The following is a 1,153,433-nucleotide window of genomic DNA, read 5'->3' on the forward strand; positions in this document are numbered from 1 at the left end:
TCCTTTTTTAAGTTAAGAACTATGTCCATTATCAAACTGTAGTATTCCAGGGCTGGCTTTTCCCCATACTTTCAAACCCTTGATACCTAAATGGTTCCTTGTTACACGGCCTGCAAGGAGCTTCCCAAACCCCTTGGTGCTGGTTAACAGCAGCACGGTCATGACCACCAGGAGGAAATCGGTGACTCGCAGACGTCCCTCGACCCTTCATCACGATGGGACCATCACACGAGGCAGATGCAGATGCTGAGTAGATATTTAATACAGTATTTAGGTATCTGATACAGTAGATCCAAACACCGGGTCATGAAAATGAAAAGGGCGATGCTTTGGCGCAGTTTTGTGCTGCAGAAGTAGAGGTGCCGCCAGCACTGTAGGTTTCCTGCCCCCGCGACGGGGGCTGTGGTCCAGGAAGCCAGGCTCCACGTGGTAAGAAACGTGAAAGGCTCCTGGGGCAGCTGCCGGACGGTCCCCCCCACATCCTTTGCTCAAGACAGGTTGGACGCTCAGTCCTACCCAGCCCCGTTCCAAGGCTGGCAAAGAACCGGGCAAGCCATCACCCAGGAGATGAGGTGTGTGGAACATTCTGCCAACGTTCTTGCCTAGGTTTCCACGTGAATACTTGGCACGTGTGCTTCTCCACGTGGGGAGCTGGTCTGAAACACACATGCAGTCACCGTTCATAGTAACTGTGATAGGTGAAGTCGCGGGCCCTCATTTCCTCTCCTGTGAGTGACTTCTATCTCCTCTGTGCCCCTTTTCTGCTGTCAAGAACCTGGGCACCCTACTTTTTCCAGATCCTTACTTTGTTTATGTATTTTCTATATGAAAAAAATAATCAATTATGTCCGAAGATGTGCACGTGTTGTTAAAATGTGATATCCTTCCTGGAAAACTGCCGTCTTTCAGATTGCAAAGGAATACATCCCTAATGGAGTAATGTCCAGCCAGACAGCCAGAGACTCAGGGGCAGGGATGCCAGCCTCCCCTCTCACCCCTCAGAGGAGTTTCCAGCATGGTCCCCTCAGAGGCTCGCTCTGCCCTCCTGCAGGGCGCCGGGGCGCTGCCCTCTTCCCACAGACACCCAATGCCGCAGACGTCCAACACAACACAACAAATTCACCAATGGAGGAAATGGGTTGGTGTCTGCAGTACTCAGGGACGCATCTACCTTCTCCAAGGCAAGTGAAAGCAGGGTTGTTTTGAAGAAAAGGCTCTCCTCTTCCCCCTTTCCCTACATAAAAGGTAGAAAACAGTGGGAATTCCAGGATTCGGTGTTTTACCCACGCGTCCTGCATCCTCTAAACATGGATCATTCCACCTGCTGGAAAGGAGACTGATTTGGGGAAAGAGTGACGACAAACTGTCAGGCTAGTTGGGCCCTACTGGGGAAGACTTTGAATGCCAACCTGAGTTATTGGACAACTACTGGCCAATTTAATATCTCAAATTTTTAGTCATGAAATCCTCTTGTCCAACAAAACATGTTATGAGGCCTAAACGTATCAGCAGCAACACGGTTGGTTTTCAGGGTGGAGTGGAAACCGAGGTGTGGATGGCACACATATTCCCCAAGGGCGTCCCTTTGCCCAGGGCCATGGTTCTGAAGGGCATCCTGGAGTTCAAGGGCTCCTCAGACCTTTGAAAACCACTGCTACAGATAATTGGGGATTTCACTCTGTTCCTAATCTGCATATGTCTGATGTCTTCTGGACATCTGGTCAGTATTACAGAGCATCAGCTGATCAAGTCCGAACAACTCTGGGCAGGCTGGTAACCAAGCCATAACCCATTTGAGTGACCTTGGGCCTGACACAGCCATAGAAGTGTTCATGCATGCAGTCAACAAATACACCAGACCTACTGTGTGCCATGCACTGATGCAGGCTGCAGGGCTACAAAACAAAACCCTGAAAAGCTGATGGTGTTAACTATTGTCAAGGAACAGGCAGGTTACTGTGACAGAGCACAGTGGGGGAAGATTCACTGAATCTATACAGGTGGTCAGAGAAGGCCTCTTTCAGGAAGGACTGCTGAATCTGAGACGTTAAGGTGGAGAGCACAGGTGGGGATGGCGCCTCTACGACGTCTTATCGCAGGAAAGTGGTACATGCAAGGACCCAGAGGATGCTGCCTGGGCCTGGGGGGCCATTTAGTGATTAGGCCAGAGGAGGGCCCTCACTATTAAAGGGTGAAAAGATTGCAAAACACATTATTCCTGGGAGGTACCAGATGGTTCTGCTTTTTAAGTCTGACACATCTATAGGCATGTGCACACATAAACATGTGTACAGATGCACACGCCCGCTTGCACAGCTGTTTCCAGAGGTTGCTAGGCTGGAGCTGATTTTGACAAGCAGCCCATCCTCATTGCTCACAGGTCTGTATCTGCAGATTCCCCCAAATCAATTCACATGGCACTTTGCAGTCATTCCCAAACACTCACAAAGCGGTGAAAACTGAGTTGCCTTCGCCCCCCTTCCCAGCTGAGGTCAGCCTCGGCGAGGCTCTGCCTCCTGTTTCAGCTCAGTCTGCAAGCCAGCATCCTTTTCAATCTAGTTAGTGCACATCTGTTGAATTTCTGTGCCTCTTGTTGGTGATTTCTCCCCTGAAAACAGCCCTCAGGTGTAGCGCTGAGGCGCAGTCTGACAGTCCTACAGGCAAACAGGCTGTGCTGCACCTTAGGGAACAAATGTGTGTGTTAGGTGGGCTCCAGGCCCGACTTACAGGGCTGCTGGCTGTAAACTCGATGTTAGTGAATCCACAGTGTGCTCAATGTGGGGCTTTTCAACAGAACCACACGTAAAGGAAGGCTATGCCCTGACTGGCTCAGGAAACCGTGACCAGGCACTCGCAGGAAATGAACCGTGTGTTTCTCCCAGTGGCATGGTTCAGCACTCTCCACTTGAGTGTCACGAGACTTTATAGAACAGGTTGTTGTGAACGACGAGAGTCAACTGCAGCAGATTTGCCTCACTGTATGTGACTGGGAAGAGCAGTAGGTAGCTGGTAAGGGATGAAGCCACAAAGGGGAAGGGGACATATTTCAGTGCATTGAGCTTTATATTTCCGTGCATGTACTTTATAAAGTATGTTTATATACTTTGGGGATATAGGCCTCATCTGAAATCAGCCCCAGATTTGTAGAGGCGGCCAAGTCAGGTTCAACCTCTCTCCTAGGGGCTGCGTAGGGCTGGTCACTCTCCCCACCTGCGCCCCCTCCTGCAGTACATTTTGAAGCTGGAATACGATGCTTTCCAGCAACCAAGCTAATTAAAAGAACAAACCCTGAATCATGAACCTAAGACAACTAACTCTCATGGGACTTATCTGAAGGAATTTGAATAGTACCATTTTGAACATAATGTTCCTTAGACTTACATTTTTCTGTGCAGTTGCTTAAAGATAAAATTTCTCAGTTGAGAACTACCTACTCTACCGGAAGCCAGATCATTACCTTACTCACTGAACTACATTTAATAAAACTTCTAGTAATAGGCTGTGAGACTGTGTGATCTGATCACTGCTTTATTTTACAACTCTTTACTTAATTATAAATTACTTGAAACAAATGGAAGCGTTCAGATGACCAGAGGTATGATCTACCAGGTATTTATCCAGTGTTGACATGTTGTCATATTTGCTCCAGATCCTTTTAAGGAGATAGTACACAGATAAACGAGAGCCGCATCCTCTCTGTCTGTCTGCTCCTTCCCCTCCAGGGCAGTGCCCTCTGCCTGGGCGAGGTCCCTCTGACGCCTCCCTGTCTGATGCCATCACTCCATCTACCTGGAGGTGCAAAGAACATGTAATGGGTTTGGCTATCTTTATATATATGGCATCCTTCTCTACATTTCCTTCCATGCACTGTTTCAGTAAGCGATCTGTTCAATCCACTTGCCAGTCTCTGCCCTTTAACTAGCATATGGAGACCACTGACATTTCAGGCCTTTGCTAACAGGTTAGGGCCTAAGTTACCCTTTTATTTCTCTTCTGTTTCTTTCCTCTCTCATTCCTGTTTCTCTTTCCTTCCAACCTTCCTGCAGGTTATATGACACTTGTAAGATTTCACGGTGATGGTTTACAGTCTATTTGAGCATATTACTTCTTAGGGTTTCCTCGGAGGATGCTCTGGGCGTTGCAATGACAGATGTATAACCCATCACAGTTCCCAGTACGGAAGTCTTCCCACTGGATTAAGGTACAGGGACTCTTACCTCGCACCTGGCCCCCTCCCCTCCCTGCACTGTAAGTCTGGTTGTCTGAAGCATTTCCTCCTCATGCACTGAGTGCCGCATCACAAGGAGTTGCAATTTTGCTTTAACCATCAAATACAATTTGTAAAGGTTGTGAGGAATAAGCTTGTCCATTCTCCTTGCTCCTATTTCTGCCCTCCCTGTGTTCTTCTTTCCTTTCTGAAGCCAAAAGCCTTCATCTAATGTCTCTTTTCTGCTTAGACAACTTCCCGTGGCCCTTTCTTGAGGGTGGATTTGCTTGTGACCATCACCATAGGCTTTGGCTTGACCAACCAGGCCTTCACTCCCTGCGTTCCGGAGGCGGTTGTCTGTCGACATAGGTCACAGCTGGTGGCTCTGTTCTCTGGCACCTGAAGCTGTGTCCCCTTCTGGCTTCCACGGCTCAAGCAGAGAAGCCTGCCCCCCTTGATTCGTGCCCTCCTAGAAGAGATGTCCCTCCCTGGCCATGTTGAAGGGGCTCTTTTGTCTGAGACTCTGATGGCGTGAAGGCTGGCTCCATTTTCCCCACAGAGGCATCGACTGCCCATTCTGTTTCCTTCCCTTTCTCTCTGTTGTTCAGATGGGGTAAGTTCTACGGATGCATCCTTCATCCTCTGTCATCCACTGTGGAGCCCATCCAGTGGAGGGGTTGGGTTTGATTTGGAGGACAGCTTCTTAATTGCATTTTTAGTTACATAATTTCCTTTTTTTCTCATTTTAACATCTGCTTCTTAGCTGAGATTTTGGGTCAACTTTTTGGATATTATGTTGAGACTCAATCCTCTCTTGTTTTTTCTTTTGCAAACAGCCCCCTGTTGAGGCCCAAATGGGTGGCTATGTTCACTTCCCAGTGGGCCCCTGGACACCAGTGGAGTTGAAGGAAGAGAGGATTGATGTCCCCGCTCACACCGCTTCCTTTCCTCGCATGAAGCCGGAGGCAGTGGAGGCCCTTCCGTGCTGCACCTGGCTGACACTACTCTGAACTCTGACAGGGACTACAAGCCCGATGCCTGCTTTCCTGGGCGGGAGTCTGGCGGAACATCAACTTCCACGCTGCCCTGCTGAACCAGAGTGAGGGTGGGCTCCATTCCCATTTGGCTGGAGCAGCACAGGCATTGCCAATAAAGTTTTACTGCCAGGCTACCCTCTCCCAGGCCCTGCGGCCAGGTGGCTGGGCTTTCCTGCGAGGTTTCCTTGTCTGCACTCACCGATGCTCTGGGTCGGATGTGGGCAGTGCCCAGGAAGAAAACCCAGGGACCTAACTGCCCTGTCATTCATTCCACTGCCCCAAGGCACCAGGACGGCCCACCTGCACCTTCCTACCTTCCTGGCTTTGGGGCTTGTTTGCTGTGTGTTAGTTGTCCGGGGAGAATCTGGGGGAGCAGCACGGATCCTCCCTGATGGAGTGGTGGGCAATATTCCCCAAGACCGTGCACACTGCTGCACATGGGCTTAGCTCCTCCAGGCTCATTATCATTGCCAGTCTATTCTACAGACACAGTTTTTTTACCCTTTTTCTTATTCATAGACGTTTGCTTTCCCAATGATTTCTTTTATCAACAGTGATAGACTGCGCATTGTGATGGGGGGGCAGGTCCTGAATGCATATCCAGACCTTCCCTGGAGTGACATGGAGGGAAATTACTTGTCATTTCTGCCCTTTCTCTGTTCATCTCCCTTCTCCTGGTGTTTCTGAGATTGCCTCTAGTGATTTCTGGGCCCCCTAATCAGAGGAGGTTTTATATCGATGCGCTGTTCCCATCCCATAGATAAACCCATGTCAGGGATCTCATACATGAGTTGCTGAGCCAGGGAAAGCTGAGCCCTGATTCTGACTTGGAGGTGACATCAAATCCCCCCCACCTAGCTCCCCGCACACATAAAGAATTGATGACAGTGTTTTTCTATTACTCACTAACCAGAAGGGACCAACACCACCCAAGTCCTTGGTGTAAAGCCATATGCCTGGGCAGCCCCCACCCGGCAAGCTTACTTTTCGATTTGTTATCGGTAAGGAAATGAAAGTCACTAGGGACAGGACGCTCACCTGATCCTGATCCACTTGTCGTGTGCACATGTGCAGCGCTCACAGGCGCATGCATGCATATCCGCTGGCAGTGAGCCGTAATCGTCTATGTTGCTATATAAAAAGCTGCCCGCCCCCCATCGGAGGGAGAGGCCCGGAGGCAGAGACGGGACTGGCTGCAGGCTGACTGGTCTGGGGCAGATGCAATTCTAGCGCTCTACCTGCCATCATGAGAATAAAGCTTGGTGGATGACTCTTCAGCCCCAATGACCCACTGTTGTCACTCGGTCTCACCAAATCCAGACTAAACTTCCCTGAGACAATATCCTTGTACAGACTGAGCTCCCAGCTGCCTTCATCCGCTCAGAGACGGGCAGAACGGCACTTCTGGCCTTGTCTCTCTCCCTCGTTTGCATACCACAGAGACGTGTATTTTGCTTAAAACTAGCGATGTCTCTTAAACTTTCTCCACTTGTGTTTTCGCTCTGGTTGCTGTGTTAGAAGAAGGGGTGGCTTTGGGAGAGTGGCCTCAGGGTAGGAAGTGACAGGGCCCTGCTGCCAGGAGTGCCAGTTGTCAGTGCCCAGGGCAAGCAGGCCATCTCTGTGCCACTTTAGCCTGCAGACTATTTTCAGTTGGAAACAACCAAGGCCCAAAAGACTCAGGGAGAAACCTTGACTTCCTCCCAACAGCCCAAAAGGCCTCCGAGGACCTGCCCCAGGCAGGGAGCCCTCCCCGTAGACACTGTGTGATAACTGAACTATGATATGGCCCAGCTGGAGGGAGCTAGGGGCCTGGGCCTCAGGGGTGGAAGGTTACTGAACACAGTACACTTAAAGACACTTCATCTTTTGAAACAACGTGCAATTCACAGGAAGACGAAAAGGAGTAAATGCTTGGTAAGCGGGTATTTATAGAAGCAATGGGATACAGGAGTTTTAGCAAACAGGCTCTGCCAGGTTCCTCCCTGTCTACCTCCCGAAATTTGTCAGATTCCCAGTGCCATCAATGTTCTCCTCCTCTCCCTTTTCCTTCTATAAAGAAACCCACAGTAAAGAAAAGCTCCGTCAGCTGTTTACACTTGGTCGTGACTGACACCCAAAGAACTTCTTGAGGGAAAACTAGGGGCCAGGCACTCTGAGGAGCCCAGGTGGCTGTGCCCCTATGGTGGGATCGGAGAGCTCAGCAGACGCCCAGGTTCTAAGCGCACGCTGTGCCCGGTGAGCGCCCCTCACGCCCCGTGACTCCGCCCTGTGACCTCACCCGGGGAAGCCAGGGCCAGCTGCACAGGGAAAAGGAGCTAATTGCCTCACTCTTTTCTTCATCACCAGCCACGGTGGCAATTCAAAGAACTGCTCGCTGTTTTAGAACTTCATGATGAGCCTATGAGGTTATTAACGATGCCAGTGTGAAGAGCAGGAATTGTATGGTGGCCCCATTCAACTCAGGTGCTTTAACCTAACCCCTTGCAATTCCTAGGAGCTTTGTTTTTATTTCCATCTCAAGTAACACAGGATAAAACGACCAGTGTTGGTTTTCTATTCATTTAGTTGCCTTTAAAATGAATGTGTGTTGTTTCAAAAGATGAAGTTTCTTTGCGTATACTGTATTCAGTAAGCTTTCCACCTGATTCAATGTGTTGTCACGGAGAGGGTTCCTGGAGACGATGGCCCACCACTGAGCATCACAGTGTTGGCCGCAAGCCCCTGGTGCCCACAGAGAGCCTGTGGCGCAGGTGACAGGCACCCCCCACCTCTTCTCTCAGTAGCGCTCTGTCTCTCCCTGGCAGGGTCTGCAGCTCGCCATCCCTCAGCAGCTCTGCCTGCAGCTTTCCTGCGTCCTGCACAGCGGGAACCATCATTACCAGAGTATTGCAGAATTCCCCGGGTGGCTAGTCTTACAAAACCCAAGGCAGAGAGGCCCAGCCAACTTCCTCCTGAGGGCTTGCCTTTGAACTTTTAGGACATGAGAAAGTGGTATGGAAGCTGAGTCTGCAAATTCAAATGGAGAGTGAAATCGGTTCTTTAGAATCCAAATAGCACACTCTGCCTTCCTGCTAAGACCTAGTGGCTATTGAACCAATTCCTGCCTATTAACTGTGAGATAAAGTCCAAGCTCTGTAGTCAAGCATTCAAAGAGCCTACCTGCCTTTTCTCTACCTAATCACTTTGCTGGAAGGAGACCCACCTGCCTCATTTACCAAGCTTGGATGTCAAATTCTTTCCTCCCACCTTTACATGAGGCTGATGGCTTGTAAAGACCTGAACCACTTCCCTCATCTTTCAAAATCCTTCTCAATGCAGGCAAATTCCCAGAGTGGCTCCTCCATGCCACCTCCATGCCCCACACCCATGTGCATTCTGTGGTCTTCTGCATGGATAGCTCTGAAAGGCTGTGCCACTAATAAGACAGCAAACGTACAGGCTGACATGTAACCAATGGTGGCATTGCTAAGCAGAATTAGCCTGGACTAAAATTTAAGATTCCTGTTGTGGGGGTATTGCACATAGTCACCAATATCTGGTTGGTTGTTTCCTTTCTGGGCCCACAACATAGCAATCCCCAACTCCCTTGCCATCAGCGAGAGCTACATGACCGATTCAGTCCAGGGGACTCTGAGCAGAGGGGAGCATTCCCTTCTGTGCAGCCCTCTGGCTTTCTGCTCCCCAGCTGGGGTGACCTGGGAGCTGCACTGAGATGACACAGCAGCGGAGTGAATGGGGCTGAACCTCTGAGTCACTGTGTGGCCCACAGACGGCTTTAAGGGGATTAAAATAAAAACCTCTGTTAGGCGAAACTACTATTTGGCAATAACTTGTAACCATAGTAAATCATCAGATTCTAGTTCTGCATCAGCCATTCACTGCATAACTCGGACAAAAGGACTCCACAGCCCCTGACTGAGAAGGAATTTGTTTCATGAGTGAGGGATGAGCTGGAACCCCATCCCTACAGAAGTTTTTGCTCATCTACTGCTGGCTCTTCATGTGTATTCACACATTTGCCTTCTCTGCTCTCCTTGTAAAGGCCACAGAGATCACTCTCGATTCCCCATCATTACAAGCAAGGCTGTGACAATGTTCTGGTGGGCTCTGAAATAGGATCTTTGATTAGAAGGACAGGGTGTCCATTTGGCATGGTGACAAAGCTCTGGAACCCGATCGTAGCAATGTCGGCACTACATCGTGAATGCACTTAATGCCACTGAATTGTACACTTTAAAATGGTAAATCCAATGTTTTATGTGTTTTGCCATGGTAAGTAAGGTAATTGATGTGCTAAATTGCTTGAAAACAATTTTTCTCTCTTAAGGAGTTCAGTTTTGTTTGCATTATTGATTTGCTTAGTCAACCTCTTCATCAGAGAGAACATAAAAGTAAGCCAGCCCGGATTTTTGCCAAATGTAAGATTCCATCAAATGAAGCTTTAGAATTCAAAAATCATTAACTGGAGGAGGAGTCCAGCCAGATTCCACCAATACCAAAAGAAAGGGCCTGACTTTTAAAAAAATGTAATAACTCAGCCGTTTTCCTGAAAAAAATAGATGACGCAGAGCAACTTTTTATGTCTCTGCACCAAAATATTTCAGTTCTTCCAATGGGTATAGTGTGATTACTTTCAGAACAGTAGATTCTTTAAATATTGGCCATCAGTACATTTTGATACAAGTTCCTGGGAGATTTGTGTATTAGGATCAATAGCATTGTTCTCCCCTAAATGTGCAGGTCCTACTGAGGAAGTGAGCATGGGTCTCAGTTCTAAGGCAGTGGGGCAGAGAGTGATTGTCACTGATGGAAGGAAGCCATCGGGGGGGCGGTGTGCCCGAAGTACAGACCCGGGAAGGGAAGGCATGTGCGGCGGTGAGCAGGTGTATGTGAGCTGGTGTGTGTGGTGGCCGAGAAGGCCGGCAGATGAAGAAAAAAGCGGTAATACTCAATGCCATTTTGCTGAATTCAACCCTTATGGTTTTAACATCTAATTAAAATAGTAAAGCCTACGGAATGGACTTTTCATATGAATATTTTATAGAACTGCAAAAATAATAATTTGGTACACTGACTTGACTACACAATCAATTAAAAAGACACCCATATATTTTCAGGAGTGCCACATAATCAGAACCCAGGACTGAATAATGACTTGGGATTTATTAGTGGAAGGAAAAGGTAGTGGGGTTGGATTCCCTTATTCACAGCTGCATGGTTTATTTAAGGCAGGGAAATGGAACAGATCACCATTGTCAAAAACTTCCCATTATTACATCTCCTGTGCAACTGTCAAAACAATTCATGTAACTTTACTGGAGAGGAGATGAAGAGGTGTGAGAAACTATGCCCCATCTCCTTAAACAATGCCACTCACAGCAGCTTCTGAGCACCATTTAAAGAAGCTATGCACAGGTGAGTACACTGCTTTACCTGGGCAGACCTCAGGCTGTGGTGTCCAAGCTGCAAGGGACGTGCCAGTGCAGAGCCCTGGGGGCCCTGGGACCTCGGGCTGCTGTGCCAGGGTTTGTCAATTTGTAAGTGAGCTGCCAATTCAAATTACTCTCTAGCAGTTTGTTTGGAATGATTCCTTTTGTAGCACAGAGCATAGATCTATACTACTTATGCTCACAATGATGATCGGAAGTCGTATTCTACTCCCGGCTATGCCTCTACTGAGACGAGAGGTGAGCTGATTTTTCTGTCTTCATTTGAAACATGAAGCTACCTCTCCTCCGAGACCTCTTCTAGTTTGAATTATTATCTGACTTTGTAATATGATAAAACTAAGCCAAGGCTGTGGTTGTTAGGCTGTACCTCCTAATGTGCTTTAGTTTGGGGTTCCTCCAGGAACAGACTATTGTGCGTGAGGAGCTAAGCTGGATGATGGCACCAGAAACCCCACGAGGAGGGGGGACCTGAGATGTGTTGGCCCCCTTCCTTAGGAAACAGACCACAGGCTGGTAATGAATAGGAGGAACTTGGTTAGGGGAACACCTGTGTGAGGGCAAACGGAGAGGGTGCCCTGGAAGCCACCAGACCACCATGCAGGTCTGATCCCAGCAAAGGAGCAAAGGGGAGGACCTTGGGTGCCTTTTAGAGTTGAGGATGTTCTTCAGGGAGTCATTGCATGAAAATTAGCCAGCAGCAAGGTCCCATGTAGCCCAGAGCAGCCCAGGGTGCCATCCCTGCCTCCATACTACAGGCTGGGTGGAGGGTTCATGGCCTCTGCACAAATGCTTCTGTGGATTGGGAAGTGCAGCAGCGGAGCCGCCTGGGGCCACTCCCTGAGGTCGAAGGTCTGCTGGGCTTTTTCATGGTTACAGCATGAGAAGCAGAAGGGAAGGGAGGCCAACACAACGCATTATTATTCTAGTTACCAGCATGGATGAGATGGCAGAACTTGCACTCAAGGCTACTCTAGCCTAGGTTGAGGGCTGGGGTATCTCTCTGCAAGCCCCACTGGCCGCTTATGTAGGACTGCCAGCAGAGGCAGGAACCCCACGGCCCTTCCAGCCTGCACACACCTTGACAGAGTGTAGAAAGCCCTCAGGCAATGACATGTGTTTGCAGATGGAAGTCCGGCTGGCGGGGCCGGCACTGAGGAGGACCTTCTAAAGGTACAGTGTAGTCGGGATTTGCTTTGTGTAGCCACTTTACCATGTGAACATACTGTGGACTTCCCCTCCCCTCCCCACTGGCTTTTGCACCAGGATGCAGAAACCCTGGGACAGCCCCCTTTCCTGGAGGTTAGGGACTTGTATCTCTTCCTATCACTGCCCACCTCAAGATCTGAGTAGCCCATTTTTCTTTATGAAATGCAATGAGAAAGCTGTTATTGAGGAAGAACCAATAGGCCTGAAGAAAGGAAACGAAGCCCAGCACAGTCAGGTTTCAAACAAGAGCAGAGCTAGCCTTTCAGGGGGCCCTTGGGGCCAAGGTGGGACACAGTCACACTCCAGGGACAGGTAATGGCTGTGACATGAGTCTCCCACTAAAGATTCTGGAGAACAGGGTCCAGAACAGATGTCTCATTGGTGGGCATTGTTTGCCAAAAGCGATCTGGGACTACTTCCCAGGGAGCCTGGGTTATACAATCAACTGATTTTTACTAGTGGCTGAAGGTGCCGAAGGAATCCACATGGCAAGTTTGGCTGCAAGGAGGACATGATATGCCTGTGAATCCACAAATATCCGTCACCGCGCCTCGGAGCAGAGAGCTTTCACCCTTTATGCTTGAATGGCTGGGAATTTTCTCATGGCACTACTGAATTTAGGAATTCCAGAATTGTCCTCGATGCCAAAGTGACAAATAAGTGCTTGGTGTGAGTGTTCTGCAAGAACATCAGCTCCGTAAATTGCCCATGAAAAGTTTGCAGATGTTCAATAAATATTAATGACTTAATGCTAAATTAATCTTAGAAGTGGTAGGTGTTCGCCATAGGAAAACCTTCATTGCCTGAATGCATTTCTCTCAGTACCACTTCCAGGCCGAAGAGAAAGAATAATCTACAGCAAGTTCAGTTCAGTCTTCTCTCAGATCCAGGGCTGGAGGGAGGACTGCCAGCATTTCAGTCACACTGCTCATGTGCCTGGTTTCTGCTTCTGCCTCCTCTGCTGCAGAGGGTGGATGTGTTTGCCTCACAGGTGCTTGAACTAAAACTATCCCACTTTGCTGAACGAGATTATTACAGATAGGAATTTTAATCAATAAAAATGCAATGTACAAAATGTCATTTCATTTTTGTTGTTGTTGTTGTTCTGCAGCCTGCTTAGTATGGTGTGAAGAGTGGCCAATGAAAAGACTAAGGGATCGATACACTAACTCCTGCTGCAGAAACACGGAGCCTTCAAAACATGGGACTTGCCTCACAGCCTGGGCGGCCCAGCAGTGCGCGACGGCCCGCTCACTGGAGCAAGACGGCAGAATCCCAGGTGCTCTCTAGTCTCAAAAACAACCATTCTTTCCTCAGATACTCAGCCTTCGTGTGTTTTTTTAATTCCTAATGAAAGTTTTTTAAAAAACAAAAATATGTGATTGTTAAGCAAGGAAACAGTAGTTGAATGAAGCCAATAATGTGAGGCTCTGTTTAACTTTGTGAAACTGAATCATATTCAACTTGTTCTACATATTGATTTCCTATTCCTGGTAGGAAGGAAGTTGGAAGTGTAGACAGGTGGTCCAAGCTTTCCCTTTGAGAACTCCTCTCTTACACCAACCTGGGGTGCTGCTTGCTCCCACTGAGGGCAAGTGAGAGATGCCTGAAGGACATGGAAGGCAGCAACTTCCCTGCAGAGTGACCAGGACCCAGCCCACTCATGTCCAGAAAGAAGGAGAGCTGTGGGCAAGGGCCTGGGGAGTGGATGGAGGTGCAGGCAAGCAAAGGTTTAGGACACTCCACTCATCTCTTGGTTACTTGCTCCTCTGAGCCTGGCATAGTGTGATCTCACGTGTGGTATTGTTTATCCAGGCCTGGAAAATGGGTCACTAATGAAAACTGCCAGATCTATAGCTCCACATTTTACTATCAAAAAGGTGCAATTTACTAGCAAAGCTGGCCATGCTACATTGAATTGTCTAGCCTTCTTAATAATCATTATTAATCACTGAAAAATAGTGACATGGGTTAGAGTAGGCTGCTTCTAAGATGGCCCCAGTGAGCCCGTTGTACGTGCGACGTTTATTGTGAAGTATCAGAACGTGCTTAGCAATAGTGTGATCTGCAGTGATGCCGAGCACAGAAGAGGTTTTCTACTGTTATCTAATAACCTTGGTCATTTGGCTGAGGGGATCTCTCAGCAGTGGGGCCGTGCCAGCTGGGTTTTTCTTGAGAAAATAGCGATGAGAGAAGAGAGATTCACTGAGGGAATAATTATTAAACAAAAAGAAAATGAGACCCTGAGACTAAAGGTACCCCCAGGGACTTCTGGACTCAGCCTGCACGTGCAAAGAGCTTAGAAGGCAACCCCCCCACCTTTACAGCAAGAAAAGCCTGAATAAATGGAACACCCATGACCTTTCCTGGGCCCAGAAGAGGGGAGGTCCCAGGGCACTCAGCTCCCGGGAATCCGCCACGGAGGGAGAACTAAGCGTCACTACTGAGGTCAGCTTCACTCCGGCACACGCGCTGGAGACACGAGGGGGGTGGGTGGAGACTTCCCTGGCAAAGCTGGTGAAGTGCTGGAGGCTGAGGGCAGAGTCGAGTGAGAACACGAAACACCCTGGGGCCACACGTTTGGGGCTTTACTTCAGAAATGAGTGGAATCGACAACAGTGTCTGCAAGCTCCTGTGAAGGGCTCCCAGTGGTCCAGGCAGTTGATAAAAAGGATAACAATGCCGTCTGACGGATGCTTACTACTGTGTTCAGCACCTTCTACACACCAATATTTTGGAGCCTCAGCCTCCTTCCCGGGCATACAGCGCCGTCACGCCTGCCTTAGGACTGTGACGTAGATGAGAGAGACTTCACCCCAGGAGGTTCCCTAGGAGAGCAAAGGCCAAGATGCTACCCAGCATCTGCCCCGTGGGCACCCGCCCTCCACTGTGACGCACCCAATGCCCCCAAACGTGCCCCCACGTTCCAGAACAGAGACGGCAGCAGTTGCTTGTGAACTTCAGTGGGCAAAATCCACCGAACAGGATAGTTTATTGTACAAAATGGAGATTCTTCCTATTTAGATTTGGCACGGCTGAGCAAATGACAAAGAATGTTGGCAAACCCCTGCGACTGAAATCCTTTTACTCTGAAAGGGGCTGGGCCCCCCCGCTGGTTCTCCCAGGTGAAGCCAACTCCTTCCCCCACCTTACAGACGACGAAACTGAGGGCGTGGGGCTCGGAGAGGGGGAGACAGAATCACGCGGATTGATTTTCCATCCTGAATTTCCAAACTCACTATCTCTACCTGGATCGGCCTAGAAAAAAATCTTCGGTGTGGCTAAATGGCAGGGCAGCACCCCGACGTGCCCGGCCCACTGCCCAGCCCCTGATGCTGGGATGTCGCCCTGCGTCCTGCCGGAGCAGCTGTTCTTCGCTGTTCTCAGTCCCCGGGGGCCCCTTGCCCACCCCCAGGCGAACGCTGCCTGATCAGAGCAAGACTGGACAGGCGCCCAAGGAGAAGCAGCAGCCCCGGGGAGCGGCCCGGCCGTGCGGAAAGGAGCAGGTGCCTCGGCTGCGCTCCCCCAAGACGGCCAGCCCCGTGGCCTTGCTGCGCTCGGCGGCCGCAGGCGGCGACTCAGCCAAGGAGCCGGGCACGTCCCCTCCGCCCGTGTGGCGGCGCCTGGCAGAGCCTCGCGTGCCACCTCCCGACCATCCCGGGAAGGCCTGGCGGCCGCGGCGGCGGGGAGCTGCGGGCGAGGCGCCCTTCCCGGTCCACCCGGCGGGGCGGTGCCGGCCCACCCCCCGCCCCCCGCGGGCACCTACCTGCGCGGCGGCTCTGACGGAGCTCCGTGGGGCGGACGCGCGCCGGCGGTGCCAGGCGCCCGGACTGCCGCCCTCCTCGGCGCCGCGGGCTGCGGCTGCACCGTCCCCGGGCGCGGGGCCCGGCCAGACCCGCCGCGGGAGGACGCGGCCCCGAGCGGAGCGCCCACCTCGCCGCCCTCCGCGCGCCAAGGAAGTTTGCAACGTGGAGCACCGGCCTCCGGCTCGCTGCGGACATGAATCAAACAGCGGGAGCCTCCAACAACGTCAAGTGCCCCCCGGGGAAGGGCCACAAGGTAGGGGACCCGACGGGGGCCGGGCTGGCCCGGGGGAGCAGGGCGAGGGACGCCGGCCGCTCCGGGGGCGCGGGCGCGGGCTTCGGGCGAACAGGTGGTGCTTCCCGACGCAGCGCGGAGCCGCGCCCGCCGCGCACCTGCCCGGGCTGCCCGGGACCCGTGGGCCGCGGGCCGCGCGCGGCTGGGGTCCCGGGCACACGCGGTTGCCTGCCCCGACCGCCGAGTCTGTAGGGCGGGGAAAGGTCAGCGGTGGGGGGCAGGCCCTGGTCCGTGGCGCGGGCTCTTGTCCGTGGCTCAGACACGTGCGTAATTAATTTCAGTGAACCGACGCGTGCCTGGAATGATTTCCAGGAAATTACTGACGTTCAGAGAAAGGACAGCGGGCAGCGGGCTGAGGAATCTTTGGGGAACCTCTCTAGTAGCAAAGAAACAGAGGGCCAGAGAGGGCCCCGGCTTCGCAGGCGCCCTGTGTGGCCCAGCCTTGCCTGGCTGGAGCCAATCCTCCTCTCTCTCACCTAGCTGCGGCTCCCCTTGGGTTGTAATTAGTCTGGAAGGGAATTCCTCACCTGGGTTACACAGGGAAGCCACGTGGCAGTTGTATCAATGTACTTTTAAAATACTTTAGAGTATTTCTAATTTTAACAAAAGTGAAAGAAGGCAAGTACTTTGAATCTCAGATGTTTGATCTGTAGCCTGAATCTGTGCTCTAGTTTTTTGTCTTGTGTTTGCTGCATTTTACATTTACATCTATACATTTTTATATACAGAGAGGCATATATGTTTATAAGCATGTTATTAGATTGTTCTGCTAATACCTGTTTATTGGGTGTTGGACATGTGGAGTTAGAGTTAGTAATCATATTTGACTCATTAGTGTATGAAGGAACTCCTGGTTGAGGTATGTAAAATGAGGATTTGGGACTGAATTCCTTTATTTTCTATGAGTAATATCCATCATTTTCTACTCAGTCAGGTCTGGGTGAAACATTTGAATCAGCAGGTCATATCTCTGAAGTCCATTCTCATTAACTATGATTTGAGTGGTTACACTTTTCACATTTATTTTATTTAATATCCATAGGAAATGTCTATTTAATATGTAGTAGCTGATATTATAAGATTTTAAATTAAAAATAATAAAGTTGCACACATCAGTGATTATGTAGTAGAGACATCTGTGGAGTTCAGAAGATCATTCAGTAATTTCTTTTTAAAAAATGCCTTTGGTTCCAGTGTTAAAGTGGCTTCTTGGCAGAGTTAGATTGCAGGGTATTGACACCAATAAAACTTTCTGGGAAGTGTTTGAACCCACAGCAACAATTTAGGAAGTGCTAAGGAACCTGTTAGTCACCAGGAGGGATTATCCTCTGCATGTAGCAAGTGCCCCACAGGTGCTCAGTCCATTGCATTATATTCATTCAGTAAATAATCATACTCATCAAGTATCATTCACTTAACAAACATTGTAAACTCTTACTCAGGTATAAGAACTGAGATCCCACATACAAGCTTAGAGATTGCCTTCAATCTCTGGAACGACGCTCTAGTCATACGTATCCCTCATGCCCTAAAGTTTTTAGTGGTCTCCATTGCCTAACGTGAGTTTATTACTATCCATCTGCTGGAAGAAAAAGAAAGCCAATTTCCTTCCTCAAAGAAGAATCACTCAGGTTGTAGCTGCCTTTGAAGTCTGCAGATACATGGTTTGTAATTTGGCTGCAGGGAGGTGGCAGTGCTGGAGACAGAGTCCATGAGATGTGAGAGGGTGTTCTGGAGTGCCTGCGGGGCGTGTGCCCGGGGAGGGCTGACAGTCGGCACTGGCCAGACCACATGGGGCTTAGAGTGCAACCATTTTCCATGAAGTATAATATGCAATTATATCAGTTTATTTTATTAAAAGTTGAAATAAGTTTGTTTCCAGCTTATGCACTGTTCTAAGGGCTCATCCTGGGAGGAAAGGCATCTATCTGTCTTGGAAAACGTTTCAGCTGGGCTCACCTTTGTGTGGTCTCGCTTGCTGATTTCTGTTACAGTCATTTACATGTCGCAGATCATGAGTGGGTCTTGTGCAGGTATTTCTTGGGAAGCATTTATTGTCTTTCTCCTCTAGGGCGGCTGCTCGGTGGTTGAGGTTAGCCATCTTTACATGTGTTATTTACTGCTAGGTTCCTTGCGGTTTCCTTGCTCCCGATGGGGTGGTAGTCAGCATGTGCTAATGGCTGCTAAGGATCACAGAGGGCAACCAACCCAGTCACCCCTCATGCTCTAGGCAGCGCCACTGCTGCTAAGATATCCCCAGAGTTACCGTCACATGGGGTTTGGGGACTTGAACTGTCCCTGTGGACTCACGCAGTCATCCCTACCCCCTGCTGGTCCGGTGCTGGGCACAATGATCTGTATTCATCAAGTATTAGTCAAGCACTAGTTAACAACTAAAGCCGTCTACAAATAGTTGAGGCCTAACAATTGGATGCTGCCCATTGACCAACTGAGCAAAAACCCACCTTGAGTGTTGCCGGTGGGGGGCGCTCTGCAGCCGCAGGGGCTAGCTGACTCTGTCAGCTCTGGAAACTTAGTATCTTTTTGTCTTTCATTCTGTTTTTAAAGATACAAAATGTTGTACACTTAATGATACTATTTACATAAAAATACACGTGCAAAGAGAAAAGATAGTAAGGAAATACAGAAAAACGTTAACTCAGAACAGTTGTGATTAACTTGGAATTAGGAAAGTAAGTCATTTTCACTATATTTTCCACTTGTTTTCTATAGTCATAATGTATTGTGGGGTTTTTGAGTGCTTAATGTATTTTGTGATAATATTACTAAGTAATATGAACATTCAAAAATTTGGTTTTGAAAACTTACATATCATTTGTGGATAAAATGAAAGTTCCTGTGGCCAGGATTCTCACCTGGCCCTGGTCGGCTAGCTCACTACACAGGTGTGGGCAATGCATTGTTATTGACTCTGTATAAAGAGCTCCGCCCAGTGCTCTGCGTGACCCGGTGGCACAGCTGCGAGAGAGCAGAGCAGAGGCTGGAGTGGTGGCAGTGCCGAGGACGGAGGCCCAGAGGCAGAGATGGGCTTGCAGCCTGCAGACTCGCTCGGAGTGGACAGGATTTTAGTGACTGACCTGCCACCATGGAAACAATAAAGTTGAGTATAAATAATCCTTTCACCCCAAGAACATTCTACTGTCATTTCTTTGGTCACATTGAATCCACAGTGAACTTGCCCAGGGCTGAAACCCATCGGCAAGACATCATTGTACAGGATTAATCAAAATCCAATATAACCTTTATAAAAAGAAAAGCTGTAGTTCTATTATTTCTACAAAATGTTTGTAATTCTTTTTTTTTCATATTCTACAAGACACTAAAGTCTTCCATGATAAAGGTGTTGGTTACTGATACATCTTCATATTGTAGAATGGACAATTTAAACTTCAATATGCAATAGTTCAGTGGTATTCCAGAATTATTCCTAGATTTGTTGTTTTAAAATTTTCTTCCTTAAATTTTTCCCATAGCTCTTAACTTACTACTCCACTAGGCTTTCTGTCATTGCTTTTTGACACATGAGTGTAATGGCACATAAATGCTATTGCTACTAATATGGGGTAGATATCTTCAGGGGTGCAGGTTCAGTCCCACATTTTATTTTCTGACCTTCTTGCTCAGGTATTAAATTTCTAATGGCATTTATATGTAGAGGAAAATAAACTTTTGTATTTAAAATAATTACTGGAAGCTAGATACAATATTGTATTTAAAGCTCAAATTTTGATTGCTTTATGCAAGGCGTTGGTAATGATTTTTGGAGGTCACGGAAGGAACATGCTTTCTGGGTGACCCTGCAGCTGGACCCAGGAGATGGGGGGCTCCCCCCCACTGCCTTTGTCCTTGGAACCCATGCCTTGCCCAGTGTTCCTGAAGCAGGAACTGTTTCAGGAGGCAGATTGGAGAGAGTAAGGTTTTCTTGGGGACCATTTGGACAGCGTTTGTACCTGAACCCTTCAGTTAAGGCCCCTCCATGAACTTGTAAGATTGGGGCAGGTAGGAGCAGACACCTCCTCTCGCAGCCACCACCCAACACAAGCCTGTTCGTACGTCCCGCCGCCTCTTCCTCTTGCCACCTGCCCCTGCCCGTGTGTGGCCGCCTGCGCCTGCCTTCTGTCTCTCCCCATCCACCAAGGTTCCGGCCAGTTTCAGGAAGCTCCCATGCTAATCCCAACAATAATCCGGCACTTTAGGCTCTCTTTCATGAATTTAGTTTCTTATTCCCTATGTACTTCCCCTTTCTACTTCTAGTGGTTCTTCCCCCAAGGACAGGGCCAGAGAAGAGGGCCTGTGGGTTCACTTCGGCTTGGGTCTCTGCATTTTCCCTTCGGACATTAAAAAAAATCTACTGAAACCATTTTGGTTCCACAGGAACGCATTTTGTGAAATAATCTAGCTAGACCCACCCGCATTTTCACTTCGCTTTCATTCTTAAAGGCGTTTTTTTCTGGTTATAGAATCCTCAGTTGATAAGATTTTGGTTTCTCGCTCACACTTTAAGAGACAGCCTCCCACAAACCCTGGTCTTGATTTTTTTCTACCGAGAAGTGAAGAGCTAGTTGATTCGTTGTTCCCTGTGTGTAACGCGCCATCTTCCCCTGCCTGCTTGCAAGGTAGTCTTACTCTTTGTGTTCAGCTTTGGAGCGTTACACGCCTTAGGATGGTTTTTTTCATATTTGTCCTGCTCAGATTCAATGATCATCTTGAATTTTTAAGTTCACTACATTTGGGAATTTTGTGGCCATTATCTTTCCAAATCTTTTTTCTGTCCTATCTTTAATCTGTTGAGATGAGAATTATTCCCATGGAAAGCATTTTATATTGTCTTGCAGTCTGTTCATTTCTTCACACTTCTTTCCTCTTCTCAGATCTGATCATTTCTGTTGCTCTGTTTTCCCATTCAATGTCTCTTCCCTCTCTCTTCTCTATTATACTGTTTGCACGTCCAGTGGTTCATTTCAGATGTTGTATTTTCAATTCTAGATTCACTACTTTGCCCTTTTTTCATGGCTTCTATTTTCCCTGTTTAGCTTTGCTATCTTTCAATTAATTATGGGTACCTTTTTCCTCGAATGGGACTCATTCTAGCAGCCACTTAAAAATCTTTATCTTCCACCATCTGGGTCATTGTGGGAGGTTCATGGAGACTGTGCCTCTTTCTTCATAATTTTCTTCCTTTCTATATTGAGTAATTTTTTATTTTACCCTTGGTATTGTGAATATGAAGTGGAAAGTCTGGATTCTATTATGTTTCTCTGAAGATTGTCTTCAATTTTCAGTGAGCAGCTGGTGGAGTGGCAACTTTCACGTAAGTTTTGCTCTTTTATCATGATCTGTGCTGCCTGGAATCTCCCAGTGTTTTCATGGCTCAGGGGCACCCTGCCTTGGGCAGCACTTATACACAGGATTTGAGGCTCTCCTACTGATTTTCTTAATTCTAGAATTCCCTGCTCACCTTCCTGCTGTGGCAAATGCCTCAAACTCTGTCCTCCCCAGAACCTGTGACTTTGGGCTGTTCTCCGGCACCGTCGGAGTGTCTGGGTTGTACTGTGTATAGAGACGTAGGGATTGTGTGTGACAGCTGGTTTGACAACTCAGCCATTACTGGTTGGGAGGGGGGACTCCCCATCTTTTCCATCAGTCAACTCAGTGCCCCAGCTTTAGAGTTGGCAGTTTGGGGGCCTCGTCTGCCATGGCCCTAGAGCTAGTGACATCCAGTCTGTATGCTAACAAGTCACTACACTTACTAACTGAATTTTCCTAAACCTTGCGTTAAAACCTAGTGCCCACCTGCGCTTGGGTCTGTGTCTGGGGAAGACGGGCTGTCTGGGTGCTGTTCTGATGATGTTGCCGTGACCTTCCTCCTCCTCACTGAGGCTTCGTGTAGATGCTGTGAGCCTCTCCCTCTCGCTGGTCCTCAGTCTCTCTCATTTCCTCTTCTACCAGCTTCTCTCTCCTCCCCACTTTCATTTTCCCAATGTGTTATGTTCTCCAGAATTCACATTGTGATCTTGTCTCACTCAATCTAAAGGCTCTTACTTGTTCCTTTATTTCTCATAGAAAGCAACCCCTAGCTCAGTGCTCCCCCTTCCCATTCTCCATGCCCTTGTAAGTCAGCAGACCCCCCTCATACCCCCCACCACGGGCATTTCATCAACTTCCCAAACTTCCCCTCCATCTACATGGTTCAGAATTACACATCCTCCGCCTCCTTTCATGGGCTAAAGGATTTCCCTTCTGGACTGAGGACACAGCTTACTTCTGGAGAAGCAGTCCCCAGATGATCAGGTCAGCCACGCCTCGCGGGGTCCCACGGGCAGAGCAGACCACGCGGGGCTTGTGCGCTGTTGCCACTGCTGCCCTGACGCGGTCTGTGTCCAGCCTTCCCTTGCCCCTCGCACGTTCTGCCTCAGACCCCCGTCCCTGTGCTGGGACTGGGCACATCCCGGAGCCACAGCTCAGCCGGGCAGATCACCACCACAATCACGGCTGTGGGGGACACTGTCCAGCTTGTTTTGGGCTTGAATTTCAGGCCCTCCCACCCGCGCAGAGCCCTGGGCCACACCATCCCTGAGCCTGTAGCTCTCCCTGATCCACAGCCTTCCTGAGCCTGACCACTGAGGTCTGTCACCTTTCAGGGGTAATACCTGATTTAGCACACAGAGCCCTCCCTAATAGGTAGCATTTCAAAACAGGATCTAGCTTTGGAGGTAATTTTGTTCAATTCCCTCTTTTCATAAAAACCGAGACCCAACAAAAACAACTGGTTGATGAGAGGCTAGACAAACCCTCAGCTCCCTGGCTCCCAGTTCTGGCACATTCCATTATACCGAGCTGTGTCATGGTCTGTCTTCTCCATCTGAGCACAAATCAAGGGCCACATCTGCTGCACACTTGTCACATCACACAGTCAGCATGAAGGGTGCTGACATTTAACCTTAACAAGAGCACGTCTGGTTCATGGCTTGTCATGACCATAGCTCTCCCTGCTAAACTGGAAGCTTACTCGTCTGGCAATTTCTGAAAGAAATAGGAATGGGAACCCATATAAATAAAAAATGTATATTATTTTTACTACCCAGACTCTAAATCATTCTGAAGAATTTTAGAAAGTTAATGTAATGCATAAAACATAAATTGCTTTAATGACTTCCAGGATATTAGCGAAAATCTATTTATGTCATTTTCGTTTTACATTTTATTGATTTTGAAAATTTTAATTGTCCTCGTTTTCTCAGTAAAATACATAAAATGAATATAAACTCATGCATAAGTTAAATTTCCAGGAACAGAGGTCAGTAAACAAGTAGTGATTGCTTTTCTGGTTTAACTTGTTAGATTATTTCTGAAGTCAAAAGGTGTACCTCCAATGCAGTATTTTAATTATCTCACATCTTATACCTCAAGAAGGAACTAGATCAACTGGAATTTTGTAGGCCCTAAATCTGGTATTATTTTTGTTTAAGGGTCTACAAATCTGTGTTTCATACACAGAAGTGGAGGAAAGCTATCTGACTCTTTGCTCATCCTCTTGCCTACATTTTTAAGGCCTTAGAAGTCTGCCTTACTCTCCTGCTACACAGACATAATGTACATGCTTTTTAGTGTCTAGAACTTCCTTTTTTATGAAAATTTCAAAGGCAGTATTAAGATATCAGAAGACATTTAGACATTACTGTCTAATTAAAATTTGTATCCGACAAAATGTAGACTCAAGAGAACAAGTCTGTAATTTTCATAAAGTAAAAAAGATGGGCCTTTATTAAAGTCAGCTTAAATGTTTGAGTCCAGGTGTGGAGTCCAGTAGAGGATTCTGTACTGAGGTATCCTGGAAATAAGGGAAAGGAATCACAAGACTGGAGGCCAGGTCAGTCGAGCTGAGCCTCGCTTTTGGGTTGAGTCTCAGGCAAGTGGCTGGAGCTCTCTGAGCCTATTTTTGCCCTGTCATCTGAGTTGAGGAAGTCACCAGGCTTCAAGACCCTGTCAGAGTTTTTGCAGATATTCCATCCTGAGGAGCCATAGGCAAAGCACTTGCTGTGATTAAGGCATTCCTGGGCATAGACATCCAGGCAATTTTTGTAGTAAAATACAGTTAATGTAAACCTAAGCTGTGGGAGTCCTTCACACGTTAGTATAAACGCATTCTCCATTTATCTGACATAAACTTGAGGCCTGAGGATGAAAGGTGTGTATGAAATGAAGACGTGGTCAACAGTCTGGGCTCCCTTTCTCCATCCTTTTACTTCTTACAACTTTTTCATGAATGTGATCTGATTTGATCTTCACAACAGCTACTAAGATAGACAGGGAAATGTTTGTTTTTCCTTTATGTTTTAACTGAGGAAACTGAGCTACATGATTATATGCAAATCACTTATGGTCACAGGGCTAGTAAAATCAAGAAAGTGTTTTCAAACGGAAAATGTATAAATAATGAATAATATTGAATCCTTTATTCAGTAAATCTCAACAATACTTCTTTCCACCCATGAGTCTATCTAGTAATTTCCTCAGTGCTAAGTGTTATTTATGTATTTCATAAGCCTTGGACTCCTTGCTTACAATTTTCTGTCCTATCCTCATAGAATTATCACCCAGCCTAAAGACTTAGTGAGACAACCTTTTTCTGCTTCCCCAGGTGATGACTAATCCTTGGTAGCCAAGGGGCCCATCGGGTTTTAATGGTTGTTATGTAACATTTTCTGTTTTTGCTTCTGTTGATTTGAATTTGTGGCCACTAACAGAGAGTCTAATGCTCTCCAGTACAGGAATTCTGCAGCTTAACTTCCTCTGTATAACAGTCAAAAGTCTGAGAAATCATAAGAGGGACTTGATATGAAAAAATAAAGACATTTTAAAAATAAAGCATTGTTTATCACCGTCTTCCACACTACCCCCAGCTTTGTAGTGGTGCAACATTTCTTTTGTCTTCATCCTCTGCTGCCTGTGGGATGTCTGTGGGATACAGATGCTGTCCTCTGCCTCCTGAGCCATTTATCTTCTCGAAGAGGAAGACCCTGCCCCCAGCCTCCTCTTCTCCCGCTGGACACACGGCCCTGCCTCCTGGGTACGGCTCCTGAGACCAGGGCTGAGCACGCGTGCCCCAGGGCAGGAATCCGCAGACTGACCTGCGCCAAACAGACACTGTCTTTTGGAAATTTGAACCACGAGGCACAGAGAGGGCCATCGCAGGATAGGTTCTGACGGCCATGTGCGGTCGGGACACTATGGGTGACTGAGAGAAAGGGCAGGTGGGGAGCAGCCGAGATGATGGAAGTGACCGGCCCTGAAGCTTGGAGCACGTGGCCTCGCTCTCCGACTCTGCTTACAGTTCACGTGAAGCTTGTCTCTATTTCCCTGTATTTCCCTTCAGCCTCTTCTGTATTGTGAGATGTGCCATTGTGGAAAATGGACAGAAAATGAGATAATCTTTATATACTAGCAAGATTTCCTGTTTTTGTTCCCATTCCCCATTAGCAGCAAACAGAACTTTTTTGTTAAACTTTGATAAACTTCTTTGTGTTTTAACTTTGTGTCCCAAGAGGCACAAGTGAGGATTAAAAAGTCACTGAATTGCTCTCTAAGCAGGAGTGGGAATGATGGCTACCTTCCAGGTTATTATTGGACAGAGCTCTGCCACAGCCAAATTTCTCAGAAAAATAGAGGGTGTCTGTGAGGCTTTGTGGCAAGAGATAAAAGAGAGAAAGGCAAAAAAAGATGAATTGCTGGTGGCCAGGAGGTATACCTGGGGAACAGGACAGAAATGTTGCTGTGCTCTCTCCCACTTTTCGGAGAAGTGTCAGTAACCACCTTCGGGTTCACTAATGTGTTGTGTAGCTAGACCTTTGTTTTCTTTCACAACTAGAATTGGATAATTTGATGCAATGCTGAATTTAGATCCAAGATGGGGTGGCACCAGATTCTAGACTGCCAATGAGGAGCTTAGAGAATCTAGATTACATCCATAATGCAGTCATTTGTTTTGTTTTACTTGCACTACATTGTATGGGTGTCCACTTGTCTTTCAATCAGATGAGCTCTAACAAAAATGATGTGTGGCGTGTATAGCTCCTGGAGGCTTCAGTAAGCATTAGATGTGACCTCCTGCCTTGAGTGAATTCCCAGTCTTATACCAAATGTTTAGGCTTGCAGGAAATGATGAAACAACCTTATTTTTTTTCCTCCAACTGTGACTTCAAAATAATTTCTTAGCTAGTCCTGTTTGTACCCAGATTTGTAAAGATAGTATTGCTTTTTCTCGTCTTTGCATTACAGCTAGTGAGACTTCAGAAGGTAGAATGCTCCGCGCAGTCTAATGTAATACCGAATCCAAAGCCCATTCCAAGATGGGTTTCTCCTGCCTCCCCCGCACCTGCTGCAGTCTGGAAGCCTGCAGTGGGGTGGGGGGGGTAGGTTCTCCTTCCTAGCAGCGCCCTAACCCTGGACTCACAAGGCCCCACTTCTCACTCCTCCAAGGTTGGCTTCAGGGGAGGGGGCAGGGAGGAAAAGGCAGTGCGCAGCGCGGTGGCACATGGGCCTCTCTGGATGTGACAGCTGCACAGAGCTGACCCTTTTCTCATGGGGAGCCTGTAGGAGCTTCCTTAGGACGCTCTCTACAGGCTGCTGAGAGAGGATGGTGACTTTCCTCCAGCTGGGACACCCCCTCAGCCTCTTGCTTCCAGTTGGCACCTCTGTGAGGTACTTTCTCTGTTGGGTGGGGTCCTTTCTAGTCGGCTCGTGGCTTTCCCATCCCACGTGGGCCGTCCCATTTCTGGTTCGCCTGCACCTGCTGCCATCAGTATTACTGACGCACCGCGCTCCCAGGTCAGCCCCTGTGCTCACACTGGGCTGCTCAGAGAAAGTTCTGGCTCCAGCTTCTCAGTATGAGCTTTTCCCAGGTGGGGTCTAGGTAGATGCTGCCCATGCTTCCCAGGCAGCCCCTTCCAGCTCTCTGACGAGAACCGGGACCCTGTCAGCTGGCTCGTGCTGAGAGGCAACTCACAAGTTTCCTTGGCCCCCTGGGCCCACACGCTGGGCCGGCCAGAGGGTGGGGCCAGCGCTCTGCCGCGGAGGCTTCCGCCCAGGTGGACGCTGGCTAACGCGTGGGAGCAAGTGCAAACCCTCCCGCCGTCTCCTCCCTCCGTGGCCTGGCAGACCGCCTCGGGCGGTGGGGGTCCTCGGTGGCCCGCTGTTCCGTTCCCATGGGTGCCTCGGGTGAGGCCCATCCGAGGAGCAGGCTGTGAGGCTGCCCAGCTTTCTGCCCGTGCTCCCCTTCCACGTGCTCCTCTTCCGTCCCTGGGGTACCAAGCAGCGGGGCACATGGAAATAGCACGCGCTGTCTACGCACCCTGTGCATTTTGGGAGAATGCATTTTGGCCTTTGTGGTTCACGGAGGGCTCAGGGACGAGCCGGGTGTCAGTGGGGCAGCGGAGGACACCGCCCTGGCCTTGAGACCTTGTTTTACTTGAAAAGCCGAGGCAGCAGCCTCAGCAAGGAGGGGCTCCCATTGTCTTTGCATGTCAAATACTGCAGTGGCCTGTGTGCACATGTGTATCCAAGGACAGAGGGGGGCTCTGGGTGACTCGCCCTCCCTACTGAACCCGTGGGGGCGCCTCTCAATGTTTCCTGCACTCCAGTCACCCAGGGTTCTTGCTAAAATGCGGGTTCTGACTGAGTAGTTCTGGGGCAGAGCCCAGGGATCTGCATTTCTTAAAAAGGTCCCGGGCGATGCTAATGCTGCTGGGCCTCAGAGCACACTGAGCAGCTAGGCTCTCTTGCTTTTGCTGAATAAACATTCTGTGATGCATGATGCATTTTGCTGTGTGATTATGACAAGTCGTTGAAGTCTTTCATTTTGGGAAAACAGTCTAGTTGTAGTTTGCATATAACAGCCTCTCATTTCTTTGAACCACGATTAGAAATTTTGAGGCCACTCATTTGGAAAGCAGGATGAAACAGGAAAAAAAGAGAATGGGGTCCCCACTGGATGCTGTCACCTGGCTCATGGCCATTACCAAGTAATCAACATCTCCAGAGTTTATTATGTTAAATAGTTTGTTGTGTGAAGGTGGCCTGTGGGGCCCAGCAGAAACTAATATTGTGTTTCTAAATGTATCTTATGCTTATCTATCAGCTATATTATTTTAAAAACTCAGGAGTTACATCTCTATTTTTACATATATTTTTATTCCTGGAACAGAAGGTAGAACCTTGCCCTTAGTGCATGCTTAATAAATATTTGTGAATGATGATAATGCAGAAGAACTTGGCCAGTAGAGATGGGAGAGTGGATGAAATAGTGTGCAGTCCACGCAGTTTGTTAAGTCTCTGCAGCAGATCTTATTGCTGAATGATGTTGACCTGCTAAGGTGAAAATAAGTTCCGTAATATTCATGCGCACTGATTTTCTCACCTCTGACCAACTGGGGCTGACAGAGGCGACCCTTTCACAACCCAGATCGGATCAGTGGGATTAGAGAATATAAAACTCTATCATTATAAATAAAATTTTTTGAAGAAACAGGCAAAGAAATATAGGCACAGAAAATATATATTTCCTCACTCTCACACATTTTAGTGATTCTATCAGTGAAACTTCTTTCTAAATTAGAGTTCACGGAGACATTACCAAAACCACTTAAGCTTTCAAAAGAGCTGCTGTATTCTAATTTCTGAAAGTTGTCTATTTTGATTCAATTGACACCATTCTAGACAACAGGGAAAATATAGTCTGGAATAAAAGAATGCACATTTATTGTGGCACAGGTATTTTTAACTTCCTTTGGTAAAGTGCAGCAGCCTGGAAAATGATGTTTTCCCAGGAGGTGGTTAGGGCAGAACAGGAAGGTTTGTCTGCAACTGGCAGGTGCAGTGCTGTGCCCACCTGTGCTCCATGCCACTTGCCCTCCCGTGTCCCAGGTGTGCTTCCGTGGAGAGGACGCCCAGACATTCAGCAACTTGCCTAAGGCCAGGTGTTCATTAAGATGCAGATCTGGGCTTCCGACCCGGACTCGGAGTCTCCCTGCTTAAATCTACCAGCACTCTGTAGAGGAAGTGGTGGAAAGGAAGTAAATTAATGAAGTGGTTGTTTAGCAATTTAGTCATTAGCTGGACTGACCATCAAGTAAATAAAGTTCTTCTACATTAAAGGGATAGTATCGCACAGTGGGAGTATCCCACCAGATTTTATGGCTTTGAGTTATTTGCTGAAAGATCACTTATTTTCACAAATTGATCTAGTACCCATTAATCTCATAACCCTCTCATTGGTTCTAATAATTAGTTTTTGCTGATTCTGCATATTTGGTCATACTATGTGCAAATAATTACGGCTTTATATGGCACTTTCCATGCCCTATTGTTTCTACAAAGGGATAGCTTTTATTTATTCTTTATTTATCTTTTGTTACATTCTTGGTCCAGACTTCTGGTACCATCAAGCAGTAGTGTTTCTGGTGACCAACACTAAAAATTCCAGTGTGACTGGTGCCATTAGGGAAGAATGAGGGAGGAGGGTCAGTTACCTGTGGGACCCAGCCAAGTCTGCAAAGAAGTTTCCTGCTCTGGAAAGAGGTAATTTTAGGCAATTTGGACTTGAGAATCATCAGCTTGAGTATTAATTTGAACTGTGAGATGATTTTCTAGCTTCTGCCCAGGGATGTTCAGAGCAGGAAATGGGGTCACCCACTCTTACAACAGAAAAAGTAACTTAACATGCAAGTTCATGACTTTTTTTTTAATTAATGAGAGAGGTGAGGTTTCAGGACAGCCATTTAGCCCAACCCTAAGGAGACATAGGTGACTGCTGGCAGGACAGGGCGAGAACACTTGCTTACTTGGTTCAGTTAACGTCAGGTGTCACTAGGGAGATTCTAGCTGGAATAGTCAGCAAATTGGTGGAGGTCAAGAGCAGGCAGGGGAGAAAATGTGAAGCCCAGGGGGCTGCGTATGCTGGTTGGGGGAGGTTCACACTCTCACAAACCAGACCAAGTTATCTCATGAGTGATAACTGAATGTACTATGGATCCAAGATTGGATCCTGGAACAGAAAAAGGACAATTTGTGGAAAATCTGGGGAAATCCAAACACATTCTTTAGTTTAGGCAAGAGTATTGGGGTGACATCATTTCTTGACTCTGTATGTGTCCTGTCTTACAAAATATTAACATCAGGGAAGATGTGCGACAGGTGTACAGGAACTCTGTCCTGTAGTTGCAACTTTTTTGTAAGCTTTAGACTATTTCAAAATAAAGGCTTTAAAAAACAAGAGTTCAAGGATTACAGAGAAAAATCATGAAGAAAAGGGTGAACTGGTTATCATTTAAAAAAAAGTGCAAACAGAGGAATGAACATATGGAAACAGAATGAATGTTTAGAGAAGGAAAGCAGTGAATCAAAAGAAAACAGTGTCTTGCAAACTAAGAAGACAGCACTGCTTGAAATGCACCCTTGCCGAGCACCCCCGTGAAATGACCCCTCCCCATACAGAGGTGATCCCATGATTATATAAGTCTGGGGAAAAGTCCATCTTCGTGACATTATCAGCACGTGTGAGCACAAAAAAGAGTTCGGGGAGGACTTCACTGCTGAGCTCTTTATATTTTGAAACAAAATTTGATGTTTTCCCTAATTATTGAGTACTTTGTAATTTTCAAACAGCCCTTTGATATCAACTTCATGAAATCAGGATGAGGTCTGTTGGTGCCAGTTATACAGACACAATTTGCAGCCAGCAATAGGTGTTTATTCACAAGTGTTTATCACACACCTAATAGCATCCTCTGGACCCTGGGTTCTGGAGGATACATCTGGGCAAAACATAGATAGATGCAATAATGACAAGAGGGAAGTGGATTTGGGGCAAATAAGAGAGGATGACCCTGAGAGCAGAGGTAGAAAAATAAGGAACAGTTCTATCTATAGCCTGGCGGTGAGAAGGATGAGAATCTAGATGGGGAGTGAGCCCAGCAGGGCGTGTTGTGGTGGCCAGATGTGGTTTGTAGGGCGGTTAATTGTACCTACTGGGCCTCCAGGTTCCCATTTGGACTTCGATGCAAAGGTGTGCTTCCCCATGGGATGGATCACAAACTGATGTTTCCTCATAATCTTGGATGTGGAGAAAAGAAAATGTCTAACAACTAACTTAACTAACATAATGTCCAACTGCTAGAGAAGGAATAAATGAGAAATACTGAAAAATGATCACTATGATAAATCTCCCTGAAATATTTATTACAATTCTTTCTGGAAACCTTGTGAGGGAGACATTGGTGAGGCCTGGACCATTTTGCACACTTTGGCACTGTGGATAAAATAAAGGCTCCTGGGATTCTCACCTGGCCCTGGTCAGCTAGCTCACTGCACACCTGTGGGCAATGCATGGCTGTTGACTCTATAAAAAGAGCCCTGCCCAGTGTTCTGGGCGCGACACGGTGGCAGGGCTGCAAGGCTGCAGGAGAGCAGAGCAGAGGCTGGAGTGGTGGCAGTGCCGAAGACAGAGGCCCAGAGGACGGCTGTGAGGGCAGAGGGGCCCAGAGGCAGAGACCAGCTTGCTGCCTGCAAACTCGCTCTGAGTGGATGGGATTCTAGTGACTGACCTGCCACCGTGGGAATAAAGTTGGGTATAACCCTTTCACCCCAAGAATGTTCTACTGTCATGTCTTTGGTCACACTGAATCCATAGTGAACTTGCCCAGAGCTGAAACCCACTAGCAGGACAGGAACATTCTCTGGGTTGTTTGAGAGGAGAGAGTTTTTAGTGCAGGCAGGACAGTGATGTATTGTGGTTGCACCCGGGTCTGCGTCTCATCTTGCCTGAGCAGATTGAAGTCTTCCACGGACACTGGCTGGGCCACCTGTTGGGTTAGATTCCTGAAGCTTCTATCCGAAATGAGAAATAGCCCAGCAACTGCCTGGACCTCTCATTCTTCCCAGGTCAAAATTCCCCAGGGCGCTGGGGAGTTATTCGCGCACAGCAGGTGCTCCTGGGAGCTGGGCTTGCATGCTCGGGGGGCTGACTCGGGGAGGAAGGACATGCCAGCAGCTTCCCGAGGACCAGGCATGGCTCCCGTGAGGACGGCTCACACGTGCTCTGCCCCTCCTCTCAAGCCGGGCGGTCTGAGAAAAGTCAGGCATTGGAGGCTTGTTTGCCCTGTGGGTGTTTTCTGCTCTTCCTGGGGGTCTCTTATGGGACTGAAAAGGTAGATTTGCTCCCCTGCAGTCAGCCGTCCCCACGAAGGACACTCCGTCCATGCCGGTGAGGCGTGTGGACACGGGAGCTGATTTCGGGGCACAGGAGAGGGTCAGGTTAACACTATGATCTGCGTGGGGCCATGCCACATCTTTCCTCCACAAAGATACAGATGACACCTGTTGAAAATAAACTCAGTAATCTTCAGGATATTTGAATTTTAGCCTAATTTACACTACATTGTTTTTTCAGATATTAAGACACGTAGTCACATCATAAAGTAGTAATTATTAACTATGTTAATGTCTCAAATAACTATAATAGTCTGAAAAAAGCTATAGACCTTCTTTGCAGAGAAATACACGCATGTACTTAGTCATACACACTCCATCTTTAACAGTGACTAGTCAGTCTTGAAGGAACAGTCAGGATCTCTGTGGTGGGTGGTTTTCTCCCCAATATCTGTGCCACCCTGTCTTCGTGGGCACTATGCTGTTTGAGAGGGTTTAGTCCCAGCCCCATTTTTTGGGCAGACCAGATTCATCTAAGACAATTACAGTATCTCCCCTAATCTCCCCCAGTAACTCATGCCTAGCCAGTTGGTCTGTGACTTTCCCCAGGCCATGGGGGGTGTGGCCCTAAGAACTTGAACGGCAGGCCTTTCTGCTGGGAGCCTAAGAAACAGCTGCTCCCTGTCCTTTAGTGCACTGGTGGGCAGGTGCGACACCAGAATAACTCAATTCCTTGGGGTCACAGAGGAAGAGGCTCCAGCACCATGTTGTGAGCGGGGCACCTGACAGAGCCAGGCCGGTGTGGACGGGTGTTCAGGTGCTCCTAACTCATATGTTTATTTTTTAAATCACATCTCACTGTAACGTTGTCAAGTCATAAAATCTATATTGATGTAAAGATCAGAAGTTGACAGTATATGTGGTCACTTTGCACTCTTCAAACCCTGTTAAAAAGTTAAAATGGCAATAAGAACTGCATACTCTGAGAACTGGAGGGTGAATCAGGACAGTTATTTTGGAAAACCACCATTACATACCTGAGCTGAGCAGGACCACACCCTTCTACCCAGCAATGTCACTCCAGCGTGCCCACATGGGCACCAAAAAACCCCCATGGGAATATTCGTAGCGACATTGTTATCTGAGCCCCAAACTGGAAATGATTCTGATGTCCATCAAAGTAGACCAGATAAGTACATTGTGGTATTTTTCATACATTGGAATACCATTAAGTGGTGTAGAAAAATGAGCCATAGCTACATGCAGTGACATGGATGAAGCGTACCATCACATGTTTTAAAGGAAAAGTATCCATAATGTATGTTTAAACATATAGTACAGTGCCTGGAACACAGTAGTCATTCTATAAATGTTAGTTTGGCATTGCTTTTGAAATTTAAAAGAATATGAGGAGTGCTCAATAAATGAATTAAATGGGTTTTCCAGTTTTCAATCTACCTCTAGCATGGCATGGATAATGAAAGTGCCCCAAGAAACACAATGAATGTATAGTGAGCATTTTGCAAAGAGCATTCCCATCATGTAATCTAGCCTGGTGTGCAAATCCTAGTTTATCATCCTGGAAACAAAAATATGCATTCCCTGTATTTAGCATAAATTTAGCTGTAGAAGATGGGGGGTCCTGAATTTTACATGATAGTAAAAATAATAAAGGACATTATTTTTTAAATCCCAGAATGGATTCTACCTTGTTCACTAATATTTAGATAGCATTCAGTCTGTAATCTTTTATATCTTTGGGAAGAATCAAATTGTTTGAAAGGTAGATATTTGATAACACCAAATGTTTTAGTTCCTCTTCTTTTTGAAGAGAATTAGTTTTGGATGATTTATTGTGATAAAAATGACTTAATTTCAGGTGAAGATATGCCTTATGACTTCCATTTGAAATCTTAAACACCCACAGAGTTAAATTGCAGTGAAGCCCATAAAATCACCATCTGTAATTGCTGGGACATTGGAGTTCTAATGATATGCTTTAGGAGTTGGAAAAGATCTAGTGGTCCATTATTAATAGGTCACCCAAAATAGTCTTTTTTTTTTTTCCTGAAATGCTGCATTTGACAAGGAACAGGCAGGTGGAGAATGGTGGCAAGTGGGTATAAATTTTACTCATATTTTCTAGATTTGAACAAAATTATTTTAAGCTGACCTTTAAAATTTCAAACCAAAATTGAAGATTGACTAAGCACCCTTAATTACTGAGAGATAAAATCTTTTGTAGCATATACCTAATTTTTGATTACCCAGGGCGCTGGGATGAGAATGAAGTTGTAACTACCTCTGATTCACAGGTGACCCAGAAATCCAAATAATAAATCCACAGTAATCAAAAACAGGCTTTAGGATGTTCTTCTCACCATTGTTCTTTGATCGGTGGGGAATGTACAGCTGGGACTTGTGACGAGCTTAGATCTCAGGAAGGTAGGAGAGAAGCTTGGTAAAGAGGAAAAGAGCTGGTTATCAAGGGTTATCGCAAACCCAGACGCCCCTACACTCGGGTCTGTTGCGGTACCTTCGCTCGGCTTCCTCCGTCCGTCCAGCTGCATGTGATTAGCAGACTGTCTTTGCTGGACCGTGAGATCCACAGGGGAGCCGGCTCTTCGTCGGTCCACCCGACTGCCTAGAACAGGGTCTGGTGCAGGGCACATATTTGTTCATTGAATTAATTACACACAATTTTAGTGTTGTGTAGGGACAATTTCATCCTGTTTCCCATCTTATCCACTCATTAATCTTTTCCAAACATTTACTGGGTGGCCTTTCTTGTTTTTCGCTTTTTCGAATTTACTGTGCTACATTTTTCTAATTTCAGAAAAGCTTCATTTTTGATCTTATGGTGGCAGTTCCCTGAAAATCCATCTATAATTCTAATGTGTTTCTCATTTGAGTTCTCTCACTGAGCAGTGGGTGCTTTCTCTCTCCATTTTTAAAAGTGTTTTTTTCTATCTTTAGAACTTGTTTTCTTCACAAAGGAATAAGTAAATTCATAGGATTAAGTATTTAAATCTTTGTTATTATTTCCAATAGAAACTTGTATCCATTTCCTATTTTAACTGAATATATTTGCTAAGACATCCCTGACTTTTATACATTTATTTTGTAATTGGCCATGTACCGAACTGACTTAGACCGTGACTAATAGGTTTTCACTTGAGTGTTCATACTAGACATTCATCATTTTTATTTCTCTCTTGCAAAATTTATACTTCAATCCTTCTACATTAACCCTTCTTTAGCAGTATTAATGGCATGTGACTAGAAATGTTAGTTAAAAATATCAATCTAAGCAAATGAGCAATGACCTGTCAGTACAAATTTGAACCTGGTAAAAGTATGTAATAGTGTTAACTAATCCACAAAGCAATACTTCAAATGACAAAAACATTATAAAAATGTTCACATGCCTAGTAATTAAGAACATGTAAGTCAAAACGAGGCTACTATTTTGGTCCATTAGCACTGGCAAGCCATTCTTTTTAAATTTACCCTGGTGTTCTTGTCAGCAAAGGGAAAAGTCGTGCCATTGCTTAGGGAGGTAAAAAATGTGTGCCCTCTAGAAATGGACTTGGCACTATCTGTAAAAAACAGTGGGAAGTGGAAAGATGTCCCTTTTTGAAATGTGTCTCGAGAAAACACTTGGATACATTATACAAAAAGGTATTTGTAAAAAGATATTCATTATTATAGTAGAAAAGCAGCAAGGAAAGTAATAACCAAGCTCAGCCATATTCCAGAGAGGGTGTCCTTTATAGTCAGTTGAGAAAGCTCTTCCATTTTACTTTAGTAATTATACATCAATATGTAAAAATTTTGTCAGAAAAAGTTGGCTTACCGTGGCCATGTTCACACATCGAGTTGAAGGTGATTGACACTGTCTGCTTTCCTGTGTGCTCATCTATTTTGTCTAATTTTCTGTAGCAATGAACTGAATGGAAATGATATTACTTATGGGAATGTCTAGTTATTTATGGGAACCAGAGCAATGGAAGAAGAAAAATATTATGGAGAGTTATTAAATATTAAATAAATAACTGTTATTAAAAGACTAGTGGCTCAGTTATTGGTCATTCTCGGGCTGGCTAGATTCAAGTGACCAACCCTTCTCTACCTTCGTTAGGTTTTATTTTCTGGCAGGAAAAAACAATTCTAAATCCTTCAAGACTTGGAGAGTGACTTATAATATTTATTCCATGGACAATGACCCTGAAAACCCCAAAGCTATGCTACTACATTTCAGCCTGTAGGTGTAGTTTGGGGGATTTCTTTTCTTACATTTTGGAACACACCTAAGCCACTGCTCAGAAAAGCCCCCAGGAGAATTCTTTTGGCTCTCCTTTAGAATTCTTTCTGATTCTGTTGAAGCATGGATCCAGGAGCCTTTTTGTAGCATTTAGTGAACTATGATCTGTAGCTGCCAGTTGAATGACCTGTCCAACATCAGGAGAGTATAGACTTTCTGGGCCAAACTGGCTAGAAGGGCAAAAGTTTCACTGGAAAAAGAGCCAGATGAGAAGAACTCTATGAGCTCAGTGGTTCCCAGACTTACCAGTTCCAAGACCCACTGTAGGGAAAACCCCATGTCATTGCTTCGCACATCAGCCTCTCTGAAAGCACATGTGCTTCACAGTAGTGACATCTCACAGCCAGCGATGGGTGTGTGGCCAGGCTGTCATGCCTGTTCATGCGTGTGCTCCTGGCCGGGGCTGTTCACCCTGTCCTGAGTGAGTGCTGTGGGTTACTGTAGCTGCTGTGTTGGGGTCAATTCACATCAAAAATGCCTTCCAGTTTGTTACCTGAATGCTTCCAGTGTACGCCTCTGGTACCGAGAAGGTGCCAAGGTCAGTACTTGTGCTTGGAAGAAAACCAAGGATCAATAGTGAGCAACCTTTTAAGAAATACTGTATCACTTATGCTCTGATGGTGCAGAAATGATGCTCCGTCAAAAATTACAAGTCATGAAAGGGCCTTGCCTCATAGCTTAGTTGCAGTGTGTTTTTGTAAAATGTCTTAACATAAAATAATGTTGTGTCTTACAATCAATAGTGTCTTAGATTCAGTCTAATAAAGAATAGAGTTGGTAACATCCTCTTTACCATCCTGAAATAAAATTCATAGATAGATAAAGCTACCTGCATACCTAATTTTCAACAATCAATGGAATATCTATCTCCAGTATGACAGACAAATAAAATAATGTGACAGATATTAACAGGTATTCTGCATGAAAATGATTTGGCACAACCATACCTGAATCCATAATGGCGAGTCAGATGTTTATATCTGCCTATAGTGGAGAAGGCTGCATTCAGAGAAACGAGACAATCAGAAGCTCTTCTTTACAAGAAGCACGTGACAGTGAAGTACACAGGCACAGGTGGGTGCCTGAGAGGGAGGGCAGGGTGGATAATAATAAGAGGCATTTGTGTTGATAAGACCAAGAAGAAAATAACCTTGAGGTAGAGACAACATACTTTGGAAAATCATAAACTGTTGAAGTGGAAATAATGATGAAGTGTTTTCACAGAGAAGCTGGGTCTTATTTACAAGTGTATTCAACATAATTGCCTTTGATATAACGTGGGATAGGATCGTAACAACTATCACTGAAAATATACTTACTCTTAGGAAATTCTATGGAAAGGCCAGGTGTGCGTTCAGTTCTCCAAACCTTCAAAAGACCTTGGAGACAATAAACCACACTCTTCAAAGGTCAACTGGAGAAAAAAATTATAATACAGGAGCCTATGGAGGATTTGCATGTAGACCTCTGTGGATACCACTGAGTAAGATGGGAAAAAAGCAGTCAGTTGTGGAGCAAGTAAATAATCCCAGTAGCTGATTTTTGTATACATTTCTTTCATTGTGCTATGTAATTTTTAATATGTGTAAGTTGGCAATAATATGAAATATTTTTAAAATCACCTTTATTAAGGAAATGCAGTGAGATCTCTGCCTGTCCTGTGACTTCATTGGTGTGATTGTATCTGCCTATAAGTCTCCCAAACGGAGTCTCAAGCCTCTATGATGTCATTGTAATTGGGCCCATATGCTATTGTGTAGCTTTCGCTGTTGCCCTTTTCTACTAAATATGGCATTGAAACGTAGACAAGACGTTGAGTAGATGTATGGAGTGAATGCATTGTTCTGCTGCTCAAGACAGTATCTTTAATCCATTTGATCGCTCCTCTCAATATATATGTATCATAGATACATAGGTTAAAAATTGTAAATAATCTTCTTTTCCACATCTGGTTTCATTCTGGAGGTGTTGAATATACATGGTAATGTGCCAGTGTGTGACAGGACCCTGCAGGGAGGGCTGGGGCAGAATCAGCCAGGTAAGCGGGAGACCTTCTGCAAAGACATTGGAAACCACTGCATTCTTGGGGACAACACGGCCTTTTTTTCTCTGTGTGTGTGTATTCTTATTGATTAGAAGATAATAGAGCTCAGAATTATTTGTCATCATTTGTGTATTTCTAAACTTTATCTGATGTACTCTGCAATATTCGTGCTTAAATCTAATTTTATTTGAGATCTCATATTAGCTTAATGTTTTGAAACAGATTTTGGTATTTTTTATCCTGTCCTCTGCTCAAAGTGAAGAGTCATGATATGGCCATCACATTAGAATTCATTCATTTATCATCACTTTTGGTCATCACAGTGGGAGGTAGTCTAATAGTTTTGGACTGTGTGGGATTCTGTCACACTATATTCAATTTATTACTCCCTCCAAATCTGAGATTTGTCATGTAAACCAATGTTCTCATGTTAACAACAAAATGAAGAATGAATGGTATCAGCTTAGGTTCTTGAGAACCTCAGCAGACCATAGGCCAGCATTCAGTGCCTCCTGTTTGCTGTCTCTGTGGTGCATTGTTTCGGCCAAAAGCTCTCATTAGGCTTTGCTGGGGCTCTGTAATCCTGGGGAGATGAGATGTGCATGAAACAATGAGGGAACATAGAGCCAGTGAGCCTCAGAAAGTTGGAAACAGTCTCTGCTGTATTGAGTTTTATGAAAGGCAGCTACATAAACACAAAGTGTGCGTTGAAATTCGCACCCTAAGCCACTCTGTCCTCACGCTGGCCGGGTCGCTGGAGGCTCACCTGACTCTCTCTGTCATACTTTCTTCTCACTTGCTTAAGTTCTCATCCATAACAGGCTGCTTTATTTTCAAATGCATTCCATTAGGGAGGAAGGACTGGCATCCAGCTCCTCATCTCTACAACGGGGGCACATGCCTGGGGAAGGTAAGCATCTTGCCAAAGGCCGGATCGTTTGTGGAGGCCCTAGGCAGGTGCCACACGGCAGTGAGCTGGAGGGGGAGCCCCACAAGTCCAGGCTTGGGTTGTGTCGGGCCCCAACACGCCACTTCCTCGCACGACCTGCCTGCCAGCATCTGGCTTGCCTGCTTGTGGTGAGGGGCTAAGAACCTCCCAAGGAGAGGTCCCCAGGGGGGTGGGTGAGGTTAAAAGCCATCAGGGAAAGCTCCAGGCCCAGGTCAGGGCCCCAAGCCTGCTGGCGGGGAAGTCCACAGGCATGGAGTCACCTCGGGCTTTATTGGAGGGGGTTCCTTGTTGAAATTCCAAAATGATGTTGGCTTGGACACAGTTAGTGTTTCCAAGTAAGAATTCTATCAGTATTGCAGAAAATTGACCAAAGGTAAGAAGAAACAAATGAACAAGAATACTGACTTTTGGCTGATCTCTGAAATCAGCTCGACTGTGACCCAAAGCATATCTGGATTCGCTCCCTTATGGTCCTTTACTCAGTTATTGGTGCTTCCAAATGCACTGGAGTTTTCTATTGTGGGGCTGCCTGTATTTCCCTTGCCTATTCAGAATACACACAGGGAAAGGAAATTTTAATTCTTATTTTGCAGATGACTAGGTTTACAAGTTTAAAGATTGAATAGTTGAATAAGAGACACCCCCCTCCACTGCTGCATTTTTATTCTAAATAATCTAGAAGGAAATATTTCAATGGGTCAGGAAATCTAGAATCTGACTGCTTCTCATCACCATGGTTGCTAATTGTCCAGTTCAGAACCACCAACCTGTTACCCAGACGCCTGCAGTAGCCTGGTGACTGCTGTGCTTCTCCCCTTATCCCTCCACATGCTCAGCGTGGCAGGCAGGGGGACCCCGGGAAACAGAAGCTGCACCTCATCGCTCATGTCCGAAGCCTGCAACTCCTACTCAGAGTACACCCAGTCCCAGCAGCTGACGAGGCCCTCCTGGCCGCCCTGGCCTTCCCCTCTCCCCTCTCCCCACTGGCCTGTTTATTCCAGACACATCAGCTCTGTGACAGCATGGCCCAGCCACCACGGGCAGAGTCTTCATCCATCCAGTATTTGCGAGCCTCACTTGCCAGCCATTTCCGATCTTTGTCCAAATGTTAGCATCCGGAGGGGCCACGTCTGTCCCCTCCATCTGAAACTGAGCTCTGCTCCCTGGCGTGCCTGATGGCTCTGGCTGGGTTCTGCTAGTATTATTTTTCATAATACCCCAATTCATCAATTCTAATGTGGAGGTTATGTTTCAAATTTTACTGTCTCTAAAACGTTGTTGCCATTTCTTGTCCATTTACATAAAAACTTAAGCATGGATGTCTGAAGCGGATGAGAAAATCCCCTAGATAATAAAACAGTCTTAATGGCACAGGGGACAATATCGTGCAGGGAAAAAATGACAGTGACTTGGTCTGCACAGAAAGGTGACTCGGAATCAACACGGAGCATGAAGATGTCTTAGGAATATGTTAATCATTTTCCTTTTTCATTATTGACAAGAATAATATATGACAAATAATGTGTAAACAAATCTAAAGTATTATTTTAACAAAGACAAGTGGAAATAGGTGTTTAAGACTTTACATGTAAAAATGGCATTTCTTTCTCAGTGTAATATGTTTTAAGGGTCCATTTTACAATCTGACATTTTTTTTTTTGAGAGGGCATCTCTCATATTTATTGATCAAATGGTTGTTAACAACAATAAAATTCTGTATAGGGGACTCAATGCTCAATGCACAATCATTAATCCACCCCAAGCCTAATTCTCGTCAGTCTCCGATCTTCTGAAGCATAACGAACAAATTCTTACATGGTGAACAAATTCTTACATAGTGAATAAGTTCTTACATGGTGAACAGTGCAAGGGCAGCCATCACAGAAACTTTCGGTTTTGATCACGCATTATGATCTATAAACAATCAGGTCAAATATGAATATTCGTTTGATTTTTATACTTGATTTATATGTGAATCCCACATTTCTCCCTTTATTATTATTATTATTATTATTATTATTTTTAATAAAATGCTGAAGTGGTAGGTAGATGCAAGATAAATGTAGAAAATATAGTTTAGTGTTGTAAGAGAGCAAATGTAGATGATCAGGTGTGTGTCTGTAGACTATGTGTTAATCCAAGCTAGACAAGGGCAATAAAACATCCACGGATGCAGATTTCTCTCAAAACAGGGGGGGTGAGGTTCTAAGCCTCACCTCTGTTGATCCCCAATTTCTCACCTGATGGCCCCCCTGTGACTGTGCCTGTCTTAGGTTGTTCCTCCCTTGAGGAATCTTACCCGTCTCTGGCTAACCAGTCATCTTCTGGGGCCATACAGGGAAATGTAAAGTTGGTAAGTGAGAGAAGCCATATTGTTTGAAAAGGTTAGCTTTTTGCTTCTTTGCAGATTTATGCCCTGTGGCTTCTATGCCCAGCATTTGTCTTGAGGTATCTTTACCACTTGGAGGATTTATGATACTCGGTGAATTCGATATGAGGCACGAATTCTATTTAAGGGTTGTAATTAGGAAGGAAGAAGAAAAGCTATAGAGGTAGCAGACGGAAGAAAACATGGGAAGATTGGTTATTTCTTTGACATATCTTCTTGTAGAGTAACTTCAGCATGTATAGGTTTTAAACTACTAATTAAATTGCACACACACATTAACATAAAAGAATACAGTTACATAACCAAAGCAGATCTATAATTACCAGCCATCTACAGTGAAGCCAAGAAAACCAGTTAGGCACCCTAGGCATTTGTGAAAATTTGTCTATGATATAATGGATATTGTCCAACTGTACCTGAACAGTCTGAGAGAAATCAGACAAATTAAAACAACCCATTCCTGGGGACTGTTCACATGCCATATGTTCTTTTAACAGTAAATAGTCTGTAGTTGTAAGAGTTTGGAGCGCTACAATTTGCACTTCTCCAAATTCTTGGTTGAGTTCCAACAGTACAGATCCAGTCAAATTTGTTGTTTTACTGTATGCACAGGCCAGCTTAGATATCTCCTTCCTCATTCCCATGGCAAGTCCAGGAGCTGGTGGGATGAGGGCATCTACAGCTGTAGCAGTGCGTGGATCTTTGTTGGGGTTTTTTGATGATCATCTTCTGGCATGAGTCTTCCAGAGAGTGCAGATGTTGGAAGTTCTTTTTCATATCATATCTTAGTTCATTTTCGGGGTAGCCCAATTAGGCTTTGATCCTCTGTATAAACACAAACAGACCCTTTGCCCACACATTGATATGCTCTTTATACCATTGTGTAGAACTCATTGGAGGTCACCACACAGGAACTGCTTTTCTTTTTTTTTAAGAGAAAGGAATATTATCAGAAAAGTGTACCTCCATAGCCGATCATCTGACACCCTTTAAGTGATCAAAATTAAGGATATTTAAACCATGCATTAATCTTTGATTTACAGTTAGGTTTATCCTATCAAGGAGTAATCCCCCTTCTCTTTCTTTCTTTTTTTTTGTTATCTTTAATCTACACTTACATGAAGAATATTATGTTTACTAGGCTCTCCCCTATACCAGGTCACCCGTATAAACCTCTTTACAGTCACTGTCCATCAGCATAGCAAAATGTTGTAGAATCACTACTTGTCTTCTCTGTGTTGTACAGCCCTCCCTTTTCTCCTACCCCCCCTTGCATGCTAATCTTAATACCCCCCTTCTTCTCCCCACCCTTATCCCTCCCTACCCACCCATCCTCCCCAGTCCCTTTCCCTTTGGTACCTGTTAGTCCATTCTTGAGTTCTGTGATTCTGGTGCTGTTTTGTTCCTTCAGTTTTTCCTTTGTTCTTATACTCCACAGATGAGTGAAATCATTTGGTATTTCTCTTTCTCTGCTTGGCTTATTTCACTGAGCATAATACCCACCAGCTCCATCCATGTTGCTGAAAATGGTAGGATTTGCCCTTTTCTTATGGCTGAGTAGTATTCCATTGTGTATATGTACCACATCTTCTTTATCCATTCATCTACCGATGGACATTTAGGTTATTTCCAATTCTTGGCTATTGTAAATAGTGCTGCGATAAACATAGGGGTGCATTGGTCTTTCTCAAACTTGATTGCTGCGTTCTTAGGGTAAATTCCTAGGAGTGGAATTCCTGGGTCAAATGGTAAGTCTGTTTTGAGCATTTTGATGTACCTCCATACTGTTTCCCACAATGGTTGAACTAACTTACATTCCCACCAGCAGTGTAGGAGGGTTCCCCTTTCTCCACAGCCTCGCCAACATTTGTTGTTGTCTTTTGGATGGCAGCCATCCTTACTGGAGTGAGGTGATACCTCATTGTAGTTTTAATTTGCATTTATCTGATAATTAGTGATGTGGAGTATCTTTTCATGTGTCTGTTGGCCATCAGTATTTCTTCTTTGGAGAAATGTCTGTTCAGTTCCTCTGCCCATTTTTTAATTGAATTATTTGATTTTTGTTTGTTGAGGCGTGTGAGCTCTTTATATATTTTGGACGTCAAGCCTTTATCAGATCTGTCATTTACAAGTATATTCTCCCATACTGTAGGGATCCTTTTTGTTCTATTGATGGTTTCTTTTGCTGTACAGAAGCTTTTCAGCTTGATATAGTCCCACTTGTTCATTTTTGCTGTTGTTTTCCTTGCCCAGGGAGATATGTTCAAGAAGAGGTCACTCATGTTTATGTCTAAGAGGTTTTTGCCTATGTTTTTTTCCAAGAGTTTAATGGTTTAATGACTTACATTCAGGTCTTTGATCCATTTTGAATTTACTTTTGTATATGGGGTTAGACAATGGTCCAGATTCATTCTCCTACATGTAGCTGTCCAGTTTTGCCAGCACCATCTGTTGAAGAGACTGTCATTTCGCCATTGTATGTCCATGGCTCCTTTATCAAATATTAATTGACCATATATGTTTGGGTTAATGTCTGGAGTCTCTAGTCTGTTCCATTGGTCTGTGGCTCTGCTCTTGTGCCAGTACCAAATTGTCTTGATTACTATGGCTTTATAGTAGAGCTTGAAGTTGGGGAGTGAGATCCCCCCTACTTTATTCTTCTTTCTCAGGATTGCTTTGGCTATTCGGGGTCTTTGGTGTTTCCATATGAATTTTTGAATTATTTGTTCCAGTTCATTGAAGAATGTTGCTGGTAGTTTCATAGGGATTGCATCAAATCTGTATATTGCTTTGGGCAGGATGGCTATTTTGACGATATTAATTCTTCCTAGCCACGAGCATGGGATGAGTTTCCATCTGTTAGTGTCCCCTTTAATTTCTCTTAAGAGTGACTTGTAGTTTTCAGAGTACAGGTCATTCACTTCTTTGGTTAGATTTATTCCTAGGTATTTTATTCTTTTTGATGCAATTGTGAATGGAATTGTTTTCCTGATTTCTCTTTCTATTGGTTCATTGTTAGTGTATAGGAAAGCTACAGATTTCTGTGTTAATTTTGTATCCTGCAACTTTGCTGTATTCCGATATCAGTTCTAGTAATTTTGGGGTGGAGTCTTTAGGGTTTTTTATGTACAGTATCATGTCATCTGCAAATAGTGACAGTTTAACTTCTTCTTTACCAATCTGGATTCCTTGTATTTCTTTGTTTTGTCTGATTGCCGTGGCTAGGACCTCCAGTACTACGTTAAATAACAGTGGGGAGAGTGGGCATCCCTGTCTTGTTCCTGACCTCAGAGGAAAAGCTTTCAGCTTCTCGCTGTTCAGTATAATGTTGGCTGTGGGTTTATCATAGATGGCCTTTATTATGTTGAGGTACTTGCCCTCTATTCCCATTTTGCTGAGAGTTTTTATCATGAATGGATGTTGAATTTTGTCAAATGCTTTTTCAGCATCTATGGAGAGGATCATGTGGTTTTTGTCTTTCTTTTTGTTGATGTGGTGGATGATGTTGATGGATTTTCGAATGTTGTACCATCCTTGCATCCCTGGGATGAATCCCACTTGGTCATGGTGTATGATCCTTTTGATATACTTTTGAATTTGGTTTGCTAATATTTTATTAAGTAATTTTGCATCTACATTCATCAGGGATATTGGTCTGTAATTTTCTTTTTTGGTGGGGTCTTTGCCTGGTTTTGGTATTAGGGTGATGTTGGCTTCATAGAATGAGTTTGGGAGTGTTCCCTCCTCTTCTATTTTTTGGAAAACTTTAAGGAGAATGGGTATTATGTCTTCTCTGTGTGTCTGATAAAATTCCAAGGTAAATCCATCCGGCCTGGGTGCTTTGTTCTTGGGTAGTTTATTGATTACCGTTTCAATTTCTTTGCTCGTAATTGGTTTGTTTAACTTTTGTGTTTCTTCCTTGGTCAGTCTTGGAAGGTTGTATTTTTCTAGGAAGTTGTCCATTTCTTCTAGGTTTTCCAGCTTGTTGGCATATAGGTTTTCATAGTAGTCTTTAATAATTCTTTGTATTTCTGTTGGAGTCTGTCGTGATTTTTCCGTTCTCATTTCTGATTCTGTTGATTTGTGTTGATTCTCTTTTTCTCTTAATAAATTTGGCTAGAGGCTTATCTATTTTGTTTATTTTCTCAAAGAACCAGCTCTTGGTTTCATTGATTTTTTTCTATTGTTTTATTCTTCTCAATTTTGTTTATTTCTTCTCTGATCTTTATTATGTCCCTCCTTCTGCTGACTTTAGGCCTCATTTGTTCTTCTTTTTCCAGTTTCAATAATTGTGATGTTAGACTATTCATTTGGGATTGTTCTTCCTTCTTCAAGTGTGCCTGGATCGCTATATACTTTCCTCTTAAGACTGCTTTCGCTGCGTCCCACAGAAGTTGGGGCTTTGTGTTGTTGTTGTCATTTGTTTCTATATATTCCTTGATCTCTATTTTAATTTGTTCCTTGATCCATTGATTATTTAGGAGCATGTTGTTAAGCCTCCATGTGTTTGTGAGCCTTTTTGTTTTCTTTGTAGAATTTATTTCTACTTTTATACCTTTGTGATCTGAAATATTGGTTGGTAGAATTTCAATATTTTGGATTTTGCTGAGGCTCTTTTTGTGGGCTAGTATGTGGTCTATTCTGGAGAATGTTCCATGTGTACTTGAGAAGAATGTATATCCTGCTGCTTTTGGATGTAGAGTTCTATAGATGTCTATTAGGTCCATCTGTTCTACTGTGTTGTTCAGTGCCTCTGTGTCCTTACTTATTTTCTGCCCGGTGGATCTATCCTTTGGGGTGAGTGGTGTGTTGAAGTCTCCTAAAATGAATGCATTGCAGTCTATTTCCCCCTTTGATTCTGTTAGTATTTGTTTCACATATGCTGATGCTACTGTGTTGGGTGCATATATATTTAGAATGGTTATATCCTCTTGTTGGACTGAGCCCTTTATCATTATGTAGTGTCCTTCTTTATCTCTTGTTACTTTCTTTGTTATGAAGTCTATTTTGTCTGATATTATTACTGCAACCCCTGCTTTCTTCTCACTGTTGTTTGCCTGAAATATGTTTTTCCATCCCTTGACTTTTAGTCTGTACATGTCTTTGGGTTTGAGGTGAGTTTCTTGTAAGCAGCATATAGATGGGTCTTGCTTTTTTATCCATTCTATTACTCTGTGTCTTTTGATTGGTGCATTCAGTCCATTTACATTTAGGGTGACTATTGAGAGATATGTACTTATTGCCATTGCAGGCTTTAAATTCGTGGTTACCAAAGGTTCAAGGTTAGCCTCTTTAGTATCTTACTGCCTAACTTAGCTCGCTTATTGAGCTGTTATATACACTGTCTGGAGATTCTTTTCTTCTCTCCCTTCTTATTCCTGCTCCTCCATTCTTCATATGTTGGGTGTTTTGTGCTGTGCTCTTTCTAGGAGTGCTCCCATCTAGAGCAGTCCCTGTAAGATGTTCTGTAGAGGTGGTTTGTGGGAAGCAAATTCCCTCAGCTTTTGTTTGTCTGGGAATTGTTTAATCCCACCATCATATTTGAATGATAGTCATGCTGGATACAGTATCCTTGGTTCAAGGCCCTTCTGTTTCATTGCATTAAATATATCATGCCATTCTCTTCTGGCCTGTAGGGTTTCTGTCGAGAAGTCTGATGTTAGCCTGATGGGTTTTCCTTTATAGGTGACCTTTTTCTCTCTAGCTGCCTTTAAAACTCTTTCTTTGTCCTTGATCTTTGCCATTTTAATTATTATGTGTCTTGGTGTTGTCCTCCTTGGATCCTTTCTGTTGGGGGTTCTGTGTATTTCCGTGGTCTGTTCGATTATTTCCTCCCCCAGTTTGGGGAAGTTTTCAGCAATTATTTTTTCCAAGATACTTTCCATCTCTTTTCCTCTCTCTTCTTCTTCTGGAACCCCTATAATACGGATATTGTTCCTTTTGGATTGGTCACACAGTTTTCTTAACATTGTTTCATTCCTGGAGATCCTTTTGTCTCTCTCTATGTCAGCTTCTATGCGTTCCTGTTCTCTGATTTCAATTCCATCAATGGCCTCTTGCATTCTATCCATTCTGCTTATAAACCCTTCCAGAGTTTGTTTCATTTCTGTAATCTCCTTTCTGGCATCTGTGATCTCCCTCCGGACTTCATCCCATTTCTCTTGCGTATTTCTCTGCATCTCTGTCAGCATGTTTATGATTCTTATTTTGAATTCTTTTTCAGGGAGACTGGTTAGGTCTGTCTCCTTCTCTGGTGTTGTCTCTGTGATCTTTGTCTGCCTGTAGCTTTGCCTTTTCATGGTGATAGGAATAGTCTGCAGAACTGGGACGAGTGACGGCTGGAAGGACTTCCTTTCTTGTTGGTTTGTGGCCCTCCTCTCCTGGGAGAACAGCGACCTCTAGTGGCTTGTGCTGCGCAGATGCGCGCAGACAGGGCTTCTGCTTCCTGCCCGGCTGCTATGGAGTTAATCTCCGCTGTTGCTGTGGGCGTGGCCTGGCTCGGGCAGCTGCTCCAAGATGGTGGAGTCGCGTTGGAGCAGGAGCTGCTGGGAGGCTATTTATCTCCGTAAGGGGCCTCCCTGCTCCCTGCAGCCCAGGGGTTAGGGTGCCCAGAGATCCCCGGATTCCCTACCTCTGGATTAAGTGACCCGCCCTGCCCCTTTAAGACTTCCAAAAAGCACCCGCCAAACAAAATAATGACCACAAAAAAAAAAAAAATGGCCGCTCGTTTTTCTTTATTCTCCGATGCCAGCTTCGGGCACCCGCTCACCGGTCTTGCTGCCCTGTTTTCCTAGTGTTGGGTTCCCTGTCTCTTTAAGACTTACAGAAAGCACTCACAAAAAAAAGAAGAAAAAAAAATGGCCGCTCACTTTTCTTTTGTCCTCCGGCGCCAGGCCTCCGGTACCCGCTCACTGTTCTTGCTGCCCTGTTTTCCCAGTATCGAGGGCCCTGCACTCTGGCCCGGATGGCGGGGGCTGGGTGTTCGGCAGTCCTGGGCTCCGTCTCCCTCCCGCTCTGCCTGCTCTTCTCCCGCCGGGAGCTGGGGGGAGGGGCGCTCGGCTCCCGCGGGGCCGGGGCTTGTATCTTACCCCCTTCGCGAGGCGCTGGGTTCTCTCAGGTGCGGATGTGGTCTGGATATTGTCCTGTGTCCTCTGGTCTTTATTCTAGGAAGGGTTGTCTTTGTTATATTTTCATAGATATATGTGGTTTTGGGAGAAGATTTCCGCTGTTCTACTCATGCCGCCATCTTGGCTCCTGACATTTTTTACTTGATATCTTGAGAAAATATCATATGCTTTCTATCAGAGGATGTCCATCAGAATCAGACTCCCTGAGGAAGGGGACGCGTTAACACCTGAGAGGGTCATGGGGTTCGGAATGTTCCCTTCCCCCTTCCACCTAGCTGAGGGAAGTGCATATATTTGAGGCATAGGAAGAATGAAGTGTTTGTAGCTTGAAAATAGTTTTTACGTTCGGAATGATAAGGTTCATGGGCAGAGTTGGGGGGACGAGCCCCTCCTTGCCTGTGTTCATGTCAGTCCTTCAAACTAGAATCCTGCCCTGACCCTACACCTTGCCCACCTATGTACCTCGTGGAACCTGACCAATTTGGTGTCCCCGTCTCCAGTGCACCCTCCCCATCAGACCCTCACGGAAGTCCCCTGCGGAGACTTACTAGCTTTGCCTTCTCTGAATCCTAAGCACTTTATAGTCCTCTGACTAAATATGTAAATCATTTATTCATATATTGGTTTACTTCCTTGACAAATATTTGTTGAGCACCTGCTTTGGGGCAGGCACTGTTCCAGGCACTGGGAATGCAGGGGGAACAAGGTGGGATGTATGTATGGGGCTCATTGCAGCTATGTTCTGAGTTTCTATAAGTTAGAGATGTAGCCTTATATTTATATTTTAAGTCCCCATATCATGCCTTCCATAGAAGTGATGGCTTATAAAGGATGATGAGTTAGCTATCTGTTAATTTCATGTGTTGGCATTTCTGTGTAATTGCAGTGAACATAAAAATCGAAGTGCCTCTAAATCCTCTTTTCTTTCTTTTTTTTAGATTTTAACTTATTCATTTTTTCTAGAGTTCCTTGAACATGACATGTTTTTTTTTTATTATTGAGATATCATTGACATATGCCATCATTATTTTCAGGTGTAAAACATAATGATTCAATATTTGTATATATTGCAAAATGGTCAACACAAGTCTAGTTTAACAGCCATCACCAGACATAATTAAACATTTTTCTTGTGGTGAGGACTTTTCAGATCCTCTCTCTTAGCAACTTTCAAATATTCAATCCGGTGTTGTTAACTGTAGTCCCCATGCTGTACATCACGTCCAGGGCTTACTTACCTTACAGTGGAAGTCTGTGCCCTTGGATCCCCTCACCCTTACCCCCACTGCCCTTCCAGCAACCTGATCTCTGTTACTATGGGCTCAGATTTTCTTTCTTTTAAATCCTCTTTTCCTGGTTAAATCTGTTTGCGACATTGGGTCTTTTTTGAGCAGCTGTGGGTTTTATTCTCCTGGCTTGAATGAACCAGGAATGCACATTTCTCTGTGTTGGTGTTGTCATGTGGGTTGAAACTGACTGAGCTGGTTTCAGGTGGAGAAAGGAGAAGCAGGGAAAGATGGATGGAGACAGGAGGGGGTTCCCTTTGAACGTGAGTAAATATTACTGTGGAAACTGGGTTCACCAGAGTGTCCTGGGAATTAGACTTGTGAGTATTAAATATGATTTTACTGAGACCCCACAGCCTTTTTATTTCCATCTTTTTCACTAGGAATCTTTGTGAGATTGCAGAATCCTTTTCCTCCTGTCTCAGTAAGGAAGGCTCAATGTCACATGTGACACTTAGAAAACTGAAAATTCTGTGAGAAATTAGAATATACCAGTACCTCTTACCTTAAAAGACAACAGAAGTAGAGTTTAAAGGTTTGAGAGATTTGACTGAATGTGCACTGATGGAAGGCATAGCATCAAAAATAAGGTGTTGGGTTCAGTTCTAAAATCAGCTTGCTTTCTGGAGACTTGCCCACTTTTCCTGGAAATTTAAACAAAGAAAATGTTACTTATTTGAGGTGTAAGCTGTGTTTAGGTGGGATGTACCTGATGAATTATTCCTTAAATGCCCGGAGACTGACCACATGTTCCGTCCGGATGCCTGCAGCTGAGCAGCGGGGGGACAGGCAAATTCAGCCAGAGACTGCTGAGTGCCGGGGCTAAATTCCTTCTGTCATTCCCCCCTTTTCATTCCAAACACCCCATCAATTCCTTCCAGACTCAGAGCGATCCTGTGGCTTGAAAGAAGCCTGTGCCTGGCAGCTGCGGGGAGGGACAGGGCAGAGGGAAATCTGCTAACGAGGAGCAGCGAGGGGGCGGAGGCGGCAGAGGCACCGGCCCGAAGAGGAGGCGGCAGCACACGTGTGCTTCCTCCCCGTCCGTCCTAACTCCCTGCTCCCTCGGGCCCCCCGTGCCCACCCCACCACGCTGTGGCCGCCACTTAGCCCGCAAGGATGGCTGCACACCCCACAGCCTGGCGAGGGCCTGGCTCGGAGCGGAGGTTCGAGCGATGATGGCCAGTGAGCAGGTGAATAAACGCGGCTGGGCGCTGGCCCCCGAGTGCGGTCTCCCCGGCCCGGCTGCATCTGCCCCTCTCCTGTGACTCCTGCCTGCAGTGCTCACGCTGGAAGGATCTTGCAGCCCCTCCTGTGCCCTAAGGATGGTGGTTAGCTCTCCCGCTCTGGAGTCGTGGTTCCTGAAGCCGGTGGGCAGCGGACTGACCGTGGAGCGCTGAGGGGCGGTGGGGTGGGCAGGGGGCCGGCCTGGGTCTCTTTCCTCCTCAGTCCGGGCAGGTGGCCTCTCTGAGCCACTTGCTCGCCCCTTGCAGGTGTCCGGTCCCTTCCTGTCCTCTTCCCGGGGCTCCTATAAGGACCAAACGAGTTAATTGATGGGACAGCTTTCCAATAAAGGCACATTCCTGGGTTAGGGGTTCTGTTATTCAGGCTCCCCTGGCCCAGGGAACGTGTTTGCATCTTAGTCAAAGTCTCCAGGGCCCTAAGGAGTTGTCGTGGAAGGAATCCCAGATGAACTCTTGAGGGAAGTGCCCTGGCGTCCTGGTGGGCCCTGGGTCGCCTCTCCCGCCTCCTCATGATGGAGCTCTGGACGGAGCTCGCTGGCTGAGGGACACCAGATAGACAAGGTCCACGCCTGTCACCCGTCTTCTGTGCACTGCGGAGCCCTGTCCGCATGATACTTCAATTTCAGGGAGCAACTGAAATGCCATCAGCATTTCACAGCAGCTCATGACAGAGGACTCGGAGGGTTGCAGGGCTGGAAAAGAGCTCAGAGATGGTACCTCTAGGATGTACCGTTAGCCAGCCCTCCGTGAGCCGGGCAGTTTTTAATAAATCATATACCACTCTGGACGGGGATAAATCCATCTTCCCATACTTGTTTTATTCTAGCCCAGTCGTGATTCTGATACACAGCAGAGGCAAGTGTGAATATCCTGGCCCAAGAAATAAGAGGCTCTTAATGCAGGAGGTGGTAGGGAAGAACGTAGCAAATAGGTGTGCATCCTATATGGGCTCTGGGAGGAGGAAAGAGCATTTGTCCAACTAGTGCAAATCTCAGGAATGGTAGGAATTTAAATGGAATGGTCTTTTCCCCATGTCTCTTTTCTGCTATCCATTTTCTCTCCAAAATAATCCAAATGTCTGTCTGTCTGTCTCTTAACAAGCACTGGGATATCCATCCTGTGGCGTGTTCTTGATAAGGCTAAGATACAAAAGTCTAAGTCCCAATCAAGTCTTATTTTTGTTTCATTGAGAGTTTAAAAATTAATTTAGTGATAATGATAGAATGGTGGGAAATTGGCCTGATAGTCTGAGAACAAATCACACAATATAACTGTGTTGATAATACTTGGGATGTTCTTCTTTTGATGAGCTGTTGCATTAGAACATGTTTGCAAACATGCGGTCAGCCTACTGGTACTGGACTTAAACACACAGCTCCAGATGAGGGTCTTACTCAGCTTGGCCTAGGCTGTTATCAGGATGCACTGTCCGTCCTCTAGCAAGGACACATACCCCAGATAAAAAGGGCCCCAGGGGCAAATGACTCCTACTGAGTCCGGATGCTGGGCAGTGAAACGTCTCAAAGAGCACACGGTTACCAGAGGAAGGAGGCCGGGTGCCAGTACCCAGCCACCGACCTGAGCTGTGGCCGCCTACAAGGCTTGAGGTGAAGGATGCTCACCAGCTTTCCTCTCCATGTGTGATGTTTCCTTCTGAACAGTGACATCTTATGGTTTTTTGCCTTCTCAAATGCCCTGTTTAAATACATCTGGGGGTCTGGCACCTTGCGTGGATTGTTAGGGCCAAGCTCTCTTCCCTGTGAGAAAGCGCAGCACCCCAGGAAGAGGAGGACCGAGCAGAGAGAGGACGGTGGGAGCCGCTGCCTCGTGACTCTCCGTGTGGGTCCCCTTTATCCCTGCAGGGCCCTCTGCTAGTAGCAGGCAGCATGCTCATCATTTCCAAGCAAGGCAATGGGACCCTGGGGGCATGAGGTGTGAAGTCAGAGAGACCTTGGAGATCACGAGTCTGAAGTGCATGACCCAGAGGTGGGCAGCAGAGGTCTTGGCTCTGCTCTGTGAATGTCGTGGTTCCTGCTGACTTGTGGGAAGCACATTTCGGTGCTCGCAGAGCTGCTGTGTGTCTGCTGCGTTGTCCCCGTCCCCCCTACGATGCCTTCCATAGGATCTTGGGTGTCCCGGAGGAGGGTGGATTGCAGCACCAGCTGGCTCAGGGCTCTGCTTTGCTGGTGGTGGTCGCTTTGAGGGAACACATGCACCAGATGACCTGCAGAAGCATGGAGGTCGTCGAGTGGCTGGAGGCGCGGCCACCTGGAGCGGGTGGCTCAGATGGTGTCCGTCCTGCCTGCACGCACAGCCCATCCCAGTGCCGCGACTCAGCCAGCCCTCCGTGCCTCCCCAGGACTCTGCAGGTACTTTTTTCTCTTCTCTCTACTGCTTTTTCTCCTGCTCAGCAAAGTGCTCATACAAGAGCCCCTATTGTGTGGATTCTGCTTGTCTTCCAGAAGGAAACCCACTTCCTCTGATCCCCTCTCCTAATCTGATTTGCCTTTTCCAAGGCAAATTCTTCCAGGGCTATGTTCTTTGAAAAACTGTGCCAGGGAAGGAAGAGGGTCCTTAAAATATTCTACCCATTTCCATGTCTGAGGAAGTTTAAATAGGTTTTTGCAGATTTGGCTAATATTCTTGCTGGCCAAGTTCCTTACCCAGCCGGCTCACTCTGCCCTTGAGATTCAGCGGGGTGGCGGGCATGGGTCTGGCTGGCATCTGGGAATGACCCTCGCAGGCCTTGGCCATGGCTGAACTGCTGACTCACAGGAGCAGTTGTGTGATAGGAGCATCTTCTGGGTAGTGACTCAGGAAACCTGTAAGTACTAAGCTCTGAAAAGAACCAGAAGAGCCCCTGGAAAGCTTTTTTTACAGAATGCGTGAGTCCCGGCTTTGTTACTGTCTGTCTGGTGCCAAACCCAGGCGCCTGACTCCACAGGGAAAGCGGCTGGGGTGGAGGCTGGGAGGACTGATCTGGGATTGGGGTTCCTGGCAGCAGAAGCCCTTGGATTCTGTGATCTCGCAGACTGACAAACCACCCTGTTATCAGCCTGCAGTGCATTCCGAGAAAGCCTCATAAACGTGAAAATATGTAACATCCTGCAATGAAAACAGGACCTTTTTTTAAAAAATGGGGAAATGATCCTCACACGCATCACTAAATGTTAATGGTAACGAAAACGAATTATTGAAAGTATTGTAAGATTCCGGAATCCTACGTCAAAATGTCTAAAGATAAGCTGCAAATCATATCCTCACTGCTGTCATTACCAGGGTTAGCCTTTCTGACACAAAAGCCCAAGAGCACCCCAGTGACCCTCAGCAGAGGCACAGACTCCCAGGGAGCTCATCTGCGGTGAGACCAAGCGGAGTGTGAGGTCCCTGGCGGAGCGCCCCCAGGGCAGGGCAGGCTGGAGACAGGTCAGCTCTGTGCAGGGAACGCTTTTCTGCATTTCACTAGCACTTTCCAGCAAAGCTTGTGAAGATTCGTTCATCTCCACAAATTGGCATTCTAAGTTATTGTGAGTCTACAGATTTTATTAAAAGATATTTATGGAAAGAAATTAATGCATACTAAAAGAATATCACAAATTTGTAGAAGATGGAATGGCCCATTTCTTTCAATAACCTAGCTAATTTCCTCCATGTCACTTATTATATAAAGTTTCTTACCACGTATCATACCCACTCTTAATTCCAGATTGACTCAAGTAGCTAAATATAAAAGTAGAAAAAAGGACAATATTGTGCCATTAAAAACTAAGAAAAGTGGGGACAATTACCTAGTATCTCAATAAAGAACAACATTCTTAGAATTAAAGCAATAAGATGACCACAAGGAAAAAATATTCTTAGATTTTTATCTCATGATCATATTACATATTTAAAATATCTAGCAGAAATAAAGGAAAACAAACCTGGTAAAATACGGGCAACAAATTCCACATGTTAATTTACTAAGAGATCAAATACATGCATTAGAAAATTGGGCAAAATACATAGTCAAGATGTTCTAAACAACAGAAACATATTTGAAATCATGAATAGCTATTGTGCTATTTATAAAACTGAAAAGTTGGAAGTAATGATTTCCCCTATGAGTTAATATTGACAACCATATGCAAATTACATAATGTTTACCTTCAAGATGGTGGGGAAAGCTTATATAACTAAATCCCTTCCCTCCCCTCAAGGCTTGAAATAAGAGTAAAGAAATACAAGACGGACTACACTTCTGAGACACTAAAAAGCCAGGACAGAAACAGCGGGCCAAGGTTTTGACAAATTTCTCTAAGACAGAAAGAAGATGGGATCACATTCCCAAGGATATCCTTATACTAAAGGAAATCAGGGTCAGAGCACCTATGAGAAGCCTCAGCAGGTGAGACCCATTCCTCAGGCACAAGCTTTATGCCCACACCCCTGGGGGTGGGGCAGCTGCACAGAGAAATAGGCGACGAAGTAAGTGACCGATCTGTGGAATGGACACAAGGTGTTTCTCCCCAGGCCTCTCTCCACCTGCCACGTCCTGAGCCTAGGAGGCCGCCTCAGCCTGAGAAAGTGACCTTGCAGACCGTGGGCAGGATGAACTCTGCCACAGCCAATACTGAATGCCACCTGCGGCTGCTCCCTTGGGAAAACACGATCAACCACTCCCCACGTTATACCCACGTGAAGGAAGTCAGGCTGGACCAAAGATGTGAGTGTGCGAAACAAAACCAGAACTTTGAAATGTCATAGACACTTGTCTTTATAAGTCATAGACACTTGTTTGGGAGACCCTTCCCCCCGTGGAGGGAAGGGTCTCCCACACAAGACACACACAGTACAAACCACACACGTCACGGAAGATAGTGGTCACTGTGTTGCATATAAGAGCACCGTTCATCAAGGAAATCACTATTTCAAAGGTGGGGGTGCAGGAAGCCCCCCTGGAGAAGGGGTTCACAACCCAAGTAACCAAGCTTGGCCTGGCTGAGCATCTAAAAACATCCACAAACTGATGAGATAAATGGCTGAATATGAAAATGGATAAATGGTATAATCCAGCAATTCAAGAGGAGAAAACCCAAATGACCAACACATTTATCTGAGTGATCACAAATTTTATTTTTCATCAGGAAAATGCAGGTTAAAACTAAAGTGAGTCATCATTTCTCACCCATTGCAGTGGCAAACACCAGCTCTGAGGCCATGTGTGGGGAGAGCCGTGGTGGCGTCCCTCACACACGGCCGGTGGGCAGGCCCAGCCCTTGCGAAGTTAAGGGGCAATTCCAGTCCTAGGAGGAAGCCCGGGAAGAGCGAGTTGCAGGAATGAGTTGAACCCTAAGGTGGGGTACGGAAGACTGTTTACGGCGGCACTGTTTGTAAAAGTGGAAATTTGGAACAGGTTTTACATGCATTTGTTGAGAATAGCACATAAATTGTAGTATAATTCGGCAAGGAGGGTGAACGTCATAGATCAATGTCAATGAACCTCACAAACACAATGTTGGGCGAGAAATCATGGTGCAAGGTGCATGCTGTGTGGGGCCATTTATGAAGGTATAAAATGTCAAACAGTGACAGACACTTATTTAGTGAGATGTAGATTAAAGTAGCTCAATCATCTTTTAAAGTGTGGGCATAATAAGCACAGAGTTCAGAATTGTGGTGAACACTGGACGGCAGAGTGGAAAATGCATTGGAGGGAGGGCGGCATTGACCTGGGTGAAGGGTGCCAGGATTGTGTGACCTTTCCTGCTTGTCTGAACTATTTCACACTTGAAAAAGAAAACAGAGGGTAAAAGAAAAAAAATTAGAATCTTTCCCTGAGCTGGAGAGGACACCTGTTTTCAAACTGAAATGGCTCACAAAATAGGGCAAATGAAACAAGATCCATGCTATCCATTGCATTCATATTTAATGTGACATTATAGAAGAATATGAGCGCATGATTTTAAAAGCCAGAAGGGGGAGGGGGAGCGAGGGAGGGTGGGTGGGGAGAAAGAGAGGCAGAGAGAGAAACGTCCCATGAAACAAAGCAGGTGACGTACAAAGAAATTAAAATTCTTCATTTTTTTTGTTTGTTTGCTTATTAAAAGATTTTAACCAGAACACAGTAGGTAAATGTCTTCAAGGGAGAATCCCGAATTCATGGGTTCCAGAACTTAATACCTAACCAAACTTTCCACTTGTGTGAAGGTGAAACACAGACATTTTCAGCCGTGTAGCCTTAGAAGCATTTACGTCCCATGACCCTGTTCAGGAAAAGATGATTAAGGTCATATTCCAGCAATAAAGGAGCCCAAGAAATGAAAGCAAGATATTTTAAAGGAAAGAAAGTAAACCAGAAATGCAATAGAAGATCATTTGGGATGATAATCCAGGATAACAGGTGGGCAGCCTTGAAAGTAAATTACAGCTTTGGACTGCTATTGAAATTAAGAAATCACATGTATAATCTTGGGGATTGCTGAAAAGATCTATTTCTTCTATTTAAAGAGATGAAAAGGCAAGTTTGACTTCCATTATTCAACTTTATGCCACAATTTCCTCTATTTTGACTCCAACACACTATTGATTGTAAGGCAGACCCTACTTTCTGAATGTAAGAAAGAATAAAATATGTTGCAAGTTATATTTTAGATCAATGCTCTCATCACTCTTAGCACTTTAATACTATGTTTATTGAAAGAGCTGCTTTAGAATTATTTAAAATGTTTAAAAATCATAGATCCAAGGGAAGTATAACTGAATGGGAAAGAACCAGAAGATTCTCAGAACACGTCTCAAGATGTCTTTAATGGGCCAGGACTGAGAATGCCATATACTTCTGCCGTATTCCAATGGCTTGATCTCGGTCACATAGAAAAGGAAGTTAAGAAATATGGCATAGTTGTGTGACCCGCATGAAAAGGAAAATCAGTTTGGTGAATCATAAACAAGTTCTTCCAAAATGGATAAAGAAACAGTGGTTCAGACTTATTTTTTAAATGATGCTATGATTAAAAATAAAGCTGAAGCCTTAACAAAAGGAGAAGAAAATGATTGAATAGAAGTAGGTTATATTCTTCATCTTCTACAACTGGCAGCTAACGATTCTGGGGAAGCTGACAAAGAAACAGAGGCATATGCGCGTTCTCCAGCCCTTGGCCAGGATTACCAGGAGAACTAGGGTGGCACCATCAGAAGTGGTTTCCTTCCGGAACTCGGGTGGAGGACGGCGTCAATGTTAGTTTCAGTGGGACTGTGGTGATGCGGGATAATTTACACTGCTATTGTTACTTTTCAGACTATTTTGAAATTTCATTTCTATGTACACAGATAACTTTTGTAATTTCGTAATTAATCACAGTAATAGTGGTAAAATATAAGTTAAAAAATTAAAGCCAAGGGCAGAGAACCTCTTGAATTATAAACAGCTATAGGCAGGGAATTAGAAACAATATTTTGGTTACTATATTAACGAATCTCCATAATAGTAAGAAGAAAATTCAGGGTACAAAATTATACATACAACCTCTTTTACATAAAAAATATGCATAGAGAAGACTGGAAGGAAACTTGCTTTAGTATATTTATTATGAATTAGATTATTGACTTTGCCTATATTTTGTCTTCCCTATTGTTTATATTATGATGAATCATATTATTATACATACTTTCATACATGTTTCTAGAAGAAATTGTATGTATTTTATTCTCAAAAGGCAGATGAGCCATGAGAGAAAACATTTCAAAGGGAAGCTATGTGTAGGGTGCTTGCAGCTCTAGTTGGCCTTGTTGAAGGACGGAATCGGCCTTAGAACTGGAATCCAGGGTGCTAGGTCTCCATCCCACATAAACAGCTAGCAGAGTGTATGGTCCCATTTAAATCATCAGTCGTTTGCCAAATGGTGTTTATGTTTTCCGAACCTACAACCCGAACGTACTTGGGTAACCTGAACACATGTGCCGCTGGCTGATGGAAAGTAGATTAGAGATCTTTCCTGAGATAGGGAAGAATGGGGCTCCCGTTCCAGGGAGGGGTGCTGTGAGGTGAGAGCGCCTGCCAGTGAGGCTGCGGGTCTGGTCCTGCCGTTCACCGCCAGGCCCCCTTCCACTCGCCCTTCTCTTCATCTCTCCCTCCACACCCCGGTTCATGCTCCCGACATGACCACTTTCTATGACCTCCTCATCGGCTTGGCCTGCGCCGATGTAGCACACTTACCTATTCCCTGTCATTGTTCCCAAGCCCCATGGGCCCTCATTTATGTGTCCGGTGAGCTGTCTGCAGGGGCAGATGAGGGGGAAAAGCTTTTCTTTTGCTGTGAGGAAATTTCAGATATAACACAGCACCCTGCCATCTGTCATGTGTTGGAATGCCAGCCCCTGGGGGCGGTACACAGAGGGGAGGCTGGGAGGCCATGAGACCAGGCGGTGGAGCCCTTGGGAATGGGTTCATGCACACGTAAAAGGGACCCCATAAGGCGCCCTCCAGGTGAGGGTGCAGTGAGTCCTCTGCAAGGGCGCCCTCACCAGAACCCCAACATGCTGGCGCTCTGAGCCCGGACCTCCAGGCCCAGAACAGAGAAGCTAACTTCTGTTGCTTACAAGCTGCCCAGTCTTTGGTGTTACAGCATCCAGACAGACTGAGACAGACCCTCCCCCAAATCCCAGAGCCTCCCAAACTCCCCATTTTTACATAAAAGTGGGGGACACCTTGCCTACACATTGAAGAGTGGGCATGTTTATTAAACAGTTACTACTGAGAAAGCATGCCAGGCACAAATCAGTGCATACCTGCCCCATGTGACAAGGATGATTGAGCTCTCTACTGTGGTGGAAGATATTATTTACCTGTTTGTATGCATTTAGCTGATTTAACAAAAATATCTTGGTAAGATCCCAGTTGGAAACATTTCCTAGTAATACAATATATAGTGTTCCTTTACGCATTACATACCTTTTTCCCTCTTAACATTTCAAAAAAAATATCTTTTAGGCACATCTTAAATAATAGCAGGCTTTCTGAGGAGCACACCACAGTGTTAGCAAGCACTGACTTAAGCTGTGTGTTCAGCTTGGTGTTTTTCTCTAGTCTTTAGAAAGCTTCCATCAGGGGCTTTTCAAAGATTTTTGAAAATGCAATAGTCTGAGAGGGCCTCACGTACTGCTCCCAAATTTAATGAATCTCAGCCATCACCCTAAAACCTGCCCCCTTTATACTCAGCCTCCTTGCCTACGTCTAGCCTATAACTGCCCTCTTCCCCAGAGCCTACTTACCACTTGTGCACCGATGACAGCCTGCATTTCAGTGAAATTGTATGGATTTAATTTGCAGACTCTGTGGCCTCTGTTTTGCTCTGGGGAATGTCTGACCAAGGCGAGGGGAGGGACGGAACAAGTGGCCTTGGGAGTCTTGCTGGGTGACTAACTTGATTGATTTCTCTTCCTGTGACTTTCCTCCCCTAATTTGGCACAATGGCCTTCTGGTCTCCTTCTGGCTGGCTCCAGCCAATGGGAGTCACTGAAGGAAGACACAGGGAGGGGCTGGAGGTGTTCAGGTCCCACAGGGAGCCGGGCTGCTTTCCTCTGCCTACTGCCCCCTTCAGGCAGCCCTCTCCTGCAGCTACGGGATACTTTACCCACAGCAAAACCCCCAGTCCCTGGGACCACTGATTCAATTTCTGCCATTAGAGTTTCTATTTCCTAAAGCATCATGGGGAACACACTCACTGGGATGTGGGGAAGGGGACTGGCTGCAAAGCAGCACAAGAGAAACTGGGAGTGACACCTATATTGGGGTAGCTGTTGTGGGACTGGGTACCAGTGTTAAAGCTCCTTAAACTCTCCCCTTAAAAGGGTGACTCCTGTTGCTTGTAAACGAAACTTTGCTGAAGCCAACTTTAAAAAGTGGGAGATGACCTCAGTAATAATGACATCTGCGTCACTGCACTAAATCCCCTACTAGAATAGAAAGACTTTCAGAAGATGCCTGCATATCACTACTCTGTTGTACATTGTGTGGTTTTGCAAGTTATTAACATTTACAGGCCAGAGAGAGAACTTAGTCCCTGTTCATCTTGATTATGCAAGGAGGTATGGAACAAAATGTGTTCAAGGAGAAAGTCACATGTCCGTGTTTTCCATGACATTGTCCGACCCCTGGGCAGTTCTTCCTCCTTGAGGCTCCTCCTTGGTCACGTCGAGTAGGTGTTGGGATTCATGCCCTTCTTGGTGGCTGGAGAGCTTTCATGACCAAATTGCTATTCCTGAAGTCTTTGTTTTAAGGCTCAACTAGGAAAAGGCTTGTGATTTCTTTGGCGACATAATTCCTCACAAAAGTAACTGTTATTTCAGTTAATGTACATCTGATGTATGTTCCCCATCAATTCCATATGCTGGTGTCCACACTGGACTTCTGTCTTCACGCTCTCCAGCTGACCTGGTGTGATCACGTTGTCACCCCTTGCTTTCTCTCAATCTATAGGGATTGTCTGGGGATGATTTAGAGTAAGTAGGAAGCAGTACCTTTAAGCAGACCTTTGGTTTAAGTCATGTTGTTCAATTGAAGAGCTTCATTAGGCCCTTCTGGGTGACGCTTTATAAACCCCATCCTTTCCCACTGGGCTGGAGAAGCAGCTGGCTTTTCCAAACCTCAAGTTCCTGAATTTACTGATACTCTTCATTTGTTTGCACATTGTCTCTTTTCTGTGCTCATCTACGTCTTGTGTTAGCTGACACCATTTACGGTAGTAAGAGACCCTGCTTTCCGTATTAGGAGAACCCCTTTGAAGGGTCCTGCTCATGAGTAATGTTAGGAGGCTCTACCACTGATAGAAATGATGCTTCCTCCCTCCACCCCAGCTCCAGTTCTCTGCAGTGTCTCTCAGTTCTCCAGACATGCTCGGGAAACTCAGCCGATGAAACAATTCTTAGGGAATTTGTACACAGTATGCCACATTTGATTATAATGAGATATCCACCCTTGGTTCTGCCACACAATGCCCCTGAAGGACCCACACATTATATCCTGCTCATTTTTCTGTGCCCTGGGTCTAATTTACTATCAAGACCACAGTAGGTACCCAGTCAATGTTTGTTGAATGAAATTGTCTTCATTAAAAAACAAACAAACAACTTTGCTGGTAAATTGTTAAGTGTGCCCACCTGGCCCTGCAAGAAAAACCACGTAGCCCTCCAGCCTTCTTTCGGAGATGTGCACACGCAGGGGCAGCAAACGGGGGACAGGGGCACGTCGAGGGCCACAGCGTATGCATCAGCCGACCCACCTGGAAGTTAGTATCACTGGAAGACTGAACTACTGGGCCATCTTCAGTGAAGATTAGAGCCTCAGGAAGTGCGTGGGATTTGAGTGGATGGGGAACTGGAGATGAGGCGTTTCAAGCTAAAGGGGAAAACGGAGACAAGTCAGCATTAGGAATGAGTGCAGCAGGTTGTGGGACGTAAAGCAGACTGCCCAGCCCAAGTGGATGGGCACCTGGGAATGGGAAAAGGTTGCTCTGGAGTTTTCTAGGTATGGAAAATGAGACTCTTTTCTCTGATTCTGCATAACTTCCTGATTCTAGTTGAAACTATGTCCACTGAAGCATGGTGTGTCTATGACCTTGAACTTCTTTTATCTGTCCAATTTGGTCTCAGGCTTTTTAAAGATTTTCAGCTTCTTGTTGCTTACATACATTTTCTGAAAAACTGCATTGCTATTAGTGATCCGATATACAAGGTTTCTCCTAATTTTTTACCTGCTATGGAATTAATTTTTTCTCTACATTTGTCTGGAAAGGGTCTAAATATTATCACCTTCATTAAAAATTCACTAAAGAGCTCCTGTGTATCCTGCATATAAAACTGACATTTCCATATACCACATAAAACGGAGAAAAAATAGGTTAAGAGACCCAAAGTGTTAACTGCAAATATGCAAGTTATGATATCTGTTGACCTTCATTTAAAAAATTATATTCAGCCTATATAAGCACATGCATATAATATATGCATACATATACTAACAGAAAATATGAATCCTGACTTACATATATATGTTAAAGTGAGCCTTTAGCTCATCAGTTCAAGTGTGTAAATTACAGGCATCTGGAAATATAACAAGAATATTCAAAAACTGAAATTAATGACTTATGATGTTTACTGGGAAATTTATTACCAAGTTTAAACAGAAAAAAATTAGGCATAAATGAAAATGTTAAAATCATGAGGTAATAAAATACTACAAAGAGTATTTCTAAGATGAGGTGACAGAATTTAAGTGTGGCCACTTTTTCATCTTTTAGGGAAAAAAACACAGACATTTAAGTTAGGTTGATCTATAATTTTAACAATTTTCATATAGAGCATATGTGAATATAACAAAGAGCATATAACAGCCGATGAAAATGTCCGAAGAGCAAGAAAGAAGCATACAGTCATGCAAAAGGACCAATCTGAAACTGTGTGTGACACTTTGACCTCTGCTTCTGGAAGGATGGAGCAGATGGGTTCTTCTGTTGCTCCACCAAGTACTGCTTAAAAGGCCTGGACATTCACGTAAAACATGGCGCGCCTCTGCAGGGCAGAGAGAAGAGGCCGCCCAGCCCAGGCCCTGCGGAGCGAGGAGGAGCCCGGGGGAGCCCTCGGGGTTCCCGCGGCCTCACGTCTCCCGGGTGAGGCAATGGCGATGCTTCCGTCCCGGATACACCAGAGGGCGCAAACCGACCCGTCCCAAGGTGGGCCTGCCCTCCCAGGGGGGCTGCCTGGCCTGGCGGATCGCTTGAGACCAGGACGCTCTGCCCTAGCAGTCACTGGAGGACGCCGCATCCCACCCCCAGCTGCACGAGTGAGAGCCAACGGGGAGCTTTACAGACTGCACCCCGGAAGCCCAAGCCTGCCCCGGTGGCATCGAACAAGGCCTTTGGGTAGCAGGGACCGTAGGTAACGACCACGGGGCCTGAGGACGACGTGCGGACCTGGGCTTCCCCTGCACCTGATTAGCAGGTTGCTCCATCAGCCCACAGTGGGTGGGGGGGGGGTGCCCAGCGAGCAGGACCCCACCCCGGAGGGTCAGCGGGGTCTGCCCGGGGGCAGGAGGCAGGGTGCGTGAGGGAGGCGCGTGAAGAGCCTGTTCCCCACTTGCGTCCGGCAGGGGCGGGTCGCCAGCGCTGGACCCCCACGGAGGCCAAGCACAGAAGCTGGACTCGGCCACCAGGCAGGGACGAGGGAGAGCCTGCTTTCTCTGCCCGCAAAGCACAGCATTAATAAGACCCCGCGTCTCAGGACATGAGACGGATGGTGGTTCCGGATGGTGGGGGGAGGGTGTGAACAGGAGGTGTGACCGGAGGGAGGCAGTCAACCGTGACCACAATGGTGGCTGCAAGAACCTGCGTGTGAGGCACAATGACGCAGACCCGCGCGCAAACATTGTACCAAAGTTGAATTCCTGTTCCTGATATTGTGCTATGATTATTTAGGAGGTAACCATTGGGAGAAACAGAGCGAATGGTACCTAAGACCTCTCTGGACTACTGTTATTTCATTGAATCTATGCTATTTTAAAACAAAAAAGCTTTTAAAAAGCATATGCCATATATAAATAAATAGAAAATAAAACCAGAGATAGCATATTGTTATTTGTATATCACTAAATGAGATCAGGATAAAAATTCCCAATTACGGAAAGAATTATATCCAATCTGAGAATATATATATTCATGTGCAGAAAATGAAACTATGTAATACATGAATACATGTTTGTGTGTGCATGGGAGGTTCCCAGAAGGATGCACAGACACTCCGGGTGTGGGCTCACAGTCACGGAGAGGCTGGGAATCTGCTTTTCATTTCTGCCTTTCTGTATGACTTGCAAATTTTACCATGAATTTATTACTTTCATAATTGAAATGTATTACCTAAAGGCTATAAAGGAAGAAATGATCTTGAGAACATATAATATTTAAAAGACCTGGTTGGAAATAATATTAAAACTAAATTGAATTCAAACCATAGACATTTGCAATTTGGGATAATGCTAATACACAGTATACAGAACACAAACATATTTATTCTCAGATTTGCAGTTTCCTGGATTTCTTTCAAATTGCTCGCAGTGTGTGATACAGTTGCATACAGACATGATGGTGTGCATTTACTATGTTATTTACATGACTATGTGGTTAGTTAGGCAAAAATGCAGGACTGTGAGCTGTGGGAGAAACAGTATTTTGCTGCTGGAGAGGCAGGAGAACCTGAAGCCAGGCATAAATGCTCAGGGCCTTTCCTGAGGCCATATTGTGATTTTTAGGCCTATGGCTTCTCGTCCTCCTTTTTGCTCTCTGCCTGATTTCCTGCTTCCTTTGATATTTGATATCTCCAGGCCTCTGTCCCATTCTTTCTATCACATTCATTCTACAAACCCGTTACTGAGTGTCGACCACGTGGCAGGCAGTGTTCTGGGCATCGAGGGCGCCCCTGCTGGATGGCGGTGTGCATAGCAGGTCGGAGCTGGGCTCAGAGGGCCACGGCTTCCCACGCCGGGGGGCCTCACTCACAGGCTGCCGCATGGTGTGGAGAAGGGGGCGGGACGGGTGCAAATCAAACTTCCTGTCGGCGCCGGGCATTCTTCACATGCAACCTCAAATACAGACAGTGAAAACCACGTCTATAGCTTGCAGGAGCATGTGCTCCTCAGCCAGTGTGGTCAGGGCCGCCGGCAGTACTGTGGGCGGTGCTTCCAAAGAAAGGGAGGGAGGTGTTTCACCCAAGAAGGGAATTTGGGGACAGAATTCTATTTTGGGATTTGTGCTCCATTTCCTTATGTGTTTATAGGAAACTGAAATAGAGCAAGGGGAAATGGATTTGAACTCAGTAATGACACACTTGTCTCATGGCTACAGCTCTAATCATCTATGAAATTGCAGAAATCCTTTTCAATTTTATTAATTTAACTCACCATCCATGGCAGGATTGACGTCAAGGACTTTTTCAGTTTTAGTTGTCAGCCCAGAGCGCTCGGTGAAGTAAACAAGCTGGAAAGAAGTACGGAACTCTCCTCCGAGGTGGGCTTGGAAGGATTTCACTTCCATCCATTCCATTTCAAAATCACTGGGTTTTCATTTCTCACCATGGCACCACCTGCTAAAAGAACACCCATCCCATGCCACATTGTTCTTCTCTTTCATAAAACTAATCTGCATGCATGGCATTTGTGTTTTTTTTAATAAATGAAGCAGTGATTGGCGTGAGCTAACACTGGCCTTTCATGAATGTTCTTGAGAATTTTGCAAGTTTTCTTAAATTTCCAAGAGGAATTCGCCCCATGATAGTTAGTGTTTGGTAGACTCTTTGCCTTGGTAAATCTAACAAAAGTCAGAAAGAAGGCAGCTGAAACAAGGAAGGGCAGCAGCTGGGGCAGTGGGTTGGCAGGAGCATCTCCTCTGGTGCTGATTTCCAAGTGGGCCACCACGTGGAAGTTCCTATGCTGGGGGACACTGGTTTGGGGAACTGGAATGCCTTGTAAGTATGTCCATCATAGGTAGTGTTTTTCCTCCCTCCAAATTTAGTGGCCATAAGACTTAAACCTTCTTGCATGAGGAGAGAATAGCTTAGGATATATTTCACATGTTTTGGCCAAAGAGCTTAGGAAAAAGAAAATATATAGGTCATTTTATTAAAATCTGCCTGTTCTACTTCCACAAAATAAAGGATTGATTAGTATTTTTGAAGTAAGCTGTTCTGCATTCATTTGATTCATTTAGTGTCCATAAATATAACTGATTTAGATTTACCATTCCTTCCGCATTTTTTGCTGACCACACTGGAGAAAAGGAAAGTTTTCATGGAATATATCAACTTAAAATGATCTGAATACAGAAACATTACCACTGAGCAGAGTCCAGGGGTACAGAAATGAGTCATGAATGAATGACGCAGAGTGAAATGTTAAATTTAACCAATGGGACATCGTGGAAATGTGGGATGTTTGGGCCAGATGTTGTAGTATCCTATATTTAGCAGTGATTGACTTTTCTATAAGCCTATCATTATTTCAAAGATATTATATACTTCTATGCATAAATGACTATTTCAATCTACAGTCTTCTGAGTAATTTTTGCTCTTCCATTTCCAAGAGACGCATTATATTGGGGCAAAGGAGATAATTCCCCAGAGAGCTGTCATAATCCCAAAGCTCTTCTCCTCGGTGCCTTGCAGGCTCTTGGCAGATGTGGGATGGCATTAGAGGGATGTATTTGCTTAATTATCAGTGTGACACAGCTAAGGAGCATATAATTTTTCTTGCCTTGTATGGAAAGCTTAGAACTCATCTTCCACACTTGGCTAGAGAAGTGGGCTCTCTGGTTTTTCTGCTTGAGGTCTGGCGTCTCTCAAGGCAACATTAAAAACTGACTTAATGATCTCCTAAAGTGTTCGTCTTTCACCAATGCGTTAGTGGAAGTGCATCCATAGTGCAGGAGGGGATTCACCAAGGTCAGCAGTCTTGTTGATGGAAATAATCTCGTAACGTGATCCCTGTCCCCAGTCCTTCATCACCTGACTCTACCCATGACCTGTGCTATCTGAAAATTAATCTTCCATCTGTGCAGGCTGAACACAATTTACACGTGCTTAAGATTTAAACTGGAATGTGTCCAATAGGAAGAGGGGAGTCAAACTACCAGGCTGGCTTTGGCATCTGTGCCACATACTTGGGTTTCTGTCTGTCTTACACATTCGGTCCAAAGCAAACCCACTTTAAGCTGGAAGTACACGCTGAAATTCCCGCTCACTCCGGACTGGGTCTGCGGTGTTCCCAGCTCACATCTGGCCCCACGCGTATCCCACCAGTTGGGCCACAGGATGGATTTTGCATCCTTAAAGACATGCTGGACCTCTCCAGACCACAAAGATTTCCATGCCACACATAGTTTTAAGGTATCTATTGTACTTGTGTGTCCTATTTTAAACTCTTGGTTTATTGGTTGATCAAGTCAGTATGTCCCAGCCCCTCAGGAACACTGAAATGAAACTGAAGAAAGTACTGGTCAGTTCATCTCTTTCAATGATGATGGTGTCAGCAGTGGGGCAGCTTACCTCTCCCCAGGTTTACTTTCCTGAGCCAACATTTCCAGAGCCACAATTTCTGTATATTTAAAAGAGGATAAGAATATTCATTCTTCATTATTTTAAAGAGTAAATAATAAAAAAGAGCCTGGAAGCATGTCTCTCATAAGGAAGTACTGTAGCTGCACATTGCCTTTTGGTTTATATACATTTCACAGATATTAGCTCATCTGATTTTTGAGACAATGTTACTGAGATGGCCAACAGGCATTTTTATACCCACTTGTCAGTTGAGAAAACTGAGGTTTAACTAAATTAAGGACCATTTTTAGAGTGACCTGTTAGCAAATGGTATTTGCTGAAACTTCATAATTTTAGTCCTCCTTTGGCACCTTGGCCTCTTGAAGAGTTGTTCGAATAAATGAACCACTTGAGGGGCAAGAACAAAGAGTGTGTCTTTTCATACACAGAGATGAACTGGCAATCAAATAAGCATACGCCCAGTTCAATTACAAAGCTTCATTTTAATGTTAAATTTCAGTCTTAATGAGGTAAGGGTGGAACATTTGTATTTTCATCCTGAAATAACCAGTAGCAAGTGCCACCAGATAGCCTGGCCATCCAACATGGTGCCATGCCCCTGCTGGGTAACGACATCGGAACCAGGAGAAACTGATACGGCAAGAACTCAGCATCTCTTGGCTGGAGTGACGTGAAGGTGCCCCCATTCTTGTTATACATGCAGAAAACAGGCTGTAAATAGGTGTGATGTTAATGATTCCAGAGGCAAGCTAATGGAAGAAAACAGAATTTATTTCTGTCTAACATATTGTTCCTTGTCAATTTCCTTCCTTTGTAATGTAATTTTTAACAAAATGCCTGGTAAGTAATTTAGTGATGGTTTTGATTGTTGCTGATGTGGCTTTTAAGGAGTGGTGAACAGTTAGTTATATAGGAAACATTGTTTTAAATATAAAGGCTGTCTTCCTGGTGTAGTGCAAGTACGTAGGCAACTGAAAAGACTAAGCTTGCCCTCTACTGGAAGGCAGAGCCACACCACTGGCAGTTTTATGAGCACAGGGAAGAAAGGATCTCTGAATTTTTTTGCTTAGCACATTTAAAATTACAGCCTCCTTTTACCAAATTGGTTAATCTACCTTAATAACCATTCTAAACACATATCCAACAATATGATCCAAATGTTTTCAAGGTAGAATTTCAGTGCCCATGGAAGATGGCTTTGGATGGCAAATGGTCAGGTGGCCTACAAAGTACGCACAGCAGCGATTTCTGCTCTGTAGTTTATGCAAATTAGGGGTGATCAACTGATACACAATCAGCTGTCCTAGTAGTTTTGAACTGGGGTTAGTACTTAATCTAACCCCAGGAATAAAACTGCTGGAGTCTAAATCATCATCAAACTGGTGACCACGAGTACAGACCTAGGAGTTAGAAGGGAAAGGTGTGGAGGGGGGGAGGCAGGCAGGGTGCTGCTCCCTCACTGCCGGGAGAACCTGCTGCTGGGCCAATGCCGGGAGGGCTGCAGGCTGGGCGCAGTAGACATCAAAAATAGGCATCGACTGGAAGGCTAGGTTCTGACAGTAGACTTCAGGTACAGGAAGGCTGAGCCTAATTTGTCCTCTCCTCCTAGCTAACCATCGTTGTGTCTTCCTCTTCCTTATACCATCTCCAGCAGACCAGTTGATGTCTGCATTTGTTGTAACATTTATATCTGCACCCCCAATAGTGCACAAACTTCAGAAACTGGAAAATAGGCAGTTTGCCGTGCTGGAGGCTGATACAAGTCAACAAATGAATCTTTGCATAAATTGTCTTGGCTCAAGTCTTTTTCATACTTTACTGCATTTGGCCAAAGTTCAGAGAGAAAGTGCAGTGTTTATCTATCAACCCTGGAGTAAGCATTTGAGGGGGCAGAAAGGGAAACGCACATCCCAGACCTATACATCATCCTGCTGTTTGGACTTTAGTATCTAAAATAGCAGCTTGCTCTGATTTTGAAGCAGCCAGAGAACAAAGTGGGTTTAGAAGTACATCCGCCTGCATAAAGGACATTATATAACTTACCTTCCCTGGTTCTCTTTAATAGTAGAAACTGGCTCCTATTCCCTAGGCCAAGGTGTTCCACTCCAAAAATAGAGTAATGGCATTATTCCTGGCATATGGAAAAGTAGTCAGTGGATTGAATTTTATACATCTTTGAGTCTTTCTCTCCATACTTTTTCTGAAACTTTGGTGCTGGCCCTTACTCTGGTGCGGCCAGGACCTGTCCCTACCAGGATGTCACATATTATAGTCTCAGTGGGGCATAACGCAGGTTTATACTGAAATGTTTTAAGTTTAATATATCACAGTGTTTCATAATCAGGTCATGAATTCCAGAGCTCTGCCAGGAACAAATCTTAGATTTGCTCTGAATTCTGGTTTAAATTACTCCCGTGGTTCACTTAGGCTGTGAAAATGAAAGCTGGCTGGATCACTTTCTGTCTTGTGTTGCGGGTACCCTGTGACCTGCCCAGAGGCCAGCAGGGCCCTGCGTGGGTCATGGCCACAGCCATGCCTGCAGAAATGCACTGTGGCCCCTGGAATCAGTGTCCTGTGCCGCCAGGAAAGCATCTGCTAATAACCAGTGAGGTCAGGAGACAAGATTCGATGGGGTTCTTTTTAGCGTCTAATCACTTCCAAACACTGGGAGGTTAAACAGGAAAATGGGAATGTTTGAGGTATTTTCTTTCCCAAATATAGAATCTTCAGTTACAATAGGATGGTACATAACTTTTTATCTACAAAAAAAAGGTCTGTTGTCTTGTTTTTACATTTTTTAAATTTGAGATATGTGCAACAAAGTGCACAAAACTGAGTATACATCTCAATGCATTGGACATGTATATACTCATGTAACCATTGCCCAGACGAAGATATCAAACAACCTCATGTATTTTTCCCCCCTTCACCTATTTCACCCATAACTTCACCCATTTCACCCATAACTTCACCCTCCACCCTTATGGTCACCATCATTTGTTCTTTTGTTGATGAGTCTGTTTCTGTTTCACTTGCTTATTTCTTTTGTTTTTAGATTCCACATGTAAGTGAAATCATATGGGATTTGTTTTTATCTGACTTGTTTCACATAACATGATATGGTCTAGGTCCTTCTATGTTGTCCCAAATGACAAGGCTTCATTTTTTTTTATGGCTGAGTAATATTCCATCATGTACATGCACCACATCTTTATCCATTCGTCTAGTGATGGACACTTAGGTTGCTTCCATATATTGGCTATTGTAAATGATGTGGCAGTAAACACAGGCGTGCACATATCTTTACAAATTAATGATTTTGTTTTCTGTGGGTAATTTCCAGCACAATTGCTGGGTTGTATGGCGTTTCTATTTTTTTGTTTTTTTGAGAAACCTCTGTACTGCTTTCCACAGTGGCTGCACCAATTTACAATCCCACCAGCAGTGCACAAGGGCCCCCACAAAGGCTTGTTTTTAATCCGGGTATTCACAGGAGTGTGTATGGATTGTTGAGTGTCACCTCTGTGTTACAAAGATTAGTATTGTCTCAAATCTGCAAAGCAGATAGTATTGCCTCAAAGTCTATTTTTTTAAGAAGGAGACTCAGACTGCTTAAAGAGCTTAAACAAATTCAGCCAAAAAATCAGAGCTGCAAGGTTTGGACTCAGGCTTGTCTAATCCTCAGGCTCACATTTGGGCCCCGCTATCTCTCCAGGAAACTTATTAATTTAAAACCCTTTTTCTACCCAGAGTAAATAAACATCAGTACCAAGACAGAACCAGTTTCCTGCTGTCCTATTGATTGTAGAAAGGGCCAGTGATAACCTTTCCAACTAACATACACTTTTATAGCTTTTTGTAGTTATAAGATTCCACTGCCTGCGTCCCAGGAAGCTAGCTTTGGGGAGGGAGCTACTTGGGAGAAGAAAGGCAAGGCTAACCTCGGAGGGGGAACAGACAGGGAGTGGGGAGCAGATGGGGGAGGACAGGTAATGCAAGGAGCAGACAGGGAACAGGGAGCAGGTGGGGTGGAGCAGACAGGGAGTGGGGGAATAGTGGGGCCGGCATGGAATTCCTCAGGCAGGTCCGGGAATGGGTGTGTGCATGGAGCTGCAGTCCTCGTCCCAGTTACCCTGGAGATGAATGGGGGTGTCAGGCAGAACCACAATGAGCATCTCTCTGGGTTCTGCCTGACACCAGAGTCCAAGAGAGGCCTACCGACTGCCAAGCCAGTGGAACCACCACTGCGTAGTGCAGTTTCTGTCTGATCAGTGCTTCACTTGCCTCTTGTTTCCATGACTCTGGACCACAGATATTGATGAAAATTAGCAGGTAGTGACAAACCTGGAGATGACCTCTGCCCCTGACTGAGTCAGATAGGAAAAAGTGAGAATTAGGTTATTCTATCACTGTTGCTGAAGCAAGGTGGAGATAAAGAAAAGAGATATGGAGAAAATAAAGGACAGGCCACTGAGCAACAGAGGGTGTGTGAGAGTCGCCGAGAGCATGTGCCGACTGAAATGACAGAGGCCAAGTCAGGGCAATGGAACTCACACCAAGTGCTACGTGCCACCTGACTGCACCTCGGTTTCCTGGCATAGGTGTGGGAAACTTCCTGAACACTCCAGCAAGAACAGTCACTGGCTGGGCTGGATCATGGAGGTCACCTTTTGCCTGTGGCTGATTTGGTTGGAAGACGACGTTTGCTTTAGCTTAAACTACAATAATCTGATAGTAGTGCTTTGAGGTTTTAACCTTACAGATGAAATTCTACCTCATTTAAGACTGGGAAATTAGAGCATTTGTATCTTTTGATTAATGTTCAGGACTCAGCACCAGTGGTTCATAAACCCATCATCAGAATAGCCTGCAGGGCTTGTTAACCAGACTGAGGACCCCACCCCCGACCCCCACCCCCACTGGGTTTCAGGTTCAGCAGTTCCAGGGAAGGTCGGGAATTCACATTCCTAAAACAGTGCCTGGTGACACCGCTGGTACAGGGACCACAGTGACATTCTGCTCTGCGCTGATGCCCTAGAAGCCGTGACAAATTTGCCTTACTTTGTAATACTGCTTCTCTATTTGTTCTCCCTTCGGAGGAGAGGGACTAAGAGAAAAAGTCATGAATTCTTATACTGGTACCACTGGCTAGAAAAAGCAAAGAGCAATTAACCTGACAATCGTCCTGTTTAATTCGTCAGGTGGAACAAAACAGAAGTGCAAAGGCATAGATCGTGTCCTCAGTCAGCCCTTTGAGGTTCTCAGGTGTGTGAGGGCTTGAGCACATGGGTCCTTGCCAGGCTTTCGCAAGGGGTTAATGCTGAGCTGGGAGGGCCTGGAGACCGAGTGCGGTGCCCTGCCTGCCGGGAGCCGGAGCGCTCCTGCAGACAGCCAGTCCCTCAGAAGGTCAACCTGGGCTGACTTCCAGGGGGCAGGCTCTTCTCCTTTCTCCAGTCACAGCTGCATAAAGGATTTGCCCCGTTTACCTACCCCTGGGGCAGAGAAACATAGTTTTACAGTGGACATAAATCGAATCTTTAAAGTCACTCGCCTCCAGGCAACTAAATTACTATAGGATGATGGCTCAGGTGGTTCTCAAACTGGCGTGCCTCAAGATCAGTGGGAGAATTCATTTAAAAACAGAGTGCTGGGAAAAGATTAAGAAATTTAAAAGGTTCTTAAAAACAAATTTAAAACAGATTGCTGGACCTATCCCAGAGTTTCTGATTCAAGATGTCCAGATGTGATGCTGGGGCCCCCAAATCCAGATTTCTGATTTCTGAGTGAGGGTGCTATGCTGCTGCTGGTCCGTACTTGGAGGACTGTGGATCTAACTCTGGGGAGAGGAAATCCCAGGAGAAAATACCTCTAAAACCGAAATCAGTCAAAAGGAGAAATTAAGTTTAAAACTGGTTTATTGCTTACAAACTGCCGACGGGGGCCATCTCATTCCTATTCTGGCAGAAGCAAGACCTCCCCCCAACCTTCAGTTAAGCCCTCAGTCGCCCAGGTAATTACCCATTGATATGGAAATGAACTACTGTCCTCACCCCTTAGGAACTCCTGCTGATATGCGGATGCACTAAAGCCAGGTGAGATATTCTGGAAATATTACAATTTTTACCTACACTATGTCAAAAAAATTCTACATTGGATAAGTGCAGATGGTTACACAGAATATCACAGATGTGTGCCTTTGTCCACAGTGGTGGCTCTAAATAACTGTCCTGTCCTGGAGTCTCTAAGAAAAACACAGTTCCACTGAACGTATGAACTTGCTTCTTTGACTTTGCACAAGGGACACAATTTAAATAAGATGCCAGTTTGGATGAAGACCACCTCTAAAACATGGCATAATACTCCATCCTAGTGCCGTTTAATTCTGGATTAAACGCACCCCAGGGAAGCATTATGCCCTCCCACCTTCTCCCCTCCCCTTTTTATCATATTGCTTATACATAAAGATGCATTATTTCAAAAGTTAGAATATCACTTAATTCCACTTAATTTTAATCACTTAATTTTATCACTTAATTCCATGGTTAAGCTCTAGAAAGTTTCACCATGAAAGCCTCAGTTTATGTGTGACAGTCCAAGTGGTCTGAATAATGGAGGTGACTTCCTCAGGATTCACACCTGGTCTTGACTGCCCACTGTTTTTTCATTCCTAATCCAAATGCTAAGTTCAGGCTGCTCAAACTCATTTTTCTTGTGCCGAATGAGGCATTGAATTAAAATTTCTAAATACAAATTAAAGAGTATCTCTGTATCACCAGAAAGATTTGTGTCTCATTAAACAATATAATGGTTTGAGTCCAATGGGTTTGCAAAAACTACTCAAACCAAATTGGTTTTGCCCATATTTTAAAACCTTTTCACATTTCGCCTATATGTTCCACACAAGTGCATAAATCATAAAGCAACTAGAGTCAGCTGAGAAAAGAAATGTTCTAAGCATTTCCTGAGAGTAAAAGATATTTGAGAAAGTAGGCTACGGACAATTGGGATGAGGCCGCGGTGAGGACAGCCAACGACCCATGCCCATTCGGCACGCTTCAAGCGAAGAGCTGACCAGCAACACAGAGAGTGGATTTTGTCCTTTCTCTGTAAAATATTTATCTCGCTAAAGAAACTTCCGAATGCCAAGTACTGCCACTCTGTTTTTAGTTGCGTATGCTCCTGTGTGATTCTCTAATATGTACCCTTGTTCTTCCCAGCCTCTCTCACTGACGGCCAAATGGAAATGAACAAATGGTTCCCAGGTGGAAGGGGGTTACCATGAAATGTAAATAGAGGGAAACAAGAGCTTATTGCATGGGCAGGTGGCTCCTATAAATCAACATGAGATACACATGTTTATGTCTTCTGATCGATACTGCAAATTCGCCCTCCAGGAAGGTTATACAAGTTTCCAGTCCAAGAAGCCGTAGCAGTATACAGAGATGCTACTAAACTTGACCCATACCAAAACAAGTTAGTTTTGCTTTAAGAAATATCTCATTATTGGTTTAATTTGCATTGTTTTCATCATGTGTTGACTAGTCGTATTTCTTTCTAATTTGCTGTTCTTATACTTTGCCAGTAATTTTGACTTAGATGTTTGATCAGTAATACATCAGTTCTTATAATTCAGTATTCATGTCATTAATATTCTTGTTTTATATCTTGCCTTACAGCATTTCTCCCTTTTTTAAAATTTCTTGTATTTCGAGCTTTACCTTCCTCTGTGGCTTTTGCCTGTTGATTCATGTCTAGAACTGCCTCCGTATTCCGAAGTCACATAACATTTTACTTTAATTTTCTTGTAGCCCTTTCCTGACTTAATCTTTCACACTTAAATCTTCAAAACTGTCTGGGTTTTACTTTATGGTAGTGAGGGATCTATAGAATTAACTTAAATTTTTCCAGAATGATTAGCCGGTTGTCACAAAACCTTTTGAACTAATGCTTTCTTCTCTGATTGTAACCCTCTTTAATCATAGGGTTAATTATTATTTACACTTGTGGCTGTGATTCAGAGATAGATTTTAATTCAGAAATAGACATAAATATTGAAAGAAATTTTAGGACACAGATATTCTTGTAATACACAAATCTCCTCTCTGATGTCTTCGCAGATACCATTAGTTGGAGTATTTCTAAGACTTTGATAGAAAGTTCCTTTTATTGAGTAAAAATAGATGCTATCCCCTCCCCTCCCCCCACAGTTCTTACATCTCCATATCAGGGGTCCTGTAAAGATTTTAGGCTCTGTAGCCACATGGTCTCTGATGCAAGTACTGAACTTTGCAATCATACCATAAAAGCAGCTGTAGATGATACTTAAATGGGGGAGTGTGTTTCTCTTACAAGAGCCTCTATTTGTGGACGCTATAGTTTGTATTGTGAATCAGTTCACAAGGGAGAAAATATATATTTTTTTCAACAATTTAAAAATGTAAAAACATTCTTAGCTCACAGGACATAGAAAAACAGGTGGTGGGTTGGCTTGGGTCTGTGGGATGTCGTCTGCCAACCCCGTTCTATATGATGGCACTTCACATATTTGAAGACAGTTATAATAGACTTTTCTATAGTTTCTAGTTGGCAGTCAATGTACTTTTAAATATAATGCTTTGAATTGGCCTGGGTATCAATTAGTTGAGGTGACTTACTGCAAAATTATATAAACAGCTAAACTCTAAATAAAAATGAGTATGGTAGAAGTGAACAAAACTTTTTAAGTATTTCTGTTTAGCAGATCACTCCATTTTTCTCTGAAGTTTTTGGCAACCAAGGCACAAAGAGCAATAGAATGAAGTGTTTAACTCTCACTTTAATTAAAATAGGCAATTCATCAGAAGAAAGACAGTTTAGTACCACAAAATTTTAATAATTTAGTTTTTAACACATGGATTCTTTTGGGGGGGGTTGTTTATCACTGTAATAGACAATGTATAAGAATATTTTATTGTTCAGATTTTTCTTAAAATATGCTATATTAGATCTTCTAGATCAATCTTTTTTTAGCTGAAATCTGTTCTTTAATAATTACAATAGTTTCTCCATTCCTCTTTTGATGAACACATGCTAAGTTATGTTATTAGGTATAAACAAAGGAATTCCTTTTACCATATACAATACTCTGTATCATTAAGAAAGCTTATTATCTTGTTAGCTGTTTTGTCAGATATTAACTTACTGCTATAGATGTCTTTTGATCAGTGTAGCGTATAAATTCTTATTCTACACCTTCAATCTGTATACTTATATTTTAGATATGCGTCTCTAAACAGAATAAATCAAGATTTTACTTCACACTCACAGTATTTATCTTTTAATTCTGGATTTAACCATATTTGTAGTTACTAGTTCATTGGAATTCTATCCTCTATTTTTCTGCCTTCTATTTATTTGTCATACTTGGCCAAGTTTTTCTTCTCTGGCCTTAATTTCTTTTTAGTTAAATAAACCAATTCACTTTTTTTCCTCCAATAGTATGAAAATGGAACAGTCTATTTCTTTTCTTTGGTGGTTATCCCAGACATTTTAATAAACATATATAGTAAGTTAAAACTTAATCAGTTTGTTTATTCTTATTACAAACAAACAAGGGCAAGACTAATTTAACTCTTATCATACTCACCCTGCTTTTACCTGACTCTATTCTTGTTACTTCCCAGGTTTTAATTACACCTTGATTGTTTTAATTATTTAATTATTTTGATTGTTTAGATTATTATTCAATTATTTAGTTTTTTCTTACTCTTGGATAAATACATAAGTGTAGACTCCTTGCTCATAGGACAGGTGTATGTATAACTTTATAACACATACCTAAAAGCTTTCCAATTAGTCATCTTTATGTCTCACCCTGGCAGCTCAGCAATACAGGAGAGTTTCAGGTGCTTCATATCCTTGTCAGCACTTGATGTTGTCAGTTTTAAGGTTAGCCATTCTAATGTGTTTTGATTTTTTTCCCCTGATGACTTGTAATGTTGAGAAACTTCTTTTTTTCCTTTGCTTCCTGGCTTCTCAAATTATCTGTTCAAGTCCTTTTAGCATTTTAATTGTGCTATTTATCTTTTTGTTATTGATTTGTAAGGATTCTTTATATATTCTGGATACATATTCTTTGTCAGATATATGCAAATAGTCCCCCTGTCTGCCTTTCATTCCCTTTATGGTATCTTTGGATGAGCAAAAATTGTTAACATGGATGAAGTCTGATTTATCTTTTTTTGTGTGTATGTTTCTGGAAGTGTCTTTTCTGAGTAATGTATTTAGACCTGTTTTATGGTTAAGCTTATGGTCTGATTCAGTAAAATTCGATGTGCCTCCTCCTCTCCTTTGGAACTCTAGCTGTAGATGCATTTTACCACGTGATACTGTCCCAGAGTTCAACACGGCTCTGTTCACTTAATCTTTTTTTCCTCTCTTCTGCAGATTGGACATTACTGTTGATCTGTCTTCAAGTCCATAAACTATTTCTCAAGCTGTCTCCAATCTGGTGTCCAAAAATCCAGTGGTCCTTTAAAAAAAAATTTCAGATATTTTTCAGGTCTAGAATTTCCATTTGTTTTATTTTTTATTCTGTACATTTCTCCTCTGGATTACTCATCTCTTCACTCTTTTGAACCATTGTTCCCTTTAAGGCCTTGACCATATTTATGATAGCTGTGTTTGATTCATTGTCTGCTAATTCTAAGATGTATATGATCGTAAGATCTGTTTCTATTGACTGCTGTTCTCTTGGTTATGCATAATATTTTACTACTTATTTGCATGTCTAGTAATCTCATATTGTTAGTAGACTTTGGGGATGATGCATAATGAAAACTGGGGCTTTTGTTGTCCTCTGAAGATTATTGAATTTTGCTGTATCAAGCAGTTACATCAAGGATGATCACCTTGAACTTACAGAGGTTTGCATGTACACTTCATTAGGTCAGGCCTCTAGATGGGGACCCTTTGGGATTTCAGGAGTTTACCAAGCTTCTGATTTGGAAAGATTTAAAATCTAAATTCTGTCTGCCTTTGGCAGGCAACAACTGGAATCTAAGTTCAGTTTTTTTAGCCTTACAACTGCTGTTTTTTTAAAGGGCTGCTGGGTGTCTTTCACATGCATATATAATTCAGAAGTCAGTTCATATTTATGGGGATTCTACATGCAAGCTCTGAGATTTCCCTCCTCAGTTTTTAGTCACCTTGGCAGCCTCAGAATCTTTCCTTCAGCTGCAAAAGCCAATTAGCCCGGGGCTTTCTGCTTTCTCTCTCGCTGCACTGCATCCCATGTACTGGAGAGATCACTGGGGGAAATCTGTGTGAACTCAACCTAACCCAGTGAAGTTCTCATCTTTCAAGGGCTGGCTTATCCCTGCCTTTAAGAACTCTCTAGAACCATCAAACGGTGTTACTTAAAAAAATTTTTCTCCAGAGCTTACAAGGTTAGTTTAAGTTACTTTACCATTTCTAGAATCAGAACTACCCAAGTCAATGTTTCAGTTCATAAGCTGTTGACCTGTGCTGTTATATCCAGCCTTAAGATGCAATTTTGGCCTCTCATATATATATATATATTTTATTAAGTTATCATTGATATACACTCTTATGAAGGTTTCACAAGCAAAACAATGTGGTTATTACATTCACCCTTATTATCGATTCACCCCCAATACCCCATTGCAGTCACTGTCCATCAGTGTAGTCAGATGCCAGAGTCCCTACTTGTCTTCTCTGTGCTACACTGTCTTCCCTGTGACCCCCACACACCATGTGACTAATCATGATACCCCTCAATCCCCTTCTCCCTCCCTCCCCACCCACCTTCCCACACCCCCCCCCCTAAGGTAACCACTAGTCCCTTCTTGGAGTCTGTGGGTCTGCTGCTGTTTTGTTCCTTCAGTTTTGCTTCGTTGTTACACTCCACAAATGAGGGAAATCATTTGGCACTAGTCTTTCTCCACCTTGGCCTCTTATATTTTTATTTCTATACATTCTATTTTCTGTGATCTGGCTTTTCAGTTTTGGTATCTTTTGTCATGCTTTCAATTGTTTTTTAAGCATATTAAACCTAGTCGTTCTATTTAATAATTCCATTCTCTTCCCTGTCTTGGGGTCTGCTGTAAAAGGTAAGAGTTATTTCTTTTGATTTTAATTATGGCTGATTTCTTTCTTCTCATTTGAGCTGGGGTTTTTTTTATTGTAAGTTTTCCTCCCTTTGAAACTTTACCTATAGGAATTCTTTGAGCATGGACATGAAAGCAGATTCTTACAGAGAAAAATTTGTTGTATTTTCTTCAAAATATGGGGCATACCCAACACTGGACAGCCATAGCTGATGTTTGGCTTGATGTTTATGGGCCCCATGATTGATGTGAGTGGAAGCGCTAAACCCAGAGGTGATTGGCGGTAGAGATACACGTGTTCTTTCTGACTGTGGAGTATTAGGGTGGAATCAGTGATTATACCACAGCCTGCCTTCCCAGTGCCCAGGTGCCCGCTTGCTGGGTCCGAGCTTAGCTCTAGCCTTCCTCCCAGCTGCCTGATTGCTTGGGACCCACATTCTTTTCCCATGTGCCATGGAAACCTAACTTCCCTCCCACTTTGCCTCCTATTAGGCCACATTTTTTTTTTTAAGAATAGCTTAACATTTCATCTGTTTTTTGGGGGGGAAGGGACAGTGCAGGGGAATTGCTTTAAGAGTCAGGTTTTCTCCAAAGATCTACTTAGCAATTTTGCTGGAAATGAAAATTTCTCTATCAGCTTTTGTTTTATAAGTTTCAAGGCTATTTTTAGGTATGTAAAGAATTCAGACCTTTTTTATGTTCTTGCAGAGTTGTTCTCATGGCCCATATGGAGCACCTTTCATGTGACTTTGTATCCCACTGTTACTTACTTTCTGTCCTGTTGTCTCACATAAACATTGCCATGCCTGTCCTCTCTCCGTTAGCATTTGCTGGGTATTTTCTGGATAGACTTTTATTTTCATCCCTCTTATATCATTTTAGGTGGTCTTTACACTGAATGAAAAATCAAAGTTAACTTGTATTCTGCTTACAAGAACACCTCTGTTATTTAATACATAAATTTGGACCCATTGTAACCCATTGTATTGGGAGTACTGATATTTTTAGACACATTCCTCCTGTGTTATTTTGTGCTTTCTTCTCAGTGAGGCTATTGACGCCACAGGAAGATGGGTCTGCCACACACACAAGGAGCCCCAGGCCTTTCAGCCCAGACACGTTTGGGGGAATATGTGGAGGTGGAACTGCTTTCACTGAAAATACCAAGACACCATTGGATTCAAAATGTCTAACAATTTTGGACTTCCCGCCGCCTAATTCAGTGCCTCTATTTACTTTGCAAGCAAAGAAAATATTGGTGAAAATTATAATAATGCTCAAAATGAATTCCTTGTCTGTGATAAAGAAGACTTTAAAAGTGGAAATGATTTGTTTCCTTTTTAAACCAGTTTCAGGCCACAAACTGGACTAAAGCATTCATCTAAATTTTTTAATCATTTCCCTTTTCAAACAGGGTAAAGGAAATCTTTTGCAGTTATTTAGAAAATATTGCACATGATTCCAATTTATATTTAGTAGTGTGTGTGTAAAATTGCTGGCACTAGTTGCTGTAGTCAATATTTAAAGTGCTCAGCTCAACACAAAATCTGAAATTCTATCAGAAAGGATTACTTCCGCCACTTGAAAAATGTCCTGTCCGCCCAGCCCCTGCTTCCAAGTAGAGCCTTTGCAACAAAGCCGTGATTCTTCCCCTGGAAAATGTTTGGAGATATACTTTGAATGTTAATTCATGTGGCTGATGTTTTTTCATCTGATGCTGGCATCCACTGTTCATTCAGCAGAAGACATCGGTTAAACGAGAGAGAAGGCAAAGTAGGTATTTGTCTGGACTCATGATGCTCAGCATGTTTGCACGTATCCTGAGCACTTCCTACACAGGTGCGCTGCGGAGATGTCAGTACTGCCCAGATCGCCCGGTGCACCCCAGATCAGACGCGCCTACTACCACAACCTCCCTGAGGCCAATACCACGTATTTGAAATCTGTGATCATCTGGATGTGGTCAAGGTAGATTGTCCTTTGTATAAAGGAAGAACCGGCTCATGAAGTAAATTAATTGTATGACAATATTATAATTGAGTTCCCGGATTCTCTCTAGCTGTTTAATTGTGATGATGTGAATTTTTTCAAGCACCATTTGCATACTGATAGGCTTGTTCCAGGCCATTTGAGTTGGTCAGACGCGTACATCTTCTCAAGACGGCGTAGAAGACGCTCCTCCCGCCTGATGGGGTTTTGGCTTTTTGTCGTTTCTTCCTCCCAGTCATGCTCAAAAACAACGAGACAGTTTTCTGTGTCTTCAGTTGGAAGAGAGACCCAAGTGGGTCAGAGTGAACTGATTAGCTGTAGACATGAGGTCACTGTGTTTGTGGGGAGGACACGGCACAGGGGCCTGCAGCCACGGGGAACACGGTTCGGGAAAGTTCGGGAAGACGTCTGGGACGTCGGTCCTGCTGCAGCGAGGCGGGAGGTTCTCAGTGTGAAGGCGAGACAGGTGCTGGGAGGGAGGCACCGCTTTCTCGGAGAAGGTCTGCACCTGCCCCCAGCCCTCCTCCTCCCGACGCTTCCTTTCACGTCCCCCAGCCCTGCCTCCCCCAGGTGACCCCAGAGGCGCCCCCGATTGTGCGATGCGGGCGCGGCTGCTTCCCAGAACCATGTGCTTCCTCCGAGCGCCCTGTCCGCGGGCACATCTCCGGCTCGCTGCGTGGGGGGTAAAGCCCACCGCTCTCATTCACAAGAATTCTCCATATGCTGCTTTGTAGAGTTTGTTTTTTTCCTTCAGCTTTAAACAGATGTTTAATGAAGGTGAGATTTTCATCTCCTTTTCTGTGTATAGGAGCCGCTGACTGTGAGTGGGGCAGAGTGGGGCCCGCCCGGTGGAGTTAATGGACGCAGTATATAATTATCATTATCGGCGACAACTAAGGCAGCTTCAGACTACGCCGAGACGGTTTGTTGTGGTGTGTGCTGATGCAGTGAAGTGGTATTCATACCGCCATGGTGCTGGGCCATTCAGGAGTTCATGACTGTAAAGCCTTCTGTGGAGAGCGTGTGTCTTCAGGATTCCCCTCGGAGGCTGGGTCTCTAAACTGGGAACGTGGCCCACAGAATGAGAATGAATCCACGGGACAGATCCGAGAGCACAGAGCCGCTCATCGATGAGCAAACCCTGTGGGGCCATCGGGGTGTTAGAACCTGGGTTTGGGGTCTGAGGCTGGCATGCGTGAGGGACTGAACACCAGGGGCAGAGCGGGGACTAGGTGGGGAAGGGGGCTCCCGGCTCATCCGATGGAGGCTTTGTTCCGCGCCGAGGGTCCGTCCCCTGGATGCTCCTTGCTGAAGCCCCGCCCCAGTGTGGCGGTATCAGGAGGAGGGGCCTCTGGAAGGACGGTGGGATTGGATGAGGCCCTGGGGGTGGGGCCTCAGAAACAGATCGGTGCCCTTATAAGTCGCAGAGAGCCTGCTCTCCCTATGCTCCCCACCGCATGGGGACACCAAGAGGTCGAGAGGTCTGCAGCCTGGGGGAGGGCCCTCACCAGACAGGGCGTCCTTCAGCGTCTTGGTGTTGGACATTCTGGCCTCCAGACTGGGGGAATAAATTTCTATTGGCCGTAAGCCACCCAGTGTGTTGTATTTTGTTCAAGCAGCTGGAAGGGACTAGAAGAGACTTGACCTGTTTGTCCCACTCAGACTCAGGACACATGTTCCAGCCTGGGCTTGGGGCTGGAGCCAGCCAAGGAGCAGGAGGCTATCCCCACGGGACCCCACGAAGGCCAGGTGTCAGGTGCAAGGACTGGGCCAAGAGCCACCCACGAGAGATGCCCGTCACACCAAGCTGTGCAGGAAAATCTGAGTGAGGCATGACAGCTGAGATGAGCATCAGAGCTGGACGGGACAGAAGCTCCAGGACAAACATGTGACAGAGCTGCTCTGGCCACACCACGGGCCCAGGACGTGGCCGTCAGCGCTGCTCACCAGCCACAGCCTGGGAAGGTGATGGCACCTGCTGAGCCAGCAAGTGTGCGAAGGACTCAGGGCACGTCTGTTCCGTAGGTGTCACTCCATGAAGGCTGCTCTTACTACTGCCATTTTCCTTATACTGATCATTATTGTTACCGCAGGACAACCGAGAGTGCACCGTCCATTCCAGCGTGTTCAGATTTGTACGTGGACCACGATTTCAGTCCACAGGAATGACTTGCAAGGAACTGCATTTCTAGTCCTTTGGTGCGTGGAGGCATCTCTGCCATTTGGGGGCTTTGGGGCTGTACGGAAGTCCCTCTTTACCCCCGGTGCCTCCTCACACTTCCCCACCCTCCCAGGCCCTGGCCCAGGAGGTTGTTTGCAGGGGTGGCATCCTGGCCCTGTGGCTGCTGGCTGGGCTGGGCCAGGGGAAGTGCTGGTAGCAGGTGGGGGGCAGAGAGGAATGGGTTCAGAGCCCCCTCTCCCCACCAGCTCCCTCACCTGGAGACCCTCGCTCTGTCAGGCAGCCTGGCCACTCAGCTCCCCTTTGGGGTCCTGCCCTTGCTCCCCTCCTGCGGCCCCTTCAAGCCTTGGGCAGGGAGTGGCTCCCAGTTAGTAGCCCCAGGGACTGTGCTGTCCTAGGCTCAGTTCCCCAAATGTTGCCCACACCTCTAAAAATGTCTCTTCATTACACTTCCCTCCATTTCCGGGTGTGAGTGTGCCCTCTCCTTCCCGCCCTGGGCCCTTCTGTTGCCCTTTAAACCACGCCCTCCTCACTGTTTCCATGACTTCTAAGCTAATCAGGAAATAAGCTACCTCACTTCCTTCTTTTCTCACCATTGGAGCAGCTGCCGTTGTCATCTCTGGCAAACAGATCCTCGAAGGCATGCCTAAGATGCAGACAAAGAGGGCAGAGAGAAGTTAATGCTCTGGGCCTACATATCCCTGTTTTAATTAGGTAGAATATGTTAATTTTTAAAAGCATTACCGAGATGCTTAGTAAAGCAGCAGGTGTTACAAAATTGCATCTTTATTATCTTTCCCCATATCAGACATGGAAATCATGGTCTCTCCAGCCATTTTAGCACTTGCTAAATGTTCCTAGTCAGTTATGATAGATAATGCTTCTTTTTAAATCATATGTAGACAATTAGAAACTCTCAGGTTAATTAATTTTCTGTATTAGAAGAAATACTTTATATAAAGTTAAGGCAGTGGGATTATTATGATTAACAATAATAGTTATCACAAACCATGAACATATTTATATGTATACAAATGGCACTCCTGCCACAAAAATACTGAAAATTATAGTTAACACAATTTGCAGTCTCAAAATTAAAACCTGCATTGCTATACTTTCTAAGTAGGATGTATCTGACCAATGACTTAATGTAAATAAATGGTAATTGATTACCCATACATACCATTATTCTCTAATGTATCTAGCATATCCAAGAGATACGAATCATTCCAAAAAATTGCACTTCAAATAAGATAAGGAAGTTTTATTGAAGGGCAAATAGCAGTTGGGAAACTAAGAAGCCAGGAGTTGGGTTTGCCTTTTCCACTGATCTTGGCATCCTGCAGAGCTGAGAGAAATGCAATGTGCACAGCACAGACATTACGCATACGGTGAAACCACGCCACCTTGTCCAGGAAAGCAAATCTCTTTCTGGTCCTGGGACAAAAATAAGTTTCCTAACTGAAAGGGACACTGTGACAATGTGAATTTTCCATTTTTCTCCTTGTAACTGATTTCTAGTTCCATACCACTGTGGTCAGAAAAGATGCTTGATATGATTTCAATGTTCTTAAATTTGTAAAGACTTATTTCATGGCCTAACACACCATGTATCCTGGAGAATGTTCCATGAGGCATGATTGATTATGAATTCAGTCTCCATCCCCTCACCCATCCCCAGAGGAGGATGAGGGTCGAGCTGAAGGTTCTGATCATGGCTTGGTGTTTCCAGTGACCAGTCTCCATCCTGAAGATACCCACGAGCCCTCTAAGAAGGTCCCCAGGGATTCAGGAGCTCTGTGTCAGGAACTGCAGTCAAAGAATAAATATTGGAATGAAAGATGCTCCTAGCACCCCTATCACTCAGGAAATTACAGGGGTTTTAGGAGCTCTGTGTCAGGAATTGGGAGCAGAGACCAAATATCTATTTCTTATTAAGTCAATGCCCCATAATGGTACAACCAGCTACAATGCTCTGATGACGGCTTAATCACAGCTATCAATTCATCCATCTTCCCCAATTTTTGTTATGATACCAGAGAAGATAGCTCTCTCAGGAAAATAACAGAGACAAACACAATAAGCAGATGCTGGAAATTTACAGGTAAGAAGGTGAGCACAAGAAACGCCTTATTTGCTTCCATGCGTGACCTTATGCATCTCTATGCCTGCAGAGCCTGTCACCGTGCCTCAGCCCTCATACCTAAGCAACATGTCACTCAACTGGAACTTGAGGAATAAAGGGAAGAGAAAAGCAAGAAGAGACAGAAAAATTATTTAAAAATAGGACGGCACTATAATAGGAGTCGTTGGAAAAGAGGAAATAAGATTGAAAAATACAAAACAAGAAAGAGAAAGAGCACTTATACTTTTCATAACTCCCACTGCCCCCAAAGCTCCGAGATACAAATGGCTGTGATCACTTGACTACTGGCATCAAAGTCAGATCAGGGTCCAGTCCATCACCACACCTGCACCTTTCAAATGACGCATCTCTCATGTTTAACAACAGCGATCACCATGTTCATTGACTGTCGCCTTTTCGTCATTCCGAGTGGTCTGGCCACCTCGCGAAACAGACCCAGCTAATTCTCAACTTAAATTTCTGGGGTTTTGTCTTATTTGGTGGCCTCAATACAGTTTTTATATTTTAGGTTTCTCCAAATATCTCAAGTCAAAAGTCAAGCTTCATGCATTAAAATATTTGAAATATATTTATAAAAATTACATTATTAAATACATTTATAGCTAAGCAACAAATGAATAACTTACTACTTAAAAAACATATCAAGGGTCAGTTTTCTTAATGCAAAAAAAAATCATGCAAAGTAATATGAGAAAAAAATCAATGGATCAAGAGGGGAAAAAATAGGCAAATCTTATGAGCAGGCAATTTACAAGAAAAAAGACATATAAGAAATGGGTTTACCTTAAATATTAGTTAAATCAGATTTTACTCTATATGTTTATTTCTACTTAAAATGTATAAATGTACATTTGTTAGCCAATCTTTTGACATAATTGGCATTTCATACTTTATTATACAGCCATACCTATAATGCATTGCCTTTTACCTACAATTTTAGATTCTGAAAAATGCAGAATCCTTCTGGGTTTTCCTTATCTTTTAAGAAATAGTTTCATTTAGATATAATTTTCATATGAGAAAGTTCTCCCATTTCAAATGTACAATTCAGTGCTTTTTACTGTGTTTTTCGAGTTTTACCCCCAATTTAATCTTACTTTAGAGCATTTCACCACTGCAAAGGGCACTCATGCTCATTTGTAGTCACTCCCAATCCACACTCACTGCAAAGCCATCTCCACCCCAGCCACTCCCTCCTACCCAGTCCCGGGAACTCCCTGCTGTCCGTCGCCATGGATTTTCTGTAGAGACATTTCACGTCAATGGAAGTGTATAATGATGTATTCTTCTGTGACTGGCTTCTTTCACTCAGCATCAAATGTTCACAGGATTCCTCTGTGTTGTAACATGAATCAGTGCTTCATTCCTTTTTATGGCTGAATAATAGTCCATTGAATGGATTCGTGCCGTCTCGTTTATCCATTCAACAGTTGCTGGGCATTTGGGTCATTCTCTTTACCTATTATAAATAGTGACACTACAAACATTTGTGTGCAAGGTTTTGGTGGGCACGTGTTTTCACTTCTCTTGAGGACATACCCAGGATTGGAATTGCTGGGCCAAGCCGGAACTCTCTTTCTGACATTTTGAGGAACTGCCAGACTGTTTTCCACAAGAGCTGCACTATTTTAGATTCCCACCAGGCATGTACAAGGGTTTGCATATCTCCACATCCTTACCAACACTTGTTATTATCTGACGTTTTCATTATAGCAATTTTAGTGGCTTTGAAATGGCAACACGTGGCTTTCAGTTAATATTACAGTAATGAAAGACTCAAACTTATATCTTTAAAAATACATGCATGTGGCATTTATAGAAGGGAAGAAATAATGTGTGTTGTGTGTATGCTTCAGGCATAGACTTGCAATGGAGCTTGCAACTCCAAAACGTGAAGGACTGACTCTTCTTGATGACTGTGACAGTTGCCAGGTTAATTGACGATTTGGGTTTTTATTCCTTTCTGCACATATGGAACCTCAGGCTTAGTGAAGAGAACCCTGCAGAAGTCAGGTCTGTGCGTTCCCAGCCCTGTGCCTAAACTGGCTTTGTAATCGTGGAAGCTGATTAAATCCCTGTCTTTGCCTGAATACATTTTCTATGTCCATTACTTTCAGTCTGTAAGTGTTGGACCATTTCTCTTTTATATGAGATTCCACTGGAACCTAAATATATATTCTTTTCTACTTGTTCTGTAAAACAGATGCTATGTAGAGGAATTTCACATTGCCTAAAGATAATAGGATTCTTGTACATTTAACTGCTTATATATTCCAATAATTTGCTTATTTATAAAGCTTCTTTCTACAGGTATTCTTAGTGTATAAAAGAGCTACCAATAGTTTAGTACTTTGTACACTTCCTAAGAAGGTATATAATACCAAGAAAATACTGCACGAATCAAGCGATCTTATTAGGGTAAGGAGGCTGTCACAGAAATAGCTATGGTTTTAGTCTAGAATGTTGAAGAAGTGTAGCCTGACTAGGGGTGTGAAATCCTCCATCCTTTGTCCTTCCAGCTGTAAACTTGGTATGTAATAGAACACACTTATTCATGTTAAGAGACAAGGGTAAGGGATAGACCCCGATCCATATGTTTTTTGGTCCATAGAAATCTATTACCGAGTTGGAAGACCACTACAGCCAATCTAATATAAAGGACTGGGTCAGAATTATCACCTTTGTGAGAAGTTTGTGACTTCAGTGGATCAAGGAAATAACCCTGTTAAATTGAGTGAGGCCAGGATGGAGAATAACAAGTAATTTCCTTGTTCTACTCTGAAACATTGTGAAGATAAATGTCTTCTAATTAAATTTGGAGGGTTGTTTATGTAGACCCTTGGGATTTCTCTGGTATCTTTTTCATCAATAGAGCAAAGTAACTAGATTTAAAAAAAGAGATTTATTTAAGTAAATTGTATAGTGGCTTGTCCTGGGAGTGCAGAGGGAAAGACAGAGGGGGTGGCACAAATGCTCCTTTGTTCATTGTTTCACTTGCTCGAGAAGCACATAGCGAACACCTGCCCCTTACCAGCCGTGGTTTGAAGGCGTGAGGACATGCAGGAAAGCCTGGCAGCCTATGCCTGAATGTGGTACGGGCAGGCAGACGTGGAAATGAGTGTGTGTGATAAGTTACTGTAAGTGCTGTTCTAGCTGTAGGACAGATAAGTGTTTAAGTGGCCAACCGAGCACCAACATTATCCCTGAGCTGATATTAAATTTCCTTTCTATGCCTGGCTGTGAAGGAACCGGTAGGGAAACGTGTCAAATTCAAGCTGGGGTGACACTGGACTTACTAGTTTTATATGGATGATCTGTAAGTGACACTTCTGTCATCCAGACCACCCGCCACCGGGTCCACATCCTTTTGTTCCCACTCGGACCACGCGGGGAGCTTCTGAAGTGCCTTTGGTGGCTCTGTCAGAGGGCAATACATTCATTCTTCAAACATGGCTCTGGCTGTGTCATGCTCTGCATGGTGGCCATGTCCTGGGTACTCCACTTCCTGTAAGAAAAGGCCCACAGGGCTTTCTCCGCTGGTCTCCATGTGTCTTTCCACCCTCCTTCCATCACTCACTGCCGCGTCTACCGGGACAACTCAGGAGATGCCTCTGCTGGTCCCCGTTTCCCTGGCCCCGCGTCCCCCGTGTCCACATTTATATTGTTCCTATCAGATATACTTCAGCTGTTACCTCATTTTAGCTTCCTCTGCTATTTGCCCCAATGCCCCAAGCCCTGTCATTTATATTCTTGTATTGTATTTGGGTTCTTCACATCGTTGCTGCCAATATTGTTCATTTTGATGTCTCCCACCAGGCACCATGAAATCCTTGAGGACAAAGACGTCCCTATAATGAAATCATTGTGCTTGGCACATCATTAGCACTGCTACATATTTTCAGCTAACTTGTTCAATTCCTAAATGTTTTCTCTCCAAGCCATTGTTATCATACTATGCATTTTGTAAAATAAATACTGAAAGATCTAACTTTTTTCCAGATGTGATCTTGAAAAGCTAAGGGTAAATCGAATTATATAGAACAATGATGTTTGCAATGCAATTAGAAAGCTCACATGTTAAAGAAAACAAGTAATGAAATGAATCTGCAAGTAAAAGAAAAGTCCATGTTAAGAAAAATCACTCTTTTCCTATGCACTGTGCTGGTTAATTTTATGAATCAACTTGACTGGGCGATGAGGGGCCTGGATTTTTGGTCAAACAGCAGTCTGGATGTTTCTGGATGAGATGAATTTTTGAATCAGTAGACAGAGCAAAGCAGATTGCCCCCCTTTGTGTGGGTGGGCCTTATCCAATCCGCTAAAGACCAGATTAGAACGTTAAGGCTAATCAAGGAAGAACTCCTTCAACCTGACTGCTTTGAGCTGGGACATCCGTTTTTTTCCTGCCTTTGGACTCAAACTGAGTTGACTTGAACCATGAGCTGTCCTTGGGTCTTTAGTCTGTGGACTTTTGCACTGGGACTTACATCACTGGTGCTCCTGGTCTCCAGTGTGCTGTGTTTGGATCTTGGGACTTTTCCATCTCCGAATTCGTGAGCCAGTTCCTCATAATAATTTGTTTACACCCCTCCCACCCCTATTGGTTCTGCTTTCCTGGAGACCCTTGACTAATAGAGTCACCTAGACTTTCACGTTTATAAATTGGGAACTTTCCATGTTGAGAGTCCTTACAGTGGAATTCACCTGGGTAAGGTGTCTTGCCAATGGGTTTCAGCCCTGGGCAAGTTCGCTATGGATTCAGTGTGACCAAAGAAATTGACAGCAAAACGTTCTTGGGTGAAAGGGTTATACCCAACTTTATTCTCACAGTGGCAGGTCAGTCACTAATCCCATTCACTCAGAGCGAGTCTGCAGGCAGCAAGCCAGTCTCTGCCTCTGGGGCCCTCTGTCCACACAGCCGTCCTCTGGACCTCTCTGCACAGTCGTCCCACACAGCCGTCCTCTGGACCTCTGTCCTCGGCACTGCCACCACTCCAGCTTCTGCTCTGCGATCCTGCAGCCTTGCAGCCCTGCCACCGTGTCGCGCCCAGAGCACTGGGCGGGGCAGTTTATATAGAGTCAACAGCCATGTATTGCTCACAGGTGCAGTGAGCTAGACAACCAGGGCCAGGTGAGAATCCTGGCCACAGGAACTCTCATTTTATCCACAGTAAGGTTAAACTTGTAGAAGTAAGTAACAAGAACACTGATAAAGTGACATGACAAATCTGTTATTCTGTTGTAAATACTGCCTGATATCAAATGTGAAACTGAACATTTTGCCAAAAGTCTCAACTTAAATCAAAGCTACTTTAAATCCAAGCAGTTGCTAATGCCAACAACACATAAATTAAGGATGGAACAGAACGATGGAAAAGCCAATGGCTGCCTTAGAGCAGGTTTGGAGATGGCCTGCCGAAGTTTGATCGATGTCCATGAAACACCACTAAGTAAAGGTAAAAGGGACTCAGGTGTTGTGAAATGTGGCAGCTCCCATCTGCTCAAGCCGATCAGAAATACTGTGGTGAAATCACGAGCTGAACATGCTTTTCTTGTAGATTAGAAAGGAAACAGGAGACAACTGCAAACTCGAGAGAAATGAGCCACCCTGTGTTGGTAACATAGCCGCATATTTGCATCCCTATTCACAAATGCATCCCAGCTCATAAATGCAGCAATACAGCAACAAACGTTTTGAGGTTGGGGTGGGGAGAGAGGTTCTCTTGGTCATATCACCTTCAAATATTTCCTAATGTAAACTTCTCATAAAACTTAGTATCTGAAATTAATATGGCAATTGAGAATCCCATTTTAAGCCATGTTTTCCCCTATACTCTTGGCTTCTTTCTTCCTCCCGGATCCGCCTGCGGCCTCATTCCTTTTCTCCTCCGCATCCCGTAAGTCACTGGCTAGAAGCAGATGAATTGCAAAGAGCGAAGAGTCCCTTGGACATTCAGAGTTGCTTTGCTCTTTGGTTCCATACAATGTTCCCTCTTTATGCCTGTTTTCAGCCTGCCCGTTTCCGTGGACCTTTCTGTCAGAGGCCAGCAGGAATAGGAGAGCCCTGTCTTCCCGGGCAGGTAGTTGTTTGTGGCTGATAGCTGTTTAGTGAGTGTTGGGGAAAACGTTCCCTCTACTAACAGATTTATTTATTTATTAACTCAGAGTTTAATCCAAATTATTCCATTTTACATTTCCAGAGATAAAAATGTCAGGTTAAAAAATATTTTTGTCTTGTTTTCTTGATTTTCCCTCCCTGCTCCATCATCTGCTGATGGGCTAGGAAAAGGCAGATGGGGGGTGAGTAGCTCCCACTGGCCCGTCCTTGGTGGGAAGGAGAGGGAAGATGATTCCAAATGAAGAATGCCACTTCGAATAAAGAAGGGAAAGACGCGTTTTAATGCTGTTTAAACACAGAATTTAGATTGGTGGTATTGTTTGTCCACATTGGGCTGGGCTTAGTATAAAGTTAAATAGCACAAGGATCTGCACCCGTGTGCATTCCTAGGGAAAAGTCGTCCTTACAGATCCTAACGGGTGGGCTCTGCCCAGCACTTTCCAGACAAACCCTAATCCAGGGTCCTTTCAAAGCTACTTTTCAAACATTCAGCTTTGGTTAACCTGTTCCTTCTGTCTACCTCTTAGCCAAATCATTACTTACAAGTAGTTTTCACCTGTAACCCAACTGCTTGCGTGTGCTTATATATACATGTAACATGAGTATATCATATCTACATACGTATATATGCATGCGTTCCGGGTAATTTGCATATAAGTACTGTTGCAATTGCTCAAAATTCTCTGCTTCAGCGTGGCTTCGAAACTGACCTGTTATTTTTTTTACACGTGATTTTTTGTGAATGTAGAAAAAATGGAAAGGCCTTTCAAACTCCTCCCAGTCTCTTGCTTCCGCCGCTGCCCACAAGGCGAGGGCGCGCGCGCGCACACACAGACACCCACGTGAGTTCAAGCCTGATGCGCCCATGTCTGTGCGTGAAGCAGCTCCAAATCCCGTTCGTGAAGGGCGCTGGTCCCTGTGGGGAGAAAGCCGTGGCGTGGGGAGACAGGCTCTGTCTGCTCTGCCGGCGGCCTGGGTTGGTCAGCACTTGAATTTGACCACCCTCCGCGCACGCACCGTTGGGAGCGCGCGCCCGTGTGTGGTCCAGGGAGCGGACCCGCCGTGGTGAATGGTTAATCCGAGGACACCCTGGGTAGCGATCGAGGAACCCAGGGCGTGATCACCGGGCAACTCGTCGTTTGGGGGTGGAGGCTGGATTCGGGAATAGGAGGAGCTGGGCTGGGGACCTGCAAAAGCCCGGGCGGCCCCGGGTGCAGGCCGACCCGGAGGCACCAGGCTGGGCGGCAGGAAGCCCAGATGGTCAGGTCCGAGGAAACAAAGACGCCCAGGGGGCCGCGGCTGGGGCCGAGGCCGGGAGGACAGCATAGCCTGTTGAGACAGGGGCGCTGCCCAAGGAGGCCGTGCCAGCCGGCGCCGGGAGGTGCCGCGGCGGCAGATTCGGATGCAGACCCGTAGCGCAGCCATGGAGACGCGCTGTGTGTCTCATAGTAACCTGGAACAACATTATTTATAAGCTGCCACCCAGCCCCCTCCACTGCCCCCTGCTCTGCTCCGCCACGCTCCGCCGCGCTAGGTCTGCCCGCCTTGTCCCGCCTCTGGCGGGCGCAGCCGGGAAGGAGTCGTTGCCGATCGGTCTTTGCCGCCGGGCGGGAGGCAGTGGCTCCGCCCGCGGAAATCGCGGTGGTGCCTGTTTGTAAAAGCCGAGCGTGCGTGCGACGCGCGCCCCCACAGGCCCGCCGGGAGGGGCGCCAACCCGGGAGCGGGCGTTTGCGCAGGGGCTCCCGGCGCTACCCGAACACTTTGGGACCCTGCTGCAGCCCGAGGCTTCCCGGTGCAGCCAGTTCGCAGAGTCCCCGGTGTGTGTACGCGCGCGCACACGCACACACACACGCGCGCACATACACGCCCGCCCGCTCGCCCCTGGCGTCGCCGCCGCCCCGCCGCCCCCCCCCACGCCCTTAGGGACAAGTGCGGCGACCGCTGCCCCAGCGGGGCCTCCGGAGGCGCCGAGCCGGCCGCGCCGCCCGGTGCTCCCCCGTGCGCCCCGCGCGTCGGCGCCGCGGTGGCTGGCGGAGCGCGGACGGCGAGCCCGCCGGACACGCACGCGGTCGCAGCTGGCCCCGGCGCCCCGCTCGGCGCGGCCTCCCGCTCCCGCCCCGGGTCCGGCGTGTGCTGAGAGCGGCTGCAGCCCCTCGCGCTCCCCTCCGGCGTCTTCCTTCCCGGTCTCGGCCGCGGCCCAAGGAGTTGATTGCCATTGTATCGGCCTGGGAGGGGAGAGGGGCAGGGCGCGAGCAGGTGGGACACCGAGATCGGGGAAATTGTTTTCCTCCCAAACCAACTCCACCCAGGCATCGGCCAGCCCAGCCCCTACTTTAATCATCACCCAGACAATGGATTAAGTTACTCCCGCTGCGCCAGAAGTCGGGTTCAGCCTGGGGGCAAGATGAAGGAAAAGGCGATGATCAAGACGGCTAAGATGCAGGGCAACGTGATGGTGAGTGCGGGGGGCGAGGCGCGGGGTCGCGGGCGCGCGGCGGGGGGCGGCGGGCGGCCCTGTCCTCGTGCGTCCCGGACCCCCGGGGGTGGCCGCGACCCCGTGCCGCGCGCCGCGGCGCCTCCAGCACGTCCCGCCCGAGCCCGCCGGCGGCCGCCAGGGTGCGGAGACTCAGGCGTGGGTTTGCACATCGCAACTTGGCGGCCTCGCCGCCCCTCTCCGGTGTGCGTGCGGCCGGGTGTCTTGGGACGAGGGTGGGGGTGCGGCCCGAGGAAGGGGCGGCGGACGAGCCCTCTCCGGCCGCGCGCGCCGGTCCCGAGTTCCGAGCCGGCCCCCGGGGCTGCCCTGGGGGAGCCCGGAGAGAGGCCTCGGGGCTGCGAGTGCCGAGCCCGGGACCGCGCGGAGCGGGCCCCGGAAGGGCGACCCCGCCAGGGCCACCGTGCCAGCCGGCGCGGTATGGGCACATCCTCCCCCGAGGCTGCCGCGCGCCGGGAGCACCTGCGGTCGGCGCGAGGCTCGGGAAGGCAGCGCCGAGGGGCGCCTTCGCAGCGACAACTTTGCTAACTCGAGGACCCCGCGTGCCGCCCCCCGGGCGAGCCACTCCCTCGCCGGCCCCGAGCCTCGTCGGGCGCTCCCGCAGTCCGGCTCCCTGGAGCCGCGGCCGTGGGGCGGCGGGGGTCGTGGTGCGGGCACCTCCGGCGAGGAGAGGAGGTTGCCATCTTGTTGTTGAAATCGTGTGTGCCGGTGCGTATTTACTGGGGTGGCGTTTTAACCCTTCCCGTGTCGGTGCAGGATGACTGGGAGGAGGCGCTCCGTCCTCACAGGGGGCACCGACGCGTCGTTGTGGGGGGCCCGGGGGACCGGAGCGCCCAGCTCCTGCGAAAGGCGCAGCTGGGGATGTAGGAACTCTTCCAGGGGCAGGGCTGGGTTGTTTACGAGGAGGCTCGCGTCCACGCGATGTGGGGGTTGCAGGTGTGCTGGGATAACCCAGGCAGTGGTCCATTTTGAGGTCTTGATTTAAACAAAAAGAGGCAAGAAATTAAAAACTGATTCGAATTGAACAAATACCCAGCCGGCTTAACCACACACCCAGCAGACACCTGTTGCCTGGTGGAGGAAGGAGCGCCTTCTGTTTCAACTTGACTTGTGGCCTGATGTGAGCACGGCTCTGTTCACGATTGCCCTTAGGAGCAAGTAACTGGGGGGTTATTTTGCAGGACCGCCAAAATCCCCAACAGAGGACAAGCCCCTCTTCCAGGGCTTTCATCAGTCCCTGGGCTTTCCGGCCCGCTGACCTAATTGCTTGTTGGTGAACATACATTTGTTTCCTCATTTCCCCTCTCCCTTTTTAGTCATCTGTTGTCTAAACAGGGCAGAAGCCTGTATGGAGTCATGTTTTCCAATTGGATTCCAACACACACCCATAATTCCTCTTTTACAGTGTGCTGTCAGGTGCTAGTCAAACCTTCACGTTTAGGATGGAGTCAAAAGAAAGGACTCAGATTAATTGTACCGATCATCTTAATGATCCATTATTGATTCGGTACCCAAGTCTCATCAAACGTGTTTCTTCTGGTAGCTTAGATGGTGCCTTATGACATAGCTGCCTCTTTATATTACATCGTTATTAAAAACTTTCAAGGTCGAAACCACCTAACCCCTCTCTGCCTGACTCCAGAAAATAGAGTGAAGGGAACACTAATCTCATTTTTCACAGCTGTTTCACGTGGTGCACACTGTCTGCTGTTAGTATTCAGAGCAAGTTGAGCTGAGCCCAGAGAATTGTGCAGCAACCAACCACTCATAAACCGTTAGGATCATCTGCCTGAGAGAAAATGAGCCACAGACTTACTCAACTTTTAATGTTCTGTCAGTTCTTAAATTGGTAATTGTTACTTCTCAGTCTGGTTTGTAACTTTTTTGAAATTTCATGTTGCAACTAAATCCAGGCAGCTTTAATGGAGTGATCATTCTGCACTTAAGTCATTATTTTGGGGCATACTGATCCCTAATTTTCCATCAGTTGTGGTGGAAGACTCTCGCTAATCACAGCCTCTCTTGGATTAGATGACTGGCAAATTCTTTGCACTTGCAACTTGATTGGAATTCAGGTGATACTTTACATTCCAGATGAGGGCAAGATGATTTCCTCTTTTTCCTGACAGTTGATGAACATCTGACGGCTATGAAAATGGGCAGCACTCACATGTGAGGTCTGATGTTTAGGAGAGAGACGTTTCGTGCTGCCAAAATGGCCAGTGAAGTGCCAGGTCCAGGGACAGCCGTGTGTGTTTGTGATCCAGTCTCTTGTCACATGTGCTCCTGTGATGTGCCCACCTTGGACCGTTGTTTACAAGGACCGTGACAGTAGCACCCTGGCTTGCCTTTACCATACCATATCACCTAATCGACCATCTATTTTTATATAATATTAGTAAACATTTTATTCCTCACACATTGCTTTAGGAGTTTATTACTGATGACAGATGATTCAGAGGAGCAAACTGTATGCCTTCTCATCTCATTTGGGGTTAATGAATAAATACCAAGAAATAATATTGGTGGGGCAGTCATAGCTTCTATTTTCTTTCTTGAGAAGAGTCTATTTCATAAACTTTACTTCTAATGCTGTGAGAGCTGCCCGGCCCAGCATGCCACATTTTTTGTCTGCAGTGTACCACTGAGAAAAAGATTGAGATTTTCCCACTCTCTCAGAACAGAAATAGCTTTTAAAAGTAACTATTTTCATAAAATCTACATTTGAAAATATATGGAGGGTGATTGCAGGTTTTTAAAACCCAATCTCCCTTTATTAGTAATATGTTGAGATTCCACTTATTTAACTGTCATTTAAATCAAATGAGTTATTTTAGAGAGATGTATCTTCTTGTAGTAAGTCTAGGGTCATTGGAGATGTTGTTTTCAACAGGATGTTACTTCTTGCTAAATTCCCCTACTCTGCCCTTATCAGCTTTTCCCAGACATTGAGTTTGGGGATTGAGTAAAGGTCGGTTTAGAAATAAAAGTCTTGGGACTGCCCTGTGCCCTTCGGGATGGTCTCCCTCTTCCTTGGTGCATTGGTCCTACAAGTAGATGGTGGGCACAGGAGGGCTGGGCAGGACCTTGGTGACTGGACTTGTGTCAGAGAAGCTGCAGAAAATAGATGCAGAGGATCAGAGGTGTGCATACCGCAGGGACACCTGAGAATCATAGGGTCGCCTGGTGTTGGTTTCAAATGAAAGTTGCAAATCTGGGAATTACTTCCCTGCATAGGGAAACTGATTTTTTCCTATGCCCTGGCCTTTTCCTGTCTTGTCCTTCCCTTCCTATGCTGGATAAAATTCCTAGATCAGAATGACCCAAAGCAAGAGTTTTCTTTCAGGCCTTTTGAGAATGTCATTGGCTGAGTTAGATTAAACAGGCTGGCCTACCAGCATTAATGCCCGTCTTGCTGTGAGCCCAGGAGAGCAGAAGAAGGTCTTTGAAGTTTTTAGCTAAGTTATGGAGATTTGCGTGGCATACAAACTCCCAACTGCCGAGCCCTGCTTGGAAACGATGGGACACGTCTGTGAGTGACTCTCGGGGGTGCAGCCGGTTGTGATGCAGTATTTTCTCTGTCTGAGGCTTATTGGAAACACTATTCCTGCTTCCTTACATTGACTGGCACCCTGGTGACATAAAAGCCATGGTGCTGGTTCTAAATGTGAGCATTATAGCTTGTATTTTGGGGGCATCTGACTTCTTAATGTGGGTTCCCAAAATGACCTCTGAAGTGACGGGTCTTTGAGAAATCTGTGCATCCTGGTGGTGTGATACCTGGGGTTGGTATTTCTCTACTACCCAGGGGTTCAACATTCCTTCATAAAATCATTAACCTGTAACTGAACTCATCCCAAAGTATAAACCCTGTCCACGCAGGAGAAGAGAGCAGAGTAGGTCCACACACGTACCACTCTCCTGGGACTTAAGGATTGGGGAGGCTTAAAACATGTTAATGCCAATGAAAGTTAGACAAAATTCCAGAATGAAGCTCCCAAACCCAGAAGTGGGTGGTCAGCTCCGGATGTTTTATGAAATGTCTTAAATAAAGCTTTGGGGCCCAGGCTGTCCTGTTTTCCCCAGTTTCATGTAGGTCTTTACTCCATGGCTCACTGGGTCTTCACATGGGGACATGTAACCACCTGTGCTGGCCGTTCCTGTGCTGCAGGTCACTGCTCTGTTTTCTGCAACCTGTCCTGGTCACTATGTCACTCCAAACCTGTTCAGCTTCTGGGCCTTGAGGTGTGGTGCATTTCCAAATATTAGCATCTATTGTTGACCCACGGTCGGGCGCTGTGCACAGTGAGCATGCAGGTGAATGGCTGAGATAGATGAAGGACAGGTAACTTCTGCCCTTCATGTAGGCTGTGCTCTTGTGAGAAAGGCCATGATTTTAGCTTTACTTTTCTTTAAGAACTCTAAGTTCTAATGCATCAGATTAACACTAGAGGGGTTTCCAGGCATAGAGCGTGTAACTCTTATAACTGCAGTAGAATCTCAGTGTATGCTCACCTTTGGGGTTACCATATGTGTGTTTTTTTCCATCACCACCAAGCAATCCTCTGAGGCCAGCTGGGTGTCCTACAGTAACTCAGTTCCAACACCGGCTGGAGGGAGCATCGATCCTATAGGTTAAGGGCTGCGTCCCAGAAGACTGCCCCCACTTCAGATGCCAGTCTCAAGTCCAGGTGCTTCTGCTCGTGTGACAGGTTGGTGGACATCAGAGGTTCCCACCCCCTCCCTCCAGTGTGGTTAATTTGCTGCAGCGGCTCACAGAACTCAGGAAACCAGTTCACTTACTGGATTGCCAGTTTATTACAAAGGATAGGAATGAACAGCCTGATGAAGAGCTATGCTGGGTGAGGCCTGAAGAGTTCCAGACACGGGAGCTTCCGTCCCCACAGAGTTAGGGGTGCTGCCATCTGGATATGCCCCGATTCACCATCCTGGGGGCTCTCTGGACCCCATCCCTTTGGGTTTTTATGGAGGCTCCATTACATAGGCATGGTTAAGTCGGTGGTCACTGCGGTCGGTTCCATCTCCAGCTCCTCTCCCTCCCTGCAGGTCAGGGGTGGGACCGAAGGTTCCAGCCCTCTCATCACAGGGCCGTTCCCCTGGCAACCAGCCTGGTCCTGAGGGGGAAGTCAGGCAGCAACAGAAACTCAGGTGTAAAGTGGTTAATTACAAATAACAGGATAGCAACTTCACCGCCCGGCTCTGAAACTATTTCAGGGACTGAGGACAAAAGACCAAATATTATGACCAAAAAAATGCTCCCATTGCTTTTATTTCAGGAAATTCCAAGGGTTTGGGGAGCTGTGAGCCGAGGATGCAGACCAAGCTATGTATTTGTTATCAGTCACAATATCATAGGCCCTTACTGCCTCAACACCCTTTTGATTTGGGGACATAAAGAAATTTACTCCAGACCTTTCCTTTCATTAATTTAAAATAAATTCAATGAGGAGAATTCTGTGGCCTCTCTTGGCTATGAGAGCCGATTTTATTTGATTAACAGGCCCATGTTTAGAAGCCGCATGTAGACCTTGCAGGAAGCATGGACATGCTGAGCTGTGAGTGTGGGGCTGGCAGAACCCACAGGAATTCCCTTTCACGTGGCTCCCTGGGCGGGTGGGAAAGGGTTCCACCCAACAGGCGGAAGGTCTGAGAGTCCATCTGGGGCAGTGGGTCTTAGCAACGGCTGGGCGATACAACCGTCATGGAGGTTTTGAAAAATTCGAGGTATCAGGTGATCCTGTGGGTAGGTGGTGTTGGTTGACGGGTCGTAATGGTTGGTTGATGGCAGAGGTTCTCAGCCTTACTGCATGATTAAGTCCCCAGAGGAACATTCATGACCACTAAAGTACAGCTTCGGACTGTCCACACCCCAAACAACTTGCCCCCCATTGCCGCCCACAACACATGCGTGCGCCTCCCTATCTGAGTTAGCTGCTGTGCACGGCACCCTGGTGCTCCTGTGTTTAATAGTGGTTCTGTTGTGTAGGCAAAGGGCTCATCGCTGGGTTAGGTGTGAAATTTTAAAATAAACATTGTCATCAAAGCCTGAAGAAATAATGCTGCCATTTACAAGAAGCCCTTTTGGTCCGTGGGAAGGTGGTCACGTCTGGTTCCTTGGGTTGTGGAGGAAACAACATATATGGGAGAAGAGACGATATCTCAGAGTGAGGATGGGGCGGAAGGCAGGAGAGAGGTCAGCGGGGCTGGGAAACAGCCCACAGCTGGCTTTCACCTCCCGTCACTGCCTGGGATGGGGACAGCAATGCCTCGTTGTCCTTCTCTCCTTTTGCGTCACACCCAGAGAGGACAGTCCTCCTGACTGGAGATACTCTGTTATTTGTGATCCACCTGGAAACTTATTTCCAACCAAATGAAGAGGTAGAAACAAGCTGGGTGAGAAAGAGCTCGCAGCCTGGACCAGTGGGCAGAATTCTGGAATCTGCCATCCGCTCTCTGCACGGCCTCTGCAGGAAGCATCTCCGACCTCTCCCTCTTCACGGACAAGATCAGGAATTTGAAAAGACTGTTTCTTCCTGAAGTCCCTTCAGGACCCTCTTCCCAGCCAAGGCAGCCTTGTCTCTTCTGTACCCGCCTCAGAACATATTTGAGAAGCAACCTTCCGTCTGTTTGCATTGTAATTTGTTCTGCACGGATGTACATGACATCGCCTAGCTCAGCTCACCCACCTGCCTTCCCGTGTGTCACTGTTTATACGCAAAGATAATAGATGGTATGAATTTATGCACCAACGAGTCACCAACTCTAGAGCAATGATCCTCAAGATTGGTGACTCAGAACTGTGTGTGGGTGCATATACACGTTTGTGAGCATACACGTGGATGTGAAAGGTGTGCATGGCTGGTGGCCAAGCTGCAGATGTGCTGGGTGCAGCCTGCTGTGGGGACGACCAGTCTGATTGCTTGACTTCTGTAGTTTTTAAGAGAAAACAACACACTGCAACAAACAGGAGTGCCAAAGAGGTTCTGGTTTCCAGCTCGGTGTTACTCATCTGTGAAAATAGGAAGGGACTGCTGGCCAGCCAGGCCGCTCCCAAGACCTGGTTGGCAGGACCCAGCTGTGGAGGGTGTGACTGGGTCTTGCCGTGGGGAGAAGCCCATGTCTGATCCCACTTTCCATGGGACTGGTATTTGAAAATGAAGATTTCCTTTCTGTCTTCTTTCCCGTCTGCTGGATTAATGCTCCTGCTGGCAACATTGTAATTTTATGTCAAATAATTCTTGTTTTATGATCTTGGCCATGGATAGGCAACATCTAGTAATGCCTCCGCTGACTGGAACCGTACCATGAGGTTGAGTGGAGACTGCTAAGCACCTATGAGTCCAACACTGAAAGCTAAAATGAACTTCTGGGGTACATCCTTGACCCCATATACATTCAGCCCAATTTTCTCTTTCCTCTTATTCCACATTTTTGGGAAATGAGAATCATGATAGTCAAGCCACAATTTAAAAAAAGGATTCAATAATTATGGACTAGATTTTCAATGCTCATGCAAAAAACTTTTTTAAAAAAGAATTAGCACAGTTTATAAAAACTATAATTATTTACATCAGAAAACCAAGGATTTTCTGATTAAATACTAATTTCCAGAAATTTCTGTTTATCAGACTAAAATTTTGAGTAAACTTTTTATGAGAGGACTTTTTATGCTGTTCTTTTTCCTATGACTGTGCATGTATTTTTGAGATTCCCCACCCTTTTGTTTCAAAACTAATTATATTAATGCCACAGTTTGCATAGCACCTTTACAGATTATAGAGTAATTTCACATATACTGTTTTATTACATTAGACCAACCTACTGTGTTGGCAGGACAAATATTTCTTTTTCATGGTTGAAACAGGGAAGATTTGGAGAGACTTCGGTGGAAGGGGCCTGGGAGCTGAGCTGCTGATCCACCTCCAGCCGGGGTCTTTGCAGTCTGCTCCCTATTTGTTCAGAAATTCTCTTCTTTCCAGTCTCAGGTAAACAGAGACAGACTGTGAAGGATGGAAGAGAATGTAGGCGTCACCTAGAACATCATGCGCTGGCCTTGTGGGATTCCTGCCTTTTTTGGCATACATGCTGGAACTGGACTTTCTGCTGTTGTTAGAAAGGTGTTTCTTGTGTTCACATGAAGCCAGCCTTTGGGGAACTTCCTGTGTGCTAGGCTACATAAAGTAAGCCTGATCCCTATTTACTGGACAACCCAGTCTTTCAGACAATTTCAGACGGCTGCCCTGTGGCCCTCGCGGGTGCTTATCCAGGAAAATCACCTCCATTTCCTTCAACATATTAGAAGTTTGATCAGAGTAACTATGGATCTAACCACTGGAGACACCTTATTTTTATCCAGCCATTGCTGTCTTTCTCAATTTCTCAGCTTCCACAAGTTTCTTTCTATTTGATTGTTGTTGTTAATTATTTTTCACCCCTTGAAGGATGCCACAAGCAAAGGCTTAAAAATTAGCTCACACAGCTCTCCTTAAATTCAGAATGTACAGAGCTGGCAGCATGGTCAGAATGGAGCATCATCTTTTATGAAAATCTCTAGAGAGGATAAGGCGGAGACTGCCAGCAAGTCATGACATCCAGGACTGGCTTAGGTTTGTGTGCAGAAAAGGTAGAAGCAATCCCTGCAAACCTCTGCAACAGTGGCGAGCATTTTGCAAAGCAAGTACTTTTTCAGTCTAGTTGATGGGAGGGGTTACCCGCTAAAATCCTTCTCTTCCTGTTTGATAGAGATGTAGTTCCACCAAACCAGAAACCAAGCAACTCCAACACTTGATTTAACCTATTTTGTTCCCTTAAGAAGTATGACACCTGGCAGACGGTTATCTGCCCGAGGGCCTCGCAGCAAGGGAGGGAAAGGACCTGGGCAGTTAGCGGCAGCATTCGGAGATGAAAGCTGCCTCTGCTTGGGTGGCCTTTCCACCCTAGGAGCAGGTTCAGAGGGAGGCCCTGACCAGCCAGCGGGCAGGAGGCGGATGGTCTCCAAAAGCTAGGTGGTCCAGGGGCAGTAAACAAAAGACAAGCACCAAGGCACTTAACTGGAGAACAAGTCGGGGGCGTTAGAAAATAGAACAGATCCACCGAGAAAGTAGAAGCAGGCAGGAAAATTCTAACAGAGCCTTTGGGAGGATGCATCGCTGACTCCAGGAGGAAGGACAGAAGCTGTGCTCCGTTGTGGGCATCACAGGCCTTCCCGAAAGAGCAGTGCTGGTGTGCAAACGGGCTGGGAGAAAACACGAGCAATGAAAGCTGCCCTTATTTCTACTAGGATGCAGGTCTTGTCTGACTCACGCCATCTAAGTTTGCGGTCACCTCTGAGCACACGACCACACCTTTGGGTCACTCAGATTTTCTCAGTCTAATGAAGTCCTTTTTGGCATTCGGAATGGTTGGCTTTATGAAATCTTGCTTGTGAGTCGTTGCTGTGTATGAACAGAAGAGGAAGGCAGAGGCACTGGGCTTGCATTAATGCTCAGAATCCCAGTGCCCAGAAGTTCAGAGGCGAGTGGAAGGAAATGTCCTTCCCCGTAGCTGCTTCCGCTTCAAGTCTGATTCCCCCAAATCAACCTGATATTCTTACCAGAGACTGTGATGTGCTACCTCAGTTTTTACCACAGGGAGTTGCATGCCACAGCTTGCAAAGGCCGAGCCCAGCTCCCAGAACAGGCCCGTCCCCTCCAACCTGACCTGCCCCCCATGATCTCTGCCTGCAAGAAGTAATTCCGTGACACTAAAGACAGTCAGGAGTGGCTGACTGAGAGCCGGGGAGGCTCTTCTCTCTCTTGTCCACATTTTGTTTTTGCCTGATTTATGTTCTCCTCTGAAAATAGAAGTTGGGTTAATAAGTCCGCTGATGAGGGAATGATCAGAGAGCTGCTGGTTCAGGGAAGAAAAGGAGGCTGAGTTGGTCAACGTGGCCTGACTTGGTGGCAAACAGTATTTTTATATGTAGACTTACTTGAAAATTTGTTCCCCTGTACTCTTGGAGTTTGAATATCATTCAAGTTCTCCAAGAACTGTGCAAGTAACTGCTTTGCAAAACACAACAGTTTAACATAATTTGATTTCTCACTTGCTCTGCTTCTGAGAAATGTGTTATGCTCAAACTGCTCAAGCATTAAAGGCAAGTATATTGAAATCGTTCTCACACATGGTCTCTGCTTGTGTTGAGTATGTGTGTGAGTGTGAATGTGTGTGCACAGACACACACGTGTGCTTGCGTGTCTATGAATGCTTGGGCAGCTGGACTTCCCATCCTTTCATTATGACAGTTTCAGGCTGTTGGAGGGGTTGAGTTTATTCTCCTTGGTTCTTGTTCCTGCTGCAACAAAGAATTGAAGGGCAGAGACACAGTAGTGAAGCAGAGTGAAAGTTTTATTTGAATGCACTCTAAGGGAGGTGCAGGCCGGAGTCAAGGTTAAGGCAGGTTTACTTGAATAAAGCAAAGAAGAAGGAAAATGGAGAAAAAGGGAAGCTTCTTGAACTGCTTGGCACTGGGCATAATCCCTTGCCAACTCCACAGCCAGGGTCCCCTGGCGTCCAGTCTGCTTGGATCTGCACGGTGTGGGAACTGAGTCCCTACCACCCCAGGATTTGTGGGAGCCGCGGAACACTGGATGGAGTGAGATGATGTTCTGAGAACTTCCCAAAGGCAAAGAAAAGAGATTTTCAGGCAGGCTAAGGAGCACAGTCTTCTAGCTGCAGTCCCGTCTGGGTCACACGAGCAAGGGGAACCAGCAAGCCCACAGTCCCTCCCTACTTCTCTAAAGGAGGACAGAGAGAGTGATACACTTGAAGAAAGGCGAGCATGGGCAACCTCAGAGAGGAGGCACGCTTCAGGGTGCCAGGTCTGGGCTTTTCTAGGGCTTTGTTGGGTAAGGGTCAGCCCGAGGCATGACGTGTGCAAGTGATTCCTAGTTCCTTCGAAGATTTGTCTTAAGAACAGGGTTATTCAGGTGACTGTTGGTTTAGGACTTCAGCATTCTTTGTCCACATACGTATATTTACATTTATGAAGTCTGTGTTCTGCCCTGGTTACAAAGTTACCTGATTAAAGAATAAACTGGGCCTTTTAGCAGGCTAAAGTAAATCTTACAATGGCATGATCTAATGCACACAGTGAAGACACGGGCTATGCTTGGAGACTTTTATCTGGGGAATATTGGGACATTCTAAGTAACTCCTGGCCTTTGGAGCTTCAACTAATTAACTCATTAGCTCTGAGTGTTTTCTGGCTCCATAGTTTTATCTGGTTAACTCTCTGAGTCCCTTTTAGTAGGTATACTGGCTTTATTCTCCCTCTGCCTGCTCATATCTATTTTTCTGCCTAAGGAGACCATCCATTACAATCTGTGAAAATAAGCTGACTGTTGAAATTAAGCTAATGCAGACTGCCAGCCTGATTTCTGAAGATAAGCCAGGTTTAGCACGACCCTGAGATATGCATGTCCTGGAGAGGGGTTCCCAAGGTGTGGGGCTTAGCCCAGCAGGATCAGCCATCACCTGGGGACTTTAGAAATGCAAATTCTTGTGCCCACTCGGACCCATCATGTCAGAAGCTCAGAGGATGGAGCGCAGCACCCGTACTTTATCAGGTGGTCCTGATGGATGTTAAAGTGCAGTTCTAAACATACTGGCACTCTAAACTAAACATACAAATAATCTGATTTAAAAATGGGCAGAGGACCTGAACATTTTCCCAAAGTAGACATGCAGATGGCCAATAGGCACATGAAAAGATGCTCCACACTACTCATCATCAGGGAAATGAAAATTAAAACCACAATGGGTTATCACCTCACACTGCCTGGAACGGCTAGTTTCAACAAGAAAGTAAATACCAAGTGTTGACAAGGATATGGAGAAAAGGGAACCTTTGTCCACTACTGGTGGGATTGTAAATTGGTGTGCCCATTACAGAAAGAAGAATGGAGGTTTCTCAAAAAACTAAAACTAGAAATGCCATATTACCCAGCAATCCCACTTCTGGGAATTTACCTGAAGAAAATAAAATCACTAATCCAAAAAGTTAGATGCACCCATATTCTTATCGCAGTGTTATTTACAATAACCAAAATATGGAACAACCTAAATGTCCATTGGTAGATGAATGGATAAAGACGATGTGGTACATATTCACAATAGAATATTACTCAGCCATAAAAAAAGAAACCTTGTTAATTGTGACAACATGGATGAACCTAGAGGGTATTATGTCAAGTGAAATAAGTCAGAGAAGGATAGATGCCATATGATTTCGCTTACAAGTAGAATATAAAAAATAAAACGAAACTGAAATACACTCTTGAGAACAGATGGTGGTTACCATAGGCGAGGGAGGTGAGGTTATGAGTGAAATAGGTGAAGGGGAAAAAATTAGAATGTTTGATATTTTGATCTGGGTAATGGGTCCATGAGTGTACAGACACGTCAGAATTCATCAAGCTGCACGCTAAGATTTGTGCATTCTACTGAATGTAGAAAAAAAGTCAGTGATTTGCTCCAACAGCTGGACCCCAGTCCCTGCTACAGAGCCTAGATAAGGAAGACTGCAGAGCTGTCAGGGTGACCATCAGCTGGTTGGGTCTTAATAAACATACTGGGATGCTGAAAAATAATGAGTAAATATATGTAACAAATGCACTTACCAGTTCTCAACCTATCTGGTGAAAGGCCATTTCTTTTATTTTTGTTTTTTAAATTTCCATTCTATCATGGGTCAGGACTTTTATAAAATGCAATAAAAATGAAATCATTTAGAAAATAAGAGCTATGTAAAATATAAACCCAAATTTTGTGTTAGTAGATCTAAAGATGTAAAATTACTCTGTCAAATTGCTGTCAACCTTTCTAAATGGCATCCACTCAATTTCTGTACTTATCTCTTAGCGAACCAGCGACAAGCAGTTTGCCCCGGGGCCCCTGGCCAGCAGACCCCGCCCAGAGCGGCCACCTGCTAGCGGGCCGTGGAATGCCTTCTGCTCTGATTGTTAGCATGGCCTGTTGTATGTCAGAGTCCCTGCTGGGAAAATATAATTAAACACAAAATCTTCTCCCAGCACAGAAAACCTCACTACAAAGGCAGAAGAGGAAGAGACCAGTTTTATTATTGCATAAACATTAGACCGCACTGCACAGGCAGAAAGCAGTCCTCTGTGTAGCTGGGCGGACATAACCGAGCCTCAGGTCGGCTTTGCAATGGAGAGTCTGGGGACAAGTCTGTCCCCAGGAAGCTGGGGGGCGGGGCTTATCTTTCTTGATGATTAATTTCCAAAGAGATGGCTCCCAGGTCTTAGAGGAAACAGTTCTGAGTTATGAAACTGGCCAGAGACCTGTTTGGCCATTAAAAAGATTTGCATACCAACAAGATTTGGGAAAGAGAAAGACATTTTGAAAAAAACAGGTGTGTATGTGTGTGTGTCTTCCTGTATTTGCAACAGGGGGAGTTAAATTTATTCGCCCTTACACCCATAAATTCTGAAGATGTCTGTTTTATTTTTTCTTTTCTGCCTGATCTATAACTTGCCATGGGTAACAAGCAGGCCTGTGAGTTATGACCCCAGAATAATTTTACTTTCTTAGTAACCATTTCGTTTTAAATTTGATTCACAGTGGAGTGCTACCAAGGATGGAACTATGGTTAAGGAGGTGGCTTTCACATTTGGCTTTTGTAACTGAGGAAAAATTGGGTATTTTCCCACTTTTCTCTAACGTTTATTTTTAGCTGTGATTATTTAAAATAGTTCATTTTTGTACACATCAAGGAAATGTTAATTACTGCAGGTAAGACTCTATTCTAAAGCCTACTACAAAGGCTTTTTTTTCCTTCTTCAATACTTATAAAGGAGATAATGTTAAAATGCTCTTATGCAAATTTTAAAATGCCCTGTTACATTAACAATGCTAATGACAGTTAATGCATTCTCAAAGCTTCTGTGTGATCCTGGAATATTCAAAGTGCTTAGAAATGTTTCAGGACCATATTGCAAATATGTGAGAGATGGGACTTTTCATGGAGATTGCTCCTGGAAAATGGATTCAGTGTGAATTTAAGGGTAAAGAAGAGTTAGAAAGTCATGTAGTGTAACAGAAATCTTGTGGACAATGGATGAAAACCTTTTTTCTCAGGGGGAAGCTACAGAGTCTGAGATGAGTGGTCAGTGCAGTAGATTCAGAAGGGGGAATGGTCCTTCAGAAAGCAAAGCAGAGGAAGGTGAGGAAAGGACTCTCCTGGGGTGGAAGGGAAGGGCAATCGTAAGAAATGAGGAAAGGATTATCCCAGGAAGGGGAGGAATGGATCCCAGGACATCAGGAAAGGATGGTCCCAGGCACAGGCCAAGCGATGCTGATGAGGAGCCCTCTTCTAGATGGGCATCGCATCGCCCCTCTGCCAGGACCAGCCGGAACGAGCACAGGGATGGCACCTTTCACGTGGGTTCTGCCGGTGAACCGAATGTGGGAAGGCAGCCCCCGACTTGTATAGTGACCCAGGGGATTCTTCCTGCAGTGCCTTTGACCAGTAAAGATTCAAACTCTTTCCAGATGGCTTTACTGAGGCAAATTCAGGTTGCCCCAAAGTCTTCACACAAGCACCTCGTATTCTAGATGCTCGTTTGCCAATTTCAACTTCTGTGTCTTCCCTCCTTCACATAGGCAGACCTGGTTTTATTGAACTTCACAGATACTGCATTTTTTTTTAAATTGAAGGTTTGTGGCAACCCTGCATGGAGCAAGCCTATCGGTGCCATTTTTCTAACAGCATTTGCTCACTTTGTGTTTCTTTGCCGCATTTTAGTAATTCTTGCAGTATTTCAAATGTTTTTATTATGATGATTATATTTGGGATGGTGATCAGTGATCACAATGTTCCAAAAGCTCAGATGGTGGCTAGCAAATTTTAGGAATAAAGTATGTGCTAATTAAGGTATGTGCATTGTTTTTGGCTTTTCAGGCACAATGCTGTTGCACTTAGCGGACTACAATAGAGTGCAGACATAACTTTCATATGCACTGGGAAACCAAAACATTCATCTTTATTGCTATACTTGCTTTATTGCAGTGGTCTGGAGCCAGACCCGCACATCTCGGAGGTCTTCCTGCATTAAACACAGATGCACAGAGGTGTGTGGTACAGTCACTGCAAGAACGCCAGTTGGGTGCTCTGTGGACGTTTCCACCTGGGATCTTTAGAGAAGAGCCTGTTGGGGAAATACCATTAAAACAAAATCTTCTCCCATCCAGAAACCCTCTCCACACAGGTAGTAGAGAAAAAAACACCTTATTATTTGATGTGTTAAATCAGAATGTGATGCAATCCGCTAAGAAATCTCAAAGAGGGAAGAAATGGCCCCCCTTCCATAGCCAAGCAGATGCAGCCCACCCCCTGTTCGCTGGATAAACAGTAACCAGCCTGTCAGTGAGAGGCTTGTCCGGCACTGTTTGTCACACATAGTTCATCCTAACTTCACCTGGACGTTGCGGTGACTCTGAGTCAGCTTCCTGGCTGAGAGGAAAGTCAAGCCTGAGGTCTCTGTCCGGCGGTGGCTCTGGTGTTAGAGCAAGGCTTCCCCAGGTACTGTCGTGCCCCTGCCCAGGACCCAGAGGTGGGGGCGCTGTTTCTCCAGGCTTGCATTGCAGAAACGGGCCCTCGGGTTCCGGGGTCCTAAAGCTGACAGTAGGCCTATCTAGTCTTCAAAGGGGTGCGTTGCAGAGAGATGAAAAAGTGCTCACAACGGCAAGGTTTCTAAGTTAAATTCTGTGAGAAATAAAGAGAGAAGGGAAATCTTTCCCTTAATTTCAACCCAGAGAATTAAGCCTCTTATTTTTAATTTGTATTTGTCCTTAACGTCAGGACATTCAAATGAGTGAGCGGACCAGGGCCAGCACACCCAGACACTGGCCAGAGCACTGGGGCCTTCCCAGGCTCCCAGAAGCAGGGTGCTCGCGGTGCAGCCCAGCCGGGCGACGCTGAGCGTCAGGAGACTGCCAGGGGCACCCAGGCCTGCTGGAGCCGCTCCTTTTTCCAAGAATCAAAGCACGAGAAACACACTCAACAAAATAACCAGAGGGGGTCTTCCCACCGACTAGATGCAGGAGGATTCCACGCCGGGTGGGAGGGAGAGCTGTCAGGGCTCGGGGCCCGGATGCCCGGGACCTCGGCATCTAGGAGGAGGCCTTCAGCCAGCCTTGCTCCCAAGAGCAGAAGTTTATTCAGTGCTTAGCGTGGCAAGCGGTGAGGTGGGCACTCTGCATGCTGCGTCTTACTGAATTCCCCGAGCAGCCCAGGATGGAGGTGATGTTAGCTCCGTATATCAGGTGAGACTCAAGAAGTTCCATCAGAATGTGGCCCACGCGGTCGTCTAGGCGAAGGGAGAAGCCAGTAGCAGTCAGACAGAGGTGTGTGACTAACTGTCGTCTGAAGAGACGGCGACAAGATTTACATGTCGTAGGCAAAGAGGGTACTTACAATCCCACTTTTACCTTTCATTATCCATTTTCCCTTTTACCATGTCATCTCTTAATTATTTATTTGTTCAATTTAGGTCCCACAATCAGGGTTTGTGTTACTGTTGTTACACCCAATACCTTATAATCTTTCTGTGTCCCAGGAGGCCACCTGCTGTGTCCCGTGTGCTGACAAGAACTTTGGTTCCCAGGGTCTCTTGCTGTTCACAGAAATCATCAGTCACTGTATCTTTGACAGGCAGAGGGCAGCGTGTGTTCTGTGCTGCCCATGGGAAGAAGCCGATGGGCAAATACTTCGCAAAGAAAAGATCTGAAAGGAGGCTATTTTTTGGACCTCGGTCCTCCTCCGCCCTCTGGGAACACCCCCACCTCCTTAGGGAGTTGCCTGTTCCTGGCATCCTCGTCACTGCGGCTGGGGCGAGGGGAGGGGATGAAATGGAGGGCCTCCCCTGCTGACAGGCCCCTTAGCTGGCTTGGCGCATATGACATGGTGACAGTGAGCCCTGGGGCGCCCGTCATTCCCCACAAGCCTGAGTGTGCGTGCGGCACACGCCCACACTCTGCCGTTTCCCATGCAGGTGCCACGTCTTCCTAGGGGCCCCTCGGTGGGCAGCACATTTCCCTCCTGGGGGTTCCATTCTAGTGGCAAAAAGAGGAGACAGCTGATCCACGGACGATTTCATTACAGGTCTGATGCTTACTGTAAAAAAAAGTCCACTGGGACTGTGTTATTCAACATAGGTGTTCCAGTTTGGTTTGGAATGATTTGGGAAATAAGAAGGGGGTTTTGAACCTACTCTCCATGTTAGAGATATGAAAGACGGCCAAGGGTGTTCTCCTGAATTCTTGACCCAAGGCAAAATAAAGAGGTCCTAATTAATAATTCTTTGTAAGGGGGATTCAATCACCGCATATTGGCAATTTGCCATTACAGAAGGAGTTTAAAAAGAGAAGAATTTCAGTGAAATTTAAAGTGAAGCTTGGGCATCTCTATCCAGGGAGCGCTGTGAGAGACCCACATGTTACGTGAACCCTCACCGATGGAAGGCGGGTTCACCTGGCTGGGTGGAGAGGTGTGCTTACCGGGTGCCTAGGCTGAGGGTGTTCCTGGCGGGCATTCCGGAGGGGCAGCAGGTGAGCTAAATCTGTCTTGAAAAGTGGATGTTGGTTTGATCCTGGGACCAAATACCGAAGAACTTAGAGCTAATAACAGCAGAGTGGTACAAAGAAAAGCAGTGATGAAGCTTGGGTAGTGAACTTCCAATCCATGGAGTTAAGAAAAAAATTAATGCAGGAGACAAACAGAAGGGTTATGCATGAGTTTTTGTCTGTAAATGGAATATATTTTAAGAGCACTAAAGGACTCTCCAGTGCAACTCTTATGAAGAAATCTGTATCAAGGTAGAAGAAAAATACTGTAGGCTTCTGTTAAATGAATATCAAATCTCATTAGCTACTACAAAAGCTAGTATTTTAGAGCTAAACATTCAGATGCCTTTTGTGCTGATAAAATCGCAGCTGGGTTTCAGTTCTAGGTACTTATGTAAAGGGGGACAAACTGGCCCACATGCAGAAGAGAAATATTCCAACTATGAGCCATGAGAAATGGTGTTGGCAAAGGACATTTGAAGTAAACAATACTTAACCTAGATGCTCTGGTTAATTTCATGTGTCAGCTTGACTGGGTCACAGTCCTCTGATGCTTGATCAAACATTATTCTGGATGTTTCTGGGAGGGTTGTTTTGGATAAGATTACTATTTAAATCAGTGGGCTTTGAGTAAAGCAGATTGCCTCCATAATATAGGTGGGCCTCATCTGGTTAGTTGAAGGCCTGGATAGAACAAAAGACTCACCCCCACCCCTCCAAGCAAGAGAGAATTTGCAGCAGATGGCCTTCGACACGAACTGCCGTATCAGCCCCTTCCTGGGCCTCAGCCTGCTGACCCACACTGTAGGTTTGGGGCTTGCCAGCCTCCATAATTGAGTAGGCAATTTTAAAAAACAAATCATCTATATCTATATCTATCTATCTATCTGTCTAATCTATCTATATCTTTATATACACACACACACACACACATATATACATATATAAAGATACAAACAGTATTGGTTCTATTTTTCTGGAAAACCCTAATGCACTCAGAAAGCAGAGATGGGGTGGAGGGCCTGACAAATATTCAGAAATACCTGGAGGGCTTTCATGGAAATAGATTCAGATTTATTTTGTGTGACTTTTGAGAGATCCAGATCTTTGGATTGAAATTAGAGGCTGGCAGTGTGTAGCTTAATAGAAGCAAGACAACAAAAATTGACAATGATACAAAAATTTTCTAAAAATAGAAATTGACACATGAGATGGCAAAAGTCAAAACATTTTGTAGTTTATCAAGTTAGTGTATAATCAGTTGTACAGGATATTTTAGAATGGACGCAGTGTGTCCATTGGGGGTTAGAATTATAAAGATTTTTAGAAGTTTCTAGTCAGCCCATATTTCTGTTAACACACATTGTGAAGGGCTGAGAAATATTTGTTTAATACATGGAGGAAGAAACAATACAGTTAATAAAAAGCTGAAGATATAGTTACAGGTCTTAAATGGGAAAATTCAGACACCTATACTGCATGAAATCAGGAAATACGGATAAGAGCATAGCCCGGGAGAGTGACGGGTTCGGTGTCTGGTTACTTTAATGCTACTCGTAGACGTGGATAGCGAACTGCAGGCCACAGAGCGTCAGTAAAGATCTGTGAGGTATAAAGGGGTGGCAGCAAGCACAGCTTTTGTGTCCTTATAGTTATACAATAAAGGCAAAGAGCTTATTACAGAGACTTCATTTCTACAGGTCTCTTTCTAAGAGCATTATGTATATTTTCTAAAACAAATTCAGGATATTTCAGATGAACTCATAAATTTCCCATCTGTAAGGATTTCAAGAGAGGATTCCTTTGGAATACTGTCACTAAATGAATGGTTAGGTTGCCCAATTTTTTTGTGAATGAAATTATGGGTGGTCACATATTTGGGTTACTTGAAAGGGACAATATCTGTGTTGATAAAAAGAGTCAGAAAAGGCGCTGTGTTCTGTTGTTCTTTAATTTCTATGGGACTGGGCTGCTTTACTCTTTTCCCAAATGGTTTATCTAGGGGTCTTGGATGATCCAGGGTCCCGGATGGACACGGAGAGGTCTGCCTCTGGGGGAGGGGGCTCTGTGGGAAGCCAGCACTTCCCCCCCACCCCATGATGCGCAGGGCTCTAGCACTGCGCCCATTCAGGTCAGGGTGCCCGTGTCCACGCTGCATGTCCCCATCAGAGGGACAAGCCTGTGTTCTTATATTTTTCTACCTTAAAAAAGCAAAACTAGCTTAAAAATCCCCCAAAAGGACATGATGCCACCCACCCCTCCTTCTGCATCCTCCTTTTCTCGCACATCTTAACAGCAAAATGTCCCTACTGCCCATCTCATTCCCTCTTAAGGATCTTCTCTAGTCAGGCTTTGGTGCTGAGCAGTCTGGGAAGTCTTACCTGTCGACGTCCAGCCAGGTCTGGAGGCCAGCTGTCCCTTAGGCTGACCTGTGATGCCTGCTACCCAGAGCTCGGGTGTGGCCGCCTTCAGCCCTTGCCTGGCTGACCTCCTCCGGTCCACGTGGCTTTAAGCAGCATCTGTTTCCAAGGTTCCCACATTTACATCTCAGCCTTTGAGCTCCCCACTTGTACACCAGGCTCCCTCTCACATGCCTAAGGGCTTATCAAGTCAGCACAGCCAGACAGAACCCCCGACTCACCCCCTCTGCACCCTGTTTTCCCTCCGGCGTCCCGATCTCAGTGGAGGGATGTGGGACGATGGACCCACCCACCGTGCACTGTGATCCGCAGGCCCACAAACTTGGAGCCATCCTTGGTCTGTCCTTCCCCTCACTCCTCCCGCCAGTCAGCCCCTCAGCAAGAGGCCCCTGCATCCTGCTTCGCTCCTGAGTTAGTGCCTCCACCCCAGCCAGAGCCACCATCCTCTCTTGGCTGGGCCAAAGCCAGCCTCCTGCTCGGCCCCCCTGCTTCCACGCAGGGCAGACACTTGTTCTCTGTACAGCCTGTGGGGTGATCTGCTTAGTAACAGCCAGACCGCTTCACTGAAGGGCTTCCCACCAGGATAGGGTAAAACCACACCACCTGGCAGCTGCAAATCCCTGCAACCTCCCACGACTCCTGGCCTTGTTCAGTCTCCTCGCTGGCCACCTGCTTTTCCTCCATGTGGAACTCTGTCCTCCTAGATGTTGGCTCCCTGTTTCTGGAATGCTCTTTCTCTAGACCTTCACACCAAAATCATTGTCCACCCTCTCTCCCCTGCCCCTGCGTATGCCAGCCCCATGGGCATTCGGATGACCGGTACTTGGTACTTTTCTTGAAATCACATTATTTATTTCCTGGTTGGGTTTATATCCCAAAGCTGGAATGTAAGCTCCCCTCACAGACATCTTGTCTTGTTCACTTTCTGTATCCAGTGCCTGGCCTGTTGCACGTGCCCCCCTGAATCTAGATGGAATGAATTTGGGTGGGCCAGAAGTTGTTCAGAATATGATCTTTTCCAAAGGTTTCTGGCTGTCTCTCTACCTTTTAAAACTTTGCAACTGAGAGTATTACAAGGCAAAGAAAGTAAAAATTGGCGCTGAATTTGAACCTGATACAAGGGAGAACAGGGCAGCAGTGTTATTAAGTCCTGTGCTGATGGTTGCAGTGCAAATGAAGTGTCTGTGTCAGTGCCTTTCTGGTAGCGGCTTAGAACGCACAGATTCATGAACTGAGGTCAAAGAAGTTCTTCCTGCAAGCCCAGAGTACCGGAAGAGAGAAATGCGTGTCCTGTTACATTGCTGTCACCAGTTCAGCTTCAGGGCTGAAAAAAATTATGTTTTGACATCCGTTTTTAAGTAACAGAGTCATGTCTCCTCTGAATCAGGCACCACTGGGCATCCTCGGTGCCACAGATGTGCATTAAGCTCTCATTGTGGTGAAAATGCCAGGCTCCATGCTGCGCAGCCTCTACTGGGGAAAGTCCCAAGCCACTTATCTGAGGACCCTGGGGTCAGTTAGGAATTCAGGACTTTTCTAAGAGTAAGAAGCTTAGTGCTCTTATGTGCTACTGGGTAACACCCTCAGTGGTGTCTGGGGTACCACCCTGTAAGCAAACCCATTATAATTTCTGCAGAAGGTAATAGCCTCAGTAAGTAGAACAAACAAAATTATTAATTGCTTCATATTAGTTCCGGGAAGTTTCGCCACCAAATGAGTTCAGGTCACACGAGATTTTGTTCCCAGCTGAATTTCAAAGAGCTTTATGGGTCCTGAGGTCGTGGCCTACGTGTGCTGACCTCCTGGCAGAGTGGAGCTGCGTGCACACCCAGCTCAGATGAGCGTGCAGGATGCGGGGAGGATGGGGTGAAGCGCTGGCTGGGAGGGGCACGTGTAAGGGCCGGGGGTGAGCACCAGGAGGTGGGGGTGCCGGCAGTGCTCTGCAGCTGAAGCCCCTTTGCCAGGAGCTAACCCCTCCCCAGCCTGGGTCCAAATACTGTTCACTGTTACATTTCAGCCGCCAAAATAGCTCCTTGAACTTGGTGCTTAGAGGGATTTGGCTCTACTAAAAATTGCAGCATTTCTGCAGAGCTATTTGTGAGAATAGCAGTGGGGAAAGAGAAGTGGGTTGTTGAAAATAACAGGGTGAACTTGAAAGAGGAAGAAAATGAGGATTAGAATAGGGACAGTCTTCCTCATACTGAAATTCCTCACACTCAATATTCTCTAGGGGGTTTTAACTCTCATTTTTCTTAAGGGGCAGAAATGAAAATTTAAAAATAATATATAGGCAGTCTCTCTGGCCTCTTCATTGAGACTCATCAGCCCTTTTGTAGCTATTCTAATGTAAGAAAAATAGTAAGGCTATGGAATAACCTGAAAGAAGATGAGTGTCAACATCTTCAGTCCAGCTTTGGAACGCGATGGTGTCTGCCGAAGCCCCTGCTCTTGTGTTGGCTGGTAACCAGGGCCTGGGGCTCTTTTCCTGTAGTAACTGTGTTTGTGCCGCATTGGGGAGGGATGATGCATTTCCTCATCTTCAGACAGTGGGTCTCAGTCAAACCCTATGGCGCTTTCTAGTTCTTATATCAGTTCTTTGATCTAGAATCTGTCAGAGGAACACTTAGAAGAGGCCCATTGTTTCTTCTCTTTCTATGAAGCTGCCTTACAGAATCAGTTTCCATACTGGGAAGCTTGCTAGTTAGAGGTTATTTGATACTTCTTCCCCTCGTGTAAAAATACGTGCTTGTATTGACCTTAATTTCTGCCTTCCTGTGACGTCTGCTCACTCGATCCGGAGCTGTGCTTTGGACCAGCACCATATATGCCTTTCCTCCATCACTGCTGGTGTGGCACCTGAGGAAGCCCGTGGCCTCTGCCTGTACCATTCTTTTGGCAAGATGCAAAACTATGAAATCCAGTCTTGGGGACCATTACTAACATTTTACTTTTTTAAACCTTAGAAACATTTTCAAGCTTTGCGGGGGGCCCTTTATTATCGATGGGGTGTGCGCCGGACTGAAGACCTCCAGTGAATGTTCCATGTGAGGCTCTGCCTGAGTGATGGTGGGAGGAGGGCCCAGCCGGTTCTCGAAGGTTCTTATGTGCAGAGCATTACCAAAACGCCCATATTTGGGAGCTCTGGACTAGAAATACAGAGTTCCTTAGGAGTGCCAAGAAGCTCGTCACATCTCTTATTGTCTGAATAGCCCGAAAGAACACTTGGATTTGGGTATTCCCTGAAAACAGACTTACTTGGCTAAGCCAGCCCTGTGTCCAGGAATTCCCCAGGCCCCTCCCGGGGCCTGCTGGCTATATGTTTATTAGAATTGCTTCATTGGAAGGGAACCCTTACATAGTTCAGAAGTGCCTCTCCTGGCCACAGGAATTCTTTTTGAACAGCTCTGTTGAGTTATTCTTTGCATGGCATATTTGTATATAATTCAGTGAATTTAGGGCATGTATGGTCATGGCCCATCACTGCAGTCTAATCTGTAACATTTCCCTCCCCCTTAAAGGAAACCGCATTCTGTTGCTCAGGCTTCCTGGAAGGTGGGTCTTGGGAATGCCACTTCTTCCTCTTCTGTGCAGATGAAGAAGTGAAGGTTCCAAGACCACCTTTGTTCCTTATTTCACACCTGAGAGAGGCCCATTTGAGGGGCGCATTGCTTGAGAAGCGCTCCGTGTGTGCATCGTCAGCTGTAAGGCTTGGCACAAACACGAAGGTGTGTGTGGTCATCCTCTGCACAGTCGCCACCCTCGCTTCCCTCCCCTAGGCTCCTCAGTAATTGGGTCTTGACACTTGCTTTTATTTTTGAGTGAAAATGTCAAATTGTGTTTGATACTGTCTAGCTGAAATTGCTAATATGTACTTAGTTTTAATTAATAAAGCCATTTAACCATCCAGTAGAACCTTTTCTATGATACCTGTGTTCTCTTGGAGGGGGTGCAAACCTGGCTCAAAGCTTAAACTGGGACTCCAGGGTATCTGTTCCATTTGGTGCAGAAACCACCCGCCCTCATGTAGTAAGAACCTTCTAAGCATGCTGCAAGTGCACCCAAAGTGACTCCATTGTGTACAGATTAGAGGAAGTCAAGGTTTTGGCCTGTTTCTGGTGTCCTTAGGGGTGTCTAAGGGCAGAGGCCAGCCCGTTCCTGACCCCGAGGGTGGCTCCTCTTGTCTGCCTGATGGGCTCGGTGCAGCTGGGCTCCTGGGAGCTGTTTGATTCTGCGGTGTCCTCCTCTGCATTGGGTGGCCGACCGTTTTACATTCTTCTTTTAAAGAGCAGTTTACTTCTTCCTAGCCCCTAATCAGACTGGTGGAGACTGAGGGGGTAAAGAATCAAGATGGGGGGTGAGGACAGTGAACTGCTGGACGAGGAGGGCCAGGCCGTGGGGTGAGGCCCAGGTGTAGACGGAAGACAAGCAGAAGGCGGCACTGGCTGCCGGCGGTGGGCGCAGAGCTGCTGGGGGGGAGCGGCACCAGCTGACGGGGACCCCCTGGACCTGCTCAGTCCTGGGTCCCTGAGCTGCTTCCTGTAGTTTTTGTAAACAGACAGCAAATACTAGTATTTAAAACTGCAAGACAAAAATATCTTTAGACATGTGTTTAAAGGATTAATGCTTCAAAATATGAGAAAGCAAAATTCGTGAACGCGAGTCAGCCGCCTGGCTGGGCCGGTAGCTGACCCTCTAAGACAAAGGGCTCTACTTACACTTCCAAAGAACAGGTTTTTGGAGCAAAGGGTTCCTGAACAGCCTGCCACATTTTCTTCCTTTCTAGTTGTATGTGTTTTCAAATATTTCCTTTATTTTCAGCTCTTCATTAGGGTTAGGAGGCAGCCTTGGGCCCACATTAGCTCTTACTTTCAAAGCTTTGAAAGGAATGAACATGTTTACCAATTATTTCAGAAATTTTATCACCATGTGTGTTGCATGTGTATGCATGCGTGTGTGAATGTTGAAAACTTCTGGTGAAATTTCTTGTATTTTTTACCAACTCCAGTGATTTATAATAACACGATTCTTGTCTCTAAAATCATCCATGGATGTGGCATCTCTGTGGCCCCCACAGTTGGGCGAGTAGATGCGAGAGATTGCTTTTCAAGCTGGAACATGCCCACGGATCATCTGAGATTCTTGTTAAAATGTGGATTCTGTTCACTCGGTCTGGGTGGGGCCCGGAACTCTGCATCTCTGACAAAGCCGGGATGCCACGGCCACTGCCTCTTCAGGCTGCGTGTTGGTGGCAGGGTCTCGGAGGGCCCCTGGGGTGGCGAGCCAGGCGGGACCAGTTCCTGCCAGGTCCCCAGGGACGGCTCCTCCCTCACTCCGGGTCACGGGCGTCTGGGTGCTTCGCCCGTCGGAGCCAGATCATGGGAAATGTATTCTGGATGGATGGAAAGACCTGCTTGGAGAAAAGAGGTCATCTTTCCCATATTTTACCAGTTTTTAAATCAGTCGAGCTTGTGATTGTATGTATAGTAAGAGGGGTGACCTTGGCGAAGTTCTCAACCCCTGGACGTTTTACAAACAGAAGGCTGAGTCGGGCCCCTGCTGCTGGCAGCCGAGAGCTGCTGTGCCCCGGCCGTGGGTCGTTCATGGGTCTACAAGGCCGGGGAGTGTCAGGAAGTTGCTTCTATGTCTCTCCCTCCCAGACACTTGGGTTCCCTTCCACTATCTAGAGGCGCTCGGAAGATAGAAATGAAGCATCTCCATTCAAAAATAAGTCTGTGCAACCTACCGCAAATTCCAGATTCAGGGACCTGCCAGAGGTTATATATGACTTGCTCTAGTGCAGGGGCTGGGGCTCCTGTTGGAAAATAGTACCTTTGTTTTGACTTTAAAGATTTCCATTATTTCAAATTACATCAGGCTTACATTTCAGTAAATTCCTATTATCTTTCTAATGATGGAAAAATAAAAGTGTTAAAGACTTTTCCGGAATACTTTGATCTCCTCAGTTTTAACACCCTTGGTCACACAATTCAGAACATTGCAGATTTCTCTTTAAAACAGCCTATCTGGTCATTTGTGATGTTTTCTGTCATCCTGGAAGAGTCATTTAAAGCTTCAAGATGTACGTTTGACATACGGGTTGTCAGTTTACACAAACGAGGACACATACATCTGTCACACTTGGGCCTCATGAATAGAACCGTTCCGTTAACTCCCACTCTCTGTGTTTATTCCCAAAGCTATTTTGGCAGATCCCACTTTCTGGAAATCACATCACAGATTATTCTGTCTTGGTCTGCCCACCAGGATCCTAGGTGCTTTGATTGCTGGGAAGATTGACACTTAAAAAGCAGAGGAACTATAATTTTAAATTGCCTGTTTGAAGATTTCTCCAATATTCCTTATTATAGCTGGGAAATCACATACTGGTAAAGACTCCTTTCAGCTAAACATGTTTTGCTGTTTTAAAATGAGTAGTTGGAATCACTTTGGCCATTTCTACCAAAGTGGGAGGAAGAGATAATTCTTTTTCAATGTTGCTAAGTGGTGATTATCTCCGTGTAGCCAAGCAAACGCTGAAGATGGTTCTCTTCTCCTAGAAGTTCTGAGTGATGGTATTAGAACCAACATGTCACTGGGGAAGATCTCAGGCTGGTCCCCACGTGGGGCAGCTGCAGAAATCTGGGGTTAAAAATACGTCTGCCCCGCAGCTGGCTGCGAACTGTTGGTAAGGGCGAGCGAGCCCTGAGCCTGGCAGAGGGAGAAGAACGCCTCACGACATCGCTGCGTCATCCGGCGCCAGGTGAGCCAGCCTTAGGCCCCTGTCAGCAGTGGAGGGCCGGGTTATGTGTTCCTCTCAGTGGGTCCTCACACTGACCTGAGGAAGAGTGTTTCATCTGCACGATGCCTGGCTGGGCTGGAGAGACCGGAGGGCAGGCGGCAGGCTGGCTTCCCTAGGAGCTCCAGCCTCATCCACATGGATTCTGCCCCACTGTTTCCCTTACCCTGAATTCCACCGCAAACTCTTCTCTCTGCCTAAGTTGTACAGTTGTCTACTTTGATGGAAATAAATGTGTTTAATATAGGGTTTCCTGATTTGGCAAACCATAAATGGTCATTTTCAGAGGATTAAAGCAATGAAATACACTTTAATCAAAGAAATAGAAACTCAGGGGGAGTGGATTGTAGAAGCCATCAATCGAAGTCCTTTGATTTACAAAGGGGAGACTTGGACTGCCAGTACTATAGCCAGGGTGCCCCAGAGAGACAGCCAGGGGGACCGAGGGGAGAACCGCATGCCTGAGACTTCAGCGCCGTTCCTCCCGTATCTAAGATCAGAGCAATCGCCCGGCAGCTGTTGAGGCTGTGGCTGCCTTTGGGGGCTGCTCGAGCAGGTTAGTTTAAAGCGGCCCCCAGAACAGACAGACCTTTCAAGCTGTAGATACACTTGTCCTGAAAATAATACTTCTGGCTGGCAGAGGAGATGCTCGCTACAAACAGTGCAGTATCCGGAGGGTAGCATGATCTTATTAATGGATGTTTACTGCGTTGTGGGCCAAAATTCCTACCACACGTCCTGCAGCAGTAATGACTCAAATGCATCCCAAGCAAGTGAAGTGAGGCCACCCAGAGAGTGGGAGTCCGTGCACTTCGCTGCTGATGGCACCCCCACCCCCACCCCCAGGGCCGAGCCAGAGGGCCTTTCTGCTTCTCTAAGAGGCGTCTAGAATGCTGAGTGACTGCGGGCATGGCCCTGGGTTCATAGGTTTTGGGTATTTTAAAGCCTGTGCTGAAGTGGAGTTCTTATGTGTGTCAGGTCTTCGCACGAATGTCCAGGAGAACCAGGTCACGACCAGCCTGCCCTTCTGAGCTGGAGGGCGTTGCGATGCCGTTTGGGAGTAACACTGCCGTGCTGGTTACAAGCAGAGCTGGTTCAGAAGGAAGCGGGACGGAGGGAGGCGGGGGTGTGTGTGCGGAGGCTGCGCTCTGGGGTGGCCCAGGCGTCCCGGGCACACTCAGCCTGGCCACTCCGCGCCTCAGCACACGTGGCGGCGGCCAGTGTTCCTGGTGGTGGTTAATGTCATTGCAGATGGTGTCACCGACCTCACAGGCTAGCAGTAGGCACTACGTAAGTCCCTTTGTAGATTAAACACCGAGGCTTAAGAGGCTGAAATTACGGCATTTACCCCAGGACCCTGACGGCTGGTTGTCTTCAGTCTTTCACAACGATTCAATTCCTTGCTCCGTAGCCGGTAGATTTGGCCACACGGCTTGTGCTGACCAACGAAATGCTGAACGTGCTGGGCTCCACCCCCAGATGGAGTGTTAGGTGGCTGCTTGTGCGTCTCTGTGTGTTCTTAGTTCCATCAGGAGACCAGCACGTGCTCTAGGCAGGGCCTGTGCTGTCAGCCTGGGGCCCGGGGCGAGAAATCCCCTGCAGAGTGACTGCTGACCCGTGGGGAACGTCAGGGCGGGAGCAAAGCCCTGTTCGTGCGGGCCTCGGGGTCTGGAGGTGACTGTTACCCCAGCATAACCCAGCCGATCCTGACTGACAGGGCCCCTGAAGTTCAGGACTAATGTTCTGGGATCCTACATCTATGTTTATCTAAGAGTTTATATGGTCACGCCCTGGCAAAAAGGGGTGAAGTGCAGTTTACAAAACACACTCAACTTGATGGGATTCAAATGCATAAATTACATGACATATATTTGAGTACAAGAAGTGGGAGAAAAATAAAGGGAGGGAGGGCCCGCCCAATACCACGTGATGGGATGCAGGCTGTGAGGAGTCTGCCCAAGGTGGGCAGCGCTGGGCTTCGGAGCTTTCCGGAAGCCCCTGCAAAGAGGGAATGCGTCCCTCTGCCTCAAGTACACCCGCTGCTTTCATCCCTAGGGAGCTCTGCGCTCGGTGAGCAGCGGCAGAGGGGCGGGTGGCAGGTGAGGTGCACTGGGCCATCCTTGCCCTCAGGGTCGCCGCAGCCCCTGAAATAAGGTGTGGGATGCAGGCGTGTCACCTAGGTGTGCGGGCTCAGGACAGCCTCCTGCCCCCCTCTGCTCCCTCTCACCCCCACATCTATGCACGGGGAGGATGGTGGGGTCCATCCTGTCCTCTGCCCAGGCTTGCACACCTCACTGTGTCCTCAGAGAGTAAACGTGGAAAGCACAGTCATGATGGGACCTTCCGTCCTGTCTGCTTTCGGCACCGTGCACAGGAGCCTGGAAGAAGGGTGGTGACTGGCTTTGCCCCGTGGCCACTGCCACCCATCTGGTTCAATTAGTGTGTTGTCTCCCGTGGGAGTCAGGTAGGAACATGTGTGCAGCATCCTTCATGATCCGGGTGAGGTGCCAGCACCGAGTGCCCACCACTGGTGGATCCATGGGGTTACTGTCCTTCCTGGAAAGTCAGAGCGACAATCCTGGCCACTGCCACTGATGAATGCTGCATTTCTTCAGGTCTGAGATGCAAATTATTTATATGTTTTTGTACTTTTAAGATCATGGTATCTCTCACAAATAAAGGCATGTCATATTTTAATTGGAGGTAATTTTTCTTTATAAGTCGTGGTCCGTACCATAGCATTGCATGTTATAATCAGTGACCTCTTAGATTTGGTGAAATATGGTCAGAGGACATTCGTCACAGCAGAAACATCACCCTGTGTCAGAGAAGAAAGGGATCTGCAGGGAGTCTGGAGGGGCTTCCTGAGACCCTGGCATGCCCTGTGTGTCTGGCATCTGGTCGTTGGGGTGCAGCCAGGAATGGGCAGCCCACGGCTGGCACCACAGGCGAGGCAATGCAGAAGCTGCCGTCGCTGACACGGTGACTCCAGATGACCGCATGGAGCTGAGGGCTGAGCTGCCACAATCTTAGGAACTCTGAAAGCCCGCAGGACACACGTTCATGAATGGGGCCCCTCCACCTCCACAGGGAGGGAGCCGAGGGTCACCTTTGCATCCCCCTCTTCCAATTCTCGTGGAGTCACAGGGAGTCTGCTCACGATCTCTAGAATAGTGTGTGGGGAACACGCAAGGGTGGTGTTTCAGCATCCGAACTGACTTGATCATGCTGCAGTTTAAAGCCCACCACGCTTGCTAGAGCTGTGAACAGTAGGGTCACTGGCTGGCTGGCTGCCATCAGGCTAGTTATTTAACTTCCCTGTGCCTCAGTTTCCTCATGTGTGTAACATGGGATCTCAATAATATTAACATTCTGGGTTTTGACGACATTTTATTTATATATAAACATGTTCACTGATGTTGATCGAAGTCATTAAGCCATCTCTCTCCCTCTTCTTGGAGGTCCTGACTCTGGGCTCTCCGGGCCGCTGTTAGGGTGTCCCTTCCTCCCCATAGACCTCCACACTGGGCTTGGCTCTGGTCACGGGTCTTGCTCTGGAAATGGGAGAACGGCTGTAGCCAGGCCCGGTTGGCCTCTGATGCTGATGAGCGAGGGTGCATCTGCCTGGCTGTTGGTCTGGGCCATGCAGGGCTGGGTCCAAGGAGCAGAGGGCTTCTGGGGCAGGGGACCCGGATATGGTGGGTGCCCATGAGCCACGCCACATGGCGGAGACGGAGTGGCTGAGTGGCTGCTCCGTTGGCTAAGGGGAAACCCAGGGACCTGTTGAGAAGTCAGGACGCTATCTGTCAGGGTTTGGGGGGACAGTTTCCAGAAGCTTGTGATGTGGCAGGAAGAAGGATTCTGGACTCGAGGACACTGCCATCATTTTCACCTGCGTGGCTACACCTGGCCTGATTGTCAACACCGTACGCCAGGGCTGTGGGTGTCCAGGGCTGGAGCAGAAGCCTGCTGGCTGGCCAAGGGTAGACGCTGGAATCTGTGGAGCAGTGCTGACGGGAGGAAAGGAGCCTGTTAACTGGGGTCAGAGAGTTGCCCTGGGCCCTAGGGTGGCCGTAGGACGCTGCTGAGCCAAGTCCTGGTTCTGACGCAGAGTGACAGCCCCCCTGGGGGAAGTGCTAGCCCAGCAGGGTGGCCTAAGGCAGGTTCCTTAATCTGTTGGAGCCTCTGTCCCTACAGACCCTAAAATGCCTCCTGCTTACGGGTAACTGAATATTTACATTTGCCGCACGGGGTACATGCCGGGTGTATCTGGGTTACATCGTAGGTGTTTCCGTGTGGCGTTGTGCTGAGGGTGATGGTGGTGGCCTCCTCGGACAGTCCACCTCTGCCCAGAGCAGGTGCCCGTGTCACTGTGGCTTCGCAGAGAACCCCCCCCACTACCGTGTCTGCCTTGTGTGGCCTGTCCAGTTGAACTCAGCAATTCATTCGTTCAGCAGGTCAGTTATCAAGCCCTAGGGGACACCAGCCGGTCTACTGGGGGGTTGACACTCACAGTCCTGCTTCATAGCCACTTGGTCCCTACAGAACATGTTACCTGTCACTAATCATGTCCCTTTTCCTGCCTGTGAACCTCTTGTGTTTATATGTCCAATAAATCACATTGGGGTAGGGATCGCCTAATTTGTGAGATTTTATTAGAGATTGCTTGGAATCACATTTATATCCTAATAGGGAAGAGAAAGAGAAAAAACCCCGATGGTCAACATCAGTGTGAGAACTTGAATGTATTGGGAGGGGAGGAGGGCGCTTGACTTCCTGGGGGAGGAGAACATTGGTCCTGCGTCACCCAGCAGGTTGGTGGGAGTGCTTTTGGAAGACGGGTGTTTTATTCAGGCTGTTTAGACAGCTGACGGCTGACATGGGGAGGCCTGATGGAAGTTGATGAGGAATTGTTACTTGATCAGAAAACACATGAACTGTGGAAAGTCTAGCTACACATTTTGCTTCTTCTGTCTTCTCCTTCCTATGATGCAAACACCTGAGAGGGTGTCTCTGTCACTGGTCCTGGTCATCACCCAGATGGAGGTGGGAGAAATCGTTTGCTTGAGAATTCCTCCTTTTGTAGCATTCAGCCAAATAAACAGACAGCTGTTCCCAGGTCCACTGGAAAAGTGCAGACTTAAAAAAGCAGTATTATGAAAATGTTTCCTGGGTTTGTGTTTTATTTTATTTTAATTTTTTATTTAAGTATCATTGATATACACTCTTATGAAGGTTTTACATAAACAACACAGTGCTTTCAACATTCACCCATATTATCAAGTCCTCACTCCCCCATTGCAGTCACTGTCCATCAACATAGTGAGATGGTATAGAGTTACTGCTTGTCTTCTCTGTGCTACACTGCCTTCCCCATGACCCCCCTACAATATGTGTGCTAATCATAATGCCCGTCAATCTCCTCCCTCCCTCTCCACCAACCCTCCCCAACCCCTTCCCTTTGGTAACCACGAGTCCCTTCTTGGGTTCTGTGAGTTGGCTGCTGTTTCGTTCCTTCAGTTTTGCTTTGTTCTTATACTCCACAAATGAGGGAAATCATCTGGTACTTGTCTTTCTCCACCTGGCTTATTTCACTGAGCATAATACCCTCTAGCTCCATCCATGTTGCTGCAAATGGTAGGATTTGTTTCTTTCTTATGGCTGAATAGTATTCCATTGTGTATATGTACCACATCTTCTTTATCCATTCATCTACTGCTGGACACTTAGGTTGCTTCCATATCTTGGCTATTGTAAATAGTGCTGCAATAAACATAGGGGTGCATATGTCTTTTTGAATCTGGGATCTTGTTTTCTTTGGGTAAATTCCTAGAAGTGGAATTCCTGGGTCAAATGGTATTTCTATTTTTAGTTTTTTGAGGAACTTCCATGTTGCTTTCCACAATGGTTGAACTAGCTTACATTCCCACCAGCAGTGTAGGAGGGTTCCCCTTTCTCTGCACCCTCACCAGCATTTGTTATTCCTTGTCTTCTGGGTCTTGGTGTGAGGTGATATCATTGTGGTTTTAATTTGCATTTTGTGATGATTAGTGATGAGGAGCATCTTTTCATGTGCCTGTTGGCCATCTGCATTTCTTCTTTGGAGAACTGTCCATATCCTCTGACTATTTTTTACTTGGGTTACTTGTTTTTTGGGTGTTGATGTGTCCTTTTTTTTATCATTCTTTTTGTCGATGTGGTGTAGGATGTGGACTGATTTTCAAATGTTGTACCATCCTTGCATCTCTGGAATAAATCCCACTTGATCATGATGGATTGTCTTTACATATTTTGGATGTTAATCCCTTATTGGATAAGTCATTTACGAATATATTCTCCCATCCTGTGCCATTTTGTTCTACTGATGGTGTCCTTTGCTGTAGAGAAGCTTTTAGTTCGATGTATTCCCACTTGTTCATTTTTGCTTTTGTTTCCCTTGCCCGAGCAAATGCATTCATGTTTGCTCATGTTTATATTCAAGAGATATTTTGCCAATGTTTTCTTCTATGAGTTTTATAGTTTCATGACTTACATTCAGGTCTCTGATCCATTTCGAGTTTACTTTTGTGTATGGAGTTAGAGAATAATCCAGTTTCATTCTCTCACATGTAGCTGTCCAGTTTTGCCAACACCAATTGTTGAAGAGGCTGTCTTTTCCCCATTGTATGTCCATGGCTCCTTTATTGTATATTAATTGGCCATATATTTGTGGGTTTGTATCTGAGCTCTCTAATCTCTTCTATTGATCTACAGGTCTGTTCTTGTGCCAGTACCAAATTGTTTTGATTACTGTGGCTTTGTAGTAGAGCTTGAAGTCAGGGAGCATAATCCTGCCAGCTTTTTTCTTCCTTTTCAGGATTCTTTTGGCTATTCGGGGTCTTTTGTGGTTCCATATGAATTTTAGAGCTATTTGTTCTAGTTCGTTGAAGAATGCTGTTGGTATTTTGATAGGGATTGCATTGAATCTGTAGATTGCTTTGGGAAGGATGGCCATTTTGACAATATTAATTCTTCCTAGCCATGAGCATGGGATTTCCATTTATTGGTATCTTCTTTAATTTCTCTCATGAGTGTCTTGTAGTTTTCAGAGCATAGGTCTTTCACTTCCTTTGCTATGTTTATTCCTAGGTATTTTATTCTTTTTGATGCAATTGTAAATGGAGTTGTTTTCCTCATTTCTCTTTCTGCTAATTCATTGTTAGTGCATAGGAATGCACCATATTTCTGTGTATTAATTTTGTATCTGGCAACTTGACTGAATTCAGTTATTAGTTCCAGTACTTTTTTGGTGGATTCTTTAGGATTTTATATGTATAATATCATGTCATGTGCAAACAGTGACAGTTTCATTTCTTCCTTACCAATATGGATGCCTTTTATTTCTTTGTGTTGTCTGATTGCTGTAGCTAAGACCTCCAGTACTATGCATGTTGAATAAAAGTGGGGAGAGTAGGCATCCTTGTCTTGTTTCCAATCGTAGAGGAAAAGCTTTCAGCTTTTCACTATTAAGTATGATGTTGGCTGTGGGTTTGTTGTATAGGGACTTTATTATGTTAAGGTACCTGACCTCTGTACCCATCTGTTGAGAGTTTTTATCATGGTGGATGTTGAATTTTTCCAAAGGCTTTTTCAGCATTTATTGAGATAATCATGTGATTTTTGTCCTTCTTTTTCTTGATGTGGTGTGTGATGCTGATTAATTTTTGAATATTGTACCATAATTGCATCCCTGGAATAAATCCTACTTGATCATGAAGGATGACCATTTTGATGTATTTTTGAATTCAGTTTGCTAATATTTTGTTGAGTATTTTTGCGTCTGTGTTCATCAGGAATATTGGTCTGTAGTTTTCTTTTTCTGTGGTGTCTTTTCTTGGTTTTGGTATTAGAGTGATGATGGCCTCATAGAATGAGTTTAGAAATACTCCTTCCTCTTCTACTTTTTGGAAAATTTTAAAGAGGATGGGTATTAGGTCTTCTTTAAATGTTCGCTAAAATTCAGCCGTGAAGCCATCTGGTACAGGAATTTTGTTCTTAGGTAGTTTTCTGATTACCAGTTAGGTATCATTGCTGGTAATTGGTCTGTTCAGGTTTTCTGTTTCTTCCTGGGTCAGTCTTGAAAGGTTGTATTTTTGTAGAAAGTTGTCCATTTCTTCTAGGTTATCCAGTTTGTTGGCATATAATTTTTCATAATACTCTCTAATAATTCTTTGTATTTCTGTGGTGTCTATTTTAATTTTTACTTTCTCATTTCTGATTTTGTTTATGTGTGTAGATTCTCTTTCTTGATAAGTCTGACTAGGGGTTTACCTATTTTGTTTATTTTCTTGAAGAACCAGCTCCTGGTTTCATTGATTCTTTCAATTGTTTTATTCTTCTCATTTTTATTTATTTCTGCTCTGCTCTTTATTATGTCTCTCCTTCTACTGCCTTTGGGCCTCATTTGTTCTTCTTTTTCTAGTTTCATTAATCGTGAGTTTCAATTATTCATTTGAGATTGTTGTTTCCTGAGGTGGGCCTGTATTGCTGTATACTTTCCTCTTTGAACTGCCTTAACTGCATTGCACAGGTTTTGGGCTGTTGAGTTGTTGTTTTCATTGTCTCCATATATTGCTAGATCTCTGTTTTTATTTGGTCATTGATCCATTGATTATTTAGGAGCATGTTGTCAAGCTTCCATGTGTTTGTGGGCTATTTGTTTTCTCTGCATAATTTATTTCTAATTTCATACCTTTGTGATCTAAGAAACTGGTTGGCACAATTTCAATCTTTTTGAATTTATTGAGATTCTTTTTGTGGCCTAGTATGTGGTCTATTCTGGAAAACGTTCCATGTACACTTGAGAAGAATGTGTATCCTGCTGCTTTTGTGTGGAGAGTTCTGCAGATGTCTGTTAGGTCCATCTGTTCTAATGTGTTGTTCAGTGTCTTTGTCTCCTTACTTATTTTCTTTCTGGTTGATCTGTCCTTTGGAGTTAGTGGTGTGTTGAAGTCTCCTAAAATGAATGCATTACATTCTATTTCCTCCTTTAATAGTGTTAGGATTTGTTTAACATATTAGGTGCTCCTGTGTTGGTGTGTAGATATTTATATTGGTTATATCCTCTTGTTGGACTGACCCCTTTATTATTATGTAATGTCCTTCTTTGTCTCTTGTTACTTTCTTTGTTTTGAAGTCTATTTTGTCTGATACGAGGACCACAATTCCTGCTTTTTCCATCCCTTTGCTTTCAGTCTGTGTGTCTTTGGGTTTGACATGAGTCTCTTATAGGCAGCATATAGATGGGTCTTGTTTTTTTATCCATTCTCCAACTCTATGTCTTTTGATTGGTGCATTCAATCCATTTACATTTAGGGTGATTATTGATAGATACGTACTTATTGCCATTGTAGGCTTTAGATCTGTGGTTACCAAAGGTTCAAGGATAGCTTCCTTACTGTCTAACAGTCTATCTTAAGTCACTTATTACTGTATTTCAAACACAATCTAAAGGTTCTTTTTTTCTCCCTTCTTTTTCTTCCTCCTCCACTCTTTATATATTAGGTGTCATATTCTGTACTCCATGTACATCCCTTGACTAACTTTGTGAGTAGTTGATTTAATATTGTATTTGTTTAGTAATTAATTGGTCCACTACCTTTACTGTGGGTTTCTTTACTCTGATGATAGCTATTTAGCCCTAGGAGCAGTTTAATCTAGAGCATTTCCTTTAAAATATCTTGTAGAAATGGTTTTGTGGTGGTGAATTCCCTCAACTTTTGCTTATCTGAAAATTGTTTAATCCCTACTTCAAACTTAAATGATTATCTTGCTGGGTAGAGTATTCTTGGTTTGAGGCCCTTCTGTCTCATTTCATTAAATATATCCTGCCACTCCCTTCTGGCCTGTAAGATTTCTGCTGAGAAGTCTGCTGATAACCTGATGGGGTTTCCTTTATAAGTGATCCTTTTTTCTCTCTGGCTCCTTTCAATACTCTCTCCTTGCCCTTGATCTTTGCCATCTTAATTATTATATGTCTTAGTGTTGTCTTCCTAGGGTCCCTTGTGTTGGGAGATCTCTGCACTTCCATGACCTGAGTGACTATTTCCTTCCTCAGCTTTGGGAAGTTTTCAACAATTATTTCCTCAAAGAGACTTTCTATCTCTTTTTTTCTCTCTTCTTCTGTGGCGCCCCTATAATGTGAATATTGTTCCATCTGGATTGGTCATACAGCTCTCTTATTATTCTTTCATTACTAAAGATCCATTTTTTTCTCTCCGGTGCTTGGCTTCTTTGTTTTCCTGTTCTCTAATTTTTACTTCATTTACCATCTCCTCCTCCTCTAATGTACTTTTAAATCCCTCCATTGCATGTTTCATTTCAGATACTGTATTTTTCAAAATTTCTCTTTGTTGAAAGCCTCCCTGAGATCTTGAATATTTTTCTGTAGCTCCGTGAGCATGTTTATGACTTTTATTTTGAAATCTTTATCAAGAAGATTGGTGATTTCAGTTTCACTAAGCCCTCTTTCTGGCACTTTTCCTTGAGTTTTTGTTTGGACCAAATTCCTCTGTCTCTTCACATTTTTAGTGTTCTTTATGGGATAATAGATTTGTGTAGGAGGTGCCCTCTAGTGCCGAGAAGCTCAATTTTCTGCGCAGGAGCCCTGGTTATTGGCATGCAGTGGGTGTGGCACCTGTCTGCCTTGCTCCTGGTGTTCTGCTCCCGCCTGCCGCAATGTTGGAGGCGCAGGTGAGCGGGACCAGCGCCTGCAGGGGGGAAAGAGTTCCAGGTGCTGGGCTGCACACATGCACCAGTCTGCATTGGTGGAGCTGCTCTCCACCCTGCCTGCTGTAATGGTGGTGCGGGGACACGGGCGAACAGGACTGGGACCTGCAAGTAGGAAAGAGCTCCCGGGGCTGGCTCTTGCATGCAGCTCCCTGGCTGGCCCAAAATAGGGCTGAGCAGGCTGGAGGTTCTCCCCCTGCCTAACTGGGAGTAAAATCAGATTTCACTGCTGTCTAGGCTGTGTTGCCAGCAAGGTGGATGGAGCATCTGAAGCTCCTGAGGGCTTCCAACCTGCTGGGCTAAGGGCGGGCTGGGAAGGTATTGTCCACCTGAGCTTTCTGCTAAACACAGAGCACTGTGCCATCCTTGCCCCTCTGGTGCCCCTCTCCCTGCTGGGAAGTCTTCCAAACTGCCTGCTCTGCTTTCTTTCCCAGGGTGCCTGTTCTCCACAGGAGGCTGGGATCTCACCCTCCCTGTTTGTTCCCCCCTCTCTGTTGTCCAGCCCCACATATCACCAGGGCACCGTGCAATGTGAGCTCGTGTTCCTGGAGCAGATCTCCAGGGCCAGGTGTTCAGGGTGCTGGGCTTCTACTCCGTCCCCCCTCCGTTCCTCTTCCTCCCACCTGTGGGCTGGGGTGGGGGAGGGCTTGGGTCCCCCTGGATCAGGGCTTTGTCACTTTACCCTTTCCTGTAGGGTCTTCTTCCCCTGATGCAGGTGGTCAGCTCTGCAGTCTCCAGGTTGATTTTGGGCCTAGCTGTATTTGCTGTATTTTTGTGTTCTGTGTGATTTTGGGAGGAGGTTTTTGCCTTGCCTTCCTATGCCACCATCTTTTTTCCCCAGAATTATGTTTTTATTTTTATAGGAAAAATTTGTATACTTTGCATAAAACTCTTATTGTAAAAAGTGAATATGTGTGTGTGCTTGCCATAAGAAATCCCAGAGTAACAGGTTACATGAGGTTGTATGATGCTTCGTGCACCACGAGCGGCACCTCTGCGGGCACCCTTGCATCCATCGCTCTGTCTCCATCACATCTGTACAGATAGAGGACAGAGCTTTGCATACCTTGAATGAGCTCATGAATTCTATTTCATTAAGGTCATTATAACATTGGGAATATCAGTGCCCAGGAGATACGGCAGCTAAGTTACTGAGTGTGGGAGCTGGGAGTACATCATGTTATCCCAAGAATGTTTATGTTCTTACATATTTTATCATTGCTGAGTTAGGAAATACAGAGAACATAGAAAAATCACAACACTGCAATCCTACTACCTGGAGAAAGCTTACATTAATACCATATTATACTTTTTCCCAGGCTTTTTTACTACATACTAAAAAAAAAACCTATTTAGAAGGATGTGGTTGAGAGACAAGTTAGCCTAGTGGGTGAGTCATGTGGAGGGGCGCAGAGGAGAAAGGTGCCCAGCACAGTGAAGGGCAGCCATGGAGCAGAGGGGGTGTGAGAGACACTGGAGGAACAGGCAGGGAAAGAATGCAGCCCCATCGCGAGGGCCTCAAGCCCCGTAAGGACTGGCTTTCCCCCTAGGAGATGGGGTGGCAGGGAGGTTTGAGTAGAGAAGTACTGGGCTCTGAGTTGGGCTTACAGGGTCATGCTGTCTGCTGTGCTGGGAAGAGGCTATAGGTGGGCAGGTGTGGGAGCAGGGGGAATGTACAGGGGGCTCTTTCTGTAATTCAGCCAAGAAATGACTGATGGTGGCTCAGACTGGGGAGGTTGTCCTCAGCTATGAAAAACAGGAATCTGGGTCAGGTTAGATATGGAGGCTGAGACACAAAGAAGGCTCAAGGGTACTGTCAAGACATGGGCTGAGACACTGAAAGAACAGTTGTTTTTTATTGAGGTCAGGAAAGCTGTGGGGGAAGCGGGCTTGGGGTTGGGGTTTGCTCTTCTGTCCATGTTGAGTTCCAAGTGCCTGTCAGACTAGGAAGCTCAATAAAGGCGCCTGGAGTTTGAGACCAGGCTGGAGGCTGGGGGCACCTTTCAGGAGCCATCAACCAACAGGTGATGTTCGCAGCCTTGAGACGGACGAGCCGACAGGGGGAGTGACTAGATACAGAGGAGAAAAACCTTGGAGAAAATGGGAAATCCATCAGGCTCCTCGTGACCTTGGCAAATGGCTTTGGAGAAAGGACCAGGCAGCAGACGGGAATGTGGCCCCCGGCACCGTCACTGGGGCTCTGGGTTACTAATATTTCAGTCACGGCCAACTTGAAAGAAACTTTTTGTCGAATTATAGTTCAAATTGTCATTTATTTGTCAGATTGGGTGAATTTTCATAAATGTTTTCATCTCCTGCATTAATCACGCTGAAGCACCTGTTCGTTTTCCATGACTCTGAGTGAGAGAGCCTCTTGTGATCCACTGACGAGGGACTCAGACTCCAGGGCTTCCGTTTTCTGGAAAGTTCTGAGAGACTGGCTTTGGATGGCCATTAGCCAACTGAATTAGTGAGTGCTAAGGAAGGAGACCCGGCCATTCGTGTTGGCCCCAGTGGGGAGCGTCTGTGTGGGGTCACCTGTTGGCCCTGAACTCAAGGTGCTGAGCACAGAAGAAGCTCCATGCTCTTGTTTGCCTTTTTCCTGAAGGCCATTACCTCTATCCCCATCTCACCCTCCCTCCAGTAAAAAAGAGTGGGATGGTGTCGTTCCTTCCCGCTTACCCAGTGGGCACTGAAGGTAGTCACAGCGGCTCACTGTCTTAAGCAGGACATGATCCATCCGCCCACGTGCCCCCCGTGGTCTTAGTAGGACATGGTCCCAAAAGACTCTAAAAGCATGAAGCCTGATGGATACGCCTGTTGGCTCTCAGCAAATCCTGTAACACGATTGCTTAAAGACCATTTACTAGGCAGTTTAGGGAGGCAAACTTCAGTGTTTGGAACTGCCTGTAGAGCCTGTGATATAGTCTGGGGATATATTCTCTTGAATCTGCCAAAAAAAAAAAATAGTTATCGTAAAATGGGAGTCATTTGGTGGGCCATTGGGGTGAGCTTGACTTGGAGAAATGTTTACTGAACTTGGCTTCCAGTAAGCCAGCAATGGCAACCGTGTGCATGCTTCTCATGTGCAGCTCATTTTAGGACAATGAGACTATTTTTCTTATGTGGCTCTGAAAGCAGCTCTCACAAAGGAGCTCCACAACCGTTGTGAACAGCGTCAGCATTGTGAGGGTGAGCTGTGCTCCATCCAAGGTGGCACTTCTGCAGGGAAGGGTGCTCTCCGATGTGCCTCAGGCGGCCGTTAGAAAGCAGGAGGACTGTGGTCACAGCTGTGTGCTGAGAGCTTTTCCCCATTGAACTAAAAGCATCGGCTAATTATCAGACCCTGCGCATTTAAAATCTCCATGGATAAGAATCACATTGACCTAGAAGATCATACTGCCCACTTTCTCAAAGGAAGTGTAGCTCAGCACTTAAATCGGAATGAAGGTGCTTAAAAGATTTGCCATTTTAAGGGGAAAAGCATCCCGTTCATCAGAGCCTCTACGCCGGGAGCAGAAGCAGGGCCGCCCTAGCTCAGCGCCTCCGGGGCCTGGGACAGGCCTCCTACAATGGTGTCATTTCAGGCTCGTGGCTATCCGTGTACCTCTTCTGTTTTTGGGTAAATGTCCTAGGAAGAAAAATATTATTCTTTGCAGAACAAACTAGCTCAAGTATTTCATGAGAAAAACAAAGACTCTTTAAATCCCTTGCTGTGCCAGCTTTGGCCAAGGCCCCGGGGGGCTGTGTACCTTGAACTTGTCCTGCGGCCAGGAGCCGGGACGCCGTGGGTCCAGGGCCTTTGCAGGCAGCGCGGGGGAGGGGGCTCCGGCGCCCGCGCCCAGCTGCCGCCCGGCGTCCGAGCCTTGGTCTGCGTTGCCCCACCGGCTGCAGCCTGCGAAGGCCGGCCGCCCAGCCGTGCCGCCTAACGGATGGTGTCTCGGGAGGATAGCCCATCTCCCAGCAACTTGTAGGAAAACGTCCTTCTCGTTTGTTTTCTGGTCAGGGCGGCAAGAGGTGTGCTGCCGGGCATTCACAGACGGCAAAAACAGGGGCGGTAAGAGACAGAGGAAATCTTCCCTTGTATCTTGTTTTTGCTACTTGCCTTTGATTTATCATTTTGTTTACGTACATCGAGGCCCAGCGTCTGCAGAGGGGAAATGTCTTGATGGGTAGAGCTCTCCTTTCTTTTTCAAAAGAGCGCCAGAGCGACGGCAGTCGCTGGGGGACAGCTGGCGGCTTTGTCTCTCGCCTCTCCTGTGGGTCGGGACCGAATGAGGTCGCGAACCGGCGGCAGTAAAGGAGGTTTGCTCATGAGACCTGCTCCCAACCTGGGGAAGAGGTGGTCTGTTGCATGAGTCTGCAGCAGGCACAGGGTTGTCATGGTTTGAGGAACGCTGGGCAGGGACCCCCGAAGCCTGGCTTCTCACCCAAGGTCGTCATCACCATCTTCATCCCCCGGATGGTGACCTTTACCTGTGTGAGCCCCCAGTTTCCTCCATAGTAAAGGAGATTGTTTTTGACCTGGTGGTCTGCACAGTCGCACTTCATGTTAGCATTCCCTGATGCCGTGAAAATTGCCACTGCATTTGCCCTGGGGAGCATTCAGCCCCTTACTCTGTTTCTGCCTGGAGCAGGTTGGCAGCATGTGGGTACTCCTGAGTGGGCGAGGATGCCAACCTCTTGCTTAGGCCATTCAAGGAAACCTTCGTCTGTGTTGAAAACATAACTATGTTTCTAGTAGCCAGAAGGAAAAGAGGTACAGGATATTCTCAGCGTCTGTATCAATACCAGGGACGCTTCTGCCACGCTAAGTAAGTTCATGTCTTCAGCTGCTCCCCTGCATGTCTGGCACTGAACCAGCCGCTCTGTGGCACAGTAGTGGGCCAAGAGGAAATGAGAATATGGTCCTTTCAGGGTATGCAGACAAGGCTTTGTTTACCTTCCGTTAGAATGTTTGTGTGGTCCCACACACCCATTCCTTCTCTCTCTCTCTCACACATATACTCACAGGGAGGGTCTTGGAGGAGAAATTTCTGGGACCATGCAGACCAGTTCAGACCCTGATTTGCTGGGAACCCCTCGGTTAAAGAGGATGCTGAGCCCATCCTGGTGGCTTTACAGAGCCAGGGAGGCAGGAGCCCTTCTGTGTGGGGCTGTGCCAGGACACTGTGCCCTCTGACAGACTCCGGCCGGGGGGTCAGACAAGGTAAACGCCTGCCGGCCCCGGGGACAGGCTGCCTGGGGGCATGTGGTGCATTCGGGTGAGCATGGAGACAGGTCTGGGAAGGCCCCCCGTCCTCTGAGGGATGGGCTGAGAGGAGGCAGGCTGGGCCATCAGACAGCCAAGGACGGCAGGTGGGCGTCCTGACTGGGGCCGAGCCAGTCCTGGGGGTGGTGTGGGGGCTCCGTGAGAGCCAGCTTGGGGGACAGCGGCAGCTCAGTCAGCTCACGGCTGGGCTCTGCGGACAGCGGCGTGGCTGGAGGGAGGGAAGCGCCCCAGAGGGAGCCCGGGGCCGGCTGGGAAGAGAGCCCTGAGCGAGAGGGCCAGGATTCTGTGCTGCGGAAGACGGGGTTTGCCTGGTAGGAGGAGTGAACGGAGGCCGGGGAGGGACCGGGAGGCGTCCAGAAGGAGGTGGCCATTGCCCTGCCACGCCACCGGTGATCATGCCGTGATCACTGGATTCCTCGGCCCACACCGGACCGCTGCCCTGAGGTTGGTGCTGGGCATCCCGGCGTCCAGGCCCTCCTGTGCGGTGAGGAAACTGCCCCCCAAGCTGCCCTCACACGAGGGTTCACAGACACTCTGGAGTTCTTGGAAGTAAAGGTGAACTAAATAACATGTCCGCCTGTGACAGTGGTCCGTTGCCGCCTGGCAGTAATAGTGTCGACGCAGACCGACGTGGGCTGGCACAGTCGGAGGCCTCCCCGGCAGAGGCGGGCGTGGGCCCTACGCTGGGCCCGGCTGCGGGTGGCACTCTGGGGCAGCTGGGCTGCGCAGTGCCCACCCCGAGTCAGCTGGGGGGACAGCAGCAGGGCGTGGACCCTGGCCATGGTGTGGGCAGGCTGTCGGCCTCGCCCCCCCGAGCCTCGGCCCTGGGTACAGTTCCCTGGGGGAGGAGGGCGAGCTGGCTTGTGCCTCTGCCTGCTGGGCTCCGGCGTCTCCCAGGAAATAGGCAGAGATCACAGCTAAGTGCGGCCAGGCGCGGGTCCTCTGTGGAGGCTGACAGACCCCTCAGTTCACCCTTAGACGAGGCCCAGGTGCCAGGATAGGTCACGGTTACAAGCAGTGCAGAAGGAGCCAGCCAGCCAGCAGGAGCTGTTTTAAAAGCAGATGACTTGTGTTATGAACAGAAGCGAGTGGAGTGTGGGTGGGATGAAGGCCCAGGCAAGGGGCCATGGAGCCCACAGGCTGATACCCGACGCCCCAGCCCTTCCTGGGGCACAGCTGGGGGCCCCCCTGTCTCCCTGCAGCTGGAGCAGCCCCGCGGCAGCTCCTGCCATTGAAGTGGGGGAGGGAGTGGCAGCGCTCAAGGACAAACTCAAGGCTGGGACACCCGGAAACCTAGGGGCAGGGCTGCCCTGGGGGTGCCCCCGGCACCGTGGTTGGTAGAGGGTGGAGTCAGGTCAGGGAGGCCCTGGGGAGGGTCACACCAGTGAGGCTGTGTTTGGAGCCATGTTGGGTGGTGAGAAGCCCCTGCCGTAGACAAAAGCATCTTGCCTTGACTATAGAGCCCCTCTTAGGATAGACAGAGGGCATCTTAAGGGCCCGAGCCCCAAGCTGCCAGCTGCCAACCAGTGAGGAGACAGGGGCTTGAGGTTCTTCTAGCCACGGCTGCCTCAGAGGCGGGAGTGTGCTGCAGAGAAGCAGCCCAGGTCCCCCCTGAATTATCACTAAACAAAAGGGTCGTGCTCCCCGGTGCTACTAGGACACCTCATTTCCTCAGTTTCTTCCCCCCTCAGAGCTGCTCTGAATGCCCATCTTAATTTGACTCCCCCTGATGTAAGAGTTCACCTCGAGGTCTGGCCCTGGGGTGGCCCTGGGGGAGGTTCTTGAGCTGCCCATTGGAGAAGCTGCACCAGCGGAGTGAGACTTCACAGCTTGCACTTGGTGAAGAACAGGGAAATTACGTAAGCAGAATCCTGTTCTACCAAGGGGCAGGGTGGCGTGGCCCAGACTGCAGGCCTCCTGCCCAGTTCTCCCGTCAGGGATGGGAGCTAGTGGCCCAGATGGACCAAACCTCCTGCATATCACATCCCTTTCTCCCTGAAGAATGATGAGCCCTTCCCAAATTCTGATCTCCGTGGTTAGAGGGCTGAGTGGGCCCCTAGGACAGGGAGTTATTCTTGTGCCTGCTGTCCGGTAGGTGACCCTCGCCTGCCGTCCTCTCCTGACTTCCTTCTGTCCATGCAGTCACTTGGATGAGTGGGCACACTTTTGAGATGGGGGGGGCAGGGCTTCCCATTTTGTGCTGAGCTTTGTTCCTGGGTCATCCAAAAAGGTGCAGAAGGAGTCGGTCGGAGCTCTCCCTTGGCAGCTAGAGCAGTCATTCAAATCCTTTTAGGAAAAATCCAGGTAGAGAACCAAACCTCTGAATCTGAAGAGAGCAAAGCAAGGAAATGACATTTGGTCTTTCAGAAAACCATCAAGATTCTCTGCCTGTAGGCAGCTGGACGCTAGAGAAAGCCTAATAGCTGAGCTGAAAAAAACCATACAAGTCCAGCTGGTAGTGTATTCATGGTGTGTGTGCGTCAATGTTCAACCCAGTGAGACCAGCTCTGTCCCTGTCTGGCATGGCTTCTCCGCCATCTCGTCTCTCCTTGCCTACAACTTAACTTTGTAGTTTTCTATTTTCAAGTCCCATCCCTTAAAGAATAATGGGAAAACCCACACGCGCTAAGAACAGGGAGCTCTGCGAGGTCACCTGAGTGGCCACGTTGCAGAGCGCACCGTGTCCTGATTGAATCTCATCAGTGTCATGATGGTGAGGCGGGCGCAGTCTGCACAGCCAAATCCTTTAGTGACAAATTCTTAGGCTGTAGACACAAGAACACTTTTGCAACATATATCAGTGCCAACACAAAAGTAGGTTTTCATTCATTTGTGTGCTTTTATATATACAAAATTGTTTTTTTTTCCTTTCCTTAAATGAAATGCATTTTTTTCTGGCCATCATTGTCATTCATTCTCTAAGTCAGAATAAAAATACTCAGGAAAAGGAACAATGATGTCATTTTTGATAATACGTTATTTTTATTTCTCAGTGCCTAGGAGGAGGTGCGTTAAGATCATCATTAAGATTAGAAAGAGGGCGATTACTCACATACTTTATATATAGTACAAGCTCATCATTATGGGTTAATGAAGTGCAAGTGTTCAGTTGTTGCATATAGTGTGTAACACTCTTCTGACTGCCAAGAGTTACTCTCTTTTTAATTCAACAAATATTTATTAAGCTCTGTGCCAGAGGTGGGAGTGAAACAGAGATGGCCCAGGGCTGGCAGAGTATAGAAGCTCATGGTAGCCACAAAGACAGGCATTCAACAACCAGGCACTGAAATCAGTCTTAACTTACAGTTGTGATGGACTCACGGGTGAGTGTGGGGCAGCGGTGAAGGGGCCGAGCTGGGGCTGTGGGCGCAGGTCCTCCCGAAGGGCTGGCTCCTCTGGATGGCTTCATTCACATCCTTGGCATTCATTTGAATTTGCTGAGCCTTGTACCAATCCAGGGAGATGAGGAGATGATGGAGACCTGATTCTTGTTCTCAGGGGGCTCCGCATCCAGAACGTAACCTCGCTAGTGCGCAGACTCCTAGGATGTCACTTAGCCCTGTGAGAGGTCCCGTGGTGGCCCTTCCCTCCTGGAAACACACCGAGTGGCAGCTACGTGGAGAGGTCAGATGGCCAGATCTCAGGGGATATGTTGATGACGTGGCAGGACAGCATGAAGTTTTCCCGTATGGAACTATGGGAAGGGCACAGTGCCATCATCGCATGGTGGGGGGCATCAGCAGGGGGAGGAAGTGGAGAGGCTGCTGATAGGCTGACCCGCAGGTGAGGTAGCAAGATGAGAAACAGAACGGACCCTTCCCCCAAGTAAAGTGATGCTCAGTGGGCGCTCCCCCTGCTTTTTCTGCCTGTGCTGCCTGGAAGGATGTGTGGCCAGTTCCTGCGTGTAGAATGCAGAAAGCACACAGAGCACGTGGGGAAACCTTCCAGCTGCACCTTTAAAAGCTGGCGCGGACCCACCTCCCAAGGTGGAGGTCAGCCTGAGTGCTGGCAGAGGGGGGTGTGGAATGCCCATCAGTTTTGGCTTCGTCAGACTGAGACAGACTCTGGGCAGGAACTCAGGTGTCCAGCCAGGCAGACGGCTGCTCCGCAGTGATGTGCACCCAGCAGGACCTCGAGAACCGATGGCGAGTGGCTCTGCACTGAAGCGTCCTTTGTGGGATTGTGCCGGGTGATCCTAAGTCATAGCTAGGGACCTCAGTCCCAGAGAGGTGAGGTGGCTTGCTCCGTATTTGCCTGCCCGTCAGCCAACAGAGAGCTGGGGCCCACTCAACTGCAGTGTCTGCGTACCGTTTCTTTCTACACCCTGTAAAATGACTCTGATGGTTGGTGTTGACATGCAGGTAAATGCTGTAGGTGTCCCCAGCCGCCCACCTCTAGAGATGAGAGCCCACCTTGATGGAGTTGGTCCCCCCACCAGCTGCCCCTGGCAGTGTCTTCACTGTCTTCTGCACACCCAAAACATGTAGGGTCTCAGTAAAAGCCGCATGTCTGCTAAGCATACGGTGCCTCAGCACAGATATCTGGTGTCCTCTTTCAGCCAGATTGCTGCTGCTAAATCTTTCCCAAAGAGAAACCCTGCAATTTCCATAGTCAGTAATGGTTGGAATTTCTGCATATGGGCCAAAATCCAGAGGGCACTAAGGGGTGCGGTCTGTTTTCTGTGAGGGAATAAACTGCCTTAAGAACTTCCCCATCATAGACCAGAAATTAACCACACCAATTATAAGTCCACACTGATCTCATGCAGCGAGGTTTTGCACAGACTTAGAAGTGTCCCCGTGCACAGGTTTTGTATGAAATGAGCTAGTGCTTCTTATACACATAACACACACCAGTGCAGAGCATGGAAATGACCTTGAAGGGTTAGAGGCATGCTGTTATCTTAAAACAGCTGCGGCTGGTACCAGACCAGGGCTGTTTGTGAAGCACTGGTGACCTATGAATGCCAGGTGGACAAGCCTAGATGGCAATGGTGTTTTCCTGAAAGCACTGGCTCCCAGCCCCCTGACTGGGCATGTCTGGGAGGAGGATGGTGAGCGGTGGGGTGAGGCAGCGCTTTGAGGTTGGGGGTGGGGTGTCCCTCTGCGCTCCTGACCCGCGTTCCACGGCTGTGTGGATCCTGGCCAGGCCCTGGTGGACAGAGACAGCCCCAAGGAGCCCCTCACTCTGGTGACCTGTGTAACACAGCGAGGAAGGAGGACTCCGGAGCTGAGCCCCTCCGTCTGCAGCAGCCTGGGCGCATCTCCTGGCCTCTGTTGTCTGTCCCTGCAGGCAGCTCTGGGTCTTTATCAGAAATGTGAATTCAGAGGATAAGGTTTTCAAACTCTATTGACCACAGAGCTGAAGAAGTATTAGGCACACAGAGCAGGGGAGGATCATGATCCTGCTCAAAGGAAACTGAATTGAGTGAATTGCTAGAGGTGTTTCTAGAATATGCTAAATAAGAGTCTCTCTCCTTGTCTCCCTGGCCCCCTGGCCCCTGTCTCTCTCTCTGTTTCTCTCTACCCATCCCCTTTCTAAGGAAGGTTCGATTCCACAAGGCCTGGAAGCCTAAGATTTTGTGTATGGCTGTGTAAGGAGAGTAGGGTAGCAAAGCCTAGTAACCCCCAGGAGTATTCAGTGGGAATTCAGTCCTCTGGCCGAGAGGCACAGGAGAGGGGCGCATGTTAGCTGCTCCCTGTCAGAGGGTGCCTGGGTCTCCTGTCCCCAGTCTCCATGCAGTTTGCCACCACCGTGATGCACATAGCCCTTTGAGATAGGAGGGGACAGCCACCCATTTCCTCAGTCCCCTGGGCGGGAGGCTGTGGTCTCTGCAGTGAGCGCTCAGTGTCGGCTCCACCGTGCCAGCGCGCTGCCCCTGTGGCCGCCTCCAGCTCGCATGCTGGCCACCGTGGCTGCTCCAGACCGGCAGGTTGCATCTGGTGCCCCTGGCGCTTAGGAGGTGGGACCCGGGGGCTGTCCGTGTGCCCACCCCGGCCTAGCTCAGGGTACCGGCTCCAGGTGCCCAGGACTCTGACTTTCCCCTCCTACCCTTACAAAACTGTCTTTTGCCTGCCACCCTGTCCAGTAATCACAGGGCCTGTGCTGGGTAAGCTCTGTGCTAGGCACCGATGGCCGCTTCCCTCAGGGCTGACCTCTATAGATTGCTAGCAGGGACCGATTCAGTATAAAGTGCTGATTTGTGAACTGGCCAGTGTGCACACACCCTTCACCGCCTTCCTCATATTTGCCTTCCTGTTCCCTTTTAGACTATTTGATTTTTTTAGAGTCTTATTCTTCACTAAATATCAAAGTAACCCTAATAAAGTTTTATTAAAAAGGGCCCCAAGGTAAATTATTTTATTAATTAGGGCATGCCTAAACACAAACATCTAAAGATCCAAAGGAATGAATCTCTAATGGCCAATTTGGGACACTCTACCTGGCAGCTAGGGAGATAGTTTGAAGCAGAGCCTTCCTTTGTCTTTCAAATTCTATAAATAAGCATCTATGATTTGTAAGTATGGTCTGTCCAAAAGAATGACTAATCATGGGAATGTCAGACTAGATTAATTCAGCACTTTAGGCCTGTGTCAGGGGGCCCTAAAGGACTGCCAGCCCAAGTTCGGACACATCATGCTGGCGCACCCCCCTTTCCTCACCCATTCACCCACCCAGCCCCCCGTGTGTACTCCCCAGCAGGGAGGGCAGGACTGTGGAGCTTCCTCCAGGTTCCCACTGGCGCCCACAGGTTTCAGACCCTCGTGTACTTCCTAGTGGCTTGCCTCTGTTTTCAGTCCTTTCTGGTGTCAATCTCAATTGCAAACACCCCCAGGAAGCCACACGCTCAGCTCCATTCAGCTCCTGCCGTGGTGTGAATGAACAAGGAACCGAGAGGAGTTTTTCATAGATTATTGCCAGAAAAATGTGTCTGCCAGCTTCAGTGTTTATAAAAAGCGATTCTGCTTCCCCATAAGCCAGCAGTGTTTATTAAACATGTAACAGAGAATTTATATGTGATATCTAAACACCTCTGGGCCCCTCGTCTGCATCATGCTGTGCTGCATTTTCAAAGGAAGAGCATTTAAAGAATGATGAGCTCCAGCCCCCAGCCTGGAGCAAAGGCAGTTCCCACGGAGACTGGGGGTGTCCTGCTCCTTCCTCTGCTCCCCGCCTCCCATACCAGCTCCACGGTTCCTCACTTAGGCAAATGAGCATCTGCTGTGTACGTGGAAAATGGTCCAAGTGAAATGACAGAGGATGCTACTCCTGGCATGCGAAATAATCCCCCGAATTATCAGTTGAAATGAGGCTGCATAATAAAGCGCTGCTACAATGAGACTTGTTAGAGCACAGACTCCGGCACACCCCGGGCTCAGACGTCGGGCCATCCGCTTGGCAACTAGCACATGCTCCTGCCCACTGCCAGCCAAAGTGTGTGTGTGTGTGTGTGTGTGTGCACGTGCGTGCATGTGCTCACCACTAGATAAGCTCTTTTTCAGCGATTTCCTTGAACACACGCCCTGAGCCAGTGGGCCTGGATCGCTGGTGGAGGGGAAGGAAGGTGGGGTTGACGCTGAGCTCTGCAGGACGAGCAGGCGGCAGCTGTGCGAGGGGAGGACGAGGGGACAATCTGGGCAGGGAGAGGAGGGCGCGTGGACTGAAGGTCTGCGGGGGTCTTAGAGGAGCAGACGAGTGGGGGGAGGCCCCGAATCACAGGCGGTCTCGGAGGCTGTGGCTGCGTGGGAGAGACTCCCGGTGGGCTGCTCCTGGGAGGACCCCCTGCTCCCCGTCTGCCGCAGGGAGAGCGGCCCTTGCCCAGCACGGCAGTGAAGGGTTTTTCTACCGGCGTCAGCCTTGGCAGTTGTGCCCGGAGGCCAGCCGCTGAGGAGCCTCCCACGCCCATACCGAGGGCCTCCCCTCCCGGGTGGCTGCGCAGTCACTGTGCCCATCCCGAGCACCGCTGTGTGGCGACGCTGTGTTTTTCTGTTCACTGTGCGTCGTGGGCCCATGTCTTTCCTTCTCCTCCGTGTTTTCTGTGGGAGGGCAGGCCTCTTCCCAGGGGCCCCCCGGCCCTGCTCCCCACTGGGCCTCACACAGACGGAGACCGAATGGTTGAAAGGAGGCCAGAGCTGGAACTGATGAGAAGGCTGCTGACATGCTGCAGCCTGGAGACAAAGCGCCCTGGACGGAGCAGAGGCCTCGGAGTCGGGGTGGGTGGAGAGGACGGACGTGTTCTGGGAGAAAATGGGTGATGCTCCCCATGGAATGTTTGTGTCCCCCAATTCCTCTGTTGAAGTTCCCACTCCCAGTGTGAAGGCATTAGGAAATGGGGCCTTTGGGGGAGACTCGGGCAGGAGTGTGGAGCCCAGTGGGGTCGTGGCCCCTGTGACGGGGACCCGGAGCTTCAGCCGCCGGCCCCGCCGTGTGCAGCGATGGTGGGAAGGCCTGAGAACAGGGGCCTGGGGCCGGGGGCAGAAACCCCGGGGGCACCGACTGGGCTCTGCGTCTTCCTTCTCGTCGTCACTCTCCTCTGAGGACGGGTCGAAGGCCTCATCTCTGCCCAGCCCAGGGTGGTACCCCCGAGTGCGCTTGCGAGCCAGTGCAGGAAGGACGGCGGGGTCTGAGGGCGGCTGCGGCAGCTCGGCTTCCTGCTGTCCTGGGATCCCCAACCTGCACACTGCTGACCAGCTTTGAATTTTTCTTAAATCCCTGTTTTTATAGTAGCATGAAAGTATATTGATTTTCAATCAGTTCATCCACTTCCTAAATGGAGCACATTTGCACGCACATGGCCTGTTTCCGAGGGCCTATGGGAGAAGACACGGAAGTCCAGGCTCAGGTTTTGCCCCCAGGGAGCCTGCAGCCTCACGGGAGAGCGTACAGCTGCAGCACCATCGTCAGAGCGATTCCCTGAGCATGCACGGAGGGGGGGTCCACTGCACGAGTCACAGGAGCTGGGCTGAGTGGGCCGCGATGGGAAGGGGTGCCGGCAGGAAGGCTTCCTGGAAGAGGTGGTAAGGTCTGACCGCCCTGAAGAGGGGTGGAGAAGTATGGGCCAGTGCGGAGGCGGGATTGTGCAGGAGCTGGGTTTTCCTAAGGAGAAGGCTCATCTCCACAGAGATGCTGTGTGGACAGCAAAGTGGGCAGATTGCACCCTCCACCGGCCGCGGCCCTGTCTCGCCGAGGGGTGGTGCACCTTAGGCGGCCGGGACAGCTCACCCCCCGCCGGCAGTGATGGTCTTGAGGAAGTGGCTTTAAAAATCTAATCTCACTTTGGCTTCCGTTCAGCCGAAGGACTCCAGAGTCACCGACATGCTTCACTGAAACAGCAGCTTTGACCCACTTGGCAGGCGATGCCTTCCGACCAGTATCACTGACCATGTCCGTTTGCTCCCGTTAGCTCTGCAGTGACCAAGTGCCACAAACTGGGTGGCTTAAACACCAGAAACGTGACATCTCGGGGTCAGCATGGACGTGCACAGGGAAGGTGGAACCGCGCTTCAGGACAGATTTAGGCCTGCTGGACTCCACGGGCGCCTCGGGCGGAGAAGGGGCTGGGGGCACAGAGGGGCGTGGGCAGTGAACGGCTGGCTGGGACTTGGGGGGGCAAGACTGATGATCAGAGTGGGGTCACTGGTGTGTCGGTGGCCGTGGATGCCACGGGACACTTCACGGCAAAGGAAGGACTGTGTTCTAGGACAGCGGGCACAGCCAGTGTTTTAGAGGCAAGCAGGTGAACTGGCTCCACTCACACCTGAGGCAGGAAGCTGCAGGGAGGTGATAAAAGGGCCCATGGGGAAGGGGAAGCTCACGGAGGATCGACAGACCGAGAAGCTTCCCATCCTGCATCTGCAGCGAAAACCATTTCGAGGACAAGTGAGTTCAGGAAGCTGAGGATGCTGGGCTGCGTGGGGAGCTGGAGGCCAAAATAGAAAAATGAATAAGCGGTATTTAAAAGGCTGAGCTAGTGATTGCAGAGCAGCGACTGGCGGTAGTGCTGACACAGCTGGCCCGGAGCAAGGAGAAGGGAGGGGGCTCTGATCTGAGCACCCTCCTGTCCCAAGGCGAGGTGAGACTGCACAAGGAGGGCGGGAGGCCGGAGCGGCCTCCGCGCAGGACGGCAGCTGCCTCCTCCCCAGGCTCGTCCGCGGGCCCCCGCTGTCTCCGCAGGCTTACGGACACGTGGGCCCGTGTGGTGACAGCCCCAGTTGGGAGCCGCCCTCTCTGTCCGCCTCCATTTCTTGGCGCGCTTCTCTTGAGGATGGACCGTTGCAATGTTGTCCCTGAACCTGCAGGTGATTCCTCAGCCTCACCCTGGAGGCGCTGACGGTGGGGCCGGTGAGAGACCGACCGTAGTTTCACGTTATTTCTGTTTATTGTTGAGGGGTAGCCGTTACCTCTTCTAGAGCCCAGCACAGGACGTTTCCCTTGTGTGTTCCCCTCCGGAACAGCGCAGTCAGGAACGCCTCGCTGAGTTACCTCCTCACCCCACTCAGCAGGTCTGTGCTGCGGGGAAGGCTGCCTTTGGACTGTGGGGGAATCTCATCTCCTGCACCGGGACCTGTAGCCTAGTGTTCTTTGTGTCAAGAATGTTTGAGCTCATAGTAAATGTTCAGTGAATGCTGAGTTAAATTCAATTTTCTGCTACTTGGTTATTTCAGGGAGGGTACCATTCATGAGTACCCAGCAACCACACTGTAAAAGAGACACTCTTCACCCCCACGGCACAGAGTTTTTAAGTTAAGGCCCAGGAGGATGGAGCAACTGATTCAAAGTCATCCGGGCAGTTGATGCATTACTGGGTGAATCTCGTTGAGATTCAAATCCAGATTTTAGTTCTCTAAAGTGTATGGAAGCCAAATAAAAGTTTACTGTTCTTTTCCGTGAGCAGATTCTGACTGTGATGTGCACTGGGTTTATTAGAGATGCACCCGCATGAAAGAGCTGAGACATGGGGAACCAAGGGTTTGCGTGTACTTTGGGTGGGCGAGCTGACTCCTAGTGAAGAAAGAAAATCTCAAAAGGCATATTTATTCCCTTACTACACTCTGTACTTATTTTATTAATAGTTTATAAGTCTCAGCTAAGCCCCCAGGGCACGATAAATCACACCCTTCACCATGAAAACCAGCATTCAGTTATAACAATTTATGGCGAACGCTTAGAATCAGTACACCCCACAATCCGTCAAGGTCTTTTCAAGTACAGAAGTCAGCCAGATACAGTTTCCAAAGGCTTACCATAGAAGGCTCTAAATCTTCACGTGGTCACGTATATCTCAGCACAGGAGAAAATTATTCTTGTGAATCTTTCCCTAGAAGAATTGTCATGTTCTCTCTTATAATCTTATAATGCAATGAGGTGGAGGAGAGAAAAGCCGCCATTTATCATATCACCAGCCTGTGGCACTGAAAAGAAGAGTGCAGAGGCTTTCCTTGAAAACTGCTGGAAATACATATGAAGGCTGCCATTCCCTTTTTTATTTGGTAGTCTCACCCACTTCTCAAAACATTTTTTCAGCTTTACATTCTCAGAGTGCCCTCAAATCTGTGTTTCATTTTATCCTGGAACCCATAAGAAGTAAATGAAGACTTGGGTTATCACTGCCACTTTATAGATGAGGAGACTAAAGACAGGGGATCTGGGTGATTTGCTGAGGTCACACAGCTGGTCGGAGCAAGAACCAGGCCAGTGACTCAGATCTCCCATGTTTTTTTTTCCAGAAGTGAAGACTGTCTGACCCCCCCCCATTCACCTCAAAACACCACCTGTTTTCAGTGCCGCCATCTCACGGTTGTGGTCCAGGTGATGGCTGATGTCCAAGAGGAGGGACCCAGACTGACTGCCCCCCTCCCCCGCTAACTCTCTGCATCATTTGGGAAAGTCTTTGATTTGTCAGGGTCCCGTTTCCTCCTGTATAAAACGCAGAGCTGGGAAGGGATGGCCACCTGATCACCTGGACTAAACTCTGGGGTGGGAGATTTTTTTTGTGATGCTGTTGTGATCAGTCAGGGCCCTCCAGAAAAGCTGAATCATGGGATGTGTGTGTGTGTGCACGCACACACATGTTGTATGTGCACGTGTGCGTGCGTGCACATGCACACATACATAAAGAGATTGGAAATTTAAATGTTGTTAGTTTTGCGATTTAATTTTCAGGAAAGGAAATTCTTTCCTGAAAAGAAAAAGATTTATTTTAAGAACTTGGCTTGCATGTTTGTGGGACTGGCAATTCTGAAATCCGCAGGGTGAGCCAGCAACCTGCCAGCTTAGCGGTGATTCTGACATTACCGTCTTGGGGCAGAATCCCTTCTTCAGGGAACACCAGATTTTGCTCTTTCAGACCTCAGTTTATTGACTGATAAGCCCACCCTGTGGAGAGCAGTCTCCTTCACTAAAAAGTGAACTGATTGTTGATGTGAACGCCATCTACACAATCCCTTCATAGAGGCACCTAGATGAGTGTCTGACCGAATGGTTGGCACCACAGCCTGGGCCAGTGGACGTGTAAGCTCAACCATCACCTGTGCCTATCAAATGTGACCATCACAACTAGTGTGTTTCTTTGGTCAAAAGAAAACATAAGTTGCAGAGTAAACTATCTCCAAAGATGTTCAATCCTAAAGAATTTTTTTCCCTGAAAATCAAATCACAAAACTAACAACAAAATTTAAGCTTCTAATAAATATAGAAGGCATCTTCCTATGTCCATCTGCTAATTCTCACATTTTAAATTTGAGGCTCTGAGCTCCTGCTTGTAACACAAATATTTATAATTTTTCAAGAAGGTTAACCAGGTTGGTGAATCATGGAAAAGATATCGAACACTCACTGCCGACTGGGGTGAGCAGGTGAGAGAAATGAGTGCAAGACATCGGGAGGGACCGCAGGGAGGGGCCAGATGGCCTGCAGATCACCAGCCTTCAGGGAAAGTTCTAGCCAAATGTTGCAATGTAGGAATGAGACCCCTGTGTGACCACAGCTCTTAATATTTTAAGAAAAGCTGTGTAAATGAGAATTATTATTTGGAATCTAAAAATTTTACATTGTTAGCAGGTAATTTTAAAAAATTAAACTTCATTTTTCCTGCAAGCCTTCATTAGCCTGCAGGACCCCAGAGTGTGGCATCTCTGGCTTTCAACAGGGCATTCGGCTTCCTCCGTAGTATTATGAAAAATATGGAAAAATGCTGGAAAACAAGAAAATGGCGTGGGGATTAATATCAGCATAGATAGACCTCTGTTCTTCACCTTGTTCCAGTGAACAATTGTGTAAATGGTTTTGGGTGGAGAAATAAAATCTTGGGGGGAAAGTTGTCATCATTTCATCATTGACATGAGCATTTTCCATGGACTGTTGAGAACTTTGCATCCTATTTAATCTTCTAATAATCATTAGAGTGGGGCCATTATTGTTTGTCCAAAAAAGTGATGCACAGAGGATGTTTAGTCACTTGGCAAAGGCCACACAGATAGTAGAAGGGCAGGGATTTGAACCCAGAGCTGCAGTTTTAGCCGATACGCCCTCTGGTAGTTAATCTGAGGATAACAGAGGAGTAAGAAGCAGAGATTGTGTGGATACGGCCCTGCATTCCATGCTGTCAGGATCCCTTTGGGTTTTGACCCTAAGACGGTGGCAGGTGGATACCCAGTCCTGCCCATGGGCCCCAAATCACAAGAGCGGAAGGAAGTACAGCCGGAGGCAGACCCTGGCCAAGGGCGTTGCTGTGGGCCAAGAGTGGGTCGGAGAGGGCTGCACCCCTGGGGGAGCCGAGCTGGCCTGGCACGTGGGTCCCGGGTCATTGCTGCTCAGACCCCAGCCGCGGGCTGCTCAGGGGAGAACCACTGCTCAGTGGGGAGGCCGGCTGCCAGCAGAGACCCCGGGGTGGGGGGTTACCAGAGGACAGGAGGAGGGCAGGGGTGCCCATTGAGGAAAGCCTGGAAGACCTGGGAGGGTCTGTCGCCAAGAAGAGAAACAGTATTCTGGGTCGGGGAAGGGGGCAGGGTGGGCTTGCAAACAGCTGCCTCAGCTGTGGGCTTGGGAAACCCAGGCGATGGGCCTTCGTGTGCCGTGTGCAGCAAGCCCGTGGGTGGGCGGCTGGTCTGCAGGGGTTTCCCATGTGGCCTGGCCGGCCTCACCGTCTGACTTGGGGACCCCGGGTGGCACCTGCTCCTGCAGCAGGTGGCAGGATGGGCCATCGTGAGCTGCTGTGGGGACTGCACCCTCTGTCTTTTCTAGACTTTCACACTCTCAGCCTCTCTTTGAGCAGATTGCTTAAAAGCAGCCCAGTCCTGGCAGCACCCTTGACCCGCACCTCCACCAGCCCCAGCCCAGCGCGGGGGGTGGGGGGGGGTTCACAGTGCTGCGGCTCCCTCTGTCCTCTGCGTGCGCTTTGCAGTTCAGTACAGCCCAAAGCTGCTGGCCGTGCAGCACCACTGCTCTCTGCCATGGCTGTCATCTGGAACCAGGTCTCCCCAGTACCCTAAAAACCGCCTTCAGTACCAGTGCTCTCTGGCATTTCATAATGCTAGAAAAATAAACATAAGACAGTTATGATCTTAGTTCTAAATTCTGACTAAAATGAAGTTATCAAAAAGACTGGATAAGACTTCAGTAAGTTCCTCCTTTTATTGTTCCTAAGTGGAGAGGATCACGGGGGCCAATGAGACCCCCGTCACTAGTGGCATTCAATCTGAGAGGCGGTGGTTCAGGAAGAGACAGAGGCTGAGCTGAGTAATCCAAGGGAACGGGGGAAACAACACCCGCATGGGGCTTATGGCTCTGATGCTCTCATGGCTCTCATGGCTCTCATGGGGGGGATTGGAAGGACCACACCTACCCACTGCACTTCTGAGCCCCCCGAGATCTCTGCAAAACCGACAGACTGTGCCGGCCATCTGCCTGCAAGTATAGAGCAAGGCCGTGGAGCCAGAGTGGGGCTGAGGAGCACAGGCCAGGAGGGAAGTGCCTTCTCCAGCCGCCCCCAGAGCCCTGCAGAGCCAGTCCCTGCTGGTCCGGGGCAGGGGAGGGGAGGTCGGCTTGCTGCTCCTCTGACCACGAGAACAGAGAGGTAGCGCTGTGTGGGACCTCCACATGCATGCGGTGCAAACCGCGCAGCTGGCGGCCTGAGAGGGAAGCAGTAGGCTGGTGAGGTGGGGTCGGGGGCCTTGAGCCGCCTCTGCCGTCCGCACCACTTCCCTCCTGTTGTCCTGCAGGGTGGCTTCATCGTCTGCCGTCTGGGAGGGAAAGAGCGTGGACGGGAGGGTGGGTGGCCCAGACACGCACGCCACTGTGTCGGCAGGCCTGCATCACGCAGCTGTGCCCAGCTGCAAGGTGCTGGGAGATGCGGTGTGTGGGAGAGCCCAGGAGGAAGGGCAGACCGTGCCTTGGCTCCAGCTGCACTGGCGGGTCCTGCCAAGAGCTGAGGGTTTTGCCCAGTGCTGGCACATCATTTCTTCTGCGTCTGCTGCCTGATTTCTTCTTAAAGCCCAGGATCATCGGACGGGGCTTGGCCCAGCTGCCTGCCTCCCTCCCTTGCACACAAAGCTCTTCCCTGTCCTGTCACCCGGCCCCGCCTCGGGGAGGGAGGGCGGCAGAGGCAGATCCGACAGCCAGAGCCAGCTGTCGGGCCCACCCCCTGCAAGCCCACCGCCTGTGGTCCCAGCCCACATGGCTCATGTCCTGGGGCGGGTGGAGAGAGGCCCTTTGCTCCTTCAGAGCCTCAGCTCAGCACCTGTGAACGCGGACGAATCACAACAAAAACAAAAGCTGCTTCCCAAGCACTTGGAGCACAGCCTGCTCTGTATGCACAGAACTCTCCTCTGCTCATGGTGCTGATATTTACCTGCTTGGCGGAGAGAGCCGTCGAGGGAGCACATGTGCTCGACCTTCTCGTGGGTTCAGAGATTTCCTAAAGAAAAGCATTTGGTGCCAGAAATTAATTGTGGCATATTGGAAAGGCCAGCCAAGAACCTGGCCTCATCTGTTCTGCTTGGGGGCTGCCCTGACGCTGGTGGTCACCAAGGGTAAGAGAATGACAGTGACAATGAGTTATGGGTCTTTTTTTTTTTTGCTGTAATATAAATAGCAGGCTTGTGACCTCAGCCCCACAGCATCTCACTGTGGCGCCTCTGTTCCCCAGGCATAGAGCATGCTTGTCATTAAAGGGTCCTAAATGGGCCTCAGTGTCCGGCTGCTCCCTGGAGCCTGGAGCCACACATACTCAGCTCATGTGGGGTCCCGCTGCTGTCATCGTATTTTTGGGGGGATCTCAAGTTGCCCTTTTTTACAGCCGCATCCTGAGAAGGATACAATGTGTTGAGACAATAAAAGAAACACATACCTACAGACACTCCAGGCAGAGAGCCAAATTGCTCACTTCTTCTTCTAATGAATTCCCACTAGGAAAGAATTAAACAGAGTTCGTTTTCAACTCAGTTTTGGTGTTAGGAGAGCTGATTGCAATGAAATTTGTGCCAACGTCCATTGAAATCATACTTTCAGGTATCGTCACTAGCAATGGGATGTTTATTCCCTCAGTTTTGTGGTTTTTTTTTTTTAACCATTTCCTGTTCTACTTCTTTCTCTCCCTCTCTCTCTCTCTGGGCATATATTTAAGGCTAAAATTGCTGTGTGCTCAGTAAACTCCCTGGCACTCTCAGTGTTGGGTGAGTTCCAGGAGCCCTTGACAAGAGGGTTGCTGAGGGGCCCCCACTCACCCGGGCATAGATGGGACCACCTGAGGGTGGCCGTCCGGCCCCAGGTCCTGTGCACTGCCCTGCGTGCATGTGTTTTGAGAGGTAGGTATATGGTCCGTGGGCACCCCTAAGGGATGTGGGCAGAGATAACTTACATATACTTTAAATTGAAAATGACACATCATGTTCCAAACTGTTAAAATTATACTTACTGTTTTTTCTTTTGCCTCCATTTGCTCTGCTTTGGTTTCTGAGTGCCTTCCCTGGGAGTAGGTAGGAAACATGTCTGTAGTTTTAGTTTAAGTATACGAGGAATAGACCAATGCATCACCCTAATATTATGTTAACAAGTTAAATGTAAGGTTTCATCATCCCCAGAGCCTTTATCTCAGAGATTCCTCGAAGGAATTGCTGTCAATATTTTGGTATGTAAATTTCTAGTTTATATATAGATATAATATTGATATAATATTTGAATGCATATCACTGTATTAATATTAAGTGATATTAATGTTTATATAAATACATAAAAATAACTGCACATGCACATGCACACATACACATGCATATACACACTTGGATGCTTAGAAAGATACATAGATACAATTTTGTATATGTATGGTTTTTTATGTAAATAGTATTACAGTGAGGTATTTTTTCTCAGCTTATATGTCACCCACTAATATGACTTGGTAACATCCATTTATTGACTTAGATTTGAGTGTATTATCACACACAGGCGCACACACACACAAGCCCCTTGCTCCTGGAGGTGGCTCCACAGCATGCTGGAGCGTGGGGATTACACGGCCAGTAAAACTGTTTCCCTATTGAGAGACACAGGGGTGGTTTTCGAGTCTGCTTTGGTTGACGATGCTAGAATGATCATCTTGATCTATTCCTGCTGTACATACGTGCTGGCATCCCTCCTGTAGAGAAATGGAGAATGCAGCAGCTGGGATATAAATTACATACATTTTAAACTTAAATTGAAAATAACAAATCACATTCCAAAGTGGTGGCACCAATTAACAGTCCCAGCAACAGTGCATGAAAATGCATTTTCCTTCACCGTTTCTGATGGAATATTTTTTTCAAAGCACCTAGTATGTTAAGGCGGTATCTGAGAAGACACAACTGCATTTGTGATTTTTTTCAGTGGGTTTTGTTGAGTCCAAAAGTTACTCTCTACAAAGACGTAAAAATAGACAGAAATGAAATGGACTTTCTTCTGTCAAGTTTGCAATCTGCGAATACTGGTCCTTTCGGCACATGGCATGATGTGGTTACTGTGTGAATGATTTTGTATATCTTCTTTGGAATATTCTATGACAGATCCTTTTGAATCTCTTCAGAAATTGGGGACAACAGTTGATCCCTTGAAGATAGATTTTTGGCTTTTGAAGACAAAAGCCACTTGGACCCAAATCTAGCAAATGACGCACGTGACTGAACTCTAACCACCGAGATGCCCAGGCTGTGGCCGGAGGGGTGGCTTCTGGTGCGCACACAGTCTTACCATTTCAAGGCATGGTTTCAGGTGGGCAACACAAATTGGTCACACTCTTTACATGCCATCTGAGTCAGGTGAAATTCTGGTGAGAAAAAGCCATAGGCATTTGCTCTTTACGTAGTCGTAGAAATCAGTGATGGCTGGTGGTGACGGAAAGTGGGAATTGGAGAGCATGAGCAATACCAAACTTTATTTGTCACAGGGGACAAAATGCCATCTCTCCTTCCCTGAGCTTAATCATCACCTTAAGCAAGACAGCCCAGCAGCCTGAGCATCCATCTCGTGGGAAGCTTGTGTGCTGTCTGTCCAGGTGCCCAGTACCAGGTAGGGGCACGAAGTTTATTACCTGCCTTAGCATGTCGCTGGGTGACTTCAGTGTCCACCCCGAGCCCAGATACCCCTCCCCTTTTGAGATTCCCTCAGGAAGCAATCTAGTGTTTCATGGACCCTTTCCAAAGGGCCTCGTTCTAACTCTCCCGGCAGCGCATGTGGCATGTTAATGAGGAGGCTGCAGAGTAGCTGGGCTTTGAGCTTCCGCAGGTGTGATTCTCCCCAACACCCTTTAGGACCATTAGTCTTTGAAGGTTGCTCAGCGCTCTTTTTACGAAGTCTCAGAATAACAGGATTCTCCAGGAGCAGATGCCTGTGGCTGCTGAGAACAAGGCTGTTTGGCACCTGTGCCCTTCGTTCTCGTGGCTCAGACACAGACTCAACCAACCTGGCGCGATCTGCACCGGGAGCCCTGAAGCCGCGTGCTGCAGTGGCTTACCCTCTCATGAAGAGATGTGGGGGGGGGGGCCTTGCCCTTTGCCTCCGCTGCTGTCCCCTAAAGGCACAGGAGGCTGGGGCGTGGGGAGCACGGCTTGGGGGTGATGGAGAATGCTCCCTTTAGGAAGTTCCCCTTCCTGCCCGAGAGTACCTGTAACCTGCCAGAGCCCATGGGCAGCTGCTGTGTGTCAGATGGTTTCCCGTGCTGGCACCTGCCGCACATGGGAGGGGCGTGTAGCAGGGGAGAAAAGAAATACCGCTGGTGCCACACCTCTGTGAGAGGCTGCCCCTGGCGTCCTGGAGAGCTTCCCTGCGGCTCAGATGGGATTTATCAAACTGCACTTGAGAGAGCCTGGGTGCATGACTCTAGGTCTCTGAAGGGGTAGAGCTGGCACAGGGGCACGGGGGTGCTGAGCATCCACATCCCCCACATGGCAGTGGGTTGGAAGACCAGCCCTGTGCAGTCTTTCATTTTTTCTTTTTTTATCCAGTGTTTACTTTAAATCCTATCCTCTTTGTTTTATTCCTGCGGAACTTGATGCGGATGGCCGCTTGTTCCTTTGGAGTCTGGCCCTCCCTTCGCTCCTGGGGTGCTGTGTTCCCCTGCCTTTTCTGCAAAAGATCGATGTGCTCCTTTGTGCTCTGAGTGTGGCTCTTCCTTGGCCTGAACTTTACATTTGGGTGTTTCTGGCCTTCCTGTCCTCCACCCTGTCAGTCCCCGAACGCTCACAGTCTGTGACTTGATCTGTCCCTTTGGTCTCATTTGCTGTGATCATGACCAGCAGGCCGTATTTCAGTCCCACCCCCTTATGTGAGCTTGATTTTTACTTTGGACTTCCTGGCACACATTTCTAACTGGGAGCTTGTGCAGCCCTCATGCTCAGTGTACCAGGAAGGAAACCCATCACCTGCCGTCTGAACCTTCTTCCTTTCCTACTGCTGTATACCCAAGGGAACAGTCTGGAAGTATCATCAGACTGCACCCAGAGCCGGTGTTAATTTTCTGATAATCAGGAATTCCTGGTGAGGGCTCCCTTTCCTGTGGAGGAAAGTCAGACCAGAAAAGATCTGTAAGTTTTCAGACCCTTGGGATTGGATAGGATTTTAAAGTAGAGGTGGGTGTGCAGGGAGCCCCAGCTTAGTGACAGATCGGGCGTGGAAGGGGCATGGGAGCAGAATCAGAGGAGAATAATCAAAGCGCTCTCTCTGCTGGCAAAGAGCTTGTTGGTGGTTGGGGAAATCTGTGTTGCAAGGTGATGAGACAGGAAAATGTCCACATACACAGGTTGCTGGCATAACTACATTCAGCCATGTTAGCAATTGATTCCTCCATGGGCGTGTGCAAGTGGGTGGGTAGGTCTGGTGTTTCAGACCCAGTGTGCCTCCTGCAGTCCTTTTAGAGGGAGCAGCCATGCCCACTGCCCGGCTGCCTGAGCCCATTGTTCCCCCCACCCACCTTGGCCTCTCACTGCCCTGCCCTCCTGTTCCGGAGAAGGAACTCATGAGACAGATCACTCTGCAGTTGGCTTTGAGGAGGGGGCTCTCTTGAAGTACAAGTCCTCTTAGAAGAGGTGCTACACAAAACGAAGAGCACCTCCTTCACCCCAAAGGAAGCAAGCTGTAGGCAGAAGCAGATCCTCAGAGATGAGGGCGATTGTGTCCGCATGCCACCACCACCCTGTGCTCCCTGAGGACCCCGGGGCCTTAGGGTTTGCATTTGGCATTCCAGACCCCAGCGACTTGCCCATCCCCTATGAGCACAGCCCGTTATGTCATTCAGCTCTCAGCTTCCCTAAGGAGCAGTCCTGGCATTGTGAACCCAGTTGTCGCAAGGAGCCTCTGAGGACAAGGGGTCAGGGTGGTGATGAGGAGCTCATGACTGCAGCTTGGCAGGCCAGTGGCCCGCCATGTGGCAGTTGCAGACCCCCTGAAATTACCTGGAGTTCCTTGCAGCGATGGGGGTGGCTTCGCGGCCACCTCTGTCCTGTGGTGAGGCCGTCAGCTGTACCGCTGGGGATGTTAATTCGCCCGCATGGACGCAGGGCTGCCTTCACCTTGTGCACCTGCAGGTTGGAGACCGCCCTTCGCAAGAGCCGTCCTGATGCTCATTGTGGGCGTGTCGTGGCATTGCTGGTGTGAGTGAGAGAGCTTAACTCTAGCCGACCAGAAATAGGCCCAAGACAAGGGTGATTAAAGTTTAGGAGTGGGATCAGAGAAGGAGTAATTAATTCCTTTCCAGAAACAGAGGAGGTAGCAAAAGTGGCTGAGTCACTGGGTCTGTGCTTGGGGCTCCCCACTGATGGGGACTAGGTAGGCACCGGGGGACCGAACTCCTGCGCCCATGGAGGAGATGGCAGGGAGTTTTGTCAGGGTCCCCACGTTTATCACGGCTCTCCAGGAATCCTGGAGACGCCTGCAAGTGGGGTTAGCCCGGGGTGCAGTCTAGCCCGTGTCCCCAGCTCCCTTATCCCACCACAGGCGGCAGCACTGCTGGCATGTGCTCAGGCCTAAGCCAGCACCGAGAGTGGCGCTGGCCCCGGCGTGGGCTCTGGGAAGCCTGGAGGACTGGGCCAGTGCCCGCCGGGGAGTCACTTGAGTGCAAGTCTTCCTTTCTTTTCATTTTTTGAACACCGTGTGTTCAGTTCTGACTTAACTCTGATTGGTTGGCTGGGGCTCCCTTCGTCCCCATGTCGCATGCTCCTGCTCCCTGTCCCCAAAGCAATAATTCTACTGTGTTTGATGTGTCTTTTTATTTAAATAGGTTATTGTCAAATATATACCACTGTACTTGTGGGTATATGCTTTTAATGATATATTTTTTATTGATATGCAATTGACAAACCATAAAATTGACATTTTCAAAGTGTACAATTTCACTGGGTTTTAGTATATTGTGAGTTATGCCACCTACACCATGATTGAGCTTTAGAATACTCTGTCATCTCAAGGAAGAAGCCCTGTTCCCACTAGCAGTCATTCACTGCTCCCCCTGCTCCCAGTCCCCGGCAACCACTGTCTTCTTTTAGTTTCTATTGATTTATGCACTCTGGACATTCTGTATAAATGGAATCATACAATATGGGGTTTCTTGTGACGGGCGTACTTCACTTAGTAGCGTGCCATCAGGGTTCATCCATATTGTAGTGGGTGTCAGAGCTTCATTCTGTTTTATGACCGAATAATATGCCATTATATGGAAAGCCCACATTTTGTTTACCCACTGATAAGTTGTAAACATCTGGATTCTTTCCACTTTGTGGGTATTGTGAATAATGCTGCTGTGAACATTTGGGTACAAGTTTTTGTGTGGACCCATGTTCTTCTATCTCTTGGGTATTCATCTAGGAGCGGAACTGCTGCATCATCAGAGCAGCTGGAGGTGAGGTATGGTGACAGGGCAAGTTACAATGACACACGACTCTGTCCTTGCCAAGATTGAGCCATTTCTCTTGAATAAACACTGCATGGATTGTTGCAAACCTTTGGTTAATTTCCAGAGTTCTGGAAAGTAGATTTTGATCATTTCTGCTGGTGCTCTAACTGCTTTTTCTGGGGGGAGTGACTTCCTTCCTCTGCCAGCTCCACTATGTCAGGGTGTTTGGGTATGAAGTTCAGTAAGTGATATTGCACTGTAGTGCCCATCCAATTTCCTAATTTTTGTTTATTTCTTTGCTTTTAAGCTCTATTAGTGCTACTTTCTGAACTCTGCTTCTACTGATGTAATGGTTTTCTAGAGATCAAGTTGTGACATTGCATTAGTCTCCCCCACTTCACAGAAGACACCCTAATGTGGGCACTATGGTGATGAGGATCGACACTAACAGGCTTTCCTTCATTGCACAGGAAGTACATACTCTACTTTCCTCTTTTTCATTTTCTTTCTTCCATTTTTTTGGGAGGCCATCTCTATTAAGGTAAAATTTGCATTCATTAAAATTGCCAATATATGAGTACAATTTGTTGCATTTTTGAAAATGTGTTAAGTCCTGTGAGTACCATCCCAGTAATGATACACATATTTTATCACCACACAGGTCCCTTCTGCCCCTTCATGGCAATTCCCTTCCCCCTCCTCAACCCTTGGAAATCACTGGTCTGCTTTTTAACACAATGGTTAGGTCTTTCCTAGAATTTCATAGGAACGGGGATCATGGAGTACGTATCTTTTGTGCATAGTCTGTTTCTTTAGTAAAAGGCTTTTGAGCCGCATCAGCATAGTTGCATGCGTCAGCAGTTCACTCCTTTTATTATTAAGTAGAATTCCATGGTGCGGACACTGCGTATTGAAGGGCATTTAGGTTGTTTCCTGATTTGGACTCTTGAACAAAGCTGTACATATCCATGTGTCGGTAACTTTGTGAACATAAGTTTTCATTTCTTTGGGGGAAAACACCTAGGAAAAGAAATGCCGGTCCTATGATAGGTGCATGTTTAACTTTATAAGAAACTGGCAAATTGTGATGTTGAGTGTGTTTTGTGAGTTTATTTGCCATCTGTGACTTGTTTGGCAAAGGGATTGCTCAGAGCCTTTGATAATTTATTTTTAAGCCATTTGCTTGTATATTATTGAATGGTAAGTTTTCTAAATATGTATTATTAAATGTTTTGCAAATAGTTTCTTCCAGCATGTGGTTTGGTTTAATTTTCTTAAGAGCCTTAATAATGTTTATTGAAGAGCAGAGTCTTTTAATCTGGGAGATGTCCAATCCTTAATATTTTTTCCATGTGATTTTGCTTTTCATGCCCTATTTAAGACACTTTTGTCTCATCCAAGGTCATGAAGGTTTTTTCCCTGTTTGTTTCTAGAAATTGTATAGTTTTCTTACATTTAGTTCTGCAATCGGTTTCATGTTAAATTTTGCAAATGGTGTGAAGTTCTGGGGCCGTGTTCTTTCTTCTTTGTTTATGGATAGCCAATCATTTCAATACAGCATGTTGAAAGAGGATCATTGCCCCATTGAGTTGCATTTATTTGCACCTTTGCTGAAAATAAATTTGCTATTTATATGTGGGTCTATTTTTGGACTCTCTGTTTAGTTGATTTATTTGACTACCTTTACACGATTATTGCACTCTCTTGATTACTACAACTTTATAAAAAGTCTTAAAATGAGGTTGTTTAAGTTCTCAGATTCTCTTCCTGTTTGAAATTGTTTAGGCTATTTTAGGTTCTTTGCATTTTAATATAGATTTTAGAATGAGCTTGTCAATTTGAACAGAAAATCTATCTGGGACAATGATTGGGATTGCATTGCCTAAAGATAATTTTGGCAGAATTGATGTGTTATTAATGTTAAGTATTTGCATAAGTATTAATGTATTTGCATGTATGTATCTCCATATATTTAGATCTTTTAAAATTCCTCCCAACAGTGTTTTATAGCTTCCAGTTTATAAGTATTACACATTTCTATAAGTTAATTCTTTCATTCATATTTTTAATAACACTTTAAATGTTTTTTGAATCTTAAATTCAATTCCCATTCCAATTTGTTCACTGTTTGTGTATAGAAGTGTAATTTAATTTTGTACATTGATCTTTTATCATACTACCTTGCTACACTGACTCATTAATCTTAGTAGGTTTTCCATAGATAAGAAGATTTTCTACATAGCTGATCATATCATCTACAAATAAAGCCACTTTTACTTACCATTTTCCAATTTGTATAGCTTTCGTTTCTTTTTCCTGCCTTGTCACACTGGCTAGGACCACAAGCACAGCGTTGAATAAAGTGTAAGAGGTGAAATCAGTGCCTGGTTCTCAGTCTTAGGGGGAAATACTCAGTCCTTAACTATTATGTGTAATGCTACCTATGGATTTTTCATAGGTGTTTTTATCAGGATCTGGAAGTTCCCAGGTTTCAGAAGTTGCTGTAAATCTCCTCTTAGCACTCCTTTACCTACATCATAAGGATTCTGATATGTGATTTATTTGGTTGTTGTTGTTCAGTTCATACTTACACCTATCTGCAGATAGGCATTCCGCCAAAGCCTCCAGAAACACTGCAGCAGGGCTCCAGAGCTTGTCTTTCTATGATGCTCTAGACTGTGTCCCCAACTCAAGAGACGGCCAGGTTTTATGATGGTCTGTCTTCTTGTGCTAAGATCAGGGAGGTTTCTCCAGGCAGTGATCTGGGGCATTTGTAACCTCCGACAAATTAAATCAGAATACTTGGGTGTAGGCCCAGACATCAGGATTTTGTAAAGGCTACCCAATGAATCTAATGTACAACTAGTGTATGAGCCACTGGGCTGGCTCTGTTACGATGATTCTAACCTCTCTTGCATGAGTTAAGTGAGATGACTATGTGCAGGCTACCCAAATTGAAGTGTGTGCAAATGGAAGCATGATATAGGAATGTGCAACTCCTAATACCTTCAGAGCATTCTGGAATTAGTCTGAGGAGCAGAGGTGTGGTAGTGATGGACCTCAGTCTGTAGTACAATAGCAGCAGGAAGTGTCCATGAATATGCGCTGAATGTGCTCAAGATTGTGGATTGGTGCTCTGAGATCTTACACTGGCTGAGGAAGTCACTTGGGTGCCACTTTATAAATTGTGCCCGGCTTACTGTATGAATTGCATCAGGGCATGGAACATTTCCCATCATCAGTATTGGGGTGTTCCCATAGGAAAAATGGTCTGCTTCTGTTATCTTTCCAGATTTAGTGAAGCACAAACAAAATAAACCATAGGAAAGCATTTATGAATTTATAAGGGGAAAACTACAAATCTATTTAGTAAGGTGTATGCTTTTAAGTAAAATAATGTAATTTATTCTAGAAGTGGGATAAATTTGGTGCCTTCAGAAATTAGGTGGCATGCAATTTCAAATTATTATCTTCTCAAATGAAGAGCTGTAAAGAAAAAAATGGACAATGACATGGATATATTTTTCTCCTGTACAGTTATTTGCATCTGATTCATTCAATCTTTCTATAGGGCTGAATCTCCTTGGCTTTTCTTCCTCATTCAGATGAACAGCAGCATTAGTCACATGCAGAGTCAGGCTCTGCTGTGGGGTTTTGTGGTGTGGCCTAAGATATTTACAGCTAATGGAGATCTTAGAAAGATTAAGCCATTGTGCTGACCTGCATCAAGCAATCCTTTTTAAACATTCAATAAAACTTAGCCAAGTAGGCATGTCTAAACCGAGCTGTGTGGAGGTCCCATGGGCATGATGGGAAGAAGCCCCATGAACCCTTGAAGCATTTTCTGCTTCTCTTTGTAGTCCTGACAACTTAAGTCAACTGAAAGGTTAAGTCAATCCTGCAAATCTATCCTAGTCATGGGCTGGGCGATAAAGCTGGACATCTGGTGGGAGATCTGGCACATGTCCCAGTGTGATCATGACAGCTCCAGGAAAAAGTGAGAGATGGGCCACTGAAGGGCCACCCAGACAGGTGTCAGGGATGGTAGATACGCTGGGGTTCATGTATGTATGTGCGCATGTGTGCGTGCGTGTGCATGTGTGCACTCACTTAGTGGCAGGGTGGCCCAGTCTGTCCTCTTCCTGTTCCCAGGTGCAGTAACCACCATTCCCACTCTCAGAATCCTTCCTGGTGGTTCATGACACAGTGTGGGCTGTGGAGCATTTATTGTCCCTATGAAAAAGAATAGCTTCAGTGTTTAGCAACATTCATTTTTTCTCCCGTGAGCCCCCATGCGACCCATGGTCCTCATCTGGCTCCAGAGGACAGGGCTTCTCCAGCAAGGGCTGGCGTACCTTTGTCTGGGTGAGTCTACACTTCACCCGATCAGGCCTCATCAGCCCAGGTTCCCTGCATACGGCTGTCGGGTGAGTGTGCTGCTGACGAAGCACTCGGACGGGGGACTTACCTGTGCTGGCCCGTCACGTGGGAAGGATGGGACACTGGGGAGGGCGACGGGCCCGAGGAGCCTTCTGCCGCCAGGTGGTGGGTCTGCCTTCCTTCCAGCACCGCCAGGGGCCTTTTCCATCCGGGGCCAAGCATGAAGCCCACAGTGAGAGACCATGGCGTGGGCCGGTGTCCAGGGGCCGCCGCACCCATGACCTGTGGCTTTCTCGTGGCCGCGGGTCAGTCCGAGGGCGCAGCTGCCGGCTGGCCACGTCGCCCTGTCACGCTGCCGTGCCGGCCCCCTCGTTTGCTCATGTGGAAGCGTGGCCATCAGACATCGTGCTTTCAAACCTTCCATTCCCCGAGAAGGAAGAACTTTGTTTCCTCCCTGGTGATGCCCCCCACTCCAAAGTAAAGGGGGGATTTGGGTTACTGGCTTCTAAGGTCCCCTTCTGCTTTCAGAGTCTGCCCCCCAGTTCCCTGTTGAGGACGGTAAACGTGGGAGTGTGTAAAGGCGGAGGAGGAAGAGGGCCAAGGCACAGGCATGCACACTCACTAGTCCAGCACATTTAAGCAAGAAAATGTCCATCCCCTCCTCCTTCCTGCCCACCCACCCTCTGTGCCAAGGCGGGCTCGCTCCAGCCTCGAGGGCCCATCGCAAAGACACGACATTATGTCCTTCATTTAGCATCTAGTCTCATTTCGGGGGCAGTGTGCTGACACTTGGAAGTCAAGGTCCCTGTGATCAGAGAGCCCGTGGTCTGAGCTGCCCGCTGGGTACCTGGTGCACCATCTCTGCTGGAGGTTTGGTGAGAGAGAACGTGCTTGGTGCCGTCGACCAGAAGCGAGCCTTTGCCGCCCTCAGCTGACTGTTACTCCAGAGTATCTTCCTCGCTGGGCATGAAGCTAATCCATTCTAATGCCCTGCAGGGCCTGCGACCGTGTCTGCGTTAGGGAGCCCATCTTGATGAATACTTTTAACTCATGTTTTAGGAAACCTAGTTAGTTCAGCTCCCCTCTTTATTTAGCAAACACTTCATACCTACTGTGTGCCAGACAGGGAGGAGGCCCAGGGGTAACCACGAGGCACAAAACACAGGAACACGGCAGAACTGGGGAACCCAGGTGCGTCCCCAAACAGGGAACATGTACCAGAGAAAGATCAGGCGTGAGAAAGCAGGGACTCTCTTAGCTTTCCTGAAGAACTCTTTCACTTATGAGAGGAGTCATCTGTAACTGTAGGCACAGATTTTGAGGATAGATCATGGGAAATAGGATCCCCCCCACCCCTAAAAAAAAGCCCCAAAGAGTCTGGGAACTTTAGCCTATAGAAACTTCGAGACTTTCTTATTAGAGAAATTTTACCAAAAGGTTACCTTTTCAGGAAAATGAGGATCATTTTACCCAGAGGCCATGCAAGTTTTAGAGGAAAGTCTCATTGTTATGGGTCTGCAGGGAATTAAGGCAGACTGAACTGAAGGAGAAAAAATGGTACATTTCTAAAAAGCACTGCAAGGACAGTTCTATTTCTTTACCTGGCAAAGGAAGTCATATTTAAAATTTTCCTGTAAGGCCTTGGTCAAAATAAGAATTTTCTTATAAGTTTGACTCAGTAGCAAAATACTGAAAAGATGAAATAGAAGTCAAGATAATAATTTTCTTTAAGTCTTTATTGCATATCCTTTAAAAAAATGATGAAAGCAATATAGCAGAGAAATGAAAAAATAGAGGCTTTGAGGTCAAAATGCCTAAAATCAAATACTGGCTCTGCCGCTCACTGGCTGTGTGACCTGGGGGCATCTTACCCGTCTTTTCTTACCTCGGTTTTGTCATCTGTGAAACAGGGACAGTGATAGGTTCTACATCGCAGAGCTGTTACGAGAATTAAATCGAGTGATACTTGAAAAGCTCCTTAAGGCGGGCCCAGTGCGTAGATCTTCAGTAAGTTTCAGCGCTACTATTCCTGTGTTCAGTATTATCATCACTGTGCCCTCTGGCGTGCCAGTTGCTGGGAAGTGACAGATGACCTTGAGTTGGGGTGTGCCACAGATCTATAAGCCAAGAGCCAAACTGATGTTTGTGACAGAAGGAGAAGCTGAGATCCCTGAAGTTGGGGACAATTGTGCAGAAAGTGAGAGACCTTATGAGCCCTCAGGGTTCCCTCATCCTACATACCACGGGGCCTGGGCCAGTTGGGTTGGATCTTGTGAGGGCACGTCTCTAAAGGGCCAGAGTGAGGAAACCAGACGTAACTAAGGCCAACATGAGGAATTGGTTCGTCGCCAACAGCCGTGGCTTAACGTACGTGTCCCCGGGTGTTGAGCCATCTCGCCCCTTCAGGGCCTCAGGGGTAGTTGTGAAGGCGTTTTGCAGAGAGCATACTCATACATTCACACACTACAAAATGGCAGATGTGTTTTGTTAGAAACAGCAAGAACTTCAACTTCATTCAAAATATATCTTAGAAATAATTTCATAGAGAACGTAAAAGATCTGATATGTCCCCAGGTTGGGAGGGCAAGAAGTGATTTTCAGGGAAAACCAAAATTAAGCATTTTCAGAAGTTCAGCTGCCTACAAATTGTAATGAGGCATCAAGGAACGTGGTCCACGGGGAGGAGGGCCATACGACAGGAGGGGGTCTGCAGGGACCTCGCTGCTGGGCTCCGGAATAGGTGTCAGGTGAGGTGCGCTCTTAGCTTGTGAAGAGGTGGAGGGGAAGTGAGGGCTGGCCGTCCTCCCCTGCCAGAGCACAGCCCCCCGCGGACCCCTGACCCACGCCCTCCCAGGCCCTCCACTTCCCCACACTGCCACCCAGCCTTGGTGGCTTCTGGCTCTTTTACACATCACCAGTGTATCTTAAATACAAAAATCTTGGAGTTTGGTTTCCTTTTTCCTGTCTGTCACCTACTCTCCTTACCACCCAAAGCTACCATGGTGGCAGGTGTTTGGTCCACACCTCTAGGAGTGCATCACAACACAGGTGCGGGGCCACACCTTCATGCAGGGGCTGCCGGGAAGAGTAGTCCTGGGCCGGGAGGGTCGCACCCACCCAGGGAAGAGCAGGCAGGTGCTCGGGGCTGTCGGGACTGTCCCAGCATACTCTGGGCACATCGTCCCTAAGCTCTGGGCATATGATCTCTAAGCTCTGGGCACATCGTCCCTAAGCTTTGTGCACACCCATCTCTAAACTGCAGTCATATCGCCTCTAAGCTCTGGACACATTGTCCCTAAGCTCTGGGTACACCATCTCCAGGCTGTGAGCTCCTTGAAATGAGGGCTGTAACTTGTTTCTCTTCACTTCTGTCCAGCATCATGTCTCACCCATGTGCGCTTACACACCCACACAGCTCCCAGATGGACGTGATGTCAGATCTCCCTGAGATCCATTTGCATGGCACGTTTGTGGTTATATGAGGATTAGAAACCACATCTCATAATTCTTAGATCAGTAATTTAAGAATCCAAGAAATCTTTACTGCAAAGTGCTTCCTTCCACATTTTTGAAGGGGAGCTTAGTAAGGCTCTTCCTAGAACCACATGTCTGGGTAATTTAACAGAAATCTAGCCAAATGTAAGGTGGGGGGAGCACAGGCGGGGAGGAGAACCTGACCTGTGTTATTGCTTCTTTGCAAATCCTCAGATCCCGAGATGCCGAGAAGCAGTTTAAACTCCTTGTGCATCAGGTTGCCTCTGAGCAGGTGCAGCTGTAGGGGAATTACTCTCATTTTCTCTCCAGTGCAGCAAAATGAACATTATGGAAATGCAGGCTCCTGTTCCGCTGATTTTTGCATTTGCATTCCCGAATGAGGAAAGGGACCAATAGGCGAACACAAGGTGCTTATGCCATTTGCTATATCCATTTCGTTCTTTCTTCCAAGAACTCCCCTCAAAAAACTTTTTGTAAGAAAATTCAAGCTCTCCTACCATAAACTTTTTAGATGTAACTACAAGTTCTGACTTTGTTTTTGGCTTCTTAAGAGCAAGGTGTGGTCTATGGTGAGGGTGCTCAGTGGTTAATCTCCCGAGACTCGTCCCTGCCACTGACCCCAGCAGCCTGAGGACCCAGCGCTGGCCCTGTGCACACTCAACACGGCAGGAATAAAGGGCCAGCGCCCCTCGCCTCACAGTTCCCAGCGATCTCTCATTCATTCCACCAACCTTTACTGACACCACTTCCTGCCGCTCCTGGCATCAGGTGCAAGAGAGATTCAGGCAAGCCCTGCTGTGGTGCTGACCTCAGGGATACACCGTTTGCTCCTGTGGTGTGGCCTCTCTCCAGGTGGGAGTGGGATTCCCATGTCCACTGGGCTTTCCCCTGACTGAGCGGTTGACATGATGGGGCTGGAGGCCTGGAAAGGGAACCGATGGGAGGGAACTGAGGAAGCCGCCTGGGCTGTCGGGGGGGAGGAATGTGGCAGCTTGCCCGCCATGGTCCCCATGCCCTCACTCACGGCTGGCCCTAGGGGACAGTGTTAGCTGACTGTCTCAGCATGTCACCCTTTCCAGCTTTACACGTGGGGGCCCGTCCTGCCCACCGGCAGGAATACCAGATGAGACCAGTGGCTGTGGGGACACCAGTGTCTTCACTCAGTGTCACAGACCCCCTCTCTTCCAAGCCAGAGAGGAAAGGACTTCTCCTTTTATCCCGGTGCTGAAGATAGACTGAGGGCAGGGCGGGCAGGGGTCCATCGTATTGTTTCTTTAACTTACTTTTGCATTTGAGGGGATTTGTGACAGGCATTCACTACACCCAGTGGGAAAACTGAGAATTCCATATTCTAGTAAAGATGGAATAATTGAGCAGAATAGCAGAAGAAAACAGAAAAAAAGACTACATCACATTCTAGGGAATAAATAGACTAAATTTCTTAGATGTGGCATCTGACAATTTGGAGTGGATAGAAAAATGAACTTTTCACATTGTCCTGAACTTGGTGAAATTGTGGTTCTGGAACAGTATATATTATTGCAAGTGCCTGGGTATGAAAATCCTTTAACTCCGTAATTATGCTTTGAGGAAAATAAATAAATAAAAGATCTTAAGAGGCGGTCTGATCCATAGCCCACTCTAACTTCTAGGCATCTGATTAATCACAAAGGCAAATACTAACTTCTCTTTCAAAACAAACACTTACAACGTTGTTTAGAAACTCTCCAAAGAAGGAGGGAGAAGAACGTCCTTCGTTCTATGAATCGCACATTCTGGCGTTTGACCTGCGTGCCTTCCGCGGAAACTCACATCAAGCCCTTTTTTTTCCAGGCTCCGCTGGAAACAGAAAACAGATATCCATTCTGTCACTCTTTAAAGGTATCTTCATGTTAAAAAAATTGCTTTTAATCTCATTCCATGCAATGCATGTCTCCCTTAGAAATTCTCAGTGACTTTAGTCTATCTGTCAAAGAAGAAAAATAAGTTATCTTACTTATTTTTTATGGCTTCCTCTGAACTCCTTCCAAGATCTGCTCATTTTACTTCTGCAGGCCCTAAACTGAACACAGCATTTTTAAATAAGATGTGATCCAGGCAGGCACTTGCTTAAATCTTGCAGATCTGCAAAAGCACCCTTAGTTAGAAAAGAGTGGGCAAACAGGAAGAACTTAACCCCCTTGCTTCAGTCCAGACTTGAAAGGACTCATTAGATGGTCAGCCAGAACAAGGAGCAGAGAACCACTGAAATCACACTGGAATTGAGTGTGATGTCTGTCAGGGTCGATGAGATGCCACAAGATTGAATTCAGCTTTTAGCAAGATCATTGGTGAGCTTCTCCTTTAAAATCCTGCAAGTTCTTGATTTTTTCAGATAAATTTATACTAAAAAATTTCATAGATGATTTCAGGTTCAGCAAGAAACACCATTGGCTTCTTATGAGGAGAACTGGTGAGGTTTGTCGGTTTATGGGGCCAGTGGCATTACCGACTCTGTCTTTCTCTTTAGTCTGTAGAGCTCCTCGCCCCGAAACAGGTTCATAAAATGGTGCTCAAGAAGTTTAAGTCAAATCATTACTTTGAATGAAGCTTTAGAAAAAAGAAAGAAAAAGAGACTTAGTGGTAAAATGAGTTTGTAGTACAATCTCATTGTCCCAGAGGAAGATTAGTTCAGTTTGGTTTGATTTGCTTAATTCTTAGGCACATGTTGTTTAGAAAATGTATGTTTATTTGTTTAGACGTCATTTATTGTTCTGTGAAAGTTGTTTCATACCATTGAGATTCATGGCATCTCCCCTGCTGATTCATTCATGATTAGAAAACTCTCAATGACAAGATGCAGATTGTAATAAAAAGTGTTCCTTTTAAAAGCTTTCCATCAATTCATGACTCAACCCCAGACTCCTGGTTTAGTTACTGTGGCTTCCGTGCCTTTCATTGCGTTGAGTTGCTGGCTATCGGTCACCCTTTTAAACTGAGCGTGTTTAAAAGATCGTCCCAAAGTAGGAATGTTCCCTGTAGTCTTAGGACGCAGCACCTCCTGGGAGCTTATCCCCCGTCGCAGGGGTGGAGACAGGAGCCGCCTGCAGAGAAGTGTCTTCATCTTCTTGGCAGTTATCACATGTGATTAACAGACATGGGAAGGAATGAAGTCATCCCTTTTTTTTGCCTTTGGAAAACTAAACTTAATGTCAGTCGCATTCCATCCCGGGGGGCTTCGCTGCTTAATCTCCTAATCCTCCACAGAGAATGGGTGGGCGCAGAGGCAGGGGAGAGGGAGTGTGGCTGAGCCCCGACCTTCCTGCAGGGGGAGCCGTCCCGGGCCGGGGCGAGTGGGGAAGCTCTGTGCAGGGGAGGACAGGTGGGGCTTCCTCCATCGGCCTCCCTGGGGCACCTTGGGCAGTTGCTGATCTGCATACAGAGTTCAGTGTGCAGGTGTGTGAGTGCAGGTGTGTAAGGGGCCTCCGTCCTGGACGGGTGTAATTCATGAGAAGGCGACCGTGCGGACCTGTGGGGTGCTTCGCCGCCAGCCAGCGTGGAATTGGTTAGAGGGGAGCTGGCGGGGAGGAAGCGCAGGGGGAAGATGGGAGGCCGGGCAGGACTGAACTGGGACACGGGGACCTGCACCTTGGAGCCGAGCCCAAGACACGTGGAGGGCTGCCCAGCCACTGCTCCCTCATCACCCTGGGTCCCCGGAGAATCCCAGAGCCAGGGTGGGGTTTCCTCAGTGAACTTGGCCTCAGGTGGGTGGTTTTTCCCCTTCTTTTTCTCTTGATGGAGGAAGGGAGGGAGGGCTTGGAAAAGCCATGCATCAAATTGAGATGACAAGAAGCTGGCAGCCCTTGCTCCGCTTGGGTCCGGGAGGGCTGACGAGCTGGGTGGGCCCGGCGGAGGGGCGTCTGGGGGCTGGATCCTGGCGGGGCGTGCAGGTGGCATGGCCGCGATGTCCCTCCTGATCGCGGCACATCAGCAAGCGGGTGCCAGTGTTTGCTCGGCTCTGCCTGCGCGGCTGGTAAGGGGTGTGTCTGCGGCCGCGAGGGAGTGGGGGGGATGCCCAGTCTCACCTGTGTTCCTTTGCCGTGAAGAGTGAGGCTTGTACTTTTTTTTGTGTCTTCCAAGTCTGGTCTCACCCATGCTTTTTCCAAACTCGAATGTCACCCATACAACTGAGGAACCAGAGAGAGAAAGAGGCAAGTGGTGAGGTCTTTCCCAGTGCCCTGGGAGGCCAGGGAGGGCGCAGGGGGCGCGGCCACCGAGGAAGCCCAGGGTGGACCCGGAAGAAAGCCGGGGCTCAGCCTGTGTCCCTGGCACTCACTGTCGGATGGCAGGCATGGTGGAGTGCAGGGGCTTCCCCAGGCCACTGGGAGGTCAGGGAAATGAGGACTTGGAGACTCCAGCAGTAAGTCGGAGGAATGAATGGATCCTGGAAATGCAGCGTCTGTGAACTCCAAATTACTATGGAGATGTAGCTTTCCCAAGACATCAGAACGAGGAGTCAGCAAAAGGCGTGGAGAGTGTGATGTATGCGGGAGGGTGGGGGAGCTGTGGGGCGGAGGGCGGCACATCCATCATCACTCAATCCATTAAACACAGTTTCTTTGCACAGGAAAACAAGGTCAGCATTTTTAACGTGGTGGGGGAATGGATGTGTTTCTAGGGGAAGCCCTTCCCTGCTCCTGCAAAGAGGCTCCAGCTGCAGGGGTAAAGCCGGGGTGGCTGGACTTGGTGCTGAGGGTGGGTGAGGTGGCAGCGCCCTGGTGCCCAGCACCACGTGTGTGTGAGCAAGTGTGCAGTGCAGGTGGGTGAGTAAGAATACGAGTGTGAGCACCTGTGTGTGTGAGAGGAGTATGTGTGATCCAGAGTGGGCTTCTGTGAGAACCTGATGGGTATGTGTGACGGTGTGTGTGAGTGAGTGAGTGTGCATGTGAGTGTGAACGAGTCTGTATGTGTGCACTGGGTGGCGGGTATTGGAGCGCCGGCCTGGGGACCTCCTGGCCTGACTGCCCGGGGCAGGGGCAGGACTGGGGCAGGGAGCCCAGAAGCAGAGGGAACAGCTAGAACTCTGCAGGACGTGTCTCCCCTTGGCCTTTCCAAGCCCAGGGGTCGGGATCACTCCCAGCGTGCAGTTAAGAGTGGGAGGCATTTGGTGTGGAGCTGTGTGTGTGTTGGGGGGTGCTGAGACCACCAAGATCTTTCTTTCCTTTTGTTTTTTGCCTTTTGTACCAATTCTTAATGCTCAGGAAATGTGAGTGACTTTCAAGAATTGTCCCCATTCCTGCCTTTGAGCAACATCTCCGAGAGCGCTCCACACACTCAAGGACAGGAAGTTCTCCTTGTTGTAGATGATGGTGTTCTGGGCAGGGGACTGAGAATGGGCCCCCCCTCCAGTGACTGTGTCCCGAGATTACCTGTAGAATGACAGGGTCAGGTGCCTCAGAGAAGGGGTAGGTAACTTGTCCACATTTAACACATAATATTGTTCTGTTTTATTTTATTTATTTATTTTTTAATTTTTTATTAAGGTATGATTGATATACACTCTTATAAAGGTTTCACATGAAAAAACAATGTGGTTACTACATTTACCCATATTATCAAGTCCCCACCCATACCCCAGTGCAGTCACTGTCCATCAGTGCAGCAAGATGCCACAGATCCACTATGTGCCTTCTCTGCTACACTGTTTTCCCCGTGACCCCGACACCATGTTGTCTAAACATAATACCCCTCAATCCCCTTCTCCCTCCCTCCCCACCTGCCCTCCCACACTCCTCCGCTTTGGTAACCACTAGTCCCTTCTTGGAGCCTCTGAGTCTACTGCCATTTTGTTCCTTCAGTTTTGCTTCACTGTTATACTCCACAAATGAGGGAAATCGTTTGACACTTGTCTTTCTCCGCCTGGCTTATTTCACTGAGCATAATGTCCTCCAGCTCCATCCATGTTGTTGCAAATGGTAGGATTTGTTTCTTTCTTATGGCTGAATAGTATTCCATTGTGTGTATGTACCACCTCTTCTTTAGCCATTCATCTACTGATGGACACTTAGGTTGCTTCCATGTCTTGGCTATTGTAAAAAAGTGCTGCAATAAACATAGGGGTGCATATGTCTTTTTGAATCTGAGAAGTTGTATTCCTTGGGGAAATTCCAAGGAGTGGGATTCCCAGGTCAAATGGTATTTCTATTTTTATTTTTTTGAGGAACCTCCATATTGCTTCCCACAGTGGTTGAACTAGCTTACATTCCCACCAGCAGTGTAGGAGGGTTCCCCTTTCTCCACATCCTTGCCAGCATTTATTGTTTTTAGTCTTTTCTATGCTGGCCATCCTTACTGGTGTGAGGGGATATCTCATTGTGGTTTTAATTTGCATTTCCCTGATGATTAGTGATGAGGAGCATCTTTTCATGTGTCTGTTGGCCACCTGAATTTCTTCTTCAGAGAACTGTCTCTTCATATCCTCTGCCCATTTTTTAATCAGGTTATTTGCTTTCTGGGTGTTGAGGTGTGTAAGTTCTTTATATATTTTGGATGTTAACCACTTGTTGGATATGTCATTTACAAATATATTCTCCCATGCTGTAGGATGCCTTTTTGTTCTGCTGATGGTGTCCTTTGCTGTACAGAAACTTCTTAGTTTGATGTAGTCCCAAGAGTTCATTTTTGCTTTTGTTTCCCTTTCTTGATGAGATGTGTTCAGGAAGAAGTTGCTCATGCTTATATTCAGGAGATATTTGCCTATGTTGTCTTCTAAGAGTTTTGTGGTTTCATGACTTACATTCAAGTCTTTGATCCATTTCGAGTTTATTTTTGTGTATGGGGTTAAACAATAATCCAGTTTCATTCTCTTGCATGTAGCTGTCCAGTTTTGTCAACAGCAGCTGTTGAAGAGGCTGTCATTTCCCCATTGTATGTCCATTGCTCCTTTATCATATATTAATTGACCATATATGCTTGGGTTTATATCTGGGCTCTCTGTTCTGTTCCATTGGTCTATGGGTCTGTTCTTGTGCCAGTACCAAATTGTCTTGATTACTGTGGCTTTGTAGTAGAGCTTGAAGTTGGGGAGTGTAATGCCCCCAGCTTTATTCTTCCTTCTCAGAATTGCTTTGGCTTTTTGAGGTCTTCTGTGGTTCCATATGAATTTTAGAACGATTTTCTCTAGTTTGTTGAAGAATGCTGTTGGTATTTTGATAGGAATTGCATTGAATCTATAGATTGCTTTAGGCAGGATGGCCATTTTGACAATATTAATTCTTCCTATCCATGAGCATGGGATGTGTTTCCATTTATTGGTATCTTCTTTAATTTCTCTTAACAGTGCCTTGTAGTTTTGAGGGTATAGGTCTTTCACTTCCTTGGTTAGGTTTATTCCTAGGTATTTTGTTCTTTTTGATGCAACTGTGAATGGAATTGTTTTCCTGATTTCTCTCTCTCTCTGCTAGTTCATTGTTAGTGTATAGGAATGCCACAGATTTCTGTGTATTAATTTTGTATCCTGCAACTTTGCTGAATTCAGATATTAGATCTAGTAATTTAGGGGTGGATTCTTTAGGGTTTTTTATGTACAATATCATGTCATGTGCAAACAGGGACAGCTTAACTTCTTCCTTGCCAGTCTGGATGCCTTTTATTTCTTCATGTTGTCTGATTGCCGTGGCTAGGACCTCCAGTACTATGTTGAATAGAAGTGGGGAAAGTGGGCCTCCTTGTCTTTTTCTGGATCTTAAAGGGAAAGCTTTCAGCTTCTTGCTGTTAAGTATGATGTTGGCTGTGGGTTTGTCATATATGGCCTTTATTACGTTGAGGTACTTGCCCTGTATACCCATTTTGTTGAGTGGTTTTTATCATGAATGGATGTTGAATTTTGTCAAATGCTTTTTCAGTGCCTATGGAGATGATCATGTGGCTTTTGTCCTTCTTTTTGTTGATGTGGTGGATGATGTTGATGGATTTTTTAATGTTGTACCTTCCTTGCATCCCTGGCATAAATCCAACTTGATCATGATGGATGATCTTTTTGATGTATTTTTGAACTCAGTTTGCTAATATTTTGTGAGTGTTTTTGCATCTATGTTCATCAGGGATATTGGTCTGTAATTTTCTTTTTTTGTGGTGTCTTTGCCTGGTTTTGGTATTAGAGTGATGCTGGCTTCATAGAATGAGTTTGGAAGTATTCCCTCTTCTTCTACTCTTTGGAAAACTTTAAGGAGGATGGGTATTAGGTCTTCACTAAATGTTTGATAAAATTCAGCAGTGAAGCCATCTGGTCCAGGTGTTTTGTTCTTAGGTAGTTTTTTGATTACTGATTCAATTTCATTGCTGGTAATTGGTCTGTTCAGATTTACTGTTTCTTCCTGGGTCATTCTTGGAAGGTTGTATTTCTCTAGAAAGTTGTCCATTTCTTCTAGGTTATCCAGTTTGTTAGCATATAATTTTTCATAGTATTCTCTCATAATTCTTTGTATTTCTGTGGTGTCCATAGTGATTTTTCCTTTCTCATTTCTGATTCTCTTTATATGTGTAGACTCTCTTTTTTTCTTGATAAGTCCGGCTAGAGGTTTATCTATTTTGTTTATTGTCTTGAAGAACCAGCTCTTGCTTTCATTCGTTCTTTCTATTGTTTTATTCTTCTTAATTTTATTTATTTCTGCTCTAATCTTTATTATGTCCCTCCTTCTACTGACTTTGGGCCTCAGTTCTTCTTTTTCTAGTTTCATTAATTGTGAGTTTAGACTGCTTACATGGGATTGTTCTTCTTTCCTGATGTAGGCCTGTATTGCAATATACTTTCTTCTTAGCATGGCCTTGGCTGTGTCCCACAGATTTTGCAGTGCTGAATTATAGTTGTCACTGGTCTCCATATATTGCTTGATCTCTGTTTTTATTTGGTCATTGAGCCATAGGTTATTTAGGAGCATGTTGTAAAGCCTCCATGTGTTTGTGGGATTTTTCATTTTCTTTGCATAATTTATTTCTAGTTTCATACCCTTGTGGTCTGAGAAATTGGTTAGTACAATTTCAGTCTTTTTGAATTTACTGAGGCTCCTTTTATGGCCTAGTATGTGATATATTCTCAAAAATGTTCCATGTGCACTTGAGAAGAATGTGTATCCTGCTGCTTTTGGGTGTAGAGTTCTGTAGATGTCTGTTAGGTCCATCTGTTCTAGTGTGTTGTTCAGTGCCTCTGTCTCCTTACTTATCTTCTGTCTGGTTGATCTGTCCTTCAGAGTGAGTGGAGTGTTGAAGTCTCCTAGAATGAATGCATTGTGTTCTATTTCCCCTTTTAATTCTGTTAGTATTTGTTTCACATATGTAGGTGCTCCTGTGTTGGGAGCATAGATATTTATAATGGTTATGTCTTCTTGTTGGATTGACCACTTTATCATTATGTAATGTCCTTCTTTGTCTCTTGTGCCTTTCTTTGTTTTGAAGTCTATTTTGTCTGATACAAGTACTGAAACTCCTGCTTTTTTCTCTCTATTAGTTGCATGAAATATCTTTTTCCATCCCTTCACTTTTACTCTGTGTATGTCTTTGGGTTTAAAGTGAGTCTCTTGTAGGCAGCATACAGATGGGTCTTGTTTTTTTATCCATTCAGTGACTCTATATCTTTTGATTGCTGCATTCAGTCCATTTACATTTAGGATGATTATCGATAGGTATGTACTTATTGCCATTGCAGGCTTCAGATTCGTGGTTACCAAAGGTTCAGGGGTAACTTCCTTACTATCTAAGAGTCTAACTTAACTCACTTAATATGCTATTACAAACACAATCTAAAGGTTCTTTTCTGTTTCTCCTCCTTTTTCTTCCTTCTCCAATCTTTATATATTAGGTATCATATTCTGTACTGTTTGTCTATCCCTTGATTGACTTTGGGGATAGTTGATTTAATTTTGCATTTGCTTAGTAATTAGCTGTTCTACTTTCTTTTTTGTGGTTATTACCTCTGGTGACAGCTATTAAACCTTATTAGCACTTTCATCTATAGCAGTCTTTCCAGAATAGACTGTCGAGATGGTTTGTGGGAGGTAAATTCTCTCAGCCTTTGCTTATCTGGAAATTGTTTAATCCCTCCTTCAAATTTAAATGATAATCTTGCCAGATAAAGTAATCTTGGTTCCAGGCCCTTCCGCTTCATGGCATTAAATACATCATGCCCCTCCCTTCTGGCCTGTAAGGTTTCTGCTGAGAAGTCTGATGTTAGCCTGATGGGCTTTCCTTTGTATGTGATCTTATTTCTCTCTCTGGCTGCTTTTAATAGTCTGTCCTTATCCTTGATCTTTGCCATTTTAATTACTATGTGTCTTGGTGTTGTCTTCCTTGGGTCCCTTGTGTAGGGGGATCTGTGGATCTCCATGACCTGAGAGACTATCTCCTTCCCCAGATTGGGGACATTTTCAGCAACTACCTCCTCAAAGACACTTTCTATCCCTTTCTCTCTCTTCTTCTTCTGGTATCCCTATAATGCTAATATTGTTCCGCTTGGATTGGTCACACAGTTCTCTCAATATTCTTTCATTCTTAGAGATTCTTTTTTCTCTCTGTGCCTCAGCTTCTTTGTATTCCTCTTCTCTAGTTTCTGTTTCATTTATCGTCTCCTCCACTGTATCCAACCTGCTTTTAATACCCTCCATTGTGTTCTTCAATGATTGGATCTCTGACTGGAATTTGTTCCTGAGTTCTTGGATATCTTTCCATACCTCCATTAGCATGTTAATTATTTTTACTTTGAACTCCCTTTCTGGAGGAGTCATGAGGTCCATGTCATTTAAATCTTTCTTGGGAGTTGTACTAATTATTTTGCTGTGGACCAGGTCTTCCTTTGACATTTCATATTTGTATATGGCGCCCTCTAGTGCCCAGAAGCTCTACTCTCTGGAGCTGCTCAGACCCTGAAGCAATGTTGGGGGTCGCAGGGGAGTGGGATTGGTGCCTGGGGGGCGGAAAGAGCTGTTCCCCGCCTCCCGGCTGCTGTGCCTGTCTCCACTGCCTGAACCAGTAGGCCGAGCACATGGTTATAAGCTTTTGTCCCAGAGCAGCCAGACTTGGATCCCTGCTTTCCACAAGTGGCTGGAATCTCAGTCTCTCCAGGAATTCTGCCTGTCTTAGCTTTTCAACCCCATAATCATGAGAGTATCATGCAAGCACCATGAAATGTAGGTTTATGCCCCCAGAGCAGATCTCTGGAGTTCGGTATTCAGCAGTTCCAGGCCTCCACTCCCTCCCTGGTCCATTTCTCTTCCTCCCATGGGTGAGCTGGGGTGGGGGAAGGGTTGGATCCCACTGGGCCACGGCTTTGGTATGTTACCCTGTTCCCCAAGGTGTGCCCTTTTCTCCAGGTGTATGCAGTCTGGTGCAGTCCTTTTTCCTGTTGCTCTCTCAGGGTTAGTTGCATTAATTATATTTTCATGTTATATGTGGTTTTAGGAGGAAGCCTCTGTCTCACCTCTCACGCCGACATCTTTAATGCCCTCTTTTGCTGTTCTGTTTTATTTGTTTACTTCTGAGGGGAAATCTTGTTTTCCTCTTTTTACCAGCCTTATAGAGATGTAATGAACATATAACAACATGTAAGTTGAAGGTGCACCACTGGGGACTTGATATGCGTCCCTGTTGTAAGGCCTCTGTCACCTCGCACAGGTGCTGCCCCTTTTTCAACTTGATTGAAAGCTCACTGAAGAGACAGAAGAGGAGGAGGACCTCTGAGTTTATTACGCTTTGGAAGCGTAGGGTCTGTATCCGCTTTAGGATTTTCTCTTTGCTGAAAGTGGATTCAGATTCTGTGTCCCCTCTGGGTTATTAAACTGCTGAGAATATTTTCAGGCATGAAATATCAGGATACAAAGCCCACAGAGAATGTGTGGACCTCTGACAGCAGCGGGCAGAGGGGTTCCCTGGCATGCAGGAGAAGGGTGTGGGCGTTTGCTGACCAAAATGTGAGGAAGAAAAGCGCATGGCTGACTGAGATCAGGGAGGTCCGCACCCAGCAGGGGGGGTGGGTGGGGAGAAAGGCCACACCTCTGCCTTGGAAGGAGAGAGGGTTGCTGTTTCTGAGGAGGGCATGTGATGGCTCTTATCTGTCCCTTCTGTCAGGGAATCGAGTATTTCAAGATATTTGTATTTTAATAGAATCTTTTGGCAGTGTGTTACTTTTTAAAAAAGGAAAAATAGGGGAAAAGCCCTCAAATCCGTATGTTTTACTAAATTCAGTAGCATACATTCTTAGAAGACAATAAATATTCAAGCAAAGTTATGAAAATGCCTCTGTAAGTGTTGAGAACTATTCAAATGAAAAGTGATTTATTTGTAGTTAAAAACAAATGCTGTATGTTTTTCTGAAAAGCAGGTTTGGTTTTCTGCAGCGTGGTATTTAGAGCCTTGTCTCCCGGGCTAAGCCACCTACATGCCTCTGGGCTCTGGCTGCCCCGTCTGGGCGCTGTTACCATGCCCGGCCCTGTAGGAGCCCTTGCAGTGCCCAAGGGTGTTTTCTGAGGGTGCAGCGCCCTGCATCATTCACTGCCCCTGAGACCTACTCATGCTCCCAAAGTTTCTTCTGAGCTCCAGCCTCTGGAACTAGTGCTCCAGGGCCTCAGCCTCAGTTCTCCTAGTATCCTGTCTCTTGTCTCTTTCACTTCGCACGAATACAAAGTAAGGGGCTCAGAAGTGCTGACTCCACGGCTGGATGATAGGCTGTTTGGGGGAATGATGGATTTAGCACCAAGATCACACCTGCCATCTTCCAAACGCACCTTCAGGCTGTCCTTCTGTGACTTCTTCAAGGTCAACACCAATGTTTATTTAAGCTTTATTTCACCTGAATAAAAAATGTTATGTGGAAATGATCTGCCCAGAACCTGTGCCCCAAAGATTCTTAGAGTTCTGTTCCTAATATGTTCTTGGTGACATGTCAGCCTCTGCAGCTGACCACAGCAAACCGCAGCCAGGCCCTGTTTAAAACCAAAGCTGTGTGTTGGGGAAAGTATATGCTTCTCTTCTCCACCACCCTCCCACCTTGCTTCATCCTCCGGCATGTGAAGGTCACCCAACTTGTGTGGGTTCTGGTCCCAGAGTCAGACCGCCAAGAACTCACCCTTTCATTCTTCTCCCCTCGCTTGGTCATTCTTGATCTTCTCAAGATCGCTTTGGGATGGTTCTAAAACAAGTGAAACTAGATCAGAGTCAGTGCCCCATGTTTCTCAGTCACCCATCACATCTATCTGCTCAGAGAATTGGGCCCTGGCAGACTTGGTTAAGCTTAGTAGCTGTTGGGCAAGTGCGACGTCCAGTGGGTCTCTTGCATCAGAGCTGTGGTTCTAGAATCACACTCTATGGCGTTGGATCTGGAAGGAGCCGTGGGGGGTGTGCCTCCTGCCTCCTGGAGGCGGCAGTAAGTGACCTCTTCGGTTGAGTGGTGGGCCCTCTAATCCAGACCAGGTCACTGATGCCAAGTACTGCGTTTCACTGGAGTGGGCTCCTTCGTCCCCAAGGACTCAGAGTTATAAGGAGGGAGTTAAAGAGCATGACTGGTATTTAGGAAGTGGCCCTTTGGTCATATCACAGCATGTGATTCAGCTGCTCCGTCTGCCCCTGGAGGCAACCCTGGAGCCAGGTCACCTAGGGGCTAATTTTTAAATCATTTTTGTATCCAATATTAAATTTATTGTTAGCTGTTTTAGCTGGAGCTGAGACAGCATTTGTGCCCTGGTTAGTGGGGTCCCAGGAGAGCCGTCTGTCTGCCCAGAATGAAGCAGATTCAGGCTCGGGGAACGCACAGAGCTGAGTGATTTGGGGCCGTGCTTTCAGTGATTCCAAATATCTGCACAAGTTCCCCCTGAGTCAGTGCCTCAGACTCATTTTTTTCCTCGTGTTTTGTTTCTTTTCATTAAAAGTTCTCTCCTAAAATTCTAATTTCATGGGAATTCTAATGACTTGGGCAGTTGATTTTTTTTCTAATTCACATACAAGTTAAAAGTAATGTCGACTTCAGTTTTACCCCTTGTAGTGCCTATGGAAAAACGAAACTGTTCACAAAATGTGCCTGCAGAGAAGTTCCGGTTAAGTGTTTTTAGGAGATGCCTAGAGGTTTTTAATTTGCCCTAAGCAGGCGTTTGGCCTCTCTTGGGTGAAGTGCTACCCAGCATTTGATCTACTTACTTTGAGTCTGCCTTTTTCATATGAGATTTGGAGATGCTTCAAAAATAGTGTTCTTTAAATTTGCAAGTAAATAATGTCAGGAATCAGCCTGAAGGGAGCATAGATGTCAGAGGACAACAATTTCAGGGTCGGCACAGACAACGCAGTGTGTCAGTGGAGCCGCGAGATGCAAACCACAGACTGAGCTCCAGGAGCCACAGCAGGGAGGAGAGGGCACAGGCGGCGCTCTGTTCACGGAAGTCGCTTGGGGAAGACAAGCGTGCATTCGCTGGGCATTTCCTGTGGGTGAAACCCGAGGTGATTTCTCCCCAGGGTGCTGTTGTAAGCAGGAGAGAGGCTGGTCCAGTGTGACCCAGTCCTTCAGGATGAGGCTGGGTGACCCCCTTTGACAGAGAAGTGCCATACAGCTTTCCTTAGAACATGCCGTACGCTGACACACGGCAATTAGATGTAATTCAGAAAAGCTGCTTCTTCTAATAGGGAATAAAAACACGAGGAGGAAGGCGGAGGTGTCTTCCTACCTTATCCTACCCGCCTTTGCCGCCCAGGGACGCATCCTCTCCTCTAAGAAGCCTTCTCTGAGTGACTCGGACCGCATCGGTCACCATCCTTCCACACCTTCCTGGCACTCAGGAATGATGCCGTTTATTTATCAGTAAGAGGGGGCGTGGACAAAAGCCCCAAGGCCTGTGTGTCTAAGCAGGCAGTACACTCAAGGGCTGGTTCATGTGCACGTCGTAAAGCCCGTGTCGGGTTCATTTCCGGGCGCACAGCAGGCCCTTGGCTGTGTCGCCACTGATGAGGACAGCTGCAGGGTTCCAGAGCTTCTCTGTGACAACATCCACGACAGGAGAAACTGTTGCCGCGCTGAAAGAGACCCAATGTGTTTTCATTTTGTTTGGTGCTGGTTTGAAGAGATAAATGAAGAAAATAATGTCCTATGCGTGAATATTTCTACAAGTTTTTATTTCTTGAATGTTCCCATTAGCTGACCAATTCCTCCCGTGTTAGAAAGACACAGAGGTGGAGGAAGTGTGGACATTCTCATCCGTCTTCTTCTCAGGAGAGCTGCTCTGACCAGCCCAGTCCGGACAGGCGCCGTCTCCCTCATTCCCCCTACACGAGGCGTGTGCCGCCCGTTTGGCCTCAGCTGCTTAGAGTTAACTGAAATAAGCCATCTTCTTGGAGATAAACGTTTTATCGCTACAATCTATTATAATTGGTTCACGGGGGAGAAACCAGACCAGAAGTTCACACGCTGGACTGTGTGTTTTGCCCTTCTGCACTACTTGGGTAGTCGTCTTGGGTAATTTCTTACAAACCTTTTGAATAACTTTAAGGTTTCCCAGTTTTTATATCACCCCCAGTGGATAATTTTTGCAATCAGTCTGTAAACACCAGAAAATAATTCAATGCCAAAATAATAAATAAAATAGATATTCAAAATGAATGATTTAATGATAGGAGGTTTGGCTTCCAAAATATAGTTGTCCTAAAAGCAGGGAGACGGGCTGTGTCCGTGTATGTTTCGTAACTGTTGAGTCCTTTTGGAATTGTGTGCCCAGTGAGAGTGTGCCAGCCACGGCAGGGTCACTGACATAGATGACGGGGGGCCTTTCTGGATGGCAGCATGCTCTGATCAGAGATGTCTGCCCACCTCTCTCCTGCCTGCAAGCTCACCAGGGGGGCATTCCCTCCCTGGGTGGCCCCCCAGGATGCCTGGATACCACACTGCAGCCCGCGGCCCTGTAATGCGGCAGCTCGTGTCGTGGGAAGCACGGCTTGGTCCCCCGAGGCTGGGCTGACAGGAAACCTCGCCGCGGAATGAAGGAGCTCGCAGAGTATCGCAGCCCCCGCTCCCCGAGTCCCCTGCACGCGGGGATGCTCACTGACCAGGCCAGGCCAGGCTGGATTTGGGGTCCCCGCTTCCTCTCTATGTTTCCTGCCCAAGTGTTGACTCCAGACATGCTCACCCAAAGCCCTCAGAGCCGGGACCAAGCTGGGGACCTTGTCACTCAGTTTTGTATTAAAAAGTCCATTTCCCACTATCTCTGTTTATGAGTCCGATTCATTCAGCCCCTGCTTGCTGAGCGCTCCCCCAGCAGGCCTTCACCTGGCCGTCCCCAGGCTCGGTCCCGGCTCCTGGGCCGCGCACCTGCAGCAGAGGCCGGCCGGTGCTCTCGGCGCGAGTGCACGTGCACAGCCCCTCCACACACACGCACACACGCCCTCCCTCACACGCCTGCTTTATATTCAAACAAGCGGATCATGCTCATATATAGATGGCATTTATCTTACCTTAGGTGCCACAAAATTAAGGCAGCTGATGGTCAGATCAGGCAAATGCATTTACCAAACACTCAACCACAAGTGGCCACTGGACGTTCACACAGGCTGGCCTTGGTGTTCAGATGCCAGGATAGACCTGTGCACAAGAGGTGACATTTCCCATTCATGCCACTCATGTTTTAATGAGAGGAGAAAAAATGAAAGAAACACTTTTTCCAGTAAACAAGTGCTAAGGGGAAAAATAAAGGGAGAGGCAGGGAGGGATGGAAAAAGTTTATTTCAGAAAGGAAGGCTCCAGGAGGCTCTTCCGGTGGAGAGACATGTGAGGTGGCACGGCGGGAAGGAAGGGCAGTCCGGGAGGACATCCCGGGGGAGGGGGCAGCATGCCCACCGTGGGTCACAGGACGAGACAGTCAGAAGGAGCGTCGGCAGCGTCACTCCAGCGGCTTCACTTTACAGTTTAGGAAAGTGGGACCCGGACGAGGCTACAGCCCCAGGCCCAGCTTCACAAAGACACATCTCTGGTGAGGAGGAGGGAAATGTCAAACATCAGTTAGGCAGAGACTCTGCCAAAACATTCAAGCAAATGTGTAAGAAAGTAGCTGAAAGATGAGCGCCTGACTATTCAAATACTCTGTTTTCGATTTCGTACTGTAAGAATGCAGTGATCTAATGGCATCTGCTCTGAGTTCTCAGCAACCGTAGTCATTTTTTATGAAGTTAATGTATTGATCCATATCACGTCCTTAGGCTGTAAAAAAAAAATATGTCAGGGGAGCGGTCATCCCAAATCTTAAAATGCAATTAATGGTTTGGTACTAAGACTCAGAGGCTTGGGGGCATCTGCTTCTGGCACCTTATTTAGACCTCAGTGTCCAGGGAGAAGGACAACAACTGGTCCTGGGCCTAGGAGAGCTCTACGGAAACCAGGAATAAACCCACTCACTTGCAGGGAGATAGAAAGTGCTTATGTCATTTCTAGTAGCAGTTGTAGTTTTAAAGACCTTCTCTGGCCCATTCTCCTATATGCGAAATGTTCCCAGTGACGTTTTCCTGCTAAACCTTCCAGAACACTTGGAGTTTATAGAATTGTCTATCCTTTCTCTTAGACTGCGAGCTCCGTAAAGGCAGCTCTTCACGACAAAGCTTTCCAACCTTTATCAAGTGCTTGATAAATATTGTTTGGAAGGATGGAATCCCATCCACAGTGAGTCAAGTGTACCTCTGCACTGGCAAAAATTTCCTTTTGTTCGTTAGCCTAGAACATCTAGGACGCTGGTACGGTGGGAGCCGAGGCATGCCTGCGAGACTTGTAGTTGCTTAGCATGGTTGATGACGGATTCCAGCTTTGTGGGGTGCAAAACCCCATCCATGCCCATGGCGAGCCACCGTGGGCTCCCGATCCAGTGTGAGCAGCTCAGTATTCCTCTGCAAGGAGAGCCGTGCACCACGAAGCCGATGTTCTCAGGGCCCGAGCTGTGTAGTTTGGAGTAAATGCTGCAACATTCTCAGTGTCAACACTTCGGGGTCGTGAGGGAAATAGTGGGGTACTTACCTCAGTCTGCAGCTCACTGGGCAGATCACGTGGCCTGAGAAGACTGCACATGGCTCTTACTTGCAGGACTTCCCGGAGGCTGCCTGCTCTGTGTGCAGATACGGTCCACTGCGTGGTTAGTACAGAACCTGAGAGAGGGGACACTACTGGCCTCTCTCTGAAACGCATGTCTGGCCACTCGCCCGGTCACTCTGCCTTTTCCCACCAAAGCAAGGCTTGACCTCATGAGCACTCACCGACTTCTTGCTTCTCTGAATCCACATAGCATTTACTGTTTAAACCTATTGATTCTTTTACTGGACATTTCCCCGGTGCCCACTGTGTTTCATGTAACGGAAACAGAGTCACAATTAAGGGCAATCAACTCCTTAAAGGGGCATTTTCTATAAATGCTATCCTACTTAATATTATTCTTTAATTTCAGTTTGGTTAGAGAAATGAGATGAAATAAATGCATTGTTTGAAAAGCCTCCTCAAAGGTGGAAAATTTATATTCAAATAGTTGGGAAAATGTCTAAGTAACTTGCTGTGTAATGTTTACAAATGCATTATGCATTTAGCATTTATAACTAAATGGATGGAGAAGTGAATAGGTTCTGGGCATGATAATGTTTCCTTTGAGCACAGCATATTGTCAGAACCTGTGGGGAAAATGACTAAAGAACCTAAACATTGTTTCACCTGGCACAAAATATTTTGATGTTTTCATTTTAAATCAAGGAACCCTGTACCCCTAAAGAGCCACAAAACTTAGAGCAGATATCAGCAGATAGATGGAATTTTGTTTCCTCTTTAGCTTTGTGCTAATTTTCAACCATGGGCATCTAGAAAGTTCCTTGCCCACCCCACTCATAGGAGCAATCAGTGACTGATGCCCCCGACAGGTAATGCACTCTGGGTGACAGCCCTGCCCAGGTCCCCAAATGCTCTCACGCAGCTGGAAGGATGGCCTCTCACATGCACAGGGGCCTAGGACCTGGCCTTTGACTTTGCACCAGGCAGGATGAGTACCAAGGGTCCAGTTTTTTATTAAGGGTTTGGAATAAGAGAATATTAATAGTAGTTAACATTTTCTGAGCACTTACAATATGCACCTGTTACTCTTTTGTACATTTTAATTCACTCAGTGCACACAACTCTAAGACCGCCACCGTCTCCCTCTCATTGATGGAACCTGAGGGACGTGTCTCAGGTCACATGGCTGGGAGGCTGAGCTGTCTGGCCAGGGCCCCTGGCACCTAACCAATGCAACTGTATCTCCTCCTGCTGTCTGTGACCTCAGGTGCAGACCCTCTGTCCCCAGGGGAGATCATGGACAGGTCACAGGGAGGGGACAGCTTTCTTGAAGGATGCCTTCATTGGCCACCATTGTCTTCCCAGGATGCTGAGACCTCGGCCCTCTACCCTCCAGCCCTGCCTCCCTCCCTCACCCACTCACATGCCCCTTGCAGACCAGCTCGGCCTTGAGGCCCAGCCTAGCATCGGATTACCTGTGAATGGTGGCTGTGGAAGGCCTGGAACAGTGCACCCTCCCCCTTAGGGCTCCTGTGGTCAGCGTCTGGGGGCATGCGAGAACATCGGGGACCCTTCTGAGTGGTATCTTTCAGAATGCCTGAAGGAAGGTATGGGTCTCAAATCCTTTGTAGGCATTATAGGTGGTCATAATAGCACCTTGCTAAAATCCTGTGCACACAGTAGGACTTGGGGGATGCTGAACTCTAAAGCTCTCCAGACAGAAGCTCCCAGGAAATCCAGTATTTAAAACCATTCCGGGGAATCTGCCCTGGCCACAGAGGTTCACACACAGGCCTGGGCCCCAGCCTCACTCTGCCTCACCCCCAGGCCATCTCTGTGATACCCCAGGGCTCCGCAGAGGCACAAAATCACATTTGACGATCATTGAGTGGGATGACCTCCAAGGCCTTTGCCCTTCCAAATGGTGCGGGGTCTTCTTTTCTGCTGGTATTAAGGTACAGTTAGAAGCCCCTCCAACATGGCCTTCACTTGAAATGTTGTCATAGGCCATTAATAGACAAGATCTTATGTTGGGAACTTTTAAGATGAAATAAGGGGAGAGAATCTGTATGATTTCCTTTCACTCCCCTGATGGAGTAAGAGCAGATACTGACAATGTCCTGCTTTGCAGAAGCCCCTGGGACAGGCTGGGACAGTCCCAGCTTTGTGGGTGTAGGCCTGGAGCCCTTGGGCCTCCTGACCTCCCACAGGTTTTGTGGTCTGCCTTCTCGGTTAGTCATTGCTTACACATTTGTATTGTGTATCGTTTCCCACGTGGATGTTCTCAAAGTTGCGGCTCTCCCGATGTTTTATATCTCTCAACATTGAGGAAGCACTTTAAGGAAAACAAACGCAGTTCCAACGCTGCAGTAACCGTTCCTTCGAAGCACAGCCAGGGAACTCAGTTGGACAGTCTCACTTGCCGCGGTACAGGCACCCAGCCTCCGCATTTTGGTATTCTAGGAAGAACAAGCCTTGGCCGCCTTTCCACCCTCTGACCAGCTTAGTCCTCCTAAGTGTAGCGAGTAGCTGCCTGTGGAGTAGCATCTGTGATCACTGAAAGCCAGACCTGCCTCCAGATGTCGCCTTTGTAGACCTGCAGCAGTGCCAGGAAGGTGTGCGTCGCTCAGCCCTGGGCCGCGAGGCTACAAGCTTCTCAGACACAGTGTTCCTGGAGGATCTGGCTGTGTGTCATCCGTCCCTGGACACCCAGCCCCTGGCGCACACCCTCAGGTCTAGTAGGCACCCTGAAGCTGTTGGATGACCTCTGAGAGTGTGCTGTCTTCTCAGTGGGCGCAGATGGGAGTTGGGGCGTGATGCACCTGCATGAACAGAGCTGGCTCATTGAGGGAGGTGCTGGGGGTTTACCCAGCGGTGGCAGAGGAAGGGAAGCTGAGGCCAGCCTTCGGAGGTGGCCACAGATATGTGGGGGAGGAGTGACACCACATGTGCCTCCAGCTATTACCTCTGTGTTAGGATTTGAGGGCTCAGCAGGCAGCAGACAGCGCCGACCCCACAGTACAGAGTATAAGAGTGTGGGATGGAGAGAGGGACTGGTGACAAACTTTCAGAGCAGAAGGACGGATGACGGGAAAGCTGCACGCCCGCTCACGTCCCTGTCTGCCCAAGTCTGCCACTGTGTCCATTCTGCAAATGTCAGGATAGTGTCCCTTATGGCATTTCAGAGTCTTGAGTTCAGATTAAAGCAGGACATTTAGAGGAAGGAAAACAGGGAAAAAAAAGAATGAGGTATTATTTTCAGACAGGTTTTCAAGAAAGAAGAAAAGGGCTTTGGTTAAATGTTGAGACCTCCAAAAGGTTAGGCTGTAATTGAAGAGAAAGGCGAGGTCGATGCCGATCTTACCTAACTGCTTTGCCCAGCTCTGGTGTGCAAGCAGACGTCTTCATCGATGACGTGGACCACACAACCCTTGCTGTGCGGTCTGATGGCCGTGGGAGAGCAGCCAGAACACTCTGCTCGCATCTCCCAGATCTTTACCATGCGTGCATCCCAGATGACAAGATTGAAAGAAAAATATTAAACCTGTGTGGAAACTTTGGGGATGTAAGTTTTGAGCGATGAAGAATGCTTTAAGAGAGAAATCAGTGTTCTATTAGTTTAGCCATACCCCAAATCAGTAGTCAATAAAAGCCGAGCTCCTCTGACACTATCCTGACACGAAATCCTCTGGTTTGGGGGGAGTGCCTTTGCTGGGTGTATCAGTTAGATATTGCTCCTTAAGCACCCCAGAGCTCAGCGCGCCTGACATACCACCATCTAGTCACGGAGTCCTGTTCAGGTGTGGCCGATCCTGGCTGTGCTTTGTCATATGTCAGTATGTGGCTGGCTCCTTCTGCTGCTGCAGCCTCTGCCCCAGACTGAGCTTGCCAGGGGTGCCCTGGCTGGGGCAGCCCCCCTGCACGTGTGCTGGGGATGCTGGGAGGCATAGCCTTTACATGGCCCTGCCAGAAATATGAGGAAGCAAGGGGATCCATGCACACAGGTTCAAATCAGGCACCATTACTCCCCGTCCTGCTGTTGCTCCAAGCAAGCTGCATAGCCAAGGGATGGGGCATGGTGCCCAACCCATGTGCAGAAGGAACTGCCGCATCACACGGCCTCTAGATAAAGGGAGGTGTGAAGAATTTGAGAGCATTGGTGCAGTTTACCACACTTGGATTGTTTTTGAGATCTCACTGATGCTTTTAACTGCCGGTCCAGACCCTAAATATGCCCAGGAAGCCATCAGGACGGTGGCTGGTGTAAAGGCCTGGGTGGATTGTCATGAGTGACTTTTAGCGTCACATTCAGTATTGTTTCTTGCAGACCTGGGGATGTTTAGATTCCTGAATTGGTATAGATGTGTAGTTTTTGGAATTGTTTTTTCCTGTTGTCAGTTAATAAATCAACAAATACTTTTGGGTTCCTACTGGATGAGAAGCATTGGCTGTTGGTTCATGGAGATGGAGAGGAGAAGGGCTGACATTTACTGGGTGGCTCCCTCATGTCAGGAGCTGTGGTGTGAACTCTGGGATCTCCGGATTAAATGGGACAGGCTTTTCAGTGGCAAGAAACTCCATGCATTCTCTCATTGTTCGTTCAGGTGTGTTTCCAAAGGGCAAGGATTTCTCAGATCCATCCATGCTGCAGAAAGCTGACACCCCTTCCAGGGTCTGGGCTTGAAGGCAGAAATAAAAGCGTGTGAGTGAAAGTTTCCTGTGGCTTTCATAATGGCTGTATTTTTTATATGTACGAAACAACACTAAGTGGCCTTCCTCCAAACTCTGGACTGATTTTTGAAGAGTGTCATGTGCAGAACTTGAAGCCACAAAGACTGCCTTCAGGACAGCAGGAGAAGCCATGTCCCACTTGTCTCTGTAAGATTATCTGGGATTTTCTCCATCAGTTTTGGAGAGCTTAAGTGATTGCAGCTTATAATGAAATTTTTTTACTTTTTATTGGTTCAAAACCTTATAATATTGCTCTATATTGGATATACATAGATAGTGAATGTGTTAATAAGATCCAGTTATCTTAATACATACTCTTTGCACATTTGTCTCCTGTGATAGTGGTTAATGGTTTAATAGAGGGTCATTGTGATCTGTTATGTCAAAAGATATCTCCTTCTGCCTTTTTTGGCATGTTCATGATTTCCAAAATGAGGGTGTCATCAGACCTGAAAAAATAGAACTTTATATATAATTTCATGACCTGTAAAAGCAGTGTTAGATGTGATGCTGTTTCTCATTGTCCAGGTGTGACTGGTGAGCCTCGGAAGGAGTTGAGAGCATCTGAAAGGGCCTGGTTTGCAGATTCCATCTTAGAGGTGCTCCTCACGTATTTTACCCTAAGAAAACAGCTGATTTGATTAGACTCTGATGTAATTCTGCTCTATCCTTGTGGAATAGTCCAAGGCAGCCGCCTGGGCCATCTGAGCAGGAAACCGGCTCTGTGCTGGGGCTCCAGCGCCTGGCCTGGGTTGGCACAGGGGCCCCACGCCAGCTGGCGTTGTGTGCTCTAATGCAGGCACAACGGAGGAACGGCAAAGGATTTGGTGGTTAGATGTGGTCCAATCCTGGGATCCAACTTTCAATCCTCTTTAACTGAAAATTGGTTGCCTGGGAAGGGAGTATACGAAGTCATCAACATTAATTAATAGCTCATCAAGAACTGGTTTTGGGCTCAGTGACCCTGGAAAGAGGCCTAAGGAATGGACCTCAGGACAGCAAGTGCAGGGAGCCTGGCAGGCGGGGGTCTGGGGGCCCGGGTGGGGCTGCCCTGGGGGGAACACGAGGAGCTGCAGGAGGAGAGCCCTCAGGGAGAACCTGACCATGTCCTGTCCGAGGGGTTGATGCCAGGGGGCCCGAGGGGGTCCTGCAATGACAGACGCATTGCTGAGGACAAGTAAACGGTGGCTAACAGTGAGCCTGTGCCTTGGATCCCAGGACCCACGGTGCTGGTACCAAGGTCTTTATTATGCCGAGTCAGGGTTGGAATCGGTCCCTCCCTGCAGGCCTCAGGGTGGCCTTTCTTGTAGCAAGAGATGAAATGAACTGGCTGGAGGCAGAAGTAGGTTTAATTCCATGTTCTTTCCTGGTTCTTTCTGAATGTCCACACGTGGGTGCAAATGCTAAATTCAGCTACCTTTGAACCACAGAAAGGGCTCACCCAGTGACAGTCTCTTCGACCAGCAAAGCCAGTGATTATATAATTCAGCCTCTGGGGCAGAGTTAAAATCCAGCTGGTGGGATGTTGCCCGAGTTAACTAACCTCTCTGTGCTCAAGAAACGCAGCGGAAGACAGAGGCCACGATCGCACCCCAGGCCTGTCCGTCCAGGTGCTGGAGAGCAGATGGGCGAACCCATGGTGTGCGTCTGGATCGGGAGCCCCACCAGCTGTCCACTGTTGCTTGTGACCATCGCCTGGGGGATGGCCAGCTATCCTGGTTGGCTCTGTGGGGTGTGTGGGGCAGGGGCAGGGCAGCTTGGCTCTCTCGGGGCCCCTGAGCCCTAGGCCTTCAGTCTCACCTGCTGTTCACCTGACAAGGTGCCCGGCCCTTCCTCGGGCACTGGCAGTATAGGACGCTGCCCTGGGAAGGTCCTGTCCTCCCACGGGCCCCCAGCCTGGATGCACCAACCCGTGCTGACTCCCAGGGGGATGTGAGCGGTGCCCCTGGATGGTAAGCGGTGGGGCTTTGGAGGAGCAGCCCCTCCAGGGGGCTGCTGCCCACGGTCCACTCAGATGGGCAGACCCTCATCTGACATAATCCCCATTCATTCACATCTGAGCGTAAGACACAGCCAGCCGTCTGTTCCTCTCCATTTTTAGGCTGATTTCGTGTTTACAAGAGTGGTTTTCAACACTTGCCATGGTGCAGGTCGGCCCCCCCAGCCAGGAGGGTGTCCACACCGAGGCCGCAGCCGCCAGGGCTCGGGGGCCCTCCCGGGAGCGCTCAGGTCTGCGCCCCCTGGGCTTCCTCGGGTGAGCAGCCGCGGTGGCGACCGCCAGGTGCTGGGTTTGCTCCACAGCGAGCCCGTGCGGGGGCACCGGCCGCGGTCGCCGTGCCTGTTTTATAGATGAAGGAACCAGTGCCAAAGGCCAACCTGTGCCTGAGGTCACATGATGAGTTAGCGCCGCCCAGCACCACCGCCCCGTCCTGGAGCCCCCACTCCCCACCGCTCAGCGGGCTCACCCAGGAGGGTGCGTTTCTCCCAGCGCAGTTAATGCCAGCGCCCCCACCCCCGCTCCAGCACTCTCGGAGGAGGGGCTCAGGCTGGTTCCGTCCTTCCAGCCGAGCGCCTTCCCCGTCTGCGGCTGTTCCTCCCAGGGTCCTGCACTTCCAGGTGTGGGTCCCGCCCTGCGGCCCGGAGCCTGGTGGCCACGGCCCCCTCTGCACTCCACGGCACCAGCCGCCTGGACGCCCGGTATCTGGGAAATGTCGGCTTCTCTGTGAAACAGCCTACTTTGGTGAACATGTGGAGCAGTTTCTGCTATTAATGATCTTAAGGCAGTGACACCTCGGCACTGAGAACATGAATCTTCTCTATGTGGAGCCTGTATTACCTCCGGCATTTTATTTTATCATTGCCCCATTCCAGTGAGTCATTATTTATCTCCCCATCTTTTCGGAATGTGAAACTAGGATTTGGGCAGCTTAAGTGACTTGAAGAAGGCCGCACTCCTGAGGAAGGAGGGGCCGGATGGCTCACATTGGCCCCCGAGCTCCAAGTCCGGGGCGAGGGGGCCGGACGGTGCCGACTGCCCCAGAAATCGGGCCAGAACAAAGCGGGGCTCAAACTCAGCTGTCGTGATGCCGTTTTAAGTAACTGTTCCCCCTGCGTGCCTTGAGCATAGCACGGTGCTGGATGAGCTGTGGATGCAGGTGTAAGCAAGTTTTTGGTGACTGAACGGGGAGAAAACAACTTTAGCAGAAGGCACTGGAAGGTTTCCTTGCTGCCAAGGGGAAATACAGACTTTTTCTACCTCCTTAAGTCTGTTCATACTGTCCTGAAAACCTTAACTCTCTAAAAACCCATCTTTTCTAGCCTGGCAGCCGCAGGAAGTACAGTAGTCGGGGATATTGTTTGTAGGCACGGAGGCCTCTACGTGGCAGCTCCCCCCGGGGAAAATACCACCATGGTGGGTTCCCTTCAAAACCAAGTGGGTTTCCATGCAAGGTTCCCAGGGGCCTGAGGGGGGTTCTCACTAAGCAGCCTCTCCCTGGTGGTGACGTTTGCTCTAGTGGAGCCCAGCCACAGCCAGCTCCTCGGGGAGCCGAGAACCCCAGCGCAGGCGGGGGGCCACCACCTGTCAGCAGCGTATGGTCTGCGGACGTCTGGGCAGCTCCCGCCTGGCCAGCCAGCCCAGGGCCTCCAGCTGTGAGCTCACCCTCCTCCCAAGACAGACAGGGGTTAGCCTGTGCTCGCCTCGGCCTGCTGCTCCTCTGACTTGGAGGCCGCAGGAGAGTGCCTGGACTTCCAGGGCTGCGATGAGTCCCCCCGACCCTCAGTTCTGGCTCCGCAGAGGGAAGCCGAGTGCTGCGTGGCCTGCCCCCTGCTGCTGAGATGGAAGGCAGGGCCCCCGCCGCTCTGAGGACCCCGACGTCCTCTCCTACCCCAGCCCCGGCTCACCCTCCGTGGTGACACGCCAGCCCATCCATCCTTTTGGATGGACACGGACACTGGGAGTCTGTCTGCTCCGCCGGGCCTGCATTCTCACTGCACGAGGAGCCATCCTGCCTCTCCGGGGTGGCTGCCCCTTCCTCCTTAACCCCACATCGGCCTCTCCACCCTGAAAAGATTGAAGGGTGCAACCAAATTATATAAGTCAAGCATGAAAGCAACTATAGTATGTGAAGCTGTGTTTTCAGATACTTGTAGAAAACGAGAACCTTGTAATTAGGGTGTTTTATCTAACTTGCCTATCTTGCATAAGGAAGGTAACATTCCTCTCGCCTGAGGTCACATGACTGCTTAAAGGCAGCCTTGCCTGAGACATGCATTTCCCCTGCTGTCAGGCCCAGCGGGGGTGTTGGAGGAAGAGGGAAGAGGGATCTTCTTTTCCTTCCAAGGTTTGCTCAGTATTTGGCTTTTCCTGCCCAGAGACATCCCCCCTGAGAATGCCAATCCAACTTAGCTTGAGCAACACTGGATTTTTGCCTTTAGTCAAAAGCTTCTAAATTAAGAATACAAATCAGCTTAACTTCTCCACAGTCTGGTTTTGCATCATAGACCTTTTCAGAAAGAGTGCCGCAAATCCGCCTCTGCAAACCTGTGCACGCTACTTTGATCTGAGCCATCAGGAGCACAATTTATAGACAGACACAGCTGCCGTCCGAGGGCTCTGGCACGTTGCAATGTCCGAGTCCAGAAAACTCCCTGCACCAAACCCACTCAGGATTCAGGGGTCAGAAATAATGAAAGTCACAGCCAAAGTCATCAATTAAAGCAGAATCGTTTATTTATCATAATATCTGCTGCCTCAAATGATTTCTCATGAATTAATGAGCCTACCTACTTGCATATCAATATCTTGTTTTATTTTAAGCCAGAAGGTAAAATGCAGGACTAAATTTTGTTCTCCATGTCTGTTTTTCTATTTCATCGATCTAGGTAGTAACTAAAGATTGAACCACAGGATGGATTCTCTCTTAATTCACTTTTAAAATGGGTTTTTATTTTTATCAGTGATGAATGAAGGGAGCTCAGCGTGGGATGCTTTAGACAGAGGTCCCTGAAGTCACCCAGCATTTGGAATTTCTATAAAACCCAGCTGTGCAATTGGACTGAAACTGTGCTAAGAACAAGTTTCCATGCCAGACTTGTACCCAATTCCATTTGGTTTCTGGCACAAAATCCTTGAAGAATGGTATTTGATTTTGTTTACTTGGCATTTTGAATGCTGGCGTGGCCGGCTTGCATCCCAGCCAGGAACAATCAGAAGAGGGTGTGGGGACATCCGTGGCAGAGCGGGATCATCTGAGTACCATTGCGCCCTGGCTGGGCCCCCCTTGTGCCACCAGGAGTGCTGTGGAGTGTGGCATGACTTTCCATGCCGTCCCTCTGTGACCCCTCACATGCCACCTGCTTTGTCTTCCTTGGGCCACACAGCCCCTCGACCCCCCCCTCCCCCAGAAGAGAGGCCTGACACATTAACTCCCTTGATCCAAGCCACTTCCCCAGGGCTTGCAAGCCACTGACAGAATTTCCACTTCAGAGGCAGAATAATGGTGGGGCTGGTGATTGTCCTCCTTTCTGGCAGTGAAAAATGAATGCATGGGGCCTCACATCCTGATGCTAAGGAGAGCTCATGTCTTCAGCTGGTGTTTTCATCAGGAGACCCACTGCTTGTTCTGTAGCATTTTGGACTAACACTCTGAGCTCTGTCTTTACCTCATTCCATGGCACAGTAGGCAGCTCGTCTCAATAGGAAGTGAAAAAAATGAGTTGTTTTTAAGTGGACTGTGTGCCCTAAAAAATAAACCTCAGTTTGTGAACTTTAAAGACTCAGAAATGATAAAAATTATATTTGTCTTCTCACTAAGAAAATACTGTTCAAGGCAAGAGATGCCGATTTTATATTATTCTACCCAAAGTATTCTCTCTCACTCAAGGTTCCAAATATTTGTTTAGAAGCAGTGGTTGGTGCTGGTAGCCAAGCCCATCAAAGAAAAAAGCAGGTCTTTAAACAAAATGTTATTTCCTAAGGGTGAATGTAAACAATTTGTGTAATGCATTCTTGAGATTATACAGCAAGTTTAGCACCGGATAGGACTGGGGTGATGGTTTAACCTCACTGTTCATTGCACAGATGAGGAAACAGGCTCTGAGAAGCAGGCACTCCTAATGCCATAGAACTAGCAAGTCAGAAAGGCGGTCTTAACAGTCATGAACCCTGATTCTCACATTAATGATCTTGGGATGAAACATATAAAATGATTGAAAGAATTAAAATAATGACAACATGATGACAGGCAAGGTACATGTTACCTCCATTTTATAGATGGTAAAACTCAGGCTCAAAAACGTTAAGTAACCTTCCTGGAAAAACAGAGAAAAGAGTGTTTTTTTCCAGGTTTAGTACCTGGGCTGCCCTTCTCAGAGAGCCAATTTCTTTGTTTATTCTTTTCCCATTAAGAGAGTGCCTTTATTTTTTAAATAGAAACATTTCTTCCAAGGAAACCAACAATCAAAAACCTAAACATAAGAGCTGAAACTATTAAACTATTCGAAGAAAACATAGGCATATATCAACTGTAAAGTAGAACCAAAAGGAAATTCCAGAATGGAAAAAATATCATATCTTGGAAACAAATCATCAACTACAGCTTGGCTTAGAGTGATTGTCAGATGTGATACCAAAAGCTCAAACAGCAAAGGAAAAAGTAGAAAAATTGGACTTCATCAAAATAAAAAATTTTTCTGTATCGTGAACACCAAACGAAGTAGAAGGATGACCCATAGAATGGGAGAAAATGTTTGCACATCCTTCCTCTGACAAGAACCTTGTGTCTAGAGCATATGAAGAAGGCGATAATTCAATAATGAAAAGGCACGTCACCCATTTAAAGAGGGCACATGTCACGGTCACCTCTTTACTGAGATCACTGCACAGTTTGGAATTGCTCTTGAGGAGTTCTTGCCTTGTTATTCTATTGTCTTCATCTCACCCCCTGCCCACGTTTCGTGGACTATTGCCATGGAATTGTTTTTCTCCTGCTTATGGGTCCGTTTCCTGGTCCTCTGTGTGCCTGATGACTTCTGATCCAGTGAATTCTATGTTGTTGGGAATGTGAACTCCTTTTACTCCTGTGATGTCTGAGTTGTGCCCTGGGAGGCGGTTAACTTGTTGACTGGGCAGCCCCCTCCAGTTGAGCTTGCTCCGGCTCAATCAGAGGGGGTCTGGGGAGAGGTGTAGCCGCTGCCCTCATACCCTCCCCACGCTTCAGCAGACTCAGTCTCTGATGCCTGCTTCTCCCACCAGTGAGGCCACGGCTCTCCCTGCCTCTGCTTCTCTGGGCTGCGGGTTGCAAAGTGACACTCTGCCGAGCGCTGGTGTGAGCGGGGAGCTTGCCTTGTGCGTCTCCTTCTCTCAGGGTCCTGCCTGCCTGTGATCCGGTACCTGAAACCTTTTGGTGTGTGTGCATTTGTCCAGCCTTGTGATTCCTTATAGAGAGAAGGTAAATCTGATTTCTCATTTGTGTATCATGACTAGAACAGGACAGGTCTCTTTCCCCCTTATTTTTTTTTATTTTTAGTTTTTGACTTTGAACCATACACTCTTTATTTTTTTTAATGATTTTCAAAATTGAAGAACCTATAATAAAATGCACAAATCTCAGTGTATAGCTCGATGAATTCTGACATGTGTATACAGTCATGGAACCATCAACCAGATCAAGGTATCAAACATTCTCACTTTTTTTCTCCTTTAACTTTTTCACCCACCTCCCTACCTCCTCTCCTGTGGTAACCACCAGTCCATTCTCTGTGTTTATAAGTCTATTTCTGTTTTGTTTGTTCATTTGTTTTGTTTATTAGATCTCATATATAAGTGAAATCATATGGTATTTGCCTTTCTCTGACTTATTTCACGTAACATCATACCACCAGGTCCATCCGTGTTGTCGCAAATGTCAGGATTTCTTCCATTTTTAAGGCTGAATAATATTCCATTGTGTATATGTGCCACATCTTTATCCAGTCATCTATTGATAGACATTTAGGTTGCCTCCATATTTTGGCTATTGTAAATAATGCTACAGTAAACATAGAAGTATCTTTTTGCATGAGTGATCTCGTGTTTTTTTGGGTAAATTTCAAGTGGAATTACTGGGTTGTATCAGATTTCTATTTTTTTTTTTTTTGGGAAAACTCCATACTGCTTTCCATAACAGCTGCACCAGTTTATATTCCCACCAGCAGTGCAGGAGGCTCCCTCTCCTCCCATCCTCACCCACACTTGGTATTTTTTGTCTTGTTGATACCAGCCATTCCCACTGGTGTGAGGTGATATCTCATTGTGGCTTTGATTTGCGTTTCCCTGATGATTAGTGATGGGCATCTTCTCGTGTGTGTTGGCCATCTATATGTCTTCTTTAAAGAAATGTCTGTTCAAGTCCTCTGCCCATTTTTTAATAAGATTATTTGTTTTTTTGGTATTGAATTATGGGTTCTTTATTTTTTTCTTCCTCTATTTGTAATTTTGTTTCAGATATATTTAAGTGCTTTGCAATGTTTAAATTCTTTTATGGGGAGAAGTTAAAGATAAATAATAAAATTAACAAACAGAGTAGTGTGCATTCCTTACAGAAAATCAGGTTTAAACAAATATAGATCTTTATTTTTTTTAGAAGTTAAAAATTAGGTAAAACCAAATATAGCTAAAACAACAGATATCTATTTAAATGAATACCATTGTGCTAAATCAGATGGCAGTGTTCAGAAAAATACTGTAAAATTCTTATTTTATAGTGTAAACATTTAGAGGCCAGGCCCTGTGTGTAATGAGCACACAGGCAAGTAACTCAGAGTCCATCCTGTTGTCCTTACTGTCTCATCTCCTGGCCTGTCTCTCTGTTCTCACTGCAACTCCGTGTCCCGGTTGGCATGTAATTGCCTTGCTTCCATTCTTTTGGAAAATTCACTAGGACTATAAGAGGAACGGGATACAAGTTCTTCCCCAGGCTCCTTTCAACAGCTCCACTGTCTTTCAGCTTTAAACAGGGGCAGTCTGAGCTTTACTGCGGTCTTAGTCAAAATGCGCAGAGACAGAGATGTAGGGCCTCCTGCCCACCTTTTCTCAGCCCCCTTCGCCGCCAAGACACCTCCCACTTTCCATCACCATCATTTGTCTCAGGTTCAGTCTGGCCTGGGCATCTCAGCATCAGGCTCCAGAACTTAAGGGACACCAGGAAGCTGTTAATGACGGACACTGGCTCAGCGCATTTTGGAAAGCATTGCTGAAGTGAGGGGACCCTGGCACAGCGGGGGCTTTGATCACTCCTTGAAAGGGATGAGACTGGGAGTTTCTGAGCTAGCACAAGAGCTGTGAGGGGGCGGCTCATCCTTTTCTGGTACGTGTCCCCCCCTCCACCATTTATGTCATGTTTCAATCTTATGCGTAAGGGCAGCCTTGTCTGGGGCTCTCCGCGCGTGCTGTCTCATTACCTTACTGTGCTGGTCAAGTACATGGACCAGCTATTCTGCTCCCATTTCCCAGTTCCCATGGCCTGTCACTTCGCATCCCTCAGTACTCCCCACATGAGACCTCCCTTCTAATTTCTCCTGTGTCTCCAAAGGACAATGGAGCAACAGTTCTGGTCCTGAAACACCCAGGGTGAAGTGGTCACTGACAATTCCATTAAAGATCAGCCACTCCATTTGTAGTCTTGCAACACCTGCCTAATGACGGATATCTGTAAAGTTCATTCCTTAAAGGGCTCAGAATACGCTTTTTGAATGATCCAGTTTTTCATTCAGACACTTGAACTTGATTAAGTGAAATTTTAGAAACCGTTTCCCCGTTGACACACTTGCCTTAATGGAGTGGGAAAGTAGGAAGCCCCGAGGGCTGGGCGTCCTCAGACCCACACAGTCCAGAGGCGGGCGGGGATGAGCGGCTTCCTCTGCCCTCAGCGCCCCTTGTCGCCGTCCTGTGCTTTCCTGCAGTGTGGCAGAGCTGCCCTCCTTCCTGAAGCCCTCTCGTGGTTCCCCCCCCCGCCCTGGCCGCCGCTGTTCCATTTCCTTGATTGGGTCCATCTCTCCTGCTCAGCCTGTTAATGTTGAGGAGCGCTAGGGCTCAAGTCCGGTCTGCCTCCCCTTTCACGTGCACCTTGTCCCCAGGTGAGCTCCCCAAGCCCCTGGCCGTATACAGTTCCTATATGGTGATGGTTCCTGACTTTATATCACCAGCCTGTCCTCATATATGAACTCCAAACTCTATTGGCAAAATGCCCATCCAACCACTCCACTTGCACTCCTCAGTCACAATAGAACCCATCCCCACGACCCACCAAAATGGTTCCTTGACCACGGCTTCCCAGCTGAGTGGGCAGTGCCCTCCACCCACCCAGTGGTTCAAAGCAGAAACCTGGGAGCGGTGATTCGTTCCTCCTTTTCCTAATGCCCCACCTGATCCATTCAGCAAGTCCTTCCCACCCCATCTTCAGAGTATATGCCCAACAGGCTCATGGCACCCTGCCCTCACTGCCACCTTGCCAGCCCCAGGCACCGTTGTCCCTACCCTGAATTGCTGGAGTCACCCCCAAAGGCCACTTGCTCCATTCTTCACCCTATCACCCCTTCTGTGAGGAAGCCACAGCGATCCTTTAAAACGGCAACCAGATCAGACCCCACCCTGCTCTATTTGGTCCCCTTTGCCCACTACGAACTGGGGCTCCTCACCGAGGCCGAAGGTGCACGCACCCTGCTTCTCTGGCTCTCTGGGACCCCTCAGCCCTATACTCTTCATGCCCCGGCTGTATGGTCCACGGTGAGGTCCTCCAACACGCCAAGTTCCTTTCTGCATCAGGGCCTTTATCTCGGCTGCCCCCTTTGCCTGAACTGCTCTGTCACAGATCCATGTGTGTCTGCTTCATTCCTGCATATGGTTCAAGTCAACCCAAGCGGCACCTCCTCAGACAGGCTTTCCCTGACCCCCCCACCTGAAACCTTTCCCCTACCCTCAGTCACTATTTCCTCTTTCTGTTTTCTTTTCCTCTATGTATGAATCACTATTAAGACATTGAACAAGTAAATAATGATAGATTATCGTTTCAGTTTCCCCATTAGAATTGGAAAGACCCTTGTCTATTGTTTTCGCTGTATCTCCAATGTGATCAATAAATATTTATGAAATCAAGACCTGTATAAATTACAAAAATTGAAACAGTGTTTAAAGTGGGTTTATTGTGTCAGTGATGCCAAGTAACTGGTGTGTAGAGTAATAAAATCTCTGAATTAAGAATTAGAAGGCTGGAAACCTGGGCCAAACTTTGACATTAGCTAGAGTGACCGTGAGCTCCCATTTGCCCTTTTTTGAGACACTTATAATATTGTCCTTGTCTTCTTTGCAGAGCCTGTGAGGAGGTCAGATGAGATAAGGTATTGGCAAATCAAAGCAACTCATAACACACCACCTAATGTTACGTTTTTGCTTATTTTACACTGAAATAGCCACTTAAAATTTTTCCTTTGGCAGAGTGCAGAACAAGGTGAAATTCATGTTAATGACACTGGTTAGGAAACACCCACCCTTTTTGTGCGCACCCACAGAACAGTTGGGCACCAACAGTGGTGGTGGCCAGAGCAGGGGGCTTGCAACCACTGTGCCAGTACCCCCCATGGGGCTGCTCTGCCATGTTCCCTACCCAGCTGTCCCCTGTCCCTCAGAGGTCGTGTCTCTTTGGCATTTGTCATGCACACCGGTGTTATCCACGGCAATATCCACAGAGCCCCATAGTTCCTGGCACACGCTGGTGCCCGTGATCATATGATCGGTAAGGGGCAGGGGGTAAGGGGTGGGAGCCAGCCCTGGAGGGATCAGCAGTGAGCGTTGCAGGCTTCTTGCCCCTTCGGTAGTACTGCGTCCACTCCGCAGCTCATGTTAGAGTCCCAGCTTTATTTTTCATTGGCTGAGTGGAGTCTACAAACTCTTCCTGGAATCTAGGAAAAGGAACTGGCCCTGTGCTTGGAAAAGAAAGCGCAGCTCGGGAGCTTTTAGACTCCCCACCTGCCTGTCTGGGCTGCTCAGTGGAGTGGTTGCTGTGACATTACATAACTCGGCTGAAGGAGAACCTTCCAGGCCGTTCCTGTCGAAGGGCACAGGGTGACTGTGATATTAAACACATTTCTTGCTCTTTATACTCAGAGGAAATCAAAGTGAACCTCAACTCATTAAAAGCAGGTGAAGCACATTTGCATGCCCAGGGTGGGAGTCTCGGTGACTTCTTGCAAATCAGCTTCTCCTGCAGGAGAGGCAGAGCCCTTCCTGCACTTGTTATTCTTAATTAAGAGGATCCTTTGGGGGTGAGAAAGGGCTCTTCATGGCACCTCCACCACATTTCCAAACTTCTCGACCATCGTCTTCCCCCGAATCTTCAGAGCTTCATGCACAGCTCCTTAAAGCAAGTTTGAAGGGAGAAATGTGGCAAAATGCAAAATAAATACAATAGAGAAAATAATTTCAAAAGATTCTAACAGATGAATAATGTCTGCCTCCATAATGTTTGCTATGCAGGGTGCAAACATTTGATAGTATCATTTGCAAAGAAAAATGGCTGTCACCAAGTGTTAACACCTCTCGTGGACCCTGGCCACAAACCTCAGAGGGGCTGCTGCCGCCTAACAAGCCCCATCTTAGTAAGAGTTTAGCTTCTTTTTATATTTGATTTGTGGATGATGTAATGTAAGAAGAGGAAAACAAATACATTGCCTTTCCTCTTCCCTCCACCTCCATCAAATATTTATCTGCCTCTACCATTTTCTTCTCTTTTGTTTTTTTTAACATAATTTTCAGTACGAGGCTTCATATTTACCACACAGTGGAACTGGCTTCAAGAGCCAATCATTTTTTCCCCAAAGGTGTTTTATTGCAGGGCAGGGAGCACAACAAAGCAATTGCATTGTTTTTAAAATTCCCTCTTCAGTGAATGGTCTTTAACGAATTCTATCAAGAGGAAACACTTTTACAATGTGGCTGTCTCCAAATTATGAGGCTGGCGTTTGCATCGATTTAGTAATAGCTTACAAATAATGACGCCAAATCAGGTCTTCTGAGCTTATGGTTTTCCCCTTCTTCATAAAACCGTTACTGAACGACCATCGCCGGTAGTGAGAGGCGGTCTCCTGTTGAGCTCGGTCTTCCTGCAGGTCACGCCGAGGCTGTTGTAGGAGCTCGAGCAGGAGTCTGGGAGCCTTCGTTCGCTTTGGTCTCTGCAGGGGCCACTTTGATCATGGAGTCTGGGTTCCGCGTGGGATCCCACGCCGGCCGGTCCACGGAACGCGTGCATCGTCTGTCTTTGTGTCTGTTGCTGATCTCGCCCTGAGCACCCCACTGAAGGACACCCCGGGTTGCAGGTGAAGCCCCGTGACGCTTTGCACTCACACACCCGTCACACTCGCATACCCCAGCTCTGCTCTCCAAGGTGTCAGGCTGCAGGGTTTGTTTTGTTCCCATACTGAATTCTGTGCCCAGGTATTTTTAATTTTTGTCTTCAGGTGGGAATACAGCTTCTCCACAGAGAATTAACCTAAAAACGCCCCCTGCAGAATGTGGCTGGGATAAAGGTGCATGTAAGGGGCAGGGAAGAAAGAAGAGAGAACCAGCAGATGCAAGCTGACCAGTGACTTTGAACCTATAAAGATCCCCAAATCTAAAGCCCCCTGTTTTTCGTGTAGTTTTCAAGAACACTGACAGATTCACTGGAATTGTTCAGGTAGGAGGCCATTAGGACCAGGTCTTTTCTACTCTGTGGCCTTTGCTTCCATGCTGCTCATTTTGTTTTAAGCATTTTGGCAAGTATTCACTCAAGGTGTGGACTTTTCTCCAGCGTGGTGGTCAAGCCTCTGAAAACTCCAGGGCATCTCCATAGTGCCTGAGCTTCCTGGTGCAAAGCTTCCGGTGGCGGTAACTTCCAGACCATAAATGGCTCAGAGAATCGTCACGTGGCTCGTGGGATAGGTGCAGTGCGGGAGGCTCACGGGGGTCAGGGCAGTTCTGGGGCACAGCGGCGTGGATGGGGTCACAAGCAAGGGGGACAGGAGGGGAGCAAAGGAGCCCGGGAACAGCCGGGACGTCTGGTCGGCAGCGGGACGGCCGCGCGCCAGGTGGGAGGAGGGCCCACCGTGGGGCCCCAGCTGCAGCCGCGCCAGAGCAGCGGGGTCGGGGCGCCTGCCCGGGGCTGCACCCTGCTGGCCCACAGCCTGCGGTAGGTGCCCCGTGGCCTCCCTCTGCTTGTAACGGGGAGGTGGGAAGCTGCAGAGGGAGCCTCCGTCTCATCTTAGAGTTGGAGGAGTCACGTGGCCACGAGGGAGCTTCCCATAGTTTCCGTGGCCTCGGTGGCTCTCACTGCACAGGGACCTCGGCACTTGGGGGCTGTCCCCGTGGGGCCCCAGATTCCCCTCCAGCCTCATCGGCCTTCTCGTGCAAACGGGGACGTGGAGCAGGGAAACCAGCATCTGGAGCCAGGGCCGGCCAGCCCGTCTACGGTGGGTGTGGGGCTGGAGGCTGGTGACATCACGAGGGGCCCCCGCTTCCTCCCTGCGGGGAGGGGGGCAGCAGGTCGCTCGTTGGTTGGCAGAGGCAACTGAACCTTGCACCCTCATCTGTAAGGTGCCGTGCGCCTGCCGGCTGACCTGGGTCAGGACCTCAGCCTCCCAGCTCCACTTATCCATGGCTGCACAACTGCCCCTCTGCACAGCGCTTCTGAAGCGCAGTTGTATTCTTGTTGTAACAGTGTAGGTGTTTCAGGCAGGGCTTGGCTGGCCAGTTCTGCTCCACGTGGGTCATCTGAGGCCCCCTGGTCATGCTGGTCTGGAGGATCCCAGGAGACCCTGAGACACATCCGGTGCACGGGAGGGCTGGCTGGAGGCGGGGGTCCACGAGGTGGTGGCCCGGCTCCCCCAGGCGCAGTCCCGAGAGGCTGGGCCGAAGCCGCAGACTGCCCCTGGCCGGCCTTGGGGGCCCCGGGAGGGCCTTGACTGCCCCGCGCTGCCCATCTGGGAAGTGGTTCCGCTCAGATCTGGGGCGGGATTCTGATCAGAGGGGCACTCCGCCTCTCCGTGGGAGGGATCTTGGAGCCCCAAAACTTTCCCACCAGTCTTCTTACCAAATGAATAAAAGAAGAATGAACTTGAAACACAGTAGTAAAAGGTGGTGGAGAAAGTGGAGCAGGGACCCCCTCAGGATAATTCTATATGCATGTTTTGTATGGAAACAAAAATAATAAATCATTATCCCATTGGCCATTAGACCTTTCCTGAGGGGTAATGCTCTCTTTTTAGAAAAATACTGTGAAGCACTGGTTGGTGGTGGAAAGTAAGGCTCTGGGGAGCCCAGGGATGCTGGGGGCAGGGCTTTGCTGTGCGGAGTGGAAAGCACTGGCGTCTGCCTTGGGAGGGAAGGGGAGGCAGCAGGTGGGGGAGAAAAGGCGGTGGGGACCCCAGTGTGAAAGCGGGGCTGGAAACAAGGTCCCAGCAACAGGGCGGGAGGGAGGAGCCTACGTGGCTTAGCGCGTGGCAGAAACGTGTGCATCACGCTTCCTACCATGGGCCCTCCGTCCTGAGACTGTACGCAAGTCCCGTGGACGGGCAGTTGCTTCGTCCACATCTTGTCTTGTTTGTACAGGAGGAGCACAGGGTCCAGGAGGAAGCTGGACTTCACGCCTGATTCAACATGAGTCTCACCACATTGAACGTGATGGGCAGAGACAGGAGTGAGGGGTGAGCGCGTCCTCTGGGGTGCTTCGTGCCAGTCCTGCCTCTGAGGCGGCAAAGGCACACACCTTTTTGGGCCTTTGGCATCTTTTGAACCTTTATTTACAGACTTCACGTGGAAGTGTGGCCCCAGCTCTGGTGCTGGCTAGTGTGTGACCTGACATGGGCGGAGTCCTACCTCCCAGAGCAGGTTCCAGAGGTGGTTCTGCACACACAGATGCACACACGGGCACACAGACACATATGCACACACCTGTAAGTCTGTGTTTCTCAAATAATAATGAAGAGGCATGTTTCCTCATGACCATTTGCACCACAAAATAGGGCTTTTCCATTTGGTTCAGCAGACTGGTACATTTGCAGCAATGCTTTGTACTTTATTTAAACAACAGATTGTGAAGACCTACATTCCCTCAACAATATTTTAGATTTTTAAAGACTAAAACTAGGGGAAATGGTTATAAAAGATTGTCTCTGTTAAAAAATAAATCAAAGCATTATTAGAAATTAGGGCTATTGAAACATTTTACCTGTGGTGATGGTAGGCTGAGTTCTACTTTTAAATGCTTACCTCTGACCTTTGATGTTCTGATTATTCTGGGAGCTTCTGGTGCTTATACTCATTCCAGCTGCCAAGGGGGATGTTATACTACCAGGATGCAGAATTTCTTTCTCAGTTGTGAAATATGTCTTTAAAAAAAGCATGGATGAGAAGGAATTTTGAGGGCAAATATGGTGTTTATCATTTGAATTAAAAGACTAAACCTGGCAAATGGTCCAGCTATCAATCCACAAACAGTGTCTGCTGTTCGGTAACTGATGCAGAGAATTTGATGAGTTGATACATTTGTATGTAAGCATCAAAACCTCTTTCATGTGCATTATTTTTCTTGTCACCCACAAATCATGCTACAGAAAGATTGATGGTAATTGAATAAATTGCCATGTGTACTTAAAGACTGGGCTTGTTGGAGAGAGACCAGATTTATTAGATGATCAGTTTCATTTTTTTCTTTCATGCCAGTGCTCATTGGAATACTTTTTTCCAGACATAAGAAACTAGAAAAAAACAGGCCAAGGTTTCAGGAGATAGCTTTGAAAGGTGATGTGATAGTAGGGGAGACATTAAGCTGGAAATCAGACTTACAAGGATGGAGTCCCTTGATGGCACACTGCAGTTTGGATAATTGCTAAACCCCTTTTAGCCCGCGCATTCGATGACTTCACAGTGCCGTTCCTGTTTGGAGGTTTGGTGGCTGACTCCTCCCTGAAGAACAGCACAGCCTTACAATAGAGTCCAACAGGCGGCCTCTCTCCCCAGGGACGTGAGATCTGTGCGTGCCACCGTCCTCTCCTCCTTTCCTTCCCAGGCACCAAAGTCTGCATGAGATGCTGCAGGCTGATATTTTGTGATATCAAGATCTCCAATTTCTAGTTTGTGGGCATGAACCGGAGTCCTCCAGGGTCAGACCGTCAACCGAAAGCCCTTTAGAGGTTCAGCTGCATGGCTTGGGGGCCCTTCCTTTCCCCATACCACCAAAAACACTCGCCGGCTTGCCTGGCTCCTAAAGGCACGAGTTTTGAGGGGAGTGGGCATTAGAGCAGTGTTTCTTCCAGGACACCCCCTTTAATATGTTAATGCCCATGGACAGTAACTGCTGACTTACCAGTACTGAACGCTTGGTGCTGACCAGGTCACAGGATGATCTCCTTCCATCAGAGTTTCCACCTGAGGAGGGACCCTGGTGAGGGAGAGCCCTGAGGTGAGAGCCAGGTCAGCCCCAAGGATGAGAAGAGGCTGTGGTGACTGCGTCTGCCGGCCTGGGGAGGGCAGACGGGTGAGCAAGGACGGTCAGCAGGTGCAGCGGGGAGCCTGAGAGGAAGGGCTGGCCGTGCCCGAGGGAAGTGCTGTCCGTCACTGAGACCTGACGGCATGGCCAGGTCCACACAGTTGGGCTTGAGGACCCTTTCGTTCTGTTGTGTGACTTGGTTTATCAACGCTGTACTCGCCCTGTCAGCTGTCACAGTTAATGAGGCAACGTCCTGCCCAGTAGGATGTGGCTTCCCTTTCTCAAAATAACGCCTTCGAGCTCCTGGGCACTTAAAGCTTTCTACTTTTCTACTTTTCTTGCATATTCACTTTTTCAAATATAGGTTATTACACATTAGAAGATCATGAAATTAACTTAATGGGTCAAGATCAGCTTAAGAAAACAAAATGCGATAAAAAACCATATTCAGTGCATAGTAGCCAGTAGACTTAACTATTATACTGTGGGACTTTGTCCATGATATATGGATTTAGTATATGTGTGCTGTGTTGCTATTTAAATACGTTTCTTATGGTAGATTGCAGACAAAAAAGTTAGAAAACTTCTGAACCCTTTTGCAACTGTGGAAAGGAAGAGGCGATGAACAGGAAGGGGCTGGCTCAGCGGACCCGAGTTGCTCAGGCCCCACACGTTCCCAAGAAAGGCCTTTGACAGGAAAGGCCCTTGGCGGCTCCTGGGGATTGGCTACCAGCCCTTGGAACCTCCTACCCCTTGAAGGTGTTTTTGGATGGCTGACGCCTTGGGCCACATGGAACCACTTTTTGATAAGTTTGTCTGAACAGTGCGATCTGTGGTGAAAGCCTGACTCTGCTCTGGGGGAGCCTGCGTAGCTGAGGTCAGTCCTGCAGGAGCTGCCTGCCCACGGCTCTGGCCCCCAGCAAAACCCGGGACACCAAACTGGGCCCTCCTCCTTGGCGGGTCCTGCAGGGAGAGTTGGGTGTATCCCTGAGGACACCTGGAAGCAGATACCTGTTTTTCTCTGGACTCCGCTTCATGGACATTTTCCTGTGTCTCATTTTAATCTATATCCTTTTGCAGTAATACATTGTAAGGAAACAGCTTCTCTGAGTCCTGTGAATCCTGATGAATCCTGGAGCCTCAGGGTGGTCCCGGGGGCCCCCAACCCAGATGTGGAAGTAGGCACTGAGCCCCGGGGAAAGTTCCAGAGCTCGCTGGCACACACACATGCTGAGCCTGGACCAGGGTCAGACCAGGGAGTCCTGGGCTGCAGTGGGGGGTCCACACTGGTGACGCTCTTTGGTGAGGGGGTGGGAAGGCATGATCTGCCTCCACGTGTGACAGCAGTTCACCGTCACCAGGTGGGCTTCAGTAGGTGAGAGTGTAGAGACTAAATATTTTACCCTTTCTCAGTCTGCATTAAGGGAATTGATGGCGTGAACCTGGTATAAATAATAGGGCTTCTGATGACCTTTCTCGCCAAAGGCACTTCCAGCTTTTCTGAGAGCTTTTAGTTGGTCTATTAAGAAATGACCTCAGTGATATTTGATTTTTAAAATTATTTTAAATTATGGTATATGTAAACCAATGAAATATCTCTTCAGAATCCACAGGAATTAAAACCAATATAAAATTTGAATTCAAGGCATAAAAAGATGGTTTAGCAACTGCCCGGCCTCCTTCTCCTGCACATCCTGGGACAGGCTTTCTCTTGTCTTTTCTTGTTTTGTTTGGGAAAATAATACCCAGAGATTAGCAGTAAAAGCTTTGAAATTTAATTATTGTGAGTGAGTTCTAAAGGAAATTAAACATAGTGTGATTCATTTTTAGAAATAAAATGGTTGTATAGCATCTTAGCAAAAATGATCCTTCCCTTCCTGCGAGCTCATCCGCCATTGGGAGGTAGAAAAGAATTCTTGAGAATTCCTATTCCCTAACAATAGTATCTGAAGTTTTATGACACACTTGCTTTTTCTAAACATGTTTATGTGTCATTCTTGGTTGATTCTCCCAGGTTTTACTTGTCACCGTAATAATTTTCCAACAGTGCAAAGTCCGAGAACTACCACACAGCCCCATCGTCTGCACTGGGAAAGCCCTGGGTCTTCAGCACAAGGTCCCGGCTGAGACGGACCCAGGGGGGGAAAAGCAGGAGGCGGTGAATGGTCAACACTGAGTTCCCCTCCCTCCTCCAAGGACTGAGTAGCCAGAAGATTCCATAATAAAGACGTGGGAGCTCACTGGCGTGGGGAGGGAGTCCTGAGACACCCTGCCCCCAGAGAATCTGTCCTGATTTTGCAGGGCTTGGATTTCCTCCTGTTCACTGGACTGTCCACCACGTTCTGTGTCATCAGGAATCTATGTGCTGTGCTAAACTCCTTAGGTTGTGATCAGTCAGTGTGGCTGTAGCCACAGCGTGATCAGCAGAGGCGGTGCCTCCCTCCGGACGTTCATGTGCCCCGTTCTTTTGTGACCATAAATCTTGTCGACTCTGCCTGCCCTGTATTCCTCTGAATCTACATTCAGCACATTTTCCTTTTGAATCTAAATAAGCATCTCTCCATCCCGCTTTCTTACAGGCCTAAATCCAATGGCTGGTCCCATGGGTCTCTTCGTCCATTCTCAACCCTGCAGCCTTTTCTGAAACCCAATTAAATTTCTTTCCCTAGACCAGTCTTTTTCTTGGAAAGGCTGGCCTGTCAAACAGTTCTGTCCCTTCATCATTTATTCAGAGTACAAATGATTTTATATAAATCCTCTTTCATCCCCCCACCATACACCTTTTAACTGGAAGACAAATAACTTCTGTATTTCACTTATTACTGCACACACATCCCATCCATGCTGACAGTCTTTTCCTCCCTCAAATTCAGGACCTCAGGCTCCTGACTTGGTTCCCAGCATGCTTGGCGTCCCCTTGCCCACCGGCTCTGCCTCTTGTTCGGAGCTCAGATTGGGTCTCTTTGCACGGGGCTCTGCATACGAGGCTGGGCGCCTGTGTTGGTGCTGCGGACCCTGGGGTCTGATGGAGTTGTGCTCCCGCCTTCCACAGTCTCTCTGTTCCCCTTTCCCTTCCTGTTCTCTCAAGGGCAGATGGTTTTCCCTCCTGTATCTCTTCGATAAATTCCTAGCCCACACCCAGAAGCCCCCTCTCAGACTTCTTCTTGCACAAACTCCAGGAAAGGCATCTGCATCTTCTGAACCCCTCCCACACCACATGGATGCACACACACACACCCCATGCCACACACATGTAGACACACCCCCAAGCCACATGCATGCACATACCCACATACACGCCACACACATGTACATACCCCCCACATCACATGTATGCACACACACTCCCCCCCATACCACATATATGCACACACCCTCCCCCACCCCACACACATGCACACACAACCACATGCATGCAGACACATGCCACCACACATGTGTGCACATGTGCACCCACACCCTTGCAAACATGCATCCATGTACCCCCCACCCCAGTCCCACCCTGGTCCTGAGGTCTGGCTCTGGGAAGGCTCAGGGGTACATCATTGCACCCCTATGGACATAGGGAGTTTTCCTTTGAAAACCTCCCAAAATATCACATTTCTGCCACATTTTCTCCATCAATTTAAGTGAAAGACATGACCATTTTTATTCTACTCCAGGCCCATTTCTTCCTTGGGCCAGGGCCCTGGAAGATTAAAAATTGCCTGCATCAAAAAATAACAGTTTTGGTCCCTGGGCTGTTGCTCTGCTTCTGAGCCATGTTTTTCTTTGGAAATGTCATTGACATCTTCCTTACCAATGGACCAAAGTGCCAACCCAGTCCCCTGATACACTCACTTCCCTCAATGCCCTGGTAGGCCAGATCGGGAACCTCCTGTGCGGGGACCAACACGTCCCGCCCATCAGGGACCCAAGCCTGAGCCTGGCTCTCAAGGTCATGATGCTAATGTGAGGGCCCCTCAGGATGCCTCAGGCTTCCACCCCCCAAGGGGCATGCCTGGGCAAGGCTGGGCTGGGGCCAACACACCAAACAATGCCCCTGTTCTCAGAGGGGACATGCACCGTGACACTGGGTGCACTGGGGAGGGGGGCTCTTGGCCCCTGTGCTGCCTTGAAGACCTCGGCCTCGGTTCCCAGAGGTCCAGGCCCCTTCCTCAGGCCCCCGCTGGGTCTGACCTGCTCCTTCCAGGACACTGTGCCACCCCAGTGCCTGGGGATTCACTCTGCCTTAGTGTCAGCCTGTCCCCTCCCCAGCCACAGCCATCACTCCCTGGACAGTCCCCTCTGCGAGCCCTGGCGACCTGCTGCCCCCAGCCTGACCTGATACTAATGGTTCCCCTACTCCCCATCCCCCGGCCACAGAGATTGTACATGTTTCCAGCTTGCCTGCTCTGAAATCTTTCCAAGTAGCTCAGTGTCTCTGCGCCACCTCTGTGCTTAGCTCAAGCCGCCCCTGACCTCCCAGGTGGTCTGAGGCCGCCTGCTGGGCGCGCCCACTGCCATCTCAGTGCCCTCCCGGCGCTGGTGGGCTCTCCACCTCTCCCTCTGTCCTTTCTGCCCCCAGAGGGGTGCAGCCCTTCTGTCCACACCGCAGGGCACTCCCAGCACCACGACATGGTGTGTCCTAAGCTTCACCACCTAAAGCGCTGAAACAGTTTTCCCAGTCTTACTGAGAGATAATTGACATACTGCCCCGCATAAGCTCATGTAGGCAGCAAGTGGTTTGACTTCTGTGTATTACGAAATGCTTACCACAATGAGCATGGTTAACATCTCATACAGATAAAAAAAGAGAAAGAAAGAAGTCGTTTTTTCTCCCTGTGATGAGCACTCTTGGAATCTACTGTCTCGCGCACTTTCCCAAATACCACGCGGCCACAGTAACCGTGGTCACCACACTGTGGGACACGCCCTGCCGTGGACTGGCCTCGCAGCTGGGAGCCCGTACCTGTTGGTCATTTTCACCCTGTTCACCCAGTTCCCCGAGCTGACGTTTTAAAGAAGGATCTGTCTAATGGGAGAGCCCTAAACCTCTCTGTTCCTGAGGTCTCTGGGCCCTGCTCGGCCCGGGGACCCTTCTCATCTCGGAATCCAAAGCGGGATGGCTTCCCGGGCATCCCTGGGGGCCATGAACTTGCGTGAAAGGAGAAAAGGCCGTCACTGATTCTACCGTTGTCTACCTGAAATACAGCTTCCCCTCGATGGCTGTAGGAGAAGCCACCGTAATCTTGTCCGTTCCTGTAACCAGTAGAAATCACAGGGGTTTTCATATCGCAGTGACAATTGACGATATCTCAAAATATAGCTTACTTTCACCAATACTTCAAAATCCTGCTTTTAGTCCTGCACCGGCTTCCCAGGGGTTGGGACTGTCTGCAGATGCCAAGCGGCAGAGCTGGTCGATCTCACGTCTTTCAGCCACAGAACGTCAAGTAGCAAGCTCCCAGTATTGGCGTTCAACTCAAAAGCCTTTTTGAATTAAAAGAGAATCTAGTGTTTCTGGAGACCAGGATATCTTTGCCTGATGAAGTAAGTTATGAAAACTTCCCTTCCATGTGTAGCCATGGCCTATGCCAGTCAGCTATTATGTTATTACAGTCACTGGTATGCAGGTCAAAACTGGATATCCACAGGGCACGCATGTTTCCCTGCCAAAGACGGCCCCGCATGTCCTCTTATTTATCTAAGCCAAAGCAGCCATTACACGAATATGTCTTCAAGAAACAAACATTTACTTTAACCTGACTACCTTTAAATGTATCATATTGTGAATCACTAATTAACCAATATACATATATTTTACTTTTTATGTATTTATGACTGGGTTTCAAAATAACAAGTTTTCTTTGTAATCTGATGTATTTTACTTTCTTTAGTTAAATATGAGATTCTGAGAAAAGAAACACAGGCTTTACCTGATTGTCCTAGGTATTAGCTTCTGTCTCATTAGTGTTTAAGGACACAAAAAAAGGTCTAGAATCTCTGTGCTTAAGAGACGTTTCTGTTATCCTGTATCTCTGAGGCTGTCCCAAGCTAACCAATAATATTTCTCATTGCAGCTAACTTGATAGAGTTCCCTTGGAGGAAAAGCAGTTTACTTGTATTATCTCAGGAAGTTGTTAAACCATTTGCCCAAGACCCTGTAAGTGAGGGAGACAGAATCTGAATCCAGGGTTCTGGCTGTAGGACTCCACAGTGTGTGAAGCTTAACTACTGTATATAGGCTCTAGACTCATTCAAACACCTTTTTTTTTATTAAGTTATCATTGATATAGACTCTTAAGAAGGTTTCACATGCAAAACATTGTGGTTACTACATTCACCCATCAAGTCCACCTCATACCCAACTGAAGTCACTGTCCATCAGTGTAATAAGATGCCACAGAGTCACTACTTGTCTTCTCTGAGCTACACTGTCTTACCCATGACCCCCTACCACACACACCATGTGCACTAATCATGATACCCCTCAATCTCCTTCTCCATCCCTCCCCAACTACCCTTCCCCGCCCCTCCCCTTTGGTAACCACTAGGCCCTTCTTGGAGTCTCTGAGTCTGCTTCTGTTTTGTTGCTTCAGTTTTGCGTCATTGTTACACTCCACAAATGAGGGAAATCATTTGGCACTTGTCTTTCTCTGCCTGGCTTATTTCACTGAGCATAATACCCTCCAGCTCCAACCATGTTGTTGCAAATAGCAGGATTTGTTTCTTTCTTATGGCTGAATAGTATTCCATTGTGTATATGTACCACATCTTTATCCATTCATCTACTGATGGACACTTAGCTTGCTTCCATATCTTGGCTATTGTAAATAGTGCTGCAGTCAACATAGGGGTGCATATGTCTTTTTGAATCTGAGATCTTGCTTTCTTTGGGCAAATTCCTAGGAGTGGAATTCCTGGGTCAAATGGTATTTCTATTTTTAGTTTTTTGAGGAACCTCCATACTGCTTTCCACAATGGTTGAACTCATTTACATTCCCACCAGCAGTGTAGGAGGGTTCCCCTTTCTTCACATCCTCATCAGCATTTGTTGTTCCTAGACTTTTCAATGCTGGCCATCCTAACTGGTGTGAGGTGATATCTCATTGTGGTTTTAATTTGCATTTCCCTGATAATTAGCAATGTGGAGCATCTTTTCATGTGCCCGTTGGCCATCTGAATTTCTTCTTTGGAGAACTGTCTCTTCATATCCTCTGCCCATTTGTTAATCGGGGTATTTGATTTTTGGGTGTTGAGGCGTGTGAGTTCTTCATATATTTTGGATGTTAACCCCTTGTTGGATCTGCATTTACAAATATATTCTCCTATACTGTAGGATGCCTTTTAGTTCTGCTGATGGTGTCCATTGATGTACAGAAGCTTTTTTAGTTTGATGCAGCCCCATTTGTTCATTTTTGCTTTTATTTTCCTTGCCCAAGGACATGTGTTCAGGAAAAGATGCTTATGTTTATATTTAAGAGATTTTTGCCTATGTTTTCTTCTAAAAGTTTTATGGTTTCATGACTTACATTCAGGTCTTTGATCCATTTCAAGTTTACTTTTGTGTATGGGGTTAAACAATAATCCAGTTTCATTCTCCTACATGTAGCTGTCCAGTTTTGCCAACACCAGCTGTTGAAGAGGCTGTCATTTCCCCATTGTATGTCCATGGCTCCTTTATCATATATTAATTGCCCAACTATGCTTGGGTTTATGTCTGGGCTCTCTATTCTGTCCATTGATCTATGGATCTATTCTTGTGCCAGTACCAAATTTTCTTGATTACTGTGGCTTTGTAGTAGAGCTTGGAGTGTAATCCTCCCAGCTTTATTCTTCCTTCTCAGGATTACTTTGGCTATTTGGGGTCTTTTGTGGTTCCATATGAATCTTAGAACTATTTGCTCAAGTTTGTTGAAGAATGCTGTTGGTATTTTGATAGGGATTGCATTGAATCTGTAGATTGCTTTAGGCAGGATGGACATTTTGACAATATCAATTCTTCCTATCCTTGAGGATGGGATGTATTTCTATTTATTGGTATCTTCTTTAATTTCTCTCATGAGTCTCATGTAGTTTTCAGAGTATAAGTCTTTCACTTACTTGGTTAGGTTTATTCCTAGGTATATTATTCTTTTTGATGCAATTGTGAATGGAATTGTTTTCCTGATTTCTCTTTCTGCTAGTTAATCGTTAGTGTATAGGAATGCACCATATTTCTGTGTATTAATTTTGTATCCTGCAACTTTGCTGAATTCAATTATTAGTTCTATTAGTTTTGGAGTGGATGCTTTAGGGTTTTTTATGTACAATATCATGTCATCTGCACACAGTGACAGTTTAACTTATTCCTTACCAATCTGGATGCCTTTTATTTCTTTATGTTGTCTGATTGCCGTGGCTAGAACCTCCCGAATGTTGAACAAAAGTGGGGAGAGTGGGCATCCTTGTCCTGTTAGCGATCTTAGAGGAAAAGCTTTCAGCTTCTTGCTGTTAAGTATGATGTTGGCTGTGGGTTTGTCATATGTGGCCTTCATTATGTTGATGTACTTGCCCTCTATACCTATTTTGTTGAGAGTTTTTATCATGAATGGATGCTGAATTTTCTCAAATGGTTTTTTTGCATCTATGGAGATGATCATGTGGTTTTTGTCCTTCTTGTTGTTGATGTGGTACATAATATTAATGGATTTTCAAATATTGTACCATCCTTGCATCCCTGGAATAAATCTTACTTGATCATTATGGATGATCTTTTTGATGTATTTTTAATTCAATTTGCTAATATTTTGTTGAGTATTTTTGCATCTATGTTCATCAGGGACATTTGTCTGTAATTTTCTTTTTTTGTGGTGATTTTGCCTGGTTTTGGTATTAGAGTGATACTGGCCTCTTAGAACCAGTTTGGATGTATTCCCTCCTCTTCTACTTTTTGGAAAACTTTAAGGAGGATGGGCATTAGGTCTTCACTAAATGTTTGATAAAATTCATCAGTGAAACCATCTGGTTCAGGTGTTTTGTTCTTGGATAGTTTTTTCATTACCAGTTCAATTTTGTTGCTGATAATTGGTCTGTTTAGATTTTCCATTTGTTCCTGGGTTAGCCTTGGAAGGTTGTATTTTTCTAGAAAGTTATTCATTTCTTCTAGGTTTTCCAGTTTGTAAGCATATGATTTTTCATAGTATTCTCTAATAATTCTTTGTATTTCTTTGGTGTCTGTAGTGATTTTTCCTTTCTCATTTCTGATTCTGTTTATGTGTGTAGACTCTCTTTTTTTCTTGATAAGTCTGGTTAGGGGTTTATCTATTTTGTTGATTTTCTTTAAGCACCAGCTCCTGCTTTCACTGATTCTTTTGAGTTGTTCTATTTCTTCTCAGATCTTTATTATTTCCTTCCTTCTACTGACTTCGGCCTTATTTGTTCTTCTTTTCCTAGTTTCATTAATTATGAGTTTAGACTGTTCATATGGGATTGTTCTTCTTTCCTGAGGTAGGCCTGTATTGCAGTATACTTCTCTCTTTGCATGACCTTTACTGAATCCCACGGATTTTGTGGTGTTGAGTTATTGTTGTCATTTGTCTCCATATATTGCTTGATCTCTGTTTTCATTTGGTCATTGATCCACTGATTATTTAGGAGCATGTTGTTAAGCCTCCATGTGTTTGTGGGCTTTTTCATTTTCTTTGCATAATTTATTTCTAGTTTCATACCTTTGTGGTCTGAGAAGCTGGTAAGTAAAATTTCAATCTTTTTGGATTTACTGAGACTCTTTTTGTGGCCTAGTATGTGATCTATTCTCAAAAATGTTCCATGTGCACTTGAGAAGAATGTGTATCCTGCTGCTTTTGTGTGGAGAGTTCTGTAGATGTCTATTAGGTCCATCTGTTCTAATGTGTTGTTCAGTGTCTTTTTCCCCTTACTTATTTTCTGTCTGGTGGATCTGTCCTTTGGAGTGAGTGGTGTGTTGAAGTCTCCTAGAATGAATGCATTGCATTCTATTTCCCCCTTCAATCCTTTTAGTATTTGTTTCACATATGTAAGTGCTCCTGTGTTGGGTGCATAGATATTTATAATGGTTATATCCTCTTGTTGGACTGAACCCTTTATCATTATGTTATGTCCTTCTTTGTCTCTTGTTACTTTCTTTGTTTTGAAGTCTATTTTGTCTGATATAAGTAATGCAACTCCTGCTTTTTTCTCCCCATTAGCTGTATGAAATATCTTTTTCCATCCCTTGACTTTTAGTCTGTGTATGTCTTTGGGTTTAAAGTTAATCTCTTGTAGGCAGCATATAGATGGGTCTTGTTTTATATCCATTCAGTGACTCTATGTCTTTTGATTGGTGCATTCAGACCATTTACATTTAGGATGATTATCGATAGGTAGGTACTTATTGCCATTGCAGCCTTTAGATTCGTGTTTACCAAAGTTTCAAGGTTAACTTCCTTACTATCCAAGAGTCTAACTTAACTCACTTAATATGCTATTACAAACACAATCTAAAGGTTCTTTTTTCTTCTTCCTCCTCCATTCTGTATATATCTGGGATCATATTCCCTACTCTTTGTCTATCCCTTGACTGACTTTGGGAGTAGTTTATTTGATTTTTCATCTGCTTAGTAATGAATTGTTCTACTTTCTTTACTATGGTTGTTTTTCCTCTGGTGACAGCTGTTTAGCCATAGGGACACTTCCATCTATAGCAGTCCCTTCAAAATACACCATAGAGATGGTTTGTGGGAGGTAAATTCTCTCAGCTTTTGCTTATCTGGAAATTGCTTAATCCCTCCTTCAAATTTAAATGATAATCTTTCTAAGTAGAGTATTCTTGGTTCCAGGCCCTTCTGCTTCATGGCATTAAATACATCCTGCCACTCCCTTTTGTCCTGTAAGGTTTCTGTTGAGAAGTCTGATGTCAGCCTGAAGGGTTTTCCTTTGTATGTGATCATTTTTCTCTCTCTAGTTCTTTTTGTATTCTGTCCTTATCCTTGTTCTTTGCCATTTTAATTATTATATGTTTTGGTGTTGTCTTCCTTGGGTCCCTTGTGTTGGGAGATCTGTACACCTGCATGGCCTGAGAGACTATCTCCTTCCCCAGATTGGGGAAGTTCTCAGCAATTACCTCCTCAAAGATACTTTCTATCCCTTTTTCTCTCTCTTCTTCTGGTATGCCTATAATGCATTGTTCCGTTTGGATTGGTCACACAGTTCTCTCAATATTCTTTCATTCCTAGAGATCCTTTTTCTCTCTGTGCCTCAGCTTCTTTATATTCCTCTTCTCTAGTTTCTATTTCATTTACTGTCTCCTCTACTTTATCTAATCTGCTTTTAAGTCCCTCCATTGTATGCTTCATTTCAGATACTGTACTCTTTAATGTCTGTATCTCATTCTTAAATTCCTCCCTGCATTCTTGAATATTTTTCTGTAGTTCCATGAGCATGTTTATAATTTTTATTTTGAAATCTCTTTCAGGAAAATTGATGAATTCAATTTCACTTGGCCCTCTTTCTGGTGTTTGTGTGATTTTGGTTTGACTCAGGTTCCTTTGACTTTCATATTTGTAGTTGGCACCCTCTAGTTCCCAGACACTCCACTCTCTGCAGCTGCGCAGCCCCTGGACTGATGGTGGGGGTCACAGGCAAGCAGCGTGGGTGCCTGTTTGGAGGAAAGAGCTCTTTACTGCTTCCCTGCTGCATTGCCTGCCTCCACTCCCAGGACCAGTAGGCTGAGTGTACAGTGAAAAGCCTCTATGTTTTTCACTTGTAGCTGCCGTAGGCAGGGCCACTCTCTGGCTGGCCTGGAGAAATGGCAGGGGCAGCTGGTTTGAGAGCTGGTGCCAGCTGGGAGGAAGGCGCAGCAGGCTGCATATCATGGTGGGGGGCCTTGTAGCTGCGTAGCAAGCCAGGGGGGTGGAGTACCTGAAGCTCCTGAAAGTTCCCAACCTGCTGGGCTGTGTGCCCAGACAATTCTGTCCACCTGTCCTTTCTCCTGAGCAGCAAGTTCTGTGCAATCCTTGCCCCTTTAGCAGCCCTCACTGGTTAGGAAGTCTCTCAGACTGCCCGCCTTTCTTTTGTCCCATAGTGGCCAGTTGTGGATACCTGTTCTCCACAAGCTGCTGGAATCAGAGTCTCTCCAAGTATTCTTCCTGTCTTAGCTTTCCAACCCCACTGATCACCATAGCACCATGTAATGTAGGTTCATGCTCCCAGAGCAGATCTCCAGGGCTGGGGGTTCAGCAGTCCTAGGCCTCCACCCCCTCTTTGCTCTGTTTCTCTTCCTCCCACAGGTGAGCTGGGGTGGGGGAGGGGCTTGGGTCCCGCCAGATCACGGCTTTGGTACTTTACCCTTTTCCTTGAGGTCTGCTGTTTTCCCCAGGTGTGGACAGTATGCCACAGCCTTCTTTCCTGTCGCTGTTTCAGCATTAGATGCATTTGCTGTATTTTCATATTGTATGTGGTTTGGAGAGGAGATTTCTGTGTCATCTCTCACACCGCCATCTTTTCCACACATTATCAGTTTTAAGACCTCTCATTCAAACACCTTTCCAAACAATACATGTATACTTGTCTTCCTTCTGCTTTATCCCTAGAATATACATATTTAAGGGGAAAAATGCGGTTAAGAAGAAAAGACAATGTTTGTTCTCTCTGTCTTTGTCTCTGTCTCTCTCTGCTCCCTCTGCACTGGGATTGGACTCTGCTGAGGAGCCTCTGTGTCCGGAGGCTGCCTCCTTGTATTCAAATGAAGAAGGTTGACCTGAGGCATCTCCAACCTCTTCTAGTGCCTGTGTCCCTATTCACATTCGATGTGAGATAGGACTCCTGGCTGGTGGCCTTCTAACCCACTGAGGAGTGATCATTCTATATCCTGGTGGCTGCATGACAGAGCTTCCCGTGGGCTCTAAATCTTCCCCATGAAGGGGTGACCTTGCACCGAGGGTCGCCTTGTCTCTGTGTGCCTTTGGTGCAGGTATACTGTCACCTTGAAGGATTCTGTAGGCTAAACCAGCGGTTGCCCATATTTCTAAGTTGATCAATTTTCTAGAAAACAAAGAGCCTATTCATTTTCACAGTTCTTTTTGGAAACCAACAGGATCTTAACGTGTATCCTACATACTGGTTCAAAATGCCTCTTTTTACTTGGCACCCATCCCTGTGCAAACAGGAACAATACTATTATTACAAATGGAAGCTTCTTCCATTCATTCTAGCTAAGGGTGGCCTGGTTTTCTAGACCCCTCTGCAATTTGAATGTCATTCATTAATTGGAGTTCATTTATAGGCATCAAACAGCACATGTTTATTGAGACACGTGGTAGAATATTCCTGCCATGGCAATGTTGGTAGAAAGTTCACTGAGATGATTACTATAAACAATGTGAACCTTGTAATTCTGGGGTGTTTATAGATGTATCAGATTACTACTTATTAAGCATGGGACCAATCAAACAGCCCCCCTTTTTCTGTATAATTGTTGATCAGCTACATTTGTTCCTTCCCAGGAACTGTATAGTCTTTATTTTTATCTGGAGACAGAGACGTATCTGGAAAGAGGCTTTCAAAGCAAGTAAGATATTTCTGTTGCTAATAGTATATTTCATAAAGCTCACAGCATGAAAGAACCTCCAGTGTCCCATTGTCCCAGCCCTTTAAATGTGTAGCTGAGGAGACTGAATTGTCTGGAAGGTGCGAGACTTAGTGGAAGGTCATTTGAATGAGAAAGTGGAGTGTATGCCACATTCATTGCTCCAGATGGTGCCTTGATGCCGCATCTGTGCCGCTCCTAGTGTCAGGAGCCCCTTCCTGAAAGCCGTGGCTCCCTGAAGAAATTGATGTGATTTCCTTCCTCCCTTCTTAGTGTGTGTATGTGTGTGTATGTGTGTGTGTGTGTGTATGTGTGTGTGTGTGTGCGCGCGCTTGTTTGCTTATAGCTGCTGAGACTGGCGGTTCCTCTTTAGCCTGCTGTTAGCTTCAGTCAAGATAGAATTGGTTTTGGAGCTTGACATGCATAACTGAGCTGTGCAACGCTTCTTTTACCTTTTCATGAGGGGAAGTTATTAAGCCATTCTTACACCAGTCATCGGTATGCACAGTGCCATCCATCTTCAAATGGTCCGAGGTCCTGAAGCTAGCCAAGGACAGATAAGTCATCCTTACAGATATGGGGGCATTGTTTGGGTCCCTTCCCTGGTCTTGGTGCTTGAGATTCATTGGCATTTCACTTTTGTTTCCATTCCTTTCTATCATCAACTGACTTGAATGTTGCTTTTGTTTCATCAAGACCCAAGCACTAGAAAATGGGGAAAGTTAATCCATCCGTTTATTTGATCAGTCCTGATCACTGGTTGAATTTAAGGTCCCACAGCCATCCCATCCACATTGAACGAACTCACCTTTTCTGAAGCTGGGACATGTCCAGAGTGACCACAGTCCCCCACTTCAGCCCAGCCTGTTCCTGGATCTTGGCTTCCTGCTGGAGCATCTACCCACCCAGTCCTGAGCCCCTTGGACCCAGCAACCTCTCTGTGCCCTAAGATTTCCAACCTTATGAGTTTTTCCTGGGGTCTCCTTTCTGGGGACAAAGTCTTCAAGCCATCCTTTGCAGAGAAATCACTCCCTAGCTAATCATTAGGCGTCTGTGGACTCTGTATTCTTGTATGCCATCTCTGCATGAGAGAGTGAAAAGGCTCTAGTAGAAATGAATTATGGTGTGGTCAAGTAACGGATTCACCCTGAGACTTGAAAAGAAGTAAGTGAAGTGAGTGCGTTGCACCTAGAATTCAATCACCTTTCGTATGTAACAAGGACACAGTTGTGAAGTAACTACTTTGGCTTTCATTGTTAAATTATGTGGATCATTTCATTCATTACAGATAATGAACAAGCCTGAGTGATGTCTACCTTACACTACTAATTCACTTCATTTCCTCTCTGCCCCACGTGAGAGCAAACAATCCCTTTCATTTTCCTTGCAGGCATTACTTAGGATGATGGCGGTGAAACCAGCTTACGGTGAACAGATCCCCTCCGTACGTGCCGATCATCTAGTGTGATGCTCTTATCCAGGGAAGCACTTACCAATTTCAGCACACCTAGAAAGGCTATCCAGAAGCTATAAAAGTGTCAGGAAGCTCAGAATTATAGCAGAGGCACAGAATGAATGTTTTTTGATCTTGTCTCATCCATAGATATTCACAAAGATGATTTCCATAGATCATTATGGTACCACTTACCCTTTTTATGTCTTTAGTACAATGTATTTATTAGCTACACTGATGGAAATGGAGACCTTGGGAAACCTAAAGTACTTAAAAATGGATAGACTGTCTTATAAATGTGAACCCGCTGGCTGAAACACTCTGTGAAGGGACAGGGATGGGGTGGTGGCAGGGAAAGTGGTGCCAAGCCAGCAGGGGTGTGGGCATGCGTGTTATGAGCATCGTGTCGTAAGTCTATTTAATCTTTTGAACAATCCTCTGCAATAGGTGTTAATCTCTACTCTCTCCAAGGAGACACATACAGGAACTGAACTTCCCTTGTCTCACCTACAGCAGTTTTGAAGGCCTGAGTTAGGGTTTTTATTCTGCCATTTATGAAGTCATCCAGTTGTGAGGCTCCATTATTCACGGGCTGATGAGATGCAGAAAGAACCCCAGCTCGGCGGGTGCCCATGCAGATCACACCTGGACACCATTTGTATTCTTCACCTGGAAGGAGGACTAGAAACAGCAAGTGGCTTATCAGTGTGGTTAAGTATTCTGCTCACTCACGCAACAGGTGCTTCTCCACTGGGAAACGGGTTTCTGAACAGTAGTCACTTGATGTACTTCAGTGTCCACGGCACACCGCTGCATGTGGTGAGGTGGCACGGTGACACACAGGTGTCTGCACCATTTTGCCATGATGTTCCGATGAGGAAGTGATATTCTTTGGCATGCAGAGACCCAGAGGCACGTGTTTGGTGTGTGTCCATGGACACCAGCAATTTCAATAGAAATTCTGTCCCAAGGCAAAAGGAAATCAAGAAGCAATATGAGAATAATATTCAAAACTGTAATATTGCTTGTTGGCTTTCTTAATCCTTCCAGTGAAAGGTGGATTTAGACCCACGACTAACGGCGCCGACATTTGGAAACTCCTAAGCGCAATGAAAAGTCATGTCAGCTGTGAAATCACTGAGTGAACTGTATGTGAGCAGCTTTGGGCTTGGTAGGAAGACAGTCTTGCCAGGAGAGCGGAGAGAGGCAGGTGACTGTGGCCAGTTTGACCCTGGCAGGTACCTGGGAGGAAAGATTTCAGGCTGTTTACGTTCTGTGAATCAGGTCTCCCTGCCTGTATTGAATCGTTGTTTGACACCAACACGGTGAATGTCTCCCGGGACCGCATGCAGACTCACCCAAAGTCTCTGGCCTGGAGCCGTGGGTATTTTTCCAAGGTTCACAGGTAGTCCTTCAAGTAAATATTTATAGCATTGTTTTTAAAGAATCACTGATGATGTGATTAAAAACAACACAATTTTAAAAAATGACTTAGGAGGTGAATGAATAAGTGAATAACCAACCAGTTTAGCATTCAGCACCCAAGTGTTACTGCTCACCTCCAGTATCCAGGAGCTGTGTAGACATGCGTCATGGCAGTGAGGGCTGGGAAGGCAGGCCCTCCTCTCCCAGAGCCTGTGCCCTGGGGGAGGCACGCGTCAGGCCAGCCGTCTGGTGGGAGGAGCCCAGTGTGCATGCAGGAGGAAAACGCATACAGTGTGGCAGATTTTTCATGTTTTTGTTTAAAATCATTATCTAATTTAAAAACTAATGTGACCTACCAATGGATTATGGCCCCTAGTTTCTGAAAGGCACTGTTGTGATCAATATGACATCTTCATTACCAGTGATATCTCAGTAGTCACCATTATGGACTCCATACATGGAATCTTCCCGTAGACTGCTTCTCTGACTGGTAAGTGTAGCTCTCCTCTCATGTGAACACCTGTTGTGCATCCACAGAGCTCCTGTGTGGGCCTTAATCAGACACATACCCTCTTGGGGAGGACCTGGTAGTGGGGAGCGAAGACCTGACCAGCCACGGTAGGTGCTCATAACGTATGCCGCACGAATAAATGAATGGACAGCACAAATTTCATAGAGCGAGTACTTAAAAGCTGTTTTGAGGGTTCAGCAAGATTAGTAGTACCTTCTAAAACTTGGAGGGGTTCTTGAAGGAGGCGGCTTAGGAGCTGGGCTTTGAAGTAAGGCTATGATTGGGTCGTCTGGAAATTCAGACTCTCAACTTCCTAGTATGCGTTTGCTGTGCGTGACTCATCAGAGCGACAGCAGTGAGTGTGCAGCAGACAAGTGGGATGATGAACACTCAGATCTGGGTCGGGATCCCAACTCCGTAACACCTGTACCACAGTTCGTCTAAAATTATTAAATAAGGTGAGGTATGTCAGACAAAGGCTTGGAAAGCCTCCCCCAGGCTGAATCTATTATCATTCATCAACAAAACCCTTCATGGATCAAAAGTTTACAAATAAATTCAGAGTTCATTTGGAGGTGTCCAGGGGACACACTGATATCCTAGCTTCCTGGATCCATGGCCTGTTTAAACAAACATATGCACATTTAAAAATGTGAAAAGACATTGTAAAGCTGCTTTTCCCAAATTAACGAATAACGTTCCGAAGAGCATAAAATTTATACCCTCCAAGAGGGCTTGTACAGATGTGACCATCGTGGGCTACCCTGCAGGCCCTCGATTTATTTCTACTTCCTGGGAAAGAATGTGAGCTATCAAAACACAGCCTCTTCTCTCTGGATTTCTTATTATCCTGAAAGAAAAGAAGGAGAAGGAAGTGGTAGGAGAATGAGCCGATCTGGGCCTCATGAAACCCACCGTTGGGAAGCCCTCTCTCCCTCTCGGCTCCCTCGCTGTCTCCCCACTTCCCCAAGGCCATTTAGTATCCCACCCACCGAGGGCTCAGGGCGTAAAAAAGGCCAAAGGTGATGGAAGATCCCTTCTGGACCACAAAGTCCTTGGCACACAAGCCTGTCTGTATATGGTCTGTCCTCCATGATGAATACAAATGTGGTTCCCGCGACCCCCAGGAGTGTCTGGATCTTAAATAAATGAGAAGACAGAGTTACTGTTCATTTACTGACTTGACTTTAATGTTTCTGAGGGCACTGAGAACATTTATAGGCCAGCAGCCTTCCTTTCCATGGGAAACGAGTCCTCTCAAAAGCTGCCCCGTTTGTGTGTGTGTGATCAGTTGAATGCAGAAACGGTGCGATGAGAACGCGCGCCGCCGGCAGCCAGGACCGGGCCTGGCATTTCCGAGCTCCCACAGCACCCTCAGGTGGCAACGTCAAGCCCTGAGTCACTCTCTCTCAAAACCAGCAGCTTCAGGAGCCTGCGTAACTTGGTTTAGTCTTTTCCATTGTTTTGTCGCTTTTATTTTTGCTGTTGACTGAATTCATCAAAGGGTTATCAAAATATAAAGCTGTAAGTGAATGAGTAGCATTTGCCAAGTCGTTCTGAAAGGATAGGGTGTCTTCAGGGTGCTGTTGGTGGGGCCGGGGGATGAGAAGGGAAGAGGGGAAAGCAGGCGCCTCGGTGAGACCGGAGGAGCTTGCTTGCCTGCGTCCCTCGTGTTGTCCTCTTCCCCTGGACCAGGGCAAAGCCGCAGCCACACCTGGGGCCCAAACAGTCAGGGTAAAGGGAACAACCCCTTCTGAGCCTGTTTTAGTGCTTGCTTTTCCCCACTCCACGTTCTGTATAAGTCAACTGAGACCTCTCTCTGGCCTCTGATAAACAGGCAGAAAAACGTGGAATGAAATTCACATTCAACAGACTCCTAGACAGTTTGGCCTTTTGCAGACCCAGTTAATGTTGCCCCCTCCATGTACAATTCCAAAATGAAAGTTTATTACATAAGATGATAAAAACAGACATGGTACATGTGCTCACAATAATTTCTTCCCAGCTATGCTGAGGGCAAAGTTCTCTGTGTTCATCAGAGCCAGCGCCTCTGCGTGTGTGATGCTGACTCTGAACACAGGCATGCGGGGCCCCTGTGCAGCCCCGCGGGCTCCCAGCTCTCCTGCCTGCCAGCCCAGGGCTCACCGCGCCTTTGCCCAGGGATTCGGAGCAGCTCTTCTGACTCCAAGTCAAGGTCTGCTTCTTAGGAGACTGCTTAGGGCAATGAGGTTGCGTATTTGAAAGCATTTTGAGTATGAACTGCTGCTGAACATGAGGTTTGGGGGGATTGGTAAAGCAATGGGATTCGCTCCCCTCTGTCCTCCGTTTTGGACCCACACACCTCTCTGGGTAGAGACCACCCCACAGCACATGTTTCTTCCCTTCACATGACAGGAGCCTGCAAGAGCTGAAACACATCGCTTCCAAATACTCTAGTTGGAGGAATGTGTAGAAGTCTAATAAAACAAGAAGTCCACACATACAAGGGTATTTTCCCTCAGAATCATAAACAATAACAAAAAAGAATCAGGTGGAAAAGTGTAACGGTGTGCTTTGTAAACTATTCATGATAGGCAGCTGGAGTTTTCCAAAGGTGGGGTGTGTGGGGGACGTCTGGGCTCCCCCCTTGTGGTAAGAGATCACTGGGGCCTCCCGAGAGCCCTGTGCTGTGGGGAGAGCCGGCGGGGTCGGCCGCTCTCAACACCCTCACGACGCAGATGGGAAAATGCTGCTTGGAGAATCCTCCTGGTGCAAGGAGCCCCTCATGGAAGAGCCCAGGCCTGACAGCATGGTTCCCGGCAGACGGGGCCCAAACAGAGGGGCCTCTACCCGGGGGTGGTTCTGGTTCTATTCAGCAGCTCCCCGCCATTGGGGTTCCTGGTTCGGGTCACCGCGGGCATGTACCGGTTCTTCCCGTGGCCATGGAAGCAGGAGGGCCACGGGGCTCACTCGGGGGGTCGGCCATACCAGCAGCTCCCAGGGAGTGAAGAATGAGGGTTAGAATCTGCTCACAGGAAATGTGCACATAATTTCCTCGGGAAAATGCAAAATGCTGTGGGTTTTTCTGAAGCACTGATCACTGAATACTGTTCAGCCTTTCCCAGTGTGCCTGCTGCCCGAATCCAGGTGGTTTGACGCGCCAGTGAACAGTGAGGAGGTGCCCCTGCAGACCGCTTCCGTCTCGCCTGCAGCGGTTTGACCTGGCCTGACCACGTAGGAAAACCATGACAGGACAAAGGCCACAGGAATCTGGGAACCAGTGAGGGCTGTCCCCGCGCAGGCCTCTTAGCCTGCTTCCCTCCCAGAACTGAGTCTGTCTTAGTGCAGATGAGTCTCCTTTGCCTCAGACGTCAGCGGCCTCAGTGGGAGACAAAGAGTCTGCAGGCCACTTGCTTTCCTTCTCTTCCTGTAGCTGTGCCAGCTGGTTCAGGAAATGCCAACATCCGCCTCAGTCAGGAGCAGATACCCAGGGCCAGGCACGGCTCAGCCGCTGAGAAGCAGTCATTCCAAGTGGTGGCTTTTCTTCTTGTGGGTGAACCCAAGCCGGCCGCCTTCCCGGGAATCATCAGCTACTTAACGGGTCTGTTAAGTCTAAGGCCTGAAGCACCCTGGGTTGGACAAGAAGACTTACTAGGATGCAGAGGGGTCAGAGGTAGAACTCAAGCCCAGCACCTGCTCCTCGTTTCCCGCTCTGGAGGCCGGCGCGGCACACGTACTGTCTGGGGGTCTGTGCTATGAGTGGGTAGTTTACTTGAGGTCTTAGGTTTGATCTTAGCGCACCCATGAATTCTGTATTCTATCCCGTAGTATATTTGGATCGAAGAATTTTATGTCATTTTTCTTTGAGTAAGTACTCAAGAAAGGTATTTATCTGATGGATTTGAATATCTCAATTTGGAAACTCAGAATTCATCTGGATCCCAGTCATTTACATCTCATTTAGAGTTGAACTTGAGGTTGTGAACCAGAGCTCTGAAACACAGCAACGGTGGGATTTTTGCTGCTGCAACTTGTACCATAAGGCGGCTGAGAAATCCTAGGAAAGCATTAATTTACCCATCCTTTCTCATGAAGACTGAAAAGGTTCTGAAAAAATGATGCGATTTGGGTATTTTTGGGGTGTAAGGAAACGAAGTGGGGGTGATGATGGGTGCCATGCTGAGGATGGAGGTACCAGGGACCCAAAGCGCCATCTAGGGGGCAAAGGGGACCCACCCCCTTGTCCTCCTGCAGCAGAGAGTCAATTTGGTTTTTGCTGTGAGGGAAAAATACCTTCCAATGGCAGGCTTATGTGACTAATGGGTTTATTTAGCCAACAGGCAGTTTCTGCTTAGCTATCAAGCAAAATGTAAATATAAGTAATTGTTATGGGAATTACTTTTTTGAGTTCCAAATTACAATGATTTGAAATGCAATTAGTCATATAGACAAACCTGATTTTCCCCTTTATGAGCAGGAAACTGCTGAGACAGGGGTGCAGTGGAGTGGATGGGGTTACGGTGCACAATGAATCGAGAGTTACCCACGTGAAGCAAATGAGAGGCCTCATTTCAGCTTTATTGCTCCTAATATCTGTTTTCATGAATGAGAACTCACTGCTTCTCATAAGGAAATCTGCATATATGTGCGAATCAGGGCTTTGCATCGAAAGCTCTTGTATTTTGCTTAAGACCATGTGTGATACAGAGCGTCAGGTTTGAAATTTGTTTTATTCCCCAGGACTGGGTCTCATGCTTCATATTTAGGATCTATGTGTGTATATTGATATCTATACATATTACCTGTGTGCATGTGGCCCAGAGAATGTGTTAAAATGTAAGAAAAACTATTGAGCCGCTTCACCCCTGAATTGAGCTGTTGAAGGTGCATTTCAGGAGGAAGGTAGTGGCCGAAAGGGAATTGGCACAGCAGACACACCAACGACAGGATCATACCAAACGTAGCAGCAGGCCACTTAAAAATTTGTTAGGTATGGTCTGATGGAAATTTGGAGGAAATAGTAAGTGACAGTGAAAAAAATAAAATAGATTTTATGATGAACATTTTAACTCAAAATAGTAGATTCAGGAAAATTAAGTTCATAAAAGTCAGTTTCTGACTTAAATATGTTTATTAATGTCATTGATTTTTAATTCATGATGAGGTTCTTTTTAATTGCATTAGAAGAATAATGAGCCTAAACCAGAAGCACTGAGGAATTTTTTGTGAGATTAATTTTGAAAGTGAGCCTTTTTTTTCTCCTTGCAATTCTTCAGAGCTCATCTGCCAAACCGCATATATTCTGACAAGGTTGGGGAGGCTCCCTCCTAAGGTGCAGAGTCAAAGTAGCTCTGAGATAAGCTCCAACAGGTTGGGATTGGCTTTGATCCTGTCGTTGGTGTCTGCTCTGCCAATTCCCTTTTGGCCACTACCTTCCTCCTGAAATGCGCCTTAAATAGCTCAGTTCAGGGGTGAAGCAGCACCTGAAAAGGGCCTGCACAGATCAACCGTACTCCATGCTATGCTGACTTTGAATGAACTGCTCAGATAACTTCTGTTTAAATAGGGAAGATGGGCTGTCATGCATTCTCGAAAAATTATTTCCGTCTGGAGCATCCTTGTTAAGTATTTTAAGTTGGTAAGCCACTTCCTGAGAAGAAGCAAACAGATGGGGAGTCTTTTCAGGCCACCGTGCTGCCATTTAGAAAGATGCCGTAGTGCCCTGCTCCTCACACGTAAGTGTGCATCTGAGTCACCTGGCAGGCTTGTTGAAATAAAGATTGGCAGGCTCTGACTCAGCAGGTTTAGGATGAGGCCCAGAATTTTCATTTCTAACCAATTCCTAGATGATCCTTAGATCATCATTTCTGCTGACCCAGAAACAACTTGGAGAGCCGCTGTGTTAGTGGGTTGAGAATGCTACTTTGTGCATCAGCAGTAAAAAACTAGGACATTATTATGAACACATGTGTGATCTAGTAGTGGTTTCTAACAGTCTTTTTCTCATAAAACTGGCAGGGCTGAAAATGAACCAACATGAGCAAGAAATAGGGAAAACGGCATCTGTTCACTAAGGGAAGGCCTTGTCAATCTGGCCATGTCATTATAGTGCAGTCCTGATTCACGGTGAGGAGTGTGGACTGTCACCTGTGTGAGAGCAGGGACTGTGTTCATTTCAGTTGATCATTTCATCCCTAGAACACAGCACAGTGGCTGGCACGTCGTAGGCATTCAAATATTGACCAAAAAAGCGAAATGCTTATGATCAAGCACTGCCATTAGCTATACCACTTTTCATGCATGAATTTGTTTTCTGTTTTGTGAACTAATGACACGAGCCCACTATACAACAGATCACCCCAAACTTGATGGCTTATGCAACAAATACTTATTCTGAGGGCCACACTTCCACTGGCCAACTGTGACCCAGCTGATCTGCACTGGGCTCAGCTGGCTGGCTCTGCTTTACACTTTCTCATGGCTGGGCTTCACTCCAGACTCTGGTTTGGGGTCGGGTCTTTCCATGTGTGTTTGTTCTGGAGGTGAAGGCAGAGTGGCAGCAATGACCAGACACATTGTAACTCCTGGAGTAAAATCCCAGGGCAAAATACCTTCGAAACCGAAATCAGTCAAAGGGAGAAATCAAGTGGGAGAAATCCGTTTATTGCTTACAAGCGGTCATCCACTTCCGTTTGCCTGTGTCTCTTGTGACCTGGCTGCAGAGAAGGGACCCCAGCCGGTCCAGATATGCCCTCACTCACCCTTGTAATTACCTATTGATATGGAGAGGGACTACTTCTCTCCACCCCTTGGAAATACCTATTTATGTGGAGATTCACTAAGGCCAGGAGAAAGATTCTGGAAATACTGCAATTTTACACACAGGGAACCTTTCCAGAAATCTCACCTCATAATCTACTCACTCCCCCATCTTCCACAATGGCCCCTGGATGAGAAAACTGGAGCACTGTAACCAGACTAATAGCATACAATAGTAACAGCAATAATATAATGACAATCCTCACGCCAGAGGGTTCAGCTAACTTCAAAGTCCTATGCAGATTAAGTCCATAGCTCGCCCATTCCACAGGCAGGCAGTAGTTGAATGGGTAGGGAGTTTAGAACAATTGTCACATGGCAGCCGCAGCCAGGGCATGCATTCAGGCCACAGGGACTGTAGAGGAAAATAACCTTAAGGGCGGTAAGATACATGTTTTAATGACACCAGCATAGGCAAATCTTGTCCATCAGGTAGGATACATGCAAGAGAGTGGTCTGTGACAGGACACGGTCAGGAATGAGATCTCATCCTGGTCTAGTGACCAGACTTCCAGCCCCCTCCCTGTGGGAGTTACAGATGGGTCAGTATATAGGGCTATGGGAGGTACATGCACAGGCCATGAAGATAAAACAAAACTTCCCCATAAGATGCTCTTACCTCCTGGATGTTTTGGGTACACTCCCATGATCTTTGGGGGCCACTCCTGTTACTCTGTTACTCCAGGAACACACAGGAGGCCAGCTTCCAGGCCTTTCCCCAAGGTGCCAGAAGGGCCGGCCATCACTGATCCATGTGTCAAAATGTCCAGGGCCACCTCCACTCAACAGAGTCTTCAGGGCTTAATGCAGTTGGGGCTGGCAGCAGGATGTTGCTCTGCCGGCCATATCCTGGCTTCAATAACTCCTCTTTGGTTTGCACACACAGTTGTATAGGAGAGACAGCAGTGTGTGTTAGCATATCCACAGGGCTCAAGGCTCCTTTTGGGGTTTTCTCATTCAAATGCTGTAGCACAGTCCATAAATGAACTGACCAGCCCCGTAGACTACTGGTGTCCAAATTCAGACCAGATTTCAACAAACCATTGTACCTTTCTATCATGCCTGCCCTGGTAGGGAAATATGGTGTGTGTGAAACTTCTACTTTATTAGTACCATTCTTGTAATGCATGTCCAGTAAAGTGGGTGCCTTGATCCCTCTCAATCACCTGTGGCCGGCCATAGGCTGCAAAGAGATGCTCTAGACCCCTTTTGGTGGTTTGCTGATCTGCACGACATGCAGGAAAATCAACCAATAGTCCAGTGGCTGTGTCCACACAAGTCAGGGCATACCAATATCCTTCTGATATGGGCAGAGGCCCAATGTAGTCTATCTGCCACCTGACAAGGGGTATTGGCGCCCTTACTATTGTCCCATGTTGCTGTGGGACTCAGTGTAAGTCCCTCTTAGACCACACAGGGCACTCCTGGGCTCTGCTGACTTCTTCAAAGGTCAATGGCAAGCCCCACTGACAGGCTACAGCCCACATTGTCTTTTGCCCCACGTGTAGCAAACACTGGTGTAGCCTTTGGGCCACATCAGAGGCAGGCTTTCCTTCTAGCCAGCGCTCTGGGGCCAGTGTGTCTGCTTCATCACTCCCTGGGGATGCCAAAGGCAAATGGCCTGTCACATGATATACAGTAATGGTCTTAGTCTGACCAGAGGCCCGTAGGTCTTGCCACAACTCTTGCCCCCAAAGGGGCTGGTGACCAACCATCCAGTTGGCATGGTACCATGTCAGTAGCCACAGGGTCAAGTCCCAATAGACAGCCCAGCTCTCAGTGCAGACAACTATGGGAGAAGGCTCCTGAGTGATCACAAGCCATACTGTCCACAACTCAGCCCACTGACTGCTCTTCCCCTCTCCATCCTCCATCCATACTGTCTCAGTCTTAGAAAGGAAAGCCACAGCCCTCCACTTCAGGGGCTGCCCATGACTGGAGCTGTCTGTGTACCAAGCATCTTCAGGTATAGGGGCTTTTCCCTCCTGATAAGGACTCTCAGCTACCAATGGCTCAAAAGCAAGTTCTTCCTGCTTTCCACTGGTATATGTCACTGCCCCAATAAGCATTGGAGTTCTCCACTTAAGGGGCTAGTAGAGAGGGTGTTATGCTGCTGTAAATATGTGCCCCATCTGGCCAGTGTAGATACCTGTGCCACGCCCTCTGTGGCCTTTGGGTCCAGTCTCACACCTGCCCCATGATGGGATATGTGATGATTACCTTGGTTATTACCTTGGTTGGAGCTGTTCTGGTGATGGGGTCCATGGCCAGCAAGGCATAGTACACAGCAGCCAGTTGCTTCTCTGTCAAGGTGTACCGGACCTCTGCTCCTTTCCATAGTTGTGACCAGAATCCAGCAGGTTGGCATGTCCATTCAAGTCGCTGCCAAAGGCCCCATCCCTAACCATCTTCGGTTACGTGAACATCCAGCTCACAGGGCCTTGATGAGTCACGTCCACCAGCTCATCCTGGGCATAGGGGCAGAGCATGGAGTGCTCCACAACCCAGGGAGGGGGCGGCTCCTCCCCCTGAGGAGCCCATGGTTGTTGTGTTTTTATTTTCTTAATTACAACAGGGTAGGCCTTTAATGTGGGAGAGGTTGATGCCTCAGGCGGTGGCCTCCGCCCAAATTGGCCCTGGGCTCCACCCCTCCATCCTCTCCCAACATCTCCTCTGCCACCTCTGGGGTCGAAGGCACCGCCCTTTCCTTCCCCTCCCCCATAGCCTCCTGCAGCATGGGTTCTCCAGCTGTGTCCTCCCTCGCTGGTAGTATGTCTTCCAGGAGTGTGACCTGTCTTCTCAATAACTGTCTCTCTTCCTTAAGGGCATCCCATAGGTCATTGCCCGGCTCCTCCAAACAATGCTGAAGTGTGTGTGTGTCTCTCTCTCCTCGATAACCCTCTCTTTCTTCTTGATAACCCTTTCTACTACCTCAAGCAAAAAGACATCCCACAATCCCAGCTGCTACACAGCCACTCAGGGCCTCTAAGCAGTCCTCTATCTCACAGGGGGCTAATTCCACAACTTCCGGTGTCTCTACCCTCCTAGACGGTGCTTTACCCTAGACCAATTCACCACGGGGGGCTACCCAATTGGAAGCCCCACAGATAGTGGGCTCCTGGGTGAAGCTGCACCCTCTACCCCTGCAGCCACTGGGCATCCCCCACATTATCCATGGTGGGGGGGTTCTGAGCATCTCCCCACCATCTCTAGGGGCAGCCCGCCCAAGGGTCACATCCATGTAGACTGATTTCAGGTTCAGAGTTCTTGCTGACTACCACCAGATGTAACTCCAGGGAGAAAATCCGGGGGCAAAATACCTTTGAAACCAAAATCAGTCAAAGGGAGAAATAAAGTAGGAGAAACCCATTTATTGTTTACAAGCAGTCTTCCGCTCATGCTCTGCTGTGTCTCTTGCAACTTGGCTACAGAAGAAGGGACCCCACCCAACTCTCCGGTCCAGATATGCCCTTACTTACCCTAGTAATTACCTGTTGAAACGGAGATGGACTACTTCTCTCCACCCCTTGGAAACACCTATTGATAGGGAGATGCACTAAGGCCAGGAGAGAGATTCTGGAAACATTGCAGTTTTACCCACACACATGTTCTTATCTGATGCATCACCTGAGTGCAAGAGCTCAGCCATGCTGTGCACGACCTTGAAAACCTCTGCCTGCATCACGTCCACTCTCATGCCATTGGCCAGAGTCAGTGACAACATTCCAGTGGATCACAGCTTTGCATGTGGAAATAATTGGCTTATCTCAGAGATGAGTCATCAGCACCTAGAGACGCAGGCCTGGAGATGGAGCCATGCGTTCAGCTGAGTCACGCTTTGGAGGCGGAGGCTGCCACGCCTCCCTAGGGCTCCCTGCTGCACATAGGGGCTCATCCCCTGGTGCTTGTGCTGTTCGTCCTAGCCGTGGCCAGGGATGGCGTGCTTCACGCAGGCCTTGGTGTTGTTTATATGGGTGCTATTCCATACAGTGTCTTAACTCAAAGGAATGGTCTCCATTCTGGTAATTTCTGACATGGGGTAAGATGATGAAGGAAATGAGTTTTCAAGACTTTTCAAATGTACACAAGCAGATGTTCAAGAAAGAGGGGGCTCTGCTCCCGCCCGGGCCTGCCTCCCAGCTGGCTTCTGGTGGTGATTCTCGGAGGCCTTTGACCGTAGCTGTTTGTCATTTAGAAGGAGCCTCCTGCATCTCCCTGGGAAGGGCAGTGTTGGGGCCTGGAGGCCTGTTCACATATGTGGCCTTGTTTTGTGATCTCCAGCTGGCCAGCCCTGTCCTTCTGGGGTAGTTGGGCTACATCAGCCTCCCACTCAGCCTCCCTCAAGTTCAGTCCTGCCATACATTCATGGAATATACCACATCCCCTTCCGTTCTTTATAATTGGGCTCATCGTTAGTGGAGTATGACTTTTTAAAATTTTTCTGTAAGGATTTCCTTTGGCCTGCAAGTGAGTATAGCTTACAGGGCAGGATTACTTGACTGAGCCTTAGGGCCTATGTGTGAATGGTGCTTCTCTTTTCTATCCTTTTCTAATCTATTGTTACTTTCCATTGAAAGCCCAGAATCCCTTTGGGTGACATGCAGCAAAAGGAAAAACCAAACCAAATGAAAAAACCCAGGTGAGGGTTTGAGCCCTGTACTGCCTAGCTTGCAGCATTTAGCTGTAGAGCTGGCCCAGCCCTGGTCCTTCAAAATGCTGCCATCCATGGGTCACAGAGGCCATCCATCAGTCAGAGAGAGCAGATAAAAGCTCTCTCTGCTCCCAGAGCACAGCCATCACCTCCTAGGTTAAAAAAATGGAAGCACTGAATTGCCGAGGCTCATTTCCGTCACTTTAACATTAAAGGGAAGCAGAGTTAACTTAATTCGCTGGATGCAGGGAAGTGCACGCTTTGAAAGGGCAGGGAGCTCACGGGCCATTTCGGAGCAGAAGTCACTTCCCTTTTGATATGATCATGCTTGATATATGAATTAGGACAGTTCAGATAATGACATGGTTATGTTCAAATGATTGCCAGGGACAAGCAGAAACCACAGACTCCTCTCCTTCTCATGCTCTAAAACTCTTAAGAGCCTTGGAAAGCATTGCAGAAGCTATTACTATAGAATGAGAGACCGTGAAAAGACAAGTTGCTGTCTCCTCTAGGAGGTAAAGTGATTATTTGGATTTCTGAGGCAACACTGGTAGTAAAATGTGAGGTTTTGTAAGTATGCAGAGAGCACCCAAGAATTTTTAGAAAAAAAAAATATGGCCTGTGGCTATTGATTGAGAGCAATGCAAGAATGAAAAACGAGGGAGAGAGAGGGCAGAAAGGAGAAGGGCCTGTGGGCACACGTGAAGAGGGAGGGGATGAACAGAGACCGGGCAGAGCCCCTAGGGGGAGCACTGCCGGGGGAAGGCTGCCCACCGCGCCAGGAGGGAAATATTTGCTCTCAGTTGACACCAGCCGTTTAGTTGAATCAATGCTCGTTTTATTTACTTGGCAATTGACTTTACCACTTGTGTAGATCAATGACGTGTGCTTGTGTGCGTGTTCTGGGGCAGACAGTGGGGGGGCTCGCAGGGAAGTTAGTTGAACCCATGCTTGAACAATGTATACAGATCACATGGTTGCATATCGGCTGTACTAAAATGCAGAGGAATGTCCTATTGGGAAATTAACGTTTAACTTTATTAATTTTAGAACCTTTGGTTGGGTTAAAGAAATGCTTTTCCTTAAAACATGTGAATCTTTAAGTATCAGTTTGAAAAGCTCAAAATCAACTCAATTGGTTTCTTAATTTTGTGTTTCTTTAAAAGCCAGGAACAGCAGTTCCTTTTTCTCATACTGGACATTTCCTATTTGGAAAGTTTGGAAAGGAATCATTCGACCGAGACTCTTATTAGGAGCCATCTTGCAAAAATAAATTTTTTTAAAGAAGAAATAGATGGAGATAGATTGTTGAGAATATGCCTTGTATTCATGTATTGGTTGAACAGTGTATTTTCTCAAGCTACCCAATTATTTGCCTTATTTTCCCCCATTTGTATGAGGACAAGGTGATAAGATTTAAAGGATGCTCATGCCCAGTGTTGTAGGGAAATCCTTCCATCAGAATGTGCTAAGTTGGCCATTTAATTTCTCCAAATATCAGTGTTTAGAAAAGAATGCAAATCTTAAATAGAATTCTGCCCTCCTCTTTTTCCTCACAGAGAAAGGGGAAGTAAACTATAGGATACAATTCTTGCCTAGAAAAAAGAAAACCTCTTAGCTAATAAAAACCTTGCTCAAGACTGCTGAACTCAGTATACTTTTTGTATTTTTACAGTGCTTAGCTTGCATGTAGACCGAAAAGTTCCCTTTATTGTCATTTTTTAAATGGCTAGCTACCATATTTCGCAGCATCTGCCTAATTCCAATGATTTATCATATTTGTTTTGTAAATTGGCTCTGGGGAAAATAAACACACCCTCACACCTTTACTTCATAAGTAGGGAAGGAAAAGCATATGAAACCAGGTGGAAAAATGGGCCAGTGGACATGGTTTTAAGCAGTACTGAGGAATTAAAATCTTAATATGAAATAACCCATGCCATATTTTCAAAAATAGTTTCCCATACTTATCCAATAAGCAGGAATGGAAATCTGCAACACAGCGTATTCCAGATAGTCAATGACAGGTGAGCAGAGGGCGTTACTGACATGTTTCCTTTGTAAATGCTACACGTGTATTTAAATGCCCATTGAGAAGTGTTGCTACTCTTCAGATGAGCTTTTTCTTTTTCAGGGGATGGGGTTCTAAAAAGGTAATTGAAAGCAATAAGAGATGTAATTATGGATCATAAACTTAAAATACTATAGGCTGTAATTCTCTGCAATTGGTCACTTCACTCGTTCTAAAAATATTAACCAGGCTGCTCTTTTGTATTTGGGACTTCAGAATCCTGACAGTTTATCTAAAGATATGCTGTAGTTTCTGTATCGATGTTTAAGACAAATTTAGATGTGTGAGTGCACGCATGCTCATGCAAGCATGCCCACACTCACACTCAAAGTCTAAAACACTCTTTAAAATGTGTTCAACATGCAAGGTGGAGGAAATGAGCCAGATTTGTTTGAAGCTAGGTAATGCACCCTCAGGCTAGATTGTGCCTGAGAAACCTGGCCCTTCACACCCTGCTCTCTGCTGTTCGGTCTCCTTTCACACTTTGTCTTCCTGACCAGCATCTCAACTGTACCTCAATTCTTCCTCCAGCTGTGTATGAGTTTTATAGGTTTTCATTTTATAAATAATTTAAAATAAGATTTGCTTATTATATTGTCTGAAAAATGTAGGCTTTTTAACTTGGACCAAGTTGTAATTTGCATACCTACAAGCTTACTTGAGAATATCATTTTTTAAAAGTGAGGGACAGATATGCCTGCTTTAAGCTCACTTAAGACCCAGTGTTGTTGCTATGCATACATCTGTTTGACATTTATATGATATATTGCTTATGATATATATACTGTCCATGTAAAGTGTAAGGTGTATTAGTATAAGAAACACATTTATAGTGCTTCTTCTGACAGTTTGTCTCAATATATGCATGTGTATTTTATGTGTGTCTATATATTAGGTAAGTAAGACTCTAGCTGTGTCTGCATTTAGTGAAATGTCAGGCTCTCCATGGTGCAGCGGAGCCCAGGAGCATTGCTTTCAAGTCGCTGTTCAAAAAGGCAGCTTCCCTCTGTCAAAGGCGCAGCTGGGGTGGGGGCGGGGGCGGGGGCGGGGGATGACAGCAAGGGTGCCTATTTATCTAAATGTGATGACTTTTAGAGTTTAGTTTCATGGCTCTGGTATGGTCGCCTCTATCTTCAAAGTGCAGCCGGGCTGCTGAAGCTCTGGGCTCCCCCGGACCTGCTGTGGACACCTGCCCACGCAGTAGGCCTCTTGCTGGGCTGGAGCCTCTCACTATTGGGATAATGGTTTTGCCTGTTTTCATAGTTGGCGGTATAGGAAACGTGCCTTTAAACACTCTAATGATTACACTTTTTCTCATGATGGAGGGAAACCACTTGGATTAAACAGGATGGATGTAGTATTAGTTTTAATTGAAACAAGACTACCCACCAGGTTGAAAGCTTGGGAAGAGCGTGGGAAGGACTGGAAGGTGCTCGCTCGGGAGATTTATTCACCAGCGTCCAGTTCCTCCCTCGAGGTTAGGGACACAGGCAGGAGGCAATTTCAGGACCTGGCCGCGGGTCTCCCTGGGATTTCTGGGCTTGGACCGTGGGGCCAGGACAATGCCTTGCACTCAGACCCAAGCAAGGCTGGGGAGCCCACCGTGTGGCCTGCTGAGCGGCCTGGCTGCGCCTGTTTTTTTGCAAACCTGTTTCCTAAGTTAGTCCTGGAAACCTGCGTGGCCCAGGGAGCACCGCTGAGTCCCGGGAGAAGGTGCAGGTGACGATGCCCACCTTGACCTGGCATGGAGGGCGCAGCACAGTGTCTGCGAGCCCTCCACCTGTCCCCTCGGGAGTTTCAGGTCCCCGGTCGGACTGGCACCCAGGATGGCACAGATCGTCCCGGCCGGAAAGGCGGCAAACGGGTGGGAAGAGGCCGCGCCAGGAGGCCGTGGGGACGCGACGGAGGAGCGCCCCGGGTCCCCGGGAAGGACGGAGGCGCGCGTTCCCGGAGGGAGGGCGCCCCCCAGGAGAGGCCGGGCAGAGGGCGCTGGAGCAGGCCGAGTCGGGGCGCCAGACCGGGCGCGCTTCGCCGGGGGCGCGGGCGGGGCACGGCCGGAAAGTTGCGGGCTCCCCGAAAGCCGCAGCCCTGCCCGCGTTCACCGAAAATGAAAACAGAGCTCGCGAGCCCCAGGCAGCTGGGATGTGGGGGGGGTGGCTCCCTTGGCTGCGTGGCTCCGGGCCCCCCGGGCCTGCCCTCGCTGGCCCTGCGCGACCTTGCCCTCCCTCTTCTCTTCTCCCCGGGCATCTCGGGGGGAGGGGGCGGCCCGCGGGGGCCTGGCGGCGGCGCGGCAAGTTAGGAGGGGCAGCCGGGGGGCCGCGCGGGGGCCTCGCAGGGCGCCGGGGAGGAGCGCCGGCCCGGGAGGGAGGAGCGCCGGCCCGGGCGGGGGCGCGCGGAGCTCCGCTCTGCATGGTCGCCGGGCTCTAGGTGGTGCCACATCCCCGGCCTAGGCATTTCCCTCCTTTCTGTTATTTGGGTTTCTGCCTCCGCCGGTCTGATCAGGCCGCGCGTGGCCGTGGGGGGAGTTGGAAAGCCGAGGAGCAGAGGGCACGCCCGCGACCCCCGCGCCGCCGGGCCGCCCGTGTGCGGCGGGAGGGGCGGGCGGCTGGCCGGCGGCCCCTCGAGCGGCGCGGAGACGCGGCCGCGCTGCCCGCCGCCCGTGTGCGGCGGCGGCTGCCTGTCCTCCCCGGAGCGGCGGGAGCGGAGCCCGCAGGGAGGGCGCCGGCGGGCGCGGGCACCGATGGCTTCGCTGTACCAGCGCTTCACGGGCAAGATCAACACCTCGCGGTCCTTCCCGGCGCCCCCGGAGGCGAGCCGCCTCCTGGGCGGCCAGGGGCCGGAGGAGGACGGCGCGGCGGCCAAGCCCCCCGGAGCCCAGGCGCCCGCGGCGGTGCCCCGGGAGCGCGGCGGCGGCGGCGGCGCGGGCGGCCGGCCCCGGTTCCAGTACCAGGCGCGGAGCGACTGTGACGACGAGGACGTAAGAGCACCTGGGTGGGTGGGGGGCGGCGCGGGGCCCGGCGCTCGGCGGGGACGCGCCTCCCGCACCCCGAGGGCCTGGGGCGGCCCTCCCGCCTTCCCTCCCCGCCGCCCCAAGCGGCTCTGTCTGCAGCGGCGGCGGCCGGGAGCTGGGGGGGGGACGGAGAGCCGCGCCGCGGGGTGTGCGGGTGCCGCCGACCCCACGGCGCGATGGTTCCTAGGGAGAGAATTTGTTCTGCCTGTGCTTCCAAGTTGATTTTAATTTTCTTTTCTGCGTTAAGACTGCGGAAGATGAAGCCCCAGGCCCTCCACCTGCCCCTGGAATCCAGCCATGCCCCCCTCACCTCCGTGCTGTCCCTTCACCCACATGCCCCCGCCTCTCCTGTCTCCTCACCGCTCATGCTGGTAAAGGTGGTGGCGGTGACGCTCTTTGGTGGGGGGAGGAGGGCTCTAGTATCTGAGGCCCAGCCTCCTGCCCCAGGGCCCAGCACAGTTCTTGCCTATGGGAGTCAGGTGGTGCCTGCCTCCCACGCCGGCCTTGGGCGAGCCGCTCTACCTTAGACCGGGTCAGCTCAAAACTTCTCTGGGAGCACGTTTCCTGCTCCTCTCTGGGCAAGAACCCTGGGTTTCAAAGGTTGGATTTGCATATCATCTTAGTAACTGGCGTCTCAGTTAGGACACCAGCAGGCTGTGTAGATGGATTTCAACCACCCCTGTTGATTCTTTCCAGCTTCCAGGGGGCCAGTGAGAGCCAGGAAGAGAGGAAACTGTTGTTTTCGAGCCCTTCTCTTCCAGGGCCAAGAATTCAAGAGGAAAATCCCAGACAAGCTCTCAGGCAGGCAGGCCGGGCCAGCTTGGCGGGTGTATCCCCTGGAGAGAGGCAGGGTGTGCTGGGCTGTAGAAGCCACTGCGTGTGCCTTTCAGGGGTTTCCCATCTGGGGACAGCAGGCACAGGTGCCCCGAGAGAGCCTACCCTGACACACCCCACTCAGCTCCCATCCCTGCACAGGAGCTTGCGGTCATTAAACCTTCCTGCCTTGGGTCACCCTGCTTTACCACTTCGTATTTCTCCTATGGTCGGGAGGGGGGTTGGCTGCTTTCACAGGGACAATTCCAGAACAGTCACTGAGGTTTTGTTGTTACTAGTTGTTTTGTTTTATGAATGGAGGGTGTGAAGACTGTAATAGGGCAAAAGTTTGTGGGAGATGGGGCTTGTCAAGTGTGAGCATACGAACACACACTCCCCCATACGTCCGTATCAGATCTTTTGTGAGATTTTCTTATTTTCATTTGGACCATTTCCAGATTCCCCTGGTTACATAGAAAGATGTCCCTCACTTCAGTGGGTCAGGTCCTCAGGGAAATGCACGAATTCTTAAGGCATCTGGTTCCAGGAACTCCAAGTCTTTGAGGAGGGGTTTCATTGGGGATGGTGAAAAATTCTGGAGGATTAAACTACTGAAAATCTTGACGGAGACAGTTGAGCTGCAATGCGGATGGAAATGATGCACTTTTTGCCTTGAATCTGACTTTAAACTAGAATTGTGTTATGCTTACAATGAAAACAATGTGCAGTCTCTTCCTAACAGGCTCTAGATGTCGCTAGGAGAAAGGAAAGGCCAAGTTTCTGGATTTTATTTCACAGGCTCTCCACCCATCCTTTTTTTTTTTTTTTTAATTTTAGTTTGGAGCTAAGATGTATTTATGCATTTCCTTCTTTTCAGTTTGAGTCTTGAACTGTTTCTCAGACTAGCAAAAGGGTTGAACTGAAGAACAAATTAGGGATTTAACATTTTCAGGTAATTTCTGACATGGCTGTAAGCAGTGTATCTAAAAAATTCATCAAGTCCTGATCAAATGTTTCCCTTAGAAAATACAGTAGTGTGTGTGTGGTGCCTATGTGTATTTATAGAGTATGTGTATATAATATCTTTATGAAACACATAAACATATATATACATTAAAATGTATAATTAAACCAATTATACAGGGCTAAATGTAGCATCCATTTCTTAAAAACACTTAACACATGCTTTTCTCAGGAAAGTTTTCTCAGGCATAACAGTTATGTCTAACGATGTACTGAAACACATTGTACATACTAAGCAACTTCCTTCAGGAACAGCGCCCACATATTGCTTAAGATAAGAGGTTCTAGTTAAAGGAAGATGTCGATATAAAACTGCCTTTCTGATACCATCTCTTGTCAAGACTAAAGAATCTCAAATAATTATTTTGCTACCCAAATTTAAACCTGGAGATACACAACTAAATTAGGAATGCATTGCATATTCTATTTATTGGCTCAAGCATTTAAAGCCCATACTTCAGCTGTTGGGGAGCTCCCCAGTGCTTCGGTGGGAGCTCTCTGGGGTGCTGAATCCTTCTCTGCGTTAGCACACAAGGAATCCGGCACTTAGGTCCCAACACTAAGGCTGGCAGCTTTGTTGGTCTTCTGGGGCCTGTCAGGCAGGGCAGTCTGTTCCATCGTACAGAAACAGGTTTCCCGTCTTGGTCACTGAGATGATGGTAAGTGACATCACTTTAAACTCCAGTGGGCTTTGTGCCTCTTGTCCTTCCATCCAGGAAGAGGGACATAAAATGTAGTTCCTGACCTTTGTGTATAAGTACACACACATACCTTAATACTGAGAACAGGTAACTCCCTGAAATAAAACTTAAGGTAGTCACAAGGTGTAGCCAAGATAAAGCAAATGCCAGGTTACATGGCAGATAACCAACGAGCTAATGCACTGCCTACCTGCGCACACGACACCAAAAAGGGGTTTCTTCCCCATGTAGCACCACAGAAAAGCCTGTTTGGGGTGGTTCAGTTCTAGGATGTGAAGTTCAACTTTGAAATAGAGTTCCCTCATCAATCTTAAATTTATTTCAATATAAAGCTAATTACTGGGGCAACCAACAGCTCTTTGATTTAAAATTCATTTTGTAGGTTTAAAAATAGGTCGACTCTTAAAGGAAATGCTGCTGCTAGTGACTTTTAATGGAATCTAGTAACTTCCAATAGGTATTAACTGTAACTAATGTTCAGATCCTGAACTTTGTCACACCCCTGCTGGAGTGCTGCATTTTGATTTTGTAAAGGACCCTGGGGGCCTGGGGCACTCTCAGGTCAGTAGTCTTGCGGAGGTCACATCAGCCCGTTCCCGTATTCTTCATTTCTACAGACACATGGTTTCCTAATGATACAAATGCAATGACAACAGGATCTTAAAACAGCAAATTGGCCCAAACCGGGGCTGAGCAAGAACTGCACATGGTATCCATCAGCCCGACAGGACCAGTTTCATCATCCCACCTTCCTTCAGCCACCAGCCCCTCCTCTTTCTCTGGGTCCTGAGTTCCCATCCGCCTGATGCTACCATCCTGCTCATCACTTCTGCATCAGCAGCTTAAATTTTTTAAGTACCTTGACTCCACCTACACGTTTAATGTACCCTGTTACTTTCTTCTGCCCCAATTTTAAGTGTTCTCTTAAGATATTTACCTTCACATGGTTTTCCTAGAATATGAGAAAAAGCCTAAAACTTTCAACTATTTCTTTGATCCCATTATTCTCATGACTGATTTGACAGTGCTCAGTGTTCTCGCCTACATAAGAGCTCTGGGATGTCACAGGTGGGGTGTCACAGGGCCGTGGGAGCTCAAACGGAGAGGGAGGGAGAGTTGCGGTCTCCTCCTTCAGAGCAGTCGTCCCCGAGAGCAGGTGCCGTTCCCAGCGAGGCACGGGGAAGAGCTCGGTGAACACATGTTGCCGCTGTGACTGATGGGAGTGCCACCTCATACTCCACCGGCGCGTTCTTCTCTGCCCACACACAGAAATGAAGAGCGTCTCCCTCGGTCTGTACTGCTGGCTCAGGCTACTGTCCTGTTTTCCTTCTTCTTACACTGTCCAGCTTGTCAGTCACGTAGTCTACATCTGATTCCACTTACTTGTTATCAACAACCCTCTTTTCCTTACCTAGCATGGTGGCAGACTGGCCGTCTTCCTATGTCCATGACAGACACCGCCGTCAATGCCATCAACGTCCTCCGCATTACTTAGTATGATGGCCTGTCTCATTCCTGTTCAGTCCTTGCTGTATTTTCGCCCTTGGTGACCACCGCCCAGTACTTCTGCATCACGTGTCTTTCCTGATGCTGCCTGAGTTCATGTCCTGTCTCTCTGTGAGCTTGGCCTTTGAGTTCTTTGGCAAACATTCCCCCTCCAACCCTTAACATAGGAGGGTGGGGAGCCTGCACTCCAAGGCTTTGGTCTCCACTTCTCTAGCCTCTCTCTTTGATGCTTTCTTCTTAAGGTAAATTGGATAACAGATAAATTAGAATGGAGATGAAGGGAGCTGAGTATATCCCGCATTAGAAGATGGCTAAGGTGGCCGTATTGCTCTGAAGTACATCTCCTAGCATTTCTTCTGAAGATAGTTTGCTTTTCTATTTTACAGAATCAGAGAATCATAGAATCGGAAGGATCTTGGCATCCCCACCTTTCTCTCCAAAGCTTTTGTTCCACATGTCAAGCAGCAGGATACTAGGTCATCTCTGCAGTGGTGACAAGATACCTACCTGGCTGGATCCCCTTGTGTCTGATAATAGTACTGCCATTCTTTCTTCATCCTAGCATGGCATACAGTATGTGTAAGCATGTACAAATTATGTTTTCTCAATGTTTTGATTTCTTTCTTGTAACATTACTTATTTCACTAGATAAGCTTTGAGGTCCCTTTAGGGGTTTAGTGCCCTATGACACCGTGTCATGGTGCTCTGCTGGATACAATAGTTTTCCTAAAATGTTTAGTTCTTGAACTTCAGAACATATATCAAACACAGAGGAAGTGTTTACCACCTAAAACAGTCCCGCTGTGAATGTTTTGGTAAAGTGCATAATCCCTTACCTTTTTAAAAAATGTAATCTATATATATAAGGAATTTGCCAAAATTTCTCCCTGTAACAAAATTATACAAAATTTTGCTTGGGATCTCAGCACAGAGAATGTAGTCATAATTAGGAAGTTGTCTAGGTTACAAGGAAGTAAGACTAGTGACACAAAGGGTCGGTGCCAGCTAAATAATGGGTGAAGCCAAACAGAGCATCAAAGACACCTTGCCCTGCATCACACCTTGTGCCCCTTGCAGCACGGCTGCAGGCGTCTCATTCCGCCTTCCTAGTGAGCCTTGGCCAGGGAGGAGAGCCATGACAAAGAGCTATGAAAAACTACTAAAGGTAACCCCAGTCTCTCTCCACTTGGGTGAGTCAGTTGTCAGCTGTGAATTACAGCAAAACACTTCCATGTGCTAAAAAGCCTTCATTCTCTAAGCCAGCCAAAATAGTATGTGTTTGCTTAAAGCCAAATTTATTTATGAAAAATGAACATTAGGCCTTCCCAGTGGATTCGAGTTTTGTGTGGCACTAAGACATTCTGAGGTGGGCATGGGTGCCTACTTTATATGACTTGCTTTTTTATTGCTGCCAGTGCATATTGTCAAGTAATTTACTTGTATAAGTTACCTGTAGATTTAAGGAGGTCTGAGGCATTAAAATAACATGATATTAATTTATATTTTTGATAATGGAGTCAACTTATTTTCCCACATGAGATTAATATTCTAGTATCGCTGTGTAGACAGGAATTTCTCAAGATGTTGACTCTGGACTTTTTTCTTCATAAAATAGAGCTTTTTATTTTGTACCCGAAGGTTTTTCTCCTTTAGAGTCGGCATGATTAATGAGTTTAATTTTTGCAAGCAACTGGCAGCGGTTGCTGAGTGAGATGTACATGCTGATTGTATATAACCCTGTTCCTTTTAATTACCCTGATGACACAGTGCATTCACCAAGTGCATGTGGAATGCTTCTCTGCAGTGTACAGTATTGATCCCTTTCCTAGAACATTGCCTATAAAAATAATATGTACAGTAATCCTTTTAAAATTAAATTCTGCCTAATAAATTTAGTGTTAAGGGCATTGAGTGACCATTTGCCATGTTATGATTTGTTTCCATTGTAGGCACATGGGTCTAATTTTATGTATATGTGGGAAAAAAAACCCTCAGCCTTCTGGTCAATGACTTTGGAACATTTATCTTTGGAATTATCTAGAGTTGTGAAATTATCTGAAATGGAACATCTTAAAATTTGATAACACCTAATTTTGAGAAGACTACAAGTAATTGTGTGAATACTATTCAGCAAATCCCTGGTGTTCTCTGGACCTCAGAGAAACTTAGCTTTCCATTCTCTCCTGTTTTCACCTTAATATACTCTGCCCGTAATTGCGTGGGGGAATTCCCTGGATTATATCACTGAGCTTAGAAAGTGTGGGCATTGTGAAATCTAACAGTCTAATCATTTGGGTTCTGAGTGGAGGAGCAAAGGAGAAGAACAAGCAGTTTGCCACAAGCAGTATAAGACTTTGCCTTGACTCAGTCTCCCCAGGAGTCTTACTTCTTTCCTCCCTGTATTTCTTCCTGTGTTTTTCAGCAGCATCCAAATCCACTCGAAGCACAGGAAATGTGAGGAATATACACAGATGATTTTACAGGGAGACTAGCAGCCAGTAAGGCCTGTCAGGTGCAGAAGGTAGAATTCCAGGTGGTGAATACTCTGCTTCCCAGAGTCAGAGCATCTTGCCGCCGGTAGAATGTGTAGCAGGTGCTGGGGGATGGATGTCATAAATGAGCACAGAGACATGGGAGCTTAGGAGAGATTCCAGAGATGCAGAGCCCCTGTTGCTACAAATAGAATGGTTTTCAGGTCCTGAAATAGTCCTCACCTTTGAAAAAGACAGACAGACTTGCTTTTAGCCTCCTCTGCATGTGTAGATCAACAGCTTGATGCGTTTAGAATGCATTCAAATCATCCTAGCGATCTGCACAATGAAAGTGAAAAAGATGCACACACATACACAAACTTTTTTTTGATTTAGAAAGAACTTAAGGATCTTGCAGGACATGACAGTAACTGTAAAACTCAATTTTCAGCCTTCTTTAATGCTCAGGTGTCATTTGATATCAGCTTTTACCTTAGCTCATTTTGGGTCAGTCTTAACATGCTTTTATGTTTTTAAAAAGAGTGGAATAGGGGATGAGACAAATCTTCCCCAATTTGGGGTTGGAAGGGCCAATTGATTCTGTCTCCTTCTGTTTACTATTTTGGAAGATTTAAAGACAGAACTACTGGAATTAACACAGCAGCTTTCCTATGGCAGTGGGCGCTTTGTTATAGCATCCTTGGTGTATTTAATAATTGTATACACCCGTCATATTTTATGTATCATACACATGACCCGTGCTGAGGTGCATCAGCCAGAAGGGGAGCAGGAATGCAGCACTAGGGGGAAAGGACATCATATATGGGGCAGAGGAGGATAAGGCAGAAATTACAGGGAGGGATGCACAAGAGATTCTTGCTGGCCTCCAAGGCTGCCTGTCATTTTCTTCACACACACCACCTTCTAAACCAATTTCAAAATGCAAAATCTCATCCAATAATTTTCTTAAAACTTAAAAGCAAGTACAGATGAGAAGCCCCGATGAAAGTCTGGAGAGGTGGCGTTACCTTGTCTCTCTGTGAAAACTTGCAGAGCAGTGGGTGTTTGCAGCCCCGTGGTAGCCGCCCCATGACACGGCTCTGCCCACTGGAGATGCATTTCCTGTCCCCTGCTGCTCTGTAGAGTCCCGCGTGACCCAGAGCTGCCTCCCCATTCCTGGAGTGCACAGGGGCCTGCAGTCCCCCTCACTGTTGTCCCGCTGCCTCCAGGACTGGCGTGTCCTCAGGCCCAGCTTTACAGGTCTCCTCAGGCGCATTCACAGAGGGAATTGGTGCGGGTTCCCTAGGACACGGGGGCTTCAGGATGGAATACCTAGCTGCCTCCCCAGATGAGCTTAAGGTCCTCCTCATCCTGTTCATTGCATCTTTTCCAGTTGCAAATGCATGGTCTCCGTTGCCGTGTTTGATGGAAACTTGCTGCAGGCAACTTGCTGAATCAAAAGTAAGCACACATTCAGCCAGCCAGGCAGCCCCTCAGAAGGAATGCAGGGCAGGTAAAGCATCTACTAGATGGAGGGATGGGGGGGACGCCAGTGGTGGCAAGGGAGGGATGAGCAGAGAAGTCAAGTTTGGTTCAGATTTCAGAAGCTGGAACTCCAGCTGCATGTTGGAAGCGGGCTGGCTTCTCCTGTGGTGTAGAGGCCTTTGCAGGGCTCTGCCAACATCCCCAGGCCGTGTGGACACCCACCGGACCGTGCTTCTCTGCCCCTTCACATCCGGGGTGGTGTGCGGTCTGCCTCGGCTGGTGGAATGGCCGTGGCAGCCCTGAGAGTGGGCACAGCAGCGGCTCTGCTCTCTCAGTCCCTGGCCCTGGAAACCAGCGGTGTTTCCGATGGCGGCTGCTCAGCGGGAGGGCAGAAGTCGGTTTGTCGGTCGCTGAGATCGCGTTGCTCCAGCAGAACCTCGCCGGAGCTGGTGGTGCTGAGGGCTCCTGGTGGGCATCCGTGCCCGGCCTGCATGCCGCCTGCGGGGGCTCTGCCTTCTGAATCTCACTTCAGCTTTACTTCTCAGAGACACGAACTCATTCCCTGGAGGAGGCACAGCGTTGGGGTGCCTGAGTCTTACCAGTGCCTCACCTCCTTTCTCCTGGGGGAGCAGGAAGGGGCACGCAGGGACCGGCCCCAGGTAGCGCTCATGAGAGCAAGCGGGCGGCCTTCGGGGTGCTGCCGAGGGTCAGCCCACCACCAGGTCTTCGGGCCTGTGGGCTGCAGGCCCTGCGGGTTAGAGCAGGGGAGGCTCTACTGAGTGGGGGGCTTTGAAGGCTCCCGACTCGGAGAGACCCCCAGCCTGGGTCCAGCCTGGGCACCTGCTATGCTCTCCCGTTTCCCCAGATTCAGGACAAAGTTATTTATAAGGAAAGTGAAGGGCACCTGTCTTCATCTCGGTAATGGGAAATGTCACAGAAACTTCTCGCTTTAGCCCCATACTCCTTCTCCCCCAGTTAGCATCCTACCCAGGACCGTTTAATCCCCACCATGTGTGGAAATCTACTACCGGTTTCTCTTCCTTTCTCCAGATTTTTAGTTTCTCTGAATGGGTAGGAAATCCAGCTCCTAAATGACTGGTTCTCTGTTACAGGGAAGGGGGGATGCCGCAAAAGGCAGGGCCTTGTTTCCATAGAAACAGGAGCTGACTGTGCTGCCCAGGGGCCTGCCTTCCCTGTTGGGCGCCCGCCTTACCAGATCCTCAGCCACGGTTCACTTCCTCATGCTGCCCTGTGGCCCCAGCGAGGCCTTTGTCTCCGTGGGTGCAAGAACACCCGAGCAGGATCTTCATGTCGCTGACCTGCCTCCTGGTCTCCCAGCCTAGCTGCCTCTGCTCCACCGGGCTTTCTGTTCCCTGCAGCCGTGGAAACAGTGGTCCTGCTCTTAACAGGCTTTTGCTGCTTCTGGGGTTAATTGCCGGGACCCTGAAGCAGAGAGGAAATTGGTCATTTCTGTTCTTGGGATCCACCACTCCCCCTGCAGATACCTGAGAATCATGTTCCTTCTTCAACAGGCACCCGGGAAAGGTTTTCCCATCATTGTCCAAGACAGGCTTCCTCTTGCCCTGTCCCGTCCATCCTGCCGCACACAAGTCCATTACTTTGTGTTCTGACCTCGCCAAAGACGGTTACTCTTCAGGCTGTCCTGCCTGCAGTCAGAGCTGCCCACCCCACTCCTCTGCCGGGACCTGTGCAGGAGGCCTTCCCTTCATCCAGGAAGAGCCACATCCCAGCATCCAGAAGCCCTGCACCATCTGCCTGTTCTCCGTCCCCTTTCCTTGGCCATTCACCTGCCGGAACGTCCTCCCCAGGGACCAGCCTGGCTGGCTCCTTCACGCCCTTCAAGGCTTTGATCCCATGTGACTTTCTCCTTGAAGTCCACACAGCCCATCCTAATAAAAAAGGCAGTCCACCCCACCTGTGACTCCTGATGGCCCCCGCCCGGCTCTACTGTGCTCTTCTTTTACTGTGACATTTATCACCTTCCAGTATATGATATAAGCTTCTTATTGTGCCTGTTTTATTTTTGTCTCCTCCATTAGAATATCACATGGACTAGTGTAAGGCTCTTCGGCTTATTTGTTCTCTGACACATGCAGGTGCCTCAGGCACTGCCTGACACTAGCAAGGTGCTCAATGAATATCTGTTGAACAAGTGAATGAATGAATGAATGATCTCCTGTTGGAAAAACCCATTGGTTTCATCTGAATAATCACGGTTCCCTTAACATGGCTCTCCAAACTACTTTTTGAACCTGGAGGAGTTCTGAAATTAGAACTCTGGCCTCGCATGTGGCTGCTTATGAGTCTGCAAATAGATCCTCATCTCATCAGGATTCATTATTGTCTGATTCTGAGCAGGCCCTTCCTGATGGTCCAATTTAGGGTGACTGTTAAGGAGACAAAGTTGTTATTCGGCAAACAGTGCACTTCACTTTTGGAGGACTTGCTTAAAATGTGTAATATTTAGCATTTTAATATTTTGTCTAAATTTTAAAGTAAGTATGAGTTAAGTATAAATATCCTATGTATGACTATTTTGGCTGACTATTTTTTGTGTGGTTCTCAGAGAAAGTAGTAGAAAAGAAGATCCCGTTAGGGGAAGTGCAAGTCTTTGAGAAGAGATACCTATAAATACAGCAATGTGTAAGTGGTTTCTGATTAGAACTTTGTGCTGCCCGATTCTCAGTTTAAGGGAAAGAAAAAGATCACAGGTTCTTCCTCCATGACACTGTGATCGTCTCTATCTGGCAGGGAAAAGTCGAATCAGAGTATTTTGAACTGCGTATCATTAGAGGAGAACTAAAGTTCCCAGACGAACATGCACAGCTTCTGCCAGAAAAGAAAAGTGTCCCTGTGTTCTGTTATCCATCTGAAACTGCCTGAGGCCCTTCGGCTGCGTACAGTACAGTGTACATTCCAGAGATAATACCCAGAACCATGTAGGGTGTGGGAGGAGCCAGGCACGAGACTGAGAGCTTAGTTTTCGTCCTGACTTAGCTTTGCTCTGTCCATCTACAAAATGACCTGGCAACTTCCTCCTGAGACTCTCTCAAGGCTGCAGTAACTCACTTAGATTCCAGTCTCTGCAAATGCATTATGCAAAATAAAGATCTGCGATTTTTGTTTTTTGCTTCTAGATGGGACTGGAAAGCAGATATATGTTGTGAGCTCTTATATCCACATCAAACTGAGCTGGGCTACTTATCAGTGCTAGAGAAGGCACACCAAACCCTCACGCCAGGTGCCATCTCTGTCAAGGGCAGGCTGGGAGCAGGTAATTAGAGATCTGCAGGAAGGCTACATCCTTCATCTACAGACATGCTAATAAGCACATGCGGTTCTGGGGTTGTCACATGGTGGCAAAGTGCAGGCAGTTAGATAAAAATGCAATAGATAATAAGGAGCTCTCTAGCCGTGGCACTCAGCCCTCAGAACACTGGGTTTAAGTAGCCAAAGTGACTCAGGACACTTAGGGCTGAGAGGCTTACAAAAGCACATTTTGTGCTGTGATTACATAAGGAGTAGGAATGTGAATGCATGTGCCAAAGTTGCAGAGTTCAGCATCCATTTCACATTGAGGGGCAGAGAGGGGGCTGTGGTGCACACTCACCCCTCCTGGCTCTCTGCACCTGCGAGGACCCAGTGAGCCCCACACACCCAAAAAGCAGCCCAGGGAGGGTACCCCCAGAGTGTTCTCTGCCATCCGGCCCTTCATGTCTCTGAGCAGTCAGGGCATGTGATTTCTGGTGCCCTGGGATGACCCTGGTGCACCGCACTCAGCTGCTCGCTGTCCGAAAGCACCGTCACCTGCCAGTCGTTGGGGACGCCCAAATGGCCCAAGTATGAGGAAAGAGGCCACTGGGCATTTGAGCAGGGGTCTAGAGAACAAAACCTCAGAATGGCAGCAGAGCCCAGCCAGGCAAGCAGGAGCGGGCCACTGGCGAGCCTGGGGATCAGTGGAATTCAGCCGGGAAGGTCAGACATGTGCACTGCTGTCAGCCAGGGGGCACCCACCTGACTGGGCAGAGGAGCCAGCCTCCTGGCATGGGCATGGGGATGTGCCTTTCAGCCTGCTTCCCGGAGCCATGGGGCTCCTGAAAGGGGCCAGCAAGGGCAGGAGGGAGGTGTGACCAAGCCAACCGAGCATGGTCCCTTCCTTCAAGCAGCTGCACTTTTTAAACACTTCGCTTGTCTGTACAATTTTACATGAAAAATGGGTATTGGTATGAAATGAGTTCTTCTTGAGTGACATGATTACCCAGTATACCCACAGATGCCAGCAGGATTGTGTAATGAGCTGGTCTTGTTGTGGTTTATAAAAGCACCGCACACAGAATTCGATCAAGTGCACACCTAACACCATTACTCTGGTAAGCGGGGCTGTATTGTTTGATGACTGACTCAGAGGCCCTTCAGGGAGGTCCATGTTGCAGCGGGTGGGGCGCAGCCAGAACTCAGCCTAAACCTGAATACTGACTCTTCCTACCATCTACTCACCATTCAGCCTTGAAGTCACTTAACTGTTTTTGGACTTCAGTTCCTTCATTTTAAAAATTAGATAAAATAATTATGGTACCTTTCATCGGTCTATTGTAAAGATGGAGTTAATACGTGTAAGACACTTAGAATAGCGCCTGGCATGCCGCGAATCGATGCGGTGTTATAAAGTCCTATTACAAGATGAAATTGTCCTGGGAGGGATGGATGAAGGCTACTGGGGATCCTTCAGGGTAAAGTGGCTCAGAGCTGGAGGCCTAGCAGGGAAGGCAGTACACCCCAGAGGTCACGTGGGCACTGATACGTAACCTCATTCATAAGGTAGCCATGATTGCCACATGGCTGCAGGGTTTGGTTAGGAGAGCTGGGCCGACGGATTGCATGGTTTTCCCAGGAGCTGATCCAGTTAATCAAGCTTTTCCTTGGCGTGGCTTCATGCTCCATCAATCCACTGCTCCGACGTCCCTGGGGGGACACGTGGGGATCTGAAGCCCTAGGTTCTAAGTCAGGCCCCCTCCTAAGAGGAGGACAAACGAGGGGTGCAGTGTGACCCCTGCCTGATACCTAGGACCCTGTCCTTCAGCGGAGAACATGGGCACACTCACCAAGGTTGTTCACGGAGGTCCTCCAGGGCCTGACACCTTAAATGAGAAAATAGTGGTTGAAAAACATTACTTCTGTTGGAGTCCATTTTATGATGGAGAATCTGAAGCATCACTCATGGTGAGTGCTCAGTCACTGAGGTCTCCCTGGCAGTGGTCGGGATAGGCCCGACTAGACACGGAGAACATCGCCCAGCCAGCTGCGGGGTGCAGAGGGACCTAAACGCAGGTGGTTCCGCCTGAGAACCTGTTAAAAAAGACTCACTGGCAAGCGTGGCCTGAAACAGTGAAAAGGAAGGGTGCGATCGGCGGGGCTATTTAGGAAAACAGAACAGAAAATTGTCCAGATACAGATGACTATGGTAGTTTAAAAAAAAAATAGCATTCTACCAGTAAACAAAAATCTTGACCCATGCTCGTTATGTTTCTCACAAATTTTCGCTTTAACATCATCCCTAACTTTTAATTAATTATCTATTAGTAATTATCTCAGCAACTTTTCATTTAAAACATTCCAGAAGTCTCTTCATTCAGGCTCCAAAAACTGGTAAGACAGAGACCTGAGTGTATCCCCCCAATCCTGAGAACACTAACGTGTATTCGAGGTGTTTTCTGAAGCTTCATGAGGTCAGGGAGGTCTCTTCACTCAGCCCCAGCGGCGGTGAGTGCAACGGCCCCAGGAGCAGGTGCAGGGAGGGCAGTGCAGGGGGTATTTTCAGAGCAAATGTCATGGTAACATGTCTTCTCACAGAACAAATCAAAGAAGCCCGTAAATTTATTTTCCTCACACTGGGTTTGTCTAGTCAGCTTCAGGCTTTCCAGTCACACACACATGCGTGTGCACGTGCACACACACACGACAAGCACAAGGGTAAGTGTCTTGCACAGTGACAATCCCAAGTCACATGACGCGCCCTCCTTAAAGCGGAGGCTGGCAGGACGTCTGTCCCCCGTGGTCTCCTTGGGCCTGACGGAGGCAGCTCAACCAGCCAGACTCCGGCCTGGGCCCCACGGTGGCCCAGAGCACATGCTTCCTAGATGATTTCCTGGGACTCGACTCACCGTGTGAAGACGGGGCACAGACTAAATGTCAGGTGTTAAAGCTCTCATTTGCTGTGTGCGGGTCAGTCTCCTGAGCTCACTGGTATCAGAGCGGCTCTTTAGGGAATATACCAGGGAATGCAATGCCACTGGAGATAGGAGAAAAAAAAAGAACAATTTCAGGCACTCCCAAAATGGAACAAATGGAGCCAGCATTGTTTAAGGAGACTTTGGAGAGTTCTTTACAAACTCAAAAGTCTTCAGGATCAAAATCCTGTGAAATAGACTCATGGTCACTGAAGGTCCTGGAACGGTATCATGTGCTGTGGAAGACCTGATGGTCTGCTCTGTTGTCCTGAACATCTCGGGGTTGGTGTGTGTGCATCAGGGGGTCTGCGTTTGCCTCTCACTATTCGCCCCACAGGAGGTGATGTGCATGGGTGGGACTTAGGAGCTCGAGAGTTCCGGGAAAACAGTGACATCTCCAGGCACCTGACTCCCCGTCTGGGTCAGTGTTACTCAAAGTTCACTGCCTTCTGACATTTGCAAAGAAGGGCATCTCAAGGGGGCATGCATCAAAACACTTCTAGAGCAGAAACACACCTAGGGAAATACGGAAGAAAAATCTGTAATGAAAGCTCAACTAAGGGGCAGGATGCAAAATTCAGCAAAGCCAGGCCAGAATGAGAAGGGGGAAATTGATGTCCTTTTTTGGAAAACTCCCAGTGGCTCTGACAGCCTTGCTTTTAGGGATGGGCACATCCCATATTCCCTTTTATGACATGATTCTAGTTCAACATTGAAAAGTCAGAGCACATCTCACTGCTCTGAGTAATCAGCGGCTCCTGGCATTTTTCCTAGTGTTTATGGCTCAGGGACTGGCCTGTTCTCACATTCATAGAGTTCGAATAAAGTCTGTTGACTAGTAGAATATACAGTTTCACTTAAAAATACAATTATGAAGAAGCTAATTTAATCTAATTCTTTTAATATCAGTAATGTGTATATATTTAACTGTCGGCTTTACAGTTCCTTTGAAATAAGGTTGGGTCCTTGTTAGCACAGAGTTTAGGGGAGATGGTACAGGGACATCTAAGCTGTCCTTTAAAATCTCTACTTGGGCAGAAAAGAGTTCATGATCAAAAAGTTCAGGAAACACTCAATTCTTGAAAGTCATTGGCTTTGGATAAGAGTTTCACAGTGAATCTTAGCATATAAAGTGGCTGTATTTGCAGAACTTTTCAGTGTGTCAGACTATAGCAAGGACCGTATTTTGGGGGCCAAAAGAGGGTCTCCCTCCTAATAGAGCAGGAAGAGGGCAGCTGGCTCCCACGGATTCTTCTAGGTAGTTCACATCACATCCAGGTGAAGAAGTCAGCTTACCTCTGGCTGAATTCGCTTTGTATGGATGCAAAATAGCACAAACTGAGGTGAGGGTCTTGAAACAGCAGAGATTTACTGCCTCACAGCCTGGAGGCCAGAAGTGCAACGTCAGGGTGTGGGCAGGGCCAGGCCCCCTCTGAAACCTGCAGGGGAGGACCCTTCCCTGGCTCCTGCCGCGGCTGGGACAGCACCACCCGGTCCCTGCCTCTGTGTCACGTGACCGTCTTCTCCCACTGGCTTCCCTTCCTGCTGTACAGACATCAGTCATGCTGGGTGTAAGGCCCACCCTACCCCAGCATGGCTTTGTAGTAACTAATTACATCTGCAAGGACCCTATCTCCAAATATGGTCACATTCTGAGATACAGAGGGTTGGGATAGCCCATCTTTTTTTTGCAGGAGGGACGCAATTCAACCCGTAACACTGACTTGCGGACATTTGCCTTGAAGCGTCAAACTTCCCAGTGATTTAGAACTGGTTGGGAGGATTGATTACTGCCTGTCTTGTTGGAACTTTAAGGAATAATATGTTTGCCACTAAATTTGAGGGATGTGCTCTATGCAGTGGATTAGGTACTCAATCATCGCCTTGCTACTGGTATTTTCTGGTTTTGGGCGGTCTTCCTGTGGGGTGAGCGACTTGGGGAAGAAGAGAAGAAACTAAGTTTGATGTAAGCACTTAGCACAGCCAAATGGTAAGATGGCACGCATTGTGATTTGGGGGATACACAGCCAACCGGGCACACATCGCAGCTGGGTGTGTTAGACAGGGACGGGGTCATCACAGGTTAGCTGGTGCTGCCAGTGTCTCGAGAACAGCAGCAGGGCATGCGGAACCCGGCGGTGTCTGAGTCACGCTCTTACCATAGATGGTGCCTTGTACACTGCAGTATTCTGATTGGTCCTGTTCTAAGATGCTGCCCGCTGGGCCAGATTGGGCCCTGGGGCACAGCTCAGTGTGGACAGAGGAGCCTCAGGGCACACACCTGCTCCTAGCCACCTGCCATCCTGAGCACAGGCAAGCGTGGCCCTGGCAGGTCATTGCTGGCAGAGGAGGTGTGGCCTTATTTTAATTTATTTCTTCCTTCCTGCCCAAAATACACTACAAGCATGAATAGTGGGGAAATTCAAAGATAAAATAAAAGCAGAGCATTGCCAGACTGCAAAGAGAAAGCCTATGTGTCTTCCTAGTTTCCACACATGGGAACATCTGGCATCTCAGGCTTGCAGATATACCCAGACAGCACCTGTCAATGCCGAGAGGTGGGCCTGAGTTGTTGGCCTCAGTATCTCTCCCCCTGTCCCTGAGCTGTCGGCATGAACCCCTGGGAGCTGAGGTGGGTAGGAGAAAGGTGCAAACTGATGGGTCATTTTCCAGGATCTGTCCCTGTGCTTGTTATGTGGCCATGACACAGAACTGGTGTCGTCAGCCTCTGCTCGCTAGTTATTCACTACTTCGCCCAACTCCAGGATGGATGGCGCACACTTGTTAAATCCCCAAGGCCAAACATGAAGAAGAAGGAGCGGAAACTCGGCAGCGGCCTCCTCAGAGGGCACCCCAGAGGCACTGACATTTCTCCATTATTCATTATTTCCTTCCCAGAGGCCTCATTTCATGCTGTGTCCAATTTAAAAGAAACGAGGCTATTTTTAAGATGTGTCCTTTCAGAAAGCAACAGCCACATCTCTCCCGGGATTTCTAGCTCCTTCCAGGCAGTGGATGAAATCTGTGTTTGGGGACGAACAATAACAGGGAAGGGTGTAGCTGGCAGTGAGAGAAATGTAAAATGTCACAAGCCATTAAAAGCAGAATTGCCTTTCCTGCTTTCCATCCAGTCTGTCAAGTGACTAAGTGTACACCTCAAGGGACGTTTTGCCACCACATGTTGGCCTTCCCAGGTGACCCTTTTCTGTCCTCAGCTGGGACTCGAGTCTTACTTTGCGGCTGGCTGGCCACACCGTGCCCTTGGGGTGCAGACCTCCGTCTGAAGCCTCATCCCCGGGGCCCTGCCTCTCACCTGCCTGCCCTCCGGCCTTGCCTCCAACTTCCCATGCTCTGTCTCGCTGCCCCTCCTTGGTGCACTGGGTTACCCACGGCCTCTCTGCTCCTTTCCATTTCTGGAAACCGCCGAGACATCTTTCAAGACCAGCACAAGGCCTGCATGCTCTGTGAGGTAGATTTGGAGCTGGGGTAGGACAAGTCAGTGATCCCCTCCTCCTTGCACTAGTGCCAGGCAGTGGGTAGTGTGCTCACTGAGACGACTTCTGTGCACACCCAGCATTGTCACCAGAGGTCTGCAAAGGCAAGGGCATGTCTTATTCATTTCAGAAGCCTTTGTGTTTAAAATAGAGCTTACAGAAAATACATGTCTGGACTGTAGGCAGAATAATGTGAATTGATGAAAGATACACACTTCCTTGGATTCTACCTACAATATCTGCACCCCTCTGCTGTCTGAAATCGGAAATCACCAGTAAAGCTAGTAGATGTACATAGAACTGACTTCCAGGTCACTCGTCTGTTCTGGAAGGAGCCAGGTCGTGAATGCTTTTGGCTTTGCGGGTGACACAGTCTCTGTCACACCTACTCTGTGGTTAGAGCTGAAAACAGCCAAGGACAATGAATAGGTGTGGCTGTGTTCCAATCAAAGTTTATTTACAAAAACAGGCAGTGGCAGGACTAGCCCACGGGGCACTATTTGCAGACTTCCGAGCTGGGGCAATGAGACATGTGAATATGCGGCATCAACTCAAGAGTGGGGATCAACTCAAGAGTGGGGTCGGTCGTGTACAGACCCAGGATGAGCTAAAGCACCCAGGGACTGGAAGATGAAGCCAAGCTTCGGCCGCTCCTTGGATCCAAGCTGGTGAGCCAGGAGGGGAAGAGCCTTGCAGTGGACGTGTCCCAGCCGGCTGCCGGCTGCCGTGGATGCCGGTTTGCTGGGGCGGCAGCTGTGGCAGGCGGCTGCCTGGCTGTGGGGTCACGCGAGAAGGAAGTCGGTGTGAAACCAAACAATGAAGGCAGGGGGGCCATCATGTCAGAACGGGAAAAGCAACTGTCCAGGGAGGATTCTGGGCTCAGAAGACGGATCCGAGGCGTCCAAGAGGATCAGAGCCTGCCAGCAAGTGGAAGGCCCCGGAAGGACGTGTCAGAGCCCAGGAGTCATCAGGGCCCTGCTGACCGGCCCGGCATGGGCTGCCTGGCTGAGGGAGGGACCGGAAGCGGGGCTACACCTGCAATAAGCACACATAGTAGGCTGTATGCACAAGTTCAGTTTGGGGAAATGAGATTTTGTTTCATTTCTGTCACTAACATAAGGCATCAACTTGAAGGGTTGGGGAACACTTGCTGTTTAGGACATTATTTTTATAAGGCGCATTGCTGTAGAGCTAATAAGGCAATTTTAAAGCCTCTTCAAATAGTGAACCAGCAATGCTCACATTTGGCTTCATGAAAACGCTCTGTGAAGCAAGTACCCAGCTCGCTGTGTGTTCCTGCTGCTGGTGGGCCAGCCCCTAGTCCAGAGCAGGTGCGTGGTCCGCCTCCACTGCCTAGAAAACCCGCTGACCTTCAAGGGCGGGAAGGCCCTCACTTCACAGCATCCCGTTGCCCACCCCCCACCCCCAGCACCTCGCTTGGCATTCGTTTGGCAGGGACACGGCGGGGTGATGTGGAGCTCAGCGTCCGTGGGGATGGGCTCCCCCCTCCCTCGTTGTGCAGGGTTAGCACCGCGTGTCTGCTCCCTTGGCTTCTCCCGGGTCTCGCCAGTGGGGAGCTGTTAGCCGTCCAGTGCGCTCACCGGGTTGTGGTATTGTGAGGTGACACAGCTACCGTCTGGGGGGGTTGGTGACCCAGCTCTAGCCCCTGCTGCCGCCCCTCTCCCAGTCGGGGTCACAGTGTCTCCATCACATGGTTTCCTCCTAGTCGCGCGAAGTCCTGCAGACCCACCGCGCACTGCCTGCCCCGAGCTCCCCCGCCCGCGTCTCCTGCAGCTGTCACGGTGACCTTCCCGTGAGCATGGTGCATGACGCAGGTCTCCCTGAATGCACCCCACTTCTTCTGCCTATGGTCAGCCGCTCTTTTGCTCGCCCTTGTGCTGACACATTCTTTCAGCTGTGAGTGACAGACACGTGCCACACTGATTTATCAGGAGAACAGACTGTCAAGCCCCCCCAGCACCACTGCAAAAGCCACCTGCTGTTTTTCGAATTTCAGACCAGGATTATCAAGACTTCCGCCTTATCTGGAACCGGATGTTCCTTGAACTCCGTCTCCCCGGCTCCAAGCTCGCCTTCCTCTGTATTAGTGCTGATCTCAGGCGGATGGCAAGGCTGCCACTGCTCCGTCTCCGGGACTGCCATCCTTACAGTCCCTACCGGAGGCAGACGGGGCCTGCCCATCGCTAATGGCCGCAGGTGACACCTCCCCGGGCACCTGATGGACCCGGCACTGGTCCCAAACCCCAGCACCGGGAATCAGGGGGAGGCCTGCGCCACGAGCCCAACCCGTGGGCAGAGCGGGACAGGCTGGGATAGGGCTCCGAGGGACGCATCACCTTCCCGAATGCCGTTTGAGCACCGTGTCCTCTGCTTCCTGGTCCGATGCTGGCAGTGCCCTGAGGATGACCTCTCTGGCCCGTCTGGGCCACTGCCCATGTGTGAGTGGTCGCTGGGGAGACAGCAAACACCCGGAAGGCAGAGTCGAATTAGAATAAAAAGAAGGGAGAAATGCTGCGGGGCCTGGGTACGGGCCGCTCCGTGGCCGGTCACTGTGCAGAATGAAAGAAGTACACAGCTGAGACCCCACAGCGAGAAAAGTGGGAAACGGGAGCCTGTGGGAGTGGGTCGGGGCTCCTCCTGCGCTTTCCGCCTCCCCACGCCTCGGACGCACAGGGCTGTTGTGCTCGGGACGGTTACCCTCTCCAAGCTGATACCTGTGAGCGTGGCAGCACCCGGGGCATGATGAGAAAGGGCACAGAGTGGGGCCAGGCTGGGGAGATGCATGCACCTGCGTGTCTCCACTCAGCGCCCAGGTGGACTCTGAGAGGCTGCAGGTCAGATGGGGCTGAGCTGGGCCCAGGACCAGTCCTGCTGGGGTGTGGCACCAGCCCAGGGGCAGGGATCTCCTCTCACCTGCCTCTGGGCCTGCTCCCCGGCCAGGTTCCCCGTTTGTGCTCAATGCTGCAAAGTGCGCTGACCAGGCTGGGGGGATGCCAGATGCAAAAACCTACTGGGTTTTGGACGGAAACCGCCTTTCAGAAGGGAGAGGTGGTGAGCTCAAGAGAGGGGTCCTGGAGTCCCCTGGGAGGCTGGTGGGGTTGGGCTCTGTAGAAGCAAAACAAAGGAGCATCTGGTCGGGTGTGCGACCTCTGCCCGGCCGGAACAGATGATGTGTAGCAGGCATGGTGCAGGAGAGATTTTGCTCAGTCATCTCACCAACTTTAACAAATACCACTACAGCCCAATGCAGGCTGATGTGGGAGAGACAGAAGTGCTCAGGAGTCTCAGTCTGAAGGGAGAGACAGGCACGCTGTCAGGAAGGGTGCTGGGGACACCCAGGTAGAGCCCAGAGCAGCGCCGCCTGCAGGACCTTCTGGGTGGTGGAAATGTCTATCTGCACTGTCCATCCCACGTGTGGCTGGTGGGCACTTGGGGTGTGGCTCGTGCTACTGAATTTTAAATTTTATTTAATTTTCATCTATATACATTGAAATAGCCACAAGTGGCTGGTGGCTCCCATATGGGACAGTACAGGGTTACAGGATCAGGATGAGAAATTCACATGCCAGTGATAGGAAGATATGTTACTTCATTAGTTTGAAAACCCCAATATGAATCTTTTTCTAGGTGTAAGGGATTCCGTGTGCGGCACTCCATTCATGGACAGTCCTAAACACATCACCTTACCTTCTCACTATCTGATGGCGAATGCAGAGGGCCCTCGGAGTGGGAAGAGAGACACTGAAGTCCATCTCAAGGGGTTCGGGGGAGCCTGCTGATGCGTATGGGGGCTGATGGGTCTCAGCATACTGACAGGATGGCCATGGGAGGAAGAAGAGAAGGTCCAGGCTGGGGCAGCAGCCCCTTCAAAAGCGCAGTAATGTCAAAGAGCTTCAAGCCCTTAGGTGGGCTGGAGGGATGGAATCTATGGGGCAGAGTGCTGGGAAATGGGCCCTAAGGACAGGCAGGGCATCACAGAGCTCTGCATGGAGTTCAGGCCTTAGATGATCTTCAAGGTGACAAGCAGCCACTGGAATCTGAAGCAGACACTTGGCAAAGTCTCCTTTAGGGTTAAAAACGTCACTCTGAGTTCAGCCTGGGGTTGGACCAGTGTGTTTGGTGGAGGGAGAGGGGAATCCTGGGAGAGGAGGCCAGAAGCTGTCCCCAGATGACTCCAGATGAAGTGAGGAAGTGGCCGGTGACTGGCCGGAATCACACAACTACCAGCAGGCGTCCCCTCGGCTGTGGCAGTGCATGGGTTTCTGCGTCTCTGTTTTCATGTCAGTATTTTCCAAGTAGCAATAGTAGTGCTGGAAAGAAGGGGGCAAGGGTAAGCGCTTTTTAAGAGGCTGAGTGGAACTGACAGAATTTGGTGGTAGATCAGGTGTGAAAGGTAAGGCCAGCCAGTGCTGTGGACATATGGCAATATGAACTGTGCCCCCCACATGCTGATGCCCTAACCCCCAGGGTAATGGTTGAGCAGATGGGTCCACAAGGGTGGGGCCCTCATGATGAGATTAGTGCCCTGATGGGAAGAGACCAGAGGCCCCTCTCTCCCTGTCTCTCACTCCCGCCCTCTCTGTTCATGTGAGGACGCAGCCAGAAGGCGTCCAGCCATCTGTAAGCCAGGAAGAGGGTCCTCCCCAGAACCTGACCATGCCAGCCCCATCTTACACTTCAAGCTTCCTGAGCTGAGAAGATAAATTTCTGTTGTTTACGCCGCCTGGTCCGTGGTATTTTGTTATAGCAGCTGAGCTGATGAATGCAGTCAGAGAAAGGAGACTCCAGGATGCCTTCAGGGTGATGGCATGTGTGTGCTGAACCCACTGACTGGGGCGGGGCACCTGGGGGAGATGAGAGAAATCTGTTTGGAGCGTAGAGAACCTGGTGGGGTGAAGGACCTGGGGTGGAGGCTGCATTTGGACGCCGTTACTCCGTTGGTGATATTTGAAGCTGTGGGAGTTGAAGCTGCCCAGGGAAACCCGGTCGTGCATGAGGAGGAGATGACTGGTTGAACAAACCGGGTGTCTAAGGTGTCCGGAGGCACCAGGCAGGTAGAGGAAGCCTGAAGAGGAAGAGAAGGAGGCTGCTGTCGTGGAATCCCAGGGAGACTAGCTGGTAAATGAGAAGGCAGCTCCGTGGCCAGCAAGCGCCATAAAGGCAGCCACGTGCCCAGCGGGCTTAGCCTCTGAGCACAGTGGGTGTCTGCAGCCAGAGTGGGCCCAGCGGCACAGGCACTGGCTCCCCCGTGACTCAAACAAGGGGGAGACCTCGCTAACTGGGAAACGAAGGGGATTCATAAAGACCCGAGGGATCCAGGCTGGGAAATGCAACGCAGATGAGGAATTTCTTTCCATGTCCTGGAGGACCTCCTGGGGCCGAGGCAGCTGCTGCCGGTTAGAGCACGTGGTGTGGGGTGTGCAGAGGCCAGGAGGGGAGGAGGCCATCAAATAAGGGAGAGAATTGGCAGGTTCAGCCATGAGGTGCAGAGGTGCTCCTTGGTCCACTAGGGACGCCGGGACTGGATGGTTAACTGTCAGAATGTTAGTATATTCGGCCATCAGGACTCAGTTCACAGATTTACAGTCTCTTAATTGGAAATTAACCAGTGAGAATTGGCAAATCACAAACATTTTTGTTTTGCCCTGCACTTACACAAACGTGCGCACACACACACACCCTCTTTTAAAAGAAAAAGAAGCAGGTGTAACAAATATGTGAATCCCAAGCATCTGAGAGCCTGTCCGATAAACACGGCTCTGAGCTCTGTGCCACGTGCCTGGGTCAAAAATTAGATTGCAAAACAGTAAAGGGCAAGGGCTGGATCTAAGAGACAGCTCCCTAAGCTCGAATTCTAGGTGATTCCATATTCTGCTCTGACACCATGCAGAATCAGTGTCTCTGGATATGTCTTGAATTAGAAAATTATATAAAATAGGAGACTCAATGAAGAGGACTAGCTTACTTGGGTTTTCCTGGGCTCTGGCAGTTTTTTTAAAGGTTAATATCTGGACCCTAGAATTTGAAAAAAACACAACTTTTGAAAATGTTGAAATGATATTTAAGAAAGTATTGGATCCATTATTGATGTTTCGATACTGATTAGGAATTCAAGGTTGTCACAGACACTGGTTGTTGTTTTCTTTTAATAATACTTAATAATGTATGCATATTTATATTTTGACAGAGGCTAGATGGATTAGTCAAGCCAATGTTTTCTCTATTCCCCCTTAAAGAGGCATTTTCCCTTTTATGGAAACATGACTTTGCAAGTGCCCGATTATTTGGAGGACTTAAAAAATACGTGGTTTTCTCAAATGCATGTATCTGTAGATTCCGACGGCACTCTAGTGAAGCAGGTATCAGGAGTTTAGGTGAAGCAGCACGAGGGGGACAAACCATTCCCCAGAATCGCATCCTGAGGGGACAGGCAGTTGCTGGCACGCTGTCGTCCGTCACGGACTGTACTTTATGCTCTGCACAGGCTGGTATGGGTGCAGGGCGGCCAGAGAGCCACTCAGGCAGATCAAATCCTGGCTCTGCCACCAATTACTCACAGGTAGGAAGAGCTTGAAGCCTAGGTTCACTTTTTTCTCTATCAAACAAGACACATTCATACATTTATTCCTCAGAGGACAGTTGTGATATATCTATTAATTTATGAAATTTGTTTCTTTATGAAGAGGTCCTGGAAAACCTTTCGGTGTTTTATGCGATCAGTTACATGGCATGCTAGCGAGCAGATGTCTCAGACCTAATACACATGCTTTCGGATTTTCCTCCAGTTCCTGCGTTTGCTTCTCTTAAGATTTTTTTTTCCTGAATGGCAGGAGTGTGGTCATTAAAAATTCTTAATGAAAACAACCACATCAGTTTTCTTCATTAAAATCGTCTGTACACCAGATTGGTCTTGTGCTACTGGAAAACTGAAATCAGGAGCGTAGAGCCTTGTTCAGGTACTTTGGTCATTGAGGGCATGGCACTTTGCGTTTGCAGTATTGACGCAGACCATTTCTAATGAAGGGCACTACGCGTGGACTGGCCTCTGCGAGTCGGTGGAAGCTGTAGTGTGTGAGGATAATGTGGTATTAGTGGTAGTTATTCTGTCATAATACCTTTAAACCATCCTCTCTGATAGAGTGAGGGCTTGAGACAGGACATGATGTCCAATAGGAATGCTTTGATGTAAAACCACAAGAAAAGCACAGTGTAAAGTAGTAGCTTATCATATTGTGCACACATGCTTTTTGTTTTCTGGAGTTTTTTTTCTGCTGATATAGGTCCAATGATCTTATGATATATTTCAGTCTGAGAGGCTGAAATACAGCAAACCAATAGTTGGAATCAGGGTTTACAAGGAGGGTCCCTAATAAGTGAGTTATTCTTACTGGTTGTTTTTACTGACCACTGAAATTGCTCTGAGGGTTGCTAGACGAAGGAGAAAAGACGGGTCTGCCATTTGCCCACCATGTGCCAGGCTTGTCATATATTCTTACTCTATCCCCAAATCATCCTGTGTGGCAGGTTTTATTCTTCTCATTTCACAAATATGGAAACCGCGTGTAAGGGAGCCGAAGTGGTCACACCGCTGGCCTGGCTCCCGTTCGTGTCCCTGGTTGATGCTGAGCCTTCTCCCAGACGACGTTCTAGGACGGCCTCAGAGGGCAGTGCCCGTCCGTCCCTCCTGTTCCTGGGGAGAGGGGAGGAGGTTTTCTTTCCCCGGTTTCCCTAGGTATTGCAAAGAAACGCCCAGCTGGTGAAATTAGTCTAAAATCCCAGTCTCTTGAAAACAGAAAACAGTGTCAAGCCCGAAGACACAATGCCCCGCGCCCGCGGACGGCGCGCAGGGTCGTGCGCCTCGGAGGCGCGGCCAGCAGGGGGCGCTCGCCGCCGATCGGGGGTTTCCGGCCCCGCCGCGGCGCGGCCCGAGGACGCCGGCTTCTGCCCCGCGCACAGGCTGCCGGCGGGTGCAAGGGCTCGTATGCGCCGTTAAATTACGTGCATCGTTCCCGGATTACCAGGAGAAGGGGGGGCCCTTCTGGGAAGAGCCCAGCGCTTCCCAGCGATGTTTGTCTGTGTCGTGGTGGGAACTTCGTGGGTGGCCTGCGGACACTGGCCGGGGCGCTCAGCTGGGCCGAGCCGGGCGTTCGCAGAGCCCCCACGGCAGCCCTCGGGAGGGTTCAAAGGACAGGCAGGACCTGGTGCCCTCGGGCGACGCAGCTCCCAGGCCGCGTGCGTGGGCAGCGCCGGGTCCCACCCGCTCCCGGGCCGGCAGGCCTGCGCCGATGTCCCTGGTCATCCACAGGCCGCTGCCGGGGCGCCTCCCGGGCTTCATCGCGCACCGGGCCAGGAAGATCGCCGCGGCTGCCCCCTCCTGTGGGCCTTCAGGCGGCGCCCAGGAGCGTGGGCCTCCTGCTCTGCGGTGCGGCGACCGGGTGCTGCCCTCCTGGGGCCCCGGCCGCCAGGGCACAGCACAGGGAGCGCCCATCGCCCCTCCCGATGGCCCCCCTGCCTGCACGTGGTCGCCGTCCCGGCCACATCTGTGAACGGGGACCCTGGTGGGCGGCGGCCAGCTTCCTGCCCCGCCATCCCTCGGCCCTAGGAGGCGTCGGGCATGGCCCTGCCCAGTCTGGAGAGCAGGTTCTCCTCCTGGCCGGCCCCGCCCCGAGGGACCTTCCGTGTCCCTCAAGCCCTTCTGCCCGCCTCCGCCCTCTTCCTCTGGAATGGCCTTTCCCTGGTGACCCTACCGGCTTGCCTCCTTTTCCCCAGACCTGTGTCCCCAGGAAGTACTCTCAGAGCCCCCATTTCCTCTGTGGCCCAGTCGCTGGGCTGTTCTATTTTGTGTGGACACCTAATTGCTTAAATATGGGTCTTGCTTGACAGCCCATGAGAACCTCAAAGATGAGAACTATTTCATATTAAGCTTTTCACATAGTAGGTGCTCAGTACACATTGTGATGCGTAAACGGGCTTTGGTGAAGATCCCAGTATGTAAAGGTCAGTATGAGGAGCAAGACCTTTGGTTCTTGGCTGCAAATATCCCTGCATCTGTTAGATCTGAGTTCCTGGTATTAGATAAGAATCCTAGGGAGAAAGCAGCATTCATGGATGTAAAGACTTGTTACTATTTAACTAGAACTATGTTAACATTTTAAAATACATCAGTTCTATACCAATTATTTGATAAAGCCAATTTTCTCCATACAAATTTCAACTGATTTTTTTCCCTTAAAACAGAACAAGCTGATCCTAAGTCACAGTAGCATATGGATTATTCTTATATGCTTGAGATAAGGATATTTTAAAAAGGAATATATGTGCCTTCAGTTTGATGATAAAAATGCATATAGAAAAACCTGCAGGATATATATACCCAACTGCTGCCAGGGTAGCCTTTGGGGAAATAGGGCAGGAAGGTGAAGGTGATAATTTTGTGATCTGTACTGGGTGAGTTGTGAATTTTTGCACATATAAGCACAAATACTGTGGAGGCAAAGAAGACCACGACTAGCCCAGACGATTACAAAGCAGATTTCTAACCAGATGCCGGGACTAATTCAAGGCCATGGGAGTTTTGATGTCTACACCCACAGGGGTGCAGGTAGAGACCCCCCAATGGGCAGGACACAGATGGCTGTAGCAACCGAATCACATCTTACTGTGTGCCAGGCACTGTTTTAAACCATTTTCACGTAATCCTTACAACCACACATGAAATCTACAATTTTCATTAAATACTTTAGGGAAACTTGGAAGGCCAACTGAAGTGTGAGTTACTGACATAAGAGAAGTATTGTCAAAAATTGGTGAGAAAAATTATTTGTAATAAGTATAAATTGTCATATAGAAAAAAATACAGAATTAGTTTTCTTCATTCTATACTGAGAAACAATCAGGGATTAAAGACTAAAACTTTTTAAACTTTAGGGGAAAACAGAACATCTTTATAGAATTAAAGCTGGAAAGGTTTCTTAGCACACAAAAAGTCATAAAGGAAATTAAAAGTAAATACTTTTGTGCATTATAGAGGATGGAAGAGTAAGAGAACAAACCACAGACCAGATGAAAATATAGCTGCACATTACTGATAGAGAATTTGTATCCAGAATATATAAAATCTCTAGAAATCACTAAGTAATAGACAAGCAGCCTAACAGGAAAAGACAAAAGGCTCTCAGGGGGCCTCTCCAGATTTGAAAACCAGAATGGCCAATAAACTTAACAAAAGAACCACAATCCCATTGCTAGTCAGAAAAATGGAAACAAAAATAATTGGGCATAGATTAAATTTCAAAAAGTTCAAGCATCTAAAATTTGGATAATACTGAGAAAGAGGAATTCACGCATACTGTTGGTGGTAGGAGAAGATGGTATATCTACTCGTGAAAGTACTTTAGAAGTTGCATATTAGAAGAGCTGATAGAATTGAAGTTTATATAGTATTATATAATACTGTTTATATAGTATCCCAGCAAGTGTCCCTCCAGAGATACTCCCTAGACTAAACTGACAAACTGACATGTACAAGTAAGAATGCACTAGAAATATTTATGTGCAATAACAGAAAACAAAACAACTTAATGCTTATAAGTAGAGGAATGCATAAGTCATAGTAATATGTGCACAAAATGGGACAGTATACAGCAATCACATGAATGGACTAGATATGTCAATTGACCGTGGATGAATGTCAGACCACCCCTTTGCATTACAACAGACATTACTTATATAGTTATGCTACCATCTAGGTCATATTTGAGTCACGCGAAACAGTTATTGTTGATTGATGCTGACACATGAAGGTAGAGCCTAAACACCTAGGATGAGAAAACCACACCCACCCGAGGCTACAGGTTATTTGCAGAGTGAGCGCAGGTGGGACAGGGGCAGACTATAGGCTTTGATGCTTTCACCATGTTTTATTTAAAGGTATGTATGACTACAAACACAACTTGGTGTTAACATGTTAAACCATGAGTGTTCTATGTTCTGCATATGAAATGTAATTTTCTATTTCTTAATTTTATACAAGTGGTAGGAAGGTCTGAAGAAATATATTCATATTCATGTCAAATACTATTGCTTTCAATGGGGATAGAGAAATGTTCAGCGGCCAGGGTGGTATGCGCGCGTGCAGAGGACCCGGTGCGTCATGAGGGGTGCTGCCGACCATCGAGGACTATTCAGAAGCAGCCTTCGCACTTGGGACCCTGTAAGCACCTCCTGACTTCCATCAGCCCTATTGTCCCTCTGTATTGTCCTTGTGCAGGGTCATGGTGCATAGCAGGCCTCAGACAGTAGCTCCTCCACGGGCCTAATGCTGAAAAAAAATAGCCAAGGCAGGGACAGGAGGGTCAGGAACCAGAAACTGGGTACCTGCTACAAGTCCCAGCTTGTCCTGTAAGTAAGAGTGCGGCCCTGAGCGAATCACCCTGTTTTCTTGAAGAGAAATGCACACCAAGAGATGCATGTACCGGAATGGCCAGACCTGTCTGAGCCCATGCTCCCCTTGCTATGACGAATGATTTTAATGCCTCTTTCCTAATGTATATTGAACCCATAGGCAATACAAATATGTGCATACACCATTTAAAAAATTTAGTATGCCGGTGAAACAAAATAATTCATAATAAAGTATTACGCGCTTCAACACGGACGTGTTCCGGCTCCGTGTGCCAGAGGTGCCCCGTTGTAGTGCTCAGAGCTGTAATGAAGAGGTCGAAGCCCACCTTACATAGAGAGTCAGGCTGGTCTATAGGAAGAAGAGGAGCAGAAGTTGTAAGAGATGTGGGAAAAGGAAAGAGCTGATAATAGTATGGATGAACCTTACAGGAAAGACAAGTGTCCAGATAAGTACTGATAGACTTGTTTTATTTGTGTGTGAAAGGAAAGAGGGACCCAGTCTGTTGAAGCAAGGGGTGCATCCCACAACAGATTTGAGGTGTGCGGCAGCCACGAGCCAGGCCTGGTTGCCCAGTGGGGTGTCAAGCCAGCGTCTTCTGTGGCTCTGACATGGACGGGTGGGGAGGCATCTCCCTGGGACCCCCGCCTGTCCAGGCGTCTATTCCATCTTCAGGGTTTGACGAGGGCTTGGAGACAGCATCCTGCCACCCTGGTGGGTGCGGCAGCGCGGGTGGGGAAGGACCAGAGCGGGGAAGCTGTGGGAGAGGGCCCGGGGCCTCATCAGAGACGGGCAGAGAAGCAGCAGACCCCCCCGCCTGCCCCAGAAATAACTCCAGGAGGTAATTTTACAATGGACACTGATCACTGTGCTATAATGTTTAAACATAAAGCAAATACTATAAAATATTTTCATCAACCTTTTTACTAAGACTTACTGAGACCTCCGCATTTCATGTGCAGTGAAATTGAAGATACTGTTTGGTGCTAAGGATGTTACCGTGGAACTGAGGCGATTTCAAGCCCCCCTGGATTGTTTGGCTGTTCGTGTGGCCACTGGCCTCTGCGCGGAGAGCCCCACCATTGCAGCTGGCCACGCCACACGGGGCAGCCAGACGGACTGCGCAGAGCCAGGAAGCCGGCTTCTGCTCTGAACTAGCTTGTTCCGGCCCCAGGCCCTCTGTTTATTTCCTTGTGTGGACTTCCTGTATCACTGTGTGGCAAGGAGCAACCCGTTTGTGATTCTGTGGGGTTATCCAGTGAGCCTGTTGAAGCTGGCAACAATGCCAGGCGGAACCTCAGACCCTCTACTCTAAATGCCGGTGGAGCCTTGTGCCCCTGCGATGACTGAAAAATACTCCTCAGTGAAAAATGCCTCTTCATTTGCTGAGTATTTAGTTTTCCTCCAAGAGTTCTTTTTATTTAGGCAACTGGACAGTCAGCATTTGAGAGCAAAGGCCTTGATGTATCTCCTTTAAAAGCACCGCTGAACACATAGCAGACACTCAATAAAACTTTGCCTTGAGATAGAACGCTGCCACTGTGAACCTAAATAGACCACAGGTCTAATTCTTCTGTTATTCTTTCATAAGACTCAGGCAGTGATCACTTCCTCCCTTCATTCTCTCTACTCTTTCTGTGATTTACATCTGGATGAGTTCCCCATGTTATGGCATATCTCATCTCTCCATTCCCAGCCTTCTATTCTAATGTACTTTGCCGACCAGATATAAAGTGTGCTAAAGATAGAAGGCCATGTCACCTGCTTCTCTCAAATCCTTTAGAAATTTCTAGCACCGTGCTGAGAACATGATAAATGTGCTGAGAAAAAGCATGTAGGTAGAATGATTGAAGAATAAATCCTTTCCTCCTTAATGTATATTGCAACTCTCTTGAACTTCAATGGCCATGTATTTTATGTGCATGCGTGCACACACACATACACACCACATTAGGCTTCATTAAACCTCTATACATCCTATACCTTGACAACAGAGCAAGACTCCAAAATGTCAGAACATTTAAAAATTCTCTTAGATTAGAAGGAATGGGGCAGAAAGTCAAGCCACTGAATTCTTCCCAAGAGTACATTTAGTGACAAAGCTGTGGGTCGGTTGGCTTGTTAAAGCTGCAGCATACTGCTCCGTTAAGGGACTGTAAAGATTGGAAAACAGGGCAGGCTGTAAATTAGGACTATCTGGAGGCTAGGAAGATTTGGGGATTTTTTTTTTTTTGTTACAATATCTAGCCAGCTCCTGAAAAATAACGAGTGGTTGCCATAGCAACTGTGGTTTCACATGACACACGGAAGAGCACGAGAAAGGATTGGAATCAAAGAAAGTCGGATTTTAGACTTTAATTTTGGAGAATGAAATTCGCCCAAAATGGTTTATAAAACAAACTCTATTTTAGTTGTTCCCAAAATTATTATAGAGAAAAAAAAGGGTTTAAACAAAAATTAAAAACATTGATGGAAATTACAAAGGAAATGAAAACAGATTCTTTCCACATCAGAGCTCCCTGCCCTTTGTCCTTGGCGCCCAGGAACTGCCACTGGAGCTGTCTGGGGGTGTGGGGGTCCTTAAATGCCAACTGATGCATTTTCCTTGAGCACCTGTTTTCTGCTCAGCAACCACTTCCAGAAGAGACACATCATAAGAACCTTGCTCTCAGGTGGTTAGTGTCCAGGTGAATAGATGAAAACCACTGTCAGGAACCCTTGGAGAAAAGCTAACTGCTTAGCAAATAAAGGGTAGGAGCTATTAAACGTGGGAAGGAGTGGGCTCACAGTGAGGGGCAGGGTGAGCCTGCGTTCTTCCCTGAAGGCATTCGGAGAAGGTAGGAGGGCATGGGCTTGAGTGAAAGGCACAGCCTGGCCCGGGGCTCAGCAAGTGGCCTTCAGGGTCTGGAGACCGAGATGCAGAGAGGTGGCATGAGCAGGCTTTCTGGTCAATGGGTCAGGAGTACCCCGGCAGCCGCATGGACCCGCTGCCCTGTCTGGTCTATGCACTCTGCTCCTGCATGGCTACCTCGGGCATCTTCGTGACACCTGCTCACAGGGAATTAGTGACTGTGTTGCCAGCCTAAGACCTGGAGAAAGTGCCTGGCAAGGAGAGCAATCTGATGCAGTTCACGAGGCAGGGGTGGGGGTCACAGATGGGGCACCCACAGTAGGACAGCTCAAGGAAAGTTTTGAAAAGGCACCAAATCCAAAGCCAGGAGGAGCTTGCAGGGGAGCAACGAGGGATGGTGTGGGCCCCTGCATCTGTCGCCACCCTGGGACATGGGACAAGCAAAAGAGCTGCCATCAGAAGCCAGAGGGGAAAGTGGTGTGGAGAAGGGCACAGGCAGCGGGGCGACCCCGTGCAGAGGAGCTGGGGTGTGGGCACCCTGACTTCACTGCTGGCCTCTTGCCAGTGCCCCCCAGGCCTAAATCACCTAGGAGCTGGGGAGAAGGTCAGGTGTGGTTATGGTCCCAGTGGGCCAGTCTGTGGGCAGGGAGTAGGATGGAGCTGTGACTGTCCTCTGGGAGGCCCACATGCGAGGACAGATGGAGCCTGGAGCAATTTGAAGGACCTGCAACTCTCCCTCCCTGTGCACTGCAGCCAACACACAAGGATCTACAAAGATCTGGGCTTGCAGAACCCTAGACTGGTGCCCACAGGGAGAGGTGGGCCTTGCAGACCCTAGACTGGTGCCCACAGGGAGTTGTCTAATCTACCCAGGATAATCAAGGAGCTTATTGCCCTGCTTGGGACACGTTGGAGGGTGGATGTGTTGTTAACAATTATGTCAACAAATAGGCAAGAGCTAGACTGTTCCCAGCAAAATGGGGACATAGGGTTGGGTGCCTTATTTTCTCTGCCTCCCTCCCCTCCCACAACCACAATGTCCCTGCTGCCTGCGCCACCAGAAGCTGGTGAGGGGAGCAGTTAGTGTGGCCTGGGATGGGCTGGCCAGCAAAGGCTTCTAGAAAACGTAAGCCTTGGACACCATCAGTAAGCAGGAATGAAAATCAAGATACACCAGGAACATACAAAACTTCCTACCTTGAAAAGAGAAGAACCACACAGGTCAGCTAAATGTGCCATTCAGATCATCACCTCCCCAAAGTGCCTTTCGATGCCACATGCGAGTCTTTCTGTGGTTCTGGTTCGTTGTGGAAAGTGATGGCTCTTGATGTTAGCATATAAGGTTGCGTGTTATGTATCCTGTAGTGATTTGGTGTATATGACAGAAAATGGATGTCTGCTTTTAGGGTCATCACTGAAGCCGTCCTGGGGTCACCCTTTTCCTGGAAAGTTCCCCCTGTTGGCTCCTGTTAGAAATCAACCTGAGGCCTGACCTGTCCTTGGGACATGCTGGAGACCCCCCCAGATTCTATGGTTGCTGGGCAGCTCTGGCCCTCTGGGAGCCTGTCCACATAACACAAACTTTCCTCTGAGCAGCACAGAAGTAGCTGTGACTGTCTTGGGGAGACGGTGCCGGAAGAGCTCCACGGCCGTGGGCCCTCCCACACCACTGAACACACACCCACACACACCTTATTAAATGCACACTTAGCTTCTGCTTGGACCGGAGAGCTCTGAGCAAGCCCATTATGGCTCTTGCACATTTAGCTTCCCTGGGGGGATAGTTTGAGACTCTCAATACTTCTGAATTTCTAGAAAACTGAATCCCAGCAAGCTTGGAAAATTGAGCCAATGTTGAATCCTGACTTCATGTGATGGAGAAAAAAGCACGGCTTTCAGAGTAATTCAGCTGGCATTCAAATCCCACTCGGTCCAGTGAGCAGTGGTGCAAGAGCACGTGATCTCACCAACAGCCACCTGGGAAAGAATTTGGGAAGAATGACACCCAGGTGGTCACTCGGTTGGCCCTCCTGCCCTGGACCGCCACCTGCTGATGCCCGCCCGCACTCCGCTCAGACACCAGGGCTGTCCCCACGTCACGGGGTCAGCGCATGCTGATGTCGTCGACCGTGCCTGGCCCTGCTGCCCCCCAGAGCCCTCCATGAGGAGTGCCAGCCCCACGAACCACAGGAAGAAAAGTATGAAGACGAAGATCTCACAGTGGTTTAGGATTGTGCCGTATGCGTTTGTTGCCGCTGACTAGTGTGGACAGCGAGGGGTCAGTTGGCTGGCGTGTGCCTCTCCAGCGTACTTGGCACCTGGCTGCCCTGATTTTTACTCCCTGCTCGGAGGGGTGGGACTGTGGGGCCTTGCTTGCAGAAGAAATAGCCCGGCCACTCGGGGACAGGCTCTGACAGAATTGTGGTCCTCCCTCTACCACCTCTCTTGGGGGTCAGGAAGTGGGGCAAGACCTGTGCACATGGCACTTCTGAGAGAGAAGTCCCGACCCTGTCCCCATTCTAGGCCTGTAACTTCTCGTCACCCAAGCCTCCATGACACCACTCCTGTCTCTTCCCGTGATTTTTCTAACACCGGAGCCACAGCTCAAAATTCTGAGCCCTGCTTCTCTCCCAGGCTTCTAGAAGACTATAGAACATCTCAAGGCATTTAGCTTTGGCAGTTGTGACTAAAAGCAGAAGAAGGAAGCAGAGACCTCACCTTTCTCACCAGCAGTGCAAGCGCAATGCATCCATCAGACACAATCCGGGCCCCGTGCGGCCCCTCCGCACCTTTCCTGGGCCTGGCCGCCATCTATCCGCCCGTTAGCCTCCTCTGTCAGGACTGGCCTGGATTTTCTGTTTAGGGGATGTGGGGAAAGGGGGGCGGTTCGGCCTCACACACTGGGTGGTCTCCCTAGGCGCTGGGAGGCAGGACTGAGAAAGCGCCGTGTTGTGTGGGGCCCCACGGACCATAGCAGCATCAATGCGGTGCTTCAGAGCTCATGAGCGTTGAATCAGGTGCTTTTCTGCACCCGCTGTGATGTGCCTCACCCGACTCTGTTCCCTCTGATGTCGGGGAAGGTGGCTCTTGTCATGTGGCTAGGACACCTGGGCTGAGATTTTAACCGGCTGGTGAGTTGCCGTATGACTTAGAACAGCAGGAAACTCCGTGGCCGCCTACCGCGGGCTCAGCTCGGGTCCCGTACACCTGGTCCTGCAGGGCGCAGGGGTGGAGCCAGAACCACGTGTTCTGTTAGGCCCCGCCCTCTCGCCAGTATGGGGGCCGCACGTGGGGAGGTGGGAAGCCGCCGGTGGCTCGGAGCTCGCACCCGCTCTCCCAGCACAGCCTCCGTGGCCCACGGCCATGCGGCCCCCATCCCGGCGCGGCGGCGGCGGTGCCGGCAGGCAGGGGGACACACACCTTCCCCAGCAAAGCCGTAAAACAAGTCACGGGCGCCGCCAAGCCCCGCCAGCTTCCCGCCCCGGCTCCTCCCCTCCGCCGGCCCTGCAGCTTGGCCCGAGCAACTCACCCATGCACTGGGGCGCCCGCTCAGGCTCCAGCCCTTCAGGAAATCAGGCCGAAATGCCAGGAAATGAGGGATGCTCTTACACAGGTGACCCTTAACGCTCTCTGATTTTCTTTTTAAATACATTTTTTACGGAGTGAGACTTCAGTCATTATGAGTAGCAGATTGCGTACCAGGCGCCGCATGTTAGCAGGCGCTGTGACCTGCTGAGTTAGGTGGGTGCTGGGTCGCATCAGGAGCTACTGCACGACTTCCACCCGGGTTCACGGCCCAGCTTCCCATCCCCGGGAGAAATAGACCAGAACGTGCCCTTGCCGGTCTTACCAGGAAGGCAGCTTCCTTTGCCCCCCTCGACTTTGACTCCCGTGAAGACACGCAAGAAAGCTTTGAGGTCTTCCTTCCGCAGACCCTTCCGGGCCTGGGGCCGTGAACTTGGACAGAGCAGGTGCTGTGTGAGAGTCGCCGCTGGAGGAAACCACGCAGTGCGCAGCAGGGTAGCCTGTCCCTGCCTCGGGTCCGGGCTGCCGGCTGCTCGCCGCTGGTGGGGAGGACGGTGGCTGCCCCAGCGCTGCTGCTCCAACCGGCACAGGCGAGGGCCCTTGGTCTGGGGGCAGAGGCCAAGGGACCCAGCCAACATTTAGGACCTAGGTGTTCACTGGCTTGAAACATTTAAATCCTCTTACATTCAATTACATGTGCCTACTGAGAAGTGTGTCATGAAATCTAAGGCCTGTATTCTGTTTTGTATTGCGTAGTATAGGAATAATGCTTGAAAAATGTTTCTTTTTAAATGTAGAGTCCTAGTGTATCAAAGAGTATAGTTTTCCAGTAACTTCAAAAAAAATAGAAATACCCAACTGTCTGTATCGTCCCTCACCGAGGCCGCTCTTGAAGTGAGGAGAAAGGTGAAGTGGGCAGGCAGTGTCGCTGGCCACCCCAGGTAGGAGCCGACAGGAAGAGCTAAACGCAATCCTTGGCTTTTATTCATCTTCCCTTCGATTACAGTGTCTCCTTAAGCTTTTCCCATATTAGTTTGCAGCCTTAAATAAGTGAAACCGTTTGAGTGGGTCCTTTAACTTCAATTCATGCAGCCCGGTTGTATTTATAGGGCAGCCGCTGGCATCCAAGAAGAGCTGAGCCAACCCGGACGGAGTGTGGCTGAAGTGGAGCATGTGACTAGGGGCCCACAGAGAGGGCAGGGGTCTTGCTTCCCTGCTGAGAACCCACCAGAAGTAGGCTCACAGATTGTGACCCCAGTCTGACGCTTGCTTTGGGCATCTTCCCCACAACATCAGCTGCCTGGTTAGCTGAAGGCGCTGGCTGCTATTCCAGAAGGGTTTCCATTCATCCTCCCTGCAGAAGACAGGGTGTCCCTGATTTGTGGGAGCAAAGAGCCTGCGGTATGAATTGTGTCTATCAGAAACATGTCTGAAAGCCCCTGCTGGATTATGACTGGATTTTTGCTTAAAGGCATGAGATTGGTTCTTAAAGAAACTGTGCCCTGTGGGGAGGAGGGGGACCCACAGTGCCCCAGAGTGCCACCTGCCTACATTGCTTGCTGCCCCTTCTCCCTCCTCACCCTATGGCCTCTGGAAGTAGGACAGTGGTACTGCACCTCCCCCTGCTTAGGTCAAGTGTGATCACCCCGATATCGCTCACGATGAGGAGACTGAACCAGCAAGGGGAGACCAGGTGCCTACCTCTGAGCACTTGGAGCCTGGTGCAATTTTATAAATGGCCTGAAGCAATGGTCAGACAAGGTGGGATTTTACAGACACATCAAGTCAAGGTCCCTGTAGGACTGGGGACACTGTGGCACTTCGGTTGGGGGGCTCCCCTTGGTGGTTGGTGATGATTTTCCAGGCACTGTATTTGCTTGTCCAGGACACAACACAACAGATGGGATTTGCACTTGGGCGCGGTGTTCCCCCCTCACAGCCTTCTCTCCTCCACACTCCCACCTTTGTCCTGTGACCTTTTATTGTGAGAATTTCAGGTTAACAGAACAATGACAAAATAGTCCAAAGAACTTCCTATATCCTTTACCTACATTTCCAATTGTTTGTATTTTGTTCCATTTACTTTATTATTCTCTCCATGTGTGTGGAATCTTTTTGCTGAGTAATTCAAGAATTAGGTGTAGAAGTCATGTCCTTTTATCATAAATACTTTGTGTATATTTTCTGATAAAAAAGGACATTATCCTTCAGAGGCACAGTACAGCAATCAAACCCAGCATGTCACAAATTGATGTGCCATTATTGTCTATCCAGAATCATGGTTCTAACTTCAGTTGCTCTACCTGTACTTGTGAGCCCCCGTTTGTTACCCCTGCATCAGGATCCATTCAGGGGTTAATTACCGCTGCGCCGAGAGGTCATGGATAGTTGACCTCCTCTCAGCTGGAATGTTCCCTGCATCTTCTGTGACCTCTACATTTTTGAGGAGCACAGACCAGGTTTTCTGTGCATGCTGTCAGTAATTTGTCTGATGTTTCCTCATCATTAGAATTTTTGCCAGAATCCCACAGAAATAATATTCTATCCTCTTAACACATCTTATCAGGAGGCACATGATGCCAGTTTATCCCACAGAAGGTGTTGCTTCAGTTTACCGTTTAAAGCTTTTCTATTGTAAAGTTGCTATTTGTTCTTTAAAATTAACAAGTAATTTGTATAGAAATTTATCAAGACTATATTAATATATTTTGTTTCATTAAATTTTCACCCACTGGTTTTAGCATTTATTGATGATTCTTGCCTGAGTCACAAGGTTATTATAATGGTGGCCAAATGGCGATTTTCTGAACTTCATTTATCCTTCTACATTGATTAGATGGCATTCTGCAAAAATTGGGGTGCACTGTGAATGTGGAGGCTTACCAGTAAGCCTCACCCTGTGCAGGAGCTAATTAACTATGCTAATTTTCTCTGTATTTTTCCAGTTTTACTGTGTGCTATTGCAGCAAGTACCACTCTCGCCTTTAGATGCTGTACACATGTGCACACACACACAGAAACACACACACAAAGACACACATGCACAGACACACACACATGTACAGAAACATGTTGAGACTGTGGTACATCACCGTCAGCCAGCCTGCCTCCTTATCCCAACTCATTCTTTCAATCTCTGCCCTGTGATTTTCTCTTCTAAAGTTAGTGTATGTAAAACTGAGGTGGACGGAGTGTTCAGACATATCAGTGGATACGTTGGGACAAGTCAGAGTGTGGAATGGACTTCCACACAGAGTGTGGAAGCAGCACGGAACCAGCCGGGCAGACGTACTCTGGGAAGTGCATGGTGGCCCGAGCAGAAGATGGAGCTCACCACCTGTCTCCCCATCTCCCAAGAGCACCCCTCGGGATTGCAGCCAGCTCCGTATGACAGGCCCTAAGGTGCTGAGAGGCACCCAGAGTTGCCCGCAGGCCAGAGAGCTCGGGGTGTGGCAGGGGGGTGACTGTGGGACCTGGGTCCTCGCTGGGACATACTCGTTCTGCACAGATGGCTCCGTGTCCATGCACCTCCTCACTGTATAATGCCTGAGTTCCTGCTGAAACCAAGCCCTTGGCAGGCTGGCTGGCCACTGCACACACAGCGGCGGCTTGCTATCTCTTGGTGTGGAGGTGGATCCTGTTTCTCAGCCTCCTCGGGAGCTGGCTTTGACCACTGCTCCTGATGGGCTATCCTGAGAATACGCTGGGCTCCTCTCCTGGCTTCAGAGGAACCATCCTTCTCTTCCTGACCCTTCCAGACATATGCAGCCTTTTCACATCCCACCTCCAGGCCACTGAGGGGGTGATAACTCCTCCAGGATGTGAACACACAGGCGGGTCTGTCTCACAATGCACCGGTTAGGTATTCATCCCCTTTCACAGCAGCCGAGGCACGCTGCTGTCACGGTCACTTCTTATCACGCTCACGGCTCACTATGTCAGGGCTTGTCCCAGGCGCCCTGTCTGGATCACCTTCACGAGACGCTCACAATAGCCCCGTGGGCAGATACCCACATCCCTGCTCTCAGGCGGAGAAACTGCGGCATAGACTGAAGTCCCGGCCGCTTATGGTAGAGCTGAGGGCTGTGGCCCAGGCTACAGTGAGTTTTTCCTGTGTTGTTTCTAAGTCTGGCAAGGGACATTCCAAGGATGAGAATGTTGCAGAGACTGAATGATTACAAATTACATATCCATAAAATGTCATATGTGTGTATGTGTGTGTGTGTGCGTATGTGATCCACTTGGAGGATTTCTCCTTGAGGAGTGGGCCATTTGCATCATACTAGAGGCAAGACCATTCTCTGGGTTTCTTAGTGTACAAAGTTTCCTGGGATTCTTCAGAGCACAAACCCTTAAACATGGATTTAAGGGGTGCGGGCATCCCACCAATATGCTGCTCAGCCAGACGGTGGCCACGCCAGCAGGTTCTGGAGATGTCAGCCCTGGCCACGTTTCCCGCTCATGTGTGGCTTCTGATCTGGTGTGATGTGCAGGGGGCTCACTTCAGTTCTTAGAAAGCCTGCATGTTTGGTCATGTTCTCCAGAAACGAGGATCTGGGCTCTACATTGTGGATCACGTGTATGACGTCTCAGGAAAGGGGAGAATAGGGATGGCTGACAGGCAGCGCTGGAGGGGCTGCAGACTCCTGGCTTCTTCCCTTCCCCCAGGAAGCCAGCTCTTTCTGGGTCTTGTCTCAGGGTCCTCTCCTGGGGACAGCGGTGTCCCTGCATGGCCTGCCAGGGGACGGGAGGCTGCCTCTGACATGCACACACAAGCATCACCAGGCAGGGAGGTGCCACACGGGCTGTAGGTCAGGCAGCCCGTGGCCTCCTGTCCAGCCGCCTAGTTGAGGTGGAGTTGCTGGAGGGACCCGTGACTGATGCCCCTCCCTACAGCACGCAGAGGGGCCTTTCCTGTGTCCCTGGGGTGCCCTTTCTCCCCACAAGTTGCCTGCCTTTTCTCTCTCCACTGCTCTCGCCTGGTCGCAGTCTTCCTAGGTCCTCAAAGCCAAGGCCCTGTTGAGCCCACTCTGCAGGAAGCTGAAGGCCAGTGAGGGCGGGCTGGCCAGGGCCTCGCTGCCCGGGGTCTGTGTCTCTCATCTCGTCCCACTTGGGAAGAGAAGTGGCTTTCCATGTGTCGGGAATGGCCCTGCATGATTTGCTCAGTCCCCACAGTCTGTGACGTGACTCCTGTGACCCAAATCTGTGGGCCGGGAGACCAGGCCCAGAGGCTCAACCACACATCCAAGACCAGAGCTCGGAGCGGCGGCCTGCCGGGGCCCACGGGACACTCGGGCAAGGCCCTCGAGGTGGGGGCTAGCACGCCTGAGCACGTGGCAGGAATTTGAGGATGTGTCATCCACGAAGAAGCTTTTCCGTACCCCCAACAGCAGAGAGCGCCGATGGCCCCCTGGAGAGGTGCGTCCTGAGTGAGAGCGCCCAGCAGCCTTGCTGGTCGGGTCTCTCCAGGTGGGAGTATCTCCGCCTGACCAGAGCCGGCTCCGAGCATCATTTGTCCTTAGGTAGCATCTCCCCCTAATTCAGAGTCAGCCCTCAGTAAAGAATAGCTTAGGAGAGCGGGAGGCAGCCCTCAGTACCTGGCGCCCACCCCTCTCCCAGGGACCTCCGACACCATTCAGTGGGGAAATGGGGGCTCTTCACGGAGTCCTCTCTGGTTTTCTGCCTTTTCCTGGAAGGCAGCCTTCACGTGTCCCTGAGGCCCCTCTGGTGATGCACGGCTGCTCTCTGAGGCCACCCCAGCGGCAGGTGGGTCCAGCAGCAGGGAAGGGGGGTGGGGAGGAGAGGAGCTCATGAGAGCAGACTTACGGGGAAGGTTTGGAGGTGTCGTCTGTAACCCACCCGAGCAGCTCAATGCCCTGGACTCCTCCGGGGCTGATGCCCAGGAGAGCACAGATGGGCGGTGCCCTCTGGGGTCACTGTGAGAGGGAGAGTCCACTGGGGGCGTTGCTTGTAGCTGCCCTGTGGCTGTGCTTGGGGCTGTCCTGACACCAAGGGTCATGGCAAAGCCTCTTGAGAGCCCTTGAGTGACACATGTCAGTCAGACAAGGCAGGGGAGTAGTGGAAAGAGCCCTTGGGTGGGCTCCTCCCTGTGCACGAAGATTTATACACCAGGAAACCAATTCAGTGCACGTGTCTTGGTGAAAGTTGTAAATAATTTCATATTCCCTTATACAGATAAAAAAATTCCTCAGAGACTTGAGCGAGTTGGTAAAGTTCTCCAATTATTGACCCAATAATTCTAGGTCTAGAAAATGGGAAGAATTGAATACCATCATGGCTATTTATAGAAGAATAATTGTGCATCGATTAGGCAAGTTGGAAAATGAAGTCATTAGTGCAGGGGAGATGCCACGTGGCCCGGCCGCTGGATCGTGAAGCCAAGTACTGTCACTCTTGGCATTCGTACTGCCCGTTTAACAAGGTATTATGTCATCATTAAAATCATAAGTTGGAAGAATTTTTTATTACATAAGAAAATCCCTTTATTCCAACATTAAGTGAAAATAGTGGGAAAATAAAATCTGAAACTAGATACAGAGTCCAAGTATTATAAATAATGAATAAAGAATACTAGAAAAAATTAATATAGTAACTGTGCTATTTTGGCTATCTGAGGATAAGAGTACAATTAAATAATGATTTCTATTTTATTGTTTCTATATTCTTCCAGATATTCTACGGTTAGCATCAGTTATATTTACAACCAAAAAAAAAAAAAACACCCTAACATGCTTTACTTTAGAAACAAAACAAAACAGATGTCATCAGTGGATATAGCGAAACCGGCTTGGGACACAGGTGACCCCCCAGGGCAGGGGTCAGTGGCTTGTTAGGTCCGTAGTGCGCTGCCCTCCTCGGGGTGGGGTGACGGGTGGGCCCCGAGCCCCTGGTTCTACCGAGCCCACAGGCCTCCATTCACACTCCAGGTAGCCTGCTGGCTTCTTAGCAGTATTGCTGGTTTCCCGTGTGGTGTGACCCACTCCCCTCGGGGGGCTCCAGGTCTATGACGTACTTCCCCACTTCACTTTAGCCTGGGACACCGGGAGCCAGCCCACCCCTCCCCACCGCCAGCCAGCCGCTCGTCTCCTGCCCTTCAGCACCCCGCAGGGATGGGGGGCTTATTTTGTCTGCCGCGTGAGGGGAGAGGCTGTGCTGAGCACCAACAAAAGTGCAGTGAGACCGCAGACCCTCACTCGGGATGCGTGCCTGCAGGGCATGCCCCCTCCTGCTGCACCACAAGCACATTGAAGGCAGTTGTCTGATCCAGGTCTGACTCGGCGCGGTGGCTCCAGAGCACGTAGCCTGACGCCCAGGCACAGGGCACGCTCCGTGAGCGTGAGCTACAAACCTTTGGTCAATGTATCAATTAGATTCTGGTGATCAGTAACAGATCATTATATGTCTAAAAGACACCATTATCCCTTTTGGAAGTTTGAATCTCTATGGTGCTGTGTAACGAATTACCCCAAAACTTAGTGGCTTAAAACAACCAACTGTGTTATGTCACAGTGCCTGGGAACAGAAGTTGGTACATGGCTCAGTGTAGGTCTGGCTCAGGTGGCCCAGGAGTGACCGCCCAGAGGCTGGCGGTAGCATGGAGGCTGCTGGGACAGCAGGTCCCCCGGGAGCTCGGCCACCTGGCTGTGGGCAGGAGGCCTCAGCTGGGGACCTCGTGGGTCCTTCCTCTTGACGTGGCACTGGCTTCTCCTAGAAAAGGATCTGAGAGGTGGGGGATGGGGAGAGAGGCTAAGTCAGGTGTGTAGGCCTTTGTGTGACCTGGTTTCCAAAGTCACACCCAGCCACTTCTCTCTGCTCCTAAGAAGCAGATTGCAAAGTCCAGCCTCACGAAGGGAGGGTTTCAAAGGATTTGTGGTCATACTTTCACAATCCCTGCAATGTGTCGGGGGTTCACTTCTGCAGGACTGAAGTTTCGGCAGGTGATGGGGGCTCAGCATCTGGTGGGCTCCAAGGAGCGCACACCCACAGGGCCAGGCTGCATCCTGGAGACAGACCCGAGGGGGGTCCTCCCCCTGCCCCCTGCTCAGGGCACTGAGCTCCAGGCAGGTAGCCGAGCTCACCGCGGGTGCACTGCCCTCTCTGTCTGACGCTGAGGTCGGAGGTGGGGATGTTGTGCTTCACCTGCCTTCCACACTGTAGCTCCAGAGGAGGAGGGGGTGCCCCAGCTGTGGGGGCCCTGATATTGCCATGTGATTGGGGAGTGGTGTATGGCTCCTCAGGTTCCCCTGCAGGGAGTCAGTCACCAGCAAACGTCCACTTGTAAAGATCTGTGCAAACAAGCAGGCACCGACCTCCTTCCCACCACACCGAGGTCTGGGCTCCCATATGCACAGGGCGAGCTGGTCACGGGACAGACTGTAAGCACCTTCGACTCACTTTGCATTCCTGTCAGCACACGTTGCACTGATACAGTAGAAAGATTTATGACTTTAGGGAGAATGGTAAAACATAAGCACATATTTTGCACAGAATAAAAATGTGAATCTAGCAAAATAAAATGAAGTTTGATCCACTCAGGGGAACAGCTTGTGTGACTCAGAGGAGAATGGGAGACCATCTACCCCACTTCCCTGCCTTTCCATGGGTTACGGCAAAATCATCTCACATCAGAAATTAAGCTGAAGATGTTCTTTGTAAGCCGTTCATCCATCAGAAATGCTGAGTCCCAAACATGTGCCTGGCCCCAGACACTATTGCAGCCAGTTTGGATACAGCAGCGAACGACAAAACCCCTTGCCTTCCTTAGGCTTATGTTCTAATGGTCAGGAGCCAAGGAACAAAACAGAAAAATAAAAGTTATTGCACGTTATCTGATGACAAATTCTGAGGGAAAATAGGGAAAGAATATAGCGGGGTTGGGGGAATGGCTGAAGTGGTGAACAGTGTGGCTCAGGACGCCCCACTGAGGTGTTGCCACTCGCCTGAACAGCTAGTGAAGCAAGAAGGGAACCATGGGCTCTCTGAGGGGACAGCATTCCAAGAAGAGAAAAAAAACATGAGCGAAGGTCCTGAGGCAGGTGGGGCCTGGTCTGTACAAGCCCTTCAAGGAGGCCCTGTTGTTCAAGGGAGGTCGGGGCGTGAGGGGAAGGCTGGTCGGCTCCTGCACGTGTCCGTGTGGCCTTTGCCATCATATTACTGCTCTGCCTCCCTGTGTCCCTCCCCTTGTGGTGCCTGGAGATGCATCCCTTGTGGCTGATGGACAAACATTAGGAAATGCACCTGGCTGGAAGGGGAAGGTATTGTGCTTTGTTGATATCATTTGGCTAGATCTCGAGAGAGTTTGCTTCCTGGGCAATTTAGTCATATGTTACGAAGGTCATTTGTCAGTGGGTAGAAAAGTGGACACACGTGATCTGTGGCCGGGAGGACTGGTGAGCCTTCCTTCCGCACTCTAGGGTGTGGTGCCCAGAGTGGAACTCGCTTTAGTGACACCGGCGAATGTGTTCTGATGATTATGAAGGCACAATATCTCTGTCTCAGAGCTCCTGTGGCTTCCCCAGACAGGCTGCTGCCGCGAATTTATTTGGTGGCACAGACGGGGAGCACATTTGGGACTTCGCTTGGGGACCCTCTGGCGCACCCCGACGCCTTCAGATCTGCTCTGTACATTTATCTGCTTCTGTGCTGGGGCTCTCAGCCGGTGCATGACTCACTCAAAGCAGGACAGCAGAAGAGGGATGAGCATTCAAAGTCCAAATTCTATTCCACCCTCCTCCTCTCTGACAGGCAATCTCAGATGTCAGCAGTACTCGAGTGAAAAAAGGCAGGGGAAGGGGCCAGACCCGGGCGATGGCTTGTGGCCTCTGGTTTTTCAGTGGCAGCCAATCCAAATCTAAAGTGAAAAGTGGTCTGGACAAAGAACTAATCACAGGAGCATCTCCTCCGTGGTTCCCAGTCCTGGCCCGTCTGCCCCCTAGAGCCTAACCCGATTCTGTGTGGCGAGAGCCCAGCCACGAGCTGCACCCAGCCCTTCTTTGCAACTTCCAGCAGACAGACCACCGTGCCCCGGCCTGAGGTCCTCTGAGCCGTAGTTCCCAGTAGCCAAATCTCTGGGGCAAGTCCACGGTGGTATCCCAGGTCCACGGGCCCCTGGGCATGTGGCCGACTGCAGTTCTCCCTCCGCACCCCCACCCTGCAACGTGCACCTTGCCATCCAGCCAGGGCCGTGGACTCGTGCGAGTGCCCCAGACGTACCAAGCTGCCTCAGAGCCTTTGCCTTTGCACCACCCTGTGACAGAGAGAAGAAAGGGTTTCTTACTTTGTGCCCACCCGTCCCGGAGACTCACTGGGGAGAGTGAGCTCCCAGGCTCGGGCACGTCCGTCCTCGGTCCCGGGGACCACCCCACAGGGCCTGCTTCTGTTGTAAAAACCAAACAAGTGCTTCTGCCTGGCTGTCCTCCCATTAGGGGCTGGGTGCCTTCAGGGCGTGCACAGGAAGGCCACATCTAATCCCCAATTCCAGGCCCTCTTTCTGGCCCTTAGAGGCATTGTTTCCCAGGCAGATGTGCTGGCTGACAGCGACTTCTCAGGGCCGAGCATTTATATTCCCATGAAGGGTCAAACAAACACAATTACACAATATTAAATATTTTTATGATAGTCCAAAGGGAAGCACCCAGCATCAGGGATCTGTGCTCTGGTCATGTCTGACCACGTTGGTGGATGAGACAGATCGAAGCCTGAATGTCGGCCCAGAGCCATTCACACTTCGTAGAGTCCTTTCCTGTGAGTTTGTTCCCAACAGAGCCCCATGGCTGGGTCCTGCTGTGACCTCCATCCTGGGCCCCGGGTGCTCGTTGATTCAGCGTCACTCCCTCCGGGTATGTTCCAGAGGACATAAGAGAGAAATGAGGAACATGACAGTAAATAAATACATGAGAAACAAATGATCATGACTCTTAGGAGATGCGTGGGGAGCCCTTGGCTGGGGGTTCAGGGAGGGTCTGTACTCCGAGAGGGTGGCCAGAGGGCAGAGTGGAGCCAGCCTGTTCCCAGGGAGGGGTGGACGCTTTCCCTGCTGGGGAGGGAGCCGGACACCAGGAAGGGCCCTGGGCTGGCGTGGCTGGGGTGAGGCAGGGAGGGTGTGAGGGAAGGTTGGGGTCAGGCCTGGAGAGGACACCGCGCCGGAAGCAGGGAACCTCGGAACTGGGTGCACCTCAGGGTGGAGGTGTGGTCAGGGGCACGCACCCCGATAGCACGTCTCCGTGGCGTTCAGGCCCGGAGCTGGGAAACCTGACACAGAGCCAAGCCCTGGCGAGGACACACTGCCGGCCCTGGGGCTCTGTGACCGCTCTGCACAGCAATGCTGGAGGGGACCCCCTGTGCCTGGGTGCATCTCAGACAGAGACCTGGAAACCCCCCAACACCTCACAGAGCGCCCCAAGCATCTGTGCCTCCGGGGCTCATGGCGGTGGTTTGGTTTCATTAGAACCTCAGCAGTTTTCATTGCCTTTGAAATCTCATTCACTTGAATTTAATAACAAGTAATTAATTCATGAGGGCTGGGAAATGAAAGAAGGGAAGTAAGCAGTGTATGCACCCAGACGTGTGCAAGGGCGCCTCGTAGCTCAGCCCCACCTGGGCTCAGCAGGCAGCTTCCCGAGACCAAAGGGAGGCGCGCTGCCTCACCGGGACACTCGGATGTCACCTCACAGGACCCCTGTGGGCCGGAACTGAGCCAGAGCCGGGCAGGTCCCCCGCAGGCCAGCCCACCCTCTGCGCATCCTCCTCCCGGCAGGCAGCTCGCTCAGTGGCCCAGCAGGTCCTCGCATTGCCCATTGCCTTGCACATAAATGTGGGAACCTTTATTAAAATAATGGACTTGGCAAATGTCATGAATGGATATAGAAACAGTTTAGATCGAGGTATTTACATGGTGCTAATGCATCACGCCAGGTGGTTGCCAGGGGAGAGAAGTGACTTCACACTGGAGAGAGCTGACTGTCACCACCTGAGCCCGGGTATCAGCCTCCACATCCCGATGACGGGACAAGCAGACATTCTGTGTTGCAGCATGAAGTGTCCAGCGTTCCCTGTGAACAAATGCATGGAAGGTGTAAGTTAAATTTCATTTAGGTCCAACTTTCAGTTCATAGAAATACAGGAGAGAGTATTTAGTGAATAGATGCCAGGAGAAAACCAAGAGAAACCTGCAGAGGTGAGAAATTGCATGGAACACCCGGCCCACTCTTTCCAACAGGCCCGTGGGGGGTGGAGGGCCAGGGAGCCATGAGGGGTGCACTCTAAAGAACCACGCAGGGCGATGCACGAGTCTTGATTAAGTCCTTACTGATACAAACAGTCTACAAGCCATTTTTGAATAATTAGGGGATTATTCCATAATCTGAGTATTATCAAATGGGTGTTAGATGACATCAAAAAATTATATTCATGTTTCTTAAAGTGTGAAATGTTTTCAACTATTTACATAGGAAAATATCTTGGGCTTGGGGTCTCTATTCTCAGGAATTGCCCAACACTGACTTTTTAAAGATGCATCCATACTGAATTGTTTATAGGGAAAATGACTTAATGTCTGTATTGAAATGATTTTTAAAATAGATAATAGAGTTAACATGGAAAATGTGTACAATTGTCACTATGTGGATGAAGGGAATATGGAAGTTTATTGTGCTACTTAATGTTTTTAAATAACATGTTTTCAAAAGCAAGGATTTTATTGGTGATATGTGCATTTTTTTCTCTAGTAGCAGGTACATTATTATTTGTCAGAAGGAGAAAAATGGTTAGAATTAGTTGATTTGATTAGTAATCCACTAACTACCCACGTCACCCATCAGAGGACATGAAGCACCTGAAGGAGTAAGGTCCTGATGGCGTGGTTTGATGCAGAACAAGGAGAATGGCCCTTTCAGAGCTCAGTGACCTCATGGTGGTGGGAGGTCTATGAGTCAGTAGCCCCAGATTCCTGGGGGGCCCACACCAGGGGAGGTGAGAGGGTCCTGGGGCCACAGCAGGGAGAAACAGGGGCCACAGAATGCAAACCACAGCTCCTAATGCCTTGACTAGGTGTCAGTTGCCCAAGGGAGTCATCTGGCTCTGGGGAGAGGTGCGGGTGAGCACACAGGGCCGAGTAGGAGGAATGCACGCAGTGTTCTGCTCGGACTCTGTCGTGCAGTGTGTCTGTCAACTATGATTTGCAGGCTGCAGATGGTGGGGAGACGGGTGTGGGAGGAGGGACGGATTTGCATCCAGTTGCTCTCCAGGTGCAGAAGTATTCAGTGAGTTTGCTCAGTTCAATCCCTCTCAAGTATTTGTGCTATTGAGGGTCTACTCAGCTCAGACAGGTTCCAGCTGCAGGAGACATAGACACGTGGTACCTGCCCCGACCTTCACGGAGGGGTTGAGTTACAGAAGACAGCAAACTCCATGGTGGACTCTCTCCACTCTGCTGGGGCCATCAGTCAGGGAAAGACCTGTTTCTCTGGGACCTGGTCTCCATAAAGTGGAGGAACAATAATAGCCAGAGATTGGCACGCGGACAAGGACAGCTCTGGACAGGAAAACCAAGAAGGGATATCAGACCCTTGTCATAAAGGCTCATCCAACCTGATAGGAGAGACCCCACACCTCTGTGATCCGTGGGCCGGAACCACAGAGCAGTGGGGTGGGGGCAGTGCTGAGTGGGTTTTCACAGGAATGCCATCCTTGGCTTGCATAGTGGGATTTCTTAGTAGGGTCCACTTTTAGATCTCATCCCACCAAGAGGAAAAGGGTAGGGAGAGCTCCGTAGTCTGGAAGCCACAGAGCCGACCCACTGTGGTCTGGATCTCAGGACAGGATCTAGAAGCTGCTGGTCTTCAGAGTCAGAAAACCTTCCAGCGTCTGGAGAGAAGAGACACAGCCAGAGAAAGTGAGAGACCCTGAGAGCAGGAGGGCTCAGCATGCAAGTGATTTTAGGTTAATGGATGGATGGAAAGGAGAGGAGAGGGATGGAGAGGCGGGAGCATCTGAGGTCTGACAAGCTGAAGAGGTTCACGTGGATGACCCGCCGTGTCTGTGGGACAGGAGGCAACACAGCCTGCTCAGAATGCAGGCTCTGAGTTCAAGTATAAAAACGGGTGATTGGGGATGGTCACAGAAAGGTTTGGACAAGTGTCATGCACTAGGCTTGGTTGGAGGGACAGATGCCTTCATTTGTTGTGATTTTTGACCATCACCAACTCCATCACTGGGAGAGTCGAGCGTGACTGTTTTGAGCTGGGCTCTGCCGTCAGATGCCGGGGATCCGGCTGCCGCAGAGAGGACGTGCTCAGGGCACAAGATGAGTGAGTTGGATTGATAGGAGAACTCACTGGTTCTGGTGCTTCAGCCGGCTGGGTGTCAGTGTCCTCATGTTGGACATGGCGACAGTCACCATGGCTGCCTCATAAGAATGCTGTGAGAATCCAGTTAGGGACCCTAGGCCAAGCTCTTCTGAACGTGCCTCGTGAACAATGAACTCAATAAACATTAGCCACTGTGATTGTCACAGGTGTTTATACTGTGAGGCGCCTGTCAGGGTGAATCATGATTTATGCCAGTGGCTAATGGCAATGCTATTTCGGTTATCTTCTTGCCTGGGTAGTGCTGGAAGGGGTAAGAAAAATAAAAACAAACAGCTATTTTTCCCTTTGTTTGCAAGCATGATTTAGTTGATGACATTAGATGTCTCTTCTGATCTGTTTTCTCTCTGTGCTCTGAGAGGACCATAAAGTCCCATCTAAGTATAAGGAACAAAAGCAGGGTGCTGACGAGTGCAGATGAGTGACGGCCCAGGTTGACGCAGTGTTGATGTGTGCACAGGTCATATAATCAAGGGTCATTTTCCCACATCATCAAAATGTTTTTAGGCATAAGGCAGGGTAGTTTTCCTTGACAGAAAAATGGTGAAACACACATCTTTCTAATTTTTTTTAAAAAGTTTTATTTAAATTTCATTTAGACCAAAATGGAAAGTGGCTAGTAAGAGAGACCCTGTTTCCCTATCTCCCCTCCTCTGCCCTGAAAGATTCTCCCTGCATGTTGGCTGCAGTGCATCTCAGAGACAAGGAAGGCTGCTCAGAAATAAGAGTAATTGGAAATGCCCAACACTGTTGAAGTCAAATGCAGGCCGTGCCTGGTGTGGATAAGTAGGTATTATACCAGGTGCGATCATGAAATGATCAGCAACATTTACATCACAATTCCCATCAGACATGCAGGTAACTTTCTGTCGAAGAGAGATCAAATGCTTGGTGAATTTAAATCAAGTATTACATTATTGGCAGGAAGCATGCAGGAATCCATGGAGGTTTGCAGCACGGCGTGCACTGACCATAGGTAAGAGGGATCCTTCAGTCAGTATTAGGAACAGCTGCTACAGACTTTATCATCTTCACGGAACACTTTTCAAGAATGCTTTGCAAGGGTTGAGCCCTGGAGGAGCAGCTCAGGTCATTTCTTTCTCTGACCAGTGACCAGGGTCTCTTACCAAGAGAACTTCATTCTAATGCCCTAAGAACTTCATAGTAATGCTCTTCATTCTAAGAGGAGGCCGGGGATGCTAATGTGCGTGGCCATAACTCAAAGACAATAATGCTGCTGTTGTGCCTACCATTGCACTTTGTCAGTGGCAGGGTCTATGCTGAGATTTGTGATTGAAAAAGTTCACAGGGACTGTGGATTCTGCCACTGAATCTGAAGACACTTGCTGAAGTGTGTCATTTCTACCGTGGGAAGGGCTGCGGTCTGTGGTGTATGCAACCTGGACAGTTTGAGTCCTTTAGGCCTTGTTGGTAGCCTTTTCATTTGTAAAATGAGGACAGTGCAAACCTACAAAAGCTGTTGTGAATACATAATTATCCAAATAATTATGTCTGTGTAGCTGATTACAGTTTGTTTTCCTGATTGTTATGTGGCAAAACTGTTGTCAGCATAGATTAGTAATCAGTGCATAAGGTAACTTTAGTTGAAAGTTCTAATTATAAGCAGAAGAAATCTCCCTCCAGTTATGAACAACTTAGTAACAAAATCAAATATAAAACTGAGTATGTGTTCATGTGGCAAGTGGTCAAATTCTTACCTTTTTCAAAACATTCAACATTGATATGTTGTTCACATGACCACTGTTACGGATATATGATGTGTATTCTAAAAAAGACATTCATACTTCAGTTAGTTACTCAAATAGATGATAAATTTCTTAATTCTGGGATTATGTTTGCTTCATTTAAGTTTTCTTCTCCACAAAAGAATTTAATTAAAAAGTGGTTGGATGGATGGATGGATTTGATGGATGGATGATGGACAGACATTTGCTTTCTTGAATAAAACCTTTATGTCTGACTTTGTTTTACAAAAGAATAAAATACTTGACTCAAACTACTTATTCCTCATTAGCCTTTAGCAATCAGTTCCTCCTGAACATTCCCCTTGTTGAAGGAACAGGAAGCATTAATGTTCTGGCCTATATTGCTCCACAAAAGCCTCTCAGTCAGTGTGACCTGAAGCAGTTCATTTATGATTAGGTTTGCTAATTCTCCCAGAAAGTCACTGAGCAAGTAGGCAACCAGTTTAACAGGTACTTTTCCCAATAAAACAAAACCTAAGACATTTGATCTTCATTGGATGCCCAAGAATTATGTTCGCAGTGTCTGTTTAAGATCAAAGCATTCCTTCATCCCAACTTGCCTTTAAATATTTGCCTGTTTGAACGATCCACTGTTATAAAAGTGGTTTTTCCCTGTATCATTTCTGAACCATCCCTTGTAATCTTTCCTTTGCTTACTAATCCAGCCAAACTGTTGTTTAATCAGACACTACAATTATTCAAGACCCGTCTCTTTTCCTAGAAGGTGAACTTAGAGGATAATTCTAAAAAATAAAATGATATGAACTGAACAAAGAAAGCCTGAATTCCAAGCTCTGGCTGAGCCCAGGGCGGCTACCATCCCCATGCTCAGTCCTTCTTGTCTGCAGTCTCCTCCAGGCACCTCCGACCCTGCATCTCCAGTGGGGGGGCTTCCTCCGAGTGGTGCCCTCAAGGCCCTCCAACATCATCAGGCTTAAAAAGACCTCTGTCTTCACTGGCCTTTGCTTTCTGTGGCTGCAAGGGGAACCTACAGGAGGTGATACGTGCTCACCCAAAATATACATTAAAAGGACTGATTACTTAGACTATCAGAAGCTTAATCTAGTCCACTCATTTCTCAAGCATTTCTCTTAAGACATCCTGATACTGCATAAAAGATAACATATTTGCAAATAGTACAAATTCACCTAATGGTCATAAATTGGTCACTCAAAATAGTTTATTGGAAGGATCTTGTACAAGATTCCTTTGTGGCATATAAACTGCCTTTGAGGAAACATCTTTTTAATTCCTCTTAATCAGGGATTTTTTTTAAAGAACCAAATACTACAGCCCTTGTCTTTACCTTGTCGTATTTTATATTGATACACTCAGCACCCTGGTGCCTTTTGTCTAGTTTTTAGCATGAAGGACGTCTAGGTTTTGGACTCAAGTAGAACAGAAGCTATTCTTGCCTCCGTGCTGGTTTCTTTAAAGAATGTCCTCCTGAAAATGAGATAAAGTTCCCTTTCTCTCCCTCCTCAAGCCCTCTTGCAAACCTTTTATCTTTTTCTTTGTTCAGCATGACTTGGAACCTGCTGGCTCACTGCTATGAAACAATGGCTTTTGCAAAATGAGTGTCAGATGCCTGGCGCTCAGGAGAGATTCATACTAGAGACGGCTGCTTGATGAGCTTGAGAGAACTGGGCATTGCTAAACCTGACCTGCCCCCCGGGGGGGCTGGGGGGCTGGAGGAGAGGTAGGAGGGGCAGGGGAGCGGACAGATGGCAGAGGCACACGCGGTGTTTCCAAGTGAGCAATAGCTTGGCCCAGCATGCCCAGGCCCGGGGCCGGGGGCTGAGACAGAGGGGTGACACCGATATTTCCAACCATCAGCTTTAGGGACTACGCCTGCTGTGACTGCGCCTCCCAGAAGCGCAGCGATCTGAACGGGACCCACCTTGCCACAGATAACGGGGCTAACGCCGAGAAGCCTGTACCTAGGCGTCAGGGGTGTGGTCTGCAAGCCGGCAGTGAGGAGTAAGAAACAAAACCTGGGAGTGATCATAAGGCGAGCGAGTCTGGTGTCACGGGTACCACACACACAGATACGGCTCCTAGAGGTCCGGCAAGGTCAGCACGAGGGACAAGGGGATGCCAGTCATTCTTTCAAAGAATACAAGTATCTTCCTTCTTCACATCTGAAACGGTGAATCATATGGAATGTCTTCAGCTTCAGACCTGAGGTGGCAGGAAGGTGCCAGTACATTGATTTGGGGCAGGGAATGCAAAGCCTCAAGCTTTGAAATCTGGTGTCATTGTTTCCAGACGGTCACTGGCATTTTCATAAAAATGAACGCCTTCCTGAAGGGCAGTGGTCTTCAGATCATCTGGAGGGGTGGTGAGCCTGAGGGGGCCAGCGGGCCAGCTTTGGAGGGGGTCACGTGCCTTTGCACAATCTAATAGTCACGTGGCCACACAGCATTGCCCGCAGTGAGGGCACCATGATGCCTGCCTGGGGAAGGGAAGAATCTATGTTGCCGGCCGGTATATCCGACCGTGTTTATACAAGCCAGGCCAAATGTGTGTGAGTCCCTGATGGGAGCAGGGGAGGGATGCCTGGGGGGAGGTTTGCGGAGACCTGAAGAGGGCAAAATTCTTCCAACCGGTGCTCAGTCTGTGCTTCCCGGAGAGGTCCCACGCGGCTGGAGAGCGTGCTGTGGCCCCCGGGTAGAGCCGGCCTCCTGCCAGTGCCCCACGGTATTGCGACACATCTGTCGGAATGTACACACCCCTCGTCTCCGTCGCTGTCATCTCTGAGTCTCGTCGCTAAAATGAAAACCAGCAGAAAATGTACTTTTACCTTATCCCACGTGGCACAACACCACGGTGCTGCAGGCCGTACAAGCACGCCAGATTGAGAGGAGGTGGCAGCACAGAGCTTCGGGCACCTGACCGGTGAAGCTGCCGGGCATCCACAGGGTGCTGGCCACCCCCTCCCCTGGGCGCGGGGGCCTGACCTCAGAGGTTGTGGCCGCTCCAGGCGAACGGCAGTCCAGGCGGAGAGACCAGGTGCCACCCGGCGGGCTGCTCGCATCTGCTGACTGACCCCAGGGCCACCGCCGGCTGCGGCCGCTCTCCCACGTGTCCCCGCCTGTAAGAGGCCATCACCCGGTGACACTTCGGGCTCTCACCTGACGGCCCGGGCTCTGACTGCCCCCAGCCCCCAGGGCTGTACCGTGAGTTGTGCTGTTTCTGTGCAACTCGGGCATTTTCACCGCTGCGTCAGTGCATTCTGTTATGTTCACACTTCCCCTTTCTGAATTATCCTTCCCGCATTATGCATGTTTAAAGGGGCTTTCCTAAAAGATGGTGACTTGAACTAAAAATAGAAGAGTTTAGCATAATGGTGGAAATTCATCAGGGGTGGAAAACCCCATGCTTTATAAGAACAACAGAAATCGTTATGGACTAACTTTCTAAAAGACTAAGATACCGTTGATTCGAATCAGCGTGCATGAGAAACACCGACTTGATGGGAACTTGCGGGAAGCCATCCTGGAATTAAAAATTCACCCTGAAGAATTCATAATGGTCAGTTTTGCTAACGGCTTGTCCACTCCGTTGATTTTTCAGAGAACTGCCTTTTAACTTTGTTAATTTATTCCTTTTCTATTCCTGTTTCATTTATTTCCACTCTGGTCTTTATTCCCTTCGGGTTTAGTTTGCTCACCTTCTACTAGCTTCTTAAGGTAGAATGCTAGGGAATTTATTTGAGATCTTTTTTCTGAATACAGGTGTTTGCAGCAATAATCTTTCCTCGAAGAACTGCTTTTGTTACATCACATGCATTTTGGTGTGTTTTGTTTTCATTTTCACTCATCTCCAAGTATTTTAAGTTTCCCTTGTAGTTTCTCCTTTAATACTTTGTTACTTATGAATATAGTATTTAATTTCCATGTATCTGTATGAATTTTCCAGTTTTGTCTGTTACTGACTTCTAGATTCATTCAATTGTGATCAGAAAAGATATTTTGTATGATTTTAATCTTTTTAAATTTATTAAGACTTGTCTTGTGGACTAACACATGGTCTGTCCCAGAGAATGTTCCATGTGCACTTGAGGGCGACATGCGTTCTGCTGTGTTGGGTAGAGCACGCTACTGAAGTTTCCAATAATTTGTGGTGGACTTAGGTCTCTAGCAGGCATTCCAGCCATAACCTTCCAGTGCCTATCAGCTCAATAACAGCATGAAAAAAATTCAGTGCTGCATTTTCTATGTGTAAAGCCCCTTTGTAGAGTCCAGATCAAATAAATACAAACATATATTAATTTGGTTGTCTCCTATTTAAAATGGCCCTTCATCCCAAGGACCATTTAACTGACTGTACTTCTCACAGTTTCATTAACTACTGAAAATAAGCCCATGTGACTGTTCTCTCCAACTGAAATGTTATCTTATTTTCCGTTTAATACATTTTTGGAATTTGCATATCCAGCTAAGGAAAGACAGCTTCAGAAAACCCTGGGCCCACTGTTCTCAGGACGTCGGTGTGTGTTGGCTTGAAGGTAATTTCCTTCTGGGGGTCCAACGGTATCAAATAATGATGAGGAACAATTATTCCCATCGGTGAGGTGCTGAGAGCAGCTCACGCCCCCGCGTGTTCACTGAGCAGAGGCGGCGCGGCATGGAGGGTGAGGTGCAGGGACACGTAAGTCAGGCTGCGTGCTCGGGCCCAGAGCCTCTCAGAGGGCACACGGGAATGGAAACCACATGTAATCAAGGAAAACAGATGAAGAGGTGGCCAACACACAGGTGATGTGATCTTGACATAGCGCTTTTAACACATATGCCTTCCCATCTATTACGTAAAATAAATGAGTGTTACTGGAAAGAGACGTGGGAATAAATTATCTGTTGCTTTCTAGCTGAATGACACGAGGCTTGTTCCTTGGACTCTGCAAGCCTCGGTGTCTCCAAGTGTGCAAAGGCAGGGCAATCACACCCCCCTTAGCCGTTGGCTGCATCGTTAGCGGCAATACCTTCCGGAAGGGTTATAGTGCCTTCAGAGTGGCATGGTGGGGCCACCACTTTAACTATGATGCTCTTAGCTTAGGAGACTCATCAGGACCTCCGGGCCTTGGCTATCAGACCCTCCTTCCTGCGACCTTCAGACCCTCTGACCTCTGACCTCGAACCCTTCTTGCTGTCTCCCCCAGCACCCGTTGAGGGGTCTTAAGTAGACAGGCAACAGCAGTCAGGGACAGAGCCTTGGGTGCTGTTTTTCTGCTAAACAATCAGAACTACATCAAAGTGCATGAAACCTGAGCCAGCAAGACACACTGGGTTTATTTATAACAAGGGAAAAGGAGTTCTCTGGGAAAACCCAAACTACAGCAGAATATGAGCTGTAGCAGTAACACACACATAAAGAGCACGCACTCTAAGGGACTGAATGCCTGCAGCGGTCCCCAAGGCTCATTACATCGGCAACGGCGGTCTGCTGCCCGTCCCTCTGCCCTCCCGCGGCGAGTGGCTTCTTCCTTCAAAGCAAATTTCAGAGCTTTCTTTGAGGCAGTCTTCTGAACTTGTCCAATTTAGTCTAAACTCAATTAAAGCTCAGTCTTACGGCTCTTCCTTAAGCATCTGACCAACTGGCACACGGAGGCATTTGTTCTTAAAATTGTGAGGGGTATAGCTCGTGTTTTGCTACGAGTAATGAGTGACATTTGACAGTTCCTTCTTCACTCTGACAGTTATCTTCTCCAGGACCTCCCCCGACCCTCCTTGTGGCCCCCAGCACAGGGAAGCCCTGGATGCATCGGGTTAGACTGAGGGACCACGAAGGGGTGTGCATTCTCTCAGCAAACACTGCCAAGTGCCAGCAGTGCCAGTCCCCGAGCTCGTGCCAGGGACCCAGCACAAGGACAGGATGCCTGGCCTTGCGGGCACCCCACCAGCCATCTGCTGGCTGACTTGTTGGTTTCCAGCTTCTGGTATCACTGTGAGGAGACACACGCGGCGTCATGATGGAGCGCGTTTAGCTGGGAGGGATGGTCTTTGGCACAGTGCTAGCAAAGACCCCTCATGGGCTGGCGCGTCAGCATCTGTTAAGGGCCGAGAGGGGCCGGTCCTGTGAGGAGCTGGGAACAGGAGGAGGGACAGAGTGAGAGGGAGGCTCAGCCTTCAGGACACAGGCATCTCCAGAGGAAGGTGTGTGGCTGGGCAGGGGCACAGGAGGCCAGCATGGCTGACTGGGAGGTGACAGCAAACAGTGTCGTATCTGCACGGAAGGGGTGAGCAGATGGAAGCCAGGATAAGGAGTTCGCACGTTATTCAGAACAAGAAGCCGTTGAAGTGTTCTAGTGGGGTGGGGCAGCGCAGATCGGAAGGAGAGATGGTTCCAAAATATATAAAACAAATTAAAATAAATACGGCATTTGCTGATGGATTTGATTGGCAGGCAGGGTGGGAGGGAAAAGAGCTGATGATGGTGTCTGTGCTCTTTGCTTCTTGAGCAGTTGGTAGTGATGCCATGTCTGTAGCCGAGTAGCCTAAGGAAGGGCAGGTCTGGGTGGGTGTTCAGGGCCTGTGGGGCTGGGCTGCCTGGGAGAGGCCCAAGGGGCAGTGTCAATGCGGCAGATGTGCCCTGAGACACGAGGGCTCAGCTGAACAGGACACGGGAGTAGACAGCGTGTAGGTAACAGGGAGAGGTAGGGAATGACTGACACACCTGGGAAGAAAGGCAGCCGAAAGGAGGGGGTGCCCTTGAGGGTTCCAACAGAGGACACCGGAGTGTGTCTGGTCAGGCTGGAGGAAGACAAGAGCTGGGGGGACAGAACTGTGCTCACAGGCCACAACACGGAGGGCCTGGGGACCCTGAGCGGAGCACGCCGGGGGCAGTCTGCCAGGCACGGTGGGCGTCAAGGCCAGGCTGGCGACCCCTGGAGGGTACTCGGAGGTGAGGAAGAAGAGAGGAACGACGCGTCGACGGCGTGAGAACCGTGCTGGGGAGCAGCGGGAATGAGGGGGAGGCTTTCCCAGGACTGACGGAGCAGGTGCGGCTGAGTCCTTCTCACTTCTCTTCATATCCTGCCTACACTTCCGAAATTCCACTACAAAGCAAACATGTATGAATTGAATTATGTCTTAGCTTTGCTTCTGTTATAGAAGATACAGTCTCGGAGGAGAAGCGTAACTGTAACATGGAAAGGCACCACAGGCGGCGTCCCAGGGTGGCCACTAAAGAGCAGCGTGCCTCTGTGTGAACCAGTAACGCTGGCACGGGCTCTGAGAGATAAACGGACAACCAACCCGTGTCACGTGGCTTCGTCCCAGTAGAGCTGTAAAGCCGACCTGCTGGCGGTAGGGCTCGTGCTTCGGTGATTTCCAGTGGACGGCAGGGATTCGCACTGTTCTTCCCTTCATTTTGCTGATGCACGTCAGGATGGCTCCTTCGGTTTAGGAAGGATGCCTACGGCCAGAGGCAGGAGTGAGGACGGCTGGCTGCCATTGCAGAGATTGAAAGCAAGGAGCTCTTACTCTGTTGGGAAGAGCCTCAGATCAAAGAACCACAGAGAGGTCATCTTCTGGGCTCCTTGGCAGAGCCATAAACTGTCCTCCCACAGAGCTCATTTTCACATGGACATAAGGGCTCACTGGCTGGGCGGGACTTAGTCAGTAGTCGTGTGGTCGCTCCAGGAATTCAGTAAAATTTTCCGGAAGAAGCTGTGGTTTTCGTGTGGCAACAACTCAGGCTTTCCAGTTCTTCAATCTGCTCATTAAGTGTTTGCTTCAGTAGCAGGACCTCCTTGGGAAGCAAAACCAGGAATTTATCAGGGAAAGGATCCTCCGTAACAGAGCGTCATTTTCAGGAGCTTGAATCGCAATTTGAGACACAGATCTTAGAGGTCACACTATTTTTCACTCCTCTTTACCTCTAAAACCCAAGCTGCCTTAAATGATTTTTTCTAAAGTCTTCTCTTCTCATCCTCTTCCCGCTTCAGGGCATCCCATGCCCGGGATCATGGAGTTAGAGTTAAAATAATTAACAAGCCTCACTTACTATTTTCCTTTGGAATTGTACTACTTTGTTTTTTTAATGCATTCTGTAAATTGCTGAAAAATTACACAAAGTGTTAATTTTACAAGCAGATCAGCGGTAATTGGTACAGTCTGAGCACTGGGCAGGTATGTCATTTTAAAGCAATCACATTAATATCTCAAAGTCAAAAACAGGCAATTCCAGTGATGGCTGTGGGCCTTTTAAGAACCCACTTGCCAAGAGGAAGGGAAATCACATAGGTCACCCCTTTTTCCTGTGGCATGAATATGTTGCGTTTATTTCAGGTGCAGATATAAAACAGAATTACAGTCTTCCATGAGGAGATCTAATCAGTGCAAGGGCATCCCTCTGGCCGGAGGAGGGGGATACCCAGCCTGGGGTGGGTGCAGTGGCCCCGCCGCGGTCAAGCTCCGCCTGCAGGGCCACGGTGGGTGCCGCCTCCTGCCCCTCTGGTGGTACTGGGGATGGGGAGAGTGGGGACGGGGTGGCGTCACAACCAACGGCTGTTCCCGAGGCCGGGAGAAATGGTCCCTTCCATTGGCATCCTGCCTAACATGGGCCAGGCTGGCTCCCTCCCTGGCCAAGAACCACGGCCTTTCTGAAGCTAGTCTGGGCTGCACTGCACAGGACGCTTCCCGGGGGACCTGCGCTCCCTGGGCAGCGGGCTGGGCCTCCCGTCCTACTTCACAGAAAGAAGCTGGAGGTCTTGTTCCAGCGAGCGCCACCATGGGGGCCCAGGAGCGGCGGTGGGGCAGGGCTGGGCTTGGGCTCACCATGGGGAGGGCGGGCGCAGAGCGGCCCCACGGAGGGCCTGCGGCGAGTGAACAGGGCCCCGAAGAAGCCCACGGGTTTGCAGTCACCTGCGGCGCCCTCGGCCACGTCCATACCCCAGGCGCTGCACCCCTGAAGCTCGCTGAAGCGCATGAACTGTGCCTCCCGGCAGAGGCCCTGGAGCTGTGTCCTGAATGATCTGGCACCGTGCCACCTGCAGACTGGTGGACTTCCAGTTAACAGTGAGCTGGCTCGGCAGTCACGCCTCCGGACATTCAGCCAAAGGCAACCTTCGCAGGGAGCACAGCCGGGCTTGCTGCTCGCTGCATGGGAGCCTTGGAGGTGTGGCTGCAGAATCCCCCACCCAGGCGAGGCCTTTTGCCCCAGGATAATCTTCCCTAGCACCTGGCTTTAGTTTAGGAGCCCCAGATGCAGGACATTCCTTTCTGGGTCGCGAAGAGGGTGGTCAGCCGTGGAGGCTGAGATTTGCTTCTTCACTCTCTTATCGAGGACACTATACCATCAATCACAAATCTTTAAAAACCCATCCCCCAGCCTCCCAGCCCCCGCAGAGCCTGGTAAGTTCTTTCTTCCAACGTGTGTCTTCAGGATTCTTACACTTGGTGAGTGGGGCTGATCTGAGATCGTGGAAGCCGGAAGGCGTCCTGATGCATATCTCCAATCTGCTAGCTGGCCTTAGAGTAACTAAGGGGTTACGGTTAAGAGAGCGACGTCAACAGGAGGACATCACTCGCTGGAGCCAGGTTCCCACCTCGGCTTGAGGGTTTTCCCGTGCACAACTGCTCAGCTGTCCGGCGCCCTTACGGCCAGGGATGGTTAGTGTCAGAATGTGGACTTGAGTTCTGGTGGGGCTTTTTGTTTGTATTGATGCTGAAACCCAGGATCTAGACTCCCTTTTTATAGACAAAGCTGCCAAACCAAAAGTTACGGGTAGCCAGGCCTCAGGCCTCCTGCTCCGGCTCCTCCTCCCTCTGCTTCAACCTGAAAAACGCAGACATGTGCAAAGAGGACATCATCTAGGCTTCCAGCGTCAATATAAATATGACTTCACAATACAAATGAGATAAAGCAAGATAGACTATATGAGATGTGGCAAAGACAGCTACTGAACAAATCCGTGTAAAATGCCCTGGACAGATGTTTTCAGGTCTTTCTGGAACACATGTTGCCTGTAGAGAAATATTTCTGTCAAGTGTGGCAGGAGCCGAGGTGAACACAAACGAGACGGCGAGTGAGCTGGGAGTCAGGGGCCAGAAGGCCTAACCAAGGTGACCCGGGTAACCAGCTCAGCCTCCTGGGCCTTGCAGATCAGAGGGGCAGTGGCAGGGAGGGGATTAGACTGCTGTTGTGCAGCATTCCCACAGATGGTCAGAGGTGTTGTGAGAGGAAAACTGGCCCAGGAAGTTTGAGGAATTCTGGGCTCCACACAACTGTCGTAAGACTCAGCCCCTACGTTAGGCTGCTGTGAGGTGCGGCATGCAGAAGCGGGTGGCACGCGGCCCAGCACAGGCCCATGTGTCTGCTGTGACTGAGGAGACGCTAGACCCACGTTGGGAAAACAGAATAGGTGACCTCAAAGGCCGGTCCCTTCTGCTCTTCCCTGGCCATGACCGCGGAGAGGAGCTGGGAATGAGTTTCACCTTGGAGGTCCTCGCTGCCCAGTCAGGTGGAAGCCCAGTGGGATGAGTAAGGCCTGTTTGGAACTAGATCACCTCCTCCAGCGGCTTCCTGTCTTTTGTTCTGTAATTATAATGTGCATCACGAAAGTTGTCAAAATCCTATTTGGAGAATATTGGATTAACAGAATGCTTGATTAAGTCAATAACTGGAGTGGTAAGGGACTTTTCCATACTAATTACATCTAGAAGAGTTAATGTTCTCTGTAGGAATAAAATGTGAAGCTTTGTTCATTATGTAAATGAAGATGACTTAAAGAAAAAATATCTTGAAAAGGTACCCTTTGGCCTCTGGTTTAGATGTCTAATGGAGAGATACTCAAGGAAAAAAGGATCAACAGTCTCATGAAACTTTATATAAATTCTAATTATAATAGAGATGAGTTCAGTTCGTAAATTGTGTACTTCTCTGAAAAGTTAAGTATTAGCCTGGAAATACAAAAATAAATTGGACTTATTGTTCTTATATACACACACACTTCTTTTTTTTTCTCCCACTAAATAAAATATAACATCCTTGAAGGAAAAATACGGCCAGCTAAAATGTTTTGCAAATTAGGATCAGGCCTCATTCACATCTTCCTAAATTTAACGTAGGTGGGAGAAATATTTTCAGTTTCTGTGCACTGATTTCTGGGTCTTGAGGTTCTGTTTGGTCGCAGTATGTATTGAGACAGAAATCCTTAAACTCGTATCTCCACAAACTTCATTATCAGACAGACTTGGGTCGGACAGCCGGCTGATCTGCTGGCTTTCTGCCGGCTCATCATTGACCTAAGTGTTTCCCTTGGCTTGCTAAATATATTCTATACACATCAAGTGAGTTTTTTGATGTCTTAAAAATAAATGAGACTAGAGTTATTGCCTGAGAGTCAGTACTCACCTTGTCTTAACCCAGTGGGGGTGCCAGGGGGTCGGTTAATGGCATCAGCAGCCACTGCCCATCCCAACCTGCCAGCAGGTGAGGTTCCTCCTGCGCTGGCCTCTCCGTGCGCCAGCCTCCAGTCTCCGTCGGCCCCACCTCTAGGGCCTCTCTTCCATTCTGCTCTCCTTCCTCCCCTTATACCGCAGCCTCTAGCCTGGCTCAGGCCCTCGCTGCGTCTCAGGGACCTTGTGAGAGATTTCCTCTAACTCCTTCTGCCAGTGCATTTTGTGCTCTGCAGCCAAAGAGGATATTTCATGTCTTCAAAGGATTTCCATTGCCTGAATGATAAAGTGTATACTCCCCAGTCAGGAGCAAAGAGCCGTCCCTCATGTGGCCCCAGGCACCCAGCCTCTTCTGTCGCCATGGCCTCTGCCCCACTCATGGACCACATGCCACGCCCCCGCTCCTGGGACAGACCTTGCACTGGGTGTCTTCACCCTCTGTTGGGCGCTGTTCGCTTTCCCCAGGATGATCTTCCCGCCCTTCTCTGCTCGTGGAGACAGCGCTCAACCTGCGAGCCCAGCTGTGTCAGCCTCCCTGTAAGGCTCCCCCACCCTGCGCCAAACGCCTGCCCCTCCTCTCTGCCCCGTACCGTGCTACGTACAGCGCTCTGTCGGTCTCAAGCATCGTCTGTCTTTTCCGGGTTTATAACCCCAGACGGGGAGGGACAGAATATAACCACAGTAGTTGTTATTCCCATTACGACTGATGTAAATACACACCCACAAACAAAACGGTAGCCCTGGGCCAGGACTAGATCAGGAGACTTAAAAATGTTATCTTGTTTCATCTTTAAATTGCATCATTTTACCACATCTCACAGAGAAACCGGTTCAGGGTTTCTGAATGAATGCAATGCAACCCCCGAGTTCACACAGTCAGCTGTGCATCTGGATTGTATCCTTTCCAGCCACTTTTCCAGTGCTGACCATACGTGTGTGTCTTTCAGAGATTCAGTGCACTTAGAGGCTGCACAACGTCTTGAGTAGAACTGAAGGGCTTTCTGTCCTGAGCAGAGTCCTTTGAAGGAGACATAAAGACCCTCCAAGGAAAGAGGATGCCCATCGTCAGGGACTCACCAGCCTGAGAGAGGACGTAAGTGAGAAGGTTCTTCGTAAGTGGACACCAGTCTAGCACGAGGCATAATACTACTGGGAGAATGCAGGAAAGTTGTCCTTCAACTTCCTAACTTCATAGTTTTTATACAATTTGTAGTCAACCAAGGAGTAGATAAAGCAAGAAAAATGCGGGTCTTCAGGAAAAATGACAGGTGGGGCTGTTCTAAATGTGAGGTGGCAGGTTCCCTGCTGTATCTGGGACAGAACAGGTTATTTTCAGTAGTGGCACTTGAATCCATGGGACACACTTGATCTTTCACTTCTATAAGCTCAGTGACTCATCTCCCAGCGTAGACTTGGCGTCAGCTGCGGAGGCAGAGAGCCAACTCCGGGGAGCTCACAGGACCGCGCAGGTCACCCTAGGCAGTGCCGCCCCCTACACCTGTGTGCAGCAGCCTGCTAACGGCCCTGACACACCCAATGCTGCAAGATTCTCCAGACCCAGAGTTTACAGCAACTCATGCCTGAAAGTTCAAAAAGGCCAGTTCCTTTGCACACTGGGCAGTGGGGAAACTCAGTGCAGTCTTTGATTTAGAAATAGTCCTCCTCCGTAGGCAGCTTGGTGGTGAATCTATGAGAGGTGTACTTTCCAGAAATTGCCCAGAGGAGCTCCCAAGACACAAGAAAGGCTAATTCTTCTTTGCTGTTTGTCCACTGGACACTCTGTCCCCCGGGACTGGACTCGTCCTTCTAGCACAGAAACCAGGGTGGAGCGAGAATGTTAGTGCCAATGCCACCGGAGCTGTGACCTCTGCTCATGCCCTCGACCCTGCTCCAGGGCGTTACTGGACATGCTCAGAGACTGAGACAGAGGTAGATGGTCAAGACAAGGAAGGAGTTGCTGTGAGAAAGGGCCTGGTCACCAGCTGGCTGGTCCCTGCGGGCTCCCTTCTTCACAGTCTGATTCCATGTGATTCCAGGTCCCATACTGTGAATGCATGCCTTCCATGTGAGCATCCACTTCCTGTGAGTGCCCACTTCCTGTGAGCATCCAAGTGAGTGCACGCACTACCTGTGAGCACCCACTTCCTGTAAGCACCCACCTCCTGTGAGCACATATTTCCTGTGAGTGCCCACTTCCTGTGAGCATCCACTTCCTGTGAGCGCCCACTTCCTGTGAGCATCCACTTCCTGTGAGCACCCATTTCCCGGGAGTGCCCGCTGCCTATGCTCCCTTAGGGACACAGGTCCTTCCGTTCCCCGGACGCCCAGGATTCCTTACCAGCCCAGGACCTCTGACGGGTTCCACAGCCTCCCGCCTCGCTCTTACTGCCCTCCTAGCAGCTCAGCCTTCACATCTCTCCTAAATGTTGTTGGTCTCCCTGGGGTTAATGTCCCTTCAGACCTGTGTCTTTTTCCTTGTGGCTCTTACTTAGAAGGTCATTATTTAATGACCGTTAGTGTCTCCCTGGCCTGATGACAAGTCCCACAAGACCAGAACTGAGTTGGTGTTGTTCTGTGGGCAGCCTCCAGGCTTCGCCATCCCTGGCGCCCACCAAACGTTCCCTAACTGAATGGCTGTGTTACAGCTGGGCACATCCCTTCTTAGGAAACGCAGTCACACTGAATCAAGCTCGGAACATTTTGGGGATACTATTTCTAGTATCCTTCACAAGTGAAATTTGTGTGAACACTTGTGACCTATTGGTTTCTCTGCCATCTGCCATGCTTCTGAGAGTATTATAGAATATTTATTCTAGATTTGTGGAAAAGTGGAGAGTAGGTCTCATGTAGAGCGGCAGCAGTGCTGTGTAGCCTTTCATCAAGGCATTTTCAGGCACACATCACTTGTGAAATTCCACAAGCCTTCTCACAGCGCTCTCACATTCCCTTAAACAGGTCACTTTTCTCTTATTACTCAGACACTTCAGAGCTAAGGGGATACTTCTGGAACTCTTGATTCATAATTCCTCAAAGACAGGTAAAATGCAGTAAAATGTTATTACTGGAACCTTAAAATCTTATGAAAAGGATCTGACTCAAACCCACCCACAGTTTAGGCAGAATTCTTTAATCTACAGACGTGTGACTGATAATAGAAGACTTGCCAAGATGGGTGCAAACACAGTGTTATCCCAGCTGGTGAGTGTGCTCCATAAACATCCACTCCCTCAGGACTGTGGTGCAGACCAGTTGCAGAACTGGTGCCAGCGAAGTGCAGCTTGCCTGCAGACCAAGGTGGCGGAAGGGCCCTGTCTCATCACAGCACAGCTCCGCCTGAGACCCTGCAGGCACCTGGGAAGAGACCCTCAGGTGATGCTTCCCGAGGGTCCCCTTACACCTGCCTGGTAGTTCCTTATGTCCTCCAGATTACTTATTAGGGTAGAGAAATGACCAGAAAATCCTGGTTTTCCATCCCCTTTGGGACGGCTTCTTGGGCCTCCTTTCATGCTGGCCCTCGGCCCTCCGCTGCACCTGCCTCTGGCCTGGCCTGTTTGGGGGCTTCCTCTTCCCACCCTCCAGACGGTCCTTCCTTGAGTGAGGTCCCTGCTGAAGTCGGCCCTCTTCCCATCACAGTCCACCTCTCCCTCTGCAGCCTACCCGTGCCTTCCTCTTTAAAATGCAGTCAGACTGTTCGAGTCTCATACAAAAGCAGAGTCTCAGGCACGTTTAATCTTGGAATAGGGAGGTTGTCAGGGACATGGGAGTCCGGTCAGTGCCTGCTCCCAAAGCCGTGCCGGTGCTGAGGTGCAGTATTTCTGTACAGAACTGAAATCTCTGAAGGACGGGGCTGCAGTGAGAAATGCACACATCGCAGGGTAGGAGGGAGCCAGCCGGGGAGTGTCAGCTCCTTGCCAACGGTATGTGGTGACACAGGGAGAGCGGCACCGAGGGAGGCGAAGCAGCAGGCGGAGGGAAGTGGGGCCACGTAATTACCTGATTGGAAGGGGCCCAAGCGCCGCAGACTGACGCTTCCCTGCTGAAGAAAGTGCTCAGGGAGCCATCACGGCCGGCGGCCGCCCTGACCTCTATTCCTCCTTCCCCAGGGCACAGAGCCAAGACACAACTCGGGGTGTTCGTTAGTGCTTCAAACAGACAATGACGGTGCCTTTTCAGATCAATGTGTCTCCTTCCTCCCAGAGTACGGGCCTGTTTTTACCTCTTTGCCTCTCTTTAGGATGTGCTGTCCGGGAGGTCTGAACCGGTGCAGGCCCAGGTCTCTCTCAGACAAAAGAAACAGACCAGTATTCATAAATCACTAACCTGGCTTCTGTTCCCCTGTTTCCTTTGGATCCATACATCTTTCTTGCAAATGAGGTGTTTTTATGGACAGAAAATATGTGGACTTTACTGCTTCACTTACTCTCTCAGAAGTTCATTAAAAGCTTGCATACACACCAATCAGGGCTTTTTTTATGAGACACAGCCAAGATGTTTAATGCGTATGGTGCCAATAAACACAGTTCTCCAGAAGGAACTGCTACTATTTATGCAGAGAAGACACTTAATTCAAATGAGTGGAAAAAGCAAATTAGGGAATGCTTGATTATGGCATTGAAGTTGCTTTTTGGAATGAAGATGTTATTTGGAAAACCTCCAGATGCTCAAAGCTTGAGGAAAGTGTGGATCAGCCAGGTAACTGACTCCCTGCCACAGACCTGGCTGGGGACCCTAGTTCTGTATCCGCACGGCTCAGCAGGAAGGCCCAGGTGCACAGGAGAGAGGCCCGGCAGTCCCTGTAACTCGTCCATGGCGGACCGTGATCGTCCCGTGGGCTCATTGGCTGTAGGGATCAACACCGGTTCCCTACGGGCATGAGCATGCTGGCGCCGCCATGAGCCCGGTATGTCAGAGCCTAGACCTATGACCGCATAGGTAAAGTAACAAAGGTGGCAAAGGGGAAAAGGTTACCTCCAGTCTGGGAGGAAGGTGAAATCTGCTGCCAAATAGCGAGGTGGAGCAATAGTTTTTCTAGATTATTTTTTGATGTTAATTTAACAAGGCAACTATCGATGTGAATCCAGCTCAACACAAGCATTCAGGCCTGTCTGGTGACTGTGAATGGCCGTCCCTGAGCACCTGCTTTGTCAACTCAGGCCTGACAAAGAAGCACGTCAGGCACCTGAGGAACACCTGGGCCAAAGCAGCTCCTGTCACGGCGGTGGCAGCCCAGACGGCAGGGGACTCCAGGCGCCCTCCTTCGAGGACAGAGAGCCCCACTTTCTCCCAGGAGCAGAGGAGGTGCATAGGGCCAGACCCAAATGAGATGCTCCGGCAGTGGGCCGGGTGGGGAGGAGCACTGCCTCCCGTGGGTGACTCCATGGGCCCCCCTTATCCTCAGGAGTCCAGTGACGTATGTCTGACCTCTTGACTGTCCGCCGGTCTGCTCTGTCCCCACCTCCCACCACCCCAGGCACTGTCCATTGGGGACCACAGACATGGAGAAATCTCTGCATCCCTTCTTCCTCTACAGTATGTGGCCCTCTCAACTCACACAGCCAGCCAGCTGGACAGAGAGGTAATGGCCTTGCCCCTGGGCAGAGGAGAGACGCCCAAAGGAGCTCCTGTGCTCTCACAGCCATGTGGCCTTAAGCCAGGGTTCAGGCTCCATGTGTAGACCAAGTTCACATGAGATGCCACCCTGGGGTGCCAGTGGTTCTCTGCCTGCCAATCCCTGGCCCTTCTCTGGGCTCTGGCAGTGAGCGGTGACGGAGCCCTGCAAGTGGGAATGCCGAGGAGCAGACTGGGGAAGGTCCCCATCAGACCCCTCCACCACGTGGATGGGGCCCAGTGGCCTCTGTGACATTTTGCAGCCTGTGCTTCCTACCCTGCCCTCTGCACCATTGTTTTTCTCTGCAATGTGCACCTGAGGAGCCCACTCAGAATTTGAAACCCACATTTATACTTTATTACTCCAACCAAAGATGTCTTCATATACATGTGTCTTTAAGAAAAGGGTCCCATCTGATTAAACAACTATGGCCCTATTAGCACCCATCAGCCCACATATTATAAAAGCCCAACTTTGCCAAAGTGACTAGTTTTATCCACACTAAGTGTGCTCTGTAGGATCGTGTAAGACAATCACATAATCGGGGAGCCTTCGCTACAACATAGATCATGCCCTGTGCCTTCAGCAAACCGAGGAGCTGATTTGGGGACCCTTGTAATGCCAGGAGGATTCAGCTTGTTAGTGTTTCTTCCAAAATGCCAGCATATACACAATAACCTGAATTATTCACCTAGCACCCTCTAAATCCGTAAGGGGGATTTTAGAAACATAATCTTTTTTTTTTTTTTTAAAGGCTCACTTCTAATAATAGCACAGTGATTAACCACAGTGATTGGAAGATTGCCTCCAAACCTTTTTGGAAGTAGGCAGAGTATAAGTAAATCAGTTAATACATGAATAAGACGCTTGAAGTTTGGTGACCTCTGGCTCTCATGTTTCCATATATCAAATTAGAGACCGACTCTACTAACTTATCTCTGACGTCCCTTCGATGTAGAATTCTATGGATTTTCTGTGACTCCCTGTCCATTTGGCTTCAGCTCTGCCCATAGTCTGTGGTAATTGTGGAGTCTGCTCTCCTGCCAGCTTTGTGTCCAGGCACTGAAGGGCCCTCAGACCATCCGCAGGCCAAACGGCCCGCCTGGGGGAGTGGGCGTGCAGGCCGTGGTTGGCTGTGGCACCTGTGTTTGGTGACAGTGACGTTCCATTTTAGAAATCCACAATCAGTTTGTTTTCCTTCTCTATCCAAGTCAGCTGGTGGCCTTCTGGCAAATTAGAATGTCCCTACACCTTTCTGTTGAGAAAGTGCAGCTTGTTGTAAAGCCAGAACGTGCTTCCTGACTCTCCTTTCTCCCTCCCACCGCGAAGAGCCCCCTCACTTCACAGGCGGAGACATGGAGGGTTCTGCCGCGCTTATCCTGAGTTCTGAAAACACCAGTTTTAGTTGTTTTGTTTACTGCTGTATCCCTATGACCTCACACTGACTGGCACATGGCAGCCACTCACTAGATACTATTTGAACGAATGAGTGAACCAACGAGGGGCATGTTCCTAAATTCCCCGGGGCTCCAAGTGCGTTTTGTAACTCTTGTGTGGCTTCTGCTTCTATTAAAGCAGTGGCTATAAACCTGATGGCTAGAACCACCTACACAGCCTGGGTTGACAATGCTGCTGAAAAACACTCACATTTGCCCCCAATTAGTGTCCCAGTCTTGGCCATTTAAAGTTGGTGGCTTATCCTTCACCTCAAGAAGAGTGAAGAGTAACCCTCAATAAAAAATCTCTCAGCGGTCCAGCAAGAGGACCCACATGCACGGCAAACCCGAGAGGACAGTGGCTGGAGATGAGCAGGACACCAGAGAGTCCGCTGACTCCGGATCCAGCGTACCAGGGGGCTCATGTCACAGCTGCTTCGGACGCCATCTACTGCCCTGCAGTTTATGCCAGTCGCTTGCCTGTAGCAGAGCAAATCCTAACGAGCTAATCCCAAAGCCCAGAAAGAGGCGGTGAAGGGCTCTGGCTGCAGTTACACAATTAATTAAGCATCCCTGTTCGGAATACTCTTCTTACTTGTGGTTTAGGATTAAAAGATGCCATAGTCTCAGAAAGGCACCAGGATTACCACAAGATAAATTGATAATGACCTCATTCTTAATTCATTCCCACACACTCACTTAAGGGGTTTAAATAAGTGATAGTAGTTATATATAAGTGTGTGAGTAGAAGAATAGTTGAACCTGAGTGAGATTAACACAGTATGCCAGGTAAAGGGGAGGAACCCCTTGCTCAGTTGGCATTAGATAATTTCTTGGTTTGAGATTTGGGTTTCTTAACCCAAATACATAAATCAATAGGCAGATTAAACAGTGGACGCAAATATAAATAAAGACACTCCCCTGTTCATTTTTGGTAATATGTTCCCCAAAATATGTACAAAAGTGAATTATAAAAATGCTAAACAATAACTTTCTGTGTTATGAGATTGCAGGGATGGTTCTGAAAGCTAGAAAGTATTTAATATCCCTCATTACATCTCATCTTTAGGAAACATTATTCATCAATGTATCTGTAGCATTGACACAGTGTGTAGTTTTGTTCTCCTACTTAAGTGAGTGCACAGCGGGCCGGCTTTGGTCGAACTTTCATGGGATTTATCCCTTTAACGATGTCTATCTAATGACGCAACTATGGAAATTAAGTCAATGTGATCTACACCCCTTATCACTGGAATTGCTACATTCATTTTTACATTTTTCTACTAATTTTTACCAAAAAATTAGCAAAATGTGAAAATAAAAATCACATGAACACTTACAAGAGGGGAAAAACTAGAGGTGTTGCTAAACTGACCTACTGTCAGGCAAACCTCATCACGGCAAGCACTCGTTTGTGGCTACGAATGCAGTTCTGGATTTGACCCACCTAAATGGTCTCCTGTTGGACAGCACGTGATGCTCGTGGTGCAGGTTGTTCCAGAGTCAGACGGACCCTCCACATGCATTCTTTTCTGGTACCTTCTCCTAAGTTGTGGTGAGACACCACAGGGTGTAAGAAAGCTGCAGAAGGGTGCCTGGGCTGGGTGGCTGGCTGAAGTGTCCTGTCTGTAGGTCGTTAAGATGAGGAGGTCATCTCCTGGCTTCTTCCCATTTGAGGTGTCTGTGTGGGCCACCATGGGGGAGGCAGAAGAGTCTGCTACACCCAGAAGTAAATGGGCACCTGGCATCGAATGCTCTATGGGGTGCCAGATAAATCTTCCCCAACTGATCACGATTCCTGGAAATCGGAATCGGGGCTCCTTGATATTACGTCTTTGAGGATGATATGAGACCTGGAACCAACCACAAATTGTAGTGCTGTCAGATTGGAAAGTCTCTGAGCATTGTGACTGGGGAGTGTAAGCTGAGCTCTCCAAACAGCTTCCAAACAGCTACACATTTCATCTTTGAATCAGCAGCGTTTAAGGTAGAAAAAATAGAATAGGTAGATAATCCAGTAAATGAAAAACAAGCGGAAAAAGAAACAGACATGACCCATAATCTAATTACTCAAAGATATTCACAGTTAACAGCTTGGCAAGTATTCCTTCTCTGATTTTCTAGACATCCTGGTCCTGCTGAGGTCTACATCTATCCACACCGCATCTCCTTAAGCACATAGATATGTTCTGTCACCCATCTTTCTGCTCAGAAATAAATTATGAACATGTTTTCATGTCACTGACCACACATCCGTCGTCGTTCTTAACGGTTGCTCAGCGCTCATTTCTTGGGCTAAACTAATGGCTCACTGTCTCCAATGATCGGCAGTGGCGCTCCTGGCCTTCTTGGACACAGATCTCTGCACATTTGTTAAATAGTTTCCTTGGGATAAGATTTTCAGCAATAGAATTACTAGGTCAGAATTAAATATGTTTTAATACTTCCAATACGTGTTGGAAAATTTTCTTCCAGAGAAGTTCTGTCCATTTATATTCTCATCAGCAAAAAAAGAGCCTTTTCTAATCAAACACTCCTCAACATAAGGTGTTACTTTTTTTAATCATTGCCAATCTGATAGGTAGTGGCCTCTTCCCTTGAATTTTGTTGATGAATAAATAAGGTTGAATTTTTTGTCATATGTCTACGTCTCTTGCCTTCTCATGTCTATTGGGGGTGATTTTTCCTATCGCTCTATAAATTATTATTTGTTTGTTTATCTGTTGTGGTGCATCTATTTTCAAGTGTTACATTCCCAGCCCCCCACCCTGGTGTATTATATGTCCTCATCTTTCTTTGTGCCAAGACCTCCCCCCTCTGGTCTGGAAAACCAGGGGAGTCCACTGAGGGTCACCGCCATCCCCTCGTTCTCTTCCTATCCTTGTCACACCTGGACTGGACCAAAATCACCAAAGACACATGGCCTGTCCACCAGGAGTGAGGGGCAGGGAGGGGTCTGCATGGTTCTCACCCCCTGGCACCTTCCCTGGCTCCCTGTTCCCTCTCCGTTCCAACCTCCCTCCCTCCCTCTGTCTCTCTCACCATTTTCTTTCTCTTTCTGGGAGTGAATGCATGCATAAGCATAGGAATAAAGGAAAAGTTTGAAAGGAAAGTTATCAAACTGTTGCTAGCCTACTTACCTGTCCTTCAGGTGTGGGAGCTTTTACTATATTTCTGCATTTGGTTTTATCAGAACAAACATGAAAATTTCCCAGAGCAAACAATTCTTTAAAAAGCAAAGAAAATAGCCTGAGTGTCATCTATATCTTAGGGTCATCTTTCCTACATGAACCGGAGCCTCATGGCTAAGCCCCTGTGACCCACCCACCCTCATCACATCCCTTCCCATGTGGATCCGTTTGGGACCAGCACACCCAGGTCCCGAGGAGCCTGAAGAGGGTGGAGAGGTGCTCTGACAGCCTCAATCCCGCGTATGTCATTCGGATTTTCACTTAGAGAGAAGCCCCAGGCTCTGGCCCACATTGCTGAGCACAAGGCAGGCACCTCCTTCATGAACACAAACGCTGGCCAAATGTGGGAGGCCCCCTGGCTGACATCTTCCTGTGTCTGAGTCCCTCCAGTGACTGTAGCAGCACCACAGGCCGCGGCCTTCACCATGGACAGCCATTCCTCGGCTCTGGAGGGTGGTGTCTGGTGAGCACCCTCTTCCCGGTTTGCAGAGGCTGCCTTCCCGCTGGGCCCTCACGTGACAGAGGGGGCACTAGTCTCTTTCTGTAAGGACACTGATCCGTCATGGGGCCCCACCCTCATGACCTGAAGGCCCCACATCCAATCACCATCACACTGGGGGCTAGAGCTTCAACCTGTGGATTTGGGGGAGTCACAGACTTTCAGTCCATAAGATCCTACCCCTTGGGCCTGTCCCATCTCTGGCCACCAGCAGTGACCTGGAGACAACGGGACCAAGGGGCTCACCTCCAGCTTGCGTGGACGTCTGCTGACACGCGTTCCCAGCAGTGCCCGGACTGCGCGGTTGGGGTGGGAGCTGGGAGTTGGGCAGGTGGGTGTCCTGGGGGAGGGCTGCTCGAGGGACGGGAAGGCGGCTGGAGCCTGGGGTTTCAGGCAGGCCCTGCTCCTCACCGCTGTGTGGCCTTGAATGCGTGATTTCTCCTCGGTCGGTCTCCCCTCATCTTGAAACCTGAGTAACCATATTAGCAGCCACAGGAGTTGCGAGGTGAATTCAGTGAGTTAAAACAGTAAGAGTTTGCGTGCGCTGGGGCGGCCTTGTGCCACCTGGGGCTCCCTGAGTCAGTTACTGATGGTGGTGCATGCTGGCTCAGCACACTAACAGCTTTCACTCATGTTGGTTTCACTCAGTGATAGGTAGCTCATTTTGAAAGTTCAAATGCCATGTTAGAGGAGGAATGCTATTTTTAGGGCATGAATTTAAATGCTGCTAAACCACCTCACCCTCACCCCACTTATTTGAGGCACACTCCAGCTGCCCCCGTGAGGTCCGGAAGCTCCACACACAGAGTCACCCTCCTGACTGAGTCACCATGCTGGGCCTGCAAGGAGTGTGTGGCAACAGGACTAGGAGCCAGTCACGGCCTTGCCTGGCTGCCTGGGGTTTGCTTCTGTGGGTGTTTACATGTGTGTCATATGCTGTGAGGAAATAGATACCAGCCACAGCATGGGGCAGGGGAGTAGCTAGAACACAGGAGAGGTTGCAGGGTGAGCTTGGGAAGAGAGTAATGGGAAGGGGTGCATCTCCCCCAGATCTGCTGGTGGAAGTGCAGGGTCCTGTCCACAGGCAGGTTGTGGCCCTGTGGCCCTCTGCATGTCCCACTGGCCTCCAGTCCTTCCAGTGCCATCGCCCTGTAGCCTGAAAGCCCTGGGCAGGAGCCCCATATCAGCGTAACAATGTGCCTTCTGTGGGGCAGCATGAACACCTGCTGTCAGTCCCCAAAACCCTGCCCCTCCCTGCGCAGCCTGCCCACCCCCTGCCCAGTGCAGAGCTAAGCTCACCCAGCCGCCCTGAGGACCCCAGCAGATGCCTGCAGCCTTGCAATGTTTCCAGCCCTGCCCCGCCTCCTGGCTGCTGGAGGGGGAATTGCAGGGAGACTGCTCTCCAAAGCTCCGTCTGGTGCAACACCTGGGCTGGCCCTCCAGCTCCGGAGAAGGCGTGTGGAGTGAGAATGAGATGGCAGGGCTGTAATGTGGAGGACGGCTGGCTTGGTTACAGACATGGCTGCAATATTAAATAGCTCTGGTGACTCCAGCTCCTCTTCCTGGGGGCCCCCAGAGAGCATTCTAGACTGGTGAAGAGCGGGATTATAGAAACAGTCTATTTCAGTCTTGATCATGCTTGAGGCGTGTGGAAGGAAATGCATGGATTCAGAAGCAGGAAGGACAGAGGGCTGGAAGACAGTTAATTTTTTTACTGTTGGACCAGTAAGCCCAAGTGTCATGGGGGAGTTCCAGCATAGAAGGGACAGCAACTAGAATGAGAGCCGCCCCTGGGCCAGTGATGTGGGTGGCGGGGAGGTGGCCGACAGCTCAGGCCCAGATCCGCAGGCAGGTGCACCACTTTGAGAACAGAGGTGGGGGTGGGGCGCCTCCAATTTGTAGTGTTACAACTATTAAAGCAAAAGCAATAAGCGTTTGAGAAACATATGGGTCTTTTCTTGTGTCTCTTGAACCTGCAACAAACTCGCCAGGGAAGTTCTGACGGTGCAGTTCTGACCCATCATTGTGCCCCACCTCCCATGGTGAGGCTTTGGTTTTACTGCCCTGGAAAAAGAAGTGCCACCTGGACACTTGGACTTATCTTCAGCTTGGAACCTTTCCCTTGAAAATATTTAGTTCATCAACACAGACTAAATATAATGTTGCAAGTGGCCTCCCTCATCTGACAAGACCCGCTTCTCTCGCCCTGGGGACACTGGCCAGCTGCCCCTGGCTCCCACAGGGATGCGGGACACAGTCCTGGGTGCAGAGGGACTCATCTGCCAACCTGCCAACCTCTGGGACCAAGTAACCAAGGGGTGGTTGAGACGCAGCTTGCTCTGGGGCATATGCCGGAAAAGAGAGTGTTTACCATGCAGGAGGGCCAAGTCCGTCCCAGGAAAGGAGGATGCTCAGCACATTAGCGTAAGTCTGCAGGGCCAGCCAGGGCTCAGCTTCATTAAACCCCAAAAGGATGGCAGCACTCCAGAATTTGGGCATCCTGTTGTCTTGGCCCTGGGAAGAAGAGACTGCTGGTTTAAACCAGCTCAGCTCCGGAAGATCTGGAGCCCCCTCACTGCTTTTCTTCTGGCTCTGCACAAGAAGACGTTGGAAGCTGGTAGCCACAGAGCAGCCAGAACCCCAGCCTTCCCCCAGCAGTCTAATCCTTTTCCTCCAATGTTCACTGTATCCTGCTCACCCCGGACTGCCTTCTGTCCCCCATGAAGTCCTGAAAAAGGACGACCCTCTATGGTGTCAGGAATGAGCTGAGAATTCATCTAGGGAGGCTCCTGTGAGCCCCGTCAGTGTCAGGGCTCCCCATTCCCAGCACCTGATGGTCACTTGTAACCTGCCCCCGAAATACTGGCCCATTCAGGTTCCCATGCTGCTGGCTTTAATATCATGGAGCCGACAGTGTTGGAGGACACATTCAGGAACCTAGAGGTTCAAACTGGCAGCGTCTGACCCCTGCACCCCCTCCACCATCCCCTCTGCCAGCTCTTCCTCCTCACCCTCTGCTTGAAGGCCAAGAAGAGAGCTAGGCAAGGCCACCCCACTTCGCCTCTCCCAGGGCCCTGTCACGGCTGCTTCCCCACCAGGACTGTGGGACCCCATCTGTGGCTTGGACGTCACCCCCAGTGACGCTCCCCACAGCTGACTGCCCGTCTCTGCTACCCACACACCAGGCTTGTCTCTACCACTTGGATGACTCTCCCATCCTTTCCCCAGACCTGATCAGGGTCTCAGTTGAGCTGATGAGCTAAGACAATGTTCTGAGTGTGCATAGAAAGTACAGACTGTGACGAAGTGGCCGGATGACAGTATAGGCTTGATGTGGATGGATGCAGTTGCGCCTTTTGTGTCTAGATGCTACTCTGAACTTGTCTCTTCCTTCTGGGTCACATGAACTTTTGCTCTGTGGAATTGTAAGAAAGAAAGGTAAATTATCTCAACTCCCTGTCACTGAAACAGGAGGAGAGCTATTACTTGTAGATAAAAAGCCCCTTATCACATCAGGCATTTCACATCCATTGGTAAATAAGGGTGACCTTCCGAGGTGGCCTCGGCTGGGTGCCATCCTCTGCCTGTCACTGCCTGACGGCGCTCAGTCCTCAGCAGCCGTGCCCAGAGCAGGAGTCAGAGACATTTTATTTAAAGAGCCAGCAATTCATATTCCAGGCTTTGTGAGCAAAGCGCTCTTGGTGTCAGTCAACTCCCCTGCCTCCTGCTGTGTTTGAAAGCAGCCATAGACGACACAGAAATGACTGCGTGATGCTGTGTGCACCAATAAAACTTTATTTACAAAAACAAACAGCAGGCACACAGGCTGTGGTCTGATGCGTGTGCCAGAGTGTGGGCTGATGAAGCTCAGAAGAAAGAGCTCCGAGCGGGGGGCGTGTCCTCTAGGCCGCGATTCAGTTAACAGCTGGCTGCTTATGCATTGGGCAGGGCTAGCCATTCATAATTGTTCCCCATATTCCTCTCAGGAAGGCTGAGATGGAGAAAACCAGCTCTCAGTCGCCTTCAGGCAGCGGGAGGCTGAGCTCGGCTGCTGCCGCGGCCACCTCTGCTGACATTATCCCTGGAGAGGGGTCATGGCTGCCACCAAGGAGAGGTCTCGGGCGGTGCCCCTCCATCCCACCCGCATCTTGCTGGGCCATTCCAGTGAAATCTTTTGAACTGAAAAGCAGAGCCAATTCTCTGCTATAGAGGCTTGGTAGAAGGTGTCCAGTCAAGCACTTGGATTGCTGGGTGCCACCCAGCTGTGTGTGTGTGTGGCGGGGGGGGGGCGCGGGTGCTGATGAGACCTCTGCAGGGTGACAGTGACAAACTGTCTGAGACCCTGGGGACCCTCCTGTGCCATTCTTGTCTTCCCATCTCAGGCCCTCCGTGGTGCAGACGGATGTTTGCAGTAGACAGCGTGCAGGTGATCCGAAACCACAGACAAAGACAGGCCCCAGTTTACTCTCAGTGTACTCGCTACAGTCTGTCCGCATATGACCAGGATGTTGCTTAAATTCAGAGAACAAAACTGCAGCTGGAACCCAAGAATCTGCTGTGTTTGGTCCCTTATTTAAAGTTTGAGTGACTGAGGTCCATGGAGATGCAATTCGCTGACTTTGAAGTGTCTTCTAAGAAGTATCAATAGAATATTTTAAATTTCTTTTCGAAAGAAACCTGAATCAAAGTGTGCATACACCCCACCCCACCCCAAAACCTGGATCCAGTTCAGCTCACAGACTCGGGATCACCCTCAGTGGGTTTAGTGAGGCTCATAAGGACAGTGCACATGGCTCAGTCCCTCCGCAGGGCCGGGGCAGAGGGGCGGATGCCAGGCTGGGGTCCGTTTGAGCTGCACAGCTGTTTCCTTCTGAACGGCGGGTGGCTAAGCAGGCAGAGCTCCGGCCCAGGGCTGGGGCCGCCCCCTCTGGGGGACAGGCTCCTGAGCGTATTCCCAACTGCTACACCTTCCCGCGTGAGTGCCTTGCCAAATGCAAGGTTTTGTCCCAAGTCCTTCCTGCAGTGCTGATGGGAAGGCTCCTCTTGGAAAACACCCCGGGGCAGGGAGTTCTCAGGATGCCTCCCGTCTCCTCTTCAGAGCTTCTCCCCTCAGCCCCTGGGGTTTCCCTCCCTGGTTGGGGTCAGCACCTGTCCCACAGCTTTAGACCCTCGTCCAGAGCTGTATGTAACAGCCATTGGAAGGGACAGGATTGGAAGCTTCTCGATAGCGCTGGCAGGGGCCTTTCCTGAATGCTGCTGTATGGGTGGGTCCCCAGAGCCCCAGCCAGGAGGGAGGGTTAAACGGGCTCCCTCCCTGCAGACCCAGCAGGTGAGAAGCTCAGTTAGCCCACACGGGGTGCAGGCTGCAGGGGTAACACCGAGAACCTTCAGGGTCGCAGGCCATCCTGGGAGCAGGTAGCTCTGCCTCCCGAGGTGAAAGCCAGCAGCACCAACAGTCACACTGATGCTGGCCAGCTAGTGAGGTGCTCTTGCAGCTTGGTGCTGGGGGGTCCACCCCTGTGAAGACGCTGCTCACTGTTTTCTCCTGAGAATGTCAGACTCCCTGCAGGGGCTATAAGCTTCAATTGTCATATAGGAATCCATAAGTCTCAAGTCAAATATGACCCCCTGTGTTGCTGCCCCAGCATTGCTGGGCTGTTGTTATAATCTGTATGTCCAGTGATCCTCAGATTGCAGACCCTGAGCCCAAGAAACAGAAGTTTGTGGCCTTAAATGTTTATTTAAATGTTGGCAAAGGGATTCCCCCTTCTACCATGTTCCCATATAGTTATTTCACTAATCTGGATAAACCATTATGTGATGATTGCATTGGTACTGAACAAGAAGTCTAATATCACATTTCCTTTCTATGTAACGTCCTTCCTGGGATTAGCAGTGTTTCAGTAACTACCCGTTCCTCCTGGAGACCAGCCCTTGGGCCTGCCGTCCTCCAACCAAATGGGCTGGTGCTCTGCAGGCCGGCTGCACACCTTCCAGCCGGGGCGGTGTCCTCACCGCCAGCCTGGGTGTGTCTCTGCCTCTCTCCTGGGATGTCGGACGTAGAATCCTGAATGTTTATGTGGCAGTCCTTGATCCCCTCTGCTTTTTCAGATCAGGTGAATAAGATGCCTTGAATAGTAAAGGTAATATTTATGAGATAGTGGGATCTGCCCTTTCCCAGCAAAAATAAAATCTCTACTCCTTCTCTTACCCGGCCTGCTTGACAAACAGGAGCTTGGTCACAAAGAAGCCAAGGAGGGGCCGCGTACATCTCTGCTACTTACACAGCCCTGCATGGTCCAAAGCGTGGGGAAAGGCTCCAAAGGCTGAGTGCGCTGCACAGACGATTTACACTCCTCTGCACAAACATGACCCTGGCTGATCATATCAGATGATAAATCACATGTGGAGAGTTTAAGTGGTCACCCATTCCAGGGCTCTGAGCAGCAGAGATAGGACTTGAACCCAGGGCTTTCACTCCATGCTCCAGGTTCCTTGAGCTACTGCATCTTGGCTCAGTAGTCAGAAGACCATGCATAAGTAAAGCCATACTCCTCGAGGACATGCACTGACTCCTGTTAGGCCCTTATGGGTTCAGGCTGCATTTTGTGTGTGTGTGAGCTGTAACAGGTCACCTCTTTCCACAAGGACTTCCCTGTCTCAGGCCTTCCAAACTCACAGTGGAAAGGCATTGATTGTTCTCTACAGATGATCTTTAAAGGAGCCAGGAGTGCCTGTCTGGCCTCTGGTGTGCACACGGTCATGCAAGCGTCAGTGCCCTGGGTTATCTGTAGTCTAAACAGCCAGGACAGAATTTGTGCGCTAGACTCTCTGGCCCATCCCTCTGTAGGTTGCCACTGATGGGCAGGGAAGGATGCAGAAGATCTCGAGAGGTCATCACCCAAATCCAGGGTACCCCACACTTCGTGTGCACCAAACTTTGTCTTGGCTGAGACTTTGGCATTTCTAATACAAAAGTTAGATTCATTTCTAGAAGGCAGAGAGAGAGAGAGAGAGATGACTTAGAAAATACCTTAAAGGCAGACAGTTCATCTTAAACTACCTCTCTTTGTCATCTTGGCAGTGAAATTACTACCCTAAAGGACCTGCAAATGCAGGTAGACCCCATTTTCTAAAGTTCACGTGGCACGCTTCACTTTTACAAAAGACCTACATTAGTACCTGTTTTGGTAACCAAAGGAAATTCTGAGAGGATTTTCACTTTTATGAGAAAATGCTAGGGAAATGAGCGTTCAGCATTTGCTTTGCAGCAGCTGTTAAAGAGACAGCGCACACCCCGAACAGCGAGGGGGCCCCTCTAGCTTCTTCCCCAGAACCACGCTCAGCACCACAGTATCCAGCTGCCAGAGCTCTGACCTGTGTGGGCATCTGTGCTTGACCTTGATTTATTTTGTGCATCTGTCAGCAAGATTTGTGCTAGAGCATCAGAAAAGCCTAAGATCTGGGGGTCCGGGAATGCCCACCAGATTTTCCATGTGAGTTACTGGTGAATGCTGCTTTGCCATACACACCCGGGTGTCACAGGGACACTCTGCCCTTGGGCAGTGGGCAAAGCCTGCACTCTGCTTGGCCCCAGCAGGGAAAATGCCAAAACATGTGAGTCATCTGAGCCCAAGAAGTTCCTACCCTTCTGAAAATGACCATCCGTAATTAAGTGCCTACAAATCCCAACGTTAAAATACTTCTGTAAAACCGGCAGAGGCTGACCTGCAGGGGGACAGTCAGGAGCCGCCCAAAATGCCGCAGCACACGGGGCCGCCCCCTCCCGTGGGGTCTGCTCTCTGTCCTCCTTTCCTTTTGAGATCAGAGCCCTTTTGATGATCCTTTATTCTAGTTTCCTCTCTGTCCAGGCCTGGGCGCTCTTTGCTCTGTACTTAGCCTGTGACCTTGGTTTCCGAGCAGATGCCGTTGCTCACGGACTGGCGCCTGGAACCCTGTGCCCCCCACCTCCCCGCCGCCCCTAATGGTCCTGGGTGCACTGTCATCCTTAAGAAGCCCTGGCAAGAGGAGACCAAGCTGAGACGTACCAGGTCTCCGCTCCCACCTTTCCCCCATTGCTGTCGGCCAGGATCTAAGATCAATCACAGAGGTAGGTTCTAGGGAGATGGGGGCCTGTGAGAAGACCTTGTGGCTGGTGTCCCCGGCACAGAGGGAGGTCCCCCAGGGGACCCCAGGTCTGATGTCAGTGCCTGTGCAGCTCAGCTCAACTCAGCTCAGCTCAGCCCAGCCTTGGGCTCAGGAAGCCTGGAATCAGCCAACAGGCTCCAGGTCCCATATTCTTTTTCTCTCCTTGCAAAAACAGATAAAGTGATGTCACAGCCCACAAGGTAGGTTTCCTACAAACACCAAAAGGCAGATTTTTATTAACCAAACTCCAGCGTATTTGGTAGCTCTTCTGGAGAAAAGCATCGTGTGGCCCTACAGAGCCACCTTTGCTGGGTGAGTCAGGCGTGTCATTCGGAGTAACACATCAGGAGGCCCGTGGTGATGGGAGATGTGTGGCTGTGAACACGAGATGACACCCCCTGCCACTGCCTGAGATCCATACAGGCTTTATTTTTTTCCTCCGAAAGAAATGCTTTTTCTTGTAAAAGACACACACTAAAAATTTAGAGGAGATAAAAACAGTAGAGTATCGTCCGCCTGGGCTCACGCCTTCGGCATCGGTCGTAGTGTTTGCGGGAATGCTCCTGCTGCCGCGAGAACACAGGCTGCCTGTGGGGCGGGTGCGCCTGCTGCGGGCACCCAGTGCCCGGCCTGGGGGTCTGGGGGAGCCATGCAGGAGGTGAGTCTCTGGGGCTCCAGGCCACGCCTGTGCTGCTGGAGAGACGAGATGCCGGGTCCTAGGCTTCGGCCTGCCTTTTTTCTGAGAGGGACACTTTACTTAATTTCTAGGCCAAGGCCAGAGCCGCAGTCAACACAAACCTTCCCAGACAAGCCATTTGACGGGGGCGTTGTCGGCTCTCTTGGTCACCTGTGAAAAGTCAAAGAATAGAGTTTAGCCTTGGGGGGTCCGTGAGAAGGAGCCCACTGAGCAGGTCAGCCTAAATCTCGCGGAGTTAACCTGACTCAAGGGGCAAAATCATCTGAAAACTGAAAGTACGTAATTTTATCTCTCAACATTTATCCTGTGTCTTAGCCAAATATACTCTGGTTAAACATATGTTCTAAGGAAGATTTCATTTAATTATAAATATGGTTTTTTGTTTTTTTGTTTTTTGTTTTTCCACCTCCTGCAAAAATATGCTGGGGTTAATCTTCTCAAAGCTCAGAGACAACGTGGTGAAGGGCAGAGACTCAGTCTGCCAGGTAACACACCTGGGTGAGGTTAGGGCCTTGCCGGTGCCCAGGAGGGTCTGGTCCAGAGCTGGGATTCACCAAATGTGTCCCTGGTCTGCCTGAGACCCTGGGCGTCCTGTGCACGGGCTGCAAACTAATGCAAACATGAGGCTCAACACCATGGTTCTTCCAGGATGAGTGACCTCCAGTTCCACAGATGTTTATTTTTGTATATACGTAGAGTTGCTAAGTGCACCATGGGAGCCTGTTGAACTGTTGAATATATAGATGAAAACAGGTGCAGCTGTGGGGCAGCGAGGACCGCCTGTGCCCCCCACCCACCCCGAGTCTGGTCCCCGCCGGGTGCCTGGCGAGGCCGCAGAGCTGTTTTCAGCACCGGAGGCCGAGCTGAAGCCCCGCCACTGGGACCCTGTGCTGCCAGCATTTGGAGCTTGCCCTAGTTTTCTGTCGCACTTATTTTTGTTTTTATCTTTATTTCTTTCCAATTTTAAATCACCCTTCAATTACCTTCAGCATTTTTAGTTTCGTTCATTGGCTTAACCGCATAACCCGCTACGGTGTGTTAGACTACATAGCCGTTCCAAAACAGCTTCGTCTCAGATTTTCCCAAAAGCAATTTATAAGATTTGTGTGCATTGTAGTTCAAATGTAAATCATAAATGCCCCATTAGGAAGGCAGGTGTACTCATGAGATTTCCAAATGGACTGGCACAGGAGTGCTTTCTGACGTCAGTGAACTTTTCCAGTGGGATTGGTGGGTAGCTGGGTTGGGAGGTTGTTTATCCTAAGAGCTGCAATCAGAGAGGCTTATCAGCCCCAGGAAAGGATAGGGGGCCCCACCTGGCTCCGTGGGGTGCAGGTGGAGGCATGGGTGCCCTGGGGCACAGTGAGGGGGCCGGTCACAGGCTGCTGCAGCCAGTGCGGCCCCCTCCCCCTAACCCCAGGGCTCACCTCTTGCCAGCTGCCCTTGGAGACAGGAGGCCTCCTCGCTGGGCTCCTGCTGGGGGCTCAGGCCCTCCTCCCGGGCAGTGACCTTTGAGACACTGCTGACCCTTCCACCTGGACTAGCAAGGGGCATGGCCCTGTGGTTGCTCGCCACTTGCCATGCCCGCCTGCCTGCTCAGCTGCCCCCAGCAACCTTCACATTCTGCCTCAGCCTCTTGCTCTGACTGGCCCAGCCCGGCCTCTGTCGTGGTCCGACTGACAGGCTGATGGGTGCCCAGCCATCCAGGGAGCACCTTTCCAGTATAGGTTATAGGTGCCTAGGTTTTCTAATGCAAGGCCTTTAAAAGTCTCTCTCTCTCTCCCTTCCTCTAGGAATTAGGACAGTGAACACTCTCTCTCACATCCATTATTTTTCAGAGTGCCAGAAAGGCAACAAATGACTGTGTAATCACCTCCACAATCCTGTCTAAAACATCATCATTGTATCTGACTGAACATGGTGCTTCACCCTGACCATCCCATTTCTTTTACAGCTTCATTGAAATAAAATTTATATAGCATAAAACCCACCCTTTTGAAAGGTACGATTCAGTGTTTTCTAGTATATTCACAGAATCATGCAACAATCACCTTAGCCTGATTTTGGAGCGTCTTCGTGATGCAAGAAAGAAGCCCTACGTCCGTCAGCTGTCCCTTCTCATCCATCCCTCCCCCAGCTTCCCCGTCCTCTGATTAGGCTTTCACGCCTCCACTGTCCACCTGTATCCTAGAACTGGGACCATACAGTGTGTGAGCTTGTGTACATGGCTTCTTTCTCCTGGGACAGTGTTGTAAAGATCTGTCCATGTTGTAGCTTGTGGAGCTTCACTCCTATTTATGGCTGAATAATACTCCATTGTATGGACAGAGTGTGTCTGTCTCTCCATCCCCTTGATGGAAATTTGGGTGGTTTCCACACTTTGTCTGTTACAATAAAACTGCTGCACCCGGGCATGCCCAGGTATGTGTTCCCAAGGACGTGACCGTTGGCTTTTATGTGGGCGGTCTGGAGGGCCAGGGGTCAAGACCCCTTGCTGTAGGCTTGCAATTACAGAAGCACGCTCTCCAGTAAAGATTCTGGGCACCTATTTCTTCCCTTAAATCTTCTTTCTTCTTGTCCAGTTCATTCATTCATTTGCTCAGCAAATAAAGAACTTGTGCTATTTACCATGCACTTTGCTAGGTTCTGGTGATACCTTAAGTGGCCATTTTTATGCTTTTCAATGAACTTGTATATTTTATTCCTCAGAGAGAGAATTTTCTATATTCTAAAAGTAAATTGTGTTTGGCAATATTGGCACCTCCTCCTCCGGGCATCAGGTACTCATGCAAAATAAACAATTTCAGGCTATTTGGTTCTGCTCTAACTAATGCCTCTTCTGTTCTTTTTCTTGTTCAATTCATTTTTTTTGGGTGTCTTACAATTCTTCTGCCCTTGGCATCCCCAGAGCAGTATCTTTTGCAATATTTTAAAGAAGCTTGGTTTCCCTGCTAGGATTTGGCCTCTTCTTCCCGCTCTTAAGTACAGTTGGAGTTCACACCCTCACTAAACTCATCCAGTTTGAGACTTTCGTTCATTCTTGGTTTCAAATATGTCAATCAGAGAGCCTCAGTAAGCAGCGTCCTGTGCCAGGCCCCTGCCAGCTGCTGAGGGAAGGGCAGAGCGTCCGCGTCCCAGGGCGCACCTCCCGCAGGGCGTACGGGTGCTGGGGGGGACGGGCTGCTCTGAGGCCCCCTTGAGGGCCACCTCTGGGTCTCCTTCCATGAAGCGTCCTTGTTGGAGGACTAGCAAGGCAGAGAACCCCGAGGGTGGAGCAGAAGCTGGGGAGCCAGGAGGGAGCATGCAGGCATCCTGAGGGGGAAGGAGAAATGGTCAAACGTGGGCAAGGGGTGGGGAGTCATGGTGACCAGGGAGTGGCCGGCAGCACAGATCCTCCTCTGGAGAACTTTGGAGAACGCAGGCCTGGGGCACCTTCCCTGAAGTGCTGATTGCACAGCCCAACAGTGGATCACAGCAGTGCGTGTATAAAAAGTTTCACAGGTTGTCAGGCCGGGGAGCCTCTGTTCTTGGGGATTGTCTAGAAGCTTCGGCACCTACCACTTGGCATGCCTGCGCCCCTGGCGGGAGGTCTAATGTGAAGCTTCATAAGACAAAGAGAACATATTTTGGCAAAAAGAGAAAGTACCTGCACAGCATTGTTGGGGAGACAGCGTATGCCCACTGGAGACACGAGGCTGTGCGTGGAAGGCACCAAAGGCCAGCACAGACATTCAGCTCATAGGCTGACATTGGAAGCAAAGGGCAGTCTGGGAACCAGCGGTCCAGAAGTCTTGGTGTGAGAAGGAGGCCATGAGCCTGCATTTACAGGATTGTTCTAAGAGCAATGCTCTGCACCATCCCGTCTCTTCTTCTGCGTCTTCCTCCTTCGTGTCCACTTCTTAATTCATGTGCTCAACAAGTAAACACAGGGAGCCCTATTTGCGAGGTGGGTCGCAGCAGTTGTTGGTATCATCAGGGCTCCTGCAGTCTGGCAGGGGCAGGAATGGTGCATGGAGCTTCCTTTGTTTACGTTGCTGCCATAGATGTCACAACAAGGAGCTACGTGTGTGTGTGTGTGGAGGAAGGCTCGCCCCAGAGGACATTTCGTGGCTTCGGGGGACAGCCAAGAACCCACCTTTCTCTTTTTCGCCTTCATCTGTTTTCTGCTGCACACTCTCCTTTCCCCTTCCCGCCCTGGCCCCTCAGCCTGCTAGTTCTTCCTGTGCATCAGCGCTTCCCCAGTCTGTGCATCTCTCCTCTTTTGTCCCGTGTTTCTCACTAACACTCTGAGCCAGACTAATAATGGGTGACTTCAGTAGAGAAAAGAGAAAATGTGAGCATGAAGCAGTCTGTGTGTGGTTATGTTTGGAGCGAAGAAAGCTGGAAGGTGTTGCACTGCACACATTTACCTTGGGGCACTGCAAAGACAGGAAAAGGGTTTCCAGTCCTCTGAAATGGGGAAACAGCCTGTCTCCTCCTTGGCCTCACCTCCTCCCCTGCCAACAGCCAGTGAAATCTCAATCTATCTCCTGGCCATCGCCCTGGCCAGGAGCGCCCCCAGGCTATCCTGCCCTAGATTCTGACACCTTGGGCTAAGAGCACGGGGTCCTGGAAGCAGGACTGTTCATTGGCGGGTCTGCAGTTCTCCTCAGAATCTGCTCTCATGGGGTCAGATGGGCAGGCAGCTCACCTGTGCAAATGCAAATCTGTTTTCTACTTTTAAGTTCCAAATTTTACATAGGACAAAATAAGTATCTTTTAAGTAGTAATTGAAAGTAAGTCACTCACCTGCTTGTCTTTGAAGGAAGCCTTACTATTCCTAGTCAGCAAGGATCTATTATCTCTCTCTTCTCAACCCAGCCCTGTTCCAGTCATTTGGGGCCAGCAAAGAGGGAGGTATTTTCCACCCAAGAATTTAAAATTAAATTGCAAGTATTGTGTGCTCATCATGCGTGGATTTTGGTGAGGGAAATGTTTGCCCATGCACCCCTGTCTGTCCACGGTGTGGAAATGGTCTTCAGGAAGGCCACCACCTGGCCTACTGCCCGGTGCCCACAGTTCCTGGTGGTGTCAACCCTGCCTTCAGGTCAGGTAATTAACGAGAAACCTTACAGTTATTCAAAGGGACCAGCAAGTTTTTTAAGGCATTGAGGGGAGGGTGGGGAGATAAATAAAAAGTGAATACTGTGAAATATATCACCCCAGACTTGAGAGCTTAGCCACATGGAAAAACTAATGCTTAACAAGTGGCATTTTGTAGGAAGCTCGTCAGATGAGTGCCCAACGTCAGCACAAAGAGGGGCCTGTAGGTGCCAGGGACGTCCTGAGCGCAGCCACCGTCAGAATGTTTTAAGCTGACATTTGCATTTCTTAATGTGATCTTACTTGCTGAGGTAATGTTTTTTGCCCAAGGCCAACGATCACTCGGAAATGCTTTCATATTTTAAGATAGATCTTGAGATTTGAGGAGTCAAACTCTTTGCATAAGCATTGTTCAGTTTCCAAAAGTGACTGTCCACTGAGGGGTTTCCCCAGCCACTCACTGCTGGCGTTTCCCAGGACAGCTAGCCGACTGCGCGGCGTCTGCTGCATCCCAGTACATGCACACCCTTTGGGGGCTGTGGCCACGCAGTATTTGGTAGCCGAGTTCAAGGGGCATTTGTGCTCCGTAGTCAGGCCCTTCAACATTTGCTCTGTGAGGACCCAGCAAGAAGAATCCACATTTTTCTGGATTAATTTAGTTAATTTAGTGACTTTGTCATTTTGCCAGATGGCACTCACTATTTATAAACTGCTCAACACAAACGACTTCTTTTAATCTCTCCAAATGCCTGTAAGATAGCTACTATTATCCTTATTTTTGAGAAGAGTAAACTGAGGCCCGCATGGGATTGCGTGTGTGGCTCAAAGCCGAGAGCCTGTCACTGGCCGTGTGGAGACCCTCCGCGGCCCCCACAGGGCCGACAGTCTGCGGGGGCCGCGGGCACAGTCCGCTTGGAGCAGATGCTCGTGTGCCTCGCCCGGCACAGGCTGGCCCGTCTCGCACCTGTCAGGCGACTTTCCTTCTGATGCTGCTTTCTGGGCCCCATCCAGTCTCATTTGGAGCCTCTGTCAGTGAGTAAATCTGTTTCTCCCTGTCAGATTCGACTGAGGCAGATACAGACACTGGGGACAGACAGACTGCCGCAGGTAACACCGGGGAAGCCGGCCTCCAAGCCCTCGAGGAGCAAAGCCACAGCAGTTCAAACTCGTGTCTCCCCAGAGGTTGCGGAGTTGACAGAAAAGCAGCTCGGGGTACCGAGGCTCTGAGACCGCTGCCGCCCAGGCAGAGGGGAGCGCCCCGAAGGCCTTATTATTCCTGCTCTGGGTAGATACCCAGAAACAATAAATAAATGAGCTGTTTTACCCAGGCCAGCCATCCGAATCCAGGGACACAGGGACAGACAGACACGTGAACGCACTGACCACCCCGGCAGAGCCTGCTGGTCCGCCGTCCCCAGAGAATGGGGCGTGGGGGTGGAAAGAGGCCATGGAACCCCACTGTGTCGTTCTGGGCCACCCCTCACCCCCTCTACTCTGAGGAGGGGCAGTAGGCGCTGTGATCTGTCCTTCAAGCCCTGGCAGAGGAGTGATTGAAACCAGGCCTGGTGTGTTCCAGCAAACGGCTGCTCTCCAGGCTGGGACGGAGGCCGACCTGTCAGCAGCGGCGTTTCACACGGGCCTTTATCCCGGTCTGTAAAGTTAACAGTCTCTTAATCATTGAGTCTAACTTGACTCGTGTTCCCTCGGCCCCAGGACTAGTCAGGTGTTGGGGCTTTATGGTGACTTGTCAGGGGAATGTGGAATGTATTCCTGCAGTAACAAGACACCAGCCATGGTGAGCCTTCATGAGCACCCGCCATACGACAGCACAAGAGAAGCCCTCAGGAAGCATTAGCGATCAGACTCCGGCACTGCCCAGTGACAGTGCTATGGTCCCAATTTTTAGATGAAGAAATCAAAGTTTAGATAGGTGAGTTGGTCAGTTATATTTTTTCTAACAAATGATTGAGACCCAACTTGAACTGCTCTTATCTAAAAAAAGGTCAAAGCTATGGATGGGGCCGGAGCACCTTAGGGATGGTTTGACAGGGGCTCGGTGAAGCTCTGACGCCTCCTCTGCTCCCTTCCCCCACCTCACTCCCTCTGCTGCCTTCTCCGCTTGGGGAATGAGAGGACATGGCCACCTGCTATCCTCAGGTCTCCTGCAAAGAGGAAGAAGGCTTCTCTTCTCCAGCTCCAGTTTGGAGAATCTCAGGCAAGAATCCCGTTGACCTAGCAGAGATCCTACGCCACCCCTTGAAGCAGTCCTGTGGTAGGTATATGGTGCTCGGATTGGTCCTGAGTGATCGGACCACCCCAGGCAGCGGCGTGTGGGGCGCAGCCCATTGCTGGGAGAGGGGAGGCACGGGATGCGCGAGCACAGAGCGAGCTGATAGGAGGCAGCGCGTCACCCCGGTCACCACTTCTACGTGCCACGAACCAGGTGTTGCTAAGCCAGATTCTGGGAACCTGCGCTCCAGTTCCAGTGCCATCGTGTGCCTGTAGAAAGATTATTTTACTCTCTATAGCTCAGTTTCCTTAACTTTAAAATGCAGATAATAGCATTTAACTCATAGGTTAATTGATTTGGTTATTTGGGTAAATCAAATGAATTAATGCATAACAGCAGCACTAGTACAAAGGAGATCTTCACTCATGTTAGCTATTATCACCATCACCACCACCACCACCACCACCATCACCGCCGCCGCCGCCACCACCATCATCACCATCACCACCATCTGTGGTATGACCATAAGGAGCTAAGTGTCTTGTCCAAGATCCCTCCAACAGCCAGTGAGTGAAGCCGGGACTTTTATCAAGGTTCAGCTAGAGCATATTATGCATGACATCCTCTTCCTCAGAGTCCCCAGCCCTTAAACCCCGCACCCCTCCTTCATTTTGTAGGTCGTGCCGATGTACCGGCTGGAGCCACACTCAAAAGCCATCATAATGTGGCTCCAGTCAAAGCCGTCTTTGTCGCAGCTCACGGCGGGGGGAGCGCCATCCCGACCGTGGGCATGGCAGGGGTGGCACGGCCGGAGGCCCCTCCTGGAAGGGCCCACCTCTTGGAAGCCATCGCCCTGAGGGGTTCAGGTTCCATCTCCCGAAACTCCTCTCTACGTCCTGCCTGTTACCCTTTACCCCCGAGTTGTTACTCCTAATTTATCTTCTGACCCACACTGGACATGCTGCTTAGACCGTCCCCTGCTTCTCAAAGCCGCTTCCCTGTAGGTCCATGTTGTTGTCTGGATGTGGCTGTTTCCGTTTCCGTGTCCCAGGCTCTTATTTACACAGGGGCTCAGAAGTGGTCTTTGACCTCAGGACCTGTATAGAGACTCCTTATTTGTTATGATTTATTATCCTAGGCATCGCTTAGGTTTCTGATAAGAGCTGGCTGCCTGTGGCTGACCTTTGCCCGTGACCATGGCAGGGTAAGAGAAGAAGGAGGAGGAGCCTAAAATGCAAATGAGCAAGCCACAGACACAGAACATGCCAGAACAAAATTTTTTCCTTCTAGACTGGACTCTATGGCTCAGTTCACCCTCTGTCACTGGGTCAGCATCTTATTTTCCCCCAAAGCCTGGGTTTGTATTGCTAAAGTCACTTTCTAACTGGGAGAGTTGGTTGGCCAATATGACCGGACTCATAGATGTTTAATCAGTGGTTGGCTCATGCTGAGAAGAAGTGGCCACACCTTTGTGACAGCACGGCCACCTTGGGGCCTCACGCCACCCCCTTCTCGTCCTGCCACTGCTGGTATGTGACGACAGAACCAAATCAACTTATTTATCGGCCTACAGCAAGAGCCATGCTCTCTGAGTCTAGGTAACTGGGCTTTCCTTTGATGGCCTAGGTTCTTAGGCCTTGGGCTGGTCGGCTGACTTCTTTGGGCTTCCTTTTCTTCTCTGTGAAATAAAGGGTGGGGCCACGTGGTTTTTAATGGCTCAAACATCAAAATGTTCTAAACAACTCTGCCGCCCATGTAGTGCCAATAAAGCTGGAAGTAGTTTGCACAACCTCCGACCCTGGGAGACTCTAGGAGCAGGCACTGGTCCATCCTTGTGTACTGCTGTCCCTCCTGGTCCACCCCAGCACCTGGCACGTGGTAGTTGTTGGATAAACATGTCGGATGACCACGTAGCCATGGCCTTTCACTCCCGGAGCTGAGCTGTTAGAGTCAGTCATTCGCAGTCATAGTCTAGAAAAGCCCCTGAGGGGCTCTGCTTTTGTTCTTAGTACCTCTCACTTCCTTCCTTCGCAAGACCCCGCCTGATGGGTAGGGGGCTGACTGAGTCTGAGTTCAACTGAGTCACCTTTATGCCAGTTTCAAGAGCTCATGTAAATCAAGCATCTGCTCGAAGCCCATTACCAACCACAGCTGCAGCCCCGCCGTCTACCTTCACTCCCCAAAGAGTAGCGTCCTTGCCCAAACCAGGGGCCTCAGTGGGGAAACCCCCCGACTCCCTAGTTTTCGCATCTTACTCCAAGATGGTCATTTCTCTCATGAGCATATCTAACATTGGTAAATTATTTTCTATTTTTCCTCACTCACATAATGAACGAATTCGGGTAAGCGTATTGTTCGCATTGTACAGATGCACACGGTGGAATGCAGAGAGGCAGGTGACCCAAAGAGAGCCCAAGGTCCAGTCTCCTTTGGCTTCTGTCTCCCGTTAAAAAGGGCCTGCCTCCCTCTGATCGAGCCACATTCCGGTATTTGTACCGACTCCGTGCCAGTTCCTCCCTTCTTCCCTCCTCCTGCCGCAGATACTTTGTGAGCACCGACTATGTGCCCGGAGCTCTGAAGCACGTGGAAACAACGCAGGGAAGAGTAAAGGAAGAAATATCTAAACAAGAAGATAGCAAGGAGCAATAAGGGCCTTGCTGAAAAAAAAATTAATGGGGAGATTGCAAGTGACTTCGGGAGAGAGCAGGGCTAAGGGAGCGGTTGTTTTAGCAGCCTCCCGCGGAGGGATCGGGCAGCGAGGGTTCCAGGTGCAGGGAGATGCACTTTGCATTGTCATCGGCTTCAAAAGTCTGCACGTAAGAATATGTAACCATGACCTTCCCTCTTGACCTCCTTGCCTTGGGTAAAGTTCATTTCCAAGGCTTGGACCACAGCTTAGGCAGTTAGCATAGGCAAATATACTTAACGGGATTGGCTCTCCCAAAGCATTGACACCACTGGGGTTGGAGGCTTTCACAGAAGACATTATTTACAAGTGTGTCTTCATCACAAAATCCATTTTGTTTGTTAAAAATCCATAACAGGAACAGAACTGTAACAAAGAACAGGCTATTTTTGCATTTAAGAACACTTGTTAGGAGTAAATGGATTTCCTGGTTGGTTATGTTAGAATGAATATCAAATCCTAACTCCTTTCATTTCTTTGACGGGAATTTTGGCAAACAGTTCATTTCTTGGCCTAATAGAAGTTCCTGGTTGATTTATCCCTTTAACAATAACATTACCCATATTTGTACTTGTAGAACAAAAACTGTCTCTGACGGTGCCAGCATGAATCAAATGGAACTCATCATTATTCATTTTAAGCAATGGCGATGTAGTAGACTAAGAAAATTCTAAATGAAAAGTATGGACGGGATGCCCACCCAGGTGGGGTGACTGCCTAAGAGCATGGGCACCACTGCCCACGTTAGCTGTACCCTGTTGCTGCGTGTAACCTGTGCGGATCTGGATTCTGAAACTCCAAGTGTAAATCCGTTAAATGATGACCTCCTGTTGTTTGTGCTCTTGGAGACGGCTTGTTGTTTCAGATGCTATTTCCCACATATGCCTCCCTATCAAGCTTCTGGTCATAGATTATTTCAAAAACAATTTACAGTTTTCTTTGGGTGAGAGAAGAGTGAAATGGTTATGACCAAGGAGCCGGCATCACACTGTTTTGAGTGCCAACTGCGCCACCACCCATTAGCTGCATGACTTTGAACACATCTCCCTCTCCCAAAGTTTTAGTTTCCACAGTGGAAAAGCAAATAGTAAGAATACCAACCTTAAACATGGCTGGGGAGACTTAGATGAGCTGATGCACTTATAGTGGGTGGCACACTTCGTGTGTGGGAGGTAAAACACACATTCGATGCACCATCTTTACCATTTTAAATGTGCAGCTCCGTAGTGTTGAGTATATTCTCATTGCTGTGAAGCAGATCTCCAGGGAATGGTGCATGTTTTTTCTGGAAAGACCTATGCTGGGAATTAACCTTTGGCACTTACACATGTTAAGAAACAGTCTGTCATCACTAATTACAAAACTAAGACTAATCCATCTTGGCATGGAAGAGGGGGCCTGCCCATGTTCACAGACCCATGAGGGTCTGTGAATGTTTTGTTTTACTTAATATTTTCTTCATCATCATCTCTTCATTACTGCAAGCCTGGCTCTTTGCAGATAAATCAATATCCTCAAGGTCAAACAACTTATTTTAATATGTTTCACAGGGATGCCTGTAGCGAAGACAAGTTGCTGATTCCTGCTTCTCAGATCCTGTCCTCCCCTTCGCCCTCCCCACCAGCATCTTTGATTTCTCCTCGTAACTTCTCCCCCGTGTCTCTCCTGCCTTTTTCTTCTCCTTCCTGCCTCTCTTCTCTTCTTTTCTAGAGCCCTTTCTTCAATCCACTGCTTCCTGTTTAATTCAGGTGATTGAAAATGACACTGATTTGGCATTGGCCGCGCTTAGAGCTCGATTTTCAAATGAAAACAGTACCGCGCTCTGGTGACACCACGTGGAGCGCGTAGTGGTGACGGAGGCGTGAAGGCGGTGGATATCCATGGCCAAGGGGCGCTTTTGTCCACAAAACTACATCTCTGAGCTTCGTTTTGGCAAAACCAACTAAGGAAATAAATTATTCAAGAAAGTTTCAGAGGATTCTTGCTGGCTCCCAACCTCTGAAACTAAAACCAAACATTACGTCCAAGGCATTCACTTCCCTGTGGAAAGGCTTCCGGTTGAATTTAGGTTCAATAGGGCAAAACCGGATTAATTTAATTTTTATTTATTTTTAATATCATGTAATAATGGAGTTGTTCTCCAGTTGAAGTGTCTCATGCTTGAATTATTCTTACTATTTAAAACTGCCTGGCACATAAATGGAGTTACTGACCTACCACGGTAGGCAGGATTGTGACTCCAGGAATTTCTATCCCCTGGTGTTAGAGCCCTGGGTACATTGTGGATGGAAAAGGGACTTTGTGGATGGAATTATCATTACTAAGGGACCTTCTATAAGGAGGTTATCTTGGATTACTGGGTGGATTCAGGGCGATCGCATGGGCCCTGCCAACAGAACGAGTTTGGAAGCAGGTTCCTCCCAGAGCCTCTAGGAAGAAACGAAGTCCCGCCAATGCTTTGATCTCCACGCTGTCTGACCCTGAACAGCAAATCCAGCCCCACTGTGTGGACTTCTGACCTACAGAGCTACACGATGACAAAGAACTACTGCTTCAAGCCACTATGTTTGTGGCAGTTTGTTATGACAGCAACATAAAACTAATGCGCCACCCTTCCCTGGTGGGTCGTCGGCTTGTGGGTGGTGCCCGCAGGAGGGTAGGTTGGTATCAATTCACTACAGCTCTTTGCGTCGACTGCTTTCTGGCCGTGGACAGGGTCCATAGCTGAGGTACGTGTATGTTCCGAGAGTATCAGTCATGGAAGAGGATGGATTGACAGCTCAGAAATATCTGATGAAATTCCTTCTTAGAAGATATTCTAACCAAGTGACTTGAGTGAAAATGTAGGTTTTGATTCAGTTCTGGTACCAAAGGACTGTCTGGAAGCCAGTTGCATTCCCTGGGAAATAAGTTGAAAGTGCAGAATTCTGTAGCTCTTCCAACATTTGCTGAATCAGAATCTCTGTGGATGTGAGTAACAAACGTGCAGCGCTGATGAGCTCTCAGGCAATCCTTTGCCATCCACATTGCAGAACTAATGCTGTCCTCCAGGGATTTCTGAGCAGCCGGTTAGACTCAGTGGATCAGGGAACTGATGTAGTGAGACCATCTTCAAAAATATAGAAGTGAATGGAAAAGAAAAGATAACTCAGAATGCCTTACAAAGTGCTAAAGATAAATATGTTAGGTGAAACGTGTGTGTGTGTGTGTGTGCATGCACACAGAGTGAAACACCCCTCTAATCTGAGCCTGTGATTCCCAGACCTTCGCCAGGTTTCCTCTAGTTAACCAGGCCCCCTTTACGGAGACCTCGTGGATGGGGCTCTGTCAGCTGCTGCGGGGACTCCCGAGGACACGCTCCCCTCCAGTCGGGGACCTCCTGCCTGTGTCAGTGGAAAACATACATGGCGTTCAGTGGGGAGCAGTTTATTTTCAAGCATTTTGCAGAGGCACGTACACGTTCGGTATCGGGACCTGGCTCACTGTAGGTGGGCAGGAGTGGGTGTCCCCCACACAGGACAAGCTGTTGATTGACGCAGGGCAATGAGGCCATGAAAGTAAAGACGTCTCTTCAGAGTTAGCTGGGAGACCGTGGTAAGAAAGGAAGCTTAAGCAATGAAAGGTGGCATATTATCTGCCTCGAATAGAGGTTTCAGAGGAAGATAGGAGAAAAGCAAAAATGCCTGTGTAAGTTTATAAAATGGAAGTAGAAGTGAAGACATGGAAGGGAGGGAATCAGACTAAAGCCAGGTACGGGGCCCAGAGCTGCAGACCAAGGGAGGTGTGCCGCAGGCCCCCTACTAAGGACCCTGCCCCCGAGTGGCATGGTTTGGGCACTTGGGAATACATCCAGCTAGTGGTTTTACACAGAAAAGGGACATCCGCTCCCCTCTCCCCTTTTCATAAGAATCAGCTCTGATGTGAACAAGGCAGACTGGCCCTCCCCTTGCCCAGCTCTGCCTGAGATGCTGGGCAATGGTGTGATAGCAGCGGTGCTCGAGCCCTGGGTGGGGTTCTTCCAGAGCTGAGTATAAGCCACAGACTGTATGGAAAACATTATTCCCTTTGCCGCTTGGCAGTGGAGAGAAACGAGGCCTGGAGAGGTGAGGCTGGCCCAGGGCTGAGACATCAACACTGAGGCCCTGGCCCCGGACCCCCAGCCCCCCAGGAAACGAGCTGCCCCACTCCTCTCCCGGCCAGGGCGCTGAGGGTGACACACCCTGGGTCCAGATCCTGAGAGTAAATTTTAAGTCTTGATACTTAGTCCCTGCAGAAGGTAGAATTTGCACGTCTCTGTTCAGTAAGCTTTGAAGAACAAAAGGTCATTGCTAATATGAAGATAAAACCTTTATGTAGATGGCATCCTGCAGTTACTGCAGGGAGGTTAGCATCCCCATCTGGGCAGGAAGTGAGGAAGTCTGGGGGCAAACTCGGAAGCACCCTCCAGGGTCGCCCCGCCTCTCCGAGTGCTTTCATGCCGACCATCACTGTCAGTGTTTTTTCTTTGGCTCCTATCTCCAGTCCCTGACCACAAAGCCACAAGCCACAGGAAGACAGGAAAGTACACCAAATGGGCCTTCTCTACCCTTCCCTGGCAGACATATCCTAGATTTAATAAGCCATAGATGCTTGCAGAAAGCAGCTCTCTGAGAAGCACTAGGCTGGGGGGAAGTCTCTGGTTCAGTGTTTGCAAGAGCAACAGGAGCACTGCCAACTGCAGAACCTCACACGCACGCATCTGCGCATCGAAGGGCGTCGTGGCCATGGCTTCACCCTGCTCCATGCAGCTAATATTTATCTAGAACTTGACAGTTTGCAAAGGTCCTTGCCCGTAGATTTCCTGTGTCATTCTGTGACTGCTCTTTACGGTTTGTGTCAGGGGCCAGCTTGGGAGGAGGAGGTGGGAGAACTTTCAGAAGCAACGGGAGAAGAAATCGCCTCAGACCAGGAGGAGAAGCTGGCATGGAGCAAGCAGGGGTCTGCGCTGCTCCACGAGGGAGCCCAGGGGAAGAGGCGAGACCCCAAGGGTCCGGCCAGCTGGTGCCCCTCTGGAGGCTGGGGCCTGGGCTTTTAGGCCCGCAGCCCGTCCAAAGAGTTCTGTGTCCCAAGCCTGCACAGAAGCAGTGGCTGCCACAAGGAAGAAATGATGCAGCATGCATGATGTCCTGCAATCTGTGACAGCAGGCCCGGGTCCCTCCCCTGTGCTCTGATCTGTACGAACCCCCAGGACCCTGGAGCAGTCCTGGGAGGCCCCCATGGTGGCAGATTAGCCTGCTGCCACCCTGTCCGGCAGGGCATGGCATTCAGATTCCACTTTGTTATGGAGAAAGTAAGGAAATGCCCTATTTTCATACACCTGAGCTTGTAGGTTCCAGGCAGAGCCAGGAGTGCGAGCGGAGCGTGCGGACGGCGGTGTCGTGTGTCCGGCTGGAGTCCGAGTGGCTGGGGAGTGGAGAGCCCTCCAGGGCTGCTCGAGTCAGGGTAGAAACTATGAGTTTGAAATGGCTGTTTCACAATAGAAGCCATAGGCCTGTATATTCTGGAGATAAATCCTTGATTGCCTAAAATTCAGTCCTTACCCATAAAAGTGGTTGTTATTTCATGAATGTTGCTTCTGAAAATCAAGTGGTATGTTACCTAGAGTTATTTATACCCAGAGGAGACTACAAGGCTCTTGTTAATCATGACCTGCGTCCTCCGCACACACACACACACACCTCCCTGGCCACTGAGCCAGCACCAGTGATGGCTGCCACTTACCTTTCCCCTAAATCAAAACCCTACTTTTGCCGCAAGGCTTCTTGTAAGTCTTATTCATGCTAGAAATCACTAACACTCTGGGAAGCTGGCCTGATTTTACATCACTTTCATCTTTTGAAAGTCAAAAAACTGTATTCATTGTTGTTAATTTTCTGTGTAATCTCCCATTGAATGATATTTCACATGGCTTTGTAATCACTTTGAGTATATTCACTTTTTACCCTTCGAATAAGGCAAAATTAGGTGAGGACAGACTCATTTATTGGAAAACCAAAAATCATTAATGTTATTTTTCATAAAATTTAAACTAAAAATGACATCACAGTCCTTGATTTGCCAACAGTGTCATACATATCTAGACTCTCACAAGAGGATTCTGACTTAAAATATTGAAAAGTCTTTTTATAGAGAAATATATGGAAGTGTGAACATTTACAGGTAACTTATTAACAAAATATTTGAGCTAAAGTCCATTTTTTAAAAACTTCAACAGCTGTTTTTCTTATTCCGCATGCTGAAGTCTACAAATATCCTAGCTTTTTCCAAGTGACACGGATGACAAAAGTACAAAGGATGTGGAAAGAATGCAGTGAGCAAGACAGAATCTAATTGTTTTTGGAAGCTTTGCATTTGCATAATGAAGAAGTATCAAAAACATGTATTTCTCACCCATATTTTTCAGTGATTCAAAGGTTTTCTGATGCTTAAGTTCTCCACAGTCTGTTTCCAGGGTTATAAATCCATCATGCTTACCTTTCCAAAATTATATAAATTCAAGTCCACGTTATTTTTACCAGCCATCAATGAAATATTAATCAGCTCTTCTTGGTCCTTAGGCCACAGATCTTACTTACACGACTCTTTAAAGGGGAAAGACTAGGCACTCTGCCAGCTCAAATCCCTTGGCTTGGAATAATTTTGTCAGCAGTACCGATTCCTGTAGCTCTCTGTGTTGCTTAATTTTTGACTTAAGTGGAAAATTGAAGAGACCTACCAAGTATTAACTCATTATATCTCCACATTGACATGATCAATAGTCTACATCCAGATCTGCTATATTTGACTCCCAAACACAGAAACACACCCCTTGAAAACTGCTGTGAGAGCTTCTGAGTTCCAGTAAACCTTGAAGCTCGTAAGATTATGACCATTTTTTTCTCTTGGTTTTCCATGCAAAGTAAATAACATACTGTCTTTCAGATGGGAAGGAGATGCTACCCTCCAGACGGTGGTGACATGGCATAATTTGAGAGGCATTGAAAACCTCTCCCCACTCCACCCCACTTTGCACAGCCCTGGTTTCAAGTGAGGCATCCCTGTCCCGAATATGAATGAATGGCCTTAAGAGTGACAGCCTTATCAAATATCATATCAAATACAGGTCTTGAGTCCTCTGTCCTCTCCATTCAGGGGCAGAGGAACCAACTTGCCACACCTAGACTTCCTTTACACCAGTGGCAGAAAATGGGCAGCTTTATTTTATGAAAATAGTTAATATATAGGGTGCTGTATGTTTATAGACACTCAGTGGATCCCTCGCATCTCTAAATAGACTTAAATTGTGACTCCTGGCCTTTTGAAAGTGTTCGAGTCGTGAAGAGCTCAGAACATGCGTCTCCCAGGGATGGCGGCTGTCCGTCTGGCCTGGTGAAGGGCGGTGCTGCCTGGGTTCAGGAGGACGGATGCGCTGACCTCTTCACTGCATGAATCACAAAGTACTGTCACATGTCAAAACTTCAAAAAGTTTATTTGGGTCTAAGTATTGATCGCTTTGGGAGAAGACAAACCAAGGAAATAAGTTTATAAGTTGTACCAGGCAGGATAGGCTAGTTACACTCATTAACAAGCCCAAGAGCTCCGAGGCTCAAAAAGAAAGGTTATTTCTCCCTAAGGCCAGTGTCCATTGCTGGTCTAGCGGGGGCTCTGCTTGACACCCCCTCACCGCCGGCACCAGGCCAGGGTCGGAGCTCCGGGGTGTGCCACAAGTCGTGCGGTGGAGGCTTTCTTCCTCCCAGACTCCGTGACCAGAGCCATCACCTGTCTCCTTCCCACCACGCGGGGCCAGCAGGATGGCGTGACAGGGACCCAGAGGTGGGGAGCCAGACGTCCGGCAGTCAGCCCCACTCCACACGGTGGGTGACCATAAAGCCCCCCTTGGAAGGGCAGCCGTCAGCCCACCTCCAGAAAGGAGGCGCCCCTCGTATTCCGGAGTTTTTTAGGCGTTCTCTCTCCATGTGCTCGGATCCCAGTACTTCCTTCTTCGGCACATCTGAGCTGCTCGCAGAGACGGAGGCTGGTGCTCGGTCCCCCTTCCCCAGATCCTGCTGCTCTTCCTGCTGTGCCCGCAGCGATGCCTTCGGTTCGGAGGCTGGGGTCTTTCCCGTGACCTCGCGCTGGGAGCGGAGAGGAGGCAGGCTGAAGACTGAGGTGCCGTTGCAGGGCTCCCTTCCCAAGCCCAGAGCCCAGAGCCCAGAGGGCGGCTTCCCGGCAGCCATGGCCCCTGCCTCCCCGCCCCCCGCTTTCTGGCCCTCCTCACTCTCCTGTCTCTCTCCGGTGCCGGCCTCACCCTTTTTGGTTTAGTTAAGCTGATTTTATCAGGCTCTTTGGTTCATTCACTTCAGCCCTGCATCTAAGCCACCTTTTCTGTGCCTTACTCTCTCAACACTAAAATATCCTAAAACAAGACAGTCCCCCAAGATCGGCGTCCGTTCGCTGCTTCTCTGTGCTGATCAGCAGCTCTCTGGGGCCGAGTCGCCCACTGAGGGCCTGACAGCAGGGAACAGAAGGTGCGTGCTGCTGAGAGGAGGCCCTGCTTGGGTGAGGCTCTGCCTCGCAGAGGCGCCCGAGTGTGAGTGACCTACACGTGTTCGGTCCCGCCTGCCAGATCTCTGTCCTGGAAGAACCACCTCCTAGGAGCTCTTCAGGTTGGGGGCTGGGACCTGGGAGGGCTCTGGGGCCATGCTGCATGGCTCCTCAGCACTCGTGAGGCCCTCGGCACTGTGTGGGCACAGCGCCAGCTACTCAGGCGACCGTGGCCCACCTCTGTCCTTGACAAGCTCTCAGTCTCAATGGCGTGTTGGTCTGTTCACGGGAGAACAGCAGATGCTTAAACCACTGTGATCCTGGACTGTAAAAGTCACAAGCACAGAGTTGGCAGCTGGCTCACACCTTTGTACCCACCATAGTGCCAGGCACAGAGTCAGTGCCCAAAAGATATGTGTTAAGTGAGTCAGTGAGCACCAGGGCTGTGACAGGTGTGGCCGTGATGAGCTGTAGGCTTGTCCATCTGCCCGTTGCTTTTCTCAGGTGGGGGCACTGAGGTAGTTCAGCGGGCAACTGAAACATCCTCCCCGATACCCAGCTTACTTCCACTCTGAAATACCTATCTGCTCGTTAGCGGAAGAGTAAGCGAATAATGGCCGAACCCCTATTTCTCTGAGTAGATGCAATCAGCATTTACCATTTATTAGGAATCATAGAAAGAGTAGAAATACCTCTATGTGTCCCCCAGTATTCTAGACACACATCTGCCCGTGGTCAGAACCAAAACCAAGAAGCAAAGACCAGCCAAGGGGCAGAGGGGACCCTCAGCGTGGGCAGGCTGATCATTTTGAGCTGAGATAAGCATTCAGTGTCCACCTTTCTCAACCATAATATAGTCTTCAATCTGGCCCATGAGAAGTAAGATGAGGAAAGCAGGGCCATTTAGAAAACACCCCCATTTCTCACCAGGCTGCTCTGGAGGCATTCCCGAGTCTTGCCTCTGTCGACATCAGCTTACAGTGGGGCACATCCGCTCCCCCCTGGTCCCCTGGGCTGAGAACGTCATGTGCAGCCATTGGCTGCTTTATGCTGAGCGGTGAGCCCTGTGGTTGTTGGAAAGCAGCATGAAAAGCCAGGGAGTGTCTCCGATCGCGAGAATCCCCGGGCACTGGGCTGCACTCCGCTTCAGATCAGTCGTGGGAGTCCCACTAACATCCTAGCTGCAAAGGGCTCGCCTCCGACCTGCAGGGATGAATGCTTCCAAACTGCCCAGAGTGAACAGACTGAAACAGTTTTGGAGGGTGAGTAAAAGGATACAAATCAACTTACTGGAAAAAAAGTTTATTTTCTGAAAAAAAGAAAGAGCTAGTTGCTGCGGGAGATGTGTGGTGAGGCACTTGCATTATTTTGCAAAACTCCCACTGGGAGATTCAACCATGCATGTCTGATGCATCGCCAAAGGGTCAGAATTTAACTTTAATCTGCAGCAGACGCAGCCAGCAGCCAGCCAGTGCAGCTCTGCGTGTTCACTCAGAGCAAAAGTGGCCTTGAAGATGCAGGTCAGCACAGGAGCCATGGTATGGTGGTTACCTGCTTACTGTCAGCTGCCCACCAGCCAGCACATTCTGATCAAAGTCTCTGGGAACCGTGTTGAATGTGATGGCTGATAGAACCGTGAAAATACAGGCTCTCTGTGTACTCAGTTCAGACTATATAGTCTATCAGAAGCCCTGTGTGACTAGCAAGAGAAAAGCTAAGAAAATCTCAAGCTTGGTGGTGCACTATTAAAGCATGAGAAAGTACCAGGGCAGCTGCAGTCACAAACCATTCACGTGCCCGATACCCACTGCAGGCTGTTACCACGATCCCCCCGCAGCGCCATGAGCGCCAAGCCGGCCTAACGGCAGGTGGCTTGTGGCGTGGCAGCTCTGGCCTCTCCTCACAGAAGGACAAAACACCGACGGGGATCCTTGCTTATTTCCAGTTGTCAGATTCTGGATTCAGAGCAACGAGTAAAGACTTCTGGACAGTTCTGTGGATTCAGGAGATGCATGTTCATGCTGCATGTCTGGACCAGGGTGTTTAGGGCCTAGGAAGGGATGAATGACCGTAGGCTAATTTTCAGTGACCCCTTAATATACACTGCAGAGCTGGGATAAAACTGTGGGTGGGTTCCCATCCTCCTCTAATGTCATTCGGTTCTATAACGCCTTTCTGTATGCTAGTATCAGGGCTCTGCTCGTTAGAAATCACGGCGTTGGGCGTTGGGTGAATAAATAATAGGCGGCAGCTAATGCTTGTAATGCATTTCCGACTACAGGTGAATGGCTTTTCTTTCTGTGTGAAGCTCTAAGCCATTTCAGAAGGTCCTGGGGTATAGATATGTTTTCTCAATCATGAGTCATAATATCTCTTCGTTTGAACTTGTAATGATCAGGACATGTGAGGTTGCCAGTAATTCTGAAGTTACTTCTCAAGCAAGAAATCTACATTCAACTGGGTACAACCAAAACAATTTCTTCCCAAGCTAAAGCACATTTTAGTATATAAATGGGTGTTCCATCTGAGTCAAAAAGAGCATGTTAGAAGCATTTAGATGATGAAATCCATAGAAGTACCATGTGCACCTCACACACCACTGGGCCGCAGGCCAGCTGACCCGCTGTGTGGTTCTCACCCTCCTGGCCTCCCTGATAACCTTCCCTTCCCATCTGTAAAGTGGGTGTTTCCTCTGTCTCTGAGACTTAGTCTGTGCTCATGGAAGTAGTTTACTCTGTGCTCCACATTCACCAATAGCTGTCTACACTCTGTCTGAAAAGGTCTGATTGAACTTTTAGTTGTTAGAGGACTCTTAGAACCAGAATATCTTACTGAAATCCTACTCAGATCTGGCTTCCAGACTCTGGAAAGTTCTTTCTCAGAGACATCAGGTGTAAAATAGCAAAGTCACGGGTGGATATGCTGATGATCAGTAGGATAATTTGTATTTTCTCCTTCACAGACTGAGCTTCATTTAGCCAATGATACCTGGAATGATCTAAAAATGTATTGCATAAAACACCCCAAAGCTTCAGATGAACCCTCAGTAAGTGTGCCTGAAGGGAGACCCCAGGGCCATGGGCATCCTCTGAGCAGAATCTCTTGCAGCTGTATGAGGCACATGGACCCCCACCCTGACAGCCCCAAGCTGGCCCTGTTCACGGGAAGGGGGCCTCAGTTCCATATAGAAAGACACTGGGATTTCACTGGCCAAAATCACGGTGTAGATAAGGAAGCACATTCTAAATAATCTGAGGAAGTCCTTAATTATTTAGGGATGGGGAATTTAAATGGGTGATATAATTACTGTGCAGTCTCAGTTCTGAATTGTTCATTCCCTTTTTCATGGTGGTTTTATGCTAATAACTCCAGACAGTTGATTATAAAATTTTTAAAAATTGGACCTAGATTAGAAAACAGCTGCAAAGAGAGCATTTAAAGGCCTCTCCGTGAAGGGGCAGCTGTGTAGCATCGACTTCACACAGCCAGGGCTGACCGTTCGGCCTCCTCCGGTCTGTCCGTCCTGCATCCCAGGTGTGCGTCTATCCCTCCCAGCGTGGGGGCTCCCTGGGGTCCCCCAGTGCTGCCACATGGGCCACAGAAAGCCCTCTGTGTTCAGGACAACTCGGAGCAAAGCCCATCTGTGGTGGCCCATAGCCAGGGGCCCCATGCTGGGCATAGAATTTCATAGTCTGGGCTTTGGGTCCTGGTATGAAATAGAATTTATTATATCACTAATTTGTGCTCATTTAGTGGCAGTCTTACTGTGATTCCAGTAGCTTCTGTAGGTTCTGTGTATTTACATATTTTTATTAGTAGCAAGTAGAAATGAGAGCCAGGGCTGTTTAAACACAACCAAGGACTGGTCTGCCTGCAGCATTCAGAAACGGAGGAGCAGAATCACCACCTTCATTGGCTTTGCCATTTAGACGGCACACATCCAGTAGATAAATGACTACTTGATTTCATCAGAGAATCTTTAAATCCAGTTACTGGATGCTGAGGGGAGGCGTTTGATTCAACAGATGATTGACAGCAGAAATCTGTGTACCAGGAAAGCCGGTCCAAGTTTACCAGAGGAGACAAAATAGATTTTTCTCCACTGTGGACTTCCTATGATTGATTATATACATGGAATAACCCAAATTTGAACATTTGAGAATAGCCACACCTGTGAAGGGCAGGGTGACTTAACAGAGTGATGGGCAGGACACAAGAAATCGCAGGGAATTCCCATCTTTTTCTATGGTTTTTTGCCTGGAGCAGTCACTTTATCTCCTTGTGAGTCCATTTCCTCACCTGTAAAACCGTGGTGCAAATCAGATCAGTGTGATTCTCTGTCCAGAGATCTACGCAGCCTCCCAGAAAGTGTTGACTGCAGAGCCAGGCCCCACCCCACCCAGTAAAGTCCAGATCATGGCGGGCGGGGCCCATGACATCAATACGTTTTTAAAAGCCCGCAGGCCATTCTGATGCACAGCCAGAATGGAGAACAGCAGGACCATCTGCAGGTCCCTTCTGGCTCCGACACTCCACGTACTGAACTGGGTCCGAGGGTTGTTTCCCAGGCCCGTTAGTGCTGTGGTCAGGAAGGTCGTTACTATTCTGATTGTTTCAGGAGATGATGAGCTGAAGAGGTCAAGCAACAGATCCAAGGGCTTTACCCCCCAAAGTGGTTTTTCAAGTAAAGGCATTGAACACCCTGGTGTGGACAATGTGTCCAACAGCCATTGGAATTTCATTCCCTACTGGGGTATTTTGATCCTATGAGCAGTAAACTCTGGTTTCAAGGGGATGAAACCAATACGAGTAATACTTCCCCCCAAATGTAAGCCTGTCATTGTTGCCACTGAGGTCTAATGAGGTGTTAGGTATGCAAAGCTTAATAAGACCCAGACCTCGTTATAATTAACTTAAAATCTAGTGGAGGTGAGAGGAAAATAAATAGTGGCTGTGTGTCTTGGGGGTATCCAACTCTGCTGTTGCTCAGCTATGCAATTTTCTAGTCTCCAAAACTTTGCTAATACATTCAAAACTAGAAGGAAAACCCCCAACCCATGTAAAGGCACATGTTTTGTGGTGAAATGTGCCTGCATTTCTTCACATCTAAAAAGCATACACACAAACCTGTACCACTGATACTCTGAGAGCACAGTCTCTGTGATCATGTTCAGCAGACATATGTATGCATTTAAATATGCAAACCTACATTTATGCATTTCAGTGGAAGAAGAAAATACACGGGGCGTGTCACACATTAGGGCACATGCCTGACATCCAATTTAAAGCCCTTGCTGACCTTCAGCTCCTCGCCGAGCAGAGCAGGCACCCCTGGGGGACACTGAGTCTCTCTGTCGGGGTGCCTGGGCATCTGACCGCACCCGAGACCTTCGGGAGAAACTAGTCTGGGTTCTCGGGTCTCCTGGCAGTGGAGTTGGGTGGGCTGGGCCAGCTACGTCCCTGGGAGCCTGTATCTCTGTGCGTGATGAGGTCAGAGTCGAGTCCTTTAGGCCTCCTCCCAACCTCCTGTCCTGCCTGAACCTTCGCCTCCAGGGGCCTAGGAACTGGGAGGGACTGTTTTAACGCTGTGAGTCCAAAGAGGACGTCAGACAGGACAGCAAGTCCTTCTCCTCCAGGGACTCGCCACCGCCCACCTATCAGCGTAGTTCACTGGGAAAGGCTTTGGCATTGTGGGCAAATCAGTCAGAATCAGGGTTCTTCCCCAGCCTCTGTCTGACATCAGGGTTTTAAGCTGTATGAACACAGATTTCCTCCTGAGTAAGACGGAGCGGGCAATACTGCCACGTGGTGTTTTGAGTGAAACTTAAACTTGCTGGTGTCTGTCTATGCAGCACCCGTGAAAACACCAGCGCATGGGGGGGGCTGGGCTGCTGATGTCCAGACTGCCCCCACTGCTGAGGGGCCCAGGGCACCACCCGCGGGGCTGGGCCCTCCCTGCTCGGAGCCTCTGCTCAGTGGCTCTGTGATGTGGGGAGGTCCCAGGGCTGCACTGGTGCATCTTGAGGAAGGAAAAGACTACACATTAGCCTCCTGAGATCGTGGAGTAAATGGCACCATTACACAGATTTACACCAGCCAGCTCCCATTCTGCCCCCAACCCCTGCATCCCTGGGGGAGACCCTGAGGCTGTTTGTCTCTCTGTGGTCTCGCTCTCATTTAAGTGAGTGTCTTTCCACACAAACCAGACCAACTGCTTTCAGCACTTGGAAGAAAACAGACAAAATACACTACACATGACCATTTTATTCCTCAAAGTCTTTATGATTCAAATAACTGACGATACTTTGCAGGCAGGTGTTGTGACGTCAGGTAGACCCACCCACGGCTCTTTATTTGGCCTTGACTATTGTCCCTTTGGAGAAAGTTCTCCATTTCTTTTTGACCAACACTCAAAAATTATTAATTTGGCTCTTTATTCATGGACATTAAAAGCTGGAGGTTAATAAATATTTTATGATCCTAAAGCTCAAATGCATATCTGATTGATGCTGAGGGATGAAGAACTGAGGGCCGGGAACAGGCCTCCGCTTTCCAGAATTTGCCGAATCATTGTGAAGTGGGCTCTCCCAGAGCTGCCAGGCGTGTAACTAACATGGGCCGGAGCAGGAGGTCTCTGATGGGAGGCACTGCCCGGCAATCCTGGTGTTGCCCCGGGAGGTCTGCAGGCAGCTGGAACCTCACACTCCCTTCTCTTCTGGGTGCATTTGGCTGGCATTCCCAACAGAGGAAAACAGAGTTGAGAGTAAGGCCATTAGCTCATCTAGTGATGTGGAGGCTGCAAAGACGTATAGAGCAGCTCTTCCTTCTCTAAAGGTGAGGGTTCCTGGGCGAGAACGTATTTTTGAAAATCGGGTGATAATCTTGGAGTAAGCAGGCAAGTCTGTCTTGTACCCACTGCCAGTGTGAAAAGAGCTTAAGTATACACTTAGTTCATACTGTGTAATTTTTTCTGCAAATTTGCTCAGGAACTCAGCTGCAGTGTTGGTTTTCTTTAAATATTTTTTCCCTGCCCTTAGTAAACCAAAACAGACTATTTGGGTTTGCTATCGATTAAGCAGACGGATGGACCTTTCTGATGGGCTGAAAGAACAGAACCGGGATGAGTAGGGCCAATTTCTTCCAAAGGTCTAAAAACCACATGGATTCACCTAGTGTGCTGGCAAGAGCTGTTACTTCTTAAAGAAAAAAAAGCATCAGACAGGTTTTTCATGGGATGGTCTTTCCAAGAACAACCTCCAACCAGCAAAATCGTCAGGAAGACTGCACTGCCTTATGCTCAGGTAGGAACCTGGGAAGCTTCTATCACCAGGCATTTTGAAGGAAAACATGCTGAATATTTTATAGGGGGAAAAGTTCATAATGAGATGCAAACACTCATGATTTGTCCAATAGCTAATAACCAAAGAGCAACTTGATAGGATGGCAGTGAAGCCCGTGAGCGAAGCTGTGATGGGGGGGTCTGTTGGCACTTCATTGTGAGGGGAGTGATTTGCTGGGTGGGGTTCTGTGCTCGGCTTACTGGTGCCGTTTTCTGCATACGTTGCTTGGGCCAAGTCACTAATTGGAAATTATCAACGTACGTGTAAGATTTTTAGAACATTACAAGTTAAACATGGTCATTGACATCTTCATGAAGAAGAGGCTGATGGAGATGGACGGTGCTCAGCAACGAGGATGTAGAGAAGCCTCTTCCGGAGGCAGATGCACTTACTAAGGTGACGTGAGTGGTTCTTTAATACCTTATCATGGTTGCCTTATCTGTACGGTGGTGATAAGATTAATTACCCAGTGAGATTTTGTGAGAAGCAAATGGGGCCACAAACGCCATGTGCAAGCACAGGGCTGTCGCTGCACAGCAGAGGCCAGTTTCTCTTCTCTTCCCTGGGCAGTAGCCTGTGTTTAATCCCCAGCTAGGCAGGTGGTCTGAGGGGGTGTGTGCTAAGTAAGTACCCGTTGAATGGAGGCATAGATGGACGGATGAGGAAGGAAGGAAGGAAGGAAGCTTACATCCAGTTTATGTCTACATTAAAATTCATGATGGAATATGAGTCATAAGATATTCATCGAGGCTCTTTTTAATCAGTTTGCCTGTGATGCAGCCCATTGCTGATATTAAGATTACCGTATTATCTGAAGACATCAGAAAAGATTCCTTTCCTCTGTTGTCTTTGTTCTTGCCTGGCCCTTTCTAGGAATATTAGCATTATTAGGTGGCTTGCTTATTAGCTGTTGTACGTAGACATCACACATGCATTGTTATTCACCTTCAAATTTAAGATAGCCCCCTGATGTATTTATTTTTTATCGGAATATAGTTACGTGCAATATTATATTGGTTTCAGATGTACGATATAGTGACTCTATAACTGTATACATTACTAAATTCTCACTGTGCTAAGTGTAGCTACCTCCTGTTACTGTAACAAGACGCTGCCATATTATTGGTTATATTCTCTATGCTGTACTTCCATTCCTAAGACTCATTAATTTTAGAATTTGAAGTTTGTAGCCCTTTCTCCCCTTCACCCGTTTCACCCTCCCCCCATCCTCTCCCTAAGGTAACCAACAGTCTGTTGTCAGTATTTGTGGGTGTGTTTCTTTTTGTTTGTTTGTGTTTTAGAGCCCGCATGTAAGTGAAATCATATGGTGTTTGTCGTTCTCTAGCTGACTTACTTCACTGAGCATGATACCTTCCGGGTCCGTCCGCGTCGTGGCAAATGGCAACATTTCCTCCCTTTTTTACGGGTAGCCCTTTGATTTAGGAAGCGGAGTCTTTCTACTCTGCAGTTTGTTAGGAAAAGAAGGCGGGATAAAAGCCCCAAGCATTTAACAGGAGCCTTTTAGGGGAGAGACGCTCGCGGGTGTCGCCTCTCGGCCCCCGAGAGTCCGTCCGTCTACAGCTGCGGGAACGCCAAGAGCCAGGTGCAGACGGACCTAACAGCCTTTTAGATCACGATGTCTTACTTTTGCAAAGTCTTTAGAAACAAAGTCTCTGTCTGGGGAGGCAGTTGTCTTTGAATTTCTTTTTAATATTGAGTTTCTTTTTTTTTTTTCAATTGTAGAACCTGCCGATAGCATCATCTATTTCCTAGTAAAACTTTTTTCCTATCTGATGAGCCCACCAACAAAATAATAAACTTCTGCCACCCCTAAAATCCCCCACATTTGATCCCTGCAAAAAGTTAGCTAATAACCTAGTTACCCCCTAATCTGTTAGACATTTCAGTTCCCATTTCTGGGTAGCCGGCATGACACAGGCCCTGCAGGGTGAATTCGGATACAGGCGTGAATAAGGTCCTCACTGAACTTCGTACAGGGCCTGGGAGGTCAGCATAAGAAAGCCGAGTGCAGTGTGTGACGTCCAGATGGAAATAGGAATGAGGGGGCTCTTGAAATTCCCAAACAGGGCAATTTATTTTGTCTGGAAAGCACTGAGCTTGGAGGAAGACCACCAGGAGAAGATATTTCAATTAGATGCTTAAACCTCGGTAAAAAACAAGTAAAAATAAATAAGAAATTTCCATAGAGACCAAATGACATTCAAGCAAAGGAAAGACTGTGATCTGGGACCTCACAACATGACATTTCATAGAATCTCATGCAAACAAGAATAGTCCACGCCAGCTAGCAGGGAGGGGTGGGTGTGCCTGAGCAGGCTGACCCAGCCAGGTGGTGGGCACCATGTCATGTTCTGTTCAGTGAGGTCAATAACTCTTGGAGATCATTTCCCACTATGCACATACATTTAGGTGAGCAAACTGGAGGGTCTTGGGTGTTTTGACCTGCTGTAGCCACCGAAGAGCCAACCGTCTACACATATGGGTTGTGGGAGTCCTTGCTTCTGGCACTTACATGCAAATTTCAAAACCAGATTGAAAATGTTGGGATGATTTTGCTGTCAATAAACAGTACATTACACTCTTAGATCCTTCTCAAGGTCTGCTATTGAGCACTACCTGTGTGTGCAGACATGTGCTAGGAATCTTGGGAGTGAGGGAAGAGAGGAAAAAACAGCATTCCTGTGTGCAATAAAAAGGTTCATATTTTACTTACCATTTCTGAATATTTTCCATCTGATATTATATTCTCTTGTATTTTTCACGGAGAGGCAAGAGTTGGATGTCTGCTGGAGCCATTGTGGGGTAGAATTTAAGTAGAGGGGCTAAGTCTTGATTGAAGCTTTGAATGGTGGGAACATTCTAGTAAACAGAGAAATTGGGTTGAGGGACTAGGAAGAAGCCAGTGGATGGGTGGGGGTGGGGGGCAGAGACAAGAAGGCCTAAGTCTCGGGCTGCACAGCACAGCAGAGGCTGCAGGTTACATGTGGCAAGAAGGGTCAACAAGTTTGAAACGGTGGGTTGAGGCATGAGTATGGGAAATTCTAAAACACTCTGCTCTTCCCTTGGTGGCCTCAGGTACCTGGTACCTCCCTTTACTGGGAGACAATGGCTGTCCCCTGGGGGATCCTCCATGACTGTGAAAGACGGGGAAGGAGTCACATTGCTAGCAACCTTTCCAGCTCAAGCAGAAATATTCCAATAAAAGCAAAGCAAAACAGTGTCTTTCTCCCTGCTAGGCAGGTCATGAGGGTCCAGCATCCTAGCATGCCCCTGCTCGGGGTGCGAACCTCAGAGGGATGGCTGCCTCAAGGGCAGAAGAGAAGTCCAGCCTTCTAGCCTCTGAAGTGTGATTGTAAATACGTCAAATAGCAACTTCTCCCTGCAGGAGGACATAGCCCCCAATCTGCACGGACGCTGATGAAGTCTAGGAAAACGGACTGCTCCTCAGAGCAGCTGCTCAACTTCAGAGAAAAACTCTGCACCCCAGTGTCTCTCTCACCTGGATGAGATCCTTTTCTTTCTTAAATGTTTGTCATTATGGAGCTTAGGGACCCATCCCATATCCAGGTGCTGTAACTGCTAATGGTGTTGAAAATTCAACAGATCATTTTCTTATGATAAAGTCAGCTTCTGTATCTTTGTAGGCACAAGGCTAGGAAACAGGGAAATGAAGGTGTCAGTAGAGAACAACCAGAGGGTAAAAAAAGAAGGGCTTAACATAAAAATCAAGACTAAAAGCTATGGGTCATATACATATAATTCTGATTATCTTTTTGAACAGCTTTATTGACAGGAAATGACATTATTTAAAGTGTACAGTTTGATAAGCTTTGGTATATGTGTACATCTTGAAGATCAACCCCACAATCGAGATATGAGCAGACTGTTACCCCTAAGATTAGATTAAATAAAGTGTTCTTCATTCTTGACCTTCTCCAGGCAACCACAATTTGCTTTCTGCGTCTAGATGCATTTCCCAGAACCTTCTATAATGCAATCAGATAGTACACATTCTTCTGTCAGACCTCTCTCTAGGCCTGGGAACAGGTGGGTAGGAATATTTCATCATGTGTTTGTGTGCATTTTCTGAATGAGGAATGTTCCTGAAGATCTTTTCTTGGACTTACTTGTCATCCATCTATCTTCTTTGGAGAAGTGTCTGTTCAAGTCTTTGGTCTATTTTATAATTGAAGATTTGTGTTTTTTTTTAATTATTGAATTTTGAGAGTTCTTTATTAAATCTAGACCAAAGTCCTTTGACAAATACATGATTGGCAACTATTTTCTCCCAGATTATAACTCTTTTTCATGCTCTTAACAGTGGCTTTTGATAAATGAAAGTTTTTCATTTTGATCATGTCCGATTTACAAACTGGTTCTCTTAGGCTCTTGCTTTTGGTGGCAAACCTAAGAAATCTTTGTTTACTACAAGGTCATGAAGGTTTTTTTCTCCAGTTTTCTTCTAAAAGTCTTAAAATTTTAGACTTTAGATTTAGGCCTATAGTCCGTTTTAAGATAATTTTTGTGTGTTGGGTGAAATATGGATTAAAATCCTTTTTTTCTTTTGCATATAGATATCCAATTGTTCCATTTCTTGAAAAGACTACCCTTTCTCCATGAAATATGGCTGTAATGCAGCACACTCACTATAAACGACCTCCGGTGTATGCCAGGAAGGCTCGGTTCCAGGTGTAGGCCTCTGGGCCACTCTGGAGGGAGATGGAGGCTACTGTGGGGGAAAACCACGTCAGACCACACATCAGGACACTTTTCTGTGACGCTTTCTGAACTTCGTGTGTTGAGCATGATGCCTGGTTGGATTATTTGGGGAAAGGCTATATGAAAAATACCACTACCTGTGGACAGAGGTGGCACTAGACGCCAGAGAAGTGGCCATACTCCGTCCAAGCGCCCAGCAGCTGCACCCAAAGTGAGCTTCCTGCCACTCGTCACCCCAGGTCATTGTCCTGCCCTTGTTAGGTGCTATTTCTAAAAGCATATTCCATTAAACCACTCCATTGTCATTTATTAGAAACCTCCGACTGGTCCTTCATCCTCAAAATGCTAGAGGACCCCTGCGTGTCCCGGGGTTTCCCCCCACTTTTCCTTAGGACCCTGCACTCCAATCTCCCTTGTCATCACACCCTTCCGGGCTGAGTCCTTGTGCAAGGCATGGCCTCTGCCTGCCTCAGCTCTCACTTTCTGGCCCGTGGGTGAGGACGTGCAGCGTCCCCCGTGGCGCCAGTCCCTCCATGCTCTGCACCATCAGGTTGCACTCCTGTCGACCCCCTCAGGAAGCAGGCGGCCTTCCCCTGTGGCAGGTCCCCACCCAGCGGCATGGGGGCCGGACCCCCACAGATCCGCTCTAGCTAGTACAGCATCCTGCTTGGAGGGGCTCCGACGATCGCTGAAGGAGTGAGTAAATGAAGTGAGTGGATTTTTATGCCACTCCCAGGCACCTGAATTTCTTGGAGTGCCTTCACTGGAGTGCTGAATGTGGGTTTTGTGAAGACAAGTTACCTTTCAGCGGTGGAGAGCATCGGCCTGTCTGCCCTCCGGGCGCACCTGGGCCCCAAGGCCAGAAGCCAAGTCTCCCATAGGCCTTGACGGAGATTACCTGGAGCCGTTGTGCCCGCACGCCGAGCCCATCAGAAAGCGGCAGGGCAGCCCCCCGCTGTCGGGACAGAGACGGAGCCCGGCAGGCCTCGGGGGACCTCCCTTAGCAGCCGTCCCAGCCCGCTTGGTCCGCCCTTCCGGTGAGGCCCCCTCCTCCCCGAAACCCAGCTCTCTCCGGGACACCCTGTGGCTTCCCGCCGCGTGGCTCCCGTCCCGGAAACGCCCTGGGCCCCGAGCAAAGCCTCCCTTCCCCCCTCTCATCTCCAGGTGCCCCTGTCGGAGGGCCCATCTGCGTCTCCTGTGGTGGGAGCTCCACCTCCGAACGCACAGCCCTCGCTCCCGCCCGATGGCGGAGCTGCCCCGAGCCTGGTGGTGCGCGGGCTGGGCTGCGCTGTGTCTCCGGGAGCCCCGCAGGGCCCCAGGTGACGTGCGGTGGCCCTTCCTCGGCTGTCCTATGAGAGCAGGGGGCCGAGGGAAGAGATTGTGGTGACCAAGCACCGCCTAGGTGAGGCTGGGACCACCGAGATTTCCTGGGAGAAGGAGAGGGTCCACGGGGCGTAACCAGACGCCAGCCTCCTTCCTTCCCGACAGGAGGCACCGCGTGCGTCCGTGCTGCCCCCACCCCGGCCCGGCTCTGTCCTGAGCACCGAGCCCAGGAGCCTGCCCGCCCCTCCCCTCAGCAGGCCCCAGGCCCGGAGCGCAGCCCTGAGCTGTGCCTCCTGCAGCCAGGGGTGCCCAGCGGGGGGAGGCAAAGGAAGCAGCCCTGAGCTGTGTCCCCTGCAGCCAGGGGTGCCCAGCGGGGGGAGGCAGAGGAAGCAGCCCTGAGCTCTGCCCCCTGCAGCCAGGGGTGCCCAGCGGGGGGAGGCAAAGGAAGCAGCCCTGAGCGCGTCTCCTGCCCGCTGCGCTGGCGCTGTGGTAGCGAAGCAAAGGACGGTTGGAGGCGCCCCTGCCGACCCGATTCAGTCAGCTTTATCTATTGACGACGAGGTACTGCAATGAAGCCCTTTTGACATACCAGTATTTCCGTGCCAAGATGCCCATTTGTTTTAAATAAGAATCAATAATGTTCAATTAATATAGATTATGTCGCCAAGCAGTTAATTTAGGATGTCATTGCCCTGCAGTCCATATCCTGACCGAACTGAGCCTAATAACACCCACCTGGACGGCCGCACCATCAGGATGGAAAAGGGCAGAGGGCCTCTCCCCCGCCCCCCAACCTAGGACTGCAAACCGCCAGGAGCGGCGGGCGGGCGTATGGCCTCCCTCCCCGGAGGCAGAGGGATGAGGCCCTGCCTCTGATGACGACACTGGCACCCTGGGCAGGCGGCAGAGCCATTTGGGGCATTACGGATGGAGTCCGTGCTCACAGCTGAGGGACTGGAATACGGGCCGGACAGCGTGGGTGTCCAGTCCCCACCACGGCGGAGCGCGGAGCCCCTGCGTCCCGGGCCGTGCTGTGCGCGGATCGCAGCTTCCTTCTTTGTGAGCTCGGTGCTTTTCCTGACCCGCAGACAGGGCTTGCTTTGTGCCTTAATGTCGCCTTTCTCCTGTTCTCCGTCACTCGGGCAGAAGGTGGGAGAGTGGACAGGTGCGCCCTTTGGGTAATTTCTCTTCTTATACTTTAACATCACGCCCACTGTCTAGGCATTATACAGCTCTGATCATGCAGCAAAGATCGCCCTAAAGCCAACTGGTTACAGATTCAATTCGATCCTCAACCTACACACGTCGGGCGCATGCGGTACCAGGGTTCCCCGGAGAAACAGGGCTAATAGGGTGGACACAGATGCCTGTTAGGCTCTTTTTCTTTCTTCTACATTATCTCACTTGACCCCCACTCTCCTCTGTTCACTAGGCAGGACCCATTTTTCAAGGAACGATTGATTTTGGACAAAGCTATTTGGTAGCTGAGCTAGACATACACATTTCATTCATTTATTTATCCATCTATCAGTTATTCATGAAGGTTTTGCATGTGAGCCTAGCACTGTGTTGTTGATAGCAAAGTACCTCTGCCCGCGGCAGCTGGCTTTGACCAACTGTCCTGATGGTGCAAAGCCCCTTCTTAAGGCCAGGCCTTCTGTCCGCAGCTGCGGGGGCGGCCCTCTAACCCGGCTGCAGTGGGGGCCCCGGGGGCTTCTCAGAGCAGGAAGCCCTCGCAGGTCACACCCCGGAGATTCTGATGCGCTCCCAGGGCGCTCTGAGAGCTTTGAGCTGGGCTCTGGGCGTTTGAAGGTCCCCACGTGGTTCTGACATGTCACCAAGAATGAGAGCCCTGGAGCGGAGGCGGGGAGACACCTGGTCTTTAAGAGCCCCTTGAGCCCCTGAGAAAAGGGCCGGAGAGGCTCTGCTAATATGAATGTGAAAGGTCAGTGCCAAAAACCCCCGGGACCATTCCGGGGTACATTTGTCTCAGAACATTTCAAAACAGGTAGGACCCAGTGATTTCTATCTCCGAGAGCTTGTGGGAGGAGCTCGTCAGCTCTCAAGAATTAGGTTGCAAGTATTATTATTATTTTTTCCTTTTGAACTCTCTTTAGAGGAATGGTGAGAGATTAAAAGAAAACTGAAAGAGTGCTATTAGTATTTGAGTGCCCAGAAAACACAAGGTTGCAAAGTGCTTACCCTGATACCGCTGTGAAGCTTCCGGTTTTTTTTAATTTTATGATTCCCCCCAACAAAGGGCACCTCTCAGAGATCAATGAAGGAGACTCAAGGTATGGCTCAGCGGCTCCAGCTGGGTCCTCTGACGCACCCACATGTCCTCGGCGGTCAGAAGCTGCAGGTGGCGAGAGGATTTTCATTTTAAAAACTGATTTTCATAGGCACGCAGACTTTGTTGACTGCTGGTCTAGGCAGATCCTCTTCTGGAACACTCATAAATAGGGAGACATTGGGGCAGCAGGTCGTGTAGGGAGCAAGGGGCTGGCGCCGTGCAATAATTATTGCTTCCATCCTCTCTAGACTGTGCATAAGATATGGCTAACTTAGGTTAACAGCTAAGGGTGATTCTAGGAATAGTAATTAGTAAATCCACACGTCCTGATTGTACTGAGAAGGAAAGCAGAAACTACCTAAGTGGGTCTGCATACAACTGAGAAGAGCTTTTAAAATGCAACAAAGCCTGTACTGGTGTCGCAGAGCCATCACTTCACTCTGAGATCTCAGTCTAGTCCCTTACGCTTCCTGGGTCTGTTGTTTAAGTCGTCAGAATCATTGCCACGTCACAGGGCTCCTGTGGAGACTGGAAGGCAAAGCATAGCAAACACCTAGGAAATTCCAGATTTTAAATATTAGGCTTATTCCTTCACTGTCGTTAGTATTGCTTGGAAGTGGAGGTGAGGGCTGGCTCTCCTGGCCTGAGTGAAGGAGGTTTAAATAAATTAATGGGTTGATGGAGCTGGGAGATCATAAGGCATAACATAAAACGTCGGTACGTTGCTCAAACACTCACCTTGTGGGCTCTGTGCCTCAGACGGACACCTGACGGGTCCGGGGAATGGAAGCTGACCGGGTGGTCCTGTCCTCGGAGGTTTGCGTTCACTGGGGACAGCATAATCACCAGCGGGTTATTGAAAAAGAAACAAAGTAGAAATAAAAATTAAATAGAAAGAATAGTATATTGGACACTTGCAAGTTGCAGAGTAGATTTTAAATGTTCTCACCACACTCAAGCACCTGCGTGTAGCACACCCACAGACATGCACACACACGCACACAGGCATAGAGCGCAGGTTTTTCTCTTGCTGTGGACATGGGCCAGTGTTCTGACTTCAGCAGGAGACCAGAAAGACCGGGAATAAGGATATTAGTGTCAGACTAACCTGGGATTAAGTTCTGTTCTGCCATTTGCTATTCTGATGAGTCTTGATGAATTTACTTACATTAAGAGTTTTTTCCCTCCTCTTGGAAGTGGGAATGATATTAATTATTGCATAATGACACATTCACAATAGTTATGAAGAGTATTAAATGTGGAGTAAGATAACGTTAGGTCATGCCCATGTATAGAATCTGCAGTTAGCATTTGGAGTACATGATTTTGCTTCTGTTTGATGCTGAGGTAGATATGATCTGTGGAAATAATTATGCGGAGAAACTAGGTCCCAAACTCTGTGGCTGAAGGCAGGCCTGCCACCAAATGCTGAGGCCATGTTAAGGTGTCCGGTGTGGCCAAGCCACCACAGGTTGTTTTCAGCCTCCTGACCCTGGTCAGAAGCTCCTCGGGACACGTGCACTGGGCTCCATGCCCCTGGAGGTCCGCAGAGACTACAGTAGGGACGAGACATGAGGACAGAGGCAGGTGAGTGACGGACAACTGAGAAATCAAGGAACTATGTGGGGCGTGGGCGGGAGAGCAGGGCGGGGCCAGCAGGAAGCAGCTGGAATGGAACCTCAGAAGTAAGCAGCCTGCGGGAAATGCCCGTTGTGACCTGAGAGGCCCCCGGCGAGATGGAGGCAGGGCTGCGTCAGACACGGGTGGGCCGCCTTCGCCCAGACTGCCGCTCCGCACCTGCGAGCACGCGGCCCCCCAAGCCACCGCCTTGTGCTCCGCGCGGCCACCTGTACCAGGAGAAAGCCGAGGCCGAGACGGCTGCTTTGTCTGTCCTTAGAAAGGGACACGGAGTGTGGACGGGCCTGGGAAACAGGGAGCTCTGTAAGTGATGGCTGTTGTTGAGTCAGCTGTTCAAGGGATGTGCTCCCTGGGCTCAAGGAGCCTGGGGCCCCAAAAATGAGCCCAGGAGGGAAGTCTGGCTCCCCAGCAGTCCTGTCTCCTTTTTGCCTGTCCAGCTTTGGCCCCCCTGCATGTTTACCTTTCTGCTCACGCTGCAGGGCCCCGCCACCTACATGCTTGGGTGGCAGCATGGTTTACAGGGGCCAGACATGCGTTACCCAGGACCCGAAGGCCTCGGCCCAGCTCGTGCCTCCTCGATGGGATGTCAGGAATGAGCGTGCAGGCTTTTGTCCTGTTTCTCACCGAATCCGTGCGTGTTGGTCCAGCTCTAACAGAATGGGGAGCTCCACCCTTGCCCGGGGTGGCGCTGAGAGGGGTTGACTCTTCGGTGACATTTGGAGCTTCCATGTAAGGAGAGCCCGGTAGCCCCATCGCTGCCCCTCCCTGGTGTGCACGTGGGACAGAAGTAAAGGGTCTTATGTGAAGGGATTCCACAGCCAGACAGAAGCCACGTGGCTAGGCGCAGCCTTGAGACAGGTCATCAGGTTAAGGGGGGAATGTGTGTTTCTTTCATTGTGCGTGGGGCTCGTGCTTTGTCTGGAAGCGGCAGGAACCCAGGACTGTGTGTGTGTGTACATGTGCGCGTTTATACTGTAGATGGATGTCTTCCTTCCCTGGATATTTACTACATCTGTACAGAAGTCACCACTGTTAAGTCACAATCTGAATATGTCTGACTGGCTCCCTCCTGTGCTGAGCTCCTGTTCAGCTGTCACTGGCCTCAGATTGTGGCTGGATCCTGTGCTGCTCCCAGTATTTCTGTTGAGCAAGCACGTGCCCGCGTGCCGCCTGAGACAGTAAGTGGGCCTTCGTTAATCTTCACCGATATGCTCTTCTCTCCAAGTGTCGGCGCTTCCTTTAAGAACACATGCAATGTGGTTTTGTCCTTTCCTTTTAGTTGAGATTTTTATTTTGCAGTAACTATGGATTTGCATGCACTTGTGTGAAACAGCTTGGAAATTACTTGGGAACTCATCAGCCAGTTTCCCCCAATGGCACCGTCTTATAAAACCACAGCACAGTGTCAGGACCAGGGTGCTGCACCCAGGGTCAGGGCGTTCCCAGCCCCTCAGGGATGAGGCTCTCATAGCGACACCCCCAGCCTCCGGCCCCACCCCTCCTCAGCCCTGGCACCCACTAGCATGGTCCCCCACTACTTCAATTCATTCTTCTCTCATCCATGTATCAGAAGCCATTGAATGCCCCAGAAAAATGTATGTACAAGGGTTTTATTTTAGAGTGACACAAATGTTTTGGGCATAGTGCCCAAATGTTGGTCACACAACATTGTGAATGTACTAAATGCCACTGAATCATTCACTTAAAAACGGGTGTTTTGTGCCATGTGAATTCAGTTGCATGAACTATTCTTCTATGTGCATGTGATATCATTTCAGAGGGGAAGCACCCCGGCTCTGTGAGGGCTGGGGTGCAGACAGAGCATTCCTGGGTGTACCCCGCAGGGCATGCAGGGACCACAGAGAGAGGAAGGGAAGGGGCCCAGACACACTCTTCTCCATGCCAGCTCCTCAGAATGGCATATCCATGCCTCAAAGTCAAAAGCTTTGTGTATTCAGCTTGGAGAGTTCATGGGAAATACCAAGACAAGGGTGTGAAATGTGTCATTGGCAAAGAGGCGCCACCACCCCCACAAAGCATGTGTGCGAGCGCCCAACCACCATCTGGTACCTTAAAATCCAGGGCTTAATCATGCAACCAGGTAACCGCTACAACTGTGAAAAACCAATTAGATGCATTTCCTGATGTGTTGGATTTGCAAGTGTAACGTTATCTGTTTCTGTGCAGTCAAAGGGTGCTGGCTTGGAGGATGTACATTTTGGGGGAAGATTTTATATAGTATACTTATCGATTTGTGTGATTTTGGAAAAAACAATATATACATTAACACCAAATATAAACAGATGTTTTATTTAATGTCAATGCTACTAAATCAGACTAGGTTCCCTGCTGGGTCTGCCATAGCCTTTTCACAGTTATATCTGGACACCTGAGGATAAAGAAGTATCATTTCCTCAGGCTGCTTGGCTGCTTTTATTTTGCAAAGAGCAGAACCTCAAAACCTTGAATCAGAATTTGGAATTTATGGTTTCAATTAGGTCTGACTGGAGCAAAGGTGACTTTCACTCTAACTACAAAACTAGCTTGTTTTTAAGCAAACCTAAAGGCAAGTATAGAGTAAGACCCAGAATAGACAACCTAGCACATACTCTCATTTCATAAATGAATAAACAGAACCCAGAGAATCTTTTCTGAATAGGAATTTTGAAGAAAATATGCTTTCCTGAAAGTAGCCTCTATTTTTAAGACCGTTTGTCTCCTGATTTTTAAATGTAATTGAATTCTTCCAATGACAAACTTTTATTTTTCATTCCAGCGGTATGACACAGAAAACAGGCATTGGTTAATTGTTCCTCATTATTTAAAAAAAGAAAAGAAAAGCAAACCCTCAATCTCCATAAGTAGTTACTAACATATCCAAGTAAGCCTCAGTTTCCGGCAGTTTCTTAGAGAGAAAAGAGGCTCTATAATTGTGGCTCAGCATATCAGAAAGTTTTAACTACTGGAACGCCTCATGTCATTTACAGGGATCCAGAATGGAGGCGAAAAAAATGTATTATTAGGTAAGGGTGGCTAGAGAAAGTGAAGCGTTTCCTTGGGCAAAAATAGAGCTGACTTCCTCTCATTACGGTCGCCAACATCACGCCGTATATTTATTTCTTGCCTTGTGTTGAAGGGCCCTAGATAACCCAAGATATCCAGGACTTTGCAATAACCAGAGATCCCCAGCTGATTCTCCCCCTCTGGAACATGTGATGTGCTATTTATCACTATTCTAGTCATAGTCCTCTCTGCCCAGCATAATAGATACTAAGCAAGTGCTTTGTCCTTACATAATTTGCAGAATTGATCGGCTGGCTTAATAGCCTGATTCCCCAACAAAAGAAAATGGAGTGCTTTGTGCAAAGGTTAAATGCACAGTTTAATTGGCAATTGTGCATTAGAAACCTATTGTAAAATGATCACAGTTTGAGGGGACGCTCCAGCTAGCACAGTCAGGGAAATAAGTTTTCACTTTTTGGCCATTAAAAAAGTCAGGTCTCAGAACTGAAGCGAAAAGAATGGGCCGGCCTCAGTGTGGGCGACGGTCTCATGGGGTGCCGTTTCCTTCCTCTCCAGCCTACCTCCAGATTCAGAATTTAGAACATGTTAAATAGCAGATTTTAAAGATTCTTTCCTTGCCTAAATAATCTATCCAGATCTACCAAACTGTTAAATTTCAGAGACATACACATGTACACACACACACAATCTTTGATGTGTTGGGGATTTACCACTTAAAGGGAGGTGAATAGAAATCCAGCAAAGTCTTACGAAACTAATTTGGACTGACAGCATTTTACAACAGTGATCTCCCCAAGTATTTAAGAGACCACCTAGCAAGAAATCATGTGGCAGGTTGTCACATCCCCTCCTGTGGCGAGTAAATGAAATGGCCTGTCCTGTGTTCAAATGAGGATAGGGTCAGTGAGCCGGTCACCTGGCTTCAGGCAATGAGAAGAGGTTATAGATAAATCAGAGAACGGTTAGAGTTTAGAGGCGTGCTCTGTTTCATGCAAAAGTTGTCCCAGTTGTGAAAAGCATTTGTCGCTCTGAGGCCCTGCCCACTAGAACATCAACCCTCCTCATCTTTCTGCTCAGGTGCCTGCACTTACCAAAGGCGCCCCAGGGGTCTGTCCAGGCCCTTCCGAAGGCACTTTAGCCTCGCTGGATGTGGCTTTCCTCTCTGCCTCTGATTATCAACTAAGAGTTCCACAAATGGGTGGTGGGATTTCCAGTGGGAGAGTAAAATCCCCTAGTAATTCCCAGGTTTCGCAAGCAAGTCAAAGCTGAAACCAGAAAACCCTTCCTGGGATCTGAAAGGGAAGGACCGAGATACAAAGTTTTGCTTCCTTCCCCCCCCCGCCCCCGTTGAAGAGCCGCCCGCAGCCACCGTGAGTCGTGTCATTGCCTTACTGTGACCTCTGAAAGGGCCTTTCGCTTCTTGCCTGCCACCAAAGCCAGCTCGGGGGCCCGCAGTGTGCAGCAGGCAACACCGTGCTGCTGCTGGTTGCGGCTGGCTCGGGAAGTATTGAGGTTATAGTTCTCATTTCTTTCTTGCCAAAGGGAGGGGCAGGACAAGGACACTCAATGGCCATTGATTGACAACCTTAAGAGATGCTCTTTGAGACCTCCGTGCAGACACTTCTAATGCCGCAGGACCTCCTGGAGGCTGGAGGATGCTGCCGGGAAGAACCTACAGCTCTAAGCTTCACTCTCTGGGTTGGTTGAGAAAAACCTCGTAGCAAGAAACGTCATTCCCAATTTTGTGCCTAAAGAGGTGAAGAGTAGTTGAAGAGATCAATGGCTGCCCATCATTAACTCCTTCTCCCCTGCAAGGTATCGTCTCTAAGGATTCTCACGCCACACCTGCCCTCCCCCAAGTCCACACTGTCCCCCAGGACAGGCCCCACAGGTAGCTGCAGTGGACATCCCGTCCTAAGGTGCTTCAGGGGTCTTCTCGGAGCAAACCTGCCTTCTTAGGTGGCCTGCCACAGTGCCTGAGAGTCTCGTCTGTCGCTCTGCTCGCCACTGGTGGCCAGGTTGCCTAGGTAAGCTCTGGCTTTACTTCTTAATAACTAGATGATTCCGAGCAAAATGGGAAGTGGTGGAAGTGGTGGTACCCAGTTCACAGTGGCCCTGGGAGGGCGGAGTGAGTCAATGCCTGTACAGGGCTTACCGCAGTGCCGGGTGCACTGTCCGTATGCAGTAGACGTAGTTATTTTCGTGATGTAACCCTAGCTGCCTGGCAACTGGACACACAGCAAAACACGGCCCACAGGAGCTGGCTTATTAGGTTCCCTCAGACCCCAGCCAGCCCTGCTCCAGGGAGAGGCTCCTGGGTGGGGGCGGGGGACCTGAGGATCCGGGATCTGTCCAGGGAGGCCCGGCTCCTAATCTGCAGGAGAAAGAAGGCCCCCTGAGTGCCTAGAACGAGAGGGCTGGCCCACGGGGGGCGAGGGCCGGCACAGGGCTGCTGACTCACACACACAGTGGGGCACACCGTGCGGCCTCCCACATGGTTTGTGCGCTACATGTTAAGACTGTGGTTTCCAGACAGACAGGCCAAGAGCGTCTCACGGCTGGTAAATTGTGGAGCCCGGAGGGAAGGCGGAGCATTGCCCAAACTCGGATCCACGGAGGGCCGCCGAGGCCTGAGGAGCCGGGGGACATGGCCTGGGCCCCCCACACGCGCAGGCAGAGCCTCATCTCCTGGGACCCATGTCATCCAAGGGAAGCAAGCCAGCCCCTGCCTCTCCCACCGGGACACAGAGACTGCATTCTCTGGGGAGGGCTGTCCCTGGGTGCAAGAGGGGCCAGGGCGGACAGCTGCAGGAGGGGACGCCTCCTACCAGCACACAGGGCCTACTCAGGAAGGGCCCAGAAACCAGGGGAGAGGTGGCCCCTGGAATCCCACGTTTGCGTAGCGCTGGCATCAGCCAGAGTGAGCCCTGCCCCTTAAACACCATGTGCTGGTCTGTGGCACATCTGCCGGCTCTTCCCCAGATTCTGGGCAGAAAAGTATGTTTATGGTTTTTCCTTAGGCCCCGTGTTGGGTAGTTCCAGGACCTGACTTTTGTCCTTTCTCCACCGACTTAAGCAGGAGGAGGGTGGGTCTGCTGTGACCTGGCTCCCTGCACAGCCAGTTACCACGTCTCCACAGCTGCAGCCCCCGCACCTGTCTCTCCAGGTCTGCTGTGGAGATCATGAACCCTGCAGCTGGCCCCTGCCCTCCTCAGGGCCCACGCGGAGGGTCGAGGCACCTTGTCTTGAGGCCTGTTATGATGAGCTCCCCCCACGTTCTGTTCGTGTCCACCGGTGGTGTGTTCGTGTGGCACTTTAGGAAATTTGGTTGTGACCCTCCACACCCTCCCCTCCAGCCTGAGGACTCCATTTTGCCTGGAGAGGCTGCCCTGGACCCTTGGGCACGGAGGGATGGTGCCACCAGCAGCAGGTAATAGAGATGGGCTCAGGCAGGGCCGGGTGACAGACAAGACCACGGGCATCCGCGTCCAGGACCGGGCTCCCTGCCCAGAAGGAAGCAGCTCCCCCCGGCTGCACACATGGAGGTGGTCTGAGGGTGGTCGGCTTCTTCCTATCCTGCAACTAAATTGTGCCTCTAGGCGGCAGTTGTTAGCAAAGATGATGCCCCCCAAGGACCGGTGGCTGGAGACGCTCGAAGCTTCCCAGAAGCCACCAGCAGCGAGGAACAGAGTCGCTCTTTATTTGAAATGGTGACACAGCCCCAGAAGCTCTCAGTGCACTTACTGCATTTTAAATATGTGCTTAGTGTCTAAATGACAGGGATTTGGGGACCAAAGGCCTTCTGAAAATTCCAGCAACCCAATTTATCCACCAAAGCGGTAAGCCAGCATCTATTTTACATCAGACTGTTTGAAATGGAGATTTGAGAAATGTGCTCTTGATGTAGGGCCTCCACTGAGAGACTTCATATGCTCACGGATTCTCATGACTTCCGAGGACTTTTCTGTAGAGTATTAACCAGCCCGGCCCAGTGCCTGGCACATCACGGGGACCCAGCAGAGGTGTCCACACAAACAATCATGAATAATCAAAGGAATAAATGGCCCTCAGTGTGTAGGGGGTACAGGCTTTTTGAGTCAGACACACCCACGTTCAGATGCCACCACTTCCACTTCTGATCAACATTGTTAGCAAATTACTTAAGCTTTGTTTCTGTCTCTGTGGAGGGGTGAAGTGTGTTTCTCGGTGTTGGAAGGTTCTTGGCAGACAGAAGCAGCATAAAGGGCGTTAACCCCATCAGTGGCCTTCACGCTGGACGGGGGGTGAGGAAAGTTGTAGAAATGAGAGGGTTGTGAAGCTCTGGACTGTGCGGCTGGTTTTAGAGGTCAGACCGAACAGACCGATACCAGCGTGGCTTCTCTGAAGCCAGGAGAGCTCTGCCCCGCAGGTCAGGGGCCGTCCACCCCGGCGGCGTGATAACGGCTCCGGGGAGTGAACTTTCCCTGTTTTGCCTCAGATCTGTGTGGCTGTGAGTGTGGTCTGTGGACCAGTATTCTGGCAGCCGTCCAGAAACCTGGCACGCGGCTTGCACCCCAGGGTGGGCTCAGAGTCCGCCTCTAACAAGACCCTCGGGTGACCCGCTTGCCCCCTGGAAGGACGCACTGGCCGGAGCACCTGCGCCTTCTCTGGTTTCCTGGGCTCATGGATCGATGAGGTGCCCACGGCCGGGGATGTGGAGGGCGAGCACACGCAGAGAGGTTTTTCTGAATATTAACTTCAGTTGGTCAATGGGCCAATAAAACAACAAAATAGATCTATCTCATACTTAGATACCTTTGGCTTTTTAAAGGGCAACACAGAAACCAGCCACAGGCCCCAGAAACAGAAGCATTTTGAGGGACCTCTTTCTCCCTCCCCCTGTTGGTAGCACAGCAGTTACGAGGTCCTGTAAGGACCACCAGGTTGGCTGTCAGTGTATTTCTGAGCACTGAGTGTCAGGAGACAATGCTGCCTGGCACCAGGGCCCCTGGGGAGCCTTAGGACGTTAGCTCCGTGAGGAGGGAAGCACACAGAAGAAGAGGTCTGGGAAGTAATGCGGAGGAGCCTCTCAGCATCCCGCCCTCCCTTGCTGCTGGACCCTCCCTCTCTGCCTACAGCTTTTGACAACTGCATGTCTCCCTCCTGAGTTCCTACAAAAGCCCTCCCTGCAAAGCCACAGATAATCACTCTTATTTCAGAACGTAGAGTCAGTTGTGCTGCCATATAAAAATCATAAGATAGAGATTTGGAAGGGATGCGGGAGGGCCTGTTGCTGTGGACAGAGTTCCCCCTTGGTGCACAGGCCAGGGCAGGGGCTGCAGGGCACCTGGTGGTGCGGAGGGGTGACCGGGGGTGGCCGCGAAGAGGGCGCAGAGCCTCTCACAGACCGTGTCATCCTTCAGGTAGCTGTGCGGTGAAGTCCTTTATCATTGCCGTTTCCTTCTGCCCAGCTCAGAAGACGGAAACTAGAAAGCCCCAACATGCCCCCAAAGACAGGGGCGAGCAAGCAGATGGTCCACACCCCATGCTGGACGGCCGCACTTAGAGCCTGGGGCTGGCGGGCAGAGCACATGTGGGTCACGGGGGACCGGAGAGGCCAGGGAGGCAGGTCTTCGTTGTGATTCATCACACATTCCAACTCTGTAGCAGCTTGCTGAGGATTAAAGCTTCTTTCTCTGAACATCTTAACTGTAATTAATAAAAAGAGAGGCAAAATAAATCAAGGAATGGTGAAGCACTTCCCACTTAAAATCCATCCAGCATCGGTTTTCCAGTTTCATCGACAGAAAACAGTTTACCCTGGTTGGTGTGCTGAGACAGTCTTGCATTTATAGCGCCACTGCCTTTGGGTAGAGGGTTACTTGGGGTCCTGGAGAAACCTGGCACTTGCCCATCAAAGGGAGCTGAAGAGGCCGAAAGTGCCATTATCACAAGGCTTCTTGGTCCCCTAACTCCCACACTGAGTGCCCTCCCTCCCTTCTCTTTCGAGTCAAAAAGCCTTACAGCAATTACTGTCACCCTGAATTGCCCAGACTTACAGATTACCTTCAAAGAGGAAGAGAGGGCAACTTTATCTTCCAAATATGATATGGATAGTGAATCAGATTATTCAGCTAATTTATCCATCTTCTTCAGAATTAAGGGCACCACATATGTTATTTACTTTTAGGTGGCCTAATGCATGGAAGTGTGAATCATTCATTGGCTTTCTTTGGGTTGCAGGAAACCTTAATATAGCTTTTGTTTCCTAATGTGTTGATAGGCTCTTTGTGTATGATCACATCATATGGGTATTGCTGGCAGTAAATTTTAAATTATATAGTCTGCAGTTTTGCACTAGGAGATGGCAGAAGATGATCCATCATTTCCCTTGTCTTCCTGTTTACATGCGGACATATAATTCATGCTCAGGAACCATCCTTCAGCTCATCTGGAGGCGCTCCGCTGCACCACCATAGAATCTGTCTCTGCCACTCTGGCATTATAAATCACTTTTCCATTAAACAGCAGGGCTAAAAATGCAAACATAAGTACTTTAAATATACATAGCTGTCTCTGATTCCCAGCAGATGAGACAAAATTAAAGGACTGTCCAAAAAAGAACAAGTTCTAGAATTTAATGAATGAATTATTTGACTTTAGGCATCAGAAATTTGCATCTCTATACACATATTAAAGAGATGTACATATATAGATTTTCCAGATGGATCTATATTTGGGGACTGTGTATTTTGGAGTATTTTGGGTACTAAATCTTGATTATTCTGAAATTTTACTTTGTAAGACTTTTCACTTAAGCAGTGTTGTAAGACATCTGACTGGCAGGAGGGAAAAAAGGGTCATCTTAGATTGTGAGCTTCATGTATTGGGAAGCCAACTGTCTGCCGCCTCCTTGACCTTCATCCCCAGGCCAGGGTAATGAAGCCACTAGTTCAGAGTGACACCAGACTCAGTAGTGTTCTTTATCTCCAAAGATAAAATTCCGTTCACCAAACCCACTTACTAAGCTGACTCTGACATAGACATTTCCAAAAGACTTTCATTCTGACTTCACTGTGGCTCTCCACTTCCTGTATCTCTCAGGTAAATCTACCTGAGACTGTGCATAAACACGTACTTGCTCACACACACCACCTGCACAAGAGCATTCCAGTTATCGGACACTCTTGAGGAAGAAGAACTTTCCAGATAACTAAAGCTTACCAAGTGAAGAGCTTTATGTTTAGCATTGCAACTGTTCACTGGAATCTTTCAAAATAATATTATTTGCTTGCCTACTTTCGTGAGCAAAGGACACCAAACAGATTTGTTTCCTTCTTTGATTCTTCTGGGAACTGTTCCGACTATGTGGGTCTTACTACAGATGGCCAGGCGCCTACCTCCGAGCTCACCTGCCTTCTATGTGGGCCTTCTATCCGGCACGTTCTAAGGACTAGTGTGCTGGGCTTCTGCTGTAAATTTGGAGTTGGTAGGTCCTGTGGAATGCCTGGGTCCTTTCCTACAGAGTCAGGCGTGAAGGTTTTGTGAGCAGTCTTGCCTTAGCACTTTTAGAGACCCAGGGCTCTTTGTTGGGGTGGGGGTGCTTCCCTCCTTATCTCACAGTTGGTCTGAGTTAGTGGTCTTCCGGTCAACAGGGGGTCACCATATGTGTGGACAGCATGTCCAGGTCTCAGTTGAGACTCCACTTGGAAAAGCATTGGCCAGGTGTCTGGCATGGAAACAGGTTCCTGCTTTTCCCACAGGATCCCCCTTCCCATCCAGCCTCCCTTTCTTCTGTTACTTCTTTTGTTAAACAGCCTATTTGATGACCTTTTCAGGCCTATGACTCAGTGGCTTAGTCTTTTTAATAATAAATCACAGAAAGGTGGCTTAAATATTGAAAATTTCATTAAAATGATTGTAAAAATGACTTCATGACTCTGAGATTTCCAGATTTTCTCTTAGTTCCAGGGAAGCCAGCCATGCTGAGGCATCTGAGAATTGCTGTTGACCTCTCCTGAATTAAACCTAGGGATGGGCGAACGATGTTGGACGCAGGCCAAGCCCTTTTCAGAGAGAATGGTCATATGATAGCATCCCCTGTTTAAATGTGTCTTTTGTATTATTTAAAAAGGCATATTAATTCATGACAAACTGAGATTTTAATTTTCCCTAAATTAGTTAGAAGAGGATGAAGAATCTTTGCTATACCTAATTTGGTGACCACAAGGGTAGAAAACCTTTGCAGGAGATCCTCGTGTCGGGTCACGTGACAGCATGCATTCTGCCCCAAATGCCCACTTCTGTTTCCCCCACTCACTCTTGTCCATTAATCCGCCAGAGTATCCATGTTGCTCAGTCACTCTTAGACCAGCACAGGTTCCGTGCATGGTTCGTCGTTAAGCCTTGGCTCCTATTCCAGTTCATTCAATTGTTCATTCATCCATTAATCTGTGTTACAGATATTTCTTGAGCATCCACTGTGGGCTGGGCAACCAGGGGTTCCATGGCGAGCATACACAGAACTAATGATATATAGTTAGAGAGACAGATAAGAATCAAATAGCTACATAAACACTGGGACCAGGGTCCTGAAGCTGAAAGAGGCGTGGTGCTGGTAAGGGCCATGAGACCAAGGAACGTGACACAGACTTGCTGAGAGGCCTGGCTGAAGCCAGGATCCGGAAGATGAGTAAAGGTGATGAGTCAGGTGGAAGAACTCCAGGCGGAAAGAGGTGGCCAAGCCCTGTGGGGGAGGGTTCAGGCTGGGTGTTGCCAGGAAGGGAGGTGCTCAAGATGGGTGATGTGTGTGGTCTTAAAACGTCCTGTGGGCTGTGTATAAAGTTTGGCATCATCCTCTAAGAGCTGCAGGAATGCACAACAGGGGCTGGGGGTTGGAGTGGGGTGGGGATCACGTCACGTCTACACACAGAAAAGCCCCTTCTGTTCCGAGTGGAGAGCACGAGGGAGGGATGCAGCGGGAGGGGCCTGAGCAGCTCGGGTCACTTAGGTACCCAGGCCTGGGACGGGGGCCACTCTGGTCATGATGCATTTGCAGGGGAGAGAAACAGACCCGGCTAAGGGAAGTGACGTGAGAGTCACATGACAGGGTGTCAGGATTAGAAGAAGGGGGTTTCTGTGATGCTGCTAAGTTCTGTGCCCCAAGGTAACAATATAACCAAACTTTGATAAAACTGTGGCTTCCAAAAATGTTTCTGAATTGGTCCCCAGGCTGCTCCAATCAACTGAGAAGCTTCACCTTTTGTAAAACATGACATTAAATTAAGACCTTACTTTTACAATTTGCCATGTACACTGAACAACATTATAACCTGAAAATGAACATTTCCAGATTCCTTGTTTCGCTATGGCAACTTGAATAGTTTGTATTTTCAAAATGGAAATCACAACCGTCTCCAGTGTATAGTTAGATTTCACAATTCACCAAAATTAATCAACTACAAAAAAGATGCCTAGTAATATCCAGAGGAAATTAACATCAACAACAAAATTTGATGACATGAGGCCTTTTACAATGTATGCCCAGTTCTTAATTCTTACCAGTTTTAAAAAGATTTTCATTTCAGGGTAAGCATATCATGAACAAGCAATGGCTCAAACCTATCATCCATTTTTGATTTTTAGAAAAATGTCTTCTTATATGCAGTTTTCTTAGAGTAGTCTGCAAAAAAAGAGAAAATAAGAGTTTCCTCCCTGGAATATATGTATATATAATATATAGTATACATATATATGTATGCTATGCATATTATATATATGCATGTATAATAGGCCCACGATTTTGAGCAAATAGCATTACCTCTGTGGACCACACCTTCTTTCATAATGTAGTACTGGATTATGTTACCTAAATTCTCTTCATCTTTCCAGACTTTTTAATTCTACTATTTTAATGTCACAGCCTCTACCTGGCAGTCAAAAGAATGAATATTGATTGTGGTTTTCTCCTTTATCTAAGAAAAAATTGGGAAGAAAAGAACAATTTTATTGGTTTGAAAGTCTATGTGACGGGCTGTGCGCATGTGTGTAAAAGCTCATTAGTAGTCACAGCTCCTGTTACACCGTGTAGGGAAGGTTTTATTTTACTTACTCTACAGATAAATAAACTGATATTTAAGGAGCAGTGATGTTTATTAACTTCTCTAATGTTACCCGGGGCAGAATTTAAAATAGGATTGTCTGGCTTCAAAGATAAAATTCTTCCCCAGGCCATTAGAACCCCTCATCTCCCAGCAGACCTGGCCCACCCTCTCTCTGCAGAGATAGGAATATTTTAGCTTTGATTTGCAAGTAATGTTTTAAAACACCCTTACAATTTTTGTCCCAGGGGTCCTTAATTTGGGAGGCAATTGTTATTCTCATGCAAATGAAATCATTAAGAGCGGTTGAGTGACAGAGACACTAGAACCTATGCATTTCCATTGAATGCATTTCCCAGAGTCAGGATGCTATCCCTCGGGTTTCTCGGGTGGTGGGCCCCCCAAGAAGGCAAAGGAGAAGAACTGAGGCAAGGAAAGATGGGGGCCTTAGGCTGAGGAGAGAAGATGGAGAGTCACTGTGAGGTGGGTGGTCTGAGGGCTCAGTTTTGCAGAGCAACACCCTCGGAGATGTGCAGTGCAGCTCTGGGGGTGGCTAACCAGACTGCACTGTTCACGTGAACACGTGTGCAGGCAGGAGCTCCTATCGCCCAGTCTCTCCATAATTCTAAAAGAAGTCAAAAGCCCCATTCCAAGCGCCACTCCAGAGGCCTGCCTCCCTCTGCCCTGGGCAGCTTCCTCCTGACCTTTCTCCGCTACTTCGGGAGGAGACACTGGGGCGTGAGGCTGAGTGTGAGTGGGGCTCTCATTCCATATTGCACGAGTACAAAGTGCCAAGCCCCGTGATTGTGAACAGGCTGTGGAAACCCCGTGGTTTATTCGAATGGACCACAGGCCCACCTTGGAAGCCCTGTGAGCAGCTGGGCACCTGCCTTCTATCCTGGGCGCCTGCCTTCTATCCTGGGTGCCTGCCTTCTATCCTGGGCTGCCCCCTGGCTCTCACTCACTACGCTTACAATACATGGGACCCGCTGAGAAATTCCAGGGGAAAATAAGTAGACGAGAAATCAATAATAATGAACAACTCTCCATTTTGAAATATCGTAAGGGATTATTTTTCCTTTTCCAACCAGTAGCAGCAAGTTTAAAAGATGATTTAGTTATAAACTCAATAGCCCAAGCTTAATAGAATTAATAATCAAATGGAATCTTCAGATCAATAATTCTCAGATTGTTTTGGGTAGCCCAGTAATTCCCAGTGAATACTTCAGACTGAATCTGACACTCTATTTTAAAAACAATTTAGAGTGATTTTTGGGCCTATGAGAGATGCCAAATTGATAGTTTAAAAAATTGACAGTTTAAGCCCAACACCGAAGAGGGAGTCAGATTGCCAATTCTTTTTCTGAACTTCACAGGGGTCTGCAACTCATAAAACCACTTCCAAATGCTCACTTACTTAGTTGCCACTGTAAAGTAGACATGTCAGAAGGTACTATGTCCTTCATTTTAAGTTACTAGTAAAAGTAGTTGATGCAACTTCTGTTTGAAAGTTGTTGTTATTTTGTGCCACCATAGTTTAAATAATGCCAGAAAACAGACAGTATGGCAGGCTGAAAGGAAGAGAGAGAGACAGACACTGGAAAAATATCTGTTTCTCTTCATTTAAGTAAGCTAATCAAGATATTAACCCAGGTTCACTAGGATCAGAAGCAGAATTTGAATTCGCACTAAAAGTTATTTTTAACAATAAGACATATTACTTTGGAATAGTGCTTCGTTCCACTATTTTTAAAAATAGATTTTAGCGTTATAGAGATTAAAGTCTTGAAAGTTTGGGAACTGAAGGTCATAAAGGGAAGTTAGAGAGTTATAAGGTTGATCAAGCAACCTGATAGGTCTTCAACTGTTAACACACACATGTACATGCGTGCAAATACTGAGCTCGTATTGTGTACTGAACACCTGGAAGTTTCCGTAGGAGAGAAGAGGAGCAAGATACGGTGCCTGCCCTCGGTGAGTAACTGGTGAAGCTTTGCTCTCCAAAGAATGCTGATCAGTAAACTGTTCATCTCTGCTTATGAAGATAGAAACGATAAAATAGGCGATGATCAGACTCAGAGAGCTGCCAGGGGAGGTGGGATCTCCTGCCTTCTCTTTCCTGGCCCGCTGCTGCGACTTCCTCGTCAGGAAGGGAGTCATGCAGCAGATTCTCACCGGGGCCTCAGGCCCTAGCTCTGCTCTCTTCCCGAGCCGTGAAGTTGGCCGGTAGCCTGTCCAGCCTTGAGTGTCTTCTGGTCCCACCACCTCATTTCACAACGGAGGGGCTTGAGGCTCCGACTGACAGAGGAGAGTGGCCAGCATCCCGTGTCAGATGTGTGACGAGCCACCCGGCTCTCTGTCATCCGTCCCAGTCCCTCGTGCTCCTCCGTCCTCCTCACTGAAGGACATAGATCAGGGCTGTGCTTTTCCAAAGACTGCTTAAGAGACCCTCACAGATTTCCTGGTTTGCATCATTTTTGCCACTGAGCAACATCTATTGTATGAATGCTCACTGCCAGGCCCTGTGCTGACCTATAGACTATTCTAAGAGCTGCAGAACCAAAGTAAAGCAAAGCTGATGGTAACATCAAAATCTATCCAAATGTTTCTACCTGTGAATGCTTAAAATGATGATGTGTATTTTTGCACTACTGTAAGGGAAACACTTTATCTCACCCATTCAATCCAGTGCACAATAATTGTCAATTATTTACTTTTGACACTTGGGAGACATCTTGAAAAAATTTGAATACAGCCTCAGCAGATGGATTATTCTTGCATATTGAGCTGTTTCATTATTTTTTCTCCTCTGCCTCAAGCTTGAGTATAGACTGGGACACCAGGAGTTCTTGGGAGGGTCTTCTGTGCTCAGGATCTTAGTTAGCATCCCTGACTTAGTGCAGGTCATGCCGATCCTGCCTGGGAACAGTGTCTCTGAGTTGGAGACAGACAGGCAACACATGTGTCGCCTCTGCCCTCCCTCGTGGCATGAGGGATTGCCAAGGGGCATGGGGTGTCATGAGTGGGGAGACAGGCATTATTTCGCCATCAGGCTGCAGACCCACCAGCACCTGCTCAGAGCCGTGGCTCAAGCCGCCGGAGCATCGCCAGGGCCTCAGGGCCTCACCTTGCTCAGCAGCCCCGACACTCAGAACCAAGGAGCAAGTACTGGGGTCAGACAAATACCCCTGCCTGGGCGGCAGCGCGGGACGGGGGTGGTGTCCGGAAGCAGAAGCCCTGGGAGAAGTCAGTGTGAAACAGTCATCCTGGCTCAGGAGCAGCAGAACTCCCTGACCGGAAGCAGAAGCCTGCAGCACCCCCACCCGCAGCAGCGCTCACGGTGGCCCAGGTGACAGTCACTGAGCACCTTCTGTGCACACAGCACTCTCTCTGCTTTATCCCTTTAAACCTCACAGCAGCGCCAGGAGGACCCCTGTTTCACAGATGCAGGAGCTGGGCGTGGGTGCGGTCACCTGGGGCCCCAGAGCTGAGACGCGGAGGACCCCAGACCTGCAGGGGCCATCTCGGCTGTCCCGAGCTTCTCCCTGGGCTGTCCCCTCTTTTCCTCTCACCCATCTCTCCTCCTCCATTCCTTTACTTGGGCAGAACAGTCCTGTGACCCTGTGAGGCTCCTCCGCCTCCCACCAATCCACACCCCCTTTTCCACGCGGTGCCTCCCCCAAGGCAGGGCTGGTGGTTCACAGGCTGTTTCAGCAATAGAGCCGCTGTTAACTAGTGACCTGATAAAAAAAAACTCATGTTTTGTCTTACGTTTATAGACAATAACATTTTACAACTAGTTCCCTGAATGTTCCATGTATTAATGATCTTGCTTTGGCTTCTGTAACTTTTAAACTTCCCATGCTGGAAGGCCAGGCCAGGCAGTGAACCAAAACGTCTGCAGGAGCCTCCCATCACCTTGAACCAGGTGACTTGTGCCTCCACGGAAAAGCAGGAACCACCATAGGAGATCTGCATCTGAGATGGGAGGGGAAGGGAGGAGGGCGCAGTCAGCAAGCAGGCGGCCCTCCCAGGGGCGCCGCTGGACACAGGCACTCACATGCGCAGTCGGGGTTCCCAGAGACGAAGGTGCCGGGGGCCCTTCTGAATCCATGCGCCCCGCTCCAGGCCCTGTGTGGTGAGCCCTCTCCACACTGCCTCCCCTCTGGGCCCCTCTACTTCTCTCTTGCCTTTACCCAAGACCACCTGGCCCTTCTTCTCGATCATTTTCCAGTCGCTGATGCAAGATGATGTGTCAGTGACTCATCACAACCTAAGGGCACCAGGCAGTTACCCTCACCGAGGACTGCCCCCGTGTCTGCCCCTGAAAGCTTGTCAGAAGCTTCTTTATGAGTTTCCAATATTTGGGCAGATTCATGGCCTTTGAGGACAAGAGACATCCTTGACGGCAGCCATGCTCCTAGGCTACCCGCTAGGGAGGCATCAGCCAACAGCGTGACTTCCATTTCTTTGCAGGGACAGGGGAAGGTACAGGTTTGCTATGAGATAAAGGTCACCTGGGCTTAACCAGGGGGGTCTCCACCATGCAGCACTCCAGTGGCAAATGCCAACCTCTGGACCAGTGGAAGACCAGGAGCCAGACAGCCCCTAAGAGCATGGCACAGGATGGTGGGACTGGCACGGTGGGGAGAGGTGAAGGCGGGCAAGTACTGCCACCAACGTGCTCCCCACCAAGCCCGCTCTTCCGTGGGTGGGATGTAGCACAGTCACATGCAGGCAGAGAACCAGGGTTCAAGGGGACCTGGCAGCGAGTAACAGGGGCCAGACACGGAGTCGAGGGTGGACACGCTTGGACGTTCAGGTGGGTGGGCTTCTGATGTGGAATGATCACCCACACACAGCAAAATCCCAGCCACTGAGCAGGTAGGGGTCGGGACCCCAATCCCTGGAAAGAAGATGCACCATCAGAACTGGAGCATTATGTCCAGATGGGTCCAGCATTAAGGGTGACTTGACAGTAATCACCCAGTTTTTGTTCTTTTATATCCTGTAAAGTCCTTTCATCCTGTCATTCGGGGGTCCCCCTGCACATCTCGGACCAGGGTGTCTACATCTGTTTCTCTAGCCTCACCTGCATTTGTATCTCAAGCCTGCTGTGCATCAGGGAGACAGGCAGAAGACAGAAGTCAGCAGAAAATAGCTGAGATAAATCACATACGATACAGAAGGACGCAGATGCAAAGAGCTGGCGGGAGGGTTTGAAGCAGCCAGGACCTCGAAAGCTCTAGACTTAGGGGGCACTCAGGCTCACCTCACCACTCGTGGTGCAGATTCTTGGGCTTCCTGCCCATGTCAGAAATAGGTAAGTGCCAGTTTCTGTGTTCTGAAGAAAGAAACATGGTCAACATTACTTTACTTAGAAGCCCAAGAATGGGGCTGATGAACAGAGGCAGGAATCTGCAGAGCGAGTAGGTCCTACCAGTCATGAACTGGAGGAGGCTGGAGGAGTTGAATTCAGAAACTGGTTTTTTTTTTTTTAGAAAAGCTGGATACAGAGGGAAGCATTTTGCTGGCAAGCATGGCAGTCGGGTGTAGTTACAAATTACATGTAGTCGCCGAGGAAGGCATCTTGTGGATGCATTCATTTGTGTGTTGGTTCAGTAATAATTTATTCATCAATTGCTGTGATGCAGAATATTTAGATAACACAGCACCTGTGGATAAGGAGCTTATATACTTGGGGAATGTAAGCATACTTGTGAATGGTTGAATTGTGTCCTCCACAAATTCACAAGTGGCAGTCCTAATGCCCAGCACCTCAGAATGTGGCCGTATTTGCAAATATGGTCTTTGCAGATGGAATTAGTTACGGTGAGGTCACTTGGCAGCAGAGTGGACTCCTGATCCAATATGACTGTGTCCTCATTTGGACATGGACACGTATAGGGAGAACGTCATGTGAAGATGGAGGCAGAGATCTGGGTGATGCTTCTAGAAGCCAAGGAGCCCCAGAGATTCCCAGGACCCCCCAGCAGCTAAGAGAGGGGCCTAGGAAGGCCCTCCGTCATGGCCCTCAGAAGGTAGCAACCGCATTAACACCATTTGGGACTTCTGGTCTCCAGAACTGAGAAAATAATTTTCCATTGTTGAAGGTTTTTGTTACAGCGTCTCTAGCAAACTAATACAATATTTGAGAAAACCAGAAAATAGTGCCAAGAACTCGTGTGCAGAACAGACGTTACGATCATCATAAACAGAGAGAGCAAGAAACACCGTGTGTTGGGGATTAGTCCAGACAAGCCTCAGAAAAGAATGGGCTGAATTCTCGGGGCCTGTGGGGTTGGTCTGGGAAGGGAAGGAGAGGGAGGGTTTCAGCACCTGTGCTGAGTCACCCATCAGAGCCTGTGGTGGGGGCAGGGGTGCCAGCTGCCCCGTGGGGTGGTGTAACAACGAGCTAAAGTGGGGGACAGAGCTTTCGGGCACAGAGGACACTGGAACCGAGGGGGGCCTGTGGCTGTGGGCCGGGGAAGGGGCTGACCTCAGCTCCCTCACTAGCCGGACGGACGCTCTTGGCGATGACCCTGGGCAGTACTTGTGGTCGCAGATGTGGGAGGCAATTGGACTCAGGAAGGGTGAAACTCTACCTTCATGTAAAGAAAAGAAAAAGCCAGCTCTGAGCTGGCGCCTCACAGAAAATTCCACTGGCGTCTGTTGACCTGTAACATCTTTCTCTGTTTTTAACTCACTAAGCACTCACCTGTAACAGCCAGGATGAGGACTTCCTCCCGGTTTCCAGAAGCCAGGCTTTTTCTCGGTATATTTTATTCCAAGCCTCTATTTGGGGGGGTCCTGATCCCACCTCTGGGCTTGCCCTTGAGGGGCTTAAATAGAAGCACACAAACAGACAAACCATCCCAGTCAACCCCCACCCACCACACATGAACAGAGGCCAGTTCCCTGCAGAATAATCTTCCCAGGTGGGCAGTTACCGGATGGATCACCTTTACTCCATTTTCTAGATGATGAAATTATAAACAATTTATGGAAAGGATCATTTTGGAAGCTGGATAGACTTAAAACAAAATGACACATTTAAGCCAGAGAAACTAGTAATTTGGAAGCACATAGCACTTCGGAGTATATAGTCCAGCTCTCTGTTTTACAGATGAGAAGTGTGAGGGCCCCACGGGGCCCCACGGGGCGGCCTGGCCTGGGGCTGTGAGGAAGAGCGGGCACTGTGGACAGACAGACTTTTTTCAGTTCAGACAAACCTGGGCTGGAATCCTGTCTGCCAAATTTACTTATTGAAGTCTTACATAAACCATCTAACTTGCCCAAAATTCAGTTTTTTTGTTTACTAGGCGAGGCCCCTAGGGCTGCTGATATCATGTGGATGAGGCGCTGGGCCCTTCACACAGCACGAGTTAGCTCAGCGACTCCCCTTCGACTGTAGGCCCGGATCTGGAAGGGGACCCCATAAACACCCTTCCAGGTTCAATATTAGGTACCACATTCTAGGTTCTAATATAAACACGCTGGCAGACAGCTAGAGTAAACAATTCCCCTTATAATTTTATGCAGCAGAAGTTGAGATTTGTACCAACCATCTCAAAGTAGTTTTAATTCCCAAAAGAGTTTCTTAGTCCTTAATGGAAGATTCACATTCTTCTTTTCAAAGATCAGAGGGGTTTGGAGGAAGACACTGTCCTTTCTTTCTCACTGAGCCATTACTCTGAATGGTGATCAGCCGTTACTACATGCTGGCTGATAGGACCCCAGGGCTCCTGCATGCAGGGACTCACGCCCCCATTCAAGGAATAAGAGAAATGAAAGCCCTGGGTCCATAGGAGATGATCCTCAATATGCCCAGAAATAATACTTTGTAGGAAAGAGGCATCCTATCCAGGTTTAAGATGGCCCTGGGGCTCCTAGTTCCAGGATGGGCGGGAGCCGACCAGGGATGTTGCCATTAAAGCAGAGAGTGCGGCGGGCGGGGGAGAACGAGGGCTCGGCCCTGCTGGTGGGGTGACTCAGGAGCGGCCCCCTCTAGGAGCTCAGGCCTGAGAGAATCCCAGACATTCCCGATGGCCTTTCCCTTCCATGTGGGAGGAGAAACTTCACGAGGATGCGGTCCATGTCTGGGGGAGCTTTTCTCTCACCGCTGAGATGTGTTATTTGGTATTTTTAATAGCACCATCTGTCAGGGAGGGAAAGACTCTGAGCTGCAATATTGATCTTGTCACTGTGGGGAACAGTTTGATATTTGGGATTATAAATAACATTTTCATTTGCTCTGTTATCGTGTCCGGGTTGTGCTTGACAGCTGAGCCCAAGAAGATCATTTCTTATCAAATATGATGATGCGCATGCTTTTCCTGAGATCTGAATCCTGAATTCTGAAATGCTATTGACTACTGACGTGTATTATAAAGCATGATTTACCCTGAAGCCTTAACAGTTCAAAGGAGGTGTAAACTTTCTCTTACTGAATTAAATAAGGACAGAGTGAGTTGACAATAGCAATAGCTGGCTAACATTTATTAAGCCCTAACCGAGTCAGGTTAGAGCATCTGAGTTAAACCTGACGTCAGCCTAATAAGGTAATTCCACTATTTTCATCATGATTTAGGTGAACAGACCAAAACAAAGCATGGTGTCCGCTGCCCCTGGCTGCTGCATGGCACGGCCGGGCTCTGAACCCAGGCACGCTGGCTCAGAATCTGTACTGCGAGCAGCTGTACTCTGCTTACATTCACACCTATGTGTATACGGGTTCCTACTCTATGCTTTCAGTAGCTTGGGTATTTCGCTTCATGTGCTGTTTTTCCCTCTTCCCGATGCTTATAAAAATCCTTTGAAGCACACAGGACAAATAGGACTCTCCTACTATCCTGCTAAAAACCTGAAGCCCAAAGGTAGTGAAAGGATTTCCCCAATGCCATGTGGCAGGTTAGAATTCAAATATAGATCACCTCACTTAATTTATTTGTTTGATTCAAACAATACAAATTTTCATCCCTTATTGTCGTTGTTGAAAGATACTGTGGCTACATTTAAAAGGTAAGATGTGCTGTGAATTTCCCTGGATGATCGGGCTGGTAAAGAGCAGAAGGTCTAGCCACGTCTTTGCTAAGAAGTTCTGAAGAATGTTATAAATGAGTTTCTTTACCTGGGAGGCGGTGGTCGGTCGGAGCCCACTCGTCTACCTAGTCCCAGGAAGGGTGCTCAAATCCACCCTCTCATGGCACCGAGCTGAGGTGCTCTCATAGACCCATCACATTCCCCCAGAGAGCATCTGACTTCCCAGATGGCATTGAGGCCCTGTATTTTCAACAGAAACGACAACACTACCCCCAAAAAACCTGCCTTTCTAATGTCATAGTTCTTCATTTCTTCTCTATATATACATTTTGCTGTGCTGTGAAGTATTCCAGAGCTCCATTTAAGGTTGATTTATCTTGTAGATTTTAAAAGGAAAATTATCAACTCTTTGATATTTTCATCTCTATATTTAGCCAAGTTTATGTCTCATGATGTAATTCTAGTAATATTTTAAGACACTCCCTACATAGACTCTCATTTTTACCACTGAATGCTACTCTTTAGGAGGCATTCATTTCATACATCAAGCAGTGGGGATGAAATAATCTACTCTTTATTTGATTGGCCAGCTCTGCCTAACTGCACGCTGATTTCGTCTGAATATAATCCACAGGTGTTTGCCTTCGGATGACATTTCCTTCTATGTTAAGAACTGTAATAGAGAATGACCACTAAAATCTCCAGCTTATATCCCATGCCTCCCCCAGGCAAGATGGTCTAGAGTGAAATAATTGCTAGAATATTAGGAACATTTGTCCCTTGTAAAGTCATAAGCATTATAGCGTAAGTCAGAGCTATCCAAATCCCACATCCCTAATGTTTATTGGTTGACATTTCCTACAAATGTTCCTCTGTGTCCCAACATTCAGCATACAGCCATGTGGGAAAGGGATCTTGCCTGATACTCATATTCCATTCTCCACCTGATTTCTTTAGGGACTAACTCCATTCCATCAAGTCCTGCTAATTTGTAGAATAATTATTTCAATGTTTTCTTATTAGCAAATCGGCAATGACAGTTGTTTAATTGCTATCAATGGATTTTATGCATAATGGACAGTGAGGTTGGACCATTTGATTCATTTGAACTATGCAATGTTTCCACCTTGAATTGATGTCATTTATTTGGTATTTCCATGTTGTACTGCACATGGACCAGTACACTTCTGGGTGAAATACTGTGACTTTAAAGAATTCAGATAAAGAACAGCTTGCTAGCTCATTCTCAGGTCATCACTTCATTTGTTGCTAGAACACTGAGCAGTTTCATTGATAAAGTTAGGGCTTAAAACCCCTTCTTTATAATTTAAGCACATTCTGGGGCTCAAAGCAAATGGAATAGCAGGTAATTCAGTGAGTATTGTATACATAAGCATTGTCTTTTTGTCCACTGGAAAAATATGTATTCATAATTATGTTTTCCTTTAAAATGTAATTAATAGTGGAGTACCTAATACCGTTCCCTATTTTATCCAAATCATCGATATTCTTGAAGATCTCACTCTACTCCATCTACTCCAAAACGCCTTCCCCAATCATCCTCATATCCACTAATTCATTCCTCCTCAACATTCTGTTACTTTTTGACTCAATGTCATACTACTAGCTTGATTATTGCATTGTGTATTTCATTTTCCCCAAAAGGAAACATGTAGTTTAACCTACCTCTCATGTTAGGTTTGAAGTTAAAAAAAAAAATCTGCCTAAAAAAGTCTTATCTCAAAACTAAAGAAAGGAGTTACTCGTTTCATTTCTCTATAACCTAGCAGAGACCCTCCCTTGTCCCTTCCCACTCCCCCCACCCCAGGGCACAGCCCATACTGTTTATCTTCCAGAATTTAAAAAGGACCAAGCTCCTAATAGGTGTTCATTACATTCTTTGTGCTTGATCACTTGGCCTCTTTTAACTTGAAAAGGGAACAGAGCAGCTCTTCAAAGATTCAGAAGTCACTCTTGAATTTTCAGTGTTTGTGTCTCATCCCTTAGAATCTGCTGCCGTTTCCCTCTTTGAAAAGTTCTGTGGATCAGCAAGGGGCCTGTCATTCCTGCACCACCCCAAACTGAAGCCTTTGAAATCTTACCCAGTTTCGCCACTGATTCTTTCCGACTCATCTAATACCAACATGTGAGCACCCTGGAGCAGGCACCTTGACTTTGCTTGGGTTTTGTGAAGTTCTACATATACCAGTAGCACTCCATCTATAACCAATAGTGTGAAGTAGAGACCAGGCCGACTCCTGATTTTGCAGTACTTAATCTCTAATAATACTGGCCTTACTAGGCATGTGGGAATATATATATATATATATATTCACCTGGGCTATGCATAAAAGCAGCCAGTGAACTTTCCTTCTAGCTCTGAGAGTGTAGCTTGCACCAGACATTCCCTCCTGACATAAACAACTATGAAAGTGGTAATGTGTGCGAGGCAGCTGTTCTAAGGTGTTGGAGAACAGGCAGCCCAGAGCCACGATCCCCGGGAGGAAGAAAGCATATGGGGTGAGGCTCCTGACTGCCCAGCTCTCTGCCTGGAGTTCCCTGCAGAGTGGCAGGAAGGTGACTTTCAGCAGAACAACCTGAGGAGGAGGAGGAGACTCAAATCTTCAGTTAAGAAGCAGTTGGGATTTGTGGAGCACAGTGCCAGAGAAGAGGAAGCTACACAGAGGGGTTGCCAGGTGTCTTGGCAAGGCTTTGCCACAGGCTCTTGGCTGAAGGCTGGCATGCCATGCACATGAACTAGCAGTGATCTCACTCCTGCAGGGCTGGAATGAGTGAATGTATGAGAGGTCATGCACTGCTGGGGGCTTTGGACTCCAGCCCAGCCAGAATGGACAAACCTCGGGGAGCATCACAGGCTTCGTATGAAACCTCAGAAAGTCTATGCCTTAGAAATGAAAGTCATACCCTGGAATGAGGGCCTCACCATGGACTAAGCTCATGTCTAAAAAAGAAAATATCAAACCAGGTATGACCAGAAAGATCTCTCAGTAATTTTCCTGCTGTCAGATAAAACTCAACCTACTTATAAGTTAAGAAGAAGCTGTTCATCCACAGTATCCACATAACAATTTTAGAACATTTAATAAAGTTGAAAAGAAATACAAATATGTGACCCATGATCAAGGAACACAGCAGTCAATAGAAACAAGCCATGAGATGACATTGAGCTTGGTTTCAGACAAAGACTTTAAAGCAGTTATAAATATTTTTAATAAATTAAAGGAAAACATGGTCATAATGAGTGAACAAAAGGAGAACAGCAACAGAGGAAATAAAAGTATTAACGTTTTGGAACTGAAAATATAATATGTGAAGTAAAAATTCAGTGAGTGGACTTAAGAATGACAGAAGAAATGCTAATTAATTTGAAGGCAAGACAATAGCATTTTCCAACCTGAAGAACAGACATAGAAGGTGAAAAACATTATCCACGTGGTCAAAGTACATGTAACTTGAGTCCCAAAAAGACATGAGAGAAAAGAATTATTTTTAAAATAATGACTTACATTTTCCTATATTTTGTGAAAAAAATTTAAATACTGATTTAAGAAGTTAAAGAACCAATCCTATACATAATGACCAAATTACTGAACATCTAAGATAGAAATCTTCAAAGCAGTTAGAAGGGAAAGGCACATTATATATAGGAAGGTAATGATCCAGTTAACAGTTGCTTTTCTTCCAGAAGATGATAGGCTAACATTTTAGAGTGTTGAAATTTAAAAAAAAAATCTTCATAACCCTGAATTCTATATCAAGCAAAAACGTCCCTCTACACTGAGGACAAAATAGAGAGACATTTTCAGATAAGTGAAAACAGAGTTAAGAGCCAGTAAATCTACACTACATGATATGTTGCAGGAAATTTTCAAGTTCTAGGAGAATGAGACCAGAGATTTTCTTTGCAGGATGACATGAAGAACACCAGAAATAGTAAATATATGAGTAAATATAAAATATTATGTGTTTTGTCTTCTGATTTCTTTGGAAGATAACTAACTATAAAATGTATGAAAATAATGGCATAAAGGATATGGAGTTAAATTGCCATGTCTTAAGTTTATGTGAATTGACATGATATTGACTTTATATAGAATACGGTGATGTAAGGATGTACATTGTAATCCCTAGTGGAACAAACAAAAATAATAATACAAAGTGGCATACCAAAAAAGTCACTTAGGGCATTAAAAATGGAAAATAAAAATATTTTATCAACTCTTAGGAAAATAGAAAAAGAATAGAGAAACAAAGAGTACACAGAACACATAGAAATACCAATATGGTAAACTTGAAAATTAAACTTGTCATTAATCACTTTAAATTAAAATGTGTTAAACACTCTAATTAAAAGATAGACATTATATCTTTTAGGTAAAGGGGATAAAGAGGTAGAAACTTCCAATTACAAAATAACAAAATCACAGGGATGAAAATTACAGCATAGGGAATATAGTCAGCAATACTGTAATAATATATGTTTACAGATGATAACTATACTTATAGTGAGCATTACATAAGGTATATAATGAATCACTATGTTTTACACCTGAAACTAACATAATATTGTATGTCAACTTCAAAATATTGTATGCATACTTCAAAAAAATTTTTAAGACAGACAGTATCATGGTGGATTTTCAAAGTCAAAACTTAACTGTGTACCATCTACCAGAGATTCACTTTAATAGGTTGAACAAGGAAGAATGATAAAAGATATACTATGAAAAGAGTAACCATAAAGAAGTGGTTCTGTCTATTAATATCAGACAAAGTAGACCTCAAGACAAGTAATATTGTTGAAGGTAAACACACTAGTTGATAATAAAATTTTTAACTCATCAGAAAGGCATAAAAATAATAAACAGGTATGCACTTAGTAACAAAGCTTTGAAATACACAAATTGTTGGAGGTTTTAATGTCTTTCAGTAATGATACAACAGCTAGGCATAATTTCAGTAAACATGCAGATTTAAAGTACATTATTAGTCATCTTGATCTAATTGATACTTATAGAACATAGCCAAATAACCATAGAATATACATCCTTTTGAATTATAAATAGGATTCACATTGTGTGGAGCCATCATACATGTCTAAAAAAAATCAAAACATTGAATGTTACAAAGTATATTCTTTGACCACAAGATAATTAAATTAGAAATCAAAAGCAGTAAGATATTTAGAAAAAGTACATAATGTTTAAAATATAAAAAATATTCTCTGATTCCATGGGTCAAAGAAAGTACAGGGATGAGTTAAATATTTTAAGCTAAATGACAATAAAAAAATATATCAAAGCTTTCAGTATGTGACTAAACTAGTGCTTGGTGGAAAAATGATAAATTTAAGGTTTGTATTAGGAAAAACAGGATAAAATGGATTATCAAGATCTCCCTCAAGAAATTAAAAGAGAAGTACAAAATGAACCCCAGTAAGTAGAAAGATGGAGATAATATAGAAAAATAATAATAAAATAGAAAACTCAATATATAATAATAGAGCCAACTTACATAAATGTGGAGAATCAATAATGTTAAAATATTAGTTCTCCTTGATTGACTTACAGGTTTCATACAAGTTCACTGAGAATTCCAACCAGGTCATAGAAACTGACAAGCTGATTCTAAAGTTCACATGGGAGTTCCAAAGACCTAGAATAGCTGAAGCAAACTTGCCAAAAAAGTACAAATTTTAGATTTGCACCACCTGCTTTCAAGATTTACTATTAAGGTACAGCAATAGAATGTAGTATTAACATCAGGAAAAGCAAATATTCAACAGAACCTATTTGTAGAGAGTCCAGAATTAGACATGCACATTTACAATCAATTGACTTTGAATAAGGTGAGAAGGGCCTGGAGAAAATTATGAGGAAAACAATGAGCTTCAACCCTTACCACCCATCATAAACAACAATCAGTTTCAGACGGACCACATTCCTAACCATAAAAGGTAAAATGATGAAGCATCTAGAAGAAAATATTGGGAAATACCATAACTTTGTTGTTGGTAAAGACCCCATAACCCATCAGCCATAAAGAATTGATCAATTGGACTTCATCAAAATAAAAATTTCTGCTCATCAAGACATTAAGAAAATGAATAGTTCAGTAACAGGTTAAAAAATACATATTCAGTTCCATATATCTGACAAAAGACTTGTATCCACAATATATAGACATGCCAATGAATCAATAATTCAAAATGAACAAGAGATTTGAATAGGCACTTTACAAAAAAAGATATGTAAATGGCCAGTAAGCCCACAAAATGGTGCTTGATATCATTAGTCATCAGGAATTGCCAGTTCAAACCATGTTGAGATGCTATTTTCACCCTGTTAGAATATGGCTTTAATTGAAAAGATTGACCCCAAACGTTGGCAAGGATGGGAGAGGACACATGCTCCCATCCATTGTTGGTGGGAGTGTATGATAGGTCCGACTTCTTTGGATAACTATCATGAAGTTTCATAAAAAGCTAAGTATGTAGTTCTGAACTGCAGTAGTCCCAGGTATTAACCCAACAGCAGTGAAGACATTAAGTCCACAGAAAAAGACTTTGTACAGGAATGTTTACAGCAGTTCTATTTATGATACCCCCAGAACTGGAAAGAAACCACATATCCTCCAAGAAGGCACTGGAAAAATGAATCATGATATGTTCATATGGTGAACTATTCGTGAGCAGTAAAGAAGACTGTTCTTCCTGCACACTGCAAGGAGGGTGAGTCACAAACACGAGACTCCCAGCCAGATGGACGAAGCCAGACAAAAAGCATGTTATTTTAATACAGTATACAAAAGGTCAAGATCAGTGAAGTAAGTCAGAACAGGAAACCCCACAGCCTGTGGGACTGTGGGTGCAATTGACTTGGAAGGGGAAACATGAAATTTGGGGCATGATGAAAATGTCCTATATCTTAATTTGCATAATACATTTGATCGGATACAACCAAATAAGTGTACACATTTGTCACAACTCAACTATATTTAAGCTCTATGTATTTACTGTATCTAAATTTCACCTCCATGGACAAAAGGTAGATGGTGTCTTGAGATATGGCTCTTTAAGTGTATTAATGATAAAACGGGGTTAGCCTGATCCCGGAGTGCAGCCCTAGGCTTTGTAGATGGGAATCTGGAAGACTCAGTGCAGCTGAGAATGATCATTATCTGTTTTTATTACTATCTCAGATTCTGACATGGTTCATCCAGAAAAGCATGTAGCAGCTTAATGAGAGATGAAGCTTTCTGTCTTTGAGTCTGTCAGCGAGAGCGCCGCTTTCTGATTTTGTGTGTCAAAGACAAGCATACCTTTCGTTTCTGGACACCGAATCAACTTTCTTTAGGGAGGTAACTTTAATTTGTTAGAGAATGAAAAATATGAATTAACCTATTAATTAACCCAGAGAAACTATTAGCCAGGGAGATCATCAAATTGCTTTTTAAAAGATTACCTGTCAACAGAGAAACAGCACAAATAATTACTTCTGCAAGCACCCCGTGCGCCTCCTTTCTCTCTGAGATATTGGAGAAAATATAAATATCAGAGAATCCTGATTCTTCCCTGTGCATTTTCTCCAGCTTGTGTAAGAGTATATGTTTCCAGGATTTTGTTTTGCATTTGTCTTAGTGGTAGGGGGGCGGGTGCTCTTCCATGGTTCCAGATGTCAGGCTCCTTATTTGGAGCCTTTCATGGGTCATTGATCTTCAAAAATGGGGTGACTGCCCCAGAGCTGCCCACAGACCCACCACTTACAACTGTGCGTTTGGTGTCAGGTCTGTGGACCCCTACAGCTCCGTCTTGCCTCCTCTGGGGGCTGCCGTAGTGGACTTAGCCCTTCCTCCCTTTGCTCACGCGGTCTCCCCTGATGGCACACAGACCCCTCTGCCTGTGTCCCGTCTGCAGGGCGGCTCTGCCTTGCGAGGGTGTGGGTGCAGGCCAGCGGGGGTGCCTGGTGTCAGTCTCACAAGCCTGTCTCACAGGACACTGTTGGCGTCCTTCCCTGCCTGCAAATTCAAGTAGGAGACAAATGGATTCCCTCCCTCTTTCTGATCCTGTGTGGGAACTACAGAAAAATGGGTGTTGCTACTGAATTGGAAAGAAATGCCTTTCCCGGAGATGAGTTCAGTCAGCTTTACTTAATGGAAAACATGTCCTGTCCGTCTCTAAATGCAGCCTTCCCAGGTGACTTCTACCCGGCAGAAAGAAAAACTGGTCTCTCGACTGAAAGAAGTCAGATGGGGAAGCAGAGTGAGGGACGGGGAGGGAAGTGCTGCCAGAGGGAATCCTGAGCGCATCCCCACCGGCCCTGCGCGAGGACAGCCTGGACATTTGCACGGGCAGACGGAGGACCACTGAGAGCCAGCCAGCAGGTGCTGAGGTTGAAGAGACGGGGCTCACAGAGCGGGTGGGTGCAGGGGTATTCCGGGGCCGGCCCAAGCCCGTCTCTCCATTTGTAGATGGGGAGACACACAGGGGTTCCTCATTGGCAATGAGGACGTAGGCCTGAGGGCCTGGCTTCCACAGCAATGCATCTGCTTATTGCTTCCCTTCCCTTAGCAGTAAGTCGCGCCCCAGGAAGCCCTCCCACAGCAAAGGAGAAAGACCCAGAGGAAGGGGTAAGGTGATCTGCCCAATGCAGCACATGGATGTTTCCCAAGAGCCGTGCACTTCACAGGAACACCTGCAGACGGTGTGGAAGATGGTGGGCTCTGGAGCAGGAGGTGGGAGGCAGGCACCAAGAAGCACAGGGGCACGAGGCCGTGTAGGGCACTGCCCGCCCCAGGATGCGTGGGCAAGAGAGCTCTGCAGGTGCCCAGGGACGTGAGACGGAGCTGGCATGGCCCGAGTACAAACAAGAATGCTAGAGAAGTAAATGTGCACAAGCCAGGGCCTGCACCGCACAGCCTGGCACTGACCCGTTGCTACCAAGGGTCTCCCAGGGTGAAGTGGAGACGCATGGCTAACGGGCTCCGTTGGAGATAGGACACAACAGGGCGGCAGATCGATGTGCCCAGTCAGACTGCAAGTCCAGGCCCTTGGAGTGCACAGTGTCACGTGTGTGTGTCTGTGAGTGGTGGAAATGGAAGCCCATTTTTTTTTGCGATAAAGCTCATCTGGGTAAAATGCCTTCTGTTCAGGGACCAGCCAGGGCTGGGACAGGGGTGGGGGGCAGTCTGCAGAGGCAGGGAGGGGCGCGGGCCCCTCGGTGTGTGGAATCGCCGTCTGGTCCACACAAAGCCTGCCAACCCTCAGCCAGGTCTGTGACGCCGTAAATTCTCCACAGCTACCTTCTTTCCCGCACCCGGACTCCGTCCTCACTGCCGATCCCCCCGCCCACCACTGCCAGCGGCACGTGGACGAATGTCGTCGGAAGTCTTCCTAATCAGTGGTTGCTATCTCATCAGAACAGAAGAATTTTTAGTGTTGAGGGGTTATACCAGATTTAAAAAAAAAACAGAAATTACATGGACTTCCCTTTATGCCCCAAGAATGTGCAAGCTGGTTGGAAAGGTAAAGCCAGAGTGGATGACTTCACCAGTGTCACCGCCGTCGGCAGAGTCTGCAGCGGTTACTGTCGAGCTGACCGTGGAACCCGTTTGCCCCCAGGCACAGTTACCTTAAGTCCTGCAGAGAGGCTACCTCATAGCTAACTTAAAATTTTGCTTTCCCTTTTGCTTAAGAGGATTCCAATATGCCTGAATCAAAATAAAATGGAAACAAAATATAAACTCAGCCATTAAAAGTCTTCAGTTAGAAGCCAAGAGGAAGGGAGAGCTGGGCTGCAAGGGGCGCAGGGACCGTTGGGGGCGGCTAGTGAACAATCTCCCAAATTCACAAAGCAACTTCATACATACAATATATATTTCAAGAAAAATGGGAGTGAGTGGCACAGAGACGCCGGCATCATTCTCAGTGCTCATTCTCTGCCCAGGAAAAGAAATGGCTATAGTCACATTCTCCTTTGCAGATGAACTGGCTGAACAGAAAGGGGAGCAGTGTGCCAGGGCCCCCTGGAGAGGCGGCTTCTGGGAGGGGTGGCGTAGCGGCCACTGCACACCGCCGGTCTGATGAGTACCTGGGGCAGCGCAGAGGGGGCGATGCAGATGCGCAGGAGGCGCTGCCCGCCTGCAGGGGAGGGCAGGGCAGGGCGCCCCTGGAGCAGGAAGGCAGAGCAGATTGGGTGCATAATGCTCGCCGAGTCTGCCTGCCCACAGCCTGAAGTGTTCACGTTTCCGTAAATCTTGTCTTTGCAGAAGGTTTTAAAGTGAGAAATGATTTGATATTTATCATTATTTGGAAAAATACTTGCAATTTTGTAGGATTATGTATCTGACTAGAATCGCGTGGTATAAACCACACTGCTAATAACAGCGAGGAGGAGGAAGATGGTGACCCGTGATGAAGGCAGTGACGGCGATGATCGGCTCCTTGTAAAGAGGAATGCGTTCCGGGTCCACACCGCAACTCTGTGCGCTTTGGTGGGGTTCCGGATGGTTTTGCTCATTCTTTATAGGTTGAGTTCCTAAGAAAAATCAAAGGGGAGGCATGAGTTCCGCAGACGTGAACACACAGCCTTATGAGCATAAGAGGCTTCCTATGGCAGGTGTGTGTGTGTGTGTGTGTGTGTGTGGTGATTCCAAGGATGGACACAGCTTGCCTTGTGTGTTAGCATGGAGGGCATGCCTGGAAGGGGCAGGGAGGGTGGGGAGCAGCAGCCACGTTGTCACTGGGTGAGGAGTTAAAAGCCAAAGCTTCAATGAGGGGGAGAACGTAAATCACACATTTTATGGAGTGTGATGCTAGAGCATTCTGAGGCAGGCTTGTAGGGAAAGATTAGAGGTGGGGACGGGAGGGTGCTGAACGCTACTGAGAGGACTATGTGCAGGAGGCACACGTTACTCAGAAAAGCAAACAGGTCATTGCAAATCCGAGGAAAGAAGAGAGGTTGCCAGAGCTGTGTGGACCAGACCTGGAAGGTGTGTGGCATCACCCTGTGAACCAAGACCCATGCTCACTAAGGGTGCCTAGGGTGGCCAGATCACAGAGGGTGTGGGGGACGGGGGACGGAGGACGCCAGCCGAAGCTGGGTGAGCGCTTGGCCCTCCATGTGGGGAAGAAGAGCTGAAGGTCGTGTTCTGGAAGCTGAAATCCATTTTCCTGGGGGCAGCGTGAAAAGCTAAAAGGCTTTATGATTATGCCAGAGCAGGTAACTAGACACTTAGAACTATTTGGAGATTGACCAGTCAGCAGGCTGTGATGAATTATAGCCAGAAAGCAGGGAGAGAGCCTGTGCAGCGTGGGATCCGGAGCGGGCGCCCTCCGGCCAGAGGCAGGGAGGCCAGGGCAGAGAGGCCGGTGGGCGGCAGAGCGGCCAGGTGAGCGCCGGCCCAGGGAGCGTGGGAGCCCAGAGGGGGCACATCCCCTTACCAGGTGGGGCTGGGCTGCCCAGGGCACCACATGGCTCAGTTTTCTCCTGTCCCCTGGGCAGAACACCATGTCCTCTCTTGTCCTTTTCCTTACTCTGCCCTCCAGGACTCGTGCATGATTGTTCAGTCCCATCATAGAACAGAAACTAGATGTTTCCAGAATTCTATGCTACAGTACTTGAAAATTCTTTGGTTTTGTGATGTTTTTACACTTGACACAACACGATATAGCAAACACCTAAAATAATATGAAAACATGATGGCTGAAGAATTAGAACACCTGGTTTCCATATCCAATCAAACCTTGTGGTATTAGTTTATTCATCCCCCTTAACTTCTCCCTGCTTGTTGCACCACCCCCCTCGTAAATAGTGTTCCAGTATTTTCTAAGGACCATGTGAGATAAATACATGAAAACATACATGAAAAGCACAAAATGCTTTATAACCTACAGTGTTATTTTTGCAAGGATCAAGAAAAACTGTAATTGTGTCTGGAACCTTAGAGTTGATAAAAGGCAAGATAGATTCTAACACAGTATAATTAAAGTCTGACTACGAGAAGAGAAATCACTTCCTGATGAGTTATGAGACCCAATTTATGGAATAAATTATTGGACCAGTTTTTAAAAAGTCCAATAGTGGTTATAATTTATCTCGATTAGCAGAAAGGTTTCATAAACTGTAACATGCCGAGCATTGATCCGCTCACTACAGGCACGGTGCAGGGGCCCTCTGCAGAAACCAGACACCCCTGTTCTGCGGAGGGGGCCCTGCAGCTGGATGTGTTTCATCTCAGTTGTGAAACAGAATGAGGGCTGGATGCTTTAATGGAAAATGATCAGAATGCAGGACGGGTCTGGAGACACGAAGCTCCACATTTGAAAGCACATTTCCTCCAAAGGTCTTGAAGGATTTGTGAACCAGAGCTCACCCACTTATTGATATCCTACAAATTATAAAGCAAGTCACTAGGGTTTTTGTTTGGCACAGTGGCTTTGCCTACCCCTGCTCTTGTATTTGATTTTTCTCTCTGCTCAGACTGCAACCAAACAGCACCAGGGTAAGGCCTCCCGTTAGCATCACCGCGGTGGGGAGAAGAGCAGAATCTGGGTTCTCGGTAGGTCGCTCTTGATTAACAAACAGGTGCTTAACCTAAATCAGTTGCCTAAGGTAGCAAGGTTCTGTCCTTATCGGATGTCGGCCTGAGGCCCTGGGGAGGCGCGGGAGAGGGCTCCCGCCTAGACTCGCCGCCACGGTCCCCCTCAGCCGCGTAGGGGGGCAGGTATATTCAGAAAAGGCCAGGCGTGCGTGTGAGGGTGTGAACTACTGCTCATTTCTTTAACAGAATATACCTGAAAATACTCTTGCCTTTTATATATTTTTGTCTTTAATTGTTGCTTTCTTTACCACAAGTGGGATCGAGCAACCTTGCACATATGTTTTGGTCTTTTATGTTTGCTTGATTTTTTTTTCCAGTTTTATTGAGAAATGATTGGCATACCTCACGGTAGAGGCCAAAGGCATCGAGCACAATGATTCGGTGCACACACCCTGCGAGATGGTGGTCGCGTAGGTTCAGCAAACACCCATCATCTCGTAGAGATACAATGAAAAGCAGGAAAGAATAAAAGAAAAAATGAACTTCTTGTGATGAGAGCTTGTAGGCTCTACGGTCTTAACAACTCTGCCACACACCGCACGGTGGTGCTGACCGCCATCCGCATGCTGTGCACCCCATCCCTGTCCTTACCCTGCGACCCGCACTTGGTACCTTCCTGGCCCCTCTTCCAGTCGTGTTTCCACGGTGCAGTGGCTGCCTAATGAATCTGAACGGCCGCCTGGCCGGCCTCCCCTCTGACCACACCTCCCTGCAGCATGCCCACTGTGACGTGGACCCGCTCTGTCCGCCCTCAAAGGCACATGTCCCATTTAGAATACTCGGATGCAACACCTGGCATGCCTGGGAGGAAGTCAAGTGAGGGACGAGGTGGCGGTGCAGCCGTTGGAGGAAGCAGGCCACACACGGGGAACGGCTTTGCTGAGTCCATGGAATGGGTGGCGAAGCTGAACGACCGGCCTTGGCTGCCGTTGGCTAGAGGGGCTCCTTCACATCAGCCCAACCCATTTGCTTTCCTGAATCTTAGCCTTTTCTCTCCTTTGTTCCCAAAAACAAATGCTAATGGGAAAATCAGTTGACATCATTCCCTAAAGCAGTGATCTCAACGCAGAAACGCTGAAGCCATCACGGAAAATGGCTCATGTTGTTGGGGAAAAATGGAACTTATAAACAGGGATGGGTAGGAAAGGGGTCAAAAGGATGCATCAGTTGGGGTCGAGACGTGCCCCACTGTGGCACCTACCTGTTCAAATGGCTCCACCAGCTCCTACATAAACTCAGATTGTGTTTTAGTGAAGTGCAGGGAACAATAAATTCGACGTTAAATTGCTTTCGTACCTATCCTGTGTAACAATGCAGTTTCTGCTTTAATCACACCGGCTAGGAGATGAGCAAACGCAGGCTCAGCAGGCGTTAGTTACACTGCCCACCAAAACTCGGAGAGCTGACCCATCACAGGACTGAACAGTGATGGGGATCCGGTAGACTCGGTTATGGGAATGTGTGCGTTTCACCTGTTATTTCAAGGTTTTTTTTATCATGCTCTACAAGACATAGCAAAGGCTACAAATATTGTGGTATAGAGCAGTGCAAAATGAACAGAATCATATTTAGATATATTTTCCCCCAAGCTAGTAAATATTTAAAGAAAGTGCTTGGTGAGGCCCCTTCCCTCCAGGAACATAGCATGTGGCACATGATTAAGAAACGTGAAGATATTCTGCTGTAACAAAACATGTGCAACCCGAAAAAAGTCACCACATTCTGCAAAATCACATAAAGAAAGAGCGTTTAGGGGAAAATGGGGTTATGGACAAAACACTCAAATACTTTGTCAGTGACACATAAAGACAGGACAGGAGCCCAGTGGAAATGTAGCCATTATACATGTTATAATTGAGACCTGCATACAAACAATAATATATATGGAAAAATATAATTTATGGAAAATTAAGAAAAATGAAAAATATAAAATATATCTGAAAAAGACTGGGTGTCCTTAGGGAAGCGAGCACAGCAAGGGTTGAGCTCGTGAGGTGTCCTGCAGAGATGGAAGGACTGCGTGCTAGCAGACAGGCCGTTGTGAGGCAGGGAGTGAAGGTGCAGCCCTAGCCTGGGGCGGGCGGAGGAGCCGGCAGCGCGGAGGGCCTGTGTACGTGCAGGGGGGCGGATTCTTAGGGCACAGGTTGGTCACATAGGTTTTCTGCATTCACCACCCATTTCTCCCAGGTGAAGTCATATGCGAGCAAACATGAAATCAGCATTACGCTCAGCTCCTTTCCTGCTCTATCAGTGGCATTGAAACAAAGCCACACTTTCAAAATAAGCATTGCAACAGAACTGATGGCACCTAGGTCCTCCCTCTGAGGAGTTTACAGTCTGGTTCAGAATAAAACGGGGATAAATGAGAAATACTGGATTCCTAAATGCCAAACAATACTTAGGAGTCAGGAAAGGGAGGGATCAGTGCGGCAGGAAGAGAAGTTTTCTTGCAGGAGGCAATTCTTGAAGAGGTGGTCTAAGGAAGCCACAACAGTGAAGATAAACGCGGCAGGAAGCAGGGAGGATGGAGGGGAGTCTGCTCAGGGACGGATGGGACGCCCGGGCAAGGTCAGTGTGGCGGAGCAGCACGGTAGAGGAGGAGGGTTAAGGTCTGGGCACACCCAGGGTCTGCAGCGGGGGCTGAGCCAGGGAGTATTTACGGAACCCACGCTGGCATTCTGTCTCCTGCAGCCCATCCTGTGCACATCTTATTCAACAACATTTAGTGAGTTCCTGCTAAGTGCCAGACCCTGTTCACAGCTGATGACACGGCTGCAAACACGGAAAGGACCGTTTCTGCTCTAAGGAGTCTATATCCTAGTAGAGGAGACAAACAGCAAAGTGAGGAAATAACATAATTTCAAGGAGAAATGAGAGCTTGCAAGTCAGTGAGGCCGAATAAGGGGAGAAGGGAGATGGGGCTGTTTTAGAGAGGACGGCCAGAGGTCACTTCTTTAAGGAGTCAACCAATGCGGCCCAGGGCCACCTGCGGAAGTTGGCATAAGCAGAGAGAACATGAAACACACAGGTCCTGAGGGGTCTGGAGGCAACCCAGAGGCGCGTGCACGGAGAGGAGCGGGTAGGGGAGGGAACAGGGTGGGGATGTGGGACAAGCAGGCCACGCCCCGTGGGGGTTGAAGTTCATGCTAAGGGGTTAGGGTTCATTCTCATTTCCATGAGAAGCCACTGGAGCTTTTTGAACAGGAGTGTCATGATTTTATGCACATTTTTTAAAAGATCATTTTGTTTGTGTGTGGAGAATAGTCTTTAGTGGGTAAAAGTGGAATCACAGAGACCACATGGGGGAAGGTGATGGTGGCTTGGACCAGGGTAGTAGATAGTAGCGTGGTCAAAAGAGAGAGTAAGATTCTGGACATGTTTTGAAATGAAAGCTTTTAGAAGGTAGTCATAGATCGGGTGTGAAATATGAAAGGCAGTGTAAAGGCAGGCAGTTCAAGCTCCCTCTCCTCGGTGGGTCTGAGTGGGTGGAGACGCAGTTCACTTACACGGGGACAACTGCAGGAGGTGTAGTGTTAGGGGCTCCGTGTGTCCTCTCAGAATTGAAGCCCTAATCCCAGGGCCTCAGAATGTGACTGTATTTGGAGACGGAGCCTTTGAAGATGTGATTAAGTTAAATTGGGCCATTACAGTGGGTCAGATTCAAGCAGAGTGATGTTCTAAGACACACAGTGAGACGCCGTCGCACACTTACGGAGGAGACCACATGGGGCACAGCGGGAGGGCAGCTCCGTGTAGCCAAGGAGGGAGCCTCAGAAACCACTCCTGGGCAGGTTTCGCTCTTGGACATGCAGCCTCCAGAGCTATGAGAAAGTACATTTCCTTGGTTTAAGTCACAGGTCTGGTATGTTGTACGGGAGCCCCAGCAGACTATTATACATAGTTTAGGTCAAGAAGAGGGAAATCAAGGGCTCTACATTAAATATGTTTAAAAAAAGTGTCAAGTGAAGCTCAAAGGGAAAAGAAAACTCTGGGTTAAGCTAACATGAGACCTAATGAGAGCAAATCATTGTGTCAGGATCAAAAGTCTTATTTATCTGTTAGGCAAGGATGCTGTTTTCTGATCTGGGACTAAATATCTTTCAGTTATTTTCTTGGAGCCCAACAAACTTCCCAAGCTATCCTTGTAGGTTAACTGTATTTTTCACCCTTAACACAGGCTAAAGTCAGTGTAGGAATGAGAAATAGTGGCCTAGGGAAATTTCTGTTTGGTTAGGTTGCAACAGTGGGAAAAATTCCCCCTTAAATTGTCTGCCCCAAGAATCGGCTCACCGGTGAGGAGGTCTGGCCAGGAACTACAGCATTGTTGAATTCATAATACTTTAATTCTATGAAATCTATCTCTGGTTTGGAAAGGAGTCAGGTGAACACAGGGACTTGTTTAAGTGAAGTAATCACCATGTTGGTGATCAACAGAAAGTTTGGAATCAGAAACCTATGTTCTGCCTTTTTAGTGGTTATTGCCTATTACAGGGAAAAGTAATTAGAGGAATAAAAATGATTGGGAATGGATAAAGAAGATGTGGTGCATATACACAATGGAATATTACGCGGCCATAAGAAGAAAACAGATCCTACCATTTGCAGCAACATGGATGGAGCTAGAGGGTATTATGCTCAGTGAAATAAGCCAGGTGGAGAAAGACAAGTATCGAATGATTTCACTCATCTGTGGAGTATAAGAACAAAGGAAAACTAAAGGAACAAAACAGCAGCAGATGCACAGAACCCAAGAATGGACTAACAGGTACCAAAGGGAAAGGGACTGGAGCGGATGGGTGGGAAGGCAGGGATAAGGGGGTGAAAGGGGCATTACGATTAGCACACGTAAGGTGGAGCTGGCACGGGGAGGGCTGTGCAACACAGAGAAGACAAGTAGTGAGTCCACAGCATCTTACTATGCAGATAGACAGTGACTGTAATGGGGCGTGTGGGGGGGACTTGATAATGGGGCGAGTCTAGTAACCATAATGTTGCTCATGTAACTGTATATTAATGATACCAAAATTTTAAAAAATGATTGGGAGAACAAAGGGGAAAGAGCCCACAGAGACTGTGACGTGACATGGAGTAAGTCAGCTCAGAGGGACGAGGAAGATCAGCTTTGTGACTAATCGGTGTGATTTCCCCTTTCCAGGATAAAGGCTGTCCCTCTGAGGTCGATATTAGGAAGCTGGTCAGAACAGGTTCAGTTCTTTCTATACAAGAGCAATTTTTAATTCTGTAGCTATTTGGTGGGGGGGCGGAATCTGAGCAATCACCACCTCCGAGATAGATGCTAGATCGCCTCCCACATGCGTGCAGCTTTAGAAGATTGGATGGCAGGAAATAGACACTGAGATGTGAGACTGCATGACATTTTGACTAACGGGTTCCCACTGCAAGTGAATACTTCATTAATGCCTGGCTGAATGTCTATTTCTGCACTTCCTCCATGGCCTGCCCTGTGTGGGCCTCATGGCAAACAGTTGGGACTTTCCAAATAGTCCCCCAGTACGTTCTTTTATTGGAGGTCTGGGGGACCTGAATGAAGGTGGCATGCTAAACACCTGAGGAAACTGACTTGCATGGCCAGCTAGAGCTCCCAAGAGGCCCTGACCTTTGACACAGTTAAGGCTCATTAAGGTTATATTGTGCTGAAAAGTATCTTTTTCAAATTTCCATAAATTTGCACTGAGTTCAAGTATCCCTGGGTCTCCTTATGTGTGATGTATTTACTGGTGAAGAAATCAAATGGGACATACATAAAATTCCCAAGTTTTCAAACCCTGAAATCCTACTCTGTGGTAAGACAGAGAAGCATCCTTTAAGGGAGAACATAGATTTCTTTGATGTCACATGGTGGCTAACAACACTGGCTTCAAAGCCACAGAGATCTGGGTTTAATTCTTGTTTGACCTCTGATTAGCTGTTTGGACAAATTATCTATCTCCCTAAGCCTATTGCCATTTGACAATGAGAAATAACAAATTGTATCTAGTAGGTGAAGAAATCAAATGGGACATACATAAACATAAAAAGTAGGGTTTTTGTGAAGATAAAAATTGTGTTATCAGAAGCTCAGTATGCTGTCTGACATAGAGTGAGGGGGCCCAGGCTGATGTGTGGATGGTGGTGATGGTGGTGGTGGTGATGGTGGTGATGGTGGTGGTGGTGGTAATGGTTGCTAAGTTGCTAAGTGGAGAGGTTAGCACATCCATCCAAGCTGTCTGACCCTAAAGCTGCTGTTTTCTTTTTTCCTAGACTGAATGCATCTCAATGGGTGGCTTGTAGGGTTCTCAAGATAACTGAATAAAGCGAGGTCTGTTAAGCGCCCAGTAGCTGCCGGCACACGCTATGTGCTGAGTCAGCCCTAGTTTCCCTTGCCCCACGCGTCTCCTGGGCCACATCACTCTGTAGAGTCACATCACACCATCAGGGAGGTTTAGACATAGAGCCCCAGAGAGCAGGCTGGTGCCCGGAGGGTTCTAGCTCTTACTGGGCTCAGTGAGCATTTGCTGATTAATTTGCTGGTGTGATGTTACTATTAACTTTCCTTGCAGACGTGGACAAATTCCTCAGTTTCTCTGGGTGTTGATTTTCTTTTCTTTAAAAGAAGGAATTTGAACAAAGTTACCTCAAAATCTTTACAACCCATTCAAATCCATATTGTACCACTGCTCAGTTTTTTTTAGAATAAATATAGTAGTTCCCAGAAGTAATGGGATTTTAGTAGTTGAATGCTTTCCCAAATCCCAGAAGTACAAATTGGAGACCTGCTTTGTGGTTAAGGGAATATGATATTTAAGAACAGCAGCAAAATGTATCTGTTCTTTCACAACTCCTAGGCATCTGGTGTAAAATTGATGCTATAAAAATGGCTTTCTTCTTCCAGTGTTAAACCCTAACTAATGAGAAATAATGCAAAGGAAATATATTCCCTATTAGTAAATAGAAAGAATAGCTGCCCTAACAGCCATTATTTGCATATGTTTTCAACCACAGGCTCACAACAAAGGCTTGCCTTTCATGCTCTTTTCATGATTAACTGAGTCTCCTTTTCCCTTAAATTAAAGGGGGAAGATGCAATTCACCACGTTGAAAGAGGAGCACACTTTTGTCTTACATTGCTGTTTTCCATATTCACCACATGATGTGACCATTAAGTATATTTGACCACGTTGTTGAGTTAACGACTGAGCGCCATGTGCTGTTGTGGTCCATCTGATCTTGCCTGGTCGCTGTTCAGGAATAACGTCTCACATCAACTTAGAAATCTGATGACTGCTTATGAACTGATAATATAGGAAAACTGCTCAGGATTTAGACTGAAATGTCCAGTACCAGGCACATAAAGATTTTCCCTGAGAGAGAGAGAAACCAGTACCTGTTCTTCATGGGGCAAAGTTTGCACTGAGCCTGAAAGTGGGGAGTGGTGAAGTGGGCTGATGTGGGGAGGGCAGGTCTGTCCTCTAAAAGCAAGGGTTCCGTTGTCCCCACCGCGTTTAAGTGCCGAGGAGCTCAGCTGGGTCCCAAGTCACACAACTGGGGCCTTTGAATCCTTCTGTGTGTATGTCCTTTATCACCACCCACCACCCCACCCATGTGGGCCAACTCTCTTTCCATTGAAAACCTCATTTCCAAAAGCAAGGGGGTTTGTTCAGTAAAGTGGAAAAGACGCACGGCAGTCATAACACACTGCGATTAAGGGCTGGGTTCACGTCAGCAGTGTAAGCCCATTCATGGGGAGTTCCCAGAGTCCCTGGATGTCTGTTTCTGTTATTCCAACTCAGAAGACTTCATGTCTTCACTAACTAGAAGGAAGACAGGCAGCTCAAAAAATGTAGGCTCCAGAAATAGTCTATGTAAAGTGTCTGTTATTTTGCATCTTCTGAGTTTAAGGATCCAGCAGCGCCCCAGCCATCTGTCAGTCCATCAGGTGCTGGGGTGGCCTCTTTCTGGGGTTGCAGACTGGGAGGGGGCAGAGAGGAGAGACGCATCACTGCTGTGCCAATTGGGAAAACACGCCGTGGTTGGAGTGGGCAGGGGGTGAGTTCGAGTGTGATTTGCTAGGTCTCAGAGTACAGAACAAGCGAGGAGAGCGGGAAGCTGGACGCAGGGAGGCCAGCTGGGATGGCAAAGGTCCAAGAGAGGCCCCAGGACGGACAGGAGACCCTAACGTTTCAGCGTCACGACTCCCTCTGTCTTATCCTGGGTGCTGGAGATGAAGCCGGCAGGCTTCCTTTCTACAAGGAGTGCGCCTGCTCATTGGGGCCAGCGTGGCACGGTGCCCCCTGAGAATGTGCCTGCCTTGGAAGTTGTAAAAGGGTTGCATAGAAAGAGGGTCAGCGCTACACACAAGGCATCAGGCCGCCACTACCACGAAATGGCACAAACATGCCTCAGACGTCGGGCCTGGAAGTAAGGCACACTCCCTGGCGGAGGAAGTCACCCAGAGTTGGGCATAAGATTTGGTGAGGCCTGGCGGTTTTTCTGTCTGCAGGATTCCCTGCCATAGACCTGCCTTACAGACCGACTTAGTAGCCAGATGCTTTGGATAAAGTCTGTAGCCAAAACCCTTTGGTTATATCGAAGGACCACCATGGTGAGTTTCCTGGTTGCAAGTAAAAAGTTCTCAGAATTCCCTCTACACCAGGGCCATGAAACAATCTCTGTGTCTGTCTCACTGTATAGCTGATCAGCTTCTTGAGAACAAGTACCCTGATTTATTCATCTGCAAGTCCCTGGCTGCTAACACAGTGCCTTGAACTGAACTGAACATCTATATGTGCCTTCTGTTCTGTATCTTCTGCTAAAATAGGCTGCATGCTCGATCCACTTTTGACATGGCTCTCTCCTAATATTTACTTTTAATTAAATGGAATGTTCATCAAAATGAAAAACATGCTTCACTTAGTACATTACCTCAGATTACAGAGAACACACCTCTGTTACTTCTTATGGCCCTTTAGGGACAGCTGTGAATTTAGTTTCATATGCTTTATTAGTGTAATTGAAAAGGACATTAATCCAAAAGGAAGCACTTTGTACACTGCCTGGGTAAAAATTATATGAAGCTGGTTTTATTAGTAGTCTGCTGGCTACTTAAATTTCACCTAAAGATGCATTGCAAATTTTCCTTTTCTTATTTGGAATTCAATTTTATAAATGTTGGGATCTCCAGAATTTCATATAGTTCATTTCAGAAATCCCCCTGGAGGTGAGCAGTGCAGGGCGAGCTGTTCAGGAGTGCTACTGAGGAGACCCGCACAGGTATTGAAGTCCTGAGAAGAGGCAGTCCGAGAGAGCACCGCTGGGGACAGGCGGCATGGCAGGGACCGCCCTGGCACACCGGTGGCACTGGGAGGACGTCTGGTGTCCTGATGCCTTGGCCAGCCCGCCCTCACGTCCTCTCCCAATGCCTGCCCCCTGAGACCCACTCCCACCCTCAGGGTTGTGGAGGCTCCATTGCATGGAGCTCCCAGAAATTCTGCTTTTGCAAGACAACTCTGCAAACCAGAAGCTCCGTGAGGTGTGCATGCTCTCCAACAACGCGCCACTGCATTTTGTCCGCCGCAGGGGCTCTGCACCATTTTCCTCACAGAGGACGTCAGGCATATGTAATCCCTCTCCTCTGAAACAGAGAAGAATCTGGCTGACCTGGGCACACAACACGTGCGTGTTTCTGCTTCTCCTTCACACTCGCTTTGTTCTCGGGATCTTCTGATCTGCATCGATTGAGTCCGATCGATTTGGAATCCCGGCTGTGCTCTTGCTGGGCTGAGCCTCCACCACTAGCCGCGTGATGCTCAGCAGCAGAGAGAAGGAAGCAGAAGAGAGAGGGGCGAGCCCCACATGTGCAGGGAAGAGCTTTAGATGGAGCAGCGGAGCCGGAGGCGCCGGCCGCCCAAAGTCAGCAGAAGTGACTGTCCAACGCGACGTGAGTTGCAGCCACAGCTCTGCCAGAGCGCTGCCCGTTCTGTGCAGGGAGACACGCTTCTCTCCCCGTTAGGATGAACATTAGCCTTTAAAATTGTCAGGCAGCAATGACCCATCTCTTGGGACAGTGTTACTGAAACAGAATGCAGTCTTATCGGTGGGTGATTATCTGCACACAGTGCACCTCATTACATAAGATCACCAAAAGAAAAGAGAACGAATTGTCTCCACATTCTGTGGTTTATTTGATTATGTTCACTTTGGTTAATAAGCAGCACATTTTAAACTACAATTTCAAAGCAAAGTATACGCTTTGGTTGTATTTTTATGTAAAAGAGCTTGAGGGGAAATAGCTTATTCCCTAAAATTATTTCTCTTGAGCCAGAGCCAGGACGCTAGAAACAGGTTGGTGCAGGTGGGAAGACCCCGTCCCGGTGGTTCGGGGCAAAGCCACCCTGCGCACGGGACAGTTCACCCTCAGTGTGTGTCCCTGCCCTCCTGCACCTTTCAGAGAGCCTGGAAGCCAGATGCCACGCGTGCCTTATGAAGAGCTGGCGTGGCACGTGGTACTGATGCCTCCGGAGGCAGGGTAGCTCCAACACTGACCTAGAGAAGTGCTGAGAACTCAGGGCCTCTGTGGAACGTACACAGGTGGCTATTAGCTCATCCTCACAGGCCCTTCCAGCCACAGACCCCTACAGGCTGGCCGCATCCTTTTCTTCTCTCCTGCGTTCCTCCCTGTAAAGCAGAGACCTTATTCCAAGTTCCTAAGTTCTGATCAGCATTGTGATGGGGTTATGTTGTAACACTGTTTTCCAGCCATACAAATACCAGTAAAATTATTACCCATGTAAACATGGCAGCCAGTGTCCCCGCAACAGGGCACAGCAGGACCCAACCTCGAGCTGGTCTTGGGTACAGGTCAGCTGCTGCTAAGAGTTTAGGTCTATCCACTCACCCCTTGACCACCTGCATGGCCACAACAACCCTGGCCTGCTGGCCAGGAAAGTCCTTGACATCTTGGCATCTGGAAGTGTGACATCCTAAGTGTGAGCATGTCTTAAGTTAGGGGATTTCCATGCACACAAGAAGATTTAATTCTTCAATAAGTTAAATTCAGACATGCAAACTAATATTTTTGGGGCGTCCTCAGACACAAATTACCAAAATCTGCAGATCTATATTCATTTTTAACTCACCTTCTTTTATAAGCATTTCAGTGTCCACATGTACATTAAGGGTCCAAGTCTGGCTCTGGAAAATTGTGAGTGTAATTTTAAACCTAGTGAGTTCTGAAGTCACTACTTTTCTCATATTTCATTACAAAATGTCAGGAATAATTTTTTTTAATAAACTTTTTAAAAATACACAACCCTTCCTCTGCATCAGCCTTACTAGGCTTTAGCACAGTCACTGGCCGTGAATGACCAGGGAGCCACATCGCTAACACACACGGTCATTCCAGAGCCGGGGTCAAAGGCTACAGCAGATGTCAAGCATGCTCCGCCCCTGTGCCTCCAGCTCCCTTGACTGTCACCTCACACACCTGCCCAGATACTGTCGCACCCAAGGCCAGAAACGGAGATCTCGGGCTCTTCTGCGGTTCTCACACAACTCAATCTCTGGATTCTTTTCTGGAAGGCATTTTGATTTGGACCATTCTGCCCTGAGCCATTTGTTTTGGAAATTGTTACAACTGTAACTAAGCTAATTGCTCATTCACAGCAAGTGCTAAAATTTCTAAAAATGGTCAAGCCAGCAAGGCAGCGCCCTTGTTCCTTGTGCATGAGTCAGGCTGTGGGCAGGGCCAGTCCGCCTCCCCCACCTCGCTGCCCAGGCCACCTTCTCCATGTCTAACAGCTCAGAATTCAGAATGCATTCAGAATGCACACAGGGGACGATCCCTTAGGAAGACAATTCTTAAACAACTCTTTGGAGTCCAGGCTCGCTCTTCTATGGCTCTGGCATTTGAGATCCGTAAGAGCTTCTCATGCCCAGGAGTTACGTGTTTGTCCTAGACCAGGAGTCAGCATGGAAATAGACGGTGAGCACTTCCAGGCCAACCCGTGGGCAAGGATGATGATGGTCATGATGGAGGTGGGGGTGGTTTTGCTGAAATCATAAAACACTTTAACTGATGGTATATCTATTTTGTTTCAAACTTACGGGTGTTATCATAAAAATACATTCTGAAATCCCATGTAATTAAAGTTCCTATTTTAGAATCAAGGCATTTTTGACTCAGAATTGCAACTGATTTTTCCCAGGGTCACCCAGATGAACATGGCAAAGCCTGAATTCAAATTTGGGTCTACCTGACCTTACTATCCTGCACTTATGCCTCTTAATAATCAAATGTCCTATAGAGTCACAGTGTGGAAAATGTAGGTACGGTGGAATGAAGAAGGAAGTTTCCCTTTCAGTGGCCAGAATAGTGCTGATAGGAGATAGTGTTGATGAGTTCAAGAACTTGACACAAGCGTGTTGTCCTGACCTCTGGGGCAAAGAATGCCGTGTGCGGTGGAACCTCCGCTCAGCTCTAGGTGAGGAGCCGCACAGAGTTCTGACAGAGCCCCGGAAATAGAGTTGATTGTGGCTACTTACAGTGCATATTCCATGAAGTTGCCAGGCACACTGAACCAGCAGATACCCCTCCTAGCAGAAACATAGGGCTAGGTTCCTACCAGCCTCCGAGCACAACATTTTTCATCAGCCATCAGTACACAGCCTTCTTTTGCATGTGGTTCTGTTCAAAGACACCTGTTGATTCGATTATCTTTGTTGATTCATTAACATTGAACTTGCAGTTGGTGGCAATATAACTCAGCCTGAGCAAACCTTGTCTAACACACATTTCCTCCATATGGCACATCACAGCCTCTTGCATGTAAAACCCAGGAAAGTCCTTCAGCACTAGGCATGGGGGCCTTTTTAAACAGTGAAATTATCACCCAAATGCAAAAAACAATGTGAAAAATGTGGCACTAAATGTGTCCATCCTGTAAATCTTCAGAATTCACCTGAACTATTACGAAACAATCAGACTGTTGTGTAATACCCATTCACCAACAAACAGGAATGGTAGCCTGGAAGATCCATTTGTTCCTTAGTTTAAAAAGCTCTGAATCATCCTGGCGCAGTCTGTTGATGTGTTTGCGTTTTCTGAGCGAATGTGAATCCAGCTTGCAGGCATGGAGCAGGTCAGAGGACACACACTGCGGCTCCAACGAGAATTTGCTCCCACATTTGCTGAATAACCATGGAGGAAGTCGCTAACTGTTCCTGTTATGCAAGTGATGGATATGGTTCAGCCAATCAGAGAGGAGAAGCCAAACCCTCTGTGCAACTGAATTAGTGACCACTCTGTTTCATTAAGTGGGCGATACATAGAGAGTATGTTTTCTAGGAGTCGGAGGGAGAAACAGTGGGCAGTTTGGACTCGCAGCTTAAGCGGCAAGGTCTGGTTGAGGAGCGCCTGACCATGTGTGGGCAGCTCTGCCCTGAAGTGTCATGGCCACTCACCAACCTACTGATTCAGTGAAAGTATTTAGTGCAGAACACTCTGAGAAAGTTTTCACACTCTAGAAAATTCTTAATGTCTTTCACGTGTGCTTGGATCAGTGCTCTCTTTGAAGAACTTGCTTACTGCCTTGTTTTCATAAGCGGCTTGACGAAAACCCAGACAGGAACAATGAGTTCACACCAGCTTATGACCCCACGTCTTTACTGATGTAAGGTACTGCCGCGTATGGTCCTATTTACAGTGAGTCAGCGCTTGCATTTATTTCCTCTCGTGAAAAGTAGGGGCAAGTGAAAACACTGGACCATAAGATGAGGTGACATTTTAGTTTATTCCTCCAAATATGTGTTTTCAAAGGAGTTGCCCATAAAGTAATATCCTGAGTCTGTCAAGGGTGCTGTTGTTTTAAGTGCATTTGGAAGTGTTTGAAAACTTCACCATATTTTGACGATGTTGAATGACATTAAACCATAGTCCTTTAAGGAAAGCGTGTGTGTGCCTCTGTGTGTCGGTGTGTGTCTGTATGTGTTGTGTATCTATATGATCTGTGTGTGGTATGTGTGTGGCATATGTGGATATCTTATCACTGGGAGGCCAGTATAGAAAACACCATGGTTGGTCAATCTACATAGTTTTGTGTAGGGTTAAAAAAAATGAGATGTGTGATTATAAAATATTACTGTTGATTTTCACTTGTGGCCCCAAAACTGACCCTGGTCGGGATGTTCTGGAGTTTCCTTCAGTGGCAGAATCGTGGGACAAGAATCTGACTTTCTGAGGTGATGGCTTAGAGGGGCATCATTTATTAGAACAGACACAATAAAGCAATGTTTGGAGTGGCACCCCGGGTATGTGGATTATTACACATTAACGCCAGCCTTTCTTACTGTGGCTCTGATGATGACTGTTTTTAGACTGCAGAGTCTCAGTAGTTTCATTTTGAATCCCAGACTCCCTCTTACAAAAGAGTATTGATGTATATATACAAGGGGCGTGGGCAAGGTGCTGAGGGGGAGCCGCACTTTGCACCACACTGGGGTGGAATGTGTTGCCTACCTAAAGGGTTTGCCAGTTGACCAGCCTGTGGGCCGTTCCTCCGATTGGGTCTCACACTGAGATGGATTTTGTCCTCAGATGGATTTAGCTTTAAATAAAGGACCCGCCTGAGATAACACACGGGATGATCCCTTAAGAAAACAATTCTAAAAACTCAGGAGTGGGACAGGATTTTTTCTATTGAGATAATAAGCATTTAAGTCACTGTTTTGAATAATAATGACTATATCCTACTCAAAGTTTAGAACATTTTGTGACTCTAAATAAATGTTAAGAAGAGTCAGCAGGATATTTTGGAAGAAAAGTTACATTTATCACAGATACAAGTAAAATAATTATTTATTCCCCGTAACTGCTTTCAAATGGGCCAACAGCAGGAGACGTCACTCTGACATCCGGGAAAGTATAACAGGCCTGTCATTAGCATAAGCAACAAACTTGTCACTCTTCCTGTTATTTTAGCATGCGTTTTTTTAAAGCTTCCTATCACAGAGCTCTTGAGTGCTAGACTAAATGCAAGTTTAAATTGTAATTTATTCCTTAGGGCTTCCCAAAGACTTGAGCTAAGGACTCAGAGTAAATCTTTCTGTGAAAGCTTCACTTAAAACTCTCTCTGCCTCCATGGCTGAAATCAAACTCAGCCAGCTGGTGGGTGAGTATGGGAAGCCCCTGGCCTTGGGGACAGGACCTGGGCTGGCGCCCTGTTCTCTGATTGCCCTGTCATGGCCTGGGACAGGTCACATCCTCACAGAGCCTGAACAGCTTTATTTAGGGAATGGTGACACCACCACAGGGCTGCCCTAGAGACAGATGTATCCAACACAGAGCGTGCGTCCTTTAGCTGTTCAATAACTGGTGGCCATCATGCCTATTAATAACTAATTAGTTACTAACTCATTTAATTAATAGTGGTAATGAGGGGGTTCATTACCACTCCAAAAGCAACGTAGTTGCAGGCTACAAACCGTGCCTAGGAGGATCACAGTACTGACAGTTTTCTGTGGCCTTACATCTTCTGTTCCAATATGCAATGGGTGAGTCCACATTAATTGATTACTTACTGCATGTCAAGCCTGTTCTAAGCACTTTACAACTATGAACATGAAATTCTCACAGCCACACACTGGGAAGTACAATTATTAGCCCATCGTCACAGATGAGGAATTGAGGCAGATTAAGAAACTTGACTAAAGGCACACAGCTAGTAAGTGTTAGCCATCTAATTAATAAGAATATAGTTTTAAATGCCAGGACCTATATCTCTAAATAAGACAGCTGATCCTGTCCAAGCCCTGGCACGTGGCGGGCTCTCCCGCTGCCATGGCTGATCCTCCTGGGAACCGTGTTCAGAATCATTTATGACTCACTCTTTCATCCCTTACCTTCCTTACCACATCAGCTGATAGACCCAGACAGTACCATACAACTTAACACAACCACTGTTCGTTGTAAATTTTCTTAACTTGTGATGAACTTAAACAAAAATCAAAATAGCTGCAAAGTCCAAAGGTTTACCACCGTCACCTCTCTGAGAGAATGTACTAGAAGACCTTAGGCTGTCATGCTAAGTGGTATTTCACATGCAGTTTGCCTCTCGGCATAAGGTCTCGGGAGCACGTATGCCGGTGGGCTGGGCCTGCTCTGAGGCAGGCCACGCAGACCTTATTCATTTCACAGGCCCCTTTCTTTATCGTCCTGGCAGGTATTCAGGAGCTCCAACTTCCTCTGGTGCAGCAGGCTGCGTCCTGCCTCCAGAGAACACCGCAGACCCCCCTCACCTCCCCTGGGAAGAGCTCCTCCCAGGGCCCCAGGGCCAAGCACAGCAGGCCAGTACCGCGTGTGGGCTTCAGAGGTGAGGGCTGGTGGGAGACCCGTGTCCCTGTGCCTTCTCCGAGCGGCGGGAGCCGTCTGTGCCGCAGCCGAGAGCCGCGCGAGTGGCAGGGCCTGGCCCAGGGGGGCGTGGGCGGAACAGGTGCAGGACCGCGGGACTCCAGCCAGCGACACCGACGACCTTGTCAAACGGCCAGTGGGGACGGGGCAGAGGCGGCCGCCCCAGGTCCTGGTGCCCGCCGTCGGGGGTAGGTTGACAACCAGCTCCTCGGGGTGCACCCCTCCCTCCTCCTCCCCCCTGCAGGAGGGAGGCCGGGCACAGCCCTGCCTTGGGCCTCAGGGCCGGTGGGGGTGGCAGGGCCGCTGTCCGTGGAGTCCTTGGAGTTGGGCCAAGTCCTGCGCTGACCTGAATCCGCGCGTAGGGGCTCATCCCAGTAAGGCTCCAGCCTCCCTCAGCAAAACAGACCAGACAGGCGGGCAAGGGGCCCGGCCGTGTGTTTGGGCAGTACGTCTAGGGTGCTCTCTAGGGGGCTCGAAGCGGCCACGAGAGTCAGTGTAAGGCAGGGGCTAAAGACGTGGTGACACTCGCGGGGGCGCCCCAGGAGCCGGGCTGCCCGGGACCTCCTGCTCCGCCCAGAGCCGGAACCGCCCCCTCTGGCCGCCTCACTCTGCCCGCAGGGGTGGCACCTGTGCCAGTCGGTCGGGTCAGAGTGCCTGCAGCCTGGGCTCCGTCCCCACCCCCCAGGGGGCACGCAGGGACACGCAGAGTGTGAGCCTCTCTGAGTCGGGACCGGGCTCAGGTCCACGGGCCACCTGCCCTCCTGTTTGAACCTGCTCACCTTCTGAGCACCAGAGGCCCACATGCGCGGGCCACGCAGAAGGGGGCACATTCCAAGCAGGAACTCTGAACCCCATGCCTGCTGAATCCCGGCGTAGACACAGTTGTGTGATCTTGAGCAAGTGAGCTCAACTTTCACCGCCTCAGTTTAGACATCCATAAAAGAAGGACTTTATTACCTACTTCATAGTGTTATTTTGGAAATAACTGAGTTAGTACATTAATTAAAACTGTAAGGATGCCCGGCGCTCAGAACTTGTTGGAAAGGGTTGCCTACCATCACCACCCTCCCATCGTCCACACCCTCCTCGCCGACAGGACCGTGATGAGTGCCTACGGGCTCCCTGGGGACCACAGAGAGGCTGGGCACGGCTCCTTCCTTCAGGGAACTTACTGTCCATTCGAGGCATGGACATAACAACAGAACATGGTCATTATTCTGGAGCTCATGGGACACAAGGTACTGTAGGATTCCATGAACAAAGAGGATCCCTGGGAAGTGCACCTGCTCGAGCATCCATGGGGCTCTGGCAACTTCCCAGATAGAAGCTCAGCATCCAGTAAGACTTAGATTGAGTTCCATGCAACCCCAAGTATATGAGAGTGTGGTGAGCAGACGTCACCCTGCCGTCTGCGTGTGGCAAACTGGATATTACACTACTGGGGGACATTTGTAGCTGGCTCGTTATTCTGACACCATGAAGACAAGGGCACCCAGGCTTCTGGACCAGAATTGTTTCAGTACTCTTTGAAGATGCACGGCGTGAAAACAACTGCTTTAGAATTCAAAAATAATACATTGTGCTGTAGAGAGCTTTTAGCATTTCAGAGTGTTTTCAAACATTTCCTCATGGCGTTCATGTTATATAAGCAAGGCAAGGAGTATTTCCTGTCTGACAGATGGGGAAGCTGGGTCACAAGATGCCTGATCACGGTCGCCAGGGAATAGGGGAGCAAGTCCTGGAACCCGCTGAGTCTTCTGCCTCCTGGGCCAGCTCGTGGTCCGTGAGACCGTGAGATGCTTGTTGTAGGTGGGACTTTGCTGATTTATAGAGCAGTGTGATTGTCCTTTCTGCCAGGACTCTGTGATGATTCGCAGAACATGAGCAGTGGATGACTCATGCACATTTTAGACAATTAATTATATTTCTGAAATTAAAAACAGCTAAGGTACCCAAAAGAATGGAAAACAGGGACTGAGATACCCATATGCCAATGTTCACTGCAGCATTTATTCACAATAGCCAGAAGGTGGAAACAACCAAATAAAATGTGATCTGTGCACGCGATGGAATATTACTGTGTCATAAAAAGGAATGAAGTTCTCATACCATCTATAATATGGATAAACCTTGAAAAAAATACTCAATGAAACAAGCCAGGCAGAAAGGACAGGTATTGTATGATTCCACTTACATGAGCTACCCAGGGGTTGAGGGACTGGAAATGGGACCTTCCCACCGAGTGGCAACGGGTTTCTATCTGCGCTGAAGGACGTTTTGGATCTAGATGGTGGTGATGGCTGCAGGACGCTGTGAAAGTCCTCACTGCCACTGGATCACACACTTAGCACTGGTTAAAGTGGCAAATTTTATGAGACATAAAATTTTTATAACCACAGTTTAAAAACACAGCTTTAACTTTCTGTGAGGACACAGTGTAAAAACTGTGAGGACACGGTGACATAAGGAACGTTATAAATTATGAGAAGGATGATAGTTCCTATATTTTCCATGAGAAAAGTATTGATTCCACAATGCAGAGGTGATCTTAGTTTAATCTGAAGAGTGATTATGACGGCCGCTGCACTTATGAAATATGCAGTGTGACCTGCTTAGAATGCCGAAAAGACAATTTGTGGAGAGAGAACAATTTAACTTTCTGCAAGACAACTCTGGCATGTTTTCCAGGCTGACAGACTGGCCGGTGGTCAGGATGAGGGACCACTTCTGGAGACCCGTTTTTCGTCAGGTTCTTGAGAGCCATGTCATCGTCTGTTTTTCCCTGCCATACTGAGATACATCTCAAAGAAAATATAGCTGATTCCTCAATATTTTTGTTTACAATATGTAAGCTCTCGATCAGTGTGTTAAATGTTTCAACATTTGCGTGCTGTGCATTGGAAAAGAATAGATCCGATTTTTCCAGAACCGTGGAACTGGAAGAGCACCTATTTTATAGAAGGGCCAGGATGAGAGGTGGCTCTGTCCAGTGGTGAGGAAGATGGCAGTGATCCCAAGGTCCTGGCCCCAGGGCAGCCTCTGGCCTCAGCAAGCCTGGGCCAATTCATCATCCTCATGCACCCAGGGGTGGCCATGAGTAAAGGGCTCCGTGACACTCAATCGCCAGGCCACAGACTGTGGCCTTGGGGTGCTTGGGGCCATGCAGGCCTCAGGTTCAGACCAGACAATATAACAGAAGGCTTGCTCAGGTAGAGATGACAGGGTCCTGTGTCCATCTGATAGGCCTGAAGGGAGATGGCCCTCATCTGTCCAGTGACTCTGAAAAGCACAGTCCCCTCCAGACAAGGGAATTCCTGAGTAGACTCAACTTTAGGACAGACCCCCAAGTGGCTGAGAGTTAGTGGTGAGTTGGCCTTCAATCCAGACCTCACTGCGGCCTGGGGACTGTCCGGCCACAGTATCCAGGAGGCAGCCCTTCCCTCTTGACCGTCCTCGCCCTCCCTGAGGCCACCATCCCATTGTCCATGCCCTATCCATCCCCCCCACCCCTCCGCACGGCCCCCAGCTCAGCTGCTGAGATTCCTTTTCTTCAGGGAAGTAAAGTGTATGCAGTGTTTGCTTCCTGAGAGGGCTTCAGAGTCCCATGGCAGGACAGACCTTGCAAAGGCAGGAGGCACGAAAGCTTGCAAGGGTGGGGGGATGTGTGTCTGGCGAGTGCCAGGGCTCCCCGTGGGCCAGTTTGTGAACAGGTTTCAAATGACCAGAGGGAAAGAAAACAAAAAGATCACCAATTTCAAATTTCCAAACTGATGTCTTGCATTTGCAAAGGAGGATTTCATTCCTTGTGGCTCAGCAGATGGTCTCAGATTCAGACAAGTCCTACTCGGTGCAGAAAATCTCCCATATTGATGGGTTAAGTCATCTGGTTTGGGTAAATGTCTTGTTAGGCAGTTGGACAACTCCCACGTGGGTCTGTCCTCTGCCCATGTCATACATTTTCTAAGAATTCTGTCCTAAGGAGAAGAAAGAAAATGCACAGGAGCTGAGAAGCAGATGGGAGCTGGAGGACAGGCAGGGTGAGGGGGCGCCGCCTGCTGCCCGGGACCCATGCATGGCTGCCTGAGACAGGCCACTTGGCCCCCCATGTGACCCCACAGAGGGGGCTCTCAGCACCTTCCACACTTCCTAGTGAAGCAGAGGCATCTGGCAGAGTAGGAAGAGCAAGATCAGCCCAAGAGGAGAGCTGAGCCCTGCATTCTGTAGGGAAGCCTGTCCAGACATGTCCCTGTGGTTTTGTCCCAGTATGGCTAATAAAATTACAGGCAACAGGGGCTGGAGCTAAGATGTTGGGATAATTTTGGTGGGTTTGGCCACCTCGCATAGAGACTTCCTTCTACTGGTTAAAAGGGGGTGAAGCCTCTCCCTCCAGCAGGCTGTAACGGGTCTTCATCTAATGCACCTGTTGAGTAGCATCCCAGCCACTGTGCAGGTCTAAGATCAGGTCCTCTGGGCCACAAACCTCCCTCAATTCATGGCTGTGACCCCTGTCCACTTGTGAGGAGGGGGTGTGAGGGCAGCGGGGTGTCCGCCACAGGGCCTCCGTGTAGGGCGGGCGGCTGTGCTGGGGCTCAGGACTCTGCAGCTGACCGGGCAGCCTCAGACCAGGAGCCACACTCCCTGTGCATCTCTTGGCTCCCACGTAGTCCTCAGCCTGGGGATAGGATTCCTAAGGCAGGCTTGAACAGCAATGGCGTCATGGGTGCAGGCGTATTACAAGCTGCCCTCTACAGGGAAGCCATGATTCATATAAAGCAATTTCATCTATATGATGAATCCCTCCAAATTTTTCTCCCTGCTAGTGGCTGAAAGGACAGCTTCCTTAACAATCAATGTTTCAAAATTATTTTTTGAGCACTTTTATATGTCAGCTGCTGTTTTAAGCCCTTGAACTGTGTTACTGAATAGAGCAGATTCAAATTCCTGCCCTTGTGGAGCTGGCATTCTGTTGGACACTTGAAGAAATCTAGTTCCACATGGATAGTGTCAAATGACAGGGAAAGTTCTAGGCAGAACATGAAAATCATGGGCAAGAGAACGACACAAATGGAAGTTTCAGGAAAGACTGATTTAAAAAATTAGCGTGGTGTGACCAGATTGTGCCTCTCTGAGACTGACAAGTAATTGTCTTACCCTGTCTCCATCCTTGTAAGTTCAATGAATAAAACATGCCAGGAGTACAGACCTGTCTGAAAAGGGATCGCAGAGCTGCAGAAAACGCATTTCAGGGCAGAAGATGATGCTAAATGGAAGCTGACAGAAAGGGAAGAACGTACCGTGGGAGAAGGCAAAGCCGGTGGAGAGAGCTGGATTGCTGCAAGGATATTTTAGGTAAAAAATAAAAATCTGTACTCAACCAAGGCAGAAAAACATTTCATAGACTTAATAAATCGTCCACGCTGTGGATGCCAACTCCTGGCTGCAGGATGGAGAGAGTCTTCGTGTAGGATGAGTAGCAGGTGCAGACCGAAGGCCAGCACCACGGTAACAGAGTCCTCCCATCCGAGTCACATCTCTAGCCCCAAGGCTTGCAGGGCGCCCACGACACCCACTTCAGAGTGAAAGCCGAAGCTAGCACCCACTGAGCTGGCTCAGGCCTTTCGTTTCTTTGACAACACGAACATTTAGGGAGCACCTGGTACATGCCGAGCACTAGGTAAGGAGGCACGAGGCTGGCAGTGAACATGGCAGGCAGGCCCTGCCCCCTGCGGCCCAGGGTGGGGCACAGAACCAGAGCCTGGGAGGTGGTGGCGACTTGCTCAGTGTCACGCTGCCTGTGCCCGCAGCAGAGCCTGTGCTAGCACCCTGGCAGTGCCGCCTCCTTTGTCTGACTCCAGAGAGCATAATTGACATGGACTTTTCTGTACTGATTTCTGCCCAACAGCCCCCCACCCAGAGGCTATACAACAAGGGAATTGGGGTCCTGAGAGTGGGCGATGCACAGAACACTTCATCCTGTTGGGCTGCTGGAGCAAAAGTGCCGCCAACAGGGTGGCTTGTGAACAACTGACACATATTGCTCAGGGTTCTGGAGGCTGGAAGCCTGAGATGGAGGCGCAAGCAGATTCGGTATCTGGTGAGGGCTGCTTCCTGGTGCACAGGCGGCCCCCTTCCCACTGTGTCCCTATGCAGTGGTCCCGTCACAGGCACTGATCCCGTCCTGGGGGCTCCACCCTTGTGACCGAAGCCCTGCTAAGGTCCCACCCCCTAATGCCTCCGCAGGGGAGTGAGGTTTTACTGTCAGTCTGTAGCAGCTATGGGATCTGGGTGTCCTGAATCCTGACCTAGCCTTGCCCCATGAGCCACACCAACCAGGTTAATCAAAATTAGGAGCCAAGGAGCCCTCAGGTTGGAATACAGTAGCTGCAGAAAATACAGTGCTTTGTAGGGTGAGCAGATGGAGGGGATGTTGAAAAATAGATGAGGTGTGACCACTGCAGTTTATCTCCACCACTGCAAAGTCACTTGTTCGTGAGTTCCGCATGGGCACAGAGCAGGGCCAGGGAAACATGGAAACAAAAAGGGCGAATACGTGACCAGTGTTCGTAAGGTTGACGCCTTGTTCTGGGCCTTCCAGAGAACTGATTTGTGCTACTGGAGCCTGATGTATCCAAAGAAAAGGGATCAAATCTTAACCAGACAACATGTTCTTTTCGTTCGACCCTGACACGCAGTTTTAATTTTAATTTCTCATGTACCCGTCCCTGCCAGTTTTCTGCAGGCACTTAACATGTCTTGCCTGGACTGCCACAACCACTTCCCAAGCTGGTATCTCTGTCCCAGGCATCTTCCACTCTCTGAAGAAACCTTTCTAAATGGCAATCTGCCTGTGCCATTTTATTGCCTAAACTGTTTGCATCATCTGCAGGGTAGAGTGAGCACCTCAATGAACCAGCTCCTCTGGGATCAAGCCTTCCCCACTCACAGACCCTCACACACAGCGCACCCCAGTGCATTCCTCAGACCCCTCCAGAGAAGCTTTGGGGGCTTCACTTGTACCTGTGTCCCACTTGCCAGCCTGTTCTCCGTGAGTCTGCCTGGCCCCCTACCATTCCGGTGGGACGTCTACAAAAGCCGTCAAGAACCACAGGTCTGCTGTTCCTCCACTGCGAGCACCTGCCTTAGTGTTCGTCTGAAAAGAGTCTCCTTCTGGGCCCACTTTCCCTCTAGACTGGGAGTCCTTCAAAGCCAGGGTTGAGCATTTTGCTTCCTCAGTGTTTAAATAAGCTCTCACATATAGTAGATGCTCAATAAATGTCTGGGAATTAAATGAGAGAGACCAAAAAAAAAAACGATGGCCGACCAGGGATCCCACCGTAATCTCTTGTTTTGAGAGGAGGTGAACTCCCAGCAAGTGGAAACGTCATGTTGGCTTTGTGAGCAGGAACTAGTTTGCAGTTCGCAGTCATTCCCTCCAAATCCTACGCATTAACGTGCCTCCAAAATGACAGGGTCACTGAGGCCTAGACTGACCACGGGCTCCATGAGCATCAGTCCGTGTTGGGACCTCTTCTTGCTCATCACCACCACCAAACATGAAGTTGGAAGCCAACTGATCTCGAAAAGAAGTCTTCTGAATTTGCATGCGTCCCAAAGCACAGTCCAGACCTGCTTTAGTTTGGGTCTTCTGACTGCAAGAAAAGAAAGTTACCTCGCTTTCTTCTGCCTTCCACCAGCTGATGTCCTGGCTCTGTCATCCCCCCTGCCTCTGTGTAGCACCGCCATCCCAGCCACTTCATTGTCATCGCTTTGTTACAGTCGGGATGCTGCCTCCTGGCCCCCAGCTTCAAGCTGACCACTGACGGCTAACAGACTCTTGATGTCTCTGAAGTTCCTCACCGTGTCACGCTGTCACATTAATCACCTGTGACACTGTATTCTTGTCTTACCCTAAGAGGGATACCCAGAGGGGCTTCTCACCGAGAATGACCCTGTGACCGACATTTCGGTGTTCTCCAGTAGCACATAAACTGGAAAAGGAGAACATAGTCCATCCTGCACACTCCAGTACCGAGGAGTGTATTGACACCTTACCTTGTCAGAGGCACAGCAAAAATTGATATGTATTGGGAGACCATCCATCACTTGAAGGATGAAGAGGGTTTCTGAAAGCTGCTCAGAGTAAAGGAAGAAGGTGGCCCTAAATCTAAGGATTATTTCCCAAATTTCTTCAAGTTACTCCTTCTGATGAGGTAGGTGAGTTAATTCGATCCACTGATAGATTCTCAATACTAAGTTAGTGTAGAGACATGAGTTGTCTAATGCAAACAATGTCTGTTATTAATAGTTTTCTGAATGACACCAATCACAAAGGATAAAAATATAATTGTGATTTGGAAGTCTTCATGAAGAAAATATTTCAAAATCAGATTCTTTCTGGTCCCCTGCAAGTTTTATTATATCTGTTGTGTTCTTTCCTGCCTGTCATCCTACTCAGGATGGGCTTTGAGAAATCACTGGAACAGTCTTCAGTCCCACATCCTTTCTGAGATGTGGCTGCAAGGAGGCTAATCTCTGGTGTACTATGTTCAGCACAAGGACCATCTCCCTTTCTTGGCTGAAGTTCACCCGAGCGTCTACATAGGGGATGGAATTCATTAAACACCCCTTCATCCCAGTGTGCTTCCTCCTGTCTCCTGGAGACACTCGGGCTGGTTTGCGAGAGGGACATGTTCTGTGGATGGATGTGCTGAGAACAGCAGGTTCCCGGGGGCCAGAGCCCATGCTGCTGACGGGCGGGCTCTGGCGTTGGCTTCCCGGAGAAGCTGAGGGCTCGGGGCATTTCCAGGAAGGGACAGAGGCCCTTGGAATGAAGGGAAGTCATGGGCACCTGGACAGGCACACAGTCTCTCCTGGCTTCTTAACGCCGATGGCACAGGGACTGGCAGAACGAGCAAGGTCTGCACCTCAGCTGTGCTTATTATCCTGGGAAGGTAGCTGCCCTCACGGGGCACGGGGTTGTTTTGTGTCCCCCCCGAGCAGCTCTCTTCTGTTTCCTGGGGGGCTGCTGGAGATTCTGGCCCATTCAGCACCTCATCTCTTATGTCACATAGGAGATTTTCTCTTTTCCATTTTATTATTTGACAGGCTAGGCTCTAATTCCTAAGGACTTCCACTTGGTTCTAATTTTCAGCAAAAGAGACTCTCAAAAATGACATAGTGAGGCTCATGCCTGGCTGATGGGCCGATGAAATATGTCTTGCTGGTGTGTCTCACCTTTGATTTCTAAGATGTAAGGAGTGTCTTCAGTGGCCACGGCTGCTTTTTCATCCTGCCCCCTTTGACAGGTGGTCATCTGCCCCGTGGGACGCTGATTCCCGAGGGCTTTAGATCCAATGATTTGCAACTCAACAAGGAGACAGAAGGGGAGGCACCCTGGCTGATGCTAAAATGGGCGTGGGGTGGGCAGGAGCCCCAAGTTCCAGGGAAGCTGCTTCTCCCAAGCTCATCATCTTGGCACTGCAAGGGGGGTTCTGGCACAACTGGAAAGCATCTGGCTGAGTCACGCCACCCTACAGCGCCTTCTCTGGGTCCTGCCCCACACTCCCAGGACAGCCTGCACGCAGGGCTTCCTCTCGGCGATCGGTAAGCTGCGCCACGCCACCGAGAGGTCCTCCTCTGTGTGTGCTTCTGTCGGAATTTGTTTGTTGATAATGAGTTGCCTCAAATGAACCATCTGGTTCTGACCTCTTAGTGCCTCATGTGGAGAGACTCTGACCTCTTGATTTTAGTCCAGGTGACATTCAAGTTTTCCAAGTTCTTTCCCGAACACATCTATCACTCTCTTATTTTCTGTGTGCTGAGCACCAGACACAGAGAAAAGTAAGACATGCCCTGAGGAGATCTCACTCTGGGGATGGGTAAGAACCCTTTGCTGAGCCCAGCACTGTGTCCCCTGGCTTGCAGAGTTTACCTAAATTAGTTCTGACAGATTCTAGAAACTGCCTATTACTGTGTCCACTTAACAGCTGAGACCTGGGCTCGGTAGCTTGCATACAGCCAGCAAACGAACAGAGCTGGGATCCGTAGACCAGAAATTGTTCTGACCTGAAAGGCCGTCCCTGGAGCTGATACACAGCATTGCGTCTAGCCTCGGCTTGTCCTGCCCCAGAGAGGCTCGCAGTGAGGCCTCACGAGGGAGGCCAGGCAGGGATGTGGCCGCGGTGAGGCAGGGAGGACTCCACACAAGCATGAGACATAAATGTGTGATGGGGGAGCAGCGAGGCAAGGGATCGAGTGTGTGGGGAGTGGGGGGTTGGAGGGACATTTGAAACAGGCTCTGGAGGATGAATAGGAGCTCACCAGCAGGGAGGGTCTGGCGGAGAGGTAGCGCCCATGCATTGGTGGAAGACATGGTTCTCTGACTCTCCTGCTGTGCCCTTCTTGGATATTGCCCTCCGAGAGAAAATGCTGAGTCTCTCAGACTAACGCTGTTTGTGTGTGTGTCTCCAGTTTTAAGCAGCCTGTCAGAATGTCATTTACACTTTTGTTTACACTTATCCCCAAACTGAGTCCGATGTGTTTTGCATAGTTGGGCAATAGGGGTTTCATCGGCTGATCCTCTTCTGGGCATCTTCTGCATGGACCTGCTCATTCACTTACTTGGTGTTGAAGATGAAGCCTGAGAACCTAAAGGTTTGGGGACAACAACTAGGCCCAGGCCAGAAAGCAGGGAGGGGAACAGAGGTGCTGGGGGACAGAGGACGGGGAGGCCGTGCCAGGACCGTTACCCAGGGGCTACTTTGGGTGGGTCTCTCCTGAAACGCCACTGGAGACAACGTGACGGTGGAAAGCCGAGTCCCCACTGCACCGTGGTTACCCAGACAACCCGAGCGCGCTTCCACAGCTGGCGCCAAACGAGAGCCGCACACACAGGCCCATGAATTTCAACCATGGGCATCAGAGACCGTGAACAAGGCATCTGTCGAGTTGCTGCTGCCAAGGTCATCCTGAGAACCGTGGAGGGGCAGGGACGGCTGGCTCACGGGCTGACCTGTCTGGGCGCCAGAGCGCCCGTGCTCTGCAGCACAGGGGAGACCGGAAGGGCAAAGCAACTTGAACGGAATTAAGCTATTTTGGGATGAAACATGAAAATTAAAAAAATGCAGTTTTCAAAATGTCACGATTGCAAGGACTACATTTGGTACCTCTCACAGCTGAATCGAGGCTGCCATCTAAAAGCTGGGGGTGAATAAAAGAAACTTAATCATCTTAGAGAAAAACAAAGCGTACATGTTGAAAGAATTTAGAGAACAATATGATACACAGTAAGTAAATTACACACATTTAAATATGAAAAAAGAAAAAGCCAGGGGTGAACATAAATGTGAGTTGGTTTAAAAGTCGTTTTGCATAATAGCAGTTTTCCGATATTTGATTATCAACCTTGGGGTATCTACCTGGACTCACAAAATAGAATTTTCTGGCTGGAAGTTCCCTTAGGGAATATCTAGAGAGTGTGGTGCTCCCACAGGCCAGAGCTGGACGTGGGCATGACTTCTGGTCCTGCCTACTTGTGCGACCAGGGGCCAAGGATCCTGACTCCACTTTCTAAGCCCCAATGTCCTTTTCTTCAAATTAAGAATTAACGGTTACTTGCTAGGACCATCATAAACATTAAATGAGATGGTGCTCCTGACGGTGCAGGGCTCAGACATGGAATTTTACTTTCTCCACCTTCCTTACAGGGGCAACGGAGCGGTGCCCGATGGAATTTACATCTTATTATCATCAGTGGTCCAAGCAAACCCCACCCTCCTTCCGCCACCTCCCTTCCAGGCTCCTCTGTCCCTTTCTGGCTCCCTCCTTCCCTTATTCAGCTTATAATCTATTTTCCTTTCCCCACCCCCAACCACCAGCAAGCATTATTATGTTGGATGGGTGGCTTTTTGTTTGTATGTATTTTTGTAAAACACAAGTTTTGTATGAATGCTTTATTCGTTAAAAGGTTTGGGTTTTGGTACATAAGCATATACGTGTTTTGTGTACATAACATTTATGTAAATATATACTTACATATGTACCTATGTATCCATGTGTAAATATATATTTATAGTTCTCATTTTTTTGCCATAAGCACTGTGCTTACGATCCATCCATGCTGCTCTGTGTGCACATGATTGATTCTGATCACTGCTTAGCATGCACGGTGTCCTTCTAGTGCCTTCTACGCAACCCCCCTCAGGGACGGGCACCCAGGGTTGCCTCCAAGCAACCCTGGTCACCACCACATCTTTCTCCTTGCACTTTTCTCAGGCGGGACCAAAGGCGTTCATTTATTTGTTACAAGTGTCCCCTGCTATCAGAGGGGGAGGCCATCAGAGCGGATTTCCTGACTTATGTACTCATGCTAGCACTCAGTGCTTTACCGTAACAGAGCCGTTGGCTTCCAGGCGGTGCGCACAGGGCTCAGGGCCCCAGGAACAGTATTAGCATTTCCTTAGCTCGTAGAGGTTTGTGATCAGCAAGGGAAGCATCTTTTAGGAAAAGATGACATCATTCAAATGTGACGAGTACCTGAATTCCTTTGCCTGCACCACAGGACTCATTTATGCAAATATTTTTGAGCATTTACCTAAGTACTGGAGGTATGGCTTTGGTAAACTATTGGGATGCTTTCATTATTTCCCAGATCCCTAGGGGATTCCTGCTTCCAGGGCACTGAGCCCCACTGCATGGAACTCTTGTGGCATTTGGAAAGGGTCCTGTTTGGATGTCCACACTGAAGTGTGTGATGGGGGCTCATCAGTCAAGCCTCAATCTACCTTACAAGGAATGAGGTACACTCTGACAGGCAATGTGGGTGGTGGTGAACTGTTATAATTAGTATAAATATTTTCTTCCTGCGTGGTGTCTGCTAGGCTGATTATAAAACATGTTAGCATATTTTTCCTATTGTCTTTCCTTTCTGGGGTGGGGGGATGGTCTACCTTGATACAGGAGGATTTTTCAATTGAATTTGTGATTCTGAATGAATCAATATGTACCTTTAGTTGACATGTACCAGAGTCACTCTAGACCGGGGATTGGCAAACTTTTCTGCAGAGGGACCAGATAGTAAATATTTTATATTTTGTAGGCCACATGACCTTTGTCAGAGTGTCAACTCTGTCCTTGAAGTGCAAAAGCATCCATTGAACAATAGGTAAGTCAATGGGCACAGCTGTGTTCTAATAAAACTTTATTAAAAAAAAAAGACAGGAAGTAAATGGATTTGGCCCAGAGACCATACTTTGTGGACCCTGCTCTGGATGCACACCCACTGGCTAGAAGTCAATGTGAATTTAGTAGGTCTAATAAGACAGGTCAGCTAATATTTATTTCTAATTTAATAAGCTGTAATTGTAGGGGGCCATGCAACACAATTGTTAGGAGTGATACAAGGAGAAGACGGAACAGGAATTTGCACCAGACTGAGTGCAGCTTGATTGGGCATGCCGGAAAACCTAAAGTGGCAGTGACTTGCACTAGAGAGAAGTTTATTTCTCATCTCTGTACATCCCATTTGGTGGTGAGCAGCCGAGGCACGCTGTGGCAACTCCCTCTCACACGGTCCTCAGGTGTCTGGGCCCCTTCTGTTTTCTGCCATGAATGGTCTTGGTCTCGTGGTTCAAGACTGTAGCCAACATTCCAGGTAGAAAGACGATGAAGGGAGGGAAGAGGATGTATACACACAGGCTGTTGGTTCTGTGTCTTTAGAGAAACTTGGTCTTCAGGTCAGGGAACTCATCCACATTCTCCCTCCTGTTGGTGATTTTCTGTGTGTGCGTGTGTGCGTGTGTGTGTGTATGTGTGTGTGTGTGTGTGTGTGTATGTGTGTGTGTGTGTGTGTGTGTCCACATTCTCCCTCCTGTTGGTGATTTTCAGTGTGTGTGTGGGTGTGTGTGTGTATAAATATACTTTTTTCCCCCCAAGCTTGCTTCTTTAGGTCCTGGACTGATTCCCCAGGGAATCTTACCTTGCTGCCCATATTTTTTATTTTTAGGGAATTGTTGGAGGTAGCTTTTCTTGCAGGTGAGTAATTCTAAAAAATCCAGTTTTCATGAACCCTAAAGGCATTTTGATCTCTAGCTCCCAGCAACAAATCAGCCAGCATGCCTGTATCTTGTAGGTAGTTTTGCTGCCTGCACATAGTAGGTGCTTGATAATGACTTGCTGAGTGGGTGATGTTTGAAGCAAAGCTGTTTTAGCTGATGGGCTACTCAGGGCAAGGTGAGTGGAGATCAGAGGAGGCCTGCATCAGCTGCAGAGGGACTCAGGCCGGCACTGTCTACAGACAAACCTAATGAGCTGAGCGTGCCAGCCACCCTGGCTGGTCCCACCTGGAGGGGAGGTAAACCAGCGTGTCCACATGAACAAGTTCTACGCAGCGCTCCTGCAAAGGACTGAGTTGCCTCAGGTCCAGTCAGTGAGGCCGATTGCAGGTAGCTGAGGGATTCCCAACGGGACTGGGCCATGATGCTGGTGGGACCAGAGGTGAGCCACGCAGCAAGGTGAGCAGCTGGGGGCATCCTGGCTGGCAGGGGGCCTGCACGGGGCTGTGCCAGGTTCCTGCTGCCTGTGGCCCAGCAAGCGCGCTGAGGAGCTGCTTTGATGGGGAATTAGCTCCTGACAGCCCTCTGCTCTGAGTGAAGGTGTGCCTACCCACAGGCTCCCACCCTGCCCCTGGGCACAGGGCACCCTGGCACCTGGGGAAGGCCAACACACTCGCAGCACGTGCGCTCCTGGAAACAGGTCCCTCCGGGACCCGTGGGGCAGGGACCTGTCCAGGGTAAGGTCTTGGCGAGACCCATTGGGCTGCCTGTTAGCAGAAGCCGGGAAAGTCAGGAGCCTCACGCCTGCTTGGAGAATGTGGGCAAGGAGCTCAGGGGTTGGAAGAGCCATGGGAAGTGTGTGTCCCTCTGTGCCTGTGGTGTGTGGCCAGGGTTTTGATCGAGCAGAACTGGGTCTGAATGCAATTCTGCCATTTACTGCTGACGATGTGACTTCGGAAGAGCCCCTCAATCACTTCAAGCCTCAATTTCCTCATGAGTAAAGAGGGCAAATAATAAGTGTTATGGGCCGTTCCTGTCCCGCAAACACACATGTGCAAGTCCTGACCCTGAGAACCTCAGAATGTGACCTTGCTTGAGCCAGGGCCTTGACAGAGGTGATTAAGGTCAAATGGCTCCGATCCAGTCTGACTGGTGTCCTTACAAGAAGAGATTAGGACACAGATGTGCCCAGGCCCCAGGGGAGATGGGGCCACATGCCCAGGAGGAACCAACGCCTTGATCTGGAGCTGGGAGAAAATGAGTTTGTGTGTGTGTCAGTTGCCCAGGCTGTGGCACTTTGTTGTGCAGACGAACTAGTGCAGTACATACCCAAGGGATTGCTACAGATTAATAAGGACAATATGTATAAAATGCTCAGTGTGGTTCCTGGCACACACGCTACATATTCTCAGTAGCCTACTCTCCAGGAAGCAAAGGCCTGGGCAGTATGGCCCGGCCCACCGAGGTTAAGGTCTGGTTTAGTTACTTACCTGCTGGGCATCCCCAGGTTTCATAGTTAAATACCCTGAATATCAATTTCCCTTTGTAAAATGGGGGAACGGGCAGTGCGTGCTGCACAGAGTTGCTGCGGACTGGCACACACCCAGTGGCCACTGCTGTGTCACCAGCCGGGCGGGGGGCTGGGGGTCACCAGCTGTCCCCCGGGGCTAGGTATGCATGGTGTTGATTACTCAGTAAGGCACAGGAGAGGAGCATGGAGGGTACACATTGGACTCCACTCCTGTCCCTGCTGGGCCTTTTAGCTCTTCTCTGAGTCATATTCCCCAGTCTCTAGTTAACTGAAACTGTATTATACACATATGCTGCTTTCCAGAAATTTATAAATTCCTTTTTCTTTTCAGTCTGGACAACTTGGGATACCACATCCTGTATTTACCAGTAAACCTTTTCTCTGCCCGATGAGGTTTAGATGATAGTTCTGACAACACTCTGAGTTACCAGGGAACTCAGCTTGGGGGTCTCACGGACACACGGTGCCTGTAGTAAGACTCACACCTTGAGCTTGCAGGATAAGCTTGAGTGTGGGGTTTGTCCTTTGGAGAGACTCTGGTTAATTTTAAAATACGGATAAAAGGCAGCCCTTTCTTTTAAAAAATACTTTATGGTGACAAGAAGACTTAACATGAGATCTACCCTCATAACTGGTTTTCTGTGTGCAGAACGGCATTCGCTCTCAGCACTGGGTTGATCTGCAGAGCTCTATGGCTTTTTCATCTTGCAGAACAGAAATTTTATGCCTGTTGAACAGGAGCTCCCTGTTTGGGCCTCCCCCGGCCCTCGGCAACCACCCTTCCCTCTCTGTTTCCAGGAGTGCGACTACTTAGGTTCCTCCGGAGGGGGGTCAGGCAGCACTTGCCCTCCTGCGACTGGCTTGCTTCTCCCAGCAGAACGTCCTCCAGGTTCCGTGTGTTGCTCTGTTTGGCAGGAAACCCTGCCCTTTCTCTAAAAGCAATAAAGTCAAGCATAAAACTTGGCTGCCTGGGACCTGGTGCCAGAATATCCCAACAGGTTCTGAGTGTCACAAGCTGGCCTGGCCACCACCCAGTGATTCCCAATTGTCCCACCAGATGGCCCTTGACAGACTGATAAGCGAGGGGTGTGGGAGGCCTGGGGGCTGGCTGGTGCCCAGGCGATCAATGACCTGATGCCAGCAGGAGACTCCTTTGAAGAAGCAGGTATAATCTTGCAAATGTGCGGGAGCTTTGTATTATATCCATATTCACTTTAGATGCAGAATAGTATTTAAGGTCTTTACAGAGAAGTAAAACAGAAGTGCTCAGAGGATTGTACACCCGTCCCCCCACCCGCGCCCCAGTGCACAGCTGAGCATCTGGGCGTCTCCCCTCCCTGAGACCCAGGGCACTGGATGCGTGATGAGGAGTAGTTAGGGTCAGGCCCTCCCCTTCCTCCCCACCCTGCTCCTGTCCCAGTCTTTGGCTGTCAGGCCTAGGGGTGGTCCTAGCCTTCCTGGGTGAGCAGGGATCCTTTCTGAGGTATCAACAGAAGGGGGTTTAAGGTTTGACCCCCATCAGGGGTTGTAATTTAAGCGAAGCTCTGGAGGACAGACCAATTCTGGGATGCTCAGGAGTGAGACTGAACTCCTGAAAGGGTACTTAGCAGCAGGGGCCCCTTCCCCCGTCCCTGAGCCTTCCCAGACGGCGGGGGTCACACGGGAGGCTCCCTTCCTCCTGGGTCTTTGCTCAGGGGCCCAGAGGACAGGTTTGCTTAGTGGCCTCATGCTGTTGTGTTTCTGAGGCCCAGGCATGGGTGAGGCGGGGCAGACACCCTCCGCCACTGAGCCTGCAGCTGTAGGGAGACCCCCCCGAGGGTTGGCCCGGCCTGTCACGCTCCCTCAGCCGAGGCCAGCAACCCAGGTTCCACACACTCTGCGTTAGTGGGGCCACAAAGAGCACTTAGGGATCCAGGACCGCCTGATAGGGTTATTTGTTCTTTTTTGTGTTGAACAAACCAGGCAAGCTCCCGGCTACACATCCTGAGCTCTTGAAACCTGTGCTAAGGCAATGCTTAGACCGGAATTAAGTCCAGGTTATGGTAGATGAGCAGGCGACTCTGCCACATTTGGATTCACCTGTCAACTCTAAGAACAATACAATGTGTTGGATTTTGCTACTATGTGTGTTTTGTAAAATGACTAGGGCTCCAGGGTACTGGGAAGCAGCAGAAAGAGGGGAATTCTACCTTTAAACACCTTACACTACATTTTTTAAAGAGTATCTACTTTGCCTTCTCTCTGCAAGAACTACACTGAGCTTCACAGCAGTGCAGGCCAGGGAGGACTTTCATGCTGAGGGTGTTTATTGGCGCTGTGGGCGGGGGTGGGCTATGCACTCCCAGGTGGCCTGAAGCCCTTTGGGTGGAGGTAGAGGCCCGAGTCTAGGAGGAGCCAGAGAGTGTTAGCAGAGGGCACCATCCACACACACGGTTTCCTGTAGGCTCCCGGGGCCCTGAGCTGGTCCCTGGTTCTGGAAGACATTCCCGCCTGCTGCCCAGCAGCTGATCAGCTTACTCACAATGGCATCTCTCCTCTACCAGCCGCCTTGGCTGCCAGGGGTAGGGACAGCGAGGTGCAGGAGGGCACGGCCAGTGTCACATAGCTAGGACAGCGGGCAGGGACAGAAGGACGGCAGGTCTGTCCTGCTTTCTCCTTGAGCTCAGGACTCGGCAGGGAGCTGTGGTTCCTCTAAGGTCACCCACAGGCTTTTCTCTTTTTCTCCTAACCAGCAGACACCCTTGAGGTACTGGCTGGCTTTCAAAGAGAAACAGGACATTCTTTGAGTTCAAAGACTAAACAAAATCTGTTTTCTGAATTTTAAAGAAAATAAAGGCCAAGATTTCCACACCTAGCTTTCCTGCAAAACCCACCTGGCAAAGAGAAGAGATGCCCTTCTTAGGCACGCCCCACCTGTCCCTTCAAAAGCACCGGGCATGGCAGGAGGAGGAACAAAGAGCATCTCCCCAGGGGTCCCTTGTGTCCCCGCAGGGAAAAACCTGCCGGCCTGCGCTGTCGCGGGGCGCAGGCTAGGCCCCGGGGCAGGGTGGCGACAAGGACCCGTGGCTGCGGCCTCGAACCCCGGCCAGGAACCCCGCCTGGAACGTAGGCACCTCCCCCGCCTTCAGCTTCCTCTCCAGGGGCTCCCCCTTCCCTCAGCAGCACCCTCACCCCCGCATCCCTACACCTCTATCCCCCATCCCCCTCGTTCTCCGGCCGCTCCCCCGGCCCGGCCTGGCCCCGCCCCGGCCCCGCCCCGGCCCCGCCCCCGCGCCACCTCCCCAGCCGCTGGCCGAGTCCGGGCATGCGCCGTGCGCCGCGGGAGGTGAGCGGGAGCGGCGCGCGCCACTCGGGTCCCCTTCCTGCACCGCGCCGCCACTTGCCGGTTGCTAAGCAGTTGCCATCGTTTCTGGGGGCATTGCAGGGGCTGCTGCTAATTGGAGAAGCCCGCGAACCGCAGCATCGCCCCCTGGGCGCCGCCTTGCGCGCCGAGCGTTCAAAGAGGTGTTAGGCTGGGTGCGCTGGGGTGCCCACTGTCAGCGCAGCTCCCCAGAATAGCGTGTGATTTCGGAAGTATGGACTGAGTCCACCCCTGCCCGCCGACCGGACTCTGCTGGCTCCCGCCTCGCCGTCACACCGCACCTGCGCCCGTGCCGCGTGCGCCCGGACGGAGACCATGACCACCGCCAAGGAGCCGAGCGCCGCGGGGAAGTCGGCGCAGCAGCAGGAGCAGGTGAGGCGGGAGGGGCGGGACGCGTGCTCCCCGGCGACCGGGCCGGGGTCGACTGTCCCCACCTGGGCTGCACAGCTGCAGACAGAAAGCCGGCTTCTGGCTGGAAGGTCCCCTGGTCTGTCAAAATGCGCTGGTACAGGGCGCCTCGGCGAGGTAAACTTGGTGTGCAGGGACCTTGGGACAAAGGCCTCTCTCATCAGAGCCGCCTGATTTAGCGCGTCAGTGGTGAAGGTCTCCAGCTACTTTGGATTTTTCTGGATGGGAATGGAGCAGGTGGGTAGGCTCCGTCAAATTCTTGCTTATTCTGATCCCCCAAAGGATGTCATTTTGGCTGTAACATAAGCCAAAGGAGGCATATGAGCGATGTTTAAAGGACTTTGCTTTTGATTTCCGTGTTCCTCCTTTTTCTTGAAATATCTCAAGAAATTGAACAGACGACTGCTGCTCATCCTGGCATTTAGAGAGCGCAGACTCTCCCTGCCAGAAAAGCCTATGGACGCTCAGTTGGGACCGAGTGGGGGCCCCAGCTGAGAAGCAGCAGGTCTTAAAAGGCAGGCCAAGGATGGCCAGTCCGCCCTGGTATCCCCCGCATGGCAGAGGGCACTCATGCCCTGCCCTGGGAGAGAGAGACCCGCCGTCTGCAGAGGCTTCCAGCTGGGGAGTAAAGGGGAGCCAGTGAGCTGTGCTTTACCACTTGAGTGAATACTGAATTCCCTTCTCAGAAGAGCTTGAGGGTTCTTATCTTTTAATCACTGCTTAGTTCCCCTTAAGCAGGTCATTAAAATAGATCCTGGGAGACCCCAGAAGATTCTAAAGCAAGTTGCTCAAGCTTGGTCAGTCAGCAGCAGAAGCTGATTTCCCCTGTGCGTTTCGGTGGTGGTAGGGCTGACTTGCTTGATTGGAACCAAGGAAGGGGACACCTCTAAAGTTCAGGAAAGCAGTCCTCTTTGAGGACACTGTGTGACAAGCCCCTTATCATAGGAAGACCACTTTGGGTCTGTATTTTTTGGTGAGCAGCATTTTTTAGGTCCTTTCCTCAAAGCCCAACTTTTGATCAAAAAAAAAAAAATAGAACATATTAGTAGTATCAACATCATCTCAAGAACTTAAATAGAACTTTATTTCTTCTTGGAAATCTAAGAATTCTCACACAGAGGGATTGCTTGAGGGTTAATGCTCAGTGGAGCATGTGTACATGTTCACAATACCAGAGTAGGCCCTCCTCTTAAAAAATTCTACAGAGTATGCTTTCCAATGAAGAACTATGTCTGCCCTGCAGTAGCGCCTGTAACTAATGGGGCTTCCTCCTGTAACTGGTGTCCTCCTCACCAGCTATATCACAAATGTGCCCTGGGCCTACTGGCTCCAGTGAGGAGTCAGGTATCATTTCTGACTGGGGACAGAGGTGCTAATTATAGGGAGGAGACATTACCCTTTCTAGGTCTAAACCCAGGGGTGGGTGCTCCAACCACTCTATGTGATGTAAAAGACCACCTGTGGGCCCATGCAGTTTGGACCCCTTTTGCCTAGTTGCTCACATCAGGAGGATGGAAATAGTTATTTAGGGTGTGGGTTTTGGAGAATGTCTAAGGTCTTGTTTGACTGTCAACCTCTTGGTCACTGGAAATCTCCTATGCTTGCACCTGGCCTAACACTGAAGGCCAGAGAAAGCTCTGGGACACTGTGGGCTCCGGGAGTGCTTAGGGAGGCCCCTTTCTCCATTCTCAAGAGGGCATCTTCTTGATCCTGAGAAATGCATGCACTTCACCTGTGAAGTGGAGCAGATGGAGGGTCAACGGCAGGAGTAGGGTAGGGGAAGCAAAACTGGATAGAGCACAGAGATCTCACATCTGAAATAAATCGACCTTTAAGGGACGTTGGTGAAAATCTTAAACTGCTCAGAACACAAGGAGGTAAATTGAATACTTACTTCGCGAAGACTGTTTCTTCTTCCTCCGTTATTTATCAGTTAAAAAAAGACATTTAAACAATTTGTTCTAAATGCTTAGACTGCAGAGCTCTTAATGAGTTCTTAATTCTTTATTTCGTTTTTTTCCTTGCTAATGGAGCTTTGGGGATAGCCCCATACTCAACTGGTAGGAGTTCTAGGGAGACCAGGACAGAGGAATAGGTTATCTATTTATTTATTTTTTAAGGAGAGAAACACGGATAGTGCTAGCTTGTGGTTTGGTTTGGTTTTTAAGTTGGGGATCATTATATTGTACTACCTTTGTGGCTGCCTCTAAATCAGCAAGTCTTATTTCTTAATTGAAACTCCATGCCAGCACCGTACATCCTAGATTGTAAGGCGCTGATCTGAGGTTTTGGATTTCATGTAACCTGATATTTACGTCCAACACTGTTTGAAGTTTTTTCTGGTGATGGCAGTGGACTACCCCTTGGTTCTTAGTGTGCTGCCAGAGGCGTGGTACAGTTACTTACCTGCCTCGGTGATTGGAAGCCAGGCATGTGGGTGGCGGCTGGAAATAACTTTCGTTGCTGAGGATTACTGCAAACTAATGAAAAAAAAAATCTAGGAAAAGGTATAAAACTAAATGATTTTCCCTATTGATTAGAGATTGCTGAATTTTTCCAATTTGTTTGCAAATATATGAAAAACAGATAAACGTGTGTTTTAAAAAAAGGATATTACATGAACACAGCAGAATAAAATGGAGAATATTCTTCTAGAAGACCATTTCTCCTTCACTTTGGAGATGTTAAAACTAATTTTTAAATGAAGTGTTGACAGCCCGGAGATGTTTGGAAGCTATCTGTCATTTAAGCTGAATGGATTGGCCTTGGGCTTTGGCTCTGAAGCCAGTTAGATGGTGCAGCGGTTCCTGGGGAAACCCAGCCCCCACGGGCCAGCACCCTGCCTCAGCACATGCCCACAGTTAAGCCTCATAGGTGAAGTAGAAAAAAGCTGAGGCTAATTTGGTTTACATTTACTATTTTCTCACAAAGAAATCCTTCCTCAGAGAACCAAATTAAGGGATTTTTTTTTCCCTTAAATAAAAGCACAAATTTGTTTTAAAATATGCTGTCTATTTCAAATGACTTAAAATTGAAAAGCAGTGATCACAGTGGTGCTGAGGGGTGAGAGAAGACAGGAAGATTAATTCTCCATGCTTCCACGGCACATTTATTCTCAAATACTGGGCAGTGATACATTTTTAGGGGAGGATTCTGTGTCTGTGCTGTGTGACACACATGTGCAGGCCTCACATATCACAATCACAGAGTTGGAAAAGACCTCACCACTGCACCTCGCAACCTGGTCTGCTTCCTTGGCTTCAGAAATCACATGAACAAATAAGAATATGGCTTTCCTTCAAAATAGTTCCCCAAAGCCTCTTTTCATATGGAGATCTTCTGTGTTCTATTGCTAGCTTGGGTCTTCTTCTGTATGTAAAGTTCAGTCATCTGTCTGACTTCTTTGGATGCGAAAACCACCAGGGCTGACAGGGCTTCGTGTATATGACAGTTTTTGTTGCTTCTTAGTTTTCTCTGAAGTGCACAAATCCTAATACATAGCACTGATCTATTTTCCTATTGTGAGCTCCAGGACCTAGTGTTGACTGGTAGGTTAAATTATTTATCTAAACCTTTGTACTAATCCATTAGAGAAGAGTTTTCTGATGTGGATGGAATTTTATAAACAATGAATTCTCCAAAGGGGACGTTAAAAGCATGGGGTCCGGAGTTTGGGGAGGGAACAGGCCTTCCCCAGGGCACCCAGGTCATGACCCTGGAGCAGGCCCTCTGACATTTCCAGGGCTCTTTGCTTTAGATCTCGTTGCTTTCAGTAGTAAAATTAGATACTGAAAGATTAGATGTCTTTGACCATCATGAGAGTTAAATTTGTTATGTGACTGTTAAAGGAAAAGGCAGCATGAGGCGTCGGCAGTGAAGGTACATGTGCGGTTAGTAAAGAAGAAGGAGGAGAAAACCCAGAATGAGATTCAGCACAAGGAAGTGCAAATATGACTGATTTATGTCTCTCCCAATAGGAGATGTGGTCCTTTGATGATTCAAAAAGGGGATGCAGTAATTTTACCAGCGTAAATTAAATTCTGTTCTGCTCGTGGTCTAAGTTACCAAAGCCCCTGTGGGTAAAAAGGACATTGAAGAGTAAGGAGGGCAGGTGTTGAAGGGTGTGCAGGGATCTACCTGGGCCTTGCGGACTCCAGAGCAGGGGCTGCGACGGGCGTGCTGTGTGAACGCTTTGAGAGGAGACGTCAGACGTGTCCTGGAGGGGCCACATTCAGGGCCGGACCGCCAGGCCTGAGTCTGGGGGCGGGTCCTGGGGGGGCAGGGCAGGGGGTAGCACCCGGGACGTCTGCGGCCAGAAGGAGGGTGGCCCGTGCATGCCCTTCCTAGAGGGGGTTCATCTGGTCTCGCCACCGTGGAGTGACCAGCCAGCCTGAAGCCACGGCGCACTGTGCTCTGGTGCCTGCAGGGGGTTCCCCATCCTCTGGGATGCAAGTCACTTGATACACGAAACTGAGTCAATAAGCAAGAGTCACTGAATAGACTGAACGAACACCTTAACAATTCCAGCTTGGCCGTTTGCACAGCACAGACTCAAATGGAAAGCGGCTGCCTTTTCTTTCTGAAAAATGCCTTATCTGGGCATTGAAACACATTTTACAGGTAATGCTGACATTCCATTGAACTTCCTCCTGCCCCTCATTTTGAATACTGGAGTTACAATGGCACGCGTAGCCAAGACCTTCAAGCGCTCCAAGGAAAAAACCTGGGGGACTTTGAGGGTCGGAGGCTGCTTTCTGTTAACCTTCCCCAAAATGTCTTCCAATTCCTGCCTGTGGGAACTGTGAGGATGCTAATGGCTTATGGTAATGAACAGTCACCATGTTTCTGCCTCATTGGGAATCGTGGCATTATTATCTCTTCCGGAAATGAGCCGTGCCGGTGTTTGGCATTAATAGATTTGGCTTTGCAGTAGACATCTTTCACCCGCTCTCCGTGAGAAAGAGGGCACAGTGAGTCTGCTGACCTAGCGGTCAAAAAACTGAGGAAAAGATTATAATTGGGGAAGAAGTGTTTCTCTATAAGCTTTTGGAGATCAGTGGTTGTTTGAAGTCCTTGCTTTAAAAAGATAAGACAAGTGGAGGTCGTGTATTCTTGTTTCAGACATCGTTTGTTTCAGACATGCCTTTAAGTTTTTGGTATCTTTACCTTGTGGCCTTAAAAACCTGGGAGTAGATGACAAAGTCAACTTGGGTGGACTTTAAGCCTGACTCCCATTGTGGTGATTCTGCATGAGGTTGAGGCGCTGAAGCCCTTCCTGACTTGGGTGGTCTGTGTTCTTTGAAGTGCCGAAGTGGGTGAAGGTCGGGGGAGACGATTCAAGGGACATGGCCCAGGCCACAAGATTCGCCTTCCTCCCTCCACATCCCTCTGGGGTCTTGACAGCCGCATCCCATGCAGGCTTTAATCACCACTAGCGCCTGGAACATACCATTATTTGCTCACAGTTGCCTCTTCTATCAGACACTCCACCTGGCCTTGCTAAATGACCAAGACACGTCTGATCACTAAAATAATGTCTCAGGTCAGTGTAACGTATGATTCTCTTTGAGAGCATTCATAATTTTAAATTCATAATAAATTTAATAATAACTGTGGGTAATGAAATTATTTATTAATGGTTGGAATTTCACAAAGTTATGGCAGAGCTGATGGAAGAAAAAAATATGGTGTTTAATTCTAATCAATAATGAAGAATTAAGCAGAGGTCACAGTGAAGACAGTCTTGCCATCCCTGAAATCACCGACAGGTCACGTACCCACCGTAAGTACCTGTTAATTCCACATTTACGTCAGAGCCGGTCTTGTATCAGGCGAGTGCCGAATAACAGGTCTGTGGTTGCTTTTGGCTTCCAATTCGAGGAAGAGTTTATAGTAATGGAGCTGAAATTTGCAGCAATCCCTTTTAAGAATCCTTGCCATGAGCGCACTGAGTCAGTGCCGTGGGCCCGCTTCTACAGGGTGCCTGTCTATTTTTAGCAGTGGTGGCTAGGATGCCATATAGGATCTGAATGCAGTCCTACACCAGTGGCTTTACAGAACGCATTCATGGTTTAATAAAGTCTTGATAACAGAATGCTCCGTGATAATTTTTATGTTATTCCCCTGCTAATATCAGATCAATTTTTAAAGAGGCTTAACTTCCCTTGCCAGAACTCAAGGAAAACTGCCTTCCCCATCTGAAGCTGCACGAGGCTCTGAGCATCATCTCAGCTGCTAAACTTTTAATTGGGAACACAGGCTTCTGAGGAGTGTCTGAACGCACCCTTGTGTGTGGAGGTGGGGGACAGACGCAGAGGAACCAGCGCAATCTGCCGATTAAAAGGGGACAGCCATGGTGGTTGGGATGGGTGCTCTCTCCAAACTCATTGAAAGGTCAGGGTCTGTCATCTGGCGTGCTCATATGGTTCCTCTGGAAGATGCTGGGGACTCGTGTCTTTGGAAGGATGGATCCAGCCATTTGAATAGCTTACCCATGGCAAGATGAACATTGCAACCAGAGTTCGAAACCCATTACCTTTTTTTTATAAATTAATATGCAACACAGATGCCCTCAAATGGTGGTGATGTGTATCTTAAAATTAATGAAATAATTTTACTTTTCTACTTTGAAGAAGTGACTTTTCTTGTTAGAATTGGAGGTGGTTATAGCCTTCACTCAGGGAATTCTAAAATTATGCCTCTCAGTATGTATCTTAAGTTGGGTCCCTTAATACAGGAGGGAAGTAAACGTATTTTTAAATGTTAATAGCTTGCCAAATAGTTTGTGCGCTTATTAGCTGTTGGATCAGAGGAAGGGTTTTATTTTGACAAACAGGCACAGGAAGAGGAGGGGCGAGTTGCAGAAAAGGGGCGTCAGGTAGGACGACGCGAGTTCGGAGGACAGACTGCAGGGGAGGCTGAGCTCTGTCCCGTGGGGGCGGGGAGACGATTTGGGAAAATAGGAACGACTCAGCAGGGCTTCAAAGCCATGAGGGCCTGGAAATCAGCAAAGGGTCAGCAAAATTGTGGAAGAAAGGGGAGAAAGCTGACTTAACATGACATGTTTCTGCTTAAAAGAAGATTTGGAGGAATATAAGAAACTGGAGGAATGACATAGACATAAAAATTATTTTGTGAGTGGGATTATTTAATCCAGGCATGTTTTGATGTTCTGAAAAGGGTACTGGAAGCTTCTAGTTTTCAAAAAGTTAGAAGATTTGTGATGTCCCAAATACAGTTCAAGGTTACTTAAAAGGAACAAGATATTTTAAGGCATTATGGTGTACACACACACACACACACACACACACACACACACATAAATGTAGCATTTCTTGAAATAGCCTGAGAAATTTTTAAGAAAACTCAAGACAACCAGAATTTCTGGCTCTGATTTGGAAAAAAAACCATTCTCCCAACACCACGTCATATGGTGCACAGTTAAAGAATGAGATTAACCAACGTGGGAACTTGGGCAGGTAAAAATTGTTTAATCATTGAAAGTCATAAAGCCTTAATGCCTCCAAACTCCCTTAATACATTTTACTCATTTTACCTGCTCATGACCAGGGCCGGGCAGGTAGCCTGCCTCTGCTTGCCAGTTAGCCTCCTCGCCGGGAGCTGGGAGAACATGTGTGTTTGGTGTGGATGCCCCTGACTGCAGCTCTTCCCCCAGCTGGGAGGCCTCGGGCAAGTCTGAGCCGATTCCACATCTGGGGATAAACCCATCACACTGCTGCTGCAAAGGAAATATTTATTAAGCACAGGATACTGTTCATAGTGTGGAGATTTCAAACTCCTGCTTAATGAATGCTTACTAGGTGCTCTGGCATAACAGTGATATTTGAATGGAATCTTCTTACTTTCAGCATTTGGTAAGGGCTTGCGTATCCACTCTAAGGTGTGTTGTTCAATAAAATCATAGAATATTCACCTTTTAAGGCATTTTGTAGATCATTTTGCTCAGCGACCTTTGGATTTATGTTTTAGTAACAAAAACCTTTTCCCCAAACGCAATAAGCCAAGTCTGACATGTGGAAGATTTCCTAGTGGCCCCAGAACCTGTCAGCCGAGCTCGGGAGGGGTTTGGAGCAGAGCTTACTAACTGGGTATCTAATTCAGCACTCTGATTTTACATGGGAGGAAATAAGGCTTAGAAGGGTTGAATAAATTACCTAAATCACACTTTCAAATTGCAGATTCAGGACACAAACCCTGTTTTTTTTTTCTGCTCAAAAGTAAACAATCCCGGCTGAGACGTGGTAAAAATAATACACTAAGAAGATTAACACTAAAGCTGATATTAACTGGAAACTGCAAAGGAAAGCAATTAGGCGTTACAGATGCATTAAAAAAAACCCTGTCTGGAGATCCCATTTAAGTTTTTAGTTATTTAATGAAGGATTTTGAATATAAGGAAACAAAAAATGAGGATGTTTCATGTTTTTCTCCCTGATTTTTAAAATTAAGCAGCAATTAATAAATTCTGCATGCTTTGGAGGTGTGCAATAGGTAATTTTCTATCTCATCTTACACGTGAATAACTTCAAAGGTAGTAGTTATGTAAGTGGGAAAATGATACTGAAGGAGAGGAGTTGGAGCATCACCTGTGTAAATGGGTTTTGGTTCAGCAGTTCAGATGTTGAAACACCTGGAAATTGGTTCTCAAGCTTCAACCGAGCCAGTGGTAAGTCAGTCATTACCCTGGGGTTGCAGGTCCCTTTTGAGGACCTGATGGAAGCCGGGGGACCTGCTCACCAAGAAAAGTCCCACAGCTCCTGATTTTGAGAGGCTCACAGACACTGTTTTATGTGTAAACTCCAGGTTAAGCGTTTCTGTTCCCTTAATGTGGGCTTTCAGCGGGGGAGTGCAGCGTAGGAGCTGATCAGCTTGAGACTCAGGTAGGTCTGAGTTCAAATCCCGACTCTGGTATTTACCAGGTAGGCGCTTGGACTGTTTGCGTAACCTCAGTTCCACACTGACTAATAATAGCTCTGAATGTTGTCAGTGTGGTAATTTTGTATCAGACTAGGTAAAGAATTAGAGACATGGTGACAGGATACGAGTTGGGTCAAAGTTTTTTCTGACTGCATTGCCCTCCTCCCCCGACAGCCCGTCGGCTGCAGAGAGAGGTTGCTGTGACTGGATGCCCAGGTCTCCTTCACGTGAAGTGTGTTTGCTGTGTGGAATGAAGTAGTTGACTTCCCCTAACTGCTGCTGTGCTTGAAATTGCATAGATAATAAGCTGCACTTGAAGCAATTAATCTGCAGCTTTTGACTCTATTAAATTCACTTATGCATGTGGCTAAATAGTTATGTTAAGGTACTTGAAGCTTACTTGTGGTTTATTAGTTGTCAAAAATGTACTTGCAACTTAGATGCTTATCTAACTCAGATCAGTAATGATACTGTTCCTCACCTGGGGTGGTCCCTCAGCTAATATATGCAGCTTTGTATGCAAAGTAGACTCTGTAGTTTAGATTTATTTACATCTTACAGTGTGGCCAGGTTTAAGATTACTGCATTTAGTTTCTGAAGAATTATGGTCCTTGAAACAAACAGATAGATGACTAGAATTTTTTATTGGTTTAGTTCTGTGCAGCAGTAGTTCTGATGAAAACTTGAGATATATGTAGTTATGTTGTCATTGATCGAATGAAGAAATTATACTTAAAGTAACAGACAGTAATGGAATCCATGAAAAACAGTAAAGGGAAAAAAATCACTGCACGAGAGGTCGGCTTGTACCTTTTGTGAAACCTGTGGTGGCTTGCAGAAAATGTTCTCATCAAATGACTACTAAGGAAAAATACTAAACTTCTCTGTGTTTTTCACTCAGATCTTTTTTTCATGAAAGAAACTCAAATTATCTTTTAATTCTGTAGTAGCTTCTGAGCTGATTCAGTGTCTTCCATTTTAGGAGCCTACAGAGAATTTGGAAAAACATCAGATTTTTAATTTTCAAAAAATAAGATTTTATGAGCTTTTCCCCTGTGGGAGAATCCTCAATTCCAGCCTCAAATTGCCTGTTTGTTGACACTGAGAATATTCGTGGAGATTATGTATTACATAGTCTTATCAGTAATGTGTGTGAGCTTTATGATATAGGGCTCATTATTTATCCCACTTCTGCCCAGTCTTCTCATGCTTAGGAATATCAGTTATTTCCTTAGTACGTAAAGAGGTATAATGAATCTCAAGATAACGAGATTATCTCGGGGGAAATTATTCAGCCACAAATCAGTTACACCCATACCCACCACATTCTGTCCTGTATGCCTTTGTCTTTTCTAGCCCCCAACTACCAGACCAAAAGGGAGAGATCACCTCACTGAAGGATCTTTGATAATGACTTGTACATGGATAAGCTTCTTGGAAAGATAAATCCCTTGGCTGGTTTTTGTTGTGCTGGTTAGAGATTGCCCAGTTCAGGTCTGTTGTAGCCTAACCAGAGATCTGATGAGGGACGCCTGCAAGGCGTGAACGAAGAGGTGCATTATTTTCTTTCTTCCTGAGCTCAGTAAGTGCCATGTAGTAACGATCCAGTGTCATTTGTCCCCAGCCATATGTATGTTATAGAAAAAGGAAGCAGTTTTGGTGTGGTTGACCTCTGCAGAGATACACTGTCTCCAGTTTCTTTGTTGGCAGTTAGAATCCCTGTTGTAGAAGCTGTGTGCACACGCATGGTCATCTGTCCTTCTGTCCAGCCTGCCCTCTGCCAGCCCTCTGGTGTGGACAGATGTCCCTCTGGTGTTGGTCATCGTCCAGTGCCTCAGGCTTGCAGAGAGGGCGGGAGGCCGTCGTGCCGGAGGTTAGCGATGCACACCAAGGACTGCTGGGTGCCGTCTCACCAGAGTGCTTGCATCATGAGTTTCCTCAACAGTTTTACTGATACTTTAAAGCACAAATTATACCTGATGATCATCAATTTCATGTAAAAATACAGACTGTTTTGACGGAAGAACTGAAATAAAGCAACCATTTTTCCCCCCCCTCAAATTGTTTTTGCTTTAAGGCAGGTGAAATTTTTATTTCCAAACACAGGGATGAAACTCCTAATTTTTCTCTGTATAATTTTGATACCTAGAATAGAAAAATAATAGGATTTTATATTTGTGTAACATTTAACACAGTGCTAATAAAAAATGTAACACAAGCCACATACGCAATTTTAGATTTTTTAGTAGCTACATTAAAAAAAAGAAATAGATAGGATTCACTTTAGAATACATTTTATTTAATCCAATATGTCTAAAATATTATTCCAACATGAAACCAAAATACAAAATTATTGATATTGTTTCATTCTGTCTGCCCATACTAAGTCTTTGAAATTTTGTGTTTTTCACCCACAATCCATCTCAGTTCTTACTCCCCACATTTCAAGTCCTGAATCTGCGTGTGGCTAATGTGGTCTGTTTTGGATAGCAGCTCTGTACTGTGCTTGGTTTTCACATTAAATTACCTCATATTCTCTACTGTCTTCAATTCTACAGTCAAATAAAGCTTTCATCTGGTAATAGAAACCATATCTAAGTTCCATATTATGAAGAGAAAAATGAGACAGTTGTACTTCTGTTTGAACTGACATCGGCAAATGTAGTAATTTTCTAAAGTGTCAGAAAAGGTATTTTCTTTCTGTGTAAATACTGCGAACTAAGAAAAAGGTAATACTCATTCTATATAAATATTTACTGAGCATTTACTAGGTGTTAAGCACACTTCTGGGCACAAGGAACTGGAGGAAATAAAGCAGTTTTAAATTTATCAAGTTTTGACTCTGTGCTAGGCTTTGTTGTCTGCACTGAATCGTACCGGAAGCCTGAGTTGGCATTTACAGAAGGAGTGTTGCAGTTTTACAAAGCCTGTTTGCCTTGTGTCCCCTTCTGCCACCACCACCCCACCTCCTGCCCCAAGATGAATACTAGCTCTGGGATAAGGCAGCAGCCTTGTCTGGTTCAAGACTGAGTTGGAAGAGGCATTTGAACCATTGAGGGTTTTTTTTTTTTTTTTTGGTTACTTCATTATTGCTGCTCACTGGGACTGATGCTGATTAGAAATGGGACATGGGCATATACAGGGGGTTCCACAGCTGTTCTTCCCTGTCCTGCCCATTGGCCTGTGGACTTCTGTTTGTTTTAAGCAGACTGATGGTGTGCAGTTGCAGAGGGCTGAGAAATCGAGCCTCAGGGAGAGCAGCTCCTTTTATCCATCGAACCTCTTATTCCTCATACAGAGAAGCTGGCTGCCGGAAGCTTCTACAACAGTACCCCTAGCCCAGTCCCTAGGAGAGAGCTCTCCTGTCCCTGCCATCTCCAGCCAGGAAACACTCATGGAAAGACTGCCCGGCTTGGCTAAGGCACGAGTCCATCTGCAGACCAGTCGGCCAGTCTTGGGACAGGGGCACCGTGAGTCCACTTTCTGAACTGTAAACTGTAACTGTTAGGACGTGAAGGGCTCTCACTGTGTTGTGATGCTCTGTGTATTTGCGTTTATAGAAGGAAAAGCATTTGAAATGCGAGGAAGCAAAACAGCCTTTTTTTGCCCTCAGTTCTCTCTCCTGGGGCAGCACGAGCACAGTTGGACCGGCTCTGCGTTTCTGACCTACCCTTCCATCAGGAGCAGAAGGGTCTACACCTCCATCTGCCTGGACGCTTTACCAAGCAAGCTCCATGCACAGAAGGACCAACAGAAGCAGGGCCGTTGTGTTTGGTCTAAACCTGCTGGTATTCTGTGCCATGAAGAGAATCATGTTTCATCAAGTTTCAGCTGCTGTAGGCAGCACAGTCGATCCCAACAGCGGGAAGCCTGCCGTCGATCTTCAGGGAGCTTACGCAGAGGACTTGGATTCGTTAGACCATAGCAGTGTAGACTGATCAGAAAGTTTCCCGTACTTAGTTCCCGGTGTACTCAGGAACATAGCATTTATGAGATATTATTATGGAAAGCATCAAATACTGAGAGGGGTTGTATAGGCAGTAAGCATTATACCTCTTGTCTTCAAGATGTTTGAAGCATAGAAACAGGGTCACATTAGCTAAATATGCCTAATTCAGATGCTGATACTTGAGTCACATGACTCTGACATCATCAGCCTGGTTTCCAAAGCCACGTACAACAGTAGATCAGGTAACAGGTGAACGTCCATTATGAACTGTCATAACATACACACCGAGGGGGCCTAACTGTCGTCGTACCTTCTGGTTTGTAGTTCGCTATGGAAGCTGGCCTGCTTGCCAGTAAGAACGGGCCCATTAGCCATTTGAGGAAAATAAATGAGATAATAAGGGAAATTCAAAACCAAATGCCTTTCCACACACATCTTGAGAAAGTTCATAAAATTGTTTAAACACAAAGAGCTATTTTAATGATGACCGTGAACTGTCAGGGTATTGTTTCCTTTCCAAGATGTACTTTTCCAAGGTGGCTCTGATGTGAAAGTCTCTTTGGAAACTCAGACATAGTTCTTTGAATTGGCACAACTGATCTGAAGCTAAAACTCTGTGGTTTGTGGTAAAAAAGAAAGGAAGGAAGCTGTTTTGCTCAAAAGGCCGAGGAAGTGAGGCCACATGTACAGAGCGTGTGGTGGGCGATGGCAGGTGTGCCGGGTCCAGCTGCTGTCGGCGGTCGGCCTGTCTGGGGCAAGCTCCGGCCTTGGGGAGGGACAATGTCCAGGAAGCTGTGGTTGGAAGGAGCGCGCCCATGTTCATCATTGACTGGCTTCTCTTGGGCACTGGCTGCTCTTGGTCCCCCAACCGTGAAGTTTTACTGACCCATTGCCATCTCTCATGTAAGTGGGGAGGTTGTTTTTCTTGACCGAGAACTCCAAGAACAATATTACCAAGTTTCTGAGCAGTGTGAGCTTGCTGTCTTTACAGATTTCAGTGTGAGCTCCATTCTTCTTTGTCTTTGAACCTTAGGCTACTGGGGAGGGTTTAGGCTAGCTGTGTTTAGTGCTGGAATTCCCATAACAGTTCTAAGTCTTCTTTTTAGCTAGCGTTATTATTATAAGTATCAAATATTTTGATCTGAGCTTGGTTTGTAATAGAGAAAACCAATTTGATTCTATAATACCAATGATCTAATGGGTTTGGTTATGGGGGAGGTTGTTCAGAGGAGCAGGTGAGGGAATTACAGGGGAACGCTTTAGAAGAACTCTAGGGTGACCAAAGGCACCTACGATATGCATACGTGCTCATATTTTCCATTTGCAGTTAAGAAGATTGAGGACGTGAGGGAAAACCGAGCACCATGTTCCCTGTCTCCAGTCACGAAGGACTCAGTGGGTGGGGCTCCACAGAAGAAAGAGAACACATTCTTTCCTATTTGGAGATATGCTGCAGATTAATTAAATGATGCTTGTTACAGGAACTCCCCTCTAATACTTCCTGTTCGCAGTTACGTTTCCCGTGTGTAATTACTTGGGAGGCTGTTCATTCCTATTCTGAATGTTCCAGTCCCTCTTTGCTTGGTGTAACTATATTTCCAGTAGGGTATAAAAGCTGTGTTGGCTAATGAAGTGCTGGCTCACTGCTGCATCAGTACAAGCACAGCTTAAGACTGGCTGCGTTTCCGTTCACCTTTTTTCCCTACTTCTCATGGGCCAGCTCAGAATGAGGCTTCACCTTTGTCTTTCTGCCTCGGACCACAGATGCCCAAACATAAGACCCTCCCTTCCATGTTCTGTCATGTGGAACCCCTTTGTCTCCTGCCCACCCTGCTTAGTCACACCCACGGAGGGTGGGGTGGGGGCACGACCCCAGGCTGGCATACCCCATACTCCTTGTCAGTTCTGTATTTTCTGGTCTGATGGACACTGTCACTAGGACAGGAAGTTGTCCCTCTTATGGATGTCCTGCATTTCAGCGCAGCATGGGAACTGTCTCGCTGGCTGACATGGCACGGAACTTTACGGGTGTCTCGGCCTCTCCTGGGCAGCCATTTATTTGGTCCTCCCACACTCTTGGGGTGGGATTTCCCGTCTCCACTGTCCTGGTGAAGTGGAAGCTCAACGATGGGGCATGATCAGGACCTTGGCAGCTGGTGGTGGTCGAGTTGGGGCCCAGGCAGGGTGCCCTCACTCCATGCCCACTGCCATTCTCTTGCATCACCAGCTTTGCTTAGGAGGGACTTGGGGCCTATATAGCAAATAGTGTTTTTCAGGGAACCTCTTTACAACAAAAAATATTTTCCTCTCTGGAATATTCCTGCCTGGCCTTGATAATCGTGAGCCCCCGCTGCTCACCATTGCCTCTAGGACTTAGTTTATAGCTTTATTTCAGACACAAAGTGGGTTCTCATTATTCTTCGTTACGATTGATCTCTTTATACACTGCCCTAGGAATCACTTTTAAAAGCGACAGGAATTTAGCTGGAGTCTCCCTTATGTGATGGAAATTCCATCCCCAAAGAAAGAGAGCAATATTTTTTAATTAGGTATTTGCTCTAATGACCCAGAAAGTGTGTCAGTTGGTCCTGTGCTTTTTTTTCCTTTTAAACTAAAGGTTTTGATGATGTTCTCGTGATTCACTGGGAACTGCACCAAGCCTGTCAGTATTCAATAAATATTATTAATAATCAGAGGAGAGACACTTATATTTTCTGTCATACACACATCCCTAATGTTTAGGCCAAGGACACATTTTTAATAGATTCAAATAACAAATATAAATTGTGCCTCCCAGTTACCCGAATATCTTACCTGTTCGGAGGTTTTATTGTCAGGAACTGCCAAATAACAGGCATGCATCATTTTAATTGAACCTTAAGCCTGACACTTTTATTGAAAAAAATGGATTTCAAGTTATTTTTCATACATAAGGGCTGCTAAGCCTATGCGTCGCGGTGAAGGCTATCTCAGATATGGATGACCTTACCTCCATGCTTCAAGGAAAAATAAAATCTCACTAGCTCATATCCTTGACTTTTGGCAAAAATTGATCAATTAGCTCTCCAGAGAACTATCATGAAATGACTGGGGAATGAAACACATCGTGTCTGGTTTGGCTTATCAAAATAAGTGTAACCCTGTGCCAGCGCCCACCTGGGGCACTCAAGCCTTGGGTTCTGTCTATGGTGATGTCACCCGTCTGTGTCTCTTGTCCCTATCCGGCCACACAATGTGGTCATACCTGTGGCAGGTCCTAATTCACGTGACAGTCATCTTTTACATTCTTAAGTCATCCCTGGAGGATAAAAATCAGAGCTCAAAATCTGTATTCTGGTGAAGCAAGGATGCAGGTGTAGTTATGTTAAAATTGAGCCTCTGACCCCAGAAACATGGTGTAAAGATCTGAGAATTCTCCCTGACACCAGTGGGGTCCTTGGGATCTCTTGTCCCCGGAGATGCTGTCCAAATGCACCAGAAGTCTCACGTTTGCTCCGTGTTATGTGTTTATCAAGAATGTATAATTCTGGTATTACATTTTATTGTTAATTTTAGCCTATGATTGTAGAAACATCTCACCACGTGGGTCAGCTGCTGAATCATCATCATCCCGTGTGTAGTTGCTGCCTAGAAATAATATCACTTGTTTTCCCCTCATGATCTTCTCAAGAGAGTTAATTGTTCCGCACTGACTCCTATCACTTCCTAAGGTATGTGGCAAATGAAATTCTCTCATGGTTTCCCACAGGAAAGAATGAAGATAGGGAGGTAACTGGCTCTTTGGTCTGCGAACGGTATCCAGTCCGGGAGGGTGGGCATAGCTGAGGACGCACGGAAGCCCATACATATGTCGGAGTTCCTGTGCCTGGCAAGTTCACGGTAATTTTAGAGAGCTAGGAAACATGTGGGTCTCAGTTTCTTTGGCTCAGTCTTGATATTTTGCTTGGGGCCTGGCTCCTGCAGTCATTGGTGTGGTCTGTAGGACAATGGATTGCTTCTGGAAAAAAGTTTTAGGTTTTCAGGTAATGTTGAGAAGAGAGGAAACTTGGGGTGATGAATATCAGGAGAAAATAGAAGAATCAATAGTTATTAGAATTAGGATAAAAAGCAGGTTATAGGTCTTAAAAAAGTGCTTTGTAGGAAGGGTGACTATACATCCCCATTTGCTTGGGACAGGCTTGGTCCATACCGGTTGTCCTGGCTTCAATGTCAACGCCATCCCTTTTATTCCCAACAGAGTCATGGTTTGGACAACATGCCCTGCACATCGTCGACGTATGTACTGGTGAAGAATTAGCGTCTTAAAATAGCAACAGATTGGAACTGAGGATTCTGGTGAAATTAGCTGTGAGGTCCCTTTTATTACACAACAATCTGACAGCAAGGTCAGCTTCTAGTTGTATTCGAGGCGTAGTGATGACCGCCTGTCCTAGAAGAAAAATGAAGGTCAGAAAAATAACAAAACTGCTCAAGCTGTTGCGAAATGGCCTTTCCTGGGTAGAACTGGAATTCAGAACTCAGACTTCACTGCCTGTGCTAATATTCATCCCATATGGTGGGAGAAATGGAAAAGGTCAAAGAGATGATAGGGTGTGAAACGTATGCCTTCCTTTCCTCTGTTATGAGTGTGTTCCTTCACTATCAACATTTACACTGAATATGTGATTTGTTTGTCAGGTCAGCAAAGAAAAAACACAGATATTGTAAGTCTTGTGAAAATTTGCAAAAGAAATCCCATTTGCCCAGGCTATTGCGTTTCTGCTCACCTTCAGTGGAAATAGGCATCACCATAAGTGATTTCCAACACTCCAGTGCTTTTAAAACAGGAGTGCTGTTTGAGTTTGTTTCCAGGGACCCCTCTGATGAAGGAGGTTATTATTCACGGTGCGGGAACAGTGTTTGTGCGGTCTTTGAGCTCAGGGGTTCACGGTCCCACAGTCACACAGAGCCAGTTGGCACAGATGAAAGGAAAATGGTAAAACTGTCTCCTCAGATGCCCGTGTCCCTTTGCCCTCAGGTGGAGTATCATGTCTGATCCAAGCATTACATACATACGATCAGGGTCAGAAAGTGACCCGTGGGAACAGGCGTCACCCTCAGGGTTCGTGAGCTCCTAGAGACACTGTCTGGGAGGGCTGTTGAGTGCAGATGAGGTGGTGACACGTGAGGACCAGGCAATGAAAGGCTCGTAAAGAATGACACCTGGAGTGAGCACAACCGTCCACCCGAGGCAGGTGAGGCTTCCGTGGACATGAAGAGCAGGGAAGAGACGCCCAGTCAGTTAGTGGCACGTTCACTGAAGTGTTCTTTCGGAGATGAATTAATTGATGATGGGTATGTAAAGTGAGATGGAATGAATGGAGGAATAGGGATGGAAGACAACCTGGCATAGACAAGGCCTTGGAAACACTCTGTTGGCCGGCCTGGTGTGGTCTAAGTAGTGGGGAAGCCTTGGGAATCCTACTGATTTCCAGTTACTGTCGAGGAACCCCCAAGTATTAAAGCATAAAGGAACCTACAGAGCATTAAGTCTGTTCTGAAATGTGAAAAGTCAAGGCCGTAGAAATAAAGGGTTTGCTTGACCCCCAAGTTTATATGCTGATTAGTGGCAGGACTAGGTTTCCAGTACGGCCTGCCTCCCTGACATCAGCCCCACTTCCCTGAAGAGCCAGAGGGGATCCTGGGGTCACACCAACGGGCACAGTGTGGACAGGGCCAGATCCCAAACCTCGGGAGGGAGGCCGGGCACTCTGTGGGCACTGATGAGGTCTGGAATCACCCTTAGGTTCTTTCTTCCTAATTCTCATCAGGAAGTTTCCTAACTTCCTACAATAATACAGCCAGGGTCGTTTACAAACACTGAAAATTAAATATTTCTAAATGTGGACGGCTGTGTTGAAAGGAGGCTGCATGTTTCTCACACGGACTATGTTTTTCCTGTAACAGTTTTGGATGAGCTGTCAAGCCATGGTCAACCTTAGGTACCTCTCAGGGGAGTGTAAGTGGTAGGACACTGCTGTTCTGTTTGTTTCTGGATTTACTTAAATGTTGCCCATTAAAGCTTTGGTGCCCACATTTGTTTTATTCCTCATTTCAGCACATCTTTAGTGTGCTGCAAATATAGTATTTTCTGGATAGCATGCCCAGTGGACTTCCCATTGTGATGGAATGACTCCAGGATGGCCCCACTAGTGCATGTTGTTTTTGAGTTCTTAAAATGTGGCTCATGTGACTGAGAAATGGGCTTTTGAATTTTACTTCTAATTCATTAAAATTGATATAGCCACATATGGCTAGTGGCTATCATATTGTACAGCACAGCTCTGAACACTGGCACTGGATGAAAAGAATAACGACGTCCTGACCTCTCTCTGAGATATGCCCACCGAGGGTGGTGTGGGAGGGTGGGTCAGCACATCATTGCCTGGAGTGCAACCCCTGTGATGTCACAGGTCAGAACGAGGTCCTGTGGGGGCTCAGGAAAGGGAACATGACTCCCCCTGGGGGCTGGGGCATCAGGGAAATTTTGAAAAAGAATTGATATTTGAATCTTGATGAAGTGAGTCTACTTCATACATCAGAGATGAACCAAACGAGCAAGGACCATTGCGCGGTGGGGAGGTGCCTGCAGATTACAGAGCTGTGAGAAAGCAGAGGGGCTGCGAGCAGTTCTTGGAGATGCATAGAGATTTATCAATGGCAGATAGGTATGCACATGTGTATGTATGTATATAGGTAGGTACCAAGCCACCCTGCAGTGTTGCCATGCTTTCCCACCGGAACATGCCGCGTGACCTCGGTCCATATCAGTATAGGTATACACATACCTGTATACATACACGTATGCATGGGTTGGACTAGCAGATGGCACAGGTCCAAGGCCGCCCTGCGGAGTTCTGTACTCTTTAGCCCTTATCCACCGTAACACGCTGTGGCCCCGTCCGTCTGCCCATGTGGACTTCAGGAGTTAAGACCTAAAGCCTGAGGCAGGGATGGGGTGGTCGGAACCACCTCCTGCCTCTCGCCTTGGTGGACCTGAGCTCCGGCTAGGTCTGCCGTAACAGCGCTTGCACTCACTGTGGCGGTCCTCCTTCGAGACCATGAAGACGTTCTTGGTGTCATCTTAGACACCGCGAAGCTCTGAGCCGGGGCTCTCAGATGCCTGAGAGGTGGGACAGACGGCGCCCACAGCTGCTGGTGGTGGTCTCGCCAGCGAGCGTGAGGGGGCCGTGCTCTGAGTGCATATGTTGCCGCTGCACAGTTTCCTCCCCTTTCAGGTATCTTAGGTCCCAGTGGCAGGTGGCTTTCTCTGGAGCCTTCATGGAGACTGAGTGGTATTTGGAACGGGTTGGCAGGGCTGTGGCTTTGGAGTTTCATTCATCGATCATGACCTCAGTGGGCAGTAACTACTCAGTACGTGTGGGCTGTCTGTGTGGCTTTTTGTGAGAATAGAAGATTTATTTTTGTCCATAACCTACCTCTGGCAAGGTACAAAGAGTCTCTGTCAAGCCCTGGGGATCTCACTCGGGCTGCAGTAACGGGCAGATGGCTAACAGGTAGACCAGGAGTAGATACGAGAAGAAAGAACTCTCTTTGGTAAACGAACCTCTCAAGCTTTTGAATCTGTGGCCCTTGAATCCTCTCTTCATCCATGACGGTCCCACTGGTCTGTAGGAAAGCTCCTTTCACAAGGAGCGAAACAGGAGGGAGCTGCTGTCGGAGGGGAGCCCAGCTTGGAAGCGGCCCGCGGAATAGCCATCCATGTGCATTCTTGTGTGCGCCCCCCGCGCGCGCCCACCCAGGGCGTGTAGTGCCTGTCACCTCACACGGTGGACAGTGTCACCCACGAGGTATCATTAACTCAGCAGGTGTGGTTAAATTCAGAGATCTGGGGGGACATTAATAGCCTACTGAAGAGCAGAGCTGTTTTCTAAGGGCCCATCAAAACATGCTTTTTGAGTTTCCCTAAATAGGGTTACTAGGCATGTGCCTAGCAAAAGCCAGGGTTTCTTATTATGGTGTGCATATATTTGGGAATGGGCTGACCATATTATACCTTTCATATTTTTATCTGTTCATGTGATGGGGTCTTTGGCCAATCACAGAAGGTAACCAATGAAGAGATCAAAAATCTTCATTATGAATAACGAATTGTTCTTCATGATGTTATAACCTAGTGTTGCACACACTGTGATGTGCATGCACATCACCTGGAGATCTTGTCAAAGTGCGGATTCTGACTCAGCGGGTTCTGAGTCTGTGTATTTCCAGCAAACAGCCCTGGGATGAGGCGGCTGCCGGCCCTTGGATGCGCCTTTGGGTAGGAAAGCTTCGGGGTCTCTGTATGCATGTCCACACACCGATGTGTGTCTGCCGTGAAGAGTAGGAGCCCCTTAGAGTTTGAAGCCCTGGGACCAGTGGAATCTGAGAAATACAGAGGTGTGGTGATTGGTCCATGGATGCGGGTTTAGAGAGTGTGCAAAACATTCTGCAATTCTGGGGTTTTTCGAAGAGAAGCAAAATGAAGTCTTCCATTGTGAAGCTCTGTGAGTGATCTGTTTGGCTCGCATTCATTTTTGAGTGTTTGGCCCTTTCCCAGTCAAGTCACCCTCCCGGTGTCCCTGACAACACTCTGGCAGCACCGTAATTGGAAATAGCAGAAAACTGTGGCCTTGGAGGGGAGTGATGCTTATCCGGGTCTCGGGCTCTGGAGAATTGCAGGAGCGGCTGGAGGCTGGCTGTGTGTCCCAGGAAACAGCCGCCTTGTTCCTGCACAAGGAAGTGCCTGACATCAGAAAGGCCGTGATGGATGCTCTTACCGCCAAGCCCCGTCTCATTAGGGCAGAGAGCTCTGTGCTTCCATATAATGATTGCAAATGTTCCCTTTTGGCTATTTTAATAGTTCTGCTTCAAGCATATTTGCTTTTCCTTATTTTCTAGCGTCTTTGAGGAGCATCTATCTTATACTATATAAGTTAGTCTGGGGAGAGATGACATGTTTGACTCTGTGAGGAAATGTACATATTTCTCAAGGTTTTTTTTTTTCCAATTGAGTGTCACTGGACTTTGATGTTTGACTTGTAGGCAGTCTTTAATGGGAAAGACAAACACATTTTCTGTCAATACCTGGACAGTGTTCCCAATTTAAAAACCTCTGTCTTGCCCATTCAGCAATGTAGTGATGGTTACTCTTATAAAATTCTAGTGTTTAAATCATGAACAGCTAGTCGTATAGATTAATGCTTTATACAGTTTCAAAGCTGAGCTCCCAGGCTGTGTTTAGATGGTTTTAAGCCTTGATTTATATTCACTTTTGACAACTCTTCAGGTACTGGCTGCCCCCAAACAGGGGAAGGCTGTTTAATCCCTGTGGACACAGGTTGGTTGCTGTAGAGGATACTGGGGAAGCATTTCGTTTTCTTTATTATAAGACATACTATACATATGGAAAGTGCTTTAAATCACTGTGAAAACTGGAATCAGGATAACAGAGCTTCCTCATGAAACTCAAGAATTTAGGATCCGAAACAACATTCAGTTTAGTATTTGGCAATTTATCCAACATCTGACTTTATGTAATTTCAATTGTTAAGCTCAGTCATTAGAATTACATCGTGTTTTGTCATGATTTCTCTCAAGCCTTTTTAACATGCTCATCTTGTGGACAAACTAGAATGAAAGAGGAAGTGACTGAATTCAAGTCCCTTAATATTGTCTGTTGTCGTTAGAAACCAGATTTTTGTAGATTGATTCCGTAGTATATTTCCAAACCATTTTTATAGCTTCATGGAATAAATAAGAAATGATTTTGGTGAGGAGGAGTAAGTTCAGCCTCGTGATGCTGTTACGTGCTCTGCTAGCTAAGATCATTCCAGTTATGGGCATATTATCAACATCTCAGCTGAAGAGAAAACTTGAAATATGGACTGAGTTTATATTTCACTACTTGTCAACAAAAAAAAGAGAGGTGGTAGAGGGAGAGAAAAAACCTTATCAGAAACCCTCTTTTGTGTGCTCGTTTTTCCTGAACCCTAGACACCCCATTCCTCCTCCTGGATGTTTCCGTCGCACCGTCGTCTCTGGAGCAGAAAGTCAGGGAAGGCAGTAAGTGGGGGGAAAGCAAAGGCGGCGGGGATGTTGGTGCCCGCAGTGTCACCCATCTGTCGCCTGGTCTGTCATTCTGATGCCAGGGCAAACATGCCTGATACCAGATGGTGACGTTTGGAAGTCCCCAAGACCATCATCACCTCTACCCTTAGCGGCAAGTTCAGGGGACCCCCAGACCACCCTCAGGTTCAATGATTCATGAGGGTGACTCTCAGAACTAGGAAAGCTTTGAACTCCCGGCCACGTTTTGCTGCGGTGGGAACGCGTAGCCACACAGGCAGAGTCCGGGGAGCACCAGGCGGGGCTTGCAGGTGGCCTGGCTGGGGGAGGTGTGGCCAGCACTGACTTTCCCAGCAAAGGGCACACAGAGTGTTGCCAGCCAGGGAAGCTCACCCAAGCCTTGGTGTCTGGAGTGTTCCCTGGGGCATGGGCATGGAGCCGTGGTTGACCATCCACATGGCACAGCTGTCTGTCCACAGCCCCTCCAGAGGTCAGCTTCTATCACGTGATGAAAGGCCCACCCTAATCCGCACTGCTAGCATAGAGTATCCAGCATGGCCCAAGGTCCCCGGGTGAGCAAAGGCGTTCTTGTCAGGTAAGACATCCCAAGGGCTGGACATTACCTCCCAGGAGCCATGGCCAAATGCCAGACCCCTCCTTTGGCAAGGTTAGTCCCTAACTGCTCAGAGACAAACCAGTGTGGAACCTAGTGGGCAGTGAGGAGGGGGCACTGCTGGTAAGTCAGAGAAGCAGCCTCTTTAGCTTAGAGTGGGTTCCCTCATCACAGACGGGAGGGGTGGGAGTCCCACCGACTTCAGGCGAGTGCATGATTTTGGACAAGTCGTGCAGCAGCAGGTCTGTTTAAAGCTGAATGGAAAATGGAGAACTCATTAAAAATATCATTTACAAATAATTTAGAGCACTATCAAAGCAATTCCCTATGCAAACCCAGATACTATGTTATTTTACAATAACAGCAAAGGCTGTATCCATGCCATCCACTTGGTCTTTGCACCCACGATTTGGAAGTCAGCACAAGTGTCGTGCTTGTCTTTCATTTCAAGCTTTATTTTCAGGGACTCTATAATCTCTCCTCTCTGCAGTTTCTAATTAGCTAACACATACTTTGCAGCCTACCTTCTCTAAGCCTGGAGTAAAATAACTCCTAAACCGGGAAGTGTTTTCTGGACTTGCTCACAGCATCTTCTTGGTTGGGTTTGCTGAGGGATTCTGTATCTTTGAAAGCCATCCAATAAAACCAATTAGAACCTGGCTATGTACAAATAGACTTCTTATTGACAAGGTTGGCATTAAGATCTCATGGACCAGCAATTCCACTTCTAGTTATTTAAGCTTGGGAAATAATCCCACACATCAGAATTTTATATATAAGCAAGAGTATTCATCACAGCATCATTTATATATACAAAGGACCTAGAGAAAGGGTGAATATCTGTCTTTGAGGAAAGTGAATATCCATGGGAATGTAAATGAAATATTTAAAAATTAGACATGGTTAGAATAGAGGGCAGCATATCCTGTGCATCTGTGGGGAATTATGTCCCAAAAGGAGGATTTGAGAATATAAAGAAATGCTTCTACTATGTTAAGAACATGTTACAAACTATAAAGACAGTATTATGCCAGGTGTATGTATGTGTAGTGAGCTGAAGGTAATATTAAAAGTTAAACTAAATGTTGTTCCATCTGCTGGGTCGGGCTTGCAGGGAAGCATTCGTGCCGTCGTTCTTACCTGTCCCCGACCCCTTCACTGCTGCCTCTGCTCCCAGGGAGGGTCCCTGAACCCTGTGCTGGTAAAGGCCAGTTTCAGGAATTGCAGTACGGGGGTGGCCCTGGAGCTGAGTGGACTTGAGAGCCACATGAGTTTGGGGATTAACTCTACTCTCTGTCTTGAATCATACTCCGAAGCGTGGCGCATCCCTCAGCTCCTGCATTGCTGAGTCGGCACACCCAGTGAGACAGTTTCTGGAACAGTCCCCCAGGGCCACCCCTGCGCTGTGAGTCCTTCTCATTCCACTGAACAGATATCAGGACTTTGCCACTTACGGGTTATGTAAGTGACCATTAAGATGATTTGTAGGACACAGCACACTTTATTCACCTATAAACAATGTGCAGATACGGGCTGTAAACTGTGACCCTCAGAAGCCAAGCAGAGCCCACGTGGGGAACATTCCACATCTTAATAAGCCATCACTGTAGTGCATTAAGGATACAAAATGAGTCCAGGAGGCTAATAAATTGGAATTAGACACCATAATCCAAGTATAGGGTACAAACATTGCAGCATTCAGAGCTGTGTGCCGCACCGCCTCCTCAGGCTTCCTCACAGCGGTTTATGTTTTGTATCCTGATTTGGAATTCTATAGGCATTTGTGCAAAAGTAACAGTGAATGCGTTAATAAAATGCATACAGTTTACAGTATTGAGGCTTTTAGTTCGGTGCTCGGGTGTGTGTGTGGGTGTGATGAGACCCAACATGCATTTTTTTTTTTTTTGGCCTGAATGGTTTCACAGAGTCCATCCCTGTGTGCCCGTGTAAATGGAGCTCACAGTACAAAACCCCCAGTGGTACAGACCCGGGGCCTACAAGGAACTCAGGGTGGTCTGCAGCCCAGCCCCTTTCACCGACAGAAGTTGGAATTGCATCCAGGTGTGAAGTGTCCTAAGATTGCCAAGCGGCAGAGCCAGGAGGGGGGTGCTGCTCACTGCCGCCTAAGGGCATTGGCAGCCGCGCTTCAGTGACCAGTGGCTGTGAGGGCTGAAATGCAGCTGCCGCAGGGGACACGGCCTGTCCTCCCAACGGTCTGTCATAGTGCAGCCTGTGTGGCCGACAGGGGTCTCCCAGAGGCGGGGAGCGTAAGGCCCTCCACACTTGAGTGTATGTTTCGAGAGAGTGTCTAGTTCCAGAATGTCTGTAGCTCAACCTGAAGGCCAAGCTCATTCAGGATTGTGGGAAAAAAGCAAAGCATGGGACCAGATGATCCAGGGAAGTGTGCACCCCTGAGCCCAGGGGGGATTCTGGGAGGCAGGGGGAGGTGGGGTTAAGGAGGCAGAAGGCAGGAGCCCATGGAAGTGGCGTGGGGGAGCTGGAGGAACTCTCCCGGGCTCCTCGTGGGTGTCCAGGGGTGGGGGCTGGGGTGGGGGCCGGGGCAGCTGGCGGAGGAAAGGAGCATTTCATGCACAGCGGCTGCATCCCCTCCCAGGGACCCCAAGCAGAGAGGAGAGGTCGCCCCGACGCTCGGTTCGTTGGCTCTCATTGCCAGGTTGAGCCTGGGTGGGCTTGTGTAGGGGCAGAAGAGGAACACTGGCTGTGAGTGGTGCCCGCCTGTGGCCGAGTCACTGGGCCTGTGGGCCCCTCTGGAGCAGAGTGCCCAAGCCAGGGTGGGCTCCCACACGCATCTGCGTGCCCTTCCCGTCCCCTTTCAAAGGATTCCTACTCTTTTTGCAAATAAAGTTAAAATAAACCCAGGTGCAGGTTTTAATTGCAAACCATTGAGTAGTTTTCAATATTGTAAAAAAAATTGAAATAAAAAAAATTGTAAAAAAATATTGTAAAAAAAAAAATATTGAAAAAAAGAGCTGCTACTTCTTTAATGATTGTGGCATATGCCCGCGATTTGAGCTTTCAGAAAACGTCTTCCAAAATCCGGACTCGTTGGCAGGATGCTACCCGCATGGTCGGTGCACCCCTGCCGGGCTCAGCTGCACCAGCCTTTGAGTCCCGGCAGCACCAGGGGGCCCTCTGTGTACCTCCTCAGCCAGGCAGACACCCCACCCGGGACCCCCAGACTCCTCCTCACGGGATCTCCTCGGGAAGGGGTCCCATGCAGCCACTCCACAGGGTGTAAAAGATGGAGAAAGGCCCCCTTTTAGCAGTGTTTACACTGATGGGAGGACAAAGGCTGATACCCAGGAGGAAGCAGGTAGGGTAGAATTTTAAGCACGAGCTCTCAGGTGGTCTATCTTGGTGCCCCAGAGGGCTTGTGGTTTGGGGACTCCTGCCTGGTGTCCCCGAGATTGTGCCATACTGAGCATAACCCCGTTCTCCCGACCCCCACATAGGCTGGCCGTAGCAGGTGAGTCTCGGCTCCCGCACTGGCTACCTTGCTTACTAAGTGCACGTTTGTCTTGCCTCCTGGCATTATTTTCCACGTGGCACTTTGCTCGTTTTTATCCTGGATCCAGGTTGTTCCCTTCAGAAGATGAGATTCTTCGCCAAGATGCCACAGAGAAAGGTGGAAGGGATGGGAAGGTCAGACGTCACTTCCATTTTTTTGAAAGGCTCCAGCAGCAGTTTTATTCAGACAAACTAGTTCCAAGTCTCACTCTCCAGCCCGCCTGGGGAGCCTTTGCTGAGAATCTTGGTGTCCGGGAGCCCCTCTGACAGGCCTGTTTGGAACGTTTGTCCTGGAGGCCGCTTCCTTGTTATAAAGGCAAATATCTGTCGGACAATAAAACTTTGTAAAGCATCAAGAAGAAAGAAATGACCTCGGGAAAACCTAGAAGTAACTCGTGATTCAGAGAAATTTAAAATCTGAATGTAGCCGATGGAGTGAAAATGACAGGTGCAGACCCTGAAGGGTCCCAGAAGGAGGGAGAAGCACTGAGATGGACCCATGCCCTTGTGAGGGCCTGGCTCTGTCCTGCAGGCTGATGCTGACACCTTTGCCTGTCTTTAAGGGTATCTTTTGGGGTGAGTGAGGATTCATTGTGTTATTTCCACCTTCAGCATCAGAAAGTGGAACCGAAACATTTCGGCATCGTCACCCTCCTTACAAATGAACAGGCCCCATTGAGTCTGGCGGGACAGCCTCCCCGTGCACAAAGCCCTCTTTCACACTCACCCGGGAACGGCACCGCTCCCTCTCACACTTGCCTTCTCTTCCTTCAGCACGTGCCCTGAAAGCGAATGTTTGTGGCTCTGGTTCCGCTGGGGCCCAGCGCGTCCCTCGGCCGTCCCTTTGTTCATTTCTCGTTCCTGCTGAGCCCGGCCTCGCTGGCCTAGTGAAGGACCCGTGCCAGCTCAGCTCCCCCAGCTTATTAAGCATCCGGTTGCTATTTAAACTCCAGACTTCTAAACTTGCACCAGACTGGATGTGAACAGGCCACATTGTTTGCTGCCTTGTAAATAAAATGCTTGATTTTTGGGCTTTGTGGGGTCAGTTCTCACTGGTCACTGACAACATAATGGTTGTGCATAAGCTTATGGAATGTGATTTACTGAAACATTCTCTGCTTTTTCTTTGACATGTTACCTAGCACATCGTATGATGCGTCGAAAATGCTACTAATTCAGAATTTACAGGAAAGGAGAACATGGGAGTGCAGGCGACAGGGTAGGGGCTCTAGAGCCGGGGTTCGGGTGGCTTGTTTTATCCAGCAGTCTGGTGGTGGGAACGTGGAGCAGGGAGGAGGTGATCGGGGGTGCCCGCTGGGTGGGCAGCACATTCTGCAACCCTCGCAGTGGAGCTGACGTTTGCCACGTGGCCTTTTGTAAAGCGCCACAGGATACAAAGCCTCACTTCGCACAGGTCCGCAAAGCCCCCTCTTGTGTCAATGGGCATGTTCTGCATGGCAGCCTTGGGGCTCATCAGTCATGTGCTGGGCACTCGGTATGGACAGAGCATCTTACCTCCAGCCCCCACCCACATTATTCTTCATTTATTTCACTGCAGTAGATTAGAACTTTGCATCTGGCAAACTGAAAAAGATGTAGCCAGTGTTTTGTGCAAAAGATGTTTCAGATTCCTGGGGATGCACCTGGTGCACGGTTGCTGTATCATTCGTTATGTGGCCAACAGGTTCACGTGGTGACCATTGTAAGCACAGCATCGAATTTTCTTTGGTGCCATCTTAGTTGATCAAGATTGATTCGCAAAGATCGAACGCTGGGTTTTGCAGTTATAAAAGGGCATGCTGTAGATTTTAATTTGCATTAGACAGAGAGCTGTAAGGAAGTCCTAGAGCCTTCATGGTAGGACTGATGCACTCTCATCTCCGATGTCATTTACCTTCTATGAATGATCATAATGTGTGGGCGGCTTATTAAACAAATAAGTCAAGAATCCCCAAACATTTGCCAGTCAGCTCGGCCCACGAATGCCTGTTTGGGGGTCTCTTCTTTTCCCGGCTTTTGATGTGCTAGCGTACAGCCGTCCTGCAGAAGTGTCCTCAGTTCTCTTGCCTTCATTCATGTTTCCTGGTTCACCAGCTGTGGTGACTGACTTACCCTTCTGACTTTAATGCGGTTTACTTTTTTGTCTTTTTAAAGATTGGAGACCCAAACTGATTGTCATGTGATCTCTTCATTTAAAACTGTGTTTTAAAAAAACACGTCCTTTAATTTTCCAGTTGTTGAGGATAGAGGTATTGGTGATCGTATCAGTAGACACGTATTTGTCACATAGTAAGTGCCAATCAGTTCAAAGCGTTTTACATATGTTATCTTACTGCAGCAGTCATCTCCATGACTGCTGCCCCCACTGGACCATTTAGAGACATGAAGCTTAGGTAGTTTACGTTTCTTGCTTGAGGTCTCCCAGGTGGGAATGGCAGACGTGGGCCTGAAATCTGAGCACACGGCCCACGTCTGCTGCAGAGTGTGGTTCTGCTCTTGGTGGCCAAGGGTGTGCGCTTACAGTTTTTCAAAGAGCACTTCCCCAGAAGGCCCCTTTCCTTTTAGTACAGGGGTTCCTTTCCTTTTCCTAGTACACAGACATAGTTTGCGTCCTGTAAGGAATGAGTTCACAGCTGTTAGCATTGACGCCAGTTTTTTAAGCTATTTCATTACAAGTAATTGCACGTAAATACTCAATCTAGATTCTAGCAAATTCCTCTATCTTCCTTTTGGTGTTTAGAAAACACGGAAAACAGGGTATATAAAATATATCAGAGTTTTTAAATAATGTTCTGAAGAGTGGAGATGCCGTAAGGTGGAGGTGAGCCCCTGCATACCCTTCCTTTCCGCCAGCTGTCCGTGTGGGGGTACGCGGGCTCTCACCTCGACTGGGGACTGGTTCCTATGGAGGGGGAATTAATAGCACTCTGGAAAATGAGTCGGTTTGAGTATTACTTTCATTCAGGTTTTAGAAATGAAATACCAATGGTAGCTGCCGCTCTGACACTTTCTCTTCAAAGATCATGTGAGACAAGCCGGAGGAAGGCAGTACGGAGGGAAATCCTCACCCCGTGGCCACGGCCCCCCCTCGCCTCTCACCTCCTGCCAAAAAAAGTACCGATGTGCGGTCTTGATCCCTCCCGGGAGCAGCAGTGTTGCACTGTGAGAGCGGAGCGCCCCCGTTCTGGCTCCTCGCCCCGTGTGGTCAGTCCCGGGGTGTGTGTCGTCACCTTTTCCCCTTGATGGCATGTGTCGCATCAGTTTCCCGATTCTGGACTTCGTCGTGCTTGCCACAGTGACGGCTGTTCCTCGGTTACCTTGTTCCATGACATAAATGCACAGGAACAGTGGGCTTACAAAGGCGATAATCAGAATGATGTACAGGGAGCGTTGCTGTGCCGAGAGTGGCCCTCACCGGAGAGTGGGGGGGGCAGGAGTTTCGGTGTGGAAGGCGGGTCACCGCTGGCCCACCGCAGGGGTGTGGACTCGAGGCCAGCCACACTTGGTTCTTTGGGTTGGAACCTTGTCAGAAGCTGAATCATCAGTAGTTCTTCTCTCATTCTCAAAAGGAGAAAATGTTGGCACGGGTTCCATCTGGAAACAAGTGACTAATGGTCAATGACTAACGCTGATGAAGGAGAGATGTTAGAGCTGCAGGCCTGAGCGTGGGGTCCTCCTGGTGAAGGACGTCCAGGCTGCCAGGCACAGCACCTAGCAAGCAGTTGGCAGGATCTTGGGGGAAGGTCGGGGTCGGTGGCCCCAGAGGAGTGCAAAGGGCTTGTGCGGTGGGAACAGAGCTGCGGCGAGGGAGGCGCCCTGGGGCAGAACGGGCAGGACATGCCAGGGCTCCAGCTGGGGGCCCGGATGGGGCCAGTGGAGAGGCAGAGCGAGGCTTCCCATGTAGGGGGCCTGGGAGGGGCGCTGCGGGGTCCGTGGGTCCCGTCTGGCCCACCTGCCTCAGTGAGTCGCCCTTTGGCAGCGCCTCAGAGTGTCCCTGAAGCTGTCCTGTGTCTGCACAGAGGGCAGGCGGGTGGGCTCTCTGAGAGGAGGGCCTTTGGGGATCGCTGGAAGATTCGGTGCTGCAGGGACTCCCTCCCTGGAGGCAAGCCAGTGGATCTAGGGGAGCACAGAACAGTCAATTTTTCTTATCTGGAAATTGACACAAACATCTGACAGCTGCTGGACCTTCCAATCTGCAAGGACCACGTGGTCCATAGTTTTACTTGAGGGAGCTGTCATGGGCTTGAACCGGCTCTTCCCTTCTGAATGGGAGACCCCAAGAGGACATTGGGAGAAGCTGGGGGCAGGGCCACCTCAGTGACAGCTCTGGTGCTGAAATGGCATGTCTGTCGTGGCTGGAGTCTTAGGTATGTAGACACTGAAATGACCAACATACTCGTAACAGGACAGCTGGTAGTTCACTCGGTGAAGAAACCCAGAGGGGAAAAGGGCATCGAGTGGCTGATACTGACGTGTTTATGCTTGGAGCGTGCTGCTCAAACTCGTCTTTCTAACCAAGCCACAATTGGATGGTGCAGTTTTGCCTAAAATGACTTCAGGTATAATTGCCTTGGGGCAAAGGGAATGTGGGTGGTGAGAAGACACAGGCTTGCATGCCCAGCACAGAGGGAGGGAACCGTGGCTTCGTACTGCCTGAGTGTGAGCTCCTGGCCATCTCCCGTCTCCTCAGGACAGCATGCACTTGGCTGCGTCTGGTTTACTGATGAGGAAACCAGGGCCCAGGCAGTTTACAGATTCCCCAGGGCACATAGCTAGCAAGCAGAGCCAAGTTCCAAAGGCCGCCTCTCCCAGCACGTGCATTCTGTGCATCCACAGACGTTCGCAGGCGGCGGCACTGCAGGCTCTGAAACAGGCAGTCGGTTGTGTCCTGATTTTGAGACGGTGCAAGCCTCAGCCAGCTCTGGAGCTCAGTCTCAGGTCTGGAGCCATGCCAGCTACGGTCACGGCGTTGTTATCTCATGTCTCAGTGACCTGTCCCCAGCAGGGGAAGGCCTGATAATTCAGTAGCTCGACTTCACTTTCCTAACGCCTTTTAGAAGGATCATGACATGGGAGGATGTAGGCCTGATGGAAGGTAGGTGGGGAGGACGCTGCCCCCTCCTTGGTCCTTTCTCTTGCTGCCCCTTAAACTCCTGGCATCTGTATGAAGGTGGCATCCTTTGCCACAATCCCACACCCATAACGTCTGCTTGCAAGCATGCCCCCACGTGTGGGTATTCCAACTCCTACCTTTTATCTGCTTTCTCTCAGTAATACAGTTTGTAAATGCCTTGGGTTAATTTCCTGTGTATGGAAGCTTTTAACATGAGTACTGCTCCAGCTATACCAGCGGGTGCACAGGTCAAGGACTCAGGTGTCATGCAGGGTGGTCTGAGGTCAGACCCCAGCTCCGTGACTTGGGAGCTGTGCAACCTGGCGCTGATCCCTTGGCGCCTCAGTGTCTCCTCTTCCTCTTGTGCAGGATGGATAAGAACCTCAGAGGGCTGTTGCAGGGATTAAATAGAAGACTATCTTTTGTGTGCTCACTACCTGGCACCTAAGGAAACACACGGAGAAATCTTGTGCAGCGGCCGCTCATCCAGTGCCCCTGGGCTCATGTCACTCGGTTCTGCTGTTCGAGGTGGATCTTCCCAGCGTGCTCTCAGTCCTGGGGATTGTCGCCCTCTCCTCACCCTGCTTGGGCTTTGCTGTGCTTTCTGTATTGTCCCCAGCTGTCCTTTCTATCCATTGTGGACTCTACATGTGTCCACGGGAGCCACGGCCAGCCAATCTCATCAGAGTCCCTCGCTTATGTCCCCCAAACCAGGGGGTCTGCGTGTCCATCTCCGTGCTTCACCATTCCTGCCATTTGTAGCTGCTGAGGGTGAAAGGATATTCCGATTGCTGGGGCGAGCTACACTCTCTATGCATCATTTCTTTTTAGCAGACAAAGCACCTTCTCAATGTCACAAAAAGTTTCTATGAGGTAAGTCAGATGTACTTTGATCTGGGAGCAGGGAAGCCTGTTGCTTTCTATTTCCTGTCACCAAATGGACCTTCTCAGGTGGAAAGCCTTCCTCCCCACTTCCAAGCCCCGGGAAAACGCCCGTGGTTGAGAATGAGAATCCCAGCTCCCCCAAAACTTCCTATTTGCCAGCCCCTCTGCATTTCCTCAGGGTGACATTATTTGCAAGTACAGCATATCTCACTTTTTCCCACCCGCCGGCCCAGATTCCTGGCATGAAAGAAAGACCACTTGGGTCTTCACACTGCGTGGAGACAGGACAAAGGGCGTTAGAGCATCTCCCCCATCCTTTGCAGGGCTCCCTCCCTCACGCCTCTCATGGGACACCTCCTGTGTCACTGAGTCCATGCCCAGGGATGCTGGAAACTCACCAGTAAGGCTTTAAAAGCATCCCTGTGCCTCATGTGATCACTTCCGTTAATGTGAACAGCAGATATTTTGGTGGGGGCTGCATTAACTATTGACTCTGGGGTTTCCAGTAACTGCAAACCTACTGATTCAGGCAGCTTTCCTGCTGCATGTTTCCCACCTGTTCCCCTTCCCCGGAGCTCTTCTCTGGAGCCCGACAGAGAGAAAGCAAAGCCACCCTTTGGGGAGAAGCTAAGCCCATTAGGTCACAACAGGCCTCACTGATGCGCCTGCACTCCTGTCCTGATGTTGCCCTGTGCAGATGGTTGCCTTTGACCAAACCCAGTGAATCTGGGTGATTTCTCTTGGTGAAGTCAGGGTGAACAGAGGATCTTTGAGGTGAACTTCATCCTCCCCATCTTGACTTGGGTTGAGTACACATTCACAGACTGTAAACTCTCAATCCAGGGTTTTAGAAGTCTGAATGGTTGTGTATTAAATGAAAAAGATCTGACAGAGAATCCCTGGCCTTGGATAAAACTGTTTGTTTAAAGAGTGATGTTTTAGGCAGAAATTAGTTTTCAGAACATTAAAAGATTCCAGTGATAATGCTTAGAAATCCTTTCATATGCATGAAAAATTAGCAAGTAAATCTGGCCATTAAAGCATAATCTTTATTTGGCCAAAGCATGATATAAAAATGGAATAAACTGTAATTTATCTTAGCTGACAGCTAATTACCTGGCAGTCTGATGAAAGGGAAAACTGAATTTACTTAATTAGTGTTTTAGTGTTTAGTCTGTATACATGTAAATATGCCCATCTCTTCCACATGAACATTGCTAGAAATAAATTACCATTTTAATTTTGTCCCATTCACATGTTGCCAAACTGAGAACCACAATAGAAGAATGGGCATTTCACTGACAATGGTAACAGGTGTCTGTGGACTGTGAGCCCAATAGAGGAGAAGAGCAGGATAACACAAGAACAGGGTGTTTATGACTAAGTGGTTTTCTTTTTTTCCCATTGGCCGGTCCTTTAATTGTCAGCAAGAGGAGAGCCAACTGGTCGGGGGGGACGGCCCGGGAGTCAGTGCCAAGACAGCCCGGGGGTGAGGCGTGACTACACCCGGCAGGCAGATGGCGTTGATAAAGCTGGGACCTTCCTCTGAAAGCCTGAGCCCCTTGCTGTTTGTTAGGTTTGGTATTTGGGGGTGTTGCCTCGCAGGGTTGTGGAACTGTGCAGTTGGTATGGCCGAAGGCAGAGGGGCAGTGAAGCCCTGCCCCCCAGTTCCTGCCCACGGGCTCTGAGGCCCTGTGTTCTCCTGCCAATGGGCAGGTGCAGTTGAAGACGGAGGCATATGGGACACACCTAACCTCCTGTGACGAAATCATCCTCCTTTGTAAGATGCTGAAAGTAAAACAGAGTCTCATCATGATTTTCTTTAGTGATCTGAAAGGCATAGGATGATGTTCTTGGAATAGGTTTTCCTTACTTAAATGGCAGGCCTACCCCTAGTTCACTTATTTGCCTATAAATCATTGAATCAAAATATTATTTTTAAAAAGCATTGCAGGTTTTAATCAAAATCCCTAAAGAAATCAAAGTCTTAATTAAATCTGAAACTCGACTTCTATGCCTGAGGTTTCCAATATTATTTTTCATTCTTACAGAGCATCCTCTGTGATTAAAGTAGAAAATAAGTGGTGAAATAACCAATTATTTAAAGGGTAGTGTCACTGAAATAAACCCAAAGCAAATAAAAAATCATTTTAGATGCGCAGGATGTAGATCAAAGGGACTCGCACCATGTTTCATTTCCCGAAAACTTTGTGCCAGGATCTCTTTATTCCATTATCCACACTTTTCTCTGTATTGCAGAATTGTCTGGCATAATTGGTAGTTCTCCAAAATAACTACTTCTGACAGTATCTCTAAAAATTGCAGAGTTGAGACTTTAAAAAGGGGAAAATGTTCGTAATGATCTGTTAAAGATTGTCGTGACCATTTCCTGGAAGCATTCCTTCGCCCCCCGCCCAGTCGTCTCCAGCCTCCCATGTGGCAGTTAACATGGTCCTTTTCTGGAATCCTCTTCCTTGTTCAGTTCACCACTTGATCGGATGGCCCGAAGGTCACGCAAAGTACAGGGATTACGATGATGATGTTAATGGATACGATTCACTCTTATGATGCCATTGACAATACAGGCTACCTGCTCCCTGCCATGTTTTTTCAGGGTTTTAGGACAACGTTATTGTGTTGGAATGTCAGGTAATGGTGTTAAGAGTGTTCGAGATCAAGTATTCTGCTCAGGCCAAGGGAATATGCCTTGTTAACACCATCTTCTCAGTTGGATGGCAGAAGATGGGAAGGGGAAAAGCAGCCAAGGGAAGCATCCTGGGGGTCGGGCAGGAAACAGGCCAAGCCCAGAGGAGCTGGCTGGTGGTTTTACGGTTGCTCTGTTCTTGATGTCAAGTAAAGAGCTGCTGGAGTTGTCAGTTAAGCCCGTAACGCTTGATTCATGGACAGAACTGCCTTAATATGGGCTGGTATGCCGAGCTGTGACTTGTGGATTGCCTCCAGGAGATTGTTGTGAAAGATACGGTTTTTAGCAAATAAACGCCTTATGATGCGTCCAGCATGAGTGACAGCTATATCGCTCAGAGGCAGCGTGCTCATGCGAACACACCGTGTACGGCTCTGATGCTTCAGAAGGCCTCTGCGGAGCGCGCTCCCTCTCAAAACACGTGTTATTAGTAAAGGTCAGAATTAGAATTTCAGCCATTTTTCCCAGAAGTAGAGTAAAAACGTAAGTTTTAAGACTTATTTGTGGAGTTTTTACAGGGACGATCCTTTGAGTCAGAATGGCGAGAGCTGCCTTCCATCCCCCCAGGCGAGCGGCATTGGCACTAAATACAAGAATGTTCTGAGGATGCTGAGCTGAGACATGCTCTCTGCCTCCGGAGGAGGACAGAGGAGCCCTTGTGGCAGGACCGCCAGCCAGGCTCGGGTGCAGACCAGCCCCTGTGACTCCCCGAGAGCAGGAGGCAGGCCTCCCTGGCAGCTGAGTGGGGCGGCCGCTGCTCTGCAGATCGGGGCCCAGGCTGAGCAGGTGCACCCGGGTGGGGTCAGTAGCTGAGGCCTGGCAGGAGGCAGGAGCTCACACCCTCCCACCCCTGCGTGGCCATCTGGCTGTCACTCCCAGGACTCTGCCTGGGGGCATCTGCTCCTGGTGCCCCTGCACCTTAGGATGGGGGCTAAAGTCATTAGCAAGTCCTTTCACAGAGAAGTGGGACTCACTGGTAGCCCCCTCTCCCCTGGGGTCCTGGCCTCCAGCCCAGGGCCCTGGAGTGAGCCCTGGGGTCTGAGCTTTGGCTAGCAGACCCCTGCCAATTGCAGGAAGACAGAGGATTGGAATAAGAAGGGGTGCCTGCCTCCAGGCCCCCAGCGCCTTCCTAGGCCAGCCCAGCCCTGCCCAGGAGGAGGCCCCGCCTGCCTGTTCACCGCTGTGGCAGTAACAGCTCGCAGGCAGGCCTACTGTGCCAGGTGTGGGAGGGCCCCTGGGCTCGTGCTCTGCCACCCGTGAGCCAGCCACGGTTTCTGGGGCCATTGTAAGGAATGGGCCGTCATGTAGCAGAGGCTGATGCCCATAGAGATGTAAGTGGCAGGGCTGGGATTTGAACCCCTGTGTGACTGCAGCGCCTGTGCAGGCTTGGCCCCGGGCCACCGCCCCTCCCACAGCTGAGCACCCCGTCTCAGGACGTGACAAGGGTCGGGTTCCTGGGTGGCTCTCGCCCTCCCTGGCGCCGTGGCAGGTGGGTCCATGCCTGCAGGGTGGTGGGAATGACATGGTAGCAACAGCTGCTCGCCCTCAGCTCCGCCCCCGTCCCCTCGTCGGGCCAGGGCGGAACCCAAGTGGACGAGCAGCAGAGCGGCTGCGGGGGGCTGCCTCCGTTTGTCCTGGGGCTCGGATGTTGATGGGCTGATTTGGGGGTTAAATGATGAGGGTCTTTTGTTTGTTTTTGTTTAAAGAACCAGAATGGTGAACAGCCACCTCCTGCCCCTACTAATGCCTCTTTAGAAATAAAAACTAGGCCTCAGCAGCAGCAGCAGCATGAAGGTCCCAAAGAGGAGCTCAGAGGGGTGCCCCGTCCCGGGACCAGCAGCACAGCGTCGCCTGCGAGCTTCAGGCCTGCGTGACCACAGCCCCCACCCCACCCCACCCCACCCGACCGAGTCAGAAACTGCATTCTAATGGGACCCTGAGCTGGTCTGCACACACGTGAAGCTTGGGCAGTGCTGTTAAAGAAAGGCTGTGATTTGTCTCTGTTTGGTAACCTTTTAGGAAAGTTGCCTTTTTCTTCCTGGTTCAGCTGCATTTATTTTCTTGTAACAAGAGTTTGGACTAGACTTAGTCTAAATCTTTTGAGTTGATATAGAAGGAAAGATATGCCTGCACCTGAGTGGATGTGTCCAGTATATCAAGAGCCAGAATAATGACCCTCTGGGAGATGTTAGGGCATTTGAGGGGGTGAACAGCCAGCCTGTCCTTCTGATCTGATTAGGGAATTCTCCATGACAATTGAGTGATGGAAGGTGGAATTCTACACTTTTTTCCCTGAGTGTTTCTTCTGGCAAATGGACAGGCCTCTTGATGACCCCTAGGTCTGGTTACAGGGCCTTTAATGTAAAAGACAGGACGAAACCAGACATCTAACCTATTTGAATTGAACTTTTGCCAAACAAAAGATGGTTCTCTGCTTCAAATCAACAGTAGACCTCCTGCAAACAGAAGACATCTCTGACACTAACACTGATTTAGGGCCGGAAGCCTGCGGTTGAAATTAGCGGGAGGACGGCTTGCTTTATATGGAAATGACAGGCAAGGCTGTGTGGTTCACAGAGCAGATATAATACACTGTGTTGCAAAGCCTTCACAAACCAAATCCTTTCTTAGGAAATCATTCCATTGTGACGTTTTCTTCCCCATTCTGTTCTGCCCTTTAGTGTCCAAGGAGAATTTTCAGTGAAGCCCACGAGGGTGGGGCTTATCTCACCTTGGAATGTTTACTGAGACTGAGCCGTGAGTCTAGTGTGGTGCCAGGCACAAGGGACTAAAAGCCATAAGTAAGCCCTGTCCGCGTGTGACTACAACAGTCCTGGTTCAGTGAGATCAGCAAAGCAGGAGGAGGTGACCCACTCATGTTCACACCTTCAGAAGCACCCTCCCCCACTTACTTCGCTGGCAACCCCCGAACGCCGACCCCTCACCTCCCACACCCAGGCATGGGGATTTTCTGATGAAATGTCTCCCAGTTTGTCTTTCCTTTCATCCCCACAGCTCCCAGTCTAGGAGTGACAATGGCCAATGTTTCTCGAATCGCTCATGTGACAGGCCCTGCCAGGCATCTCTGTGCATCTTGCTGTTTGGTACGGCAGCCTTGAGAGTGAGTCCGCTGTCACCCCCAGTCCAGACACTCCTCATCCCAGGCCAGCCCAGGGCAACAGCTCGTGACCTTCCCCCCGAATTCCAGGGAGCCCCTATCTGAGGATCCTGCAGATCACACCCCTGCCATGACTCCTTGGTCAGGGTTTCATCCGACCTTGTCCTCCCACAGCAAACTCCATTCTGACGTCTTTCACTGTCCAGTCGTTTTTGCTTGCTTTGAACTTCACATCAATGAAATCATGAAATCCATACTCTTTGCTGTCAAGTTTAATTTGCTCAAAATTATGTCCTCCCTCTGGTCCATCAGTCTGCTCTGTGCTTCTGTGGAGAGACTGTGTGAATGCAGCACCATTTCCTCCTGGGGATGGACATTCTATGGGGGGACATACATGTCGCTTCCAGAGGCGGTTCTGGGCTCAATGCTGTGGACGTGCCCGGACCATGTGCAGAGCACGAGCAATGTGTTCACACGGTGAATTGCAAGCTGGGGGTGTGGTGTTGCCAGAAATTTCCAAAGCGGCTGTTCCAGTTTATATCCCACCGGCAGCTGCATCATGTCCTGTCCTCACCGGCACTGGGAGGGTTAGGCTGTGCGGGACGTGTAGCAGGATCTCACCGTCACTTTAAGTTGCATTTCTCTGATGGCTAAGGAGCTGAAGCGCCTTTCATGTGCTTGCTGTCCATTTTGGATAGCTTTTTCCTCAAGTTGGACTTCTAGCCAAGAAGTTACACCTATTTTTATTGTAGCAGGTCACTTATTTTTATTGCATTCTGAATCCCCCTTCCGCTTGTTGATTTGAAAGTGTTATGTATACATTCTGGGTATGAGACCTTCATCAGACATATGATTGCAGATATCCTCCCTTTCTCAGCTTTGCCTTCTCAAGAGTCTTTCCCAAAAGCATCCTTTGAAGAACAGAATTAAAAAATTATGATGAAGTGTTATTTATTGATCTTTGCATTTTGTTTAATGTTTTCTTTCTGTTATCATTTAATGACATCTTTGCCTTATTCAAGACATGAAAACATTTTCCTTTGGTCTTTGGTCTGGGAGCTTTATTATTTCACCTTCAACATTTAGGTCTGTGATTGCTCCAGGAAGTATTTCTGAGTCTGGTGTAAGGAGAAGTCCTGATTCATTATTTTCATATAGGTATTGAATTCCTTGAGCACCACCTAGTAAAAACCCATCATTTCCCAACACTGGTGCTGTGGCCTCTTTATTAAAAGTTAGGAGACATGCAGACCTGTTTCTGGACCACCTGTTCCCCTGGTTTATTTGTTTATTCTTAGACTAAAATTGCACTGTTTAAATTACTGCACCTTTAAAATAAGTCTTGTTAACTAATAGTTTAAGTGCTTCAGATATCATCTCCAAGATTGTATTTACTATTCTTTGCTCTTTACAAAATTTCATAAAAATTTCAGGATCAGCGTGTCAAATTAAATTACACGTGAACCCGCACACACGCTCACAGAGCAGTTGGGATGTGGGGTCGAGGTTGCATCCTATCCATAGAAGATGATATTGATGAGAATTTACATATTTACAATATAAAATTTTCTAATCCATGGATGCATTCTACCTTTCCATTTTTAGATCTTTATTGTCTCCTAATAACATTTTAAAGTTTTCTGTGTAGAGATCTTGCACATTTTTATGAGGCTGATTCCTAAGTATTTGGGGGTTGTTGATGTGAATAAACATGCATAAAGCTTTTCATTTTCTATTTGTTTATATTTTGTTTTCATTCTAGTGTGTTTCCGTTAGTGAAATGGAAATACAATGAAGACTCACTTTATATTAACTTCACGTTTTCTTACTCTGAACTTAATCCTTCATGTTTTGTTTTATATGGTTTTGTCATTTTATTTTCATCCTGGTAAGAGAACATTTTGGCTTAGTTTTCCTGTCTTCATAGCACTTAGTCAAATATTGACAAATGGCTTAACTACTTGTTGATTTGTTGGGTGATTTGTGGATAGAACTTTAGTTTTCTGGTTACTCTGAAAGGGTCACTTCTTAGACCAATTCTTTCAATGGTCAGACCATTCCAGCTAAATCTAAGTAAAATGTAACTAAATTCCCTGGGTTTCTCAATCACCTTGTAAATTACAACTTTGAAATCAAAGATGACCTCCTCTCAAGTCAGCTGTGCACATATTCCTGCAAAAGGTTCTGCAATGCTTCACATCTTGCTGAAGGTCATTTTGGTTTAATTAATGTAAAATTCGGGGCATATACAATAAAGAATAATAGTAATACAATAAGAAAGAGTAAAAAATTAAAAACTTGGAAGTAGATTAGCAAATTGTGTTGAAATTTGATGCTCCTGCTTTTGATGCTTAGATTTGATGAAGCTTCAGATATCACCATCTAGACAAATATTACATTTTTAATGGAGTATAGCTGACATACAATACTACATTGTTTTGGGTGTATAGTGATTCAACATAGTGATTCAACAATTATATATATTACAAAATGCTTACCATGATGTGGAGTTACCATCTGTTCCTCATACAAAGATATTACAGTATTGCTGACTATATTCCCTATGCTGTACTTTCTATCTCTATGACTTATTTATTTCATAATTGAAGTTTGTCCCAGTTTGATCCAGTTTCACTCTTCTGCATGTAGCTGTCCAGTTTTCCCAGCATCATTTGTTGAAGAGACTGTCTTTTTCCCATTGTATATTCCTGGCTCCCTTGTCATAGACTAATTGACCATATAGGCATAGGTTTTACTTCTGTACTCTTAATTCTGTACCATGATCTATAGACACAATTATAGTTTAAAGGCTTAAGAATAAAAGCTTATTGGACAAAAGTTTCACTCAGACCCATTAATTAATGGAAAAATCATTGTTAAAATGGAAGTGTTCTCATACTGTATCCTCCTCGTTATTTATTTCAAATGAACAGGTGGGCAAAGAACGTCTGACCTTAATATGTAAACTGAGAGGTTAAAGTAAAAAGAAATTCATTTAAAATCAAAAGACCACATTATTTCCCTTTGGTCTTGTAGCGCACACGTATGGGCCTCTTTCATTGTTGCACAAGCTTTGGAAGTTGTCCGGGTTTGTTGGAAATGAACTAAGATTCATTTAATGAGCTATCGTAGTTTCATCTGTTAAATCACAGCACTTTGCTCTCCATTTGTAAAATAATCTTCAAACTAATGAAGTGAGGTCCATTGCATGCTGTTTTATTCTGGCCAAATTGCCGTTAATTGCATCAAAGGCTTTGGTAAGGTCAATAAATGTTTCCTTTTTTATATCCTCTCTTGAAAATGGCAGAAAATAAATTCCACTTCTTTGTAATGCCCTCAGGTTTGGGGCAACGTGTAACAGGTGGCAGGTGGACTATTAGATTTTTATTACCTGATTTGAAAATGTTCCATTTCTACAGTGGTAGGAGGGGTCGGAGTTCTGGAAGCAGCTTTATGAAAGCCACGCTCATCACAAGTCCTCCTTGCCCCTCCTTAATGCTGGCAGGGGTTTCCCTCAGCCGGCGACAGGCTTCTGCTGAGCAGCGCAAGGATCATGGACCTTGACTTTTTATTCTGATGGTGATTGGTCTGGACCATGCCACCCCCTCCCTTAGCTTCCCTTCATGTGACAGCATCTGCAAGTCCATTCAGCTCTGTTTACGGTCTGAGGTGCAAGCTGCTGACTTGAGTCGGTGGAATGAAGGGATAGGGACCTGGACCCGCGGCAGATTGGCACCTCCGTGCAGTGACCTTCTTAATTCTGCAGGTCTGACACAGTCCTCAGAACTTGATCAAATCTTCAGTGAGTTTCACCTTTTAATGTACATATTTTTCTACAACCTCAGTGGGTAAATTGTTAATACTCTGTGGTGTGTGCGTGTGTTTCTGAAACAGTGGAGATATGTGTAATGTGGGTCCATTGTGAGGAGGACCAGAAACAACCACCCCAGGAGGCAGAGGAAAGGGCCGCTGGGGCAGAAGTGGGGGGGTGGGAGAGGTGGCGCTGGGGCGGGAGGGGTGGCGCTGGCCACGCTAGGGTGGGTGCCTAGCATTCCTCCAACACATCCTTTCCTATTTTTTGCCTCCGCATAAAGGCCACAATCACTATTTGAGCCTGTTTGATATACTGATTACTAATATTGACATTATAGTTCAAGGAACTGTGGTTTTTGGCCCAGAGCTGAGAAGAAAGACCTTTGATAGCCCTCTGAACTCAGGAAGTAGGCCGCCTGTCCCAGCAGATGCACGAGAAAGACCGTGTAGACAGCACAGAAGGCGGGTGGGAAGGTGGTGGCGGGAGGCTCCGTGCCGTCCTGGGACACGCGGGTAAGGCGGTGGGGGCTAGGTGGTCCGTCCCGTGCCTGGCATAGACAGTGTGGTGCCTTCAACAAGGCCCTCGCCCAGTTAATACGCCCTGTTTGCTGGGGCCTCCTGGCACTAGGCTGAGAGTTGGACATACAGAGAAAAGCCACTGCTCCTGCCCTGAGCGGCCACAGCCCAGTGAGAGTGGCAGGTGAGGGGAGCCACATATGGGAGGTCCGCACCCTTCAAGCCTTTGCTCAGAGATCACCTCTGCCCTGCCTTTGCCCGCCGACTACCATGTCCCCACCAGCGCCCCCTTGCTGCCTGCATCCTCCTTGCCTTCTGACTAACCCTGGAGTCTGTGGTCTGCGCTTTCCCTCACTAACCCGTGGCTCCAGCAGAGCAGGGAGTTTTGTCTTTTTCCGGTCACTTATGTCCACTGAGGGGTTCCCAGCACCCACAGCAGTGCCTGGCATGCAAGCCCCCGAGTGTTGCTGAGGGAATGACCGAATTCATGCATAAATCAGTGCATAAGTACTGACATTTTGACAAGAACAGAATTCTGTGGGATAAAGTGGAAGACACCCCCAAACAGGGGTTGTGGGGAGGTAGGCTGGGAGAAATTCAAAGAAAGGTTCCTAAACATGGTGATGCTAAGTAATCGTTACCTACTCAGAATAATAAAATATAGTACAAATAGTACCTTTCCTGCATGGAATTAATTACCACAGATGGACATTTTTACATCGTGCACGTTTATATCCTGCATTCTTACAACTGTGGAATATTTCTTGAAATCAACAAAGAAAATTTTTCAGATATGAACTCCATTACCTGGGTTATTGATCATAATAATGACAGGTAGCATTTAGTGAGCACTTCTTTTTAGGAACGTTTTGTAGAGGGGTGAACCGATATTAACGAGTAACTAGGAGTTGATAGTGCCAGGATCTGACTCCAGCGTCCCCAAGTCCAGAGCCTGCAGCCCCATCTGGACTCGGGAACACGCCCAGTCACGCCTCAGATCAATAGTCAGGCACTGAGGTGCCCGTGGGAGATAAATGTTTTGACCTATCAAGGAAGCCTTCCTGGAGAAAATAAACATAGACCTTAAAACCAGGAAGTCTAAAAAGCCGCAGGAAGGTGTAGGGCGTGGGAATGGCATCCTTGGGCAGGTGGGAAGATGTGCCTATGGGTGCGGAAGGGCTGCGTGCAGAGGAAAATTGGTTTTCCTGAATGTTGTTTGTCTTTTGGATGTAAGATTTAGACGTTGGACACTTCCTGGCTGATTTCACTATGCCAGTAATGATCCTCTCTTTCCCGTTTCTTTAAGAATTGAAGCTGGCATGAGTTGGCTCGAAAGCCAGTTGGAACAGTGTTACTTATTCTTGAAGTCTTAATCTGGTGTCCCGTACAGATAACACTCGGAATGAGGAGCTCTCGAGGGGCTGCTATGCATGGGATTCTTGTGGAAATGAAAAACCCTCCAGACCTCCGACCCCAAGCCCCACTGTCCCCCAAGGCCCCACACTTTGATCCAAAATCTTAAATAACTTCCATTCATTTTTCTTGTCACAGCACCCATGTCAGGCCCAGGGAATATCCCATTTCTGGGACCGACCTGCCCCAAAGCAGCACAGGTGATCTCTCAAAGGCAGGCACTCATCAGACCTGAGAAGCAGCCTATAACGTAGTGCATGCCAAGTGTGGATACCTCCGGAAACCCCATGATCTTGGTTTTTTCCAGTCAGACTCTTTACATGACACATTCAGCTCCATATAAAGAAGCCGAAGCATGCTAAAAAATGGTTAACTTGCATAAAATTAGCTACTCCTGACCCTAACAGTGCCTTGTTTTCTAAGTGACCAGCATATATAATATATGACTGTATTCCAGAAAAATTAGATTACATGACAAAAAAGAGAGAGTTTGCAGGGGCCTCAGAACAGGAAGCAGTGCAGTGTCTCTCCCGCTGGGAGTGCGTCCCTGGTAGCCTGGGCTGCCTCTGTCCTCTGCCATGCACGGCATTTTTATTGAGCACGATGAGAGCCCCTCTGTGTGAGGTGCCAGATGCCGTAGGCAGTGGCCAGTGGCGCCTCTGGTACAGCTGCCTGGTGCTGGGCAAGCTGCTGTTGCAGGACCTGGTGTTTACTGTTGAGGATGAGCAGCTGAGTGGCAGTGCAGTGGTGTGGCATGTGCCTCAGGGCACCAAGTGAAGTGCATTGTCTGCTTTGCTCCCGGAGGCTCTCCTGGGCGATGCAGAGGCTTTCCGGGCTGCCTCCTGCCAATGTTAGGAAGAAGTTAGGACACCTGTGCAGCCCCACTGGTGTGTTTGCTGTAGAACATGTGCAGGGGGGAAAATAAGTCAACAAGTGAAATTAACCAGGGGTGGATATAGTCTTTCATGTATTAATATCTGCTCAATTAGTTATTATTAAATTTTTGCTAATTTATTGACTATTATGTGGCAGGTCCTTGGACATCTGCCCACATGTATTAACTCATCAAATCTACACATAGTCTTAAAAGTAGGTGCTGTTATGAACCCTGCTTTATAAATGAGGAAACTGATTAAATGAGGAATTGCCCCAAGTCACACAGGGTGCATGTCGCGGTGTCGATTCTGGACCCCTCAGCTCGTCTCTGGGGCTCACGCCTTTGCACTGTGGACCCACTCCTGGCTGTGCCGTGCCCTGCCATCCCCACATCTGGAAGGTCGTGTTCAGCCTGGGCAGCCACGTCATTCGGGGGTCTGGGAGCCGTTGGGTCAGCAGGAGAGGAACCCTGAGGAGTCCTGCCCCTGCAATGGCTCAGGTACAGCCGAAGGGCGAAGAGGAGAGCCACGGCAGGGGGTGTGCCGGCCTTTCAGGAGCGTCGGACTGCTCAGCACTGGCCTTTCTCAGGGCCTCGGGAAGAACTGACAGAAGCAGCAGGTCCTGGGCAGATGGACATCCCTTTGAGAGGCATGGGCTGCACAGGCCTCCAGACAGCGTCCGAGGCTCAGTTCAGAAAGAGGCCAGACAGCATCTTTCAGAACCCTGAGAGTGGGGTTCTTGCTCAAGGACTGGCAACGGAGTGACTTCCAGCCCCAGGATAATACTGTGCATGAACACTGCTGCCCGAGGAGCAGAGCTCGGCCTCCTCCTTGTGGAGGAGGGGGACCGGTGTGTCCTGAGCCAACGTCACCCACAGGTCTCTGGGTTTTTCTGCTGAGATCACTGGTCAGAGGCACCCCAGCTGGCTACCTGGAGTGTAGCCGACTGACCACACGTCAGCAGCAACTGGAACTCGTCGGGAATGCAGCCTCCGGGTGCCCGGCCGCGCCCCCCATCAGCACTGCATGCTCCCAGGATCGCAGGTGTCCATGTGCACCTGGAGTTTGGGCGCCCTGATGTGGGGCTGTGGTGTCCATCTTGGCTGTACTTAGGTCACCTGGGTGCTAAGAAGACCAAGTTCTGGGTCCTGCCTCATCCTCATTTTTCTGGGGTGAGCCCTAGACATCAGGGTTTTTGAGCTCCCCAGGTGGTTGTAGCCTGCAGCCAAGCTTGGGAAGCCTGGTGAGAGGCCACAGGAGGTGGTCCTAGAAACCAGCCCTCCTGAGCACTGACCAGGGCTGATTCTCTGGGCTCGGTTTTGTGTTTGCACGTTGCTGAGGCTGAGAAGGAAGGCATGTGTTGTGAAACAGTGTTAGACAAGAGCTCCGGGTTCCTGGAGATTTTTATGGCAGTTTCCTTTCAGTTGGTGCCAAACTCTCTAAGAAAGGGCTGGGTAGGGCCTTGTGTTTGGGGAAATTGCTGGAGAGAGAAGCTGAATGGATGAACTCTTTATGTGCAGAGAGGTACAGGGATGCCCAGGTGAAGGTTGGGGGTGAGGAACCTTCCGGGTGAGGTCCTCTGGGTGCTCGGAATGGCAGGCTTACCAGCCCAGGAGAGGCAGGACACAGGTCAGGGGTTCCGGTCCGGAAGCCCCACCTGGTGCGCAGAGCCCTCCCCCTCCTGGCCGAGTGTGCTCACCATGGAGGGCCCGCTGCATCACCCTCTCCGGACAGGGTGGGGCAGTGGCAGGACAGCCTCCTGCTGCGTTTTCTCCCGCACTGGGCGTTCTCCCTCGGACGCCATGCGCCAGGCCAGCTGTGTGATGCACACACATGGCCAGCGGCAGGGCTGTTCCCTCCGGGAATTACACAGGCTTTGCAACCCCAGCTAACTGGCTTGGCTGGACTAAGAGAGGGGGGGGGCCTGTGAGTGTGGCACGGTGCCAAGCTGAGGGGAAGCAACTTGCCTCACCATTATCTCACGAGGCAGAGTACTTGAGTCATGAGTTACCACAGCATCCTGTAGAGCCACTTGGAGCTGAAGGGCGTGTCCAATACCAGAGCATTACTGGGATTTGCCAAGCCAGACAGCTGCCCCCTAAAGGAAAATGGGAACAAAAGTAACCCATCACACTGGGGCCAGCACTGAAGAGCAGACCTGTGACACACAGATGGAGCATGGAGTGTAAAACTCACAGGGCAGGCAGCGAACTACGCATGCAGCTGGTCAAAGCTAAGAAACAAACAGTCCTGGAGAGACCTTCTAGGTGTCATATTTTCTGGGGAGAGGTGAGTCACTTAAATATGTAGCTTCATCTGATAGGATGAGAATGTGTAACTGTGAGGTCCAGTCAAGGTGGAAGAGAGTGTGGCCCTCCTGTGCTTGCAGGCGAAGGACTGGCATAAAAGTCAGAGCACAGCCCCCCCTATTGCTAGGCCGGGCCTGGCTGTTCACGTTCACTGCTCCTCTCAGCCGTGGGAAGGGGCACCTTCTCTCTCTCTTCCGGGGTGCGTGTGCATCCTGCCATGACCCTGACAGGCCCAGAGGACCTGTGCAGCGCCTGGGGCTGCTGCCTGGTCACAGCTCGTAAGCTGACCCAGAGCCAGGCCCTGAGCAGAACAGTGGTGCACCCGGGTTGTGAGTGTGTTCTCACGGGGGAGGCAGTTGCCTGACCACGAAGTAGGAAGGGAAGGAAGAGGGCTGGGAACGGTGCGAGCTGTGCTGACGAGGTCCTGAGACCAGCGGGGCCGAGGTCCCGGGATCTGGGGGCGCCAGGGAAGATTCTCGCCCCGATCACCAAATACCTCTCCCGTCTCTTCCCTGACAGGACTAAGCACTCTGTGACTCCAGCCTGATTCGGACACGTCTGTGGCGTCCGGAGGGTGGGGTGACATCACTGACAGGACGGTGGTTCTCAACGTTGGGTGCACAGTGAGATTAGGGAAGAGCTTTGAAAAATGCAGGTGTAGAAATTCTTGATTTTCCTGGGGTAGGACTCTGGGTAGTGTGGAAGATCCTCTAGGTGATTCTAAAGGCTGCAGTCAGTGCCGTAGGGTGAATGACCTGATGAGAAATGTTTAAGTCTACAGGTTCCTCAGTATGACATTGAGGTGCTGGCTAAGGAACAGAACCCACTGAATAGCTGAAGGGGTGGAAATCAGTGCAGGTATCAGCCCACTGCTGGTTGTAAAAAGGGACCCTTTGTCCTATCTAGTTGGGATCTCACGGGCTTTATCTGCTGGACATAATAGCAGTGTCTCTTGATTTTAAAGAAACTTTTACTTTATGGAAACAGGGCACATGAGGTCTTTCTGAGGATTGAAGCTATGTCTTCTTTACTCATTCATCCCCACACCCCGCAGAATGATGGGGCCACTCAGATATTTTTGAATGAATGTTAGCCAATTTTTTTCAAAGCTGCAGGACTTTACATAGCATTTTCTACCTATTGCCAGACATTTTCTCACTATATATTTATTCAGCCTATGAAAGTAGGAAAATGGAATTAGCCATTGTATCATTTCAGAGGGAGAAGAAAATTGAAGGTCGCCATATAAAAATAGATGTACCATGAAAAAGCAGTAGGTGGACTTAAGGCCCTCTTAAAAAACACACTGATGTGACAACCTGGCTCCTGACAAAGAGTGCACGTGTCAAAAGTCATGGAGATCCCCAGCACAAAGAGCTGCCTGGGTTGCAACAATCAATTTTTAGATAAAGAATTTTGCTTTAAGATTTTACCTAAAAAAAATGTGGGAAGTGTAAAGAATGAAAAGCTCTCTTTTTCCAAAGAATGTTCCCTAATAAATACAGAAAGCTTTATGGATGTAGAAAATTATGATTTTGCAATTCCCAGTATAATTGTTCCAGGCAAAAATCACCCTCAAGTGCTAAAATCATTAAGTGACAGGTTGTTGAGGAATTTGATTTCCACAAAATCTTCAGTATCATTCCCAGAGATTCTCATTATTTAAAAATGAAAAAATAAAATTACCTTTCCAATGGAGCGATCTAATGAGCACTATTGAAGCAAATGGCCAGGCTCAGTATGACCAGAGTTGGAATGAAATATGTGCTTCTTGACATTACACAATAAGCAGCCCCCAGCGTCCCTGATGTACTGTTCTTGCCAAAAATGTTCTAGTGAATCTAATCATGAGAAAATAACCAGATGAATCCAGATTGAGGGACTTCCTAGAAGACAACTGGCCTAGGATTCATCAAAACAAAATAAAAACAATGTCATGAGAAACCAAACAACCTAGAAGAGGTAAGGTAGATGGGGAGGGTGTATTAAATTAACAGAGATAAAGTAGAAATAGCAAACACAGAACATTCATGTTGATTGGTTCCTTGATAAAAAGAAATAGATATAAAAGATATTTTGGACAAATTTGGGGATTTCAGTACAGCTCTGTATTAACATTAAATATTTTAGGCGTTACAATGTAGGGATGAAGGTACAGATTGTGGTAGTATGGGAGAACGTCCTTATCAGGAAGTTCATGCTGAAGTGTTTGGGCTGTTGTTTTCATGTGGCCCCAAGTGGTTTAGCAAAGTAAGCTTGTTTATGGATGTACACACACACGGTACAGGTATATATACACGAACATAAATATGCACGGAGAGAGAACACATAGGTGCAGTTGGTGATGTCTCCGTGAAGTGCATTCACGTGTTCATTGCACTGTTTATTAAACTTGCCTCTAGCTGTGTGATGCCCCCAAATAAGAAGTGTTGGAGCAGGTGGGAGGAGACGTTATCCGTGCACCCCAGGGGAAGCCAATTGCAGGAAAATGTCAGGCTGATCCTCATAATATTCCCTGTCTCCTCTGAAACACCCTCTTCTTTGGTGATGGATGTGTTTTGTTACTTTTTGGGGGTGCAGAGGGAGCATCCATTCTCTGTGCCCTAAATCTCTAGGTGTTGGAGGAGGGGCTCGGCAGGGATGGGTGGCTGTTCGTGTAGCTTCCCCTTGGGCTGTGTCCTGCGGGGATGACAGGGGGCCAGTGCCGGCATCTCCACTTTGGGGCACATCTGGCCCGTTTTTCTAGGAAAGCGTGCTTTACCTCAGCTTCCTCTTGTTTGATGGGGGCTGTAGGTATTTAGGCCATCACCTTGTGAAGAGAATTAAGGCTCCCAGAAATCACCACCACGGGGGTCTCCCCAGAGTCGTTTCTGCCCACTTACCTCAGTGTCCGTGCCTCAGGGACACCCAGACACAGCAAGGAGCCTCTGTGCGCAGGACCATCGGGAGGGGGCGGGTGCCATGTGGGTATGTCACAGCGATGTGGCAACGGGGGGCCTGGGTGCCGAACTCAAGTTTCCAGTGCGGATAGTCTCTTACTTTCTCACTCCACACATCCAGACTCCTTGTCTTAAGTACCACTCAGCAAACCCGGGAATCTTGCCGAAGTCCCGTCTCATGCCTCATTCTCCCACCTTGTGTCTCTGCTCCCTTGAGACGCAGGAGTTCAGAGGAAGGGGGGCGCTAACAGTGCTGTCCGTGTTGACCCCCAATGACAGTTTTGTAACCAGTTCAGATATACATGGGTCTGTGTTGTGTGTGTATAGCTGTGTGTGCATGTGTATAGGTGTGTGTGTATGGGGATTATGGGGTATGTGTGCATGTATAACATGTAGCACAAGAGTTCCATAGAGCAATCCTTGCACTAATGGTTTGGTATTTACTAATGTGCTCCATTCCTTAAAGGGAAGTCTCTGGTTTAAGCCTCCCAAGTAGATTTTACAACCAACAGCTTGAAAAATGCTGACTGAAGTAACATGGCTAAGACAAGCTATGGTCAATTGTAGAATGTGGTAAAGTATAGCACAGGGATTTGAGACCAGTTCAGTCTGTAGTGTGTGCCTCATGGTACAGGTGCACCTGTGTGCATTGCCTGTCCTGTGGGTGCCGAGCATGCCTGTGTGTCCTGCATGTTTACGTTTGCCCCAAGCACGGTCTTGCTGTTGGTCCGCTGCCCACACTCTTCTGTGCTGTTCTGGGCCCTGCAAACACCATGGGGCAGTTTGTTCTAGCTGTGCCTGCGCTGCTGCTCTATTTCTCCAGAAGGACAGTGGGATTGCCTTGTGCTCCACCCGAGACAGGGTGGCTCTGTGCCGGGCGGGAGCTGGACTGCAGCTGGTGTCCCTGTGAAATCACAGGCAAACCAGTATTTTACGTTGGCATGAGGGCCTTTCTCCTTTGGAAGAAAAATTTTTGCACCCGCTCATCTTTGCTGAAACAGAGCGGAATGAATGTACATCTTTAAAGTGCTCCAGGACTGCCGGCTACTCCTGTGACTCCCTCCCTCTGCCCTGGGCTGTTTGCTAAGGCCGAGCTCTGGGCAGTGTGCCGCCCAGATGCCCCCGGAGGGCCCGGAGGTGCGGGGCTGCGGAGCGAACCTGGGCAGGTGACGCCTCCTGTTTCTCTCGCTTCTCCCTTGCAAGGAGTCTGACAGGCTGATGGGGAGCGACACTTGGGGTGTCCTGACCACGGTGTCAGCTGGACTGTGGCTGTGGGGCAGCCTCCCAGGGATGCCTGCTTTGCCAGGAATTTTCCTTCTCCCAAGTTCAAGGATCTGCCCTGTGTCCTCACACTCTAATCACCAGGGTAGTAATAGCAATACTAATTAACAATCATAATAGCTAACAGACTCTTCCTGTGCACCAGAGCTACGCGCCTCGTATATGAGTTTTCCCTTTATCTGTTCGCGTAGACTAATAGTTGCCTGCTTCCATCACACTGCCCCGTGCATTTCCACATGTGAGCTGGTGTGTTTAAGGACTCCTCTCGAGAATCTCACAGCTTCCAGTCAGTATGGGAGGGAGAGTGATGAGCTCATCAGATTCAGTATATCCGAGTGAACTTGGTGACTAAGCGGACAGAAATCACGGACCACGGCTGTTATTAACGTGGCTATTTCTGGCAAGACACAGAGAGAACAGTCAGAAAACTATTCATCTGTCCTCAGGCTGACGTTGAAAAGGCAAATGAGCAAATACTTAGAATTCCTGATCCTTGCCTTTCTGAACTGAGTGTGTCCAGACTCGTAAAACACGCCGACTCCTCATCCCTCACTTTCTAAACTGTGCTCTTCATTTTTCTCTTGGTTCCTCCAATTAATGGGAACACATTTTAGTTTGCGTCTGTTTTTAGAACATTATTTGATACTAAAATGTTCCCTGTGGATTAACTTGTGGAGCATGTTGATTACTCCTGGGTGTAGAATATTGTAAAATATGACATCTAGTCAATTTTAATATCAGAAGCTATGCACACTGTCAATAATTATATGAAGAAATACAATGAAGCTTTTTGTCTCCAAGTGATTTATGACTCGGCAGTTTAAAAAATGCTAGTGAATTATTTAAAATAATACCCATCTCTCCTATCCACGAAAGGATCCTTCAGCCTCCGTGGTGAGAGCCAGGGCCCGCCCAGCGTGGCTGGAGGGTGGGCCTCCAGTGACTCTCCATCAGCAGGCACCGGGCAGATATCCCCCCAGACGTTCAGCCGGGGAGTGTATCCACATGTCCCCCCGAATCCTCACTGGTAGTGTGTAAGTGCCTCGCTTCCCAGGGGAGGCCGAGTAGAGCTGAGTATGAGCGTTGGTTTGTGGTCCTGGGACTCAAATTCGGGCTTTGTAAAGCACGGACTGTGCCCCCTCGTGGGGGAGAATGTGGTGTCCCTGTTCTTCGGGAAGATCACAACCCATGTCGGGAAACAAGGCCTCAAGACCTGACCAGTGGAGGGCAGCTTAGGGCATCATGACATTAAATGGCATGGATGGCAGATCTCCCCCCAGAGAGAAGGTCACAGGGATGTGGGGGCACCAGACAAGGCTTGCTGGAGGTGTCTGAACGTGGGTGGCCAGTGGACATAGGAGAGGACCGGGTGGCGGGCAGGAATCGGGCTGGAGGTGTGGCGGCAGGAAGGACAGCTCCCCAGGCTGGGGAGAACGAGGTGAAAAATCCTCTCCTGCTGTATCCCGTCAGCCCACCGTCTTGCTCTAGATCATCATCCATTTTTAGGGAAAACCCATGGGAATCAGATGAGCGTGTTAATTGCATTTTACTTCCAAGTAATGGGAAACCACAGTGGTATTCTGAGCTAACGCTTTGGCCCATGTGTAAGTGGTTAATTTATTAGCTAAGCACTTTCCTTCGGGCGCCTAGCTCCATGCCTTCCACCACGAAGGCCCCGTGCCACACGGACATGTGCTCTGCTGTCACCCGGACACCCTGCAGATTTATCAAGCTCTGCAGGGGAAGGAGGCAGAGGCAGAGCTGACGGGAGTCGGGGGTGAGCTGCCGCGGGATTCTGCCCGCCGACCGCTGTGTGTTTCAGAATGTCGCTGAGTCCCTGTGAGACAGGATTCCCTTCTTCCCTTCATCTGTTGATTGAGATGCTGGGTGTCACCTTGTGGGTGGCTGTGAAGTCACACGAGATCCCGGCCGGCACAGGCCATGGCATGCCCAGAATCGTGATCTGCGCAGCTGGGGTTGGTCATCGAGTCCGGCTCCCTGTTGGTGGCCCTGTGTGCAGATGCATCCACTGGAACAGTAACAGGATCTCACATACAGCATGGTGTCCGCGAGCACTTACAGAGAAAGCAAAAAAGATGTTGTTTGCCCAGGAAATGGGCCCCGAGGGGCAGGCCGGCCGGAGCCTTTGAACACCAGCAGGCTGGAGAGGTGGACAGGCCCTTTCAGGTAGCAAGCAGGGGGCACCACAGAATCACGCTTTCATCTCCCCTGGTCGTGCGCTGGTCTTCGTGGGATCACTTCCAGAGAGCCGATCCTGTCTTGCAGAAATGCGGTCCTGCATCATTCACGAACAGGCCGAAGGCGGCAGTTGTTCACTCCAGCAAACATCTGTAGGTCGCTTAGTATATGTGCTGAGTCCCACGCCAGCTGTTCGTGAGAAACCCGCTGCTCGGGCCAGGATGCCCTTTCCGGTTCTGTGGCTCTGAGACAGCTTTAAAGAGACGGACTGGATTGGCTCACTGAGTCTTGCTGGCTTGTGCTGTGCCTCTGCCCTGTCTTCCCTGGCGTGGCAAACGGGAGGGGTCACTTACTTAAACTCTAAAGTGGGCGTTCTGAGGGCTCGTGCATGCCTGCAGCTTTCCTTGATCGCGACCATTCACAGTCCCCTGTTGCTTACAGGGCCCCACGGCGGCCAGCAGGGTCATCTCGGGGTAAGTGCAGGATCTGCCGTGCCTCCCCTTCATGTTGGTCTCCGCCTGTCGTCTCCATGGGGCCACTTGGTCACTGACCCTCACAGGTGTAGCTCGCCATTATGGCCACGGTGCCGGTGCCGCAGGCTTCATAGCGAGCCTGCATCATTCACGAACAGGCCGAAGGCGGCAGTTGTTCACTCCAGCAAACATCTGTAGGTCGCTTAGTATATGTGCTGAGTCCCACGCCAGCTTCAGGAACACACTGAGAGGCCAGGCGGGAAGGAGTCAGGACCACGGATTCTAACCCAGCATCACAGATGCCACAAGGTGAGAATGGGAATCCGAGGGTACCTGGGGAAGGCTTTCTAACTGCATCCTGAGAGAGCCAGGCACAGCTTCCCACAGGGGCCACCTGCCATGCCAGGACTCCCAGGAGGATTAGCTGGTCAGGTGAGCAGGGCCCTAGGCCTTCCTTTGGCACCTGCGAGTGCCTGTGGGGAGGATGCGTGGTCAGCCTACAACTCAGTTCTTACAGCCTGCTTCTGGTGCGTAGGTCCCCGTCATTTGTTTTGTGAGCAAGGACAGCTCCTTTGCCAGCCCCGCTTTATCACGTCAGGAGGAAAGAGCCTGCTCCTTCGAGTCTGTTGCTTGCCTCCCCTCCAGCACCCACAGCCCCCATCGCTCACCATGGCCCATTGGTGTCGGGGCATTTGGACAGCGTCCTTTATTCCTTCTTACATCGGCTGCCGTGAGGAGCCTGTGACCAGCCACTTGCAGCTCCCTGTTTACATTTCCTGTCTTCCTTTGGAACTGGGCTTCCCACCACCCTTAGCCTAGCCAAAACAGGTGGGTAAGTTCCGTGAGGGCAGGAGTTGCCTGCTTGTTTTGCAGCTGTTACAAGCTCTGCATCTGCAGAGGGTGCAGCGTGCGGCAGGCGCGGGAAAGCATGTGTTGCGTGGATGAACTGTGGTGCTCTGATTCCCCGGCCCATATCCTGCTATATTGATATTTTCAGAATAGTTCTTTTGAGACTCCGAAGACAATGTCAATCTTCAGACCCAGTAGTTTCCACATTTCGATGATCATCAGAATGACCTGGGGTACTGAAAGGTGGCTAGGTCTTTCCCAAGGTGCCTGCAGGCGTTACTGCTAGAAGCGGGCCCAGGGCTTTTTATTTTGGCTCAGATGATAATCTGATGGGAACCACAGAGCTAGTCTGTCTTCCCTAGTTTGCAAGAGAGAGAGTAGGTCCTGAGGTTTTTTAAAAAGTGTCTGATGTCCTACCAGGTACTGTCCGAGGAGACTTCCCCTCCCGCCCAGCTGGCATCCTTTGCTGCTTCGTGGCCCCTGTCAAACCCTAGCTTGGAGCGAGTGGCCACCCAGTGGGTGAATCTAGGTTGGAGTTTTGAATCGGCTCTTAAGAGAAATACAAACTTATGACTGGTAATGGCGATGGGAGGTTGACTCCAGCTGAAGACAGGAGACCTCTGGTGCCATTTAAGTGAAGTTAAGATCATAGGACCCGCATAATTTAATCCTGTTTCTCCATTTGTCAAAGGCATGCATCTTATTTCTTGGTGATTTAGATATTGTCTTCAGAGCCTCAAACCCAGTCCTACCGCCCTGCAGGCGACATTCCAAGAGAGCGTTCCCACCCCGCACGCAGGAACCATTTCCAGGCAGGCAGCTGCTGTCCTCTGTGCTGGTCTGGAAATGCGTCGTTTGCTCTGACAGACTGTCATCCCCAGGGAGAGCACACAGCCCCCAGAGTTCACAGCCCCTCCCCCGAAGTGTCTCATATGTGCAGAAGCGTTGATAAATCATTTAGGAGGGCACCCCTGCTGTTTCAGCCATTCCAGAGCCGCAGCGGGACCGAGGCGGGGCCGGGGGGTCACTGGCGGCTTTAGCTGCTTGCCATGTTCCCTGGGGGCCTTTTTACAGGGGGTACGGTCGTGCCTGGAAGTTTTGATGTTTTCATGTCAGGGTGAAGACAATAAATTAGAAATTAATAAAACTGAGATGATTTCATCCTAGGATGTGCTTATGATGTCAAGAAAATTTTACTGAAATTCTCCCTCACTACAGAGATCAGCGCTCTAACAATTTGCATGAAATAAACTTTGTTTCATTGTCTCATTGCACTTGAAAATTAACCTTTTATTTCTTGTGGTCAGTGTCAAATAATATATTTTATGATTCTGCATGATGATTTATTTCAGTGCCTAAGTATGTAGAAGACTAAGTTAGAGAATGAGAGGGTTTCATTTTTCAATTGAAGTGCAGTTGATGTCCAATATTATATTGGATTCAAGTATACAACACAGGGATTTGATGAGAGGGGGATCTTATTTTCAAGTGTATGAACTAGATAGTATCTTGATGACGTATGACATTGTATATTGATTTTCCTTAGTCTGCCATTCCCCAAAATATAATTGACAACTTTATTGTTAGACCACATCCATTTAATCAAAATTCCGGTGGTAACCTTCATATGTAGCAATTGAATTTTTTTCTGAAAGGATTGAATATCTAAGCTTTAAAAGCAGATGGGTGATTCATTACAAAAGCCAGATTAATACAATTTGGCCTAATTTCTAGACAGTGACGTTTTAAGTGGCCTTGTCGGAATAGCTGTTATTGCAAATATATATGTTTACAATGCATGATTCTAAAACAGTCTGTTTTTACTACATACCAGAAGGTACACTTTCAAGTGCATGCCCTCCATGAGAGCTCTTCTTAGTGGTGAAATGATGTTACCATGACAGAAGCTGGAGTCTTTCGTTCGTTTATCCATCTATTCATTAATTCAGCAAATAATTGCCTGAGCATCTGCCCCATGCCAGTTACCCTACAGGTGCTGAGGTCCAAGTGGGGAAGCTGACAGTGACAGGTGACTGTGTAAGATATAAGGTAGTGATATGCTTAGCAAAATAGGGCAGTGGGAAAGCATTACCTGGCCACGTACTGCGGGGAGATCTGGGAAGGCCCCTACCCTAAGTGAGGGAGGGTGGCATGTGCTCCCCTGGGGCAGAGTGCACTCACGCAGCACCCGGGGACCAGTGGGAGGCCTTGGGTTCTACCTGGAGGACACTGAAGTCCTCGGAGAGTTTCAGGCAGAGAAGCGCAGGACGGCCTCTGCTTTGAATCCATGACTAAGGGATTGTAAGACTAGGTAATGTAAGAGGGAGTCTTGGGGTGCGCACCTTGCAAGCAGTGCGAACTCGTCCTGAGCCCCCGTCTCCCCAAGCCTCCCACCATCCTGGCTTTTCCTTCTCCCCAAGCCCTCCTGCTCCTGAGCCGCCTACCTGGTTCCGCCGGCCCAGAGCCCCTGCCCTGCCCCACAGCCCCGCCACCCACCCACCTGCACACACACGCTAGTGTGGGATCCCAGGCCAGCAAGGATGAGGATGTCCCCCCCTTTCTAACTGGGCCACCTGGGGCCGGTGCTGCACCCCCTGCATCTCCATGTCCTGGGCTGTGAGTGGGGGTGGTGGGCACCCCCATCAGTGGTTCACAGAGAAGGTACCGTAGAGCCATCAGTGTGCTGACTGCTCTGGCCATGGCCTCTGGGCCGTCACATCCCCGTCATGCATGTGCTTTGGCGCTGTGCACGATGCCACCATGTGGGTCCTGCTCCAGCGTGACGCCCTCTGCGCAGGAGCCGTGTGTCAGAATCCCATGTCTTTCACACAGCGCGGCGGGCAGGGCCCTCACTGTCTGCCAGCTGGTCAGCGACGGTGCATCGCTCGTCTGCCATGCGGCCACCTGCGCCCTCTCCACGCCGGCCTCTCCCGTGCACTAGCTTCAGACATCAGCTCGTGCCAAGCATGAGGCCCCTGTTCCGGGCTCCTCTTAGTCCCTACCAGGTACTTCCCATTATCTGCAGACTCTCCTCTGGAAGCGTGACCTCCCACACTCAGATCCAGTGTGTTTCACACCATTACCTCCTTAGTGCCCGTTTCCTGAAGGCATCCTTCTGGGAGCACAGCCTCCCTGCATGTGTCAGTTGGGCAGAAGCCTCTGTAATTCTGGCCTCGCCTCAGACTTCCATTCTCTCTTTCCTGGACAGTCACCAGCCCCCTGACCAAGCCACCACCTCTTGGCACTCACCAGCCCCCTTTTACATCTCAGCCAGGGCCTATTTATAGGCAAAAATGTTGGTTCCTAAAATGGGGAAGGTTGGGGTGGCTGCTGCTGAGGGCAGGGAGGGGACTGCGTCAGGGCTTCTTTGCGTGAAGCAGAGGTGACACTGCCCCCCAGCTGGAGGCCGCGTGGCATCGGGGCCTTGGTGGCCGGAGTTTGAAGAGCCAGCAGTTCTCCTGGTGACGGTGGGCCTACCACCGTCATTGTATTGACAGAAGAAAGAAGACTGGTGGGTTGTTCAACTGTTAAGATTCCACATCAGAAAGTGCACTTTTTCAATAGGTATTTAAGTAAGAAGTGGACACGTTTGAGTCATTTAACCAGAACTCAACTGAACAGAAACCTTCGTTGATTAATCTTTTCTTCCTTTATTAACTCTGCTTCTAAAAAGAAGCAAGGGACAGTAAAGCAGCCACTGGGAGCTCCTCTGTGTGGATGGAGAGGAGATGCACCGCCCTTTCTCAGATTCTCTCCAGCAAGACTCGCATTCAGTGAGAGGCGGTCTGGGGCTTCCTGGCGATGAGCTCTCAGTCACCCAGATGGACTGGGCATGTCTCACTTTACTGCGGGTGAGGGTGGGACCAATATACCTCAGAAGGTTTCCAATGGAGAGTCAACAGTGTTTCTTGGTCGTCCTCAGTTAATTAGAAAATTAAATTAACCTCACCCTCATTCCTGAGCTTTCTGGTTAATTGATACTTTGCTGTTTTGGTTTCGAGAGGCCCCAGGAGCCCCAAGGTTCTAACCATGTAGTTACAGAATCAGGGAAGAGGGAACCACAGTCAGTCTGGAGTCCAAGGCAGACATCCCACGACAAAGGCCGGCTCTGTGAGGGTGCAGCCCAGGGTCGGCGTCCCCGGGTGACCCCTGTGGGCCAAGAGCTACTTAAAAGAGAATTCAGAAGAGGAGAGTATTGCCTCCCACTCTTCATCAGAGAAAATAAATCTAAAGTTTAAATCCTAAAATTAGAGTCATTTTAATACTTTAAATTTGCATTTAAAGTATAAACATGTTTCTTCCCTCAGAGATCTGACATTTTCTATAGTCTCCAAGAATGTGGACTAGACTTTACTGAGAAGCATACACGGTGGGGGCCAGAAGTCTAGACAGCTGAGAGATTTAATGGGCATTTCCAGTCTTAAGATAAAGTTTTAACTGTCCCCGAGAGCCTTCTGCCAGGTAACAAATTACAATCTGAGTGACCCAGGCTTCAGCTTAAAGCCCGCCAGTGGGACAGTTGGAGTGCTTCAGCGTGTGCCCCAGAAGGCTGTGGGACAGACTAAGGCTGGAATGCGGGCAAGGCATGCTTAGGACTCGGTAAAAACACAGGTCACTCAGGGCATTTTTAGTAAATAAAGAGCTGCCTGTAATTGTCATTCAGTCTCGTGTTTTTCTTGTCCACTGGACTTGGGGGCTGGGGGCAGGGCACAGGCATGGGACAGCTGTGGAACTGGCCTGCCTACAGGAAACGGTTCTGTTGATATTTCTCCTGTAGGACCCGTTAACTGGAGATTTTGTACTGATTGCTTTTTTTGTTGTTGTTATCATTAATCTACAATTACATGCAGAACATTATGTTTACTAGGCTCCCCCCCTTCACAAAATCCCCCCCACAAACCCCATTACAGTCACTGTCCATCAGTGTAGTAAGATGCTGTAGAGTCACTACTTGTCTTCTCTGTGTTGCACAGCCCTCCCCGTGCCCCCCGAACATCATACATGCTAATCGTAAGGCCCCCTTTCTCTTTCCCCCCCTTATCCCTCCCTTCCCACCCATCCTCCCCAGTCCCTTTCCCTTTGGTAACTGTTAGTCCATTCTTGGGTTCTGTGATTCTGCTGCTGTTTTGTTCCTTCAGTTTTTCTTTGTTCTTATACTCCACATATGAGTGAAATCATTTGGTACTTGTCTTTCTCCGCCTGGCTTACTTCACTGAGCATAATACCCTCTAGCTCCATCTATGTTGTTGCAAATGGTAGGATTTGGTTTTTCTTATGGCTGAGTAACATTCCATTGTGTATATGTACCACATCTTTATCCATTCATCTACTGGTGGACACTTAGGTTGCTTCCATTTCTTGGCTATTGTAAATAGTGCTGCGATAAACATAGGGGTGCATCTGTCTTTTTCAAACTGGGCTGCTGCATTCTTAGGGTAAATACCTAGGAGTGGGATTCCTGGGTCAAATGGTATTTCTATTTTGAGCATTTTGAGGAACCTCCATACTGCTTTCCACAATGGTTGAACTAATTTACATTCCCACCAGCAGTGTAGGAGGGTTCCCCTTTCTCCACAACCTCGCTAACATTTGTTGTTTGTCTTTTGGATGGCAGCCATCCTTACTGGTGTGAGGTGATACCTCATTGTGGTTTTAATTTGCATTTCTCTGATGACAAGCGATGTGGAGCATCTTTTCATGTGCCTGTTGGCCATCTGAATTTCTTCTTTGGAGAACTGTCTGTTCAGCTCCTCTGCCCATTTTTAATTGGATTATTTGCTTTTTGTTAGTTGAGGTACATGAGCTCTTTATATATTTTGGATGTCAACCCTTTATCGGATCTGTCATTTCTGAATATATTCTCCCATTACTGTAAGGTACCTTTTTGTTCTATTGATGGTGTCCTTTGCTGTACAGAAGCTTTTCAGCTTGATATAGTCCCACTTGTTCATTTTTGCTTTTGTTTCCCTTGCCCGGGGGGATATGTTCATGAAGAAGTCACTCATGTTTATGTACAAAAGATTTTTGCCTATGATTTTTTCTAAGAGTTTTATGGTTTCATGACTTACATTCAGGTCTTTGATCCATTTCTAATTTACTTTTGTGTATGGGGTTAGACAGTGATCCAGTTTCATTCTCTTACGTGTAGCTGTCCAGTTTTGCCAGCACCATCTGTTGAAGAGACTGTCATTTCCCCATTGTATGTCCATGACTCCTTTATTGAATATTAATTGACCATATATGTTTGGGTTAATGTCCGGAGTCTCTATTCTGTTCCACTGGTCTGTGGCTCTGTTCTTGTGCCACTACCAAATTGTTTTTACTACTGATTGCTTTTTTTTAAAAAAGTTCTTAGAGCTTTTGAGTGGAAATACACTGTGCTCAACTGATTTTTTTAAATTGATTTGAGCCTCCAGTCATTGAAATAATAGCACAAATATTAATAATAGTGGCTGTGATTGTGTGTGCCTACTGCATGCATGGCACTCTGCTCAACAATTCATATGCATTATATTCTTAATACCCAATACATTCTGGGAGGAGTCGTGACCCGCACCCTTCAGATGGGGAGCTGGCTCTCAGACAGCTTTAACTTCACACGCTCAGGGCAGCAAGTGGCAGGGCAGGACTCACACCCCGTCTAACCCTGAGCTGACACCTGTCACTGCTCTGCTACCAGGTGGAAGAGACCTTCATTTATTCCAGACCATCCAGGGCTGTTTTGCTCCTGTGGGAGAAGAAGAGCAGGAAGGAAAGAGAATACTAGTCTTCCCCTTGTAGCTTCAGGGAGGAAAGTTGAGCAGCGAGCACCTTACTGTACGCACAGCAGCGCCGTGGGATGCTCACATGGCTGCAGGAATTAAAGTGCAGCCCTTGCTGGACTCTAGTGTTGATGAGATGACATAATGTGCCAAAGAGCTGGAAGCGTACTTCATTTCCCAGATGTTCCATGATACAGTTTCCATTTGTTAATAGGGTGCAAAAGCTATTCTTTTATGCAGATACAGGACATTATATTAAACAACTAAAGGTACAGGAGATAGGAATGAAATGGGACGTGCTTTTAGAATCATCTAATTATTTTAGAACAAAATGAAGCCACTTCTGATAGTTTTTTCCCCATGACTGTCCAGCAGACAAGTATGGGGTGTCCATCAGAATGATGACAAGGCTGAGTGATGTCCATCATAGCCTGCGTCTGCTGAAAATGTAACGGAGGGGGCATTCTGTTAAAGGAAAAACATCACATTTCGGCTTTAATTCCTCATCCATAAGCTACATTGGAAAGAGAATTCTAGAATCATCAAGTTGATGGAAAATTGTGCATTCTCCCCCAAACAATGTCTTTGCTAAGTAGCACCTGTGCTGTTGAATAAGATGATACCCATATTGTGTGCAGTGTGATTTCAGTGGAAGAAATGGTAAGTGAATGACCCGTCGTTAACCGTATACCACAGCTGCATGTCTCTAATACCAAAATTAATTTTCTTCTGATGGGGAAGCCACTCAAATGCTGATGTAAATGTTGATGTTGCTGGGTTTGGATGAGTCCTAATACATTTGTTTATTTTTAAGCACTCCTGAGATGCTGATGAAAAGGCTGACCGGCAGGTGCATGACACTTCGATCTGCTCAGTGCCGTCTCGGGGGGAGGAGAGCCGCCGAGCGGTCTTTTCTCCTGAAAATCCTCTTTCTCTTTCTAGGTCTCCAGATATATCTGGGTCTTGGTGCCGTTGGGCTTTATAGCCAGTCTTTGAAATTGCACAGTTTTGGAGAGAATATTCATCTCGATCTTCCCCTGAATGTATGTTTCTAGATTGATATCCAACAGTTGTGATGCTATAAAACATACGGTGATTGTGAGCTTAGCAGAATTGTTCACAGACACCCGTGCCCTTGCCCCGGCATGTGCACATGTCAGGGCGTGGCACTCGGCACGGTTGGTGATGACAGTGTATCGAGATGATCTGTTGAAGTTCTGTGGTCTGCCAGGCGGTGCGCCAGACATTTTACATGTGTAACTTATTCGTCTTCCAGGTACCTCCCTGTGGTGTTCATGATCAACCCCATCTTAAAAAGTGAGGAAACTGGGGCGCATATCATTTAAATAGCTTGCTTAAGATCTTTCAGCTAATTAGTAACAGAACCTGGATCTGGTCCCAGAAGAAGTTAACTGAAGATTGGCATGCTACCCCATCCCGCTGCCAAATTTATCATTTAGATGCATTTATAAATTGATGCAAGGGTAGTATCTCCTGTTCTCATTTGCAGTTGAAGACTTTATGACCCATCTGGACATCCTTGTATCTGGGCACCAAAGTCATCATAGGAAGAAAACTATTATCCCTCATCATCATATTTCTTTTTCCTTTCTATCTTACGATCCTAATTTTTTCTCCATTTCGAGGGAATGGGCATACTTCATTCTCTCATTCTATGTCTATTCTGGTTATGCTGTTTTCATTTTGCAAAGTCAAACACCCACAACAAGCAGAAAATTAGGTGCATCCATGCATTCACATGTCACTCATCTCCCCGGATACCAAGTTCTGGTGTCATGGAGGCATAATTCTCTTTGGGAGAAAATTACGCTTTGTAGGCCATGGCCATTTATCACTTCTGTCTCATACATTTCCTTCTGAAAAGCAGCAAGTCTCAGGCACACACTGCAGGTCATTTTTATAGGGCACACTTGATTGCTTAGGAAGACAGATTTTAAAAGCACTCTCTTTAGAATGGAAGATATTGTATCTCCAGGGTAGAGTATGTCACCCACATCCTTGAGAGGTCTTATCTCTCAACAAGCCTGCTTTGACCTGAGCTGCGGTAACAGGGCCTTGTTAATTGCACAGTCGCCACTTTCATAATTAACGGTCCTCTCGGAAGTGTATCCACGAGTGAGAACAGGGCAACGATGATAACAGATGTTGAGTTCTGGAAACTCAGGAGAAGCCAGACCGTTTCTAAAGAGTCATTACCTTTCTTGTTTGAAGGAGAGGAGGAGGAATCTTCTCTCCTAAGGAAGGGTTACTTCCCAGGCAACTATGTCCATGCAGACTTTATTCCTGTCATTTAGTTTAAACGCAGTCTTTACAAGTCTTTACACTCAAATGCAACCTTGTGATGAAACAGTCCCAGAACCCAGACATCTGGATTGCTCCTCTTAATACTTTTCCTTGTTTTTTATAGTGATGCTCAATAAGTCACATAATTTTTCAAGGACTCAGTTATCATTTCTGTAAAATGGTAGTAATCAGATCTTCCCTATTAGCTTCATAGAATTTTGGGAAGGTGGGAGGAAGCAGTATGTGCGATACAACTTGGAATGGCCCAAATTCAAATGCCGGGTGTTGGAGTCAACAAATACTGTGCAACTGTTTTGAGCATTTCCGTTGAGGGCTTACTCTGGGCAAAGTTGTGTTCATCTTGCTACAGAGAGCGAGTCTGTGTTTGTGCATAGACGACCTGGTTGGCCAAGAGGTGCCACAGGACCATGGGCGTGCCGGGAGATCCAGGGACAGAGCAAAGGAGCCCTTGGGTGCTGATGGCCTTCTGCTCTGCCACATTAAATGTGCACATTAAATGGCTTAAGGAAGGGTAGGACTTCTATCAAGTTGAAGGTTGGAAGCTTCATGGAAGAGATTGAATTTTAACTTAGCCTTAAATAGACAAAATTTAGTAAGTTGTGTTTTTTTATATAGATATGTATGTGTGTTTATATATATATATATATATAATACTTATGAAATCTTGAGATAGCCCTTCAGGGAAGACAGTGCCAAAGGAAGACACGCAGGGGAGCGCGGGCTTGTTGTCGGAGGTGAGAGCTTCGGCTTGAGGGGTGTAGGTAGGGGTGTAGCGTGTGCACACGGGAGTAGTGTAGAGTCTTGCTAGAGAAAGACAGACACCCAGGGGAGCTTGGCTAGAGGGCTGTTGTGGAACCGTGTTTGGAAGGAAGGGGGAGTAAAGGAGGCAGGGAGCGGTGTGATTGTGCAAGATGCGGTGCACGCCGGACTGTACTTGCCCTGGAAAAATCAAAGCCTGGGTGTTCTCGCGGGGGCAAATGCCGGCTGGGTCTCCTTGGCCAAGGTGGGGAGGTGGGTTGAGGAAGAGCTGTGTGGGAGGCGCCCGGGGCGCTGGAGGCGGAATGGAGCCCCTTGAGGGAAGGCACAGCTCCAGCAGCCTCTTAGAATAGATGGGGGAGAGCGACTTCAAGCCTGCGTGTGTGTGAGGGGGGTGTTCGGAATGAATTTGGAGTGTGTCTGGACCAAAGATTCCTGTTACATAATCGCTGAAATTTTGAGCCCGAATGAGACCTTGTAGATAACGAATTTTGAAAGAGAAGAGGTGGAAAACAGGCGATCAGAGCCAATGAGGGAGGAGGGGGGGTACAGCCGCCGATTCCAGGCAGCTGAGAGCGATGCCCGCCCGCAGAGGCGCCCCGGGAGGAAGGGGTGGAAAGGGTCCTCGGATTTCCCAGGTGGCCGCTTGGGGCTTCTGTTGGTTGAGACGCACTGGCAATGGGGTGCGATAGTCCAGATTTGGGGTTCAGTTTTGATCCCTTCATTGCTCAAGCTTGGTTTCTTCCTTTCTGTCTGCTCCTGAGCATGTCTCCACTGCAAAGAGCTCCCTGAACTCACTGCTCCTACACACCGACAGAACTCTGCTGTAAATAGATGCCCTCTGGAGGGGGTGGCAGGCAGTGCCCCGCGCTGCAGGATCGGGGGCAGGAACTGGGGGTTTGAGGACCCCCACTGAGGCCACCGCTCGGCTGTGCTGCCCCGGGGTCCACGAGAGGGAACACCGTGCTCCCTGGTCTCTCCCCAGACTGGGCCAAGGGAGGGAAGTCCAGAGCTGGGTGAGTGGTAGAAGAAATGGGGCTTTATACTTGGTGTTTACTGAGCATTCTGAGCGGCTCATGAATATTCATTTTGCCTCCTGGTGACTGTTTTACAAGAATCAAAGGAGAAAAGAGAGGCTTCTCTAAAGGAACTCACTCTGCTCCGGCTTGTCTGTGAGGCTTGTCTGTGAGTCTTCAAAGAGCGTATCATTAAGAGAATTTCTCCCCACAACCAGATTCCAGAAAGGATGGGATACCTTAATTACAAGTATCTACAGAAAACTGGTTTCATCAACTCACAGGCTGTCGGAGCTAGAAAGGCTTTCAGAAACCATCCCGTACAGTTGTCCATTTAGAGATCCGGAAGGGGCTCAGAGAGGGGCAGTGACCACCAGCCCCACATTTGCCATCAGGTAGACACATACGAGCTCAAGTGAGGGCAAAACGCCTCCCAGGTAAGGGAAGGCAGCCCTCAGCTGCCTGAACCATAGCACAGTTTGAGTCTTAACTTATGTCTGATAATTATCATCTGCCAGCACCCCAGGGACACACTTTAAGTGGCCTGGTAATCGTGACTCCTGGTTGTGTGCACAGGTAAGGAGGCAGGGTAAGCTGGAGCCTTGAAGAAATATACAACTAATTCCCGGCACCAGCCACTGGTCGAAAAGAAGTCCCCTAATATTATGAGACCAAAAATTAGTGTTGGACAATTCATGTCCAGCTACGGTAAGGCTTTATCACAACTGAACTTAGTAAATATGGTTGATTGAAGTAGGCAGTTGAGTCTGGAGGTCAGTCACAGGGCACTTCATCCCTGATTGTCCTTGGCTGAGGACTTATGATCTAAAACACACTCTGTCTTCGGGAGAAGATGGTTCTAGTGCGGAAGCCTCTATGTGGCCGGGTTCTGAAAATACTGTCCCCCGTGCATTTGTTATCTATTGTTGTCCAACAAATTATTCCAAAGTGTGGCAACTTGAAAGGATAAATGCGTTGTGTCTCCCCGTTTCTGAGGGTCAGGAATTTAGAGGTGGTTCAGACACCCTCGGGAGGTCACAGTCAAGCTGTGGTGCAAGACGATGTGACCTCAACAGTGGACAGGCTGGAAGGTGTGTGTCCACACTCACTCGTGAGGCTGGTGGCCCCCAGAGCACACAGTCCAAGAGAGTGTCCACAGCAGCACAGGCTGTAGGGTCCCGTGTAATTTATTCTTGGAGTCAGTGTACCACCCTTTGTTCACATTCTGTTAGTCACACAAACCAGGCACAGTATGGGGAGACTGCCAAGGGTGTGCACACCAGGAGGTGGGGGGCCTGGGGCCATCTTAGAGACTGCCCACCACACCCCACGTCTGACCATGTTACTCTTCTTCTTTGGAACCATCCAATGAATCATCTTATCCAGTTAAGTCTCCCATTAGTATATGATGTGGGTTTGGCTTGAAAAACCAAAAATCAGACAGGTGAGCAAGTAAGAAATCACCCACCTGCACAATATACATCTTCAAAGAGAGAGATATGGTTGCAGATAATTATTCTGAAATATGTGTAGGTATGCATATGTTCATATATATGTGTATATACATGTTCTCATTTGGTTCAGAACCAGCCCTGTAAAGTAGGAACCCTGTTCTCTCGGTTTACGGATAAACCAATTTGGAGAGTTTCAGAGCTCACCCAAGGTCATACACCCTTACATCACACAGCTCTTACCCCAGATCCAGTGGAAAAGGAAACCCCCATAGCTTACTTTTGGGTAAATGTTTCTCAAACTCAGTAAGATGTTTGGTTTTAAATAACATTTTGTGAAGTGCATGTGATGGCGTTTTTGCTTGTTTCTGCTTCTAGCTACACATGAAAATATAGATATTTTCTTTGCCTATATAAAAATATTTTATCTTTCTTTAGGAGGTGCTTTCCCCCCTTGTTTCCCATCTCTTAAGAAACAAATGTTTTCTAAGCCGAGTGGAAAAGGAACATATCACATGGGAATTCATGTGTGAGCAGGTGGGCTGTGCGAGGGGTGGCTCCCAGGCAGGTTTTGCAGGCTCGGGCTAATGGTGCCTTGTCCGAGCTCCAGGGCAGTCTGAGGGCGCCGGGCAGTGCTGGTCACGAGGGTGGGTGGAGAAGGGGGCCTGAGCAGGCTCTGGGAGCCGGGGTGTGGGGGTCACACAGTGTGCATAACTCAATTCACCTTTCCTTCTGCTCAGAATGAATGTGGAAATGTTTGCCTTTTCTTCCCAGAGTCACTTCTGAAAAGCAATGTGAAGATTTGTACTTTGTGATTGGATTCATTGCTTTATACAAAGACTCAGTTTAAGGAAGGCTTTGGTGAACCACACAGAAGAAAGAATTATTTGAAATATGCATAACGTGAAGGACATTTGGGCTGAAGTTAACTCAGCTACCGGCACACTGAGTTTTCTAAGAAGTGGGTGTAATTAAGTTTCTATCAATACTAGCTAGAGGGAAAGCAGAAATCATGCTCTCAAGTCTGTGTAATAACAGATGGGAGCCCTTTGAGAAGATTCTTGCTAAATGTCAACATTGTTAGTCTTCTTAAAAAGGAAACCAGAAGTTCACCAGTCAACCATTACATTTAAATCTTGGAAAGGTAAACCTTTCCATGAGTTTCCATGAGGTTTCAAAAGCAGATACACATTTTCTTTCTTTAAACACATTCCACAGTTCTGTTGTGCCTTGTGGGCCTGTCTTGTGTTTAATTATTTCACAGTTTCACAACTCTGAGAACAGGCTATCAAACCCGCCGGTAGGGAGGATGAAGAGGGGACAGTGGACATTTTTACTTGGCCCTGGACACCAGCAGCTCGACCTGAAGATCCCATGAAGGTCGTGGGCCGGCAGTTAGACCCCCAGGCCAGTGGCTCTCAAAAGGCCCCCCACCGGCTCCATCAGCATCACTTGTTAGAAAGGCAAATTCCCAGGTCCCTTCCCAGACCTACCGGGTCGAAACAGGTCTTGTCGTCCTTAGTACCTTTACACAGCTGTTCTGTTTGAGCTCATGCCAGTCAAAGAAGGAGAGGATGGGGGTCAGGATAGAGTTCAGAACACCTGGTATGGTTTCTGCAGGCCATGAACACGTACATGTCTGTTCCTGGCAAAAGAAGGAACTGTGCAAACCCAGCCTATCAGTGCTCTTCTGATCAGCGTCGCACGATCGTCCCGATAGCTCAGGCGCACAGCCCCTGCCCCGTCACAGAGCAGCCTCTCTTACCCCAGCCCCCAACCTCTGAGATGCCCTCAGGTCCTGAGTCTCTATGTGATGTCATACATGCCATTAATTTTCTCCACTTGCTCCAGGCAGGTAACCGACTCTGTAGCAGACACCGTCTCAGGTCTCTGATACTTATGGTTTTGTTGCCAACCTTCTCCTCTAATTAGAATTCCTACCCACGTTTAAATTTCCAATTTAGGTTAAGATCCTTTGAGATTTGTCCAAAAATTCCCCTTTCCAAATGGCATATAACTCTTCTTTTCTACAGCAGCTGTTCGGTCCATTGTGCTAATTCGTTTGTTACAGATCATTTTATGCACACTCTGTCCTGACTGCCCTAGTCTGCTTACAAAGTTTTGAGAGGAAGACTCACTTCTCACATTTTTTGGTATCTTTTCAGGGTCTCACCAAGCACCTACGAATAATGATTTCTGCTGTTTATTTTGATGCCCTTTCTGTGGATGTACCATGATGTTGCCAGGATGTGCTTAAAGGTGTTTGCTCTCGGCCCCTCTCTGCTCTCTGTGTCCCTTGGCCACGCGTCTCTGACAGAATGCCAGGAGTGGGTGGGACGTGGGACGTGGTTTTGGTATGATTGGCCCACATGGTTGGTTTTCCTTTTGGACCTCAACTTAAAAATTGGGAAATTCATGTAGAAAGCAAAGCTTACGGCTTCCTTTGTGATAAAAGAAAACATAGACCCTAAGTCTTCGTTCCCCTTGGAGTTGATTCGTGGTGATATGTATGAATTCCAGGTGCCACAGTGCCCAGTTCTTCCTATTCTGTGTCTGGTACACATACTGAGTACCTGTTAATCCTTGCCTGGGCACCACTGGTTTTCTCAGACTGGAGACAATTCTCTATAAGGACTGCCTGGCATCTGTTGTCATCTCTGCAACTACCTGCCATAGCTAAGCAACCTTTCACAAGACACTTAACCTCTGTCTCTCCATTTCCCTTCTGTAAGCTGGGGACAGTAGTGGTTTCTTAACTCACAGGCTGTAAGTATTAAATGAGTCAGTATATATAAAATACTTGAGCCTGGTGCATACTGAGTGCTCGAGAAGTGTTTGCTTTCATTGGCGCTCTTTTTGGAAGTAGTAGTAAGGCATTGGTAGTATTTACCAGTATTTCTCTTCTAAGCAGAAAAATGAAACATGGATTAAGAAAGTCACATGTTTCAAGAAGAGTCATGTGTTTCAAATTCCTTTTTAGAAGTAAAGCATCTTCCTGCATTTTTAGTGTGTAAATACAGCGTTTCAGTGGCAAGGGGACGTCACCAATTTCAGTGATTCCACCAAATACCTGTTTGGGTTTTTGTTGGATTGAGGGGAATAGCAGGTTGCTTCTTGATTTCCTTGAGCCAGATCCTAATACTGGGTTTGTGTGGTTTGGGGTTTGTTTATTTATTTTAGTGACCTTTTAATGTAATCTTTTTAATTTAGGGCAAACTTTAGATTTTCAGAAAAGCTGCAGGGAATGATGCAGGGTTCTTGTGCGCCCTCGGCCGGGTCCCCCCGTGGGACAGCTCTCTTTCCCATGGCACACTAGTCAGAACTAAGAAACCGAGATTGGTAAATGGCTGTTAATGAAATTCTTTTTACTTTACTTGGACTTCACTGGCTTTATTTAATGACCCCTTTCTGTTCCAGGATCCAGTCCTGAGTCCCACAGTGCATTTGGCTGTCATGCCTCCCCAGTGTCCTTGACGTATGACAGTTTCTCAGTCTTTCCTTGTTTTTCCTGACCTGAAATCATTTATTTGTATCAGTATTGTTATAGGCTGAATTGTGTTCCCTCAAATTTATATGTTGGAGTCTTAACCCCCCGCACCTGATACTGGTTGCATTTGGAGACAGGGTCTTTAAATAAGTAACTAAGTTGAAATGAGTTCATTTGTGGGGCAGGCCCTACTCCAGCAGGACTGGTGTCCTGTTAAAAAGAGGAGATTAGGACATAGATACACACAAACGAGCTGCCACCCAAGGGCACAGGGGGAAGGCAATGCCCACACATGAAGGAGAGAGACCTCAGAAGGAACCAGTTCTGCCAACACCTTGATCTTGGACGTCCAGCCTCCAGAACTTTGAGGAAAACTTCTGTTGTTCAAGCTACCCACACTGTGGTGTTTGTTATGACAGCCCCAGCAAGCTAGGGACTTGTGGATAAAATGAGAGTTCCTGTGGTCAGGATTCTCACCTGGCCCTGGTTGACTAGCTCACTGCACATCTGTGGGCAATACATGGCTGTTAACTCTATATGAAGAGCTCTGCCCAGTGCTCTGCACGTGACATGGTGGCACGGCTGCAAGAGAGCAGAGGCTGGAGTGGTGGCAGCGCCGAGGACAGAGGCCCAGAGGATGGCTGTGCAGACAGAGGGCCCCAGAGGACAGCTGTATGGAACGGCTGTGCAGAGGCCCAGAGGACGGCTGTGCGGACAGAGGGCCCCAGAGGACAGCTGTATGGAACGGCTGTGCAGAGGCCCAGAGGGCGGCTGTGCGGACAGAGGGGCCCAGAGGCAGAGACCGGCTTGCTGCATGTGGACTCGCTCTGAGTGAACAGGATTCTAGTACTGACCTGCCACCTGGAAATAAAGTTGGGTATAACCCTTTTACCCCAAGAACATTTTGCTGTCAATTTCTTGGGTCACGTTGAATCCATGGCAAACTTGCCCAGGGCTGAAACCCATTGGCAAGACAGGACTTATCTATGTTTACTTTATACTTTTTCTTAAAATTTGATTCTCTGTTGCTCATAGTGTTGTTCAGACTGTCCCAGCTTTGGCCACCGGGCGCTCTCAGACCGGCTCCTGAGTTCCTGGGGCATGTCCTCCTACTTCAGATGTGTCAGCATCTCTGCTGGTACGACAATATGCTCCAGGCTCATTATGTGTTTTCCTTACCCTGGCCCTAGAATAGGCTATTTCTCCAAAGAGTGCAGGTTCCTTTATTTGAAAACAGCACCTAGAAACCAAGATCTATGGAACCGGCTTCTGGTCCTTGACCTGTGGCGCCAGCTTCAACCTACTGTGCTTCTGTAACAATACCAGCTCAGGGACTTGTCCTGATCAGCCATGACCTCCACGAGGGAGGCAAGTCGCTCTCCGAGGTGCTGATCATGAAAGGCTTTTCTTGTGCTAGAGAAGAGAGGAAAAAATAGAAGAGTGTCACATTTCAGCACTGTTACAGTCATTTTCTGCTCACATTCATGGTGCTAACAAAAAAAGGAAGATATATCACTTGGTGAAATAAATTCAGAAATCTTAGGATTTAATGAGTAGTACCTCTTTCCAGATCCATCCTTGAGGTGGACAGGAGAGCCTCTTTAAAGAGAAGATATGATAAAGGTGCTCTCCAAAATGTTACCTGTGAACAAAGATCGCAGATTAGCCTAACCCGGTGTCTTAGTGATGACAGTTCAAGAGGTAATGTGCTGAAACTGCTGCTTCAAGGGCTTAGTGTGGATACATGCCTTTCCTGACAGGTAGGATTAGTGGATTCTGGAGGAAGCAGTGATGAGGTTTACAGAACTTTCTTCCAACTCTGCTAATAAGTGCAAATCAGCTGAAATGTCTACTTGGATTAAAATATTTCAGATTCAGTATTTCATTGCCTACCAAGGTGTTTCCATTGAGGCTGATGAAATACTGACATGCTTCTGGTTCTGTGCACAAGTCTGATGGTGCAGATCTTTGAGACCTTTGGGATGCACTCTACTTTTTTCCTGTCTTCCTAATATGTTGACCTCTGAACAAGGGGTGAGAGGCAGTGCTGGTTATAATTAATTAACCAAACATTATTTTTCACTCAAGGATCTTTAATCAACACAAGAACAAAATGGATTCTGCATTATTACTGTAGTAGAATTTTAATTTAGCTGCTAATCAGCACTGAAGTTCCTTAGTGTGAGATATTTTGTTTCTTTCCTTTTAAAAAATCAAGTTTGGTGTTTTCCCTCAGAGCCTGATTACATTTGCTAGATTAAAAAGCATTTAAGATCCTTGTCTAGTGCTTGGAAAAAAACAGACCGATTATTGCAGTTCCTTCTTTTTGTAAAGAAATCAGGGCACGTTTGGTTCCCCGAGAAAATAGGAACTTCTAGAGCTGATGCTTAGGAATTAGGCCACATGTATCTGTGTGACTGGCCTGATGTTGTTCTGACCTGAGAATGTCTTCTGCCAAGCCCTGTGAAACTCTCCCATCAAAGCCAGTCCTTCTAGGACTGGCTGTGTCCCTGAACGGCCACAGAGGACATGCCTGTGTACCTGTAGTGACCTCTCCTTCTGTATAAACTTTATAAAGAGAAGGATTGTTGATGTTCAGCAGGGCCATCACAGAGATGGGCATGTAACAGGATTCTTGAATGCATTTCCAGGCTTTTAGTGACCTGCATTGCCCTTGTCCTCCTCTTCACTCTTAAAAACTCAGGGGGTTTTCATCCCGCCAGGAGATTCGTAGGATTCTTGCTGCATATCTGTTGCTGACCTGGATCTCCATGACAGCCAGCTCTCCGGGAGTTCACCCACACAAGCCAGAGTCAATTTTGTGCACATGAAGATGTTTATGAACTCTGTTTTCCTCCAGACTGAATAGATATTTCTTGGCTGATTGTTTACTTTTGTTTACAGACCATTCTTCATTTTGAAGCGCCAGTTCCGTTGCTGGCATGGAAACAAACTTTGCCTCAATCATGTGCATCTGAGTCATTGTAACTGCGGTTCTGGGGTTAGTAGTACTGCCAGCTGCACTGCTAGGGCAGGGCATCCGGACAGAGGCGGGCTCAGAGGGCATCTGCTTCGCCTTCCACTTTCAGGAAAGCAGGCGCACCGGTCTGCTCAGGCTGCAGGAGAGTGCGCCTCAGCCTGGAGGCTCCGAGAGGAGAGTTTATTTCTCAGGGGTCTGGAGGCTGGAGGCCAGGGTCCCGGCGCCCGTGGGGTCGGTGTTGCGTGAGGCCTTGCTCCCAGTTTGCACATGGCTGCTTTCTCGTTGCATCCTCATGGGGCCGTTTCTCTGTGCTCTTCTGGGGCCCCAGTCAGATGGGACCAGGGCTCCACCCTCGTGGCCTCGTTTAACCTACATCACCTCTTAAAGGCCCCATCTCCAAATGCAGGCACATGGGACTTAGGGCTTCAGCAGTTGAATTTGGGGGACACAGTTCAGTCCATAACAGGGGTGTTCACTTATCTCAGTAAAAGCGTTATCTCCCAATTTCCCACAACTTCAGATGAAGAGGAACCACATCTTTTTTTTTTTTTTTAAGTAAGAAATTTGTTTTGCATTTCTGTGCCCCGCATGTTCAGTGCTGCCTCATCAGAACAACTTTCTTTCCCCACTTCTTGGCTGCACCTGCTCCTGCCTGGCCTGTGCCCTGTCTGGGTGCTCGTCTGAGCAGATGAGCGATGCGGGCACAGGCTCACTGTGGAGCCTGCTTGAGGCTCTTGATGTCCTTTGTGCCCTAAAGTCCTACACAACCTGGCCTGGCGTCTCACAAATCCTCCTCATTATAAACACCCTCATGCTCTGGCTTCCCAGAGCGCCGTGTTGCCATATTCAAAGCAGAGTCTGAGAGGCATTGGCCTCACCTGGGAGAACATTAGACATGCAGACCGTCGGCCCCCACCCGGACCTCCTGCATCAGGACCCGCCTGTCCGTGGAATTTCCTCAGCTCGTCCCAGCCCCGGGGAACATTGGTGTTTGAGAAACAGTGCTTTGCGTCGGCCCATCATCTAAGTTAGAAACAGCTGCCCACTGCTCCGCCAGTCGCCCGGCTGTCATTGAATCCCGTCTCCCTCTTTTCCTTAGTACAAGTACACCTGGGCTCCCCAGCTTTTCCTCATGGGCCTCATTTTCCTATCAGGGCATCTGATGTTTCTGTACCTACGAGCCTTTCACTCCGTTTTCCAGAGAGCCCCGACCTGTCCCTGGGGGGCCTGTTGCACGTTGCCGGAATCTTCTCGGTAGTGATCAGAGGTGACTTACAAGGCTGAAATACAAAGAGTGAATTTGTTTCCAGTCAGTGGCTTATGGTAATTGTCATTCATGGCACCACCTTTTATTCATATGCCATTTTGATTTTCAAGAGAAAAAATAGGGAATATTAGTTGAATCCATTTACCTGAAGCCACATTTTAAGTGCTTTTGGTTTTAAGACGTTTGTTTTATAGTAAATACACAAAAGTTTTGTAAATAAGGGCTTCAAATAGGAATCCCTCCTCTGTTTTTTTCTTTGTTTATCATTGGACACTTGGAAGGATGAAGAGGGTTATGTGAGCTAAATGCTTTCTTCACAGCTGCTTGAAAATTTCAATAACCAATTATCTTAAATAATTGAAAATTAAATGAAAATAAAAATGAGTACAAAGCAAATTTTCTTTTTTTCTTCCTCCTCTGGTAATACATGCTGGTGAGCCAAATGAAAACCACCTGCTTGCTCATGAAAATTAGCACAGGACTCTTATCTCACAGAATGCTCTGCGGAATGGTCTTTCAGCCCTTCTGTAGTACAGAACTTATAAAAAAGATATCAGTGAGAATAAATGAAGCATGCCATTTGTAAATCACCTAGCTTTTTAAGCCATTGTGTCCATCATTTTTATTGAGGAAAAAATGTTCTGATATTTCCACCTGACCTCTTCAGACTAGGTACATGTGCCACAATTGGCCATTTTAAAACTCTGCCCTTTGATTTGCCATCATCAGAATATTGGCTTCCAAAGTTTTAAGTGATAATTCAGACTAATATGAATTTAGCACAGGAAGGTCACTCCTCAGACTAATGAAATTCAGATGCACCTGCAAAAATAGGAGGAAGAGCTCTTCTATCAGAAAGAAATGATTTTCAACTTTTGAGCGTCCTCTTCCATACCAGTTATGTAGTATAATTTAAAGTTTAAAAGGAAACTTTTCTTTGGAGATATGTAGTTTGGATGAGCCCTCCCATAGCCATCCTTTACTTACATTAATCACTGGTATAAAATCGTTAGTGATCCTCAATTTCCTGTAAGATAAAATTGAAAACCCCACGCATCCTGATGCACCAGCATGCATTGTCTCACTATGGAAAACACCTCACTCTGAGCTCCCTTGTCCTGATGTCTTCCCATCCTGTCTGTCCTCTCCTCCACAAATACTGTTCTCATTAACCTGCACGTTATATACCAAGCCTCAGTCGTCCCTCAGAGCCTGGACTAGTTATTGTTTGTGGCAAAACAGTCACTCCTAAACTTGGTGGCTTGAAACATTAGTCCTTTATCATCTCATGGTTTCTGTGGGTCAGGAAATCAGAAGGAGCTCGGCTGCGGGTTCCGACTGCCCTGTGCCACCAGGCTGCAGGCTAGTGTGGGCTGTTCGCCCCACAGGGGCCTCGCTGCAGGGCTGCCAGTGAGTTGCATGGCTTATGGCCGGCTCCTTCCGCAGGGAACGGCTCGAAGGCCAAGGCACTGGTGTGGCGGCTGGTGGCGTCCAGCCTCTGAGCCACTTACTGCCAAGTCCACCGTATTTGTGGATGGCACAGGGCAGCGCTGATTTAAGTTGAAGGGCGGCTATGCAGCAAGGATGTGTGAAGGGCCAGACTGGACGCTGGCACCACGGAGCCCCTTCTCGTACCACTGGTGCTCAGCCGTCCCATCTGCCACCGTTCCTCCCCACAGATAAACCCCTTCTCTCGGGTCTTCCTGACCCACCCTACATCAAATAAAACCCCTTAGCACGGGTGATCTGAACCGGTCAGGCAGTGGGTGCTACCTTTGCGTTAGGAGACTCACCCTACATGAGTTTACACTCGGGGTAAATCACTGAAGGGTGAGGTCCTGACTCTTCAAATACCCTTCATGTGGTACATGTTAATAAAGACTTGTCAATGTTCGTTACTCAGGACGGGGAAGGTAAATCTGTGTGTGTTGTATACAAAACCCTCAATGCTACTCGTCTTCGGCTAGAGTTACTTTGCTTCCCATGCATGCGTAAATTTGGTGTGACGGTGAGGGTGTTGCAACTTTGCTCAGTTCTGGAGAACTGGTCTGATGTTGCAGATTGTCTAGGTTGTGAGATGGGAGGCATGGATATAGCTGGGAGACTGGCATGGCATTAAGACCCTGTTCACAGTGTGCTCTAGGTCCCTGGGTGATCCTGATTTCCTTCTGAATCAGTGAAAGATTAAATTACACTCACTATGATCTTAGTATGAGAAGTTGCAACCTAGTAGTTGAACTTTTTTGGAATTATAAATCCATTAATGGAGGTATTGGGCAACGCTTTGTCATCTAGTGTGTTCTTCCATTCCCTGGCCAGGCCAGAGAAGCGTGTTTTCAGTATTGAAGACACTGGGCCGTTCTCCCCCTTAGATGTTTTTATATTTGGGATGGGGTTTGACAGCTCGGCAGCATCCAAAAGCTGCTGTGATTTTTGGGTGAAGCCAGGCCAAGGGTGCGTGGGGGACCTTACACCAGAGCTGGTAGCTCCCCCAGCCTTCATTGTGGAGTTGGGAGAAACATCCCCATGGCTATTTTGCTGCTGAATTCTAGCCCATCACTGTAGTTAGTCTGTCCTAATTTGAGTGAGTGAGAGTCAAACTGGGTAGTAGAAATGCAGTTTTCTCACTTTAAGTGCAAATAATAACCTCCGTGAACCTCGGAACCTTTCCCTCCTGGGAAGCATGTGGGTCCTCTCTTTCTGTACGCAAATGATTAATAGGCAAAATATTTTGAGCAATTCACTTCTCTAGTGGTTAAGCAAGTTCCTTAAAATCATGTTTATGGTACCAGCTTACTTACCAGGGCCTTTTTGTTTACAGGTTCAATGTCAATTACAACCCAGGTCAAGTTGTGTTGCAGCCCAAATTCTGGAGGCTGATCTAAATGATGCTTTTTTTATGTATGTCTTTGGAAGACACAACTTTTGCCAAGGATGTGAATGAAGCAGGGCCTTTTTACTCCGTGACTGTTGTCCATTTAGTGCAGTGTAGTGGGTTGTAAATTTTGGAGGACAAAGACTATGCCTTATTAAACTTTGTGTTTCCTAAATCAGCCAGCACAGGTCCTTGTTCACAACAGGTGCTTAATAAATGTTTAATCTGTTTGTGAATTGAGTGAGTGGGATTCTTGGATTCTTGAGAGTAGATTTTGTGAAAGGAGAATGGTAAAGATTAAAGGACTCAACATAATGAAATACTGAATAATGTTAGGAAGGGAGTGCGGGGAGCTGGCATCACATGAGCCCAGGACACAGCTCTGCCCCAGGTCCCAGGGCATTTGCGGAATACCTGTGACTCATACCATTCTCTGCTCCCTACTTCTGCTGTACCACCTGGTTATAATTCTTCTACTTCCTTTGGGAAATTTTATATTAAATGTTATTTTTCTGTACTTTTTAATTACCTTCATACCTGAGAGATGACTCCCTTAGGAACATGAGATTGAAAATCTGTTAAGACAGGCTGCTCTGCCATCACCTTATTAGCAGTAAGCACCATGGACCCTTCTAGGAAGCAAGGATCTGATGTTTGGGGTCAGCTATGTTCATACACCTCCCTTCATGAAGGTTAACCCTGGCAGAGCCTGCGGTTCTAGCCCCTCACGGTCTGCCATGTTAGAACGGCTGCTGGTTTTAGGCACCCTCATAGGGTAATGGAAATAGCCCCATAACCGGCCAGGAGCAACCCACATCTCCCAAGCGTCAGCCTAACGGGAGCCGTGGCTACCCGGATGAACCTAAGAAACTTTCTAACAATTACTACTGACTGTATGAAAAGCTCCTGGCTTCATCCACAGGTGTTTGTCATTATAATATTGAAAAATAATCAGATAGGATGCCTCAAAGCACTGTTTCCTTGAGTGGAAGTTGGGCTCATGGAGATGATGAGCTGGAAGGGTCACCTTTGCAAAACGCCAGCTTGTTATTTGTGTGAGAACAGCTGTGCACCAGTGTGGACTGGAGAGAGTTGGGCTTAGCTTGTGGACACGGTGTGTGTGCTGTGCCAACAGGTAGGTCTGCTTCCAGGAGTTACCTTCATACCTGGTTCGCCATTGTTTAAAAATAGAGCTCACACCTCAGTATTTGCGTTTCTCACAGGTCTCTTGGCTGCTTGGTACCAGGGTGGCCTTGGGCAAGAACAAGCCCTGGCCAAGAGGGCCCTCCTTGCTCTCAGAGGTGCATTTAGGGGCTCAGCTGGGGGCGCTGCTCCTGGTGGGCACCCCCACGGCCTCACACACCTGATTCTGCTTGGAGCTCCTCTTTTTCCTTCTCTTGGAAGTGGGTGGGGCCTGAAGCAGAAAGGACGTGTGGTCTGTAAAGCGGGCGGACGGTGTCCTGCTAGGGAGGGGGCCTTGGCGCCTGGAGCACCGTCTGTGTGAGAAGAGTCCACAGGCTCTGGAGCCACAAACCAGGATCGAAGTCCGATCCTCCCAGCTGCCGGGGTGTGGATGGGCACTCTTCCAAGCCACGCTCACCCGGGGTTCCCACAGCTGTGCCAGACTTGGAGCACAGTCGTAAGAACCTCAGACCTGCCTCAGGCTCTGGCGCACAGCAGGCACTCGGGACTGCGGCTGGTGTGCTCTGCCTGCTTTAGGCAAGTCACTTCACATCTCTGATGGCAGTTTCTGTGGCTGCAAAAGGAGGGAGCTGGACTGGATGGTCGCTGCCCAGTGGTCTGCTCGCCGTTCTGTGTGGGCTCCACACTAATACAGTGACTGCAAATGCCAAAAGCCTTTGGCCAGTCTAGTCAATTCAGTCAAAAAAATTCCTTAGAGGGAAATGAAATCAGCTATTTATTGACAGGACTGGCATGTGTCTTGTAGCCGACAGAGGCCCCAGTGCCCAGCGTGTGGTGAGCGCTCAGGAAACGCTTGTTTGATGCTTTAAGTAACTGGCTCTGCCAACCCCAGCCCCAGGAAGTGGGTGGCACGTTCTGAGTGGACTCTGAAGAGCCATGAAGTGACAGTTCAGGACCAGGCAGGGCCAGAAGCAAACAGCACGACGGTGACACACTCTGGGGTAGGACGGTGGGAGGTCTTCTCGCCCTGGCCCAGGGAGCAGCTCAGGACCCTGCAGGTGGGTGTGGAGGGGGACTGGGGGGCAGGAACTGTGGGAGCAAACACCCCGCCTCTCTCTGACTTGCTCCTGTCCTGCGAGAGCCTCTCACTGGCTTAACCAACTACAACCCCGAGCACAGGAGCTCCGGGTGAGGCCAGCCTCCTGGGCAAAGAGCAGGAAGACAGGGAAGAAAAGTGGGCCCTAAAGAGAGTAGACAGCCCAGCAGAGTGGCTGCCCATGCAAGTAAGTTTCAGGGTGGGGGGCACTAGAATAGTGTTGATTTGGGGACAGATTTATACAGGCACAAAACCTAACTGTCTATTTTGTCTGAAGAGATTCGTCTGTTCTACCAATGAAGCAATAGGGTTAGATAGTAAAGGTAAGGATTATCTTTAAAAAACAAATTTTCACTGTCCAGTGCCAGGTCTGATGAAAATATTTGGGGTGGATGGGTTGGATAGTGGAGGTGACAGCCAGGTGGATGGGGTGGGGAATGTCAGGAGAATGGTGGGGTGGGGTGGGCTTTCTCTCAGTCAGGACTGGCGAAGCCTAGGCCTACCACAGCCATGGGAATCGCAGAGTTCTTGCCAGGCGGCGGCATTCAGCCACAAGGGCAGCCCAGAGCGAGCTCCCCGGCGGTCGGGTGGCAAGGAGCCAGCTCCCCGCAGTTTCGTCCAGGGCATCAGGCAGCCTTAGCCTTCCTGACCAGAAGGTTTAGCTTCTCTGCAAGCCCAGCATGTCATGGCGAGGCATCACCCGCCGCTGGTCCTCGGCCTATGGGAGGACCACCTCCAAAGACCGTATTGTCATTAACGTAGTGGCAGAGAACCTGTGCCCTCTGTATGAATGTGTGTCGTACATAAGCAAAGCCAGACACTGACGTGGCTCGGGCAGGCGTTAATCAGGAGTAACCGGTGTGATAGGGGAAAGAGGCCTGGGTGGACTGCACTCGGCTCTCTTAGCGCCGAGGGGCCTGGGCCGTTTCAAGGAGAAAGAGGGCGTAGAGCAGGAGGTGAGCAGGGCCCGGCGGGGTCAGAAAGGGCAAATCACAGAGGCTCAGTCTGTGTGGGTGCCAGTAGCCAGCTGTGCCTGCGGCCGCCCCTCAACCATAGGGGCACTGGGGAGGCTGCCTGAGCGCTTGCTGAGGTCCTGACAGACCGACGTTAGGGTCTCACGGGAGAGACACCCGGATGGGCTCGGCCAGAGTTTGGTCAAGGAAAGGTCTTTCTCACCTGCTAGGTATCCTTCATTAGTAACCGTTTAGGCATCTCTGGACACCAAATACAGAGAAAAATGAATACAACGAAACTGTGTTGTCCAGAAACAATTTTGTTGGTGAAATCCTCTCGGTGATGATGAATGAGGTCGGATATCTTGCGATGCACCCGCTCAGTCACTTAGGGATCATTGCATTTTGCAGCATCAGTTGAGGCTTTGATTGTGTCATTTAAAGCCAAGTATGCAAAGAATGGTTGTGCGCCAGTTCGTTTTCTCTTCAGAAAGCCGAGACACAAACAAGTCAGGTTATTCAGTGGAGCTGATGAAATTCTCCAGACTTTACACAAATACCTCCAGTGGCAGAAAAAATGAGAACTACATCCAGGAAATAACCATCAAAAAACGGCAGAGAATTCTCTCTTCCCTGAGTGCCATAGACTTTAAAGAGTTTGTTTTATGGTCTTTGGATTTCAGTGTTCTTTTTATGGTAAGAAAATAATCACCACTTTTCCCACTAACGTGGACATACATATATATACATTTTTAAATTTCTCCCAATCAGTAAAACACACCGATATTGTCTCCTGTGCCCTCCCATCTTCACAGACCAGGAAGACACACTGCGGGGGCACCGTTGGCCTAGAGACACATATGCACACATGAAAGACGCGAGGTTTCTCTCAGCACACACTCGTCTCTTTTCCAGCTTAGACTTGTGCCCAATAAAAAGAGAAAATCGTCCCAAGACAACCCAATAGGTGATTCTCTTGGTCCTGTAACAAATCACCACAAATTTATTGGCTTAACATAGTATGAATTTATTAACTTATACTTTGAAGCTCAGAAATCTGAAGTGGGTTTCTCTTGACTCAAATCAAGCTGTCTGCAGGGCTGGTTCCTTCTGGAGGCTCTGAGGAAAACCTGTTTTCTGGTCTTTTCCAGGGTCTGGAGGTTGCCCGCCTACCGTGGCTTATGGCCCCGCCCATCCTCAAAGCCTGCAATGGCCAGCTAGCTTTCTAACCTAAAAAAATTTCAGACCAAAAAAATTACCACTTCCTCTAGTAACGCTCTTTATTCGTGGTTCAACACTAGGTTCATGTTAGTCAAAAATTATTTTGGGAAAGGTGTCTGTGCACACAGAAATAGCAGCCAAGATCATTCCTGTTTCAGTGTTGTGAGCAATTTTGTACTATTTGTATTCTTGAAACAGTTTTGAAAACTTGAGATCTAGTTCACATATTGACTTTTGACAGTAGTTTTTGGGAGATAAATTTAAGCCTTGTGTCCGAGGCTTATGTATAGATGAGATACTGATGCACGTATCCTCTTTATTCTGTGGGGTTTTTTTCCTTTCTTAGAAATAAAGTCCCTTTTAGGAGTTGAATAATATTGTACCCAAAAGTCCAGTAATTTGTAAACAACCCTCAGCCTTCAGAAGAGGAAAACCTGGCGGAAGCATGTTGCGCAGGCTGAGTGGCCTAACATTGCTCGCTAATCTCAGCAAAAGTGTTATAAACATTTAAATAGTTTGATTTGGTATTTAGACATTGTTTTTTATCAATCACAGAATAGACATGAAGCCTACTTTTTTTCTTTGGCTCACATTAATGTCAGTACTAATTTGTCTAGTGTTTCTCCTGGGTGATTCGTATCTGCAAATGCCTCACGCCTTCGAGTGTGCGCTCCCCAGGAAGAAGGCCACTCATCTGTTGCTTCTGTAGCCGTTGCAGGACCCTAAATTGTGGTTTTCAGGCACCAGAGCATTGTTTGAGCAAGTAGGGTAGCTAACTTGAAGTTAACTTTCAAGGAGCTGATTTGCATGCACTGCCCAACATCAAACTGGCAGAATATTTATAAAGCAAATAAGTTTGAGTGGTGCTGAAGCTCCAATTCAGTTGCTGTGTTTTTATCATCATTTGGCACTTCGTATTAATATGACAGCCATGTAACTTCATTTAAAAGAGACCTAGATAAATGTATAGCTCGGTGTTTCAAAGGCTGAATGCGTGATTTGGCAGATGGAAGAGGCAGTTCAGAATTTGGCGTAACTTCTGTTGACAGATTTTTGTTGAAAACTGGGAAGTAGGGACTCTTCATAGAATTTCAAAAAAATACTTCAATAGTATTATAAAGAAAATTTGAAAAGTCAGAAATTAGCTGCAACTGTTGGCTTCTAGAGATAGAAAAAGCAGTCTACATTTTTATTTATTCTGAATGTCCCCTTTTTAGCAAAGCACTCCTAAAACAAAACAGACATTTTATTACTACAGAATGAGTAATTGAGTATTCAGAGGAGCATTGCCTTTTAAAGCTAGAAATAATTCTCAAGAATATCTAGCATGTTTCCCCAGATGATGTGGTCAAAAAGCATCTTGTTTAGAACCCAAAGACTCGCCCTTGGTCCCATTCTGCTTCTAAGGTCTGTGTGACCTTGGCCAAGTCACTTTTCTTCTCTGAGCTCCAGCTTCTTAATCTGTAACATAAGGATAATTTGTCTCCCTTGTTTTGATTACATGAGATGGATTCTGTGAGTCCCTTTGAGCGGGTCAAACATGAGCACATGAAGGCCTCTGACAGTCCAGCTAGGCAGCTGTGGAGGGGCCAGGTGGTCCCACACCTGCCTCTTTTGAGGCCTGGCTAGTCACATGTATTGAAAAGTATAGTGGCGCTACTTCTTAACTGTTGGGCTGCTCCAGCAGCGGAATATACTACTCTAGTGTGTCATTGTTAAGGGGCAGCCACGTGACACAACAGGTTTTGTAACACATTCAGGGGACTTGACCTTGTGAAGAAGAGAAACGAGCTGGGTGGGCTTGCAGTGTGCAGCCCAAATGCTGCTTAGGTGAGCTTTGCCAGGAGACGTGGAATTGTCCTAGCTAAAGAAACAAGTCCCACAGCCTCAAATCTGCACCCCAGTGGAAAATGACACATTGCTGACCTGGAGAATGCAGCATTCCTCCCGAAGAGCTGGGGACCCTGAAACGGGTGCCGCAAGGTGCCTGCTCCTTGGAGAGGGTGTGTATTTCTCTGAGATGAGGAACACAGCCCCAGGTGCAGGTCAGGGCCTGTTCCAGACTCTCGGGTGGTGGCGTGTTGTGTAGTAGAGCTGGTGTTTTTGATTGTCACTGCCAGCCTGGAAGGGTTCTGCAGGCTGCCCTTCCTGACCTTCTGAAGCGAGGCGATCCGGGCCTGCTGCGCATCACAGGTCGGATGACACGTGCCAGCCACCCCCTGGCTCTTTGGGTGCCGGAGGCCTTTCCCTGGGGTCCCGTCAGTTCGCAGGGTTCCGAGCCGCTCCACTCCTTCCAGGCCTCAGGCTGTTTGACAGCCGTAGACTATTACACAAGTCACTGCATCTCACAGGACAGATGTGTTTTTCTTTGAGCAGATGGCTCTCTGGTGCGGGGTTGGCCTAATGTGCAGGCCACCAGGAAGCCGCGTGCTATAGAAATGCCTGTTTTTGTGTTTACCTTAGCTTCTGTGACAACACAACAGATGCATGCTTCGGCGTTACTCCCGTATGGTAACATACACCAATGGGCACCTCTCATAGGTGACCCACTCTGAGCCGGGCTCCACTCCATTTGGCCATTTCCTTTAAGCTCACAGGTGTGTTATCATCCCCAACTCACCCTGAAAAAGCTGGGCATAGGGTGTAAGGCACAGTCACTGTTAGGGGCTGACTATCTGGGGAGGTGGAATTCTAATCTCCACAGGGAGGCATTTGGAGGTGCAGCCTTTCTGGGTAGTTAGTGCCCTTTTGACAAGAGGGCAGAGTGCCAGCTCTCTCTCCTCCTGCCAGGTGAAGACACCATGAGCAGACAGCTGTCTGTGACCCAGGAGGAAGGCCTGAGCCTACTGCTCAGCCAGGCTGGCACTCTGATCTCAGCCTTCCAGCCTCCAGACCATGGGAAATGCATTCTGTGCTATGAGCCCTCACCCTACTTTTCAGTGCTTTATTATAGCATCCCAAGCAGGCTGGGACCGTCCCTTAGTAGCAGGGGATGGAGGCAAATCCAGCTTTGTCTGGGTCTCCAAAGCCCAGGGTTATTTGAGGGCAGCTTCCCCAAACGGAGCTCACCCTTTTCCATTCAGGAAGTGAGGACTGAGTGTCAGGCACGCAGGAACCCCACTGGCTCCCATCCTACGGGACTGGGTCCTGCCCCAGGGTGCTGATGTTTGCAGTGCTCAGAAGGGGACACGAGATGTGTGTGACCTCCCCGCGAGATGAACGGACGTGTCCCCAGAGGGAGGTGCTGATAAAATCCCACGAGGAGTAAGAGGAAAGCCTTCAGTCCAGGGCTGCGGGTGGATGAGAGGATGAGATAGGGAGGGCAGGGAGACCGAAGTGGGCTCAAGAGCAGGTGGATTTGGCCGCGTGGAGGGGAGAAAAGGTCGCCGCGGTGCGGACGAAGGCAGGAGCAGAGACCTGTGCTCAGAAAGGTGTGGTGCTCTGAGAACTGCTACTGAGGGTGATCGCCAGGAGCCGCGGGAAGTCGGGTGGGAAACTAACTCAGTGCGCACGCTAACACACACGGTCACGCTGGCACCAACGGCGTGTGGGGACAAGAGGGAGGGACAGCCCCACACCGGGTGTGCAGCCAGCCTGGCCCCCGGCTCCCTGCACCCCCAGGCCTGGCCCACAGAAGAGCTCACCCAGGACACACTCCAGGGCCACCAACCCGTGTCCCCAGGTAATCTCTGTAGTCAGCATGTGGCGTCAGACCCTGTTCTCCCTCCTTGTTAAACCCAGTTCCTTGGAACTGATATTTAATTTACTTGATGCTTAATTCTGTTCCTCCTAGAATCTGCCCAGGGCCCAGGACAGCCTCCGGCACCGCAGGCTCTGTGCCCTGCCGCTGCAGGTGGGGCCCCTCTGCTCCTGGGCCTGGACGTTCTGGGCTAGAAACCAGATCTCCCGTCCAGGCCCTTGGCCTCTCCACCCCGCCGCTCCCTTTGGAAGGGAAAACGGGGCTCATCATAGTTGGGTGTCTACATCAGGTAGTTTCTGTTGTCCTAATTATTCGAAGGAATGAACAACTGAAATAATAGTCACAGGAGTTTTCTTCTCTTCGGTTAATCTGGAATAACATAAATAAGGTTGGTTTTAAGTAGTTAGGTTCTAGTGAATTCCATGTCTTAAGCTGGCTAGTTTTCTGTATTAGGTGTCCCATGGTCATTCCCTTTGAAACTTGGGAATTTATTGGTTTATTAGTACAAATACTCATGGTCCTAAGTAACTTGAAATCTGTTGCTTGATGTATCTCAACATTTTGGGGGGAAGGGGGTTAATGTGGGATAATGAGGTTAATAAGGATTTCTCCTCTCTTAACATCGACCCAGGGGCTTTGGGTAGAAACCTGTACACCCTTTTCAACCAGGAAAGAAAATGCTCTCACTCATATGCTCCATCATTTCAAGTGAACAACTTTTTAGCCGCTGCATTGAATTTTATATTCAGTCATTTATTTGTTCATTCATTCACTCATTCGTTCATTTATTCATGCACCCATAGGTGCTGGCCACAGGTTTATGTATGCTGAGCTTGTTTTTCAAACTTTGAGTTTTGCTGAAACATGCAAGACATAGGAATGGACATAAAATACTGAGGTCACTGGTCATGCAGATCGTTTCTGACAACGTGAAAGAGAAAGTGCATTCGGTGAGAGCCGCTTCCTAGGAAATGTGCACTGATACTGCAGTGAAATGAAGCCAGCCGAGGGGCAGGTTCTGGCACTGATGTCCTAAGAACACCAGCCAGGATTCTGTTCCCACATGGGCATGTCTCCAGACCATTTTATAATATGCCAGGGAGTAGAAGTTTGCATTTGAAATATTGTCATCATAAACCCCTATTTTCATGTAATTATAATGTGTTGTAGAGAATGTAGATTTATGGTTAGGATATCAGTCACAGGTGGACAAGCCCACTTATTTTTTAATAGTTAGAAAAATTTGCCCCCCTTAACGTTCTAATTTCTGAGCATGTTAAGTATCGGCTTTTCTGTAACCCTCTTCAGTTGAGAATATACATAAAAAAAGCAATTGTTTCTCATGGCCAGAGGAAAAAGAAAGTAAATAGGAAGTCCTGTATGAGTTTCCAGCAGACCTGGGTCTTTAACTTTTGAGGACGTTGCTAAGTACTTGTGATGATGGCTCCACACAATACAGACTTGAGAAAGTGCACACCTGTAATGACAGGTGCTAAATGTTACATGTATACTGCATTCCCCTTGCACAAGACAGCTGCAGTTTAAGTAAGACTTCCTGGCTGCCTGTTTTAAGGGTTTAAAGAAAAATGCATTTTAATGATTCAGCAAAGCAGATATTCACTTAAGCTCTGTGTAAAACTCTACGGGCACTCTGATGCAAGGTTCCCTAGAGGAACACCCTATTTAATTGGAAAGAGACTGCTTTGTGCTGGGCTAGTTGGGTGTCACAGGTAGTGATCGCTGTACCATCTCATTGCACGCATGGTAAACCTGGACACCGCATCCTCAGGGCTGGCAGGAAACATAATCTGGCTCAGGTGTTTCACCAGATGTCAAGAAGGACTTTGCACAGGTGCGGGCAGGCTTGAGGGAGCAGGCAGAGGTGTGAGGGCCCAGGACCAGTAGCAACCTGAAACCGATGTCCGCCCTAAACTAAGCCTGAGGGAGCAAGGGGCTCCCCTGGGCCAGGGCCATGGAGCGTGGCCCCCGAGAGCCTGCAGGTGGAGGGAAGCTGCCTCTGCTGCTGCCTGGCAGAGCAAGGGGAACCCGGCGGGGAAATCCCTGAGCCCTTCTCTCCTCCTGCCCTCCCGTCTGCAGTGCCTCCTACCGGCCAACTTGATGGGCAGAGAGGGGGTGGGGGTGGCGCAGTCCATGGGGGTCAGGGCCAGCCCGTGGGACATGGAGTAGGGCAGGCGCCCTTGGGCTTTCCCTGGGGACGACGAGGACGGTGGACCATCAGAGAGAAGGGTTGTCTGACAGAGACGTGGGGTGACCTTGCCTCCAGTGGAGCGGTGACCTGGTGCCGAACCTCCAGCCAGGTGTCAGGGCAGCACGGAGCTCTGGCAGCCTGGAGCAGCCATTCTTGATTCTTGAACCCGTTTTGAGGGAATTTACTAAACAAATATATCCAGATACAGGATTATGAGAAGTTCCTGTAGATAGTGGCTCTCATACTTGAGCTTTTATAAACATCACCTGGGCAGGTTGTAAAGCATGAATGGTCTCCCCCACCACCCACAGAGACTTCAGTCAATAGGGTCCAGAGGGCCCAAGAATCTGCATTTTAACGTCCACACCCAGGAGCTCTAATGCAATTCTGTGGCATCATTTTGAGAAGTACATGACATTATTTCAAATAATCTGGCTCCTCATGTCAGTTAGCTCTCTCCTCCTGTCCTAGAAACTAGGTAATTATTATTTCTTTTGTGCAAACATCTTTGGATGACTATATATGGAGACAGTAATGAAGCTCTGACCTGGGCCAGTTTTCTTCAGATAGGTAAATGAATTTCCTTAACATTTCTTTGTAGATCCAATTTTCCAAAAAAAAAATGTGCTTTCCTTGGGTGCCCTGCAAGTTCTCTTCATCTGTTGACATAATATCCAAAGGAAAGCAAGTATTTCTGGTTCTCCTTTCATGTTGTATGTACCATGGTTAAAATACATGCCTCAGGTTTCTTCAATACGATGTAAATTGATTTTTTAAAAATCAGTTTTACCTCTAACAACAATAAAGGTGTCCTTAAGTTTTTTTTAACTGCAGTGTTTCAAGACATTGGGTCATAAAATAACAATTTAAACTAGATTGATAAAAGTGAAGTAAAACATGAGCCGTCTGAATTTAGTTTAAAATATAAACTTGCCTTGTTCCTGGTATGTGCTAACTATTGGGGTACCAAAATGTTGCCATTTACAGGGCAGGACTTATTTTGATCATTTCAGGTAGAAATGATTTGAGAAGGAGCCGTGTGCAGGGCCACCACGGTAAAGGCCCCCACAGCCCACATTTTCCCTTTTCTGAACTGGCGACGGGCAGTGCCTGTGGCTCCGCTGACCTGCTGACGCCGTGCCCACCCCCAAGTCCGGGCCCTGGCCTCCGGTGGACGCCTCCCCAGCTTTCTGGTGTCCCAGCGGGCCTCTCCCCCTCCCTGTATCTGAGGCTCGTTTCCATTTATCCTCAGTGTACTTAAAGTTCTTTTCTTCAAATATCTTCTTCTTTTCTCTCACCTTTCGATCTGAGCTGCTCCTCTGTGCTGGGCTGGTATTTAGATCATTAGCATTTTCTAATTAAAGAAACTTTTAATCTCCTTGTTTGCAAAATAACTCTTCACAGAAATGTCTGGATTCCCTGCTGGGTATTTGCATGTCTTAGGCATTTTTGATCAGTGTTTGCATAAACACTGGAACTCCGTGTTAGCTGGTGGTGTTTTGGTGTTCATGGCTGTTCCAGAGGGGAGAGGGTTCCAGCTGTGTCACAGACTTAGGTGGTATTACTAGTTTGAGAGAGAGAAACAGGCAGAGAGAGGGGTCGCGCCAAACCAAATGCCCGTTCCCACGAATACCCCCGCGGGCTGCCCCGGGCTGGCCCTTCTGCACCAGTGCCCAGCGCGGGGGCTCCCAAGCTTCCTCGCTGTCCTCATGACGTGGGGACCACGCAGGGTCGTGCTCTCTGCTCCGACCTATCCTTAAGTTCCTTGGGCCAGTTATTATCTTCGCTGTGCTTTTAGCACCTTTCTGAAAAGACATGAGCCACCAATCAGGAAGATGAGGTAAATGAGCCGATAAAACAGAAATGGGGGCGTGCATCCCACAGGCTGTCGTGATGAACATTGATGGATGTGTGTCAGCTGATAAATGTTATTTAAAACTTGTTCTTGCAGTCTCAAAGTCATTGTTGTCTCCCTGAATATGGAAATACAATGATTAGAATGCCATTGTACCATCCTGAGCTGCATGCACCATTGATTGTGTAATTTGTTGCTACCTTCTACTTACAGTAAATGGTCCATGATACATAAAAGAAATTTATGTCAGGGCTTTTCATGGTGAATAAATATTAGAAAGAAAATACATTTAGACAATAGACTGCAGCAATGTAGTGGAAGAGCCTGTGGTCAGGTTTGTGTAGGTTATTTTCTCCCAATAATTTTAATAGTTGTATTTGACTTCTTAGGGTACTTGACTACCCTGTCCTGATATCTGACACATTGTTAGGGACAGTGGAAGAAGTAACCAATCCTGGTCTTTCTCAGTGTTTTTCTGATGTCAATTAAGTTAAATAGTTAATTAATGCCTTCTTCTAGAAATTATTAGAGGTGGCCTCACTGACTTCCCATTGCATTTTGGACTAAACACAAAGTACACGTATTGTCTGCAAGGCCGGCCTGGTTCCCTCTGTGCCTTCCCGCCAGCTTCTCCACAAGACACCATGACCCGGGTCGCTAAGCTGTGTTCAGCACAGCCTCACGCCTCATGCTTGCCTAGCTCTGTGTGGAAAGCCATCCTGTACTCACCTGGCTGGCTCCTGTGCATCCTTCAGCGGTCAAGGGAATTCTCACTTCCTCAGACAGCCCTTGTGCCCCCCAGGCCCTTAATCAAAATTGCCCCCATCATTACACTCCCTGGAACACCTTGACTGGCCATCTGCCCCACTCAGAGTGCCATTCCACGGGCCCAGGGTCTCCCTGTCCTCCTTGGAGTGAGCGCAGGGAGCTCTTCCCGCCCGCCACTGGCTCATGCTTACTGTCACAAAGCGGCCTTTGCTACACATGGTTAACCTTTGCCCTTGTGAAATTCTGTGACATAAAAGCTGCTCAACAAGTGAACATGCAGCTTGACACAGTATTGTGGCCGCAGTGTGACCTGAACAGCCCTCCAGCCTCCACCCAGGTCCCGAAGGAGAATGCCGTCCACACCCCCAAAGCCCCCGCCCCTTGCCTCCTGCTGACCTAGGCGCCATCCTGCGTTTTATGGAAACTCCTTTCTTGCTTGCTGGTCTTCACAGACTCGAGTCTGAACCCCATGCTTACAGGGTAGCGTTGGACGTCTAGCAATGAGGTCACCCACTGTACATGCTCTAGTGTCTGACCCGCTTCACCTCAAATTCTGTCTGTGAGATTCACCCATAATGTGCCTTCTCTGTAGGTTTTGCTGTTTTCATTGGTGAATGACATTCTGTTACATGGCATGTACCGCATGGTGGGCAAAACCATGACCTCCCCGGCGCGTCCACCTCCTCACCCCCAGGACCTGTGAATGTGCTAGGTCACGCGAGAAACAGGGGTTAAAGTTATTCCAATGTTATTCTAATTTTTTCCATTTCCTGACTTAATTTTCCCTCCTATGGCCTAAATGAGTTTTCCCCTTGGCTTTCATAAGACATGCTGATTTCTTTATGAAATATTTTATTTCCTGTTTTATTTGATCTAGTTTGAACTGACTTCTGAAACTAGGGAACAAAGACGGTGAATGCGCTCAGGTAGAGCGTCTGCTCCAGGGGCCCCACCCACTGGTGCTGCGGCTCGAGTGACATTGCTTGTCTGTTGCATCCCACTGGCACATCATGTCTCTGAGGCTGTTTGTCTTTCCATTCGACTGAACTATATGAATATAAAATGCCTGTATTAGACCACTTTTGATTACAAAAATAGCTGTTAAAGATGGATCTGCTGAATAGATCCTGTTGTAGGCCAACTGTAGTTTAAAAGTATTAGCAATTACTTTTTGAGTAATTTAATACCTCAAATAATGACTACCCTGGAAAGACTGTCCTCTTTGAGACTTGACGGACCCAGGGCGCTCGTGAACGCTTTATTGTGCCAGCTGTCTTGGCTGGCGTTTGCATTAGCCTGAGGGAGCCCCCTCCTGTCACAGAGCAGGGGCTGTTCTCCAGCCTGGTAGATAATGGCAAGTATAGATTCTGGAGAGTCTGTTAAGGTTATTGGCACAGTTGCCCTGGGAAAATAACTATATATACAAGTGAAAAAAAACAATTTTTTCAAATAAAAATATGTCAAATTAGTCAATTAGTTATTTTGAAATTATAAACCAAATGAATACTTGGAATTTTCAGCTGGTGTTTGAGTGTAGATGTGGTCAGATGACGCCACAACGACTGGAGGGTGCGCCTCGTTCGCAGACCCGGACTGCCTTCCCAGAACTGGGGCACCAGCTGGATGGAGGCCCTGGAGCGGACGCTCTCCCCGAGTGTATTCAGTGCCTTCATTCCCTAGTTTCTGAAGTCAGTTCAAACTAGATCAAATAAAACAGGAAATGAAATATTTCATAAAGTAATAGGCGTGTCTTACGAAATTGAAGGGAAAAATTCATCCAGGCCCCAGGAGGAAAATTAAGTCAGGAAATGGAAAGCCCAAAGGGACTCTTCTCTCTCTTTGCTTCGCAGTCTGTCTAATGTGCTGCTGTCATTCTGTAGACCTGCTCTATTTCCTCCCGAAACCGTGTGCCATACGGAAGTAGATTCTTCCTGCTCTTCCATTCTCGTGTTTCATGACAATTGGCAATAATAAATTGGACTACTTTAACCCCACAGCTAAAATTCTGGAGCAGACGCGGACCCAGGTTGGGCCAGTTACTTGAGGCTGAAGAGGAGAGGGCTCACTGGGCAGAACCCCTGGGTGGAGGACGAGGACAGTCAAGGCTCTTTGGGAGGCCCCTGTGCCACGCTGGGTTCCATCAGGGTAGCAGGCTCTTTTGAAAATAGGAGCTCAAAGTATTTTGTCTCTGCCGATAATTGCTGGGGCTTCTTGCATTTTACTGGTTTGTTAGTTACTTAATATTTATTGAGGGCTTTACGGGATTTTTGACACTGGGAAGTAATGCACTGAGCTTGCCAAAAAGCTGCCCAGTAGAGAAAACGTGTCTCAGAATTGCCTGTGGGTTTCTGCGAATCTCTGCAAAGACAGCCATTATCTAAAGATGCTTTTCAGACATTGTTGTCCTACACAGCAGTGTGGAAGATATGATGCTCAATGGTAAATTCTGCAACTTACTTCCATAGCCACGTTTTCACTGAAAGGCATTTCTCTTGCGCATGGTATATTGTGGAATTTCTTCTGTGTGCCATCAGGTCACGGTGCCATTGCTTTTGGTGATTTATGGAACAACATAATACCTTTAAAATTATTTACAAATAGATCCAGGTTAGACTGTGCTCTGAAGGTAAGAATAGCTTATTTGTTGAGTTAATGTAAGGAACTATCAGACACAGCCAGTTAAACTGAAGAGCCTTAAATAATTTGAACACTGGTGTTGAATTTGCAGGTTGAAAAAAAGAAAAAAATGTAAAAAATACACAATCACAGCCGCAGTTAGCCTGTTTGCTATTTTTTCCCCTTGGGAGGACTGATAGACCAGAAAAGCTCATCCTGCACAAGCTTCCGAAGTTCCTGAATCCATAGGAGAAAAGGAGGTGGGGCCCAGAAAATACAGACTGGGTGGTGGAGAGCCTGCACAGGGGCGTCACCAGGAACACGGAGAAGCGAGGGGACGCGTCCCGGAGGACGGCGCCCGGGAGCCTGTCTGAGGACGGCATGCTGCCCCTTTTCCCAAAGACGGGCGACTGGTCAGTACCTGCCAGCCCTCAGGAGCAGGGCCTGCCAGCCGGATTGAATTTCTAATCTGTGAAATCAGCAGAAGCTTCTGAAGGGAGAGACGCCATCCGCCACGAGTGCCACCGCCAGGACACAGCTTCGGACTCTCAGAAGTGGCTGGGCAGCCGCTGGCACAGAGTGTGTTCACTGGTACCCTGTGGCCACAGCCCCCTCCCACCCCCATGCTCACAGTAAGAAAAGCCCCGCAGCGCCTGGAAGATGCAGAAGGGCTGTCGCAGAGGAGGGGAGAATTTCAGGCAGTGGAAAAATCTCCCTTCCAAGCAGACCCGACGCTGTGCTGGGCAGCCAGTTCGTTCTGCCCTGTCAGACGACATCGGCTTCACTTCCAGCCCGAACCGTGAAGCCCACCCGGCTGCTGATTCATATCACCCTCCGGAAATTTTGTCAACTATCAATTACCTAACCTGGGGTCTAGTTATGTATCCTGGAGAAAGCCTCTTTCCGTTCTGGGACCCAGAACAGTCGTCTAGCCTTAATATGCTTCTGAGAGCTGCCTGGAAAAGAGGGGATTGATTGTCTCAGAGGTGGATTATAGTGAGAAAAATAATTGAATTCACTTCCTCCTTCCCTGGTGAGTGGGCCATCTGGTTGACCCCCCTGCCTTTAGCAAAGGGAAGTAAAATGCAAAATTGCCAGCTGTCCCCACCGTGGCTGGCAAGGCCTGGACCTTTGCTGTCACTGCCGCCCCTGCTGTCACCCCTGCTCCCCAGCATGCCTGCACTTCCACTCACCACACTGACCTTCTGCAGGGGTGATGCTTCTTTGGAAGGAGGCCTTCATTTACTGCAAAAATCATCTACCACTCACACCTCTGCTGGGAGTGCAACTCCTGTCCCTTTAGCTGTATGAGGCTATACTTTACTCACATAAAATAAACATATTCCGTGATAATATACCCAAAACATCCCCGGTGGTCATCTGCTTTAGGAACGCAGCGCTTTGTCGTGGAGTCACATAGCGGCAGCCTGCGTCACCCTCCTTAGGGCCCGACAAAACTTAAAATAACAGGTTCCCCTCATTAACTCTTAGGAGGCAGCAAGAAGCAGCAGACAAAGGAACCGGATTTCCCCGCATCCTTCACTTTCTTGAGAGTGTGGGACATGTCATGTGCATCTGCGTTCTCCTGGGTCGTGCACCAGGTGTTGCTGAGCCGTTATGTGGTTGTGACAGCACGGCCGTTTTAATGAGCCACAGCAGGCTTTCCAACACCTGCGCGTCCTAGCACCCAAGCTGCGGACCCTTGGCCTCCCACCCCTCCTTTCCTTTTTCCTTTTTCCTTCAGCCTCTACTTTCTGAAGTGATAACCTCAGAGTTTTCATCTGACTCTGCTCATTGTAGGCACGAGGTGTGACCAATGGAGCAGAAGACATGATGTGCAAGGGCTGGCGCTCAGGCAGAGGTGGACGCGTTGGATTGTCGCCCAGGGAGGACAGGGTGCAGTGCATCACCTAACGAACCTCCTGGCAGCATAGCCTAAAGCCTGGGAAATGGCATGCAGCGAGTCATGTTTGGGTCCTTCACAGACACTGTGCGGTCCTTAACTAATCTATAAGTTACATCTTCCATTTCAGATATACAATTGGCACATGAGTTATCAAGCTGGCAAATTACTCAGGTAATAACAATCTGGAAACATGAATTCTATATTTAAAACAACCAACCAACCTAGGAAAATGTGTAGTTCATGTTCTGTTCATTTAGGTCAGTTTGTTTTCTTTTTTGCCCAAGTTAAAAATAAGCATGAGCAACAGTGATGTCACTAGAAACAAGGGGATTGCCAACTGCGGGTGTCGGTTTGCATTACATCTGTCAGGACTGATTGCTGCTTACGGCATCATTAATGCAATGGGCTTGTATTAATGCTTCGCTTTCTGCATCCATCAACAATTGCTTTTCTGCCAGACAAATAACAAAGTTACTTCTTATAAAGGCTGAGCACTGTGGGGTCCCAGGTTTTGCACCCGGCATTGGGAACACAAACACAACCGGGAAACTGTCCTTAAGTAGCTTGCAGTCTGGGTGATGACATGGGCATTGAATATATCACCTAATAGTGCAGTAATGTTACCGAAGAGCACTTGCAAAGTGCTGCCGTTGCGTCCAGATGGGAGAATAATGAACTGTGCCTGTAAAACCAGGCAAGGTTTACACCCTTGCTTTAAAATATCATTCCCAAATGTCAGAGATGATATGTTAGCTGACAACTAAAGAACGCAGAGGGATTTGCCTGAAAAATGAAGACAGGATTAAATTCCCAGAAACAGAAATAGCATATGCAAAGGTGGGTGTGGTGGCAGGGGACATGGAAGGGAGTGACTTGTTCCAGGAGAGCAGCAGGTTGTGAGCAGGGGTGGGGAAGGACTGAGTCCTGGTTTAGAGGCAGAGAGGAGGGCCGGCTTGCTATGTAGTGACCCACAAAGGGCTTTTGTCTTGAGAATAGAAGGCAGGAACCTCAGACAGGGCTCCAGGCTTACAGCACTAAGTCCTGACACATAGGACCAGTAGCTAAGGCCTGATGCGATGCCTACACTGCGTCTTACTCTGGGGCTGCCTTAACAAAATGCTGCAGGCTGGGTGGCTCAGATAGCAGAGATGAATTTCTCATGGTTCTGGAAGCCCAAGATCAAGGTACCAGCTGCAGTGCCTGGGTGAGCCCTCTCCTTGGCTGCAGATGGCCACCTTCTCTCGGTGTCCAACGTGGCCTTCCTCGATGTGTGCAGGTGGAGGCGGGAGGCAAGTTCTCCGGCGTCTCTGCATATGAAGGACACTGACCCCATCATGGGACCCCCATCCTCATCTACACTTAATCACCTGTCAAAGGCCCACCCAAGCACCTCACTGGGAGTCAGGGCTCCAGTGTGTGGAGGTGGGGGTCATGGTTCTGTCCACAGCAGCCTTGTGCAACCCACCCCCACCTCCGCTCCACTTCCTTTAGTCTCTGTTCAGATGTCACTGAACTAGGGAGTCTCTGATGTCCTCACCTGCAGACAGCTCCCAGGATGCATGTCCTACCCCCTTCCTGCCCTTTTCTTTCCAGTGGATTTATCTGTTTATTGTTCGTCCCCCATCACTGCACTAGAATACAGGAAAGGAAATATGGAAAAATGAATGCGACTCAGCTTGTTGGGTTGATGATCGTGTCATCGTCTGTTTACTGCTGGACCCAAGGTTCTCAAACAGCGCCTGGCAGAGTGAGCCCTGACTGAATATGTGCCGGATGGATGGATGGGTGTGTGGGTAGATGGAAGACTCAGTCACCTTCTTAGACCAAATGGTTAACTGTAAAAATGCTTTTCCATTTTATCGGCTCTCCAAGGTATGAATGTGATACCAAGCACAACAGGGAATATATTATAGTCTCATTTTCAAGCCTCTCAGCAAAAATAGATAATTCCATTGAGATATGTACCACTGAAGCTCAACATTTTAGCAGATAATTTATTAACTTCTCATGTCCTTCCTGCAAAGCAAGGTCAGGTCTACCCAAATTTTCCACAATTCAACTCCAGTAAGTTAAGATGAGGAAATCCCTTGAATTTGGGGTGCCAAATTGGAGGTTCAAAGAAGCACATATTAACCTGCATTCTGACTCAGAAGCCGTGCCTCTGCTCTCCTTATATCTGTGTTAAAATTAAACAGGCATCTAGACCAGGGCTAGAAAGGAATATTGAAAAAATGAAACATTTTGTTTTCTTGGATTAGCAAGATTGTTCATGATATTTTTCTCTTTGTCTCCCATTACTGTTGTTACAAAATTGTATAGTAAAAAAAATTTACCTGTACAATGAAATTTGGCGAATGAGAAAAAAGTCAGCTTTTTTGTGGTAAAATTACCCAGTTTTTAAATACAAGAATGTTGCCTGAAAGGCATAAGTGGCCCAGAATCACTTCACTTAATTGCTTTGTGTTGTGCTATCAGTGCCTGCTTGGTTGTCCACAATCTCCCATTAGGAGTAGATCCTGAGCTGGTTTTCTGTGCAAAAATCTCTTCTTAGTCCAGTGAGTGTGGAGGAAGCAGAGCCTTCTTCTCTTTTCCAGAAGCACCTTGACGCTCATTCATTTTTCCACCTACAGTAGCAACTTCACATCGCTTTTCTTTCCTGTCCTACATGTGTCTGTAGAACTTACACTGTATGAGTCATTTTTTTTTTGTAGATAATTATTTTTTATTGAAGGGTAGTTGACACACAGTATTACATTACATTAGTTTCAGGTGTACAACATAGTGATTCAACATTTATATACATGATAATTCTAGGTTCCACCTATCACCCTACCAAGTTGTTACAATATTTTGACTATATTCCTTATGCTATACATTACATCCCGGTTACTTATTTATTTTACAATTGGAGGTGTATATATATATATATATAATTTTTTTTTGAGGGCATCTCTCATATTTATTGATCAAATGGTTGTTAACAACAATAAAATTCTGTATAGGGGAGTCAATGCTCAATGCACAATCATTAATCCACCCCAAACCTAAATTTTTCATCAGTCTCCAATCTTCTGAGGCATAACAAACAAGTTCTTACATGGAGAACAAATTCTTACATAGTGAATAAGTTCTTACATGGTGAACAGTACAGGGGCAGCCATCACAGAAACCTTTGGTTTTGCTCATGCATTATGAACTATAAACAGTCAGTTCAAATATGAATACTCATTTGATTTTTATACTTGATTTATATGTGGATACCACATTTCTCTCTTTATTATTATTATTTTTAATAAAATGCTGAAGTGGTAGATTGATACAAGATAAAGGTAGAAAACATAGTTTAGTGTTGTAAGAGAGCAAATGTAGATGATCAGGTGTGTGCCTGTAGCCATGTGTTAATCCAAGCTAGACAAGGGCAATAAAACATCCACGTATGCAGAAGATTTCTCTCAGAACAGGGGGGGTGAGGTTCTAAGCCTCACCTCTGTTGATCCCCAATTTCTCACCTGATGGCCCCCCTGCGACTGTGCCTGTCTTAGGTTGTTCCTCCCTTGAGGAATCTTACCCGTCTCTGGCTAACCAGTCATCTTCCGGGGCCATACAGGGAAATGTAAAGTTGGTAAGTGAGAGCGAAGCCTTATTGTTTGAAACGGTTAGCTTTTTACTTCTTTGCATATTTATGCCCTGTGGCTTCTATGCCCAGCATTTGTCTTGAGGTATCTTTACCACTTGGAAGAATTATGATACTCGGTAAATTTGATATGAGGCACGAATTCTATTTAAGGGTTGTAATTAGGAAGGAAGAAGAAAAGCTATAGAAGTAGCAGGCGGAAGAAAACATGGGAAGATTGATTATTTGTTTGACATATCTTCTTGTAGAGTAACTTCAGCATGTATAGGTTTTAAGTTACTATTTAAATTATGCACACACATTAATATAATAGTATAGTTACATAACCAAAGCATACCTATAATTACCAGTCATCTCCAGTGAAACCAAGAAAACCAGTTAGGCACCTTAGGCATTTGTGAAAACTTGTCTATGATATGGTGGATATTGTCCAACTGAACTTGAACAGTCTGAGAGAAATCAGACAAATTAAAACAACCCATTCCTGGGGAATGTTCACATCCCTTATGTTATTTTAACAATAAATAGTCTGTAGTTGTAAGATTTTGGAGCGCTACAATTTGCACTTCTCCTAATTCTTGATTGAGTTCCAACAGTATAGATCCAGTCAAATTTGTTGTTTTACTGTATGGACAGGCCAGCTTAGATATCTCCTTCATTCCCATGGCAAGTCCAGGAGCTGGTGGGATGAGTGCATCTACAGCTGTAGCAGTGCGTGGATCTTTGTTGGGGTTTTTTGATGATCATCTTCTGGCCTGAGTCTTCCAGAGAGTGCTGATGTTGGAAGTTCTTCTTCATATCGTATCTTAGTTCATTTTGAGGGTAGCCCAATTAGGCTTTGATCCTCTGTATAAACACAAACAGATCCTTTGCCTACACTTTTATATGCCCTTTATACTCTTGTGTAGAACTCATTGGAGGTTACCACACAGGAACTGCCTTTTTTTTTTGGTATCACTAATCTACACTTACATGACGACTATTATGTTTACTAGGCTCTCCCCTATACCAGGTGCCCCCTATAAACCCCTTTACAGTCACTGTCCATCAGCGTAGCAAAATGTTGTAGAATCACTACTTGCCTTCTCTGTGTTGTACAGCCCTCCCTTTTCTCCTACCCCCCCATGCATGTTAATCTTAATACCCCCCTACTTCTTGCCCCCCTTATCCCTCCCTACCCACCCATCCTCCCCAGTCCCTTTCCCTTTGATACCTGTTAGTCCATTCTTGAGTTTTGTGATTCTGCTGCTGTTTTGTTCCTTCAGTTTTTCCTTTGTTCTTATATTCCACAGATGAGTGAAATCATTTGGTATTTCTCTTTTTCCGCTTGGCTTGTTTCACTGAGCATAATACCCTCCAGCTCCATCCATGTTGCTGCAAATGGTTGGATTTGCCCTTTTCTTATGGCTGAGTAGTATTCCATTGTGTATATGTACCACATCTTCTTTATCCATTCATCTATCGATGGACATTTAGGTTGCTTCCAATTCTTGGCTATTGTAAATAGTGCTGCGATAAACATAGGGGGGCACTGACCTTTCTCATACTTGATTGCTGCATTCTTAGGGTAAATTCCTAGGAGTGGAATTCCTGGGTCAAATGGTAAGTCTGTTTTGAGCATTCTGAGGAACCTCCATACTGCTTTCCACAATGGTTGAACTAACTTACATTCCCACCAGCAGTGTAGGAGGGTTCCCCTTTCTCCACAGCCTCGCCAACATTTGTTGTTGTTTGTCTTTTGGATGGCAGCCATCCTTACTGGTGTGAGGTGATACCTCATTGTAGTTTTAATTTGCATTTCTCTGATAATTAGCGATGTGGAGCATCTTTTCATGTGTCTGTTGGCCATCTGTATTTCTTTTATGGAGAACTGTCTGTTCAGTTCCTCTGCCCATTTTTTAATTGGGTTATTTGTTTTTTGTTTGTTGAGGCATGTGAGCTCTTTATATATTCTGGACGTCAAGCCTTTATCGGATGTGTCATTTTCAAATATATTCTCCCATACTGTAGGGTTCCTTTTTGTTCTATTGATGGTGTCTTTTGCTGTACAGAAGCTTTTCAGCTTAATATAGTCCCACTTATTCATTTTTGCTGTTTTTTCCTTGCCCGGGGAGATATCTTCAAGAAGAGGTCACTCATGTTTATGTCTAAGAGGTTTTTGCCTATGTTTTCTTCCAAGAGTTTAATGGTTTCATGACTTACATTCAGGTCTTTGATCCATTTTGAGTTTACTTTTGTATATGGGGTTAGACAATGGTCCAGTTTCATTCTCCTACATGTAGCTGTCCAGTTTTGCCAGCACCATCTGTTGAAGAGACTGTCATTTCGCCACTGTATGTCCATGGCTCCTTTATCAAATATTAATTGACCATATATGTCTGGGTTAATGTCTGGATTCTCTAGTCTGTTCCATTGGTCTGTGGCTCTGCTCTTGTGCCAGTACCAAATTGTCTTGATTACTATGGCTTTATAGTAGAGCTTGAGATGGGGAGTGAGATCCCCCCTACTTTATTCTTCCTTCTCAGGATTGCTTTGGCTATTCGGGGTCTTTGGTGTTTCCATATGAATTTTTGAATTATTTGTTCCAGTTCATTGAAGAATGTTGCTGGTAGTTTCATAGGGATTGCATCAAATCTGTATATTGCTTTGGGCAGGATGGCCATTTTGACGATATTAATTCTTCCTAGCCACGAGCATGGGATGAGTTTCCATCTGTTAGTGTCCCCTTTAATTTCTCTTAAGAGTGACTTGTAGTTTTCAGAGTATAAGTCTTTCACTTCTTTGGTTAGGTTTATTCCTAGGTATTTTATTTTTTTTGATGCAATTGTGAATGGAGTTGTTTTCCTGATTTCTCTTTCTGTTGGTTCATTGTTAGTGTATAGGAAAGCCACAGATTTCTGTGTATTGATTTTGTATCCTGCAACTTTGCTGTATTCCAATATCAGTTCTAGTAGTTTTGGGGTGGAGTCTTTAGGGTTTTTTATGTCCAGTATCATGTCATCTACAAACAGTGACAGTTTAACTTCTTCTTTACCAATCTGGATTCCTTGTATTTTTTTGTTTTGTCTGATTGCCGTGGCTAGGACCTCCAGTACTATGTTAAATAACAGTGGGGAGAGTGGCATCCCTGTCTAGTTCCCGATCTCAGAGGAAATGCTTTCAGCTTCTCACTGTTCTATATAATGTTGGCTGTGGGTTTATCATAGATGGCCTTTATTATGTTGAGGTACTTGCCCTCTATTCCCATTTTGCCAAGAGTTTTTATCATGAATGGATGTTGAATTTTGTCGAATGCTTTTTCAGCATCTATGGAGATGATCGTGTGGTTTTTGTCTTTCTTTTTGTTTATGTGGTGGATGATGTTGATGGACTTTCGAATTTTGTACCATCCTTGCATCCCTGGGATGAATCCCAGTTGGTCATAGTGTATGATCCTTTTGATGTATTTTTGAATTCGGTTTGCTAATATTTTGTTGAGTATTTTTGCATCTACGTTCATCAGGGATATTGGTCTGTAGTTTTCTTTTTTGGTGGTGTCTTTGCCTGGTTTTGGTATTAGGGTGATGTTAGCCTCATAGAATGAGTTTGGGAGTATCCCCTCCTCCTCTATTTTTTGGAAAACTTTAAAGAGAATGGGTATTATGTCTTCCCTGTATGTCTGATAAAATTCCGAGGTAAATCCATCTGGCCCGGGGGTTTTGTTCTTTGGTAGTTTTTTGATTACCTCTTCAATTTCGTTGCTGGTAATTGGTCTGTTTAGATTTTCTGTTTCTTCCTGGGTCAATCTTGGAAGGTTATATTTTTCTAGGAAGTTGTCCATTTCTCCTAGGTTTCCCAGCTTGTTAGCATATAGGTTTTCATAGTATTCTCCGATAATTCTTTGCATTTCCGTGGGGTCCGTCGTGATTTTTCCTTTCTCGTTTCTGATACTGTTGATTTGTGTTGACTCTCTTTTCTTCTTAATAAGTCCGGCTAGAGGCTTATCTATTTTGTTTATTTTCTCGAAGAACCAGCTCTTGGTTTCATTGATTTTTGCTATTGTTTTATTCTTCTCAATTTTATTTATTTCTTCTCTGATCTTTATTATGTCCCTCCTTCTGCTGACCTTAGGCCTCATCTGTTCTTCTTTTTCCAATTTCGATAATTGTGACATTAGACCATTCATTTGGGATTGCTCTTCCTTTTTTAAATATGCTTGGATTGCTATATACTTTCCTCTTAAGACTGCTTTTGCTGTGTCCCACAGAAGTTGGGGCTTAGTGTTGTTGTTGTCATTTGTTTCCATATATTGCTGGATCTCCATTTTGATTTGGTCATTGATCCATTGATTATTTAGGAGCGTGTTGTTAAGCCTCCATGTGTTTGTGAGCCTCTTTGCTTTCTTTGTACAGTTTATTTCTAGTTTTATGCCTTTGTGGTCTGAAAAGTTGGTTGGTAGGATTTCAATCTTTTGGAATTTTCTGAGGCTCTTTTTGTGGCCTAGTATGTGGTCTATTCTGGAGAATGTTCCATGTGCACTTGAGAAGAATGTATATCCCGCTGCTTTTGGATGTAGAGTTCTATAGATGTCTATTAGGTCCATCTGCTCTACTGTGTTGTTCAGTGCTTCCGTGTCCTTACTTATTTTCTGCCCAGTGGATCTATCCTTTGGGGTGAGTGGTGTGTTGAAGTCTCCTAGAATGAATGCATTGCAGTCTATATCCCCCTTTAGTTCTGTTAGTATTTGTTTCACATATGCTGGTGCTCCTGTGTTGGGTGCATATATATTTAGAATGGTTATATCCTCTTGTTTGACTGAGCCCTTTATCATTATGTAGTGTCCTTCTTTATCTCTTGTTACTTTCTTTGTTTTGAAGTCTATTTTGTCTGATATTAGTACTGCAACCCCTGCTTTCTTCTCACTGTTGTTTGCTTGAAATATGTTTTTCCATCCCTTGACTTTTAGTCTGTACATGTCTTTGGGTTTGAGGTGAGTTTCTTGTAAGCAGCATATAGATGGGTCTTGCTTTTTTATCCATTCTGTTACTCTGTGTCTTTTGATTGGTGCATTCAACCCATTAACATTTAGGGTGACTACTGAAAGATATGTACTTATTGCCATTGCAGGCTTTAAATTCGTGGTTACCAAAGGTTCAAGGTTAGCCTCTTTAGTATCTTACTGCCTAACTTAGCTCGCTTATTGAGCTGTTATATACACTGTCTGGAGATTCTTTTCTTCTCTCCCTTCTTGTTCCTCCTCCTCCATTCTTCATATGTTGGGTGTTTTGTGCTGTGCTCCTTCTAGGAGTGCTCCCATCTAGAGCAGTCCATGTAAGATGTTCTGTAGAGGTGGTTTGTGGAAAGCAAATTCCCTCAGCTTTTGTTTGTCTGGGAATTGTTTAATCCCACCGTCATATTTGAATGATAGTCGTGCTGGATACAGTATCCTTGGTTCAAGGCCCTTCTGTTTCATTGTATTAAATATATCATGCCATTCTCTTCTGGCCTGTAGGGTTTCTGTTGAGAAATCTGACGTTAGCCTGATGGGTTTCCCTTTATAGGTGACCTTTTTCTCTCTAGCTGCCTTTAACACTCTTTCCTTGTCCTTGATCTTTGCCATTTTAATTATTATGTGTCTTGGTGTTGCCCTTCTTGGATCCTTTCTGTTGGGGGTTCTGTGTATTTCCGTGGTCTGTTTGATTACTTCCTCCCCCAGTGTGGGGAAGTTTTCAGCAATTATTTCTTCTAAGATACTTTCCATCTCTTTGCCTCTCTCTTCTTCTTCTGGGACCCCTATAATACGGATATTGTTCCTTTTAGATTGGTCACACAGTTCTCTTAATATTGTTTCATTCCTGGAGATCCTTTTGTCTCTCTCTATGTCAGCTTCTATGCGTTCCTGTTCTCTGATTTCAATTCCATCAATGGCCTCTTGCATTCTATCCATTCTGCTTATAAACCCTTCCAGAGTTTGTTTCATTTCTGCGATCTCCTTTCTGGCATCTGTGATCTCCTTCCGGACTTCATCCCATTTCTCTTGCGTATTTCTCTGCATCTCTGTCAGCATGTTTATGATTCTTATTTTGAATTCTTTTTCAGGAAGACTGGTTAGGTCTGTCTCCTTCTCTGGTGTTGTCTCTGTGATCTTTGTCTGCCTGTAGCTTTGCCTTTTCATGGTGATAGGAATAGTCTGCAGAACTGGGACGAGTGACGGCTGGAAGGACTTCCCTTCTTGTTGGTTTGTGGCCCTCCTCTCCTGGGAGAACAGCGGCCTCTAGTGGCTTGTGCTGCGCAGCTGCGCGCAGACAGGGCTTCTGCTTCCTGCCCGGCTGCTATGGAGTTAATCTCCGCTATTGCTGTGGGCGTGGCCTGGCTCTGGCAGCTGCTCCAAAGTGGTGGAGTCGCGTTGGAGCAGGAGCTGCTGGGAGGCTATTTATCTCCGTAAGGGGCCTCCCTGCTCCCTGCAGCCCAGGGGTTAGGGTGCCCAGAGATCCCGGATTCCCTACCTCTGGATTAAGTGTCCCGCCCTGCCCCTTGAAGACTTCCAAAAAGCACCCGCCAAAACAAAACAACGACCACCAAAAAAAAAAAAAAATTTTTTTAATTAAAAAAAAAAAAGTGGCCACTCGTTTTTCTTTATTCTCCGGCGCCAGCCTCAGGCATCTGCTCACCGGTCTTTCTGCCCTGTTTCCCTAGTATTGGGGTCCCTATCCCTTTAAGACTTCCAAAAAGCGCTCGCCAAAACAAAACAGAAAAAAAAAAAATGGTCACCCGCTTTTCTGGTGTCATCCGGCGCCAGGCCACCGGTGCCCGCTCACTGTTCTTGCTGCCCTGTTTCCCTAGTATCCAGGGCCCCGCACATGCACTGTGTCTGCACTCTGGCCCGGATGGCTGGGGCTGGGTGCTCGGCAGTCCTGGGCTCCGTCTCCCTCCCGCTCTGCCTGCTCTTCTCCCGCCGGGAGCTGGGGGGAGGGGCGCTCGGCTCCCGCGGGGCCGGGGCTTGTATCTCACCCCCTTCACGAGGCGCTGGGTTCTCTCAGGTGTGGATGTGGTCTGGATGTTGTCGTGTGTCCTCTGGTCTTTATTCTAGGAAGGGTTGTCTTTGTTATATTTTCATAGATATATGTGGTTTTGGGAGGAGATTTCCGCTGCTCTACTCACGCCGCCATCTTGGCTCCCTCCTGTATGAGTCATTTTTAAGATCATTTATTTCCACTTTCCTTGCAGGACCTCTGATAGACATGCATCCATCCTGCCCACTTCCTGGTGAAGCGCCCTTTCTATTATTACTCGATACTAGTGGCTGGAAATGCTCAGGTTTTATTGATACCAAATTCTGTCTTTGTGAAATTTCCTTTCGGTTCCAGCTGCCTTCTGGAGCTACACAGAATGTCTTCTCTGTCTCCATGTGATACTCAAATAGATGAGGACTCTGGTTTTGAAGCTGAACACTTTCTGTGGCCTTATTTCACATGACATGTTCTGCAGTGTCTCAGCTTCCGGTTGTCTTTGTAGACACTCGGTGTATCATTGTCTCTGACCACATCCAGCCTAGACCCGGGCACCGTGCTGTGGGTGCGTCTGGGCCGGGGAGGGGCATGCTGGGCGCAGCAGAGGGGCTTCTGGTACTGCAACGCTGGTTCCCACGCACTTTCACAAGTAAATCAGTTACAGATTGATGCAAAGCAAAAGTCCTAGGCTTTTTGTGCATATAAACTTTGACCAATGTGTATACTAGATGCGTTTAAAATAGTTTAGAATTCTACGTTATTCTTATTAGAAACAAGATTCAAAAGGTGTCAAATGTTTGAGCTGAGGAAGACAACAACGTTAATTTTGTCATTCTGTATCTCAAGTGAGATTTGGTCTTGAGTATTAAAACATTCTGTTTCTGATGGTTTCCCTGGGATTTAATTTGAACAGTGTTCTCAAACTGCCTACTTGGGTCTGTGACAGACTGTCTGCAATACACTGATCAGGACTGTTCCTGTTATTGTTGTTGTATGAACAGCACCTTCTCCAGGCTTACGTTCTTCACAGATACGGTGATAAGGGCTTATGTTCTTTGAGACTTGGGTGAAGTGCAAAGCTGCTGCGTCAGCAAATCGGGTTCCTTCTTGTCACTGGTCAGTGATTTTCTCACATGGAAAAATCTTTCCAATAGGAAGCGAGATTGATTCAGTATGACTTTGTGTCATGAGTTTATGCTTAGGTTTGGTCTCATTTTCTCAAGTGCTGAAGAGCCACATCTGAATGGATGAATTAAATTCTGGGTGGCTGAAACAAGGACTGGTAGAAATTTCTAAACAACTGTAGAACTTTCCTGCTGAGATTATAATCATCCTCAGAACTTTTATTGATAATCTAAATAGATAATATTACATATCCAGATATCAAACATTAATGATTTGCCATCCCAGGGTTGAGTATTATCTTTATTTGGATTGGCAGAAATCAGTTATATTCTAATGAACTTTCAGTCCTGGATGAAGAGGTATTTATGTGTCACATCCTCTATTTTTGAGTCCTTCATTCTGCTTCATCTTGACTGGGGTTAATATGCATTATAATTATGGGCACCATAAGAGACTGTTTTGTGAACCATTTATGAGCAGAAGTAGTGGCCATCCACGTGCAGTGACCAAGTGTCTTACTGGCCTTGGAGCATCCCAGTCGCTCTTGTATAATTTATTATTATTATTATTAATATAAACTATTATATTTATTAATTATTATTCATTATCACAATTACCCCTGTTGTCCCATGGTTTGGAATTTAGGTTATATGATCACCCTAATTGGAAAGGAACAGAGTGTTTGGTCTCAGCAGCCAGTGCGTGTGATTAATTGTGTAGGTTTATTCAACCACTGGCATGCTTTAGCGATGTCTCCAGACGCCGCCTCCCACCCGACCCCTGGTACGATGCAAATATGTTTCCCTGCAGGGGACTAAACTCTAGAATAGCATTAGCGAATTAGTTACCCAGTGAGGGGAGAGCTGGGAGGTCTTGGAGTCCTGTTTGAGGAGCTAGAGAAGGAATAAAAGGCTTGGGGTCGCGAGTGATGGACAGGCACGCAGTACGTGCTAAATGAGTGTTTGGATTCGGAAGCCTGAAATAGAAGCTTGCAGTGTGGATGTGAATGAAAAGAAAGATGAAAGGGGCCTTGGGGCTGGACGTGCCGATCACCCTTGGGTTAGATCCGATGGGCGTCAGTGGGCTGGCTCTAAGGAAGAGAAGCAGTCACTCTGTACCACTGACCCGAGTTACTGAGCAGAGAAACGTTACGTTCACAGATATTGTATGATATCATGGCGTAATACCAGGGCCTTTCTTGAGATGAGGTTTTGCTGTGGTTCAGGGAAGGAGGCCTCGGCTTTAGGACATGGAGGCAGATGGGCAGGGATGGACCTCATCCACTGTTCTGTGTCTTGATTCTTGACTTAAAAGAAATGCGTTTACGCGGCCTGTTTTATGTCCTTATTTGACTCACTGGGCCTCTTCTATGCTGTTGCTATAGGAGCTGGTGGGCAGCAACCCTCCGCAAAGAAACTGGAAAGGCATAGCGATCGCCCTGCTCGTGATCCTGGTCATCTGCTCCCTGATCGTCACCTCTGTCGTGCTGCTGACGCCAGGTACTCCTGGGGTTCTTGGAGAAGCAAGCCACGGGGAGGGAGCAAGGGCGTGATTTTACCTTGTACATTTTGTATTAACTACTTATTCTAGAATTTGCTTTTCTGGGGTTCCAATTCTCTTTGTGCCATAAGGTTAAGTGAGGTAATATGCTTTCAATGAAAAAGATCCATTTTATATGCTTTGAATTTGTTTATATAATTGCTGACTAGGTGGAAATGTTTGGTATACATTAAAATCCATAATAACTTATTCATGCTTGTGAGCTTAAAGACAGTGGCATCAGAATTATAATAATTTTATCTATCCAGTGGAATTCCTGGGTACTGCATAAAGGATGAATTAAGAAAATTATTAAAACAACAGATGTTGACTGTGAACTAAAGAAAAAAGAAAGTACTACCGATAAACTAAAACAAGTATAAAAATGAGTCAGAAATCTTCTAGAAATTACCCCAAAATGTAAGTGAATAAAGGAGTAATCTGAACCCAAAACTAAATAAATATGTCACAAGGAAAGCAGACTGTAGGCCAGTATCCCTCAGGAATATAGATGCAGAAATCTCAGCAAAATCCTAGCAAATAATCCAGCAACATATAAAAAGGACACCATGACCCAATGTGATTCATTGTGGGAAAGAAAATTTGGTTTAACATATGAAAATCAATGTAATACAAACACATTATTAGAATAATGGGGGAAAACCCCACATGGTCATCTCAATAGGCACAGAATAAATACTTGACAAAAATCCAAACACTTGAATTATACAGATTAAAAAGATGAATTTATGGTATGTGAATTTTATCTCAAGTTGTTTAAGCAATGATAGGAAAGTTGTTTTAAAAAAAAAAACTGGTGCAACCTGGTCATATGTATACTGAAATACCATCAAAACTTGCCTAACCTTGAGGAGGTTTTGGTAGCAATTCTGGGAACGACACTGTCAGGATCTCCTTGACTATTTTGTGAATACCCGAAGTCACCTGGGATGTTGGATTCAGGATTCAGTACCGCTCACCTGACTGATCAGGAGGAAAAGCTTTCAGATGAGCGGAGCTGAGAAGGACAGGGGAGGGCGAGTAGAGAAAACACTTGTTCTGTCCTGTGATTGTCCTGGTGATGACTAACTTCGCTGGGGACATTAGCAGCTGTGAATTTTAATTACTATGAGGGAAATCAGGTCTCCTCCAAGACTTGTGGGGCATGTGCTCAACCTTCGCTTTTCGTTGAACAGAACTGCATTTCATGTAAGAAAATGAGTATTGGCAGTTTGATTCTGTGGTTGCCCGGGCCGCATTGGGACTTAGAAAGCCACACTGGTCTACGCAGCTTGCAGGTGCTCCCCCTCCCCAGGTGTCCTGAGCGCTCAGGGACCCCGAGGCCGAGGCCTCCTGCCTCATTACTTCCGAGTGAAATAAGACAGCTGCCCGGAGCTCCTTTCCTGCCAACAGGGCTGGGGTTTGCGTCTTAAGAGCAGGTCCTGGAACCCTTCCCTCCACGTGCCTGACTCAGCGCCCCGCAGAGCTGCCCGTCCACTCCTCCGTGCAGGCAGCACGTGGCCTCCTCGTCTGTCGATGCAGCCGCTGACCCCAGGGTGTTCTGCACCCGGTCCCTGGGTGGTGCGGCCACCCCCACACAGCCCTTCAGTCGTTACAGCGAGTGCTGCCTGCAGTTATCAGGGCAATAGGGAGGCAGCCACAAGTGGCCTGTGACTGGTGGCTCGGCTTTGAAGAGCAGAATTTATTTTGTTCTTCTGTTAAAATAATGATGTGGCTGAGCTGAGCCATGCCAGCGCCTTGGTTCTGCTGGGCCTCCTCAGCTCATACGTCCTCGAGGCCATGCTGCCCAGGGGCTGTGTCCTAGGTCAGGACCACCAGGCACCCACCTGGCTCATCAGCCAGGGCTGTGCCACCACTGCCCCCACCACCATACCCCGCCGCCTCTTCCACGGCTCTGGGTGCAGCCCTGCCCTCGGCCTCGTGTTCCAAACTCTGTCCAGCAGAGGAGAATGTCAGCTCACACCGTCCGCCGCTAGCTCCAGAGGTTTCTCGAATTCACAGACATGCAGAGCATCCTCACATCAACCAACGGACCTGCCCGCTGGTCAGACAGTCACGATCCCTGTGAGGGGCTGAGAGCCCTGAGCCATGTGCGGGCTGGGCTGTGGGCAAAGAAGGTTCAAATGTGCCCCGTGAGAGCACGCAGTCCACTGCAGTAGACGGAGCGCGCTCAGGATTTCAGTTCTGACTCTCTAAGCTAAATCCGAGCCGGCGCCATAGGCAGGGCTTGGTTGAGGTCCGGCTGAGTTGGGCAGATAACGGAATCTGGTGTGACCGTAACGAAGCTCAGCAGTGGCTTCAGCTGGATGGGGGACGCAGTTCAGTCTCAGGCAGCGGAGGCCCTGCTGTAATGGCACCTGGACTTACCTGTGCAGTCCTGGGGGCAGCCCACCCAGCCTGCTTCCACTTTGCTAGAAGACCTGCTCAGTCATCGTAGTAGATACTTTCACAAAAATAATCTTCTCAAGGCCTGCCAGTTTCCAGTCCTATATTCTGGTTTGTCCTATATTCCAGTCCTATATTCTGGGTAAGCCATCTGCTTACCCAAAAAAACCCATTGTAGTTTCAGTATTTTGGTGAAAATGTTTCCCAGCACATGTAGGTCTCCTTCCCAGCCTGGTCTGAAGAATGGTGACGGAGCGCCCTGTGATGCCTCCAGATCTTGAAGGGCCTCGAGGTAATCATTCTGAACGAGGAGTACCTGGTTCTGCAGGTGTAATTACCACCGGTTATGCACAATTTGCGTCTTAAAAATCAAATTAAAAGTGTTCAAGGCAATCTTGGTTCCACAGGGACTAGCCAAATGAGAGTGCATCCTTTTCAATTTTGCATTTCTCCCTTTACAGTCTGTTCTCTTTCCTAAATTTCTCTTTGGAATAATAGACTCAAAGTTACCTTTTTTATTTTCAGATATTAAATATCTGTCTACACTAGGTCACATACAGCATATACCTTCTTTCGGCATCTACAGTTCTTGCATTCTGATGAAAAGGACCCTGATATTCTCTTATGCCTCTGTTATTGCTGTGGGACCTGCAAATCTAGCAGGATCATGTGTGCATTAAAACATCCCTGACATTTGACATTTATGGATTTTCACTGTAGAGAAGATGGACAGCAGTTTGTGATGGAAAACACTAGAACACATTCAGGTGGTATATAAGTGAAAAGCCTTGCGTATTTGAAAGTCATATTGAAGGTAGACTTGGGTTAAGGCCAAGAAGAGGTTATCAGAATAGGAGAGCATTAGTCTTCTGGATGGGAGCATAACAGAGAGATCATTTTTATGGCATTGAAATTTCATCACCGTTTGATGTAGGTTTAATATCTGTAACTGCACTGCTGACTCTCAGCTCCTCTTTTTATTTTCAATCGTGCTCAATAGGCTTTACTGAGAAGGAGAGCAATCTGGCGAATTGGCAGTTACAGTTCGTGAATCGGATTCTCTTACAGGGGAGTGAATACGTTCACGTCAGACTTAATCAAGTGTCTTGAATTTACACTAGAGTCAAAATGAGGTGAAATGGGTGTATGTGGGAAAGAGCTACATTACAGTTACATTTTAGAGAACCCCCTTCACTTAAGAGTTGTCACTGCCAAGCTAACAAAGGAAGGTCTATAGTAAAATGTCCATGGATTTTTAAAAAATACACTTTTTCAGAGCAGTTTTCGGTTCATAGCAAAATGCAGTGGCAGACACAAATGTTTCCCATATACGCCGGCCCCTCTGCATGCACAGCCTCTCCCACTATCAACATCTCCCCCCAGGGTGGGCCGTGTATTACAGCTGACGACCTGCACTGACCCCTCATAATCACCCCACGTCCATTATTTGCACTGAAGTTCACTCTTGGTGTTGCCCATTCTGTGGACGTGGGCAGATTATAGTGTCCCGTGTCCACCATCACAGTACCATGCGGGTGGTTTCCCTGCCCTGAGAATCCTCTGTGCCCCGCCTGTTCTGAGGGGCTGCCCTGCCCCCTGCCCCCACCCCACCCCCAGTCCTGAGAGCCACTCATCTTCTCACTGTCTTCATAGTTTGGCCTTTGCCACAATGTCTTATAGTTGAACTCATGCAATAGGAACCCTTCTCAGATTGGCTTCTTTCACTTAGCAATGTACATTTAAGATGCCTCCATGCCTTTTATGGCTTGATAGCTCATTTCTTTTTAACACTGAATAATATTTCATTGTCTGGATGGACCACAGCTTGTTTATATATTCACCTGCTGAAGGACAGCCTGGTTGCTTCCAAGCTTTGCAGTTGTGAATAAAGTCGCTGTAAAACATCTATGTGCACATTTCTGTGTGGACATAAATTTTCACCTCCTTTGCATAAATACCAAGGAACATGATTGCTGGATCATATGCTAAGAATATATTTAGTTTTGTAAGAAACAACCAGATTGTCTTCCAAACTGGCTGTACCATTTTGCATTCTCACCAGAATTAGTGTTCCTGTTGTTCTACCTCCTTGCCAACATTTGGTGTTGTCAGTGTTCCAAAGTTGGCCATTTTAATAGGTGTGTAGTGATAGCTCATTGTTTTAAGCTTATCTTTTTAAAATTCTGGAACAAATGATTTTTAAATATTTGATATATATAAGTATAAAATATTTTTATATAAAAATATATGTAAAGTATTATATTATCTGCTCCTATGAACAATATATGTGAAATGTTATATATAATATTTATATATGAAATTTAATATGTAATATATATAATTTATATACATGAAATGTAATATATATTACATATAATATATATAATATATATAATTTATTAATGTTTATAACATTATATTGTTTAATGAATTTTCAAACCAAAGAGGCCCCTGTAGCCAGCACCCAGATCAAACAAGAAAATGTGGTCATCTTCCCAGAAGCTCCCCTCAAGCTCTCTCTTCATTAATCCCCTCTGAGGGTAAATTCTAGCATCATAGGAGAGTGTTGTGTGCTTTTATACTTTTTACACTGACATTATTGTAACCATTCTTTTATACCTGTTTATTTTGTTTAATATAGTGTTTGTGAGATTCATTATTGTGTTTGAAGTTGTATTAGTGCCCAATTTTTTATCTATGATGGGTTATCTCCTCAAGAGGTCACATATAACCCTAGGAAAGTTGCTAAGTAGTTTAACAGTAATTTCGTAACTTCTGTGTATCTGCTAACAGTTAACGTGTACCTGTTGTTTCATGTAGAAATAGGTGATTAGCTCATCTCTTCCAGGCATTTTCTCTCTGCTCTCTGTCCTATATGAAGAAGTCACCCTCCAAATCCAATCTTTGTGTCAGTCCATCTGTCATCAGTGACTATGACCAGGTGTCCTGTCAGAGGGCACACAGGTCCCTTGGCAGGTCTCCGGTATTGTTCATTTGCTCTTGAGCATCCGTGTTGCGCTTCTGGATCATGTTGTGTCTGTTCACAGCCACCTGCCCGCTGACTGACTGGTGAAAATGGTGCTCAGCTCAGGAAGTAGTTTTTCATTTTTGCAGCTGCTACTACTCTTGTCATTGTGGTTTGTGATGACAGTTAATTTGCTAATGCTCATTGTGACTAAGTGCTACGAATGAGTAGCACAGATAATATTTATTATGACAGTACAGAACATGGGAGAAATTGATGAGAACAAGAAGCACTTGGGGGAGGTTTTATAGAGGATGAGGAATTTGGAAGTTCAGATAGAGGTGGAAGGAAGGTCACCATGAGCCGTAATAAGCCTGGAGTACTTGCTGCTGGCAGAGGACTCCTGTCCTGGAGGCTGTGGGGCAACATGAGTGCCAGGAGTTAAGACTGAAGGGGGTGGAGTGGTGGCAGATTGGGGGGCGCTGGGTTTGAGATGTGCTTTAATGGTTCCTACTGTCTATAATAATTTACAAGTCATAGCTGTTTTTAGAATTTGATAAAGCTGTACCTCATCTTATTGGAATGCAGAAAAGGGCATATATATATACTCATGAAAATTTGGATGTTTCTGGAAGCTCATGGACCTAGACAACCTATCCCTGAGCCATCTTACGGGTCCCCTTCAGCATTTATCCAAATCTGATGTTACAGTATGTCAATGAGAGTACTTTTGTCTGCTAGTAACAGAATACCTAACTACGATACTTTAAACTTCATATGTTTGTATTGTTTCACAAAACAAGAAGTGTAGACATAGCCAGTCTCAGGATAATTCAGTGGCTCAAAGACCATCTTTCCCTGTTGCCCACCATCAGCATGTTGGCAGAGTGGCTGCAACAGCTTCACACATCACATCTCAGACCCTCCCAAGAAGGAAGGGAAAATCTCAGAACTTGCGTCATCTATTCTGTCTTCCCCTGAAACTAGCCAGGAAACAGTTTATTTACTATGACTATACTGCATGGCCACTCTTTGTTGTAACAGGGGTTGAGAAAACGAGTAATTCAGCCTCTGTGGAGTTGGAAGAACACAGTGGCTCTTGGGGAGGCAGCCTAATGTCTGCTGCAACATGCAAGATCCTGTTAAATGCTTTGGGAATGCAGTCTACCTCCTTTGAACTTCAAAAGTGAGTTTGCACCATTCTTTAAATTAAAACATATCTGAAAAGAGGGAGTTCTGACAGACTTTCATTAAAAAAAGAATTAATTTACACTGCTATTAACCTTAGAGTTAGTTGCAACCTTCCAAAGTATTGAGAAATGGGTCCCTAGGAGAATCTTAACAGTCTCTCTTTGGACTTTTGATCATTAGTTCTACAAGGATTATTAGGTGCATCTTGCTTATTTATTGAATCCTTATAAAGAGCCATTTTTCTAAAGGTTGGCAGTAGATGCCTATTATGCATACTTGCATTTAGACTCTAAGCTAAGGCAAATATGCCTACCTGCTTTTCCATAAAGGGACACTTTTCAAAGCATTGCTGCATTAGGCATCCTGTTTTCAAGGCATAGTTGTGTGTAAACTATGAAAAGGAGTAAATCTTATCCTGGCACTCTGGTTTCCTCTCCAATCTATTGCCTGGTTTAGATGAGAACCTCTTGGTAAATAGCAAGTGAATTTTGGGAGCCTTTGGGACCATATGTTACAAGGGCTGGCTGGTCTAGTAGATGCTGTTTTAGGGAAGGCTCTGGCCAGTCAGGAACCGAAGGCAGCAATCCAGGGGTCTAAGCTGAGTTCTCAGGTCTGGGTCAGGAAGACAGAAATCAAAGATATAAAAAGAAAATCAGGAAACTGGAGAGAAGTTGTCTACAATGAACTAGGCAGGTCCAGTACTGAGGGGGTTCAGCTCCAGGCTGGGTCTGCCTTTGCTTTGGGCAGAACTCTCACCTTAAACCCTGCTTCGCCTAGTGTTTATCACCTCGGTAGAAGCAACCAATCTGTGCACTTGCTTTTTCATAGTCCCCTAATCCCAGATTATTTCTAAATTAACTCTGTGTTTTTATGTGAGATATGAAAGTCACCGGAAATTAGGTCAAGTGATGATTTACAGAACCTCAGATTTCTTGTCTTTCTTCCCCATATCCAGATTTTTTTTAAATGTCTTTTTAAAAATTCACTGTGTGTATAATTCCTGCATTTGCAGGGGGTGCTTTCTTTTATTTCATACTCTGTCCTGTTCAGTCCAAGCCAGCATTGTGTCTACAGATAACAAAATTCATCAGAACCAGTGGGCCCCCTGTGTGTGCCATGGGGATTCGTTCCACTGGGCCGGAGACTTCTCCACAGGGTTTGCTTAGATTCTCCCATCTCTGTGTGTGCTTCTGATGAGATGGCTGAGGGGTCAGTGATGACACGCTTAAGCAATTCAAAGAGTCTTTTGGGTGATTGAATACTCACCTTTAATTCTTTCAGAAGTATTGGCAAAAGGTTGTTGAGCCACCTCCATGCTTTTTCTCTCCTGACAGTGAGTCTCTTAATCTCAGTATTTTTTGCAATCTGGATAAGGGGAGACATTTTCCCCAAGATACACGAATAGCCTAAAATGCTCAACCTCATCACCTTCAGCACATCCCTCCCCACATAAAGGAGTGATGTGCTGATGCATCTTACTATGTACTGTTACATGCATGAGCCTTGAAGATATTATGCTAAGTGAAATAAGCCAGTCACATATGCTATGATTCCATTTATATGACATACCCAGAATGGCTAAGTATATAGAAATAGAATAAAAAGTAAATAATCAGCTGCCTAGGCCCGGGAAGCAGTGGGTGGGACTAGTGAGGGACTGCTAATGGCTGTGGATGTTTCTTTTGGGCTGATGAAAATGTTCTCGGCTTAGAGTCGTGGTTGCAGAACTCTGTGAATATACGAAAATCATTGAATTGTGTGATTTTATGGTCTGTGAATTTTGTCTCAATAAAGATGTCTAAAAAAGGAGGAAATTAGGTAAACATATCAGCCCATTGATAAACAACACATCAACCACATATTATTACATGAAGTCACAGGCACCCAGTGGTTGTAACTCATTGAAGGAAACAGGTTGGGGAATATATTTCATGGTTTCAGTTTATTTCCCTGATCTGAACGAAAGGGGCAAGGTCATAGAGGAGAGGAATGCCTTTGATGTATTTGAGAAGCTTTGGGAAGCACATCTAGAGCTTCTCATTCATGGGGCATGTGGAATAAGGCTGATGATTTGGCTCCAGCATTTGAGTAAAATGTACCATATGACGAATCTTGATGCTATGCTACTAGGTACCTTAGATGGTTCTGAAGACGTGAATTTGTCAGAAAGAGCCTTCAAGATAAATCAGTGTCTGTGGGACTTTCTATAGACATATATTGGGTTATAACCATAAATAATATATTCTAGTAATACAAAAACTTTATTACAAAAAAATTAAGCAGAAAATTAAACAAAGGTATAGATCTTTTAAGTGCTTTATTCAACAGAATCAACAGAAGTTGGCTCAGCACGTATATGCGACCGGCTCCTCTCAGAGATGAGGTCACCATTCCTAACATAAAAAGAAAAAGGGAAAAATCAAGCTAGTGTGGAAAATAGACTTAAAAACACAAGTAATCAGTTCAGTGCTGGCTCCTGGTAACAGAAAGGAAGGCATGGCCAACCTTGTTTGGGCAAGTCAAGAGGAAGACACACCCTAAAAGAGGCCCTGACTGGGTTTTCCTGTGGCTCTCCCGCCCTCCCTGCAGACAATGTGGTTCAATGTAATCCTTACTCCAACCAGAGTTACTTAGTTTCCTACATTCAGGGGTGGACTAGTCCAGAGAGATTTCCCCAGAGAACTATATTTTGATATATTTTGGAGTAAATCTCACTCTTGGTGAAGGGAGAGAGTGACCCCTTGGTCAGCGTCTCCTGCCTCCCACTGTGTCTAGGATTTTTGCCCACAGTGAGATGTGTCCTGCTCACTCCTGCCTGAGCGTCCTTCTGTGAGCCATCAGCCGTACCTGGGCACTTCAATGCAGGATTACTCGAGGAAGGCCCGAGGTTCCCATCACGACATGAGACACGGTACGTGGCTTAAAGGCCATTGTTCCAAAGTTGTTGATAGTGAAGCATGACTGAATTTATTCTTTCATGTTGATATGAATCAACAAGGAAATAAGAGTAGTGTCTGCACAAGATGTCATTGATTATACTTCTTTTATTAAAAAAAAAAAAGAAAGAAAGAAGTCTACTGGGAAGTACTGGGTCCCCCATCCAGCAGTGCCTGACACATGGCTTCAGCGCGCGGGCAGTCAAAGGGCAGGGTTTCCGTGTCTGCAAAGAGCTTTTCCCGTATATAGCAGTTACCCGTGTTAGGCTGGTCAGTAATGAAACAGGGGGCAGTGACTGGCCGTTAAGCAAAGGCTCTGTCATTGAAACTTGGGAACTAACAGTACAGACGATGAAGAGCGGCAGTTCCTTCAGTTTCCACGTGCTCTTCTGAGTGTTTGTATGGAAACAAACAAGTATTGTCCGCCTCTGTAGAAACAACACGCAGATGTTCTCAGTGACTCATTACAGATGTAAGGAGCGCTTACACTCAGCCTCAGGTTAGGGCCCGTGTCCTCTACGAGGCTCTATCTGGCAGGCCCACCGCTGTCTGGCTCCTTTGAGGTTTGGAACACTTAGTGATCGACATCTGTTACATTTCCCACCAGGGGTGAAATGAACTCTTACTCTCTGCATTACAGTGTCTGGGCGCCGTTGTTGGTCTGATACGGAGACTAAGTTTTTGCTTATTAAGGAAATGTGTCCATAAAAATGGGTTTTTTAACCTTCTCTTTATTTACGTAAAACTTCTTTACCTGGAGAGCAGAGCATTTCATCGGGATGACCTTTACCATTACCTGCCGGATAGTTTCTATGTTTTGTGATTTCATTAGCATCCCACTTGTGGAGGAGGTTGTGAGCGAGCCACACTCTGTGAACAATGGCAGCGTTCAGGTTCTCCTGCAGGCGGGGTTGGCGTTTGCTCTGCTGCTCCCCTGCACATCTTTGGAAGAGCCATTTGACCTCTGAGTAGCTCAGGTTGACCTTCCATAAAACGGCTTTCCTTCCTCCTTGTAAGATCAGTAGGCAGCTGTCAGTGTCCTCTGAAGACCACAGAGCATTTTAGAGTTGCCAGTATTCCAATTTCTAACAGAAGCAGAACTTAGAAGAGACTTCTGACTAATTTGGGTAGATTCCCATGTTACCAGTTGGGTTTGTCAATAGCTAACCTCCATTTGCAGTGATTGAAAACCTCAAGAGGTTATGTTTCAGATTCATCCCAGTAGGGGATGGGATTTCTGATGGGACAACTCTCCAGGGAAGAGGCTCCAACGTAACTGTTTGACAAGCATCAGGAGAGGAAAGGAGCCTTCCGTCAGCGCCACATGCCGACCTGTGTGGAGAATACCCACAACACTATGGGTTAGAGCCCTCGCATGCGGGTGCCCGAACCGGATGCTGGGTTAACTGCAAGTGCTATGAGGTCATCCAAGCCGAGGGGCTGAAGGAAAGTGTACTTTTCAGTCGTCCCCAAATTGCCTTAGGATGAAATCAAACTGTAAATGCCCCCAGCCGCTTCTTGTATCTCCATCTGTATGTTAGTTTCCAGTGTAAGAGGGCAGATTGAGCCAGGAGCCTTTCCCTTTTGACTTAAATCATGTAGAAATGAGAGAAAAATAAATAATAAAAACATAACTACACTCAGAAATAAGAAAGGGAGTTCTTCATATGCCTGGGAGACAAAGGTCCTTCAAGACCAGGCAGAACCCTACAGCAGCAGGCAAGTTCAAACCCCTGCCACCCTCGAAGGACAGAGGCTGAAGTCAGGCCCAAGGGGAGGGGCTAGGTGTCCACGAGAGGCTGGGGCCGGGCAGGCACACCCTGCCTTAAAACTGGGTTCATGCTCAGAGGGTCTGAGTCACATTGCCCATGTCGGGCAGTGGTCCAGCCCAAAGGGCCACACAAAGGCCAGGTGAGAGCCACTGCGCAGACAGGGTCTCAAACTGCCCAGGACATTCTGCAGCCATGCCACCAGGAGTCTCGTGACCCAGGACACTTGCAGGAGAGGAGCTTACAAGCAAGAACCAAGGACTTGCAGAAACCATCCCCTAAAGAGTAGAGCGCCTGCTTAATACACATGACAACTTAAGTCCAAAGGAATATAAATCAATAGGAAATGCAGAAAATGACATTTCAGGCTTTAAAAATGTTACCCATGTGGTAAAGGAGCATGCAACTGTGAGAGTGGGTGATCTCCAAAAGGGGCTAATTAGGGATGTTAGAAATTAAAATATAATTATTTAAAAATTTAAAGCTCAGTAATGGATTGAAAGAGGTGTCTAGACCCGCTAAAGAAAAAAATTGATGAAGTGGAAAACTGAACAGAAGAAATCGTGCAAATGGTCCCAAAGACATAAAAATGGTGAAACGGGGAAGGAAAAGGGGAGGGCTCTGGAGGTTGGACCCAGAAGCTCTGCATTCTGGTAGGAGGATCTAGAATGATGGAGAAGCCGTACTGAAATTAATAGCATCATTCCTGATAGGGAGGATAGTACTTCTCGGACTGTATGTATTACTGAGTGGCAAGCAGAATTTTTAAAGAAAACCCACAAGTGGTTCTTTTCTAATGGAATTTCAGAATTTCAGATTCAGAATTTCAGATTCAGAGAGCATCTACCTTCATCTCTCAACACGTCCAGCTCACGTGTCCTCCACGCCAGTGCCCACACCTGTGGTTCCTCCAGGCGTGATTGCTTCTCTTTTATCTCTTTTATGGTGGTGAGCAGGCTCTCTCCTCAAGGAACTCTCTCTGGAATACGTCCCACTTTCTAATTCCCCATCTCCTTGAATATTAACTGGCCAGGGCCCTCCGCTGTCAGCTCTCACTGCTGCCGTGTGGCTTTTCTGTCCATTCTGGCCCCCACTGCTCTGAGCGTCGTGAAGTCAGTTGTAAGGTCTTTCGATTGTGCTTCCTCAGGGTTCAGCCTGCTTCCTGGAACACACTTGTCACCACCCCAGGGGACTTCTGGAATGCATCAAACTGTAGGTCAGTGACTTAGTTAGATAGTAGTTGAGTATGTGTACGACTCATCAGGGTCCAGACAGGCCAGCAGGGAGGAAACGAAGGAGGCAGAGCTGACTGTAGACAGAGCCACGCGTCCGGCTTGAGCCGGGCACTTTTTACAGTAGATACCATGGTGCCTCCACCACACGCTGTCCCGGTTTAAAAATCGTACATGTTTTTACAACACCTTTTAGAACAGAGAATATAATAGTTTTTAAAAATAGGACAATTTTTGGATGAATAGAACAGTTTTATGAAAAGGAAAATTTTCAGAAAGTGAATAAATTGCCTTTTCACCTTTTACCCAAAGTTTGTTCAATGGCGGACTTACCTTCTTTTCTTATTAGACCTGTGGAGCCCTTGAAGTGTGGAGCTGGAATCATCCTGGAGTACTGAAGGGTTCTCAGATAAAATTTAAGTTGTATTATGATTATTTATTTTCTGACCATATACTGAGTGTCTCAGAAGTTTTTATACTTTCCAGTTTACTTTAGTTACTGTATTTTTTACTGAAATATATCTGACATATAACAATGTAAGTTTAAGGTATGTAACATGGTGATTCGATACATTAATATACTGCACTGTGAATCCCTGTGTCCGGTTGGCTAACACCTCTGTCAGGTCACGTAGTTTTATCTTTTCTGATGGAGACGGGGTCAGGTGGATGGGGAATAATTCAGATCTAGTCTCTTAGCAGATTTGATGTTTATAATACAGTGTTGTTCTCTATAGTCACTATACTGTGAGTTGCATCTCCAGGCCTAACTTATCAACCAGTTGCGAATATACTTCTTAATTATGAGATCACAGTATAACCTTATGAAACTGATATCTAGTAACCTTTAAATTTTTCACTCACTGTCTAGTTTCCACATTGAAGGGCATCATGTTTGAAGCTATGTATCTGCTTCTGTGGCTGCTTCAGTTAGACAGAAAGGTCCTGTGAGGGGAACTCGGTTTGGTTTAATGTGTTTTGTTTGGCCCCTGGGAGAGGTCCGCCTGCCATCAGGGCTGACAAGGCCACCTCAGACCACATCATTCCGTAATTGTCAAAAGGCTTTCACAAACATTAATCCCATTTGATATTCAAGAAATCAGTCAAAGCACAAGGTAACATGTGACCTTTCTGACAACTTCAGTAATTATAACATCCGGAGAGGCCAAAAGAAGGAAACCATAGGAGATGTAATACCGTCTGTGCACTAGATCCTAGAAGCTTTGGCGGTGTCATCCAGAGATTATTTGTTCTTATTTCATTATGCAATCTAACAAAAATTCCTGTTGTTTTCCCAGCCTGCCACAGAGATGGGCAAGCACAGGGACAGCCTAAGAAGTGACAGCTGGTTCAGGAGCCAGAAACTGCAAACAGAAATACACACAACCAGACATCAAAACGTGAAACACATCGAGCTGGAGCTGCACACAGATGCACACCTTAGTTAGCACTAGCATGCCCCGCACAGTAGCACACCCAGAATTGGTGAGACGGGACCCCAGATCTCTAGGAAAAGAGAACTGACCACATCCTCCATTTAAGAAGGCAGGGGCGTGGATAAACGTGCTATGTAGATGGTGGACATCAGAAATGGTTACGATAAGAGTATCTGATTAGAATAACAGGACTGAGTGTGGTATGATATATTGCCCTGATGTGTTTCGTCTGTGACTAAAACCCCAGAAGCTTTGACCTCAGAGAATAGGATAAAAGCTACCAGGGTTCTAACATCTCCTCCACTCAACACTTCCTTTTGGGGCAAGTGGGTATCAGCCTAGCACCTTCAAGGATTATCCCAAGCATAGTGATCGAGATACGGCAGGGAAGAAATGGCAGTTTGCACACAGACATTTGGGGGGTGAGTCTTTTTGGACAAGAATAACCCCCTCCCCAGAGACAGCCAGGGACAAGTGGTATCGGAGAGTAAATACCTAAGGAATATGTTGGCTGTCTCTTAACTCCCAGCACCCAACAAGCTGCCAGTAGTTGGCATGTAACAAATGCTTAAGGAATGATAATGTCATCACACAGGTGAGATCCACTCTGGATGTTTGTCCAGACCTCACCTGCCTGTTCCCATCTTGTTGTTCATAAATTGGTCTTAACACAGTTACATTTTATGTTCATACCTAAGAAATACCATCATTTATATGTTGTTGCCAGTGGAGGCAGAGAAATGGTACTGTTTTACTGAACTATGATCCCCTTACCATAGTTTTTGGTAGTTTAGTTGAAAACAAAAAGCATGACTGGCTTTTGCTCAGCATTTACTGAAAGAAAGCACATGTTTTACCATATGCACTGTTACCTCCGAGTGGCGATCAGGATGTTCTGTGGTCCTCTCTGTGTGCCAAAAAACGAGAAGTCTGACTGTTTGCTTGGTTCTTTCCAGCGGAAGATAACAGCCTGTCTCAGAAGAAGAAGGTCACTGTGGAAGATCTCTTCAGTGAGGATTTCAAAGTGCATGACCCTGAGGCTAAGTGGATAAGTGGTGAGTCCGAGACCTGCGTGCAGGCGGGAACCGTGTGCCCCTCGATGGTGCTGGCTGCGTGGCTGGCCCTCCACACTCACTCTTTGGCTGTGAAAGTGGAGCACAGAGCCCTCGCTGTGATAGTCATCTTATGATCTTCCTAAAAAAATGTGTGTCGGGTACAATCGGGCTGCTCATTCATGAGAAATGGGTCCCCTGTGTCACCTTCCTGAATCATTATGTCTCAGATGGCGATGTGAGGCGTTGCTAAGCAACAGGAACAGGGAGAGACCCGGCTGGTCTTTCCTCCCATGTTCTCGATTCCCTTTCCTGCTGCTCTGCTTTCACTCCACAGCAGGCAGAGGGGCCAAAAGGAACTAAAAGGAGCCTTCTAGAAAGCCGCCAAATGAACAGAAAGGTGGAGTCCGGTGCACATTTACAGCTACATTCATTTTCCTTTTGAGTGTTAACCCGGATGGTGAAATCTACTTTTCTTGTTTGGGGAGGGTTTTTTAAACAGCGAGACAAATAGAATGGGAGGCAGAAGGTAGTATGTTCATAATGCATTTTTTGTTCCATGGGTTGATCTAAAAAATAAACGTCAGTTATTTTATCAGCAAAAATGGCTTTATTCAGGAATAACAGAAAACCACAACTTGGGACAAGCAGAAGCCACAGGCTAGTCCAACAAACAAAGGGGACCGTCATTTTATGGAGGAGGAGTGGAGTCTGGGAGGGGCTGTTGTGGAGAAAAGCGGGGCTCCCAGGCAATGGGGCCCCACTGGCTGAGAGGCAGGGGTGGAGATGCCTGGTAGGAGGCGCGCACCTTCCCTGGGGGCGCCTGTGCGTGAGGACCCTGTGTGGTGAGGACGCTCCTTTGGGGTCTGTAGCTGATGCTTCTTTCTCTAACTGACGATGAGTGGTAGGGCGTGAGAGGGCCCCCTTCTGGCCTCCTGCCTCCATTTTAGTGACATTTCCCTCTATTAGTTTTCACACAGGCATAATCCATTTTCCCGAGTCGGATCTGAAGCCAGTTCAGAGCGTAGTCATGGGGGGACGATGCAGGTGACGGCTTGCCTGATGTTTTTGCACGCTGTGCCACCTCCCTCCCGAGCAGCCTGCCCAGCGTGCCCATCCTGGTGCCTCCATGAGTGTCATGCGCATTTAGTCTCAGCCTCAGTGGGATGCACTTGGAAATTAATGCTCAAGTCAGAGAACCTTCATAGGGACATGCTAGAGGTCTAGTTCAAATCCTGGCTTTTATAATAAGGGAAGCTCAGAGAGGTTCAGTGACTTTTCTGAGGTCACAGAGCTAGTTAGTGGTACAGCTGTGGCAGGATGCCCGTCTCCTGACTTCCCATTTAGGGCACTTCCACTACTGTTCTGTGCATGAGACGGTGTCTCTGTGTTTTCTTGCTGTCAAACTGCTTCTGAAATGCTTCCCATGCTTCACAAGCTCCCCAAAACTAGCTCACAGTAACTTTGCCTTTAGCCTCTTACTAGGGCAACAGCATCTCTTGTCTTCTGCAATGGTTTTGGTGTTCGTGTCTGATCCTTGGGTGACCTTACTTAAAAATGAAAGAAGTAGATGGAGCTCAGAAGGAAAGTGTTTTGTGAAAAGGAACTGGGGAAGAAATGACAGTAGTGTGCTGGGAATTCCAGCAGAGAACTCACAGAAATCCCACACACTGATGGAGTTGAGAGGCCTTGTCATTGGACTGAGGAAGCAGTTTTACCTTTTGTTTTGAAGGAGCTTAGCGTCTGCTCCCTGTTTGTGCCTGCCCGGTGCACAGGCAGGAGGTCAGCGCTGATAGCAGGCTGTGCGCCTGGTCCTGGGAGTAAAAGATGATTGCTCTCTTCCTAAGGGGCACAGTCATGTTCTGGAGACAGAACAATGGGAGGTCCATGGTAATCCCGACAAAATGACAGACGAGATTGTGACTCTCATTGTTCCTAAGAAGGCATGTCTAAGGTGGTGCATAAACTTGGTCCCAAAGGATGACTTAGGGTTTACTCATTAGAGGAAGCAGAGAATAGACCCCTGGAAAAATCTAAGTCCCAAGTGTTAGCCTATCTGTGGTAGACCCCGGTTGGGAGAACCAGGGGTTAGGTGAGAGGCATTATCTGGGGGCAGGAAAGGAAAGAAAAGAGAGAAAGAAAGGGAGGGAGGAGGGGAGGGGAACTGGGGAGAGGGGGACCCTAGGGACAAGCAGGAGCCAGAGACAAGGAGACACACCCAGAGCTAGGGGTTCGCGGAGCTCAGAGGAGGCCAGAAAGGCTGCATGGGTGCCACAATCATCCACTGTACGTTTCTAATAGGGCGCCTGTGGTTGCAGACTTGGCCTAAACCACAAGAGTGTGCAAGGCTCTGCAGGAACCTGTTCCGGTCAGTGTCGTAAGGAGTTTGTAGCTCATGAGCTGATTCTCACTGCAGGTGAGCGGGCCTGGTCCAGAGGCACGCTGGCTTTCTGGCCAGAGGAAAGGAGGCGGACTTTCTTTAGATGCACAATGTTGGAAGTTGATGTAAACAATTGAGAAGTGGCCTTGTGCCCTGCAGAAAATGCCTGGTCTGCCTGCTTCAGAGGCTGTGGCCTGGCCTGACGACTGCTGTGGCTCCACGTGACTTGCCGTTGTTCGGCAGGAGCTCCCCTAGGCAGATCTTCCTTCCTCAAGGGACACAGCAAGTGTGAAGTTTTGCCACAAGGTGACCCAGTGGTCAGGTCTCCCCAAAGACCAGGCGGCACCGAGAGTGTCGGGCACATGCTTGCTGTCTCCCTGCCCCGCAGCTTACTGCCCTCCCACCTCCCACCCACCCCTGCTCCCTAAAGATGTCAGAGGGTAAAGTGAATGAAGCAACTGTGCAATGATTAACCGAGCCTTTATAACTGATGTACAAATACCATAAAGAATTCATTCATTTGTTTATACCACAAGTCTAAATGTTAAGATCCAGGGAAAGATTACTACATATTCATAGGTTATTGAATGATGTGGATCTGGGATGAGCTTTAGAAATTACCAGAACATTCAGTTGGTGTTTACTCAGTTCCCATCATCACTTCCTGGAGGTTCCCATGTCTTGAGCTCTAGGCTGGGTGTGTTACACATGTTAAATGATTTAATGCTCACAATCACCATTATTCCCATTTTATGGTTGAAGAAACTAAGGCTTAGTGTTTAAACAACTTGATCAATATCACAGAGCTAGTAAGTGGCACAGTTGGGCCCTGAACGTAGGTCTTCCTGGTTTTATGAACTGTGCTCATTGAGTAAAATCCAGTTCTCCTGCCTCCAACCAATTTCTTTCAAAACCTCACTAGCTACTTGTGTGTTTTAACTAAGACAATAGGTTTTGAGTACTTCAGAATTATTGCCATCCCTTAAATTCTCTATTCTAGCTTCCTTTATTCCCATGATGCCTGTGTCTAACTAAATTTAAAAAAATGCCCAAGTGATAAAGAAAAACAGTGTATTCCCTACAGAGAAGGAGACTTGATTTTTTTAGTGCAGTTACATTAACCACTAAAGTTAACAAATGTATCTTCAGCTTAATATTGGAGTTAATAATCTAGAACTAATACACTTTATTTACCAGGAGGAAATGGATTAGGTTGGAGTTAAATTTCTCCTCACCATTTCTGTACTGCAGACATCTTTTAAAAATCTACCTTTTCTGAAAATGCTTGGTGTGACAGTCTTCAAATCCTCTAAGATCCTATAGCCTCTGCAGGCATCCTTCACATATTTGTTGCCACCCCTGGGGACAGCCAGGCGAGGTATGTGAAGCATCAGAAGGGACAGTGTCCCAGGTACTCTCCTGCAGAAGCGGCATGTGCTTCCCGAGGCTGCTCACCGCATGGTCTCTCCGCGTGGTCCCTTGGCTGCGTCATCACAGATGCCTTTAAGAGCGACCACGATGCACGTCAGAAATGTCTGGATCCCCGGGGGTGCTGTGCTGGGGTTCCATGACATGAGGGGACACTGATGAGGTCTGGTTCTTCAGACACGTAAGCCTGTTTGATTTCGTGGGCCAGTCTTCCTGAGCTCTCCTGGTCTACTCGGTCTTTCCAGCTTCTAGGTGATGAACAATTTCAAACCTTCTCTCCGCTCCTCAGCCCTTCAAACCTTCTTTCCATCCTACTTCTCAGCCGAGCCTTCCAGAAGATAGCTTACAAAGCCTTGCACATCACACCTGGTTATGCCCCACACCTGTGCCTGCCACGTGCTCCGCCCCCTCCCAGCCTGAGCCCTTGAGGGCCCTGGAACCACAATCTAAGGAAGGCACAGGTGAACATGCTCCACTTACTTGAGGAATACTTGCAGCAAATCTCTCTTTTCTTCTCCGGATGTCCATTTCTTGTCTCTGTATCAGATTATTCCCATCAAGCCAACATGCCCTCGGTCCTCTCCCCCAGCACGCGCCTTGCACGCACACCTCCCCTGGATTCCTCATCCCCCGCCGGGCACTGCCTGATTTCTCTGCTCCCCTTTGCTGCCTGAAACAGCTGTCTCGCCTCGCTGATGTCTCCAGTGCCCCTCCTCCCATCTTCTCTGACCCACTCGCGTCAGGCTTTCTCCCCAGTGCTGCCTCACACTCCTCTTGTCAAGGTCACCAGGAACCTTCAGTCGCTAAATTCCATGGTCATTTCTCAGACTCACCAGCCTCCCTGCGTGCGAAGCATCAGTCCCTCCTCCCAGATGAACTTGCTCACTTGACCTTTAGGCTGTCGCATTGTCTTGTTTTATTTCCGCCTCGTGGGGAGCGGCATCTCGGGCCCTGGGGCCGGCCCTCTCTCCGCCCTGACTGATGCTGGCGGGCCTCCGGGCTCTGCCTGGGCCTCCTCTTTTCCTATCTGCAGCCCCTCCTTCAGTGTGACTCTGGGTCTCGTGACTCTAAATGGCCTCCATCTGCTGATGATTCCTGAACGGGGTCTCCAGACCAGCCCTTGCTCCTGAGGCCCTCAGCTGTCCCAGGCATTGCGACCTGAACTTTAGGATCTCCAAATCCCAGTTCTTGATCAACCTCCCAAGAAAACACAAAGCCAACCCCCTGCCCACCCACAGGCTCTTCCGGTCCACTGGCAGGACGTGCGCTGTTCGTCCCAGGCAGCCTCCCTCTGAGCAGCTCTTCCTGCCTCGCCTGGAGCCCATGGGAACTCCTGCCGGGCAGCTGCCTTCCGGCTGCCTCCTGCCCGTCCTGGACGCACTCAGACGTTAGGCCCGTGACCTCCACAGGCCTGTCTGGCGGCAGTCCGTGCAGCTGGATGCAGGACTGGGGACAAGTGCGGTGGCCAGCAGGCCTGGAGCAGGACTCCCAGAGGCCCCCTGATAACAGCTCTGGAGGGAGAAGGCAGCACTTGCCAGACTGGGTGGAGTCTGTCCCCAACCCCTGGGTGCCTGACTGCAGCCCTCGCAGTCCCTCTCGCTGCCTGCCTGCCCTGGGGGGTCACTCACTCCCTCACCTCAGCCCCTGTGTTGACGTCAGTGAGGTGCGATTCCGTGTCCGCAGCTCCGCGCTCTCCCGAGGGATCGGCTTGTACCGTGTGCTGTAATGTCTGTGGTGTGTGGGGGAGGTCTCACTGATTCACATGCCACGAGGATGTCCTCAGGCCAGCTCACATTCCCAGGCCCAGCACTAGACTGTCCTCCCCACCCCGTCCACCCAGAACTCGCCCTGGCTTCCTCCTGCTCTAGGACGCGGCACGCAGGCCTGGCCCATGAGCCCGCCTGTTTCTCGGGCTCCGTGGTCAGTCGGCTATCTTTCCTGCCTCCTTTGGCGTCTCTCGTCCCCTCTTACTCCGACCCAACTTGAATGTCTTTGGTTGCTTCAGAGGTCCCTCTGGTTTTTTCCTTCTGGTGGTTCATACCCTGGACGTTGCTGCTGCCCAGAGCATGCCCTCATCTCTGTGTGCCCCCGACTCTCCTCGTGCCCCCACGGCGAGCCATCCCCTCCCTGTAGGTGTCTCATTCCTTCTCACTCCCCAGATCCTCTCGCTTGGGGTTCTCCTACCTTTTGCACATCACCTTATGTTGCATGCAGATAGTACCAGCATCAGATGTCTGCCTCTCCTTCCACATGCAAACTCCATGAGGCTGACGGGCACCTGTTATTCACCCCCAGCACCCCAAGCAGTGCCCAGTGCTGGCCCTCTGCTAGCTCTTCATGACCACCTCCTCCCTTGGTACACAAACAACCTAGTTCTAAACATAAGGGAATTGAAGGCATGCTGTTTTATGTACAGTGGTCGGGAACCTTTTCTGATGATGCGATTTGAAGCAGAGACTGGAATGTGAGAATCGTGCAGAAAGCCCTGGAGGGAAACGCAGCCACACAACACAGAACACAACCAGCAATCTCTGGTGCAGGTCACTTGGTACATCCCTGGACAAGGCCAAGCCAGGGGAGAAGGCCGTGGGTGAGCTGGACCGGGGACACTGTGCAGGTCTGGAAGATGGGGGTCGGGGGCAGGTGAACATGGGGTAGGATCTAGAAAAACCCAGGCACGGGCTTTGGCCTGCAGAGCTGAAGGCTTAGATAGTGGAATGGCATGGTGAACACACAGGCTTATGTATCGCATCAAATATTTTTATTACTATGTATTACATATTATAGTAAATTAGAAAACAGCTGAACACGGCTTTAAAAGATAATAAAAATCACCTGTAACTCCATCTACCAGAAATGACCACTATTAAATTTTCATACTTACCCTCTCAGATAATGTAATACATAGAATAATGCTCAGCATGTCAGAAGGGGAAGTTTGTAACATACAAACATGGTTGCGTGTAAATAAGTGCATATTTCCATTATCAGCTTAATGTCTCCATAAGACCTCATCATATCAATGTGCCTTCTTGGGTCAGTCTTCAGATGCTCACGTTGAGGGTGTGAGTGGAAGAGAAGTGACAGATTAAAAAGCCGTTGTGAGTGATGTGCCGGGCTAGGAGAAGTGGAGGGCAGGGAGGAAGGACAGTCAGGGGTGACCTGGCAGTTTTAAGCCTGGTTAACTGGGAGGGAAACTCCATGGGCAGGGAGTCGCTGCTGTGATCAGAGCCGGAGGAGGGGCTGATAGAAGGTGGCTGAGTGGGGATGTCCTCTGAGTACCCGAACTGGGCATGACGCCAGGTGAGCGGTTGGAGCACCTGAAGCCGTGTGGAAGGTGCGCATCACTGGGGAGCTGCCAGGGGAGGGGGGTCCTGAAAGCTGTAGGGAGAGGCCCAGGGACGCGAAGTCCAAGAAGGCGCCGGGGGTGGGGTGGGGCGACGGTCTTGACGGGCAGCGCCGGGCAGATCTAGCGTGGCCACGGAACGTGTTAGTGAGTTAGTGAGGGGCGCTGGGCGGCCACTCCTCCCTCCTGCCTGCAGCCTCAGGAACATGCTTTCTGCGGGTCGCTTGGACAGTCTGACTCGTATTTGGGTTTTGGATTTCCTCTAACCATCCTAACTGAGCACATCCTGTTTCAGACTATAATGGGGATGGCAAATTCCAGAAAGAGGGTGTAATTGTACACAAACAGCTTTCTGCCCTCCCCACATTGCACTTGTAAATGACATAAACAGTCTAGTCTGTCCTCTGTCCACGGAACCAGGGCCGATGCCACAGCACCTGGAGAGACCCCGGTCTGCACCTGCTTGCGTAGGCCCATCTGCTCTTGTGGACTTGCCTCACAGGAAGGCAGCCCGGGCTGAGCCTTGGAAATGGTCTGGTGAGCCCCAGGCCCTTTGCTCTGAGCAAGCCGAGGCCACCTGTACCCTTCAGGGGACCTGGTTTCCCTGCCAGTATCCTCAGGATGCAGGCGGGCCCGGGGCTGACTGCAGAAGCTGCTCATGGAGCCTGATTGGCTTGTCCGTCGGCTCCTAGGCTGGGCTGGGCCTCTCAGCCCTCTGCCTGGCCCTGCAGCCCACTCACCACCGTGGGACCCGGGAGGGGGATGTTGGTGGCTGCCTCCCAAGCCTCTCCTGTCTGTGTGTGTTTGTGCTCATCTCCACTGACACAGCCACTTGTGAGCAGAGAGCCCTCTGTGTCTCTCGGATGCAATACTAGAAAGACGGTAAAATTGGAGAAAATTGCTTCCTTTGAATGTAGGAAAATATCAGCTGGCTGGTTGATACTGGAAAAATATATGTTTTAGAGGATAAAATCGGAGATAGTGCACAGGGCTCAAGGCAACCTGATTTCCATATTTGCTTTATCTACTTCTCTTTTGTTACACTGAGAAACTAGATGGATTTTTTTTTCTAAAGCTCGGGGGGTTAGATAGAGGGGACTTCAAGTATGAAATGGTTTGGGTATTTCTGCTCTTTCTGAAGGCCACATTTTTTTCAACCCAAATCATTAAGTCTTAGGATTGCAGCGAGGGCAGCCTATACCAACTGGCCAACAGTGACTTCAGGAAAATGCCGAGAAAGGACAGGTTTCAAAGAATAAAAGCGTTCACCCATGGCTCAGTGAATAGATGGAGATAACAGTAATCATCTGAAGTCATTACGTAAAATACACATCGGAGAACATCATCTTGTCTTATTAAACCCCTAAAGAAATGGAAGAAATGTAATTATAATATGCATTTGTGTAAACCACCGATTTATTTCCTCTCTCTTCTGCTGTGGTTTTCAAGATCCCAGCCTCCCGCAGGAAAAGAGAACCCCAGCTGCCTGGCGAGAGGAGGCCTGTGACTTCTCAGGCTATTTTAATGCTGTGAGACCCGTGCACACCGTTGCTGCCGTTCGCTCTGATCGAGACTGTCCGAGCAGCTACCTGGCGGCGTTTATTGGTCTCTTTCTTAGTACCTCTTCCGCGTCTCTAGTGTCTGAGCTGAAGCTGTTACCTGCTCCTGTCCTGCTTGCCGCTGGGCTTGTGTGCAGGAGCCCCGGAGGACGGGCCGGTAGCAGCAGAGGCAGACGCAGCCTCGAGCAGTAGTACCAGGAGGAGCAACAGGCGCTCCATTAAACACCTGCCACTTCCTTTCACGCTCACTAGAACCCGGGAGGTGGGCCTTTCTATCTTTACCTTAGAAATGAAACTCCGACTCAAAGAGATGAGATCGCCCATGCCAGTAGGCACATGTAGGCCGATGCCACCTGCACCCTACGCCAGCGTGCCAAGATGGCTGCAAAAACTCCAGGGTGTCCCTGCCTCCCCACAGGGCCCCAGCCTCACACAAGCACATTCCTGGTTCCTCACTAGCTTGGTGCCTTTGTCTCCTCCCTTTTTCTGAAAACGTTTTCATCCTGCACTTCTCTGCTTCAGAAACGCTTATCCATCCCTTACGGCTTGATGCAAAATAAATCTCGGGGTTTTCCGAGTCGCATCTGGTGCTCGCTCCTCCAGGCTGTGACAGACTCCGTCACCTCTCATCAGAACATGGACTGGAGCATCGTCTCAGGGTCCCCAGCCTTGTGGACACAGCCCACTCCTCGGGCTGGACCTGCTTCAACACAGAGTGGGCACAGACGCCATCTGAATGCCGCTGCTCAGGCCCTCGGCCCCAGGGGCCCCTCCATGGCCGTGGGATGCTGGGTACTCTGCTGGTGTATCTAACTCATGGTCTGGGGAGTCGCATTTCCGCAGGCTCAGCGGGGCCAACGCTGCCAGCAAAGAGAGGCTCGTTCTGAGTCTTTTACTCACTTCTCCGCACTCCATTTCCCTGGGAAATTTAGGGACGCCTTCCGTTTTCGCTGAATGGAATGCAGACCCTTGTGAGGAGTGAAAATCCTATTTCAACTTTGCATAACAGAGGGACAGGCGGTTTTTTTTCCTTTTGGATCTAGGGATGTTTATATGGGTGTATGTATGTGTGCATACGTGCGTATGCTTTGTTTTCTTGAGAAATGGCTCTCAACTGAGAATTACATGCTATTTTTCCTCCTCGCTGAGGTTGACAGACATCTTTCAGGATGTTACATGGTTGCTCCAGGGCCCCAAGGCTTTTAGGGACCTTTCTGGTGGATACCCCGCAGCTCTGAAGCCCTCTTTTTCCTACCCAGCAGGGCCGATGAGCAGGTCTGCCTTGGGGCAGGACGTGTTCCTCCCACGGTCTTCCTTCCAGGCCGGAGCAAAGGGCAGCTGAGGGCCGCCCCACGATGCTTCAGATCATGGAGAATACTTACAAAAAAAACCCCTCAAGCCTTATTTTTATTTTACTTTCATCCAAGTTAAGAAAGCCTGTGAGGGCGCGGAAGCCCCGGCCTCCTTGCCACTGTCGAGCCCCAGGGTGAGGGCCGCGTGTGGGCTTTTCCCGTGGTGACCTTTGGAAAACAAGGCAGGAAGTCCCCTTAATTAGAGACTTGGCATCTTCAAATGCAGCGACCCTCGTGCGGAAACAACCTCATCATTTATTGTTTCAATTAGATTATCCCACAAGTCCTTAACCATGTCCGCCTGCAAGAAGCTAATTAATTATCATTGACATCTTTTCAAACATCGATCACCTTCTTAATTAATAAAAAATGAGTCCTTGTTTTCTTCTGTAATTGAGTGTATCCCCTATGATTCATCGTCTCTGTTCCCACAGCACGTCCTATTCTGTGTTCGGGTGTCTGTTTGCATCTCATCTCATGACAACAAATTCTCGGGGCCGTTAGTGCATCGCAGTGGCAGTGCTGGCCTCGCCACCAGCAGGTCTGGCAGGTGCTAAAGTCTCCATAAATACTGACCAAATGAACGACTTGGCGATTGGGCCAAGTATACATGGCATTAGTATCCACAGAAGGGCTTAGGGGAGCCGAATTCCTGGTTGATTGAAGGACAATCAGGCTCTTTATTTGTTGTGACTCTTGCATTTCCTAATGATAAATATATATCTGATTCCATCTTTAATAGGGAGAATCTAATAGATGGTGGTAACTCTGGACACTGGATTTGTTCATCACCTCATAACTTTTATTCTTGCCATTTATTGATTACATGGAAAATGTGCCAGACACTACACCAAGTTCTTTGTGCACCTTTGTTCAGATGGTCCCTCAAAGCCACCCAATAGGACACGGGCCCCCGTCACCTCCACGTGGCCCAAGTAGCTGTGTGGGACCCACCAGCAGCATTAACATGAGCCCCTGTCCTATGAATGTCTAGTGGCCTTTTCAATATTTTGCGTGACTTCCTGGCCAGCCCCAGGCTGACCCTCCATCCTATGTACCACGGCGACCTCATGAAAGCAGGTCTCTGTCGTCTCCATTTTGTTCCTTGCATGGATGGGGTCACTGTCCTGTTATTCCAAGTGTGTGAACATGAAACTGCTTATGGACAGACTCCGAGGAAGGGTCAGGAGCATAGGGAGGAGAACCATGACAGGTGCTGGCCCCCGAGGCCGCTGGGGGATGCACGTCGCACCTGCCCTCCTGAGAGCCCTCTGCGTTCTGCTGCTGGCTTCCCGTCGTTCCCTTGCACCGGAGGCCTCCCAGCCTCGGTCCCCACCGCCCCCATCCCCGTGGAAATCCATCAGCATCGACTTTGAACTTGGTGTGAATCTCATGGGCACAGTTTACCTGTTTTGGGGGCCTTCCAGGCGAGCCTAATGTGCCCTCTGCAAGCTGAGTGCGTCCAGAGGAGCCGTCCTGAGTGCTGGGGCAGAGCTTTCTACTATCTGGTGGTTTACAGATGGTGGTCCTTTTTGTGTCTCTTAGCATATCTTACTAGAGTAGACATAGGGGATGTTTACAGGAATGTTGACATCTAGACATGCTGCTGCCGAGCAGGTTCTGGGATTTCAGACCCAAGTCCCTTCGTAAGGGCCAGCTTTGCAATTCCCGCTCTGGCCCAGCACCCCTGGTCCCAGCACGGACAGGCCATGGTCTTCTCTTCTCGGTCTCCTGCTCATACCCTTCTTCTTTGAATATTCGGGGCTGCAATACAATGTCCTCCCTCTAGGAAAACGGAAAACAGCTTGTTTCTGCGCCTCACGCAGAACAGCTGGGCTGTGCTCGGCCACCCTGTCTTCTGTTCCACCTTGGGAGTCATTGAGTCTTTCTCCACAGCCACCAAAAAGCCAAATTAAGGAGTTTTTTCAAAGTAAAGACACATTTCTGGGACCCCCACCCTCACCCCTTGCAATGCAAGGGACCAGAAAGTGAATTAAATTTTTTAACTTCTCCCAGATCCAGTTCTTAGGTAGAACTTTCATCCCCATCAAAAGTGTAGGGGAAATGGAACAAACCTCAGGAGTCTAAAAGCAGCAGGATACTCCCTAGTAACACCAGTTTACAGACAAGGGTACCTAGGATCAGAGAGGCCAACTCACCTGCCCTGAGCCACCCAGCTAGCAAGTGGTAGAACTGGTCTTTTTAAGAGTTCTGTCTGACTTCGATGAAATGCCTTCTGAGGATTCTGAGAACTTACCCAAGGTTTAGTGAAAGTTTCCTCGTACTAAATACATTAATTACTTTAGGGCATTAATTTAGCCATCATGAGGGGGATTCCTACGTGCAGTGTCTGTGAAGGACAAGACAGTGTCTGGGGTGGTTTCTTTCCCCTCGTGCCCTGTCAGGATCAGCCTGGCTCTTGTGTGGCCGGGCGCTGTGTCCCTGCAGCTCCCCCACCTTGCTGCTGGTCCTGGCATCCAGAGGGTCACAGCAGAAGCACTGGGGCACAAGGGCGGGCTTGCCAGCAGACCCTAGGGCCTCCCAAGCCTCCACAGGGCAGCCAGGTGAAGCTTTGCTTTTTCCACTAGATGTTGTTTACTTGCTTTTGCTGTTTGACCACTTTTCCTGCTGGTACCTCAGCCCCATCTCAAACACCTCTGGGCACGAAAACCTTCCCGTAATGCAATTGTGATCTGCAAAGACAAATTGCAGATCATAAAATAAGCAGATAAAACTGAAAAGAATAATGGTGCTGGGTAATTTTTTTAGAACTTCAATGAGTTCTGTTTTTTGTTTCCCATCCACCACTTTTCTGGAAGGTCTGCACCAAATCCAGGCTACTTACTTGAGCCTTGGTAAGTTGTAAGTCAGAAATTCTAATGGGCAAAATTATATTGATCCTGCCCATTTACAGAATGACAGCCAGAGGCCAGGAATGCATCTTAGAAGTCATACTTGCTGCCATGTTTACATTGTCTCAGAAATGCAAAACCTTACATGCAACCCACCTTCGAGTATGCACACACAATATACAAAGGGGAGAAAGGCACGCTGTGGTCAGCTGCGAGAAGGGGTCTTTCTTGGGCAAAATCAGAGGGGCTAATAGCAGCGAATGGAACATCCGTCTTTCTTGGGATGTTTTCTTTTCCGACTTTCTCCTCAGTGACTCCTCACTTTAAAATAGGTTTCCGCTGAACAGAAAATGCCTAGGTTGATTGTTTATCTTTAAGCCAAATTGTTGGGTTTCTACAACTTAATTTTGGTTTAAGATCCCCCAAATAAATAAGATTAAACAAACATTGCAAACAGAATACCTGCCTACTTAACAGCTGATGGGCATTAGCAGCAATGGCCTCAGCTCTTCCCTGTGGTTCTTAAGCCACTGAGAGCCTTTCTGCCTGATTACCCAAATCCGGGGACTCCATGGGGTCACTAAACGCCTGAGACAAGACACAGCATATAGAAAGAAGGTTGGAGAGAGGCTTCCATTTCACTTTTGCTCTCAGGCAAGCCCATTTTCTTCTTTACTGTCCCCATTTTCTTTTACCTTTAAAAGCCTCAACTTTGCTCAGAATCTTTGCCTCCTCCCTCTTCTGAGGAGGCAACGAAGGATAAGAACCCCACTGTGCCTCATGCCCATCCCTGGACACGTGACATGTACCTGGTGATGGTCAGTCATCAAGATTATTAAGCATCTGCCTGCGACTTTGGCTGGTTAGATGACTCGGGGTCATAGAGAAGTACAAGATGTGGTGTGTACCTTATGTGTGGCACACAAGGCAACTTGTAAAGGTTAACTTGCAAAACACCAGTTTCTGCTGGTCATGCTGGGGGCTGGACCCCTACGCTAATGCAGGGCCAGGAAGTGTTAGTTAAATGGGTGCATAGAATGAAATGAATGAATTCGCACCATTTTGTTCCAGAAAGGGTTTGGGGCAAGTGAATGCAACCATCAGGGAGCAACATAAGACTCCGGCAGAAAGCAAGTGCCCACAGTACACGCTGCTTTCATAGGATTTCCAAGGAGGGATGTCCCCTCGGGGTGGGACATCAAGGGAGGCCCGCCCTCCTTGCCTGCACTCCACTCGCTGCCCTGCCCTCGTCCTGGTCTCCTCTTCTACCTGTTCCCTGATCTGCCCTGACCCTGCCCAGGGGTCATATGCCCATTAGCTCATTTGATATTCACATCGATCCTTTGTGGCTGGTGGGGTGCCGTGTCACATGTGAGGAAATGGGGCTTAGGGAGGGTAGTGAGTCATTGAGTCACATGACAGTGTCACAGCAGAGACAGGGACTTGAGGGATGTGCCTCCAGACCTATGCTGTGCGCCCCACACCGTGCTGCACCCCACACCGTGCTGCATCCCACTCGTGAAGACCTGGTTCTCATTCTCCTCCTTCTGTCCTAAAGACCCACTGTAAAATCACACTTACGGGTTGGGACTCACTTAAGACCAGCCAGAAATAAGGCGTGTCCCGGCCCAGCAGGACCCACGAAGGCCCGAATCTGTCTCCCTAGGCCCAGCGCCCGGGTGCCGGTGGCACAGGCGCCCTCTACACAATAGAGCTTCTCAGCCCCCAGGGCCCCACTGGTGGACTTCCTTTTGGAGAAGCCCGTCTACCTGCGGGTAAGCCCCCTGGGCTGTCAGGAGCTACACCTGACGGAGAGCCGCATCTCCATGAGGCTCAGCCTCCAGGGAGTTCAAACCACCAGGTGCCTTTGGGTCCAGTGTGGCTTCAGTGGGGGAATAGTCTGTGGGTGAAGGTCATCTTAGCAGAGGACACGGTGCTGGCTGAAGGCCATTCCCAGCCTGGACCTGTGGTGGTGTCTGCAAGCATAGACCTAGGGACATCCTGGGCAGCAAAGGCCTTTAGGGAAATTTTATTTAACTTGATACAAAACAATTGAGGCCTGATGGTCCACAGTTTCATTTGAGCCTGTAGAAGACAAAACTAAAATATTTGGATTTCTTTTCTGCTGAAATGGATTTCCTTTATCTTCCAAATGACTGGGGAGATTAAAGTGTGATAGCCTGATGACCGTCACTGAGGCAGGGATGTGGACCCTAATAGCTTGAAGAAGCACCAGGCCTGGGGCAGGCCATTCACACTGACTCACCTTGTTCTTTGGCTTCTTGGACTATGTGATGTTCTTTAATTTTTTAAAAGAATTCGGGACAAGAAGCCCCATCTCTAATTGCACGGGAGCCACGCTGTGGTGGGAACGCCCCTGTAGGCGGACGCAGGGCTGCTCATGTGGGAGCAAGGCGTGTCATGGGTCTGTGAGCCCGGCCGGCTCCGCGGGGCTTCTCCATGTGGGGCCGCTGGCTCTCCAGGAAATCGTAGCATACGAGGCCAGCCAGGAGCCCTGAGCACCGTCTGCTAGAGCTCCTACGTAAGTGGGAAGAGTGGGGTCCGAGGAGGCTGGATAATTTATCCCGGTTTAGACACCAGGCCTCATGATCCCACCCAGCAGTGTTCCCACCACTCTGTCTCCTCCAAGTCAACCAGTTTCACTCATTCCTCCATTCATTTGGCTAAGAAGATGGTGTAAAGAAAAATAAGACATGGGCCTTGCCCCTGGGCACTTGCAGATTAGAGGTGTGGGGACAGACGGTGCAGAGACACCAGGAATATGGGTGCAACCCCCCGGACCCAGTGGGGTGAGCGTGCACAGGGATGGCAGCTTCTGGCCCTGGGGGTGGTGCAGAGAGAGTCCCATGGGTTACCCTCGGACCAAAGGGACATTTGAACGTAACTCGGGCTTCACCAAGTAAAAGCTTTTGGTGGTCTAAGGAGGAAGCAGGCCGTGTTGTTAACATTGCAGAGGAGCGCGTAGGAGAAGAGTCACGACGTGCCCAGCAACCGATCTGAATGCTGGTTCATCTTAAGCTGGCACCACTCAGGCGAGTGGTGGGAAATGAGGCCGTTAGCAGGGCTGGGGTCAGCCCCGGAGGGCCTCTCCATGGGCCACTCCTCTGAACTGAGGGACCGAGGTGGTCTCCGAGTGGGGAGACCTGCCCTGTTTAAGTTCTCGGATGATGAGGGGGGATTGCAGGTGGGGGCGAGAAGGAGGACTGGGTATATGTTTTGGTGAGTCACTGTCTTCATACCCAGTGCTTTGCAGGGCACAGAAGGCTGGCTTCAGGAAGTCTGCCCCCTTAAGTAAGCTCCAGATCCTGCAGGGCGGTGCACCCTACGCACAGCAGCTGTGCACATACCTGATGCCGGAAGGGCGAGGGCAGGAAATCACCCAGCACTGGGCCCGCTGGGGCCCTGAGCGGGGACTCACCGGCTCTGTGCCCTCCGAGCCCTTGGTAGCGAGCACTGCATAACTGCCTGCGGGGGTGTGGCACATCTGCTCCCCACAATTCAGCGATAGGGAATACCCAACCCAGAGGACATAATTGTCAAGACGATTTAGCGGACAAAGTCTTAAATTTTCCTAAGGAAGACTCTCTTAAGATTTGGAGATTCTGCAGATATTACATATCTTAATTTTTAATGATAAGTCCATGCTGTGATTTTAAGTTATTTTTTCTCTGTGGAACAAATACTGGTAACCTTGATTTATTTCAGGGAAAATACAAATGAAAGTGGACCACTTCAATGCACTAAATATAATCCATTTTCTCAGAATCTGAGCCTGCAAATCTCCTATCTAGAAGGAAAGAATTAAGTTTTGAAAAGCAGCATGAAAATGTTATGAACATTAAAGCCCTGAGAATTCACTTAATATAATTAACTTGACTCAAAAGGGGGATATGGGAGCCCAGGAGTTTAAGGTTCTTACCACATGAGACTATCCCATCATCACGCATCACGTACTTGTCCCATAATTTTCAGTGTCTTTACTGGAGGGTGGCCCTTCTGCAGTGAGTGCCCTGAGGGTGGCGTGCACCCACGGGCCTGGTGGGGAGGCCAAGCTCACGGAGGCCTGCAGCAGGGGCGACCCTTGACTCAGTTACGAGCTCTGCGAGGCACCCTGTGACACAGACAAGAAGAGGCCACCCCAGCCTCCCAGCGGTGCCATGAGCCAGCGAGCAGCCCGACCCGGCTCCTGCAGAGCCTCTAAGGCTCGGGTCGGGGACGGGCTGGGAGGCCCCTCAGTTCCCTCCACGACTCGCCCGGGTCACCTGACACCATTCCTGGAAGCACCCTATGTACATTGGCCCTCCTCGACTGTAGCTAAAGAACTTTGGGTGTTTTCCGTTGCTTAGCCTGTGCCGTGCAGAGAACACAGAATAAAGTGCGTGCCTGCCTTCAGGGAGCGGCGTCCGCTGCCCGCGCCTGGCCCACTGCAGGGGGCGCTCCGCGTGCCTCGATGGACCCGTGCTCAGCTCCGCTCCCGCCACCAGCCTCTCCCAAGCACCTTGTCACCTGAGTGGCGGCTCCTGGGGACTGTTCACCCTGGAGTTGGGGTGGGACGGGGACAGAGCTGCCTCAGGGGGACTGTCACCTGCAGAAAGATGTTCAGAGTTCAGTATTGAAGGAGACATTTAGAACATAAAATGTGCCATTTTTCTTAAAAAGAATCTGTGTTTCCTACATATGCTTAGGGAAGAGTCTGGACAAGAACGGAAAGGCGTTGGCAGCGTTCACGTCCTAGGCTAGGAGTGGCCGTGCCTCTTGCTTCCCCGTTACCGACCTCCTGCGTCATCCCTGACCGCAGGCCCCCCTGTCACCCGTTTCATCCAGACACCAGCCTGCCCGCTCCACGGGGCACGGGGGCCCATCTCTCAGCAGGACCAGGGGGAGAGGATGTCATGGCCTCCCTCGTGGTCATGAGAAGAAGGATGCGGTGCGTTCTGGAAGGAGCTCGGTGGTCAGGGAAAGAGGAGCAGCAGAAGCACGGAGGAGAGGAGGGTCGGAGGCAGCTGCCTGCTCGGCACGGTCACGGAGCGTGTCCGGACTGGCGGGCAGCACCACCCGGCCTGTGGCGGCGGGTGTGGCCCAGAGCAGGGCCCGAGAGGCCGCAGCTCAGAGAATGGAAGGAGAGTGAGTCCCTTGACCTATTTTGGCTGAAGGCAATGGGGGCCCAAAAGTGGCTTCACCAGGCAAGAAGTTGATTCTCCTCACCTATATATAGGACACCGGGGATAGATGGTCTGTGGCTAGTGCCACTGCTGGAAAGATGCCACCATGAAACCAGCTTCTTCCAGATCAGGGTCGCTCCACCTCGTGCTGCTGACATCTGGACCAGATGATTCTTTGTGGGGGTGTCCTGGGCTCTGGAGCACGTTAGGTGGCGTCCCTGGCCTCCACCCACAGGATGCCAGGAGCAGCCGGGACCCACCCTGTGGAAACCAGGTGTCTCCAGACACTGCCTACTGTCCCCGGGGGCGCAGAGCCAGCCCTCTGGACAAACACTTCCTGGGCCCCTGCCCTGCCATCTGTAACATGGGCTGTGGTCTTCAGATGCTTAAAAAGAAAAGCAGGTGGTCGGGTTTGTTGGGGAGTAACAGCTCTAAGAAGACTTGGTGGCTTTTTGCCTGGACGTAGCCGTGTGACCGCCCTGTCTTCTTGATCAGAAGCGGGGAGCGGAGCATTTTGTCTGGACACTCAGCATCTCTAGACAGGGTTGGGATTCTGGTAGCGGATTGCGGGTGGGCATCTGGCAGCAGCTACACAGGAGGTTAGAGGAGAAGGTGGTGAGCAAGGCCTTCTGGAGACCTGCAGATGATGCCCTCTGTAGGCACAGAGGCCCGCGGTGATGCACACACTCACTCGAGCATGTCTTCCCTGCCCTTGAGGACCATAGTGTGTCTGTGAGCTCCACAGCTCACAGGTTTAGGACCCCATTCCCAAAAGCCCAGGCTCCCATTTGTATCTTGATATCCAGTTTAGTTTGAGGCCTGAGGAAAGTTGTGGGGAGGGACATGTGTGCACAGTTGCCCCAAATGGCTTGTTGCATGTGGGGCCAGCAGCAGTGCGGGGATGCAGCACATAATTGGCCATCATTTAAGAATCTCTTCACTCAGTTTTCATCTCATTAGATGGAAATTTATTTTGAAGTATTCCATTCGTCCCGTAGGACACCACGTTCTTTCATTTATTTTTACTTTATAAAGAACATCAATCACATATCACGTTAGAGAATGTGCCACACTTCCCCTTGTCGGCTCACCTTTGCTTCCGTGGTTAACAAGCCGTGACCAATGCCCATTTCAACTAAGCCCACCAAACCTTGTCCCCCAGCTATGTTGAAAGGAGTCCCACGCAGCATGTCCCTTCTTCTGCACATATGCCAGTTCGTGTGCCTGGGGACCCCGTGACCACCTTGGGTTTGATGATTCACTGGAAGAGCTCCCAGGACTCCGCAGGTAGTTAAACGTACAGCCGTGATTTACTACAGCTGGAGGACGCAGAGCAGGTGCATCCAAGGGAAAAGACCCATGGGGCCAAGTCCTGGGACACCGGGTACCAGCTTCCCAGGGTCCTCGCCCAGCAGGCTGGCACAGGACACTCTCAGTTCCCCTGCAGGCAGCGATATCCGAGCGAAATGTAGTCTCCCGGGACCCTCAGAAGGGACCCAGTGCTCGGGGTCTGCCAGGCTGGTCACACTAGGTGCACAGATGCTTGCCCAGCGCAACCAAAACTCTGGGCTCCAGAGGGGAGGTGTTCGGCCTGACCCATGCTGTGCGAACAGTTTGGCACTGAGAGCCTCTCTTAGGACAAAACGTTCTCAGCTTCGGGAGTGGTGATGGTGGCACGACTCCGTGAATATACCAAAATGCACTGAATCATGTGCTTTAAAATGGGGACAGCTATGACTTCTGTTATGTGAACTTTAAGAAAAAATCCCATCTCTACCATTCCTGTAGAATGGAAGAGTTGGGGATAAAGTTCATGAGTTGATTTGGGGCCAAATATATTCAGCGTCAGGCCAGGAGACTAGATTCCACTCTGTGGATCCTAAGAGGTAGGTCCCAGGAGATCCACTTGGAGGGGGACGCTGCTCCGAGGGGCAGGGCCTGGTGGGGGGGGGAGTGGCCATGCCTGCAGGGGAGGACCTGAAGGCAGGGACACTAGCTGGCCTTCCTGACAGAGCAAGCCGGATTCGAGAGCCTGACTCAGTGGTCACTGTGGAAGGGACACCTGCCTGATGTTCCCAGCGTCACCGTCCCGTGCAGCCCAGCCATACCCTGCATCTCCTACCACATCCTGAGATGCTGACAAGCTTCCGGGTACCATCTCCAAACCCCCTTCCACCCTGTGAAACGAGGCTCAGGGAAGGGAGCAGATCTGAGCCCCGCTCTCTCTGCCTTTGCACCCCGGTGGGAGGCTGCTAGCACCCCGGTGGGGGCTCAGAGGTGGAGCTGTGCTTGGCCCAGCCTGTGTCATTGGGGGTTTCTCTTCCACTGCACCCCTATAGCATTCTGAGCCTTATGACCATCCAAGCTTGAGATGTGTGGGATAATATAAAAATAGCAAAAAATAATGCCTGTGCCGGTCTCTCCACATGACACTTGGCTGCAGGAGTGTTCTCAGGAGCACGTCACAGAGCTTCAGTCTTAGTACATTCCCCCAGTAATAGCTATGGAACCCATTCTGAAAGCCATATTTTTAGTTTTGAAACAACTAAATATAAACTCAAGTATTCAAATGAGCCAAGCTACCTTGTCAAAGCTACTTGCCTACGGCCAGCAGCAGCTGCCTGAGTGTCCTGTGCACGGCAAGTGTGCTGGGCTCTGAGCGCGCCCGGAGTGGTGCAGGGAGCTGGCGGGGCCCCCGGGGGCCCTGCACCAGTAAACTGGGAGTGGTGGGCAAGGGGCAGTGGGGGTGAGTGGGGGAGGCTTCCCGAGGCATGGAGGACACTTGGACTAAGGAGGATTTAGGAACATTTTCACTTTTGGACTGGCGTTTACGTGAGAGGTGGAAGGATGTAGGGACAGATGAGAGAACAATGTTCAAACAGAAGGAAATGCTTGAGTGGAGGAGGAAGGCCATGCTGCTAGGCGCCTCATCCATTTGCCTCCCACGTAACTCGCTGTGGCGTTGAGAGGGGGCCTGTGGCAGGAGCTTTAATTGCACACGTAGGTTGTGCTCTGAGCATGGAAGGCCTTGGACAGTATGCTAAGGACTCGGAGTTTCCTCCTGAGCTTTTGGGGTGATCAAACCTGTGTTTGGGGGGCTCCAGCTTTGCAGCAGGGGAAAAAATAGGGTCGCATGCAAACTAAGGTACAGGTTTGTGTAACCTTTTCAGTAGAGTTTGAGTGTCATCACGGTTGCATGCTCATTATCCGGAAATGTTGAACTTGTCTCTCAAGGTTTCTATCTGAATAGCAGCAGACTCAGCGGGATTCTGAGTTCTCAGAACTCCATGTGTTCTCTCGACAGGGAAAACTTGAGAATCAGGGAGCTGAAGGTACTTTCCTCGATAGGGCAAATTCAGCTGCAGCATTGAGATCCCTCAGCAAGGCAGGCAAAGTTTCAGGCTTATCCTCTCGTGGTTTGCCCTCCTGTTTGTTTATGCACTTCAGGAGTACCCACTGAGCACCTTCAGGCCAGGCCTGGGGTTGACGAGGAACAGAGCAGTCCTGGGGAAGCAGAAAGAGGACGCACTTTGAGGTCAGCAGACAGGATTCCAGTCCCGGGTCCGTGCTTACTGCCCTGCCTTCCGGACACACATCCTCACCCATAGAATGTACCTGTAAACACGCCCCCCTCAGGCGATGGCTCAGGGCGAGGTTAGACCGCTTGTCTGAAAGCCCTTCGTGAACACACAACCTCGGCCAGCGTAAGTGATGATAAAGGGATACAACTCTCTCGCTCTGGAATCTGATACGACTCCCCGCCTTCACCTGAAAGCATTTGGTCAAAACTACCCACAGAACTTCCAGTAAAGGCATGTTTACAGAAACCTCTGAGACTAATAGCCACAACATTTAAGATCAGAATCTTATATTTTGTGAAAATGTTATGTCATGAAAAGGTTCTACAAATGTAGGTTTTTTGGTAAGGAAATGGAGGCTTGCAGAAGTTCTCGGAACTTGCCAGAGTGTAAATCCAGGTGGACTGAGGTTAAACCCAGTGCTCCTGATTCACGGATAAATAATATAAACAGAGCATTTATTTTTCTGAATTATCCATGCTTACTGACCTTGATGAATTCAGAAATACACCTTCTGTCGACCCCTATGTAATTACTCACAGTATCATTTTTAATTAGTTTAAAAGCCACACGAGGGCTTAGGGTATTTTGTGGAACAGTGCCCCGCAGTGGCTAAGGATACATATGAAAATCACTGTAACGGTGCTATTTTTAGCTGGCTGGAGAATTGATCGTAAGGCAGGCGTTTAAGATCAGCGATCATGCTGCAGATGCCTATATTGTGTATGTGCAGCAAATAAGCGTGAAGACAGATACTACCTGGCATGTTAACTGGGCATATGATTTCTTGATCACTGACCTATTAGTTCGCTTATTAATATATAACATTACTTTGAGTATAAATTTAGCTGCCTGCCTGTCATTTATAAGAACATTAACAATGTGCCATATGATCATTTGATCAAGAACACTGTTTTCCGCCAAAGCCAAAAGCCTCGATAATTATTTTTTAGAAATGCGGTTAGATGTGATTTGGAAGAGATACACGAGTACAGGAATAGATGAGTCAAAGGATCGACACATGGGATCCAATTTTTATGAAATACTACTCTTGTCTCATGCTTCTTTTTTTGTCCAGCAGATCCTTACAGCCCCAAACCTCAATACCATATTTCTGAAAATGGAAATTAAATACCGCCTCTAAAAATATACTTTCATAACTAAAAATACCCGTTTATCTTTTAAAAATGTATGTAGCTTTTGGCTAATAAGACAAAACAATTAATAGATACCACATTAAAATATTTTTTGCTGTGAAACTCTATTAAACGGAGATGAGGTTTTGAAACTTGTACTTGGTAAGATGAATTTTTGAAACTTGTAACTCGTGGTTTTAAGTCCTCATCACACATTCCCTGGGATATGGGACATGCACACCTTAGACCACATAGTCACAGTTATCATATTGGAAGACACTTTGTAGTTTGAGAAAAAAAAGGGCCATAAATATTTGGTGAATTGAATTGAGGAAAAAAAACAGTCTCATTTTGTCATTACAGAGCTAGAACTAGGGGACTGTGTTTCTTTCCACTCCGTGCTGGACCAAGCTTCTGAGAAGCCTACACATCAAAGTATTGTGTGGGACTCCAGCCCAGATTTCCCCGATTGTCATCGGCTCCCATTACGATGGTATATTGATCACAATTAATCAACCAATGTTGATACATCATTTCTAACCAAACTTGATTTCCTTAGAACAAACCCAAAGTCCTTTTCTGTCCCAGGCTCCCATCTGGGCTGCCACGTTACGCTTGGTCATCATTCCTGCTTACACTGTCCCTGCTATGATACTTTCTCATACATTGCTTGTTTTTAATGACCTTGATAGCAGTCAAAGTCAGGTATTCTGAGAAATATTGCTCAGCTCTCTTTCAGAATGTTCTTAAATTGCAATTTCTTCCGATTTCTTTTCATCATTAGGCTGGGGTTTGGGGCCTAGGGAAACAGCCCGCGGAGTGAAGTGCCATCTCAGCACGTCCTGTCCAGGCCGCAGCTTGACTTAGGTCTTCCATGTCACCCATGGTGGCCTGGCTGAGGTCGTGTTTGTCGGGCTTCTCTGGAAGTTTCTCTGTTCCCCTTTCCGCAGTGTACTTTTTGGGAGGAAGTCATGGTGCACAGCCCACACTTAATGGAATGGAAGGTCGTGTTCTCCCTTCTTAAGAGCAGGGTATTTGCATAAATTATTTAGAATTCTTTCATATGGGAGATTTGACCGCTCTCCACCATTTATTTACTTACTGAATCATTTATTTATATTAATAGCGACTCAGATACTTATTTTATCCTTTGTATTATAATCCAATACTGCTTTTTTCTTTCCCAAACTGCCCAGCCTTGTCTGTCGGGCAGGCTCGCAGCTGGCTGCCCCCACCACGTGGGCTTTCTCTTTTCTTCTCTTCCCTCCATCCCTCCCCCTCCCCTCTCTCTCTCCTTAAGCACTTTTCTACTTTCTGTTACTACAAGATGCTGCAGGCTTATCTTATTATCTTATAGTATCCCTCTGCCAGACCTAATATAGCCATTTCTCCAAGGAGCCCTGTTCCTTTCATTGAATAATGGTATGAGAAACTAAATCTCTGCTCATTAGTACCAGGATGCCAGGCCCTAGCAGCTGACTGCACAAAAAATAAGTGTGTGTGTGCTGACCTGTGTCTCTACACATACTCACCTATCTGTCTTTATCTACATCTCTCTAAAACTCAACATGAGTTCATACTGACGTCTCTAATGTGGGGCATTCTGTCGCCTGTGCTTATCTGCAGTTACCTCATTAGCAGTAAGCATCTCGAGCCCCCCACCTGCCATCCATGTGCTTGTCCAGTGCAGACCCAGAAGTGACGGGATTACTGGCCTTACCCTGTGACAGACATGTCTGCCCATCCGAGTGTCATGTTTATGGACAGTTTATTTTTTCATTTGCCTTCCCTCTTGCCTTCACTTTCCATTTTAAGAATCTCATATTTGTATATCTCACCAATGTTTTTTGCCCTTCTAAAAGTTTGTTGTGTTCCTTGAGGTATATTTTTTATTGTGGGAAAATATATATAACATTGCACAATTTCAAGGCCTGGCGCACTTTTGGGTGTGTCGGAATCACCGGCAGATGTAGAAGTTGGCTTTCGCGTGAACAAAATATATCATCTAATCTCCTAAGGCACATTTTTCTTTAATGGTGGCATTAAATACATTCAGAATGCTCTGAGACCATCACCACCATCCATTTTGAGCTCATTTTTATCCCAAAGAGAAGCTCTGTCCCCATTAAAAAATGACTCCCTGTTCCCCCTCGTCCAGCCTCTCGAATCTCTTTTCTATTTTCTACTCTGAGTTTGACATTTTAAGTGTTTCATGTAGGCAGAATCAAACAATATTTGTCCTTTTATGTCTGGCATATTTCACTTAGCATGAAATTTTCAGGATCAGCCGTTGTAGTACATAATCCAAACTTCATCCCTTTTTAAAGGCTGAATAATGTTCCGTCGTGTGTGTGCACCACATTGCATTTATCCACGTTCTGTTGATGGACATTCTGGGGGTCCCCGCCTTTTGCCTACTGTGAGCACTGGTATGAGCATTGCTGTACACATACAGGTTTGACTTATTACCTTTTAAAAAATATAAATCAGTGGTTTTTAGTGTATTCATAACTCCTACAACTAGAAATTCCTTTCTAATCTGGCTGCCTTGTCTTTCCTTTTCTTGTCTGGTTGCCCTGGCTAAAGCCTCCCGTACAGTGTTGAATAGAAGTAGTGAGGGCGGATATCCCTGTCTTGTTCCTGATCTTACTGGGAAAGCTACCAGTATTTCTCCATTCCTTATGATTTGGGATGTCGGTTTTTCACAGAGGATGAGACCAAGAAGGTTCCCTTTTGTTCCTGGCGTGTTCAGTGTCTTTAACATGTAAGGGCGATGGATTTTGTTCTATTGCTGCTCCTACTGATCTGATAATGCAGTTTTTGTCCTTTATTCTAATAATATGGTGCATTACATTGATTGGTTCCCTGTGTTGAACCAACCTTGTGTTTGGGGGATAAATTCTACTTTATCACAGTGTATAATTCTCTTCAGGTTGCTGGATTTGGTTTGCTAGTATTTTCTTGAGGAATTTTTACATCTATGCTCCTAAGGGATATTGGTCTGTAGGTTTCTTGTGATGTTTAGCATATCAAGGTAATTCTGGCGTTACGGAATGAGCTGAGAAGGGTTCCCTTCCCTTCTACCCTTCTACTTTTTTTGCCATTTTCTTTAAATATTGTTTCTGCCCTTTTCTCTCTCACTTCTGCTTTTAGACTCCCATTATGCATAGGTTGATACACTTAATGGTGTCCCACGGTCTCTGAAACACTGTTAATTTTTCTTCATCCTCTTTTCTTTCTGTTCCTTAGACTGGATAATCTCAATTATCATCAAGTTTACTGTTTCCTTATTCTGCCAGGTCAAATATTATTTTGTACCCCTCTAATGAATTGTTTATTTCAGTTGTGTTTTTCAACTCCAGAACTTCTATTTGGTTCATTATAAATAGTTTCTCTGTATTGATATTTCTATTTGGAGAGACACAGTTCTCATTCCTTTAGTTCTTTAGACATAGATTCCTTTAGTTCTTTGAAGATGTTTATAGTAGCTAATTTAAAGGATTTTTCCCCTAATATGTCTAATGACTGAACTTCCTTGGCAATCATTTTTATTAACTGCTGTTATTTCCTGTGTATTGGTCATACTGTGCTGCTTCTTTGTGTGTCTTATGATTTTTGTTAAATACTGTACATTTAAATAATATAGTACAGCAGCTCTGGAAATCTGGGTTACCATTCTCCCCAGGTCCTGTGGCATGTGTTGTCACTATTTGTCTGTGTAGTGGCTTCCCTGAACTAACTCAGAAAGTCTGCTTTCTTTTCATATGTGGCCACGAAAGTCTCTGCTGGGTTTGCTTAGTGGTCAGGTAATGATCGCTTAGAGATTTTCTTAAATGCTTTGAAGCAGTAAGTCTTGCAGTGGGTGCCAGCAGGCTCTGTGTGCATGTAAGGGCACAACATCTATACTCAGCCAGGCAGCTCACAACCCTGCCAAAACTCTGCATTTCCTGCTTGCTCAGAGTCTCAAGGTCACCAGAGGTGAGAGATGAGGATGTTGTCACATATTTCCTTGGCATGCATGCAGTCCCACACATAAAAATAGCCTTCTAGATTCCCAGCAGTATGTTTTTGAAAGCCTTATGGACATCTCATTGACTAGATTTTCCTTTTTGGTTTTTGGTCACCTTCTCATTTACTCCCAACTGTTACCATAACCTCAGGCAGCTGCTATTTTAAACAATTGTCACTGACTGTTTTTGACAAATGCCCTAGGGAAAAGGCATTTGCAGTGAGCAAGCTCTGAGTTAGACCAAATAAATACAAATCTGGTGAGTTCAAGGTTCCAAGAAACTGCCAGACAGATGAAATAATGGCAGTCCTCTAGGAATGGGGCTTTGGAGAGCCATAACGATGTTGTTCCCCCTCCAGCACCTTCTAAGCCGGTGATTGTAATGGCCATTATGATTATGAAGCTGTTGGTTTTCAAGACTACTGTGGAGCTGGGGACAGGAAGATGGGAATAGAACCAGTTAAAAGGCCACAAAGCTCACTATTCTGACCAAGATTCAGTCATTTTTCTTGAATAAGTGCACCTCAGATTTTTGGAAGCCGGTTAATTGCCAACATTGGAAAAAGGTGATTTTGACAATTTTTGCAATCCCCTCGCTTTTACAAAGGAGCAGGTTTTCAGAGTCCTTACTCAGCTGTTCTGGACTTGGCTCCTCCTGCCGTAAGGTGTGGCAAGTAGCTCTTTTCTCCTTTGTGTTCAAAATGACCTTTTCCTCCACTCTGATGCAGGTGGTACTGGGTAGACTCGAAAGCATGCTTGTTCCCCACCGTTGCTCTCAAGAATTTTCAGGGAAGACTGAAATGTTCAGTTTTCTGAGCTGATAGAAGCAGTGTGTTTCTGTCAGGGTGAAGGTTGAGTAGATTGAAACCCATATTTCTGACAATTTTAGTGCTTAATAGTGTATTATATAAGAGTACAATTACCTGGGAAAAAAATCACATTGGCACATTTACTCTGCAGAGCCGAAATGGCTAATCCTTTGAGAGGGGAGATCCTTGGAATAATAAAATGCATGCTGTCTTGTTTTCTTATTTAATGCATCGGATTAATGTGCTACTCAGTATTTAGCTGAATTCCCCCAAATAAGCTATTTAAAAGCAATTTTTCTTTCATTCTTCCATACAGAATGCTGAAGACATATAATAGATGATTACCCATAATACCCAAAAGAGAAAAATTTTTTTCTTTTCCTTCTTGAAATTAAGATCTGTGTTTAGAGGCGGGTGAGTGCGGCGCGCGTCCCCGGGCTGCCGTCGGTGGGACGGGAGGCAGGTCCCGCGGGGCCGGGGACTGCGAGGCACGCCGCGGGGCTGAGAGCGCTCAGCGCGGCCCCCTCCCGTCCCGTCCCATCCTGTCCCCTCCCGCCCCTCCCGTCCCGTCCTGTCCCCTCCCGTCCCGTCCCGTCCCGTCCTGTCCCCTCCCGTCCCGTCCCATCCTGTCCCCTCCCGTCCCCTCCCGCCCCCTCCCGTCCCGTCCCGTCCCCTCCCGACCCCTCCCATCCCCTCCCGTCCCGTCCCGTCCCCTCCCGTCCCGTCCTGTCCCCTCCCGCCCCCTCCCATCCCGTCCCGTCCCGTCCTGTCCCCTCCCGTCCCCTCCCGTCCCGTCCCCTCCCGCCCCCTCCCGTCCCGTCCTGTCCCCTTCCATCCTGTCCCGTCCTGTCCCCTCCCGACCCGTCCCGTCCTGTCCCCTCCCGTCCCCTCCCGTCCCGTCCCGTCCCGTCCTGTCCCCTTCCGTCCTGTCCCGTCCTGTCCCCTCCCATCCCGTCCCCTCCTGTCCACTCCCACCGCGACCCTGCGGCGCCCGCGGCTCCGGCCCGAGGGGGCAGCCCGCCCCTGGGCCCGCGACGGCCTCTCCGCGCGGCCCGGGCCCCTGACCGGCCTCTAAAGCGCTCTCTGTTTCATTTCGGAAATGGAAACTTAGAATGATTTGGCCAGTGAGAACCTCCTCAACTCGGGGGGCCTTGAGAACTCTGTCCTGAGCGGTCCGCCTCGGTCTGTCAAGGGAACCATGGCAGCTGACGGACGAAACAAAACACAAGTTCTTAAGGAGCATGGAGATGAAAAATTTTCCAAAGATGAACAAAAAGAGAGGTTGATTCATAAAATTGTAAAGGAAAATACTCAGTTAAAGGAGGAAATCCAGAAGCTTGAAGCTGAGTTAGAAGAGGCCGCCAGAAACTTCCAGATTAAAGTGGATATTCCGGAAACACAGATGAAATTCACATCCTCAGAGAATCCTGAGAAGGAGAGCCAGTTTTTTAACACCTCTTGTTTATCTCAAGTGAGCTCCCAAGCTTTTTATGAGCTACGAAGAGGACAAGCGCTTATCACATTTGAAAAAGAAGAAGTTGCCCAAAATGTGATCAGGATGGGGAAACATCATGTGCAGATAGAGGACTTAGAGGGGGAGGTGATGGCCAGCCCCGTTCCATTAAACTCTGGAGTCAGATTCCAGGTTCCCGCAGATGTGTCTAAAATGAAGATCAATGTTACTGAAATTCCTGATGAATTGCCTAAAAATCAGATGAGAGACAAGCTAGAACTGAGCTTCACCAAGTCCCGAAACGGAGGCGGACAAGTGGAGTGTGTGGAGTATGACAAGCAGTCCCGGAGCGCCGTCATCACATTTGTCGAAATGGGAGTTGCTGACAAGATTTTGAAAAAGAAAGACTATCCTCTTTATATAAATCAACACTGCCATAGAGTCACTGTTTCTCCATACATAGAAACACACTTGAGAAATTTTCAGGTATTTTCAGGAATATCTGAGAGGACAATGCTTCTGACTGGAATGGAAGACCTTCAGATGATGGATGAAGAGATTGTAGAGGATTTACTTAACATTCACTTTCAACAGAAGAATGGAGGTGGAGAAACAGATGTAGTCAAATGTTCTCTAGGTGAAGCCCACATAGCATACTTTGAAGAAGAGGCTCATGGAATCATATGAAAATTAGAGCGACTGGGTCCAAATCATTATCAGTGTTTGACAAAAATGAGTATTTGTTTTCCTGAAAAAAATGACACTTTAATTCTTTAGTGTCCATTTATTCTTAGATACAAAATAAATTTCCATGTCTTTGAAAAAAAAAAAAAAGATCTGTGTTTAGGATGGAAGACGTCAGGTAGTCCCCATGCCCTGAAAGCTGCTTGGTGTGGTCACGGGGCCACCGTGGAGAAGCATGAGCAAACATTTATTTCTGCCCTTTCCGTTAGGAGGGTAATTAATGTGTGCTCACACACTTGCCCTTTCTAATAGTAATGGATTTGCCAGGGACGGGGATTTCCCCGGAAAGTGCCTTTGGCAGCCTGGAGATTTTGTGCCCTACTTGTCAAGGCCTGGAGTGGTTTTGGGTGTGTCGGAATCACCGGCAGATGTAGAAGTTGGCTTTCCCGTGAACAAAATATATCATCTAATCTCCTAAGGCACATTTTTCTTTAATGACTATTCAGTATATTAAGTACCATCTATATGCCCTTCATAATAAAAAGCACTTTAGGTTGAGTGATTAAAGGCCCTTGGTACCTATGAAATGATGGCGAAGCTTGAAAAAATGAACCTTGGTACAACTGGTTCTTAAATTGAATTCTTAAATATTCAACTGAATATTTAAGAAGTGCAATCAAATGAAGAGATTCAAAAAGAAACATAATACATTTAAACTCAAAGTGAAGATATCACATATGGAGAAGTGTGAGTCTTTAAAGACTTCGTAGAGGAGGGGATTCAATCAGATGTTAAAGGAATTTATGTGCTTGTATTAACAGGGGTCTTCGGGCATTCTGAACCAGGACTGACGGGGACATCCATCAGCCACGTGTGGGGACAGCAAGCCAAAGCAGGACTGGAAGGGGGTTTGATGTCATGTCACCAACAGCCCATCCAATAAAGAAATCTCTCTACAGCCCCTGGCGTATGTGCTTAACCAGTCTTTGTCTGGACATTTCCATTCAGTATAGCTTAGCGCTCTCACTGAGGAAGCAAGCCATGATTGTTATGTAGTTCCTTATATTAATCTAAAATTTATCCCTTGAATTTTCTATCCTTTGGTCTAGTTATTTCTTTTGAAGAAACTCAGAATCAACCTAATTCTTTTTTGACAGTTCCTGAAGTCTGAGATAATGTGCCTATTATTTCGCTCCCCTGTTCAGTTTAATTGAAAGAGCCTCAGGTAACAAATCTGGGAAGTTTCTAGGCACTATTCTGTTATTTATTTTCTTTGTAAGCAAAGGACAGTTAGACTGCCTGAGCTGCTGTTCATATAGTGGGTGCCCCTTGGCCTCTACAGCCTCCCTGCCCAGACTGGACTCTACCAAAAGCAGCTGTGAGTCTTGCTTCCCAGCTGGGGGCATTTCTCCATGACCACCCCCTTTGGGAACTCCCTGCCTCCTGGGTCAGGAATTGGATTCCATCTTGTTGTACCTGAAATCTCCATCTCAGCCTAGGCACCTTGACAATTTGGATGGCTTTATTATTTTTATTTTTATTCATTCTGACAGTTTGGATGGTTTTTTCACATTGCAGTTCATGCGGATTGGGCTGACAATGAGGGTCAGCCTGCAGTCTGCCAGGGACTGAGATTCCTTCCTCTAGGGGGCATGGATTCTGTGGGAACTCGGATTTCTCCCCTGGACTCTCTGTGTCTTGATGACAGTCTCAGGAAGAGACCGGAGAGTTTCTCACTGGAGGTATTTTGGGACTGTCCCTGAAAAGGTGTACATCTCTTCTACCTGTATTTCCCATTGGTTTGGAGTCAGTCATGTGACCTCCCCTAACTGCAGAGGAAGCTGGGAAATTTAGTCTAGTTGGGTGGCAGAAGGAAAAAGGCCAAGCCTAGGAGTCATATATGTCAGTTCTGCCCAGACTTGTGCTAGAATTCAGGCGCGTGGCCCCACCTGACCCTGGAGGAGTCTGGGAGCAGAGCCTGTCTAGAGGTCCAGAGGGAAGGGGCCATCCTTACACTGCCCAAGCCTATTGACCATAGGTAAATGGGTGCATTGGTCTTCTGTGTGACGGAGCAATAGTGCATAAGGTCACACAAGTGAAACTGCTTAAAATATTGCTTAGAAGCAGCATAAAATGAGTGGCAATATCTTTTTAACAAATGGTTCTGGGACAACTGGACAGACATATACAAAAGAAAGAAGTTGGACCTTTACCTTATACCGTATATAAACATTATCTCAAAATGGATCAAAGATCTAAATGTAAGAGCTAAAACATTGAACTCAGAAGAAAAGAGAGGGGTAAATCTTCATGGCATCGGATTTGGGTAAGGACTCTTAAATATGGTGCAAAAGTGTGAGCAACGAAAGAAAAAATAAACTGGACATCATCAAAATTAAAAGCTTTTGTGCTTCAAAGAACACCATCACAGAAGTGAAAGAGCAGCCCATAGAATGGGAGAAAATATTTGCAAATCATGTATCTGATAAGGAGCATGTTTCCAGAATATGTAAGGACTCTTTAAACTCAATACTAAAAAGGCAAATAATCCAATTTAAAAATGGACAAAAGATCTCAATAGACACCTCTCTAAGGAAGATATCCAAATGGCTAATAAATACACAAAAAGGCTGACCATCTTTAGCTATCAGGGAAATGCAAATCAAAGACATGAGATCCCAATTCACAGCCAGTAGGTTGGCTAGAATTAGAAAGTCAGATCATAACTAGTGTTGGTGAGGATGTGGAGAAGCCAGAACCTTCATACACTGCTGATGGGAGTATAAAATGGTTGAGCTACTTTGGAAAACAGTTTGGTAGTTCCTCCAATATTCACATATGAGGTACTATTTGACCCAATAATTCCACTCTTCAGTATAAACCCAGGAGAGAAATGACAGGGTGGGAGATGATTGAGGAAATAGCACACCTAGCTACCTTTGTTCAAAGTAAATGTGTGCTTAGATTAAAAAAAAAATGAGGTATAAGGCAATTGCCCCAAATACTTAGCATGCATTATGCCTTTTAACTGTTGTAATAGCCCAGTGAAATAAGGAATATTACTATTACCAATCCAGTATCTTACTCAAAGTCATACACAGAGTCAAGTCTGAAACCAGTTTGAATGCACCTCTTTCCAGTGGAGCAAAAAGGCCCTTCCATGTGTCTGAGAATTCAGGACAATTGAAGGAACCTCAGGTTTGCAGTGGTGATGTTTTTGCTCAGTGGTCAAATATGCTCTACCTACCTCACATTGATGGGCTTGTTAAGGATATTACAACATCATTGTAAATAACCCATAGGAATGTGTGGGCAAATGAGAAAGAAGTGAAGACTGGGGGGAAAAAGAAAATTATTATAATTTTCAAAAAGCATAAAATCTGGCAAAATTCTAGAACAGATTAGTAAGTGTATGATGTATCCTGTAACATATATTACATCCTAATGTAACTGAATTATAGGCTGTACAAATATCCATTTTCCTTACTTTTTATAAAGAACCTATTATGATCCTATAGTAGTGTTGTTCTAACAGATTTTATATTTTCAGATGAAATCTATTCAAACACTAATTGGCAATATAAGTTTTCTCATTCTGTAAATGATCCTGATAGAATTTGTTAAAACACTTAAATTGTTAATGCAGCACAATCCTCTAGATGTACGTTAGGCTAACATTCGCTGTAAAGTGTCACTTAATCAGTTCTGTGATTCTTCACGTAACCAGAATCCACTTCCACAGAATTGGTACAGTGACCAATGATGAACATTAAAAGTCACTGAGGCCATTGACAGAAAGCTTGTTTCACTTTTTCTAAAACCATTGCACCCCATTCATAAACATACATTTTTCTTCTATAGTGTATATGCTTTTTAAACATGATTGTGTTTTAACTTTGATTGCCCAGTTAATGGGAAAAGCTTTAAATCTGTAAGATGATCTTTACAATAACGTTGCAAAATCTATATTGGCTTTCAGGTAATCCTATCACAGAAAGGACTGTTTTTTTCTCTATTCTTCGTGAACCAGCGTGTCCCTGTGTACTTCTCTGTGTAATGTTAAGTAAAGTACTTTGAAGGATACTGTGTTATTTTTCATGATAGAATCACTAATAGTTCTAAGAGATATCTCTTTCACACTTGGTGGCTTCCAGACATAACGCCACGTAACTAGAACTTTGAATCTTAAAGCTCCTTGCTCGCAGGTGAAGAAAAGAGAATTACAAGCCAGAAATAACCATTTAATCATCATTTACAGTGAAGCGAGGTATTCCTGTTTGTGGGAAAGGAATGATTTTGTGGGGATGACGGACATGAGGCTAGTTCTTTCTACGCCATCAGATTTTCAGCGCCTGATCCCTCTGTCCTGCAGATCAAATCTCTAATTATATGTTACAAAACACAAATCGCATGTACATGGGGAGAGTGAGGCCATCTGCTTTTGCAGTGACGAATGCTTGTTGAGAATGAGTGACTTCACCCTGAACCCCCGTGGTCTGCAGCCTCCTGACCGCCCATGGACCCACCCAGTAACTGATCACTTTTATGAGGACAAACGTTTGTTCGCAGGCTTTGGGAAGCCAGTCGTTAGATTACATAAGAGGAGACGTACTTTAGTGGCAATTGTGCGAGGCCACAGACTATCGTGAGTTCATTCGTGCAGAAGCAGGAACAGAGGACCCGCCAGCCTCTGCTTGGCGCAGTGGTGTGGAAATACAAGGTGTTTTATTAAAAGTACCTGAGGAGCATCTTTCTAGCTCTAAAGGTGTGGACCCCCTGCACTTCATTCATCATTTTCTTCTTCCTTCTCTTCAGCCTGAAGGCCCTAAATCCATCCAACTGCTGAATTCCTGTGTGTCCTCCTGAGCCATCTTTGCTGTAAAGTGATTTCCTGTGTCTCTGTTCTGTGCTACTGACCTTCTGTTCAGCGCAGACTCCTGCTCTGAATGTCCGGAAGAGCTCACACCAGGGCCACAAGCCATGAGTCTGTTTTGCCCCGTGTGGCTAGTCAGGTGTGGCTGGAGGGGGCTCTCCCAGAAAGCCATCCAAATAGGTCAGTTGCTCCAAACTTCCCTGTTAGAATTAAAGAGTTGATCTTTTTGGTTTTTGGCTTTTTAAAGAGTTCAGTTCATCTGGTATTGGTACTGGACAAATGTTGAGACAAAATGGAGTGGCTGGTTTCAGTGGAGTGGCTGATCATGGCCGGTTGCCCTCTTCCTGGGGGAGCATAGCCTCAGTTGGGGCCGGCGGGAACCCTCCGGGACGGTGCCGCGGGTGGTGGGTGACCCCAGCTCTGATGATCCGTTGAAGATGCGGAGCTGGGAAGCATGGGGGGGATTTCCGTGCACCCCAGAGCCCTGCCCTGACCCCGCCGCATCTCACTGCGGGCCTGGGCCGTTGGTCACCATGCCCCCCTGCGGTGCAGTGTGCGGGCACCTTCCTGCCCAGCTCTACCGCGGAGCCCCTGGGGGCAGGGGGCCGTCCAGGCGTGTGCCGCCCCGCAGTGAGTCGGAATAGCATGACAAAGGAGAAGTGGTGTGCACATCGAATAATACCTGTCCAAACCCATATGTCTTTCTTCGTTTATCAGAAGTAATTTCCTCCATGATGAATTTTTTTCAGAACCCATGATTTCCAAAGCCATGAACTTGGGTCTGAATAAAAGCAAGAAGAGGTTAAGTCACAGCTATACACTCTGTCAGATGCTCTCTTTTTCCCCATACTCTACAGCAAACCCATTTTTCTATTCTAGAAATTCTCTTCTTTTCAGTTATTGTTAAACATATTTAATACAAAATATACTGTCTTAACCATTTTTAAGAATACAGTTTAGAGGTATTCAGCACATTCGCACTGTTGCCAGCCATCGCCCCCACCCCACCCAGGACTTTCTGTCTTCCCAAACTGACTCCGTCCCCATTGAACACTAACTCCCACCCCCTCCCCAGTTCCCAGCCCCACCCTTCTATTTCCTGTCTCTGTGGATCTGACTGCTCCCCGGACCTCCTGTGAGCAGAATCACACTGTATTTTCACTTTTGCATCTGATTTATTTCACTTAGTTTAACGTCCTGGAGGTTCCTCCATGCTGTAGCATCTGGCAGGATTGCCTGCCTTTTAAGGCTGAGTAATATTCCTGTGTGTGTGTGTGTCTCACAGTTTGTGTATCCACTCGTCTGTCAGTAGGAACTTGGGTCGCTCCTACTGTTTGGCTACACTGCCATGAACCTGAGTGTAACTGTGCGAACACCTGTTTGAATCCCAGCTTTCACCTCTTCGAGGTAAATGCCCAGAAGTAGAATTGCAGGATCACGTGGTAATTCTTTGTTTAATGTCTTGAGGAATCATCACATGTGTCTCAGGAATTTTTAATATTTCCAGAAATCACCCAAATCCTGGATAACCCAAAGAGACAATGTTGTTTCAGTGCCATTTTGACACCAGCACCCAGGAAATTAGGCCTAAAGAGAAAAAAAATGCCTAATGTTCTAAACAAAAATAATGCATGATTCTCTTTCTTGAATTCAAATAGAGTTATTTCTGGTTTGTTAGTCTCTTACTATATTATGCAAAGTGTCTGGCAAGATGATCTGATTTAGAAATCTTTTTTAGAAGGCTGAAGGCTGTGGCATAACGTTTACTCCTGGGGACTCCTGCGTGGTACCTCCCAGGGCCGGCCACCGTCCCCCAGGGGACCATGTGATGAGAGAGCCATCTGCTCCACTCCTCAGTGAGGATGGCCGTCTCATCTCCTTTCTGTGCATTCAATCGCTATCAGAATCCGCCAGAAAATGAGAGGCAAGATCATGTAGTAGCAGGAGAAACAGGGTTTGTTTTAATTAAAAAAAGAATTGCCTTTAGTTTCCTTTTTTGTAAAATAAATAAGCTTGAAGACATGAAGCTGGCAGCACTGTCTCTTACGGCTGTAAGATTCTGCATGCACATTTCCCCACACTACCACTGGTCAGTAAATTTTACCCAATTTGGTCCACAATACACATTAAACCTACTAGCTTTTCCATTTTCTTTTCTCTCTTTTCTGCACAATTTGTCACTCTTTCTCAGGGTCTCAAGATAGTCCAATGAACTATGGACTTTGTCTTAGATTTTTTTTTTGGTCAATCCCTCTTATGACAGCAGTTTTAACATTTCTTCATAAGACTGCTGTGTGACGCGAGAGCCGATGAGGTGGCCCGCCTGCTCGCCCTGAGGACCAGCGGCGCTGCTTCAGCGCCTGCGTGGAGTTCTGGCGGCTGTTGGTTCAGACAGAAATATGAAAACATCCCAGATGCGAGGAATCCTGAAGGCTTGGATGAATCTGTGCTTAGCAGCCTGAGAAGACACTGACAAAACTGTGTGCTCCTTGAGAAGGAGAGAGGAGGGAGCCAAGAGCCAGAGGAGGCGGTGATGGCTTCCTAGGAGATCCAGAAAGAAAGTGGGACTCAGAGTCATTGTGGGCCTGTGGCGTGAGCACTGCGGCGGATTCCTACAAGGGGAGAAGCTACCAGGCAAACCTGTCTGGGGAAGAGTAATTATTAAGTCTTTTGAGAAGACCCTCTTTTTAGATTTAGCACATGGAGTGATGATTAAGACTGGAACTATTACGGGGAATGTAGGAGGCATGAAATTCAAAAATAACAATAAAGTTGAAAGATGTATTTGCTCATGGTTTAAGCAGACAGCAGAGTGGAATAGATACACAAGCAGATATCGAATTGTCAGAGCGGCAGAATTTGCTGTGCGTCGGGACGGCAGTCAGCGGAAAGCATGCCGGCCCGATGCCTCTTTGGCGCAGTGTGTCTGAGCCCATCGGTGGTTTTGTTTTGACAAAACGTCTTTGGTTTTCCACAGCACCAAACGCCGTCCCCATCTTCTCAGCCCTCTCACGTGCACCCGGTCTTTTCTCTATCACAGTTCTTCTTTCCCTTTGAAATACTCATTTTGTGTTGGCTGACATGGCCTCTCCCTCCAGAGGTGAGTCCATTGTTCATAAAATCAGGTCCCCTGGCACCAGTTGGGTAGGTGTATGTGCACACTCACCCGAGAGTTACTAATGTCAGCCTAGTAACATTGCCCCATTCTACAGAATAAGTAAGGTATATCGACATTGTGTGGGGAGGAAATTGAGGTCACACCTCGCCAATCATTGCCCCGTTTCTATTGACTGTACGACAGTGTACACTTGGGACGCAGAGCGGCTGTGCCCGCTGAGAGCAGGTGCATGCAGAAACAGGAGGGTTTGGCAGTGGGCAGTCCACCCCCAGATGCTGGCTGTTTTCTGCCAGTGGGCGTTCCGATGGCCGGTAAGATAGGTACCATTCATACCCCCATTTCTGTCAGATGGGCTTATCAAGGTACAGAAGAGGCATGACCTGAAGTCACCAGCTGCTGGCCAGTAAAGGTGGGGATTTTCTAGAAGTCCAGGTCAACAATCTACCATCAGAGCTGGGCTTTCCCTTCCCTGTGAAGCAAATGTGAGGCCTGCCTTTTCTGTCCCCACCCCATTTGTTAATGACTTGTATGCGACAGGTGCTCCACGCACTCACCGTCCAGAGCCCTGGGCCAGCCCCCCACAGCCTTCAGGTCACTGGTTCTGCTCTGATTGGCAGTTTCTCTAATGGTCCCAGCAAAGCCTCGGTGGGTCAAAGCCAGAAGGGAAAGATTCTCTGGCCAGAGCCCGACTCAGGAGACAGAGGCAGCTTTACAATGACGGTGCCGCCGGCTGACCTCCCGGGGCCTGTACCAGGGAGGAGCCCGGGCAGGTGGGGCACCATGGGGGCTGCATCCCTCAGCAAGGGCAGCCCCTGTGCCATCAAATCAGGTTTCACATTTCGCCAAAAACGCAGGACCCAGGCAGCCTCACCCGCAGGGAGAGGCCTGCCTTTGACGTCCTGTATTTGTTCCATGTGCCCGATCTTCTCGGAAGGAAACAGCCCACCAGTGTCCTCTACATAATGAGGCACTTTGAGGCTTGACACGTGTAAATGAGCAGGTCTAAAGGAATGAACAATCCCTTCAGAGGGAAGCTGCCTGCTTCTCCCCGGAGATAATCATTTGTTTCTGTTTTCCACTCCAGTGAATAGACAACTGTTTCGTGTAATTATTTTCTTCATGCCATATCAGACTTCGTCCTGGCTGCTGCTTGCATTTTGGATTATTCCATTTGCTTTTACATCAGAAGGATGAGAGTTATGCAGAAGCAAGCTCTTTCACAGATCCCACCCGAAATTCTCCTAGAAAATGGTTCATGACATATATTTCCTTTACAAATAAAATAACAGATGAATGTTTGGTGGAAAGGTGTAATCATTCTGCTTTCAGAGGCCTGAGTGCTTCTGATAGAGATAACATCTGATAGTCACACAAATTGTTCTTTTCTTGCTTATGACTGATCTCAGCACTTTTACCCTCTTAGAAAAATAATGTGTTTTACTGTTGAAAATCAAAACCTGGGAGATAAAGTAACCAGAAATTAGCATCAGGGCATGATTGTATCTCTGTATTAGGAGTAGATTCATCTCTAAGCAACAGAAAAAAGAAAATAATCCTGGCCTAAACAAGATAGAAATTTATTTGTCAAATTTATTTCTCTCACATAAAAGTCAGGAGGTAGTATCTTTTCTCTATTTCACTTTTCTGTTCCACTTGTAAGATGACCTAAAGGTCCAAGGTGGCTGCTCTAGCACCAGCCATCATACAAGCATTCCTTCTAGCAGGTATGAAAAAAGGAGAGAAGAGCATGTCCTTCTCCCTTAATGTCGCTGCTCCTTAAGTTTCTCTGCATACTTCTGGCATATCCAGTCTGTGGCCGAGCCTGAAATGGAAGCCAGGTTCCCAGATCCTGAGACCAAGCTTTTCCACAATCTGTCTGCTACCCTGGCACTTCTCCTCAGCTTGTCTTGGAGGAATTTTCCTGTCAAGTCCCTGGCTTTCAGCCCATTCATCAGTCTTTCTCGGTACAAGGTGATCTTTCTCAAGGAAGCATAGATGCAGCAAAGTGGTCATTTCAGCTAGACCTCTAGGTACTTTTATTTGCTAATTGCCCCAGAATAATCGTTCAGGGTCAACAATACTTAATAAAGCCTGAGTTGCTTTCTGCAGTGGTCTTCTGCCTCACATGATGCCTGCTGGCAGTGAAGTCATTCGTAAACCTCTGTCATCTATGCTTGCACTGGATTCACAGAATTCCTATTAGTTTAAATATGTGGAGAGCTCAGCACTGAGTCAGCTCTTAGCATTCGGATTAAAATGATGACCCACAGAATCATGCACAGTATTGTTTTTTTGAGAAGTAACTACTGATTATTACTAATAAGCTATGATATTGGAATGACATAAGCAACAATCTTTGACCAGTGAATTTCAGAATCCTCTAATGGTTCAGGACTGAAGAAAAACTGAGTTTGATAAAATTTGGTATTCTAAAAACAGTATGTTTAATCTGTAAGTTGGCCCATTTCTAAAACTACTGGTAGCCAGAATCACTGTTCAAGTGAGTCAGTGATTTTTTTCATAGCCCATCTAGGAAATCTTGTCCATTTCTTGCACACACTGACTTTTAATTGAAAAAGAATTTTTTAAGGTAAAATCATGAAACTCATGATTTTATAAAATAAAAATAAGTCAGAGGTTTTATTTATCTCCTGGTTAAGGAAAGAACCAGTAAGATTCTAAAGAGAGAATATTTAAAAAGAGACACAAATGTAGGCTATCAGAAATTCTGAAAATGGGCTTTTTTAATGGGGTAACAGAACAGGGATCAATTGCATCTCCACCAGACAAAATTCATTTACATCTCTCTTGCAAGCATCTTTGCATTAGTGTCAGTTTTCTATAACTTGCAGATTCATGAAATAGCTCAAAGACATAGATAGGAGTTGACATCGAAAGAATCAAATAGCAAGAAGGGTGTCCTAGATAAGGCCTGGTATCCTACTGAAAGGATATCCAGGTGTCATTTTCACCCATTTCAAAGTCTTTTAAAATTTTTTAGTACCTTCAATAATACTTGTGACCGATTTACTCTAAGGGAGGTTTATTAAAATAATAGAACCACTATGTTATAATCACTTTAAAGACCCTTCAAGAAATCTTGTATTTTTGTAACTAATCATAAATATCCTTTAAAAAATGTGTTATTGGCAAATGGCTTCTTTGCTGATCTTTCATTCACCCACCTAAACCTTTGAAAGCCTCCTTACCTATATATTTTCCTTTATGATAGGTTGAGGTAAAAAAAACCTGCAAAAAACCTAATACTGCAAAAAAAAAGGCCTAATACTGCAGATAAATTATTTTTCCCTTAGCCACATTAGCATATGGTTGACAATGTTAAATACAGAAAGAAGTGCCATGTGTTTTAGTTAGGTTTTAGTACAATAAGCCATTTAAAAGTCTAAACATGACTCTACTGAAGCACATGAAAGTCCTTCCTCATAAGAATGGAAATGTAACCGATTTTAAAAGCTATTTGGGCAGTCCATTAATCAAAGACAAAATTGGGCCATGTCAGATCTTATGATGAAAACTAAGTGAAATTCGATGTCCCTGATGTCATCTTTGAGATGTAGCTACTTTCCAAGTAAGATCCAAGCTGAGATCATTATTTTTTGAGGGTACCTGTCTTTGTAATTACCCAAGTTGTAAAAGTGGATGTTGGGGTGTCATTTTGTCATGATCTGAGGCCCATGGAATCTAATAGCCCACCTCCCTCCGTCAATCCACATACACTTACCCATTTCGGCCCCAGACAATCCTGCTTCTAATTTTTGGGATGTGAATCAGAAAAAAGAAAATCTGGAGTGCAGAAATTTTAAAAACAAAATTTTTTTGAAACCCTTTGGTTCCTTTGGACCTAAACATGTGTATTAAACTGAAGCCCAGCTACAAGGTCTCTGAACATCTGCTCAGGAAAACCCAGACGTGTCCCACCTTCAAAATCAGTGTCAGGGGCACACCTGGCCTCCCACGTTGGCGCCTCGCGTCTCCTGCACCTGCTCCACCCGCACACTAGGCTGCCCGCCCCGAGCCTCTGCTCACACCGGATCTGCTGCCTAAAAGGTCTGTGATTCACATTCTGTGAGCTACAGATTTCATGTCCACCCAACTTTATTGCATGTTCTTAGAAATCGGGGACTATGTTGTTTCTTTTTTTGCCTTCCTTTTTAATGAAAAAAATTTAAACTTACAGAAAAGTAAAACTGTACAGTGAACACCCATATAATACCAATTAATGTCAATGCCATTTTTGTGTCCTCTATCAATTTTTTTGCTGAAAATATTTAAATATAAATTATATTATTTTCTTTCATCCCCCAATACTAAAATTGCCAGGAGTATGCCTTTATATATATATATATACACATATATATATGTGTATATATATATATATATCCACAACATTATCATATCTAACAGAAATGACTGTAGTTCCCTAATATCACTGAATGCCCAAGCCATATTCAAATTTCCTCATTTATTCTCAAAATATCTTCTATGGCTTTTTTCCTCCCAGCTTGGATCAAATTAAGGATCATAATTATACTTGATTATGTCTCAAGTTTCTGTTAACATAGAGAGACTCTTCTTTTTTCTGTGATAGACATTTTCCTGTATTTGGCCCTTCGTGTTGTAGAATTTCCACATCATGGACTCGTCTGTGTCCTCCTGGAAGGATTTCACGTATTTGTCTATAAAGTCCAGTCATCCCACTATTAAGGACTCTAAGGTTGATTTGAGGGCTGAAATGGTGGCCGCCAGATTCCTCCGCTGTAAACGTGTGTTTTTCCATCAAGACTGGCATGTTTTCTCCAGCGTTACATCCCATCAACTTTTCTCTGCGTGAGTTCAGCATCCATTATGATCCTGAACTGACTCCAGTATTTTGCAGGGGCTGCAGAACGGTGGTTTCCTAAATCATCATGCCTTCTACCCTTAGGAGCTGGCAGTCTTCTGAAAGGAGGCAGTGTCCCTCACAAGCAGGCCGCACAGTGCCCCTGAACTACTGAAACAGCAAGATGAAACCTTACTGTGCATTTTTATGTACCAGTTCGGAGTAAGGCCTTGGTGCGGTGGTCCCCTGCAGTGGTGGACAGTGAGGGCTTTTCCTCTTTCCTGAGCACTGTTAGGGACTTGTGAGTTCTCTGTGTTTGATGTGCCTTTAACCAATTATGGTGTGACTCTTTGGAAACTCACATTTCCCCAGCTGTGGCCGCTGAGAGCCCTCCTGGCTGGTTCTTCTGCACCTGTGTCAGTTACCTGGTGCCGCAGGCATGTGTGTGAAAAACCCACCTGCCCTCAGTGACCAATGCAGGCTGGTGGTCGGTCGGGAAATCCCGCTTACCTGCTGGTGGAGCTGCTTGCAATCCAGACAGCCAGCTGGCTGCTGGCTTAGCTGGAATGGCCTCTTCTCGGCTGGCTGTGGCAACTTGGCTACGCTCCACATTTATTTCTCCTCCTGGGGTCAAAAGACTAGACCAAACACATCTGTCTCACAGCAGTAGAAGCCAGGAGGGGGTAAATCGGACCATGCACGTGCCTTTTGAGGGCCTGCTTGTTAATATCCCATGGACCAAGGCCCAGTTCCAGTCCTGTGTCGGAGCCCAGAGTCAAGAGGAGGGCCAGCAAAGTTAGACACAAAGGCTGCAGACAGCAGGGGATGCTTTGCGCTCTCCCATGGGCCTGTGGCCACGTCCCCATCCGTCAGTGACCGGGGCCTTGCTTCCTGGCCAAAAGGCTCTCCAAGCTTCCTGCTGTCTTTTCTGCACCTCAGGCTGAGAAGTTCCTGTTTCTTCAAGACCTTGTTCTTTTTTTATGAGACTGGGACTTAGAAACCAAAGTCTAAGTATCCAGGATAATCATGCCTCTGGACTCTACCTGTGGACAAAACTAGTGAACACATACTTTAAAAAATAAACAAATGTGTTCCTATTGATATTTCTGATACAAATTTAACATTACAGGGTTTGAACTTTGAATTTAATGATTTTAAATGTGGGTCTACTTTCTCTTACATAGAATGTCTTCCTTATAACATTAATAGAACTACTTCCGTGCTTGGAATCATGTCTTATAATACAATGCTGTGATCAATATGGAAATAGGAAATTAACTATAGTCAGCATACAGTCATTGTCTGATTGGCAATTTTAATTTAAGTGTCCTTAAGTCAGGGAACACAGCTAGTACATGATGCGCAATGATTCTGTTTAGTGAAAAATAGTGTTTCTAGCCTGCAATGTGGGTGCTGGGGACTACATATCAATTTTTATATTTTATGACCATTATATGGATGTTGATTCTCTTAGAAAATATATTTTGTGTTATGTGTTATCAGAACAACCAGAAATATAACTAAATTATATCTGAGAAGAAAATAAAACAAAAAAATAAAATAAGCAATAAGCAACAAGAACATTGTGTCTATTAGCAATTATTTGAAGTCAAAAAAAGAGAACTATGAGAAAAATCAAATTTATTCTGTTTATTATGTGCATTATTTGTTTCCTAAATTAAAATATACTCCTATGCAGTGATCATGTGATATTTATATAATCAAGAATTAATGCTCTTCAAAGCCAACCAGCATATACAGATTATACTTGACAATGAGAACTGAATTTACTCAATTGTTAAGAAATCTAGAGTGCCATTAAAAACCATTCCTTTTAAAATTTTCATCGTGGTGAGACTTTCATAAGCATTCTAAAATATACATTATTGTCAAGCAAATAAGCAACACTTAAAGTCAGCTACATATGATACTCTGAGTAAATGACTAGAATTTTATTTTTGGAAACTAAGAGAAGTCATTTGTTACATTGCTACATATTTTTATGTCACAATTGGGGAAATCAGAATAAAGTGAAAAGTAGTTCTCTTCCTTGTGCCCACTATGAATGCAACATATTTCTGTTCTTTGAGTTTAGCATTGAAGAATTACTGAAGTACCCGTGCATTAAATGAATGCCCATTCTAGCTGCGGAGCACTGGCTCGTGGCATATGAAGGGCAGCAGTGGTGCTGTGCCCGACTTCCTGGGGGAAATCTTTCCCTAGGAACCTCACACTCTGCAGTTCTTTGACTTCCTATTGAGCATGGCTGTTCAGCTTTGCCTCCTGTCCTCACAGCACTCAAATGCCCTGTCCCCTGCCCTCTGCAACATCTTATGGCACAGAAGTGATGGGGTCAAGCAGCTGTAGCAGGATCTCATGGAGAGGCCCAGGAGTGTAGTCTGAGAAGACTGCCGTATGCACGCCTGCCCCCTTGTACCCGTCCCTGGATGGCCCCCACAGCCAGGCAGCGCTCTGACCTGAATATTCCTGCCCACTGGTTCACACGAGATGGAAACCGGGGGAATCAGACTGGTGACAGTATTAACTTGTAGAGTCATCAGATGCATTTTAGCACCTAGTTGCGAATCAGCCAGCATGCTAGGTGGCGGAGCATATGCCGAAGCGGCCTCCTCCCTTGAGATTCGTGCACCCCAGCCGTGGACACAGAGCCGTACCAGGCAAATGCCTGACTGCTGTGATGAGCATAAGACAGGAGGAAGCACACGTGGGGCTGGGCAGACAGGGGTTGGCTGTGCTGGGCAGAGGCATGAACAGCTTCACGAAGGACAGCCTCTTATGCTGAGCCCAGGACGGCCTGACCTGCCGGGGGTGGGGGAGTGCGTCACAAGTCAAGGCAGCAGCACCATGAGGCCTCGAGAGGCAGGGAAAGGCACCACACGGTCCAGGATGCTCCACGGCAGGATGGCAGGAAAGCAGAAGGGCCCACGAAGCCCAGGCCAGGACGGGAGGACCTTGAACGTCAGGCTAAGGAGTTCAGCCAAAGTCGTCTGCCCAAGGAGCCAGAAAATGAAAAAGTTCTAAGAGACAGGGGTGACCATGTCTGCATTGAGAACAGGACTGAGGAAGACAGCCCCACCGGGAGGCCATGGAGTCTTCCACGGAGAGGGTGAGGCAGACCCGGGGCAGGACTGAGGGGGAAGGACGAGCGGGCAAGGGATAGCGTGCGGAGGGTGAGGGAGGCAGAGGAGACACAGGTGACGCAGAATCCGGGGTCACTGCAGCTGACACACCCCAGGAGCTCACCGCCCCGGGCGCAGTGCCAAGCACATCACGGCCACTGTGTGCATTGTCTCATGGCATCTTCACACGAGCAGTACCAGCTATATACCATTATTTTACCTCTTCTAGAAAAGAGAAGCCATTTATAAAAGCATTATTAGAGATAGGACATATAGTTAAAAAATAAAAGTTGCAAATCAGGAAGATAGGAAAATTCTAGAAAATACATAACACAAAACTGGAGGATCTACAGGCGTGAATCAGCCAACCCATGAGGACACTAGAAAATTTCCATACGCCATTCTTAAGAAAAGTTCAGCACAGAAAAAATTAGCTAAGGAAGAGGCAACTTAACAGTCAACCAACATAGTTAATTTAACAACCATACAAAGAACCCTGTACGTTACAAGAGAATATACATTCTATCAGGAAACCTTTTACAAAATGGATCACGTGTCAGGCCACAAACCAGTCAACAGATTTCAAAGAATTAACCATGTGGGTCTTTGTGACCACATATAGGCAAATTACAAGGCAATACAAAGAGAAATGAGTGTTTCCCATACATTTGCAAATTAGAAATTCTAAGGAATTCATAGATTGAAGAAGAAATCATGACAGACGCTAGCAATGCGTAGAACAAAGCCTTATTGAAAAGACTACCCATTAAAACATGTGGGGAAAAAAAAGTCATTAAGGAACTTTATAGCATCAGTTGTGATTACATTAGACAAGAAGAAATGCTGAAAAGAATAAGCTGTGAAACTTGAAAGTTAAGAAAAGAGGATAATAAGGTAGAACAGAAAAATTAACGGAATTGAAAATAAAGGTACAGTAAACTGACCTGTGAACCTCGAAGAGAATCACAGCAGCTCAGTTCAAGATAAAATACCTGAATGGAGGGTGAGGCTGCTGCACAAGCCTAGCCCAGACAATCACCTGACGTGGCCAGGAAGCGGCGCTCCTGGGAGAACATTCGCCAGACCCAGAACGTCCAGAAGTTAACACCCAGAATGTCTAGGGTATAATGCAAAATTACCTTACATACCAAAAAAAAAAAAATTCTACACACTCTCAAAAAAAAGTTAGTTGAGTCTGACCCCAAAATGAAACAGATTTTGGAACTGATAGGCAAGGATTTTAAAAGGACTATTATAATTATCCTCAGTGAATTAACAGGAGCACATTTTTAATGAATGAAAATCTCAGCAGAGAAATGGGAAATCTCAGCAGAAAAATCGAAACAATAAAAAGAACTAAGTAGAAACTCCTGGATGGAAGAATTAAAAAATTCACTGGATAGACTTGACAGTCAAATAATGACAAAGGAAAGACAAAGTGACTTTGGTGATAGATCAGTAGAATTATTCATGGTGAACAGAGAGAAGAAAATTTTAAGTGACTAGAGCATCAGAGATGGTTAGATAATGTCAGACGTCCCAATATATATGCAATGGGAACACCAGGAGGAGAGGAGAGCGATAAAGGAGCAGAAGTATTTGGCAAATTGATGGCTGAAGACTGGTGAAGATATAGATTTGTAAATACAAGATACTCTGCAAACATCAAATACAAAGAAGTCTAATTTAAAGTGCATTGTGGTCAAACTGTTCAAAACCAAAGATAACAAATAAACCTTGAAAGCAAAAAAAGAAAATTGCATGGAAACATTTCAATTAAGAGCTGACTTTTTATAGGAAACCATGGTGATCAGAAGAGATTGGAACAAAATTTCAAGATCCTAAAAGAAAGAAAACTTTCAACCTAGAAATCTTTATTAAGAGAAAATACCCTTCAAGAATGAAAGTTCACTGAAGACATTTTCAGATAAAAGTGAAAACAATTGATTGCCAGCAAATCCATATAACCAAAAATCCTAAAGTTCTTCAAGAAGTAGGAAAATGAAATCTGATGGGAATGCAGATCCTGGGAAAAGAAGGAAAAGCATCATAAATGATAGATAATGGGTAAATACAAAAGACAGTTTTTTCTTTGTAACTTTTTCTTCCTAATTTCTTTCTAAAGGCTGTATAAATGATAAAAACATCACTAAATGTTATAACAATGATTATAACATCCTGTGGAATATAGGAAGTATGTCACTGTAACACATAATTATAACAGCCTGGGACTGGGTGTGGACCTGAACACCTGACAGATTTCTCTGTTTTAGGAGAAGCAGCGCACCGGTAACTCTTCGTAGGCTGTGAAAAGTTAAGAGTATGTAATCTCTAGGACAACCACTAAAAGCAAGGCAAAGAAGTAGAGCTAAAAATAGGGAAATAAAATTCTAAAAATGTATTCAAACAATAAAATGAAAGCCAGGAAACCAGAAGTGGAGGAGACAAGTAGACAACACACCGAGCAGAGCCAGTGACAGGCCCGGCCCAGCCGCACCAGTGATTTCACCGACCGTGCAGATGATGCATTTACCAGGATGGACCCACTGATATGGGCCACAGAAATGCCTTAAGGAGCTTTACAAGACAAATCACGTACAGAGTATGCTTTGATCCAGTGACTTTAAATTAAAAATCTATAAAAATAAGAGGGCCAGAATAACTTTACATATTTGGAAATTAACACATTTCTAAATAATCACTGGGCCCAGCAGTCATCGCAGAGAAAATCAGAAATAATTCAGTCTGGATAATACTGTAATTCAGCCTATCAAAATTTGTGAGATGTAGCTAACACCATCCACAGAGGGAAATTGTTAGCTTTAACAATTTTATTAGAAAGGATAGAGAGTCAAAACAAAGATCAAAGCATCCACCTTAACAAACTTGAGAAAATTGAAGCCAAAACAAGTAGAAGAAAGACATAAGAAAGAACATAATTCTACAAATTAGTTTGAAGAAAGAGGACCATTTGAATGAACCCAGTCTGCGCCGTTTTTCTTTGAACTGTGGTGTGAAATGCCTTCACCATCAGACTGCCCAGTGCTGCCACCTTCACCCAGAAAGAGAGCACTTTGTCTTCTCCCCATTCGTGACCAACCATCCTGTCTCTGGGCAAGTTTACCCTGTCATTTGTAGTATTTGTATACACACACACGTGCGTCCATATCTCCATCTACATGGATACCAATCAGTGTGTTTTATTAATTTTCTAAGGGATATTTGAAATCTCCATTGATTGTACAAAGAACCAGTGTCCCCAAGGATACCACGTATAGATTCCAAGACATTCCTGACAGCAAAGTTGCCACTTCTCCAGGAGCAATAAAGGAAGCTTGTGGGCAAAATGCAAACAATCCTGCAGAAGGTGGCCGTAGGGCTGTGCATGGGTACAGATTTCACCCGTTTCAGATACAGGAAAGTGGTGCCAATTGTCACCTGCTCCTTATTCTAGGTTTCCTAATCTGCTCTGTGTGTCCACTCTGTGTGTTCAGCTGGAGAAAGTTCTAGAATGTCTTAGAGATTTTTATGGGTATATGCCCCTGAGTAGGACGATTCAGAGAGGAGCTTCATGTGAGTTCGTATTGCAAGGGGCTGATCTATTTCACCACATTGAAAGGACCCTTTGATGAAACGCAGGATGTATTCTTGTCAGAACTAGTCGATTCATTTTGTGTAACTGTCCGTCAAAAGCCTTGAGTGACTTCCTTGAAGTTTCATGTTTCCTTTTCATTTCCTCTGTTGTAGATAAAGAATTCATCTACAGAGAACAGAAAGGAAGTGTGATACTGCGGAATGTGGAAACAAATACTTCTACAGTGTTAATAGAAGGCAAAAAAATTGTAAGTATTCTCTTTAATGACCAGGATAATTTCCGTTTACCCCCTCAAGTCAATAAAGCAGAAAATGACTTTAGGTTTCAAACTTTAGTATAGCGGAGCAGAAGCAATAAACTTGTATTACTACAGGCTGAGCAAGTAAAGATAATGTGAAATTGAAACCACACTAATTTAATCAGATGAAAGCAGTTTCTTTCTGTGTGTGGGAAATTTCTGTGCAGGTGTTGGAAACAAGTGTTGCATATCATATATAATTGGAAGATAAAGTCCTCGGGCTTCACACATTTACAGAACAATTGCAATAATGCACAGAGAATAGTTCAGGAGACCTGCTCAATCTCTTTTTAAAAAAAAAAATCATTTCCACATGCACAGAGAATATTAATTTAGGCTGACTGTACTCACTCTGATATTAAGTGAAGTTTAAGCTTAAAAGAAGTACTGAGTTGATATGAGTATCACTACTTTATAATCTGAGAAAACCTGTTTTTCCAAAGATTTAAATGACAATAGGATTTGGAGTTCATGGACAGCTAAAGATATTTATTAACAACATTGCCTGAATTACATACAAAAATCAATCTAAAGAGAATTAATTTTTTCTACAATATGTCCATGCTCATTATTAGAAAGAATCAATCCCCAACTTTGGGAGTCCATTATTTTCTTTCCTAATACGTGGGGAAACCTGAGAAAGATGCTAAAGCTAAGTCTTTGCATAAAGCAAGAATTGAAACAGGTCACAGATCTGAACGAGAACAATCCACAATCCACACACCTCTGGTGTGAATTAGACGCACTGGAATCTAGGATCCTGGGCCCCAGGGATTACAGGAGGCCGTAGGAAAACACCAGTCAGCTCCCTGGTTTTACAGGTAAGGGCTCTGGGCCCAGGGTCAGTGCTTGAGCTTTTCAGAGTCCTGCATGGTCCGGGTGTGATTCCAGCCGGTCCCCGGAACCTCTGTCCCAGGGACAAGAAAGGGTGGATGGATAGCTCCATTTCTCTCCCACCCCATCCCTGGGCCCATGGCTATGCTGCTCTCCTTCTCTCCCATCCTTAGGAGCATTTACTGTGCTATGTCAATAGTTTTATTTCATTTCTTTTTACTGTAAAGCTTCCTTTTCCTTAAAAAAAATTTTTTTACTGAGTTTTAATATTAAATGGGTCACACCCTTTACGTGGCCCATTTGCTGGTGTAAGGGGGCTCTGGCAAGGTGGCAGAGAGGCGCAGTTCCCGAATTGGTAGCTTTATTGAATCATGTTAGTATTCCACCAAGTGAGACCCAGAACGAATGGATGTGGCCTGTGTTTCTGCATTATAAAAAGCATCTTTGCGAGAATTACTCTCCTAAGAAAATCTGATTTAACCCACTTAAAAATACTGAAGTTGCAGAAATGGTTTTCTAATATCAATCGAGAAGAGAAGGTGATCAGACTGTTGCTGAGGATAAGTGCCTTTTAATGTCAGAATGTCATCGGTATTTCCTGTGAGCATGTCAGGTTAGTAAAAGCAGGGTGCTGTTACATAGAGCTGCACTTAGTGATGAAATACAGGAACACGAGCTGCCTTCTCTTCCTCGAATCAATAGCTTGCGACAGATCATATATTTTAACTGAAGTTTTTTTTAGCCAAGTAATAAGGCGACTTCAAAAACCACACTGGGTAAAGAAAAAGGAACACCCTCATCTTGCTAATTGGCACTTATTCCATAGAAATGCAGTTGTTTTTTCTTAAATTGTCATTTATTCACTCGTATTACAAACCGTTTTGAGCACTGAGTGTGTACAGCTTGATCGTCATTATTCATGATCATGCCTAGTTTATTCCTGTCTCAAAGCTACATGTAAGCGCTCCTATAAACAGACCCCAAAAGGAGGAAACGTCCATTTAGGGGCCTGCAGATGATGCAGAACATGGAAGCACTGGGTTTAAGTCCCGCTGAGCCAGGCACTTAAGCTTCTAGTGCCTTAATTGCTCCTTTTCCGGGTCAGAGCTGCTGTCTCCTCCACCGGCCTGGACTACGGGCCTTCTGGGGCATCCAGCATGGACTGTCGGTCTGCTCTCTGGGTGGACAAGGCAGAGCGTGGTGTGTGGAGGGCCCCGAGTTGGCAGAATCCAGCTTCAGCTGCTGGGGCAGGAGTGGAGAGCGGTGGCTCTCTCGTGCTGCCCTCTGGCCTTTGTGGCGACTGGCCAGGTGGTCTCTTCTTATTGGGAATCCAGAGGGGAAGGGTGGTGCCCCATGCGAGGCCAGCTGTGATTTTTAGGTCGGTCTATAAAACAATCAGAAACTGGCAGAAAACGGAAGCAAAGCAGTGAATGTGGGCGTCAGCAGAATTTTTAAATACTCCCTACAACCTTGTCCTCTACTTCATTCTCTTTCCCGGGTCACTAAGTGCAGACCCTTCACGCACAAGGTCACACTGGGGTATCCAAGTGTTTGAGTTCAGCTCCTGCTGGCTCCGCATGACTTCCCGGGACGCACCAGTGGAAGGGGATGCCAACAAATGCTCAGCAGTGAGAGGGCCTCAGGCCAGTTGTAGGGTCTCCAGGCCCCTCCATCCCCCGTCTCTGGAGCACTGAGAGGGTGGGGAGGGTGTACATCCCATGCTGCATGTGGCGCAGAGTATCAGGCCAGACCGAGGAGCCTGGCAGCACGGAGCTCAGGCAGGGAGGAGAGGCGGCCCGAGCAGGGACACAGGGTGGCAGTGGGCTCTGTGTCGCTCACCCTTGAGCCCTTTCCCGTGGGGGTGGGGGCCAGGCTGCTCCCCAGAGCCAGGCCATGTCTTCCAAGCTGGTGTTACAGCCAGTCTCTCCATGTCTAGAGATAAAGCATGAAGCCTAAACCAACTTTCAACTGAACTGAAGATTTTATATCCCAGGAATTCCAGGACACTGTATTTTATACTCTTATTTTTAAAATAATCAAAACATCAAACTTTATGTATTTTATTTTTATGCTCCTATAAGACTCTTTTGTCAACAAAATCAACAAATTATAAAAAGGTCTTTTTCCTCAAGGGAGGAACAACCTAAGACCGGCACAGTCGCAGGGGGGCCATCAGGTGAGAAATTGGGGATCAACAGAGGTGAGGCTTAGAACCTCACCCCCTGTTTTGAGAGAAATCTTCTGCATCTGTGGATGTTTTGTTGCCCTTGTCTAGCTCAGATTAATACTTAGTCTACAGGCACACACCTGATCATGTACATTTGCCCTCTTACAGCACTAAACTATGTTTTCTACCTTTATCTTGCATCTACCTACCACTTCAGCATTTTATTAAAAAATAATAATAAAATAATAATAATAATAATAACAGTAAGGGAGAAATGTGGGATTCATGTATAAATCAAGTATAAAAATCAAACGAATAATCATAATTGACCTGATTGTTTATAGTTCATGATGCATGATCAAAACCGAAAGTTTCTGTGATGACTGCCCTTGCACTGTTCACCATGTAAGAACTTATTCACTATGTAAGAACTTGTTCACCGTGTAAAAACTTGTTCATTATGCTTTAGAAGATTGGAGACTGTTGAGAATTAGACTTGGGGTTGATTAATGATTGTGCATTGAGTCCCCTATACAGAATTTTATTGTTAACAACCATATGATCAATAAATATGAGAGATGCCCTCTCAAAAAAAATAATAATAAATAAGAAAAAAAAAAAAGGCTTAAAATTATCCACATCCCTTGAACTGGTAATTCCACTCCTAGGAATATTTCCTAATGCATAATATGACTTATCTATAAAGATATAGTATAGTTGTGTTCACTCCAGTTATGCAGAACTGTTAACATCAGAAATGTGTAAGACTCAGAAAATGACAATAATTTTGATACATTACTAAAAAAATATAATGTATTAAACATGATAGTTTAAGTGTATTTTAAATTATGTGGAAATACTAAGTGTACAAAGCAGGATATCATGTTGAGTAGGCAGCCTTCTCACTATGATATGGGTATAAATGCTTATTTGACTTTACATACAAAAGGGATTGCCCACTCACATTGCCATAGCAATAAGTACTGGGGTATACACCCCACTCCTAATAAAATGGTATTTACTGAAAAAATAAAAATAAAAGAATAGAAAATAAATAAAAAGGTCTTTGTTCTGTTATGGATCCCATTTTTTCCCCTGAAAAATGGAAATGCTGTAAATGTGGCGCATGGACCCAAGTGGGCCTTTGGGTATTTGGACAATGGTTGCCTAGCTTCTGAAAAACTTCATGAATCTTTTTCTGCTGAGTGGAACAATGGCTTCTTTTTCCTTCCTTCCATCTCTCCATCTTCCTTTTCTCTCTCTCTCCCTCTCTCCCACCCTCTGTTTCTGTCTCTGTCTCTTTTCAGTAGAAGTGCATTTAAAATGGACTTAGTGCATTTTGCTGAGCTGAAGCAGATAGATTTCATGGGGTCTGTAATTCTTAAGGGAACTCAGCACCATCTCTCCAGTTCTCCCAACACATAGCAGAGCAGAAGTTCTCAGCAGAACCGCGTCTCATAGGCAGGTGGTTCAGCACTTGGCTTGAGAATCAGATATGGAAAGCAGAACGGTTTTGGAAATTCGAACTTCTTTTCTCAGGTGAGGAAGCCCAGGTGGTCCACAGACAGGCTGGCTTGACCTCCCCTCCCACCGCTGCTGGCCTGGCGCCCGTTCAGAATCAGCCACTCTTTTCATGTGTGGCATTCGTACTTAATATGTCCATTTTGTTAATAATACCAGTGGTGACAAAAAGTGGTAAGGTTGACACAGTCATTCATTGTATCCTTTAAATTGTTCCAGGTATTTGGAAAGTAACTTAGCAATACATTGAAGATCACTAAAAATATTTATGCATCCTGGCACATTCCAGGGAATTTTTCATAAATAAATAACCTAAAAAATGGCAAGAAATAGTGAAAATATCTGAATCGAGAAATAAGTAAATAAGGATACATGAAATATCATGGAGTCATGAAAGTAGGAGTTATGAAGACTATGTAGTGATATGAAAATATATATGACATTATACTAAATCAACACAGAAGAATATGATACTACACTTAGACGTCAGGTAACGACGAGCAGCACCAGCGCTGTGTATTGAAAAGCTAGGCAGTGAACATGGAAGTGTGGAAACATGCATCCTGTTGAGTGGGAAGATTGTATATTACTTTCCAGTGTGGTGAATTCTATAATTGCTGTTTCAATGCAGTTTATTCAATAATTTTAATCATATCTCTATAAATTCCATCTCAAAGAGATTACACTTCCCCCAATGATGTATATTAGGTTTATGTCAAGTTTTCTCACTTTTTATGTCTTCTTTTAATTACTAATCTATTTGTTTTAATTACTTATTTAAATGACTAAGTTAACATGTAAATAAAAAGTCTTTCTTTCGTTAATTTATTCTCTCCTTTGATTTCATATAATCACTGGACTGTAGAATTTCAATTTTTATCTGTCTCTAAAAAGTAATGAATTCTGACTCCTCACAGAGAGGGACATAATTGCAAATATCTTTAGACCCATTTGGGAATCAAAGAGAGAAATATGGGCTCATTCGTGCCACAGAGGACCTCCAGGTTATGGTTGACATTAGAATGTGAGACCAATTTTTTTTTCTTACGTCATGCAATATAGTTGACTTTCTCAATGAATTTTCACTTCATTGTGTCTCGCTGAACTTCCATGAAGGGCTCTGTGTGCGGGTGCCCTCCTGGCGGGCGGAGCGGGGCGCCCGACCTCGTGCAGCCCGGGCTCCCAGGCGAGCTCCGCCCTCCGCGTCTGCCTGGCCCTCCCCGGGGCATTGCACGCCCCTGCCCGGACCTGCGGCTGGACGGAGCCGGCGACGGCGGGGCGCGCGTCCCGCCCCGGGCTGAGCGCTCCCCGGGGGAGCAGAGGGCCGGCGCCCACCGTGCGTGCCTCAGTGTTTGGCTGGGCCGTCAGAGTGGAGTTTTCAGACCCGAAATTCAGATTTCTGGCTTCTGGGAAATAGGCAGGTCTGGCGGCAGCGGGACCCCGTTTCTCACAGATGCTCGGCTGCCCGAGCCGGGGAGCAGCGGGCCGGGCCACGGGCTGCACCGCCAACTGCGGGCAGGCGCCTCTGAGATCCAAGCCTCAGCCCAGGAACGAGAGGGGGCGCGGAGGGCCGGCGTCCTGCCCCGGACCCCGCGCGCCCTCTGCTGGGCCCGTCCAGGCCGCTGCGGCTGGGGCCCTGGGGGCCTTTCCCTTCTGCCCCTGGGGCTCAGGTGACCTCGGCCTTTTTTTCTCTCCTGTTCCCTCCTTTCTCTCTTCCTTTTCTTTTCCTACTTCTGCTATTAAAAGATAAAACAGAAAGGAAGAGTATTTTTTACTTACTTATTTGCATCCTAGTGTTTATCTCATAGGCTGTTCTGTTTTTACTCTTCAAAGTAAGTGTGTAGATTATTTTATACCCAAGTCTTTAAAAGACCGTGAAAAGCAGCGGCTCAATCTTTCTGGCCCCAAACCCGCCCGCTTGCAGGTTAAGGGTGGCCCGAGGCACACCCGCGCGCCGTCCGTGGGCCCCAGATGAGCGTCCTCCCCGACCGGGGCCGGGCTGGGCCTGAGAGGTGGGGGGTCGGTGACACCAGCCTTCCCTGGGGGGCAGCTTTCAGCCCAGACCTGAAAGAAGCATTTGAATGACATACATTCTGCAGTGGCGGTTCCGTGTTCGGTGAGAACAAGGCGAGGAGGAGAGAAGAGCGCCGGAGAGGGAAGGCATGGGGCCCGCAGAAGGCGGACGCAGCCCCCGGACAAGCGGGCGCTGGTGTCCTCGGCCTCCCGAGCAGCCTGGGTCACGAGCATCTCCCGCCTCCGGCGCAGACAGTGTGGCCCGGCAGCCTGTCCGGCATAGGTTGGGTGGGACGCGGTTCCTTAGCAGCCCGGGAAGCAGTGGAGAACAACATCAGGGACCGCACTTGATGGCCTAGGCCTTACTCTGTAGGAAACTGGAAAGGGCAGGCTTTTTGAGGACAAGTCTGTGTGTTTTAGGAACATAATGCCAGACCTATGTGAAAGAGGCTTTGAAGAAGAGAAAAATCATAGGCAAGGGGCCCACCGGGGCTACTTCAGGTCCTAGGGGAGAGGAACGGGGTCCTGCTTGGAGGCGGTGACCAGGACGGCGTGGGGGGCCTGGGGCGAGTGGGTTCAAGTCCATGGTGGAGTAGACTTGCGGACACTGGGCACATTTTGTCCAGGCTGCTGAGATGAAGCGGTGGTCTGGGTTGTGTGGGGTTTTGAACCTTTGTAACAGGGTAAGTAGGGATGTCAGACCAGAAGCTGGGGCAGTAATTGCGTGTTGAGCAGAAAACCGGGGCTGCTTTGAAGGAGCTGCTGCTCTAAGGTGCACACACTGTAAGGTGCGCACACGGTGAGTTAACTGAGCGATGTTTGTGTGCTTGGGGTGAGACCAGAGCTACCCTAAACACAGCACACACGTTGTCTTATTTAAGTCCTCAGGAATCCTGAGAGCACCAGGACCTGATTTTTCTTACTTTATAAATGAGAAAAGTGACGTTTATGGAGGCTAAAATACCTTTCTGAGTCCCCTGCAGGTTGCTGTCTTGAGGGCTGAGTTCAGCTTTGTCTAATTCCAAACCAAGCCGTTTCCAGGTTGCCAGCGGGTCCAGCCGTAGCCTTCCCACCTACAGGCATTGGGCCGGGCTTGAGGCAGCCCGCCTGGGCCCAGTAGGTGCCCGGCATTATCTGGGGGCCACCAGCGCAGATCACAGGAGTACTCCAGCGACCCTGGAGTGAGGAAGGGGCTGCAGGGTGTTGGTCAGGCTGGCCCAGTGCAGAGAAATGCTGGTGCACGGAGTGCAGTGCGTGTCCTCGGCAGGGGAGCTCATGCCTTCTGGAAGCTGTTCCTCGCGTTGGCCTCTCATGGCCCTGCCACCCCGTTCGATGGCATCCGCACCCCAAAGTTTTCCTGCTCTCGCCACCGCCCTGAGAGTGGCACCTGGTCTGTCTGGTGCCAAATGAGGTGACTTGCAGGCGGCCTTGGCCCGGATGCAGACTGGCCGCATCCCTAAGAGCACCAGCGGGCCCATGCGTCCCCTCCTCCCTCACTGACGGAACGGGGAGGTCGCCACAGCCCTTTCGTATTAAGGCGATACGTGTCCCGTGGAGTCACATGTCATGTTCCCTCACAGCTTACGTTGGCTTTTCACTTCTTGTCCCTTTGTGAGGAAGTTGCTTTCATGGAACAGCCAGTGGCTGTCCCTATGCTTCCTACTCTACAGGTCCCTTATTACTTGATAATCTGCAGCATTCTTATCACTTTGTATCTCTCTCCCACTAATGGCCTCTTTTCCTTCTCTGCATTTATAATCACAAATATTTATCTAGTGCATGAAAACAAGACAGTAACCCTTCAGATATGTATCTCACCAGAAATGTGTGTAAAATTTTACATATATGGGATCATCATATACATAGACCAATATTTTTTAAAGTCAGAATAATGTTACTAAAAAAATTGTGTCGTTGATTTATAGTTAAATGGCCCCCAAATAACATAATATGTAAACTATACACAAATCTCACTTGTGAGTATAAACTTAAAAATTATAAATAAAATATTGGCAGGTAGACATCAGTCGTGTATCAAAATCCTAATATGCTTTGAGCAAGTAAGGTGTCATGACAGCAGCATTTAAATATCAGGAAATCAACAAAATTCATTACAAGTACAACATAATAGGAAAATCCTTCTGATGTATCACCACATGCTCCAAGGACATCTGATAAAGTTTATCAGCAACTTCTAATGAAAGTTCCAGGTAAGAATGAAAAACTGCTCACATATGACAAAGACTATTTCCTACCATGACCAACAGCAGCGAAAATCATTCTAAATGGCAAACAGTAAAACCATTCTAATTATACTCAGGCAGGAATATTCACCATCACATTAATGTGTGTTTGCTCTTGGAGATAGTGGAAAGTGCATATACAAACTAAATGGCTGGATTAGGAACTAGAAAAGAACAGAAAAAGTCATTTCTCTCTTTTTTTGACCACATAATTCTATCCTTAGAAAACGTAAAAGATGTTAGTTAAAAAAAACTACTGTAATTAATTAGAAAATTTCTGTATATGGCTGAATACAAGAAGTACATAAATAAATTAATAGCTTTTGCTTGACTAGCATAGGTACCTCAAAGTGGAAATGGAAAAAACACTCTCTTCACAATAAGAACAAAAATTATAAAGAGAACCTAGAATAAATCTAAGGATAACGTAAGACTTAAGAGTAAAGCAAGTGATGAAATTTTGTTGAAGATTTGAAAAATGTTAAAGATATAATGGAATCTTAGATAAGAGAAAAATTTTATCAATTCTCTTTAAATTGATATCAAATTTTAATACAATCCTAATCAGACAAATATTAGTGTTGAATGTTTGATGAAATATCTTAATTTTGTCACATAGGAGAATGAACATCTGAACATAGCCACAGAAAAGCTTCAGAATATATAGTAATGTGTATTCCTTTACCTGAAGTCAAAACACATACTAACGACACTGTACGCGACACATAACAATAACAGCTCACACTCTTGAGTATTTGCTCTGCACCAGACACCATACTTCACTGAATTTTCACGCCAGCCTCACATATGAGGTGGATACAGATGTCATCTCCATTTTACACAGGCACAGAGGAGGTAAGAAATTCTCTAAATTTCACATAGTAAATGGTGAAGCAGAATACATATCACAGGCTTTTTGAATCCATGAGACAAGCTTAAAATGATCAGATTTTATATAGGAATAGCGTAGAGAGCAGTGAAAGAATGAAAAGCTCAGTATATTACAATACAAATGAGTATTTGATAAGTGAAAATCACTGGGGGAAATAATGGTGCACTTAGCAAACAATGTCATCACCACTATCTGCAAGGAAATAATGTCTCAGTTCACAAGTACATGAAATTGAATTCCAGTTGGATTAAAGGTATAGATGTTAGAAATAATCCACCAGAAGAAAATTTTAAACATATGAAATCCAGAAGTTATCAAAAACATAGCCTTATTTAACTTGCCATATAAATGTTTTAAATTTTAATTTTAAAAAGGCAAAACCAATAGACAAATAATGGATAATATTTCTGATGTGAGTAACAAATGAAAGGCTAATATCTATAAGCTACAAAGAGTTCTTCCAAATTTATCAGAACTAGATGATCTAACAGAAAATGGACAAAAATATTGCAGGAATAACTCAGGCAAACCTGAAACCAGGACCTGCTTTGCTTGGGAAATTTGTCTTTGATTCACAAAGTCTTGGAGCCAAAGTTTAGGAATGTGCTAGGTGGTGCTTGCTGCTGTTATTTGCATGTCCACCTGGCGCAAAGGTAGACCTATAGCCTGCAATTTCCACAACCCTTGGTGCCACGGGCACTGGGACGGCCGGAAATGCATGAAATGGTGTCTAAGTACGGCAGTGATGAGCTACTAAGTCACCTAAGGAAAGTCTTACTCTCTCAGGTGGGGTCATTAGCAGCTGACCCTCCATTAGGGACTGACCTTTACTGATTTCTGAAGTGTAGGAAATTGTGCTCCTTTCTGGGCTCTGCTGGTATAATCTTTAGGTCAGTAACATTATTGCGCTCTTCTAAGAGCTGAGGATATATTCATTCATTTATTCACTCAGTAAGTGTTCATGGAGCACCTGCCCTGTGCCAGTTCCTGTTAGGCTCTGGGAATGCAGGTGGGAAAAAATTCTCCTCTTGACATTCAGGCCTGGCCATGAGAGTATCAGGTGATCGGAATTATCCTCGTAACATGAACAACTATAAAACAGGACAAAATAAAGGGAAAACAAAAAACAAATTCATACATTGGAGCACAGGCAATTCGCAGCTGTGACCCACGAGAAGCCCAGCCGTGCCCTGAGCTGAATGTTGCTGCTGGGCTTCAGGACAAGGAGAAGAAGCTCAGTTCTTCCGGTCCGGCTGAGCTGAGGAGACAGATCCGAGTCTGGGGGAAGTGATGGCTGCAGTTTATGCGACAGAGGACCCGGGAGGAGACAGCCAGCTGGATGACACTTGGCAAACCTGCACAGGGCTCCCCCCTTGGGACACTGGTTCATCACTGACCTTCATGAATACAGAGGGAAGCTCCCCAGGCAAAGTAAAGTTCCAAGTCAAGGAAAGCACAGGACACTCCAAGGCGAGGAGCCCCCAGGGCCCCTGCACTGCCAGGACAGGAATCACTAACATGCTTCCTGGCCGTGAGGCGGAACGCAGAGACCCCAGAAGGCCAGACCCTTAGGACGGAGGTCCAGTCCGCTCTACAAGGCTAGCTACTGCAGAATTGCCTTGAGAACATCTTAAAAATAAACCTTGAAAGACTCAAATTAATCCACATGTAATTAACTGTCATAAAATCTCCAACATTCTTTGAAGGAGCCCAAAAATCCCAAGATTGAACAAGAGAAAATACAAAATATCTGGTGTTAACTTTTTAAAAAATTGCTATATATACTCAGAAGCAGGGAAACATGACCCATAATAAGGAGAAAGATCACTCAATAGAAACAGACCTGAAGATAACAGAGACAAGAGAATTAGCATAAAAGCTCAAGGAAATAAAACCATGGCCATAACAATAAGAGAAATCTGAGTTATAAAATAAAATTTCTAGATATGAAAGATAAAATATAAAAAGAAAATAAAGAAAATAATTTCTATATTAGTAGCAGAGTGAACACTAAATCTGTTAGGGAAAAAAAAGACTAACTTTTAATAGCAATAGAAAATGTCCAAAATGAAAAACAGAAACTATCCAAAATGAAGAACGAAAACTGAAAGAAAACGTGCCCAGTGCCTCAGTGACATGTTGAGTGACAGAAAGAAGACTAATACACCTGTTATTTAAGCCTCATCGAGAGAAGAAAGACAAAACAAACTTTTGAAGAAATAAAGACTTATTTTTTAAAATTTGATACAAGAATTCAATAAGCCACAAGCATAATAAACATAAAGAAAACCACACCAAAGGATATTATAATCAAGTTCCTGAAAACTAGTGGCAAACAGAACCTTAATGGCAGCCAAAGGAAAGAAACATGATCTACGGGAAAAAAACCAGCAATGACAGTGGACTTCTTGCCAGACTCTTTGCAAGCCAGAAGACAGTGGAGTGGTATTAGTAAGGTACTGGGATAAAAATAAAACTCCACCTAGAATTCTAGATGCAGCAGAAAATATCTTTCAAAAATAAAGAACTTGGAGAATTCGGTGGTCACACACCTGCCTTTGGAGAAATTGAAGGGATGTTCTTTGGAGTCAGAAAGATTATATCAAACAAAAAGCTGGGACTACATAATAGAATGACAAGTGCCAGGAATGCTAAATATGGGCAGTGTGTAGGTACGCTTTTGGTGGAAATGTAAGTAAAATGAATTTCTAGTCCTGTAAACAGTACATCCCTCTTTTCATAGAAGAGACTTTAAATGTGGTGAGATATGACAGGTTCTTCTAAATGTAACCTAATATAAGACTTCTGCCTAAATATTTTCTCCTATCTAAGCACTGGCATAAAACTGCAAACATACACACATAAAATCTCTGGGACATGTTAGAACTTTCTTGGGCAGGACACGAGCAGAAATCTAATGCAATATGAGGTGGAAGATTTCCTACATCATTCTGTCCACAAGCTGCCCTTACTACTCCTGGAGGATTTTAGGATTTGATTTTTTTGTTGTTGTTGTTATCATTAATCTACAATTACATGAAGAACATTATGTTTACTAGGCTCTCCCCTACCCCAAGTCCCCCCTACAAACCCCATTACAGTCACTGTCCATCAGCATAGTAAGATGTTGTAGAATAACTACTTGTCTTCTCTGTGTTGCACAGCCCTCCCCTTTCCCCCAACTCCACATTATACATGCTAATCGTAAGGCCCCCTTTCTTCTTCCCTGCCTTTATCCCTCCCTTCCCACCCATCCTCCCCAGTCCCTCTCCCTTTGGTAACTGTTAGTCCATTCTTGGGTTCTGTGATTCTGCTGCTGTTTTGTTCCTTCAGTTTTTCCTTTGTTCTTAGACTCCACAGATGAGTGAAATAATTTGGTATTTCTCTTTCTCCACTTGGCTTATTTCAATGAGCATAATACCCTCCAGCTCCATCCATGTTGCTGAAAATGGTAGGATTTGCCCTTTTCTTATGGCTGAGTAGTATTCCATTGTGTATATGTACCACATCTTCTTTATCCATTCATCTACCGATGGACATTTAGGTTATTTCCAATTCTTGGCTATTGTAAATAGTGCTGCAATAAACAAAGGGGTGCATCTGTCTTTTTCAAACAGGAGTGCTGCATTCTTAGGGTAAATTCCTAGAAGTAGAATTCCTGGATCAAATGGTAAGTCTATTTTGAGCATTTTGAGGAACCTCCATACTGCTTTCCACAATGGTTGAACTAATTTACATTCCCACCAGCAGTGTAGGAGGGTTCCCCTTTCTCCACATCCTCACCAACATTTGTTGTTGTTTGTCTTTTGGATGGCAGCCATCCTTACTGGTGTGAGGTGATATCTCATTGTGGTTTTTATTTGCATTTCTCTGATAACTAGTGATGTGGAGCATCTTTTCCTGTGTCTGTTGGCCATCTGAATTTCTTCTTTGGAGAACTCTCTGTTCAGCTCCTCTGCCCATTTTTTAATCGGATTATTTGCTTTTTGTTTGTTGAGGTGCGTGAGCTCTTTATATATTTTGGATGTCAACCCTTTACGGATCTGTCATTTATGAGTATATTCTCCCATACTGTAGGATGCCTTTTTGTTCTATTGATGGTGTCCTTTGCTGTACAGAAGCTTTTCAGCTTCATATAGTCCCACTTGTTCATTTTTGCTTTTGATTTCCTTGCCCAGGGAGATATGTTCATGAAGAAGTCACTAATGTTTATGTCCAAGAGATTTTTGCCTATGTTTTTTTCTAAGAGTTTTATGGTTTCATGACTTACATTCAGGTCTTTGATCCATTTCAAATTTACTTTTGTGTATGGGGTTAGACAATGGTCCAGTTTCATTCTCCTACATGTAGCTGTCCAGTTTTGCCAGCACCATCTGTTGAAGAGACTGTCATTTCGCCATTGTATGTCCATGGCTCCTTTATCGAATATTAATTGACCATATATGTTTGGGTTAATGTCTGGAGTCTCTAATGTGTTCCACTGGTCTGTGGCTCTGTTCTTGTGCCAGTACCAAATTGTCTTGATTACTATGGCTTTGTAGTAGAGCTTGAAGTTGGGGAGTGAGATCCCCCCCACTTTATTCTTCTTTCACAGGATTGCTTTGGCTATTCGGGGTCTTTGGTGTTTCCATATGAATTTTTGAACTATTTGTTCCAGTTCATTGAAGAATGTTGCTGGTAGTTTCATAGGGATTGCATCAAATCTGTATATTGCTTTGGGCAGGATGGCCATTTTGACGATACTAATTCTTCCTAGCCAAGAGCATGGGATGAGTTTCCATTTGTTAGTGTCCCCTTTAATTTCTCTTAAGAGTGTCTTATAGTTTTTAGGGTATAGGTCTTTCACTTCTTTGGTTAGGTTTATTCCTAGGTATTTTATTCTTTTTGATGCAATTGTGAATGGAATTCTTTTCCTGATTTCTCTTTCTATTGGTTCATTGTTAGTGTATAGGAAAGCAACAGATTTCTGTGTGTTAATTTTGTATCCTGCAACTTTGCTGAATTCCGATATCAGTTCTAGTAGATTTGGAGTGGAGTCTTTAGGGTTTTTTATGTGCAATATCATGTCATCTGCAAATAGTGACAGTTTGACTTCTTCTTTACCAGTCTGGATTCCTTGTATTTCTTCATTTTGTCTGATTGCTGTGGCTAGGACCTCCAGTACTATGTTAAATAAGAGTGGGGAGAGTGGGCATCCCTGTCTTGTTCCCAATCTCAGAGGAAAAGCTTTCAGCTTCTCACTGTTCAATATGATGTTGGCTGTGGGTTTATCATATATGGCCTTTATTATGTTGAGGTACTTGCCCTCTATACCCATTTTGCTGAGAGTTTTTATCATGAATGGATGTTGAATTTTGTCGAATGCTTTTTCAGCATCTATGGAGATGATCGTGTGGTTTTTGTCTTTCTTTTTGTTTATGTGGTGGATGATGTTGATGAATTTTTGAATTTTGTACCATCCTTGCATCCCTGGGATGAATCCCAGTTGGTCGTGGTATATGATCCTTTTGATATATTTCTGAATTCAGTTTGCTAATATTTTATTGAGTATTTTTGCATCTACGTTCATCAGGGATATTGGTCTGTAATTTTCTTTTTTGGTGGGGTCTTTGCCTGGTTTTGGTATCAGGATGATGTTGTCTTCATAAAATGAGTTTGCGAGTATTCCCTCCTCTTCTGTTTTTTGGAAAACTTTAAGGAGAATGGGTATTATATCTTCTCTGTATGTCTGATAAAATTCTGAGGTAAATCCATCTGGCCCAGGGGTTTTGATCTTGGGTAGTTTTTTTGATTACCACTTCAATTTCCTTGCTGGTAATCGGTTTGTTTAGATTTTGTGTTTCTTCCTTGGTCAGTCTTGGAAGGTTGTATTTTTCTAGGAAGTTGTCCATTTCTTCTAGGTTTTCCAGCTTCTTAGCATATAGGTTTTCATAGTAGTCTCTAATAATTCTTTGTATTTCTGTTGGGTCCGTCATGATATTTCCTTTCTTGTTTCTGATTCTGTTGATGTGTGTTGATTCTCTTTTTCTCTTAAAAAGTCTGGCTAGAGGCTTATCTATTTTGTTTATTTTCTCAAAGAACCAGCTCTTGGTTTCATTGATTTTTGCTATTGTTTTATTCTTCTCAATTTTGTTTATTTCTTCTCTGATCTTTATTATGTCCCTCCTTCTGCTGACTTCAGGCCTCATTTGTTCTTCTTTTTCCAATTTTGATAATTGTGACATTAGACTATTCATTTGGGTTTGTTCTTCCTTCTTTAAATATGCCTGGATTGCTATATACTTTCCTCTTAAGACTGCTTTCACTGCATCCCACAGAAGTTGGGGCTTTGTGTTGTTGTTGTCATTTGTTTCCATATATTGCTGGATCTCCATTTTAATTTGGTCGTTGATCCATTGACTATTTAGAAGCGTGTTGTTATGCCTCCATGTGTTTGTGAGCCTATTTGCTTTCATTGTACAATTTATTTCTAGTTTTATACCTTTGTGGTCTGAAAAGTTGGTTGGTAGAATTTCAGTCTTTTGGGATTTACTGAGGCTCTTTTTGTGGCCTAGTATGTGGTCTATTCTGGAGAATGTTCCATGTGCACTTGAGAAGAATGTGTATCCTGTTGCTTTTGGATGTAGAGTTCTATAGATGTCTATTAGGTCCATCTGTTCTAGTGTGTTGTTCAGTGCTTCCGTGTCCTTACTTATTTTCTGTCTGGTGGATCTATCCTTTGGGGTGAGTGGTGTGTTGAAGTCTCCTAGAATGAATGCATTGCCTTCTATTTCCTCCTTTAGTTCTGTCAGTATTTGTTTCACATATGCTGGTGCTCCTGTGTTGGGTGCATATATATTTAGAATGGTTATATCCTCTTGTTGGACTGAGCCCTTTATCATTATGTAATGTCCTTCTTTATCTCTTGTTACTTTCTTTGTTTTGAAGTCTATTTTGTCTGATACTAGTACTGCAACACCTGCTTTTTTCTCCCTATTGTTTGCATGAAATATCTTTTACCATCTCTTGACTTTTAGTCAGTGCATGTCTTTGGGTTTTAGGTGAGTCTCTTGTAAGCAGCATATAGATGGGTCTTGTTTTTTCATCCATCAGTGACTCTATGTCTTTTGATTGATGCATTCAGTCCATGTACATTTAGGGTGGTTATCGATAGGTATGTACTTATTGCCATTTCAGGCTTTAGATTCGTGGTTACCAAAGGTTCCAGGTTACTTTCCTTACTATCTAAGAGTCTAACTTAACTCACTTAGTATGCTGTTACAAACAGAATCTAAAGGTTCTTTTCTATTTCTCCTCCTTTTTCCTCCTCCTTCATTCTTTATATATTAGATATGAAATTCTGTACTTTTTGTCTATCCCTTGATTGACTTTGGGGATAGTCAATTTAATTTTGCATTTGCCTCGCAATCAGCTGCTCTACCCTCCCTACCATGATTTTACTACCTCTGGTGACAGCTATTTAACCTTAGGAACACTTCCATCTGTAGCAGTCCCTCCAAAATAGACCCCAGAGATGGTTTGTGGGAGGTAAACTCTCTCAGCTTTTGCTTATCTGGAAATTATTTAATCCCACCTTCAAATTTAAATGATAATCTTGCCAGATAATGTAATCTTGGTCCCAGGCCCTTCTGCTTCATGGCATTAAATACATCATGCCACTCCCTTCTGGCCTGTAAGGTTTCTGCTGAGAAGTGTGATGTTAGTCTGATGGGCTTTCCTTTGTATGTGATCTTATTTCTCTCTCTGGCTGCTTTTAACAGTCTGTCCTTATCCTTGATCTTTGCCATTTTAATTACTATGTGTCTTGGTGTTGTCTTCCTTGGGTCCCTTGTGTAGGGGGATCTGTGGATCTCCATGGCCTGAGAGACTATCTCCTTCCCCAGATTGGGGAAGTTTTCAGCAACTACCTCCTCAAGGACACTTTCTATCCCTTTCTCTCTCTTCTTCTTCTTCTGGTATCCCTATAATGCGAATATTGTTCCGCTTGGCTTGGTCACACAGTTCTCTCAATATTCTTTCATTTTTAGAGATCCTTTTTTCTCTCTGTGCCTCAGCTTCTTTGTATTCCTCTTCTCTAGTTTCTATTTCATTTATTTTCTCCTCCACTGTATCCAACCTGCTTTTAATACCCTCCATCGTGCTCTTCAACGATTGGATCTCTGGCCTGAATTCATTCCTGAGTTCTTGGATGTCTTTCTGTACCTCCATTAGGATGTTGATGATTTTCATTTTGAACTCCCTTTCAGGAAGAGTCACGAGGTTCATATCATTTAAATCTTTCTTGGGAGTTGTAGTAATATCTGGATAAGGTTCCTTTGGCGTTTCGTGTTTGTATATGGTGCCCTCTGGTGTCCAGAAGCTCTACTCTGGAGCTGCTCAGCCCCTGAAGCAATGTCGGGGGTCGCAGGGGAGTGGTTCTGGTACCCCGTTCGCTGAGGTCTGCTCTTTTCTCCAGGGGTGTGCAGTCTGACGCCATCCTCTTTCCTGTTCCTCTCTCAGGATTAGTTGTGCCAATTAAATTTTCTAATTGTATCCAGTTTTTGGAGGAAGCCTCTGTCTCTCCTCTCAAGCCACCATCTTTAATCGCCTCTCTAGGATTTTCTTTTAATAGCCAGACCCAATTATAAGCTGCCTGTGATATATACTTTAAACATAAAGGCATAGGTTAAAATTAAATGAATGTAAAAAGAGATACTGTCCAAATACTAACCAAAGTAAAGCCTTAATGGTTATATTCACATGCAACAAAATAGACTACAGAATAGAAAAGAAATATTATAAGAAATAAAAAGAAATAGTTCATAATGATAAAGGAGTCAGTTCACTAAGACATAAGAATCCTGAAGGTGTATACAACTAGCAGTAGAGCTATAATAGTTCTGTGTTTGAACCAAACACAAATATAGACAAATCCACAATTATAGTTGGAGATCCCAATAATCCTGAGTAATTGACGGAACATGTAGAAAAAAGGATCAGTAGGGATAGAGAAGTCTTGGAGACACTGTAACCGGTGGACCTAATGGTGTTTGTAGACCACACCGCTCACCAATGGCAGAGTGCACCGAGTTTCTGAGTGCATGGGGAATACTCACCCAGATAGTCCGTAGCCTGGGCCACTCAACAGTATATTTGAAAGTTAGAAAATTATATTTGTTCCTTAACAAATGCAAAATTAAACTAGAAATCAATAACAAAAAGAAATCTGGAATATATCCCAATGGTTGGAAATTAAACACCATGCTTCTAAATAACAAATCAGCCAAAGAAAAATCAGATGGAAATTAGATGATATTTTGCAGTGAAGGAAAATAGAAATGTGTAGTAACAAAATGTATGATATGTAGCTAGGTAGTACTTAAAGGGCAATCTATAGCTTTAGGTGCTCATATTAGATCTAAGCTTTCACTTTAGGAAGCTACAGGGAAAAATGAGAAACCTAATTTCACAGAAGAAAATAATAAAGAGAACAAATCAACCATATAGAAAAGAGAAAAATAATTGAGAAAATAAAACCCAAAGCTGTTTTTTGGAAAAGATCAAGATAGTTGATCAAAAATGAAGATAAAGGAGAAAACAACCAGTATCAGAACAGAGGAGAGGCCGTCACTACAGACACTGAAGGGATCATAGAAAATATTGTGAACAGCCTATATCAATAAATATGACACCATAAATGAAATAAGTAAGTCCTTGAGTGATCAGATTTCACTGAAGAGAAAGTAGATAACCTGAATAGTCCTATATTGATATAAACATATTATTAATAGTTAAAAGCGCCACATGTAAAAAGCTCAAGGTAAATGGCTTCCCTGATACATTCTACCAAACATTTAAGGAAAAAATACCAATTCTGCACAAACTCATAAAATAAAAGAAGAGGAAATACTTCCCAATCATTTATTAGACCAGCGCTACCCTGAAATCAAAACTAAACAAAGACACTGCAGGAAAAGAAAACCACAGACCACGTTCGCTCATGAACACAGGTGCAAAAATCCTCAACAAAATATTAGCAAATGGAACCTAGCAGTATATCAAAGGGGTGATGCCTCACGGCCAAGTAGAGTTTATCCAGGAATACAAGTTTGGCTTAATGTCTGAAAATCAAACAACAATTTACCCTAATGACAGACTGAAAAAGCAAAACAATATAATCATCTCAACAATTGCAGAAAAAGCATTTGGGAAATTTTAACACTCATTACAAAATTCAGCATTTATTACAGAAACTCTGAGCCAGGTAGAAGTAAATGAGAATACATTCAGCCTGATAAAATGCACCTGCAGAAACATCACGAACATCATGCTAAATAGACAAGAGTGTCGGGAGAGAGGCGAGGTGTCCGCTCTCATGGCTGCTTCTCAGCAGTACGCCAGCGATTATCTAGAGTGTAACTAGGCTATTAAAAGAAGCAAGAAGTATCCAGTCAGGAAAGGAAGAAGAAAAAACTATATCCACAGAAAGTAAGATTATTTAGAAAATTCCAAGGAATCTACAGAAAAATACTTGCTGGAACAATTAATGAAGTTTGGCAAGGCTGCATAACATGAGTTCAAGTTACCAAAATCAGTTCTGTTTCCATTTGTAAGCAATAAACAAGTGGATATTGACACCTTTTATATATATAAACATCAATAATACTAAATACTTGAGGATAAATTTAACAGAAAATGGGCAAGACCTGTATGCTGAAAACGATAAACATTACTGAGAAATTAAAGATGATTTTTTAACCCCTCCTTTCAAGGAACTTCCATTCTAGTGAAAGAGGCAGGCAATAAATAAGATAAATGATTAAGATATGCATTATTTTAGATGATGATTAGGCCCAGGGAGATAAGGGAAGGGGGTCATGAAACATTAGAAGCCAGTCTGTTGAAATTTCTAGAAATCATGGCCATTGAGGACCCAGAAGGCCTCACTTAACAAGGTGACTTTAGAAAGAAATGCTGAAAGAAATTAAAACCTAGTGTTTTTAGGCAGATGGAAGAGCAGTCTTGTTTGAGGACAAGAACGTGATCAGTTGTGCTGAGCAAGAGGAGAGCCGAGACATCATGATGGCTTCAGTGGGTCTCAGGATCTGGAGGGGTTGCTGTTGAAGGGTGGTGAGAACATAATCAGAATGAGATTAAAGAAAAACAGAGAACAGCCAGAGCATGGAAAATACTGGGAGACATGGATAGACGGTTTTCCAGACATAAAATCCACATTGCCTAAGACATGCCAGTGAGGAGCACCTGCACCCGTCAGCAGGGAAATGGACACTGACCTACCAGGGAGGCCCCACTGCACACCAACCAGAGGGTCAGTGGAAAGACAGGGACATCGGTTGCTGCCAGAGAAGGGAGGACAGGCTGCATTCCCACAGCAGCAGGGGCGGCTTTATTCCAGAAGCATTTTTGAAAAGCAGTTTGGCCATGTCTCTTCACATTTTTTAAAAACTTATAAATCATCAACCCCACCCTGAAATACCTATCCTTATAAAAGCATTAAAACCAGGAGCGCACCAGTAGAGATACGTGGATGAGTATCTTTCCTGCCACATGGTGTGTACCAACGGCAGGCAGAGCACGTCCCAGCCCGGCCTCCTCATTCCTAGTGGCCGCAGCTAAAATCTTTGACACCAGAATTAGGACTCACCTTGCTTGAAGTGTCTGCAACATGTGCATAGGGGCGAAAATCGAGCCACCCTCTGCCTTCCGGTCTCAGCGCTCATATTGAAGACACGTGATCCTTTTGTGGCCTGTGTGGTGCCATGTTTTTCACATTTTCGTGCTTTTCATTCATATTTATGCCATTTAAATGGCCCCCACGAATGATGCAGAAGGGCAGGCTGGTGTTCCTGACACCGATAAGGCCGTTCTGTGCCTTCGGGAGAAAACGCGTATTAGGGGAGCTACATTCAGGCATGAGTTGCAGTGCTGTTAACCGCTGGTTTGGTGTAAATGAGTCAACAATACATATTCAGTCAGATGTGTTTAAACAGAAACACACCTCAGACAACGTTATGTCAGTACATACAATTTGGGTGACAAAATGCTGTGACCAGAGGCTGGCAGGAACCTAACCCTGAATTTCCTCTAGGAGCAGTATGGTTCCATGTTTTGTGGAGATTTTCGGGAGCATAACTGCTGTGAATAACAAGAATCCCCCGCAGCCACCCTTTAGTGAGGACTGAGTGAAATAAGATACATCTGCACCATGGAATATGGTGCTTTAAACGTGGCAAGCTTTGGAGATCACTAATCCAGGCTAGACCAACTGCTGTGTGCAAGCCCCGGGGGTGAGAGAGGTGTCCATGACCTACTTTTAGCTGCGGTACATTCTCCCGTGTCTGTACGACCACCCACAGAGGGGCACACACCAGGTGGGCAGCAGGGCGTTCTTCCCAGTGGGTGTGGGGGTCTGTGTAGCAGTGTGAGTGGAGCAGAGAAGGTGGAGGGGGCTCGAGGTGAACAGTGCACTTCTGATCATTTCATTTATGTAAAATCATCAGTATACTTGAATTCCAAGGGATAAATGATAGCTAGTCCTTTATATACGGACTTGTGGGTCCGTGTCCATGACGGTGAAAAGGCAAGTTTTGAAATAATGTGTAGAACGTGTCTATTTTAGGAACAAATCCCCTAAGTGTAAGAATGAGCAAAGGAAAGTGTGTTTAAAGATACAAAGAGATTGGGAGCTTTGTGGGCAAAGGTTGTTTTTATATTTATTTCTAATGATTTGTTTCAGTAGATGCAGTTAAGTATTGTTTTGTTGAGATTGGAAAATAAATACAAATAATATATAAAAGAGTGTCAGTGAACAAAGAAAGGATCAGCTGTTTTGAATAGACTTTAGCAAGTTTGCTGTGCACTGATTTTATTAGGAAATTTTGAAAATTCTTCATTTTTTTTCTCTTTTAGGAATCGTTAAGAGCCGTCAGATACGAAATATCCCCAGATAAAGAATATGCTCTTTTTTCGTATAACGTGGAACCAGTGAGTACTCTTTCCTGCCTATAAAAGAACTGCTTCTCTACTCTGATACCTTATTAAGTATTTTCCCTCGTATCTTCCCTATTAGTGATCTTTGAATCCTGGAATGGTTGGTGGGTCTGGGGTCAGTCTCTTTTTATGCCATACTGCCACCTAGGGGGAAAAAAATGGTATAAAAATCACTGGCAGGAAAAAAAAAGTGCTCCTTTTAGGGGCTATTTCATAGAATTTTCTTGGGCAGATATTGAGAAGTTGTATCTTTACAGAAATTTATCTTCCCTTTCATGTAAATATTCTTGCCATTTTCTCGGTCGCACCATAAATTTTATCCTAGCAACAAAAAGCAACTGCCAGTTTCTCTGTAAACTAAAATAAAATGTTAATTATCTCCTGGCCATCATAGTATTCTAGAGAATTCTTTCATCATATAAATCCCTGTTTGTAGGACTTTGTATATGCGTCTCCCATAAAACGTCACCAGAATTTTCTATAAAATCTCACCCTGGGCTTTAGTGGCAGCCTAAAACTGGGTCTTTTTTTCTTTTCTTCTCTTTTTTTCTTTAACATACTCATATTTTACAACTCATTTTGGCTCTTTAATTTTAAATGAGCTAGTAGGTGAAATTTATTAGTATAAGTAAAGCAGATGTTCAGCTTGTAAGAGATGAATCACTTTAGAAACGTGCATTTGTGGCACTTTATTCTTCAGCAAATAAAGTACAGACTTCCCCTGCCTTTCATTCTTCTGAGACCATTTGAATTAGAACTGTGTCGCCCTTCTGTGAGATGCAGTGGTCCCAGGTCTGGAGAGCTCCTTGGTGGGGTGGAGAGACTCTGGCCCTGGCACGAGATGGGCAGGCTTGTTGAGCTTCACCCACTTGGGGAGCTGGGGGACTGGTTTGCATGGGGATGCAAGTCCAATTCCAAAACTTTTAGAATTTCATTTAAAAGTTATGTGATAACTGGATCATTTATTGGAGATTTCAGTTTTATTGCTCTAACTGTAGATCTTTTTAAAAACTCTGCCATCAGTCTTTCATTTCCTGTTTTTGCATTATCCATTATATACGAGTTGTCATTTTCTCCACCCAAATTCTTTGGAACACCTGGTCCTCTTTGCCTGTTTGATTGGGAGAAGTCAGTAAGCTTGATAATATGCTAAAAGGCAACTTCTGGCCTTGGACTCTGTGTATCCTGCGTCTAGCCCTTCACTCCCCTCTGTAAACGTGAGGCACTTGGACCTGATGCACGTGGGTCATAGAGAAATTCAGCTCCTTTCACGGAAGGCCCCGAACAGCTAATCGCCACACGTGAACAAGAGACAAAGCTCAGCAGACACCTGAAGGGCTTTCGTAGGGATGGGGAATTGGTTCAATTGGGGTTGTCCTGGGAGATACAGCGAACACCAGAGTGGAGAGAACCTACTAGACAGCTGTCAGGCCACCTCGCTAGAGGACCTCTTTATCACGGGAGCGTCCTGCCATGGGACGAATTATCTTGCTTGCTAATCGGCTTCCTACTCCCAGAAGCCTTCAAAAAGAAGTTTTACGTTTGTTCTCCAGTATCACGGGGAAGAGATTCTCGTATCTCCGCTTGGAGAAGGCAGCCCCGTCCATGGGTCTGCGGTTCTGTGCAGTCTATTCTCCTCCAGTTTCCCTTCTCTTCCTGATGCTCCTTTAGAAACACTGCCTGGAATCCCTTTGCAACCAATAACTGTTTTGATAAAGAATGTTTTGCTAAATATGACTCTTTATCACTTAACTCCCTGGCCATAAATATAAATAGGAGCCTTGAAATAACCCTTTCTCACCATGCAGTATCCATTGACTTTTGGTGTAAGACTGTGCAGTTTTTCTCAACTGAGGGAAAAATGTAAGAAAAATGGAAAGTAACCCTTCATAATTTTCAAGTACTAAGAGATTACTGTACCTATGACTATCCAAGCAGGTATTCTGTTCTTCCATCAGAAAAATCCAAGGGAGAGAGCTTGAGGTTCTGCAGGAGAACTTGAAGTTAGGTATTAGGAAGAACTTCCTGCCTGGATAAACTGAGATGCAGCCATCTTTAGGAAAGGGGGGTGGGCTTCAAGGACAGATCTAGGTCTGCAATTCTGAGGAAAGTAGAATAAACCAGGATGTCATAATCTGTCTTTAGTGTCAGTTGAATTATCCCTGGATATTCTTTAAAAAACAAAGAAGTTGTATATTCAGATAATTTGGAGAACTCCAGTTAAACAAGTTTCTTCACTGTAGAAATTTTTGACGCTTTTTTTATTCTTGTGAGGGTTATACAGTATTTCCCAAATGAGTATTTCAATATCTGATTCCTATCTAAATAGAAGGAAACTAGAATTTTTTTCTTTCAATTTGTGCTTATCACATTCTTATTTGTGTGTTCCAAAGGCAGCTAAGATACCTTGTTTATTTGAACTAACCCAACTTTTCATTAAAAAGTCTTTCATAAAATGTATCTTTTTAGTAAACCAACAGTCTAGTTGCTAGGCATTTAATACAATAACTGTTTCATTTGCAATAAAATTCCAGTATATTGGGTTACAGTTCCAGGCACAAACCACCCAAATGTTCCGCCCTGCATTAGGAAAATTACCATTTTCCAACTCCTGCTTCTCTTTGCTGCCCACCCTCAGGCAGTGGCATTGCAGGGCGATAACCCTAGGTTGTCTGGGGCAGCATGGACCAGCTCACTGACTGGAGCCGCCAGCTCACTGCTCCGAGCCGGGCATCTCATCTTTAACGGGGGTCAGTGTTCATCTGCCGGAGCTGCCGGGAGGGCTGAATGTGAGAGCACATGGGGGTGCCTGACAGTGCCCACAGACAGCTGGCACCCCGGAAATCTTAGTGCCCATTTCTCTGCAATGTTGCTCTCTAAGCCTGGGGTTCCAGATGCCTTCCCCGTAACATGCAGCTCATTCTAGTCTACAGGGGTGTCTCCATGTGTTCTTTCATTTAAAAAACTTTTAGACACTAATTTGTATGAAAGAGATGCAGCTTATAATATAAGCAAATAAACTTGTGACCAGTGCCACCATGAGGAGGACCACCAGGAGGACGTTTGTGGACGTGAGACAGAGGAATCCGGCCTATGTGGATCACTCCTGAGAGGCTTCCCTGAGGAAGTGGCCCCTCAGCTGGGCCCTGGCCAAGTCCTCATGACCGGAGCACGCGTGGTGAATGGGAGTACGGAGAAATCCAGTGTGGCCACAGAGAAGAGGGGCATCGCCCCCTGCTTTGCCTCTAGGAGGGCAGGGGCTCCCTGGCAGTTGGTGGGTTTGCTTTTGGAATTGCTGAGTTTCAGGTGACTTGGGGACATTTAATAAGAGCTTACAATTAAGTAACTGAGAGGATGGGTGTGAATGGAGGAAACCTTAAAGAAGGAAGTAAAACCATGAGTGTGCATGAAGTCACCTGTGAGAATTATTGCAAATATATGAGCAGTGAAAAAGGCATAAGAGGGAACTCAACGTGTTATAGAGGTTACAGAGGAAAGAGACCACAGGCAGGAGAAAACCAGCAAAGCATCTTATCTGCGAAGGAAAGGCAATGTTCCTAGGGCAGGGAGCCCCTCTACATAGGGTGCCCCGGGTTCAGCCTCTCCACGGTCTCGCAGTCCCTCCAGGCAGTCTCACTCCTTCTTGCAGGTGAGATACCATGTGCATGGTGCTGAGGTGCTGGTCTGTCGTCTGTCCTGGACCTTTCCTCTCAGCCCCTGAGGGTGCCCATGCCTCGGGGTACCCATGCTCCAAGGGGTGCCCATGCCCCAGGGGGTACCCATTCCCCAGGGAGAGCCCATGCCCCAGGGGTGCCCATGTTTCAGGGGGTGCCCATGCCCCAGGGAGTACCTATGCCCCAGGGGGTGCCCATGCCCCAGGGAGTACCTATGCCCCAGGGGGTGCCCATGCCCCAGGGCTTACCCATTCCCCAGGGAGTACCTATGCCACAGGGGGTGCCCATGCCCCAGGGGGTACCCATTCCCCAGGGAGTACCTATGCCCCAGGGGGTACCCATGCCTCAGAGGGATGCCATACAGAGAACACCCACACTGGAGGGGCCACAAGCATGACGGGTCAGTCCTGGCGCCTTGGGGCCCTTCTGTCGAGCTCCTGTGTTCTGCAAGCACTCTGCCTGGGGACAGAGGGGGAAGCATCTATGCCCCACTTGTCTCCATCAGTAAGGGCAGCCCACGAGCAGCCACAGCCCCACTGGGCTGCTATGTTGAGCAGAGTGGCTCCGTGGCCGTGTCCAGGGCCAGCATAAGGCCTGCCCAGTTACACAGGCATGAGGCTGGGTGAAGCCTGTGTGTGGCCGAGCCCCGTGGCCGTGGCCAGGGGACGTGGCGGCCTAGGCTCTCTGGGCAGTGGAGGGAACAGAGTGACTTAGCAAGAGCGGTCGTGTGAGGTTGTGGCTGCAGCGGGGAGGCCCTGCCCTGAGGGCATCAGGGCCAAGGAGAGGCCTCACGGGGGGCCAAACACGGGGGGTGTTTGTTGTGTGTTTCTCCCTCTCATTTATTCAGACTAATTGTGATGGTGCATCATCTCCCAGTTGTTTGACATTCATTGGTTTTATTTGCCCATTTTTCATGTCAGCTACTCAGCGAGAAGGAAGGTCTTTTATCTCCTGGCTCCACTTCCCTGGGGCCCCAGCCCAAGACCATCTCTGTATATTTGGTGCTAAATAAATTCGTGTGTGGCATTTTCTTCTCTCTGAACTTCTTATTGACTTGATGCACTCGAAGTGCTTAAAACTGCATCAAATACACAAAAATATAAAATTATGTAACCAAAGCAAGACTCTTTGTGAAATACCGTAGTAATATTCCATGTTTATTCCAGAACCGCTGGGTCATGCTCACTGGCGAACCCTTTTTCCTACTAAACTCTTCCAGTTTTAGTGAAGCTATAACTTGGTTAACATCCTTGAACGCTCACCAGTCAGCTAATGTTGACTTTGTCAACCCTACGTTTTACTGATGGTCTCAAAAGAACCCCTTTAAAACATGGAAAAAATTATCCATCAGACTTGAGAAAATGTAAACCCAGTGCATCTTGCCAGGCCTCAGATAATGGTCCATAAATATTGTGTCCACAAGGTGGAAAATAATAAATAACACCATGTTTTTACTTATATTGGTACCAGTCTTATAGTTTGCAAAATATGTTTATTTATACCATCTCACCTCTTCTTAAGAAAAGACCATTGCCAACCCAAAAAGCCTGTGATTCCTGAATGAGTGTTGCTTTATATATAGGATTTCATAGCATTTTTCAATGTACAGTTTATGAGTTTCTTTTGAAATGAAACTAGACATTGGAGGAATAGTAATGTTTTCTTTTTAATTTGGAAAACTATATTAGCTATAATAACAGCTATTCTAATGGGGAAATTGCCTTAAAACAAACTTTTATTATTAGAGCGTCCATGTTCCTTTGCACTGAGCTATATTTGACAAATGTGAGAAGTTTCCAAAACTCTTTTGGGAGGAGAAAGAATTTAAAATGTGACATCTTAGATCATTTAAAAATATTACTATATTTTGTGACTTTCAAAGAGGAAAGAAAATTATATCTGGAGATTAGAAATAGAATACAGAGAGATGAAATATAGAACTATATATATATGGAGAATAAAGAATAGAAATAGAAAATAGAGAATATTTTATGAAATAACTGCTGAATATTTGTGAATAATTTCTTTGCAGTGTTTAAAGGAGTTCATCAGGGTGTCTGTTCTTAAAGCCAGTGAAACATTGTTCTGATCCAAATAAATAAATCTTGTCTAAAAGCTGGCCACGGTCATGGAATTGGCAGCTGGGTTTATGTCTCTCAGCCGATCTGTCGCGTTGTCTGTTGCTGTGCAACCAACTACCCCGGAACCTGGTGGCTTGAACCAGCAGCAGGAACTCTCTGGGCTTCTGGCGGTCAGCCTGTGGCCCCTCGGCTGGCCCCTTGGCCTCAGGGTCTTTCGCAGGCTGGCCTCCAGCACCGTCTCATCTTGAGGCTTGACTGGGCAGGGACCCGCTTCCAAGCCACCCATGCGGCGTCGACAGGGCTCGGCTCCTCCTGGGTGCTGGGCTTCTCGCTGTGTCTGGGCCAGAGACCCTCCTCACCTTTGGTGCCATGGGCCTGTGCACGCACAGCCCCGACAGGCAGGCCGACCCCTCAGAGCAACGGGCAAACAGAGCCAGGGGTCCAGCCAGTGGCCGCCCCGATGTGCTCTCCCTGTCACCACGTCCTGTTGGTGAGAAGCAGGTCTCGAGGCCCAGGTGGGCCAGCTCACCCAGAAATTCCACCAAAGGCAAGATGGTTGGAAGGGAAACCCCAGCTCTGCTTGCAGAATGAAGAGCTCCTGAGAAACGGTGTGGGTCTGGGGCACGTGCAGGTGGGAGGCTTCCCGGAGGCGTTCTCGCCCCACCGCCACTGCAGCTGCAGGACGGGCCATGGTGGACATGCCTCTGCCCTGCAGCCTGGCCCGCGGGCAGCTGTGGGGGGGTGGGGGGACTCCCTGCAGCGCTGACTCCGGCCCCCCAACATGGACGTGTGCAAGAGACTCATCCAGCAAGAGCCGCCCGGATCGACTGGTTCTCAGAGAGGCGCCCAGAAACGGTTCTTAGCCCATCAGAGAGTCTGGTTTGGCTGCCCAAGGATTAAGAAACACGTCTTCCTTAGCTTCTCCTGGGCAAAGGTTTCAGTGGCTCTGCTAACAAAGAAGGGATGGTGGTAAACCTCAGAACTGCACCCTAATAACAGCTACATTAGGGGCAATATAGGAACTCATATGCTCAGAATTAAGCAAACTGATTTGTAAGAGTTGTAATTCAGTCCACAAGGGATTCATTGGTTTATAGTTAATCCCTTCTGTTTATAAAGTCTCAAATTGTGTTTATAAATTAACTCTTGTGTCTATGGATAAACAGGTAACTCCCCCTGACAGGTGCATCGAAGATCCCAGCAGCCAGCAGAGGTGCACCTCCCCGCATGGGCCCGATCCGGCCTATTCACCTTTGGGTGTTTCTCAAGCTTTACCTGAGTTCGAAAGTTCGTTAGTCCCTTAGATGGCAAAATGGGTTACATCAACCCACGTCAAGGGCAGGAAAGAAACTTATCAAATGTGACCTGGGTAGATGAGCTGTTATCACTCTGGTCTTTGTACTCCCCTGGCTCACTGACAGACGGCAAAGGGGGTCTGTTTCTCTGGCAGAAAAGCTGCAGTGGTCCGGCCTGGCCGAGCCAGCGGTAAGCCCGCCCGTGAGAGCGGGGCTGAGGCCGTCCTGCCCCCGCCGGCGCGCTCTCCCGGGGCTGCTGGCATCACCCTCCTCCCTCCTCACACCTCTCAGAACTTCAAGGGCCGCGTTAGGGAGAAAAGAGCAGACACGTTATGTCCTTTATGAGACACTAGGGCCACTGAGTGGCACACAGGTGAGGGAACCGTACCGTTCACGCTGCTCCATGCAGAGGCCTCAACCTCCCGTGCTGGACCCCCACCCCGCGCTTCACCTGCTCCGACCAGCCACAGAATCCTTCTCTCTGGGGCTCTGACGTGCCGCACCCCTGCCAGCGCAGGGCGGAATGTTCTGACTTCTGGGCAGGGGCCCTTCCTGAGGGTGGGGGAAGGACGGAGGAGGTGACAGAAGATGACGGGGGCTTGTCTGTCTGTGTGCGTGGTGGTGGAAGGATGCCTGAGTTTCTTTTGATGCATTCTTTTGCTTTTCCCCCAAACTTGGGAGGCAAGGTGACTACGTGAGAGCCATGCAGGGTAGTGGGGAAGGAGGGGGTGGTCCGAGGGTGGACAACACCCGAGCTAGGGTCTCAGGTGGCAAGGAAGCAAGCCTCCCACTTCCTGGCCGCGGGAGCAGCTGGCCTGTGGCGGGGGGGTCTAAGTGACCAGGCTGCTCCCCAGTTCCCAGCACTTGGGCCAGCGTTTGACACCACGTGGGGCTGGAAGTGTGGGTGAGTCAACGGGGAGGCAGGGATGTTTTCAGAGGTGATTATCTCCAGGGACTGTGCTCGCTCAGCCGGCCACGGAGGGGAGGCCGTCAGTAGAAAACGGTGGAGTCTTAGGCGGGTCAGACATGGGTCGTGGGGCAGCGTGAGCTCAGGGGGTGGGAGGAGAGAGTGTGGCCGTGAGGGAGGGAGGCAGGCGGTGCGGCCGAGGGCTGCTGTCCCAGCCTCCCGTGCTGGGCCGTGACCCGGCGATGGCGGTGAATCCCGCACCGCCAGCTTGCGGAGGGTCTCCAAGCAGTCTACCCAGGGAAGCTTGTATGATTAACAAAAGAGGAAATGAAGAAATGTAAATGAGGTGAAAAGTGGGTTTGCCGGGTGGCAGCGAGGTATTAGGTAGAGAGCACCTAACTGCTCTCTGAACGGCCTCCACTGTAAGGAAGGGGCAGAGGACTCAAAGTCCCCCTGCAGACGCGCGCTTCGGGTCCCGTTGGCAGCCGGCCGCTGTGTGTGAGCTCCCCAACGGCTGCTCCAGGCAGGGGCTCAGAGCCCATCGATGTGGCCCGAGTACCCGGCCTCTGAATGACTAGGACTTAGAGACCAGGAATCGTAACCTCCGTGGAGGTCAGAGCACCTTCACGTCACTAAAAACTCCCAAGAATTAGTGATTGTCGTGTGTTAGGACTGATTTCATTTGTGATTTGGGGCTCCAGCCACTGCCAGAGCAAATGATTCAACACAACGCTCAATGAGGGCGCCATCCAGGATCCAGTCGCTGATGGGACACATGTCATTTTCGTTCCGTGGTGCAGCCAGACAGCCCGCTTCCAGAAACAGGTTAGGACGTGCTGTTGCTTTTCTGCTGGACAACTAAAATTATTATTTTTATGATAACTGATAGACTTTCTGGAATGTAATTTTGATGAGTTTATTGTGTTCTCACTCCTTCCTTGGTATGTAATTTGGTATGTAAGTAAGCCGTGTAATTTGAAAAACCCCTTGATGTGCTCTGGGCATGAGACAAGGGCCTTAGAATTTTGTATTTTATTTTACACGTTTTATTTTCTAATAGTCTTTTTTCCATTTCACTGGGTTGTTTTATTGCTGAGTGTTCTTGTAGAAAAAATCCTGAAATAGATCAGAGGAGCTTTCTAGTGCCGCTGGGTCCTGGGATATGGACACGCACATGGAGCTGGACCGTTTGTAGATGCATCTGCTCGATGGGGCTTCTGGCTGAGTCAGTATGCACAGTTCTTTAATCTGTAGAAGTGAATAAGCAGAGGAGAAGGGCAGCCGAGTGGTTCCTCAGGTGGGTGCCCCGAAGTCTTAACTCACTCCAACATCAGCTCTAAAGCCCAAGTCCAAGGTCTCCCCCGAGTCCCAGTGTCAGCAAAATCAGGGGTGGGTGCGACCAGGCGTGATTCATCCTGGGACAGAACCCCTCTCTGGCTGGGAACTGGTGAGACCAGACAAGTTACGTACTTCCAAACACAGTGGTGGGGCACAAGGACGGACATGTGCACCCCACAGGGAGCGCTCAGGAAGAGGATGCGGCGGCCAAACCTGGCACAAAGCTGGCTCCTGTCTCTTAGTGTCAAGAATCATCCTCTCTGGCTCCATGCTTCCCTTCCATGCCCACCGTGACCCTCAGGGCTCTCTGCCCGGGTGGCCCTGCCCCTGAGGCCTGGTGGGAGGATCCTGGTCACCGAAACTGGGGAGTTGGCCTGGGGCCTGATGGTCTCTGCACTGCCCTCGGGGTCACTCTCCCCTTTCTCGAGGATGAAGCGTGTTTATAGCCAAGCAGCTGTTATCCCACAGAATCTGCAGTCTGGCACGTGCTCTCTCACTGTGCCTGGCTCTCCCGTCCCCTAGTCCCGGGTGGCAGTGTTTCTGCTGGGCTGACCCCATTTCCGTCCTGCCTCCTGCTGAACTGGCTGATTCCATCTGGGGTTCATGCCTGCGCTGACTTCCTTCTCAGACGGTCGTTCAGGACACCTTTGGGGTCCACGTCAGAGCAGGCCTCCTCCTTTGTACAAGACGGATGGGCCGAGGATTTCCCAAACCGCGGTTCTGGTTCCTTTCCTCTTCCCCATGCCCTCCTCCATCCATCTCTCTCCTCCCGAATTTCACCATCGTTCGGGAGGCCGTGGCCACACCTTCAGCATTCTGCTTAGAGATCTCCTCTGCTGCACGCCCAATTTCGTGGCTCACGAGTCTGTCTTCCGGAAAAGATCAGAACACAACCAGCCAAAAATGCCCTCGTTCCCACGGAGGCTCTTCAGGATGGCCGTCTGGCTGGTGTTTCTGCCCCGGATCCCTTCCCTGCCTTCTGGACTGCACCTCAGCCTCCAGCCACCACCCACAGAATGCCGGTCCCATGTTCCAGGCACTTGTCACAGAGCCCAGCTCGTGACAGCAGGTCTGCGTCGGCCAGGCCGCTGGGATGGACTGCCACAAGCTGGGTGGCGAGGACCAGAGATCACTTCCTCAGGCTTTTGGAGGTGGGATGCCCAGGCCCAGGGCCCCGCAGGTGGGACTGCCGATCAGGGCCCTCCTCTGGCTTGGTGACAGCCGCCAGCCGGCCCACGCCTGTCCTTGGAGCCCTGTGTGGGCAGTGCACTCTCTGACCTGATGCCCCTCGTAGGAGCGCTGATCCATCAGGTCGGGTGCACCCTTTCCACCCCGGTCACCTTACCTCCTCGTAGGCGCAGCTCCAGATGTGCTCACGCTGGGGTCAGGCTTCAGTGTGTGGGTCTAGGGGGGACACAGACCTCCAGCCCGCAGCACCACCCTCCCCGGCCTTGCTGGCTTGCCCATTAGGGGACCGTGACACACCCCACACCCACTTCTCCTGCGACTGCCCTGGCCCTGCATCCCCCATCCCTTTGCAAGGCTTGCTTGGTTTTCCTCCAAGGCCTGGCCTGAGTCATTTTTCCTCTCATGCAGTCCACTCTCCCTGACCCTTCTCACCCCAATGTCTGCACAGTCCGTTGCCACCCCCTGAAATATGATCCACTGGCTGGCTTAAGGGTCACCAGGAAGCTTGTTAGAAATCCTGCACCCAGGCCTCCGCCCTCACCTTAATGAACCAGAGCTGATATTAAGGAGGTCTGGGTGTGACTCATGCACATGGGGTTCTGAGGCGTCCTCTTCTGGGCAGTGACTCCCAGTCCCACCTCTGGTCGGATCTGTCACCCGGTCTCCAGACCACATGGTCTGCTCTGCTGCCCCTGGAAGTGCAGACGGACCTCAGACACAGCCTGCACAACCCGAACTCTGGCTGCGTCCCCACGTGGGTCTCCTCTGCTGCATTCTGCATGTTTAGGCGTTAGGAAAATGCCATCCTCCCCAATTTCCAGGACCCTGGGCCTTGTGTCTCCCGTGCCCCCACCAGGCATCATCACCGTACCTCTTGAATTGAGTATATCTCCTTCTCTCCTCCCCCATGGCCACTGCCAAGGTCAGCCCGCCCACCTTCGCCTCCCACGGCCTCTGCCCCAGACCCCCTCCCACCACACACACTTCTCTCTGTTCTCCAGCTCACCATCAGGGTGTCCAGTCGGATTACCCCGCTCCACTGTGCACAACCCTTCGGACCCCTCTCTTCCTCCTGCCAGCACCCCTTACAGCCACTTTGGGATGAGGTCTTGATGTGCTCTGCCATGTCTCCTTCCATGGCGTGCAGACCTCGCTCTTGCCTTTGGGCCCTTGCTGTCCTGGTTCCCTGCTGGAGACACACACCTCCTCCATCACCTGAATGTTCTTCCACACGCTTCCAGTCTCTCCAGCTGGAAGCCTGCCTCACTCCCATGTATGCACCCCCAGGTCCACAGCACTAAACAGTTTTCCATTGTGGGCTGATCCATTTCCCGATCAGACCTTGTGTGCCACCTGGCACCCCAGCCACCCTGTATAGATCCTCCATTAATACACATTCAGTCCACAAAGGGCACCCCTCCACCTCCACATGGCTGCTCGTGGCACTCCAGGCCTTCCTGGGCTGTGAGTACTGTGGATGGAATGCCCACCGTGCTCCAGAAGCCGGTCCTGGCAGTGATCAGTCTCAGCTTGCAAGATTTAGATTTCTTAAATCAAATGCACTTTTATTAAGCCATGTATATAAAAGAGGTGTTTTGCTGAAACATCTTTTAAAGCCTTTCATACTGTGGAGATTTTAATGTCACAAGTATTAAGACTGCTTTGCAGCTGATCCTATAATTACTCAGCCCCAAATGTAGGCAGAAATGTTGCTTTTGGTGGGTTGCAGTTCAGACATTCCTCAGCCGCCTTCACTGTCTTCCTTGATTTCAGTGGAGAAGCATGTGATGTATAACATGATGGAAATTTTAATTTCTCTTTCTCTTTTTTTGGTGTAAATTTTTGGCATGCAGTTCCGTGAGTTTTAAGCCACGAGTTTATGGCACACATAGATTGTGTAGCAGGCATCCCTCATCAGGATCCTGAGTTCTTCCAGCCACAAAAGCCCTTGTGCCGCTGCTCTGAGCTCGAGCCCTGCCCCCACCCCCAGCCCCTGTAACCACCAATCAGCTTTCTTCCCTATAGTTTGGACTTTTCTAGAGTGTCATCTGGATGGCAATGAACAGCGTGTAAGGTTTTGAGAGTAGCTTTGAAGAGGAGAGGATATTTTATGTCCAAATATGGAGAAAACCTCAGGCTTCTTTGGAATAGTATTACCTGAACTGCGCAGGCATTTAGAGCGTTTTTGCCATAAGAACTTCCTGCTGTTCTGTTGGCACGGATGACACCAGGTTCCGCTATGGAAGACGTGGTTGTCAAGTCTTTGGTTTTGATGTCAGAATCCCAGGGGCCTCTGATGGAGCCCCTGTGCACCATGGCAGGGTCTCTGCCTTCAGGAAGTCTGGGATGGAGAAGCGGACCCACCCAGGGCCCACGAGAGAAGGCTGGGTGGAGTGCAGGGTCTCGGCGGGATGCCCACGAGGGTCTGTGGGGTTGAGGTTCCTTGGGAAGCTGGGGCAGGTTCTAGAAGGTGTGGCTGTGGTGTCAGTTGTGGAGTTGGAGAGAGAGGAGAGGCAGGGAAGGCATCCCAGCGGGGGATGCTCTGCAGCAGCCACACAGGGAGGGGGGATATTTACTGCCTGTCAGCCACCTGGAGCAACCAGGGGTGAGCGGGAGACCGTGGGGTTGAGGCATCAGGAAGGCAGGTCAGGCCGGCTGATGTGTTTGGGGTTGGCCCTTCATGCTGACCTCTGAGGGAGCACCGTGGTCCCTGCAAGGAAGGGTGACAGAAGGAAGAGGGTGGCTGTGCTGGTGAGCGCCCACCAGGCCGGCGAGCTCTTCTCAGCAAGGCTGGCCCCAGCTCACACCGTGTTCCCTTCTCCCCACTGGGCATACACTTTCCCCAACCCACAGGCAGTCATGGGAGGCCACATGTCCCGGCCGTGGCCCAGCAGACGTAAGGGAGACAATTTGCTGGAGGGCCTGTAGCACTCATGGCTCTTGAATCAGAGACGGAGTTGGCCCTCCTACCCCACTGTCCGGCCTCCAGTGAAGCTGTGATGTCAGGCCTGTGGGACAGGCTGGGGACCAAAGCCCATGGGCAGATGTCAGAGCAAGGTCAGAGCCCAGGCCCGGATGCACCGTCCATCTGGTGCTGTCAACCTCTGTCCTAGGCACTTGCACTAGAGAAATTAGCCCATTTGTCTCCACCGAAGCCTGCAGCGTTTTCCAGTACTTGGGGTTGCATGCATCCCAGGCGAGGGCTCATGCTGGTGCCTCCGTCTGGGTCTCCTTGACCTGGTCCATCCGGTGTTCTCTTCCCTGCCGAAATTCAGCTTCCTTGTGGAAGCTTCCCCAGACCTGTGCACATCGGGAACTGGTGAGCATCTTGGTGCACCTGTGTCCGTGTCCGTCACTGGGCTGGGAGGCCCGCGAGGGCATGACTCCCTGTCTTTCTGCACCTGGTGGGTAAACGTGATCAGCAAATATCAGTTGAGTAAATGAAAGGACAAATGAATGTAGTGGGATCAGAAAGGGAAAACGGGAAACGGTCCTGGGAGTTCATGCTAAACCGTGGCCTTTCCTTCCCACGGAGGCAGATGGTTGAGGACTTGGCTGACAGTCGCGGTGGTGGTTCCTGTTGAACTTCACCAAGGTGCCACCTTGAAGCCCTGACGGTCAGTGAGCACACGCCACGTGCTGAAGTTGGTACAGCCACATCCAGATGGCCTTTCCCGTAAATCATAGGCCATCAGCTTACTCGGTCTTGTCTGGCCAGGGAGTCACGTGGCTGCCTTGTTTTTTAATCAACCCAAATTGAATGGTCGGCCATGTTTCTGTCACCCTCTCTCCACTGCGTTCTACGAGAGCAAGTGCCACAGCTCCCTAAGCCATCCCTGTGCGCACCCCCACAGGCCCCTGGGTGCTGGTGCCTGACGTGGCTGCAGTCATGACACCCTTCATTCAGAGGGCCTCCCCGGCACCCACAGAGCCGCCGTGATGGTAATTCCCCTCCATGGAGGGCCCTGCGCAGCCAGAACAGAATGACAGCGTGCGGAGGATCTTGTCAAGATGGGCTAGCCGGGCCCCACTTCACAAATGAGGAAGGTGATGCCTGGGGCTTGGCGTTCACTCTCTCAAAGGCCTGTGGCTCATGGTGGTCAAGTCAAGACCCTGTCCTCTTACCCCAGGGCTGTTTCTTCAGCCCACCCCCCTTGGCAGCTTTGTGTGGATGGGTCTCAGTAGCCCAGTAGCCGCAGAGACAGCAGCGTTGCCTGCATGCGCGTGAGCAGGCTGACCTGTCCCAGGTCCGCCTGAGGAACCCGCAGAGACTTGGAGCAGAGCCCAAGCAGGTGGTATCAGGTGGCGCGAGCTCCCAGCTGCAGTGCTCGGAGGCTCTGCACAGCCACATGTGTGCAGGGGGCACACGGCTTTGTCACCAACAGATCGCAGGCCTGGGCACCACAGGGAAGAGCCGTCAGCTTCTGTGCCAAGCACAGGCTGGCTCCTTAGATGCTGGTGGAGAAGGGGTGCGCTCTCATCAACTCAGCAAATGCTGCTCCTCATCAGGCCCCCTTGGCTCTGGGGGTCCCCTGGGGGAGGGAGCACTTGCACCCCGGTTAAACTGGCTGCTGGAAAAGATGCCAGCGGGGGGTGCTCCGGGGGATACCGCCGTTCCGGATCACGGAGGGGCCTGGCACCCCAAGATGCCTTCACGGCCCCTCTGCAGGGGCGGGTGCCGTCTGTCTCCCTTAGAGTCAAGTAGGCCCCTTAGGCTGCCAGGACCCTCAGTTAGTTTTTCTCACTGTTGCAGGGAGAAGGCGCCCTCATCTGACTTCTCACTACTGGGACTTCCCTTTACTGGCTCATGATGCATCCTCGGATGCCGTCCAACAAGTTATTCTTACTGTCTACCTCACACTCAGGAAGCTTTACTAACATCCAGCTAACCAGAAGAGCTAGCTTTTCTCTTGAAATCAAATATCCGTGAGCCTCACCAAGTGAATGGTGTATGTATGCCTAAAAACAGTTTTATAAATTAAACCAACTTTTAATTAGAATTTTAAAATAATCATATGGACTTTATCTTTGTGTCCATAGCTAGTACTCACCCGTTTCTTGTCAGGTGGGCTCCGACACACACTCAGTTACCTGGTAACTCAGTGGACAGACATTTTCTCCATTAATGAGCCAAAGGTTTATAAAACTGTGATGGATCAGGCCTCGCTCACAAAACTGTTTATCAATGGAAAACAGAGTCTGGATGCAAAAAGCTGTCTGTATGAATCAATCCAGCCACGTCTGCCCCCTTAGCTGACACGTGTGTGTGAGTTCCTAGGCTTACTGGTCCTTTTTGTTTGTTTTCATTGTGGGGTTGGGTGGGATGTAGCCATCACTGGGTGCTGCTGTTTGGAACATCACCCAACAATCTTGATCAGTCCTGGAATTTCTCCCTCCCGAGTGACCCCTAAGTGATGCATGCTCATAGGTCCCCCTACCTGCCTGTTTCTTTCTTTCCTCAACACAAGTGTGCACTTCAGGGCAGCCGACCCGATCACCTTCTATGCATAACAGAATCGCAGAACTTTGTGGCTGACGGGATTTCGCTGGGACCTAAGTCACTGCCCCGCACAGCTCCTCCGGGAGAGAATCTCCTGCCTTGTTACGTACTCTGGCGCCACAGTTCTTTCCCTGTGCACCCCCTCCCAGGCCTGGGCAGCTCTGGTGTTTGCAGGGTTCTTCTACAGACTGATGTAAGTCTGCTTTTTAGAACTTACCCTCTGCTGACTCTTGTTCTGCCTTTGACACGTCAGTGGCCAGTGGGACCTTCCCCAGTGATGGAAATGCTCCGTGTCTGCACTGGTGGCCGTGTCCACGTCTCCAAGGGGCACCTGAAATTTGGCGAGTGGAACTGAGCAACTTAAGTAGTGATTTTATTCAGTTGCCACTAAAGAGCCACATTCAGCTAGCGGGTCCCATTCAACCAGTTCAGAGCAACACTGAATGCAGCGTCTTCTCCACGGTCAGTGACCTTCAAGTATTTGAAGACAGCTCTCATGTGACCTTAGTCTTTCCTTTACTGAGCTGAACAAGTGTCTTAGAATAAGTGTCACTGGGTTGTCCTTGATTCACCTTGTTAATATCTGAATTAATGATTGAGCTAATTGAATAAATTAGTGAGCAAATAATTGGGTTTTCATTCTTTATGTAAATCTCATGCTGTCTAATCATCTTGTTTTCTTACATAAACTGAGGTTCGGGGTTCATCCCATGGGGGGCGGGTGCAGAGGAGACAGGACCGAGGAGGGCCGTGTTCCCCTACTTGCCCTCCCCTCCCCAGCTGGGAAACTCACAGGCATTTCAGTTCTCAGTGGTCACTGGTCTGTACGGTTAGATGTGCAGAGCAATGCAGATGCCCTGCAGTGAGAGCTGGGACCGTCACTTCTCTGCAGAGTGGCCCATACTGTGCACTGCAGTCCCCCTTCTGAGGAGGCCCACAGGGGCGGAGATGCTAGCAAGGCCAGCAGGAAGCAAAGCCGTCCTGCCCCAAAGAGGTTCCAAGACGCACGAGCCTGGGAATAGAACTCTAAGTTCAATTCTGTTTTTATTGATCAACAATTACATCCTTATTTTCCAAGGCTTATTTCTTTGTGCAAGCTTGAATGTCATTTCCCAGTGTCATTCATGAATGTATTGGTATCATAGCATTCTAATTTATTGTAAACAAAGAGTGCGTTCCATGATAAGTCTTCATTTGAAATGGAAGAGTCAAGCTTGGCAAAATATACTTTTATTTACTAATGAAGCAGATGCTATTTTTTATTCAAACCAAAAAATCCATCTGTAACTAAGTGTTTATTGAGCACGTGTGATGTCCCAGGCTGTAAGGACGGCCCCACCAGGCGGAAGAACACCGTAATCAGTGTCACCCTCCACCACAGCGATGGGACTGTGAGCCACGTGGAACGTCCTGGGCCTTCCGTGAAGCACCTTGGCACTTGCCAGCCTGGAAGTCATAGACCAGAGTGCAGCCACTAGGGAGGGAGAGGAGAGTCCATGACCTTCCAGCGTGGCAAGGACAGCTCGTCCTCCCTCTGACGCAGAGTGGCCACCACACATGCCCCGGGGGCAGTTTCTAGATGACAGTGAGGTTTTGGTGCAGGAAAGGAGCTGTTGCTGGAGATCAGGGTGAAGACCAGGAGCTGAATCACGGGTATAGACATAACAATGGCAACTGGCCAGTGATGGCATTTATGGGGGTGAGATGGTGAAGATGCTGGTGGAGAGGAAAACAGCGTCACAGGGGGAGGGGGCAGCGCTGCTAACGACAGCGGACCAGTGTCAGAGGCCACGGTGGAGGCGATAACGGCAGCATCGGGGAAGACTTCCTGTTGTTTCTCGGTGGCCTGTCTTTGGGAGGAGAGCCTGAAAGAGCAGAGAGTCTGGAAGGAGACGGGGAACAGGGGCTCAGCACGGGGTGTGCAGGTCACCTGGTCACCCTGCTGCATGCTGGGAGCAAAACTGCCGAGATGGAGGGCTCCACTCTTCCAACAGCATCTCCGCTGCGTGAGCATGAGCGGCGTGGGCCGGTGCAGGAGGCCACGGCTGCCAAACCCATCCCAGCTGCAGGCCTGGGCTGGGGCAAAGGGCCATCCTGCGATGATCAGATTCCAAAAGATGGGGCCTGCAGGTGGAATTCTGTGCCCAGGAATGTTAACCAGCCTTCTGCGTCCCATGTCACAGTCTCGGGCAGTCTGAGAAATGTGGGTGCCCAGCTCCCATATCTGTGCTCTTTGTTGGCACAGGAAGGTCAGATAAGATTAAAGATGGTGGTGCCTTACCTGGGGTGCCAACTGAGATGGAGAGAGGTTGGACCCCATTCCTCGAGAGGTGCCCATCCCTGGGGCCCTTGCATCCCACCTGCAGACTGACTCACAGACCTGGGAACAGGATCTGCTATCACCGCTTCACCTTGTGGCTCCGAGGGGCCCCAGTCCGTAGGAAGATGCTGCAGTTGGCACCCCACACCGGACCACAGTGGCAGGAGCGGGGACCCAGGAAAGGGGCTTGTCTCAGTCTGTTTAAAACCACTGCTTGTTATGACTTGCAGGGTAGGAGACTGGGAGAAGCAGAAAGATTGTTCAACACTTGTTCCCAAAAATAACATGGTGGAAAACTGAAACAACCCATTCACTTTATTTCTGATGCCTGTCAGCACCCACATTTACTCAGCGACCTTCACAAAGCCCAGCACCCATCCCAGAGCTCCGAGGCTGGGGATGCAGCCGTCAGCAGGACACACAGAGCCCCCCACCAGGGGTCTGACACTCTACTGGGAGGACATAGTCCATGAATGAATGCGTGTATAATATGTCAGGGGATAAGGGCACAAAAGGAGACCCACCCCCCCACAGATGAACCCCAAACCTCAGTGTATGTAAGAAAACAAGGTGATTAGACAGCATGAGATTTACATGAAAAATGAAAACTTTATTATTTGTTCACTAATTTACTCAATTAGCTCAAGCATTAATTCAGATATTAACAAGGGGAATTCAAGGAAGACCCAGTGACACTTGTTCTAAGACCCTTGTTCAGCTCAGCAAAGGAAAAGCTAAGGATTCGTGAGCTGTCTTCAAATATTTGAAGGTCATTAATGATGGAGAAGACACGGTATTCAGGGCTGCTCTGTGACTGGACCAACAGCGGCCACCAGGTGCATGTGGCTTTTGAGTGACAGTTGAATAAAACCACAGGTTGAGTTCCCGGAGAGACCAGAGGGAAGTGAAGTGGGCCTCGGGGAGCCGAGGAAGGGCCTTTGAGACAGAGGGGGGCCTGTGCGGTCCTGGTGCCGTCAGCTCTGCCCCTGGGGGCACAGGGAGGCCAGCATGGCTGCAGGGAACATGTTCCAGGCAGAGCTGATACTCAGCTGATACTGAATGAGATTTGAATTCTTCACCTTTGAGTAAAACACACAGTGGTGCACACCACTGCCTTCTCCCAGCCGAGCTTTACCTCACAAACCACCCTAAACACAGCTTCACAAAGTGAGCAACAGAGGAGGGGAAATCCTTCACACTCCAGGGGCTCGGTGGTGTGATACCAGTTTGCCAGTCAATGCCACCCTTTACAGGCTGGGCAAAGGTCCTGAAGTAAGAGAGGGAACATGTCTCCTCTGCAGACACCACTCAGGCTTCCATTGAAAGCAGCTCTATGAGAAGCAGGGCCTGGGAATGGGCTGCAAGGGGAGGGAGCAGCCGAGGCCATTAGCATCTCCAGGCGCCTTAGTGACCTGGAATATGACTGTCAGCGGGGCGGGATGCACTGCGAGGGCACCTGACGGTGTGACAGATACTGCAGATTCATCAGCATTCCTGTGCCAGCAGCCGTATGTACATCGAGACAAGTGTAGTTTACCACACTCTGTGAGGGGCAGGTATTAATAGTTCCAGTCCAGCTAGATTTACTGGGTAGGAAGAAAGCACAACAGCACAAATCTTGACTGAATAATGATGCATTTTGCATCATTAATGACTCTGGGCACATGAAAGCTACCTTCCTAGGATCACAGGGCGTGTTTTCTTTTCCATGACTCTTTGAAAAACAAATGGGATTTTACTTTAAAAGTTAGATTGGGCTCATTCTCTGTGCTGTGCGAATTATGAGTTGTTCCCACTTAGATGTTAGAGCAGTGGTGGGTCCCCCCAGGAAGCTGTTTGAGCAGAATCTTAAGCGTGCACGTAAAAAGAAAGGCATGCATCCTCTCTCAGCTCGTGGTTGCCATTGATGCATCTAAACAAAACAGTGGACCAGTGCCCAGAGGAATGGCCTTTCACCTCTGGGCTCCAGTCTTCACGCCAGCTCTGGAGGAGAGGGCACTGCGGGCTGCAGCGAAGGGCTCAGCCAGCCAGACCCCGAGCCCCCTCCGCGTGTGCAGCTCTGTTCCAGGAAGCGGCATTGGGGTGAGGCTCAAACAGGAAATGCAAAACCTCCTGCAATTTCATCGTGGACCCAAGTCCCACACACAGATGGTTCCTGCTCGTGAGTCAGGCAGCTTGTCCACAGCGACATGTACTGGAGCAGCCAGTGGGTAATAACATCCTAATTCTATGCAGTTTAGAACAGCCACCATGTGGGCAGAAAAGCTGTGGGGAGCTATCAACAAGAAAACATGCCCTTTACTCAGGCACCTGGGGAAGCCGCAGAGATGACAAAGTGTATCACAGAACCTTCCAAGGCCGTGGATTCTGATGGATTCGGATTCTTTCTTCAAGCAAAGAATTACTGCAGGAGCGCTTCACCCCTGTGGGCTCCCCAGACCGGGTGATCCTCACTGGTGGGGGACCTCATGCGTCAGGAGCTATGGATGGGAATTTCATGTCACAACAGCATTCTGCCAGAGCTCAGCAGTCCTATGATAAGCCCAGGACAGATGCTGCTTCCAGAACACATGACAGATCACTGTGTGTCTTTCTGTCTGTCCATCCGTCCTTCCATCTGCTCATAACTCCTGCTAGACTCAGGCTCCCTGAAGGCAGGCCGTGTACCTCATTCATCACTGTATGCTCGGAGTTTGCCCCACTGCATCAGCTAAGGAAAAAGTGAATGAATGAGTGAGTGAATGAATGAATAAATGAATAGAAGTTGTTGGGCAATGATTAGGTGGCAGTGGTCATCCTCACCCCAAGCCATCCATGGCCAGGGGCTGTGTGTGGCCCTGGACTCCCAGTGGGTGCTGCCTCTGAGTTTTGATATATAATCATAGCCTCTCTAGTATTTTTATTTAACTTCCTTGATACACATATCTGATGGCCAGTGTCAAGGGGACAGAATTCGTTGCCGTTCCCATCCCCTGCACCCGTGCCCTTAGCACCTGCCACAGTGCTGCCCACACAGGAAATGACCGGGGTAAGCTTCGGACAGGCGAGATAGGATGCAGTGGCTGGATGGATTTGAATGACATTCTCCGGCTGACCTAGGCCAAATCAAGGCTCCACCCGGACCCCAAGTCTCTCCCCAGCCTCTGGACCGGCAGCGTGGGGGAACTCCCCAGCCCCAGCCCCAAGCCCAGAACCAGGCAGAGCCCAGGACGTGCTTATGAGGCCAGAGGTAGCATTTGTAATCGATGGATTTTGTGCTTTTCCAACCCCCGTTGTGTAATTGGTTTCTCCTGGGGTGAAGGTCTGGGTCTTGTCCACTGTGGTGAGTTTAAGCACAGCCATTCAGCTTGGATGTCACTGGAAGCCAAGTACACAGGCCCTCGGCGTCTCGCTGCTCATCTCCTCGCCCCCCTTGTCCACTCCACTCCTGGGCCTCGGGTTTCCACCACCGGGGTGTCTCCCCGCCCGGCTCTTGTTCATAAGCTGCCCCCCGCCCCAGCTCTCCGCCTCGCCCTTCGTCCCCTTCTGCTTCACCCCGGCATTCCCAGGCCGACTGCGCTCCTAGGAAGCGCTGGGGCTCAGAGCCAACTGCCCCCCGGCACCACTGCCTTCTGCTTTGATATTGAGCAAGTTCCTGGACCTCCCCGGGCTTGATCACCTGTAAAGGGAGGGACTCAGATCATTTACTGCCAGCACCACCCGCTCTAGGATCACGGCTATGTAGTTCTCATAAATGTACATCGTAATGGTTGTGGTGCTGGCTAAGGGTACTGCTTCCATTGTTAGAGCAAGTTCAACATATGTCTAGTCATGGCATTTCCAAGATACTGCCGAGGAGACGGACACCACCTCCCGTTTGCTGAGCAAACCCTTTGCTTCCCTCCATTCCTCCGGTTGAGGGGGAGGGAGGCAGGAATGGCCTTCATCTGCAGTGGAGGCTGCGCCGTGCTTCTCGTTACCACACCACACCTGATACGTTCTGACATCCAAGTGGAGGTTGCACTTAGGAGCATTTTTCTTTGTGTGTAAAAACCCTTATCTCACAGAATGGTGCAGGACTTATTTTTCCCGGAATCAGGTATTCATTTTAGTCATGAAAAGGGCATTTGGTCCAAATTACAAAAACCACCGGAGTAAAACCGTTCCATTTTTTATCCAAGCTGTCAGTGAAAGCGGTGCTGAGTGCCTCCTCCTTGCTGAGCACAGCTGGGTGCTCGAGGCGACAGAGGGGAGCACGCCGGCTCCTCCAGCCGAGAGCCGGGTTCCCCCTGGCAGCCCAGGGCCTCCTCGGTGCCCGGCTGCACAGGCACAGCTCGGGGAAAACCTTGAGGGACGTCCACCGTGTCTGCACAGCCACTGTGTGTGACGGTGCTGAGAAAATGGAGAGCAAGAGAAAGCCTGGCATGGTGCAGGTTAATATGGGAGAAACTTCTAGAACAAAGCCAGGCCTTGAAGGAAGAGCTGAAGAGACAGTAGTAGCAGAACCACTGTGGAGAACGTTGAGGACGCGGCGTCAGCACTCAGGAACAAGCCACTTTGTAAAGGGCCAAAGGGCCCCAGCCGGTGACTCTTCTCGGACAGAGGCGGCAACTCTGGGCAGCCTTGGGGAAGTGGTGGCATCCAGCCTCAGTGAAGATAAAGCCCATTTTTTAAGCCATGAGAAATGATTGACCCTTTTTTTTTTTTTAGGATAATTTAGCATATGAGGTAGAAAAATGCTGAAGGAAGTGTAAAGTTGTTTGCTAATGATCAGCTCATGTCAGTATAAGTGATTTTTCGGGAACTGCTCACTGTCCACCTCCCAGACGCGGAGGGAAGAGTACGTGTGATGTCCGAGGGGCAGGGCCACGGGCTGCGGGGGACGCTGGCAGGTGTGCCCATCTCCTGCCTCACCTCCCAACGGACTGTGACGCGAATGGTGGATTCGTCTGGAGGGCCGACAGCAGGGAAGGCACCGCCCAGAGGCCCAGACCCAGATGTCAGCAGGCCTGTTCCTCCTGGGCTGCGAGCGGGAACGTGCCGCAGGCTCCTCCTCGCTTCGGGGCTGCGGGCCACCTGGGGCGCTCTTTGCCTCGCACGTGCCTCGCCCCATCTCTGCCTCCACCTTCACGTGGCCTTCTTTCTCCCTGTGTCCCAATTTCCCCTGTTAATAGGGACAGTCATACTATATAGGGCCCACCCTAATGACCTCATTGTAACTTGCTTACTTCTGGAAAGTTCTTGTCTCATTTAAGATCACATTCTGAGATACTGGGGCTTCAGACTCCAACATATGTTTTGGGTTTTTTTTTGGAGAAGGAGACCCAATTCAACCCATAACCCACAGTTAAGAAAAAATTTGGTAATTGTCTTCCATTTTAGACATCTATAAAACAGGTGTTTATACTAAAATCAGGACCCAATTACAGGAGAATATTATCTATTAATATATGAGACTATGCCTGCATTTCTCAAGTACACTTTAATTTCAAGTCCTGAATTTTATGCCAAGAAACACAACTTCATCAACTTCATAATAAAAGCCTCTTTATAAGGTAAAAAAGAAGCCTACTGATTGAAACACTCTAATGTTGAACAGCTATGTAAACTACGCCAAGCAAACATGTTTTTCAGCCGATGTTATGTCTGTTGTGGATGCTCACACCGCCTTTGGCCGTGGCACAGATCCCGAACACGGCAACGTGGGCACGCAGGCATCACCCAGTTTCCAGCTGGCCACCCGATTTGGACCGCACACTGTCGCCACTAATTCCAACAGCAAACACTGGTGCATGAAATTAACACTGGAAATGGATTATAGCAACTCTGACAGACGAAGGCTGCAGTTGTCCCCTGGGAACCGTTGAACACGATTCCAGGAACGTCTTGCCAAACCCCTCTTTGAAATTCAGGAGAGGAACCTCACAACACATCAGAGGCGCTGCCTCCGTTTTGATGTTCTGGACCCCCCGCTCTGCCGCTCCGTAACCGGCACAGGCCGCGCGATCTGTGCATGTCTTTGCATGAGCAAGGGTGCTCGGAGGATTCTAGAGGGTCTTTTTCTGAAAGCGCTTCACACCATTGTTAATCTTAATTTTTTTATAAAGTGCTTTTTGGCACTTTCAGAGACTTAGATAAAAACTTTTTTTTGCTGTTTCATGTTTGTTTAAGGCTTACCGGGAACACTTCTTACCTCAGTTTATCCTCAAATATTATACCACTTAGCATAAAGTGTAAAAACCTTCAAATACTATTTTTCCATCATACCATCTTTTCTGATATTTTGTCATTTGTTTTATTTTTCCACAATGCATTATTGCTTTTAGCTTCGAAGATCAACTATTTGCAAAAATGACCAACATGAGAAAAAATAACTTTATGTTTACCCAGCTGCTTATTCATTCTTAATCTTTTTTATAGATACAAACTTCCTCAGGCATCATTTTTTTCTGCCTGAAGAAGTCTTCACTTCACTCTCGCTTTTAAAAAAGATCTTTACTTAACAACAAATTTCAGATTTATCAATTTTTTCTTTCAGTACTGGAACAGAGCATTTCCTGGCCTTCTGGTCTGGGTGGTTTCTGAGAAATCTGCTGCCCTTGCCTGGCCGCTCTGTGTGTAGGTTGCCTTTTTCTTTGGAGGGATTCAGGATTTTACCTTTTCTTTGGTTTTCAGCAGGGTGCTTAACGTGCCTCGATGCAGTTTTCTGTTTCTCCGTGTTTAAGCTGTTTGGCGTTGTGCGGGCTGTGTGACTGCTGCCGGCTGTCTTTCGTCCAGCGGGCACTCCTGCCTGTCCTCTTTGCAGGGCTGCGCTTACACAGGTGTTAGACTGCACGTACTCTTCCAGAGCCCCTGGGGCTCTGCTTTTTTTTTTGCTTTTTTCACCGTTCCTCATAAAAATAACGGGTAGAAATAGAAGTTGGACATGAAAGAATACCAGAATGGCTCCATTTATCCAAAGGTAAAGAAACTCAAACTGATCTATGGAGATGAAAGAGGAGAGGAGCGGTCAGCTTGGGGTCAGCATGGATGCCAGAGCCACACAGGGGACCGCATGGTGTCTGGTGAGGTTCTGTTTCTTGATTTGTGTGGTCACTGCACCAGGGGTATTCACTGCCGAAATTCACTGAACTGTACACATGATTTTATGTGTTTTTTCTGGGTGTGTTATTCTTCAAGTTAAAAGTATTTAAAAATTAAAAATTCCTAAGCATCTTTCTTCTAAAAGTTCTAAATTTTATGTCTATAATCTTTTTGCAGTGTTTTTTTAATTTATATCATGAAGAAAGGATCTAATTTTATATTTCTCCTACACGAATAGATCTTTTTCTTTTATCATGATTCATTACATTGTCCATCCTTTCCCGGTGGTTTTTATTGCAGTAACGGTCACGTGTGATTACCAATGCTATGTGGATTTTTGCCTTTCCCTTCTTTTCTGTGCATCTATCCGTCCACAGGCCCAAACTCTCTGCTTCCCGTAGCTTGATGGTCAGTGTTTGCACCTGGTGTGGGACGTTCCTTCTTCTAGTTCTTCATTTTCAAATTTGCCTTGGATATGATTTGCCCACTACTTCCGTATGAATCAGGAATCCATTCCATGTGAATCAAGGGTGAGCTTGCACATTCCATTTAAATCCCTGTTCTTATGTTTATTGAATTGAGGTGTTAATTTGTGGAGAATTGACAACTTAAAATACTGAGTTACCCATCCTGGAGGTTGGAATATAGCGTACGTGGGTGGAACTTCTTTTTTTCTTACAGTACAATTCTATAGTATTCACCATAACTGCCTGAAATATATTTTAGAATAATTATTTCTGTATAATTTTTAAATAGTATAAATTAATTTTTTCTTTTTAATCACACTTTGCAACGATCGTTACCAGTGAACAGAAATGCTAACGACTCTTTGATGTGACTCTTGGGCGTAGTAATGTTACCAGTTTCATTGTAACAACTACAAACAGTGAGCATTTTGTTTCGCTTTCACCTTACACACATCCTTGTCCTTATGCATCAGCCTCCCCTTCCAGGCCCCTGTTCACCTCGAAGCCAGGAGAGCGTGTTCTGCAGTCCTCTCTTGACGTAAAGTGGCTATTTCTATCTTTTCATCAGTAACTGTGAATTCCTATATGCTTTTGGTAGCTGCCCCTTAGAAGGTAATAAGGGTCTCTTCTATCCCTGCTTTTGAAATAAAAGTAGGTGTTGGATTTTCAAAGGATTTATGATTCCACACACACAAGGGTGGGCATAGATTTTTCTTTTTGTTTAATCTATTACTTTAATAAAGTTCCCAAAGTTGAACTAACCATTGTCGCATTCCTGAGATATCTTACTTGGATATGAACTATTTTTAAACTATTCATTGCTGCCTATGTTTTGGGGGACTTTTTCTTTTCCTTTTTCATTGGTTATGTAATGAAAGCCCATTTATTCCACGTGGGCTCAATGTGGCTCATTAATTGTTTTTAAACTACTGCCTCAGTTCTGTCAGCAGCAGCAGTTCTATTCAGGTATACCTGAGTCAAATCTAGAAATTATTTATTTAGAAAATCATCCATTACACTTAAGTTTTCAAAATTATGGCGATAATGTTACTCATCTCTCTCATCTGATGTTTTCCTAAGGGGTGACTCCTTGTATTTCATTCCCGCTGTTGTTTGTCGCTTTTCTGTTACCATCTTGATCACTTTTGACATCATTTTGCAGGTTTTTATTACCTGCAAAGACCTCTTTCAGTTTTTATTTCTTATGTTCATCTTCGTTTTCTCTCTCATTAATTTCTACCCTTATTATACTGCTTCCTTCCTTCCCATCTTTGCTTTTACTATACTTTTTTTAAATTTTTGAGATGAAATCTTAGCTCGAATTTCTGCTTCCCCTTGTTTTTATGAGAGAATAGGTGTGAACTTCTCTCTTCATTCACAAATCTCGGTATGGAGTGTTTTAGGGCTATTTGATTCTAGGTATTTCATATTTTACATTATAATTTTTTACTCATGTATTATTTAGCCTCCAAATGTATGCTTGTTTTTACGCTTAGCTTTTTGTCGTTAGTCCTAATTTCCTGCCATGCCGAGTGTGCTATATTTGAGATAAATTTTAAGGATATACCCACTCCATGTGTTAATTGCTACCTAGATTTCAGTTCCAGCTTCTGTAACCCTTCTCCTCTCAGTCATAAGAACCACTATTCCTTGCACAGCCTGTCTGGCTTCACCTACATGTTGCTCACGCCTGCTTACCACTGATCGTGCCCCTCACTTGCCTGGCCTTCCTCCCTCAGGGTCACCTTGCTGAAGATCTGTGACCCATAAACTATTTCAGTGGCTCAACCATCACCTAGATAATAGTTTAACTAAAATTTTAGATTGTTCTTTTCTTCCATTTTTTTGAAGATGATAATCCGTTTTCTTCTAACCTTTTCTGTTGCTGATAATAATTCTGCTTACAATCTAACTTTTGTTCTTTTGTACAAAATCTTTCTTTTCTTCTGATTGCTTATGCATGTCTTTCATTTTCACTATGATTTATATATGTAGGGATTTGTTTTTATTTGTACTGCTCCTGACTGGTTATTCTTCACTTTAAGGAACTAGTTGTTAAGTCTAACAAATTCTTACCATATGCTTTTTATTCAAAGAAAATACCTTGTATTCTTGTCTTCCCTTCTAGAATGCCTTCCGTATGTATTGGACCTTCTTATTTCATCTTACGTATCTTGTAATGTTTATTTCTTTCTCATTATCTCTGCTGTATCGTGCACACTTTAATCTATATTCCAGTTCATTAATTTCTTTCCAATTGTGTTTAATCTGTTGCATAATGGGCCTATTAAATTTTTATTTCAGTGAGTATATGTTTTGTAATATCTAGAAATAGTCTTTGGCTCTTTAAAAACTTTTTGGGTGGAGGGGCAGACTCTCATTTATTCTGCTCACTTTCAGGCTGGTTTATTTTTTATGATCCCTAATCTTGTATCACAGACTCTTCTTAAGTGAGCCTAGATTGGCTGCGCGTGGTCCTCTTCAGCAAGGTGACCCCGGAAAGTGGTTTGCACGTGACTTAGCGCTGCCGCAGGAGACTGGATGGTGTGAATATAGACCCTGTACATGCACAGGACAACAGCTCATGGTCTTAGGCACCCACAGGACAACACTCACCCCACCCCACCCCACACAGAGCCCTGGCTTCACAGAAAACTGTATTGCCCCTTTCTGAGGCTGATAGATAGAATTTTCCAGTCCCATTGTTAAGGAAGGTTAATTCGTATGTGTACACAGGCTTTTTAAGGGGTCCACAGTTTTAGCCCATGACCCCATGGGGGCACTGAAACCTCAGATCCCAGCTCTAAGCCTATCTTCAGGCCTGCCACCCCCATTAGATGCCCAGGCTTAAGCTGGGACTCAATGATCTCATCACCAATTTTATCTTCATTTCAGGCATCTAGAGATTTCCCTTATTTCAAGCTTGTGTATTTTCAGAAAGTGTCCCGAGGTGCTGTGCATGTATATGTAATGGGAGGGAGTTCTCTGTTCACTTCAAGGGCTGTACTGAGGCAGCCCTGTGGCCTCTTGCTTCTTTGAACTATGCCTGTAAGGAGACCCCATGTGGCTTTCCCGTCCCTGCCCCTGTCCCTGTCTGCTGGGAGGACCTGCACATTGTGCACAGAGCGCTTCCTCTTTGAAGGCATTGCATCCAGGGTGCAGGCTCAGAGGTCTGCCCTGCCATGTTGGATTGATCTGGAGTCAGGGCCCTTGTCTGTTGACACAGCATGTTCCTTTCCCCCTGTATGGGTGATACAGTACATGCTCCTCGGTTCTCAGTACCTTTGGTACATCTAGTGTTTCTGCATCGCTCACTGGGCACATGCACATGCATCTCAGCACGCGGCTGGCAGTCTGCTCCCAGGAAGCCCGGGGTGGACGTCCAGCCTCTGCTGCTCTCACTGCCTACCCTCGTCGTGCCATTGTTCCTACTTCACCCCACAGTCCATTCCATGTGACCTCCATGCAGCTTCCTGCAGGTCCCATGCTCCTGTCCTGGGGTCAGTCTTTACTTTCAGTAGCTCCATCGGTTCCTCACACCCTGGCTTTCTCCAGAAATCATTACTGCTTTTTACATTCTCTTTGCAAAATAGAAGCATTTGTCTTGACCTTTGTCTTCCACGTCATATACAGCCATTCAGAACTCAAGTCAGCCTACACAGTCATTCATTCCTTAGCTCAGGAGACGCTCACCGAGCAGCACCACGGCGCAGGTGCGTGTCAGATGCTGGATATGCACTGGGCAGAATAGGCGACCTGTGCCCCCGGGAGGCAAGACAGTCCTGTCTCTGCTTCTCCTGGCACATGGTCTGGTTGGAGGGATGAGATTCCTGGTAGCTGAGGGTAAAAGGAGTGCTCCGTGGCTCCTGCTGTGGCTCATGTGGCCCCGAAGGGCACCTGGCAGACAGACTTGAAACTGAGTCTTGACCGAAGCAGAATTTATCCAGTTCAGTAATACAGATGGGAAGGCCTTGCGGGTGCGGAGAGGGGATGGATGGAGGCCCCCGGGTGACCCTCTGCCCGGAGGGGAGTGCAGAAGCAGGGCTGCAGACGGAGCCCCTCCCACATGGAGACACTGACTCTGACAGCGGATTTGTCATTTCTTGTGGCAATTATCTCCTTTGTCTCTGAAAATGTCTTCTTTGAGTCCTGCAATGACATATTGCTTCTCTGGGCAACATTTGATCTTTGATACTAAGAGCTTAAATGACTGTTACATCAAGTTTTATATTGAAACCCAAGTGAATTCTATTCCAATTTACGTTTTTTATATTATTTGCCTGTGTGGTGGTGGCGGTGGTGTGTGTGCCTCCATTCCTTTCTCCTCTGGAAGATTCTGTCAGGCCTGCTCTCCCCAGAACTCACACGGACTTGTCAGCCCTCATCCTCCACTGGACAGGCCGTGTCCTGGCCTGAATCCCAGCGTGCATGTGGCTGGCGCTGGGCTTCTTCTCATCAGGTTGTAAGTTTCAATTCCCAACCTCTCACCTTAAGAAATTGATGTTGAATCATCTTTTCTGCAATTCTTTCAAACTCTGAATCTAAATGGTACTCTAAACCCAACATGGCTACCAGTTGAATTCCTCTGCTGGGCTGGAGCCTGTCTGGTCACTGAGATGAATTCCTATCCGCTATTTCATTATGGACAGTTTTGTGCTATTTGCTCTGCAGTGGGCCTGTGGCAGCTGAGGTGGTCAAAACCAGCTGTTACCTCGGGGCTTGGACTCACATTGTCTTGCAAATTTTGTTATATTAATAGTTCCACCTCTGCCATAGCTAGATAAGGGAGAATCTTTGAGAGAGAAGACATGCATTAGCCCCGATATACGCTACTGCTTTTTATGCACACGCATCTCTCTCCCTCACTAGCCTGGGAGCAGAGAAGGGCAGGAGTCTTGTTTTATTTCTCTTTTCGAGAGGAGCACTTACATGAAATAGGGGCTCAGTAAATATAAGGTGCCCTCCCCCAAAATTGTTACCTGGCCCTCTCTGGTTATCCATGAGAGATGCTCCACCTCTTGGTTTTAGGAATTCCTCCTCTCTTCCTTGTTGCTCATAAACATCCCAGAGAAGTTATTTTTATTGCTGCTCAACCAGCCATTCTTTACCAATACCAGGTGCCCTTGTTTCTAACAATGTGACTTCTAAGACTGCTAATGCTTTATCGTGCAGGCGACATCCACCTTTCTAAAACCAACCTGTCATTTTGAGATAATTATAGATCGCCATGCAGCCGTAAGGAGCAACACAGGGAAATCCCTTACACACGGTACCAGTCTCCCCTGATGGTGACACCTTGCCAGGCTGCAGTACAACAGCACAGCCAGGACGCCGACACGGCTACGGCCCAGGGCTCTCCCTCAGGCCGCCCCAGTGTTTCTTGTGCACGCGTGTTGGGCTCCTTGCAGTTTTTACATTATGTGCGAAGTTGTGTGACGCACTTTGACAAGGACCCTTCTGTGTCACAGCCAGCCTTCCTTCCTAGCCCTGGAGAGGGTTTTCCATCACTGTAATTATGTCATTTCAAGAAGGCTATATAAACAGAATGACAGATGCGTAATCTCTCTAGACGGGTGTTTTCCACTTAGCCTGATTCCCTTGGGCTCCATCCGCATGCCCGGGTGTCACCGTGCTCTCTGTTGCATAGTGTGTCAGGGTGCAGAGCTGGTATCTCAGTCATCCGCCTACTGAGGCACCTCTGGGTTGTCTCCAGTTTGGGGCTACTACGAATAAAACTGCTATGAACATCCACATGCAGGTTGTTGTGTGGACATAAGATCATATTTCTTCAAGATAAATATCTTAAGAATTCAGTTGCTGGATCATATTGCAATTGCATGTTTAGTTTTTAAGAACCTGCCACTGTTTTTTGAGAGGCCGCACGCTTTCATGTTCCCACCGGCAGTGCAACAGTGACTCGGTTTCTCCACGTCCCCACCAGCATTTGGTGGTGTCATTATTTTGTATTTTAGACATTCCGATAGGCTTGTAGTGACACACACACAGGCTGGGGCTGCCCTGCGCCAGTTGGTCAGCAGAGGGAAGGGAGCGAGGGGCCCCCCGTGCCTGCCCCAGGCTCCGGGCCTGAAGGACCCTCTCTGTTCTTCCCACGGGCGTCCTTTGAGCGTGGCGCCTTCAAGTCCAGCTGCGGACACCCGCTCGGCCTCCTGCCCTCCTCCGTCCCCATCACCCCTCCTCTCGCTGGTCCCCCCTCCCTGCTCCTCCTCCTCCCCCCTGTCCAGTGTGGCCGGCGTAGCGTCAGCTTGTGTCCCTCAGCCTCTATCCTCTTTTTCCTCTTTTTCAAGTGAATCTAATTATGAGAAGAGCTGGAGTCTGAGTCTTAACTAAATAACAGCAGGACCAGCCCGTGGTGTTGGCGGGGGGCAGTGGTGTCCGAGCAGTTCGCAGCCTCGCTGGCAGGCAGCTTTCCCCAGGCGGCCCTCGGGGGCAGGGAAGCGGGCTTACGCTCAGGATGGGCGACGCGCCGTGTGTTGGACTGTCGCATTTTACAGCTCTGTTTTCTTTTCTCTGACAAATTTGTCTTACCTTTCCCGGAAAAGCATGTTATTCTGAACCATGTTGGGGTTCCTTTATTGTATATACTTAAAATAATGTCAGTAGCAAAACAGTCAGTAGAAACTTCAAGTTAAATTCTCCTGGGTGCAAATGGAAAAGGTTAACATTTGACTTAACTGAAGCATTCTGAGGTACCAGCAGGCACGTCTAGGGTGCTGTTATTAGCGAGCCCCACAGAGGGAGGGTCGGAGGCCTGACACTCCCAGCCATGTCCGTTAGACGTTTATGAAGGACTTGCCTGTGGCCAAAACTCATAAAATGGGCAGCGTGTCCAGTGTTACTGTCTCTTAGTCACATGTCAGTGTGCAAACTGCACCCCTCAAGCTCCTTAAGCCCAGTTTCCTCATGTGCCACGTGAGGATAACAACCCACTGTCCTCCTGGGTCATCGTAGGCTCACGTGGGCAAACGCAGGTGGAGCCCGTGCATAGAGGCTTTTGTGCAGTGGGGTGTTTGGGGCACGCCGTCCCTGGAGGTCCCCCTCTGACAGGAGATTGGTCACTGGTCAGAATTTAAAGTGCGGTGTGCAGCTCGTGGTTGATTGTCCCGGAAATTGTGAGCTTAAGAAAGTTCCAAAATCCCTTTTGTTTTTCACTTGAAAGGTGGTGGGGTCCAAAACAGCCCGAGAAGGAGTCTGAAAATGCCAGCCCCATGGGTTGAGGGTTTGGGAGGAAGGAAATGGGAGGTGAAGAAAATAGGCTTGATTGTGACTTGGGGGTGAGCATATCCCCCACAGGCACCAGGGAACCACTTCCCCCAAACACAGGAGGGTTTTTTTCTCAAGGACTCAGTTCAGCTCAGTAAGAAGAGTAAATCCAAATAAAAGAAGGAAAAAATCTCAAATGACACTCAGTCTCTACTCACCTGAGGAGCAGTAACTGTTCCCTTTGAGGTCACCACAGCAAGAGAGAACATTCCAGAAGGGACGCTGGATTAAAGATTCCATCACATTCTAAGGAAGCAAACACAAATTCCTTAATTTTATCTCCTTAAAATTATTATTTCATCAAGTTGAAAATCTACCCCTTTTGCAAAGGAAAAAACAGAGCTCCAAGTTGGAGATCTTGGGACTGTGTTTCCAGAATATCTCCACGTGGCTGCTGACACCACACTACTGCTCCTGACAAGAAATTCTCGTGTCCGCCGCATGTTTGACATATCACGGACAGAGCATGTTTGGCTTGGTTTCTAAGAAGGCTCAGTGCCTCCGTCCATGACATGAAGCTCCCACTCACAGCCTGGGGACTTGCACAGAGCGCCTGGCACTTTGTACTTGGGGCAGAACATACCCAGCAGTGAGGACAGATGGGCATCATTCCCACATGGCTCAGCCCCCTGTCGTTCATACTGGAACCAGAGGCTTTTATTTGGGAATTCGAAGGTACTGTTAGTAACTGTCATCTTGTGTGAGGACCCTGGGGAACTGTGGTGTCCAGAGCTCCAGTCCCAGTACCCTCTGCATCTCAGGAACAGCCACGAACCACTGTGCCATGCAGTCTGACTGTGGACCACGTCATATCTGACGGTCAGGGAAGGACAGGCCCTCCAGGGCAAGACCTGCTGACGGCACTGGATCGGCCTTTGGGCTCCGTTTCATCCCCGACAGCCTGTGATGGGCAGCAGGGCCTCCCAGTGCCCGCAGCACCTGCCCGATGGTGACCGCTCCCTGAACTCTTGCTGGACGGCTGGACAGATGCACTGGAGTTTCCAGAGCTGGACCATTCGGGAACCAGCCCTGTGGCAAGGAGCACAGTTAGTTTCCCGACAGATCAAAAAAGGCCGACACTGCGTCCTCAGCCCTGTGGGGCTCTTCCAGGGCCTTGTGCCCTTTCACCACCCGTGATGGCACTCAGCAGAGAAAAGGCTTCCCCGGGGGGCTGAATGGAGGCATCAAGCCGAGGCCTCGGGTGAACCAGGCTCCCTGGATTCTGTGCCCGCGCCATGGGCTCAGGATGCTACCTTCTCACATGCAGGTCCCCCCTTTACGTGGCTGCACTTCTGGGTTGTCTGGGACTCCCGATCAGAGCACAGAGGGAGCCTTAGACATCCGCCCATCTGGCTTGCAGGGTGTTCCTGTGGAACTCCTCTATTTTGCTGCTGTGGAAACTGAACCTAAAGAGTTTCTGATGTGCTCAGAGCCACACTGTCACTCTAGACTCCCGGTGGGGCGATTTCCATCACTGCTCCTTGCATGTGAGAATTCAGTGAGCACGTGCCTGCTCCCTGATAAACGCTCACATGCATCATCACGTTTTACCTGCACTTTAGTCACAGAAGCTAAGTTCATTATCATATTACCATCCCCATTTCAAAAGTGAAGAAACTGAGGCTCAGAGCATGTTCATAATTTGCCTGAGGTTTCACAGCGTGAGCGACACTGCTGGGAGGCTGACCCCGTCCATGCCCGTCCTTGTCCCAGGTCCCTCCCACCCGGGCCATGTGCACTCCCCTTTCACAATGCAGAAGTCACCACCCACCACCTATTATTGATTTGCGGTTATCTTCAAATCAACCTAAACCTAATCTTATTGCCTCGCACCACTTGTCCTACACAAGATTTCAATGAAATCCAGGTCTGAGCCACTGTTTAGATCCTTTGGTTATATATGAAAGCGGATAGAAGGTTATGATAATGGAAAGAGTGTGTGCTCAGAAACTCATCTCCACCAATGACACTTGAACACATATGTGGAAACCCTGATCTAGCCTGTGGGTGATTAGGGGACCAAGCAGCTTGTAGCTGCAGGAAGAACGGGTGAAGAAGCCCTGATAACCAGTAATGAGATCGACAGCCGAGAGGCGGCAGTGACCGGTGCTCAGCCCTTTGTTCGGTGTGTGTTTCTGTGCAAAGATGGGCGGATATGCGAGAACAGCATCACACTTACAAGAATGGGTCGTAGCTGCCTGCTGCACGTTGGAGTCACTTAACAGTAACCTAATAAATCAGATTCTCCGATGGGGGACCCTGAGCATCAGTACTTTTGTTTCCAAAGTCCCCCATATTTCCAAGTGGTGAAGCCACATTTGCAAAGCAGGTGCTCTGGACAAGGGCCTCAAACATTGGTGAGCTCACCTCGGGCACTTGTTAAAGTTCCTGTACAGCTTTGCCAATATGCAGATTCGCAGCCCCAAAGATTCTGATGCATTAAATCTGGGGCACCTCTAGCCGTCTCCATTAACAGCACACAGGAAGACTGTGACGCAGGGAAGCGGCCCGTGGACCACACCCAGCAATGCCTTGAGCCCTACTTAGAAGAGCTTTGAATTGCCATCTGGTGTATCCTGCAAGGGCCCCACCAGCTAACTAACTTCAGTATTTTTAGCTCAGGGAAAGCTAGACAGAATTCAACAACCCAGTCCAACTATGGAAGGACTCTTCCTCAAATGCTCATCAGGGGACCTTAAGCACAGGGCAGATGTCAGCCAATACTGACTGATCACTTTTTGATGTCAGTCTCGTGATGACCATGCGGCATCTGAACACCATGCATTAAAATGCCACCTCCCTTGCTTCTCCCCTTGTTTAAAATTCATATTGTAGGCAAAACATACCGCCATCCCTCAAGTGTTTTCGGAGTTGTCAAAACCACTGGATAGTTCAGCGCCCTTTGTGTAGGGCACAGAATTGCTGCAGTCAGGATTGCCAGTGAGGATGGGAGGTGCAGGTGCCATCTGAGTGACCCACAAAGGCTGCTTTCTTTCCTCCGCACTGCAGGGCTAATTTCAAGGATGCGTTTTCTCTGAATTAATCTTTTCCCTTCTTTTGACACTGCCTACAGAATCTTTTCTCCGGTGTGGAGAGCAGCGATCACGGCGCCATCAGCAGTTAGGGAGGGCGTGCTTCCTTTTGTTTATGCTCACGCCTTACCTTCCTTGCAGAGTTTTGTTTCTACACGTGGGACTGAGCCAAACGCCAGACAGCACTTTCCCATATCATTTTGGGGGATTTCGTCCCATCCACAATGACAGAGGATTCTCATAAAATTAAATAGATGCCATTTTAAGATCACCTATGCTTTTCCTTGCAAGTCCCACGCTTTGAAATCTTCTAAGACTTAGAATTACCAGGACTATCATAGATGGCATAAAATCCATTTTTACAACTGAGCATCGAAACCCCACCCCACCTAATACCCCATGTCCTCAAGAGGTCTTTGTTTCCCAAGAATAGTGTTTTCTGGATCTGAATTTTTTAAAAGTGTTCCCATCTTCTTTTCCTCCCTGCCGGAGAAGTTGTGTATCTGATCTTTTTAGCTTCCCTTAGTGACTGTGGTGTGATCTGGGAGACTGCAGACAGAGTGTCTGTGATACGGCGTGGTGTGCGTTTAAACCCTCTGAGGTTCTTACCACCTGATAGGGCCTTACACGAATGGATGACCACAGGGCTTTTTGATGCTCGTTTCCGTACGCGCTCTCTAAACCTTAGCTCTTCCCCTCCTGACTCCATGAGAGGCCTTCCTACAGCCCCTCGTGCCCATGCTCTTCCGCCTTGGGCCCGGTGTCTGTCAGCACGTCCCTCGCAGCCCCAGTGCCTTCTTGTCACAGCCAGCAAGACCTGGAACACCTGCCAGCAGACAGTGCCCCCGACGCTGGTGTGTGGCCTCCCCAGGCTCGGGGAAGAGGCCGGCCCAGGGGCTGTAAGGAGCCGACGCACACTTAGCAGCCTGAGCGGCCTGCTGACTCCTCCGTGGAGTGGTGCCCGGCACACACACTTCCCTGCCGCCGCCTCTTCCTAGACACACTTCCCAGTTCCTTGTTGAGTTTCTTCTTTTAGTAAGTGCCTCCCCCTCGTTAAACCAAAAAAATGATTTCTTACTCTGCCAGCCAGCAGGATCGCTGCCCCCAGAGCAACGGTCATGAGGAAGACAGGATATCGGGTTTGTCTGAAATGATCTGTTCCAGACCGTTACCCCAATGTGATTACTGTTCGTGTTCTGCCAATGTAATTATTGATCACTGCGCTTCCTCGGTGCCCGTCTGGTGGAAATCATGCAGCATCGATGGCATTGTGTCTGGTGATCCCAAATCGAGATGATGATCGTCACATAAGCAGGCGATTTATTCTGGACATTGTCCAGTTATTCTGGACACGAAGGGAGGCCTTTGATGGTAGCCAGTTCCCCGTTTACCTACAGGCTCGTCCTCAGTGTGGGATTGTTGCAGAATATTCCAGTCATCCAGGGGTGTATGGGGTCTAGTTGAGCGAGACCCACTGCGTTTTCTGGAATCAGCCCAGTGCTGTGAGACAAGTCCTAGCCTGTTGTTTACACGACTTGATTCTTCCAGGAGGAGGCAGCCAAGGGGGTGGAAACAAGCCAGAATCTAAGCAGGAAAGATAGTTTCTACCAGACTTTCCTCCTCAGCCCGCTGTTACTGTGCATGTCGCCCAGGAGCTCCCTGTTTCAGAAGACTTTGAGGGTCTATTTCGCTACCGAAAAGTTAGAGGGGCGGCCTCCGAGATAGAAGCGAAGGAGAAAGGCTGGAATGGGGTCCCTCCGGGAGCAGAAGCCTCAAGGAGGCCTGAGCCGGAGGCAGAGAGTGGGGAGGGAGCTCACCGGGGCCGCTCTAGGAAGGCAGTGCAGAGAGCACAGTAACAGGAATGGAAGGAAACCTTCAAAACTTAGGCTGGACGTGAAAAAGCGGTGGGAAGGAGGGAGCCCTGCAAGGCAGGAGCATCGTCACGGGGCGGCAGTGCAGGCCTCCTGGGTGTCAGCCAGGGCAGCCTTCTGGGAGAGGCCTCGCTCAACTGGCTTTTACCCTCGGATTCCAGAATCTTCTCAGGTCCCTTTTATCCCATCTAACTGCCTGTCTTACCACGAAGGGATGTGATGCAAGAGAGCGGGTGGTCTGAGACCCAGGGATGTTCTGAGCCTTGGATACAGAGTCCTTGGCTTCCGATGCTGACGGTCAGTTTGCAGCAGTCCCGGGGAACCGAGAGAACACACGCTGGTGGCCTGTCGGGTTTGTCTGCCCTGGGCACTGAGCCTCTTCGGCGTGGCTGTGCTGCTGTCATCCTTTCTTCGCGGGGATGCAGCTTTCATGTTCAGGGACCCTGAAACTATTTCCAGAACATCTCCAGCCTCTGCCCTTTCACTGGACACCAGCCGATTTAACCCAAACCCGCAGGGAGTGTGGTCTCACCAGCACGCCGCACAGAAAGGCCTGCTGCTGACGGTACACTGAGGGGGTATTTCCCTCTACCCCGTGGACCTCTGGCCCCAGGCCATCCCTGTGATGGAAACAGCCTCCCCCAGGGAGCTGCTGGTGTGCTGCTCATTCCGGCCCGTGTGTGGCCACAGGGGCAGCGACTCTGACTCCATCAAGGCCATCTCAAAGGCCTGGGATGTGGTTTCTTTTTTAGTTTATTTTTTGAGATGTAATTGACATATAGCAATGTTTATTTATTGACATGTAACTGACATATAGCAATGTGTAAGTTTAAGATGTACAGCGTGTTGGTCTCACACACTTGCTTAACGCAAAATCACTGCCACCGTAGCGTTAGCCCACACCCCCATCTCATCACACGATCACCATTTCTTTTTTGTGGAGAGAACAGCTAAGATCTTCTCTCCTGGCAATTTCCAAATATATAATACAGTATTATTAATGCTAATCACTGTGCTGTACATTAGATCCCCAGGACCTATTCATCTTATAACTGCAAGTTTATACTGTTTGACCTTAATGTGATATTTTAAATAATAAAAGGTATGTGTCAACTTGATTCTGTCCAGAAAAAAAATGGGGTGGTGGTTTTTTTTACACACACACACATGCACACACACACATGCACACGTACACGTCATTCAGGAAAAACAACAATGTGGAACAATTTAGAAAATCTTTTGAGCCCTGAAAATATAAAGAGGGATTTTTGCCCATCAATTTATCAAGTCAAAACTATATGTAGCATTTTAATGAGGTAAATAAACAAAGCATAGAACTTACCTCATAGCATTTACGTCTTTTAATTTATTTCTAATAAATAAATAAACCAAATAAACCAGCACCAAGGTTTATTTCAAAAGACAGAAGAGAGCAGTTGGAGCACAGGAGGGTGGGCGTGTCAGGCCCCAGCCCCTCTCCCAACGACGCCAGGGAGGCGGGACACCAGGAGAGCCTGCAGACGCTCCCTTACGGGCTGCTCTGCCCGCAGGTGCAGAATAACCGGGCCCTGGTCAGGACTGCAGGCCGCTTGGCCACAGACCTGATGTAGGAAGTCCGTGGACCCCGAGAAGAAACTTGCCCGCTGCCTAGTCACGAGCACCCCGTTGGGGGCCCATCGCCAGTGAGGTGTGAGAAGCACAGGCAAGGCTAGCAGGGGAGGTGCACACGGGCCCTCTGCCTCCCACGCCTGGGCAGCATCAGGGCTGAATGTGTGACGGACACCTTACATCACAAAGATGGAGCCCCCTTTAATTTAATGCAGAAATGTGGACACCACAGTGAACCGTGAGATCACGACCGCATGGGCACCAGTGGGCCGTGCGGGCCCGATGGCCGGTGGATAAATAGGTACAGATTCCAAGGCGCCGGGGAAGTTGCTTAAAGGTGAGGAGAAAATGGTGAGTCCGAAACTGGGCAGGTGATCTTTCGATCGTCCACAGACTCGTGATCGGGGGCAGAGAAGCAGGAAGAGGGAAGGCATCCGTGCGACAGGAGCCGGGGTGAGCGGTCTGCCCCACACCTTGGTAGCCGTGGCTGCATGGAGCTTGGAGACAGGCAGGGTGGGTGGCTGCATCCAGCCGAATAATGGGGAGCGAGACCATCTAGAACCAAAGCCCAGAGGAAAGTGGGCCAGAGACGCACGAGTCCCCAGGAGACGTGGAGCTCGCAGAGGCCCACCTGCCCCTGGGGGCGCCCTCCCTGAGCTGCCCTCCCAGGTTTCAGGCGGGGGTGGGGGGCGGCCCCGACTTCAGGTGGGCAGTTAGAAAACACCAGGTTGTATTGCTATAGCTGTTAGAGAGTTGGGTGCTGGCTTCGTAGTCTTACCAGTGATTTTCAGAAAGGAAGCTACCTCCTAATTCCAGGTTTACTTTACTGAAGCCAGTGCCAGTAGGCCGCTCTCCGGCGCCGTGTAGGAAGCGTTGGTGACTGACAGGTGCTCTGACTCAAATGAGGAGTGGGAGGCGGGAACACCGCGAGTCTGTCACGCCTCGATGAGACCCCAGGCAGGACCTCAGCACAGCCCCTCGACTGGCTCGTTCTTCCGGACGGAGTGAAGGATGTGTGAAAAAGCACCGCTGCTGAATTTTGTATTTACCTCATCAAGTAAAAAAAAAAAAAAAAAATGAAAATTTTTTATGAAAGACTGATGAGTATGAAATACTTGGGCTCATGTGTGGGACTAATGCTTGAAAATCACTGACTAGTTTGCATTGAGCAAGGGTGCTGTGGTGTTCATATAACTTCCTTGTATTTAGTGATGTGCCCAGACAGTGTTATTTTCTACCGATTGAGTTCTGACCACCATTCACAAAAAAATGCTCCTCACCACCCTTCCCTGGATGGAAGGAACCACGTACTGTGAGTGGTGAATGCTGACCGCTGGCTGTGTGACCGTGGTCCTCTGCTGTTAGACACCCCATAACCGCCTGGGGTCTCCCTGAGACACAAACGGTGGGAGTGCACCCCGGCTCTCTGATTCAGTAGGAGTGTCTGTGTGTTTCTAGCAAGGTCCTGGGCGAGGCTGATGTGGACAGGAGGGGGGCAGGGGGAGGAGAAGGCTGGTCCTGCAGGCTGTACATGCAGGCAGGAAAGAGAAGACAGTAAACAGAGCAAGGACAGGCAAGTGAGTCCTCAGGCAAAATCAGGAATGAGTGGGCACAAGCCCTGGCCAGACAAGCAAGTAGAAAAGGTGGCGACGGAGGAAGCCGGCTGCCAGGACTAGTGTGAGAACCAGGCGTCTGTTTCTGAGTAACCAGTACATAGAAGACAGCGCCGTGGCCGCCAGGAAGAAGTCGGCACACCCCTGTGTGTGCCCTTGACAATTAGGAAGGACGCTTTCAAGGATGGCTTCCTTCCTACAACACGACTGATTTCATTGTTTCCAGACGATGCACCTAAGACACATGGACATGCTACTGGAATTGAAATGTCCAAGTGGAGACGGAAGAAAATCACTCAGCCATCTCTGGATGTCAGAGATGCTCCTGAAATGGAAACACAATTAGAATCACAATGGAAATTTTCACCATTCATCCCTGAAATAGCAGATACTTACTTTATTCAGATGCATCCTCATTTTTAATCGTATTGTTTTTATATTCAGAAGTGCTCATAGTAACTCATCACTGAAACATGATCTGTGAAGGACACAGAGCATGAAAGAAACAGTCTTTATTAAGTGAGGTGACCGGGCCTGGTCACAGGAGGACACACCCAGGAGCAGCAGTTCCGTGAGGCATGGAGAGCAGAACAGGCTATTACAGGGACCGTGGGTTCAGGAGGAAGCTACCATCTCTGTACTCTTCCATGTAAAATATTTTGTGCAAGACCAGTTATTCCGGGAGGAAAGAAGTAGAGACATAGATACTGAATCCTAAGGATTTTTTATTACTTTTGTGTTTAAACAACTATAGGCCTCCTGTATTTTAACCCCTTCCTACATTGTCACACTAAATTGTGAATTCCATGCAGTGGGCAAGGAAGGGTGTGCAGCCAGGGGAAAATGAAGAACAGTTAATTTGTACCGAGTCATTTCCTAATTTGTGTTCTATCATAAGAACGTAACATCTTTACTCTTTACTAAACATTTCCATCTGTACCTCATTATTTGGGGTCCTCTAGAAAAAAAATTTTTAATCACTACAATTAGAGGTTGAGCTTCATGAAAATGATGTAAAATGAATCGGCAGGGTGTGCAGAAATGCATGCCAAATGCAGTCATGAGAACAGAGAGGTGATCTTAAGTGACCTTGAGAGGACTAGAAGCCTTTGCTGATGCATTCAGGAAAATCCGTCGCCTTTCAGCTTCCCCATCAGGATGCAGCGTCCACGGGTCCGTCGCCGTAAGAGTGGGGACTGACCAGGCAGGAAGTTAGAAATCTTGGCGAGCTGTTGGGTCATGGGGGTGGTGCCCAGGAAAGACATGAAGGAAATAGGAGTTGAAAATCGAGAGACTGACTCTGCCCTGAGGCAAGATTTCTGCAGAATCTTGGAAAGGAAGCAGGCAGGTTCTGCCTGTGGGGGACATAAATTACTTCTGTCGCTGTCAGGAGCTTGTCAGGTCTGCCGTGCTGAGGCTTGAGCCTGGATGGCCGTGGCCCCCTCTGAGAGGCAGGACGCACGCACCTTAACCCAGAGCAGAGAGAGTGAGGCAGCGGGCGGTGGTCCTCAGGGGGGACGTGGGGGTCTCTGCACGGGAAGCACGTTTAGGGGTCACCAGCCTCGGTGTGGCCACACCCCATGTTCTTGTTCACGCTCCCGTAAACTTGGCTTCCACCCTTTTATTAACAGGCGCCTGTAAGCCTCTCTGTATTGATAGCTTTAAATGCCCAAAGTGGCATCACGGGTCCCAAATCTGTGTTCTTATGAGGTGTACTTGTTGGGGTCGTTCTTCCACTCGGAGCAAATGCGGGTCGGCCTGCTCGCGGTTCCTCCCGGAGCTCCTTACTGCCCCAACAGCCTCCTCCTTCGGGGCAGACCACCTGCCTTTGCCCCAGGTGCCTCTCGGGTGACCTTCTTTCCAGACCCCGCGTCTCTGGAGTGTTTCTGGTTGTTGGTCTCACCCCTAGGAAAAGTGACACCCACTGGTTCCATTTCCCCAAATGGTAAAGGGAGGAGTTTATAGACAAGATTCACCGTTTCTTCCCAGAAAGCCTCCCCGACTGGATAGCTCTTGGTTCAGCCGCATTATTAAATACACGCTCACTTATTTTAATTATGCAGAGCAGCTGGATGGAATATGCAGAGGAGTCTCCTTTGCCCTGGGACCCAGCTGACAATTAGCCGTTCCGCGGAGCAAGCCTTCCAGGGCTTCTGGGAAACCTGGTGGCGGCTGTGTGGTGAGATCATGATACCAGCTCATGATAATGGATGACATAGTTACTAAAACCAGAAGTGCAGGTCAAGACCGAGGCTTAGGACCTCACCATGTAAATGTGGTGATTCCTGAAGTATTTCTTTAAAAATAGGGTGTATGTTGCCTCACCTCACCTCTCCCTACCCCAACTGAAAGGGGGTGCACCTCGGGTTCAGACTTAATGTTTGACCTTCGCTGCCTCCTTTTTAAAAGGTTATCAGGGACACCAGGGACTGTGGGAGGTGGTAGGGGTCTGCCCCCTGGACAGCGCTGATGGCAGTACAGGTCCAAACTCATCAACTTATGCATATTAAATATGTGCTGTTCTTCGTATATTGGCTCTACCTCAATAAAGCTGTTTTTGAAAGGTCTTGGGGGCACAGAAGGAGCATTCACAGGGCACCACCTCATGAAGTCTGTCCTAAAGCCTGGGCTTGCATTTTGCAGGCAGATTGCCTTCTTCCCTCCAGGAGGCTGACCTTTGTGTCGGCTCCCAGTGGGACTGGGCGCCACCGTGCCAGCCACAACCTACTGGGATTTCCTTCCCTTCTGGTAAGGGAGCCTTCAGAGCTGTAAGGAGATAGGCCCTCTGGGTAAACACTTCATTTTCTCCAGTATGAAAGCCAAGAAATCTCACATTTTCCAGTTTCTTTTCAGAGCTTTTATTTTTCTTGTTCAGGTTTTTATTTTTTCTGGGCACCGTCCCTGACATCTCACGCAGATCATCTTCTTTTCCTGTTCTTGCCATCAGTTTCCAAGTCTGCCTTTTCCCCGCCTGATTCGCCTTCCTCCCGCGTTACCCTCTCCCAGTGTTCTTAGCCGCTGTTCCCATCTTACCACATCTCATTCCTTTAATCACATATTCCAGCCATGGCGTCCTTGATCCCGGCTTGGGAGAAGCACGCTGTGAGCTCATCTACACTCTGATACGTTTAACTACCTCCACGAATGGGACAGGATCACATGAGGAAGGGACAGTAGACATCCGGGGGAGCAGCCTGCTTGGTAAGGCGCACGCCCATTCTAGAGGGCCCAGCCATGGCTGCCCACCCTCTGCCCGGGCCCTGTCTGTGTGGGGCACTTGCCACATCGGAGGGCCATCCATCCTACCAGTGGACTCCTCAAAGGAATAGCAATTGTGCCGACCAGGCGCCCAGTGCAGAGGGTGGCGATGTCAGTGGTGGTCTGAGCTCTCCCACCCCTCAGAGTAGGGTGGCTCCAACTCTGCTCTTCTCAGTGGGGCTCCTGTCTCCCCAAAGCCCAATGAGTAGAGGAGAGAGTGCTGTGGATTCTGTACAGTGTTGGTAGCTAGATCATATGATTTTCCTCAAAATGTAATCAAGAGCATTCTTTATTTCTTTCTCGTGGTTTAAGTTCCCTAAGCAAATACCCAGAGCTTTTACCTCTGTTTTATGTAGGAGGAAACAGAGGCTCAGAGAAGTTAAGCAATTTGCCCAAGTTGACCAGCAAGAGCGTAGCTGGCTGAGAATCGCCCTGTGTGTTGGGGTGGGCTCTCACGCTGAGTCATGGCGGTGGAGCGCTAACTGTAGGAGCTGTGTCCCACGCCAAAACTGCCCCACCTGCCCCCCAGCGCCTCACAGCGTGGTCGTTGGTAAGGAGGGAGCTCTGGAGGCGTGGGAGGGGGACAGGAGCAACGGCGGGCCAGCTGGAAGGTCCCCGGGTTCCCCAGGCACCCAGTCTAGGGCAGCGTTACTGAGGCAGAAACACAGGAGGAATCTAAGGTACATTCCAAAGTTACAAAGCCCAGTGAAGCTTGGAAACCAATTGTACGTGGACAATAAGGAAAGCACGGAATAGGAATGGTTGAAGCTACTGTTATTTTTCTACTAAGAGACCAGGTAAATGGAAGAGCGTAAAAGAGAATTCCTTAGTAGGAAAATTGTTTGTTTCGTTTTCAAAGTATTGAATTTGGGGTAAAAGTCTTGCATAAAAACACCCATGCAGAAAGGCCCAGCACAAGCTAAAAACGGGGGCCTCGAACTGAGAACGTAGGTCAAGCATAAAGATGTGAGTTCAGTGAGAAGCTGCAGAAGAAAGCAGACGTGAACGGGATCCTCAGGACCGAGGGCGCAGGGCAGCCCGGAAGACGCCCCGTGGTGGCGGGCTGGTGCCTGAGCCCATTCAAGGGCCCTGCGGTGCAGGAAGGAGGGGCAGAGGCTGGACAGTGAGGGCAGTGACCTGTCGCGGAGTGAAGAGCAGGTGGCCCCGGTGCGCTCTGTCCGCGCTGCAGGGACGGAGGAGACTGACGCCGGCAGCGGCGGTGCGGGTGGCGGCTGGGGACCCGCTGCGAGATTAGTCTGAGAATGCCGGAGTCCGGCTTGGAGGTGGGTAGAAAGCAAAGCAGTCGTGACTGTCCTCATCCGGGGCCGTGACTGTTACAGAGAAGGGAGAGCTCAGGGAATGTGGCCAGGGGTCGTGTTCTAACGTGGGAGATTTGAGTTGATCTTCAGGTTTGGGAGAAGGCGCACTGGGGACGGACTGGTGGAAATGTGCGGCGGTGGGCCCGCCTCTGGTCTGCGCGCCCCTGCCTTGCGCTGGAGAGCGGACGGTGCTCACAGAAGGCGGAGGGGATGGGGTCCAGACCTCAGGGTGAGTCGTGGGAAGGAGCAGGGACGCCTCTTTCCGATGGAGGGGAGGTCCGAAGCCGGGCCCGGGCCGCAGGGATGAGCGGTGGGTCTGAGGATGACGAGGGAAGCTGCTCGTCACTGTCCTGGGACAGGCTGAGCTGGAGCAGCAGGAGGGAGGAGGCAGAAACCGGGTTCAAGCAGAGCTAGGTGTTCAGCTCAGTGTACTAAGTTCAGTGATGGAGCCACCACCGGAGAGAGGAACTGTCAAGGGAGGACCGGGTTGTAAGGGCCGAAGAGTCTCCTCTGGAGAAGACTGAGGTTTTGGTGCCTGTGAGGCATGAGGTGGAGACGGCTGTGTGGAGATCTGGCGTACTGGTCCACCTCTGAGGAGCTGGCTCTGTGGGAGTTACCAGTCCTTAGATAACAACGGTTTAAAACCGTAGGGGTGGATGATTTCACAGAGGAAGAGGGTGTCAGGTGAGTCTGTGTGAGTGTCGAGACAGGGCTGAGGGAGGAGAGACCACAGAGAGATCAGAAGAAGGGCTCCACGGGAGAGGGTAACAAAGAAAGCCACGAGCCGGGGGGCGCTGCGGGAATACGGCAGGCAGGCCACATGGGGACCTGCCCGGGACAAACCCTTGCCCAGTTATTTTCTTTTCCAATGATTGAATGCCCATGTCAGCTATTTTGCAAGATATTGTAGGAAAATAATTTTCTGAAATCGTTTTCCTGTCTTGTGAATGGTGTTTTGGACAACAGGTTTTCAAATATTCATTTTACAAGGGAAATTTGATGGTGTAGGAAGAAGCCAAAGTAACTTATATTCATGAACCCCTGAAAGTGTACTCTTAGAAAAAAATCACTGAATGCAGTCTTTGTACTTTCTTCCATGACCAGAAGTATTTAGAGTCTGCTTTAAAGAAAGAAACATAACTAACATAACTACAACACTGAATAGAGATCAGAAAAAGAAAAGAAAAGGAAAGGAAACCTTTATCTCTCTAACAAATTCTTTCAGTGAGACATAGTTGTTTATGCCTTTCAATATAAGGCATCGTGCAAATGAAAACTCCTGAACTTTGTGCTCCTTAAAGAGTTGGTTCTTTTGTGCCTATCATTCTGTCGGCTCCCAGTTGAGGGAATGTTTTGTGAAAGAAAATGATGTTTGATCGTTTCATCTTGGAGCAATGAGAAAATCGCTCCATCTTCCGCCCACTGCCCCATTTTCTAAGAGCATGACCTGAGTCCCAGCCACACCCTCACTTCCCAGGCTGCCCCTCTGCAGTAACGGGGTCCTCCGGAATCCTTCCTCATGCTCACGCTCAGCACCTCCGGTTTCATCTCCCCCTACCTCTGAAATGACTCTCTCATTGTCATTCGAATCTTTCTCATTAGTGACTTGCTTTTCCAGGTGTTTTATAGCGTTCCTTGTCCAGGCATCCTTTCTTGCTCTTTCGCCCGACAGTTCAGACACAGAACTGAACACGGGTGTTCTCTCCTCTCCTTCTTACCATTGTCCTTATAACGCTATTTTAACTTGGTCTTCTTTGTTCTAATTGGTCCCACTCAGAAAGTATCCACGAGCTGAATTTCAGGACCATTCAGGCATATTTAAAGAGGGATACAAAGATAGAAGTCCACGTGTTTGCGTGGAGATGGCACGACCAGGGAATGAGCTGGAATCACTGTTCCCAGACGGATTACAGAAATAGGCCTTTAACCAGGAACTTTGCATATTTATTATTTCTGTTGGTATCCTGGGTTTTCAGTTAACAGCGGTCAACTTGAGCTTATGACTCAGGAGTTAGGAGATATGCCCTTCGTTCAGGCAATTCCCAAAACAGCATTTTTAGAGAGACAGAACTCAGATCAAGTCTTACTTGGGTTTGACCTAAATTCCTTAAGGCTTGATTCTCCTACCTTAGAAATGGGATGCTAGTACCTGCCTCCCAGGGGTGAGCGTGCCCAGGTGTGCTGAGGACGGCACCTGCCTGATACAGCGTGTGCCCCGTGAGCGCTGGCCCCATCGGCTTTGTGGGCACTGCCACCACCATCTCCGGCGCTTCACCCTGCTCTCTGCCGGAATTTCAAAGGCTTTCTCCAAGGGTTCTGGTCTGTGAGTGGTCCTTCCCAACCCCTCACCTCTTCTGTCCTGACACTGTTTTAATAAGGAATTTGTTTTAGAAGTTGCCATAAGTGTATAGGCAGGTAACGCTCTAACAATGATAACACTATTTTAGGGAACGCTGTAAGGGAACCCAGTAACTCAGAGAAAGTCTGTCCACATCTGATTGAATGGTCATCTTTTTTTCCTCTGGATTTATTCTAGGTAGATTATTTACCTATTGCTGTGTAAGAAACTACCCAAAACTCAGCATTTATGTATCGCAGTTACTGTGGGTCTGGAATTCAGGAGCTTCTTGTCTGAGTGCCTCTGGCTCGCGGTGTCTCGTGAGGTTGCCCTCTGGGTGTCAGCCAGGGCTGCATCATCTGAAGGCTTGACTGGGGATGAAGGCTCCGCTCCCAAGCTTCCTCCTGTGGCTGCCGGCATGAGGTCTCAGTTCCTTGCTGGCTATTGGTGATCGAATGGGGGACCTTGCTCCCTGGCCACATGGACATCTCCAGAGGGCTGCTGAGCGTCCTCACAGCATGGTGGCTGTCCCCCCCCAGCGTTAGTGATCTGAAAGAGCATGAAGGACGCCACAGTATCTTTTATCACCTGGTCTCAGAAGTCTAACACCATCGTTTCTGCCACATCCTATTCATCTGAGACACTTAAGCGCCAGCACTCAAGGGTAGAGAATCGGGCCCCACCTCTCCCCTCCACTGTCTCTGTTCTTCCTCCTTCTCTGCCCTTGTTGAATCCCAGTTTCCTGTATCAACAAAAAAAAGGTAATCTTTTGCTTGCCTGGGTTGCCGTGAAAATAGAGTGCGGAAAATAGGATGAAAGGTGATTTTGGAAGGAGAGTTTAAGACCACCATCTAGCATAGCACCGTATGCCGCAGCTGGAGAGGCGAGACCAGACCCACCCATCCAGCTTCTGCTCCTGCTTCTGAGCAAGCATTCCAGCTTGTGTCCAAGCGCAGGGCCCTCTGATGGGCCGTCCCCAAGCTGCGACATACTTAGGACCCGGTCCCTGCTTCTCCTGGGGAAGCGGCACCACTCGCCACCTCAGCAGTAACGGGCAGGTTCAGGGCCGCTTGTTCGAGCGCTGCGGCAGTTCCGTGAGCCGTCGGCGGTTCTGTCCCTGAGCGGCTGCTGCTTCATGACTAAAGCAGTGTCTGGGCTACTGTCCCAGTCAGGTGCCACCCGCTGCCCTCCAGCAGGCCACCCAGGCCCATATTCTGGCTCAGGAGTCTCAGGGTACCTAGAAGCTAAAGATCATTGGAACTTGCATACCATTGTGTATTTTTATGTCCAGGTCCTTTTTCTCCAAATAATAATCCACTGTGATCCACTGTGATTTCCTAGAAGTTAATTCAGAGGCCCAAACAAGGCAGGGGTGAGTGGCGGATCCTGCCCATTTTCTTTGCAAACTCGCTCCATCAGTGGACCCAGTGCATTCCACTCTTCACATCAGTTCTGCCCTCCTGGCCTGCATGGCCCTCACCTGTGGTCTTTAGAAAGGTAGTGTAAATGCTAGTGACAGGGCATTTACCTACACAGGGTGTGAACTCTCAGGAGGAGAGAGAAAGATCTCCCTTCAGCCCTACTTGCTGACCTGTCCCATTCCACACCCTGGTGAGAGTCTCTATCCAGACAGGTGGAGATGAAGATTGCAGGATTTCTTGAACTTCCTTGGTCTCGTTGATTCCCTCTGGGTGTCCCTCATAGTCCATCCATTGCATTTGTAGACTGGGGAATAATCTCCTCACTCAACAGTCTGAGAGGGGCATCCGAGGTCTGGAGTTCACAGGAGTCTGGAAACACTTTTGGTTTTTGTCACCTTAGTTTTGAAAGCCACGCTACCTCTTGCAATGAGTTCTTAGTTTATTGACCACTCTCTGAAGCTAGAAGATGCACATCGCTTGCACGGAGGGACAGGAGTTGCCCAGTTAAGCCAGTCATGGCTTTAGTATGGCAGCTGCCTGACGAGGCACAGTGGGGTTGCTGTGGGTTACAGGGGACGCCCCCAGTCTCTGGGTCTCACTGTCCCCTTGGGTCTGGCTGACCATCTGCCAGCCTCTGATGACCACAGTGTCATTCATTCTATACTGCATTTCACTTGACTGGAAATCTGTGCCCCTGATTTAATCACAAGCCAGGTAGCCATGGAGAGGACATCATGCCTCTGGCTGCCCTGTAAACTATGTGCAAATGCTGAAAATAACATAGATGAAAAATAAACAAAAATAACAGATTGACTTCCTGTGTCTAAAGGAAAGCCTTTGCATCCAGGTATCCTGATGAACTATTTCTGTCCTTAGGATTCACGGTAATTTGGAAACTGTCATAGTCACAGCTCTGTCTCACTGCTTACTGTTTTTTCTTTGTTTCAGATATATCGACACTCCTACACTGGATATTATGTCCTGAGCAAGATTCCTCATGGGTATGTTGACCTTTCCTTGTTTCGTAATGAGAAACCTTCAGAGTGAAGTGAGGGCAGGACGTGGGCTAGTTGCCTAATTCTTAAGAATCCAGGGCAGGAAGCAGGCACCTGACTTTGACGTGAAGTGCCCTGATGCCCAAGGACCTCTGCGAGTCCCTAACTGTGCCAAGATCAGGGGTCATTGCTCTCCATTTAGGGCCTATTGCAAAGCCCTTTCCAGAACAACTCCACGGCCCAGGCTCTGGGCCCAAGGCCCACCCTCCAGGCCCTGCAGAGCACGCTCCCTGGGCCGGGTCATCGGCCAGCCTGTCAGGGAGGAGGGCTTCTGGCCGTACACCTGATGGTGGGAGCAGAAGCCCAGACCTCATCCAGTCTCCTGAAGTGCAGGGTTTGGGACCCAAAGTGTGGCCGGGAAGAAAGACACGGGAGCAGGTGCGTCCGGTGAGCTTCTCAGCGCTGGGCAGGCACAGCGCCCACAGCAGGGGCTGTGGTACCAGGAGCGCTCCTTAGAGTCCAAGGCAGTAAAGACGTGGGCTCATGTTTGGTGAAGCCATTAGTTGACCAGACACACAGAAAACGGTAGCCGGACTAGGAAAGTGAGGCAGAGATGGCTTTTTATTTTCATTTCTGTCCTTTCTTCTCTCCCCTCCTCCTCTGCCTCCGTCTGCCCCCCACCCCACCCTCCTGTCCTCGCCTCACCCTTCCCCTTCACCTGCCCTCCACGGCTTTTTTTTTTGATATTCTGAAAAGGTGAGGTGCTCAGGAAATGCTCAAAGAAATGGAATGTGTTTCTGGCCCTGCTGTGCAGGTTCCTGTGAATATTTGGGGGAGGATCCTAATTTTCCCAATTGAATGTAAAGACACAGCAGTAATTGCTGGAAGTATCATCATGCGGGAGCATCAGCCCCAGCATGAAGGCTCACGGCAGCTGCTGCTCCCTACTGAGTCTGCGTAGGACACGGGCGCAGCCCTAGAGAATAAACGTGGGGCAAATACTTTCATCTGGACTTGAGGCAAATGGAAGACTTGTGGATGTGCAACACAATGTGATTAATAGGGTCTGTGGACTATCACCGAAATCAACCCAAAGAAATGGGAGAGGACCCATGTAGTAAAAATTAAGTATCCATGGGAATCCTTCATTTAAAGCATATTTCAAATAGAAGGAGGAATTATTCTATTATTTCTCAAGCGGATATGCGTCTTCAAAGGTCACAGCAGGCGGAAGTGTAATTATGCCTTGAGATTTATCTACCCCTTCTGGGAACAATAGAATTTATTGTGGATGATGGATATTTCACTCCATCTTATATAAATTTGTAAAACTCAAACTCAAAAAGCGTTTTATGCTTAATCCACTGTGTTAATATTTTACTGCCTCAGTCAGAATTTAGGAGAAATAGATTCTGAGAACCTGGCACAAGGTTCTCTGCCCAACGCACTGCAAACCGGCTCAGTGCTCGTGATGCTCCCCCATAAAGAGGCCCCACGCAACAAGCTGCTCTGTGGACTGTTAAAGTAATCGCAGCGGTGGTAGTCACCATCATGTACTGATTGACGTTCACGCGCTGTTACCCCAGCTCTGCCCCGTGCACGGGGAGCATCCTTGTCCCCGCGTGACAGGTGGGCTTTGAGGGCTTCTGGGTCTGCCCAGCTTCCCACAGCTGGTCTACAGTGGAGCTGAGATCCCAGCCCGAGCCTGGCTGACCCCAAACCCCAAGCCATCAGAAAACCCCTTGAGTTATGTTACAGCCGCGAATACCAGATTTTTAGTGACACAAAGTTCTTTTCAGTGGTCTCCTAGCGGCTGGAAAGATGTAGTGGGTTTCTTGTACCTTTACTGGAAAACAGCCTCTGGTGGGCGAGGAAGTCTGGCCCGTCCCGTGTGAACTGACAGAGCCCCTCCCAAAATGGCATTGCTCCACCACCCTTATCTTCCTGTTTGTCATAGATCGTTTATGGGAAATGAATCAGCTAATTAATTTCACATGTTGTCAGAATCTTATTTGTATTAATGAGACGGTGAATTTCTGACTGGATGAGCCTTTAGGCCTCTAGTCTTTGCAGCATCAGCCTCCAGAGGAGCCCATTGGTGGCTCGATGTCAGGCGTGCAGGTGCTCTGGAGGGCAGGAGAGAGCCCAGCGCCCATTGGCTTATGGCATGGGGGCTTTGGGGCAGAAGGAAAGCACAATTCTTTTAAAACAGAAGTCTGTTAAAATATTTGAATTCACATTGCTGATATTACAGAGATTTTCTTGCTGCTTCAAAAGACACAGACCTGTTCTTTTGCACAGACCCTCATCTTCCCTTGCATTACTCTCCCCTAAACCCTTCGCTTCAGGCCAGAACCATTTGGTCTGCAGACTGGGATTATTTGTCATTTATAACTTGATTTTTTTTCCCTTAGATTTAGGCTTCCCAACCAGTCACAGTGAAGAGCAGAGTTAAATTTTCTGTGCCTTCTGAATTCAGGTTTCCCTCCTTTTTGCCTATGGCAGAAGAATTTGGAGAGGGTGTACCCCCTTTTCTGTCTCTTTCCCCCACTGTGCTGTGCTTCGGCTTTCTCCTACAGTTCTGACCTCTGTATCTGGAGCGACTGGTTTGAGTTATAATTTATAATAAGAATCCCAAGGCTACTGAATTTTCATTTATTCAAAGATCTGGAACCTAAGGGTACGTTTATTTGACTTTCACATGCTAAATTTTCATACAAAGTGTGTTTAAAGGACATATGTATTTTATACAAATTTGTTTATTAAGCCAGAGTTAAAGCTAGTTTTTAACATAAAGTGTTTCACTAAGTTTTTGTATCAGAATTTCAGCAAAATAAAGCAGTCTTCCATAGTGTCAGTTGTAGCCGGCTGAATGCTCTCTATTAAGGGTCTGTCATGTGTTTTCATAGAAGTATTTTCATAGACTTGGCTATTTCTTGGCATTTTCCTGACATAACTTTCTTCTTGAATTAGTTTTCCCTTCAGCTTGAGTGCTTTTTTAAAATTTATATTTCTGTATAATTATAATTTCTCATATATGTTAGGATCATTCTAAAAATCATATGGACTACAGAAAAATCAAACTTGCCATAATAGAAATTGAGTTTTAGAAACATTTGGAATAACCCCTAATTATCTAGCACTGGCTTCTGGAGGTTTGGCGTGCAGAGCAGTGACAGAACAGAAACCGAGAAATATGCAAAGATGTCCACATGCCAGGCTGTGGCACATGCATGGCTGGGACTGCCCTGACTTTCTTTACTTACTTGTATTTCTCAGGCACCAAACAGAACTGTACAAAAGTTGTATTCTCTGGAATTCTGGTTGACTTAGGAAGTCATGTCTGTACTGTGAAAATAATAAACAGAGACAGATTCCTCTGCCCATAATTACTCTCTAACTCTATAGGCTGGGGTACAGAGGAGCATTATTTATTTAGAAAATAGGTAATCTAAGTTAGAAGCATAAGCACAGTGCCTAGCACCCGGTCTGACGGCATGACACAGGAATTAAGCACAGAAGCTCTGTGGTCGCACAGACCTGAATTGGAATCCAAAATCAGTTCTGCCACTGACTTTGGCTGTATGACCTTGAGAGTTGTTGTACTTCTATAGATCTTAGTTTCTACACTTTTACAAAGATGGTAATAGTAATGCCCACCTCATAGGCCCATTATGTAAGAATTAAGTGGAATGATATATGCAAAACACTCAGCCAATGATTTTGCTTCTAGTCAGTATTTGCAAATGTTACTTCCTAATATTGTAGTATGTACCCAATATATATTTGTAGCCTCATAGTTAAGTGTCATCAGACTTTACATTCTAACCAGTTCAATTCCTTTTTGTCACAAGCAAAAGAATGATTTACCCCTGCAATAATAAAATTCCCTTTTAATAATTTTTCAAACCTGAGGCTTATTCCTTGACATGCAGAAAATTATACTGCTCATGGGATTTTAATTTATCCCTTAAAAGAGATGTCTGTAGCCTCAACCATCTACAGTTCTCAATGCCCAATAAATTCATTTTTATCTGATCTCAATCTGACCTACTGCAATTTGAAGGCATTCTTGTGTGCCACTAATGGAAGCAGAACAGACGATATAAGTCAACAAGTACTTACTGGAATGCTGTATTGAGCAATGAAAGCATGGTTGCTATCCTTAGGGAGTTCAAAATCTTGTTTATTTTGAAAGGAAAAATTTTGAATTTTGATTTTGAGGGAAAGACACAGAATTATATAGTGGTATATAATTAAGTACCCCAAATGAGTATTTTAAATACTAAACCCAAAAGAAGGAGTGGTGGCGTTCAGGGATCTCACAGAGGATCTCATAAAGGAAGTCTGGCTTGAGCTGAGCGTTAGAGTGACTACGTTTTTGTTTCCTTTTAAATAGATGGAAACAGAGAGGAGATACCATTACACAGATTTGCCCTTTGAGCCAGCATCTTCCTGGAATTACGGGTGCCAGGCTGGGCTGCAGCAGGGTGTTCACAGGGGACTCGGTGTGGGAAAAGATAGGGTCGGGTGGGTCTTGTCACAGGCCTGGAGCACACCACCCAGTGTGATGGGTCTTTACAGTAAGAACACACCCAGCACTTTGAACAGAAGAGGGGTGGGGGAAATAGCAGGCTGAATTAGTTGTCTGGTTGTGTGCGGAGCAGGCTGAAGGACAGGGAGGCTCAGGAGCCTGGATTCAATCAGAAGGCTTGCGGGGGAGTTGTGAAAGCGTGGAACGTGGGAGAGCCCAGTCGGTGTGGAAACCACGCTGACGGCGATAAGCAGGAGCTGATGTTCTCTTGGAAAATGCAGACAGGTTTCAAGTGTTCGTATTCCATGTCCCTCTAATTAAATCTTTGGAAGTCTGTGTTCCATCGTGAGTTGAGCCTGGCTCGTGAGAAGGTTCAAAGGAGCGAGTTTACAGTCCGTGCCCCGTGGCCTCCCCGCTCCTCCCAGCCATTCTCTTTGCAGGGGTCCCCAGGGACCTGCTGCTGGCCCTTACATGACTCTGTAGAGCAAGATACCTCCACAGCTGCCAGAAGTTGCATAAACAGGATTGTTTGTACACGCTGGGGAAGTACCAATGTGAAGCCAAAATGTAAAGAAAGAGATGTTCTTAAAGAGGCACTTGATGTGTCTCTCCGTGGCGTAGAGGAGGGAGGGTCCTGCCTAACTGGGCTCGTGTTTTCAGAACCGTGGACAGCTCACAGCTCTTCTCGCAGGACTTGATCTTACCGGCTTCTCCCTCTACTCCCTTCGCCTCCTGGGTCCCCCTTCTCCCTCTCTCGGGAATACAAGCTCTGAGCAAGCACTACCAAGAGAACATGACTTTAGAGTCAAATGGACTTAGGAATAAATTCCCAGTCAGCCTTTCTGCCTTTGTAATCATGGAAAAGTTACATTGCTTCTCTGGGCACAATTATTCCATAAATGTAATAGAAATCAAATGCCTGACTCATTGGGTTCATGCAGAGGTTATGTGAAATATTATAGAATAATAAGATGGTGCATTTAAGTGCCTACTTTAGTGTGCAGAACCCTCTTCAGGTTCTATACATGGTGGAACCAAGATCTCCCGCAGTATGGCCAAATCTGATTCATCACCCTTCCCCACAATTTCCCTACATTCAGACAGAAAATAAATTTCACCCTCAGTGCCAATGCTGATGAAATGTAATGCTTCCTGGAGCCCTGAATTTAAAAATAGTCTAGAGCTATGCCCGGGCTCTGTGGGGAAAATGCCACCATCCATGAGTTATGCCTTCAGTAAGGGAGAAAGGTGCCTAGGATGCCAGCACATGCCAGTCCTGCTCCGCAAGCAACCAGACATGATGTGTCCAAGCACTGCTCCTAAACAGAATGTGCCCCTGGTGTCCACCACCCTGCCATGTGCACCAGAACTTCTGCTCCTGGTACATTTTTGGTCCAAATCCTTCCCATCTTCCAAGCCCCAATGTCAAAACCCCCTTCTCTAAAAATCCTCCTCCAGTCACCTGAACCCCATGCTCCTCATATCACCCTGAATTCATTCTTGCATTAAATTGCCAGTTACCTCATAGGCATATAATTTTCCTGAATGGAATGTTTAGAAATGTTTTCAGTATGCATTTGTTGCCTGACATATTCCTGTCCATCATCCTATGTACTGGGGGGGCTTGCTGGGAGGGGCTGGACCGTGCCTGTAACCTCGTGGCTGCTGCCCAGCGTGAGCCTGTAGATGCACTGGAACAAAGCAGAGAGGCTGTGCCGCAGACCTGCTCTGTCCCATGGGGAAGGCCTCAAATGGCAGGACGAGGTCAGTCAGCAGGAGAAAAGCCATCAGCCACATGCAACGGAATCATGTTTCAACCGGTCCTTCCCGCTGAATCCTTCGCCATCCTCAAGCATTCTCTGGCATACCTGAACAACTGTCCAACAAACAAAATGTTTGAAAAGGAGGCAAAAACATACAGGATGCATCACTTTGTCAGGCTCCTGGTTGGTCCTAAACTGCATGCTCACATCCCTCGAGTTCTTCCCCACACTGAGTGTCCACGGATGCCGGCTGAGGTCGGAAGAAATGAAGGAGCTAAGCAGTGCTGACCAGAACGTGCATGCCCCACTTCCACTGCCCGTCAGCTACACGAGTCTCTGAGGATGCACCTTAGGAGGGGCTGTCCATCCTCAGAGATGTCACTCAGGTGGTTTCAGTGTGGACCCAGGGTCAGCTGGCCTAGTGCCCTGCTTCACCTGTTGTCACCCTAAGTGACATCCTGGATTGTAGCTGGAGCTGAGAAATAGCAGGTGACTTAAGTTTCCCTGAAACAATCATTTCCTTGTCCTCTTGACACACAGGGGCAGGTGGCTGGTGAGCAGTGCCCGTGGCATCTATCTCATGTTCTCAGTAAAGTGCCTACAGTGTCTGCACCAAGGAGGCGAGGGAGCCCCCACTTTCATCACCCAATCCCCCCACAAAGGAGCACGGTGGGGCCCATTCGTGCCCCGTGTCCGGCCTGCACAAACCAGAGCTGGGCTTGGGCTCCATCTAGTGGACTCAGCCCTGAAGTCGCCTACTTTGCTTTGCACCTTTGGGGGCTGCGTGCTGCAGACAGTCTGCTGCTGAAGACTCACAGGGCCGGAACGGAGACACACAGAGGCAGAGGCACGTATGTGAACACTTGCAGTCGGCCCACGCGTCGGCGCCCCAGGGAGGAGCGTCCATGTCCTTGGCTCAGCGCTCTTGCTCACAGGCCTTTCCCTGAAGAGAGGCCCTCATGCGTCTGGCTGGCACCCCTGCATGGCTGAGCCTGCCAGATGTTCGCAACGCGTGCTGTGCATCTGTTCCTGCTACAGAATAATTGAGCACCAGTGTATCCAGGACCACGCTAGCCACAGGATGGACAATGGAAAGGCCTCACGTGTCCCTTGATGTCTCGTTTATTTTGTTTTGTTTCTAAGTCACCTTTCTCTCTTCTCTGTGCTCCAGACTGTCCCCACAGAGGGCTGGACACAAAGCCCCACTCTGCCTTATTTGCACTGATGACAGTGGCTTAGATTGAAGATCAAGGTCACCTTGACCGAGGAAGCATCATGCAAGGATGAGGGAGAGGCAGCCATCCAGACATTGGGTGGGGAGGCTGCAGGAGAGGCGAGCAGGCCCCCACAGCATGTGTGTGGTTACACGCTCCTTGTAGCATAACTCATAACAAAGCTCAGTCTTTTTAAACGATGTTTTGGGCAAGTGTTGAATAATGGGTGCAAGCACAGAAACACCCCTACAGCCAAGACAGAGAAGAACATTTCCACCTCCCCAACTCCATCACGCCCCTCCCCCACCCCCATGGTTGTCCCTGGCAACCAATGATACATCCCTGCAGTTTTGCCTTTTCTAGAATGTCCCACAAGTGGAGTCATACTTAGGTAATCCTGCATGACTGGCTTCTCATCAGCATAATCGCTTTCAAGTTTCACCTGCGTTGCCGTGTGTGTCCTCAGTTTATTCTTTTTATTGCCGAGGTGCCGGCCATCGCGTGGCACCCCGCGGTTTGCATTCGCCATTGGACATTTGGATTTTTTGCAGCTTTGGGCTTTTTTGGATAAAACTGCAGTGAATGTTCACATAAGAATTTCACTTGGAGATACGTTTTTATTTCTCTTGAGTAAATACCTAGAAATCGAAATGTTATCCAAAGTGGCTCTACTATTTAGACCCTACCCCTTTTCCATCCCATAGGGCCTGGTGTTTTGAGTCCCACCCTGCAGCCCATCCCTGTGCGTGACCAGCCCGACTTGCCAGCACAGGGTCCAGTGCCGGGGCACAAGTTGGGCTGGTCCAGTGTGGACCCTCCAATGTCATGCTGTCCCTCTGCACGTGTCTCGTCCCCACGTGCTCTCTGTGGAACACTCTGTGAGCAATGGGTCCACTGGGGAAGTAAGCGGTGGGTGGAATAGGAAATAAGAGGTGGGAGATAGACCAGAACCTTCCAGAAGAGGCTGTTCCCGTGCAGCCCTGGGCACTAACCTCAGGAGCAGTTAAGAAAGCTCCAGCCCCAGAGCATGCCTCAATTCTTGGAGAGATTTCCTTTCGAGAATTGCCCCTCCTGGGGGAAGCATCAAAGAAAGATGGGAGGCAAACACACGCGTGTCCCAAAGACTTGGCCCTGCACTGCGCCTCTCTGTTGCCCTAAGACTGAAAGAAGAACACAGGGCCTTGGCACCGTGGTCTGGCGTCTGCAGCAGGGCCCTGCACTGCAGCACTGGGGTTCCCTCCTTGTGCTGGAAAAGGCCATAAGCAACTTTTCAGACTTTCCTCTCCTTCTTTATTATATCTTGACTACAACACCACAAAGAAGACAGGCAGGCAGGGCTGGGCCTCCCTGGAAGGGGATTGGTGTGCAAAGTACTGCCCACCCAGGCCCTATATCTGCCCAACGAGTATTTCTGGAGTCCCTAACAGTGGGCATAAGTACAAAAGAATGTAAGTCTCCTCACTGAGGAGTCCTGGGGCCGAGGCGGGCACCGGCACTGGGGATGGGGGGAGCACCGTGCTCGCTGCAGATGGCAGGTGCGTGGTCCACGAGGCCTGCGGCACCCTGGGCTCGGCTTGGCAGCACAGGGCCCTCGCTGGCAGGCAGACACCCAGGGCAAGGTCTTAACTGGCCCAGTGCCCAGATTAAGAAGAAGCCACCAAGAACAAGTGCCTGTGCCTTTCTGGACTGGAAGTTGAGCCGAGCCTGTAGCTGCATTTCCTGCATCCACCAGGAGGGGTGAAGGCGCCATGTGGGCAGAGCATGGGTGCCCCAGAACTCTGCAGAGAACTCGCCTTTTTCATAAACACAGAAGCTCGGACAGCCAGGTCCCAGCTACTAATGTGAAGGCTGGTTCTTTGCATCTCTGCACACCTTAGCTCTGACCCGCTCTGTCATGGCCTGACATGGACCTCTGTGCCCTTGGGAAAGGTTGATATGACCTTCAGGGCTTCGCTAGCAAGCTCAGCTCCCCCCCAAGTCCTCTGCACAAACGGCCCAACAGTGAATGGAGGGGAGCGCTTCCTAAGGGCGGGCAGACATCCCACCATGGGGCTGCCGTGAGCATGTGCTTGGTAGTCTGTGGTCTCGGCAGCAGAGCTTCTCCACCAGGACCGAGGCAACTGTGGGCGCCCTGCCCGGAGGCCATGACCTGGTACCCCAGGGGCTGGCTTACTGTCCTTCGCCAGGTCGGCCTCAGTCTCTGGTCTGTCCCCCTCCCACACAGCCCCCAGGGCTGCCCAGGTTCTTTCCTTCTCTCCCTGCCTCAGAAGCCATGGGAATTCCCTGCTGCTGACTGCGTGGCATCTGAACCCCGTGCCGTGCAGGCCTCTGCCCGCTGTGCCTCCACCCTTTTTACCTGGACTTCCTTCCCGCACACCCGGTTCTCAGGCAGGAGCCACACTTCCATTCCACTTTCTGTGCTTCTGACATCTGTGAGCTTCAAATGAAACCCTTTCCTTATTCCCCTGCACCTGTCATTTAAGCCCCCAGTGCAGGCCCCAATTTCTGTCAATCCCCTTATCTTGTCGTTTCACTTATGAATCAGGGAATGCATGAGGGGCATGCTTATGCGCATCCAGTGTTCAGTGAGCACTTACTCTGTGTTTGAGCTTGAGACTCTTACTCATCACCACTCATTTTATACCATAACAGTGATGGGCTGTAGGTCATATCCCCACTTCAGAGGCAAGGAGATGGGACATGTGGTTGTATAACCTGCTCGGGGTCACACAGCCAGTGGTTGGCCACGACTAACAGTCGCCCGGCTCCAGGCACAGGGCTCTCCAGGAATTCACTTTCCACTGCGCTGCTGTCTAAGGAGACTCCGCCCGCCTATAAGCCGAGTGCCGCCCCATTGAAACGTTCTTCTTCCCTCCCGCTGTCGGTGTGCTTCGAAGCACATGGTGATGAGTCACCAAACAGCTGCGAGGTTAGGGATGATCAATGACAGCATGATGTGACCCCCGGACTTGGTGACTGACAGGTGTCCCTGCTCAGCACGTGTGCCCACGCACCCTGTGAACAGCGGCCTCAGGAAATGTCAGAGCCAGAGTTGATATTGGTGCTCTTTTCCTGATTTTATAAGAAATGAAGATATCCAAAGTAATAATCGACCTCTATCAAAACAGCATTGTGCATCATTACACAGTAAATACAAACATTCTAAGCAAATACCTAGACAACGCTTTGTGTCTCTAATGGCCTCGGACCACCTGTTTGGGACCACAGCTAAAAAGCGTTGTACTCAAGATGCTCAAAAGCGTTGTCAGACTTGTCATATGACTTTGGAAAGACACAGGTGACATGAATATATTTTCATGATTTTGCATTAAAATTCAGACTTATTGGTGTTAAGCACGGATGAGCTTAAGAGTAACCATCCCCCACCCATCCAGGAACGGGGAGAGAAAGGCGAAAACCCTGTCCTGTGAGAGTGAGCAAACTCCGAGGGCCAGGGGCCACGGCCCCATGGGCACAGCCCGTGTCTGTGTGAAGCGGTGGCCGGAGCGGCTGACGGCGCTGAGAGCTCCGTGCGGGGAGGGAAACGGGCGTGACTGCTTATGGGAAGTAGGAATCTGACCTGTTGTACTGAACGAACCCTTTTGAAGAAAGACCAGGTGAACAGAAAGGTCGACCCACAGATAAGAGCAGCCCAGAGCAGGCAGTCCTCCCACACTGGCCGAGGAAAAGCCCCATGGGGGCAATTGGAGCTGCCTGCCCCTGCGGCCCTGCTTGAGTTCCACCTCTGAGCCCCTCACCTCTGTCCAGCTGTCCAGGTGCCTTCTGACTGCAGCTTATCCAAACTGACTCACTCGCTGGGCATTCTGCTTGACTGGCCTGTTTTATTTCTCATCAAAAATTAATACATTGCCTTTCTCGGTTACGTCCACTCCTTACGAGGTTGGCTAGGATGCAGCTACTCCTAAGGGGCGCGAAACCCCAGGTTCCTGATGCTGCAGAGCTGAGCACCAGGCCCCAGCCCACGCGCCCAGCGGCCTCTCCAGGGTGGGGCTAGCCCGTCTGTTTCCATCTTTATGAAATACACTGACTGGATTCGGTGAATAGATGGGAACGGGTGCTGTCTTATTATCTCCTGTTAGCCTCATAATGCATGCTCATCACAGACATGTTATAAAAATTCACACAAAGTCAGTTAAAAAATGTGAAAGAGAAATGCTCAGAAGAGGGCCACTGCTGTCCTGGCCCCAGGGGCGGCACCAACACGACGGCCCTGGAGGCGGTGCGGCCGGTCGCGCGGCTGCCTTGCGCCTCGTCCCCAGTGTTTGATAGGCGCTGAGAAGTACAGCTTTTAGTCGTGAGAGGCGTTTCGGAGTTTAGGTTTTCTCTGCTATTTTCAAATTGTGTATTACCAGATTGTGAGAAACCACACACAGAGACCAATTATCACAGAGGAAGCTGTATGAATTCTGTCACTGGAGATGTGTTATATTTAAAGTAAGAGTAATAACAAAGAACCTGATAAATACTAGCTTCTATAGCCCTGGACTATTTTCAGACTTTAAAATACAATGGCTTAACCACCCAGAGACGTAGATGCATTAATATCTACTCTTGGCCTGTGCCCAGCACTGTAGAGCACAGAATATATAAACCTTTGCCCGCAAGAAGCTTATTCTCTACTTCTGACCACGTAGAAACACAAACAAAAGGTCACGCTCTATAAAATGCCAGTGGTGAGGCAGGTGCAGACATAAGTACAAAAGGTGTAAGAGGTGGAGGGGTTCTGCGGTTTGTAGGCAGTGGGGACGGGCGGGGACACACACCGGGCTCCGGGCACCATGAGGGGCAGGTGGGCAGACGGAAGGGGGCCGAAAGGCTCTGTATCCACTCTGCACTGTGGCCCCAGCGTGCAGCTGGCCGAGGGGCGACCGTCGGGTGTCCGTGGGGCGAGGGCTCCCACACTCTGTCCTGTATCCAGACGGCGCAGGGGACTCCAGCCTGAGGCGAGGCGCCCTTCCGACCGCCTCGCTCACTGTCCAGCTACACTGCCTTCCCGTCACGGCCGCTCTCCCCGCCGCCCCCTGGCCCTCCCGCAGAACCACTCTGTGCCTTGAGGACTTGTCCCCCTGCCCTCTCTCGACTGACACCACCCCAGGACTCATAGCTTTATGGGTTTTTACTCATTCTTATCTCCCCTCAGCTGCTGCTTCTCCAGGGAGGCCCCCTCGCCTTCCCAAATGGGTCGCCCTGTCCTGCTCCGGCTCTCGGCCCCCGAGCCTGGGGTGCATGCACCCCGCCACCAAGTCCCCTGGATTACTGCCCACCTGAGCCCCTCACCGTGCTGGGCGCTTAGCCCACTCAACAGAAGCGAGCGGAGAGTTCCAGTTAAGGAGAGCAGAACTGATCTCAGGGGCACTCAGAGCCACACCAGCACCGCCACTGCCAGTACAACAGAAAGGATGATTTAAGGCATAAACCCGTGGGGCAGAGAAGAGGAAACATGAGCAGCACAGTTCAGAAAGCTGGAGAGCAAAGGAAGCCCAGAAGACAGCTCCACACCAGGCGGCCGAGGCCACACCGAGAGCCCGTGGCCTCCCTCTGGGACCTCCCGTGGCCCTTGGTCCCAGGGCAGGGGCTCGGGCAGGACCACCACCTGGGGTGCTGGTCCCGCTGGCTGTGGGCTCCGTGCTGATGGGCTAAGTGGGAACATCACCTCTGGTGGGAAGGCGTCGGCGTGGCCTGGGGCTTTGGAGGAGGTTGAAGGGATACGGAGAAAAATCAGGCATAGTTTGAAAATCAGGAAGCCATCAGAACCTGGGCTTCCCTCGCCAACTCCCTGGAAGGCTGGACGGGTGTTCCCTGGAGAGGGGAGGCAGCTCCCAGGGAGGGGACATCGGGGACGGAGGGATATGGGCCCATCGTGCGGGGGGCACCCTCTCCTCTCAGACGCAGGGCAGCCTCGCCTCGCTGTGGGGCGGGGGCCGAGGGGCCTTCCCCACATCGGGGACCGAGGGGGCCAGGCAGATGCTCCTCGTGCCCTTGGGAACCGCCCCCTGGCGAGGCTGCCCGACAAGGAGAGGGAGCCACCGTCTGTCTGAAGAAATCTCACAAGAGAGAAATCCAACCGGCAGACAGGAGCTGGCCATTCAGGGAAAGCGGAGTCCGTGCAGGGGGGAGAGAGCCTTACAGGGAGCCCTCTCATCAGGGACCCCAGGGAGACGGTACGTCACCCTCCTGAGACACGACCCGGCCGTGTCTGTGAAGCTCAGAGCAAGACTCCTTAGATGAAAAATGTGACAGAAACGAAAGCTCAACAGAAAGTTTTAAAGACAAAGGTGAGGACATTTTCCAGAAGGTAACAGAGAGAGGCAGGTGTGGGTGGTGAGTGGCCAGGAAGGGTGAGATACAGAAAACCGAGAAGATACGGGGCCTTGGAGGGCAGCCTAGAGTCGGAGGCGCACGCGGGAGTCACCTCAGTACAGGCTTTAAGCTGCTCCACCTACTGCAGCGAGACCTGCTCTGCTTCTCTGCGGCTGAAGTTCAGTGCCAGGCCACACAGCACTTCTCAAGGAGAACTGCCCTTCCTTGGACAGGCCCAGCCCAGCTAGGAGCCACGTTGGCTGTTAATGGCAGAGCACGACGCCCAAGCCATGGCAGCAGAGGCAGGAAGGTCAGGGTGGCATGGCACAGTCCTGATTCGTCAGGTGTCACCCAGATTGGCGAGTCTGTGACAGGCTGCTGGGTTCCCTAACACGAGGACTGAGTGTTCTGTCCACACTGCTCAGCCACATGAGGCCTCCTGAGCACACCCCTGGTCCAGCCTCCATGATATACGGACAGGCAGCCTAAAGGGAAAGGGCGGGATGGTGAACTTAAAGGGGGCAAAGGAACCCTCGGACTGGGGTCCTCCGGGAAGGCCCCCTCCTGCTCGCATCTGCATCAGCACCCAATGCCCCAGGTGGCCCACAAGTGTCAGAGCTGCAGCCTGTCCCCAGAACATGCTCGTGCAAAACACAGCTTTGAGGCACAGGACCGTGTCAGGCCTGACTCCGAAAATAAGTCCCACATTGATAAGATCAGTATGAAAGCCCCAAGGGATGCCTTAGAAATCGGAAGGGCCGGCAGGGCGGGTAGACGGACACATGTGTAATCAGTGGGGGAGGAGATGGATGCCAGGATGCAGCCCAAGAGTGAGTGCTTGCAATCTTACATGAAAAAGACGTTTCTCCGCAGGCAGGCTTCACCCATGGGCTCCTCAGTATCACCCGGGTGCTGGGGAGGGAAGGGAGGGAGGGGGACTGGGACTCGGTGTCTTCAGCTGGTCCTGCTTGGCTCATTAGCTGTGGAATCCGAATCGTTTTTGCTCCAAAAATATTTTTCTTCTGCACTGTTCAGTTCTGTGTGCTTTCTAATTTATTGCTTCCATTCCCTACCTTGGCTGTTGGAGGTTAATATCTGGCTTTTCTGAGCTGTTCTGTGGTCATATTTGTTATCATGAAGTTGTGTCTTTTTTTTTTATTATCAACATACACAGTTAAATTGGTTTAAACCAACTCCCCGAAGGGCCTCAGTGGCGTCCTCAGGTAACACCCAGCTGTCAGTCAGGAGTGTCCTCAGGGAGCACAGGGCACCGGGCAGCCCCACCCTACATGCATGTAGAGCGTTCTGTGAGGTCAGGTCATCAGGCTGCATGGACGGGCGGTGGTCGTTCCAGGAGCTCTGGGCAGCCCACGCCCTCAGAGTGACTCATGGAAACGCAGACACTGTGCGTTTAGCTGGGCCAGTTCTCAGTTTCTGGCTTATTTTTAAGACATCTGGAGGGCAATAAAAATGCATGTTTCTGGGCCCTGTCCAGAACTGAATGGATTAGGTATGATTGCACTGGATTCAGGGGGTCAAAAAACCCGAAATAACAATGGCTTTAACAAAATCAAACTCGTTCTTACAAATAAAAGTCCAGAGATGGACGCCGGGCTGGTGCCTGCAGAGTCAGGGCCCGGGCCTGCCATGCGGCTTCCGCCCAGTGGCCTCAGCAAGGCCGGCTCCTCTCTGCGCCACTCGCTGTCAGCTGGGGCAGCGTGGAGGCTGGGGCTGGCCGCCTCGGGTCCCCGGCGGTTGGCAGTGGCTGGCAGCTGGGACCTCAGTGGGTCTGTTGGCTGCAACAACTCCACGTGGCCTCCACGTGGTCGCCATGTGGCTTGGGCTCCCTTGCAGCGTGGAGGCCGGGCTCCACGGGCGAGCTTCCTATGAAGGACCAGGAAAAGCTTCCTTGCTTGGGACTGGGCCCCGCGGGCTCACAGAGGCACCGCGCGCATTCTGCTCATCCCACTCAAAGAGCTGCACCCAGTTTCAAAGAGAGAAACTCCATGCTGGGGTGGGGCATGTCAAGGTTCTGAAAGAGCGTTTGAACTCAGAAACAACACTGTGGGCATATTTGGAAAACCCCGTTTGCTGCACAGACCAAAGAGGTTTCGCTGACTTTTCTCCCTGCACCTTATAGCTTGAATGTAATAGATACACCACATGTGTGTTCTTAAACCACACCACCCTTTGTCCTCCAGGTCAGATAGGGACCTGCCTGAAGACCACGTACAGCGAGCGTGGTCTAACGGGGCCCTCCTCTCATTGTGCAAAAGGCAGCCCGCCTCGGCTCAGCTTTCCGCAAGCTTAAATTTAAGAAACATTCCAAGTTCCTTCTATAAGAGAGCCATGTTGCCCCCCATGCAGATACATACAGCCCGTATTTAAGTGGTACAGTTTCCTACTGCCTAACACCTAATGGCAAAACTCCAGACTGTCCACTGTCCCTACTGAATAGCCCAGCTGGGCTCCTTGGAGGACATGACTGAGTAGCAAATATAATTGCTTTTGAGTGCCTCTAAGAAGTGGAGTGACAGGAAGCTGGGACTGTGCCTATCCCCACATCTGAGATGACGCCTGCTGGTGACAGCAAGTGGCTTGGGAGCCAGGGCACTGGGGAGAGTTTACGGTGAAGCAGCATCTCCCAGCACCCTCTGTTTTAACGTTCTATCTTCTAATCCTACTTTCTAATTCTGCTGAGGTTTTGTCAGCCTGTCAGGCTACCTATTGTTTGATTAAATGCCAAATGTCAGAAGCATGAAGAGACCATGTTGTTTATGGGCTCCTTCTTATTCCATGACTTTATAGAGCCATGTATGCTCTTCAGAGAAATTCCACACACGTTGTATGTTTTAGTCTCGAATACTGTGGTGTGATCAGGGGTACTAACCACTCTGTCTTCTCCTCAGCAGAATAGGGATGGGTGGTGTGGTCCGGGGGCAGGATGGCAGCGAGGGGTGCCCAGGCGGGCCCTGTTCCTCACCGTCACTCTCACCCCCACCTTACTGGGCTGGGTCAAGCCTGCTGCCACCTGTCAGCTGCACAGGCCTGATGGGTGCCACAGCTGTTCATCTGAACTACAGAAGAAAGCCTTCAAATAGCTGGGGAGTTTTAAGGTTTTGATTACTTGTGTTTTATACCATTTATGTTTACTGAAACCACATTTGAGTGGAGGGCATTGAGCTATTTGTTCTCTAGGCCACTGAGGGATTCTCCCGAGGCCAGAGCTGGATGGAGAAAGTGAGAAGGTACCAGTTTCCTGGAAACTGGGACTGGAGGAAACAGACCCTCAGAGTGGGTGGAAAGGGAGAGAGTGCCTTTCTGAAGTGGCTGCATTAACATCTACCCACCTCTCAAAGAGCCTCTCTTTGTCCTCCCCAAAACTCCCGTTTCCCCCAGTCGCCAAGGCCGGAGTCACACTTTGCTCCTGGCACACTTTGCACCAGGAGCAGAAACCATGACTTGCTCTTAGCTCATATATGAGCTCACGAGTTCTTTCACTCTGCAGTGGGATTTTACTGAAGAGCAGGAACAAGAAAGCCCTTGACGTGATCAACAAGCTGGTTTTCAGTGCTGTGTGGTGAAGATGAGACCTGTGAGAAGGGGAACAAGTATGTTTATTCTAACGGCAAGAAAGCCAGCATTGCTCTAATCATTTAGGAGCCAACCTGGATGCCCAGGCTGGCGCAGTGCACGGTCCGCAGAACCCCGAGGGCATGCACACCGTCATACCTCCTACAGATGGCCGGATCCCTCAGGTTGGGCGAGATTGCCAAGGGCTTCAGATGGCACAGGCCATCTTATTTTGGAAAAGCCTTTGACAGATGATGTCTGTGCATCTCCCCTTCTGCCTTTGCCCGTCTCCCCCTGCTCCATCGGCTGCAGGAGCTGCAGGGCAGTGACACTGGGGACTGACTCCAGGGTGGGGGTGCCGGGCTGACCTGTGCGGGCATCTCCCTGAGCATCACCAACCCAGGGAGGAGCTCTCCCATCTCTCAGAGAAGGAAACGGAAGCTCAGAACGGTTCAGAGACGCGCCCAAAGGCCACACATTGTTAGCGGAGGTCCCAGGAGTCTGGCCCACGTCTGAGCCCAGAAGCCACGTCCATTCATACTCAGGAGTGCAGAGCTCAGGCTTTGCTTCCAAGCGGCTCCTGAGAGATCTCCCGATAGCGTGTTGTGTGTTTGTCACGTTGGCGGGGGGTCCCCCGGGAGGGCAGGGCCTGGAGGAAAGGGGCGGAGGAGGGGTTCTCTGTGACTCAGGGAAAAGAGGGTGCAAGCTCTGGGTCCCAGGAAGCTGCCCGAGGGGCGGGCTTAGTCATCGCCGGGGTCAGGGTCCTGCCCTGAGCAGCAGGGCACCGGGCACTCTGGAGAGACGTGCCACACCGAGAGGCGCGCCACACCGAGAGGCGCCCAGACCTCGGCCAGTAAGTGTGCCCAGCTCGGGCAACTCCTACGCCTTCTTTAGAGGACAAACCCCACATTTATGCCTGGGTGGGGGATAGTAAAGGGTGGGCTCCTTAGCCCACAGACTTCCCCAGCTGTCTGGGAGGGCATGTGTGAGGGGCTCCTCCCTGACCCTGCCCAGGTGGCTGCCTGCCTCTGCCTCCGCCGGGACGGGGCACCTTTCCAGGTGGGAAGGGAATTCCAATGCAGGGAGCGCCCCCCGGGAGGCAGGAAGAGCACAAGGCTCCACTGGGTCATTAGGAGGTGACGTGGCAGAACAGAAAGAGCCCGGAATGCAGAACCTAGGGTCTGCAGAGGCGGCTTCCAGGGGTGACCCCCACCCCCTCTCCCTCGCCCCCCACCCTCCCCTCTCTCCCCTCCCCCCACCCCTCACCCTCTTCTCCTCCCACCCCTCCCTTTCCCAGCTTTACTGAGATGTAATTCACATACCATGTAATTCATCCATTTAAGTCCCACGATTCGGTGGGTTTTTTAGCGCATTCCCAGAGTTGTGCAAGCATTAGGTGGTTCAGCTTTAGAACGTCCCATCACCCCCGTGACACACTCCGTGGTTCGGCTAACACCCCGGACCCCTCCCTCCTCTCTCATTCCCTCCTCTGACAGAGGCTGGGGCACCCTTCTAGGCTCTGTTCAGGACTTCCATTTGTGATCATGTATGTTAACATGTTCCTTCATGTTCCACGTAGGTTCAAGTGACTTGGATGGGGGACACGTCACAGATATTCCAGAACAGGCCGCTCCCGTCACTGTCTCGGGAGTAGAGCACCCCTCCCAGACCCCGAGGGAGGGAACCTCTGACACTATAGATATGGAGCCACCTTACAGTTAATAGGCATCTGAACTCAGGTGCTGGCTGCTCAAGACGGATTTATGCCCATGAGGATTTCCACCTCAAGAATTTAACTGTTAGATATGCATAAATATGCTAACACAAATCTTTTAAGTTCTGTGCGAGTATAAGATATTACTGACCCTAACAGAGCAGATGATTAGACTAGATCCCGTTAATTTCCGCCCATCCATCCATTTTTCATTATTCAGTTAATATTTATGGGCATCTACAATGTGTCAGACATTCGTCCAGACTGGCGGTGAATTTCACACCATGCTAAGCACATAGGAAAATCCAGCCAACACATATTATTTGTCACAGAAAATGTCGCTTTTTGAGGTGTTTAGCCATGAAAGGTTGGCAGCCAGAAAGGCAATTTTTAGCTTTCCTTTTCCAAATGTTGTTTTTATTGGAACATTTTTCAACCTCTTAAATTAGCTTAGGAAGATAAATGAGTAAACTTTGCTGCACTAATTTATTCTTCAAAAACTCAACATGATTGATGCCATGTTTGCTTATTGCTCAAAAAAGCAAAATCAGAATGGATTGCATGGTAACTTTGAGATATAGTTTGTCCAGATGGTTGTATTCTTTCTTAATCATTTTTCTTACCCATCCATCTGCACCCTGGAGATGGTTCATCACACAGTCTGCCGTGGATTCTTTAAAATAAATGAGTAAATAGAGACAGAAAAGTGGGGGAAGTGCTCTAACCAGTGCAAAGCACACACAGACCTCCGTGTGGTCCCGCCCTCCCTCTCCCCACCCGCCCCTCCCTCCCTCTCTCTTTCACACCCACACACACTCATGCTCACGTGCACGTGCCTACCACTAAGAATTCAGAATAATCCAGACGACTGTGGAAAATCACTTGAGGACCACGAACTAGGTCTTAGGCTCAGTGCAGAGAGCATAGCTGGCCGTCCCCGGCGTGCAAAGGCAGGGTCCAGGCCTGGGCCTCCAAAGGGAGAGCGTGCTCTGCGAGGAGTGCCATGGGGTGGGCGTGCTGGGCAGTCAGCAGACTGGACTCCCTGGGGTGTGCTTTTCTCTGCATTCCCGGAGCCCTTCCAGCTCCTTAAGTTAGTTGGAGATTTTCTTCTCCTTTGACCAGAGCAGGAGATTACTCTTCAAACAAAAGTTACACAGCCACGTGTCCTTGACCAACCCCTTTACCCACCTGGGGCCTGTTTGTCTGAGGGCTGCAGTGGCAAAGGGGCACAAACTGAATGGCTTAGAAGCCCCGAAAAACATTCTTGCACAGTCTGAAGGCCAGAAGCCCTAAGTCATGGTGTGGACAGGGCCGCGCTCCTCCGAAAACTGTTGGGGAAGGTCCTTCCTTGCCTCATCCAGCTTCCGGTGGTGGCCCACAGTTCCTGGTGTCCGTGGCTTGTGGATGTGGCCTCCAGTCTCTGCCCCCGCTGTCACGTGGCCTTGCCCCGAGGGCTGCTCTGTGTCTCTCCCCCTACAAAGACATGGGTGAATGCTGAGCTTCCTCTGTCCCTTTCTGCGGTGGCGGTATTACAGTCCACCCAGTCACGCAAACTGGAAACCTGCCACAGGATCTCAGAGGTCAACTAGCCAAGGCCATTTGCTGTGGGTCAGATCTTTCCCCCAAAAGATGTGCTGAAGTCCTAACTCCCGGGCCCTGTGAATGTGACCTCATTTGCACATAAGGCTGTTTGCAGATATAATTGAGTTAAAATAAGGTCATTCTCAGTTAGGGTGGGACTTAATCCAATAGCTGGTGTCTATAAGAAGAGGAGAAAACTCAGAGAACAGACGTACAGAGAGAAAGCCGCGTGCCGAGATCGGTGCCAGGCTGAGATGCGTGACATCTGGCTTCGTGCTCTTCCCTGGTAGTTGCTGTTGGTCGTGTGCTTATGTGAAGGGGTGGGTTGAGCATAAACCCAAGCTGGGCATTTGCTATACTGGAGCAGAGAAAGAATTGAATTGTGCAAGAGAATCTAGTCAATGGGGGGCCCGAGTGAGCCACTGAAGAAGGGACCCCATGGGGGGAAGTTGGCGGAGTGTATCGCTGAGTCCAGGCGCGAGGCGAGCATCACTGTTCTCACCGTACACGTGAGGAAGCAAATGCAAGTCTTTCCATTCCCCGGAGCCCTCCTGCTGGTGAGCAGCAGAATTCAAATTAAATTCACAGCCTCATGGAACTCTTCCCTTCACATCCCAGCTTCCTTCCCTGTGTGAGTCCCTGGTTTTCCTAAGCACCGTGTGCGGCACCTTTGGGAGGCAACTCACTGTGCCCATCATAGATCCTTCGTTTGCCTTACGGAGATGAAGATTCATTAGCGAGAAAAAAAGCAATCGTGGTACTCCTTCAGAGTGTGTTAGTTTGTAAAGGAATGGTTGTTTCTCTCGGTTTTCGTGACTGTTCCGTAGCGGAGAGGGTACCTCTTCTCCCCATTGCTCCTCTGGTGAAGTGAAGGCTGCCCTGAGAGCTGCCCCCAGCCCCAGGGTTTGTGTGTCATGAAGCTGGAACATGGGCCACACTTCCCCTCTCTAGCCAGTGTTTTTCCTGTTTCCCTTTGGTGCCTTCATGCTGCAGAAATGTGTGTAGTGTGTTGGCGGTGAGGGGAAGGAAATGCATGTTAGCTTTAGAGGAGGAGGAGGTCTGTGCACAGATGTGCAAAGGTATTAAGTCAGACTGCATGCCTGACCCTGGCGTATCGGCCCTGGTGCTCATACAATCTCCTGGGGCACTTTATCCACTTGGAGGTCCTGTTTCCAGCTTGCATTTATGAGAATTTACACTTATTAGGGTAAAAAGAGGTTAATGCCCCACTGTTCCTTAATATCTTAGACACCTTCTGGAAATCATAATCTAACAATGTGAATTTCAATATTAAGCCTGTGGAATTTGGATCTTTTTTTCTGATGTCCTACTCTATCCTCTGTGCTTGGGAAATTCTCATAAACCCAGGCTAAGTGAATGCATTCGGTTTGTCTTTAACCCTGCAACTACGTTTTACTTAGTGCCACCTCCAAAGCCAGCCATAGTCTCTCTCACATGTTGTCTTTCCAATGCACATGTGCCTCTGCTGTGCTACATGTGGAGGGAAGGGTGTTTTTTTTCAATTCAATATCAAGGTCATAGTATGTTGGGAGGAAAATTCTCCAGCATTTCATTCCTTTCCATAATAATTTTGATAGCCAAGGAGATATAAGCTGTTAAAATTATTTGTATTTTTTAGCTTTTTATTTTGAAATTTGGACCAAAAGGAGTTAAAAAAAATAGACAAAGAATTCTCCCATATTCCTTACTCCACTTCTCCACTTAGTGTATTTTATAACCAGAGTATAATTATCAAGAACAGGAGGCTAACTTTGGTACAATGTTACTAGTTCATCTACTGACCTTATTTGAATGTCACCAATTCTACTAACATTTCTTTTCTTTCTCAGGGTCCCAGATTCCTTTAGATGTTATTTCTCCTTAATCCCCTTCAGTCCGTAACTTTCCTCGTCATGAATGACCTTGACACTCTCAAAGATTACTATTTTGTCATCTTTGAGACTACAACATAGGTCCGCTGTTTTGTAGAGTGTGTTGCAGGGTGGGTTTGTCTGTTTTCTAACGACTGAGTGAAGTTATTCATTTTTGGTAAAAGCACCACATATATATGATGCTTTGCCCTCACTGCGTCACACCAAGGGGATCGTGATGTCGGTGTGTCTTATTGCCGCTGACAGTGACCCTGGATCTCTTGGGTAAGTTGCTGTCTGCAGGGTTTCTCCACTGTAAAGGTGCAGTCTTCCCCTTTGAGGTGGATCAGGACCTTGGGGGAGATACTTTGAGACGATGCAAATCCTGTTCGTCTTCAGACCTTCACACACTAACTTTAGCATCCATCAGTGCATCTTGTCTGCAGCATTCATTACAGTCCTGGGATGGGGATGGAGCTCTCCTTCCTTCCTTCCTTCCTTCCTTCCTTCTACATTTATTAATTGGAATTAACTTGTAATGAAGATCTAGTTCTCCTTCCTCATCTGGTTATTGATTTCTATTAGTATGGACTCATGGATATTTGTTTTATTCTGCAGCTTAATCCAATACTATCATTTATTATTTCAGTGTTCAAATTATTCCAGCTTTGACCATGGGAAACCCCACTAGGCCACTTTCTGTGTTCTTTCAACAATGCTCTATCTTTTTTGAGTATATTTACATATCCTCTGGCCTCATAGGATGTTCCAATCTCATCCCTGTATTTTTCCTGTTCCAGCCTGGATATCATGACTTCTCATAGGATCCCTGTTTACTTTTATTGGAAGGTGGTACTTAGAGACCAAGATATGGGCACTCAGTGTGCTCACTGTTACTGGAGATCATTGGTTCTAGGCTTCTCCATGAACAGAGTAAGGACATGCATGTTATGTACACTGACCTGTGGATACACCAATATCTATAGTTTGGATCTAACTTGTGTATATATTAAAAGTCACGAATTTATACTGATTCCTGTTATTTCAGTGCAACACTGCACACTTATTTTAGCCTACTCCTTTTCCTTATACCTCTTTTCTCCATGAGTGAGAAACCTGGCTTTTATTATCTCCACTATATCTATATATTTGCATAGTACACACATAAAGTCATTTAAGGACTGCAAGCCTATGCCCCTGTGAGGTGCATTTATGCACTAGATGACAACAGTCCTTTTCATCTTCAGCTTCACGCAATGCAGTCAAGACCCTGTTTCCCAAGGTGCTTACATAGGTTCTGTTCTTACCCACCCACTTCCGTACAACTTTGTCATAAGGTTTTGTTCTTTTGTTGCTGTTCCTATTCCATTTTGGGTTCCCCACATTCTAGTTGTTTATTTCTAATTTTTCTTTTATTTTTGGAGTGCATGAAGAGTATGAAACCCTACTCTGACCTAGCCTCAGTATTATACCAATAAATATACCCAGGGAAGGACTTCTCCTTCCTCGTCCCAGCCATTCCATCCCAGTCCCCTCTATCTACACTCACTCCCTATACATAACCAATCTCTGGTTTCTGGTTCATGAATGAGGAGATTCATGTATATCTTCTTATATCCCTTTCATATATGATGGATCACATACTATAGATATTCTACTGGGCTTTGAAAAACTCCTGGGAATCTCTCTGTATCAGTTTATGGAGATCTTTGTTCTTGGAATCTGTACATATTCCATTGCATGAATGTACCACAGTTTTACTCAACCACGTGTTTCCAATATTTTGTACTTATAAGGCTGTGATGACTGTAATCTTCTGCACACATATTTTCGTATTGTTGGAGATGTATCTTCTATGAAATGTCCTAGGTCAAAGTTAAGTGTGCATTTTAGTAGGTATTACCAAGTTTCCCTCTAAAAGATTGTACCAGTTTGCATCCCCACCAGCAAAGTATGAGAATTTAGAAAGCCTTTCCCTACACAAGGTTAAAGATGTTATCACCCATGTTTGTTAGAACACTTTGAAACATTGAAAATATTCAGGTAGGGCTTGTTGACATTCATTTGGGGCCTGGACTGTCAAGATCCTCTGGCTCTCCTAACATGGCATCCGCCTGCCCTGCTGATTCCTGTTATCGTGCTGGTCCCTCCCAGGGCACTTCATCACCCGTCTCCAGACTTCCTGGTTTCTCCAGAACCAGGGACACCATCTAAAGCTACCCAGGGGCCCTGCAGACTGGCTTGCCTTCCCCAGACCCTTTTTACTCTTGAATGTATTCTCTTTTGTCCAGGTAGTACTATTAAGCACTTACTTTAGATTTTTCTTCTGATTCAATCCCTGAATCAGTACTCACTTCACCTCCCGTCCCTTTTTGCCTCATCTCCTTTTTTCAAGCAACTCCTAAAATCCACTGTTCTCCTTTTCCAAATGCCCTTCACCATAGTCTTGATACAGATGAAGGAGCGCATTCATAGCTATGTCTTCTGCATAAGAAACATTATAGCCACGTGATAGGGTGCCCCCCTGACAGGCTGGCCTGTTCAGCAGACTGCAGACACAGTTCTCATGGGGAAGGGAGTCATCTGCAAGAAACAGGAAGTGAGTCTTTTCTGCACATTGTGGACAATGATAGCCACAAAATATGCTGAAATATTTAATATGTATTAAAGTGTAAGTTTTTTCCATCTTTCCTTATGTTTTTATTCATTATGACCTTTATTTAAGTACATCAGCAGGAATTTGTTAGTGTGGTATTTTGCATATCAATAAATTAAGAATGAAAAACGTGATGTTTAAAAGGAAAAAATCTTTCTCTCGATTTTCCTCTTGTCTCCTCTCTCTCTCTCCCTCCTTCCTGCCCTTCCTCCATATCAGCACAAACCCAAGGGTGGAATCTGTTCTGAGGCTGCTAGTTTTGGAAGGTCAGAATGTCCTGGCATTATGCTTAGGAACAACCTACCTGCCAGGAAAGTCAAAGACGGAGAAATAAGCTGTGGGAATTTATTACTGCATAGCTATGCATTTCCATTTTTAATTTTCACTATTACAGATATTTTAAAAATTGATCTACAGACCTCTCTGCATGTGCTCCCTTGATGAATATTTACTGTTTGGGTTAAGCAGTAATGGACTATTTGAGCTTCATGTAAATTATGTATATCTGAAGAAATCTAGTGGAGGCTGAATGAGACACATTATTTAATAACTCGAGCTCCTGAAATTGGTGCAATGGAAGAGGAAGGGAGTACCTTTCAGGGGAGGATAAATCACAGAATCTTCAATTCTTGCTTCCCACCATTTTGCTTTATTTCTTTTCTTTCAGAGACCCTCAAAGTCTAGACCCACCGGAAGTCAGCAACGCGAAGCTTCAGTATGCAGGATGGGGACCTAAAGGCCAACAACTGGTGAGCACATCAAGTTCAGGCACATTTTGATGTTGATGAAGTTTACATTTGATAGACTGAGTGTGTCTCACTATACTCGTCTGAGTCCTTGCATGAACTGAATTTGGGGAAAGTACACCTAAATATCTGCATATGTGAAATGGTCATTTCTTTCTCATTAGAGAATTCTCTTGAAATTGGAAGAGCTTATACTGTGGTTCCCATAACTGGAACCTTAGCCATAAGTGGTCCCCAACTGTAGCTGTGTGTCCAGACCACAGATTTACTGTGAACTCAGAGATAATCCTCATCAAAAGACTGCAAATGGGATTTCTTAGGATCATGGCATCATTGAAATGTTCTCTTGTTTTGCCTGTGGAACTCTGGCTCTTTTCTCTGGAGGGCTTTTTGAAGGAAGGATATTTGCTGGCTGGGGGGCTGGGCATCCTGCAAGTAGCAGTGATGTGCATGAGTCCCCGCCTCCCACAGCCAGCTCGGCCCTTAGCCTCACATCCAGCATCTTCATGGATTCCCACTCAAAGTGGCAAAAACAGATGTTCTGAGAAACGGGATGGGAAGGATGGTGCAGTGCCCAGGGCTCTGAGCTCGTGGTTAGGAGGCGGGGTTCTCATCCTGGTGTCGGTGATGGGCGACACCGCAGCTCCCTCTCAGGCTGCAGTCGGCTGGCCCAGCTACGGAGAGGAAGATTGGGATAGTTCGACCTCTCGGGTTTATCCCAACTTCAGCGCTACATTGTCTAAAACCAGATGCTTGTCAGCTCTGCTCCGCTGTCTTTGACAAGTTATATCGCCCTTTGCAGAAAGTCCCTGCATGTTGAAGTCCAAGTGATGTAGTTGCTATATTCATGTCACTATTTTCTTCTGCTTTTTAAGCTGATTAACTAAAGCTGCATTATAAAAACTTTTTTCCTAAAATAGCACAGAAAATGATCACTTTTCGAAAGCTTGGGGTAGGATTGTATTGGGTGGGCTATCTACTATCTTCGGCATTAAAATAGTCTTATTTTTCCTAACAGTGTGATTATGTTTTCCTGGTTGCATTTTAATTCCATTGCCTTGAATCGAGTCAAGGAACAGGGGGATGTAGTCCCCAAAACCATTTTACCGATTACCAAAGTGTCCCTTGTGCTGCACCCTTAGCAGTCAGAGATTTTGCAAAGCACATTTAATGATCAAAGTCAGGGTGTGACAGGTCGGGGGGACTTGGCAGAGGGACACCAACCCATCAGTTCCGTCACACTGAGGAGATAAAAACCCGTCTTTCCTCAAAGGTGCTCTTACCAAGGAAAAACTGCAATTTCATAGGAGACTGTAGAAGACCCAAGTGTTTAAAACTTGTGACTTAATCTCTAATAGTTGCCTTTAAATCCCTCTGAAAATCAATGATTGAAGATGTTTCCAGAAAACAGGTCTTACCCATATCCATCAAATCGTCCCATGACAGTGACTTTGAGCCTCCATAGAGGGGACTCCCTGTCTTCCCCGGGTCCTGCGGGCAACACACTGCCCACCACCTCACACCCCGGCCCCACCCCACCACCCCCTGGTACCCCGGCCCTACCACACCACCTCCCGGCACCCCTGCCCCGCCCCCTCGCACCCCAGCCCACCGCACCACCTCCTCACACCACATCCTCGCACCACCTCCTCGCACTCTGGCTTCATCCTGCCCCTCGGGGAAGCACGTGGGGAGTGGGCAGTGTTCCTGCGTGGTCATTGTTCAGGCTCCATATAGTCATCAGGAAAAGCACACGGTGGCTTGAATACTGGCCAAGCTCTCTTTCCACCAGAATGGCTGCCTCTGTCCTGTCGCCCAGTGATTACCACTAAGCTCCTAGGCTCACCCCCGGCCTGTGGGAGGGGCCAGATGCGGTGACCGAGGTCCTGCATGCTGGCCCTGTCCATGGAGAGGGCTGTGCAATTTCAGCAGAGTTAGCCCACAGCTGCCCGAGGAGGGTGGTGTGCAGGCCCGCCCCTACCCATGGGCTCTGGAGGAGGGCGAGAACTTGGAGGCAGAGGGGTACTGGGTTGATGTCTCCAGCCTGTGGAAGTAATACACCAGCCTTCCCGCCAGAACCTGCTGAAGCTGCCACCACCACTGGGCTTTACACAAGACAAAACAGCAAAGCTCAGCGGTGTCACCTCCCTGACTCCCCGCCCCGCCCTGCATGGCCCACCACCTCATCCCACAGACCCCATTGTGCTCACTCACCTCACGTTGCCGTGTGCCCCCTGCATTCAGCGGCCTTCAGCCTAAGCATGTCCTCTGTGCAGGGTGTTCATTGTGACACCTCGCACTCAGTGATTATTTGTTAAGGTCGAAAATGAATGCATGAGCAGACTGACTGATTAGTCACCACATTCCACATTCTTGTGGTCCAGCCATTAAACATAAAATAATTGCATGGAGGCAAATAGCCAGGATCTCCTTGTATGTGTCGGATATCCTAACAGAAAGGGAAGTTCAACTTCCTTTTTGCTTCTGGGAAATAAAGGGTCTGTTAAGTAGTGATTGCTAATATTTGGGCTTAGAACCAAAAGTGCAAATGTACTGATGAAATTTCTGAGGTTTTAAACTTGTTTAAACTTCGGGATTTTTATTAAATGGTTCTTGTATGAGTGTAATAGGCAGCATAAATCATCTTTGAGCAAGCAGCCTGTATGTTACAGCAGGGTCAGCAAACCTTTTTTGTACAGGGTCAGGTAGCAAGTGTTTTAGGCTTTGTAGGCCCACATGAACTCCATCTCAACTACTCCACTTGCTCTTGTGGAAAGAAAGCAGTTGCAGGCAATACAGAAGCAATGGACATTGTTTTGTTCCAATAAAACTTTATTTACAAAAACAGGTGTTGGGGCCTGCAGGCTGTAGGTTGCGGACCGTTGATTTAGGAGGTGGTCGGCTGTCGTGCTGTCAGCGAGCGAAAGCCTGGCCCCTGGGCCCGCACCCTGTGACTGGCGCTCCTGGTGCACACTCTCTCGGCAGAGGAAATCCACAACCCGGGAGCAGGCCGCGCAAACACTAACAAATCCCTCTGCGCCATTTCATTGTAAAACATAAACATTGCTCCCCAAAGGAAATCTACTCTAATTATAATTAGTCAGACTAAAGTGAGTAGTTCTCCTTCCTGAGCTGAGAACACAGCTGCAGGGAAAATTCACAAAAAGCCTTCCAAGCACCATCACCTCGTGGGAGGGATTCCAGCGGTGCATTAGCTCTGGACTCAAAATCACAGGAAGGTGACACCCAGCACCAGGCGTGGGGTAGAGGCAGTTTCTCCAGGGCCTCTGTGTGGCCTCCAATTAGTGGCTCTTACCTTGTAGAATGAATCTGCTAGACCTTCAGATCACAGATGTTCACCTGGCCCATGCATTGGTAGAGGGCACGGAAAACCTTGAGCATGAGGAGATTCACTTCTCAGGTGGCGCTGGTCTGTGATCTTAATTGTTCTGGAGGGACAATGATATTGTTTCCTGAATTTGACATTATCTGCGGAGCCTAGAAATAGGAAAGTGGACTTGGCTTGGTTAGCTGGGACCAAACCAGGAGATACATGTAAACTGCTCAGCCTCCTCACAGCCCCACCTCCAGTCTCCATGTAGTCAGTATATACATAGTGATTTGCATTAAAAACATGAGCTATTTCAAAATTTTTCTCCATTTATCCTCTGCTGATGAATCTCTGCCTAAGTTGAGAACATCTGAGTTTCTATTCTTTGATCTTTCTGAGACTCTCTGCCCACCATGTGTGTTTGTCCATTTATGTGAGGTTTTATCTCTGCTAACCTAGAATATGATTAAATTGTCTGTTTAGAAATATCCTTTCATTTTCTGGTGTGTCATCTCCACTAGAGACATCTAATATGAACAGACGCTGAGGGCAGCAGCCGTGGCCCCGGCAGGGTGGCTGAGCCGGGGAATGTGCACGTGTAGGGAACTTGGGTGAATTTGCTATGTAACAGTTTTCTTTGGAACCAAGTGCCATGGACACTTCTGCATATTCGACTACAGAGCGTCGGACAGCATGAAGAATCCGAGGCCGGACCTTCCGCCAGTACCTCCCAAGATCAGAGAGCCAGAGCAGGGGCCTCTCCTTGCCTGGCCGCACCGCACCATGGTGGTCTCGGGTGAACAGCCTTGAAAGGGATTTTAGTAAGTCCACCGGGGGGTCTTCAGGTCAGAGACCTTTCAGAAGGTGACAGATGAGGAGGGCAGGCAGCGGCGGCTGCGAGCCCGTGGGGACTGGGACTGGGCTGTCCCGCAGGGGTGTGGGGGTGACAGCAGCCCCAGAGGAAGAAGCCAAGAACACCCCCAGGCTCTGCTCGCTGCTTGGAAGGGGCCGCGGCCGTACGCAGCCCGCCGGGGCATGGAGGCCCCAGTGGGAGGCCGCTGCTCTGTGTCCCTGGACACAACAAGAGAACGAGAAAGTATGTTCATCACCAGAATGGGGGGGTTTCTGCTACACTTTGTGAAGAGCTGCCTGACCACATGGCCCGTTAGGCGCTCGCATGCCTTTCCCAGGGAGTCGTGGAGAGAGTAGCTCATCGGTGAGTCAGGGAGCCCTGCCCAACTGCTCCTGCACACGTGGCTCTGCTGACAAGCCGCAGGGGCCGGGCAGACTGGACTCCAGGGCGCAGCCTGTCCCGGGATCCCCCGAGGTGACAGAGCCGAGCAGCGTCTCCCAGCGGATGAGAAGGGCCCGGAGGCCAGTCCTGTCGGCAGGCAGTTCCATCTGTTCACGCCCTTGCTTCCTGTTCAGCAAATTCCTAAGGAACCTTCCTGACACGGACTCCTGCCAACCGGGAACATGGAAGGAGGGCATGGTGGGGTCTCCCGCTAAGACCTGGACTGGGCCGTGTCCAGCAGACTAACCGGGCTGTTGCCGACGCTCTCCAGCCCCATGTACCCCGGCTCCCCGGCGTTCCCCTGGCCCCTCCTCCTGGGAACCTTGCACTGCCTCCCCTGAGTCACCCGCCTCGGGCAACTGCACGCGAGTCCTGGGCCGGCCTCTGCCTGAGTGATTGTCCACCTTACGCCTGTGACGTACTGCTTGGCTGTCAAAGGACCGAGTCCATTCTACGGGAACTAAGCTTTAAAACACAACTGCTTATGAGTCCATCTCAGTGTTGTTTTTCCACCTACTTAACAGCACATTTTACCAAAGGAGGTTATTTTCCCTTCTCGCACGTCAACAGCAAAAGAGAGTGAGGATCTCACTTTACCCCTTCACTGCGTCAGCCCACACTGCCCCCCGCTAGACAGGTGCCTTGGTACGTTGTTATATGGGTCAGTGAAGGATTCAGCAGAATCTAAGCTGAAGGTTCTTGTACTCACCCTGGGTCATGTCGTGGCACTCAGATTTCTGCATTAAAAAAGGGGATTTTAAAAATAGCTCATTAACACTGTAAAAATTCATGCTACTGAAATGTCAGTAATTCAGCATAAGATGCTGGATGAAGAGGTTGCTCTTGGAACACCAGAACGCTTTTTTACACGAAATAAAGGGCAATCGCTACCAGATCTGAGGACTGGGGTGCATTTGCTTCGTGCATCTCTCGGGTACAGGCATCTGCAAGACGAGTGGCAGCCAGGGTGGATCGTCAGCTCTCAGTGTGCCAGCAAAGTCCAGACAGAGGACTAAATGAGTGGCGTCCCCCAGCAGCCCCGGGCAGCACAAAGGCGTGGGCAGGGACAGCTGGGACACCTGCCACCGTGCCAAGACCAAGACAACAGGAACCCAGAAGTCAACCCAACTTTGAACTTAGAAGTCCCCCTCCAGAAACCCCATTGCAGTGTTATAGCCACTTCATCTGTCTCAGTACCTGAAGGTCCTGATTTTGAGCCTTAGATGGAAAAGAAAGTTCTGTTTCCTTGTTTTTCAAGGTCCACTGATAACAAAAGCTTTGGAATCGAAAGGGCTGCATTCAGATGTCGGTTCCTTCACTAAAGGCGCAATTGTGATGAAGATACTCTCTGAAGCCCCAGTCTCCTCACCTGTGAAATGAGAGTACTGTGTACCCTACAGGCGCCGCTGTGTGGATGAAGTCAGTCTGTGTAAAGCACGTGGCATGGAGCCCAGTATAAAGAACATACTCGATAAATGATGACTTTTATTGTTGTTGCTATTAGATTCTTACTTGACTTAGTCAAAATGTAGAGAATGAGAAAAAAAGTAAGAGTTTTATCAAATGAAAGTTTGGCGTGTGTCCGAGGAGTTAAGCTGCACCTGAAAGAGCAAGAAATGCAACGGAGGCTGTGGCCCAGGGTCTGGGGGGCGGCCCAGGGCTCCAGCACTTCCACCCCTCTGTCGCAGGGATGCTGTTCTGACAGCACGCCACCAGTTCCTGTTCCTCTAAGCCTTTAGCTCCGCGTAGGTTTGCAAGTGTTCTCTTTGGAAAAAGCCGTTATCAGGTGACAGCGGTTCCCCTGCTCTGACGCCACCCAGAAGTTATCCCGTCAACAGAGAGAATATGTTCCTTATGAAAAGCCTGGCCCCATTAGATCCCCAGAATTTACTCATCTTCCAACTGGAAGTTTGTGTCTTTGACCAACATGTCCCCATTTCCCGTACCCCCAGCCCCTGGGAGCCGCCATTCCACTCTTGGTTTCTGCGAGTTCAGATTTTTTTTAGATTCCACATATAAGTGAAATCACAAAGTCTTTCTCTGTCTCACTTGCGAAATGGTAATTACGGGATGGGTTGGAGGTGGTATCTAACACTATGGTGGTGATCATTTTGCAGTAGAGTCAACACGGTGTCCACCTTAAACTTACACAAGGTTATGTGTCCATTATCTTTCAATAACACTGGGGGCGAAAAACTTTAAAGAAAAAAAGCCTGCTTCCTCCTCTCAGTCCCGGGATCTCTAGCTGATCAGAGGCTCTTTCTCCTTACGGGGCAGCCAGCAGTGAGCTGAGCAGAAACGGGATGAGCTGCCTCCCCGAGGTCACCGCTGCCCCCAAGGGCATGACTGGTCACCTAGTTCCCAGTAGCAAAGGGGGCAGGGGGCATTTCGTCGACATTGACAAGTCCAATGAAAGGAGAAAGATCGATCTTTCCAGCAAGAGGAAATTATTTAATGAAATGTCGCAGGCATGGAGAGGGCCAGACTGAAGTGACATCCCATTAATAACTTATAAAAGACTCTAATCAGTTTGGGTTAATTTGGTATTCATTGTAAGAGCATTCATCACGGGCACCAAAGTCCATGACAGTAGCCAAGAAATTAATATCGCCGGGATGGAAATCGCCTTATGTATCCTCAAATAATGGATGGGGAGCCAGGTTAGTGAGTGATTTACTAGCGCCAAGGGGGCCCTCCACAGTGAACGCAGTGTGTTATCACTTCATGGCTCTGGGGGACTCGGTCACTGTTAAATTCACCTCCTCTTAACTAAGAAGCTGAGTTGGGGGCACTTAACCTGAATGGATGGGGCTCCGCACCACCTGACGGTCTTCAAGAATGGAAAGAATTAGGGAGTGACTTTCGGGGTTTTTCCCTTGACCAGCAGGCTCTCTGAAGACATGGAGTCTTCAAAACACAAAAGCAACTTCCTAACTGTAGGCTGACAGAGAAAGTAAGGCAACTAATGAAAACAGTGAGTCGTGGCATTTCTTTAACTGTTGTCATGCTATATGGACACAGGGGAGGGATATACAAGAAAACATTCTTCAGACCATACAAAAATATGTAGTTGGAGTCATAAAGACTTTTCTACATTTTAGCACAGAAATCCCTTCTAACAAGAAGTCACAAGTGATATAAACACATTTGTAACACTTACCTATAATAATTTAAAAGGCGTACATATACTAAACCTTTGTAGGAGAGCAATTTAGTCCATTGATAGGATGAGCTATTATACAACCATTGGAAAATAATAGGTAGACTGCAGTGACCATGGGAAACAGATCATTTATTAAATAAAACTGAAAATAAGCTGTTTGGTGTATGTTTGCATATGGGAAAAGATCTACACTATGAGCATTTTACCCACTTCTAAAAGTTTCTTGGATACAACAACATTATGTATTCATTAAAAATGAAAAAGAAAAGAGAAGTTATTGTCAGATAGGAGGTTTAGGAATTCCACCCAACAGACATGTACTCAGGCCGCGCAGTGTGGGGCTTTAGGGGTGCGAACGTGAGGAAGCTGGTCCAGAGAAGGATGGGAGCGTCTTCAGTGCCCCTGGGCTCAAAGCGCTGCGCAGATGTGTCCTTTCTCCCCGGCCCTGCTGCCAGCCCTCAAGAGGCATTTCCCAGAACTCACTCGTAAGCCAAAGCTTTAAGGAGAAGGAGGATATAGGGTTGAAAACCAGGTCCGACTGTTGGTCTGTGAGGGCAAACCATGTTCTCAGCCTCATCACAGCCTCCCTCACACAACTGTGATGGCGACAGTGTGTTATTTCTTAGGAAGAATCTAATTTAGAAGGTGCCCAAGTCATCCGTGGGGATATTAGGTTAGAGAATTTCAGAATAATCTATCAAATAGAAGTTAAAAGCAGGACCAGAGCTCTACATTAAGAAAGAGTGCATTTAATGATAGATTGCTTAGACAATGTAACAAGGCAATTATAAATTAAGATAACCTTGTTAGACATTAGGATGGGAATGGGGGGATGGCTGCAGAGGCCACAGTTACATTTGCAGCCATGGGCAGACCCATCATTCCCCATTACATACAGGGAGCAGGTTCTGGACATTTGGAGAATTTTTCAGTAGCCTAGGAGGTGATCTACGCTATTTGTGCTGCTAAGAATTCTTCTGACTGCCCATAGTGGGCTTTTGTAGACTATTTTGTGGCCTTCTCCCATCTGAGGAGAGGGAACATCTCTTTATCATAACTCCTAAAATGTTGCACAGTTGCACAGTATCAAGGTAACAGTTCTGTCTCCGTCTGTGTAGCAGTGAATGGTAGCTGCCTTTGTTTTATTATTCAACTGTCTCACTTTTGAATAACTTTATTTCCCTGACCAAACATAAGCTGTTCAAGGACAAAAATTTTTTCATTACATTTTGAACTTCCACAGCCCATCGCTCCAAATTGAACCAAGAACAGGTGCTCAACAAATACTTGTAATGAAGGATTTCCAGAAGGGAAGTAAAATTAAATGTCAGATTTATGGGCACAAGGTCCAAAATCCATGGAAACTGGAAAAACTTGATGTTATAACCTCGGATTTTAAGATGTAACAACCTGTCTGACGCTTAACGAACTCTGCAGCTCAGATTATGAGCAACACCATAGAAAGAGCTCCAGATGTTTGAGTCAGACATTTTTTTTCTTAAAAAATCTGTTGTGCTATGAAAGACCTCAAAACAGATGTGAGTTTTCACTATTAAAAGGTGTCAAGAAGGACAGGCTGAGCTAAGCATTCTGACCAAAGGGCCAGGGCCCCTCAGCTTTTCACAAGAACTTCAGAGGGTAGAGGCACCCCGTCGTTGCCCACCAAGACGCCCAGGTGGTCAGAGGGAGCAGCAGGGCCTCCCGGGGGTGCGCTCCCCACTGTCCTTTGATTATCGTGTCCGCAGTGAACACCACGGAGACAGGTGGCGTGTGGGACAGAAAACATTCAGTTCACTTGAAACAAGTTGCTTCTGAGAACTTTTGGAGGCGCTTCAGGGACGTGTAAGTCAGTTACTGGCCGGAGGTCCCTCCTGCCTTTTCTACAAAACAGGTTCACAGGGCTCCTGCTCCGTGATACTTCCTTAGCCCCTGTTCATTATCACAAACCAATGATAAGTACTAGAAAGTCACTAATAGTTCACTGTTTTTGAAGAACTTTCTTGATACCTGTGTCTTTCTGCCCTTTGACAGCTCTGACAGGGCTGTCCCACAGTCCGTGAGGGTTTCACCGTCTGACTCCGGGAACACGGCCACCTGCTCATGACAGACACTGATAAAGTGGGAATAGGCTGTTGATGAGTCAGTTCAAAACACAGATCCAGTTCTATTTTAAAACCGCTTATTTTTATGTATATCATGGTTAAAATCTAGGTCAGCTATTTCCATTTAATAAAGAACAATTAGCAAATTAGTGAATTGATTTTTCTGTTTGTTCTTGAATTTGGAAACCTAATCATTTATCTGAACGGTTTTAGGTTTTACTATAATGGCTTTGATGACCATTAACAGCCAGAACTATGTTTTAATTTCCTCAGTTGGGCCTGATTTAATTAGTGAAAATTACCCATGTTGGGAAGCCAAGCCTTTTATTTGAGGCTGCCCACCGAGTGAGTGCCCACCGACCACCCCGGGGGTCGCCCCGTGTTAGCAACGGCTGCCGTGCTCTCCGCTGGGCTCCTCAACGGGGGCCAGACGCCGTGGTCCTGACCTGAGCTCACCTCCATTTCCACCAAACTGTCTGTGGCTCTCCTACTGTAACTGCCACCCAGCAGATGGGCCACCTCTTCCCGCCCAAGTCAGAAACCAGGCAGCCTTGACCCCCAGCCTTTGGCATCCCTGTCTTAATCCACCACGTCTGAGAGTTCTGCTTTCTTGGGTGTGTTAGAACCCATCCTGTCCTCTCCCTTCCCACCATCACCTCACACCTGGATTCCATGAGTGCTGCCTGCTGGGTCTGCCCCCCACAGACGTACCCCAGCTCCAGAAGGTTCTGCAACTGAGTGATCATGTCAGTTTCCCTACGTGAAACCCTCCCACCATCACATCGCCTTCAGGATACAGCCAACGACTCCAATCCTCAGAGATGCTCTCCCTGCCGCCTGCCCCTCTCAGGCTGAGGACCGGCCACTGCGAAGGGTATCCAGGCCCCTGGAATATGTACCAGCTGCCCCTTCACACTCCTGTCCAGAGCACACACTCAACCCCGCCCTCTCAGTCCAGCCTGGACCTCCTCTGCCCAGATAAAGCCACCCTCCCTTTCAGAGTTCAGCCCAGTCCTCCCTGCCTTGAGGAAATCTCCCCGGTTCCTCTCCCTGCAGCTGAGGTTGAGCCACAGACCCATCTCTGCCATCCCCATCATCACCCTCTGTCCTGCTTCCTTCCTTCCTTCCCCAGCAGGCTAAAGCTCCCAAAGAACTTGTCCAATCGCTCATATATTCACAGCCTGTAGCACAGACTTGACTATTAGGAGCATTGAATAAGCCTTCAGAGGCTGAAGGAGGGACTCTATCAATTAAGGCATGTCATTTACCCAAGGTGAAAATCAATTACTGTTTCTGCTGCAAGCATAAACCCCAGGCTCAGGTGTTGTGTTTTTTCGGCATTTTCACCTGCATAGAAGTTAGCTGACCTACATCTCAGGCCGTAATGTGTAACATGCACCTCTTCCATCTTCACCTTTCCAGCCTGTGTTGAGTCATGGATACCCCTGCCATCATTCAAGCTCAGACTCAGCCAAATCCCCGTAAACTTCCAGATTTTAAAAGAAACTGTAATTGCATGTGCATGTGTTTATTTAATTAAACTAACTTTCTCCGTAGCCATGTAAGCTCGTATTTTTAAAAGTTAGCTGAGAAATGTGAATATTTAATGGCATTTGAGTCACTGAAATGTGCTCCGAAGTCACTGCTCTCTATTCACTAAAATCTAATCACCCCAGGACAGGGTTCGTGGTGGTCATGCTTAGTGAATTCTGTCTCTTAAATTTCCTGTGTCACTGCGATGTAAGATTAGTTAACTCCAAAGTCTTCCTCCAGAAAGGCACAGAGGAATCAAAGAATAAATTAGTCAGTCAGTGGAGAAGTAAACAGCACAATAGAACCCTGCTGAAGCCCATCTCATCATTATGTAGCATCAGCCACCTCCCCACACCCACACCGCCGCTGAATCATATCTGAACCATAAATCAGCATCATAACAAAGCTCGGCCGTGGAGCAGCTGGTGGGCCTGCCTCTCACCTCCTGCATCATAAAGAGATGTGCCAGCCTGTTTGTAATTCCCAATGAGGTGCCAGACTCTGTAAATCCTTTCTTCCAATAACACTAAAATTTTATTGGCCAGGGGTTCAGCAGCCTGATATGCATTGAGTGAAACAAAAGGGTTGTGGTGTAGATTATGGCTTAGACTAATGCTTCTTAACTCCCCTGCACCAGCTTTTATAAAGACCAGAGCCTTGGCTGCCTGCCCAGAATCTGGAATATTCAGACCAGGCTGGGGCTCAGGCCTGGGTACATTGTAAAGCTCCCCAACTGCTTCCATGTACAGTCAGATTTGAGCGCCGCTGTTTTAGGTGCTGGCAGGCAGGATGGCGACTTGATGGCCTTTTTCATAAACTTTGAAGCCTCGTGGTCACAGTGCCAACTTCATGACCAAACAAAGAATCTATGAGATTATGGTTTTACTCATCAGGCCTACAACAAAGGACCATGTTGCATGTAAGACTGCCAGTCGTTAGGATGTTCCCGGAAAACTGTCACCTCCAAAAGGCAGCTGCACCCCGCAGATCAACAGGCACTTCCAGGAGGTCCAACTGCTTCGCTGTAAACCTTGGTCCTGGCCAACCTCGGTTCAAAGACCAGGATGTTACAAAACTGCTTTGTTTTCTTTCTCTTCTAACCCAGGGTGAGGAGTCCACAGTGACCACAGTGATAGATGTTTGGTGCAGTATTAATCTTTTTTGTGTGATTGTTTTCCTGACCAAACCTAGAAACAATAAAGTGCATTAAGAAGACAGCCTGAACGCACAGGAGTGCCGGCTTTCAGACAGCGAGGCATCACAACATGGCTGTGCGGGCTGGAGGACAAAAACGAGGGAGAAGGAACCCTTTACTTGGGGCTTCCATGCTCCGGGCACCGGGCTAGCACTTTGCACATATTGTCTTTTTGAACCGTACCTCCATTCAGCAGTGAGAAAACAGAAGTTCTGAAAACATAGGCATTTGCCCAAGATCACGCATCAGTGACAGTATCAGAGTCCTAACACCCTGCTGCCTTCCCTGCACCAGCCTGTGGAGGTGGGGGGGTGGGGGGCTCAGGGTCCTCAGCTGAAAGGCCAACATGACTTACCTCAGGACCACAGGAATTCATGTCTATGAAAAGTCTCTGAAAAGTGTTTAAATGCCCTGCAAACACCAAGTGTTATTATCACTGAATATTTGTATTCAAGGCCACCCATAAGAACCTTTTTTGCAATACCTGGAGGCTGGCTGTCTCCTGATAGCTTCTGATGTCACTGATGTAACGCCGGTTCCTTCTCCCACTAGCACCTCACGGGAGATGCAGCCGGCCTAATCTGACCTCTCTGCAGGTTCCTTAGGTGAGCTGCAGAGCCCCAGAGCAGCCCCAAACCCCACGTGAGGCACGTCGCTCCCACGAGAGCCCGGGTCATGAGTCCAGAGCACCTCACACTGAGTGATGCCCAGAGCCCTTTTAGGGGAGGATTAAACAGAAAACCCCCGTGTCCTCTTCCCCAGAGGTGACTTAAACTTTTTTGTTGAATTTTCTACGTTCAACTACTTTTTGTTTCAGATGTATTTTGTGTGTCAATGAAATACATTTTAAGGACAGAAGGATATGTATGAAGTATAGAGAGTAATAGCATGAACACCACTCAGCAGGAGCCACGGGACATGGCCAAGACCCCACCAGACAAACCACAGTTCAGTTTTCTTTATGCTTCCCCGCTGCTGCTTAGAAAGTTTTTTTTACCACGTACTTATGAATCCCTATAGCATTTATATTTTTAACTCAATACAACTCCTACTGTGTGTTGAGTATTCTCCTGTTGTTTGGTTTTTGCATTCAGCACCGTGGTAATGGGTGGGTATGGGTGCATGTCACTATAACCACGTCCTCAGTACTGTGTGGTTGCCCCAGTACGTACATATCACAACACATTTGTCCAGGCGCCCGTCCATGGATATGCAGCTTCTTTCTGGGTAGCTTTTAAATGTCTTTACAGTGTTGTGTGTACTCTTTGCTCAGGCCTCCTGACATATACATGCCAAAGTTCCTGTGGGTTTTAATTTACAGGTACCTGACTACCAATGATTTATTTCATAAACATATTTACCATTCACGTTACATCTTCTGTAGAACAACCACTTATGACTTTTGCCTATTCGCTTTTGGGTTGTTTGTCCTTTCTTATTGATGTGTACAATTTCTTTATACACTTCAAATTCTAATTGTCCATTTCATTGTCACCAGTATTTTCTCTCATTTATAGCTTGTCTTTTCAGTCTCACTTTGCATAGGAAAAGATGTTCATTTCAATGAAATCAAATTTATCCACTTATAGTTTGCATTTTTTATGTCTTTGAAAGAAATTCTTCCCTACCCTGAGGACATAAAGATACTCTCCCACATTATCTCCCAACATGCTGGCAATTTCATTTGTCACAATCATGCCTTTAACCCACCTGACATTGGTTTTGGGGTAGGGTGTGAAGCATGCCTACAGTTATCTTTCCATAGCAATAACCAATTGCTCAGAACCACTTACTGAAAGGGTCTTCCTCTCCTTCCTGATCCTCAGGGCCACTCTGCTGTTTATTAACTTCTCCTGTGTGTGTATGTGCGGTTTGGTCTTAGACCCTCTATGGTCGTTTGTCTGTCAGTGTAACACAACCACACATTCCTCCATAGCACAGCTTTATAGTAGGTGTGACAATATACCTACTACAGACATGCCAGCATACACTTAGTATCCTGAACATGTTCTGGAGCAGTGTCTTGACAGTCTTGGCACTTTGGGTGTGTGTGCGTGCACACACATGTACACATACATATTGCTTAAGTTTGTTCAGTTCTTTTAAAAACACTTCTGGGAGATTCATAGGACTTGCATTACATTTATACACCAGTTGAGGGGGAATTTGTACACTTCAGCTATTGAACTGCCCAATACTTGGTATAGTTACCAATTTATTTACTTTTTCAAAAAATGTCTTCCACTAAATTATAAAGTTTTATAGTTTTTAATCCATAAATTGCTTGCAAATGTTTGTTTTAAATTTATCCCTAGGTATTGGACATTTTTGAAACTATTTTATATGGTTATTTTTTAATGTAATTTTTCTGATTTCTATTTGCTGTTGAATTGCAGTTGGCTCTTTATACTGATTTTGTATCCAGCAGCCTGGCTAAACTCATTTAGCAATTCCAATAATTTATCCATGGTTCCTTTCGGATGGTGGACTTAGATGACCATAGCATCTCCAAGTGATGACGAAAATTTATTTGTTCCTTTTTCATCCTCTGCTTTTTGCCTCTTTTCTCTCTTACATAATCTCTAGGGTCCCCAATACTAAGTCGAAGGGAATGGTAATCATGGTGATCCGATACCCGTCTCAGATTTTGTATAAAAGAAATGCTTCCCAGTTTTCACCATTTACTGTGAAGTTGCTGGAGCCTATTCGGTAGATGCTCTCGACCAGTTCAGAGACGGTCATGCCCATTCCTAGTTTGAGGTTTTGTTGTTCCTTTGTTCTGTCTTTGTGGTTGCTGGTATGGTTTGTGTTCTATTGTTCTTTATCTTGAATCGATACTGAATTCAGTGTGTCCTGCATCTGCTGAGATGGCCGTGTGGCTTTTCTCCTTTACTCTCCATGGGGTCTGTCCTGAGCAATAGGAGACCAGCCTCACCTGATTACTAGTTTAAGTCCAATTGGTTAACAATACATTTTCTTATATACGTATATATTTCACTGCATTTTTTAACTGATATTTCATTTAGAATTTTCTTATCTATGTTCATTAGTAACATTGATCTACTCACGTGGCAAATTACATTATTGAGTTTTACTCAAATCACTTTATTAAAATGCTACTTAACTAGGAATAAGCACAATACTAGGTGTAAAATTATGTAACTTAAAACCAACGACCTTCAGCAAATCCACAAAACCAACCAATTTTAAAGCACTAATATCAATTTGCAGTGCTAATGCTATACTGAAACCGTATGGCAGCTGAAACAGGGTTTTAAGTCTCAGTTACTCCTGAGCAAGGCCTTCTATTTTTCCTGCCATATTACAATGTTATGACTCAGTTTCCCAAAGTGTTCCTGTACTTGGCCTACTGAGGAACCTTTGGGACAATACAGCACAAAACTACCACCTGGTTGGCAGGAGCGTATTAGGTACATTATCACATTCACTTCTGTTCTTTTTCCGCTGGCCCACGGTGACTGGAGTAGCAGCACGTGGCAGCCGTGCGCTTGTAAAGGTACCTCAGAGACAAAAATTAGACGATAGACTCTGGTATCGAATAGTGGTCCAGGGGGTCTAGAATATTTCACATTGGTTTTATGAAGAGTTGCATCAAAATGAACATATGAAACCAAAACCTTTTATAAGGACATACGTCCTCAGATGCCGAGGTCATATCCTGCAGTTCGGGACACACCCATCTGAAGGAAACACCAGCGAGGTCTGGGGGGCCACCTGGGAACAAGCCAGCCTTCCGTCAGGAACAGCCCAGATGACGGGCACAGAGGCAGAACCTCAGGGGAGCAGGAGCAGGTGCCTTCGTAACATCCCTCCTGCCCTGGGGCCCCATCCAAGCCTGACCTGCAGCCGTCACGACTTTCACTTCCAGCGCGTGTTTCCACCGTGAATGGAAAAGAAAGGGGAGGCATGTCGGCAGAGCCCCAGGCCGCAGGGACCCAGCACGCTGTTGCCCCCCTTGGGGCGCTCAGCCTCGGGCCTGGTGGGGAGGCCTGCCTGCTGGGGACAGTCCTCTCCCTGTCCCTGGTGAGCAGGAGTGGGACTGATGCCCCCGCCATCCTCCACACGCACCCTACGGCGGGCTTGCAAAGGGTGAGGGTGCCGAGCCCAGAAAACCCGTGTCATTCGCGCTGCTCACTTCCCGCCTGAGGTAACGGCCGCAGCCAGACCCGTGCGGCGGCACTGGGCACCTGCTGTGTGCCGGGACCCGCTGCCACCGTGAGCGGCCAGGCGCCGTCAGGGCCACAGATGTGGAAGGAGAAATTGGACAGAGTCTTGAATCTGGGCCAAAGATACAATACTTTTGCTCAACCAGTGAGAAAATTATAAAAAGGGAAAACATAGATTTTGGGGCCAGACAACCCTGTTAGGTCAAATAAGACCCTGAACCTGCTGAATCGGTTTCCTCATCCATAAAACGAGGATGATTAAGATGCCTATTTTGCATAATTATTGGGAGAATCTGAGGTAGTAATTAAATCACAGGGTCACAATCAAAAGGGCGTGGGGGCCACTCAATGAGGAATGGCCTCGCTCTGGTCCCCCAGGGGCACCATGACTCCCCTCTCCCGTCCGAGAGCTACCCTTCTCTCTGTTAGGTCCAGAGAGCCGAGGAAACGCAGGCGTCCAGACTGGCGATGGCAAGATTAAATAGATTTAATAGAGTTAATAGATTAAATAGATTTAATAGAGGACCTCACTACCGAGGCAGTGAAGGCCCCCATCGGAGGGGCTGCAGCAATGAAAGGAACGAGGGCTTCATGGTCATCGGGTTTCATAGTGATCAGCCTTCAGCCACGCGCCTGTTCCCAGGGGTCTGGGCAGGACGGAGGTGCAGGAATTTCCGTCTGTGGTCAGCAGGACTTGAGCCCCGTGCATGTTCTCACGGCCTGGGCTCGGTTTTTCCCAGCTCCTCTCTGGGCCTGCGATTTCTCTAAGAATTGAACTCAAAATATCACAAATTGTGTTCTTGTTTCTAGCTTCTCTACATTCTTTTAGGCCAGATCCTTAAGTGCATAAAGCATCTTCCACTGTTTGGGGGGAAATCATTTAATAAACGTTTGAGATTGAGAAGCACCAAGGGTCACAGGGGTCATTCTCCAGTCCTTTGAGAATGTGGGTTTTTGATTATAGTTTGTCAGGCGTAGCAGCAGGTTCTATATAGAGAAACTCACGTCGTTTATAAATTGAAGGTTCAGCAGAGCCGGCCTCCCAGGTAGAGGCAGGCCCCTGGCTGGGGCAGCTCACAGACTGGGGGTGTCTTCTGAACCAGGCAGAAGCTGGGTGTCAACACCCCAAAGCAGTTACTGCCACAGTCTTTAAGGGGAGCCTGCCCATCTGTGACATCAGGTGGCTGGAGCCTGTCCTGGCCACTCCCCTCCCAGCTCAGGCACAGCTCCTGACATGGACATGTCACAGTCACATGGCTCCATAGGCATCTAGAAGGCTCTGGAAGGTTCTAGCTAAGCCTGTGCAAAAACAAAGGGACTCTCCTAAAGCTCCCACACACACCGTGTCATCATAATAGGTGTATGTATGCATGCATGAAGGCTTGTACATGGCTGTGTATATTCATGTAAGAAGATATGGTAGTTGGGGATTTGTGGACATAATTTTCAGCATCAGTCATCCTGGGAGCATTCAGTCCACAATGTAAATAATGATGGTCAGCTTCGGATCCCTCAAGGCCCCTCTGAGCCCACCCCACCATTTATGAGTCACTTATACCAGTGACCAGCCATTCCAGTGCCTGGGAAACTGAGGGGTTCCCAGGACCCTCAGCACCAGCGTGGGGACAGTCCCGGCTGGCAGGGAGGTGGTCTGCCTGCTGACAGCTCCCAGGGCATGGAGCCACCCCCTCCCGCCCTCCACTGGCCCATGAGTCGACACCTCCACTTTCCCCAGTGCACAGCCCGCCCACACTCAGGACCCCCTCTCATCCTGGGTGTCAGTGGACTCAGCCACTGCCCACCTGCTCCCAGTATGCCTAAATAGCTGATGTCCACCTCAGACAGCATTTCTAGAAGCTGTGTCTTCTGTTTTGTCATTAAAATGGGCCCCCAGTCTGTGGTCAGCAAGTGATGGTTGAAGAGGCAAAGGGTGGACTGGTCCGTGAGGGAGACCTGGGGGCTGCAGGGGGGTCAGCTGCTGGGGCCAGGGACCTTCACACCAGGCAGTGGTAATGAGGCAGACTGGGGGAGGGCTGCAGAGGCCAAGGCCACATGCACAGCCTGCCGCTCTGGCCTCCAGGTGGGAGCTGGGAGGCCTGACAGGCGCCCGTCGGAAGAAAGCGCTCCAGTCAGTCAAACTGCTGCGCCAGTGGGTGCACACCCCGGGCTCTGCGGTGTGCGGGGGGCGGAGGAAGAGAGGGAGGGAGGGAGACCCTTCGTTCTGAAGACAGGGAACCATACTGTGTTTGTAGTGTGCAGGGAGATACAGGGAGCCCCTTGCCACAGCAGAGGCCCGGTGTGCCCCCGGCTCAGACACGGCCAGGGGAGGGTGGCCACAGAAGTCCTCCCACAGGTGGCGGGCTGCCTGGGTTCTGCAGAGCAGGGCAGGGAAGCGTGCCGTGGACTGAATGTTTGTGTCACCCACGAATGCACATGTTGAAGCCCCGGTCCCATGTGATGGTGTCTGGGGACAGGGCCTTTGGCAGGGGACGAGATCATGGGAGTAGAGCCCCATGGGGGGATCACTGTCCAGAGGAGAAAAGACACCAGAGATGATGTGAGGACAGAGCAAAAGGACGGCCGTGTGTGACCAGGAGGAGCCCTCTCACCACAGCCTGACCATGCGGGCACCCCAGTCTCAGACCTCAGCGTCCAGAACCATGAGGGGCAGTATTTACTGCGTAAGCCCCAGTGTGTGGTGGTGTCTGAGCTGAGAGAGCCTCGGAGAAGAGAAGTGGGAGAGACCCGCAGGCAGGCTGCCGGCAGCAGGACGCTGAGCAGATGGGCATCTGCCTGGCATCAGATTGTCGTCAGCCTGGCTCTGAGTGACTGACCCCACAGAGCGTGGCCCTGGGGCATGAATTCCTACAGAGCCCCTGGGGAGGCGGGAGACCACAGGTGCTGGGACAAGGCCGACGGGCGTTTTTACTAAGCGACAAGCTAACCCCATTTGGTCACATCCTGAGAACCGCAGGTCTCAGGCCTGTTCACCCCTGACCCCTGTGTGACCAGCCCGAGGAGGACCCGGGAAGGAGGCAGGCCTGTGGAGGCCCTGGCACTGACCCCAGGTTAGCCACGCAGGGTGCGCGCGCGACATCCTCAGAGCCGGTCCTGTCGGCAGCAGAACAGGTCTTGAGCGGAGCCGGCGAACAGCCTGAATGAGAGAAGGCTGCCCGAGGGACTCCTGGCCTTGACAAGGTCCCAGGGCTGCCAGGCACCTGGCAGGGGAGTGGCTGAGGAGCCCTGTACCCCAGGGCAAGTGAGGCTTAAGGTAAGACAGGTCGGGGACAGGACAGATGGCCAAGCATCCCAAGTCCCGTCCTTACACCTTGGTCTGCCCAGGGCTGCCAGGTTTACACCTGTCATCCTGGGGGCATTATAAGTAGGGCCCCTTTTACACTCAAATGTGCCCCCATTTGGAGGATCGCTATAGGTCCAACTACCTGTGACCTAAAGCCTCTGAGGTCTCAGGCAGACATTTCTGGAACGCCAGCCACAGCGCTATGCAGAGGGAACGGCCCGGAGGCACGGAGCTGGCCTGGAGCCGGACAGCTGGCAAACCCGGCTCACGTGGGCTCGTGGCTTCAGGCAGTCACTCAACCTCTGTCTCATTTTCCTTGAGCCCGCGGATCACAGCAGCACCCAGCCACAGGCTTATGCGAGGATGTAATTAATAATATTTCTGCTGCCATTAATGTTTGCTTAATAGAAAGCCTGTGTCCAGTGGGGCGGCGCAGGCAGCCGAGGACACCCAACCAGGCGGATTATGGAAGCACGACCGGGATGTGGCGTCAGGAGTCTGCACACAGGGGGCCAGTCCCAGGCGACTCGGGAGTGGGAAGTCAGGCTGGCATCTCAGACCTGCAGGATGGCAGTGCAGTGAGAAAGGACCCCGGCAGCTGAGGGCTGAGACACAGGGCCCTGCCCAGGGGGTGTGCGAAGAAAATGTGGGGCTGGTTCCAGAAGGTTCCAGACTCTTGTCCCTGAGGCTCCCAAGTGCACGCTGGAATCAGTGGCCCCACTGAAGGCTGCTGATTACAGTATTTGGGGACCAAAGAAGAAGGAGATACACGTGTCCACCCTGAGCCAGAGTCTTCCCAAACTCTCTCCACAGGCCACAGGAGGCCCCTGATGGATGAGAAGGGTGGTCTTGGGCATCTAGCGGGTTACCCAAGCCTGTGTGTCGAGGGGTGGTGGGCAGGTGGGGCAGTGGGTCTGAGTCTAGGCTGCTGAGCCCCTCAGAGATTTAAAATCGCACAGCTCATGACCCGGACCGCCAGAGCGTGCCCACCCTGCCCGCTTCCCCTACCCACTGATGCCACCTGGCCGAGCCTGGGGCACAGACCGTCTGTCCCGAGCCCACCGGGTGCCCACACACCTAGTACCGTCTCCAGGACACCCGCTGGTTTGGGCAGAGCCTGTGGGTGCCCACTTCGGTCCATTCACCGTGAGGAGCAGCCCAGCCGCACCCAGGGTGAGCTTGCTGAGTCTGCACGGCTCTAGCACATCACTGCTTTTAATGTCATCTGTTGATGTAGGGACTCGTTTTCTGTCAGAGGCACTAAGGAAGGAACAGCAGTGTTAAGGGGAAAGAGGGAAGTGTGGAAAGCAAAGAACACCGCCTTTTCCGTGAAGGCTTCCCAGACTCCCGGGAGGGCAACCTTCTGCCGTGGCTCCTGTGGCCCATCTGCACCCACCCGATGTCCTAAATAGATGCATGTTTCCAGATCCTTCCCAGGACATGCAGCGTCCCATGGGGGTTAGGGTGCGGCCTGTTCGTTGTTTCATCCCCAGTTTCCGATTTTGGCACGAGGTTCATTTTAGGTGGTTGGTTAATTATTATTATTTATTTATTTATTTCCCTACTGTGAAAATAATACAGAGCATAGAAAGTAAAAAATTCAGAAAATAGAAAAAAATCTTATAATAGAACCAATACAGCCAGTATGCCCAGACAATTACTATTAATATTTTAGTACATTTCCTTAATATCGTTTCCAAGAGTAGATGCACTTTTTATACAATTATACTAAGTGGTTTCTAATCTCAACCTTTGTGCATATTATGATACAATTGGCATTTTACACAATTAAATACTTGTCAACATAATTTTTAATAGTTACATGATAATTTCATTGAATGGATTTACAGAAATTTAACCAGTTTCCTGTTGGACATCTAGATTATTATAATACTCAGTATTACAATCGGTGCAGTATGATGTCTTTGTGCCTAAAATGTTCCTGACATGGAAGTACTGAGTCAAAAAATATAAACACATTTTTAAGGCTCTTGACACGTATTTACAAATTGTTTTATGTGTACTTAATCATTCGTTCTGATTGCATAGTCACCAGCATCAGGCTTTAGCACTTAAAAAAATATTGCTGATTCTATGATTTGCTAAAAGTCTGCTAATATAATTCAGTTGCATAGCTATTTAAATCAGCATATATTTCTTTATATCCCTTAGTTGGCTAAATTAACATGGATTTAATAGTGGATTGATGATTCTCCATAAATTAATGCCCAGGTATCTTTCTTGTCCATTTATCTGTTACTATCCTTTATTGTGTAGATAATAGGAAAGAGCAGCTAGCTCACTGAGCAGGGGATGCGAAGGCAGCGGAAGTCATCTCTGCTGGCCTCCCAGCCTAGCCCAGAGCCAGTCCTGGCTGCAGGGCTGCAGATGCGAAGGTCCTGGACTTCCCTGCCCGCCTGTCCTCTGGGGAGGTGCTAATGAGCAGGAAGGAGCTCAGGAGATAAAGAGCCAGAGGAAATGGAAGCCTCAAAGTCCTTGAATAATCCACAGCCTAGGTAGGTAATGAGCCCCCAGTGGCTGAAGAGAAGGTTGGCTGTTTATCAAGTCACCTTGAACAAGAATAAAGTTCCAACACCAGTTGCCACGGGAGGGAAAGTAAGCCTCGAGTGGACATCGCCTGGGGGGACGTCTGGCTTCATTGTGCCCTTGCGCCAAACATCATCACTCTTCAAATACCTGGTGTGACTCGGGCATTTCAACCAGGCAAATCTGGGTGATGTTTCGCTCAGAGCGCTTCACCATTCATATTTGAACTGGACACAAAAAGGCCCAGAAACCTACTGGGGGGATCACGGCTTTTTTGCATCACCCGAGGAAGATACTGGAAAATTCATTCACTTCTTTCATTCAGAAAAGTACTTCTGGCAACCGCTGAGGCTTGAATTTAGCTGCAATAGAAAAAGATTGATGGGGTGAGGGAGTGCCTCAGACTGTTTTCTACAGTCAGAAAGGTTGTGAACCGTCCCAGCACTTTGAAGAGTTTTCAGTTCACAGCAGTTGTGGTTTCGTGCAGACCCACTTCCATGCAGACCCAGAGGTCCAGCCGTTCTTGGAACGGTTTATTATTTTCAGCTGGAAGAGGCGGCGAGGCTTAGTGCTGTGCTTTGTCGAGTCCCTGGAGGCTGGCTAAAGCCCAGGTGTTGTGGGACCTGAGAGCATCGCTCACATGTCCCCAGGTTCGGCTGACACTGCTGGCCCCGGACCCTCCTTTGGGAATCACGGGCATGATGGATTAAACCATATGGTTTTCTCATTCTGCCACCTACTAGAGTAGGTGTTCACACTTGGGTCAAAGCTTAACTTTCCTGAGCCTCTCCAAGGCGTCAGGACAATGACAGGCTGAAAATCATGGGCTCCAGGGTCGCACTGCCTGGGTCCAAATCCTGCCTCTTCGTTCAAAGGGTGTGTCATCCTGGGCAAGTGTGGCCTGTCTGAGCCCTAGTTTACCTACCCCTAAAATGGGAACAAGAATCCATGGTAGTACTTATCTCAGAGGATTAGGTAAATCAGTATTTGAAAGTGCTTAGAACAATGTTCGGCCGACAGTAAACACTACATACATGTAAAATAAAAATCAGTACATGTAAGCATCCATCAGTTCATGGCACCATAGCAAGACCTCAACAAATAGGAGTGACTGGTTTTTGAATCATTGGTATGATTCCATTAATCAACAGAATACTTAGCACCAAGTGTCTGCAAGGCTGTGACATGGGCAGAAGATGGAACACAAGGTCAGGTCTCTGTTTTCTTGGAGATTATGATTCTCTAGGGAGACAGCATAAGAAGAGTTTAGTGACAGTTTCCCTGTTTCTGAAGGGAAGTTTGCCAGGCAGTGGAGTGACACAGGGCCTCAGGGCGCCCACGTCCAAGCGAAGGCAAGCCTTCTCACCTTCTTGAGGCCTAAGGCAGGAGGAGAATGCCGCTCGAGGAGTCAGCTGTGGTCAGTGTAACTCCAGGGAGAGGAAATCCCGGGGCAACATACCTCTGAAACCGAAGTCAGTCAAAGGGAGAAATAAAGTTTAAATGCCATTCATTGCTTGCAAACAGTGGTCAGGGGACTGTCTCCCTCCTGCTCCGGCCAAAGCAAGCAAAGCCTCCCCCAGCCTCTCAGGTTTAGGTAAGCCCTCTGTCGCCCAGGTTTACCCACTGATGTGAGATGAACTACGGCTCTCCACCCCTGAGGAATGCCTGTTGATATGGAGATGCACTGAGGCCAGGCGAGAGATTCTGGAAGTACTGTAATTTTACCCACAGTCGGGTGTGGTTTACCGGCCACCCTTGCCATCAACATCATCTGTCCTCAAAACCTCTTTCCCTGCATGGATTTGCCTCCAGCCACACCAAAATAACCGGAGGTGCTGGGTGGGCTTCTGTGCGGCCATGGGCTCCATTTCCTTCTCACCGTGGTCACCTCTGACCCCTAGCCAACTGTCAGGCTGGGTGGGCGCACCTGTGCTCGACAGTCATCGACAAGGCCCACTTCCGGTGGCTTCTTTCTGTCTCGCCCCGCACGTGCCCCCGGGTGGGCTTCCCCTGTACCTCCCGTCAGCGGCACTGGGTGCTGATGGCTGCGGAGGCCGGGTTAGTGCTTGGCCAGCCCGGAGCCCTGCCCTTTCTCAGCATGACCAATGCCACCCCATTTGATTGCCAGCCATTTTTCCATGTGTGTTTATTATGAACGGTCACCATCTTTTTCCGCGGGCATTTGGGGAGTCTGGGACAGCATGAGCTTCCTCACTTGCTGACATTTCCCAGCCTGGCAGCCCCTCAGCCTCAGAGACCCACCTGAGCAGAGGGAGTTTGCAGGGCACCCGCACACACGTCCAGGTGGAGCGTGGTGCTGGTTGCTTCCTGGGGTGATGAGCCTCTGCTCCGGGCTCCTGCGTCTGCTGGGAGCACCGCATATATTTAGTCGGCTGTGACGTTCTTTAGCTCCCATGTGGAGCTCAGCAGTGTCACGGTGGGTGCTGACCGTGGGCTGTCAAACGCACAAGAATATCATTTTGTTCTGAGACTTTTCCTCAGCTTTGAAAAAATAACACCTCAGAACTCTGCAGGGAAAAGTGTGGGTTCAGCAGGTGAGAAAGGTCCTGACAGATTTTTCTGAGTGGGTGACTTTGAAAAGGAGGCTTTTCCTTGAGGGTCTTTATGGTGTTTTGGACACGGCTTCTTGATTTTGGCTGGCATTTTGGAAGGATGAGAAATGTGAGTACTTTCTCGTAAGAAGAGACAGTGTAGATCATCTACAGGATTTCCTCTTTCTCAGTGCTGAACTCTGCCCTTAGCATTTAATCCTGTATTATTTGCTGGGGTGGAACTGTGGTGTAATATGTTATATGGAGTTTTCCAGGAAAGGGTGGAGGCGGGAGAGTAAGTGGAGAATCCGCGAGAGCCCTGTCCTCAGGACCTGTCCTCTATCGTAAGGACCGGTGCGTCCTGGTACTTACTATGCGGGTAGGTCACCTTGACGCCTGCTGTGTAACCTTCCGGTTTTCTTCCATGACTGACCTTTTATCCTCCCGATAGTGCCTGAGGCAGGCACAGCTGGAGTGATCATGCATTTCATGGATGGGAAAATCCACAGGCAGAACAGTGAAGTGATATTTGCCATGTCACACAGCCCCCTGGGCACGAACCACCCTAAGAACCAAACATTCTGGATTTCGGGCAGGTGGATTGACTGGGAAGTATGACACGTTCCTACAGAGTGAAGTGAGTTATGCTCACTATGCCGATGAGAGAGCTCACCTAGGAGGCATTCGCGCCCCGAGATGCTCGAATTGGCGTGTGTGGGGTTGAACCTGATGCCACCAAGTGGTGAAAGAATCACCAAGGATCTTAAAGCTCTCATTGATGATTAACAGCTGTGCCATCGCCCGCATCCATCCGTTTTCTAGATGTAGCTGTGAACTAGAATAATGGAAGGCCACCCCCCTGCCCAACTGAGCAGTGGATGGCCAAGACCCAGGGAAGAGGAGGGCCGAGCAGAGCATGTCAAGACTGTGTGTGATCTACACATTGAATAGTCAGTTCTGGAAACTGAGCCCTGAGTAGCCTGAGAATGAGTCTAGAACTGCAGGGTGTTCCCATGGCAAGAGACACGTAAACACCTGTGTCCACCTGTGTATCACTGCTCCATGGCTCAGAGGCAGCGGCTCCCCACTGCCATGGGGTTCTGAGAAGAGGGCTGGGAAAGACCAGTCATACTTCATCCCCTGCCATCTTTCTCACACAGTCTACATAAAAAAGCCTCTTTTGATGAGGTTAGCTGACCACTTTTCATACCTGCATGTCGGTCTCCGTTCCCACCAGGAGAGCACACTTCATTCTCAGCAATGCTGGGCATCGCCATTGTTGAGTCTTTGTAGCTTGATAACGAAATAGCCCTTCTCCCAGCATGGATTGTGACCTTCCTCAGGCCTTGTCTTCTGGAAGGAAAGAATTCAGCTGAGAGGCTGTTTGACGGAGGCTTAAAGCCATGAAGGGTTTTTATTTGGGAAAGTGAAAGGAAAGTGCGCTCCAGAGATGGAGGGACTGCCGTGGGTTTTCCGTTGTGTTTTCCGTGGGGCTTGTCTGGTCTCCTCCCTCCCATTTTGTCATTATCCCACCGACCTTTGGGTCTGCCCGGTTCCTCCCCTCCAACCTGTCTGTGCGTGTTCAGGTCAGTCACCTTCCCGTGAGCGCCTGAGCAGAACCCGGGGCAGGTGGGGGCCAGGACCGCAGGGTGAGAGGTGTTATAATGGCCTCGGGGTTGCTGCTGGACAAGGCATGCTCCAAGACTGGGGAACTCCCTGCCGGCAGTATCTTTTGCTTATCAGTCTGTGCTGAACTGCAGAAGGGGTTAAAAGGGGCTGCTCTCAGGGAGACAGGGTGGTCTCTGGGTGGGAACTGGGAGGTCTGCCGCCCTCCTGTCTCCTCTCCTGTTCGTCTTGTCTAACTGCTGCTCTAGCAGTTCCATCATAGTAAGATTTCTCTCGTTATTAGCAAGGGCAGACACTTGTGTATTTTCCAGTACTTTGCAAAAAGATTTACCTTTTCATGACCTTCACCCATGGTTTTTTTTACATAATGAACTTTATTTCCATTCATGGGAAATACAGAGATACAGGCAAAGATTTTCATACAAAGAGGCACACAATAGCATTTTCATTATAATAAAAAAACAGAAAGAATAGATGTCAAACAATAGGAGCATAATTAAACTATGGTATACCTCCTAAAAGGAATGTCTCGGAGAATGCGTAATGACATGGAAAAGCATTCCTGATATAAATTCTAAACAGTCTGTAAAACTGTATGTGATATGGCTTCAGTTTTACTAAAAAACTAGGTTTTATACCTCACCCACCAACACACACCCATATGTACACACGCACACACACAGATGCACAGAAGGGAAAAAATACACCAAAGTATTTTAATAGGCATATGTTATGCTTACGCATTCTGACATCTATCCTTTCTCCATATATTCTATGATAATGGTGAATACATGTCGTGGACACCTGGTGGCTTTGGCCACCAGCTGTCCACCTCCCAGGCAGCCAGTCTGCTTTTCAGAATCCCCCAGCGCTCTTGCCATGCACTCCTTGCCGTGCTGGCACGTATCCCCTTTGCTAATTACACCGTAGTAGCATCGCTCCAGTCAAGACTCAGAATCCCCACCATCGCGCTGCGGGCTCCAGGGAAGACAAGCTGGGCTAGCACCGTCTCCCACCCAGGCTGCTCCACAGCGCCCACGGGGGCCCCGAGCCGCCCACACAAACGTTCTCGCTGGTGAGTCCACACGAGGCTATGCCTGGCCTCACCTTGACTAGGAAGAAGGGCCCAGCCAGGTGTGCCTGATGGAATATTTGTGCTCCAGTGACATGTTGTATTTGTGTGTAGTGTCCCAGTGACATGAAATACCTGTGGGGTGCTTCCTATGGGACTAAAAGGGCCTGCAGCAAAGATGGGTCAGTGCTTTAGGAATAGGAACTGTCCTACGATTACCGCCAGGCCAGTGGTATGCGACCGTCACTGCTGCGACCGTCCTGACCGCTCTGTGTCTCAGCCTGTAAGCTGAACTGTCACGTGTAACAGGATCGTTGAGCCCTACCTACTACGGAAATGTCGGTACTATCATACTTGGCCAGGGCGTGGGGTAACTCAAGAGAAGGGCCAGAAAACAAGGCGAGAGGCAGTTGGTACATAGTCACTGCCGCCAGCGTGCGCCCTCAAGACTGGGAAAGTGAGCGCGCTAGGTCAGTTAAAGCGGCCTCAGGGAGTCGGGTAATGGAGGCTTAGTTGTCATACGGGGAGTCTATGTTCCCCCTTGATAGTAACATGTGATAGTGACTTGATAGTAACATCTGTTTAGAAGCAGGTGCGTTTCAGGGCGAGGGGCCTGCTGAAATTTCCAAAAGGACCTGCTGTACCTTCCTTCTCGTATGAGCACAACAGTGAGAATTAAAGGGAAGGAGGGAAGGAATTGTTCTTGGTGAATTAAGATAGAGTTAAAGCAAATTTGGTAGGAAATACACTTCTGCCCACTCTTTGTTTGAAAACTAATACAGGTACTTGCGTGTTGAGCACCGCCATATGCACAGGCCTAGAAAGGATGCAACGAGGGAAAGAAAGGGTCAGGTGACACATGGCTGCCCACCTGCAATCTAAAGGGAAGTGCGGACACAGACAGACAGCTACGGAAGAGGATGCCAGCTCTTCCGGGGGCAAAGGCCAGGTGGATCATAAAATCAGAAAGTGCCGACGAGGCCCTGAGAGAGCAGCAAGGGGAGGGCAAGCCGGAGCCCCAGTCGGGTCCTAGGGATGGGGAGGAGCGGGTCCCGCACACCTCTGTGCAAGGAGATTTGGCCGGGCGGGGACGAGGGCACCGGGATGCTGGCCCAAGTGGAGACGAGCAGGTTTACTCAGGAAACAGCAAAGGGAAGAGCCTGGAAAGGGGAAATCTGAGGTGGGAAATAGAGGGACTGGGCAGTGATGGCTTTGGATCCCAGGCAGAGGTCCTCAGCTTGACCCTGACACTTGGTGAAAGGAAGGACAATAGAGTAACACTTTCTGGAAGGGAGTATTTGTTCAGCCGAGGTATGTTGAAGCGTAGGTTAGCTTCGGTACAGTCTTCAGACAAGAAGGAAGAATGCCTTGTATGACTCTCCAGCCTCTGCACTGGCGCCCTTGCTGACATGATGCAGACGGAGTGGGATTGGGAGAGGCTGTTGGAAGGGCCTGAAATGGGAGGCAGTTTGGGATGCGATGGCCCCCCCACCAGGCCCACGGCAGTGGAGCAGATGCGGACGTGGGTCTCTAGTGAAACATCCTCTGGATGTATACTGTGTCTGGAAGTTTTTCAGGTCATTTCTAGTTGAAGTGAATACTTTAACCACCGGGAGGCCTGAGCCAAAAACCAATCCTCAGCAGTGTTTTCAGGCCTGACCTTCCGTGAGAACAATCTGGGGAAACTGCCTTCTTTGCATTTTCAGTAAAAAAAGTCAGTATTTCTACCTTTTCCTGTTCTGTGCAAAATATCCTCTCTCAGTGGTCTCTTAAATGACACCAATATTTTTTTCTAGAATTTCTTTTCTTAAAAAACTGATATGAGTCATGTTCTTAGTCCACAAGCTCTGTTTCCTAGACATCAGGTGTCTGCAAAGTTCAACCAGCGTCGTGTTCTAAAGTACCCGCGGGCATGTCAGGCAGGACTTGGGGTGCAGAAAGCACAGGGCGGAGGCAACCGATGCCTCAGAGAACACAAAGAGTCCGTAGGCTCGTCTGTACTCGAATAGCTTCCTGGGCCACTGGCTCGCACATGTGCTTGCGTACTGGAATCCGCTGGCGTGTTTCTTAAGCATTGTGGCACCTGGCCTCCCCCCCGGACACTGATCTCTGGGCTGGGCTGATGGACTGGGTGGGAGGTGTGGAAGCACCCAGGTCATTCACGTATGCGTCAGATTCCGGAACCACCGACCTCGGCTTCCCAGAGCGGTTGTCACTGACCCAAAGTCAGAATCATAACATGTTCCAGTGGACCCCAACTCTGAATATGGGTCACGGTCACCCAGCTCTGGTTCAAGGACGGCTTTGCCTCCCCCCACCACCTGGCCTGGAGCTCCCTCGGGCACCGGGTTAGCAGGGCCTTCTGGCTCTCCCGGCCCGGCTCCTGCCATCATCTCTGCTGTCCCTCGGTGACTGGGCCACACCACATCTCCTCCAGCCTCAGTGTTACTTCATCCCACCCCCATGTCTTCATCCTCGCTGCTGCCCTTCCCATGTCTCTGTCCCTGCTTCCTGCTGCCACAGGGACCCCACAGCAGAGCCCCTAGGAGCTGGCACTGCACCCCCAGCCCCTCCCTACCCCGACAGGACAGTTCACAGGAAGGTAGGTCCACATCCTGCACCCCCAGCCCCCCCCACACCCCGACAGGACAGTTCACTGGGAGGTGGGTCCACATCCTGCACCCCCAGCCCTCCCCACACCCCTCCCACCCCGACAGGACATTAACTGGGAGGTGGGTCCATGTCCTGCACCCCCAGCCCTCCCCACACCCCTCCCACCCCGACAGGACAGTTCACTGGGAGGTGGGTCCATGTCCTGCACCCTCAGCCCCTCCCCACACCCCTCCCACCCCGACAGGACAGTTCACTGGGAGGTGGGTCCATGTCCTGCACCCTCAGCCCCTCCCCACACCCCTCCCACCCCGACAGGACAGTTCACTGGGAGGTGGGTCCATGTCCTGCACCCCCAGCACCCCCCCACCCCCCCACCCCTCCCACCTGACAGGACAGTTCACTGGGAGGTGGGTCCACTTCCTCCAGTGCCACCCTTGCCCACATTTGCCTCTGCTTTTCTCTTCAGCCCCTTTCTTCACCCCACCCCTCATTCAGGTCCCAGGCTAAAAATCGCTCTCTTGAAACCCTGTCACATGCCAGAGCATGGGTGAGCCTGGAGGACATTCTGCTGAGTGGAATACGCCAGTCACAGGAGGACAGGACTGAAATCCCGCTTATCAGACTCCCTAGAGCGGTCAGACTCATGGACAGAAAGTAGAAGGGTGGGGCCCTGGCGGGGGGCTGGGGCCTGGGGGCCGAGGTGGGGGAGTCTGTTGAATGGGGGCAGTCTCTGTTTTGCAAGAGGAAAAAGTTCTGGGGATGGTACTGGCCACACAACCACGGGAATGCGCTTAACCACTGGCCTGTGCACTCAAGGGTGATTACAGAGGCAAACCGCATCGTGTATATTTTTCCACAATTAAAAAAAAAAAACCTTTTCTCCATCACTTCCTTAAAGAATCCTTGCCTGCACTTGGCCTCAGTAGGGAGCCCATTCCATGTTCCCAGAGCTGCACCTGCCCTCTGAGAAGTGGTCCCGTCAGGCTTGTCTTCCTCTCCAGGTCATAAGTGGAACAGAAGCACTTGATGCCCCCCCACCCCACCCCCATTCATCACGGCTCCTCTGTGACTGGCGTAGCGTAGGGGCCACTATGTAATTTATAATGACTGCTGAGTGAATAAAGCCCAGATTTCCATAGCCCACCCATCTTAATTGCTAGGGAAAATACAAAAGCTAAAATAGTCAACGCAATTTGATGTTGAAGTACCCCAGAGTGTCAGCCCACACATTGTCCAGTCGTGGGAAAGGATAATGTTGTGGAAACCTGTGGAGTCGAGTCTCTGATTGGCCTTAAATGTGGACTGGATCAGAGGTGGGTGAACCCCAATGATCCTGAGACTACCTTTATTCCGTCAAATAGATACACCAGGAAAATCAGACTACATGGCTGACTGCAAATTTTTTAAGAGCACACTGTTTATTATCACTGCCTTGGTTAACACTATGTTTTCTCTTTCCAAATTAGATATTTATCTTTGAAAACAATATCTATTACTGCGCACACGTTGGGAAGCAGGCCATCCGCGTGGTCTCAACCGGGAAAGAAGGTGTGATTTACAACGGCCTTAGTGACTGGCTGTACGAAGGTAAGACACACCGAGGTGGCGGAAAGGGGGACCTCTGGTCACTGCTGCCGGACTGTGGGGCGGGGTGGGGGTTCTTTGACTTTAATATAAAAATACCAGTTTCTACAGGTTCTCCTAAATTGCAAAGGTGCTGTTGGAGCGTGGGAAGCATCAGGCTATTGTGGGGGCCTAAGGCTCGAGTGCAGGCCAGGGGGAGGTGCTTCTGGCAACACTCAGGAATGCGGATGCACAGGTCTCTGGACCCCCACTCCTCCAGGTAGAGTGTCTTGTTTTGCCTCAGGGAGGGGAGAGCTGGAAAGGAAACAGCAGGTTAACACTTTCCAGAGGCCGACCCAGGGACTTGCTGTTCTGAGTCCACGGCCTGGCCGGACACTTCCCACCACTGACGTTCCTTTGGCACCAGAGGATGCCAGCCGATGCATTAATAAACAACTAAAAATCTGAGTGCGAAGCTCTCTTCTTAAACATGTACAATCTGTCTCCATGCTAATGAGACTTTCATCATAACAGTAACCATCCTGTATCGATTGCTGTTAGGTGCCAGGCGCCATTTAAGTACTTTCTTCTCTGTTACCTCATGTAACCCTCTGTCTCCGTCCGCCTGGGCTGCCGTAACGGAACGCTGTAGACGGGGTAGTTTGAACAGCAGAAATTCACTTCTCACAGTTCTGGGGGATGAAGTCCAAGACCATGGGGCCAGCAGGTCTCGCATCTGGTGAGGTGCCTTCCTGACGTGCAGAAGCCACCTTCCCGTGTCCTCACACGGGGGTGGCGGTGGGGGCAGCTCGGGGCTCCTCATTCCCTTAGAAGGGCTCTAATCCCGTCACAGGGGCTGCGCCCTCATGAACTAATCAGCTCCCTGAGGCCCCCTTCTGACACCATCACACTAGGAATCCAGGCTTCAGCTTGAATTTGGGGGGCATGGATATTCATTCCCTGGTGCCCCCACTTCTGCACAGTCTGACAGTACTATTACTGACGTTTCACAGCTGAGGCATGGTGAGGTTGGGTAACCTGGCCAGGGTTACACAGGGTTAAGGAATACATCGGGAATGCCATTGTCCAAGGACAATTCCCTCTCCCAAGGCCCAGGTGTGCCCCAGGGCAGCTGAGCATGGCTGGGGAGCGGCTTGCGCACTTCTCAGCGGCCCCGCCTGAGACCATGGGGCCACAGCCACAGCTCACCACGTGGGGCTGGGCCAGGGGGCCGGGGGTGCTCGGGGTGGGGTCCCCGTGCTGTGCATCCCTCCGGCTGGGTTCTGCACTCGGGGGCTTTGTGTATTGTACAGTGTGAAGCAGATGGACATGGAAGCTTATTACTTCCCATGTAATTTTCCTGAGGTCTCTGAGGCACAAAGTTCTATGACTTGATTTCTAGATTTTTAAAAAATTAAGGTATGAGACACATATAATAAAATGCACAATTAGAAGGACACAGTTTGACAGGATTGACAACCATATGTACTGTGTACCCCAGCTGAGACCCGGGACATTCAACAGCCCAGAAGGTTCCCCGGGCCCTTGCCATGAACTCTTCCGCACTGAGCCTCCTTTCCTGAGGCCACCATTGTGCTGATTCCTGTGCAGCTCATTTTCTAACAAACCTGCTGCAAGCTGGGCAGCCCCCCAGCCCCTGAGGCTGTCCTCCCAGGGTGGTGACCCCGGAAGCCCCCTGTCACCCTAATGTGGCTGCTGCACCTCAGAGTACTCGGGGTTTGAGTTTCTGAGTTGCCCTCTGGGCCCCAGGAGGACTGACCTTGAGTTCTTGCTGTCACGGTGTCCCTGAGGTGACACACTGGCCTGTGTCAGCTGTGGTGACTGTTCTCTGCATGGACAGCCCAAGTTCGAGCCCACAGTGACAGCCCGGAGGCCCCCTGCAGAGGAAGGACCCTGGGGTCTTAGTCATGCGCCAGCACTAATCGCCTTCAAAAATCCATAACCAGGGGATTTAAAATATCTTCTTTAGTATCTTCCTAATAAAAGAAAACACTCATTGCTTTGCAATTCAGGCTAAGCTTTTGCTTTAGCAAATCCATTAAAAGGAAATTTTACTTCAAGGCATTTACACAAAATAGTGTTGGTGCGATAACAGAGCCCCCAATATTTTAAATCAATCACAGTTGATGTGGCAGCTTAATCTACTTAGTGTTGTTCCCTGGAAGGTTATATATGCTGATGCTTAGATTTCTGAAGTTGGGAGCGCAAGAGCCCCTGGGAATCTAGGTTCCTTTTTTAATAATGAGAACATAAACTTTGAAGATTGCCTTTTTCTGATCTGTGACTTAACTGTTTCACTCTCAGATGCTTCCAAAAAAAAAAAACGTTGGTGGGGGAAGACTGGGAGGAAAAATGACCTGAAGGCATTTGCAGAGCTAACTAACTCCCTCCGGGATGTTAGTTTTGAGGAGAAACTAAATTGTGTACATGGGAAGCAACCCTGTAGTCTGTAGGCTCGTTGGCAGCAAAATGCCATATTGATTTGTTTTGTTTCCCAAAAAAAGGATCTCAAACATATTGAACACTTCAGAATACCGAGGGCTGAGGGAGAGAAGCGGTAGGAGACGTGGGGGCTGCCGGGATCTCCCTCCCCGACCGTGGTGCACAGACTCTGCAGGGGCACCTTCTCCGGTGAACTGAGACAGTCCTTGTGCTGGGATGCACCTCCCACACGGGCTCTGAACTCAGCACCGGGTGTCTCACTGTGGCCACAAGTTCTATTCTTCTGGGCAAATATTCATGCAGTTATTAGAATTTTGATTTTAGCATAAAATCAAAAAACTGCTTAGTAGTGTCCTCCAGCTGTTTTAAGGCTTACTAAAGTTGGTTATCCAGAAGCTCAAATTAAGATGTTACTAGAGTTTTTTGAGAACTCTAAATGAGAGTTCTGTTGAGAATTTGCACTTTCATGCAAGTCTTAGCAGTTTGGCAAAGCTACCCCTGTGCAGGCGTTAGGCAGGCCGCCTACGTGTCAGCTGTGGTTGTTGCCACACAGCTGGAATTGTCCTAAGTTTTACGAAAGGTTCTTTATTCCCAGTTTGCAGGGTTGGTTGTATTCTCCAGTGGCTTCTGTTATTTGTGCTATTTCCGCCTTCATTGCTGTCATATGCACAGGAGGCATAGTTGTATAGCACCGAAGTTTTGGCCTATGATTTTGGAATAATGAGGTTTAAAGTCTTTAAATGTTCAGCCAAACTATGAGACGTCCATACCTCTCTTGCCAGGCAGTCATACGCATAATCCCAAACGAGCTTCATTACTCCATGATACATGATTATTTTCAAATGGCTTATACCACAGGGCAGGGGAGGCATGTGCAGGGGTCATTGCGAACCGTGTCTACATAAAACTCTAAGTAACATTTCCCTTGAAAAGTGCATATTGGCTTTAATTTAACTCATGGTTTAGGATTTGGTGAGCTGCAGGCTGCACTACCGTAGGGGTGCCCCCACCCACTTGGTGTGTGTCCTAAGCAGGCTGGCCAGGCCTCCACGATGGTCACACGGGGATAGTGTGCGATGTTATTCACACTGTCACCCCACACTTCTGAGGAATGGCCTAACCTCGGCTGTTGGAAGGAGTTGGAAGACATATTGCAATTTTTACCAGCAAGAAAGTGTTTCTAATGCTTCTTCTGCTATTTTTAAAACTCCCTGACATACATTTAGATGGCGATGTTTTGAAATGCTTATGGAACCTTTCTGGAGTAGACATTCTTGATTCGGTTCTTCACACGTAAACCGTCTCCGAGGTACCTGTGACTAGCGGACTGCGCCCAGGTGGGAGGTGGAATTACCCACACACCCATCACACCTCATTCTGACTGCCTGGACGGCTTTAAAATCAGTTATGTGGCCACTGGGTCAAAGGACTTGGAATCATGTTAAGTGTCTATGCTTTACTCAAACCATAGACTTGTAGTTCTTTGGACTTAGTGTCAGTCACTTCTCTGATTGACATGATGGGAAATCTCTGCTCCACCCAGAAACTCTCTATCAGGATATTTCCAGAAGCTAGTGATGGGCTTTACAGAGCTCTCTCCTGGAAGGGGATGGGCAACATAGCTGCCGTTAAGAGGGGAGGTCCATGCAGTGACATCTGGAAATGCCACCAGATCTGTGAGGTGCTGGCCTCTGAATAATAGCTTCACTACTTAAAAGCCAGTGAACGTGGATGAGTATTTAACTCTGTGTCTCTGTTTTCTTGTCTGCAAAGTGAGGAAAACAGCTATTGTGTTCCCTGAGATCATAGAGGAAATGGAGTGAAATACAGCATGAACCAACAGTAAAACAGTGCCTGTCACTAGCAAGCCACAAGTACTCCTGTGGGACAACACGATCGCCTTGTAATTTCCGAAGTCTAATCAAGGAGCAGGTCCCCAGTCTGCTCTTCTGGCAGCATTGTCAGGAGTCAGGAGCATTAATGTGGCTAATTCTCCCAGTCTCAGTTTCGAGACCAAGTAAGCTCTACTCACTCATTAAGTTATTGTTTCTGTGTAGAGGAAACGCATGACTTCCAAATCAACCTAGAAAGGCCACCTGTACAGAAATGAACATCTCAGGAGCCCTCTCTCTGCATCTAGCCACCAAGCTGGACCACACCCCTCCTTTGTCACTGACACCTGGCAGGGTGACAGCTGATTTCTTTATGAGCTCCATAGAGCTTGGAACATGGTAAAAATTATGCTTCGTGATGGCTTATGGAAATTAAATACTTAAAAAATTATATTCCACTTCACCTATGACTTCTGAAGGAGGATAGCATCGTGAGAGAAATGATGAATGGATGGAAAATTCAATCTGGAAAAGCCACCAGATTTGTGAGGTGCTGGCTGTGGAGCTCTGGCGTGTTATTTTTGCCTTTGGCAGTTTTCCAGGACCTAGATTTCTCAGGATGCTTGGTTTTCTCCAGTACCACTGGGATGGACTAGATAACACTCAACTGCCTTCTACCACTGACATTTTCCGATTTAAGTACTGGTGCCATGAACGTACAGCATGAGGGCACATAGTCTGCATTCATGCCAACGCCTTTACACTGAAATATTGACCTATCCTCAGGGCTGGCTTAGTAGGTGTGCTGGCACAAAGCCCCAACTGTGAACAGGGCACAGGGCACCTCATCCCCGCCGCCCCTTCCCCACTGCCACACAGAGGACACTGGGTCCCGGCAAAGTCGGGCGACGTAATGGCCTTTCCCTGGCCCCCTGTGGGGCCATCCGCTCTGAAGGAATCTGCCTGCTTCTCTTGCCTTTCTTCCTCCAAAATGTGCGGGCTCGCATAACCCCTCTCCTTGCTGAGGGCTGTCCTCGGGCGGGTGCAGGCGGGTGGGATGGCTCCTCCGCGTCAGAGCCCCTGAACCCGGCGTGGTGCAGGAGACTCACTCACACCCCTGGTCTGTGAACGGGGGCTGCTGAGTGGAAGCAGATGCAGGTTGTTAGGTTTCAGGTCGCATTCACCTCCTTTCTCAGTGTCCCAACCCTGGAAGGGGCTGTCCTGGGAAGGTCAGGCAGACCCTGGGAAGGTCAGGCAGAGGGAGGTCCCTGCCACTGTGCAGGGTTGTCCCAGAGTGATTCCTGCCCTGGGTGGAGGTCAGACACACTGGCCTGGTGTCTCCTAGGGTACAAGCCGATCCTGAGCCCCCACGTGCAGCCCAGAGCCCAGGGCCGGCAGTGCCTGCAGAGCCTGGCGGCTGCTCCCTCTCAGCTCAAAAGACAACCAGGCCCCGCCGGGTACACAGCACCGTCCTCACCAGGCTGAGCCTCGTCCACTCAACAGCAAAGGGCCCCATGCCTGGGTGCTGCCCCCTGTGCTGGCCGCACCCAGAGGAGGGGACCTTCCAGCTTGAAGTGGAAAAATCCCTTCCAGCACCTTGTCCTTTTTGCAGGTATGCATGCCTCTGGCACTTGCTTTCTTAAAAGGAAAACCACAGTTGTGTGGACACTAAGCCTGTAAAGTGCTGGGATTTTAACTAGATGTTCCTGGGAAGGTGCCCAGCCAGGAGGAAGCTGGCTCTGCCCAGCCCGGGGGACAAAGCCACCAGCCCCCGGAAGGGTTCTAGCCCGGCCTTGTCTGCTCAGTGCCCTTGTTTTCTGGTCCTTCTATGCGTCCGGCTCAGGCTGCCCTCATCTTGCTCTGGCCTCCCTTTCTCCCTGCCACACTGTCTCCCTTCAGGGGTCATCCTCACCTGCCATGTGGTTTTGCCTCCAGGCCTGGTACCTGTGTCTCTGCATGGATAAGAGGAGCAGGAGGAACTTGTGGATAACAGAGTCCAGCCTGTAAGGAAGATACCCGCCCACGTGGCCCTCATTTACTCAGGGATTCATGCCCGGTGTCAGCTCTGCACCGGCACTGATTAGTCACTTTGAGAACACAGTACCCAACACAGATGTGCCTCTGGGACAGGGAAGGAGGGGAGGAGATGAGAGGCAGACAACAGGGACCATCCCCGGAGGGATGGGCACAGAGCCATCCACCGGGAAGCCACCACCAACCTGGAAGGCAGGGCTCTGCTTGCATGGCCCAGACACGCGTTCGTGCAGCCCTTCTGCACTGGGCGACCCTCTGGTCCCTGCGGGCAGCAAAGATGCTTGTGATCAGGACCTGCCTCCAAGCAGTTTATATAATGCAAGATGGTATTAATCAAATCCTAATTATATGGTGCATGTCTTCCACATAATTTGGACACTTTTGGCAGAAGGTGTATTCTAGAAACATGAAAATCAGACAGCCAAGCAACCATTGATCCATTAATTCAAGAGCTGATTCTATAAACTTTTTTTTCCAGATTTCCTCCCCTCAAGATATTACCACTGCAGGGCCCCTGGCCTCTTTTCCAATTTCTGTGTTTCACTAGCAGTTTCAGATTTGAGATCCTGTGGGGTGTGACCTGACATCAGCTTGTCCGAATGTGGAGACGTGTAAGACAGCCGGGGAGAAAGCTGATGGTCAGGAAGTGTGTGGCCCCGACATCGCCATGTCTACAGGACGTGACAGACAGGGAAGGGCCGGGAATGTCTGGGCCTCCCCTTCTGGCTGACACGGGAAGCTTTCCCTCCCATGTGCCAGGGCACGGGAGGTGGGCACCGTCAGCAGTACCTCGTCAGAGCTCTGTGGCTGCTCCCGCTCTGCCAGGCACCCACTCTGTCCTGGCCTCTACCGTCTGCCTCAGTGGCATTCAGGTAAGGGTGGTGGGCTCTCAAGAGCCTCCAGAACTCAGGGACGGTGGGACAGACCTCAGCACGTGGCTACAAACACTCCGCATGCCAGAAATCCTCTTCTATTTCCTAAGCCATATTAAGGCTTCCTTGGGCTCTTCAGAGAGCATAACGTACCTTCCTTGAATGGCCATGCACATCAGAGGAAAATAAAGCCAGAAATGGGAGCAAAATCGTCAGGAGTGGCTGTGGCTGAGATTCGCAGAAGTACAAGTTGCAGAGCGTCTCCCTGTCCAGGCCTTCCCAGCTCAGGCGTGGCTGTGGGCGCAGGCACTCCGGCTGTGGCTGGGGTTTTGTATAATTACTTTTGTTTCATTGTAGCATTTAATTGAGTCTGAAAAAAGTCCTCATTAAGGGAAAAGAAAGCTGAAAAGGGAATTGAGAGCAATATGAAAGAGACCGTCCGGGCTGGCGGGGAGATGGCCTCCCAGCACGACGGGGCTGTGCTGACTGATGACGCAGGCACAGGAGCAAGGGGCTGGCCCACTGAGATCTCCCAAAGCGGGTGCCACCAAGACGGGTGACAGCCAGCTAGAGGAGGGGGTGGGCGAGTGCGCGCTTGTGAGAGACAGACAGACAGAGACAGAGAGAGGCGGATTTCAGGCAAGTTGCCCAAATACCTAAAAAGTCTGGAGACTAACGTTCAGTTGCTCTCGGCATCTCTGCCTCGTCTTGGCATTGCAAGAGCCTTACAATACTGCCCTTGCTGCCTGAGAGGCGGGAGCCTGCCCGCCCGGAGTGGGTGTGCCCAGCTGCCTTCGGGCAGCCCAGGGCTCTGCAGCGAGGCGTCGCACATGCCGGGCTGACCAGGCGCCGTCAGAGGCCTTGGGCAGCCGGCCCCCCAACTAAAGCAGCTTCCTGCAAATTTCCCAGTTAAAAGTCTCCAGCCACGGAGAGAGGTGTTTGTTGTCTTTTTTTGAAAAAAAAAAAAAAGAACGGGTGAATTAGGGCGATCGGTCAGGGCGCCTGGAGAAGCTGCAAATTAGCAGCCGGTATGGTTCTGATGGAAATCTGCGTGAGCCAGGGCGACCCGGGACTAGAAAATCAAACCCAGACTTGCTTTCTTCCGGAGGCGCGGGCAGGAGCGCTGCCCTCTGCTGGCCAGCCGAGGCCGGCGGGCGGGCGCTGACGCCGGAACTGGCCGGTCTCTGGCGATCAGGAGACGCTCACAGTGTGTGATGTGCAGACCGCACGTGCTGACGAGCGCAGGAGGCTGCCAGCCCCGCCTGGTAAAGCTCCCTTTGCCTCTTGACGGTTGCTCGCCAGTTTCCTTTTCAAACCCCCATTTCATTCTACTCTCGGCACCATGAATAATATATTTAGTGGCAGGAAAAGGCAGCAGATGAAGTGGGAATAAAGAAGATTGTCTGTATTTAGAATGAATTCATGTATTTCCACATACAGATTTATCAGGCACGTTATTTATGTCTTTTGCAGTTTTCCATGGCCTAGATTTCTCAAGGTGCTTGGTTTTCTCCAACATACAGCAGCTCAGGTGTAGGGCGCAGGCCCTTAGGAACAGTCAGAACCCACAGGCCGTTGTGGTGGGGACGGACCTGGCCCTGTCTCGCCGTCTGCGTTGTTTTGATCCGTGTCATGCCTCATTAGGAGATGACAATCTGCAATACTGATGTTACTCGGCAGATGGAACCTCCAGATGTTGAACATAATGAGATTGCTGCATGTTGAAATTGCTGTACGTTGCCCAGGCCCCGTGGTATTGTGGGAAGAGCCGTGAACCCAGAATCAAAACACTAAGCCAGGCTCTGCCCCCTCCCATCCTGTGATTCTGGGTAAACACCTTGGCCTCCTTGCTAAGGTCTCTACTCCACCACTCCTCAAAATGGAGTCCCGTCGAGCCTCCAGTATGTCCCCTGAGCAGGTGTCCTCTGTAAAATGGGTCTCAGAAGCACACCCACAGGTCGGTAGGCTTTCAGTAGGATGCTCACAAAGTCTGGCAGACGAAATGCTCAGTCACTGGCGGGACAGTCACGCACCAGGCTGGAACCGCCTGCCCTGTCCACTGGGCTTCAGAGATGCTGCAGGTCAGGAGACCTCAGGACCAAAGGCAGGGCTGCCTGTGGACATTGTCATGCCAGCAGCGCAAGACGGAAGAATGAGACTGGGAGAATGATGCGCTCGGGGCACCCGAGCGAGGGTCGGGGAGAGGAGCCCTGGAATGTTCCGGCACAGTGTTGGGAGGACCCAGGGCACATGGCTGAGCTGGGCTCTCATACCACCCCTCTGAGCTCAACTTTGAAAAATCACTAAGGGGCTGTCCACTCTACAGGACTTACGTCCCCTCTCCCCACTGATTCTCAGGGTGAGGTGGGATCTTGCACCAGCTCCATTTCTGGCTGATACATCCATTATAATCATATGAGGTCATCTTGGCAGAAAGACATTGGAAGAAGAGGGCAAGAAAGGAAAATAAAGCCCTGAATTTGCCGAAAATGACAGGCATCACGCGCCCACTCAGAGCCGTCCCACCAGTGCCATGGCCCCCTGGCCAGCCTGCGCACTGAAGGCAGACATTGCTCTTGCCAGTGTTTCATTGAGAAGCTGGGTTTGATTGGCCCTGTACCCCTTCATCTCCATTTGCATGCCAGCACTGTCTGCCTTACAGTATATTTTCATTGCACTCCAGAAATTGGACCTCAAATCAAGGGTTTTTAGAACATTCAAACCCACAGTGGTACGGATCCGTGCAGTATATCTCGTGGGACTCCCACTCACCAGTTGTGTGAACTCAACGTGAATCAATCCAGGTGTGGAAGCTTGGGCTCCTCATCTGTATGGTGGGAGAATAACATCGCCTTGTGCAGTCACTGAAAATCACCCAGGACAGGGGCGGCGGCGAGGATTGCCGGTCATTCCTTAAGCATCAGCAAGTCGTAGCTGTTGGCACTCGTGCCCCTGCTGTAGAGAGTGCTGTACGTCAGTGAAAAACAGTTTCTCTTCTCTGACACAGAGCAGGTGCCAGCGTCTCTCAGGCACACCTCCACCACCCAGCAGCACAGAAGGAACAGGACTTGGGACAGTGCATAGTCAGCCGACACTCTGGTGGTGCCGCCATAACGCACAGCGAATGTATAATAAAGCAGAGAGCACCTCACACACCAGGAGCAGCCTGGACAGCAGCAGGCTGCCCGTGAGAGTCACGGCTCAGGCAGATCTGCGTGTGTGTCGCTCTGATGCACTGATTTGTTGTGGTAACAGTGAGCAGGGGGGGTAGGCGCAGAAGCTGGTGTGTCTGCTGACCTCGGTGCCCACTGGGTCTTCGGAAGAGGACAGCCGGGACTCAGTGCCTCCTCCCTTCACCTTCCCCAGGCGGGTGTTGGGCAGCAGCCGCCGGGGTGGTGGCTGTGGGGTAGAAGAGCCAGGTGGGGGCAGCAGGGTCCCGGTTGGCCCTCCAGGAGGGCAGCCAAGTAAACAAAGTGCTCAGGCAGAATGGGGGTTTCTTCCTCCAGGCACAGCCCGGAGCCCCTCCTTCCGTCTCCTGTCCCCTCCTGTTCTGCCATCACTGTGCTCCACCATGGGCTGGAGCCTGGAGCTTTCTCAGTGCCGATGTCAGCACGGGGGGGCCTGGATGCCTGCTCTGGTGGGACCCGACCCCGACGTGCGTCATGCCCAGTGCCAAGCGGAAAACAGAGAGGCTGCCCGGGTCTCTGCGACTTCATACTTTGTAGGCACCTTTCCACACTTGGTGTGTCTCAGGTTTCTCACATGCTGAGCAAGCACCAGGCTCTGCTCTTTCCGTGTCACAGGTAAGGACGCCTAGGCAGGAGGGCTTGAGTGACTTGTTTGGGGCCTGCTAGTCTGTGCCCTGGATGGGCTGTACCCACGCCCGCGGCCCTCAAGGCACTGTGGCCCACCAAGGGACAGCTCCTGCCAGCAGGCTGGGGTGCGTGGGGTCAGTAGGAGCGGGTCTGCAGTGCACGGTGCATCCCCAGACACCCAAGTCTTCCCAGGTGCAGTCATGCCCAGTGGTGAGACCAGTCCAGTGAGACAGGGTGGTGTGGAAAGGGACAGGAACGTTAATGAAAGGGGGCAACAGGGTGAAGGCTAGAAAGTACCAGAACAGGTAAGAAACGACCCAAATGAGAGTGTTTCTCAGGCCTCTGGTCCAGGGTGTATGTATGCAGTGTAGGCCATGGTCAAAACCAATGACGGCCGCTGATGCCATCATGGAGGAAGAGCCCGCCCGAAGGGGGCTGGTCTGCAGGAGGGCAGCCTCACTCCGAGGGCAGCGGGGCTGCAGCCCACCGCGACGTGGACATGGCGTCAGGTTCTTTCAGCCGGGACGGCCTGTCACGCTGGGCCTGCTCTGCCAGCTGCCTGCCCCTGCACACTGCTTCCCTGGGACAGCCCGACCCAGTGCCACGGGTCTGAGCAGCGGGGCAGGTGGAAGGTGACTGCCCGAGTGAGCAGAAGGTGACTGCTCTTCCTTCCCACACGTGCATGTGCTTCACACCCCCTGGGCCTGCTGGCTACAGAGGGCAGCACACACAGGGCGAGGCTGCAGTGGCACCACTGTGCTTCTGGAAGCTTCTCGTCTCTTCTCGCCCTCTGCCGGCTCCAGTGTTAGAATGGCCAAAGTAGGAAGGCAGAACTCACTGCACTGGGCAGCGTGCCACTTCCATGTCACGACAGTATTTGGAGGTCTGGTACCTGACCCCATTTGCACTCCTGCTTGGGGAGGTGGGGAGGGACCTGCAAGGGGCCAAGCAGTTTGCTGCAGTGGTGGGAGGGCCAGTGGTTAGAAGAGGCGGGGGTCGCCGTTGCTCCTGAAGGTGGGAGACGTGGCATGTGAGGGCTGATGGGAGTGTCCAGCAGGGAGAAATTGATGGTGCGAGTGGAAGCGGGTTATTGCAGGGGTGGTGACCCCGAGCAGAGTCAGGCACAGGTGGGGGGATGGTGCCAGCTGGAAACGGGCGGTTCATCCATGGCAGCCAGAGGAAGGCGGCACACACGTGGAGAGCTGGTGGGAGCTGGCAGGGGTCTCCTTGGTTGCTGAGACCAGAAGGCCAGGCCAGGGAGGTTTGGGGAGAGCACACATGGGGGGCTTTACATGGGAAGGAGGGAGGAGTCGGTTAGAAAAGGCCGTAGGGAAGGACCTGGATGCACCTGGACGCACCTGGGGCTAAAGGTCACGGATCCGAAGTGAAACCCGATGGCAGGGCTGTTTCCCTAAGCCAGCGGCAGCCACGCCGTGCAGGCCTGAGGCCAGAGCTAGGATTTAACCAGGGTGGGTTTGCCAGAAAGCACAAGCGGGAGGGATAGGCCAAAGGGCCGAGTGGGCGGGCAGGGACCCAGCAGAGGGCGGCGGGGGACTCAGGCGGGAGACGGGAAGCTGGACGGCAGGGATGAGGGGGTGTCAGGCTGCCGCTGACCGGGCAGGCGGAGGAGCGAGGGGCCCCGGAGTTGGCCTGGGTCGGGGGCTGGGGGCTGGAGAAGGGGTCAGGAGGAAAGGCAGCACAGGAGGAGGTGCCGGGGTGCCGAGAGACCAACTCCGTGGACGCAGAATTGCTGAAAGTTAGTGTGAAGGAGGGAATGGCGCTCGGCGCTGACGCCCGCGGGAATCCTGGCTGACTGGGGGCAGCACCAGGCAGTGCAGTCCGGGCCTCCGTCGGGATCCTGGGAGGAAGGGGACAGTCGGGGGGAAGCCACTAGAAAATGAGCCGGCCACCAGGAGACCCCGGAGCCTGGCGGGTCGGCAGTCTGAGGAAGCCGAGAAAGCGGTGCCGGGGCAGATGGCAAACTGGGTGCTCAGAGAGACCTTCGGGGCTACTGACGGAGCCCCAGCTCTGAGAGGGCCTCAGGAGGGGCATGAGGACTGTGGCTGCACCCTGCCCCCTCCTCCTGCAGGCAGCGGCTGCACCTGCTCCCGGACCCGGGGTCCCTGTGACCTAAGGCTTTGGTGGGGACCTTACTGACCCGGGAATGCTGCCCACTGCCCCCAGGCAGGGCCCCTGACCTGTCTGCTAGCAGACCCGCTCCTCCCCGGCCCGCGCACAGCTCCTCCACAGCGGCACCGTCGCCCAAGGACCAGTGAGCTGCGGGCATTGCGAGGATGCCTGGGTGAGGGCAGCTCGGTGCCTGGCTCAGTAAAACCCTCGTGACGGTGGCCATCCAGGATGTCTGGAGCTGCTGCACCAGCACTGTTGTACTCACGCTTCTGTTTGCTTTTTGAAAATGTTTGTTGAGTGCTTCCTCCATGCACAGCACTTCGGAGGGATGACGCATGGGACACCACTGCTCAGGGGCTGTCCCAGGACCCGGGTGGCACAGCCTGGGCCTGAAAGCCGGTGGAGTCTGTGGGCCCGCAGATGAATCTCAGGTTCTGTCAGGCACCAAGGGACTGATGTGGCCCCAGTGAATGGGACCTCCACCTTTGCTTCTGATCATCCCAGTTTAGTTCAATTCAAGCCATTTATGGGGTGCCTGCTGTGTGCCATGCACGGGGCTGGGCAGTTATCTAGGAGACAGGGAGAGGGAATAAATCTTACATAACCTTCTTCTAAACACCAGTAGAACTGAAATGTAGTCCTAAATCGTTGCATTGCCAGTTACAAAACAGGAATAAGTGGGTGGTTTGTGCAACTTGTGTCATTTAGTGACCAAATGTAAAATTATACACTGGTATACAAAGGTGGCCCCTGGGCCCCCTCCAGGTCTATTATTTACTTGAAAGCAGGCACCACCGTCTGTGCCGGGGATGGGACTGAGTGTGTAAGACCCAGTGGGTGTTTGCTAGTTTGCCAGGATGCCCCGTGTTACATGCATAGAGTCACCCCGTCAGGCAGCAGATGGCAACCACCTCAGCTGTGTTCAGGGTGGGTGGATGTCCCCCAGCATCACCGTCAACTCTGTGGCACATAAGCACAGGCTGTGTATGAGGCAGAGCCGTCCAGCCCAGGTCTGTGGTCTGGGTGGGGGCAGAATGAGGCACTGTGCCCATCTGGTCACGTCCCCTTTAGCCTAGGGTACAGAGGGAGCTGTGTCCATGGAGGCTGTGGCAACAGTCCCAGGACATGCAGAGGGCAGAGCGGTGGGTCGGTGTGGGCTGTCAGGACCGGCGTGCCCTGAGCTCAGGGTCTGCCGTGCTTTGCCCTCGTCCGCCCGCATGCCAAGACCGGCATGGCGACGTCCTGAGACTGCCCCTGGCGGCGGGGACCCCCAGCACCTCCCACTCACCAGAATTCTTGAGCCGTTTGCCCAGAGTCAGGATGTACCTGTACATGTCAGAGGCAGACTATTGTTCTTTGAACAACAGAACCAAGAACAACTAATAATTTGATTCAGTTGAGTATGAAAACTGTTCAGGTGCTGTTTATAATTTACAGTTAATTAACCTTCCTCTTTAAAAAAAAAAAAAAAAAGCAGAAACCTAAGACCTCATTTCCTGTCTGATACACATTGTTTTTGATACCTGTTATTTTAAAAATGTTTTCACTGATATTAAGAAATAATTATGCAGAATATCTCAAGCTGATCAAGGTGACTGTGCTGTTAGGATTTTCAGTGAAAATATGTATTACATAATGAGCTTTTCTGCAGTGCCTCATAAGAGGAAATATTATTTTCGTCACATAATTTTGGAGGTAAAGCCAATGCATAAAAGAAATGTTACATATAATTTCAAGGCTATAATACTGCTTTGTGATGAAAAACTGTAACTTTCATGAGAGGACAAAGTAGAGTCGGCACTTCTAAGAAACGCTTCATAAATACAAACTGTGGCACATCTCTGTTGGTACTTAAGTCCCTATCCAATTAAAATTCCAATGTCAGGATCTCAATCATTTTTAACTTTCTTGTGAATATTAGCAGGATGATCAGCTTTGGCAAAATACCAGGAAGAAAACTCCAAGTGTCTAAGGAAATCCAAAATCATTACAGGGTTGATAATATATCTTACCTAAGACACTAAACCCATCATTGTAAAGATTATTAAATTAATATCAAAGAGTATGATGGTGGAACATTATCTTTTTTTTTAAATTGAGCACATTTGGGGAGCTAAATTTAAAAGAATTTCTGGCCAGTACCAGGGTACAAATGGCAGGGCACTCGAGGGCTGCCTGGCCGCCTGGCCACTGGCCTGCAGGGAGCAGGATCTGAGGGGTGATTGGAGACCTACCCAGGGCCCCACCGGCCAAGGTCATTTTCATTTCATTTCCAGCAGAACGTGCTGATCCCAAATCTCAGGTGGGCACGGGCTGTGGTGGGCGAGGGTGGGAGCAGCGCCGAGGAAGCGTCGTCTGGTGCCCTGACCCCACGGACCCACTCCTCCACTTGCTGGCTGTGTGACTTCAGCAGATGACCTAAACTTCTTCCCCTTTAATTTCCTTAAGGGAAAAAATAAAGATAATAATAGTTTGTACCTGCAGTGGTGGTCCTGAGAATTGAATGAAAACCCGTTGAAATACACCTGTGTATACAGTTGCACATAAGAGGTGCTGGAAGGAAAGGGTGGCCGGGCTGCCCAGACGGGTGCTAGCAGAGGGGGGGTCCCAGGGCAGCGCTTTCTGCTCCAGGCACACCAGACGAGGGACCCTGGCTTTCTTCACCGTTTTGTTTGGGTCAGCCCCGCCCCCTCCCCCGTGTAACTCCTCAACAAGCCTTTTTACTGTGGGAAGGAGAGTGGTGAGGGCTTGGTGGGGCTGCAGATGCTTTCAAAGCCGGCAGCCCTCTTGGCCCTGGCCCGCTGCTGGGTCCCCAGGGGCTGCTTCCCCCCAGCCAGGCAGCCATGATCCGCTAGGACCTGCAGGCGGCGTGAGCCGTCTTCCCATTTCCTGGTCTCCACTACCAGGGCCAACAGGGGTGATCAATAATGAGGCCTCCCCAGATCGCAGGGTTATTGCTACTGGTCGCTGGGCTCGCCAGGCCCGAGGCCCCGTGGCGGCAGAGCCTCACTCTTGGCCACCACAGCAGAGCGGTGCTTCACTACTGGCCCTAGACGCGTCTCTGTTTGAGCTCCTTCAGCTCCCCCTTGCTCCCCTGATGCTACCTCCAAAGCCCCCAGGCTGACATCAGCTCCATGATAATGACATGTTCTATGGCACTTACAGACATAAACGTATTTACACGTAATAACTGCTCTGACTCTTACAGCAGCCCCCCACTGAGGTAGGTCCTGTCACCTCCATCGTACCATGGAGGACGCTGAGGTGCCAAGGAGCTGAGCCTCCTGTCTGAGGTCACACGGCCAGGGAGAGGCTGCAGCACAAACCGATCTCCAGAGACTGGCCCCAGACACCCTCCTGAGCACCGGCCCCTGACCCCCGCACGGCAGGACGCTGCTCACACCGACAGAAAGCCGTCAAGCCCTCCCCAGTCCCGTCCGGAAGCCTCTGCCAGGGCTTCGCGCTCTGTGACACTTGGCTCGGGGCTGTGCTGCTCATCCAACGGTCAGGGCAGGTCACAGACACTGGGCTGCGCGGCCCCCACTCCTCCCCGCCTGCGCCCTGGGAGCCCACGCAGCTCTCTCCTGCCCTTTGGGTGGGTGTGAATGCCACTGCCCTGCGGGGATTTGAGGTGACAGCAGAGGCGCCCCCTGCTGCTCAGGGCACGTCCGCCTTCTCTCCTGCAACCCCCTCCCCTCTGGGACGATGCAGAATGCAGGTTGGCCACCCAGGCTCTGTTTCCTGGGGTCCTCAATGATCTGTAAACAGACCCGTTGTTTTGCACCAAGAGCATCTGCCCGGCCGCCTGCGTGGAGGGTGTGGGAGGGCGCTGCTGTGCAGGGCTCATGCTTCCAGGTCCCCGGAGAGATGTGCCCCCTTTCGCTGGTCAGATGCTTATGAGAAGCCACATCCTGTGTGCTCTTCCACCCTCGAGAGCAGGCGCCACAGAGCTCGGGCAGCCCATGGAGTCGGCCAGGTGGGGGGTGCTCTCTCTGCCTCCCCACCGAGTGAGCGAGCATCTGGGTGGCTCAATGAGTAGTTCCGTGAACACAACGGACGGAAGAGAAGAGCTCTTACGGAGTGACCTGCCTGGGGTGGATACGGATTCACCAGAATAGAAGGCGTCGGGCATAAGTTCCAAAAGCTTCCTCCAGGGCCCACGGTAAAGATGAAGAGGAATGAGTGAGGAAAACCCAGAGGAAGCGGGTCACGGACGGACAGGAGCCGGACGTGCTGGCTTGAGTTTCCTCTGCCCCCTGCATGTTTCTGTTCAGAATGTTCCTTACGTAAAGTTGAGCTCAGCGATCCTGATACAATGGCTGAAAACATCTATAAATGGGGCAGAGCTTGGCAGGTAGCTCTTCCCTCCTCTCTGCACCGGGTGGGGCAACAGGAAGGCCAGTGCCAGGGCCATCGGAAGACCGGCTCACGCACATGCCCCGTGGTGGATGCCGGCTGCCGGCTGAAGCCTGAGCCGTGTGGGCCAGAACACTACCTGCGGCCTCCCCGATCAGCCCAGCTTCCCCACAGCACGGTGGGTGGTCTCAAGGGAAGCACCCCAAGCCGAGAGAGAGCCAGGGGGAAGCCATTCCACCTTAATGACCCAGTCTTAGAAGTGCCACAGCACCACTTCCCCCACATTGTGTTGGTTCAGGCTGCTGCAAAGACTGCTCCCGTTCAAGGAGTGTGCATGGGCCTCCTTAAGGGGGGGGGGGGGTGTCAGGTCCTAGGAGAGCATGTGGCACCTGGGCCAGTTTTGGGAAATACAGTCTGCCACATTCAGCAAGGTATTGCACTCAGGAGAGTAATTTATACTAAGGTATGAATGACTTCCCAGAAAAAAAAAGCATGAATAACCCAAAATAATGTTAAGAGGTTTTTATGGGTTCAGTTTTAGAAGAAGCTTCTGATGTCGTTTGTCTACTCCAGACCACTGTGGACCCTAAAGTCTTCCCCAAAGTAGTCCATCCAGGTAGTTAAATTCATAGGCCAAGCATGGCATTGTAGTCCACAGACTTCCCGTTCACCGAGGCCTCAGGAAAAAAAAGCAAAACGATGATTGGCTGAGCTCCCAAGGCCTGGGAGTTTAGAAACCACAGACCCAGCAACCCTCTTGTTTTAAGTGATGGTCTAGGCATCTCCGCAGCAATTACAGATTCAGCACTGTCTGTTCCGCTTTTGGTAGTCTATGGCTGAACATGCTGTTCCTAAGAAAACACAAGCTGCTCCCTGAATATTGTGTTCCTGACGGAAGATCCAGGCAGCAGGAAGCTCACGGCATGGCTGGCCTGCCCCAGCAGTGAGCCGGAGCGTCGAATGCAGGGAAAATCTCAGGTGGAGAAACGGCGGACGACTGATTTAAGAAGCAAAAGAGCCAGAGTGCTTAGTCTTGCCAACCAGTCTGACCTCCGGCCGCGCAGAAATGGCTGCTGTGGAGAGCGATAGAGCGGTGAGGCCGACGTACACCTCCCCTCCACATGCCGAGCTGTGCACAGCCCTCTGATGTGTGCCAGGGTTTAGCCTGAGAGCTCCCGATAACTGGATCTTGCCTCCCAGCCTCACCTGGCTTCACCCAGGAAAGTGCGGCCAGCACCGCCTTTAGGAGCATCTTCTGCAGGAGCACCATGTTGGAAGAATTCTTTGAGAACACAGTAGCAACTTTTGGCTGCCCAACGCACTCCAAATTCCTCTCCCTTCTCACGTGATACCCTAATCCACGTTGGGATTTCTTTTTAGCCAGACTTCAGTCCCACGTCAGCCTGTCCACCTGGCACCCTGACTGCTGTATCCAGGAGGCATGTCAGTCTGCAGGCCTGGCCTCCCAGAACCTTTGGTAACTTCCACTCTCCCCCTCTACCCCACCCTTTCCCAGTCTGCATGACCTTCTGTCAGCCCCTGTTCGGCATTTTCATCTGGCTCGGCGCCCGCTCCCTAGACAAATGAGATGAGGCCACTCTTGCTTAGAAGTCTCTCTTCCTTGCTGAAGAGCTGTCAGCATAAGATGCAGGACACGTCCTCTCCTGGACGGGGGTCCTTTGCAGACCCCTGCAATAGCACCCTGCCTCCCACTTGTGGAGTGGTGCAGACCCTCAGCTCTGACTCTCCGGGTCTGCTGGAGAAGCCCTGTGACACTGAGGACTTGCTAGCCTGCTGTGGCCTCTCCGGTCCAGGCTGCAGTGTTTGTCACCTGCCTGGTCTGCAGAGCCCCATGTTGGCACTCCACCCACAGGAGTGTGACCACACCCTTGCCCAGAGGCAGGACCTGGCTGGTACCCAGTGCCTTCTGTCGTGGCCCATGGGCAGGACTTTTCTCACATGCCCCACCCTAACTTACGGGAGGCTGGGAAGTGTCTTTATTCTGGAGGGCCACATGCCCAGCTATGAGCCATTAGTTCTCCCCGCTAGAAGAGGAAGGGAGTGTGGTGTTGGGGAGCAGTTAGATTCCACCTCCCGCACGAGCCTTCCTTACCTTCCTCCAAAAAGAAAGGCCCTCTGCGTCTCTGGCCCTACGGCCCTTTGCAGTTTCTGCACCATCACTTACATTAGGATCCTTCATGGCGGTCGTTGTTTCCTTTACTGTTAGCTTTAAACCTCATCTGCACCCCACCGCAGGGTTCAGCGTGTATTGGGTGCTCAGTCCTTGCGCAGTGAACTTAATTTCTCTCTATCCAGGTCCTCAGGGGCCATTCCACCCCCAGGGCTGTTGGGAGTGCCCAAGGAGGGCGAAGATGAGTGAAAAGCTTGCCCGGCTGAGGGCTGTGGAGTAAAAGATGGTACCAGCTCCGCTCTGTGGAGTGGCATCCGGGCGTGGGAGGGGCCTCAGAGGTCTTCCTATTGGGCCTTGGGCAGACACGGTGAGATGCACGCCGGGGCCTCTGTGACACTGACCAGGAGAGGAACCCGGGCCCGAGGATGGGGAGGGCAGAGGAGCAGGTGTGCTGATGCGTGCACACTGGGCCCCGAGCCTGGCGCCCGCCCGTGGCAGCCGCTGAGGGGCTCTCCTCTCTGCAGGCTGTGCGGAGAGCCTCGTGGTGGGCTTGGGCTCGCCATGCGGGTGGCCAAGTCTGGGAGGAACGGTCTCCTAACAGGAGGGCTGTGCAGATTAAACGGGCTGCTGCAGGTAAAGCCCTTAGAACAGATTCTGGCGCACAGGAAACACTGCATGGCATGGGCACTTGTTAAACCCGCGAAAAAGTCCTTAACTCCAACTGGGTTCAGGAAGGGTCCCAGTCATGGGGCCCCGCTTGGGTGGAAGGAGGCAGGGCAGCTCGACCGTCCCGTTGGACGTTGGAAAGGTCAAAGCCGGGGGGCCTGCGGGGCTCAGCCCGGGACGTGTGCAAGTGCCCGTGCCTGGTAGGGGGCAGGTGCGGCGCTGGGTCCCGCCCCCTGCGGTCAGGGCTGCGTCCCCGTGCAGCACCCCTCCTGCTCAGCTCTGGCTCAGGATGGCACCGCCCAAGTTTCAGGGCAGAATTCGGCTGGCTCCGAGCCCTTAACCCTGGGGTCTGTATCCTACCAATGTGGAGCCAGCCCAGCAACCGTGTCCCCGTCCCCTGTACCAGCATCCTAAGGCCGCCGGAGCAACGCGCCGCAAGCCGGTGGCTGTCACCAACAGGAATGTGTTGCCTCCATGCTTCGGACTAGAAGGTGTCCCGCGGCCAGCCTCCCTCGGGGTCCCTGGGCGGGGCTCCTCCTCGTCCCTTCCAGCCCCTGCTCACTGACAGTCCCTGAAGCTCTGCTTGTAGGCGCTTCACTCCAGTCTCTGCCTTGCCATGGACGTGTCCCCGGCCTGTGTCTGTGTCTCCTTTCCTCTCAGGTCGCAGGCCAATGGATTAGGGCCCTACTCCAGCATGACATCATCCTAGTGTGCTTCTTAATTACATCTGCAGCGGCTGTTGCCCAGTGAGGTCACATTCCCAAGGCCAGGGGTTCGGCCTGCCACACGTCTTTGAGGGCAATGTAGTTAGCTCACCAGACCTTCAGCAGGTCTCTCTGCTCAGGAGGGCACGCGCTCCCTCCAGATAATTTTGAAGTATATTTCCTGTATACACACCGTGCAACACAATTCCAAAGCACAAGCAGATTTAATCAGACGTGGTGGATTTGCCAAGTCAGCCACTCCTAACTGGAATGAATGCATTTCAAAGTCACCCATAGAGCTTTTGCAGAAAAGGGCCTGTACCCTGTACCTGCCCCAACACATACGAGTTGTTCCGTCTGGAGGCAGCCCGGCATCTGTACCAAAAGCACACACCATCCTCACAACACCAAGCAGCTGTTGGGGAGCAACATCGGTGCCCCTCTTACTCTACATCTGCCAAACTGTCTGGAACTCGAAAATTCCTCCTCTTTGCTGGATTGGCTTTTTGTCATCTGGGCTCAGAGAGAACTTGTCGTCCCAGATGTGCCCTCGCCATTGTCGGCCATGAGTGAATTATGCTGAAATAGTGGAGCTGGCCTCTTGGAGACTTTCTGACAAGAAATGAGGAGAATCAGCTCAGATCCTGCTGGACATGGACATGACCTTATGCCTCTTGAAGGGAGAGGCAGTCATGGTGAATGAATGTCCCCAGATGTATCTTGTTTGATTCCAGAATGGTCCCTGGACAGGAGGGCAGGGTGAAGGGGGGCTGAGCCTGCCTCGTGGGTTGCTGGTACTTGCTCGGAGGGGCAGGGCCCTCACTCTGTTCCAAAGCAAGCGTTCGCGCAATGAATTTAGTTGACAAAATAGGTATTTTTCTCTGCAAAACTCTATTCCTAAACCACCTTTGATTCACGGCATGTTAGCCAACTGCCTCATTAAGCTGGAGATCCTGCAAAAGAGGGACATTTGTAATTAACAAAAAGTGTCAAAATTTCACCTGCCTGGTCCTTCTCCCCTTCGTTTCTTTTACTTAATTATCTCTTTAATGAGCAACCAACACACAGAAAAGGGAAAGCACTGAAGAACAACGTGTTAAAGGGCACTTGGGGGAAGTAAACTGAAGCCACCCTAGTTTGGGTGGCCCAGACTTCAGTACAGTCGATTTCCTTTCCATTTGCTATTGTCTCGTGGTGGGACGGAGCTGGAAGAGACTAACATTTGCCAACACACACACCAGCTGTTTGCTGCCCCTGAGCCAGAGGTATCTGAGTGCCCTTCCCACCAGCACGTGCCGCAGTCAGCAGTGATCCTCACGGTTTGCCGAACAGTGCATTGCGCTCACTGGAAGAACATTGGTGTTTGCTGATGGAATCGACCGAAGTAGATTATCTTCAGCCCGGTGTCAGGCCCAGCCTCATGCCATACTTTCTGGTCCCTCCAGGTGTGACCCCCCACGCCCCCACCCCGTGCTGGGCGGTCTGGAGCAGTAGTTGTTTCCCTGAGGTCTGAGAGCAAGTCCAGAAATGGGCTCTACCCAGAGATGGGTGGAAATGAGAAGCTAGCCACACCCTCTGCACCAGGTCACCCCCACTGGGCATTTGGGGTTCCCGTGGAAGGAAGCCCTGCCACTTCACACAAGGGTGTTGATTCGCCGTCCCTTCCAGGAGATCACCTGGGTTCAATGGGAAGGGACAGAGGAGTTGTCCCTGCAGTGGTTGTGTCCTTGGCTCTCGTGGAGGCTGCTTCACTTAGAAAGCCTTTGCTGCAGCAGCCATTTTTCTATTGGGATTTTCCCGAGTTCACCTTGAATTGAAGTCTGCAGAAGCCACTGCCAGCCTCCTCACCGCTGATTTCAGCTAGACTCTCCCTCCTTCCCCTCTGGCCCTTGAATTCCGCACACTCACTGCCACCCACTGGGCCCCAGTGGGCTGCCTCCCTCCCAGCCCTGCAGCACAGAAGTGATTGAGCAGAATCACCCGCAAATTGCCTTGCAAATGGTGCCTATTTTTTCCATCAGGCCATCTGCTGGGGTCTATTACTCACCATCCCGGCGCCAGCTGCCCGACCAGGTCAGGTGCTTCTGTGTAAAGTCATTTCTGAATCACCTTATTCCAAACTCGCACCTGAAAGTTATTTTGCTAGCCACCGAAGACTCTGGAAAATTACAGGCCCTGGAGAGTTGGCCTTTTTCCCTTTTGTTTTAATAACCTCAGAAGACCTGTGAGGATTTATCAGCCCTGGAAAAGCTTCCAAATTGTTTCCTGGGATGCCATGAGATCACAGAACTCTGGGGTGGGGGGATGTGAGAGGCAAGCATGGTTCCCACTCGGATGACAGATGGGGACCTGCAGTACAGTGGAACGGGGGCCAGAACCCAGGACTCCAGGGCCCTTTCATCCATGTTCTGTTGAGCAGTGTGCTCCAGACCCACGCATCCAGGTGACAGGAAGTCGGGTGCACAGGGGGCTCCGTGCTGGATGAGACGCTACTGTCTGGTGACAGATTCGAGCAGCAAACCTGGGCCATGCTGGGCAGGGAGTCTCTGCAGTCCACTGGCAGGCCTGGAGGAGGCACCGGAAGGACCAGGAAAAATCAGCTTGGAGAACGACACTTCCTACGGTGTCCAACACAGACCTGGGGCTTCCTCCCAGGAACACGAGGCCAGTGATGCCAGGGACGGAGGGACAAGCTGCCCCTTGCCAGCCTCCAGCACCCACTCCTGAGCGAGGCTGTGCAGCGCCCATGGCTGGTCCCCCAGCTCAGCTGTGGAACGTCTTTGTAGCTACGGGCTCTCACCTCCCCACGGCCCCCACGATTCCCACCCGGCTGGCGCAGCGTCCAGCTCGCCTCTTCCCCACTCCGTCCAGCCCTCCTGCGGCCAGTCATCCTGTGGCTTCACCCCAGTTTGCACTGTTCTCTGTTGCGTCATAAGCACCATCCTGTTTTCTTGGCATGATCTCGGGCTCCTCGGTCGTCCTTCTGTCACTTGCAGGCACGCGAAGTTGCTCTAGGATGTGATGTGAGCCCAATAATGACGGTATTTATTGGATGCACGTATTTGTGGGATGTGTATTTGTGAGTACAGAATTACATTGATCATTATTTAAAAAAACAAATCTAGAGGGAATTGTTTTACCTACGCAGAGATCACATACAAGAAAGAATGCTTGACCTGAGAGCCGGTCTGACCAAGACAGAATCTCTGACTTCTTGGGAATCTCTTCCGCTGGCTCGCTGAAAAATGAGTAGATCCCGTAAAATGCATCCACAGTTAAAACTCCATCAGCCAAGAAACTTGGGGATGAGAAGAAGTAATGGGTGTTTCTGGGGGAAACCTCAGAACCACCGTGTCACTTCAGTCCTGTTGGACATGCGGCCGCTTTATCTACTATGGAGAGAGATGGCATCCTTCCTCTGCGGGTGAGGAGCGCGCCAGCCTCCAAACACATTCTCCCTTGGCACGGCCATGCACAGCTGAGTCTGTGTGTAGCATGAAACCTGAGGTGTCTCCTGCAGGTGGATCTGGGATTTTCTGGGAGTCAACCTCCAAATTGTCTTACCTTCTCATATGGTTGTGCCTGGATGCGCCCTGCTTCACTGTGAATTGATCTCCCCCAGTTCTGCGTCTCAGATCATCTTAAAATAACCCACCAGAATGCAAGGATAATTCAATCCTAAACATGCTTTTGGGCTCCTAGTGCTTAAATGTGTGCAAAAGGAAACGGCAGCATCTGTTCACTTGGGCTCTGACTTGCAGGCTTCATGGTGCCTGGGCCTGGGGGTGCACACGGACACCCCTGCAGCCCCTGTGGAGTGAAGGGGTGCCTGGGGCTCGGTGAAGAGCTCCCAAGGGCTGAGGGAGCTAGGTGTCCCCAGAGGGACTCATGATGTCCAGGCCAGCTCTCAGCTGGGCCAGGGCGGCCTGGTTTTCACCTCTTTTGTCGCCTACTCACATTTCTCTATTTTGTCTCTTTTCCCCTAGAGGAGATTTTGAAGACGCACATCGCCCACTGGTGGTCTCCAGATGGCACGAGGCTCGCCTATGCCACCATCAATGACTCCCGCGTGCCCGTCATGGAGCTCCCAACCTACACGGGCTCCGTCTACCCCACAGGGAAGCTCTACCACTACCCCAAGGTAGGCGGAAAACGGCAGAACACATGCTTTGTGTTACTCACCATTTCCCCAGCCCAGCCGGCTCCAAATGCAGCACCGCTGTGTAGTCAGATGTGTTGTGAGCAGTGCAGTAAACAGGCAAAATTCATCATTTCCCATTACGTTGCATTAAATTCCCGTCTTTGTTGAGTTGAATTTGTTGGCAGGTTTACTTTGTTTTGAATACCTGAACTACCATCAATCATTTGTCAAAAGCTTTATCAGAATCAAAATAAGCCCATTACCTCCACTTGCGATTCCCAGTGAGGAAAACTCACACTGCCCGCTTTTGGGGCCCCCTCTGCATACTCGTTTTTTAGAATCTGGCTTCTGGGAGGTCAGAGGAACTTCTGTGCCCCCTCTCCCCTGGGTCTGGGCTGGGCTCTTTGGGGCTTGGTCACGTTCTGATGCGGAATGTCTCTGATTGCTTCCCAGACCAAGTGGTCAGCACAAAGCCAGAGAACACCAGGGGCACAGTGGGAGGGGGATGCATACCCAGGCCTCACTCTGGTGCCAGATCACAGCGCCCGGTGTGGAGGGAGGCCCAGCCCCAAGACCTCCGCAGCCCACCCGACAGGAGAGAGGCTGGTGTCCTGGGGCCACAGCTCTGTAGGACACGCGGGCCACCTGCTGGCCCCACTAGATGGCTCCATGGCCCAGCGCAAGTGTCCCTTCCCTCCTGGGGCTGCTCTGAAGGACCCCCAACACCTCCACCAAGGAGCCCTGGGCCACGGCCTCCAGGCCATCCGAGGGCTCTGGGAGCTGGGCCCCACACCATGTACCAGAAATACAAGACATGCTGGCCTGCAGTTTGCAGCAAGTGGGGTGATAAGGTTTGGGTGAGGCTCCCAGGTTCCAGAGGGAAGGACCCCTGGTGGGTCGGCTCAGGCTCTGTGACCACCCTACAGACACTCATCCCACCACCCTGGAGGCTAGAAGCCTGAGGCCCTGTGCCTGTGGGGATGGTTCTGGTGAGGTGGCTCTTCCCAGCTCACAGACGGCCGGCCGCCTTCTGCTCGTCTCCCAGAGCAGAGAGCCGTTCTGGTGCCGCTGCCTCCCGTAAGGACACTAATCCCGTCCTGGGGCCCCACCCTCAGCCCCTCACCTAACCCGGATCCCCCCAAAAGGCCCCACATCCAGGTGCTGCCACACGAGGGTGTCAGGGCTTCAGCACGTGAGCTGGGGACACCTGGTGACAAGAGGCCCATCCCCCAGCCCTTGGCAGCCGTGGCCAGTAACCCGGGGTCCAGACGGAGGGGATGGCTCCTCCCAGGGCACCAGCTCCGGGTCCACCCTCTTGCATTCTGAGAGCCCCTAGACATCAACAGGGACGGGACGGGCCTCTGCCGGGGTCCCTCCACTCGATTCTCAGCCACCTGCGGTGGCCAGCTGCCTGCATGGACGGCCTGCGTGGAGCAGGAACCCAGCTATGAGGCCTCCTGGTGACGCGGCCCCTGTCCCTCTACATCCCCACCACATGCACGCCTCACACACCACACCTCACACCTCACACTCACCACACCACACCTCACACTCACATGGCACAGCCAGGACTGGCTAGCTCTCCTCTAACCACCACAGAAGTGTGGTTTCCCTGGGGAAGTTCCCCAATCTGAGAGTGATGACCCGAAATCCAGATGTGGGGCCCCTTGATCTTCACAGTGAACTCTGGGGCAGGTGCTCTGAGACTGGGAAGATGGAACCCCAGATGGCCCAGATTTGGAGTTCATGTTTTGATAGAAAGTCAACCTATTCCAGCAACAGAAGAGAGACACTCTTTGCCCCTAACACCCTCCCCCAAATCAGCGGCAGGGGTGGGTGATCACCTAGCCCTTGCCTGTTGTGGGGCTGATCTCCCCTTGCGGGGACAGAGGAAGTGGGGCATCAGTCAGACCCCCAGTCCTGCTGCAGGGGAAATGCCATATCTGTCCCCACCTGCTGACTGGTCCCTGGGAGAGGGGGCAGAGGCTGCCCCTCCTGCCACAAGGTCCGTTCCTGCTCCCCACTGCCCACCAGACTCCTTATGGGCTCCATGTTCCCCTGCTGGGCCATCGAGCAGGGCTCGGGGGTCAAGAGAGGGTGCAGACTCCTGGAAAGGAGCTGGTCGGCCACCTCTGGCCTCTCACCACCTGCCACCCTAGTCTGGGCTCTAGAGTCCCTGAAGTCCCCCAGGCACCAGCCGCAGTGCCGGGGCGGGAGGCGCACTGCTCACATCTCTGCCCCATCTCTCCCCAGGCTGGATGTGAGAACCCCAGCATTTCCCTGCACGTCATTGGCTTGAACGGCCCCACCCACGATCTGGAGATGACGCCTCCGGATGACCCGCGCATGAGGTTCACCTCCTTCTCTGCATGTTTAAAAAGGGGAGGGGGGTTCACGAGCACGGTATCCTCACGCTCAGATTTACCTCGCGGCCAACTTAGGCACCCGAGGCAGAGGTGCGCTCCCTGAGGGCCTCCCTGGGGCGCCGTCGTTCTGCGAGAGGAGCCGCGGCTGCCAGTTCTGGCTCAGGACCAGCAGTGTCCTCCCAGGAGGCTGGCTCCTCCGGGGCCCAGGCCGGGCCACCCACCCCTCTCCAGCAGGGGACCCTGCCTGGCCCAAGGTAGACATGCAGCACCCATATCGTTTCCAGGAAAATCCGCATAGTCAGCTTTCTGGAGGTGGTGCCCATTTTCAGAGCGTTATTTTAGAGCGTTGTGACATTACTGTACTTCACCAGCCCCAGGAAGGGACGGCCAATCCTGCCCCAATCAGCCAGCTGTCCTGGTGGGTAAGGTGACGGGGCACAGTTGGGGGAACACGCTGGCACAGGTAACCTCCCTGTTACTATTAATGTCTGGTTTGGGGAGGTTTTTTTTTAATCAAAACAACAGAGTTGGGTTTAGCTAAGTGAAGTGGTCTGAGTATCAGTTTCATTTTGTCCCAAAGCTCAAGTGGCTTGCAGACTGATCATCCTTCCAGAGCCCCCTTAGACCGTCGTCAAACTGCTTTCTGCTGAGAATATTGAGGAGAGACTAAAAAAGGGGCAGCATGTGGGCCGGCCCTGGGATCCACTCATTCACAGGTGTCCCTAGATGGGTAAAGGGGCCCAGGTGAGCCAGGATTCATTCTGAGACGCAGCAGACACCCAACCCAAATTTTGCCGTAAGTAGCCCAGGTCTTTACTGTTCCCTTACAGAACTGTGCATTACTAGTAGCTTCTAGCAGCTTCCGGAAGGACAGGAGCCATGGCCTCGGCCTCTCCACGGACCCAGCTCACAGATGCTTGGGCTGTGAAGTGTCTTCTCCTGGTGGCTCCCGTGGGGAGGCCCATCTACCCACACCCCAGAAGCCTGGGGCCTCTGCACAATTTCACTGAGGCCCTATCGGCTCTTCCTTCTTCAATGAAGTATAAATACTGTACAGTCCTCAGGCGGCCAGGCCCAGAATTCCAGGGCCTCTGCCACCTCTGCCCCTGCCCAGGGTTGGTCTCGTCTGTCATGCCGGAGGGTCACAGTCTCCCCAGAGGTTGATGAACCCGGCTCCCCTTGGAGACTGGGCCCTTTTTGTGTGCTGCTCAAAGGAGTTGAATTAACGTGGTTGCTGATATTTTTGCTGGGATGGAAGAAAAGTTGAGGCTAGTGTAGAGTTTTGTCTTCTCTCTAAAAGACCCATATATTCCATTGTTTTCCTTCCAGCCCCCTCCCTGCCAGGCCTCCTGGGACCCAGTCCAGCAAACTCCCTGAATTGATATGGAAAGTCACCTGGAAAATTTAAGCCATCTGTTTGAGTTAATTGAAAATCTCGTTTGCTCAATTTGGTGATGCTGTTTCCGCAGGCTTGATTAGCTTCAAGGACGATGAGAAATTAGCCTCCGTCAGGGTTTGAAGTCTGGATACTGGTGTCAGGTTTTCTGCCGGCCCCGATTTCCTAGGATAAAAGCAGTAGTGCCTTCCATATGCAGTATAAATCCGTCGCCCATGAATGTCGTGCTCTCTCACACTCCTTCTCTGTCACCCACCCTTGAGATTTTTTAAAAGTGAGCCGAGATGTAGCAGAAATTGTAGACAACATGTGAATGGCTGTTACTGGGTGTTTAGTGTGTGCCAGCCAGTAGACCGGGCGCTGGGAATTTAGTGGGAACCAGACGTGGTGCTCACGACATGGAGGGGCCTGTGGACTTCGAACCAACTGTTACAAGCTAGTGAATAATTGCAGGCGTGAGAAGGGCTGTGAAGATGTGGGGGGGCACGGAAAGTAGGCCAGCCTCGGCTGCAGGTGGTAGACGCGGTTCAGGACAGGTTGTCTCAACCTGGCGCTATGATGTTTTGGGCCCGGGAACCCTTTACTGTAGGGCCGTCCTGGCTATTATTGCATGGTTAGCAGCATCTCTGGCTTAGCTGTTGGGTGCCGGGGGTCCCCCACCCCGAGCTGTGACAGCCAATCTCTGCTCATTGCGAGAGGTGCCCAGATTGAGACCCACTCGTTCAGAGTAAGGTTCTCAAGTCAACTGCCTGGTTCAAATCCTATCCTGTGGTCTTGGGTAAGTTAGGCCACCACTCCTGCCTCTGTTTCCTCATCTGTGAAGTGGAGATAAAAGTTAGTAATAAAAGTGATCAGTCTCATGCGTGGTTGTGAAAATTAGACGTTCTGCACATAGCCTGGGGCTGGCTCACTTGGTCACCCCGTCTCCTGACTGCACTTGGCTGCACATGCTGAGGACTCTCAGCTTCGGAGCTCAGCCCCCACCTGTGCTCAGAGCTTCTGGTTCACATACCTGACTGCCTACCCAACATCTCCACGTCACCTGGGCAATTGTGGTTTTCCAGGCAAATTCATGAACATGTGTCAAAGGTTTTATTTAACCCATTAATACGGGACCCAATGAAGTGGTATTGAGAAGCTAGGTGTACGTGGACAGTTTAACAAAGAAACACAAGAATAAGTGCCAGGTTACAGGTCCAGCAAGGCCTTAAACGGTGACCTTGGGGGCACCTGACCCATGAGCCTTGCTGGGAAGAAGACCCGGAGATCCCTTTGCCTCTTCACAGACATCTTTCCCAACAGTCTCTAAACAGCAACCCAACTGAACCCAGTCCCCGTCTCCTAAAACCTGTTTCCCGGCAGCCCTACATCTCAGTCCAGGGCAGCCCCATCTCCTCCTGGCCTGCGGGATCCTCCCCTGGCGTGCCCAGCATCTGCGTGTGCACACACACACCCCCCCTTGGCCTGACTGCCAGCACACTCCCCTCCACTACCGGTATCCCCGCTCTCCCTGCCCTCCCCGCCCTCCCCCTGCACAAGCCTGTCAACTGTGTCAGACCAGGGCGCCCTCTGCTCTCAGGGTAAGAGACTTCCCACCACGGCCTAAAATCCCCAAGTAGCCTGCTAGTGCCACTCCAAACCTCTACCCCACCTCTCCCACCCCGCAAACATGCCGGGATCACCCCCTTCTTAGGGCCTTTGCTGGGCACACCCTCTGCCTGGAAAGTCCCTCCCACCTGACCGGGCTCAGCCCCGCCCACCCTCCAGGTCCCGACCAGACCTGGGACATCCCTGCACACCCTGTGCAGCCCCGCACCCCCTGCCTTTCTTTCCGAGTTCTGGCTCCTTCGGAGGCCCCGTCCCACCAGGACAGTCTGCACTCTGCCTGACTGTCCCTTCCCCACCCACCGCCCGGGAGGTCAAGTCCATGAGGCCAGGCTGAGGGCCTGTTTTGTGTGGACCTGATCTCTCTGGAGCAGGCCTGGCACATGGGAAGAGCTCAGTAAACCTTCGTTGAATGGGTGGGTCAGATTTACCCTTGAAATCTTTGGCCCAGATTTTCCATAGGATTCTAGAGAATTGAGATTTCTTCGGCTGTCCTGGGACATGTCGAAGAACCAGAATTTAAAATTTTAGCCACTGATGGCACCTGCCATCTCCAATGAAGGACGCTGCAGGGGAGGCAAAAGTTCCCGGGCCCAGCCTTACAGAGAAGCAGGGGGGCACGGGCTGGGCTTCCTGGATGAGGTGCTGTGGCTCTGAGTGTCATCGGTAGTGTGTGGGATGCTGGACTGTGAAACTCTGACCCCGGCACCATGACAAGTGGCTTTCTTCCTTGCGCACTGGGCTTCCAGATTTGCTGGCTTGCTTTCCCTCTCGTTGGTCCCTCTGCCGCCCCTCCAGGGCAAGGCCCACGGGCAACACTGCTGAGCAGTTTCGCTCAGCCCCCAGCAGACTGTGCACCCTGCACACCACCGTGATGGAGGCCCCACCATCTCCTCGTTCTGCAGCCGTGGTCTGAGGACCACAGAGGTTAAGGAATATGTCTGAATCCACACAGGGCATAACCAGTACCGGCACTGGGGCTCAAACCAGTTGGGCTGGTTCCAGGTCGGTCTTACCCCCAACTCCCTGCACTGCCTCCAGGTGCAGAGAGTTCTGGAAGTCCAGGGGTCGCTCTCAGCCGGAGGCCAGGAGCCATGAAGAGGAAGAAATAAACATTCCATCTATCACTGATGAACCTTTAGACCAGGAATTTCTAAATCCCTCATTTGTCAAGTGACCTGACTTCCCCTCCAAGGATCCCCCAATATGGGGAAATGATGTTGGGGCTTTCAAATCCTTCCACTTGGCAAACACTAGCCGATCACTGGTCACCGACTTGTGCCATGCAGGGTGTTTGGTGCCGGGATGGCCTCTCCATCTGGCCACTCCCAGCCCAGAGAGCCTCAGCGACTCGTGATCAAGCCCCTAATGATGTGGTAGAAGGCACACCTGGCAAATGCTCAGGATGGCTTCACAGAGCCACCGGCCGGCACAGGATTCCTGGTGCAAGATTTAAGGCCATCTTGGAACACTTTAGGTTAAAGCCAGCTAGGAATGGTGATCCCAGTGACCAGGGTGAAGGAAGGGCAGCCATGCTTTGCTAAGCTGAGAAGAGTGACCCCCAACGTCTCCAGGAAAGGACAAACAACGTTTGCTACCAGCGGAACAGCTCAGTGGGGAGCATTACACACCGCCTGGTGTGGGTCTTACACCCTCCCCCAGAAACCCAGCTGCAGCCATAAAACATGACTGTCTCTGGGGTCCTGGGCTTTTCCAGAGCTCTTGAGCTGGTGGGTGGTTAAGATGTGCAGATACCTGGCTGGATCCCTTTGAAGAACGGTTACGCTGAGCCAATATGAGCCTTTCTTCTCCTCCAAATATCCACTCAGATGCAGTACAGCTGCCAGCCCTGTGGGTCCCTCCCGACTGCCCGGCAGCAGTGGGCTGTAGGGAATTACATCGCCAAGAACACCCGGTGCTGTGTCCTGATGCGCCTGGGCCAAGGAGGGGCTCCCCTGCCCGCCTGGAAGAGGCCCACAGCCTCTCTCTGCTGCTTCGTCTCCCTGTCGTCGGTTCGTTCGTGTTGGTCTCCTGTACCCGGGATGCACATCTGCTCAGGTCCCAGCACCCTGTGCAACTCCATGCACGGCCTCTCCTTTATTTACTTATTTGTTCTTTTTTGACCTTATTCCCTGCTCCCACCTCCCCAAGCCCCCACATCACAGGCACCTGTTTGAAATGGATCTGAGCACCCTGTCTTCCTGTTGTGCTTGTGAAGCACGTACAGTTCGTGTGTGTGCATACCTACTTACACAAATGGCACTGAGATACATAGAGACGGATCAGTTTACATGTGTCTATGTCGATTTGCTTCTTTCTTCCACTCAGCATATGTGAAGACCTAGAATACCCAGTGGGCATGTGCAGCTCCTCCTCCTGCCTGTGCACGAAGGCTCCGGGTTTCTGCAGATGCCCAGGACACTTGCATTCTCACGCCTCCTCTGCTCTGGGCTCCTCCTCGCGTGCAGTGCCCGTGACACACTCCATCCTGGCCAGAGAGGAAACACAGTCTTCTTTCTGCTCAGTTATACAGAATTTGGGCCTGCTGGGAGATTGGTGTATTGAATCCAATACATGCCTTTACTGGGTACTGGGGGAAGACAGGGGTGATCAGAGCAACTGGAACATCACAGAAAAACAGGGTCCTCCTTCCAAATGACTTGAGCCACATTGCCATCAACAGCTATAATGCCATCATCTCTGCCACCCCCATCCCCACCACCTCCATCATCACCATGACCACCCCCAGCACCATGTGACTTGCCCATAGCTGCATTTTTAATCAGGGAAAGAACCAGGCTTGAGCTCAAGACCCCTGACACCTAGCTCACTGCTCCTGTCATTGTTCAAGAGCTGTCTCACCTCCCATGTTTCACGCTGGGCCAGAACTTGCAGGTGGCATGGAACTAAAGGGGAGGATCTAATGGCAGTCGGTGTCCTTCCTGGTTTCCTTCATCAGGGGTGCAGCCCGCGGGTCCCAGAAGCTCCCCAGGTGATTCTGAGGTGTGGTCAAGGCAGAGAAGCCCTTCTCTGTAGCTATAGGCCTCCCCTGGGATGGAAGAACTACCTCATTTTCACAGTAAAGATTCTGCCTCCCCCCACCCTAAACCCACCATTCTACTAACATATTTCCATTCTGGTGTTTGTATCAGTGACTCTGGGAAGATACTTGTTGTATCTGAATTTGACTTCCAGATTTCTCTGAAATTGTTCTGGACATAAATCCCGGATACATAAATGCTCTCTGTGGCCCTCAGGGCTCTGCCTATCCCTATTTCTACCTCAGTGTTGAAATTATGACTTGGGTACCTAAATATTCAAATGAGTTCATCTTAGGGAGCAGTTGAAGGGGGTTGGCTCAACCAGACGGCTTTGCATTTACAGTGTGAGGTCAGGGGTGTGGTCTGTTACCTGCGAGGACAGGAAGCGCTCGTGTGACTGCATGCAGAAGCTCAGCCTGCAGAAAGGACAGATCTTCGTTCAGCTGATGCACTGGAAAAGTTATTGGCGATCACCGGTTTCTATGACCTCATCACTAGAATGTCCAGTGCTTTAGAAGCCTGGAGATCTGAGTCTGAGATGTCTGGATACCGAGGTTGCTGGTGGGGAAACACGTTCTGCCTTGCTGTAGCCGTGTATGAAAGGGCAGCCAGGTTGTCCTGAGAGCACTCCAACTGGGTATGCAAGGAATGACTGGCTGTTTGGTGGGCTTGCGCATAGCAGGAGATACCAGGAAAGTAAAATGTGATTCTGCCTTTCCCGTCCCTATAAATATGACACCTCTGTTGGCCAACAAGCTCTTTCATCCAGCAAAACAGCGTTGACGTTTGAAGATGTCAGCAACACGCTGGACAAGGTTCTTCGAGGCCATGTTACAAGGATGGTTAAGCCTGATGATGGTGGACCCACAGGGATGGGTAGGTCTCCCTGTGGCTGCAGCCAGCAAATCCAGGGCCTGCATCTGATGGCACCTGCAGGGGAATGGGGTTCGGGAGAATTTACCAACCCTCGTGTTTTTACACGTGCCAGGCATGCGCTAGTTAGGAGCAGGCGGGACCCACACCCTCCACTACGGGCCATCAGCCCCTGGCTCCCGTCTTCTTCACGGCTTCCATTTCCTTTGGCCATTGACGGAAGAGCTCTGAAAGTCTGCCTCCTGCTTCCGCCACAGTTTATGGAGGAGGGGGGGCCCCCTGAAGGTGGGTGGCTTGTTCAGAGCCACAGCTGGTTCATCACGGGGCCAGGCCTGGAATCCAGGCTTCCAAGCGCGTCCCTCGGTGTACCGTTCCGTTTGCTTCTGCCCCGTCCACACAGCCACCCCAGCTTCCAGGAGGGCCCTGCCCGCCCGCCCGCCCAGCTGTGTGCACTTGTATTCCCGCCATCGGTGTGAGCACCCTGGGTTCCAGGCACCCTGCTCGGTGTGGCCAAGAGGGCCCCGCGGGTGGCAGACCCGCCCCTCCCCTGGCAGGGCTGAGAGGGCGGTCGGCCAGGCGGGTCCACGGCGCTGCGCTCTTCCCGCCCGAGGCCGGGCTTTGGGAGGAAAGCCTGTCCCCTCGCCCTGCGGTGCGGCTGCGGTCAGGCTGAGGCTGCACTTCCGTGCCATCAGCCGAGTCACAGATGGCCTCCAGGTGAGCCTTCCCTGCTGGCCCTTCTGCCCTTGCCGGACATAGGCCAGAGCGCCACCTGACACTGTTGCACCCGCGCTGGGCTTTGGCGTCTGTGACGAGGGCCCGTAGGATCCTTACACACAGGGAAAGGGGCTGCCCCCAGCTTTCATCTGAGGGCAGAGGCCCACATGCTGCCTGCAGTGCCAGCCACTGGGGTCACAGGAGGTGCTTGGTCGGTGCTTGAGCCATAGTAAGTGGGCAGGTCCGGGGTGGGTGGGTGGATGGCTGATGGGTAAAAAATGGATGGATGGAGGAAGGGCAGATGGGTGGGTGGGTGGAGGGTGGATGGATGGACGGACGGAAGGATGAACAGACTGATGGACAAATGGCTGGGTGCTGAGTGTAGGAAAATGAAAGGCCAGAGAAGGGACCACATGAGATTTGCCTCCACATCTCCTAGTGAACAGGTCCTTTCATGTTCAAAGCATATAAACTCTTGAATAAGGGCTCCACAGTCGCTAAGATGACCGTCCCTCTCATGTCCTTCTCCCTCGTGTTGACAGCTGGCCCTGCAGGGTAGCCATCCCATCCTCAGATGGAAGGGAAAGAGGACAGTCTATTCCTACACTGGAAGTAGAGCTGTGGAAATGCACACCAGATAGTGATTCATCTCATGGGCACATGCTTCTTGGACTTTGCCAAGTGCCATCTACCTGAGATACTTTATGCAGTTATGGGCTGCTGAGGGCTCAGGCGTGGAGCCCTACACTTTATCATCCCAGCATTTAGTATCTGGTGTCATTTCAGTTTGCTCAACGAAGGCTTCTGTTAAAGAATATCTTATTTTTTTAATTTATTCCTTAGTATTTTTTTGCTCTAGCTTGATCCATGGAATAAACATTGCTGCAAAATGCCAGGGTTAATTGCAGGCTCTTTATTTCACTGGATAAGCAGGCTTTTTGTTCCCTTGCCCTTTGTTGCCATGCAACTGTCAGAACCTTTGCCAGGATTTGGAACACCGAGAAGTGACACTGATCCCTGTAAGAGAGATGATGCTCGATTAATATTTTATAGCAAACAAATGGACTAATGAAAAATTCATACGCTGCTCACCAGGAAAAGCCACCATGTTTTGGTTTGGAGGCTTCTTTGGCTGGAGGTTGGGGGAAGGTTGTAACATTTTCCCAGCCCAGCTGTGCTTCTCAACAAATGTGCCCCCACATGCTCCACATGGACCCTGCACCCTACTGTTAGCTCATTCCTCACCCTGCACCAGAATCAGTGGTTTGTTTGTGTGTCTCCCCACAGACTGTGAGCAATCCTATGCACTGGCCCGCCCCACAGCCCACCCCTGGGCCCGAGTCTGCCGGGCACTAAGCGCTGATGGGGAAGCTCCCTGGGCTCGCAGTCTCTCTGCTCAGCCTCTCTTGGCAATCTCACCTCCAGCGGTGTGGCGAGCTCTGATGACGGCCCCTTCCTCGGGGTTGAGTTCCTCCTTATAATGTCCCTCTGTGTGCTCCCACCCACCAGCGCTTCCCCTTCCCGCATTGAGAGGGAGTGTTACTCAGCCCCTAAGAACTGCATGCATTTCTTCTGTAGGGACCCACGCCTTGGTCCTGGTCGCAGCTGGTGAGAGGCATGCCCATAGCCCTTTGCCTCTTGCAGCTCCCACCCTGCTAACTTGGGATTGTAAAGAATTGGTAATACGCGATGATTTGAAACAGGACAGCATGAACAGTAGGTGCTGGAAAAGCTTAAAGGAAGGAGAGGTGATTGCAGCCTTCACAGAGGATGTGGGTCAGGAAGGCAGCCCGATGCACATCCATTGGGTGCAACCTCTGCGGGGCCAAGTTGAGGTTTTCTGCTTTCTTTTGAATTTTTTTGTGACATTCTAAGTCAGTGGGTTTCCATGACAAGTTACGCTCTTCTGTAGCACCAAGGTGGTAAAGGTTTGTCTCCCCAGACATCTGGCTGGCGCAAACCCAGTGTTTGTGAGGAGGGATAAGATGAGGAAGAGAAAACATCTTCCTCCTGCTTGCCCATGGCTCGTCCCACATGGCGAAGCCCAGCTGGGCAGCCTACCGCTCGGTTCCACCTGCCTCCCTCTGTGTGACAGCTGGGGACTTTCAGTGCATCCATTTTTACTAGTGATGTGACTTTCCATCTTCTTTGTGTCTTTATAGGCACATTAGCCCCAGGTGGGCAAAGGCTGCCTTCTTCGCTACCCAGGCACGGCTGTGCAGGAACTCCCAGTTCGTGGCATCTACACTAGCTCTGGCCACGTGCACGTGCTCTGTGGGACAACCAAATGCAGCCTCCCCGTGTCATCAACAGTAATGTGTTGCGGGCACAGCTTTGGCCCTTGGCACTAGCCTTACAGCCAGCGTCTCCCCCTTCTGCCCTGCATATAACCACTAACTAAGGGCCTTGAAATCAGGAGAAATGGAAAATACATTAGGAACTGGAACTTTTCTTCCTACATACAGGTTTCTGCGTAGGGAAGGCCTCACGAAGCAGAGCGATAGTTATTTTTCCTTTCCGTGGCCATCAGGTATGACTACAGGGCCTTCCCAAGCAAGCCCAGTGTCCCGCCCGCAGTGCCCCTTCTGTGCGGAGCTGCACACCCCACACCCAGGCAGCCAGCTCGCCTTTTCGGGCGCCCCATTCTCGGCAGAGCTTTGCCTTTGCAAGTTGACTTGATTTTTTTTTTGAACAACCAAAACATTTGGTGTCAAGCCTGGTCACTGGTGCAGTTCATGGAACCAGGGCATGTTGAGATGCGGGGTCACTCACAAGTCCTGCGACAATGTGAATTCTGAAGGGGCTTGGAGGAAGTTCCCCAAGTGTTTCATGGGCCGCAGCGATCTGGGGCTGCCTGACTATGAAGAGGCACCGATTACGTGCCCAGAGGCATTATGTGACCTTCACAAAGTCCTTGGTGATTCTTATTGTTTCAAGAGTTTTAAAATATATTCCTCACTATTATTTCTAAAATTTCTGAAGTTTTCCATTTGCTTTTTAAATTTATATCACAGGTTCTAAGTAAAATAAGGGATTCGGGCTCCCTGTAAATGAGGGACCTGAGTTTCATAGAAAACGAGCTGTGGCACCAAGCTCAGAGCCCCCAGGGAGCTGTGTCTGCCCCGTCACCCACGGGCCCCACCCAGCCAGGCCCCGCAGAATCTCAGAAAGTGGGTCCGCGTGTAACTGCCCTAATTTGTAGTGAGATCATTTTTTTTTTCCTTTGTACAACATGCCTCATATTACAATTTAGGGAGGCAAAAAAAAAGGAGAGACACGGATTGTCACTCACCCTCGATGGTGTGGGGCTGCCCTTCCCAGACCGGTGTCCTGGATGCCCTCCGGCCCCGCGAGAGGCTGGCCCCTGCACTCCCGCGTTCCTGGCCAAGGACTTCCAACACGAACACTGAACGGTTGCGTAGGCCCCACAGTCTTGTGCCGCCCAGCCCATCCCCCTGCTGCCCACCAGCACGCAGCTTATGTGGTTCTTGTGTGAATTGTTCCAAAGGCATTACTGAGGGGTTTGTTACCAAAAAAGAAGGTTTGCATTCATCCATTTATTTCCAATTATAATGTTTCCCATACCCAGTTAGGAAATGGAGACATTGAGAATAGCTTGTTGTCGCTCCCTCCGACCAAACTGTAGTCAGGCCCCGATTCCCAGGGAGGCTGCGACGCTTGGCCTCGGTGCGCATGGCCGCACCACTCCGCTGAAGCCAGCACCCACCAAGTCAGCTCCACCGGGATCCCCACTCTGGATATCTGATCAATTTCTCAACACCACCATTCCCCAGCTGACATGGGTCACCCCAGCACACCTGCAGCCAGAATCCTCTTAGGTGGGTTTAGCCGGAAGTGCATCCTCTCTGGTGTCTCCTCTGGGTCATTTCCACCCCACTGACCCACCCGCTCCTCGGCTGTAAATCCCCACCTGACCTTGTCATATTTGGAGTTGAGGTCAGTCTCTCTCCCACTGTGACACTGCTCTGAGAAGCCCCACACTGTCGTGATGGTCTTGGGGAAAATCTGCCTTCCTGCTCTTCGACCAGGGTCAGAATAATTTTCTTTCATATTTCACCAATATGAAGATTGTACAAAAGAACACCATAAAAACTAGGAAGAGGCACAGGATGAATGACTGTGTCCAACAAATTGGAGATGAAAATAGGATCCTCCCAAATTCGTACAGAGGCCCCGAGATATGGTCATTCCAGACCTGACATGTTTCCCTTGGTTTCGTCCAGGTGACGTATGTTCGCTGGTAGAGTGAGAGCAGCTTGTCGCTGTGATGTCACACACCCTAGACTGCATGAATGCCCGCTCCAGACAGGCCCCTGGCCTGAGCAGACAGGTTGGCTGTGTCCATCCCCACAGACCCTCAAGCTGCCCGTCTGTCCTCAACGCCTGTCCAGCAGGACCCAGAGACCATTAATGACATAACTTAAAAATAAAAAGTGTTATATGTGAAGCAAGGGCTGGGCACAGCCTGCCGTTATTTTTAAGGACCCAAACTGGGAGTTTTTCTGCCTACAAATATTCAGGAAGTGATCAAACCCACCACTATAAATGCCGCTGCAAGCCTTCGGGTGGAAGGACGTGCTGCCTTCCAGGGTGAGAAAGCAGATCCTGGAGGCACCCAGCCCAGATTCCCCAGGGCCTGTGGGCTTGCAGAGCAGATGGTGTGAACACAAACAGCCATATTGCCAAAATCGCAGTAATGAGAAGGTGGAAAACCATAAAAGCTGGATTATGTCCGAATGACATCCTCACCACCCACGTCCTCCGTAGCTTCGCCAAGACATCGAAGAGCAGTTGTGGGGCCTGCCCTCCCGGCTGCGTGGCAGGTGAGGGCCTGAGTCAGAGGCCCTCACCAGCCTGAGTGCCACGTGCTCTTGACTTAGGTTCAGTCATTGAAAACTGATTGACGGGTAGATATGAGAAATAGGGGACACAGCAGTTGACTCTCCTGGTTAACTGAAGCCTAGTTCAAATAACCTGGTTATTTAGGAAATTCTGTTGAAAATCACTGCTAACTGCACTGAGGTCCCTTTCCTGCTAGCTAGGAATTGTCCAGAGAATGTGCCATGGTCTTCAGTAATAAAGGGTCTTTGGAAGACCACAAAGTAATCATTCTGAACAACTCATCTCATCATAGATATAGACAGGTGGCTGGTGAGCCAGGGTTGCCTCTAGGACACTCTTGGGGTTCACCTGAGGATGCTACTCCTGTGTACTTATTTTCTTGACATTTCCTTCTTCCTAATTTTTTTTCCTAAAATACCATTTTTGGAGGCTGTGGGTAATGGAATTAATTACCGGAGGCCTCAGTACCCCCTTGTGCCAAGTTAGCTGCCCAGAACACTGTGGTATTTCAGGTTTGGGTACAAGCAGGCATGTGCCATCCGGGAGATAAAACCTAGTCTGCCTGATGCCCACGGCCGATGCCCGCAGCCATGAACCAGTTTCCCTAATGAGCTACAGAACGTCCTGGGTATTTCGTCCTGGTAGAAGAGGGGAAAGGCAAGCAGAGCCTCCCTCAGCTCTGCCCGGGGTGCTGCTCTTGACCTTTAACTCTCCCCAAGTGCCGTGCTCTCTACATTCTTCCTGATTCCTGCGCTGTCGGCCGCCGTGTGACCCCCTCACTGCTTCCAGCAACGTGAAGTGTGCATTTGCCCTGGGCTGTGGCATGAAAATAGGGCGATAGGACAGCACAGCCGGAGCACGACTTACAGACCCGAGCCCATCACCCTGCAGGGGACGGGACGGCTGGGCCCCCGGCACACGCGCTTTGTGTCCCAGTCTTGAGGGAACAGCTCAGAGACACACTCCTGCCCGTCTTGTTTCTGCCGGTCGGTGGCCCGGCGCCCCGTCGGAGCCCGTTATCCGGGCGCCTTCCTGAGGAGCCCTTTGCGAGCGTCACGGGGGTGTCCGTCCCCGAGTCCGGGGCTGGGGCGTGCCGTCCCTGGTGCCCGCGGCTAATCCCGAGCGCCTGCGTGTTCCAGGGAGTACTACATCACGATGGTGAAGTGGGCGACCAGCACCAAGGTGGCCGTGAACTGGCTGAGCCGGGCGCAGAACGTGTCCATCCTCACCCTCTGCGACGCCACCACGGGCGTCTGCACCAAGGTACGGGGGCGTGCGGGGTCCGACGGCGGGAAGCACGGGCGGCAGGAGGTCCCTGAGCCCTGGGGCCTGGCCGGGAAGCCGCTGGGCCCCGTGCTGATCCAGGCCTCCGCTCTGGTGCCCCCTGGTGGGTGAGTGCGGCACTGCCGCGGGACTCGGGGCGGAGCGGGGCCCAGTGCTCTGGGCAAACGAGGCCAGCGCCGCCTGAACGCGCTCCGCCTTCACCCAAGTGCAGCTCCCACAGCCCGGGCCGCTGCGGCGCCGCGAAGGAGCGTGCTCACCCCCCAGCTGACATGCAGAGACGGGGGGCGGCCTGAGGCCCAGGACCTGGGCAGAGCCAGCACTGCTCGTGGCTGTGTCCCCCCGCCCAGAGCGGGTCGGCCCCCGCCCGCGTCACGCCCATCACGGAAGGTCCCTGGGGGCTTCGGGCTGACGTCATCGCAGTTAGCGGAGGCAGAAGCGGAGAAGGCAAGATGACGTGGTGCGCGGAGGGAGGAAGGAAAGAACAGAAGTCGGCGGCGCCTGGCCAGCCCGTGCCCAGCGAGGGAGCTGCCTACGCCGCGCCCCAGCCCTCGCCCCACCGCCCCGTGCGTCCACCCTTCCCGGTCCAGCCCTGTGAGGCAGGGCCCCTAGTGCTGGGCAAAAAAAATCATCTTTCAGAAACTCTTTGGCCCTCAATTTTTATTTCCTGAACAAAAAGGAAAAAGGCTTGCAAAGCAGCTTTGCAGTGACAGGGCCCTAACGAGCTGCAGGGTATGGTTCTGAGGTGAGTGGAGGTGACCTGTTCCCGAGAGTCATGTCCTCAGGCAGGCCAGTGGTTGCTATATTTTTTAATGATTTAGAGCAGATTCCGGGTTACTCTGATGGGCTTGCTCGAGGGGAGCCAGGAAAGAGTCACCCACAGCTGGAAGCAGGGGCTGTCTGTCCTCCCGCTCTTCCGTCACCCGTGCCCCTGACCCTGTGCATGTCAACAGGGACCTGCTTCCTGGCAGCCCCCAGAGAAGGCATCCCTGGGTGTCCGGAGGCCAGGCCGGCGCCAGGGGCGGCCCCTGCCCCCAGAGGACGTGCTCCCAGTTGCCCTGCCTCGGGGTGTGTCGGTTCTGTTCTGTCTTCTGGTGTACGTCTTCCTGAACAATGCTGAGATGGGCTTTTCATGTATGTTTTAAGTCCTTCTATTGTTTTGGTCTGTCAGGGTGCTGCTCAGAGTTGTGAGCACACATCAGCACATACACAGACGCAAATTCCTAAAACAACATAGCACCTGGATTTGCCTTTAAATGGGCACTGGTGAGGTCAGTGGTGAGCGAGCATCTGCTGTAGAAGCCCCTCTTCCAAAGGATTCCTAGCCACCGTGGGTTTGTCTTCATTGCTGGGGACAGTGACATTTTTCTTGTTCAGGGACATGTGTGTTTGGCTCTGAGCCACAATACCAGACAAAGTGAAGAGCTGGGAGGGCATGTCCCTAGTGGCCCCACACTGTCTGTACTTGTGCAACCACCGTGCAGGGGAATCAAATTGTTTCTGCACTGCTGGTCACACACGTAATACATGCAAGAAGTCCTCCCTCTAATGCTCTTATTTCATTGCAGAAACACGAGGATGAAAGTGAAGCCTGGCTCCACCGGCAGGTAACGACCCCACATCCCCGCCTTCCCAGCCCTGACCCACCACTGCAGTGGCTTTCCAAGTTTTCACAATAGCAAAGCAGCTTCTCACGTTCAGTCCTGCCAGAGTACCCCACGGACACACGTGCATGGCTCGGTGGGGACGGCACCGTTGGCCCTTCTGCCTTGCCCCTCTGGGCTCTTGAGTGCTCCTGGAGAACCACAGAGCCCCTGGAAGGTGGTAGGAAAATCACTGCTCTTGAGAACGTCCCGTATTTGGTGACGTCTCAGTTCTCAGTGAGATGACATCCTTGTGGTGAATTAAAATGACGAGTCCAAAAAGTCACCTACGTACAACCTACTGTGCAACAGAAACGTGGCCCATATTCCTGTTTTCCTCAGTGTGGTTTCGTGGTGTCTCCTTGGAGGCAGGCTTTGCTGTGGTTCCATGTGAGCCTTCCTGGGGCCCTGACATCAGCTGCCCTCGTTCCCATCCCGCGCTCCAGCAAGACCTGCAGTCGGAGCACTCTAGGGACTGGAGAGCAGAGAGCGGAGGAGGCCCACGGAACTCAGTCTACGACAGAAAAAATTAAACGTCCACAAAAAAACTATACTGGCACTTGGATTTCCTGTCTTTGTTACTTTTGTTTCATTCCACATCTTGACATCAGGAAGACCGGGAGAGAACATTCTGGAAGCTTATTTTCTTCTTAGCCAACCTAATGAGATAAAAATTGTCTGAAAATCTGTGGGAAAAATCAAACCAGATCTGACTCAAGGACTATGGTGGCGAGGGCGTGGGTACGCTCCTTTATGGAGGCGCTAGATCCCATTTATGAAAACAACCAAAGCCGGACGACACAGCTGTCCACGCCGGCTCTGCATGAACATTCCAGCAAGCGCCTGGTGTGCACTCTTTCATCTGTGGGATTAGTGGTCTGTCCAGCCTTCCATCGATTATCTCAGGCCTGGTGGCCTCATTAATGGACACACTGCTTTTAAATATGAAAAAGATTTTCCTGCCCTACACAAATCGCATCCAAAAGAGGGGTGACCCAGATGCCCACTTTTGTGATCCTGTGTCCAAATTTGAGTACCAAGTCCATGCTAAGAAGATACCAAAAATGAAAGAGTACGTGAAAACCCCAAAATATTAGCTGGTGTTACACCAGAATTATGCTGGGAAGTTCCTCCACCTGGACCAACAGTAAAAGCACAGATACCAAAAGTCATGTTGGGATGTTCCCTTTATATCAGACAGAATGTCTGGGACTGAAATGAAAGTACCGGAAAACTATCCATTATCTGCACAGCCATCTGTTCAGCACTTACGGGTCATGCCAGGCACCGTACTAGGCTTTGTGGATTTCAAAAGTGAATCATTCCATCATATGTATGCACCACATCTGCTTATCTGCAGATAGACGTGGGGCTTGATTCCATCTTTTGGTGATTGTAAGTAGTGTTGCTGAGAACAGTGTGCCAAGTGCCAAGTGAAATTGGCCTCAGTAAATTTTTTTAAATGAGTCAGCTGGAATAGCAGCTCTCAAAGATGTTACAGTGTAGGAAGAAGATGACAGAGCATGTGAATTCCACAGTGTGAGCGAAGCAATCCCAAAGTATGCTCAGGAGATGTTAAGTTCCACTGTTGGAGGGGCTGGGAGCAGGGAACAGCATTGAGGGGGCAGTGCCGGGCCTGGGCCTCACTGCAGTTTGTATCTGGGTGGGAGGAGGCACAGAGGCCTTATGAAAGGTGCCAGCAGTTTGTTTCTTTATGGGCACACAGGCTTTGGAAAGCTGGGGTCCACGGGACCCACTGCTGCCACCCAGCCTTCCCACTGGGGTATCCATATGCAAGCCCAGCAGCCTGACTGCACGCCTGTGGTTCAGGGGCCGCAGGGCTGCCCTCCTCTGCCCACCTCCCTCAGGCCAGGATTTTCCTTTATTTATCAACCACCCATCTCACTGCCACTTAAGAACACCAGCCACCCACTGAACAGACAGCCTGGGTGAGATTTGGGAAACTAGATCTTTCCAAGCAAAATCAAGTCAATACTTAAAAAGGAGCATAAAGTAAAATTCTTCTGCTTTTAAAATGTAAACTTTAAAGCATTTCCTAATCAAACATCTAGCATTTTCAAAGCAACCACTGGCAAATGCGTCTTGAGTTTAGGACAGAAGGACTGTCCCGTAAGGGGACCGATTCCTCTCGGGCGTGCAGCCCCAGCTCCCAGCCGCCACACCTCCCAGGCAGGTGCAGCATCCCCAGGACAGGGAGGCCCTGATCCCTCTAAGCACCACTCAGCGTGTCTGTTTCCTATGGGCACACTCAGCACTGTGGTCAGTAGGAAAATCCAATTGCAACAGTTTCTCATGACTTTCCTTCCGAAGGGATTTTTCATAAAAGAACTCATGGGCTCTATTTTTCAAAAATAATCTGTGGTGTTTTCATATCCATCGAGATGTCACGAGGTTCTGAAGGGAGAGTTACAAATTTACTTAAGGCTGACCTGCTGTCTGCTGCCAGCGAAGCTCTAACTTCAGGCCCGTCCACTGCAATGGGGTCACAGTTACCTGCCCCACAGGGCCCAGGGCACAGTGTCATGCGAGGAGAAGACCAGGGCCTGGGACATCCTACACACCCCGGGGAGACCCATCTGCTTAGAGCAACCCATCTCCTGATTCCTCGTTGCCAGGGCAATGGGTGAGCTCTCACGATCCTGGGGCCTCTATCCGAGCTGCCATCTCCCTCCCGAGGCCTCACAGAGGGTCCCCTGAGCCAACAAGAAGCCACGGGCATGGAGGGCAGCCCACGGGCAGAGACCCAGGACGTTCCCTCTCCTCAGGAATACTCCAGGGAGATAGGCAACCCCACACCCACACCCACCCCATCCTTGCTGCCGCGACCTTGCAGCACACCTGGGGCCCTGCCCCAGCACCAGTGCCACTTGGGGTAGAGCCCTGGAACCTGTCGTGTGGGTTGAAGAATTTCCTGTAGTCAATTTCTGACTATCTTTCTTCTTCTGCCAGAGTTTTGGTTTTGTGATTCAGAATTCAGGCTAGAGGATCAGACAAGATGTGCCTCTGAACCATGAGAAGACCTGGCAGGGAAACTGCGGTAGCTGGCCCTTCATTTCTCACCCGCAGAAAGGCTCCTTCTTCGTAAATATGCTGTGATGGGGACCAGGAAACCAGCCAGCGTGTGACAAATTTCCTGCTCCCCAGAGGCCAGATGTGTTCCCCCAAAACCAGGAGAGGCAACCCCAGGACTAAAATCCAGTCCCCTACTCAAGTCACTGGACTTTCTCACAAAAAACACATTTACTGCATGAGAAAGCAGGTCTCAGAGAGGGTTCCTTCACCTGCCCACCACAGAACATTCCACTAACCAATACGAAGGTGACGTTAAAATGATCGAGGCCTTCTCAGTGTAAAAACGATGCTTCTGGACAGAATTCATTATTTCTTACATCTATTCAGAGTATTCTTTTCTGCCAGAAGGGCAAACATTTCCCCAGACAACTGATATTGCAATATCCAGCTTGCAATTGGCAAACAGAAGTCCATTTAAAAAGCCAAATTCACTGCTAGTTTTTCCATTTTCTCTACTTTTAAATACCATGCTTCTAACTCTAAATAGAAAAATAAATATTTGCAGACTAAAGGTTTCATTTTATTGCAAATATTCATGAAGATTAAATGTCACTTCAATCACATGTGGGTTTGATTTCTCCAGGCGTATCGCATTTGCATGTATTTGTTCACCACAGGGAAATGAGTGTTCCTCATGCCAGCTGGGGTTTATTTGCCGTTTTGCACTCATCCCTGCCTTAGCGTGGAGCTCTTTGAATCAGAAAATATGTGTCTTGCTCACTAATTGGTGTTTGTGGATGGACACTTTCAAACTGATCTGCTGCTGCAGCAAAATCCCTGTCGCCCACCCAGGTGACAGCCAGCCTGCCCGGGGCTGGCAGGGGCTGAGCTGTGACGGCTCGGCCTTTGGGGGCTGGGCAGAGATGGTGGCAACGTGCTTCACCCTTGTTTCTGAAGCCAGCCTGGAATTCCCTCCCCCAGGGCCAGCTGGGAATGCTGATTCTGTTTCCAGGGAAAGGTGACCATAGATCCACGTGAACACGTACCAGTGAGCGGACTGTGTGGCACCTTCTCTGGTTAACACAATGCACGAAGCAGGGAGGCCCCGGGAGGACTGTTCGCTCTCACCTGCATCTTAGAATGCAGCACATTCATCTTTGTTCACAGTTTCTCTTCCTCTCTATTTGCCTCCTCGGTGGGATATTCAGTGTGAGATGGATTTTATTAAACAGGGAACAGAAATGAAAGAACAGAATCCACTTTTTGGCAAAATCAGGCTTGGGTTGTTCAGAATCATGTTCTGCACGGTAGATAATAAAGCCCCAGGGGAGATTTTGCAGTGCACTCCGGTTCCTATGGGCCACAGCCCAGGGGCAAGCTCTAACCTCGTTCTCCAAGAGCTGAGTCCTGTCCGGTCTGGGGTCTTGTCCATGAAGCCCCCTCTCGGCAGTGGTGCCTTACAAACCACACAGCGCCCTTTACCTGCCTTTGCTCAGGCTGTTGCCTCTGAATTCCTCCTCCTCCTGCCTTAGAAAACTGAAGGTGTGATGCATGATTTCCAGGCGAAAAGGCCCCACACAGATCACTTAGAAAACGCAGCTCTAATTGTGTTTTATCCGTTTCCCCTCTTCAAAACAAAATTGAGCCTTTTAATAGACTCTGTCCATTGCTTCTGTCCACAGAACGAAGAACCAGTGTTCTCCAAGGATGGCCGGAAGTTCTTCTTCATCAGAGCGATCCCGCAGGGAGGACAAGGGAAATTCTATCACATCACCGTGTCGTCGTCCCAGGTAAATCCTGTCTCCTAGACTGTGTTTGCTGTGTTGGTGATGCCCCCTAGTGGCTGAGCACTCTGTGCACCTGTCACCGTGAAGGTCCCCAGAGCCGGCTGGGGACACTTAGACGGGGAGACAGGCCCTGCAAGGTGGGGCAGAATGCATTACAGTTAAAGTCCCAGGGTGCTGGGTCACGTTTGCCCTTTGAATTATAACCCAAAATAAAATCAATGCTTCTGACTGTGCCAGGGGCGGGGGGGGACCCTGGGACCCACTCTTGGCGTGAGAGTGAAGACTTGCGTCAACTCTTTTGTGAAGATCCTGCACCCTCGGCCTTTCCTCCCCATGAGCTGGGGTGCCCCATATGCTCTCTCCCAGAGGCCAAGAGCCTGTGCACATGGCTCCCCCCTGGTCCAGTCCCCAAGGCACCCCTCCCCTTGTAGCCAGTCGCAGGTGTTTCCCCAGCCTCTGTGGCCACCACCTGTCACCCCCAATTCCCGGGTCTGGTGAGTTACAAGCACAGCATCCCTGAGCAGGGAACTTCAGAGCCTGATAAACGTGAATCAGAGCCCAAAGCAGACATCCTTTTGAGCACCATCCTGCACAGTGGTCACCAGGCAGCCGCCCACCTGCTTTAGGATGCCACCCCAGAGTTGAACCTGTGGGGACTCTGCCCTCAGGAAGAAGGTGGAGAGGGGTGCGGCACTCATGACCAGACCCTCACCTCCCTGGGTGGATTCTGTTTTTGAAGCAGTCTGAGATTATCTAGGATCAGGGGAGGTAAATAAAATTCGATTTTTTAAAAAAGTTATCCAAAATAACTTTTTTATTTTTTTATTTTATTTTATTTTATTTTATTAGCTCTGTGGGCATAAGGTAGCAGGCGTGTATTTATGATCCGGCCCAAGGGCAGTGTGGGCAGATGCCCGCCCGAGGGCAGCTCTGAGGCAGGGGCAGGGGCGTGGCTCACTCGGAGGCTCAGGGACAGGTGTGTCAGTCTTCAGTTCACTTAATTACACGACTAAACAATGTCTGCGGACTGGCTGACGTGTGTTTGTTCCTGTGGCCTCCGTTCTGTCGCCCAGACCCCCTTTTTATCTCATTTTAGAATCCCTTTAACCAAGATTTGTAAATGTTTAGATGTTCTCAGCTGTCTCTGAATTCACCCCCATGAGAAGCATTTGCTGAGTCCCCTGTTCTGGCAGCAAGGACATGGCCCCCAACCCTGACCTGGGAGGGCACCCCCCCACCCAGGAGCCCCTCAGCCCTGCTGCCCCCAGAATCCACTTAGCACCCCAGTTCTCCCAGGGGCTCTGCCTTCTCCCAATGTTTCCAGTTCTGTGGGCCCCGAGGGGGCCCACAGTGTCTGGAGGGGCCATTGCCCGATTTAATCACAGTCTGATTCACACCTACCTCCTGGGGAACCACCATCCACGGCAGCCGGCCCTGTGGCTCACACCCGGGCACCTCCACGCCCGTTCCAGATCACACCCTTCCTGTCGAGGTCTCACCTCTCCCTTCCTCACTGTCATAACTACTCTGCTCTGAAGGTCCTTCGGGAGAGACGCTGTGGCACTCAAGAACAAACCGTCCTGCAGAGAATGCCAGGGCCTCTTCCGCCCAGCCCTTCATTCTTTCTCCTCTATTTCCTGCCCTGTTTCACCCCTTCCCCTGCTTCTCTTGCCTCCTCCTGGTCTCTACCAATCGGTTACAGATTGTAAAGGGACAATGTCAACAGCGTTTGAAGCTTTGATTCTTAGGAGCTCACATCTCAGGTCGAGTCACCGGCGGTCACAGTTCTAGTGCATCAGTGCCACCACGTGGACCCCGCCGGCCCCTCCACTGCTGACGTTCAGAGCAGGGGCAGGCCGGGGCCAGAGGGGCAGTTGGGGGGTGCTGGGGCCAGGGGATCAGGTGGCCGGGCCTCGAGGAAGGGCAGGGCTGGGGTGGGCCGCTGGCTTCGCAGAAGGACGGGGTCTCAGCAGGCGACAGGCCCGCCCGCCACGCCTCCGTGTTTGTCTGTTCAGCCCAACAGCAGCAACGACAACATACAGTCCATCACCTCCGGGGACTGGGACGTCACCCAGATCCTGTCCTATGATGAGAAGCGCAATAAGATGTGAGTGCGAATCGGACCGTGCGGCCGGCAGGCGGCCCGCCCAGGGCCCACCTGCTGCTGACAGGCGCATTCGCTGTCTTCCCCTCGGATTTCCTTGCTGAGCGCGGGGTATGGCATAGAGGCCCTCACTCCCTCTCAGACGCCCCTGGGGCCCTGCCCTGTCATGAACGACGTCATAGGTTCCTGTCTGAGCGGCCCCCTTCCAAAGTGCAGGATGGCAGGGATAAATGAGCAGCCAGGCCTGTGGTGGGCACCTGCGGTGGGCACCTGTGGGTGGGCTGGTGGTGGTATTAGGGGAAGGTCTTGATTCTTCGCTGGTCCAGGGGCTGCTCCAACTGGGCCCGAGCATTATCTCTTCCAACACCATGGGCCACGAGGTAGGTTTCCTGCCTTCCTCACGTCAAAAATAACTTAGCCAAGCCAAAAGAAGTGAAGTAATTTTCTGCAGGCTACTCAGTCGGTGACAGGGGATTCAGACAGCTGGAGTCGGCCCACGTGCTGGTCATCCTGCCCGGTCCGGGGCTGGAGCCGGCTTTCCTCATTCGGGGTCCCAGGGAAGACCACTCAGCGAGGGATATTGATCCAGGCCTTGTGTCTGGGCTTGTGCTGTGTTCTCGGGTGCTTACCCTGCAGAAGGCTAATGGCCTTGTAAGGAAATTTCCACACCCGAATCCAGGCGTACACCCCCACCGTCCCGGCCCTTCGCAGAAGCCACAGGCTAATGCGGGAGGTCCCAGGGCCTGCAGAGGGCCGCCCCGGCCTGGCCCTCAGCCCCTGGCCGTGTGGCTCTCTCCGGCCCCACCCGCACTCGTAGCTGGACCCCAGCGGGAGACATGTCGCTGCCTCCGAGGTCCCTGAGGAGTGGCGTGCGGCGCAGGCCTGCCCCAGCTGACCCGCGCGCCTGTCGTCTTTGCAGCTACTTCCTCAGCACGGAAGACCTGCCCCGGAGACGGCAGCTCTACAGGTACAGGCCCTGCCCCGCGCCCAGCGCTGTCTCCCCCAGGCCGGCCTCAGGCTCCGGGGCGGCGGCAGGGGAAACCCCACGTGGAGGAGCGGCTACGAAGGCTGGACACAAGGGGCCGAAAGTGCCGAGGCCGCCGCACTGAAGCCCCCTTTCTCTGCTCTAGTGGAGCTGAGTGCCCCTGGGTCACTTCCTCCTCCTGACACCCACAGGCTGTGACACTCCCCTTCCTCCGGAAGGGCTGATCTGCAGGCCTCACTCTCCCGGGTGTCTGCAGGAAGGAGAGTCTGCTTTGGGGGCACGTGGGGGCCTTGCAGGCGAGGTCCCCACGTCACGGCCAGACTGCTCTGTGACGCGGGTCAGGGTCCGCTGTCTCAAGGCAGGCGGAGGAGGGGAGGCCTCTGGGCCCCTGACAAGGACCGGATTTTCCCAGTGTCAGTCCCTCTCCGGCATTAAATGCTGCCATCTGCTGCATTGCCTCTCTCACTGGAGAAGGGATCAGGTCTAAGTGGGACGAGCAGAGGTGGACACGGGCCAGGCTTTTACCTCCTCCGTGTTTCCAGGCAGGAGCAGAGTAGAGGCTGGTGGCTGCCTCCATGCACATCAGCCTTCCGGAGGCTCCGTTCTGTGCACACTGAGGCCCAGGCAGGCAGCCCACAGTCTGGGCTGAGGCAGTGCCTTCTCTGCCCCCCAACTGCTGGACCTTGGAGAAGCCCATGAGGTGGACAGCTGTGTCCCCTCCTGTCCCCAGGCCCACATGCTGACGGCATAAAAGACCAGTAATAAGGGAGTCTTGGCAGGGGGAGAAAAGTGGCGAGTCTGTGTGGCCACAGGCTGGCCTCCTTGCAGGCTTCACGGGGCCACACGGTGCGTGGTGACTCGGGTGGTCCTGCCAACACACTGTAGAGGTGGGCAGGCCGCCTGCAACCCCCCCCCACTCACTCCCCCCACTGCTGTAGGCAGACTTCATACCAGCACCACAGTTAGGCGGCCCCCTCCCCTGTGAAGAGCTCGGGCAAGAACCTCCAGGCCAATGAAACAATTCCTGGGTATCTGTCCTTTTATAGAAACACATTTTAGGCCTTCTGACATGAAATGTACTTGGTCAGAGTGGCCCTGGCCTTCTACTCTTCTAGCTGGTTGACTGGGAAGGTGCTCTCAGCGGGTCACCCTGCTGGCAGAACTGGCCTGGGGAGCAGCCAGTGCGCAGTGTGACCCACAGTTTCGGAGTCCCTGCCTTGTCCTACGGCAGTGTTAGGGGGAATTCCCGGGGGGATGCTAAGATACGGGAAACATGCCTCCTGTTCCCAAACAGTGAACCACCTACTCAGAGGACAAGAGGCTTGGATACCAGTACAGGCCTTGCCCTGTCCTCAAATCAGGGATGCGCTGGGGCAGAAATAAAAGCATACACACCCCTCCATAAAGCAGAGGTGCCTAGAGCTCTTCCAAGCCGAGGGGACCTGCCAGCCCAGGGAGGTAGGATAGCTGACCTTCAGGGGCACCTGGCAGGCAGACACAGGAGGAAGGCCCAGCACCGGGCCCCCCAGAGCACGTCTGGGGGAAGAGAGAGCAGCCAGCTGGCATTGCCACGGGGGTCCTGGGCCCGCACCGCTGCCCGTGCCCTCTCTGTGCTGCCGCGGCTCACGCCCTGCTCTCTGTGCGCCAGCGCTAGCACGGTGGGCAGCTTCAACAGGCTGTGCCTGTCCTGCGACCTGGTGGGAGACTGCACCTACTTCAGCGCATCCTTCAGCCTCAGCTCGGACTTCTTCCTGCTCAAGTGTGAAGGTAGGTTCCCACCCGGTCCAGGCCCGTCTCTGAATCAGTGGTGGGGTCTGTGGGCACACGCGCAGGAGGGGAGGCGGCCGCCGGGGGAGGAGGTAAGGATGCTGCCCGGTTGATGACGCTGGCTCACGGGCCCAGGCTAGCGGGAGCGGTAGGGGCCTTCACATCGTGCCATGGTTGGCAGCTTATCAGAGTGTCCGTGTGCTGCACAGTTCATCCCAAAGTCTGGCTACGTTGCCCATTTTTAAAATGTCCCTCAAGGTGGTTGGGGCAGGGATCTTACACACTGATGAACTTAGGCCATCTGATTTCAAAGATCAACATCTTAAGGATATTTCAAGATTGAGCTTATATAAAAGACATCTCAACAGGAAAAAAATCATTTTCCTATGACCCAATCCATGGAAAATCTATCCCAAACTTCAGAAAGTTCTTGATCACTCCAGTAGCATACCTAAAGCCATATCTTTGCATCCTGTCCTCACATCTTGAAAAGATAAGATGTGAACCCATGAGATGTAAGTAATAGTAAATATGGTCATTACAAAAATCTGTCCCAAAGAAGAGCTACTGAGATCAGCTCAAAGGAAACCCCAAGTGGAGAACAACTGGGACCTGGAGTAACTCAACCCTGCAAGCCACGGATGGAGAGGAAAGGCTTTCTTAGAGCGGGATCCCTGCTGGCCTTTGCTAACTGTTTGCCAGTGCGCGACCTCACCTGCTTTTACCAGCATCACCTGGAATCTTGAAGAGCCAGAGAAAGAAAGATGCAGCCACTGGCCACCACAACCTCAGCCCAGACATTCTTCTAAGACAATGGGGAGGAAAGGGGTTGCATCGGATGCACCAGGAGTCCCTCGTCCCCTCGAAGATGACCGACTGGAGACAGACCACCAAGCCTCTGAAGTTGCAGGATGGCTGCTGCAGGAGGGAGAACCGAGAGCTCATCCACCCACCTCTCCTGCCAAGTGACAAGCCTGAGCTGGAAGTGAGGTGCCTCCCCAGCCCCAGGTGAGTCTGGGATGCACGGAGGACCAGCATCCAGGGCTCTGGATTCCTAGGCTCCAGGTCAGGGTCCTCGTGACATTACAACTTGGAAATACATAGAGACTTACAGGGCAAGCGGACACCCTGCCAGCCAGAGACAACAGTCTGACGGAAGCTACAAATCAGAGATCTGAAATCTTATCTCAAGGAGGAAGTGGCTTTAAAACATAGGAATGTCATGATTAAATGCAAAAGGGAGAAACTGAAGGGGACTGACAGAAGAACATCCCGGACAAGAATGGTTACGTGAGGAAGGGGATAAACCCTCCCTCAGGGAAGATCCTTGAAAGAGGCCGGATAACATTTGCTGGAAACTGTTTATATGTGAGGCAGATTTTGAGCTGGGCCTGTGGTGTCTCTGGTCTGGGTGGTGACAATGGCTTTCTTATTCTTGGATTGGTCCCGACTCACTAATACTTGCTGCACATGGTGACCTTTCACACAGTCCAGCATCTTCATTGGTGACATCCTTTCGCTGTTTCTCTTTGGAGATCGGGAGCTCGCTAAGTCCCGTGGGATGTTCTCCAACCACAGTTTAGTCTCCGTGGCCTTGTCCTAACAACTGGCAGCCTTTTGTTGTTGTTTCCAGAGGTCCGCCCCAGGATGGCATTGAGCAGGCTCTCCCTGGAGATCTGTGGCCCAGGATTCAGGCAGGGAAGGTCCCAAAAGACAGTTGTAACCATGGCGTCCACGTTGGGCAGCCATATGGACAGTGTGTTTGGAGATCACTGAACAGTTGTTCATGTGCAAATTTCCAGTCTGCCTGCTGGCATTCCATCCTTAGTGGGAATAACATTTCTTTTTATGTTTATGTCCTTGCTAGTTTGGGGACATTTTCAATTCATGTGACTGCTTGTATTGTGGTCTGTGAATGTTTAGTGTGAAGAGATGGCTCTTCTCTGATGTTCTCTTAGAGGAAAGCAAAGGGCGAGCACAGCCTGTCAGGTCGGACACACTGGCCCAGCCCAGAGACCGTCCTGATCTTGCCATCAGAAGGGAGGGCCCATCCCTCCCCACAAATGCCGAAGTCTCCACCAGCAATCAAACAGATTCATGGAATTTAAAGGGTAGGACTAGATCTCTGAGGTCATGCAATCTCATCTCCTTTCCTGCTCCCCTGTATTAAGAAACTGAAGGCTTAATTGATCATGGAGTCTCACCCCAGGGTTTTCTGAATCATGTAGAACCTATTCAGATATTTAGCCTGTTGCCTCATCTTAAAGTAAGCATAAACTAGCCCTCTTCTCTGCAAAATTGCTCTTTAAAACTTCTTCCATAATAACCTATTTTCTGGCTTAACTAACAAATGCCCAAATTAACCTCCCCCCTAAAGCCCCATTAAAACTGCATTTTTTAAAAGGGATTTCCTAGAAAGACAAATTTACAAGTGGATAAAATGGATAAGATGACATCAGGAGCCAACGCATGGACCTCTGATTTCACAGGCCTGACAGCCAAACCCTCACCCCACGCCAAACTGAGCAGCCCCCGGGTTTACACCCCCAGTGGTGGCGGTAACTGCTGTGAGAATGGAAACAGCGAGGGTTATGAGATTTCCAAAGAGAAACGATGACAGTGACTCAGTTTGATTGCTTGGGGTTTTTTGTTGAGGGGGGAGACTAGAGAGAAGCTTCACAGATGAGATAGCATTTCAAATAAATGTGTGGGCAGGATTCAGACTGTGAGAAGCCATCCAGAAGTGGGGGCACCACATGAGCAAGAGCACGAGGGGGTCTGCGGTCACGTGGGGGAGTCCTGCAGCCCGCGGCTCAGTCAGCTGAGCAGACACCCCCATTTAAGTCCAACTTAACAATTATTTTAAAGTATTTTTAATTATTTAAAAATACTTTTAAATAATTTTATTTCTCTGAGTTTCTCAGTAGATATTAAAGTAGACCCAAATGCGTAGCCCACAGCAGCATTTACTAAATGTCCTCTCCTGTTTATTTCCTTCACACCCCAAAGCTACTCTGAGAGATTCTTGCAAAATTCTGGCCAAAGTAACTTCTACACCCCAACCTTAGAGACCCCCGCTCCATCCCTTGCCTGCAGTACTTTATTATGTAGATTAACTTAGCCTTTAAGATGCAACCAGAACCAAAAAATTCCTTTCTTTTTAGTTTGAGGGAAAATGTAGTGGCATTAGAGGATTCTTTGAATTAGGCAAAGGGAGACCTCTGAATACTCCCACATTCACAAATGTTCCATCCATTGCACAGGAGACTCTAAATAGATCAGTTTGGGCATAGGCAGAAATAATAGTCAAAGGATTTATAACTGGAACAAGGTGGGCACCAGCCAGTCAAAATAGATGCCTCATCAGAGCAAACCCCACATCAGGACATAAGGGCTGGGTATCATATTAGCAGCAATAAAGTCAGGAAATTGCAACAGCCCCACATAAACTTGGTCATTCTTCCCACTCTTCTGTGAACCTTCCATTTGATAGTTTGGAGCAAGTTTATCTGGCATGGACCTGACCTTTAACCTACGTGATAGTGCTCAGCATTGTAACTTTATCGTTGCTGGCTTGCTCATCAGTTGTTTGCAATCCCTACTTCTGTTTAATCAGTCCTTCAGCACATGGTTCTTGTCCTGATGTCCCTTGTTCTTCCACAGTGTGTTTGTCCATCTTCACCATCATAGTTTCATTCAGTCTTATCTTCATGTGCTATCTCCTCAAATTTTTCATTAACATTTATTCTGTGGTTTCTCAAGGCTTTCCATTTTTACATATCTTTATAATTCTTAGGTTCTTTATTAAATGTGTAAAAACTTCAAAGTGCAAAAATTTTTTTATTCCTTTGGACACTATATTAAAAATAAATTAAAATACAATAGTAAAAACTCAGAAATGTTTGTAGTGCTTATAACCACTTATAGCCTAGCTGGATCCCATCCATCTGGGTCAATATTTGTCTCTAAAAGGTATAGGTTTCATTCATATGGTCACTAGAGGTGCAGAAGGGACACCTGGAAACCACGTTCAGTAGAACCTCATGGAAACTCACCTACGTATTTAATATAGAGAGGTTGAGGTTTCTTTCCAAATCTCTAGGGTCTGGCAATAAAGCTGGCCAAATCCAAAATACTGCATTATGATGTAACATTTTATAATTATTTTCCAGGATATGACGATACGCTTTTGATCTATGTACTTAATGGTCTTCCCAATGACCCTTTAAGATGAATAATCATAGAAATACCTAATATTTATCTAGTTCTTAATAAATTGAAAAGTACATTCCTTATAATATATTTCATTTTATATTCCCATTTCTGATACGTTGCAATGTATGCTGGAACACAAAGAGATCTACTCAGAGTTCCTTACACTGAACACAGCTCACATTTCCATACCTTTGTCTTTAATTGCTTGATGAACTCCTATACATTCTCCAAGCCCTCTTTCAGGCAAGGGCTGATTTTTATCCCACCCCAGGAGGGGTGAACTTGCAGTGGGGAACTTGCCCAGCAGTGGGCATGGCTGCGGACCCACCTAGGTCTGGATGTTGTCACAGATTCCTCAGCTCTCCATGGACACCCAGATCAGAAGCCTGGCTGCTTCACCCACAGAGCTGGGACACCCACCTTCAGGTCCTGCGCAAGCTCGATCATATTGTTAAAGAAAAAGTACTCACCTGCTGTATTAGTTTCCTGGGGTGGCCATAACAAATTGCCACAATTTAGGTGATTTAAAACAACAGAATATATTTTCTCACAGTCTGGAGGTCAGCAGTCTGAGGGCAAGTTGTGCACAGAGTGGATTCCTCCTTGAGGATCTGAGGGAGAACTTGGTCCGTGTGTCTCTCCGAGCTTCTGGTAGTTGCCAGCAATCCTTGGGGTTCCTGGCTTACAGACGCAACACCTTCGTTTCTGCCTCCACAGGCACATGTGTCTGTGTCCAAATTTCCCCTTCCTTATAAGGACCCCAGTCATTGGGTGAGGTCCCTCCCAGATCCAGTGTGACCCCATCTTGATTACATTTGCAAAGACCTTATTTCCAAATAAGGTCACACACACAGGCATTGGGCATTAGAACTTCAACGTGTCTTTGGGAGGGGTGCCACTAAACCCCAACACCTCCCTTCCGTGACCTGTATCACCTTCTCATGCAAGACAGAGAGGAAAGAAGTCTCTATTGATTTTCTCAGGGACACAAAATTAGAGGCATCCGCATGAGATTTTGTGCCTAAGACTATTCTTAATGACTTTACCACATTCTAGAAGGGATCAGAGAGGCCCTGAGGAAAATAGTAACATGGTCCAAAACATGTGTTTGGAAGATAACCCTGGCGTACCAGAGGGAGAAGGGCAGTTCTAATATAGATTTTCTCCAGGAATTTTTCTTCCATGTCATAAAGCAAAATGAATACTCGGGTTGCATGGAACTTTGAAAAGTTCTCCGTTTTCTCCTCCCCAATGCAGTTCAACCCTGAGAGCAACTCAGCAACTGAGCAAAGTGCCCAATTTACATAATTTGAGTTACACAATCACAGCCTCTGTTTAGAATCTGATTTTTCTCTTCAAACCAAATCCCAAGAACATGATTCATTTTCCTTCAAGTTTGTCAAAAGGACGCAATCAATCCCATGCTAAGAAATGCCTAAATCCTGCCAGGAAAATGGGACCCCTGTATGAATCAGGCATTTGCTGCTTCATGCTGAAACATTTTTTTATGTTTAACAATAACTAGGTAAACTCCTCTCCCTTACAATGAAGGGTAGAAACTATAGCTTCTGCTTCCTGTTCTATGTGGGGAAGGGAACCACCTGTGTTGATGAACTTGGACCATCCCAGGCCTTCACCCACTTTGGGTGTTGTATTGTGGCTCAGGGAGCTATTTCCCAGTGTCAAATATATTTGGTCGTAGATTCAGCAGATTAACTTATCAAGACAACTTCTCCATCTTGAAGTCAAATTGAAATAAAATATACTCACCCAAGCTTAACATAGAGTGACTCTATCCTATTACCGTTCTTACTATTAAATATCCCTTGAGACCTCCACCCTCTCCATCGCTGTTATCCTCAAAAGAAGGAGGGAAACCATGATAATGGAGAGTGATCAAGTGTGCAGCCCGACAACCCTGGGAAGGACTGGGCTCTTCCGCCCACTAGCTCTGTGATGTGGGCTTGTCAGTTCGCTTTGCAAATCCTCCCCTTACTCATCCTGAAAACTGGGGGAGTAACAGTACCTATCGCATAAAGTCACTGTGATGGTTAATAAAAATAATGCATGTGGAGTGCTCAGAGATGCATTGTAAATGCTTCATAAATGGTAACTAATACTGTTAGGATCCCAGTCGGCATCATCACCATCACCTTAGTAACCAATTAAGAATGTCTTAGATATCCACCAGCTACAAACGCAGTATCCAGATGTTAGGCTGAGGCTACAGAAATTAACAAGGCAGCGCCGGGGTTTCCAGATGTGAACGGACAGCCTTATTCCTCAGCAAGCTGGTGCTGGCAGCCCAGGTCTCCGCCTACACAGCAGGGTGGGACATTGCCGAAGTGACCACGCTGGCCAGAGTCACAGCACATTAAATAGCCATCTGGTAGGCACAGAAATGAAGTCCCTGGCGAGCTCAGGAGTATCTGTGCCTGCACAGCCCCCGACAGCTGGCTCTTGGCAGATGTTAGGAAGGAACCAGATGTTCTTGTTTCTGTGGTGTTTGACCCTCCTCTTGGCACCCTTTCCCCTCTTCGCCTGTCCTCTTCCAGATGCCCAGTGCTCCCAGCCGCCCTGCCCACAGCCTGTCCTGGGGAGCCATAGCTTACTGGGGGAATGCCCAGTACGGTGCTGCTGTGTTACGTCCACCCTCCCTGAGCTGTGGTGAGGGCACGGAGAAGGCACGGATGGAAATAGGTATCACTCTCACAGGCCAGACTTCACTGGCTGCGGTGCTGTGGATGAGAAGGATTCTGAGGCCAAGGCCAGGCTCAGCAAGAAAGGATGTCCCGGGTGACTGGTCCTGTCTGCTGCGGGTAGCAGCGAGGGAGGGGGTGGCCCGCGTGCCATGCAGCGTCCCAATCAGTGCCCTCCCCTGAAAGAAATGAATATGTCCTTAACGGTGAAGTCTCAGACTCCAGATTGTCTGGGATGGAATATGTTTGTGGGTTCGAGATCCATCCTGAACTCATCTTGTCCTGCAGAACGAAACACAGCAGATTTTTTTAAAACGGGGCTAACTTCTAAAGCCCTGTGGTCAGCTGAGGTCAACATGAACAGAAATGTGCCCTCGTGAAGAGACATGCGTGGAGCTCTGTTTCTGGAAGGAACGGAAAGGGCCACTACTCCTGACGCACTGCAGAAGTTTTCCCCGGGAAGGCTGGTGCCCAGGGAATCCGCAGGACGGCTCTGTCATAATCCTCTGGGTGGGCGCAAAGACAACTCCAGAGCCTCCCAGGTGGCCCGGGGTCCTGGGGTCACCTGTAGCCCTTTAGTGTGCATCTGGGCAGGAGTGCCCTTGTTCATTCTGACCCAGTGTGGCATGGAACATTCTGCTTCGGCTGAAATTATTTCCAATAACTCACACCTGCAAACGATAGTCCCAGAGCTAGAAAAAGAATACATTTTCAACATCCTCACTGACAATATTGTGTGATTGGTTTCCAACATACAGGGTGGAATCAATTCCAACAAGATTTGAGAAGGGGGAAGAGCTGGCTTGATTCTGCAAGCTGCCTGGCCCTCTGGAGGCCCACAGACCGCGCTTCCCAGGCATGGACCTGGACTCGCCTTTATAATTTGGGGTTTGTCCAAGTGAGTGCTTCGGACCGGGTCTGAGACTCCGTGGAGGATTGCTGGTGTGTTTGTGAGAACATCTGTGCAAACTGCCTGACTTTTGGAGTGATTCCTTCGAGGTTGCTTGTACTAAGAGAAGGAGAGGGATTCTCAAGGCAGGCTCTATCTCCAGTATAATTTACGTGGGTTTTTGGAAGGTGCTAAACTCAGTAAATGCACCAGACCCCAGGCAAACCACTCGATAGGAGCCCCCACTCCTTACTAGCAACCAGGCAAACATCTCTCATCACAGGGCAAGTGTCTGAGCTGTGCTGGCGCCTGGCGCCTGGGCACCTGTCTGCAGAATAAGAGGTTTCATCCTGACCGTGTCCTACTCGAAACGCCCCTGAAGATAAGTAATGCCAATCAGTTGCAATAACTAGCGCTGGGCAGCCCGCCCGCTGCCTTCATTCCCGCTCGCCTGGCCCGAGCAGGAAGGGCCCTTTTCTGCCCGGGTGTCCTTCAGCCTGCCTCCAGGCAGCCTCTCTTGCTCCTGACTGCGAGTCATATTCCCTAAAGAACATCTCTCTTCAGAATGGCTTCCCAAGCACATACAGTTGTCTCTTTTCTAAGTAAAATGTAGAAGAAACATAAAAACGAAGAGTAAGTGGGACCACCAGGCCACCAGGAAGAGGGCCAGCAGCAGACTAGAGCATCGAAGAATTTTTGAAAAGTAACTATAAGTGGATCATATTGAAAGTGAAAGACAGAGTGGGCTGTGTAACATGATCGGTGAAAGACATGATTACCAAAAAAATTAAAACAAACTTTGTTTTCCTAGAATTCTGAATCAGATCAGAGGCGGCGGAGGCTGGGAGCAGGTGGCGGTAGTCCCTTGAGGGGCCGGGCGGAGAGGTGCCCGCTCTGCTCACACAGCTGTGGGCTAAACTTCCCCCTTAGGTCAGGTAAAGAGGACACTTGGCCGTGGCAGTCTCTTGGGTGGACAGCAGTCAGGAATTAGGGCCGTGCCTCCGGTCCTTGAGGGCAAGGAGCCCAAGCACTTGGGGACAGTGGCTCCCTGCTGCCGCCGTGCACCTCCAGGACCCCAGGCTCTATGACACGGGCTGCACACTGCCCACCTGGACTCTCAACTCCACGTGGCAGAAGACAGCAGAGATCACTTAGCACAGAAGAAACAGGAAAGAGAGACCTCGAACCAAACATGAGAAAAGGACCCAGGAGAGACGTCATAAAGTTCACTTTGGTGACCTTACTGCATATGTGTCACCATAAATGTCCTTGAGATTCCAGAAGGTTCCACAACTGTAACACAAGAACAGGCTGCTGCAGAAAAGCCAACGGACAGCAAAATATTTGCCAAAAAAATGTTTAAGTTCTAAAGAAACATTGAATAGATGGGAGTAATTATATGCCTCAATTTCCCCAAAAAATCCCTGGTTAATGCCTGATGAAGATCAGTAAAGGCCTGAGAATTATTCTTAGTGCCTACATGTCTTTCTCAAAAGTATTCTTGTTTGGGCAAAATTATGACCAGAACACCACCAAATAGTAACCCAGAAAACCCAGCAGAAGCCCACACAACTGGGCAGAAATTAAAATTCAGAGAAATCTTGAGAGATATTGATTATTGACCCAAGAAATGCAATCTGCCATGTGAATATTGGGAGAACTGGGGAGAAAAACGTAAACCAAGATATAATGGGAAACATTTCCACTGAGCATTGAGCCACTAGAGAGAAGAGAACTATTGGATGTCTTATAAGATTTTAAAAGACCTAAAGTTAATTCCTCCTAATGAAATTTGACAATTAAAAGGTTAAAAATTACATAAGATAACAAGGAGGGAAAAAATGGAGGATTTTTTTTCTTTTTTTTTCCTTTTGACTTGTTGTTTTAAATGCTCAGATTAGTGTCAGACTTCTCAGCTTGCAAGCAGCAGCCCAGGACACAGTGGAACACGGTGCATAAGATGCTGTGATGGAAAACAATCCGTAACTCTCAGTCCCATCTCCACTGAGCTCTTATTCAGAAAATGGGCAGGAAACTGAACTAGAGGATATTCAAATATGGAAAATTTACCACTCACACATGGAATGTGTGGGAAAAAAATTACACACAGGTGGCACTTAAACAAAAGAAAGTGGTTGATCACAGAGAAGGAAAGACATGAGAAATAAGCAGCAATGAGCAAAGAAACTAATAAACTTTTCAGAAGTTATAAGTCATTATTGGATAAAATTTAATGCAAAAAATGCAATCCAACTGTTAATAAAGATGGCTAAAAAATGTTTTTGAAAAACTAGGGGGAAAAAATCTAGGTGATTTCAGCAAGTTCTGGGAAGTACAAATACACTGGTAGAAGTTGGGGTGGGAGGGACTTGAGAGAAAATAAGGCCCAGGCACCGAAGGGCAGATACCCATTAACACAGGCAGGGCAAGTGCAGACCACACAGATGGTGCTCGGAAACCTGGGCACCCACGTGCCAGTGAATGAAGCTGGACCCTTATCTCACACCGGACACAAAAATCCACTCAAGGGATTAAAGATTTAACCCAAGACCTGAAACTGGATACCTCTGGGAGACGCAGACGGGGAAACCTTCACCATGTTGGTCTTGACAATGATTTCTCGGATCTGTCACCAAAAGCACAAGCAACAGAAACACAAATAAACAAGCGGGACCACATCAAACATGATAAGGGGTTAACTTCCGTAGTAAGTGTCTGTTTTTACCTTATGGGCTGTGAATCACATTCCCACCCTTTGTGCTGGCTGCTAGAAGGCTTGGCAGGGAATTCACAGCCCATGTGGATAGGGCTTTATGGTGCACGTTTGTATTTTGACATTTCCCCTGACTGTCTTTTTTTTTGGACCTTATTTTTACATTGTTCTGCTTTTCTCACCCACTCACTTTAAGCTTATTTTTGTCTGCACATTTATATCTTTCTTGTCTGCCTTAAATTCTTTTTGCCATAAGATCCAGGGCAGATACACAGGTCATAGATAAAAAGGAATGACTGGCCAAGCTACAGACAGAAAAATCAAACTGCTCCTTTGATTAGCGATCAAGGCCGTCTGCATTCCGGCCCCTCTTACCCAGCCTATAGAGCAGGGTTCCTAGGTCAGAGCTTTTCAACCACTTTTAGCAACACAACCAGTTTTCAGGTGAAATGCTAAAGGGACTTCAATATATAAAACAGATAAAAATGATGTTTTATTATCATTACATTTTATTAGTTCAAAAATATAGCATTTGATGTTCAGTTCAAAGACTGTAAGACTGTGTTGATGAATACAAAATGTGTAAACTACAAATTAGAGGGTGGAGGTGAAAGTTACAGCATTTTAGCAATCAGCTTCAACCTCCATGAAATTCTAACCAAACTTCCTAGAAGCACTGCTGCACTTCTCTTTCACAGCCATTGCTGGAGGAAGCGGATCACATTTTCCCAGTGTTGTATCAATACCTGTAAGACTCCACACCTTCTCTTTCTCCTGCCTCGGGGCGCTGAGCACATTCTTGCCTCTTAGGCTACTGTGTCCTGCTCTTCTTTCCCGACCCTGAGCTCCCCGAAGGCAGGACTGTTCATTGGCACCTACAAGGCACCCTAATAACAGACTGAATACTCGTGGACTTGATACACAAACATTCCCAACAGTGTGCCAGGCGAGGACATGTGCCCTGTGCAGGTCAGGAGCATGGGGACCCAGTCCAAGCCACTAGGGGTCTGAGCCTGTGCAAGAGCCCCTCCTTCCCTTCCAGCCCATCTCTGCCCACTCTGCACCCGTCCCGTGCATCCTCTGTCCCCTCGCCCACCTCATTTTGCCCCATAGCGCGTCTCACTCCTGCCCTGGATTTCCGCGTGTGCGTTTCAGGGCCCATCTCTTCTCTCCCACTAGGACGCCCCTTCAGTGATCGCAGGAACTTGGCCTTAACCACACTCTGATCCCAGGGCCTAGAACAGCACCCAGGACATAGTGGGTTCTCAATAAATAAAAAAAATTTTGAAGGAATAAGAACTACACCAAAATGCTCACTTTAGAGCCAATATAGACCAAGTTCAAAGTCATAATTATACCCTAAAACTTCCCAGAGAAGAAACTGATTCATTTGCCCTTTTTAAGGCGCTCTTTTTAAAGCCAAAGTTCTCTTAAAACATTATTTCCCATCATCACTCATAAAAATGTGCTTACGAGCTATGGATGTATTTATTAATTTCAGTTTTTATGCAGAAATGTTATAAACAAAGAAAGAGGGATGTATTTATTAATTTCAGTTTTTATGCAGAAATGTTATAAACAAAGAAAGAGTGTCGCAAGCAATAAAAACAATGCATCAAGCCATTTAAAATTATGTATTTCACATGCAGCAGGTTGATCTGAATGAATTTTCCAAGTGAATGTAGACCTTTTCGCCAGAATTTCCATGCTTCTCTATTGCTTCAAACGGAAGTACTGGGACCGTGCAGAGGGTCGGGGACTGTGTTCCCACTTAATATAAAGGAAAAGCCATAAAGAGTCATAGCATCATGACATGGTTATAACTGTACATGTGAGGAGTGATTGCACAGTTCTGGGAGTTGTCCAGGCAGAAACTAGGTGACCAGTAAGAAAGGTGTCTTCTGAGGATCCCTTTGCACGTTTGGGGACTAGATGAGCTAATACTCATGCCAACGAAGAGTCTATGATTGTTCTTCTCTGATACTGACTCAATAGAGCAACTTTAGGGAACATCCCAGGATCCAGGCAGATTTGGCTCCTTCTCCAAAAATCTGGTGTCTCTGGCTGCATGCAGTGGTGCTTATTTTAACAGTAAAAAACTGAACAAGGAGAGACATTAAAGTATATTCTAAATCGTCACCAAAACCCAGTGGATCTGTGAAGTCAAAATTTAGTATCAGGCAAATTTTATTGAATTGTCTTTTTTGAAAACTTTGTTGCCGTCAGCTAGCAGGGCTTGGCACCTCCTGGGCCCCGTGGTAGCCAGGCCAGGTGAGGGCCGCCGCTGGGGTCCAGGCTGTGCTGTGCTTGGCCGCCGTGCCTCACCTGCACGCCTCTGATAGGACTGGACTTCAGCTCTTTCCTTGTGTCAGACTCATTCCATAGGCTGACTTATCTCTTTAAAAAGACACTCAAAGTCAGTTTCATTTTCCCCCATAGTGGTTATGGGTGAAAAGTTTGCTTTTTGGCTGCAAATATGGAGACATTGCTTTGGAACTAAGAAATCCCACTTGAACAGAACTGCTGGCATATGTGTGCCGGAGGTGGCTTTTTTTTCAAACCAGGGAACGTTATCTTACTGCCTAGGACAGATGAGTTAGATAGGAAATGTCTAGCCAGCTCTTACAAGTGTCTCCATTTTAGATAAAATGGTATAATAATGACTGACCCCAAGGTAACATTTGATGCTAATGGAGGGAAGGACTCAGGAGACAGGTGCTTGCCCTGCCCCTCGCCCCTGCCTTGGGGAATTGGAGCGGGCAGGGCGCTGGAGAGGATGCCCCCAATCTGTGTGTGATGGTGGCAAGTCTCCCCAGGGAATAAAGAGGAGTGAGGGTCGCTGGGTTGCAAGTCAAGCAGAACCACGACTGTCCTCTTCAGTGTCACCCCACAGCTGTGGAACAGTGGCCCGAGGGTGGGGACCTGAAAAGTGAATCCGATAATGGAGCAAAGCTCCTGCCCAGTGCTGTGCCCGGCGCCGAGGCCGAGGGTGCCAGCCGCCTCGTTCTCGCCACTCTGGGCTTAAAGTGATCACAGCCGAAGAAAAATGAGCGGCGACATCTGGCTAAATGTCACCCTGCTTTCCCCCTCATTAATTTTTTTCCCCAGAAGAAGGTGTGGATAATGTCGGACAGCTGTTGAATGATAATACAGCGCTCAGAACATATTTTTAAAAGCCACCTATTTTATGCTCTGTAGCTGTCAGTCACCCATAGGAGGCATAATGCCCGTGACTGTGGGCGTCCAGGACACAGTGTACCTGCCATAGCGCCCATCAGGGTTAGTACCTATTTTAAGGCCCTCTGACAAGTGTTTTGATGCTGTATTACTTGTTTCCATTTAAAATGGTAATGTATACTATTTTTTAGCCAGATGCTATGGAGATGCATAATATAAAAGCCACACTGAAATCTCCCCCTTGCAGATCTACGCGCATTCACGTTGAGATGCCCTCTGGGTGTTGACATCTTAAACCAGCCCCTCCTCATCCTTCCCTGTCCTCTTCTCTCTCCTCCCTCCCCACTCTCCCTCCCTTCCCATCCCTTTGTGAGGGAAAATTGTTGGCCTTGGAGGGTGGATTGAATTAGTGGAATATTGAGGAGGAGGGCCAGGTTGCTCTCGGGTAATGAGGTTCCCAGGGGGGAACAAAGCCTAGGCAGCCTTGGCCTGGTGCTGACCTGAGTCCCCAGGGCTCTAAACGCAGACTGTGCCTCCCAGCAGGCTCCGTGTGCTGCAGAGGGCGTGACCCGCAGCTGGGTTCGAGGGCGTGTCTGGGGCAGTTGTGGTTTGTGGGAAATGCACAACCCCCAGGCATTTGGGAAGTGGTGGGCACCAGGTCAGGAATTCATCCCGAATGCTTCAGGTGGAAACAAGTTCTTCTTGTTGTGCTGGCAACTCTCCTGAAAATTTGAAACTACTGTCTATTTTTAAGTTACACAAAGTTTCTTTAAACATACACAGTATGCCTAGCAAGCCGGCCACTAAACTAAAGTGTAGTCATCTCCCCGGGTCTAGGTGGCAAATGCCCCCAGTCCTCTCAAGCTTGTCGGTGGTAGCAGATGGCAGGGCCTGGTCTGAGAAGATAGCTTCAAGTTTTCTTTAAAAAAAAGAGAGTTCAGTAGAAGGGGTATTGCCTAGATTACTCCTGTCCATCCAAGACTTGTCTTCTCTAATATATCCTAATGGGATGTATTTTGTGTGTGTGTGTGAATATTTTTTAAGATATCATTGATATATAATCTTATGAAGGTTTCACATGAGCAATACTGTGGTTACTAGGATCTCCCCCTATTATCAAGTCCCCACCACATACCCCATTACAGTCACTGTCCATCAGTGTAGTAAAATGTTGTAGAGTCTTCTCTGGGCTACACTATCTTCCCTGTGCCCCCTATACTATGTGTGCTGATCATAATACCCCTCAATCCCCTTCTCCCTCCCTCCCTCCCCACCCGTCCTCTCCCACCCCTCCCCTTTGGTAACTGCTAGTCCCTTCTTGGAGTCTGTGGGTCTGCCACTGTTTTGTTCCTTCAGTTTTTTCTTTATTCTTATACTCCACAAATGAGTGAAATCATTTGGTATTTGTCTTCCTCCACCTGGCTTATTTCACTGAGCATAATACCCTCTAGCTCCATCCATGTTGTTGAATTAGTAAGATTTGTTTTCTTCTTATGGCTGAATAGTATTCCACTGTGTATATGTACCACCTCTTCTTTATCCATTCATCTACTGATGGACACTTAGGTTGCTTCCGTGTCTTGGCTATTGTAAATAGTGCTGCGATAAACATAGGGGTGCATATGTCTTTTTTAATCTGGGGTCTTGTTTTTTTCAGATAAATTCCTTGGAGTGGGATTTCTGGGTCAAATGGTATTTCTATTTTTAGTTTTTTGAGGAACCTCCATACTGCTTTCCACAATGGTTGAACTAGTTTACATTCCCACCAGCAGTGTAGGAGGGTTCCCCTTTCTCCACATCCTCACCAGCATTTGTTGTTGTTTGTCTTTTGGATGCTGGCCATCCTAACTGGTGTGAGGTGATATCTCCTTGTGGTTTTAATTTGCATTTCCCTGATAATTAGCAATGTGGAGCATCTTTTCATGTGCCTGTTGGCCATCTGCATTTCTTCTTTGGAGAACCATCTGTTCAGATCCTCTGCCCATTTTTTAATTGGGTTATTTGCTTTTTGGGTGTTGAGGCTTGTGAGCTCTTTATATATTTTGGATGTTAACCCTTTGTCAGATATGTCATTTATGAATATATTCTCCCATACTGTGGGATATCTTTTGTTCTACTGATGGTGTCCTTTGCTGTACAGGAGCTTTTTAGAATGATATAGTCCCATTTGTTCATTTTTGCTTTTGTTTCCCTTGCCTATGCAGATGTTTTCAGGAAAAAGTTGCTCATGTTTATATTCAAGAGATTTTTGCCTATGTTTTCTTCTAAGAGTTTTATGGTTTCATGACTTACATTCAGGTCTTTGATGCATTTTGAGTTTACTTTTGTGTATGGACTCAGGCAGTAATCCAGTTTCATTCTCTTAATGTAGCTGTCCAGTTTTGCTAACACCAGTTTTTGAATCAGCTGTCATTTCCCAGTTGTACATTTGGGAAATGTACAGCTGTCATGTCCTTTATTGTACATTAATTGACCATATATGTGTGGGTTTATATCTGGACTCTGTTCTATTCCATTGATCTATGGGTCTTTTCTTGTGCCAGTACCAAATTGTCTTGATTACTGTGGCTTTGTAGTAGAGCTTGAAGTTGGGGAGCATAATCCACCTCCCCACCCCCCACTTTATTCTTCCTTCTTAGGATTGCTTTGGCTATTCGGGGTCTTTTGTGGTTCCGTATGAATTTTAGAACTATTTGTTCTAGTTCATTGGAGAATGCTGTTGGTATTTTGATAGGGATTGCATTGAATCTGTAGATTGCTTTAGGCAGGATGGCCATTTTGATGATATTAATTCTTCCTACCCATGAGCATGGGATGTATTCCCATTTATTGGTATTTTCTTTAATTTCTCTCATGAGTGTCTTGTAGTTTTCAGGGTATAGATCTTTCACCTCTTTGGTTAGGTTTATTCCTAGGTATTTTATTATTTTAGATGCAATTGTAAATGGAATTGTTTTCCTGATTTCTCTTTCTGCTAGTTCATCATTAGGATATAGGAATCCAACAGGTTTCTGTGTATTAATTTTGTATCCTGCAACTTTGCTGAGTTCAATTATTAGTTGTAGTAGTTTGGGAGTAGATTCTTTAAGGTTTTTTATGTACAATATCATGTCATCTGCAAACAGGGACAGTTTAACTTCTTCCTTGCCAATCTGGATGCCTTTTATTTCTTTGTGCTGTCTGATTGCTGTGGCTGGGACCTCCAGTACTATGTTGAATAACAGTGGGGAGAGTGGGCATCTCTGTCTTGTTCCCGATCTTAAAGGAAAATCTTTCAGCTTTTTGCTATTCCTAGTGGGATGTATTAAACACTGCCCAGATAAAATGTATGTGTTCTAATAGTCAATATATTTACTTTAGGAAAATAATTGTGCTAAAATATCATAATAATAGTTTATGGAGAAGATCTAAAAATGTTTCCTCTGGGCTCTTTGATCCAGACAGACCACCTTCCAGAGAAATGAGTTACAAACCTCTCAGTCTTTAAATGGTCATAAATTTTAAAATTCTGGCTTTTTGACACTTCATTTTCACAGTGGTTTCTCTACAGCCTGTGCACCTGGGAAATTATTCTTAGTGTTTCCACCCCCCTTTCAACTGTATGCATCGTGCTGAGCCATAAACACAGCATGGTCTTTGGTGATTGTGTTTGTTGTAATCGCAGGGCCCTCGGTCACCTCAAACAAGAGTGCAGATAATCACACTTGTAAATAGCAAATCATTATTCACATTTATATGTATATTACTCAAACACCCAGTGTATTTGCCACATGCCAGGCAGTAGGAAAAACAAAGGAATATAGTGGCGGGAAAGGGCTGGATTTCTGGACAAACTGGGAGTTGGTCCAAGAGTTATACTGATGGCCGAGCAGGACAACCATCTGATCACTCGTGGGTGAGGCTGCCTCCCACCCAGAGCATCAGGCCTGGTGAAGGGGGCACAGAGATTCCTGTGTCTGGGTTAGCATTGCTGGGGGAAGCACGGCCTCCCCTCCAGTACACAGGTCTCCTCCATCTGCTCACACTGCACCCCACACACACAAACACATCTCTGCTCCTGAAGTGCACATAGGGCTCCCGTGATGTAAAGTCAGCCTTCCAGAAGCATCTCCTGACCTGCACAAACTCCAGAGCACTTCCACTTTGCTAGTGAAATTCTAGAACTGTCCTGTACTTCCCACATCTGTGTTCTTATTCCTGGCCTCCCCCATGGGTCCTCCGAAATCTTTGGAGCTGTCACAATTCTACTGTTCCTTTAAGACTGATTCATACCAGCTTTGTAAATATTTCCTGCACAACTATTAAATTCCCTTGCTAATTTAAAATTTTAAAGAAACACCTCTTCCTGCTATGACTGGGAGCACTTTTCCTGCCTCTCTTTCTCTCTTCTTGGATGTCTGCATGGCTGGTGGCTGCTTCTTTCTCCTGACCGCCCCCATGCCACCCTCTCCCCATCTCTTGGCTTCCCCTCCCACAGGCCCACCCAGCACTGCTCCCCCAAGGGCCTCCTCTCAGGGACTACCTGCCGCTGATTCAAAGGCTGACCATCAGGGTCTGTTCAGTGTGGAGACTGGGGTTGTTCTGGGGTCCTTGGAGAACAGTGGGAAATCCATTTGGAAAGATAGATCAAGGGAATGGATGTGTATAAAAACTGCATCCTAAGATAATGTGAGTAACATCACCAAGAGGACTTCTTGAAGAAAAAGAACCAGAGCATTCTGAGCAAAGGGTAGGGTCAAAACCAAGAATCAGACGCATAAAACAGACTCATAGGTTCATGGAAATGTAAGTTATCTGTGGCTTAATAAGGTGGGGGTGGGGTGGGGGCGTTTGCTGTGAGGCAAGATGGGGAAAGGGGGTCAGGTCACCCCAGGCCTCTTGTGCCCTGCGTGGGAGCTGAGATTTCATCCACACATGACTGTGGTGCTGACTTTCATTTCTCATATAGCTCGCTTTACAAAACATGTAATGATTGAAAACACAGTATTTCAATATAGAGCTCAAACAGCTTTCCGTGGGGCAGCTACATGCATCTAGCAAGAGAGCTCTGTTTGAGCTGAAGCAGGTGTCCTGAGGCCGCAAGGCAGCTGCCGGAAACGCCTGGCACACTCACACAACACGTCCATGTGCCATGTTTTGTTGTCTTCATACTGTGCAAGTAAAAAATGCAAAAATAAAGGAGGTGCTGTGGCTGCCATAGAACATCCCCTCTAACTGGCATCTTTCTTCCACTCATTAAGGGTCCAGTTTGCTGTAGACTGGCTTTATATTTGGAAGTTATAGAGCACTTTATACATCAAGAAAATAAGTAAATACTAATAAAATACAGCTGTTAGCTGTGTTACAAATGGGAGTTCAGGGTTGTATTGAATTTTGAAACAGGGTTCCACTGCTAAGAAAATGGAAAGCCCCAGTCAGGGTATCAGGGATCCATCGAGTGGTGTGCCCCAGGCAGGCTAGTGATTTAGAGGGGAAATGGTCTGGCGTGCCCACAGCTAGGCCGATACCTTACCGGGCATCCACAGCATGACTTACTTATGCGCCAACGACTACAAATATTCCCCTGCTTTTACCATGAACATGTAGTTTCTCAATCAGAAATTAGAGGGAGTGTGCCAGCCAGGGAGAGGGAGAGAGACATCCCTGATCTAGGTCAGTTCTCAGTTCCGTCACCCTGCCGTCTTCTGGTGCCACTGTGAAAGCTGACTCTATGCTCTCGCTTCATTGCATCTCATTTGGCCAGTGGGGGCTGCTGCCCACAACTCACCTGCGCCTCCATGTGGCAAGGACGCCTCACAAATGCACGCTTGCAGCACCACACTGCAGAGGCTCAGCACTGCCCCCACCAGCCACGGCACCGGGGCTCCAGTGCCCAGCTCACACCTCAACAAGGAGGTCCCTTATTTTATGATCAGTCTTCATGCCCTCGCGTGGGTGGCCTGGACGTTGCTTCAGTTATTGTGGGAGGTGATGGAGCCTTTCCTTGTGTATTGGTGGCCAGGGAGGATTTCACGCCCTGGACCCTGTTGGCGCCTGTCGCCTCCAGCTCAGGGAACACATGTCCCCGTGGCGGGAGGGCACCGTCCTCAGCTCTCCCCTTATAAAAAGGACCTCAGCACTCCCTGTGCAGAAAGAAAAGGAGAGGATGGCGTGAAGCGACAGTGATCCATGGCTGCCCACTCAGAAGCTCTCCTGGTCGCTTTCTATCAAATGCTGCTCAAACCACAGTCAGGAACCGGACGCCTGAGACGCAGAGTGGTTCCCGCAGGTGATCCGGAGGCTTCTTCCGTCACTGCTTCACCGTAAATGCTGTAGAGATACGGAATTAAAACCTCACCAACCCAGGCACCCCTGATTTAGAGTTACTGAGGATTTTGACAGAGCTGAGTAGAAATTTAAAAAGAAAAAGACGCTTTCTTGAGAAAGCAAAACACAAAAAAAGACTGCTGAGTGGATGTCAGCTCTGCTTAAGAAACTACCCACGAACAGCATCTCCACATTTCTGTGCTGGTTTCTGTGATTCGGAGCCTCATTTCAATAGGTAGTTGTTCCAGCTGGTGGTCTTTGAAAGTTGGGAAATGGTATTTCTTAAAAAAAAAAAAACTCTCGAAATCAGACATCTCACAAATTGTGATTAGTCTTTTTCCATTGAGTATGAGTGGGTGCACTTCCATTTGTTTTAATGAAGTTTTCCTTTTAATGATAAGAAAGCAAATAAGATGTAGGAGCCACTTGCTGGCCAAGCCTTCCTACAGCTCATTTAACTGCACGGTCAGACCACGCCTGGGTTCCCCCCAAGCTATTTACTGTTGGAAAGTTGGTCACTGTCTTCTCAGGTGGAGAGGGCATCAGGGGGCTCAGCTGTGTGAACTTTTGGCAGTAGATTTTGACATTTTTTTTCCAAAAATATGAAAGCATTTATATCTCTTCTTTATCACAAATTAAACCCATGTGAATTAATTTATCATGAGACTATGCAAAGCAAAATGCAATCCATCTTGTTGAAAACACAAAATATCCGAGGGATGTTCCCCGGGAGGGTCATCACCCGGCCTCATGTCCCTGAGACGGGTGTGGACTGTCACCTTGCTCGAGCACCTGGCTCAGTTATTGAGCAGCTGCTGTGTGCTTCTAGGCGCTGGGGTCAGAGAACGAGACGGGGCTCCTGCCGTGAGGAACTCATGCTGGAGGGGACTGGCAGGAATGTCATTTCCTGGTCAAGGCCCTTACGGAGGTGTGGCGGGCTGGTGGACGCGGGGATTCCCCAGTGCTGGGCCAGGATCTTTGTGGGGGCCAACAGTGGGCACCCTCCTTGACCTCAGGGAAGTCACAGGCCCAGGGGGAGACCCCGCCTCACAGGAAGTCACAGATGGAGGACCTGGAAGCTTCTCTACAAGTCCGGTAGTTCACCCTCTCCCTTCCCTCTAGCCAAGCCACCACCCACCTTACAGATGAAAACATTAGACACTTTATAGCCTTGCCCAAAGGCACATAGTTCATTCGGGGCAGAGCCAGGCCCGGAATCAGCCTGTTTCCCACGTCTGCGCTCTCTGGGTGCCCAGGAGCACCGCTTTTGCTCTCCAAAGCACAGGGAAAATTTTTCTGCTGGTTGTTTTTCTCAAAAATCTCTTCCCAGACTTGTGTGGGGGCCCCTAGGGACACCCTGGACACAGGTGGGCCTCTCCTGGGGCGGTGATGTTGGCGGTGACGATGCTGAGGATGGGGAGGGCGACGATGACAGTGCGAGGACGAAGCCATCGTGGTTTGTTGCTCTTGTTTTGCCACCGTTGCTGCGGTGCCCCCGCCCCTGACGCTCCTGAGAGGTGAGGCCCTCGGTCATCCTCGCCCATTCCCTGTAGCGGGAGAAATTCCACCTCTTATTTGATGACTGGGGACATGAATTTACATAGCAGTCAGTTAATCACAGCTATGAAGTTTCCATTCTGTGCAAAAATTAGGTTAAAATGACCCAAGTTTACCATGGAACGTGTCTGTGGACAAAAGATTTTTATTCACTTTCTGGGTACAAGAAACACTCTCTGGTGGCTTCGTGGTGAGCGAGACTGGACGTGGCCGACCTGACTGGGCCCTGGGCCTCCCCCGGCGGTGTGGCAGGTGCACAGGGTGGAGGACGGAGGGAGTCGGTCCCCAGGGCGCTCACTGCCCAGGCGGGCCATCATGACTGTTCCCGAACAGGAACGGATGAAGAAGCGACTAGAAGCCGAATCTTGCTTCCCTGGGGCCCTTCCGCCTGAGCAGGCGACACACTGCCTCCCCCACCCAGGTCGTAGACACAGCATCAGACTTCTGCCTCCCAGAATTCCCAGCTGCTCCTAAGGAATACTTACAGTACTAACAATGAATAACAGGTTCCACCTATGTTGCTCTTGCAGTGGCCAAGAACCGCAAAGAATTCCTACTTCATTTGGTCCTTCCAAACGACACGGCTGTCCCCATTTTACCCAGGAGGGCACCGTGGCCCAGAACCAGGGTCAGGTCGTTGTCAGTGGGAGGGCTCGGTCAAGGAGAACGTTTATTTTATTCAGGAGTACAACTCAGGACCAGGCAAATGGGAGAGATGCCTGGGGCACAGTGTGCGGAGAGGGGCGCAGAGCTTCTGTGTCTCGTCCAGGCGCACCGCCCTCTGCCCCCCACGTGCGCATCCTGGGTGCGCTCCTCTTGCCTTCCCAGAGCAGGGAGCAGGGACTGAGGGTTCCAGCCCTACAGTCGCAAGGTGGCCTCCTGTGGCAGCTGGCCCCCAGCCTTTGGGGTCTGCTAAAATCCCTTCATTAACACAAACCAAGATGAGCTGGAAAGGGGCTTGTTACGAATTAACAGAAGACCCTTTTCAGCTTTATTGGCCGTGAAGTTACTTCAGGAGCCCAGGACAAAAACCAGTATTATAACAAAAGATGCCCTATTGCTCTAAATTTAGGAAATCACAAGGGTTTTAGGAGCTATGGACAAAGACCAAATTTGTATTTCTTATTCTAAGTCATAGTATCGTACTGGCTGAAGACGAATTTGCTTTAATTATTGACTTAGAGCAGTGGCTCTCGAAGCATGGTGTGCAGATGCTCTTAGACATGCAAGTCCTGGGGCCACAAGCCCCTGGGATCAGGAACTGGATGGGCCCCCCACTCGTTGCTGCTTCTCCCGGTGGCACTGGTGCAGCTGGAGTTTGAGAACCACCGTCTTAGAGAGAGTGTATGAAATGCCATGTCTTTGCTTCCAAGACACACTTCTCACATTTGTTATTTTTCTGCAGTCAGATGGACCCGACAGTCTCTTAAACCTTATTAAATCAGTGATTCATCTTGCATTTGATAGTGTCTTCAATACAAAGAAAAACAGTAAATTTGACACTCGTGCCATATGCCCGTCCCTGTGTCTCATGTAAGAAGGCTGCAGTGGAGGCAGTTGTGGTCCCTGGTGCCCAGGAGGCTGCAGGACAGGTGATGAGCACCCGGAGGCTCACCAGCCTTCAGGAGTGCACCCCTGGGGGCTCCTCAGCCCTCCCTTCACCCCTGACGCACCACAGCCAGCCTCCCCTCTGGGTCTCTCTTCTGTTCCATTACAGTGACCTTCAGTCCTGCCTTTCTGAAGCGTCTCTGGTCTTGAGGATTTCCTTCCAAGATGTACCCCTTGCTTAGAGAGGAGCCCCCGACTGAGGAGATGAGGCACCTGACTGATGTGCCTCCTTCTCCCTCTGCAAGCATTCCCTCTGCAGCATACAGGTTCCATCTCAGCCAACTGCAGTGCGCCTGGGGAACCGAACCTTCAGATAAAAACAGGGCACAGCTAGGAGGCTGATGATGAAAGAGAGGACCTCCGTTCTCACGCTCCAGCAGCATGGCTGTCAACGCAGGAGGAAACTAATTGGGAGTGTCACTCGTGTGGCGTGCAAATTATATTTCTCCTTCTCTGCAGAGCATTCACATAGGTGTTATAAAATATTTCATTGTCGTGTTACACATCATTAATTTTGTTTAAATTATTCTAAATTGCTCAGTGAAATGACAAAAATTGAGGAAATTGGGAGAAGAGATTTTACTTTAACAACAAAATTTTTAAAGGGTGAGTTCTGGTAAGGAGCCCTGGGCCTGTGTGGGCACGTCTGTGGACAGTGTGTGTGCACACACACACTCATGCACACAATGCTTGTGCCCCTCACACACACACAATTTGCTCTCTATTTGTAAGCATTATTGCTCATTTCTTTCTCTTCTCTCCCCAGCATTGGTGAGGTTTTCTAGAACAGCAGTTACCCAAATTCCAACTTCTATGTTTATTTTTTTCTCACCTCTTTTCCCACCATTTCCTTCCTAAAGCAAAGAAAGTAAGACTTTTATATTCACATACCCCTAATATCCTCCAAGAGATCTTATACATTTTAAGTTTGTTCATTTATTTCAAAAACTGATCAGGGTTCTCCATCTGCAGGGGAGCCTGGGGGCCCAGTGGGCCGAGCTCCTGTGACACCTGCCCTCCAGGGTCTTGGGGCTGGGTTTACTGAGATGATGCATGTCCACCAGGACAGTAATTCAAAGAGAAAGCAGTAAGAAGTAAACGCGGCAGAACAATTATTAAATAATTCACAGTACTAGGACTGGACTACTAGCCAGAGTGTGTTGGGAATGTTTTCCAATTCATTGAACATAAGGGCAGAAGGAAGTTTAGAGATCCTCTAATCCAAACATTTCCCAATGCTATTTTAAGCCACAGAGACCTTTCTTCAAAAGGAAGCTTGCTGGGATGCCCAGCATGAGAAAAGCAGCCCTCAGGAGGTTCCTAGGGGCTCCCTTTGAAAACCTCTGATCCAGTCCTGTTGCCCCGTTTTACAGACTAAAGAAAGGTGGGGCAAAAAGGTTTAGTCATAAGGAAGGTCTCGAAGGAAATGTCATCTGCACCCAGGGCCCACGCGTAGCAGCACGGCGAGGGTGTTTGGCTTAGTTAAGTAGCTATTTGGGGGGGTTTTCTATGCAAGGTGCTTATGGGGTCCTGCCCCTGATGCTGCATAGTCTAGTTGCAATGACAACACAAGGACAACAGCTCTGTGCCCTCAGGAGCGGGGATGGAAGTGACGGCCTCAGAGATGCTCCTAGGAGGCGCTGGCCCTAAAGGACCAGCAAGTCTGAGTAGCCAGAGGCTTCCGGCACATCTGGGGACGGGTGCCTGTGTGCACATGGCCTGCCTGGCTGGGCTGTGAAGACCTGAAACATTTCCTCAAATCTGGAGCCAGTTCTGAAGACAACAGTGTGTTCTCCCCTTGACCAGGTGTTCCGGGGGGCGAAGGGACAGGCGTGCCAGCACCGTGGTGCAGGTGGCACACTGACCAAGAACAGGTTTCATCATGTGCAGCATTTCTGCAAAAAATCCTCCTGCCACCTAGGGGCACCAGCCTCCCCTTCTTGGCGGGGGTCTTTCTCTACCCCTCAGCACCTTCCTCGCCGATGTGGCCGTTCACCCGAGGAGCCCCAGGCAGAAGAGCTTAGCTGAATGGATGTGAACAGCTCCTGTGTCCAAGGTCTGAGCAGATCCAAGAGCAGAGAAGACCTAACATGCAACCTGTCCCCAGTGTGATGAGAAAACAGAGCCTGACTTCCTCACACACCATGATTTGAACGTCCAAATAAACTAAGCACTTACTCCAATGAGAAGAAATGGCTCCAATTTTAGAATCCTTCTGTACCAGAATCCTAAGGGATCTACAGCTCTTTCCTTTTTAGAAGGCTTCATTGTTGATAGCTGGTATAATCATCAAACTTATAAAACCTGCATTCCAAACCTCAGCTCTAAGTGTTCTTTTGCACTTTTTAAAAACCGAAACCAATCAGGTAATGGTCAACTGTGAGTTTATTCAGGAGAACATGCTGCAGCCTCTGAACTGACCACCAAATTCAACATTTCCCAAGGCACGCATCCTGTCATGAATCCTTTACCCATTAGTCAGTCAGCAACTATCAAATGGCTGCTCACTGTTACTGAGACACTGTCCTATGTGGGACACAAAGTGGTATAAGTTAAGTTCCGAAGTCCCACGTATAGTTGGATAGGACATACGTATATTGCTGGAACTCAAATCATACCTTAATTTGTTTTGGTTGAAATTCACCGCAGAACTTCTGGAGTCACAGGTAGGCAGATGATGACACATGTCACTGAGAGTCTGAGAGATGGAAGGGGAGCAGAGCTGCAGTGCACTGAGAGACCCTGGAGCGGGAGTGAGAGACCCCTGTCCAGACCCCAGCTCAACCGTGCGCGGGACAAATGAAACAGCCAGCGTAGGTTGCATTTTTTCTGTAGTTTACCTGATTTCACAAAACTCATAAAACTAAACTCCATTCCTTCTACTTTGAATTTTGTAAATTATGCTAAACATCTAAAAACTTCACCCAGGATGATGCATTCGGGACACAGAAGTGATGGAATGACTTAAATGAAGATAATTCCTAAAGCCTAACCCTTTTATCAGTCAATGACCCAAAGACACTAACTGAATTCTGAAAGCATAGAGAGGCCACTTACTTTTTTATGACTGGGATGGTTTCTCTTATTTAAAATGCCTGTCACGATCCCTGAGTGTCACTAATTTCTAGAGCGGGAGGTCATGCGCGACTGTAAAGACCTGACGGGACAGTCTTCGCCATCATCTGCGAGCACGTACAACAACCCAGGTCTCTGCGAACTCTGTCGAGTGTCGCCACTTGGGCTGCTGCTTGGGAAATGTGGTCCCTCTCAAGTTCCTTGGACGTGAAATCATACTGAAGCAAAACTCTGTTGTGGGGCATGGCACATGAGCCCCCAAATCCCAAGTTTGAGGTCAGCCATAACAAAGTTTTGAAATCAAATAGCCGCACGATCTCTCTGCAGGGCTGACTAGAAAATACTGTTTTGGGGACAAACATTTCATTACCTGCAATTGGCCTGGCAGCTTGGCTAGCTCCTGGTTTATTAGTGTGATGGCATCACCGCAGTGTATAAACGCAGCGTCTCAGGCATACAGAATTCATGAACTGGCAAATAAAAGATCTGGCTTCCGTGCACAGCAGAGCCATGGCGGATGTCCCCTTGCCGGCAGCTGCCCCTGGAGGTCACTCACCGGTGCCTGGGAGACGCGCTGGTCTCGGTGACTGCCCGGTGTCCACTGTTCACATGCGGGGAGTTGAGCTCCTGGTGGGAAATGATGTGCCACGTACACACCCTCTGAGGATACAGAGGCGAGTAATGAAAACCAGCACTGCCTCTATGAATTTCTAAAATTTACTCTGATGACTTTTTTCTTTTCCAGTTTTGTGTTGCCTCTTCATTACTTCATTTCCATCTTTAATTGTCACTTTCCTCCATCCAGTCAAGCAGGTGTAAATTAATGTTCTGGATGAATGAGATTGGAAACCGGTGAGGCAAAAATAAATATTTTCTATTCTCAAGTCTGTTGTGTAATTCAAAGCTTTTCTTTTCATAATTTGAATTTCTCCCCTTCTGGCTGAGGGGATTTATTGATCAAAACTACCATATGTGTTGGTTGTGAATTCACTTGCTTCAATTTATTTATTTCCCCCCTCAGGAGCAATATAAATGTGGAAGTCAGATGCTTAACTTGAGCCGAAATAGTCTCTATCACTAATCAAGGTTTCTAAAAGGCCAGATGTTCTTATTGCAGATGCCTCTTTGTAAGCAGAGGCTGAACCAGCACAGCTTGTTTTCTGCCGTCAGTGAACATGCAGTTCTGCATTTAGATTTAAACGTCAGCTCCGTGGCGCAGACAGGCTGACCTCCCAAGGAATTAGGAAATATAGGGGCAAGGCAAAAAGAATCGCAATAAATGTTTTTACATCTACACATTTATGCTCATGTACGCTCACGTGAATGTGGGCATGTGCACACAGGAGTCTGTGAACAGGCACACACCTGTGGTACCGGATATTCAATATCAGACTCCATTGTCAGAGGATCTTACAGTGAAACTTAACATATGCTTTTGGAAGCATATCCTGTGTCCGGCGCACAGGCACCAAAGGGCAGGCTGAGGAGGGACACGGACGTGACCTTAGCTCCCTTCTGGTTCCTCTGTGCCTTCCACTTCTGGCTGAGCAGGAGCCTCCCTGGGACCGGCACAGACCGTCTCCTCTCCTGCTTGTCCATGTTCACACTCCAGAGGGAGGTTCTGACCGCAGAATTCCAGTCTCTAGGCGGGTAAGCCTGTCTCATTGCCCAGCATGCCTCACGCTGCCCAGCATATAGCAGGAACCCAAAGTGTGGCTCTTGTTCCTGCCGCAGCCTGTGTTACTCACTAAAAACAGACTTTAGCAACCCTGTCATCTACAGCTGAGGCCCCGAGAGGAAGCGTCACTTGGCTAGAACCACAGGTTGGTGGCAGAGCTGGCATCAGAACCGGTTCCTGAGCCCATCCTCACTTCTGGGAGCTGTGGCACTGACCTCGGAACCATGTGCCTTCTTCTGGCGAGTGCTTGCCACGTGGTATCAAAGCACCTTTCTGATTCTGTGCTCCTTGATGTCCAAATAATTTATCTGTTTCCTCTGGGCCTGGCACCGTGCTTTGCACATGGAAGACTCTCAATACATGTGTGTTGAACTGAATTACATGCAAAGTAAAAAGAAACTGTGAATAGGAGTTGTCAGAAGAAGAGCAGTCGGGCGGGGTCGTGTACGGTTCTGGTCACCTGGAAAGCACGAGCAGGATCCTCCGGCTGTAGTCGTCACAATCCATGCACAGACAACAGAGGCAAGTGCCTGACAGGCACCAGAGACAAACTGCACAACCTTCATACTGAACAAGACAGCTTATTTAATCAGCTAGTTGTTGGCTAAACATGCTAAGATCATCTGGAAGAAGGAAAGGAAAGAGCACCAATTTAAAATATTGATGTGAAGCTCTCCTAAGCCTCATCAGTACAAGTATTCTTATTTAACACAGGTTTAGAGAGCCCCCCCGAAATGCTTCAAGCTCCCCCCAGATCTGTGTTCACTGGTAATGTGTCCAGCATTCCCCTGCTTTGCTTGAAGAGATCTTAGGTAAACATGAACCCAGGTCTGACCAAAGTATCACAAAGTGCAACTATCCCAAATTGAGAATGTCGCTTTTTCTTTATTTTGTATGAGAAAATTCGTTTGCCTTAGATGTTTTCCTAAATTATCTGCCAATTCTCAGGAGCCTGGCCATCATAGAAATCTTGAAATCTCGAAATCCACATAGTGCAGTGGGTCCAGCCCCCCTGAGCCGGGAGGCCAGTGTGACCGCAGTTTGAGGAGGGCTGGAGCGTGGAGGCCCGGGGCCCAGGGGCGCCCGAGGAGGCTCTCGCCTGTGGGCAGGATCAGGACAGCTGAATGGGGTTGGGTTAGAATCAATAGATGCAAATTATATATAGGGGCTGCTTGTTAACTTTTGTGTCCTTTTTAATGTAGTGTTTATCTGGACCTCTTTCATGTAGATTGTTTCTGTTTGGTGATTCTAGAGAATGATCTGTATTAAAATAGTGGTGACCTTGGCATTGGTGAGATGTGGCTCTCAAAGAAATAGGAGCACGATTCAGATCCTGTAAACGGAGACAACTACCCTGAGCACTCGGAGAACAAGGGTGGAGGTGCTGGGTGCAGGGGCTCTGAGCAGCGACAGAGAGGCAGTGGCCTAGATCATGAAGCACGAGTACTCTGAGCGATCCTTCCGTAGCCGTACTTAAGTCTGCGGACTGGGTATCTCATGGCCAGGTGTATCCTTACAAGGCTTCATTCCAGAGCTGTCAGTGCACCCGGCAAACATTCCGTATGGACACTGCCTCCCAGATGCTGGGGATTCCCATGACCCAAATCCCAGCCCGAGGATTCCGGTGGGCATGTCTGTGTGTGTCAGTCTTTTGTCTGGGCTGTGGTGGAAACCTGGTCAAAGCGGTTAGATTTTTTTAAATTGCAGTTCAGTGTGACAGTCACTGCCATGGGTACATAGGGCACTCTTTCGAGTGGCGAATTAGGAAGAATACAGGAGAAAAGTGTGTGGCAGTGCGGTAGGCTTCAATTCCTAAATAACCCAGCAAGCCCCAGGGAAATTTTACAGTGGACAGAGGGTGGGGGAAGGCAGTTTGCAGTCCCACTCACATAAATGCAAATATCAAACAGGAAACGATATCCAACTTCACTCCAAATTTGAAAAATGTGAATTAAAGCAATACCAAGACACAGAATTTCCCTACTGGAGTGGTGAGACACAGACTTTCTAAGCGATGCCAGCCCTCCACATCCTGGCAGTTGGAGGGCTTCACGATGGTGCTTACTGGAACGCATTAAGTGGCCACATTTGAATGTCAGGTGAACCAGCCCCATCTGGCTCCTCAGGGCTGAGCCCTTTGCTCTTCTGCCCCAGCCTCTGTGTGGGTGTGACATCCTGGACTAGGATGTGGACTCTATAGGCTCCATAGTAGGAGCTTTACATCCTCACTGTGGTGGGGTCCGTGCAGGTTCCGTCCTTACGTGGTGGACTCTAACCGCTCCAGCGTCTCACCCCCACCCGGGACCCCTGCTGTGCGGGAGTGTGTCCCCCGGCCAAAGGCATGATGGCACCGGGAAGGGGGCTCGGCCAGGACACTGTAGGAGCCACCGTGTGTTTCTGCACCTCCCTTGCTCATTGCCTTTAGCTGCAGGCGCCATACGGGGCACACAAGGGCTGACCCCTCAGCCCGGATCCTAGAATGAAGACAGTGTGTGGCAGAGGGCCCAGCAGGGCTGCAGCTGACCCATTTGCCAGGATGTAACATTGGCAAGAGAGAAACTTGTGTTGTTTTAAGGTCCTGAGATGTGGGGGGATTGTGTTTGAGCCTCAGTCTCGTTTAGCGATGGCAGGGCTAGGAACTAGCTTAGCCCACACAGTCTTGCCTCACTCAGTACAAAGATGGTGTGAGAGGTTTTCAGCAACATTGTCTATAATAAAAAACAAAAGGAAGCAACCTAAAAATACCCAGCAGTGGGCAATGGACTGAATAAATTAAAGTATATCCATGTAATGGAACCTTTATACCTGTTGCAAATACAGTCCTACAGTTTTTTTTTATTTGTATAATCGTGTATCACAATGTTTACCATTCTGCAACTTTATCTTTTCATGCAATATGATCTTTTCAGATTTGTCTGTGTTGAAGGGTATGTATTTAGTATTTATTCATGTGTTTTGTAGGCTCTGTGATCTTCCACTGGGTGAAGTACTGCATTTAAGCCATCCCCTCTCCTGCTAATAGCTTGCTGGGCAATTTGCTACTCAGACATAGTTGCTGTTAAGAACAGTCCACTATGTTGTATACATGCATACGTGTGTCCCTGTGCAGGGGTTTCTTGGAGGGGCGTGCCAGGAGCGGGACCTTCTGGGCGTCTGGTGGTGGGAAACAGGTGTCTTCAGGTTTCCCAGCTATTGTGGACTTGTTCTCCAGTGGCTCTCCTCACTCCCACGCCCACACGCTCGGCCTCTTCCTCCCGGTGTCATCAGACTGGATCTTAAGACTCTACAGAACATGTTACTCAGATATGCTAAGTGGTCCTATAGGTGGCATGTAGATGATCATGAATGCATATCACGTGACAAAAATATCTTTTAAATATGCGGGGAAATGAGAAATACTAGCTGCAAGATAATAGCCGCCCTGGGAAGGGAGCAGGCTGGGATTAGGAAGGGGTGGGTACACAGGTGCCCTCAAAGCTGTGATTCATGTTTTATTTTAAAAATAACAAAGGCAACATGGTGTAACCTTAAGATTTGATAAAGCTGTAAGTTCACATGCAAGTAGTTTTATGATATTTGTATCTGTGTGTTTGGAATACCTGTTTACAAGCACGTAGGACACCACACGTACAGAGAAACATTTTAGGACATTAGGTTGCTTCTGGGAAGTGGGATAGGAAGGATCTTCCACTTACCACTTTTTCTTTTCTTTAGTGCTTGAATTGTTTTTAGAAACATGTATCAAGTCCAAAAATTTAGGAGCAAGGAGAGATTCACTTCATCTTGGGATGAGACAGAGAGAGCAGAGCTCTCAAAACCTGTGTCTTCTCATCCATAAAATATGATGAGAAGCATATGCTCGATACAGGCACTGTGGCAACTGGAAATTACTCATATTAAACGTCTAGCTGGATGCCTTTACATAGGCACTGAATAAATAATAGGTGTTTACATTATTAATATTAATTTGGGCTATGCTCCGTTTGCAAACTTACCCTGAAATGTGCAGAGAAAAATAGATGTCGGCTCTTCAGTCCTCAGTAACTGATCCATTCTTCCATATGAGCTCCACACGGGCGAAAATGGAGCTTGGAGCCAGCAACTCAGTTTACTTCAGTAATTTAAGCCCACGACCAATGTGTGAATCCCTCTCCGTAAGTGCTGCCTCCTCAGGTTTAAATACACAGACGCTCAGATCACCGCTCCCCTCCCCCTACCTGGGTAGCAGATGCCAGATTAGCAAATAAAGATACAGGATGGCCAGTGACATTTAATTTCAGGTAAACAGCAAACAATTTCTTTGTAGTAAATCCCAAATACTACATGAGACATATTTAAACTGAAATAACAATGTATGGTTCATCTGAAATTCAAATGTGACTCTTCTCGCATTTTATTTGGGCAATCCTGTGTGTGGGTGCGTGGGGCAAGGGCACCTGTGGGAGACATAGTCTCCCTGGGCCTCCAGACTTCAATGTGCACTGGGTGGTGTCTGGGTCCATCCCTGAGCCATGGATGGGCTCTGAGGTCTGTGCCTGCTGTGACCCACAGGTGGTGTCTCAGCTCCACCAGGGCCTGGGACAAGGTGCCAGACGACTGAGATAGAGCGAGTGGCCAGGACTCGAAGGAGACAAGGCCGATACTCTGTAAAAGGGCGGCTGTGGTAGTTCACTCATCTAGACACCAGCCCCATCTGGCTCCCCAGGGCTGAGCCCTTTGCTCTTCTGCCCCAGCTTCTGTGTGGGTGTGACGTCCTGGACTAGGATGTGGACCTTATAGGCTCCATAGTAGGAGCTTTACATCCTCACTGTGGTGGGGTCCGTGCAGGTTCCCTTACTCTCAGCTCGGCTGTCTCTCATGTGGTCCCTTGCAAGTGTGCGCGAGGTTCTGACAGTGACCCCAGGGAAGCTGAACCCCAGCTGCCCCTCTGCCCAGATAGTGTGCATCCTGCAGCTCAGATACGGCAACTCTGTGGCCTCCTCACACCCAGAGTCCCGAGCTGAGGCAGCGCCCTGGCCACAGCGTCCCCTCCCCCAGCTCCCACCAGCCTCTGGCTGCCCCTCTCTCCCTTCTCCCAGGTCCACCAGGGCCAGAAGGGGCGGCCCTCCCCCGCTCCCTCCCCAGTGCGCTCTGATCACTCATTCAGCATCCCCTCCACAAACCTGTCATCAGGAACCAATTATATTCCAAACACTGGAAATAATGGCATAAGTAGGACAAATTCTCAGAATTTATTCATGTAAATTCTAGAGGTTACATCTCAGAGCAGCTGATGAGAAGGACAATGAGCAAATATTCTGGAAATTCGTATTACAAGGTCCTGAGATTATGGTCCGTGGCTGTCCGCTCTCCACAGGGGCAGCAAGGTGAGGTGCAGAAGCCGGGGGTGTGGTGGAAGGGGTCTTTTCAACAGAGTGGCTGGAGATGAGACTCAAGTGAAGAGAAAGACGAGCGATGCCCGCATCTGGGTGCAGAGATTTCAGGCGAAGAGGACAATGGGCCCGTAGGAACAAGCTCAGAGTTCTGCAGAACCGCAGGCAGTCCAGCTTTCTGGAGCAGAATGGGCGCAAAGGGGTGCGGTGAGGTTAGATCACTGGCCTGCCGCTTACTGCAGTTCCCAGCGATATAAAAAAACAACTTAGAAAGACCTTATTTCTTTCTGGACTCTTTCTGCCAAAGAGAATAAGGAAGTTGCCTATAGGCTAACGCTGATGAGGCCCCCCCATCCTGGGCCGCACCCTGTCCTTGCTCCCGGGCTCTGAGCTTCGTGGCAACCTCGGAGCAGGAACACAGCGAGCTAACGGGGTTCGGGGCAGCAGACACATGCCTAGCATTTGCACAGCAGTCCTGCTGCAGTAGGTGGCCTTTACGCAGTGCTCCAAGAGGCCACGGAGGGGGGACTTCCTCCTAGGGGATTCCCAAGACATCTTTGACAAGGTGCCAGACGACTGAGATAGAGCGAGTGGCCAGGACTCGAAGGAGACAAGGCCGATACTCTGTAAAAGGGCGGCTGTGGTAGTTCACTCATCCAGAAATACGGTTTTAGTTGGGCCATTGTGTTAATATGGGTGCAGATTAGAAGGAGAAGCCTTTGGCCCCCGCAGGCCTGGCCTCTGCTCAATCTGATGAGGACGTCCTGGGGCCGCGGTGCAAGTCCACAAAGGTGGATCTGCAGCAAAGCTTTGTACTGTTTTTGTTCTCAGCTAACAGCCTCCTTTGTGTTTGTTTTCTGGCTTGTCTGCCCAATGCAGGTCCTGGAGTCCCTACGGTGACAGTGCACAACACGACAGACAAGAAGAGTAAGTGCTTTCTGGTCTTTTCCTAAAACCCCACATGACCTGGGAGAAAGGACGCAACCCAGCTTCCTGAGATGACCCAGCCCCTGCCCCTGGGTGGAGGTGGGAGAGATGGCCATGCCCTAGACTTCAGCGTGGACTTCTACGGAATGGAGCTGGCATACATTGGTCTCTGGGGCCTGGGGCCTTCGTGGCATGCAGGGGGTGAGGGTGGGGGACGGGGCTCGTGTCCCTGGTGCTGCAGGGGTGAGACTTTCCAGAGACTCTTGAGGGGCACCCAGCACCATTTTGCTTGAAAGGACTCCATGCAGGTTGACCTGTACTTTTGTATTTATGCAAAGGGTTGGAAATGCGTGCAGTCCAGACAGACCCTCAGTAGAACTGAGACGAGGACAGCCTGCCTGTCCCTCCCTGGCCCTAAGGATCCCTTTGCATTCCTTCCTCCCAGGCCCCTGCCCTTCCCACTCTGCACCATGTTCCCTGTCAGGCCCCCGCCCCGTCCTGCCTTCCTACAGAAAGTCAGACAGGACAGACTGTCTAGTCCCCTCAGGCCTGGTGCCAGGAGTGACTGCATGGCCTTTGGACAGTGCCACTCTGGGTTAGGTGACTCCGGGTTCCCGTGTGGGCGCTAGGGTTTTAGGCACCAAGGAGAGAGCTGGTACAGGGGAAGGTGTGGAGAGGGTTTCTTTACAGTATATTTAGACACTGGTTAAAAAAGTGATCAAAGTGTTCAAAAGTAGATAAACTAATCTATTTCAATGGACGGTACTGAGAAAATAAACCCAAACAGTAATATTCTGTGAAACAAATACTAATTAGAAATTCAAAATTAAGTAATAGTGAAATCAGAAGTAAATAGATTTTAAACATCAGTAAAATACAAAAAGAAAGCCAAAAAATGGGTGTCAGAATGGATTCAAAACACATGCATGGCCTTCAAAGGGAACCGTGCTAAGGGTAAGCTGGGCAAGCCGCCCTCCCAGGCCAAGGCATGGTTTTTGGGGTGAAGAGATGACTCTGGCCCCTGAGCTTTGGGGGTCTGAGCCATGTGTGCAACAGAGGCAGGGCCCCCAGAGGATCTGATGAGCGATTGCCCAGGGCTGCACCACTCCTGCCTCACTGCCCACACACTGCCCCTCTAATGGGCACGAACCCTTGGCAAGCCCTGGGGGAGGCCCCGGGATGGTGGTGGGACTAAAACTTCCACCTGCAGGCACAGCATGTCTGGGGTCTGCAGGCACAGCCCAGCGTGACAATCCTCTTCAAAAGGTGTTCGGGCTTGCATCTCTTTAGCTATGATTTTTCACTTTAAAAAATGGAACTATTTCACAGAGCCTCAGCTGAGGCATGTTTTTTAAGAAAAGGTGCATTATTCCCTATGAGTATTATTAGCACTTTAGAGTGCACAGATAATTTCCTGATATTTTATGAAGTTTTTTCTTTCTTAAAAATCTGCGGTGTGATGCAAACTGAAGAAGGTGTGGGGCAGTGGCATCGTCCTAGTGTGAGTGTCCCATCTAGGCACGGCTCCGCGCAATGCACCGTCGGGGAGGCTGGGTGTGGGGCACGGGGAACTCCAGGAATTACTTTTGAAACTTTTGAAACTTCCAGTGAACCCATAGTTATTTTGAAGTAAAAAGGTTATTTTTAATGTATGGTCTATTAAAAACACAAAACTAGGTCTCTAGGTTCTTTGTTGTTAATTTTAAGAAACTACTTATAGCTCTTCTTAAGAAAGCCTTCTGCTTGAATACCTGCTTCATGGGAGGGTCACCGTTGATCTTCCCCAGTCCAGCGCCACTTTCTGAGAATGCATTTGCCTTTTAGCCACATGCAGGCTCGGATGTGACCGTTCTCCTGAAGGGCAGGGGTGGGAAAATGTCCAGTGAGACCAAAGCCGTCACAGTTTTCTGCAGGATCATGCATGAATGAAATAAAGCAGGTTTATGTCTTAGATATGTGTAACAACATTAAACCATTTTATTTATTCCATGTGTGACATAAGGTGGTGTATGTGTGCGAGCGCAGTGCTCTAAAACAGAGTTCAGAGCTGAGCCCACCAAGTACCCCCAGCAAGTGCAGCGGGTGCCCCCCCAGCTCCAGGGCATGACTAGTTCTCCTGGGAAACCAAACAGCTACCTTCTTTTCACCTGTTTGGCTGGTTAGCTGCATTAACCTATCAACCATCAATATTGATGGCGACTGTAGGTGGCCCTCCATGTTCACCACATTTTCCTGTGGGTCCCCCAAAGTGCTGATGGCTCCTGAAGAATACTCTAGAACTGTGGATGGTCACTGTCTGTGGTTGAACTGTCACCCAGGGGCCAAGAGCCAGGAGCCGGTGCAATGAGATAACAGCGCCGTGCACGCTGGGGCAGCTGGCTGTGCAGTGGTGCTCCATTCTTCTCCATGTGAGAGTTAACGGTGAACCTGAAGGTGACACCATTGTGCTTTATCTCAGCCAAGTGCCCATTAGTTGGAAACTGGACAGCATCTGTATCCTGGTGACGTGTGGGATTCATTTGTTTTCATATTTATTTCACAAGCCCAGGTATATTGCTTTATTTGAACGCGGGCTTTCGCACAACCTAATTCAGTCTCGGGTAGTTCATTCTCACTCTGTTGCTGCACTTGCAGTTCTCAGTATAGTTCAAAATTTTTAGAATATTGACTTGAGCCACAGATTAAGTAGGATAAAGAATGATTAAATGAGGCTGTGCTCGTGGCCGTACCCACCACCCAAGAGGAGAATAGGACAGTTCACTTGTTCAGGGTCCGCTTATAATCAGAAGTGTGTTTTGTCGGGAGTCAGAAGGGCCTGGCCAACATCCCGCCTAGCTGGGCGCCTGAAATGCCGTCAGGGCGTCAGGGCATCAGGGCGTCAGGGTGTGGGTGCGTTAGGACGTCGTGTTTGCACAAAAGCTTCTTTTAGAATGTAAGAGTCCTGGCCAGTCAGCATTGCCCTGGCTGCCACAGATACTCCGAGGATATGCTTAAGCTGGGTGGGGCATCTCTGCTGCTCCGCCCGTCTTGCCCATCCCCCACCTCTGTGATGCGCAGGGTGTAGTTTTCATTTTCACCCTCAAGATTGCCTCAAGACAGAATGGCTCTCGTGTTTGCAGTGCAGCTGAAAGACAGGAGAAATGGCAAAATTCCAGTAACTGAGACAGGCCTTTCGGGCTGTCTCCCTACAAGGGCCACCCGCAGGCCTCCTGGTCACAACTTGCACACGTCGGTCCTGCCCGGTTGTCAGACTGGAGCAAACATGCCTCCGGCCCCCAGTGTCTGGGGAAAGCTACAGTAATCGCATCCCTGTGTCTGTAGGAGAGGCCAGACCCCACGGCCTGGATGACGGCACAGTGCCGACTCGTGGGGGCACCAGCGCCGCCATCACAGGGGCCGGGCAGCCTCACCTCCGTCCCCCACTCTTTGCTCCACGTAACCCCACGAGGAGGGCAGCACGGGCCGTACGGGCTCCATTTCCCTGGCAGGAAATTGAGACCCAGGTGTAAGAATAGTGACAGCCAGGACATTGTTCCTTCTGGAATTCTAACTGTTCAAGAGCAGGTCATTCCAAGAGGAGGAGAAAAGGGGAAGTAGTTTTAAAAAGAGGAAGGGATGGAGGGAGGGAGGGAAGAAAAGGGCAAGAGGTCACACAGTGAATCCTCCAGCAAGTCAGATATTTTTAAGGATTATAGAAAATGTTTACATTTTTCGGTTCCCTCTCTGAGTAAGCACCGATCACAAGCCCGTCAGGCGCCATCACAGGTGCGGGTCTCAGGTGCTTATTTAAGCAGGATTCAGCCCCCGGCTCCCCCTGCTCTGCCCCTAGGATGACACCCCCAGGCGGCCTGAGGCCCCCTGGAAAACAACTGGGAGTTATTCTCGAACCAAGGGCCCAGCTCTGGAGGTCCCGGCCTCGTCCTCCACAAGGACTGGGGAGGCCGCTCCTGACCCAGCTCTGTCCTGCGCCCCAAGGCCGCCTCAACCCCTGACCCCGCACAGCCAGCCCAGCCCCAGCCAGGCGACCCGCGGGTCAGCGGGAAAAGCCGCTGCGGCCCCAGGAGAACTCCACAGCGTCCTGCGGGCCGGGAGGACGGGGCGCTTGAACAGCCCCTTCGAATGCTGGCCTCCTCGTCCCCTCATCGCTGCCCGGCTGGGTCCCCGGCTCCTAACACAGCCCAGCAGCCGCTGACCACCGGCCAGCCCGCCCGAGGGCTTCGCATGCACGGCGGTGCACCCGCCGCAGACCTCAGCGCCCGGCCCACCAGCAGGGCCTGGGTGCACCTGAACCCCGGCCCCCAGTCCTGACCTCGGGTCTCGGGAGCTGGGCACCTCGGTGATGTGCTCACGACCGCAGCACCTCTGAGCACGGCTCTAAAGGCGACCCGTCTGGTCAGACACGGCGAGTCCCTCGCGGTGTCGGGACTCCCTGCTGTGTTCGAAGGGGGTGAGCCGAGCTCGGAGCCGCCTCACTCGCAGGAGGCCAGGAAAGCAGCTGTGGACGGCCAGCTGGGGGAGCGGCGGAGCAGCTGACCGGGGAGGCAGCGAGGGGAGGGAAGCGGCGGGAACGCTGCCCGCCGGGGAGCGCGGGACCGGAGGGAAGGTGGGGTCCAACCCCGCCCGGCCGCCGCCTCTGTGTCAGCCCGCTGGGCAGTTTGAAATCACTGTTTCAAAATGCTTTGTCCTTCCCCCTCCCGCGCTGACCCCTCCGCCACCCTAGGATATTTGACTTCTTCCTCTTTAGAAAATCTTACCTACAAACAGAGCCTGCGGGGTGTTCACAGACGTGACTCTGAATTATTTAAAAGCCGTCTCCTTAAGAGCATAATTATGGGGAGGACGGAAGTATACTCATTTGGGGCCTGGGTATTCAAACAGCTTAGGTCCTAGGCTAGAAAAACCAACGGAATTACAGTTAATACCTGGCTGGTCGAGCCCTACGTGCGCGGGAACCAATTCCGGCCAGGAGCTGCCCCATGATGACACTCAGCCATCCCGGAGAAAGCGGGCGGGTGGGGTGGGGTGCTGGGGAGCTGGCTGGTCACACCCCACAGCACGTCCGCAGCCAGTCCCTGAGCTCCGGCTGGGCTGCCCCGTACCCCTCCTTTCCCGACACGCAGACCTGGGCTTGTCTCCCCCGTCCTCCCTTCTCTTGGGTTGTGTAAGGACTTAAAACCGCCTCCCGGGCCATCGGCATTAAGGCAGCTCATCTGCGATTGTACCAGACATGAGCTGCTTGGTGCCCGTCCCTTCGGCCTTTGCCCACCTGGTTCTCTGCCTGGAGAATCTGCCCCTCCTGTCTTCTTCCCCCTGGGTAACACCCACAGCTGCCACCTCCCCACTAGGCCATAGCAGGGCGGTCGGAGGGGACACAGGCTGGCGGAGGGCACGGAAGGTGTTGGCCAACATGAATGAGCTCGTCCATCGGACCCTCTGTTGTCCCCGGGGCTCCGCGCACAGGCAGCCTTTCTGGAGGGATGGAGAGGTGGGTCAGGTTTGCAGACCAAAGTCCAGCATGCTTGGCGGGCGAGCCGGTGCTGCTGACACACGTGGACTGTGAGTTGAGCACCCAGCACCTTCCAGCCCTTGGCCCCTCAGCCCCTTCTCTCCCCTCAGGTGCCAGGCGGCTCTGCGGTGCTGTGCCATCTGCTGCTGCACATGGGCAGTGCGGCCACCTCTCTTGATCGAACCCAAGCTGCCCCCTGGCATGACACCAGTGGCTGTGAGCAGCCGGTGGTAAACTCACTTGCCGGGACCCTGTGTTCAAGGTGCTCAAAATCCAGCCGGAGAGAAAAATAGATACAGCAAAAAGAATAATTGTTACCTGAACTGTGTGCCTGTCACTAACTAGACGTGGAATTCAGAGAAAAGATCTCCCTGGCGGTGGGAACCTGGAAAGCATGTACGTGCCGGCCTTGGGCCTGGACTGGGCAGAGCCGCACAGCCCTGGGTGGGCGGTCAGTGTCTGGTGCCGCGGGTAGCCAGCCTGTGAGCATGAGGACCAGGTCCCACGCTGCCAGGCAGGTGCACGTGAGGAGGAAGCCATCACAGAGTCCCCAGGAAAGGCCTGGAAACCGAGGCTGGACAGCTGGACCCTTGCAAGCAGGTGGCACTCCCGAGCTGGCATGATCCCCATGCGCACTCGCGACCCTGAAGAACTGTGGGGAAAACGGGCCCACTGCTATCAGCTCACCTTAGGTCAGCTGCCCGTTGCTTCCAGCAGGTTCTGTTCAGCAATTTACAACAATTCAGGTGAGTGGGGACTCCACCAAGACCCTGAACCAGCAGGGCCTCCCAACAGCCCATGGGCCTGCGCCTGCCACTGGGTCCCCACCAGGGGGGCGGCCCTCCCAGGCAGCCGTCTGTTCCCACTGTCTCACTGTGTCCAGATGTGATAATAGCTAATTCCACCAAATATTAGAGGGGCTCACATTTAATTAAGGAGTGGCCATTTGTGTGCTTCAGACGGGAGGTCCCTGTGGCCCCGGAGTCTAAAGAAGAGCCCTTCGGGAATACGCCGATGTTTTCTGATTTCCTCTGCTGAATCCTGCCTTCTTTGAATGCAATTATGGGAACAAATAAAATGGCTTAACTCAACTCCCCTGTGGGCCAGCCAGCTCTCTGCTGATAAAACCAGTTGTGTGGGCAATCATTACATGAGAAATCTAATATTTAACTAAATTTAATAGTCTTTTGCTTCTGTGCCTTTCTATGAAGAGTGGGATTTCAGCACCAAGGGACGAGCCATTCAAATGCAGTCTATGGAGTCCTGTGCGATTAGATCACGGGGCCTCCCATGGGAAGCCGGAGGTCCAGGAGCTGGTAATGGGGCATTTCGGGAGCAAGTCAGTGTTCTTGCTAACTCCAGGCAAGCTTTTTTCCATAGGCAGCAAACTAGCATTGAAGCTGGGTATGAAATTTCTCCTTCGGATCAGCATCTGAGATGGCTGAGTGCCGTCAGTATAGCAAATTCAAGTGCACACGTACGGAGAGAAGAGCCTGTTCCAATCAGCCGTGAGAGGGTCTGCTGCTGTTCTTCCACTTGGAAATTTGCTAGTCCAGGGTGGGCTTGGCACCAGCAGAGCCCCACTGAAGCCACCCCATCCCTGGAGGCAGGAGCGACTGCTGCTCCCGATGGCTGTGTGTCCATCCTTGTTTTGCGGGTAAAGACGTTCCTCTTGGCTGCCCTGCGTCTCCCTGAGTGTCGGTCTCTCAGCTCAGCGCACGCTCACACACCCTGGTCACCACCTGTCTCCACCTGGGCTGCCTCGCAGGCACACAGGGAGGTACAGAGGGCAGAGGCTGCCGGATGACCCTGTAAGGTCTGTGCACTGGCTCCTCCCATTTGCGTTTGGGTCACATCCGTGAATTTCGTCATGATCCCAGCATTCATGGCGTACCTTGTGTCTGTCCTTAGTCCTTCAAGCCCTATGAACTGGTGCGGGAAGCAGTGGGGGGTGGTCAGGCCTTGGTGCCTCAAGGCTCCCACTCACAGGGCCTGCACCCCAGAGCCAGAGAGGCCTCGGGCTTTCTGAGACAGCAGGCTCTCAGGCCCTCCTGGTTCCTTCTGCACCAGAGGCCGTGGGGCTGCGGAAAAGGTGCCATGTGGGAACAGGGAGGAAGACTTGGGTGGAAACCCAGGCTCATTTCCTGTGGAGATGCCTCGCTTCCAGGGCGTGAATTGGATCGACACAAGTGGATCTACTCAAGTTACTGGAAACCAGTGCCTCCTGTTCCCTTGGCGGGGAGGCCAGGGAAGCCAGGCAAACCACCAAACCCTATGGCTGGTGGTTAAGTGTATCTGCAGAGGGCTACCTGAGACCGCTGGGCAGGGCTTCTCTTTGAAGGGGCAACAATTGACTTTATGGAGAAGGAGCCAGCGAAGAGAATTCCAAACATAGACAACAGCAGGTCCAAAGGTCCTGCGGCAGCAAGGAACTTGGGAGATGCTATTGTTTTCCTTACCTTGTGGAGCCGCCTGCTAGCCTTCCCACCCTGTAAATGTAAATAGAGCATTAATAATAAATAGGCAATAGCTCATAAACCAACTCCTCTTGACTGTGTGCCTGGAACCCTGTGTTAAAGTGCTGAGATTTGGACTCAGCAAAAATAAGGGCTCTCTCTGCTCTTTGAGGAGAATGGCTGTGGGTGTGAGGCAGGCAGAGGGCATACCTGCCACCCTGGGGTACAGTGTTCCCTCCCTGGCTTGCACAGGTGACTGCGAGGTGGGACGCACCATCTCTCAGCTGCATCTCTGGGTCTCATGTCTGCTTGGACCTCAGAGTATGTCCCTGGCAGACACAGCTGTCTAAAAAGGACACCGTTTCTTGCGTGCTCTGGGGTGGTCAGATTCTTTCACTGTGGTGGTCCAACTTCAGATTTTCAAAAACTCTACCTGTTTGAAAGTGCATCTCACCATATCTCTCCTCTCCCATATGTAGGCTCAAGTGAGAAAGGAAAGAGAAAGTCAGATGGCTTTTATAGTATAGCAGGTGGTGCGGTAAGGGGGACAGGCCATTTCAGGAGACTACTGAGGGGGGCAGATGAGGGGGTCCTCGCACTAGAGAGACCCCGTGAGGGCGTCTGTGTGTTATTACAATGTGAGAAACAAAGGCTCCACACATTGCTAGGTGCGGGACGGGGCGGCCCTCTCTGTCTGGAGGGAGAAGCCAGTCCTGCCATGTGGTAAACCCTGTCGGCTAAGAGGACCATCCAAATTCGTGTCTCCAAAGCCAGATAACCTTATGATTGAGGTAATAAATCTGACCCCATTTGTCCTGGACAATTTCAATGAAGATCACACTGCGGCTTCTGCTCCCCTCTCCTCCCTTGGTTATTATGACCACTAGATTTTGGAAAACCATTTGTCCTAACAGATATATGATGCTGGTTTTCCAGAACCCAGCATACCCAAACCTATGTGTGTGAGAAATGCCATGGAGAACAAACATCTATGGGGGGCCAGGGCAGTGAGCGTTGCTAAGACAACGGAAGGAACCTTCCACCCGCTGAGCTCTCGATTCGAGACCGGGCATTGTACCTCGTCCTGTGACTCGAGCAGCTTTTGACTGTTTCTGGGTCTGTGCAATAGAAATAATAATTCCCTGCAGGACTAGTGACACGTGGACACCGTGGCTCCCGTCAGTGGTTGCTGAATCTGAATGTGTCATTTTCTCTTTCAGAACTGTTTGACCTAGAAACAAATGACCATGTACAGAAGGCCATCAGTGACCGGCAGATGCCTAAAATAGAGTACAGGGAAATCGAGAGTGATGACTACAGTAAGTGCTACATTTCCCCTTTTACAAGGAAGGACAGGTACCTGCTCTGAACAAGTATCTGTGGCTCACCGTGCACGGAGGGCCTCCCAGCCCTGTGCACTCCCGGCCTGGTGGCTGAAACGCGCTGCAGTCAGCGAGGCAGGATTCGGGGCTGAGTGGGGGGAAAGCATCGTGCACTGAGCTTATTGTGTCCAAAACCAAGGTACCACTGTGGCGACAGACCGAAAAAGGAGCAGCGACGTGATTTCTCTCCTTGAGAGGCTGATGATTTGGCGCCAGACTGAAATTCTCTCCTCACTGGGGAACACGGCATGGCGCCATCCAGGGGAAACAACCTCCCCAGGGAAATCCCTTTTCTGTGCCATTTGGTATCTTTTCAACTTCATCATCTTACTCTGAGTGTCAGTCCTGTGCTGAGGTGGGCATCCTTGCACCTGGAAAAATATGTCATGAGGGATCCGTGCGCTGTCACAGCCTGGGAAACGCCCAGCACCCTGCCTTCTGCGCCCTGTCCGTCCAGACAGCCAGTCAGCTTTTATGGGCACTTATTCTGTGCTACACACCCTGGGGCACTAAAACCCCAGGGCACTGGCTGGAGATGGATCCCCATCTGAGGAGGGAAGCCCACTAGGTATTTACCCTTAGGTACCCTAGATGCAGAATGCCCCAAACGGATCTCACCACCTCTCCCCCAGAACTCTGTCCCCCTCCGGACTTCCCTACCTTTGAGGAAAAGAGCCTTTTGTTGGCTGGTTGGTTTTGAATCACTGAGAGTCCGAGCTGGGAGCTATCTTTGGGTGATGCATTCAGGCGTCATGAGCCCGTCGTGTCTGTCGGGAACAGGCTCTGCCCTCTGGGCTGACTGCCTGCACTCTTCCTTGAAGAGGAACAAAGGCAACCAGGGGTGGACGGGGGTATTGAGACTGGTCAGCTGTGCCCGAGCAAAAGACGGTGGTAGCTACGCGCACCTGTGTTTGCAGCCCAAGACCATCTCTGGAAGCTCTCTGTCCCCCTTTTCCCTTCCAGTGGGACACTGGCTTGTCGCCTGGTCGGTGGGCCCTGGAGAGTTCTTAAATCCCCTTTCGTTGGCAAAGACCCGCAGCTGCCTGAGAAACTGTGAGCTCCTGAGGCCAGAAGCCAAGGCTCACCCCCGTGAAACAAAGTCAGACCTGCCCAAACAGGACGCATGGCCCAGCTGCACCGTTTGGAGCAGAGAGCAAAGGGCCCAGCGGTTCAGAGGAGAGTGTAAGAATGGACTGGGGTCACAGGAAGGCTCCAAGGAAGGGGGGACTGGACGGGGTTCCCGGAGTCAGCTGTAGGCTGGCACCCAGGATGGGAGAGGGGCAACAAGAGCTGCCACTTAGGCGAGAATTGGCGTCATTCCCTGGGGCGGGTCAGGAGGCTGACCAGGCGTGTGCCAGCCTGCAGGAGGGCCCCAGGGTGTCAGTGACTCTCCAGCGCCTTCAGTCCATCTGGAGGCCACTTGCCAAAACGTCCCAGTCTGACCGTTGGCCCGGATAGTCACACTGTATTAGAACATGTCTAAGCCTTGATAGGGGTCCACGTAGGGAACATGTTACCCCTGAAAATCAGAGAGTTGGGAAACAGGATGTTCTTCAAATCCCTCTCCCCCCACCCACAGATCCAGAGACTTCCTCTTTAAAAATGCCCCAAATCTAATTGCTCTGATGATGGGCAAGATGGAGGAAATCTATCAGGAAGGGTCTGATAGTGGGAAGAGAAATAATCTTAGGAAAACCTTAAATGGAGGTAGATGATGTGCCCAGGGGAGACCTCAGTCCCCCCCGGTTCCAGGGCCATTCCCAGGGGCTCTCCGGGGTCTGGGTTTCTCCTGGGTTTCCACGGGGTGCACTCGGGTTCCACAGGATGCGCGGCCCTGGGACCACACGCAGCTTTGAGTGTGTGGGGACCCTGACACCCAGCAGGTGAGTTAGGAGGAGGTGGACACAGAGAGACAGGATACTCACGTGTGCGGGCATCGGGGCTCCGGCGTGATCACAGAAGTGGAAGGAGGGGTGGGAGAGTCCCGGCCGGTGTGAAGCCACACGAGAACCCGAGGAGAGAGGAAATGGGGGGTGCCGGCCGGAAGGGCATGTGAGCCCGCCTCACAGGGGCTTTACCCCCGGCTCCTGTCAGGACAGGACAGGGCCCCCTGGCCAGCCTGTCCTGACCCCACAGCCAGGGGCACTGAGGACCCCTGGCGATGCAGCTCCCACACCCCCTCCCTGGTGAGGCGTTCCTAGAACAGGCCACTCTGGGCAGCTCAGGGGAGTTGGATCACCTGGACATCTGTCTTTGTGCTTCCCATGTGTAAGGAAGAACCGAAAGGCAGGAAAACAAGACGACTGTAGGCTGACAGCGGACGGAGGATGGGTGGAAGCATGGCTCAGTATGCAAGCCGGCAACGTGCCGTGTCTGGTCAGTCCCCCTCTACCTTCCGTTTCTAGCACAGACCTCAGGCCGGGGCCCATGACTGGCAGGGCCTAGTACAGCACGAGCACGGGGATGTTTCATTCACACCCTGTTCTGACAGGGCACTCAGCCAAGCCAAGCCATTGCAGGGGCCACACGCGCCTGCACAGACCACAGAGCCAGCCCGGTGGCCTCCCGAACCAGGCTTAACTTCCTGCCCCTGCCCCGTCCCGTGAGCAGGTTTTCCAAATAACTCCCTGACATTTCCCACAGCCTCTGAGGCAGATGGTGGCCTCTCCGAGGTCACTTCTCATGCCCTCAGCTCACTGCCCTTTGCAGTCCACCCCACACTGCCATCATGTCCCCAACCCTAAGGCACCCCTGGACAAAAGCCAGCCTCTTCACAAAAAAATGCAGGGAAGGACCTTTGGAAACAGGTGACCAACATTCCCCCCTTGCCGCGCGGTTTCTTCCCTGCGTGGGGTTTCACTCGACAGGTAAGTGGAGCGAAGGTGCAGGCGTGTGCAGTGACGGGATCAAGCCTCACCCCTCGGGGGCCCCAGAAAATATGAAGGGTGTCCTGCTGCCACATTGTTCTGGTGTCTTCACATTTTGTTTTCTCCTTTAATGCTCCCAGAGGCTAAGGCTTTCCTTAGAGAAGCAGCCCTCCTCAGGGCAGGCTCTGCGGAATGCATTCAGCACTCAGCCGCCTGGGCCAAGGTCTGCCCGGGTCTGCCCAGGGGCTTATCGGTGCCAGGGGTCAGTCCAGACCATCTTTTGTGGGTATTTCAGTGATGAAGTCTGCCTGCCTTTCCGCTGGTCCCTAGGCCATTGATCCAATTTGCAAACCATTAGCCGTTCAGCCAGAATCTGTAAGGGGAGCAGGCTGCTAAGCCGGCAGCCCCGGCCTGTGGTGTAGCTATAGAAAGAATGCTGAAAAAGCCACTAATACCAATTTAATTGCTAATCTGAGTTGTAGTTAATATCAGTAAATAATTTCTAACTCGGGCAGGCGTGGTTTTTTTGGCGGGGACAGAAGAAACTGGCGAGAAAACCCCCTTCCCCACGACCCATGGCGAAGGGCCAGATCCAAAGGACCTTGGTACCAAAACCCACCCACTGCACCAGCCCCTCTCACCCCTTCAGCTGTGGTCCTGGGCAGGGAGACCTGCGTGACACCCACTGGCCTTGGACAGAGCGCCCCGCGGGCGCTCCGCCCCCCACTCTGGGTGCTGCCTGCACCTCACCGCCGGCCCCTGGTCTCTTGCTCCCCCATCCCTGGTCCCCAGTATCCCTCCCCACTTAATTGTGTGTTGCTGCAGGACCCTGGAAAAGACGCCCTCGGGCGCTCATTTCTCCCTGGAATTTGGCAGTCAGCAAGTGCTCGTGGGACCAGTCTTTTCTGTTTTTCAGAGCACTCTGTTTGCAAGATTGAATTTAAGCTTCAGATGGAGAGAGTAAGCGTCAGGATGGTTGGGTGACTTGCCCAAGGTCGCTCAGTGGGCCAGAGTCACAGCATGAGAATTGGGGCCAGCCCGTGCCCCCCAGAGCACCCCAGCCGGTCAGACATCGTGGCCCAGGCCCTCACGAGCTGCTCTGTGCCCTGTTCTGCCTAGAGTTGCCTGTTCAGGTCCTCAAGCCAGCGACCTTCACCGACACAGCCCACTACCCGCTGCTGCTGGTGGTGTAAGTATCGTTGCCCGCTTCTCTCGGGTGCCTGCTGGGGACTCAGTGATGTGTGGACATGGCACTGAACTCAAAGAAATGACGAGCAGGAGACATGCTTAGTTTGCAAACTAAACACAAGTCAGCTGAGCCCGTCAGCAAATGTCAGGTTCTTTTTATCACTGTTGGTGACCCCAGGGGTTTAGGGAAAGTGGGGGCAATGTATCCCTCACCCCCAAGCCTCTGGGTGGTTTGTTACAACAAAAACAGGTGCTAAGTCAGATTCTACGGATTGTCCCACAGTAGCTGGTGAACAGGCTCAGAAATTCATGGAAACTGATGGGAAAAGTCAGCGGGCACCGTGCACATAGGCTCATGGGGGGCGGGGGGCCGCAGATCGCCCTGGGACACGGCAGGCATGGCCCAGCACCCAACACCGCCTGGCCGGCTGGCTTCCCCACCTCAGGTCAGGGTGCCGGGGCCTGAGCTGCATGTCCAGCTGTGAAACGGCCTCAAACACCATCCATGTGCCCAAGAATTATTCCAGACATTCCTTATGTTAATTAGCCAGCCCTCTGGTTTAGATTCTTGAGAAAGCATTTTAAAGAGTGCTGGCACCACCTCTGCAGGTGTGGGTCCTGATTAGGGCTCCGGCCCCGAGCTGAGATCAGCTGTCCCAGGAGGGGCCTGCATGCGAGCCGGCTGCCCTGGGCTTCCAGGAGGACCTGGCGACCCAACACCACGTCCTCACCCCTGCCTGCTCCTGCAAGGCCCAGGGAGCAGGGGAGCACAGGGGCTGGCACCAGGGGACAGCAGTGAAGTCACTCCCTCAGCAAATGGCGGCGGGGGACAGACTGCTGCTGCCCTGGGCGTTGGCCCTGAGTCACTCCCCTATAGACGCCTCCAGGCTGAGATTCCAGCCACAGGCTCCGCCTTGCAATTAACCCACTTTCCTCACTGGTCAGGCTTAGCGCTTTGCCGGCGACCCCTCCTACCCACACACTTCTCATACACACACACTTAGGTTCACTTTTCACATGCTGCCCCCTTTCTCCCTGGTCAAGCCAGATTTTCATCACTTCCTCAATGACACCAGCGAATGCTGTTTTTTAAGTAACCCTAAGGGAAACCCCAAAGGCTTCGCACTGCAAACGGCTCCCTTTCTTTTCAAAAGTGAAGGCGGTAAAGCCGGGCAGGGCCGCCCATCCCGTGGATTAAGATGGACCTGCCTGCACTGACCAGGCAGCACGCAGGTGCAGCACCCCAGCTGGCCCCAAGGCTTTTCACTGTGACCTCAAGGGTGACAGCTGTGTGGTTTGGGGACCTCAGATACCTAAGGAACTGTGTTGGATGATTCCTGGTTAAAAAACAGAAGATCTAAACAAAACCACTTTCCATATACCAGGATCACACTATAACCCCGGTCCTTTCCGCATTTGGCCTTTGGACACAGAACTCTGGAGTCACACATACACGCGCACACATCCCTCGCCTGCAACCCCCAAGTCCTTGGCAGAAAGCCAGTGTGGTGATGGCCTGGTAGCTGTCACCTCCTTGGAGAAAGAACCAGCGAGCCGTCTTCTGGCCGCTCTCGGAATGGGCCCCCCCATCTGTTGCCGATCCTGGGAAGAGGCTGCACCCGCGCTGGCCTCCCTCTGTTCATCCTGTCCCCACCAAAATGGAAAATCATCTAGAAGCCTCCCCATACCCCTGAGGGTGCTAGGAAATGCTTAGCAACCGAGCCTCCATTTCTGAGGTGCCCCTGTCCTGTTTGTAGCCCTGGCCGATTTCCACAGTGCCAGGCTCTGCCGTGGATGGCTGGCCAACAGAGTGATGCCCCTGAGTGGGCGCTGGGAGACGTGAGCACACGACGGCCCACCCAGAGAGGGGGGGGGTGATGCCCTGCCTCCCTTTCTGAGAAGGTGCAAAAGAGAAAGCCCCCCCAGACCAGTTTGTCTGCCGTTTCTTCTGAGTTAACCAAAAAGAGTATTTCTGCAGACCAAGGATGCCACACCCAGGAGCAAACATGTTCTTGTCACTCACGTGACAGGGACCAGAGGGGCATGCTGGGACAGCTGGAGCCCAGGAAAGGAGGGGTCATGTAGTGCCAGGGGGCAAGCCAGAAGAAACTGGGCTTTGTTAAAGTTGCACCAATCAAGTGCCTCTTGGCAACAGTGTGCCAGTGCCCTGTGCTCCCGGGGGGCCCTCAGGACACTCCTCCTCACCATCTGGGTGTGTGGGTGGTAGTGCCAGATTGCACTTGGGGTGTGGAGTCAGGCACATGGCAGCCAGGGGTCACGGGCACCCCCTGGGTGGGCACGGTCCTTTAGGAGAGGATCTTCAGGACCCTGTGTCTGTCAGACCAGCCGCTGCCCCACACAGCGTGCCAAGGTGGGGATTGTCTTTTCCAGGGATGGCACGCCAGGCAGCCAGAGCGTGGTCGAGAAGTTCGAGGTGACCTGGGAAACGGTGATGGTGAGCAGCCACGGGGCCGTGGTGGTGAGGTGCGACGGCCGAGGCAGCGGCTTCCAGGGGACGAGGCTCCTGCACGAAGTGGGGCGGCGGCTGGGCGCCCTGGAGGAGCAGGACCAGATGGAGGCCGTACGGTGAGCGCCCCACCCACCAGGCGCGACCCCCAGCCGGCCGCAGCCCGGGCCCCTCTGGGGCAGGCTCTTGTCAAACCAAACACTGTGCGCACAATTTGCTCATACTTACAAAGCTGCAAAGCGAAGGACACTGCTAGTGACATCCTCCCGACACTGTCATACTGGTTTTCGCGTAGCTAGGTAGCTCGTCTGTCTAGTCAGTTACAAGGAGGCTGGCTCCCTGTGCGGTGGTCACGGGCCCTGGCTGGTGGCCGCCCTCACCAGGGGGGTGGGGGTGGATGCAGTCACCCTATTACTGAGAAAAGGGCCTCCATGCCCAGCCAGCGGTTGGCCAGAACCCCTGCTCAGCCCGGAAGAGTTTGTCCCCTGCTCTTCCCCCTCCCTGTCATCGAGCCTGCAAGACCTACGGAGAGCAGAACGCAGCTCGGGGCGAAGGGACAGATGCTCAAAATGGTTATTGAGTTTTATTGTTTCCCTGGGGAAAAAAGGCATCAGGAGCCTCGCCAGGCTACACGTGGTTTTTAGATTATTTGGTAGAAGTGGCGGCGCAGGGGACCGCAGCGCTGAACGTGACTTACCCACTGAGAAGTGTCGCGAGAACGACTCAGCTGAATCTGCAGACACGTGCTTGGATGGAAGAGAAGGGCCAGGAGCCCTTGGCGAACCCCACGGTGCACAGGGTGAGGCCGGCCCCGGGCAGGCGAGCGGACGGCACGCAGTGCGCGGGCTAGGAGTGCCGGCGAAGGACTGCTCTCCGCACCTCTTCTCACCTCTTGTCGTGACCGCTCGCGCTGCGGTGTGAAAGAGTTCACTTAACCGACATTTCAAAACATGTCCTCCCTTGTTTTTAAAAAGACTGGAGGCACCTGGTGTGCGCTCAGGTAGGAACTTTGACCTGGATGAAACGGTGAGTGAATGGTTGGCTCCCTTCTTCAGGGGAATCTCGAGCTGGGTCAGGAGACGGCGATCCATCCAGAGCCCTGCAAACGTCACAGACAGAACACGGACAGGGGAGGGGTCCTGGCACACTGTGCTGGGTGCGCATCTGTTAGGGTGCTTCTGTCTGGAGGTTAACAGCACATGCACACAAGGTCAGATGCGTGTCTAAAAGCAGGAACTGTACTGCCCAGAGGCCAGCAGGACAGCAGGCCTCAGGGCAGGTTGTTCTGGAGACCCAGCAATGCCACTGTCTCCATCTCTCCACTCAGCCATGGACAGTGGCCGCTTCCTGAGCCGATTGTCCTCATGCCCACAGGGTGGCTGCCAGGACCAGCCACTCCACACTTCCTCCATCTCCACCAGGCTGGGAAGGACACCACTTCCAGAAACTTCCAGAAAGCAAGAGAGGAGCATCCCCCGTAAGCACCCCGCAAACCTCCCTTACACGTACCCCCCCATCTGCAGAACCTAGAACCCACCAGCACAAGACAAGTGCACAGTCGCCCGAGAGCTGGCGGGTCCTCCCTGAACCAGGGTTGGGCCTGGGGGGCGCAGCACAGCGGCTTCTGCCCACAGGAGCAGCAGGCAGAGGCCAGGCCAGCCAGCAGTGCGGCCTGGCCCGGAAGACTCCTGAGAGAAGGTGGGGCCCCGGCTGGGCCGGGCGTGGGCAGGGACTCCTGGCAGCAGGCGAGTGGGGGTGCCTCCCGCCCCAATGCCCCTGCCCTCGCCACCAACCATGCTCTTCTCACCACGCGGGTCTGACTCTGTGCAGTGCAGAGGCCTCTGCAGCCCCTGGGCACCAGGTGAAGGACACGGAGTCCTTCAGACCCACCCCCAGCCTGCTCCCCCAGCTTGGCCGCACCCAGCTGCTCCCCTCTGCGCGCAGGGACAAGAGAGCACAGGGTGTTTCACACTCACACTGTTTCCTAAAAATAAGGGATTGATCTGGCCATCTGTTGGAAAACAAGGCAGAACCTGGTCCAGAACACCAGGAAATAATGTCGACTCTAATGCAGGCTCACGGCAGGAGTGCGCAAGCCGTCCACACCTCAGCCCGCGAGCGCGCAGACTGGGGGTGCTGACACCCGGATGGCTCAAGCCGCAGAGGACTCTGCTAAGTTTTACTTAGGGGCTGTGTCTGCATTTTCATTCGTCAGAAAGATGTAGCCCAGTTTTATCCAACGTGTAAGAAACCATGTGGCCAGCCCCACACGCCAACTCCCCAGAGCTGCTGTCTGCCATCCTCCTCCCCAGGCCTTGCGTGGCAGCTGCTGGGCCACCCTTTCCATCCCAGTGATTCAGGAAAGCCCGGCCAGGCCCAGCCGCTCTGTGAGGAAAGAGGACAGAAGCAAACGACAGGCCTGGGAGGGCTCCTGGGAGGAGGTGGCCTTTGGCCAAGACCTCAAAGGATTAATAGAGATTTGCCAGGCAGGTATGGAACATGCACATTCCAAGCAAAGAAAGTATTGTGAGCAAAGCACAGCGCGTGCTGAGCACCAGTGTGGGTGGGCCGGGGAGGGCCAGGATCAGGGAGAGGCAGGGAGGATGGGAAGGGCGGGTGGGGAGGCCGGGAAGGCTGGGAGAGGAGCTGTGCAGGGAGGACCCCCAGCCCCAGCACTGCTCCCTCCTGCTGGCTCCCCGTTGCACCATTGCACCAGGAGCCCGAGGGCAGGGAGTCAGTGGAGGCTCGTGGGGGGAAAGCAGAATGAGGCAGCCCACCTAGACAGAAAAAATAAAGAGGATGGGAGACAGGAATACTGACCCCACTGTGTGCCAGCACTGGCTGGGTGCTCCACAGGCACAGCCTCGTGACGGCCAGGGTGCATCCCAGCCAATGTCATGGGCAGCTGCAGTCCAGACAGGGTCGAGAGCTGGTCCGGCAGGGGGTGCAGACCTGCTGGGCTGGGTTCATCAGCTGCTACAGAGGGAGGGGAGGTGGGTACCAGGGCCGCGGAGAGCAATAGGAGGAGCTTCAGAGACAGAGTCGGTAAGAGCTGGTACCCAGGCCTGACAGGCCCAGTGGAGGCCCCCGCCAGGCAGCGAGGCCATACTCAGTCCCTGGCAAGGCAGATGGGGCAGTGTGGATATCGGGGGGACAGTGGGCCGTAGGCAGTTGTCAGCCTGCTACACTTCTCAGTTTCTCTTTAAGGGAGAAGAGATGGGTGCACATGCAAAACTGGCACCCCTGTCCCAGCCCAAAGGCCCACACAGCCCCCAAGTGCCCCATGCTCCCAGGAACCCTGTGCTGGCATCTCTGTTGTCCCCTGGCCTGGCACCCACCCCAGCCAGCTCACACCCTCCAGCCCCTCCAGGCCTTGGACTCTGCCTCCTTCAGTGGCAGCTGCACCCCATAGCTGAGCAGGCATCGCACCAGCATGCTGTCAGCCCCCCTCCCCAGAGGGTGCACTTCCCCAGGCTGGCGCCATGGCATCAGGCCCACTGCAAACCTGGTGCAGGACTGAACCCAGGGCGCTCCCAGGAGAGGCACCCTGACGGATCTGGCTTCGGCTCGGCTGTGTCCCAGACCACCCCAATAGTGAAAGGTGCCCATGTGAGATCATGCTCTGCTTTGTCTGGGGTCCACAGCTCACTAGGGAAAAACCACCAGGTGGGATTTGCCCCACTGACTAGCTACAAGATAGTAAAATGTTTGATATTGGAAAAAACAACTATTTTTGGAAGACTCCAGAGTACTTCACAAATGAGGATCTTACTAAGGTTTATGGGTTTGAGATCAGGAAGCGAGTCACCGGGTAATTAGATGAAGGGGTTGCTAGAGACCCAAGGCCACCTGTGGACTTGGAAGCATGACTGAGAATCAAGATCCAAGATATTTTACAAATTGGAATGGAGCCTGAGATCTGGCCCCAAGCCCTTCCCAGCACACGTGGCTCCCTCCCTGCTCTGCGGTCTCCACAGACCACTACGTGGATCCCAGCAAATGTGGCCTGGACGGCCAGCTGTGGGGCAGAATGTTATGGAACCAGGTTGGCCAGTCGTGGAAAACGCTGGCTGTGTCAGACTTCGGCCAGGCATTCTGACGCACTTCGAAATCAGGGATCAGAAATTCAGGAACCCAGAGAAATGCATCTGCTGGTTCCAGATTTCAGGACATGCCAGGGACCCAGGGCGTGTGCGCGCCTCCACGTCCATTGTGATTCGGGTCGGCCGGGCTGTCCTGTGACACCTGCGCAACATTTGTAAAAAGCACGTGTATCGAAGTGCTGTCTTCGCTCCTTAGGGCTGGAACACCAAAGTCAAGGTGTGGGCAGGCCTCATGCCCTCCGACCTGCAGGGGGTGGTCCTCCCGCCTCCCGGGCTCCTGGCTTGCTGGCGACCTCTGGCACCCCTCAGCTTCAGAAGCACTGCTCAGCGCTCCTTCCTCAGGGCTCTCCCGTCTCCAGGCCTTGCCAGCTCTTGGCAGGACACCAGTCGCATCGGATAGGAGCCCGCCTATGCTCACATGACCGCATCTTCCCTAATGCCTTCTGAGGTGGGCCCTGTTTCCAAATACAGCCGCATGCTGAGGTGCAAGGGGTGAGGCTTTCAACTTCGTTTTTGGAGTTTGACCCAGAACCGCTGTCCATCCACAACCACGCATTCCCGTTTCCGCGCCCCAGGACTGCTACCGGAGGAGGCTGGTCTCGGCCCACGCCCCTATGGGTGGTCTCAGCCCCACACCCCTGTAGGTGATCTCGGCCCCACACCCCTGTGCGTGGTCACCCCCGTGCCCTGTGGGTGGTCTCAGCTCACACCCCTGTGCATGGTCACCCCCACGCCCTGTGGGTAGTCTCAGCCCCACGTCCCTGTGGGTGGTCTCAGCCTGCACCCCTGTGTGTGGTCACCTCCACGCTCCCAGATGGTTTTCGCCACCTCCCAATTTCCCAGCTAGTGACGTGCAGCGGCAGATGCAGTTTGGTCCTCTTGGGCCACGGCCGCCAAAGGTGCTGCCTCGTAGCAGCCAGTTAGGTTGGCGGCTGCAGGTGCAGAGTCACTGCGCCCACCGCCCAGCCAGGTGCCCTGCTTCGGGCCCTGCTTGCCTCTGCTCTGCCTGAGGCCCCTTGGAAGGACTGCTTTGCCTTTACTTGAGTGACTATCTGCGTACGTGCTCAGTCCTTCCCATGTCCCCGCTGCCACTCAAGTTCCCATTCACGTATTTTCCAAACGTTGAAGCATACCAGTAACCCATCCATTTCTATTTTCTTTTCTTGAGATTCATGCCCCTCCTGCCCCTGCTGGGCTTCTGGTCCCAGGCCAGCTTCCAGGAACATGAGAAATGGCTCTTCCTTCTTTTTGTTTCTTCCTTCATGTGACTAGAAAAATGTCTACAAATGTCCTTATTCTACCGCCACTTGCAATATTATAGTTATTAGATGTAAAATCTATGGAGAAAATACCCTCCATCTAGAAGGCCCTGGAATTGTCCACCGTCCAGCATTGCTGATAAGAAGCCATGTTAGTCTGCTTGCTGACCTTATTCAGGGCCTGTTTCTTTCTCCCTTTCAGAAGAAGGACCTCTTACTTCAAGGCTGGAATTTCAGCCCTTGGGGGGGGTCTTTGCAGCCTGAGGGATAATTGTCCCTCTGTCCTGGAAGGCTTTAGTATAATGTGTTGATAATTTGTTCTCTGGTCTTTCTGGAATTTTTATCATGCTGATTCAGGTGCATCTGGATTTATCCACCACCTACGTTTTCTCTCCTGTGTCCCAGCCTTTCTGTTTCTGGCTCCTGACCCAGTGTTTGTGTCTTTCCGGACACAGTGATGGTTTCCTCGGAGTTTCCTTCCGCTCACTGCCTTGTCTGTTTCCTCGGGACTCCCTGCTTTTCCTGGGTGCTGCTGGGGTTGGGGTTAGGGCTCCCAGAGGCAATCTAGGAAGCCTGCACTGTAAGGTCACAGGAAGGAGGCTGCCTCTTCATCCGTGAGGGAGAAGCCCTCGGCCTGGGTGGCCGTTCCATGTGCAGAGTGTGGCCTGCTTCCCCGTGGGTGGCGGGTGACCCAGCTCTTCCCTAGGGTGGCCCACAGACCTCTCTCCGGGCGGGGGAGTCATTTCTCCAGCCTGCGTCTGGGAAGGGACTGGGGAGGTGCATTTGGGGTGCAGACCACACTCACTTGGCTTGTTACACTCCACCCCACTTGACCGCACCCTGAGCCTGCTGCCCCCATGTCTGCAGCTGGGTCAGTTTCTCCTGAAACCGGGGCCTGGCCAACCCAGGTGACTTGTCTGAAGGCCCCACCACCCCTTAGCAGCTAAGCAGGAACTGGACACAGACATCTTGACTTGGAGCGGAAGCTTCTTAAAGGAGAGGCCTGTAGTTAGTCACCACTTGGCCCCAGGACCGCACAGAGCCTTCCCGACGCACACACTCAACAGACAGATGCTGACGCTGCTGAGGGAGCCCCGGGAGGCCGGGCCGTTTTCTGGCTCTTGACTAATATTCTAAACTGAAAGCAAACTTGAACGAAGGCAAAGAGTGAACAAGCACGAGTCATCAGCTTTCCACCGATAATCAGGGGAGACCCCTGGTATTAAAATTGACAATAATATAACGAAGATGCAAAGTCACCTGAACTCTTAAAACCACGAAAAAACAAGGAACTTGCTGCCGTGAACTTGGGTCATTTGCTTCGGCTGTCCTAGCGGGAGAAGAGCTGTTCTGAGCCTGGGCTGGCCGTGTCCTGGGGCAGGGGGCCTGGGAGAGTTGGCAGCGGGGCTCAGGACCCAGTTTTACTCTCCCTTCAGGCTGAGAAAAAGGCAGTTACAAGTGAGAGGCGGCTCCAGCCAGCCGGGGGAACACAGAAGAGGGAAACAAAGAAATGATCACGAGACATAAACAGAAACCGGAGAGGCGGGAAGGGAGGCGCTGGCAGGGGTGTACGTGAGGAGGGGAGGCCGTGCGGAGATTCAGGAAGCAGCCCCTTCCCTGCCAGCAGGAGGCAGGACTCTGCTGGATTAGGGTCAGAAACCAGAAAGATTCCAGCCACTTTGCGGGGAAGGCGGTGAGATCCTGGCAAAGATAAGGCAAGACCCTGGTGATGCCAGCTGGGCACCAAGCTGGTCACTCCCAGGCAGGAAGCACAGGCAGCAGTGATGCTGCCACCAACCAGGTAAAGATGGGGACCCTCTCCCAGGTGTTGGGCACAGAGGACCCTGCAGGTGTGGGAGCCCAGCGCCCTGACTCCAAGCCTGTAGCACAGAACCAGAGCGCCATTGCCCTGGGCCGACCCTGCAGGGCCCTCCCAGGGTCCAGGGTGGTCAGCAGTCATGTGGTCCAAGGGAGGGGCGATTGCCACTGGGAGGCAGAGTCCCCAAACGGGCCTGCAAGCCTCCAGGATAGCCTCGGCATCTTTGCGTTCGTGGCTCTCATCTCAAGCTTACATACTGGACGTTCTGCAGGGTTGCTGCTGCAGCACTGTGAGTGTTTTCATGTGCATACTGCCCAGGAACTAAATAAGTAAAAGCAATAAACAATGATTTTAGAATTCCACTGTTTCTTTTTATTTAAATAGGGCTTTTCATGCTAGAAATGTGGCACTGGCCACAGGGATACAAACCGCAGTCATGATGTCACTCAGCCCTGTCCTCTTTGACCTTGCAGGACGATGCTGAAGGAACAGTACATCGATAAGACGCGAGTGGCCGTGTTCGGGAAGGTGAGCCCGCACTGCCCGTTGTCCAAACACCCCCTGCTCAGGAGCAGCGCGCAGCGCCCCCTCCCGGGCCACATCCTCACTTCCTCGGAATGTCTCTGGTCCGGTGGTGCGCAAGCAGCTGTTCTAAGACCCAGGGGCTCGATGCTTAGTGATTCAAGCAATGGAGCCCTGGCCCAACCAGCTCATCTATCCAAGCTCCGCTTTATGCTATCCGCAAGGAGACTAGACGCCAGGTCCTCGTGGGAATGCGCTGTTAGGTTCTTAATTAACTTGTTTACATAAGCCTGCCTTAGTTCATGTTGTTCCCCCAGGAAACCAGGGAGGCAGGAATCTCTATTCTGTGTGTCTTTCTGTGCAGCAGCCACATTAATTTACCTGGTTGTCCTGCATGGGAAGAGGGGAATGAGGAGGTCACATGCAGAGTGGCCCGACCACAGAAGCCTGCACAGGGTGGCCCATGTCTCCAGGCCATGGCCTGGTATGGTGGAGGCCCACAGCTGGGAGGCAGGTCCGTGGAGGGCCACCCTCTGGGGCGGCCTGGACCTACGGCCTCTTGACATCAGTGTGGAAGGCCACATTAAAGTAGAGGTCTTCTGCACCAAGCCCAAGGTAAGGGCAATATAGGACTTTAGGGAACTCCTCATATACAGGACAAGTGTGGATGGCTGTCCCATGGAGGCCCTGAGCTGAGCCATCAGCAGACCAGCTCCAGAGCCCTTGGCACTAATGCATCTTGGCCCACCCTCAGAACCCACATAAAGTGCATTGGCTTTCCCTGGAACAGGAAGGCAACAGCGAACGCAGTCAGAAACGCTGTCCCAGAAGGGACTCGGGCCCCCGCGATGCTCCGAGTCTGCAGGCACCCCACATGTACCCCTCGGTCACCCCGTAGCCGTTGAAAGAGGGGCCCAAAGTAGGAGGTCTTACATCACATAGTATTTAGTTGGAAAGGCAGTTACTTTACATCTTTTTACTTCCCTTAAAAAATTTTAACTTAAAATTGTTTTTAAAAGAAGAAGCCACCTGACAATGGCTGCTTGAGCCGCTGACCCGTTGCGGGGCCGTTCTCCTGGCCCAGCGCTGACATCCTCCCCCCTCTGTCCCCTCCTCTCGCCCAGGATTATGGAGGGTACCTGAGCACTTACATCCTCCCGGCAAAGAGTGAAGACCGGGGCCAGGTGTTCAGCTGTGGCTCTGCTGTCTCCCCGATCACGGACTTCAAGCTCTACGGTAACGGTCCCCACCGACGAGGCGCCGGCCGGCCTGGCCCCCTCTGCCGTCCCCTTGAGCACAGCACTCCCACGCCTCCCTCCCCAAGGGCTGACAGGAAACCTCACAGAAAGAACTGAGGGGCTGGGGATGGGTGCTTCCAGTCACTTGCTCCAATAGAAGCATTCAACCCACACCCATGCCTGGAAATCACATTCCCAATGGGCAAGACCAGGAGCTAAAAACCCGCCTAGTGGTTCAGCCTACAGTAGTGGGGGCTGGAAAGCCCGGCAGGCACGCAAGAAGGGAAGGACGCTGCAGTCCCCTGGGGCTGCCTTTCCTCCTTGCTACTGGGCAGGGGCCCTGTGCTGGGTCAGTCCTGGGCGTGGGGACAGGGGAGTTGAGAAGAGACTGGGGTGGCTGAGAGCGGCTGGTGGTGGTGGTGGAGACCTGACACTCCTCTCCACTCCGGGCCACCTGCCTTCCTACCTGGGCGGGGGCAGCAGCCAGCCAGCACCTTTCCCAGAGAGAGTGGCTTCCACACGGGCAGGAGCCGGAGACGGGCTGGGCTGTCAGGATGACTTGTTATAGGGACAGAAGATGAGACCCCCCAGGTATGGGAACCAGGCCCCTGCCCCAGCACAGACCCTGTGGCTGCGGTCTCTGTTGAGGCCTGCAGTTCCCTACATTCTCCTCCCGCCGGTCAGCCAGCCCTTTTCTCTGAATGTGGACAGCTTTGTGACATCAGCTCTGTTCTTTAAATGTGTGGAGAGGTCCTTCTTCTGGGTGTTCAGAACTCTCACTCCGGGAGGCCAGGCTGTTAGCCCAGCTCTCTGCACCAGCCACACTACCCGCTGAAGTGGGGGGTCCAGATGGCTTCTTGAACCCAGGAGCCAGCCCTCTGGGTCTGCCCCAGCCCTGCTGGGGGCCCGCGCTCCCTCCAGCTCGGAGAGTGGGTCCTGCTCCCATGGCTGCCCTCGGCCCGCTCCGTCCCACAGCCCTGGGCCCCACGGAGCCAGGAGCCATCCGGGGACCACTGTGGGGTCGCCCAGCCATCTGGCTCCTGCAGCCAAAAGGCTCAAAGCAGATGCACTGATCTTTACCAAATGTCTTAATGCAAATTCCAACTTAAAATCTTACAAGAACTCTCCTAATTCAAAAGGTTAATGATGTTTAATTAATTTTCCTTTGGGAAAGATGTGGCATATTTTATACTTTTCCAACGCAGTGAGACTTAACTTTTCTATCATGCTATTTCAATTTGCCTCATCTGAGTGTCCATAATGACCCTACCCTCCCTCTCACTGACCGATCACAGTGCCAAGGCTTTCCTGGCAGGGCAGCCCAGGTCCTCATCCAGAACCTGGACCCAGGCTCGGGGCTGGGATAGAAGAGGGACATGCCTAGACTTTACAAGATAGGTAAATCCTGATGAGATTCGCTCTCTTGGCATTTGTTCCCTTTCCTATATGTTGAAATGAAGTGGGGGGTTATCCTGTTTGTTTAGGATTCAGATTTATTAGGTTTTACCACACTGCTAACCCTCCTGCCAGCACCACATGCTTCAGTGTTACTGTGGTACCATCTGATTGCCCGTGCAAAGCCCCAAGAGGTTGAGATGGTTGTTTAAAAGCAAATGTTGGCTGTGTAAGTGGAAGTGAGTCCATGCCCACCCCCTGCTCTGTGCCAAAGGCGCCCCAGACTCGGGGGCTGGGCCCCGATGAAGCTGACCCTGCCTCCCTCTGTCTGCAGCGTCTGCCTTTTCCGAGAGATACCTGGGCCTCCATGGACTGGACAACAGAGCATATGAGGTATGTCTGGACACAGTGGCCACCTGGCAGGACGGGGCACTTGGGGAAACTGGTCACTCCTCCGAATTCCTCTCTCCCACATGCGTTCCCAGCCCACGGCCCCTGTCCACCCTCGGAGCCCACGCTCAGAGAACTGGGGGTCCGTCCTCCCGCCATACAGTGTGCTGAAGGGGCCACGACCTCTTGGTCAGTCTCATTTCCAGTTCTGGGACTTGAGGGGCGAGGAAGAGAGTGGGGAAAATCTTTGAAGGAGGAGGCTGTCCCAGGGCCCACAGGCATTGGGTATTGATGACTGCTGGCACCCCTGTCCCCAAGGCTGGTTCTGCTTTGGAGAACAAGCTATTGATAGGGGACAGAAAACACCTCTGATGGCATCTACCCAGTCATAGCCATTGGGTGGCCCGGGCGGACACCACACACTGTATTTCTTCAGCTGGGAGAGCTGAGGTTTGCTGTGCAGCTCACTGCGGATAGAAAGCGTCCCAACCCTCCTGGAACTTTACTTCCAGGACCTGCACTGACCTTCTCCATCTGTCAGGTTTCCAGCACACACCCCTGCTCCCTGCCTGGCCCCTGACTCTCCCCCTTGCTCTGCATGCGCAGGTGACCAGGGTGGCGCACCGCGTGTCAGCGCTGGAGGAGCAGCGGTTTCTGATCATCCACGCCACTGCCGACGGTAAGGGCCCAGACCTCATTCCCCTCGGGTCTGCAGAAAGCCTCACCCTCTGGTCTTGTGGATTTTGAAAGACACTTTCCTCTTTTCTTTTAACAGAAAAAATCCACTTCCAGCACACAGCAGAGCTCATTACACAACTAATTAAAGGAAAGGCTAATTACAGCTTGCAGGTATGGTATGTGTGCGTCCCTGTTTCTCACCGGGAGAGGAGCATTTCTCTCCAAGGAGAAAGTTGATTGGTACTCAGGGCATCCCATTTCCCGGGCACGTTTCCTGCGTTACGGTTGCCAGAGATGGACGGGGCAGTCAGAGCAGACAGATAAGCACATGCTGGCTTTTTGTGCTGATGACTGATGGCCGGTTCTGTGCTCGGGCTATTTAAACCCCTTTGGCCCAACACCGCCACCCCCACTCACGGCAGTGAGCATGGCCAAGCCAGCCAGCACCCACCCAACAAGAGGCAGCCTGCGGGGCTGGGGCTGCTGCCCCCTGTTGGCATGTCCTGCACCTTATCTCACTGACCTCCCTCTGGACAACACCACGCGTTGATTCAACACTGGCAGAGGGTTCCAGAATCATCTGGGGCTGAACTTAGATAAGGGGGCTACCCTTCCCAAGAACCAGACTCACAGCCTTGTCCTCACTGGCATCAAACACTAACCCATTAGCTCAAATCTGGGCCCTTTCCATCAGGGCATTGCTGATGCTTCTGGAAGCTTCTTCCATTTCCCTCTTGACCACCGGTTCCTTTGGTAGTAACACAGGTATGACCCCAGTGGTCTTTTCAGGCCCTCACAAATGGGGATTCCTCAGCCAAGCACTCCGTCCCCCAGAGCACCAGCCTTGGTCCCGACGGCTGCCTGCCCTCTGCCCCCCGCCCCTGGCCTTCCTGCGTCACTGTCTTGGGGAGGGTCACATGTGGGCTGGGCAGTCAGGAAGAGCTTCCTGCAAGAAGGAAGTGGGGCTCGAGTCTGATGAATGGGAAGGAAGGACTTAGTTAAGGTTGTATCTGAGCTTCCCTCTGAAAACGTGCGGATCACAGTAAACTTAGCTGCTGTGGCATGGACGAGCCCGTTTTACGCACACACTGTAGATTAAAAGGTAGAGCCTCATGTGCTGATGTGGACCCCTCCCCGAGATACAGGCTAACTTAAATCTGTAAGGCTTGGGGCAGAAACATTGCAGGCCTGCCTCACACTTGAGCCAGTGCAAGGGACACAGGCGCAGCGAACGCCTTAGCAGACACTCCGTGACCAGCTCCAGTGTGGAAGGAGCAAACTCCCTGCTCTGTATCCCTCTGTACACTGGACACTTCAGTGCACATAGAGTAGCTCAATTACATCATTAATAGAGCCTGTAAAATAATGGTGAATGCCAGCCTCCAGAGACAGAGGAAGACAGCTGCAGGTGCCGGAGGCAGTCTGGTATCATGGACAGAACTGGGCTTCCGGCTCCGTTAGACTTGGCTTTCAGTCCCTGCTAGAAAGCTGCCTTTGTGTGGGAGCGGCATGGCTCCTCTGGGGTGCAGAGTAAGTAGCTGCCATGTTCTTGGTGCCCCCTGTGCTCCGGGCCATATTCTCAGTGCTTCACAGATACTCTAGTGTTTCAGTGCCACAAACTCCATGAGCTCAAGTCTGTGATGATCGTCAGCTCCACCTGACACAACTGGAAACTGAGGCGCAGGGAAGCCTCCAGTCTAGGTCACACGGTGAGCCCAGCAGGTGGCCAGGCCCACAGAAACACAACCGTGGACACAACCTATCACAGGGCTCTTCCTTCTCTTTGGGGAATCCTGGTTCCTGGAGAGTTGGGCTCCGAACAAGTAAACATGGTCCAAGTTTGAGCAGACAGACAGAGGCTGTCCGGAGCACGTCGGACACGCTTCCTAAACCCATCGCTGGTTCACCGGCTGCCCGCTGCACCCAGCAGAGCCCTGGGCAGAGGGGCACCGGCGCTAGCCTGAAATGACGGCGAATCCCTCATGCAGGCTGCCCGGAGCCCTGCGTGGGCACCTGCTGGGGCAGCGGGCAGTGACTTCCCCCTGCCTTCCCTGCAGATATACCCAGACGAAAGCCATTACTTCAGTAGCCCCTCGCTCAGACAGCACCTCTACCGGTCCGTCATCGACTTCTTCGTGGAATGCTTCAGGATTCAGGACAGAGGCCCGGCCGCCACGGGGAAAGAGGAGGAGGAGGAGGACTGATGGGAGGCCCCGCGGCCCCGCGGCTCTTCCAGGAGCAGTGTGACGGGACCGTCCCTCCCCCGTGGAGGCTGGGGGGCGGGCAGCGCCACCTTCCACAGCATGCGTGTCTCGGCCCAAAGGCGTTTCTGCTTCCCCGGCGGAGGTGCGTCATGGCTCCCGAGGGCTGCCACGAGCCTGGGGCCCGCACAGCCTCGCCTCCTCCTGGCCCCAGATTGGATGGCACCGCCCCGGCCCTTCCCCGGGGAACAGCGCACAGGACGGACCGTGTGAAGGGACTGCCCCCGATCCCAGCTCCCAGCAGTAGCATTAGACCTCCCCTCTGCTGGAGTGTGCGCCCACGTCAGCAGCCTTGCCCCCTGTCCGATGCAGCCGCGCCGTGGAGCAGCTACAGCACAGCTCCTATCAGGACTTCTCATGGACGGGCTTGCTCCTCTCAGTAGCGACACTCAGCACTCGAGGGGCTGTGCAGAGAATTTCTGTAGCTATGCTAATGGTTAACCTTAAAGAATTAATTCGTATTTTTCTATGGTTTTTACCCGGCACTGTCTCGGTCGTGGGCTTGTTTTGCTCTTTTGTCATTGTAGTCGGCTTTGTTTTCCTTTGTTTTCTTTGGTCAATGTGCAGCTTTGCCTTGTTGGGATAAAGAAACCGATCAGAAGTAACTAACCCCTCTTTCCTCAAGGTGATCTTTAGACTTTGTGGAGACAATTCAAAAGCTGAGATGAAAAAATATCCAATGCTATTCACTAAAAAAAAAAAAAAAACCATCAATAAAACTTCTCTCCCACCAAGCTGCATTAGGATTTGGCATAGAGTCATATTATGCATTTACATATGTCCTCAAGCCCACCCTTTTCCTCCTTGATAAGGGGTCAAGTCTTCTCAGATGACATTTGGTTAAAAAGCATGAACAAAGTGTTGACCCCACCCCCAGGTCTGCCCCATGTGCTCAGTGGCAGGCAACCTCGAGGAAAGTGAGTGCGTGCCAGGGTTGCCCATGCCCTTGGGATGGCCCAGTGCCCTCCCTGCCACGCGCGAGCAGCCACGCCGATGCTCGACGCTAGCCATGTAAGATATCCTCTGACCAGATGTGCCACTGACGTTCCTAGTGTGCATTTCATTTTGTTGTATATAAGGACAGGAATGTGCATCAGGCATTGTGCCGTGGTACCTGCCCACCTGCCGCCAGCTCTCACCCTGTGTGTCTCTTGCATGCCGCCCTCTGTGGCTGATCTGCACTCTTCTAGAAGTGCTGGTTTGAAATATATCAATTCCCCTCATTTCCTTTCAAGCTGTTGACAACCTGCGTGTCGGTCTGATTTCTCCAGCTTCTGGTCCGGCTGGGGACCCGTGGCACCTTGTCAGCAGGGAAGCTGTGTCCGTGTCGCTTTTTGGTGTTTTGGGGTTTTGGTTTCATCTACACGAGCTCTGAATGTCGGCTGTAATCAGCTTAATTGGAAGGTCTCCTTCACAAGGCTTTTTTAACGTGACACTGTCTGTGAGGAGGATCAGTGTGCTGACCGACAGGACCGCTCTGAATGCCCCGCCATCACGCTTTTGCAGTCTCAGGGGGCTCCTCCGACTGCAAGCCAGCGAGGTCGGATGGGGAGGCCAGCCTGGCCACGAGGCAGGAGGCAAGTGCGGAGGTGGCGTGGTGACGGGTGCTCACCCATGGAATAAAACATTATTTTACCACTCAGACAGCTCTTTTCTTGATTGTCCTGCACCATGTCACTGGGGGAGCGTGTAAAGCTTCAAGCAGCATTCAAGGTACTCACTGGGCCCCAGCCGACACGGGCGCGCGTCCTCAGCCTGGTGTGCAGTGGATGAAGGGCGCACCTGAGCCGCAGCCTTGTTCATAGTGACAAGGTCGGGCTAGTCAAACAGAGCAAAGCCCCAGCACAGTCCGAGCAAACGAATTTGAGTTGCCCCTGAAAAGTTTTAGGGTGAAGACGTGAGAGGCCCCTGACCCTAAAAGTAACACTGGCTCTCAGCTGAGGCCTTGGCATCTCCCGCTAGAAAACTCCAGAGAAACCTCCATCTGTGGAGGCATTCCTCTGGGGCTTCTCACAGGACACACGTGCACATTCACAGAGGGGTGCGCAGGGGAGCTGTGCCCCTCTGGCCTGAAGTCCTGTCGCTCCCTCTGCTGCTTAGCCCAGCAGTCCCAGAGCAGATTGCACGAAGCATCGACTGACTGTGTTCCAGAAGCCCCTGTGAACCCCAGTGTCGTAGAAGAGGCTGGAAGGACCTCCCTATCAGCACGTGGGTGGAGGAAGGGCCCAGAAGCCCGGTGAGTGAGGGAGGGTGCACGTGGAGAATGCCCAAACCATGCAACAAACGATTCTGCCCCACCCCCCGCCCCACCGCAGCCGCAGTCAGCGCAATGGCCGGGACTCGGTCAATAACTGCCACCCTCCCTAATTTGTCCCTACTCCCAATGTAGGGCCAGCTGGGGAGAGCCAAGCCTCTCCTAGCCAGTCACACAGGCGCCTCCCTCCTAGTTAGCCACTCGGCTTCCCCAGGGCACCCCAGGCCCCGTTCCCCAGCACAAGGCTGTCCCGCCCCTCTGCCTGCCCCGCACGTGATGTGGCCGCTCCCCCGCTGGAGCGAGCCCCCGGCCAGCCGCCCCTGCTGGCTCCCATCGGCTGCTTGCGTCAGGCAGCTCAGGCTGTGTGACAAAGTGCCACCGACGGCAGCTCAAGCAGCAGCTCCATTTGTTTCTCACGGTTCTGGAGGCTGGACTTCCGAGATGAAGGTGCTGGCCGGGTGGCCTCATGGGGAGGGCTCTCCTCCTGGGTCACAGCCTCCCTCAGAGAGAAAGGGGGGAGCACTGGGGTCTCTTCTTATAAAGACACTAATCCCGTCACGGGGGCCCCACCCTGGGCACCTGCTCGGAAGCCGTGCGCCTCCCAAAGGCCCCCTCCTGGGGCCGCCACACTGGGGGTGGGCCTTCAGCATTGGAATCGGGGACACACTCGGTCCCTCACAGGGGGTCTCTGTCTCCTTTCATGCTGGCATTCCAGGGGGAAGCAGGTGTTGGACAGGAGCTGCTGAGGGGCAGGTGGAGACTTGGGGCGCAGGGAGGCGTGCGGAGAGGTCCCACCTCCGGGAGACTGCCTCACGGGCGGCGCTTCCCGGAGGGCCCGAGGGGCAGTCCTCTGGGTGCTGCTCCTGAGAGGCCTGGGTTCCCTTCTGCAAAACAGCTGAGAAACTGCCACTCATGCCCGCATCCCGTCACTCAGGGTGCAGATGGGGGAGCTAAGGCCCAGAGAGGGCAAGGGGGCCGCCCGAGACCACACAGGAGGGCAGCCACAGCCCCACGTGCCCCACCCCTGCCATGTCCCTCACGATAAGCTCGAAGCCCAGGCCTCTGGGCCCCCAGGTCCAGCGTGTTCCTCTGGGACCACCAGCACCGGGCCTCAAGCACAGCTTCAGTGGACGTGGGTGGCCAGGTCAAGGTTCCAAGCCAACGGCAGAGGCTCCCGTTCAGCCCAGGCCTCTGTAGGAAGCCCTCCACTGACTTGACCTGCGGGCGCCATGTGGGGAAGTGCATCCTCTGTTCCCAGACAGTCTGAAGTGACTACAGGCACCCAGAGGGACATGCGGGGACGGAGTGGCCCTCGAGCTCTGTGCACGGCAGAACTCCCCATGACACACTGAGCCAGACCGAGCCCCAGGTGCCTCTGCTGGCGCGCCTCCGAGGCGCTCCCTCTGGGCCCGTCCCCTTGTGCCCCACAAACCTGAGCAGATGTCCCTAAGGCACAGCTTTGCCCCAAGTACTCATGACCCTGGGTGATGATTTCCAAACACAGACCCAGCCACGTGGGGGCCAGCGTTCAGGACAGGGGCCGCCCACAGTCCCCGTGCCCGCCCGGGACCTGCTGAGGGGACCACCGGACTCTGCACCCCAACCCCTCCCTCCCTCAGCTCCCTTTACGTCTACACGCCTGGTTCCCTCTAACCAGGACGGAAAGCTGCCAGAGCCTGCTGTGTCTCTGAGGCTCCCGTGCCCGGGGGGCCAGTGCCCCCTGCTGCAGGCTTCTCCCGCTGCTGCCCCGACATGTGCCTGCCTGCCCCAGCATGCCTCACGGCTGCTGTCCCCTGCCACAGCTGTCCTTGACCTCCCTGGTGATTTGGGCTGGATGCCCCCTTTGTGGGGGCTGTCGTGTACAGGTAGGGTGTCCACACCCCTCCAGTCACCAGATGCCGGTGGCACCTCCCCCAGTCATGCATGGCAACATGTCTCTGGATGTTGTCCCCTGTCCCTTCGGGAACAGAATTGCCCCAGTCGAGGATGGGATCTGCCTGAAGGAAGGAGGGAGCGCCAGCGCTCTCTGAATCTGCTGCGGCCCCATTTCTCACGTCCTGAGATGGAACAATGAACACTAGGAGGTCCTGCGCTCAGGGGCCAGCAGCCGGCTGGGAGCCAGTGGGAGTCCCAGCAGGGGCCATGGCCGCCTCGCATCCGGGTGCGGAGAGCCACGGGTACACGGGCTCGTGCGTAATGCATCGGGCTGCGTGACATCACAACGCACCACAGCGGCCGGCACTTCCGACAGACCACAGACATTTCTTCAGTTGTTCAGTCACCCTGCCCAGGAAACTAGCCAACTGTTTCCGACTTAGGTTGGACACACCGTCAGTCACCGCAGAGGCTCAGGGCTGAGCTCCTCTGCCTGGAAGGCGAAATTCTCTGCCTCTGCTTCCCTCTAGCGCCCTCCTCTCTCTCTCTCTCTCTCTCTCTCTCTCTCTCTCTCTCTCTCTCTCTTTCCCCCACCCTTTCTCCTCCCCCCACCAGCAGGGGCCACTGGGCAGGCCGGTCATGGAGCCCGAGAGCAGGGGCAGCACGCTGAGCCCTCGGTCCGGCTGGAATGCGGAGCAGGTGGGCAGTGGAGGGGGCTGCTGGGTCAGGAGGGGTGTGGGGTGGAGGAGGGCACTGTGCGGCTCCTGCCCTGGGGCAGGCCTGGCTCCGCCGGGCACGGTGGTACGGCCTGTGCCCTGCTGTCTTCTGAGCTCCGTGGCATGGTTTGTAAAGATGAGTCTGGCAGGTGTTCCAGTTTCCGGGGCCGCCAAAGGGCCACAGACAGGGCTGCTCAAACCACTGCGGTTCAGGGCCTCGCAGTCCCGGGGCACAAGGCTGCAGGAAGGTGCGGGCGGGGCGGGGCGGGCTGCCCAAGCTCGGAGAGGACTCCGCCCCCACCCCCCTCCCCATCCGGCTCCGGGGCTCAGGGCAGCAGAGGGCCAGTCATTGCCTGGTGCCATCACTTATTGGCATCCAGACTTCCCCTCTGAATGGGGACCGCAGCCCCGCTAGGCTAGGGCCACCCCGACGACCTCATCTTAACTTGATCATCCATAGTGACAGAAAAGATCTGCAAATGAGGTGACACTCGAAGGCACTGGGGGGAGTCAGGACTTCAACATACTTTGGTGGAGACACAATTGACCATGTAAGGGCAGTTTCCTACCAGGATTGATTTGGGTGTGTGGGAGGAGGAGGAGGCCAGCAGGGCTGCCAGGGACGGTCCTGACAAGAGGAGCCCGCCGGGGCCTGAGGGGCCTGTGCCCTGTGAGCCAGCTCTGCCCCCTGCCCTGCCCGGGCTGCAGGGAGAGGAAGGTCCAGCGGCCGAGGTCAGCAGCCTTGAGCGTCCACGAGCAGCCAAGGCGGGCAGCTGTGAGCAGCCGTGAGCGTGGCCTCGGCATGTCCCCTGTGCCCCCAGAGAGGGGGGCTCTCCATGAGGCTCGGCCCCATCTGTGCATGTCTGCACCCACCTGCTGGCTGCATCCGTCCCCCCTGCACGGCCTCGTCTCCCTCCTGTCTGCCTCTCATCTTGGACTCAACCCCAAGTGTCTGCAGCACCAGGACTCGGGAGAGGGCCTGGGCTCATTATCTGCACCTCAAGTGAGCACCTGGTTACCGAGGGGACACAGGACCATCATTAGGTTTATGACACGGTGTTTGTCGTTCCATCTCAGGACATGAGAGACGGAGCCACGGCAGATTCAGAGAGGGGACGCTTCTGTGGGAGTGGGGTGGGGGTTCCTGGAGCTGGGGCCAGGGGTGCAATGCCTGGGAACATCTGGGTCGGAAGCTCGCTGTGAGGCTGCTGGAGAAGGGCCAGCGAGGCCCGGAGGGCTGGGGGCAGTGGGACTGGGGGCGGGGCTGCTCACCTGAGACCCGGCGGGGGAGGTAACTCCCGTCTGACGCCGCAGGACAGCCCAGACACTGCGACCCCAGCTGCACCAGGCTCCCCCTCTGGGGGTCTCCGTCCCATGCACTATGTGGCTCCGTGGGGCCACCGTGACCCCCGTTCTGGAACTTCCCAGCTGCCCCCTGTTGAAATCACCCCCCGCCCCCGGCCTTCTCTGGGCTCTTGGGCCACGACCACCGCTCTCCAGAGCGGCCGTCAGCTAATCTGATTCACCCCTGAGCACAGTCAGGAGCTGAGAGCGTCTATGAGCACTGCGTGCATGGTGTTCCTGCCACAGAAGGAAGGACAGTTGGAAAGAAATGAACAGGACTGTGAAGGCTCATTTGACGTGCCAACTGTGTGGGCCACAGTCCCCAGATACGGGGTCAATCACGGGTCTAGATGTTTCTCTGAAGATACTGTTTAGATGGAATTCATTTTTCAGCCAATAGCCTGGAATGCAGGAGGTGGCCGTCCAGAAGGTGGGTGGGCCTCACCCAGTCTGTTGACAGCCTTCAGGGAAAAAGACCGAGGCCCCCTGAGTGGGGGGGGGGGGTCCATCAGGCACCAGCCGCACCACTGGCTCGTCCTGGGTCTCCAGCCCAGCCCCCTGCGGTTCGCGCACTCACCAGCACCCACACCCACACCCAGGGGGGCCAGGTCCTTCCCCCTCCCTCCCTCTGGGGCGGGCACCCCAGCCTGGGCACCGCGGATGCTCCAGGCAGGGAGTGCTTTGCCGGGGGGACTGGCCTGGACCTCGTAGAGCTGCCAGGACACACGCACACGCCAGCCCTGTAATCCTCACAGCACGTCCGGAAGCAGAGTTTATTTTTATTACCATTTTGTGGGAGAGAATCCTAGTTCAGAGAGGCCAGAATGGTGCCGGGAATGTCTCTGAGCTCATGGGATCCCCCGACGCCCCTCAGGCCGCATAAGCTCCATCACCAAGCCAGGGTCAGACCGACCGTCCAGGGGGAGCCCTGCGGTTCCGGAAGTCACGGCAGGTCCACGGGCGGCAAGCGGGTGCGGCGCGGAAGGCCGCCCTTCCCCCTCCTCTTCCTCAGCTTTTACAGACTGAGACCAGCGGTGGGAACGCAGCGGGAAGGATGCAGGCGCCGTCGGGAGAGCCCGTCCCGCCCCCCGGGGGCGTCCGTGCGCTCGGCCACCGCGTGAAACAGACAGTAACTGGGATGTGAGCCACGGGTGCAAATGCCTGAAGAGGCACCGGGCCGCCGCGGTAGCCAGCACACAGCAGCGCGTTGTTCAGACGCCTAGAATCCTTTTTTCCCCTTAACCAAAAGAGCTGGAAGAATGCCTGGCAATTTGCATTCTAACAGTTTCTTAAACTACAACCTGAAAAATCTTTGGGAAACAGGTTTCCAGGTGCTGGGAGCGGTAAGTTCAGGAAACTGGCTCTGTGACTGGAGTTCATTCCGTGGGCAGTGTGAGGGCCAGGGGGCCTCTGGGGCGCCCTGCTCCGGTGCATCCGGCCCCCCCCCCCCGGCGGGCGCCAGGCCACCAGCTGGGGTGGGGGCATCAGCCGGTGCATGAGGAGGAGGGAGTCTGGAAGCCTGTCAGGGTGGCTGAGGGGCAGGCCTCTTGCACCAGCAGCCTCAGGCCCCTCGCCACCAGCCCAAGCCCAGGGGGAGCCTCGCCGCCGGAAGCCAGTCCCTCCTGCCCTTTCAGGCCATGGCCGGGAAGCTGCCAGCAGAGGGCGGCAGAGGAGCAGCTCTGGGCGAGCGGCCGGACACTCCAAGGGCCTGTGCAGGGCCGCAGGGCCGGCAGGCCGGCAGGAGCAGGTGGAGCGGGTGGCCAAGGGGGACAGAGCTGTCACGAGGAGGGCCAGGGAGCTGCATGAATCGGACACAAGGTCCGGGGTGCTAAGGGCTGAGCCCAGGGCAGCCAGCACCAGGGCCAGGGCCCAGGGCCTGAATGTGGTGCTGGAAACAGGTGCCCTCCTGAAGGCTGCCCGCCTGGCTGCCCGCCCCGTTGCAACTCCTTCCACCAACCCCTCCTCGTGTGTGAGGGCTGAAGCCAACCGGAGATGGCGAGCCCCCACCAGGCAAGGGGGCCCAGGAAACGTGGGACGCAAACTGGCCGGCAGGTGGCAGCAGGTGCGCCGGGAGATGCTTCGCTCACGGGGGACTTGCTCAGGGACCCTGTTGGGGGACCCCTAGCACAGGGATCACGGCACCCAGAGCTCTCCACAGGCGTGTGCGGAGCGAGGGGCCAGGGCTAGAGACAATCAGGGAAGCGCTCGCGTCACGCCGGAGCGACTTCTAACCCTGGCTTTGCCCCCTGTTCCATCATGTACCCAGACTCGTTTCCAGGCCTGCCTGGTGAGTGCCCACATCCCAGAGGCAGGTCCTGGCTTTGTGTGGCAAGGGGATTCCCTGGGCTTCTTGTGACCACAATACTTCCACTGGGACACCTGCAGCCCTGACACCTGGTGACCTCACAAACTCCACCAATTTGCCATTTTGGAAACACATCAGGTAATGTCAGCTTCAGGCAAACTTTCCTCATTTGAGGGCTTCCCTGTGAATGAAATAGGCACCCCCCGAACCTTGGAGTGCTCAGAAGGACTCCCGGAGCCCTTCCCAGGGCAGGGCCGTCCGGCCAGGTCTCGCTGGGCCAGCCCTTCACCGACACTTGAATCTATCCCCCTTACAGTGGGTTCGCTGTTTCTTTCCAGGACAAGCAGTTTCTTACAGGTGCTTCTCTTCAGTGATTCTAGCGAGGGCTGTTAGCTGAGCAGTTAACTAGCATCTGTAAATCGGTTAGTCTGTGCTGAAGTGTGATGTAGTTCTCTTTGGGATTGGCGTTTATTCCATCTACCATCTCTTCCATGCATCATCTTAAAGTTCCAAAGAGCCTGCTTTTTTGTTTGAAGCCCATGCTTCACGGATCCCAAAAGCCACAGTATTGCTAGTTTTCATGAGCTGTTTAAATGAGTAATTTTGCAAGTGTATGAGGGGCATTTGCAATCTAATTTTGAATTGTGCAATCTCATAACCAGTTCTTAGCTCTGATACCATTGTATCACAATACTACAGCTATTTTTAAACCCAGAAAATAACTTTGTTTCTGATTATATACAGTCAGACACTTTCAAAAGTTCAAAGTTTTCCTGGGGAAAATAGTTGTGAGTGTGCATGTGTGCGTGTAAAGATGCCAGATGCTTCCTTCCTTCTCCAGATGATTTGCCATACAGAAAGACACTGTTCTAAGGAAGAGAAGTACCCGATGCAAGGCTGTGCACAATGCAAACTGGGGGTCATCGTTCTGTTACCTGATGATGTCAGATGATTATGATGATGAAATGATACACAATTTCTGTATCAGGAAACATCTGAAAACAGAAGGAGTAAATTGAAACAAAAACCAAATATTGTACATGCACATACAAAACAAAGTTCTAGAGAGGTGCTACATGCCCCATTCATGATTTCATCCCTCAGGTGTCAGGTACTGCAATAAAATCTTATCTGAAAAAATATACATATTGCATGGTAGAGAGAAAATGAAGGTTCCTATGGCCGGGATTCTCACCCGGTCCTGGTCAGCCGGCTCACTACACAGGTGTGGGCAATGCATTGTTATTGACTCTATATTAAAGAGCTCCACCCAGGGCGCTAGGCTGCACAGCTGCAGGAGAGCAGAGGCTGGAGTGGTGGCAGCGCCCAGGACAGAGACTGAGAGGCTGCAGGGGCGGAGGGGCCCAGAGGCAGAGACCGGCTTGCTGCCTGCAGACTTGACCTGCGGCACACAGGATTCTAGTGCTTGACCTGCCGCTGTAGAACAGAGTTGAGTATAAACACTTTCACCCCCAAGAGTGTCCCACTGTCATGTTTTTAGTCTCACCAAATCAAAAGTGAACTTGGCCGGGGCTGAAACCCACTGGTAAGATGACTGGCGTAGCTGCACGCCAACCAGGGGCTCTGTAGACTGAAGAACGGAACAGGCGCCCTCACGGGAGGAGGGCTTCAGCGGCTGCCCCTATGGACAGGGAGACACTCGAGCGTCCCCCAGTGGGCATGTGGTCCGAGGTGACTTGCCTCCTAGAGGACTGGGCCCCTCCCCAAGACTGGGGACAAGCGGAGGTGATGCTTGAGGCAGCCGAGTTGGCCCTCACCAAAATAGAGAATTCCTTAAGGAAACAGAGTGCCCGTGAGGTGGAGGGAATCGTGGGCTGGCTTCATCTCGCGGTGGTAAGAAAGGCTGTAAGGGAGAAAGAATGCCTCCTGCAAGAAGCGCGAGAAGAGGCAGCCGAGAACATGAGCTGTGAGGTGCCAAAGAGGAGGTAAAAAATTCGTTGATGACTGAACTGGCATCACTACGAGGTGCTGTGGAAGCGGTGAAGATGGCAACGGGAGCAACAGTTTCGGCAGGCAGCTAAAGCGAGGGCCAAGCAATAGAAGCCAGAGGCGGAGCCCCAGGACTGGCCTGCGTGTCTGCAAGGCTTCCTGCTGGAGGGGCTGCGCAAGCCCTCCGGGGGCCAGAGAAGTGGGCATGTGCCCTATCACCCCGAAGGTCCATCCCCACTAGCGTCTGTGTGGGCTGGGCACCCACCCTAGCAAAACCTGCTGCTTGCTGGGGGTGCAGGGAAAGCACGAGCCATTGGCTCACCCGAGTAGAACTGGTTTGAATACCGCCTGGATGACCACTGGGTGGCAGTGGATCTCCTCAGGCTTAGGGTTATTATTATTTCTTAATTTCTGTTATCCGTATGGTAATTTTTGTTATTTGTATATTATTGTAGCCTCTGCTGTTATTGTGGAATTTGGATACTATGTTCCAGCTTCTCACACTGGGACCATCACGGAAGATTGAGGGTGCATAGATTGTGAGGTGAGACTTCTGGAAGGGTGGAGTGTAGAGAAAATGAAAGTTCCTGTGGCCGGGATTCTCACCACCCCCGCTCGGCTCACTGCACGTGTGTGTGGGCAGTACGCTGTCACCGACTCTATGTGAACAGCTCCGCCGGGTGCCCAGGGCTGCGTGGCTGCAGGGGAGCAGGATTTGGTCTCACTGAATCAACACTGACCGTGCCCAGGGTTGAAACCCACTGGTAAGACACACAGGCAAGTTTGTAGAAGGAAGTGTAACAGATAGTTCTCAAATAAAGTGTTAGCATTTGGGACTCTGTGTCAGTATAAATTGCGCCAATATTCCTGACACCCCCTCTCTCTGCGTACACCCGTTGGGAACTGGCTGCTCAGAACTGTGCCGTCACCTCAGGGGGGCCGAGGCCCAGTGGATGGCCCTGCATCACGCGGCTGTGCTCACCATGAGTTAGTATGGGGTGCAGATGGATTGGAGCCTAGGTCTGAAATTCTGAAGGTCATGCTTGAGATCAACCCAGCGGGTTCCCAGGCTCTCTCCCAGGGGCCCTGAGTGACCCAAGGACAAGGGCGCTCTGCTTGCTTGTTCTGCAGATGGACCTGGGAGTCTACATCATAAAATACCCAAGGGGAACCTACGTTTGGAACCTCTTTTCCCAGGTCTCACCCAGCAAGGCAGCTGCCCATCCTCTCAGAATCCTCCACATCTTGCCCTCCATGGCTGCTGGCTCTCCTCTCAGCTCTGCCACCCGTGTGCCCATCTTGGGTGCCACTGAGCCTGATGCCAAGCCAGCTGCCCGGCTCGGACCCAGTGCTGAGGGTGACAGGCCATGGCAGCAAGTCCACCAGGCAGGAATGGAATGGGGGCTGCATCATGCCTATCTGCGTCCCCTCCTTCTGCTGGCCTCCAGGGCAGGGAGCCCTCCGGCCTTCTTAGGGAACCGAGTCCCCGCTCACATGTCCATGCCGGACGGGCAGTCTGTCATCACCCTGGCTCAGGGTCACGGAGCAGGGACAGCAGAGCTGTGCCAGCAGGACGCCAGATGGAACATGTGACATCTTAGGCCATGGCTGTTGTGCCACAAGCGCCTGCTTCCTGTGGGACCACTGTCCTCGGGAGGAACACGACCTTCTCGCTGTCCAGTCGGCAGGTGGAATGGCGTTTTCCTACGTGGCGCTGGCAGGCAGTCCCAGGACTGCGGGCAGGCTGAGGTGGGAGGCCAGCCGGGGACTATCCACACCACATCTTTACAAAATTGCTATGAGAGTGTATTTTAAAGAGCTCAACAGGTAACTATTTCTAGTCGATAGTAGGAAGGAAGATGTGCCCACAGGGATCTGACACATCCTGGTGACATCGCCACAGAAGGCCGAGGGGCAGACAGGGATGCGTAATCTGGAGACACCGATCTCACCTAAAATCGCGCAATTGTGGGGTGACCTCCTCTCCACCGGTGGGACCCACGCAGTCCTACCACAGCAGCACTGGGAGAAAATAGCTGAACTACTGATGCCTCCAGTGGGTTCCCACACCAAAACCTTACGTGAACACCAGCAATTCCCCAACATGCACTCAACTGTGTTAACACTGTAATACACGTGCTCTGCCCGGACTGGGTTCGAGTCACAGAGGTGGCTCAGTTAAATAAACTGTCGAGTAGATCACAGATATTTCCAGGACATGTCAGAAATTGACATGGAAGCAAATTCAGCATTTCAGGACGCAGCTGATGAGCACAGGAAGGGGCTCAGGGCCCCTGCATTAGTATTTCACATCAGCACACTGAGTATAGCAGGTGCCCTGATGTCCTTGACATGAGTGACAAGACAGTGGGCTCCAATTATCCTACGGTACCTACGGCTGGAGGAAGTGAATCAGAGCCAGGCACAAGAGCAGCAGGTGGACGTGGGTTTTGTGTTTAATGGCTCCGGCCGGCCACTGCCTGCTGTAGTGAACACACCCCTGCCCAGGAGTTTGTCACACTGACAGGGATCGGCTGCCTTCCAGAAGTTTAGGAGAAAATGTACTAGAAAAATTTGGCCTTGAGACTACTTGAAATGTGATCCAGTTTGATGCAGATCATGTAAATTATGCAAAAATATGGAATAACAAACAAAGGATCACTCAATTCTAAGTTCAAAAGTACATTTATTTAAAATGTGGGCAAGATACCAATATAAAAGAAAAGAGTATAAGAAATAAAAATAAAGTACAAAACATTTCAAATCTTTTTAACATCCATAGTTTAGAGATAGAAGGTCTTTATTTACACCATTTTATTTGTAGCTGAAATTCTAAAACAGTGCTTTGAAAACATTTAAAAACCTGGTAAATGAATCATAAAACCTAATGTGGGCTCTTAAATTTGTATAATACAAAATATAATTTAAGTTTCCTCAGAATAAAATTACACATCTTAATAAGATGCAGCATACTTATTATATTTATCTTCCTGCTTTAAAATGCTGTCACCAAAGAAAGCAGCTGGAAAATGGGCATCTGGTGGAAACGCTGGCTGCCATGCAGCCAGACCTGAGCTCTGGGGCTCCGGGCACATGCAGCCGATGCCATCAGGTAAATTTATATGTAGGCTTGTTGAGGAAAACAACTTTCACACACATCACAGAACAGCATCCAATACAGGGCCTTAAATGTAGTTAATTGGCTTCAGGTGCTCTACAGTAAGACCACAACAGCATCATTCTCGTCTGCCTGAGCCAGTCTGGCTGTATATCCAAGGCCACAGGGAACCCAAGAGGGCCCCAACCCTGAGGCAGCCGTGGGCAGGGGCGCCTGCTGACGCTACTCAAGCAGAGACCCAGGCCCGGCCACGTCCTCTCAAGTTGGTGCAGAGCACACCCAACAGGCACCCCCCCCAGGACGCTGACCCCCACCTGCACCTTCCAGAGCACCTGCAGCCCTGGCGGCTCCAAACTGTCCACCTGGGGCAAAATTAATCAGGTTGCTGCAGCTGCAGGTGTGACAAGGCCCCACAGCCACCCAATGGCTAAAAGCACTCTTCTAAGCACAGGCAGCACACGGCAGGTGTTCCTGGACGTCAGGACCAAGGGCAGAGGCAAATCTGGGAAAGATGTTTGAACCCACAGTGTACAAATGCTCACAAAACTTCATCCTTTGTATCGCTAATAGCAATGATCTCCTAATGTGTGGAGATAGGGAATACAGCTCTGATCTAATTAGGAGCGGGTTTCTGCACCAAGCATCTTTCAAAAAGGATATGATTCGTAGTCCAGTGTTTGTGTAAGCACTCCAGTTAAAACAAACTCTGCATTATGAACATCTGTTAAGAAATGAAAACAAAAACCGTCAAACCAGATAAACACACTGTTGTATGTACATCACATGTTTATACACCAGGAGCAGTAAGCCATACCTATTCCTCGGGCAAAATACTCTCGACATAAGTGAAGGTCATTTTCACAGGATATTAAAATTATTTCTGACAAGCTCTGAGGGAAAGAAAATGAGTGTGTATCAGCCACCAAACAGTGGATCTGAGGAACGACAATGACAAATTCAATGGCTGGTTTTCCCTGCGTCTACCTTATTCTGCTTATGTTCCATGAGCTTCCGGAAAGATGGCTGTTTAGATAATACTTTCCCTCCGGCACATTCCACAATCGCTTTCATTGTTGAAAGACTTGGGCAGATTCCAGGTGTGATGTAAAAATATTTTGCCTAAAAAAAAAAAAAAATGAAAACACATTACTGTTTTTAAAATGCTTTGAATTTCTGGAGAACATCATCTTTCACAAATTCTATCCTGAGGTTTAGAACAAACTAATTTTATGAAGTTACAAACACACAGGTCCCTGCTATTTCCCCAGCCTAGGTGGGCCTTCAAAAATCCTGGATAAATTGGGCACAGCTTAAGCATTTGCATACTTATTAGTAAGTCACAATTAGTAAAGTAACCAGAACTGACATTCTACTAGACATGAAGTACTGTGTGACAGAAGGAAGAGTAACATAAGTGTTTCCCACCATTTCCATAAAACTCTTCTAAGCCAGCGTGTTTGTTTGCCGGCCCTCCCCCTTCGTTACCCATAAGCTCTTTGGGCTCGGCAGGAAGTGACTCTGATGGCTGAAATTTAATTTTCTAACACCCCTACCCCTAAGTATACCATAAAACACTATTTTGCTTTAATATGCTCACAGAAAAAAATCACTCAGAAAAATCAGGCTATTTTAAGTAAGGTATATCTTCACTCAGCAGTGCAAATAATGTGATTCCTCAGTTGATTCTTTAAGTAAGTATAAGAAACAGACTATTAATTTACTTAGCCATTCTTGGATACAAAAAGTATTTCAAACTGTTCAAAGTATATCTAACAAATATTTTAAAATCTTCAGTCCTGAATTATTTAAGCACACATTCAAATAATTTTGAATGTTCTCCATTCTCTAGCCAGCTACACATTTAATGAGAGCAGTCATTAAGTAATGGAAGGTTGGTTAAAAGCAGAAAAACCAGCTTACAAGGTCTCTTCCCCGTGAAGTTGCTCATTCACACGCGCCCTACAGACCCCCTTCTGTAACTGGGCCGTGGGCTCCTCGGCACGGCCCGCAGGGCTGACTCCCGGAGGGAGGCCTCGGGTAGGGCCTCCCCGAGGGGCCCGGCCACGGAACCACTGTCCGCCACCTGAGGCCCGCCGACTTGGAGGCCACTCCCTCCCACCTACCTTAAAGAGCGGAGAAACACGCGCCCTTTTCAAGGACTCCTCCAGGCTAAAGGAGAAGAGCACCTCTGCCTCGGCATCTCGGAGAAGGTAGCTCTGCTCGTCTGGAAAACAGAAGACACACCTGCAGAGTGCAGGCCAGGGGTGCCACGGGCACCAGGTGCAGCCCCGCCAGAACGTCCGTGCCAGCTGTGGCGCTCGCCTGTCTGCAAACCTCTGTCACTCCCATTCCAGTACTTTCTCCTCAAAACAGCCAAAGGAGGGCAGGCAGGCATCCCTCCTAGGGCAGCATTTCTTAGCCCTCTGAGGTCATGACTCCTCTGCAAGAGACATGCTGGGGGCTGGGGACCCCCTTCCGTCCTGGCACCCACCCAGAGCCCGCCTGCACGCCACACGCTATTTCCCGGGAGCTCACAGACCCCCTGAGCCATTCCTCCTGGTGGGAACACCAGGCCTTGAGCGACCACATGCCCCGAGGTCACACCTACACGCAAGCAGACTGGCCACAGGACTACAGTCGCTGATAATCCACTGGGTCAATTTCATGGGCTTACCAAGAACGTATTCCTTGTTTGTAAAGTGTGTAATACATTATAAAGGATAGTTTACCAAATTTTGAATACTCCTGAAAATTTTTAATTGACCATGTTCAGTGTTTTTATAAAAGTAACATTTTAAGAAATGTCCAATTTGTCAAAAGGTAAAGATCACAGAATGTTTTAAGCTTATGAATAATGTCTCACACTCAGAAAAGCATTTCTTCTTTGCTTTATAATAACTACGTAGCTTCATAATAACCAGAGAGCTCAAACCTGACAATTCAGTCATCAAAAGCAGGGAGCAGGAATGGGACTATAGGAAGGTTGGCAAATTGGGATCAGTCAGATGACACATACTTTAGAATTTGTGGGCCACATATTTTTTTCTGTTAAAAATCTTTTTAAAACAATGCTTTCAAAATGTAAAAACCATTCTCAGCTCACAGGGCTGTAGTTTGCTGATCCCTGAGCAAGAGCAATCGTATCACTAAAGAAATACTCAAATTTGTTTAACAATTTGCTAGAAACACAAAACCAGCAAATAAATAAGCCTGCAATACTGCTTTAGGTGAAAGAAGACAAGAAGGTAAAAAAATTGGAGAAATAAAAGACAATGAATTAAAAATGAACAAAAAGCAGTGTCACATATGAAATATCTGAAACGTAAGTTTCTACGGCAGAAATGAAGGCTGAAGTGCCTCCTGAAACCTGGTGCAAGATCACCAAGACTGGGTAATGTTTTTGATAGAGAACATGACACTGAAAAATGGTAGAAAGTAGCTGAAACTCCCCATCACAGACGGGACACTGACACTTTGGTTTCCTGAAAGGAGTGACAGGGCCACGTTACCTCGGCAGGCATCCACGGGAAGAGCCAATCTGAAAATTGAAGTTTTCACAGCAGCACACAGGAAATGAGTGTTCTAAAACATGATTTCCTATAAAATTGGGGTCTCAGGTATGTAAATTAAATATAAACACAAAATTCCAAAAAGATGCCCCTACCACATGCTGATCAATTCAGTTCTAAGGTGATCAGGCCACCTTGCCAGAACCCAGGAGGGTGGGGAGGGCAGTCCTCTGGGGTGGCCCAGGACGGAGGGCCGGACCTGGGCAGAGGGCAGTGTGCAGCACAGCAGGATGGGCAGGGCGGCTTGGGCGGGACACCGGAGGCAGACAGGCCAGCGATTCAGGGAAGTATTCTAGGAAGCCGGAAGCCAGGTTTCTCCTTGTTCGGAAGGGATTCACAGACACAGGGCAGGAACGCACGAGATAAGCCCAGAACATTCTTGTGCCGAAAGCTGAGCAACTGCTCCCAGACTGACGGGCCACATCGGAGGGAACCACAAACCAGCTTCAACAGCTCCCACTCATCCCTGGGGCGCAACTGAGCATCAGCGACAGTGACGGTAACAGCCCAGTGAGGAAGATTCAAACGGGGTCCACACACGGCGACAGTGAGTGGTTCAACTGGCAAGGGAGAGCGATGTCTGCGTAGTTTCAAAGTACTGCCCCACGGTTCCTAAGAGCAAGAGGAAGGAGAGAGCACAGCAGAGGTGCCTGGCAGCCATGTCGATAGCAGGACCGATCGGTCAGACCGAGCAGCAGCTGCAGGGCTTGCAGAGCACCGGCTGCAGCAGCCCCTCCCAGACGCCACCCGCGTCCAGTGGGGTCCGGGGGTGGTGGTGGCTCTGAAACCCGGGCTGAGGGGCATCCCATCGAATGACAAGGAGCCTGAGGGAGACTCGAGAGGGATGATGATTCAGTGCGCTGCAGGGATCCAGACCAGGCCCTTCTGCTGTGAAGGACAACATGGGACGGGTGGCAAACCTGAGTGAGGTCTGAGGCCAAGACAGAGACAGTGGCGCTCACACCCCGCTGACTGGTGGCTGGGCTGAGGCCGCCACGCACAGCGCCCATTTGCAGGAAGGCCACACAGACATGTTCCAGGACAGCAGAGCACTGTTTTGGCAATGTACTGATGTTTCAGGGAAAGAAACAATTGCACTAATACTTGCAACTATTTGGTAATCTGGTGACTGCCAAAAAAAGAATGAAAAAGGATTAAAGATGGCAGCATGAGAGGACAGACAGAGGCTTCCTCCTAAAAATGGATACAATTAGAAAATACAGTTGGCGTAACTAATCCTGAGAGAGCAACATGAAAGAGGACTGCGCCAGGCTGCACACACCTGGAGAAAAGAGCAGACCTCACGGAACAGGGTAACGCACCAGAGCTGTGGCCCGGCGGGACCCGAGCCCCTCCCCCACCCCAGCTCACCCGCTGGAGGAAGACAAACGGAGCAGGGAGGGAGTGGAAGGCTTGGGACTGATGAACACCTAGCTCCGGGGACCTGCGCTGGGAGCACAAACCTACATGTCATGGTGCTTTCATGAGACTCGCATGACTACTGGGCTGGAAAGTTAATACAGGCAGAGTTCCTGGGGAGACTGGGATTCTGGCTGCTTGTGGAAAGCAGGGATCCATATCTGGCTGCTCTGGGACAAAACCTTATACCTGTGTGCCCGGCCCACTGGCTCAGGCAGTGGAGACAGGCACAGGAGCCAGGAGGCGGGGAACAGCTCTTCCTCCCCCCAGTACCGCTCCCCTGCGACCCCCGACATTGCTTCAGGGGCTCAGCAGCTCCAGAATAGAGCTTCTGGACACCAGAGGGCGCCATATACAAACACGAAACGCCAAAGGAACCTTGTCCAGAGTAAAATCATTAATACAACTCCTGAGAAAGATTTAAATGACATGGACCTCGTGACTCTTCCTGAAAGGGAGTTCAAAATAAAAATCATTAACATACTAATGGAGGTACAGAAAGACATCCAAGAACTCAGGAATGAATTCAGGCCAGAGATCCAATCATTAAAGAACATGATGGAGGGTATTAAAAGCGGGTTGCATACAGTGGAGGAGACAATAAATGAAATAGAAACTAGAGAAGAGGAATACAAAGAAGCTGAGGCACAGAGAGAAAAAAGGATCTCTAAGAATCAAAGAATATTGAGAGAACTGTGTGACCAATCCAAACGGAACAATATTCGCATTATAGGGATACCAGAAGAAGAAGAGAGAGAGAAAGGGATGGAAAGTGTCTTGGAGGAGGTAGTTGCTGAAAACTTCCCCAATCTGGGGAAGGAGATAGTCTCTCAGGCCATGGAGATCCACAGATCCCCCTACACCAGGGACCCAAGGAAGACAACAGCAAGACACATAGTAATTAAAATGGCAAAGATCAAGGATAAGGACAAACTATTAAAAGCAGCCAGAGAGAGAAATAAGATCACATACAAAGGAAAGCCCATCAGGCTAACATCAGACTTCTCAGCAGAAACCTTACAGGCCAGAAGGGAGTGGCAGGATGTATTTAATGCCATGAAGCAGAAGGGCCTGGAATGAAGATTACTTTATCCGGCAAGATTATCATTTAAATTTGAAGGAGGGATTAAACAATTTCCAGATAAGCAAAGGCTGAGAGAATTTACCTCCCACAAACCATCTCGACAGTCTATTCTGGAAAGACTGCTATAGATGGAAGTGCTAATAAGGTTTAATAGCTGTCACCAGAGGTAATAACCACAGTAAAGAAAGTAGAACAGCTAATTACGAAGCAAATGCAAAATTAAATCAACTATCCCCAAAGTCAATCAAGGGATAGACAAAAAGTACAGAATTTCATATCTAATATATAAAGAATGAAGGAGGAGGAAAAAGGAGGAGAAATAGAAAAGAACCTTTAGATTGTGTTTGTAACAGCATACTAAGTGAGTTAAGTTAGACTCTTAGATAGTAAGGAAAGTAACCTGGAACCTTTGGTAACCACGAATCTAAAGCCTGAAATGGGAATAAGTATATACCTATGGATAATCACCCTAAATGTAAATGGACTGAATGCACCAATCAAAAGACACAGAGTCACTGAATGGATAAAAAAGCAAGACCCATCTATATGCTGCTTACAAGAGACTCACCTCAAACCTAAAGACATGCACAGACTAAAAGTCAAGGGATGGAAAAAGATATTTCATGCAAACAATAGGGAGAAAAAAGCAGGTGTTGCAGTACTAGTATCAGACAAAATAGACTTCAAAACAAAGAAAGTAACAAGAGATAAAGAAGGACATTACATAATGATAAAGGGCTCAGTGCAACAAGAGGATATAACCATTATAAATATATATGTACCCAATACAGGAGCACCAGCATATGTGAAACAAATACTAACAGAACTAAAGGAGGAAATAGAAGGCAATGCTTTCATTTTAGGAGACTTCACAACACACCACTCACTCCAAAGGACAGATCCACCGGGCAGAAAATAAGTAAGGACACAGAGGCACTGAACAACACAGTAGAGCAGATGGACCTAATAGACATCTATAGAACTCTACATCCAAAAGCAACAGGATACACATTCTTCTCAAGTGCACATGGAACATTCTCCAGAATAGACCACATACTAGGCCACAAAAAGAGCCTCAGTAAATCCCAAAAGATTGAAATCCTACCAACCAACTTTTCAGACCACAAAGGCATAAAACTAGAAATAAACTGTACAAAGAAAGCAAAAAGGCTCATAAACACATGGAGGCTTAACAACACGCTCCTACATAGTCAATGGATCAACGACCAAATTAAAATGGAAATCCAGCAATATATGGAAATAAATAACAACAACAACATAAAGCCCCAACTTCTGTGGGACACAGCGAAAGCAGTCTTAAGAGGAAAGTATATGCAATCCAGGCATATTTAAAGAAGGAAGAACAAACCCAAATGAATAGTCAAACATCACAATTATCAAAATTGGAAAAAGAAGAACAAATGAGGCCTAAGGTCAACAGAAGGAGGGACATAATAAAGATCAGAGAAGAAATAAATAAAATTGAGAAGAATAAAACAACAGCAAAAACCAATGAAACCAAGAGCTGGTTCTTTGAGAAAATAAACAAAATAGATAAGCCTCTAGCCAGACTTATTAAGAGAAAAAGAGAATCACCACACATCAACAGAATCAGAAACGAGAATGGAAACATCACGATGGACCCAACAGAAATACAAAGAATTATTAGAGAATACTATGAAAACCTATATGCTAACAAGCTGGAAAACCTAGAAGAAATGGACAACTTCCTAGAAAAATACAACCTCTCAAGACTGACCAAGGAAGAAGGAAGAAACACAAAATCTAAACAAACCAATTACCAGCAAAGAAATTGAAGCGGTAATCAAAAAACTACCCTAGAACAAAACCCCCAGGCCAGATGGATTAAGCTCGGAATTTTATCAGACATACAGGGAAGACATAATACCCATTCTCCTTATAGCTTTCCAAAAAATAGAAGGGGAGGGAATACTCCCAAACTCATTCTATGAAACCAACATCACCCTAATACCAAAACCAGGCAAAGATCCCACCAAAAAAGAAAATTACAGACCAATATCCCTGATGAACATAGATGCAAAAATACTCAACAAAATATTAGCAAACCCAATTCAAAAATACATCAAAAGGATCATATACCATGACCAAGTGGGATTCATCCCAGGGATGCGAGGATGGTACAACATCCGAAAATCCATCATCATCATCCACCACATCAACAAAAAGAAGGACAAAAACCACATGATCATCTCCATAGATGCTGAAAAAACATTCGACAAAATTCAACATCCATTCATGATAAAAACTCTCAACAGAATGGGTACAGAGTGCAGGTACCTCAACATAATAAAGGCCACATATGATAAAACCACAGCCAACATCATACTGAACAATGAAAAGCTGAAAGCTTTTCCTCTGAGATCGGGAACAAGACAGGGATGCCCACTCTCCCCACTGTTATTCAACATAGTACTGGAGGTCCTAGCCATGGCAATTAGACAAAACAAAGAAATACAAGGAATCCAATTGGTAAAAAAGAAGTTAAACTGTCACTATTTGCAGATGACATGATATTGTACATAAAAAACCCTAAAGACTCCACTCCAAAACTACTAGAACTGATATCGGAATACAGCAAAGTTGCAGGATACAACATTAACACACAGAAATCTGTGGCTTTCCTATACACTAACAATGAACTAATAGAAAGAGAAATCAGGAAAACAATTCCATTCACAATTGCAGCAAAAAGAATAAAATACGTAGGAATAAACCTTACCAAGGAAGTGAAAGACCTATACTCTGAAAACCACAAGACACTCTTAAGAGAAATTAAAGAGGACACTAACACATGGAAACTCATCCCATGCTCTTGGCTAGGAAGAATTAATATAATCAAAATGGCCATCCTGCCCAAAGCAATATACAGATATGATGCAATACCTAAATTACCAACAACATTCTTCAATGAACTAGAACAAATAGTTCAAAAATTCATATGGAAATACCAAAGACCCCGAATAGCCAAAGCAATCCTGAGAAGGAAGAATAAAGTGGGGGGGATCTCGCTCCCCAACTTCAAGCTCTACTACAAAGCCACAGTAATCAAGACAGTTTGGTGTTGGCATAAGAACAGAGCCACAGACCAGTGGAACAGAATAGAGACCCCAGATATTAACCCAAACATATATGGTCAATTAATATATGATAAAGGAGCCATGGACATACAATGGGGAAATGACAGTCTCTTCAACAGATGGTGCTGGCAAAACTGGACAGCTACATGTAAGAGAATGAAACTGGATCACTGTCTAACCCCATTCACAAAAGTAAATTCGAAATAGATCAAAGACCTGAATGTAAGTCATGAAACCATAAAACCCTTAGAAAAAAACATAGGCAAAAATCTCTTGGACATAAACATGAGCGACTTCTTCATGAACATATCTCCCCGGGCAAGGGAAACAAAAGCAAAAATGAACAAGTGGGACTACACCAAGCTGAAAAGCTTCTGTACAGCAAAGGACACCATCAATAGAACAAAAAGGTATCCTACAGTATGAGAGAACATATTCATAAATGACAGATCCGATAAAGGATTGACATCCAAAATATATAAAGAGCTCATGCACCTCAACAAACAAAAAGCAAATAATCCAATTAAAAAACGGGCAGAGGAGCTGAACAGATAGTTCTCCAAAGAAGAAATTCAGATGGGCAACAGACACATGAAAAGATGCTCCACATCGCTTGTCATCAGAGAAATGCAAATTAAAACCACAATGAGATATCACCTCACACCAGTAAGGATCACCACCATCCAAAAGACAAACAACAAATGTTGGCGAGGTTGCGGAGAAAGGGGAACCCTCCTACACTGCTGGTGGGAATGCAAATTAGTTCAACCATTGTGGAAAGCAATATGGAGGTTCCTCAAGAAGCTCAAAATAGAAATACCATTTGACCCCAGGAATTCCACTTCTAGGAATTTACCCTAAGAACGCAGCAGCTCAGTTTGAAAAAGACAGATGCACCCCTATGTTTATCGCAGCACTATTTACAATAGCCAAGAAATGGAAGCAACCTAAGTGTCCACCAGTAGATGAATGGATAAAGAAGAGGTGGTACATATACACAGTGGAATGTTATTCAGCCATAAGAAGAAAACAAATCCTACCATTTGCAACAACATGGATGGAGCTAGAGGGTATTATGCTCAGTGAAATAAGCCAGGTGGAGAAAGACAAGTATCAAATGATTTCACTCATATATGGAGTATAAGAACAAAGAAAAAATGAAGGAACAAAACAGCAGCAGACTCACAGAGCCCAAGAATGGACTAACAGTTACCAAAGGGAAAGGGACTGGGCAGGAGGGGTGGGAAGGGAGGGATAAGGGTGGGGAAAAAGAAAGGGGGGCCTTATGATTAGCATGTATAATGTTGGGGGGGGCATAGGGAGGGATGTGCAACACAGAGAAGACAAGTAGGGAGTCTACAGCATCTTACTATGCTTATGGACAGTGACTGTAATAGGGTTTGTGGGGGTGGGGGTGCTTGGTGAAGGGGAAAGTCTAGTAACCATAATGTTCTTCATGTAATTGTAGATTAATGATAAAAAATAATTTAAAAAAAGAATGAAAAAAAGAAAAACTTTTAAAATCCCAAAGCCAAACTGATTTAAAAAACCCATAAAATGCTAAGAGATGGGTAAAATAAAGAAATGAATTAGAAAGCAAAAACTCAAGGACTAATTATTACAAATAATAAAATAAGGTTAATTTTCTTCTTGAGAAATTTCAGAAATAATTCAAAAACACAAACTTTTGGCAGAACGTCTGTAAATAGATATATATATTTCAAAAAGTGGATATAAACAGACTGATTCTACGGTTTACATGATGAGGCAAAAGGCCCAGAGCAGCAACTCAGTACTGAAGAAGAGAAAGTTGGAGGCCTCACACTACCTGGGTTCAGGGCCCACTGTACAGCGGCAGGAATGCGGGGCGGCACCCACAGATCGATGGAACAGAGCAGGGAGCCCAGAAACAGATCCACGGGACACAGTCCCCTGATGTGTCAGAGGAGCAAGGCAGCACCTGGGGCAGAGAGCCTGTTCACAGCTGGACCCCCACATGGACCCAGAGACCCTGCATCCTTCACAGCATTCACTCGGTGTGGATCCGAACATGAAAGACGTGAACTAAACTCTAGGGAGAAAAGCCAGATGGCCCCCACAACACGGAAGGCACGATCCCCGGAGGAGAACCGCCGCTCAGTGAACCAGATTACAATTAACTTCTGCTCCGTGAAAGAGTGTCAAGAGGATGATGTGACAAGCCACAGACTAGGAGGAAATATTTGCAAAAAACCATCTGATAAAGGACTGTTATCTAAAACATACAAAGAATGCTTAAAACAACAATAAGAAACAAGCCAATTAAAAAATGGGCAAAGGAGCTGAGCACACATCGTCCAAGAAGATACACAGATGGAAATAAGCATATGAAGATGTTAACATCATATGTCATTAGGGAATTGCAAATTAAAACAAAACTCAGATACCACAACCCAACTATTATAATGGTGAAAATTTTAAATACTGACACCAAAATGCTGGCAAGGAGGTGGAGCAATAGGAACTCTCATTCTTTGCTGGTGGGAATGCAAAATGATCCAGCTAATTTGGAAGACAGTTTGATGGTTTCTTATAAAACGGAACTTTCTCTTACCGTATGATCCAACAGTCGTGCTCCCTGATATTTAAGCCAAGGAGCTGAAAACACCTCCACACAAAAGCTGCACACAGACGATTAGAGCAGCTTTACTCACAGCTGCCAAAACTTAGAAGCAACCAAGATGCCCTCCAGCAGAGGAGCAGCAGCTCCACAGTGAGATATTACTCAGGACTAAAAAGAAATGAACTATGAAGCCATGAAAAGACATGGAGGGAGCTTAAGTACATGTTACTGAGTGATAGGCAGGGAGGGGGGCACACAGCTGACACAATGTGAGAAGAGCAGAGGGCGGCAGGAAGCTGGCGTGGGCCCTGAAGCAGTTCTTTGACGATAAGGGAGTTAGTTAAGTTTCTGCACCACTGTGGTTGGGGCATAAAGGTCAAACTCAAGAACCAGCTCATTCGCAGGCCAAGGGCCTCTTCTCTGCCATGCACATAAGGGCCAGGTGAGGGCTGAGGATGCAGGTGCAGGGCCGCAGGGGGCTGGGAGCACCTGCACACAGGGGAGCACCATGGCTGCGCACACACACAGGGGCGCAAACCTGTCCTGGCTGCAATGGCTTCTGTGAGGAAAAGATCTTTCAGGGTTTATATTCACTCTAGACTGAGCCAGGTCCTAAAAACACTTAGGTGCACTGACTAATCTAAGAGCAAACCAGTCCTTCCTGCGCTATCACTGAGGGTGACTGCTAACAGGAGTTACTTCTGCTGCCCTGGAGGAGGGAGCTGGCAAGGGAGCCATCTCTCCCTCCGTGACCCTGGCGGCATCAGGACGTGCACGGACACGGCTGTCTCCCCCCTTCACCTGACAGTGGCTGCAAGGGCTGCATGCTATAGCCAGGTTCCAAAATAGATAACACTAGTCAGGGAACAGCAAGGCAGGACACAGAGCTGTTCCCTGAATACTGTCCAAGTTACCAAAAGCTTTGTATTTCACGTTAAAATGCAAAGTGTCAAGCAAATGACTCAGTGAGACATGGAATAAACTTAGGAATTTAAATGGATAATTATCAAATAGTTAAAAATAAAAGCTAGACGTTTGTTAAAATGAAAAAGGAGTTAAATCCAAAAATCTTTTAAGTTTATCTGGCATCCTAACCAAGGCACTGGTGCTGACACTTACCAATAAACTTCTGGCATTTGAAACACTCTTCCAGCCACTCGGGCGTCACGATATGCTTCACCACCGACACAGCCGTCAGGAACTTCACTGTGCGTGTCACCTTGCTGGCGATGAGGTGTGTGCATTTCTGCGCAGACTCAGCAACCTCGCCTCCAAGAATGTAGAGCTTCTGCAGGTGATGAGCACAGACGGGAGGTGAGAGCCATGTCTACAGAGCCGCACAAGCGGCACGGCGAACGCGGCCTAAGACATGAACAGTCTCGGTCATAGAAAACGGCACAGCTGCCAAGCAAAGCAACCAAAGCCACACGGTGCAGGGGGGAAGTGAGAAAGCGATCTGCAGTCATGTTTCTGCAACCCCTTCCTCACAAATCAGGATCAAAATATGAATTCTCCATCAGACACCAGCTGCATATTCTGTAAACAAATAAAAAATGCCCTGAGAACAATGCAGTTCGTGTCATGATTAAATATGCCAGACTTTCTAAGCTGAAACAGAGATAAGGGAGGCACATTAACACATGGTCTCTATTCAAAAATCGAGGGCATACAATTTGACTGAGAAGGCAGGGCCACAAAAAAATTATCTCTTAATAACTACTCTCACTTTAAAAGTAAAAAATTATACTAAACTTATAATAGTAGCATTTATAATCATTTCTTTTCCATACAGAAAAAAAAACCAACAGGAAACAACTACAAGTAAAACGGGAACCCAACGCGATACAGGTCACTTACACCCTCGCTGACCGCAACGAAGACCCCGGGCCCCACAAGCCCGCGCTGCTACTTCAGAAAGTGTTAAAATTTAGCTCCACTTCCCATCTAACTGCGCAAGTGAACTTCCCTTGGGCCCACCCCACCTGGAGAACTGATCCTGAGCAGACGGCGGGTTCGGCCGGAGGCGCCCCAGGAGCGGAAAGGACAAACGTGCGCGGCCCCACAGCGGCTCCAGGTGCGCCCAGCGGAGCCGCCAGCTGCTGCCTAGAGGGCAGGCATCCGACCGCCACGGCAGCACGGACGCGGGGAGGCTCGAGCACAGGGCTGCTTGTTACTGTGAAAATGACTGCTGGCACTTCATCCCCACACACCATAAAAACTGTAAGATATCCTTGGTTAAATGTCGGTCAAATAAACTGCAAGCCTGAAGTACTTATATACAGAAACAGATGCTGCTGAAAATCCTCACACGAGGTGGAATGGAACTTCACCTTAATGTACTGTTGAACTTGGACAGGCTCAAATCCAGTGAAAAGCACAAAAGGGGTCAATTCTGGTGTTAACTTCTTAGTGGGAGGTGGTACATCTTCAATTCTACAAAGTAAACACATACAAAACAATGATTTTATTAGTTACTTATAAATGTTCTTAGGAAAACAAGGGATTTTAATGGCTTCAAAAAGCGTGACAGCTTTCAGAGTGTGTGCGCTTCTTAAAGGGAAGATGCGCGAGGGCCCTACCCCCGGCCCTTGTCCAGTTACAGCCCTCCCCAGAGGTTCCGGCTTCCTTAGAGCCGGAGCCCCCGCTGCATCCTCATCAGCAAACCGCTCCCCATAACATTTTCAAGAAGTCGGCCGACACTGACATCCTCTCCACCTCGCAGGCTCTGCTGACCTGACCGGTTGGGACATGCTGGCCCCCCATCCCCAAGAGCCGTAGGAGGCAGAATGCCCAGGGCTCCCACCCTCTCAGCTCCCACCCTGTCCATCCCTGCCCTACTCACACCACGGGGTAAAAAGCCATCTGACTCAAGCGCACATTTCAGCTAAGCCTCTCGGCCTCTCGTGTTTTCAAATCCTGTTCATAACTTGTATTTAACTGAGACAGTCCAGGAAAAACTTTTTTAAAGTTTATTTGTGGCATTTTGAAGATAGTCTTAGAAAACATAAACCACTAATTAGGATTTTACTAAAAATGTCAATGCTTGGTAGGTTGTGCGGCCATGGAGATGAAGGAGGGAGGGACGAGCAGAAGAGAGACCGGCAGCCACGCAGACCCAGGCGCCACACTGAGTTCTCCGTGCAGACTGGGAACACAGCTTCCCGTGCCACGGATAGAGACAAGCCCTCGGTTTGCTCCCGCACCTGCCTTACTGATCACACAACGGGCAGGACGCCCCCCTGGCCAGCACTGGTCGCCATGCTTTCAGCAGAGGGGCCAGGAAGGGGGACAGGCCAGGCCACAGAGCCCCCTGCTACAGGACGGGCTCTCCCAGGAGCAGAGGACAGAGCCCAAGGACGCACGTCTGGAGGGCTTCCAGTCGCTTACGCCATCCCCTGGCAGCAGCTTGTGTCTTACACAACGAGGGCTTGGGGAAGATTTTACTTAAAAACAGTAATCGGCTGTTTTACCAATAAAGAAGAAATGAAAAATACTGACCTACTCACTGTCTATCTCCAGCAGTAAAATGGACATATCACAATGAGCTCATAAAGCAGCAAGTAAATCCTTTCAAATCCTAGTTACTTGAAATTTTTCAGAAACATTCCAATTGTCACCGTTTTCTAAAACAGACCTGTAAGAGCTAAGCAGCCACAGAAAAGGTGATTACCCCTACCTCGCTCTCTTGGAAGAAGGCTGGATGTTGGTAACTTCATTCTGTTTTAGTTTGGGAGGTAGTCTTACACCCTGTAATTAAAAGATTATTTACTTTGATCAATCTTCCAAGTAATACCATAGCTTCCAAGACATTTATGTGTCAAATATAAAATTATCTCATCATATGTGAAACCCATGCTTCCCACATCGAAACTCGCATTTGCCCAGAAGGAGCCCAAGCAGGGGCGGCCCTCCGCCAGCCTCGCACCGTCTCCAGCTGCTCTGCACCCCCATCCATGGGGCGCCACAGGGTCCCTGAGGGCATCGCCTTCTCTCCCCCCAGCTCATGGCACAGAGGGGGTCCTCCACCCGCAGCTTTTCAGGACAGCTGTAGTTTCAAATATTTGTTCTTGTCTCCCAATTTGGAATTTGGAAAACATACTCATTGCAATTACATTACTCAACAGAAATTTCCCCTACATTTCACAAAAGACGACACATGACAATCAGACCAGCAGCTGGGAAGAGCGAGACAAGGTTCCGACGGCCACATGGTGTCCCTGACGGGCGAATGCCGAACCGGCAAGAGGGGGCGAGGCTGCTCTCGCTGTGACGTGGGCTGCCAGCCAGCTCCTTCATATCTTAACACTGAGCTTCTTCGCGACACACACTGTACTTACTTATGTTTCACTATTTGAAGTAGTATTTCTCCATCTTACTAACTTACTTTAACTAAAACTTGTGTTTCCTAAATATTGCTGCTGTATCAAGACAATCAAAATAAACATAAGCATATCTACAATAAACATCTGAACTCCACTGGCCCTTTCAGACATGGAGACTCAAGCTTTATAATAATTTGCAGGAAGGTTTTAGATGTTTTCTCATCACTGCCTTTAGAAGGAAACAGCCCCTAAACTCTGTTTCCAGCAGCCGTACCTAAATCTCCAAATTACCACTCATTGGGAGCAATGACAGAAACAAATCGTAGGAGGGTAAACTGGCCTCCTTGTCTCTACGTTTTATTTACTGATACAAAGCTGCAGGGGAAATGGACACCTGGAGCTCTAACATCATTTCAGAAAACAAGCCACGCAGCCTGGGAGGGGAAAGACTCTGATGCCCACCTTCTCAGCTTGACCTTAACAGCCACCATAAAATTTCTTTCATCCAAATGAATTCAGAGAGTATTTGCTTTTGCCGGTGTGTCAAGGCTACTCATGTTTTATTAGAATCAAATTACTAGTTTAAGCAAAAAAAGCAAAACAAAAACTTATGTGGCCACATTATAATTAGCATGAAGAAAGCAGGCGGCAGCCTATAGGCTGCCTGAAGGACTCCAGATGATTATCAGCCGTTTCCAGGTTAGATTTGGAAATAGTAGGCCAGACCACTAATAATCAGAACCTAGGCTTAGGTGTTACTTGGTAATTCTGACAACATTCTCCTCAGCTGTTTACGGGAGGACAAACCCCAAATTACCTCTGTAACTGAGGGGGATGTGGTGAAAAACAATGGGCACATGGCATAAGTCCATTATTTAAAAATACAGGTTTATGATATGGTAACACATACATAAACCTAAGTCCTTAAACCATATTGCTACCAAGCAACAACAAATCCTGCCATTTTCACAGTGACAGGCAGTCAGACAGCGACAATGAACAGCAGAGAAATTCTACAGTGAAAAGTCACTGAAATTTAATGTGGAAAAGCAGCCAGTTGGAAGAAACAATTAACATCTACCCATCAAACTGGATGGTCGTGCATGCAGATGGCCCCCACTGAGAAGGCACCATACGGGTTTCCTAACGACCGCCCACTGGCGTTCAACCTTCCAGAGCGGCCATCCTGGGAGTACTGTGTTAGCAGCCTCAACCAACGTGGCGTGACCCCACCTGGGACATGTAACCCCGTGTGCCCACCACGAGGTCAGGGCCCCCACATTCTCACCCGCAGCCTACAGGGTGTCACAGGTCTGGGCTCCCAAGGCTACTCTGGGTTCTTGCCCCTCTAACCCCACAGAAACAGGAAGTGGTCTGCCTGTGTTCCGTCCTCCAATCCCATAAGATCCCACAGTTCTCTGATGCAAAGAATGCTGCTACTCACACATATAAATATGAATGACTGGCAGTCCACCGAGTAAGAGAACAAAGCAGCCCTAGTGTATCCTAACATTTTATGACAGGTGAGATGCTATAACCTCCAGTTTGTTATGTTGACAAATCATAAAAGAGTTTCCAATTCGTAAATGCAAATATATCTTTACTGCATTTTTATAATAATAGCCAAAGTATGGTTATTAACTTGACATACCATCAACAACTCTGCTGACACTTTTAATGGAACTCTCCAAGCATCTAAAGAGAAAAATACGTTATTTGTACAATGACACATTGTTTACATACAAAAGCCTGTTTTTAAAAGCCTTTCTGGGGCTAAGGCTAGACACCTAGGTGGCTTAGCTGACACTTAGTAATGCTACATGTAAAGGACTCTACTTAGGGTGAAGGGCAAAGAGGGGCAGCAAGAGCTGCCTGGCAGGGGCTCAAGGGTTCCGTGGCTGCACACCTTCCATGTAAGCAGCAGGAAGGAACACAGCAGCCACACAGTCAACTGGGCCTGAGCCAGGCCCCCTCCAGCTGTGTGTGCCCAGGTAACCATTTCTGGGAGCCACGCAGTCCAGCCCTGGCAAAGCACTTATGCTGCAAGGGGCCCACACCTCGTCGGGAGGGCAAAGCATGCCTCCCACGCGTGGCTGTGCCTCAGGGGCTGGTAGTTAGTCTCCATCACGGTTTCAGAGCTGAAGCCATCTCAACAGGTAGGTCACAGGGAAGCAGACTGTGGCTCAAAATGAAGAGCTTTTATGCTCAAAACCATCCCAAATGGAACTCAATGGGCTTCTCTAACAGACAGCATATTGAAGCAGTCTGGATCGCCCTTTTTTGGGTAACATTCAATTCAGTATGTGCAGTTAAGTGTGTTAATACATGCAAGACAGGACGGTGACGCCTCCAGCAGTTCTGAGCAGCTGAAAGGGGGAGAGATGAGAGTGACACCCCTACCTCTGTGACAGTGGGGCAATCGAGGGCAAGTGACAAGAACTGGACTCTGACCTAGAGGAGGATGGGGGGCGCTTTGTGGGGGTGGCCCTTTGAGGGACAGGCTACTGGCTTGAGGGCCAAGACAGAGAGAGGCTCTGGGAGACAGCGAGCCAAACCCTGGCCAGAGCGGGGAAGGAAGGAAGAGCGTGCAGAGGAAACAGGACGTGAATTAGAAACCGACTCAGTGGCTGGGATAAACAAAAGGCAGGGAACCCACGTCTGGTAACTTCACCAGCAAAACTGAGACCTGTGAGGCTCCACTTACCCAGAAGATTCGAAACGAGATGCTGGGTGGGGGCAAACGGGTCCTGCAGGCTGAAGGCGGTGTAGCGGCTGCACTGGATCAGCCGCAGGGCCTCAAAGTTCCCCAGCAGGATGTCACCCAGCCACTGGGCGTTCACACACGGTATCCGCCACTCTTTGGCTTTTTCATACTTTAAACCAGTGGGTCTTTTTTGGTTTTGTTTTTTAAGGAGAAAGCAGATTTATTAAATATTACAGTTATCTACTGTCCAAATACATATTTATTTTCAACAGAAGCCAATAAAAACACCCTCTTGGGACAGACAGGGCAGGGCTATCTCAGCCCAGCTATGAGACCCCCGTGGCAATTTAATTTTACTTCACGGCTCACACTGGATCACTGGTCATCTGCTAGTCCTTATTCCTGCTCCCCAACCTAATTCAAATCCCACTAAGTCATGTAACACCGCTCAAACGCTGCAGAGCTCTCTCGGCTAACATCGGGAAGGTCACTGCCACTCCTTCAACAGCCTGGTTTTCAGGTTCCCATCACACAGCGGTGATACACTAGGAAATATGGGACTGTTGAAACAGTCACTATGCTGTATGTAAATGGAACTAAAGATGGTGTCAGAACTGCTTACTCTTTACAGATGAGCACTGTGTTGTTGCGGCATAAGTAGCCTGTGTACTTGGCACCTGCCAGGTAAGCCATTAGCTTTAGGTCATCTCTGTCACTGTTGACAAATCCAGTCACAGAAATAATCTAAGGAAAACAAGAGCAAGTAAGGTCAAGACACAAAGACAATGGAGCCCACACACCCTCTTCTCCTCTTAGCTGTTTTTACACACACACAGACCCTTTCATTCTTTCCTTGGCAGCAGGGAGATACCTGCTGGTACCATTACTATGAACGTCAAAACCAGCATGATGCTAATAGTCAAATGGTACACATGCGCTCATCACGGGAGGAAGAAAAAGGAGCGTGAGAAACCAAATGGGAAGTCTTTTTCATGTTAATACAACATTCTTCAGATCCCTTTGACAAAGCGATTTTATTAAGCATATAAATCTCAGTCTTTCATTCTCCCTACAGTCCCAATTTTGAGACTGCTTGTGTGGGACAGTCTACGAGCTATAGATAAAGCTCTGTCCAATGGTGGCTGCTTCTGCTGCAAGATACCTGATTTATTTTAGGATTTCAAACAGTATTGAAGATCTTGGAGAACCAGTTACATCTACTATGTGCAGGAAACTATTCCTGGGGAGTAAAGGCAGTACGTTTACTCTGCTCGGGCACCTGTGAACCAGGCTGGCCAAGGCACTCAGAAGATGTCACTCAGAGGCCGATAAACGACATAGGAAGTCAGCAAGTGATGGCCCAAGGAATGATCTGCCTTACGTGCTGAGAACACGGCTTTCCTCCTGGGGGGAATGCCACCGGGAAATGAAGGGCTCGATGAGGCGGCACCATTTTCTTCTTCTTCAAGACGGTATTTAACCAGTGTGCTGTGATACATCTCTTCCTTTCTCTAATCGCCTACCAAACAGAAAGTTACAAGTTTGTTGCTGTGGGGTATTTTTTTAGCTGTGGGATGAAATACAAAATTGTAAGGCTGTATAACTACAGTACCACCTTTATCGGAACCCCTACCAGAATTTCAGGACACTTCACATTCAGTTTTCTTAAGTAACAAACTACAAGAGCCTAGCAAGTTAATTTTAGCACAAGGTGAAAATATTACTATCTACATATGAACAAGGGCCTGCAACAGGGGATAAAAGGAAACACATTTTATAACAACTTCAAACACAACTTTAATCATGAAATAATGTTTATGATCATCAAAATGAAATTCCCCCATTAAAAATAGAGGGCCCCACATACCACAAGTAATGAAAAAATATAATCGCCCACCTAAAATAGACCATAGAAAAAAACCTCACAAGTATTTCTACATTTTCAGTTGAAAAGTAGATCCAATAAATGGCCATACTCTTTGAGGAGTTCCTTGGAGGTCATTTATCAATACACACTAACTTCATTCTGTCTACAAATAAGAATATTTTTAAGAAAAGAGAGAAAGATCTTCAGGAGAGAGATGAGGCAGCATGAAGGGATGGCGTGTGCCCGTCAGGTCTTCCAGCTCTCACGGTGTTGCCCAGCAGTGGGAATCCTGCCACTATGCCCAGCAGGGGAAATCCTGCCTCCAAGCCCAACAGTGGGAAACCCTGTCACTGCACCCTGCAGGAAATCCTGCCTGCCTCCACACCCAGTGTGGGGTGGGGGTGGAATCCTGCGTCTGCGCCCAGCAGGGGGGAATCCTGCCTGCCTCCGTGCCCAGAGCAGGGGTGGGGGAAATCCTGCCTCCGTGCCTAGCAGTGGGAAATCCTGCCACCATGCCCAGGTGTGGAATCCTGCCTCCACACCCAGCAGTCGGGAAATCCTGCCTCTAAGCCCAGCAGTGGGAAATCCTGCCCGCCTCCATGCCCAACAGGGAAGAAATCCTGACACCAAGCCCAGCAGTGGGAAATCCTGCCCACCTCCATGCCCAACAGGGAAGAAATCCTGATACCAAGCCCAGCAGTGGGAAATCCTGCCCGCCTCCATGCCCAACAGGAAAGAAATCCTGACACCAAGCCCGGTAGTGGGGACTCCTGCCTGCCTCCGTGCCCAGCAGGGGGGAATCATGCCTGCCTCTGAGCCCAGCAGTGGGAAATCCTGCCTGCCTCCATGCCCAACCAGGGGGTGGGGGCAAATCCTGCCTCCGTGCCCAGGAGTGGGTAATCCTGCCACTACGCCTAGCGGTGGGGAATCCTGCCTGCCTCCACACCCAGCAATGGGAAATACTGTCTGCCTCCACACCCAGCAAGAGGAACCCTGCCTCCGCACCCAGCAGTGGGAAATCCTGCCTGCCTCCATGTCCAGCAGGGGGGAAATCCTGCCTGCCTCCGGCCCAACCAGGGGGTGGGGGGCAATCCTGCCACTGTACCCAGCAGTGGGGAATCCTACCACCATGCCCAGGTGGGGAATCCTGCCTCCGCACCCAGCAGTGGGAAATCCTGCCACTGTGCGCAGCGGGAGGGAATCCTGCCTGCCTCCGTGCCCAGCAGTGGGAAATCCTGCCATCATGTTCAGGTGGGGAATCCTGCCTCCACACCCACTCCATCAGTACTGCTCAGCTGGAGTGGAAGGACTGCCTGCCTTTTGCTTACCACCACCTGTAATCTCACTCCCTTTCTCAGGCTCAATGACACAAAAGCCTGGTGTCCACAAACGTATGTATCCCACCAAAGGTCTAAAGTAAGAAGAGATTTCCCTATTTTTAGCAGCAGAGAGGTCCTTTCCAAACACAGTAATCACGAGAATCCTAAGATGGTCCATAACAAGGGCTGGATTTGGTGGCAGGCCTGGGGGAGGTCCTGCACTCACCTGTGCATACATGCCGCTAACCTGGCTCTCACAGAGGAGGTGTGTGCAGCGACTGGAGAGCACGGGATCCACAGCACCGCCATGTGCCTGGATGATCTAGACACACACAAGGCCCAGAGTCCCAATTGGCTTTGTGTACTTTGGACAACAGAGCAGAATTACAATTTCAAGCAAGACAGCTATTAAAGGAATCCATCACATATTTATATTTATAATTTTCCCTGAAGTCCATAGCAATTATATTTAAGGATTTTTCCACCCAGTAGTATGAAATGAAAATGAACTCCAGCACTCATTTAATTTGAATTTCCGGAGGGAAAGAGAATATGGAATACTCTCTAAAACGGGGCTTCTCAACCTGCACTATGGACATTTCAGAGCAGCTTATTCTGAGCTGCAGATGGCAGTCCTGTGCCCTGGAGGGCATCCACAGAGTCCCTGACCTCTACCCACCAGAGACCATAGTACCCCAGCTGTGATACTGCCAAACACTGCCTGGGGACAGAATCACCACTGTTAAAAACCATTATACTAAAAGAGAAAATTGAAGTAGTGAACACCGAAATTTATTTTTTAAAACAAATTCAGTTTTTTGGGTGTGGGAACTGTTCTGTGCCTGATCATGGTGGTTACATTTGTATATTTGTCAAATTCCAATAGTGCATTCAACAAAATATCCAAAACTATGTATGCCAAAAAGGGAAAATTTTACGGTATGTTAAATAAAGGCCTGCCCTACAAAATGATTCTGCTTTACTTTTATATTTTTATTTTATTACAGCAATTCATAAATGCTTTAATAAGCTTATGACAAAAAGAGCAATTTCTCATCCTTTTTTCCATCCCCCAAGCAATCTTGTTCAGCTCTTCAGCTGCTTCTTCAATATTTACTAACACAGTCCCCGATACGTTTTATACTCTCGTGTTCCGAGAGACTATCTACTGACCTCCTACATGGGACACAGCCCCACCCGGCCTTCCTAGCTTGGCTCTGTGGCCAGTAGGCCCAGCCTAGTCTCTGGGGTTTACTACAGTGTAGTTCAGCCCTGGCTGGTGAGGTGGGTCCACCAGAACCACGCGCCTCTCTTGCACGATCCTGCTCTCCTCTCCAAGGCTGATACTGCCTTATTCGCCTCCCGTCTTGTTTCTTATGTGCTTTCACTATTACATTCCCAGATTCTTCAAAGAAGGGTAATGTGGTGTTTTAAAAATATGTCCACAAACTCTCAGACACCCCTTCCTCCAGGCATTAGAGCTTGAGTCTCCAAGCCTTGGGCATGGACTGGACTTCCTGACCCTCTTCTCACCAACAGAACATGGTGGCTCTGACAGCGAGTGACTTCCCAAAGTTGTAAGAGAAACTGGGATTCCCTCCAACCCTGCCTCAGGCCCTGCACGTGGGGGATGCCAGCACCATGCATCCCTGCTGGCAGCCCGCCAGACAGGCTCCAACCCCAGCCTTGCCCAGATGGGGCAGCCCAGCTGCCAGCCACCCAGCCACTGCTAAGCCTCCCCAGGCTTCTAACCCACAAGGAAACTGAGACAACCATATTTGCTGTATGAAGTCCCTTAGTTTTGGGTAAGTTTGTTATACAGCAACAGAGAACTAACTAAAACAGTGCCCCTCTCTTTCCCCATTAAGGCAGATCTAGTCATCGGCAGCACCGTTTCTGCTCTCCTGGGGCTATCTTCCTGCCTGTTCTGGCCAGCTACTCTCTTGCTGCTCACGTCTGTCTGCAGTTTCTCTTTGCCCTCGTCCCCTCCATCTCTGCACCAGAGCCCCGTTCTTGGCCACCTCACCTTCCTCCGTTGGCAGTGTCTTCCAAGAATGAGCACGTGGAAAGTACTTTTTTTGGACTGGAAGTCGGTTAATCTTCATTCCAGTGTCACTTAATTGACAAGGTGGATGTTATTCTAGGTTGGAAATTTCTTTTCCTCAGAATTTTGAAGACACAGCTCAACTGTCTTCTAGCCCCTCCTGACACCCTCCCAATTCCTAATCTCTAAACCTTGCTGCTGAGCTTTGCATGATTCCCCACTTGTACACTCTGAACTTAAACAAGGCTGTCTCACCACGCTTTTCAATCTGGGAAATGTGTCCTTCAGTTCTAAGCTACTTAAAATTTTCATGCGATTATTTAATGTTGGACCTCTTGGACTCATCCTTTAACTTACAAAAAAAAAGTCTTTTATATTTTTGAATTATGTCCTATTTTTTAAAGGAGAGTTTCTTAACATTGTCTTCTAAGACCTCCATGATTTAAAAAAAATTCCTGCTGTTGTGATTCTCAAACAGATCTCTCCCTCTCCCCCCACTGACCACTGTCCAGTTCAGGCAGCTGACATCTCTGGCCAACAACACAGCCATCAACCTGTCCCCCTTAATTCAACATTTCACAATGTAAAATGTACACCTCCCTTTTTCTATATGCTTTAAAGGCTCCATGGAGAGAATGCCAATTTTCACAAAAGGGCGTATAAGGCAGGTCTTAGAAGGCCTGACCTGGCCTCTGTGCCCTGACCTCTCTGCCTCTTGGACATCCTTGAGGGGCATGTGCTTTCCACAAGTCCGGACTGCTCCCTGGGACGTCCTCCTCTGGTTCTTACTCCTCGTCCTGTAAGACTGAATCCAGGAAGCCCGACCTCCAGGAGACTTCCTAGGGCGCCTACTCCCCTTGCCGGACAGCTGCTGGCCTTGCTCACGGCTCTCCTGCCATCCTGTGCCCACTGCCCTCGCTGCATACACAGCATAGAGTAGGGGTTTAAACCCCAGGATGCGTACAGGGAAGCACATCAAGATGTATATGAAGCATATTTAAACTCATTTAAAGAAATAACTGTGACTCAGTTTTGACGTGTAGCTTTGCAAGAAAGTGTTCACTTCTTTAAAGGCTGCCATGCAAAGTAACAAGCAAATGGGCTGCAGCTCCACTAGCCCTGTGGTCTGGGCCCCCTCGCTTTGCCTCTGAAGACAGCAATGATGCCACAAACGTGACAGTCCCTGTCCCACACCACCTGAACCTGACCTCTCTCCCACATCCTCAATTATATGCAATTTGGGCCCCTTAGAATTTCAGAGCTGAGTCTTAAGAATGATAAAGTCCAACATTTTCCCTCAGCTACAAAAACTGAAGCCCAAAACAATGACCCTCCCAAGGTCACAGCAACTGTCACAATACCCGCGATGCACGAGAACGTGTGGGGAGAAGGCAGCCGGCAGCAGCTGGGTCTGCACGCGAGGGAAGAGCCCTCAGATGCAGGGCTCCTCTCCAGGCACAGCCTCACCCTTTTCCAGGTGGCCAGCAGCTGTTTATCAGACATCTGCTCAGGATAATCTGCGACTGCAAACACACATCCCAGTAAGAAGCCGTCTTCTGGAACTAGAAAAGAATTAATTAGACACAGAAAAAGAAAATTAAAACCTCCTGAGTAGTTATGTACAAACACTAAGTAAGTTCATTCTGAGTTCAACCTGCACGGGTTAATGGCTCCCACAGGTGGCCCGCCCACCTGGAGGCCCTGCCCACCCCTGGCACAGCGTTGGTGCAAGTGGGCCAGGGGCCAGGGAGTGCGTCACTCACTCTCCACGGCCGGGTCGTGTCCGAAGAGCGGAAGTGGGAGCTGCAGGGGCCGGTGCGTGTGCTGCAGCTGCTGCTGTGGGTGCTGCTGGTGCTGCTGCTGTGGGTGCGGGTGCTGCTGCTGCTGCTGCGGGTGCAGGTGCTGCTGCTGGGGGTGCAGGTGCTGCTGCTGAGGGTGCAGGCGCTGTGGCTGCTGCAGGGGGTGCTGCTGGTGCTGCAGCTGTGCCTGCATCTGTTGCTGCAGCTGCTGTTGCTGCAGCTGATGCAGCTGCTGCTGCAGAGCCTGCTGCTGCGGGAAGGGGTGCTGATGGGCCTGTGGTGGCGGGAAAGGGTGCGGCTGGGGCTGGGGGTACGGCTGTGGCTGCTGGAGCTGCAGGACCTGCTGGGCTGGGAGGTGCAGCACTGGGGGCTGCGGCTGTGGCTCTGCGGCCACCTTCACCTGGCCGAAGAGAACAGCACTGGCGCTGGTGTGGCCCTGCTGACTGGGCACCACCTGCTGCTCTAGGCTCTTCGTTGGCGCCGAGAGTGACTGCAGGATCTACAAGACAAGCATTGGGCCGCATCACTGCCCACAGTCACTGAGATATCCTGCGTGCATCTGGTTGAGTCAGAGGACATTGTGCCCGTCTCACTGTCCCCTAGAGGGCAGGGAACCGACGCTGCAACCCAACACTTCGCTCCCCTTCTGTACATGTTAAGCATCACCAACCTCAGTGACATCGTAAGTTCATATTTTGAGACCATCAAAATCTGGAACCGAGTAAGGAAAATGGAATAAGCTACTGAATTAAAGCTGGCAGACATACAAGCCCATCTGGACCGTGTGTTTTACAGAGCACAAACAATGCGTTCTGTCTTATTTGCCTCTCAGGCCTTTGAGCACCACCCTGCCACTCGAGTGAGTAGGCAGGGCCTGCTGGAGATACCCTCCTGCCCCCCCAAGGCCCTCCCCAACTAAGGGATGCCCCTGGGAACAATGAGCGGCAAAGGCAGCAGGCGCCAGACTCGGCCTAACCCAGGCCTCCTGTCCACAGCTGCCGTTTTCCACCCAAGAAAGGGCAGCAGCAAGAGGTGAGCACAAAGCCGCCCTCCCAGGTGAAGGCATGGGGCGATGCTGTCCCAGACGGCACACCTCAGTAGAGCCGCCAGCCTGCTGCCATCTGTGGTCGCCCTCAAGTGTCCCAGCATGCTGCACAAGCAGGGCACAGAAAACATACCCATAGGAGGCTCACTTAAATGATAAGCGCTCCCCACCACCAAGAAATCACCAGTGTAACTGCTGAATTAGCCATCCTCAAGAACAGCCTGGGCTCTCAGACAGCAAACATGTTTCAAGTCAGAGAAAATCCTACCAGTCAGACTCTTTCCCTTCTAGCTCATTCTGCTTACAAAGGCAGGAGTAAACTGAGAACTCTGGGTAAGCTGAGGGGTGAGAGGGGACAGGACAGACAACGAGCAGACACCACCAAGCACAGTATCGGACTACAGGCTATTTGAGTGTCCTGCACGGTACTAAATAAAACAAAAGAATGTGTTATGCAATGAATTTTTTCCAATATACTCAAGTAACAAAAATTAGAAATGAACTTTTAATGGTCATGGAAACCAGGAACAATCAAAGAGATTTTTACTAAAACTCAACACAACCAAATCCTATTAAAGGCATACCTGTCATTTAAATAAAACTCTAGAAATTCAATTTTAATGTAAACCAGAGCTAGATGAAAATCTCCAACATGTTCTTAACATATATTCTCCACCTAAACAGACTCCAAAACTTAAAGGTTATATAATTGGCCAGGGTAGCAGACTGGATTTAGTGACAGAACAACTGAGTTTAAAACAAGTCAGTCACACTTCAGAACTTGGCTGCACAAGCCTTTGGAATCGCCTTACTGATAAGACAACTCCATAAGGAGGTTCTTTCAGTACATCACAAACTCTTCAGTTGAGTTCTAAATAGAAAAAAAAAAAACTAAACAAATTTGTAAGGAACAGGGCAACTATTTCTTCTCTTTGCTCAGAAGTATTTTAAAAATGTCCAGTGAAGTGGCAAGGGATGTGAGCCCCACCACGTGCTGCGTCCAAGCAGCAGCAGTGTTTGGGTGCTGCCATTTCAGTAAGAAAGCACGCGGCAGGGAGGGGGCTCAGGCCTGTGCACGCGTACTCGGGACAGTCAGGGACCCCAGGGACCGTGGCCACCTCTGCAGAGGAGGCGGTAGTTGCGAGGGGAGGGCATTCATCACTTTACAGGCTTTTGCCGCACTTGAATTTCATGTTGCACATATACCATTTCTCATACATAGAAGCAAACCACCCATCTAAAGGTGACAGGAGATAAGGCAAAAAACATCTGTCCACCACAATGGGAGAGGCTGCTCCTGCACCCCCACCCAGACAAAGGGGAGCTCAGCTAGAAGGGCCAGCAGGAGCACCTAGAGCCACAGGCTCTTCCTCAGCTCCCATCTCCAGAAGGCCAGGGGGACTAGCTTTGTCCTCTGTCTGGGTGACTGCAATCTGAGCAGGTGAGAAGCCAAGGTGTGACTGGAGGGCAGTTTTGAGCGGACGCAGACTCTAGCCAAGAGCCCTGGCAGGGGAGGAAGACCAAGGCCGGGAAGGAAGGTGGGAGGTGGGGTGGGGGACTGGCAGGCCCGGGTAGGCGGAACCAACTGTACCGAGCCTAGCTGCGACTGGGCCAGCCAGGGAGGCGGCTGTGGGAACACCGCCTGTGTTCTTCCCATGCCTTTTCAACCCTCTGAGCTGCCTCTGGCTGAAAACATACCTTAGTCCTGAAGGATCAAAGGAAAAAAGATCTGTAACTGATCATGTAATTTGCCACATTTGCAAACAACCATTTTTAATGACTGTGAAGTCTGAGTTTCTCTTTCATATTTGCCATGGTCGTTATTTAAATTACTTAACATTGAGTGCCACAATATCTAAAGCATTATGATATTTACCACATGGCTCCTAACTGGGAGATTTTGCAATTCAAACAGGATTTTGGTGCTCAGTGGTTTCCCCAACTCCCTAAGTTAATTTTAAATTAAATCTGTCTTATGTTTCTAACATTTCAAAAATTCATTTTCTTTACATCTAGCAGCAAAATATCCTAATGTTCTTACATTGCTGAAAAACTCTCAGAAACCCCTTTCCCACTATTCTTATTCGTGAACAAGCCCACTCATCACTGGACGGGAGCCTCCCAGCATCCCTCCTCCAGGGCACCCAGCTGAGTGGTCAAGTTCGTCTTCCAAGGATGTCTTACCTGAAGGATGATTTCAAAAGAAGATGTACCCAAACTCCCTGGTGTAACCACTTATTTCCATTCCAAATGGGATTATTTTATCTCTATATCCAAATACAAATCTAGAGAGCTTGGGATTTAAACCAACACCCACTGTATTTTAAAAATATACACTAGAATAGAAATGACCAGTAACTGATCACCAGTGCTTCTTACACTGCAAGTAAATGAGGAGCAGAGAACATTGTCATTCTATTTTAAATGGATGACTTCTGTTCATAACTCGACTAAAGAAAGGAGGAAGTAGCATTTCCTGGGCTGCCAGAGCTTTGCAGGGGCTCATTTAGCTCCCATGACTGTGAGGCAAGCTTTTTCAGGGCCCAGCCTGCATCTCCACCTGCAGGCAGGACAAGGCGCCCACTCGTCCATGTGGCCTCCCTGAAACTGGTGCACTGTGCAGTCCCCCTCAGTGCTCAGTGGCAGGTCCCTCGTCTCATTCCAAGTTTCTTCCCCACTGCCTCTAGACTGTCCCCTGATGCCACCCACCAAAGATCCCCCAAGCCCCCCCCCCCCCACTGCAGCCTTCTGCTGTGCTGGGTTTCACTTCGCGGCATTACCACCCACTCCCCATCCTGGGTGCTGATGCCCATGGACCTCTGAGCCCTGAAAGGCAGGCAAACAGCTCTTTCTTTGCATTGCATCTTCTCCCTTATCTTCAGTGACCCCACTTGAGCACAGACATCACTTGAGGAACCCCGGCCTTGTGCTCTTTGATGCCTTAATCTCAGGAACCTTCCCATCCCCTTAGCCACTCACTCCCAGTCACCTTCCAGACAGCACTTGGTCACAAACTAAAACTCAGCTCCAGGGCACAGGCAGGTCACAGACAAAATGATGGCACAGAGGTAATAAGGCATGGGGTGTGGGAACTGAGCACAAGGGGGGTCATTTTCGCAAAGGGCAGCTGCCACTCAGATACAAGGGCTGGTCCCAGACTTCAAAATACCAACTCAGCGTCTTATCACATTGTCCACTTATCGAGATAGTACACAAATCCCATTTTTATGGAGAATCTCAGGATTTGGGCAAATAAGTTACTGGACCAAACGAAACACGTTGGGCAGAAGGTGACCTCTCGGCTGCTGGTATACAAGCTTGCACTCACTTCCCCACCATCTGTACCTCCAAAGCCACTGGTTCAATACGCCAAGCTCTGACCCAATCTGCTCTTTCTTCCTGGTCACCATCACACCTGGTCCCATCTTCCCTGGCCCCTCTTCCTTCTGCAGGGCTGGGATCGATTCCATCTTATCCACCCTTCGTAATATCCTAAGCTGGGCCACCACCCCAAACTGCGTCCGAGCCAGGCCCAGCAATAGTGTCTTCCCTGCATCTCCTGATCAGTGGCTTTGGAACCTCCCATTCTCCTCAAATCCCTGGCTCCCTCCCCTCTCTTCCCCTACACTCCCCACCTTGCTCAACCTGTCCTCTCTTTCTCCCCTCTAATGTCTGAAGATGAGCTTTGCTCTACCTTGTGCTGGACACCAGCTCCCCCCAGTGTCCCAGGAACCCCGCACGAACGATTATGTATTGCTACATTGACGGAGGGATGAAGGAAAGGGAGAAAACATTTTTTTAAACCACCCCCACTGTCATACTCAATTGTGACAATATGATTTTTAAGAAGAAATACAGGGTACATGGCCACCCTTTCCCAAGCCCAGTGGCTCCGTCAGAGGAGCACGCTTCTCACAGTGGACAGCACAAGCCATGTAGGAAGGCCCCTGAGCATCCGCATCCCCCCGTCTCGCCAGTTCCAGTGTCACGGGCTTGCCTCCCTTGCCCCACAGCAGGCCCACGCCCTTGGCTGGGGCCTCCTACTTGCTGCTCCTGTTGGCTGGAACCCTCAGTCCTTCCCAGGCCTCCCTGCCACAGAACCCTGATGCCAGCACGAGGTCCTCACTGACCACCTGGTCTGAAACAGCTTCCGTCCCCCAGCTGCTATTATACGACGCTTGGTGCTGCCTTTAGAACACCCCAGCCCTCCTGCTCTCCTCCGTCTGTGAGAACACTTACTGTCTACTTTCTCCACCTGCCACAAGCGCCAGGACTTTCTTACTCTCCATTTCATCTCCAGGGCCGGTAAAAATACAAACAGCGGGTAATATGCCAGCTGACTACCTTCTTTCTGTCTTAAATTGAAAAACTTCAAGGAAAACTTGTAAGGCCCATTCTATATCAACAAGCTCCAATCATAATAGTATAAGCTGAGATTAGGGCTTCTTCAGTGAATGAGTCATTTTGTTCATCTATCATGGAGTTCATTATATGCAAATAAGGATCCTTCTCTTTGCTGCCACTGTTGATGTTAAGCCATCTGAGGAAGCCCTCCTTCAGGGGTGAGCACCCCCTCACTGGTATCCTGGTTTCCTCAGCAGCATTAGGCCTTCAACCTGGATTTTGTGGTACCTGCTTTTGTGGTGGAACTATAACACTGAAATACATATACATACAAACAGACATAAAAGGCTGTAAAGCAAGTACGCAAACACTGCTTGTAAGTTAACTATCCTGACAAAGCAGAAAATAAAACCGTATTGGAACAGACTGTAAAATCCAATTCTAAAACCCAGTATTTAAATTTTTGTTTCTAAAGAGTGACTTACATGTGCTACATTTGATTGTCGGTTAATCTGCTGAATGTCAGCATTATTGGTAATATTTCTCAGTGTCCGCACAGCTGGGCTCCAGGTAGCTATCATTTCCGATCTCTCAGAACTTTGGAGATTTTGTCCCGAAGCCATTAAACTGCCCCGGACCTCAGGTGGCAGGACGCTACCCGGGGCGGGCGGCACATTGGCGCATAAGTTAATCAGCCCGGGCTCCTTCCCAGGGGGCAGTCTGCGCTTGGCTGCAGCTATCTGAGGGACTTCGGCGGGCGTCCAGTTCAAATTCCGCTCCTGTTTCTCAGGCGACGAGTCCGAAGAATCATCAAACATCAGTTCCCCTTTGGCTTTTTCAGTGTGTGACTTGGGTGAACACTGCTGGTCACCTGAGGGAGATCCCTCTTGAGAACTGGCAGGGCTTGATTTTTCGTCTGAACTGCCCTCATTGTGGGATTCTTGTTCCTCGTTTTCTGCCTCCTCCTCTTCTTCCTCTTCCTCCTCCTCATAAATAATCAGACGAGGATGATAGCATGCTTCATCCTTTTTGGTTTTCTCAGATACGCAATCCAGGACCCAGTCCGGGGTCACAATCTTTATGCTTATCCGCTTTAAAGCACATTCGTATTTCTCCTGTGAGTAAAGCACACACGCACACAAGAACAACACTGTGAGTTTATCACTGCCTGGAATTATGCACTAAGGAAAGACCTGGAGGACAGGGATGCCGGGACACGTCCAGCACCGGTCATTGCCATTTCACACACAGGATACGCTTCATTCAGCTCCTTTTGGCTTAGGGGCATGAACTAAACTCAACCCTTTATGCGCGATCCAGCGTGGATGGTCACATGCCTGGAAAGTAGTCTTAAAAGACTTTCATAAATGACATTTTACATATAGAAGTCATTCATGGGAGAAGAGACATGAATAAAACAAGAAGCAAAAAGTAAAATGAATGTAATCATGATCACACTGAGGAGAGATTACCACAATTAACATTTTGTGTGTGGTCTTGTTTTTATTATAAACATGAGTATATGTTTAAAAGGTGAAGGGAGGCCCCATTATCACCACAACATACAAACACTTTATAATGTGCTCTTTTCACTTAATGTGAATATAAATGCCAATATGTATACTTCTACATAGTACTTTTGTTTGTAAAATTTTTAATGTCCATTTTTAGACACACTCCAGAGCTGAGCGATGTGGTAAGACACTCCCTGTGCCCATCAACCTGCCTCACTGACTGGCCCCTTTGCAAATCCTGCTTCCTCCACGCCTCTGTGTGTCTCTAACTGCTAAGCCCCCACCACTGACACCCACTCTGGCTGCTGAGTCCACCTCCCACCCGGGACTTCCTCAAATGTCCCTGTGCCAGCCTGCTGCATGGCTGTGCAATGGAGCCAGTCAGGGTTATTATTCAGTTGTTGTTATTATTTTATCATTATAACTATATACGTTATGATACTCCCATTCTAGAGATTTCTAGGGTTTCAGTGTTTTGCTGTCATGATGACCTGGAGTTAAATCTTTACACACATATCCTCAATTGTTTACATATGGAAAGTCTCAGATTCTGGCATGAAGCATGAACAGTAGTGTAAGGCTGTGTATCATCACGCCCCCTTCCAGGAATGCCGTACTACCTGCTCCACAGGACCATGAGGGACCTGGCAGGGGCTCGGCGCAAGCTGGCACTCCACACTGGGAAATGATCTATTTCTATGCAAATCTAAGTACAACACTGAAGGAAACTGCCTATTTTTTCACTTGTTTTCTCTCACTTCTCACAAGTAGCTTTTGTCCCTGAAAGGACAGTCACCAAACAACGATGACCTTAATGCAAAGCAGTGCTAAATGTCTTCGCCTGAGTTAGTTTACCAGCTCGGTTATTCTAATTCTTAAATCCTTAAAACCATGACATTGAACGTCACAGACTCAGAGTCCACAGCGGGATCTGACAGGGGCGGGGGTGTGGGCAGTAGGGGGCCAGGGCTGGGCAGCCTCTGCTTCTCTTCCCACCCTCGCCTCTCACCTCGCTAGGACTTGCACTGCGGACTCTGCAAATGCTACAGACCAGCTCCCAGGAACAAATAAACATACTTTTTCTGGTTTTTTTTTGTTAAATTCCTTCATTCTTCTCAATTTAAATTAAAACTTTTTTAAAATTCAAGAATACAAAAGGTGGTCTCACTATGACCTTTACATGGTTTCTCTGTGACTTCATAAAAATACTCAAAACAATAAATTTAAAGGGATGGCATTTACTTTTGTGTACAGTTTGGTCTGTTTGGCAAATACACTCTATTCATATACTGCTTCTTAAGTTATCATTTGACCCTTTAAAAATATTCACTAGAGTTACAAAAGTTATAGATTTCATTTCCCTTCAAACTAGCCACCTAAAATCAAATGATTTCTTTTTAGCCAAAAATCAATTGTTATAAAAGAACCCTTATCCTATTTAACCAAAGCATACTCTTTGTATCTTAAATTGTCATGCAAAATGTAGTTTTACTTAAATATATTCTAAGAGTCCCATCTTAAAATTTTCAGAGAAAGTTTTTTCTCAGATTGTGTGACTTACAAAGCTATAGCCAAACTCACGGGCTCAAAATTATTTACTTGCTAGGAAACCAGCATGACCAATACCATATACCTAGAGATCGCCTCTGCTTACAAAGTTTCAAAGGGCCTACAGAAGGGACCTTCTCAGCCAGGGAGGTCAGTGTCAGCCTGGCACCCCGAGCAGGCCCCAGCCCCGGGCCACGCACTGTACACTGCCGGAATCTCCCCCTGCAGCGGGTCCTCACACTCAGGCAAACACACAGGCAGGCTCACTCAGGCTGGAGGCAGGCAGAGCGAGTGCGGGGACTGATACGTGGGAAATTAACTGGTCAAAGGGCTCTCCTGCTATAAATATACTATACTTGATCTCAAAGGTACAAATAATTGATTCCCACAGAGCAGTAGTTCCCAAACAGTGGCAGGGTCAGAATCACCAGGGGCCCTGACTTCATGAGATCTGGGCAGGCTGGACAGTCCACATTTCTAACAAGAATGGGGATCAAATTCCCTGAGGCCCCACCCACCAGTACTTAAGAGATAAGAGCCCTGTGATTACCAACATAAATGTAGCTATATATATATTCTAGATTACTGAGAAGGAAATTACATTGAAAACTTCACCAGATGCATGTTTATAATCATACCCAGTACAAGGCCTCTTTAAAAATTGTGAAGAGCACTAAAAAGATGGAATTTCACAAATAAAAATGAACTGAAGCTTTACTGGATTTGAAAGGAAATTCCAGATTCACAAAAGTTTATTTCATAATAACTTGAAATAAACTTGATTATCTTTTTATTTATAAATCAGATCTGGCTCAAAATAAAATTTATAATCAATCACCTCACATCATTTGTGGAATGAAGATGGGCATAAATAATATAAACTAATATAAATTACCTTTTGTAAATGGAATCTAATAATTTTTAAAAACCTCAAAGAAGATATTTGATGACTGGAAATACTTAAATGACATATAAAAAAGAGATGCGTACGAAATGCTTACCCCTTTTGGTTCTGGAACAACCAAATGCGTACATTTCTTGTTGAGGGTCAGCTGGCAGTCCCCCCCATAGAAGGTAAGCAAAGCCCACAGGGCACTTCGATCTCCAGACGACACCTGACAGAAAACCAGAAGCCAGGCTTTTATCACACTTTCCAATCTGCGCATGTCTGTTTATTATAAAAATACATTGTGACATCATAACAATTCTTCTGCTTTATCTATTTTTCTCTTATTAAAGGAAACTAACCCAAGGGTATTAGTGACAAAAATAGATAAGCTTTTAGCTATTTGCTTATTATAACAACTTTATTCCCATCGCAATAGTTTTACAAATGTCCCTTTTCTTGCCTGGTCACCAAATGAATAAAAAAACACTTGTATCCACACTCCAAAGACTGAATGAAGGATTATTTCATGCTGTAACAAAAATGACAGGGAAGAAAAGGTGCACGAAGAACAAGTACACATTCAATCTTCAAATTGTGTCATTTTTAAAAATGCTTAAATACAATAGCAATACCAAAAATTTTAAGGAACTCCTTAATCATTAATAAGTAGTAAATAAATATTAATTATGAAATGGATAAAGAAAAAGGAAAAACGTAGTGATGTGTAAGCTCAGGGGAAAATGTAAATACTATTTAACACAAAAAAAGAAATAAGGCAAACATAAAAGGACTAATTCTCATGTTTGCACAGGAATGAAAACTCCATATGTAACAGCTAATGCTGTAAAACAGGCTTTCACTAAAACAGAAACAGCTACCATTTATTGCCTGCCTACTATGTGCCAGGAACTGTGCCAAGTGCTTTACATACACAGCGAAATCTTAAACTGCCATGTGAAGTAGGAATCATTAGCCCCACTTATCACCAGGGAACAAGTTACAGCTAATAATTAGGAAAACTGGCTTTTAAAACCCAGATCTAACTCCAAGCTGTATTTGCCCACTCTTCTATACCACTTCTCTAAGGGCAATTACTACCAAAAATAATTTCTAAAAAGTAAGATTTTTGAGTCAGAAAGACAAAAGAAACATTTAAGAAAAATGAAAGGTGTGTTAATTCTAAGAGAATCATTTAACTGAGTCAATTTTCTGCATACTTTATTATAGTTAAGGATTATGGCTATTAAGAATTCTGAACTTTGTCTCAAGTTAATTTTTTTTAAGTATTGACAAATAACGTTTTATTTTTCAACCACCATTATTCAGCTTGCCAAAAATCTAACATTCTACATCTACTCTCATTCATTTTACAAATATCTCCAGAAAGTATTTTACACTCCACATTACTCTGTGAACACTAACAAGAACACATTACTTTTATAAAGTCATCTGTAAATACCATTATTTTATATCTCTTTAATTTAGTAAGTCAATGTCACATTTCAGAGACTTGGATCAGAAGACTGTTTTTATTAGAGGCTTTCACAAAAACACATATCCCGCAGCATTTGGAGAGGTGAGATTTAATTACATGACAATACAGATTATGCCAATGAATCATAAAATCTTTATTCAAAGTGAAATTAAAGAACATAACCTAGATATACCTTTACGATAAAGATCTGGCCACACGCCAGAGTAAGTATTAGTCTAGCTTCACTGACTGCAGCGCCCCCGCCCCTATCTGGCCTGGTCACAGGCGTGGGTCTCAGCAGGGAGCACCACGTTGCTGTGGAAAGAACATCAGTTGGGATGAAGGGAGACCTGGAATGGACACAGGATCTCCACAAACCAGCTTACGCAGCTTGGAAAACTTCCACGAACCAGACTCTTCACCGATGTGTGTCAGGGTTAAGTGACTTGGACCACCCATACCAGTGCATTGGATGAATCTGTAGAATTAATAATTAAGAATGCTCTTTCCACACCAAAATGTTAACAATAATTACCTAGGGGGATAGGATTACGGGGACATTTTTATACTTTTCTGTATTTTCCAAATTTTTAACAGCATTAATTTTACAAGTGGGAAAAGTGCTTCTCTTTTTTTAAAGAAATCTTTCTAAACTACAAATCTTATCACCTCAGCTAATAAAGCTTGGATGACTGACTCCTCAATGCCTTAAGGCTAAAATCCCAACTTGGAAGTGGTGTCTCAGGTCCGCCCTGATCTGGCTGCCGCGCCCTCTGCCGCCCACCAGCACTCCTGCCATACCTGCGCTCCCCCTTGCCATGTGGAAGCAGGCCCCTCAACCACGCTAAGCCCTCCGCCTCCAGCCTCACTCACGTCCCTCACTCTCCCTACCATGGGCGCCCCCAGCAGGCTAACGAAAACCTAAATGCTCGTCACAACGGGCCTGCATGTCTACCTGCCCTCCCCACTCTTCTCTAAGCCCTTGGGGCGGAGGATGGCAGCTTCACCTGGTACCCCCCCACCCCTGCGTGAAAGCTTCCCGGTGCACCAACTGGGAGCCCGCCCTTCTCCTACAGGCCTCACACACCTCATGAGACACCCCTTGGGTCTAGCTCATGCGAATTACTCCTTGTCCCGTCTTGACTGAATTCTACTCCCCCTTATTAAAGACTGGAGTCATATTACATAAGACGTACATCTTAAACTTGACATCTTACATAGAACCTAGTACAGTGCAAGGCACATGGGTAGGCAGTCAAGAAATATCTGTTGATTGAGCTACAGAATGGGAAGGGCTTTTTAGTCTTCCAGATTTAAATTATGACCCTGGCCAGGCCCTCCGTCAGACTCCTGACCTATTCCCCAAAACCTACCCAGCACATTACAACAGAGGCCTCAGCCTGCATCAACACCGGTCAGAAGAAGGCAGATGATGTCTGTGCTCCCCAACTTCCGCTGGCAAAGCTCCCTTCCCTACCTCTCCCTGGGAGAGCTCTGGAAGACTCCAACAGAGCTCCAGCCTGGGTCAACACCCTGACGGGAAAAGACAGAAGGTCACTGAGAACCACCAAGCAAACAGTCCTTTCGTAAAGGCAGAGCCCTGCCTGGCGTGTGCACGTAGGCAGGCAGGGGTTCCCGTGTTCAGAAGAAGTGCAGACCCCAGAGCATCTACGTGGTGCCAATGAACCGTGGAGATTGCTCCCTCCTGGCATTATTTCCACACCTTGTACCACTTTCATCTCTGCGCATGTTACATACACACTGTGTTTATTCACACGCCTGTCTCCCTTTCCAGACCAGAAGTCTACCGGCGGGGGGAGGAGGAGACCCGTCTTACTTCGCCTGTACCCCTGGGCACTGTTCAGTCACAAAGGAAGTACCATCAGGTAACGCCCCTCAGCAGCGCACTGTACATGTATTTGTTAGTACATCTTAGAGCAGAGTTCACATTTTTAGCAACCACAAAATATCAGTGTTCCAGTGCACTTCTCTTCCTATGAGCTACTATGGAGTAAAGCCTTCTCCACCCTTATTTGAACGATCTTTTGGAACTTAGAAGCAGGTCTTTTTATTATTTTGCCCATTATACACTGGGGACCCCAATTCATCACCCTAAGGGGTGACTGACAACTGTGGGAAGGGGTCCATAAGATCACAGTGACTCTGGATCCTGGCTTTGGTTACTTAACAAATTTGCTAAAAGGACAAAAAATACTGTCAAGGTCTTGCTATTCACCCTTCTCTCCAAGACAGGGTCAGCCACTCCCCACAATGAGTTTCACACCTGGATAAAACTCCACCGCTGGGCCACTCACAGACCACACACCGAGTGACACCCACTGTGAGCATCGAGATTCCTATGTCTGCCACCACCCTCTCCCCCTGCCCCGTCTCTGCTGACTACACTCGTGTGTTTTAGCCAGGAACCTGAGCTCTGCAAGACTCCTGAGCATGTCTGATGGCCACTGAGCCAACCAGCCATCCTGCGTCACTGTCCACCATCCCACTCTCCTTCTACTCCTGGGTCATAGGCAGGATGGAGGGAACACCCGAAGCTATGCACGCCTACCTGCTACAAATTACTGCCTGGAACATTCAGCTGGGGCATTGCTATTTCCCAGCAATGAAAAGAAAATTGATTAAGTCTGACTTCATTCTTGGTTTCTAAAAATAATACCCTGCTCCTCCCGTATTATCTGTATTTAAGTTTCTTTTCTTCCCACATCACCATAGTGTGCACGTTACCCAAGGCTGCTGCCCTGGTTATCTGCTCATCTACTCTCCTCTGCAAGGAGCTGGTCATTCTCAGCCCTTCTGATCGCCAAGGCCCTACATCTGGAGAGCTGACCAACACGCCAAATGCAGCATGTTTCACACCAGCTTCACCGCCTTCCCTGGGAAACCAGGCTCCTGTTCCCCACCTCTAGCTGTGGTGCTGCCGCATCACCCACGTTCCTGACTGGGAAGGAGGGACTCGCCAGTGACCAATGACCCTCCATGACAGCACTAGCACGGGACCTGGCACTCAGCGCTGCTCCCTGAACTCCCAGGTCACCAAGGCCATTGACTCCCGTTTCCTGGGGTCCAGGCTGCCCATCTATTTACGGGCGCCCACCCCAGACCAACCGTCACTTCACATCTGAAAGACGGCATGTGCCCCCTACCCAAACCCCTGCCCACATGTCATGCTTGCAGCTCCCAGGCCACTTCTACCTAAAGAATCGCCAAGTGATTTCAATTTTGCTTCCTTTTTAGTGTGGGTTTTTTAAATGTTCTAATGCAAACATTCGCAATCCAAAATTAAATATGCAAGAAATAAAGAAGTGAAGCTGCTGCAGGCTCGTCACAAGGCTCAGCTCAGGTGCCGTCACGGCACCTTCTCTCCTCCACACCCAGAGGCATCACTCTGCTCCTTATCACCTCCTCATGCCCACCTGGGGCCTTCCCAAGGCCCCTCCCACCTGGCTCTGTCTGGAATGCCCTGTCCGTGCCTCACATTCACTCCACCCGCCCACTCATCCAGACCCACCGAAGCCCACCTGCCCCATCAAGGCTTCCCCACCGTGCGGTCCCCACTGACACCTTCTGTTCTGGACTCAACACTGACACCTGGGCCACCTGATTCAGCACATCATACAGTATGTGATACATTTACTATAATCTTATAAATTATATGTATTATACAATAATCTACTACATATCCTCTTTGTTAAATGCAAATATTAGCTTTTCTTTTAAAGTGCTCTCTAGTGAACTTTTATTTACTATTTTATAACATCTAATCACCTAATTTAAAACCCTGCAATCATCTTATACTCACATACTTTTGATTTTATTTCCCCACATAAGGTCTGCTAAACACCATGTCACGGCGACCCTGCCCCTGAGCATGCCCTCACCACCCTCTGCCCCCAGCCTTCCTCCTCTCTCCCTTTCTCCTTCAGTTTGAACCCTCTGGGTGTGGCTTCTGAATTTCCAAACCCAGAAATCCAATCAATACAAATATAATTAAATGCAAAATTCACAGTTTTGCCAAAGTACACTGTTTATGCATAAAGAATAGTAATAAAATGCTTTCATTTAAAAAACCTTTCTGATATTTATTGTAAATTTGGAACATACAGAAAAGTATAAGGAAGACCATAAAAATTACATGTAACCATAGTTCCCACCATTGAAAGGTTCTCATTTTAGTCAACTTTCAAGATCATCATGTAAATACACATTCATAGCACAGATAGGAAAAACACTGAAAAATACAAATACCAACAACATTCCTGTTCTTAAGAAGAAAAAAAGCCAACTTTTTCAAAGATCTGTATCAAACTGATGTAGCAAAGCTTGAAAAAGACAGGATTTTATAATTTTACAGAACTTCCAGAGTTTACAAGAGATACAAACAGGAACACAATAACCATAATTAAACTTAGAGAGAAGGGATCAAATTCAGACTGGAGACTGGTGGTACTGTTGGCATGAAAAGCTGAGTCTGCTAATATTGTTGCACAAAATATTGTCTGGTCCCATAATCCTCTATGACAAGGGCTTAAGAAAGCAAGGGCATAACCAAATTCCTTTTCATCTCACCTAGCACCTGACATGCTGGTCCAGGCACTGAACAGCTTCTCAAAAACAGCACGGTAGGAGCCCAGAATTACAGAACGGGGCTAGACCCGCGAGCTCAAGCACCACAGGGGCCCTCAAAGCTGCACTCTGCCTGTCCAGTGACCTCTAGTCTTAACAAATTATTCTACATAGCTTAAAATGAGCTTTCACAATACCACCCTTTTTGTAGTTTTTAGCTGGGGCTTGAGAGGACAGGTTACAATAAAACCACTGAATATTCGCTTCTCTCACTGCCCAGAATTAACTACTGCTAGTATTCTGGTCCCTCCTTCCAGATATTTCTTATGTATTTTATTTGGTTGTTGTAATACTTTACATACCTATGTTGCAGTTCATTCTGGTTTTTTTCCAACTTAAAACATTCCCCAGTCTCTACGTATTTTCATAAAAAATAACTCATGTAGCTAGACTCTTGAGTATGTACAGAATAGGTTTCTGATCCATTTCCAAAGAGTGGATGATTTGATTATTTCAAATTTTATGTTAAGCTGTGCTGAACACCTTTATGCATCACTCTGTCCTTATTCCTATCAATTTGGGGTAATACTCTAGAGGTCAGAGACCTGCGGAAAAAGGCCCGACATTTCCCAGTCTGCCCAGCACATGGCCATGCTGACGTGCATGCTTGCATGCTGCCCACGGTGAGAAGAGGCAGCGTGTGACCCCAACACTCAATGAGCTGCCACAAACTCGACAAGCAGAGGTTACCCCAGTGCTATTGAAGTGTTCACCCAGATTGTAAAGTGTATCTGGTATTTTATTATACTCATTATTTGTAATTCCTCTTTACACAAAGTTGTAAATTCATTTTCTGCCTCATCTACTGACGTCTTATTTTTTCCTTATTGATCTACACTGGGACTTTATTTATTAAGAAAATTCTTTGCCTTTATTTCTGACTGAATTTTCCTTGTTATCTTATATAACTTCACTCTATTTTTTCATATTGAAATTTTAAATGTGCAATTCCTAAGAATAGAAAGATGATTTTCATCCATTAAAACTTTAAATATTAAAGCTAAGCATGAATATTTAATCATGTGTCATAAGGTCATAATGAATGTGCAGTCTAATAAATAGCTTCTCTAAAACTGGTTTACAAATAGGCCATAAATCCAATCATGTAAAAACTCAGAATGTTAAGTGTAAATAACAACTTAAGACTCATTGTAACCATGCTTACCTGGGAGAGGCAGGCAGTGATTCCAAAAAAAATTTGACATGACTCTGGAGAAAAACCGTTTACGCTGTGTTACAGTTATTAAGATTCCAATGCATTGAGATTAGCACAGCCTGTATTTCACTACAGATAAATCCTATTTTCCCATCTGGATACGACCCACCTCCCCCACCCCCTCAACCAACCTAGGAAAGAGACCGACTTAAGTTAACTGAGAACAGTGCAGGGCAGACTGGAACAAAGAGAAGCTGAGAGCGTGCAAAGAGCCAGAGGTCTTCTGTAAAGAGTTTTCTAATCCAATCTCTCCACTTGCATCATCAGTTAAATGGGCATATATTCCCAGGGGGAAACATCGGACCTCTGGCAGCCAGCTAACTACACACACACACACACACACACACACACAATGTATACACATATATATACATACAGCATAGCAAGTATTCTAAAAGCAAATTAAAAGTCTTAAGTTAGTTTTAGAATAAACAATGTGATTACTTATTATGAAGTAGAGAAAATCTTTCATAAAATAACTGTGTTATGGTTTTATTACCACCAATAACTTCATGAATTTGGGCAAGACAGCTCTGAGCTTCAGTCTTCTTTGATAAAACAGGAATTAGAATGTGTAATTCCCAGATCGATCTTTCCCAGTTCTAAAGCTCTAATTTTTAAATTCATTCAAAATCTTTACTGAGGGCTTACTGCGTGCCAGACGCCAGGCACATGGCCATCCTAAGCATACATGACCCCAGGTGGCTGCACTTTTCTGTCTATTTACGGCAAACACCATGACTGTTTTGAAGAATTTGCAGTGCCTCAAATTCAAATGGGCTAAAGAATGACTTCTTTCCCTACAGGCAACGCATGCCTATTGAGACAAGCGAATTAGGTATAACAGGTCAGACTGAAAATTCTACTGCCGAGGGAAGTCCCCTGCACTGGGCTCCTGAGAAACCTCATGGAGCCAGGAGCCTGCCTGACGGCAGGAAGCTCTACAGACCCCAACACCATGCCCGCAGCCCTATCATCCAGGATGTTTCCATCCTCCTATCTTAGCTTAGGGACTCCCTATTTCTAGAGGTTTGAGGGAACATGAACAAAGGCAAATGTTGAGTGTGTTGTCCAACAGTCTCTGTTCTGTTAAGCTTCTCTGGGATAGGCAAGAGCTCAAAGAAGAGGACTACCTCTTTCGGGATTCCTGTGTGGAGAGCAAATGATCCAGGTCAGGAAGAACCGAGCTCTAATCTCCAAAAACATCCCTCCTACCCCAATCTGTGCTGCGCTTACAAAGAAGACAATCAAAACAAAGTCCCCCAAAAAACAAAAAACAAAGCAAAACAGAGCAGAAACTGATCGTGGATGAGACATCTTAGAATTTTTGGAGCTAAAGTTCTGCACATCCTCCAAGAACCACTTATAAAGGGATGTTTTCTGTTTATTTGAGGTCCCCATAAATATTTAATGTAAAACTCCTCCACCTACGTGGATTCAGGAAGCAATAAATGTGTTTGCAGGAAGTGCCTGGCGTAGCTGCAAAACAAAATAGGGTCAATGACATCGTCTCTTGCCCAGGTCTTAAACTTTAGTTTCTTAATGGTATGGTATGTCAAGTACCCTTTAAAGAAGTCAATTTCCAAAACCAGGCTATGCTTGGAGGGCCCTCCAGTGAAGCTCATCCATTAGAGCACTAAACAGTGGCCCACACGCAGACTGCAGCCCGAGTCCCTCTCAAGAAACAGTGACCCAGCGAGGAGGCTCCTTGAGGGCAGAAACGGGGCCTGGTCGAGCCTTCTAGTTTCAGCACGCAGCCCAGAGCACGTCAGAAGTCCCAAGTCAAGAAACCTTCCACCCAACATGATTAAAAAGAGTAACAATGCACATCCTAAAACTAACGATATCCTGAGGCGCTCTTTCCCAATCTATTCTTCAAATAATGTATGATTTGGACTTTAGAAATTCAGAATTTTTTAAGTATTCCATCTAACTAGACACTACACAAACAATCTGTTTCAGAGGTAAGAAAACTGAGGTGGGGAGAAGCAGGCTGCCCCAGCCACCCAGAGCCGCAGGCAGAGGCGGCCCCTCTCCCTGGTAACGATCAGGTACATGTAACTGGATAGAGGCTGGGAGACAGCAGAGACAGGCAGGGCACACAACACGACCTGCTCCAGCTAACGGATCCACTTTTCACTCAGTACTGACCATTTCAGTCTTCAACACAGAATTACCCTTCCCCCCGGCCTTTCCCCAAAAAGGATACGGCAGGAGAGCTCCACACTGAACGGACAAAATCACCCAAGACGGCTGAAAGAGAAAATATTGACTCAAATCAGAAAGTATTTTCAATTTATACTCAAAATGACCTTATTGTACTAGGGCTGCTCCTAGAAACGAAAGGCCCTATTGTGACTGAGACGAAGCATCCAGACTGCTGGATGAGTTATGAGTATTCAAAGTGGAGAAACACCAGAGTCAAAGGTTAGTTTTTAATGCCCAAGGTGAAAAGCCCAGTTATAGAATGAAACACTACCAGATCTTTAAAAAATTTTTATGTATAGAAATTTAAATTCTAGGTTTACACCCTCACTACTGTTTCAGACCCCGGGCTGGCTAGAAACTGTCTCACAGCTGGAAGGACAGGGGTCTGACTGCCCTCCCTACCCCCTCCCATCCAGCCAGACAGACACAATGTTTATAAACCACAAAATAGTATTTCTGTCTAGTAATCTTTTTATGAATTCCAAAACAGACTAATAATAAAACCTTAGATGAATTACTACTGTTTGGGTAATTTTTTATTTTTGAAAAATTACCTTATATTTCTGTATTTAATTTCTAAAATCACATTAATCATCCTGATAGCTCCACTTCACAAAACTCCTATGTAAAAATATACTAATGCTCCATTTAGCTGACAGGCAGAAAGTTCAGCCAACTAAATCATACGTAACACTCGCTACTCATCAATTCATTCATCAGATATTTATTCTGCACATCAGAATCTATTTTGTACCAGAGATGGAGCAAGGCTCTAGGAACCTAACAAAGAAATGTAGTCTTTGCTCTCACACAGGGGATATTCCACGGTAATGACCTTCAGGCCATCCGTGTCACATACACCTTAAGAGAAATTTAGAAAACGGTTTTTCATCCTCATCATTTTTCAGGTGACATCAACAAATTTTCAGCATAAGTATACAAAAGTGAATCATCTGCAAACATATTATAAAATAAAGATATTTTATCTATTTGGGATAATCATTTCATGATGAATTTGGTCATTTTACCAAATGTTCTAACTCACTCACTGGATAAAGTGCACCGAGCTCACAGAAAGCACTTAATGCTTCCACCATGCACTTTCTCTAAGGTATCTTCACATTTTTTGATAGTCCAGGAAAATCCCAGTTAAATTTAAGGGAACTAACTGGCCAGCATCAGTAACCAATACTGGCTGTGAGCCCTCTGCACTCAGAACACTGCTAGCGGGCCAAGCGCGGTCACCACCACAGCACCAGTTCTTGGCTGCACACTAGGCGCGGGGGCAGCTTTTCTGAAACCAGTATTTGCAGTTAGCCCTTCGTGCTGAGGAGGATTTTCAGAGCCTCGGGCAATGTACTGACGTGACCTGGCTGGCAAAGGGGGGCCCTCTCTCTGCACGGGGTGGCCGACCGGACCAGAGGAGTGTCCTCAGGCTGCTTCAGGAGGGACCCTGGAGAAGCCGGCACGCTGGAAAACTGCCCCTAAGACTATCCATGCAGCACACACACTGAGAAGTCATCCCTCCGGTGCGTGGGGGAGAGCTAAGTATGGGTCCCCTTGGGAGACTGCGGGGCTAGCTACCAGCAAGGCGGCGCACAGCAGAATCACCCACAGATCCTCTTTCAGTGAAGTCTAGACAAAAAATGCAAAGTTAAGCTGCATGATATGTTAATAATAATAAAGCAGAAATGGAGACTAGAAAAAGCATAGTAATAAGGAGCTATTTATCTCAAAGGCAAGTAACAATATGTAAAAATAGTCAGCATAATAAACATTTCCAATGATGTCCCAAGGCCGCTGAGGAAAATATTTCCATTAAAAAACGTAGATGAAAAGTTTTGGTGCCTAAAAAGCAAATTTTAACCACCTATAAAACTCAAATATGTAAATGCTGGATAAACTGTCACTGTTCATAAAGATGCCTCATTTTAAAAACACATTTCTCAAATTTCATAGTAAGGTGACGGCCAAGGAACAGGCACTTAGGGAAGCAGGGCTCGGCCTCCCCAGCAGGCGGCAGACGGAGAACTTCAGGGTCCACCAGCAGGAGCATGACAGGAACACAGACCGCCGGGCCAGCTCTGAAAGAGTCTATTGTCCTGGAATGTACACGGCATCCCTGCACAGCACCAGTGCAGCCACACGCTACAAGCAGGCTGGAATGCTGAGCACGACAGAACGTTAGCATGCTGGGTTTCACTGTGAAATACTTCAGCAAAGGGGGAAAAGCAGGACGGGAAGCCAGTCCTGATGTTTCCCGGATACCACTTCTGTGTAAAGTGAAGAGACTGTTACTTAGATGTGAATCTGAGCAAGGATGATCACATTCTGAAATGCGCCCTCACAGCTGCACCTCCAGTGGGACCCCCGCTTCGCACCATCACACGCGCCACGTTCCAGAGCCTCTGACTTCATCCTGTCCTCTGGCTCAGGTGTGCCCAAGTATTTACATACTGAGATGCACATTATTTACTTTCCTTTTTGGCCTCCATTTCAATTTGGGCAGTTTACATATAAATGTATGTGTATGTGTATATATGCACTTCATCTTCCGAGTGAATTTCATTTCAGGATAATAAAGGAGGTGCTATAAAGCATTTGTTACAAAGCAGGATCTGGGGTCACCAGATTCAAGAACCACTGCTGTAAGTGATCTGGCAACAATGCCCTATGCCCCCAAAATTTGTTAGTAAGATTGCCCTTTTAAGGTTCAGTATAAAATATACACAATATATGTGAAGTCACTTTGTGAAGAAAGGGGAAAGGAGATAAAGCCCCTGAAGCCACAGAAGAATGGAAGCAAACCAGAGACAAAACAGGACCCATGGGAGGGGATGCCAAGCCAAGTGCCTAGGGCAGTGTGTCTCTCTCTTACAGAGTGGCGGTGCCCTGGCCAGGTGGCCAGGCGACCTGCTGAGTTCCATCTTCACAAGTGTGCATGCAGACTGAGCCCAAGCTGGCCAGGCGGAAACCAGCGCTTCAGTGCAGAACGTGACCACTGGATTTCATGGCTGCAAATTAATAGCCATTCTAACTTGCACAGCCATCTCTTGAGATTTGGCTTATGAGAACCTTCTCATGAGACAGATCTGCTTTCAGGTGCATTTTCAAAAATCAGGTTTCTAAGCCTGCCAGGCAGGGTTTCAGGCCCTGGATCCTGATGAAGTTCAGACTTCCCAGCAGCCAGCTGGCTTCTCTGCCTGCCCGCCTGAGTTAATGGCAAACTTTCCTAACCCAGTTTCCTAATTTTAATGACCTCTTGTTATTAAACCACAGTAACTTTTATATTGAGTTTTTTTTAAGACAAAGCATTTAATAGCATGAAGAGGGGAAAAATGGTTGTGGAATAAGTCTATTTTAAAACAAATATGTAATAGAGAAGATTAGAAAAAAATTGAAGGATTAAAATTACAAAATTAAAATTAACAGCAGTCAACTCATCTACTGGCAGCAAGAGCAGCACAGTACGTGGACTAACGTCTGAACAATCACCTACCAGCTGGGGCCCCCACTTTCCAGAATAAACTACTAAAAAAGCTAAAATAAGCTCAAACTGGACAGTGGTACAAGTGGCCACAGGTGGACAGGATGACAAGCGGTCACTGTGACCCTGGTTGGAGAGCAAACAGCATAGCAGATGGGGGACAGGGCTTCCGTCAACTTGGCCAGCTGGCCATGAGGGCCAAATGCCACAACAGGGATGGAGAGTAACCCTGCCCCAGGAGTTCTCTTGACAGGATTCAGGCCACTTCTGCAAGCAAATCCACTCTCTCCTGCAGTTCTCCAATGCCCTCTGCTTCACGGCAACACAGCCCTTGCTACAATGCACTGCCTTGGTTCAGAGCGCTTTGGGGCAGTGATAAAACGAGGCCGCCCCACAGCAGGCAGTGTCCATCTGGAGCCACTCATCCCTTATAGAACCCTTACTACAGCGTGATTTAACTCACAGGGCCATTAGCTGAGGCAGGCTACAGAGATGCCAACAGGTGTCACGCGGATCACCCCCACAAGGCTGTCCTGCAGCAAGCGCTCGGATAAGTTACATTAGGACTACAGTGCATTGCTTCTAAGACAGATGAAATGTCTAAAATTAATGAGATTTACTACTGACCTTTACGACAGGCAAATCGAAGACTTCCCGAGCCTCTCCAACCTCTGGATTGTCCCCATCTTCTGAAATTATGTGGGAGGCTAGTGCATTGTAGGACACTTCCTTAGCTTTCCCAGCTTTTAGAAGCTGAATAACCTTTAAAAAACACACACACACAAATTAATATGAGAAATACATTTCATTCTTTATATAAATTAATGCAAACAATTGAAATTCTAATGAAAACACACCATGTTCTCCACACAGGATTAATAACTCTTACCCCAAGTCATCTACAATGAAAGAATTTGGGGACAATTAAAAGCAGCAAATCTCAGTTCACTGACCATATGGAGATATGGAGGCTACTGTGAGACAAATTCTAGGTCCTGCCTCTGTCCTGAATACAGGACTGACGGACAACTAGAACGCAGCACCATGAGTGCTGAGACTGGCCTAGCACACAATGCTTCTGGGTCTCAAAACTGAAGGCTTGGGGATGGGCAGTTTCACTGCAAACGGTACAGTTTCAGGAAGAGAAGCTATGTGAGCAGAATCTTTATGACTATAAAGGCAGGTTAGCCAAGCAAAAACATGCACTGTGGCAACACACTGGCCAGGTGAATAAAGATCAGCCCATAGATGGCCTGCCCTACGCGCCATGCAAAACATCTGTACTTTATTCTGAAATAAAATTCGGAAGTGTCCTCTGGAGAAACACCACTGGGTTTAGGCAGGGCCCGGCATGATCGGATTTTACAGGAAGACTGCTGTCAGGGTAAGCAGAGCAGACTGGGTGGGCTACTGGAGTGGAGCCAGGAGCCTGTTAAGAAACATCTGCTACAATCAGGTGAAAGAGGCAGGTAAGTGAGCTAAGGAACGCCTTCAAGGACAGGAAGAAAGGTGGGAGAGCATCAGCAAGACAGTGCAGGAAGGGGTGTAAGGACAGGGGAAAAGAGGCAACGGGGGACAATAGTCCCACGCCGAGGGATGGGTAACAAGGGACGGAAAGCAAAACAGTGTTTTGGTAAGGGGACATTCTCTGGGCGCCATGAGGAGGGCAGGAAAAGACATCCAGGCTATGGGGGAAAAGCCTTGGGTCCCACCTGACAGAGAACCACCCGCATCTTAATGAAATGTAGCCATGGCTCTGAGAGAGAAGGAAGGAGAATCCTAGACACAGTGGGAAGTAAACCAGAGGCTACTTGCCCACCTGCCAGAGACGTCAGGGACAGGTGGCAGCAAGAGCAGTATGGAGGTGAGGCAGTGCCACAAGCTAGTCACCCCCAAGTTAGATGAGCTTTTTATTTTACTTACCATCCACACAGATCTGGAGCCAGTGCTAACATTTTATTTAATAAATGAAAAGGCAATGGTCATTAGCCAACAAGCCACCTCAACTGTTTTGTTCCTTGACCTCTAGGCATCTTTAGCTTCCACAGCCATTCCATCCCTCAGGAAAAGGCACCCTCCTTGCATCTATCTACCCTCCAGTCTGGGTTCTGATCCTACTGCCTTTCTTAGGAGTTGAGATGTCAGTCTCTCCTCTTCTGCCTATGAATGAGGCCTCCCATCCTCTTGTCTACATGCACATGCGCATGTACACACGGACCCAGGCCCAGCCCTGTCTCTGCTTCCTTTTAGTGACAAATGTCTTGACACGGCCCAGCCGCACTCACTCCCCACTACTGCCTCTTCTTCCACACTCTACGGAGGACGCCAACAGCACTCGCCGCTTTTCAGTCTCTACACTTCGGCATCTCTACCTTAGGAGACTTTGCTCACGTCACTCCAGGTATGCTGGTGGTCCTGATATACCCCCAGTATATGAATGCGGGCAGTCCTCAGCACACACTCGCCTGAAGGAAGCCATCTTCCACCTCTTCTGCTTACTCTAACACCCAACTGCAATGACGCCTACTTTGAAGAAGCACAAAGGTGCCTTTTCCTAGGCTCCCAAGCGGAGAAATCCGTTCTTCGAGCACCTACCACCCTACAGGGTGTTCCCTGCCCCCCAACAAGGCCTCAAAGACAGGTATCAGGTCCTGATCATCTTTACATCACACTCGCTCTCCAGCCCAGTGCCTGATATGTACTAGATGCTCAGCACATGAAATTTCTGAACCCAGGTTTATAAGAGTCAGAGAATTTCATGTTCTGGCATTAAACATTTTAGAAAATATACTGTTTCAGATCAAAGTGCTTTGCCCAGCACATTTTTAAGCTCTCAGATTTGATTCACAGTTGAACAAATATATTTCCAGTTCAGCGTGTTTCAGGTTTTAAGTAACATTTGGTTCACGTCCTTGTAAGAGCCAAAGTCCTAAAATGAAATAGGGAGGGCAGGCAGGAGAGCGCCGAGACGGGCGTGTAAAAAAGAGGGCTTATCCACTGGAAAAAGCTGTGCCTGCTCCAGCCTCTCCTTCTGATCACTCTGGCTTCAACACCTTTAAACGCATCTTTAAATGTAAAGTCAAGTCTCCTCGCCAGTTACAGCAGAAAGAGGATCCACCCTGGAGGTCACCAAGGGAGTTTAGCTACTAAGGCACATCCGTACACGCCTCTCCAAGGCCAAGGCCAAGGCCAAGGTCAGCCTTCCACGCCTCCTTCCACACCAGCTGGGCTGGCGGACAGCACTGTCTCACTCTTGGAGGCTGGGTTCTGGCACGGGCCTGCACACCCCTCTCCTCCAGGTAGCACCCACCGATAAGGATACACCTGGGCCATACGACTGCACAGCTGAACTCCAAGGAGGGGCCTGTGAAGGGTCGACCTGAAGAGGAGGTTCAGCTCAGACTCTCCCAGCACTGAAGGACACTCTGACGGTTACAGGTATTACTTAGAAAAAACTTAGGAAAAGCCATGGTATCCTTTGGCGTAAGCACACACTACAAAACTTTAATGTTTACTGTGATGGTGTTACCAGGTTATTTTCCACAAGACTGTGTAATTCACCCAATTATGAAATCGAGGGACACGGATTTGTTCGTGGTCGACGGAGAGAATCAGGGAAACCGTGAGCTCAGGAGCTGGCCACACGAAGACGGCCACCTGCCCCCACTGCGGCTGGCAACCGGGGCCCCTGCGCGAGCCCTACGGGCCAAGGATCCCTTCCCGCCCGTCACCGACCACCGTCTCCTGCGGCAGGAGGATGCTCCCTGCCTGAATCCGCCCCAGGCAGCCGAATGCAAGGCGGGCGGAGGGGACGGGCTCGCGGCCACGTGGCCACGTGACAAGACGCCGGCGCCTCACCAGGCGGGGACGGTGACAATCGGCGCCAGGCCCCGGAGGAGACCCCTACCCACGTCCCCTCCTCTCCTCTGCACATCCCATCCCGGGTCCCACCACGCTCACCTCCGGACGGTCTCCCCGCGGCTGGTCCCAGCAGAGCCCCCCGGGCCCCCTGCCATCCCTCCTGACGGTCTCGCAGACGCCCCCACCGCGTCGCCTTCCGCGGTCCTGCAGACACCCCCTCCGACCCCTGCCGAAGCGCCCCCAGAACCCCCTTCTCAGGTCCCCCCGAACTCTCCCCAGGGTCCCGCAGACCCTGCCCCTGCCGCTCCCCGCCCGCGGCTCCCCTCCCGCCTCTGGCTCCAGCTGCGGGCCCGCTCGGCGCCCGACGGCCCAGCCCGGCCGGCAGGCCCCACGGGGACCCGGCCGCTGGGCCCGGAGGTTCTGCGACCGGGCGCGCGCCCGCGGCGGGAGCGGGGACGGGCCAGGCAGCTGCGGGAGGGGGCGGAGCGGTACCTGCGGGTCGATGTCGCCCACCGCGTAGTACTTGACCTCCCTGAACATCTCCTCGGGAACTTTGGGCGCCGGGTCCGACATGGTCGCGGCGGCTCCCGCCCCGCCCCGCGGGGCCCGCTCCCCAACCGCGCCGCCCGGCCGCGTCCTGCGAGTCGGACCCGCTCCCCCACCCGCCCGGGCGGCCGAAGCGCGGGAGCCGCGCGCGCCCTGCGGGACGCACCATCCCGCCCGCGGCCGAGGGGGAGCGCCGAGCAGCCGGCCGCCCGCCGGCGCCTCCCAGCGCCTCGGCCGCATCCCGCGGCCCCAAGGGCACGGGGACCTCCTAGCCCGCTCCGCGGACGGGGAGTCCCGCGGCCGCCGCTCCCTTCCCAGGGAACTCCGGGGCCGCTCGGGAGCGCGCTCCCCCCCGTGGGCCGGAGTGGGCCGGCCCCAGGAAAGGGAAAAACAGCGAGGCCCCTCCCGGCAGCACGCGCGGCCTCTCCGGGGGCGCATGCGCGAGGCGAGGGGCGGGGCTATCGCTGGCTGGCGGCGGCGGCGGCGGCGGCGGCGACGTTCGTGGGAGCGGGTCCCGGCCTCCGTCCGGTCCGCCGGTCCGCCGGCCCGCAGGCGCTGAGCGGCTCGGGCTGCCGCCCGACGGGACCCGAGCTAACGCCTCAGGCCCTGCGGCCGACGGGGCGGGCCTCTCCCACAACCCGCCGGCCGCACTTACAGCCGCGTCCTCCGCCGGGATCCCTGCCGAGAGCCGTTTTCACGTAAATGCTAGTGAAACAGGTGCAGAAAAAGAAACCTTCCGAAATTCCGTGGCAGCGCGTCAGTGATTCCCTGTGCGGCGGCTTTGAGCCCCTCGTCTGGCCTCTGGTCGGGAGAGCGCGCCTGGAGGCAGGTGGGCGCGCCGGGCCGTCGCGGGCTGCGCTGGGACGCGGGCCCCTTGGCCGGGTGAACGGGCTGTGTCCCCTGGTCCACGTGCGACGAGGGCCGCGCGCCCGGAAGCCACACCTCTTGTGCTGACATCCTTCAGTACCTGCGGACGGCCTGAAACTGCCCTATTCTGAGGCTAATAAACTTTTTCAATTAATAAAAATGTTGAGTGCTTGCTGAATGAGTAAGAATTGACCATCCTTCCTTTGAACGCTCAAGAATATATTTGGTATTGACCATTTAAAGTTAAGAAAATGTCAGTGTAATGAATTAGTTGTAAATACCAAACCAGCATTAGCATGCCCTTTTATTGACCTGTGTGAGAGGACTTGGTTAGCCTTTTTTTTCCCCATGGTTAATCACAAACTAAGCATGTAATTTTATATTAAAAGACTTAAAACACACCTCAGTTGGGTATTTTATTTTGTAAGTTAAAAAACTTGTAACATTTAGAACAAGTTTACCCTACTGTGACTTCTTAGAGTCAGTAAGACAGATTGTGTAGCTAAGAAATTTGCTGTTTAAAATCTTCACAGAAGGTCCATTTCTGTAAGATGTCCATATGCAAAGTTATAGGAAAAAACATGTTGAGGCTGCTGTATTATATTCACAAATAGGTATTTCTTACTGATTTTTGTGGCCCTTAGAAGATGACCCACTTTAGGGTAATAACTATCAGTTACTTAAACAAGCCTTGCATTTCATTAACTTTGACGCATGTACTTCTCCCAGATAGGACACTGAATGTTAATATTTTTATACTTAACCCAGCAAACTTCTAAATACCAAATATGGTCATTTTGTTCATAATCAACCTTGAAAGAAAAAAGTCTGTTTAGCACTCATTTGATAAACAGGGTAATATATTTTTCATCTCCTTTGCAAAATTAGATAACCTGAGGCAAGAAAAAATAAAAGGTGTGAAATTAGAAAAAGTAGATGTGCCTACTCGTGGGAGCTTGAGGCAGTTATTTAGACAAATATTTCCAAATGGCATTTCAAAAAGCACATCTCCATGTTGTATGCAACAGTCTCGGTCATGTTCTCACGTCTGTTCAGGTCAACAAGTCACACACCCCTTCAAGTTAGATGTTACCAGTGTTCAGTACACCTTTTAGTTGGGTTTATAGACTACAACATTTAACTTTTTCATGAAAGGGAACACTTAAGTTAGAGGTACCAACAGTCCAGAGTTTTTCTGTGGCAGAACCCAGGAACCTGAAGGGTGTTGTTTCTTACAGGGGCAGTTCAGTGCCATCCCACAGCACACAGTTGCCACCACAGTCATCTAATTATTTAACGTAGAAATACTAGAAAACACAAGTAGGGGGAAAAAATTAATTACCCCAATTCTATCCCCAAAAGCAACACTCGAAATCCTTCCATTGTCATAAAATTTTTTTTCTTAAAAATTATACCCCACATACCCTTCTGTTGCTGCTTAAAAAAAGAAGAATGTGTCCTTCTAAGTACATAACAGATCTACATCATTTAATGGATACATACTACTAGGTTCTTTAATGTACCTTAATGTGTTTAATCCTATATTGTTGCCCATTTGTTTCCAATTTAACAGTGCTGCCATGAAACAGTCGTCCTAAAATCCACATACATGTATAATGTATTACACTGTTCCACACTCCTAAGGTCAGATGCCAAGCCCATACCTATCCCGCAGCTCTGTGAGCATTGCTGAGGACACAGCATTAGTGAAGAGGACTTAGATTAGTGGTTCTCAACTCTGGGCAGTTTTGCCCTCCAAGGAACATTCGGCAATGTCTGAAGACATTTTTGATTGTCACGACCAGAGCAGAGAGAGGGTACTTATGAAACAGTGATAGAAGCCTGGAGGTGCTAAACCTGATGCACAGATCAGCCCCCACAGGGGAGAGTAAGCCTGTGCGAAACATCAATAGTACAGCCTTTGAGAAACCTTGTTTCAGATGATGTAACAAAAAAATTTCATTGGATTAAGACATTGAAAGCTTCTTGCAAACAACTTAGTGGCTTGTTTGGACAGCTTTCCTCCAGATGGGCACTCAGGGCTTTGCTATCTGAGAGCCATTTGCTTCCGACCACACAGAGGGGGAGAAGGAGCCATGCAGGAGGTTCTGCGGACAGGCCTAGGAAGAGCAGCATACCTCCCCTCCAGCCACTCCACTGGCCAGAACCTAGTCTTGCGACCAAGTAAACTGCAAGGGAGGCTGGGAAATGCAGCTTTCCATGTATCCAGGAAAGGGAAGTGGGACAGATGGCCTCTTGTCAATTTCTGCCATTTTTAGTTTTCAAAAAAATTCTACAAATTAAGATTAGAGAATGTAATATAAAAAAACAAAAAATTCCTACATAATTTCAGAAAGATCCATGGTTGCATGTAGCTACTCAATAGGTATTTGTTGAACTGGGGGATTTTGGCTGCTATGGAAAGGACTGACCATGTTCTTTTAAAAGAGCAATTAGATATTCATTCAGGGTGGACGTGCTGGGTACCTAATGCCCTGCCCCTCCTTCCCACGCCCAAGCTACACCCATCCTTGCCCTTCCAATTTCCTGGTGCTCTGAGCAGGATTTGGTAAGTGGGGAGTCCCAGTAGAGTTGAGAGGGGAGGGAGGCAAGCAGGATTAGGGTGCTCAGTCCCAGGCTCCTTGCCAGGTGGCCCTGAGCTGGGAGAGCCGCCTATTCTACACAGCTACATCCTTCAAGGTCTGCTCTTCTTTCTTTCCTCTCACTGCTTTGGACCTAGCTTCCTTCACTGCCCACACATCCCATCTATAATTTGTAAGCAGTCCCTTTAAGGACAGCTTTCTCAGACAGTCCTAATTTGAGTGACAGAATAACATGAAAACCTGATGGAGACATTAAGACTTCTTTTTTCTTTCAACTGAAAATATGTCTGCCCTCAAAAAACCAATACTCTCACATGAAAAGATGCCCCACATCGCTAATCATCAGAGAAATGCAAATTAAAACCACAATGAGGTATCACCTCACACCAGTAAGGATCGCCACCATCCAAAAGACAACAAATGCTGGTGGAGAAAGAGGAACCCTCCTACACTGCTGGTGGGAATGTAAACTAGTTCAACCATTGTGGAAAGCAGTATGGAGGTTCCTCAAAAAACTAAAAATAGAAATACCATTTGACCCAGGAATCTCACTCCTAGGAATTTACCCTAAGAATGCAGCAGCCCAGTTTGAAAAAGACAGATGCACCCCTATGTTTATCGCAGCACTATTTACAATAGCCAAGATATGGAAGCAACCTAAGTGTCCATCAGTAGATGAATGGATAAAGAAGATGTGGTACATACACACAATGGAATATTATTCAGCCATAAGAAGAAAACAGATCCTACCATTTGCAACAACATGGATGGAGCTAGAGGGTATTATGCTCAGTGAAATAAGCCAGGTGGATAAAGACAAGTACCAAATGATTTCACTCATCTGTGAAGTATAAGAACAAAGCAAAACTGAAGGAACAAACAGCAGCAGACTCACAGAACCCAAGAATGGACTAACAGTTACCAAAGGGAAAGGGACTGGGGGGGATGGGTGGGAAGGGAGGGATAAGAGGGAAAACGGGACATTACAATTAGCACACACAATGTAGGTGGGGGGTGGCGGGGGGAGGGACATGGGGAAGGCAGTATATACAGAGAAGACAAGTAATGACTCTATAGCATATTACTATGCTGATGGACAGTGACTGTAATGGAGTATGTGGGGGAGACTTGTTAATAGGGGGAGTCTAGTAACCATAATGTTGTTCAAGTAATTGTACATTAATGATACCAAAATAAAATAATAAAACAATACCCATCTGTACAAGCCTAACACTAGTGGAGTTAATCATAAGTGCAACAGAGATTTAAATGAGGTCCTTGTGTGCAGGAAAACTGGGGAAAACTTGGACAAGTGGCTAAGAAGGGAGTCATTCTCATAGGGTAGGAAAAAAGGTAAAATTTTGGGGGTCAGAATACTGGCATTGCTAAAGAAGAAGTTGCACATTTTAGGTAGTAAGTGATTATTTTCTATAAGGGAGAAAATGGGAAATAATATAAAATAAATAGGCTATGTCCAGTACATGTAGATCCTAGAGTCCCTCCAAAAGCAGGTTCTTAAATTTGAGGTATAGAAAATTCCCAAAGCTGTGGTAACTGGAGAAAAGAAAACAGCTTACTAACTATTTAAAGTTAAGTACTTTGTGACAGGCCCACTATGGGGGCAGTTATTGCTTCATTTATACCCTTTGAAGTGTGGGAAATAGAACTGTCATTGTGAGTCGCACTGACCATGTTGTAAAGCACCCAACAGCATTGATATGCCAAGAAATTGGAACACATTTGTTCATTGTAATTAAAATGAATGAGTTAAGCGTTCATATTTGGGGGAAGAAATTGTGTCCCATTAGCTAGCTGCTAGGGCGCTCCATACAGCCTTGGCCAGATGGGCTGCACTTCCCTTCTGTCTGTTCACAGGCCCCGGGTATAGGAACTGTATATTGAAGCAAGAGAGGCCTGAAATTTGGGAGCTTTCCCCACAAATTGGAGCTATTCACCTTCCTGTAGGTGAGATCAAGGGTATGTCAAAGATCTCTGTCAGAATGATTTTTGGTGCTGGCTTGAATGTATGGACGCTCACCTCCCCAGCGTGGGTCCCACAGAAGGGCCTGGGTCACAGCACCCCCTTGCCAATTGCATGTGGGGTAAGAACAAAGTGAAAGAGGTGGAGTTCAAAAACTTGTAGCCGGCTGCTTGCTGAGGTATTCTCAAGCTCCGAAACCCCACTGCCCACAGCACCAGGAGCCACAGCCTTATCCTCCGTCTGTCATTCTGAGACCTTTCCCAGGGGCTAGAAATTGGTGCCCAAAGGTAATGTTGACAGGTGTGACAGTTGGGGTTCTTGGCAAAATACAGCCTTAATCTTATCTCAGACAACTGGTCAATGAATCAATGACAAACTAGGCCAGGACCTGACTCTTTCCTGTATCACCCTGAAAAGATGTTAGCGCCTTCCCCAGCTCTGGCTGCTTGATCTGTTCCCCCTATTTAGATCTATTTCCATCTCCAAGATGCAGTGAGCCCATCTCACTTCTTACAGGACATGTTGAGAATGAGAAAGTTGGGGTCCAGAGAACCTAAGTGACTTATTCATGATCAGTCACTACCAGATTTTGGGGTTACACCCAGTTTTTTGGACTTACTGTAATTCACTCTTTAAAAATATTAGAAGAACAAGATTCATATGTAACAAGTAGAAAAAAAGCTAAGCTCCCTAAAAACAATATTTATAGTGTGGAAAACTTCATATTGGTTGAAAATGGTCCCCTGATTTATATTTTTGTAACTAATAGAGATTCCTCTTTTGGAATTGGTTGAAATGAAGAGAGGATTGTTAGATCTAAGTTCAGAACTCCCTGATTTTAATGTCTTGTGTCAGTTTTAATTTTCTGATTTAATTAGTTTCCTAATTAGAAGGGGTTAAATTAATTAACCTCATTATTTACTATATATTTAATGATTTCTCCTCTACAGGGAGTTACTTAATTTTCAATAATTGGAAAGCTTATGACAAGAGGGAATTTTGCTAAGTTTTATACTTACTGCATATGATCAGTGTCCTAATAGAACAGATTGAAGGGAATTTTAGGTGAGATTTCAGATGTATGCAAAGGCTATTTCCCACTTGTCATGAAACATGGTGCATGTAAATACTTGGGTTGAGATTCAATAATTTCTCTCATATTAGAACTCAATTGATATATCCTTTATCTAAGGCTAAAAGATATCCTAGAACATAGGATTTTATAAGAAATAGCCCTTCCACATGATCCTAGTTACAATCAAATAATCATGAAACATTGAATAATGTTAGATAATTATAACGAAAAGGAGATTTTCTGAAATCATCATCTGGTATAAATGGCATACAAAAGCATTCGGTCCTTCCTCAGACTTGTCAGTAGGCTACATAGATGGCATTTGGGGAGAAACAGTAAAATCAGAAAGCTGATGATGTCTGTAGGGCTTGTGGAAATCAGATAGGTCTTGTTCTTTCACGTTATATATGTAAAAATGTGAACCATGTGAATAACTATGCTTTAATGTAGTATATACAGAAAGATTAAACAATTACTTTTTAGAGAAAAGAAATGCGGCAGTAACTACAAGATGGCTTTTTTCTTTTTCCCACTTTTGAAGAATGTTGTAACATAAATTTGAGCAGCTCATCCTTGGCAGGGCAGACCTGACAGCCAGGACACGGCTGCTCATTTTCCCCTGTCTCTTGGTGCCTCTGCTGTCCCAGGGAGCCCAGATTCATGGGAGGTTATTGAGGAAAGCTTGATGGTTGGCACAGTTTTAAACACAGATCTAACATACTGGTTAACTGACGTGTTCTGGTTATGGGAAATCCACCTCTGTTGGACACTATTGAGCACGTGGGTGCATGGCACATGGGCCTCGCTTAGCAGTCACGATGCACATGGAGTGACCAGTGCCCTGGTGCAACTAGTGCCTTCGGTGGCTGGGAGGTGCCATGGGCTGGGGATGACGGGGCCTCTTCTCTGGGGGCAAGCCTGAGGGGGCTCTGGAAGACAACAGGAGAAGGGGACACCCTTCCCTGTTTAGAGGAGAAGCCTGAGCAGAGGCCTGGGCCTTGGAGTTCATGCAGAGCAGCAGGGCCAGGAATGGACGCCTGACCAGGGAGGCGACGTGGCTGGGGCTGCAGACACACAGGCGAAGGAGCGTGCTGAGGACCCACAGGGCAAAGCTGTGGCTGGAGAAACAACCACCGCCCCGATTTCTCATGGACAAGAACCTGTGATTATAAATTCCTACCAGAAAATATAAGGGCTGAAATTGAGATGGCAGAAGGCAGTCTTCGATCTGATGCCATCTGGAGAATGCCCGCCCTGGTTCAGTTCACAGCAGGCAAAGCAGAATGTCTCGTGCCAGAGCACTTGGAAAAGCACTAGCCAGGCCGCGTGTAGGTTGCTTCTCGGAGCTCTCAGAGCCCAGTTCAAGCCCCTGGCCTGCTGCAGTGAGCTTCCTGAGCTCCTACTACTCCCCCGACCTCTGCTCCAGAACCCAGCACCCGGGCCCACCCCTGCCACCCCCTTTATTCATGCTCCCTCCCCACCAGACTGGACTAGACTTCCTTCAAAGCCGCCCAGAACCTTCTCACCTACAAGGCCTTGTGCAGACAGTCAAGCTCTCCGTCTGTAACGACTTCCCCACTGGAATGCCTCTGCGAATCTCGCCTCTTCTTCCTACGGCCGAGCTCCAGTGCTCCATTTCATGAAACGTCTCTGATGCCTGGAGACAGAATGTCTTTGGTCCTCCCTGTCTATACGTAAAGTATATAACTGGAGGCTCTTCGGCATGGATCAAGGCTGACAAGCCAACCGAGTATGAGCAGGTTCACCTCAACCCTGTGTGATGGCTGCTGTGATTCGTCGCTGAGCCTTTCTCTGGGCAAGGAATACAAACAGGAAGGGGAACCTGAAATGCGGGAGCTTGCCTTCATCCTAAGGTATTTGAAATGCCAGGAAGACTGCTACACCCTCACATAATCCCTCCACCACTAACCAAAACCAGTCTTAGTTCCCTTAACAAGCATTCCCCCTGCTGCTTAGTATGATGCCTGATGTCAAGTGGATGAGGGATCAATATATAAAGAGTGGATGTAGGCATTTTGAATGAATCGGTATCACTGCTTTTCACCTTGCTTTTAAGGCACATCAAAGACAGTCATCAGTGTGCAAATTTAAGACTTACTCTCCCAATTAAGTTGCTGTGTTCTTGACTATTGCCATTTTATTTTACAGATGGAGAAACCAGCTCAGAAAGGTTAGGTGGATGAGCAAACTTTCTATAAAAAGCCAGACAGAAAATGTTTCAGGCCCTATGGGCCATACCCTCCCTTTGACTTCTTAGCTCGGCCGACGCTCTATGGAAGCAGCCGGAGGCAGTGTGTGTACCAGTGAGCGAGGCTGTGCTCCAGGACTTCATTCACAAAGCAGGCAGCAGGCCAGCCTGTGGGCCTTGATTTGCCGACTCTGCCTTGGGGCCTCCAGGGTCACAAACTCACAAGTGGAAGAAACAAAGACTGACACCAACAGGTGCTGACTGACGCGCAGGCCTCCCGCGCCCGCTGCCGCTCTACCGGCTTCACGGTGGTCGCCGCGGTCTCGGGAGGTCCGTCTGCATGCTTGACCATCAGGAAAACGGGAATTAGGGCTAATTAATTAGCCCAGACTTTGAAATCCGGAGAGAAAAGGGCCTCATATTAAATGCAAACCATCATCCTAAGTAATATATTTGTGGCACTTTCATTAAATTTTCTCTCAAATCTTGAAAAATATGTATCTCCTGGCTGCCAACATTTTCATCTTGGTATAATTATGAGGCCTCCCCAAATAATCATTTTCCAGTTTGCGATGCTCTGTGGGGCACACCAGCTGCTGAGACTTGATGGGGCTGTTTAATTTGAGACTCATTAGCACAGCACAGGTGAAAATGAAGAAAGTCTTAGAGAAATTTGTTCACAGTGTATCAGATTAAATGCCTATTGTGCAGTGACGCTAAAAGAAATAGCATCTAAAAGAAGTTAAAATCAGTGTCTATCAAGATAAATATAGGGATTTTAGGGATAATTTCCCAAGATATTAATAAAAACCATTTTTATTACAAAAAAGGGCAGACATTTGAACATGCAATAATTTGTATGATCAGCATGCTCACAAAGAAAAAATGGTCACAAAATTAGATATGTGGCTCCTTAAATGAGTCAAAATAAACCCTCCCCACACTTTTTTTTTCATTTTCTAACATGAACAAGTAAAGTATTTTGAGCTTTAAGCTTAGAACAAATTTAGGAATTATGAATCTAAACACTCATATGACTCTAGAACAAATTTAGGAACTGTGAATCTAAGCTATTTATAAACATTCTATTCCCAGTGAACTCCAAAGACACGTTTTCTAAAATATAAAAACCCAATTCTATACAAGTGCTAATATTGTATTTCCCGAATGGGGTTCACGGGTAATTGTTTCCTCAGCTGTAAATCAGTTCATTTTCTTCTTAAAAACAAGGTACTCAAACAAACAAACAAACAAACAAACAAACATGGTACTACTTCAAAAAACAAAGGCAATAGAAAGTGTACTGCTCAGGAATACGGAGGCTGTAGGGTGAATCAAAGAAAATCACAGGAGAGAAACAGCTGGTATACTCTGATCGGGCCGCTTTGACTTTCTGCTGTTTCCAGTGTGATATAAGAAAAACCCGTCAGGGTGAATGTGAGGGACTGGTGTTCACCTTGCTTCTGTGCCCCTCACACCCTCGCGGAGAAGAGCTTGCTCCGCACCTGCAGAGAGGAAGGCAGCCCACGCGAAGGGCAAAGAGTGACGTCAAGGAACACAGAAGCAATTTATTTTTAGATTGCTTTGCCCAGGCAACCATTTCAGTGATTAAATGATTTAATAGAGTTCTGGATCATTCTAACATTTCTAAGTGGGAGAATTTACTCATCTGTTCTCCTTCGTAGGGCAGCTGTGAGAACTTTCACAGAAGCATAAAAAGTCAGAGGGATGTGCAGGTAGTCCTGAGTTCTCTGTTCCATTCCTACAAAAAATCTTCAGTGCATCGGAGGATCTGTGCATAGTAGCATCAAAAAAAAAAACTGAGCTCTTCCATTTTATTTCAGGCTTTGTCATTCATGTGTTTTCTTCTGTTTTCTACAGCATGGTTATTAGAATCAGAAAGCAGCCTGTTTGTACTGAGTTTAGCAGTGGCTGTTTACACAACGGTTCACCGGCGGTGAGCAGCCCTGAAACTCCACCCACCCATGTCTGCCAGTGTTATTCCAGATGGTCCGTCCTCCCTGGGAACCCACCCTGGGGGCAGTGCTCATATCCTGAATCAGGCACTCTTCAGATACAAAGCTACGAACTGCAGCCCTCTTAATGTTGAACGGAGATCCCAAACTGCTTATGAACGTGAGAGACTTTGTCAGAGGCTTGAGCTGACCTGTGCCAAGGGTTCCCTTTCCACACTTCTTTGCGGTTTTCTGCCTGGCCCTCTCTCTCTCCTCCCCGCTCCCATCTGCTGGACTCAGTGTCTTCCTCTTCATTCCTTTAGTGCTGAGAGACCTTAGCACTGGAGAAGCTGGAGTTGGTAAGAGAAAACATACTAGAGGAAGGTGTAAATCAGGAGAATCTGATGTGGAAACACGACTGTTTTCATTGTGCATCTTGCAGTAATAATGTGTTTCATGACAATTAAACATTTGTTAAGATAATCGTTCTTATTGGCAAAAAAAATTCTTGCTTATCTGCACTGTCTCTAGGCACCTTGATGGGCATCTATTACCTCTGTTACCTCACATCGACTCCCAGACCTGTTTTTCTCTTACTCTATCCAGTAATAATTTGGGGCTGTCCACTGCTGCCTTGCAGCAGACTGTGTATCTCTCTTCTCACAAACCCACATTTCCGTCTGGGGTGCAGGGGACTCAGCACACCCGTGCCCTGTGATTAAAGCCGATGGGAAGCCAGAACAACCCTTGAGCAAAGGGCAAAGGAATTATGGGAGGGACAGTGGGAGAAAGTAGCCGTGAATCCCAGCTATGCCCACATGACCATTGCAGAAACAAAGGCTATAATATTTCTTCCTTATTTTGATGTGAATGTATTTATGCACTTATTAACCAACAATTGTTTTCTTCCTTCCATCCTCCTACTACCTCACATAAGATGTACAGAGCGGTTGACCTCACATCTCAGTGTCTAGATTACAGGATATGAAAGGTCAAATGTGACGCAGAAGACGGACCATCATCACCTGAAGCTGAAGAGATGGTCTTTGCCCCCCGTTCTGGGGAGAGGATCAGCATGGTTTCAGTCGTGTGAAGGATAATCTGTTTATGCGAAGATGGAAGCATGTTTTGTTCCTGTCCTTACTTAGAAGGTGAATGTGGAGAAAAGTGGTGTCTATGTATTCCAGGGTGGCAAAGAGTGGACTGCGTAGGATTGTATCATGTCCATTTAGCTAAGTAAGAACCACATTTCCCAGAATTCTCTTCCCTGCATAGTTTGGCATTAGCATCGGCCCCAAGAGAAACTTGCTCAAGGTTTGGGAGGCAAAAGCGAACAGCGTCATTTTCTTTTTCCTTCCATTAGGCCTGAGGACCTGCTGCTGCTCACTTGTACTGCAGCGAGTCTCCTGGGTCAGTGGGTCAGCCTGGGTGACAGCTGGGCTCCTGCTGGGTCCTCCAGCTTCTCAACCTCCCAGGCCAGGGCCACATTAAAGTCTTGCAACATCCCCTCGAGGCCACCCCTCAGTGAGGGACTCGTGATCGTCCAGCCCAGGGCACATGGTCCAGTGTTCCCCAGCCTCCCCACCTCCTCCCTCACTGACTGCCTGCCCTCCAACATCAGATGCCAGCCCCAGATGCAGACACGGCAGCCTCACCGCAGCTGTTTAATGAGCTCCACAACTGTGTGAGGGTCTGTCACTATCCTGCAGTCCTTATGTATCTCCTAGCTGCTCGGCTTCTCTGGTTAGGCCTAGATTCAGGGTCCGTGATACACAAATCCACCTGCTTATGCAACTTCCTGTCCTCACCTCAGCCCATGTACCTCTTAAATAAGCTCATGCTTTTAAACATTTCCATTTTATAAAGTCCAAACTCTCTCTAGCCTGGATCCCTAGGCAACCCCAAGGAGCAGTTCATAGTGGAAAGGGCACGTGCGTTAGAACAGGCTGTCAGCCACAGAGATCCCAGGTGCTGCTGTGGTGGGCTCCAGCTATACATGCAAGGCTGGACAGACCAGCCTGGGAAGGGACAAGAATAAAGCCAGCCCTCCATAGGGGAGGGGAAGCCCTGGGGACAGGTCCTGCCAGCATCCAAGCATGCAGCCACCAGAGAGAGCATCAGGTGTCTCGGACCCAGTGCCTGTCCCCTCACTGTCCCAGGTGTGTGAGGGGGAGGCTCAGTCTTTCAGCATCTCTAGTGCAGGTGCAGGTGTCTGGACTTCCACCCACCCTGGAGGATGGCGCCACCCCTTGTAGCAGGTTTTCTCTCAGGAGGGAAAGTGTTTTCTGCGGCCAAGGCAGCAGCAAACTGATTGGTGTATCTTCCACACCTCCTCTCCACTTACACACAACCGTGAAGACCTCGGGCACCTTTCACTTTGAAATTACTGTTCTACAACTGCTCCCACACAGTGTATCATGGCCTGCGACCAAGTCAGATGGGACTTCCTAACCTTAAACATTTCCTGCCATCCATACAGTGGTTCTGCCATAACTAACTGAACCGTGGCCAGAATGCCCACGTACAGAGATCCCACCTTTTGGCCACCACAGACAGCACTACAATGAATGGCTCTGTATGACAGATGAGAACTGGTGTTCTTATTTCCGCAAGACCAAACTCCAGCCCTCAGAGAAGGACTGTGGAGTCACAGAGCATACACATTAGTTAATGTCAACATATCCCTCTAGATTATTTCCTCCCAAAGTTAATCTATATTTCCACTGGTAATTTTCATTACTATGAGCAATGTGTAAGATAGCTCACTTCCCTACACTCTCCTCAGCATTGGATGTCACACTGTTTTTCACCCATCAAATTAGAAAAATGAAAAAGATACAGAAAGAGTAAACTACAGCACTTCCCTACTGCAAGTGAGGTTGAGCACCTTTTCATGTCTTGATTTGCTTTCTGCACAACAGTTATCCTAATCTTTAATTCATGCCCTATATCAGGAATGTCTCACAAAGTCAATGCTCTTAAGATGTCTTTGGTGGCAAGTGTGTGTGTGTGTGTGTGTGTGTGTGTGTGAGTGAAATATATAAACATATATATATTCATGCATATATATGCAACTGTGTGTATGAGACAATGTAGCAAAACATTTACACTTGATGGATCTAGGTTATGATAGACATGTTCTCAGTCTTTCAACTTTTCTGGAAGGATGAACATTTTTCAAATAAATTGTGGGAGAAAGGTGGTCCCTCCAGTTGCAAATGTCTTGTACCTTGTGTCTCTGAGTTTTCTAAGGCTCAGACGCGTCACCTGATTTCATTGTCCATCACTCTCTGTGTCCCCTGATTTTTCAGCTTCTGGCCTTCCGGGCCCAGGATCCCTGCGGGTCTCAGCTGTTGGTGTTCACCTGCGTCTCCCAGTGCCACACACGAGCTAAATTCAAGTGGCGTCCAAAGCTTAGCCTGTCTTCTCCAGGAATCAGGCCCTTCTTTACGACTTGTTTAGGAGAGTCGGGCAAAGCCGAGACAAGTATGGGTTATAGTTGTTGAGCATAAGCTCCGAGGTGACAATCCAGTATGCTGGAGATTGTCCTGGTTTGGGCAAGGAAAACCCCTCTGGCCAGGGCAAATTCACAGGGTCAGTCCCTAACAACTGCCTGCTCAACCTCTGTTAAAAAAAAAATTATTCTGTCACGTGTTAAAAATGGGAAGGAAATAACATGGGTGGACCTAGAGGGTATTATACAAAGTTAAATAAACTGGAGAGAGAACAGCAGACACAGTATGATTCCACTTATATGTGAATTCCTAAATTAAAAAATGGTAAGGAAGACTTTATTGAAGACTATTGCAATAGGGAAGAGAGATGGGGCTCAACACCAAAGACGGCTGGGGATTTGCCAACGGGCCGAGTGAGGGGCCAGAGACTGGAGGATGACTAGGAGGAGGCCTCAAGGATGAGAGACTCTTGCTAAAATGACCTAATAGGATCCTTGCTGAAGACGGTCCAACACTTAGACATGAAAAGGAGGAGGGGGGGACTCGAACAGATTTCGAGGGTTGGGGAATGACCTAGCAGGACTCTTGCTAAGACCGGCCAGGCCAGAGACAGGACTCGTCAGAAAGAGGGCCCCTGGTGCCAGGCTAAAGCTTGGCAGAGCTGAGTGTCTATTGGCTCCACGTTGCTGAAAGAGCAGCCAATCAAAATTCGTAGCTGAGCAGGTGGCCTGGGAGTCCTTGCTGCCGTCCTAAAGCGGGGTGGTGGTTTCAGAGTGGGACAGACGGCTCCCGCCGTGCACAGAGCAGGCATACGGAGCCCGCCCCTGCTGCCCTGCTCCAAGCGCAACTCTAGTTGCACTAGAAGGTCATTCATCACAACATGGTTAATCCATTTTCCTTAAAACTTAACTATTTAATCTACTAGGGCTATTGCATAGATGTCACTGAGGCCCCAAGTGTTGAGTGGCCCCTCCAAGTTTTCTTGGCAGCCTGACAGCAGAGCCCAGAAGAGAACCAAGGCCAGCCTTGCACCAAAACCGCCAGATCTCACCGTCTGGATAGAATGTTAGGAAGTGGTCCTCATGAATGTGTCAGTTAACCAAAGTGGGCATCAGATCTTTAAAGGGATATTTATACATCTGGCTCTTCACATCTAAGGGAAGAGCCATTCAAAGGGAAGTTTTATGACTTGAGAATGACTTAAAACAAGGATTTTTACTTAATGTGTCATGGGCTTCAAAAAAATGCTTTTACAGAAAAATCTACTTTCATTTTCACCTTAAAAAGCTCAGTAGCTATTCCTCCAAAGCTCTCATTGTGGTAACTACCTGGACATTAACATGACTAAATCCAAATGGGTGCAGGCAGATAGCTTTAGATCAAACATCTGTGTCAGCAGTGACACATGGTGGGAGCCGCAGCAGACTCCAGTGTGATGCACCCACCGGTTGGTTAAAATCAAACACACGGGGTTTGCTGGGTGCAGAGAGGGCTGGGACGCCGAGGCAGCGACGCCGAAGGAGGCGGCAGCCGTGACATTCCAGCACGACACTGGGTCTGGGCTCCTCAACGCAGACTACGGCGGGAAGCTGGTGCCTGAAGCTGACGACGCTAAGCTGCATCTTCAGCTCTCAGGGAAGCTGCCACTTGGCTCATCTGCAGGGCAGATGCCATCTTGAAAATCAAACGGTAATTCTTCTTTGGTGACTCTGAGGGAGGGGCTGCCGTCCCCTGAAATACAGAGCTCACCTTGCCGGGACCACTTCTGGGATCTCCGTGCTAATGTTACACTGTAACATTAAATTTTTAAAAAGGGAAAATAACATGTTACAGTGGCAATCACTGCCAGTTGGCTGACTTAACTGTCATTCTCAACTCTGTCCCCTCCTTTCTCTACTATACAGGTCAGAAAGCTAAATTTTAAATTCTCTAGCTTCGTTGGTAGCAAGCATTGGCCATGTGCAATTTTTGCCAATGAAATGGAGGTAGAAGACTACCGAGGAGGCGTGCTGGGGGGAGATGCACATTCTGATCTCTGGAGGCTGCCGGCAGAGCTGGGTGGAACGCTGCCCTCCTTTGTCACTTTTCTCTTTGTTCTTGTAAATGGCTGAGGTGCTCAGACGTGCAGCAGCAGCCAACGTGCAACCGTGAGGTGGCAAGCCAGCCTTCAAAGGACAGGTGACCGCAAAGACAGAGCCGAGCCCTTGGTGACATTGCTAGGTCCCTGCTCTGACCCTAGACCACAGTCATGTCATCGCCCAGTTTGGAGTCACTGCTCAGCAGGCATTCTGTTACTTGCAGCCAACTGCTTTCTTGGTTCCCCTGTGTTAACTTAAAAATGACTGAGAAATAGTATGTGAAACAATAGACGGTTATCTTAGGCATATGGCATCATGATTTTTAAATTGTATTATTATAACCTGAAGCAGGTAAAATTCAATATTGCTGGGGAGAGTACAGTATATGACATTCTTAATACTTCTAAATAAATGGTTTCATGACAATCATGAGCTCTCCATCCTGCGGGATGGCTGTTGCTGCAGGGGGTAATTAATCTGAAAGAGACCAGTTTACACTGGAAGATACTCAGCTGCTCTTGTTGTTGAAGTTTGATGTACATAGTACTAAATATATATTATTTATAGAGAGAACATATAGTTGTATACAGAGCATAACGCATCGTGATGCATGCTAGCCACAAGTGTACAGCTCCGAGAAGTCACCAGGCAGATGCACCCACTAGGACCTCGCCCCTTCTAGTCACGGTCCCCCAGTGCCTGGCTAACTGCCTGATTTCTGCTCCTTCGAGTCATTTTTCTGTTATTAAGTTTATATAAGCAGAATCACATATTAGGTAGTATTCTGTGTCTGTCGTCTTTTACTCAAAATCATGTCTTCTAGCCCCACCCACACTGTTGCACACCCTGCTGTCTCTTTTGTGTGCTGTTCCACAGGGAATGTGCCAGTTTGTTCATCCACGTGACCGTGGGAGGGCAGTTAGGCAATTTCCAGTTTTCCACTATTACAGAGTTGCCGTCGGGGTTGCCGTGCGTGTCTTCCTGTTGGGCCGTGTCATCTGGCTGCGGAGCTGCTGCGATGAAGGGCATGCACCTTCGGTTGTGGCGGATGCGGCCAAAGCCGGCCTGGTGGAGGGGCAGGGGTACAGCATGGCGGTTTTAACTTGTGTTTCCTGACTAATGAGGTTGAGGACTTTGTCATATGTTTGTTAACCATTTGAATATTTTTGTATATGAAGTGGCTGTGTGTTTTTACTTGATTACAAAATTATCTCTCTCTTTCCCCCTCCTTCCCTCTCTTCCTCTCTCTCTTTTGTAGCTTCATGACTTTGGGATGGGCTTGTCTTTTCTGGAACGAACCAGGCTCTCTCCCTGGGAGTCCCACTCTGGCCGCTGCTGCCCAAGTCTTCTGTGTCTGCTGTCTTCCATGGAATCTTTACTGTGACTGACAAGTTCTCTTAGAATGCTGGTGTCTATTTTGGGACTCTGGGATGCATAGCCTTAATTACTGAGAATACATCAGCAGTTGGTTCAGAACTATTATTCCCCATAGAACATTTCGGTTAAAGTTGTTAAAAGTTAGTTTTAGATACGTCTGTACTGATTTCTGATCAAATATAATTTTGGTGAATCATACTTTTTATGCAAAGTATTTCCCCCCTTTTATAAGTAATTGCAGTGTAAAACTATTAGGGAAAACATGAAGCATTTGAAATTTAAAACTTTGAGACGTCATGTTCTAAATAGTAATGCTATCTCTTTTATTTACATAGATTTTCTTTTCTGGTCAAAGTACATTAAATATGTGACTACAAAGCAACTACGGAAGCCTTAAGGGTTTTACCTGTGAAAAGTGATTTTTGTAATGCTAATGTGAGCAGAAATACATTAGTTCTGTTGACTTTGGAGAATCTAAACCCAAAAACCTCAAAATATAATTCCTCAAATATTGTATGCATATCTGCACAGACTATGTAGACATGTAAATACACTCAAAACAAGTCCAGCACTTAGCTACACCAGTAGGCCCTTTGCCTGAATGACTGAGCCTCACCATGGAGAAATCTCTTAAGTGCCATGGGTAGAATATAAGGTCCTGCCCCACTTTTGTGGTTTCTCCTCATTCTAGCTGAGCACACCTGAACCCTGATCAATCCAATCACCGTTTACTACGTGTCTCCTGTAACACAATCCAGAAAGTATTCTTAGCAAAATTCTGAACTTGAATCTGATCAAGCCTCTAGATTTGATTAATAATTTACAAGAAATACCTGAGACAGAGAAACATGTTAATGATACAATTCAAGATGCATTCAGCTAAATCAACAATGTGGAACTTTTCAACCTTGCTATTTAAAGTGTGATCAGTGGGCTAGCAGCATGGCTAGACATGCTAATTCTCAGGCACACCCCGGACTTACCCAATCAAAACCTGTATTTTTAAAAGATTCCCCAGGTGATTTGCCTACACTATAAAGTTTGAGATGCACTGTTGTATAAGACAAATGACAAGCTTCTTCAATAAAGGTAAGAATAAAAAGAGAGGGACAAGTTGGACTAAAGAGGTACAGAGTAAAATATTTAAGGGACATATCAACCAAATACGATATGTGGACCCTGTTTAGATCTTGATTTCAACAACCCAACTATTTAAAAGTTGCCACATTTGAACACTGCCTGGAGATTTGATAATAGTAAGGAATTACTGTTTCTCTTTTTAGGTGTGATAATGCACATGGTGACATTTTTTTAGAGCCCTTATCTTTGAGATAAATGTTAGAATAATTATGGATGTAATAATATGACAGGGTTTGCTTCAAACTACGTCAGTGAGTGTGTGGGGCTCAGGAGGCATGGGTGGAGATGGGGGAAGGCTGGTCATGGACTGGTTCACTGAAGTTGACTGATGGGTGGTGGGAGTTTGTTACAATAGACTCTATAATGTTATGTATGTTGGAAAGTTTCCCTGATAGAAACGTTTTTAAAACTCAGAAATGCACTGTTAAAGGGAGTGTAGACATTGTTCTATACTCTGTGGAGGCTGGAACTCTCCTCTGTGAGAAAGAGAGGACACACGGAGAGCGCCACACTGGAGCCCCTGCTTTGAATGGAACCGTGGGAGCCCAGAAGGGAAGTACTGGTGGTCAGAGGTGTGACTGACAACATTTATACAATTGGCCATAAGGACAGACAGATCATCCAGTGCTTTGCCCCACAGGACCCCAGGTGGTGGCTGATCAATCATGGGGATCCTAGGAGTAAATACAAGGGCTACGTAATAAGGTGATCCTTGCATCAGGAAAAAGAGCCTGGATCTGCTGGGCAGAGATTTGACTCAGATTGCCACAGAGAGGTCTCAGAGCCCCTCATCCAGTTCCCAGATGCACACCTGCGCACAGACCTGGAGCCTCTTGCTGGAGAGCAGGCTATCCACGCTCTCTGCAGTGCGGAGACTGTAGACTTGCACTGCATGCGTATATGATGGGTATACAGTGAATCTCCCTTCAAGGGACCTGTGGCCCCGTGCCAGCTGCAGGACCAGCCAGACCCACAGGAAGGCCGGCTGTTGAGAAGCTCTTGTTGCATGTGCTGCACCCCTGGGATCAGCTGGGATTTGAGCTGCAGCACTGAGCTTCTGCCCCAGAGCTTCCTTCACAACCGTGGGGATAACTTAGCCTGCACCAGAAGCCTGCCCAGAGGAGGGCACGGGGGTCAAGCTGACAGCGGAGCATGTCTCAGCCAGTGGGGCATCAGAGTCCATGGATGACTGCTTCACCTCTGTCACTCTGGGAGCACACCCTGAAGGGCGCGCTCCATCCAGTCTCTAGGTGGGTGGAGCCCCAGCTGTCTGCAGAAGCCGGCTCCGGAACGCTGTGTTCGGCTCCCCTTTCCGCCTGCTCCCCCATTTCTGCTTTCTGACATCATCTTCCAAATCGCTGCAGGCACCCAAGTCCCTGCCTTAGCTTTGTTGGGGGCACCCACGCAAACAAGAACCTGTATCTGTACTGATGTGCATCTCTGGCTTTGGGCTAGTGAGTAACTTCATACAGCAGGAAAAAAAGTATCATAATTTTTCTTCTTCAGAAAATTTTCTACCCTCAACTTTTGTATTTTATGATCATTGAAGCATTGCATTTCGCACACCACAGTCTACCAGCCAGAATGGGTGTTGTGGGCGTTAGGTGATAAATTCTTAGCCCGAGGCCATCAGACCTTGGGTCACGGAGCGCGCAGACACAAGTGTGGTTACTCTCCAGTATCTGGATGCTCAGTCGGAATCGAGACACAGAACAAGTTGCAGAATGTCCGCATCAACAACCTGATCCATGAAGTGAAACCAGGACCAAAAGGAAGGGCCATGCGCCAGCCTCTGCCCCGCCTCCGGCCCCGCCCCCCGCCCCGCCCCTGACCCTGACCCGCCACCCTGGGGGATAACAGAGATCAGTGCGGGAGAAGACATGAACAATGCTGTCTGCAAGCTCTGGGCTTGGCCGATTCTCAAAAACCACTGTCCTTTTCTTTGCAGGAGAGGGCTGTGTTAAAGAATGTGTTTCTCTCCATGGATTTTCCTCAAATGTGTACTCCGTTGTTTGAGTTTCAGGGCCGCTTCCAAAAGCCAGATGGCTCTAGTAACGGAAAACAGATTTGACCTCACAAAATGACAGTCACTTACTGCTTTTCCACCACTACTCGACAGAAAATGCCCATTTTTAAAGTAGCTTTCTCAAATCTGCCCAGTCACCCAATGAAGCAGTTTGCTGCCTGTACAGGCAGGAGGAAGAGGACATGGGCTATTTCCCACCCTCTCCCAATGCGCTCTATTTCTCCGACTTTTATTCAGATACTGGAGGAATGAAGAAGGTGAAAAAACAAACTGAGAATAAACTGTATTTTCTGTTCTAAGAGTAAAAGAGACTCACATGCCTCAACACCCAAAAAGCAAATAACCCAATTAAAAATGGGCAGAGGATATGAACAGACACTTCTCCAAAGAAGAAATTTAGATGGCCAACAGGCACATGAAAAGATGCTCCACATCACTAATTATCAGGGAAATGAAAATTAAAACCACAATGAGATATCACCTCACACCAGTCAGGATGGCCAACATAGTAAAGACCAGGAACAACAAATGCTGGCAAGGATGCAGAGAAAGGGGAACCCTCCCACACTGCTGGTGGGAATATAAACTAGTTCAACCATTGTGGAAAGCAGGATGGAGGTGCCTCAAAAAACTAAAAATAGGAATCCCACTCCTAGGAATTTACCCTAAGAATGCAGCATCCCAGATTCAAAAAGACATATGTACCCCTATGTTCATTGCAGCACTATTTACAATAGCCAAGAAATGGAAGCAACCTAAGTGTCCATCAGTAGATGAATGGATAGAGAAGATGTGGTACATATACACAATGAAATATTATTCAGCCATAAGAAGAAAACAAATCCTACCATTTGCAACAACATGGAAGGAGCTAGAGGGTATTATGCTCAGTAAAATAAGCCAGACGGAGAAAGACAAGTACCAAATGACTTCACTCATCTGTGGAGTGTAACAACAAAGCAAAAGCTGAAGGAACAAAACAGCAGCAGACTCACAGAACCCAAGAAGGGACTAACAGTTACTAAAGGCAAAGGGACTGGGGAGGGTGGGTGGGAAGGGAGAGAGAAGGGGAATAAGGGGCATTACGATTCGTACACATAATGTAGAGGGTGGGGGGCACGGGGAAGGTGGTATAGCACCGAGAAGACAAGTAGTGATTCTACAGCATCTTACTACACTGATGGACAGTGACCGTAATGGGGTATGTGGTGGGGACTTGACAATGGAAGGAATCTAGTAACCACAATGTTGCTCATGTAATTGTATATTAATGATACCAAATATTTTAAAAAGAGTAAAAGAGACTCATTCATTTGCAGGAATATTACTTATTCACCTGTTAGAGACCCCCCCAGTATAATCTAATGCAATGACAACTTGAGTACTCATGTTTAACCCCTCATATCATAGGGAATTTCAAATCTGAAGGAAACAAGAACTATTTTTCTACCACAAGATGTTTCAAAAAGTCTCACCTCAATTAATAATCTCATTTAATAATTGGCTTTAGGCTAGTGAATAACTTCATCCAGCAGGGAAAAAAAAGTATCATGATTTTTCTTCTCAAAAAATTATCTGTCCTAAGTTTTTCTATTTTATGTGCATCTGAGTATTTGCATTTGCCAAGTACTGTAATAGCTATCGACTGTGTTAGGGCCCATCTATCCCTGTACACTTCCTTCCATCCTTCCTTCAAGGAACTTAGGGTGAAGTGTTGCTCTTACACTGTGACCCATGGTTATTAGTACAATAAAGCATGCTGCTTGAGAGTACAGGCTGGAAGTCACACTCAAGGTCAAATCCCATGTGATCTGGGGCAAGTTCCTTTGCCTCCAAGACTCGGTTTCCTCAATTATAAAATAGGGATAACAATTCCTAACAAAATACTTTGAAGTATGATCACACAGGGACACTAATTTAATGCCTGGTATATAATACAGATTTTATCCAATAGGAATGACTTTTTAATGATTTGTTGATTTCATAAAAGTATGGTGGTTAGGCTAGGCAGGAAAAATCCTACCCATCAGATCCTTTCAAGTGGGTAGAATAAGGTTATGTTCTGCATTTTCCATTTTTTTCTCCCTTGCAAACTTGTAATTAAGAATCCCAACTAGTCAAGATCTTAACTAGTTAAATGAAATACATGAACACCTTCCCACTACAAGAGTTATAAAGCATTTTTCTATATGCCAATGACATAGCTTAACGACAAACTGCAAGAAACTTCAATAGACAATAGAAGGACGTGGGTAGGGGTGGCTAGAAGAACGTTTCAAGGAAATTTCCGCGGTAAACTTGTTCCACGCAGGAAACCGGGCTCTGGGAGACGCGGCAGCACCGCGGACAGCACCGAACTGCGCGCTCAGGCGCAGACGCGGCAGCACCGCGGACAGCGCCAGCGCCGCGCGCCGGGGCCCGGAGGCGGGGAGAGGCGACTCGTCAGCTGATGCCTCACGTAGGCTGGATCCCCAGTTGGATGAGGCGGGGGAGGGGGGTGCGGGGGACGCCCGCGTTCGGGGTGAGGCTGGCGGGGGCAGAACAGAAGGCAGGTCCCTGCCCGGCTTCCAGCGAGGAGCTGAGGCTGCAGCCCGCTGCCTGGAGAGGGGGGCTGGTGGGGAGGCCACGGCGGGACCGCGGCGCTGACGCACCAGCCCTCGCCTGGCCTCCGCACGCTCCGGGCCGCCCGGCCTCTCCCTAGACTGCTGTCCCCGCCGGGGGAAGAACCGGGGCATGTGACCGCTCAGGCGGGCCCTGGCTCCCAGCCGCAGCCCCGCGCCCTCCTCTCCGCCGCGCCGCCTCCCACGGCTGCTCCCGGCGGGAGACTGGGGCCAGTTTCACACGCACTCCCGAAACCCCGCCACTGCCCGGAGGTTGCAGACATCCGGAGTGGCTCCCCCTACGTCCTCCTGAACCCCCTTCTGCACGCACCCTGGGCCGGTCTCTGACCCAGGGATGGAGGCGCCCGAAAACCTAACCTACTTTGCCCTCTCCAGCCCCGCCCCTTGGGAGACCAACCGCAGCCTCGGCGCGCGAGACCCGCGCCCCAGCCCGCCCCCCCTCTCCGTCTTCGGTGTGCTTGTTCTGACCTTGCTGGGCGTTCTGGTGGCAGCGACGTTCGCCTGGAACCTGCTGGTGCTGGCGACCATTCTCCGTGTGCGCACCTTCCACCGCGTTCCGCATAACCTGGTGGCGTCCATGGCCATCTCGGACGTGCTGGTGGCCGCCCTGGTCATGCCGCTAAGCCTGGTGCATGAGCTGTCCGGGCGCCGCTGGCAGCTGGGCCGGCGGCTGTGCCAGCTGTGGATCGCGTGCGACGTGCTCTGCTGCACGGCCAGCATCTGGAATGTGACGGCCATCGCGCTGGACCGCTACTGGTCCATCACCCGCCACCTGGAATACACGCTCCGCGCCCGCAAGCTCGTCTCCAACCTTATGATCGCGCTCACATGGGCGCTCTCCGCGGTCATCTCCCTGGCGCCTCTGCTCTTCGGCTGGGGGGAGACCTACTCGGAGGGCAGCGAGGAGTGCCAGGTGAGCCGTGAGCCCTCCTACACCGTGTTCTCCACCGTGGGCGCCTTCTACCTGCCCCTCTGCGTGGTGCTCTTCGTGTACTGGAAGATCTACAAGGCCGCCAAGTTCCGCGTGGGCTCCAGGAAGCCCAACAGCGTCTCGCCGGAATCCGGAGCTGTGGAGGTGGGTGTTAGAGGGAGCCTTCCCTTGCATTGGTACAGCCTCTCTCCCCAGTACCCCTCCCTGCGAGTCTATAGACGGTGGAACTGTTTTGTTTTGGGGGAGAGGAGAGAAGGGAGGGGGCAGGTGGGGAGGGTGGAGGGAAAGCCCCCAGACTGCTCTGACAGGCTCAGTGGCACAGACTCGTAATGTCCTGCACTTCCTCTGATGGATTGTTTCAAATATAAAAGGGGCGGTTTGGACCAAGTTTACAGGCTCCCGCTTGGCTCTGCGATTCTGTGGACCTGTGACACCCTTACCAAGGTGGGAAGAGCTGGTGTTTGGGCCGCACTAGATGAACTGTGGCTGCACTTGGAATGGGACGTTTGCACAGGAGGGGAGGGCCAGCTGGTAACGGACTTGGCAGGTAGACTGCCAGACATCAGGCAAAGCAGATTAGAATTTCAACCCAGTCTGTTTTTCATTGCAAATTAAGGCAACTGATATTGCAAAATACAGTACCTCCTGGATTACTGCATTCTGCCCAGCGCCGTCTCCTCAGGCGAGGTTGAAGTGTCTGCACCTGTCAGCCTGTGCCTACTGTCTGCTACCACCGCCTCAGGTGTCACTGTCTGGGTCCAGCCCTGCAGCTCCGGTCGGCTGTGGTGCTGCTGAAGACATCAGCTCGTTTGTCTCCCAGAATAGGGATGAAGCTGCAGGAGGAAATGGGAAGTCTATGCAGACCCTGAACCAGCTCTTTACAAGCGGCATTTCATGTAAGACAACCACTTCAGCGGCTGTGAGGCGCCTTCCCCATCTCTCCACCGCACCTTCTTACTCTTTGTTAACTCTTAATAATCTGACCCTAGAATCCAAGATCTGGGGGTTATGTGGGGGATGAATCCATTGGATGTGGAGACTGGCCCCCCCCCCCAACTCATTGCCAAGGATGATACCTTGAACCTAGTTCACATATTTAAGTTAGATCAAAAACCTACACCCCCATTTTCTGTTATTGGCTCTGGGACAAGAAAGTAAATTCAATGAAGCACACACCATGGGCTTGGTACAAGGGGAAAAGAATGCCACTGACATCATCTTTGCCCCTGAGGAGTTCAGTCTGATGAGGGGAGAGACACCTCCCATGAGCTCTGAGATATGATCGTGTTTTCCAGAGTCAGGAGCTAATTCCAGCCATAATCAGTCACTCAAGCTTAGGGGAGCCACAGGTGTAGAAGAGGAGAAGGGAGGCCAGCATTCTAGAAGAAAGAGGAAAAGAGGGTCAGAGGCTCCCGTGCAATTATCTACAACAATAGTCTCAGGTGGGGCTGATTCGGCCCCAGGGAACACTTGGAGCATCTGGAGACACTCTGGTCATCAAGACTCACGGGGAGGGTGCTAATTGTGTCCAGTGGGTAGGGCCCAAGGGCACTGCTCAATATGGTGCAATGCACAGGAGAGCCTCCCACAGCCAAGAGTAACTCAAACCAAAGGTTAGGAGGGCCAAATTTGGGAAACCCTGACCTATTAGATTTCTGAATGGAGCAGAGTGCTGCTGGGTAAGAGCATCAGGGCCACCAAAGTGCCTGGAGCTTCCACATGAGCATCCACCCCAGGTCTGGGTCAGGAACAAGAGGACCGGCCACCTTCAAGGGGCCTTGCTACACAGACCCTCTTCTGCCAGGATGCTTATGCAGGTACATGCGTTTTACAGTCAAGGCCAAGCACAGCTTTAAAGGGAAAAGCAATCACAACACTGTCTCAGGGGGCTTATTGCAAAAAGATGAGGGCTCCCACTTTTCTGCTCTGTGGATTGCAGAGGCCAAGCCTTGTGACATCTTTTGTGCTTTTATACACCCTTTTACACTGTCTTGTTTTCTGCCAGATATCTTATCAAAATGGAAGGTCCTTGGCTTTGCAAGGCCTCTAGATGATCCAGGCCTCTGCGTATAACAAGGGGCTGCCTCCATCTTCATGTTGCTGTGAAGGGTTAATTATAAACCAAGTCTTCCGATTCCTCCATGGCAGCAGGTGTTAAAGTTTCTAAATACAGTCCTACCACCTACTAGCTGTGCTAACTACAGAAATTCAACACATCTTCCCTGCTTCTTTACCTGCTAAGTTTTCTTTAAATATATACTAAAAGCCTAACCTATGTCAGACTCTGGGATAGGAAACGGCCACACAAGCGACAGGCTTTGCCCTGGTCGAAGGGCGGTGAAACCACTACAAAGGATCTGATATAACAAGACAAAGCTGAAGGCATCGTGTACTAGAGAGCTGGAGAGCTACGCTGGCTGGCGCGGTCTCTGAGCAAAGCAGAAAACTCACCTTAAATGGAATTTTTGGGAAGTGTGGAGTTTAAGGATTGGTGGACTTTCCAAGGTCTCAGCGGCTTGGCTTCATCTGTGTGAGCAGGTTTGTTGATTCGTTGTTATTGCAACAGGAGTTTATTGGAGTGAGTCCATCCCTGGAGGCCTGTCTTTCAGAAATGAGAGACTGATACCGACAGGTCGGCTTGCAAAAGCTGGTCCTCTGAGATGAGTTGTCCCAGATCGGTAGAGTAAGTGTAACTGGGTTCTGGGCTGTGGGATGCTCAGTCTTGCCAATAAGTTTGTGGGAACACTTAGTTCCCCATCCCCTACTCTTGGTCCTCATTCACACGAAGCTTCAAGAGAGACCATCAAGGAGTTTTGAGATCTTTACCACAATTGCTGGTTCTTCTGAAAGGCAAAGTTTCATCTGTGATCTGAAGTTCAGATCGCCCACTGATCCACATGGTTTTAAATAACTTGTCAGGACAGTGCTGTGCAGAAGCATGTAAAGCATTGACTAGCTCTGGGGCAAAGGAGCATAACTAGAAATATAAGAAGGGACTGGAAAATCTTCCAAATTATGACCCAAGATTTTCCTCAAGAATGCAAGTCTCAAATTTTCTGTGTCTGAGGTAGCTAGATTCCTTTTCTTTTAGCTTAACAAATAGTTTTACCTTACCTAGAGTGCAGCATGGAGTGTCAGCAGTGGCCCAGGCACATCTAAGGTAATTTTATTACTCAGGACTCCTTGGGTTAAGGCATTTCACCTGGTTTGTTTCCCCCCAGAGCTTAGGTGTATAATCTACTGTCAGCCAATGCAGACATTACTTAATATGGTAACCTTTTTTTTTTTCTTAATGAAAACCTCAGGTTGTCTCACTCTTGTAGGTGGGGTCACTCTCCTCCAGAATCTTTCCCCTGAGACAGTTTTGTCCCATTGGATTCTTTGTAAGATGATGTCGGCCATTGAGGGCACTGCAGAGTCAGTGCTGGGAGTGACCTCACCAGCGGCCCACTGAGTGATCCCTCTGGGTCTGAATCGACATTAAAAAGCTTGATTTCAGCACAGGTTAAAGAACCGGGGGCTGTACAAGAGATGTGATCTGCGTTAGGGAAGTTGCAGGTATACTGTCTGCTTCATGAGATCAGCGGCTTGTTCCTAGGTTCTTGGCTTAGCAGGCAACATCCACACCTCTGCTTCTGGACCTTCTCTGAAGAACCTCAGCGCAGGACTGTTTCAGACAGCTCTAAGTCATCAAGTCATTCACACATGGTGTTCATTTTTAAACAATACCGGAAGAAGATGTTTCTATGGCAAGTTAAAGAAGTGAATGATTCAGAAAGCATGCCACTTATAAACCTTCTCTTCTATTTTAGAACATTTATATTTATAGGTCATGTTTCAGTCATTGAATAATTTGGCTTCTGTTAAGAAATTGGAATATATGAGAGACCAGACTACTTATTGTATATCAAATCAGGTATTGTCCTTTTTTATATTTAGTTTAATGCCCACCAACGAACAACATTAAGTTAGAATTTGGCAGTAGAGTGTAGAAGTTCTGTTGGGAGCAAGGACACTTTTTCAATTATAGAAACACAATCGTGAGATTTTTCCTTCATTGGCTGAGGATTATACAGTTGCTGGATTGTGAGTGTTAAACCAGTGGGTAGTAATAGGAGAAAATGACAATGAATCCTAATTAATCAATCAGTAGAAAAATGTTGGGGGTTTTGGTTAGCAATAGGGATATACTATGTATGCTAACATAAGTTTAAAGGCTTATCATATGTTCTGAAGATGTGTCGATCAATTTGATTGATGTGTGTAATGTCTCTGAGGCAAGGAGGCAAAGCCGTGATTACTGAATTAAAGGGTGGGCTCAGCAGGCAATAGTTTTTGATAAGTGCCACATTGTAGTGTTGATGCACCTAGAACGTGGTCCAGCAGTTTCATATTTGTACAAAACGGCAATTATGATAACCTAGGAAGAATCAATATGGATTCTTAGGCATTCTACTCCAATTAATCTTTCTCCTTGTGATGTCTTTTGTCCCTAAGGACTTCAGGGCCATTGCTATTTCTTTAGTAATGTCTTAAATTATACACAGAATAGGTATTTCCATGTATAGATCATTTACAATCTGATCATGTATACAGGCTGCCGTACATTTCATCCAGAGGCAGACCCTGCACATTAAATTTGTAGATGTCTTGCAGAAGCTAAAGAAGTATTCTGATAATGACCCTGAAATCTTAGTTATAAACTGGCAAACAGGATTATTAATGGTTTCCATTATTGGAATTTTTCCATTAAATAAAATTTACTTCCCTTCAGGCCTTTTAAAACTTACTGTATAGCCACAAATTTTTCTTTCATTATTTTCTTTTATCATCCAGTTTGTAAAATCAACCATGTTTGTAAAGAAATTTCTTTTAATGTATTATAAGTCAAATTGTTTGTTTCCTTTTCAGACTTTAAAACTTTAAGCTGAAGGCTCTATTGCTCAAAATTGTGAAGATAATGGTATTGATAGTGATCCCATATAAACAAGAAAGCTATATTGCTGGTGCCTGTAACTATAGACTATTCCCTTGGAGGTTCAGAAGGACAGGGATGTTTGGGTGATAATATTTCCCTTGGAGTGACTTCCCTGGACAAATTTTAGATAGTTGTCATTTGATTTTTAGCCAATATGGGACCTGGATTCTTCCAAGGGATTTTCTGCTGGCAATATTTACAAAGGTCATTATTTAGGCCCCCAAATCTTTGAAAATAGGGTACTTTTGGAAACTTTACCTAGAAAGCCATATCTTGCATTGATTTCTAGCTTATTTGCTTTCTAATGATATCTGGATAGCCTCACAGAGGATATTTTCTAAATTGGCAATTTCACATTTCAATTTATTTTTTATTAAATTTCCTAATTTAGTCTTGAGCCCATTTACAGGAAAACAGTACAAAACTCAAGCTTCAGCTGTTGGGTTTATACCAGAATACTACTTGAAAGTTTTCATATTTGGTTTTTTATCTTTATTTATTTTATAATTTTGTACCTTCAATCTTCCCTTAAAAGAAAGGCTTCTGAAATTGCTTTACATAATGTATTTTATATTTTTTTATATTTTAAATGTTCAAAGCTGGTTTGTGTAGCTCTTCTCTTTTCTATACTTCTACTTTTAAGGATTTGTTTTTCCCTATTTGAGGGGATTTCATTTAACTAGTTGGCACAGATCTGTAGTCCAGAACAATAAGATTTTGCTCCATACTCTCAAAAAATTCTTAATTCTGTAATAAGGTTTTTTCCCTTTTCCCTAAATTTTAGGAAAATTCTTATTTATAGCCCTTAAGCCTAGACCAGGGTTTTAGTTGAAATTCTATATATTTTACTTCTTATCTGGCAATTTTACAACATGATTTTGTTTTACTTGAAAAAATCCTGAAGAAAGAATAGTTAATTTAGGAAATCAGGGTAAGCTGAATAGAAATAGGATATTCAAGGCCAGCAGTTTGGGAAGGTTACAAAGTCTTGGAGATTATTTTAGAGTTAGAATTGTGTTTAAGACCTTAGCATGCCAATCAAAGAAGCTGGCTGTTAACTGTTTGGTGTTTGTCTCCTATTTAACTTCTCTTAAATATGTTAATTTATTGATTTTTGACTTGTCAGAAGTTCCTCATCAAGTGAAAGCATATATATTTTGGCATGTGTGAAGAAAAGTTCAAGAACTCGGATTATAGTACATTTTTAAAAAGGGGAATAGAAATTCTCAAAGGAGGTATTTGAGACTTTGACTTAGACAAACCATGACACACAAGAAAGAGGCCACCACCATCGGCCAACAGTTTGTGCCTGGGACAGAGTGTCAGGGTCCCCAACTAGAGGCCAGGGAGGGGCCACACAGCCATCAGCCCAACCATCGTTAAGCTGGCATATCACTACACAAAGTGACATTCTTTCACAAATGGCAAGGCAAGGAGGGCCCTCACATGAATTTCACAAAGGACCCAAAGCAAAGTTTATCGATTTCTTTTCACAAATTGGTCATAAGTCTAACAGACCTCAAATCATTAGCCTTCAGGTCTGGCTGGGAATGGATTAGAAGCTTATTAAGCCAATGCTTTACAGAGCACTTCTTTTTGCATTAACTAGGAAAAAATTTCAGGACAAAAACAATTCTATGAAACAAGACTTTGCACATATAAAGAACAGCAAAAGCAAAGCAAGTAGCAGCAGACTAAGTAGGTTAATAGCATAAAAATATTTACCAACTGGTACGTCTGAGATCAAGAGCTCTAATAACCTTACACAAAGATCTGAGCCAATTACCAAATGGTACACCTCTCAGTCAAAAGTCGAGTTCCCTGATACAGAGAGCTAAGCCTAATGACCTCATACAGAGACAATTTTGGTTACAAATCCTAGAATATGAAAATACATAGAGCAAGAAGAGCTCAGTGCAGCTCGTTGGAACTCAACTGGCTGTTGAGACTGATGTGGTTGGCTGCAGATCCAACTGGAGTCTGGGGCTTGGTGGATGTACCTGTGGTCCAAGCGTTCTGTGGACTCTCCAGAACTGTCCAACAGCAATACCACCACCACCTAGTGTCTGAAATGGAAGGACAAAGCCCATCTTTCTGCTCATGTTAGTAGGAGAGATCTCTACTTGTCAGTCACCGTCTCCCTGAGCAGAGGAGAACGCACTTATCATTTTGGGGAGTAGAGACAGCATGGAGTTCAGGACACAGGATGCCCAGAGGCACAGTGAGCTGACGCCTTCCACAGAGTGCAGTTGCTCTGGGAGACGATCGGTGCTCGGAGGTGCACTGATGCCCTAACCGGCCGCCGTTCAGAAGTGAGGCCTGACACCAACTGGTTGTTTTATTCACAGAAGTGTATGTTCACAGAACTTCATTGTCCTTGATTAACTGAAGAGGGTTAATAAGCAACGGGGCTCCTTGTTACCATAGCTATGGAACAACCGGCCTTTTCCTAAGTTTGCAGGAAGGTCTTTATTCCATGCCCTCCCCTTTATTCTCCCTTGGTGTGTAAGACCATTTCTACCTTGAACACCTGATCCATCCATCCATCTCCCATTCTGACAGTGTCCTGGTCCAACCTGCATATCAGCTGAAACCATACTTCCAAGGTAAGATCTCCATCCCTTAATTTCAACACCCTCTTCTGGGTGGTAAGCTATTGATGGTCTGTGATATCCACAGGGAGGTGAAGAAGAATGGTTAGAAGAAATAGAAGAACATATTAGATTCATGATAAACAGTAAGTAGTTGCTTGACACATAACCATTTGGCAAGAATGTGAAGTCTATAATGTGGATACATGTCCCCAAAATAACTCACTTATTTGGAGAGAGGAAGCTAATTGTTCATTTATAAATTTTGTGTACATAAACCTTAATTGTGGGGTATGTGCTCTGAATGATAGCATTAACAAAGATTACTAGGAAAAGGCTAATTTAGCTTGAATTTTTTATGCCTTTTTTGAAACCTACTAGTTCTTTTACTGTGAATCTACTAATAAACAAGTTGAGTAATTGATAGAGTAATTAATAGAGCACTACAGGACTTTGTAAAGTACTTGACTGCAACCACTGATTAGCAGAGAGCAAGGAGCTCAGGGGCCCAGAAGTCAGAAGGCCACAGGGCAGGGACCCAACTCTACTTATGGTTTGAAGACACTCGATGCTGGAAACTCCCCAAACTGCAAAGATCCTCCTCAGAGCTGAAGTCTCTGCCTTGGGAACCTTCTTTAAATCAGCAACACCCTTTCTTCTGTCAGTGATCTGGTGTCGAATGCCAACATTTCACGACAAGATCATGAAAAATGTACATTCTGAGAAGCACAGAGCTCCATGACCAACCCATAAAAATTCCTGACTCAAAGCAAACCACAAAAAGAAAGTATTCAGAAAAATAAAAACATCTAATTTGAATTCAAAGTAGAGTCCTAAGGAGGCTTGGAAGAGGAGCCCATGGAACATGAAGAGAATTGTTAAAACGTGGATTTTGAACCTTTGTGGAAAGGGCCTTATGGATGCGGGCTCCCACCTGCTGTGCTTGGTAGGTGAATATAATGCCCCCGAGGGAACATAAAGTTGAAACACCTGTTGACGTGGAGAAACTGTTGTAAAGACAAACTTAAGAATAAAATAATGGGAAATCTTTAAGGCTATACTTTACTCAACATTAGAACTACCACACAGTGGAAATGTGTGTGATGAAGATAGTACTACTGAACATATATCACAGATGGGAATACCTCATCCTTCATGAGAACCTAGGTGCAACTCCGGGGGTAAATATGTTCCCAGCCCAGGGAAAATTACCTCTGAAGCTGAAATCAGTCAAAGGGAGAAATAAAGTGGGAGAAACTTGTTTATTGTCTACAAGCAGTCATCCACTTTTGCTCACCTGTGTCTCCCACGACCCAGCTGCAAAAGGGACCCCACCCAGTGTCTCTGGTCCAGATATGCCCCTGCTCCCCCTTGTAATCACCTATTGATATGGAGATAGACTACATCTCTCCCCCCCCTTGGAAACATCTGTTGCTATGGAGATGCACTAAGGCCAGGCTAGAGATTCTGGAAATACTGCAATTTTATCCACACTAGGTAAATTTAAATTATACTGGGAGAATCCAGGGTTGTATACAACAACCACCCAAGACCCTTGCAAGCAGGTCTGCACTAAAGGGGCTTAACATTGCTTTACAGGGACCTTGATTTGAAGGGATGGGTTTCTATGAAACTGTTTTATAATACGTGGGCTCCCTTTCCTAATACTAATTCTTATAAAGTTTCTCCCACTTTATTATACAAATATTCAGCTCCTGTCTTAGCCATGGCAGGCAGACAACACAAAGAAATAAAAGGAATCCAGATTGGCAAGGAAGAAGTCAAACTGTCCCTGTTTGCAGATGACATGATATTGTACATAAAAAACCCTAAAGAATCCACCCCTAAACTACTAGATCTAATATCTGAATTCATCAAAGTTGTGGGATACAAAATTAATATACAGAAATCTGTTGCGTTCCTATACACTAACGATGAACTAGCAGAAAGAGAAATCAGGAAAACAATTACATTCATAATTGCATCAAAAAGAATAAAATACCTAGGAATAAAACTAATCAAGGAAGTGAAAGACCTATACCCTGAAAGCTACAAGACACTCTTAAGAGAATTTAAGAGGACACTAGTAAATGAAAATTCACCCCATACTCTTGGCTAGGAAGAATTAATATTGTCAAAATGACCATCCTGCCTAAAGCAATCTACAGATTCAAGACAATCCCTATCAAAATACCAACAGCATTCTTCAATGAACTAGAGAAAATAGTTCTAAAATTCATACGGAAAGACAAAAGACCCCAAATAGCCAAAGCAATCCTGAGAAGGAAGAATAAAGCACGGGGAATTACACTCCCTGACTTCAAGCTCTACTACAAAGCCACAGTAATCAAGACAATTTGCTACTGGCACAAGAACAGACCCATAGACCAGTGGAACAGAATAGAGTCCAGATATAAACCCAGGCATATATGGTCAATTAATATACGAAAAAGGAGCCATGGACATACAATGGGGAAATGACAGCCTCTTCAACAGCTGGTGTTGGCAAAACTGGACAGCTACATGTAAGAGAATGAAACTGGGTTATTGTCTAACCCCATACACAAAAATAAACTCAAAATAGATCAAAGATCTGAATGTAAGTCATGAAACCATAAAACTCTTAGAAAAAAATATAGGCAAAAATCTCTTGGACATAAACATGAGCAACCTCTTCATGAATGTATCTCTCTGGGCAAGGAAAATAAAGGAAAAATGAACAAGTGGGACTATATCAACATAAAAAGCTTCTGTACAGCAAAGGACACCATCAGTAGAACAAAAAGACATCCTACAGTATGGGAGAATATATTCATAAATGACATATCTGATAAGGGGTTGACATCAAAATTATATAAAGAGCTCACACACCTCAACAAACAAAAAGCAAATAATCCAATTAACAAATGGGCAGAGGAGCTGAACAGACAGTTCTGCAAAGAAGAAATTCAGATGGCCAACAGACACATGAAAAGATGCTCCACATTGCTAATCATCAGAGAAATGCAAATTAAAACCACAATGAGATATCACCTCACACCAGTAAGGAATGCCACCATCCAAAAGACAAACAACAACAAATGTTGGCGAGGCTGTGGAGAAAGGGGAACCCTCCTACACTGTTGGTGGGAATGTAAACTAGTTCAACCATTGTGGAAAGCAGTATGGAGGTTCCTCAAAATGCTCAAAATAGAAATACCATTTGACCCAGGAATCTCACTCCTAGGAATTTACCCTAAGAATGCAGCAGCCCAGTTTGAAAAAGACAGATGCACCCCTATGTTTATCGCAGCACTATTTACAATAGCCAAGATATGGAAGCAACCTAAGTGTCCATCAGGAGATGAATGGATAAAGAAGATGTGGTATATATACACAATGGAATATCATTCATCCATAAGAAGAAAACAGATCCTACCATTTGCAACAACATGGATGGAGCTAGAGGGCATTATGCTCAGTGAAATAAGCCAGGTGGAGAAAGACAAGTATCAGATGATTTCACTCATGTGTGGAGTATAACAACAAAGAAAAAACTGAAGGAACAAAACAGCAACAGACTCACAGAACCCAAGAATGGACTAACAGTTGCCAAAGGGAAAGGGATTGGGGAGGATGGGTGGGAAGGGAGGGAGAAGGGGGAAAACGGGGCATTACGATTCGCACACATAATGTAGCGGGTGGGGGGAGGACACAGGAAAGGCAATACATACAGAGAAGACAAGTAATGATTCTATAGCATCTTCCTAAGCTGAAAAGACAGTGACTCTAATGGAGTATGTGGGGGGGACTTGATAATAGGGGGAGTCTAGTAATCTTAATGTTGTTCAAGTAATTGTACATTAATGATATCAAAAAAACAAAAACAACAACAACAACAAAGAAATATTCAGCTCCTGCATTTAAATGTAGATCATACAGCTGAATAACAAAACAGCAGTGTAACCCTGTGTGTCAGATGAATGATGAGTCATTCACGATGGGCTACATTGGATGGCGGCCCTATTGGATGGAGGTCAGGACTGGATCTGAGTGTATGGGCAGAGTCTCAAAAGGTCCAGACATTTTCCACATCAATCTCTTGGAAATAAGGTGGCTTCCCAGAATGAAACCTTATAACTTTTACTAGTACACAATAGAAAACTCCCACAAATAGAATGTGCAACACTGTGGGGTATATCTCATCCTTTAGAGAAGGTTGGTCTTACACTGGGGTTCATTGTTGCATCTTGCAACTGAAATTGAGTATATAAAGGACTCTGAATGGCTTCTGGAGTCAATCTGAAGAGGCTGCTGACCATGGGGAAGACAGGGGACAGTGAGGATGGGTGGCCAGCTGGTTCCCAACAGTGTGCTACATCTCAAAAGCCAGAATACCTCGTTGTGTTTTGTGTATTTATTTCTACTGTTATCCCAGAGCGTTTTATAAAGTCTGGTGTAGATGGTTTCCCTTTGTACCAGCTGTGCTACAGAGAATTAAGAGTTGGTCGGAGGGAGTCACACCCCTGAGTGGCCAGTGTTGAACAAGTGTTGAGAGGAAAGAGAATTTCTGGGGTGCTTAGGAGTCAGGACCAGAATTCCCCTTCCACTGCCATCTTTGGAAAAAATAGTTTCCCTGATGCTCTTTTGGGATTGAGTTTTATTAAGGAAACTGGTAGCTTTCCCTGTTTTCTTTATGCTGAGAAATGAAGCGAAATGAATTCCATGCAATGCACTTCCAGATATGCACCAATAAAGTAAGAAAGGTCAGCGTTCCATCTGGGAGGGAGATTGGGGACAGAAGGGATTTTTCACTTTTTATTTTATGTTTTTTTAAGAGTTGCAATAATATGGACTATGTTGCAATATTTACAATGTTTTTGACTGCACAATAATTGGCATGTCACTGTTTTTCAGGTAAATTGACAGGAAGGCCATCACACGAATTTAGTGATTCACATGTCAACTAACATTGCCTTAACCATAGTGTTCCTGCTTACACCTCAGGTATTCTTTATGAGATAAGTCAGCTCCTCTTGGCTCTAACTTATAAATATGACCGTAAACTGGTTAACTGGCTTAGATTAATGAGACAGATCTAACCCAGCTGATGGCCTAAAAGGCGGTGCGTGTCTTGAGAGCAGTTTGTCAGATGCACTGGGGTCACAGAACCCCAGTGCTGGGAACAGGATTTCCCATCAACATAGACTCCCCTACCCTCCATTGATGACTGATGGGAATTCCAATAGGACCAATTGATTTGCTAATTCAGCGAATTCATCCACTGTGATTTCTACCTGTTTAGGCCGCCTCATCACCAGACACTCCTTATTTCAGTCCCCTAAGATCTAAAAAAAGGGACCAGGATGGAGGGAAGAGCTTCCTTTCCTGGAATCCCACTTCCTTAAAAAAGGGACCTGAACATGGAGGGCCCAGCTTTGCGGGAACCTGCCCTACAGAGGTCGTGGGAACATCTACGGGTCTCTGTTTCCCACAGATGTAGAGGGAGGGGGAGGAACACAGATAAACCCAGAGATAGATAAACATCCTAGTGATGAACTGTGGAAAACAGTAGAGTACCTTCCAGAAGTACAACTCCAGAAGAAAAGTTCTAGAAAATTCTAACATTTTAGAGGGAGTCACATGCACACAGAAAGTTATAAAGGTTGGACACTCTGGTCCTAAGTGTGCAAGGCTTTGATGAGCCTTCAGCACACATTGGATTACTTGTGTGCCTTTGTTACTGAAGTGTTACTGCATGACATGTTTATTCATGTTTTCCCCTGTTGGACAGAGATAGGGAATCCATCTTTGACACATTCATTATGGACACGACCCTTTTCCTTCCATTTCTAAGACATAAGCAGAGACTCGAGCTTTGTCACATTTTCACAGCTGAGGTTGAGCCGCCCAGGCTGCCAGATTCCCACCCCTGAACATCCAGGACTCGCTCCTGAAGTGCGAGAGGCGGGCACTGGCGTCCGGGCTCTGCCTACCCACATGTGGCATGTGGCAGGCAGGCAGGAAGAGGTGGCTCTTCATGAAGCTTCTGCTTGTCTTTTCCAGGTGAAGGCCGCTGCTCAGCAGCCCCAGATGGTGTTCACTGTCCGCCACACCACTGTCACCTTCCAGACAGAAGGGGACACGTGGAGGGAACAGAAAGATCAGAAAGCCGCCCTGATGGTGGGTATCCTCATCGGGGTGTTTGTCCTCTGCTGGATCCCCTTCTTCACCACAGAGCTCATCAGCCCACTCTGCTCCTGTGACCTCCCCGCCCTCTGGAAGGGCATCTTCCTCTGGCTTGGCTACTCCAACTCCTTCTTCAACCCCCTGATCTACACGGCGTTCAACAAGAACTACAACAGTGCCTTCAAGAACTTCTTTTCTAGGCAACACTGAGCATGAGACGCAGGGACAAGAGGGAGTTATTCCCGTAACTCAGTGAAATTTCCAACCTCATTGATTCCCCACCCCCACCCAGCACCACGTGGGAGAGGCAGATCCCTAAAGGTCTCCAGGCCGGTGCTCAGAACAGAACCTCACTTCCGCACTCCTGAGTAGGGACGTGTGTCTTCACAGGAAGTGCTGGTGACCTTATTTACCTAATTTACCTACTATTCCTCACTCCTATCCCAAAGTCCACTCCTAACAGACACAGACTTTTTCTGCAAAATGTCCTCTTCTCTCCAAAATCCTCTCCAGCATGGTATTGTCCAATCCCAGAGAAGTCAAACAATATACACCGGTGGAGAATGAACAGAAAACAATGAACAAAGGTCACAACAGGGACATCTTGGGGATAGGAAACCATAATTCCAAGCTTTCTGGAATAGTCCCCATTTCAACTATTCTGGTAATTCCTTCAAATGGTCCTGGTAGGTATATCCTAATACTTATTGTATAAGTCCCAAATTTGTGCACAAAAATATTGTCTCTAAACAACCACATCAGCAAGTCCAGTAAAAACTGGCTTTAAAGTCTTGTTTGTGGCAACCACAGACACATACAACTATGGAGGAGGCAAACGCCCAGCTGGCTGGCTTATTCTAAAAGGGAGCCCATCAAGTCGGAGCAGGAGCCAAAAGTCAAGTCAAATACCTCCTTCTGTTCTGAAGCAACTGTTCACAAATAGAAAAACCTACTAGCTTCGTAGAATCTGTTCAATCTGCTTATTTGTTCTGGGTTTCATTTGTTTGGAACTAATTCAAATGTTGCTGGACAAAGAACTTTATCCTTGGATCATGAGAGTAGAGGAAAACAGCTGTCACGCAGGTGGTGACCTCTTAAATATAGCTGCATAATCGAGGGCGATGCAGGAACATTCACCAAACACATGCCCTTTAAAGAGATAGTTGATTAACTGCTATTCTTTTATTGGTATGTGAATGTTTGCTCTGAGGCCAGTGCTAGTAACTAATGAGAAAGGCAGAATATGGCAAATGTGGTCTCAGTCCTGTGCAAGCTGGCACATCTGTGTCACTGGTGAGCCAGGACCAATTAAGGGAGGATGTGGTGTTTATAAAATCATAGGAAACCCAAGTCATTACATAAAATTTTGGAAAGATCTTAGACAATAAAACTGCCTGTGATCTGCTCTGTCCCTGATTTTTTTTGAGTGCATGAATTAAAAAATTACATATTCTAATAATCTTTGAATTATTATAATACATATAATTATACATATGCATACTTTGTATATAATGTATCAACTAAGATTTCAAAAATAGGAAATTTGTATTCATTTGTAGTCTTGGTTTAAAGATTAATCTTGCATTTATCGCAAAGATAATCTTTATTCAAAGAGTGTGAAAGAAAAGAAAATGTTACACACCTGTGGGGTGATGACTGATTGTGCCAAATGCAGACCCCTTGTGTATATACACTGACGTGAAATCATTGAAGAATTTACTTGGAAATATCCTTAGAATTTCCTTCTTCCAGTACATATCGCTTTAAGTGCTAAACCCATGAATATTTTAATGTACAGACTGTTCACTTACTCAAGTTAGCTTCCCCACCATTAGTAGGAAGCAAAGAGACCACCAGATTGCTACTATATTCTTATGTTTTAATATGGGAATTGCTCCCCAAATGTCCTTAAGTGCCCACAGCAGAGAGGGCTCAGCTCAGACACAAGGGACCTGGAGAAGGAAGGGTAGAAAATCTTAAACTCTATTCTGTCTGCAGGCCCATGTGAAAGTGTTCATTCTACTCCATAATTTCAGGGTTTGTCTTAGGGTTAAAAAAAAAGGTTTATTTTCTTCAACCTTTTCAGTAAAGTGAAGCTTAAGGAGATGTGGCACATTCACCTGGTGGCTTCAAACACCCATTGACTCCCCAGGATTCTGTACACCTTTTTGGGGAAATACGCTATTGTAAAACGACTGAATCTCCTACTAAGGTTATTATTAGTATAAGATGAGTAAGTATTGTCACTTTAATACTCAGTATGTATCCAACACCTTCGAGATGTCACTTAAAATTTACATTGTATAAAACACCCTCTCCTGGAATAGGAAACACTACAAGAAGGAACAGTGTATTGATGCAAAAATTGATGGTTTTCACCTTTTAATATTAATCAAGCACCTGCATTCAACTAGTTAAATCAAGTTAAAGGTTGTCCTAAGTACCCCGTTGCCCTTTGCTTTGTTCCAACAGCCCTAGCTGGGGGTCATGTGAACACTGGACCCCATGAAGGCCTAGAAACATTTCCCTCACGTGACCAGACTGACAGCAGACCTGTGACTGTGTTTAATGATCGGAGCGGATGTGCGGGAAGCCACCCTCTGTTCTGTTGGTTGCAAGAGTGTAGGTGTCTGAGAGGAATCGTGCTAAAGGTGCTGAAAGGGAAGGTAGTTTTCAAAAGGAAAAGCTTTGAGGAATTAAGGTTTTACTTTTGTCATAGACATAAGGGAAATTCTACCAAAAGCATGTGAGTGGCTGCCGTGCTAGGTATTAATAAAATTAAAAGCTACAATCCTTCCATCCATGAAGAGAGAATAAAGTCAGCCCCTTCTTTGAGAAGAGTAAGCAGATTGAAACATGGCCCTTCTCCCGAGGAAGGGAATGACCTCTGACCAAGGAAAGCAGCGAAGCCAGGCCCCCAGCCCGAAGGTGCTGAAGAGGCAGAACTCACGACCTAGTGAACCAAGCACTCAGTTCGAAGCAAAGGCCCGAAGGCACGTCGACGCAGCCAGGCTCAGAGCCCCCGCACTCCCGGGCCCGCAGCCTTCCTCGCCTGCAAAGCCAGGCATGTGCGTCCCTCCAACCTTCCTCCAAGGTCACCCCCTCCCGACTCCTCTGCCTCCCTCTGCCACTGTTAAGGATCCACGGGTCACCTCGCGCCTAAGCAGGTGACCCAGGTCGTCTCCCCAGACACTGATGAGCGACCTCCCCAGCCCAGCAGCGGGAGACGCGGGCTCCCCGGGGAAGCACCACAGCAGGAGGGGGCCCTGCGGGCGGGACGTGGGCTGGGCGCAGGCCTGGGGGACCGTGGACCGCTCACGGTACTGAGCTCCGGCAGAGGACGGACTGACCTCGGGCCAAGCAAATTAGCTCGGAGCTGGGGGCGATCCCGGTGCTGCTTCTGGGAGGCACTTCAAACTCCCCAGGCCTTGGTGGTCACTGTCCAGGCAGTTAGCATGGGCTCCCACACGCGGCTCCACGGCGCACAGGCCAGGCTGAGCTCATTTGGGGGGGCTGCAGGCTAAGCCCCGGTGAGGAGACGCCGGCGCAGCCGTTGCCAGCCGCTGCGAAGGCTCGGCGCCCGGATCGCCGGGAGGGGCCACGACGCCTCTGCGCTGACCGTGCCCGGAGCGCCGGCCTCAGGTTTCCTTCGGGCGCAACGGGCCAGCGGGTGTGGGGATTCACGCTGGGAGACTGCCTGGCACAAGTCTTCCTCCGGCTCTGGGAGGTCAATGGAGCCTCAAGGCTCGAGGGGGAGCTTCCCAGAAAGGCCTGGGGGCGCAGGAGCAGAGCCTCGCTCGTTGCACAGCGGCAAGGGGCCCCCCCGCCACGGCACCCTGGGGTCAGCCGGCCGCGATGCGAAGGGAGCGCCAAGAACCAGTTCAAGGAAACCCTTCACGTGGCCCACGGTCCCGCCGCAGCCTCTCTGGAAGTCCAGGCAGAGTAAGAAGCGGAGGACAGTCCAGTGGGGGGAGCACCCTCGCCGGGGCAGGGGGCCACTAGCCCAGGACTGGCCTCCTGGGACCCTTGGCGGCGCGCACGTCCTCTGGAGCTCCCGGCAGTGGAACCGGCCACCGCGCAAATGGTTTCCCCTCGCTTTGCTGGGGAACGAGGGGCGGCGGGTGTGCTGGCCGGTCGTGCCCCACAGACACCAGCTGCGTTCTCTGCTCCGGCGCCAGCCTCCCGGACTTCCTAAGGGGACGAGGGTCTGAGGCTGCCCCTCTCCCGTCTCCGAATACAAAACGAAGTGGCTTTTTGACATAAATGCCCTGGGAAGGCGAGAACTAGCCTGAACTGGTATTTTCTCCCTGCTGTAAACTGACAAGTCAAAAAAAATGATAAACATCTCTCATCCACCACGTCCCATCCTGGCTGTGTCACTGTACCTTAATTGCAGTGTTAAGTTTATGACAAAATTCTTATTTCCCTCCTTGGCCTTTGGAAGATTTCGCTGTCACTTATAAGAAAACCAGACAATAAAATGATGGTGATGAAGGCTAAAGCACCTCGGAAAACTTGTCGGCATGTCCAGGAGGAGTAAGCGCTCCTCGGGAAGTGTGACGGTGCTCGCCGGCAGAGCTGCTTTTCTCCACAAGTTCTGGGAAGCCTGGTCACTCATCCCCACACCGCAAAGTACAAAGGGAATGAAGTTAGAGGCATAAAACGGCCCCAGGGGGCAACCAGCGTCGCTTCCAGCCAAGCCATTCCGAGAGCACCACCACCAGCTCGTGGGTAATGTGGCAGCGCTGGCCCTCAGACCGGGCGGCATCGGGACGAGCGGGTCCAGCACATCCTTACGGGTCTTCAACTATGATTTCATATCCTTACGAGGATGGGAAGCCAGTCGTCAGGTCTGGTATGGATACAGTGAGCTAACCGACTTCTCAGTAGTGGTTGGCGCCAAATCCCTCCTACCTTCTGAGTGTCCTCCTGCAGGCCCGTGGGCAGCAATCAGTACGACAAGTGTGTATGCCCAAAGCACTGGACCTTAGATTATTTTCTCCAAAAATGGAAAGCATACTTCTCAGCGGAGGCCCTAATTAGAGACACGACATGGCTCGCAGATCTATTGTTAGAACAAAGAGCTCACCAGTGTGTCCATTCACGGAGTCTGCAGAGCTAACGGGACTTCAGCTGATAGAATCTTTGGTTTTAAAATGACGGGTTTGCTGCTTTTGAATTGGTCACATCTGTGCATTTAAAACAAAATAAACTGACTTTAAACAAAACCTTGAAAACCTTCTCTGAAATATCAACAACAAATTGGAAGATACTTTCTGTGGCGGTCATTGGGGCTATTTCCAAGGAAGGACAGAACCAGATCTCACCGACTGCACCTTTCCCTCCATCTCACCTCTATTTGCATCTTCTAGCCTGTATGAGTTTTCTTCTTAAATGTTTCTCCAAGGTGCAAACCCCCTTGTTATGGACAAAATGTTGGCCACCCACCCTCACCCAAATTCACATGTTGAACCCTAACCCCCAAGGTGACAGTATTTGGAAACAGGACCTTGCAGCGGTGATGAGGATTAGAGGAGGTCATGGGGGCGTGGTCCCCAGGGTGGGATCAGTGTCCTCCTAAGAAGAGACACCAGGGAGCTTGTTCTCTCTGTCACCATTTGCACACACAGAAGAGGCCATGTGAGCACATGATGGGAAGGCAGCTGGCCGCACACCAGGAGGGGAACCCTCACCAGTCACAGGGTCAGTCGGAACCTCGGTCTTGGGCTTCCGGCCTTCGGAACCATGAGAAAATAAACTTCTGGTGCATATGCCACCCGGTCCATGGTATTTGTCACAGCATCCCGAGACTAATACACCAGTATCACTTACTCAGAATGAAAATGCCAGTGTAATAGATATACTTTTTTTTTTTTTAATTATTATTTTTTATTGAAGGGTAGTTGACGCACAGTATTACATTACATTAGTTTCAAGTGTACAACACAGTGGTAGAACATTTATATACATAATTCGAGGTTCCAGCTATCACCCTACCAAGCTATTACATTATCTTGACTATATTCCTTATGCTATACATTACATCCCGGTTACTTATTTATTTTACCATTGGAAGTCTGTCTTTTTTTTTTTTTTTTTTTTTTTGTGAGGGCATCTCTCATATTTATTGATCAAATGATTGTTAACGACAATAAAATTCTGTATAGGGGAGTCAATGCTCAATGCACAATCATTAATCCACCCCAAGCCAAATTTTCATCAGTCTCCAATCTTCTGAGGCATAACAAACAAGTTCTTACATGGAGAACAAATTCTTACATAATGAATGAGTTACATAGTGAACAGTACAAGGGCAGTCATCACAGAAACTTTCGGTTTTGCTCATGCATTATGAACTATAAACAGTCAGTTCAAATATGAATACTCATTTGGTTTTTATACTTGATTTATATGCGGATACCACATTTCTCTCTTTATTATTATTATTTTTAATAAAATGCTGAAGTGGTAGGTAGATACAAGATAAAGGTAGAAAACATAGTTTAGTGTTGTAAGAGAGCAAATGTAGATGATCAGGTGTGTGCCTGTAGACTATGTGTTAATCCAAGCTAGACAAGGGCAATAAAACATCCACGTATGCAGAAGATTTCTCTCAGAATGGGGGGGTGAGGTTCTAAGCCTCACCTCTGTTGATCCCCAATTTCTCACCTGATGGCCCCCCTGCGACTGTGCCTGTCTTAGGTTGTTCCTCCCTTGAGGAATCTTACCCATCTCTGGCTAACCAGTCATCTTCCGGGGCCATACAGGGAAATGTGAAGTTGGTAAGTGAGAGAGAAGCCTTATTGTTTGAAAAGGTTAGCTTTTTACATCTTTGCATATTTATGCCCTGTGGCTTCTATGCCCAGCATTTGTCTTGAGGTATCTTTACCACTTGGAAGATTTATGATACTCGGTAAATTTGATATGAGGCACGAATTCTATTTAAGGGTTATAATTAGGAAGGAAGAAGAAAAGCTATAGAAGTAGCAGGCGGCAGAAAACATGGGAAGATTGATTATTTCTTTGACATATCTTCTTGTAGAGTAACTTCAGCATGTATAGGTTTTAAACTACTACTTAAATTGCGCACACACATTAACATAATAGGAGTATAGTTACATAACCAAAGCATATCTGTAATTACCAGCCATCTCCAGTGAAACCAAGAAAACCAGTTAGGCACCTTAGGCATTTGTGAAAACTTATCTATGACATGGTGGATATTGTCCAACTGAACTTGAACAGTCTGAGAGAAATCAGACAAATTAAAACAAATTAAAACAACCCATTCCTGGGGACTGTTCACATGCCATATGTTCTTTTAACAGTAAATAGTCTGTAGTTGTAAGACTTTGGAGCGCTACAATTTGCACTTCTCCAAATTCTTGGTTGAGTTCCAACAGTATAGATCCAGTCAAATTTGTTGTTTTACTGTATGCACAGGCCAGCTTAGATATCTCCTTCCTCATTCCCATGGCAAGTCCAGGGACGGGTGGGATGAGTGCATCTACAGCTGTAGCAGTGCGTGGATCTTTGTTGGGGTTTTTTGATGATCATCTTCTGGCATGAGTCTTCCAGCGAGTGCTGATGTTGGAAGTTCTTTTTCATATCGTATCTTAGTTCATTTTCGGGGTAGCCCAATTAGGCTTTGATCCTCTGTATAAACACAAACAGACCCTTTGCCTACACTTTTATATGCCCTTTTTACCCTTGTGTAGAACTCGTTGGAGGTTACCACACAGGAACTGCCCTTTTTTTTTTTTCTTTGTTTTTGGTATCACTAATCTACACTTACATGATGAATATTATGCTTACTAGGCTCTCCCTATACCAGGTCTCCCCTATAAACCCCTTTACAGTCATTGTCCATCAGCATAGCAAAATGTTGTAGAATCACTACTTGCCTTCTCTGTGTTGTACAGCCCTCCCTTTTCTCCTACCCCCCCCATGCATGTTAATCATAATACCCCCCTACTTCTCCCCCCCTTATCCCTCCCTACCCACCCATCCTCCCCAGTCCCTTTCCCTTTGGTACCTGTTAGACCATTCTTGAGTTCTGTGATTCTGCTGCTGTTTTGTTCCTTCAGTTTTTCCTTTGTTCTTATATTCCACAGATAAGTGAAATCATTTGGTATTTCTCTTTCTCCGCTTGGCTTGTTTCACTGAGCATAATACCCTCCAGCTCCATCCATGTTGCTGCAAATGATTGGATTTGCCCTTTTCTTATGGCTGAGTAGTATTCCATTGTGTATATGTACCACATCTTCTTTATCCATTCATCTATTGATGGACATTTAGGTTGCTTCCAATTCTTGGCTATTGTAAATAGTGCTGCAATAAACATAGGGGTGCATCTGTCTTTCTCAAACTTGATTGCTGCGTTCTTAGGGTAAATTCCTAGGAGTGCAATTCCTGGGTCAAATGGTAAGTCTGTTTTGAGCATTTTGATGTACCTCCATACTGCTTTCCACAATGGTTGAACTAACTTACATTCCCACCAGCAGTGTAGGAGGGTTCCCCTTTCTCCACAGCCTCGCCAACATTTGTTGTTGTTTGTCTTTTGGATGGCAGCCATCCTTACTGGTGTGAGGTGATACCTCATTGTAGTTTTAATTTGCATTTCTCTGATAATTAGCGATGTGGAGCATCTTTTCATGTGTCTGTTGGCCATCTGTATTTCTTTTTTGGAGAACTGTGTGTTCAGTTCCTCTGCCCATTTTTTAATTGGGTTATTTGTTTTTTGTTTGTTGAGGCGTGTGAGCTCCTTATATATTCTGGACGTCAAGCCTTTATCGGATGTGTCATTTTCAAATATATTCTCCCATACTGTAGGGATCCTTCTTGTTCTATTGATGGTGTCTTTTGCTGTACAGAAGCTTTTCAGCTTAATATAGTCCCACTTACTCATTTTTGCTGTTGTTTTCCTTGCCCAGGGAGATATGTTCAAGAAGAGGTCACTCATGTTTATGTCTAAGAGGTTTTTGCCTATGTTTTCTTCCAGGAGTTTAATGGTTTCATGGCTTACATTCAGGTCTTTGATCCATTTTGAGTTTACTTTTGTATATGGGGTTAGACAATGGTCCAGTTTCATTCTCCTACATGTAGCTGTCCAGTTTTGCCAGCACCACCTGTTGAAGAGACTGTCATTTCGCCATTGTATGTCCATGGCTCCTTTATCAAATATTAATTGACCATATATGTCTGGGTTAATGTCTGGATTCTCTAGTCTGTTCCATTGGTCTGTGGCTCTGCTCTTGTGCCAGTACCAAATTGTCTTGATTACTATGGCTTTATAGTAGAGCTTGAAGTTGGGGAGTGAGATCCCCCCTACTTTATTCTTCTTTCTCAGGATTGCTTTGGCTATTCGGGGTCTTTTGTGTTTCCAAATGAATTTTTGAATTATTTGTTCCAGTGCATTGAAGAATGTTGCTGGTAGTTTCATAGGGATTGCATCAAATCTGTATATTGCTTTGGGCAGGATGGCCATTTTGACGATATTAATTCTTCCTAGCCACGAGCATGGGATGAGTTTCCATCTGTTAGTGTCCCCTTTAATTTCTCTTAAGAGTGACTTGTAGTTTTCAGAGTATAAGTCTTTCACTTCTTTGGTTAGGTTTATTCCTAGGTATTTTATTTTTTTTGATGCAATTGTGAATGGAGTTGTTTTCCTGATTTCTCTTTCTGTTGGTTCATTTTTAGTATACAGGAAAGCCACAGATTTCTGTGTGTTGATTTTGTATCCTGCAACTTTGCTGTATTCCGATATCAGTTCTAGTAGTTCTGGGGTGGAGTCTTTAGGGTTTTTTATGTACAGTATCATGTCATCTGCAAATAGTGACAGTTTAACTTCTTCTTTACCAATCTGGATTCCTTGTATTTCTTTATTTTGTCTGATTGCCGTGGCTAGGACCTCCAGTACTATGTTAAATAACAGTGGAGAGAGTGGGCATCCCTGTCTAGTTCCCGATCTCAGAGGAAATGCTTTCAGCTTCTCGCTGTTCAATATAATGTTGGCTGTGGGTTTATCATAGATGGCCTTTATTATGTTGAGGTACTTGCCCTCTATTCCCATTTTGATGAGAGTTTTTAACATGAATGGATGTTGAACTTTGTCAAATGCTTTTTCAGCATCTATGGAGATGATCATGTGGTTTTTGTCTTTCTTTTTGTTGATGTGGTGGATGATGTTGATGGACTTTCGAATGTTGTACCATCCTTGCATCCCTGGAATGAATCCCACTTGGTCATGGTGTATGATCCTTTTGATGTATTTTTGAATTCGGTTTGCTAATATTTTGTTGAGTATTTTTGCATCTACATTAATCAGGGATATTGGTCTGTAGTTTTCTTTTTTGGTGGGGTCTTTGCCTGGTCTTGGTATTAGGGTGATGCTGGCTTCATAGAATGAGTTTGGGAGTATTCCCTCCTCTTCTATTTTTTGGAAAACTTTAAGGAGAATGGGTATTATGTCTTCCCTGTATGTCTGATAAAATTCCGAGGTAAATCCATCTGGCCCGGGGGTTTTGTTCTTTGGTAGTTTTTTGATTACCGCTTCAATTTCGTTGCTGGTAATTGGTCTGTTTAGATTTTCTGTTTCTTCCTGGGTCAGTCTTGGAAGGTTATATTTTTTTAGGAAGTTGTCCATTTCTCCTAGGTTTCCCAGCTTGTTAGCATATAGGTTTTCATAGTATTCTCCAATAATTCTTTGTATTTCTGTGGGGTCCGTCGTGATTTTTCCTTTCTCGTTTCTGATACTGTTGATTTGTGTTGACTCTCTTTTCTTCTTAATAAGTCTGGCTAGAGGCTTATCTATTTTGTTTATTTTCTCGAATAACCAGCTCTTGGTTTCATTGTTTTTTGCTATTGTTTTGTTCTTCTCAATTTTATTTATTTCTTCTCTGATCTTTATTATGTCCCTCTTTCTGCTGACCTTAGGCCTCATCTGTTCTTCTTTTTCCAATTTTGATAATTGTGACATTAGACCATTCATTTGGGATTGCTCTTCCTTTTTTAAATATGCTTGGATTGCTATATACTTTCCTCTTAAGACTGCTTTTGCTGTGTCCCATAGAAGTTGGGGCTTAGTGTTGTTGTTGTCATTTGTTTCCATATATTGCTGGATCTCCATTTTGATTTGGTCATTGATCCATTGATTATTTAGGAGCGTGTTGTTAAGCCTCCATGTGTTTGTGAGCCTCTTTGCTTTCTTTGTACAGTTTATTTCTAGTTTTATGCCTTTGTGGTCTGAAAAGTTGGTTGGTAGGATTTCAATCTTTTGGAATTTTCTGAGGCTCTTTTTGTGGCCTAGTATGTGGTCTATTCTGGAGAATGTTCCATGTGCACTTGAGAAGAATGTATATCCTGTTGCTTTTGGACATAGAGTTCTATAGATGTCTATTAGGTCCATCTGCTCTACTGTGTTGTTCAGTGCTTCCGTGTCCTTACTTATTTTCTACCCAGTGGATCTATCCTTTGGGGTGAGTGGTGTGTTGAAGTCTCCTAGAATGAATGCATTGCAGTCTATTTCCCCCTTTAGTTCTGTTAGTATTTGTTTCACATATGCTGGTGCTCCTGTGTTGGGTGCATATATATTTAGAATGGTTATATCCTCTTGTTTGACTGAGCCCTTTATCATTATGTAGTGTCCTTCTTTATCTCTTGTTACTTTCTTTGTTTTGAAGTCTATTTTGTCTGATATTAGTACTGCAACCCCTGCTTTCTTCTCACTGTTGTTTGCTAGAAATATGTTTTTCCATCCCTTGACTTTTAGTCTGTACATGTCTTTGGGTTTGAGGTGAGTTTCTTGTAAGCAGCATATAGATGGGTCTTGCTTTTTTATGCATTCTGTTACTCTGTGTCTTTTGATTGGTGCATTCAACCCATTAACATTTAGGGTGACTATTGAAAGATATGTACTTATTGCCATTGCAGGCTTTAAATTCGTGGTTACCAAAGGTTCAAGGTTATCCTCTTTAGTATCTTACTGCCTAACTTAGCTCACTTATTGAGCTGTTATATGCACTGTCTGGAGATTCTTTTCTTCTCTCCCTTCTTGTTCCTCCTCCTCGATTCTTCATATGTTGGGTGTTTTGTGCTGTGCTCTTTCTAGGAGTGCTCCCATCTAGAGCAGTCCCTGTAAGATGTTCTGTAGAGGTGGTTTGTGGAAAGCAAATTCCATCAGCTTTTGTTTGTCTGGGAATTGTTTAATCCCACCGTCATATTTGAATGATAGTCGTGCTGGATACAGTATCCTTGATTCAAGGCCCTTGTGTTTCATTGTATTAAATATATCATGCCATTCTCTTCTGGCCTGTAGGGTTTCTGTTGAGAAATCTGACGTTAGCCTGATGGGTTTCCCTTTATAGGTGACCTTTTTCTCTCTAGCTGCCTTTAACACTCTTTCCTTGTCCTTGATCTTTGCCATTTTAATTATTATGTGTCTTGGTGTTGCCCTTCTTGGATCCTTTCTGTTGGGGGTTCTGTGTATTTCCGTGGTCTGTTTGATTACTTCCTCCCCCAGTGTGGGGAAGTTTTCAGCAATTATTTCTTCTAAGATACTTTCCATCTCTTTTCCTCTCTCTTCTTCTTCTGGGACCCCTATAATACGGATATTGTTCCTTTTAGATTGGTCACACAGTTTTCTTAATATTGTTTCATTCCTGGAGATCCTTTTGTCTCTCTCTATGTCAGCTTCTATGCGTTCCTGTTCTCTGATTTCAATTCCATCAATGGCCTCTTGCATTCTATCCATTCTGCTTATAAACCCTTCCAGAGTTTGTTTCATTTCTGCGATCTCCTTTCTGGCATCTGTGATCTCCCTCCGGACTTCATCCCATTTCTCTTGCGTATTTCTCTGCATCTCTGCCAGCATGTTTATGATTCTTATTTTGAATTCTTTGTCAGGAAGACTGGTTAGGTCTGTCTCCTTCTCTGGTGTTGTCTCTGTGATCTTTGTCTGCCTGTAGCTTTGCCTTTTCATGGTGATAGGAATAGTCTGCAGAACTGGGACGAGTGACGGCTGGAAGGACTTCCCTTCGTGTTGGTTTGTGGCCCTCCTCTCCTGGGAGAACAGCGGCCTCTAGTGGCTTGTGCTGCGCAGCTGGGTGCAGACAGGGCTTCTGCTTCCTGCCCGGCTGCTATGGAGTTAATCTCCGCTGTTGCTGTGGGCGTGGCCTGGCTCGGGCAGCTGCTCCAAAATGGTGGAGTCGCGTTGGAGCAGGAGCTGCTGGGAGGCTATTTATCTCCGTAAGGGGCCTCCCTGCTCCCTGCAGCCCAGGGGTTAGGGTGCCCAGAGATCCTGGATTCCCTACCTCTGGATTAAGTGACCCGCCCTGCCCCTTTAAGACTTCCAAAAAGCACCCGCCAAAACAAAACAACGACCACCAAAAAAAAATAAGAAAAAAAAATTTTTTAATTAAAAAAAAAAAAAAAAGTTTTTAATAAAAAAAAAAAAAAAAAAGGGGGTGGTCGTTCATTTTTCTTTATTCTCCGGTGCCAGCCTCAGGCCTCTGCTCACCGGTCTTTCTGCCCTGTTTCCCTAGTATTGGGGTCCCTGTCCCTTTAAGACTTCCAAAAAGCGCTCGCCAAAACAAAACAGCAAAAAAGCAAAAAAAAAAAAATGGTCGCGCGCTTTTCTTATGTCCTCTGTCGCCCAGCCTCCAGTGCCTGCTCACTGTTCTTGCTGCCCTGTTTTCCCAGTATCGAGGGCCCTGCACTCTGGCCCGGATGGCTGGGGCTGGGTGCTCGGCAGCCCTGGGCTCCGTCTCCCTCCCACTCTGCCTGCTCTTCTCCCCCCGGGAGCTGGGGGGAGGGGCGCTCGGCTCCCGCGGGGCCGGGGCTTGTATCTCACCCCCTTCGCGAGGCGCTGGGTTCTCTCAGGTGCGGATGTGGTCTGGATATTGTCCTGTGTCCTCTGGTCTTTATTCTAGGAAGGGTTGTCTTTGTTATATTTTCATAGATATATGTTGTTTTGGGAGGAGATTTCTGCTGCTCTACTCATGCCGCCATCTTCCGCCCCTCCTCTAGATATACTTCTTAAAGGAATATATTCATGGGCCTTTCTCTCATGCATTTCCAGGCAAACAGCCTTCTCCTGAGTCACCAGAGGTGTCCATCTGCCAGGACTGGAAGTTAAGACTGTTGCAAGAAGGAATGGATAGATTCTTTGAGCTTTGAAAATACAGTATCAATCCTGAAAGCTTGGAGAGAATTTTCTAAATTCCTGTAACTCCCTTGATAGAAGTACTAGAAACTGGGTCTGGGGTTCTCTGATGCCCTCTTTTGCATAGAGAGGCTGCATTAGTCAGGGTTCTCCAGAGAAACGGTACCACAGGCTTTGTGCATGTGTGTGCCCACATGTATGGGGAGAGAGAGAGATTTTAAGGCACTGGGTCCTGGGACTGTGGAGACTGAAAGTCTAAAATCTGCAGAGTGGGCTGGCAGGCTGGAAACCCAGGGACGAGCTGACATTGCAGCTGGGGTCCTTGTGTCATAACTATTAGCTCGGCCATGATAGCACAACACCAGCCACAGACAACACAAAAAATCAGCAAAAGTAGTTGTGTCCTAACAAAACTTCATGAGTCCTGAAATTTGGACTCCACATAATTTTCCTGTCATGAAGTAAAATACTTTTGATTTTTTTCCATCCAAAAACATTCTTAGCCAGTGAGTCACACAAAAATAGGTGGCAGATTTGGCACAAAGGCAAATTTTTCTGAACCTGATCTGATCTTTAAAATCTTTAAATGTCTTTCTTCCTGAAGAACAGTCATCTCAAACTGCTCTCTTGTTGCAAACTTTTAATAAAGCCTTGCTTTCTCCCCTTAACTTGCTTGAAATGTTACTCTTTTGTTCCTTCCTCTGTATGTTGCTGTCAAAGTCTGATGCCAACCTAATGTTCCTTACAATGTAAGTGACCTGGCTCTTTGTCCAGGAGGCCTATGGGTCTTCTCATCTTCAACATTTTTGTTTTACTAGGTTCCATTTCACACTGGACATACCAATTTTTCTCAGGTACACAGTGGGACCTTTCATTGTGTAAAGTTACTCCATCTTTTATTTCAGAAGAACTTCTTTGAATTAAATTCTAAATAGTCTTTTCCATTGTGTCATTTTTCCATTTAATTTTGGGCCACATTTATTTGTATGTTGGATCTTCTCTGCTAGTATTGTACATCATGAGTCTCTCTTTTCTTCTTTCGTTTTTATTTTCTTTATTCCCTGTCATTTGTTATGTCTCTCCTCTTCGTTCAATATTTTGCTTTTGGTTGTAACTCCTTTTGGTTGTTTTTGTAATTTACTATTTATTTTTACTTAACTTTGTCTTTTTCTTCCATTTCTTTCCTGAGCTTGATCCATCCCACTTCATACCATAACATTGCTCTGATTCTATTCTAAGTTTCCAAGTTTGAGTTTCTGACTCATGGGGATCTTATTTTCTCATTTAATTCCATGTACATTACATTAGGTTATCATTTTCACATGTATTCATTAAATGTATTACAGAAGAGAAATAGCCAAATAGAGAACTAAGCTGAGAATGTAAGCAGGCAACTCATAAAATGGTACATATCACCAATAATAATATAAATATTATCTATTATAAATAATGGTAAATACAATTGAAAAATAATGCTCATTATTTTAATTAAGAAAAGAATCACTGATGGGCAAAGCCAAGATGGCGGCATGAATACAGCAGTGGAAATCTCCTCCCAAAACCACATATATTTTTTGAAAATACAATAAATACAACTCTTCCTAAAAGAGAGACCACAACACACAGGAAAACATCCAGACCACACCCACACCTGCGAGAACCCAGCGCCTCGCGAAGGGGGTGAGATACAAGCCCTGGCCCGGCGGGAGCCGAGCGCCCCTCACCCCAGCTCCCGGCGGGAGAAGAGCAGGCAGAGCGGGAGGGAGACGGAGCCCAGGACTGCCGAGCACCCAGCCCCCGCCATCCGGGCCAGAGCACAGACACAGCGCATGCGCGGGGGGCCCTGGATACTAGGGAAACAGGGCAGCAAGAACAGTGAGCGGGTACCGGAGGACGGTGCCCCTGTGATAAAGAAAAGCGAGTGCTTTTTGAAAGTCTTAAAGGGACAGGGACGCCACAGCCGGACGGAAGCATCCCGGAACACTTAGCCCAGCAGCTGGGAATCCGGGGATCTCTGGGCACCCTAACCCCTGGGCTGCAGGGAGCAGGGAGGCCCCTTACGGAGATAAATAGCCTCCCAGCAGCTCCTGCTCCAACGCGACTCCACCACTTTGGAGCAGCTGCCCGAGCCAGGCCATGCCCACAGCAACAGCGGAGATTAACTCCATAGCAGCCGGGCAGGAAGCAGAAGCCCTGTCTGCGCGCAGCTGCGCAGCACAAGCCACTAGAGGCCGCTGTTCTCCCAGGAGAGGAGGGCCACAAACCAACAAGAAGGGAAGTTCTTCCAGCTGTCACTTGTGCCAGCTTCACAAACTATCTCTATTTCCATGAAAAAGCAGAAAAATTTGATACAGAGCAAAATCACAACCCCTGAGAAGGAGATAGACCTAACCAATCTTGCTGAAAAAAAATTCAAAATAAAAATCATAAACATGCTGATGGAGATGCAGAGAAATATACAAGAGCTAAGGGATGACGGCTGGAGGGAGATCACAGATACCAGAAAGGAGATTACAGAAGTGAAACAATCTCTGGAAGGATTTATAAGCAGAATGGATAAGATGCAAGAGGCCATTGATTGAATAGAAACCAGAGAACAGGAAGGCATAGAAGCTGATGCAGAGAGAGATAAAAGGATCTCCAGGAATGGGACAATATTAAGAGAACTGTGTGACCAATCCAAAAGGAACAATATCCGCATTATAGGGGTACCAGAAGAAGAAGAAGAGAGAAAAAGGGAAAGAAAGTGTCTTTGAAGAAATAATTGCTGAGAACTTCCCCAAACTGGGGGAGGAAATAGTTGCTCAGACTACGGAAGCACACAGAAATCCCAACAGAAGGGACCCAAAGAGGACAACACCAAGACACATAATAATTAAAATGGCAAAGATCAAGGACAAGGACAGAGTATTAAAGGCAGCCAGAGAGAGAAAAAAGGTCACCTACAAAGGAAAACCCATCAGGTATCATCAGACTTCTCAACAGAAACCTTACAGGCCAGAGAGAATGGCATGATATATGTAATGCAATGAAACAGAAGGATCTTGAACCAAGGATACTGTATCCAGCACAATTATCATTTAAATATGAAGGAGGTATTAAACAATTCCCAGACAAGCAAAAGTTGAGGGAATTTGCCTCTCACAAACCACCTCTACAGGGTATTTTAGAGGGACTGCTCTAGATGGGAGCACTCCTAAAATGAGGATATAACAAAACACCCAACATATGAAGGATGGAGGAGGAGGAATAAGAAGGGAGATAAATAATCATCAGACTGTGTTTATAATAGCTCAAAAAGTGAGTTAAGTTAGACAGTAAGGTAGTAAAAAAGCTAACCTTGAACCTTTGGTAACCATGAATCTAAAGCCTGAAATGGCAATAAGTACATACCTATGGATAATCACCCTAAATGTAAATGGACTGAATGCACCAATCAAAAGACACAGAGTCACTGAATGGATAAAAAAGCAAGACCCGTCTATATGCTGCTTACAGGAGACTCACCTCAAACCCAAAGACATGCACAGATTAAAAGTCAAGAGATGGAAAAAGATATTTCATGCAAACAACAGGGAGAAAAAAAGCAGGTGTTGCAATACTAGTATCAGACAAAATAGACTTCAAAACAAAGAAAGTAACAAGAGATAAAGAAGGACACTACATAAAGATAAAGGGCTCAGTCCAACAAGAAGACATAACCATTATAAATATATATGCACCCAACACAGGAGCACCAATATACGTGAAACAAATACAAATGGAATTAAAGGAGGAAATAGAATGCAATGCATTCATTATGGGAGATTTTAACACACCACTCACTCCAAAGGACAGATCCACCGGGCAGAAAATAAGTAAGGACACAGAAGCACTGAACAACACACTAGAACAGATGGACCTAATAGACATCTATAGAACTCTACATCCAAAAGCAACAGGATACACATTCTTCTCAAGTCCACATGGAACATTCTCCAGAATAGACCACATACTAGGCCACAAAAAGAGCCTCAGTAAATTCCAAAAGATTGAAATCCTACCAACCAGCAAACTTGCAGGATACAAAATTAACACACAGAAATCTGTGGCTTTCCGATACACTAACAATGAACTAATAGAAAGAGAAATCAGGAAAAAAATTCCATTCACAATAGCATCAAAGAGAATAAATACCTAGGAATAAACCTAACCAAGAAAGTGAAAGACCTATACCCTGAAAACTATAAGACACTCTTAAGAGAAATTAAAGAGGTCACTAACAAATGGAAACTCATCCCATGCTCCTGGCTAGGAAGAATTAATATCATCAAAATGGCCATCCTGCCCAAAGCAATATACAGATTCGATGCAATCCCTATCAAATTACCAGCAACATTCTTCAATGAACTGGAACAAATAATTCAAAAATTCATATGGAACCACCAAAGACCCCGAATAGCCAAAGCAATCCTGAGAAAGAAGAATAAAGTAGGGGGGATCTCGCTCCCCAACTTCAAGCTCTACTACAAAGCCACAGTAATCAAGACAATTTGCTACTGGCACAAGAACAGAGCCACAGACCAGTGAAACAGAATAGAGACTCCAGACATTAACCCAAACATATATGGCCAATTAATATACGATAAAGGAGCCATGGACATACAATGGGGAAATGACAGTCTCTTCAACAGATGGTGCTGGCGAAACTGGACAGCTACATGTAGGAGAATGAAACTGGATCACTGTCTAATCCCATACACAAAAGTAAATTCAAAATGGATCAAAGACCTGAATGTAAGTCATGAAACCATAAAACTCTTAGAAAAAAACAAGGCAAAAATCTCTTGGACATAAACATGAGTGACTTCTTCATGAACATATCTCCCCAGGCAAGGGAAATAAAAGCAAAAATGAACAAGTGGGACTATATCAAGCTGAAAAGCTTCTGTACAGCAAAGGACACCATCAATAGAACAAAAAGGTACCCTACAGTATGGGAGAATATATTCATAAATGACAGATCCAATAAAGGGTTGACATCCAAAATATATAAAGAGCTCACACACCTCAACAAACAAAAAGCAAATAGTCCAATTAAAAAATAGACAGAGGAGCTGAATAGACAGTTCTCTAAAGAAGAAATCCAGATGGCCAACAGACACATGAAAAGATGCTCCACATCGCTAATTATCAGAGAAATGCAAATTAAAACCACGATGAGGAATCACCTCACACCAGTAAGGATGGCTACCATCCAAAAGACAAACAACAACAAATGTTGGCGAGGATGTGGAGAAAGGGGAACCCTCCTACACTGCTGGTGGGAATGTAAATTAGTTCAACCATTGTGGAAAGCAGTATGGAGGTACATCAAAATGCTCAAAACAGACTTACCATTTGACCCAGGAATTGCACTCCTAGGAATTTACCCTAAGAATGCAGCAGCCCAATTTGAAAAAGACAGATGCACCCCTATGTTTATCGCAGCACTATTTACAATAGCCAAGAAATGGAAGCAACCTAAGTGTCCATCAGTAGATGAATGGATAAAGAAGAGGTGGTACATACACACAATGGAATACTACTCAGCCATAAGAAAAAAACAGATCCTATCATTTGCAACAACATGGATGGAGCTGGAGGGTATTATGCTCAGTGAAATAAGCCAGGTGGAGAAAGACAATTATTAAATGATTTCACTTGTATGTGGAGTATAAAAATAAAGAAAAACTGAAGGAACAAAACAGCAGCAGAATCACAGAACCCAAGAATGGACTAATAGTTACCAAAGGGAAAGGGACTAGGGAGGATGGGGGGGGGGTAAGGGAGGGATAAAGGGATTAAGGGGCATTATGATTATCACACATAATGTATGGGGGGCACACGGGGAAGGCAGTATAGCACAGAGAAGACAAGTATTGACTCTATAGCATCTTACTATGCTGATGGACAGTGAGACTATAATGGGGTATGTGGTGGGGACCTGATAATGGGGGGAATTTAATAACCACAGTGCTGCTCGTGTGATTGTATATTAATGATACCATAACAAAAAACAAAATAAAACTAAAAAAAAAAGAAAAAACAAGAAAAGAATCACCGAGTTTAAAACACTCTAAGAGAGCTGCACAGCAGGAGGAAACAGCTTGGGGCAGCAGGCGACGCGCTCTTCCGGGGTATGTGGGGCCCTCTCTGCCTCTGTTGCTGTTTCTCTGACACCCTCGGTGTTACAAGTCCTTGAGCAAACTATTTGGATCAGCTTCAGAAAAGCTCTCGAATCACCAGTTCAAGAATTCCTGTCACAGAGACTCTCTGAGCTCCCTGCAGGGTGATTCAGCGACTAACTTCCCAGTTGGTCCTTTGAGCAGGACACCAAGCCCACAGGGAGTCTGTGTGGGCGTGGACAGTCTGCTGTCCGTTCTTACTGCTTCTGTCCCTGTGTCTTAACAACGGGGGGAGAAAACACAAGCGTGAGGTAGAATGATCAAAGACATCATCAACAGCGGCTCCGCGTTCACTCAATGGTGGTACGACAAGGTCAGCTCTAGGGACACACGGCAGGAATCAGGCGGGGGGACAGAGGGAGAGAAGAAAATCAGTCACAAGACATGGCAATGCAAGAGTGCTCACTGCAGCAATTTTTTAATAATAGAAAAAGGTAGAAGCAACATTAACATTAATCAGGAGGGATTTTAACAAAAGGTCATAGAATAATATATACAATGGATAAGCACAAAGCCATTATATACTGTGTGTAAGGTATAGGAAATGCAGGTGACAATATATTTCTACTGAAAGACATTTTTAAGAATGTATAGTATAATACTACTTTTGTTTTAAAATACATATTTATATGCATACTTTTGTATATCCTAGAAGGATATAAAGTGAGACATAAATGATGCTCATCTCTATGGGTTAGGATTACAGGTGACTTTTTCTTTTAACTTTTGAAATATTTTCTGACATTCTTTCAACGAATATAATTTATAATCAGAAACAAAGGTGTTTGTCACTTGGAGAGGTGTGAGTAGGAGACAAAGCTACTTGTATGAGGCAAACAGCTTCCTTGTGTATTTGAAATAGAAGCACTTAGCAGTAGTAGGTGGCCCCATAATGTCAAAAGAAGCCAAATGTTCCTCTTAGATGTTGGCTGGTAAAGCAATGCTTTTTCCTCGTGATTGCCGCCTGTGATTTATTAAAGTAATAAAGGCTTGTTGTAGAAAATTCCAACAAAGTGTGTCTTACTGTCCTTCACAGGGTGATCCAAACAAGGCGTGTGGCTCCCCATCTGTCTGCTTCGGGTTCAGGGCCTTCCAGGGCGTGCAGGGGGAGGGGGCATTGCTGTTCCTTCTCTTTGCCCGCTGCACAGCCCTGCTTGATGGGTAGGCATTCCTCTGTGTGATGAATTATTAATGGCAGACGCTGGGAGACCATAAATATTCAAGGGGATACATCTGGTTACCCTGATGCTTTATGTAAGGCAGAAAAAAGTACATTTTACTGAGTAGAACAACTCGTCAGCCCCTAATCTCTTCTTGCCTGGACTTAAGCTCTACAAGGAGAAAAAAGAATCTTCTGACACCTCACTGAAAAGTCCAGCCGAGACACATGGGTGTGCTGAGCACATGTGCCGAGCTTCGCCTTAGTAAAGACGAGGCTGTTCATGGGGTTGGGGAGGGAAATCTCCCCGAAGCATCTTTACACAGGTGGAATATGGCCTTTAGGACCCCAGCCAAAGCCTTAGAAGAGGAAAAAGGAGAAGGAGGCACCCCACAGTCTGCAGTTAGAGCGTTGGGGTGCAAGGTCGGGGGTCAGGGTCCCACTAGGACCTCCGCAGACGACTTGCTCCACAGTCCCCAGGAAAATAGTGAAACCGCCTAGAGGTCTGTCCCCGACTGCGGGACATCTCTGCTTTAACACTCGCCGGCACAGGTAGATGAGCGGGAGGAAGTGTTTACAGGAAAGCAAGCGCAGAGCAGGCCAGGCGTGCGCCTGCACCCGCGGCTCCGCAAGCCCTCCCGGCAGCCTCCACGGAACATGGAAAGTGCCATTCATCAGCAGGGCCCTTGCAGCTGGGGTATTTCTCAAACCAGCCCTTTTCAGGGGGTGTTTATGAAACCCGAATTCCAAGGAATATTAATAGATATTATGTAACATAAGGGTTCCATAGCCAAATAAGTTTGGGAGATACTGAGTAAAATGGCCTTTTAAAGTCTCTGAGAAAACCAATGGAAACGTACAGCGAATCTCTAAGACTCCCTAAGGGGATGCCCCTCAAGGGGACATTGGGAATATCTGGTGCCAGCGTTTGCTGTTAAAAGTGGGGGCTGAGTGGGGAGAGGTGCTCTGCTGACACCCAGCGGGTGGGGTCTGGAGATGCACCTACCATCCTACAGCAGGCAGGGCCGCCCCCCACAAGGACTTAGGGGCCCAAAGGCCAATAGTGCTGAGGTAGGGCAAGACTGGCCCAAGTGTACTGACACATGGCCCCCCACCCCAGCCCCTCTGTGAACCGCTTGGCACTCTCAGATGCACAGGCGAGCAACACAGCCCCTGGGCTCTGCCCAGGTGATGAGAACACACTAGGCCAGCAGGGAAGACGCTGGCAGTGTCCGCCAGAGCACTGGGAGTCATCTGCTCAGGAAGGACCAGGGCGCCCCACATGCGATCCTCTGGGGGACCACCCTCCATGCTCCCAAACGTGGGAGAGCCTCTTGGAGCCCTAATCTCACTAGACCAAGAGCTTCCAAGAGAGGCGCCCTCTGCTCCCTGCCTCTGCCCTCTGCCCTCTGCTCCCTGCCTCTGCCCTCTGCCCTCTGCTCCCTGCCTCCGCCTCTGCCCTCTGCCCTCTGCCCTCTGCTCCCTGCCTCTGCCCTCTGCCCTCTGCTCCCTGCCTCTGCCCTCTGCTCCCTGCATCGTCTACCATCCAGAGACGACTCGTCTTCAAACATCTGAATGGGGATATGAGCCTTGAAGGATTTGGAGAAAGCATAGCAATGAAGTCCACTGAAACCTAACAAATGTTTAGGCAGACATTATTGGTTGTAGGACACAAGAGCTTAAAAATCAACACTCCACACCCTCAAAAAAAACCCCAACAACCTGGAGGTAGATGCTGGCAACTGGCGAAGAGGGGTTTCTGTATCTGGAAGGGATTGCAAAGGAGAGGGTGAGGTGAGGTTTACTCCAGGGTCCCAGAGTGAGGGGCGCCTCCCAGGGGCAGAGGGGTGAGGAGACGGGCCTCACCCCAGAGCAGCCCACGGCGCACCTGCCGCAGGCTGCAGAGGAGTGGTAGTAGATAAAATCGGGGAAGAAAACATCCGAGAACAGGTACTTAGCTCTAGTTGATTGTAAACTATTTTTGGTCAAGTCTTTTAAACACTGCAGTAGGCATGACTCAGGAGTAGAAAAAAGGGTCAGTAAGACTCCCGCTTACAAGACTGGCCTGTCCCATGGAGCAGCCCTGAACTTGGGGACGTAAGTCTAGGCCGTGGGGCTTTAATCCACAGCTTCCCTCCCAGGTTACTTTGAAGCTCATTAATTATAGAAACATGAACTCTGCTGAGAGTCTAAAAAAGCAGCCGTTTCCCTGACCACTGAGAGGCAGTGGCGTCTGCGCTCAGTCACTGGATTGCGCCTGGAATCTTCGTTCTACGCCCTTCCCTCTGCTCTCTGTCGGTTCACTTGAAATCAGAGGCAAAACTGTCAAGGGAACTCATGCACCGTCAGTGACCTACAGCTGCCCACTGGGCAAAGCCTGGGAAAAACATGCCAATGAATATTCCTAAAGTTACCAAAAAAATGACAGTTCTGTTCCAGGACAAAAATGCTTAAAGGTGGCTACCAAATGCCTGACTAAAGAAGAAAACTTATTAATGAATGACAGGGTCTTGCCTGAGGGTTTCAGCCCGGGACAAGTTCACTGTGGATTCAGTGGGACGGAAACATGACAACGGGACGTTCTTGGGGTCCAAGGGTTTACACCCGGCTTTATTCTCATGGCGGCAGGTCGAGCACTAGAATCCCATCTGCATCCAGCTGTCTGCGGGTCCGTGGTCCACCCCCATCTCTGCCTCCCCCAGAGCACTGGGCAGAGCTCTTTATATAGTGACTCAGTCACAATAGCCCATGGCCTGCGGGTGTGGGAGCAGTAACCCAGCAGCAGGCCAGTTACATCATCACGTAGTTCAGGGGCAAGTGAGGATCCTGGCCCTAGGACCCCCATTTTCCCCATAGCCACATTGCAAATGGTTTTGATCGACTCACTTTGTCTCTGGCACAGCCCCAATCACGCCTGATACTTTCCCTCCCTTCCTTCCTCCTCCTCGTCTACCTGTTCTTCTCTTTCTTCTTTCATCTAGGGTAACAAATCTCACCACATTCTAGACAGCCTTGGGCAGTCATCAGCACACTGTGAGTAACAGAGACGCAGGTACCAATGGCTCACTGGTAGACATGAGGCCCCAAGGGGAGGCAGAGCTTATAACTGCTTCCCTGTGGCAGCCAGGCCAGCCCTCGGGGAGTCCCTGTGTCCGTGTCAGCTACGAGGGGAGTCTCTGTGTCCCAGCCAGTCATGCAGGGAGTCCACATGTCTGTGTCAGCCACGAGGGGAGTCCGTGTGTCCCAGCCAGCCACGTGGGGAGTCCAAGTGTCCATGCATCCACAAGGGGAGTCCCTGTGTCCCAGCCAGTCACGCGGAGAGTCCACATGCCCATGTCAGCCATGCAGGGAGTCCACGTGTCCGTGTCAGCCACGAGGGGAGTCCCTGTGTCCCAGCCAGCCACGCGGGAGTCCATGTGTCTGTGTCAACCATGAGGGGAGTCTCTGTGTCCCAGCCAGTCATGCAGGGAGTCCACATGTCTGTGTCAGCCACGACGGGAGTCTGTGTGTCCCAGCCAGCCACATGGGGAGTCCAAGTGTCCATGTCATCCACAAGGGGAGTCCCTGTGTCCCAGCCAGTCACGCGGAGAGTCCACATGCCCATGTCAGCCATGCGGGGAGTCCACACGCCCGTGTCAGCCATGAGGGGAGTCAGGAAATAATAACGTGGTAGGGGAAATAGCAGGGAGAGTGATCTGCACATAGGCCACGCACGTCCCCCCTTTTCCAACAGCCCAGAAAACAACGAAGAATGGAAGGAGGGAGGCCCCGTCGTGCGGCAGCTGGGGTGGCTCACTGCTCAGAGGCAGCTGCCGCCAAGCGGCTGGCATCAGCCTGGGGTCTCTTACCCAGTCACCAGCAAACGTGCCTGGAGACGCTTCCCCCTGACTGAGTGCTTGGCGCTTCATGGCGCACCGGGACGCGGCTCCACCGTCCCCAGGAGCTCCTCAGTCCCTGCGGCTGACGGCTGCGGCCTTCCCCTTGCTGTGGCAGTGTGCCCGCCGGGCGCTTTCAGGAAGCTCGGGTCTGGCTGAGCCGCGGGCCCAGGCTTGTGGAGTGCTGGTCTGGGGCTGAGTTCTGTTTCCCATGGCCCCGTCCCTGCTCTGGTCCCTGTCTCCTCGGACAGCCCCTTCCCTGCCCATCCTACAGCTGCCCAGGACACCGGCGCTGGCACAGCCCGGCAGCTGCAGCTCCGAGCACGCGCCTGGAGCTGAGCGCGTCTGGGTTTGCGTTCTGGCTCTGCGGCCCACGGGTTCGGATCCCGGCCTAAGTAAGCGCCGCCCCCCGGCCCTGTCTCCCCACTTGCAGGGTGGGATCAGTGTGACTACAGAGTTCCGGGGAGTATGGGGTGCTTTCACTGGGAGTGTTTGTGGCCAGAAGATGCTATTCAGAAGTCTATCTTTAAAAAAATCAGTATTTCATGTATTAAATTAACAAATTAAATCTAGCTCTTTCTTTTAGTTCAACTTGCAAATGTTTGTTTGCTGTGTAAGTTTAGCAAATTATAGCAATTGCTCAATGGACTTTTGAATAACAGTAACCTCATAAAATCTTAGTTAACTCCTTTAAACATTGCAAACCACATCTGTAAGGTTTATATTTTCCTTTTCCCAATTATAAAAGTAATTCCTATAAGTTTATTAAATCATAAATATGGTTTCTAAAATGTTTCAATACTGTTTTAAATATAAGACTTCAACTTAACATCTGGTATATAAACCAGTTACTCCCTTATACTTTTTAAATTACGAGTGACCAGTATTCTTTTTAAATTTGTTTCCAGTTTTACTGAGATTAAATTGACACATAAACTCGTGTAAATTTAACTTGACCATGTTGATTTGCTACACTTTTATATTACAAATGATCTCCACCACAGCATTAGCCAATACCTCCATCCTGTCACATAATTACCATTTTTGTGTGTGTGGTGAGAACACTTAAGATCTACTCTCTTGGTGACTTTCAAGTTTATAATAAATATGCATTGTGAATTATAGTCACCGTGCTGTAGATCGGACCCTCAGAACTAATTCATTTTATAACTGGAAGTTTTGCCTTCGACACTTCTCCCCACTTTCCCCCCCACCCCCAGCCCCTGGCCATAGGTTAGAGAAGGGCTGGAGACCACTACTCAAAATGTGGTACCCACTTTCTGGCAGGGGGGCCCTCAGAGCAGGCTGCTGTCACCAGGGCTGTGAGCCAAGAATGACGCTCACCTCGTCAATGTCCACATTTGAAACGGTTCTGGAGGTACCTACGCGACAGCCGCAACTCGCCTCTTAGTCCACACAGCCTGTACTACTTACTCTCTGGCCCTTTAGAAAAAGTCTGAATTAGCCACGGATTGATCTGTAAGATCACACGGTGTCACGTGATGTCTACGGCTGCACATGCACCACAGTTCCTCCCACGCCCTCGTCTCAGCAGGACTTGTGCAGGAGGCCTGGCAGGTGCCGTTCCATTCGCAGAAGGGAAATGGGGCTCCGACCCCTCGCTAGGCCTGGACTCCAGCCCTGGGCCCTTCCTGCTCTGTGGCTGCTAGAGCCTGGAGGAGGCCTGGGAAAGTGCGCTGGGCCCAGAGCAGCCACCAACCCGAGTGGTAGTGCGCTTGGAGGAGGGCAAGCAGCTCGGATGCGACACACCTTTCCAGCCTGCAAAAGTGGCACCTGACTTCTGCCAGTGGAGGCTTTCTTTTCCATGCCCAGATGAGACCCGAACTAAAAGGCTCTCCTTGTTTTGCAGCCAAGATGTCCCCACTGCCTGCCGCGTCCTCTGTGTGTGACCTGCTGCTCAGACACCATGCCCCATGCTGCCAGCGCCGTCAGCGTCGGCATTTACACTGAAGCTGAACCTTGAGCTCTGGATGCGTGTTCCAAGTTCTCCACCCAGCGCCGCTTCGAGGGAGGGACTGCGGACGGCATTTATGACCACCCAGCCTCCCGTCTGCTTCTTTGGGCTCCTGGGCCTGGGAACCTGTCTATTTTTGCTCAAGAATAAAGGGCTTCCGTCACTGCAGGGAGGTAAATCAACAGGACCAGTTGTTCCTTTGGCCGCTTGGGACGCAACGACATTTCTGGGGGCTGCCGCTCAGTCCTCAGGGAGCAATTAGAATTCCAGAGGGGCACCCACCTGTGCTGGAGAGGCTGAAACAGGTGCCCCGTTCTCTCAGGGGAAGTGCCACCCCACCGGGCCAGGGCAGGGAGCAAGCACGTGTGGGGTGCGGTCAGGGGCCTGGGGGAGGCTCTGTGCAGCGGCCTCACTGTGAGCTCCAAGTGCGGCCACTTTGTACAGCGCTGCCCACTTCAGGGAGAGGCCTCGCCTGCTGCCCTCCGCCCTGCAGGGCCTGGTTTCCAGGGCCCACCCCGCACATGCCCACACACTCAGCTCATCCTAGAGTCTGGTCCCAAGACCCCGAGGGGCACCGCCCATGACATGTAAACGTGCCTGTATGTGAGGCAGCAAAGACCCATGCCCCTGCACACAAGACCCTTGCTTCACCTGGCAACAATGAGACACCGGGAAAACCTGACTGGTGACAGGGGACTGGACGCACACGTTGTGGGACAGTCGTACAAGAGGACACCTCACAGCGAGCCAAACACGTGGACTCATTCTGTTGGATAATGCGACTAAACCTTACAGTGTTGAGGGGACACAAGTTGCAGGAAGTTACTCTCGTGTTTATAGGAATTAAGACACAAAACTAGCCCCTGCGTTACTAGAACATAAATATTTATTAAGAACATCTGGAGCAAATATAGTAGAATCATAACATTTCTTAAATCTGGGTAGCTGAAGTCCTTGCAAGGTACATGATGCTTGTTTTACATTATTATTATTAGTTAGTTATTATTAGCTTTTTTGGCTTAGAGCCCAGACATCTTATGTAGTTCCAAATGTTGGGGGTGCTGTTCAGCCATCACCCACACTGCTTGCTGCCGAGAGGCTCAGCTTTGGGGCACCTGTGCTCCTCGGCATCTGTCCCAGGCTTCAGGATTCTGCAGTGAGCCCGGGGCCAGCTCCCTGGGCACTGCTCAGACGGCCCGCGGCAGCTGTCCTGTCACCGAGGACCCACTGCCTCCGGTCTGCGCTGAGCTGCGGGCATGTCCTGGGCCGCTCTCCAGGGCACAGGCAGGCAGCAGGGAGCAGCAACTGTGCTGTGGGGAGGCGCACGGGGCTCCGGCTCCCTGTGCAGAGGGCTGCGGACAGATTCTCACCGAGCTGAGGCTGCCGGGTTGCAGAAGGATGGTGGTCCAGGCCATGGGGGGTCCTCATACCCATGTGGCCACCGGCCCACGCCAGGGGCTGCCAGGAGCTGCTCACTCCCACATGGTGCCTCCAGATCACTGAGTTTAATAACAGGCACTCTTTAAAGGGGAAACACTTCAAGGAACCCCCTGCTCATCCCGGAGCATATACTGGCGGTGCCGTGGGGGCTGAGAGGCAGCATGTTGGGAAGTGACTCGGGAGCCCCCAAGCCTTGCCTCTAGACCCGCGCTGGCACCAGGGTGCCCGTATCGCTGTGTCTGTGAGCTTTCCTTTTCCTGCTGAGTCATGGGTTTCTCTTTGTACCACTCGTGTTCCATCAGTACCAGGGACAGAGAACCTCAACCAGTTAACAACTCAACCAACACTGCCTGAACTGCACAACAATGTGCCTAGTCCTGCCCCCACGACGGCTCTGACCTGAGCCCACATCAATGGCTCAGGACTCCCGCAGGGCTTGGCGGGCAGCTGTTTCATCTGGGGCCAACGGCCGGGTGAGACCGCCAAGGAAATGGGGTGAGAAGCGTGGCTCCAACCGTCTGGGGCCCGACCCCATGCACAGCTGGCCCCCATCCACCCGGGCTGCCTGATGGCAGCGCGACAGCTGCCCTGGCTGGGGCTCTCTGGGGTGGCGTGCGGTGGCCGAGGCCACCTCCCCGCACAGGTCAGGGCCGCCACATCTTTGCGGCCGTGTTCCTTCACTCTCGGCCCTTGTCTTTGTTTAGCAGCACATGATCCGCACAAATATCAGGTAAGTGGTGCCCACTGAGCCACGGCATTCAGCATTGACAGTGAGAAATTGTTCCTGGAGGAGCCGCTTGTCTAGGAACAGAAGTGATGCAGGCAGGAGTAGTGTTTTGCAGACACGGAAGGGGACAGGGACACTTACTCTTGATAAAAGCGAGCTAACTTTCAGATGCGTACACACCTGCAGGGTCATGCCCTTGGCACCGACGTCCCTCACTTACCCCATCACCAAAATGGCTGCTTTATACTGATGCGCGCCTTCCCTTTCCCCCTTTCCCTTACTCTACGTGGTGCTTGTTTACTCCATCTCCATGTGCGTGTGAGGTATTCCAAAGGCAAGCTCTTCATTCTGCTGAGGGATCGATATGCCACAAGGTGGATCTATGATTCCTAGAAGGATCTACAATTCTTAGGTCAGAGCGCACGACCCCCAGGGAGTTGCACCCATTTCCACAAGAAAACACCCGACAGCTCCATGCGCTGGTTCCCGTAGGAAGAGGGGGTCACAGACTGAGAGCACCAGAGACGCGTCTGCTCCCACCCCGTGACTGTTCTAAGGGACCCCCTGTGTTTCCCTAGAAGCCACATTGAGGGCCTCCACCCCTGCATGTGCTTCCCCCTGGCTTCCCCTCCACTGTGGAATTTAGACCCCTGACCAAAAAAAGCTATGTGAGGTGACAGGCGTGTTAATCAACTTGGTGGTGGGGTCCTGTCAAGGCGCACGTGTGCATCAAGTCACCCTGGTGTACACTGCAGCATGTTACAGTTGCATTTGTCAGTTTCACCTCAATAAAGCTGAAAAAGAAAATATGATGGGCTGGGTTGTTGGGTAGAAGAGTTTCTCCTGCCAGGACGAATGATCAGTGCAGCAGTCCGCATGCTCTGAAACCCGACTCGGCCCTGCAGTGACCAGTCAGTGCCCCTCAAACTGATCTAGACATTCCAGTACCCACCGATCTAGACATAGGAAGATGCCTCCTTTACATGGGGAAAAATATATCACTCCCCGTAAGGTGCTAAAATGGATATCTGAGTTTCCATGACAACAGTCCGAGATGGACAGCTGCACGGCCCAGGGCTGAGTGAGGCGAGGGTGCACAGGCTTGTCTCCCAAGGGTCAGGATGCGTCAGGTGTCAAGAGAGCCAGGAACCTAGGGGAAGCCGACCCGGCCGGGACAGCCCCCACGTGCTGCCGGCTTTTCCAAATGCCCTGCACGGCTCGTCCCGGTCTCACTTTAATGACCTGTGATGACACCCACACAAGAATCCCTGAACTGTGAAAAAAACACTCCTCACTCAGAACTGCAAGGCCAGTTTCTGAACAAATGGGAAAAAATGGTTTACACTGCACAGCCGCAGAAGGAAGGCGTCTCCTCCGAGGCTTACACCATGTTCCACCAAGGATCCACCACGTCAGTTTTCTTGATCAGCACAGGGTCTTGCAATGCTTTTTGAGCTAACACGCACTCTCTGGATGGAGAGACTTCTAGCACAGAGCAGGAAGATCAGAAATAATTTAGCAAGTTTCTACAAGGGTGACACCCTCAGCACCCTTACCTGAGCTGACTTCCTATGATGTCAACCTAAGCTGACTTCCTATGATGTCAGCACACATGCTTCTTCACACACCTTTGCTTAGGAAATGAAACTTGATAGACTTGAGATTTATCTACTTTTCTTACGGTAGTAATGACTAATATGAAGAATGCAAAAACAGGCAGAGAACACCTCTGGCCAAGCCCCTGTGTAACTGTGGGCCAGCAGCCTGTGATTTAAATGGGACAGATGCAGCATGAACATCCCCCGGTCTCTGTCTGGTGAACACTGAGCACACATTGAGCGTGGCCCCTGTCCACCCCACTCTCCCTCGCTTTGAGACTTTGAATGACTTGAGGACTTATTAGCTCATCTTCCTGAGGCTGAGATGATGAGTCTACAAATTATCACCTTTAGCCACAGGAATTTAAGGAACAGTCACAGAACAAAACACCCCACTCTCATTTACAGAGAATGCAGCAGTTTCTACAACAGATTAAAAAACCCAGATATAATTTTCCTTGGTGAACTGATTGCATAAAGTGCCTGTTTTCCAAAGCGAGGACCTAAAATTCCATGGTTTCCCTTCTAAGACTCCTTCTGCAGCAGATGACAAGACACTGGCCAAGTCCCTACTAGGGCTTGGTGAGCAGAAATAACCTATGGTCCCACCTGGGGATGGCGGTCACTGTGGCTTTATGCGTCTGTCACACAGGCCCGCCTCTGCGTGCTCCCCTTCCCAGAACCACTACCCTTTATTTTTCCCTCATTGCAATAATACAGTTTCCTGTTTATTGTAATATTTTATAAAAACATAAAAGTCCCTTCAGCTCTAAAGCGATAAGATCGTTAACATTTATATTTCTCTTTTAGAGTACATATTGACTTATTTCAGTCAGTCTCAAGTTACAAGATGTTTCATTTCAGTCTTCCAGTGGAAAAATGCATGAGAAATGGCAGCTTGTGGGCAACTCAGATGGGTGCCACCGAATGACAAAGTGTGGAGGACCACCCTAGCCCCATGACTGGCTCTGTAAGAGACTGTCCTCAGGCGAAACAGTGGCCGCAGGTCCTGTTAGTGGGGTCAAGCACCTGACACGTTCTTGGCCGCTAGAGAACTCTGTGGTATCAAGTACCATTCCAGTAGGTGGAAATCTCCCTTCCTCGGGCTGTTGGCAAAACCGAGCATCTGTGCGAGGACCACCAGCAGCATCCTAGTGTGCAGAAAGGAGGCGGCCTCGCCCCGGTCTGGGTTCCCGGGTCCGAGGATTTGGGGTGGTTCTTCCAGGGGCCAGCCTCCTCACCGGCACAGCGAGCCTGCCTGGGGATCAACCACAGCTGGCAGGGCCCAGCTGTGAGCTACCGTGACCCTGCTGAGCCCAGGCACCACCTGCCTGAGGCCGGCCGCCCTCAGGCCTCCAGGTGTGAGCCAAAGAGTCTTTCTTGCTGGAGTTACTTTGGGTTCAGCCTCTCATCTGCCACCTAAACAGTCCCCACTTACATACTGGAGACACTCCTACCAGTCCCCAGCCGGCCCTGTGGAGGCGACTGCATCTATGGGCACATGGGGCGACTGGGCCTCTGCCCAGCAGCTGAGAGCCTTCCGTGACTTGACTCGGTTCTCAGGGTGCCCTCAGTTCTCCTTCCGACCCCCCTTCCCAGGCTGGAGCGGCATTGCCTAGCACAGGGCAGCTGGCCATGCAGCCGCACCCCACCATCCCGCCTGTCCCCCACCATCAGACCTGCGCACTGCCATCTGGCTAAGACCCTCCATCAGACCCCTGCCCCACCATCCAGCCCACATCCCACCGTCTAGGCACAGCACACAGGGCACAGGCAGCTGGCCAGCCCCAGGGCCCCGGGCACCCCCTGCCCCAGCCGGCTGAGCACCACACACCTTCTGCCCCCTGGAGCACCTGCTCTGGTGAGGAAGTAGCTGCCAAGGACGGGATCTCCTCTTCCAGCACAGAAGCCCCAGTGCCTTCCCCTCCCGAGGCGGCCCTGCGGGCAGCAGGCGCCCAAGCGGGGCACTGTGGGCATAAAGAGCTGGCTGGTCTCTGCCGCCTGCCCCACCCCTCACGCTGGGCCTGGCATGTGCACCCTCAGCCCCATCCCTGGATCAGAGTGACTGTGCTGCCCCAGTGATCTGCACTGTCTGGGGTGGTGACAGATGATGCCGCAGTTGCTGAGAAAATTAAGTCATCGACTCCCAGGCTCCCCTGACATCACCAGATGTGTCCGGGCTGGGGAGCCACAGGCCCTCAGCCTATTGTTGGAGATAATGGGCAAAGGGCTGGCAATTATGTGTTGACACTAGGCCGGGCCACTGTGACGGGGCGGGGAGTTGTGATTTCTGTCTGTGGGTCATATCAGCATTTGGAACCAGAACCCAATGTGAAATAGCATAAACCAAAAGAACTGATTAACGCAGGTGGCATTTGGAGTGCATCTCTCTGAAGTGCCCACCCATCCCTGCAGGTTATAATGGAATGTGCAGCGACTGCCCCGGCTTCCAGGGGCCGTGCAGAGGGGCTGAAGAACAGGCGGCCATCACTGCCAGCCCTGTCTGGACCTGCCCTCCTACCAGCAAGACCTCGTATTTCCCTGTCCTTTCAACACTTAGGCATCATGCAAGCCACGGCCGTGGGTACAGCACAGCAGGCGGCCCTGGATAGTGAAGGCAGATGATCACATCCAGAGGCGCCCCTTGAGCCCCCCAGAGGCATGTCATGGGGAAGGCAGGACAGCTCTGGCTCCGGGGGACCCCAAACTCCCGGGCAGGGCAGATGTGGTGGACAATACAGGGAGAGAAGGGTGATGCAGGTGTGGTGGACAATACAGGGAGAGAAGGGTGACACGCCAGGCCCTCGGGCCCCTCAGGGCTCAGGCCGGTCCAGCCCGAAAGCAGAGAGGACAAGGGTCAGGGCAGAGCCAGCTGGCCTCCCAGGGCCACTGAGTGCCTTCCCTGCACAGCTGGGAGGAGTGGCGGGTGTTTGTGTATTTCCCTGATTTCAGTTGTTGAGAATTTCCACCTGCGCAGAGAGCCCTTCCCCAGCCGGAAGCCTAGATCTCCACATTTGGCTTCCCTTGTCACACCTGTCCTTCCCCTGTGACCCCCCCCCTCCCGCCCCAGGCTATTCTCCCCACTCTGCATCGGGGGTCTAGACAGGGCAGGAGCCTCCTGAAGGTCCCAGGGCACAGAGGACACCGGCTGAGCAGGGAACACGAGGACCTGTATGGCCCAGGCCCATCGGCAGCCCAGCGTCACCTTCCTGTACCTCCACGACATTGCCACAAAACCCCAGGAACACACGCATCTAGCCTTCTCTTGTTCCTCCCCCCGCTTCCCCCCGCCGTTGCTGCAGAGACTCTCCTATTCATTTACTTGTTCAAGAAATGCTAACCAAATCTGACGCTGTGCCCCTTACCTGGCCTTCTGGACACGGTGGTGAGCGGCCCTCACGGGGCTGACATCTGGTCCAGGGAAGACAACAATAAATAAGACGACAAACATAGAAATGGCAGCTCATTGCAGTGACTCACGATACACTGCATGTGGGAGTGGGGCAGAATGATGGAATCAGGTGCTACTTAGGGCATATGGGTAATACTAATCGATACTAATAGCAGAACACATTCATGTATGACTGTTTTGTCCTTTCTGTTATATGTCAGTGCAGAAACATAGGCATTTATATGTTTCCCTCTGTTGAAGCAAGAAATGAACACTGGGAATTGCGTGTGAATCGCTCCCAGAGAAGGTGACCACCAGCCACGGAAAGGAGAATGGGCCGGCTCTGGAGGGAAGGTCCCATGGGGCGCCCCGGAGGCCAGCCAAGGAGGAGCACTGCCAGGAAAGGACAGAGACGTGGCTTCCCTGAATGTTGATGCAGGAAAACAGGGCGGTGGTCAAGTGACCCTACTCACAACGAAGAAGAAGAAAGAGATAGAAAGAAAAAAGAGAGAGAGAGAGAGAGAGAAGGAAAAAGATTGAAAAATACATTCTCGAGAACAACAGCAAGCCTCAAAAAATAAATAAAAATAAAACAAATGTGAAACAAAGAGGCTTTAAAAAGATCCAAGATAAAACCAGAAAAAGCAGTATAGGCGGCAGCAGGCGGCTGGCGGCTCGGCTTGGAATCCCGTGGACTGCAGGACACGTGTGGCTGCACGGACGGCCCATGTCCAGTAAAACTACACGAGGGAGAGCAGAGGTGAGGTCCCTGCCACAGAGTCACCAGGAAGCCCACGGGGGCAGCAAGCGGACTGGACGGGGCTGGGAGCCGGCGTTTGGCACCGTGACACTTACATCTGATCTGGTACATTCATAATTTCAAAATCGTGGAAAATGTATGGATAGTTTAAGAATGAGAAGTGACAAAGTACTATTAAAGATTCTAAGTATGTTTTCTTTACAAAACAGAACAGAATGAGTGATAAACAGCTAAATAAATCTTTGATATTTTACAGCCTAATGGCAGCTCTTACTGATACTCAATGTATATGCACACAGCTTTTCAAACTAAGCCACTATCCCGTAACTAAATATAACATTTATCCTCAGAGCGTGACGATGAGATGCCTGCTATTACAGAAACGTAGGACTTGAGGTCCAGAGCCACTATTGTGTAAAGTATGTTAAAAATTTGTAAAACTGATTTTTGAGACAGTAGTGGCTGCCTTCTGGGGAGAGGCCAAGCGAAGCAGGGGCTGACCTCTCTGGTGTGGGTGGCAGAGAGGGGGCATGGGCAGCAAACGGTCTGGGCAGGTAAGAGGGCAAGAGGGCCACTGCTAGGAAACCTGGAGCTGCGATCTGGAATTGGGGCTGCAGCCCGTGGGGTTCTCAGAACTCGCTTCCTAACTGCATTCTGGGGCATTGCCACACACTGCTGAGCAGGTGTTCCTTACTGGGAACTGGCGTCCACCAGGAGCATCATGGCGTAACCACGGCAACCGAGGAGGGGGTCCACGCGAGCAGCTGGTTCCAAACCGACTTTCCTGGGGAGGAGACAGATCTAGGCCCCTCCCTGTCTGGGCCTCCTTGTCCTTCAACTTGTCCTGTCTCTCTCCCACCTGCGGCAGCTTGAAGTAAAAATCGAGAGAGCCACTCACTGGCCCCGCAGAGATCCTGACGTACACAGAGTGCTGAGACCCCTCTTCACCGCCGAGTCTGACAGGGTCGCCGCCTCAGCACACACCGGTCAGGAGATTGATGCCTGGCCATCCTGCAGGCTCGAGAAGGCAAACCTCTGCCTCCTGGGCAGCATCATGGGGGCCTTGTGGGATTCGTCGGGAACCAGTGCCCGGCTGCAAGACAGACCAACCCTCCAGCCCCCAGAGCACAGGTGCTGGCCTGCAGCTGGCATCACCACCCTTGGCAACACAACTGTGGTCTGGGACAAGCCTGCCATGCTGGGGTCCCCTTCCTGTCCTTCCTTAAGGCCCATGGTCTGGGCTGACCCCCGCTGGAGGTCTGAACCTGGCGCCTGCCTCCTGGTCCAGCATGGTCTCGGGTCCAGCTCTGCTGACCTCTTAATCTAAAACCACCTGGCAAAGGCTCAGTCCTACCAAGGGGTGGGAGGTGCAAGGCCGGTGCCCCACAGAGAAGCTGAGGTACCTGGAAAGGTGGCTGATGTTTATGTACCTCAGATTTACATCTAAAGCTAAGGAAAGGTCGGTCAGAGGGTGCCCGTAATGGGCCAAGTCTTGTTGGGGAAGTTGGGCTTGAGCCAGATTTTGAAGGAAATCTAGAACACGGGAGGTAAAAATACCTTCTGGACAGCATGTGAAATTGCATTAGCTTATGCCTGCAGTAACCTTCACAGCCTCTCCACAGTGTGGCACAGCGGGAAAGCATGCATTTTTGAGGCAGATGGACCTGATTTAAAGTTTGCACACATCCATTTGGACACGTTTCTTAACCCCACAAACCATGCCGAGCACAGCCTCCTGTCCACGCATCCACTCACCACCCTGCCTCACAGACATCCAAACCACCATTACCACTCTTCTGAATCATCTGCACCAGATGACATTTCTGACATGCAACCATTTGACCCCAAAATGGCAATTTCATAAGGTTCACACAAATAATAAAAATGTGGCAATTTTCCCAGTAAGTACCTCTCAGGCCATGGGTCCCCAGGTCAGGTGCCCAGGAAGATGGATGTTGGAGGCATGAAATCTGTGCCGCCACAGCGCAGGCGTGACTGGGCTGTTTCAGCCCCCGAGGCTGCCCGTGCTTTGCAGCCAGCCCGGTTTCCTCGCTAAGAGCAGGCTGGTGGCCTGTGTGGCCCCTTTCTGCTCAAGGCCAGGGTCATCTAGACTGTACTTTGGGACCTCTGTGTCTTGGTCACAGACAGTATTGGTGTGCAGGGAAAGAGCCAGGTCCTTAACCCTAATTCTGTCACACCCCTGATTAGCCACGTGCCCCTAGATGTCTCTGAGCCGACAGGACCTCACCTTTGGCGCACGGCACATCCATGGCAATCACCCCGTGTGGTCTTGCTCTGAGCTCCTGTGCCCTGTCCCCCATTGACCCAGGTCTCTCCTCCACTTGGCCTCCGTGATTGTCAACAACCAGCACATTAGCACCCCTTCTTGGGAAGAAAATGAGCCTGCCCGGGCGCTGAAGTCACCATATGGCCAAAGCTGCTGGAGCCAACAGATGGAAAATGAAAAATAGACTGGGGCCCAGGGATTGCAGGGATGACGTGACCCCCTGGGGCCAGGGGCCTATAGCTCGCTCAGCAGCAGGTCGGAGACAGTCTGGTTCCAGCCCCAGATGTCCCCTCACTCTCACGGTGACCTTGAGCGAGTCACTTACCCACTCTGGGACTTGGTTCTGTGTCTGCAAAATACCAGCCAACACCGGTCCTTCCTCCAAGGTGTCTGAGAGAATAAACGAGCAGAAACGCACATGGCCATGCAGCCTGCAGGGCCCCGTCACATGCCGTCCTCCCGGTGGGTCCCTCCTTTGGAATGGACCCAAGCTGTGACAAAGGACTGTGCTCTGCCTGAATTCCTGACCTGCATGACTATGGGCGTTTGTAGCTCTATGGCCGACCACGGAAACACGTCTGCCCTGGACCGGCGTTCACACTTCTCACGCAGCAGCCGCTGCCCCTAGTGGGAAGGCTGAGCTGCCGGGTGCCTCAGTGCTGGGCCCAGCACAGCTCGCCACCACATTCTGCTGCCCAGAGAGTCCATAGGCCTGCCAGGACTCAAGGAGAGGCAAGAGGAGAAGCCATTGCCCCTCCTGGAGGGTGGGATACCAGACACGAAGGGCAACTATCATGCAAGGCTGCCACAGACATGCACATATATGGTCACCTGTTTGTGGTGACGGGGACACCACAGCGCAGCGGAGACAGACGCGTCTTTTCAATAAATGATGCTAAGCAGGCATCCAAACAAAGACCAAAATGAACCCTGATGCCTACGTTACACAGTGCACACTCAAAAAATCAATTCTAGGAGGACTGTACATCTAAGTACAAATGGTTAAATAACAGGTATTTAGAAGAATCCTAGAAAAAGACCTTCAGGTTGGGATAGGCAAACATATCTTAAACAGGGCCCGCGAAGCACAAACCATGAAGGAAAAGATGATGGCGACTGAACTACCTTAAAACTAGGAACGTCTAGTCACAAAATGATACCATTAAAAGAAATAAAGCAAGTCACAGACTGGGTGAAGATATCTGCAATACATAGAGGACTGACATCAGGAAAAAATTATTTTTAACAGCTTATCTATCAATAAGGAAATAACAGACAAACCAATAAAAAGTGGAAAAGAAGCAACTTCACAAAAAGAGTTTATCCAAATGGCCAATACACATATGAAAAGGGGCTCGACTTCATTAGTTATCAGAGAAATGCAAATTAAAGCCAGAATGAGATACCATTTCACACCCAGCAGAATGAGAATGGAAGTCAGACAACACAACCATTTGCAGAGACGTGGAGAATTCAGAACACGCATACTTTGCAAAGTGGTACAATCGCTTTGGAAAATTGGCAGGACATACCTATGCCCTCTCTCCTGGCAGGTTCACCCCTAGGCATAAGCCGGACAGAAAAATACATGCCTATTCACCAAAACACATGGCTGAGGGTTCACGAGCAGCCCTGGTCCCCACAGCCCAGCAGTGTGTGCTCAAACAGGACACGCATCAGCATTTACCGCAGAAGAATGGCTGCATCAGTGGTCATATGCAGCAGCACAAACACATGCATGGGGGTTCCCACCAGTGCAGGGGGAGGGCCGCCTGACGCCAAAGGGGGCGCATGCTGCACCCCACCAGGCAACACCAAGCTCTGCCGCTGGGAGGAGCACAACCTGCCCTGGGGAGGGGGGGGAGGCTGCTGGGGTGCCCCTAACTCCGGTCCTGGGTCTGGGAGCTGGCGACACAACTGTCCCCCTTACAAAATCCACTGAGCTGTACACTTAGGGTTTGCGTGCTTCTCTGTTATCCTTTCATTAAATTCGATAAACAAAAGGGAAAATCTACTTCCTCAGCTATCTGCTGACTCAAATTTCTCCACTTTTCATAATTAACTACCAATCAGGAGAGAGAAAAGGGGGGAGACTGGTATGTGAGTTCAATCAAAAGAGGAGGAAAAATTCCAGAAATCAGTGTTTTTTACTGAAAACAGTAATGTCGCCCCGAGACACACAAAGAGAAGGAAGCCGAGTCCCGTCCTCGGTTGTCCCGGCGACACAGTCAAGGTTTTGCCATGAGAATGTCTCCTTTTCATTCAGGTTTGTACGGGGCATGAAGTCACCCTTCCAGGACGGGGCGGGAAGCAGATCGGGATGATTTCTAGTTCTCGTAAGGGCTCTGACTTCAAACAGAACAAAATGCTAAATGTAATGAATGATTCCTCCAACCACTGAGCTAGAAATCAATTTTTTGACTCATTTATTGTGCCATCGCCCGCTCACCAGTAGACGCTGCGTGTCGTCCCAGGAAACTGAAGCCGTGAGCTGGGAGAGCTCTGATCTTCCGCGCAGGCTGGGCCAGTCTATTTCCTGAGAAAAGTAAGTGTGTCTATGAGAAAAGAAAATCTCTCCCTAGGAATAAATTAAGAAATCGAAATGTAAAGCTACATCATGGATTAAAACTGATTCCCCCAGAGAAAAACTGAAACTGGACCCCTGCCTGACCCTGCCTGTGAGGGTCGGCGCAGTGACAGCCACGGGTGAGAGCGGGGGCCACAGCGCACAGCGGAAAATTCAGGAGCGGGTCTCGGGGACCTTGAAGGTAGGGAAGGACTTGCTCAACAGAACTTCTAAGCCCCCACGGCGCGCACACACCACGTGTGCTCAGGCACATCACACGCAAGACGCCGTCCGAGAGCGAAGCACCGCCCGGCCGGAGCACTCGGCGACGGGCACCGGAGAGGATTCCTGCACCGAGAAAAAGACAGCAGTGCCCCCAGGAAAACGGGTAAAGGATCTGAACAGACTGACGCACAGAAAGGAAACCCAAAGAGGCCTCTAGCAAACGAGGAAAGGTTGAGAGAAACACACATGAGAACGCTGGGCTGTCACTTTGCACCCAGGCCTGGGAACGCGGCCGTGCAGGACCCCAGCACTGCTGCCGGGAGCGCGGCTGGAGGGGCCCTTCTGGGGAGTTCTGGCCCACTCAGCGGCCGGCTGGGGGCCCCTCCTCCCTCCCCTGCAGCGAACCCTGTCTCCCTGGAGCCTTGGGGCCCTTCCGCGGGGTGCCCCACCTGACTCGGGCTCGTGCAGGTGACTTGCTGTGGCCTGTGGAACATGGGGGACAGGACAAGCACAGGGCCCCGGCCATGCCCGTGCACTGCATCTCACCCTGAGCTCCCACCGCCCATCAGGCGGCCGTGCCCGGGACAGACACGGGCCCCAGGAAAACACGGGGGTGTGGGGGGCAGACCTGGGCAGACCCGAGCCCACCCCCCGGCCAGGCACCCTGCGATCCACCCCCCCCTGACGGCACACCTGTGGCAGAGATGCAGGCCCGGGCTCGCAGCACTGCGCTGAGGGGTGACCGGGGCGCAGCGGACCCACGGCGGGGACCGGGTTTCACCGCAGCGCCCTTCCTGCCGCCCGCTGCGGGTAGAACGGCGTCCCCCGAAAGATACGTCCGCCCGGAACCTTTGCTCGTGTCCTTATTTGGGAAAAGGGCCTTTGCCCTTTCTAGTGAGGGAGGATAACGAGGTGAGAGCGCCCTGGGTCGGGCCGGGCCCTCGACCCATTGCCAAGAGCCCCTTAGAGGAGCCGAGGACAGAGGAAGACGCAGGAGGCGGAGTGATGGCGGGGGCGGGGCCGGAGAGGCGCAACTACGTGCCGCGGCAGCCGCCGGGAAGGACGGGAGAGGCCTGGACGGGCGCCCCCCCAGGGCCGCCGGGGAGCCGGGCCCGCCGAACCGACTCCGGACTCCCGGGCTGCGGATGGGGGAGCACGTTCCTGCCGCTCTGGGCCCCTGGTTCGTGGCGCTGGGCTCCGTCGGCTGGGACCTGACCCGGGATGGGGTGGGGGGGGCATAAGGGAAACCCCGCCGTCTGTCGTCAGCCCGGGAACCCCGGCCCCGGCCTTCAGGCCCCACCCCTCAGCTGGCAGGCCCCTCCCACGGAGAGGGGCACGGAGGCCCCACCTGGGCCCAGGCGGACGACAGATGCGGTGAAACGGCGACGTCTGCACAGGCAAAGGGTGGAAAGGGTCAGCGATCCATACCTCGCCCGGGAGGGTGGACCCCTGGGACCACACTGTCCCCCATGAGGCCCCCCGTGTTCCAGCTCTTACATGTTAGGAATAATGGGGCCTTTTCAAAGCTCTGCCACATGGAAACTGCCCCTCACGGTTTCTGAAGCCGTGGAGACCTCCACTCGGGCAGTCCTGAGGGCTGGAGGGCCTGGCGCCACTTCAGCCCGTCCTGAACCCTGGGGGCTGAGATGCCCAAGCTGGCCAGAAACAGCACATTCACTCATGTCTTAGTCATGATTCACAGTATGAATTAAGGATTGCTGATAATTCCGAATTCTCAAATAGACTTGATAGCGTGGGTCAAAAAAAGCCTGACTTTGTAAAGAGAGACTGGGCAGGGAGGTGAAAGGGGAGGTCCCAGTGGTGTGTAAGGAACAGAGATTCATAGCCAACCAAGAACACCCAGTTGGACATGACTGGGTAACTTCCTGCAGGGCCTAAAACCACTTTGGGGTACCTCCCCTCCCAGGCTTGAAACGGTACCAGTCTACCAGTGCGTGCAGGTTAACCCAACCTGTAAACTCTGGGCACTTCTATGGGCTGTAGGTGTTTAATCAGACGTACGGCAACAATAAAGGCACGCCCGGTGGAAGGGGGGACGAGGCTGACCGGTGGACAGCAAGGCCCTGTGTTCACGCAGAAAACACTCGCCGTGGTGTCCAAAATGGGAAACTTGAACAATGAAGCAATTGTTTTCCCCAAGTTGGGGGTGATTTGCCCTCCTCCCTCCTTTGTACTGGCCTTTTAAAGGGCAAAGAACACCCCCCATCTGCTTCCAGGGAGCTCAGCGCATGGGACACAGTGCAGACAAGCATGTTGTGCAGGTGAAAAGGGTATTTGCTTTCTTAATGGAAAGTCACACACTTTTCTAAAACAAAGAGAAATGTGACTTCAGCTTTACAATTCATGTCTCTGAAAAGGATAAAATGGTCCAAATACATAAGATCAACCTTCTTCCTTGAACCCCCAACCTCCCTCTTTTCTGGCTTCTCTCTTACCTGAGCATCTATGTCTGAAGCTACTAGACACTCAGTTCACATCATTTTCAAGTGCTGACTCTAGTTGCCTCAACAACTTTCTGTCGATGACTTGGGCCTGCCTTTGGGGGGGGCTGGTTTCTGCAGGAAGCCTTTGAGTATTCTGCTATTTCTCATTTTAGTGTAATACATTCACTGGCATGGGGTCTGATACATCTGTCTCACCTGTTTGGCTAATGTGAGCCGGGCCTAAGAGACAAGCACCTCCCTAGCACTGAGGCCGCAGGTCTGACCCGACAGGGGCATTTTCCCAGGGAGCCAAGGACTTGCCAGGGGGCCCACATCGGCTCCTTGGAGCACCACAGCCCAGGACAGGATGCCACATACATTGCTACAGGACGTTCCTCACTTATTAGTGCTCAGCTACAACCCGGAGGGGCCCCAGTGAAGGTAAGGACCCTGTGGCAGCTCAGTGGGAGAAATGGGTGAGATCTCTGGGGAGGCCGTTTACAACCTTCAGTGTGCCTCAGTATCCCCCTGGTGGCTGGTTCACCCATGATTACTGGGCTGGCCTCGAGGCTAACTCAGTAGCTCGGGGGTGAGGTCTGAATATTCGCATGCTGAATGAGGTCTGCTCTACCTATTCTAGGATTTATTTTATTGCAAGGCAAGCAATTATAACTGGTGTCAAAGCAACTCAGTGTTCCTTTCCTATCAGTTCGTATTGTGATCAAAACAGTAAACTTGACACTTTGCTCCTGAGTCTGAGGGAGAAGAGACCCGCTTGCAAGGAGAGAGGGGGACTGATGTGGAGAAGCAGAGCCGCAAAGGGGCGATGCCGGGGGCGGGCAGACCAGGGGAGAAGAGGCTGTGAGCCCTGGCCGCGGCGGGAGCACACAGCCGGAAGGTGTCTGCAAAGAAGGCAGGCTTCGCCAGGACCAACCCTTATGGCACCTTGATCTTGGACATCCAGCATCCTGGACAGCAGGGAGGAAAGTCTGCTGTTGAAGCCAGTCAGTCCATGGTATTTTATGGCTGCTGGGCCACCTAACAGCTGTGAGCTCTGCAATTCTACTGCTGGGTTCAGGTACAGGGCAGGCTTGGGGCCTCCTAGGTATTAGCAGATCAGTTACTGTAAGCAGGTGGCTGAAGAGCCACAATAGCCCTGCAAAGACTGCAGAGATTTGGAGAACTGGATCTGATTACGCACTGCAACCCTCACCTTCCCCTTCTCTACGCATCTCTCCCCTCCCCCAGAAATATTCACAGAAATGCAAGCAGCAGTCAAGCCCTGGTTTCCGGAAGGTTTCAAACCCCAGGCAGGACCCTGCACTACCAGGCAGGGCCACTGGGTGGCAGGCCAACACGCGGCTCAGCCCCTCGGTTGGTTGAGGCGGCGCCGGGACAGAGGTTAGTTAGCAAGGCTGCACCTAATTCGTTTTAACCAATTCATCCTGAAAGGCAGAGGCAGCTTAAGTTATTTTTGCTTTACTGCACCTTTATTGTCCTGGTAGGCCTACATTTCCACTTAATGGTTGGAAATTTAGCATCCAAATTGAGATGTGCTATAACTGTAAAATACACCCCCGATTTTGAAGGCTTAGTACCCAAAGTACAGTAGTCATTAATGCATTTTTATACCGACTACACACTGCAATCATATTTGGTTACACTGAATTAAAGGAGACGTTATTAATTCCCCCCCTTTCTCATCTTTTCTTCATGTGGCTACACTGCGTTTCTATGGGAACATTACCCCAGGCCTGGGGACCCTCTTGGTGCTACAGGAGAAAACAGGTCCACATGCCCAGGCAGGGTCCGCCTTCTGCCAGCCTGCTAAGACTCCACTGAACCTTGGGCCTAAGGAGCTGAGAGGGAAGAGGGGTAGAGGGGAGGAGGGGGGAAGAGAGGGAGGGGAAGGACCAGGGGAGAGACGGAGGCAGACATTTACCTTAAGATGCTGGCTCCCCTGATCCGGGCGGCTATCGAGTCTGTAATCTGCCCGCCGGGAGGCCGGCAGCCCAGGGAGGTGCAGAGGCCGAAGGGTGTCTGCTGGCAGAACTCCCCCCTCCTAGGGGCCCTCAGTCTTTTTCTCTTAAGGCCTCTGACCACTGGATGAGGCGCACCCACACTGTGGAGGGCAACCTGCTTTATCCAGAGGCTACAGATTTGAATGTTAACCTTAACTAGATACACCCTCACAGAAACCTCTAGACTGGTGTTTGACCAATTATCTGGGTCACACACAAGTCACCGTCACACTGCCCCACCATCCAGGAAATGAAGGGCCGACACAGCTGCCTCTGGCTGTGGGTGAGTCCTTCCTGGCTGGCGGGTGCTCCCCGCCGGGTGTCTTTTTCAGGAATACCAGGTCTGGGTTAGGGCCCCGGTAGGTGTCCTCTGGCCCCCACCCCATTCTGCCTTCCTGAATGCTGCTCCTCAGATGTCAGCTCCAGTTCTCCTCCCCCAGGAGACCTCCTGAGACGCCCAGCCCCACTGTCACCCCCTCCTCTGAATTCTAAGCTCTGTCTTCCTGCGCCACTGACTCAAACCGTTCACCTCGTTTCTGAAACATATTTTGCATGGCTTAGTTTGGGGTGTTGCTTCTGTGGGCACAGCTTAATCACACGGCCCTTGAAATAAGAGCCGTGTCCCTCGTAAGGACTGCACTGAGCCCACTGCAGGCACCAAGTGCTGCCCCGACTCCTGGCACTGTTCAAAGAAAGATTTCCTTTTTCTCTCCTCTTCATAGACTTTCCGCTGCAGGAGGTTCATGCTTCTCACCTGGGAGTGAGCCCAGGCTCACGTCTCCGATGCTCTCTGTGATGCACGTAGACTCTCCTCATAGCCTCCATCCTTCTGGATGGAGAAGGGCTGCTAGTTCACCCCCACCCCCTTCTGCCTGTCCCCTCGAGCTGGCCCCTTCCCTGCGAGCCTGCAGGCGTACGTTCCCCAGGGACTAAACTCAAGCTCATCCGGGGTCACTTTTCCCAGACTCAGGAAACTACCTGAACCAGTCTCATGGCCAAGTGTATCAAGAGTTAAACATTAGACTCTTGTACAAATATGTGATGAACACATACCAAAGATTTGTTGAGCTCAGCTTGGGAACCAACAGTGATAAAGGTGTTCAACGAGCACCGGAGGGGCACGGTTTATGTCGTGAGGCTAGGTGGCCTCACTAAATCGGGGGCAAAAGTGATCACTGTCCTACAGAGACATGAAATTATGACCTTCGGGGTCATCTTCTAGGCCACAGAAATCATTTGCATCTCTCCTAACAAAAAAATCCACAAACACGTGCTTTCACAACCAGTGATGAATAGCAAGTCAAGTTGGGGTGCCTTCCCCTGGATAATTACGCAAGCCTTGGGCTCTCGGCTCAGCAAAAGGACAAATGGAGACTGAACGTGCTTGTTTCACCCGGAACCTTCTCTGTGGTGATTTGCTGCAGTGGCCTCGGGACACTCATACGCTCACTCACGTGCCTGGGAATCGGTGGGTCGCTGGCTGCATACGCCCCTCTTTCCGTGGGGCTAGCTCGGCTTCCTGCCAGCATGGCGGTCTAGGGGGTAATCAGACTTCCCGCCCAGGTGCGGGTCTCCAAGAGGGGATTCCCAGCGCGGGAAACAGCTCCAGTCATTGGCCGAGGAGGCTGCGGACGCCCCTCCCACCCCAGAGCGGGCTCCAGGCCAGCCCAGGCTCGCTGGAGGGGAGGCTCTTGCTCTCGTGGGAAGAGGGTGGCGAAGGGCTGTGTGGCCGCTCTCAGCCTGCCAGCCGGCCCACCAGCAGTCACATCACACTGTCCTGCGGCCTTCCAGCCGGCCCTCTGTCGTCCTCAATTCTAAAACCACGAGCTGAGTCTCAGAGCCCAGGTCTCTTTAAGAGCACAGCTGTAGGGAACAAGCTATAAGCCAAGGACGGGGTAACAAGTATGTAAAATTATATTCTTTCAGGGATTTTTTCCCTTTAATATACAACTATTAATTTCTGGAGAAGGAAATGAAAGATTGGCAACGATACTGCATCCACAGAAAGAATCCAAAAATTGAGCAAGGAAACAGACTCGTAAAGGGAAGGTGTCAGACCAGAGTGCCGCTCCCAGGCCCTGCCTCCTGACAGTGGGTCACTCCACAGCTGGGCACAGAGGTCGTGGTCCCTCCCTCTTTTTAACCACATCATCTTGGCTTATAAAGAGTTTTGCTGTTGGTGTGACATTGTGAGGTAGAATCATACAGCACCAAGAATTCGTTTTCACGCACTTCCTCTGACTTGCGCGCTCACAGAAGCTAAGTTCCTGCTGGAGCAACGCACCGTCGGTCCGAAAGCCTGGGGACCCTTTCTGAGGACTGACTCCGGAGCCAAGAGTGGAGCTGCATTGTCCACGCAGAAGCTTCGTGTTTGCTCAGAGCTTCACAATCCAGTAAGAGACCAGCTTACCTGGCTTGTTCTTCAGCACCAGCTTAAAGGCACAGAAGCCCAGCTCCAAAGAGGTTGACTGGGTTATTCTCAGCTGGAAACAGTTTGTAGAGCTGTCTCCACGTCTCCTGGAGAAACAAATAGGACCCAGAGGTTGGGGCTGCAAGAGCCGAGCAATTTGTCCGTGCTCCCAAGTCTGCTCTGCACCACCCCCCTGGGCTGACGTCTGGACAACGCTGTATGTGTTAGAACGATTTCATACCTGGTATCTTCTCTGATCGCCTGGGATTGAGCAAGCCAGCTGCCCTCGCTCCCCGCCTGACGGGGTCAGGAGTGATGGGCAGATGAGGCGGCGCTGCGCAGGCAGCAGCTGGAATTTAACAAGATGTTTGATGGGCCACGATGGCCTGGTAGAAAGCGTGGAACCACCGGGACATCATGACGTTAATACCAGGAGGAGGAGGAGACGGGACCGCAAATCTTACCCCAGCAGCCGTTTAACCACAGAAACAGTGTGGTGCCGGCACTGCTCAGGTCCATGGATCCGAACCAGGGATTCTGTTCCTCTGGGGACGTTTGGCCATGACTGGAGGCATTTCGGGTGGTCACCTGGGTTGGGCGGTGGGCAGCGGGGACGCTGCTGGCCTTTTGAGGTGGAGAAGGCGGAGCTGGGGCTCCTCCAGAGGGGCCAGCCCACCCCCAAGGACCACCCACCCCAGGTGTCCAGGGTGCTGAGCTCAGATGGCTGCTTTACCCACGTGAGCAGACACTGGGATTGACCTTAATTCACCTCCAGGTCACACACAAAGCAAGTGCCTTGCCAATGAGTTTCAGCCCCAGGCAAGTTCACTATAGATGCCGTGTGACCAGAGACATGACCGTAGAACATTTTTGGGATAAAAGGGTTTTTCCCAACTTTATTCCCACGGTGGCAGGTCAATCACTAGAATCCCATCCACTCAGAGCGAGTCTGCAGGCAGCAAGCCAGTCTCTGCCTCTGGGCCCCTCGACCTGCACAGCCGTCTCAGTCTCTGTCCTCTGCTCTGCTCTCCTGCAGCCTTGCGGCCCTGCCACCATGTGGTGCCCAGGGCACTGGGCGGAGCTCTTTAATAGAGTCAATAGTAACGTATTGCCCACACGTGTGTAGTGAGCTAGCGGACCAGGGCCAGGTGAGAATCCTGCCCACAGGAACTTTCATTTTATCCACACGAGTGTCACGTTTACAGGAGGGAACTTACCAGAAAAGCCGGCAGGTAGGTGTGGAAGGCAGCAGAATCAACTAGGCTGGCTTGTATTAGGTTGAAAGACTGTGACCCAAGTGGGAAGAACAGGCTCGGGTAAGTGACAGCTGCCAATTCACAGAGATGGCTCCGTCGTTCAGCGCTCTGTCCTGGGCCCTAACGTTGCTAGAATTTTATCAATAACCTGGACACAGATTCAGTAGCAAAGTCAGTGAGATTTTCAAATTGAAGACGTCTTGGAGAGATACCTAAAACAGACGAAGACCAACAAGGTGGGAATTTGCAGGGATGAACGTGAAACTCTGCCTTTGGAGCAGGACCCCACCCCCGCCCCAGGCTCACCGTGCAGCCTCCTGATTGCTGAGTGGAGAAACCTGAGAATTCTGAACGTGGCTGTGTGTGCGCAGCAGCTCTGTCTGCTGTCTGACTCTGGCACGGCACTTAACAGTGTTTTCTCATACGTCAGCTTATCTGATCAAGCCTAGAATCTGTGCAAGAAGCTACCAGAGATACTTTTAGATGCATTTTATAGACAGGGCTCAGAGAAGCCATGTGACTCCTAAAATTATAGTGAGCTGTTTTGGAAACTGGGTGTTTTATCCCAAATACTATGTTCATCCCACTCTGCTCAGAGCCCAAGGAGGGGTTGTGCACCATGGGCCGAGGGCAGAGCCTTAGCCTGGGCTCTAAATACCAGGGGCAATCCTTTAGGCACCCAGATAAAAAGTTAAGGGAAAGAAAAACAGACTTTGTCACTTCAGTAGCACAGTACAGTGGGCGGAGTGTTTTCCATCCAGTCCAGTGGTCTTTATGCATAAAGGTAACAAATAGTTTTGGAAATGAAGAGCTGCAGGGAATACTTTTCATATGAATCCTTGAGGAAAATGGGAGAGGATGAGCTATAACCAAGCATAGGGTGACTTAGGAAACCTGGGCAGTGGCTCGGCCATGAACATAGTTGAGAAAACTGGACCAAAACTGAGAGGTTGACACGGAAGACTAGCTGTCAAGCTAACAAAATATCCATCTCACAATAAATGTTAGAAGACTTAACTCATCCATTAGGATAAAAAGGAATTTCAAATTGGACTACTGCATTAAACATCTATTGCTGGGTAACACATCACCCCAGCTTAGTGGCTGAAAACAGTAACTACGTATCAGTAACAGTAACACTTTCTGTGGGGCAGGCATGCAGCACATGAGGGTCCTGCTCAGGCTCTCACGAGGTTGCACAGGGTATTAGCTGACCCTGAAGCCCCGCTGGGCCTGGAGGGTCCACGTCCAAGGCGGCACCCTCACACCCGGGCAAGCTTGTCTTTCTCCCCGGTAGCCTCTCCACAGCTGTACTCCAGGGTCCTCACTGACGTGGCATCTTTCTCTCCAGAGCAAGCAATCCGGAGCCCCAGGCAGAAGCCACAGTGGCTTTTATAACCTAGCCTTGGGAGGCACACAGTAAGTATCCTTCCTGCCATCATCTACTGGGTACATGGCCCAGCTCAGGCCGGGTGGGGGGACCTCACTGGGGCCACCATGGAGGCTGGCTGCCACCATCAGGATACACACCCAACTCTATAGCTGTGTTCAAGACACCCAAAACAGTTACTTTTTGTGTACACACACACACACACACAAAGAAAGAAAAGGCAGAGGTCATAGCCTTAATACAAGACAAGGTAGTGTTTCAGCCAAAAACCTTAAATGGGATAAACAAACTAAAGCAATTTGACCCTGGAGCATTATAATTGACATTTAAGACGTAACAGTAATGATATTAAAACACTAAATATTATAAAAGAAACTTTGAAAAAGCAGAAATTACAGAACATACAAGCAAATAGGCAGACACGTGATTTAGAGATTTTGTTTGTTCTCTCTGGTTGTATTAACCCTTCTTTGGGTTATTTGAAAAGACTTTTCAGTGTCCCATTTTAAATGATCTTTTATCTTTCTGGCTGTACCTCTTTACATAATTTTCCTAGCAGTTTCTCTAGGGATTACAATAGACTTACCAATATTTCAGTCTACTTAGAGTTAACATGTTACCATTTCAAACTGTAGCAGCCTTACAGCCACGCTGGCCCCTCTGTCCTCTCTTGCTCCTGTTACAGTCACCACATTTATTACATCTACAGGGTTAACAAGCCCAGAACGTGTCATAGTATTTGCTTTCAACAGTCATACATATTTCAAAGAATTTAAGAGGAGAAATGGAGTCTGTTATATTAACCCAGGTATTGACTATTTCTGTTGCTCTAACTTCATTCACAAAAATTCACAAAAGTTACAAAGTACACAGTAACTTCAATTAATTTCAAAAAGGAGAAATAATGTAGAAACACTTTCTAATCATAATTAATCAAACTAGAAACTGATAAAATCACGGAACCAAAAAAGGCCTTCACATAGAATCAATTCCCTATCAATCAATGTTTGAGTCACAGAGGGAAACAACAAAAATGAAAATGCTAGATAGAATTCATGGAATACAAACAAAGCATGCTCATAGACTTGAGTATTTACATCAATAAAAAAGAAATTAATTCAAAAAGTTGGAAAAAGAGCAGTAAACTGAAGCAAAGCAGAAAAAAGCTGTGAAGATAATAGAAAAAATGTTCTGACACAGAATAACAGCTGAATTTAAGAAAAAAAATAAGTGGTTAATTCCTAATCAAAGAAAAATGAGAAAATTAAAAAACCCAACTGTGGATAAAATGAAGGTTCCTATGACCAGGATTCTCACCTGGCCCGGGTCGGCCAGCTCACTACACACGTGTGGTCAGTATGTTGCTATTGACTCTATATAAAGAGCTCTGCACTACAGTGTTCTGGGTGACCCAGTAGCATGGCTGCAAGGACACAGAGGCTGGAGTGGTGGCAGCACCGAGGACAGAGGCCCAGAGGACGTCTGCGTGAGCCAAGGGGCCCAGAGGCAGATACCGGCTTGCTGCCTGCAGACTTGCTCTGAGTGGGTGGGATTCTACTGATTGACCTGCCACCATGGGAATAAAGTTGGGTACAACCCTTTCACCCCAAGAACATTCTACTGTCATTTCTTTGGTCTCATTGAATCCATAGTGAACTTGCCCAGGGCTGAAACCCATTGGCAGGACACCAACCCAAGAAGTGGTAAAGGTGCTGTGACCCCGGCACTGTGCTCAGAGCTCCCCACATACCAGCACACTGACCTCTGTGACCATCCCAGACTAGCAGCTGCTGTTGTTGCTGTAATTATATCCATCTCCACTCTATAAGTGAGACAATCAAGTTCAAAGAACTGACTCAAGTTCTTCTCCTGCTGCAGCTGTGGTGTGACTGGACCATGAGCCCGCACTGCCTGCCGACACTTGAGTGTGACACTACTGTCTCCCATCTGATGACAGTGATGGACTGGCTGTCAGCGCAGATGCCAGGCCACTTTGATCTGAGGACACTGGAGGCACTGATTCAATAGGTGGGGGCCCCGGCATCTGCCCCTCACAGCTCCAGGGGCACCTGCTGTACAGCACCACACAAGAGCTTGGAGCCTGGTGAGCATGTCGGGATGGGACCCCAGTGTGGATAAACTGAGAGTTCCTGTGGCCAGGATTCTCACCTGGCCCTGGTTGACTAGCTCACTGCACACCTGTGGGCAATACAGGGCTGTTGACTCTATATAAAGAGCTCCGCCCAGTGCTCTGGGTGTGATATGGTGGCAGGGCTGCAAGCCTGCAGGAGAGCAGAGGCTGGAGTGGTGGCAGCACCGCGGACAGAGGCCTAGAGGACAGCAGTGCAGGATGACTGTGCAGAGAGGCCCAGAGGACAGCTGTGTGGAATGACTGTGCAGAGAGGCCCCCAGGACGGCTGTGCAGACAGAGGGGCCCAGAGGTAAAGACTGACTTGCTGCCTGCAGACTTGCTCTGAGTGAACGGGATTTTAGTGACTGACCTGCCACCTGGAAATAAAGTTGGGTATAACTCTTTCACCCCAAGAACGTTTTGCTGTTGATTTCTGTGGTCACACTGAGAATCCATAGCAAACTTGTCTGGGGCTGAAACCCATAGGCAAGACACCCAGTCGCAGGAATCAGATGTGCACAGGATGGCCCCAGTCACAGCCAACTTCTGCACGGCAGTGGTGGCTACCATTTGTGGAGCACCCTCTCTGAACAAGCCTGTGCAGAGGGCCTCAATTCCGTTATCCTATCACAAATGTACAAAGGCAGGACGTGTCAGAACTCACTCCCAGCTGGGTGGGGCATCTGCATTTTTTGACCATCTTCAGCTGACTCAGGTGTCGCCAGGTGGGAGTCACTGCGCTGGTGGAAAGCATCCTAGAGCGGGATGCCGTGGCCTTGAGTGCAGAGTCCTCATCTGTCCGTGAGGGGTGGGGTGGGGCAGAGTGGGCAGGAGGTCCTGGCAGACTGGCCAGGGGCCCAACCCTTCAAAACTGAGTAAGGTCAGCTTTTCCCAAACCACAGGGGAGGTTCACGGGCAGAACTGCCCGACTTTCACATTTGCTTTCTTTTCCTTGATCATCTTCCCTTCAGCCTTGACACCTGAGCAGACAATCGCTACCACCATGGTGCCAGCAGACGCTCGGTCCCTGTGCTGGAGCCTCCCAGGGCCGCAGGGCCAGGGTCACGCTTCGCACACTGCAAAGTGCTGAGCCCGTGTAGATGGCTCGGTGGGCACTTGGTGCCTTTCTGGCTGGAATTTTACTTTCTCTCAGGTGCACCCCCAGCAAAGGGCATAAGCAATTCATTTCCTGGCTTAATCCGCACTGCTTACGGCTTTCAAATTCTGACCCTCATGGTTATGCTAACGCTGTCTTGGTGATTTAAAACTTCCTGCCGGCACTCGGTCTGGGTTCCTCTGGAAACCTAATGCCACCAGGCCTGCCAGTTTTAGTGCATCACTGCACTGGCCAGACTCTCCTAATGAAGATGTTGGCAGTCCATACTGGTGTTTAAGCACACATATCCTAACTTCAACTTCAGGCTATATTGTCCCTTGAGGTAAATATTGATTTGGTATTTAAGTTCCATCAATATTTACCTCTTAAGTCAATGAAGCCTGATGCTTATCTCAACTGACACTGATATCTGTTCAGAGCTTATTCTCATGTCCGACCTTTAATCAAGCAGCCTGGGGAAGGGAGTGGGTTTGGTGGGAGGGACGGATGCACAGGCCCGCTGGGTTGTGGTTTAATTTCTCCTCCTCGGGCCTTGGTGTCCTGCCTGGTTTGGAGGTCCCTTCATCCCTGACACTTGACAGCTCCATGATGGCTTGCTTAGAAGGACAGCGTAGGTCAGGTGCCTCGGCTGTGTGGGTGGCAAAGCCTGGAAAGTAAAAGGGTTGTTCCATGTGGATGGACTAAAAACACACACCTGGCGCCCATCTCGGTGGGAACTGCTGGGAACCAGATTTCTGGGGAAGTTATGCAAACAGATGGTCTTAAACCCAGGACCCCAGGACCAAGGAAGTGAAGATCCTGGAGGGAGCTGGAAGGCCCTGCAGTGCCTCCCAGAGGGAAGGGGCTCTCTACCCAGCCCTGTACCAGCCCTGCCCGGGCCAGCACCCACCCTGCCTCCTGGGAAGTACTGGAGGTCAGCCTCGTGGGACTGAGCTGGAAGATGGAGGTGGGTACTGGGCCTGTGCCTGCCTCCTAGGAGGGCAACGCTTCCTTAGCACCGTGCTGGACCAGCCATCAGATGCCAAGCACACCCTCCCAGATCCTGGGAAAGGGAGATGTGAGCAGCCTTCACCAGGCATGATGGATAACTGGACATGTCCACTTGGCTGGCCAGGGGTGCCCAGACATTTGGGGTGACACTACTGGGGTTATGTCTGTGAAGGTGTTTCTGGCTGGGACGAGTATTTGAATCTGTAGACTGAGTGTGGGCCCCTGTGGGTGGGCCTCATTCAAGCTGACAGAGCCCTGAAAAGAACAGAAGTGGGTGCGGGAGGACTTGCCCTCTGCCCCGCTGTCTTCCAGCTGGGACGTCCACCTCCTGCTCAGGACGGACCCCAGGCTGCCAGCTCTCCTGGGGTCCAGCTCGGGGATGGAGCTGATCTGGGGACCTGTCAGCCCCCTCAGCAGTGAGCCGATTCCTTACGAGGCGCGTTCACTTCTGCGTCTTCCCTCGCTTCTGTCCCTGGAGGCCCTGGCTGACCCCCAGGCCGTGCAGCAGGCCCCCAGGTGAGCTCTGGCTGCGCTCTTAGGCTGAAACTCTCAGCTCCTGTGGCCTCTGACCCTGGCTCTGCCAAAGCCGCGACAGTGACATCTCCTGGCCACCGAAAGGACTGACCAGCATGCGCTTCAGGTTCCAGACCGCAGGACTGCATCTAGGGCACTGGTGGAAACAGCGAACGTTCCACAGCGTTTGCTCAGCTGGGAGCAGGGAACGTTCCTGCCAGGACTTCAAGCTGCAGGGGAGACCCGCACGGCCCAGGGCCAGCATGTGCCAGTGTGGGGAAACCCAGGCTGCTCAGGGACCTGGCTAGGGGTGTGGGCAGAGTGGGAAGAGCCCAGTGTGGGGTCAGGTGGGCCCGGATCAAATCCCTGCTTTGCCCCTTGACAGCGGAGTCCAGGTGGGCGCCCCCTCTCAAGAGCTCCTGGGGTGTCAGCATGCCTCCCTCCTGGACGGCTGTGGGCACTCAGGGACAGGGTGCTTGAGCAACTTGGCGTGTATAGGTGCAGCCCCGATGCTTCCCGAGGGCGTCACCTGCTTTCACTGGCTCCAGTGCTGGGCCAGGACCAGGGACAATGGTGGGGTCCAGACTTTGGGGACATGGGAGCCTAAAGCTGACTCTCAGGGTGAGAAGAGCCTGAGGTAGAGGGTGGGGGGAGCCAGGGGCAGTGCGTGAGGGTGGGCGAGGGCGGCAAGCACACAGGCCTGGAGCACCTTTCTCAATTCCACCCACAGCTCCAGCAGCCAGCAGAGCCCTGTGAAGGCTGAGGTGGAACTTTCCAGAGTGCTGTGAGGACTGCCTGTTGGTGCGATCGGCACTCAGAGTCAGGTTTAAATGGTCACAGAGGGGACAGTGCATGCAGCCGCGCGTGTGCCCAAGGATAGCCACCTGCCCCTGCGGCTGAACCAGCAGAGGGCTCCGAGCTGACGGGCGTCTTCATGAGGACACGGGCATGCTGAGCCCTCCCCCCACCCCAGCAGCTTTGTCTGGGGTCAGAGACACTGCAGGGACCCAAACCCACCACCTTGGGGTGGCCCAGCAGCAAGTCAGTAAGTGAGCAATGTCAAATAGGGCAGCATCGTGTCGGAGAGGTGACCCCCCTAACTCAGGGTCCCGGGAAGCAGTCCAGGCAGGGACATCAGCCAGGACAAGGGCACCAAGATGAGAGTGGCTCTGGGTCTCCGGACTGCAGCCAGGAGCCCGGGGTGGGATGGGCTCCCGGGTGGGTGTCCTCAGGCTGGCAGGGCAGATGCACCTGTCCCCCACCGCAGGCCTCCATGCTGCCACCAGAGGTATTTCCCGAAGTCTGGGTTGCCTCTGCTGACACAGCACTCCAGTGACAGTGTGGCAGGCACCCTCCCTGGCCCACCTGGGCATACCTGGGGGCCTCTTGACCCTTAACTCCTAGGGACCTGGTGGCTACCCTGGCAGAACCCCTCCCAGGCCATCACCTCCTCAGCCCACTGCCCTTCACTCCGTGCCCTGAGCCTCTGCTGAGCACTTGGAGACCCACCTCCCCAAGGCCCAGGGGGGCTCCCAGGGGCCCACGGAGTCCCTCCTTACCAGCTCTGTGTCTGTGTGCAGCAAGTTTCTTTACCTTCTTCAACCAAAACTACACATCACAACAGGTGGGTGCAGAAGCAGACAGGAAAATCCAGCACCTCCTACTTGGCCAGGCAGTAAAGAGATTTGCAAAAATGTAAATGTGGCTGTGTCATAAAATACATTTTAAAATATAAAGGATTTATTTTTTAAATAATAAACATTTTTTATGTTCTGGTTTACTTTCTCTATGGTAAATCTCTAGCTGGTAATTTCTGATAGGCTGTAAACATCAGTGGGTCCCCAGGCCCCCAGTAACTTCCAGGAGGGTGAAGAGGTCCTTACGCTGAATGCGCAGTGCCCAGGGCCACTGCACTGAGCCCCCTCCAGCAGACCAGCGTCTTGTGTTCCGTGTCACCTGTCACCTGGGCCTCTCAGGTGAGGCTGAGTGGCAAACACATCGTGTTCTCCATTTTCCAGGCGCTGTTCGAGGCCTTCTGCAAATATTAACGCATTTGATCTCCATGTAATACCATGCGGTAAGCACCACGCTGTCCCACCCCTGCCACCGCCGCTTACAGAGGGAGCCCAGAAAGGTTAAGACCGCTTGTGGTCACACAGTGCTGAGCCTAAACCCAACCCAGCAGCCTGGCTCCAGAGCCGGAGTCCGGGCTCTTTCCCCCTGGACTGGACTGCCCCGCACACCGGATTTTTAGTTACCGGTACTCACTAGCCATGTCCTCTCAAACTACTGCACTTTAATAGCAGTCTTTGATGTCCTGACCCTGTGGTTTTTAAGTCACTGGTGGCACCACCTCCTGTGGCTTACAGAAGTATGGTGTGTGGGTACAGCGTGTGTCTGAACGGGTTCGCCAGGGCTGCTGTGACAAACACTGCAGATCTGGCGGCTTAAGCAAGACATTCACTCCCTCCCGGTCCTGAGGATGGCAAGTCCAGGATCCCGCTGGGGCAGGGCTGTCCTGGGCCTCTCTAGGGGGCGTGCGGATGGCAGCATCACCTGCACAGGGCGTTCTCATGTGCACGTCTGGGGCACACTTCCCCCTCCGTAAGGACCCCAGACACCGGTGTGGGCCCACTCTGCTCCCTCATGCGTCATCTTAACTAATTACATCTGCAATGACCCTGTTTCCAAATAAGGTCATACTCTGTGGGGCTCAGATTAGGACATCATATGAAAAGGGGCAGAGCCACAGGTAGGTTTTTGTATTTTTTTAAAAGCGTCACTGAATGTACTAGGAAGTCTCTAAGGGCTGGCCCTGCGGAGAACCGTCGGGAAGGTGGGCGACCGCCGCCCAGGTGGTCCGGTCCGGAGGGGCACCGGGCTCGCTCTGCTGCAGTCTGTCACTTCTTGCCCGGGTCCAGTCTGTTTGGGCCACAGGGTCACAGAGGTGCTGGCCTGCTGGCGCAGCTTCTTCCAGCGTGACACATTATTATTTGAATACAGTCAGTTCATGATTCCAACATGCTTTGGCAAATATGGTTAAAATAAATGTTAGTCATAAGTCCTTTGTGGATCAGCGAGGTTATTCATTCTCCTTGCTGAACTTGGATGCTCTGAAGGCAGATCATTCTCCTACTCATATTCGTTTCTTGACCACCTCTTGCAACCCTGTTGTAGAGCAGGTGCTTAGTCAATATTTACTAAACCCAACTGTTGACCCTAAAGAGTTTTGCAAAACTATTTGCAAAATCCATCCAAACACCAACATAAACAATCTGACCATATATTCACAGACACAGTACCTAAAGAGGAAGCGTTGTGGATGACCCAGACGTATGAACAGGTGACGAGGGACTCATGACCCAGCACTGCCCTGCCACACCGGGAGCGGGGCACAGCTGCTCTTCCCCCCGTCCAGCCCCCATCACCCCCAGGACAGAACCACCAGAACTGGCTTTCCCTGAGTCCTTGGGTGCGTTCAGCTCCATCCCCTGGACCTTCCTGTCCCTCACATCCCCAGGGCCACTCACACACACTCACACATCCAGCTGTTCACACGATGACTGCTGTCGAGACCGGCTGGGGATCTGGGAACCGGGAAAGCTCCCAGGAGGCAGAGCCAGGCTCCGGGATGTCTGCACGGAATGGCACGGGACGAGTTTGGATGGAGTGGCCAAAGATATGCAAACCCTCTGAGGGTTGGGAAAAGCCACCCAGTGCCCTAGGAGGAGGGGAAATGCTCAGGGGCCATGCTGGCGAGGTCCCGCTCTCAGCAGAGAGTGAGTGTGTGCCGAGGTTCTGGCAGGGAGGTCAGGATGCAGGAGCGGAAGGCACCCCACGAGCGCCTCTCTCCAAGTCGGTCTGGGCCAGCGCCGCGCCGTGCAGGGCTGTGGCCCAGGAGCCTGCCCAGGTAAGCGTGGTGGGAGCAGGATGGCTGGACTGGAGTTACTTTTTGCCTCCAGGATTTGGTGCCTGACTGAACGTCGAGGACAAGAAGAGTGGTCATCCCCGTCACAGAGCACCTGGGGTTTCTAGCTGAATCACCAGGAGGCTGAGGGACAATGATGCCATTTACTCAGGTACCAAGGGTCTCGGGGAAGGTGCATATCTGACAAGTGGCATGAGCTCAGTTTGGGAAGGAAACTACTGTTTAGAATAGGAGTGATTGGGAGGAAATGGAACACGACTTCAGACCTGGCATGACACGCGATCTAGTTGGAAAGCTGGAATGTGCACATATGAAGCGTCTAAAATGAGTCATAAAGGGATTCATCTGTCCGTGCAGAATAACTGAATCTGAACTGACTGTGTAAGGGCTGAGAGGAATGTTGGCAGAGCCACCCAAGAAGTGTGAGAACATCGGGAGGCCTTCCTGCAGGCGGTGAGGGTCAAGCCTGGTTTTACAGGTTGTGGATAGGTGAACAGAATATTAAAAAATCAGGAGCAGTGTGGATAAAATGAGAGTTCCTGTGGCCGGGATTCTCACCTGGCCCTGGTCGGCTAGCTCACTGCACACCTGTGGGCAATACGTTGCTATTGACTCTATACAAAGAGCCCTGCCCAGTGCTCTGGGCAACACGGTGGCATGGCTGCAAGGCTGCAAGAGAGCAGAGCGGAGGCTGGGGTGGTGGCAGTGCTGAGGACAGAGGCCCAGAGGACGGCTGTGCAGAGAGGGGCCCGGAGGCAGAGACCGGCTTGCTGCCTGCAGACTCGCTCTGAGTGAATGGGATTCTAGTGACTGACCTGCCACCATGGGAATAAAGTTGGGTATAAACCCTCTCACCGCAGGAACATTCTGCTGTCATTTCTTTGGCCACACTGGATCCATAGCGAACTTGCCCGGGGCTGGAACCCACTGGCAGGACACGCAGCATGAGCCAATGCTCCAGAACAGAGGCCTTTGTGCAGAAGTTTTGTTTTAAGAGAAAATACTGAGGTGGGGAGCCGGGAGGGGGGAGAGAGGCAGAGGCAGAGAAGAGAGGGCAGCCTGTCATCCTGCTTGGGGAAAGAGCACCTAGGAGAACGGATCTGAGTGAGACCTTTTCCAGGAAGGCCCTCCTGCTTTGTTCCACTTCTCTCTAAATGAATGATGTGACCTCGGGTCAAGATGTCTGCCCAGCCATAGCAGTTGAGGCAGGTTTATTTAATTGGAGCCATGATTTCAGGCTGCCGTTAGGAGTCGGTGAGACCCTCATGCCGCAGCCCTCCGGCCCCGGGCCCATTCACCTTGCGACCCTGGAGGCTATTTTTACCCGCTTGATGTCAGAGGCATTAGTAAAGGCAATGAAGCAGTCAGACGGAGCTCGGGGCCACGTGCCTCTAGAGGCTCTCTAACAGCCCTGGGAGGGTTCACAGAAGGAAACCTGGAAGAAATGAGTGGCAGTGAATAAACAGCACCTGAAAAATGATAGACGACCTCATTTTGCCTCCAGGAGAATGTTCAGGAAACCTCAGGAGCAGAAGTGCCTCTGGGAAGGCGACCCGCCTGCTGCGAGGGGAAGGGCCCTGTGTCTGGGAGGGGAGGAGCCTCCTGGCTGAGAGGGAGGGTCCTGCTGGCTGGGAGGGGAGGAGCCTCCTGGCTGGGAGGGGAGGGGCCTCCTGGCTGGGAGGGTGGGGAGGCAGGGGGGCCTGCTGGCTGGGAGGGGAGGAGCCTCCTGGCTGGGAGGGGAGGAGCCTCCTGGCTGAGAGGGAGGGGCCTCCTGGCTGGGAGGGGAGGGGCCCTGTGTCTGGGAGGGGAGGAGCTTCCCGGCTGGGAGGGAGGGGCCTGCTGGCTGGGAGGGGAGGGGCTTGCTGGCTGGGAGGGGAGGGGCCTGCTGGCTGGGAGGGGAGGGGCCTCCTGGCTGGGAGGGAGGGGCCTGCTTTCACTGCAGCTTTCCCAGGTTGTCTACTTGCATATACCTATGAAGACGTTAAATGTTTTAATGTTTAATAAAACACCTCATTCTTCTGCCTTAATTCAGTGTGAAATGCTGAGAATCTGCTTTTCTGCAGCAGTAAATTGAAGGTGCTGGCAGAAGGGCCCCCAAGACCCACCCTCTATTTTGTGACTCTTTTTAAATACAAAGTGCTATGCTTTTTTTTTTTCCTTAGTTGTTTCTGAAACATAAGGACCAGCCATTATTTACAGCTACGCACCAGGTGAACTTACTGTGCCCACTGAACCTCCCCGGTGTGGGGGCGACAAGGATCTCAGAGTTGAAGGCCTTCCTGCAGCGGGGAAACAGGACAGAAAGGGCCCGGCCCCACGCAGCCCGGCCCGCTGGCCCCATCACTCTCTGGATGAGGGTGAGCGCCGGGCACCCGGCCGGCGGCCAAGGAGGGCCGGGGAGGCCTCTCTCCACGCTTTTCAACACAGCAGGGCCGAGCGTCCTGCAAGGAGGAAGGGGCGGTGGGGGTCCAGGACAGGAGTGGGGGCTCACGGGACGCTGCGCGGGGCAGGGGCTCTGACGCCCGCAAGCAGGACGGAGAGGCCCCGCCGGCCGCATCACCCTGGGCCCTGGGCCGGCCGGCCGCGGACGGAGCGTGGACACTGGCCGCAGGCCACGCCCTGCCTGGAAGACCACCCCAAGCCGGCAGGTTCAGGCTCTGAGGACTCCGTGCTGGGGAGGCCGCTGCATGGCAGGTGGCAGCCTGGCAGAGGGAGGGGCCTGCGGAGCTCAGAGGGAGGCGGCAGAGACGGGGACAGAGACGGGGACAGAAGGATGGCAGGAGGAGGAAGGAGGCAGAGATTGAGGAAAGGAAGGGGGTGCTTCCCAGGCCCGGCCACGCACAGGCCTGTCTCCTGCTAGGCTCCAGGGAGCCCTCTCCCTTACACCAGTTTCTACCTGGGCTGTCTGGGGAGACCGCTCTGTTGGGGACAGGTTTTTACTGATATGGTAAATGCCCACGAACTTTATGCGAAAAGGTTAGAAAAACTTACCTGCTAGCGAAAGAAAGAGACCCCGCAGACTGAGAGGCTGTCTGGGAAGGGGAGGGGCTTCTGGAAGGCGGTCAGTCCTTGCTGGCGGCACGAATAGCTGATCCCAGCCAGCCCCTCCTTACCAAAACCACACTGAGGGTCCAGTATCTGCGGATCACCGCGCACCATGGTCTCTTACATTGATTTCATACTGGCCTTAATCCAAGGGTCAGCCAAGTTCCCCCCTTACCCCAAGCCTGTGTTTTGCCCGGAGAGGTGGTGACGGCATATCCAAGTACGCTTTTTGAAGGAGGGGGACCAGCAAACACAGCCTCCCGGGTTTCCTGCGCTCCCTGTTTACATGCAGCTCCCCCAGCCCCACCAGCTGGAGCCCCCGGTTCTGCGGTGCTGACACCCTGAGGATGAGATACTCATGGCCCAGCATGTGCTCCACAGGACACTGCTGGGAGGCTCAGCCAGATGCCCCCAGAGCAGGCAGGTGCCTCTCAGTGTGAGCGCACCCCACCCTAGCAACCACTCTTCTGGGGAGCCACAGCCCCACCTTGGGTGTCCATCACTAGGGCTGCGTGATGAACCTCGTTGGCTCAGATGTGGGTGGAGCAAAGATGAACTGACATCACCCACTAAAAGCAGGTAATAGCCTGAGATTTAACAACAGGCGAGGCCCTGGGGATGCCTCCGGAGCAAGAGGCTTAGTGTTAAGGACAGACACTGGCACTGGGGCTCTTGGCTGGCCACTGCCGCTGCTTTGGCAAAGCCACAAGGTGTTTCTGTCTCAACGAATCACGAAAGGTTGCTCCCTGTGGTTGGCGGGATAATGCCCCCTGAAGTCATCCACGTCCTGATTTCTGGAACCTGTGAATATCTTAGGTAACGTGGTAAAAGAGAATAGACGACACAGATGGAATTAAGGTTGCCAATCAGATGACCTGAGGAACGGAGCCTGGTGAGGGCCCTTCAGAGGGCAGGGGGAGCAGGAGAATCCAAGAAAGGCGTGCTGGGAGCAGGCTGGGGGGCGCTGCTGCAGGCTCTGGAGGCCCGCGGGTCGGGAGTGTGGCCAACAGCCGGCTGACACGTCAATTTTAACCCAGGGAGGTCTGCGTCCTGGACTACAGAACCATGAGATGACGCGTGCTGCTTGAAGGTGTCAAAATTGTGAAAATACATCAACGCAGGAGGACGAAACTCATACAGCCCTCTGCACACACACACACCCCCTTTGGGACTGAGTCGTTGAGGCAGAGAGGGATGCAGGTAAGGACCCCTATTTCTTGTGTTCAGTCCTATCCTTTGCAATCTGTTTGCTTCTTGCCAATTTTATATCAACTCAGCACAATAGCGCCATTTATATTACTGCTGGCAGAAATGGGCAATGCCCTTCCGCACTTGCCCAGAGCTGACGGAATTCCTGGAGGTGGTGTTGAAGCACAGGTGGTATCTTTAAACACTGACACTGGGCGCCTTTGAAGTAAGTGCCCTCCCACCTGGCAGGTGAGCAAACACCAGGGAGGGATCAGGTGACCAGGGGGCCCCGGCTGCCACACAGGCTGCCCCAGTTCTTCCGCTTTGTCAGCCATACCCAAGGCCTGTGGGGGCCTTTAATCGGTGGACATTCCTGCTGGGACACTTCAACATTGTTTTTAAAGGACTTGGAAACACATTGTCTGCCAGATAATTTAGATATTTTCTTGGCAAATCTTGAATCTTTGAAAGTGAGAAATTCAAGCTTAAATCAGTTGGTGTCTGAATTATCACAAATTCTGAAATTCACTCAGTGTAAAGAAACTAGCCTAATAAAAGCAATTCCAGATGTGTAACCCTGAGGCTTGTCTAGACTTTCCAGTAAGAAGGACTTCGCTGCTGACACAGTGACTTCCTACTGGGTTTTTCAGCCTGTCCACCAAACACTGCCTTGACATTTCATCAAATGAAAAAATAAAGCTTTACGCCACTTTACCCTAGACACATCCAAGTTCATTGGCTTCTGCTCTAAAACTCTCTCAGGAATGTCACTGCTATTTAGCCCCAACAATTTTTATGTTCTTTCCATCACCAAGAAAATAGGAACTGTTAGCAAGGACTCTACCTGGTCGGCAAGCAGGGCAAGTTTCTGGCCTGCAGACAGAGCCCCAAACCAAGTTTACAAATAAAAGCCTTGCTTGGTCCTCTGAGACGTGGGCTTTCATGTCAAGATAGGCTGCCAAGAAGACTCTGGGTGGAGCTCGATCATGGATAATTAGAGGGAATGTCCAACCCAGGAATGAGGCCAGGAGAGGCAGGTGTCAGGAGACTGGTTTCTCAGCCTCCGTGAACTCCCAGCCTGTCATTTAACCCCTACCTGTTCCAGATGCCTGGCCTCTTACACATCAGGGAAATGTGTATTAAAGCAGATGCAGCGCCACCACACACCCACCTGGTGCCCAAGTCACCTCCCTGTCATATGGTAGGTCACTGAAGTAAAATTTAAACACAGGAAAGCACAGCCCCACTCACAAACACTGGTATGATGATCATGGAAAAAGAGCCCTTGCCTGGGCAGCCTTCTAACTTGCCCAGGCACCTGATTTCTGCAACCCCAGGGTATCTGTGGGGTGGGCATCTTTAGTGCCATCTGAGGGCACTGGATAGCAATGAACCTGGGCTCCAGCCTGAATCCTCCCAGCAACACAGCTGTAAGGAGAAAACGCTAGAAGGCAGGAAACATCGTTCTTTCCCTTAACCTCTGGATTTCACACCTTCTCATCATAAAACGTGTGTGTGACCTATAGTTATGTCTGTCTTCCACAGCCACAGAAGAAAACTGCTTCTCGGACATAATACCTATTTGTTCAAAATTCAACATCACTGACCCTACACGCTGCGGTTCTGATGACTATATCTGAGACGGAACCCAGAATCCACACTTTCAGTGAGACTCCTCAGCGCTTCTGGTGCAGGTGGCCATCGGCCACACCGGGACCTTTGGGGAGCAACAGGGACGCGGTTATCAATCAGGCTGAGACCGCAGCTTACTCCGGGACTGAGGGGCGCAAGTGGAGGTGCACGGGGCACAGCGCCGGACCACGCTCCTTAGGACATGGCGAGGAACGGCGTTAGCGGCTCACCAGGGGTCTGACTCGGGCCCTGCCCATCATGCACATCGGCAGAGGGTTTGCAGCCAGCTGACGGTTCAAAGGCAAAGAGCAGTCACTGAAGTGTTGTCCTGCTTTCACAGGCATGGGAATTATTTTCCAGCATGTGAACCGGCTCCAGCTCCGGGCTGCTCTCCCACCCCGAGGCGCCTCCCCTACCCCTCTACCTGTGTCGGTGTCCAGCACCTCCTCGCCCTAGAAGGCCATTTCTGTCCTTATCTCCAAGAAGCATGGCTGACCCAGAGAGTATCCCAGGCCCCCATCACCCCTGCAAGGGGCAGGCGAGCCGTGGCCCATCCTGGGCTTTGTCTGTCAGCATACAGTCATCACTGCCCTCTGGGGTGAGGCCTTGGGGGAATCTGGCATCGCGAGTTCCTACCAGCTGGACCCCAAGCAGGGGCCTCTAACACTGGCTGAAGCGGTGAGAGGGCAGGGGCCACACTCCACCATCGCTCCTTTCTCGCAGGTAAGTCACAGATGAACCCTGCAAGCCTAAGGGCCATGGAGTGGGCCAGGAGTCTCCTCAGAAGGGTGGATCTTTCTCATGTGACTTAAAAGAAATTTACTAGCTTCAAAGACTGAATGTGCTCCTAAAACTTAAAAGCCCACCTTGATAATGAGTGTTAAGAAAGCACATTAAGTTGTAAGTCCAAAGGTGGTGGCCTGGACAATAAGAATCTAACTTAAAAGATCTCTGGGCAGTGCTCTTCTGAAAGACTTAAAAGGGAACAATGTTATTAGCATTTCATGTGCATTTAACAAGCATTTTTTGGGCCCTTAGCATTTGCCAGGCACGGAGGGCTCTGAGGGCAGGCTCCTGACTCACCACGTGGATCTGCCCGACGACGGGAGGTGGCCTCCACTCTTTCCCAAAGTGTCTGCAAGGTGCTCCGTGTCCGAAGCATCCTCCCAGGAATGTGGGCAGACACCAGCCCTTCTGTCCGAGAGTTTGCACTCGTGGAGGAAGTAAAGCAGTTAAAGTCAGGTCAGCTCAGCCAGCCAGTGCCACAGGTGCCATGGGGACCAGTGACGTGAAGGGACAGAGCAGGTGGGTGGGTGGGGAGCGGCCAGTGGGCCCTGCCCCCACAGCAAGGGCCTCGGGGTCTACCCTGAGGGGCAGGGGCTGGGCTTCAGGAAGGCCAGTGTCAGGATCTGACAGGTTTAGGAGCTCACCCTGGCCTCTATGTGCAAAGTTGAGGGTCTCAAAGCACCAGAGCAGGGAGCCCCTTAGCAGGCTGCCGCTCCAAACGGATGAACCAAGACAGCAGTAGGGCTGGGGTGTTTGAAGAGAGAGACAGCCTTGGCCACATGGTGCCATGCAGGTGAGGGGAAGGGCAGAGTGGGCTTGGTTCCCAGGTGGCAGCTGGGCAAAGCGTGGGTGTGAGAACCCAGGGAAGGTGTGGATTTGGGGGGAATCTAGATCCCGTTTAGCACACATGAAGCATGAGGCGCGCTGTTAGGCTGGCGGTGACCTACACCTGAGGTCAAGTGAAAAAACCCGCGAGAAGGCAGGCGGTGCCATGCCCAGAGCCACCCTGAGCTCAGCACTGTTGGCGTGACTCTGTGCAACCACTTGTTTCCAACCAGTAATCCACACATGTCTTCTGTTCACTGCTAATCGCCGCATGGCTGTGTCCGCCTGAGCCCCAGGCACTGCGTCCTCACGGGCTGCGGGGAACAGCCAGGTCTCAGTTGGCTTTGCCCCGGGGCCTCCCAGCCAACCCCAAGACTGGCAGCGCTTTGCCTTCCTCCTCCTTGGAGTTGGTTCTGGAGAACCGCCCTGCCTTAAGCAGAGCCGAAACAATGGGCAAAACGTCAGCCCTGTCCGCAGGCGGCATGGGGGCAGTACGGGGATCGGGGACTGAGCGAAGTGGTCTTCAGTCTGCAAGAGCCATGCACAGGTTTCACCTCCTCCCACAGGGGGTGCAGTCACCACAGGCAGGGGTACACAGAAGAACCCTCGCAGCCCGCGGCTTCCAGGCCCCCACCTTGCCCTGCCTTTTCCCTCCTGCCACTCACAGAGGCAGATGATCCCTCTTTTCCCAAGACTTTCTGCTACCCTGGCTCAGTCTGAGACCACCCAGGCACAAGGGGCAAACAGGTCAGAGGTCACAGTTCACACATGCTTGGGGCCCCCTCGGCCCTCTGGGTCCCGGGACATCATCACCTGCGTGCTAGTAGCACATGCTGCACAGTGTTCAGCGGAGGGGACGCTATTGGTCTTGTAACAGCTGGTGGAGGGACTAAGGTACCACCTGGAAGCGGGCAGGAGCCAAGGGACAGACCAGGAGCATAAAATGTGATCCCAGTGATTCCGAGGTGGCCCCAGAGGCCAGGCTCTTCCGTCTGCCAATGACTGCAGCCACAATTAACACATAATGTAAACTTGGTCAACTGTCTCATTTACAGCAACACACACTTGAGTCTCGCCAGGTGAGAGGCCTGGACAGGTCCTACCTCCAGCCCAGAAGGAAGCGGCCTGGACCCCCAGTCTCCAGAAGGGGGGTGATAACCAGCCGTGTTTAAGCCGCCCTGTCGCCTTTGGTAAGGCCGCCTAGCAAATGCATACAGCTCCCACAGCAAGTGTCCCAACTCTGCCGGGGCCTCATTTGTGATGGGATCTAAGAGGCTGGAAAACAACCTCTCCCCCGCCCCCCTCCCTGGGTTCCCGGAGGTACAGAGTGTGAAGGAGGAGCAGATGGGCTGCTCGCAGTAGGAGGATTGTGAAAGTCCATACAAGTGGGATGTACAAGGCAAGGACCAAGGCTTCAGACAACATAGGGGAGGCGACAGGAGTCACAAGTACCGAAAAAAGAAAATGAGGGACCCCAGATGCCAGGAGGCTCAGCCAACGTCCATGTGGCCTCAGGGCAGAGCCCAGGTGAACTGCTCGAATCAACAGCCCACAGTCCCACGAAGGTGGCGGCGGCCCGGAGCCCCTCCCTGCCCCTCCCCCTGGCGCTCTGCAGTCACCCTGGAGGTGCAGGGCTGGGAGCGTGGAGCCAGCCGTTTCTTTTCTCCGGGTCAGCCGAGTCTCATGACAAATGGTGTGACTTAGCAAGTTTCCCACTTCCAGATGGGGTGGCACCACTTTGCACTGGATGACTTCCAAGTTTCCAAAAAACATTCTGTTTCCACACTTGGCTCGCCAGAGTAGGGAGCATTTCACAATTGCAAGCAGATAGGAGTAAGCTGGGTGCACTCAGCACAGGGGCCACTACGTGGCAATCAGGGCTCACAAAAGGGCGAGGGGCTTGAAATGGGCATTGGGCACATTTTTAAATGATCTGTGCATCTCTCCTATCATAGGACAAACACCCATGGCTCGGAAGGCTGGCTGCACCCTCCTCTTGTTTCAAGAGCAGCTATGAGGCGAAGGCACATGTGCACAGGAAGAAAGATTCACCATGTCAGCTCTGCAAATAAGGGTTGAAAAACAAAAGGCTGGGACCCAGAAATCACGGGAGGTGACCACGCGCGGGCGGGTGGGCTTGCACTGCATTCAGTGGGCTTCAGTAGGGGATCCTACAGATGGAGCAAATTCCCATGGGGGGAGGAAAAGAGGATTTTGCAATACTGCCCCAAAAATGTGCACTCTTACATAAATACACAATGTCAACACCAGCCCTGAAGAGCAATGGCACCTCGGTGCTTTGGGCCCCAACCTTCACCCTGACTGTCATGTATCAGTTCACAGCAGCCATGGCGTCAGCCAGGAACAGGCTTTAACAAAGCTGTCACAGCAAACCCAGGCGCAGTAGCAGAATCAATTTTTCTTTCATTAATAATATCCCAATCTGCATGATTCATATGTTATAGTCAACACACACGACTACCAATAAAATCACTGAACAAAAATGCCACCTGCCGAGCAAAAAGAACAAGATGAATAAGTGACTTGACACAGCTAAATGAGCAGGAGACACTCTGTCTCCCCCAAACGATGTCCAAAATGCTTGCCATATCACCATTATTGGGACAAGGGGCTAAGGAAGGCAGAGACAAGCATTCCAGACTGCTCCGCGGAAGGATGAGCTCCAGGGTATTTGTGACTCTGGCAGGTCACCACAGGACGCTTCCCCGAATCCCAGGCAGGGATTGCTGGCTGCTCATCAGGTACCCTCCTCACTCTGCCCTCCTTCCTGGACAGCCCCAGGCCCCGGGGCAGAACATTCAGGCCACAGTGGTGCCACCGTCAGACCAGGTCCTTGTCTTCCTCCAAGCCTCACTGATTTCTGGCCAGAAGTGAAGGCGGGACTGTTCCCAAGGGCGCCAGAGACCGCAGGAGCAGAGCCTCGGCGGGGCTGGCCAGCCCCTGCATGGACGCTGGCCCAGGGATGCCCCAGTGTCAGGAGCTGGGGTGAAGGTCACACCTGGGACCTGGGTACAGAGCAGCCCTGGACCCGGAAGGCAGAGCAGCCGTGGTGGAGGGCGCCCTGACCAACCGAATTTTCTGTGGTGACAGGAACATTCTAGAACTACAATGTCCAGGGTGGCAGCCACCCATGGGCCACATGTGAATGAAGCCCCTGAAATGTGGCCATGTGATTCAGGAATGAAATTGCCTACTTCATTCCATTTTAATGAATGTATATCTAAAGAGCCCTGTGTGGCTGGTGGCCACTGCTTCCAACAGGGCCCGGGAGGCATCCCACACCAGGAATAAAGGCAGTGTGGGTCCCTCTGCCCTTTCCTGGCTGTGTGACCTTGGGTGACACATGTCACCTCTGGATTTCTTTGTCTGAGGCATGGGGCATTGGATTAGCAGATCCCTGGGTCCACTTTCTGCATCCTCACTTAAATATCTGAGCCACCCGCTCTGTTCATATTTGCCATCTTTCCAAAATCTTAGCTGGCTCTACACCGCTTACCAAACACGGCTTCTGGGTGTGACTGGAGACCTTCACAGCCTGCACCCCTGCATCTGCCACAGGACGCTGGTCACACCTCCCGTGGCCCTGTGGTTCCCTGTTACTCTCACCCAATCCCAGAGGAGACCTGCTCGGTGGCAGGGAGGGGCTCCGGGGGCTCCTCAGACCCACTCGGTGGGGGCTGCAGCTCCAGCTTATCTATCCCTCCTTGTTGTTTATGTGCAGGGACGTTGCGCTGTCATGGCAACAGCAGGGCAGCGCAGCTCCCACTCGGGGCTCGCAGGCAGCGAGGGGAGACAGAGGCCTGGGAGTCCCGTCCCTGCCACCGAGCCATGGTGTGGCCTCGGGAGGCCCTGACCTGGACGTGACGATGGTGACTCCCCGCCGCAGGTCGGTGGGAGCCTGACCCAAGCCATTGCATAGGCCGTGCGAGCCTCCCTCTCATCCCCAGGGACAGGCCACTCCTCCGCTCGCACCGGCTCCCAGCAGATGGTGAGAATCTGATGCCAGTTATGGGGCAACATCTCAAGTGGCTTTATCTTCACCTCACTTACTTAACCGGCCCCAAGTTCTGGAGAATAAAATTGTAAAATTGTAAGGATGCCTCCCTGCTATCCCACTTCTGTTCTGGATTATCTCTGCCCAGTCCCCTTTGTTGAGTTTTCTCATCTTCTTCGTTGTAAAAAAAGGAGGTGGAGGAGGAAGAACAGAAGCAAAATGGAGTAGGTGCTCTGGAGTCGTTTGTGTCCCACCGGCTGTAAAGGGCAATAAAACCAGGGGCAGTGGGATGACTGTGACCCCTGACCCCTTCTCCCAGGCCCCAGGCTCAGAACTGAGGTTTGTCTGCATCCTGACAGAACAGCACGGCCACAGTGAAGGCTGAGAAATGGGGGGACCAGAGGCCAGCACCCCATAGCCTTTGACTCCCTTCCCTTTATTTCTGTGCTAAGATCTATAGGCAGCTCCATTAGTAAGTTGACAGAATTCTCCACCTTCAGGGACCACATTTATCACCAGTTGTGTTGTTTCGTCACTGCAGTGATGACTTCTGCTTTCTCGGTCGTCGTCACAACAAACCACCTTGCAGACACTGTGCTGACAGAAGCCAGGTGAACGGGGAAGGCTGCATCTCCGGGCCCCACAAATCGGGTGTCACTGCTGCACCCTGCGGCCGGCAGGGTGCCACCCAGGCCCCTCCCTGGTCCCTTCTCCTCACTCCTCCTGCCCCTCCCATTTGCCCAGCACCATTCAGTAGAAACCCATCACCAGCCACATGCATGAGGTTAAATTTTCTCATAGAGACATTTAAAGAATAGGTGAAATCGATTTTAATATTATGTGCTTTTAATGTAATAGATCCAAAATAGTATCATCTCAACATGCAATAAAAAAAATTATGTCTTTGGGTTACTTACAGCATATTTCACATGATTGTTTTTTCATACTAAGGTTTTGAAATCCAGTGTAGATTGTACACTCTACAGCACATCTCAGTTTGGACTGGCCACCTTTCAAGGGCCCAGAAGCCGTAGTAGGCAGCTCTAGTCCATTCGGTTGTTGTGAGCTGAATGTCTGTGTCCCCCCAAGTTCATATGTGGAAGCCCCAACCCCTGGCGTGATGGCCTCTGGAGGTGGGGCCTCTGGGGTATGACCCTAGAGGTTGTGAGGGTCGGTTTAGTGTCCATGAGGACTAGTGTCCTTATAAGAAGGGCTCTGTCTCTCTCCCTGCCTCACTCATCCTGCCACAGGAGGCCACAAAAAGGACATGGCCAGCCACAAGCCGGGAAGAGTGTCCGCACCAGAACCAGCCTCCCTGGCACCCTGATCCCAGGCTTCCCGCCTCCAGACTGGGAGAGAGAAGCACCTGTTCTGTGAGCCGCCCCGTCTGCCGGGCTCCGCGCTGCTCAGCCGCCTGAGCTGACTGAGAGTTTCTGCAGACAAAAGCCCCTGAAAGGTCAGCAAGCCCGAACTGTCCCAGAGGGCCAGGCGGGGGCGGGGGTGACAGGGTGGGGGGCTCCGCACATCCTCACCGTGCATCTCGGTGCTCCACTTGGCCATGTGTGCAGAGAGTTAAATGTCCAGTTTCTAAATTCACGAGGCTTCCCTGTTCAGTGGGGGCGACAGGATAGTGAGACTCCTCCACGTCGTGCTTCACTACTGAACCCACTGCATATCTGGGGAAAGGGACAGAAGACCCACAACCAATACATGTGTAACTGAGGGGGGGAAATGGTGCGGGGTGAGGGGGGATCCGGGTGGAAGTGGGATAATCTGGGGACCAGTCAGGAGGAACCCACAACTTCTACTACCTACTGTTGGCGATCTAAGAGGTTACACTTGTCGTCGTCAAAAGACCACCGACCAACACAAACAACAACGGTGTCCGTGGCAAGGGCCATGCTGGCATTCGATGTGGCATCTAATGTGACTCCCCCTCTTCCCATTGTTTCAAGCTGTCCCTGGGCCGCATATTAATTTGTTCCATATATTTTCAGATGCTACCTTTTCCAACTGATCACACATAAAAGAATCAAAGGAAAAAGTGAAGATGCAAGACCTGGGAACCATTAAAAAATTAATTGCTCAGATTTATCTAAGTGACAGAAAAGTCCCAAACTTTCTCAAGGTCAGGATTTTAAGTGTTTGAAAAGGGAGACATGGAGAAGTTAGAAAACACTTGCCTCAAATTGCCATCACCAGCCATCGTCATACCAGCGGCTCCTACAGACCAGGTTAAGCCACATCAAGGGACTCCCACACTCCTAGATTCACAGAAGTGTAAGAAAGTGATTAAACAAAATAATTAGAAATGACTGGCAAGTACCAGAAAGAGTCCTTGAGTAAAAAGATAGGATCCTGGGATCAATCTGAGAACAACCTGAAATATCTGACATACAGTCTCTGTATTTTCATTGGCACAGGAGGCAGAGAACTTGAACCCCCACCCTTGGCTGTGACAACAGAGTGTAGTCCAGTACGGCCAGCCTAACCCTTACCAGCCTGACAAGGCTTACAACCATCTCTGAAACTTTGGAGAAGGCAGGCATCAGCTGATTTGAGCAGAGTGGACAAGAGGAAGTTTAGAAGAGGAACAATATTATAAATTGTGCAAAAGGTCCCCTGGAGAAAGGCAAGAAATTGCACCGATAGGAACCAAACCAGGAAGAGCTGCCGAGGGGCCGAAACACAGAAAATTAACGTGATCACAGGGCCAGGGCCAGGCTGGAAGAACACGCTGAGGGGCTCAGCGACAGTGTGGCCACAGAACACTCCAGCCCCGCTGCTCAAGGACAGCCCACCGCCTTCCCCCAAAAGCTCCTACCAATGCTGCCCGGACTGCACAGACGCTGCGCAGATGGGGACCCACAAGGACAGATGTCCTGCTGTTGCCCGAGGGGTCACATGGCTGCAGCAGGGGCAGGTGTCCCCACCACAGAGGGCTCTCCCTCGAGGTGCATATGGACTTGAGTCTCATGAGAGCGATAACTATCTTTTCTCAAGATATATGGCATCTGTTCCCATTCCATAATCTTATTAAAAGGCACTGGCTGCAAGACCTGAGCCACAGAGTTCACCTGGCCTGCCAGCTGGGACAATGGGGTCCCGCAGCTGCCCCACCCAGCATAGCTTTGGGCTTCTTTTGCAAAAAGTGTCTCCCCAAGTCCTAGGGTACACTCATTGACTGAGGAATTTTTCATTAACATTTCCTGGCCCTAAAGGCCCTTCCCAGACCTAAAGGACATGTCATGAGGTGTTTTTAAGGTGATGGAGTGACCCAGTGACCATGTCCACAGGCCATGCCCGGGTTCCCTGCATCCTCCCCCCCCCACCCTTCCAGACTCTAGCCCCTGCCGATCAGATGGAGAGCAAGGCAGGCCCTGTGCAGAGGAGAGACCAGCTGCCAACTGTTGCTCAAAAGAAGCACATGATGAGCCTCGGAGGCATGACATGGAGGCAGCTCGTATCTCAGGAGGGTTAATCCGGAGGGGACTGCCTGCTTATTACATTGGGGTTGACATGTACCGATTCAGGGACAGGCTAGTGTCGTAGCTACCGGGGAGGCTTGGCATGTGTTTGGCCGTCCACCCAGACTCCTAGCACATCGGTGTGTCCACCCAACACACCCTTTCCGGCCGCAGGAACTCAGGCACAGCAGCGCCCTGGGTGGTACCGCAAAGCCCTGGGTGGCCAGGCAGGAAGCCCTGTCACCGCCCCTTCTGCCAATCCCTGTCTGTTAGAAATCGAGCTCTAGGAAACCAGGCCCTGACAGAACTTGGGGCTTCTGTAGTGCTTGTGAGCATCTTTCTCAAATCAAGTGTCTGGCTTTGGACCCACCAGGAGCAAAGCATTACACTTGGCCTAACAGGTAAAAGAGGGAAGGAGAGCCTGGTTGCATGGGGCCTTGGGCACTGGCGGAAAAGGCAACAAAAGCAAGTGAGTTGGGATCAGGGGGACTCAATATCCAGTACAAGCGTTACTGCCTGGCGGCCCCTCTTGCAATGTACATGGAGAGGAGTGCCACCCACAGGGGCCTCACCAGGACACAGGACAGAGCTGCTGGAAGGCCAGCAGAGCTGATGGCGTTCCCTGCTGCCACAGGTCCTAGGCTCTCTGCTGCAGGATGGGCCCCCTCCACGTGCACGACTCTGCAGGCAGGAAGCCTGCTGAAGAGCCGGCCCCGGGGGACCAGCTTAGCCTTCAAGGAACAGGAAGAGTGACTCAGGACAGCTCAGCCACTGGCGGGGTGGCCTCTGCTGCCAGGAGACGGAGGGCACAGGGGCAAACCCCTGGAGCCTAACGCAACTTGCCCTGTGGGGCTTCATAACCACTTTATTCCTGCCAGTGTCTCCTTTCAGGGTGGGAATGCCCTCTTCCAGCAGCCGCCCCTTCTCCCCCTCACACCCACCGCATCACAGGATCCAGTTCAGCCATCCATGAGCAGCAAGGGGGTGAGCTCCCTGCAGGCCAAGGCGACAGCTGGTTCAGTGTGCATTTCCCCCAGGGCACCTGCACAAAGTGGCAGACGGACAATCCCTGCTAACTTGATGGAGAAGCAAAAACATTGTGCACCAGTTTCTGCTCTTGCTTCTGTATTACAGTAAAATCTCACAGTGCCTCTTGAAGCTTTGCTTTAAATAATGCTCCTTTTGATAGATTCTGAATGCAAATAGTCTCCCCGCCAGATTACTTGGAATAATAAGGAGATATCGTATAAAGTTCTCTTTGTAAAATCCAGTTAGATCGTTAAAGATCATAAATTGTTCTTCATTTTGCAAATCTTTGTGGTGTCTAGTACAGTAACCACAAACACAAGCACTGTTTCTTGTGTTCATTCATTGATTTATAGTTTATTAATCACTTCCTCCAAGCAGGCTTGTTACATTTTTCAATTCTTAGACCCTGACGGCTGGCCTAACACTGGGGAACTTCCCTGGGGATTGATGGCTTCCTGTGTTACAGCCTTAAGAGGAAAAACTACAGGCCTATTTCTGGCCAATGAGATGTAAGTGGAATTCTGCTGGTAGGGTTTCCAGGAAACAAAGGGCCAAATACAATTCACACAGGCCTTTGTCTACTTCCTTCCCCTAGTTACCTCTGGCTGGAAGGTCTGTATGATGCTTGGAATTCTGCAGCCCTGTTGAAACCATGAGGTGACTGACAAGTAGCAGGTAGAAAGCTCACAATCTAAGGACAGGAGAGGGCTGGATGTGCTCCTTTGCCCTTCTAGGTCCACTGCCCACTCACCCCCACCCCCTCAGCACTGTCCCCAGATGCTGGCCTCTATGGGCTGCATGGGCTTCTTCATCCTCTGGCTTCTAGCGGGGTTTATGCAAGGGGGAAGGTGGGAGGCACCAATGACTGTGGAGGAAAAGGAAGTCAGTCTCTTGCTCCTCCCTGTCCTGCTGACAGCGGTTCGTCCCTCCTCTGAAAGCCACAGCTCTTATCCAGCAGGCCCCTGATGGCTGCAGGCCGGCAGCAGCTCTCCCCAGATGCTGCCCATGGCTCCTCGCTTTGCCCTGTCAGGCTGCTGGTGGGAAGAGCTCCCTGGGAGCTTATCCATCCCAGGCTGGTTTCCCTGAACTACTCCACCCCTTTTTAAATGATAAATCCCCACCACCACTTTTTAATGCTCCTAAGCCACCTACTGGAGCGTGCCGTCCTCTTCTCACTGGAACCCTGAGAGCAGCTCAGGAAGAACGAGAGGGGGCCCCAGCAGTGTTGCTGAGCAATGGGAGGGGCACCTCCCTGCCGACCTCATGTCATCTGATAGATAAGTAATCGGCACTGGTTGTCACTGGAGGGCACCTTGCTCACACGTGCACTGAACTCATTCCCCCCAGCTGATTCACTAACAGATCCATGAGATGGAAGTTCTGTCCTCAGTGAGACAGCCTTTCGGGAACTGGAGACACATAAATACATGCATAAGAAATAAAGCTACATTTAAAAAATAATAGTTCTAAAACCGAAAGTTTCTGTGATGGCTGCCCTTGCACTGTTCACCATGTAACTTATTCACTATGTAAGAATTTGTACTCCATGTAAGAATTTGTTCGTTATGCATCAGAAGATTGGAGACTGACGAAAATTAGGCTTGGGGTGGATTAATGATTGTGCATTGAGCATTGACTCCCCTATACAGAAATTTAATGTTGTTAACAACTATTTGATCAATAAATATGAGAGATGCCCTCACAAAAAAAATATACATATATATATAAACACACTTCCAATTGTAAAATAAATAAGTAACCGGGATGTAATGTATAGCATAAGGAATATAGTCAAAATATTGTAACAACTTGGTATGGTGATAGCTGGGACCTAGAATTATCATGTATATAAATGTTGAATCACTGTGTTGTACACCTGAAACTAATGTAATGTAATACTGTTGTCAACTACCCTTCAATTAAAAAAAAAAAAATAGTTCTATTAAGAGCTAAGTGACAGATGCATGGAGGATGCTGAGGAGAGAAATATCCTAGCAGAGATGCCAGGTTGGAGAGTCTCCATAGAGAGGCACCCCAGGTAGGGCACAGAGCTAGGAGGCAGGCAGGGCTCCCATAAACCACCTGTGAGAAAGTCCTAACACTTAAAGCCTGAGTGGATGGTGTCTGGGGGAGTCGGGGTGGGGCGTGCATGCTGAGCAGCAAGGCTGGAGACAGGGCCTTCCTAGGGTGACAAGCCCCAGCCAAAAGGGGTCCCAGAGCAGATGCATCTCCATGGGTATGGACAGAAATATCTGGGTGGGGTGGGGAATGGATAAAAGGCTGCATCTCCCATATTCATGGTCAAGGTCTGCTATTTGCAAGTGAAAAAAATAATGATGCCACCCTGGAGAAGCTGTGGGTTAACACTTGGGTTTCTTAGATAATCGGCCTCAGTATAGTATTTCATTGAAAACAGATTTCCTGAACTTATTATTTTTTTAATCTAAACCCTTGGCTAAGATATTTCTTACAGGAAATGTATAGATTCAGCCCTGAGAAGAACCTTGGGTTGGCTGGAAGTAAAAAGAGAAAAGGAAAAAAAAAAAAAGACTGGAAAACTGGAGCAGCACACTTGAAATCTGGGAGATTGTCTTTCCCTCCCAGACAGTTTCAAGTTTAGAAGTGAATGTTTTCCATATTGGTTTTTCCCCCTCTCTGCTTTCTAATCAGTGAAAGTCAACCTGCACCAGCAAATAGGTTCTGGAATGGCCAAAGCTTTTGGAAATCAATCGGTAGTTTGTTTCTCTCAAGGTTAAGAAGAGAGTTCACATGTCAATAGCACACCTGTGTTGCAACTCCCTCACTGCCAGCCCACACCACAGCAGGGGTCCCCATGTTTCCAACCCAACTCAGTGGGAGCTGCCTGGCCTGCACCACCTGCCCCAAGACACAGACCTCTGTCCCCCAGGAAGGCCATCTACTGACTCCCCGGTAATTCGAAGGAACACTGATGTTTGAACAGCGTTTTTCAAAAGCTTCAACTTACCAGTAAAGCAACAAGAAGCTGTGGGAAGCACAGACACTCCCCCACCCCCCACCTGCCCCCACAGAGGGAGGCCCCGAGGTCATTCAAGCAGGAGATGGTGGAGACTGAGCTGGGATCGCCAAGAAGAGGCCCTCGGTGTCAAACTCCAGGAAGCAGTCCGGTCTTTGACTTGATGTGCCAAAGGTCTCTGAGGTCGGGAAAGAGCCACCCCAGGATCAATCAATAACCCGAACCAAACATACACTCTGACGCAGGCATCACAGGTCATGACCAGAGGGAGAGAGGGCAGGAAAGGTAACATCTGCTAGAGGCACACACGGTGCCCGACCTCCAGCTCTGCTCTGAGCCATCAGGTGCCCACAGAGCAGTCCTGTTCGACATCATGTATCTGCTTGGTTGTGTTAGAGGCGCTTTTATTTCTGCAGCTACATTTTACTTTGAGAGAAGGCACAGTGGGTGGTGGGGGCTGCAGCAGGTGGCAGGGATGGGGCTGACAGCTGGGGGTACCGAGCTTGCCCAGGGCCCCCAGACCGTGCACACATTCTGTACACCCCCTTCCCGGGCGCAAGACCCTTCTGAGACAGCAAAGAGTTCTCCCAACTCTGAGTCCTGCTCGATGAACTCACTTGCCCGACTGCACACGCCGGTGAGTGCAGGAGCGGGATTTGTATATTTGTACTGGCATCTGTTCAATGTGGTTAAAGCAATTCCCTGAAAAGAACGGGGGATGGATAATGCAGCCCTGGAACCCAGTACTGCAGACATGAAATCCCACACGAGGACTGACAGTATTTATTGCTCAAACACAGGTCAGAAAGTACTTCTAACCTTATTTAAAATTTTTCAGTACTTTAATTATATATATATTCGTATCTTTTTCCAGGAGTTTATGCAAATATGCTTGAAACACACAAAGTGAAGAATGGGAGAAAGAATGGTAAGAAAATGGGACTCAGAGCTGCGAACGGCCTTCAGCACTGCCTGATGGTCCCTGATTGTCTGCTGATTCTTGAGGAAACTGAACTTCAAAGAAGGTTATGACTTATTCCAGGTCACATGATGAGTTGCTAAGTCAGAACTGGAACACAGAACCTCTGATTCAGAGGCCAATTGCCTCATAACACTCTGCCTTTAAAATCAAATAAATACACTTCCTTGGTTATGGACACATGGAATATTCTCGTAAGAATGACACACTAAAGATGGCTCTTAAGACATATTTGAGGGAGCAGCTGCATGGAGATAGGTCTTGCTCTTTCTATGTCCTGCTCTGTGAAAAGGGGAAGTGGGGGGTACTCTAAATACGTCACTCTATTTCTTCTGCGAGCATCTCACATCTGAAACACATTAATAAAATAATATTTAGAAGTGCTGTGGAAATAGTAATATTTTAAGTAAAGTAGCAGTACAAGCCTTAATATAGTATTCACAAATCAAACAGCATCTGGAGCCCACAGGTAGGCGATTACAATATAATCATGCAAAGTGCCCCTTAAGATACCACTCCTGAATGAATTGGTCTAAAACAGTGGTTCTCAAAGCATGGTCCCAGGTATCAGCATCTTCTGGGACTTCTCAAAATGCAAATGTAAAATGCAAAATACAGCCCCCCTGATCAGACAGGCTGAGGGCAGGACCAGCAGCCTTCACTGCCCACCCCACCTCCCCAGTGGTGTTCCAGTGTGGTCTCATGTTTGAAAACCTCTGGCCTGCCACAAATGAGGTTTCTGACTTTCTGTTGATGGGAGGTCTAAGATAAACACTGCTTCCGTTGATCACCTATCTTACATACCCTGTGGTTAGATGATTGCCTTTTAACTGGCATTTATAATCAACCATTTTCACCCCCACAAGAACCACAGACTTCTCTTTGGTTAAGATCGTTGTTATGCAGGTCAGTGATGAATCTTTAATAACAAAATCAAGCTGAAATAACTTTCTATCAACATGATTTATCATCAGTATTATGCCCTGAAAAAAACGATTAAGTATATAACAAATCCAGTTAGGAAATGTTGCCTCACTCCCTACCAAGGGTCAAAAACTAAGGCCCTAATAATAAAAAGCACTTGGAAAATCCTCAGTGTTCCCAAGTAGATGGGGAATGGTTTAATGTGCCAGCAGCCAAACATCTGCTGCCAGGTTCCTGCCAGGTAACCCTGGATCCGTGGGCCCCACCCAGACTCAGACCTCGGAATCTGCATTTTAACAAACTCCCTGGGAATTTGTATTCACTAGCATTTGAGAAGAAATGAGTTAGATGAGACGTGATGAATATTTGGTGAAGATACAGAATTTCCTACTCTTGCTTTTTCTACACAATGAAAACCCAACTGCTGTCAAAATAGGTATATTATTATCCATAATGACACTACTGAGCAACTATTAAGTGCTTTCTGTAAGCATGACATTGGACGAGTCATTTTTTTTTTAAAAGAGGACCTCATTTTTTATCCTTCCTAAAAAGACTAATTTGAATTAAAGTAATAACTGGCCACTTACTCAGTTTTGAAATTTTGAAAAGTCTCTTGAAGAAAGAAGCCTTCACAAAATTTCTTTCGGTTAGAGAAAATTTGAAATTTAGGAACCAATGGAAAAAGAGATTTGGAAGTAAAAGAAAGAGAGGTTACCGGAAAAATAAGTATCTCAGGAGCAGCATGATGGAGTCCTGATAGCCCTTGCCCTGCAGAACTGGGGTGTGGAGAAAAGCAGAGTGGGGAGTTAGAAAGCCGGGACAATACTTGGGTGGTAGGTGGCCTCAGGAGGTCACGTCAGGGTAAGATCATTTGCCCAGGAAATGGGAAGTGAACTGCTGTGGTTAATTCAATAACAGACCCCACTACGCTGGGGTGCGGGCTGAGCTGCCCGGCAAGCAGGCATCTGGAGAAGACCCTGGCATAGACTGTGCTTCTCCTGGCCCTGCTGTTACCCAGGAGGAAGAGCCCAGAAGGCCAATGGCTTTACAAAAGGTACAAATCCATCTTTCATGTTGAAAGCACTCAAACAGTCCTGCCTCGGGGCCTGGCATTCTCTGCTGGGAGGGTGGACCCTACTCATAGTAAATGCATCTACAATATTCTCTTTAGTGGGAAAAATGCCCTCACCGTCTGCTCCATTATTAATGGCTCTCCTAGGTGCTGGCCTGGTATTCTGACACGTCCAATAGTTTCATCTTTTCATTTGCTTGCAGGTTGCTGTTTTCTGTTTTCTGACATAACTCCTAGAACACAAGCCACCTCCTTAACATCTTGCTGGTGAATCAAAGGCATGCGTATCTCTGGTTAAAGAATAAAATGTATTGACTGCAAGAATATAAAATCATTCTCCAGCCTTATAAATAATGTTCCCTTTCAAACACTTTTCTCATAGCACATGTATTTCAGATCAACCCTGGATCAACTACATCACTTGCAAAGACAAGTTTCACAAACACTGTTTGACGGGGAAGCAGGCCCCTCTCTGCATGCCCTTCTGGCTGTGCCCTGACAGTGAGGTCATCACAGATGCCGTACGAGATCCACCAGCCCTGACTACAGCGTCCAGGGCACCAGGTGCAAGTCCTGCCTCCAGCTAAAGATGAGAGGCTGAGCGTCACGGTGCAGCCAGGCACACCCCAGGGAGGGGCTTGGTGCGTGCCAAGGATGAGCGTGCTTCCTCCTCTTTGTAACACAGGTAGTTGTTTGAAAACTATAACTTTATGGGCTTTATATCCATGTAACACACATGGCAGCTGTGGCACAGGTAAAGTGTAGCAAACAGATTTTTTTACAGGTGCATAGTGTTTACATTTATGTGAAGTGATGCAATATTAACTCTAAGGACACAGTGACAAGTGAAGGACGTATATTGTAATCCCTACAGTAACCACTAAAAAAAAATACAAGAAGAGAGACAGTTTCAAAAGACAACCGATAAAATGGGGTTCTAAAAACTAACCAACTCTGAGGACAGGAAAAGAAGACAAATGGCAAAACGGTAGACCTCAAATCATTTCCATACAATAAATATAGAGGATTAAACCCTCCAAAGAAAAGGCAGGGATCCTCAGACGGGATTTTTTAAAAGGGAGGCTCAATGATATGCTGGCTACAAGACACCCATTTTAAATATAAACACAGATAAGCTGAAGGTAAGAGGTCACGATCACCCACCATGCAAAGGGAAGGCATGTGGAGTGGCTCGGGTAACATCAGACCGAAGACGGCAAGACAGAGAGTACTACCAGGAATGAGGAGGGGCATTTCATGGCAATAAAAGGGTCAGCTCATCACGAAGGAGCAACAATCCTAACGGTGTATGGACCTGGAGCAGAGCTTCAAAACACAGGCGGCAAGACCCGAGTGCCTAGGCGTGCCCCTCACCTGCAAACGCACAGCTCCCCGCCGGCAGCCAGCCACACATTCCCTACGGAATCACCTGCACTTCAAGAGAAAAGCCCCGGCTCCCGCTGGGGTCAGAGATCCTGGCCGGCTGGGGAGAAGCCAGCACGCCAGAGGACCCTCTCCCCACTCCCACCCATGCTTCCTACTAGAAGTAGCACTTGCAGGTGGCTTAGTGGTAAGTTTGGCTGTAAAAGGTCCTGCTGTCTCTGGCTGCTGAACAGGCCTTGCAGGTAAGCTGGCCACTCTGACGGCAGCCCGGTGTCCCTTAGCGAGGGGTCATCTGCTGCTTCTCCTAGAGCTGCTTTCCCCTGAGGGTGGGACCTCTGGTCAGAGAAGAGCAGGGACCCTGAGTATGGGGAAGGGGGAGGCTTATTTCTTTTCTCAACTGCTAAAATATAGAGATTTTATACCAAACACCCCTGAATCTGAGGAAGAAATTAGTCTAATACTTAATTACAATTACTAAATTATAATTTGTAGAATTTGACTTAACTGCAAAAAGGAAAAAGGAGCCCATAGCTAGATTCTATGGTTTGTCATCCAGCAAAATTAAATACGTAACAAAAGCAAACTGGTACTAACACCAGTGAAATGCACGTACCTTGTTCATCAATGGCCGTGAGCTTTAGACGCTGTTGTAAAACTGCAGCTGAATATTTAAAAGTATAAGCAGTTTACGGATTTCCTGTTAAATCAGATTGAAGCTCTGCTCTGATTTTTAAAATATAGGGAAACAGGAAGTCACTGTGAATGAAAAGCAGAACAAGCAAGAGCCATTTGTCCCCCAAGTAACTGACAGGAGATGAAGATGAGGGGTGAGATTATCATTAATTGCACCTTGCTTCCATCTGAGGGCCAGCAGGAGCGCCACACCAGAGATAGAACTGATAAGGAATATTCATTCCAGGGTCAGAAATCAGATGGAATATACGTGATCAAGAACTGCACACATTTGCTGGGCACAGCTGAACCTCCATCTCATCCCCCATCTCTGGCCGAGCCCCCGCCTGCAGGCAGCTAGCAAGGGGGTCTGGAGACGCAGGCAGCCGCAGGGGCCAGACAGGGCTGAGACCGGGCACACGGGCGGGACCCAGTCCAGGGGACTCGGGGAATCATCCTTAGAGAGCCGACCCAGGGCACCGCCCAAAGGAGGCTCAGAATCCCCAGGTGCCCCCTTTGGGCAAATGTTAACGTCAGTGGGCAAAGATAATGAAAACAGAGAAGTCAAGCATTGGGAGACCATGGAAGAGAGACCAATGAACATTAAGAGAAGAAATTCAAAAAGGAAAATGAAACTTAACAAAGGCTGGGCACCAGCCTCGCCCTCCTTCCTTCTCAGCCGTGCTGGCCCAACCCAGTGGGCAACAGGACGGGTGCAGGTACAGTCGGGTGGGGAAGCAAGAACCAGCTGTGTCTGCCTTCATCCACCTGTTGCCCCACATTTACTACTGTAGCTAAATATACATAACCCATGATTTACCTTTCTAGCTACTGTTAAACACACAGCTCTGTGGCCTCCAGCACATTCACACTGCTCTGCAGTGGTCGCCATCACCATCTCCAAAGATGTTCGTCTCTGCAGACTGCCTCTGTGCCCGTTAAGTTCTAACTCCCCACCTACCCTGCCCCTCACAGCCCTGTAACCCACCACTCCACTTTCTGTCCCTGTGACTGTGTCTCCTCTTGGGACACCTCACAGAGTGGCTCCACACAGTCTTAGTCTTGTCGTGGCTGGCTTATCTCACTTAGCATAGTGCCCTTGAGGTCCATCCCTGTTGCTGCAAATGGCACGATTTTGGTATTTCTTTGGCTGCATAATACTCCATTATATACACATATTTCTTTATCCCTGCATCTGTCCGTGGACACGTGGGTTGCTCCCTACCTCTTGGCTTCTGTGAATAATGCTGTGAACGTCGGTGTGCAAACATCTGTTCAAAAGTTTACCTGCCTTTGCTTCCTTCAGGTACATGCCCAGATGTGGCACCTCACGGATCCCTGTCCAAGGTTTCCTCATCACTTCTGCCCTCACGCCCTCTCCCCAAGCCACCACCACACCTGCTTTTCCTCCAGGACCCACGATTGTGAGCTCGATGGCAGCTGGGAACCTCCCCTCTTCCTGCCGCCTCCCCAGGGAATCCCAGCCCCTGCTGCTGTGATGCGACTGGCCCTGCCTCATATCCCAGGAGGTCTCTTACCCTCTCTCTCTACTGCCACCATCGCTTTATCCCTTAGGGTCTCCCCTGTCCACACCCCCCACCCCAAGCCTGGCTACAAAACAGGATGTGGCTTTTCCACATTCCCTCTCTCTTGTGAATCTCAAGCAAGGGTACACAATGAATACCCTTCTTTTGTTTCAAAGATTTTGTGGCCAATAACCACCGGGAAACCGACAAGGGACTGAAAACAGCAAAGAGAAGTTACAGGCACTCCACAGTCCTCCAAGATTCTCAGAGGCGCTGTTCCCAGCCTCTGGCCCTCAGCTGCCTCCTTAGGTGGCTGGTGCGTAGAGCCAGGGATTTCTACCTTCAGTACTGGGAACTGGGCTCTGTGCCCCCAGCCCAGCCCCTGGGCTCAGCCACGTAGACAACACGATGAACTGTGTGATGCCATTTCTCCCTCACAGATCCTGCACTGCAGACGCTCTAGGTCGCAGGGCTCATCCCAGCCAGTCCCAGCCCCCGTCAGCCAGCGCCCGTCGTCTTGCGACCAAGGCGAGAGACAGCACGGCCAGCCACCGCACTCCACATTAGAGCTGCCAGGCCAAGGCCACCTTCGATCCTACAACACGAGCCATCATCACACTGCGGCCTGTCTCCCGGACGGTTAACAGCAGCCCACCCAGATGCCCAGCTGGCGGCTGGTCGTTTTCCAAAGCAAACAATGTCCACTGGGCTCCTGAGCTCATGGCACCAGGCACCCAGGGCTGGGCAAAGTGTCTCTAGAAGAGAAATTCAGTTCTGCTGACACTGTCATATAGGTTACAATGGCACCTCTGCCGGCCAGACTTCCAGCTGCAGGCATTGTCCACATGGGGTGCAGGCACGTGGCCTCAGCACCCCACTGTGTCCTATCTCAGTCCAGCTGCTCAACTGCAGCTCCTCAAGCAGCCCAAAGAGCAGCCTGACTTAAATATTGCTTTATAATCCTTGTAATTCTTATACTTACATAATTATAACAAGATCTTATAATTCTATAAGGAGACAGGGAGTGGCCATGAAAACATTTTCGCCCATGCAGAACCCGTCTATCTCATGTCAAAGGACTTTAAGAAAACTACAGAACTTGAACACATTTATCAGGCACAACCAGAGCTGCTGCAACAGGAGATGAAATAAGCGGTGACTGAGACAGCTCAGCTCTCTGCTGCCACGGCCCGAGGAGCGTGACTTGGGCTGTCGTCCTGAGCTCTGTCTTGTGGAGTGGGGCACTGTCTTGCCCATATGGTGGCAGCTGGCTCACCTTCCTGCCCACGCTCCCTGGTGCACGAATAGACAGATTCCAGGAAAGTGTTTTGTGCTTAGAGATGAGCCAGGAGGTGCCCATGGCACTAGCGTGCACATCCCATCGGCCCAGATGTAGGCCCATGACCACACCTGACTGCAATGGAGCCTGGCAAATGTGGTCTCTAGCTGGTGGCCGTGCATCCAGTCAAATCTCAGGGGGGCTGTTACTAAACTTCCACTTCTTATGCATCTCTTAATACACACAAGGTAGTATGGTGACATGTATACAACTTATAAACGTTAATATACTTTAGGGGTGAACATAAATTGTATGTGTATTGTACAATTTGTAAACATTAATATACTTATTTAGAGGTGCAGGGTGAATACAGTTTAATGAACAGGAACATGAGATCCAAAAAAGATTTGGAGCCCTCACCCCGCAGGACAGAGGCTAAGCTTTTGGCACGGCCCTCCCTCAGGATCGGCCCGCCTGTTCTCTCCCACCTCTCTGGACACACAGCGACATCTCCAGCCATGCTCAGTGTGCTGAGGGCCTCGCACCGTTCCGCCCTCCCCACTCCACAAGACAGAGCTCAGATGTCACATCTTCTGAGCAGCACTGCTGATCATGGCTCTTTGGTTCTCATAACGTTCCATGGACTTCAGTGAGAAGGTCTCTGCCTTGTGCCCTGAAGTGGTGTTTGCACGTGTCTGGGGGCAGAAGGACAGAGCTCCTCCCTTTTGTCCATGCTCTAGTCCCTGGAACCTGTGACCATGTCACCCCACATGGTGTATACATGTGCCCAAGTGATTAAGTCAAGGATCTTGAGACCAGAGATTCCCTGGGTCACCCAGGGGGGTCCTGTGTGAGCACAGAGACCTTGGAAGTGGAAGAGGCACATGACAGAGAGATGTAAGGACAGGAGCAGAGGGGACTGATACCCTGGGGGGAGCCACATGCCCAGGAAGGGAGCTGCGGGCTGGGGGTGGGGGTGGGGGGATTGTCAAGACACAGGATTGGTAGGGAAAGGGATTCTTCCCTGGAGCCTCCAGAGGGAGCTCAGGTGCAGACACCTTGGTTTTCGCACACTGGATCCGCTGCAACTTCCAACCTCCAGAACCAAAGATAATAAACATGTTGTTTCGAGCCCCTAAGTTTGTGACAATTTGCTACCAGCTCCAGGAAACCCCGGTGTTCTTCTTGACCCACACGTGAGCTCCCTCTGTGTCTAGCACAGGGCACACAGCGGACGCTCAGCGAGGGTTTGCAGAATGAAAAGCAATTGGGGGACAGAAGCAGCTTTGGACCCAGACCTGAATTTGAATCCCTCCTCTGACACCTGCTATGCGCGACTGCTTGGAGCAAACGTCTTCAGGACGTGGCTTCTTCACCTGCTAGGTAACCACGGACACCTCTTCCAGCTGTGAAGATTCAGTCACAGAGGCCACGCAGGCAGCCGTGCACACGGGCAGGCCTCTCTCCCGCAGGCCTCAGCGTCTGTCTGTGCCTGTGTCCTGGTGCTGCCTTCACAAAGCACCACATGCTCGGGGCTTAACACAGCAGACAAGAGTCCCCCAGCTCAGAGGGCCAGGAGCCCAAACTCTCAGCGTCAGAGCCATGCTCCTTCTGGGGGCTCTAAGGCACAATCCCCCCTTGCCCCTCAGCCTCGGGGTTCCTGGCTGCCTGTGGCCTCCCTTGGCCTGCAGCTGTCCCACTCACCTATGTGTGCCCCATCGGTGCGCAGCCTTCAGGGGTACCAGTCACTGGAGAGGGCACCAGGGCTGCTGCAGCCTCATCTTGACTAATCAGATATGCAATGACCCTGTTTCCAAGTAAGGTTTATTTTGAGGTCCCAGAAAGGACGTGCATCTGAGGGGAGCCATCCAACCCAGTGCACCCTCTTCGCTACAGCCACCCACCAGTCTCCGAGTCCGTCTTCATTCCTCGGGCACTTGGGACCTGGCACACGGTCCATCTCCACAACCCGGACCAGCTATCAGCCAGAGCAACTTGGTCCTCCTCGAGCCCGACCCATGCAAACCCCGGCCTCTCTATCCCCAGACCTCCACCGCCCTGTGGCTCTGTCCACACCTCTCCAGCCACCAATCCCAGGGCCACTCTGCGGACTTTGTCATCATCTGCAGCTGGTGTCCCTCTGAAGCCATCACTCACAAAATGTCCTGTGTGACTGTCTTCTCCTCCCCATCGCACAGCCAGTAACAGACCCGAAGGTGCTTGTGTTAAGTCAGCTGGCCAAACAAGCCCCTGTGTCAGCAGAGCCAGCCTGCAGAGCGTGCACGGGGCTGCCTGCCCTCTGAGGCTTCCTGCTGGGCACCGCCAGGAGGGCAGCTGCCTCCCCATCGGCCTCCTGTTCTACTGCGAGGATTCCACGACTCCACCAACCCCAAGTCAGCATCCAAAACATCCTCGTCCCCCAACCTTCCTTTGTTCTGCCTGGAAAAGCCCGAGCAGGGTCCCCCACACCACCCCGAGGATGGCACAAAGGAACAGCCACACCCCTGCAGGCCCGGTGGAATTGGCATAAGCCTTAGCCAGGCCTCAACTGCGAAACTTGTGATCAGTGTCCCCCTCACTTTTTGCCTCTCCTTCCAAACAAAATCCATACCACCTGGGCATTGCCCTCGGGCCCACCCACCGCTTCCAGGCCTTTCCACCCAGCGTTACACTAAACCCCTACGTGGCCTCTCATCCTTAATTCCCACCCAGCCTCACAGGCTCTGAGGGAATCACCCACATGTTCCACCTTTTTCAGTCTCTACTGGAATCTTCTACCATCACTTAAATGTGCTCATGTCTCTCCCCTTTTTAAAACAAAGGGACTCCCTACAGATGGCATCCTTCTTCACCTTCCACCCTCACCCCTCCTTGTGCACACTCACGTAGCACTGTCCTCTCACATCACCTTACGTGCAGCAGCCTTGCTTCTCTGCACTGCTCGACTCCATGAGGTTCCCACAGCCTGTCACCATGCCCTGTGGACAGGGGTCATGTGCCCCTGCTCGCCCTCCCTCCTGGCCCACACTCCCCTGGATTTCTGAATTGCACACCTACTTCCCAGCACTTGGCAGCCTCTCTTCCTCTCCACCTCCAGGGGTGCCTAAGGCTCATTGATACCTCAGCCTACTACTAAAAAAACAAAATTTAACCAAGTCAATTTGAAGATCTAATTGGCTTTATTACGTGATTTGGGCAGCAATCCACCCAGCAAGAAGAGATCTGAAGCAATTGTACAAAATGGGAGGTTTTATAGGAAGGAGGTGGGGGTGGGCAAGGAAATTATTAGCAAAAGCAAAGAAAGGACGGTGTCGGGCCAGGTCACCCGCTTAGGGGAAGTGCATTGTCAGCATGAAGTGACCTCATCTTCTGGGGATGAACAGGGCCCACGTGACAGAGTACCTGATTGGTGCTGTCGAGAAAATTCCAGATTGATTGTTAAAAGGTCACATTCCCAGGACAGGTTTGCAATTGTAAGTAAGCCTTGTCTGGGGGGCAAATTCCTCCATTTGGGGCTTGTCTTTTTCTCCACACTGCACTCTGCCTGGTCCATCTCCCAGAGGTTGTGGCGCCACGTGCAATGGCTTCTGCAGCTGCTCCACCTTGGAGGGCTGGTGTCCTGGCTAGTCATGACCCCTCAACTCCCCCTCCCAGGGACGGAGGTAGGAAGGACAGTTTGGCCCCACCAGACCTTACAGAAGCAGCTCTGAATTCTTCTATTTCACTGATGCGCCTGCTGTCGGCTGTGGAGTCCGGCTGCCCCGAAGCTGCACTGAGGGGCTGAGCCCCAGAACCAAGAGAGCAGAGGAGTTAAAGACTGTGGGGCATTGACCAGACAGGAGCTGGAGACAGAGAGCTAACAGGCAAATTTTTTTCTTTTTCCCAAAGAACTGTTCTTGTAAGGCCTGGTGGCCCTCCACATCCTGCACGGAAGACACACTGATGGCCAGGCGACTGGGCGTTCCCCTGCACAGCGGCACTGGCTCGGTGAGGCCCCACCCACAGCTCGCTTTCCTTCTTCACCGGCTCACCTCTTTCCCCCTCTTGTTGGGCTGACACTCAGCAATAAAGCCTTAGCAAGCGAGCTAAGACTCCCCAGCACACGGGAATACCACCCTGCTGTCAACAGGATGATGTGACACCTCGTACCCACTGGGATAAAAGACTCCAGGAGTCAAGTAATAACAGGGATGGACAAGGGCGTTGAGAAATCAGAACCCTCGTGCCCTGCTGGTGGGGTTTTAAAATAGTGCAGCTGCTCTGGGAAACGGCCCAGCAGGGCTGCGGATGATCAAAGAGAGTTACCCAGGCCCGGCTGCACTGTTAGCAGCCCCAACCAAGAGCAGGAGAAACACAAGTCTCCGCAGAACTTCCACATAAGCATCTACAGAAGCACCATTCATCACAGCCACAGACAGAAGACAACACAGTGGTCCCATCAACTGGCCAAGGAATAAACAAAACCCAGTATTTCCATATAATGGGACACAGTTCAGCCCTAAAGGAATGAAATATTGATACAAGATACAATGTGGATGAACCTGAAAATACTATGCTAACTGAAAGAAACCACTCACAAAAGACCATGTATTGTCTAATTCCATTCACATGAAACTCCCTAACAGCAAGACCTAAAGAAAGAAAGCAGATCAGTGGCTGGAGACAGGAGGATGGTGGGGATGGGCAATGATAATGGGTAAAGCATGTGGGAGTTTCTTTCTGGGGTGATAAAAATGTTCTAAAATGAGACTGCTGATGGATGGATGCACAGCTCTGTGAATGCATTAAAAGCCAATGAATTGTACACTTTACATGGGTGAATTGCTCAGTATGTGAAGTTTATCTTAATAAAGCCATTAAAAATGATGACATAAGGAGGCTCACTCTCCCCACTTTTATTCAACATAGTACTGGAGGTTCTAGCCATGGCAATCAGACAACACAAAGAAATAAAAGGCATCCAGACTGGCAAGGAAGAAGTTACACTGTCCCTGTTTGCAGATGACATGATATTGTACATAAAAACCCTAAAGAATCCACTCCAAAACTACTAGACCTAATATATGAATTCAGCAAAGTTGCAGGACACAAAATTAACACACAGAAATCTGTTGCTTTCCTATTCTCTAACAATGAACTAGCAGAAAGAGAAATCAGGAAAACAATTCCATTCACAATTGCATCAAAAAGAATAAAATACCTAGGAATAAACCTAACCAAGAAAGTGAAAGACCTATACTCTGAAAAATACAAGACACTCATGAGAGAAATTAAAGAAGGTATCAATAAGTGGAAACACATCCCATGCTCATGGATACAAAGAATGAATATAGTCAAAATGGCCATGCTGCCTAAAGCAATCTATAGATTCAATGCAATCCCCATCAAAATACCAACAGCATTCTTCAATGAACTGGAGCAAATAGTTCTAAAATTCATATGGAACCACAAAAGACCCCAAATAGCCAAAGCAATCCTGAGAAGGAAGAATAAAGCTGGGGGGATTATGCTCCCCAACTTCAAGCTCTACTACAAAGCCACAGTAATCAAGACAATTTGGTACTGGCACAAGACCAGACCCACAGACCAATGGAACAGACTAGAGAGCCCAGATATAAACCCAAGCATATATGGTCAATTAATATACGATAAAGGAGCCATGGACATACAATGGGGAAATGACAGCCTCTTCAGCAACTGGTGTTGGCAAAACTAGACAGCTACACGTAAGAGAATGAAACTGGATTATTGTCTAACCCTATACACAAAAGTAAATTCAAAATAGACCAAAGACCTGAATGTAAATCATGAAACAATAAAACTCTTAAAAGAAAACATAGGCAAAAATCTCTGGAATATAAACATGAGCAACTTTTTCCTGAACGCATCTCCTTGGGCAAGGGAAACAAAATAAAAAGTGAACAAATGGGACTACATCAAGCTAAAAAACTTATGTACAGCAAAAGACAGCATCAGCAGAACAAAAGGGCATCCTACAGTATGGGAGAATATATTTGTAAATGATATATCCGACAAGGGATTAACATCCAAAATATATAAAGAACTCACACGCCTCAACACCCAAAAAGCAAATAACCCCATTAAAAAATGGGCAGAGGATATGAACAGACAATTCTCCAAAGAAGAAATTCAGATGGCCAATAGGCACATGAAAAGATGCTCCACATCGCTAATTATCAGGGAAACGCAAATAAAAACCACAATGAGATATCACCTCACACCAGTAAGGATGGCCAACATAGAAAAGACAAGGAACAACAAATGCTGGCGAGGATGCAGAGAAAGGGGAACCCTCCTACACTGCTGGTGGGAATGTAAACTAGTTCAACCACTGTGGAAAGCAATATGGAGGTTTCTCAAATAACTAAAAACAGAAATACCATTTGACCCAGGAATTCTGCTTGTGGGAATCGACCCAAAGAAAACAACTTCTCAGATTCTATGCACCCCTACGTTTATCGCAGCACTATTTATAATAGCCAAGATAGGGAAGCAACCTAAGTGTCCATCAGTAGATGAATGGGTAAAGAAGATGTGGTACATATACACAATGGAATACTATTCAGCCATAAGAAACAAATCCTACCATTTGCAACAACATGGATGGAGCTGGAGGATATTATGCTCAGTGAAATAAGTCAGGCGGAGAAAGACAAATACCAAATGATTTCTCTCATTTGTGGAGTATAACAACGAAGCAAAACTGAAGGAATAGAATAGCAGCAGACTCACAGACTCCAAGAAAGGACTAGTGGTTACCAAAGAGGAGGGGTGGGAGAGGGCAGGTGGGGAGGGAGAGAGAAGGGGATTTTGGGGTATCATTATTGGTGCACATGGTATGTGTGGGGTCATGGGGAAGACAGTGTAGCTCAAAGAAGACAAATAGGAACTCTGTGGCATCTGACTACACTGATTGTTAGTGACTGCAATGGGATATGGGGAGGGGACTCGATAATAAGGGTGAATGTAAATAACCACATTGTTTTGTTTGTGAAACCTTCATAAGAGCATATATCAATGATATCTTAATTTTTAAAAATGATGACAATCTATACTGATTGACTCTGAAAGATACTCTTGACCTCTGAAGAACTGGTTCATTCTATTGACAGCAGGATGTGAAGTCTGATCCTATTTATGTTTTTTTTAAAAAAACATGCATTTATGCATAGGAAAAATATCTGAAAAATACCTCAAAATGCTGCAGTGAGCAGCCTCAGAGACTCCAAGAATGAATTAGTGGTTACCAAAGGGGTGGGGTTTGGGAGGGTGGTGGGGGGAGGGAGAAGGGGATTGAGGGGTATTATGTTTAGGACACATGGTGTGGGGATCACGGGGAGAACAGTGTAGCCCAGAGAAGGGACATAGTGGATCTGTGGCATCTTGCTGCACTGATGGACAGTGACTGCATTGGGGTATGGGGGGGACTTGATAATATAGGTAAATGTAGTAACCACATTATTTTTTCATGTGAAACCTTCATAAGAGTGTATATCAATCATACCTTAATAAAAAAATGCTGCAGTGAGTATCTCTTTGTGGTGGAATGATGGATGCTTTTAAAAATATTTTTCCATATTTTCTGAATGTTTTACAATGAGCACATGATGTTTTGCTATTAAAAATAATATACCTAGTCACATATCCCATTTTAAAAATTATTATAAATGGTTATTAATGTTATAATAAGAACATAGCAGGAATACGGACTAGGGGAGTAGATGGCTCACGGCATGACATCTCAAAGTTTTTAGACCATCAGCCATGATCCTTGTGTCCAAAAAAGCTACAGAAGCCTTGCGTCTGCAGGGATTTGGGGAGTAAATACCATACGAAGGTGCATAAGAAATAGCAGACTTCCTTGCATCATAGCAGGCGATGACGAATATAAAGTGGTGCAATTAAGAACTAAATTGTACCTCATGTACATTTCCCTGAATACTTAATGCAGAGTAACTTCCTGGGGCTGCACAGACTAGATCCCATGATATTCAACACTTACTAGAGAAATTACACCAGTAACAGCTTCCCCAGGGATAAGGGAGTTTCAGTTTCTCAAAATATTTGAATATGGTTTCAGACATCAAGGCTGCAGTTTCCAAGACGGTAAATTCAGATTCTTCCATCTTCATTCTCCAGACTGACTTTATTCATGGGACCAGACTCCAAAGACATTTAGGCAAACCATATACCCTGGGGCTGCAGTGACAAACTCTACCTAAGACTGAGACCATACTGATAACCGTCCGTGGGGACCCAAGGAACTCAGCCCACATGAGTTCCTCCCACTTTCCCATATGCCCAAAGGTCCCCTCTGGTGCTCCAGGAGGCCCCCTGGTTCACAAAGTTCCAGTAGAAAAACAAGAAGACATGGAAAGTCAGAGGCACTGGGCTGTATTATAGTATCAGATGAGGAGAGAAAAAATGGTAACCAAGTGAACAGACCTTACACCAATTAGTGAACGGAACTGCTAGCCCCTTTCCACACGGGAGACAAACAACACAGAAACCCACAAAATATTTTATACAGCATGTACTTGTCCATGAAGCGATGTGACAACAGAAAGACATCGGCCAATATGCACAGCCAAGCAGCAGAGAGGAAGAAAGATCAGGAAAACCAAATATACCTGCAGTCACGAGGACACACTGATTTCTGTGCCATGAGGACTCCACATACACAGCAGCTCTAGGTAAGCAAAAAACTGTGACCTCTGCTTATTGGACCTCATGTACCTGAAAAACAGTTTTTGAAAGCTGATATGCTAAAAAGAAGCTTCCTGCCTTTGCTGATGTTTCCTAACTAAATCCATGACATGCCTACACTTCAGGGTCAAGACTGTGATGTAGATGCGTCTCCATGATAGCTTGATTTCCATCAGTGCTTCTCAACCTGAGTATGTGAGACTTGAGGCTGACGGCGGCATAGGGGACAGTACAGGCTTCTGATGGTTGGGAAAGGGCTGACTCTCAATTATACGACATCCCACTGTAGAAGTGCAGTCATTTATCCAACTATTTGCCTATCGGTGGATAGTTGGACAGTTGGACAGCTTTTGTTTTTGTTTTGCTTTTGTTATTACAAAGTTCCCATGTTACTGTGATGGTGTATCTTCATACACACATACGGTGGAGGGGGGGTAATGGCCAAGACCCAGGTTATAGTATTTCTTGGAGTCTAACTGCTTTGAACCTTTGGGGACAAATTATATAGGGATGACCAGGGCTTAGAGAGGAATAGAGAGTGAGGTCTGATGCATCCGTTCACTCCCACTTCAGGTCACGCTAAATGAATGAATACTGGTCACATTATTAGCAAATGCTACTTCTTGATTGAGCACAAGGGTTCAAGAACAATTTTCAGTTGTAATCCAGGGTGACACTTTTTACTTATGCTCTCAGAGAAATAGAAAAGATTAAGTCAAATTGATGCCAGGCTGTCCACAGCATAACTGGGCTGTCTGGCCCGTCAGTTAGAGGTGGCAGAAAAGAGAAACCAGTACTGACCCTGGGCAACAGTACCAAGCTAATGAATGGCAATGCCCTTACAGAGAGCTTCTCAAAACTTTCCTAATGCAACATTCCTTAAAGCCAAGGGGTGTGAACACAGCCACTGCAAGCACTTTTCCTTGAAATCTCTGGTCCTATCATTTAAAATTCATGTGAATCCCCCTCCCCTCAAAATAAGTTTTGAGAAATATCAATACCTCAGGAAAATGTTTTCTTTTAAATGTTCTGGCATATAGCCACAAACCTGGATGTTGAAGACTCCACGGGGCGGTCTTCCAAATGCCTAAGCCTGTAAGAGGATTTGCTATTTAGGGCACAAATTTCCTCTTTCAATCTATGCTCATCCACAGGTAGTTATAAAAGACCACTGACTCTCACTGTTGTTGCTGAAGAACACCGTGAATACTATGATCTTGCTCAAAAAGATGTGGGTTTTTAACTAGCATGGGGCCTGCCCTCATACTTAGATGGTGTGACACAGGGTGGCAAACAGGATATAAATACATCATTACACATCAACAAAAAAATCTGTTTCGTAGAAAGAGTTTAAGAGTTCGTATTTTTCTTGAACGATTTTGATGGTTTGCTTTTTCCAAATGTCAGGAAGACAATTAGAAACTGGGAGCAATGTCTGAGTGAAATTTTTTTCATTTACGTTTCGTGAAGGGCTTTCTATCAGGAAGTTTCTGAACCGCCCTGGCAGCTGGGGAACATGAATGCACTTCGCTCACACACACACTTGCACACGGAACTCGTACCTTGGCGCCCTCCCTCACTGTGTGCCCGGCGCCTTCGGGTCCCTGCAAGCATCAGCGCATTTCACAGGGGCAGGCGTGGCGCCCATCAAGAGCCCTAGGACGCGGGACACGAAACAGGGTCGCGGCATCACCCGGTGGCACCGCAGGTGCGGAGTGACCACCTACTGGCGACCAGGCGGAGGGGACCCGGTTGGAAGGGGAAGCGTATCCGTGGGCCGCGGCTGGGGGAGGATTTAGGCCAGCTGTTCAACCTCGGAACACCGAGGGGAGGGCGACTGCTGCGGGCTACGCGCTCTGGACATCGCTTTCCCGCCCTCGCGTCGGGTCTGCGCGCCGCCTCCCTCGGCGGACAGCCCGGAGCTGCACCCAGGATGGGGGAGGCGCCGCTCTCGGCCGGCCCGGCCCTCCCTGCAGGCCCCCCAACCAGGCCCGTCCGTCCGTACCCACAGACCCGCCTGCCCGGTCCAGCCCGATCCATCCGCACAACCCCAGCCGCCCGCCCCCCAACAGTCCCCGGGCCATCCGTCCGTCCGCGCTCCCGGGCCCGCGCGCCGGGAGCAAGGCGGCGGTGGCGTGTGATGACGTCATATGGGCCGCCCGCCCCGATTGGCCGCGGCCACCTCACCAGACCGCGGGCGGACGGGCGCGCGGGCGGGGCGGGGCGCGCAGAGACCACGCCCCCAGTCGGGCGCGTCGCATCACGTGACCTGGCGCCGCCGCCCGCCTTATAAGCTGCGCCGCGCTCCCGGCGCCGCGGGCCTCACTCCAGGCTGTACCGGCCGCGACGTGTTTGCTGGCGAACCCCGCGGGCGCTCCTGGACAGGTACGCTGGCCGGGCGGGGGGCGGCGCCTCCACACCCACATCCCGCGCCGCGCCGCCCCGCGTCTGTCCGGGTCGCGACGAGGCGGGCGGCCCTGCCTCTGGCTGCGGTACCGACCCGAAGCCAGCCTGGAGCGGGGTCTGTGCGCCTGACCCCGGTGGGCCAGGCAGGGGACCCCATCTGGGCCCCGGTACTTGTCCTGGGGCGGCCTTTCCCCGGCTGGGCTCTGCCTGCAGCCATCGAGCGGGGTATGGAAAACTTTGGACGGGCGGGCACTCGGAGCTTATGCAGAGGGCACTTGCGGGCCGGCAGCCGGGAGGGCTCGGCCCCGGTTCGGGGCAGCGCCCAGGTGTACCGAACATGTGGCTGCCGCTGCAGGCGCTCCGTGCATCCCAGGTGTGCCGTGTAGGCACGTTCCGGGCAGTCCTTGCCAGTCCCTGCCCCGTAGGACCAGCGGCGTGGGACGTCGTGTCTGGCCGACTACCCCAGGGACCTACCTGGAGGGTGGCAGGGCCTTCCTGGACCTGCCCTGTTTCTTGGAAGTGAATTTGATCAAGGTTCCCCCGCACCCCTTTTCCTTATAGGGAAGCCTGTCAGACTCTGGAGGCTGATGCCCAGACTGGACCGGCACTTCTGGAGCTGTTCCTGCACCAGGCACAGAAGCCACCCGAGAGCCTGCGCCGGAGGGCTGGCAGCCAGAGTGGGAGAAATGATCAGCTCCTCAGCGTCCCGCTCCTCGCGCCTGGGAGCCCCCAGCGGCCCCGTCAACGAGCCCTCCCCGCGGCCTCGGAGCACTGGTGTCGGGGGCCATAGTGGCAGCTGGCATCACCACCTGGTGCAAAGAAGCCTGGTGCTTTTCTCTGTGGGGGTCGTCCTGGCGCTGGTGCTCAACCTGCTGCAGGTCCAGAGGAACGTCACCCTGTTTCCCGAGGAAGTTATTGCCACCATCTTCTCCTCAGCCTGGTGGGTCCCTCCGTGCTGTGGGACAGCAGCTGGTGAGCATAAGTTAAAGATGTCTGTTTGGTTAAAAACGTTTTCAGCCCATCAGAAGCATTTATTTAAAAATGGGACCAGCCTCACTTTTCCAGCATTTGTATTTAGGAAAGGAGGCGGGTGGGCAAGGAGGATACAAGAACCCTGGGTGCTGGTGTCGGGAGGCTGGAGGAAGCCGGTTGAAGGCGGTGGGTGGGGAGATGATGGGCTGCGCCCAGCCGACGGGCTGCTTCCCGCTCACTGACCTGGCCCTGAGGACAGTGTGGAGGGGAGCCCCGCAGCTGTCATCGCGAGCGAGCAGCGCCCCGATTGGCTGCCTGCAGAACTGGTGAGCGGCGGGCTTGGAGTGCGATTGGCTGCCCCCTCGAACATGCTACACTGCTGGGTCACTGAAAACAAACCCATCACATGGGCAGAGGCGGTGCCCGCAGCCGGCTCCCACTTCCTTTTGCAGGGCGGCCTAGTGAACGTGGCTGAAGGCAGGCCCTTCCCCGCAGAACTCTTAGGGCTCAGATGAAACACGTGAGCACAGGGTCAGGCTGCATTGTGGACAGGTGGGCTGTGTAGAATGTCTTGACTATTTAGCTGGTTTTGTAACAATGCTGAATCGATCTTGGCCCAGATGATCACTTAGTACTTCCCTGGTCTCATGGCATCTGTTGATCAACGGACGTTTCCCAGGTGCTCCCGGCAGCCTGAGCCGCTCCAGCTGTTGAAATACAGAATGAGCGGACAGCCCAGGTCCTAAGCATTCCCTGGTCTGGAGGGCACAACAGACATGTGTCACGGCGAGGACAGAGCCATGGGAGGACTGCCCTTGTGTCTGCCCTGTGGCTGATGTTCGTGGGCTGCTTACTTGGCGCTTTGTACGCCTGGTCCAGTTACTTCTCACAGCAGTACTGTGCTGTGGCTCCATTGCACAGGTGTGGAAACAGAAGCCAGAGGTAAAGCAGCTGCCGCCAAGGGGAAACAGTAAGTGGCAGGGCCACCGTTCATCCATTCAGAACTGCATATGCCTCCCCGGAGCCCGGGGTGCCCTCTGCTCCGTGAAAGTACCTCACCTTTTCAGCAGGCTCCCTTCAAGGAGCAGGAAGATAGGAGGCTTGGAATGGAGAGCCGTGTGTTCCAGCCAGGACACAGGCTGGCAGGGATACTGGAATTCTAGGCAAAGGTAGAATGTTTTCATCTTTGTTCTCGGAGAGATAGGACCCTATTTTGTTTTTCTAAGCCCTTTAAGTATATGGCTATGCTATTTAAAATCCTTCTTCAGAAATAGATCTAGATATAAAATTCCATTTTTTTATACACATTCAGTGCAGTAGTTTTTTTCTTTGAAACAAAAATTTGATCTTATGAATGAAACATTTTAGATTAGGACTTATTTGCAATTGAAGCATCCAGGAGTTCCAGGAATATCTGAAACGGTTTCTCATGCCTTACCTTTTTCTTTTTATCTGTCAGGCAAGAGAATAAGGGGAAACTCCCTGGTACATTTTTACCTATTTAGTTTTTAACCTTAAAAGGTAAGCTTAAGTTATAGTGAAGTAAGTTATAGAATTGTTTGGGTTCCATTTTTCAGAACTCCAAAATTAGAACTTGATAAAATGTAATGTGAAATTGAAACTGAAAGTCTTTCATTGAATGTTTGTTTAAAACTGTGTTTCTTGTTTCCCTGTTCAAAAACCTAAAACTGTTACTTCTTTCACAGGACACCAGGGTGGAACCCTGCAGGCTTCAAGCCTCAGTACTTGGGGAACTTTACGGGGGCACCTCGTGTCCCATAGTCGGGAACCCTAGGCCTGGATCCCTACTGGTCACCATGCACCCTGTCTTCTCCTGCCCTTAATTCCTCCATTTTTCTTCTGTCCTGGAATGCCAGCCTTCCGCCTGGCTAATCCTCTTTGTACTCCCTTATGCTTTAAAGTTCTGTCTGTAAAAACTTCCCAACTCACCCAGGCCACAGTAAGCCCTTCCTCCTGTGCCTTCAGGTTACATAATCCTCATCATTTTACACATGAAGAAACAAACAGGAGGAGACAGGTCCCATCAGAGCCAGCTGGGAGTAGAGGCCCTGCTTTCTGTGCCCGGACCCATGCTCTTCCCACATTCAGGGCCTGGACTGGGCCAGCAGCTCCGTCACATGGGAATGGTCGTGCTCGGGGTCTCCGACAGAAAATGCTGGAGCCCCTTAACAATGCAGTCCACTGCCATCCTCTGGGCAAATGGTCTTTATAATCCAGGTGTCAAAGTCAGATCCATGTACATGTGCCCAGAATCATGCTGGTCCACCAGAGGAACATCAGAACCTATTGTACAACTTGTGGTCTCAAGGTGCTTATAAAAGCTTATCTTCATTATAAAATGGAAACGATAGCGATGAAAATGAAAGGCTAATGAGCAGGCATTTAGGTATTTTGTACTTTAGGCCTATATGGATATTAAACCCCTGCTCGATTCACTTGTGTTAAAACAGCAGTTTTATTTTAAATCTCTCAAAACAGCATGATTTGTGTTTGTACAAAAATATGAAATTAGTTTTAAAAACTGTATTACAGCAGATAGATCCTCTAGTTAAAGGGCCATTTGAAGAAATATTAAGAGTTGCCCCATGGAGATCATACAATTTTAAGCCGCTAGATTCTAACACCTCTCTTTTCTGTAACAGCTGTTGTTGGCTTGCTGTACCCCTGCATCGACAGCCACCTTGGAGAGCCCCACAAGTTCAAGAGAGAGTGGGCCAGCGTGATGCGCTGTGTGGCGGTTTTTGTTGGCATTAACCACGCCAGTGCTGTATCCTTCAGGGGCTGTGCTGTGTGCCAGTGTTTTCTCAGGTTATATGTTGACGCATTCTGTTACTTTTAATGAGTATGTTCTCTCCGAGGTTAGTTGCACAATTTTCTTCCAAGTATTTTATCATAAAGCATATTGCTTGGTTTACACTTAGCAGGAGATTTCGAAATGGTTCCTGGAGTCCTTTCAGTTAATTTCTGGAAACATTACCAGAGCTAGAATGGACTTATTTATTCTCTCCTTTGCTAGACTATGGCTTGGTTCCCCAGAGTTTGTTTGGTGATTCCCCGTCTGCATTTCCACCCTTATCCTTGCATGAGAGGACCTGGGTCCTCTTACCCAGTAAGAAGTGGCCAGAGGGTCATTCTTCCTGGGCTCACTTCTTCCGGAGGTTGAGGAGAAGCCTGTCTCTGCTCCTGGCTGTGACTGTGGGAGCTCCAGGGCCAGTCAAAAGTGGTGTCCTCTGGAACGGAAGGCATTACACAGAATATGTGGGTATCTGGACAGAGGTGCATTTTCTGGGAAGATGGGCTGTCATTTACCAGGTCACCAAAGACTTAGGGTTTCTTTAGCACAACTTGATTATATTTTACTATCTTAAAGACATTTTTAGAGTTACTGATTCTTATATCTGCTCTCCCCCTATTTTAATGGTGACAGTGTGAAAGTAGCATATTATAAGATTTCTTAGCTCTGACGGATCTGTTTTTTCACCAGGTGATAGGCAGTGTTGTGAGGAAAGCCATCTGCGTCTGCCAGCTGTAGGGGTGTGACACTGAGTGCCTTTCTGATGAGGTGTCTTCAGCAGACGTGGAGAGAAGAGTGTTTGCTCAGTTCAAATTACTAATAAAAGCAAACAAGAATGGGACTGCAGGTGGCTTACTAGCAAACTATGTTTTGTGGTCACAACACCAGCAGAATTTTATGTATAGCTCAGAAAATTTACTTTCAAAGTTAAGTTTTTGATGCAGTGATCCCAGAATAGTCTCAGATCATCTTGATCACAGTAATCTTGTGTCTAGCAAGTTGTTTCTGCAGCTCACTGGGCAGTTTTATGGATGGCCAATAATAAAAACATCCTAGGGTTTTTTATTTGTTTTTGATTATATCAAAAATGTTCAACTTTTCCTTAAGTGTGCATCACCAGAAATTGGATTTTGCCAATAACATTCAGCTCTCCTTGACGTTAGCGGCCCTGTCTTTGGGACTTTGGTGGACATTTGACCGTTCAAGAAGTGGCCTTGGGCTTGGAGTCACCATTGCCTTCCTCGCCACTCTGATCACTCAGCTGCTGGTGTACAACGGAGTCTATCAGTAAGCGTGAGCTCTCAACGACCAACTCCATCCTGAAGCTGTTATTTAGCTTTTACTAAAAACATCCATGAAGCTGAGATGTTTCACCAATACGCATGTGACATTGATTTAGGCCTGCTGCTTGTTGTGGGTTCACATGTTAAAAATGCACCATCAGTAATTTAATATAGAGGAAAAGCAGGCCGGAGCAGTGGACATCTCATGCAGGTGTTCGCGTCCCACAGCCTCGTGTGCTGGCTGGCGTCAATATGCATCCACATTTAAGAAAAGCTCACCTGGCTGCCCATTAACCTTGGTGGTTCTGATCGCTCAGGCACCTTCTCCTTCCTTTTTCTCCAGGTACACGTCTCCAGATTTTCTCTACATTCGTTCCTGGCTGCCATGTATATTTTTCTCAGGAGGGGTAACCGTAGGAAACATAGGACGGCAGCTGGCTATGGTACGTGACTGTCCCATTGGCTCCTTACACTAGGGTCAGACGACGGAATTGCTTAGCACAGCACGTTATGATTGTGTTGTTAAGTGTCTAGTTAAGACTCAAGGACAGTAATTATTGAGAAAAGTTTATGTTTTAAAAAAATGGGCGCCAATACCCAGGTAATTCTGTGCTAAATTATGCAGATTTGAGGGTCTGTGCATGCGCGGTGAGAGCTGGGAGGCAGGCCGAGGTCTAGCGCGGCCTCCCCTTACAGATGCAGCCAACAGGTTTCCTGAGCTCACGACTGCTCGAGCGCCTGGCAGGGGAAAAGCCACTGAAGTGGCTGACGAGTGGTTTCCTCCCCTTCACGGGGGCGCAGGGAGTCCGGGGCCACAGGCTGAACTGCAGAGACCCTGTGCCCGGCGGGCCTGGGTCAGAGCATGTCATCAAGGGCAGCGGGCTGGCACCCTCAGGGTGCGCTCAGCATTGGGTAGATGCCGCCCCCACCCGCTGCACAGCCATTTCCTGAGAGCTGAAAAGGCAAAAGAAGTTGGTAATTTCAGCAGTTCTCTTCATTAGTTCTCAGAACTGGCACTTGAATCCTCTAATAAAAGAAAACCAAGTGCAGACACCTGTTACTTCCAGTCGCCTTCAATTCAAGGTCTTGAGCAAAATGAACTGGAGAAAAAAAGCTATATAGTTTCCTGAGGGCTATTGCTCAGAGATTAATTCTGGGGCTTTCCTAGAAAACGTATCTTGGTGCTGCAGGCTATTTTTAAAACAGACATTTATTTGTGCCAGCTAGTACTCGTGAGCTGAACTTGAAGGCTGCTTGGCTGTCTCACAAAAGCAGAAGTCATTTCAAAACGATAGAATGTGGAAGGTGTTCCACTGGTTCCGAAGTCCGAGCCATCCTTTCTTTCCACTCCTTTTAATTCCCTGTGGCTCTGCCACCAAAACACATCTGTTGAGAAAACTTTCTCACGTCCCCTGGCGAGAATCTAAGGACCGTGCTCTTCTCACACTGGCAGTGTGGTCGGTCACCGAATGCCTGTGCTCCGTCTTCCGTTCATGAGCTCCGCACCTGGGGTGCCAGTGTACAGCTGGGCAGGGCCTCGATGGCCCATCACTTTGCTACAGCAGTGCCCTGCCGAGAATTCTTGATAAGGCTTCCATGACAAAAGTGGCCTCAACCAAGGCGACTTCATAAAATCAAAGTGCAAATAACATTCAACCAGTTGGTTATTATTTTGGGATGGTGGGCTGACACTGTTAAGTAATGTGATGGTTTTTTTAACTAGTTTTAGGAAGCATTTTTTTTGCACAAGATTTGCCATCTAGAAATGGTTGGAGGGAAGCTGTTTTAAGAGTTGTACAGATCGTGCCGTTTGCAGACGCTGCCCCTGGAGGCGGCTGTAGTGAGTGGCCCTGGCGGTGCTCCCTTGATGCTTGTAGCAAAGGCCCCACAGGTGACTTAGTGGGAGATGGTTGGCATAGCCCTCCTCAGGGAAGCTCGCGCTCCTGTTTGCTCTTTACAGCCGGGGGAACTTAAAGTAGGGTGTTGTTATGTCTTTAAACTGGAGGAGAGCAACTGTCCCTTGCCCTCCCAGGTCCTCAAGACGACAAACTTTCAGATCTCTAAGCACAACCCCACCTACCATGTTTTCCATCGGGAAGACTTAACTCCTTACCCATGGGTCCCAGCTAAAGGGCAGTTGGCAGACACAGACCCAGGAGGCTTAGTTCCCTTCGAGCAGGCCGAAGCCCAGGATTCCACCGGGCTCGTCCGTGACGGGAACTGGTGACACTGAGCGGCTGCTGCAGGCTGCTCCAGGGAGGAGGGTGGTGAGGCCTGTCTCCAGGTTTCAGACCCAGCACAGTGCACAGCAGCTGGAGTAAGCAAGTGCAAAGCTGTTGCTGGTTCTGCGCCCAGCCGTATTTCCATGGGAAGTCAGCAAGAGCATGGCGGGCCGGGGCTCCTGGTGTGGCCACAGCACGGTTCTGGAGGCCCGGGAGGAAGGCTGCAGGTAGCCACAGTGGAGGCGGAGAGCTCGGCCTGGTGAGCAGAGGGGGGCGGGAGGGGGGCCAGGAGCAGAAGGGAAGAGCAGGTGGCTCTCTGGGAAGTAGGACTGCAGCTCATGGAGGATTTTGTTGTGTTTTTCTATTCTGCATGAAAAAAGTTTACTACGAAAACTGTGCTTTTCTAATGAAACGCACAAGCATGATAGAAGCCCGTCACTGCCCATGTGGCTGCCTGCACCCGGCTGGGGCCGTGAGGCAGGCAGAGAGTGTCGCCTCGTGGCCCACCCAGGCCGTCTTGTCCTCTGCCTTCTCCACACCCAAGACCAGCTCCGCTCCCCAGAGGTGGCGACTCAGTGCCCCCCGGCCCCATCGGCTTGCCCCCCTCAGGCTGTCCAGCTGGTCTCTGCCTTCCTTTCTCTTGGCTTTGCCCCTGGAAATGTCTCTACGTGACTCTCCCCTGAGAGCAGGAGAGTCTTAGAAAAGTCATGCGCTGGGGAAGCGCGTGATCTCTGTGGGACGGACCGGCCTTCATGTGCCGACTCTGATGGCCTTGGAACCTCACAGCCTGCTCCTCTAAGCAAATCCTCCGTCCACTTTGAAGTAAGGACACTGCCTTCCATGCCATTTCTGTGGGTTGACAGTCTTTCTAAAATTCATGCCACTGCAGCAACAAAAAGATAAGTGTGTGAAGCCAGAATTGTATTTTTCAGGAGAACAGAGTGTAGGAAATTGTATCTGCACAGATCGTGTCTGGGCTGAACAAAGAGAAATACATTCTCAGGAAGATTTGCCTTAGGAATCTGGGACCTGCCTGACTACAGCTTTTATAGGACATTTTGTTTGGGGGGCTTTCCCCCATGAGCAGCACCCAGAGGTGGTGGTGATGGGCTGGGGCGGGGCATCACCCTCCAGGCACGTGCCCGCAGCCCTCAGCTCTGGCTGTCCAGGGCCCCATTCTCAAGACGGCCCCAGCTGCCGCAGCTCTGTCATCTGAGCCCACAAGCCTTCAACCAATAAACTGGGGAAAGTGCGTCTGTACTGCGAGCTTTGTATGTGTCCCAGAATCGTGGACCTAGAAAATATTGGTTGTGCTGCACTCCTGCACGGGCTCGGAAGCATAAGGTGCACCTGCCAGAACCTTCCTCATCCCCAAGACATGACTCCAGCAACATCTCCAAAAAAAAGCAAGTGAGGTATTTTCTTTGCAGAGAGGGAGTCAAGACACCTAGGCCTATAACCATCATTGTCTTCTTTCTTCAAAGAAATGAAAAAGTAAAGCAGCTTTCTCATTTGTAACAACAGGCTTAGTCTGTGCTCAGAATCCGAAAGCTCATTTCCAGGTGTAAGCCTACGAGCTTGCCCAATGTCCTAAGAGACAAGCTGCGCCCGCCAGCCCCTTCCCTGGCTGTGCCACCGCACAGTGAGGTTGGAGGTGCGTCTCCCCGACACCTGCCTGCAGTCCTTGGCCCTCAGACTGCTTCGACAGGCACTGGAACTGCCTTGGTGTTTTAGGGGTTACCTTTAGGAATGAAGTCCTGGTTTAAAATTGATACCTTTGCCAAGTAAGGCTTTTGTGACAGGGCATGGCAACAGGGAAGATGGAAATCTGAAGGCACAGAGGTTCCAAGGAGGGTGCTTGGGTCGGCACTGTGACCCGTGCTGCTGAAGGCAGGGCACCTCCAGGTTGGTGTTTGTTGCTGACGGCTCTTCCCAGGCCCCCGGCGCTCTGCCCCCTCATTCCGTCTCAGTTCTCCTGACATGCCTGTTTCACCCTGCCTGTGGGTTCCTTTCTTAAAAAAATGAAATTACTCGCAAGGACAGCGTTGCCCAAGAGCTATACAAGTTGGCTTTGCTTACAGTTAAATGGTTTTATGTGGTACTTGTCAGCCTCTGTGTTGAAAAGAAAATGAGTCTGTAGCATCATTTTATAGAACTTGTATTTGTTGCTATTTGTAGCTTAAAGTATTTTCTCAAGAAAAGTTCCAGCTCTCAGCTGGCTCGGTGATAGGGTGGCTCTGCTTCGCGTCACCCAGGGCCCTGGACGCCCAGCAGCCACACTTCCCGAAGCACAGAACCTAATCTGCCCTTCCTGTTTGTGACTGAGCCAGTCCAGCTGCTAACGATGGTAACAACATTCTCATTTTTGAGGGCTAACAGCTAGCACATGCTGCACATGAGGCTTGGTGCTAAGCAGTTTCATCATTAGCTAATTTAGTCCCCGATGAAGCAGTTTGAAGCAGGAAATGTTACTCGCCCACTTTAAAGATGGGGAGGTTGAAGCTCAGAAGACTTAAATGCCTGGTGGGCACGTAGAGGGAGCTGGAACCAGGCTTCTCCAGAGCGTTCTGCAGGCCCTTGAACACGGCATCCACCACCACCCACCCTCTGAGTCCTCAGGTCGTGCTGGCGCCCTGTGTCTGCCGCACGATACCGTCTTGCCACTTAAAATACGTTGCTTTCAGGCAGCAGTAACAGCAGCATTGTGCCAACTGTGCCATCTCGGGGCTAATCACTACCACGTGTGTCTGGTTTTCTGTGTTCTTATACTAATGCCAAGCCTAATTGAGGCTCCTGTGGACCATGAATTCCCATGTCCTGCTCTCAGCAGTCATAGTGCCACGCTGCTCATGAGTGCCTTCTCCCCATTTTCTTTGGTTAATGTTTGTTTAGGACCTTTGCTCGCTCACTTAACAGCTTGTAATGGCTTGAAGTCACCTGTTCTGAAGTTTGTGTCCCTGGAGCAGGACCCTGGTGACTGCATGCTGTCTGTGGTCCTGCATATGAGAATTCTTAAGGTTCAGCTCCTTTGTCTTACAGAATGGCTGCTGAAATGGGGGAGGTGGCTGGGAGGTGTTCCGCGAGTTCCTCTGTGCCCTCTAGGAGCTTTAGGACTCAGGAAAGTCATGGGGCCTGTATATCTGCTCTTTCGAGATGAAACGAAAGTCCTTGTTGAGTGGACGGCAGGTTGGTTGTGCCTCACAGAGTCTTCCTGAGGGTCAGACGGGGGCGCAGTGTAGAAGGGTTTCTAGCTGCGCAGCTCACTGTCGGAGGCAGTCATTCTGTGCTGCAATGTGAGACCCATTTCCAACTCCTGTCTCACCAAACCGCTGGAAGGGCAGTCACAGTGGAGAAGCCAGGTGTTCGTAAAGGCTGATGGCAGAAACTTCCCTTTCCTCAGGTAAACTGATTTTTGCATAAGTGTGCGTCCTCAAAGTGCAGTGCGCAGGAGCTGCTGTCACGCTGCCACCGCACTGACGGCAGCAGGGTCCCTTCCTGTGGACGTGGTTTCAGTCACGCTTCCAGCGCAGCCTGCTCACCCATCCGGTGCGAGCAGGCCTCTTAGAAGGCTTCACGCCCCATTTCACCGAGAGTGACCTGACTTCCCAGGAGGCGGCTGGCCCCAGAGGCGGTCACCGCGGGACTGCGGGTCATGTCTGCTGGCCCAGTTTTGGCACATTTTGTCTCCATCCTCTTACCCGACCCTTCTTCATCCTTCCCCTTGTAGGGTCTGCTTAGTTGGACCTAATTAAGATTTGTCTACATTTTGTGCTAATTTTATCTATTTTCTCTTTTTACACATAGGGTGTTCCTGAAAAGCCACATAGTGATTGAATCTTCAAACCTACTGACTCTGAAGAACAGCAAGATTTGGGAAGAAAATCTGTGATAATGGGTTGTGACAAAGATTATCTTTTTTCCTCAATAATCTGTTTAGATTGGGCTGATTGTACTGAGTGACTCCTGGAAAAAAAAAAATCACCTATTTTAGAATAACAAATTGGAAAGAAAAACTACGTATCCTGAAACGTCACCTGGCCTGCCTCGCCTGTGCTGTGTCTGCTCGGAGACCCAGGGTCCTGGGCCGAGAGTAAGAGTCCAAGCAGGTGAAGTTTCTCCAAGTATTCGATTTCCTTTCTGTCATTAAAAGCGAGCTGCCATATGTCCAAGCCTTGAACCTCAAGCCTACCACCGGCTCTTGGTTGTACACCAATGCCCACAAGAGACAGCTCAGTGGTGCTTAACAAAGGGGAAGTGCGGTCAAATAGGAATAATGTGTCTCCTAAGATTTCTTAAATAGGGTTGTGCAAAAGGCGAGGAGCAGCGGCAGCGGTGAGCACAGGGCGGCCTGTCTCGCGTGTCACCGTCACCGCTGTGCTTTTCATACCCCCAGGGGACTGTGTGCAGACAATCTTACTGAGAGCAAAAGGCAGCGGGAAGCCATAGTTCTGCACTGTGGCTTCTTGGACTTCTCACCTTAGTACCGGTGAAGTTGTACCCAAAATCCCTCACGGTCCGGGCGTTCCCGTCCGCCATGCGTTTCAGTCTCAGTGAGCCAACACTGTTTTCATTTCTTTGATGCTCCAGAACTGAGATGACGGTTTTTTTTTTCCTACAGCCCTATGGAATTTGCAATCTGTGATTGCCTTGTAAAAGAAGAGCGCTTATGTCACCACATTAAACATTTGGTGTTTCTAAATACTCAAAAGATATTGGTGAGCACAATGTATTCATTTAATGGCAGAGACCATACTGGACCCAATTTGCAAGTATTGGGTCCTAAACTTCAAGTGCAATGTATATGAAAACCAATCTGAGCCTTGTATTCTCTTAAATATTTATTTTTTTTAATGTAAGAGATGTTAAAGAGGGGTTCTCCGTTCATTTCAGCACTGCATGGAGGCAGAATCCAGCAATAATTTCTTTGAATTGTGAAGTTACCTGGCTGTGACCCCACTGAGCCCTTGTCCTCTGAAATACTCCAACTTCGTGGATCTAGAATTTTTACTTACAAATTTACCTTTTTGTATTTCGCAATTTAAATGTTTTGGGTGTGTTTTAAGTTCTGTGAAAGCAGCTCGATTGAAGGACTCCTTTTGACCAGAAGCGGCAGTGGGCGGACGGGTCTCGGGCCCTGCCTGTGGCCACAGCACCACGCCCTCTTTGTGGGCTCATCCGTCCCTGTTGCAGTCGTTGCGTTTTGTTTTGAGGAAAATATATAAGTAAATTTTAGGTTACTGTAGCTAATTTGTTTTAGAGGAATTTTGTTTAAAAGAAAGTGGGATTATTCTGAACTTTGCAGTGACCCCTTACACATTTTCTGAACATGAAAACAAATGACTAGCTATGTGAAAAGATTTTTCAATATCAGCATTTTATGAAAAACCAGAAGTTATTAGATGAAAGCAGTGACTGACTCTTTTAAAATACACTTGATCATGCACAAATGAGTATTTTTTCCTCCTAAACTGGAAGTATATATCTGTTAGAAGTAACATAGCCAAAAAATGTGAATCTGAAGAATTTTTTTGCCAATACTTTGCAGCAAGTATATGAACCAAAGTGATTTGAGTTTGTAAAAATGTAACATAGTATGAACAAAATTTGCACTATCCCAGATTTGAACATCTAGTGAGGTTCACATTCATACTGAGTTTTCAGCATTGTGTTCTTTTTGCATTCATTTTTTACTTTTATTAAAGGTTCAAAACCAACCAATGTATTTAAGAGTTTTTCTTTAAAAAGGAGGGCTGGGGGTTCTTCGGTGTAGAATGTTGGTATTTGGAATGGAAAAATATTTTATAGCTCTTAAAACTTTACTGAATCTCAGTATCCTCTTGGGAAAATGCCACCTGAGTGTATCTTTTTGTAATGGTAGAAGGATGGTGGATTTTTTTCCGTTAATGGTGGAATGGAGTAGTGACATTTAACCTCCCTCCTGTCCCCGCCCCACTGGCCCTGAGAGTCAGGGCCCACCCTGACCTCCAAATGCTGTCCTCTGTCTTGAAGTGAAAATGCCCTTTCTCTGTTCTAGATATGTTTTGGGGGCCACTGGGCTCCCAGCAAAAATGGCCCAGGGAAAGGGTGGGGCATCCTGGACAAGGAGTAGCCGGTGGGGGGCCCTGGGGCTAGCTGATGTGGGGGACGGACATGGAGCTCTCCTCGTTCCCCCATGCCTGCTGGGTGGCATGTGGGCTAGGACCTGGTGCATGGCATAGAGCCCCTTTGGGGCCCTGCACCTGGGAGGTGGGGGCTGGATGCAGGGGGCCCTGCCATGGTGTCTGGTGGTTCAGGCTTGGAGCCCCTGCAGATGCCATGCCGGGTGAGTATGTGCAAGGAGGCCAGCACCACATTCTCAGGAAGGCCTGCTGAGTGTCAATGGGGCACCTTGGAGAGCCTGGCACAGACTAGGTAGGTGCCTGTCACCTAAGGTGCAGACAGACCTGGAGTGCCAGGGCACCTCCCCTGTGAAGGTGACAGGGATGCTGAGGGATGCTGGCCGCAGGAGGGCAGCAGTGCGGCTGATGGCAGGACTGGAGGGGTGGCAGAGCTGTGCCCAGGCTGTCACACTGCCCTCTGTGGTTCCCGGGAGGCCAGCCTGCCTCCCCCAGAACCTAGACTCTCCAAGAGCCCCCACAGCGCTCGTGCCACATACCCAGGCTCCGGGAAAATGTATTTCAAGTTGTGAAATAGCATCTCAGTGACAGTAGAAAAAGGACTGACATTATTATACTCCACCCAGTACATTTTATGATACAGTCCAAACCAACAGGCTCTTGGGACATTTAACACAAAACATCCGTGGATGGGAAGCCTGGCAGAGCTGGTGACACTCATTTGCATCATCTCAGACGCACAAAGGTTTTGCTGAGATGAATCCGATATGTGGATCTGACAGAGTAATGTCCATTTTGGACCAGTCTAAGTCTGTGTTTTAGAGGACATTTAGGAAGTGGGACATTTCCTGGAATTTTTCTGGTCTGTAAGCAAGTAATTGAATCGCCCTATTACATTAAAAGGTAAGGTATGTACTTCACAGATTTTCCTGCTTTTCAGCTGCATGAGCAAAGCTGAGTAAACAGGAACTCAGGATGGACACAGGGTGCTGTGTTTACTTAGCTGGTTTTCAGTCACCTCCAAATTTACCTAATGTTAGTGTAAAGACTCAAATGAGATAAACCAAGTCACTCGAGGCCCTGGCCTCTCCCCCCTTTGAATTACAGACATTCCATCTCAGTGGTAAAAAAGAGACAACGGAAGGAACCGAGCTTAAACCTAACTTGTCTTCTCTACTTCACGTGTTAAAATAGACCTTTTGCTAAGAATGTTCACTTTCTGGGAGTTTCAGATTAGCTCAATAGTGCAACTAGCAGATAAGGCCTTAGAGTAGGGACATACCCTTTGAAAAGCACTGATGCTGTAAAACATTAATAAAGATTTGGAAATTCGGCTTCAATGCATAGTATCTTATGCAATGAGGTGCTGGCCTGAGACCCACTGATCTACTATCAGGCTGCTCTTGGAGAGGCGACAGGCTGGTGAGCCACAGGAGGAATTTTGTATTGATCTCTGAATGTGGCCAACATACAAAAAGAGAGATGTGTGAAATACACCCAAGTCCTAACAACCAGACTGTGGATTTTCTGTCTCTGTCTTCCTAAGATTTGCAGTAGAATTCTTACCTGAGCATGTATAAAATCACCTAAGAGGATAAAGGGGGGTGGTGAGGAAGAAAGGGGGCATTATGACTAGCATGTATAATGTGGGGGTGGGGCACAGGGAGGGCTGTGCAACACAGAGAAGACAAGTAGTGATTCTACAACATCTTACTACGCTGATGGACAGTGACTGTAATGGGGTGTGTGGGGGGAACTTGGTGATTGGGGGAGTCTAGTAAACGTAATGTTCCTCATGTAATTGTAGATTAATGATACTAAAATAAAAAATAAAAATAAATAAAAATCACCTAAGAGTGCCAGGCATAAGGCAGGCCCCTCCTTGCTCCCCAGCATGCTCTGGACAGGTGAATGGGCTGAGATACGGTGTGGGTGCAGCTTAGATTTGGGACTTCAAAGTCCAACAGCACAACATGAAAAGTGGCTCCTTGTCTCTGTGTCCACGTATTAGACATGGATTCCTCTCAGGGTTAACACCTCCCTCACTAGCCATTCTCTGCAGCTTGGGCTCCCTGGAATGCACATTCTCAAGTTCAGGAGCACAGGCAGGTGGTGAAGGAAGATGCAGTTTGAAGCCACAGCTCCGTCCCTGGAGGCATTTTTTCAGTAGAACCTGGCTCTTCATGTTTGTTCTGTGTCTTCTCTCAGGCAAATCCCCTTTTAAAACTGCACAGTTCTTAGTTCTACCATTGTGGAAAGCAGTATGGAGGTGCCTCAAAAAACTAAAAATAGAAATATCATTTGACCCAGGAATTCCACTCCTAGGAATTTACCCTAAGAACGCAGGAGCCCAGTTTGAAAGAGACAGATGCACCCCTATGTTGATCGCAGCACTATTTACAATAGCCAAGAAATGGAAGCAACCTAAGTGTCCATCAGTAGATGAGTGGATAAAGAAGAGGTAGTACATATAGACAATGGAATATTATTCAGCCATAAGAAGAAAACAAATCCTACCATTTGCAACAACATGGATGGAGCTGGAGGGTATTATGCTCAGTGAAGTAAGCCAGGCAGAGAAAGACAAGTATCAAATGATTTCACTCATATGTGGAGTATAAGAACAAAGCAAAACTGAAGGAACAAAACAGCAGCAGACTCACGGAACCCAAGAATGGACTAACAGTTACCACAGGGAAAGGGACTGGGGAGGATGGGTGGGAAGGGAGGGATAAGGGGGGGTAAAAGGAAGGGGGCATTATGATTAGCATGTATAGTGCGTGGGGGTCACGGGGAGGGCTGTGCAACACAGAGAAGACAAGTAGTGACTCTATAGCATCTTACTACGCTGATGGACAGTGACTGTAATGGGGTATGTCGGGGGGATTTGGTGATGGGGGGAGTCTAGTAACCATAATGTTGCTCATGTAACTGTAGATTAATGATACCAAAATTTAAAAAAAACAGTACAGTTCATTCTTATTCATCCTTCAGACCTCAGCCAAAGTGTCGTTTTCTTGCTCTCTGCATCACGTTGAACTTCCCCAACGGTCCTAGGGCTGCAGGGCCGCTCCAGGGAGGACCGAGTCACTGTCCTCCAGCCGCGCACCCTTGGGTGGAAGGCTGGTTCTTGCTTGCCATCCAGTCCCAGTGCCTGGCCTCGGGGTCTGGCCCCTGACCCATCAAGGCCCACCCAGCCGCCCAGCAGCTGTTCAGCAAATGCTTGCGGGCCTGTTGTCCGTAGGAGGGCAATGCCACTGTGGCGTTACTGGGGTTGGTTTTCCCAGGCACAGGTTTGGGGTGTGTCGGGCCATCCTTGCCCCTGCCTCTGGTGTGGCTGTGCTAGCCTGTGCTGGCTGGGCTGTAGGGCTCAAGCCCTGGCCAGCACGGGCTGCTAACTGTGACTACAGTCAGAGCCCTGGCCAGCCCCGGGCACGTCTACACCCTCAGAATTTGTCTTTTTAAGGCAAAAGTGCCCATTGACCTGTGACAGACCTGCTGCCTTCAAATTGTGTCTCATTTGCCTTCAGACTACCTTGATCTCTTTCATGCCCAGGGCCCACTGACCCTTGCCAATTTGAACAGTGGGCATCACCCTTTCCCCTGATTTCTCATCAGTCATATTAGTCACAAAGACCCACTTAGGGCCTGGGACGTGCGAACCCCAACGCTCTGAGAGAGGTTCCAGGCTGAGGAGGCAGCTCGGCAGGACCCCCGAGTTGGCTAATGAACAGCTTCCTGCCTCCAGGCCCTTGCCCAGGAGAGGCGTGTGAGCCTGCACTCAGAGGCGCCTGTCCAGTCAATGTCCGGCCACGACTGCCGCGGTGGGCTGGGTCTGGGGCCTACCTCCTCCTGTGGGAGCCCCTGTCTTCCTGAAACGTCCAGCCAGCTGCAGAGGCAGTCTGAAAAAAGGTCAACATGCCAACGATACACTTGAAAGATCGTTTCAAAGTCCCACACATCCGAAAGGAGGGAGGTGTGCACTTCATTACACGGTATAGGATTTGACACAAGCATCAGGGCCTTTTATACATCTAGGTGCATGGAGAAACCTGCTGAAGGTTTCCCACAAATGCAATTTGCTATATTTCCTAAGTGCATATGCAGGTATTTGCAATTGTACAATTCGTCATTTAAAAACATTAGAAAACATGTTACTGAGCACTCAGTGTGCCAGAAGTTGCTTTGTGCGCACCGGGAGCAACAGATTCCCAGCCTGACAGTGGCTGTTAGGGGGCCTGTGCCCACAAGGAGATCTCGTTTACACTTTGGGAGGCGTTAGCTCCCTGGGGGACACTCTCTCTGTTCATCTCAGAAACCTCATTCCCACTCCACAATCGGTGTTCCGAAGACATTTAAGAAAGACGGAGGAGGGAAGGAGAGGGGAGAGAAGACAGGTAGGTAGGCAGGCTGTCACCCATCCAGGTGCCGACATTATGAAACCTATTTTTAACTTAAAATAGCCGACAGTTTTAGATCATCTATTAAGAGCCTCAGATAAACACTACCTTGGCTGTCCACAAAGGAAGAAGGAAGAAAAGTAGAGAAAAGCTTCCGTTTCCCAAATAGTATGCCCTCCTAATTTTAATCCGCATGGAGACATTTCCCCCGGCAGCCCGTTGTCCTCCACCGTGTGTCAGGGGCTAAGAAGACAAGTGGAAGGCCCCCACCCCTACACCTCAGGAAGTGACCTTCCTCGGGAAGAGGGCCTTTGCAGATGTAACCAAGGTAAGATGAGGTCCCTAGGGTGGGTCCTGATACATTAGGACTGACGTCCGTGCCAAAGGGGGAAACGCAGACAGACACGCCAGGGGAAGACACACAGAAGCTGCCACGCGCGGGTGAGGACGGGAGCGATGCGCCCACACGCCAGGGTGTGCCGGAGGCGGCCAGAAGCAGGAGCGAGCCTGGGACGCGTCCTCCCTGTGCTCCAGAGGGTGCGGGCCTGGGGCAGCTCGGCTTTGGGGTTCCTGGTCCCCAGAACCGGGAGAGGGTAAATCCCTGTCCGCTGTTTCACTGTTCCGGGATCAGAAGAGAGCGGCGGCTCTGTGCTTTTCGCCCATTTTATCTGAACTTCCGCAGTTTCTAGAAACGCCAGACCCCTTTCCTTCCCTGCACAGGTATTTTGAAACCTGATCCACAGCGTCCACGCCAGCCTCAGGTAGGGCGTCTGTGTCATGGTGGGTGGCTGAAAATGACAGTGCATATTTACTACAGAATCCGTTACTTTAGATTTCTGTCAGGTAGGGGGAGAGAGATGAAGTGTCCCTCCCTCCTGGGAAAGTACTTAACGCAAAGCAACCAGGAGGCAGAGCAGCACCTGGAAGCGGCATCCTGAGACGCTCTGAGTCAACAAAGAGAATTTGCTGCTCCGTGTGAACATTATTGGCTCAGATTAAAATCAGCACTAACCAGGTAGAATTTCAACACCGAGGGTGCCGTTCTCCTGCTGAGCTTAGTTAATCTCCTCTCTGCCGCTGGCCCTGGGGGCAACTGACTCCAGAAAACAAATGACATAGCGGCCCCCGGAGGCAGAGCACCTTCCCCAGCTCAACCAGGCCCAGCCCAGGCTGGCGGCCAAGTGGGCTGTCCTTGGCCCTAGCTCTCCCTAGAAGGGAGGCCCAAAGACCTCATGGCCACAGTGGCTCGAATTCTTTCTATTACTGGGAACACAATCACACGAGAGCTGCGAATGTCGTAGGAGGCGTCCACATCCACCCCTTCCCCACCTCCACTTCACGAGTGAGGAGCTGACCGCCCAGGAGGGCCCCAGACATGTTGATCCCTGTGGCCACGCCCCGCTCCTGTGTCCACCTGGGCAGCGCCTCCTGCTGGGGGACCCCAGCACCCAGCTCTGGGCAGGGCTCCAGACCAGGCCCTAATTCACATCACTGGGGCCCCTTACCCCCAGCCTGAGGTGCCCTGGAGCAGAGCCCTGCCCCAGGAGCCGGAGCTCCGGCCTTACGGGTGGCAGAAACCTGTGATCAGAGGGAGGCCCATGCCCTTCCTACCACCTTGCTCGGTTCTGAGGTCTTCCCCAGGAGTTTCCTGGTGCTGAGCCCGAGCCCATCCCCTGGTACAGGCCACGGTCTGCTCCACCTGCCTGAAGGTGTCCATGTCCCATAGGCTCTGCTTTGCTTTTCCCAACTGACTTCTACTCTCTCTGTAACAGACCCTTTAGTGGAGACGAGAAAAGGCAGACCGGGACATCGGTTCCTAAGACAAGGCTCATGTCCAGGGCTCCACCCCTTTATAGCTACTTGGCTGATGACTTCTCGGTGTCCCATTTTCCTTACCTGTACAGTGAGCTGAGTAACAGTACCTACACCCTAGGGTTGTGATTACCTGGCGAGGGTATGAGCTCAATTCATGTTAACTATCATCACCACCATAGTCACCACCACCACCATCATCTCTCTAGTCCTTTTACTTGGTCTACCTTGCTTGCTTTGCTTCTATGTCAATCCACAGGGAATCTCAGCAGGAGAATTTTATGGCCCATTTTACAAGGCCCTACTTCCAATTTCTAGGAATACTATCTTGAGGCCTAAGAGCATGTATTGGGCTCCTAGAGAAGTAAAAACGACAATCCTTCTCAAGATGGAGAAGTGGACTGAGCCTCAGCATCCATAAGCATGCATTTATTTTTAATTAGTTAGCTAACTAGCTACCATCTATCTCCCTACCTATTGAAACTGTTTAAATGTTAAATCTTATTTTTTGTGGTTTTAAAAATTGCAATAATAATATGCTTTCCTTCTAAAAATGCCAAGTTATATCCACCCAAAAGCAGCAGGATACACATTCTTCTCAAGTGCTCATTGAACATTTTTCAGAATAGACCACATACTAGGCCACAAAAGGAACCTCAGTAAATTAAAAAAGATTGAAATCCTACCAACCAACTTCTCAGATCACAAGGGTATAAAACTAGAAATAAATTGTACAAAGAAAACAAAAAGGCTCACAAACACATGGAGGCTTAACAACAAGGTCCTAAATAATCAATGGATCAATGACCAAATTAAAACAGAGATTAAGCAAAATACAGAGACAAATGTAAACCACAGCACAACACCCCAAATTCTGTGGGACGCAGGGAAGGCAGTTCTAAGAGGGAAGTATATAGCAACCCAGGCCTATTTAAAGAAGGAAGAACAATCCCAAATGAATAGTCTAAATTCACAATTATTGAAACAGGTAAAAGAAGAACAAATGAGGCCCAAAGTCAGTAGAAGGAGGGACATAATAAATATTAGAGAAGAAATCAATAAAATTGAGAAAAATAAAACAATAAAAAAAATTAATGAAACCAAGAGCTGGCTCTTTGAGAAAATAAACAAAATAGATAAATCCCTAGCCAGACTTACCAAGAAAAAAAGAGAATTTACACACATAAGCAGAATCAGAAATGAGAAAGGAAAAATCACTATAGACACTACAGAAATACAAAGAATTATTAGAGAATACTATGAAAAATTATATGCTAACAAACTGGATAACCTAGAAGAAATGGACAACTTTCTAGAAACATAAAACCTCCTTCCAAGACTGACCCAGGAAGAAACAGAAAATCAAACAGACCAATTATCAGCAATGAAATTGAATCTGCAATCAAAAAACTACCAAAGAACAAAATTACCGGACCAGATGGCTTCACTGCTGAATTTTATCAGACATTTAGAGAAGACCTAGTACCCATTCTCCTTAAAGTTTTCCAAAAAATAGAAGAGGAGGAAATACTTCCAAACTCATCCTATGAAGCCAGCATTACTCTAATATGAAAACCAAGCAAAGACACCACAAAAAAAGAAAACTACAGACCACAATCCCTGATGAACATAGATGCAAAAATACTCAACAAAATATTAGCAAACTGAATTCTAAAATACATCAAGAGGATCATACACCATGATCAAGTGGAATTCATCCCAGGGATACAAGGATGGTACATCATTTGAATATCCATCAACATTATCCACTATATCAATAAGAAGAAGGGCAAAAAAAAAAAAAGCCAAATAATATAGAAATTAACAAAACATAAAAATTGAGGTCCTCTCCTTCCATTTCCCAGAAGAAAATACAATGTGGTGTGTATATTTGCAGTTATTTTTGATACATGCAAATAAGAATAATACAAACAGTAAAATGGTAGAAAGATTTCAAAAACTATTCTTTAATTTTTATTGCAGTGAAGATCACCTGTCATAAACTTTACCACCTTAAACATTTTAAGCACCCAGTTCACAGGGACCTTATTCAGCAGGAATGTCAGGTTCACTCATGCTGCTGTGCAGCCACCCCCAGCACCCATCCCCAGAACTTCTCCATCTTCCCAAACAGTAACTCCATCCCCCTCAAACAACTCCCCACTCCCTGTCCCCTGTACCCTAACAACCATGCTTCTACTTTTTGTCTCTATAAATGTGACCACTCTAGGTACCTCACATGAGTGGAATCATAGTATCTGTCTTTTTGCAACTGGCTTATTTCACAGCATGATGTCCTCAAGGTTCTTCCATGTTGTAGCATGTGGCAAAAGTTTCTTCCTTTTCAAGGCTGAATAATATTCCATTGTTCGTACATACCACATTTCATTTATCCATTCATCCCTCAATGGACATCTGGGTTGCTTCCACCTGTTGGCTGTCGTGAATAATGCTGCTATGACATGGTGTGCACATATCTCTTTAAGACCCTGCTTTCAATTCTTTTGGGTATATATCCAAAGGTGGGATTCCTAGGTCATATGATAGTTTTATTTAAAAATTTCTTGAGATACCACTATACTGTTATCCATAGTAGTCATACCATTCAATAATCCCACCAACAGTGCACAAGGGTTCTAACTTCTCCACAACCTTACCAACACTTATTTTCTGTTTTTCAATAGAACCCATCCTAATAGACGTGAGTGACAGCTCACTGTGGTTTTGATTTGCATTTCTCTGATTTTATTTATGTTAAGCATCTCTTCATAGGCTTGTTGGCCATTGCATATTATCTTTGGAGAAATGTCTATTCAAGTCCTTTGACCATTTTTTAATCGGGTCAATTTTTTTGTTGTTGAACTGTAAGAGCTCTTTATATATTCTGAGTAGTAGCCCCTTATCAGATATATGATTTGCAAATGTTTTCTCCCATTTTTAGATTGCCTTTTCATTGTTGATTGTGTTCTCTTATGTACAGAAGTTTTTAAGTTTTATATAGTCCTATCTGTCTATTTTTGTTTTTGCTGCCTGTGTTTTTAGAGTCATAGAAAAGAAACCTTTGCCAAGTCCAATGTCACGAAGCTTTTATCCCTTTTCTTTTGGGGTTTTATCATCTGGGGTCTTATGTTTAGGTCTTTAATCCATTATGTTAATTTTTGTATATGATGTAAGGTCCAACTTCATTCTTTGGCATTCAGTTTTCCAAGACCACTTGTTGAAGAGACTGTTCTTTCCCCATTGAGTGGTCTTGGTGCCCTTGTATGAAGGTCGTTTGGCCACACACACAAGGGTGTATTTCTGGACTCTATTCTGTTGTTCCCTTTGTCTGTCTTTATGCCACGAACACACTGTGTTGACTAATATAACTTTGTAAAATGTTTGACATCGGAAGTGTGAGTATTCCAACATTTTCTTTTTGAAAATTATTTTGGCTATTTGGGATCCCTTGAGATTCCATTTAGATTTTAGGATAGTGTTTTTCAATTTCTGCAAAAAAATGTTATTGGGATTTTGACAGAGATTGAGTTGAATCTGTAAATAACTTTGAATAGTGTTGACATCTTAAGTCTTCCAATCCACGAACACAGGAGGTTGAAAATGATGTTTTTTCACTCAATAATGTATCATGAATATCTTTTCATGTCAATCATACGGATTCATTCATCTATTTATTCAACAGGTATTTTCTAGGTGCCTACCATGTTCCAGGCACTTGCAATGTATTGATGAGCAGAACAGAGACCCGTTTCCTTGAAGTGCCTTCTCTACCCAGGAGCAGACACTAAATGTTAGCAAACAGGTAGATGATACAGTATATTGGGAGATGGTAAGTGCTATGGGGGAAAAAAGGCGGAGCAGAGTAAGGAAAATTAGAGGGGAGGGTGGGGAGGTGGGTTGCAATTTTAAGTAGGATGGTTGAAATAGAAACCTCATTGAGAAGGTGGCTCCATCCACGCTCCCCAGAAAACAAAACCCAAGGCAGGTAAGTGTTCATGCCTCCTCAGGTGGGCGACCCTGGGCAAGAGTACTGAGAACAGAAGGGAGGCAGGGCAGAGGCAGGAATCTGGAGGGCTGACCGGCCCGTGTGGGCCTGACCATGCTTCACTGCCGCTGTGCAGGTGCACTGCAGCCATTCCCCTCCAGGCAGGCTGCATGGAAAAGCCATGCCTGCGGAGGCCCATTGGAGAGAGTGGGAGGGCAGCAACCCAGCTGCCTGTGCTCTGCCGCCTGCATCGCCGGCTGCTCCGGGGGTGTGCCTGTCTCTGGGCTTTGTCCCTCGGGCACTTTGGGAGCTGCTGTAGGAACCAGCGCCCAGGTCCTTGGCCTTGGGATTCATCTGAGCCCAGAAAGGGAGGGAGAACCATAGACAGTGGGTGTGGCCAGCCAGCCTCAGACAGGGGGGCCCCTGGCCAGGTGAGTCAGTCTCCCTGCAGAAGCCGGCAAGTGGTGGCGGGTCTGACAGCAGGTGGGGCTGAGGGAGGCCCGGAGGTGTGTCTGATGCACCCCTCTTAGGCCTGTCTGCCACAGCCGCCTGCTCTTGCAGAGAACACGCTTTGAGCTGGTGAAGCGTTCCACGCTGACCGTCACAACCAGCACACAGCAGCCACCCTCGTCCACTCGGCTTGTCACCTTGCCCCGAGTATTTCTACCGCCAGAGCTCCAGCAGGAAAACTTCCCGATCCATAGCATATGCATACCCAGCTTTTGAGTAGATGCTGTGAAGCCTCCCTTCACACACATTGCACCAACTCACACTCCCGCGAGGGAGGGCCTCACACCTGCCCCTGCTGAGCCGTGCCTTTCAGTGTTTGCCACCTACTCCCTCGCATTTCTATGATCACCAGTAAGACTGGGAATCTTTTGGTATGCCTTTTGTATCTCTCTTCTGAAGTCTCTGAGCAGCTCCCCGACCCACTTTTCGGCAGGGCTGTTTGCTCTTCGTTGCCGTCCCTGCACTTCTGGCCTCTGCGTACCGGGAGTGTCAGATCTTTGTTGTTTCTGCATGGGGTGACCGCATGTCCTGGCTTGCCAGGGCCACTCCCAGCTCCTGCCTGTTACTTAGCAGGATTATGAATAACTGCCCCCTGCATCTCTAAAGGGTCTGGGTTGCAGCCGTAAGGGGTGTCTACTGCAGCTCCCTGGCGACCTCTGGCTCTCTTGGGGCTCCGGAGTCTCATTTTCAAAGGCCAAGTATAAGAAAGATAATACAGAATAGACTGTCTAAAAGTTTCACAAAGATGTCTGTCTTTGGAGGTAAACATTTCGATTATTTTGAGGAGACTGTTCTTAGTTTTAAGAAAAATCACCGTTTTTTTCACGTGAGAAAAGATGCATAAAAAGTAATTTATATTCAACCATATAAAGACAACACATTGCTATATGACTTAGCATAGACATTCAGTAAGTGTTTGCCGAGTCAATGGACAAATAATGGGGGGACCAAGCAATAGTACGTTCCTGTTGGGGTAAGTTTCTCGTCAAAAGTGGAATGATGGAAACAAACCAACAAAACCGGATCTGAACCAAAAGCTTTGGATCAGGCAGAACAAACCTCCATCTAGTGGTCTCCCGGGTGCCCCTTTCCTGAAGTTCTCAGGGATGGAACCTCATGGCCCACCCTGCGCTGTGACCTCAGGCAGGTGCTCTGTGACGTGATCAACGATCTCAGAGAAAGCGGAGAAAAGGCCGCTGAGTACATGGAAGCCTCCTGGTCACCACTGAGCACCCAGAAAACATTGCTATTCATCCTAGAGCCTGAGAGATAAACCCACTGAAGGTACTGGTGATGAACGCCTCATCTGAAGCCACAGGCGATTCCAAGTGATCCCTGTGGCCAGCTCGGAGGCCAGAGCACCCAGACAAGCCCCCGACACCGAGCATGGTAATCAGAATCCCAGCCGTGGCCATTCGCTGAGGCCTTGGGGTGTCAGACACTCTTTGGTCACTTCCTCTGTAATACGCACTTAATCCTCATAATAACCTGATGAAGTAGGCGTCGTTCCCATTTTGAGAGAGGACATGGGGCACAGAGAGGTTGAGTAACTTGCCGGAGGTAACACAGCAAACGGCAGAGCAGGGATTAGAATCCAGGCAGCTTGAGTCTTGACCATAGGTCAGTTATGTGCCTCAACAGATTTTCAACATAGAATTAAAATCCAGGGGACCCTCTGGAACAAATAGAGCTGAGGGGACAAGGGAGTCCCTGAGTCAAAGCAAAGGATTGGCTTTAAGTCATATTAACTTAAAAAACAGCTCAGAACCCAGACCAACCCAAGGAAAGGGTCCCTGTGTCCCAGAGCTCAGGAGCCAGTAATCAAGGCGGGATGTCTGGCCAGCTCACCCACTATATAAACAGAGAAAAGACGTATAAAAAGCAAAAACAAACACTCACCAGCCACCTGTGCCAGGTTTGGGATGACAGCCAGAGTTGAGTGCCGGTCCTCAGGCCCCGGGGATTTCCAGCCACCTGACTACACGAGAATAAAATCAACCTCATCATCCCCGATTCACTCAGAACTTATCTGGAGGAGGGTTTTTTAAATTTGTTTTTTAGGTTCACCATCATCACATGACATCCCAAGGTGACTTCTGCCCTTGCTTTGAAAACCATGAAAGTCAAGTTCTGGAGAACCGAGATGGGGGCCGGTGAGGGAGCTGTACCCAGAACCGGGCCGGGGCGCGAACACCACAGCCCTGATGACCGCCCGGGACCTCCTTCTCCGCTGCGGCACAGCACCTGGCTGTCAAGCCAGCTGGGGGCCAATTTCCTGGCATGGTAACAGGTTTTTATAATTAAATCATACATCTCTTTCAGAATACTTTTAAATTTTTGTGTTGTGTAGAAGCTTATTTTTTTTAAGTGTTACTATTTCTAGTTTAGTAACCCCATGCTGGTTTCCTCTACTTACCTTGTCTTTGAACAATAGCTCTGCCCAGGCCCCATACTGGCCACTGACTCAGGCAGCTCCGGGCGGTTTCCCCTTTCGTAGTCCCCCACCAATGGGGACGCCCGCCCGTCCTGCTCCCCAGCTTGCTCACCCCACCAGGGCCCTGGCATAAAGTGGGCACCTGTAAGTGCTTGGGGAGTGAGTGGGGATGGAGTCCTGAGGATGGCAGGATACCTGGCTGCTGGAGTGTCCCAGAGCTGAGGGGAGAGGGAGCTACGCCCCCACTGGCCAGGACCTGCATCTGCACGCATCCTCCGGTGCCCCCAGCCCCTGGGGACCCGCTGCCAGAGCAGCCCTTCCTTAGCTGTGTCCCTCTAGGCGGTGTGGGGAAAATGAGAGGTCCTATGGTCAGGATTCTCACCTGCCCCTAAACTACGTGATGATGTAACTGGCCTCCTGCTAGGCTACTGCTCCCACACCTGTAGGCAATGAGCTATTATGACTGAGTCACTCTCTGAAGAGCTCTGCCCAGTGCTCTGCGTGGAGGCAGAGATGGGGTGGATTATAGACCTGCAGACTGCTGGGCACAGTGTGATTCTAGTGCTCGACCTACGGCTAGGAGAATAAAGCTGGGTATGAACCCTTTGACACCAAGAACGTCCGTTGTCATTTCTCAGTCTCACGGAATCCATAGTGTACTTGCCCACAGCTGAAACCCTCAGGCAGGACAGCGGGGCCTGCCAACCTCAGCACCAGTGACGTTTGACCCAGAGCATTGCTGTGGGGCTGCCCTGTGCATGCAGGCTGCTCGCAGCACCCCTGGCCTCTCCCACAAGATGCCAGTGGCACCTCCTCTTCCCTACCAAAAATGTCCCCAGACATGCCCAATGTCCCCTGGGGCAAAGTTGCAGGGACTGGAGAGCAGGGCCCCTGCCTCACGCACCTACCTGCCTGGCATGGCCGGTCCCATGGCCAGCGGTGCCCTACCCCGACTCTCACCTGCCTGCCCCGGTCCGGCCAGACACCCGGGGAAGGGAGGGCAGCCTGCCTGACCCAGGATTCCGCAGACCCACTGGCGTCCGAGCCCCTCTCCTAACGAGCAGGCGCACATAGCTGACAGGTCAGGACCCCACCCAGGAAACCCACCTCGGCTTCACTGCTCTAAAACCCCTTCTCGCACTGTGAGGACGTGGCAGGGAGGAGCTGGACCCTGTTTCTGAACATTCCGGAGGCCGCCGGGAAGCTCCCTGACTTGGGGTTTGGTCTGTTTTTCCAAGGCTTTCTTGTATCTGCACGTGGCTGTATCCAAGGACGCTCCCGTCCCGGCATCCTCTGCATCACTTTCGCCGCATCTACAGGGACAGCTCTGAGCCGGGCGAGCAGGCCAGCACCTTCCACAGACGCAGGTTCCCCACAGTTGGGGGCACGCTGCATCGGTGGGCAGCAAGGTCCTGCTGAAGCTGCGGCGGGGCCCTTTGTGCGACCGGCTCCGCTTCCAGGACGGGCTCTCGGACTGTAGCTGCGCGGCGCCCGCGCCCCCTGGTGGCCACCGCAGCACCTGCGTCCCCGCAGCCCCACTCAGAAGAGGTCCACTGGGGGGTGGCAGACATTTTTTTAGAGCAAATCTCAGGGGGAGTTTTGACACTGAAAAAATGTTACATGCAATTTTCTTTCTTAAGCTGCATACAAGCTGGATGGAGATTTTGGCAATTTATTCATTGAGGTTCCAGGGACGGGGACTTGTTTCCCAGATGGCAGAAAAATCAGAGTTTTAGAATGGGTGACACACACGTGGCCAACACGAACAACCGGAGGCAGGGTTAATAACGCTGTAGAAGCAGCCACGGGACGGCCATCCCACCCTAGCCGCTGCGCAGGCCGCTGGCTTTTTAAACTAGCCGCTCAGACTCCATTATAAGCTGCTTCTCCTGCACTCCCGGCTGGGTTTCCAGGAACCCTGGGACCCGTGAAAACAGTGCTCAGGTGCCCCCAGAGCTCCAGGGGGAAAGTGGATTCCTGCCTACGCCCCGGACTGAGGGCTCCAGCCCGGAGGGACCCATGCAGTGGGCACTGTCAGCCTTCAGATTCAGGGAGAAGTGGTACCAGGGCTCTAGTGGGGGCATCCCTGCCTGCGGGTTCCTCGGGCTGCCAAACCCGGAGGACTGGCCTGGTGGGCAGAGGTGCCTCCATCCGCCCCGGCTGCTCCCACCTGCCGTGGAACCTGGGAAAGGAAGGAGGGTGCTCATGTGTGGCCACCTGAAACCCCCAATGAGGAGCTTCCTGGGCCGGGTAAAATGAAGCAGACGCTGCAGCCACTGCCAGAATGACTTTTTTTTAAGTGAGTCACTTCGGTTGCAGACTTTCATGAGGAAAAATACACTTTTTTTTCATTCACAGGGGCAAACAGCTGGAGATCAGCTAGTGAGGGGGAAAGATGGAAAAGGCTGGCTGGGCGTTCTTCCCTGAGCACCTGAGGGAGATGATGGCAGAGCCCCGTCCCTCCCACAGTGCCCTGTCACTGCACGCCTGTGCCCCTTGTATCCAAGGGCAGACCGAGGCTGGGCAGCGCCAGGGCCTGCTGAGCCTGCCGTGACAGGACGGGCCACAGAAACCGTGGGCAGAGGGGAGAGCTCTCTGAGAGACGGAAAAAGGGTCCTCCTAGGCTGCGTCAGGCCCTGTCACCTCAAGCAGGCCCTGCTGCCGCCCGTGTCCCTCGCCTTAGGCACAGCCAGGCCCTGGAAAGGCCAGCACTCCACACATGCCTCCTGAAGGGTCCAGGATGGCTTTCTGGAGGTATAGGCAGTGCCTCGAGGCCCAGAGCCCCAGCAGTGGGTTTGTGGCTGAATCAAGAGCCAAGCTAAGACGTAGAAGCTGGGAGAGACGCTCTCAGTGTGGTACCAGGGCATCTGCCCCAGACATCTCCACGCCAGCCCCAGCAGGCCGGCCAGCCACCCCGTCCCTTCCCTGAGTGGGGCCTCCCTCGGGGACACACTGCCGGCTGAGCCAGGCAAGCAGCGGGTCTCAAGCACAGGCGAGGAGCCTGCGGCCGGTGTCCCGACTCGGCACCTGGCCCCCACCCACGGCAGAAGGACCCACCCGAAGCGCAGGGCTCCCTGTGAGGCCGGAACCTGCGCCGATCCTCCCCGTCCCAGCGGAGCTGCACCCACAGGCACCAGGCTCTGACACACACACCTTATTCAAATTTTCAAAGGTTCCAAGGATTTTCTCTCTTATTTTACCAAAACACTAGTCTTAAAAGTTCAGGCTGGCCTGACTTACGTGCAGAGGAGCAGAGCCCCTCCCGCCACAGGTGCCCCGTCCGCAGCCCCCCGCTCCCCCTTGCCGGTTGCTGGAGAGTCCCCCTCCCGTGGATAAATAACCTGACTGCGTTTCCCCCCGTGTAAACCAGCGACCAGCTCCCGCACACGCCCCCTCCTTCCACTGCTCTCTGCCCCTTCCTTCCAGCCTGTCCCGTCATAACTTTCCTTAAACGGGCACCAAGCGCTTACAACATGACAACGCTTACTTTCCTGCACCTTTTTCCTCCCTGACGCTGACAGCTGCCGTCCCACTCGCTGGGCTGTCACGCGGACCGTCATTGGTTTCCTCCCACTCAGGACCACACGCTCCCCACCCCGCTGATCACAGACAGCCGGGTTCACCCTCCCCCGCCCCTGGGGGGTGGGCCTCTCTCCTGGGCCCAGCGGGCCGCCCCACCCCCCGCCCCGCCACCTAGCCGCCTCCCCAGGGGGCCTGGCCCCGCAGCTCTCCTGCCAGCTGTCTCCACCGGTGGGCAGCTCGGGTGCACAGGCTGGGCTCTGCTCTGCCCTTACCATCATTTCTCTGTCCTGGCGCCTGGGTCACACCTGTTCCACTGTGCACCACGTTAGGACAAATACAAACACAGAGTATTAAATAGGCACATGCTGAACCCCCCATGGGATGCAGTGAACCCCCCGTGGGTGCCTCTCCTGCTCACCTCTCCCCACCTCCTCCTCCCTGGAACGACTCTTGTTGTGGGTTGAACTGCCTCCCCCAAAACCGACAAGCTGCTGTCTAACCCCAGCACCGCAGAGTGTGACCGCATCTGCCAAGAGGATCACTGCAGAAGTGACTGGCTGGGTCAGAATGAGGCCCGTGGGGGCGGAGGACTCGAGTGCCGCAGCCACACGCCAACAGACGGCCAGACACAGGGCCCGGGCCAGGGACACGCCCTTCCCCGTGCCCCCTGGGCTGCCCAGCCTGCCCGCACCTGATCTCAGTCCTTCACTGCAGTCGTGAGGCCGTGGCCCCCATTGTCTGGGCCGACCTAGTCGTGGTCCTTTGCTCCGTGGCCCAAGGCTACTGCCCGCCCTCAGCCCAAGCTGGGCGCATAGCCCTTGCCCACATCCCGTCGGTTTCCCCCATCCTCAGGAGCTACGGCGGGAACCTGCCCAGGCAGGGAGGCCTCCCCGTCCTGCCGGCGCTCCCACAGCTGCGTCCCCGCCCCACACCCAGGACCCTGGAAGCTCGGGGCTGGGCTGAGGCCCACAGCAGCAGTGACCCTCCGAGGAGCTGGCGGGCGGGCGGCTTCTCTCCGGGCCCACTCTGTTCAGTGGAACTGCCTGGGGCCGCGGTGGCTGTGGAAGACCCTCCTTGCCTCCGGAAGTCTTTCTTCCCTTGGGAAGCTTCTGGAACACCTGGGCTGCACTGGGGACATTCTGCAGAAGACCTCACTCCCCTGCCTCCCTGCAGCCAGCCAGGTGGAACCGGTGAGCAAATGTGGGGAGGCAGTGATGTGAAGCTTCCGTGCTACCAGGAGGGGGGACATGGACACGGTGAGGTGAGCTGACCCCTCAGTGCAAGCCAGACCCCCTGCGAGCCGCAGCAAGCAGTGTCATCACCTGAGCCAGCGAGGGAGCCTCCGAAGGGCAGCAGCTTGGCGACTTCAGCTGACTGCAGCCCTCGGGGCAGGGCAGGGAGGGGGGCCAGCGCTCCGCTGGTGGGGGGTTTATTTTCAACCTGAAGCACTGTGAGGAAAGCTTCCAACACGGCAGAAAGGCAAAGCCATTCATTGTTTTTTCATTAAGAATCTAAATTACAGATGGGAGCAGGAGCAACATTATCACTTCATTTGTCTCTATTCCGGATTTTTAGGCCACACGGGCTCTCCTGAGCCCTGGGAGGAGCTGGCTGGAAGCAGTCAAGCCACTGGTCATTGGTGCCTTTAACAGTCTAAAAGCAACGAGCTAGCAGAAACACTTTACCACCAAGAACATGGGCGCAGTTCATCCCCTGGAAAGACGTCATGGAATGACCTGGTGTTTTAGACTCAAATGCAGATTCTGCCTCAAAAGAACACTGCTACAAAAATGATTTTCTCCCAGAGCAAATGCAGTCTTGCCCAGAGATGTTAGGGTGTAAATGTGAGTCCTCACCTTTGGAAATGACCAGCATGCCGGCCACCTGGGGACGCCCCTGCCGAGTTTCTGCTCGACTGGCCAGGCACTAGGCTAGTACAGGGGCCCCATGGGAGCCTGGGGGACAACTGGCTGTCCCCTGATCCTAACCAAACTTTTGGTTAAAAAGATCGTCAGCTGCTCTCAGAGGAGATGGGGTGAAAACTGTGGGGCCCCAGGAGGTGGGATCCTCACCCTTGGAGGCAGGTGTAGACCTCCCCAGTGAGAGGAAGGGGCACTGGCACCCTGGGTGCCTCACCTGGGAGAGGAGGTGGGACGCCTGGAGAGGGTGAGCAGGGGCACCCTAAGGAAGCAGCCAGACACCCTCTGGGATTTCCCCATCTTGGGTCATATACGTGTATTTCAGGTGGATGGCAACCCGCACCTTTTATTAGATTTTAATCAAGAATGACCCTGTTAAATATTTAAGATTGCCTTTTGAGGATGATATTTTTAAAGAGGTACGAGATGAAGAGAAGAACATGGGAAGCATAAATTTTTAAAATACATTCCCTCCATATAGTCATTCCACAGGGCCCTCCTGCTGCTCAGAGGGGAGGACCATTCGCAAGTATCCTTCCTGTGGCTGATTACCCCGTCCGTCCGTCTCGGTCCCGCGACCCCCGTCCCAATAGCCAATCTCAGCTCTGTTCACGTAGTTCACGTAAACTAACACCGTAGGACTAACTAGCAAGGTGACGCAGATCAAAAACATGCAATGACTTTTTGTAGACCCACTAAATCAGTCGTTTCTCTGGCTGAATCAGATTCTCTCTCGCCAAAGGAAAGCCCTGTCAGACACGCACGCTCGCCTTCCTGCGCTCGATGCTTCCTATCGCACCCACACCGCCTCCTCGGAGACCACGCAGGGCACTCAGGCCGGAGGCGCAGGAATCTTTGCTCCTGTGGAGCCCACGTGGGGACACCGGGCAGCCCCCAGCTTCCCCTCTCCTACAGGGAAGGCAGGGACTCCAGCGCCCCTCTGACCTACCACCTGCTGCCACAGAGGCACAAAGCAAAGACAGCTGCAAGAGTTGGGAAGTACCCGGGCTACGCCCCCCTCGGCCCCACCTTCCCTGCAGGGCTCTTCCTGCACCACCGTGCCCCACCCCCTGCCGCTGGGCGATGTCCCCGCCACCGAGTCCCTGCCAGGTGTGAGCGGGTACCTAGGACGTCAGCTGAGGCTGATTGGGGTGGGTTCCCCAGAATGAGCAGGGATTCAACCAGTTGTATTTGTCTCCCAAGGACGCATTGAGGTTGGTGGTGACCGGGCTCTGCTTCCCGAGGCTGCCTGGTGCTGGCGCCCCACCGAGCACCCTGCCCCATCCGGGCCCACTCGGCCTGACCGAGGGCCAGGAAGGCCTCTCCTACGAGCACCCGCGCCTTCACAGACCGCAGCCTCAGGGAAGGCGACTACATCCCGGGGGGGACAGTGACTGCCTCCACCACAGGCACAGGAACCCCCACGGGCTTCCTGCTCTGCTGCCACCACACCAGGGACACAGCTGAGAAAACCTCCTGAGGCCCGTCTGTGCTGGCCTGAGACTCAGAGAGGGAAAACCTCCAGGTCCCCCACACACCAGGTGATGGAGTCACTTCTGGGGTCAGGGAGCTGCCTGTGGCCACAGGGCCAACCCCGAAAAGGGAGGGGCCCTGGTGGACATGCGGGAGCTGCACCCCAGGCCATCCTCTCACAGCCGGGCTCCCAGCCCCCAGATGAAGGAGGTTTTGCTCCCCAGCTGGGCTGGGCTACCTGCAGGGCCCTGAGAGGCATGGGCAGGGCAGAGGACAGAGGGAAGGTCTTCACGGAGGGTTTGGATGTGCAGAGGTCACTGGAGACGCCCCTGCCCTGCCCAGGACAGGTGGCTGCCAGACCCCCTTCCCTCTCCCTGGGGAAGAACCAGAGGTGCCACACACGGTTCACAGCCACCCAGCAGAAGGCTCAAAGGCCCAGGATGATTGATGAGCAGGTTATTTGGATTAAAAACTGTTTTCTAAACTGCTGTACCAGGATTCTCCAGAGCAACACGCAGTAGGGTGTGTGTGTGTGTGTGTGTGTGTGTGTGTGTGTGTGTGTGTGTGTGTGTGTGTGTGTGTGTGTGTGTGTGTGTGTGTGTGTGTGTGTGTGTTTGTACTTGCATGCACACACACACACACACACACACACACACACACACACACACACACACATACGCACACACACAGGATTTATTTCAGGAATTGGCTCTCCTGACTGTGGGAACTGGCGAGCCAGAAAGCCCAGCGCAGGATCAAAGTTCAGGTAAAGGCTGATGCGGACCTGAGCCCAGGTTCCAAGGGGCAGCAGGCTGGGGACTCAGCAGGGCTCCTGTGTCAGTCTTTGCTTTTAAGGTCTTTACCCGACTGCACGAGGCCCAGCACGTTAGGGAGGGTGGTCTGCTTACTCAAGGTCTGATTCCCCGTTAAGCACACCCATACGGTGCCTTCAGAGCAACAGCAGACTGATGTCCGACGGAACACCGCGGCACCAGGGTGTGGACACATGACACTCACCATCACAAGTGCCGTCAGAAACCTCCCTCCTTCCCCTGCACTTCCACCAATACTTTCTACATTTTCATTTTGTTCTGCTTTGAAGGAAATCAGAAACTTTCTCTAGGAACAGTGCCTCTGATGGGCTGGCTTGCAGCCTCCAGCCGGGGGGTCTGGGCCACAGGGGACCCAGGGCGAGCAGCTATGGTTCTTCCCTCTCTAAGGGCTTCAAGGAGCCAAGGGGGATGCCCGGGCAGAGGCCATTTACCTTACTTATCACCTGGGCCTGTGCGGAGGTTTGCCCGCCCGGGTCTAAGCATCTCTAAGTTTTCTGTCTGCCGGACTCTCTCTTCACACCCTAGCAGCCACCATTTTCTTGACATTCATTTCTTACTAGCCTAAAATGACTCTCTGGTAAGATTAAATGTATTTCATTTCTCTATTTTGTTTTTTCCTATCTCCCCCACTCAAACCTAAGCCCCAGGGGCCTTGTGTGCCTTGCTCACCACTGTATGTCCCTCCCTAGAACAGGACCCAGTCACCTCATATCAGGTGCTTAATAATGCTTGTTGAATAAATGAATGACCCCATAAACAGATAACACCTCTAACCAACATTCAAGTCTTTGAAATTCTATACTTAGCACAGCTTTTACTTAAAACAAATAGGTGGTCCTCTGCTGAAAGGCAAACATCCCAGGGCATGCAGGTGGTGAGCACCTTCCCTGGGGCAGCTACAAACTGTGTATGGCACCTCTGGCATTACTCTTACCAGGATAAAGGAAGGAAAGTCTCTTCACAGTAAGGGAAGGGGCAGGCAGCTGCCTGTCCTAGGCGAGGGTATCTCCAGTGACTTCCTGCTCATACTGAATTTAAGGGTTATCAGCTGGTTTAGTCATTTATACATTAGTGTAAACAAGCTTTCCATTCTAGTCATGAAAGATAATTTCAGGCAGAGCAAAGATGGGCACAATCAGAACACCAGGTGTTTGCGCAGGTTGAGGAGAGGGAGCCCTGACCCGGAGGATGTGGGTGAAAAGGGAAGACCGTAGGCATCGAAGGCAAACCGTCTACTTTATCCTTCCCTGGAGTTGTTGGCCCACCCGACTGCTTTTCAAACTTCAGTGGGCAAAGACTGCTTGGTTATTAGCTCTCATAAATGGAAACCATATGCACTGTTGATCTGCTTCCCAGACCACTTCCCTTCAGTGTTGCCAAGCAGTGTTCCCAAAGCCCCTGGTGCTGACATATCTGTAGGTGGGACATGGAAAAAGATCCCATAGGGCAAGCCGGGTTCAGTGAGACCCCACGGGCTCCGTACGTCAGGACTTCCCGGGGCTTACGCTTACAGGAGCCTCTTGGCCTCCAGGAGGGGCCACAGATGGGAGTGTGCCCCAGCTGTTTCCTCCGTGCCCCTTCCTGTCTGCACGCCATGCAATACTGACATCCAGAGAAGATAATATTCCAAGGAACACCATTTGGGAAGCACATGACACCGAGGTTCAGACCAAGCACAAGTTCCCTGGTGCTCTGAGAGTGGCCTCGGGGCCGGGGTTGGTCAAGCACAACCCTGGCTGGCTAAGGGAGACCTTAGTGTGTCGGCTCTGAGTGACAGCTCCAGCCGTGTCTATAACGACACACGAAAGGTAAAAGTGCCACACTTGGTCAGACTTGTCCCTGTGCGCAGCTCCGGCCTCCCAAGGCAAAAGGAGGAGAGAGAAGTTGTGGCTGAAGGGGAGGAAGGAGGTTGCAAGGAAAGGGGGGTGGCTCCAACCTGCACCCCTCTACACCCCTAAAAAGACACGCCTTCCTCCTCCCCGGCCCTTGGCCTCCTGTCCCTCCTAAGGGTCAGCGGTCAGGCCATGGGGGGCCAGGGCTGGGACAGAGTACGCACGGTCCTCTTCTCCGGGCCTCAAGGCCATGCTGCCACTATGTAGACAGCAGCTGCTTTCATCCGCGCACTTCGAGCCAGATGTGCAGCCACATGCTGGCTGCCCCGGGAACGGAGCCCAGCACGCTGCAAGGCTGGGCTCTCCTTCCAAGGTCACAGGCCCGGCTCTTCCCTGCTCTAAGCCAGCCAACAGAGCGCCGGAGGAGGGCTGAGCAGCGGGCACCAGCAGATGGGCAGCAATGTGGTGTCCTCAGGTGCCAGGTGACATGCGAGGACCCCCTGGTCCCTGGACCATGGGCATGGAGTACTCCCGTGAAGCTGTGATACTTACCTGCACACAGAGCTTTGCAAATACAGCAAAAGTCCCCGACGCCACTCACATGCGCCGGCTCGTGCCTGCATTCCCTCTCCGTGCCCTGGGCGTCCCTCAGAGCTCGTCCTGGGCGGGTGGGCACTCCCTCCTCCACCGGGAGGCAGAGCTCCCCAAGTCCAGAGGCCCAACCTGTGGATGCCAGGCACCGCCGGTGGGGGGCAGCTGTGCGGCCCTGCTCAAATGCTGGTCTTGGCAAGAGTAAGAACGGACGTTCAAGAACTGTGCAGTGTACGTGTATGTTTTCTGTGTATTACGGTGTTTGACATCTTGGAAACCTTTCTGGCTAGGGAGGGGAGACTGCCGTCCTTAGGGTAGCCTTTCTCAGAGACAGCAAAGGGCCAGCAGGGGACCTCTGATGTGCAGCCAAGAGGGGGCTCATCCTCGGCTTCCCGCACTCCTGTCTCAGCCGGCCCGGGGCCAGGCACTCGGGACCACCTGTAGCCTGAAGCCTGCTGTGCTAGCGGCTCACTGCGCTGCCTCTCCCTGGCCCCGCGGGCCTGTGCTTTTTGCTTGTGCTGGCGCCCGCCAGGGCCTCCCCGGTCCCCGAGGCGTGTGAGTCCCCTCCCTGGGCCCCATGAGAGCCCCGTCCGGATGCCAGCAGCAGCTCAGTGAGTGTTCATGGCACAGAGACGCGACGGGGAGGAACAAGCACATAGCTGAAGGGTAGGGGTCCCCCCGAATGAGAAGCGCTCATGGGACACGGTGGTGAAGCTGCCCAGCGCCCCTCACTCGGCTGCACAGCAGGACGGCCTGGTGGGGAACTGCCTGCATGGTGGGCAGCCCCCCCACACTCACAGGGCGCCATGCGACGCAGAAAGTGGCTCCAGCCTTCAGGAAAGGGGGCCAGTCAGCAAAGGCCTGCTTTCTTCCACCCTCCTCTCCTCAGTCTTTGCTGTTCCCCTCTGACTGCTGTTCTCTCCAAGTGCCTGGGATCAGTGGGACGGGGGGTGGTACCCACCAGAGCACACCCCAGGATGCCCGTGGAAATCAGACGCTTCCCGAGGCACCCTGAGAGCACCTTCTCCTCGCGGCCCCGAGAGCGCCCCAGCCGCTGGCAGGAGGTGTGGAGAGTCTTGGGGAGGGGTGGGGATGCGCACTCATCCCAAGTCCCTCCGAACCGTCCAAAGTGGGAAAAGCAAAGCAATTCGCACACAAACGGCCCAGGTGTCACACTAGGGCTGTGCTCCTCCCATCCATGCCTCATCAGACGTGACCGAGAGCCGCCCTGCCCTCAGGAGACACCCAGTTCCACAGTCACTGCAAGAGGAGGCTGTGGGGGCGAGGCTGCTGGGTGCATAGCCCCCAGGCCCCCTGCAGACCCCCAGGGGCACCTCCAGGGCCTCAAGACAAACTGCATTGACAGACCATGTTGCCATGTAAACAGCCTCACAGGACGTGAGTGGAGGGTGTAGTCAGCACGTTCCTGCACAAAGCCACCCACTGGGCCTTCTGTTGTGGGGACACTTGGGGTGCAGGTGGGCACCTGACGTGTGTGTGAGCTGGGCAGGGTCTCCCCACTCCTGTAACCGCTTCACCCGCACTTTGCTAACTGGGGACCTGGCAGACCAGACTTCCGCACTTGGTCCTCATCTTCTCTCGTTAGACACCCTCTCGTGGGATTTGATTTCCTGTGAATGAAAATCCATTTGCCACCTGCGAGGTGACAAGGGGCTGAGCTCCCAAACTTCACAGGCTCCCTGCCTCCCCAGATCCCAGCCCCGCGGACATCTTCCCCTTGACAGCAAGAGCTTGGCCCTTTTTAATTTAAACTTTAATTTTGCAACTCTAGATGAAGCCAATGTCAAGAGAGGTTTTTTTTTTCCCCAGGAAAGGTCACTGGAGGCTGGGTGACAGGGACCCGAGGAGCAGGAAAGCTGGGGAGACCCCAGAGGTGTTCATACCTCCTCGAGGACAGTGAGACTTCCCAGAGTCCACAGGCAGGGAGCGGGCGAGGCGGGTTGTGTGGGCGCCCAGCCCCGCGTCACCACGGAGATGCTGGGTGGGTCCCCTGCAGCTCCTGGAGAGGGTCTGCAAAGAGGCGCTTGAAAGGGAAATCCAAACCCACCCTTTCGCCACCTGTCACATGGCCCACTGTCCGCCCAGAGGGCACTACGTGAAGGCCACAGCGGGTTCTCCCAAACCAGGGACCTTTGTTTCTCCCGTCATGCCATGTCTCACTACGCGCCCCCCTGCCTGTCTCCTGTCCTCCCTCACCTGCACCCTGGCCCAGGCATCCAGACCCGACAGCACAGGCATCACTGAGCCCTTGGTCCTGCCGGAGCCTAAGGAGTGGCCCGAGAAGCAGGGTCGTGACAGGTATTGCGTCTTATTTAGGTTCCTCATGCATCGACACAGAGCCCTCCTGTGGCTGTTTCTGCTCCACTTGGAGGCAAGAGAACAAGGCTCAGAGAGGTCAGGAGATGCATGCAAGGCCACACAGCTGGTGAGCAGGAGGGCTGCACTCAAGCCAGATCTGCCAGGCTCCAGGCTTCCACCAGCCAGGCTCCTCAGACCCCACTGGTTGTCATTTGGGTTAGAGTCTTGGAATGAACTATAGCAAAACGTTTTTTTTTTCTTAGGATGCTAAGTTTTCTAGATATCTGATAAGAAAGCATCTCAGCTTGTAATATTTTACCCGCTTTGGAGGAAGGAATCTCATCTGTTATTAAACACACCTCCTGATGTATCACTGTGGTGTATTAAATATGCTTGGCTTTTTCTTGAAGGCTTGGGGGACATTCACATAGGGGGTCAGTGACAGCCTCACTCCAGCCGCGTTTGTGCTGCACAGTGGGAATGCAGGAGGTTTCAGGAATAAGAGTTGCTGTTGGGAACAGGTGTTTAGGCCAAAAAATCCCAAATCGGCTGGGCTGCTGCCCTGGTAGTGGGCGGAAACAGACGGACAGAGGCCAGGCCAGCAGGAGAGATTAAGCCTCATTAGATCAAAGCTCAGGGTGAAGGGAGCGGGTGGGGTCAGCATCTGCAATCCCTCCCGGCAGGGGTTGTGGGGCGAGTGACATGTCGGGCCGCCGGGAGGATTTATCTGGGAGGATTTATCTGGGAGGATTCGCAGTGTCCTTCAGGAGGTGGCCCTCAGGCACAGGGGTGGGAGGCTCTAGGGATGAAAGGCAGGTGCAGGCGGCCAGGTGGGTGGCTGGACCTCCCTTCATCTCTTCCCTTGTCTCTCATCTACTCACACTGGATGGCGGAATCCCCCCTCCAGACAGACGTCTCTTTGTGAGAAGTGGTGCTGTGAAGGGCCAGATGTCAGATGCCAAGTCAAGACCCCACCACTCACGCTGGGCACGCCACCAAGCCCCACAATGCCGGGGTCTTCTCATCTGTAAAATGGGAGGAGGACTGAGACTAGAGCCCACCTTCCAGGCCTGTTTTGGGCGCTGCATTCATAAAGGGCGAGAAAGGCTGGACACGTGGTGAATATACTCAGGTTCCAGGCGCCCCTCCCCCAGGCCCTCTGCGGACGTCCTACTAGGTGATGAGTGACCTTGCCCGGGTCTTCCTTCCCAGTTTCGAAAGTGGAGATGTGCGTACAGGCAGCTTCTGCTCCAAAGCAAGGCCCTGGGAAGGTACAGTGTTGGCTCCACTGGCTCTGCCCCCATTTCTGCCAACATCCACCCTAGCGAGGCTTTCTACAAGTGGTGGGTGAAGAGACACCTGTTTCCCAGGCCAGAGACGGCCTCTGTGGGTCAGTGGATGTGGTCCTGAGGGGTCAGGGCTCAGGGACAGGGGTGTGTAGGGCTGGAGGCGAATCCATGCCAGGAACCTGAGAGGCTCACTAGGCAGCACAGTTCTCAGATCCCAGAAGGCTTGTGAAGCCTCAGTCTTCCATGGAATGTTCCAGAAAGGATTGCCTTATGCACATATATCCAATCTGCATGCCCCAGGGCTTCCGTCCCCCACCTGTCACTCACACAGGGCCCACTGCAGCCCAGCCCCACACATTTACAGAGGTGTCCTCACATTCCAGGCCCTGGAGCTTGAAGATGGGAGAAACCTCCACTGGGAGCTGATGCAAAAATGTGGTAGTTGTGAGACAAGCAGGTTTCTCACTTAGTGTAAAAGGTTCTAAATGGGCCTGTTAGTGCTCCATTTACCTCTCTGTTTATTCAAGCCTCAAGCTGTGCTTGAGGGCAGCTTCTCTGTGCAAGGGGCACCCACACTGGAGCAAGCTTTGTGCCAAACATCTGCATGGCCCCAGTGCGCCCAAGGTGGTATTTGGCCCATAGGAGGTGCTTAATAAAATATGTTGATTGCTGATAATGAGAAACCTCTGATTCCAGCATAATTTCTCCTGGAGGGCTCTGTCTCACCTCCCTCCAGTCACCCCAGCTCCCTCACTCATCAACTAACTCTGGGTCTCCAACACACATTCTTTGACCACTTCAACAGCTTAAATTCACAAACTGCAAAGTGCTATCCAGTTAGTGGCCCCACCTCTCCCAAGGGCAGGACCACAGCAGAGGCTACCAGCACGCACGGCCACTGAAGCCAGTGAGGCTGCGTGATGGGCAAGGAAGCAAAACCTGCCCTGCTGGACCCCATTTGAGCAAACCTCTCAGCTGAGATGGTCACACTCTGCAGGGTGCTCTGTCTTGCCTTTTTCTGCTGGGCTTCGCTCCACCTGCAGCAAGCAGGGTCGGCTGATCATCTTCATTGACCAGGCAGCTATCTGAGACCACAGGCACAGAGCAGGCTCCACTGGGGGTCTGCAGGGTGGGCATACAAACGTGGACAGTCGTAGTAGGTTTAAAGGCAGATCTTGGTCTAATTCCACTTCCTAGCTGAGTGACTTTGAGCAGTTATTTGACTTCTGTGCCTCAGTTTCCTCTTAGGTACTATGGTGATAATAAATGTACCTGAGTCATTGAGTGGTTGGAAGGACTAATTAAAAAAAAAACCAGGTAGAATCCTGAAAGGCCACCTGGCCTGCATGAGCATTCAGTGCCCGCGGCCTGGTTGCACAGCTCTTCTCCGGGCATCCTGCGCCTGGCGGCTGGGAAGCAACACCCTCCCGTGATCACGGGGATGATTCCCGGACCCCCCAACCTCCGCGGGAGGCCCTCTTCTGCATAGACAGGGTATTTTTTCTAGGATGCTGCAAGGATTCGGGCAGGCTCAAGGGACCGGTCCGGGGCCCCAAAAGAACACAGTAAAGATCCGGGGATGTGCCCCTTACCCGACCTCAAGGGTTCAGCCCAGCAGCCCGGAAACCTGCGGAGGGCACGCGGGACCCCATCCCACCTGCAAGGATCCAGCCGGCGAGCTTTCCAGTCTTTGTCAGCGAACAAAGGCGGCTGAGCTCGGAAACTGGACCCCAGCGCGGAGGCGGCGAAGGAAGGGCGCCACGACGAAACGTAATCGCCCCGCGGTCGGCGGCCGAGCGTTGAGAACAAACTCCGCCTGTGTCTTCCAGCTCGGCGGTGTGCGAGGAGGGCAACGCTCTCCGGGGGAATAGGGAGACAATTTGGGGGCTGCTCTGCCACCTCACTCCGCTCCCCGGGGCAAGCCGTGGGCGCTGCGCGGGTCGGCCTGGCGCGCCCTGCCCTGGGGCGTGGAGGCCGGCCAAGGGGGGCAGCAGGGCGGCCTGGGGCGCGAGCTGGGCGCGGGCCCCTCTTTCCTGGTTGCCGTCGAAGGCATCAAGGCCTCCCCCGCCGCGAAGCCAACCGCCCCGCGGCCCCTCGGAGCTTCTGGGAAAGTCTGCGCCCCTGTGCCCCGGCCTCCCCAAGCTGGAGGGGCCTCTCTGTGGGCTCCACGCAACCCCTGAGCCCGTCCTGGAGGGCGAGAAGGGTCAGACTGGCTGGGGCAGCAGCGTCAGAGTCCCGCAGGGCGCCCTGGGCACCCCAAGCGTCCGCCTCGCCTCTCCTCCACCCCCACTCCCACGTACTCCAGCGTTACCGGTGGAGGCCTGGGCACGGTGGACTCGGCACTTGTTCCGGATGTATTCCAGAACATTCTAGGGGGAAGGCACATCCGCCTCGGCACTCGACCAAGAGTTCAGAGCGGGAGTGGCGGCGGGTGGGAGAGCCCCGGGAAGGTGTCCGGAAAGAACTAGGGTGCGCGTCGCACAGGCGCCCAGACGAAGCCAGCGAGCGCTCTTTCCTGCGAGGCAGGCACAGCACGGGCCCCGGGCCGCCCCGCGCTTCTCCACGACCCGCCCTCTTAACCGGGGCTCCCGGAGTGCGCTTCCCAGCCCGGGGAGGTGTCCCGCGGGGCAGGTGCCCACGCGGCCGGCACGGGCCGGCTCGTGGGGTGCCTTCTCCGGGGGAGAGAAGCCCGGGGCTCTCCCCCCAACAGCAGCCCCTGGCAGGCTGGCCGGAGGGGGGCGGTGAGGGCGTCCCCGCGCGCCCCCTGCCGACCGCACGCGGTGGGGGCAGAGCCCCGGTTCCCGTTACAGAGAGAGCAGCACGTGTACGTTACCAGAGATAATCTAGTTTAGGAACGAAATCTCCCGAACTGAGCAAAAACACGATCTGGAGGGAGCCAACTGGGGTCAGTATTTCCCTCTGAGTAATGTTTGGAGGCGAAAATACGAGGGCTGCTGCCCGGGCCGCCGTCCCCGGCAAAGCGGGGATCCCTCTTTGCTCACCCCCTCCTACCCACCGCGTTCGGCACGAATCAGGCCTCCAGTCTACCGTCCAGACCAAACTTTCGGACGGGGCATTGGAACGCAAAAAGCTGCAATAATAGCGGAAGCAGAAACTGGATTTTAGAGGCCACATCGGTCCCACCTACCGACACCACAAGGCTCCCTAAAACAGGCCCGAGTGCCCGGGCAAACAGACTGGAGTTAGTAACTTGGGGAGGCCTCTCCGCCTCCGGCTACGGTACGAATCCACCAACGTGTCATTCCTTAACTCGAGGCACCAAACGAGAACGGGCCCCACCCCGGGTTTTTGCAAACGGCGTTTGCTGGCTCCCCCCACCGTTCTTTCTGAAGAGACCGGTTCGGGCCGAGTCTCCCCCAGACCGCCGCTCCTCCCTGCGCCCCATCCTGCCTGCCTACCCCACACACCCCTTCCTGGGGGTAACTCAGGCAACACCAACACCCGGGCTCAGCTGCCTCCTTTGTTCTGAGTCCCCCCCGAATGACCTCGAGCCCAAACTGCCTGTCCGGCCCCTCGGAGGACGATGCAAATCCCGCGGCCACGACGCTCTGGGCTCGAGGCGGACTCGGATGGCAGCGAGGCCTGAGCTCAACTGCCCAGGCTTCCTCGCGGGCGTTTCAACACTCCGAATACACAGATGCATTTATTTCTGTTTTTTAATGTAGTAAATGGGCAGCTAAATGAATTGCAATTTGTAATTTTTATGGTTAATTTGAAATCCAGCTCTTGTGGTCTAATCCTGTTAGTTGGTGGCAAAACAAGGACAGACTCGTGTTGCACTGGACTAATTCTAATAGGCATTTTATGTTAAATTACGGCCACCGGCCAGAACAAAAGGCGCAGCCGGACTTCCAGGCCCAGCGGCCTCAGCGCGGCCGCGCCGCCTGCGGAGACACAGCGAACCGACTCCGGGTCCCGGGGCTCCACGCGTCCCAGCCACAGCCGCCCGACTGACTTTGAAATTAAGAAGCCCAGTTTAGCACCCCGATTACGGTTGTGACCGTCCCTCGGTCCCCAGATCCGCGCCCCTGGGTCTCCGAGCGTCCTGGTTTTGCCGAGGTGCGGGGCGTCTGGAGCGCGGAGATGCGACCGCGGGACGCGCGCCAGGCCCGCCCCCGCCTCCTGCGCCTTGTCTCCCTGCTTTCCCGTCTCCCTCTCCGCCTCTCCACGCGAGGCCAACGAGGGGACGCGGCGGTTAGGGGGTGACGTCCCCTTTCCCCTTTCCCGGGACGCCCGTCCCCGGCTCCGCAAAGGAGAGCGGCCCGGCCGGCTTGTTCCGGAGCCGCCTAGGTTGCAGCAAGGGGCGGGAGCCGGGCTGGCCCTGAGTCTCGGGTGCGACCCTGCGGGCCCCGGCGCTCGGCGCCTGACGCGGGCCGGGTGGGAGGGTCCCCGAGGGCAGAGCGCGCGTGGGTGCGGGCGGCGGGGCGCGCGGCGCGGCTTGTTCGCATGCTGCCGCCCGCGCCGTCCTTCTTGTCCCCGGCGCCTGCTCGGTGCCATCCCAGGGACTTTGATTGAAATGCGCCTGCGAGAAGGTGTGGAGCTGGGAACGCGGTGCGCAACGCGGGAGGGGCGAGGAAGGAGGCCCGGAGAGCGGAGAGGATCTGCGGAGGGAAGGAAGGGGGCGCGCAGAGGAAGGGGGCGCGCCGCGGGAAGGGGACCCGGGGAGCAGAGGGGGCCCGCGCAGGGAGAGAGCCACAACGGGGCGGCGCCGCCGGGACTGCTATTTTGAAAACGGGCGGCCGGCCCTCCGGGGCGCAGGATGCGAGGGTCAAGGGTCACTTCCTCTGGCAGTCAATCTCCAATATTCCTTGTAATGTTTCTAAATGGACGAATTCATTACGCGGGGACGCGTGAATAGGAAGAGGCCGCCAGCGCCCTGGGTCAACAGCGTCCACTAATGGTTCATTTTGCACGGAGAGCGCGCTCCGTGGAGCCGAAGCCAGAACCTAATCGATACCGTTGACTTCCTCGCGTAAAGGCCACTTAGGGAAGGTGGGGAGGCGCACCCGACAACCCCTGATTGTCCCTCGTCTTTCCCTCAGACCGGTTTCCCTTTCGACCTCCCCGCCCTCGGCCGGAGGGGGCTGCTCGCGGCGCGGAGCCAGGTCTCTTCCAGAGAAGGCACAAGTCCCGGGACACACGCGTCCCGTGCACACACGACACGCCCACCCCGGGGTCCCCGCGCGGGCCGCAAATGTAGCTGGATTCGGCCCCATCTCAGGGCCGAGTTTCAGACACTTATGGGGACGCGGCCGTGGGGGAGGTGGTAAGGTTGTTTTTTAAAATACTGGGTGCTTTTGGTTTAAGGGACTGGCTCTGCAGGGGTGGGGAACTAATAGGGAAAATCCATGCCCACTGTTCGCAAGAGGACTCACAAGCAAAATTAAAGGGGAAATAACCCCTTGTCCCTTCCCAGTGGGTGGCTCTTTCTGTCTGTAACTCCACCAGGACAGGAGTGGGGTGCTTGCTGCGTCTCCAGGACAGAAGCTGGCAAATCCGGGGGAGGAAATCCAAAATGACCAGAAAAGGCAACTTCCAGAGATGGGAGCCTGCCCCGGCCAGTAGAAGTGAGGGCTTCCCCATGGGGGTCCTGGAGCTCAGAGAGAGGGAAGAAGGTGGAGATGCATCTGGGAAGTTTCTCCAGGTAGATTTAAAATGGTCTTTGCTACAGATTACCTGGTGGTACCTGCTGACCTGCTAAATCTCTTGAGTTTTGTGAAAGGAAATGACTTGTGCCCCCTGCCCACCTAAAAAAGCAGAAAACTGTGCCCCTTTTTCCTTTTCTTCCAAGGGTTTCCACAGGAAGGAGGTGGCGGAGGAGGTCCAGGGAGTCAAGCTGCCAGCGGACATCAAATGGTTGTATTTGACCCACAGAAACCCATGTAGCTCTGGTTATAGCCGGCCGCCATCCACACACGCGTCCCATGCAGGAGGCGTGTGGATGCTGCAAAGGGCAAACGTCATACAAACCCTACTTGGCTGAAAAGAGATGGCAGCAGGTCACATCTCTGGGAAATGCAGTGAGCATTTACTCAGGAGATCTACCCCCACCTTTAGGGGAAAAGAGGGTCCTTGGTGTGCATTCCACGAGCAGCAGAAGCGAGCTGCCCTCTCTTCACCTGTGCTGGTGGCTGCTGGGGACCCAAGCGTAGGAAGGAGGCACTGTTGTTTCTTTTAGCTACTGGAGGGTGATGCGGGGAGGATGTAAAGGGCACAGTGGTTAAGACATAACTTGGTTGTTGTGGTGTTACCCGTTTCTTATCTCCCCAAGTTTTAGACATTTCTGTTCCCCCCAAGTGTGCTTTTTAAAAAAAAAGTCAGATGTGAGGATGGTTGGCACACTGATTCTTTGTAATGGATCCCATCTCGGTTTATGGTCAGATGGTTCATTTTCACCATCATACAAGAGTCTTCGTTTAAGCAGGTATTTTAAACTGCAATCTGATTTCCTTGGAAATACACATCCCAGAGAAGGTGTGGTTTTCTCCTTTCTATTGTCCACGGCTGTACAGGTTATGTGCCAGGCTATTTCCAAACCTATTCGTATGTTGTCATTAAGCTGCCCTCAGCAAAGCGCTATTTGCTCATTTAAGGAAGTGGCATGGATAAATAGGTAAATGCAAGAAAACTAAAATATTTGGCAAATTAAACCTGGAAATTCTTCATAAAGTTCCAAATTTGAAGTTATCTGTTCTATCTCAGTTATAATGTTAAAAAGGACATTAAGGAGGCTTTCGTGGCCATATTTTCTGTAAAGCAAGTTCTTTTACAATTTCCCACAATAATATATTCTTTTACTTAAAATGGTTTATAATCAAGCCATTCAAATAATAATATGAATGCTGTGTCCTAATTCTCCTGCCTCCTAGAAGCTCTGTACCAAAACACTCAGGTAAAGCACTTGCTTTTTATTTGTACATATTAATATTTCTTCTAAGAATGGTTTCCAAACACAACGTGTCAGCACAAGGAAGCAAATGTTGTTTTAGGGGGAGGTTCTAATAACAACTCCATTTATGCAAGCACATTAGAGCAGAAAGAATCATTTCTGTTAGTTAACATTTTTAAACCAGAAAATTAAAAACAAATATTTAACTTCCCAATTTGGAATTGGGGCTGGCATTTGCAAAACTTTTACAATGCATACTCAATGAGTTAAACACAATCTATACTAGCCAAATAAAACTGCCTTCATGTGATTCAAAAATAAGTTTAAATAAACTGAAGAATAAATAAAATGCATGGGGATGCCCAGGGAGGGAGCTGATATGTGTGAATTTGGCCAAGAGACAGCCTTTGGACTGTGCTCAATTGAGGGGTTTTAAGACATCTAATGTAGCTATATTTAGAGAGGACCAATATTAAATAAATACATGTGCTTGCGCACACTAACAATTTTTGCTTTGCTCTCTTCACAAGCTGCTTCAAACAGCCTGTTGGAGATGAACTTGCCTTTCTCCATGTCTCATCACTGATGTGGAGAGGTTCCAGAGCATCCCACTTCTCCCTTTCTGTTTGGGGTCCCCCACCTGGTGGAGGGGTTTGTGACTGCGTGGATTTTATCTCCTTTCTCCTGAACAGACTAGCAGTGGAAAGCAGGAATCGCGATCGCATGGTCCACTGGCAGCCTGAGCCTCTGTTATGCCCAGTGCCCACCCTACAACCTCACAAAGGAACTTTCTAATGTGGGAGCCACCCCCAAAGTGTCAACCCTGAAGACTGACCATGATGTTCTTTTTGTCCCAACACACACTTGTCTGGGCCTCCCTAAAATCTGGCTGAGCTGCCCTGCTTGGCCCTGGGACTGAATTCTTGCCAAGTGTCTCCTAACATTTCCCCTAAGCTCCACCAGCAAGCTTCACATCTCCAAATACCCTCTCGAAACAAAAACAAAACCATGACACCTTAGAGTGAGCAGCTCAGCTCAAGCTGGATCCAGGGCATGGGAGCAGGGCCACCCCGCGTGGGCCTGTGTGACCCCTGGTCCTTGGATAATCAGCATGCACTGAGAGCCCATGCAGCTCGCGCTTACCCCGCTGCGGTGTTGCCCGGGTCTGCTCTGGACCCCGGGGCCTGAATCCTTGGAGCTTGGGCCCCAAGTGCAGACAGCCAATGCTGCAGCTGGAGGCTGCCAGTCCCGAGGCCCACAAAGGCATAAGTACGGTAGCTGAAGCCCACCCGCCTCTGCGGTGATGGTGATTATCACTGGCATGTCTGTGGGTTGCAGATGGGGGGCAGGGGTGGTGACTAAATGGCCTGAAGGAGAAGGTCCAGCCTCTGGGGCTCTCCTGCGTTCCCTGGAGTTACTGAGGAAAATACCACTCCCTTCCTCCCACTGCCCAGCCTAGGAATGCCCGCAGAGGACAGAGCTGCCAAGCCTTTGTGCTCTGCTCCATGGCTGTCAGCATGTCCTCGTTTGCCTGGGAGGACGGCTCACCTTTCCTTTTAGTTTCTAGCCGCAGGAGCGATGCTCTTACCAGGGATAAGGATGGTGTCCCTCTAACAAGTATGCCTGCTAGTGAGCAACAAGCCTGGGAGTCAGCAGGGGGATGTACATCCCAGCCCAAATAAAAGTGTGCAAGCAGGTGTACATTATGTTTTTTACACATTCGACCAACTCCCAGCTATTGTAAATTCCCTTCCCCGTGGCTGGCTCTTCTGTCCTTCTCTTCCACTGAGACATTTGTTCAACACACTGCAGCCTGGGGACCCCCTCCGAATCCCGTTAAGTTCAGAGTTCCAGCAAAGTGAACCAGAGGAAAAGGGCAAGGCATCAGTGGGGGAACCAGGCGACTCGGCTCATACTCCCCTGTCACATGGCATCTGTCCTCTGAGTTTCAGGTGCTGATGCAGGGCACGTGAGGGAATGAAATGCTCACTGGTAGATATAGGCTCAAGGAAAGGAAAATGCCAAGATTTTATGGCTTAAAGATGGGGAGAGAAGGGGGCAAAAAGAGTCAGCCTATCCAGGCCTTTGGCACTGTCCCCTCTGTCGTGGAAATAAATCATTGTAATGGTCTTTGTACTGAGTAACCAAGCACAGGTGAGACTGAAGAGGCCACGGGTCTCATCCCACCTAAGAAAAAATAACAGGTCCTGGAGCTCTGAGCCTTAGCAATGAGCTGGATCATTGATTAGTTTTTAAAGAGGCACGAATTCTCAAACCAAGTGATTAAAACATGGAATCGGTGAGGTTTGGCCTAGCAGAAGTCCATTACTTCTTACACACACGCATATCTACAGTAACTATGGAAAAGAGGATACATCTTTTGAATAAACAAAACCCTGATCCTCCACTTACCAGATTAATCAAAAGGTAATCATATACTTCTTGAGTTCACCTAAACGAACTCCCACAGGGCGCGCTCTAGAGGTGTCCCGGGCAGGCACATTCAGCCTGGCCGCAGGCAGCCCCCAGACAGCAGGCAAACAATGTGGGCAAAGCCAGCGCTCGGAGGAAGCAAACTTCTCTTTCCGTTCCTGCAGCAGGAAGAAACAATGCGCCTCCATGAGCGGACAGAAGCTCTCAGACTCGCGTCTGCCAACTTTCCCTGAGTTCTGACCCTGCACCGTCCTCGTGGGGCACCTGTCTCTTCCTATGGAAACTGGTGTTACAGGTCTGTGCTCAGCCACCTACTATACACAGAATCTGAAATGGAAGCCACAATCCCGTGGCCGTCCTCTATTCCAGCCCTTCCCCCAAGGGGGAAAATTTGATCAAGCATAACTTTCTTTTCCTTTGGCCCTGAGCTTCTGCGACTGTGCATTTCAGAACCTCAAAAACCCTTTGCATAGATTCTGTCCCCTCGGCTTTCTGTCTGCAGTTCATCCTGAGAAGGACCTTCAGGAATGCCACAGACGATCAGATTCAATGGCTTCCCAAAGGTTCATGAACCACCAGCCTTGGCAACCAGGGGAACTGCAGCCCTCTGCCCCCAAAGTTCATTGCTAAACAATTTGCAAACTTAAACGAGTATAAATGCTCCCTTGCCTCACCCCAAAGAAATTATGTTGATTTATGACACACACACAACAAGCTGATAACAAATCTAGACTTAATTTGCATGTGGCAAAATGTAATACAGATACACATTTTTTTCAATAATATGAACAAAAGGTTTTTGCCATTAAACTCTTTCCACCCACGATTTAATGAACTACGATCTCTGTTCATATGTTTTTAAACACCGACTTCAGGTATTTAAAAAATGAATCGACTGGCAGTCATCTCCCTGCTCGCCGGTGGGAAAGAAGCCCCTTGGCAGAACGTCTGCAGCAGCGCGGGTGTCCTTCCATCAAAGCAACGCCAGGGGGCAAGAGCATCAACAAAGAACAGGCGGCGACACGCCGCCTTTATCTGCCGGTGCATGTCACACTTTACAGGGCAAAATGTCGTTTTGCAAGGTTATACATTTCCAATTCCACACAGAGCCTTATCGCTCATCATTTAACTCTTGGGCACAAACAAACAGCCTCTTTAAATAAAACCAGGGAAGGGAAACAGACACCTTTGTACAATTAAAAATTGCACCAGAATGCCAAAATAAATTGAACCTTGCCGTTAATCCGACTTACCTTGCTGATACTTTGGCCTAATCCTATTTTCGCCTCGCATTTGAATGATTCTGCAAGGCCATGTTTTGTTCTTCGAGGACGGTTTACCTGGCCGATGGGCTGAAGGGAGCGAGGCCCCCAGGCACCTAGGCAGCCGGCCCGGCCCAGCGTGCTGGAGGTCCCAGGGCAGAGCCTGCTTGGCGAGACAGAAAGCAAACGAAATCACTCAAGGGAAACTTGGCTGGAGACAAAACACATTCAATTTCCTGAGTCCTCCGCTCTCTCTCTCGAATTATTTGCTTTTTCAGAGGCACATTAAACAAATTAAACACTGAAAATGAAGCCTCCTTTGCTCCCTGGCTCCAGAAATAGTGTTTTTTTTTTTAAGGATATGGTAACAATAAAAATGAAAGAAAATAGTAAGACCCTAGCTCTTTAAAATAAACTCGTTTTTTCACCTAACGTCCTTTCGGCAAATCCCTATCTAGCCGGGCAGCGCAGACAATGGGAGCTTGTCCTACGAGCTAGCAGCGCTCTGCTAATTTCCTGGAGGCCTCCGTTGCTCATTTGAGCATCTTTTCACACCTACACCTTGCAAAGGGCAGGCCCTGGTGACCCCGACTTCATCGGCCCAGCTCCCCCACCCAGAGATGTCCTGAGAAAGGGACCTGGTCTGAATGGGTGCGATGGGGTTGCTGACCGGCACCGTGGGGAAAGAGTAGAATATTGTCATCTCGGTGTTTTAGGATTTTGCTTCTCCTGCGCACCCTCCCCCTCCCTTCTCCCCAGTATCATTTCTCTTTGAAATGTCATGAACTTGGCGCTTTCACACCAAACCGCCGGCTCGGGCCCCAGACAATGGGATTGTCAGAAGGCCAGCGCTGGGCTTTTTCTGCGTGTTCACCGAGCGTTAAGCCTTTATCCCACAAAACGGCTCTGTCTGACCGGGTTCACAAAAGCCAACTTCCATCTTCCGCCTGGGAGGGGATCTGCGCAAAGCCCGGCCTCCGACGCTGCGCGGCCCCTGGGGCGCCCGGGCCGCCCCCGCCTCACCCTGACGCCCGCGGGCAAATCCGGCCCGGCGGGCCCTGCCCCCGCCCCGCGAGCGCCCTCCTGCTGGCCCTCCCCCGGCCGCGGTGGCCCCAGGCCGCCCCCATCCGCTCCAGGGCCTTCCGCCCGAGCCCATCCCTTCGGGGCCCCTGGCGTCACTGGACACGGCTCTGCGGACCCGCGGAGCCCCCTGCGGGCGGTGAGGGGCCTCCGGGGCCCTTGCAGGGCGGCCGGGCGCGCGAGAGCGTGTGCGTGTGCATCGTGTGCATGAGCGTGTGTGCAAGGGCGGGCGGCGAGCCCGGCGGATGGCTGGCTGCCTGCCCGACGCCCAGAGGAGAAAAGCCCGCCCTGGTTCCGGAAAGACCGTGATCGGAATCCCGGCGCGATCGTGGCGGGGGACCGCGGCACCGTGCGGGTGAGTGTCCGGGGGGGCATTTCAGTCCTGCAGCGCCTTTCCCGCGCGGGTGTCCTGCAGGACCGGGGGGCTGCGGGCCGGCCTACGTCCGCTGAGCGCGCCCACTGCGCCCCCCCAGAGGGGCTCCCGCCCTCGGGTGCTCAGAGTTGCTCTTGGTCCCCATCGCGGTCAAGGGCGGCCGAGTGGAGTGTGCGGGGCGGGGGGGGGGACCGGGAGTCCGACGGGGAGAGGGGGGGCGCGCGCCGGGGGGGCAGGCGGGGACCTCAGGCGGCGGGCGGGAGGCCCCAGGCAGGCTCCGGGGGACGGTGAGCCTGTGCAGGGCGTGCGGAGGCAGGGATTTGGGCTTCGGCGTGCACCCTGCAACTGAGTCTCCGTGATGGGCAGGGGCGGGCTGGAGGGAGGAAGGGGCGGTGAGCCCGGAATGCCGCCCCCACCCCCGCCGCGAACAGTGGCAGATGCCGGCCGGCTCCCCAAAGCAGGGTCTGCAGCACCAAGTCGGGGATGGAGCGCGGGCGCACAGGCGGTCACGGCAAGAGGGTGGGTGCTGGGCCCAGGCTGGACCCTGGCGGGGGCTTGGGAGACCCATTCTCCATCCCAGGGCACTCCTGGAGTGGTGGGGGTCTCCGGAGCGGAGCGGGTTGGGGTCCCCAGGGCTAGAGTAGGAAGCTGGGTGGGAGGCCCTGAGGTCGCTGGAGAAGGAACAGGGAGAAGGGCCGAGGGAGGAGGCGCAGCGCCGCCCTGCCGCCACCTGGGTCACCAACCACCTTGTGGCCCGGAGCAAGGCGTCTGGGCTCTTCTGCTTATCTGTGAGGAAGCTGTGTGGATGGCGGGGTCTCCAGTTGCTTCGGGCTAGAACACGCTTTCTGTGCAAAGTCCCCCCAGTGTCTGCTGCAAACTCTCCGTGTCAAGCCCGCGCGCGGCCCTGCGTCTTCCCTGGGACCTGCCTCCCTCTTGCTGGGGGCTGGGGGACATGGAAAATGGCCTTGTGTGTGGAGAGCCACTGATTTAAGAAATGATCAGGTGAAGCTAAATTAGAACAGAAATGTTTTTCCAAATGAAAACAACTGGGGACAGTCAGACTGGAAGGGCAGAGGGCAGGCTGGAGAGGAGACAGAGGGCAGGGTGAGCTCAGTAGGCCCGGGGCAGGGCTGGACCAGGCAGATGGATCGTAGGGCTTCATGAAAATAAAAACATACTTGGCCTGAGAAGCTCCTTCCTCCCTGCAGAGGCCACGGCCCTCCCCCTCCTGGCCGAGCAGTCGGACACCTTGGCAGGCAGCACCCGGTGCTGTTCCAAATCTCGCAGGCTTGGGCTTCAGACCGTTCTCGGAGGCTGGGTATGCTGCCCGCCCACCACTCTCCGCCGGGACTAGGAAGGGGGCCTTGTGTGGGGGCTGGCCAGTCTAGGGACAGCAAAGTGCCACCGAGGTATTCGGACACCCTCTGTGTCCCAGAGACCAGTCAGGGCTTGGGAGGCCAGGGTGAGCAGGCACATCTTCTGAGGGGCTCACCGCCCCTGCTTCTCAGGCGGGACCCCCAGGTGTGGGCTTGGCCCCAGCCCTGGTCCTGGCCCTCTCTGGGGGCCCTGTCGGTCTGCGGGATGGCTGCAGGTGGACTGGACAGTCTTCCCTGGCCTTGAGGCCCCGCCCTCCTGGCACGGAAAGCCGCCCACTTGTCATGTCCCCCATCTCTGACAGTGTCTAGGGGCTGCTGTGACGCAGTCCCCCAGACCTGGGGGCGTAAGAGAACAGTCCTGGAGGCTGGAGTCTCAGTTCAAGGTGGAGGTGGCCCACGGCCCTGGCACTCCTCGGCTTGCAGATGCAGCACCCCGAGGCCTGTCCCCATCATCACATGGCTGCTTTGTCACGGGTCTCCTCCTGTCCCCGTTCCACAGTGTACATGCCTCTGCTTGGCTCTGGCCTAAAGAGGGCCTTGGGCAGCTGGAGAGGTGACCCCGGGTGCTGGCAGCCCATGCGGCCACCAGGGGAGAGCAGAAGCAGAATAGCAACAAGGCTTGGGGAGTCCTGGCACATCCCCTCCCTGCTCCTGAGGAGCAGGGGCTCGGGGGCGACGTGGGAGCTGCACTGGCGTCCTCTCCCCCCAGAACCGCCCGCCCTGGGATGCCTTCAGGGCGCTTGCCCCTCTGGGCCTTACCCCATCCCCACACCCTTTCTGAGCCGGAGTCCAGGTGGAGCCAAGACTAAGCACGGCAGCTTGACATTTGCAGTTCCCATGAAGGGCTTGTGACAAAACAGCTCATCCCCAGAATACTCAGGGCTCTCTGGCCCCTGGAAAGTGAGGGGTTCCAGGGAACCCGAAAATGCGCACTTGGCAGCAGCCCCACTGAGTTTCTGGCTCAAGGGGGTCTGTGCCCAGCTGGGACCTTGGGCCAGTGGAGTAGCAGGCCCTGGGCTTGCAGACTTGGCTCCGTGCCTCCCCTGCCACCTCTACATTTGGCCACTTGGCCTTGTGAATTGGCTTCCTCCTCCATGAAATGGGAAAACCGTCCTCCGCCCCAAGCACCCAGTGGGGCTGCCAGTCAAACAAGGCACAGGAGATAGAGTTCAGGGGCTCTCAGCCCTGGCTGCAGGTGCAAGCCACCTTGGGAGCTTTTTGAAGCTCTTTGCGGGAGGGGCTTCAAAGCAGCATCACGGTAGAGACCTGCTGGCTTGGCTTTGGGGTCTCTGCCACCTGACGCCTATCCCTACTAGCTGGTTCCTTCCAGGACGACCCAGGCAACCAACTTCCCTCGAAGGCCCTGGGGACAGGAGCACCCTTGGTGGGCCCAGCCACCTAGGGACCAGGTGGGTTGCTCTGGCCCTTCCTCCTGAGCCCCTGTTGGTTTTTTGTATTTTGTGTGTGCACGACAGCTCTGAGTGGCAGGTCCTGTGGTTTGAAGGGTCTGGGGAGCTGCAGTATAAGCAGAAGCTAGCTCCGCCCAGACGACCCGTCCTTGCTGCCACTCCCCTGGCTCCTGGCTGGGAAGTGCCCCTCTGGATTCCTGCGGCTCCCAGCACCGAGGTCTGTACAGCACGTGACCCTTTGTGCCGTGAGGTTGTTCCTGGTCTGGCCTTGTGAGTGTGAAATCCTGACGCTGTTTCTGTATCCTCAGGCTGACAGGGCCTTTCATAGGCCTATGTGCAATCGGTGCTTAATTAATGGATGTGAACGCATCTCTGGCCACCTCTCCCTTGGCAGCAATAAAGGGGACACTCTACTGATTTAGGCCCCTTTGCCTGGAAATTGTGTCCCAAGAAGCCACAACTATGGTAGCATCAATGCAAACATGTTTTCCACCCTGAACTCTGCATCTTGAGAAGTCTTACTGCAGTGGGAGGAGGAGGTGGGGACTAAAACCTGGACAAGTGACCCCCAACCAGAGAATTCAGGATGCAGCCTGTGTGTGCCTGGGTGCCAGCCTGCCCCAGGAGGGGTGGGACAGGTCGGCACCCCTGTGCACCACACTGCTGCCCCCTGATGCGTGAGCCCCGGGGTCAGGAGCTGGAGGTCCCCTGTGAGCCAGCCCCAGATGATGCCCCGGGCCGTGGTAACATTCTGCCCTCCGAAGGGGCACTTCTGCTTCCCAGAGAGTTTGCTGCTCCCTGGAGCCTGAGGAGGAGGCAGACAGCCTTCCCTGCTAGCACCCCAGTGCTCACAGGTTCCCTGACCTGGAAAGTGACTTAACTGTAGTGATGATGCGGTTTGTATCTGCAGTGCTGAGTGAATGCACGTCTGGATAGATGATAGATGCTGTAATTCAGGTTCCAGGCAACAGGCCCTCTTCGGCACACGTTACATATATTAACTCATTTAATCCTCATGACCAGCCCCAGGGCGGTGTTTTCACTCTCCTGCCTTCTGGGCGAGGGAACAGATGCAGGGAGTGGTGGTCAGGTCAGGTCAGCGCACGGGAGTGCTGGCGGCTCTGCTCTTGTGGGCGAGGGGCTCTCTCCAGCCAAGGCCAAGGCTTTGGTCCGTGGGTAGACGGCTCAGCCTGAGTCAGGGTCCGTCTCTGCTGCCCGCCCCCCCACCAGGGGGATGTGCACTGCAGGTCCTTTGGGGGACAATCGGCATTGTTGTGAATGGATTAAGGCAAATCTACCATCACCAGCATGGGGTGTCTCCAAGAACTCGGAATGCTGTGTGTGAAGGAGCCTAGGACTGGACGAGGGTCCCTCGTTGGAGTATCAAATAGGTCTGGAAGGCTCGGGCAGCTCCCCTCTGTCAATGTGATCTCCTGGGCGGGCCGTTTCCTCATCTGCAGAATGAGGCTGCCAAAGACATCTCCGTGGGTCAACGAGACCATCCTAAGAAGAACATCAAGCAGTGTACAGAGGCAGCCCTCTGCTGTCAGGGCAGTGGGCCGTCTTCCAGGGCAACAACCCTGTGCAGGTTCTGGTCACTTGTACCAGAGCGCACACAGCCTTTCTGCCACACAGAGGAGAGGAAACAGACTGGGCGTCAGACCATCTGGGTTCCAGTCTGTCAAAGCCTTCTAAGTTTTCTGGCTTATCGAAGAGTGTCTTAAATTGTTTTAAGATCCTCTTAGCTCAAAATATTTGACATCTTATATTTGAAGACGGGGCAGTAGATATACCCTCAGCACAGTGTGACTTCTGTGGACTGTAGGGCTAGAAAGGGTCAGTTTAACTGACCCATCTGCGCTCTTTCATTCAGACCCCATGTCTGAAAAGCAGTGTTTTCATACCGGGGATACAGAGCCCCCAGATTTTCCTGGAGCCATGTGGCCATTGGAAGGGGATGTGCTAGGGAAAACCCATTTGAACTGTAAGATAGAACAAGATGAAAAGCGGATAGGCAGCCCTGGGAAGGGAGAAACTCTGATCAGAGGGACACAAGGCCCGCAGTGGGGTGCCTCTGCATTGCCCCAGCAATAACAAATCGGACACTCCTCCAACCACATTGTTTACAAAAGAAGATGCTGAGGTTCTCAGTGGTCCACTGAGTTACCCAATACCCTGGCCTATTCATTTCAGTTTGTCTCTCCCACACTTACTGATAACACCAGCCCCCCAAGTTTGTGCTAATGAGTCCTGCCTGAGAATTTGACAGTCTGCTCAGGAAAACAAAACCAGCCCACAGGAAAGAGAACAGTTGGGGCGAGCGTGTAACCGTGAGGACTGTGGTTCATGTGCTCGAGTTCTGGAAGGCAGGGAGGCTTTGCAGAGCCAGGGTGGTCCTGAGGGCTGGTTGGATGGCCAGGCACCCACCGGGGCAAACTCCTGTGTGCCAGCCCCACACCCTGCTGCCCAGGACACCGGGCTTCCCTGCTGGGGCCCGGGGTGACCCCATGCGGACAGGCTGCCCGTGCCCCTCCTCCAGCCGCTGCCATCACCTTCCAGGGGAGCCCACGGTCTCCAGCATCAGTGCCCCTGCGATTCAGACGTGCCATACGTAGTCTGCAGCCGTGACCCAGGATCGCCCCTGCCCCCAGGCTATGCACTGCCCGGGGCTGCACGCGAGCTCTCCAGGCGGCTGTTAGCTGCTGCAGCACTCCAGCCAAGAGAAGGGCAGAGTCTCCCGGGATCAGGGGTTGGGGAGGTGGGGCGAGTGGCAGTGCTGTGCAGGGGGCCTGGATCAAGTGGGAACAGGGCGGGGGCATCAGGTCGCCCTCACAACACTGGGGTAACTCCCCTTTGCGGTGAGGAAACTGAGCCCCAAGAGGGCAGATCATTGATTGAGGGTCACCAGCCAGTAAGGCATGGAGGCAGAATTGAAATCTGATTTCCTGTTGTCAAGACCTACCAACCCCCCCACTTTATGGCACGTCAACCCTCAGTCCAGGAGCTGCCCCCGGCACAGAGGGCGCTCTGGACAGCCCTTCTCCTTAATAGAACAAGCCATCGCCCATAAGAAGAGGGGTCTCCAGAAGCAAGCCAATGCGTGGGGTGCCCCACCCCAGCACCACAGCCCTGAGCTGTATGTGCTGTGGGAGTGGGGAGGGGGCTTGTTCCAAGGAGTGCGACCTGGGAGGCTGGGAGACTGAGCAAGCATCGGCCTGGTCTGGCTGCAACACGTGTGAGCTGCGCTTTGGGTCATTAAAGGAGCCATCTGGGGAACGCAGGGCGAAGGTGGAGGGCCCATTCCAGCAAAGAAGTGGCCCGGGCCAGGCTGGGAGGAGACAGGGCCTGGCCCGTGGGCGCCCCCTGGGGACATCCATCCTGGCTTGAAGACCATGTCTGTTGAGGATTGTTTGGGAAAGCAAGACCTGGAACAGATTTGGGGCTTACCCTAAAGACAGGGAATTACCCGTGAGTGACTAAGTTAACGAGCAGCTCGCTGTAAAGTGAGGTGCCTTGTTATGTCAGTTCCCAAGAGAGGGGAGGTGGCCCACCGAAATGGGCAGGTGCAAGGGGGTGTCACATGTGGGCAGGCTTAGGGAGCACGGGCCAAGCGCAGGCTCCTGGGCTGGCACTGGCAGGAGCGGCCACCACCCCAGGGCCTGTGGGGGCAGTGCCTGAGCCCAGAGGGAGGGAGAAAAGGAAAAGCAGCCTGCACACATGACCTTGCTCCCTATAGCAGGGGACAGGGAAATGCCGCCCCACTGTCCTCCCCACTGGGATTGCCAGGGCGCTGGTCTCTGCCCTGCAAACCCAACGAGAGCCAAAGGGCAGGGAGCCCACTGGTTGTGCCCACAGGATTCCTTCCAGGCCCAGGGCCCGTGACAATGATTCAGCCCCGAGGCAGCAGGCGAGGCCTTTCCTCTCCCCGTGATGAGGAAGCCCCGCCACCACGGCCCCTTTACGCATTGCCGGAGGTAAGTCGGAATGAATTTTCTTCCAAAACAGTCCTTTGGTGCGAAAGCGAACAGTCCTTTGCACCGGCCCACGTGAGGGGCTCTGTGCACACGAGTCTGTCCACCCGACCTTGCCTCGTTGCTCTCGTTACCCCGTTACCTCCGTCGCCCACAGGGCCGGCTTACACAGGATGCTGGGTGGGGCTAGCTCACGGGCAGCATGTCACCCAGGACCGCACGGTCCCTGCCCCAGTTCTGAGACGTTCAGGTGACGTGCTCAGCCTCCTCCCCTAGTCAGGAGGAGGGCTCAAAGATAAAGGTGCATTTGTTAAGCATAAGTAGCCCCAGTATCCTAGGATTGTCACGTGGGAAGTCATCACCCTTTCCCATGTCAGTGGCTGAACCGACCTAGTTTCTGAAGGAAGCAAGGGGGACCCACACTCTGTAATTTACATGTCTTCAGCTGTGGTCTTACTGGGACGTAGGAAGGAAGACCTGCAGAAACACCTTGGCCCAAAGCTTAGGAAGCCGTGGTGGAGCCGACACCGTCCTCAGCACTGACTGTGAGATACAAAGGTGGCTGGACAGATAGACACACATAAACTCACTAAAATCAGAGCCAGCTGCACATCACGTACAGGGTTGGGGGGCCAGGGTTTCCTTATCAATGGTAGTGACATTCAAGTCACAACAAACTTACTTCTTGACAACAGTGAGCGTATCTTCACAAATTGTGTCTGAGTGGGAAAATCATTAAATACAAAAACTCACAGTATGGTATCTCTTGGAAAATATTGCAAAATGAAAAGCATAAAGCACATATTTTCCAATTTCATTAAAATATGAGTGTGACACCCCCTGTGTGAGAGGGTAATGTGCTGAGCTCACAGCGCCCACCCGGCGCTCGAAATCCTGCCTTCTGTGCAGGGCCCCAGGCCGCCAGAGTCCCTAAAATGTGGGAGGGCAACGTTTGACATGAGCAGCGTGGGAGGCAGGACAGGGCAGCCTCCCTCACAGTCACAGGCTCTAAGGCTGCAGAGGAAAGGCAGCCAATGAGGCCCGAGGAGCCTGCAGCCCACAGCCTGGAGTCAGACGTTTGCAGGGTGAACGGGAGGGGTGGTGCCCTGGGAAAATCTGCAGGTCACTCGGAAACCCAAATGTCCCTCCATCTCCATTTTCACATTAGACCTGGTGGCAACATGATGTGGTTAAAGAAGCTTGATGTTTTTAGGTAGGACCCAAGCATTCGTTTACATGCAGAGGTCTGGGAGCCCCTGGGGGCCCATCGCAGGCTCTGGCCTGATCATGGCTGAAATGGTGCCGCAGAGAGCCCGTTCCTGTGGGGCAGGGACACCTTTTCCGGGAAGGAGCAGGCTCAGGTGAGTAGACGGGACAGGGAGGGGGCAGAGGGTCGGCACGCCAGGCGTCCTCCAGGGCTGAGGAGGAACTCAGAACAGAAAGCTCAGGGCTAGTGGGGTTTGACAGCCTGCTTTCAAAAGGGCTCTCAAAATGGGAAGTCGGGGCACTATATAATTCTCTAAGGTTTTTGGAATTACCATCCCAAACCTTGGAAAGAAATGGAAAAATACAAAAATATTTAAAAAATAAACAAATGTAGAAAGTAGGGGGTAAGAAGAACCCATTCACCACTACACAGAGAATTAAGTATAATGCAAATGCACTCGCTTTCCACAGAAAGCTTGAAAAACCATGCCTTTCCTTCAGGAATTGGGCTGGAGTTGGAAAGCTGCTAAAAACAATTCAAAGTTCCATTTTAAATGAGCAATGCTTTCTGTGGCATCTCCATCTTGTGCCTGGTGCCCTGGCAGTACAAGATCATGTTTTGCTTAGTATCAAGTGGATTGCTTACTCAGAAACCCCTAAGTCACCACGGAGGGCAGGCCTCCCCACCCCATGACCCCATGGCTCCAGCCCCAAGAAGAGATGCTTCCTCCCAGGGCTGTTCAGCAGTGTAGCTAGGACAGCACAGTACAACTTCCGTACCGACTGGACTTGAAACACCTTTCCCGTGCTTGCTTTTGGAAAGGCACAGGTTTGCTTCAGATGCTCTCCAGGCGGTCTTGGGATTGCAACGGTGAAGCAGGCCCCAGGGGTCTCTCCGGTGACAGAAGGCAAGCACCACGGCTGGGACCCTGTCTAATTCTGCTTTCCCCCCATGGGACAGGATGCTGATCCGTGTGGCTAGCGGACCTCCTGCCAGGCCCTCACGCCAGAACCGAGCCTGTTTGGTCTCTGTGTAGCTATTTGCTTCTCTAGGAGCCCAGGCAAAGCCATGAGAGGCCGGGCAGAGGGGCGGCAGGCTGGCAGCTGGGGCCACCCGCCCAGGGTGTGGCTCTGCTGTGCAGGTGGCCCAACCCGAGGTTGTCCTCTGGACACACTGGCACACAGGTGCCTCTCCACGTGCCTGGCATGCCATGGTCCAGGGGGGTTCGGGCAGGTGCCAGGAGCTGGCATTACCCTCAGCAGCCTCTGAACCCCTCTGAGAGGTTTGGCCCCAGCACCTGTGAGCGCTCGACGTTCCCACCTCGACACCAGCTCCAGAGCCCTCGTCTGGGTGTGGACAAGGAGGACGGGCTGGCACAGCCTTCCCAAGGGCGCGGAGAGTTTCCCAGTCTCCCCTTTCTCCCAGACACCGCAGTCCGCTTCTCTGCACCCCTTTGTTCCCCCGGCTGCTGTCCCAGGTCCACAGTATTCAGTTCTGAAGAGCAGAATGATTCCTGCCTAGGGGTGCTTTGACGATGGCGTGCAGAGGGCCACCGTCCTTATGCAGCAAAAAGCCTGTGCGATGGCCCAGGGGGCCAGCATGGTGGGCGGAAACCCTCCTGCAGGGGACCCCCCCTTGGCTTGGCTTTCAGTATGAATCTTAATGCAGTGATGCTTTTAATATACAATGTTAATACACAAAGGGCACTGCAGTCAGTGCCGCCAGCTTCCTCAGCTCAGTCCGTGACTACAGGCCACCCAGCTCCCCGAGGCCAGCAGGGTGCTGTCATAAGGCAGTGCTCTCCTCACCCGCTGAGGAGGCTTGGGTGAATCGCGGGGCGACATTGTGGCATGCAGAACAAGGGAAACACAGACCTCTTACCCTTACCCCTTCTGACTCCTCACCCATGCGCAACCCCATTCCTTCCATCTAAAATAAAGGCCATCTTTACATGGGGAAAGGGACACTAGTCTGTGAGCCAGAGCTCTTATCGCTTCATTCTGACACTGTCTTTGAGCCCAGAGGCTGCTCTATTTGGGGGCCTGGCAGCTTCTAAGTGCACACAGGGCAAGGTTGGGCCAGCTAGGGGAGATGATGCATGTGCACAGCTTTGGCCAGACTGAACTGGAATCCTGCCACTTACTGGCTGTGAGGCAGGAAACTTATTTAATCTTTCTGCATTTTCATTTCCTAATCTGTAGACCACGGTCACACATAGTGGGCATTGTAACTATCAGATGAGGCCATGATTCCCAAGCCCGCACAAAACAGTGGACACGCTGCATCTGTGTGATGCACCTGTGGCCCCATCCGGAGTTCTGGTTTCGGGTGCCACTCACAGTGCAGCATATTCACTGAGCGCCTACTGTGCACAAGCCGCTGAGCGTGGAGGGCTGGTGGCCCTGTAGAGAGAGACCACTTGTGGTTCTGCCCTGGTAAAGCTCACAGATCATACAGATTTAAGGACAAACAGGTTACTGGCTGCTTGACAAGTGCTGGGCAGAGTGCATGGGCCCCAGGTGGACGGGAATGCTGTGCCGAGGAGTGGCCTTTTCAGCCAGATCTGTAAGGGTGAGCCGGAGCTTGGAGAGGTGGTCAGGCTAAGGAAGGGTATTTCATCAGAAGGAGTTGCAATGATGAATGCACAGGGTCATGGAAATCCTGGTATGTTCTGCCACTAGGAGGTCGGAGGTGGCAGCCTCGGTGGGAGCAGGGGCTCAGAGAGGTGCTGTGGGTGGGCGGCCATGGCTGGAGTCTTACTCTGTGGGCTGGGGGACACCAGAGAGGTTTCTGATCAGGCAGATGAGTGTCAGCATTTTGCTTTAGGAAGATCATTCTGCCAAGAACGTTTGCGTGGATGGAGGTGGGCGGCAGCCTGGGGGACAGCCGTCCAGAGGAAGGTGGAAGGCACTGGGCTGAGGAGCACAGAGGCTGCCCGAGAACCGAGGGGCCGGTGAGGAGAGGGAGCAGGCGACAGTGGAGCCCCAGCCGGTGGCGCTCAGGAGGTGAGAGGGGTATCGGGCCGAGAGAGGGCCTTCCCATCAGGGTCGGCTGTTTTCAAAGTACTCTGCCATGGCTGATTTCATCACAGCAGCCAGGTGGGGTCGGCTGGTCAATTGGTCATTTATTTATTTATTTATTTATTTAGGTATCATTAATCTACAATTACATGAAAGACATTATGTTTACTAGGCTCCCCCCTTCACCAAGTCCCCCCCACATACCCCTTCACAGTCACTGTCCATCTGCGTAGTAAGATGCTGTAAAATCACTACTTGTCTTCTCTGTGTTGCGCAGCCCTCCCTGTGCCCCCCCCACACACATTATACATGCTAATCGTAATGTCCCCTTTCTTTTTCCCCACCCTTATCCCCCACTTCCCACCCGTCCTCCCCAGTCCCTTTCCCTTTGGTAACTGTTAGTCCATTCTTGGGTTCTGTGCTTCTGCTGCTGTTTTGTTCCTTCAGTTTTCCTTTTTTCTTATACTCCACATATGAGTGAAATCATTTGGTATTTGTCTTTCTCTTCCCACTGAGCATAATACCCTCTAGCTCCATCCATGTTGCTGCAAATGGTAGGATTTGTTTCTTTCTTATGGCTGAATAGTATTCCATTGTGTATATGTACCACATCTTCTTTATCCATTCATCTACTGATGGACACTTGGGTTGCTTCCATTTCTTGGCTATTGTAAGTAGTGCTGCGATAAACATAGGGGCGCATCTGTCTTTTTCTAACTGGAGCACTGCATTCTTAGGGTAAATTCCTAGAAGTGGAATTCCTGGGTCAATGGTCAATTGTTATTATACCTATTTTACAGATGTGGCAACAGAGGCTTGAACAATTGAGTGATTTGTCGACGGCCACAGCTGGCAAGAGCTGAAACCAGAACGAGGCTTCCGACGCCAAGTCTAGTGACCCAGTGTCTGACCCCCAGAGCCCCAAAGGTTTCAGAACAAGTGGGTCCCGACCACTCCCTCTGGGGCCCCCCTTCCTCCATCTCTGGTGCCCAGGGGCCCAGTGAGGACTGGCTGGCCAGCTGCACATGCTCGTGCACACACGCTGCCCAGTGGACAGGCCGGGGGCGCCTCTGCTTCCAGCTGAAACAACTCCCCCTGGTACCAGTGGTTATCTTGGTCTGCCCAGCAGCTCGGGTTGACATCGTTGGTGACAAGTGACAAGTAATTTCTACTTCAATAATGCAGCCTCTTTGTTAGAGGAACTATTTCAACAGCAAAAACTGGCTGGGGAGGTAATTGTTAAAAGGTAGTCAGCCTGGGAGCGGAAGGATGCAGGGCCGTTCCTCCCCACGCACCTGCCTGCCACGCCGCCCTGGGGCTCCTGGCTTGCGACCGACACTTAGTGACAGGCTGCCAGACAGGCCGGGGGCACTCAGTAGGAACCCCGTTTTCCCAGCTGTGAGCACTTCTTGGAGGACCAGCCTTCTTAAGTCTCCTGTTACTGTTGTCGGTCTCTGTTCCCACATGCCGAGCACCCACATGCTGAGTACCCATATGCCAAACACCCTGCCTCAGACATAGTATTTGCTGGATAAATGCAGGAGTGGGTCTCCCCTGAGCAGGGTGGGGAGGGAGAGAGGGAGTGGGGACCACCTGGGCAGTTTCTTTCAATCAAACGCCCTCCACCTGTACTTGCACAAGATGATGACACAGGGAGGTCTTGATGCATCCACAGAGGAGGGGCTGCTGGTCATGAAGGGGCCCCAAGGACACGGTGGGAGTGGCCCCGGGGACAGCACAGGCTGGTGAAGGTCCTGGGCACGTCTCTTAATAGCTCCTTGTCCAGTCTTCGGTTTTGAGGCTTGAAATTGGCCACGATAGGCGCACTCCCACCATGGAAATCGGCAAACAGCTGGAGCCAGGGCCGCCCCAGGTGGGCTGGCTGGCATTGGGCAGCACACCCCTGCCGAGAGCTCTCTGATGCCCGGACATGTGCCTCCCGGAGGATTTACTGTGCTGCCCTGGGAGGCAGTGAACATAGGCTGTGAGGGTCTCCTCTTTTTTTTTTAACCCTGGACATACAACGAGGTCTTAGTCCACATTTGCCCAAGATGCTTTGGACTCTGCGGCCTGGGACGGGCCGTTCCTCTAGTCCTACCTTCCCGTAATTGAGGGCAGCATCTCACACGACTTTTCTTATCGGCACTTAGTCCACGCAGGCCGTGGAGCAAAGGGTCATGCCTGTGTTCATTGTTTAACCAATCCAAAACCCTATGGGACAGGTAGAGTTTCCACACTTTAAATTTGAGTGAACTGAGTCCCCAAAAAGATAGGCTGCGGTCCTAACCCCAGGACCTCAGAACATGACCTCCGGAAATGGGGCCATTGCAGATGGAATGAGTCGAGGCCAAGCTGGAGTGCAGTGACCCTGATCCAGCGTGACTGGCACCCTTTCAGGGAGAGGTACATCGGATCCAGCACGCGAGGAGATGCGCCAGAAGCCGGAGGCGGAGGCCAGAGCCCCGAGATAGCAGCAGCCCCTAAAGCGGAAAAGCCTGGGACCCTGTCCCTCGCAGCCTCGGAAGCAGCCAGCCTGCTGACACCGGATCTCGGGACCCTGGCATCCAGAGCAAGTGTCTGGAGTTAGCGATGCTTTGTCACATGGCCAGGGGACCGAACACACGGAGCCTCGGAGAGGCTGGGAGACTGAAGCCAGGCAAAGATTGGGAGAGGCATGGAGGGGGCCAGAAGGGGCCAGCCCTCACATCGCAGACATCCTAGGGGACAGGATCACAGCTGCGAGGGCTCCTGGGGACCTTCCAGAGCTAGGATCTAGCACCGTCATTCACAGATGAGGAAACTGAGGCTTGGGGAGGTCGGACCCCTCCAGTGGCACGTGGCTGCTGGACCCAGCCAGGGCCAGTGGCTCTCCTGAGTCCCCACGCCCTCCTGGGATGCAGCACATCTGTCCTGCTGCTTCCGGTGCCACCTCTGTGCCCGCCCCTGCCAGCCTGCCGGCCCCAGCACACCTCCTGGGCTGTGTCCTTTCAGGTGGCGTCTGAGGACTCGAGTTTTCCAGGAAAAGAGAAACACCATTTCCCTCCATGTTGCCAGCTTCCTTGTCTCCACTCGTCTCTCTGCACCCGGAGAGGACTAGACCTTAGGCTCCGACCTCTGACACCTTCCCTTTCAGGCAGCAGGAGGCTACCAGCAAAGGCTGAGGTGGGGCAGGGCTGGTGGGGCCGGTGGGAGTACACAGCTCATGGGCCCCGCAGGAGGCGCTGGGCAGCTCCCCTTCCCCCGAGGCTTCCCCGCCCTCTCGCCTTGGTATCCTGAGGCTGGCACTCAACCGTGCTTAGTGAGGGTTTGCCCTGTGGCTGGGCCCTGAGCCCCGGCTCCAGTCCTGCTTCTGCCACGGAGCTGTGCCCTCAGGCAGGCTGTCAGACGTGGGCGAGTCTGTTTCCTCCCTGCCGGGTGCTGTGGGGTGGGAGCCCATGTCACAGCCCCGAGGTAGGGAGCCGCGGTGACCCCACGAGCGCATCTGCCCAGGGCTGGGCACTCAGCTACAGGAGCACCGCCCTCCCGCCGGCGGGGCCAGCCAGGGCCCAGCGGGTCCCGCGGGGGTGCAGGCAGCAGAAGCCCAGGCCCCCTCTGCCTTGCTGCCCTGCAGGCCTCGCCCTGGCCCTCGGCCTTGCTCCAGGCAGCAAGCAGGAGGAAGAGGGCAGTGGGGGCAAGCAGCTGCCCACGCCCTGCTCCGCCCTCGCCGGCAGCCCTGGCCCAGCGTCCAGGGGCCACTTGGTGAGTTTCTATTACTGAAAGAAAGGAGGGGAGACTGGGTCCTGGGGACAGTAGCCAGCTTGGCCACGCAGTGTAACGTACAAAAACGCCGCCATCTTGAAAGCAAGGCATGCGTGTGGGCGAACCAGAGCCGAGGCACCGTGGGCTCGTCCCCCTGGCACCGCGCCTGCCCCGGCGGGCCTCTGCATGAGCACATCACACTTCCCACTTCGTCTCGTAGGCGGGGCCCCATCCCTGCCGACTCACCCATCACACAGCCCTCCTGCAGGGTGTCTCAGCAAGTTCTCCCTTTAGGGCTCAAAACCCAGGGGGGCCTTGGGCCCATTTTCTAGCTGGGACATTTTCACAGCAGGGGGCAATTAGTTTACCTTCACAGTGTGCACTTTGTGCAGCTGGGGTTTGAACCCAGGCCTAACTTCACCCTCTGGGCTCCTGGGCTCCCTGGGCTTGTGCGTAAGAGGAGCATGAACACGTTCGGCTGGTTGATGGCGAACAAGCATGACTCGTGGCAGACGGGCTGAGGCTTTCAGCAGGAGCCACGATGCTCTCTTCGAGCAGCCCTGGACCTTTCAACACCACCGTTAGGGGCCTGATCATATTAGAGGTGATCTAACCGACTTCCCTTTCAAAAATGCAAGTCACATGGGGAAGTCTGGAAAATGCTGAAGGCTCCTCGTGTGAGCCGTAAAGAATCAGAGTTTGCTGACTCTGGCAGCTCAGCCCAGTGCACTGACAGGTGCCAGCTCATGGCATTTGTGTCAGAAGCCCAGCTGGCATGCAAGTGGGCTTTTAATCCAGCCTGGAGTGGCCTCCCGCATTCAGAAATGCTTTGTGTGACCGCAGAAGTTTAAAGCAGGCTTCGCCTTCCCTGGAGCTAGAGGAGAGGAATGAGAAGCCTCTGAGGAAAGCCAGCACCACTCTGGGAGTCAGATCGACACTCCACATCGGGGGTGGAGGCCGGCCAGCCCAGCTCTGCCCTGCACTGCCCCCCCTGCCCAGAAGCCAAGGGTCCCACCCCTCATGGCTGGAAAGGGCCGCTTCGAGGAGGGGAGGAATGCAACTTGTGATTTCAGCCCGGTGTTAAAGCCAAAGAGGAAACATCTTTGCAGAAAGAGCAGGAATCTGCGACCAGGATTTTCTGCCTCCGTTTGTCTCCCTCGGTACCGTTCTAGCTTCCGGAGCCTGGCAGAGTGAGGCCCCCCTCAAACACCCTCAGCCATTCCCCAATGCCTGTGGAATAAAGTCCAAATGCTTTTGCTTGATTCTTTCCTTCATCAAAAAAACCCAAAACGTTTTAAAACTAATGATGATGATGATGGTTATCTGGGCCTGCAGGCTCCTACCCTGGGTCCCCTGCTACTTCAGGCCCTGGACAGGCATTGGGCTGGAGCATCAGTTGGGACCCATCTGTGTGGGGGAGGGGCGCCCCAGCCCACACACCAGGCCCCGGCCAGTGTCCCTGAAGGACAGTTGACCATGGGTCACATTCTGTGACCCAGGAGGGGCTGCTTTGGGTCACAGCTCTCTCCAATCTATTACTGGGGTCCCAGCATCATGGCAGCTAAATCACAAAGTTCTCTGTGTGCCCCACAGCGTAGAGTCCAGTCCTGGGCAGCACCCACAGCCGGCTGAGACCATCCCGGACACCCTCTGAGCCCATCTCTGCGGTCCTCACCCACAGGCCCCTGGGCACCAGCAGTTCCCTTCCGTCAAGGACGCTGCCCTTGGCCCTCTACCTGCACAGACCCGAGGGTCCAGATAAGATGCCACTTCTTCTGAGAAGGCTTCCTGCTTCCACGGCCACAAACCGTTTTTCTGGGGCCTCCATGGGCATAGCACAAGGGGGTACGGGTGTGCACTGTCCTGCGACTGCCTATCCGTGCTCTGGGCACCGGTCACAGCCTAGCAGGTTTAAGTCCCTGGAAGAGAAGGCACCTTTGTCACTTGTGTCCCCCTGCCTGATGCTATGCACATAATTCATTGTCCTCACAGGGTAGAGAAAGCTCTGAGGGATGAGTTATGGGTGCCTTATGTCCCCAGATTCCTATGAAAAGCCCTGACCCTCAGGACCTCAGGACGTGGCAGTATTTGGAGATGGGCCTTTAGATAGGTGATAAGGTAAAATAGGGCTGTTAGGGTGGTGCTGACCCAGGGTGGCTGGTGCCCTTATAAGAGATCAGCACACGGACGCACAGAGGGATAGCCATTGAGGACACAGGGAGCACGGTGTCCAGATGTCCAGGAGAGAAGCCACCTGCCAACCCCTCCATCTGCCTCCAACCGTCTTTTCCACCCCTTTCCCCCCAGCAAAGACCCTCTTCTGACTTGAGGGGACAGGGAGCCTGTAGGAGGCATCCTTGTCCTCCTTCGTGCCCTCGAGGACACAGGGGGAACCCCTGGAGCGCCTGCTCTGAGGTCAGAGGGCACAGCCCTCTCTGGCCACCCCACGGCTCTGAGAAATGAAGGGTCCTTCTCCTGGGCCCCTAAGGAGCCCCTGACCTGCTCTTATGCCAGAGCCACTAGCACTCAGAAAGGGACAGTGGGGCCCGAGGAGAAGGGGGACAAAGGGAAGGGGAGGCCGCCCCCCAAAACCCCCCCGCCAGGTGGAGTGGCCCTGGACGTGACCGGTGCGCTGCCCTGGTCCTTCATGGCCGCCGCGTTTGCGCCTCGGCCACAGCCCTGCAGGGAAGCTACCACCACCGACGGCGGGAACAGGGATTGGAAGCCGCGCCGGTTTGGTGTCGGCACACGGGTGGGTCTGAAGCGGGGCTGGAGGCTGCGGTCCGCTGCTGGAGCACATGACCTCATACAGCTCGGGGCGGCTCCGGGCAGGCGGAGGGGCAGCGAGAGGGCGCTGCCGGGTGCCTGAGCCCCGCCAAGGCTCTGCACGCAGAGGGTCGCTGGTCCTGGCAGGCGGGCGGGGCATCACCCCTGCCCACACCCCGGGCGCCTAGCCAAGGCACTGCGGTGCGTTGTTCTCTGGGGCTTCCCCAGAACACTCTGCAAAGGCGGCCTTACCGTCTCCACCAGGCGGTTGAGCAGACAACCCCAGAGCCCAGCCCGGACGTGCGGGAGCCGGGGTGGGCCTCCGGGAGCACGGGGAGAAGGGCCAGAGGCTGGGGATGGGGTGCCATCTCAGCGCTGACCGGGGCTGGGGGCGGCGCTAGGACAGGGTGTGAGGGGGCATGGGGGGGTTCTCGCTCAGCCACAGCGGCAGGTGTCCTGCTAGGGGTCGTCTCTGCATTTGGGGGGCATTTTCACACCTGCTGTCATGGTGCATATCCTCCCACGTGTCCCTGCCTGAGCCCCCCTTCCTCCCTAAGTTTAATTCCTGCTCCTCAGAGACCACCAGGGCTCCCAAGTCCTGTGCCCCTCCCAGTTGCACAAATTGCACAAATAGAAAAAAAAGATGTGAGGAAAATGTATCAAAATGCCTTGATTATGTTACAGAACTGGCATTTGCTTGATCTTATTCAGCAAATATGCATATGGCACTCACCATATACCAAGCACTGTGTTGAGTGGTTAACAAATCTAACTTATTTAATCCTCAAAACAGCCCTGCAAGGTGGGTCCTTCTTACTAGAAGGATGGGGACAGTGAGGCATAGAGAAGTGAAGACACCCACTCAAGGTCACACAGCTAAACGCAGCGAGGTGGATTCCAATGCAAGCACTCTAACGCCAGAGTCCATCATCTAAGCACTCTTTGCTACAGGAGCAACTCTACATATTTTTTACCTTTTCTAACTGTAAATACCTGTACGTTAATGTGTTACCACAATGTCTGTGCATTGCTTTTAGGAAGGGGCCCCACTGAGCTCCCCATGCAGCCAGCCTGGGGAGGGAGGTGGAAGTGGGCCGGTCAGAGCTGGAGAGGTTTGCTTTGGGCTCCTCTCTCTCCTCTCAGCTTTTCCTGTCCCTTTCAGGACCGCCCACTGCCTCCCTGCCTCTGCCCATCTCCCTGCAGGCCCCCACAGCTGTTAACACCTTGGTGTAGATGCTCCTGGGCTACTAAACCTCCCAGGAGGAAACGAAAGCTCAGCCCCAAAGAATTAGCCTCTAATAGTGAAATTCCAGGTGCAATGGCCCCTTAATAGGACATTATTTGAGGTGGGGAGGATTCCCCCACTGCTCCTCACTCAAACCCTGGCAGACGGCTAGCCACTGTGTTCGAGGACCCCGATCCAGAATGGCGTGCGGCACACAAGTCAGGCTCCTGGCAATGCTGGGTGGGCACGGGCTGCAGAGGCAGAGGGCCCCACACCTCCGGCGACAGCCGCATCAGCTGCGGCAGTAAATGGGCACACGTGATGGCCATCCCGTGGTGCACCCAGGCATGTCCCAGTTAGGGTCTCATGTCATTCCTCCCTCAGGCCCTGCTGGTGGCCTTGCTAATGGAGGCTGAGGGCTGCACCAGGTGCCAGGTGGGAATCAGATTCCTAAGGACGTAGGTGAAAATACCCAAAGAAACCCAGGCCAACTGTGTGACTCGCAGCCTGAGCTCCTGAATGAAGGAGGCTCAGTGGTTTGCAATGGCTCAGGATGGGTGTGTGAGTGTGAGTGCACAAGCATGTGCACATGGTGATTCTTGTCCTAAGCACATCCTCCTATAACTAGGATTTCCTGTCCTCCAGTTGAATCCTGGGAGCTGGTCTTCTGGAAAAACCAGGGGAGCCACTGAGATTTGCTCCGCTCTGCTGGTCTCCTGCCCCAAATCTCTTTAAGTCCCAGGCAGCTGAGACACACTGGCCTCCCTTGGTTTGGCCACACTTTCAGATGACTGTCACTGTCTTGTCAATGGGTTTCAGCCCTGGGCAAGTTCACTATGAACTCAGTGAGAACAAAGAAATAACAGTAAAACATTCTTGGGGTGAAATGGTTATACCCAACTTTATTCCCACAGTGGCAGGTCAGTCCCTAAAATCCCACCCACTCAGAGCGAGTCTGCAGACAGCAGGCCAGTCTCTGCCTCTGGGCCTCTGTCCTCGGCACTGCCACCACTCCAGCCTCTGCTCTGCTCTCCTGCAGCCTTGCAGCCATGCCCCCATGTCACTGTGCAGGGCTCTTTATATAGAGTTAACAACAACGTATTGCCCACACCTGTGTAATGAGCTAGCCGACCAGGGCCAGGTGAGAATCCTGAACACAAGAACTCTCATTTTATCCACACTCCACCCCTCCAAGATTCTCGCCTCTCCATCTATGTGCCCTCAATCCTCCACAACGGTCCCTGTGCGAGAAAGCTGGAGCATTGTAACCAAATTCCATAACAACAACAGAGGCTACAACAATATACAAATTAAAATTATGACAAATTATAATAACCCTCAGACCTGAGGAGACCCATTGCCACCAGGTGGTCATCCCGGCTGTACTCAAACCTGTTCTGCTCAAAGGAGTTGACCAAAAGGACCACGGGTGGGCCTCACAACACCCACCTTCTCCCGCCTCTCCAGCAGGAAGTCCTGCAGACACACAGGCCGATCTTGTGACTTTGTCTCTGCCTCTGCTATGTCCTCAGCAGCCGGAACCGCTGCTCCGGTCTCAGTTGCTGCCACAGCTCCAGTCCAGTTTCTCCCCGTCTGCTCCAGCCTCTGAACCAGCCCACATCTGGGTCCTCGCCACCCTCATGGGGCCCTTTAAATTCTTCCTCTGAGAAGCAGACAGTATTTCCTTTTGTGCTTGAGCCCCAGGATAGAAGCAGAGCCTGGAGCGCTCCACGACCTGGGGAGGGGGCTGCGCCTCTCCTGGGGGAACCCGCGGTCACCAAGTCCTTCTGGCTCTCCACCCGTTTTCAGCCAGGTGGGGTCTCAACCGAGGAAGGGCTGACGCCTCTGGCCCTGGCAGGACCTCCACCCCCGCCCGTTCGTCACACCTCCGCTCCTCCGTTTCTGGGCTGACGGCTCCACGACACACTCCACCTGCCCCGCAGCACCTGGCAGCCTGCACTCCCGTACTGCTGCTCGGGCCGCTCCCTCTCATGCTGCTTCCTCTTGGGCCGCAGCACTTGGTAGTGATGCCATTTCAGTCAGCTTTCTCTTGGCCTCGACCCCAGTCCTCCCCCCCCTCCCAGTACCGCATGTCCACAGGGGACACCCCAGTGCCTCCCCATCCACAGGTGCAGCCCGCTGAAGCACCCCTCCCAGGAGGGCAGCCTGCTCTTTTTCCTTGGTCACCAGTGAACCCTGCTGACTGTTGCCAATTGTCTTGCCAGTGGGTTCCAGCCCCGGGCAAGTTCTCTATGGATTCAGTGTGACCAAAGAAATGACAGTAGAATGTTCTTGGAGTGAAAGGGTGATACCCAACTTTATTCCCACGGTGGCAGGTCAGTCACTAAAATCCCACCCATTCAGAGTGAGTCTGCAAGGCAGCAAGCTGGTCTCGGCCTCTGGGCCTCTGCCCTCGGCCCTGCCACCACTCCAGCCTCTGCTCTGCTCTCCCGCAGCCTTGCAGCCATGCCACTGTGTTGCCCAGAGCACTGGGCAGAGCTCTTTATAGAGTCAATAATGACATATTGCCCACATGTGTGTAGTGAGCTAGCCAACCAGGGCCAGGTGAGAATCCTGCCCACAGGAACCTTCACTTTATCCACAGTCACCTGCATCTCATCAGCCTCGTCTCCACACACAAGTGCCCTCAGGGGTTGTCAAGGCTCTGCATCCAATCCAGTGAACCTACCGTGCATGACCCCTGGGGGCCTACGGGCTGCACTTGGCCTGCACTTGGGCCTCCCCCCAGCCCTGTGAGGTTGGGCGGTGGCTCCATCCTAGGGGCCCGTGGAGAACGCATGACCTGCTGACGTCACAGAGTCCCTCCAGCCCTGTCACCTGGCCAGTGAGTCACCAGGCCTGCACATGCAGGGGTAATCGCTCCAACAGCATCTTGCCTTGAGCCAATGCCCAGGACTGGGGGCTGGAGCAACGTGAATGGGTAGCCCAGCGACCTGCACTCCCCTTTCCGAGGAAGGCCCTGAACTGCTGCAAGCTGCATTACCTTAGCGGAGACAAATGCTCTCACCCGACCCCTTCCTCCTGCTGGAATGACAAGTAGTAATGCCACACCCTCCAAGCCTCGGCAGCCTGGGCACAATGTGAAGCAAACAGTTTCGGGCATCAGGCCTTTTCCTTAGCATATTAGTTTCTTGTTCATGCTGTAATGCATTTTCACAGACTTAGTGACTTGACTCAACATGGATTTATTTAGTCAGTTCTGTATGTCTGAATCCATGGGCACCACGGGCCGAAGTCTCAGGTGGCAGGTGGGCTCCTTCTGGGGCTCCGGGGCAGAAGCCACTCCTCGCCTCCCCCAGCTCCTTGGGGCGCCTGCAGTCCTTGCACACAGCCCTTCCTCTGTCTCTCACAGCCAGCAGCGTCCTCCCTGGCACCCTGTCCCTCTGGCTGCAGCCAGGGGAGGCTCTGCACCTGAGGGTGGTGAGACTGGGGCCCCTAGGGAATCCAGGGTACTGTTCACCAAGTCTTTAATCACATCTGTGATGTCCCCTTTGTCAAGTAAGGTAACATAGCCACAGAGCCTGGGGTTGGCCATGGATATCTTTGGGGGGTGACCATACCCAGTCATGGGGATCCCAGAGGCCCCCATGTCTCCAGCCAGGGGTCCCCATGAGCTCTCCACCTCTTCAGTCATGACCATGGAACTGGCCTGGCTCCTGGGCCCGTGCCTGCTCCTGCACTGGGACCCCCGCCAGTGCCGCCCTGGGCCTGCCCGCCGCTCTGACCCTTCCTGAGTCGGACCCCGCCAGGGCTGTGCCATGGCCCTGCCAGTCCCAGCCCCTCTCTGAGGGACTCAGATGAGCCTCCCAGGGAAGGACTGTGAAGGAGGACCTCAGGGAGCCCCGCACAGCTTTGCACCCAGAAGTGGACCTGCCACCCTGCCAGGGCCCTGACTTCTTGGTGCTCCCCAATCCCAGGCCCTCAGCCAGAGATATGGGGGCATCCTTCCCCTTCTGGGAAGCATCAAACATGTACCCTGAAACCCAGCCACCTGGCCCCAAGATTGCCCTATCCACTGAAAGTGCAGCACCACATGCAGAGTATGACTGGGAGAGTGAGTCTCTCCAGGCCTCTGTTTACCTACCTGTGAAATGGGGGTGAGGGTGACAGAATCACCTTATAAGGCTCCTGTGAGGACTAAAGTGGGACAGTAGGGGCGTCAGTGTGGCCCCACGCTCAGTAAAGGCTGCCATCAGCAGTAGCATCCCCACCACATCCCCCCGGATCGTTTCAGGAGCACCGGTGAGCGCCCGGAGGCGACCGCACGCAGGGGAGGTGGAGGAGCCTGGCTCCCCATCCGATTCTGCTGCCAAGTCCTGGAATTTGACCAAAAGCCACTTGTCCCTTCTGGACCCTCCCTGCCCTGCAAAGGGGTGATGACACCTGCCCCTGTGGCCGGGGCGAGAAGCAAATGCATGAGGCCCATGGTTTTGAGAAGCTACAAGGGTACCGTGAGCACTTTCTGGAACAAGGTGGGGCATCAAGCAAAGGCAGGTCTCCACACGCCCGATTCAATCCTTGTTGCCAAGTCCCAGACGTGAGAGGCCCAGGGCCCAGGAGCGACCTGCTTCCCAAAGCAGCCGCATCTCCAGGCAAGGTTGCAAGAAAGAAGCCCCAGGTGTGCCCTGGGCACCCTGTACATTCTCCTGGGTGCTGGGGTCGCCTACCAGTGAGCTCTGCCCGACTGAATTAGGGGATCCTAACTTGGGTTTAGAACATGTGCTCTTTCCTCAGGGAGCTGGCGAGTGCCCAGTGCATGCCGGCCCTGCGTGGGGTGCAGGGTGCATTCTCCCTCGCGCTGTTCTGGAATGGATGAACGGCTGGACGACTCAGCGTTACACTTTTTAAAGGGTTCGGTCTTGTTAATGTATTTGGAATCCGTTTGTTCCTCATTCATTCCTACCATGTTTCCTGGGACCTGCTCTATTCTGAGCACAGTGGATACAGCAGCGAATAAGACAGACAAAAACCTGTCCTGGAGCTCGGATTCCCGGGGCCACGGTGGGTAACAAAGGCCAGCGTTCTCTCGGTGGTTCTCTTTCACGGCAAGCCCAGGTACTAATCTATGCCTGGCTTGGAAATGAAAAGACCGGGACCGTATTAACTGCCTAATTAGTTCTGGAGAATAACCAGCCAATCATGGGTGAAGTCAGGTCTGAAACTAGACATTAATGTTTAGAAATAAAGGGAGATATAGCACCTTCTTCCTCCTTCCTAAATGTTTGTGTTTCTCAAGACACTGAAACATTTTCAATTACAAAATTTTGATGTCAGTGTTTAGCACATGGTGGTTCTATGCTGTGTCTGGGTCTTTAGTCTCATAAAGTGATTTCAAGAACTTATGCACAGGGACGATTTTGTAATGAGATGTCACAGTGTCCTATTAAAGTACATGAGCAAAGCAGGAAGTCGAGCGATGGCTGTCCCAGAAGTGCAGGTGTGCATCTGCACCTGGGCCTTCACCCCTCCCAGGGAGGGCGCCGTTCCTGGGCAGGCTGGGGACATGGCCTGGGGACCCGTTCCAGCAGGCAAGGACATCCAGGCTTCTGGACTCTGTTGGGATGCAGGGACGCCAAGGCCAGGAGGAGGGAGACTGTCCTGAGATCTGAGGGTGGAACCTCATGCCACCCAAGCCTGTGACCTGGAGATCCCCCCTGGAACTACCAGAAATGTCCTTCTTTACTGAAAGACAAAATATGATCGTTTTCTTACCAAATCAAAGTGTCTTGGTCCTAGAACAACTAGTAGAGATTCACTTTATATCTGAAAGGAGCATCAACAAAGGAAATGAAATATTTGAGCTTTTTCTCCAAATTTCTGCTTCCTATACCCAATTACATGGCATTTTTTTAAAAAGCAGTTCTGTGCAGAATGCCTGGAAGTTTAGTCTTAGTTGAACCCAGTCTCCCTATACCTGGTCCAGAATCCTCTTCCTTTATGTTGCTCTTTTTTTTTTAATTCTCAGACAATTGTCACTTGGTGCTTCAGGTGACAAAGTGATGCATGGCTGGTGTGCAGCCCAAATGGAAAACTAGCTGACGCTTCCCTTACCCACCCCCACCTCGGGTGGCAGCATTAGGAGCCCCGTTTGCAGCCTGCCGCACGCTCTCCACCCGCCCCACCCAGCACACCCACCCACCCACACACACACGTATGCACACACGCTGGAGGGGAATTTTCTGTTATTTGTTTTTCTAGGAATGGGGTTAGTGTATCAGTTTCCCAGAGCTGCCATGACCAAGGACCGCGGACCAGGCAGCTTAGACAGCAGGTGTGTACTTCCTCTTGGGTCCCCGGGGCCGGTCCAGGACCCCGTGGTGAGCAGGGCTCCTCCTGAGCCTGTCCTGGACACGTGGACGCCGCCTCTCCTGTGTCCTCACGTGGTCATCTCTCTATGTGTCTGTGTCCTGATCTCTGCATGAAGACACCAATCACACTGGATTAGGGTCCTCTTTAAAGACCTCATTGTGACTTAATTCATGTCGTTAAAGGCTGTACTTCCAAATACAGTCACATGCTGAGGTGCTGGCAGTCAGACCCTAGCATGGATCTGGGGGGACGATTCTGCCCAAAGCAGTGGGGGGTCGCATTACAGCCTGCCCTCTGACTGGCCCACACACCGCACATCCCTCCATCCGTCCTGCACACTGGGTGGGTGAGGGTCCGTCCGGGTGGGCCGCCGTGCCTGCACACCCCGCCAGGCCTCCTGCTGTGTTGTCTTTGGACAGCTAGGCCTCTGTTTCATAGGGTAAGTTGCCTGCGGTGGGATTCTGCCTCAGAGGGCAAGTCTGGTTTACTTATATTGCTAAAATTGCCGGACCACTTTTCCAGTCCTCAAGTCATGTGCCCCAGACAGTATGAGGGAACATTCTCTACATTCTCAGCAGACACACATGGGGCTTCTTTTTCTTTTTTTTAAGCTCTTACCAAGGAAAATCTCAAATATACACCCAAGTCCAGAGACTAGAAAAATGAACCAAAATATGCTCACCACCCAGCTTTAGCTATTAACTTTTTTACTAATTGAATTCCATTCATCTCTGCAGTCACTTTTTTGTTAGAATATATTTAGAACAAATACCAGACATTAAGAAATTTTAAACCTACATGTCCCTGTGCATCCCCAGCAGACATTCAGCAGTGTCACTACCGTCCTGCCATCGTGTCTAACAAGCTAACGTCCCTCCCCTCGAGGCAGCAGATGCAGTGTGCTCCCTCGGGGGTTAGCAGTCGGGCGGGTGGGAACCCGCATGTCCTCGTCAGGGGGCCGTGTCTACCATGTGGGCACCTTCCGCACCTGCTGTGGCCCAGCTTCCCCTCGTGGGCCATCACCTGCGCACATCCTTTCCTCAGGTTCTCCTGTCGGTTGTTTGTTTTCCTCCTGTTGCTACCTGGACTCTTTGCAGTGAAGGCCCATTAAGATGCCCACATGCTCAGTAAGGGAAGACTTCTTTCTGGTGATTCTGCCTCCAGCCCCTGCTCTGGGCTCCCCACCTCACTGCGTGGTGCCCAGGCTTCTCGCACTGACCGACGTGGGGCTCAACAGGGGTACCTGTCTGTCGATGCTGTCAGCAGGTGCCCAGTGGCCAAAGGGCACCACCTCATTACCAACTGCTTATTCAGCCTATTGCAGGCCACGTTTCCCGAAGCCAAGCCCTCTCCGACAGCTCACGGGCACCTGGCAGCAGGCCCTCTCCGCGCTGCCCAGGAACAAGAGTTATAATGGGCCCCAGCTCTCTGCTGCGACCAGCCCTGTGTTTGTCTCTATCAATGCAGCTTCTTCAGCTAGAGTCCTGGCCCCTCGGCTGACGTGCTGGGATGGAGTTTGCAGGACAAGACACTTACTAGGGTCCAGTGGGGGATGGATGTTAGAAGTGGGGCCAGGAGGGAGGAGGCACAGAACTGAGATGCAGCCTGACCAAGCCTGGCTGCCCGTGGGGTGGGTCTGGGTGTCTCAGAGGTGCCATGGGTGGGCCTCTATACCTGCCACAGTCAGTCGCCACAGGAGGGGCACGCAGCTCGGACCCACCTGGAGGTGGTGACTGCTGAAGGCGTCTGCCGGCTGCCCTCCCCACCGCCGGGCAGCAGGTCCTTCCTCGAAGGCATCTCTTTGCCTCACACGCCTGGACCAGCCCCTTTCTGTCTTTGAGGGCCCCAGGGACTAGCGCACTCTCCCTGTCCCACCTCGCCTGCAGGGCCCGGGCTGTCTCATGAGTCTTCTGTGCTGAGCTCTCTCCCCTAGGCAGTAAGCCAGGGGCCCTGAGCACCCCGGAATCACCTGGGACCCTTGGCTCCCCCTAGCAAACTCTCTTCATTAGGGCTTGCGAACTGCTCCAAATTTTATGTTAAATAGGTGCTGTGCTCAAAACTGGTAATGGCTTGAGACTTTGTTCTCCAAACTCTGCCAGAGAGCGCTAAGCCTTGTGGCCCAGGCAGTCCCGTGATCTGGGCAGTGTGGGCTTCCTCCTCTGAGCTAGAGAGGTCCGTTCAGCTACCCAGAGGGATGTTCACGCTTCTCCACTGTTGGAGAAGGAAGCACCCGTGCTCCAAAGCACTGAATCAGCAATGGGATCGTCTCATTTTGCACCTGGCTGGTAGGGGAGGCCTGGGGAGGGCTGTCTGCAAAGCCCCAGGCCATCTGAAGGATGGAGGCTCTTCCACCAGCTTCCAAGACCCGCTCTGGAGCAAGGCAGGCAGAACGCACACTGAGGCAGGAGGTGCAATCCCTCCTCACATGTTGCCCATCTTGGTACAGGGCCAGCCTCCAGCTCTGCTTGCGCGTAGAGTGGGGTGGGCATGTCTGTTTCCATGTGGCCACGTGGCCATGTGCCTCCCTATTCCTTAGCACTCCTCTGGCCCATGTGAGCAGGTCTCTACCCGGTGACGGGGATGCACGAGGGTGGCGTTGCGCCCATGCCCAAGGGTGAATGCTCAACACCCATGCACATACACATGTGCAACTCACACACACACACACACACATGTACACAGGCATCCACGCACACACACAAGCCAAGAAATGCCAAGCTCCAAACAAGCAAAGTAACCCGGCAGGAAGCATGTGACATGTTTCAGAGGGACCTGGGGTCTCCGTGGTGAGCCGCAGGCAGGACTCGCTGCCCCGGGGTGACTTAGCTGGGCTCTACCAGTTCAGTAAACCGGGACAGGGGTTATTTTTAAAGGAATTTTATTGCACTTTTTAAAAGATACCTTTTTCTTGTGGTGACCTCTAATGAGTTCTACACAATGATATAAAGGGCATATAAAAGTGTAGGCAAAGGGTCTGTTTGTGTTTATACAGAGGATCAAAGCCTAATTGGGCTACCCCAAAAATGAACTAAGATACGATATGAAAAAGAACTTCCAACATCAGCACTCTCTGGAAGACTCATGACAGAAGATGATCATCAAAAAACCCCAACAAAGATCCACGCACTGCTACAGCTGTAGATGCACTCATCCCACCAGTTCCTGGACTTGCCATGGGAATGAAGGAGATATCTAAGCTGGCCTGTGCATACGGTAAAACAACAAATTTGACTGGATCTATACTGTTGGAACTCAACCAAGAATTAGGAGAAGTGCAAATTGTAGCGCTCCAAAGTCTTACAACTACAGACTATTTACTGTTAAAAGAACATAAGAGATGTGAACATTCCCCAGGAATGGGTTGTTTTAATTTGTCTGATTTCTCTCAGACTGTTCAAGTTCAGTTGGACAATATCCACCATATCATAGATAAGTTTTCACAAATGCCTAAGGTGCCTAACTGGTTTTCTTGGTTTCACTGGAGATGGCTGGTAATTACAGATATGCTTTGGTTATGTAACTATACTCCTATTATGTTAATGTGTGTGTGCAATTTAAGTAGTAGCTTAAAACCTATACATGCTGAAGTTACTCTACAAGAAGTTATGTCAAAGAAATAATCAATCTTCCCATGTTTTCTTCCGCCTGCTACTTCTATAGCTTTTCTTCTTCCTTCCTAATTACAACCCTTAAATAGAATTCGTGCCTCATATCAAATTTACCGAGTATCATAACTCCTCCAAGTGGTAAAGATACCTCAAGACAAATGCTGGGCATAGAAGCCACAGGACATAAATATGCAAAGAAGTAAAAAGCTAACCTTTTCAAACAATAAGGCTTCTCTCTCACTTACCAACTTTACATTTCCCTGTATGGCCCCGGAAGATGACTGGTTAGCCAGAGACGGGTAAGATTCCTCAAGGGAGGAACAACCTAAGACAGGCACAGTCGCAGGGGGGCCATCAGCTGAGAAATTGGGGATCAACAGAGGTGAGGCTTAGAACCTCACCCCCCCTGTTCTGAGAGAAATCTTCTGCATCCGTGGATGTTTTATTGCCCTGGTCTAGCTTGGATTAACACATAGTCTACAGGCACACACCTGATCATCTACATTTGCTCTCTTACAACACTAAACTATGTTTTCTACCTTTATCTTGTATCTACCTACCACTTCAGCATTTTATTAAAAAAAATAATAATAGAGAAATGTGGTATCCACATATAAATCAAGTTTAAAAATCAAATGAATATTCATATTTGAACTGTGTATAGTTCATAATGCATGAACAAAACCGAAAGTTTCTGTGATGGCTGCCCTTGCACTGTTCACCATGTAACTTATTCACTATGTAAGAATTTGTTCTCCATGTAAGAATTTGTTCGTTATGCATCAGAAGATTGGAGACTGACGAAAATTAGGCTTGGGGTGGATTAATGATTGTGCATTGAGCATTGACCCCCCTATACAGAAATTTATTGTTGTTAACTATTTGATCAATAAATATGAGAGATGCCCTCACAAAATATATATATATATATATATATATATATAAACACACTTCCAATTGTAAAATAAATAAGTAACCGGGATGTAATGTATAGCATAAGGAATATAGTCAAAATATTGTAACAACTTGGTATGGTGATAGCTGGTACCTAGAATTATCATGTATATAAATGTTGAATCACTGTGTTGTACACCTGAAACTAATGTAATGTAATACTGTTGTCAACTACCCTTCAATAAAAAAAAAAAAAAAAAAAAAGATACCTTTTTCTGTAAGGCCTCCAGTTTAATAAATATCCAGGGCTTCCCTTAAATTCACTGGGGCTCAGCACTAAGGAATTGATGGGAGATTTGCCATTCATCTGAGCAGTGGCCTGAATCCCTCTGGCAGAGCTGATGGGTTTATCAAGGCTGCTCATTGGGTCCCCAGCAGGAGGGGAGCTCTGAGAAGCCAGGAGAAGAGACAGGAGGGAGAGGTTTGGGAGAATTAGCTGCTGAGACAGCAGCCGCCTTTCAGGAAAACGGGCCAAGGAAGGGTTCAGAACAAAACCTTAGGGATGGAACGCGTCTCCAGGTACAGTGGAGATGCACAAAGCCTGTGCTCAGCTTCTACAGAGGCGACTGGCAGGCCAAGTTACCCGTGGCTGGGATTGGGTGCTCTCCCCCCATGACCTCAGACCTGCTTCGGGTAAGAACACATCCGATTCCAGGACCCCAAAGTAAGCGTCCCCCAAAGGGCCCCTCGCCCTGAGTCAGCACTGCAGGGCCTGGCAAGTGGGGAGAGCCACTGCGTGCCCATGTCCCCTGCATGCTCCATAGCTGCCACCATGGAGATCCTCTCTCTCCTCCCCATGACAGTGACATCTGTGCTTTACACAGAGCTTTCTCGGGTGGCATCTCGGAGCCACTCACTGAGGGCACTTCACAGTGAAAAAAATCGAGGCTTGTGGGCCTTGCAAGTGGTGGGAACACAGAGCCCAGCCCTGGGTTCTCTGCCAGCTCCTCCCCAGGGGTGTCCACACGCTCTGACTCCTGCTCGTGATCTCAGCCTCTCTGCCCACGTCTGCTGCCAGCCCTGCCAGCCCATTCCCTTGGGTTGAAGCCATGACATTCTTGATCTCCTTTCCCCCAACCCCAGATCCCATCTGCTATGGTCTGAAGGTTCACAGCCCCCAGTATTCTTAGGCTGAAACCTAACTCCCAGTGTGATGGCATCAGAGGTGGGGTCTCTGGGAGGTGACTAGGTCCCAAGATAGGTGCCCACATGAGTGGACCATGTGCCCTTATAAAAGGGACCGAGAGCATTCCCCGCCCTTCCACCAGTGAGGACACAGCAAGAAGGTGGCCTCTGTGACCCCTAGGAGGGCCTTCAACAGAACCCAGCCCCATGGGCGCCCATATCCCAGGCTCCCAGCCTCCAGAGCTGTGGGAGGCGACGGCCTGCTGTTTGTAAGCCCCCGTCCACGGCGCTGCGAGAGCAAAGGGTGAGGCGGCGGTGTCCCTGCCTCCTGCACTCTCGGTGGCCCTTCTCCAAGGCCCCTGCCACACCCATGGCATCCCAGGGCTCTGGGGCAGGACAGAGGGTGGGGTCAGGCGTGGGAAGTGCAGGGGGACTTCTCTCTGGTGCAGGGAGGTTAGTCCCGGGTTTAGGCTCCAAGCAGCATTGAGGTGGACGGCGGTGGGAGTGGGGATTCACAGCCCTCACTACTCGCAGCTCTGCAGCCAGGAGGACCTCCCGGGACCTCCTCTCCCTGGTTGTGCACGTCGCCATGTCAGTTACAACGGCCTTGTTTTTAATTGAGAACAACAGGGGCAGTCATGAGGCTCACATGCTTTATGTAACGTGCTGTTGTACAAGCGATGCTCAGCTCCTGTCACCCATTAGAATCGTTACCATCCCCAAACCACAGACAAAATCAGACAAGCCCGTTCCTACCAGGGTGTGGCTACTCTGTCTGACCACACTCAGTTTTGCCTACTACTTTTTTTTATTTTTAATTTTTTATTAAGGTATGATTGATATACACTCTTATGAAGGTTTCACGTGAAAAAACAATGTGGTTCCTACATTTACCCGTATTATCAAGGCTCCACCCACACCCCAATACAGTCACTGTCCATCAATGCAGCAAGATGCCACAGATCCACTATGTGCCCTCTCTGTGCCACAGTGTTCTCCCCGTGACCCCCCACACCATACTAAACATAGTGCCCCTCAGTCCCCTTCTCCCTCCCTCCCCACCTGCCCTCCCACACCCCTCCACTTTGGTAACCACTAGTTCATTCTTGGAGTCTCTGAGTCTGCTGCTATTTTGTTCCTCATTGTTATACTCCACAAATGAGGGAAATCATTTGGCATTTGTCTTTCTCCGCCTGGCTTATTTCACTGAGCACAATGTCTTCCAGCTCCATCTAACAGTTTTGTCTGTTCTTATGGCAGGATCTGCTACCGGGGTTCCACTGTCTGGTTTGGGGGATCCACCCAGAGACCTGGTGTAGAGCAGGGATGTAGGCATCAACCGCGCTTCCAGGTCATTGGATACGTGCTTGGTCTTCGGCCACTGCCTATGGCTGCTTTTGTCTGAATCAGAGGGCACTGCCGGTTGCCTGAGTGGGGCTGTGATAGCCCAGGGTCCCTGCTGTCCTACATGTCCTCAGCCACAGCACACAGGATGTTCGGAAGTCCAGGTGTTGAGGTGTCCAGCCGTGTGCATGTCAGCATCGTGCTGATGTGCAGGACTGCCAGGGGGAAAAGCAAGCCACTGCAGGCTGGGGCCACATCAGCCACGTCAGCAAGCCCTGGAAGCTGCCACCCCCCCGGGGCCCACCACCAGCAGCCCCAGGCACTCCACACCGGGTCTTCCCTGTCCTGCTTTGCTCCAGAGAGCCCAGCTGGGGGAGGGCTGGTGATCCGGCTGGAGAGAACTGCTGAGGCTCTGGGGACGTGGTCAGGTCACGGGCCTGCAGCTCTGGGCCACTCTGCTCAGCAGATGCCAGGGACGGAAAGAACCTCGGTGCAGACCTGAGCTCAAGGTGACCTTGTGCCCCTTCACCATCTGAGCCTGAGCGTCCTCCTCTGTATCTGGGTAGGGGGGGCCCCCAGAAGCTGGCCCAGAGGCAAGGAGTTGTGTGCAGATGACCAGGTCTGGAGGTGAGCCCAGAGACAATAGGTCAGGGAGGGGGTGCGCAGCAGGAGGGAAGGGGCTGGGCACAGCAGCCCAGCCACACCAGGCTGACGCCTCAGCGCACCCCCAGCTGAGCAAAGGAGGTGGCATTTATGCCAGACTCTGCGGGAGGAAGGTCAGCCACCAGGGGTCTCCAGTCTCAGTGTCTGCAGGCCGGAGGCTCCCAACTGCCCCAGTGTTGATGTTGGGAAGGGGCTGGGGGCCCACACAACAGCTGGAAGGCATCTGATGGGCAGGGGGCACCGACCTCGCCTGGCACTCAGGGGCGTGGTCCCCAGCTAGGACTGTGGAGAGGGCTGAGGTCAGGGTAGCGTGCCCCAAACGGTTTGGGCACCTGGCTGCCCCCCCGGGAGTTTCCTTCCCCTGCCAGGACACCTTCATTTCAACCTGATTGCACCTGATCAGCAGGAACAGAGCATGTGGAAGGCACTGGGCAAACCAGCCTGGCCAAACAATTTTAATCCTCGGAGCATCCGCACAGCCCGCCTGCTCGCGGCCACGAGACGTGGTGGACCCTCAGGTAGGTGTGGTGCCGCCCCACTCCCTCGGGAACACGGCCCCCCATCCAGCCTGCATTCAGGCGCTGGGAGGCTCAGGTGGGGAATAGCTCTGCTCCCCAGCCCTTGAGGCCTGCTGGAAAAGCCCTGAAGTACCTCCTGGCCCCTGGCTTGGTTGAGGCGCAGTGCAAGGACGGGCCAGCTGCTGTTCCGCTCCCGTGTGGGAGACAGGTTTCTAAACTGTGGATCAGCATGTGGCCCTGACAGGGCATGTGCCAGGCGGACCCCTGCCTCCTGCATAGCCACACCCGATGTACTGGGTGTGCGGCCGCTGTGGGGAGGATGTCTGGATTCAGAGCCCAAACTCTGGGGTTCCAGTCCCAGCCCCTGAGGTCATGAGCTGGAAAATGAGGGAAAGGCCGAGAGAAGCAGACACCTCACACTCCACGCCCCCCGGTCAGGCCCGACCACCGCACGATCCTGCTGCCCAGGGGCTCCAGCTCAGTCGGGTGCATTCAGCCACCTTGGGGTCAACCCAGAGCCCTTCTAGGATGCTGCAAACCCACCAGTGATGTGAAGTTGGCAAAAAATTCAAAATTATAAGACTTGCCCCGAATCCTTGCCATTTGTCACTGGGCCCGTTGGTGGCCTTGTCCAACCCCCAGGCTGCAGATGAGGAACCTGGCCCACCAGATGGAGCGCTGTCCCCAGGGACCCGGCACCTGGTGTACAGAAAGCCTGGTGACCTGGCGCCCAAGGGCTGCCACGCCATCTCCCCTTCCAGCCTGCCCATCGATGTCCCACTGAGCACTCTCACACCTGGAGTGCCACGCGTGACATTGCAGGTGGTCCAGCCTCGTGGCCCTCGGCCTAAACCAGCATCTCTTGAACCTGGGCGGATGGCTTGCCCCGTGAGCACAAGGGTTTCCCCTTTTCTGGGGCAGGGTCAGAGCTGAACCTGGAGTCAGGTGAGAACAGCTCCGCGTGACCCCTATCAGGCGGGGGTCGCTCAGAACTGCTACAGGGGAGCGACGGTGCAGCACGAGGTCACCTCAGCCGTGCCTGGCCCTGGCGAGGCGAGCGTGTCCCAGGGAGCGATGCGCCTGAGACCCCGGGCAGTAGCTCTTTCACTGTTAGCTGTTACCACACACGGAGTTTTCTTAGGCTTTGCTGGAAAACCCTTCCTCCCACTCCAGCCCCCATGCTGGGTCAGATGTCTTTCCAACGTGCCCCCAAGGTCCCCATGACTCACCGTGGCCGTTCAATGGGTGGATATCTGTTGATGAATATCAAATAATAAGATAAAAATATATAAAAAATACATAGGTGAGTGCCTTTCATTTTACAGCAGAAATGCTTACACTCCAAAGCTGTCACAGGCTGAATCATGTCCCCCAAAAGATGTAATGAAGCCCCAACCTCGGGTCCCTGCAAGTGTGACCTTACTGGGGGGCAGATGCTCGTAGTTAAGGTGAGGCCACATGGAGAGTGAGGGCCCTCACCCCATGGGCCTGTGGCCTGGGGACAAGTGCCCCAGGACGTTCGAAGGCCATGGGCCAATGCAAGCAGACTAGAGGGACGCAGCTGCAGGCCGAGGACACCAAGGACCGTCTGCATCCACCAGGAGCTGGAAGGGGTGAGGAAGGGGCCCCCATGCCAGCCGCAGAGGAGCATGGCCCGGCCCACACCTTGACATCAGAGCCCTGGCCTCCAGGCGGTGAGACAGCACACTTCTGTTTCCAGCCACCAAGTGTGTGACGCTCTGTGATGGCAGCCCAGGATCGTCGAACGCCCAGGAGCACATTCACAGTGTGGACGCCCAGGCCTGGCCCAGCACCGGCTTTCCTAGCTTCGGGGGCGGGGGACGGGCCGTGGTGACTGCAGCAGAAGAGCCCGGTTGATGGCACAGAAGCAGGTAGACGCTGTGCCCTGCCTGCAGACCAGCGGCTCCCAGGACGGAACACAGTGGTCCTGCTGGGAGCTGCAGCCCCAGCCGCTGTTTCCTGCTCAGTCCACCATCTTCCCTCGGCTCTGACCACACAGCCCGGCCCTGCCCGCGGCCCCGGCGCCTCTCACTCCTAGGGACCGTCCTGTGCCTCTTTTGTCTGTGTACTTGCGATGCCTACTTGAGCCAGATCACAGGGAACCAGTAGGTGCCTCTGTGCCCAAGACGGAAATTAATTAAATTTAAGGCTTTAGGTGATGTGAAATAAATTAGGTCTCAGCTTCATCAATTTCCGACCTCAAACGTCAGCGCTCAGTTCACTTAGGATGTAGTATCTCCGAGTAAAATAACACACACCTTCACAGACGGAAACCGAGTGCATACAGAGATTCCAGGGATGGATCCGACTTTAGGAACTAGGTCACAAGCGAGGTTTTACCCCATGCACGGCAGGGCCAGTGGCAGTTGAATTATTCATGCTATGTGCGCTCCACTGTTTTAAACTAGACAATTGAACGCTGGTTTGGAAGGTCATTAACACCAGGAAAAATGCAAATGGTTTCTCCATCTTTTTAATTGTCATGGCGTGAGACTCACCACCACACGGAAATGAGATGGAAGCAGGTCCCCTCCCTGGTGGGGGGCGGCCCCCGCCTGCCAGGCTCCTCTTGGATGAGAGTAGAGGGGCTCCTGTGGGCGACTGCTTCTCCGCAGAGACCCTGGCTCGGTGGGTGGGGAAGCAGATTGAGATGCTATTTAAAGCCTTGCTCTCATACGTGAGTAATCAAAAGCCTTTTTCTCAGAGAGGGTAGGATTGGGGGCAATGCTCAATTAGCCTAGAAAATGTCCCCCCTGCCCAGCCCCCCGTGGAAGGGAGGGTCCCGGCTGGAATCACAGCCCCAAAGCGGGCTCTTCCCACACCTTCACGCTAGAAGGCCCCGGAGGAGTGGGGGGTTCGCCAAGAGCTGCTCAGCTACCTGATGACGGTCGGAACCAGAACTCCCTCTGGTCCCCAGCCCAGTGCCCTCTGCACCCCACCTGTTCCTGGGGAGGCGCAGGTGGGAGGGGTGCACAGGCAGGGCATTTAATGTCTGTAAGGGCAGCTTGAATGAACAGCGGGTTTCTGCTTGGCTTTTCCGTCTTGAGGAGGTTCTCTTTACAGATCACAGGGCTTGTTTACAGAATCCCCTCAGGTCGGCTGGAGAGAGTTGTGGGAGCCCCAGGCTGGACACCGTCTCATGGTACAGCCAGGGGGCTGGGGTGTCCCTCTGTCGGGACCTCCCAGCCCCTGCAGCAGTGGCCATGTGGGAAACCTATAGTCTAGTTGGGGAGACAAGTGAAGCACACAGGTAGGTGGGCAAGAAAGGGGTGCACGCGCTGGGGCCTCGGCAAGCAAGCAGAGGTGGTCAGGGGCCTCATTGCGGCTGACTCCTAGTGTGCTGGTCAACCACCACTCGGGTTTTTTTTTTTTTTGTCTGGAAGCAAGATGATCTAACCTTAGTATGCGTGAAAATGACCAAAAGCACTTGTTAGTTAAAAACGCGAATTCCCAAGTCACCGCCCGGACCTGGAAGTGGAGCTTCTGCCTGGGTAGGTCTTGATGAGACCAAGAGTCTATGTTTTAGACCAGCACCCAGACGATCCTTGTAATGTGAGGACACCAGTTTGGAGAAAGGTCAGCCTAATGCCAGATGGAGGACAAATTAGACGCTGGTTACCAGGCCCCCCAGGTGGTCCCTGTAAGAGAGGGGAGAGGTGGAGTTCTCAGAATCCTCACTGGCCCCCTGCTGTGGCAGACAGGGCAGTGGACCCCAAAGATGTCCATGTCCAGATCCCCAGCACCCACAAATGTGTTACTGCTATAGACGGAGCGTTCGTGAACTCCTGGATTATGTGCTGAAACCTGGCCTTCAGTGTGGTGGCGTTAGGACGCCGGGCTCTCTGTTAGGGCAGTGTGAGTGGACTGAGACAGCTGCCACATGGCGAAGGGACTCACAGATGTGACTAAAATCTTGGGGTGGGGAGATATCCTGGATTATCTGGGCAGCCACTGGACTCGTGAGGGTCTCCAAGAGGAAGACAAGAGGTCAAAGCCAGAACGAGGAGCCGAGTGCTGGGGGCAGAGTCTGGCGCGATGGGCCTGGCAGGGGGCGGTGGTGGGAGGGTCAGAGCCAAGCCGTGCGGTGGCTGGAGAAGTCGGACAAGACAAATAACAGGCTGTCCCCTGGGGCCTGCGGAAGGAAGCAGCTGGGCCAGCACCTTGATTTCAGCCCAGGGAGACCCACGTGGCCTTCTGACCTCCGGAAACACAGTGGGTAGGCGAGCGCTGCTTCAAGCCCTAGCTTCGCAGGCGGGAATGGCTCTCAGCAGTGAGTCACAGCAGCCGGAGGGCACGTGCAGCCCCTGGCAAGAGAAGCCAGAGGGGGCGACTCCCTCAGCAGACACACTGAGCCCGCCGCTCCAATTCGACCTCACCCTGCTTTGTTCGTGGCCGAGGGGCTGCCTGGCCTCCAAGAGGGCCTGCCGGCTCTCCGGCCCTGTGCTGCCTTCTACGCGAGAGGAAAGGAACTCTGCGACTCATCTGGGCTTCTGTGCCTGGCAGGGGGACCCGAGTGCTAACTGACAGGGTGACACAGGGCACATGCACTTTCTACGGTGCTTCTCACAAGGTAGATGCACGTTTAGGAAGGGGATCAAGAGAAGTTTGGAGCATCTTGTTGGGAGACAGGGTCCACATACCCAGTTGCAGGTCAAGGCACTTCCTAACTGGGGAAGGAGCCTGAAGCAGGCAGCATGAGGAGGTGGTGCAGGAGCCAGCGTGAGCCTGACCCACGTGCTAGCGATGTCATGGGCCAGCCTCCTGGGCAGCAGGGCTGCCAGCACCTGCCATTGCCGCCCCCCCTGGCTCCCATCTGAGCAGGCGTTGTGTCACTTCTCTTGGCAAACAGGCAGGGGAGCAGCCCCACCTCTCAGGGCTGCGTGGTCCTAGGAGGAAAGCCAGGGCACCAGGAAGGGGGCCAGGAGACAGAGCTGCTCTCACAGCAGGTGGGCACTGGAGGAGGGGGCAGGCAAATACACCACACGGTGGGGGTCCTCTGGGCAGGCGCCCCCAGCAGTTCTCCCCCCTCTGGGACAGTCTCATCTGTTTCTCAGACATGTCACCAGACTCGTGTCAGGTGTGGGCACCACAGATGAAGCCCCGTGCACCTCGGGAAGTGGCTGATGCCTTTGGGCCGTTTTTGCAGGGATGTGGCAGGCGGTGCCCTTCCTGGGTGCTGTGGACACCCAGGACCCCTCCCTTGGAGCCCACGCTAGGTACCCACCCCCTTCCTTCGGACTCAGCTCGTCACCCTGTTCTGCCCTTGCCTCCCACAGGCGCCGTCGGGCATGGGTTTCAGCAAGGAGGCCTTTTCTGCCGTGCCCTGGGGTGAGGACTGACTGCGGGGCAGAGGTGTCTGATTCCAGTCGGATTAAATGCTTCCCTTCTCACTTCCCTCACCAGCGTGCGGGGCTGTGGTCTCCTGGGTGTGCACAGCCTTCTCTGACAAAGGGAAGTACGGCAAACCCGGCTGTGCCACGGTGGAGTGCAGGCTGGGGCGAGGGGCAAGGGGGCTCTGAGTTACTCCTGCCCCACCCCCAGGACAGGGACCCTGGCCCAGCTCAAGGCCCCGCTGTCCCCTTAGGACTGAATGAGAGGCGCTGGGGAGCCAGCGAGGGGAGGGTGTGGGGACAGAGTAGAGGATCCTTCCAAGACCCCGGATCCACAAGCTCTCAGCTACTCACCCTTCCTAAGACCAGCCTGATGACCAGGGTCAGCCCTTTGGGTTAAGCTGTTAACTCTTCCTTGTGAAACGGAGAACATGGTGGGGTGGGGGTTGGGGGAGGCAAATTATCCAGGCATCTGCCCTTAGCTTGGATTCACTTCCTGGGTCAGAATGAAGAAGCGCGGCTGAGGTGGCTGAGCACGGAGGTTGGGGCAGGACCACGGGTTGGGGGCAGTCCCAGGGGACCAGGCGTGGCGGCGGCCCTCAGTGAATGCTGACGCTTCTCCTTCTGCCTCAGGCTGGCATGACCAGCACCTAGTAGATAAGAGACGTGTCGACCTGTCTGGAACCTCCAGGCCACAGTGGGGCGCTTTTGGGGTGTGTTCGTCATACACCCACAAAGTCCGTTGGGAGGATTTGCCAGCCCGTTCATGGAAATCAAAACAGAACCAAACATAAAGGGCCATGGTGGTTGCCCAGTTATCTGCCCTAGGGGATGGGGGGGCCCTGGGAAAGAGCCACGTCCTCTGCAGCCAGCCCCTGGGGTAAGTGTGACATGCTCGCCAGATTGTCATCAGTTTCTGTAAACAAACCTCCCAGTGTGGCCGCAGACAGCAGGCCCTGGGCGGGGGAGGGCAGCCCCAGTCTGGTCGCACCCGGCCCTGTAGCTCATGCCCCAAAGCCTCAAAGTGAACATGGACCCAGCCCAGCGCCGGCCCTGTGCACGTCCCCTCTGGCCCCACGAAGCATTCTGGTGAGTCTGCCGCAGAGGTTGGGTGTTCCTGCTCCACCAACGGCCAGAGCCGCAGCAGGCGCTGTTCTGGGAAGAAGTCTAGGATTGTAAAGCCTGTGCTGGACACAGGGAAATGCCCCTTGTTTCTGCCTTCAGCAATCCCCCAAGCACGTCCTGGCCCAGCCTGCAGGGATGCAGGCAAGAGGACCCCCAGGCAATGATCCCCAGCGGCTTGCCCACAATGGCCATTCAGGGACCTGCTGCTCGGCGTGGTCCGTGGAGAGACCAGGGCCAGGCTTTCCTCACCGCACAGGGAGTCAGGGGACACGTTCCTCCCCATTCCAAAGCACTTTGAGGGTGACAGTGCAGTGAGCATGTGGTTTGTATCCTCTGCCCACCCCAGGCCCACCCGCATCACTATCTGAGACATGCCCATGGTTAATTACAGCAGGTGCATCCAGAAGAGACCAGGTTTGCACAGGGGCTCCACCCCTATTCTAAAGCCTTTGCCCAGCACTACAGGCCCCAGATCCTGGGCTCCCATCATGGGGGGTGTTAGTTAAATGAAGGTTTCCAGTTTTCTCGCTTGGAAAGTCAGGCCCAGCAGGTCAGGGGAGGGGCCCAGGAGCCTGCACTTCAACCCCTTCCTTCAGATCTGATCACACCTTGAGCCTGAAGGGTCGGTTTCTGCAGCCACATGGCAGGGCTTCTGTGCCCAGGCTGGAGGCTGAGGCCCGGTGGCCACAGCAAGGGGATGTGACGGATACCATCCACAGGCAGTCGGCTGTAAGGAAAGGAGGTCACCCTCCATAATGTAGGTGGGTCTCATCCAAGCAGCTGAAGGCCTTTGAGCAACAATGGGAGGATCCCAGAGTAGAAGGCACCCTGCCTCTGGCCTGCTGGCTGACCTTAGGAGTTTAGACTTGCCAGCCCCAAATAGAGTCAATTCTTTAAAACAAATCTCCAAAGACACACCTCCCGTTGGCTGTCTGGGGAGCCCTGCCTTGTTCTGTAGCCCCTGGACTGCCGTGCGTCGGAGTGGGTCATTCCACGTGAAGTTTCTAGAACAGAGCCTGGGACGCAGTGAGCACTCATCAGATGTGACCTGTCATTGCTGCTCCTGGGAAGTCAGTGAACCTGAGCACAGGCCGGGGCCAGGGGGAGAGTGGGCAGCAGCGGGGGTGAGTCGGGGACACATGCCAGCAGGCTGGAGCTGGCACCAGGACCCCCCTCGGAAAGGATGAGGTCAGGGTCTGCCCGCCAGGCCTGCCTCCAACCTGCTGACGCCCACCCCTGCCTTCCCACTCTCCCTGACCTACCGCGACCCCCCCCCCCCCGCCCCTTCTTCCCTCCTGGCGCTCCTCCCCACCGCCTGCCAGCAACTGCTGCTCTGTCCTGCGCCAAGGCCCCGCGGCTACCGTGTCCCTGCTCCCAGGGAACCCGCGCAGCCCGGAGGGCCAGCTCCACGCAGCAGACCTCCTGGACGGCGACCATGTCCCACTGTCAGCCCCACCCCACGCGTGCACCCTGTCTTGATCTATCGGGCTCCTGTAACAACACCTCAGACGGGTGACCCAAGCAGCAGAACGTCCCGGGCCAGGCGCCAGCAGCTGTGGTGCCTGGTGGGAGCCATCCTCCCGCTGCATCTGCATGTGGCGGCGAGCTCCCAGGGTCTGTGTTGCCAAGGCACTGATGCCATCATGGGGCTCCACCCTCAGGACCTAAGCCCCGAGGGGTAGGGTAACGGCGGGTGACCTGGAGGACACGCTCTGCCTGCGGCACCCCGCCCGCAGTCTTCTCTCTGTGTGAAGCATGCTGACCTCACTCATGCCCAAGTGCACCCCCGCCCTCGGCCTCCCGCCCCTGCCCTCTCCCCCATCGGGCTTGGTGGGAGCGGGTCCCACCTTTGTGGGGCTCCTCCTCTGCCTCTTGGTGTTCCCACAACACTGGCCCCAGTACACTGCGGATTCCTGGCCACATGTTCGCTTGATACGTGGCTGGTGAGCCGGAGGAGGCTGATTGGTTATAATTTTACATTTAATTAACCAAAACATGGACAGCCACCCAGAGTCAGGGCTCCGAAGCTGGACGTGCGGTTCTAGGACTGGCCCCACCTCCGGGTTACTCACCTCTCCAGTCCCAGAAAACTCCATGGCTTCTGCTTTTTGGAGAAATATCAACACGGACACACAACCTCTCTACAGCACCTACTGTGCTCCAGGCGTTGTTCTAAGGGCCCAGACCCACTTGATTGCATCCACACTATGAGGTAAGTTCCAATGTTATCCTCAGCTTACAAACGAGGGCCCTGAGGGACAGGGGGGTGAGGGGCGTGCCACAAGGCCAGATGCCCTACGGGCCTTAGAGGACTGCTGGAGTCCGGACCCTGCCTACCCCCCTTGTGGGTCAAATTCTCCTCCCCAGAGGATGTGTTGACATCACAGGCCCAGGCGCTATGAACATGACCTCGTCTGGAAGTGTGGTCTTTGCAGAAGGGACCACAGCAAGACGAGTCAGAGGAACAGAGTGGGCCTGACCCAGTGGGACCGTGTCCCTGTAGGAAGGGGAAAAGCAGGACAGGCATGGGGAGGACGGCCCTGCAGGTAGAAGCAGAAGGGCAGTGCCATGGCTACAGGCCCCCTGCCGCTGTCTACACTTTGGCTAGTTAAACATAAGCGACAGGACTGCGGGGGCCCAGAAGGTGCGAGAGGCGGGGAAGGTTGCCCACAGGGGTTCGGAGGGAGCGTGATCTTGGACTCTGGGGCCCAGAACTGGGAGAGAATACATTTCAGCTGCTCGGGGCCCCCAGATCGTGGGGTTTTGCTCTGCAGCGCCGGTACTGATATAGTCTTGAAGCCACTCCCCACACCCACCTGCGTCCCTGCTCTGAGGCTCGGAAGTCCCCAACCGGCCGCCCCGCCCCCCACCCCCACCCCCACCCTGTAGCCTCTCTCCCCCTGCCCCACTCACGCTCACTCACGCTCACGACTGTTGCCTGTGAGTTTACTATTTTCTTCCCACTTCCCCGCCCCCCGTGGACTCGGACGCGTGCCTCCAGAGCAGCGCGGCCCAGTAGGAGTGAAACGTGGCCACATGTGTGTCTTGGGTTTCCCAGTAGCCAATGGACAAAACTGAAAAAGGAACAGGTAAGATTAATTTTAATAATACATTTTGTTAGCCTGATATATCCAAAATATTATTTCAACATGTAATCCACATAAAAGTCAATGAGATCTTTTACCTCCAGGCTTTTTGTATTAAGCCTTCAAATTCCAGGAGCATTTTACACCTGCAGCATATCTCAAACCTGCAACGATTTGCACTTAGAGCAGATCTCGATTTTCACTGGGAACACCTGACGTGCATTTAGCATTTATAAAGTCTGCACTGAAAGTGGGTTCATATACTGACTTGAAAATTGAATTTACATTTCAGTTAAATTTAAAAAAATTCAGTTCTTCAGTCACACTTGCCAAATTTTAAGTGCTCAATGCCACATATGGCTGGGGAGAGGGCAGTCCTAGACCCACTTCCAGTGTCACCATCCCTAACATGGTCCCCAGCCATTCCTCCCACCATCTGCTCCCCCAGCAAGGCCCAATGACAGAGGCATGGAGGCCCTGCCCACTGCAGCTGGCCCTGCTGTGACCTCACCTAGCAGCATGTCCCTCCCTGGAGGGTGGCCCACGAGGCTGGGGCTATATAAGCACAGGTGAAGGAACAGGGACTCTGTTGGGGGGTTGGGGGAGGCAGGACAGACTCCAAAAGGGAGGTGGGTCCTGAGCTGGGCAGCTGAGAATTTCCTCAGGTAGGTGGGACAGAGTGAGGGGTAATTCTAGGTGAAAGGATCTCTCTATTCAGAAGTTGACATCACTTCTCACCCATTGCGATGGCTACTGTCAACAAAACAGAAAATAGTGTCAATGAGGACGTGGAGAAATTGGACCCCTTGTGCACTGCTGGTGGGAGCCTGAAATGGTGCGGCCCCTGTGGGTAACAGGATGACAGTGCCTCCGAAATTTTAAATATAATTACCATGTGATCCAGCAACCCCACTTTGGGGTGTATATTCAAATGAATTGAAAACAGGACTCCAAGGAGGTATTTGCACACCGAGGTTCAGAGCAGCGCTGCTCGCAAGAGCTGAGAGGTTGAAGCAGCCCAGGTGTCACTGGTGGATAAATGGATAAAGAACATTCGTGAACATTACTCAACATTAGGCAGGAAGGAAACCCTGACACAGGCTACCTCATGGATGACCTTGAGGACACGATGCTCAGTGAAATAAACCAGTTGCAAAAGGACAAACGCTGTGATTCCACTTACGTAAGGTACCCAGAGCTATCAAATGAATAGAGACAGAGAGAAGGGTGGATGCCAGTGGGTTGGGGGAGGCAGGGAATGGGGGGTCATTGTTTAATGGGGACAGTTTCAGTTCAAAGATGACTGACTTCTGGGGATGGTGACAGTTGCACAACAAAGTGAATGTACTAAATGCCACAGAACTGTTTCTTTAAAAATGGTTAAGATGGTAAATTTTACATTTCTTTCACAATTAAAAACATTAACCTCATTTCCATAACATGAAATCAAATTTTAGATCAGACACACACAATGGTTTTCATGATTTAATATTTTCCCTAGCTGCATTATTAAATTTATACTTCTTCACATTTTGAGAAGAGTAACTATTTTCCAAGCAATAGTAGTCATCCAGAACTCAAATTTGCCAAACGGCAGAATTTCCTTTTCAGCTGTAGGTTTTACCCTGGTGGAGCTCCGATTCTACTGAAAGAAAGAAAAAATCGTCTGGAAGGTGGAAAGCGCCTGGTGTCCTCAGGAATCCAACAGCCCTGAGTGGCTGGAGTTCAGAACATGCAGGACCCATGAAGCTAGAGAGGGTGGGAAGGAAGCCCAGGGCTGGCCATGGACGGCCTCGAGCCTCCCTAGACCTTGACAACAGGCTAGGCCCCCACCGGTGTTAGGAGGGTGGGTTACCCAGGGCAGACACAGCAGGCCCTGGGCTCAGCTGCTGCCGCCCTGCCCACTCCTTCCCCCCCAGGGGGCCTCGGGAACCTTCTGCTCCCAGCTGCACTCTTGTGCTGTGGAGATAATGGTAGAGTCTACAGCTCCAAAATCCAAACGCTTCCACAACTGAAAGTCACTTAGGCACTATGTTTGGTGGCCAAACTTGGTCTGAATGGACACAAGGCTTCTTATGGCTGCTGTCCCACCAATGGGCCCCCTCCCCTCCTACTGAGGAAATAAAGAGTGTGCTTGATTCCGGTGCTGTCAGCACCCGCCAGGCCAGGTCTTACAGAGTAACACACTGTTACCTTTCTACAGTCAAAGAAGTTATGAAATGCATCTCATGCCGAGAGCTCTGGGTAAGGGGCAGTGGACCTGTAATATCCATCTTGGAAGACTGTAGAAAAATCCACTTGTTCACTTATGGAATTCTCATGGGCTGCAGGGTCCCTGCGAGTTCCCAAGACCCTTTCAGAGCTGAGCGCCCACATTCAACTCTGTTTATAGCTACGAAGTCATTGCTCACTTTTGTCACCATGCAGACACGGACCCTGGTGTGTCGCATGCCAGGGGTCAGAATGGCTGGTGCTCAGCAGAACCACACTCCCTCTGCACTGATGGCCAGTGTGTGCTTCACAGCCTCGCACTGACAATTTTTTATTTTTATTGAACTTCAGCCCTTAAGTACATGTCTTTTTACCATCTCAGGTGAAGAAGTGGGAAGTTCGCACCCAGAGCCCTTTGTCACAGGACTCCATTTGACATGCACACCTGATACACCATGATTACCCAGACTTGAGTACTTCACAGACACTTGCTCAAAAATGAATTGAGACTGTTATGTCAAGGAAAATAAGAGTTATTGCCAAATATCAAATTTTGAGTTTTCAAGTGAAAAGTACAATTTTGGAAAACTCATATCTAATATGGTGAGACAGTCAACTTCCCGATGTTTAAAGACTTTTCTGATGAGCTCAGAAATGACACTAATAAATGTGATTTTGTGATATTGTGTAATGCAAGGTGTCAACATTTGGAAGATCTGCATAACTCAGAGAACCAATATTTTCCCAACAACCAGAACGATGCCACAAAATCTTTCGCAGGTAAAAGATCCAAAGTACAAAATACTCAATGGGATCTAGCATAATAGAGTATGAAATCATTGTTGATATGGTTTCAGATTCCATGCCACAACTGACCTTTCCATAACTACCATTTGTTGAATTTTCGTGTAATATTTAGGAAGAACGTCCACAATTATCTGACAAGGCTAATAAACCAATCCTCCCTTTTCCAACTGCCTATCTCTGGGAGGCTGAATTTTCTTCAGATAGTCAAACCAAAATAACGGATTGCACAACAGAGTCCAGATCCTTTTATTAAGCCAGACATTAAAGAAGTGTGCAAAACTGTAAAACACTACTCTTCTAATTTTGTTTTGTACAACGTCAAGCAGCCATACGTGCCAGCAAAATACAGCTGAGCTGTCTGTATCCAAGGATCTGGACTAAGAATGTTCCAGACAGAAAGGAGAACAAGGACAGAGGAAAGAGAGCCCCCTGAGGTGGAAATGGCTGGGGCGGCAGAATTAGGGTGGGAGGTGTGCAGAGGGGGGTAGCTGTGTATTGCTGGTCAAGGAGGTGGCAGGACTGGTCACACAGGGCCTTGAAGGATTGTTTCAGAGCTGTGCCTATTCCCAGAATTCTTGGAAACCACCAGTACAGACCACGGATATAAGGGTGTCTGATTTGCCCTCTAAAGTCTCACTCTGTTGGTGGTGTGGAAAGAGAATAGACTGCCAGGACCAGCAGAGGTGGAAAGACCGGTTAGAAGGATTCTACAATGCCCAGGCGGTAGTGGAAGAGGTGGAAGTGGGCAACTGGGGAGGCCCAGACGGAGGCAGGCGCCAGGACCATCTGGGGGCTCAGCCGGAGCCCCTGGACCAACGGGAAAGCTAGGGAGCAGGCTGGGGGCTGGGCAGGACCCCGTTACATTTGAGATGCCCATTGCTCCACGAATGGAGGAGGCTGCCGGGCGGGGGTGTCACACTGGGAGCGGGACAGGAAGTCAGGTTGCGCTCTCCGCAGTGTGGGCAGGGAGGGCCCAGCCTTCACAGCTGGTGGGAGGTGGGGTGGGGGCGCACGGGGGCGGGGAGGGTTCCGAGGAGAAGGAAATACCACACTCATGGTTTCTGTTTACTCTTGGATGCCAGAGCTTAGAGAAGCCTCCCAAATTCAGGGCCCCTCTCTGGGCTGGGCAGCTCACCCCCTGAGGGAATTTCCTACCTGGAATCTGCGGAGGGAAAGCAGAGGGGGGCTTCCCAGCCTCTTCCCAGGCGGGGGGTGGGGGTGGGGGGCAGGAGGGCCAGGCGGGCCTTGGGGAACCGGCGCCAGGGTGGA

General features: G+C 49.1%; 6 protein-coding genes and 4 long non-coding RNA genes across 20 annotated transcripts; 5 read left to right on the forward strand and 5 right to left on the reverse strand.

Annotated features, from left to right (window-relative positions):
• Positions 1-15,763: 15,763 nt before the first annotated feature.
• DPP6 (dipeptidyl peptidase like 6) lies at positions 15,764-854,823 on the forward strand. 5 transcript variants are annotated; one of them, XM_036899605.2, is made up of 26 exons: positions 15,764-15,959; positions 540,778-540,892; positions 555,824-555,922; positions 605,407-605,501; positions 628,132-628,206; positions 678,734-678,786; positions 704,675-704,756; positions 736,736-736,856; positions 761,822-761,976; positions 764,230-764,327; positions 777,974-778,097; positions 779,684-779,722; positions 784,474-784,581; positions 786,594-786,685; positions 787,602-787,649; positions 789,316-789,434; positions 823,603-823,650; positions 832,833-832,931; positions 836,981-837,050; positions 839,441-839,635; positions 847,171-847,225; positions 848,344-848,455; positions 850,187-850,245; positions 850,849-850,921; positions 851,018-851,091; positions 852,978-854,823. In XM_036899605.2, exons 1-26 carry the CDS (start codon positions 15,900-15,902, stop codon positions 853,122-853,124), a joined length of 2,415 nt encoding a protein of 804 aa, XP_036755500.2. In that variant the 5' UTR covers positions 15,764-15,899; the 3' UTR covers positions 853,125-854,823. The 5 variants fall into 5 exon arrangements, with proteins under 5 accessions (XP_036755500.2, XP_036755502.2, XP_036755499.2 ...); XM_036899607.2 differs by lacking the exon at positions 15,764-15,959 and adding an exon at positions 95,428-95,656; XM_036899604.2 differs by lacking the exon at positions 15,764-15,959 and adding an exon at positions 241,931-242,523.
• On the forward strand, positions 246,959-252,239 carry LOC130684330 (uncharacterized). Its single transcript, XR_008998590.1, has 3 exons — positions 246,959-247,172; positions 250,464-250,531; positions 252,088-252,239. It is a non-coding gene; the product is annotated as an uncharacterized LOC130684330 (long non-coding RNA).
• Positions 584,579-585,759, forward strand: LOC118919572 (N-myc-interactor-like). Its single transcript, XM_036899609.2, has one exon. The coding sequence runs from the start codon at positions 584,750-584,752 to the stop codon at positions 585,689-585,691; it is 942 nt and encodes a 313-aa protein (XP_036755504.2). The 5' UTR covers positions 584,579-584,749; the 3' UTR covers positions 585,692-585,759.
• Positions 854,824-866,291: 11,468 nt separating the features above from the next.
• PAXIP1 (PAX interacting protein 1) lies at positions 866,292-919,681 on the reverse strand. 3 transcript variants are annotated; one of them, XM_057504934.1, is made up of 21 exons: positions 919,314-919,670; positions 915,588-915,722; positions 911,475-911,518; positions 909,215-909,278; positions 902,044-902,157; positions 898,466-899,092; positions 892,556-893,090; positions 892,260-892,354; positions 888,975-889,070; positions 886,944-887,081; positions 886,185-886,306; positions 885,563-885,747; positions 884,510-884,553; positions 882,213-882,283; positions 880,867-880,969; positions 879,656-879,824; positions 868,867-868,967; positions 867,728-867,862; positions 867,558-867,633; positions 867,400-867,464; positions 866,292-866,745 (listed from the first exon to the last, which is right to left on the reverse strand). In XM_057504934.1, the coding sequence occupies exons 1-21, from the start codon at positions 919,605-919,607 to the stop codon at positions 866,734-866,736; spliced, it is 3,225 nt and encodes a 1,074-aa protein (XP_057360917.1). In that variant the 5' UTR covers positions 919,608-919,670; the 3' UTR covers positions 866,292-866,733. The 3 variants fall into 3 exon arrangements, 2 of the variants coding, with proteins under 2 accessions (XP_057360917.1, XP_057360916.1); XM_057504933.1 differs by having other exon boundaries at positions 898,466-899,095; XR_008998586.1 differs by lacking the exons at positions 866,292-866,745; positions 868,867-868,967 and having other exon boundaries at positions 898,466-899,095; positions 919,314-919,681.
• On the reverse strand, positions 887,096-888,962 carry LOC130684329 (uncharacterized). The gene is made up of 2 exons (XM_057504937.1): positions 887,972-888,962; positions 887,096-887,917 (listed from the first exon to the last, which is right to left on the reverse strand). The coding sequence occupies exons 1-2, from the start codon at positions 888,672-888,674 to the stop codon at positions 887,676-887,678; spliced, it is 945 nt and encodes a 314-aa protein (XP_057360920.1). The 5' UTR covers positions 888,675-888,962; the 3' UTR covers positions 887,096-887,675.
• A 7,157-nt stretch (positions 919,682-926,838) lies between the features above and the next one.
• On the reverse strand, positions 926,839-943,322 carry LOC118919558 (uncharacterized). Its single transcript, XR_005027566.2, has 3 exons — positions 943,223-943,322; positions 927,420-927,581; positions 926,839-927,069 (listed from the first exon to the last, which is right to left on the reverse strand). It is a non-coding gene; the product is annotated as an uncharacterized LOC118919558 (long non-coding RNA).
• On the forward strand, positions 942,681-958,914 carry HTR5A (5-hydroxytryptamine receptor 5A). The gene is made up of 2 exons (XM_036899569.2): positions 942,681-943,829; positions 957,300-958,914. Exons 1-2 carry the CDS (start codon positions 943,089-943,091, stop codon positions 957,630-957,632), a joined length of 1,074 nt encoding a protein of 357 aa, XP_036755464.2. The 5' UTR covers positions 942,681-943,088; the 3' UTR covers positions 957,633-958,914.
• A 56,038-nt stretch (positions 958,915-1,014,952) lies between these two features.
• LOC118919507 (uncharacterized) lies at positions 1,014,953-1,053,542 on the reverse strand. 3 transcript variants are annotated; one of them, XR_008998587.1, is made up of 4 exons: positions 1,053,102-1,053,542; positions 1,017,317-1,017,427; positions 1,015,605-1,015,699; positions 1,014,953-1,015,232 (listed from the first exon to the last, which is right to left on the reverse strand). It is a non-coding gene; the product is annotated as an uncharacterized LOC118919507 (long non-coding RNA). The 3 variants fall into 3 exon arrangements; XR_005027555.2 differs by lacking the exon at positions 1,015,605-1,015,699; XR_005027554.2 differs by lacking the exon at positions 1,015,605-1,015,699 and having other exon boundaries at positions 1,017,291-1,017,427.
• LOC118919510 (uncharacterized) lies at positions 1,028,859-1,032,013 on the reverse strand. Of its 2 annotated transcripts, XR_008998588.1 has the most exons (4): positions 1,030,185-1,032,013; positions 1,029,295-1,029,747; positions 1,029,016-1,029,089; positions 1,028,859-1,028,916 (listed from the first exon to the last, which is right to left on the reverse strand). It is a non-coding gene; the product is annotated as an uncharacterized LOC118919510 (long non-coding RNA). The 2 variants fall into 2 exon arrangements; XR_008998589.1 differs by having other exon boundaries at positions 1,029,295-1,032,012.
• Positions 1,053,543-1,053,674: 132 nt separating the features above from the next.
• INSIG1 (insulin induced gene 1) lies at positions 1,053,675-1,066,951 on the forward strand. 2 transcript variants are annotated; one of them, XR_005027552.2, is made up of 7 exons: positions 1,053,675-1,053,924; positions 1,054,507-1,054,917; positions 1,057,581-1,057,705; positions 1,058,853-1,059,019; positions 1,059,359-1,059,458; positions 1,065,042-1,065,343; positions 1,065,631-1,066,951. XR_005027552.2 is itself a non-coding variant. In XM_036899446.2 (6 exons), exons 1-6 carry the CDS (start codon positions 1,053,690-1,053,692, stop codon positions 1,065,069-1,065,071), a joined length of 1,068 nt encoding a protein of 355 aa, XP_036755341.2. In that variant the 5' UTR covers positions 1,053,675-1,053,689; the 3' UTR covers positions 1,065,072-1,066,951. The 2 variants fall into 2 exon arrangements, 1 of the variants encoding a protein (XP_036755341.2); XM_036899446.2 differs by having other exon boundaries at positions 1,065,042-1,066,951.
• Positions 1,066,952-1,153,433: the final 86,482 nt, after the last annotated feature.

Source organism: Manis pentadactyla, chromosome 7 (assembly GCF_030020395.1).
Source record: "Manis pentadactyla isolate mManPen7 chromosome 7, mManPen7.hap1, whole genome shotgun sequence".
Classification (NCBI taxonomy): domain Eukaryota; kingdom Metazoa; phylum Chordata; class Mammalia; order Pholidota; family Manidae; genus Manis; species Manis pentadactyla.

Coding starts and splice junctions, on each gene's coding strand:
- PAXIP1 (XM_057504933.1), bottom strand. CDS start 919,607: ATGCGGCCGAGGCGCTGGGAGGCGCCGGCGGGCGGCCGGCTGCTCGGC. Junction 909,279..911,474: donor CAGTGTGGAGCTCTCCTGCC/GTATCCTTTTTG, acceptor ACTGTAACACAG/CGTAAACGGTTTTTCTCCAG. Junction 884,554..885,562: donor TCTCGTTTCGAATCTTCTGG/GTAAGTGGAGCC, acceptor TTTTCTCTTTAG/ATGCTTGGAGAGTTCCATTA.
- INSIG1 (XM_036899446.2), top strand. CDS start 1,053,690: ATGGGCCGCCCGCCCCGATTGGCCGCGGCCACCTCACCAGACCGCGGG. Junction 1,053,925..1,054,506: donor CCGCGGGCGCTCCTGGACAG/GTACGCTGGCCG, acceptor TTTTCCTTATAG/GGAAGCCTGTCAGACTCTGG. Junction 1,054,918..1,057,580: donor GTGCTGTGGGACAGCAGCTG/GTGAGCATAAGT, acceptor TTTCTGTAACAG/CTGTTGTTGGCTTGCTGTAC.
- LOC130684329 (XM_057504937.1), bottom strand. CDS start 888,674: ATGATGGCAGGATTTCCCACTGCTGGGCACGGAGGCAGGCAGGATTCC. Junction 887,918..887,971: donor CAGGATTTCCCGACTGCTGG/GTGTGGAGGCAG, acceptor TCCCACTGCTAG/GCACGGAGGCAGGATTTCCC.
- HTR5A (XM_036899569.2), top strand. CDS start 943,089: ATGGAGGCGCCCGAAAACCTAACCTACTTTGCCCTCTCCAGCCCCGCC. Junction 943,830..957,299: donor CGGAATCCGGAGCTGTGGAG/GTGGGTGTTAGA, acceptor TGTCTTTTCCAG/GTGAAGGCCGCTGCTCAGCA.
- DPP6 (XM_036899604.2), top strand. CDS start 242,287: ATGGCTTCGCTGTACCAGCGCTTCACGGGCAAGATCAACACCTCGCGG. Junction 761,977..764,229: donor AGCTCTACCACTACCCCAAG/GTAGGCGGAAAA, acceptor ATCTCTCCCCAG/GCTGGATGTGAGAACCCCAG. Junction 832,932..836,980: donor AATCGAGAGTGATGACTACA/GTAAGTGCTACA, acceptor TGTTCTGCCTAG/AGTTGCCTGTTCAGGTCCTC.
- LOC118919572 (XM_036899609.2), top strand. CDS start 584,750: ATGGCAGCTGACGGACGAAACAAAACACAAGTTCTTAAGGAGCATGGA.